Source organism: Mauremys reevesii, linkage group 3 (genome assembly GCF_016161935.1).
Source record: "Mauremys reevesii isolate NIE-2019 linkage group 3, ASM1616193v1, whole genome shotgun sequence".
NCBI classification, from domain to species: domain Eukaryota; kingdom Metazoa; phylum Chordata; order Testudines; family Geoemydidae; genus Mauremys; species Mauremys reevesii.
Window position 1 is genome coordinate 127,182,103 of NC_052625.1, and position 1,004,379 is coordinate 128,186,481.

At 43.2% G+C, this 1,004,379-nt stretch overlaps 9 protein-coding genes and 1 long non-coding RNA gene across 67 annotated transcripts; 6 read left to right on the forward strand and 4 right to left on the reverse strand.

Moving 5' to 3' along the window:
• Window positions 1-9,807: 9,807 nt before the first annotated feature.
• Window positions 9,808-173,489, reverse strand: FIG4 (FIG4 phosphoinositide 5-phosphatase). Of its 2 annotated transcripts, XM_039529156.1 has the most exons (23): window positions 173,144-173,489; window positions 125,480-125,578; window positions 123,110-123,233; window positions 118,685-118,841; window positions 116,986-117,036; window positions 114,812-114,960; window positions 113,517-113,645; window positions 110,720-110,820; window positions 109,012-109,174; window positions 107,948-108,045; window positions 96,281-96,414; window positions 94,633-94,749; window positions 93,243-93,288; window positions 91,522-91,670; window positions 84,857-85,023; window positions 71,596-71,734; window positions 66,768-66,826; window positions 65,232-65,379; window positions 63,679-63,762; window positions 53,419-53,614; window positions 40,945-41,027; window positions 38,261-38,350; window positions 9,808-10,174 (listed from the first exon to the last, which is right to left on the reverse strand). In XM_039529156.1, exons 1-23 carry the CDS (start codon window positions 173,210-173,212, stop codon window positions 9,997-9,999), a joined length of 2,730 nt encoding a protein of 909 aa, XP_039385090.1. In that variant the 5' UTR covers window positions 173,213-173,489; the 3' UTR covers window positions 9,808-9,996. The 2 variants fall into 2 exon arrangements, 1 of the variants encoding a protein (XP_039385090.1); XR_005595880.1 differs by lacking the exons at window positions 9,808-10,174; window positions 53,419-53,614 and having other exon boundaries at window positions 38,304-38,350; window positions 173,144-173,268.
• Window positions 173,485-392,510, forward strand: AK9 (adenylate kinase 9). Of its 16 annotated transcripts, none has more exons than XM_039529143.1 (42): window positions 173,485-173,607; window positions 177,190-177,318; window positions 189,538-189,601; window positions 195,018-195,070; window positions 195,202-195,298; window positions 202,681-202,793; window positions 205,186-205,368; window positions 218,275-218,400; window positions 222,075-222,149; window positions 231,157-231,255; window positions 238,039-238,178; window positions 238,258-238,438; window positions 244,873-245,017; window positions 249,176-249,307; window positions 250,251-250,292; window positions 265,024-265,098; window positions 266,229-266,383; window positions 266,634-266,720; window positions 270,584-270,740; window positions 274,192-274,306; window positions 274,819-274,895; window positions 300,502-300,600; window positions 311,125-311,217; window positions 311,755-311,961; window positions 312,954-313,078; window positions 329,336-329,548; window positions 336,815-337,111; window positions 343,573-343,697; window positions 348,889-349,108; window positions 353,612-353,674; window positions 355,035-355,241; window positions 356,954-357,172; window positions 361,585-361,798; window positions 370,225-370,426; window positions 371,844-371,990; window positions 373,696-373,916; window positions 376,534-376,730; window positions 376,950-377,119; window positions 379,222-379,320; window positions 379,400-379,502; window positions 380,753-380,867; window positions 391,415-392,510. In XM_039529143.1, the coding sequence occupies exons 2-42, from the start codon at window positions 177,202-177,204 to the stop codon at window positions 391,615-391,617; spliced, it is 5,772 nt and encodes a 1,923-aa protein (XP_039385077.1). In that variant the 5' UTR covers window positions 173,485-173,607; window positions 177,190-177,201; the 3' UTR covers window positions 391,618-392,510. The 16 variants fall into 16 exon arrangements, 13 of the variants coding, with proteins under 13 accessions (XP_039385077.1, XP_039385080.1, XP_039385076.1 ...); XM_039529142.1 differs by lacking the exon at window positions 173,485-173,607 and adding an exon at window positions 173,783-174,103; XM_039529146.1 differs by lacking the exon at window positions 266,634-266,720 and having other exon boundaries at window positions 173,590-173,607; window positions 391,415-392,509.
• Window positions 392,511-393,410: 900 nt separating this feature from the next.
• On the forward strand, window positions 393,411-423,620 carry ZBTB24 (zinc finger and BTB domain containing 24). Of its 6 annotated transcripts, none has more exons than XM_039530252.1 (7): window positions 393,411-393,517; window positions 396,755-397,751; window positions 398,227-398,394; window positions 398,601-398,684; window positions 399,405-399,488; window positions 403,361-403,442; window positions 406,760-409,273. In XM_039530252.1, the coding sequence occupies exons 2-7, from the start codon at window positions 396,782-396,784 to the stop codon at window positions 407,562-407,564; spliced, it is 2,193 nt and encodes a 730-aa protein (XP_039386186.1). In that variant the 5' UTR covers window positions 393,411-393,517; window positions 396,755-396,781; the 3' UTR covers window positions 407,565-409,273. The 6 variants fall into 6 exon arrangements, with proteins under 6 accessions (XP_039386186.1, XP_039386187.1, XP_039386189.1 ...); XM_039530253.1 differs by lacking the exon at window positions 406,760-409,273 and adding an exon at window positions 403,593-403,756 and having other exon boundaries at window positions 393,448-393,604; XM_039530254.1 differs by lacking the exon at window positions 406,760-409,273 and adding an exon at window positions 423,549-423,620 and having other exon boundaries at window positions 393,451-393,604.
• Window positions 421,521-447,291, forward strand: PPIL6 (peptidylprolyl isomerase like 6). 2 transcript variants are annotated; one of them, XM_039530256.1, is made up of 8 exons: window positions 421,521-422,021; window positions 423,549-423,644; window positions 426,448-426,636; window positions 428,462-428,524; window positions 428,646-428,793; window positions 430,254-430,310; window positions 444,271-444,406; window positions 446,618-447,291. In XM_039530256.1, the coding sequence occupies exons 1-8, from the start codon at window positions 421,809-421,811 to the stop codon at window positions 446,727-446,729; spliced, it is 1,014 nt and encodes a 337-aa protein (XP_039386190.1). In that variant the 5' UTR covers window positions 421,521-421,808; the 3' UTR covers window positions 446,730-447,291. The 2 variants fall into 2 exon arrangements, with proteins under 2 accessions (XP_039386190.1, XP_039386191.1); XM_039530257.1 differs by lacking the exon at window positions 421,521-422,021 and adding an exon at window positions 423,139-423,277.
• Window positions 447,292-450,073: 2,782 nt separating this feature from the next.
• Window positions 450,074-466,239, forward strand: CD164 (CD164 molecule). Its single transcript, XM_039530461.1, has 6 exons — window positions 450,074-450,314; window positions 457,450-457,521; window positions 459,106-459,168; window positions 460,919-460,996; window positions 461,722-461,790; window positions 463,219-466,239. Exons 1-6 carry the CDS (start codon window positions 450,251-450,253, stop codon window positions 463,383-463,385), a joined length of 513 nt encoding a protein of 170 aa, XP_039386395.1. The 5' UTR covers window positions 450,074-450,250; the 3' UTR covers window positions 463,386-466,239.
• Window positions 462,609-593,632, reverse strand: LOC120401000. 10 transcript variants are annotated; one of them, XM_039530452.1, is made up of 52 exons: window positions 592,364-592,518; window positions 592,070-592,117; window positions 591,863-591,941; window positions 590,437-590,600; window positions 589,139-589,299; window positions 588,149-588,221; window positions 587,528-587,638; window positions 585,660-585,773; window positions 582,162-582,356; window positions 578,565-578,727; window positions 574,325-574,482; window positions 573,170-573,322; window positions 572,753-572,854; window positions 571,812-571,973; window positions 569,168-569,277; window positions 568,783-568,918; window positions 568,474-568,677; window positions 563,755-563,947; window positions 560,588-560,715; window positions 558,737-558,937; window positions 557,674-557,795; window positions 555,151-555,379; window positions 550,543-550,745; window positions 543,643-543,798; window positions 542,205-542,298; window positions 541,113-541,250; window positions 537,949-538,100; window positions 536,601-536,712; window positions 533,327-533,376; window positions 532,007-532,183; window positions 520,380-520,497; window positions 519,348-519,510; window positions 513,652-513,790; window positions 511,157-511,310; window positions 509,407-509,502; window positions 508,798-508,953; window positions 506,875-507,104; window positions 504,038-504,176; window positions 503,537-503,657; window positions 502,166-502,275; window positions 500,394-500,543; window positions 500,170-500,223; window positions 497,237-497,404; window positions 495,585-495,737; window positions 493,913-494,047; window positions 481,501-481,653; window positions 480,531-480,740; window positions 477,003-477,123; window positions 476,050-476,112; window positions 474,691-474,821; window positions 474,055-474,164; window positions 462,609-463,016 (listed from the first exon to the last, which is right to left on the reverse strand). In XM_039530452.1, exons 5-52 carry the CDS (start codon window positions 589,273-589,275, stop codon window positions 462,917-462,919), a joined length of 6,747 nt encoding a protein of 2,248 aa, XP_039386386.1. In that variant the 5' UTR covers window positions 589,276-589,299; window positions 590,437-590,600; window positions 591,863-591,941; window positions 592,070-592,117; window positions 592,364-592,518; the 3' UTR covers window positions 462,609-462,916. The 10 variants fall into 10 exon arrangements, with proteins under 10 accessions (XP_039386386.1, XP_039386385.1, XP_039386384.1 ...); XM_039530451.1 differs by having other exon boundaries at window positions 590,437-590,615; XM_039530450.1 differs by lacking the exon at window positions 592,070-592,117 and having other exon boundaries at window positions 591,863-591,904.
• A 3,837-nt stretch (window positions 593,633-597,469) lies between these two features.
• Window positions 597,470-641,149, reverse strand: CEP57L1 (centrosomal protein 57 like 1). 8 transcript variants are annotated; one of them, XM_039532750.1, is made up of 12 exons: window positions 640,997-641,063; window positions 627,448-627,665; window positions 625,482-625,626; window positions 622,375-622,554; window positions 618,998-619,119; window positions 607,595-607,711; window positions 607,209-607,286; window positions 604,520-604,615; window positions 603,496-603,573; window positions 603,148-603,377; window positions 601,412-601,556; window positions 597,470-597,934 (listed from the first exon to the last, which is right to left on the reverse strand). In XM_039532750.1, exons 2-12 carry the CDS (start codon window positions 627,487-627,489, stop codon window positions 597,713-597,715), a joined length of 1,455 nt encoding a protein of 484 aa, XP_039388684.1. In that variant the 5' UTR covers window positions 627,490-627,665; window positions 640,997-641,063; the 3' UTR covers window positions 597,470-597,712. The 8 variants fall into 8 exon arrangements, 7 of the variants coding, with proteins under 7 accessions (XP_039388684.1, XP_039388689.1, XP_039388687.1 ...); XM_039532755.1 differs by lacking the exons at window positions 627,448-627,665; window positions 640,997-641,063 and adding an exon at window positions 641,073-641,149; XM_039532753.1 differs by lacking the exon at window positions 627,448-627,665 and having other exon boundaries at window positions 640,997-641,068.
• LOC120402274 lies at window positions 628,185-631,808 on the forward strand. Of its 4 annotated transcripts, none has more exons than XR_005597101.1 (4): window positions 628,185-628,355; window positions 629,137-629,302; window positions 630,644-630,704; window positions 631,658-631,808. It is a non-coding gene; the product is annotated as an uncharacterized LOC120402274 (long non-coding RNA). The 4 variants fall into 4 exon arrangements; XR_005597099.1 differs by having other exon boundaries at window positions 629,137-629,325; window positions 631,658-631,672; XR_005597098.1 differs by lacking the exon at window positions 631,658-631,808 and having other exon boundaries at window positions 628,189-628,355; window positions 629,137-629,325; window positions 630,644-630,920.
• Window positions 641,150-644,033: 2,884 nt separating the features above from the next.
• On the forward strand, window positions 644,034-762,148 carry SESN1 (sestrin 1). 9 transcript variants are annotated; one of them, XM_039531135.1, is made up of 11 exons: window positions 644,805-644,914; window positions 680,947-681,037; window positions 749,889-749,954; window positions 751,788-751,988; window positions 753,107-753,289; window positions 755,034-755,276; window positions 756,462-756,609; window positions 758,727-758,839; window positions 759,112-759,302; window positions 759,608-759,752; window positions 760,954-762,148. In XM_039531135.1, the coding sequence occupies exons 1-11, from the start codon at window positions 644,907-644,909 to the stop codon at window positions 761,038-761,040; spliced, it is 1,476 nt and encodes a 491-aa protein (XP_039387069.1). In that variant the 5' UTR covers window positions 644,805-644,906; the 3' UTR covers window positions 761,041-762,148. The 9 variants fall into 9 exon arrangements, with proteins under 9 accessions (XP_039387073.1, XP_039387072.1, XP_039387071.1 ...); XM_039531134.1 differs by lacking the exon at window positions 644,805-644,914 and adding an exon at window positions 677,807-677,957; XM_039531133.1 differs by lacking the exon at window positions 680,947-681,037 and having other exon boundaries at window positions 644,038-644,914.
• A 4,444-nt stretch (window positions 762,149-766,592) lies between these two features.
• On the reverse strand, window positions 766,593-931,609 carry ARMC2 (armadillo repeat containing 2). Of its 9 annotated transcripts, none has more exons than XM_039531125.1 (19): window positions 892,876-893,055; window positions 886,780-886,845; window positions 886,379-886,624; window positions 885,468-885,540; window positions 877,633-877,804; window positions 872,913-873,120; window positions 844,446-844,522; window positions 832,437-832,529; window positions 825,577-825,752; window positions 818,048-818,150; window positions 814,550-814,770; window positions 805,941-806,086; window positions 801,951-802,050; window positions 791,491-791,809; window positions 789,799-789,921; window positions 783,967-784,080; window positions 782,181-782,313; window positions 771,490-771,650; window positions 766,593-766,982 (listed from the first exon to the last, which is right to left on the reverse strand). In XM_039531125.1, exons 3-19 carry the CDS (start codon window positions 886,594-886,596, stop codon window positions 766,825-766,827), a joined length of 2,595 nt encoding a protein of 864 aa, XP_039387059.1. In that variant the 5' UTR covers window positions 886,597-886,624; window positions 886,780-886,845; window positions 892,876-893,055; the 3' UTR covers window positions 766,593-766,824. The 9 variants fall into 9 exon arrangements, with proteins under 9 accessions (XP_039387059.1, XP_039387060.1, XP_039387061.1 ...); XM_039531126.1 differs by having other exon boundaries at window positions 886,780-886,857; XM_039531127.1 differs by lacking the exon at window positions 892,876-893,055 and adding an exon at window positions 892,710-892,844.
• Window positions 931,610-1,004,379: the final 72,770 nt, after the last annotated feature.

A 1,004,379-nucleotide genomic window follows, 5' to 3' on the forward strand; every position in this document is an offset into this window, starting at 1 on the left:
CTGATTGCCAGATCTGGGGGTTGGGAAGGAACTTTCCACAAGGTCAGATTGGCAGGATCTTGGTGGGTTTTTTTGTGTTTTTGTCTTCCTCTGTAACATGGAACATGCATCACCTGCTAGGGATCATCTAGGCACCTCTCACCCAATCAATTCTCTGCCATTGAAGGGACCGCAAGGCACAGTGGCATCCCAGTGTCTCTCCGGTTCTCTGCTTATGTCAGTTTAGTCTCCTGAGAACTAAACACAACAATTTAGTCTCATGAGAATATAAATGTTTTATATGTAACCCAAGTTATTGGGCTCAACATAAGGGTAACTGGGCAAAATTTATTTGCCTGTGGTATTCAGGAAGTCAGGCAAGAGGATCTGATGGTCCCATCCAGCCTTAAACTTTATGAAACTATGTAAAACAATAGTGGGTATTTGCAATGCACAAACTATACTTCCCAAATGGGTCTGCAGAGACTTACTATGTGACTGGCCATTAATCTTTTAGCTACCTGACAAGGGTCAGGGTTACAATACCAGAAAATAGTTGTCTGTCACACCTTTATTATTTCATCTCTTCAATCTTTCCAGATTAACATATTTAGAAAATGGAATTTAAATGTTAGGTTATATTTAAACCTTGGTCAGGTAAGGTAACAAGGATGTAATGTTCCTCGAAGACAATCTAATAATTCTAAAATGTCATTGCTTTTCATGCCTTTTCTAATTTAAATCTTTTGCTAGATTCTAGGAGACAGATTAATATTTTAAGGTTTTCAGTCAAGTATATGGACTTGAGAACAATATGATTACTGAGTATTTGCAGTTGTATACTATGATCTTTTATTCATGAATAAATTATGGCAACATGCATTTGTTCCCTGTGATCTTCAAAGAATACTCATATAGATTACTGCTTTCATCTCATTAGAATTTCTGAACAGGAAAGACTGATGCATATAGGATTCAATCACATTCCATCTGTTCCAGTACAGCCTCTATTTTTTAGATCTTCTACTTTCTCGATATTGATTGCTCAGATTCAGAATGATTGCTACTCCATCAAATAGAGTATTATTTATAGACAGTGTAAAAATCATGCTATTGATGCAGAATGCATGACACTGCCATATTCAGTGAATTGTCCTCCCATACATAATTTTTTGGTGAAGGGAAACTTAAATGCTAAACCAAGTAATACTCAGAGTGAGAGCATGGTGTATGATCTCACTGTAAATATGACCCTTTGTTGGGTGCTATGCTTTAATCAATTTAAATTTCATGCTAGTTTGGTGGTTAGTCTTGTCTGTGAAGCTGACAGAGCTTTCTTGAGGGACAGTTCAAGATTATGTCACAAAGTCCTACAGGAGCAAATGATAATCACAATCCTCACCACTTTCTGCTCAAATTGCAAGATACACTTCTTTCACCTTGCCTTCCCTGACAAACTATGTATGTACTGTGATAGACCCAGGCCAGTTGGGAACAGCAGAGTAGTAGAAGGGAGATACTGGCCATTGGATAAGTAGTTTTCTGTTCCCTGAGTGACCAGAGCAAGGGCTGCTCCAGGCTAATTAGAACACTTGACTCCAATTAATCTGCTAAGAGTCAGGTGAGGCTGTTAAACACCTGACTAATTAAGGCCCCGCTGATGCTACAAAAGGGCTCACTCCAGTCAGGCCAAAGAGAGCAAGGGAACCAGAGGAGAGGAAGTGTGTGCAAGGAACTGGGAGCAAGAAGCATGCAAGAAGCTGAGAGTGAGTAGGTATACTGCTGGAGGACCGAGAAGTAGAAGCGTTATCAGACATCAGGAGGAAGATCTGGTGGTGAGGACAAAGAAGGTGTTGGGAGGAGGCCATAGGGAAGTAGCCCAAGGAGTTGTAGCTGTCGCGCAACTGTACCAGTAGGCACTCTAGACAGCTGCAGTCCACAGGGTCCTGGGCTGGAACCCGAAGTAGAGGGCGGGCCCGGGTTCCCCCCAAACCTCCCAACTCCTGATCAGACACAGGAGGAATTGACCTGGACTGTGGCTTCTACCAGAGGGGAAGGTCTCTGGGCTGTTTCCCGACCCACATGGTGAATCTGTGAGGTGAGCAAATCCAATAAGCACAGGACCCACCAAGGAAGAGGAGGAACTTTGTCATAACTGGTGTTGGGGTGGAATTTGGTATGCACAGCACGGCGGAAGGAGGGTGATTTTAAAAAAAAAAAAAAGGGAGAGGATTGTTTTTTTTCCCCCACCACAATGGATGACGTAATATGGACATTGATACAAACTACGGCGGCCCAGCAGGGGGCTACCCGTGTCCAGGCAGCCTCCCAACAGGAGGCAGTGTGGCTGCAGCAAGAGACTAATCGCCTGCTGATGGACCATTAGCAACATTCTGTTGGTCAGTCAAAATAGCATTTGATAACTTTTTTGTTTTTTTTGGTTCCTGGAACTGCATTTAAAAAAAAAAATGGGCATTTTGCTCCAGAGATAGTATTGGTACCTAGCCATGACAGCTTCATAGTTGGTTATGCGCATGTTTAAGGTAGCTGATGAAAATATTTTTCTAATACATCCAGCCTCTTCCCTTCCTTATCTGATGGAGTAGAGTGATCTTGGACAATTTTGAGTATGAAACACAGCAAATCCTTCTTGAATGAACAGATATAAATTGGTCTGCTTTCTTACACAGAGGCAGAGTGGTTGAGGGAGTTTTCTAGGCTGCCTTTTCTGGCTGAAGCAATTCTTCAAACAAGGTAAGTGTGACTTGTTGGCTAGCTGCTGCCCCCAAAATATCAAGGACAGGATGTGATGATTCCTCCACACAAAAACAGAAGGAATCCTTGAAATGTGAGATAATAACTCATGAAACACAATAGCATCTTCCAACGGTGATGATACTGAAATGTCCCCCAAAGGGTGGAGTGGGGTGTGTGTGTGTGTGCTCTTACAGCTACTTAACAGAATTACAGTTCAGGCTGCACCTTTTAGAGCATCCCACAAGTGGGAATATGCAGAGGACACGCAAAAGAAAATTTTCCAGTTCTAAAAGAGGCTTTTCTAAGAAAATACCCCATCCCGCAAACTAGTTTTTGCATATTATTTATTTTACTGCCTTAGCCACTGTAACAGGTAGGTAAACATTATGAACACAGGTCATAATGGAAGGAGAGGAACAAAAAAAAATCTGATTCAGGAAATATGCCATTTGAAAATTCAACTCACTATTCCCACTACACTTTCTTCAATTCCTCAAGGTTTTATTTTCTCTAATTCTCTCTGTAGCATTTTACTGATGACCATTCTAAGTGAATAACGGGAACATGACCTGCAGCATCTGTGCTTTAAAGGTCTGTAAGTGTAGCTGCAATAGCATTGTGCATATTTCAGGAATTAGATGGAGACTTCAATTTATGTAAATTAAGTAAGTAACAGGATGGTACCTACCTCTCATGAACACCCCCTGGCAAAGTGTACGTGTGCCTGCAGTCTTTTCCACACTCAGTATCCCCTGTCAGCTGCTGTGCTTGTCAGGTGGGTCTTCGGTGACTCTGCCCTCTGGCCTGAGTCACATTCTGTCCATGTGCAAAACAAACCAAAGTCCAATGTCTGCAGCCCTCCCTGGGCTCTGTCTTCTAAAACAGCCCAACACGGCCCATCATGGTTCCGTTTGGCCTGGCTAGGTTGCAAAGTTCCTACTCTGGAATTGAGCAGCACCCCAATGGCTTTTTCCCTGGGGACTCCTTGCGTCTACTTGAGTCCTCAGTGACCGCAACTCTCCTGCTGAGCCACCCCTCTTGGACTCAGTTTGCTGCCCACAGCTCACTGAGTCAGTCCCAGTGCAACACCCTTCCCTAGGGTGTCACAATTCTAATTCCCTTCCTTTGGGCATAGTCACTTCCACCAGTGGCTGGTGGGGTAAACTGGTCCTGCCCACTGCTCTGGGTCCCAACAGCAGCCTTGTGCTGTTTCCCTTCCACTTTCCCAGAGCCCATCTTAATTGAGTCCCAGCAGGCAGCCAGAAACTTTACCCTTGCTTGCCTGGTCCCTGCCACTAACTACCTGCTTAGTCCCAGCAGCCAGCCAGAAGCTAGTCTCGGGTTCCTCCGGTCCCTGCCAACAACTGATCTGTGCAGCCCTTTCAGCCTTTGCACATCTTGCTCCCTGCCAGCACACTGAACTCACTCTGGCCCTACAGCTCCTTTTATACAAGCCTGCTGGGCTCTGATTGGCTGCTCCCTGCACCCTCTTTCCTGATTGGTTGTGTCCCATACCACCTCTCTAAGAAGCTTGGCAGACCTTCTCCACTGCCCTTTCCTGGGGCATGGTGTGGCAGGGCCATGAGGCCTAGTCCACCCTGTCACATTAAGGCAGACTAGAAATATGAATTAGTTTTAAAGTATGTTCAGAGCACAGGCATCAGTAAAGAAATTCAAGCAGGAAGTCTGGTTTATTCATGTAGTTCGGGACATATAGCTCAATAGCTGAATGCACGAAAAGGCAGTCTTTTAAACTTGTCATAAAGCAAGCTTAGTAATTAAAATTGTGTGATTACTTTAACAATGACATAAGCTTTAGATCAAGTTTAAATTGTGTTCAATTAAAAATAGAATTTATCATTAAAAAAAATCTGCCTCATCTAAATACCAAACTCTATTATTGAGTCAGACTGTCACTCTATGATGGCTTCCTGTTTAATTTTTTTAAAATGCAATACAAATATCAAATACTATCCTTTTCTCTGTCAGTAGTAGTGTTTAGAATATCTTTCCTATTTGTTTAACAGATGTTATTTTCCCACTATGTTAAGCTCATCTTCATTCTCCAGAGAATGAAAATTTGAAATTGACAAATATTTTTAGTATTAATAGTCATCCCTGCAAACTGTTTTTGTAGTGGCCTTGAGACTGTCGAAGAAGAGACAGAATAACTAATCTCTGAATAGTTAATCCAGGCTGTATTCTCATTCTTTGCATAATCTTTAAAGGAAAAAGAAAATAATTTGAGAAATGTTTAGCAGGTATACTTTTCCATTCTATCCGGGGAAATAATAGATATTAACTACTGAACTGAAGTAAAGGGAAAAATGATTTTTATTTGGATTAATATACAGTAAAAGCTTTGTTATCCAGCATGTTAGGGGAATGGGCGTCAGTAAGTCAAAAATTCTGGTTGAATAAGAGGGAGGGAGTTTGGGTGTGGGAGGGGGGTTGAGGCAGAGAAGTGGGGTGCAGGATCCAGGTGGCACTCACCTCGTGCAGTTCCCCGCAAGCGGCGACATGTCATCACTGCTCCGAAGCAGAGGCGTGGCCAGGCAGCTGTGCGTGCTGCCTCTGCCCGCAAGCATCCCCCCCTGCAACTCCCATTGGCCGCAGTTCCCAGCCAATGGGAGCTGTGGAACAAGGGCTTGGGGTGGGGCTGTAGTAGTGCACAGAGCCCCTGTGGCTGTTCCTCCACCTAGGAGCAGCAGGGACATGTCACTGCTTCCGGGGAGCCACATGGAGCCAGGTAAGGGAACCTGCCAGCCCTGCACCAACCAGACTTTTAATGGCCTGGTCTGCGATGCTGCCTGGTAATGCCAGGGTCCCTTTTTGACCAGGCATTCCACTCAAAAACTGGACACCTGGCAACCCTACTGAAGATCAGAAATGCTAGTTTATAGAGCGTTCCAGTTGGTAAAGTGCTGGATAACACAGCTTTTACTGTTTTTGGCATTAGCTAGGTTGAGATTTCGGATTCTAATAAATCAAGAAATTCGTGGTGTTACGTGCTGTGAGGTTTGAATACTGTAATAGTCATGTAATTATAACACCTTTGCATTTTCCTAGTGCCTTTCATGCAGACAGAGCCCAAAGCTCTTTACAGACTATAGTTTAGAATGGAATTTTAAACTCTATTAATTTCCGCCAGTAACAGTATTGCAGGCTTATAGGATAAAAATCAATAAAGTGAAGTGACACCAACATATGAAAAGGTCACACTTCACAATGTACTAAATCCTTTGAAAGAACAGGTTCAGCTTGGGAGTTTCTTTCTCTGAAGATATGGACAGTATTAAATATTTCTATGTAGAGAAACCCAACGGAATTAGAGGAAAAGAATACAGCAAATACGAGATTCTTTGGTCCAAGTCAACTACTGTAGCACAAAGGGAATGGGAAAGACTCCACATGTCCTCAGATGAGCAGTGACCAGGAGGTACAGAGCCAGCACAGCCATGTCCTATGCCAGCCTCTTTCTACCCCCTGGAATATGGGGCAAGTCATGGTGGGAGGGGGGCAGAGGAGCTCTTAAACATTGGAGCTGGGGCCAATGTAGATTGGTCCAAGAATGGAATCATAACCATGTTTCTGATGGCTATGCCTCCTCATCCTCGGATTGAGAACAGCTTTTGATACAGGAAAGAATCTGAACCCATCTATCCAGGCTGCACAATTTGATATATTACCTCAGTGCATTCTCCAAACACATGGAAAGTGATTTAATGTCTTTTGGAAGAAGGATAACACTTTTCTCAGGTGAAATGACTTTACACCTTTATCTATCCATAAATATAAATACTACAAGAAGATTGTTAACGGTTAAGTGAAAAAAACACCACTTTAATCCAGAGAGAAGGACAGCTGGTAAAACACACTCCCATTCCTCTCCACATTCCACCTGCAAAAATATTAATATTATATGTATATAATAATGATTTCTTATACGGCAAAGTGCTGGCACATCTGAGGATTTGGACCTAATCTGAGGTACTACAGTAATAGGTGTTTTAGAAATGCTTACAGATTTAGCTGCTTAGCAGCATCCTCCACCCAGCTAGATTTACTATGTGTACATCAAGTATACCTCCTTGTTCAACTGAACAGATTCCTTATGCTGGTCAGGCAGCAGCATTCTTGACAGAGTTAAAGGAAAGTTTTTCTTGTCTTAGCCACTACTCAGCTGGAAGTTTCTTTTACCATATACTGTAGCTAGTGTGCAATAGCAATCTGAACTATCCCAATAGTCTGCAGTAGATAGGCTGTATGCAGAAAGATTATTATTTGACAATAGAGGTCCACAGACCTCTTTATATGGAGATACCATGGTGATGAGTACAACTTACATACTCAGACTTTCACAGACAGTTAGTACTCATCTTTTATATCCATTCAAAATCGAGAGAAATAAGAATATAAACAGAGTAAAAGATTAAGAGAACAACAGCAGTACAAAACTACCATGCCACAAAACATTAACAAGGGGATTCCCAATGTACAAATAGGAAAAATAAACCAAACCCTGCAGCCCTCTTCCTGCAAAAGTTTTAAGTGTACTCTTTTCTTTTCTGAAACTTCTAAAATTATTATTAAAATACCTACATGTTGCAAAGATTGCAGCTGCTGAACAAGGAAGTCTAACAGTTTGTTTAGCTCTACTGCCTAATCTGTGGATAAATGGCAGACACTATAGATGGGAAAATTCAAACAGAATTTTTTAACAGCAATTAAATAAAGATTTATTGTACCTGTTAACAGCTGGCTTCTTCCAAGTGCCCACTTGTGGCCCATGGACACGCTGTAGGCAGCCTGCCTTAGTTTCCTCTCATGGACTGTTCAAATAAACTTCACTTCAGGCTTTTTCAGGGTAAAAAATACCTCTTCTTGGGGATTGGGTTTGTTAATATAAAATAAACTGAAATTAAACCTCAAAAAAACCCCAAGGTCCATTCAATATCCACATAACCCAAGTTCTCTGTTCCTCCTTCCAGTCTTTCACAACCTCCCTCCTGCTTGGCCAGGGTCTCTCTGTCCTCCCTGCCTGGGACAACTCCCCTGGTCTCAGGGTCTTCCCTGCAGGAGCCTTCTCATATTCTCTGCAGACTCTGCCACAATTTTCTGAGCTTCCCCCTTGATTGGAGCCACCTGCTGCGTTTTATAGGGAATGACCTGATCCAATCCGGGTGTGCCTCATTCTGTAATCAGGGTTGGTTAGTCCCAGCCTCCAGGGACAAACCACTCTGTTACAGTACCTTATTAAACAAAATACTTTGTCTATTTAACAAAATTAATGCATTACAAAACAGCAAATTTCCTGTGCAGAAAGATGTAAATTGCAGCCATAATTATCTATTTTCACTGTATTGTAATGACATTACTCATTAAAATGGAAATGTGATATTAATCACTTAAAAGCTGAACATGTGTACAGAATAGAGAGGCATAACCTTAGATAGTGTATATGTATTCCTTGAAGTCTATTTACTCTTATACTTTGCAACACAAAACACTACAACGGAAATCCTGGCACCATTGAAGTCAACAATAAAGCTTGTATTGTCTTCAATGAGGCTAGGATTTCATCCTAGTTGTTTTCAGCAGTGGGTATTTGATTGCTTGTAAAATACTGTTTATGTTGGACAAAAGAGTGCAAAGCACTCTTAGAAGATGTATTTTCTAGAGATAATTCAAACTGACAGTTGCAGTCTAAGTGTTATCTTATCAGCATTGATATTTCATTCTTGTCTCTGCTAAAGATAAATTCATGCTCTCAAGAACACATGAAGGGCCCAACTGGTAAAATAATTATTGTTGGAATTTTCAAGAGCTTGTAAATGGCTGATTGTGGGCTTTGTATGGGCTACTTGTGGTGACTGTGGCACGTCTACTGAGTGTCAAGTTGGGAGCCAGTTAACAGTAGACAATCAAAACACATTGCATTTGGTAGCAATAGTGATTTATGGGAAATAAATATCACTCCCACCCTTATAAACTCATTTGCTAAAGCACCAGATACAGTGGTTTTGCCTACATGTATTCCTGATACCTGCTATTCTCTGAGCTAATGGGGACCTCAATTTTCATATAATTTGCATGATGTAGACAATGAGAGAACACTGTTGTACCCCAGTTCTTTCCCCTCCCATTGGTTGCATAAGCTCAAGAGGCAGGAAGTAGTGTGCAACAGTGTACATCCCATTTATAGTTATCTAGCACAGACATACACAATTACTTTAATAAATCAATTTTACTGACTTACGAGAGCAGTTCCTTACTCTGTAAACATTAGAATATGCTTTTCAGTATGCAGCTTCATATCTGAAGCTCCAGTCTGCTGGCAGCAGCTAGTAACTGTAGTTATGGCCATGCTTGCCTGGGATGAGAAGAACAGTCAGTATTCAGTTTCTCAAAGTTATTAATTTGCTGACTTTTTAGCAGTCCAGAGATAGGAAAATTGTTGGTATATCCAGTTGTTCAAGAGATCTCTCAGTACATCAGGCAGAGCCCATCTTTCTGAACCTTGACTGAAGCTGCTATTTTATGGTCTGAAACTGGTCTCTATAAGTAGAGTGAGTATTCATTCCTCAAAATTGTTTACTGAGTCACAATAATTATAAAGTCACTATACTTCAAAGGAACCTGACAGAAATCCACACTGATTAGGTCATTAGAACACCTTCGTTTGATCTACACTACAGCTTCCAGTGTTGCTATCTGCAATAGAACTACACTGGAGGTGGATTATGGCTTTGAAGTTTGCTACTTTAGATTTAATTTTTCAGTTTCATACCTGGGCCAAACTGACACCTTTTCCATCTTTGCTACAAACATATTTTGCTAAACAAACAAATTTCAACAAATGACAGAACATTCGACTGAAAACAGAGCTTTTCTGTCATGAGCTAACTGTGGTACTTAAGTTTTTTTCTTGTGTTACATACAGCTGTAGTTTCAATTAATGTTAAATTTAAATACTCTGTTTACTTTATCTCAAATTACTATATATTTAATTGGAGCTGTATTTAGTTTTTCTGATTTTAGACATACTGTTATTTTTCCAATCAAAGAGAATACATCTTCAATCACATTTTTATTTTTGCAAAGCACACAATATCTCAAAAATGAAATCATTCAGAAAGATACAGGTTGATAAATAATTGCATTGTTTTACCAACACAAAATAGCTGAACTTGGACTTCCTTTCTAAATTGATTTGTATCATCACTCCAGCAATGCTAAGCAGTTGAATACAGTCTGTTCTCACATATATCGGTTTCTAATGTACTCTCTGTACATGAGGATGTCTTCTTTTATCAGTGGCTGCATGGTGCCTCTGCCAGCCTGGATGTGAGCGTGGAAGATATCAATTGATTTCTTATCTACTTTAGGAGGCTGGACTTCATAAATGTTGTCTTGGGAAAAAGAGGAGATGTGTATTCTGTAAAAGTCAAAACCAAACAGTCCTTTAGCATTAGGTCTAAAATCAGCAACATTACACATAAATCAATTGCAGTGTAGCACCTCAATTAATTTTGATTGCAATACATATTAAGTGAAAAAACTCAAAGAGAATGCACTGCAAATCATTTTCATATTGTATCTAAGACTCCAGTAGCATTAACAACCAACCTTAGTTATTATGAGAAGAGCTATTACTCACAGATAATAAACTGTATGTTTATTTTTAGCAGCAATATTTACATATTAAATACTCTAATATTAGAACAAAATACCACAGTTGATCAGTAAAGAGAAGCAAGTTAAACTGTATACTGTCAAAAGGTGGGATTTTGGGTTTGGATTTAGTAACAGATTAATCAGTGGTTAACATGTTGCCATCAAAAGGTACAGTACAACCACAACCTACACATTAACTGTTTTGTGTGAATGCAACTTGATTTACTAGAAGCCACAATTTAAGATCAAATTTAAGGAAAAACTGTCTGATGGAACTATAGGGCATGTCGACCCTTCAAGCTGAATTCATACCCAGGCTAGCTGTAATCAAGCTAGCAGGCGTGCTGAAAATAGAATGTAGCCACAGTGGTACAAGTGGCAGGACAGGCTAGCCACCCTGAGTATGTGCCTGCGGCCTCTAATAGGCATGTATTCAGGACAGCTAGCCCCTCCTGCAGCTCTCATTGCCATGGCTATACTCTATTTTTAGCTCGCTAGCTCGAGTAGCCCTAGTGCAGGTATGTCTCCTCAAGCTGGGAATCACACCCCTGAAGTGTATACATACCTTATGAGTTGTCTACAACATTTGAAAAAAATCCTCCTGTAACTGCTAATCAGGAATAAGAAAATATTTCCCAGTGATCAGAAATCTGGCACATAAGTTTCAAGGGGATTGTGCCAATTCTCTAAACAATCAGCTTCATATGTTCTGGCTCACACCTTCTGGATATCTTAAAAACTGACTGTTGAAATATCTGCTTTATAAAGAACTTTAAAAATAAACTCAGGACCATTATTCATTGGAACACTGTGATTTTAAGTTTGGACAAGAACACCTCCATCTCCACACATACTAAATAGGCTTCTGTCAGTTTAGCAGTTGCAGATAAATATATTAATAATAATATAAACTTATTGTTTATATTGTGGTAGCACCGAGAGACTGAAAAATAGATCTCAGTGCCATTGGGCTAGGTGTTGTACAAACATAGTGTGTCAGACCCAGACCAGTGGGGTACAGGAGTCTGGGAGAGGGCAAATATACTGGTCACTGGATGAGTAGTTTTCTGTTCCCTGAATGACCAGAGCAGGGGCTGCACTAGACAGGGGCTGCACTGTAATCAGGAACCTGCTAGAACCAATTAAGACAGGCAGGATAATTAAGACACCTGGAGCCAATTAAGAAACTGCTAGAATCAATTAGGACAGGCTAGCTAATCAGGGCACCTGAGTTTAAAAAGGACCTCACTTCAGTTTGTGGCATGCATGCGAGGAGCTGGGCGCAAGAGGCACGAGGAGCTGAGAGTGAGAGTGAGAAGATACATTGCTGGAAGACTGAGTACAAGCATTATCAGGCACCAGGAGAAAGGTCCTGTGGTGAGGATAGAGAAGGTGTTGGGAGGAGGCCATGGGGAAGTAGCCCAGGGAGTAGTAGCTGTTGCGCAGCTGTTCCAGGAGGCACTCTAGACAGCTGTAGTCCACAGGGCCCTGGACTGGAACCCGGAGTAGAAGGTGGGCCCAGGGCCACCCGGGAGGGCAAATTGCCCCATTTGCCCTGGGCCTCCAGGGCCCTCCACGAGAATATAGTATTCTATAGTTTTGCAACTTTTTTTTAATGGAAGGGGCACCTGAAATTGCTTTGCCCCAGGCCCCCTGAATCCTCTGGGCGGGCCCGGGTTCCCCGCCCCAAACCTCCCAACTCCTGATCAGACACAGGAGGAATTGACCTGGACTGTGGCTTCTACCAGAGGGGAAGGTCTCTGGGCTGTTTCCCGAATCCGCCAATAAGCATAAGACCCACCAAAGTAGAGGAGGAACTTTGTCACAATAGATAGCTATTATCCTTGTCCTGCATAGGCTTATAGTTTATGAAATCATAGCAACATCTTGCTGTCGAAGCTAACTGTTGAGTATACATTTTCTTTTAGCAGAAAAGCAAATCTGGTTCCACCCAGTTTAGCATTGCAACAAAATTTCAATTTTATTTCTAGGTGAAAGCCTGTGCTGTCATATCGGTGTAATTCATAAAAAGTGTAAAAAAGCCAAAAATTCTGACAACTAAAAAACTGGACAGTAACAGATCACAGTGGTTACTGAACATGGTGATATTCTAAACAGAGTTCTCAACCATGCTAGTACTGTTTTTCCATTGCTTCACACTGACTCAGCAGAAATTCTAGGTTTCAGACTGATGCACACACAGTTTAACAATCCTGGAATCTTATTATATAGACTACCTCTATTGCAGTAGCACATAGGAGGCCCAGTCATCAGGCTCCATTGTACTGGATGCTGTACCACTGAAAAAATAGTTAAACAGAGAATAATCTTTAAAAGGGACATGGAAGAAACTATGGCTTAGATTTTGTTGCATTCAGCTTCCACAGGATGCAGTAGTGAGGCATGAGCTTCAAAAGGATCAAGCTGTGGTTCCCTGATTTACAGATCAGTTCTATGCTTTCTCTATATTGTTTAGAGTAGCATATAAGATGCTTTAAATTATGGCAGTTGGCAATAGCCCCAAATGGATTGTGACATTGAGACCAGCGTGCACTGCTAAGCACAGCAATCTGTGAGCCAGTATAGGGTCAGACCTTTGGCCTTGCCCTCTCCTGCTGCCTCTGGGGTTGCCTGGGCCTCCACGAGTGCAGGGCTCCAACTACGGTCTCTGATTAGTGAATCAATACAATACACATGGCTCAAAAATGTATAATTCTACATTCAGCTGCTCATGAAAGAATACGTTGCATTAAAAATAATTCTATTCAGATCACAGTTCTCAGACTTCTTAAATTAATCTGAAAACCCATTTTGTTCAGTCACCTTAGAACATTAAGGGAATTGTTAACCTTTTAAAAGTCCTTAAAGACAGGTATTTGGGGACCTGATTTTAGTTTCTTGAAAAAAGTCAGCTCTACAAACATTCACTTATTTCCAAAAGAATTTTTTCTGATTTAGATTAAAGGTTTTGCAGAACTACCTCATTTTCAAACACACTTATTTACTATTCAATTATACTGTCTAATGCTATGCTAGCTCTTAATACTATTAAAAAAATTCTGGTTTTTCAACCCTTGTTGCAGACATACAATGCAGAAGACAAAAAACATAAAACTTAAGAAATCAGTGCAATTAATACTCTATATTGAATGCGCCAGTTATTTAAGCACAAAGCTTTTCTGTACCCTTCTATGGGGTGATTTTAAGTGTAACCATAATCCTAATTTCAGGCTTCAGAGTAGCAGCCATGTTAATCTGTATCCGCAAAAAGAACAGGAGTACTTGTGGCACCTTAGAGACTAACAAATTTATTTGACCATAAGCTTTTGTGGGCTACTGCCCACTTCATCGGATGCATAGACTGGAACATACAGCAAGATGATATTTATACATACAGAGAACATGAAAAGGTGGAAATAGCCATACCAACTGTAAGAGGCCAATCAATTGAGATGAGCTATCATCAGCAGGAGAAAAAAAAAAAACTTTTGAAGTGAATCGAGATGACCCATAGAAGGTGTGAGGATACTTAACATGGAGAAATAGATTCAATTAGTGTAATGGCCCAACCATTCCCAGTCTCTGTTCGAACCTAAGTTAATTGTATCTAATTTTCATATTAATTCAAGTTCAGCAGTCTCTCTTTGGAGTCTGTTTTTGAAGTTTTTTTGTTGTAAAACTGCCACCTTCAAGTCTGTCACTGAGTGGTTAGAGAGGCTGAAGTGTTCTCTCACTGGTTTTTGAATGTTATGATTCCAGATTTGTGTCCATTTATTATTTTGTGTAGACTGTCCGGTTTGGCCAATTTTGAGATTTAGAGGCTCATACACCAAGCAAAGAAAATGAACCAGAGGAGGCTAATGAGCTGGGAGAGCTCATTAGGAAAGCCATGCAACTGTAGGTTGGGGCAGACTCTGCAGTTATGGCAGCACTAGTTACAGCTGCCAAGCTAATACAACACTGAGAGGAGTGAATGTGACAGCTTTGCTCTCCTTGTCTGAGAACCACCAAATGGAATTGGCCAATGTGGAAGAAGCCAAGTGATAGGCCCTGGAAGAGAGGAATAAGTCAGCAGCTGACAAACATGGCTTGGCATTCCAAATGAAATGCTAGAGGATGAAAGGGGTGGACTTCTGACTCCAGATGTTTGATGGGCAGAGTACTCAGAGAGAGAGAGAAAGAGAGAGAGAAATTGCTTTTGAGATCAGCCAGTTGCGTTAAAATGAAGCCAGAACTGGAGAACCTGCCTTTGATGCAGCAAGGCCCTGAGAAGGGATGTATATCACAAGGTGGCTGGTCCCCTGTCATTGAAATAGGTCCAGCTACCTTATGCCACAGCAGGTGCTCCCACTTGAACCAATTCAGGAGGTGGGGCTGCACCTGCACTATAAAAGGTCAGAAGGAGTTCAGCAAGAGCAATGTTAGAGGGGGAACTACAGGGTGAAGCTGCAGGGAGAAGTGGTCATCTGCAGTGGTTCCTGAAGAAGGAAGTTGGCTGCTCAGGTGGCAGGAAGGGCCATACCACAGGGAACAGGGGCTGTGCCCAGCTTAAGGCTGAGGGGAAGATCTTATGTGTTTGCTTTTTGGAATTGTGTTAATAAAAAAACCAAACCCCAAGAAGGGCTATAAGTGGATAAGCAAGACTGTGGCGTTTAAGGAGCCATGAAGAAGAGGAAAATAGGGCAGCTGGACAGGGCACTGCAGAGATACTCCTGGCCATGGGAGTTCGGGTAGTGGCATGGTATTACATGCACATAAGGAAAAGCTTTAACAGGCTTCCTGATTCTTCTATAAGTGCACACTACTTTTACTTCAGAGATCTAACCTGATGGCAAAAATATACATCAATATTGTGCTACATCTCTACTGGGGCTGAGAGCACATATGCTGTACTGGATGGTAGATATTACAAAGTTAACTGTTGCAGTCATCATTTCCTGGTAAATGACCACAAATTTGATTTCATCCCAAACCAAGTCCGGGAGAAGATGAACTGTACTAACCCAGCAATTATTAGTAAAAGTCATGATACATTTCAGCATAAGATGCCTTAGAGCAGTGGTCCCCAACATGGTGCCCGCCGGGGCATTTGTGTGCCTGCTTAGTGCCCATCAGGGGAGCGAAGCCGCGGCCTCGCCCCTGCCGGGGACAGAGAACTCCAGGGCTGCGGGTGCCAGCGTTCTCTGTCCCTGGCAGGCACAGGGCTGTGGCTTCTCTCCGGCTTCTCTGGGGCTGCAGGCTGAGGGCGCCGGTGTTCTGTCCCCAGCAGGCGCAGGGCCACGGTTTAAGTCGAAGAGAAGCCGCGGCCCTGCGCCTGCCGGGGACAGAGAACTCCGGGGCTGCAGGCTTCATTCTATGTTAAAGTAAGAATAAAAAATATATAAGAATATATAAGAATAATAAATATACATATATACATAAATATAAATAAATATATAAGAATAATAAATATAAAACAATGTTTTACTTTTTTAAAATAAATAAGATGAAAACTGTTTTTTGTAAAAACTCCTTAATTTTTTTTTACGGGTAGATAAAAAAAGAGCAAATTCACATGGTAAGGTGAAAGAGTTATTGCCAAATAATTTAATTTAATACCTTTTACATATAAAATTACCTTTTTTATTTTATGGATTCATATATTATGTAATATTAAATATGATTTTTTGTATTTAATGTACAAATACAAAATAAGGCTTGAAAAATTGTTGGTGCCTGCCACACTCTTCTGAAAACAAATGTGCTACTGGCCACAAAAAGGTTGGGGACCACTGCTTTAGAGGATATTGAGTTCCGCATTTATAGGCCATATAGGTTGCCCATGTGTAACAGAATTCTAGGCAGACTGCACTACTTTGATATGGAGTCATTTATGAAGCCAGACCTTTAATTTCACTCTTAGTACGAAATAATTTTGCAATAGATGGATCATAACTAGAAAAGGAACCACATAAAAGCTAGGCTTGAGGAGTCCTAGTGCTTCAGATTATATGGTTCTGAGAGGCTACATTCCACACAACAATAAATCTTTGTTCAAGTGGGTGAACTAGACTGTGAGAGGCTGCTCCCATCAAAGTTTCCGCTTATGAGCGAGGAGAAGTCAAACCATCATAAGTCAACTCTGAGGTCTCCAGAAATAAAGGATGAGAGAAAAATAAAACCATGAAATTCTTATTTTCTACCATTCAATGGTTTGAGATGGGGAGAGAGAAATAGGGGCATCAGAGCACATCCTGATCCAGATTGATGTTTCTGTGGGAAACTGAGCCATCACCCACAAATCCTAGGCTCCTCTATAGCTAAGCCTGGTAATAAGGTCATTCCACATACGTTGATATTTAGCAACAATCCAATTTTCCTCTTTAAATAACGCCAGATTTTAATAGTGGTATGGGATAGTCACAATTAGGTAAGTTTTATATAAAATTTGCAAGGAAAGCAGCTACTTGGATTCAATGATACACTTTCACACACATTGTAAATTTCAGTTGGTTTTACTATGACTCTCCCCTCATTGATCATTCCCTTCTCTCTAGTCATCTTTGTTTAGTATGTCCTCACTTTAGGGTACACTTTAGGCCAGCTCATCTCTTGTCCCACGCTGCTTCCTGCAGTCCCCAGTGGCCTGGAATGGCGAACCGCGGCCAGTGGGAGCTGCTATCAGCTGAACCTGTGGATGCTGCAGGTAAACAAACTTGTCCCAGCCTGCCACCGGATTTCCCTGATGGGCCGCGTGCCAAAGATTGCCTATCCCTTTATAGGATATTGCTATTTGTTTAGTGCTTTGTTGGTATCTTAGCAACAGTGCGCTGTATTCAAATGCAGGGAAGGGTCTATCTTTCTTTATTGCCTAAGACAACTACTGCATGTGTGCTGTTTTAATATAAAACTATAATTGCCTATGCTTTATTGTTTAATTACCAAAGACCCATCTCTTCTAATCACCGTTTTGTTAGGAACTCTAAATTGCAAAGCTGTTCTGATAATTCCAGTGAACTTGGCATTGTTTCTGTTGGGATTTATCTTTCATATATTGTGATTGCAATTCAAATTTCAGGGAAAATGAAGAAACAAATGGAGAGCACAATGTTAAATTCTTCTACCCACTATCAGTTTTTAAATGGGAGAGCCTTTATAACTCCTGTAAAGATCATACCAAAAATATCAGGGACATGTAAATTCAGAGAAACTGTCTTATAAAAAGAGCTCACACCAGTAAATCTTAAATTGCCTAATCTTAAGAGTGTCTAGGTAACCAGAAATCCAGCCCTAAATTTTATATTGTAATTCAGTTGTATTTACTGTAATCACTTCAGCTAAGGTAGAAATCAAACCATAACATCTACTGCAAGAGTTGTATGGACATAGTAGGAGTTACAACTTTGTAAGAAGATAAAAGGAACTAAAAGGAAAGCAGTATAAATCAATATGATTTGCTGGAAACCATGGCTAGTTATTCTTGAAAACACAACTAGCATATCACTGTAGTTAGTGTTTACTTGCAGTTTGTGTTGACTACTGGATGATAATACATTTTGAATTAATAAGGTATGAACTGCCAGATTCTAAATCTGGAATGTTAAAGAGTCTTATTAAGAAGTTATGTTTCCTTGTTAATCAATGTTACATTTTAACAGTCCTCCCCCCCCCCCCCCAAAAAAAAGATTGTATTCATGAACTTATGTTCTATTTCTATTCAGTGCAAATTTGTTATTTCATATATGTGAGAGCCACCAACCTAATTTAACTATTGAAAACTTTGTCCCAATAAACTGAAGAAAACAGAAGCTGGAATCACAGGACATTATTTCACAGCAGTACAGTGTACTAGAATGAAAAAAACAAACAGTTTTCATCTCGGGGGGAGGCCTGAGACCTGCAACCATGAGAGATGTCGCATAGTGACCCCTGAAGCTAGTGTCCTGGCTGCTGAGTCCGCAGCATCTAGGGAAGCCTGTAGGGAAGTTCTAGCCACTTTTTTCCCTTCATCTAGGAGAGCCGCAAACTCCTGAAAGGAGTCCTGGGGGAAGCAATTCCTTAAATTTGTCCGCCGCCGCCCAGGTATTATAGCTATAGCGGCTAAGGAGGGCTTGTTGGTTCGCCACGCGGAGTTGGAGGGCTCCTGCGGAATAGACTTTGCGCCCCAGCAAGTCCATGCGCCTAGCATCTTTAGATTTAGGGGCTGGAGCCTGCTGTCCATGGCGCTCCCTCTTGTTAACCGACTGGACAACGAGAGAGCAAGGTTGGGGGTGGACATACAGATAGTCATAGCCCTTGGAGGGCACCATATATTTACGTTCCACGCCACGTGCAGCAGTTGGGACAGAGGCCGGAGGCTGCCAGATCGTGTTGGCATTGGCCTGGATTGTCCGAATGAAGGGAAGAGCCACTCTCGTGGGGGCATCAGACGACAAAATGTCCACCACTGGGTCCTCCACCTCCGGTACCTCCTCGACCTGCAAGTTCATATTTTGTGCAACACGCCTGAGGAGGTCCTGGTGGGCACGCAGGTCGATTGGGGGAGGGCCGACAGATGAGGTTCCGGCTACAGCCTCATCAGGGGAGGAAGAGGAGGAGAGACCCGGGACAAGTGGGTCGGTCGAGGGCTCGTCATGGTGGGAGGGTTGTACCTTGCCGGGGAGTTGAGAGTCCTGAGGTTGGGCCGACACTTCCTCTACAGGAGAGGGAGGAGGACGGCTTATCGTTGCCTCCGGCACCCGATGTTCTGTGGTGGCAGAGCCCGACGGACCTGGGGGTGTACCTTGGGCCTGATGATATGTCCACGGTGTCCAGAAACCCCACTGTTGAGGTCCCTGATCCTGCGCCCGGGGCTCGTGGAACAGTGCAGCAGGCACATCAGCATCCTGGGCATACGCGCTATCCGCCTGTGAAGACACGGATGGGTGTCTGGATGGCCGGGGGGGCCGAGCGATAGTATGAGGCCCTCTCCCACCTTGGTGATGTCTTCGGTGCCGGGGATTGGGGCCTGGAGCCGTACCAGTGCCGAGAGCGAGATCGGGACCTGCGACCGGCCCTGTGCTGGGAGGTCGACCTGGATCTCGATGGTCTCCGTCGGGAACAGCTGCGAGAGTCTCAGTGCCGGGATCGGTGCCGAGAGTATTCAGCAGCATGAGATACCGATCCATGCCGCGAGTACGACCGGTACCAATATGGCGATCGGTGCCGGGACCGCGAGTGGCCCTGAGAAGGTGAACGGCGCCGGGACCTAGATCGAGATCGGTGCTGGCCTGCCGAGCCAACTGAGGTAGGCGTCATCATCGCAGGTTTGCCTCTGGAATGTAGTATCTGCACTGGCGGTGCCGGGGGTTGAGGCAGGACAGACGCAGTCATAGCGATAAGGTCCCTTGCAGCCGAGAACGTCTCAGGTGTAGACGGGACCATAAGCTCAAGCACAGGTGGGGAGCTCTCCGGGACCGGACTCGACGGACCTCTTGGGACCGGAGTCAACGGTACCACAGCCGTCGGTGCTGCAGCAGGTGTAGGTGCCGGGCGGTCCGAATGGGGTTGAGTCTGAGTCATTGGAGGCATCGAAGAAGTAGAAGACTTCGACCTCTTCTGTCTTGGCGAGAGGGATCGGTGTCGAACAGGGCCCCGCGCTGGAGAAGGCCGGTGCCACGGTGTCTTAGCGGTGCCGGTGCGTTCCGGTGCCGGAGGAGCGCTGCTGGCGGTGCGGTCGGTGCCCGGTGCCGAGGACGGAGGGTTCAAAGCCGCCTCCATGAGGAGAGTCTTTAAGCGAAAGTCCCTCTCCTTTGTCCTCAGCTTAAATGCCTTGCAAATTCGACACTTATCTGATACATGCAATTCCCCGAGGCACTTCAGGCACGAGTCGTGGGGATCGCTTGTGGGCATCGGCTTTTTATAGGCCGAGCACGGCTTGAACCCTGGTGAACCGGGCATGGGCCCCGGCATCGGGTGCGGGGAAGGGGCTAATGCCCAAACCCCGCTAACTATTTCTAAACTAACTAAGAACTATTTATACTAATTACACTATATATCTAAAACAACTATATACAGAAAGTTATCAACAACAAGGAGAAGCTAGGGAAGTGGAGGACAGCTAAGCCGCGCTCCACTGTTCCAACGACCGACATGGGTGGTAAGAAGGAACTGAGGAGCGGTTGGGTCGGCAGGGGTATATATCCGGTGCCATGGTGGTGCCACTCTAGGGGGCGACCCAGCCGACCCACCGGGAGTTGCTAGGGTAAAAATCTTCTGACGAACGTGCACGCACGGCGCGCACACCTAACTGGAATGGATATGAGCAAGCACTCGAAGAAGAACCTATAGTTAAATATGGTCTCAACATCCAAACCCTCAGACCAGATGTTCAAGGATTGATAAGCTTGACTAGGCCTTGGGATAGAAGTAAAACCTGAAGGGCAGTTTTTAAGAAGGAGTTAAGTGGTGATGCATTATTGTTCAGAGAACCAGAGGAAAGGGAGTCACAAGGAAGCCACCATGATTGCTTTCATGCTGCCTCATTTTCCTCTAAACTCCGGGAATCAGCAAAAAAGGGGGGAAAAAAACAAACCAGAAACCCAACAACAGTACCCTAGTGCTCTGCTCCAATCCCAAGCAAATGCATCCAACCTACAAACTTTAGGATTAAAGATCCTAGAAGAAGTGGGGAGACCAGTAACTAACTGCTGGAGACTTCTGCTGTTGGTTCACTTCTCAAAGGTCCTCCATGGAGTTGTTCTTGCCTAGGAGACAGGAGCTGCATATTACTTTCTGCCAGATGATATATGCCACTACAAACCAGTTGTTGCATTACAGTAGCATGAGCTGGAAGAGCAGCAGTTCCCAGGACTGCAGGACCAGAATAACCAATTGAAATGCCAACATACTGATGCCATGGCTGCAAGAAAGAAGGGTCCATGTTTTAGCACTGAAATATACTCAAGCAATGAGCATTTTACAAACCAAATAAAAAGCAGGGAGAAGCTTCTCACCACAGTAATCACAGGAGAGGAATGTCATCATAAGAGAGACTTCTAATAGACCGAGGGAAGAAAAGAAGACCATACAGAGAAAAAGATTTCCACTGCTGAAGGAGAAATTCCCGAAACAGAGATGGAAGTGAGCTCACAGCACAAGTTCATGCAGAGCACAGACAGACCCAAAATTGAAAGATCAACCAGACTAGAATCAGAGGAGAAACTGGGAGAAATTCCTGGCCAGTGAGGAGGGGAGAGTCTTGTGTTTCTCTTTTGAAAGGGATGCCCCACATTATTAAATATTTGTGATCAATAACTATTGAATGATCCTATCCACAGGCTGGAAACAGAAGTCCCAGATCAGCAGATGGATGGAGATTATAAAAAGGCATGTAAATACTTTAGGTGCAGAGATAAGAGAAGGCAGGATGGCCTGAAGAACAGACCTAGGAATTTCCATCCAAAATGTTGACGGTCAGATGCTAAAGCTGAGAGATCAGAGGTTCAGAGTGAGATGGGCCAAGCTGTAATTGTTTTATTATATTGTGACTGTGATTAGACTTTTAATACTAATAAAACATTAAAATCTAAATCAAGAGACTACCATAACACACAATTTAGAAATAACTAGATTAATTGCAGTATTTAACAGTGATTTGTTCAAACCAAAATTTTCAATAAATATGTAATTTAATACATTGCAAACAGAATACTGCATATGGACAATAAATTTTAATATAATGTTTAAATCTCAAATATGGTCACATTGCCAAAATAAATTTGAAAGCCTGATAAAAAATAAAATTACAAAGCATTTTCATAGTAACCATTGTAATAAAAAGTGACCGAACAGTTCCCTGGCTAAATCAAGATAATCTGAATGAGAAAATAATTTAGAAAAAGGCCTATTTGAAATCATGAAAGAAAACTGTAGGCACAAACTCATAGTAATCCCATCACAAGCATTTTGTGCTTTGTTCCTGTGAAACATTCTGCTACATTCTGCTGTAAATACGTGGTATACAAATGGATAAAACCACTGCACTGCAGTATAGACAAACTGAGAACTATTATTTGTATTACAATTACACCTTGAGGTCCTAAACAGGTTGAGGTCCTATTGAGCCAGTGTTTCATAGCATCATAATACTTTTCAGAGTTTTGTGTGGTGTCTTTTTGTTAAAAAAAAAAAGGGAAGGCTCCTAGGCTCTGCACATTGTTGATTCAATTAATCTAGCATATTGTATTCTATACATACAACATTCTATAGAAATACAGGTACAAGTCAAACTCTTTGCATAAATGTATGGTGTAAGATTTGATATGTTATTTCTTATTCAGAACCTAATGAAGACAGTCACAAATATCCAGGACCCAATTTTCAAATGGAGCCCCTCTGTATTTAAACGCCACAACAACCGACACCTTGATATCTAAAACTAACATGGACACACAGAACCACTGAGATGACCATTCAGTGCTGGAGTAGAATGTCTTGACAAGGAGCCTACAGTTGAAAACTGAACCCTGAAACTATTTTTCTATCTAACTACATTTTTAGTATCTGTCTTTTTAAATTAAGTAATTAATAGTTATTAGGATCCAGATCTTCTACTCATGAAGGAATAGAAGACTGTTTTCTATACACACTTAAATGCCATGACTCAAAGTTTAATATTTATTGTTCACTCTCACATCAGAATGCAGAAGGTTCCACAGCACAAATATTTGATCAAAGTAAGATATTCTTCTACAGACTAATTCAATCTATATATCTAGGCAAAAACCTGGAGCATTTAGAATTCATCTGACATCACAGGAACACTTTGATTCACATTGTGATTCACGTATAAACAAACTGAGTTGCATTTAATGTTACTGAACACTGTTTTAAAGAGAAAATCTTGTTCTCTCTTTGACGAGAATGTGCTAGTTTGTGATTACATTTATAAAATTTAAAACTAAACATTAACTACTAGCGGGTCACATGCTTCATTGCTCATGTAAGCTGAGTGCTGTGATATCCAACCTTTTAAGTGCAAATGGGTGGAAGGACCATCTGGGAAGGTTTCTGAGGGGCAGAATTTAAGGGCTTGTCTAGATAGAGAGTTAGTGTGCAGCATGCTGGGGTGTAAATCCGCAGCCGACTAGCATGCCGCACACTAACCAGCTGCATGGACTCTGCAGCTGCATAATAAAAATTTCCTAGTGTGCCTTGACCTGCTCTGGGAGTAGGAAACTTTTGGTGCACAGTAGCAGGGTCCACATTGCCACTTAGTGCACAGCATGCTAAAGTGCTGTAGATTTAGATCCCAGCTTGCTGTGCACTAACTCTCCATCTAGACAAGCCCTTATCTTAGCTGCTCCCAGAAACTAAGATAGCTGTGGAAGCTGGGCTTGGAAGAGTTGTGATAGTACACATTCCCCATTAGAATAGAATAGATAAAGTCTCTCCCAGCTAGCAAACTCCATAAAAACAACAGACATTTGCCAAGAGCCCATTGAAAGGGGCCTCTCCTTGTCATCTGTAAAGAAATCAGGCGTGGACAAGAACGCTCCAGGTAGGTTTGCATAGGAGTAAAATTGCTGTGAAAGTGTCCTGACGGAAAAACATGCACACTTCATACCTTTTGTAGGCACAGCTCATTGCACACACTAGGGGCTTCATACATCCCTCTATTCTCCCTCTACAGGCTCCCCGTGTGCCACCCTCCCATCCTCCTCTATTTCAGGGACTCCCTGCAACTCCCACCCCCAGGCCAGGGGCTCTCTGTGCCCCCTCCCCATTAGTATTTCTTTTCATTCTGCCTGGGAGATAGTTTAAAATGTTAATGCCCTGGATGACCTGAGATGGGTGGGCAGTATTATTATACTGGAAGGTGTTGATGGCTGCCATGAACCAGTTCTTTGATCAATAGACAATTAGAGAAGCGGTTGCAGGTGTCAGTCTGTTCACCTGATGCAAATGGCTCTCCCATTCCCTCTTCTGGATTTTCAATTTTTATCAATATCAATATGGTTCTGCCTAATGGCACCTAGAACAATCCCTGAATGTTAGAATGGATTGGATGCAGTGTTCAAAAGTTAGTGTCACATACAGAGAATTATCATCAAGCTGAATGTAGAACCTTGCTTCAGTCAGCCAGCCAGCAAATTTGCAGCTTCTGATAAAAGACTGTATTTTGCCTTTCTCAACTTTTAAACAAATATCCCGTGTGCTCACTAAGAGTGAACTTTGCAAACACCTGCCTTTACATTTCATAGTAATACACTATACACCAGGGGTCAGCAACCTTTCAGAAGTGGTGTGCCAAGTCTTCCTTTATTCATTCTAATTTAAAGGTTTCGCGTGCCAGTAATACATTTTAACGTTTTTAGAAGGTCTCTTTCTATAAGTCTATAACAGAAAACTAAACTATTGTTGTATGTAAAGTAAATAAGGTTTTTTAAATGTTTAAGAAGCTTCATTTAAAATTAAAATACAGAGCCCCCTGGACCTAGGCAGTGTGAGTGCCACTGAAAATCAGCTCGTGTGCTGCCTTTGGCACATGTGCCATAGGTTGCCTACCCCTGCTATACATGTTAATGACTGACGTGCCACTTTTAGGCAAGAGTCTTCACCATAAACCCTGTATATAGCAGACTAGTTATTTAGATATGATTTTACTTTGGATACAAATCAGAAATTACAACTAAATGCTTTATATATTTTTTTCCCCTCTATCTGATTTGGACATTTATAGAACATTAAAATTGGGTTAATGGCTTGAGACAAATCTACAAAAGCAAAGAAATTCACAGCTGAGCGCTGGAAAGACCCCGATACAAAGTTAAACATCCTGGGAAGCCCCAGTTACAGCTGCCCACTGGTTACAATCTCCACAGCACCACAAGCTACGGCCCTGTCCCTGACATGCTGCTCCTGTCCCCAGCTCCGACGCAACTTGAGAGGGGGTCCTCGGAGGGCAGCCTTACATGAGTGTTCCGCAGTGCATGTACCAGGGGAATAATCCCCAACCATATACAGGCCTTAAAGACCCCCTTTATGCTGCTCTGGCCCTTTTATCCAGTGTATATGACATGAAGCAGATGTGAGGCCTTCACCCCTAATATTTTAAAGTGAACTATAAAGAATAAAAATGCATTTGTTTTCTTTGATTCTTTGCGCTATATAAAAAGAAGCTCAAATGATTCTTTAAAATTTGTTTGTTTTTGGATAAAAAAATATAGGCCTTACTTCCCTGTTTTTGCTCAAGAACTCTAACGAGTGGGGAATGTTGACATAACATGAGGGGCTGGAAAGCATAGTTTTTGTACCACTTCAACTATATCAGTTTAGAACCAACACAGTTAAAGTGGTCTTGTGGGTGGATTGGTTTCTAAATAGATTACTGCTTAAATGATACAAAACATATATGTAGGAAAGCCCCACGTAAGCCTACAGTAGGATAGTTATTGCTCAGTAGGTTAGGTAATATAGGTAATAATTGGAGATATACCAATCTCCTAGAACTAGAAGGGACCTTGAAAGGTCATCGAGTCCAGCCCCCTGCCTTCACTAGCAGGACCAGTTTTTGCCCCAGATTCCTAAGTGGCCTCCTCAAGGATTGAACTCACAACCCTGGGTTTAGCAGGCCAATGCTCAAACCACTGAGCTATCCCTCCCCCCCAGGTTGAAACCTGAACTGCAGCGTCCGCAGCTCTCAATTGACTGGTGAGGGGATAAGTCAAACTAATAACATTTTGTGTTTGCTGGGATGGAAGCAGGTGTCCCTTATTTCCTAACTCGCTCAAACTCCTGTCAAACAGTTGGTGTTCAGGGAGATCTAATCCTACCCCCACCACAAAATCCAGTGAATTCTCACCAGCAGCAGGAAGCTGGTCAGACAGTAGGCAAGGTGATTTAGCCCTCTGGCTAATCCCAAAAACCCACCTCTTCCCAGGCTTCAAAGCCCAACAAGTCTCTCCTGCTCCTGGGCTTCACTGTAGACCTTCTCAGCTCTTAGTCTCCACACTGAGCAGGCAGCCCATCTAGGAGTCATCCTGCTCCAGGGTCTCCTGCAGGAGCCTTCCTGCTCCCTGAAACATTTCTTATCACCTAGCAAGGTCAGTTCCTAGTCAACTGACTCCTTGTTAGATTACTTCACTCACTGCCCTCACCTAGGGAAGCTAGCTAAAACTAGTACAGGGTGATCTGAGCCCTCAACCCTCTTAAAGGTCCAGCTCACCCTGTGCCAGCTGGAATAAAACTCTCTGAAAGGCTCAGTAGCCATCCTCACTTAGGTGAGGCACAAGATGCACCAGGATGGGACAGAGTACCCAGACAGGACTTTGTCAGGAAAGCGTGAAGGGCCATTAACTACACTTGAAAGAATGAGGGTCTTGCTTATCTGGAGTCTAAGTTTATAACCATATGTTTTAGGTGTTGAGCAGTGATAACATTTCAAAGAAATTTCTGAAGAATTCACAAGCTGTGCACTGATGAGAAAGTAGTCAAGATAGAGGTCTACATGAATCTTCTGGCAAAAAAGAGAACTACCAACATCACTAGGACCTTGCTAAAGATCATGGGACAGAGGCCAGGTCAAAAGAAAGTGTCAAGAATTTTAGTCCAGGCTAGACAATCAAAGATTAAGACAGTAAACTGTGGGAAAGAAAGGAAAAGTGGAGGAAAAAAAGGAGCCTGAATTTTATGGTACAGTACTTGGCAATGGCTGGAATGAAAGGAGAGGTCAAAGGTTTGAGCCTAATGCTGCAGTCTGATGTGCTGGAGACAGCCTGCTTTGCAAGATGAGTAAATATGGTCACTTATATTTCCTGAGTTCAGTAACTCAATCACAAGACCAGCCCTTCCCTCTGGCCTGTATGTGAGCTTCATTAACACTTAAATATTTTAACAACCTCTTACAAAAAAGGAGATGCTTATTTCATCCAGTTTAGGGGAGTAGCGACAGAGGAAAATTCAGTGATTGAGTTACTATTCTCTCTTTTGCACTTGGGAGCCTGCAATATCAGTGAAGAATAAATCAGAAAAATACTTTTCTTTTTAGAATTCCTTGTTTAGGGGCTCTCTGCCCTTCCTTTCATCCTCCTTTGTCCTGCGAAACACAGAAATATGGAGAGGAAGAAAAAACGATTAGGAAAATAGGTAGATTCTCGCTATATCTATATATCTCTCCTGAGATTATCTGTAAATAATCTGTCAGTCTCTGTACAGTACAGAGTGGCATTCTATTTTAAAATACCGAGTGAAAAAGAGGAAGTACGCAAATGAAGTGAGAAAAATTACTTATCCATAAAATTATCTTTAAAATACAGTGACACCAAAACACGTGGGTCAACAGAATACTGAATAGGAAATACAGTGTTGTGTGGCAAAGCTATCAGTAAGTTTGAGAACATGAGAGATATCTATGTATTATAGTTACCAGAGCCACCTGTCTAGTGGTTACATTCACTCATCTTCCATTTACTAAGCATACAGCAGAATCAAGAGACCATTCATCTGCTTTTCCTACCATAAATCCAACATTAAAAGTAAATGTAGATGATCATTTCAAGGATATATAATCAATTATCTTCTTCTGCCTCTTAACAACAGAAGAAAGCTTAGCAACTGGCAGGACTCTAATTCACTCAAAGATGACAAGTTCAATAATAATCTTATCTTCAGTGTAACTATGCTGCAGTGATAATATGCAATGTTTACTCAGCAAACATAAAAATGATTTTGTTTTCTGATCTCCAAGAAATGGAGCACTGTACTAATAAACCTATTAAAAATGCAAAGTACTGAAGAAATCCAAGATTGTATGAAAAATTAAGTAAAATCATTTAAGGCAACTAGGTTGTAATTTTAATGAAGTATTGATATAAAACTCATTGATTTGTTCTTACCGCTATTCTTTAAAGTGGTGCTGTCACATTAGAAAAAGTTTTTGAAATGTCTTATCTAGATTATTATTAGAAAAAAGTCTACAGGATTTAGACGCAGCCTGGACATCAGGATCTTGAGAGAGGTCCAAGTTGAAGATAACATGTAGATTACAGGTTTCAGTGACATGCACGACGGTGGCCTTGTCCATAGTTACTGAGAAAGGAGCTAGCAGAGAAGACTTGATGAGGCGTAAGTAGATTAAGTTTTGTTTAATCATGTTGATCTTGAGCGGACATCTGGACATCCCCAAGATGATGTCAGAGAGACAGAGATCTTAGCTAGAACAGGAGACGACGGATCTGGAGCACAGAGTTAGATCTGTGAGCCATCAGCATAGAGATGGCAGTTGAATTTGTGTTTCCAGATGAGATTACACAGATAAAATGTAGATGGAGAAGAGAAAGGCATTAAGGACAGAGCCCTGTGGAATCCCCACAGAACAGTTGGAGGGGATACGCTACCATGATGAAGCACTTAGAGCAGTAGAATTAGGAGGCTGGAGTCACTTGAAGCCAAGGGTAGACAAGATTTCAAGAAAAGTGTGGTCAACTGTGTTGAAGGCAGCTGACAGGTCATGGAGAATGAGGATGGAGTTCTGGTTCTGAGTTCTGGCTAAGAAGAGGTTATTAGAGACTTAGGCAAGAGACTTAGCTAGCTTCTTAACAAAAAAAAAACAGGAAAAAAACCCCAAGAAAACAGATCCTCATATGCAGTTACACTATTGTCTGGCTATCTGAAAGGAGGACAGGAGACACTGGATATGGTTTAATCAGGCTGCAACTTTATTATTAGATATCTGGGACTACCTGGCAGATAAAAGTATACAGTGCAGGTAGCTCCATGATAATTTCAATTATCTATCCAGCGGCTTCTGCCAGTCCCCATCCCTTTTTCCATCCTGGTCCCCCATACCTTATCCCTCCCCCTCAAAGGAGGGGGAAGGGGGGCTATAAGGAAGGGGATTGGCCCCCTGCCATACCAGTCACAGAAGCCCCAGCTCCCCTCCCCCCGTCCCCGGGTTCCATTCCAATAACAAACACCTGCCTTTTAACTCCTTTACCAAGCCATTTATCTGGTCACTCTGTCCCTTCCCTATGGAACACCTGCACTGGACATCTGCCCCACACTTACATAATAAGTTGGGACATCATAGCCTAACTCCCCATACTCACGATAACAAAACCTCCCCTGAACCCACCCTCCTTAATTATATATTGCATTTGTCTTTCCAGAAGACTCCATTTGTAGAAGAAGGTTGATCATTTATCTCATCTTATACTGCTCTAAATACCATATTTGCCTTTCAAAATAATTCATATTACCTTCATTCTCCAACTTCCCAAACACTATCAAGTACAACAAGTTTGTGAGTATTTCCCTTTGGATGCAAGAAAAAAAAAGAACGTCTTCAGAATTGCTTTGATCATGGCACTATATTAGAACTTCATCTCTCTGAGAATATTTTTATGGTCTAACGACACATCAGCTTTATTTTACTTCACGTTAGTTAAGCTCACCGCAATAACAGACTTTTGAGAGCCATCTCTCTCACAATCTGTTGCTTATAAACCTAATAAAATCTGACACTTGGATGCTCTTGCTATTTCAACTGTATGCTCTAGGAGGTTAGTATCCCCTGCACAAAAATCCCTCCTGTCTCAAACCTGCAACTCAACAGTAGAACACAAAAAGGAAACTACCTTCTTCTGGAAGTGAAGAGAAATAACTTCTGAAGAATGGATACAGTCAACATTTCCCTCAAAAAAAATGCAATTAAAATTGGATAAAATGAGATTTATTGTAAAAAAAAGTGCAGCAGAGAAAACATAGAAAATAAAAGACTATTTGCTTAAAGTGATACTACGTAAGGGCATTTATTACAAAAATGCCCCCCTCACTTCAGGTTAGGGGAGGTCTGATAGGCTCAACTCTAGGGTCTTGAGAGAAGGGAGGATGGAAAGGCTGCTCTGAGGGCTTTCCTGGTCCTGTTGTCCAGAACATATGTGGAGATTGTACCTATAGGGGGTGAGGAAGAGTAGGAGAATTATCTGCCTCTTTCCAGGAGAAGCTACCATGCATGGGGGAATACTGTCTCATATTAACCTACCCTTTTCAGAGCTCCATAGTATAGGGAATACGTTTATTCTCTGAAAGAATGGAATGACTCATATTTAGCCTGTGATCCACTATGACCCCCAGATCCCTTTCTGAAGTACACCTTCCTACGTCATTTCCCATTTTTTGTGTGTGCAACTGATTGTTCTTTCCTAAGTAGAGTACTTTGCTTTTGTCCTTATTGATTTTCATGCTACTTATTTCAGTCCATTTCTCCAGTTTGTCCAGATCATTTTGAATTTTAATCCTATCCTCCAAAGCACTTGCAATCCCCTCCAAGCTTGGCATCGTCCGCAAACTTAAGTGTATTCCCTATGCCATTATCTAAATCATCAATGAAGATATTAACACAACCAAAACTGATCTGTGCAGAACCCCACTTGATATGCCCTTCCAGCTTGACTGTGAACCACTGATAACTCTCTGGGAACTGCTTTCCAACCACTTTTGTACCCACCTCATAGTAGCTCCAACTAGGTTGTATTTCCCTAGTTTTTTATGAGAAGGTCATGTGAGACAGTATAAAAAGCCTTACTAAGGTCAAGCTACACCACATCGATCTCTTCCCCCTTATCCACAAGGCTTGTTATCCTGTCAAAGAAAACTATTAGGTTGGTCTAACATGATTTGTTCTTGATTAATCCATGCGGTTAATTATCATTTTATCTTCTAGGTCTTTGCACATTGATTGCTTAATTATTTGCTCCATTATCTTTTCATGGAGAATACCATCTCAGCAGCACCTTCTCATATACCAAAGGGGCACTCTCGCTTAAGCACTGCAGCTGAAAGCAACTGTTGCCATGTGGCATGTTCTTCTGTAATCTCAGTGGCCTCAAAGTTTTCTTGAACTGTGATCATGCTTTTCCAGAGCAATCTACAGAGGCCAAAAGATAAATCTCTTTCTCAAGTGTCATATGATGAAGTGTTGCCAGCTATTGTGAGTTCTGAGGTATTTGGGCTTTCTCAAAGCCCCAGCTCCTGGACTCAAGTAATCACATGACAATCTCAACTTTCCTTCGAAAACAAAAACCTTATTTCTAGCCCTCCTGGTTGCAAAGAAAAGCTTGAAAGTAAAATATCAGAATACAAAATGTGCTATTTTAAAAATCTCATGATTTTTAAGCCAGCATCAAGACTTTTGGGGCCTCACATTTTTTGAATATTTGTGGTAGCAATAATGAAGAGGATAGTTTGTAGTTATTTTAATTTTTTACGGTGTCCTAAAGTTTCCGAATATTTCAAATCTCAAATTTCATTCTCACCAAAACATAGCCTTTGCAACTACTGTCATCTTTACTAAATCTTTATTTAGTATTTTAAAAACCCATTTATAATTTAAAAAAAAATATATATATATATACACAAGTTCATGCATTGGCATACAAGGTTTTTTGTTGATCTACTTAAAGATGTCTGAAGTATTTTGTTAAAGTAAGTGTTTTACTGGTCACTTAGATGTGAGTTAATAAATACAACAATATTAGGTCTTCATATTATTCAGTCTTATGAAACAAGTGACCCATAGTTTATTGGTTATAACTGCACTGCTAGCATACAACAAAGCTGAATACCATTTTGGACAAAATATTATTCTGTGCTGAGTGAAACCTTGTTATGGTCGAGTTAAAACTCCACTGAGATTGACATGTGTGAACTCATCCTTCAATTAACATAATTATAAGCAAAAGCTCCCACTTGAGGAAAAAAAGGTGTATGTGAACTAGCTTTTGGCTCAGTAATGTTTTGGGAAGGGGTGTGTGTGGCGGGGAGGGGGAAGAGAACACACAAAAACTGAGGACAGACAAGAACAGAGAGAGAGAGGGAGAGGGCAAGAGAGCCAAGAGGAGCCTGTAAGCACAGCATGACCCTGGAAAAAGCTAGGAGAGAGCTTCTGGGTCTGGTGTTGGCTAAAGAGATTTGGGGACTGTAAGCTCAGAAACTGTTCCTTTTTGTTCTTGGTTCTTTCGGCATTCAGAGACACAGGGCTTTGTACATTCTTTGTAAATAAATATGACTGCATCAAAGAAATCCCGGACTCCATCAATTTCTACTTCCACCTGGAACATCCCAGGGTCCAAAACTTTGACAAGCCACTCAGGCCGAAAAGGAGCAACAACACTTTAAATGTAAAATCTTGCTGTCAGCAAGCCAGCCACTGCACAAGGCTCTTCCTAAATTTAAAAGCAAGCTCCAGTTCTTCATCTCAAGATACACCAGGGGGCTGCACCCCATTTTACAAGTGGAGCAAGTGTGGGGAACTCTGTTATACAAAATCAAAAAAATTTACAAGTCAACTTACAAACCTGTAACCCCGCCCCGCCGCCTTCCCCCGCAAGGTAGTCATAAACATTTAATGCAATTAAAATGACCTTTATATGTATGTACTGTTCTTATTTTTAATCTTTGTTCAGGGTTCTCTCTTAACTTGTAACAATGTCTGTCTCTGTATGTACAAATAAATGCAAATAAATTAATAAAAAATGTACATAACTGGCCACTATAGCACCATATCTTTAAAGCTGTTTGTCAGTCTTCTCAGTACTGTAAATAAACCCCCTTCAGTATTGTCTGTGCTTGCCTAATTCTTGGGGGGAAAAAATCTTCTTGCCTAACAATAGTCTACTGTAAAATTTCAGTCTTCTTATAGAATCATAGAAATGTAGGGCTGGAAGGGCTCTCAAGAGGTCGTCAAGTCCAGCCCCCTGTGCTGAGGCAGGACCAAGTAAACCTGGACTATCACTGACAGGTGTTTGTCCAACCTGTTCTTAAAAACAATCAATGATGGGGATTCCACAACCTCCCTTGGAAGCCTATTCTAGAACTTAACTACCCTTACAGTTACAAAGTTTTTCCTAATATCTAAGCTAAATCACTCTTATTGCAGATTAAGCCCATTACTTCTTGTCTTATCTTCAGTGGACATGGAGAACAATTGATCACAGTCCACTTTATAACAGCCCTTAACATATCTGAAGACTTATCAGATCCCCTCTGTCTTCTTTTCTTAAGAATAAACATGCCCAGTTTTTTTAACCTTTCCTCATAGGTCAGCTTTGTAAGCCTTTTATCATTTCTGTTGCTCTCCTCTGGGCTCTCTCTAATTTATCTACATCTTTCCTGAAGTGTGGCACCCAGAATTGGACACAGTACTCCAGCTGAGGCCTCACCAGTGCCGAGCAGAGCAGGACAATTACATTCTGTGTCTTACATTCAACACTCCTGTTAATATAGCCCGGAATGATATTAGCTTTTTTCACAACTGCACTGTATTGGATGGTGTATGGATGGTGTGTGGCTGGCTGAGGGAGCTGCAGGATCTCGGACAGGGCAGTGATGGCAGATGCTGGAGAGAGAGAGAAGGAGCTCTGGGCTGGTTGCTAAGACTCCATCAGGAAAAGGTCCTGAAGTAAGGGTGAAGATGGTGCAGAGAGGAGTATAAAAATATTGCTCGAGCATACAGGGGTGTAATCAGAAAGGCCAAACCACAATTGGAGTTGCAGCTAACAAGGAATGAGAAGGGTAACAACCAAGTGACAGATGATGTGGAAAAAGCTGAAGTACTCAATGTTTTTTTTGCCTCGGTCTTCACAGACAAGGTCAGCTCCCAGACTGCTGCACTGGGCAGCAAACTATGGGGAGGAGGTTAGCAGCCCTCAGTGGTGAAAGAACAGGTTAAGGACTATTTAGAAAAGCTGGACATGCACAAGTCCATGGGGATGGATCTAATGCATCCGAGGGTGCTTAGGGAGTTGGCTGATGTGATTGCAGGGCCATTAGTGATCAACTGCTTGATGTTTAGTTGGCAGCTGGCATCGAGCGGAGAGCCCCAGGGGTCTGTCCTGGGGCCAGTTTTGTTCAACATCTTCATTAATGATCTGGATGATGGGATGTATGCACCTTCAGCAAGTTTGCAGATGACACTAGGCTGGGGGAACATGCTGGAAGGTAGGAATAGAGTCCAGAGTGACCTAGACAAATTGAAGGATTGAGCCAAAAGAAATCTGATGAGGTTCAACAAGGACAAGTGCAGAGTCCTGCACTTAGGACAGAAGAACCCCATGCATTGCTACAGACTGGGGACTGACTGGCTAAGCGGCAGTTCTGCAGAAAAGGACCTGGGGATTACAGTGGATGAGAAGCTGGATACGAGTCAGTGTGCCCTTGTTGCCAAGAAGGCTAATGGCATATTGGGCTACATTAGTAGAAGGGTTGCCAGCAGATCGAGGGAAGTGATTATTCTCCTCTATTCAGCACTGGTGAGGCCACATCTGGAGTACTGTGTCCAGTTTTGGGCCCCCACTACAGAAAGGATGTGGACAAATTGGAGAGAGTCCAGCAGAGGGCAATGAAAATGATTAGTGGGTTGGGGCACATGACTTATGAGGAGAGGCTGAGGGAACAGGGTTTATTTAGTCTGCAGAAGAGAAGTCTAAGGGGGGCGGGATTTGATAGCAACCTTCAACTACCTGAAGGGGGGGTTCTAAAGAGGATGGAGCTGTTCAAAGTGGTGGCCGATGACAGAACAAGGAGCAATGGTCTCAAGTTGCAGTGTGGGAGATCTGAATTGGATATTAGGAAAAACTATTTCACTAGGAGGGTGGTGAAGCACTAGAATGGGTTACCTAGGGAGGTGGTGGAATCTCAATCTTTAGAGGTTTTTAAGGCCTGACTTGATAAAGCCCTGGCTGGGATGATTTAGTTGGTGTTAGTCCTGTGTTGAGCAGGGGGTTGGACTAGATGACCTCCTGAGGTCTCTTCCAACCCTAATCTTCTATGATTCTATGCACGCCGCAGGGAAGTGGCACAGGGAATTAGAGCAGTGGCATGGCTTCGATGGGCTGGGACCTGGACTAGTGGGCAGGCCTGGGTCCCCCCACCACCTATTAGCCTAGGGAAAGTGGCCTGGACTTTGAGGCATCCCAGAAGGGGAACTGAACCCTTTAGTGGCCCAGCATGAGAGCTGAGGCCTGAAACGCCTAGAGACGGCGAGGACATTGCCTCCAGGGGGAAGCCCTGTAATACAGCTTGACCCTAGGGCTGAGACCATTGATAGACTACAGGACTAATTGAGGACCTAAGCCTAGTGAGGGCTACAAGGAGACAAAGTGCAGGTCTGCATACACTCGACCATAGGGTGCTGACAAGAGGTGAATGCACCCCACTACAAACAGCAATTTTGTTATTTTTGAACAGATTTAATTTCCCTTGCAAATTCCTTCCTCCCACTTAATTTTTAACTTTTGCAATATCAAAGACAATTCTCTTGGTCCTGCTAGTGAAGGCAGGGGGCTGGACTCAATGACCTTTCAAGGTCCCTTCCAGTTCTAGGAGATAGGTATATCTCCTATTAAAATTGGGGGGGCGGGGGGAGAGATAGCTCAGTGGTTTGAGCATTGGCCTGCAAAACCCAGAGTTGTAAGTTCAATCCTTCAGGGGGCCATTAAGGGATTTGGGGATTGGTCCTGCTTTGAGCAGGGGGTTGGACTAGATGATCTCTTGAGGTCCCTTCCAACCCTAATAATTATGATTCTCTGAAGCTGAGTTTAGCATCTCTAGCTAGTTTTATTTCAAAGTTTAGAGGTGTCTCCCACTTCACCAGAGTTCTGCATTATCTTCTGAAGGCAAGAATGTGCAAAATAATTTTTTTTTAGCATCAAGGTAAATCAAGTGTCTATATGGGGAAAGGTCTTTAATACAAAGGTGGGCTGTCAGCATAAGTTTTCTTTATTTTTAAGAAAACGGAAGTGTGATGCTAGCAGATCAAGTGTCAGCTCCTGCCAAGACTGCAGGCATTAGTTAAGAACTGACATACTCACAGCTGGAAACCAGACCATTTCAAAATAGGTATTAGTCTTACAAGAATTATTTAATGTTTAGACTTGATGAAATACTTGTAAGTTGCTGCATGCACTAACCTCACTTGCAATGTCTGTATTCTATTCTATAAAGAAATATGTAAATTTTTGCTTTATAACTTTGAAAATGTTTGCTCTAAACTTGTGAAGCCAGATGGGAAGAGTGTTTCCCCTCCCCACCCATCCCAAAGAACTGTTAAAATTAGAGGGGCCATCAAGGATCATCACAATACACAGAATGATCCTATTGCACCCATGGTGAAGTATGTGCAGAAGGCCTCATCCCATTCCTTTGAATGCTGGAAGAGTTAAATAAAAATAGTTAATGTGAAGATTTTTCATCCTGTTGCTGTGTGAACTCTCACAGGGCCAGAGAAACTACACTGAAGTCAGAGATCCCTAGGGCTTATCCCCTGGGGCCCCCTGAAAGAGAATTTGAATTGACAGGTCTCTACAACTCGGTCACTCTTACGATTTAGATGATAATTCATTTGTATATCTATGTTTGCTTGCTTTAACCAATATGTAACTCTTTCTCTTTCCTAGTTACTAAACCTTTAGATAGTTTATTACAGGATTGGCTAGGGGTGTTGTCTTTGGTGTAAGACTTAGGGTACCAAGTGAACTGGGGTAAGTGACTGGTCTGGTGGGACTGGAAGCAACCTGAATGTGGTGTGATTTTTGGTTTATGTGACCATTTTATCACTAAGTCCAGTTTGTCTAGGTGACAAGATAGAGTGGAGAGTCTAAAGGGACTGATTGTGACTCCATGGTAAGATTGTTACAGTGATCTAGGAGCTCACATTTATTACTGGCTTGGTAAAATCTAATGATAGAATGTACCTCCAGTTTGAGGTATCTGCCCTGTTTTTGACACTGCCCTGAGGAAGGCACTCAGTCGTGAGCCACTCCAGACAGTGTGACAGAAAATAATATATTTTTAAATCAAACTGTTTTAATGAAGTATTCTAACAAACTGCATATTAATTACCCTTTTGAAAATAAGTTGGAAGCATTTAAAATTAATCTGTAGTTTAAGAATCTTTTGAAAACATCACTTTATCAATGTTGATAAATGCAAAGTAATGCACATTGGAAAACATAATCCCAACTATATATATAAAATGATGGGGTCTAAATTAGCTGTTACCACTCAAGAAAGATCTTGGAGTTATTGTGAATAGCTTTTGGAAAACATCCACTCAATGTGCAGCGGCAGTCAAAAAAGTAAACAGAATGTTGGGAATCATTAAGAAAGGGATAGACAATAAGACAGAAAATATCATATTGCCTCTATATAAATCCATGGTAAGCCCACATCTTGAATACTGTGCGCAGATGTGGTTGCCCCATCTCCAAAAAGATATATTGGAATTGGAAAAGGTTCAGAAAAGGGCAACAAAAATGATTAAGGGTATGGAACAGCTGCCATATGAGGAAAGATTAATAAGACTGGGACTTTTCTGCTTGGAAAAGAGACTATTAAGGGGGGATATGATAGAGGACCAAACAATTTTCAGATCCAAAAGAATATATTTGAAAATAGATTCGGATTTGAACACTCCTAATTGGAATACTGGTGGGCAGATATAGGATATTAATTAAAAATTCTAAAATACAACTTTCACAGAAAGCTGCAAATTCATTTAAATTAAATGAGATTTTATTTGTGGGATATATTATACAAGTGTCACTTGAGTGAGAAAAAGACTGCTAGATACATGTTTCGGTGGTTACAATCCACCCACGTCACAGCTACCCACTATGTTTCGGGGTTGAGCCCTGTATCGAATGCAAGTAATGGATGTTGACGAAAGAATAGGTAGAAAATATTTGTGGCATTCATGATATTTTGATATCAGACATTTATTCAATGATTTTTAAGTGTCCGACTTCAAAGAATTCCCTCACAAGAGGGAAACCACAGCAAGAACTGAACTAAAAGGAAAAAAAAAAAAGAAAAAATAAACAGTACTTACATATTTATAACCCCATCTAGATGATGTTTTGAACAAAGCTGCTGGCTGCTCTTGTCTTGTTTATGTTGATTCTGCCCTAACTGAACAAACCTATGAGTAGCAGTGGATAAAAGTATAAGTCATAAAGAGAGCAAGAACTATTTGCAATAACTTCAGTGAATTAATGAAAATGACAGTTCTGTACAATTTGGAGACTCATGCAGTTTCAGTAAGTCACACTGGGTACATTAAAGGACAGCTGGAACACTCACCTCACTTAACACAAAAGTGAGAGTCATGATGATCAATACACTTATCTTGGTCTAGTTTTTTGGTTTTTTAAAGTTGCTTTTAAAACTAAAGTTTGGGTACATTTTGGGCCCCTTTCACTTTAGCTAGGAGGAGGTCTTGCCCACTGGTAGGTTTTGCTTACTATTTCACAGGCAGCAGATGGGGCCATCAGAAAAAAGGAGACAGTCAGAGTTAACTGCTCTTTCCAATAGCATGAACTCCCCACAGAAGACCTCTAGGAGGAGAGAGAAAGAGGAGCACCTGGGTGTCACTATTGGAATTGGGTGGTAGAGCAGCTGTAGAGAGAAGCAAGCTAAATAGATGGGAAGTTGGCTCAAGTTCCATGCAGATAAGTCTGATTCTGACCTCTCTCCTACTTGACTTGCATAGCTGTGAAAAGCTGCCCTCTCATTTCACTGGTTTCAGCTATTTAATTGGATAATCCTTTGATCTGCCATCAGAAGGATATGCAATGTGTCTTCCTCCTCTATCCAGTCTATACTTTCAGAGTAGAGGATTTCCTCTGCTCTCACAAAGCTTGTGAAAAGGAACCGAGGACAGAAACACACATTTGGGTTCCCTCCAGGCAGCAGATGAAAGGGAAATCAGTAGAAGAGCTGAGAAGGATGAACCAGGCTAGTGGCTATGTAGGGAAAATGGGAGGGAACTCAGTAACTCCATTGCATATGGCAGACTTGAGCTCTTTAGCAACAGCATTCTCCCTGCCCCAGCCTCAGTAAATTTAAGTCATGATCTTATACTTGATTTTCTAAAAGGAGGCTTTTTAAAAAATAGTCAATATTGTCAAATAATATTAGGACCAATTATTTTTAAACTAAATTAAGAACATATCACATGAAGAGAGAGACTATAGTGAATTAAATTTCTCCTCACAATTCAGGGATGGTTCACAACATAATAAGTAATGTAATTAGCCAGTCATTACACATCATAAAGCAAATCTAAAGCTGCACAGCTGCATTTCAACGCATGGCTTATAGTCACTCACTTAACAAATATGTATGTCTAAGTTTTCATTATGAGGTGTAGTTTTCTACTGTCCAGTGCTCCATTAATTAATTCAAAAGCCTAAGCAGGTGTTTAAAACATTGATTTACCAGACTAGCATAATTGATTTGCACACCATGTGACTGGATAAGCAGTTGCTCTCTTGGCAACAGCATTACAGGCCTTTACAAATTAGAAGAGACTTCAATTTCAATCTAAGTTTCCCTGACTGCCTTCCTATTATTTTGCTTTTCTGACTATAATTTACTAACACAAAGGGCCCAGTTCAGGAAACCATTCCTACTCAGGACAGCACTTAAACTTAAGTAAGTGCTGAAGTCCATCTCTATTCATGACAAAACTTAAATATATGCTTAAAGACTTTTGCGAATTGGATCCAAAGTACTTCCTTATAATTTTGATACAGAGTAAGCTATATAGTTACTATTTCATCAAACCATGATATTGGAGTCTCAGTTAATTTGGCTTCAACCATCTCCTATCAAAACTATGAAGTATTTGTACAAGAAAATTATCATTTAAAATCTTCATGCCACTGTTATTATGAGTTACCCTCCTAGTTCGGTCATTTTTTCCCACTTTTCCACTAGTAGTCCGTATGCCAGATTTAATAATTGGTTCCAGTCTCAGATAAAAGCCAGCAGTTTTAAACCTTAAGATAGTTGCCTCCAATGAGACAGAAAATGCATAAGTAGCTTCTGAATGACCTGGCATATAGCAAAAAAGGTGTAAATATTTGAAGAAAAATGTTGAATATCAATCAAACATTTTTCCTGGAACAGTCACAGCCAAACAAGATTTTATATAAGAGGCATAGCTAACACTTGTGCCTCTCTGCAGAAGACAGAAACATAATAGTTTTCTTACCAAAAAAGGTTAATTTATGTAATTGTACTTGCATTTTATAGCAAATACTGTTTAACGGATCGGAAATTTAAATTATTTAAAAAAAATTCTCTGAAGTTGCAGAACTCTAATGTTGACATTTTATAAATTGGTGTAATTCAACATTTGAGAATAAATGTGAAAAACTGCAAACTATGTACTTGTAAATTAAAGAGCCACTTGTTCCTGGAAAAATGTTAACTGATATTTCACTACAAGTCCATTTGATTTAACTATCAAATTCTGCACTTGGAGGCATCTGCACAGCTCCACACTGAAGTTAAGAGAATTGAGTGCACACATACGAGAGATAAAGAGTTTGATTTTAAAGACACAGAATAATAAAATACTGCCAGCTTCAAGTTACCTCTAGTGCTAGTGCCAGTGCCATACCAGAACAATGTTTAAATAAATTCTCAAGAAGAAGGAGCAATTTCTCATACAGACTATTTAACTAGCTCCAATCATCACTTACTAATTATGACTGAGAATGTTCTTACCTTGTATATATTGTGAGGTCATCCTCTGAAGGAACATCTGAGAGGTTAATCCCATATATATCTTTCATGGACTGAACTATGTTCTGGGGGGAGGAAAAAACAACCCAAGTAAGTCTTTCAGAAATAGAATACTATGCTAATTTCCAAACAAAAGTTTATTGGATATAACTGAATTCTTTCTAAATCAGAAAAAAAGCATATTTTAATAAATGCAAATAAAACCAATAAAAAAAAGCCTCTCCTGTACTTCTTGTCAACCTTTCTAGGCTTATACTGAATCTTTTAAGAATAATTTTTTTTTAGATTATTCTTCATTTTATTTGTTCACTAAGAAAGGAAAATGTTACTGAAATAGACACAATATGATAGTATATGGTATAATCCATCAATCTGGAAAGAACCTGAGATTTCTTTTATTGCTAATATAAAATAATACAATATAAAAAGATTTGTATAAAAAATTCATATTTGTGGATATATAACAAGTTGAATGCTTTTATGATACTTTATTTATTTTTAGTTTAGGAAAGAAAACATTATACAAGTCATTTACAAAAACCTTTCACAATTTATCTTTAATCTTGCTCTATACTACGTCAAGAAAACCCCTAATTTTCTTTAGACTAAAATTATTTTAAATTTCCATTATAGTTTTAAAAAGTTACATGTTCATGAAATATATAGGTCCAGTGGAACAGGGTGCTGATGTGCATGTGCACGCTGATGTGCCCTATTTTAAGGTTAAACCCCTTAAAACTGATAAGGGTCATGTGACTGCAGGTTGCAAGCAGTGCCTATAAAACAGAGACAACCTATCCTTAATAGTGAAAGACCTAGAATCAGAGATGGACTAGGGAGAGTTGGATGTGTCCTGGCAAGGAAAGTATTTCTTTCCAATCAAGTCTTCTGTATTGTCCATTGTTAACAAAACCTGCCCCGAGGAAAGGGATTTGGAACCCGACTCAATCATTTAGATATTTTTTGGACTGCCCAGCTGGTGAATCGGCCACCAGTCTACATAAAGGTATAAATTAGGTATATATATAAAAAAATCACATTAGCAGATAACAGAGGATGTGTCAAATTCAAACAAAAGTCATTTACTTTTTTTTCAGAAAAGCCTTTTAATAAATATTACAACAAAGACAATACTAGAACAATTTTTATAATTACTAATTTTCTGTCTGCTTTGTGTTACCGTAAGATTTAAGAAAGTGTGATTAATTTTTGCAATTATAAAGAAGAATTTGACTTCTTTAGCACCTTCTCTCTAAAGATCAACATATTTTGTAAACTTTAATGAAGTAAATTTCACAACATGTGACCTAGATAAACATTAACCCTACTTTACACCTCTTATTAAGCCTGTAGCGTTTACAAGCATCACTGTAGCCAATGGAAGGTGACGTCCTTAAAATGTTAATGTTTAGAAACTGTCTAAATATGCATGCTCAAAGTTGCTAACAAACATTCATAACATTAAATATAATTTATTTTCTTCAAATTCAGTTTTTATTCACAGCAAAATTTATAAAAACAAGACATGTTTGAAGTTAGAATCATAGAATATCAGGGTTGGAAGGGACCTCAGGAGGTCATCTAGTCCAACCCCCTGCTCAAAGCAGGACCAATCCCCAACTAAATCATCCCAGCCAGGGCTTTGTCAAGCCTGACCTTAAAAACCTCTAAGGATTGAGATTCCACCACCTCCCTAGGTAACCCATTCCAATGCTTCATCACCCTCCTAGTGAAAAAGTTTTTCTTAATATCCAACCTAAACTTCCCCTCCCCCACTGCAACTTGAGACCATTACTCCTTGTTCTGTCATCTGGTACCACTGAAAACAGTCTAGATCAGGGGTGGCCAACCTTTGGCTCCGGAGCCACATGCGGCTCGTCATAGTTTAATATGTGGCTCCTTGCATAGGCACCAAGTCCAGGGCTGGAGCTACAGGGGCCAACTTTCCAGTGTGCTACAGGGTGCTCACTACTCAACCCCTGGCTCTTTCCCAGGCCCCAGGTCCTACCCCTGAGTCTGATGCACCGTGGCTCCTCCCCCCAACCTCCATCCCCCGAGCCTCCTGCACACCACAAAACAGCTGATCACAGCGGGCGAGAGGCGCAGGGATGGAATGTTAGGTGCTGATCGGTGGTGCTGCTGGTGGGTGGGGGGAGTAGCTAATGTGTTACTGTGGCCCTTTGGCAATGCACATTGGTAAATTTTGGCTCCTTCTCAGGCTCAGGTTGGCCACACCTGGTCTAGATCCATTCTCTTTGGAACCCTCTTTCAGGTAGTTGAAAGCAGCCATCAAATCCCCCCTCATTCTTCTCTTCTGCAGACTAAAACAATCCCAGCTCCCTCAGCCTCTCCACATAAGTCATGTGCTCCAGCCCCCTAATCATTTTTGTTGCCCTCCGTTAGACTCTTTCCAACTTTTCCACATCTTTCTCGTAGTGTGGGGCCCAAAACTGGACACAGTACTCCAGATGAGGCCTCACCAATGTTGAATAGAGGGGAATGATCACATCCCTCAATCTGCTGGCAATGCTCCTACTTATACAGCCCAAAATGCCATTAGCGTTCTTGGCAACAAGGGCACAGTGTTGACTCATATCCAGCTTCTCATCCACTGTAACCCCTAGGTCCTTTTCTGCAGAACTGCTGCCTAGCCACTCGATCCCTAGTCTGTAGCAGTGCATGGGATTCTTCCATCTTAAGTGCACTTGTCCTTTCTGAACCTCATCAGATTTCTTTTGGCCCAATCCTCTAATTTGTCTAGGTCCCTACCCTCCAGCATATCTACCACTCCTCCCAGTTTAGTGTAATCTGCAAACTTGCTGAGGGTGCAAGCCACGCCATCCTCCACATTATTAAGGAAGATACTGAACAAAACCGGCCCCAAGACCGACCCTTGGGGAACTCCGCTTGATACCAGCTGCCAACTGAACATGGAGCCATTGATCACTACCCATTGAGCCTGATGATCTAGCCAGCTTTCTATCCACCTTATATCCATTCATCCAGCCCATACTACTATAACTTGCTGGCAAGTTCCCAGCTTCTGACATTTGAATCATCTTGGTTCAACAATTTTTAGTTTTTTCCACATTTCCATAACTTAAAAAAGATTCAATTTTGATGATACTTAAAAAAATAAAATAAAAACGAAACGAAACCAAAAATCATTATGGGGTGAGATGAGACCAAGGCCGTGCAAAAAGAGGGGCAGAATGAAAGTAGGTATTACACACTAACTGTATAAAGCATTATCAGTATATACCAAATAGGTACATTAAAATGTTCACAATTCAAACTAGAAGTCTCTCTTTATGAATGCTAGCTACATTTAATTTGTTTTAATATAAAATTAATTAGTTCTACACTGTACTAAGGATCTACTAGATGCAGATATGCCAGATAAAAGGATTTATTTATTTGTAGAATAGATAGTGCTTAGGTAAGTTTACTTTATTTCTTCTGACTTTGCTACCATCGCTGCCTCATAACAAAGCCCAGAACACAAATATTTGATTGTCCTGTAATAACATTATTTACTCAAGAATGCACCGAAGTATCTGCAGAAAACAGAGATATTTTAAAAATTATAAACTACACTAACAACTAACGGACACTTTGATCAATGCCAAAGTCGTCCATTTTCCTAGTTTAGAAAACTTTGCATCTACACTGGAACATTAACGTTCCTTTTTAGTATAGGTACTATTCAAACGATAGGCATTTCTGCAAACAGAAAACAAAATTAAAAGACTGTTCTTTATGGAAGTTGAAATAAAATATACTTCTGTTACATTCCTGCGGTTTACAGGTTCTCAAAAATAAGTGTTTCTTGAATTAGATATTTTTAATCCTTTTCAGTCATAGCTAACTGCATAAATTATTTCCTACTACATTATTAGCTCAGCCTACATGTTTCAAAGCCTGCATTATAGCCTCTCTTTGGATACCTGAATGCTGGGACCCATGACAAATAATGGCTATTGCTGAAATGTTAATTCCAAAACACTCTCTTAAAAGCCCATATCTGATGCTCCAATTAACTCAAAACTAACCGCATTGTGTAATCTATTCTAAATGAAGATTAACTAGTGAATATACACAGGTTTGGTGTCTAACATACTCTTTTACATTTGATCTCTGCACAAAAAAAAAAAAGCATTATTACCTTTATATATAAAATATGCACCAAAGATAGTTTTGTGCTTTTGAGGTTTATAATGGTGGCCACAAATACTAACATAGCCCCAAGTTTTGCAATGGACTGTGAGCGGGCATACTGGGGCCCATGGGCAATCATTCACAGCAGTAGAAAAGTTACATAAATTAATAATTAAATTATCAGTATGTTTCAATAGACATAAGGGTACTAACAGAGCAAATGACGACTCAATATTGTTATTAACAATGAGAATAAATTAATTTAACGCTGGTTATAAACCAATACAGCTTAAAAACATCTTAAATAATATTTTGAATTCACATACACCTTTGATTAAAGCATCTCAAAATATTTTACAAAAATGTATTCAGGCTCAGTAAGAGGGAGGGAAGGATTATATCCATTTTATAGATGGACAAAATGAAGTGAAATCACTTGCCCAGATTGCACAGCACCTCATGAACAAGAGTCGGTGACAGTGCTCAAGAGTCGTGACTCCTGGTTCCTTTCTACAACCACTGTAAAACCCCCTTTTTCATTGGTCTAAGACACTGACTCCATTATTCTGAGAGACATCCAACATTAACATCACAGTATTTCAGAATTATTGCGTCAAACAACACAAGCTGAGCTTGGGAAAATTTAAGCCCTGTACATGTGGCTAACATTCATATATGAGAAGTCAGTCACAGTCTATAAAACAATCTTGAGGTCACTGATGTATTGTTGAAAACTGTTCTGGAAAAGAAGTAATTTTAATCTTCATTGTTATCAAGCAACACACTTTTAGCCAAGTGTAGGATATTTTGGCCTATAATCATGTAGGCATTAAACAGAAACTTACTAAAAATACAACAAATTAAAGTTTATGTTAATGGATTTAACAAGTAGCTTGACTTTGAGCTTTGATAGAGTAAAATAACCATACACGCTGTTTGCCAGTGTCCCAGCAGAGTGACAGTTCTGTAATTTCTTACTTAGACCATGAGGTCCTGGAAGCCTTGAGAAAATGTAAGCATGAGATGTATGAGTGAGAGAAAATAACTTTCCTGAGTCAGAGGACAATGGTTCATAAGTTACTACCAGGAAAGTATAGGCTCTAATAGTCAAGAAGAAGCTATTTCAGAGTCTTGACTGTTCACCCAGACAGAGGTAGTTCAGATCATTTTGGTGGAGTCATTGTCTCCTGTTATTCCCCTATTATATACATACTTGGGAAACTCAAGAAAGAACTAAAATGTGAAGTTGCGGAACTATTAACTAAGGTTTGTAACCTGTCCTTTAAATCAGCTTCGGTACCCAATGACTGGAAGTTAGCTAATGTAACACCAATATTTTAAAAGGGCTCTAGAGGTGATCCCGGGAATTACAGACTGGTAAGTCTAACGTCGGTACCAGGCAAATTAGTCGAAACAATAGTAAAGTATAAAATTGTCAGACACATAGAAAAACAAACTGTTGAGCAATAGTCAACATGGTTTCTGTAAAGGGAAATTGTGTCTTACTAATCTATTAGAGTTCTTTGAAGGGGTCAACAAACATGTGGACAAGGGGAATCCAGTGGACATAGTGTACTTAGATTTCCAGAAAGCCTTTGACAAGGTCCCTCACCAAAGGCTCTTATGTAAATTAAGCTGTCACGGGATAAAAGGGAAGGTCCTTTCATGGACTGAGAACTGGTTAAAAGACAGGGAACAAAGGGGAGGAATAAATGGTAAATTCTCAGAATGGAGAGGGATAACTAGTGGTGTTCCCCAAGGGTCAGTCCTCGGACCAATCCTATTCAACTTATTCATAAATGATCTGGAGAAAGGGGTAAACAGTGAGGTGGCAAAGTTTGCAGATGATACTAAACTGCTCAAGATAGTTAAGACCAAAGCAGACTGTGACGAACTTCAAAAACATCTCACAAAAATAAGTGATTGGGCAACAAAATGGCAAATGAAATTTAATGTGGATAAATGTAAAGTAATGCTCATTGGAAAAAATAACCTCAACTATACATACAATCACATTGCAATCAAATCGGAAGTGAAGAGGGTCACTGCTGGATACTAGAGTATCAAGAAGTGCAGATGTAGGTGGTGACCATCATCTTGTATTGAGCAAGCTTCAGATAAAATTGAGAAAGACGAAGAAAGTTTATGGGCAACACATTTTCGACTCAAGGAGGTTGGAAGAACCGCCGGTAAAGGCACAGTTCATGTTGGAGCTCTCGAAAAAGTTTCAACTTCTAAATGACTTGCGAACTGGTAATATAAACACTTTTTGTGACAACGTCGAGAAGGCATATGTAGAGACCAGCAAGACAGTGCTTGGCTACAAGAGAAGAGAGCGGAAAGTATGGATTTCAGATCATACATGGAAACTCATTGAGGAGAGGAAGACAGCAAAACTACGCATGCTAACTGGAAGGGATGAACAACAGAAAGCTGCGAACAAAGAATATAGGGAGAAAAACAAGGCTGTGAAGAGAAGTGCCCGAAAAGACAAAAGGGATTATATTACCAGACTGTCAAGAGAGGCACAGTCAGCAGCCACGCGGGGCAACACAAGAACTGTGTATAGAATCACGAGGACTTTGACAGGAGGGTTCAGCAATAGGTCAACAGCGGTTAGAGGAAAGAATGGGAGAATATTGATAGAAGAGAAAGAACAAATCAATTGATGGGCAGAGCATTTTAGAGAGACTTTAAATAGATCAAATCCTGAAGAGGTAGTTGAAATAGAGGAAACGAGTTTTCAGATGGAGGTAGAACGTGGGCCTATCATAGAGCGAGAGATAGAAGAGGCTATTAGACAAACAAAAGCAAACAGGGCACCAGGTAAAGATAGAATAACCGCAGAAATGCTAAAAGTCGACCTGAATATGAGTGCCGGGATTCTAAAGGAGCTATTCAACAAGGTGTGGGAAGAAGAGAAGGTACTTGAAGCATGGAAGAAAGGTATCATCGTGAAATTACCAAAGAAGGGTGATTTGTCTTTGTGTGGTAATTGGAGAGGTATAAACTTGTTATCAGTGCTCGGGCAGGTTTTCTGCAGAGTTCTGTTACAGAGAATAAGACAAGCAGTAGAAGAGATCCTGAGGGAAGAACAAACAGGATTTAGGAGTGGGAGAGGATGCGTTGATCAGATATTTGTACTACGTACGATAATGGAACAATCTCTTGAATGGAACTCGCCACTGTTCATTAACTATCTCGATTTCGAGAAGGCATTTGATAGTGTCCACCATCCATCTCTCTGGAATATCTTAAAAATATATGGATTCCCTTTGAAAGTGATTAACATCTTCAAAGATATGTATGCCGGCAATAAGTGTTGTGTTCGCCATGAAGGACAGCAGAGCGAGTGGTTCCATGTGAGAACGGGAGTTAGACAAGGGTGTGTTATTTCGCCCATTCTATTTCTTGTGGTCATAGATTGGGTGATGCGGAAAGCCACTGAAGATAGGCCAAGAGGGATCGCATGGGGACCCTCTGGTCATATTGAAGACGGACTTTGCGGATGACATCGCCCTGATTTCAAGCTCTCAGACGGACCTCCAAGAGAAGACTGATAGAGTAGGTAGAGTAGCAAGGTGCGTAGGACTTAATATCCATGCCGGTAAGAGCAAAATAATGAAAGTAAAAACAGCCAGCTCGACGAAGACAGTGTTATGTGACGTAGAATTGGAGGAGGTGAACGACTTCAAATATCTTGGTAGTTACATATCGGCTGATGGCAATATTCAGAAGGAGATATCTACCAGAATCGGTCTTGCAGCAAATGCATTCTATAGACTTCCGAATATTTGGCGGTCAACCATCTTGCAAATGAAAACCAAGGTAGAGATCTACAGGTCGAACGTCCGCTCTGTGTTGCTCTATGCGGCGGAAACATGGAGGACCAACAAGAAGATAGAAAGTCGGCTTCGGGGCTTTGAAGGAAGGTGTCTTAGGCGAATTCTTAACATACATTGGCCACAGCGTATCACCAATGTTGAAGTGAGCCGATTAATGGGCATCAACAATATAGTGGATGAAGCCAAACAACCAAGATGGAGGTGGCTGGGGCATGTGTTGAGAATGGATGCTGACAGACACCCTCGTATTGCCCTACAATGGACACCACAAGGAAGAAGGAGGAGAGGTAGACCATTGGGGATGTGGCGAAGGACCATTGAAGAGGAAATGAAAGGTATGGGAATGAAGTGGGATGAAATCTGCTGTCTCGCTCAAGAACAAAATGAATAGAGGAGAGTGGTTGGCGCCTTATGCGCCACAGGGAGTGAATAATAATAATAAGAAGAATACATACAATATGATGGGGGCTAATTTAGCTACAACGAGTCAGGAAAAAGATCCTGGAGTCATCGTGGATAGTTCTCTGAAGATGTCTACGCAGTGTGCAGAGGCGGTCAAAAAACCAAACAGGATGTTAGGAATCATTAAAAAGTGGAGAGAGAATAAGACTAAGAATATATTATATAAATCGATGGTACGCCCACATCTCGAATATTGCATACAGATGTAGTCTCCTCATCTCAAAAAAGATATACTGGCACTAGAAAAGGTTCAGAAAAGGGTAACTAAAATGATTAGGGGTTTGGAATGGGTCCCATATGAGGGCAGATTAAAGAGGCTAGGACTCTTCAGCTTGGAAAAGAGGAGACTAAGAGGGGATATGATAGAGGTATATAAAATCATGAGTGATGTGGAGAAAGTGGATAAGGAAAAGTTATTTACTTATTCCCATAATACAAGAACTACGGGGTCACCAAATGAAATTAATAGGCAGTAGGTTTAAAACAAATAAAAGGAAGTTCTTCACGCAGTGCACAGTCAACTTGTGGAACTCCTTACCTGAGGAGGTTGTGAAGGCTTGGACTATAACAGCATTTAAAAGAGAACTGGATAAATTCATGGTGGTTAAGTCCATTAATGGCTATTAGTCAGGATGGGTAAGGAATGGTGTCCCTTTGTTTGTCAGAGGATGGAGATGGATGGCAAGAGAGATCACTTGATCATTGCCTGTTATGTCCACTCCCTCTGGGGCACCTGGCATTGGCCACTATTGGTAGACAGGATACAGGGCTAGATGGACCTTTGGTCTGACCCGGTACAGCTGTTCTTATGTTCTTATCTTGCTTGATGTTCCTCAGAAAGCAAGGCATGGTGCAACAGAAGGGAGGCTGGGCATTAGGTGTCCTGACCAAGGGAAATGTGTTTCACCTCTGGAGTCCTGACCTTGTCGCCCCTGGAATGGTAGATTATTCATTTTCTGTTATCTTAGGTCACAAACAGGTCCCAGGATGGAGACACCCATTGATGAAATATGATCTGTACCACGGAGTAATGAATATCCCATTTGTGGTCCTTAGAGGAGTACCTGGCTGACTATGTCTGCTAGTGTGTCATGAATCCCTGGGAAGTGTCCTGCTGACACAGTGATCGGGTGATAAATATACCAGCTCCAAAAACTGACCACCTCTATCCAGAAAGTGGTGATTGTTCCCCCCTCAGGTCTGAATGAGTGGTAGGAATTATTAGCAGGCCTCATGGACTGCTCAAATTTCTAGGAGGTTTCTGGCCATGATGGACTCCTGGGGAGTCCACATCCTGTGCTTTATGTTCATCTAGATGGGCACCCCACTCTAACAAGGAGGTGTCCATGATCAGTATCTCCTCATACGTGGGCAGAATGAAAGGGAACTCCCCAAACATACACTTGTTCCCTAGTCTCCCACCAGGCTAAAGAAGCTCATGCTCTATGTGGGAGTGAGTAATTTATTTGGTGTGTATACCATCTGAAGCCAAGATTGCAGGCAACAAAGTCAAAACCTTGCAAAGGGTCTCACATGTACAGGAAACCATGCAACCTAGAAGGCTGAGACATGAACAGACTGAAGCCCATGGACTCAGTCTGAGTTGAATAACAACTTCCTTTATGGATTGGTGATTGGCCTGAGGAAGATATACTGTGGCACTGATAGATTCCAGAATTGCCCTGATAAACTCTATAGCTTGCATGAGACCTAAAATGGATTTTATATTTATACAGAGTCCCAGTGAATGTAGAAAACTGAGCAAGAATGAGGTTGCTGTCAGTATCACCTGATGAGATCTCTCAATCAGTAGCTAATCAAAGTAAGGAAAAACTGATGGTCCGTGGCCTCGGAAATGAGCAACCACTGTTGATAGTACCTTTGTAAATAGCCTTGGGGCTGGTGCAAGGCTAAAGGGGAGCACCTTGTGCTGAAACTAGTTCAGACCTACAGTGAGTCTAAGGAACTTTCTATGTGAGGGGTGGATGTCTATGTGGAAGCAGGCATCTTTCATATCAAGAGTTATGAATCAATCATCTTTATTCAGGTGAAGAAATTACTGATGCCCAGGTGGCCATTCTGAATATCAATCTACAGATAAAGACATTGAGCTGTTTGCATTCTATGATGGGTCTTCATACTCCCTTTTTGCAGGAGGAGGAAATATTTTGAGTAAAAACTTTCCCCAGTATTGAAGGCAGCCTCAGCACTACAGCACCCTGATGAAGAAAGGACTTTACTTCTTGAATGAACATCCTTTCATCAGAGTGGTCCCTGAAGAGGGATGGGAAAGAGGCATTCTATGGTATAGTGGTATGAATGATGTTGAGAACCCATTTGTTAGTCATTATCTTCTGCCAGGCTTCGGAGAAATGAGATAGATGGCCACCAAATTGGGTATCAGAGTTTTGGGTTGATGAATGCTGCATCTGGAGTGTTTCACAGCTCTCAAAAGGTCCTGTCAAAAATGTATTTTAGTAAAAGACTGTGGTTGGAAGCAGGGAAGAGGTGGGAACATCATATTTGATCCTCCATGGTGGTTCAAAACCGTTCTGGGTGGTAAAATAATTGTAGTACTGGTTGTGCCTGTATGTGTGTGGTCTGTGGTATTTCTTTTTTGGAGGAGGAATGTAGATGTCCAGCGAGTGGAGGGTTACCCCAGCATCCTTCAACGAGTGTAACAAATCATTCATCTTCTCACTGAAGAGATTGTTCCCTTCAAAGGGCAAATCCTCCACTGCAGATTGGTCTTCCCTGAAGAATCCAGAGGAATGAAGCCATGACACTCGATGTGTGACAACAGCGGTTACCAATCGATCTGGAGGCTGTGACTGCTGCAGCAGAGCTTGGAGGGATGATCTGGCAATCAATTTACCCACTGTGCCTGCCCTCCTAAGGAAGTTTGTGAGTAAATTCTGTGAATTTAGAGTTACAAACAAAATGGTACTTGGACAATAATGTCTGAAAATTGGCTGTACAAAATTGCATACTGGTTAAAATAAAAACCTCTCTCAAAAGTAGGTTTAAGTGTTTGGGCTTGGCTGCCTTATTGGAAGAGGTAGACTTTAGTTTGTGTTGCTTGCTCTTATAAGTGGCAGCTTGAGCTACCAAGGAGTTTGGGGAGATGTGTGAATAAAAATTCTGCTCCCTTCGCTGGCACAAAATGTTTCTGGGTTCTCCATTATTTAAATCAAGACTGGGTATCTTTCTAAATCACATACTCTAACTCAACCAGAAATTATGGGCTTGATGCAGAACCTCACCCAGCAAGTTCTATGGCCTGTGTTATGCAGGAAGTCTGTTGCCGGAAATTATGGTGGGGTCAGACAATTATTTAATGACAGTAGCTATTGAGATTCAAAAAGTTAAAGCTTTATAACTGTTAAAACACAAACTGGAAACATCATATCAGAATATATGAAGTAAATATCCTTAAATCAAACTCTAATAAGTTCCCAACTGGCATTTTTCTTACTTTACATATCTGTAAAACTAATATCTGATAAAAATCAGAATGTGCAGTTTAGATAATAGTCTGAGGTGTTAATTTAGTTTTATTAAACTAAATTAAGTTACTACTTGGCAATTCAGAACTCAGATACCAAGGAAGTCCTCAAAGGGACACTTTCAACTTGAAATCTAGTCAATTTCAAAACCTGAATTAAAAGTAGTGTTAGATACTATACCTGCCCACAAATCCCTTTCCAGTTTTTATGGCTTTAGAATCACATTTTCTATTTTTTTTAAATGTTATTTTCTTCCCTAATGCTGTGTGAGAGGCTCCAACAAACAGGGAAAATGACAATTGTGTATAATCAAGTTCACTAAATGCCGTCAAATGCGTAAAGCAAATAAACTGGAGAAAATAATTTTCCCGTTTAATGTCAGGAACATAAGGTGTTACAAGTAACACTAGGCAAAATATTTTCATAAGAAATGTGTATTTTAAGTTGATGGTCTCCCTTCATGTGTGCCAGTGCAATTTTCTCACCTCTGTTATTTTTACATTATCGCCTGTATCTGTCATCTTTACTGGAGTGGAACGCTGAGAAACAGCTCCTTCATCTTCTTTGTCAGTCCCAGAATCATCCTCAGAACTACTTGACGCTGCTTCCTCACTTGGGGGAGGAGGGGCACTAGCAGCTGTTTTGCGCTGCAGCACAGTTTCTTCTCTATTACTTTTGTTCCTATATATTCAAAGAAGAAAGACAGTGCACACATTTATTAAATGAACACAAAATACTTTAATATACACCATACGTATATTCCTGAATTTTGGTTTCCATCTCATCTGACATAAGGTGCAAGAACAAATTCTACGTTCTGAATGTCTTCTGTTATTCTTGAAGGCTCTGCCCGCCCTTTGAATCTCCTGTTTTTTCTTTTCCCTGGGTATTCACTATATCGGTATCTCTTCTCATACTGATGAATGTCTGAAGTCATTTCCATGACTATGCCAACTTTCCTCCATTTTCTGCTCAGTCTCTTTTTTCACTCCTGCTTTTTCTCTCTCTTTCTAAACAACTTTATGTATCTTTCACGATTGATCCTTGCATCACCAAACCTTGTATCTTTGGCTCCCTACCTAAATTCTCTTCCCAAGTCTTGAAAGTTTGAAAAACAAAGCCATAAAACTGCTGGATAGTGTTAATGACTTTCCTTCTCCCCAACAGTGACACCTTCTCCCTAGTCTCCAAATCAGAGAACTCCCTTTAGGCACTCCATGCTCACATCTTTAACTGTCTGACATTTTCTTTTGGATGTTCTATAGCTGTCTTAGAGCCAGTCTCTCAGAAACTGAGTTTATCATCTTTCCTCCTTCTCTCTCTCCCCATCACCTTGTGTCTTCAACACCACTGACACCTCCACTCTCCTGTTCCTTGGCTCACAACCTTGGTGTCATCCGTGACTTCTCTCCTTCTCCCCCTTTTCCAGTCTTTTATTTCTTCCTTTTTAACCATCAATATCCACTTTTTCCTAACTACACACTTTCTCATGCTACAATCCTTGAAAAGCTTTGGTCATTTCCTGCCATGGCTAGTGTCTCCCTCATTTCAATTTATCAAGAACACTGCTGATAAACACATCTTCCTCTCCATTTCCTCCGATCATGTCAACTTCTTATTGTTTCCATATAGAAATCTGAAGCCACCTTCATAAGGGATCTTTCCAGGCTAGGGAATAAAACATTAAGGGATTGGATTCTTGGGTCTGTCCACTTGGTGTATGCAACAGTCTGAGAAAAAGAGGTGGGTGTAAAGGAGTCTCTAAGCCATTACTGTGGGCTCCTTATCCCTGGACCACTGGGCACAGGTCCAGTCTCAAAAAGCAATTTAGAGCAGTTTTGCAGCTGTTCTAAGTTCCGCTGGCTACAACAGCCCTCAAAGAGTCAAGGGGTTAGCAGGGGACCACTGGAGAATAGCAGTGCTACAGTCATGCCCCATTTTCCCCAGCCACAAACTCAATTGTGGCACCAACGGAAGTGTCTATGTCAGCTTTAAGTGACCTGGGAAATCATCAGGTATCCATTTAATTCAGCTTTAAGGTATGATTGTTGAGGGACTTTCCCTGGTTCTCAATGGCACTGTAGAAGACTGAACAAAGAGGATGGTAGCTGAAGGAGTTATTCAGCGCAGATGTGTCAGATGAAGAAAGTGGAAGAAACAACAGAAGCATTTGCTGGTACTTATAGCTTGGAAGTTGGTAAAGCCTGTTTCACTTACTCATGAGGCAGTTTAATGACTCTAAACTAAGTTCAGGGCATCCTGACACGGTAATGCCCTGGAAATATGGAACCAAAAGCATGGATCTGTTGTAATACCCTTGGTGATTTAGTGCTACACTTTGGAAAAAACATACAATTACTCTGGGCTGTCACTCATAGTAGACTAGGCACACTATCACTTCTTGGGAATTCTATGTAGAGCGTAAACATACTGATAACCTCTTGTAGATAGCTACCACTAGTAATTTTCCCCTTGGAAAAATACAATAATGATGTGTTTTGCAAATGGATTTTTAAGACTGAAAACAGAAGTACAAAAAAAGGATACTCTACTTTATCCAATGTTTTAAAACAAAGCTCAAGCACACAAGCTCATGAGGATATATAAACTGGGAAGACCAGAGATCTTAGAATGCATCCTTGTAAATCAACAGAACAATTTGTCCTGCTGTTTGAAACAAATCAATATTTAGATACAGAGTCAAACGATTTAATAAGTAAAATTACAAAAAATTCAAGGAGGAGATTGGCAAATCAATACACAGTTCAGAGATGCCTCATTGAAATGTTAAAGTCTATTGGATCAAATGAAGGTAAAGTGACTTTTTCAACCAGTAGCCAACTGTTCCTTTAGAAAATAAAACATTAACTGTATGCAGCTCTATAGTTGATGTTCCATGCCAAAACTATGAGACTTCACAGAGATGTCTGAACAATGTATTCTTTGTTTGCGGACACTGACATATACTACCTTAAAGGAGGAGAGAAAATCAAATTAGCTTGGAACTGCCTAATACAAAAATGGGAAAGAGCAAAAGAGCAAAATCTACTAGATTATGCAACCCATCGGGCCCTTATTTTGAAAGAACAGGAAATTCTTTTTCCCCTTTCATCCTTATGCTTTATATCTTAAGTCAAGACCCCAAATTCCAGTCTCTCCTATCTTTGCCAATTAACACTTCATTAAAGATTAGAATATTTGAAGTTCCAATAATGGGAATGATATGAATGTGAAGGCCCCAAGGTCAACATTTTCTAACTTGAATACTTAGAAGCGAGACAACTAAATAAGTGGCCTGATTTTCAAAGACAGTGACTATCCACAGTTCTGACTGACTCCCAATGAATTATTTCATTCTATTTAGTCTTATTTCCAATAACTTTTCTAGAATATTAGAAAACAAAAACTATATTTAGAGACAGTTAAGACTGTGGCAGGACATACCCCCTCCTTTCAAAAATTTAAAATAATGGAAATAAGATGTTAAGGGAATGACTTGTACGTTCCTTTCCACCTTCATATTGATAGCATTGTATACTGTACCACACTACAACACTCCAAAAGACCTTTTCTCTTCCATCTCCAATAGATACCAAAAAGCAATACAAACCCCATGTTCATCAAACTAGCACTCTAACACAAAACCTTAACAGTGACCTCAGCAGTGTGAAGACAGAATAACTTCCCAAATGCATGGAATGAGAGACCGTCAGATTGGTCATCTGCTGATATAACAGAAACAAAAGCATACAAGATCCTTGTTAAAGTTTTGTTAGAATACAAGTTTGATTAAGTTTAGGGTATATACTGTTCAGCAGCTCTTCTGTCTTCTAAGTTGGGGTTCATTACTTTAATCAATAATAAGGATAGTAAATTGCATGGAAATTTAAACAGAGCTTAGAAGAGGGGAGATCTGAACTTCTGGTCTCCTCTCTCTCAGATCAAGGAACCTTCTCCTAGACTACAGGGCTATTTGGAACAATCTTTCTCCATCAACAGCATTTGTGCAGACTTCTCATTAAATCATACTGGTGGGTTTAGCTTGGAGCACATATTTTCTGTTGTGATTAAAATGCTGTACAGGCACACACTAATAGATTACTGATATTCTAAGAATTGGCACATGAGAAGCCACAGCATGGACAGAAAAAAGGTCTCAGATGTTAAGATTTCTTGCAAAAGGAGTACAGAGGAAAGTGATACAATCCAATAGGGACAAAAATCAGAGTAATTCTTACACATTTTAAAATCTCTTTCCAAGAGAAATTAAATTGTACTCTAAATCTATATTCTATGCTTTAGTTTTTGCCATTTCTATGAGATTTTTACAAAATAAAAAGAATATTAGAAAACAAAAACTATATTTAGAGACAGTTAAGATAAAAAGTACCATTTTAACAGGACCATTCATCCTTTATTTTCTGAAAAGACGGATTCCAGGCTTCAAAGTCTGAAAGACAATCGGGTGATTATGCGTTCCCTTGGGATGCATACCCCCCCCAGACTCAAAGGCGGCCCTTCCGCCCTCAGCCTCAGCGTCCTTACCCCCCACCAAGACCGAGGCAGGACTTTGCGAGGTGTCAAAGTCGCTATACGCGCAGACGACAGTCCGGACCTCAAGGGGGCAACAACAATTCCGGCTCCGCTAAACCACCCGCGGGCCCGAAACCAAACTTTTGAGGGTGCGCCCGAGAGCAGCGTACCGATGACCTCCGAGGACCCATTTTTGTTTTACAACCGTCTTTCCTTTTTCCTCCCTGCGTGGTCCCGCATCACTTCCGATCGTTGGGTCCTTCGCACGGTGGAGCTGGGATACCACCTTCAGTTTCTTTCAACCCCACCCTCCCACCCCCCTTCCTCGTCCCTCTTCAGGGACCCCTCTCACGAGCAACTCCTCTTGCAGGAGGTACGCCAGCTCCGGACCATCGGAGCTATAGAGGAGGTACCAGAGGGCTCAAGGGGCAAGGGGTTTTATTCCCGTTACTTTCTAATCCCCAAGGCAAAAGGGGGTCTCTGACCTATCCTGGACCTGCGAGGCCTGAACAAGTACCTGAAAAAGTTCAAGTTTCGCATCGTATCCCTGGGGACCATCATCCCTTCCCTGGATCCCGGAGATTGGTACGCGGCTCTCGACATGAAGGACGCATATTTCCATGTTTCTATATACCCTCCGCACAGACGGTATTTGCGGTTTGTGGTGGGCCGCCAGCACTTTCAGTTTACAGTCCTCCCCTTCGGCCTTTCCACGGCCCCGCGGGTGTTTACAAAGTGCATGGCAGTAGTCGCAGCCTTCCTCCGCCGCCGCCGAATTCATGTCTTCCCATACCTCGACGATTGGCTAATTCGAGGAACCTCGGCCGCGCAAGTGACCACGGCAGTGGACATCATCAAAGACATGTTCGCCCGTCTAGGACTCTTGCTCAACGTAGGGAAATCCACCCTAGTACCTATGCAGAGAATAGAGTTCATCGGGGCATTGCTAGACTCCACTCTCGCAACAGCCAGTCTGCCCTTGCCTCGCTTTCACTCGATTGTCTCTCTCATTCAGATGCTACAGGACTTTCTGACAACCTCGGCGCGCTCTTGCCTCCGCCTCCTCGGCCACCTGGCAGCATGCATGTTCGTGACAAAGCATGCCAGGCTGCGCATGAGGCCACTTCAAACTTGGCTTGCCTCGACGTACCATCCAGGCAGAGACGCCATAGACATGATACTCACCATTCCACCGAGTGTCCTCACCTCCCTCAATTGGTGGAGGTCGCAGTCCCTGGTGTGCTCGGGCCTCCCATTCCATCCGCCGCAACCCTCGGTGTCCTTAACAATGGATGCGTCGTCCCTGGGTTGGGGCGCACATCTGGGGCGACTTCGTACTCAAGCCCTTTGGTCTCCCCAGGAGTTGGCGCTGCACGTAAACGTTCGGGAGTTGAGGGCAGTCCGCCTGGCGTGTCAGGCATTCCAGGCTCAGCTACAGGGTCGTTGTGTCTCGGTCTTCACGGACAACACAACGGCCATGTATTATATCAACAAGCAAGGGGGAACGCAATCCTCCCCCCTCTGTCGGGAGGCGATTCTGCTTTGGGACTTTTGCATAGCCCACTCAATAGACCCGGTAGCATCCTTTCTCCCTGGAGTCCGGAACACCTTGGCGGACCAATTGAGCAGATCCTTCCTCACTCACGAGTGGTCCATCCGCCCGGACGTCCTCTATTCGGTCTTCCAAAAGTGGGGGTTTCCCCTCATAGACCTTTTCGCCTCCTGTCAGAACCGGAAGTGCCAGCAGTTCTGCTCCCTGCAGGGTCGCTCCCCGGGCTCCCTCTCGGATGCGTTCCTGCTTCCGTGAAACGATCGCCTCCTTTATGCCTTCCCTCCATTCCCACTCATCCACCGAGTCCTCCTCAAACTCCGCAGAGACAGGGCTCGGCTGATCCTAATTGCTCCAGCGTGGCCGAGGCAACATTGGTACACGCAGTTGCTCGACCTCTCAGTGGCAGATCCGATACCCTTGCCGCTCTATCCAGACCTCATATCCCAGGACTTCGGCAGACTTCACCACCCGGACCTACAGTCCCTCCATCTGACAGCATGGCTGCTCTCTGGCTAAACGAGTCGGAGTTGCGCTGTTCGGACGCTGTACAGCAGGTCCTATTGGGGAGTAGAAAGCCTTCTACACGAACAACATATCTCGCCAAGTGGAAGTGCTTCTCTTGTTGGTGCGCTCAGCGGGGATTTCCTCCCGGATCAGGTGCCCATTCCCATTATCCTGGACTACTTATGGTCCCTTAAGGAGCAGAACCTGTCGGTCTCGTCCATTAAAGTGCATATTGCTGCCATTTCCGCCTTCCATCCCAGAGACGCAGGCTCTGTGGTCTTCTCTCACCATATGGTGTCCAGATTTCGTAGGGGCTTGGAACGTCTGTATCCTCCGGTCAGGAGACCTGCCCCTACTTGGGACTTGAACCTGGTGCTAGCTCAGCTTACGCATCATCCCTTTGAGCCTTTTGCCACCTGCTCGTTGTTGTACCTCTCCTGGAAGACGGCCTTCCTCGTCGCCATTACATCGGCCAGACGAGTTTCAGAGCGTCACGCATTCACTGCAGATCCTCCGTACACGGTCTTCCATAAGGACAAGGTACAGCTCCGACCGCACCCAGCCTTTCTCCCTAAAGTGGTGTCTGCATTCCACGTCAATCAGGACGTTTTCCTCCCTGTTTTCTTCCCGAAACCACACTTGTCGTGTCGGGAGCAGCAACTGTACACCTTGGACGTCCGCAGGGCTCTCGCATTTTATATTGAGATAACTAAGCCCTTCCGACGGTCTCCTCAGCAATTTGTGGCTGTGGCTGTCGCTGACCGCATGAAGGATATGCCCGTCTCCTCCCAACGAATTGCTTCTTGGGTGACGTCTTGTATCCGGGCATGCTATGACTTGGCGCAGGTTCCCGCTGGACATCTGACTGCCCATTCCACTCGGGCTCAAGCCTCCTTGGCTGCCTTCCTGGCCCATGTGCCCATTCAAGAAATCTGTAGGGCCGCTACCTGGTCTTCCATCCATACCTTTGCGGCGCATTACGTCTTGGTTCAACAATCTAGAGACGATGCTGCCTTTGGCTCAGCGGTCTTACACTCCGCGACGTCTCACTCTGACCCCACCGCCTAGGTAAGGCTTGGGAATCACCTAATTGGAATGCATATGAGCAAGCACTCGAAGAAGAAAAGATGGTTACTCACCTTTGTAACTGTTGTTCTTCGAGATGTGTTGCTCATATCCATTCCAAACCCGCCCTCCTTCCCCACTGTCGGAGTAGCCGGCAAGAAGGAACTGAGGAGCGGATGGGTCGGCAGGGGTATATATTCGGCGCTATAGCGGCGCCACTCCAGGGGGCGCCCAGCCGACCCGAGTGCTGCTAGGGTAAAAAGTCTTCCGACGAACGTGCACGCGGCGCGCGCACACCTAATTGGAATGGATATGAGCAACACATCTCGAAGAACAACAGTTACAAAGGTGAGTAACCGTCTTTTCTTTCTATTGGCATGTGATTTTGGGTAAAACGTGGGTTAGTAAACTACAGGTTTCTATGAAAATGAGACTCTAGAGAGAAATCTCAGATGAGGGTGCAAGTATATTTTGTCCTTAGATGATTATATAAAGTGGTTTAGATGTCCAATCACGAAGTTCAGCCACCCTCCAGGCTGAAGTGATAGCTACTAAGAAAGCCACCTTCAGCGATAGGTGCAGTATGTGCTAGAGGCTCAAACTGAGGTCTCATGAACTTTCATAGAACTAGGTTCAAGTCCCGGGGTGGGGGTGGAGAGAGCGGCTTATCTGAGGATACAGCCTATCTAGGCCCTTCAGAAATATGATTGCCATATCAGGTGGTGCCTGTTCAGTAGACTCCCCATTCCTCTCTGAAGACACAGAGCAGAAATGCCATGTATACAAACTGGATACGGGGGAAGGGGACCCTCCTGGGTTCCAAAAAGGCTACTGGACTAGTGGTGAGCCCCAATGACACTGCAACCACCCAGCCATATGCCTGATGGTACTCCTGCCAGAAGGTCCCTATCAGGGTAGTAAGACCAGCTACAAGGCTGGGAAATGTAGGAGCCAATCTCTGATTCAGAGGACAACGAATCTCCCTTTGCTGACCAAGGGGGAGCTGCTCCTGATGGTGCCAGAGACCAGTGCTGTGTCAGAGTAGGATGTAGTACAGCCAACATTGTAGGCTTCTCCTTCAGTGCGTGAAGGCTGAGGTAAAAGAAGTTGTCTTGGTACTGAGTGCTGCACTGATGCTGCTCGTGCCCATCTGTCTGCTGATACCGAGAGCACAGTCTTCTGCACTATCAGAGGTACCTGTACCAAAAGGCTCATCAGATCTCTTGCTACTGCAAAAGCCTCCAGCGTGGTTGGTATTGAGATGTAGAAGGCACTCCTTCAGGCACTGGACTCAAAAGGTACCTGCCTTGGTGCCGGAGTCAAGGGGGCTGGCTTCTGCAGAGAAAAGGAGTGCTTGGTTTTGGTTGCACTCTACTTATTCCCATGCCTAGAGGACTTCAGTGCTGGAGACCTTCCTCTCTTGACAGTCTGCTTATTGGGGAAGGTACATGATACTGAATCTCAGGCAACATAGGAGGCACCCCCCTACTCGATGGTGAGGCACTAGGAGCCAAGTTTGAATAGCCAGGCTTTGACAGAGGTAAAACTTGAGCAAAAACTTTAACCTGGCTTCTCTGTCTTTCCTGTCCTAGGCTTAAAGTATTTGCAAATCTAATAACAACCCTGAGTATGGGCTTCCCCTAAACATTTTAAGAAGCTTGAATGAGGGTCACTTATTGTTATTGGCCTAGTGCAAAAGATACAGGGTTTGAAACCTGGTGATCAAGGCATCCCTTGGTACTAAGAAATGGAAAAACCCCAAACTGGGTACTGAGAAAGAAACTTATCCTATCTACACTATCAACTAAGTATTAATCAACTAGTAAACTATCTACAACTAATTTACAACAAGCACACAGAGCACTAAGCAATTCCAATTATGGTCACATGGCAGAAAGAGGAAGCTGTGGGATCTTGTAGGTGGCTGGGCCATTTATACCAGCACGCAGTGGGACACGGCAACAGAGGGCAACTGAGCCATCCCAGTGGGTTCCACTGAGGGAAAAATTTCTTATAACTGTGAGTGGAGTGAGTGCACAAATCACCAAGAATGGAATGCACATGCACAGTCACTTGAAGAATGGTGATACTCTTTTTATGATAAACATTCAGACCAGATCTTCAGATGGTCTTAATTTGATATTAGAACATTGAAAGCAATTTTAACTTTAATTTCTGGTGTCACATTCTCAAACTACTCATGACTATCAGCTGACTTTCTTTTTAGAAACTTATTACACATTTAAATATTTATTATACTTAAATCATACTGAAAAAGCATACACTATGCTATAGATCGTACATATTTATTAGAAGATAGTATATTATTGATGGAATGCTGTAATATAGTGTATCTCATGTAACATCTGCTTTTTCCTGCAACCTTAGCTATAACCATATAGCACCTTGTAATTTTTGTGCATTCTTTTCTGTATTCACTAATTTAGTCGACATTGTGATTCTGAATATACTGGACTTTTTTATTCTATAGTTTTTCTTATCTCTATTTCTTCTAAAAAGAATCTTGTTAGCACCAGGATACATATATTTCTTTTTAACCCATCAACACCATTTTCTTTAGATTTAGTTTGGGGAGAAGACAGTTATTTACAAAGTCGCTTTAGATGCAAATTAACGTTTGCTACACATTGCAGAAAATTTTCACTATTCTTCTAAACTATGCCTAATCTGAATTATGTTTTAATGTATACTCTCACATAACTGATTTCGTAGTTGGTTTGTCTGGCATACACAGGGCAATGCACAGTAATACAAGATGCTACTGATACTGTAATAAATATATTTAAGGCCTAATTCAAAGTCCACTGAAGTCCGTAAGAATTTTTCCATTTACTTCAAATAGGCCTTGGATCCCTTATACTCTCTTTCTGAGAACAGGTAGGTACTTGGGTTTTAGCCTTATGCCTCACAACTCAAGAGCCATGTATGGCTTGTGTGTCCCCTTCAAGTCATTGCTCATCTTGAACTAAGTAATTATGCATTTTGTTGTTAACTGCATTGTACTCTACAATGTTGATGTTATTATGCCAGTGCAATATCTTAAATTCCACATTTTATATGCAAATCTTACCCCACCACTGATTTCCCAGTTTCATCAGGTTTCCGCACTGTAAATGGACTTGGATCAATTCCAACATTCTTGGGCATGAAATCTCTGAAAGAGGGGAGGAAACCAGCCATAAAATAAAGCTCAACATGTGAAATATGCTTCTGAAATTATATTTTGTCTGGTTTTGTTGAAAATTCTTCACATCTCCAAGTCTGAACGTCCTGTAACATTTAGTTCTGAATTTAAAAATTGTTGTCATGAATTAAAAAGGATTGTCTAGGTTAAACTTTGATTACAGGTTACGAACTGTCATGTAAAAATTAAAATCCAAAGAGATTTAAGAAGCCTTCAGTTGTACCACGCAGACTCACAAAACATGACTATGCACAGAGTTGTCACTTGTGAAGCAGGGTGGGGCTAATGGATAGCCAACAATGTTATTTTCATGATGGCATTCATGACTCTCAGGATAGTTCAAATTGCCATTTTAGATATCATTTTCACAAAAGCCAAAGCATGCATGCTAAAACTATTTTTTTAAAATACTCAGTTGGCATGATCCAAGGTGTTAAGGCTGCTAGCCGGAAAATACTCTAGCTGATTGTTTTAATAAACTCCAAGCGCACATGATCTTGAGATAAAAACAGAACATATCTGAACAGAGACATAATTTCTCTCCTAAATTAGGAATTAGAATGGGCTTATCCACATGGCGCTGCAGTTCAGACTACGAGTGTGTGATTTGCAGAGCACTCTAACATGCTGTGTTCTACAGGCCCCACACAGACATTGCTGGCATGCACAAAAGGTACCTAGTTCATGTTAACATAGTCCTGTTTTAAATGGGACTACCTAAAATGAACTAGGTAACTTAGTTCACGCCAGCAGAATCTAGGTGTCTACCTGGGGCTGTTAGAGAGCAACAGGTTAGAACAGTCGTTAATTCACACCCTGTAGTCTGGACTATGGCACTGTGTAGACAAAACTGCATGAATCCAAATGAAATAGTCTACATTATCTAAAACATGTCCTCTTTCCAGCTGAATAAAGCTCTAAACCAGAAATTCTCAATTGGGGTGGCACATCAAATTTTCAGGGTAGGAGGGCAGTGAACCTTCTAATAATTCAGTAATTATAGTAAAAGTGTGGGGGCCAAGTGCCAGGCTGCAATGCCACTCACTTAAATCTGGCTCAGCCACCCTCCATCACACCAGATAGAGGGGCAGCCGGTCCAAATTTGAGTGGTGGTGTGACCCTGCATGTCAGGTTGCAACACCACTTACTCAGATGTCTCACTGACCAACATCGGCAGCAGTAATACAGGTAAGGTGTGTTTTTACAGTACCATTTGATTTGTATTTTGAGTAATTTGCCTGGACAAATGCATTAGCAACACTACATAGCAGTATCCTTCCCACTATGGTAAAGGGATGGTGGGGGCGCCAAGTAAAAACAAATACTAAAGTGGGGCAAGATTCAAAGAGGCTGAGAAACCAACCACTAAAGTAAGTTTCAGGTTATGTATTAGAACTGTGAAATCTAAATTATATTGTTTATAACACCACAAAACATACCGTATAGAATTGGTCATTGCCAAGCAAAAGGTGTCATCAAAACTGCTTAATTCATATGGCCGAAAGAACTCATTGTGAATATCAATCTCTTCTTCATATTTGTGAAATTTCTTCACTATCAACTTCCTTCTGTTTTCAGTGCATGTCACTGGGAGGGAAAAAAAAAGACATGTTCTATTGTGAATCATTAGCACATTTGGAAAAAACGATTTGCATACTCCTGTAATAATTTAACCAGATACACTTTCATGTTTTTTCTATAGCACAAGAAATACGATCTAAAAACAAGACATATATATTTGAGGGGGTATATTATAAAAGTTAAACTAGTTAATTTGATTCCCTTTTACATTTACATTTCCGATTTGAACAGCTTCCCAGCTGGAGAAGTGGTGATGTGTCTTCCAATTGTATGTGAATTATCAGCTAGACCAGGGGTGGGCAAACTATGGCCTGCGGGCCACATCCGGACCGTGGGACTGTCCTGCCCGGCCCCGAGCTCCTAGCCTGGGAGGCTTGTCCCTGCCCCCACCCCGCTGTCCTTCCCCCCTCTCCCCCCACAGCCTCAGCTCGCTCGCTCCTCCGCTGGGGCAATGAGCTCCTGGGACAGCACAGCTGCACAGCCTGGCCTGACCCAGTCTCTGTACTGTGTGGTGGCAGCGGTGTAGCCTGGCTCCAGCCACCAGTGCTCCAGGCAGCACGGTAAGGGGGTGGGAGGGGTTGGATAGAGGGCAGGGGAGTTCGGGGTGGTGATCCAGGGTGGGAGGGTGGAGAGGGGTGGGGTAATAGGGGGTTGGATGGGGGCAGAGGTCCCAGGGGGGCAGTGAGGAAGGAGAGGGGGTTGGATGAGGAGGCAGGGGGCAGTCAGGGGCAGGGGTTTGGGGGGGGCGTCAGGAATGAGAGGAGAGGTTGGATGGGGTAGCGGGGATCCAAGGGCGGTCAAGGGAGAGGGAGCAGAGGGTGTGGATGGGGCAGAGGTCCCAGGGGGCCCATTAGGGAACGCGGGGGTTGGATGAGGCAGGAATCCTGAGGGGGGGCCGATAAGAGGTGGGGGCCGGGCTATGACCTCCACCCCTAACCAGCCCTCCATACAATTTCCGAAACCTGATGCGGCCATCGAGCCAAAAGGTTTGCCCACCCTGGTCTACACTATTCTTGTGTGTCACCAATTTACAATACCTTCAAGCCACATATGAATGGGAAAGACAAAAAACTATTTAAAATGCTTCCCTGCTTGTGAACTTATAAAAGCTAAAGTCATATCCATAAATCTACAATAAGCACCACATTCACAATATCTGGCTCAACAATTGATGGACATTTGGCAGGTGTGATGCAAGCATCTCATATATGCTAGTGAAACCCACAGCTTATTGAGAAGGAAATATCTGTCAGCTGTTATAACTGCACAGATTTTATCATCAGTTTGTTAATTTGTGATGAAAGGAATAGATGCAAACCATTCAATGGCTGAATACAAATAATCAGTATTTTTCCAAAATATTCTCTAACACAAAAAGAACACAGAGCACTTACCCTCATCATAAGGCAGTGGTAAATGATTTAATACACCTTTTGTCCACCAGTAGGTATAGCTATGGGAGAGGGGAAATTCACACATGGAATTGACTTTACTATAATATTTTATATAGAAAATAAACATTCAATCTACTATCACATCTAAAAACATGCACACCACTTTTTATACACTGTATAGTGACCTAATTGTGCACAGTGGTTGTCATAAACAGATAGTTAAGGGTTAATGCCTCTTACCTGTAAAGGGTTAAGAAGTTCACCTAGCCTAGCTAACACCTGACCAGAGGAACCAATGGGGGAACAAGATGTTTCAAAAGGAAGGAGGGAAGTTTTCCTTTGTTTAGTCAGTTTTTCAGTTTCAGCCGGAGTGAAAAAGATCAAGGAACCAGCCTCTTATCAGAGTAGTAAGTTTTAGAAAGGAATAAATAGGTTTATGTTTATTTTCTTTGTAACTTGTCTTGGTACCATTAAGGGAATTATCAAATTTGGGTATTCTTGGGTGTATTAAAGTTTTTGCCCAGGGGAACATCCTCTGTGTTTTGAATCTGTTGTCTGAGAGAGTAGCTGGTATGCTGATCTCTCCCAGAGGGTTTTCTTTTACCTTTCTTTTCTTTAATTAAAAGCCTTTTTTCTTAATACCTGATGGATCTAAAAAACAAGGAAAAATCAAAGGGGGTTGGATCTGGATCCACCAGGAGTTGGTGGGAGAAAGGAAGGAGGATGGTTAATTTCTCCTTGTTTTAAGATCCAAGGGGTTTGGATCTGTGTTCACCAGGGAATTGGTGAAGTTTCTCAAGGCTACCCAAGGAAGGGAGTGCTTGTGAATGGTGGCAGCGATACCAGATCTAAGCTGGTAATAAAGCTTAGAAGTGTTCATGCAGGTCCCCACATCTGTACCCTAAAGTTCAGAGTGGGGAAGGAACCTTGACAGTGGTTTATACTGCAGAGGTGAGAGAAAGGAAAGAACCATCGCTGGCCTGAAAAGTTCAACAGTTCCCAGTTGTGCAACTGCACCCTTTGTGGACAGACCCCTGAAGTCAGTGGGGCTCTATGCAGGAGCAGCAGTCTATCTGCACAGAGCTACATTTACTTCAGGTGTCCAACTTGTTTGGTAGCAGTTGCAGGATTGGCACCTAAGATATAATGCATGGAGGGAGATCAAGAAGCATGTGGAGAGGGTGTCTGAGAAGACAATGGTCATAACAATGCAAAACTATCAGATAAGCTTACTGGTTAACATCTTTCTGGACTTTTTTGTTGTTAAATAATGTTAACATTAAGATTTTAAAATCTGAAGAGGGTATGAAGTGTGGAGATCAGCAATAATATTTATCAATAAATATTTGGAAAACTTTGACAATTTGCAAAGTTTTGTGAAAAATACAAAATAAGCTGGCTTCCTGACAGGAGCATTGATATTCTTTAAAAGACATTGACAGGAGATTGATTCTTAGATCTGTATGATTAACAGAGTGCTTCATTACTGGAATATTTAACAACAAAGATAAAGTGCTCTAGCCACTCTCACTGTATGAAAATCGATAACCTACTGGAAAACAAAATGAAGCATAAATGAAGCTTGCTTTTTCTTTCAGCTATTCATATTTACATGCTTCCATCTTTTCCTCCTATTTAATTTTTTTTCTAAATTATACTGACACCACTCCTGGAAGGAAAAAAAATAATTATCTTTATGGCTTTTATTTGAGACACCATGTGCTCCTAAATATTAAAGATCAGATCCTACCTAGGCTAATTAAGTGATCAGCAGCAGACACACTGGGAGTTCTGCTACCCAGATCCCTGTCATATACGTTTTTATACCACGCTTATTCAGTAGTATCTGAGAGCCTTCCAGGTGTGCACTAAGCAACCTGAACACATCCATCACATGCCGTTTGTTTTCTCATCCTCTCCCTTGAAGCAGAAGTGTGTGTAGTGAAGTATCTTGTGTTGTTCTTTTTTTCGCTCTCTCTCTCAAAAAATGTAAATATACCTTTTATATGTTAGAGAAGGAACAGTCAAAGAAGTTTGCCTTGCACTTGTAGCGGAAAGCGGCGAGGTTTGTGACAGTCATTAGTTCCTCCACAGTCCCAGACTGCACTCGGAGAAAATTCTGTCTCCTGGACAGACAAGCTTTACTTTTATTTTTGAGAGTTCCATTGCACCAGAGAAGCATAATTGTTGGCCATGGTCTTTTAGGTATCAGAGCCCCGGGCCATATAGTGCTTTGAAGATAAGGACAAAGACCTTGAACATGATTCAAAATTCTATGGTAAGACAACATAAAGACCTGAAGACTATGCTCATGGTAGTCTGTGTTGCTGAGGAGATGAACTGCAGTGTTATGAACTAGCTGGAATTTCCTAAGTGCTAAAGCCCTCATGACCAGGCACACTGCATTGGGACATTCATTTGAGAAATCACCTTTGCAACACATTAGTTGAATTCACTTTGCCACACAGCATTACATAGAAATGTTCAGGATAAGTGGACAACAAAGTGAAGAAAGATGTTGCACATATCTTATGCGCCCAGACTAACTGGAGATTGGCTACATCATTCATATCAGCCGAGCAGCCAATTATTTTAGTTTATTGTTCATTTATTGTGTGATGTTGTGATTGACTAACATGTCATGTCATATATAATCATTATATGTTAAATAGAGTTAATTCATAGGAGTATAGAGGTATAAGACTGATCAATATTTAGAGGAACCATGTATTAGATATAAGTAAGACAAGCTGAAATGCAAGAACCTGTAGGCTAAGGCCCGCAAGATTTTAGATTAGCTATTTTAGGCCATGGAGATAAGAAATGCTAACATAAGTAAGTGACAGAAGAATAACCCGATGCCCTAAGATTACAGGAAAAGATGTACCAATGGGTGATATTGTGAAAAATTAACAGTAAGAATAATGTTTTGCTTACAAGATACCCGGTAATCTAACACATGCCCTAACCGCAGGGTGCACTATGTGCAGAAATGCTAATGAGGTATAGTCAGAATCCCATTATAAAAGAGTGCCTAGATTAGGAAAATTGAGCTCTCCCTCTAGGAAACTCCAGCAGGAACCATTCCTCTACTGATAATCAAGCCATGAGTAACCCATCAGACCCTAACACTATTGTTAAGGATGAGAGTATAACTATATTTGTAACTTGTGCATAGTTCTGTACAGAATTTCTATATGCTTGGGTATTCATAACTAATTGTAACTTTAATAAAACTTGTAAAAAAGACTAAACCTTGTACTTGTGAATTGATGTGTGGTCACTACCCTTGATCTTTATGTGTTCCTAGAGACTTTAAATCTGAAGCAAGTAGCAGAGGTGACTTTCACTCTGTTAACCTTTAACTGTAGCCAAACCCACAGTGGTGTAATACAACATTACAAAATTCATTTTAAATAAAATAAAAGGCTACAACAAGCATAAAAAAACTCTCAAGAGACAATGCCAGGGAATGTTGTGAAGGCCCAAAGTATAACTGGGTTTAAAAAAGAATTAAGTTCATGAAGGATAGGTCCATCATTGGCTATTAGCCAAGATGGTTAGGGATGCAACTTCATGCTCTAGGTGTCCCTAAACCTCTGACTATCAGAAGCTGGATGAGAGGAGATGGATCACTTGATAATTGCTCTGTTCTGTTCACTTCCTCTGAAGCATCTGGCACCAGCCACTGTCAAAAGGACAGGATACTGAGATAGATGCACAATTGGTCTGACTGAGTATGGCCATTATTATGTTCTTAGGTAATGCTGCTTATGAAAACAGATGAAATACAATAGAAAAAGGTAATTTAGAAACAGTTCTTTTGGATGCAGGATGATCTGATGCGTAGCATTAAGATGAAACAAGTAGCTATATGGATATTTTAAAGGACCTGAATCTTCTCCAGAAAAAAATCTAAAGCAGAATTTCAAATCCAACAACTGAAGCGACCAAGCCCGTACAAGGATGGACAAGTAGGCAGGATCAAAATAACCTTGGAACAGCTAACAAAATCAGGTGAAGCACCAGTAGAAGCTTTGAAAGGGTCTCTGTAGAAAGTTTCCAATACCATCTGTTCTTGTAAAGTTAGTATAATGTAGAGAGGAGGTCAGTCATTACAATTCGAAACAGAGTCATTCAATATGCTGAAGTTATCATCCTCTAAAATCATCTCTCATATCAAGTACTTTGGCTTTATTATTGCTTATAAACTACAATGCACAAATGGGGTGACAGATAAAACTGGACTCATACAATCTTCAAATTGGACTAGATTGGGATGGGGTCTGGAGGTGGGTAAGAAATAGAAATGTACATTTCTTGGTCTACATTTTCTGAGCATGCACTCCTGAAAACTGGTTGTGTCCCAGTAAAAACTGAATGCTAATCACAGTATTTCTAATACATTGCTATGTCAATAAATATGACTGGCTGAAATTGAACAGAAATACTTTATAGCCTGCAGATTAATGAAATGCTGGTAACTGAACTTCAATAAAATAGCAGATATTTCACACTGCAAGCTTCATTCATATGAAATTCCAGCTTTTTAATTTGTCCTTTTTCCACCAGATGGACGCATTTCATTAAAACAAAATGTCAGACATTTCATAAAAGAAGATCATCATAATTGATGCTTTTACAAATGTTTAAAATATGGCAATGATGTATTTGTTTCAAATAACCCACATTTGCAAGGCAGAGTAATTTACCTGCTTATTTTGCAAAGCGAAATGTATTTGAGACAGTTGTTCAAAATCAATGTAAAAGTTCTTAAATTTTGAAATTTTGTTATGAAAGTGAGCGATAATAGGGAACTACAAAATACCTTCGCCTTGTCTGTGAAAGACTCATAGTGTTCTTGTGATGCAAGTAAAAATCTATAGGTAGTTCCCAAAGATGAGGTTTTCCTTCTGCAGGCTGGAATACTCCCAAAAATAGGTTAATTGAGTCTTGCCTGTCAGCATCTGTAAAAGAAGATGTTCTGTTTATGCTCTCAAAAGTATGATGGAGGCAGTAGTAACAACACCATGGTTATGAAATCTACACTTAAAGCAAGACTAAAATCCTACTGTTTTACCCTTCAGGGCTTGAATTTAAACTTTCCAGAGGATAACTGACATTTTAAAGTATTAATATGTTTAGTAACTTTTGCAGCAGAATAGTTTTAAAGTGCTTCCTTTTTAGATAGATATTTTGACTTATTTTCTTAACATTTCTTCTGATTCTTCTGTCTAAACAATAGTCCCTATAAACTTTATACTTCGCACACAACCACCTTCCAATAACAATGAAGATATTTGAACTTTTAAAGCTACATACAAAAAAATTTGCTCCGTTTGTTTGGAATAACCAGAGTTTCCATCACAACTAGCTAATACAATGGCTCAGATACATCAGCTAATACCAGAGATGCCAGCTTTACTCTGAGGCTTTTTAGGACACTTATGAAAAAAATTAGGGAGGAATTAAGGAGGCTGCTTGGAGCAGCACCAAGTGTCAAAGGTGCAAAACCAAACACAGATAATGCATCTGGGGAGATTCTTGCATGCTTGCTGTGCATTTCAGATGCATTTTTGTGCATATTACAGTAATAATAGTGGTACAAGCTGAAATAACATTTAGTAACACTAATAGCCATGACCAGGTGCGACTATGGTATTGGCCATATTCTCACTCATTTGCAAGCACTTCTGAAACCTTTTTGCATGCTTTTTTGGTGTATTTGGCTCATTTTGTCAATGGGGTGCTCAATTCGCCACCCAAACCCCAGGCAGTGTGCTGCATTTTAACTGCCCCAGTGGACCCTGCTGGACTGTATTAATGCATTAGAGATGGTATTAATGCACTAGAAAGCAACCCATAGGATTTGGCTTGAGTGGTGAATCCAGCACCTCAACCCACTCAAAAACCCCACAGCTTGCCACCTATCAGAATGACCTTCACTTCACAGTCTGTGCACGTGCCACAGAGACAGGGCTGCCCCCAGAAATTTCTCTCATGGTATACTGTGATGTCATCCTGCCCCTCGAGGTGAGAGGTGGGGTGTTGGGTCACCAGGTCCCCCTGAGAGGGATAGGTGTCAGGTAGCCAGGTGCTTGAGTGGAATGGAGTGTCTGGTTGGTCTGAAAGACGCATTTGGTGAATTTTGTAGAGCATGGAACGGAGTTGTTGGGGTGGGGAGGAGAGGAAATGGAGGTGAAGGGGGCTGCTTGGTGAGGTATGGGGAGTGGAGATGAGGAAATAAAGGGTAGATGCCTACTGTCAGCTGATCTCAGGGAGATGAAGGACTAATATCAGGTGCAGGTGGCACTGGGATTGATGGAGATACTTACTGGTCTTCCAGGCAGCTGCTTAGCCTGTCCCAGACCCAGAGCCATCTGGCTGGGACAGAGTCAGGTACCATTGGCTGTGCTGAGGGAAAAGGCACAGGGGGCAAGTGCACTCATTGTACTCTGTTGGTGCTCTTGGCCCAGCACTTTGCTCACTGTGGCAGTGGTGCAAGCAACGGCCATGTGTTTGGGCCCTGTGCAGGTGCACTGGCCTGAGACAGGCTCCCCCTCCCAGGGAATCTCACCGATGCAACCAAGGAGCCAACCTGTAAGCCTCCCCTAGCGTTACTGCCAAAATGGTATACATTATACATGGCATGCATATGGCTGGGCTGTGGGCAACTCACACAGGGCACTGGGTGGTGGTGAAAAATGCCCTTGTAGCCATGGCACTGTGTTCATTGGATTTGAGTGGTGAGTGACAGACATAATCCTTCCATTTTTAAATATAATTGCAAAATGTGTAGATTTAAGCCTGATTTAGTAATTTCATAATTACATTTAAAAATCAGGATGACTTTGGAAAATTAGGGAGGGTTGGCATCTCCGTAAACACCATTTTAGAAAAAACATGAAAATGAAAAATTTTGTTCATTAAAATTTTCCAAGTACGGTACCTGTAACTCTCATTCACTAACCGGTTGCTGAGGCAGGAAAGCAGACTATGTTGCGGAGAGTACAGGGGTGCGGTATGGAGGTGAGGTCAAACTCTGGGATGGCAAGTGGTTATGTAGGGGGAAACAGGGAGGCATTAGCAGGCATGTATAGGGGGCCTCTGGGAAGAGTAAAAGGCTTGTGTGCAGGGGGACAGGAGGACAACAACTATGCATGGAGGGTATTGCTCAGAGGCACTGGCACTTGAAGGACTCCCTGTACTACTGCCTCCAATCCCCAGCATACTGAGGCATTACTGGTGTGGAACAGTTCAAGAGCCAGTGCTTCAGCAGATACACTTTGCTCTCTCAGAACCGCTGCCTGAGCTCTTCAGCACACAAAGCAGCACCAGGGGAACCAAGTGTCTCCGCATCTCCGCAATGGAGCAAAGTTACCCCATGACTGATGCTTTGGTGCACCATGGGGCACACAGCAGTGGTGGAAAAATCCATCAAGTGCTGATGCCTCAGCCTGGGCTTCAGGAAACCCACACAGCACCAATCAACGCCTCAGTGAAAACTCAGCTACTCATCTGGCTTCCTACACTCTCAATAGGCTTTCTTCCTTTCCCTGCAACATGGAACATCTTCATAGAGAGTCAAGAGGCTTGCAAGTGGCTGTGAAAAGGAATGTGTGTGTGTGTTGAACAGAGAGGTGTGTGGAAATTTGGCGGAGGCAGGGTTGTGGAGAGGCACAGGACTTTAAGGGGTATTGGTGGTGCTCAGGAGGTGGTGAGTGGAGACTGGAGGCTTGTATGAAGACTAACAAAAAAGCAGGGTGTGCCCTGTAAGAAGTCAGGAATGGAAAAAGCAGAGGGGAGAACTGTACTCTGATGAGCCACAGGTGCATCTCCTCTCTCCTCTGCTTTCATATATTCATCGATTATACAGCCAGAAGGGACCACTTGTTTAACTAGCCTTACCCCGTGTATAAAAAGGGCCACAAGACTTCCCTGAATTAATGCCTTTGAACTGGAGTATACCTTTTAGGAAAAACATCCAATCTTGATTTAAAGATTGCCAGTGATGAAGAATCCACCACAACCCTAAGTAAGTTGTTCCAATGACTAATTACCTTTCCAGTCTGAATTTGTCCAGCTTCAGCCTCCAGCCATTGGCTTGTGTTATACCTTTGCCTGCTAGACCGAAGAGCTCATTATCATATTTCTATTCCCCATGTAGGTATTTCTAGACTCTGATCAAGACATCCCTTAACCTTCTTTATTAAGATCAACAGACTGAGCTCCTTGAGTCTCTCACTATAAATAGGCTTGGAGGGATTAAACTTTTATCAGTAAGTGTCAGTAAATGTTGATTTCACCGTACACACACAAACCAATGGAAAAAGTATTTCCATCAATCATTGAAATTTACGGATAGGCAAAGGAAAATGCTGCTTGGGAACAGAGTTTGATTTAAGAATATTTACTTTGTGTATTGTGGCATGCAACGTTGACAATTTATGTTGTAATGGTTACAAAGCTTTAACTTTTTGAATTTCAATGTCTTCTGTCATTAAAGAATTATTGTCTGACCCCCACCCATAATTTCCCACAAGTGTGCATTGCTTAGACAAACAGATATTATCCATCAAAATTAAAAAAAATAAAAATCTAATTCAGCCAAGCCTATCTTATAAGGTGTGTTTTCCAATCCTTTAATCATTCTTGCAGTCCTCATCTGAACCCTCACCAATTTACCAACATCCTCCTTCACCCACCAGCCCCACTTTTCCGCCCCCCATTTTGAAATAAACCTGGATGATAAAAATTTTTTTACTGTAAGTAAAGAAGGGCAGAGTTAAACTCCAAATGCAGGAGCACATGCTATACAGGACTCATTCATTCTTGTTGTTCAGCTGGTAGTATGAATAAAAGTGCTAAATAACCCCCCCAAACCTTTATTATACAGAAGGATGAGGGCTCTAAAACAAAACATGACTTTGTAAGAGCAATGGCTTACACATCTTTAATGCATTTTTTTTTAAAAAACAACCCTCTATATAAAGATTAACTTTTTTTTTTTTAAACACAATCATTTTTTATACATCAGGAATTGCAAGCACTTTGAAACTAATTGTTGTCTTGTTTCAGTGTAATTTATTTAACTAACTCAGCATCTTACTATTTAAATGAAAGATGATAAAATACAATTTATTACGTTCTACTGAAAAGCTGTTTTGGAACTTATAATTCACTAAGTAATATTTGCCTATGACAAATCTCTAAATTGCCAACAGCAACTGTACTATATAGTCCCTTTAGAGTTTTCTTCAGTAACAGAAAAATGCCAGTGTTAAAAGGTTGTAATGCATCAGGGTTCTAGCTTTCTTTCTGTACTTATAAACATAAGCATGCAATTGTGTGTTAAATTTAACAAAAGGTGAAGAACGGTTATCAATGGATTTCTCGCTCTCATTTTATCCCTAAATTCAGTCTGAAACCAGATTTCAAATATAATCTGAAAGATCTTCTACAGATAACTCTTCAGACCAGTGAAGGGCCAAACACCAGAAATTTTAATGAACTGGGAAGAAGTGATCCCCCAATATTTTAAGGCTGTATAATTTTATGCCAATTTTGGATCATCATATACATGCAAGGTTTTGTCTTCCTTTGAAATATTGGCCATTAGAGAAACAGGATACCGGGCTTTATGGACCAACTTCCTGACCTGGTATGGAAAATCGTGCATAAAAAAAAGTATTGCTTTTGGTACAAATCAGTATAAAGTGGAGCACTGATGAAAGTACAAACAGCTTTTTTCCCCTTTAACGTTATCACTGGTTGCTGAAATTATGTACAGGAGGTAGGAAGATCCTGCACAGATTTTCAAGAGATACTATATACTGTACGTGTGTTCTAGCACATTTTTTAAGCTGTTAGAAAAAAAACCCAGGAGCTGAAGGGGCTACTTGATTGAATTAGTCTAAAATAAATAATCTAGTGCTCTCAATCTGTGTTTCCAACTGAATTTATGACAAATTACTAAATCATGACAGATTCAGCAGAACTGGGACTGTAACATCACAGGACTAAAAAAGAGCACAGCAATTAGTTTGCTTTCTGTGATAGACCCAGGCCAGTTGGGTACAGCAGAATAGCAGAAGGCAGATATACTGGCCACTGGATTAACAGTTTTCTGTTCCCTGACTGACCAGAGCAGGGGCTGCTCCAGGCTAATGAGAACACCTGACTCTAATTAACCTGTAAAGAGTCAGGTGAGGCCATTCAGTTAATGTGACCACCTGACTCTAATTAAGGCCCTGCTGATACTATAAAAAGGGCTCACTCCAGTCAGGCAGGGGAGTCAGGGAGCCAGAGGAGAGGAAGTGCGGCTGAAGGGCTGGTTACTGAAGACACCCCTCAAACCATCGTTAAAGGAGCTCTAAGGTAAGGGTGAAGAAGGGAGAAGCAGGAGAGCTGTGGGGAAGTGGCCCAGGGAAATGTAGCAACTCTGGCAGTGAAAGGTTGGCTGCTAACAACTGCTACCATTAGGGTTCCTGGGCTGGAACCCGGAGTAGAGGGCGGGCCCGGGTTCCCCGCAACCCACCACTACAGGAACATCTCCTGGAAGGGGAAGACAGGTCCCTGTCAGGACAGGAGGCTGAACAGAGACTGTGGGAGTTCTCTCACCAACCTCTTTGCAGGCCTATGATGAAAAGGGCTCAGCAGACTGTAACCCTGGCCCTAGAGAGAGAAGGGCTACATGGAGGGTCACAGTGAGCCACTGAGGCTAGAAGCGCAGGACCCACGGCAGCAAGGTCAGAGCTCTGCCACATTTCATATAACATTAGAAGATTATTCACGTATGGGGCTGGACACAGTAAACTAACAGATTACTTTAGATTCCAGAAACATATAATCATACGGGTTGTAACACTAACATTTAAGTCTATAGTGCCACATAACTTTCTGTATGAAAAGCATAAAAAAATAGAAATAATACCTAGAAAAAAAAAGTTACCTATCTTTTGTAACTGTTGTTCGAGATGTGTTGCTCATGTCCATTCCATTCTAGGTGTGCGCGTGCCCACGTGCACGGTCATCGAAGACGTTTGCCTTAGGGGTATCCATAGGGCCAGCCGTGGCGCCCCCTTGGGTGCAGTGCTCATGCTTCGGTATATCAAGAACTGCTGGCCCTATGCCTTCTCAGTTCCTTCTTGCTAGCAACTCCAACAGAGGGGTAGGAGGATGGGTAATGGAATGGACACGAGCAACATCTTGAAGAACAACAGTTATGAAAGGTAAGCAACTGTTTTTTCTTCTTTGAGTGCTTCCTCATGTCGATTCCATTCTAGGTGACTCACAAGCAGTATCAATGGGGGTGGGCTCGGAGTTTATGATCTTGCAGCTTGCAGCACTGCTCTGCCAAAGCCAGCATCGTCTTGAGCTTGCAAGATAAGCACATAATGAGACACGAAGGTGTGGAGAGACAGCCAGGTAGCGGCCTGATAGATCTCTTGGGTCGGTACCTATGCCAGGAAGGCCACTGACGACACTTGTGCCCTAGTCGACTGTGCCATCATGATAGCCAGCAGAGGCACCTTCGCCAACTTACAGCAGTAGTGGATACAGGTCATGATCCAGGATGAAATCTTCTGAGCAGACAATGGGCGACCTTTCATTCTGTTGGCCACCGCAACGAACAACTGCTTTGACTTAAAGAACAGCTTTGTTCTATCTATTGTGACAAAATTCCTCCTCTGCCTTGGTGGGTCCTGCACTTATTGGCGGATTTGCTTGCCTCGTAGATTCACAGCAGCCCACAGTTTGGCCACTTTTGCTAGTGGCTCAAACTTGCCGTTCACTCAGTTAACCTCATCACTGGCCAGCATGGGAAAAAGAAGGAGAACAATCCCTGCAGTCTCTGCTGACCCACCTAGTGGCTCGGGGGACAGGCCAGGGACCTTCCCCTCTGGTGGGACCCACAATCCAGGTCAACTCCTCTTGTATCAAATACGGAGTTGGGAGGATGTGGGGGGGAACCCAGGCCTGCCCTCTACTCTGGGTTCCAGCCCAGGGACCTATGGATTGCAGCTGTCTACAGTGTTTCCTGTAACAGCTGCGTGACAGCTACAACTCCCTGGGCTACTTCCCCATTGCCTCCTCCAAACACCACCTTTATCCTCACCGCAGGACCTTCCTCCTGATGACTCTTGTACTCCTCAATCCTCCAGCAGTACGCCTTCTCACTCTCAGGTCCTTGTGTGCCTCTTGCTCCCAGCTCCTTGCATGCACCTCACTAACTGAAGTGAGGTGCTTTTAAAACCAGGTGCCCTGATTAGCCTGCCTGTCCTAACTGAGTCTAGTCATTTCTTAATTGGCTCCAGGTGCTCTAATTAGCCTGCCTGCCATAATTAGTTCCAGCAACTTCCTGATTGTTCTGGAACAGCCCATCATCTTACTCAGGGAAAAGGGATGAGCTTAATCTGGGGCTAATGTATCTATCTTTTATTACTCGCCTATAGCCATCTGGCCTGACCCTGTCACACTATGTAGAAGTCCAGCGCCCTCCTGACATCCAGGAGTGTAGCCTGTGCTCCTCATCTGACCCATGAGGCTTTGGAAGAAGACGAGTAAAGTATATGTCCTAGCCAGTATGAAACTAGGAAACTACCTGGGGCAGAAATGCTGGGTGTGGACGCAGCTGGACCTTATCCTTATAGAAGACCATATAGGGCAGCTCTGAAGTACACACCCTGATCTCATGTTCCCTGTGGGCTGACGTTATCACGACCAGGAACGAAAACTTCCAGGAGAGAGTAGGAAGCCAGAGGCTCAAAGGGAGGCCCCAGGAGCCTCGACAGCACAAGATTCAGGTCCCGGAGGGTGGAGGGGAGACAGGGAATCCCAGACATGTGGGTAGAGACGCTCCTGACCTTTCAGAAATTGTGCTGTCATGTCGTGAGTGAAGATCAACCTGCCTTGGAATGGAGGATGGAAAGCCGAGATATCAGCCAGGTGGGCCTTGATCAATGAAAGGGACAAACCTTGGAGTCTGAGGTGCAGCAGATAATCCAGTATCTCCTGCAGCAGGGCCTGATCAGCCCAAATATGCTGTTTCAAGGCCAAGCACATGAACCTCCCATTTGGCCAGGGAAGTTGCTCTGCTGGAGGGTTTCCTGCTAACCAGCAAGACCTGCTGAACACAGGCCGAGCATGCTCGTTCATCTGTGCTTAGCCATGTAGTAGCTAAACCGTCAACTGCAGCACCGCCAGGTTCAGGTGCAAAAAGGCTGCTGTAGTTCTGGGACAGCAGATCAGGCCAGAGGGGCAGCTACAGAAAGGCTCAGTAATGTTTTGAACCAGTGCTGGTGAGGCCACGTGGGAGCTATTCAGATAATTCTCGCCTTCTCTTGGTTGATCTTCACAAGGATCCTGTAAATCAAATGGTACTGGCGGGAAGGCATAGGTCAGCACTCCTGACCATGAAAAGAGAAAGGCGTCTGCCAGAGAGCCCCTGTCCACCCCACGGATCAAACCCAACATGCGGCATTTTCTGGTCTGCCTGGATGCGAACAAGTCCACCTGGGGAGTCCCCCAGTTCTGGAAGATTAAGCTGATCGCCTTTGGATGGAGCGACCACTCGTCACGAGACGAGAAAGTCCTGCTGAGGTAATCTGCCAAGACATTCCTGGTTCCAGGCAGGTGCACAGCTATCAGATGAATGGCATGCCACACACAAAACTCCCAAAGGCAGAGAGCTTCTTGACAAAGGGCCAAAGAGCTTGCACCCCCCTGCCTGTTGATTAAATACACTGCAGTGGTATCGTCAGTCAGGACCTGCACTACTTTGCCCTTCAGATGGAGCAAGAAAGCCTGGCAGGTCAGGTGAACTGCTCTGAGCTCCCTGATGTTGATGTGGAGGGCCAGATTGTTCTGCAACCAGTGGCCTTGGGTGCTCAGGTGGGCTCCTCAGCCCAGGTCCAAAGTATTGGAGACCAGGGTCAGCGACGGGGATGGGGTCACAAAGGGGACTCCCTCCAACACCGACCCAGGGTCCAACCACCAATCCAGGGATGCCCTGTTGTAGTCTGGCATGCTCACTACCCAGTGTAGGTCATGCCTGTTGGGGATGTAGACTGACGCCAGCCATGCTTACAGAGGCTGGAGATGGAGCCAAGCATGGTTGACCATGTATGTACACGTGGCCATGGGGCCCAACAGCCGCAGGCAGATGTGAGCCATGGTGAGCATGTGGTTCTTTACATGGGAGATCAGGTCCAATATGGCCTGAAAACACGCTTCCAGAAGGAAGGCTCTGGCTTGCGTGGAGTCGAGAACTGCCTAATGAACTCTATTCGCTGGACCGTCGTTAAGGTGGATTTTTTCTCTTGTTTATTAACAAGCCCAGGTCGTGGCATATGGAATGCACCAAATCGAGGCTCCTCTGCACTTGCTCCCAGGCCTGCTATTGATGATCCAGTCGTTGATATACGGGAAAACCTGGACCCGTCGATATCTCAGGTAAGCAGCCACTGGTGCCATACATTTTGTAAAAACCCTTGGTGCCGATGAGAGCCCAAAGGGCAGTGCTGTGAATTTAAAATGGCATCCGCCCACTATGAAATGGAGGAAATATCTGTTCTTCAGGTCAAGGGTGGCGTACCAGTCTCCCAGATCCAGGGAGGGGATGATGGAGGCCAGGGAGACCATGCGAAACTTCAACTTTCTGAGAGGCTTGTTGAGGTGACACCGGTCCAGAATGGGTCTGAGGCCCCTCTTTGCTTTCGGAATTAGGAAGTAGCAGGAATAGAAACCTTTTCCCTTCACGTCCCGAGGGACCTCCTCCACAGCCCCCAGTGCGGGAGGGTCTCGACCTCTTGGACGAGGAATTGCTCATGAGAAGAGTCCCTGAAGAGGGATGGGGAAGAGAGGGGGTGAGAAGGTGAGGCAGCCAAAAATTGCAGTTTATAGCCCTGAGATACTATGTCCAGCTGAACGGTAGGGATGAAAATGCTCGAGGAAAGAACAATGTGGATCTGGGGAATTGACTGGGCATTGCTCCCAAATGCACGTTCAAAATGAGTACTTCTGGCCCCCAGTATGCTTTGCTGGGCCAGGCTGTGCAGGTGAGGGGGATGAGGAAGGGTGGCAACAACTAAAACTCGAGTTTCTGCTACTTCTCCTTGCAGACCCTTGATGAGGCTGTCAAGGCCATGGCAGCAGGGAAGGCCGGAACTGTTTCCATGCAGATTGCAGTATATGCATGCCCAGCAATCAAGGGTGGCCTGAGTGTCCTTTAATCCATGCAGCTTTGCATCAGTCTGCTCTGAAAAAGAGACCACTCTCATCGAATGGGAGATCCTGGATAGAGGTCTGCATCTCTTAGGATAGGCCGGCGGTCTGAAGCCAGGAGCTGCGCTTCACGACCACCACCGACGCGACCATCCTAGCTGCCAAGTCTGCTGCATCCTATACCATCTGGAGAGAGCACCTGCCCACGGTAGCGCCCTCCTCCACCAGGGTGCTGAATTCCTGGACCAGACCCTGAGAGAGGGACTCCTTGAACTTATGGCAGGAGTCCGAAGAGGGCCTGATGGTTCGCCCACCTGGAATTGCAGGCGGTCTGTACAGTCTTTTGGCCTTCTTATTTTTGGAGGTTGATCTAGTGTGCCCCTGCTTGACCTGGCCACAGAGCCAACCAGTAAGCCTGGGGTGGATGTGTATAAAAGGTACTCGAACCCCTTGATTGGGATGAAGTACTTCTTTTCTGCCCTTGGTCGATGCCATCCAAAGTTTGGGTCCCCTACTGCTCCCGGGAGTCGGTGGTGGATCCTTTAAGGGGCTAAGGGCCCAGATGGGGGCGCGACATCAGTGTGGCTCTAGAGTGGCAGGGCAGCCTGAACTGGGTCCTTTGCCCAATGCCCCAGGGCCTGTCTTGCCCGGTGCCGGGGAGCTGTGATTCTTCATTTTCTTTCTGGGTCCGGTGGCAGGGAATAGTGCTGGAAAGAACCCAGTACTGGGGGAGTATACACTGAGGAACTAGGCAAGTCTTGGTGGAATGGCTCGGAAGCCGGATGAAGAGCAGCCTCCATGAGGAGAGCCCAAAACTGAATATCCTGCTCTAAGTCTTGGGTCAAAAATTTGTACAAATATGACACTTGTCCTTCACAGCGATTCCCCCAAGCACTTGAGGCAGTTGCTGTGAGGGTCACTTACGGGCACAGGGCTGTTACAGTCCATGCAGGGCTTAAAGCCTGGACACCAGGGCATGCCCTACCCAGGGCGAAGTCCTCGCTGGGATTCTAACTTCTAACTACACTTAACAACTAACTACTATAAACAACTATTTACAAGGCCCTAAGGCTCAAAGTCAGAAGAGACGAAACTGCTAGCTCTTGCTATGCAAGGAAAGGCACTTGACTAACCACCATGGGCGGTAAGAAGGAACTGAGAAGGCGTAGGGCTGGTGGTATCTGACATACAGATGCATGAGAACCGCACTCAAGGCGGGGGCACCACAGCTGGCCTTACAGATTCCACGAAGGCAAAAGTCTCAGATGACCACGCATGTGGATGTGTGCACACCTAGAATGGAATCAACATGAGCAAGCACTTGAAGAAGAACATGCTCTTCCAACTTTTCTGCCAACAGTTAAAAGGAAAAAAATGGTGGAATTCAAATAGTCAGAATGCCCAGAGAGCTTGTCAAGGGCATGCTTAAATGATTGCTCATATTCATTGTTTTTAAAAGTATGAGAAGGATGTAACTTTATTACAATATATTAAGCAGAAGTAGAAGCATCTGCTGCAGTAAAAGAGCTGAGTTCCAACTTCCTTTACGATCCTCTACTTTTTCTCATGCTCATAACGGTCTCAAAAAAATTCAACATACAAGGAATTTGTTTATGCTTAGTCTCTGCCTAAAAGTGAATTTTTATTTACTATTTTTTTAAATTACAGCAAATTCAACTGAGCCATTTTTTGAGTTTTATTCTCACTTTTGCCACTGACCTGCCTTAATACTTTGGAAACATTGTTTACGTCTCAGTACCCCCATTCAGGAGGCAATCATCACTACTTCCATTTTTCAGATACAGAAAATGAAACTGAGACACAGAGAAGTTAAGATACAGAGCTAGGAAGTGTTAGAATCAAAACGGTAATCCAGGTCACCTGTTTGTAGGTCCAGACCTCATCTACTAGACCAGAGTGTCTCCAGGCAAATCACTTAACCAATCTGTGCCTTATCTATCTCATCTGTACAATGTGGTTAGTAATGCTTACCCCAAAGGGCTCTGAGGACTACATATGAAAAAGTGCTATGTAACTGCCAATTATTGTTATCACCCATTTTTACAAATGGACAAACAAACGTTAAATGACAGTGTGATCTAATGGGTTAGGCATGAGCCTAGCAGTGAGCAGGCAGTTTCTAATCGCAGTTCTGAAACTGACTTGCAGTGTGGTTTTAGGCTAATCACTAAATCTTTCTATGCCTCTGCTTTCCCATCCGTAAACAGGGATAATACTGACATCATACCCTAACACACAGGGTTGGTCATGGTTGGCATAATTCATTAATATCTGAAAAACAAAATGTAACATTCTCAAATGGGAAATACAAGGCTGTGGCTGGAGAATTCAGCGGGTTTTACAATGAAAAAAAATAAACCAGAGGACATGTCAGATTAGCATCAGTAATGAGCCCAACACCACCAAATCACTTAATTCTTTATCCTAAAAAGTTTCTCAATGTAAAATCCAGAGGTTAATGGAGAAAAAAAAAATCTTTCTTCCCTTGAATGGTCCCTTAGAATATGTGCTATCTACTTATACTAAACAATCTGTTCCATCTTGTATTTAGCTGTGATGCTTGGAATACTGTTCCAAGACCAGAAGAAAAGCTCTGTGTGGCTCATGCTTGTCTCTCTTACCAAGAGAAATTGGTCGAATAAAAGATATTATTCTATTATCACAGAATTTCAGTGATCAAAGTAACCAGCTTTTTTAAATTGCTCTTTTTTAATTATTTCCCTAAATTTGCATAAACCAATTGCTGACAAGCAATGATTACTAATGCAGAGAAAGCAAGATATAAATATCTTGCTATCTAAATAATGGCTTACAAGAAAACACTCATGAAGAATTCCATTTACCTGAAAAAGCATTACTGTAATATCTTGAGAGCGTCTGCATAATATCTTTGGAATGCTGGGTCCATGGTGCTATCTTCCTGTAGGTTTTTACTCGATGAACAAGTTGAGAACCTCCATATTGCAGAGAAAGTGTGTCTCCATGATCTTCATACAACTCTTCAAACAATCTAAACCAATGAAACCAAAATATCTGAGAATTCTATCACTACTGCTAGAAAGTGAATGTTTCTCTACTCTCTATTTTATGCCTTACTTACCTTTAAGTTTTAAAAAGACTTAAAGGTAAACAGGTAGAATTTAAAATTAACTGAAAATAGTTTATGTAATGAGTGTCATACTTCTGAACCAGAAAAGCCAGGTGTCTTCTTTCCAAAATGTTAATTTAGCTAGTAAAGATTACAGAGGTGTAAGAGGAGTTAAGTGTTCTTTCACAACATTCCTCTTAGACTAAGCATGTACTGGGCAACTAACTCTACATCTGCTCTGGTCTAAAAGATCAAAGCACCAAACTTTTCTGATAACCTCCTCCTGCTGCCCACTTCAGATATTAGCCTTATCAGGACATGCACAAAGAAATTATTGTACACATTATGTATGTATACACATGGATACACTGTCTATTTATATATGAATGAAAGGTATCAATGGTATACATCAGGGACCATAAGAAGGCTAAGTAAACATACATTTGTGATTATTTTAACAAACAAGTAGATTTTAACAGTGAAATTAATCGTAGAGTTATAAAACCTTAACAATATGTTCAGAAATGGAAACAAATATTTTCCCTAATATTAAAAGTTTAATTAATTCATTTTAAGTAATCACTGTGGAATTCTTGAGATATATAGGAGGAAAAAATCTAGGTATTGCTGCCAGTTTACAAAAACAGAGAACATAAAAATGATCACTAGCCTAATCACACTGAAGTCTCAAATACTGTGATCACACATTCCAGGTCCAATTTTGGAGTGTTTACTCAGATAATCACTTCAGTGGAAGTTTTGCCAAAGTAGGGTAATCACTGCAGAACTGGGCTCTAAAACCAAACTTACGCTTGCTCATTAGTTATAATACCTTAGATACTTAAATATTTATTAAATGAGACTATATATCCTTATAGCTCCCAGAAGTAAACATGAATAAGAAACCAGGGAAATGACTGGTGGATGATGATGGCTTGTAGGAAGAAAGGAAGATCTTAAATCTTCACAGAAAAAGGTAACCCCTCCAGGATACCATATTCCCCTTTGTGGAGGTGGGAAAAGGACTCAGAATGGAGTCCAACCCTGAATATTAGTTATTTGGAATGAGGCATTTACCACCACACTTGACACAAGTAGTAAATGTCTGGTATCTCTGGGGTGTGGTCATGGGCATTAAAGCTTTTATAGTGATTGCAGCTGAGATGGTGAGGTCCATAAGTCTGACAGTAGAATACTGAAGGCAGTCTTGTATGAAGAATTGCAGACTAGAACTTGTTTTATTTGCAGACCAAGAAAACATTACAAAAACACTCTCTCAAGACAACTTCCAATCTTGCAATGTTGATCACAATACCTGGGAGCTCTCAGCATCTGACAAGATCTGATGGTGGCACCTCTGCCACCTCAGTCTGAAAGATTTTGAGAGCTCGTGGACTGCTGCAATCAAGGAGAAACGTGTGAGGAGTAAAGCTAAAAGCAGCACATGTTCATCTACAAATTCTCTTAACCTGTGATACATGCGAACAGGGCTGCAGGTCTAAAATTGGTCTTTGATTTCATTTCAGGACTCACAATAAGTGACTGTAGCTCATCCATTGAGCTTGATGGGAGACTCCATCATCATCATCATCATCCCACCGCCAATAAACCTGACTTAATAAAGTTGCAGCATGCCACTTTAAACCCATCTCTGTTTTTGTTTCATTCTCCTGTATCCAACCTGCATATCCTGATCAAGGCCTATAAAATAAGCAAGTCAGCCAGGCTTTTTAGAAAGAACCTGCTAGTTATAAACCTACAAGGATACATTTTATAAAGGTCCTGCTCTTTAAGTCCCCTACAGATGCTCAGGCAAGATTTAGCCTTCAGCTATTTTATAACCCCTTCAGGAGGGAGTTCTCATTTAAAACTGTTGCAATTTAACAATGAAATTGTCTTTATGTAAATTTAATTAACTGTTAAACCACCTGTAAGCACAATTTGCACTACATGTGTAAGAAAGCAGAGTCAAATATAGTAAAAATCTGAAATGAATCAAACAGTGCTATAGAATCTCTGTGGCTAGAAATTCCATGCTTCAATAATAAGAGTATAGCAGTAGGAATATACTATCGACCACCTTACGGGGATGGCAATGGTGACCATGAAATGTTCAGGGAGATTAGAGAAGCTACAAAAATAGAAAACTCAATAATAATGGTGGATTTCAACTATCTCCATATTGGCTGTGTACATGTCACCTCAGGCTGGGATGCAGAGATAAAGTTTCTAGACACCATTAATAACTACTTCTTGGAGCAGCTAGTCCTGGAACCCACCAGGGCAGAGGCAATTCTTGATTTAGTCCTAAATGGAGCACAGGTGGTCCAAGAGGTGAATATAGCTGAACCACTCAGTAATAGCAACCATAATATAATTAAATTTAACATCCTTGTGGGAGGGGAAATATCAAAAAAGTAGCATTTAACTTCAGAAAAGGGAACTCCACAAAAATGAAGACGCTAGTTAAAACATACATTGAAAGATACAGTCACAAGAGTGAAATGCCTACAAGCTTAATGGACACAATACCGTAACACCATAATAGAGGCTTAAATTAAAAGGAAACCCCAAATTAAAAAGAATAGTTAAGGGGACCAAAAAATGCCATCATGGCTAAACAACAGAGTAAAAGAGGTGATTAGAGGCAAAAAGGCATCCTTTAAAAAGGGAAGTCAAATCCTAATGAGGAAAATAGAAGAATAAACTCTGTCAAGTCAGGTGTAAAAGTATAATCAGGAAAGCCAAAAAAAATAAAAAATAAAAAAAATCTGAAGAGCAACCAGCAAAAGACTCAAACTAAGAGCAAAAAACTTTTGAAGTACATCAGAAGCAGAAAGCTGCCAAACCAATCAGTGTGGTTACTGGACGATTGACATACTAAAGGAACACTCATGGAAGACAAGGCTATTGTAGAGAAGCTAAATTAATTCTTTGCACTGGTTTTCACTATAGAAGATGTGAGAGAGAGAATCCCACACCTGAGCCATTCTTTTTAGGTGACAAATCTGAAGAACTGTTCCAGATGGAGGGTGAGGGTGTCAATAGAGGAGGTTTTTGAACAAACTGCTAAATTAAACAGTAAAAAATCCCCAGGACTAGATGGGATTCACCTGTGGAACTTGTTGCCAAGGCTGCTGTGAAGGACAAAACTGTAACTGGTTTCAAAAAAGGATTAGATAAATTCATGGAGGACAGGTCCACCAATGGCTATTAGCCAAGATAGTCAGAGATACAACCCTATGCTCTGGGTGTCCCTAAGCCTCTGACTGCCAGATGCTCGCACTGGATGACAGGGGATGGATCACTTGATGATTGCCTCTTCTGTTCACTCTCTTTGAAGCATCTGGCATTGGCCACTGTTGAAAGACAGGAAACTGGGCTTGATGGACCATCGTTCTGACTCAATATGATCATTCTTGTGGTTTTTTTTTTAAAGACCTTGAAAAAAAGAATAACTTTGAAAGTCTGAATATATCAAAACATTGTCTCATTACTAAGTCAGACAGTAAGAGTAAGCGTTAACTAGGGACAAGACAAGTATAAATGTGATGCAATACAGAAGGGAAACTTAAAAAAAGGTGAATGTGGTCAAATACATAGGAGGATAATTTTAGTAGCTGCATTTCAGACAGACTGGAAATGGAGCTGTTATGTGAATGTCAGGGAGATCAGAGAGGAGGCGACTGCTTTAATCAAAATGAGAAATTAGGACTGGATGTATTGTGGGAGAGAAAAAAAACAACTTGCATCGGGGGGAAGTGGAAAGATTTTGACATAGCCTAGATGTGACAGGAGGATGAGAGGAAGGAATCAAAGGTGACCCCAAGGAAGGATGATGGTATAGTAATGGAGGAAAGAGAGAGAGAAAAAAGACTGGGCAGAAAAATAAGGTCAGCTTTAACCTTCCAAAAAGAGATGTCAGATGGAGAAAGGATGAGATGTGGAAATGGATTAAAAAAAAGACAGATTAGGTGTGGAGTGGCAGATTTGCAGGTCAACAGTATAAAAATGATAGGAGTCAAATACTTCTGTCATACAACACATGATTTCTGGCTACTACACCTCTACCCCAATATAACGCTGTCCTCAGGAGCCAAAACAATCTTTCCGCGTTATAGGTGAAACCACATTATATAGAACTTGCTTTGATCCGCCGGAGTGAGCAGCCCCGCCCCTCCAGAGCACTGCTTTAAAGCGTTATAACAGAATTCGTGTTATATCGGGTCAAATGATATCTGGGTAGAGGTTATATAACAACTTTTTAAAAAGTTCAAGTCTGTTTCTGGACTTAGAGTTGAGAAAACAATGGAAACTAGCATAGTACTCTGTCTTATTTTATTCAAAAACAGATAGGTTTGCTTATTCCGGCTTTTTGGCATTATGAGAATTTTCAGAATTTTTTTCCCCCCTTTCCTTCCTAGAAATTAAAGTTCTGGTAGATGCATAGGAGGAAGATGTATAGAAGGAGCTTCTATGCATGATCTCAAATAATTCCTCCACTGTTCTGATGAGTAAATCTGAAAATCCAATCTAAAAATCATTCAGCAAGTGAAGAGATTTAAAAAACATAATAATTGAAGCAGATATCCATACAGAGAAGGCCACGTAAAGTAACACATCCTCATCTATCTTCAAAAAGCAGAAACGAGTATGCAGCAAGCACAACAGTAAGTCATACAACTGTCCAAAGGTAAAAAAATCCCTCAATACCCAAGAGAAAAGGGGCCAATGAAGTGGAAGATCAAAAGAAATTGTGAGGGTAATATGGTCTGGAGGTTTTCTGATGTCCCATCAAACCTGATGCCTCAAAGGCAACGCAGCAAAACAGTTTCTTCTGCCTCTATTCCCTTCTGCTTAGAGAAATATGGTTGTATCAGAGATCTGCGGTATTGAGCAGGTGACTGTTCCAAAGGGGTCTGCCTCTGGGATTGAAAGTTGTTCAATCTGTTTCAATAGGAAGGCCACTAAACCCTCTAGTAACAAAGGTCTTCCCAGATCTATGCTTATTATGACTTTGAATGGGAATAAGAATAGGAGGGACCTCTCAGATATGTGGTGCTTCTTCTTCTTTATATGCATCACCATCTCCAGAGATCCAGTAGTCTTCTTTTTAGGCTTCTTAGAAGCAGAATACAGATCTGACTCACTTTCCTTCCCTCGAGCACCCTTGTGCAGAGATAACTGTTGATGCCAAAGCATTTAGCCAAGACTGCAGTAAAGCTGAGGGAGACGTGGAGGAGCCATTCTTCCCCTAGAAACAGTGACAGGCAATTCCCTTTGTGGGACTACCAGGTAAAGACTGTAGCTATTTCTTTCTCCAAAACAATGAAGGCAAGCATGTTGGTCTGAGACTGGCATCTTTCCATTACAGGAGACTCACCTCAAACCCTAAATGCTTTGAATCTGCCATCAGGAAATTCAAGCAGCGCTAACAGGAAGTTAAGAACACCAAACTGATTAGAGTCAGTATTATGAACAAACCAAACACCCCATCAGCATGAACACCAACAATGACTATTACTCATAAAATCCTATCTTTACTTTAAAACAAACAAACAAAAACAATGGAAATATCTCCCTCAATCCTGCTGCTCCAATAAGCTACACTATGCAAGAAATACTAAACTACCTGAAGCCATGAGTTCAGAGGTCTCTATTACAATAATAAGGAAAACAATGTGGCCTCAATTGTCCCTCATATTTATACAATCAGGCCCAAATGTCCAAATCCCTGAGAGAACACTCTTGCAAGCTTTAATGGTCACTAATATTCAGAAGGTTCCAACTTCAGCATCAAAGGCACATGTGTATAATTGGAAAATGTTCAGAGAGAGATTGCAGAAGGATGCATTCCACCACCTCCCCACCCCCCCCGCCTTCAATGCACCAAAATGTACCAAGAAGATACTGTAGAAAGGAAAATGAAGAAAAATAAGTTGAAATGTATTTCTGCATTGTATTTCTGGCTAGTGGAAACATCTGGCAAAAAATTATGCTTAGCTCACTTTAAAGGCAAACTGCAAAGCAAAAATTAAAAGCTTTATAAAACACTTTTATTATGTTTATTTAAAGGACAGAGTTTTCACATTTGAATTTTAAGCATCAAAAGAGAAGTGCTCAGTTTTGTTATCCTGAAAGGAGCCTGATAAGCATACTAATCAAATAAAGGTAATCTTGAAGTTACATTGATTTCTATGTTAAATGTCATACAGAGGGATGAATGGATAATTCAGTTAGCTGAAAAAAATGATCTGAACATTAATTTCATTTAAACATTAGTATTTTCACTTAAAGAAAAATTATGAAAACAACAAAATATAAAAATCCACAGAAAAAGATAACTGTTTAATATTTGTTACAAAATTAATGCCAGGAAAAAACCAACATATTTTACTAACAAACAGTGAAATACCTTACCTAACAGCATCTGTGTCAAACTGCAGATTGGGTTTATCAATCAACCCCAAAGAATAGAGCTGATAGGCTAAAGCACACTTCCCCACCATGAACTGGGCTGTGTTAGTGCGATCTAAACAGTCAACACAATTGGTTCGAAGGACACCAGTCTAGGAAAGAAGAAAGAATAAATGGGAGATTCTTCAACCAGTTCCCAATCATTACATTCATGCTTACTCAAATACTTAATTATTCAAAATCTTGCATTAATAGGTCAAGATCTTAAATAATTTAGGCTGCAATTGTCTATGTTACAGAAAACTGCTAAAGCTTCAATTCAAAAGAGTTTCACTATTATCAGCTTCCTGAAACACTAAACTCTTCTTTCCTCTCATAAACAAACTTATGATTTGTTGCAAAAAAATGTTGGGTGCCACTGCAATGTAAAAATAAAGTTCCCATTTTTAAGTCTTGCTACTAACACTGAAATATAAAAAACAAAGCATGCTATCATATTGCTGTGGCCATAGGACAATGGTGTTAATATTGTCAACACTCCTATTCATAGGCAACAGATGTACAAGTTCTGTTAAAGATTACAACCTGCATATCTTTCTAAATACCACCTGTGTCTGTGTTCTTCAATTCCATAATGCCTACATAAGGCTTGGTATTTTATAATCTGAAGAGCTGAAAGCATAAATACCATATAATATTTGCATATGAATGAGATCTGATTTATGGCTTATTTTGTTAATGCACTACAGACAGGTAGGCATGCAATACCTGAAGATGTATAAATCAAGGCAACATTCAAATGGCTTGCATGTTCTTCTTTCTTTTAGAGAGATTAAAATTAGGCTCACTCAGCTATTTAGCCTTAAATATCAAACCCTTGATGTTCTGTTAATATGGAATTAAGCATTTGTTCCCTAGATTATGTAAAGTATAAAATTATGAAGGATCATAAGTAGAAGGAAATAATGCTTCAGCAACATTGTATCTTGTGTGCAGAATATACAATCATGACATCCATATTTAAAATCATAAACCAGTAATTCTTTCACCATGCTATACATAAAGAGAGTAGTATTTTGAGTCAAACTGCCTGTTTAATTTTTGACTGTAACCATAATTATACAATGTGCAACAATGTGAAGACGAGAATGCTTTTAAATACTTGTTTCCATGTACATTAATTTACTATCAGAATGAAGCATGTTTATTCCACACTCAACTAAAATTTTAATGTTTGAACAATGCAGTTTTTTCAATACTGAATAGTACATTTTTTCTGATTATAAGACAAGATGTAAAAAATTATTACAAGCACTGTACTGTGTGGCTTGTTGCCTACGTACTGTTAATGTTACAAAGGATAGCAACTTTCAGTGAGACTGGTGCCACTATTGCTAGCTTCAGAAATGGAAACTAAATTTAAAATGTAATATATTTCTCAGATTTCATTTGTCAAGAAGATATTTCCAGCAGCACATTTTTTTCTAGCACTATCTAAAGACAGTGTGGCCCTAAACCCATTTGGGGGCTCTGGGCGCTACTATAAAATATATATTTATATTAGTAAAGTACTGACTCAGAGGAAAAACAGTCATCTACTGATTCATGAACAATACTTCCTGCTGCACCTATGGTAGATGGCTCTTTGAAAGCATCCTGTCCTATCAGACTGACTTACGTCAATAAAACTCTGTTGTAATAATAAACCAATATTATTTCAATACCTGTAAGCGACCAGTGGGAACAACAAAACCTCCCAGTTCATTCCATCTGGAAGGGAAACAAAATACCATGCCTTACGAAGTTTACTTAATGTAAGGATTATAGGTCATGTCATATGTGTCAGGCTCAGTGAAATAGAGGGAAGAATTTAATAACCTGCTAAAAATGAGTCTGAAATCTCTGAGTGGTTGAAAATACACATGAGTGGGTGAAAATGCGACTATACATATCTGGTATGACATGTGTTGCAATTAGCTTGCAATGCAGGAAATCCAGTATTGGAATAAGCGTGTGCTAAGGCTCACAACAAATTAGTCCAAGAAAGCCAAGTACAATATGCTTCTCCCCACCTCCAAACCAAAATGCAAGTTATAGACCTTATCAGAATACAGAGACTTCCCCCCAAGTTGGGAAAGTGATCACATAAAATATTTTTTAACTAATGTTTATGGACAGGTTGAAGGAATTTTCCATAATAAGCCTAAAAAACTACATAAAATACATACATTTCAATTATGTCATAAATCAATGAGGGCCAAATTGAGGTTTCAAAGTAAAACCTGATTTCATATCCCATTTTATCATTAATTTGAAAATTAAATAACTTATTTGCAGTTTAGAGATTTGGGAACATACAGTGTATCAGATAACTTCTGTAATGTTCTAAAAAGTTATAATAAAAATAATCTGACTTCCCTAGACATTTTTTTCTAAAAATATGAATTTCTTACAATGTATACAAGAGTAGGAACTAGCAAGTTTAGATGACAGGTATATTTCCTGGCACTCCTTAGAAAATGCTTTCTTTAAATTCAAAATTGTGCTTGCTTTATCTGGTCAGATACTGCATATCTTGCTTTCAAGCATGCAATACAACATGAAGTGCATGCCCTGAAGCAGCAAAAGAAGCTGTTCTCAGAACAAAGAACTGTTTGTTATATCTTTCAAGAATTCAGGAATTGTTTAAATATAAAGGGGGAAAATGAACATTTCAGACTTAATCTGTAAAGTGTTTATTGTAGCAAGAACCACCAACTACACCAAATTTCACAAGTACACATTTACCCTGAAGAGACAAGTAGCATAATTAGCGGCATATTTTACACTTGTTCAGTGTGTGGATAATTATAGACTATGTCCCTTTGGTTGCAGTCTTTTTCACTCTAACTGGACATTAAATTATAATTTTCACATTACTGCAATCCTTAAAAAGCCATGTTAGAGAGAGTACATATTGCTGGGATTTAGGAATATTTCATGTGTATAAGCATGTGTGTGTATATATTTACACACACACACACAGGTTTATGTAAACTCACCCCCCAACACCCCCCCACACACACACACACAAACTCATCCTACCCTTTTTCCTTTTCTTGTTTTCATACATACTTTTCATCTGGCCGCAAGATGCTGCAGTAGGAATCAGGACGATTTACAAAGAATCCTGTTTTCTTCACTACACTTTCCGCAATTACATTCAATCTATCCAGGACATTACACAGTTTGCTATGGGGAGAAAAAACAAATATTGAATACTCTTCTCTAATTTTCACTGGTTGGAAAGTCTCCTGTCAGTGATTTTCTTTCATATCTACTGACCAAACATTATGTCAATAACAGTGTTTTCATGCCAGTTTTTCTCACTTCACATAATTAAAAAGGGACATTGGTAAATGATTAAAATTTACCATTCCACCAATCTTTGCATCATCTACATTTTATCATCAGTGATTTTATAATTAATTCCAGATCATTGATGAAAATGTTGAATAGCTTCAGGCCTAGTACCAATGATTGTAAAACCCCATTAGAAATGCCCCTGTTCAATGATGAATCTTCACTGAAAATGACTTCTGGATATCTATCAGTCATCCAGTTCATAATCTATTTAATGTGCTTTATTAATGCTGTATAGATTGCCAATTTTTTAAAATCAGAATGTCATGTGGTGGTACTAAGTGAAATGCTTTCCAAAAGTATAAGTATTGTAGTTACCATTAGCAACCAAACCTTAATCTCAAAGAATGAAATCTGGTTTGTTTGACAAGATTTTTAATAAAAAACATGTTTACTGATTATATTAATTATATTCCTATCTTTATTAATCACGTATCGACTTTCCCCCCTTATTTTGGCTGGGACTGATGTCGGACTAACTGGCCTATAGTCACCCAGGTCATCACACAAATGTGTCTCCCTCAAATGTGTGGAAAGTGAAGACATGACTAACCACACACTGGGATTCACAGTCTGTCCCCCAACCCTGGCATATGAGGCATCTGACATGGACACGACATTTCTTGAAGCTCCTACAGGACTCATGGCCTAGGGACTACCCAAGGTAGATATCTAGGTTACGATAACCCATACTACACTAACTAAAAATTGTTAATTACTGAAGGATAAAAGAATTAAGACTATAATCATCTAGCCTGAGGACATAAAAGCAAGGTTCAGTTAGCTCTCTGCAGCAATGGAACTGATGCAGTTGGAGGATGTGCTGCCTTACATAGTGTAGGGCAGGGGTAGGCAACCTATGGCACACGTGCCGAAGGCGGCATGCGAGCTGATTTTCAGTAGCACTCACACTGCCCAGGTCCTTTTTTGGAAGAAAATTAGAAAAAAGTTCTGATAATGTCAAAATACTTCCACATTTTTGGAATGGTACGTTTTGATTTTGTTTTGCCTTGAAATGACTTTCAAAATTTAATTTTGCATTATAATACAAATAAAAACAAAATTAGTTTGTCAAAACATTTAAATTGACCTGTAATAAGGCTTTTTTCTCCAAAGGAAAATTTTGGGTAATTTCAAATTTTGGTTTTCACCAGATTTTTGGAACAAACCAAATTCTGAAATCTCAAAATCCTTCATGAAACAGAACTTCCTCCCTCCTCACACCTGTAAAAATGTTCTGATCTCCTAAAACCACCCTCACACTGGCAAGATATAGCAAAGAAATTTAAAAAACATTTATCCCTGTCACTGATCACTTATGAACTATGACAATATCCATAAAGAGAAAGAATTTGCCCACCTTTTTGTGTATTTGGCCATATCCCAAGGAATATACACAATAGCATGTTCTGGGGGTAAAAATTGATTGAGATATGTCACTGCGCTAACAAGTTCTTCACTCAGAATCCTTTCATGCTTTCTTTTTTCACGTTCCTTAATCAAAGCCAGAAAAAATTTGCATTAACATTTTTGAGTTAACAGGTCTAAATGTTAAAATGTTTGTATACAATCTCTCTCTCACACACCTCCATCCCTGATTTTAGTATTTCATAGTTTATAGGTGTAAGACAGGAAGAACAAGCAGCATGCATAAGAAAAGGGTGGGGGGGGCAGGGGAGCATTTATGCAACATTAAGGCAGACTGTTAAAAATGATCAAACATGAGGAAATTCAGTAAAATTCTAAATAGTATATTAGGCTTTATAATCTATGATAAACAGAATTATATTATGAAATACATTAGAATAGCCATACTATATATGTGCAAAAAATGGGTAGATTTATTTAAATCGCTGATTTTTATTATTGAAATCAGCAAGCAGGAAACCTTGGTTTAAATCATAATTTTTAAACTTGTTTCATATTTCTACTTCTTCGTTTTCTGAAAGCAAGATTGATTCTCTTTGGATTGGTAACCATTAAAGCATATTGATTTGTAACTATATATAGCCTTTACACTAAATTTGGTGCTTCTTTTAGCTAACCAGGAGGATACACTATATCTATATACATTTGTTTAAGCAATTACATGAATTAACATTTATTTAGACTCTTAATTTTTACATTTTTCATAATATTAGAAAATAGTGAAAGATGCCTTTCTTATTTACTAGATTAATTTGTTACTTGTGATTTGTGTCAAGCTCTATTTGGATAGAAATTAAAATTCAATTAAAGTGCACAAAACAGCATTTTATTTTTTTATTAGTAAAATAAAACCACCTTTGGAGCTGGATACATAATAAATTATCAAAACACATTTTGCATTTAAAAACTAACTGAATTATTAAACAAAGAAAGTAGTGAATTGAACTGACTGTCTCTGGTCACCATGCTCTTCAAAACTTTAGAACAGGGATGGGCAAACTTTTTGGCCTGAGGGCCGCATCGAGTTTTGGAAATTGTATGGAGGGCTGGTTAGGGGAGGATATGCCTCCCCAAACAGCCAGGCGTGGCCCGGCCCCTGCTCCCTATCCCACCCTGCTTCTCACCCCCTGACAGCACTCCCTGGGAGACCTGCCCCATCTACCCCTCCCCCACTCCCTGTCCCCTCACTGCCCCCCGGAACCCCCACCCGACTGCCCCCTGCCACCCCATCCAACTCCTCCTCTCATTCCTGACTGCACCCCGGCCCCAGGACCCCTGCCCCATCCAACCACTCCTTCTCTCTGACCGCCCCCAGAACCCCTGTGCCCCTTACTGCCTCCTGCTGCCCCATCCAATGCCCCCCTTCTTCCTGACTGCCCCCCAGAACTGCTGCACTCATTCAATCTCCCTGTTCCCCGCCCTCTGACTGTCCCGACCCCTAGCCACATCCCCACCCTCTGACCACCACCCCAAACTCCCCTGCCCTTTATCCAACCCCCCCTTGCTCCCTGCCCACCCCCTTATCGCGCTGCCTGGAGCACCGGTGGCTGGCCATGCTACAGCTGCACTGCCCGGCTGGAGCCAGCCACGCCACTGCGCAGCACAGAGCACAGAGTCAGGCCAGTTTCTGCAGCTGCGCTGCCCAGCCACCTGGAGCACTGTGCCAGTGGCGCGGCACGCTGAGGCTGCGGGGGAGGGGCCAGGGGCAAGCCTTCTCGGGCAGGAGCTCAGGGGCTAGGCAGGAGGGTCCTGTGGGACGGATATGGCCCGCAGGCCGTAGTTTGCCCACCTCTGCTTTAGAACTAGTAGATCTCATTCTCACACCTGCTTTTTATCCAAAGATTGGAAAGAGAAAACAAACTTTCCTGATTTTTCAACTCCCAATTCATAGCATCATAGAATCTCAGGGTTGGAAGGGACCTCAGGAGGTCATCTAGTCCAACCCCCTGCTCAAAGCAGGACTAAACCCAACTAAATCATCCCAGCCTGGGCTTTGTCAAGCCTGACCTTAAAAACCTCTAAGGAAGGAGATTCCACCACCTCCCTACGTAACCCATTCCAGTGCTTCACCACCCTACTAGTGAAAAAGTTTTTCCTAATGTCCAACCTAAACCTCCCCCTCTGCAACTTGAGACCATTACTCCTTGTTCTGTCATCTTCTACCACTGAGAATAGTCTAGATCCATCCTCTTTGGAACCCCCTTTCAGGTAGCTGAAAGCAGCTATCAAATCCCCCCTCATTCTTCTCTTCTGCAGGCTAAACAATCTCAGTTCCCTCAGCCTCTCCTGGTAAGTCATGTGCTCCAGCCCCCTAATCATTTTTGTTGCCCTCCGCCGGACTCTCTCCAATTTATCCACATCCTTCTTGTAGTGTGGGGCCCAAAACTGGACACAGTACTCCAAATGAGGCCTCACCAGTGCTGAATAGAGGGGAATGATCACATCCCTCGATCTGCTGGAAATGCCCCTACTTATACAACCCAAAATGCCATTAGCCTTCTTGGCAACAAGGGCACACTGTTGACTCATATTCAGCTTTTCGTCCACTGTAACCCCTAGGTCCCTTTCTGCAGAACAGAAGGTCCCTATATACAGAGGTCCCTAGTCTATAGCAGTGCATGGGATTCTTCCGTCCTAAATGCAGGACTCTGCACTTGTCCTTGTTGAACCTCATCATATTTCTTTTGGCCCAATCCTCTAATTTGTCTAGGTCCCTCTGTATCCTATCCTTACCCTCCAGCCTATCAACCACTCCTCCCAGTTTAGTGTCACCTGCAAACTTGCTAAGGGTGCAGTCCACACCATCCTCCAGATCGTTAATCAAGATATTGAACAAAACCGGCCACAGCACCGACCCTTGGGGCACTCCACTTGATACCGGCTGCCAACTAGACATGGAACCATTGATCACTACCCGTTGAGCCCGACCATCTAGCCAGTTTTCTATCCACCTTACCGTCCATTCATCCAGCCCATACTTCTTTAACTTGCTGGCAAGAATACTGTGGGAGACTGTATCAAAAGCTTTGCTAAAGTCCAGAAATAGCACATCCACTGCTTTCCCCTCATCCACAGAGCCGGTCATCTCATCATAGAAGGCAATTAGGTTAGTCAGGCATGACTTGCCCTTGGTGAATCCATGCTGACTGTTCCTGATCACTTTTCCCTCCTTTAAGTGGTTCAGGATTGATTCCTTGAGGACCTGTTCCATGATTTTTCCAGGGACTGAGGTGAGACTGACTGGCCTGTAGTTCTCTGGATCTTCCTTCTTCCCTTTTTTAAAGATGGGCACTACATTAGCTTTTTTCCAGTCATCCGGGACCTCCCCCGATCGCCATGATTTTTGGTTTAACTTCAACTGAACCAGTCATAGATTATTAGGGTTGGAAGGGACCTCAAGAGACCATCTAGTCCAACCCCCTGCTCAAAGCAGGACCAATCCCCAAATGGCCCCCTCAAGGACTGAACTCACAACCCTGGGTTTAGCAGGCCAATGCTCAAACCACTGAGCTATCCCTGCCACCCAAAGGTAATAATTGGAGATATACCAATCCCCTAGAACAGGAAGGGACCTTGGAAGGTCATTGAGTCCAGCCCCCTGCCTTCACTAGCAGGACCAATTTTTTGCCCCAGATCCCTAAGTGGCCCCCCTCAAGGATTGAACTCACAACCCTGGGTTTAGCAGGCCAATGCTCAAACCACTGAGCTATCCCTCCCCCCAGTCACTGAACTGAATTAGTTGAATAAACTAAAATGAAGAAAATATTCTCTCTGCACTTGCGGAAAAGGCTATTGATGTTAAAAGCTGGTTTAGGCAGTTCAACAAAAAGTCTAGTTCCAGGCGCTCACACAGTGACTTTCACTGTTCAGTGGTGGCTTTCCTGGCAGCAAACATGAACTGTTTAATTTTTAAACGTGAAATTTTAACCAATTATAGTAAGCCCAGGCCTTAACAGAGGATGTCAATTTCAAGTTTAATTATAAACAGAGTTGCTTAAAATAAATCTGTATTCAATTTAAATAAAAAAAAAATCGATTTTTAATTGATTTATATCCACCCTGGCACCAAAGAGTTAATAATAGTGCTGGAATCTGAACATTTTGATATCAGATTCGAGATTTTTAAGTATGGAATCCAAGGTTGCATCAACAGAGCTTTTCATTCCATTTTCTACATAACTTTTTAAGAGGAAATAAAGAGGATAGAAAGGAGGAAAAGGGGAGGAAAATGAAGCTAATTCAGTTCTAGAACTTACAAGCTCCACCAGCAGATCTCATAAGCTCTCTGACTCCAGAGCTGTTTAGACTAGCTATAGTGTTCTTGTAGCTTTTTCAAATTAACAAATGAACATTTATCTTGTTACACACTGTGCAGTGTATCTTTACTTTACTCTGTACTAAAGGACATTTTCTATGGTGCATGTAGAAATAATTTTTAAATAGTTGTACCTTTTTAAACCAAAAGTAATATATATCAAACCAAACAGTACCTTAATTATGACTACTTTCATGACAAGTTTCTAACATAAGCCATTTTTGCTGTAACATTTCTCAAAAAGCATGGTAAGAATTATTATTATTTTAAAGGGGGAAGTAGTCTCACTCTCTGTACACTCCTGAAAAACATTTATGGAGGAATTTTCCTACAACATTCCAAAAATTATTTATGATCAGAGACTAAGCATAGGAAGTTTAACCCCAAAAGGCAAATTTTCAGAATGTTCTCATTCTGCCAATAGTGACTAAAAAGTGGAAGCTGTTTTGCAACTCTTAACTATAATAGGCACTAGTGATGTCCACTATTATATAAACTAGATCAGATTTAAAAACTAGACAGACACAAAAAAGCTGTACATTTTAACAAGTATGATTGTTACTTAGAACTACAAGATGCTATGTACAGAATCTGCAGGGAACATAGCTATCAATGGATACTGCTGTGGTGGGCAGCATAACCATCTGAGGAATAGGGAAATAAAAAAAAAGTGAAGAGTGCGGGAAGGGAGAGGAAAGAAAGACATGAGAAGTGAGAAATGGTCTGAAGTAAATAGGATGAAATTCAATAAAGACAAATTAAAAAGTACTCCACTTAGGAAGGAACAATCAGTTGCACACATACAAAATGGGAAACAACTGCTTAGGAAGGAGTACTGCAGAAAGGGATCTGGGGGTCATAGTGGATCACAAGCTAAATATGAGTCAGTGTAACACTGTTGCAAAAAAATCAAACAATTCTGGGATGTATTAGCAGAAGTGTTGTAAGCAAGACACGAGAAGGAATTCTGCTCTACTCCACACTGATTAGGCCTCAACTGAAGTATTGTGTCCAGTTCTGGGTGCCACATTTCAGGAAAGATGTGGACCAATTGGAGAAAGTCCAGAGAAGAGCAACAAAAATGTGTCAAGATCTAGAAAACATGACCTATGAGGGAAGATTGAAAAAATTGGGTTTATTTAGTCTGGAAAAGAGAAGACAGAGGGGACATAACAGTTTTCAAGTACATAAAAGGTTATTACAAGGAAGAGGGAGAAAAATTGTTCTCCTTAATCTCTGAGGATAGGACAAGAAGCAATGGCCTTAAATTGCATCACGCTTTGCCAGAGACGGGTCTCATGGGCCCCTTTCCCTTCCCCAGGATCAAGCCAGACAACCAGAGCGTGCAGAGCCTTGATCCCAACTGGGCTGGGTGCTCTACTCACTGAGGCTGAATATTTTTTTAAGGCTCAACCAAAACGGTTCAATGGTTTCCAAGAACAAAATTAGAAGAAAATAAGTTATTCCACGGTAAAATTTAGGTGGTCTTTTCTTTGGAAAGTTCTAGCACCACCATGCTTTGAAATATGACAATAGTACCCTTTGTGTCAGAAATGAGCCTTTGGGAAATCTGCCCAAATATGGCCAAGTTATAAACTTCGGGAAAAAAAAAATCAGTTTTCACATACTCACTGACCATGCTCCACCTTCTCCCAGTTCCTAGTGCTGACCAGACTTTACATACACTTGTTCCACAGAGCAGTGAGTATGCTCCATCCCAGAGCTAAAGAAGACTTTTGCTATAATGGCTGCTGCAGGCTGGGATGGGGCCAGGTACCAGAACTGAGTAAGGAAGCGTGTCTCTCCTGTGGTCTCTATAAGCAAACCTCCCCTCCCACCACCTGCTGGCACCAAGACAGTATGAAGGAGGAAGTCATCTGATTCAAATACAGACGAGACAAGAGCCCGGGTGGAGGGAGGACTTGGTGAGTAGTTTGGGACAAGGAACCTGAGGGATGGAGACTGGGGCTAGGGTGTAAACTGAGATTGGCTGGGCAAGAAGACTAAGTTTAGGAACTAGAGGGCTGGAGTGGAAATGGAGACATCTGATAAAGAGCTGGGGCGGGGGAGAACTGGGACTAGCTGGGCACAGAGACTGTGACAAGAAGTCAAGTGAGGTGAGGAGACACAGATTGGATGGGACTGGGAGTCAGTGGGGGTGACACAGCCAGGGAGGAGAGAGACCAACAAATCAGGGATTTGGGGGAGAGAACTGAGACTGCCTGGGCAAGGAAACTGAGTAGCAGCAGTGGGACACTGGTTCTGGAATCTGAAGGGGTAAGGCCTGAGGAATGGGATTGAGTATGTGAAGAGAATGGGACTATGGAACTGGGACAAGGAGTCAGAGCTGGGGTTGATAAGACTGGGACAGGTTGGAGAGGATGGCATAGAAAGGGTCAGCTTGGGGGAAATGGGCAGTAGAGTCTATTTCCCTTAGAGCAGTGGTTCTCAACCAGGAGTCTGGGGCCCCCTGGGGGGCCAAGAGCAGGTTTCAGAGGGTCTGCCAAGCATGGCCAGAATTAGACTTCCTAGGGCCCAGGGCAGAAAGCCAAAGTCCCACCGTGCAGGACTGCAGCCCTGGGCCCTGAGCCTGACCATCAGGGCTGAAGCCGAAGCCCTGTGGTGTGGGGCCCCCGGCAATTGCCCTGCTTGCTACCACTTAACGCTGGCCCTGGCTTTTTTTTTTTTTTTTTTAATATAAAAAACAGTTGTGGCACAGCTAGGCCTTGGAGTTTTTATAGCATTTTAGAGGGGGCCTCAGAAAGAAAAAGGCCGAGAACCACTGCCCTAGAGCACACTTCCCTCAGGCTTGGAATGGAAGAACAGATTCTTGAGTTTCACAGCCTCTGCTGTCTGCAAGCATCTCCAAAACCTGCTGGCAAAGTGTCCCATCTCTCTCTGGTGCTGGTCCATAAAGAGGTTAATAACCTACTATTGCTATCAGTTACGCTGTAAGCTGAAAATGGCATACCTAAGAGTGGATCTAACAGTTTCAACCCTGCTGATGAACTACTTGGGTATCAACATGATGTCATGTGATGGACTGAGGCCATTTCTATTTGTAATAGAATATCATGATCAGGATCCCTGAAGAGGGATGGTGATGGGGTAGCCCCAGGCTGCGATCTCCAGCAGATCATACCCAGTGGAATGGGTTCAGGTGACTTCCAAAGGTTGTGCTCTCTGAATTGGTTCCTAAGCAGATCTTGACCTCCCATCAAATTTGCTGACAGGCTCTCATTATGGAACGTGGGGCCGAAGTTGAGGAGAGTTGACTCCCCTTGCTCTACCTCAAATGTTTCTGTCAGGGTACTACGTTTGACTGTGGTAAGATAGAGAACATGGTCTCTGCTGGTGCAATGGCTGAGGGCTGTGTGGTTGAGGATGGGGAAGTGTAGATCCCCAACAAACACAGGGTCACTTTGGAATCTTCCAGTAAATGTAGGGTGCTATCGGTTAGTTTGATGAACAGCTCTGAGCCCTCAATGAGCAAGTCATCATTCATGGCTTGTACCTTGTGAGGGATACATGAGGCTTGGAGCTACACAATTCTCTGCATGGTCATATGCAGGTAGTCATAGAGCTGGATGGCGTGTCACAGGTATCCATCGCTGCCTGCAGGGCTATCTTGGCCACCAGTTGGCCTTCTTTTGTAGTGTTTTTCAGCTCCTCTCTCTTTTGTGAGGCAGCCTGGCCTGGAAAGGTGTCACCCTGTCCACTGTTAAAAAGTCATATTTGGTCATTTTTGGAGCGAGTTGGCCTCGCTCCAAAAATATCTAAGCATCTAGGATCCTTGCCCTTAGAGATGAGTCCTGGTGGGTGTAAAAGTACTTGAATCCAATGTGTGGAGAGGATACCTGCATTATTTCTCTACATGTTTCACTCACAGTGTTATAAGTTGTTGGCATTTGTCACAAGGCTCTTGCCAGATCTAGGAGGCTTTCATTCATGTGGAGGGCAATCTTGGTGAGACCAGTGGTCAACAATATGATAAGCAGCTCACGAGACTTATGGGAGATGACCAAAGTCACAATGCCCAGGGCATCTCTGATCTGCACCAGGAGTTCTTGAAAGGTCTTGAAATCATCCAGTGCTGGTATAGGTACTGAGGCTACTGCCTTGTCTGGGGACTAGAAGGAGAAGTCATTAGGCAGTAAGAAGAAGAGTTGTTTGGCCTCTGATTCCTTTTTTTGGGGGGGGGTATTCTATGGAAGACAGAGGTCCATCTGTGTTTGGGGTGACCCAATTCAACACCCTGCTTTTACATCTGAAGCACCAAATTCACTAGAAGATATAGACTTGACTGTTAGATGGGTCTTGGAGCTCGGGTCTTCTGGATCCAATGCCACTCAGATTGCTCCAGAAGATGAATCTTCAGCATTGCATTTCTTGACTTGTGGGTTTTTGCAGAGAAGAAAAGGCAAACTGAGAACCTGCTTGGGATGTGAGCCTTTCTGAAACAGAACAGATATCTTTTATCTTAGTGGAATTTGCCCATTGCAGGATGGACAAGTACAGGCAACCTTAATTCTGGCATCTCTTAACTTTGAGTCCTTGGCTTTGCAAGCTTAATAATGTTCTTTTCTCATAGTTTTCTGTGTGTAATTATATAAACAAATCCCAGCAACAGCACATACAATTTGTTACTAATTACTACCACTTTCCACATTGCACAGAAAAGCAGAAGACATTTATAAACTCACTGACCTTTAAGAATTCCCCCAAGAGTAAGAGTACCTGAGGTAAAAATGCTCGGTGGTTGTGCTGAAGTTGGATCAACACTCACATGCATAGGAAAATACAATTTTCCCCACTGCACATAAGTAGTAGAAGAGCATTAATTTTAGCATGCTAGTATTGAGCACCTACAGAGACACATTTTCAGCCACACTACAAAGCCTTGTGAATAAAAGCACATAATGATTCACATGTCAGGGTCATGTGAATCTGGATTCACATTTTAGTGCTGGCCTTTGAAAACTAAATCTATAAATAAGAGAATCATTTTCTTGTCAACAAAGTATCTCTCAAGTTGTTTACCACAGATTCATGTGCTGATTCTTAAAAGCACACTCAAACAAGAGCTTTAAGAAATAGAAAATAATGGGACTTTGCTATTAACTACTTCAGCTTACAGATTCTCAAAATCAGCCTTTTGTATTTTTTCAGTTTTTTTAATGAGAGACTTATATTGCATGCATATAAGACGTCCTTTCTAAACTGAACATATCTCTACAACATACTACAATGGAACAACAACGAGGAAGATTAAGAGAGAATATGAAATCAGATATAATTAAATGAAAGATTCCTATGACACAGTAGTAACTATACTACAATCTAATGAAGAACACACTGAAATGACATATGATGGTTCTTATATCAAGTATGTATTATTCAAATAAAAATAAATTAAAATACATCAGCAATAGCCATATACCTCTTCTGCAACTATTTCTTTTCTACATAGGCATTGTATAATTAATTAGGTCTATTAAATCATTTTATTGTTATTACAATTGCATTTATTTTCTTTAAAACGTATATATTTTACCCAGATTGTCACAAAAGTTATGAAGCAGTTAGTAACACAAACATTAAGATGAAATTCCTCCTTTTCTGCTCTGAACTTTGTTAAGAGGCAAAACATACATTAAACATTCACTTTTTCATTATATTTTGCAGATATACTGCAGTTTGATTGAATTATTCAAAAGTTCAAAATTTATTCTCTTCCAAGTGTTCTTTTTAATTTATGTTCAAAGTATTAATGCCCTTTTATAAATGCAAACATGAATTATACAGTTAAAACCAAGATGAGAGAGAGATAAAACTGTACCTAATTTTGTTCAGCTCATTTGTTTAAAGACACAATTCAGTAATCTACCAAAGTGAGCAATGTTCTTTGCATGCAGCTTCTTAGTATGATTGGACCCTTATTGCCTTCACTTATCTTCTTCCTCCAAGAACAGGAGGAAACAAATTGGTCCCTGTGTAGGATATATATATTTACAGTGTTTTTCATTCTCAGAAAAAGTTGGGCCCCCTGGATGCTAATCAACATCTGTTTGGCATTTTCAATAAAGTGACTGGCTTATGAAGTATTGGATTCAAATACTGTTCAACAGATATTGTCTGTCACACACTCTCTCACTGTCAAATAGATCCCTATATTTTCAAGATTTATCATTAGCATCTGAAAATACTCCACACTTAATACATATCTAAATTACTCTTTGATAAGAAGGCTAAAAGTAATATTTATATTTAATATTCCATCATCCTCCAGACTGCCTGTCAAATGCTTAAGATATGCATTAGACACTGACAGACAAAGGAGAATTTACTGTTTTTCATGATGTTTTGCATGGAGTACAGTAGTTTTAGTTTGGAAGTTTATCACCAAGCCTTCTTGCAGTCATATGATACTGCAGCATACTTTGGTGGTAAGCAGAGTGAAGCAGAAACAAGAAAGATGGCCTTTTGGTTAAAGCACTGGGGACTGGAATCAGAATATCTAGATTCAGTTCCTGGCTCTGCCACAGATTTCCAGTCTGACCTTAGGCTTCATACTGGTATTACTGTCTGGACATATTTTAAACCCATGGTTCATATATTCCCTGCTCAAGGTGGGGTGATTCCAATAGCCTGAAAGGAAAGGTGAAGTATGCATTGCAAGAAGTGTATAATCATTAAGGATATTTTATCTCTGGAGAACTATACTGGCAGTCTAGTTATAATGCAAGGTACACCTGGGTAGGGGAACAGGTTTGTGAAAAAGGTCCTCCATTTGTGGGCAGGTATTAGCTCATTGTGAGATGGAGTGAGAGCATTCAGACCCAATCAAAATGGATCCTCATGTTTCAGTATAAAATGTAATCCTTCTGCCTGTTTCAAACTTGCATGGAAAAGTTTCACTGGGAGTCAAATCCAAATCTTCTCTTTTAGAAGGACAACTGATACAATGAAACCAGTTTAACGATGGATAGGAGTGAAAACAGCAAGGGAGGAATTTCATCTGTTTGTTCATTCAAGCTTTCCTACAAATCTTGTTATTTATTAATCTGAAAATGTGCATTTTCTATTAGAAGCTAGTATTAAATTTATATTTACTGCAAGGCCAGCTTTCAGAACCAAATTTAAGCAGCAAAACTCATTGGCTTTAATGAGTCTATAATCTAGCTTTAAATGCAAAAACTTAGTATAATTAAAATTATTTTTAACAATCCATGAGTTTATTGATTTATTTATACCACACCAAGTTATGACTAAACAACACTGTACCTTGACAAGATTCAAAATGATAATGGGAGAGCCAAACCTCTGAAGCATTTGATCAAAGTGAAGTGCAGCTATGTGCGCAAATGGATCTGCTTGGTCCACTGGAACAAAGTAAATAAATATATTCAGGAAGAAAAAAAAAGATTTTCAGATCCTGAAAGGTTACTTTCCTATGAATGCATTTTTTAATTAAAGATTTACTAATTTTTTTTAATAATAGCAATACAATTCACAACTCTCTATCATTAAAGAAACAACAGGGTAAAAGCAAAGGTTTTCCATTTATTTATTTATTTTTTTAAAGTTTGTCAAAAATTAGATAACTAGAAAGAACCCATTAGTTACCTGTTCTGTAACCACTTTCACTTTTACATCCATTCCACTTCTGTTCTACACACAACCAGTGCACTGGATCCAGAGATCTTTTTCACTTAGAGATACCCACTGGGGCAGCACTTGTGCAAGCTAGCCAGTGATATAAAGGATGGGGACAGTTACTGACTAGCAAACTCAAGCCCAATCCAGTAAAGCACATATGAATGTGCTAAACTCTGAGCATGTGAGTACTCCCACTGAAGTCAAAGGGCAAATATATCCTGGCCCCATGAAAGTTAAGGGGAATTTTTCAATTGGTTAACAGAGCCAGGATGTCATCCAAAATGTTCTCCCATGGGAGACAAACTGATAAATATTTGGGTACAGAATCATGAGCACAAAGAAGGCTGCAGTCTTCAACCACAAGCATTGCCACATAAGGGCAATAAAGGGCCACTGTGGGCACAATATCTAATATAAGAAGTCACCAAATTCCTCAGGTCTAATTTCAATCTGGAACTAATTTTTGTGGCTAACTAACAAACACTCTCATAAACCAGGATGTTTATAAAATTGCTGGTCAATCTTTAATTGTAGCTTCACAGTGAAGAAACAAAAGATACAATTTTTTTTTTATTTATTTATTTTTTAGTTTTTACAAGATTAGCCTTCAGCTAGTCTCTCTCTGGCATGCTCTTTTAGGAAAACACATTGCTTACCATAGGCTACCATAAAGAATATATTGAACATACATGTAATTGGTGGCTTAGGAATCATAGTTGAAATATCTTGAGACCAGTATAGAGGGACTGAGCCTCGAACTTGAACGTAAGAAGAATAGCTCCCTGCAGAAAATGACATCACCGAAGCATCACAAAGTATTTGTTCAGTTTCTACTTCATTAGCAACGTCCCCCTGAAACACACACACACACACACACAAAAATGCAAATACTGTAGACATCTTACATTTCAGAGCTGAATGCATAGATATTGAAACAACAACTGTGAATGACAGGACTAATTAAAACTAAAAATAAGGGATGTCAAATCATAAGAGCACAAGAATTCCAAAGCAGGGAACTGAATTGGTCATGTAACTCAGTTGCCAACTTTTACATGGTAAATAAGCACCCCGATTTTCACAATAAGCCAAAAAACAAGCTAATCCCATTTCAAAACAAGGCCAAAAGAAGTCAGTTCCTAAGAACCCCAACACTCTATGTGACTAGATCCCCCGGCGTGCAGTCTGGGACTGTGGTGGGCCCGCTGTGCACCCCTGACTCTCTCCCCCACTTGCCCCTGCTTGCCAGGAGCCGATCAATAAAAAAAGAAGCAACAAGCTACAACATGCAACAAGCTACTAGCCAAAAACTAGCCAACAAACAACTTCACAAGCCAATTAATCAAAAAAACAAGCCAATTTCTATGTTTTTTTCGCGGGTTTGACATGTCTGATGTAACTCCCACTTTTTGATTACTTTTGTATCAACATGCAAAGATTTACATCACTCTTGGTCACAAAATTGTCCAGCCCTTTTTAAATCCCGTTATAAAATATTTAACTTAAAATTAGGGTTAGTGCAAAAAGTTGTTATAAATGTGTCCAAGAATCACACATGGCCAAAATGTTGATCTGCTTGCTGCCTGATTATGGTGCTGAAGATGCATTAATCCTGAGGGGGTCTGACTGATTGTAACTTGGTTTGATGCAAGCAAAACATATATTGTTAGGTAGTGGCTCAAGGTGATAAATAATTAGGATTGAGGTCAGGCAGGCTTTGGATAACTGATCAACTTTTTCATGAATCTGATGGTTGCCTCCCTACCTCTGGCCCCAGTCCTGCAATATTATGTACTAGCATAGACCCAAATGTCTGTGCAGAGCCTAGAGGATGTCAGTGGTACCACAAGGGAGCATAAAGATCCACATCTAACTGCATGTTGGGCCCTAAATATAGGTCTGTATATCAGGTAATTTCTCTACAGACTGGATTTCAACAGCTATTACATACAGTGCAAAGAAAATGTGCACCAGCATACACATGAAAGAACTATGAGTAACTATATAAAATTTCAACATATTTGCAGTAATAAATTATGAGTAACAACAGCATGAATTCTCTACAGCAAATTAAATCCCATTTGCTGCTGTTATATCTTCCAATTCATCAGAATTTTCTTTTCTACCTTGCAGGTAAATATCTGACTATATTCACTAAAGTGTTACAACAGAAACTTTTCTTATCTTGGCTTTCATTTCTTATATTTAATTTAATTATCATAAAATAGTAAAATTTACATTTCCCCCCTTGACTCTTTCACTATGGATGTGATAACTGTAAAATGAAAAATAAGCTACCAAAACCTTAAGGACACAATCCTGCTCTCTATTAAGGAAGTAGGATAAGACCTTCATGTAGCGCAGTACAAAATGAAAGTTGAGAGAGATTGAGTTTACCTCAGAGTTTGCTCCTCTCTTTAGAAAACGTGTTCCAGCAAATTTGCTTGATCTTCTGGCTATCAGAGTGACATGCACTGGACGACCATATATTAACAGTTCTTGAAAGTAAGGTTAAGGTTTACACATTCTATGATTCCCAAAGCTATTTTCCTTTCATTTACTTTAGTCCTGGCCAATGTTAAAAAAAAATGTACTCCAAAGAAAATGTATTTTATTGTCTTTTTTCTGAATGAAAACCCTATTTTAATATTATTTCCTAAGACCTCTAACAACACAGGTCAACATAATTCCTTTTTACTTTTTCAGATTTCTTTAATGAGTGGGAGAGACATTAATTCCCTTTTCAATCAATCATTTGTATAGTGCTTTCCATTTTCAAAGCTCTTTACAATAAATCAACTAATCTTCACAGCCACCTTACAGAGGAAGGTAAATATTACTTCCATTTTACAGAAGGAACACTTTAGGCAGAGCTGTTAACAAGATTTATCTAAGGCCCTAGGAGGAGTTCATGTCAACTCTGGAATTAGGAACTCCTGAATTTTATTTCCAAATCAGATATATAGGTTATCCTCCAATGATTATTCTGGAAAGGGAGTTCACTTGCAACAGCCTCAGTAATCAGACCAGGTAAAAGACACTGAAACATACTACAGAAGCAGTTGTGATTTTACTTCAGTTTATACTTTGCCAGGTATTGAATTAATCTACCCTTAATTATCTGTAATTGCTTACATACTTAGGTGAGACACGTACATCTAATTGTCAGATTTGTCCTTCATTCACCTTTCCTTGAAGATTGGAACTACATTTGGTAACATTTTAGTCATCAAGAAGATCTGCTGCAAGTAGGTGTTAAAAGCATGTATGTAGAGAAATCTTGAGCTTTTTAATGTTAATGCAATTAAAACAGAGGGCCAGATCCTCTAGAGGACACTTTCTGCTGCAATCTTAGCATATTCTGGCCATAAGGCAGGCATAACAAGGCACTGAGGTGAGGGTGGGGAAGGAGAATCAACTCTAGGGCACCAAGCCAACAAAGAGGTTATGTTCAGCATTCACATAACATACCCTATCAGTGCCTGGCCCAGGCCAGGGAAGCTAATGATCCAACCAGTGCACCAAATTGAGTAAATCAATCCTAGCCACATGCCACCTGAGGCACATTGTGCATACACTAAGAAGATATCACTCAGATCTCTGCTGCTGGCAGCACAATGGGACTAGCCAAGATGCCCCTATAAAAGCACTGATTTGTGATTGCCATTTGGCCAGTTGAGGCCAGTAACTGCTCCTGTAAGCTAGAGTAGCCCTGAAACTGTTCTAATTTATGCCTGGGAAGCAGCCCTGCACCCAGCAGCCCCAGAATCACAGGAATGCACAAGGGAGCTTCAGACCACCTTTGCAACCTCACCCACCTTGTGCTGTGTTCTCCTCAACAATAGCCATTTATCTGAACCCCTGAATTAAAGGGTAGTTTGAAAAAAATAATCATGAAGTAATGTATTGTTCTTTCTTGACTTGTCTGAAAGAATTGAGGCTCAAGGCAATTTATTTAAAAATCTAATTATTCTACTTTAAGGATAAGTATCCCTGTATTCCTTCTCTTCCCCCCCCCCCACACTTTTTTTTTGGTAAAAGCATTATTTGAGTTTGATGATGCATAACTTTACCTGTGCAAAATTACATACTAAATACTAAGTCCCCAAAGCTACAAATATTTATGCACAAAAATGGGATAACTTACATGCAGAATTACTCATCTACAGATACTTTTTCAAAACAAGAGTCTGGGAATGGAGAGATGGAAGAGAATATGATGAATTCAGAAGATCTTTTGCAAAAAGGTTATACCTAAATTCTGAATCCATAGTCATAGTCCCCTTTCTTCTTTCATTTTTTTCCATGAATAGGCCTGTATATATTAATGGTGTATGGTAAAGATGATAGATTAAAATAAGCCACCTATATCATGCTAGATTCTTATTAAGATGAGAGGACAGTTCATTTAAATGATGTATGCAGAGGTTTATATTAATCATTTATGTATAAAGTTAAGATTTGGATACATTTTCCACTAGTGTTGCAGTAGATATATCTATCTATATATTTTTTTTAGAATGGAATTTTTAAAAACAAACAAACACTTAATGTCAATTTAACTCTGGTCCCATTGCAGTCAGTAAGGTTTATCACTGACTTCAACTGAAGCAGTGTTAGGTCTCAGTGATTTGAAAATCCAATCCTAAAATAATAAAAAATAATACCTCTGTTTTAATAATAATATCAGCACATCTCTATGTGAATAATTAAGCTCTACCACAAGGGTTTTTTTTGTTGGTTTTTTTTTCCCTTCAGAACTCCCTGATAAATACCATCTGGTCCCAAAGTTGCTCTACTAGGACTCAAATCTGCAATTAGCTCCATACTGGCACAGCACTCTGCCTGTGTGGAAGTGATTGCAAGATTGGAACCTTATTTTTCCATAGTATTATCACACAGTGATTTACTGTAACATGTGTGCTTGGGTTAAGAATTTCCCCTCATCTTTTATAAACACAGTAAGGACATTATCTTTCCAATTATATATATTTTTTAGATCCTATGTTTTTAAAATCTGGCAAAATAATGCAAAACTAATTAAATGACTGTCATAATACATGTGAAAATCCTTTTAAATAGAGTTAGTAACAACTGATGCAGTAATTAATCTTTTGTCCTATGAACTGCTGTCCATACACAAACTTTTAAATGCAATAAACCAATATTTGTTCTCTTATAGTAAAAAGGATACTGGACTGCCCACAAAATCCATGAATAACATACAACAGCCAGTCATGATGAACAGTGTTTTTTACTACATCCAGCAGTTGACCATTCCACACGTACTTTTTATATGGTTCACTGCAAATCCCAAATACACCTAAAAAGTTAAAATGAAAATGCATCAATAATAAAAAAAGAGCTCAACCATGTTTGATAATTTCATTTTTAAAACACACTGTAACTGAGGCTTTTAATTTGATTGTGCTTGGCCCCAATTCAGGAAACCACTTAATTATGTGCTGCAGGATTATGCTGAACAGGGATGGATTTAAGCACATGTTTAAAGTTAAGCATCTAAGATTTTTATACTGCACCCATCATTGTAGTATATGAATGCTTTCCATGTAAAATTGATAGCAACAGAAAGTCCCTAATGGACTTCATGGGAACCGCTATCATTTCTTTCACTTTGAAAAAACATACTTTTTTCAGAAAAATGGAAAAGGACCCAAGTTATAAACTGTATGTTCATTGATGTGGTCTCGCATATTTCTACAACACTAAACAGATAAAGCAAAAAAAAAATTACAATCCAACTTTGTTGATGATGCTCTGCTAAAAATGATTAACGTGACATATTAGAGGAAGAAAGAAACCAAGTGACCCACTTAAAACAAAACAACTTTCAAGTGTTTCTGTGGGGGAGGGAGTGGAAGAGAGGGGTGGCACAGAAAAACCAGGAGAAATCAGACATGAACACACATTTTAACTATAAAATTTTTTGATTAATAGCCCTTTAAACCTGCTGTGTTTGTCAGATCCAAAATGGAAGCCTTTGGTTGCAGTTTAAATTAATGTGTGTTTTGTTCAGAGTCCCTTGTAGAGCCCAATGGATTAAGTTGGTGGTAATATCAGACAATTTCTTTGTCATCAATATTTACCAACATTATACAAGACAAAATCTATTAGCACTATTTATACTTCACTAAAAATTAATTACTGCTTCATTTGTAAACTCATATCTATTGAGTGAGCTGAATAATCAATTGCTGAAAAATGTCAGCATGCTCAATTATCTCCCTGAGCTACAATGTAAATTACCAAAATAAATGATTAATCATCTCTAGAAATTACATTGCTCATATTCAAATATCTGTAATTGGCACTTTATATAATCTTTTATTAACTGAGTACTATTATGAGACTGCATTGATCAATTAAAAAAGCTGGATGTTTCTGCAAGGTAGGCTGAGTGAAAAATAGTTCTAATTGCATTTGTCATTAACTATTAGTATTAATTCAGTATGTCTAAAATACACTTACCACTTCCACCTTGTGCTGTAAGTCCCTCATCTTCAAAGATATCAAAGCTCTCCTGTCGAGTCTGAATTGTTTCAGTTTTTAATATCTCAAGTGGCATTCTCAGGATGGTAAGATTATATTGAAGAGAGTGTGACAGATCATAGCTGTAGCTGAAACCAAGATTAAAATTTAGTAAAAATTACGGGAGCATGGAATACTTCTGAAAACCCTTGCTTTCTACGTGTATTGTTATTTAATGCAGTATTGACTATTTTGCATAGAACAGCAAATGACAATGAAACTAAATAAACATACTGTAATTACAGAATGGTAGCTTGCCCAGGGGATCCTGCAAACACCACATTACAAGCTAATGAATAGTTTATAGAACAATGGCTGAAACTTTAACAAAAAACAACAAAAAAAGAGATTGAACATATCTCTGCAGCAAAGAGTGACTACAGCCACTCAGCCTGGACATGAGCCACTCTTTGTCCTGAATAGAAGAGTCCAAGGTCAGAATGGCTACCAAGCCAGAGATGCTGTCTGGCCCACAACACACGTCCACCTTACCAAGAAAGCTAAAGTCACAACTGAGACAGACTCCAGGCAGTTTGCCAGAGTCTCTTGGTCCCAGCTGCAAGAGTCCCACTATTATGAGAGACATACTTCTCCTGACCTACCATCCCAAATAGTCAAACAAAATAAATTATTATTAATCCCACAAACACTACCTGCAAATTTGTGAAACATGTGGAAAACTGAACATGATTATAGTTTAGCCTGAACAGAAAATACAGTGAACAGTCATCATAATATACGTTCACCAATTAAAAGCCAATACAGTCTCTGGATCAACCACTTGCCCCCAAGTCCTTGCACACAGCATATGGATGGGTGGAAGGGAAAGTTGTGCCACAGAAGCAGGAGTGTATGAATGGTCCTTTGCTTCTCCCCCTACTCCCTCTATGGGGGAGAGCAGAGAGGAAAAAATAGATATAAACAGAAAAAGGAAATATAGAGGAGAGAATGAAAAAATGATCCTGACTGATCTATTTAACTAATATCCATTTTAAATGGACAACACTCCTTGTTCCTCCTTTAGTTACTCTTGCACCTGGAGATCTGCTTTCCCTTCCCTTCTATCTCTTAGGAACCTAGCATGGAACCTTCAGAACCTTCTGCCTTTCTGCTGGTCTTCACACTGCAACTTTAAAATACCAGTAGCACTCTTCGGTGGGACACCAGGTGCACTCACACACACACACACACACACACACACACACACACACACACAGTCCCAATTTTCAGTTTGCAGCACTAAGACCAGCCGAAAGTTACCAAGCCCTGATATGTAACAGATTGGACCCTAAAAATAAAGGGAGTGAAGACTGCAGAGAAAAATGGCCTCCAGTGGTGCTGGGAGAACAACAGCAGCTATTTAGGAATATCCAAGGAAGGGGGGAGACCACCAGGGGAGCGGGGAAGAGCCCGTATACAAGTCCAGACCAGCTGACCCTCTGTGTGAATTGAGCAATAGCTCAAAACGCATAGTAATTCAGCCTAGTTCGGAAAGATAATTTTTGCCCAGGTTGTCTCAGTAGCACATATTTATCATTAAGAGAAGCCAGTGTAAAAGGAGAAGGGAAAAGAAGACATATGCAAGTTTTTCATCAACAATCATATCACTTTGTAATTTGTATTGAGCTTCCTGATTAATGCCTTCATACTAGTGATTGTTAAGGATCCTTGGCTCTTCATTTTTTGCCGTATGTTTTACTTTATAAGGGGAAGGGAAAAGTCTGCTTATCAATCTGTATTGGATGCAAACAGAGTCACAGAAGAGTTGTGGGATATTGGTATGTCAGTGTGGAAAGTTTTTTCAGACCATATTGTTCTGGCTAGAGAGAAGGCTTTGGTCTTTAAGGCTGTCACCATAAAACAAAACTAAGTTTGAAAAGAAAAATCATTTGTGCATTTAAACAATCGAGCAATGAAGAGTTTCAAAGAGTTGTACTACAAAAAAATTCAGTTAATGGCCTTTAACGTTATCGATTACAAGGCACTTCCAGGTAAAACTTGAAATCCAACTACACAAAACTGTGCTAAGCTACCGACAAAATTAAAGCCAAGATTTTAAGATATCTGCTAAAAATTGAGATTATTATAATCAGTAACTGTTGTTAAACACTTACCTAAAATAAAAATTGCTAGACAGGTCCACATTTTGAAAGATTCGTAGATATCTAAATAGAGTAACACAGATAAGGGGGAAAAAATTATTCCAAACAGTAACTTCTCTTCTACATGCACAAAGTGAAACACTGAATAATCAGTTTGAGGAATACCCTGATCAAGATATGCAAAAAAGTCTACTCATTGTCATCAGCTGTTCCCCTTGTCTTTATTACTACAATTCTGTATTTTACAATTCTGTATTACGGTATTTTATCAATCATTGCAATTCTGCTGGAACACTGGAAAATCTGGCTTGGATAAATCGGATATTGTTCTAGACTATATTTACCCATTGTTTGAAACTTGTGTCTCACCAAGGTTTTATATTGTTATTTTAGACCACTGTGGATCCATCTCTGTTGCAATTTCATCATCTCTTTATATATACCGTGGGCCAAATACTGCAGTGTTTAGCCAAGCAAAACTGAAACTCCAATTGATAAAGTAGTAAGAACTGCAGGATTTAGTGCTGTCACCCAAACAAAGAAACCATTCCTTCTGTCGCAACCTGCTGTACATCTAAAAATTCTCTAGGTCTCAAGGACAGTCATATCACTATGTAGGAAAAGTTAAAATTAACTTCCAATAAGACAAAATACTATGTACTTCTATATCATGATTTAGGTAACATGTTGATGTTTAATAATGCATGTCATATTCATGTGCCCTGTTAGTTTCTAACAAGCAGTATTGATGTGTATTACTTCTGTATAACTATAATGTGTTCTAATGTGGAAACTTACTTAATTGTTACCATTAGCTTGATCTATTGCCTGCAGTTAGTTTATGGTGACGTGCACAACCTTTAGTTAACACACACATTATACAAGACTGAAAATGCTCTATTTGTTTGGGACCTCAAAAAAATAAGTTAGCCCACTCCTGCCAAAAATTAAGCTGGCATATACTCATATAGTATTCATGACTACTAATCTCAGAGGGCCACATTCCTTCCCACATGTAAAATCATGGGATGGGAGTATTCACCAGAAAACATGCTCAGTTTATGAGAAGCCAGTTTCACTGAACCTTGATAAGTGCATAATGCTCCCTGCCTCAAGTCTGCACCTGCCCTGCATGCTTAAACACCAACACTCCAGCTGGTTTTGATGAAATGTTGCCACTGAATCTTCTCCCCACCCATGCCACCCTTTTGATGGAGTGCAAGTGACCCTTTCCAATTAGGTTTACAAGGCACCACAGGGGACCTAATGCTACTTAGACAACTAGTACATTAAGCAGCATATAGCAGCACTAGCATTGACATGCTCCCAAATGAACTAATGTGGAGTGGATGGTTTCTGACAATAATCCAGGCCACACACACTTGTTTAGTTGTAGCTCTGACATATGAATAACCCAGAGGTGTTGGCAGAAGCTATGAAGGGGCATGACACAGCTGCATTTCCCCTCTGGGTAGACTCAGTTGAACTTACATTATGATTGTCCATTTCATTACACCAGTTATCTCCAATTAAGCCAATGCCACTTCAGCATAAAGCTAGCATAAAGGACTGGAGAAACAAGCTCATAATGTTTAACAAACTGCTCCACTCTGGAGTATGTAACTGATAGGAGTCTATGAACCTTAGTTTGCAATATTTCTTCATCACTTAAAAAAGCTATGTAAAAGCACAGTCTACCACCAACATTTACCTTGCTTCATCAGGATGAGTGATTCGTACAGTGTCATTTGGAATGTAGATCATATTTGTATCTTCTATTTTGTATATTGCATGCCCTCCAATATCTGCCATCTTTCTCCTTTTTGTTATTAACACAATGTAGTAGCCTTCTAAAAATCTAACAAAACCTGTTCAAAATTGAAGAAATACAAGAAATAAGAGCCCATTTGTCACAAGTTGACTTAGTCAGATACAATGTTTAGAAGGACAATATCAGGTACTATTTCAATACTTTGCACAATATTACATTTTTATAAACATTTGAAAGATCTCTTTTTTTAAGCACAGTAGGACTCACTTTTATCCAACTCTCACTCCGTTAAAAAAGTGAGCATCCAAATCAGTTTTAGCCCCAAAAGAATCAATTGCTTGAGGGTGGAGAGGATGAAGGGGATTTGGGAGGCCCTGACCCTACTTCTTGGTATCAGGAATAAGACCTGATCCCTGCTGACTGACTTCTGAGAGGGAACCCCCCCAGGGCTCTTTTATCACTGCTACAGTGGGGTAGCAGCAAAAAGGTAGCCCAGAAAAGAAGCTGAATTAGCAATAATAAAGGGGCAGAGGGGCCAACTACAACCATCCTTGCCTCCACTTTTCCTTCCCCTTCTTCCATATTAGCTCACCTTTGAAAAAGTTGCTCTGACCTCCACAGGAAAAGGAACCCCTACCTAACACAGTAAGAAACAATGTCTTCTGAGGCATCTAGACTAGATTACTGGATTTTGATTGCTAAATTGCAGCTGAAGTTCTTCCGGTATTCTGTAAGTACTGGAGTGAGGGATTCAGTGAACTCTATTTTTTGTATTATCACCAACCTAGTTTTTGATCAGAGATCCAATTTCTGGCCTTCTAATCAGGTCCCTATACAAGCATGGTCATACTGGCTCAGACCGGTATCCTGTCTTCTGACAGTGGGCAATGACATTAGCTTCAAAGGGAATGAAGAGAACAGGGTAATTATCAAGTGATCCATCCCATCATCCGGTCCCAGCATCAGGCAGTCAGAAGTTTAGGAACACCCTGAGCAGGGCAGGAGGGAGGTTGCATCCCGGACCATCTTGGCTAATAGTCATCAATGGAACTACTCTCCATGAATTGATCTAATTCTTTTTTTAACCCAATTTCTGCTTTGGACTTCACAGCAGCCATTGGCAAGGAGTTCCACAGGTTGACTGTGTGTTCTGTGAAGAAGTAATTCCTTTTGTTTGTTTTAAACCAGATGCCTATTGATTTTATTGGGTGATCCTGGTTCTTGTTATGTGAAGGGGTAAATAACATTTCCGCATTCTCTTTCTACACATAATTTTCTGATTTTATAGATCTCTATAATATTTTTCTTTAGTCGTCTCTTTTCCAAGCTGAAAAGTCCTAGTCTTTTTAACCTCTTCTCATACAGAAGCTGGTCCATATCCTTAATCATTTTTGTTGCCCTTCTCTGTACCTTTTCCACTTTTAAAATATACCTTTTTTGAGATGGGGTGAGTAGAACTGCACACAGTATTCAAGCTGAAGGAGTATCATGGATTTATATAGCGGTATCATGATATTTACTGTATAATCTCTTTTTCCTAATGGTTCCTAACATCCTCTTAGCTTTTTGACTTCTTCTGCACATTGAGTGGATGTTTTCAGAGAACTATCCACCATGACTCCAAATTCTCTTTCTTGAGTGGTAACAGCTAATTTAGACCCCATCATTTTGTACGTATAGTTGAGATTATGTTTTCCAATGTACATTACTTTGCATTTATCAACACTGAATTTCATCTGCCATTTTGTTGCCCAGTCAGCCAATTTTGCGAGATCACTTTGAAACTCTTCTCAGTCTGCTTTAAACTTAAATATTTTGAGTAATTTTGTATCATCTGCAAACTTTGCCACTTCATTGTTTACCCCTTTTTCCAGATCACTTGTGAATATGTTGAACAACGCTGTACTGGTCCCAGTACGGCTCCATGGGGGACACTGCTATTTTCCGCTCTCCATTCTGAAAACTGACCATTTATTCCTACCCTCTGTTTCCTGTCTTTTAATCAGTTACTGATCCATGAGAGGGCCTTCCTTCTTATCCCATGACTGCTTACTTGGCTTAAGAGCCTTTGGTGACGGACCTTATCAAAGGCTTTCTGGAAGCCCAAGTACACTATATCCACGGGATCACCTTTGTCCACGTGTGTGTTGACCCCCACAAAGATTCTATTAGATTGATGAGGCATGATTTTCCCTTTACTCTTCCCCAACAAATTGCGTTCAAATGTGTGTCTGACAATTCTGTCCTTTACTATAATTATAATTTGCCAGGAAGTGAAGTTAGGCTTACTAGCCTGTAACTGCCAGGATCGCATCTGGAGTCTTTTTTAATAATTGGCATCACATTAGTTATCCTCCAGTCATCTGTTTCAGAAGCTGATTTAAATTATAGGTTACACTGAGATAAAGGGTTTCTGCAATTATTTTTTTTTAAAATAGTAAACTAGAACTTGGCCTAGTCCTAAACATCAGTACTGATTGGCATCCACATGCACTACCTGCTTTGCAAAGTGATTAGAGAATGGAGTAAAATCATATTTTCTCATTTGAGCATCAGAGTGTTATTCTCCTGAAATAAGCCATAAGCAGTAGTAAATAGAGCCTCTCCCCTTCCCAGCTTCCTGGATATTGCCTGTCCCAGTCCCAACAGCAACAGGGGGTTATAGATTAGGAAGGGCCAATAAGTTCTCTCTCTCAGAAGCTGGAATTTGGAACGTTGCTTTCCAGAAGCCAGGTGAAGAACTACTATGTGGTTCCACTAAGAGCAAAAGGTCATGGTGTCACTTATGTGGATTGATGAGAAAGGCTAGGATATGGCTTTCATTCAATTTTTGCTCAACAAAAATATCACATCAAATATACATCTTAAATGTCTGATATGCTTTATCAAACAGCTTTATTTTTTAAAGTATACTATTATGGCATCTTCAGAAATCGGAGAGATGAGATTACTTAGATTTCCTCCAGAACACTGAACTTTCCTGCTGTTTAGTAAACCTCTTTCAGAGAACTGAATGCCTATATGTTTGCGGAGCACACATTCACTAATTTTCAAAAAACCCTCTCACCAATACGTAAATCAGAAGTTGCCCTTTGATTTTTTTTTAAAATGATCTGTTATACAATCTGCCAAAAAAGTTGCATTTTTATGCATGAACTAAAATTTTACAGTTACAATTTTCATAAAACTTACAATTTAAAAAGAGACAAAAATCAATGGCTTGAAGTGAGAAATAAGGAGTATAAAAATAAGAACTATAAACCTTATGCTAACATCTGTGGATGGATGGGGGGGGGAGAGAGAGAGAGAGAGAGAGAGAGAGAGTGTGTCTTCAAAAGCATCTGGAAATAATATTCCAGACTAACGAACCACTAGCTGACTAGCTATGGCAATTCAACTTTCCTATGATGAAAAAATGTGTATTTATATGAATGACCAAGGCATGTTGCAGAATTCTGAGTAAACAAGGTCACTGTCTAACTGAATGGACTGTCACATCATACTTGGATAAGAAACAGTCCAATAAATTTTGGAATTTTTGGGCATCAACAAGGTATTTACTGAGATTGTTATCAGAATTTTGTCTGGAGAAGAGAAGACTGACAGGGGACATGACAGTTAGTACATAAAAGGGTTATTACAAGGAGGAGGGAGGTAAATTGTTCTTGTTGACCTCTCAGGATAGGACAAGAAGCAATGGGCTTAAATTGCGGCAAGGTTTAGGCTGTACGTTAGGAAAAATTTCCCAACTGTCAGGGTAGTTAAGCACTGGAATAATTTGCTTTTGGAAGTTGTGGAATCTCCATAATTTGAGATTTTTAAGAGCAGGTTAGACAAACACCTGTCAGAGATGGTCTAAACAATACTTAGTCCTGCCATGAGTGCAGAGGACTGGACTAGGTGACCTCTTGAGGTCCCTCCCAGTCCTACGATGCTATGATTCTGCTCTCATTCCTCTTACTAAGAGTGAACACTGCAGAGAGGAGAGATAAGACTAGCAGCATATCATGAAATCTAAAAGATTCAGGCTCTGGCAGACTAAAGTAAGGACCAAATTCCAGTGCTGCTTAAATGCTGATTCATTCCTGGTTGGGATGCTGTTGAGATCAAATGACACATGGACTTGACATTTAAATCCAGCTCTCTCATTGATTCCTCATGCCTGGGTAAGTGTGATACAAGCAACACCTATAAAGTCATTGTAAAAAGTACAAAAAAGTGTACTTCGTTAATATTTCTTACTTTACTACACAATCATGCGTAGAGTGGATAATATTCTGACTGGTGAAAAGTGCTGCAATTACCACTTGTGCTCCGAGTTATACTTTCTGAAAAAATATACCAAAGAAATAACAAGGTGATTACCTACGACACCGAAAGCAGAGACAGCTCGAGATAACCCAGAGGAGCCCTTCTGTCCAATCTTTGTTCTATTTCCCAGATCTAGGCGGCCAAGAAGTTCCCTCACCTCTTGTTGTGTGTACACATGCTGAAAATATAAATGCATATTTAACTTATTCTTTTGGTTATCAGTGCTACTTTACATTATAGAATAGTGGTGTTTATTTAATTGCATAGTTCTGTTCTGAAAAGTGACTAAAGAGAATATCATGGCTTCCATTGTTTATTGACTCTCAATTTCATAATATATGTGGTCAAGATTACAAAACAAAATTGTATTTTGGGAACTGATCTCCACGGTCAAGCTTGAGTCCACGATCAAGCAGTCTATATGATAGCTAGCACCTAGTCCACCACAGTGATTGTTTTAAATTATTTATTAATTAAAAATGTATTTGTTACTAAACATTGTTTTTGTCTTATTCAAATTATTAAATTATCAGATACAATTATTTATTTTCTTATCCTAATTTGTCTCCTCATTTCTAAGAAAACATCTCCATTTATTGAAGTGCTAGGACTTTTTTTCCATTAGAAAGGGGAAAAATCCTTACGCCTGCCACTGCCATACATCCCACCACGTGGTCACCTTGTGTTTTCCGTACTTTAACTGCGTTCTGTAATTGTCATCTTAGAGAAATTATTTTTTAGAACTAGGGTTTATGTGGACATTTATGTCTATGGCCCTACTAAATTCACAGCCATGAAAAATGAACCACAGACCGTGAAATCTGCCCCCCCCCCGGTGAAATCTCATCTTTTGTGTTTTTACCCTACACTATACAAATTTCAAGAGGGAGACCAGCATTTCTCAAATTGGGGGTCCTGACCCAAAAGGGAGTTGCTGGGAGAGGTCACATGGTTATTTTAGGGGAGGGGTCATGGTATTGCCACCCTTACTTCCGTGCTGCCTTCAGAGCTGGCGGATGGAGAGTGACGACTGTTGGCTAGGTGCCGAGCTCTGAAGGCAACGCTGCACCAGAAACTGCACAGAAGTAAGGGGTGGCAATACCATACCATGTCACTCTTACTTCTGCACTTCTGCCTTCAGAGCTGGGCAGCTGGAGAGTAGCAGTTACAGACCAAGGGCCCAGCTCTGAAGGCAGCAATACCATACCAGGCCATCCTACTTCTTTGCTGCTGATGATGGCGTGTCTGCCTTCAGAGCTGGGATCCCGGCCAGTAGCCACCGCCCTCAGGTTGCTCAACTTTGAAGGCAGTGCCACTGCCAGTAGGAGCACAGAAGTAGGAGGTAGCAGTACCACGACCCCACACTACAATAAACTTGTGGTTCCCCCCACCCTAAAACTCCTTTTTGGGTCAGGATCCCTACAATTACAACACCGTGAAATTTCAGATGTAAATAGTTGAAATCATGAAATTTATGATTTTTAAAATCTGATGACCATGAAATTGACCAAAATGGATTGTGAATTTGGTAGGGCCCTACTTATGTCCATACAGAATTCCACTGAGTGGAATGGTACAGTACCCAGTGCAGGCAGTTCTCTTTGCAGGACTGAAGCCTCATGCCCTGATCCTTCAAAAACATATGCATATCTCTAACTTTATACACATCAGTATTCCCAGTGAAGTAAAAGTAAGGGAGTAATCACACATGTTTATGAAGTTAAGTAGGTGTGTAAGTCTTTGACGGGCTGGGACATTATACCATAAAATCCTTGGGGCAGGGACCACATCTTACTCTATTCTGTACATTACCAAGCTTTGTTGTCTGTTGCTCGTCTTGCTTCAGATGTGTAAGTGATTTCAAACCAACTCCAAGAATTTAGCTAAGCAATAGTTAAGCAAGTTCATTTTGCATTTCAGAATGACATAGCTGAACATAAGACAAAACTCACATCTATTACTTGACATTAGGAGAAACTGCACAGCTAACAGAAACTGAGGGTACGTCTTCACTACCAGCCGTATCGGCGGGTAGCAATCGATTTCTCGGGGATCAATATATCGCGTCTCATCTAGATGCGATATATCGATCCCGAACGCGCTCCTATCGATGCCGGAACTCCACCAATGCGAACGGCGGTAGCGGAGTCGACATGGGGAGCCGCGGACGTCGATCCCGCGCTGTGAGGACAGTAAGTAATTCGATCTAAGGTACTTCGACTTCAGCTACGCTATTCACGTAGCTGAAGTTGCGTATCTTAGATCGATCCCCCCTCCTAGTGTAGACCAGCCCTGAGTGTCATGGAAGTATGATGTAGTAGGATGACACATCTGCTGTTTATGAAGAAAACAAATCATATACATGTGAAATCCAGAGCATCGTGAAATACTCAGGAGTATGTATTTCAGCTGTTCTGAACTTACCTTATCATCAATTATAACTAAATCCGTTGGTTCAGTGCGATCAATTTTCAAAACACGATATTTGGTCTCTGCATGATTACTCCCAACAAGAAAATACCGCTAGGTTTAAAAAAAAAAAAAGAATATATTGTACAAGAATTTAAAAAAACCCAAAACTATAAACATATCAACAATAGCATTATATAGCTGTAGATTAGCTCTATATTCATTAGATCAGATAAATTTGTAAATGGTATTGGTTTAGCCAACAGCATTTCAGGTACATTCTGTATGTGTTTCATGAAAATACTAATCAATCCCCAACACTTAAAAAGCCCCTCAACTCTCCAGTTCACAGCACAGAGGGAAGAAAACCAATTTAAATCAGGAGAAAGAAAAGCTGGCAGCTGTGTGGAGAAGGAAAATGCCACTTACATAAAAAAGAGTCCGTCTCTCCGTCCCACCCTCTCCACCCCCCCCGGCCACTTAGCCATCACTGAACTCTCTGAAAAGTCTCCAGGCAGCCTGCTCACACGCTTTAGTGGCGAGGCTATAAGACAGAGGTGGGCAAACTATGTGGCCTGTGGAACCGTCCTGCCTGGCACCTGAGCTCTCAGCTGGGGAGGCCATCCCCTGGCCCCTCCCCTGCAGAGCCACACCATCCCGCGGGCAGCGCTCTGGACAGCGGAGCGGTGCGCTCCTGCCAAGCAGAGCTGCAGCATGTCTGGCTCCAGCTGGTGCAGCAGCCAGACATGCGGCTCTGCTCAGCATGGTAAGTGTAAGTGGGCCGGGGCCGGGGGTGGGGTGGGGGTTGTATAAGGGAAGGGAGACTCCGGGGGGCAATCAGGGGACAGGGGGCCGTTGAATGGGGCCGAGGTTTGGGGGGGGAGGTCAGGGGACAAGGAACAAGGCGGGGTTGGATAGGCGTGGGGTCCCAGGTAGCCTGTCAAGTGGGGTCAGGGCAGTCAGGGGACTGGGAGCAGGCGGGTTGATAGGGGGTTGGGTCCCGGGGGGCGGTTGGGGGCAGGGGGTCCCAGGACGGTGCAGTTAGGGGACAAGGACCGGGGGGGTTGGATAGGTCGCAGCTCTGAGGGGGGCAGTCAGGGGGTGGGAAGTGGGAGGGGCGGATAGGGGTCAGGCTGTTTGGGGAGGCACAGCCTTCCCTACCTGGCCCTCCATCCAGTTTTGCAAACCCAATGTGGACCTCAGGCCAAAAAGTCTGCCCCCTGCTATAAGGTGAAGCTGGTGAAAAGTCAATTGTTTTTTTCAAATAGCCTCCCAGTTTAAAAAGCTTAATAGAAACAGTATCTGTCTCTCTGTGAAGTACTTTAAACATGGAAGACGTGATGAGAGAAACTGACTAGAATGCTAGTCAACTTCACCCTGTAGTCTTCCACATCTAAAGTATTTGTGCTTTCTTGTAGATAGAGACAACCAGCTCCAACACCATCATAACACGAAAGGTATAAGAACCTAAACTGACTGACTGATATATATGGGGGTCAGAGTGCCAAAAAGGGGTTGGGGGAGGGGGGGGGAAGACAAGGGAAACTCAGAGACCAAAACGGCGACAGAGAAAGGGGAAAATGCAGAAAGAGAAACTGAAGGATATGGAGGGAAAGAAATTAAAGGGCAATAATAATGTTGTATCTTTGTTGTCCATTTTTTTTCCAACTTCGTGTCTCTGAATAAAAAAGAGTTACTAAGATGTTAGGACTTGATCCTTTAAGGAACTTCAAGTGCAAAGATCTGCCCATGGAAAGTGCCTGGCAGGAGTAGGGTGCCTTAAGTTAATTTTAAAAGGCCAAACTACACCCTTGCATAAAAACTTCCTTTCATGTAAATTGCAGTTATACAGTGTACTAATAATACATGACTTCAGTTTTATACCCTCTCACCTCAGCCCACAGATTAACTAAAATGTTATTCAGTCCTTACCACCAGAAGAATTTCTTCACATCATTGGTATATGCTGAACACTCAACATGGATGATAGCTAATTTAAATAATGATGAGCATTTTTAAGATCTGATTCTGATGGCAGACTTAGAGGGAAGAGCATTGTAAAAGATGGACCTCTAGGTATCCAAGATCAAACTAGAAACACTGATTCCTTGGGTAGGATCAAATGAAAAGATACAAGAGAAGTAATACAGTATCAGTCAGGTAACACAAATATTCAGATGGATAGATTTCACTGGCAAAAAAAAAATCTATATTTAAGAACATTCTACATACTATTCTAAAAAATTATATGGGCTTATTTAAAAATGCCTATTTGCCAGGATCTAAACATTACAAAGTGAGAGATCCACCAAAATTTCAAATGTTAATCCAAAAACAAATCTTTAAAAATATTTTAACAGTACTGATAATTAAGAACTGCATTTTTAAAAACAATGCTATTTATAATATTTGTATTTCTACCTCTTAAGTGAAATGTGAAAAGAAAGTGAACATTTGCATTGTACTCATTACGTGACAAAAGGATAAACTAAAATTGAATGATCTTCTACATTTAGGGTAATTAACCGTAAATGCAGATTACAGGACTGGCTTGCTGTAGGAAGCTCTTGTTTTGCTAATTCCTTCCATCAGTACTGTCCTAAACACAACAGGGTGTAGCTTTTAATAATACTCAGCCTAGTAGGAAAACATGATGAAATCATGTGGCTCTAACTCAGCCTTGCTCTTAACTTGAACAGTCACATGGATTTAAGATGTGTGAGGGGGATCAACAATAAGGTTTACATAGTGCCCAGGTGTCAGAATTCATATGAGCTAAACAATGAAGATAATAAAAAGTTTGTTTTTGAAAACAAACGCACAAACTTAAGTCAAAATATTTAAACTGAAATTAATAGAATTTAAAGTCCTATTCAGCATTCTCTACTCCCCCCAAAAGACTCCATCAGGTATCCTGGTAGCTAGGTATTACAGTGTATATTTCATGGTTCTCTGCAAAAGGGTTTCCACTTACAGAACTGTGCCATAGTGTGTGCATGTGGTTCTTTACTATTAGGATTACAATAGTCCACCAAGCCATAACAAACTCTCCTCATTTAAATCCCCCTTGAGAACTCAATTCCACACAGTGCTTCCACACTGCAAATAAATCAATTTTAGCCACCTTATATCTTTACTTTAATTTTTATATACAGCAAACACAAACAGAACCACCGAGTCACACATTTGCCTGGACTGACAAACCATGTGATCTTAACACTTCCAACTCTTATTCTCATTGGCCCTTTACTCCCTACTCTGTATTACCCTCACTTGTAAAATTTAGATTTTAAGTTCTTTGAAGCAACTATCATATCTGTCTTTGCTGTGAAGTGTTTAGCACATCATGGGTGATTACAGTGGCATGACAGTGCCACTGCAGTTAGGGTATCGTCACATTTTAAAAGGTCAACTTTTTTAAGTCCCCTAAAATGGACGTGCTTAGTCCGATTTCTTAGTAATGTGGTGTGCCTCTGGAGGGTGGAGCATAGGTTTAGTGACCCAAAATTTGAGGCCTGTGAGCCAGGGTTTCCAGAGATATAAGCCCTGAAAAAACAGCCATTTTTAACAAGTTTTTAGGGTTTTGTTTGTTTTTGTGCAGAGCTAGAGATCAGACTATTGATGTGATGGTCTCAATTTGTTAAGTTTTACCCAAGGTAGCACATGGCACTCACTAAGTCTTTGGGGGTCTGGCCTGGTCTACAATACAAAATTAGGTTGGTATCTAAGTTCCCTCTAAGCTATGCGGCCACATAGCAGCCTAATAAGCACCACACAGGTTTTCAGGGCTGTGACAGGGAGAGGTGCCCCTCCCCCAGCCCCGGACCTGCCGCAGTGGGGAGAGGCACCTTTCCCCGACAGCCCAGGCGCTGCTATGGGGACAGAGAGCAGCAAGGAGTCCTCTCTCCCCACCGTAGCCCCAGGCAGCCTGCTACCCAAAACCCTCATCCCCACCACAGAGCCTGCACCCGCATCCGGAACCTTCACCTTCCCACCCCAGTCCTCTGCCCCAGCCCTGAGCTCCTCATCCCCAGACCTACCCCAGATCCCGTACCCCCAGCCAGAGCCTTTACTCCAAGCCTAAACCTCAGCCCAAAGCCCCAGCCACTCATCCCTGGCCCCACCTCAGAGCCCACACTCCCAGCCAGAACCCTCACCTTCCCACACCCCAACCCTGAGCCCCCTCCCGCACTCTGGACCCCTCATCACCACCCCGCCACATGAATTTTGTTATGTGCACCAATAAGGAGGTGATACGTCACTCATCACCTCCATATTGGTGCACATAAAATTCATTCCACACATGCATGGGAACAATTAGAGGGAACACTAATTGGTATAACTATGTCGCTCAGGGATGTGAAAAATTCACACCTGACTGAACAGTTAAACTGATCTAACCCCCAGAGTAGACATGCTAGGTCAACACGAGAATTTTCCTGTCAACCTAGTTACTGCCGCTCAGTGAGATGGATTACCTACACCAATGGGGGAACCCCTCCCATCAATGTTGGTAGTTTTTTCACTGAAAAGCTAGAGCAGTGAAGTTGCACTGCTACAGAGTTTTAAGTGTAGACAAGCCCTGTGAAGGAGTATTCAAGAAAATGTACATTTTTTGCACTGTGTATGCACCAATACAGAAAAAAAGCTACAGGTTTCCATTACCACCATTTTACATTCTTTAAAGCACAACTCTTGTAAATACTGTACTCTAAAATCTGAACAGTGAAATTGTTGTGCTCCATGGAGTTTGGGGTAGCTTTAGTGATCTGAGTTACAGCCCCATTGCCCTCTGGAAAAAAAATGGTTTTATTTTACTGTCTTGTATTGTTAAACTATTAATGACCAAATGAATCACGAACCCCTTGATTGTGATGAGGTCACCCTTCAATTAACACAAACAAGGATAAATTAATCACAACCCCACATCTATGACAAAAGGAGTTTTGGGCTAAGTGGCTGGAGGTTGCCACATTTTGCGAGTTTGGGTGGCAAATTTATTTTGGGTGGAATATAATCAAAGTCTTCGGTGGGAAAATAATTAAACATCAAATGTTTCCTGGGAGGGGCTGAAGGAGTAGGGAACAGGAAAGAGGGGTTTGAGGCTGCAGTGAGGGGGGCTGTGGGGAGCGGAAGCTCTAACAGTAGACCCCAAACCCGCTGCATCCTTCAGCACTGGCAGTAGACACTCACCCTCCTGCATCCTTGCCACCATGAACCCCTAACACTTTTCTACTGTCACATAGTTGTCCTTTTCTCCAGGCACTGGATGTGAGTCAGGTTACAGGAGAGAGGAAGTAACAGCAAGAAAAGAAGAAAAAAAAGTTTGTATACCACGGAGTGATGAATTCAGGGAGATGCATTCAGAGGCATGGTTGGAGAGGTGTGCAGTACCAGGGCCAGCAGGGCACAGCTGGGGGCGGGGTGCAGTGGATGACTCAGTATGCTAATTGTGAGACATGATATGTACAACTGCCTAATTGACAACTAACTCTTACCAGCAAGATATGTTTTCCTGGTCAAAGGTGGTGGTATGTCATCCCCTTGCAGAATGATGAGTTGAGCAAAACTCAAAGTTGTGAAAACCAGAAAATGCACAGTTAAGGTTGTTCATTCAACTTTAACGCTACTCTCTTTCAGGAATGCCTTTACTCTGCCAATACCACAGTTGGCACAATAAGATTCAGAGGGTTCCAGATTGTGGTGTACGCTCACTCACTAACTCCCCAGAAAGAATATCACACATATACACTTTAAAAATCATATCTTAGAGCGCCAAGGGCCAGTGCAACTAAGTGCCATATACATAGAGGCATTTCTCAAAGAGGACAGAGGACAGGTGGCATAAGCAATCTTTTTTTTTAATCTTTTACTAGAGTTACATGGAATCCTGTGGGAGAGAGTGAATGAGTTGTAAAAGGAGATAAAAAGCTCATACAAGAGAATGTTGGGACGCTGATAGACAAGGTGGCAGACCAACTGAGGCCTCAACTGAACACTGTCCAACACAGCTGGAAACCAGTCTAGCTCACCTGCATGTTATCATTGTTAGAACAGATGTTAATTGTATACGAATGTGTTTAATTTTTTAGACTTTATGAAATGCTTGCAGGATGCTGCATGTAGTAATCTCATTTAGAACATTATATTGAGTATCTGCATTAGAAACCAAACGAGCCATTGTGAAACATCAAAAAACAAAGACTTTGTTAACTGCTCCCCGCAACACCCATGAATAGGAGACGTGAATGTGGACTCGTCCCATCACTCTGAACTCTGGGAAAAGGGAATAAAAATCCAGAACAGGAAGAAACTGGATCTCTATAATGCTTGGACTTTGGGGAGAGGAAGGTTTCTACACATAAGCAAGGGATCCCCCGTGCTTGGTCTGGGTAAGCCCTAGAGAACATATGGAGCATTCATATTACAGCAGCTTTATCACGTTTTGAAACCTAAGACAGTAATTTATTTGTGTATGTTACCTGCTTTAACCTTGTAAATAACCATTTTTTTTTAGTTCATAAATCTTTAGTTAATTTATTATAGGACTGCCTACAAGTGTTGTCTTTAGTATAGGAGCTAAGGTGCAATTGAACTGGAGTAAGTGACTGGTCCTTCAGGACTGGGAGTAACCTGAATATTGTTGTGATTTTTGGTGAAGGGGCATATATCACAAAGTCCAGCTTGTCTGGGTGGCAAGACTGACCAGAGTAGCCCAGGGGCCTGTCTGTGACTCCATGTTAAGGCTGTTAGAGTGGTTGCAAAATTCACACTTGATACTTGGTTGCTGAAATCTAAGTATAGAACTCACAAACAGTTTGGGGTTTATGCCCTGCTTCACAATCACCCTAAGGTTGGTATTTGTGCTCCTGAGCCACTCCAGACACCTTGATACTACGTATGGGGAGCAATTTTTTGTTTCAGAAAGTGGAAGTGGCAACCCAGAGAACAGCCATTTTAGACTTGATTTGGAACAACAAAGAGGTATTGAAAGCGAATCTGAAGGTGGAAGGCAGCTTGGATTAAAGTGATCATGAAACAATTTTATTATTCTAAGGGAATAATAGGGAATAAATAGCTAGGCAGTAGTACTGCTGAAAAGGACATGGGGGTTAGCGTTGCTCACAAATGTAATATTAGTTAACAATACGGTGCAGTTGCAAAAAGGGCTAACATCATTCTGGGGTGTACTGACGGACGTGCCGCACGTAACATAGGAAAAGTAACTGTCTTGTTCTACTTGACACTGGTGAGGACTCAGCTGGAGTACTACATCCAATTCTGGGTGCCAAACCTTAGGAAAGATGTGGATAAACTGGAGAGAGTCCAGAGGAAAGAAACAAAAGTGATTAAAGGTTTAGAAAGCCTGGCCTACGAGAAAAAGTTAAAAAAAAAAAACAGACATTTAGTCTTGAGACAAGAAGACTGAGGGTTGACCTGATAACAGTCTTCATATATATTAAGGGCTGTTATAAATAAGACAGTGATTAATTGTTCTCCATGTCAACTCAGGAGGAAGCAGTGTTGAAGATGATGAAAGGAACATGTCTGAACATGCAGGATCTTCAGGTTGGTAAACTTTTTTATTTCATACTTCTTTCTTAAGGACTGCCTGTCTTCCTTCTGGACTATTATTGAATTCTTATGTTTGAGCAAAAAAATATAGTTGCATCTAAAATGATAGTACCATAGAGTAACAGTTGTAATAAAAAATAAATAGTTGAAATAGGCAGATCTTCCTTTTACAATTTCACCTTTAAAGTAGTACTGAGTCTCAGTGAATGCAATGGGTAATACTAAATGAGCAGTATGGTAATAATAATTAAATAACTGCCTTGACTTATTTTGTTTAGGAGAATCCATCCTCAACATACAGGATTATGAAGACTATCCACCTTCAAGATCACCACCATTTTCTATAGTTTCAGAGTTTAGCTGCCAATGATAGTGTTTCAGTCACATCATGTATGTCACATAGCCACAGTATATCACCTGTAGCAAAAAGAGAAAAAAAAATCTCCATCATCTAGAAACCACCATAGATAGGTTTGTGATAAGAATCAGCAGATTACAAAAAGAGGTAATTGATGAAAAAATTGCCCGGTTTGTTTATGCAACAAACTCTCCTTTCCGTATGATTGAGAACCCAAACTTCATTAATATGGTTCAGTCATTAAGACCAGGATACAGTCCACCCAACAGAGCAGATGTCACAGGCAAATTGCTGGATAAAGTGTATGAAAGAGAAATTGAGCAGTGTGCAAAAGGTCTAGAGGGTGAAATTGTTGACCTAAGTCTTGATGGGTGGAGCAATGTCCCCAATGACCCTGTTGTATGTCCTTGTGTGACAACAGAAGGGGGAATGACTTCCTTACAGAAACAATTGATACATCAGGAAATGCACACGCAGCAGAATACTGACAAGAAGTAGCAGTAAAACTACAACAAACTGAAAAAAATTCAAATGTCTAGTACACAGCTTGGTCACAGACAATGCTGCAAATGTATCCAAGATAAGAAATTTAGAAGAGTGAAGAGAGTCCCAAGCTAACAACATACAGTTGCAGTACTCATTTGATGCACCTCCTAGTCAAAAACTTCAATGCTCCAGAAATAAAGGCTAATGTTTTTGAAATTGCAAAATACTTCCATAAAAAACACTTTGCAGCAGGTGCTCTGAAAAAAGTGGGAGGAACCAAGCTGTGACGTTATTGATATAAATTGGGACCATATAGAACATGGATTGCAACCAAGGTCCTGTAGTGGCACCAAATCTTAGGTAAAGGGGGTCGTATAAGGTGTCTAAGACCAGGTTATGGGTTGCTGGTTATGATTATGCTGTCTGTGTGCATGTATCATTTTTAGTTGAAGTTATGTATATTGGCTCTATACTGTCTGTATTTCAAGTTGGTGATGTGCTTCTGGGTGATATCCCAGACAAGTTGGTGTTAGCTCTGCTTAGCCTGCTTGATGGCCCATTAAGGACCATCAGCTACACAACTGACCCATGGAGAGAAGGCAGGCACGCCTTATGACTCAGCGAAGTATGCAGGGACTGACCCATGTGACTCCAGACTCCATTTTGCTGTAATTTTCCACAGTGGGGACAAAGAGGTTCTTACACCTGGAAAAGCCTATATAAGGCTGATGCATCATCTCCATCTGGTCTTCAACCCTGCTTCTTACCTCTGGAGGGACTTTGCTACAAGCTGAAGCTCTGCACAAAGGACTGAGGACCCATCCCAGCGGGGGATGTACTCCAGAGACTTGATTTGAACCTGCAGTTTACTCCAGCACTGCTGCAAGCCTGAACTAAGAACTTTGCCATTACTGTATGTAATTGATTCCATTTAACCAATTCTACCTCTCATTTCTACCTTTTTCCCTTTGTAAATAAACCTTTAGATTTTAGATTCTAAAGGATTGGCAACAGCGTGATTTGTGGGTAAGATCTGATGTGTATATTGACCTGGGTCTGGAGCTTGGTCCTTTGGGATCAAGAGAACCTTTTTCTTTTATTGGGGTGTTGGTTTTCATAACCATTTATCCCCAGGACGAGTGCACTGGTGGTGATATTGGGAAACTGGAGTGTCTAAGGAAATTGCTTGTGTGACTTGTGGTTAGCCAGTGGGGTGAGACCGAAGTCCTTTTTGTCTGGCTGGTTTGGTTTGCCTTAGAGGTGGAAAAACCCCAGCCTAGGGCTGTGACTGCCCTGTTTGAGCAATTGGTCCTGATTTGGCACTCTCAGTTGGGTCCCGCCAGAACCGCATCGTCACTCAAGCTAACTCTCCCACAAGACATGCGATGGAACTCAGTAGTGGACTGTTTTCAGCACTACATCAACAACTGGCCTAATCTGATGATAGTTTGTGAACAAAATTGTTAAAAAGTAGATGGCATTGTCACAGGCAAAGTTCTCAACATTGGGCTTAAGAGAAATGTTGAACACAAGCTGAGAACCCTGAAGCCTATTTCTGTAACCTTGAACAAAATGCAGGGAAATAGCTATTTTATTGCTGACGCTGTTGAAATTTGGAAGGAACTGAGTGAGATCCTAAAAAGAGAAATATGCAATGACAGAGTTAAATCACAAGCATTAAAAAAAACAAATGGGACAAGCACTATCTCCAGCTCATTTTCTTGCATATTTTCTCAATACTAGGTACCAGTCAAACCTTAACTGCTGAAGAAGAGGAGTTGGCTATGACATGGACATCCAGCAATCATCCCTCCATAATGCCAACTATAATAAACTTCAGAGCTAAAGGTGAACCAAGAAATACATGTTTGTTTGCTGATGACATTTTAAAGAAAGTCACACCAGTGAACTGGTGGAAGTCACTTAAGCACTTGGATTCAGAGACTGTTGAAGTGATAATCTCACTTTTAACAGCAGTAGCTTCTTCTGCCGGTGTAGAAAGAATATTTTCTTCCTTTGGACTAACTCATTCCAAATTGAGAAATTGGGACCAAAGCAGGAAAGCTTGTTTTTCTTTTCCAGATTATGAACAAACTGGAAAATTAAGGTGAAGATGACTGAGTTAGCTGCAGAAGCCAATATTTTAAGTTTCTCATGTTGACCTGGCGACAGTCAATTTAATTTTGGGTTGTTTTTTTAAATATTTCATTTAACTATTTTAGTTAAAAACAATTTTAACAAAAAACAAACCTGATTTTTAAAAACTTGAATGTTTAACTAAATTCAAAAATTCATATGCTTGTTAAAATATTATATGTTTGCTGTTGAAGAAAAAAATCCAGAATACATAACATTGTTTTATTTAACTAAAACAACAATTTAAATGTCTGCCTGGTGATGTTCTCCTCCTAATACAGCATGGCAAGAAAATCCTCCAAATATTAATGATTAATCTATTGAATTGGAGATATTTATGAAGTCATTGAGAAGGAACTGATTCAATTACCTTTGGCAAATGAAATAACCAACCACTCATCTTCTGATATAGCTGTAAAACTAATCTGAAAAGTTTTCAAAATAAATCACTTAATGTATAGTGTGTATCTTCTAAAAATGAAACCTACATCTATCTCGGAGTTGTGAAGAATACGTATTCAGGTTAAAACAACCAACGAGAATGCACTTTTATGTAGAAATCCATGATTAAATCGAGTCTTCTTGACTAGTGATTTAAATCAAATCCACCCTGCACCCAGGGATTGGCAAATTAAGCATTTAAAACAACAAGTATCTACAAATGGAACACAACCAGAACAAGCTTAGAATTTGGCCTTAGAAATTCAGCTTCGAGGTAGAGACCTGTTCGAAGCATGTAATATGCTCAAGGAGGATGCCCTAAAATTATCTAGAGACAGAACAGACATGATGCTGTCCCCTCTGCCACAGCTCCAGTTTAATAATTCACAAGGTTACCCACCTTCCGAAGACAACACCCTAAAGAAAAAAAATGCAAAGCCAAGAGAAAACATTTTTATATAGTTCTCAGACAAATATATTGATATAAAAAGAAGTTGTTTCAAGGGCTTCATGCAACACTTTTTCAATACAAAATAAAACTCAATGAAGCAGTTTAAATTCCTGGTCCAAGGAGACTAAGACTTTAAATATCAAAACCCTTTATAAAGCCGCGCACAAGCGACCAGGGAGCTTTGCGAACAGGGGCTGCTAACAGGGAGTTTCGCAAGAGAGTTCTCCAGGTGAAGGAGAAGCAAATAGTAGTGTGTGTTTATTTGTGTTTGGCGGTTACTTGCTGTGTGCTGAGCTTGTGTTTGTCAGTCTGTTTGGTTGGTTGGTTGTTTGAAGGACCGTGTGCTCTGGCTGGCAGTTGGAGGCAGGTTTGAAAGCTCGAAGCCTCTGGTAATTGGCTGAGCCTTAATCAGTGGGCGGGGCATTCACTCAGGCCAGGGCTTTATAAAGCCACGCACAAGCGACCAGGGGCTGCTAACAAGGAGTTTAGAAGGGGAGTGGGAGTCCCCCACCAGCCCTAACCCCTTCCCTGTAGTCCCCCTAAAATCTATAAACCGAACCACATACAAAACCCTTTTCTGTAAGCCACCCTTCCATTAACTAGGAGAAAATGCAGGCAGAAGCCCAGCAGCAGAGTGGGGGCTATCCAGTTTATTGCGCTGAGTGTTGCATGTATGATTACCTGCCCTGCGGGCGGGTGGCATATGTGTGCAGTCGGTGCAAGGAGCTCCTGGCCCTCAGAGACCATGTACGGACTTTGGAGGCCAGGGTGGTGGAACTGGAGGGGCTAAGAGAAGCAGAGAGGTATGTTGATGAGGCCTTCCGGGACACTGTAGAATTGTCCCACCTCTGCTCAGAGAGCCCCTGTGCTGTTGAAGAGGAAGAACGGCCCAGGGAAGCAGAGCAGTCAATGGGAGCAGAGGCAAACCTTCCCATAGTTGGGACCCTCCTTCCAGACGGTGCTGGGGTTGCCTCTCGCACTGAGGTTGCCTCTCCGGGGGAGGGAACTCCAGTTTCTAGGAAAAGGCAGGTGTTAGTAATGGGAGATTCGATTATTAGAAACGTAGATAGCTGGGTCTGTGATGACCAGGAGAACCGTATGGTGACTTGCCTCGCGAGATCCGCAACCTTCGCACCAGGCAGGCATCTAGACAGACTTATGTATAGTGCTGGGGAGGAGCCGGTGGTCATGGTACATGTAGGTACCAATGACATAGGGAAGGGTAGGAGAGATGTCCTGGAAGCCAAATTTAGGCTGCTAGGGAAGAGACTGAAATCCAGGACCTCTATGGTGGCATTCTCAGAAATGCTCCCAGTTCCACGTGCAGGGCCAGGTAGACAGGCAGAGCTTCAGAGTCTCAATGCGTGGATGAGACGGTGTAGAGAGGAGGGGTTCACGTTCATTAGGAACTGGGGAAACTTCTGGGATGGGAGGAGCCTACACAGGAGAGATGGGCTCCACCTAAACCAAAGTGGAACCAGACTGCTGGCACTAAACATTAAAAAGGTTGTAGTGCAGTTTTTAAACTAGGAGATGGGGGAAAGCCGACTGCTGCAGAGGAGCGTGTGGATCGGACACAGACTTTTCTTAGGGGAGAGTCTGATGATAGAGAATCTCCAGGTTATAGTCAGGAGCAGAGGACTGAAGAGTATAATGTAAGGGCCGGATCAAATGATAAACAGTCACATAAAAAAGAATCTGGCACATCAGAAAAAGGCAGGCTAATAAACAGGGACAAGTTTTTTAAAGTGCTTGTACACAAATGCCAGAAGTCTAAATAATAAGATGGGTGAACTAGAGTGCCTTGTGATAAAGGAGGATATTGATATAATAGGCATCACGGAAACCTGGTGGACTGAGAGCAATCAATGGGACACAATCATTCCGGGGTACAAAATATATAGGAAGGACAGAACAGGTCGTGCAGGGGGAGGAGTGGCACTATATGTGAAGGAAAGTGTAGATTCAAATGAAGTAAAAATCTTAAGCGAATCCACATGTTCCATAGAATCTCTATGGATAGAAATTTCATGGTCTAGTAAAAATATAACATTAGGGATCTATTATCGACTACCTGACCAGGACAGTAATAGTGATGATGAAATGCTAAGGGAAATTAGAGAGGCTATCAAAATTAAGAATCCAATAATAGTGGGGGATTTCAATTATCCCCATACTGTCTGGGAACATTTCACTTCAGGACGAAATGCAGAGATAAAATTTCTCAATACTTTAAATGACTGCTTCATGGAGCAGCTGGTACGGGAACCCACAAGGGGAGAGGCAACTCTAGATTTAATCCTGAGTGGAGCGCAGGAGCTGGTCCAAGAGGTAACTATAGCAGGACCGCTTAGAAATAGTGACCATAATACAATAGCATTCAACATCCCTGTGCTGGGAAGAACACCTCAACTGCCCAACACTGGCATTTAATTTCAAAAGGGGGAACTATACAAAAATGAGGGGGTTAGTTAGACAAAAGTTAAAAGGTACAGTGACTAAAGTGAAATCCCTGCAAGATGCATGGGCCCTTTTTAAAGACACCATAATAGAGGCCCAACTTCAATGTATACCCCAAATTAAGGAAAACAGTAAAAGAACTAAAAAAGAGCCACCGCGGCTTAACAACCATGTAAAACAAGCAGTGAGGGATAAAAAGACTTCCACTTTTTAAAAGGAAGTCAAATCCTAGTGAGGCAAATAGAAAGAAGCACAAACACTGCCAACTTAAGTGCAAGAGTGTAATAAGAAAAGCCAAAGAGGAGTTTGAAGAACGGCTAGCCAAAAACTCAAAAGGTAATAACAAAATGTTTTTTAAGTACATCAGAAGCAGGAAGCCTGCTAAACAACCAGTGGGGCCCCTTGACGATCAAAATACAAAAGGAGCGCTTAAAGACGATAAAGTCATTGCGGAGAAACTACATGGATTCTTTGCTTCAGTCTTCACAGCTGAGCTGGCTTTTGTAGGTGACAAATCTGAGGAATTGTCACAGATTGAAGTGTCACTAGAGGAGGTTTTGGAATTAATTGATAAACTCAACATTAACAAGTCACCGGGACCAGATGGCATTCACCCAAGAGTTCTGAAAGAAATCAAATGTGAAGTTGCGGAACTATTAACTAAGGTTTGTAACCTGTCCTTTAAATCGGCTTCGGTACCCATTGACTGGAAGTTAGCTAATGTAACGCCAATATTTAAAAAGGGCTCTAGAGGTGATCCCGGCAATTACAGACCGGTAAGTCTAACGTCGGTACTGGGCAAATTAGTTGAAACAATAGTTAAGAATAAAATTGTCAGACACGTAGAAAAACAAACTGTTGAGCAACAGTCAACATGGTTTCTGTAAAGGGAAATCGTGTCTTACTAATCTATTAGAGTTCTTTGAAGGGTTCAACAAACATGTGGACAAGGGGGATCCAGTGGACATAGTGTACTTAGATTTCCAGAAAGCCTTTGACAAGGTCCCTCACCAAAGGCTCTTACGTAAATTAAGCTGTCATGGGATAAAAGGGAAGGTCCTTTCATGGATTGAGAACTGGTTAAAGGACAGTGAACAAACGGTAGGAATTAATGGTAAATTCTCAGAATGGAGAGAGGTAACTAGTGGTGTTCCCCAAGGGTCAGTCCTAGGACCAATCCTATTCAATTTATTCATAAATGATCTGGAGAAAGGGGTAAAAAGTGAGGTGGCAAAGTTTGCAGATGATACTAAACTACTCAAGATAGTTAAGACCAAAGGAGATTGTGAAGAACTTCAAAAATCTCACAAAACTAAGTGATTGGGCAACAAAATGGCAAATGAAATTTAATGTGGATAAATGTAAAGTAATGCACATTGGAAAAAATAACCCCAACTATACATACAACATGATGGGGGCTAATTTAGCTACAACGAATCAGGAAAAAGATCTTGGAGTCATTGTGGATAGTTCTCTGAAGATGTCCACACAGTGTGCAGAGGCGGTCAAAAAAGCAAACAGGATGTTAGGAATCATTAAAAAGGGGATAGAGAATAAGACTGAGAATATATTATTGCCTTTATATAAATCCATGGTACGCCCACATCTCGAATACTGTGTACAGATGTGGTCTCCTCACCTCAAAAAAGATATTCTAGCACTAGAAAAGGTTCAGAAAAGGGCAACTAAAATGATTAGGGGGTTAGAGAGGGTCCCATACGAGGAAAGATTAATGAGGCTAGGACTCTTCAGCTTGGAAAAGAGAAGACTAAGGAGGGATACAATAGAGGTATATAAAATCATGAGTGATGTTGAGAAAGTGGATAAGGAAAAGTTATTTACTTATTCCCATAATACAAGAACTAGGGGTCACCAAATGAAATTAATAGGCAGCAGGTTTAAAACAAATAAAAGGAAGTAGTTCTTCACGCAGCACACAGTCAACTTGTGGAACTCCTTACCTGAGGAGGTTGTGAAGGCTAGGACTATAACATTGTTTAAAAGGGGACTGGATAAATTCATGGTGGCTATGTCCATAAATGGCTATTAGCTAGGATGGGTAAGAATGGTGTCCCTAGCCTCTGTTCGTCAGAGGATGGAGATGGATGGCAGGAGAGAGATCACTTGATCATTGCCTGTTAGGTTCACTCCCTCTGGGGCACCTGGCATTGGCCACTGTTGGTAGACAGATACTGGGCTAGATGGGCCTTTGGTATGACCCGGTACGGCTGTTCTTATGTTATGTTATGTTCAAAGAGAACACCTTTGATGCAAGACTAGAGATTCAGGCAAAACAGGGCTTGAAACTTCTCAAATACCCCAACTATAGCAAGAGGTGAATATGAAAAAAATGGCATGCTCCCCAGGGGTGAAGTCCAGGACAAATACCCTGATCTAAGGTTGTATGAAGAAAGAAGAGGTGATCAACCACATCTCAAAACCTTCTTCCTGTTAAGTTAAGGAGTCTCCACCACTACTTCTCTCCCTAAGTTTCTTTTTTTTGGATCCTCCTCCCCTATGATTGCCTGCACTGCTGTTCATAACTTGCATAAGAAACTGTGGAGTGAGTCAATTTTTGTCAGTTTCACAGCTGCCCATAGGGCTCTGTATAGCAACTTCTTTATGAGACTGTAGATAGATCTCTGATAATTTTCATACGACTTTATATTGTGCCTCTTCATATAACCTTGTAGTGGGTCTACCCACGTGTGACCTCTGTTTTCATGAAACTTTGTATCAAAGCCTCATAGAAACCTTGTACTGATGAGCCTTGGTATATGGAAACTTTGTATCAAAGCCTCATGTAGAAACTTTGCATTGCCCTTGGTATGTTATAGCCCCTAAGGATAGGAAAAAAATGTCTTTTTGCTAGCAGTAGAACAAAATCTCCCTCCCCCCCTTAATCAATTGCCCTGTTGAATGAACAAGGTGTTAATGAGCAAGGCATGGAAGGCAGCACCTCCAGACAGCCTCAACCATTGGAGAGGGGCTGGGAGCCAGACCCAAGGACAATAAAACATGTCAAGTGGGCTCATTAAAGACAAGCAGACATACTGATGGCCTCCAAGGTTAGAAGCAAGCACCTTCTTTTGGAAACACCCTCTTTGCAGCATTGGGACAACACCCAGAAGAAAGCAGCACAAAGGACCAATGGACAGAGACACAGATTTTGAATCTAGTACAGATCTGAATGAGAGGGAAACTGCTATAAAAGTGAGGTGTCTTGCACAGGTCCCCGGGTCTCGTCTTGTCAACATGGAAGCATCGATCAGGATCGGCAGAAGCCCAGCTCCACCCCCTCCCCCATCTAACTCACCTGGCCAGTGCAGTTAAGGAGAGCAACTAGTTGGTAACAACAACAAGACAGAGTGTGTGTGTGTGTATACTACATATAAATCATAGGCGTATAATACAATATTAATTAATACATGTATTACTAATAAATGTGGCGTTCTGCCTTATTCTCCCTGAAGAGATCCTGTGCGGTACTTTAAGTACAACACGACTGCTGCTTCAGAACAGCAACAGAGGCTTGGGAACGATGGCAGAGAGCTGTCTATCTGAAGACTGAGAAAGAACAACCCTGTACTCATTTACATTTAGAAGGTTCTCTTTGGAATCGTAAAGGCTGGAAACTTAATTAAAAAAAGCAGCCAGCTTCTGAAGAAACTGATGATTTGAGCTCTCCTGCTCACCAGATAGTTTTCCATTTCCATTGGTGAGTAGTTGAATTAATTTTTAGGTGAGTAGAGGTAATGTAAGGAAAGAGCATGGAACATCTCACATCCTAGGAATCCCACAAAAGACAAAAGATATCTGTCAAGACTGGTAGAAGATTTAATCCTTCAAATGAATATTCCTGACTATAAAAAAAAAAAGAGTACCTATTGGAAAGAAATTAATGTGATAAGAAAGGGAAAATACCGGCTGTATTACTATTTTAATCCTGTCAGATGTATAGGACAGGGAAGAGTCTTAAAGACAATAACAACAGCTAGCGAGGCAATAAGTAGAGACAAAAGAGACAGCTAAGGGATTTTGGGGAGGGTCATTGAGGCTATGCTGAGGAACGCCTACAAATAAACAAAACCAACCAACCAACACCAACCAGCCAACCAAAACCAAACCACCAACCAAAGGCTTCAAGAGCGCCAAAGGCCAACTCTGGGCAGATGTTGGTGGACAATCTGAAGGGATGTGTAAAGTGAGTTGAAAAGTTGATCCAATATGTGTTAATAAGAGGCCAAAGAAAATCATAGTAGTAACCAATCACTTTCTATAGTACTTCACACTAAATAAGGGGAAAAAAAGTGACAGCAACACTCAACCAAAACCAACAGAAGAAATGTACTACAAAAAGCTATATCATCCAATATCACTGTGAACTACACCTTCAGTAATGGCCAGATCACAGGAAAAATCTAATTCAATATTGTTAAATCCTGAATAACAGAAGTGTCAACAAAAAAACCCTCATTTGATCTGCACATTTCTATTTAGAAATATCTACGTTCTAGCCTTACCAAACAACAAATTTCCCACAATGTAAAATGAAGAAGTTTCAATCTTTTTTCTCCCCGTTTTCTATTTACCATTGCTTAAAAGCAAATATTCCACTCAATGTATTTTTGAGGGTTACCCTTTACCTCTCTGTACCTTAGTTTGCCAACAAATAAAAAGGCATACAACAGTTTCCTCACTGGAGACTCTCTCTCTCTCATATGAGAGAGTTTATTATTGTTTGTAAGACATTTTGAGATCCTTGGATGAGAGACGCTATATCAGTGTGAAGTATTATTATTACAACAATACTAGCATGGCTGAATGCAGGAGACCAAAACACACTAGTGAAATGGATTAGTCCCCACGAACTCACTACCAAGAACACATTATTGCTTAAAATCGTATGCATCTTAAAAGACAGTATTATACAAATAATCCAGAGACAAAAACTAAAGGTGTGATATAAGGCTTTTGGTCATACTTGGCTTGTTAAAGTTGCATTTTGTTGCTATTCTTATTGGAATGACCTTAATCAATATAGATGAGAAAAAAAGAATATGATGGGATCTGTCAATTGGATTAAAGAGCTTTCCTTTCTCCATCTTCATTTGATATATGGAAACTTGCTCACTACATGAAAGATGATTGAACATTAGAGGACATTTTATTTGGAAACAAGATGGAGAACATCCACCAGAATTTCTGGACTTGAACTGAAGACTGCTACTTTGGACCAAGATTTTAGGAACTTGGAGCCTAAAGTGCAGTCATCTGTAAGAGAGCATTACTGTAGTCCAGCCCACTTATTTTTCAACTTATCTACTGTTTAAGCATAAACATGCATCTACTTATACTGTTTCTAAATCTAGCAGTAATAACAAACAAAAAAAGTGATGCTTCAACCAGCAGGTGCTTGTTCAGATGAATAAATTCGTGAAAATAAATATGTGGGTGTATTAATTGTGTTAATGGATGACACACAGTAGGACTTGAACCACAGCAATGACAGATGCTATAATTTAATTTGTTACCACATGACTATCAGGGAAGAGTCAGAACACAAAAGAAATTACAAACACAACACTGAATGTGTACATAAAATTTTTTTTTTTTTTATTAAGAGACCAAAACAGAAAAGATCCAGGCAGAATAGAGCAGTTGCTGGACACCTATATAAGATTAAGATGCTACTTAAAATAATTAAAAAAAAATAAACTAGACTAAGACCTATACTTAAAAAAAAAAAAACTTTCATTACTTGACATTCAACTCCCCCACATCCTAACAAGTTACCTCACAAAGTACCATGACAAATCTCTCTAGTCATTACAAATTATTCTTTGAAGATTTTGGCAGTTCTGTTTTGAAAATGAAAATGGAAGAGTCTCTAATCAAATAATTCTTTGTCCAAGGTACTACTCCAATTTAGGGGAGGTGGGGGGAAATCACAAATGGAATTCCTCCATACAGATGTCGCAGAAATAAGCAAGACGAAAATGAATTGTATTGCTAGTAACTTTCTTGACTAACAGGAAGGACTGAAACAATAAAGAGAAATAAGAATCCTTATGTGGTGAAGTGGGGAACCTGTATGTACAACTTATGAATTCCATCTGATAATGGCAGCTCTTTGTATGTATCTGTGTCAGACTGCAAACTTCATTTTGACTGTGGGGTTAGTGGTCTTCTGTTGTTCCTGCACCTCTGTGTTAACACAAAATTCCATAATTAAGGGCTCAACCACTGAAATATAATTGCCCTAGAGTTTAGACAACACACTAGTTCCCAAAAAGGAAAACTGGTCTAACAGAAAAGTCGCCTGGTAAGGAAGTCACCTGGCAGAGGTCTTTGGACACCTGCTGAAGCTGGCAAAGCACTTTCAAGCTCAAAAAAAAGAAGCAGCAACCCAACATGGAGGAGACTGCATGAGGCAGGGGACCCTGCCTAACTTCCTGAAGGCAGATGGTCCCACAAGGACTGCCAAGGGAATGTTACCTAGTCTGTTTCAAAGTGTCTCTGTGTATTATATGCTTTACAACTGCCACATGCGTCCTGTGAAAGTTAAATGGAAAACCAGAAGGCTTACACTTTGGGGTGGAGTTCTGAGAGAGAAGCTACAGGAGAGTCTGAAAGGTCAGTACTGAGCAAAGAGACTAGGCAGGGTTCCAGCTCTCAGAAATGGAATGACAGAGGACCTGCAACTCAGTGTTTTTAGGCACCCTAATGACTGGTGCAGAGGCTGGGCACTGTTCATGCCGTGGAGGCTTAAAACACTCAGGGATCCAGAGGCCTGGATTCCCCTCAGAGCAGTCTAGACATAAGGAGGCACTTAACTATGATCTGAGACACCAAAAGATTAAGGCAATTGAAATCTTCTGTGCAGTTTACAGAGTGTGACTCCCTTACACTGTTCATTGCTCAGCTGAATTTGGTTTCTAAAGGCCAAAAAATAGGTTTATTAAATGCAGCGTTTTTGAAAAAGTATAAAACTGACAGTGAAGTACTCTGATTAACCACAGTAGAGCAGATGGGCAGACCTACTGCAAACTTCCCAACATTGGCAGGGCAATGTCCTTCACCCATGACTTGGAGGCATCACTTCTTGGTGGATGGATAGTTCAACTTCCATGTCTATTCTGTCTTTGGCCTTTGCTGAGACTTAAGAAAGGTGACTTTGCATTACAAAACCAGTGCTACAGTTGATACTGATACCTATCCACTGGGATCTAGATTGTAACTACCAATTTATTACACATAAACCACCAAACAGCCATACAACACAAACAACCTTTGGTCCTCACCAGTTTGGATTGGATTTGAACCAAAAGACCCATAATTCAAAGGATCCGTATGATACTACCAACCTCTTGATTCAACCAGTCCCATGAAAATAACTTTCTAAAAATGAATGTCTCAAATTCAGAAGCTCATCACTTAAATTATTGTTTGATATTCTAGATAAACATTTCAACAATCAAATACTAACTCAGGCCACAGAGCTGTTTCTCCTTGGAAAATTAGTTCCTTGAATTCCTGTCCCAGAACTCGAGTTTGCTTCTTCATACAAAATATTAAGACAAAAATTCTTCTGGCAGCATATCACAACTCATCCAGTGCACTAAATGCCCCAACAAAAACGATGTGGGTGAAACCAGACAATCACTATGCCCTCAAATGAACTCCCACTGGAAAAAGATAAAACACACCCTATCACATGTGGGTGAACTCTTCACAAAGACAGGTTTCAGAGTAGCAGCCATGTTAGTCTGTATCCGCAAAAAGAACAGGAGTACTTGTGGCAGTCTCTAAGGTGCCACAAATACTCCTGCTCTTTTCACAAAGTGATCACTCTACATTTGACCTATCAGTCCTCAGCCTCAAAGGAAACCTGCACAACACTTTGAAAAGACAAGCCTGGGAGCCTGATTTCATAACTTTGCTAGACACCAAAAATCATGGACTGAATAGAGACACAGGATTGATGGCTAATTACAACAATATATAAATCACTACCACCACCCCCAGCTGTCTTCCCCTCTTCTTTCTCCTCTCTTTCCCTCTGTTGTGGAAAATTGATCCAAAGTCAATCATGTGGTCAGACAGCCTGAGGCTCCTTTATTTCATACAAGCATATATGCAGGGAGAGACAGCATGGCCCCATGCAAGAGGCGGCTGCTCTGTTGATTACAAATTTTATCAAGCTTATAAAGGCTAAAACCACAAACTATCACTCGATACATTGCCTTATTTGGAATTAACATGTGCAAAACAAGCAAGCCATCTCAATATTGTCCATTTTAGGTTTTTCCTGTTATTGTTCTTTGGCAGTTAAGTTGGTGGTCTGACTGTTCTAAGACCCCTACTTTGCAGTTACATTGGGCAAGGCTCTTGCCACATTCTAGCTGAGCTGGCATATGGGCCTTCTTTGTCCTTCTCCTTAGTTCCCCTTTCCCTGGTTTCTTGCTTCCCCAATGCCCCTTGTACAGATAAACAAGTTAGCAGAAGTTCAAACCTTTGCTCTTATATAGCAATTGTCTTAGCCACAGGCCTTGGGCCTGCGAAGCGGGGAGGGTTAAAATATGCTCAAATTTCTGGGCCTGTAAGCGGGGTTATCGGGGGGGGGGGGTGTTTCCCTATCACCTCCTTCCCCCAATGACAGGAGAGGTGTTAACAGGTCACTTAACTTTGAACAGTTTCTTGAAATATATGTTAACTACTTATGCTAAAACAACCTGTTCCAACTTGTATTTTGCTATGACACTCAGGGTACACTTCCCAGACCTGAAGAAGAGCTATGTGGCTTAAAAGCTTGTCTCTCACAGCAACAGAAGTTGGTTCAATAAAATGTTAGTTCACCCATCTTGTCTCTCTAATATTATGGGACTGACATGACTACAACACCAACTGTATACATGTAGTTATTTATTAAGGTTTCTTTCTTTATATATTTGTTGTCTAGGTCAATGAACAATGGCAAATAAATCGTTTTGAAATTATAAAAAGATAGGGAGTTTAAATCAAATTGGTGTACAAAGGAGGAAAGGTTTATCATCTCTACTAGGGAGACTTACTCCTGAAAGCTCATGCTGAAATAAATTTGTTAGTCTCTAAGGTGCCACAAGTATTCAAGATGATCCAAGACCATTCAGATCATCTAGTCGATCCACCCACTGCAAGTGAATCATCTGATGCCCCAGTGACCTCATCCACCCACTCCTTAGCCAACCAACCTCTGCCCCAAATGGAGGAAGCCTCTGCCAACCTCCCTGGGGAAGAAAACCCTCCAACGAGCATGGGCAGCACTCTCCAGCCAACCCTCTCGAAAAGGGAGCTCTAGCAAAACCACTCTGGACTCTGGGCTATCCTCTCCAAACGTTATGCTAACCAAGTTCCCCAATCATATATCACTTCCCCTTAATCTTATAGTCATATCCTATCATACCATCCCCTCCATTATCTTATCTTGTTCCAGTATTGCACTCCCCTGATGGTTGCCTAACCGTTTAATTTCAAACCTGTTCCATTTGGTTACTCCCCTGATACCTGTTCTCCCCGTGTCTCATTTCAACCTGAGCTGAACTGATTTCTTATAATTCCCTCCTCCTCTCCTTCCCTATATTTTCTCCTCTAATATATTTCTTATCCCTCCCATATTTTCTCTTCTCCTAATAAAATTCCTCCTCATCTTCTCCTCTTCTTTTGGTCTCCTTTCAATCGAAAGGCCTTTCCGAGCTCCCTTCTTTGTACCTGTTCTAGTTTGAATTCCATTCCTTTTGATTTCCTCTTCAAACTTCTGCAATACCTGGAGACCATCACTCAATCTGAAACTCAAAGCAAAACTGCACACTTAACCTACAACCTCCTACTCCCCACTAGCTTATCCCTCAGGAATGCACCTCCCAGTCCTACACATTTTTATGCCTACTCATAGTCCCAAGACTAGTCATTCTTGCCTACTAGTTTACTTCTCCATGGTCTCTCTCCTCCTCTTCTAACTCTCACTCAGGACTCCTGCTTCCTTCCTCCTCCACTTCTCAAACCTAAGTGCATATCCAATTACTAACTTTCCAGTTCTACTTTCATCCACATAACCTTACACTTCTTCCTTGAATTTTTCATCCTTACTAAATATCCCATCTTACCTCTTCCTCTAACTCTCCTCAATCATGATCCCTCAACTCCAAACCTTATCCACCTCAACTCATTGGTGGTCAGTTACTCTAATCCCAAACCCAAATAAATGGAACACCCAATCAAACCTCTCTCCACCTAAAACCAACCCTCCAACCACTGTTCCTGTACTCCCCTTCCCCCCCCACCCCTCCTTCCCTCCCCACTCCTCTCAACCATCTCCCTTCTCCCATCATCTTTTCTTTTCATTCCATTCTCATCACAAATTTTCATGCCTTACTTCATCAAAATAATTACTGCCATCCACATTCCCTTAGATCAGCATTAGATCCTCATCAAAGAGAGTTATGTCTAAAAAGGCAGTCCAAGATCTTAATTTCTCATAGAATAATTTAAATCAGTTGCCATTATAAATCCCTCCAAAATCCATCCTCTCTGCTTCCATTCCATGCCTCTCTCTTTTTTTTTCACTCTTGACACTATTTTTTTCCATGACTTTTTAGACTTTTTTTCATACTACAGAATACCTTTTTTCCCCGCTTTGAATTTTCCTTTTTTTAAATCAATTTTTTACTTCGCTAATCTCCAGAGGAAATTTCTAAATTCTAATTAATTCCTCGCCAATATTATTAATATCTTATTAATAAGATTATATTCTTGGATAATATTCTAGGATGAAGATTATCAATTCCCTTTCTAGTTCAGAAGCACTTGTTCTCTATTCCCCATATCTTCTACCCATATGTCTTTATTTCATTCATTCCCTCCATTCCCTCTATCCATTCCTTCATCCCTTCCTTCATTTCATCATATCAAGATCAATTTATTCAATTATCCAAGATTATCAGATTATTAATTATCCTATTCTCATTTTCTTTTTCCACTTTCTTTAATCCTTTTTCTAGTTTTTTTTCTTCTCTTTTATTTTCTAAAAAGTTTTCCTATTCCTATTCCTAAAAAATCCTTTTTTTCCCTGTTTCCTTCCGTCGCTTTGCCTTTCTCTTCCTGCCTCCTTTTCCTTTTTCCTCAATCTCCCTTCATTGCTCATCTCCATTTCTTTCTTGCTCTTCCTCCCATTTCTCTCATTTGGCTCTGACCTACCTTGTCTAGCTTGCTCACCCTGCTCATCTCAAACTCTGCAGAACTATCCCCCTCCTCCGGGATACATACCTCTGACAACAACAAAACCTAACCAAATCAACCCTTAGATCCCTGCCAAATGTAGATCCCTACTTCCTAACTAGTCCACTTCCTAACTTAGTAATTTAATTTATTAAAATTAGTTTTTTTTTAGTCTATACACCCTCCTCTTGAATATGATATATTTATTTATATATTTATTTATTTTTTCCCAGCTCATGATCACCTCCTCATGTCCAACAACCTCCAACAACACACATCACAACAATCTCAAAATCACAAAAAAAATCAAATCCAAAATGGCATTCAGTTCAGCAACTGATGAATTCATTAGCTATCAGATCTATGATTAAGGAGGAAATTAGAAGCCCTATTATTATTTATTATTACTATTATTTTCTTATATAGGGAAATCTAAATCCAAGATCCCAAGCAGTTATTATTAGTCCTTAAAAAATAAAAACATTAAAAAGCTCTCATCCATCTCTTCTCCTATCCATCCTGGTCTATATCCCAATCACTATATCCTGGATGAATCACTATCCTTTTCTTCCCCAAATGACCCATGCCCCAACAGAGATTGCCCATTGTCCATTGTTCTGTATTTTTCATATTTATTCATTTACATCATATATTTTACCTTATTATTTGATTACCCTTTCCTTCCCTACCTTTTACCCTGCAGCCGGTCTTTCCTAAATACAGCATATACCTCCATACCTACCATTCCACCATTTTTCTGTTATTTCTGTTTGTATCCGTTTTCCCCCCTTCCCTTCTCTTTCCAGTTCTCCAGTTCCTCCATTTTGTCGCATTGGTGAACAAACATCCTTTTTTCCTAATGGGCTCCTTTTCTCCTCCTTTTCACTCTCTCACACCACAGGACAACCAGTAGGACTTATGTAGATCCATCCCCCTCTGTCCTTCTACCTCCGCCCCCCCCTCCTCTGGCTCCTATATCTGTGTTTATGTGTTGTCCTCTCCTCAATGTGTGAATTGTGTGAGAGAGCTAGGACCTCTCTCCGGACCTCCTCAGTGTCAGTGTTTAAAGCTCTTTAATCAGATGAGCCAGCCTCCTCCCCCCCTCCTACCTCCTTCTCTACTTCTTCTTGGGTGGAGCCCATCCCACAGTTGTAGTTGTCTGTCCCCAAAAGCCTCCCAGTGCCCATCCATCCCCCCCTCCTTGTAAACACTCCCTCAGCCCTCAGCCATAAGTCATGATCCTCTCACCCCTTTGGCGCCCTTCCCTAGGGACAGGTAGAATCCCACTCCTGTTCTTTTTGCGGATACAGACTAACACGGCTGCTACTCTGAAACCTTACTCCTGACAGAAGCTGGATAGTCTGAAGATTAATTTTGTATTAAACCTTCCAGCCTATAATATTTAATGCAGTTTAAATAAATAAATAAATAAATAAATAAATAAATGCAAAATGAAAAAAGAGACATGGTTCTGCTTGGCATATTTGTCTTGCAGGATTTTGTTAAATCCAATCATACTCTGCAAGCAATTGTAATGGTTCTGATGTCAAGAAAGGCAGTACATAATTCTAAAATAATCAGTTTCAGAAAGCCCAGCTAAGCCCCAAGAACTGAAGGTGTTTGGGTAATAATGTTGCTAATTTTTAAAACTGCAAAACTTATAGAAAAAGTTGTGTATGGCAGAAAAGTTAAAATACTTATGCGAAATGTTTGCAATTTTGTGGCAACAGTATATCTGTAGCTGCCTATGGCATATGTCCCAGCACACAAGCTCCGCAGATAACAAACAGCAATGTGCTAATTACACTTTCTATTGAATTTAACCAATGATTGTGGAACATGCTGGGCTGCTTGCTGAGAGACCTTAGTAAGAAAACTGATTTGGGATCATAGGCTTAGGGCTAGTAATGTTTTAGCTCACTGTGGAAATCTCTCTGCTTGCATACATGCTGAACACTGACCTTTAGCACAGCACAACAGGAGCTATCACCTGCAGTCAGGTCACCTTCCTCCTCCAAGCCAACAACACAATTGTTCAGGAAAAACGTTGCCTTCCCAAAAATTTTATGGTTGCTGTGATATATATTGCATTTGACCCCAGAAAACCAGAGCTCAGAGCATGTGATAAATGTCCTAACATAATAATGATAATCGCTAACATAGGGTTAGACCAGGGGTTCTCAAACTGGGGGTCGAGATCCCTCAGGAGGTCGTGAGGTTATTACATGGGGGAGCGCGAACTGTCAGCCTCCACCCCAAACCCCGCTTTGCCTCCAGCATTTATAATGGTGTTAAATATAGTAAAAAGTTTTGTTAATGTATAGGGGGGGAGGGGAAGTGTCGCACTCAGAGGCTTGCTATGTGAAAGGGGTCACCAGTACAAAAGTCTGAGAACCCCTGGGTTAGACTGTCCTCTTTGCTACTGCACATGGAGGGGAGCCAAATCAGGTCTATTTGGGTATAAAGGATAGCAGCAACTAAGCAGCATACTTTTCCTTCCATTAATCCTGAAGAATGTCTGAGTTCTATCAGACAGAAAGTATAGGCCAGGGTGATGATTCTTCTAATTGTAATATCTTCACAAAAGCTGGTGGGGACTGTCCAACATAAGAAAACCCTGACTCTGAGAGGATTTATTTACACAGGACCAACACTGCACAGTGAAAACACTCCTGAGGATAGCTTAAGGGGCAGCCATCAGTGGTCACTGCATGGGAGCATAGTTCTCCCAGAAGGGAGACTTTCTCCATGGAATAGAATGGAATATGACTTATCAGCTCAGGAAGTGATCCTCTCAAGAAACCAGAAATATTTAAATATTTTTTATTTTTATTTCTCCTAAAGAAACACACCTAAAAGTAAACTGCAAATTTTCCAGAATAAAGATTGAATTGTCACATAGTTAGTGTGTGCTTATTAAAAAACCCTAACATAGTAATAGGTAGGGTTACCAGATAGCAACTGTGAAAAAACAGGACGGGGTGGAGGGCGCCTATAAGAAAAAGTCCCCCAAAACAGGACTGTCCCTTTAAAAATGAGACATCTGGTCACTAGTAATAGGCACTAATACTACAGCTTTGCAACAGTGATACTGTTTTGTGCTATTAATATAGAATACCTTAGCAATTTTATGAGCTTATTGCATCTGAACTGTACTGTAATTTAGAGTGCAAATGACTTGAGGGACCATTTAGTGTATGTAGCGTACAGCCTGTATATACTCGTAATCAAGAAATAGACATAATCAGACGCCATCCTTAAACTTCTGCCATTAGGATCCATGTTTTCCCAGTGAAATAGTTATTGCTAATAATGGGTTTGCTGAAACTAGAAGCAATAGCAATTAACTTATAATGTTGTAGAGGAAAAAAGTCTCAATGGTACACTTTGAGTGTCACTTTTCAATTTCCTTGCTTTTAAATATGTTTTTACAACTATTATTTTAAAAAACCCACAAATTTTACGTACAAATTACCTAGAAGCTTGGAACACCATCACTGAAGCATTTCAATTACTTAACACACAATTTTCATTATAAATATGAAGAGATTTTATTTACTTGACAGAAATAAGTTGGGCCAGATTTCATTCCTTTGCTCTCTTGTGCTGCATGGCATAAGGGAAACAAAGGATTAGGAAAAGAAGTAGAAAGGTAAGAAACCTGGACATAGCAGAAATTCAGCTGCTACAGTGCATGCTTCCAAGATCCTCAGGAAGCCCTTCTATACAAGGTACTTCTAGATGAAGCTCCATGGGAATTTTGAGAACATGGCCTGTAAAAGGCACACTATTTAAAAGGAACATCTGCACAAAAATTAATGCTGACCAGGCCAAAATTAACCTCCCAGCTTTTGCATTAAACTCCCCCGCTCTCTCAAACAGGGTAGCAGATTGAATAAGCACACTTAGAGTTGAGAATACATGAGTCAGCCATACTGCTAGTGGTAGCTAGAGGGTGTGCAGAGATTTTTTTTTTCCCTGCTCTGTGGATCAAGAATCTGCAGAGTTAGTGCCAGTGTTTTCCAAAAATCCTCTGCCTATACATGCACTACAAGTCCTGCCCCTTCTGCAAGGCAATAGCCCCAACACTCTGAGGGGAAAAGAACGCAGAAAGAGCTGCAGGAACCCTGTGTAGGTTTTTCAAAGTAATGCTCCAAGGTTTTCCATGAAATGTTATTGTCTGAGCTTTTCTTTGTACACAGTCCAGCTTACTGTGATATAACTATTTGACATGCCTTATGACTACAGTAGATGCTTATTAGTAACAACACAGCAGTGACCTTTTGCTATGTTGCTCCTAAACAGCTGTTGCTATTATGGAGAGTGTTGTCTGACCAAAGGCAGCATGCTTTTTCTGATCCGCAAAACAGCTACAGTACACACTAGCTATTTAGAATTGTAACAATGTGATGTATGTTTATTATTGTTACAGCATTATATTAGTATATGTACTGTATATTTTAAACATGTGCTCTGTTCTGCATTTGTAGTCTACTACCATATTGTATCAGTAAGCAGTATTAATTGAGTTAACATATAAAAGTATCAAATGTTATTTTTACATTTTAAGATCAAACAACCACCATGATAACACACACAAACTCTTGCTCCTACTTATAAATGTTTTTTGTACTCACACTTACAATGCATACAAAATATTACAGCTAAGTTGCCCTGGATAAGAGCGTCTGCTAAGCAAACAAATGGTAATAACCTAAATTAAAGTATTATTCCACATCAAGGTGTATTCTATTTATATAGTGTGTATCAACTTGTAAATTAAGATAAACTCACTCATCTCAGGTGAAAGAATGCTTAATTTTCTCTGCTTCTTCTCAGTCACAATTTTGTTTTGAAGATGGGATTCAATGCCCCGAAGAGACCTGTAGACCTGTCACCAAGTCACTCTAGCTGTGAAAAAGGCCAAAGTGTGTTCAAAGCCTTCAACAGCTCCGGTTTTTTGGAGGTGGAACTTCATCAAAATCCTCCTCTCTCTCCTGATTATGATACGTTTCATCAACACAAGCTCATTTCTCTAGCCTTGCAGCAGCTTCAGCATTCACTAATTCCTCATCGGTTAGCTCTCCAAATGTGAGGAAATCCTCATCCACAGTCACAGTAGCTACTAGATCCTCTTTTTCCATGTTGACTGGAAATGGAACATCATTCAGGGGTCAAACTCTTCAATATCCTTGTTTTCCACACCTTCCACTGGCACAACAAATTTGCCTTTGCTGGAACAGTTGGAAATTGTTGTTAGCTTTACATCTTGCCATGCCTCAGCAACAAGGTGAACACAGTCTAGCAAATGTACAGTTTTCATCACTGTCTGAAGATCTGCATTGGGGTCTGCATCAAGAATAATAATAACCTGGTTTGCAATTTTTGATGGGTAATGTCCCTTCATGTTCTTGCTCACACCTTGATCCATAGGTTACATCAAAGATATTGTGTTAGAGCAGGAGAGGACAAACTATGGCCCACGGACTGGATCCAGCCTGTCAGGGCTTTCAAACCGGCCCGCAGGATTGCCAGCCGGGTGGTGCAGTGGGGCTAAGGCAGGCTCCCTGCCTCCTGACCTGGCCCCGCACCGCTCCCGGAAACGGCTGGCACCACAGCCCTGGGGGGGGGGGGCGGCACCGGGGCTCTGTGCGCTGCCCTCACTTGCAGGCACTGCCCCCAGCAGCTCCCACTGGCCGGGAACAGGGAACTGTGGCCAATGGGAGCTTCCAGGATGGCACCCACAGGTGAGGGCAGCATGCAGCAGAACCTTCTGCCCCACCTCACCCCCAGGAGCCACTGCCGGACAATGCTGGACACTTCCGGGAACAACACAGGGCCAGTACAAGCAGACAAGGAGCCTGCCTTAGCCCTGCTGCACGCCACTGCCACCCCAGAGCCACTCGAGGTAAGCTGAGCCAGGCCAGAGCCCACATCCCGAATCCCTCCTGCACCCCAACCTCCTGCCCTGAGCCCCCTAACCCCCTGCCTTGAGTTCCCTGCCACACCGCTCCTGCACCCAAACCCCTTGCCCTAAGCCCCCTGCTGCACCCTGCACCCCCAACCCCCTGCCCTGAGCCCCCTCCTACACCCCAACCCCTTGCCCTGTGCTCCTTCCTGCACACTGCACCCCAACCCCCTGCTCCAGCCCTACATTCATGGCCCTGCATACAATTTCCTCACCCAGACGTGGCCCTCGGGCCAAAAAGTTTGCCCACCCCTGTATTAGAGGGTAAGAATTCAAGTTGAATGTTGGTGAGAACCACTCCTTGAGGGGGGATGGGGGGTGGAGAAGTTATCCAGTAAGAAGCACATTGTATGGCTCTGCAAGCAAAACTGACAGTCCCACTTTTTTAGCCAGTTGATGAAAATCTCACCCGTCATCCAGGCATTTGCTGAACTGACATAAGTGAGGGAAAGTTTACTGAAATCCTTTGGAAAGCATATGGGTCTTTTTGACTTTCCGATTATGAACAGTGGGCATTTGTCACTCTCATCCATGTTGGCACAGAAGAGCACACTTACCCTGTCCTTTGAAGCGTTCCATTTTTTTTCTACATGCCCTCTGGCACAGAACCCTTTCAGATAAAATCCTGTTTGGTCAGCATTGTAGATGTCAGCTGGGGAAAACTTTTCAAGAATGTGAGGAAGCTTTTTGCACTGCCCCTACTCAGCTGCTGGCTTGCCCACCGATGGTTTTTCACCATGCTCCTTTTTATAAGCAACATTGAAGCGTTACTTCCATCTAGTAAATGGACTGTCACTTGCCTTTAAAAAAAAGCTGAAGGGCTTTTTCCTTGATTGCTGGTCCAGCGAGCAGTGCTCCCTGCGCCCTCTTCTCCTTGAGCCATATAAAGAGAGCCTGGTCGACATCAGGAGCTTTTCCTTCACGCCTGCACGTACGACAGCTGTTCAACTGTCCAGCTTTGTATTTAGCCAAAAGCTTATCCTTCTACTTCCACATACAATCGACCTGTGCAAATCCCACTTAACTGCAACTTGGTTTTGAGTATCCCCTGGAGTTTGACAGTCTCAGATAATCTGTACTTTTTCTTTCAGTGAAAGACTTCTGGCATTTTGTCTGTTTTTGACACACACAAAAATGATTCAAATAAACTGAGGATGTGACGTCACAACATCACAAATAATGTTGATCTTATGCAGTGGCTTTGTTGCTGTTACCAAGTAGACAACTTATGGTAGAGAAAGTGTTCCAAAAGGAAATGTTGCTCATAAGCAGAGTTGCTCTTCAAGATGTTGCTGCAAACAAGCATCTACTCTATTAGGATTTTCTATTAAAATCAGGGATGTAAAAGGTTAACCGGTAAGCATTAGCCTTACCGTTGACCAGACAATAACCGTTAACCACCACGGCTGGCCACACTGGGTGGGACATCAGCCTTGGTGCAACCCCAGCCCCTGCCGCCCTGTGCTGGACCGCCACAGAAGTGACAACGGTTAACCAGTTAAACGATATTTGTGAAACCTAGACAGTGCTCATACATAGCCACCATTTTTCAAAGTTTCAAATCTCAGCCTTATTTTTATTTAAAAAAAAAAGTCAGGATTTGTAAACAGTGGTCAGTGTATATTTCCCTCCAACCATCTAAATCTATGTACCAGCCCAGAAACTACAGGAATAAAACCCAATGAAAATCTAAATCTGGATCTCTTATGATATGGCATTCAATTAAAATCAAGTTAATGGAACCTTAAACAAGACATGAAAAACCTACCAGTGGTGAGTAGAAAGCTTTCTCTGCCAACTGGTGGGGGTCTACCTCATTTTCTATATAAAATGAGCAAAGAGTCTTGTGGCACCTTATAGACTAACAGACGTTTTGGAGCATGAGCTTCCGTGGGTGAATACCCACTTCAAAAAATTCACCCACGAAAGCTCATGCTCCAAAACGTCTGTTAGTCTATAAGGTGCCACAAGACTCTTTGCTGCTTTTACAGATCCAGACTAACACGGCTACCCCTCTGATACTATATAAAATGAGTTTTTATCTAAAAATAAGGGTATGTTTCTAGCTCTTACAGTTGTGGAGACAGCCTTTCACATGTGCACTAATGCAGTGCTGTCTTCCCAAGTCTGCAGACAGACACTCAACTATTGCACAGATTGCCCAAGCAGCAAAGAGCTGAAGAAGAGCTCTGTATAAGCTCGAAAGCTTGTCTCTCACCTTGTCTTTCTAATATGCTGGGACCAACAGGGCTACACCACCATTGCATACTAATAAGTCTCATCCGTTTCACAGATGCTATTCACATATAGGTAACAGAGAAACAGAACTATGTCACTTTCACTACTTTTGCTGCTTGGGTAAGCTATAAACAGGAGAAGAGGAAAACAATGTAGCTACGCAGAGGGAAGGAAGATCAAAAGAGTGAAAAAGATCTGAGAGACAGAACCAGACCCTCCTCGCTGCAGCAATAGAGTGGCAGACCATCCCCACAAGTTTAATGAGGCCTCTGGAGTGAGACAGAAGAAAGCTCCTCTCTTCTGTGACACAGAGGCTCCTTATCAAAGGGTCCTCGATTATTGTCTGACCCCTCCCATAATTTCCCCCAACTGTGAAAGCTGAAATCGATAATAAAAAATGCTTAAAAATCATCAATACTACCCATCAAAATTATTTAAAAAAAAACTAATTCTGTTAAGCCTATTTATCAGGCACCTATTAGGAGGCAAGAACAAAAAATAGAGCACCCTGGCAAGAAACTCAGAACCCTCCCCAGTCTCTGCAGTCTTAAAGGATGGGTGTCTTTCCAGGGCTTTACTTCATTCACAAGAAGTCCCACTCTTTCACAATAACCCCTATCTAGTAAGTTGTTCGAACTCTGATTTTAGGTACTTTAAGTTACATACAGTCTTTTAATAAAATATTTTGCACTTCTATATCATTCTTTCCTTCCTGTGCATGCAGGAGATCTATTCAGGTACCACTCCAAGACTGGAATGAACTCCCACAGGAAATAAGAGCCACCACACCCCTCACCCTCTTCAGCTCCAAGTACAAGGTGCATTTCAACTTCGCTTTTGCCAATATGAACACATAGCAAAACTACAGTATTTATTTAAAATTTAAAAAACCTCACACAATCTCCACCTGAGAAGAGAAAGAACTAGATAAGCAACATGACTAGCATATGGCACAACACACTTCTGAAAGGCCCTAACCTAAAAAGTGACTTAGGCACTGTGATTCTGAGTAATGGCACCTAGAAAATCACAGAAACACTCTATGGTCCACAAAGCCTGAGTTAGGTGCCTAGACTCCCTGTACAAAGAATGGAGAGAGAAAGACACCTCAGACCGAGATCCACAAAAGCCACGTTAGGTGGAGCGCCACCTAAGCTAGTTTACTGGAGATGCTGAAGGGGGGGAGGGGTGCGCCGCCCTGCACCTCATACAGTGATAGGTGCCTAAATCCAGGCCAAAGGGAGGCACCTATTTCTGCTAGCAATCTACAGCTAGGCACCCCTCTCCTGGAATCAAGTGGCTTAGGCATTTAAGTTGGTTTTTGTGAGAAGGAGTTAGACATCTGCCTCACTCCACACAATATGATACAGTGTGGGAGGGAGAGGCAGCAGAGGAGCCCACTTTATAGATTTTAGCCCAGTGATTAGAGCTCTCACTGCTTGCATCCGAAGAAGTGGGTATTCACCCACGAAAGCTCATGCTGCAAAACATCTGTTAGTCTATAAGGTGCCACAGGATTCTTTGCTGCCTCACCTGATATGTAAGAGACTCAGGCATAGGCACCGACTTCCCCTCTGCTTGGTGGGTGCTCGACACCCCCCCCCACCCCTGCCCTGCCTCTTTCCACCCCTGCACCGTTCTTGCCCCATTCCACCCTTTCCCCAAAGTCCCTGCCCTGCCTCCTTCCCTGAGCACACCGTGTCCCCGCTACTCCCTCTCCCTGCCAGAAAGTCCTAAACCCCGGAGCACCCACGGAGCCGGCACCTATAGACTCAGGTTCAATTCCCCCCTCTACCTGAGGTGGGAGAAAGAACTTGTACAGGGGTAACCCACCTTTCAGAAGAGAGAGCTCTAACCACTGGGCTATGAGAGTGTGTGATGTGTGGCTCCCTACAGTCTCTCCTGTTGAAGCTGTTCCACTGTGGATAAATAATTAAGGAGCCATTGGAGCAGGCAGACTGGACTTGGGTCTCACACTCCCAGGTGGGCCATAACGACTGGGCTACAGGATCATTCTCACTATATCTGGCCCAGTGACTCATTATTTATCCACAGCAGAACAGCCTCAACCAGACAGAGATTGAGGGAGCCCCACCTAAGAGTATCCCATAGCCCAGTTGTTAGGGAACTTGCCTTTCTCCCCCTCAGGCAGAGGAGGAAACTGAACCTTTTGTCACCAACATCCCAGAGAAGTGCTTTAACCGCTATGCTGAAAGTGGATTTCCCTGGGGCTTAGGAAGCAGATAGACTTCTGAACACCTGGAGTGAGGCAGCAGTGTACATGTCCACAGGCAGAAATTAAGGCACCTAAGGAACTTTTATGCTGAAAACTTAGACGCTGAGTGAGTTTAAGCAACTACTGGGTTACACATGAGTTTCATTGATCACAGAGGACTGGGATTTAGGCACCTAAGTACCTCTGTAAATCGCACCCTCAAATATTATGGTTATGATGGTTGAACCTGGACAGAAAAGCATTAATTTAGATTCAAAATATCCTGCAAGGTAGGTAAGTATTATCATCCCTTTTTACAGATGACACAAACAGATTAAGTGATCTGCCCAATGCCACACTATTCCAGGAATTATGGGGAAAAAACACGGTAATTGCCAGTGGTTCAAACTGGAGTTCTCAAGTAGGTTCCATTGAGGGAAACACACAGGCAATTATAGTTATCTCTAGTTCAATCCATCTTTGCTGTAGAGTGGGGGGGAAAGGATTATCTGATTTATTCTAGATCCTTTTGATTTACTGCCCTCTAGTGTTCACTTTTGCATAATAAGAAGTTAGCACAAACAATTTAGTGTCGTTTTTCAGCATATTATTGTCCCTTGGATTTTTCCTCTATTTTATATCTGTTTAACAGCTAGCTCAATACATGCACCAGACTGAATATTTCTAAGCAAGCTCTCAGTCTTCCTAGGACAAACTCCAATTCACATATCCTAACATTCATCAACCCAAAGTTCAGTTTAAAAAGCATGTTTTAACATTTGTCCTGGATTATTTTTTTCCTATCACTGTATTTAAAGGCAACAATGGCTTTTTCTAAATATAGCTTTACTCACCATTGCTTAACTGACCCTGTGTAGAAGAGCTCTGTGTAAGCTTGAACGCTTGTCTCTCTCACCAACAGAAGTTGGTCCAATAGGAGACACTACCTCACCCACCTTGTCCCTGTGTATTCCAGTGTCCTCTGCCCTTCTCCCTCAGACCCAGACTCCTTTTACAATTATTTTAATCATTCTACTATATTCCTATCCTAACAAAAAATCCTTTAAGCACTCCATACGTTTCCAATTTGTCCCATCTGTCCCCTGTCCATGAACACTAAGTTCCTTGAGCATGCTGTTTATTCCTCAGGGTATGGCTACACTTACAAATCTGCAGCGCTGGTAGTTGCAGCGCTGGTCGTCCAGCTGTGCAGGGCCAGCGCTGGTGTGTGGCCACACTCACAGCTACCAGCGCTGGTGTGTGGCCACATTTGCAGCGCTGTTGGGAGTGATGCATTATGGGCAGCTATCCCAGCGTTCAAGTGGCAGCAACGTGCTTTTCAAAAGAGGGGGGGTGGGGCGTAGTGTGACAGGGAGCGGGCGAGAGAGAGAGAGTGGATTTTTGGAGCCAACACTGTGTGTTACCTTCCTGCCTTGAAAAATCAGAACATGTTCCCGATCCCTTACCCTTAACTCTTAACTGCAAACAGCCTGCAGCCAACAGACTCCCTCTCTCCCCCTGCCCCGTTTCTGTCAAGCAAACACTCACTCCCTGCCTGCCTCATTATCTCATTTGATTGTTCACAGATTGATCACAGCAAACAGGAGCTGTGTTTGTAGATAAGCAGCTCCGGGATCAACAGAGCTCCGGAGCTCCGAGTTCACAACAAAACAAAGAGAGGCTGCATAACAAAACAAAGAGTAATTTATAAAAGCATTCTGGGATATCTGCTAATACCCTGGAGGCCAATAACAGCGCTGGTGTGTGGCCACACTTGATGACCAGCGCTGCAATCTTTACTCCCCATGCTGAGCCAGGTGTACGGCCAGCGCTGCAGCCAGGGAGTTGCAGCGCTGGATGTGCCCCGCAGGTGTGGACACTTACTAATTGCAGCGCTGGAAAGCCTCCACCAGCACTGCAACTTGCAAGTGTAGCCATGCCCTCAGTTTCACTGTGTCCCATTCTCTTTCTAATTGATTGTCTGCAATCTGCAGTCGCCCTCCGCATTCTACTGAAGCTACTCACTGATCACCTGTTTCCTCCTAAGTCTAAAGACCTAAATTCTGTCCACTGTCTTCAGCACAATCACTCCCCCTTTTCATACATTTGCTCTCCTCTGTAGGCTTTTGTGGTTCTGGCCTTGAATATCTCCCCTAGAGGAGCAAGGGGAGCTAGAAGGATGCTCCTTCATCCTCTTATTTACTGGCTCCTCCTCTATCCTGCTTTCAATCCTTGTCCCCTAGAGTTTGCTAGTTCTCACCCAAACCATTCCCTCCCAGTCCATTTTGTATCATTGTAGACAATTCCACAATCCCCAGTAATGCAGGTGTGCAGCTTTAGTGTCATATTTCAACTCTATCTTCTTCACCTTGTCACATCACATCCTGTCAGTCCCTAAACTCCATCAGTCCTCCCAATCTCAAAAATCCAGCCACTTCTCTCTCTATGCCTTAAAATCTTGGTATATTTACTAGTTCTCTCTCGGTAAATGCAACAACTTCCTCTCTGGACTCTCTGGGTACGTCTACACTACGGGACTATTCCGAATTTGCATAAACCGGTTTCGTAAAACAGATTTTATAAAATCGAGTGTGCGCGGCCACACTAAACACATTAAATCGGTGGTGTGCGTCCACGGTCCAAGGCTAGCGTCGATTTCTGGAGCATTGCACTGTGGGTAGCTACTCCGTAGCTATCCCATAGTTCCCGCAGCCTCCCCCGCCCCTTTGAATTTCCGGGTTGAGATCCCAGTGCCTGATGCGGCAAAAATCATTGTCGCGGGTGGTTCTGGGTAAATGTCGTCAGTCACTCCTTCCGCTGGGAAAGCAACGGCAGACAAGCATTTCATGCCTTTTTTCCCTGGAAGATGCCATAGCATGGCAATCATGGAGCCTGTTTAGCCTTTTGTGATTGTCACCGTATGTGTACTAGATGCCGCTCACAGAGGCGATTCAGCAGCGCTACACAGCAGCATGCTTTTGCTTTTGCATGATAGCAGAGATGGTTATCAGCCATATTGTACCATCTACCATACCATAAATTGGTAATAAGATGATCGTGGCTACCAGTCCTTTTGCACTGTTCCATTTGCTGCTGTCATAAGTGCCCCTGGCTGCTCTTAGCCAGGGGCGCAAAAGCCAAAATTGGGAATGACTCCCTGAGTCAATCCCTCCTTTTTGGTATCTAAAAATATAATCAGTCCTGCCTAGAATATGGGCAAGTGTACTAGAGAACCACTGTATCATAGAACCAAAGAGCACAGCTGCTCTGTGTCAGATCCTGCAGAAATTATGAGCTGTATTCTATTCACAGGGGGTGCTCCTGCAACAACCCCACCTGTTGATTCCGTTCTTCCCTCAGCCTTCCTGGGCTACCGTAGCATTGTCCCCCCACTTGTGTGATGAAGTAATAAAGAATGCAGGAATAAGACACAGTGATTTGTTAGTGAGATATGAGTGGAAGGCAGCCTCCAGCTGCTATGATAGTCCAGACAGGACAGTAAGGAGTGTGTAGGAGAGGAGCCCAGCATCCCTCTGCTAGTTCAGGGGCACTTAAATCTTTTCTTTACACATGAAGGGTGGGGGCTGATGGAGCTCAGCCCCCTGTTTCTATGACGACGATGGTTATCAGCCATATTGCACCATCTACCAGGAAAAATTAGGACCAGGCGCCCTTGATCGACCTAACAGATGCTGGTCATCATGGTTACCAGTCCTTTTGCACTGCCCCATGTGCCAATAGGCTGATGACGAGGACGGATACCAGTCGTATTGTACCATCAGTCAGCCATAGCGTGGGGGGAGCAAGGATGTTGGTGTTGAGTGCTGCACCATCGCGTCTATCTGCAGCATTCAGTAAAGATAGGGTGACATGTAAAAGAGTCAAGAGAGGATTGTTTTCCCTCTCACTTCTGGGGTGGGTGGGGGTGCGTAAATTGCCGAGCTATGCCCTGACCCACCGGACACTGTTTTTGACCCTAGAAGCATTTGGAGCTCAGCCAAGAATGCAAATGCTTTTCAGAGACTGCAGGAACTGTGGGATAGCTTGAGTCCTCCAGTCCATGAGCGTCCATTTGATTCTTTGGCTTTCCGTTACGCTTGTCACGCAGCAGTGCGCTGAGTCCCTGCTATGGCATCTGTCTGGAGATATTTAAAAAATGATTTTGAATGTCGTCTTCTGTAACGGAGCGCTGATAGAACAGATTTGCCTGCCCTTACAGCGATCACTGATTAACTGCATCACCACCCGTGCTGATCAGAGCTCCACGCTGGGTAAACAGGAAATATTCAAAAGTTCGCGGGGCTTTTCCTGTCTACCTGGCCACTGCATCCGAGTTCAGAATGCTGTCCAGAGCGGTCACTGGTGCACTGTGGGATACCGCCCGGAGGCCAATACCGTCGATCAGCGGCCACACTAACCCTAATCCGATATGGTAATACCGATACTAGCGTTACTCCTCTCGTTAGGGAGGAGTACAGAAACCGGTTTAAAGAGCCATTAAAATCGATATAAGGTGCCTCCTAGTGTGGACAGTTGTGGCGTTAAATCGGTTTTATGCTCCTAAAACCGGTTTAAACGCGTAGTGTAGACCAGGCTTCTGATTCTCACATTGCACTCCTCAAATTTAATTTGATCTTCCACACCTACTGCTATAATCCTGACAGTCTCTCTCTTTTTTCTTGTAAAAAGTTTTCTTTATTCCATATTTTGAAATGGATTGACTCATGTTTTTTCCTTTATTCTTAAAGAAAAAAATATAATAGACAACCACAGAACTTTTCTGGTGTTGTCTCAGGAAAGATTGAAACCCACTTGTTAGACTCAGCATCCCGTGAATGTTAGATGTCTATTTATTTTGTTCTAGAAAAAAATTCAGGGAATGAGAAAAAGGAAGCTGTGACACTTTTCCTAGTTTTAGGCACTGGAGTTAATAAGCCACAGGGTCCAAGGAACCCCCTGAAACAGGCACTCAAATAAGTTCCTGATGAATAGAGATATTTATTATTGAAATACTGCCCCTTTCAAAAATTCAACTTATAACTTTTACTTATCTTATGGAATTTGTTTATTTTTAATAAATGCTCATCACTTTTAACACATTTTAAAACACAAATGAGAGAAGGTATTTATATATAGATATATATCGAGAGAGAGCGTGATCTTACAATTTTACTTCCCAATGTAATGCCACAAATGTTTTTTGCAGCTGAATTTTAGTGGATACACCTCTACCCCTATATAACACGACCCAATATAAACACGAATTCGAATACAATACAGTAAAGCAGTGCTTCGGAGGGGCGGGGTGCGCACTTCAGCGGATCAAAGAAAGTTCAATATAACGCGGTTTCATCTATAATGCGGTAAGATTTTTTGGCTCCCGAGGACACCGTTATATCGGCATAGAGGTGTATGTTGTATGGATCTCACTCAAAACTAAGGAACAGGGAGTACTTGTGGCACGTTAGAGACTAACATTTATTTGAGCATAAGCTTTTGTGGGCTACAGCCCACTTCATCAGAAGCATGCTGTAGCCCATGAAAGCTTATACTCAAAGAAATGTTAGTCTCTAAGGCAGGGGTCCCCAACATGGTGCCTGCGGGCGCCATATCCTGGCCGGCGGTGGAGCATCCGCCGAATTTCTGCGGCGTTTTGGCGGCGATGCCTCTCGATGACGTCACTTGTCGGCGGCAAGTGGCATCATCGAGAGGCATCGCCGCCAAAATGCAGCAGAAATTCGGCGGTGATAGCACTTGCCGCCAACAAGTGATGTCATCGAGAGGTGTCGCCGCCGAAACGCTGCAGAAATTTGGTGGCATTTCGGCAGATGCTCCACCGCCACCACGGTCCTTCATCTGGCGCCCGCTAGACAAAAAGGTTGGGGACCACTGCTCTAAGGTGCCACAAGTACTCCTGTTCTTTTTGCAGATAAAGACTAACATGACTGCTACTCTGAAACCTGTCAAAACTAAGGGTTTGTTTATGCTTACAGTGCTGCAGCTACACCACTGTAGCATTTAGTGAAGACACTACCTACATCAATGGGAGAGCTTCTCCTGTCAGGATAGGTATTCCACTGCCCTAAGAGGTGGTAGCTATGTCGACAGAAGCAGCCCTCCTGTCAACATAATATTCTCTATACAAGGAGTGTGGGACCCTTGAGCAACATAGTTATACCGACATAAGTTGGTAGTGTTGACTAAGCCTTAATATATACACAATACTAAGCATCCAAAACCACAAGCATCAATAAGCTGAGAGTCAGTAGAAACCCACAAGACTTTTGTCCTAATAATATATAGCTATGCATTTGGATATGGAAGCCATTTTTCATTGCTTATTTTGAAGCTAGGAGCTGAATTAAAAAGCCAGGGCTCTCAAACAGCCTCTCTTTCTGTTAAGATCCCACAGACTCCTTTAGTTATGCATTATGTTCACAATGTACTCACTGGCTATCCATTTACCACTTCCTTGTTTTACAGTTACCTTAATATGTTCTCTGGGACTCCCATAATCTCAGCCTAATTATTTATTTGACCACAAACAACACTGCCTGTTTCCCCCTTGTTTATCTAGATACATTCTAAAGTATAATTAAGAAAAAAGCCATGTCACATTTTCACACTATCATGAAGATGATAGGGAAACAAATTAAAGTAAAATGATAGATTTTCTTCATTCAAATTAGCAGACTGAGGAAGCAGAAAATGAGCTAACAAAGAACACAAAGCCCCTATGCCAACAAAGAAATTAGTAAGCAAACAAGTCAAACCACAGAGGCATAATAAAATGAACACAAAACAGAAATCAAAACAAATCACAAGTGATATTTTGTCATGAGGGGGGGAAGACAGCAGACAACCTTAGGTGACTTATTTACAACTGTGATTTTTAATTTTATTTTAACTACTCTGAGTAATGCATGTTTCAGGTAACACATTTATCATGTTTCTTTGGTTTGAAATGTGTGCACAATAACATTTGAGACTAAAAGCAAGAGAGAATTGAAACCAAATATGGATAAAAAATGGTACAAATATAAGGTTTTAAAAAGCATCTGAAAACAGTGCAAGTTCTTCCACCCTACAAATATTTCTGATTCAAAAATTTCTAGTTACCTATAATATCATTTTCAGTCATGTCTATACAATAAAGTATGAATATCTTGCAAAGTTTAAAAGTAAAAAAATGGAAAATAAAAATATATCAGAGAAAACCTTAGAGAAGTACTACTAGTGGCTGAAAGCCTCCCTGCAGCTGAAACAAAGGCTTGCTTTAAAAAACAATAAAAGATGGACCCTTGGACCTTGGAAAATGTTCTTGAAAAAAAATAAAATGGTAAAAATAAAAATCATACCTTTCTGAATTTGTGTATAGTATCGCACAAAATTTAGTAATCCTTTAGCACATCTTTAACATGAACTTCAAAATTGTTAACATTATGTCTCTCACTCAGATGAGCTACACAACCCTTTATCATCAAAATCTTTTATCCTTTTTCTTGCATAATTTACAGCTTTTATCATCAGTTTAACAGAAGTCCCAAAAACATTGTCATTTTTCAGCAGTGCTATATGAGAGATCATGAATCCCACCAAAACACCTTTTGGTCTGGCAGAAAGCAAACAGTGTTAGGATTGTCAGGGCCAGCTCCAGGGTTTTTGCCTCCCCAAGCAGCAAAAAAAAACCACACACACCACCACAATTGCGATCAGCTCTACCACCGCCACTTCAGTCTTCAGTGGAAATTCGGCAGCTGGTCCTCTCAGAGTGAAGGGAGTGAGGGACCCGCCGCCGAATTGCTGCCGAAGAGCCGGACGTGTCACCCCTCTCCATTAGCCGCCCCACGTAGCTGCTTGCTGGGCTGGTGCCTGCCCTGAGGATTGTGGAGGTAACCTCACTTCTTCCACTGACTGGTGTCAATTTTGTGTGTTTCAACAACCCTTCCCCCTTTGAGTTAACTGTGGATCTGAAAGGTTGCACAAGATCATTTCTGGCTGAGCTGGGATTAGAACCCAAGTTCTCTATCAATGGCAGAACCAGTTCTCATCTGCTAAGGCCTAGACCCTGCAAATTTATTCTAAATGGGTGAAATCCTATAACCACACAAAGCACTGCTGAAATCTGTGTGAAAATTCTGTATCTATTGTTATAAGAAACCCCAAAGATGACTTTGGTCTTGTCTTCATTGCAACAATTAGCTCAAATTACTCCACCTGAGCTAGCTCAAGGGAGAGCAGGCACATTGCACAACAATACTGGAGCTACACAGTGATTATATTAGGCTTGGTTCACCATATAGATGTATATCAGTACAGTAGAACCTCAGAGTTATGAACTGATCACTCAACTACACCCCTCATTTGGAACCAAAAGTACACAATCAGGCAGCCACAGAAACAAGAAAAAAAGCAAATACAGTACAGTACTATGTTAAATGTAAACTACTAAAAAAAGGGGGAAAGCAGTATTTTTCTTCTGCATAGTAATGTTTCAAAGCTGTATTAAGTCAATGTTAAGTTGTCAACTTTTGAAAGACCAGCCATAAAGTTTTGTTCAGAATTACCAACATTTCAGAGTTACGAAAACCTCCATTCCTGAGGGGTTCATAACTGAGTTCTACTGTATAATTTATGTCGCTCAGGGCTGTGGAAAATCCACACCCAAGTGACATAGTCATATTGACCAAGCTCCTGGGCTCCTCCCATCAACACAGTAACGCCTCTTGTGGAAGTGGAGAACCTATGTGGAGAGGAGAAGCTCTCTGTTGGTGTAGGTGGTGTCTTCACTAAGTGCTACAGCAGCACTGTTGCAGTACTGTATGTGTAGACAAGCCCTCAATAACACAGAGTAGCTGAATCACCACTGCATTACTAGCTCAATGAGCAGCAGCATTTGAGCCTCAATCCACACCCAATGATGAGCCAACATGCTTAAGTTTAAAGCACCACTTTACTTGAGCTAGCAATTTGTGTGGGAACAGAAGTCAGGTTGAGGCAACATTCAAGTTATACCTTGTGCTATGCTACCACTGCAGTAAGGACAAGCCCTATGCTAGAAAAATGTGAGAAACTAATTGTTTTATTTACTTTGTGCAGTTGGTAGCACAGAGATTTTCATAGTTTCCCCGGTAGAGTCAGCCAATTTGTTTATGTGCACCTTTCACAGAACAAAAGGGAATAGAAAACCTTTTTAAAGAAAGCAATATATAGTTGTAAAACCTCCAAAATTGGCAGTTGTGACTCCTCAGCAGGTTTAGAACCTAATACAAACTGGATGTAGTTTCAAACTTACTAGATTTCAAGTTGATGCTGTCCCTTTAATAATTCAGTTTAAAATACACCCCAAACCAACTATTAACATATTACTCCAGAATTTATTTTCTGGATTTTAAATATCAGAATGGTTTTAGGATTATGCCCTTCTTCTGCAGAAACTAATGAAGGTTATCTGAGAGAAAGGAGTCTCTGCAATATCTGCTTTCAAAGGCTAGTAAAGGATATTTCCTCCCAAAAGGTTTCAATGAGACAAGGTGGGTGAGGTAATATTTTTATTGGACTAGCTTCTGTTGGAGAAAGAGACAAGATATCAAGCTACATGGAGACCTCATGAAGAGCTCTGTATAGCTCAAATGCTTGTCTCTTTCACCAACAGAACCTGACCCAAAAAAAGATATTACCTCACCCACCTTGTTGCTCTAATATTCTGGGACCAACACTGCAGGTGAGGTTTTGATGAACTGACATTGACAATAGCAACACCTTCAGATTCACAGATTCAAAATAGAAATATAATTAAAGCATTAGTCTATTAACAAAGACATCCTCTAGGTGCTATAGTCAAGTTTGTTGTTTTGCAAGTACCTAATCTCATGATAAAATAATAGAGCAAGTAACAGAAGCACCTCACTTAATGTTTGCCCTTACTGTTGTGGAATACTATAGTGTTTTAAAGTTATCCTCCTTCAAAACTCATCTCAAATCTCTCTTTTGTCATGATGCCTGCTGACATGCCAAGATCACTGCCTATTATGCTAACCAATAGTGTCTCATCATTTCCTAGTACTCCCCTACCCATTATCTGTCCCTATCCACCTTTTAGCGCTTGTTTTATACCTAGACTGTACGCTCTGGGGCAGGGAGTATCTTCTTGTCCTGTGTTTGTGCAGTGCCTAGCACAGGGGTCAGCAACCTTTCAGAAGTGGTGTGCCGAGTCTTCATTTATTCACTCTAATTTAAGGTTTCACGTGCCGGTAATACATTTTAATGTTTTTAGAAGGTCTCTTTCTATAAGTCTATATAACGCTGCTGGCCTGCTCAGTCCGCTGCCAGCCTGGGATTCTGTTCACCTAGGCCGGCAGCGGGCTGAGCGGGGCCTGCGGCCGGGACCCCAGACCTGGGCGGGGGGGTTTCAGGGCAGAAGGCTCTGTGTGTGTGTGTGTGTGTGTGTGCGCGCGCGCACACACAGAAGTGCTCGGCTCGTAGGGGTGCTCCCAGCCCCCTGTCCTGATCGGTTCATGGCAGGGGGCTGGAAGGGATATGCCCTGTTCCACCCTCTTCCCCAAGGCCCCGTCCCTATCTCTTCTCTGCCTCCTCTACGAGCTGCATGCATGCTTCTGCTCTTCCCCCTCCCCCTCGCTAGGGCCATCAGCTGATTGGCACAAGGAAGGAGGGGGGGGTGCAGGAAAGCACCATGGCGGAAGAGGGGGGAAGCTTGGCTGCTGCAGGACCAAGCTTCAGCCTCCTGCCCCTGCAGAGGAGAGCAGTGGGTGAGTGGGTGGGGGCTAAGTGGGGCTGGGACCGCAGCAGCGTGTCACTCAAACTCAGCTTGTGTGCTGTGTTTGGCATGCGTGCTGTAGGTTGCCAACCCCTGGCCTAGCACAACTGGGTCCTGGTCCACCACCGGGGCTCCTAGGGTTGCCAACCCTCCCAGTTTCACCAGGAGTCTCCTGGAATTGGGGGAGGGCAAGAGGGGGGGGTGCCACTGCCCCCACCCCGGCACTGACTCTGCAGCTCCCATTGGCCAGGAACTGCAGCCAATGGGAGCTGCCGGGGCAACGCCTGCAGGCAGGGGCAGCAGGCAGAGTTCCCTGGCTCCCCCTCCGAGGGGCTGCAGGGACATGCCAGCCGCTTCTGGGAGCAGCACTAGGACAGACATGGAGCCTGCCTTAGCCCCACTGTGCCACTGACCAGAAGCTGCCTGAGATAAGTGCCGCCTGGCTGGAGTCTGCACCCCTCACTCCCTCCCACAGCCAACACCCCAACCCCCCTCCATACCCCTACCCCAGCACTGAGCCCCCTCCTGAAGCAGCACCCCACCCTGAGCTCCCTCCCACACCCAAACTCCCTCCCAGAGCCTGCACCCCACATCCCCTCCTGCACCCCAAACCCCTGCCCCAGCCCCAAGCCCCGTCCTGCATCCAAATACCCTCCCAGCGCCCACACCCCCTCCTACACCCCAACTCCCTGCCCCTACCCCATTAAAGTGAATGAGAGCGGAGGAGAGCAAGCGAGGGAGGGCAGGGGGTGAAGCGAGCAGAGTGGGGCCTCCGAGAAGAGGTGGAGCAGGAGGCAGGGACAGGGTGTTTTGGTTTATGTGATTAGACAGTTGGCAACCCTGGGAGCGCCTAGTGCTCCAATGATACAGCAATGAACAGAAATAATACTAATAAATGCTCTCAGCAGGGACACACATGTGCAGGTGGGCAAGCCAGGGGGTGGGGGCTAAACCTCCCCAAACCCAGGCCCTAGCCTCACCCACACTCCCCTGCTCCCTGACGCCGGAGGAGGCTCATCTCCAGCCAGAGGCCTGGGGCTCGGCAGGCCCGTGGCAGCTCGGCCGGGGAGGGGCGTCTGGGGCAGGACCTTGGGCAGAAGGGTGGGCTGGCCTGGGGGGACATGCCTGACCCATGACAACATCCCACTGTTAGTGAGCCTGTAACCCACTCCCGCAGAGGAAGGTGAACGACGGACTCCACGTTACTCAAGAGCCCTGCAGAAGCCGCTACGGCCTCGGCTCAGTTGTTGTTCCCCAGACCAGACGCCCGCCCCCCCGGTACGCGGCCGGCAGGGGCGGAGCCGCCGCGGTTACTTACAGCTCTGGTCTCGTACAGCACCAGCTTCTGCACGCAGCGGATAATCGGCGCTGCCGCCGCGGCGGGCATGGCGACAGCGGGGTGGGCGCCGGGCCCGCCCCACGGCAGCGGGGGAAGGGGACGATCGAATTCCCGTAGCGAGCCGCGGCCCCCAGACGGGGCTATCGAGCCGCCCGGGGGGCTGCAGCGCCAGGGAGAGCGGCAGCGTCCCCGCCTCTGGGGCAATAGCTGCCGGGGAAGGGCCGCGTGAGAGCAGAGGCGGGTTGGAAGCTAAGGGGGCGGCGCACCCGGGCAGACCCTGCGGGGAGAGGGCGCTCCGGGTCACTTCCCCACTCTAGGAGCCGGAAGCGGGGCTGACAGAGCGCAGGCGCGGCCGGGGAGCGCATTAGAGAGCGTCGGGCTAGCGCGCCCCCGTGACCCCGTCACGTGACGGAACGAGCCCGCGGCCTTGGCGACCATTTGAGGTGTGGGTGCCAGTGGCTCCCTCCAGCCTGTCAGAGGGAAGCGGTGACTGTTGAGGCGCAGACACCGGGCTGCAGCTGGGGGAGAGGGTGTCACTGGCTACGTAGGGGCAGGACTTTGTTCCTCCACGGCATCGGAGCGGTCCCCCCCGCACTAGGGACCGCTCCGAGCTCCACAGCACCACGCTCAGGGGCCGTTTGGCCGCACGCCCTGTGCTACTCTCACGTTCGCCGCTACGGAAAGACCCCGCGCCTGTAATTCTCTCAATAGCGGTTAGGCGCGCACCGCCGCCGCCCGCTTTAAAAATCTGCCCCTTGCACGCGCGCGGGTAGCGCGGCTCGCACGCTGATTGGGCACGGGGCGCGCTCAGTTTCGCAGCGGGGGCGGGGCCCGCTGGTTGCCAAGGGTTACGAGGCTACACAAGTTAGTGCCGGGCAGTGAGCAGGGATCCCGGCGCTAGGGAGGCGGAGGGGCCGTTCCGTGCCTGCCCCGCGCACTGTAAGTGATATTGCCCCGGCCAGCATCCCCGACCCACCCTCCCTTCCCCCTCTCGGCAGCCCCTTCCCTCCGGCTGCGCGGGGAGGTGGCGCTGGGCACAGGCCTTACGGGGATGCCCCAGAGGGTTCCTCTCCCCCCAGTCACCGGCAGAGCCAGAGCTGCCCTGAGCGATGCCCCGTGCGGACCCCGCCGCCCTGTCCCCGCGGAGGGACAGCGTCCGCCGCCAACGGCCCCAAGCCGGCCGCGTGACGCCCGACCCGCGCCTGGCTCTCCGCCGGGAGGTTGGTTCGCGATTCCCAGACTCCAAGGCCAAAATGTTTTACAAACGTGTCCGCGGGAGAGGAGATGTTCAGAAACGCCATCAAAGGAATGTGTTAAACCTTCAGTGAGCGGTGGCTTCATTATTGACTAAATTAACTCAATCAAATAAGGAGCAGGTTGTTACTGTATAGGATTTCTCCGGCCACCCCAAGTGACCATCAGCCTGTTTTGAAGGAGCTGGGACAAGTCACTGACAGTCTCATTAGATTTTGTGACAACCCCTTCCCCCCTCTCCCGCCACCCGCCCTGCAATAGGATGATTAAGTTCATGTATAGGCAAAAAAAAACAGACCATTTTCTCCCCAAACCCTTTATTTCCTGAGGATCTTGAGTGTGCTACATTAACAACAAAGAACCGGACAAACTGCACTTCCCTTGCCAGAAGAGAAAACACCAATCCGGGTTGATGCCTTGTGGTATCTTGTTGTAGCAGCCTAGGCAGGGCCTTGCTTTCTGTTGCCCAACCAGCTCCTTGTCTGCTTTCTCCCTGTGGGGGTTGCAGTCTCTGACCCCCCCCATGTAATCTTCCACTTAGAGGGGGAAGCTAGAGTGAAGTTTGCTGTTTTCTGGAGGCAGTTTGGTGAGTGCACCTCATCATAAGACTCTTCGAAGGAGGATGTGAGGCCTGTTGCAGGATTGGAATGAGCTAGGAAGTAGGAAGGTTATAGGGGAGGAGCAGAGATTTGTTTAACCTTAGAGACTCTAAGGTGCCACAAAGACTCATCGTTGTTTCTGCTGATACAGACTAACACAGCTCCCACCACTCTGAAACTTGTTTAACCTTGTGCACAGGGCCGGCTCCAGGTACCAGCTGAGCAAGCTGGTGCTTGGGGCGGCAGATTCTAGGGGGCGGCGTTCCGGCCAATCCTAGGGCGGCATGGCCGCTTGTTTGTTTGTTTGCTGCTCTGGCCGCCCTGTAGGTGGCGGAGGAAGGGAGCGCCCTGCAGCAAACTCGGCAGGGCAGCCCGCGTCCTTCCCTCCCCGCCGACCGGAGCAGCGCGGAGCCCTCCTGGCAGGTGGCGCCATGATCAGGGCCGCGGGGTGAGCTCCCCGCTGAAGCCCTGGCCGCCCCCTTCTCTCTCTGCCCCCCACTCCCTCCCTTTCCCCCCATTAGACCGGGCGCGCACTCTGCAGCACAGGGAGTCCCCTGGCTCCTGCCGCCCTGAAGGGGTTTTTTGTTTTCATTTTTTCCTGCTTTGCCAGCCGCACCATTGATCCCCACCCCCACCCCGCTTTGCTGCTACGGACGCGCTACGTTTTTGTTTTGTCCCCACCCCCCCTTCGGCTTTGCCGCACTGCAGGGGGGGTTTTTCCACCTGCTTTGCCCCTCCAGCCGCACCGGGTTTTTTTGTCGTCCCCCCTCCCCCTGCCCCGCTTTACCGCTCCGGCTGTGCTGCAGGTTGTTTTTTTTTTTCCCCTGCTTTGCTGTTTTTTGTTCCCCTCACCCTGCTTTGCCGCTCTGGCTGCACCGTGTTTTTTGCTGCTGCTGCTGTTGTTGTTCCCCCCCCTCCCGTTTTGCAGTTCCAGCTGCGCCGTTTTTTTTTCCCCCACCCTGCCTTGCCGCTCTGGCCACGCTGTGTGTTTTTGGTTGTTTTTTTTCCCTGCTTTGCCGCTCCGGCGCCTCCCCCCCACACACTTTTTTTTTTTTTTGCTTGGGGCGGCAAAAAAGCCAGAGTCGGCCCTGCTTGTGCACTATCAATAGTCCCATTGACATTGATGGGCTATTTACTGTGAGTAAAGTTAAGCATGTAGTGTAGACATAGCCTAAGTCTTTGCAGGATCATGGCCCAATTGCGGAGGCAGAGAGTGAAGCTGTAAGGATACTGAAGACCATAACATAAGGGAAAGCGGGGAGAAGAAAGGGGGGCAGTTGGATCTTGTTTGAGGATCACAGAGAAACAACTGCAGCCATGTTAAGAGTCAGGGATTGAAAAGGAGGAAGTCTATCAAAATCTGAAAAGAAGTAAAGGAGTGCTATTTCAGATTTGGGGGGGGGGCAACTTTAACTCTGACACCAGGGGCTACTTAGGCATCTAAAAACTCTAGTTTTTTGCAGATAATGGGGGAGGGGCACAAGAAAAAATGATACTCAAAGGGGTGGGCTCAGCCCAAAAAGTTTGAAATCTCAGGGTGCAGGGAGGGGGTAGCTAGGTGCTATGTGCAGAGAGGGGGTAGCTTTGAGTGCAGGCAGGGGGGTGGCTGGGAGGAGTGTAGCTCAAGATGCTGGAAGGGGCTGCATCAGAGAGGGTGCTGCTGGTGGGGGGCCAGCATGTGTTCAGACCCTAGTTGGCACAGTGAGGGCAGCTCACTGGGGGTTGGGTGAGGGACACACTCTGCCAGCCCTGGTACTTGGGAAGGAGAAGGATACCCCAACACCAGTCCCGGCTTGCCTCTGTGCAGATCAGGAGGCAGGCTCCCGGTCTCAAACAGCAGACAGCGGCGAAGCAGGGGGAGGAGGGGCAGCATCTTCCCTCCTGCTGCAAACTTCACCCAAATGTGGTACAAAACTTGGAGGATAGGGCCCCCCCTTTAAATGGCACCCTTGTAATGGGCTTAATGAAGGTTCTGATAATCTCTTATTTTTCTGAAGTTATTCCCCAATCCCCTGCATTGTATATGCTCAATAGTTATATTTGCCTCTGTCAATATCCATTGTTTACTAACATAATCAATTGTTATTCACTATGTTTTCTGTCTGCTTACTCACATGTAAACAATTGTGTCTGGTGTTATATAAATAACAGTTTATTTTTTTCCTAATTTAGACTATTTTATTTATGGCTTCACCAGAGAAAAAACAAGATTATCCCTTTGTAGATATATTTGATGAAGATGAAGCTGAAAAATCCTTTCTGTTGTCTAAACCTACATGCTTAATTATCCTTGGAAAGCCAGTAAGACATCAAATTTCTATGTTTTAATTTGAACATCTCATAGAAATTATTTTCCCTCAAATAGATTTGGTAAAGGTTTTACATTTTCTTTTTAAAAGTTAGCTTAGTAATACAGTCAAAGCCACTCTAAGGCCTAATGTTGTATTTTTTTTTTCATTACAAAACAACTGTTGAGGTCCATAAGAATTTTAGGAATGAAGGATGAGGAGCCTAAATCCTGCATAGTGCTGAATGCCTTTCACTTTCATTAAAACCAGTAGGAAGTGAGGACACTCTTTGCAGTGTCACCTGCTGGCTCATTAAATGGACACAGATCATCAGGAAAACTGCTTTAATAAGATAAACCTAAGGGAATAGTTGTTGTTTTTTCCTATTATATAGCATGAGTGTTCTGTTATCTTAATATGATGATGACAATTGCTCAGCCTGTTTTGGTAGGGTTTGTTTTTTAGGGCCTAACCGACTTGTCGGTTACATTTTGAGGTGTTAGTACTGTGAGTAAAGGTCACAGATTTCTCCAAGATTTTCTTTTGCTTTCAAAATGGCAGCCAGTATGTTTTGTTTTTATGTTCATCCTATTTTAATATTTAAAATGTTATGAATTACAAATTAAAACAAATATAAGTAATAGACAAAAAAACTTTCAATTGAATAAACTGAGTTACAGAAACATATGATAATATTGAGTACTATTTAGATCTTCTTTGTTTAAATAAGACTGCCCTTTAATCGGGAAGAACTGGAATCCACCAAGGCATCCTGATTGAGAGGTCTGTATTTTGTTGTTTTTGTAATTTAAGGGCTTCTCTTTTTCCTTAAAAATTATGTGGCCTATTGGACTAAGATAAGTTAATGAGAAAGTTGCAAGTACTTGTGTTGTTTTCCTTTGACCCACTAGAAGTTAAAAAGGAATGGCCTGCCCTGTTTTAACCAATAAAGGTTTCTCAAAAATTCTATCTTTATGCAAACGTGGAAGCAATTTTATATTTTCAAAGTTAACCCAGCCTTAGATGTCATTCAAAGAAAATGCTTTCTTTTATCCTTGGGCATTGAAGCACAGGAAGAATGGACATTCTCAGCATGAAATGCTGTCCTCAGTAAATTTTTATTCTTACTACCTAGCGCTGGCCTCATAAATTAATGCAACATTGAAGTTCAGAATGTAAATATGCAAAAGGCAGGAAATTCAAACATTACGCTTTTATAGAAACACTAAGTAAACCGTATATATTTTTCATTTATATAGCTTACTGTTAGAGCACCTTCACTATACTACAAGGCACTTCTTTTAAAGCTAAGAATAATATTCCATGGAAGGAAACAAAAGCTAAGCAAATAAATATATTTTCAGCACGGTCAGACTCAGGCTAGGTCTATCAGTATAATAGTACAGCATCTGCTAGGGTGTGATTACTTACAACATTATTAAACTGGTAAAAAGCTCTAGTATAGACAGTTATATGCCTATTTTGTTCAGGAAATTGATATGTTATACCGGAAAAAATAACTCTTTTGTTGATATAAGCTGTGCCTCTACTAGTGGGTGTTTGCCAGTAGACCTATACCATCAAACCCTTTCTAGGGTAGGCAAAGCCTCAGTTGGAACCGAATATGGATTTTTGGCCAGATTGGCAAGCTCCACCATGGTTTAGGTGGTCTCACTAGCCTGCATCTGCTCATTATCAGGACTTTCATTTCTATGTGAAGAAACCTTCTGCATGGCACTAGGAAGGTATTCAACCCTTGAAACAGAAAGACTTGGATCCAATAATATAGCAGGGTTGTGATAGGTCCCCCTACAATTTTAAGGGATATTTTATCAGAAGAAGAGGAGTTAGTGGAGCAACCTGAAGAGCTGTATCCTGACTCTGGGAAGATAACCTCTCTAGAGGAAAGTAAGTGTAGGGTTGACTTCAGCTCCATAGCCATCAAAAAATGTGGTGGTGTTCCATGAGTTAGTTGATAGGATGACAAAGGCACTGGACATTCTGTTGGTTCCCATTGAGGTATCCTCACACCTTGTATTTGACATTCTAGGAGCAGCTATCAGATAAGTGATTACACTTCTATTGAATGGGTTATTGCAACCACCCAAGTTGATTTGTGCAACACCTTCATCATGTCATCCTATGTTTAAAAAAAAAAAAGCTGATAAATTGTACCACTTTCTCTGTATGCGTCTTTCAGATGTTTCACACATACTTCTCCTCAAATTCATTAGTGGTGGAAGATGCGTTTCATAGATCTAAGAGCACTCATTCCACTCCTTCTTGGATATTTTTAGGAGAAAAATCTTTTCCTCTGCTACTCTAGGTATGCGAGTGGCAAATTATCAAATTATTTCTCTGAGGAACATGGGAGATTATTGAATGCCCTTCTAATGAAAGGGTGAAGTGTGGCCAAGTATAAACTGAGTTCAGCTGTCAATTCATCAGATGTTTCAGCTGCGGCTATAGCTTCAGCTGTTTTTTTGAGGCATCAAGCCTGGTTGAGATCAATGGGTCTTCCTCATGAGATGAGGATGAGAATTGAAGATCTCTCATTTGAAGGATACTGTCTATTTAGGGTAAAAACTGATAGGTTTTAGAGAAAATGAAAAATGTGAAATCTGTGGTTAGATCTTCTGGTGTTTTTCAGCCAACAAAAATGTTGTCATCAGTTCCACTATTTAGAAATCAGAAACAGTACCTACCATCTTGATCTGCATCTTACTTCTACCAAAGGAGGAATTATTATCAGCCCCAGAATCAGGGGTCAGCAGCAGTGGAAGAGGTCCTTCAAACTTTGCAGCAAAGGGAAATCTATGGCTTTATCTTTTTCTGGGCTTCAGTCGAGGTCTCAGCTTTGACATGATGACAGAGGAGCTACAGACCACTCTGATACCTGTATTGTTCCATTCAGGGATCACCTGTCCCACATTTACCACCAATGACAGTCTAACATCAGACAGATGGATTCTATATATTATTTCAAGTGGTTGCTCAGTATAGTTCAAGATCTTTTCTTTTCCAACCCTCTCCCCCTACCCTTTATCCCCTTTCAGGGATTCATAGCATAAAGACCTTTTGAGAGCAAAGTTTCTCTCTCTTCTGAAATCAGGAGCAATGTTGGAGGTGCCTCTCAAGTACAAGAGGGGAGGGAGGTTTGTTCACATTTCTTCCTGATTCTGAAAAAGGATGGGTCTCTGTTCCATCCTGAATCTCAGACAATTACATTGATTTTGAAAGAGGTTTTATTTCCCTACCTCTGTACCCATTTCCGTACTTTTGTACCTCTATTATCCCCTCCCTTTCTCTTCCAGATTGGTTTGCAGCTCTAGATCAAAAGGGCAGGTATTTCCGTATTTCAGTAAGGCCATTTCATCAGAAATATAGTAACTGCGTTTTATGGTAGGAAAGGAACATTTCCAGTACATGGTCCTTCTTTTTGGTCTGTTCACTGTCCCAGGGGCTTTTTCACAGTGCCTTTCTGCAGAAGCAACATATCTTAGGAAACAAGGGATTTTCGTATACTCCTGCCTAGACGATTGGTTATAAAAGAAAGCATTTTCAAAAGAGAAGATTTTTTTCTAGACATAAATAAATTGGTCAAAATCATTTTATGTCCAATATAGAGGATCCCTTTTATAGGGGCTGCATTGAACTCAGTTGTAGGCAAAGACGTCATTCCTGAAGGAGTTTACAAAAATATGGTTGTCTAAACCTCTGTTCCATCATTCTCAAGAGCAGACTATATCTTTTTTTCTAATGATAATGGGATTGTTAGCATCAATCACATAGGCAACCCCAGATGCTTGTCTCCAAATAAGGGTGTTGTAATACTGGTTGTCAAGAATTACAAGCTTGGTGTGAAGAGTATGCATTAGAAGTTGGTCATTCCCCAGAGGGTGTTATTAGCACTGATGTTGTAAACACAAGATCAAAACATGATGAAGGACATATCATTAATTCTTCCTGTGCTTTTGGTAATAGTCACTTTGGACTCATCCACTTTAGGATGGGGAGGGGAGGCTCATTTAAACAGTCTGCTGTTAATGGGTCATTGGTCACCAATGGAAAAGAAATTACATATCAGTGTATTAGATCTGAGGGTCATCAAGTGGGCCTGAAGATCATTCTTACCTCAGATCAAGCACAGAGTGGTTCAGGTGGTAATAGACAATATTACAGCCTTATATTACCAGAACAAACAAGGGGGACATTCCCTTCAAGTGTGCACAGATGCAACAAGTCTTTGAGAATGAAAGTAGGACATTCACCCAGTGGCAATTCATGTGCCAGGGGAAAATAACACCATTGCAGATTACTTGAGCAGGTTAACCGCTCAGAATCATCAGTGGTCCCTGAAGGAGGTAGGGGTAGCAGAGCTCCTCTGTTTGGGGGTGTCAACTGTTCTTAGTGCAGTCTTTCTAGGGGTCCCAGCTTTTTCCTAACTGGTCCCCTTCAATTCATCTGCAGTTATATAAACTGTTAACTTAAATTGAGTCTATTAGCCCTGAAACTTAAGGGCTTACAGTCTGCTTCTTGGTTTCACAGAGGCATCCTAGCATGGAGCTATTGCCCCACTATCCCAGGCCTTTTTGCTTCTCTTTCCTTCTCTATTCCCCATCCTGTATAGATGGCTTTGTTTTCGTTATTGGTCCCAGCTGTAGGTGCATGTCTTCACAATTGGCAGTTCTGGCAGCTGTGTAGGGGTGTGATCAGCCTGACTGTCTCCCTTGTGCTTGTGTATACCCCATTCCTATTTGCCTGAAGAGCAACACTCAAACCTTCATTTGCCTCACCTCACTGCTTGTGTGATACAACTCTGGGATTGCTAGAACAGTCTTCATTCAATGTACAGAAGGATCTTGTTAATTCAAAAGAGTTTACACATAAATGTTATGATTATAAATGGAAAAGATTTGTATTGTGGGTTAGCATAAATGAGGTGATTCATATACTATGCCTATTAGTTGTATTTTAGAATATTTATTATCTCAAAAGGTCAGGTCTCTGTCTTCTATTAAGTTCCACCTGTCAACAATTTCAGCATACCATGTTCCTGTAGATAGTAAATTGGTATTTATTCATGATGTATTTAAGAGATTCTTAAAAGGTCTTAATAATCTATATCTGCTGGTGAGTGAACCTGTACCTGCTTGGCATTTAAATGTAGTTCATTTGAACCTATGGAAGATTGTACATTCTTCTATTTTTCTGTTAAGACAGCATTGATAATAGCCATCACCTCAGCGAGGCTTATAATCAAGTTAGAAGCCTGAATGGCAGAATGGTCAGCTAGGAGGTGTTCTATTACCCTCACAATCAAAACACTTTCCAAACATTCACACACCACATAGAGTTTAGCTAGTGGTATGAGGAATCTGCTTTCACCCATCCCCACAATCTCTGCCATTTGGCCAGGTAGCATACTGGCCTTTGGGACCGCACTCTACTTAACCAGAGAGATCTGAGCCCCTGTATCTCTCTGCCCCAAGTATTCCCTGCTATCAATTTGGACAGCTCCATGTCTGGTTCTGCAGAGGCTAATCTCACAAAACCAATATGATAGGTTTCAATTGCTTGGGGGTTTTCTGTGTTGAGGACAGCAGAACTAACATGAGCTATTGGTTGCCTGCTTCCTCCTAGCATAGGGCATTTATTCCTCAGGTAATCAGTGGAATTACACTGATAGCACATTTGGGGCTCTTCTGCTTTTACAGGAGATTTGGGATGAGGGTTAGAGGAATGTTTTGGGGTAAGTGAATGTTTAGGCTTCCAGCCCCTTTTCTCTCTTCCCAGGGGTAAAATGGGATCCTCCCTTCCCACCAGTTTTAAACCCCTATTTCTGTGGCCTGCCCTCAGTAGACGCCTGATTCTGTTCAAAGGCATCAGCTAAAAAAGCCATCTCATCCACAGACTTTACATCTTTGTCCCATAGACACTGCTTTACATCAGCCTTACATATGCTTAGGAAATGCACTTGAGCGACAAGATCCAACATTCCCTCAAAACTCACAACCTCTTTACCCCTCACCCATTTCCCCAACAAATCTTTCATTTTGTTTACATATTCCCCATTACTCATACCAATATCCTTCCTAAGATTCCTAAATTTAACTCTATATGTTTCAGGAGTAATCTGAAAACTTCGCAAAACAATATCTTTAAATTTACAATAGTCTAAAGCAGGGGTAGACAACCTATGGCACGCGTGCCGAAGGCGGCACGTGAGCTGATTTTCAGTGGCACTCACACTGCCTGGGTCCTGGCCACCGGTCTGGGGGGGGCTCTGCATTTTAATTTAATTTTAAATAAAGCTTCTTAAACATTTTAAAAACCTTATTTACTTTACATACAACAATAGTTTAGTTATATATTATAGACTTATAGAAAGAGACCTTCTAAAAACGTTAAAATGTATTACTGGCACGCAAAACCTTAAATGAGAGTGAATAAATGAAGACTCGGCACACCGCTTCTGAATGGTTGCTGTCCCCTGGTCTAAAGCATCTTCAAGAGGCAGTCCATTGAATACATTTCAAGCTTTACCTGTTAATTTCGCAACCAGGGTAGGAACTCTCTTATCATCAGGGATTTCATGTATTACACACAGCCTTTTGAAGGTAGACAGATATTCAGCAATATCCTCCTCACTGTATGCAGGACATAAGTAGTCCCACCTGTGGATTTTTGGAGTGATGGGACTCGTTGGGGTTGGGGGCCTCTGGTTCTGCTTCTGTAGCAGGTCCAGCTGGTGTCTTCTTTCTCTCTTTCTTTTTCTTTTATTTACAATTCTTATTCCAGTTGCAATAATCTCTGGTGCTCCCTCTCCTTTTCTGCAGCTTCCAGTCTGGCCAGTTCTAGTTTTGTAGCTGCCTCACTGGTAGTCATTTTTCTGCTTTCTTGTGCTTATTTCCCTCATCTGAAATAAACAAACAGAAAATAACAAAACTGTGACTTCCTCCTGTCCTTAGCCACTGCACTTAAGACTCACTTAAAATCATAAATATCAGTGCTTAAAGTGTGAACTTCACTCAGAGTAACAAGCTGTACATACACCCTGCTCGCTGTGCCACTGTGATGTTCCCCTCTGGTGTTATCCGGACTGGTGCTCTGCTAGGTCACTCCAATCCTTGACTTTGGGAGCCAGCCTTGCCTCATTCTTGGGTTGTTCATGCATAGCCTCTGGCATGTAAGCTGCTCCTTGGATTGTGCAACCGAATGAGACTAGTCAATATCTCTGGTCCCAGACACAACGCTAGGAACCTCCCTCTTGCAGTGTCCAGTTATGCCAGCTGGATGCTGCAAGCTTGTATGAATTTGTCAATTTAACAAATAAATTGATATGTACCAGGCTCGTTATTCCAAGGGGAGCCTCTGACACGCTTCAAACCAAACGAACTGCTTCAGGTAGAATAATCAAACAAAATGTATTAACTATAAAGATAGATTTTAAGTGATTATAAGTCAAAGCACAAGAAGTCAGATTTGGTCAAATGAAATAAAAGCAAAACACATTCTAAGCTGATCTTAACACTTTCAGTGCCCTTACAAACTTAGAAGCTTCTCACCACAGGCTGGCTAGTTGCTCTTCAACCAGGTTCTCCCCTTTCATCAGCACTTCAGTCACTTGGTGATGATGTCTGTAGATGGAGGAGGAAGAGCATGGCAAACATCTCTCCCTTTTATCATGTTCTTTCTTCCCTCTTGGCTTCCCCCCCCTTCAGGGTCAGGTGAGCATTACCTCATTGTAGTCCCTAACTGACCAAGGGAAGGGTGGTGACTCATTCGAGAGTCCACCAGATTCTTTTGTTGCTGCCTAGGCCAGTGTCCTTTGTTTCTGTGAGGCTGGGCTGGGTTTCTCCCATAAATGCCCTGATGAGGTGTGAACTGCCCCTCTGCTCTTGGGGAGTTTTTGCCTGGTTTTGTTTAAAGTCATGAGGACACATTTTCAGCCTCATAACTATATACATGAAATTACAACCTATAACATTACTATAGCAACAGTTACTCTAACAACAATGCTCAGTGCATCATGAGCCTTCTGAAGACACCTGACATGACAAACTTTGCATTGGATACCACACAATCATTGTATAGGGATGAACATGGGGGTGCAGTGTGTTCCCATGAGGTACAGAACGTCACAATGCCTAAGATGATTTTCATCTTGATCAGTCTATAAATTTACCAGTGTTTTTCCCAAATCTCACAGCCAGGATGGTGAGGCTAAATTACATACATTGGGTGCTAGAAGGGTGGTAGCTTACTACTTACGAAGCATTTTAGACCAGGGGTCTCAAACTCAAATGACCCCGAGGGCCGCATGAGGACTAGTGCATTGGCCCGAGGGCCGCATCACTGACACGCCCCCTTGCTGCCCCTGGCCCCACCCCCAATCCACCCTTTCCATGAGGCCCCGCCCCTGCCCTGTCTCTTCTCCACCTCCTCCCCTAAGCGCGCGGCTCCCCGCTCCTCCCCCCTCCCTCCTGGAAAGTGCTAAGCGCCACCAACAGCTGTTTGGCGGCTTGGCGGCGAGAAGCACCTGGAGGTAGGCAGAAAAAAAAAATGAAGAGTAATATAGTAGTATAGTATTAAAATATAGTATGCTATTAAAAGTCAATTTATTAACTTTTTTATTAACTTCTTTAACTGTAATGTGAAACGTCAGTGCTAATTTTGACAGTCATTTCATTTTTGGCCACTTAGCTGGCAGCGTTTTGCATCAACCAGAGCATCAATATTAGGTTTGATATCCTGAGACGAAACCAATCTCAGTGTTGCTTGCAAATGTTCATCAGTGAGCCTTGACCTTAACACAGATTTGTTAATCTTCATGGAAGAGAAAAACTGTTCACATATATATGTACTTCCAAACATTGCCATTATCCTTGCAGAAGCAGAGAATAACATGGGAAATCTTTCTTGTGAAAGAAACCTGTAGAATTCTGGAATTCCAACATCTGTATACTTCTGCTTCAAAATCGTGTCACACTGAAGCTCCACTAACTCCATCTGCATTTCCTCTGCAACATTGTCAATTTCAACAGCAAATGGTGTGGAAAAAAGTTGAAAATGTGGTTCAAGTGCCTTGAAATCTTTAAACCGCACATCAAACTGTTTGTGTAAGTTAGAAATGATCTCTGCATATTCTTTCAAGGATTTGGGTTCAACTTTTCCTAAGGAATTCAGAGTTGAGAAATGGACCAAATTGCCAGCAGTCAACTGTTTCTCCATAAAGTAAGCTTGACTTTGAATGACTTAATACTGTCATACATGTGTTTTATCACCTGTTTTCTTCTGTGAATTTTCATGTTCAGTGCATTCAGGTGATCAGTTACATCTGTTAGAAAAGCAAGGTTGCAGATAAAGTGGAATCAGCAAGCTGTGGAACCTCCTTGTTTTTCATTTTCATGAAGGAATCAATCTCCTCTTTAAGTGCAAAAAAACGCTTCAAAACATTTCCACGACTCAGCCATCTAACTTGAGTGTGATACAGAAGTTCCCCATATTCACTGTCCATACTTGCTAGAAAAGAAGTGAACTGTCTGTGATTCAGCCCTCGTGCACGTATAAAATTAACAGTTTTAACAACTACATCCATAACTTCTTTCATTTGTAGACTTTTACTACACAGGGCTTCTTGGTGCAAAATACAATGTATACTGGTGAAGCTAATTCCTGGTATATTGAGGCTGTTCAGTTTGGTCTTCAATAATCCAACCACACCAATGTTTTCAGAGCACATTGATGGCGCACCGTCCGTAGCCAAAGATACGAGTTTGTTCCATGGCAGCGCAGCTTTTTCAATGCACTCTTCCAATCCTTGAAATATGTCACATCCCATTGTGGTACCCTTCAGTGGCATTAAGTCTAGCAATTCTTCAGTTATATTCAAATTGCAGTCCACACCTCTAATGAACACTGCACACTGTGCGGTATCTGATACATCTGTACTCTCATCAAGAGCAATTGAAAATACTTCAAAGTCTTTTGCCATTTGAATCAATTGTTTTTGCACATTATCAGCTAAATCCGTTATCCTGCAGGCAACTGTATTTGCAGACAAGCTTATGCCTTCAAAAACTTTCTTCCTATCAGGACATAAAATTTCACTGGCCTTCATAAGACATTCTTTTATGAATAAGCCTTCTGTAAAAGGTCGCGATGATTTAGCTATCATTTCGCTTATCACAAAACTTGCTCTTACTGAATCTTCGCTAGACTTGTTAATCCCTGAAAATAAATTTCTTTGCTTGGCAAATGCTGCTTTAAGTTGCTGAACTTTTTCCTCTCGGATTTTTCCGGTGAATGCATCATATTTTTCACGGTGCATCGTGTCATAGTGCCGACGCACGTTATACTCCTTGGGAACAGCAATCATTTGCTGACAAATAAGGCATTGAATTTTATCTTTTACCTCTGTGGAAAAAATATAAATTCTCCCTTTTGTCTTGGAAAACTCTCTTTTCTTCCATGAGTGTTCTTTTTTTTGACAAAGTCATTTCCAAGCTGTTTTAATAAATATATACACTCAGTAATGCACCTCACTCAAAGGACAAAACACGCACTTAGATTTACTGCCTAAGGCTCTGGGAGGGAGTTTGGGTGGGGGAGGGGGTTTGGAGTACAGGCCCTGGGCTGGAGTTTGGGTGGGGGAGGGGGTCTGGAGTGCAGGCTCTGTGCTCGGTGCAGGCTCCAGGCTGTGGCAGGGGTGGGGGGTGCAGGCTTGGGGCCGGCGTTGGGGGATAGGAGGGCGTGCAGGGGTGAGGGCTGTGGGGGTGAGGGTGAGGGGTTTGAGGCATTGGAGAGGCTTGGGGCATTGGAGAGTCTCAGGACTAGGGCAGAAGGGCAGGGGAAGGGCAGCCTGCCCTGGCCCTAGTGAAGGGGGGCTCTAGGACCCTGCGGCAGCAGGTGATGCCGGAAGCTGGCATAGCAGAGGAGTGGAGTCAGCGTGAGCTCCCGGGCGGTGAGGGGGCAGCACGTGGGGGCCGGGAGACACTGGGGAGGTGCGTGGGGGTGGCAGGTGGGGCCAGGAGAGACCCGGCCCCAAACATTGGGAGCAGCGCGCGGGAGCTTAGGCACAGAAAATAACTCGGGAGGGGGCGGGGTGAGGGCAGTTTGGCGGTGACAGGAAGTAACTGGGGGAGCTCCAGGGCCGCCCAGAGGATTTCGGGCCGGGGTCTTTGGCGGCGGGGGCCCTTCCGTTCGGGACCCTCCGCCAAAGTGCCCCAAGACCTGCGGCGGGGGTCCCCGCCGCGGGTCTTTGGGGCACTTAGGCGGTGGGTCCCGAACGGAGGGGCCCACCGCCAAGACCGGGCTGCGGCGGCGGCGGGTCCTCTTTCCCCACCCCGGCCGGGTCCCGCTTCCCACCCGGCCCCGCGGGTCTCGCTTCCTCCCCACCCCGGCCCGGCCCGGCCCGGCGGGTCTCGCTTCCCTTCCCCGGCCCGCCCCAGCGGGTCTCGCTCCCTTCCCCAGGCCCGCCCCAGCGGGTCCCGCTCCTTCCCCGCCCGGCCCTGGCGGGTCCCGCTTCTCCCCAGCCCCGGCCCGGCCCGGCGGGTCTCGCTTCCCTTCCTCCCCACGGCCCGGCCCCGGCCCCGGCCGGTCCCGCTTCCCACCCAGGCCCCGGCCTGGCCCCGGCGGCTCCCGCTTCCCCCCCCCCTTACCCGAGCGCGTCGCCGGCGGGGCCTGAGCTCCGTCCCGCTCAGAGCCGCGTGGTGAGGGGGCGGGGCTGTGAGCTCACGCCGAGCGCAGCGCCAGCCCAGAGCTCCCAGCCCCGCCCCTCCCCACGCGGCTCAGATCGGGGCGGGGCTCAGGCGCTCGGACGGAGACTCGGCGCTCTATGCACCGAGGCTCCAGGAGAGGGGCGGAGGCGGGAGCCTCCGCTTTTCTCTTGGGGGCCCCTGCGGGGCCCGGGGCAAATTGCCCCCTTTGCCCTCCCCCTGGGTGGCCCTGGGGAGCTCGGCCCGCGGGCCGCATGTTTGAGACCCCTGAGTTAAAGGGAACAATTATATCAATCGTAGTGGGAAATACATTACATGTTGTCCAGTGACTTTAAGCAGGTTTGTGTTATAGCACATAGAATAGAGGCCCTGATCCTGACTAGGGCTTTTAGTGGCTACTGTATTACAAAGAAATAATAACAGGACATGCATTTCATTGCATTTTGTTATGTGAGTACAGTAATGGCAAAGTCATTCTAATTTTAAGAAAATATGTCTTTTTTCATTTTAAGGGTACTGGGAAGAAAACATTAGCTAGAAAAATAGCTCAGTTATGGAAATGCACACTCATTGAAGGTAAATATCAACTATAATACTTTTTATTTTAGCTTTCTTTATGTTCCCTGAAATTCTAAATGGTACATTACTGACCACAGTGAAGGTCATTGGTAGGGGAAAACTGTGATAATCTTTCAGGAAACACATCATTGTTGAACATGGCAAATGCTCTGCCATTTAGCTACATGGGTGTAGTCAGTTTTCTCCTCTTTTGCAGGAGGGAATGTAACACCTAATGACCAAAGTGAGGCCCAGTCCTGTAAGATGATCTACATGAGCAGATCCATATGTTTATGTGGAACCTTGTTGAAGTCTATGGCGGGTCCACATAGGCACAGGGGTATGACTGCATGGCTCAGCTTACAGGATCAGGTAGTGTCTATCTTTGTTCTCTGTTTATTCAGTACCTAGCACAATAGGGTGCTAGTCTATGAGTTGGGCTCCTCAGCACTTCTGCAATATAAATAATAATAATAGTAAAATCAAATCTGTGCTATTATCCTGACAATACCAACCCCCCACCAGAAAACATTCTAAGGCTCATTTGAGGCAGTGGGGGTCTCCCATCTTGCAGGCTTTAGCAGGTCCACAGGAATAGGAAATGCCCCTTTGGTCTCCTGCTCTCTCCAGCTCCACCTTCCTCACCCCCTCTCCCTGAAGATCCCTAAAGGTCTGCAGGAGCAGAGCCTTTAATTGGAAATATTCTCTTTTGTTCCACTGTCAACTGATTACTAGGGAGGCATGTCATTTTGAGACATCTCAGCAAGGAAAAGGGCTAGAGACTCATATACAAAAAGAATAAGCGTAGGTCTCCAGCAGCTTTTTGTTGTTTTATACTAAGCTTGCTGGAGCAGATATCCTGTAGCAAAGGAGGGAGGTTATGACTGGTTTTGCTACAAAGTGGCCAAAAAGATTAGAATACTTTTTAAACTCAAGTGAACATTTCTATTTTAGGATGTAATTCAGGAATTCTTTGTTCAATTCAAAGTAAGTGTAAAAATGTAATAAAAAAAGCCAAAAAGGAGTTTGAAGAACAGCTAGCCAAAAACTCAAAAGGTAATAACAAAATGCTTTTTAAGTACATCAGAAACAGGAAGCCTGCTAAACAACCAGTGAGGCCCCTGGACGATTGAGATACAAAAGGAGCATTTAAAGACGATAAAGTGATTGCAGAGAAACTAAATGAATTCTTTGCTTCAGTCTTCACGGCTGAGGATGTTAGGGAGATTCCCAAACCTGAGCCGTCCTCTGTAGGTGACAAATCTGAGGAATTGTCATAGACTGAAGTGTCACTAGAGGAGGTTTTGGAATTAATTGCTAAACTGTTAAGTTTATCTTAATAGTTTATCAATTAAATTAAGTTACCGGGACCAGATGGCATTCACCCAAGTTCTGAAAGAACTCAAATGTGAAATTGCAGAACTATTAACTATGGTTTGTATCGTGTCCTTTAAATCGGCTTCTGTACCCAATGACTGGAAAATAGCTAATGTAATGCGAATATTTAAAAAGGGCTCTAGAGGTGACCCCAGCAATTACAGACCGTTAAGTCTAACGTCAATACTGGGCAAATTAGTTGAAACAATAGTAAAGAATAAAATTGTCAGACACATAGAAGAACATAAATTGTTGGGCAAAAGTCAACATGGTTTCTTGAAAGGGAAATCATGTCTTACTAATCTATTAGAGTTCTTTGAAGGGTTCAACAAACATGTGGACAAGGGGGATCCAGTGGACATAGTGTACTTAGATTTCCAGAAAACCTTTGACAAGGTCCCTCACCAAAGGCTCTCACGTAAATTAAGTTGTCAAGGGATAAGAGGGAAGATCCTTTCATGGATTGAGAACTGGTTAAAAGACAGGGAACAAAGGGTAGGAATAAATGGTAAATTTTCAGAATGGAGAGGGGTAACTAGTGGTGTTCCCCAAGGGTCAGTCCTAGGACCTATTCAATTTATTCATAAATGATCTGGAGAAAGGGGTAAAAAGTGAGGTGGCAAAGTTTGCAGATGATACTAAACTGCTCAAGATAGTTAAGACCAAAGCAGACTGTGACGAACTTCAAAAAGATCTCACAAAACTAAGTGATTGGGCAACAAAATGGCAAATGAAATTTAATGTGGCTAAATGTAAAGTAATGCACATTGGAAAAAATAACCCCAACTATACATACAATATGATGGGGGCTAATTTAGCTACAACGAGTCAGGAAAAAGATCTTAGAGTCATCATGGACAGTTCTCTGAAGATTTTTCCCTTTACAGAAACCATGTTGACTATTCTTCAACAGTTTGTTTTTCTGTGTCTGAAAATTTTATTCTTAACTATTGTTTCGACTAATTTGCCCAGTACCGACGTTAGACTTCTGGTCTGTAATTGCCGGGATCACCTCTAGAGCCCTTTTTAAATATTGACGTTACATTCGCTAACTTCCAGTCATTGGGTACCGAAGCCGATTTAAAGGACAGGTTACAAATCTTAGTTAATAGTTCCGCAACTTCACATTTGATTTCTTTCAGAACTCTTGGGTGAATGACATCTGGTCCCGGTGACTTGTTAATGTTGAGTTTATCAATTAATTCCAAAACCTCCTCTAATGACACTTTAATCTGTGACAGTTCCTCAGATTTGTCACCTACAAAAGCCAGCTCAGGTTTGGGAATCTCCCTAACATCCTCAGCCGTGAAGACTGAAGCAAAGAATCCATTTAGTTTCTCCGCAATGACTATATCATCTTTAAGCGCTCCTTTTGTATCTCGATCATCAAGGGGCCCCACTGGTTGTTTAGCAGGCTTCCTGCTTCTGATGTACTTAACAAAAAATTTGTTATTACCTTTGGAGTGTTTGGCTAGCTGTTCTTCAAACTCCTCTTTGGCTTTTCTTATTATACTCTTGCACTTAATTTGGCAGTGTTTATGCTCCTTTCTATTTGCCTCACTAGGATTTGACTTCCACTTTTTAAAGGAAGTCTTTTTATCTTTCACTGCTTGTTTTACATGGTTGTTAAGCCACGGTTGCTCTTTTATAGTTCTTTTACTGTGTTTCTTAATTTGGGGTATACATTGAAGTTGAGCCTCTATTATGGTGTCTTTAAAAAGCGCCCATGCAGCTTTCAGGGATTTCACTTTAGTCACTGTACCTTTTAACATCTGTTTAACTAACCCCATCATTTTTGCATAGTTCTCCCTTTTGAAATTAAATACCACAGTGTTGGGCAGTTGAGGTGTTCTTCCCACCACAGGGATGTTGAATGTTATTGTATTATGGTCACTATTTCCAAGCGGTCCTGCTATAGTTACCTCTTGGACCAGCTCCTGCGCTCCACTCAGGATTAAATCTAGAGTTGCCTCTCCCCTTGTGGGTTCCCGTACCAGCTGCTCCAAGAAGCAGTAATTTAAAGTATCGAGAAATTTTATCTCTGCATTTCGTCCTGAAGTGAAATGTTCCCAGTCAATATGGGGATAATTGAAATCTCCCACTATTATTGGATTCTTAATTTTTATAGCCTCTCTAATTTCCCTTAGCATTTCATCATCACTATTACTGTCCTGGTCAGGTGGTCGATAATAGATCCCTAATGTTATATTTTTATTAGAGCATGAAATTTCTATTCATAGAGATTCTATTGAACATGTGGATTCGCTTAAGATTTTTACTTCATTTGATTCTACATTTTCTTTCACATATAGTGCCATTCCCCCACCCACCCCCAGCACAACCTGTTCTGTCCTTCCGATATATTTTGTACCCCAGAATGATTGTGTCCCATTGATTGCTCTCAGTCCACCAGGTTTCTATGATGCCTATTATATCAATATCCTCCTTTATCACAAGGCACTCTAGTTCACCCATCTTATTATTTAGACTTCTAGCATTTGTGTACACGCACTTTAAAAACTTGTCCCTGTTTATTTGTCTGCCCTTTTCTGATGTGTCAGATTCTTTTTTATGTGACTGTTTATCATCTGATCTGGCCCTTACATTATCCTCTTCCATCCTCTGCTCCTGACTATAACCTGGAGATTCTCTATCATTAGACTCTCCCCTAAGAGAAGTCTGTGTCCGATCCACATGCTCCTCTGCAGCAGTCGGCTTTCCCCCATCTCCTAGTTTAAAAACTGCTCTACAATCTTTTTAATGTCTAGCGCCAGCAGTCTGGTTCCATTTTGGTTTAGGTGGAGACCATCTCTCCTGTATAGGCTCCCCCCATCCCAAAAGTTTCCCCAGTTCCTAATGAAAGGATGGAGATGGATGGCAGGAAAGAGATCCCTTGATCATTACCTGTTAGGTCACTCCCTCTGGGACACCTGGCATTGGTTACTATCGGTAGTCAGGATACTGGGCTGGATGGACCTTTGGTCTGACCCAGTATGGCCATTCTTATGTTGTTATGCTCACTTAAATTTTGCAGAAATTTTTTTGCCTCTGTCCCATATATATCCTACAAATTTAGAGACTGATGCAACTCTTTAAATTAAAAATGGGGGAAGGCTAAATTAGCTTATAACAACCTTAACTGTAGAGAAGTTACTTTAAGCAACTCTTTGTTCTAGTTAATTATAATATACATGATTTGGCTGATTTTTTTCATGGCATATGCATGCTCAGTAAATCTTTTTATGAATAAACATTATGGATTTCAATTTTTGTGTTAGCTATTTCCCTTGTAAATCTCAATTTATTTCTAGTGCATTAATTAGAACATATGGAAGCCCTCTGGTGGCCAAAAAAAACGTTCAGATTTTGTGGAGACCAGAGGCTTTATAACATATCAAATAAAATGTCTTTATCACATTTTTAAGGCTTAAAGTTCAAATCATGCCAAAATTTCTGTTTTAATAAAATCTCTTAACTTTATTTCCATCAATGCAAAAATAGATTACTTAAGTCATCCCACTTTTTTAATACAAAGTGACACATGATCTAAACAATTTCACATGTGAGAAAAAAAATAGAATGAGAATTTTTCAGCTACATGAGGATCAGCCCTCTTCTCTGTATGTGGAATGCCCCTTGACTTCAGTGGGGCTTATATATGTGGAAGGTTTGAAGGATTATCCCCTGAGGCTCCACCCCATTATTGCAGTTCATAAAGCCATATGCAGGAGCTTTGAGTGTGAGGGGGGTATCAAACTAGCACTGTCTTGTTTAATTTGACCATTTAAAGGGTAACCTTTTTTCTCAGCTGATTACTTTAAAACTGACATCTTTCTATGCCTGAACTGTTCTCATTTTGAAACTTGACTTCTTAATATGTGAAATGTTTTTGGGCTCAAAGATTCAACACCAGATTTCACAGTCGTTACATTATGATCATATGAAATCACTAATAAAGACAGCCATGCTAGGCTAACAGTGTATATGAAAACATACTAATGCACACACAGTATGTTTTATTGTTTTAATTTTGTTCTGTATTCTGTACATTTTTTAGCTTTGGAAGTAATAGAAGAAAATATTACTGCAGGAACAGAATATGGACTTAAGGTAAAATCTACTGTTTTATTAAATTTCATGTTATTCATAAGGCCCAATCTTGTTCCCCTTGAAGTCTGTGGTAGCTGGATGGGGCCACCATGCAAATATTGTAGGATGTTATGCTTTACATTTCCCTTTAGATGCAGGAATTGCTTTTTGGAGGTCAAAGTATTCCTGAAGAACTGATTACAAAGATGATTCTGAAAAAGATTGAGTCACCAGAAGTTGCTCACTTTGGTATGTGTTGTCATTTTCCAGAACTTTTAAAGTATGCCCACCCTAGCCCTCTAAAACTTAGTTTTGTCTTCTTGTATATCCATAGCATATGATATTTAAAAATTCTGCTACACTGCAATCTGTCGGATTCAGTCAGACATTTTTGCCATCAGTAGTGCAGAATCTGTCTTCATTGCTTCATGCAGAACATGAATATCTGTAAATTATAGTGACCTGAGATGGCATTTAGGGAATACTGTATTGATCGTGGAGGACAAAAGAGTGCTATGTACTCATACACACAACAACAGAGTGATATTTTTCAGCCAAATTATATCCTTTTGATTTTCTGTAATCAGGAGCGGCTCTAAGAATTTGGCTGCCCCAAGCACGCTGGTCCCGCGGCTCCGGTGGAGCATCCGCAGGCACGCCTGCGGGAGGTCCACCGGAGCCGTGGGACCAGCGGACCCTCCGCAGTCATGACTGTGGAAGGTCCGCCGGAGCCGCCTGCCGCCCTCCCGGCAAAATGCCGCCCCAAGCACGCGCTTGGCGCACTGGGGTCTAGAGCCGGCCCTGTCTGTAATAAAGTTGAAATACTGTCAGAGATTGAGGTGTCAAAAGAAGTAGTTCTGGAACAAAATAATTTTAAAAAGAAGTAAGTCCCCAGGCCCAGATAGTATACAGCAAAGAGTTCTGAAGGAACTTAAGTATGAAGTTGCTGAGCTGCTAGGAAAGATATACACAATCTCTCATTTTAAAACAGCTGCAACACTGGAGAATTGGAGGGTAGGAAATGTATCTGTTTTTTTAAAAGGCCGTATGGATGATCTAAGGAATTATAAACTAGTAAACCTTATATCTGAAGCTGGTAAACTGGTAGACACTATAATTGAAAACACCAAATAAAACACCTGAAAACTCATGACATGATAGTCTAATCAGAGCACAGTTTCTTCAAAGGAAAATCATATCTCACTAATGTTAGAATTCTTTGAACATGTCAATAAAGTAGTGGATAAAAAAGAACCAATTCATATAATTTTGACTTTCAAAAGGTCTTTAACAAGGTCAAAAGAGGATACTAAAGAAACTAAATACTCATGGGGTGGGAGACAAAGTACTGTCATGGATCAAAAACTGGCTAAGACACAGGAAACTGTAGGAATAAATAGTTAATTTTGTCATGGCAAAAGGTTAACAGGAAGGTGCCTCAAGGATCTGTGTTAAGATTGGTATTGTCTAATATACTAATGATCTGGAAAGGACGATGATCAATGAGATAGCAAAATGTGTAGATAAAAAGTTATTTAAAGTAGTCAAGTCCAGAGAAGTCTGTGAAGAACTTCATAGGGACTTAACTAAGCAAGGTGAATGGGCAACACAATGGTGGATGACGTTAAATATTGATAAATGCAAAATAATCCACATTAGAAGGAAAATTTTGAACTCATTGTACAGTTTATTAGGGTTCTAAATTAACTATACCAAGTCAGGAAAGGGACCCGGGGATCATTGTGGACATCTCAATAAAAACCTCTGCTCTTAATATGCAGCTGTGGTCAAAAAGCAAACAAGATGTTAGAATGCATCAGTAGTAGGATGGAGAATAATGTGTAAAAAGTTATAGTGCCATTATCTAAGTGGGTGATATGCCCTCATCTGGAATACTGTGTGCAGTAATGGGTTCCCCTTCTCTAAAAAGATAATGCAGAATTAGAGTAGGGAGCCATTCAGAGAAGGGTGACAAGAATGATTAGGAATATGACAAAACTCATACAGGGTATGTCTACACTACGAGACTATTTCGAATCAACTTAAGTCGAATTTGTGGAATCGACCTTATGAAGTCGAATTTGTGTATCCACACTAAATACACTAATTCGACTGTGTGAGTCCACAGTAACGGGGCCAGCGTCGACTTTGGAAGCGGTGCACTGTGGGAAGCTATCCCACAGTTCCCGCACTCCCCGCTGCCCATTGGAATTCTGGGATTTCCCCCCAATGCATGCTGGGGGGAAAAATGTGTCGAGGGTGGTTTTGGGTAACTGTCATCATTGAACCATCAATCACGCCCTCCCTCCCTTCCCGAAAGCGCCTGCGGGCAATCTGTTCGTGCACTTTTCTGCTCAGTGACAGCGCGGGCGCCACAGCACTGCGAGCACGGAGCCCGCTGCAGTTATGGCCGTTGTCAACTCCTCGCACCTTATTGTCCACCTCTTCCACAGTCAGCTGCTGAGAAATAGGGCTACTTTTCAATGGTGCTGCGAGCACTGGTGGACCATGGGGGACGTTTTACCAACATCAACGTCGGGTGGCCAGGCAAAGTTCATGACACGCGTGTTTTCAGGAACTCTGCTCTGTTTAGACGCCTGCAGGAAGGTAGTTTCTTCCCGGACCACAAAATAACTCTTGGGGATGTGCAGATGCCTACAGTGATCCTCGGGGACCCAGCCTACCCGCTAATGCCCTGGTTCGTGAAGCCCTATGTAGGCGCCTTGCACAGCGACAAGGAACTCTTCAAGTACCAGCGAGCAGCATGATCTGTGACTGTTCAGTTTCTTTACAGAGAAGCTGAACCTGCCCCTGTTTCTTTACCAAGTTACTGTTGACTAGCATCTGCAGTTACATACCCCGTCCACCCCGCTTCCCCCACTTCCAACACACGTTTAAAAATAAAATACATGTTCCACTGTAACTTTACAAAGGTTTCTTTATTGATGACTTTGCATTAAATGGTTGAAACTGGGACGCAGACTGTGCTGGGTAGGGTGTGCGGTGATGTAAAAACCACCTCTAAACTCGAGGAATGACAGGCTCCTGCTCCCAGAGCGGTCTGCAGTGCCGGACTGGTTGTTTCAACGGAGCCTGCCATCCCTCCTTTTCGGGACTCTGTGTGCGGGGGCTATGTGGCCTTGTGGTGGGGGAGGACGGATACAGATTCCTCTGCAGCGTGGCTCTGTGGTTCAGGACAGGGACCGTTGCATGAGATCTGTAACCACCCTCCCCCGCTACAAAGTCACGTACCCCCCCACCCACACAGAACCTGCAAACCACCTCCCATACCGACCAGGGTGCCTACTGACTGCACTGTGTGTGTGTGACCTGCTGCTGATCCTGCCCCCGTGTCTGTACCCTGGTAAAGGTGACTGTCCTATGCAATACCCTACCCCCTTCCCCACCCACCCCTTCAAACGCAGCGTTGTGTAAAAAAGCATGACGGAAACAGTAATTAACAGCAAAGTATTTTTAATAATTAACCAGACAGTCAGGGGATGAAACTGGGATTGGGGCTAGGGTGAGTCAGGAAGGGAAGGAATTCTCAAAAATTAGGGTATGAGAGCTTTTGGGTACTTGAGCACTCTGCTGGGGTGCAGTGACAGTTTTCACGGCCCCTGGCACCACTCCTTCTGGTTACTTTGGGTGACGGGAGGTATGGGACTTTGTGGCGGGGGAGGGTGGTTGCAGATACACTGCGGGGGGGCTCTGTCCTCCTGCCTGCGGTCCTGCAGAACATCCACAAGGCGCCGGAGCGTGTCCGTTTGCTCCCTCATTAGTCCAAGCAGCGTTTGAGTCGCCTGCTTGTCTTCCTCACGCCACCTCTCCTCCCGTTCACTGTGTGAGCGCTGGTACAGAGAGAGGGTCTCCCTCCACTGGCTCTGCTGGTCCGCCTCGGCTCGGGAGCACCCCATAACTTCAGCGATCATCTCGTCCCGTGTCTTTCTCTTTTGCCGCCTAATCTTTGCCAGCCTCTGTGAGGGGGATGCTGTGGCAGGTCTGGAGACAGTCGAAGCTGTGTGATGGGAAAAAGGTAGTGAATTCCTTGCAAAGATACATTTTTCCGAACAATGAACACAGTCTAGTCTGTGTCTGTGAACAACACCATGCACAGCACCTATCTCGTCCGCACTCCTGCAGCAGGCAATCCTGAAAGCATAAACTCTGCCCCTGTTCCACCCCATTGCAGTGTCCCCCGACCCTTGCACTTCTGGGTTGAGATCCCAGTGAGATACCTAGGGAGATCCTGACAGACCAAGGGACCCCCTTTGTTTCCAAGCTGATGAAGGACTTGTGCGACCTGCTCCACATACGGACCCTCCGAACATCGGTCTACCACCCCCAGACCGATGGCCTCGTTGAGCGCTTTAACAAGACGTTGAAAAACATGTTGCGGAAGGTGATCAGCTGCGATGGAAAAGACTGGGACACCCTGCTACCATACGTGCTGTTTGCCGTCCGGGAAGTACCTCAGGCCTCCACGGGATTCTCCCCCTTCGAGCTGTTATATGGTCGGCACCCCAGGGGCATACTGGACCTGGCTAAAGAAGACTGGGAAGAGCAGCCAAACCCGGGGAGAAACATTGTGGAACATGTGCTACAAATGAGAGACCGGATCGCCAGGGTCACCCCCCTAGTACGCGAACACATGGAGAAGGCCCAAGGCACAACGGACCTACTACAACCGTCAAGCAAAGGCCCGGAAGTTCCAGGTGGGGGACCGGGTGATGGTGCTCCTACCCACGGCAGAGAGCAAGCTCCTGGCCAGATGGCAGGGACCCTATGAGGTAATTGAGGCGGTAGGGGAAGTTAACTACAAGGTCCGACAGCCAGGTCGCCGGAAGCTGGAGCAGATCTATCACATAAATCTGCTGAAACCCTGGCAGGATAGAGAAACCCTGGTAACGGGGTTGGGGGCGCCACCCCCTAAAGACGATCGGCCCAACCAGGTGGGAATATCCCGAGAGCTGACCCCAGAACAACGATCCGAGGCGGTCAGCCTGGTCGAACGCAACCAAGACGTGTTCTCGGAGAAGCCCGGTCGAACTACGGAAGTTCACCATCACATCTTCACAGAGCCCGGGGTGAAGGTGCACGCTGCCATACCGGATCCCGGAGGCCAAAAGAGAGGAAATTCGGAAAGAGGTCAGGAAGATGCTGGTCCTAGGGGTTATTGAAGAGTCTCATAGCCAGTGGTCCAGTCCCGTGGTTCTGGTGCCAAAGCCAGACGGCAGTATGAGATTCTGCAACGACTTCCGCAAGCTGAACGAGGTATCCCGGTTTGACGCCTACCCCTTACCCAGGATCGATTTAACTGATCGACAGATTAGGAAAGGCCCGGTTCATGTCTACCCTGGACCTTACCAAGGGCTATTGGCAGATCCCCTGGCGAAGACCGACAAGGAGAAGACGGCCTTTGCAACCCGGAAGGACTATATCAATACACCGTTCTTCCTTTGGATTACATGGGGCCCCGCTACCTTCCAGCGGCTGATGGATAAGCTGTTACGGACCCATAGGGAGTACGCCGCTGCCTATCTTGATGATGTCATCATATATAGCCCGACTGGGAGACGATCTCGGAAAGGTAGAGGCAGTATTAGATACCCTGAGAAGGGCCGGGCTGACCGCGAACCTCCAAGTGTTCGATCGGGTTAGCTGAAGCCAAATACCTGGGGTATGTAGTGGGCGGGCGTGGTGAGGCCCCAGCTCAACAAGCTAGACGCCATATTGAAGTGGCCCCGCCACTGCGGAAGAAGCAGGTCCGAGCGTTCCTGGGACTCGTGGGGTACTATAGGCGGTTCATTCCCACTTTGCCACCAGGGCATGCCCTTAACGGACCTGACCAGGGCTCGGGCCCGGACATAGTGAAATGGTCTGCTGCGGCCGGCCGCTTTTGTGGATCTACGAACGGCCCTCTGCACGGACCCTGTCCTAGTAGCCCCAGACTGGGGGCAGGAGTTCGTCCTACAGATGGACGCCTCGGAAGTAGGCCTGGGGGCAGTGCTTTCCCAAATGGTCGGAGAGGACGAACACCCCGTCCTCTACCTCAGTAGAAAGCTCCTGCCTAGAGAACGGAAGTACGCCATCGTGGAGAAGGAATGTCTGGCGGTGAAGTGGGCCGTAGAAAGCCTCCGCTATTATTTACTGGGCCGGAGATTTGCCCTAGTCACGGACCATGCCCCGTTGCAATGGATGCACCAGAACAAGGACAAGAACGCGCGAGTGACGAGATGGTTCCTGTCGCTTCAGCCCTTCCACTTCACGGTTCGGCACCGGTCCGGGTCTCAACATGGCAATGCGGATGGCCTGTCAAGGGTACATTGTTTTCCGACCCAAGTGGCCCAACCCCGTAGTGTTGAGCAGGGGGGGGGGATATGTGGCAAATTCAGGCCAATTAACTACCTGGAGAGGGGTAACAATTAGCCAGGAAGGCTTAGCCAGCAAAATAAGGTTCAGCTGGGGCAGGGGTTGGAAAGAAACTAATCAGGTTCAGCTGGCCCCAGTTGCTAGAGACCTTTTTAAACCCTCCCTGACAAGGAAGCCAGGGGGGAAGGAGGACGAGAGAAGCAGGGCAGCTGCCAGCAAGGAGGGACAGCTGAACTCTGAGACTCGCTGCAGGGGAGGAAAAGAAACTAGAACTAGGAGGCTGGCTGAGAAGGAATCAGCCCGGCCTTGGGAGATTGAGAAGGGTTTTTTTTCCCTTGTGCCTAGCCTGTGCCTCTGAAGCTAGGACGGACTGAGCTAACAAGCAGAGGGGCAGGTATTTTGCCACACATTTGTCCCCCTGTTACCTTATGTTGCTTCATATACATGGCTGGAGTCCATGGCTGGAGAAAGATCTAGGCTATGCATGCAAAAGATATATATACACTGTTGTAACTCTAACCACTGACCTTACATTGAAAAACAGAGTCTAGTTCCCATTCATTGTAAAGGAATTTGTTTTGCATCCCATGGATCTCCCACCTCCCTAATACAAGGATAACCCTCTGTGTCCCAAGAAAAAGTGATCCAATCTCTCTCAGAAAGCTCTCACCTCCAGAGCATGGGAGGAGATTCCTTCCCAAAATACAGTTATGGAATTCCTACTCCCTATTGAATTCACCTCCATAGGTCAGTGTGACTCAGTCTATTTCCAAACCAAACATTTTCTATTCAAGCCCTCTTATTCCATCATTTTCAATCACGTTAATATTCCACCTGCCACTCAGCAAAGAACAGAATGACATTAGATGCTACTGAGCATGCATCTCTCAGTATAAATAGCCTATATAACTTCATGCATTACTAGTAATTGCTACATGATTCAGACTTTCCAGATTGAATTTCAAGGTAATATTTAGCACAAATAAAATTGTTAGTGTCTATTTTGCGCAATTTTTCTCTATGTTCATTAACTGAATTAACAGTCTTTGGGAATTATATAGTTATCTTGAAAGAATTGCAGATTTGTTATGTCACTTTGGGTAATCACAGGTAAACCTTAGCTATCAATGTGGGTGGCCATGACAAATGGTTCTAGTTATACGTCTATCTAGATGTAATGTTTAAAACAGATAAATATAAATATTTAGTATATTGAAATAACTTTCCAAAAGATGTATTTAACAAATTTTATTTGGCAGGTTATGTTCTCAGTGGATTTCCTTCTCTCTCAGAGGAATACATGACTATTTCGGAGCAAATAGAGAAAATTAGAAATCTAAAATTAAAACCAAATTTCCTGATTAACCTTAAGGTAATGACAGCTTTGATAACTTGCTAATCATTTTCATACTTATTCTTAAAATAAGATTAATATTCTATAGGAGTCAGTGTCATTTTTTTACATATATTGAAGTATGATAGCTGTTACTAAGGGCCAAATTTTTCTTTTGCAATGGAGTTGTCAAACAAGTTACTCTAGGTTTACACTGCTGTAATAGACAGCAGAATTTGGTCCTAAGGACCGATCCTGCAAGGTATTGAGCATCTCCTATAACTTCAGTGGGAGTTATAGTCATTGAGCACCTCATGATCAGTTTCTAAGACTGGAATAAAAAGTACATGTTCCATGAAGATAATGCCTTGGGATAATAACAGGGTATGGATATTATAAGTCAAAGCCAGTAGAAATACTGTTTGGGAAAAATTATTGGGAAAAATTAGTTACATAATTGAGTGAGAAAACAAATTACTTTATAGTCCAGCCCTCTTTGTCTAATTGTAAACAATGGTGAAAATACTACTTACAGACCAGTTATTTACAAATCAGATTTGGACTGAATCTGCAAACTCTTCTATGCTCTCTTGCAAAATTTACTAAAATTCCCCAAATAGACATATAGTGAAGACACTTTCCAAAAATTACTGTAATATACATTTAGAAATACACATTATTGTAAGCAGGGCCGGCTCCAGGCACCAGCTAAGGAAGCAGGTACTTGGGGCGGCCAATACAAAGGGGCGGCACTCTGTCCGCTATTGGGGCTTCCCATCCGGTTCTTCGGCGGGAATTTGGCGGCAGGTCCCTCAGTCCCTCTCTTCCTCTTTGAGCTGCCACCAAAGTGCCGCCGAAGAGGAAGAGAGGGAGTGAAAGACCTGCCGCCGAAGAATGGAGCGGCGCGATTGAGCTGCTGCCAATTGGCTTTTTTCTACCGCTTGGTGCGGCAGAAAACCTGGAGCCAGCCCTGATTGTAAGTACAGTAGTCAGAGGTCTTCTTACTCCATAGTTCTTAAAAGAACAAGAAAATATACTAGATCTATTAGGTCTTTTCCCACTCTAACTTCTAAAATAATGAATGGGCTGCCGAAACAACAGTTTTTATGACATTGGGCATGTACTCGCAATAAGATTTTGCTTCGGGTTGCTTAGACACTACAGTAAGTACCTAGATATGTAACATGTATGTGAGACAGAGATGGTAGTTGGTAGGCTTTAGTGGAGTAGTGGGAGTGCTGCCACTTTGTGAGATGTCATTACATTTTTTCACACACAGCCCAAAATTCTACATATTTAATAATTTAAAGACTTAAATTTGAACATGTCCAGTGAACGTTTTAATGCTAATTTGAAATTATTTGGTTTCTGAGAGCACAAAAATAACTTGAAACCCCAAAACAAAATACCTCTTTGTGCCATTTTAGGGGAAGGAGTTGTTATTTTTAATTATAGGAAGTTGAACCTTGTTTTAATACCAAACAGTGCAAAAGACTTATTCCAGGCAGTACATTCTGTATGGTTTCACACATAAAATTCCATATAAATGAGTGATACAGTTTTACACCATCAGAAAGGAATTCTTGACTTCATGTACATACCTCATCTCCCCCTCTTGACTTCTGTTGAAGGAAGGTTAAGACCTTAAACTCCAAGGAAGGATTCTTGGCTTCACTGCAGTCAACTGAGAGTTTTGCCATTGACTTCAGTGGTTCTAGGTGAAATCCTGGATGTAATAGAATTGTGGCTATTTTCACTATGTCAAAAAGAAAGGAAGAGGAATCTCTTTAGAAATGCATGATCTGTGAATAGCTTTTCATTACTCACTTTGGAAAAATCTTGTTTTATTTGTATATCAAAAAATGGCAAAGAGGAGGCTTCTTTGGAGGGGATGGAAGGCAAATCCCCTGGTTCTTGCAAGTTTTGCAAATCTCAGCAAACGCCTCTTCTTGCCTAAGACACACAACCTTTCAGAAGCAGTTCTTGCAAGGGAAGCAAGGTAATCTCCAGAACTCTGTTAACACTTAAAGGGGTTTCTCATCTAGTGAACTTATCATGCACAGTACTTGGCAACGTGGTCCAATTAAACAATACTTTGTTCTGTAGAAATTGCGCCTCCCCTTCTGCCCCTCCCTGGATTAGCTGTCACTGTTTTCTCAGACTTTTCAAAGATGGGGGAAAGGTTATGTGGTAACTGATTGGGCAGTAGCCTTTGGGGTTGGGAATTGTCTGTTTAGAAAGGCTTTTCCCATGTCCTTTTGAGTTCTTATACATTTAATTTTTATTGACTGTCTTTTTTAAAGTTGTATGTGCCTAGAAGTGCAATATATAAAAAAAGTTAAAAAGTAGGCTCTATTACTTTTAAGAAAAAATAATATTGTTATGACAATAACATAAACAGAAAGTTTTCTTTTGATTATTTCTTAACTAGTGTCCTGACTATGATTTGTGCCAAAGACTCTCTGGGCAAAGACAGCATCCTGATACAGGGCAGATATACCAAAGGAACCAGTGGGATCCTGAAATTATTGACAAACGGAAGAAAAAGAAGGATCAACATAAAGGAGAAGATGAGGAAGAAGAAGAGGAGGAAGAGCAGGAAGAAGAAGATGAGGTAACTGATCTTAATCTACAGAAGAGACTCTCTTTATTAACAGCCATGTCAGAAAAAGAACAAAGCTCATGGACATTTAAAAATAAACTAAAAAATCTCAACTGTTACTCTGAATGCATTTTGTTCAACCTTGTTTTTGTAAATCAATTTCTGTTCTGCTTTAAGAGATATACTATAGTATTTAAACAAAATTGTAATACTTATTCAGTAAAATTATTTAGTAGTATTGATAAGATTTCAGCTTGTTTATCAGTTTTGACATTGGAACACCATAAAAATACAGCAGAATCTGAGTTATGAACACCTCAGGAATGAAGGTTGTTGGTAACTCTGAAATGTTCATAACTCTGAATAAAATGTTATGGTTGTCCTTTCAATCCTTTACAACTGAACATTGACTTAATACAGCTTTGAAACTTTTCTATGCAGAAGAAAAATTCTGCTTTTAACCATCTTAATTTAAATGAAACAAGCACAGGAACAATTTCCTTACTTTGTCAAAACTTTTGTTTTAAACTTTTCCTTTATTTTTTTAGTAGTTTACATTTAACACAGTACTGTATTGTATTTGGTTTTTGTTTTTTGGTCTCTGGTCCTGCCTGATTGCATACTTCTGGTTCCAAATCATACATGTGGTTGACCGATCAGTTCATAACTCTGGTGTTTGTAATTCTGAGGTTCTACTGTACTGTGAGATAATATCTTTTAGTTAGACCAACTTCTATTGGTGACAGAAACAAGCTTTTGAACTACACAGAGTTTCAGGTCTGGACTCTATGTATCTCAAAAGCTTGTCCCACCTTGTCTCACTAATATCCTGGGACCAACACAGCTACAATACCACTGCAAATAAAATACTGTAACTTTTTAAACAAGATATTAATTTCTTTCACCTCCAGAGTGAGTCTTCTTGGCATTAATTAAAACACAATAAAAATAGTGTAGCAATTTTATTGGAAGGGGGGAAAAGCTAAAAATAATATATATTTCAAGTCTATATAAAATATCAACTGATTATGTACAGCTAATCAAAAATAAATTATGAGCACTTACAAAATATGTATAATGGATAAAATTCATGCTAATCTTTGTGATAGGTTGTACCTCTAGAGCACCATGGGGGTGAGAGTGGGCACCTTGTCACAGATGTCCTTCTCTGTCTATATAGCTGGTTTAGAGTACAGAGTGTGATCCTCCGGCCGTAAGTCTTAGGGGGGTGGTAATCCCCACTTCTAGGCACAAAGCAGTCCAGAAAATGGTAAGGGCAAACCAAATAACAGTGCATTCCACAAAATAGTCCAGGCTTACCCAGTGGTCCCCTGTAAGCTCAGAGGACAGTAGTCTCTGAGAGGGGTCTGAACCCTTAACTCCTTGTGTCCAAAGAACCTAGGCTCTGCACCTGGAGTTCTAAACAAAAAGGGAAAACAAAGTAAAGAAGGTCCCTCTAATCCTTCAGCGAGTCCAGGTGGCAGAGGCTCTTCAGCTGTTCTCCTTGTCAGTGAGACTAGGGAGCTGTAGCTCTGCTTACCTTTTAGTGCCACCATGTACTTTGTTTTTTGGCACAGCAGCCTCATCATATGAAGTTATGACCACCACTTTCTTCATTCATTTTTAGCCAAGTATTTTCTTATATTCTTTCACTCAGTCTAGTATCCATAAGGAAATGCAGTGAGGCTTCCCCCACCACCACCACCACTATCCATTTCTGTGACTTTTTAATTAGTCCATTAAGGGAAAAATCTTTGCCAAGCTGACTCAATGTTTTCTCAGAGAAACGTTCTTTCCATAGAATATTGCCCACAATACCATAGAACATGACCAACAGTTTTTTGGTTTTGCATATATTACATAGCCTATCTTTACATCTCTTTAGTAAGTTTAACTTATATTTGGCGTAATGACATGTTCACACTGTAAAAATGACTACTTCGCTTTTTCTGTCATGACTGTGGAGTATAATATTATCTTCAATATTTGAGCATACATCATAGGACCTTTGTTCTTTTGTTTCCTTAGTCCATAGTTCTTGCCATTCCTTTGCAAGTTCCTTCATGACCATACTTTTAAATTCTTGTCTACTCATGATAGGGCTGAATGTAGGGGCAGGTGACCCAGGCAACCACCTGGGATGGTGAGCTTGGAGGGGCGCTGAGCTCAGGGTTTTATTTTTGTTGTTAGCAACAAAATGGAAAATAGAATGAAGGGAAATGTTTCAGGTATGCCATATGTGGATTCATTTTTTCACTAAGCTAGGATGTTCTGGACCTTTATAGAATCTCATGGAATCTTCCAGATTTTCTGGGAAGTACATTTTCCTTAAATCTCCTAGAATGTTGTCAGTCATGCCCTGTACATTTCTATTCTTAAAATTATTTTTTTTAAATTTCCATAAGCTTAGAGGAAACATTTTTTTATTTGCTTGTATATGGCATGAATAAATACAGATTTACAGATCCTAGTGTGCAAATGTATTGTCTTATATGACAGGGATAAATCATGCATGCAAATCATGCATTGAAGTTGTGAAATGGGCTACAAATGCTATGAAAATAAGGTATTCAAAAGTTTAACAAATGGAGGGGGGACACTGAAGACTCTTGTTGCCTGGGGCGCCATTTAGTCTGGGGCCGGCCCTAACTCAAGGGTATCTTAACATTCACCTCCTCTTTTTGTAAAGCATGTTTTTCTCTTTTCTTAGTCATCTCATTTCAGTATGTGCCAGAATCCATGCTATTGTTACACAGATATCAGCTTGCATTATTTCAATAGTTGGGAATATTATTTCACTTATTATGTCATTTCTACTTTCTGAAGTCCCTGTTCTGAATGTCATTATGCCTAACAAGGAAACAAAAATAATTACAGCTACAGTTGGTCACACATCTCTTCTTTAGGCTAGTGCCAACATAATCCCCATTAGTTCAGCTGTGAGAATGGTCACATAATTTGATAGCCTTTTAGATTTCTGGATTCCAAGACTAGAAAATGGAAAGCTGTTCCCACTCGTCCCTGGCTGTCATTTTTTGATCAATTTGTATAGACTTTGTAAAACTGGCCCCATTTTTCATAAATAATTTTTAAAATGTCATTGGTCGTAACGTGTGGATTTTTCCTTCAGTTTTTTCATACAGTTCCAAATCCACAAATGGGGAATAACTGTCCAATTGTAACATGATTTCCCATTACTACAAATTTTTAGTTCTCTCCATTTTTTCTTTTTACGTATCTCCTTTGCCCATTTTTGACCCTAGTGTAGTATGAGGTAGTCTGTGGCAATCCATATAATTTTATCTACTAAACTTCCAGCAATCTTCATAAATCTGTTGTGTACTTCTGATTTCATGATTCCCTTTTACCTTTGCCCAAAAGGTTAGTGCCAATAGTTTCATCCTTAAATTTACAGGAGCTTCTTGGGTGGCTATGTTTAACGTACACACTGATGTTGCTGTCATTGTGCCATATGCCAATCGCACAGCTTGGGCGCACAGCAGCTCCAAGTTTTCTAACAGTTGTTTTTGAGGCTGAACCAAAAGCTTGGCATCTGTAGTCTAAAACTGATCTTATCAATGCTCTATACAGCATAATCAATACCTTCTTATCTGTACCCCATTTGTTTCCAGCTACCCTTTTAAGTAAGTTCATTCTACTTTTACACTTTTAAGTCTATGTGACATTTCCAAGTCAATTTATTACCAAACACAACTCCTGGGAACATAAACTTTTTAACTATCTGAATTTTTTCACCATAAATAAATAAGTCAGTCCCAATCTTCCGTAATTTTCATCATGGTTAAAAGTGTTCTGTTTCTGAAAGAGAGAATTTAAATCCCCAATCATTCCCCCACTTGGAAATTCTCTGGAGTGCCTCATTTGTCTTTTATGCTTTTCTCTGGAGTGTCTTTTATGCTTAGTCCAGATAGCACAGTCGTTTGTGAAAAGGGAAATACTGTTCCCATCTGCACACTTTCCAGTAGGCCATTTATCATAATGGAAAAGGAAGTAGGACTGATAATACTCCCTTGTGGAGTTCCATTTTTAAGCTTGTAGGTTTTTGATAAAGCTGTTCCCACTTTGACTTGTATAGTTCTGTCACTTAAAAAATCCCTTATCCATCAAAACATTCTCCCTTTTATTTCAGTTTTGGCTAGTTTATATAGGAGGTCTTCCCTCCATACCATGTCATATGCTTTTTTTAATGTCCAGGAAGACTGTTATAAAGTTCTTAGTCCTTATGCTTTTGTGTACCTCTGTTTCTAGTCCCACTATATGATCAACAGTGCATCTTCCTTTTCTGAAACTACTTTGTACCTCAGTTATAATATATTTTTTTGTCCCCAAGTAGTATACTAATCTTATATTTATCATTTTCCATGATTTTTTCCCACATACTTGATGTGAGGGCAATAAGCCTATAAGCTTCAGGTCTTGTATGTAATTGGTATAACCAATGCTTGTTTCCAATCTATTGACAGCAGTCCCTTTTCCTATATATCATTATATGACTGCAATAGAATTTTTAGACTTCCTTTTGACAATGGTTGAAGCATTTCATTACTTATATTATCTTTACTCGGAGCTGTGTTTTTCCTTATTCTAATGGCTGTAATAAGGTCCTGCATATTAACATTTTTGTTTAGCAGATCATCAGTATATTCTCTCCAGCCATTTAATAGTTCACAGTTATCATCAGTAAACTTCCTTCTTTCCCACAAAACTCATTGTTTTGATTCATATCATTACTGACCTTTTGGAATTCTTTTGCTAAAATGTCTGCCTTTCCTTGTTGGAGACCTCAGTTTCATTAATTACAATAAGACCAGATATACATTTACTTTTACTTTGAATTCCATTCGTTCTTTGAATTTGCCTGTATATTTGAATCTTTGTTCCATTTCCCACAGACATTTCTCCAACTTTTTTTTGTCTTTTTGGTAATCCTTCATGCCACTGCCCTACATCTTTTATAATTTATTAAGTCTTTACTATTCATTGTGTGTTTTGCTTACTTCTATACCTTGTTTCATTGCTTGATTGCTAATTTGCAATCCTCATTCCACCAGGGAACCATATCTCTAAGTCGGGGGCAATATGATGTCTTATAGATGGCCTGTTGCTGAAATTCTTTTTATTATGTTGTTATAGAATTCATTAGGTTGTCATTTGTCCAATCACTGCATAAATATTCATCACATTTAATTTTGAAAAGATCCCAGTCAGCTTTTCAAAAATTTCAGCTAGGAACACTTTTTGTGTTTTTGACTTTTCTTTGGCTTTGGTCCTCAGTATATGTAGGGAAGTGATCACTTCCCATTCCACCTTCTTTATAAATTTCACAACTGCATTTACTGGCTATATTAAATCTAGTAGATACTTCTGAATTTAATATTACCGGGTTATGAATATCAATAAAATGTTCTAAGCATTTACCATTTAAGTCAGTTTTCTTACTTCCCCGTAGCTCATTATGACTATTAAAGTCACTACAAATTATTAGTGGCTTTTTGACATTGTTAACTAATTTTTCTAGTTCTAAAATAGTTCATTTTTACATGGCTTATAAACATTTTAAATCCATATATATGTTTTTGTTCTGCATGGGACTCGCAAAGGCATCAAAACTTAGTTTCTGCACGTCCATTTCAACTTAACTAAGTTCCTTTTTTTTGTATGTATACAGACCTTCTCCCCCTCTTCTGGTAGCCTGTGGGGTGTAGCCAAATGCCCCCCTCACCAAGTACTACTTGGCCTGCCGGGAGGGAGAAGGACTCCCTTCTCCCGCTACGCCGCGGCCAATGGGAGCTGCAGGGGTGAGGGTGACACCTGTGGGTGGGGGAAGCATGCAGAGACACCTGGCCGTGCCTCTGCCTAGGAGCCGGAGGGACATGTTGCCACTTCCCGGGAGCTGCCTGAGGTAAGGGCCACCCAGAGCGTGCACCCCCTCCCATACCCCAACGCCCCAGCCCTGAGCCCCTCCTGCACTCCGAACCTCTTGGACCTAGCCCAGAGCCCCCTCCTGTACCCCAAACCCTTCATCCCCCCGCACACACACCAACTCCCTGCCCCAGCCTGGAGCCTCCTCCTGCACCGTAAACCCCTCATTTCTGGCCCCACTCCAGAGCCCGCACCCCCAGCCAAAGCCCTCACCCCCTACACACCCCAACCCTCTGCCTCAGCCCAGAGCCCCTCCCTCACTCTGAACCCCTTGGCTCCATCCTACAGCCCGCAGCCCCCTCCTGCACACCAAACCCTTCATCCCCGGCCACACCCCAGAGCCTGCACCACCAGCTGGAGCCCTCACCCACTCCTACTCCCCCAGACCAGAGCCCCCTCCTGCACCCTGAACCCCTCATTTCTGGCCCCACCACAGAGCCTGCACCACCGGCTGGAGCTCTCACTCCCTGCCATGCCCCAACCCCATGCCCCAGTCCAGTGAAAATGAGTGAGTGAGTGAAGGTGGGGGAGAGAAAGCAACGGAGGGAGAGGGGATGGATTGAGCAGGGGTGGGGCCTTGGAGAAGGAGTGGTGCCTCTGGGCAGGGGACAGGGCAAGTGTGTTCAATTTTGTGTGATTAGAAAGTTGGCAACCCTACGCTTGGCCCCTGTCCCTGGCAGCCAGGCCCAGGCGGGGAGCGGAAGGGGTGGGACCAGCTATTTCTCATGCTGGCTTCTTTGGGTTGCTGTTCTGTGCAGTGCGGCAGCTGCCTGAGAGAGAGCCTGGCTGGGGTGGCACCCCGGCTCCTGCTCCCTGCCCAGGTCCAGCTTCAAGCGAGCCAGAAATGTGCCGTGGGGGGAGGGCTCCAACTTGTTCAGTCCCTGTCCCCAGCAGCTGGGCTCAGGCAGGGAGCAGAGTGGGTGGGGTAGGCCGCCACCCTAGTCAGGCTCTCTCTCAAGCAGCTGCTGCGCTGCACAGAGCAGCGACCCTGAGCAGCCAGCTTTAGCCATGTGAGAAGCAGCTCCGTTGGGCTCCCTGCCAAAACAAAAGGGAAAGCAGCCAAACATGCCAGGAGGGAGGAGGTGCAACGGGAGAAGGACAGAGCACTGCCCCACAGTTAACTCTGGTGGGGTGGGGAGAGCATGGTGACCCCGGGCTGGGTGCAGGGTGGGGGGTTGATGGGGAGAGGAGACATGTGGAGCAGTCACATGTCCTCCCTTTTAGATTGTGCCTCCCTGTATCAAGAGGCATGAATCGTCTATGGGTATATCATATCCCAGGAGAACGAACACAAGTTTACTTATTAGACATGTTCCTTGCACACATAATAAATCAGGCTTTTCCCCATTTCAAAGATGGCTTTCTTAAATTACTGATCATGCATTATTAAACTCTGCATGTTCCAGCTAAGGATTATTAAGACCCTGTTATATAAGCTGCATTACTGCCTACATTTAAAATCTTATGAATGCAGTCTCTCAAGAGGTTGTCTATTGTTAGATATTTTTCTGCTGCTTTTGCTATGATAATAATAATAGGAGATATACCTATCTCCTGGAACTGGAAGGGACCTTGAAAGGTCATTGAGTCCAGCCCCCTGCCTTCACTAGCAGGACCAAGTACTGATTTTTGCCCCAGATCCCCAAGTGGCCCCCTCAAGGATTGCGCTCATAACCCTGGGTTTAGCAGGCCAATGCTCAAAGCACTGAGCTATCCCTCCCTCCCTTTAATCTTTTCATTTTTTCCCCATCTGCAAGATGCAGTTAATAAACTTCTCTTCAGCACAAGATACATCATCTCCCATTCCCCTCATATTCTCCTTCCTGACCAGAGATGTTTTCTGCTGCTCTTGTACATCTTGTCTCTTATTTGTGTATTTTTCTTTTTCTGTTTTCTGCAGTGGAGCTCTTTGGTAGCCTCTACAGATGATATTTCTTGGGGAAAAAATGTTTTTTTTGCATTTCTGTAGCTCATTCTGCACAGCCTTTATAAATTGTACTATGTATTCTCCCACCTTTGCTGCATTTAAGTTCTGTTCCTTCTACACAGTTCTCATATGAGTGATTTCTTCCACATTTGCTGTACCTCATTGTTTTCTTACAAATAGTTGCTGCACATCCAAACCTTTGAAAATTATAACACCTCACAAGAGTTGGGAGGAGTCTGTTGTTTAGCCCAGAAAGATGAATGCTCCATTTAGATCCTATCCAAAGTGTCCCACCTTTAAGTGTTATGTGTACAGCAGCAGATGGCTGGTTTTCACCCTCTCTCTTACGAAAGTAGCTGTTTAACAAATGATAATTTCTCTTTGCCTGTACTCTTGATATCAGCCTCAGACAATCCTAACAGCACTCCATACATAACCCCTCTTGCTTCCATCAGGAATTTAGGCAGTTGACAAATACCTCCCATTTTCCTTAAGGTTACAGTTTCACGTTTTTCAGCTTGCTCCTTAAGTGGACATTCTATCAATAGATCTCCATCATGCATTGTTGCAGCTGGGGTCCAACCTTAGCCCTCCATCCTGACTGTTCCAACAATCCAGCCTCACCATCTTCAGCCAGATACCAGCACTCAGCCCCAGCCCAATCTTCAGCCCGCAGCCTGCCACCAGCTACCTCAGTCCCAGCATGCATCACCTCTAAATTCCAGCCAGCTCAGCACCTGCCCCATAGTCTCTCTCAAGCTCAAGCCTCAGCCAGCCTGACACCATGTACGGGGTTTAGATGCTCTCTTTTAAAGAGCTGCCCCTCTCCAGGTTTGACAGGCTGCACAGGTGCTCAGAGTTCATGCTGATTGTGCCCAGTGGAGCTCTTTAGCTCCTTCCTGACTGGAGTGGGATATTGTCCCACCACAGTCTTTCTTAAGACTTAACTTGAGAGCTAACGTTCACTCTATATGTATAAAAATGTAAATTGCTGCAAAATTGTGTATGTGTATGTGTATGTGTGTGTGTTTAGCTAATGAAACAAATGTCCACTAATCAGGTCAGCCTTGTTTTGTATGCCTTTTGGTTATTAATGAAAAATTAACACAAAATATTTTTACCATAATAGCTAGAAAATACACAAAATGCTGCATGGATGAGAGCTTTGTGTAACTGAGTCCAGTTGTTTACATCTGTAGTTCCTGCATACCTTTAATAAGCATCTAGACACTAATGAAATGCAAATATTAATAGTTATATAACGGGACAAGTATTTTAAGTGCTTTGCTGGCTCTGGGCCTTGGTAGATTGCACAGACGCTCTCCGACTTACGCAAGCATTCCGTTCCAGAATGCCTTACGTAACTTGAATTTTGCGTAAGTCAGGAACGCATACCCAATCATTACGTCCGTCGTTCCCTCCCCCCCAAAAATAAATAAATAAACACAACCCACACACACTGTCTAGCTAATGGAACTTTTTCCGTAAGTTCGGATTTGCATAAGTCAGGTTTGCGTAACCCAGGGAGCGTCTGTACCTTATTTTGTTCTTCACTATTTATAGTATTATTTATTTAGTGCCACAGGTGTACAAGTTTCAGAGTAGCAGCTGTGTTAGTCTGTATCTGCAAAAAGAACAGGAGTACTTTTGGTACCTTAGGGACTAACAAATTTATTTGAGCATAAGCTTTTGTGGGCTACAGCCCACTTCATCAGATGCATGCAGTGGAAAATACAGTAGAAAGATATATATACACACACACACACACACACACACACACACACAGAACATGAAACAATGGGTGTTACCATACACACTCTAATGAGAGTGATCAGTTAAGGTGAGCTATTACCAGCAGGAGAGAAAAAAACTTTTTGTAGTGGCAATCAAAATGGTCCATTTGCAGCTGTTGACAAGAACTTTTGAGAAAGAGTGTGCGTGAGGGGGGGGGAATAAACATGGGGAAATGGTTTTACTTTGTGTAATGACCCATCCACTCTCAGTCTTTATTTAAGCCTAATTTAATGGTGTCCATTTTGCAAATTAATTCCAATTCTGCAGTCTCTTGTTGGAGTCTGTTTTTGAAGTTTTTTTGTTGTAATATTGCAACTTTTAGGTCTGTAATCGAGTGACCAGGGAGATTGAAGTGTTCTCCAACTGGTTTTTGAATGTTATAATTCTTGACATCTGATTTGTGTCCATTTATTCTTTTACGTAGAGACTGTCCGGTTTGGCCAATGTACATGGCAGAGGGACATTGCTGGCACATGATGGCATACATCACATTGGTAGATGTGCAGGTGAATGAGCTTCTGATAGTGTGGCTGATATGATTAGGTCCTATGATGGTGTCTCCTGAATACATATGTGGACAGAATTGGCAACAGGCTTTGTTGCAAGGATAGGTTCCTGGGTTACTGTTTTTGTTGTGTGGTCTGTGGTTGCTGGTGAGAATTTGCTTCAGGTTGGGGGGCTGTCTGTAAGCAAGGACTGGCCTGTCTCCCAAGATCTGTGAGAGTGATGGATCGTCCTTCAGGATAGGTTATAGATCCTTGATGATGCGCTGGAGAGGTTTTAGTTGGGGGCTGAAGGTGACAGCTAGTGGCAGTCTGTTACTCTCTTTGTTGGGTCTGTCCTGTAGTAGGTGACTTCTGGGTACTCTTCTGGCTCTGTCAATCTGTTTCTTCACTTCAGCAGGTGGGTATTGTAGTTGTAAGAATGCTTGATAGAGATCTTGTAGGTGTTTGTCTCTGTCTGAGGGGTTGGAGCAAATGCAATTATATCGTAGAGCTTGGCTGTAGACAATGGATCGTGTGGTGTGGTCTGGATGAAAGCTGGAGGCATGTAGGTAAGTATAGCAGTCAGTAGGTTTCCAGCATAGGGTGGTGTTTATGTGACCATCGCTTATTAGCACTGTAGTGTCCAAGAAGTGGATCTCTTGTGTGGACTGGTCCAGGCTGAGGTTGATGGTGGGGTGGAAATTATTGAAATCATGGTGGAATTCTTCAAGGGCTTCTTTTCCATGGGTTCAGATGATGAAGATGTCATCAATGTAGCGCAAGTAAAGCAGGGGTGTTAGGGGCTGAGAGCTGAGGAAGCGTTGTTCTAAGTCAGCCATAAAAATGTTGGTATACTGTGGGGCCATGCGGGTACCCATAGCAGTGCCACTGATTTGAAGGTATATGTTGTCCCCAAATGTGAAATAGTTATGGGTGAGGACAAAGTCACAAAGTTCCGCCACCAGGTTTGCCGTGACATTATTGGGGATACTGTTCCTGATGGCTTGTAGTCCATCTTTGTGTGGAATGTTGGTGTAGAGTGGCACACCACAGTGGCAATAATGGTGTTTTTAGGAAGATCACCGATGGATTGTAGTTTCCTCAGGAAGTTAGTGGCATCTCGAAGATAGCTAGAAGTGCTGGTAGAGTAGGGCCTGAGGAGGGAGTCTACATAGCCAGACAGTCCTGCTGTCAGGGTGCCAATGCCTGAGATGATGGGACGTCCAGGATTTCCAGGTTTATGGATCTTGGGTAGCAGATAGAATACTCCTGGTCAGAGTTCTAGGGGTGTGTCTGTGCGGATTTGCTCTTGTGCTTTTTCAGGAAGTTTCTTGAGCAGATGGTGTAATTTCTTTTGGTAACCCTCAGTGGGATCAGAGGGTAATGGCTTGTAGAATGTGGTGTTGGAGAGCTGCCTTGCAGCCTCTTGTTCATATTCCGACCTATTCATGATGACGACAGAAAGTTTTTTTATCTCCTGCTGGAAACAGCTCACCTTAACTGATCACTCTCGTTAGAGTGTGTATGGTAACACCTATTATTTCATGTTCTCTGTGTGTATATATATATCTTCCTACTGTATTTTCCACTGCATGCATCCGATGAAGTGTGCTGTAGCCCACGAAAGCTTATGCTCAAATAAATTGTTAGTCTCTAAGGTGCCACAAGTACTCCTGTTCTTTTTACAGGTGTACAAGTTGCTTTACAGATGTAAAATGTGACAAGGTCCCTACTTCAAGAAGCTTGCAATGTAATATATACAAATAACTTAATAAGTAAAGATAAAATCAATACAAGTGGAAAGGGGTTAAAGGGTGACAAAAAAGGGAAGAGGAAAAATATACTTGGGGACCATTTTGAATTTATTGTTGACAGGGCTCCAAACATTTATCTGACACCTACCAAGATGAAAAATATCTATGCTGACATGCTTCCAGGCCATGACCGTGAAGTTTAAAGGAATAAAATAGTTGTATATTGTTTATTGTGCCCTATATTTAGTTGTTAAAATATTGACACTCAACTTTGTTTAAATTTTTTTAAAAAACTTATTACATCCCTTTCACTGAATTTTCTCCTTTGTCTTCCTTTCTTCACTCCACTATTTCTATATTATCTACAAGGTCTGTTTTCTCTTTTCCTTTGTTCTTCCTCCTCCCCCTTATCCTTTCACTTCATTATGTTCTCTAGCTCCTCAATATTTTCCAGCTTCATTCCTCCTCTCATTTACTTTTCCCTTCTCTTACTACCATACTTTCTTTTTTAATGTATCCCATCAATAAATATTAGCTAACATGCTAATTAAAATATCTTTCTTCCTAGTCTGGACAAGACCTTAGGGAGATAGTACAACATTTTTAAAGGTGAAAATATCATCTAGATATTTGTAGAGAATACTAAGGGCTGAATGTTCAGGTGCAGCAGAGGAGTGTACCATATACCTTGGGGGAGGAGAAGCAAGCATAGATCCTGCACCTCATCCTGGGGGCCCATTCATTCCCTTTTCCCCTGGGATGCCTTTAGAGTGCACTGCCTTATAATGTTGGCCAGAGGTGTCTAGAGCTCCTCCCATCCCCAGGAAATCCTCTTACCAAGTTAGCTGGTGGATCACTATCAACTAGGGGAATCCTCAAAGGGCTCCTTAAATTACTCTGCCACACACAAAGAGTAGTAGGGTTCTAACTCTTGTCTTTTCAATCTAGTTGGCTTTGGTTTAGTACATTTATTATTACAGGGCCTGAAATAAAGTATTTATTTCCTTTACTTTAGGCAGCAGCAGATGCAATCATGTTGTCAGATATTTTGCCTCATTTGGTGCAGAAGCCTGAAGATTTTTTGGAAAATGCAGAAGCCAGGGTTAATCTCTATAAGGATACTATGCTATATCCTCTAGAGGTAAGAACAGCACAAAGTAATATTGTTGTATACACTAGAAGATCATTTTTTAACATTTGTTTTGATATAATTTTTATGCACTCTGGGTATCTTGAGTTTATTTTGCAAAAATGGACCTAACCCACAATCTGACGCCCCTCCTCAGAATTTTGAGGTTCAGATTAAAACATTCAGGATACAAGACAGTTCACAGTTGTTTCTGGTGTCGAATCAGAGTCGTCTAACATCTTTTTGTAATTTGGATGGGCCTTAAAAATTGTAAAAACTACACCGTCATGTACTTCTATACCAAATGTCGACTGGCTACAGACCTTGCTTATACATACCAGCTGTGTTCATCATAAGATCCAGATAAGATTAGCTTTACATAAGGTCTTTTACTCACAGTGCCTTCAACAGGCAAAACAGTATAATACAGTTTAGCATTCCATTACATCTCCCCCTTTAATTTCTACTTTCCTACCATTTACAATATTTACGCTATCATGCTATCTTTGAAGTTCAGTACATATCAGTCTGTTAAGTGTCTCTGAATCATGCTCTTTTTCTAATTTTACTATTCAAACATAACAGTTTGGTCATCTGGCTGTTCATTAGTTGCAATGACTGCCTGTGGTTGGTTTGGAGTTGTCATCTGCATACGCCATCTGTATGGTTTGCTCTGTTGATTGTTCTTTCTGAGGAACAAGCTGTAGATTTCAACAGTTTCTGTTGAACTCTCCACTGTTGGCCTTGATCACATATGCTGCAGCTGAGAAGGTCACTGGTCTTTGATCCTTTGATCACATACCTATGAATGCAAAGCTTTTGTCTCTGTAAGTTTCTGTGGTGAACTGGCCCAGAAAGTTCAGAATAACTCCAAGGTTAGTCAGAGCTGTGTCAGGCAACATTGGCTCTGGAAGGGGTTGAAGGTGATTGTAAGTCCCTTCTGTGATCACTGTGATGTCAGTTCCTGAGTCAATTTTAAAGTCAATAGCCTTTCCATGAATATTCAGTTTCACTCTCCAGGCAGGGTGTATGTCATCACAAGTGATAGATCCCAGAAACAATGGCTCTTGATTGTCTGTTATATGAGTCAATTCCCTGCCTGCTTTCATGTGGCAAACAGCTCCAAAATGTCCATATTTCATGCATTTATGACATTGTGTGTCTTTGGTTGGACATGTTTCATCATGTGACTTTTTCCACGCCTTGTGCCTGCAGGCTGGAATTTGTTCCTCTTAGCCTGGGAGTTCCTTACCTCAGGGGTTTTATGCTAGTGACGTTTAACACTCAATTGTCTCTTTACAGTTTCTAAGCTAGTTTCAGGTTTTTCAAGTTTGTCAGGTTGCTCTAGGTTTTGCTGTTTCACCAGCTCAGACTTCTTTGCTCTCAGTATAGCTGTGCCTAGTGTTAAATCTCTCTTCAGTTATGGCTACTGTGAAATATTTTTATCTGTTAACCCAGTAACCAGCCTGTCTCTGGTATTTTCATTTTTTGCATTCCCACAGTTTTCAACCAATGTATGCCGATCTCTTATAAAACATTCAACATTTTCCCCTGGCTCTTGAATTCTCTGATGGAAGCACGCTCTTTCATAAACCACATTTCTCTGTGGTAAAGAAAGCATGCATCAAACATAGCCAGAACCCTTTCACAAGTCATCTTTGTGACTGTCTTCAGTAAAGTCAAGGGATTTAACTATATGCTCTGCTTGCTTCCCCATAGCATAAATTAAAGAAGATACCTGTATATCAGGGATCAGCAACCTTTGGCATGCAGCCTGTAAAGGAAATCCACTGATGGGCTGGGACGGTTTGTTTACCTGCAGCGTCCGCAGGTTTGGCCGATCGCAGCTACCACTGGCTGCAGTTTGCCGTTCCAGGCCAATGGGGGCTGCAGGAAGCGGCGGCCAGCACATCCCTCGGCCTGCGCCGCTTCACACAGCCCTCATTGGCCTGGAACGGCGAACCGCAGCCAGTGGGAGCTGTGATCGGCCAAACCTGCGGACGCTGCAGGTAAAAAAAACCAGCCCGGCCCGCAAGCGGATTTCCCTGACAGGCTGCGTGCCAAAGGTTGCGGATCCCTGCTATATGTCATTAGTTTCCTTGTGGAGCTTGGTAGCTATGAGAAATCTGGCAAAATATTGTGTCCAGTCAGTCCATTCTGAAGGTTTGTCAAAGCTAAAGTGCTCTGGGGCACTGAAGAGTGGTATGTTGATGAGATCCTGCAATCTTTGTTGCTTTGTTCCTTCCATGTGCAACCTTTATTCCTGTTTTCCTCCTGTTTCTGTTCTTAGTTTGCTTCTGACACCATGTCATGTACTTCTGTACCTGATATGGAATGGCTACATAGCTTGCTTATGCACATCAGATGTGCTCAGCATAAGATCATTTAATACACTTCCAGGTATGGCTAAGATTAACTTTAAAAACGGTATTTTACACATGGTCTACTAGTGGCATAACAGTATAATACAGTTTAATATTCCATTACATACACTAATGTTATTTCTATAATTCCAGATAGGGAAGTATGTGAAGTACAGCTACCCTCACTATTGAAGAGGCCCCTGCAGCACTCAGTCTCCAATAGGCCTCTCCTCTCCTCTCCTCTCCGCCACCCTCCTCCTCACAGTTCCCAACAGATCTTTCTTCTCCTGTTTCATTGCTGTTGCCCTGGAAGTCATTGGAAACATATTGGCTGGGACATTCTTTGTTTGGAGCTGTGTGTTTCTGTGGCGGTCACATGCAGAAAGCCAGAAAAGCAGTGTCAGTTTGGCCCTGAGAGGAATCTAAGTGAAAGAGCTTCTTTTGGGCAGAGTAGTGGCTGGAAAGGTAGGCATGGAAATTGTGAAGCAAGGAAACTGACTCTTGTTTGTTTCTGCTGCGTTCAGGGAAACAGGACTTTGTATACCTTCTTTGTAAATAAACACAATTGCACCAAAGAAACACCTGACTCTATCATCAGTTTATCTTCCTAATGGAAACAACCTAGCAATGCCCCAAATATTGACCAACTAGTCTGGTCAAGGGGCAACAATATTTTGCAGTTAGCACTTGACAAGTATTGTTTATCTATGCCTCACAACATCCCTATGAAGTAGATAAACATAATTATCACCATTTTCTAGATGAGGAAACGGAGGCTAAGAAAGATAAATTGTTCAAGTTCCCATAGAAATTCAGTGTCAGGACCAGGTTTAGAACTCTGGTCTCCAGGCAGTGAGGTCTATGACTCATCTGATAAACTTAAGGACAATTAGAACTCTTAACCTTGGCAGCCTAGACTACTATGGGCAGAAAGTTATATCAGAGACTATTAGGAGTTGAAGATCATATAATCTTTAAGCTTATTTTCTCTAGATACTTAAAAATATGTTGGGCTTGATCTATGATTTTTTATTTGATCTATGACCTCACTGTAACTATAATTTTGAAATTCTCATGATATTTAGTTTTCACTATTAAAATAGAAGTTCTTTTCCAGAAGCCTTTGGATTGATACCCATGACTTTTAGTCATGCAGTCTAAATGCTGTTTGTTTTTAATCTATGGACTGAATCCTACTATCATAGGAATTCATGTGAGTTTTGCTACTGACTTCAGTGTGAACAGGATCAGACCCAATGTCATTAATTGGTTGATCATACTCAGTTAAAGGGTGTATGTGTGTCTTTTTTCTTAAACATACAGGACATGATGGCTGAGCAAGATTCTCAGTATCTTATTGAACTGGATGGAAATAAGCACCCGAATGAGCACCTTGCAGTAAGTACGCTGTGCATAAATTAAGACAATTTACACTAGAAAAGAAACTGTGTGCTGTAGCTATCATCTCTATTAAGCTGATATTGGCAACGTTATTGCTCTATAACTCATGATGCTATTGCTAGAAAATAACTTCTTTGGGATGCCTGTCCCACTTGTTACTCCCAAAAGAAATCTGATTATGCTTACTAAACATTCCATATCTTAGCAACAAGCCATATCATGTTGCATCAGGTTATCATTGTCATCATTTAATATAATTTGTTAAATTGACAAACACCATTATTAGCATGGATGAAGTTATAAAGGCATTTACATTATACTCCTGATTATCCAGATAGCCTGGGGGGAAATAGATTTTATTTGGATAATTGAGAGTTTGGATAATGGAGAAGGGAGGAATCATTCAGCAGCAGGGCTGGGAGCTCGTCTTCCTCTTCCTGGTAGTCCTAACCCGGGATTTCTGTTCTGCCCTGGTCACTCTCTCCTGTGACAGGGGGCCTCAGAGGGTTCACTGTACTGCCACAGACCTAGTGATACCCAATTCCTGTAGGCGCAAGGTGTAGAGCAGAGCAGAGACCCCCAGCCAGCCTTTATGCTGCCCTGCCAGGACTACAGCCTTCTTCTTCGAGTGATTGCTCCTATGCATTCCAGTTAGGTGTGCGCGCCGTGCGTGCACGGCTCTTCAGAACATTTTTACCCTAGCAACTCCGGCGGGCCGGCTGGGCGCCCCCTGGATTGGCGCTGCTATGGTGCTGGATATATACCCCAGCCGGCCCGTCCGCTCCTCAGTTCCTTCTTACCGCCCGTGACGGCCAGTTGGAACAGTGGAGTGCTCCTTTACCTCCACAGCCCTAGCGTTTCTCCTTTTCTTCAGTGTACATAGTTGGTTAACTCAGTTTAGTTGTTAGATTAGTTGAAAAAGTTTAGTTAGATATAGTTTAGTAAGGGAATTAGGGGGGTTTAGCCCCTCTTCTTCCACAACCGGTGCGGGCTCATGCCCAAGGCACCGGGGTTTAAGCCCTGTGCGGCTTGCCAGCGGCACATGCCTGTCGGGGACCCGCACGACTCCTGCCTGCGCTGCCTCGGGGAGACCCATCGGCCAGATAAGTGTCCCATTTGCACGGCGTTTAAGCCGAGAACTAGGAAGGAGCGGGACACTCGCCTGAAGCAGCTCCTTATGGAGGCGACACTTCAACCTCCCGCGCCGACTCCAGCGGCACCGAAATCGTCATCGGCGCGCAGCGCACCGGCGGCCCCGAGCCGCTCCGGTACCAAGACTGCTCGAGCTCCGCAGCCGGCACCGGCATCCCGGCACCGTTCCCTCTCTCCATCGAGGAAAAGGAAGACGGCGCAGGCGGCCTCTAAGCCGCATCCTACGGGACCGCTTGCCCAGCCACCACCGGCGCCTCCGGTACCAGCTGTGGCGGTGCACAAACCATGCACGGTGCCGTCGACTGTGGCGCCGCAACAGCCGTTGAGTCCGGTACCACCCTGCTCCCCGGTGCCAACCGGGGTTGAGCTGCGGCTCCCTTCTACGCCCGAGACATTCTCGATGGCGAGAGAGCTCATTGAGCTCACAGAGGCACCAAGCGTCTGGCCCCCGGCACCGCTGGTGCGGGCCGTTCAGTCAGCAGGCAAGCCGGCGATGATGATACGGCCGCCTCCCCCTGCCGCACGAGATGGGCGTCGGTCCCGGTCCCGCAGAAGGTCACCGCCATGCTGATCCAGATCTCAGCACCGTTCTCCATCGCGGTACCGCTCCCCGTCTCGGCACTGGTCGCAGTCCCGGTACCGCTCTACATCGCGGTACCGGTCGCACTCCCGGAGACGCTCCCGGTCCCGGTCACTCGACCGTCGATCCCGAGGGAGGTCCGGATCCCGGTATCGGTCCTGGCACCGCGACTCCCGAAGCTGCTCCCGGTGCCGTCGGTCGAGGTCACGGTCAAGCTTCCGGCACCGGTCGAGATCCCGGCACCGTAACAGTCGCTGGTCCCGCTCTCCATCCCGGCACCGCGATGACCGGCACCAATCCTCGGCACCGCCCAGGGACCTACTGCCGGCGTCCGCGGTGCAATCTTTCAGCGCCTCTGCCCCGCCTTGGCCTTCTTGCCAGCCCTCGGTCGCCTCGCAGGCGGGCAGCGGGAGAGACCTCCGAGCCAACCCCCAAGGCCAGGACCACGGACCTCAGCAGTGGGGTTTTTGGGTACCTTGGGCCTACCACGAGCCTCAAGGACTCCCCTTTCCCCCGCGACAAGTGGGCGCCGAACATAGGGTGCCTGAAGCCACGGTGAGCAGACCTCCCCCATCACCAACGGGTGAGGCCCCGTCGCCACTTGGTCCCGCACAGCATCCAGTGTCCGAGGCAGCTTCACACCCCCTGGAGGAACCAGCTCCAGAAGCGGTGGTCCAAGCTCTGTCCTCATCGTCCTCGCCGGATGAGGCGGTGGCGGGGGCGTCTACGGCGGACCCCCCTCCTATTGACTTGCAGGCCCACCAAGACCTTATTTGCCATGTGGCAAAGGCTAACGACCTCCCCGTGGCAGAGGTCCCTGAGGATGACGACCCGGTGACCAACGTCATTGGAGCTGAGGCCCCGCTGCGGGTGGCCCTGCCCTTCATCCGCACTATACAGCGGAATGCCACTACCATCTGGCAGTCACCGGCGTCCGTCCCTCCTACCGCGCGTGGCGTGGAGCGCAAGTACTCGGTCCCGCCCACTGGATATGAGTACCTCTACACACACCCGACTCCGGACTCCCTCGTGGTACAGTCCGTAAATGACCGGGAGAGGCACGGACAGCCTGCTCCGGCGCCAAAATCCAAAGACGCACGGCGCATGGATCTGTTGGGCCGGAAGGTCTATTCGGCGGGTGGCCTCCAGCTCCGGATTGCCAACCAGATGGCTCTTCTCGCTCGGTACACCTTTGACATCTTGGTGTCCCTGGCGAAATTTTCGGAGCTGATCCCAACGGCCTCGCATCAAGAGTTCTCGGCCCTCTTGGAAGAAGGCAGAAAAGCCTCCTGGTCCTCCATCCAGGCCGCTCTGGACTCGGCGGACTCAGGAGCCAGAACCCTGGCCTCAGGCGTGACCATGAGGCGTATCTCCTGGCTGCAGTCCTCCACCTTGCCGCCGGAGGTGCAGTATACCCTTCAAGACCTCCCGTTCGACACGCAGGGTCTCTTCTCAGAGAAAACGGACTCCAGAATTCAGACCCTCAAGGATGGTCGAATTGCCATCCGCACCTTGGGGATGCACACGCCTGCTACCCAGAGGAGGTCATTCTGACAGCAGCCCTACCAGCCCTTTACCCAGGCCAGGTCACGGCCATATAATAGTCGGCGTGCGAACTTAAACCGCCGTAGACCATCAGGCAACAGATGCAACCAGGGCCAGGCCCCTTCCAAGGCCCCTCAAGGGCCCAAACAGGCCTTTTGATGGGACGCCAGAGGACGGCCCATCAGTCTCTTTCACGGATCCTACCCCGTTATTTTACAACCGCCTTTCCCACTTCCTTCCGGCGTGGTCCCAAATAACATCGGACAACTGGGTCCTTCGTACTATCCAGTATGGTTACCGCCTTCAGTTTACTTCGCCCCCTCCTTCCCACCCGCCTTCCCCATCCCTCTTCAGGGACCCCTCTCATGAGCAATTCCTCCTACAAGAGGTCGAGACTCTGAGCTTGGGGGCCATAGAGGAGGTGCCGCACGACATGCACGGCAGGGGATTTTATTCCCGATATTTCCTCATCCCCAAGGCGAAAGGGGGTCTCCGACCCATACTGGACCTCCGGGAGCTCAACAGGTACCTGCTCAAGCTCAAGTTTCACATGGTCACTCTAGGGACCATCATTCCCTCCCTGGATCCGGGAGACTGGTTTGCCACCCTCGACATGGAGGACGCCTACTTCCATGTCGCGATCTACCCTCCCCATCGACGCTACCTGCGCTTTGTGGTCAACAGCGCGCACTACCAGTTTGCGGTGCTACCCTTCGGCCTGTCAACCACGCCAAGGGTCTTTACCAAGTGCATGGCAGTGGTTGCCGCAGCCCTCCGCCATCGTCGCATACATGTCTACCCATATCTCGACGACTGGCTGGTTCGCGGGACATCCCGGCAGCTGGTAGTGGACCAGATGACAGAAATACTATCCCTATTTCGGTTCCTGGGCCTTCTCATCAATGCCGAGAAGTCCACCTTAACTCCATCGCAACGAGTGGAGTTCATCGGAGCGGTCCTCGACTCCTGTTTAGCCAGGGCCTGCCTCCCTCGATCTCGGCACCGGACAATGGTCTCCATCATCCGGGACCTACACACCTTTCCCACGACGACGGTGCGGTCCTGCCTATGCCTCCTGGGCCACATGGCGTCCTGCACATTCGTGACAACGCACGCCAGGCTGCGCCTTTGCCCATTTCAATCTTGGCTGGCGTCGGTGTACCGCCCGCATCGCGACCCCATAGACATGGTGGTCACGGTCACTAAGCCTACCCTCGATTCACTCAGCTGGTGGCTGGACCCAGAGGTAGTGTGTGCAGGAGTCCCGTTCCACCCTCCTCGCCCATCCGTCACCCTGACCACGGATGCCTCGGCGTTGGGATGGGGGGCTCACCTGGGCGACCTTCACACACAGGGTCTCTGGTCGCCCCAAGAGCTCTCCCTCCACATCAACATCCGGGAGCTGCAAGCGATCCGCTTGGCGTGTCTCACCTTCCGCGCCCGTCTGCAAGACCGCTGCGTCGCGGTGTTCACGGACAACACGACGGCGATGTTCTACGTGAACAAGCAGGGCGGAGCCCGCTCCTCCCTGCTCTGCAAAGAAGCCATGCTCCTGTGGGACTTCTGCGTGACCCACTTGATTCTCCTGGAAGCGTTTTTTCTTCCAGGAGTGCAGAACACGCTGGCCGACCATCTCAGCAGATCGTTCCTCTCCCACGAGTGGTCTCTTCGTCCGGATGTGGTGCACACAATTTTCCGGAGGTGGGGGTTTCCCCAGATAGACCTGTTTGCCTCCAAGGAGAACAGGAAGTGCCATCTGTTTTGTTCATACCAGGGTCGCTCCCCAGGCTCCCTGTCGGATGCATTCCTCTGCTCCTGGACGGATCACCTCCTCTACGCCTTCCCTCCGTTCCCGCTCGTACACCGAGTGCTACTGAAGCTTCGGAGGGACAGGGCCCACGTCATACTCGTCGCTCCGGCCTGGCCGAGGCAGCACTGGTACACCCTGCTGCTCGAGCTCTCCGTTCGGGATCCTATTCCCCTTCCGTTATGGCCGGACCTCATCACGCAGGACTTCAGCAGACTCCGCCACCTGAACCTTCAGTCCCTCCATCTTACAGCTTGGTACCTGCGTGGTTGACCCACGCAGAGAGGGACTGTTCGGCAGCGGTACAGCAAGTCCTACTTGAAAGTAGGAAACCTTCCACTCGCTCCACCTACCTCGCGAAATGGAAGCGTTTCGCGCTCTGGTGCGATCAGCGCGGCCTTAATCCCTTCCTAGTCCCTATCCCTACAATCCTGGAATACCTCTGGTACCTTAAAGAACAAGGACTCGCGGTCTCCTCCTTGAAGGTGCACCTGGCGGCCGTGTCCGCCTTTCGTCCACCCATGGGAGGTCGGTCCATCTTCTCTAACCAGATGGTTTCCCGCTTCCTTAAAGGCCTGGACCGCTTGTACCCGCCGGTTCGGCGTCCTACCCCGACCTGGGACTTGAATCTCGTTCTGGCCAGGCTTATGGGACCGCCCTTCGAGCCCATGGCCACGTGCTCTCTACTTTATCTCTCGTGGAAAACAGCCTTCCTCGTCGCAATTACATCAGCAAGACGAGTCTCTGAGCTCCGTGCCCTAACGGTTAGTCCACCATACACCGTCTTCCACGGAGACAAGGTGCAGCTTCGACCACACCTGCCCTTCCTCCCTAAGGTGGTGTCGGCCTTTCACCTTAATCCTTCCGGTCTTCTTCCCGAAGCCGCACGCCTCACCTCGTGAGCAACAGCTTCATACCCTGGATGTCCGCAGGGCCCTCGCTTTTTATATCGAGCGCACGAAGCCCTTCCGGCGTTTGACCCAGCTGTTCGTAGCGGTTGCTGATCGCATGAGAGGCGAACCGGTCTCCTCGCAGCGGATTTGCTCCTGGGTAACGGCATGTATCCGGACATGCTACGAGCTTGCTCGCGTGCCACCATGCCGCCTCACCGCTCACTCGACGAGAGCACAAGCCTCGTCGGCCGCCTTCCTGGCACATGTTCCCATCCAGGACATCTGTAGAGCAGCCACCTGGTCTTCTGTCCACACCTTCGCTTCCCACTACGCGTTGGTGCAGCAATCCAGAGACGATGCAGCCTTTGGCTGAGCAGTCTTACACTCTGCTACGTCTCACTCCGACCCCACCGCCTAGGTAAGGCTTGGGAATCACCTAACTGGAATGCATAGGAGCAATCACTCGAAGAAGAAAAGACGGTTACTCACTGTAGTAACTGTTGTTCTTTGAGATGTGTTGCTCCTATCCATTCCAGACCCGCCCTCCTTCCCCACTGTCGGAATAGCCGGCAAGAAGGAACTGAGGAGCGGACGGGCCGGCTGGGGTATATATCCAGCGCCATAGCGGCGCCACTCCAGGGGGCGCCCAGCCGGCCCGCCGGAGTTGCTAGGGTAAAAATGTTCCGAAGAGCCGTGCACGCGCGGCGCGCACACCTAACTGGAATGGATAGGAGCAACACATCTCGAAGAACAACAGTTACTACGGTGAGTAACCGTCTTTTCCCTCCTCCTTGCACCTGAAGGGATTAGGTGTCAGCAGCCCTGCAGCAGAGCAGGGAGTTCTCTGCAGCTCCATTGTCACAGCCCCATTCCTTCCCTCCTATGACATCTGGGCTGCAGAGGGTCCCTTGCATTGCTGCAAGAGCCATTCAGCAGCAGGGTGGCCTCTACCATTGCTTGGGGCTTGTCTTATATAAGAACGGACATACTGGGTCAGACCAAAGGTCCATCTAGCCCAATATCCTGTCTTCTGACAGTGGCCAATGCCAGGTGTCCCACAGGGAATGAACGGAACAGGTAATCATCAAGTGATCCATCCCCTGTCACCCATTTCCCAATTTCTGGCAAACGGAAGCTAGGGACACCATCCCTGTCCATTCTGGCTAATAGCCATTGATGGGCCTATCCTCCATGAACTTATCTGAACCCTGTTATAATCTTGGCCTTCACAACATCCTCTGGCAAGAAGTTCCAGACTGAGTGTTATGAGAAAAAATACTTACTTTTGTTTATTTTAAACCTGCTGCCTATTAATTTCATTTGGTGACCTCCTAGTTCTTGTGTTATGAGAAGCAGTAAATGACACTTCCTTATTTACTTTCTCCATACCAGTCATGATTTTATAGACCTCTATCATATTCCCCCCCAATCATCTCTTTTCCAAGCTGAAAAGTCAAGTCTTATTAGTCTCTCCTCATATGGCAGCTGTTCCATACTGCTAATCATATTTATTGCACTTTTCTGAACCTTTTCCAATTCCAATATATATTTTTTGAGATGGGGTGACCACATCTGCATGCAGTTTTAAGATGTGGGCATACCATGGATTTCCTCCTCCTTGCAGTCCAGTCTGGGGTCCACTGGTCTATTATCTCAACCTCTGCATTATCCAGATCCCTTCCTTGTCCCCTAGTATGAGATGTATAGGGGACAAGAAAGGGATTGTTAATGTGGAGATTTTGGATAAATGGGATTATACTTTACTAATGTTTTTCAAGTATTCAATAAAATATATTTTACAGAATTAGTTTAGCATAGTTTAACCTAAAAAATAATTCAGCCATTTTTAATGGCATTGCTTAGCATTGCAAAGCGAGACATGGTTTACATTTCTGGATGGTATTTTCCATTTCCCAGAAGTTCTACGGAGTCTGTGTGCTTAGCCCATGTAGTTGAAGTTAAATTCTCATGTCACTTTATAGCCAACTTTCCTCCTAACTAAAAAGCGGTGTTGATGAGCAATGATGGGAGTCCTGTCCTGTGCTTCGGCCAGACGGGTGGTTGTTGCAACATGGGGCAGCGAGGGGGAGGTGTAAAATGAAAAAGATGGGAGTGTCTTCAACCTCATGGACAGTACTCCATCACTGCCATTTCACCATATTCTCGCTCCTCTGAATACAAATTAGGACCATGCTCCAGTAAGCACTTAAACATGTGCATAACTTTACTAGTTGACTTGATGTGCTTAATTGTATTACTTTTTTACTTAATAAAATTAAGCACGTGTATGTTTGCAGAATTGGGTCCCAAATTTATATCAAAACAGTAAAATAGAGAGATTCAATATGAATTAATATATTAAAGATCATCTGGTTATGCAGTAATACCCACAATCTGTTTCTACCCACCCCTGAATAATGGCAAAGCTCATTATATGCTCATCATGGCAAAATTTGCTTTCTTGATCTCAAGAATATTTGCATGCATACTTCCTGTACCTAGGACAGGAGCCTGTATCTTACATACATTGTAATATCAGTTACCGGTAATTCCCATTGACAGGCTTCTTTTTCAATGAATGACAAAAACTTGTACTAACTGCCAGGTCTATAAACAGATTCTGATCCCAAAAGGAAATCATTTCAATTCTCTCCTCACCCCTTTTATAACACACCATGAAAACCCTTTGCATACAGGTCTCACCCACTCCCTAATAAGCAGAAAGCCTTTGCAGTATTATCTATCCCTCCCCAGCTCTAGACAATTTACAAGTCTGGGACTCATTTCATGAGGAGAGGCAAGAAGGTTAGGGCTGGAGTAAGAGGTTTCTGCATGGTCTAGCCCCCTGAACATCCAATGGGAACTCTGCTGAATATGTAACAGGGCTCATGGCTGTACTACGGGGCAATGCGGTGTACACTGGCAATATATAAATACCAATATAATTTTCAAACACATCAAGGATTTTTTCAGATCACAAAAGCAATTTTAAATGTTAATTTATTCAAGATAATTTTTTTTTTTTAGTCCGTGATAGCCCGGCTTCAATCCACGGGCCTTCGAAATGGAGCTCTTATAACCAGACTTCAAAACCCAGAAGAAGAGCCTTCAGAGGGGATGGAAACTGTAAGTGTGATATTTGCATTCTTAGAAATTTGATTGCCTGCAGTAATTACAGTATTTGTGCATTATTCTTTATATTATGTACTTTGGCTATGATAACTTTGTTTTAGATGCCCTGCTTTATCATCAAAGATTATAAATTCAAGCAGTGGAGGCATCTACAGTGTGCTAGTGTGGCAAAGAAGTGGATTTAAAAAAATGAGTTTCACACCTACCCATGTACAGATCAGAACTTTAGTAAATATCCCTAGATAAAACAAGTATGGGAAGCATGTGCCTTTAATCGTAAAAAGGATTGGATCTGATTAAGAAGGCTTTGGACTGGACCTATTTTGAAAAAAACAGAGAAAATCCTTCATAAAAACAGTAAAGAGTCCTGTGGCACCTTATAGACTAACAGACGTATTGGAGCATGAGCTTTCGTGAGTGAATACGCACTTCGTCGGATGCATGTAGTGGAAATTTCCAGAGGCAGGTATATATATGCAAGCAAGAATCAGGCTGGAGATAACGAGGTTAGTTCAATCAGGGAGGATGAGGCCCTCTTCTAGCAGTTGAGGTGTGAACACCAAGGGAGGAGAAACTGCTTTTGTAGTTGGCTAGCCATTCAGTCTTTGTTTAATCCTGAGCTGATGGTGTCAGATTTGCAGATGAACTGAAGCTCAGCAGTTTCTCTGAAGTCTGGTCCTGAAGTTTTTTTGCTGTAGGATGGCTACCTTGAAATCTGCTATTGTGTGTCCAGGGAGATTGAAGTGTTCTCCTACAGGTTTTTGTATCTTGCCATTCCTAATATCTGATTTGTTTCCATTTATCCTTTTACGTAGGGACTGTCCAGTTTGGCCGATGTACATAGCAGAGGGGCATTGCTGGCACATGCTGGCGTATATTACATTGGTGGACGTGCAGGTGAATGAACCGGTGATGGTGTGGCTGATCTGGTTAGGTCCTGTGATGGTGTTGCTGGTGTAGATATGTGGGCAGAGTTGGCATTGAGGTTTGTTGCATGGATTGGTTCCTGAGTTAGAGTTACTATGGTGTGGTGTGTAGTTAGTGGTGAGAATATGCTTCAGGTTGGCGGGTTGTCTGTGGGCGAGGACTGGCCTGCCACCTAAGGTCTGTGAAAGTGAGGGATCATTGTCCAGGATGGGTTGTATATCTCCGATGATGCATTGGAGGGGTTTTAGCTGGGGATTATATGTGATGGCCAGTGGAGTTCTGTTAGTTTCTTTCCTTGGCTTGGCTTGTAGTAGGAGGCTTCTGAGTACACATCTGGCTCTGTTGATCTGTTTCCTTATTTCCTCGTGTGGGTATTGTAGTTTTGAGAATGCTTGGTGAAGATTTTGTAGGTGTTGGTCTCTGTCTGAGGGGTTGGAGCAGATGCAGTTGTACCTCAGTGCTTGGCTGTAGACAATGGATCGTGTGGTGGTGCTGTTGTCATCATGAACAGGTCTGACTACCAAAAGGAGGCCTCCAGACAACTCTCCAATACCAAATTCTACAGGCCACTTCCCTCAGATCCCACTGAGGAATACACTAAGAAACTGCACCATCTACTCAGGACACTCCTACACTAGCACTGGAACAAATCAACATACCCTTAGAGCCCCAATCAGGGTTATTCTATCTATTACCCAAGATCCACAAACCCGGAAATCCTGGACGTCCCATCATCTCGGGCATTGGCACTCTCACTGAAGGACTGTCTGGATATGTGGACTCTCTACTCAGACCCTATGCCACCAGCACTCCCAGCTATCTCCATGACACCACTGATTTCCTGAGAAAACTACAATGCATTGGTGACTTTCCAGAAAGCACCATCCTAGCCACCATGGATGTAGAGGCTCTCTACACAAACATCCCACACACAAATGGAATACAAGCTGTCAGGAACAGTATCCCTGATGATGCCACAGCACAACTGGTTGCTGAGCTCTGTGCCTTTATCATCACACATAACTATTTCAAATTTGATGACAATATATACCTCCAGATCAGTGACACCGCTATGGGTACCCACACAGTCCCACAATATGCCAACATTTTTATGGCTGACCTGAAACAACGCTTCCTCAGCTCTCATCCACTCATGCCCCTTCTCTACCTATGTTACATTGACCTCTCCATCATCTGGACCCATGGGAAGGAGACTCTGGAAAAATTCCACCACAATCAACCTCAGCCTGGACCAATCTACACGGGAGGTCCACTTCCTAGACACCACGGTGCAAATAAGTGATGGTCACATTAACACCACCCTATACCGAAAACCCACCAACCACTATACCTACCTTCATGCCTCCAGCTTCCAACCTGGACACACCACATGATCCATTGTCTACAGCAGGGGTCGGCAACCTATGGCATGCATGCCAAAGATGGCACGTGTGCCAATTTTTAATGGCATGCGTGCCAATTTTTAATGGCACGCTGGGGCCTGCCGGGACCCCAGTGTGCCATTAAAAACCCTGCCGACGCGGCAAGCCACAGGGTCCGCGCTCCCGGGTCGGAGCGCCTGTCCAAGCGCAGCAAGCCGCCGGCCCCTCCCCTGCCTTCCCCCCACTACCCCCGGAGCCCTGCTGCCGTGCACAGTGCTCTGGGGGCCGCGGCTGCGCGCTCCTGTGGGGCAGCGTTTGGTTCCATAAGGAGGGAAAGACACTCCCCGCTCATCCGGAACCCTGCCGCCGCGCACAGCCCCGCCCCTCAGAGCACTACGCGCATGGCGGCAGGGCTCCAAATGAGCGGGGAGCCTCATGGTAAGGAGTCCGGGGCCGGGGAGGGTTGGATAAGGGGTGGGGGCAGTCAGGGGACAGGGAGCAGGGGGGGTTGGATGGGGCATGGGAGTCTTGGGGTCTGTTTGGGGGGTGGATAGGGGTCAGGGCAGTCAGGGAGCAAGGAGGGTCCTGGGGAGGCAGTTAAGGTGGGGGGCGTCTCTGGAGAGGATGGTCAGGGAACAAGGAGCTGAGGGGGTTGGATGAGTCGGGAGTTCTGGGGGGGCTGTCAGGAGGTAGGGGTGTGGAGCGGGGTTGGGCGAGCAGGGGGGCATTGTATGGGTCCAGAGTTCTGGGGGTCCTGTCAGGGGGCGGGGAGTGGTTAGATAGGCATAGGAGTCCGGGAGGGTCTGTCTGGAGGTGGAGGTGTGGATAAGGGTTGGGGCAGTCAGGGGACAGGTAGGGCATAGGGTCCTAAGGGGGCAGTCAGGGGACAAGGGGCAGGGAGGCTTAGATAGGGGGTGGGGTCCCAGGAAGGGGTAGTTGGGACAAGGAGCAGGGGGGTTGGGGGTTCTGGGGGGCCAGTCACCCAGCCCTCTGCCCTGAGTCTTGCACTCCCACCCCCCCCAGGCCCCTGCCCTGAGCCCTGTACCACCAAGTCCTCTGACTCCTTCACCCCCCCACATGACCCCAGCCCTGACTCTGGCACCCCCACATATACCCAGCCCCCCTACTGTGACACCTGCACCCCCCTCACATGCGCCTAGCCCTCTGCCCTGACTCTTGCACCCCCCACATCCCCAGCCCTCCCCACATCCCATGCACCTCGCACATCCCCACCCCCACCCTGAGCACCAAATGGGAGCTCCTGCACCCCTCACACCAAATGGGAGCTGCCCAGGTAAGTGTCCCCACACCCAAACCTCCTGCCCCAACCCTGAGCCCCCTCCCTTATTCTAGCTCCTGGCCAGACCCTTCACCCCCAGCCCTGTGCTCGGGCCACTCCCACCCTCAGCTCAGTGCAGAGAGAAGAGAATGGGCCAGAACCAAGGAGAAGGTAGGTACCCACTGTATATGGGCAGGGCTGGGACCCCAGACCGGCAGCAGACTGAGAGGGTCCGGCAGCTGGGATCCTGGCTGGCAGGAGCCGGCGGATGGAACCCCTGAGCAGCAGTGGGCTGAGCTGCTCAGCCCACTGCCGGTCTGGGGTCCTGGCGGCTAGCCCCGCACAGCCCGCTGCCAGTCTGGGGTTCTGGCTGCCAGACCCTTCCCAGCTGGGGTCTCAGCCGCATGCCCCACTCAGCCCACTGCTGGCCTAGATGAACAGAACCCCAGACCAGCAGCGGGCTGAGCAGGCCGGCAGCGTAAGATCAACATTTTAATTTAATTTTAAATTAAGCTTCTTAAACATTTTGAAAACCTTGTTTATTTTACAGTACAACACTAGTTTAGTTATATAATATATAGACTTGTAGAGAGAGACCTTCTAAAAAATATTAAAATGTATTACTGGCACGCGAAACCTTTAAATTAGAGTGTATACATGAAGACTCGGCACACCACTTCTGAAAGGTTGCCAACCCCTGGTCTACAGCCAAGCACTGAGGTACAACCGCATCTGTTCCAACCTCTCAGACAGAGACCAACACCTACAAAATCTTCACCAAGCATTCTCAAAACTACAATACCCACACAAGGAAATAAAGAAACAGATCAACAGAGCCAGACGTGTACCCAGAAGCCTCCTACTGCAAGACAAGCCCAGGAAAGAAACCAACAGAAACCACAGACCTTAGGCGGCAGGCCAGTCCTCGCCCACAGACAACCCGCCAACCTGAAGCATATTCTCACCACTAAGTACACACCACACCATAGTAACTCTAACTCAAGAACCAATCCATGCAACAAACCTCAATGCCAACTCTGCCCACATATCTACACCAGCGACACCATCACAGGACCTAACCAGATCAGCCACACCATCACCAGTTCATTCACCTGCACGTCCACCAATGTAATATACGCTATCAGATGCCAGCAATGCCTCTCTGCTATGTACATCGGCCAAACTGGACAGTCCCTACGTAAAAGGATAAATGGAAACAAATCAGATATTAGGAATGGCAAGATACAAAAACCTGTAGGAGAACACTTCAATCTCCCTGGACACACAATAGCAGATTGCAAGGTAGCCATCCTACAGCAAAAAAACTTCAGGACCAGACTTCAAAGAGAAACTGCTGAGCTTCAGTTCATCTGCAAATCTGACACCATCAGCTCAGGATTAAAAAAAGACTCTGAATGGCTTGCCAACTACAAAAGCAGTTTCTCTTCCCTTGGTGTTCACACCTCAACTGCTAGAAGAGGGCCTCATCCTCCCTGATTGAACTAACCTCGTTATCTCCAGCCTGGTTCTTGCTTGCATATATATACCTGCCTCTGGAAATTTTCACTACATGCATCCGACGAAGTGGGTATTCACTCACGAAAGCTCATGCTCCAATACGTCTGTTAGTCTATAAGGTGCCACAGGACTCTTTGCTGCTTTTACAGATCCAGACTAACATGGCTACCCCTCTGATACTTCATAAAAACAGATTTTTTGAAAAAAAAATTGGTCAAAGAATAAAAATTCCATCAGCAGGCTGTTTTCATACCATTTCCATTCCCCCCCTGGAGGCTTTGTGACATACCTGATAAAAAATAAAAACCCTATGTGCTTCAGTTCCTAAAAGCAGACACATTTTACTTTCCACATTAAAGTAGAAATAAGGTAGATTAGTGTTGACGTCTTCTATCTTCATCATTGTGTGTGATTTCTGTAGGGAGATCTCCTGAAAAAGAGAAGTCGTGTAGGCCCCTTCTATGTGCAACTGAGAACATAGATGTCTTAGGGCTAGTCTACACTTATGAGCCGGGTCGACGCGGTGAGTTCGACTTCTCGGAGTTCGAACTATCGCGTCTAATCTGGACGCGATAGTTCGAACTCCGGAAGCGATAGTTCGAACTCCGGTACTCCACCACTGCAAAAGGCGGTGGCGGAGTCGACCTTGGAGCCGCGGACTTCGATTCTGCGGCGTCTGGACGGGTGATTAGTTCGAACTAGGGTACTTCGAATTCAGCTACGCTATTCACGTAGCTGAATTTGCGTACCCTAGTTCGACCCCGCTTCTTAGTGTGGACCAGCCCTTACAGACAGACAATTCTTAGGGCTCATCAGTATGATATCCTTTGACATCCTTTATACTAATAAGCATGCATAGTGCTCTTTCCTGTTGTGTCACCAAATCATCAAAGATTTGAAAAGTTGCTAGAGAGACCTTCCTGGCTATAGTTACTTTTACAGAAAAAGATATATTTTCACAGAATACATCTTTAATAGACCCTGAGAATGAGTAAGATTCCTGTGTATTGAGAAATACAAAAAGTTATTTTGGTAATGAATATGATTCCCATCCTCTGTTTGATATGCCTTGCAAATAGTTCTGTCAAATGACCAAAATATCATAATTGGCATTTCCATTCCATAAACCTAGAACTCAGGTGTTTGCATCTCCTCAGCTTTTGGTCTCCTCTTTGCCCCTTCAATACCAATCTCCTTAGCTAGGGATTACTTGTACTGCCCAATGTATTTAAGATTTTCTCTTTCTCCCAATCTCCTATGACTCGCTTCCTCTCTTTAAAATTAGCATTTAAAACTTTCCTTTAGTTTATTATTGAGTCTTTTAGCAATGCCAGCTCTGAAGATATAATGTAAGTTATTAGTGCTTCATGCTCTTTTAAAAACGTATATTAGTTTTTACTACAAATCATTTAAAAAACAGGGTTATGTTTAAAAATGAATATCTCAGATAGTTATTCCTTACAGTGGAGTACTGCTAGTCTGGAAAAAAAACTTAATGAATTCACAAATTTTGGTTTTAAAATAGCTACTAAGCACAATGCAACAATTCTTTAAGAAGTGTATACTCACTTTCTTAGAAAATATTTCACAATGATAAGTCACACAAAATAGGGCATATACAAAATATAGGGGGAAAGGTACATATACTTTTATTGTTGTTCTAATTAACAGGATGAACTTTTCCGGACTCTTTCATCCTTCAAAATAATAGCACCTAGATACCGATGGTGCAGAAGTAGGTGGGGTCGAGCATGTCCTGTAGCTTTAAAAGAGGGTAACATTGTAATGGGGCTTCCAGATTTAGCTGTCAGGTAAGCAGAATTTGGTATGATTTGGGTGTTAGGTCTATGTTTTAGGATTAACCATGTATATTTTTCAATTTTTTTAAAGTTTCCTAGGTAAAATGTATTTATTTTCATCTCAAGAAGCATTGAGAGAATTTATGTTGAATCCACGTCCCTATCTGCTACCACCTATGCCACTTCCTCCTTGTAAAGTAGTAGTATTTGGACCTCCATTGTCTGGAAAAACAACTCTTTGTAACTGGATTGCAAACAAATATAAAGGAAAGGTGGGTATATATAAATATTTTTAAGTAACTTGTAGGGTTAGACTTCCAGATTTTAGAATGTTATTTGAATAGTAGTAAGGATGTTAGATGTAAGATAGCATACATATGCTCTTCACTTCTGTTTAAAAGCAGTACATATTGTTCAGATGGTCTTTAGTCACAGCAGTTTGATGTGAAGACTATCGATATGTCTGATCTCAAACAGTGATACATGCCACCCACTCATTCCACTAAGGCTGTGTCCACACCGCATAGTAGACCCATATTCATGTATCTGCGCATGCAAACCCATGCTTTCCAAGCTCATCTTTGAGCTTGTACTTTGCATTGATATACACACCTCATATCTGCCCTTTTTCCAGGCCAGAACGTCGGCCACTCTGACAAGTACGGCGACAGCGTGCCATGACCAGATGGGGCCTGTAGAGGTTCAGACTCACCCCTGTGGCACCTCCTGCTGGTGACTTCGGGAATTAGCTCATTCCAGCTCCGGAGCATCCTCTGGTCCCCGTGTCCCTCCCAGTCCCCAGTGCCCTGTTAGCTGGGGTGCTGCCCCCTGGCAGTAACCCCTTTCTCTCAGGGTCTCCCCCTCCTAGGGGAACCCCCACCCACTATCCCCACCTCAGTATCAGGCTACTGCCAGTCATCATCTAGTCCCAGGGGCAGCTCTAGACATTTCGCTGCCCCAAGCGGGGAGCGCTCTGCCGGTCACCAGAGCCACCAGACCAGCAGACCCTCTGCAGGCACGCCTGCGGGAGGTCTGCCGGAGCCGTGGGACTGGCGGACCCTCCACAGGCATGCCACCGAAGGCTGCCTGCCTGCTGCCCTCCCAGCAACTGGCAGAGCGCCCCCCACGGCCTGCCGCCCCAAGCACATGCTTGGCGTGCTGGGGCCTGGAGCCGCCCCTGTCTAGCCCCCACACTCTGGGGCAGACTGCAGTATCAGCCACTCATCACTAGCAAGGAGGGTTTGGACCTGCTGCCTTTGCCTACCCTTGGGCTGCCCTCTGCAACCCCCAGTACCTTTTAGCCCAATGCTAGGCCACAGCCTGGGGCTTTCCAGGCTAGAGCTCCCCAGCTTTTCCCCAGCCCTGCTCCACTCAGGTACTCTGTCTCTATCTCCCTGCAGCCAGGCCCTTCTCTCTCTGAATGCAGAGAGAGACTCTCTGTCTGTTCCTGGCTTCTCTGCCTTTATAGGGCCAGCTGAGTCTGTTTGGGGCGTGGCCCCAACTGCAGCCACTTCCCCCAATCAGCCCAGCCTAAAAGCTGCTTTCTCCAGCTTTCTCCAAAAAGTGGCACCCCCAATTTTTTTTTTAAGTGTTTGAGCGGCCGCTGCCCTGGGAGGGAGAGGGAGTCTGAGCTGCTGCTGGCAGCCCAGGGATTCTCCTGAGTCAGTGCGCCGCCGCCGGCAGCCGGCAGCCCAGGGGTTCCCCTGGGTCAGCGCGCCACTGGCAGCCCGGGGGTTCCACCGCGCAATCGCTGCTTCGCTTCTCCCACCTCCCAGGCTTGCGGCGCCAATCAGCTGTTTGGCGCCACAAGTCTGGGAGGAGAATTAGAGCAAGACAGCATGCTCAGAGAGGACGCAGAGCAGAGGTGAGCTAGGGTGGGGAGGTACCACAGGGTTCCTTGGGCCAGGGGGTGGGGAGCTGCCATGGGGGGGTGGGGAGCTGCTGCGGGGGGGAGTGCCTCAGGGCGGAGAGCTGCCGCGGGGGCGGGGCACAGTGGAAGTTTCGCTTAGGGCGCGAAACTTCCTTGCACCACCGCTAGCCCCAGAGACTAAATACATCCACCACTGCAAATAGGACTGATTAATCCAGGCAACACAGGAGACTACAGCTGTGCCAGGAGGGCATTCTGGCATAGCCAACTTATAAACAGAATTGTACATGCAAAAGAAAATATGAATCTGTGCTTCAGAAGGCTAATACTCCAAACCTCTTTCAAACAATAACTGTGTTTCTAGTAAAAAGTTAATGCTTGCTGCTTGTTTAATTTTTTTTCCAGTCCTGGAATCCATCTTACCTCCCAAATGGTGTCAGGCTGAAGTGGTTTTAAAAAATGGCATGGCTACTGGCCTCAGCACAAGCAAAATCCACACACCCACCCAGCATGTAATGACAATTATATTGGGCATAATTTGGAAAAAAAAAACATTCTTAATAGCAATAACACTAAAAATGGTGACTGCTACATACCAGGCTCTGGCTCCGGGGTTTATTGTGCTGTTTCTTCCTCTGCAGACTGCTCCCCAGGGTCATCCCCAAACAGGTCCTCCAAATATTGACCCAGGATGTCCAATATCTGATCCTGCTGATCTAAGCCAGGTGGCAGCATTGTGGTTTATTCTGCGCAACTCCAGGCTCTCTTCCAGGAGTGTCCCTTGTCCTTGCTTCCTTTTTTCCTGGGTTTATAAGCATGCCATCCCTGCTCAGCAGACTGTCGTGCAGGACTGTTGACTCTGTTCTGTGTGCAGTTCCCAACAATCAGTCAAATTCCTTGTAATAGGGGTAGCAAGCTGAGTTGTTCCCTGACACACCATTCTCATCCTTCACTTTGCAATAGGCAGTCTTGTGGTACTTACTCTGTTCCCAGGCCTGATTACCAGTATGGTGGAACCCCAGTGCCACCAGCCTCTGTGGCTTCATAAACATGCAGGTTTCTAGTACTGCTGCCAAAGTAATGGATCTTGCTCTCCTCACACCACAGCTTGGCCAGTATGTTGGTGTGAGAGAATTGTGGGATATCATTGGCAGAATCATAGAATATCAGGGTTGGAAGGGACCTCAGGAGGTCATCTAGTCCAACCCCCTGCTTAAAGCAGGACCAACACCAACTAAATCATCCCAGCCAGGGATTTGTCAAGCCTGATCTTAAAACCTCTAAGGAAGGAGATTCCACCACCTCCCGAGGTAACGCATTCCAGTGTTTCACCACCCTCCTAGTGAAAAAGTTTTTCCTAATATCCAACCTAAACCTCCCCCATTGCAACTTGAGACCATTAATCCTTGTTCTGTCATCTGATACCACTGAGAACAGTCTAGCTCCATCCTCTTTGGAACCCCCTTTCAGGTAGTTGAAAGCAGCTATCAAATCCCTCCTCATTCTTCTCTTCTGCAGACTAAACAATCCCAGTTCCCTCAGCCTCTCCTCATAAGTCATGTGCTCCAGCCCCCTAATCATTTTTGTTGCCCTCCGCTGGACTCTTTCCAATTTTTCCACATCCTTCTTGTAGTGTAGAGCCCAAAACTGGACACAGTACTCCAGATGAGGCCTCACCAATGTCGAATAGAGGGGAATGATCATGTCCCTCGATCTGCTGGCAATGCCTCTACTTATATAGCCCAAAATGCCATGAGCCTTCTTGGCAACAAGGGCACACTGTTGACTCATATTCAGCTTCTCGTCCACTGTAACCCCTAGATCCTTTTCTGCAGCACTGCTGCCTAGCCATTTGGTCCCTAGTCTGTATCAGTGCATGTGATTCTTCTGTCCTAAGTGCAGGACTCTGCACTTGTCCTTGTTAAACCTCATTAGATTTCGTTTGGCCCAATCCTCTAATTTCTCTGGGTCCCTCTGTATGCTATCCCTACCCTCCAGCATATCTACCACTCCTCCCAGTTTAGTGTTATCTGCAAACTTGCTGAGGGTGCAGTCCACGCCATCCTCCAGATCATTAATGAAGATATTGAACAAAACCGGCCCCAGAACCAACTCTTGGGGCACTCTTCGTGATACCATCTGCCAACTAGACATGGAGCCATTGATCACTACCCGTTGAGCTCAACAATCTAGCCAGCTTTCTATTCATCTTATAATCCATTCATCCAGCCCATACTTCTTTAACTTGCTGGCATGTTTGAACACAAGCCTTGCAACTTGGGCTTCTGCTACTGCCATCTTCACTGCTAAATGGGTGGGCTTGGACGCATGCTACAGCAGAACATGGGCTCATACTTAGAACCCTGGGTGAGCAAGCCAGCCCGCATTGTGAGAGGATACTGGAATGTGTTAGAGTGCTTGAGCTTAAGCATAGTCAGAGTTTGGGTTTACTATGCAGTGTAGTATACCTTAATACTTTCATGTAGTAATTTATCTTTACTAGTATAATATCTTTCCTTATGTTAACTGTATACATGTTGTGACTGTATGAGTATAGACTAGTAAGGCAGCCTTTATTGGAGGATATAGAGAAAATTGAAACAAAATGTAATCTTCTTCTTTGAGTGCTGTCCCTGTAGGTGCTCCACTCTAGGTGATGGTGCATCCCAACGCCGTTGATTGGAGATTTTCATTAGCAGTGCCTGGTCAGGACGCACGCACTCAGTTGGTATCTCCCGTCTTGCTGGAATCTTCCCCACACCTTCCTCAGTTCCTTCTTAACCGTCCTTGGATGAAGACAGGACTCAGGGCAGTGCTGCCTTTCTTCACTGGTCTCTATAGGAAACAGTAACAAAGGACATAGAAATAATTATTAGTTGCATCCCAGTGGTTTCCCTTCCTTTAGTATAGTTACATAGTTAGTTACTTAGTTCAAAAAAAAATTCCCTCAGGCTTGTCTCCTGTTGAGACAGTCTCCCTTGCCATTTCTAATTCATAATGCCAGGAGCTTCAGGATTCAAAAGGTGCGTTTCCTGTCAGGATTCCATGCCACGGTCAGGTGGGCACTCACATTGTGTGAAGTGCCTCGGGGACAGCCACATCCCCGCGAAGTGCCTCCATTGCACAAGCCTCAAGTCAAGAGCTCGTCGCGACAGGAACCTGCGGCTCAAAAGGCTGATGATGGAAAAATCCTTACAGCCGCTTTCGGAGACTGGGAAAGTTAAACCCGCTCCCACACGCTCCCCGGCCAGATCCAAACCAGTTGGGAGCATTTCTTCACCCTCCCTGGAGCAGAGGCAAGAAGCAGAACGGTCTCAGAGGAGAGACTTTAACAAGGGTAGGGGGTCTCCTGCGAGATCCCTACCCTCTGTGCTGACAGCGCCAAAGGCAGGTGCCTCACATTTTTCTAATGCCTCAGCCACGGCTCTGACAGAGCACAGAGGCAGGGACCTGACCTCCCATGCCGGGAAGGTCCTCGTGGCACCGGTCCCTTTGGTACCGCAAACAGCCGCGGTGCCGACAGTGCGCTGCTCCTCAGCACCTACAACGAATGTGGTGCTGACAGCGTGCTTCTCCTTGGCACCTAAAATGGACATGCTGCCGGCAGCGCGCCACTCCTCGGCACTGAGAAGAACGTCAGCACCGAGCCTATCTTCCACCTGGGCACCAGCAGCAGACCCCTTGCAGGGCACCTCCAAGCAGTCTGCAACACTACTGTCACTTTCACTTTCTCCTGCTAATGGGCTAGAGCAGAGAGCAGGCTCAGCTCAGCCCACGGAGCAGGAGCAACAGTTTCTCACTCAATATGACCTTTCAGTGCCACCTGAGCCTCATTCTCCACTCCTAGATACACAGGGCTCACTTTTTGAACTGTCACTCTCTCCACCTGACCTGGCTTTCACTGACGGTGAACTCATGCTTCTCCTCCTCCACTCCCCTTGTGCTTCTCCTCCTCCACTCCCCGCCCTCCTCCCCTCTACTTTGGAGTACTAGTATGATTCTCCACGGTAGAGAAGGAACTGAGGAGGGTGCGGGGCGCATGCACTCAGGAAGATTCCAACGAGACGGGAGATAATGACTGAGTGCGTGCATCCCGACCAGGCACTGCTACTGAAAATCTTTGATCAACAGCGCCGGGACGCACCGTCACCTAGAGTGGAGCACCCACAGGGGCACACATCTCGAAGAACCTAGGTTACTGCAAGGTGAGTAACTTTCTCTTTTATCTTAAATATACAAGGCCAGAGTTTGAGAGGTGCTAAGTATCCACAGCTCCCATTGATTATAATGTTTAGAGGGTTCTCAGCAGGCACTCAGAACATTGCAGGGTTTGGATCACACTTCTCTCCTCCTACATATCTTCTTGAGACAGATGCTGAGACCATTTAATTAGCTTTATGTTCTTAGTGGGTCATTAGTGCACACATTCAAAATGTATGGATTTGTGGAAAAAATGCAGTAATTTTGTGAAATCTAGTTACAGGAAAGTAACCTATTTTGGAGGTTACAATTATGATACTCCTAATTTTTCCCTTACGGGGAAGATAGTTGTCAGTTATTTACATTAACTGTGTGGAGAGTCTGTGTCTTATGTTTTGCACATAAGAGAAGAAAAATTCATAACAACTTGTACATAACTCACTGCACAAACAAACGATGAGTCAAATGCTGCTTTCACTGAAATCTGTGCAGTTTTTCCAAATACAATTACTATTGTAACTGACTGCAGAATTGGGTGATCTGTGCCTGAATCTGTGCATATGTTTATCTATGTATCAAATTTTATTAAGATTAATTATTTAGATTTATTTTTATGTTTTCAAATATTTTCTTTAGGTTCTTGATATGGACAAACTTATTCAACCATGTATGGAAGAAGCAAGGGAAAAAATCATTGAGCAAGCTCGTATTGATGCAATAGATGTTGCTATTACAAAAGTGAAAAATAAGCTGGAACTAGAAAAAATGTTAAAAGAGCAAGGTGAATAAGGTGTTTCCCAGCTTTTTGGGCTGTCTTGTTTGCTTTTAGAAGAGTTAAATAAAGCAGCTACTATTTGGGAATGTTTTAAACCCTCTATCAGCACATTTAAATGTCATCATGGTTATAGAGTTGTAAAGTTGTTCTGGAAAGTAATTACACAAAGCATGGGATTGCTCTTTGGGTTTCACTGTTTTACCCAGGCGTGTCTACTCTATGGTTATGCTATGTTGTATTAAGCTGTGTTCTTTTCCACAGTTTTATTTTCAAGCCAGAATCTTTTCCAGAAAAACTGTAATTAGAATATTAAGGAAGTCATATGTTAAATATTAATTAAATGTGTATATACATGGGGATCAAATGAGGGAAATGGCAAAGTGGAACATGTAATATAAATATTCTAGAGTTGAGGGTGATAGTTATGCACTAAGGAGCTTCAAAATATGGTTCTGACTAAAGCTGGTCAAGAATTTTCCATCAGAATGATTTTCCAACACAAAATTCATTTTCTGCAAAATCAAAATTTTAGAGGTGAAAATTTCAATGTTGCTAAAAAATTTTGATATTCCATGAAAAAATTGTTCCCAGTTCCACATTTCCTCCACTCCTCAGAGACTGCCTACCAGGCTGCTGGGATCGTGGGTTACAGGGCTCAGGGCTCGAGGGCTGTCCACCTGGGGGGCTGCCTTAGAGCTGCGGTTTCCAAACTCACCAGCTGTAGTCAATCCAGATACTGAACGACAACATAGCATCCATGTTCTATACCAATTGCCAAGGAGGAGCTCCTCCCCACTCACTATGCACCAAGGCCATAAAACTATGGAACTGGTGCATACACCACAACGTAACCACCGCGGCATCCTACCTCCCCAGGTGCCAGAACATGATGGAGGACATGCTAAGCAGACATTTCTCCCAGGAGCACAAATGGGAAATAAACAACAGAGTCCTCCAGTCAGTATTCCAGAAATAGGGCTTTCCCTCTGTAGACCTGTTTGCATCATCAATAAACCACACGTGCCCACTCTTCTGCTCCAGGGCAGGACTGGGACCCCAGTCACTGGGGGATGCCTTCCTCATCCCATGGGATGCGTCACTCATGTATGCATTCCCACCGATACCACTAATCTCGCAAGTAATTCACAAGATACAGACTGACAGGGCCCATATCATACTGATTAATTCCAATGTGGCCCAGACAAACATAGTAATCTTACCTGATGCGTATAGTGGTCTGTGGCCCACCGAACTCTTCCACTGTGGGCGGATCTCCTCTCACAGAACAAAGGCAGGATACTGCACTCAAATCTGGAGAAACTTCATCTCAAAGTGTGGCTCCTACTTGGTTCCACTATGACGAATTAGCCTGCTCAGAAGAAAGTGAAACGTGTTATTAAATAGAAAGAGATCCACCACTCGCAATACTTATCTCCAAAAATGGAATTGATTCTCACTATGGTGCCAACAAAAACAGTTGACTGCAGTAACAGCGCTACTCCCGTTCATACTGGACTACATACTTGAACTGAAGGAATCAGACTTATCCATAAGCTCAATTAAAGTTCACCTAGTGGCTATTACAGCCTTTCACCCTAAGTTTGAGGGACCCTCCATATTTGCACACCCAGTCACTAAACACTTTCTCACTGGCATACAGAACATTTACCCGTAAGTCCAACAATCTACACCCACATGGGTTTTAAACCTTGTGCTTATATGCCTCACCAGAATCCCTTTTGAAGCGTTGGTGAACTACTCACTCCTTCATCTTTCTATGAAAGTTGCATTTTTGGTCATGATCACCTCAGCTATACGAGTGAGTGAGATTGGGGCACCAATGGCTGATCCCCACATGTCATATTCTTTAAGGACAAAGTCACATTGAGACCACACCCAAAAATTTTACCTAAAATATCAACATCCATTCATATAAATCAACCCATGCACCTCCTCACATTTTACCCCAAACCACATGGGAACTCACAAGAGGCCATTCTACATACACTAGACATAGGGATAGCTCAGTGGTTTGAGCATTGGCCTGCTAAACCCAGGGTTGTGAGTTCAATCCTTGAGAGGGCCATTTAGAGATCTGGGGCAAAAATCTGTCTGGGGATTGCTCCTGCTTTGAGCAGGGGGTTGGACTAGATGACCTCCTGAGGTCCCTTCCAACCCTAATATTCTATGATTTCTATGACATCAGGCGAGCCATAGTGTTCTGTGTGGACAGAAACAAGCCCTTCTGGAAATCTCCAAGGCTGTTTATTTCCACAACAGAACGCTCCAAAGGATGCGTAATATCAACCCAGAGATTCTCCACATGTATCCAACTTTGCTATCGACTGCATAACACAAAACCCCCACGAGGGATCAGATACCACTCCACACATTCCATAGCAATGTCTATAGCCTTCTTGAACGATGTACCTCTAATTGACATATGCAGGGTAGCTACCTGGGCTTCTGTGCATACCTTTGCACATCACTATGCCATCACTCAAAGTTCTCTGTCAGATGCTATAATAGGCCTTACTGTGCTCTCTGCAGCAATACACGTGAATCTGAAACCCCTTCCATCCACAGTGGGGCACTGCTCTACAATCACCTGAAGTGGAGCACTCACAGGACATCACTCATAGAAGAAGAGAGGGTTATTCACCTTGTACAGTAACTGAGGTTCTTTGGGATGTGTGTTCCACTGGCCACCCTCCTCTCCTCCACTTCAGAGTTTGCTAAAAGAGCTCTGCAGTAGAGAAAGAACTGAAGGGGTTGGGTCATGCCCACGCTAGATGAGGTGCCAACGGCACCATAAGATGACTACTATGCACGCATGCCCCGACTGAGCACTGCTACAGAAAATCTCTGATCTATGATGCAGGGTCACACCGACACCTGCAGTGGAGCAACCACAGGACATACATCTTGAAGAACCTCAATTACTGCACAAGGTGAGTAACCCTCTCTTCTTTTTAGGAGTACATTAAGTAACCAATGAAAACATCCATTCAAATTTGGATGAGCTTTACTGAAAGTTTTGAGATATCAACCCACTAATGAGAATGTCCTATATCCATTCATCATCTTTTGCCTCACTCTCCTCATCTTTTTAGTGATTTTGTACACTGAATGAAGCTAAAGAATGTCAGTGTGAAGTGTGTTTCTACAAACTTTCTACATGGAGCTCACTGACTAGAACAAGGACAGCTGAGTCACCTACTGCTTCTCACCACTACAAAAAAAGTCAAGGGCGTCCTCCATTATTAGAACATGGATCATGATGATTCTGTTAACCACCAACCCGTACTAAACAGTATGAGCTACTAACTAGGGTCACTGTTAATCACTGCCCTGTGCTTTTAAATAAGACCCAATGTTGAACTAATGTGACTTAAATAAGTATTAAACAATTGGTTTTAACACGGATATCAGTCCCCTCTTGCTTTATCTCCCTATGCCCATCACAGCTGAGAACACAAGGCTCCCACCTCCAGTATGATCCCAGACCTCCAATACTGCAGCTCTTGACAGCTTTACTTTACTTTTTTGGCCATCATGCACATGGGGATCAGAAAAGCAAAGCTGTCATGGCACAGCACACAAAGAAATGTCCTCAGAACAGGGTGCAAAGGGCTCCCTCTTCTCGTCAGATCTCAGTCTCAAGGAAACTGAGGAGGGAAAATGATGTTTCTACACAAGAGGGTTGAGGGGATGGTGGAGGTGGCTGGTGGTATTTCTAACTTCATGGAGGAGACCAGTGGTTGCAGATGTTGTGATTTCCTCTCTTGCTGTTGTCTAAGCCCCTGCTGCTAGTATTCTTGACTTCACGGAGGCTACCAGCATGCTAAGTTGTGGGGAGGAAGCCAACAGTTGCATCATATTTCACGGACATTCTGGGTTCCAAAAAAATAAATAAATTCTAAGTTTGACAATATTTAGAATCATTGCACTCTATCAAGATTATAGAGATGCTCTCAAGTGTGCTATATAATGTTTTTAAATGCTTTTTCCTTTTTTATTTTGGTTTTTAACTTTTTCAGGTACAGTATTTTGCTTCTGTTTTTATTCAAGACAAATAGTTACTGAAATTAGGGTCAAAGAAGTAATTTCAAAGAAATATGTTTTTTGTCTTATGCTATGACTTCTGTAAATGATATTTCACAGCTGCAATAGATGCTCAAGAAACTGGTAGTTACAAAGAAACAGATGAATATGAAGAAAGTGAGGCCACTAAGCTTGAGGAAGAAAGAAGCATGGAAGAGCAGAGTAGAGATACAAGATCTGACACCAGCAAAGGTAAAGAAATATTTATCTATTTTGTCCCACAACCATTATGTGCTATCCAAATGCCTTGTATTCAAAAAAGAAAATATATTTATTTCTCTTTCTCCTTTTCTCATCTCCATTGTCAGAATATTTTAAATCTCCTTCTTTGTTGTTCTGCAGAAAAGCTAAACTGAAAACATGAGTTTTGTAGTTTGTTCTGAAAGCAGTGAGGATAGGTACTTTTGATACTAATGCTACATTTCTCCATGTGCAAAAAAATCCCATTGACTTTGATAGGAGTTAGGCATGCATTTGGGTGAAAAGTCTGGTGTTTCCATACACTTTTTTTTTCTATAGCACAAGAGTTTTTCATACGTGGCTAAGAAAAAGGGTAATAAGGGCTGTGGTGCATACACTAGCAGTACTTCAAATGACTTTCTTCTGTTGATACACATGCAACTTTTATGCTTCCAGAAGGCACACACCTGATTCAACCTTCTTTACAATCTTCACATGTCCATATCAGTCTCAGACTTCCTTCACATTCAACTCACAGCCTTCACCATCCAGCTTACTTTTCTTTCATACCTGACCAATCCCTCCACACCACATACTCATTCTCAACTCTCACACGCTGAGTACCCAGCTCTGTCTCTTCCATATCTTCTCCACATACCACATATCCAATTCACACACCTGCATAACCCTCCACAACCAATCCAGCTATAATACTTTGCCATTGACTTTATCTACATTTTTATATTTTGTAATAGATATAGGATATGAGGTATTAGGAAGGAATGGATGGGGAATTATTTGGGTGTAGGGGATGTGAGCTGTGAAGGAATGGAAGTTGGAGCTGTGTAAACATGAGTTATGTAAAACATTCTAAAGGTATAATTAACTAAATTATATATAAACAAATGAATTAGTGTTGCGCTGTTAATAGATATTAATATTTATGTTCACACAGAAAAGACTGACAATTCTTCAGAACAAGAAGCTGAATCATCAGGTAAAACTGATTAATTCACCCAAACACATAAATGCTTGAAATATAATTCAGGTAATTATTGTACCATGCATGTAATTGATATAAACTTTGGGTCTAATTCTGTAGTCACTAGTCTCTGCCTGATACTACTTGCATGTGTCGTAAGACATGTAAGCAATTTTATATAAGATATGTGATTAAATGGTGGGAGCTTTATCTAATATAAGAACTCGGGGCCCATTTCAGCAACCCTCCATTATGTCGAGTAAGGATTGTGGAGCCAATCAGGACCTTGGTGATACATAGGACACCTCAGAATTTACAGATATATCATCATATTAAAATTACTGACGATGGAAATTAATGTATGTACTATAGATGGAATGCATAGAAACAGCTAGAATTTGTGTTCTTCTTGGAGTGATTGCACATGTCCATTGCACTGTACATCTGCGTGAGCTTTGTGCACAGTTGTCAGAGATTTTTCCCTCAGCTTTACCCATTGGGCCTCTGTTGCCTCGTGCCACTGCACACAGGTATAAAGGGCCACGCTGCTCCCAACCCCCCCGCCCCGTTCCCTCCTACTGCTAGCAATGGTGGTGGTGGTGGTTGTTGTTGGAGATTTGATCTTTGTATCTACTTATCTTCCCATCCTTAGTGCATATAATACCTGTAGTGTTAGTTTTTAGTATATCTGTAGAATATCTGTAAATAGTTAGTTATAAGAATAAGTATAGATTAGTATTTTTTTAGTGTAGGGTTACCAATGCCCAGTTGGGTACTCAGTTTGCTACCAAACTAATGCCCTGTTCTCCTGGCTTCAAGGCCTGTTGTTCATGTAACAGGTCTATGTCGTGAGTGACCCACACTCCAGCTGACTTAAGTGTGTGGGAGAGGCTCAGGTAAGTGACAAATGTCACATTTGTAGCGGTTTCAAACACTTCTCGAAAATGGACAGGGCCGCCTGACTTGAGTACCAGCTTAGGGAGTCTATGCTTCATCCACTGTCGGAACTTTTCCACTCTGTATGGGTACCAAGAACATCCAAGTCAGTCAGGAGTGCTAGACTTGATCTGATGGAGTCCACAGGTAGATCCACATCACTGGTGCCTAAGAAGATACTGCATAAGTTTCTTAAAGACTCAGTAGTGGGGTCTTTCAAGTCTAATACAAAGGCTCTGAGTTGACGCAAGGACTCAGAGGGGTGCTCAAAGAAGTCGCACCCCCAGGAGCACTCTATAAGCCAGGAGTGATTGCTGACTCCAGAACCCAGAAAGGGTCCATTGAGACCAATCTCTGAATGACCTAGCATACCTTTCGGTACTGCAGACCCAGGACCTCTTTCCTGTGCTGTCAACACCTGAGGGTTTTGAGGTAGCCAGGGATATCTATAACCTGTCGGTTCCGTCTTTTCCTGCAATTCAGGAATCTCACACAGTTGGATTGGAACTACACACTTCTACAGCCCCAAGTCCAGCCCCAGAGCACTGTTGAGTACCGACCACTTCTTCTCTCATGGCACCTCTGAATAGGATTCTATCTAGAGGCAAGCCAGCAATGATATTACCAGTATCCCCATCTCCAGACTCAGAGCTTGGCTCTCAGCTACTGACAGGTCAGTTCCCCAATGGTGTGTGGAAGGGGGCTCCTCATCAGACTCTGAAGCTGAACCTTTATTGCCTCAACCATGCCCAGTAGCTCCAGTGAGGTGCCTGCCTGTCGTGGTACCAATCACAGCCTCAGCACTCTAAGAGACAGTGGCCTCTCGTAGCTGGGTCCTACCTCAATACCAATGGCCCTGTTGGACCCCTGGGGTCTTCCCTCCACATTAGAGAGCCTCTCTGCTCTCTTCCCACCTTTCTACCTCAGCTAGGCACCAGGGGCATCTGCAGGAAGATCATCATCTTATCTCCCCTGGTACTAAGACCAGTACTCTTCTGTAGAGGAATTGGAGGAGGGGCCTCCTCAACACACTTAGCCTATTCTTCTACATCACCTGATGAGGCAGAGTGAATGAGTCTACCTTTCCCCCTCCTGATGATTTCAGAGCTCATCCAGATTTGTTGAAGAGGGTGGCTGCAGCTCTGGATATCCAAGCAGAAGAGGTACAGGAAAGGTCAAACAGGCATGGACATTTTGCCTCTGAAGAACCCTCTAGGGGGGAATCTGGAATCTGTCATGATTTTATAGCAGACCCCATCTTCCCTGCCTCCAACTGCTAAAAGGGTGGAGAAGAGCTATTATGTTCCCTTACAAGGATCCATTTCTACAACCACCCTCCTCGGGCTTCCTGGTGATTGCTGCTGCAGTGAAAAAGAGAGGCAGGGACTCTAGGCTTCTTACTCCAAAGGGAAAGGAAGCAAATAAGATAGACCTTTTTGGCAGGAAACTTTATTCTGCAGGGAGTTTACAGTTTAGGATTGTGAGCCAGCAAGCTCTTTTTGGGCACTACAATTTCAGCCTATGGGATAATATCCTGAAGTTCAAAGACAAGTGTCATGGTGAGACAAAGCAGGAGTTCTCTGTAATAGTGGAGGAGGACAGATTAGTTGCCTGGACAACGTTGCAGGCAAACCTGGATGAGGCAGACTGCAGCTCGAGCTATGGCTTCCTCCATCACTATGCAGTGTTCATTTTGACAGTAGTCATCAGCCTTCCCTAAGAGGTGCAACAAACAATTCAATACCTTTCTTTTGAAGGTCCCTTACTATTTTCCAATAAAATAGAAGAGACGCTTCATAGTCTTAAGGATTCAAGGGCAACCCTTAAGTCTCTGGGGATCTATAGACTAGCAGCAAAAAGAAAGCCCACAGCATTCCCAACAGCTTCAGACCTTCTGTAAGGTCTCAGGCTTTTTTCTGCAGTAAGCAGCAGCAAACATAAGCTAAGAAGCAGAGAGTCATATCCTCATATTCCATCTAAATTGCATCAAAACAATATAATATTGAGCTGTTAAGAAGGTGCTCTTGTCCTAATAGTACCCACCATCACCAGATAAAGAAACAGATCTTAAGATGGTGTGACAGGGCAAGGCCAGATGGCTATAGGAAAGTAGTGAGAAACAGGTACGTTAGCCCCAGGCTAAACAAATCCCTGTTACCATGGTAACCAAATGGCAGTTGCTCCAGGTTAATCAAGACACCTGGGGCCAATTAAGATCCTTCCAGAAAGTAGTGGAGACAGCTAGGTTGATTGGGACACCTGAAGCCAATCAGGGGCTGGCTGAAACTAGTTAAAAACCTCCCAGTTAGTCAGGTGGGTGTGCATGTCAGGAGCTGTGGTAGGAAGTTGTGCTGTTGGAGAGACTGAACAGTACACACCATATCAGGCATAAGGAAGGAGACTCTGAGGTAATGGTGAAGTGGAGCTTGAGGAAGTGGGGGCTGCTGTGGGGAAGTAGCCCAAGGAATTGTACGTGTCCTGTTTCTAAAAGTTCAGCTATCATAGCTGATACTATTAGGGTCTCTGGGCTGGAGCCCAGAGTAGAGGGTGGGCTCCCCTCTTTGTTTCCCCCTCCCCCTGATTAATCACTGAGACTGGGAGACAACAGAGACTGTGCAAGGGAGAATAGTTTCTCCTCACCTCCCTTGCTGGCTTATGATGAAAATGGCTCAGTAGGCTGTGACCCTTGCCTCTAGAGAGAGAAGGTCTACGTGGAGAGTCACAGTGAGCCTCTGAGACTAGCGAAATCCGCCAGGAAATGTGGGACCCATGGAGACAAGGACAGAGCTTTGTCACAATGGTTAAAGAAAACTTTGTTTGATAGCATCCTGTCTGGCAAGGAATCACTTATCAACAGTTGTGCTTGTGAAATCTATACTCAGGGCCGCCCAGAGGATTCAGGGGGCCTGGGGCAAAGTGGGGGAGCTACGGCGCTTGTATTCACCCAATGGTTCGGGTCTTCAGTGGCATTTTGGCGGTGGGGGGGCCCTTCAGTTGCTCTGCGTCTTCAGCAGCACTGAAGGCCCCCCCACCGTCAAAATGCCACCAAAGACCCGGACTGCCGCCGGGCCAGGGCTCGCAGGGCATTTTGGTGGCAGGGGGCCCTTCAGTTGCTCTGCATCTTCGGCAGCACTGAAGGGCCCCCTGCCACTGAAGACTCAGACTGCTGCCAGGCCAGGGCTCACGGGGCCCCTGCGGGGCCTGGGGCTTGGGGCAAATTGCCCCACTTGCCCCCACTTCTGGGCGGTCCTGTCTATACTTCTTTATTGTTTTGCCTTTATGGTCCCTATTTCTCCATTGTTTATCTGTATGGTTTCTGTCTGATTCTTTGATTGTTTCTGTGTGTTGCATAACTAACTTTGCAAGATTTAAATCAACTAAGGTGGTGGGATATGATTGGTTAAAGAATTGTTTCGTAATGGGTTAGGATTGGTGAAAAATACTGTTTTGTAGTACTTTAGTTTAAAATGATAGTCAAGGTATAGCTAAGCAGAACTCAAGTTTAACTATATAAACTGGGGTCCAAAAGGAAGTTCTTTGGAACCTAACTCCAGGACACAGCCCAAGACCAGAGCTGCCAGAACTCAACACCTTACCAGCTATGTTGTGCAGAAGCTGGAGCCCTGGATAACCTGGTCTGGACTGGCCATCAGGAAAAGTTCATCTGCCTTACTGGAAGTGATGAGCATTGTATATTTAGCATGTGTATTCTGTTTTGGTAACTGTTAATAAACGGAGGTTAAGGATATTACTGTGTAAGGCTCTTTCACTGGTAAAAGGCTCAGCAAAACCATGGGAGAGTACACCATGAGCCCTAGGGACTAGGTAAGGGTGGCCCTGAGCCCTAGGAACTGGGTAAAAGTAGGTGCCTTTCACTCGGAGCCATAAGGTGGGGGTGCCTAAATTAACTGGGTTACACTTTGAGCTCACGTAAGGGTAAAGGTGGGGTGCCCTAGAGTGTGCAGGTAACATTCTTGCCACATTCTCAAGACCTGTCCAGAAAGAGGGGGCAGAAGTTACAAGAGGCATCCTTCTCCTCCACCCTCCTTTGCAGCTGCCATTTCTTCTAAGCAAACAGGGTCACCTAAACAATTTTCACCTCTCAGTTGAGAGCTTTATGCTACTCCCCACAGTGCCATCATGTATCACCATGGATCGGTGGGTCTTAAGCACAGTTGAACTGGGATACACTCTTCAATGTATTTCTGTTCCCCACTTCCACCCTCTTTCCCCATCCCTCTTCAGGGACCACTCTCTTGAGAGTGTGCTACTTCAGGAGATTCAGTCTCTACTCCTCATGGGGGGGCTGTACAGAAAGTTCCTATGTTGTTCAGAGGGAAGGGATTTTATTCCCTTTACTTCCTATATGCAAAGGCAAAGTGGCATCTCAGGCCTGTTTTAGATCTAAGGCTGTTAAACAAGTACCAAAAGAAAACAAAATTCCGAATGGGGTAGACAACAATACTACAGAAACACCCCATATGACACAGACTGGAAACGGCTCATCCCGTTCGGCCACAAAGCATATTTGGCTGCAACCTTACAATTAAGAATTGTCAACTATGTGGCCCTATTGGAAAAATCACAATAATTACGCAAGTCTCTCTGAATGTATTAACTTTATTCCAGAAGACAAAAAAGAGCAGGACAAAGCACTCATCACAGAGGGCCACCTCATCACCAGAATAGTGCTACAAGCTGCATCGAGATCCATAGCAACAGTGGTCATTATGAAGAGAGCCTCCTGGCTTCATCTGTCCGATTTTCCAAAGCCAGTACAGTCCATCATAGAGAACTTACCATTCAAAGGCTCCAAACTCTTTGCGGACAAAATGGATGAGTCACTACACACTTCGAAAGACTCAAGGGCCACGTTGCGATCTCTGGACATCCACACACCTAAGAACAAGAGACGGCAGAGCAATTATCAAACTCCTCAAAGATTCTGACCCCCTCTGTACACACAACACAATAGATACTACGACCAACAGGGGTGGAAACAAAACTTTGAGGAGACAGCAATCCACTTCTTTGACTGCTATCTCTCAGCCATCAACCTATAGACAACAGATTTGAAACCTTGGTTGAGGGTTTGAGAATCCCATCTCTCTCAGTGTTGACACCATCTACAACTGGCAAGACTTTTGGAAATTGCCTACTTCCATTCTACCCAATCTGGCAGTACATTGCCATGGACAGATGGGTAGAAATAATCAAATGGTTTACTTCTTCTCACAGAAGATGTTTGTGAGAGGGGTCCCTGAAGAGGGACAGCAAAGGGGAGTAGGTAGGGGGTTTGGAGGTAAGTTTGGATGGTGTAACCATCTCATATCTCTGGGAACAGTAGAACCCATACCAACCAAGTACAGAGGGAAGGGGTTCTGTTTCCACTACTTTCTCACACAGAAAAAACAGGAGGTTGGAGACCTATTCCCAATCTCTGGTGACTCAACAAGTTTGTGAAAACACAGTGATTCAGAATGATCATACTAAGCACCATAATCCCAGCATTAGAGAGCAGGGACTGGTTCTCAACCCTCGACCTCCAGGACGCATACTTTCATATATCCATCCATTCCTCCCATCAGAAATTCCTACAGTTTACAATAGCACAGGACCATTTCCAGTACAATGTTCTACCCTTTGGCCTTTCCACTGCACCTTGGGTATTTTCAAAGATACTAGCCATAGTAGCTGCCTACCTATGCAGAGGGGGAATCATGATATTCTTCTGCTTAGACAACTGTCTGCTGAAAGCATCAACACTACACATAGCTACAGACACCACCCAATGTACAATAAATATGTTCACCATCTTAGGACTTCACATAAACATACAAAATTCTATTCTAATACCTGTCCAATGCCCAGAATTCATTGGAGCAGACCTCAACTCCCTCGAAGCAACTGCCTCCCTACCAACAAAATGCTTTCTGACTCTAACCGTCTTGATCTCAACAGTGCAAAACAGCCCACAAGTGTCTGCCAGAACTTGCCTACAAATCCTAGGCTACATGGATGCCACAACCTTCGTTGTCCGACATGCAAGACTACACATTCAGTATCTACAAGCCCGGCTCCAGACAAATTATGTCCCACATAGGCACAACATAAACAAGCTCATCATCATGCCCAGTACAGTCCAGGATTCCCTTCTAAGATTGACCAATCCAAACAATGTCAGCAGGGTGGGAGGGGTGCCATTCCTACAGAATCCACCATCGCTCACCATCACCATGGACGTTTCCCTCCTAGGCTGGGCGGCACATCTGAAAACACACTCTATACAGGGCCGATGGTCTACGGCAGAGTTCCATCTTCATATCAACCAGCTGGAACATCAAGCTGTTCTACATAAACAGTTAAGGGGGACCACGATTGCACTCCCTATGTGTAGAAGCCATGCGTCTTTGGCAGTGATGCATCAAACATAACATCCATGTTATAGCATCATACTTACCTGGCTGCCAGAACATCACGTCAGATACCCTGAGCAGGAAGTTTTATCGAGACCACGAATGGGAGTTGAATACATGGGTAATCCTAGATATTTTTCAGATGTGGGGGTTCCCAACAATAGACTTCTTTGCAAACACCATAAAACTCCAAATGCCTCCAGTTCTGCTCCAGAGCAGGACTCGGTTGACACTGTTTAGGCAATGTCTTCCTCATCAAGTGAAACACTCCCCTGCTATACACTATTCCTCACATCCCTCTCCCATGTACTCCACAAGATAAAACAAGACAGATCCAGAGTGATCTTAATAGCCCCCACATGGATGCGACAAATGTGGTACCCTTACCTTCTCCACATGGTAGTCTGTCCACCATACACATTCCTGCTTCTGCCTTGCCTTCTGTCGCAGGACACAGGTCGCGTCATCTATCCGGATCCCCAAAGACTTCATCTCAGAGCCTGGTTACTACATGGCTCTCAGAATCTGAAATGATATGTTCCTCAGAGGTACAAAACATTATTAAACAGCTGTAGGACAACTACCCCGACTCACATACGTACATAAGTGGAAGCAATTTGACTCATGATGCCAACGCAAACAGACTACATCTCTGTCATCCCCCGTACCTCTTATTTTAGATTACTTACTGGAACTCAAACGGGCCTCTCCATGAGTTTGATCCATGTACATCTGTCAGCCATCATGACATTTCATCATAAAGGTGATGGATTCTTTGTTTTCACACATCTGCTTATTAAATGTTTCCTAAACGGTCTCTCCACCTACTGTCCAGAACTTAGGAACCGTAACCCGCCATGGGACTTCAACTTAGTCCTCTACATCCTCACTGGGCCCCTTTTGAGCCCATGGCTACATGCATGTTACTACACCTCTCTATGAAGGTTACATTCCTAGTGGCCATTATATCTGCCAGAAGAGTGTGGTAACTAGCAACGCTCATGGCAGACCTGCCTTATACAATCCTTTTCAATGATAAAGTATCTCTCAGACCACATATTAAGTTTTTACTTAAGGTTGTCTCATCCTTTCACCTTAACCAACCTATATACTTAACAACATTTTTTTTTAAACCACATATGGACAGATGACAATCTAGACTACATTCATTGGATGTCCGTAGGGCTATAACCTTTTACATCCATAGAACAAAATCTTTTTGCAAGTCTCCAAAACTGTTCATTTCAATCACCAAATGATCAAAAGGCAAGGCCATTTCCAAACAACGGCTATCCAAATGGATATCAGACTGTATCAAACTATTATCTCCAACATGAACGACAACTCACTACGGGGATCCGTACTCACTCTATCAGAAGTCTATCAGCCTCCATAGCATTTCTCAATAACATTCCCATTGCAGAAATTTGTAGGACCGCAACTTGGACCTCATCACACACATTTACACAGCACTGTGTGTTGCAACAACATGCATCTTTTGATACCCTGTTTGGTCACACAGTACTTTCATCCACTACAACTTCAACTCTAAACCCCCTTCTTCCGTTGGAGGGCACTGCTCTGTGAGTAGTGAAACACCCACAGGGACACCATTTGAAGAAGAGAAAGTTACTTACCTTGTGCAGTAATGGAGGGTCTTCAAGATGTGTGTCCCTGTGGGTGCTTCACTACCCTCCCTCCTCCCCTCTGCTTTGGAGTTCTATCACCAGACTGCAGTAGAGAAGGAATGGGGGTGGGTGTTGTTCACACAGCACCAGTTAACTGCCTGAACCAGTATCAGAGGGGTAGCCGTGTTAGTCTGGATCTGTAAAAGCAGCAAAGAGTCCTGTGGCACCTTGTAGACTAACAGACGTTTTGGAGCATGAGCTTTCGTAGGTGAATACCCACTTTGTCGGAGGCATGCATCCACAGGACTCTTTGCTGCCTGAACCAGCGCGAGATGACGACTGCACATGTGCGACCCAACCAGGCACTGCTACCATAAATCTCTGGTTATGAGTGCAGGAGCACATCAACACCTAAAGTGGAGCACCCACAGGGACACACATCTAGAAGAACCTCCATTACTGCACAAGGCGAATAACTTTCTCTTCCTTATCTGGATGACTGCCTAGTAAGATGCCAGACTAAGTCTCAGGTACTCTTCAATGTAGACATTATTCAAACCACTTTTGATGTGTTGGCACTTCTAATCAGTACAGAGAAATTCATACTTGTTCAAAGAATAGAATTCATTGGGCAATCCTGGACTCTACAAAGACCTGGGCTTTCCTTTTAGAGCCATGGTTCTAAACAATGCAGGTGATTGCTCTAGATCTAAAGGTACACCCTGTTACCATAGTTTGGAACTGCCTCAAACTTCTAGGACACATGGCAGCATGCATTTACATGGTGCAGCATGCCAGACTACACCTCAGATCTACAGAGTTGGATAGTCTCCGTGTACTCACTGGCCTATCAACATATACTCATGGTGGTTCAAGTACCTGCTCAGGTCTTGTCTTCCCTGGACTGCTGGTAGAAGCTATGAATGTTTGCAAGAGTTCCCTTTGCCCTTCCTCAGCAGACTCTCACCCTAGTCACAAGATGCATTAGATCTAGGTTGGGGAGCTCACTTAGGTCCCATTCAGAGTCAAAGCCTTTGGTCTTCCCAGGATCTAAGTCTCCATATAAATATCAGGGAGCTCCAGGCCATCCATCTGGCTTGCATGGTGTTCTTTCCACATATCAGATAGTGGAATTTGCTGGTGCTCTTAGAGAACATAGCAGCTATCAACCATGTAAACAAGCAATGGGCGGGGGGAGGGTGTCGATCAACAAAGTTATGCCAGGAGGCAATCCTTTGGAATTTCTGCATTACCGGTTCCATCAGCCTAAAAGCTGCTTACCTTCTGGAAGTTCAAAATACTCTGGCAGGCTGCCTGAACAGGTCTTTCGCAGGTCACCATGAATGGTCCAGTTCCATTTTCCAGTGGTGGAGAACTCCTCAAGTGGACCTATTTGCAACAAGAGAAAACAAAAAATGTCTTTTTTTTTCTCTCCTGTGTGGGTCACAGCCTGGGTTTGCTGACAGATGCTTTCCTCCTGCCCTGGTCAAAAGTCCTGGTGTATGCCTTCCCTCCATTCTGCTCCTGCCCAAAGTCTTATCCAAAGTCAAGCAAGATTCCACTCACCTTATTCTTAATAGCTCATTGGTTTTCAACTCTACTAACCTATTAATCAGACTTCCACTGTTGCTCCCAAGAAACATGGATGTGATCTCCCAGGACCACAGCCCACCTCCTTCATCCCAAATTTCATGCCTGATGCCTGACAGCAGGATGTGTCATGGCTGACAACCTTGGAACAAGTTTACTCTAAGAGGAATGCAGGAAATGTGACTAAATAGCAGGAAACATTCAACTTGCCTTACTAAATGGAAGACATTCTGCATCTGGTCCATACAAAGAGGCATACTCCCAGCTCAAGCTCCGATTTGCCATATCTTGGACTATCTGTAGTTTTTGAAAGAGCTAATCCTCGCTGTTAGTTCCATCCGAGTCCACCTGGCAGCTGTTTCAGTTTTCCACCCTACTGCGGATAACTGATCAACTTTTTCAAACCCTATGCCCATAAGATTTCTAAAGGGTTTGCTCATATTATACCCTCAGGTTCATAGCCTGATTCCACAGTGGGGTTTGCATTTAGTGCATGCTAAATTGATGGGTCCCCCATCTAAGCGTCTAGTGAGTTATTCTCTGTTACACCTGTCTCTGAAGGTGGCTTTCGGTTGCTATAACCTCACCCAGGAGAGTAGAGGAGCTGCAGGCTTTAGTATCAGAGCCTCTTTATACAATTTTCTTTAGGGACAAGATTTTCTTTTGACCTCACCCTAAATTCTTGTCTAAAGTGGTTTCCAAATTTCACATGACTCAAGTGATTTTTTTTACCAACTTTCTTTCCAAAGCCCTATTCAAGTGAAGAAGGAAAAACTCCATATTCTAGATGTTAGAGTTTTACTTTTTACCAGGATCGGACTAGACCATTCAGGTCTTCATCTCAACTCTTCATCGTGATTTCAGATAAAGGGCCACCCAGTCTCCACCCAGAGGATCTCTGCCTAGATTTTCATCTGTATTGGTTTATGCTACCAATTGGCTAATGTTGCACCTCCGAGTAAACTGATGGGTGACTTGACCAGGTCTCAGATGACTTCTGCAGCCTTTCTCACTTATGTTCCCATCCTGGATATCTGTAGGGTAGCAACCTGGTGGCATCCTGGTCATCACTCCATACATTTGCTTCTCACTATGCCATCGTTCATTAGTCTAAAGACAATGCCAGATTTGGCCGAGTGGTGCTACAATCCCTCTTCAAGTAGACTCCAAGCCCACTTCCAGTTCGAACTGCATAGAGTCACCTATAGTGGAATGGAAATGTGCAATCACTTGAAGAAAAAACTGTTCTCTACCTTTCCATAACTTGTTCTTCAAGATATGTTGCACATGTCCATTTCATAACCTGTCCTCCTTCCCCTCTCTGTTGGAGTCTTTCCATTGGGAACTGATGTAGTCTGGGGGCAACATTGCCCTTTATCTCTGCGTGCAGTGGCGTCAGGGACCAGAGGGTGCTCGTGCTTCCCCAGTGGGTAGCCTTGGAACAAGGGAAATTCTCTAACTGTGCACAAGTTGCATGCACACCTACAGTGGAATAGACATGTGCAACACATCTTGAAGAACAACAGTTATGGAAAGGTAGGTAACCATTTTTTTTTCCTAGGCATTTAGCATTCTATAGGGCCTTTGTCAGTTGCTCATAACTTTTGGTTTTATTATTTTTCATGTCTGGTTTATGATTGAGAATGAAATGTTCTGAAACTTTGAGCCAAAATGGTTCAGCAGCTTTTGAGACTGAAGAGACAGTGGGCGGGGGTGGGGGAATACACCTTTTGATGTTATAAAAAAATTTTAAATTATTTTTCATTATTTTTAACTCTCTTCTCATTGAGGTGCTAGAACTTGAAATTTGTCAGAGTCCCTAGATTGGACATGTGTTTTTGGTGGCCTAGTCAAAATCTACTATGGTTTTTTTTTAAATTCTCAAAACTTGACAAGTTATGAGAATTTATTTAAAAAACATGATTGAAACATGCCTTCAGTGTTTTAATAACCAGAGTTTTTAAATAACTTCATTCTCTGCCCATGTTCTCTTGGTATGGCACATGAGCACAACAAAGCTGGGTGGAATTTTAGCCTGTTATAAGCTTTTGAAAAAAACTGTCCAATTCAAAGTACAAGTAAATATTGAATAAGGAAAGTCTCCCTAACTCATTGTATACAAAGGAGCACAGGATGGACCATAAAAAGAACAGGAGTACTTGTGGCACCTTAGAGACTAACAAATTTATTGTAGCATAAGGTTTCATGGGCTACAGCTCACTTCATCGGATGCATGTAGTAGAAAATACAGAATGTGTGTGTGTGTGTGTGTGTGTGTGTGTGTATATATATATATATATATATATATATATATATTACACACAAGGAACATGAAACAATCGGTGTTACCATACACATTATAAGGAGAGTGATCAGTTAAGGTGAGCTGTTGTCAGCAGGAGAGAAAAATAACTGTTTGTAGTGGTAATGAAAATGGCCCATTTCCAGCACTGGACAAGGAGATATAAGGAACTGAGGGGAGGGAAAAGGAGGGGGGAAGATAAGCATGGGGAAATAGTTTTACTTTGTGTAATGGCCCATCCACTCCTAGTCTTTATTCAAACCTAATTTAATGGTGTCCAATTTGCAAATTAATTCCAATTCTGCAGTCTCTCATTGGAGTCTGTTTTTGAAGTTTTTTTTGTTGTAATATTGAGACTTTTAGGTCTGTAATCGAGTGGCCAGGGAGGTTGAAGTGTTCTCCAACTGGTTTTTGAATGTTTTTATTCTTGACATCTGATTTGTGTCCATTTATTCTTTTACATAGAGACTGTCTGCTTTGGCCAATGTACATTGCTGGCACATGATGGCATATATAACATTGGTAGATGTGCAGGTGAACGAGCCTCTGATAGTGTGGCTGATGTGATTAGGTCCTATCCAAACCAACTCCTATTGAAGAATTAGAATGACTCTCATTGATTTCAGCAGTCCTTGAATGGAGCTCCATGTGATTGAGTCAATGTTGTGTTAGAAAACTAACTTTTTGGATTTCCGGATTTTGTGTGACTTATTTCTCGATCATAATATTTTATTGATTTATTTTTTTCATTTGCTATAATACACAGGCAGCCAAGTTAATTCCTAGTAATTCCAGTATTTCAGTGGAATTAGACCAATTTGGCCCATGATTTTTCCTGTATCACTGAAAGACATTACAATATGATGAAATATCCAGTTGAATATGCTAAGTTGGGGCTTGTGGTAGACTGTTGGAAGAATGTTTAGTGGATGATCTCTCTGTGAACACTTTGTATAAGTATGTGGAATAACTTAAAAATAGTTTTTCAAATAAATAATCATGGCCCTTCAGACTCCACACCCACAGAATTTGCCACAGAATTCATCTCTAACTGCAGAGTTGTGCTTCAGAATCTGAGTTTCCTTTAAAAAAAATCATATTTCTAGACCTCATGGTTGGGAAGAAAAGCTTGAAAAGTGTGAACCATATATAAACAGGTACAGTGGAGTCTTCCTTAGTTTTTCAGCCAGCCTGAAACAATAGATTTGAGTGACGTGAACTGTCTCACACATTTTAATGTTAACTTTTAAACCTAAAGCTGACCTATAACACATTAAAAACTGAAAATATTGAAACACTGTAAAAAAGCAACCCTGAATTCAGTATCAAAATAAATAATATAAAAGCTACTGTACTGACTGGACTATTCTTTTTAAATATTTAATTCAATAAAACTCACAAATTTAAAAATGTATCTGAAACTGTTACACAACTTTCAGCAGAACACTACAGTATCTAGAAACTTTGTGGCACAATTTAGGTCCATCTTACCAGAGTACATGGCATTGCATACAAAATATTAAGCAGTATTGTTTCCATGTTAGCAATGTCGTGGAAATGTAATTCTACCATTACACATAACCATCACTTGAATCTCACAAACACCTTAGTAAATTGTGCAAGAGTTGCCAATTACAAAATTAATCCATAAACTGGATTATATTAAAATATAATTTGAACTATAATAATCAAGTTTAACATAATTCTTGAAGTAGTAGCATTATGATTGTAATATGCTGCTTATTGTATGACATAGACGTCTCTACAAAGGAAATGCAAATTTACCTAAATGTATTATTTCTACTTTTTTGACAAAAATGTGCTTTCCTTTAATCATAATATTCTTTTAATGTTATGATATTTGATAACTATAGTGGATACTAAAGACACCACTGAGGATACTTCCATGTCCAGAACCGATGGAGAAGGAACCACAGAAGAACTAAATGGTATTAATATTTTTAATTATTATAATTGTCTGTTTTCCAGTGTACAAATATGACAGAAGACCTCTTCTCTGGACCAAAGAGATTATAATTTAATTCAGATATCTTGATAATGTTTAGATCTCTGAAGGACAAAAATTAAACACTGACAAATAATGAAAAATCTTGATTGCCAAATCTGAGTTTGGCATTTTTGTCAAATGGTACTGTACACAAAATACATCATGCATTTTATAAAGTAACTCCACAGTATGTTTTTGTTACTATTTTATCAACAAGGCATACGGAAAAATTAATTATCTTGAAATCCTCATATATTGAAATGGTTAAATATTTTAGGATCTTTATTCCTGTTATACAATAAATGAATGAGTGAATGCACAGTGCTAGTCAATGTGAGTAATTGACTTACACATCTTTCGGAATATAGACTTCATAGTTTATAGCAAGAGTAGTCAATAGGTGGACCATGGGCCACATCTGGATTGCCAGCCACTTTTGAACAGACTCTGAAAATTTTATTTACTTATTATTATTTTTTATTATTTTCTCTGGAGTCTGGACCTTGACTATATCTTGACCAAGACATTTTGACCTCAACAAAAAATAATTTACTACCCCCAATGAGGTGCCAGCTTGCATTATGATTTTTATTATTTCTAACATACTATGCTGGGTCAGAGCAGTTAACACTTTGATTAGAAACCCACAAGAGAAGCTCTGAGGGTGCTAAAGGAAGTGGTAGTGGTGATTCAGTTGGTATCACTTTTCTCCCTGAGTCAATATTGAACTAATGCACCTTCTGGTGTTAGGGGTCATTGTACTGTGTAAGAGGTTATCTTTTGAATGAGACATAAAATCAAGGTCTTCAGTTGTCATTATTAAATACATTTGGAGGGAATATTCTTCAATTCATGTTGTGTAACTTCTTCAAAACTGTTGTGTAGTGTTACTGCATTCCTCCTCAGAATTGGCTGTATTTTTGAGGTCATTTAAATGACTCCTGTTTATAGGATGTACACACTAATTTGTAAAATCCGTAAAATGCTTTATAAGCCTTTTAGATGAAAAACACTGTGTAAAATGTAAGATATTAGCGATCTTTATTATTTAATTCCTTGCAAACACAATAGAAGATACATCAATAAACACATCAGAGTCAGAGGTAACTGCTGATCACCCAGAAGTTCAAGCGTTGGTAGAAGAAGCTGTAAAACTTGCAGCACAATCTCCAATAATGCTACCGGCTGAAGTATATGCTGAAGCATTAGAGGAAGCCATTACAGAGGTAAAAATACAGTACTAAAACATTCAAATATTATTTCTAATAGTTCCTTGAAATATTTTATGTATTCCCTTGCAATGTTTACTTTTCAGATTGTTTATTTGAAATGTAAATCTAGTATATTTCACATTATATAGTCTCAGTTTGATCCTACACATACTGTGGACTAGCTTACTTTAGAATGTTATATTTGTAGCCTTTTAATTAGGAGTGTCAAACTTTGATTAATTTTATATTCATTTTTTTGTTTTAGTTTCTCTGTAAACCTTCTGATGCTATTGGAATCTCAGAGCAGCAGTATAGAAAGGCTTGGATCTCTCCCACATGGCCCTTAAGCAATGTACAGTACAATATACCATTGTACTCAGCAACTGTATTGATGGTTATAGTATAATAGTGAATTAAGAGGGCTATTCCTTACTACACTGCTAAGGCTGTAACACAGAAATCTAGGACAGGTTCTTAAATCTATTATTAGAAAGCCTTGTTCTTCAGTTCTTAGGCAAAACTCCCCAATGATTGCCCGAGCAAGGACTTTAGGGTCAGGCTGTGAAGGATTCACCATTGTTTTCTTCTAAAACTGAAGACTTCCGGCCAAACTCTAAAAAGAGTAGGATTACTATTAGATCAATGAGACTGAATACGGTGTAAGGCCCCAATGCAGAAAAGCTTCCTGCTTCAGTTATGCCCTTAAGCATGTGCTTAATTTTAAACACCTACTTAAGTCTCATTGAAGTCAATGGGATTTAAGTATATGCTTAAGTGCTTTCTTGAATAGGGATCAACTTACATACACGCGTAAGTGCTTTCTTGAATTGGGGCTTGAGTTAAGAATCCTCAAGAATAGCAAAAATACATAGAGATTTTAAGGCCAGAAGGGACCACTGGATCATGTAGTCTAACCTGCCCAATAATATTTAACCCAGTTAACCCTTTATTGAGCCCAATATGTTTTGGTTGACTAAGCCAGGGATCGGCAACCTTTGGCACATGGCCTGCCAGGGTAAGCACTCTGGCAGGCTGAGCCGGTTTGTTTGCCTGCTGTGTCCGCAGGTTCGGCTGATCATGGCTCCCACTGGCCGTGGGGGCTGCAGGAAGCAGCGCAGGCCGAGGGATGTGCTGGCTGCCGCTTCCCGCAGCCCCCATTGGCCTGGAGTGGCGAACTCCAGCCAGTGGGAGCTGTGATCGGCCAAACCTGCAGACGCGGCAGGTGAACAAACCTGCCCGGCCTGCCAGGGTGCTTACCCTGGCAGACTGCGTGCCAAAGGTTGCCGATCCCTGGATAAGCTATATCTTCTGGAAAAGCATCCAGGCTTGTTTTGACAACATCAAAAGAAGGAGAATCCACCACTTCATCTAGTAGTGTGTTCCAGCGGCTAATCATTGTCATTGTTAAAAGTATTTGTTCCTTGCTTCTAATTTGAATTTGTCTGGCTTCAGCTTCCAGCCACCAGATCTTGTTAGGCTTTTCTCAGCTAGCTTGAGGAGTGCTTTAGAAACTGGTATTTTCTCACTATGAAGGTACTTACACATCATAACCAGGCAAGCTCTTGATGTTCTTTTTAAGTCTCTCATTGTAAAGCACTTTTTCCAACTTCAAATAATTTTTGTGGCTCTTTTCTGAACCCTCTTCAATTGTTGAATACACTATTTAATATGAACACCAGGACAGGATGTAGTATACTAGTATAGGTTTCACCAATACCATATACAGAAGTAAAATCCCCTCCTTTCTCCTACTCCCTATTTATACATCTAAGATCACATTATCCCTTTTTTGCCACTGCCTTGCACTGGGAGCTCATGTTGAATTGATTGTCCACTATGACTCCTATATCCTTTTCAGAGTCACTACTTTCCAGGATACATTCCTGCCAAGGGGATTGAAATCTCTGGGAACCGAAGATAGTTTCCTCACCAATCTTGAACAAAGACTATAAGATGCTGAAATTAGGTCTTAGCTATTAGAAAGCGTATTTTCATTTTTATTTGCTTGTAACCATCTCTACCTTTATTTCTTTTACTTGGCATCACTTAACCTATGTCCTTTTGTTAATGAACTTTTTTTTACTTTTAATCTGAACCAACACAGTGTTGTATTTAAATAGAAGTAATTAACTCCAGTTAATATGGTAAGCTGCTAGTTATTGTCTCTTTGAAGGAGCAAAGGAACATTACTTTTTCTCTGAATGGTCCAGGAGGGGACTGGACACTTCATGGAAGATTGTTCGGGGGAAATTCAGGTCTGGGAGTGTGTCTGCGGTCACTTCTGCATAAGATAACTGGGTGATAGAGATTAGAGTTGGGCTCTTGTGTTGTAGGCAGAATGCTGGGGTCAGAGTGTTGAATCACAGCTGCAAAGCACAGAAACACTTTAGAGGACTGCATACTTGTCTGCTGGCTGTTGGTGTCTGGGCTGTGAGCCACAGCAGCATAAGAACATAAGAACAGGTGAGACCAAAGGTCCATCTAGCCCAGTATCTGTCTACTGACAGTGGCCAATGCCAGGTGCCCCAGAGGGAGTGAACCTAACAGGCAATGATCAAGTGATCTCTCTCCTGCCATCCATCTCCATCCTCTGACAAACAGAGGCTAGGGACACCATTCCTTACCCATCCTGGCTAATAGCCATTTATGGACTTAACCTCCATGAATTCAGTGGAGTTCTCTGAATTCTAGTTCTCTTTTAAACGCTGTTATAGTCCTAGCCTTCACAACCTCCTCAGGTAAGGAGTTCCACAAGTTGACTGCGCTGCATGAAGAAGAACTTCCTTTTATTTGTTTTAAACCTGCTGCCTATTTGTTTTAAACCAGCAAAGGATTTGAGGCATGCAGGGTTACAGGGCAGGTGGTGACACAACCACTCATTGGTCTGGATTCCACATTCTTTGTACCTAGATGCATAACCTTGCATTTGGATGTATTTAATGCATTTTCTTTTCTTAGAAGAGTAATGCTCATTCCACTTAAGCTACCACAGCTTTTAAAGTGTAACTACCATTTTGTCAATCTTGGAAATCTGCAAAACTGCAACATAAAGTTTAATTTTTTTGTGATCAGTATTAGACTCTGAAGATAGGTCAGATGCCTGCCTCAGAAAAGTAGTTGTGCAGTTTCTTCTTAATTTGGGATATTTTTCAGCTCCCCTTCAAGTAATCTTGCTTAATAAACTTCAGAAGTAGAGACCCTGATGAAGGAGAAAACAATATTACACACCTGTAATTGAAGTTATTGGTGACTTAACTCTCTTATCCACAGTCACCCTCTCTCTATCTAATTCTTTGGAATTCTGCTTCTGATCAAGCAGTTAGGGACTGTGGGAGTGGGCCTTCCTTTTCAGATGTTGTGTAGGTAGGTACCCTACTGTATCTACAATATGGTTTGTGTGGCTACAATATGGTTCTGCTGTCATGAATGCATCTGCTGTCATGGTTGAATTTGGTAGGATCTCCCAACATACAGTGCTAACTTCAGATCTGGTGAAAAATCAGTGCTGTTTTACAGCTGGTCTGAATTTTCTCTGATATCTGAAGACTCCTAGAAAAGAGTAGGTATATTAGATATGCATTGATCTTTACCTGACATTGTTTAATGCCACAGATTAGCCCTTGAGGGAGAAGCAAGAGTACCCTTGTATGAAAAGAACTGAAACACAGACAGACAAACATATTTGAAAAGATTTTTTTTTTCTGAGCAGGGAAGAAGAAAAATTTACCGTAGTCCCCAATAGCTACTGCTGTAACAGAATGGCTTAAACCCTGTTTGTTTTTCTATGAGCACCTGAAGAGTTCAGAGAAGTGCTTAAAAAGTCACTAGGATGTGTTTCAAAGCTGCATAATGGTCTACATATTTCATATGACCAGAGGCTTATACAAGGGTCTTTATTTTAGATTTGCTAGCCAGTTTGTAACTCTTATTCCTGAGACCTGAATCTAAGTTCTCTGTAGTCATTTTTTGAAAACTACAGTGTATTTTTATACATTCATCTCCATTTGTTCTGTTATATTCTTTCTTCATTCAGGCACATAAGTTACAAATCTCTTCTATAACTAATAAAAAGACCCTTTATTGGAAAGAAAAATGACATTGAAACAGGTTAATACAATGCAGAAATAATTTGTATTGTCTGCTTTTCTAAACAATTCACTGATGTTATTGTATTTATCATTTTGTTTTACAACTAAATCCAACATTTTGTAACAGCTCACTAAGAAGAACAAAGACAGGTTTCCTGGGGCTCCAGAAAAAGGAGGATGGGTACTGGACAACTATCCTACAACATCAGAGCATTGGTTAGCCTTGTCAGAAAAAGGCCTCTTACCTGACACTGTCGTCTGTCTTAAGAATATAGAAAAAAATGGTTAGTAAATGTTTTACTTTTAAAGCATAAAAATTAAAATCTTTTCCCAATTTTGATGTCTTTTGCTTGAGTTATTGTTATAAGAAATGTCTGTTAAAGTGTACTTATGTCCCACTAGCAATTTTGTAGGACCTTGCCACTATATCAAAAGGGATCTGTTTCTCTTCCTGCCTTTTTTTTTATAATTTTGTCTGTAATGCAAGTCTCCTCCATCCACACAAAACATGCAAACATAATTCCATCCACAAACCTAGATACTGACAAACATAACAGCACACCTCCTGTAACTGTGTGTCAGTGGATCACAACTGAGAATACCAAATTCAGGACAACCTGCCAAAAAATAGGGCAGACACACCCCAAAACTGGAGATTATTTTCCCATGAGATATGCCAAACCAGCAACAAAAGTAAACTTCTGTTTCACCACACTGGCTAACAAGAAGTCAGAAAAGCAGTTTCCTATGTATTCCAGTCCTTGTAGCACCACTAAAAACACTAGATTTAATGACTGGTTCTTTAAAACCAATTTCATCAGATAAAAGGTTCTTCTGATCCCAAAGGACCAGCCACACAGCCAGGTCAATATATAATGCAGATCTTACCCAAAAATCACTCCATTGCCAATCCTTTACTATCTAAAGGTTTATTTATAAAAAGAAAGAAAAAAAGATGAGAGTTAAAATTGGTTAAAGGAGTCAAATACATACAATAATTGCAAAGTTCTTGGTTCAGGCTTGTAGCAGTGATGGAATAAACTGCTGTCTTAAGTCAAGTCTCTGGTTGCTTCTAAATCATTGGAAGGTCCTCACTCCCTTGGTTAGAATGCTCCCATTAGTGTAAGTCCATAGTCCATAGGTTTGAGCAGGAAAGAGGCCAAATGGAAATATTTCCAGGGCCTTTTATAGCTTCTGCCATGTGGAGGGAAATCTGTTGTTTCAAACAAAGGCCTCAGCACAGCTAGTGGGAAATTACAGGTAGCAAGATGGTGTTTGGAGTCACATTGGCAAACATGTCCATGAATGATTTTGCTTAGTCACAGCAGGGAAGTCCATTAAGTGTAGATAGGTGTCTTCCATGGTCCACTGTGAGTTAAGTGTTCCTTGATGAGCCACTTAATTTGAATAGTCCCTGCAAGATGTGCAGGCTAATTACCCTAGGAGCAAACATTTGAAATATAGGTATAGATGCTCATAACTTCAAATACAAAAATGATACATACATAACCATTCCGTAGACACCTTACTTGACGTAATTTGTACAAGATTTCTTGCAATTAGATAACAGTGGTAGCAACAATGATCTACATGGTCATATTTAATAAGATAACATCACACTTCCTCACTACATCACCTAAATAACTCTATTAGTGGGTTATAGCCCACGAAAGCTTATGCCCAAATAAATTTGTTAGTCTCTAGTGTGCCACAAGGACTCCTCATCATTTTTGCTATTACAGACTAACACAGCTACCCCTCTGAAATCTATTAGAAACATTAAAAAAGGCAGCTTCTGAAAATGCTAACTATTGTTACAAATAATTTCCACTTAAAACAGTTGCTCCAAACAAGTAACACACTTAAACACAACAATCAACTAAAAATCTACACCATACACAAACTATCTTCTTCAATGCAGCACCAATTCAGTATTCCCAGCAATTAAATACGTACATTTCTAACCACTTCAATACAGACAGTTAAAAATTGCATGTTTTGTGTGGAGGTGACAAAAGGAAGCCTGTGTGTTTGGCTATGAGCAAAGTAATATGGAGAAATCAAAAATCAAGAGATGGCTAAGGAACAAACTAAGTAGTTTCTGTTTTTTTTTATAGCTGTATTAGTGGATTATCCCCTTAACTATTTTAAATGTTTTGTTGGGGTAAATTTTTACAAATTCTGTGTCTGCTTTTCACTTGTATCTTTTAATAGAAATAATAGCCCACTTCTTCATTTCTAGAGCACTTTGAGCCATTGTTTCATAGGCCACACCCTCAGTTGGTCTAAATCAGCCTTTCTCAAATGTGGCCACCATGGCTGGATGCGGCCAACAGGGGATTTTCTTGCCACCACAGCTTCTGGCTGGTGATTGGGGGGACAAAGAAGCGGCCTTCCCCTGGGCCACCAGGATGGGTTGGACTCTGCCCTCTGGAGCCACAAATGCCAGAGGAGCAGAAAGCTCGTGTGAGTTCCCCATCTTCCCTGGGGCAATGGGGCTCAGGCTTCCTGCTCCAGCCCTGGGGTGATGGGTGGCAGGCTCCAGCCATGCAGCGGTGGGATCCGGCCATGGGCTCTGTCCCCCGGTCCCTCACACATCACCCCTGGTCCTTGCTGCCTCCTCCAGCCCCTCACCCATCCACCCCCAGCCGCCTCCCTACCCACCTCCCCATCCAAGGCTTAATTTGTCTTCTGGCTTGCCAGGGCTGAGTAAATCTGCTGTGAAAAGTGATATGTGTATGTTTGTTAATATCACTTTCTACTGCCTCCCAGCTAGCTAACAAGTCTGCTGCTATGAAAAGTAGAAACAGGCTTACTAGCTAGCAAGTCTAAAAAAAATAAAAACAAAAAACAAAAGAAACAACAACAAAAAAGACAACATACAAAGCACCTTATTTGTGTTTCTGTTCTGTTTGGGTCCAGAAAAGAATAGAGACAACTGTGTTTGTTTTTTTTCAAACTGTGTAATAAAAACAAACAAAAAACCCAACACTTGCATAAATAAGTTACTATGATTTGGACATGCACACGTGCATAGGTATTAGTTTTTCCTAAAGTTAATTAAGCATTTTAGGAAAAATTGTCATAGCAGCTACCAGCAAGAGTAGGTGGCCACATTCTGAGGTCACCAAAAATTTTGTTGTGACAATCCCTGAAATCAGCATAGCTCTATTAATTAAATGGAGATATACCTGTCAACGGTATATCCCTGTATCTGTTTGCCAAACCAAATGGATAATATGCAACTGCTCATGTGAATAAAGTTACTTATATGGATTAGAGCTTTGCAGAACTAAGGACATAAGCCTTTATTTCTGCATACTCTGCACCAGTAATATGGATTCATGGATTTTATATTTTTTTCATTATTTTTAAATTTTTTTGCCATTCTTAAACTATGGGCACACATACAAACTAGAAAAACAACAATTTCAGTTTAAAATATGAGATATGCAAATGTAACATTTCAATACTTATCCCCCCCACAGCCTTGCCATATCCCACACTCAAGTTATTAGGCTGTTGGCACTGAAAACAAAGCTTTACAATTTTCAGAAGTGGTACATCTGTCATTTAAATTGGCACACACTTATTTTCTAAAAATTAAAAACATGTCGCTAAGCTGTCAACCATTTATAAAAGGGCTTTCATACCTTAAAAGCATACTCATTCTAATGAGATGGTAGTTTTATATTATTGCCAAAAGTATATTACTCTTGTATAATTGTATTGCAGGAACATTTTTACTACGCAGACTGTACCTAACAAATAAAGATGAAATTAATTCTAAGATTTTGGAAAGACTTACAGATGAAGCATTAAAAAGGCAAAAAGAGGAAGAAGAAACAAGGTAAAATATAACATGTGAATGCATAAAATATAAAAAGAATAAAAAGAATTAATTTGATACAAGATAATATATTCTACAAGAACATGCACTGTTTTTATGGTCACAAAAATGTCCTCATCTATTTTACATTAAGGAGATCTGAACCTATATCCATTAACACAGTGCACTTAAAAAAAGAGTTAAGAATAGTTCTGGTAGGTCCAAAGTCCTGCAATACATTGTTACCTTAATGTTATCTGATGAATACTAAACTCAGATAACCACATTTGGTGTGGAGAGATCCTCTAGCTAACATGTTTTCTTTGTTTATTTGTCAAAATGATAACATCCAGGAAAGGACACAAGTTATCATTGATTTTTATTTAGTAATGAATCACTTTGAAGAAGCAGGCTTGCCAAATTGTATCTTAATATTGAACAGTATTTTTCTGAATTTTCAATAGCATTTAATGTTTGAAACTTGTTTCAACCATATTTTATACAAATAAAGATACGGAATTTTCTAATTTCAGGAGAGAACTGCAAGAGGTGCTGAAATTAAAAGAAGAAAACCAGCAACCTATAAAGCCTGCTGAAGACCAATATGAAAGCAAGTATCATCTGATATAAATTTAATAACACCTCTTGGGAATTGTTTAATTCTTTAAATTATTTTACAAATTGGGATTCAAACTTTACCCCCCATTTTTAGCCACTCAGCATCTGCGGGAGGGAGTACATCACATTACTCTCTACTGAACACCTTGACCAACTCAGGTATCAATATTTTTGCGGTGGTCTGAGAGGATTACTCCCATTTGTCTCTTCCTGGTCTTCAAAAGCCCTACGTTGTGATGTCCTCCTTTCAAACAGGAACAGCTGGAGATAGCTCAGAGCTCATCAGCACATCTGTGTTCATTGGCCAGAGGGAATATTCCCTTTCCCAGAGCTTTGTGGCAGAACTTTCACACCAGCTTGTGATATGTCTGAGGCCTGGTCTACACTATGGGGTTGGGTCGAATTTAGCTGCGTTAGGTCGATTTAAAAATGACTGTGTCCACACAACCAACCCCGTTCCATCGACTTAAAGGGCTCTTAAAATTGACTTCTGTACTCCTCCCCGATGAGGGGAGTAGCGCTAAAATCGACCTTGCTGGGTTGAATTTGGGGTAGTGTGGACGCAAATCGACGGTATGAGCCTCCGGGAGCTATCCCAGAGTGCTCCACTGTGACCGCTCTGGACAGCACTTTGAACTCCGATGCACTAGCTAGGTACACAGGAAAAGCCCCAGGAACTTTTTAATTTCATTTCCTGTTTGGTCAGTGTAGCAAACTCAGCAGCACTCAGCAACACAGATGACCATGCAGTCCCCCCAGAACCGTAGAGCATAGAATGTTTCTACACTCCCCCTATCATCTCCGTCCCTGAGGTTATCACAGATTAGAAGGCAAAAAAACCCACACTTGTGATGACATGTTTTCCGAGCTCATGCAGTCCTCCCACACTGATAGGGCACAGCTTCATGCATGTAGGCATTCAGTGGCAGAGGCCAGGAAAGAATTAAGTGAACGTGAAGAGCAGAGGCAGGACGCGATGCTGAGGCTAATGGGGAAGCAAACAAACATGATGAAGCATCTGTCAGGGGAGCAAACGGAAAGGATGAAGCATCTATTGGAGCTGCAGGAAAGCCAACAAGACCACAGACCCCCGCTGCGTCCACTGTATAACCGCCTACCCTCCTCTCCATGTTCCATAGCCTCCTCACCCAGACATCCAAGAATGCGGGGGGAAGGCTCCACGCACCCAGCCACTCCACTCCAGAGGATGGCCCAAGTAACAGAAGGCTGTCATTCAAACAGTTTGATGTTTAGTGTGGCTACAATAAGTAATGTGGCCTTGTCCTTCCCCCCTCCCCCACCCCACTTTGTCCGTTTATTAATTTTAAAAAAGAGAGAGAGAAGAAAGAACGCATGGTTTCAAAACAATAGTTACTTTATTTCGAAGGGGGGAGGATGGTTGGCTTACAGGGAATTAAAATCAAAGGGGGCAGGTTTGTATCAAGGAGAAATACACACAATTGTCACACCGAAGCCTGGCCAGTCAAGAAACTGGTTTTCAAAGCCTCTCTGATGCGCAGCACGCCTTGCTGTGCTCTTCTAATTGCTCTGGTGTCTGGCTGCTCAAAATCAGACACCAGGCCATTTGCCTCAACCTCCCACCCCACCATAAACGTCTCCCCCTTACTCTCACAGATATTATGGAGCACACTGCAAGCAGCAATAACAATGGGAATGTTTGTTGCGCTGAGGTCTGACCAACAGTGCCAGTGAGCCTTTAAACATCGAAAGGCACATTCTACCACCATTCTGCACTTGCTCAGCCTATAGTGAACTGCTCCTTACTACTGTCCAGGCTTCATGAGCCATGGGAGCAAGGGGTAGGCTGGGGTAGGTGCGACCATGCAGTGCTGCCACCTGGGAGAGCAGCCTGAGGCAGAAGCCTCCAGCTTGCATGATATTCCAGGCAGGACTGAATCTCCATGAGATGAAACAAAGAAGAGAATGACCTGGAGTCTCTGGCTCTAAGAGGAGGATGGCCAGGTCTGTCCAGGAGCCCCTCATCAAACTCACTGAGGAGGATTCCAAGGTGACCTCCGAGAGCAGCAGTACCACGTCTGCCAGCAGCACCCAGGAGGACCAGAACGGATCCCCTGAGCTCATCGCTGGGGAGCAGGAGAGCAGAGTTGCAGGGGAAGTGGTGGAGCCATACACCATGCCCTGGAGGTTGCTAGGAGCCGGGCAGGGAAAACATTTCCAGAACCCCCATCCAAGCTACATGTCCGATGAGGACAGGTACCAGTCCTACTGCACCATCTGCTGCAAAGGCAAGGAGCTGCTGCTATGTAGCAATGCCAGTTGCTGCAGGTGCTTCTGTGTCGAATGCTTGGAGGTCCTAGTAGGGCAAGGTACCTTGGCCAAGGCAAAAGAGCAAGAGCCCTGGAGCTGTTACATGTGTCAACCACAGAAGTGCTTATGGGGTGTTACAGTGCCAACTGGACTGGAATGTATGGCTGCAAGACTTCTTCACCAGCGACAAAGGACAGGAATACGATGCACCTAAAATCTAAAAAGGCCCGCACATTTCCCAGAGTCACTACCCTTGATAACAGAACGTCAATGATTGTATTGGCTACTTGGATCACAGCAGTCCCCACAATAGACTTACCCACAACAGCAACAGTGACAGTGAACTGAACAGGCTCCATGCTTGCCGTGGTATGGCGTCTGCATGGGTAACCCAGGAAAAAGAGGTGCAAAACTATTGTCTGCCATTGCTTTCACGGAGGAAGGGGCAACTGATGACATGTACCCAAAACCACCCGCGACAATGTTTTTGCCCCATTAGGCACTGGGAGTTTAACCAAGAATTCCAATGGGCGTCAGAGACTGCGGGAACTGTGGGATAGCTACCTACAGTGCACTGCTCCATAAGTCGATGATAGCCATGGTTGTGAGGATGCACTCCGCTGACTTAATGTGCTTAGTGGGGACATACGCAATCAGAAAATTTAGAGTTCTTCAAGTATTTATCCACATGGATCGCACTGTAGATATTTTTGCCTTGTGCATGCAAGCCTGGAATCTTTTAGATAGCTGTGTCTTTTGGGGCTGCCCATTAGCCCTAGGTGTCTTCATGCCCCCTGTTATGGGGTGTCCACCTCACACAAGGCAGAGCAGGTTAAATTATGGTAATTAACCTGACAGGCCGCACGTGGGGGAAGGCCTACATATGAAAGTCAAATTGATGATGGAGCCCAGCCGAGAAGGAACAAGCAGAGCTGATATAAAGCCATGAAGTTGGCAACAGAAGGGGACTGCAGTGGAAGTAGTCTGCAGTCACTCCCTGGGAGGAGTGAGTTTGGTCTGGTAAATCCAGAGAGAAGGGAGCTAGAAGATACAGGAAGGAGTCCAGGGAAGTAGGAGTGGGGTCTTGGAGCCACAGTTGCTAGTTATGGATCCCTGGCCTGGAACCCAGAGTAAAGGGTGGGCCTGGGTTCCCCTACCAGCCACTTGGGAAGTGGCATAGCCTTGGGCAGTGGAGCAGAAGACTGCCTCAGACAGTTGTCCAATAGGACTCTGCTACCCTGGAAGGGGAGAACTATAGTGACCTGGCCAGCAGGCCAAGTCATGAAGAAAAAGTGGACAGAGGGAGGCAGCAGGGTGCACGAATGAGTGGCAGAAGAGGGAATCAGACCTGGAAGCAGCTAAGTCCCAGAGCAGCCAGAAGGAGGCACCCTTGCAGTGAGTGTACCCCTTTACACCCCTACAGAAAGGGCATAAAGTGTGGAGCAGCCCCAGCCACCATTCAGTTCCTTTTACTGCCCATGACAGCATGATAGAGCTACACAGTGTCCATCTGCTTCCTTGTTGTATCTTAGTTCAGGTTAGGATAGGGGTTTTATTTGTTTGGTTGGTTTTTTTATTCGTTAAAATTGTATTTGGTGACTAGTGGGGGAAAAAACAATTTTTTTCTTTGATTCTCCCCTTGGTACTGGGCTGCACATCATGGGCTGAGTCTTGATCTCTGGGTTTTAAGATCTGCCTTATTTGTGAATCAGCTATGCCCATGCATGATGGACATGTTAGATGTCTCTTTTGTTTAGGGAAGTCGCATACTGTGGAAAAGCATTCAAATTTCAAATCTTTCTCTAAGAGAGCTCTCAGTGCCCATTTAAAGGTATTTCTTATGGAAAAATCAATGAAAAGTGTATCCGACTCTGGAGTTCCTCCATGGAACCAGTCTGCTGTATTGGAGCTAGTATCTACCCATATTCTGGCTACCAGAGATGTTACATTGGGAGCTGGTAGATCTTCTGGCTCTAAGAGATTTCATGATTCTTAAAATCATGCTTAGCCTTCCCTTCCCTTTTATCATCCTCGGGTCAGTCAGTGGCTGCTGGTGCTCAAGGCAGGCAAAGGAGTGCTTGATGCCAAACACTATCTCACCAGTTAAGAAGAAATCTAAGTCTCATGTTTCTGATGTTTCCAAACTGACTCCTTCTAAGGCAGATCAGCACCATATCTCTTTGGAATTATGTAAACTTGCTATTCTGCTTCGGTACCAAGTTGATAATCCTCATTGACCAACACTGCTACTTCAGTACTGGGGATAAGGGTACTATTACTGATTTGTTGGTACCATGTTCTATTGTGAAGGTCCCTTCATCTGAGATTTCTACATTGAATTGAGCTTGGTACCAACTGCACTGGTACCCACTCCTATTGCAACTCAGACTCTTTTTACAACTTCTGTGGACATAGTGATTTCCCCAGAACCAGCGCCTCCTCCCCTAGATGCTTCTCCGATTTCTGTGAGCTCTGTCAGTTCTGAAACCAGAAATAAGGGTACAGATTATGAAAACCTTCCTGCAACCATCTTCTATGATACTGGCACTGGTGTCTCAGAGACTGGAGTCTGGACTTCCTCATTCTGTGGTAACACCTCAGAAGTCTGTACCACTAATGGAGAAGTTCTGCTCATCTGCATCTTCTTCATCTTATGGCAATAGAAATCCTTCTAGATTTTCTCTTCATTCTTTGTTTGGTGCCTGAAAGGGATTTACAAAGGAGCCCCTCTTGTTGTAGATCTTATGCTTTGGACAGGTTTCAAGTATCTTGGTTTCTACTTTTATGGCATCACATGTCAGGGACTAAGGCTTGGGCAAACAAGTCTAGTAGTTAAAGACACAGATGGTTGGCCTGGAAAAGGTTAAGCCAGAGTCGGTAGTTAGGGACCAGAGCCAAGGGTCAAGGCTGAGTTGATAGCCAAGCAGATTTTGCATGACTCATATCATTTCAAACCTCCTTTCCCATCCAAAAACCTCAATAAACCTGAGTTTGCTGCGGCACATGGCAATATGGACATAATATGACCCTGTATTCAAGGTTAAACCTCTGTCCTCTCCTAAGGTTGGTTAAGGTCCGTTTCAGCCAACCAGGCACAACTTGGACTTCCTGAGCCTCTGGTGTTGAATGCATCTGTGATGGGGCATCTGCCCCACACTAGCCCATAAAGGGTTAATAAAACCCTAGGGAGGCTGCGCAACATGAAGCCAATTGGGAGGACCCATGGGAGACTGTGCAGGAGACAGCCAATTTGGTGAGGGCTATGAGGAGCAGCCAATCAGGGCTGGGCAGGCCCATTTAAGAAAAGCTGCAGGGCAAAGCAGTTCAGTCACTCCCTGGAGCTTGAAGAGGGAGGAGGACTGGCTGCCTTGCAGATAGAGGTCAGCTAGCAACTTGGACAGAGCAGTGCCAGGCAGGATCAGGGAGTGAGAGCGAGCTCCTGGCTGACTGTGGGCATGCTGAGGCCCTGAGACAAGGGCGGAGAAGGTGCTGGAGCTGCGGGAAAGTGGCCCAGGGAAGTATACTGTGGGGTTGGAGGGGACACAGCACGTGGCTGCCATCTACAGGGCCCTGGGCTGGGACCCAGAGTAATGAGTGGGCCCAGGTTGTCCTCCTTCCCATCCCCATTGGCCACTGAGGAAGAGCCTGGACAGTGGACTGTGGTTCCTCCAGAAGGTGGGAGGAACAGACTGTGGTCATTGGGACAATTCGCATCCTGGAGTAGAAGTAACGGCAGTGAGATGTCACGAGAGGAGGGTGCACAGGTGGACTAAGCTTATTCCCAGGACAGCCAGCAGGAGGTGCCACAGTGGTGAGTCATGCCCCATCACAATATCCAAGCTATGATGGGGGGTATACTTGGGTTTTCTTCAAATTCAGGGTAAGTAGTCCAAGGCAGAGTCTTGGTTACACATAAATGTACAAAAGCTCAAGGTTGTTAGTCTAACCTGCAAGGCATTTCTGCCTCTCCTTCAGGGGCCCACTACCTAAAACATAAAAGGGTAATACACCTATACCCTATATAAACAATCAAGGGGGAGTGAGATCATCCCCTTCTGTCAGGAATCAATATACCTATGGGACTGGCACATCCCAACATTGGGTTGGGCTAATAGCTTTCCATCTCCTGGGTACCCAAAATTATTTGCTAGATCAGCTGAGCAGGAAGAGCTCCATTACTCATGAATGAGAGTTAAAAGATTCTGTTCTATACTGGGTATTCCTAAAATGGGGAGTTCCCTCAACAGACCTGTTTGCTACAGTACAGAAACATATTTCCCCCACCCCCTAGAAGCAATGCAAAGGCTTGGGGGGACTCAGAGGTAATGAAAGAGCTGAGGAAAAGGGAAGTAATTGCTGGGAAGGAGGCTGGATGTGAAGTGGGAGAGTTGTTGGGGTGTGGGTAGGAAAAGTATTGATCAGGTTTTTTGGTGGGGAGGGATTGTTAGGGATCCCCCCATGCAGACCCTGGCTGACCCCTAGCCTTCCTCATTCAGTCAGGCACATCTGCCCCTGGTCCCATGTGTCTCTGCACCCCCATTCAGCACCCATCCGCCATATATCCCTGCACCCCTCCCCCATCCTTATGTGACCCTGTGCTCCCATTCAGCCACCCCTCCCCCATGTCTCTGTACTCCCTCCTCTCTACCCCTGTGTGTCCCTGCCCCCTTTCAGCCACCCCTGTCCCCTGTGTCCCTGCACATCTTTTCCCCCCATCCCCATATGTTTCTGCACCTCCCTGCTATTTAGCCCCTGTCCCAGTATGTTCCCCCACTGGCCCTTCTGAACCCCATTCTGTGACCACCACCCCCAGCAGTTTTATGTGCCCCACACTGTCCTTTCCCCCATATCCCATGCCTTCTGACCTGGCCCCATGGGCAGGGCGCTGTGAGGAACACAGCCTCTTCTCTTTCCTATCCGTGTCTGGGGCTGCTCCCATTGGGAGCAGCTGCTCTTTGTTCTGGCACAATAGTGTCCCTGGTGGACGAAAGGTTTAACTGCAGCACTTTCCAGCAGAATGTATTTTCTGCTGAGGAAAAAAAAATTCTGTGCAAGATATGAATTCTGCATGTGCACAGTGGCACAGAATTTCCCCAGGAGTAACTGATACAGAGTCCTTACCTGGATTTTTCATATGGGTGAAGGAACTGAGTATCTATTGGAGCTGTGCCTGTGCCCTTGCTACAGGGGGCATGAAGGCATATAGGCCACAGGCACAGCTCCAATAGATACTTCTTGGTAAAATATTCTGGGCTCATGCATGCACACCTTCATTAAGATCCATGCAGATAAAAGCATCTCTAAGTACTCCAGTTACTGTAAGGCAAGTAACCTCTCTTTATGGTTCCTTCAATAAAAGTAACTCAGTCCATATGTACTGTATGGTAGTATTTTATATTCTGATCACTTTCATGCCTTACTATATGTGTAGTGTGGTTGAGTTACAGTTGCTGTGGAAACCATATTTTGAGTTTCCAGATGTAGAGAAGCCAAGACTTGTCAGCGTGGCGCCTCCTGCTGGTTGTCATAGGAATTAGCTCTTCACCAGCTTCAGAGCGCCCTCTGCTGGCCAGCTGATGTCTCACCTGCCTCAGGCCCCATGTCCCTCCCAGACCCCGGTGCCCTTTTCCTCAGGGTTCTGCCCCAGCAGTAACCCCACACTCTGGGTCTCCCCTCCCAGGGAAACCCTCAACCCTCTTAACCCACCGTGCCTCAGTGGCTACTGCCAGTCATCATCTAGCCCCCTCTCACTAGGGCAGACTGCAGTCTGTAAAGGCCACTCATCATTGGCAAGGGAGTCAGACTAGCTGCCTCTGCCTAAGCCCAGACTTCACCTCTGCAGCCCTAGTACCTTCTTTGGGCCTTGCACAAGGCCTGCAGCCTGGGGAGTTGCCAGGGTAGAACTCCATGTATGCTACAACTCCATTGCCACTAGTTTGCCACAACAGAGTGCCATGTTATTGATTTCTAGCTTGCAGCACAGAACATGGGGCCTTCATCCTGGGTGGAGCTGAGTGAAAAATTTGTCCATGAAAAAACTCTCTGTGAATTCAAAAAAATTAATGTAAAGTAAACTATATTTGTTTAAATCCTATCATGCTTGAAAGCCAAAGCACTCCAGGCTGGTTAGGCAATGGTTAATAGGCCAAGCTCAAAACCAGTTAGGGTTTGGCAGTTTCTTGGAAATTCAGCCTGGAGCAGTTATAAAGAAGATTAAGATTATCTTGATTTTAATAAGGCTTTTGACATAGTTGTATGTGTCATTCTGATAAGCAAACTAAGGCAACATGGTCTAGATTAAATTACTAAATGGTGGGTGCATAACTGGTCAAAAGACTATACTCTAAAAGTAGTTATCAATAGTTTGCTGTCAAACTAGGAGGGCATATCTAGTGGGGTCTCGCAAGGGTCTGTCCGGGCCCTGCACTATTCAACATTTTAATTAATGACTTAGATAACGGAGTGAAGAGTATGCTTGTGAAATTTGCAGATGACGCCAAACTGAAAGAGGTTGCAAGTAGCTGGGAGCACAGGATTAGAATTCAAAACAAACTTGAAAAATTGGAGAATTGCTTGAAATCTACAAGTTGAAATTCAGTAAAGACAAATGCAAAATACTACATTTAGGAAGGAAAAATCAAATGCACAACTACAAAATGGGTCATAATTGGCCAGACAGTAGTGCTACTGAAAAAGGTCTGGGGTTTATAGTGGATCACAAATTGAGTATGACCCAAGAATGTGATGTAGTAGCGAAAAAAGGCTAATATTGTTCCAGGATTCATTAACAGGAATGTCATATGTAAGATAGGGGATGCAATTGCTTCACTCTACTTGGCACTGGTGAGGCCTCAACTGGTCAAGTTTGGGGTGCCATACTTTAGGCAACATGTGAATAAATTGGGGACAGTTAAGAGGAAAGCAACAAAAAGGTTTAGAAAATCTTACCTATGAGGAAAGGTTAAAAAACTGGACATGTTTAGTCTCAAGAAAAGAAGACCAATGGATGACATAAGTCTTCAGATATGTTAAGGGCTGTTATACAGAGGTTGCTGATCAATTGTTCTCCATGTCCACTGAAGGTAGGACAAGAAGTAACAGGCTTGATCTACAGCAAGGGAGATCTAGGTTAGATATTAGGAAAAAGCTTCTAACTATAAGGTTAGTTAAGTACTGAAATAGGCTTCCAAGGGAGATTGTAGAGTCCCCATTGTTGGAGGTTTTTAAGATCAGGTTAGACAAACACCTGTCAGGGATGGTCTAGGAATACTTGGTCCTGCCTCAGTTCAGGGGGCTGGACTAGATTACACCTGGAGGTCCCTACCAGTCCTATACTTCTATGATTGTCCATCATAATACAGTCTTTTATTATCCAGTCTGGCATTTATTTTGTTGTTCCCACAGTAACAAGTGCTAATTTATGAAGATAGCATTAGTGTCAATCAGATATCTAGGATTCAAATATTTTCTTCATTGTTTGATTAGATGACATTTCACTTACTTTCTAATTCTCACTCTTAAAACAAAAAATCTGCCAGTCTTGTCACACTGTAAAAAAATCACACTAATTTAAAAAACCATCCCACCAGATTGTTTTACAAAGATTTTATAAAACAGATTTTTTTTGCCAACAATGAAGCATTTCTAAAATGTTAAATATAAAGGACTTCTAGTCTCTGTAATATCTGCATCTGACACAAAAAAGTAAGTCTTGGTTGTGATCATCTGACTTACATTTAAATAATTGAGAACATCAAAACAACTATTCATGAGAGAAGTAATCATGTCAATACACTTCTGCTGTAAACACATGATAAGCCCTTATTTAGAGAAAATTGTTTTTTCCCATGGCTACATTTTATTTCCATAATCAAATACTGACTCATCAAAACACTTCAGTCATGCTGCTCTCAGCCTGACATCTGTTTTATTTCACTTTTATGTGTCTCAGGCACATTGACTACCACCCTAGTCCCATGTGACATGTTTTTATAGGAAAAAAATAATTGTATGTGCACAGCTCATTTTTTATAAAAGCCATCATGTAAAAATGCAAACTTAAATGTTGTCAAGAAAAGAGTCTAGCACTCTGTGATGCTCTTTTGGTGTCTCTTGTGAATAAATGTGTACTTCAGTAATTACAATTTCTATAAACTCATCAGGCCACTGTAGGGAGCCAGGGTGGCCCCCTACCGAGCAGGGCCAGGACACGCCGCGGCCTCCGCCAACTGAGGCGGGGCCCCGGCACGTCCGCTCCGCTCCCAGCAGCAGAGCGGGCCGGGACACGCCGCGGCTTCCGCCAACTGAGGCGGGGCCCCGGCACGTCCGCTCCGCTCCCAGCAGCAGAGCGGGCCGGGACACGCCGCGGCCTCCGCCAACTGAGGCGGGGCCCCGGCACGTCCGCTCCGCTCCCAGCAGCAGAGCGGGCCGGGACGCGCCACGGCTTCCGCGAGACGGGGCGGGGCCGCGGCAAACTCACTCCGTCCCCAGCTGCGGGAGGGGCGGAGTAAGCCGGGACGCACCGCACGTCCCGCAGGAGGAGGCAGGGCCAGGGGAGTTTCGCTCCGTCCCCAGCTGTGGGAGGGGCGGGGCAGGGCCTACAAAGGGCCGGGCCCTTTGCTCCAGGGGGCGGGTGCCTTGGGCGGAGGTAGAGGCTGACGCCGGACTGCTTCCCCCCGCTTCAGCTGCTGACCCCGGGGAGACGGAGGACCCCGAACCCCTTGACGAGCCGGAGCTACCCGCTGCCGTCTACCCGACCGAGTCGGAGGTTTGTGCATCCGGACCCCTGCCCGCGGCCCCCTACCAGAAGGGGCCCGCTAGAGACTTTTGCCGGCGTTCCCCTGCCTGGGGTGCGCCGTAGACCATTGCCCGCGGTCCCCTGTCACAAGGGGCCCGCTAGAGACTTTTGCCGGCGTTCCCCTGCCTGGGGTGCGCCGTAGACCATTGCCCGCGGTCCCCTGTCACAAGGGGCCCGCTAGAGACTTTTGCCGGCGTTCCCCCTGCCTGGGGCGCGCCGTGAACCACGGCCGCGGTCCCCTACCACTCGGGGCCCGCTAGAGACTTTTGCCGGCGTTCCCCCCTGCCTGGGGCGCGCCGTGAACCACTGCCCGCTAGAGACTTTTGCCGGCGTTCCCCCCTGCCTGGGGCGCGCCGTGAACCACTGCCCGCTAGAGACTTTTGCCGGCGTTCCCCCCTGCCGTGAACCACTGCCCGCGGTCCCCTGCCACAAGGGGCCCGCTAGAGACTTTTTGCCGGCGTTCCCCCTGCCTGGGGCGCGCCGTGAACCACTGCCCGCGGTCCCCTGCCACAAAGGGGCCCGTTAGAGACCTTTGCCGGCGTTCCCCCTGCCTGGGGCGCGCCGTGAACCACTACCCGCGGCCCCCCGCACAAGGGGCCCGCCAGAGACTTCTCCCGGCCTCCCCGGCCTGAGGGCGCTCTGTGGACAATTGCTGGCCTGCCCGTCTTAGAAGGGCGTGGGCCGGGCTCCTCGCCCCGCCCCCTCCGCAACCGGAGGTAGCGACGGCCGCCCAGCTTACACCACATTAACTCCTGGTTTGTACCCATTGTAGTCAACAGTAACACCAGTGTCAATTGGCCTAATTTGTTCAAATACATCATATTTTAAAAGAAAAAGTAAACCAGTTAATAATATACAGGACACTTATTTATGTCTGTATGTCTCTTACTGAGTCTATAGGTATGTCTACATAGCAGCTGGGAGGTGTCATTTCCAGCACATGTAGACAATCACACTGTAGCTCTGCTCAAGTTAGCACCTAAAACAGCAGTGTGGCTGCAGTGGCCGCCTGAATTCAATGCTGTCCAGCCCCCTGGGTACCTACTCCAGCAGCTAGCCAGAACTGCTGCTAATTCCGCGATGGCCATGTGTCTATTTTAGGCACTAGCTCACTATTTTTAGGTGCTATTTTTAGGCACTAGTGCTTGTACGTTTACCTGTGCTAAGAATTACACCTTCTAGCTGCAGGGTATCTCTTCATTGGAGCTGGAAAGTATAAATGGAACTAGGGTGCTAAAAATAGATATGCAGGCACAGCAGCACAAGCAGCAGGTGGGGCAAGCGGCCCTGAGTAGGTACTTATGAGATCATACTGGGTTGGCTAGCCCCTTATGCTGCTTGCACCACTGTGGCTACACTTCTGTTTTTACCATGCTAGTATGGATATGTCACCTGGAGCTAGAATTTACAAATTCCAGCTCTTCTGTAGACATACCGTATAAGTCCTTGGGGAAATAGACATAAAATTTTCAAAAGTACCTCAGTGACATAGAAACCTCAGTCCTATTGAAAGTCAAATGCATAAAGCATCTAGTAAGTATATACTTATTTGGTTTGTCAAATAACTCCTGCCTGTAATGTCTGGTTGCAGATGATATCTTTGCATCCTGTTTCAATATCCCTTTACAGAGTTAATCTGGGACAAAGTTATCATCAGTTTTAAAATAGTTTTAAATACATTAATAATCTTTCAGAAGCTTTGCCTGAACATGAATATTTATATCAGGCAGCATCCATATAAACTGTCAATCTCTGTTATTAAAACAAGCTTTTGGGCATGGGAAGGATGCTATCCCAATTCATATAGCTCAATGGACTCATTCCATTTTGAGTTTTGAATTGAAGAGATGTTGTTTTCTGTAACATCTCAAATCATATGCAATTTAGACTCCTTTTCAATGTTTCATTTAGTATCAGTATTTTGTTTATACGGTACAGTATTTGATCCTCCCTGCTTCTTCATACATTGAATGTTTTCTTAGTTCAATATTTATCTTGTGTTTGCTTGCTAGCTTAATAACCTAAACTGGAGCTTTCTTCCTCTATCTGGAGACTGTTCAAACCCTGCTCACTTTCTCTTCCCTGGAAGAGAAAAAGAAGACTCTCTTCTACCAGCAGGCAGGTAAGTGGCTTGTTTTGGAGGCTTCAGAGCAGCCTAGAAAAGGGTGGGAGCTGCAGAGAACAGCTTTGCCCAGTCTCAAAGCAGTGTTTTCTGCTCCTCAATGCACCTTTCAGCCCTTCTTCCTATGCCAGAAATATGGATTACATACATATATTACCTTACGAATATCTGTACCCACAGTATTTTGGCAATGGGCAGCAGCTCTGCCACCAGACTTAGGAATGTGAAGGGTTATGAACAACATCCTCAGTTAGGTGCCCTACAATAAGTCTCAGTGGTTGAGTTAAAATTGTTTTAGTCGTCTCCTCTCATTCTGTAAATTAAATGTTGAGGGAGGTTGCTCTGAACACCTAGCTGTCTGTATCTTCATGAAGCATAACATCACTCCACTTCAGTGGCCATCAGCATCTCTAATAGAACTTGGCACATTCCAAGTAATTCTGAGGAAGCTGACACCTCCTGGACTCACTTCTTTTCAATCTGTTTTATTTTTTTGTCTGTCTGTCTATCTTACTTATACAGCACCAAAATCAGTAATCTATTGGTGAAGCCTGTCTCTTGAGTTTGTCATTTGACGCCTATGACAAATGGAACTTCCCTGACTTTATTTTCTCTTTGGAGTTTGATATTCTCTTGTCAGAGTTCGTCAGTTCAGTGTGTTGACTAATGAGCTCTTTGCATGCAGGTCTCAGTACTTCCTCAAAATAGCATATCTGATGCATGCAGCTTTGGAGACTTTTCTGGTGCTTAGAGGTCAATAGAGTTTGGACCGCTTGGTGCACCTTCCATGCTCAATAGCTTGCCAGCTTAATCAGACTTCTCCGTGAAGGGATCAGGACCTCTTTAGTTCATGGAGAGCGAGGCACATTCTTGGTACAAGATAAGACTCTCTCTTGATTCATAGAGACCTCAGTCTCCCAGTATACAGTATTAAGAGTTGCAGAAGACATCTTCTTACCTTACTGCATAGTATAGTATGACTGGCACATAGAACTTAGGTGCTTCTTTGAGTGGCTCTTCAGTGCTTCCTTGGCACTTTGACTGGACTGTCAATTCATGGAGAGAGTGCCTTCTAGGCTTATGGAACAGCCCACTGGTACTTCGCAGCAGATCACTGCATTGGACACTGGTGCCCTTTTAATACATGGAATGTTTGTTACACATCTTCTGATCTTCTAAAGTCAGTCCTCTTGAGAGAGCTTGGCACATGGCCATTCCATGTGTCCCAATTCTTATAGCACAAGGGTTCCATACAGTTTGATCAAATTCAGCATGATATAGGTGTCTCTTTTCTCTGTACAAACAAATGAGTCTTACTCTTACTCTATACCAGGGGTCTCAAACTCAATTTACCTTAGAGCCAGTGCCAGTCCTCAAATCCTCCCAGCGGGCCAATAATGTCACTGAAGATGGTGTTCAGAAAAGAAAACATTTATATTGTATTTTTATTTCGAATTTCTTAGAAATAATAAAACTGTCATGCAACTTTATAAAAAATTTTGCCTGCCAGAGAGTTTTTAGTGTTTGCCAGACACCTGGCAACGCTTCAGTTCTGTCAGTTTGTTGATGTTTGGCCTCAGCAACTGAGCAGTTGAAACCTTCAGGATTGCAGCAAGGTGTGCATCAGATAGTTGTGTTTGGTATTTTGACTTGTTTATATTCACTGTGGGGAAAAAAGTGACGCTGCCTCCATGGCTGACTCTGCTCAGGGACCAGGGGGTTGAATGGGGGCAGGGGTCCTGGCAGGGACCAGGGGGCTGAATGGGGGCAGGGGTCCTGGGGAAGGAGGGGGGTTTGGACGGAGCAGCAGGGGGCAGTTAGGGTCAGGGGTTCCAGGGACGGTCAGGGTTTCCAGGGGCGGTCAGGGGACAGGGAGAAGGGGTGGTTGAATGGGGCAGGGATTCCGGGGGGCCATCAGGAATGAGAGGAGGGGTTGAATGAGGTGGCAGGGGGCAGTCAGGGGACAGGGAAGGGGGTGGATGGGGCAAGGGTCCTGGGGGCTGTCAAGGAACGCGGGGGGTTAGATAACTGACAATGCAGCTGCGGGAGAGCCTGTTCTGTGTACCTGTGTGGGAGAGCATGCTCTGCTGTACTGCTGGGGAACTGAGCCTGTACATGGAACTGCCTGGAGGCAGGGGCAGCGCTAGGTATTTTGCCGCCCCAAGCACGGCAGGCAGGCTGCCTTCGGCGGCTTGCCTGCGGGAGGTCCCTAGTCCCGCGGATTCGGCAGCAGCCTGCGGGAGGTCTGCCGCGGGACCAGCGGACCCTCCACAGGCATGCTGCCCTCACGGCGACCGACAGAGCACCCCCTGTGGCTTGCCACCCCAGGCATGCGCTTGGTGTGCTGGTGCCTGGAGCCGCCCCTGCCTGGAGGGGATTGGTCATGGGGACAGTCCCAGCCCTGTGACCGCACCCACTGGCAGCTGCCTCCATGGCTGAACTCCAAGGACTGGTAGCAGGAGTGGGGCTTTGTGGCCCCCAAGCAGAGACATGGATGATCTCTGTCCACCAAGATGAACCCTGGATCTGCTGAGTCAGCCCTTAGCCTATAGCAGTGGTTCTCAAACTTTTGTACTGGTGACCCCGTTCACATAGCAAGCCCCCCCTTATAAATGTGACCCCCCTTATAAATTAAAAACACTTTTTAATATATTTAACACCATTATAAATGCTGGATGCAAAGTGGGGTTTGGGGTGGAGGCTAACAGATCACAACCCCCCATGTAGTAACCTCATGACCCCCTGAGGGGTCCTGACCCCCAGTTTGAGAACTGCTGGCCTATAGCACCAGCTGGGCTCTGCTCATTGTGTACTGGCCACATGGGCTGGAACCTTGGGCCACAGCTTTTATATAGCACCTTTTTTTATTTACCTTCTTGCTTTTACGAGGCAGTGTGATCCTGCGGGGCGGAGGGGGGCAGGAAAAGGGCTGAGGGCCCACCTTTGTCACTGCCATGGCAGTGCCATCCTTTAGCAGCACCCTCCCCTGTCCCTCCCAGCCTGGGGCCCAGCAGAGACTGCTAAGTTTATGTAGTGGAAGGAGTTCCCCTGATGGAGCCCTTCCTCCCATAGGCAGTGGAAGCCCAGCTTTGCAGGGGGCTAGGAGAGTTCGGGAAAGATGCTGCTCTCCAGACCTTGTTTCTGCTCTTAACCCCACATCCCCTCCCAGTTGGGAACTAGTGCCATCCCCAGAGCCTGTGTTCTGGGTACTCAGTCATTCTGCATCTTGCTTTTTCCAGTCTCAGCTCTCTTTGACTGCCGCAGAGATGCCCCACTGAGGGCATCACTGAGTTGCACTGTGCTTGGTGCTGTCTGCAGTCTGGACTTCTTGATAGGTTGATTTAGTTTTGAAGGTGTTTTTTAAAATGTTTTCAAGCTGCCTCCCTCTCCCACAACACGCAGTGCCAGGGAAGAGAGGTGAGGGAAGGGAAGGGCTGGGCCCTTCCTGCTGCCTCAAGATGTTTAAAAAAGCCTTTTGAGCCTTTATTTTTTGTCTACATTTGTTACCTTTAGAAACAGTCTGCTCTCCCCTGTTCTTACTGGAGGTCTCCTTGGAGGAGCAGAGAGTTGGGTGGGGAGGGGGGTATGGCTTCTGCCTCCTGATGAGGGAGGGCATGCTGGGGCCTTGCACAGACCTCTTCCACCTTGAGTGTCTGGCAAAGCCTTGGGTTCTGCACCAATCCCTTCCTATCCAAAAGGCTGTGGCTCTTGCTCTCTATGTCACAATTCTGCTAGACCCCAAGCCCTTCAGAATCCTCCAGCTCAGGATGGCTATCCTGTTGCACCACTGTGGCTCCGTTTCTATTTTTAGCACACTAGCTTGATCAGCGCTAGCACGAGTATGTCTACATGAGCCAGAAATTACACTTCCCTTTTCCAGTGTAAACATACCCCAAATCATAGGGATACTTCCTTTCGTCCACCCTCTGTATATATGGGGAGGGGAATTATTGACCTTGTGCATATGTAATGGTGTTTGGTGTTTGTAAGACAAGGTATAATAATCACATTTCCAAATTGCAATGAACTGTGGAAAAGTTCCTGTTTGGTGTGAGAGATGTTACTTATACCTAGATCAGGGGTCGGCAACCTTTCAGAAGTGGTGTGCCGAGTCTTCATTTATTCACTCTGATTTAAGGTTTTGCGTGCCAGTAATACATTTTAACATTTTTAGAAGGTCTCTTTCTATAAGTCTATAATATATAACTAAACTATTGTTGTATGCAGGGGCGGCTCTAAGAATCTGGCCGCCCCAAGCAGGGCAGCACGTCACAGGGGGCACGCTGCCGGGCGCCGGTCCCGCGGCTGAGCGGGACCGGGGCCGCTGGTCCATGGCTCCGGTGGAGCATCCGCAGTCATGCCTGCGGAAGGTCCGCCGGAGCCGTGGGACCAACGGATCCTCCGCAGTCATGCCTGTGGGAGGTCCGCTGTCCCGCGGCTCCGGTGGACCTCCCGCAGGCATGACTGCGGAAGGTCCGCCGGAGCCGCCTGCCGCCCTGCTGGCAAAATGCCGCCCCATGCGCGCGCTTGGCGCGCTGGGGTCTAGAGCCGGCCCTGGTTGTATGTAAAGTAAATAAGATTTTTAAAACGTTTAAGAAGCTTCATTTAAAATTAAATTAAAATGCAGAGCCCCCCGGACCAGTGGCCAGGATCCAGGTAGTGTGAGTGCCACTGAAAATCAGCTTGCGTGCCGCCTTCTGCACATGTGCCATAGGTTGCCTACCCCTGACCTAGATGCACTCCCCTTCCCCACCCCCAGCCCTATGCATGCTGGCTTGGGAATATCACTGCTGTAATATCAGCTTTTAAGACACTTTTCACATGCACCACTTCTAGTATTACGATAAGTTAAAACAAGCTACAGTACATTGGGACATTAATACTCTATTACAGTGTTTGCATTAGCATATTAAAAGCAATAACACTTAACAGACCAGTATATCCAGGACATTACTAGCACACTTTTCCCGCACCGATACATAGTAGTTGCACTGTCATCTACCATAGCTACTTATGTTGCAGCTTTTTTTGTTAAAACTAAATTGAGAAGAAAGACTACTGGTTTGATACAAGATACAACTTGTTTAATGGTTACTTTATTGCTAAAGGGTGTAGTGGGATGTAGGCTTGGAGGGAAGAAGGTTTCTGTGATATAGGCAAGATCAGGTGTTTTATCCAAAACCAGAATATGAATGGTGCTGGTCTCCTTGGTGGCTGGCTGACCTTGAATTATTGTCAAAAGTTAGAGGGTGTACTCGTCTCCTTCATCACATTTTGGTTGAGGATTCCATTGATAAAGAGATTGGCCTCAAATACCTGGTTGTAGGACTCTTTCATGGTGTAATTTTCATCTTGGGTGGCCCGGTCCTAATTATATTAACGCACGTACTTTAGTCTTTGTAATTATCTGTTATAACTCTGTCGCTTTTTATGAAGGCAGGAGTAAAATAAAAGTAGCTGCAATGGTTAACTAAAACTGAAAATTTACATAATTTAAATCAGACTCCTAATCTTAATTTTTGCTTAATAAATAAATCCATAAGAAAACTCTGTTGGGAAACTGCTACAGTTTACTTAGAAAGTTCACTTCTCCTATATAGGCAGCAAAAAGTCCTGTGGCACCTTATAGCCTAACAGACGTTTTGGAGCATGAGCTTTCGTGGGTGAATACCCACTTTGTCGGATGCAAGTGGGTATTCACCCACGAAAGCTCATGCTCCAAAACGTCTGTTAGTCTATAAGGTGCCACAGGACTCTTTGCTGCTTTTACAGATCCAGACTAACATGGCTACCCCTCTGATACTCTTCTCCTATATAGGTCATAAGGATCCTATCTGTCAATACTGGCTGTTCTTTCTTTCTTTGATCTGCAGAGTGACTGATGCTTTTCAGATATCAGTTGTGGGTACAGGAGGGTTTCATTGCATCTTCTTTCTTGGCCCCAGCTACTGTTCTCCCTTCTTGTTGCATTGATAGTGGGTGGGTGTGTCTCGCCTTTTTTTTTTTAAATCATATATGCTAGGGACAGTCTTGTCCTCTTCTCTTCTCCTGATATCAGTGTAGATGCAGGCAGTGCAAAATGTACTACAGTCATACAGTATCTCAAATGCAAAGCTGCATTTCTCTGATCTGAGGTTTGAAGAACAATGTGGAACTAGTTATTTTACGGGATGTCTAGATTTCATTCCTGTGGTAACAGAACTGGTGATAGGAAAGCAGGAAGAGGTTTGTTTTTTGTTGTTGGTGGTGGTGATGGTGTGTGCGTGTGTGTGTGTACAGCTTAAATTGGTTAAAAACCCTAACTTTCAGTACTCGGTGTTTCAAAAATGTTAGACTGCCAACCTGTGTCATAGAGATGTCTTTTGTTTAACCCCCAGCCCCGCCATGAATAAAGCTACTTTAAGGGAAATTACTGCTTTGTCCAACCCTGAAGAGCTATGAGATCTTTGCTCACCAATTCTCATAAAACTTGTATTTGTCATGCGTTTTTGGTGGCTTTGGTATTATGATCTTTTATAAATAAAGTGCATTTCATTGATTTTAAAATAAAATTAGTAACTGGAAAAAATGGCCAGTATTTTTTTTTAAACCTGTGACAATTAATTATAAACTACTGTATTCTGTCATTTACTTTCAGGAATCTAAAGTATATCTAAGTAAAATCTAAAGTTCTCCTGTGACATGCTGGCTGTGCAAACCCTTCCGTGGCTGGATCATTCTTGTGTTTTTATTTTAAGTACAAATAAATATGTATAACAAATTTAAAAGTATGTAATTAGTAATTTGATATGTCGGGTGGCGCATTTTTTTTATGTGTTCGCTCCCCCTGATGTTAGAACCTTGCTATGCCACTGGGCTACACGTTGCAGTTCAGTTCACCCATACCTTCCCACCCTCCGTCCCAGCTGGGCCCAGGAGACTTGGAGCAGTCCCATCTCCTAGGGCAGGAGATGGTGCGTCTGATGCACCTGGGGGCAGTCGAAAGAGTACCAGTAGAACTCCAGGGCAGAGGCTTCTACTCCAAATATTTTCTGATCCCCAAGGCGAAGGGCAGTCTCAGGCCCATCCTGGACCTGCAGGCCCTCAAAAGGTTTCTGGACTGCTCCAAGTTCCACATGGTGTCCCTAGCCTCTATTATTCCCACTCTGGACCCGGGGGATTGGTATGCAGCCCTGGACCTCCAGGACGCGTTTTTCCACGTCCATATATTTGAGGAGCACAGATGTTTCCTCCGATTCCTGGTGGGGTTGGACCACTACCAGTTTACGGTCCTCCCGTTTGGGCTGTCCACAGTGCCGAAGGTGTTTGCCAAATGTATGGTGGTGGTGGCGGCCTATCTCCGACGGGAAGGTGTGCAGATCTTCCCATACCTGGACAATTGGCTTCTCAAGGGCAACTCTTGGTTCCAGGTACAGGCCCATGTGGAACTGCTCCTGTCCACATGTGCAGATCTCGGCCTAGTGGTAAACGAAAACAAATCAATGTTAGTTCCAGTGCAGTGCATAGAATTCATAGGGGCACTGCTGGACTCCCTAAGGGCCACAGCCTCTCTCCCTCTGGGCAGGTTCAAGACCCTCAAAGGTCTCATCGCCTCGGTCGCGGCTTTCCCAGTGACAACAGCAAGAGCGTGCCTTCAGATCCTGGGGCACATGGCGGCATGCACGTACGTGGTCTGCCATGTCAGGCTTCAAGTGAGGCCCCTCCAGCTCTGGCTAGCCTCCTAGTTCTCCCAGGCCCGGGATGGGCTAGACAAAGTCCTCACAGTACTGTCCCCAGTAGTTGCCTCCCTACAATGGTGGTCACACCCGAACAACATGCTGCAAGGGGTCCCCTTCTGGGAAGTGTCCCTGTCATTAGACCTGGTGTCCAATGCATTGGACTTGGGCTGGGGAGCCCACATAGGGAACATGCAAACCCAGAGAAGATGGTTGGTCTCAGATTTGTCCCTCCACATAAATGTCAGAGAGCTCAGGGCGATACTCTTGGCGTGCATAGTTTTCAGCATGCACCTTTGCGGGAAGCTGGTCAGAGTCCTCACGGACAACACTGCCGTGATGTACTATATCAACAGGCAAGTCAGGACTCGTTCCTCGGCCCTCTGCCTGGAAGCCCTGAGCCTATGGGAGTTCTGTATAGCCCAAGATATCTCCCTTCTAGCTTTTCACCTGCCCAGCGTCTGCAATGTGCAAGCCGATCACCTCAGCAGGATTTTCTCCCACCAGTACAAGTGCTCACTACACTCGGAGGTTGATCTCCAGCTCTTCCAAGACTGGGGAGTTCCCCATGTTGACCTCTTCACAACCTGCATTGTCCCCGGTCCTGCTCCGGGGGAGAATAGGGAGGGGGGCAATCTCAGACACCTTCCTCCTGCAGTGGTTGGGCCAGCTTTTCTACACCTTCCCGCCCTTTCCCCTCATCGGCAAGGTCCTGCAAAAAGTAAAAGCAGACATCTAGTGGCCCCTTAGTGGAGGTTACCGCTTCGCCTGGACCTCCTCTCCCAGGACGGGGGCCACCTCCTCCATCCCAGCATAGCAGTGCTCTACCTGACAGTGTGGTTGCTCAGTGGCTAGATGAGGAGGAGGGGAGATGTTCAGAGGAAGTCAGACGGGTCCTGCTGGAAAGCAGGAAGCTGTCTACACGAAGGACGTACCTGGCTAAGTGGTCCAGGTTCTCTAGGTGGGCGGCGGAGCGGGGAATCTCCCCATTGCCCACACCACTCCAGCTCGTCCTCGAGTACCTCCTGTCCCTTAGGACCCAAGGGCTGGCTCCCGCCTCTGTCAGGGTACATTTGGCGGCCATATCAACCTTCCAGCAGCTGGTGCAGGGTCAATCGGTCTTTTCCCGTGCTATGACCTTCCGCTTTCTGAGAGGTCTGGGCCCATCATTCCCATATGCTAGGCCCCCCATTCTGCAATGGGACCTAAATGTAGTGTGGTCCCATCTTATGGGACCTCCCTTCAAACCCTTGGCCACGTGTTCCTGATCTCACCTTTCATGGAAGGTAGCATTCCTGGTAGCAATCACATTGGCCCGACATGTCTCAGAGCTCAGGGCCTTGACCTCAGAACCTCCATATACGGTCTTCCATAAGGATAAGGTCCAGCTTTGCCCACATCCTGCATTCCTCCCGAAGGTGGTCTCCACCTTCCATATGGAACAGGACATTTTCCTTCCTGTACTCTGTCCCAAGCCCCATTCCTCCAATGAGGAATGCCGTCTTCACAAGCTCAATGTGCGTAGAGCTCTGACCTTCTATCTAGACCGGACCAAGCCGTTCTGGAAATCCGCACAACTGTTTGTTGCCTCGGCCGAGCGTATGAAGGGGCAACCAATTTCTACCCAGCGACTTTCTCGCTGGATCACCTCATGCATATGCATGGGTTGTGATCTGGCAGGGGTTCTCCCGCCACCTATTGTCAGGGCACACTCTACGAGGGCTCAAGCCTCATCTGCTGCTTATGTAGCCCACGTCCCTATCCAGGACGTTTGTAGGGCTGCCATGCAGTCCTCTGTCCACATGTTTTCTTCGCATTATGTGATCATCTCCCAGGCTAGGGATGACGCTGGGTTTGGGTAGGGTGGTACTGCATCCCGGAAACCCCTAAACTCCTACCCACCTCCATCAGATATAGCTTGGAGTCACCTACTGTGGAATACACATGAGCAATCACTCAAAGAAGAAAGGACAGTTACCTGTTCCATAACTGGCATTCTTCAAGATTTGTTGCTTAGGTGTATTCCACATCCCGCCCTCCTTCCCCTCTGTCAGAGTTGTCCAGCAAGAAGGAACCAAGGGTGGGAGGAGTGTGCAGCTCCCTTTATAGAGCAATATAGAGGCGCCACTGCAAGGGTCGCAGCGGTGCTCCCCCTGTACGGGTACTACTAAGGGAAAAACTTCTGACACCAGTGCACGTGGCAAGCACGCACACCTACTGTGGAATACAGCTGAGCAACATATCTCGAAGAACGCCAGTTATGGAACAGGTAACTGTCCTTTCCAGCATGACTGTGAACCACTGATAACTACTCTCTGGGAATGGTTTTCCAATCAGTTTTGCACCCACCTTATAGTAGCTCCATCTAGGTTGCATTTCCCTAGTTTGTTTATGTGAAGGTCATGTGAGACAATATTACCGCTTTTCACCACAAGATCAATGGGACATTGATATTCATCCATCCGATCACCAAATGTTTCCTTACGGGTATCAACAATGTTTACCCTGATGTGCACATACCTACTCCACCTTGGGATTTGAACTTAGATTTATGCTGCCTCACTAGACCACCATTCGAACCCTTAGCAACATGATCTCTGATGCATCTGTTGATGAAGGTGGCATTCTTAGTGGCTATCACATCAGCTTGCTGAGTGGGTGAGTTAGGGGCCCTCATGGCACGCCGACCTTACACCATCTTTTTCAAGGACAAGGTCACACTAAGACCCCACCCAAAATTTATACTTAAAGTATCTTCCTCCTTTCATATGAATCAACCAATCCATCTTCCCTCATTCTTCCCTAAACCTCATGGGAACACGCAGGACTCAGTATTACACACCCTAGATGTCAGGCATGCCCTAGCGTTCTACTTCAACAGAAGTAAGCTTTTCAGAAAATCTCTGAGGCTTTTTCATTTCCACTATGGAATGTTCTACAGGCTCCACTATCTCTACACAGAGACTATCTAAATGGGTCTCCAAGTGCATCCATCTCTGTTATCAACAAAGGAACTTGCAACCCCCATTGGAGATCAGAACCCACTCTACCAGATCCCTTTCAACTTCAGTAGCCTTTCTAAACTATGTACCAATCATGGACATATGTAGAATAGTCACTTGGGCTTCTTCACATACGTTTACAAAACATATGGAATTGACCAGAGTTCAAGACTGCATGCAGTGCTAGGTCTTACAGTGTTATCATTTACACAGGCAACTCTGAAGCCTCTTGCATCCAATGTGGAGCACTGCTCGACAGTGATCTGAAGTGAAGCACCCACAGGGATGCTCCTTGAAGAAGAAGAGAAGGTTACTCACCCTGTGCAGTAACTGCGGTTCTTTGAGATCGGTGTGCCTGTGGTGCTCCACTACCCACCATCCTTCCCTCTACTTCAGAGTTCAATTTCCAGACTCTATGGCAGAGAAAGAACTGAGGGGAGTCGGGTCATGCATACTAGATAGGTGCCAACAACAGTGCAAGACGGGGACAGTGCATGTGCAACCTGGATGGACACTGGTGCTAAAATTATCTGATCAAAGGTGCAGGAATGCATCAGCACCTGAAGTGGAGCACCCAAAGGGACACCCATCTCAAGAACCAGTTACTCCACAGGGTGAATAACCTTCTCTTTCTGAGAGTAAGTTGTTACCTTGCAAACCCCTCCTGTTCCCTTTCACTAGTCTGTGTTCTCTCTGGCCATGACTAAGCTTGTCTCCATCTAGGACTGCCTGTCTCTATGGTAACCGTGTTCAGTAACCATGTTCAAGAAGGCAGAGAGCATAGGAACATGAGACAGAGTCTTCCAAGGGGACTATTCATTCCCTGTAAGGCTTCAGAGCTAGGTGAGAGGAGTTGGGGACAGATCCTATCCTAGCTCCCCTATGGTAAAGAAAACTGGGTGGGGGTAGGACAACTTGGAAGTTGGGGGAACTGGTAGGTGAAAGTACTCAGAAGCGGGAAATTGAGTGTAAAGGTAAGTCTGGGAGGTGGACTCAAGTGTTTGGATTTTAGGCCTTGTTGTGGAAAATTGACCACACGATTGATTTTTGGAACAGATCAGCCTGAGGAACCTTTATTGATTACAAGCGCTGGGGGGTAACAGCTCAAAGTAACTGCCCCCCGTTTCAAGGAACACACAAGCTTTTTAAAGCTTAAAACCACAGACAAATTATGCATACTTCCATATTAATTACTTTATTTGGAATACATTGCAAAATCTGTACAGGCCAAAGGCAAAAACAAGCATCTCCCGCACTAGGCCCCTCCTGTTACTGTCTGTTCTTTTGCGGTCAGTGACCTTTCTAACACAACTGTTGCAGTTATATACTTCATAAGCCTGACTATTGCAAATTATGCTACTTGGGGACTTTTTCACTCTGCTCCCTCATGCCCTCTATACACACACAGCCATTGTTTTGCTTTGGGGGCTTTCCATACAAAAACAGGCTCGGTCAACTCTTTAGGCCTGTAAGCTTGACCAGAGTCCTAAGTCCCCTCACCCGTTAAATTTTCCTTTATAGCCCATTTACTCTTAAACCACTCCTGGTTTTTTCCTGATGTAAATATATTCTAATGTCTTAGAAAATATCTGTTTTCTCAGGCTTCTCTGTGAATAGCATATCCTAATTCATATATAGTAGCAAATTACAGGTATTTTATGTTTTGTTCACAGAAATGGTAGAATCAGAGAGTCACCATGAAACAAAACAAACATCTCAGGAACAGTCTGATTTCAGTGAGGTTCAAGAACCTGAACCTAAACTTGAATCAGGTTAGAATTGTTCAATAAATAATCTTTTCTCTTTTCTTGCATAAGAAAATATATGCCCCCTTTTTATTCCTCTCTTTAATATGTCCCTCTGTAAATATATATCATTTTATGAGGTGTTTTGTTTTGTCTATCAAAATGATATATGTTCTATGTGTGTAAGCAACTGCAGGGCTGGAAACATGGGAGTTCTGGGCTGCTGATGCCACCACATCACCACTGTAGGCTTAAGATGGACTCCTACAGGGTGTACCACTCAGCAGGACCTGAGTGGTGGCCCCTCACAGCCCACCGATTGACCAGTACCAGTACTTAAAACAGGAAGCCACGAAGGAGAGCTGTCTGAGCAATAGCACATACTGCCTGCCTACCTTTGTTCCAGACCCTGCTTGCAATAGACCCGTGACTCTGGCTTCTGACTCTGGTTTGTCCTCAACTTCAGTATTCGACTGCTGTCTGTAACCTGGTGTCCTACCCCAATTCCTTAGTAACCTGACCCTGCCTGCCTCCTGACGCCTGACTCTTGGTCTGTCCTCTGGTCTGTCTCAGACTTTGACCTACTGGTACCAGACTGGGCTTGTTTCCCGACTCCTATTCCGACCACTAGGTATGACCACCCACGTCCCAGTCATGACAGTTTGCTCAGACCATCTGGCCTCTCCCTCCCCTAAATCCATCCAACCCCTTTGCAGATGATAGAAGGGGTGGACTGCTCTCCAACCAGGGGCTCCGCGAGGCCCTGCGACCTGCAGGACTAACTCACCTATCTGCAAGCAGAGAACCTTGCACTAGTTTCTTTTTTGGGCCTAGTTTGGGGTTACTCTGTTTCTTGGTGCTGAGGGATGCCTGGGTCATTGTACTTCAAACGCTGTGACTCTTGCACTAGGACTAGGCAATGGCCATGAATGACCCACACTCAAGGTGCTTGTAGTGTTTACAGGAAGGTCATATTCAGGATCATTGTCATATCTGCAAAGACCTTAAGCATAAATCAAGGAAAGACAGGGAAGCCAGGCTAAAGTTTTTGCTCCTGGAAGCAGCCCTGAGACCACCATCAGAATCCGGCCATTCAGACTCTGCACCAAGTGTCTGGGCATCAGTTAGGAGTGCACCTCCTATGTTGCCCATGACCTGGCACCAATTGCTCTCTGCAGTGCCTCATAAGACCTCTAAGCAGACCACCAAGAGAGGAAGCTTGCTAGCACTGAATCCTCTAGGCATAGGTGTAAGACTGGATTGCAGTCAAAACCCTAGCATTCCTCTTCTCTGGCATCGCAGAAGCCAGCAATGTTTGCTCTGGCACTGAGGCAAGTACCATCAAGCCTGGGGCCTGAGGGAGTACCTTCCATATCTGCAGTATCGTACCATCCTGAGACCATCTTGGTACCAACCATGCCGTAGTCGCTTTCAGCAGTGAGAATCAGCTGTGCCTTTTGGTGCAGGTGTCTGTAGCAGTGCAGGAGACCATGCTCTCAGTACCAACAGACAGAGGGGAGCCATCAGCATCAAGTTAGCCCTCAGTACCACAACGTCCATTACCTCAGACTTCATGCCCAAGGGTACCATCCAAAGGGAAGCCTGCAATGTTGGCTGCACTATGTCCTTTTCCAACTTGGCATCAGCATCTGGCACTGTCAGGAGCAGCTCCCCCTTGGTCAGCAGTAGGAGATTCATCCTCTTCTGCATTGTAGATTGGCTCCTATGTTTCCCAGCCTCAGAGCTGGTCTCGCTACTCTCCAAGGCACTAGTAGCCTGCTAGGGACCCTCCAGCAGGAGTACCATCAAGTATGTGGCTAGAGGGTTACTGGGGCCCACTGGTCCCCTGGTCTTTTTGAACCCATGGGGTTTCCCTTACAGTTCTGGGTTGTACATGAGATATCCCTGCTTTTGTGTTTTTGGAGAGGCATGGGTAGTCTACTTGCCAGGCACTGCCTGTTCTTGAGCCTAGTACCAGGCCCAGTACAGAGCCACAAGAGGCAGTTCAGGAGGACTCCACTGGACAGCTAATGGAGGAGGAGCAGCCTCAGCCTGTGCTGACCTCTTCCTCCTCCTATCAGGCAGTCTCTGAAGGGGCTATTTCACCACTCCCACTTCCCCGATGATAGTATATTCTGGCCCTGTCCAGAAAATATTTCTGCCCACAGCAGACCTACCATTACTCTGCCCCTGCTCCTCATCAGGACTTGCAGAGAAAGAAGAGTAAGGTTTATAGACACAGACCACCTCCTCCTTTTGCCTCTGCATCAATGCCAGTTCCATCTAGACACCCACAGGGTGCTAAACAGGCATTTTGATAGGCACTAGAGGACACTATGCCAGTTTCCAGGATGCCAGTTTCCATCTTCCCCATATTCACAAGCCACCTTTCCCATTTCTTCAGTGCTTGGTCAGGAATTCCCTTAGACCATTGGGCATTAAGCACTATGGAAGTGAGATATACCCTCCAATTTGTTTCTGTGCCTCCATCTCCATCCCTCTTTAGGGACCATCTTCATGAGGAGCTTTTCCTCCAGGAGGTTCAGTCTCTCTCCTTTGGGTAGGAGCCATAGAGGAGGTTCTGCAGTGTCTCAGAGGAAAGGGATTCTATTCCCACTATTTCCTGATCCCAAAAGCATAGGGAAGTCTCAGGCCAATTTTAGATGTGCACTACTCAACAGATATCTAAAAGAGATAATGTTTCGCCTGCTCACCCTGGCTTCCATTACTCCCTTACTCTATCCTGGAGACTGGTATTCTGCCCTCAATTTAAAAGACACCTACTTTCATGTCCCGGTGCCCCTTGATAAATTGACTAATTTATCAAGATAACAGAAAGTATTTCAGGTTCATGGTGAAGCACTCTCATTGCCAGTTCACCATGCTGCCTTATGGCCTGTCAACAGCTCCTTGGGTTTTCACAAAACATATGTCAGTGATAGCTGCTTTCCTGAGAAGACTGGGAATACAAATCTACACTTACATGGATGACTGGTTGGTCAAAGGCTAGTCCAGAGCTTAGGTAGTCTCCAGAATACATCTCATCCAATCAACTTTCAAAGCTCTAGGTCTACTGATCAAAAGGAGTTTGAAGAACAGCTAGCCAAAAACTCAAAAGGTAATAACAAAATGTTTTTTAAGTATATCAGAAGCAGGAAGCTAAACAACCAGTGGGGCCCCTGGACAATCGAGATACAAAAGAAGACTTAAATATAATAAAGTCATTGTGGAGAAACTAAATGAATTCTTTGCTTCAGTCTTCACAGCTGAGGATGTTAGGGAGATTCCCAAACTTGAGCCATCCTTTGTAGGTATTGTCACAGATTGAAGTGTCACTAGAGGATGTTTTGCAATTAATTGATAAACTTAACAGTAACAAGTTACCGGGACCAGATGGCATTCACCCAAGAGTTCTGAAATAACTCAAATGTGAAATTGCGGAACTATTAACTATGGTTTGTATCGTGTCCTTTAAATCAGCTTCTGTACCCAGCGACTGAAAGATAGCTAATGTAATGTCAATATTTAAAAAGGAGTCTAGAGGTGATCCCGGCAATTACAAACTGGTAAGTCTAATGATAGTACCAGGCAAATTAGTTGAAACAATAGTAAAGAATAAAATTGTCAGACACATAGAAGATCATAAATTGTTGGGCAAAAGTCAACATGGTTTCTGTAAAGGGAAATCATGTCTTACTAATCTATTAGAGTTCTTTGAAGGGTTCAACAAACATGTGGACAAGGGGGATCCAGTGGACATAGTGTACTTAGATTTCCAGAAAGTCTTTGACAAGATCCCTCACCGAAGGCCCTCACATAAATTAAGTTGTCATGGGATAAGAGGGAAGATCCTTTCATGGATTGAGAACTGGTTAAAAGACAGGGAACAAAGGGGAGGAATAAATGGTAAATTTTCAGAATGGAGAGGGATAACTAGTGGTGTTCCCCAAGGGTCAGTCCTAGGACCAATCCTATTAAACTTATTCATAAATGATCTGGAGAAAGGGGCTAAAAATGAGGTGGCAAAGTTTGCAGATGATACTAAACTGCTCAAGATAGTTAAGACCAAAGCAGACTGTGAAGAACTTCAAAAAGATCTCACAAAACTAAGTGATTGGGCAACAAAATGACAAATGAAATTTAACATGGATAAATGTAAAGTAATGCACACTGGAAAAAATAACCCCAACTATACATACAATATGATGGGGGCTAATTTAGTGACAACTAATCAGGAAAGAGATCTTGGAGTCATCGTGGATAGTTCTCTGAAGACATCCATGCAGTGTGCAGCGGCAGTCAAAAAAGCAACCAGGATGTTAGGAATCATTCAAAAAGGGATAGAGAATAAGACAGAGAATATCTTATTGCCCTTTTAGAAATCCATGGTACGCCCGCATTTTGAATACTGCGTACAGATGTGGTCTCCTCATCTCAAAAAAGATATACTGGCATAGGAAAAAGTTCAGAAAAGGGCAACTAAAATGATTATGGGTTTGGAATGGGTCCCATATCAGGAGAGATTAAAGAGGCTAGGACTCTTCATCTTGGAAAAGAGGAGACTAAGGGGGGATATGATAGAGGTATATAAAATCATGAGTGGTGTGGAAAAAGTGAATAAGGAAAAGTTATTTACTTGTTCCCATAATATAAGAACTAGGGTCCACCAAATGAAATTAATGGGCAGCAGGTTTAAAACAAATAAAAGAAAGTTCTTCTTCACACAGCACACAGTCAACCTGTGGAACTCCTTGCCTGAGGAGGTTTAAAAGAGAGCTAGATAAAGTCATGGAGGTTAAGTCCATGAATGGCTCTTAGCCAGGATGGGTAAGGAATGGTGTCCCTAGCCTCTGTTTGTCAGAGGGTGGAGATGGATGGCAGGAGGGAGATCACTTGATCATTACCTGTTAGGTTCACTCCCTCTGGTGCACCTGGCATTGGCCAGTGTCAGTAGATAGGCTACTGGGCTGGATGGACCTTTGGTCTGACCCAGTATGGCCATTCTTATGTTCTTATGTTAACTCAGACAAATCTACCCTTTGTCCAGTTCAGAGGATAGGATTTATAGGAGAAATATTGGACTCTATTCAAGCCAGAACTTTTCTTCCAAACTTGAGGTTCCAGACAATTTGTTCTCTTGTTGCAGATCTCAAGGCTCACCCAAACACAACAGCTTGAAATTATATGAGGCTTTTGGGGCATATGGCCTCATGCACATATGTATTTCAGCAGACCAGACTGCTTATTAGCTGAGCTGTCACCATCTGAACTCTGTCCTCAATGTGCCATCTTGAGTATTGATTTCTCTAGATTGGGGATCAGACTCGCTTAATGTTTGTATGGGCATTCCTTTTGTCTGCCCTCAATCTTTCCTGACCTTGGTGATGAACTCATCTGCCCTGGGATGGGGGGAAGGGTATTCATCTGGGTCCCCTCCAAACTTGGGTTTGTGGTCCTCAAGGGATCTCTCTCTACATATAAACATCAGAGAAGTAAGGGTTGTCTTCCTAGCCTGTCAGGCCTTCCTATCTCCTGTCAGGGGAAGTGCCTATTTGTTCTCACAGACAACACTGTGACAATGTTTTACCTGAAGCTTTACAAGAAGCTTCCCTGCACAGGCATGGACTTGCTGACACTGGTTTACAGTCTCCAGTACAGAGTGCACAGGTCCGTGCACATACTGTGGTGGAACAGTACCTCTACAGGTAAGTAATCCCTCCTTTATCTTACTGTACAAATAAGTAACCTCTCCTTTCAGCCTCAGATATGGAGGAAGGATAAAATTTTCAAAAACATATACATGATTTAGGAGCCTATTGACTTTCAATAAGACTTAGGCCCTAAGTGACTGGTATGGCTGAAAAAATTACCCGTAGTACTTGTGGCATTCTTCATCAACCCTTAAGTGAAGGAATGACATCCAGTTCTGAACTGAACACATCTAGACTTTTGAGGGAAGGAGAATGACTTCTACTATATAATCTATTGTTGTAGCTGTGTCGGTCCCATGGACACACAAGGTGGGTGAGGTAATATCTGACCTGAAGAAGAGTTCGGTGTAAATTCAAAAGTTTGTCTCTCCCTCTCCAACAGAAGTTGGATGAAATAAAGGATGTTACCTCACCCACTGTGTTTCTACTATATCAGACATTTTTGAGGGAAAGGGAAAATGAAGTCGAAAATAAAATGCTGTTATCTCACAAAATTCTCTTCCTCCCCACATCCATTAAGCATTTAAAATGAAATGAAGAGCAATTGCTTTGGGTATTATGAAGTAAAAATATTTGAATACTTAGGGTTATATTCTGCATGCCTGTTTGTGGATGTGCTAGAGCATCAACTTTAATAGGGCCATAATTTCACTCAGGGAGTCTCTTAGCCCCTGTACACCCACAGAAGGCCAGAATATGAATCTTTCGGTGCTATGCTGTTGGACTGTCAATATGCCCAGTGATAAAGGTGTGTGGCCAGCCAGCTTGGGGTACAGCTAGGGTCCTGTTCCCCTAAATCCCTGCTAGTGCCCAGGGGGGTGGAGTTGTTTTTTGCACCTCTCTGTAGCAAATGAAGGGAATAGTATGTAGAATTTCTACATACATACTGTGACATTGCACTCCATATTCTTTATTGAAATATGCTTATGTTTTGGATATGACATAACTGAGATGTACTTTATTCAAGATGGGTCTTGTAAGATATCATTGGAAAGGTTATAATTTACTGAATGTGATTATTCAATTTGTATGCATGTATCATTTCTGTATCTAAAGTTAGAAATATGGACTATATAACAATTACAACTGGGTGTGTATTGGGAAGACACCCACCAGATGACAGGCCATCAAATTTGATGAGCCCTCAGGAAGAAACACTCTCTCTCCCTCCTGGAAAACATCCACAGATGTAACTGTGACACTACTAGGTCAGGTGGTCTTGTCACCTAATACTAAACATTACCTGGGACAACTTCCAGGGGAGAGTTACAAGTTTAGGGGGCTTAAGTTTGGGAAACAAAGGATTCCCACCTTATGTAAATCCTATTTAAGGGTGAGGAGAAAGGCAAACCGGCAACCCATCACATACATACATACATTCTTCATGCATTTAAGGACAGCAATGATGGCATTTATCTTTGAATCAGACTAGATGGAGGCTTGTTCAACATCACAAGATTTTAAGTCAAAACCAAGGGGAAAGAGCTGGTTCTGAGAGATTTCCTGTTTGCGGATGATGCAGCCTTGGTTCCCGATAGTGAATCTTCGCTGTAAAATTTCTTGGGTAGATTTTCTGAATCATGCAAGAGTTTTGGGTTGACAATTAGTTTCAAGAAGACTGTGTTCATGTACCAAGGGGTGGAAGAACCAGTGCCTAAAATCACTCTGGAGGGTAAATCTCTTGGCATTGTTGACAGCTTTTGCTACTTGGGTTCTACGATCAGCAGGAATCTTTACCTTCAGACTGAACTGATTAATAGAATCGGAAAAGGAGCTAAGAATTTTGGGCTAATGCAGAAATATACATGGAATAACAGCAAACTATTGACTAAGATGAAGATACAAATCTATGAAATCTGTGTGCTGTCATCCCTGCTATATGGTTCAGAAGCATGGACTATGTGTGCTAGGCGCATCAGGAGACTGAACAGCTTCCACATGAGATGCCTGCATAAGATCCTGAAAATAAAGTCAGAAGACAATATACCCAACACAGAGGTACTGGAACATGCAGGACTGACACTTAGAAATCACTATCAAAAGAGGAGATTGTGATGGCTCAGTGATGTCAGGAGAATGGGAAGAGGCCATATACCCACGAATATTTTCTACAGCGAGATTTGGGATAGCTCTAGAAAGTGGGGTCGCCCTTTATGGTGGGGACATGACATGTGCAAAAATTATTATATGAATTTGTTCAACATCAGTGTAGAAAGCTGGGAAGAGTGCACGGAGTCCCCTTCAATTAAGAGAGAATATCTGGCACGGGTGAAGCTCAACATGAAGTGGCTTTGATCCAGAAGATCGAAGCAAAGCAAGAAAGAAGAAAGCAGCATGCTGTAATCTTTGACTCTAACTCAGATAACACATGGATCTGTGGGCTTGTCAGCCATATGCGGATTTATCAGGCACCTGATTAGACCTCTTACACATATACCATGATCCAGTTTGGATCAATGGTTGCGAAGACCAAGACATACATACATGCTCTCTCATTTCTGAGGCACTTTGCCTATATTTCACCTGCACAGATAAAATACACACACAGTTACAATGATTGGCCATTGTAGCTGTTCTCCCACCATGCCCTTGACATGCCTATATCTGCAAAAGTGTGTGTGTTCTGAAGACTGTCATAAACATCAACTTGGGAGCATACAGATACTCCAAGTGCCTATTGGAAGCATGCTAGACCTGAGCTACTGCCACCTGCAGGACTTCTCTAGGAGTAAAAGAGCTGCTCTTTGGGAAACTCCGGGAAGGTAGGGAGATCTTCAGGTCTGATGCAAATCCTTCTGTATCCTGTTTGGCAGAAGTAGGTCCTCATCCAACATCTGGGCACTTTCCTCACTTCTTGTTCCTATTAATTAATTGGGTGACAGTGCGCATGGCTCCCAGAGCAGTGCACTATGGTGATGTCACCACACTGGTTCATGTGAACAAAAAGTACCAAGATGTGTCAACAACTACCTTCATCTGCATAGATATTAGGATTTGAAAACAAGTTGTTTTCAAATTTGATTTGTAATTCTCCAGTTTTACAAGATTTCACTTTGAGATTTCTAAGTTGTTGTTAATAATATAAGTAAGGGTGAAAATGGTGTGTTTGTTCTTTTAAGTTGCCCGTGGCCCTCTAATGCTTGTTTCTGTATTTTTGAATGTGTATATATAGTAATACATAATTTATGTAATTACTGTGGCAAATTCTTATTTATTATTTATTTATTTATTTATGACCAAATCACTTCTGAGGACATAACAGATCACCTCTAAATGAATTTGTAGGAATAAAGGCCTACATTAGATTTGGGTGAAACTATGTTTTTAAATTGAGTTGGGATATTAGCATGAACAGGCCCCAAGCATGGAACCAGAAAGAATGAAATCATGAGAAAGAAGACTTGAGATGGAGTTGTTTTTTGCACCTCTCCATAGCAAATGCAGGGAATACTATGTAGAATTTCTACATACATACTGTGACGTTGCCCGCCATATTCTTTATGGAAATATGCTTATGTTGTGGATATGACATAACTGAGATGTACTTTATGCAAGATGGGTCTTGCATAAAGTTTTGTTAAATTTGTGGTGATCCTTCAAAATACTAGCGTTATTTAAGGTTTGGGCTAAAGTAATAGAAATAAAACATGGTTATCTGAGTACCAAGTGCAGTAAACTACTGCTATATAAGAAACTCCTTCATCTGGCCTTAGGTATGTTCTGAGAATTGGTAATGACATTACTTGTTTGTTAAAGGGTATAAAAAAGTAAACTCTTAAAGGTTTCATTGCTAATACTGGCCTGATCAAGTTGGAGCTGACCAATAGTAGTCTAGGCACCCCTGGTTTAGCCTGTTTGTACATATCTTGATCAAATGCTTATAAATGTTCTGTTACTGTTTAGATATAGTAAATTGGTTATTATTTAGGCTTTTTAGTCATGTTTAGAACAATTGTATAAATACCATTCAGCCTTTGGATTTAATAAGGAATTTATAGTTAAATTAGTGTTGTGGTGATACCCTGCATAAATAATAATAATTTCAACAGGATTCCAATACATCTATGGTAGTGAATAATTGGTAAGATCAGTTCCTTTCTCTTAGAGGAAACATGGTTTAGTGGTTGAAGCACATGATTGGGACTTGACCATCAGAAGAGATGGATTTTGTATTCCAGCTGTGCCACAGACTTAGTTTGTGATCTTGGGTGTGTCATTTAGGTTCCAATTCTCTGGACAAATAAAATGTGATTTCAAAGGTGTTGAGCACCCAGAGTTCCCTCTTATTTTAACTAGAGTGTTTGTGTGCTCAGAATCTCGGAAAATCAGGCCTTAGGTATCCAGAATTGGGCACCCAAAAACTGAGACATCCAAATCAAAGGCTACTTTAAAAAATGTGGACCTTAATTTCTGTGTGCCATAGTTGCATTCCAGTCCTAATCTTTTTGAGAATTACTGGGTTAGGTACTTTAGGATTTTTTCCTCAGTACTTTGCTTCAGCAGTGCTGAGTGTTTGCAGTGCTTCAGAACCTGTCGTTTGGTTCTCTGATGCTGTGCTTCAGCACCTTGGTGCCTATATTAAGGTGCTTCTTTATTTTTGTTTGCAAATTCACTGTTTTCTCTGCAGCTCTGGACTTCTGATCTTTGAAGACTTTGGTTCTGAAATATCTTTATGTTGTCTTTCAAGATGCCATCCATCTCTTCAACCCCTCTACTCACAGGAATGTTAGGAAGCTTAATTCATTAATGTCTGTAAATCATTTTAAGACCCTCACCTGGAAGGTGCGGGAGAAATAGAAGTTAGTAGTACTAACTGAATTAATTGTATTTGTGCTTATAGAATCAGGAGACAAACCTCCACTTGAAACAGAAGCAATACCTCAGGTAGAACCTGACCGCACCAAAGGAGTTGTGGAACCTAAACCTGAACCAGGTTAGACATGAAATCTTTCCTGTTTTCTCTTTCAAGCAAATATAGTCCAGCTTTCTTTCCTTTGTATAATATGTTCCTTCCAACACTGGTATATTCTATTTGATGCATGAGAATTCCCTTAAGCTACCAAAAATTGTTTGTAGATGAATGCATCAGGTTTTTAATTACATGTACATTTTTTTTGTTTTGCAGAAATGTAATGAAAAATGTCATGGTCTCAAATATGTATGCTATGTAATTAAAGAACCACATGCAAATTTAATTAATTGGATCTCTTTCTGTCTCCTTGTCTATTCTGAGAAGTATCAATATACAGCAACCCAATGTAATGAACTTGGCACTGCAAAATGTGCTAAAACAACAATAAAAGAAATTTGTGCTTAGAAGAGTAAATCACATAAAGAGGCAGAATATGTCAAAACTGCCACATAGATTTAAGGGAAGTTAAAATTATTTTATAAAGTATGATAGGATAACTCTTTAAATGCAAAATCTTTAAAGATGCATTTTCTTCTGAAAATCATTTTGTTTGCTCAGAAATCATGTTACCTGAGTTTCCAGAGGATGGTTTCCCAGATGTGCCAGAAATAGAGCCATTTAAAGAGAAGATTAAGCTATTCATGCACAACTGGCAAAAACTAGAGCCAGGAATCAATGATTCATCTTTAATTCAGACTGCTGTTTTAGAGATTGCTGGGCAAACTCCAGAAACACTGCTTAATCAGATTGTCCTGGTGATGGAAAGTAAGTAATGCTGTTCATAAGTTTCACATTTGACCTGCATAGAGAGGAAGTTATAGTGTGAAAATGAGAGGGGGGTTTGTTTTTGTTTTACTTAGTCCTAAATCTGTGTTGTGGAGTGGAAGGAAGGGCTTATTGTGTTCAGTGGAGGAACTGGGAATTAGAAGGGGGATAGCAAGCAGGTTAAGCATCAAGACACATGGGAAGAGGTGAATAATTTATATAAAAGAAATCATGAAAATGTGTACATAACAGCTTCTTAAACATTTTTCTTTTACATCCCTTGCCCACCATTTTTGCTTTGGCTATTTATGCCTTAATACTGCAACAGGACATGCACAGCTGTCCTATGTGTGCACACATGTCCTGTGTGACACACCTCATATTAGGGTCCACTTGTGTGTAAATTCTATTAAAGTCAATGGACTCTGAATGAATGTAAGGGTCCACCCATCTACAGTAAACATTTAGTAGCAGGACCATTTCTTCCCTGTGTGCACTGAGGTGTCTAGCACATTTTTGAGTGCTAGGTAAATAATAATAATCAACCTCTGATATAAATCTGGTTCAAGTGTTTGATTAACCCACATCAATTACAAATTCATTTATTCTGTCAGATAAAATTTGACTGATCCTTGTTCTGAGGGATTTTCCCAAAATTAAACATAAAAATAGTTATTACAAACAGTAATGCTGTTCTCTTCAGTTTTACTTCTAATCCCTGTGTAATAGCAAGTTCCTGTTAGAAATACTATTGCATCTTTATTTACAATACAAACAAGAGGACATTCATTTTGTCAAGAAAACAATATGTACTCTGAGTAGGAGATGTGTTATGTACACTTCAAGGATAAAAAAATGGAAAAACATACCTGGCATGATTTATTTGTGGACTTGCATGTTTTGTATACTTTCAGGGGGCAGAAATAAAAACAGACACATGACTTGAACACTTTTTGACAATAATTGAAATGAAGAAATGGTAACTTTTTCAGAACCTTTTAAATATTATGGCTGGGAAATATCTCCAGAAGATCTAGATGAAGAAGCAGAAGATTTGCAGGCAGAAGGGGAGACTGATGAAGAATTAGAAGAGGAAGAGCAAGAAGAAAATGATGAAGTGAGAAATACTGGCTTTGTTAATCATTTTACTTTGACTCATTATGGGTTTGCGTTTAACCTCAGACAAAGCAGATCTATTAAGCTGTGTGCCTAAATATTTTTGGAACAAATTCATCATCCTCACAAAAATGTCCACAGAATGTGTACACCCATAAATTGCCTACGCAATTTTATTGTACTCCTGTATTCTGACTGGCAGTGGTATTATTCCAACAGAGCAGGGACAGCTCTAGGCACCAGCAAAGCAAGCACTTGCTTGGGGCAGCCCATTTACAGGAGCGGCAGGGATCCAGCATGGGAGCTGAGAACCAACAGAGGGCCCTGGGAGCTGTAGTTCCTTGGTTAACTCTCTGTCTATAGAGCCAGCCCTGGAGCAGGGAAAGAACTACATTTCCCAGCATTCCCTTGGCCACTACCAACAGGGAAGGGAGGGGGAGGGAGTGAGGTAGCTGAAACCTCATGCTGCAGCTTGCTGTGAATGGACAGCTGCACTGTGAAGGGTAGGGATACCATATTTTAACATTCAAAAAATAGGACACTCCATGGGGAGGGAGAGTAGCCCCACCCCGCCACCATCCACTCCCTCCAACTGCCCCCCACAGAAACCCCAACCCATCCAACCTTCCCTGCTCCCTGTCCCCTGATCACCCCATCCCAGGACCCCTGCCCCTAACTGCCCCCCAGGACCCCCCCCCCTAGCTACGCGTCCCTTCGCCTTGTCCCCAACTGCCGCCTCCTTAGACCCCGCCAACTTCCCCTAGGACTCCACCCCTACCTGTCCCCTGACAAACCCCTGGGACTCCCATGCCTATCCGACCGCTGCCTGTCCCCTGACTGCCCCCCCAAACCCCTGACCCATCTAACCCCCCCTTCTCCCTGCCACTGACTGCCCCCCGAACCTCTGCCCCATCCAACCCCCCCTGCTCCCTGTCCCTTGACTGCCCCCCCGGAGTCCCCTATCCCTTCTCCAACCCCCCCAGCCCCCTTACCGTGCCACTCAGACCAGTGTGTCTGGCTCCGTGCAGCACCAGGCACGCTGCTGCATACATGCTGCCATGCTCCCCCGCGGAGCAAACCGCCCCCCCCCAGCACCAGCCTTCCAGATTTGAACACCTGAAAATTCAGGAGTGCTCAAGCTCAGTTTGAGCAGCTGTTACTTCATTTCTCCCAAATCAAATATACTGATCCACTGTAACTTGCTGTAGAAAAAGTAGGATAAAATTGAGCAAGAAATGCTTCCCAGTGGTTATTAGGACTGGAATTGCTATTTTCAACAGCCATTGCCTTTTTGTTTGTTTGTTTGTTTAAAAGGAAGACAGTGATATTGCACTGGCAAATTCCCTATAGAAACAAAGAGTGTAACAAAAGAATAATAAAGGCACCTCAACTTTTCCTTATTTATGTAGGACAGTCTTATAATATGCATCCAGATATCCTCCAATCACACAAACTGAAAATTGTTCCACTTTACTGCAGTTCTGTAACCATATGGGAACCAATCCTGTCTGTGTTTTGTGCACATCCAAAATTCCTGCTGATGACCTGCCCTGGGAGTGAGTTACCAGTGACCCAGGGCTGCAGCGGAAGGAGGGTGCAGGTGGTGGTGGGAGAGCCCAGGGCTGGGGCAGCAGGAGGTGTGGGGGGGACAATGGTGGGAGGGGACGGGGGGAGCCCAGAGCTGGGGTGGCAGGGGGTGTGGGTGGGGAGAGAGCCCAGTGCTGGGGCAGCAGGGGGGCAGGGCCGGTGCAACCATTTAGGTGACCTAGGCGGTCGCCTAGGACACTAGGATTTGGGGGGCACCATTTTCTTCGGCAGTGACCGAGGTGGCCGGATCATTGGCCGCCCCGGTCGCCACTGGCATTTAGGTGGAGGGAGCTGGGGCAGGGAAGCGCGGGGAGGGCTGCCTGCAGCAAGTAGGGGAGGGGGGGCGGGCGGCACGCAGGGGAACTCCCCGCCCCAGCTCACCCCGCTGGGAGGCGGGAGAAGTGAAGCAGCCACGGCATGCTTGGGGAGGAGGCAGGGCAGGGGTGAACTGCTTCACTTCTCCTGCCGCCCAGGCTTGCGGCGCCAATCAGCTTAGGTGCCGCAAGCCTGGGAGGCGGGAGAAGTGAAGCAGCGACAGCATGCTTGGGGTGCTCGTGCACGCAGCAGGGTTGAGCTGGGGCGGGGGGGTGCCTCAGGGCAGAGGGTGGGGACCTGCCACGGGGGCAGGGGGGCGCAAAGTGGAAGTTTCGCCTAGGGTGCGAAACATCCTTGCAGCGGCCCTGCAGGGGAGTGTGGCGAGGAGCCCAGGGCTGGGACGGGGGGCAGCCAAATTTTTTTTTGCTTGGGGCGGCAAAAAACCTAGAGCTGGCCCGGCAACAGAGAGCACAAATACTCTGTGCTTGTAAGGAGAGTGTGCATAGCCAGTATTGCCATATGATGGGATAGGTCAGGGTTTGGCAACCTTTCAGAAGTGCTGTGCCGAGTCTTCATTTATTCACTCTGATTTAAGGTTTCGCGTGCCAGTAATACATTTTAATGTTTTTAGAAGGTCTCTTTCTATAAGTCTATAATATATAACCAAACTGTTGTTGTATGTAAAGTAAATAAGGTTTTTAAAACGTTTAAGAAGCTTCATTTAAAATTAAATTAAAATGCAGAGCCCCCCCAGACCAGTGGCCAGGACCCAGGCAGTGTGCGTGCCACTGAAAATTAGCTCGCGTGCCGCCTTTGGCACACTTGCCATAGGTTGCCTACCCCTGGGATAGGTGCATATCAGCATGGGGATCCACCATCAGGCCTAATTTCTGAATGACTTTCTGTAGCTGCTTTTGTGGTGGACCTGTATATTTTGGATAAGCTAGAAGTTGTGGGAAATTCTGCCTTCTGTCTGATCAGCTCTTGAAGACACGAAATGCTATGTGAATGCTAAGTATAAGTATCATTCCTTTCCCCTGTATTATTCCAATGCTATATAGCACAGTCATATTCTGCTAATTATATAGGGGAGTGCCTGCCTTACTGTTTGTTTATGTTTTCAGAACCACCAACTATTTTATAAGATATTTTGGCAGTATTGTTTCCAGGGCCACATTTAAAGTAGTTTATTTTTGTTGCCCCTTTTGGCCTAAGAGGTTAGCCTGTTTTCAGAGCCTTGCCATTTTTGTGTTTGTTAGGAGGAGAAATTGATGGTGTAAGTCAGGTATTTCTTTGGTGCAATCCTGTTTATTTACAGAGAATGTATAGGAAGTCCTGTTTCCCTGAACACAGTAGAAACAACTGGCAAGTTTCCTTGCTCACAATCTTCAGGCCTGCCTTCCCGAGTAGTCCGCTGCCCCACAGAGCATTGTCTCTTGGCTCCCTCTTAAGGCTATATTCACAACTGCTTCTCCCACTGTCTGTAGTTCTTCTTCTCTGACACACACTTAGCTTGCAAAAACAATACCCTAGCCTCTACATTTGCAATTAGTCCCAGGGAAACCCCTCGGAGCACACAGTTCTTCTTCGAGTGATTGCTGATGTGTATTCCACTATAGGTGTGCGTGCTCGCCATGTGCACCGGTGCCGGAAGTTTTTCCCTTAGCAGTATCCATAGTGAGGGAGCACCACTGCGACCCCTGGAGTGGCGCCGACATATCGCACTATAAAGGGGGCTGTGCGCTCCCTCCACCCTCAGTTCCTTCTTGCCGCTAGTGAAGGTAGTCGGAACTTGCTCCAGCCTAGGCTGCAGCGTTATAGCCTTAGTGGTATCCAGTCTTTAGAAAACTTCCTTGCTGAACTTTCTCTTGCGAAGCTGGGCTCGGGGCATAACCCATGGCCCAGGCTTCAAGTCGTGCGACTCCTGTTGCAACTCCATGCCCAGAAGCGATCCACACAGTCAGTGTCTTCACTGTCTGGACGAGGCTCACATTAGTGAGAAGTGTAAGACCTGCCGCTCCTTCAAGCTCCGAACAAAGAAGGAGCATGAGATCCGACTCCGAGCTCTTCTCATGGAGTCGGCATTGGCCCCGGCACCAGCACGTCGAGCCAACCCCATGACTGGCACCTTGGCTTTGGCGCGCAACGAAGTGCCTCCAGTGTGCCATCCTGATTCTGCGCCCAGTACCGTGTCCTCGGCGTGCAGGGAGGCGCCGTCAATGAGCCAGCACCGCTCCCCAGCTAAACAAGGGAAGACTCAGCGGCACCGTGAGAAGGAGAGGGGTGAGGCCAGACCCGAGTTGGGCAGCCCACGATCCCCATCGGGACATAGACCTCCGACTCGTGCTGAGTGGAGTAGTCCAGTCCCGTCCGCGTGAGCCTCGCCCGAAGTACGCATGCCGTCGACACCAGAGGCAGCTCAGGCCGCACGTGATATCTTGGCGCTTCCGGTGCTGGGTGTGCCGCCTCAGTTGGGTCCCCGGTCCTGTGGAAAGCCGCCTTTGGGGGCCCATCAGCCCTCCCCGGAGGTGTCAGAGGTCGAGGCACCTTCCCGGGTCGAGGTGCCGAGTAGAGCCCCGTGACGCACGTCGACTCCGCGTCCCAGCTCTTCAGTGAACGGATCTCACTCCTCAGATGCCATCGAGGAGGTGACAAGAGATGCCACCGTTCCTCCTCCAGTGAGTCCGAGAGGAACAGGTCTCGACGCCATCAGCACTGACACTCGTACTCAAGCGCCCACCATTACAGAGGCCATGCTCAGAGTGCATCCCGAGAGTCCCCAGCACTGAGGTGCTGTGGTCGCAGGTGCCGCAGGGAGTCCAGAGATACCTCATCGGAAATTTACTTTTCGACTTCCTCCAGGTCGAAGTCTCGGGGAAGGAGCCGTCATGACAGAGACCGTTCCAGTCGTTCCTATGGCACTGTGCGTTCCTCCAGGACTTCGGCATCGGCGCGCAACCATCTCTTCCCAAGCCGCACCGCACCACATGACCAACCAGCCCTGCCAGCGCCTGAGGCGACTCATTTCCAAGCCATTCCCTGGCAAGGACAATGGTGCCACTGGGCACCATGGCCTCAGGTTCCTGCGCAGCCGAGACCTCGCTCCGTGGCGGGAGCCTCTCAAGGCCGCCCTGCGTCACCTCCCCGGCACCAGGATCCGACCATGGGCGCCGAACCCCCGGCACCAACTCCCGCACCAGACCCGGATGTCGAGCCCACGATGCCGTCGGTGACTGAAGGCACCGCACCATCCACCTCTTCGGCACCGGGGGATTCAGTTGCGGTACTGCCTTCCTCTTCCCAAGAGGACTTCAAGGCACATCAGGAGCTGCTTAAGAGGGTGGCAGCAAATCTCGAGCTCCAGGCCGAGGAGATGGAGGAGCCCTCCGATAACCTCTTCAATGTCCTCGCCTTCTCGGTACCGGGGCGTGTGGCACTCCCATTCCATCAGGGAGTAGCCAACATCACCACTGGCCTCTGGCAGACCTCGGCCTCCCTTGTGTCAATTTCCAGAAAGGCCGAGAGGAAGTACTTCATCCCCACAAAGGGTCACAAGTACCTATACACCCACCCAGCTCCTAACTCCTTGGTGGTAGAGTCGGTCCACCACCGTGAGCAGAATGGCCAGCCCGCACTCACACCAAAAGACAAAGATACTCGTAGACTGGACACCTTTGGGAAAAAGGTTTATTCGTCCGCGAGTTTCCAGCTCAGAGTGGCCAACCACCAGGCACTGCTGTGCTGGTACGAGTTTAATCTCTGGGGTTCCCTCTCTAAGTTTGAGCCCCTTCTCTGGGACAAGGACGGAAAGGAGTTTCAGGCCTTGATCGACGAGGGTGTGGCCATGGCCAAAGCAGCTCTCCAGGCGGCTTTGGCTGCAGCGGACACAGCTGCTCGTACGATGGCTTCCACAGTCTCCATGCGACGGGCGTCGTGGCTCTCGCTCTCGGGGTTGTCGTTCGAGTCCCAGTCTAAAATGCAGGACCTGCCCTTTGATGACAAAGCCCTGTTTGCAGAACAGACAGATACCCATCTGCATGGGATGAAGGACTCCCGCACCACCCTTCAGACGCTAGGCCTGTACATCCCTCCCTCTAAGGACAAGCCCAGGCCTCAAACCTCTGCTCCTCTCGTTCGGGGCAGATACGAGCCCCTGCCTAAGCAGCAGAGGGAACAAAGGCGTCGGTCCCAACGCCAATCCTGTTTGGCCCCACGGCCTGCGACCTCTAAAGCCAGGCGGCCAGGGAAGTGGCATTTTTGACTCGCTGAAGAGGGTCACCGAGCCTGTTTGCCAGTGTTCCCCCCACCCAGTTAATAAAAGTTGCCTTTTATTAACCGTTTATCAGCCTTCCGACTGCAATGGGCCCATATAACATCATACCAATGGGTCCTCAGCACCATTTCCCAAGGGTACAGGCTGCAGTTTGTTTCCACCCCTCCCAACTCTCCTCCATCCGGGCAGCTGGCTGGGGTCCCGGAGCATGCCCTCCTCCTCCGTCAGGAGGTGGAGTGCCTCCTCTCCCTGGGAGCGATGGAAAGGGTACTTCGGGAATACCAGGGCAGGGGTTTTTACTCCAGGTATTTCCTCATCCCGAAAGCGAAGGGCGGGCTTTGGCCCATCCTCGACCTGCGGAATCTCAACCAGTTCCTGGTTCGTTGCAAATTCCGCATCGTGTCTCTGGCCTCTATTATTCCATCCCTAGACCAGGGGGATTGGTTTACGGCACTGGACCTCCAGGATGCATACTTTCACATCCACATATTCGAGAGTCACAGGCATTTCCTCCATTTCATGGTGGGTCAGGACCATTTCCAGTTTACGGTCCTCCCCTTTGGCCTCTCTACTGCCCCCAGAGTATTTACAAAGTGTATGGTTGTCGTGGCTGCCCACCTCAGGAAAAAAGGGCTGCAAATCTTTCCCTACCTCGACAACTGGCTGCTCAAGGGCCGGTCTCGGTCTCTGGTGCAGCAGCACATGAGCGTCCTGTTAAACACCTGTGCAGCTCTGGGCCTACTGGTAAACAAGGAGAAATCCACGTTAGTCCCGGTTAAGCACATAAGCTTTATAGGGATGCTGCTGGATTCCCAGGTGACCATAGCCTCCCTTCCAGAGGACAGATTTGAGACACTCAAAGCTTTCATTGCCTCAGTCACGGCCTTTCCAGTGACCACGGCACGGGTGTGCCTGCAAATCCTTGGTGGTGCAACATGCCAGGCTTCGGATGAGGCCCCTTCAGCTCTGGCTGGCCTCCCAGTACTCCCAGGTCAGAGACAGCCTGGACAAGGTGGTCACGCTGCTGCCCAGGATGGTGGCAGATCTCCAATGGTGGTCTCTCCCGAGCAACATCCCCTTCTGAGAGCCTCCTCCATCACTAGACCTAGTGTCGGCCGCCTCGGACCTGGGCTGGGGAGCCCACATGGGCGATAGCAGGACCCAGGGCATGTGGTCACCAGAGGAACTGACCCTGCACATAAATGTCAGGGAGTTCAGGGCCGTACGCCTGGCATGCATGGCCTTTTGCCAGCACATACAGGGGAAGGTGGTCAGAGTCCTTACGGACAACACGACCACCATGTATTACATCAACAAACAGGGGGGCACACGTTCCCGGGCCTTATGCCAGGAAGCCCAGCTCCTGTGGGAGTTTTGTATAGCCCACAACGTACTTCTTTGGGCTTTGTACCTGCTGGGCAAGAGCAACACGCTCGCAGACCGCCTGAACAGGGTGTTCTCCCAGCAGCATGAGTGGTCCCTGCACAGGGAGGTAGCCAGGTGGATCTTCCTAAAGTGGGGTGCTCCCCAGGTAGACCTGTTTGCCACCGCCCAGAATCAACAGTGTTCTCAATTCTGCTCCAGAGCAGGAGGGGGCGAGGGGTCGATATTGGATGGGTTCCTGCTCCCATGGTCGGGGTCCCTGTTGTACACCTTTCCACCCTTCCCCTTAATAGGCAGGGTCCTACAGAAGGTGAAGTCAGACAGGGCGAGGGTCATTCTTATAGCCCCGAATTGGGCCCGTCAGCATTGGTATGGGTCCCTACTGCAACTCTTAGCAGCCCCTCCGTGCAGGCTGCCGCTCTGCCCGGACCTCCTCTCCCAGGAGGAAGGTTGTCTCCTTCATCCCAACCTAGCCACACTCCACCTGACAGTGTGGCTGCTCCATGGTTAAATGAGGAGGAAGGGAGGTGTTCTGAGGATGTGAGGAAGGTCCTCCTGGAAAGTAGGAAACCCTCCACACGTTGAACCTACCTGGCTAAATGGTATAGGTTCTCTAGGTGGGCGAGGGATAGAGGTTCTTCTCCCTCCTCCACGTCTATCCAGCTTGTCCTCGACTACCTCCTCTCCCTTAGAACCAAAGGGCTGGTGCCCTCTTCGATCAGGGTGCACCTGGCGGCCATTTCGGCCTTCCATCCCCCGGTGCAGGGCCTGTCTGTGTTCTCGCATCACATGACGGCCCGGTTTCTGAAAGGGTTAGATCGGGCATTCCCATACGCCAGACCCCCAGTTCCGCTCTGGGACCTGAACCTGGTGCTCTCCCACCTCACAGGGCCTCCCTTTGAGCCATTAGCCACGTGCTCGTGGTCCCATCTGTCATGGAAGGTGGCATTCCTAGTTGCCATCACCTCAGCCCGCCGCGTCTTGGAGCTCGGGCCCTGACTTCTGAACCGCCGTATACGGTCTTCCATAAGGACAAGGTTCAGCTCCGCCCTCACCCTGCGTTTTTGCCGAAGGTAGTCTCAGCTTTTCACATGGATCAGGATATTTTTCTCTCTGTCTTAAACCCCATTTCTCCAATGAGGAACCCGGCATGCACACATTGGACATGCGCAGAGCGCTGGCCTTCTACCTGGACAGAACCAGGTCATTTAGGAGGTCCCCCCAGCTTTTTATTGCTTTGGCCAAGCATATGAGGGGATGGCCAGTGTCCACTCAGCGCATCTCCCGCTGGATCACCTCGTGCATTCGCACCTGTTACGACCCGGCAGGGGTTCCCCCACCTCCTATTGTAAAGGCGCATTCCACCAGAGCCCAAGCCTCGTCAGCAGCCTATATGGCTCATGTCCCTATCCAGGACATCTGTAGGACTGGTACGTGGTCCTCTGTCCACCCCTTTTCATCGCACTATGCGATCGTCTCCCACCATAGACAGCTGCAGCGGCACAGCAGCCAGCAAACAGAGCTGTAAACAGGGGAGTTTCAGTGGGAGTTCTGTTGGAGGAGAAGGTTTTTGTATTTTGTGGTTTGTATGTGTGGAGGCTGGTAGGGGCAGTGTGCTGGGAGAGAAGCTGAGCCCTGATTAGGGGGCGGGTCTTCTCTGCTTAGGGGTCCTATAAAGGTAGCCAGCCAGTCAGGCAGCGGCATAGACAGCTGTAGCGGCACAGCAGCCAGCAAACAGAGCTGTAAACAGGGGAGTTTCGGTGGGAGTTTACAGGAGGATGTTGCGGGGGATACTCAGAGACCTAGGCAAAGGAACTGACAGGCTAGTGAAGGGAGTGGATGGTGTTCTGCCGGTGTTCTGGTGCCTGTTGGGGGTTTGTTTTGGTTTGTGTTTCCTGGACTAACAGGTTTTAGGTGGGAAGGCTATGACCGATACAGAGGCAGCAGTGAAAGACACAATGAATATGACTGGATGTGGAAGCTGCAGCATGTACATGATCCTGGAGGGAATATCTGAAAAGAGTTTCGTCTGCATGAAGTGCCACCTGATAGAGCTGATGGAAGAAAAGATCCAAGGACTGGAGATGCAGGTGAAAACTCTGGTAGAGTTTAGAAGGGGGTCCGAGCAGATGATGGACCAAAGATATGAGGAGGCTGAAGGGATAAGCTCAGACTTGCAGATGGAAGCAGGACCCAAGAATTCTGAGGGGAGACTGCTGGGTGAGGAAAGTGGACGGTGGAAGCACATGACTAAGAGAACCAGGTAGAGGAAAAGACGGGCCAGTGAAGGAGAAATAGAGCTCAGGAACAGATTTGCAGAGTTGGAAAATGAAGAAGGGGCACAGCAGGTGGTTGCTGAAGGTGAGAGGGCAAAGAAGAAGAGAAGAGCAGCTAATCCTACAGGAAGAGGGGAAGAGTCAATGAAGACAACACCAAATATGGGCCCCAGGAGGATATGGGATGGGTTGTGGAGGATTGCAAGGGTGAATAGGAATCGAGAGGACTTGCAGCCAGTGGGAGCAGGGGATAGACCGGAGAATCACACTGTCACCAGGAAAAGGCAGGTCTACATGATTGGGGACTCCTTGCTGAGAAGAATAGACAGGCCTGTAACTAGACCTGATCCGGAGAACAGAAGGGTGTGCTGTCTGCCGGGTGCTAAGATATGGGATGTGGACCTGAGGCTGAAAAGGATCCTAACGGGAGCAGAAAAGAATCCGTTGATTGTCCTTCATGTGGGAACGAATGATACGGCTAGATTCTCGCTGGAACATATCAAGGGAGACTATGCCAGACTGGGGAAGATGCTTAAGGAAATTGAGGCCCAGGTGATCTTCAGTGGGATTCTGCCTGTTTCTAGAGAAGGGCAACAAAGGTGTGACAAGATTATGGCAATCAACAGATGGCTCAGGCAGTGGTGCTATAAGGAGGGCTTTGGGATGTACGGCCACTGGGAAGCATTCATGGACAGAGGACTGTTCTCTCGGGATGGACTTCACCTGAGTAAGGAGGGGAATAGACTTCTAGGATGGAGGCTGGCACAACTGATTAAGAGAGCTTTAAACTAGGAATTTGGGAGAGATGGTTGGGACATGTCCAGGTAATCTCCACACTGGAATTTAACATTGAGAGGGAAGAAAACAAAGTAAGAGAGGTAATAATTGGAGATATACCAATCTCCTAGAACTGGAAGGGACCTTGAAAGGTCATCGAGTCCAGCCCCCTGCTTTTGCTAGCAGGACCAATTTTTGCCCCAGATCCCTAAATGGCTCCCTCAAGGATTGAACTCACAACCCTGGGTTTAGCAGGCCACTGCTCAAACCACTGAGCTATCCCTCCCCATCAGCTGTGGGCAGAAGAATGGACATAAAGAGGAAGGGTAGTGTAGATACCAGTCTAATAGGTGATACTGGTGGTAGAATGTCTGTGCCTAACCGGGTAAAGAATGTCAGTGAAATCAAATGGCAAAAATTAAGATGTCTGTACACTAATGCAAGGAGCCTAGGTAACAAAATGGAGGAACTAGAGCTACTGGTGCAGGAAGTGAAACCAGATATTATAGGGATAACAGAAACATGGTGGAATATTAGTCATGACTGGAGTATAGGTATTGAAGGCTATGTGCTGTTTAGGAAAGACAGAAATAAAGGCAAAGGTGGTGGAGTAGCATTGTATATCGATGAGGTTAACTGTAAAGAAATAAGAAGTGATGGAATGGATAAGACAGAGTCTGTCTGGGCAAAAATCACATGGGGAAAGAAAGCTACTAGAGCCTCCCCTGAGATAGTGCTTGGGGTGTGCTACAGACCACCGGGATCTGATTTGGATATGGATAGAGACCTCTTTAATGTTTTTAATGAAGTAAACACTAATGGGAATTGTGTGATCATGGGAGACTTTAACTTCCCAGATATAGACTGTAGGACAAGAGCTAGTAACAATAATAGGGCTCAGATTTTTCTGGATGTGGTAGCTGATGGATTTCTTCACCAAGTAGTTGAAGAACCAACAAGAGGGGATGCCATTTTAGATTTGGTTTTGGTGAGTAGTGAGGACCTCATAGAAGAAATGGTTGTAGGGGACAACCGTGGTTCGAGTGATCATGAGCTAATTCAGTTCAAACTAGATGGAAGGATAAACAAAAATAGATCTGGGACTAGGGTTTTTGATTTCAAAAGGGCTAACTTTAAAGAATTAAGGAAATTAGTTAGGGAAGTGGATTGGACTGAAGAACTTGTGAATCTAAAGGCGGAGGAGGCCTAGAATTACTTCAAGTCAAAGTTGCAGAAACTATCAGAAGCCTGCATCCCAAGAAAGGGGTAAAAATCATAGGCAGGAGTTGGGAGACCAAGCTGGATGAGCAAGCATCTCAGAGAGGTGATTAAGAAAAAGCAGAAAGCCTACAAGGAGTGGAAGATGGGAGCAAGGAAAGCTACCTTATTGAGGTCAGAACATGTAGGGATAAAGTGAGAAAGGCCAAAAGCCATGCAGAGTTGGACCTTGCAAAGGGAATTAAAACCAATAGTAAAAGATTCTATAGCCATATAAATAAGAAGAAAACAAGGAAAGAAGTGGGACCGCTAAACACTGAGGATGGAGTGGAGGTTAAGGATAATCTAGGCATGGCCCAATATCTAAATAAATACTTTGCCTCAGTCTTTAATAAGGCTAATGAGGAGCTTAGGGATAATCATAGGATGACGAATTGGAATGAGGATATGGAGGTAGATATTACCACATCCGAGGTAGAAGCCAAACTTGAACAGCTTAATGGGACAAAATCAGAGGGCCCAGATAATCTTCATCCAAGAATATTAAAGGAACTGGCACATGAAATTGCAAGCCCATTAGCAAGAATTTTTAATGAATCAGTAAACTCAGGGGTTGTACTGTACGACTGGAGAATTGCTAACATGGTTTCTATTTTTAAGAAAGGGAAAAAAAGTGATCCGTATAACTATAGGTCTGTTAGTTTGACATCTGTAGTATGTAAGGTCTTGGAAAAGTTTTTGAAGGAGAAAGTAGTTAAGGATATTGAGGTCAATTGTAATTGGGACAAAATACAACATGATTTTACAAAAGGTAGATCGTGCCAAACCAACCTGATCTCCTTCTTTGAGAAGGTAACAGATTTTTTAGACAAAGGAAACGCAGTGGATCTAATTTACCTCGATTTCAGTAAAGCATTTGATATGGTTCCACATGGGGAATTATTAGTTAAATTGGAAAAGATGGGGATCAATATGAAAATTGAAAGGTGGATAAGGAACTGGTTAAAGGGGAGACTACAACGGGTCGTACTGAAAGGTGAACTGTCAGGCTGGAAGGCGGTTACTAGTGGAGTTCCTCAGGGATCGGTTTTGGGACCAATCTTATTTAATCTTTTTATTATTGACCTTGGCACAGAAAGTGGGAATGTGCTAATAAAGTTTGCGGATGACACAAAGCTGGGAGGTATTGCTAACACAGAGAAGGACCGGGATATCCTACAGGAAGATCTGGATGACCTTGTAAACTGGAGTAATAATAATAGGATTAAATTTAATAGTGAAAAGTGCAAGATCATGCATTTAGAGATTAATAACAAGAATTTTAGTTATAAATTGGGGACACATCAGTTGGAAGTAACAGAGGAGGAGAAGGACCTCGGAGTATTGGTTGATCACAGGACGACTATGAGCCGCCAATGTGATATGGCCGTTAAAAAAGCTAATGCAGTTTTAGGATGCATCAGGCGAGGTATTTCCAGTAAAGATAAGATGGTGTTAGTACTGTTATACAAGGCACTGGTGAGACCTCATTTGGAATACTGTGTGCAGTTCTGGTCTCCCATGTTTAAGAAGGATGAATTCAAACTGGAACAGGTTCAGAGATGGGCTACTAGAATGATCCAAGGAATGGAAAACCTGTCTTATGAAAGGAGACTCAAAGAGCTTGGCTTGTTTAGCCTAACCAAAAGAAGGTTATGGGGGGGATATGATTGCTTTTTATAAATATATCAGAGGGATAAATATTAGGGAGGGAGAGAAATTATTTAAGCTCAGTACCAATGTGGACACAAGAACAAATGGATATAAACTGGACACTAGGAAGTTTAGACTTGAAATTAGACGAAGGTTTCTAACCATTAGAGGAGTGAAGTTCTGGAACAGCCTTCCAAGGGGAGTAGTGGGGGCAAAAGACATATCTGGCTTTAAGACTAAGCTTGATAAGTTTATGGAGGGGATGGTATGATGGGATAGCCCAATTTTGGCAATTAATTTGGCAATTGATCTTTGATTATCAGCAGGTAAGTATGCCCAGTGGTCTGTGATGGCATGTTAGATGAGATGGGATCCGAACTATTACAGAGAATTCTTTCCTGGGTGCTGGCTGGTGAGTCTTGCCCACATGCTCAGGGTTTAACTGATCGCCATATTTGGGGTCGGGAAGGAATTTTCCTCCAAGGCAGATTGGCAGAGGCCCTGGAGGTTTTTCGCCTTCCTCTGCAGCATGGGGCATGGGTCACTTGCTGGAGGATTCTCTGCAGCTTGAGGTCTTCAAACCACAATTTGAGGACTTCAATAACTCAGACATAGGTTAGGGGTTTGTTACAGGAGTGGGTGGGTGAGATTCTGTGGCCTGCACTGTGCAGGAGGTCAGACTAGATGATCATAATGGTCCCTTCTGATCTTAAAGTCTATGAGTCTATGATGCCGGGTTTGGTAGGGCAGTGCTCCGCCACGGTAACCCTTAAAACCTTACATTTAAACTCCTACCCGCCTCCATCAGGTATAGCTTGGAGTCACCTATAGTGGAATACACATGAGCAATCACTCGAAAAAGAAAGGACAGTTACCTATTTCCGAAACTGGCATTCTTCGAGATGTGTTGCTCAGGTGTATTCCACGTCCCACCCTCCTTCCCCTCTGTCGGAGTTGTCTGGAAAGAAGGAACTGAGGGTGGAGGAAGCGCGCAGCCCCCTTTATGGCGCGATATGTTGGCGCCACTTCAGGGGTTGCAGTGGTGCTCCCCCACTACAGATACTGCTAAGGGAAAAACTTCCAGCACCGGTGCACGTGGCGAGCATGCACATCTATAGTGGAATACACCTGAGCAACACATCTCGAAGAACGCCAGTTACGGAAACAGGTAACTGTCCTTTTCTCTGCTCGGGGTTTGCCATATGGCCCAGCGTCTTGTGCAGTAGCCTTCTAGTTTCCAGCTGTCACCACATAAAGGGGCATTTAATTGCTCCTTCTTTCCATTTAGCCTGAAAAAAGGGTGCATAGCATACCCATCAGATTTAGTTTGACTGTCCATAGGTCAAAGAATACCTTCATTAATACCTTCCAGCATAACATTACCTTGCCCTCACAAATTTGTACATGTAAATATTACATGTGCATTCACATAGTTACTCATAATTCCACATATATTCAAGTAGATAAACAATTACCTGAACTGAGTATAAATATTGTATTTGTAAATTGGTACATATGCAAAATTTGCACAGACAAATTTGGAGATCGTTTGGAGCTAGTTTGTAAATTTACAGTAAGTATTTAGAGTACCCTGTATTCAAACATTTGTAATTAGGAATGAGTGTAAGATGTAAAGTTTGGATTGGATCTGGATTTCAAATGCCCTAGAGTTCAAGGGAGTGTATAGAATTGGGGCTTTGCTTCATCATTGTCAGAGGTTTATTCCCCACTTTGAACTTTAGCGTTCACAAGATGGGGACCTGCATGGACTCCTCTAAACTAAAATCCTAGTTTAGATCTGGTTCTTGCTGCCACCAGTCAAGTTTTAAGTGTCTGACACACTCCCTGTTCCCCCAAAAACTTCCCCTGGGGAACACAGATCCAACCACCTTGAATCTCAACACAAAGGGAAATAATCCATTTCCCTCCTCCCCTCTCCTGGTACTTAGGAGAGATACCTGGATTCAAATTCCTTGAATCAAACAAAGAGGGATTCCCTATCCCCCCCCCCCTTTCCCCTAATCCTTGGGAAAAATACCTTGATTCAAACTCCTTGAATCAAACAAAGAGAGATTCACTTTTTCCCTCTCCCCTTCCCCTGAAAATCCAAACAAGGGAAGAAATCAATCAAGTTCTAAAAAAGAAAAGATTTTATTAAAGAAAGAAAATAAAGTACACTATCTCTGTATTACCAGGATGCAAAAATACAGGGTCTAACTTATAAACCTGGAGAGGCTCTCCCCCCATTCCTTTCTCAGAATAATCAAAGTAACAGCAAACAGAAATAAAGCTATTTCTCCAGCAAACACACAATTGCAAATGTAGAAATCAAATTATAAGACTAATTCGCCTTTCTAATACTCACTATACTGGATAGTAGGAAATACTCCAGGAGAACTTGGAGACATGTCTGGCCTCTCTTAGATCCAAAGAGAGCACACACTCAAACAAAGAACACAGACAAAGCCTTCCCTCCACAGGGATTTGAAATTATCCCGTCCCTTGATTGGTCCTCTGGTCAGGTGTTCATCAGGTTACTGAGCTTGTTAACCCTTTACAGGTAAAAGAGACTTTAACCCTGAACTATCTGTTTATGACAATCATCATCTCTGAAAGTAATGTATTGTAATGCACTTGAAATGGGAAGTATGTGTACAGAATATTTGATATATAATGTTTTTCTACTTGATCCAAAGACTTCTTGACAGTCTTCTCTAAAACCATTGTGTATTTCCAGGATGAAGATAAAATTAATGAAAAGAAGAGACACATGGGAGACACCAAACACTTTTGTCCAGTGAGTCTGAAGGAGAACTTTGTCCTTTTCCCAGGGATTGCTGAACATGGAGCTATATATCGAGAAAAATTTTACTATTTTTCAAGTCCTGAGTCCAGAGAAAAGTTTTTGGAGAACCCTGAGGAGTATGTTGCTCACAAGGAACCATTACAAGTGAGAAAAAGTTAAAACTATTTAAAATAAATTGCTAATAAGAGGTTATTACACATCATTTTCCATCCTCATTACAATTATTTTTGTTGTTCTTTGTGGGGAGGGATAGCTCAGTGGTTTGAGCATTGGCCTGCTAAATTCAGGGTTGTGAGTTCAATCCTCGAGGAGGCCACTTAGGAATCTGGGCCAAAAATTGGTCCTGCTAGTGAAGGACTCAATGACCTTTCAGGGTGTTGCCAGCCCAAAGACCCTGTGTGGGGGGGGCAACAGCAAGGTTCATTGCCCAGTGTGCATCACACTAATTAACACACCAGGGTGGAGAAGCAAACCAAGTTTATTTGAGCCCAAATAAGGTGCAAGGGAGACATAGCAATCTCAAATCCTGCATGCACGCAGGCGGGGTCCCAGTCTTTATACCCCTTTGTGAGGGTTTATCTGTACTTTCCCACCGTGGGGGCTACATTCTCATGCATATAACTTTAATTACAGCATCTGCTTTCTGCCTATCTTATCTAGTATTGGCTGCATCTAGTGCCAAGCAGCCTTGCAGCTGCCAGTAGTCAGCACATAACACAAGAGGTTACAAAAGTTTAGTAAGGCTAACAAAAGCACTTCACATAGAGGTACTTTGGTTCACATAGGCCCGAGTTACCTAGATTTATGCCTAGTGACACCAACAACTCCCCCCTTTGAGAATACTCAACAAACTTTTGGCTGAGTTTTCTCAAACTTGAGGGCAAAAAGCAATGAAGCTCTGCAGAAATATTTACAACTGCTCTCTTGAGCTTAGTCACCCCCAACCCAGGAATGAATGCATGGACAAAAGAGTGGAATCTTGTTCATTTATCAGCTAAGGGATCGGGGCACTGACTATAAATCAGTTAGGTATACCCAGTGGTTTACTTCCCAGATGTCTCGGTGAATAATTCAGTCCCATATACATCCTCCCCATGGACCCGGCAGGATTCGGTATGTGGGAGCCCACACCCACCCTAACCAGTCCATCTGCTTGGAAGGAGCACTGTGAATATCCACACTTCCATCCAGAAAGTCTCCAAGTATGTCTCCATGACCACAGATCAGATGGTACTCCTGATGCGTCTGTAAGGGCAGTGGGCCAAGTCTGGTGCTCAAGATCACTCCGAATGGCCATCAGCTGGTCATTCAGGAAATCCTGAAATTCTAAACATACTAGATCCCACTGCAATGCCTTCCCAGCCTCAGTGATATCCAATACCATCTCTGTCAGTAACTTCTGGGTCATAGAACTAAGGGTGGAAATGACATGTAACTCACCAACTCCAGCCTGTACTTAAGATAGCTGAGCTTTAAAAATAAGGCTAGTGGCCTTTTCTAGTTGGCCCAATTTCTTATCATGTTCTTGGCTTTTAAGAATATTTCAAATGGCTGCTGCACTATTGGCCCTAGCCCACAGGGATCTGGTCAGGTCCCTCTTCTTCCATAGGAAATAACCCAAGCTCTCTGTTGTGCTAATCTAATGGCAGCCCCTTGTGAGCAATTTGGGTATGTAGAAGTGATCTGAAAACTGGATAAGGGCACTGTCATTTAAAATCCAATTAGGGAGGGAAATACATGCTGAAGGATTTATCCAAAACACAGGACGCAGCCTGTAGAATAAACCCCAAAATCCAATCAATACTACATTCCCAAACATGGGTCCCACATATTTCTTCCTGCCAGTGTATAATTCTTTGTTTCTTCAGCAGGGTCAGTTTTTAATGTCCTTTCTAGTCAGGAATTCCTGGACTTAAGCAATTTTAGTGGAGTGAGTGTTCCATCTTCTTTCCCGAAACAGTCGTGGTTCAGCACCCTAAAGGGGAGAGTTTACCAGCACATTACCCTGTAATGGTTTTGCTTTTTCTAGAAAAGTTTAAAGGCACAGTAGATCTGTCAGTGGACAAGGGAGAGGTTAACTAGCACGTCACCTTGTCCTTTTTCCCTGCTGTCCAGAAGGCACATTAGAACTAAAAGAAGGAATAGGCTAATCATCAGTAGGATAATCCTCCTGAGGTGGAGGGGTCTTTTTGCAGTGAGAAGCATGGGTCCAGGCAGTTAGTCTTTGGCACTTCACAGCGGTGTTGGTAGTCAGCAGGACTTAATAAGGGCCTTTCCAGCATGGAGACAAAGCAGTCTTTCATTGGTGGACCTTTACATTGATCCAGTCTCCTAGTTCCAAGGAGTGGCAGGGCTGCTAGGGTCTTTGGGTAGTGCTTCTTTACCTGTGAAAAAAGAAACTTAACACATTTTATTAGTGCCTGGCTGTGCTTTGCAGATTTTACAGCTGCTTGGGCACATTCAAGCCCCCCTTTTCTTGGTTGTTAGCCAAGTCTTAGCTGTGAGCAGTGTCCTTGAACGGAGTCAGTGTCTCATTTTTGGACTGAGCTTGCTAGTTAAAGGTTTTTTTTCTCAGTTAACTCGTTCTTTTTCCTTTTCCCCTTTTTGGCCTTGTTAACCTATAAAGGAAACTCACTTTTTACTTATATACCTTTTGTTAACAATGAACACATACACATTGCCATTATACAGTACATTAGTCTTATTATTTAATGTATGCCATATATACCCTTTTACTAAAATAACCTTATTACAGAGCTTTGGAACAACAAGCCAGGACAAGCACACCCACTTTGAGAAGTTCACTTAATATAGCCTCTAGTCCAATAGCTTCCCACCATCCCCAGCCCTCTGGCTAGAAGTCTGAGGTAGCCAGAAGGATCCCATGTACAATATGGGGAGTGGGTTAACTTTTCATGTCCTTGCTTCCAAAGACTGTTTAGTGTGCAAATTTTAAAAACAATTTTCAATTAAAAGATCTAGCCAATGACGTTTCTTTCTCTTACTTAAGGAAATGTATTTGACTCTAATATACCACATTTTTTTAAATGTATCCAATCACTTTGTATTCTAAGTTGAACAAAACAAGTATCTGCATTCCAATCCAACCCTTCCGCTTGATTTCAAACCGGACCATCCCATGAAAATATTAAACACAACAATTCTGGCCACGAGACAAACACCTCAAGACAGAACATAGAACACAAAACATAATTTTTACTGTGCTAGTAAATGCATGGTACGTTGAATGCTCTTCAGCTGGCATTAGTTTTCTTTAATTATCTGAAAGATAAAAACAGAGGTCTACCCCTTCTGGGCAGTCAATCATTGCTTAAAATATACAAATACTCTTGTTGATTTTAGGCAAAACAGGGGAATTACCCCGTATTTTCTTGTATGTGTTTCATAGACAGCCCAGGTTTCAGTGGCTTCTACCTTATCAGTTAGATAATTTGCATTAATACAGATGCTTTCTGGCTTGCTTTTTACTTTTAACTCCTGCTTTTAAACACTGAAAGAAAACATCACCACTTATAGTGCCCTTAGAGCCTAATAAAATTCCAATTACATAGCACTGTATACATTCTTCAACTAATTCAACTAAATTGTTCATAGCCAAATGATTGCAATCTAATAATTTCTTTGCCTGAATTTATTTATACACATTTTAAAGACACCAAAAACTTCTCTTTAGCATTTTTACAAAGTTCAACTGCTGTTCCCTCCAGCAACTACAGAGTTAACTCTTCACTTTCCCTTAAATCACTTACTTAAATCACTTATCAATTCAAATCACCATTCCAAATATCCTCCTGGGTATTTGAAATCCCCATGCTTTTACTTACTTACTCCTTTCTTCCACTACACCCTCAAAAGTTTCCAACCTGTTTTCCAATCTCTCTGTCTGTTGCCTGCCCGCCTGGGCCCGATCCTGCTTTTCTCGCTGAACCGTCCCTTCCATGGGCACCAACTTGTTCCACTACCAGTTTAGCTAGGAGGGTGGGCTTCTCAACTAGCCCCCACCCTTCTGGTCTTTTCCCTAAAACATTTTTACTCACAAGACTACCCGAGTCCTCCCTTGTGCGGCTTGCCACCTGGGCAAAAATACGTGGCCATTGGGTGAAGGCCATTTATTTAACATATAACACCAACAATACCAAACAAAGCAAACATAAAATAACAAGGGTAAAACAGATAGATGGTGTAAATTCTGCAGGGCTCCCCCATTCTTAATTGCTCACCAAACTGTGACAAATTTCTGTTACCAATTTATCCCTTATGTCAGGTGATCAGGCTGACACTGCAGGACAGGACGTTGGGGGAAAATAAAGAAAACACACCATATAACCAAATTTTAAAGCTTCATTAAAAATAATAAAACAACAATGGAGAGTGTTGGGAACGCTCCCACATCACTCAGGAAAAAATATGAATGCCCCAAGCCTTAAGCCACTTTAATACTTACACATGTCCAGACAGGCCACGTCTGTGTATAGCGTTCAGAGAAGGGGAATAGGTGGACGGGAGATTATTCTGTATACAGCTTGTCCAGAATTTCCAACATGCTTCCACTCTTGGGAGGGCTGTTCTTTTACACCCTGGAATCTCCTGCGGTGTCTTTTTCAGAGATTTCAGTCCAGGTCAGCTGCCTGTGGCTTCTCCAGTGTCACCAAGCCACACTCTCACTGGACAGTTAAGCTTTGCAAATGTAATCTCAGATCTGTAACTTGTATTGCCTTTGGTTTGCCTCTGTCTCTATTTTTCCACAGCCAGCTGGGGCTGAAAGCAGTTTTTCTTTGCACTTAGCATAGTCTGTGTTGATTCTTGACCTTGAATGCTAAGCAACTTTCTCTTTATCTCTAGGCCAAGCTGAATTTCAAATTAACCCGTTCTTAGACAAATTGCTTACACTGTGTCAGAGGCTTTTCTTTGGTGATTAAAAGCTCCTCTGAGATGTATGATCTTATCTAGATTGAAGGTACCTTCTAATGGGCATTGTTTAGATGGATTTTCACGCGTGTAAAGATTCCAATTCTCTAAATACCTGCAGGTTTTAGGACCATAATGTACATACATGTAATATGCTGGGGTACCCTTAGGGGGTGAGGTGGAATGTTTAGACTGTCCCTTACCCATTTTCCACTTACACACACAGAGAGGGTGCCCTGTCCGCGCTAGCGGCTCATAAACTAAGGATCTCTCCCTACAGGGCACTCACACAGGTGAGACTAATGAGGATGACCATGACTCTCCTACACCTCCCTTCAGCAAAGAGCGTCAGCTAGTCTCTGGGAGACGGCGCCGCTTACTCTGATTGCGTCCAGTGAGATGATCAGACTGTCAGTAGCCCACACGGAAAGGAAGAGGGGGGGAAGATGGGTTCACACGCTCCTAGACCCAGGTAGCTTCCTCGCTGGACGATGCCAGGCCAAGTCAGCCCACCATGGGTCGGATCTCCTAAAGATCCACTAGTTACCGGGCTTGCGTTAGAGTAGTCCTGGTCACGAGCTTTCGCTTCACAGAGTACTCTGGGCGTCTTCCGGTAACAGTGACTCACACTGGTATACACACACACACACACACACACACACACACACACCAAGGCCATTATTTCCTATTACCACGATGTATCTTATCTTGCTGCACAGTCAATAAATTCAGATGGCATGAGCCCAACAGAGACAGACGTCCCACGGACAATTCTCCTCCCAGTGCAGCTCTGGGGCATATGATGGGGGATTTTACAAGAGCTCTCCATACAAACAGCTTCAGAAGCTACTCGTTCGCTGACAAAACAGGAGTAATTGGAGGATCGTGTTGTAATTAAGTGATCCTTCTGGTGGCCACCTTTCCTGGCTCTCTAGCTGATACTGAGGCCAGTCAACTGTACAGAACCTCTTTAGTTTACTCTGAGTCATCGGATCCGAACCAAGCACCTTCCAATTTGCTAGAATGCATTCTAGGGGCGTACCCCTTGCCCTACTGGCCGTACCCTGTCCTTGCCCCATACCACGGGCTTGCCCTTGACCCATTATAGGACGCTCTCTCGTCTAGTGGGAATTACAATGGCTGGGCGTCCCCAGCCTCAGGCAAAAGTCCACACCACTGGACTGTTCCTACCTTATCCACGGGACCGGTTCCTCACCATCGCCCGCAACTGCTTCTCCACTATCTGAGTGCGTTGCACCGTTGTGTCTTCCAAGGTCGGCCTGACGCGTCTCTGCCAAGGCCCCCGGTAAAGGCACCGGTGCGCGCTGGGCGTCGGCTGTGACCGTAGTCTGCCGGCCATCGGAGGAGTCCGGGCAAGGCACAATTTTGCCTCGAGCCCACCCAGGGATGCCAAAACTGTTGCCGGCCCAAAAGCCCGGGGGGGGGGCAACAGCGAGGTTCGTTGCCCGGTGTGCGTCGCACTAATTAACACACCAGGGTGGAGAAGCAAACCAAGTTTATTTGAGCCCAAATAAGGTGCAAGGGAGACATAGCAATCTCAAATCCTGCACACCCGCAGGCGGGGTCCCAGTCTTTATACCCCTTTGTGAGGGTTTATCTGTACTTTCCCACCGTGGGGGCTACATTCTCATGCATATAACTTTAATTACAGCATCTGCTTTCCGCCTATCTTATCTAGTATTGGCTGCATCTAGTGCCAAGCAGCCTTGCAGCTGCCAGTAGTCAGCACATAACACAAGAGGTTACAAAAGTTTAGTAAGGCTAACAAAAGCACTTCACACAGAGGTACTTTAGTTCACATAGGCCCGAGTTACCTAGATTTATGCCTAGTGACACCAACAAAGGTCCCTTCCAGTTCTAGGAGATTGGTATATCTCCAATTATTACCTTATTACCTTTATTTTTGTGTTGCTACAAGTGTGCTAGGCACTTCACAGAAACAAGGAAGATGTGCCCCTTCCCCAATGAGTTTACAATCTAAATGTAGGCCCAACACAATAAGTAAAGGTTATGAACAAAGGGAGAAGGGAAAGGCAGGACAAAGATTTACAATAATATCACATGCTTACTCAGTAAGACATATACACATTTTGATGGCTCTGTTAAAATAGTTTTTTGTTCATTAATTATTGTTAACTCACTTATCATAAGTGAAATGGGGTCAGAGGAGGATGGGACTGGGTGGGAAGTTGAAATAAGAAGAATAAAAAGGGTGAAATAGAGGGGCAGAAGGGAAAGGAGTTAATGTACAGGGTTTTATCTACTGTATATGTAAATCACTGTAGTTTTAAACATTGAAATGCAAAATGCATGTGTGCTTATGCTGCTTTTGGGGGTACTTTTTTTTTGTATTAGAGGCCCTGAAATTTAGAATTAATTCAACAAGGTGTATACAACTGTAACTTAAGTGCACCCTAGTGTAGAAATTGTTACAAAAGTATTCTTAATTCTTTCTGACAGGCTCCTCCCTTACGACTGTGCCTGCTGGGCACACATGGAGCAGGTAAAACTATCTGTGGCCGATGGCTAGCTGACAAATTAGGAATTTTCCATATTCAGTTCGAAGAACGTCTACAGGAAATGATCATGCCCAAAACAGAAAAGAGAGTTGGACTTGAATTTGACGAGGAACCTGAGGAAGATCAGATTGACATGGAAGCTGTCTTTCAGGAATTGGGAGACTCCTCTCAGACCAATACAGAAACAGAAACTGAAAGTGAAAGTGCACATGAAAATGAAAATAACAAAAATAAAGAGGTAATAATAGTAAGCAGTAGTATCCTCTTTTTAGAGGCCAAATACTCAGTATTGCCAACCCCAAGAATTACCATTCATTTTCTATTACTGTCTTGACTCTCTCCCCTCCTAATTTATTTCCTTTGATAAAAGAAGGTGGGGTGGTAAATAGTTTGAGAACCATTGATCTGTTTAATGCATCATGATTCACACTTGCTCAGAGAACTTATTACTTTTTAGGACTATAGTAAAGAACTTTACGTTAACTTCTGCTTTCTGAATTTAGCTGAACAGGGTGCAGAGGAATGCGTCAGGAGAAGGGGTCTTAGACAAAAGTGTTCAGTTTTTAAAACTAATCAGTTTTAGCTAATGGGCAGATAACTAGTAACCAGAATCCTTTGGAAGCACAGCGTAATGTAACTTCCCTTCATTATATATTCCAAAATAAAGTTAAATGTTGAAAGTATTCATAATATTCCCAAAATGATCCTATAATGAGTGTTTCTATGCAAAAACGTATATCAATCATTCATATAAACAATAATGTCACAGTAAAAACAATAGGGGGTTGATTTAGCTTTTTTTTAAAAAGCAACACTTTCTGATCTTCCCCCCCAACACACACACTCTAACTTCTCTGCCCGAGACTGGGCAGCACTCTCCCACTCTACCTCCCCCTGCTTTGGACCCCCCCCTACATTCCCTTATATTCCCTAAATCTGCCTCCTGCTCCCTTTAGTGCCCTCTTTTCCCTCCACTTTTGCTAGGAAGGCCATTCATCCAGTTTTGAACTGGACAGTCCTCTTTTTGGGTGATTTGTCCCCTGTCTGGCACTAAGGTAGCTGAAGTGTTTTGTCTAGTATTGGACAGCTGATGCCATTTTTAAGGGTACAACACTTTGCCCCCTCCACCATGACCTCACATGCATAGTGTACACAAATTCACGCAGATAGAGCAGAGTGGCATGCTCTTAAAAATGGTGCTGCTTATGTGGTGTGACATTGCATGCACCATGTGTATAAGGTAGGAGTGAGCAAACTACGGCCCATGGGCCAGATCCGGCCCCTGAGGGCTTTGGATCCGGCCCGCAGGATTGCCCCCCGTGGTGCCACGGGTCCCACACCACTCTCAGAGGCGGCCAGCACCACTTCCCTGTGACCCCCAGGCAGGGGGGCAGAGGGCTCCGTGCGTTGCCCTTGCCTCCAGGCACTGCCCCCTGCAGCTCCCATTGGCCGGGAACGGGGACCATCTCATCACCAACCACCTGTATATACACAAGGATTGTATGATCACCCCTGGGCACCGCTCCCCATACCATTTCCACCTAACTGGTCATTCTGGGATCCATGAGCAAAGTTTAGGGCCCAAAACCACAAGCCCACCTAGGTCCAGATCAGCCCTTTCACCAACTGTCCCAGCACCCTCAGAAACACAGGAGGAAGACACTGAGGAACCTGAGGACACAGCCAAACATGACACTTGTCACCTACTCACCTCTTTTTATCGTAACTGGACAAAACCATAATACCACCACCAGCCACTACTGGGGATGATTTCAAATACTTTCAGGACCTCTTCAAAAGGTAGCCAAATCCCTAAACATTTCATTAGAACAGCTACCAGAAGCCCAACATAAGGTCACAGACATACTCCAGGCATCCCTAACAGCAAATATAGCTCTGACAATTAATGATGAAATCATGGAGCCTGCAAAAAAAAATCTGCCAGACATCTGCTACAGCACCACCCTCATGTAAAAGGTCCAACAAAAAATATTACATGTCAACAAAAGGGGCTGAGTTCCTATTTACATACCTCCTCACCAAATTCCTTAGTAGTGGAGGCAGCCACCCAAAGGGGAAAACAACACCAGTCTCGAACGACCCCATACGATAAGGATTGGAAAAGGCTAGACCTTTTCAGGTGGAAAGCTTATTCCTCAGCTACACTTCAGTTCCTCATAGCCAGCTATCCCCGCTAGCCAAATATACACACAATCTGTTCTCCAAAATGTCAACTTTTATTGAAAATTTACCAGATGACAATAAAGAACAGTACAAGGCAAACATTTCTGAAGGGTCTCTCATCACCAGGACAGCCCTCCAGGCCTCCCTGGACTCTGCAGACATGGCAGCACAATCCCTCATGACATCCGTGATCATGCATCATGGCTCCACCTATTTGGATTCCCAAGGGAGGTCCAGGCAACAATCAGGGACTTACCCTTCGAGGGGCAGAAACTATTTGCAGATAAAACCAATGTCTCATTACACACCCTAAATGATTCAAGGGTGACCTTAAAAACTCTTGGCATTTACATACCTGCAAACAAAAACAAACAGAGCAGGTTTTACAATAAGTGATTCCGGTATACGCCATACTCTCAGCCCCGAAGACAGTACGACCAATGACGTAAACAAAGACAGAGCAGACGTCAGCAGAACCAAGATGAGCCTTTGATGTCTCATCGATCCACCTCTAGACCTGTGAAGGTGTGGTCGAGGGCATGAGACCTCCACACATTTTGACTTCGGAACCAAAAATGGTGCCTGTCTATTTCAAGACCGTCTGTCACCATACTACCCAGTTTGGAACACCATCATGACAGACAAATGAGTTTTAGAGATTATCCAGAAGGGCTACTCTATCCCCTTTATTTCTATCCCACCTACCTACCCCCCTTCCCCAGCTCTCTTCGGAGATCCGTCTCACGAGCACCTGTTACAACAGGAAATAAACCACCTCATACAATTAGGTGCCGTGGAACCTGTACCATCACAACACAGGGGGAGAGGTTATTCATATTACTTTATAATTCAGAAAAAGACCAGTGTGTGGGGACGCATCCTCCCATCCTGAATTTACGAAAACTCAACAAATTCGTGAGAACACAACGTTTCAAAATGATGACTCTAACCACAATAATTCCGGCATTAGAGAAGGGAGATTGGCTCTTGGCCCCTGACCTTCAGGATGCTTATTTTTATATTACCATCTACCCATCACACAGAAGATTCACACTAGGGAAACAGTATTTCCAGTACAGAGTAATACACTTTGGCCTATCCACTGCCCCAAACGTTTTTTCCAAGGTTCTTGCTGTTGTTGCAGCTCACCTATGCAAACACAGAGTAATGATATTTCCATACTTGGACAACTGCCTCCTATGGACACTAACAGGGCAAGAAGTGATAAACGCCACACAGAGCATGATAACCCTTTTCACGAACCTAGGGTTGCAAATAAACACGCAAAAGTCCACACTGGTTCCTGTTCAAAAGTTGGAATTCATAGGAGCCTGTCTCGACTGTCTAACAGCAACTGCAACGCTACCCCAACAACACTTCCTCACCCTATTCAATCTAATTTCAATGATGAGGGACAGCACACAAACATCTGCCAGAACATTTTACAATTCTTGGGGCATGTCAGCAACAACATTTGTTGTCAAGCATGCCAAATTCCACATGAGATGCTTGCAGGCCTGGCTTCAAACAGTGTATATACTGCACAGATACTCTCTCAACAGACACCTCATAGTGCCGCAGAGTAAAAGACTCGTTAACATGGTGGACACAACCAAACAACATCTGCTCAGGAGTCCCTTTCCAAAAAACAACTCCAACCATGACCATCACAACAGATGCTTCCTTAGTAGGTTGGGGGCACATCTACTCAACAATATGGTCCAAGGCCACTGGTCCCCAGTGGAGTCCAACCTTCACATAAACTTACTGGAGCTAAGGGCAGTCCGAAATGCATGTGACCACTTTCTCCTTCTAGTCAAGAACAATGCCATCAAGATCCTCATAAACAATATAGCAGGCATGTTTTATATAAACCACGAAGCAGGAGGATGATCATACTCCCTATGTACAAAGGCAATATGCCTTTGGAACTGGTGCATCACCAACAACATAGAGATATCAGGATCCTATCTGCCAGGATGTCAAAATACAACAGCAGATCTACTAAGCAGGGATTTGTCACAAACCCATGAGTGGGAGATGGATCCCAGAATTCTCAAGTCCATAGTCAAACTATAGGGGTTTTCCACCATAGATCTATTTGCAACAGCTCAGAACGCCAAATGCTCGCAGTATTGCTCCAGAGCGGGATTGGGACACCACTCCCTAGGCGATGCAATCCTCATAAAATGGGAAGCCCCATTTTCTCGGAGCCCATTCCTAACCAGAGTCATTTACAAGATCAAGCAGGACAAATCCAGGGTCATTCTCATTGTGCCCATGTGGCCCAGACAAACGTGGTTCCCATACTTGTATCAGATGGCAGTGAAACTGCCTCAAACCCTTCCCTTAGTACCTCCTTCTATCACAAGATGCAGGATGCGCCTGTCACCCCAACCTCGCAGTAGTCCACCTCAAGGCCTGGTTACTCCATGGCTGACTGGGGTCGAGAAGGCCTGTTCTGAGGAAGTAAAAGATATATTACTGAACAGTCGGAGACTAAGTACAAGAAAGACATATCCATAAGTGGAAATGATTCTGCACCTGGTGCCAAGATAAACAGATCTTGCCACCGTCTTCCCCCCTACCAAGGATCCTGGACTATGTACTAGGATTTAAAAAATTGGGGCTATCCACATGCTCCATAAGAGTACACTTGGCTGCCATTACCTCCTTCCACGACAAAGTGGACGGGGTCACTATATTTGTTCACTCGATAATTAAACGCTTCCTTTAAAGGCATTGAAAACACTTATCCCACAATAAAACTCTACACCCATGTGGGACCTCAACCTTGTTCTATGCAGACTCATGGGAAAGCCATTTGAACCCCTTGCAACTTGCTCTTTATTTCACTTATCCATGAAGGTGGTTTTCCTCATTGCCATCACGTCCCCCAGATGGGTGGGAGAATTAGGTGCCTTAATGGCACATCTACTTTATACAACATTTTTAAAGATAAAGTAATCCTATGACCGCATCCTAAATTCATAACCAAAGTTGCCTCCCCCTTTCATTTAAACCAACCCATTTACTTACCTGTATTTTTTCCTAAGCCACATGCGGATGGGAGGGAGGCCTCACTCCACACATTGGATGTTCTCAGAGCATTAGCTTTCTACACTGAAAGAAAAAAAGCATTTATAAAATCACCCAGACTATTTGTTTCCATAACAGAATGCTCAATGGTCAAACCATCTCAAAATAGAGACTATCCAAATGGATATCAGGATGTATCAATTTGTGCTACCAAAACAACACTCTACAACATCCACACACTCTGGTGGAGTTCGCACACACTCCACCAGAGCACTGGCAGCATCTGTGGCCTATCACTGACATTTGCAGAGCAGCTACATGGGCATTAGTCCATACTTTCACTAAACACTGTGCTATAGAGAATAATCAGCATCAGATCCTCACTTTTGACTTACGGTGTTATCCACTGTCAGTAGATCAACTCCACTGAGGGACACTGCTATACAGTCATCTAAAGTGCAGCCACCCACAGGTACACTCCATGAAGAAGAGAAGGTTATTCATCTTGTGCAGTGACTGAGGTTCTTCGAGATGGTTGTGCCTGTGGGTGTTCCACTACACTCCCTCCTTCCCTCTACTTCAGAGTTAAAGTCTGATTCTATGAGGTAGAGCTGGAACGGGGACAGTTGGCTGCATACCACTATGTAACTGCTCAGAGTGGTGCAAGATAGCTACGGCACATGCGTGGTCCAACCAGGCACTGCTACCACAAATACCCTATTACAAGCACAGGGCATCAAGACACCTGAAGTGGAGCAATCAAATAAGGGGGTGCAATCAGATAAGTTTGAGAATCACTGCTCTATACCATCTCTGAACTGTGGCATAGCTAGATCAGAGCTAGTTATGCTCTGGTGATCCCCAGTGGCTGGAATGGATCCTTGGGGACTGTGGAATGGGGCACAGTTTACAGTAACTCTGAAGGTGCTGTAAATTGGGGGAAGTAAAAAGGAATTAGGGCCATCTTTGCCTCTGCTTCTCAGGTCCCCCATGGAGCAAAGCTTAGTTGGGCCAAGTATCTAGCACACCGCCTTCATACCCCTCCCATCTTCCATAAATGAACTAAACTCTGGTTTTTAATTAGAGATGGTAGAAATTTTTTTTAAAAATCATGAAAAATTCATCTTTTTTTTGTTTGGTCAATGTTTCAAAAAATTTTGACAATCTGTATAGGTGATCAAAAAACAGCATGCATTTTCATGCCAGTTTTCACCAAAAACATCCTGTTTTTAAATTTAGTTTGTTTTTTGTTGAAAAATCAAAATTCAGAAATGTTTGACCAACTCTGTTTTTAAAATTGTATGTGAAATAACATACAGCAAAATGTAATGAACTAGATTTTATTGCTGCTGAACGTAACTGAATAAAAGCTGTACCTGAAATGCATTATTTAATCTTCTGGGTCAGTCAAAGAGCAATATCATTGTCAAGCAACGTATAGATATTAATTTTTTCATGGTCTTTTTGTCTCTCTAGATGAAGGAAGTGATGTTAACTGATGAGGAAGAAATAATCAAAGCGAACATATTAGATAATGAGGCATTGACACCAGAAGTACTTGATAAAATTGTTCCTGAGTGGTGGACAAAGGAGCCAATCCGGTAAACTATTATTGACAACAAATTATTTATCTTTCTGTTTAATTTCTTTTAATAAGCTCAATTTTTGCAATACTAAGTCCACAAATTGTAGATAAGTAATGAATAACATGCAATAGATAATCCATTGGATATGTAATATCTTGCAATACCAGCATACGCCTATACATTTAAGAATATAGTATATTCACTTTAGTAGTTACGAAATAAAGTATTAAACCATCCTAAAACATCTCAGTCTCTCAAAAAAGGATAAGTAGGATTTAGTGAGAACATATTAGTGTTAATTTTATGGTTTTGTTTCTAGAAGGCTAAAGTGGACAAAAGGAAGGGAAGTGATAAACAGTATTTAAATGAGATTTCATAAACAATCCTGTTGGAGAAAGAATTATTAGATGACGTGCTTCATAAAGTACTGGACATAGAAGGAAAAGATTTATCTCAGAGAAAGTTTTCAGACTTGGGCTCCCATCCCACAACTGCTTACATGTAGGTATGCTGCTGAATCTGTGCAGGCCACCAGTCCACACACATGCAAGCAGTTGCAGCATCATGTGTTAAAAGTTACATTTTAATTTTAATCAAATATATACCTGTAACTTTTACAGTTTACAAATGCCAACAAGATTTTTCTTAGTATATTAACAGATTACAAAGAGGAAGAAAATGTTCTTAGACTGTTCACAATCAAATGAAGAAAAAATAATGGCAGTTTGAAAACTTTTTTTAAACTCCTGTAAAACAAAACATATTCCACTTTCTTAACTTGCCCAATACTTCTCTCACAATTTTCTGCTTTAACATTATACAACAGTTTGACAGGCTAAATTATATGCAGTTTATAGGCCCATTTCTGTGTGGCCTTCTACTTCTTTTGGAGCCAACTTGTAGCCTGACTAACTCAGGGGAATAAGGAGCACAAGGTTCCTCCTTACATCCTTAAACTAGCTATCTGTATATTGGGTAGCAGTGGTGGATGGGAACAGGCTCCACAGAACCAGTACATTGCCTCCCCCTCACACAGTTGGACAGAGAAGGGCAGAATGATATATGGACTGGATGCAGCCTTGGCTTTGCCCACTCAACATACTGACCGGCGTAGCTGTACCATTGTGTTGGGGAATATACTGTGCCAAGTATGGAGCCAGTGCAGTTTTCACCCTTCCTTGGGCAGCAGGGAAACTTCAAGGCTATTATGACTCTCTGAGTATCTCACTATCTGGTTCATTATCTTGGAAGTTTCAAGACTAGAACTACATTTTAATCAGGTACAACCTTAGTCAAATTTATCAAGCAGCAAAAGTAAGTTAAAAGAGAGGCCTCATTTAAGTTACACCAGGGATAAATTTGACATAGCATTTTTGAAAGTATGCTATCAGGCTTTAAGTCCAACATTTTTCTTGACTTAAAGTTTGCTATAATCAAATGAGGCCTTGCTGAGGAAACAGTCCATCCTGGATCTGTCATACAACATGATGACCATGGCATATTTAAATCATTAAGAGGCACAAGAAGTTCATATGAATACCAAAGAAATGCAAGTCCTTCTTAGGCACATGGTCATCTAGCCTCCATCAGGGCAAGCCACGTAAAGGTAACATGGAACACAAAAGCTGTTTGACTCATCGTCAGGAGAAAGACAACTCAGAATTATTCCTGAATCAAGATATTTCCCAGTTGATATCAACGGATGTTGGTCAGCCCCAGATGGATCTAGTCACATCCAATGAAAATGCAAAGACAAGGCCCTTCTTCACCAGGGAAACCAGACAAAGATCAAAGGAAACGGACACTCTGTGTCATAAATGGCAGAATTGGTTTCTTGGACACCCCCCATCCCTCTTTCCCATTGTTCTGCTAATGGGAACTGTTATTCAGAAGATAAGAAGCAAGGAAGCATCTATCATTCTCCTCCTCCCTGATCAGTCACAAAGGGTTGTGGTTCTCAGACCTAGTGGAAATGTCACAGAGGTCTCCACTCCCTCTTTTCAGAAGACAAAATCTCCTGTTCCATGGCCGGCCCCACTCTTTCATATCAGCCCAGACTGCTGAGCTTGGCAGTTGAGAGGCAAACAAGATGGGATGCTCTGTAAAAAAAATAATAGGTTTTAGTCTCAAGCAGAACTTCTGGCTTCTCAGTTTACACGTGGGTTTAAATAAAATTTTCCTACTAGTGTCAAAATAGAAAGATCAGCCCTAGGAAACAAAATATTTCAGCTGTTGGTGACCCAAGATCCCCTTAATGCCAACTGACAGAGGGTTACAGGAATGTCCTGAGTCTGGTGCATACATTCTGGTTTACCAAAGAATGTCATGAGGTCTTAAGTACTGTAAGCTAACACAATGGATAACTATTTACATATGACGTCAATGGAGCAATGTGACATCAACAGGGAAGGAAACAAGCTATGGGTCTGTATTCAGAGATAAAACTTTGGGGAGTATAAGTAGAAGGCAAAGAAGACACCCTCTAATCCTGTACTTAGGAAGTAAATAAGCAGTGTGTTTACATTCATGAAAACAGGCTGTCAGCCAACCTTGGTTGAAAATGGTGCAGAGGAGTTTGGGTATGAAACAGACTTCTTTAGACAGGTTAACCTATAGGTTAAGTTTAGTCTCTAGAAAGTGTATTATGATTTTGTTTTATATGTAACCTTTTGTTCCCAATATCTTTACTCACTGTTGCTTGAATCTTTGGTAATAAACATCCTTGTTTTCACTATACATATATCTCAGTGCTGTGATCATACAAGCAGGGTACATACTGTTCCTTTGGGGACAGCAGTTCTGATATCACTGAGTATTCAGTGGAAAAGGAGCTGGACATTACAAGGGAATGCTTCAAAAGGACTTGGGGACTGGGCCGCATCTATTGTTAACCTGCAAGGCAAAGTAAAGGTTGGTGTTGCCCAGAGGAGAATACTTGAGGGGCTAACAGAGAGCTGACACACAAGTAAGCACAAACAAGACTCCCTCCCACTGGTGGCAGGGAGTAACAAGGTGATTCACAGTCCTGGGTACCCTGAGAACCATCGCACTGTTCTGGACCTAAAACTTCCCACCATCACATGTGACATCTTAACATTAAATAGTGACATAAATGTAGACTCATTAAAGACTCTGAAAGATCACCCGATAATAACTAGGTTCCTTAAAGCAGCTTCTTCTTCGAGTGCTGTCCCTGTGGCTGCTCCACTTTAGGTGACGGTGCGTCCCAGCACCGTTGATCGGAGATTTTCAGTAGCAGTGCCTGGTTGGGACGCACGCACTCAGTTGTTATCTCCCACCTTGTTGGAATCTTCCTGAGTGCGTGCGTCCCGCACCCTCCTCAGTTCCTTCTCAACCATCCTTGGCTGAAGATGGGACTCGGGGCAGTGCTGCCTTTCTTCCTTGGTCTCTATAGGAAACAGTAACAAAAAACATAGAAATAGTTATTAGTTACATCCCAGTTGTTTCCCTTCCTTTAGTATAGTTACATAGTTAGTTACTTAGTTAAAAAAAAATCACCTCAGGCTTGTCTTCTGTTGAGACACTCTCCCCTGACATTTCTAATTCATAATGCCAGGCGCTTCAGCATTCAAAAGGTGCGTTTCCTGTCAGGACTCCATGCCATGGTCAGATGGGCACTCACATTGTGTGAAGTGCCTTGGAGAAGCTCACGTCCCCGCAAAATGCCTCCATTGCACGACCCTCAAGTCTAGGTCTCGGTGTGACAGGAACCTGTGGCATAAAATGCTTCTAATGGAAAAATCCCTACAGCCGCTTTCGGAGATGGGGAAAGTTAAACCCGCTCCCACATGCTCCCCGGCCAGATCTGAACCAGTTGGGAGCATTGTTTCACCCTCCCTGGATCGGAGGCAAGAAGCACAACAGTCTCAGAGGAGAGACTTTAACAAGGGTAGTGGGTCTCCCACGAGATCCCTACCCTCTGTGCTGACAGCACCAAAGGCAGGTGCCTCAGTCTTTTCTAACGCCTCAGCTACTGCTCCAACAGAGCGCAGAGGCAAGGATCCGACCTCCCGTGCCGGGAAGGTTCCCTTGGCTCCGGTCCCCTCAGCACTAAAAACGCTGCTCGGCACCAAAAACAGCGCGCTCCTCCTTGGCACCGAGAAGAATGTCGGCACCGAGCCTGTCTTCCACCTGGGCAGGTTGACTTCATTCCTTTGTAAAATCATACTTCAAGGGGACAGACTCCAAATGAGGTCCAGAAACAATTTTAATATTACTAATTTGAGGGAATTCCTACTGTGCTATTTATCTTTCCTTCCTACTTTTGTCCAAATGTCTGACTGAGCAAAAGATTAAGTTTCCTTTCCGAGTCTGACCTTTCCTGCCATCTGCATCACTTAAGATAAGTGCTTTGTCTATATCAAGGCCCATGTATATGAAATATTACTCTTATATTCAATCTAATAATAAGTACAGAAACACAAAATTCAGCTTTGCAAGTACTTATCGAGTATGAAGATGTAAGGAGCATGACCAGGACTTGGAGTTCCATAGACAAGTCTGAACTGACTCCAGCATTTGCGGGGAGAGAGGTTTAACTCATGCAGAGAGGTGTAGTCCATGTCATGGACTGTGGGAGAGGTCATTCCCTGAAAGGAAATCATCAGCTAACAAACTTCACATGACAGACTATACCAAACAAATGATTTGTACCCCCACTTATGACTCTACAGCAGTGGCTAACAAACACTATTTTCAGAGCCACACTAGAAAAATTGAAGATGCAGGCACACAAAGCTCTTTTAGACACAATGCCGTCTAGGCTGAAATTACTCTTAAACAAAATGGGCATTTGATTTCTGTGCCGTTCAAAATACAGAGGGAAAGACAATTTTTGCTAAGCAGAATAAATAACTAAAATAAAAAGTGAAAAATTGCTTCTAGTTTTCTAAGGGCTTGTCTACTCGCTAGGGAACTTTTTAGTGTGTGCCAGCAAGATTAGTTTGCAACTCAGTGCACATTTGAATTCACACCCCTCTGATGCACATTGCTGCACCATATAAACCAGCCAGAAGAGGGAACTGCAAGAAATTGAGAGGGAATAATGATGACTTTTTAAAATTACTATTAAAAAATCCTTTTAATGAAATGGGTTTTTTTTCTTTTTGCCATTCGCTCACTGAATTTTCTGTTTGGTAAAAGATTACTGTAGAAGTACATCATCTTTATTTTTGTTTCCAATCAGATCGACAGGATTTATACTGGATGGTTTCCCTCGTACATTTGAGGAGGCCCAGTACTTATCAGAGCGAGGACTCTGTCCTGATGTTGCAGTTTTTATCCAAGTGGAAGAAAGTGACATTTGTGATCGGCTTCTTCCTCCACGTTTGAAAAAATGGAGGGATAGACAAAATAAAAAAATGGAAAATAAGAAGAAGCTGAAAGACATGAAAGAAAAAATAAAGGTAGGTTTTATTCTTTCAGTAACAAACACATTTTAGATTAGTGTTACAGGGAGGCTGACACCTTTGGAATGAAGGAGGCCTCAGTCGCCTGTGCCACCTCAGGTGGTCAATTAATAAAGTGGGGCAGCACCTGCCACTATAAAGGATGATGGAGAATCATAGAGGATAGAGGTCCTTGAAGAAAGGCTGAACATCAGAGGGATTTGCTGGCTGACCTCCCCAAATTGGAGAGCCAGAGCTGAGGGGTGGAGAGGGCTGAAGGGAGGGGACCAGTGAAGGAGTTTACCTCCATGCTGGAGAACTGGAGCCAGAGGGCTGGGGAGAGAAAGGGATACTCCCCAGGTAAGGACTAAGTCCCAGAAGAGAGTTGGCAGTGGTCGGGGCTCCACTGCGAAGAACAGGGATATACTACAGCTGGAAGGGATGGAGTGGCTGTCCTGGCAGAAGGATGTGAGGGGACTGAAGAAGAACCCAGGTGTGGTGGAAAACCCCAGAATGTAGTATGTCCTATGTTGACAGACTGTCTGTCATGGGATTTTAACAACTATGCACTGGGAGTGGCAGACAGACTTTGTTTTTGGACTTTTAGTATGGATTATTCGCAGTGTTATTGTAATAAACTGGCCCCTAGGAGGGGAATTATTGAGGCAAGAGAACCCGTTGTGGGGTTCTCAGGGACCTGAGAGGGGAAAAGGGATGTTAACCCCTGTTAGGAAGCCCACCCACAATAGGACATTTGAGGATGAAGGGGAATCATTCATAGTTAGATTATACCATTTAGGCAGATCTCTGCATTGGGGGATGAAGCAGAACTTCATAGTGCTACGGGGAGCACCAGGAGGCAAGTAGAACAATTCTGAAGTGGTCAGCTTATACCATCCCCCTGTCAGGCCTTAGTTACAGGGGTCTATCCAGAGGAAAGGGACGTGGCTGGGGTTTTCCTTTGCCCTGGAGATCCTCGTCTGCTAGAAGTAAAAGTTCTGCTCCAGCAGTTGTCAAAAGTTAGAGCTCTGCTCTAAAAATCTCATCTTTGAAGTTTGGTGATGCAGTATTGTCAACCTCAAGAGGTCAAAAATCAGGAGGTTGGCCCCCAAAATCATGAGATTTTAAAAAACATCAAATCATGTTATTCTGTTCTGTCTTTTGACTTTTTTATTCTCATCTGCCAATGAGTGTGTGTGAAAATGTCACTGTCAGTGTGATAATTTCAGCTTGAATGCATACAAAAATGCATGCCTTTCCCATGTGTCACAGATGGAGACTTCGCTTTGGCTCTAATCACCAGAAATAAAGAGAATGGCCATCCATGCCCTATTACTCTCCAAACTCCTTCCCTTCTTAGATTATAAACTTTGATAAAAGAAGGGATGAATGTTAAACAGTTTGAGAACCTGGACCTATTTAGTGAATCGTGATTCACACTAGCACATAGAACTTATATTACTTTTCAGGGTTGATAAATTATAGATGTACATAGACTTTAAGGCGAGAAGGGACCATTGTGATCATCTAGTCTGACCTCCTGCACGTTGCTGGCCTGTAATAGACCCATAACCTCTGGCTGAGATACTGAAGTCCTCAAATCATGATTTAAAGACTTCAAGTTACAGAGAATCCACCATTTACACTTGGGAGGCTTTCCAGAACTTCACTACTTTGATGGTTAGAAACCATTGTCCAATTTCAAGCCTAAACTTGTTGATGGCCAGCGTATATCCATTTATTCTTGTGATAACATTGGCCCTTACCTTGAATAACTCTTCTCCCTCCCTGATATTTATTCCTCTGATGTATTTTTAAAGAACAATCATATTTCCCCCCACAACCTTCATTTGGTTAGGCTAAACAACCCAACCTCCTTACGTCTTCTTTCGTAAGATAGGTTCTCCATTCCTCTGATCATCCTAGTAACCCTTCTCTGCACCTGTTCCAATTTGCATTCATCTTTCTTAAACATGGGAAACCAGAACTGCACACAATATTCCAGATGAGGTCTCACCAGTGCCTTGTATAGTTGTAAAAGCAGCAAAGAGTCCTGTTGCACCTTATAGACTAACAGACGTATTGGAGCATGAGCTTTCGTGAGTGAATACCCACTTCATCGGATGCATGCATGGCTACCCCTCATGCTCCAAAACGTCTATAAGGTGCCACGGGACTCTTTGCTGCTTTTACGATTATACACGGCACTGGTGAGACCACAGGACTCTTTGCTGCTTTTACAGATCCAGACTAACACGGCTACCCCTCTGATACTTGTATAGTTGTAATAACACTTCCTTATCTCTGCTGGAAATACCTTGCCTGATGCATCCTACAATTGCATTAGCCTTTTTCATGGCTCCCTCACACTGGTAGCTCATAGTAACTCTGTGATCGATCAATACACTCAGGTGTTTCGTCTCTTCTGTCTCTTCCAACTGATATGTCCCCAGCTGCTGGCAAAATTCTTCTTATTACTCCCTAAGTGTGTGACCTTGCTCTTTGCACGATAAAATTTCATGACATTTCTAATACTAGATGTAACGGGGCGTGGCTCCTCTACCACCTTCTTCCCTGCAGAAACTGCATGGACTCCAATAGTTGTGCCTTCACTATACCCTTTTATTTTAAGTTCCCTCCACCATTTCCACCACAAACCTATGCAACAGTGTTTTACAGCACCACCTGTGCTTTTTGGCCCTCCCCGCAGAACCTGAGGGGAACAGAGGTCTCTCTCCCCTGAGGCATACATGTAACTGGGCTAACCCAGCCCTAGTCCCCTCTCCTGCTCTTGGCACTCTCTTCCTGCTTCTTTATCAGCCTTGGGTTGATAGGCTAATTGGCTCCTTATCCTATCCATCCATCCATCCAGTGAGGAGGGCGAGGAGAAAGCAGCATAACTGAAATGCTAAATAGAGAGGAGCGGAATCTAGAGGGTAGCGAAGGAGGAGCCTGGAACTAAGAGCCAGTGCGGGGAACTGGAACATGGAGAGACAGGATTGGAGGATGGGCATATAGAGATGAGGAGCCTAGGGAGATCCAAGAAGGGAAACTATGATGAGGATGGCCTGGAGAGGGCAGGCCCATCAAGGACTCAGGATTCAGGAGATGGGCAGGGAAAGAAGGATCTGAAACCACTAGAGCACACTCACCTCAGAACCTACAATAGAACCTGGAATTCCTTAGTTCTCTGCTGTCAGCAAATAAGCTTTGAATCCTGCTGACAAAATGTGTGCCTCATCCTCATTAGTTACTCTGTTAGTTCAAGTGGCACATGTCTGTGTTGTGGATCTAAAGATTCTAACCTTGTTAATGAACTATGTGGGAGTCATTATGGTTCCACATGATGGAATATTTTTTCAGGGTTTTTTTTTTAAATGTAGAAAATTAAATACACAAAACTTCATTAAAAGAATTACAATGTTGCAAAGTCAAGCACTTAAAAGGTAGGAATTAAGATTGACCATTTTTAATTGCATGATCACGTACTATTTTTCTCCATTCAGTGCACAGGCTGGATGGTGTTCAGAGAATTAATCAGGGTTAATAGTTAATGAGGCTGTTATCTGTATAACACTTGCTTCACTTGTTGCAGAAATTAGAAGATTTTTAGCAAGTGAGGCAGGAGACTGCAGGAAGAGGAAATATGGTTTTGTAGTTTAGGCAGTGGAATACTACCCTGCAGCTTCCTCCTCCTCCCTAATGCTGCCTGGGTCTAGCTGGGGGGCATTGAGAGAAACAAAAAAAATAGTGTCTCTACTCTCCGTTTAGGTGTCCAGCACCACAATGGCATACAACAGGTGGTAGTACAATAGCAGGTTAGCTCCCTGCCGCCCTAGATGGCATGCCCATCAGACAGAATCTTTGAAGAATGTAGCAGCCAAAACCTTAAAAAGTTGCTAGTGAGCATGTATAGACTGAGCAATAAAAGGCACATCAGACACTTAGCTGACCCCTTTCAGGTTCTTATTTCAAAGCATGGAAGCACTAGAGCATCTCAACATGAAGGTTGTAAGAACTTTTTCAGCGTGGGTGGAACATCTTTTTTCCCTAATATCATTCTCATTCTGCATTACCAATATCTGCCTCATTCTGCATTTTTTATAGCTGACCCATTTTTTTAACACTTTCCCAAAAAATGCAGAATGAGGCAGAGATCCAACATGGAAAATTGCAGCCTGAATTGTTACACTTCTTCAAAGTTATAAGCAACTGAAAACGGTCTTAAAATGGGAAATGTTGAGCAAATTTAACTTTACATGATACTACCAGCTCCATTCTTAATAAATACAGAGGAATAAATCCTGAAGTTCATACTCATTTTTAGACATGTTGATTCAATGAGAGTTTTGGACTGAGTAAGGATAACCTATGGAATTCACGGTTTGGTCCCAAATTAATAAGATTTTGGTTCTTTTTAGTATGTCACAAAAGGTGAGATCCACTTTAAGATCCTTGGATGAGAGGCGTTACAGAAATTCAAAGTATTGTTATTTTATTGAGTCTTTTTTTCTCTAATAGGAAGAGAAGATTGCCAAAAGAAGGGCAGAACTTTTAGCAGAGCAAGCCAAAAAGAAAGAGGAGGTAAGAATAATATAATAGAAAGAAATTTAAAAGTGGAAATATTTGATTTGATCTGTGTTAGGAATATCTAAAATGTCTATGATTATAATATCTAAGTGTTATTTAGAGTAACATGCAGTAGCAGTACTAGAAATGAAGTTGTCAGAAACCTCTCTTTTTCCATTATAATTTAATCAGCTATTTAAGGCATTTTACTATTGATTGGGAACAAAGCTACATATTGGAGACTTTCCACAGAATATTTATAACTGTGTTTTAAATTACTTGTAAACATGAACTCCTATTCAGCAAGGTAGTTAAGCACATGCCTATCTTTGAGCACATGAATAGTCCTGCTTAATTCAGGTGAGGCACATTTTAAGCATCTTGTTGAATTGAGGCTGTGATTACTCTGAAACATGAAGTTATCATACTCAACACAGTTACAAAATGTACTAGAGCTATATTCAAACTCTTTGCCTCCTCCTGGGTATTCTCAGGAATAGTGTCAGCTAACAAGCTTGTTTGTAACAAAACCCTGTCAAACTGCAATACCAAAGCATGCTAGCTACAGTGCATTAGAAAACAGTAATTAAAACACACTTCTGTTATGTCAGCAGAACCGTACTCTACAACTGCATTCAAGCCATGATAGGGTGCTTTTCTGTGTTTTCTTTCCAAATATTAATCTAAAAGTTACTTACTTAGATTTTTTAATTAAGACTTCCATTTTCAAAAAAATAAATTGGAGTTTTAGTTGGTTAGTACATGTCATTGTTTATAAAGCACATTATTAAAGGCATTTATGGTATTCTTCAGAAGTTTGGTTTTTTTCAACATTCCCAACTGTGCTCCCAGATTCAATGAACTTCTTCCCACTACCAAAATAACTAGGTACAATGATAAACAATGATAAGTGGCAAGGAGATGTGGAAGGGTGTAAAATACTTAGGTTTTTAGTTTTTAATAAATATTTTCTGATAAGTCTGCACTTCGATTTCAGCAGCTTTTATATATAAATACTGTATCTGGTTAAACCAGAAGCTTTATTTCAAGCTCAATTACTGTAAGTTGGTTAACATTTATGAATAGTAATTTGAATTTGATTAAAAAATTCGCAACAAAATTATAACAAAACATGAAGCTATTGCTGAAAATAAGTCTTCCTCAGAAGCAAACTTTTTAACTTCTCTATTTAAGCTGGTGTGTCTTAGTGAAATAGTGTACTCTTTCCCCACCTCTGCAAATCATCTTTGCAAATTATTGATAAGCTAAAACAGTGGACAAAAAAAGGGAAAGTGTGTGAGAGAAAATAATATTAGTTTCTTTCTTCTGAACTCCTGTACAGTAGGCATGAAACAGTTGAACATTTTATCTTTAGGCTGCAGCATATAGGGAAGAGGAGGAGGCTAGTGACGAAGAGGATGAAGATGAAGAAGATATTGAAATGATTCTTGAAGAAGAGTTCCCAAAAGAGGAAGAGGTAGATGAGGAAGAGGAAGAGCAGGAGGCTGATGCTGCTGAACGCATGAAAAACGAAATTACAGAAAAGTATGAAACAGATAGTAATAATTTACAAGGAGTACAGGTACTTTCTTCATTATCTACTTTATCAAATAACATGGCATGAGGCAAGAAGTGCTTCCAGTTTTATAGTTGATTTAATTTAGTTGTCAGATTTCAAAGTTATAGTATTTGAGATCTTTGTTTCCTTTTTATGAGCTAATTAATGCAGGAGGACAGACTAGATGATCATAATGGCCCCTTCTAGCTGTCAAATCTATGTCATGATTATGGGGTTGATTGCAACTCTGCCCCCTTTCTGAATGTGAGATAACTTTGCAGGATGACAGTTAAAAAAAGAACATATTATTCTTGTAAAAAATATGATACCAAATCAGTGAGAGATAATCAAAATTGAACCTTTCAATGTCTTTTATGCAGCAACATGTTTAGACTCCTTCAAGTACAATAAAAGGCTCCAGGTGGAGCTAATGGAATACTGCATGTTTTTTGAAGGTAGTATTTTTACAGCTCCACATTCCTCTCCCATTCTCACCACTGAAGTTTAGGAGTACATTATTTGTTTTATTAGTATCTTGATGACTAAGTTGGTCAAAAAGGAACAAGCAGATGAGAATGTTGGTAATTATTGTTTCAAGAGGTACATAGGCATCAGCTACTGGAGAGGTGGTTTGTGTTTTAGAATTTTGTGCTGCATAGCACCCTGCCTATGATGGGTTGAAGCAAAGACTCCAGAATGTAGATCTACATAAATAATAAATTTAAGAGCCACAATTACAGGTTAGTATTTTCCCCTTACTGTATCTAACTCTCATTTTAACTTATTCAAAATTTATTTTCCCATTATTATTGATACGCAAGAATTTTGTCTAAACAGCAGGCTTATTTATTAATAAATAATTTATTCTTCCTATCTTCTTCATTCGTTATTGCCACCACTGGGTACTGTGGCATCTCACTCAATTATGCAATAGTAAATTTTGATATCAAAACACTGGATAGTAGCCTCTCTAAAAGGATCAGACAGATGGAAGAGATTAATTAGAAAACAGACAATTTTTATATTGTAATTAAGTAGCTGATCTGTAATATGTGAGCAGAGGACAGTGCAATAAATCTGCTGAGGCTCTTTTGACTCCTCACTGGAAAGCAATTGGGCAGCTAGGAGGAGCAGGTCCCCTGCTATTTGGGAGGACAGTTGGAGGCCTGGTGGCAGCTCAGGCTAGGGTTCTGGAGTTCCCTGTGTAAAACTGACAGGATTCATATATAGTGTAGATAAGAATATGTTCATAAACAATCCACCAAACCTGGCTCCACTATATCAATTCTGTCAAGAACAGAAACTGACCTGCCGCAAGTCACGAAAATGGACCAGGAGGGACCGGGGAATCATTTTTTATGCATAGATAATAGCTAAATAAGCAATGAGGGTCAGGTAAAATAGAAAAAAATACATGACATTTCATTGGTTTTGATAAGATACCTTTTAAAAGTTCAGCTAAATGGAGTTAGAGTCTTCAAAGTTAATGGAAATTATAGTTTTCTGATTTTATTTTAGCATATTGTAATACTGTAATACAAATCTTAATAATGAAAACAGAGGGGCCAGATCTTCAGCTGAAGCTGAAGTTAGTTGAGGTACACTGATTTACACTAGCAGAGAATTTAGTCCAAAGATTACTAATAGTTAATAGCAGTTATTATTCATATCACCCTTCATTACAACATTTGATCACGTTTATGATTTTTGTCATACATTATTCTTTCATTATTCAGGAAGAACTTGAAAGGTTGCTGATACCACAAATCACCATCAATGGACGACGAAAACCTCACATTGTACATTACCAATTGTATAGCAAATTGAAGCATCTAGTAGAAAATCGAGAAAGCATTTTTGAGAAATGTTACCCAATAAGTTTGCCACTTGCACGCAAGATGTTGGTTCTCTCTTACAAACATCCCAGTTCTTTTGGTCAATGGGACCCAATCAAGGTAATGTAATTAAATGGCTGAAGTATACTTTCAGGAAGTAATACTTGTCTTCTTTATGCCCATATAATTAAGATAAAATATTATGAAAAGCACATCGCTGAATATTTTCAATAACCAGCACATACTATAAATAGCAAGAATTGGTCAGTTTAGTGTTGTGTTTTAAGCACTGATTAATGATATTTTGTAAGCTTTGTGGGAGCATTGAGCAGATGGAGGTTGGTGAATTAGTACAATCAAAGGTGGAGCTGAGCAAGAAAGAAATGTACGATACTTAGGACCCAGCAAATATAGGATAGCAAACAGGAAGTTTCTACAGCCTTGCAGGAGCAGCAGAGACAAGTAAAAGGGTTTTGGAGTTATGGGTGATTAACACAAAGTTCTGGTGGGTAATCTGTATGTAATTTTGTTGGAATGCTAGAAGTGCATCTTGGTTTTGTGAGTGAGTAAAAAACGAGGGGCAGAGCCGAGCTAAGAAAAGCCCAATGAACAGGAAACAACAACAACAAAGAAATTCCTGAAGATGGGGGAGTAGGAAGATACAGTTGGAGGAGTGACAGCTTTGCAAGTGAGAAGAGATTCTTACATATCTGAGTTTCCAAGAGTAAATCTAAGAGAGAGAACTAAGGAAGAGAACAATTTAACACCTGACACATGAAAAAAAATTCTGTTAGCAGAAAGAAGCAAGTACCAGACTGTCTTTAGATGGAATCAAGATGGTGTGTTGTCAAAGCTATAGGGTGCATGAAGTAAAAGATTATGACAATTATGGAGGAGAAAATAGGGGTGTTTTAGGGTCAGATAGAGATGAGTAGAATTAAGGATGCCAAAGTCTTCAGAAGGTATGAGATATGCTGATTGATGATTAAATAGTTATGGATCGGAAGATAAGACAAGACTATGGAGGAGATAATGGGTAAGAATAACAAACTAGAAGGAGGAATGTGAGCACCAGAAGTGGATTAAGGCAGAAACCTAGTATCCTGTGAAGCTAAGGCATGTGGTCTGAAGGGACCTGATGCACTAATGAGAAACCAAGAATCTGAGAAGGGTAGAATGTGTAGTATGGCAGTCTGTAGCCACCAAAGAGCAGTGTTTCAATATTATCCTCTGCAGATGCATAGCTCAGGAATACAGTGGCATTTCCATTATTGGTAATAGGGCCTAAGTATTACTGAACAGTGTAGCCTCAGTCAGTCAGTCCACAGAACAGCACTTGTTTTTAATTCAGATAATTATTCTTTTCTTTGTTCTTACCAGAAATAGAGTAATGTTCTGGCCAGTAAAATGGGTATAGAATTCTCTCTTATCCCATATACAACACTGATTCCATGGACAGACAGTGTTATGGTTACCCCACAATGCGACCAATGAGGCAATGACTTCTGAAACACTTCCTTGATTACCTAAGCCTAGGCCAGATATTGAGGGTTCCGCTCCTTTATTGATAAAATATCTGATAACCAGGCTCAATCAATTTATTTATCAAAGATACATCTCAGCAGAATACAGAAAGGTTAATACAGTATCAATCTCCAGAACAGTCTTGCATCAGTTACATTGTTACTCTATTACAAATTCTGAGCTTAATTTTGCTCATATTTTTATTCCCTTTTTTTATGACAGATAAAAAATCCACAGATTTTACACATCCTTTCTTATCTGGGGTTTGTGCATAACATTCCAGATGTCAGTAGACTGCAGAAACATCTACACTACTGTACCTAGCACACAGTTCATATCTGACAAACCTCAACAAAACATTTCTTCCATCTGACAGATTCTACACATATAAAGAACCAAAGTTACAACAGTTTAACTGCTAGTATATTTCTACAATAAAGCTTAGCATAAATACAAGGCATTTGGGGAGTACAGTTTATAGTTATACAACTTAGCCTAAATACAAAGCATTCTGGGAATATATAATATAGGCTAAAAGTCCTCCTGCCCCTTTGTCACCTTGATTCATAGCATCAGGACAACACCTTTGACAAATGCACATATGAAGCAAAAGTAAGAGCGTTCATAGGGGATATTATTTTACCACAACTTGTGAGCAAAAATAACATCAACAAAATCAAAACTACTCGTAAACAATCTAAGCCTTAAAGTAATCTTTGTCTATGTATTAGAAATTAATATGTCCAAGCTACCATCATGTAGTAGATCATCTAGAACCTTTTCTATTTTGTGCATGTCATTGCTAATCTGAATTATGTGAGTGTCTTTTTGAATCAGTGATGTTATTAAATTTAAGGTTAGTGGATCACTGTGTAAAGTAAAAACTGGTATGTATTTCTCAACCTCATGCTGATGATCACTTTGGATAATGGATTTATTGTGGTAGATGGGAACAGGCATAACTGACCCACATGTGTGCATGGGGAGAGAAAAAAAGGCATTCTGGAAGTACAGTTTGTATTTATATTATTTAGCCTTAATACAAAGTATTCTGGAAATATATGATATTGGCTCACACAGATCACCCTCATTCAGTGTGTTTGTTCTTGGACAAACTTCTGAATAAAAAGAATAATATTGTTTTCGCAAGCCTGTGTGTGAGGTTCATATCTCACCTCCTCTGCTCCTTGTTGGCAGCATTCCTTCCATTTTTCTTTATGCTGTACTCTTCCTGTCACAGCACAGAGAGCTTTGCAAGTGCCTTCAATGACTTGCCTGTATTCCACTCAGTTTCTGTCTGTTGTGTCCCTTACGGCAGCTCCTATATTGCATCACATCTTGATGCCCCTTAACTAATGTCCCCTCTACTGCCTTTCAGGCTGTCCAGTCTTACTTACATGATAGCTCTGCTTTCCCAACAGTTCTTCCCAGCAAGATGGTTTTTCAGCTTCCTCTAGAATTTGTTCCCAGTGTGAATATCAGATTCCAAATAAACTATCTCATTGTTCTTCCTCTCCGTCTGAATCTCATATCCTCCCTCAGACAAGAGACTTATCTAGAGCAGTGTTTTTCAATCTGTGGGTTGCAACCCAATACTTGGTTGCGGCATGTAAGGCGCTAGGTCACCTTGCTTTGGTCAGCACCACCAACCAGGACATTAAAAGTCCCGTTGGCAGTGCTGCCCAGCTAAGGTAGGCTAGAGCCTACCTGTTTCCACAGCACGCTGGGCCCCAGAAGCGGCCCACAGTGGTCCGGCTTCTAGGCAGGGGAACCAAGGGACTCCGTGCACTGCCCCCGCTCCAAGCACTGGCTCTGCACTCCCACTGGCTGATTCCCAGCCAATGGGAACTGGTGGGGGGGTGCCTGCAGGTGAGAGTCGCACAGAGCCATTTGTGCACCTCTGCCTAGGAGCCAGACCTGCTGCTGGCTGCTTCCCAGGTGCAGCGCGGTCCGCGGTGCACTCCAGCTGTGCTCCTGAGCTGCCGGAGGTAAGTCCGTGCCTGTACCCCAGTTCCCTGCCTCAGCCCTGAGTCCCCCCAAACCCAGAGCCCCTCCTGCACCCCAAACCCTCCAGCCCAGAGCCCTGACCCCCTCCTGTACCCCAACCGCCTGCCCCAGCCTTGAGCCCCCCCCAACCTGGAGCCCCTCTGCATCCGAAACCCCTCATCTCTGGCCCCAGCCCAGAGTCCTGACCCCTTCTTGCACCACAACCTTGTGCCCCATCCCAGAGCCCCTTCCCACACCCTGAACCTCTCATTCCTGGCCCCACCCCAAAACCCTCACCCCCACACCCCAACCTGAGCCCCTCCCATACCCCAAACCCCTCATCCCCAACTCTGTTGGGTGGTGGGCCTCAACAATTTTCTTCAACTGGGTCCCCAGAAAAAAAGTTTGAAAACCACTGATCTAGAGACTTACTTCACAGGAAGTAAGTGCAAAGAAGCATTCTAAGATATGTGAAGTAGCAATATGGTTATGTTTGTGCTTCTTTATGTATTATCATCAGCTGGGACAGTTGCTTCTCAGGATGCCTCCTTTGAGTTCAAGGCCTTACTAGTAATGTGATAAGGTTGGACCTCCTGAGGATACTGCTTGCTACATCCATTGTCTGTCTGTGACTCCACTGTCATAAGAGGGGAGAGGAAAAGATGTATGACAAAGGAGAATTACTTACTGATAATTTTGTTTGTCATAGAGTCCTCTTCTCTCATCCTACATGCCTCCCTCCTCCCCTTTGGATGGTATGCCACTGCTTGTATATTATTATTTCTCTCACTGTCTTGTATATCCTATCCTCCTTTCTGCCCCTGGAAGTTTCTCTAGCTCAGGGATGGTGTTCTGTCTAAGGCTTATGTAATCAGGGGTAGGGTTTCAGAAATCTTTGCTTCCTTCAAGTAGGTATTTCTATAACCACTGCATCCATGAATCCACTATTGTAGGATGGGCGAAGAGGAGACTGAGAAACAGAAGTATCAGTAAGTAACTTTTTTCCATTTTGTATGTTACAGCTAAGTGAAGGAGATGTAATCAAACCTTTCCAAAACCAACAGACTCCAAGCTTGCCTGTAATCCACCGACAATATATTTATTTCTTTTCAAGTAAAGAAAATAAAGAAAAATTTATGAAAAATCCTATTAAGTTTATCCGTCAGCCAAAACCCAAGCCATCTGTGCCAGTTAAGATAGCAATTGTGGGACCTCCAAAATCCGGGAAAACTACAGGTAAGGTCCAGTATTTTCAAAGGGTAGGAGCTTCCCTTATAATTGGGGTTGTGTCTCTCATAATCTTAACAGACACTCATCTCTGCTTTAGTCATACAGTTGTATGATTCTAATGCTTGTTTTTATAATATTTTTTTCATTGGTGTTTTAAAGATACAGGGCTAGATTCACCTGTCTGCGCTAGTTGCTTTAGTAGTAAACAGTTTATTTGAAACTAGTGCAATTAAAAGAAAAAGAAACATAAAATTAATTCTTTTTCAAGTGAAGGTGCCTATGTGTGTTCCGCTTGAGGTGCACATGTGCTCCACATGCCTGAGACCAGAAGATTTTCGTTGACAGTGTCATTAGTCTGCACCTGTGCCCTTCTCCTCTTTATGCTCTGAACTGAGGGCATACGATACCATGCAAGCTAGGCTTCTCCAATTCCTTTCTATCACCCTTGGTCTGAGACAGACCTATTTAGTGGCTGCAGCATTAGCTAGCATTCTTGTTCAAAAACTGTAGTTAGTTGTACATAGTTTTAAAACCTGTTTTTAGATAGTTTAGATAGTTTCCAGTAGTTTTTAGACACGCCCAAAAAACTTCCCTTGTACATTATAATACAGCTTTAGCATTCCATCACACAGTAACTGCTACAGTGCTCCTAATGTACTGCTATAATTTACAGCCAGTAGGTGGCGCTGTGTATAATATACCTTACCTGAGCTGGCAACAGGCATAGCTGGGAATGTGTTAAAGCAGGGGTAGGCAACCTATGGCACATGTGCCAAAGGCGGCATGCGAGCTGATTTTCAGTGGCACTCACACTGCCCAGGTCCTGGCCACCAGTTCGGGGGGGCTCTGCATTTGAATTTAATTTTAAATGAAGCTTCTTAAACATTTTAAAAACCTTATTTACTTTACATACAACAATAGTTTAGTTATATATTATAGACTTATAGAAAGAGACCTTCTAAAAACGTTAAAATGTATTACTGGCACGCGAAACCTTAAATTAGAGTGAATAAACAAAGAGTCCTGCTGGCACAGCAAAAAAAAAAAAAGCGTGGAGTCCCAAAGTCCCGCCGGCAGAGAGAGAGGGGGGAAAAAAAAGAAGAAAAAAAAAACAGAGTTCTGCCAGCAAAGCGAGAGAGAGAGGGAGAAAACGGAGTCCCAGAGTCCCACCATCACAGTGGGGGGGGGGGAGTGGAGTTCCACCAGTGGAACAAAACAAAACAAAAAAAACAGGAGTGTGAAATATCAAGGCAAATTGTGTCCCGACCAAACATCGATCGGGACATGGGACAAATGCCTAAAAATCGAGACAGTCCTGATTTTATCGGGACATCTGGTCACCCTAACTCTGCACCCCATTAAAAGAGTGTCAGGAGCTCACAAGGAGCATGGTACTGATTTCCCCACACCATTGGTTCACCACTGACTGGTACCATTGACCAGTCAAGGCATAATAAAACCACCAGTACCACCAATCAATATAAAAGCCTCCTTTTCTGCAGCCCAGTATCTCCCCAATTCTAGACATCTGGGCTTCTCTCCTCTAATCTGCAGCTCATGCAAGCAGATCAAAGACTTGGTGCCACATGCCCTGGCTACGCCACCTTTGTTCCCACTTGCCGCCAGATTCTCTGTCTCTGTGGCAGCAGTCAGTTGGCAGTTACACTGTTCCTGCTACTTTTATTTCTACTTTTTTTTCTCACTTTTTTTCAGGAACTGGTGAGCTATTCTATTTCAGGCTTCTTTTCTCCTCCCTGGGTCAGTCTTATGTTTAAGTTTAATTCACCCTGAGACTCTGCTGCAGCATCTCCCTGCTGGCTCCTCTGCCCCTATCCATGCATGGCAGAGAGGCCAAGAAAGCACCAGATCAAATCCAAGCAGTGCTCTATTTGTGAGGCAGCCTTCCTGGGTTCAGAAGATGATAAGCTGTGCCCAGGCTGCACCCAGCTAGCTGACCCTAACTCTGTTAGTTCTTGCGGCTAGGAGTTGGACAGGCATATGGGATCCCCTACCCACCAAAGCGGCCACAATTCCAGTGTGGAAAAAATGGTCCAGGAAGCACAGGGTAGAGCAGGGAAAGTCTCTGAAGATGAGGAAAACTCCAGGCAGCTGACTCAGGGAGTAAGTCCCAGAGGATCACTGTAGAACAAAGAGGGGAGGCTTGTGGGACCACAGATCCTCACCCCTCTGTGTCTTAAAGTGGGTCCTGAATGCCCTTGGTAAAGAAGCAGGACTCTTAAAGAGCCCCCCCTTCCCAGTTCAACCAGAAAGACTCTAGTAATGAGTCTCTTCCCCTCACCCTCTTGGGGGAATGGGACCCAGCATGGGAGGACTCAGAGGGAGAACTTTCCAGAGGGCTTCAGGCACTATGGAAGGCAAACTGCAAAAAGTATCACCAAAGTGTCAGGGCGCTCCTACTCCTGCAAAGCATGCAAAAAGAGCAAAGATATCTAAAAGAGAAAAAAAGGGAAATAAAAGCACAGAAAATCCTGGAGGTACAAAGTCCTTGGATGCCTCTTCCTCCTCACCCACCCCTTCATTGAGGGCAAATCTACACTACAGTGCTGTATCAGCGCAGGTGTAGTGATGCAGCTGTACCACTGTAGCGTGTCTGGTGAAGACATGCTAAGCTGATGGGAGAGTGCTCTCTGGTCAGCATAATTACTCCTCAGCGAGAAGTGTAAGCTACGTCAGCAGAAGAGCATCTCCTGCCGACATAGCACAGGTATGGACAGTGTGAAACTTGCATCACTCGGGGTGGGGGGGAGCATGGAGGGAAGGGTTTCATACCCCTGATCAACATGAGTTAAATCAACTTAACTGGTAGTGTAGACCTGCCCTGAGGAAGGTGAGGTATCAGACTCTGACTACAAACAGGACCAAGGGAAAACACAATATAGGGTTTTTCCCTCCTGAGAAGTTTGAGGCCATGGGCAGAAAGGTTTGCTCCTTGATTCAAGTCCAACCTGAATAGTTTCCTGAGAGAAAGCCTCGGAGTAAATTTCTCTCCTTTACATTCTCTGCTGAAGCTATGACTTCCCCTGCACTCTTCCTTCCAGTATGTGATCAGGGATGATTGGAACAGATTGATACGGGCAAGCACATTAATAAAAATGACCTCCAGTTCTGTAAGATACAGGAATCAAAGCCCCTTGTCACTGAGATCCTGCAGGTAGACATAGCTTTAGCATCTCTAGCAAGGGATATGATCATTCCCTCAGAAGCGGAGTTCTACCCTAAGGAACCAACAGATAGAAAATTGGAGGCCACTTTCTAGAAAGATTTTGAGCCCTCCTTTGAGCCCTCAGAGCATCCCTAACAGCTATCTGCTTTGCAAGGGATCTGTCTTCTGACTGAAGGATCTCAGAACCCTAAAGGACAGAGATCATCCTGAATTTGGCTCCATTTTAAATAAAGTTTCCCAAGCAACAGCATTTGTAGCTGATGCCTCAATGGATGCAATGAAGCTCTCAGCTGGGGTAATGGTTTCCAGATTCATAGCCAGGCATCACCTAATGGCTCTAACCCTGGAAGGTGGATACACACTCTAAGAAGATCCCATGCTCGGCCAGATTTAAAGGTTCACTCTTTTTGGAGGGAACAGCTAGACAAGGTACTGGCTGACAATGCAGCAGAAGCCAAGCAGTTACTCCCATCATCACTAAGTGCTCTCAGGAGGGAATACAGACCTGCCTTCGGACAAAGGTGCTCCTTTTGTCTCTTGTCCTCACAGAGATATCAGTGAAGGGACAACAGATTCTCCAAAGGAAAATCTTGGAGCCAACTTTCATGGAGGAAGCTCTGCACCTCCCAGTGCCACTTTATGTCAAAGATTGCACAGGAGGCCTCTGGCCAGGGCTGAAGCTAGGAGGCGGAATTTCCATTTCACAAAGGAATGGTTTGCATCAACCATGGACACATGGATGAGGGAAACAGTGAGCCAGGGATACTCCCTCAAGCTGCAAGCTCCACCTCATCTGCTCTTCATCCAGTCTCCCATCTCCAACCAACCCGTAAAGTGTGATTTGCTCCAGAACAAAATATCTCATCTTCTGGATATTAGAATGATAGCATTCCCTCAGAAGATAGAGTCCTGGAGTTCTACTTCATATTCTTCATTGTTCAGAAATGCAACAGGGCAATCACAGCCATTCTCAATTTAGAAAGTCTCAACAAGTGGGAGGGTATGGTGGGGATTTGTGGTCCCACAAGCCTCCGGGCTTTGTTCTACAGAGGTCCTCTGTGACTTACTCCCGAATCAGCTGGCTGGAGTCCTCCTTGTCTTCAGAGCCTTTCCCTGCTCTGTGCTTCCTGGTCCATTTTTTCCATGTTGGAGTTGTGGCTGCTTTGGTGGGTAGGGGATCCCACATGCCTATGTGACTCATAGCCCGGAGAACTGATTGAGGTTAGGGTCAGCTGGCGGTGTGCAGCCTGGGCACAACTTACCATCTGCTGAGTCCGGTGAGGCTGCTTTACAAATGGAGCACTGCTTGGATTTGACCTGAGCCAAGACTTCTGAGGTTTGCATGTGGCAGGAAGCATTATTAGCACAGAACACTCCCGTTCAGCCAGTTCTTTGCCCACAGGATCTGATATCTCCCCATTGGCTGAGGAGACCTTGATTTTCTGACTCGATATTACTGAAAATGGAGCCTCCACTTTAGCTTCCATCAGGACTGGGCATTCTCTCACAAAGTCCTTTTTCTCCATCCAGATCTGGCCTAGCTTCAATTGGCAGCCTGGCTATTGAGAGAGAAGAACTTGTATCACTGGGCCTGTCCTACAAAGTCATCAAGACTGCTTTCATCTAGGAGAATATTGACACAAAGCATATTCCTCTATCTGGTCCAGATTCAGTAGCTGGTGCCAAGAGCACAGTGCCAATCCCAGAAATCCAGAATCCCAGCCATTTTGGATTTTCTCCAAGAAGGTTTCAATAGATGTCTTCAGCCCAGCACCATAGCACGTCAGGTGTCTATTCTTCATAGCATTTGTAGGATCCACTGGCTCCCTAGCAGAAAACCCCCGGTAACCAGATTTCTTAGAGCAGTCTGGCTAGCTAGGCAGCGGACAGACCACTCTTCCCAAAAGGGGACCTACCACCCATGTTGAGAGCCTTGATAAGTTATCCCTTTGAACATCTGACTTCAGGGCCAGCATTCTACCTACCTTTCAAAACTTGCTTTCTGATAGCCATCGCATCTAGCAGGCAAGTGTCAGAGCTAGCAGACTTATTTATGAAAGTATGTATTCACGAGAACATTGGAATCATTTCTTGCTAAGATGAACTCTTCCTTCCACACTTCCCAAGATGCTGTTCTTCCCTTGTTCTGCCCAAGACCACAGCATCGGACAGAAAAAATGTGGCACACCTTATTTGTCAGAAAAGCTCTCTACCTCAAATCCATGAGAAGGTCAGGAGTCCTATTCATGTCCTTCCATTCAAAATACCAAGGACTCATGAGTTTCCACATCGTTCACTGCTAGATGGATTAGGCTATTCATTGTGGAGGTTTACAAGCCCTTCCTGTTCTGGAAGGAATCAAAGTGCAGTCCACAAGAGCCCTAGAAACCTTTTGGAGGGCAGAACAAGCAAGTGCATTCACCTCAGAAATATTCAAAGCGAGCACTTGGTCAACAACTAACACTTCATTATGCACTATAGGGTGGACTTTCTGTCATCTGCAGGGACCTCCTTTGGCAAGAAGGTGCTGCAGGCAGTGGCTAAGAAATAATATTGCCCTTTGATCAATTCTTTCAAGGTTGGGGTACCTTCTCTGTCTTTCTCCTGATGACGTCTTCCATAACTCTCTCTATATCTGTTCACTGCTTGCTACTTCCCATATGTCCCAAATTGTGGGAGATACTGGGCTGCAGAATGGAAAAATGTATTACTGATAATTTCCTTTCTGGTAGCAGTGTCAGCCCCACCTAAAAGCTGCTTTTTCCAGGCACAGCCCCCTCCCAGGTCTGTTTTTAACCCTTCAGGGCAGGAACAGGGAATCACTCTGCTACAACACCCTTTGCCTTCTGTGTCCATAGGCTTGCTTATTGACAGTCTACATGTCAAGCAAGCACAGTCTGAACAAATTGATCTTGCTCCCACACAGAGTTCTGGCTTCTCTCTCCTGGTGGGAAAACAGGGAGATGGTGTGCATGGGGTTTCCTTTTATCCTTCCCCCACCCACAGAAAGACTGATTACCGATGCTTCCTTACCAGAGCGGGGAGCCCATCAGGATGAACGCATAGCATAGGCTACCTGGACCCACCAAAAATCCCAGTTGCACATAAACCTTCTAGGGCTGTGTGCACTGCATGAAGCCTACAAACAATTCCTACCATTTATTTGGACCTTACATATTCAAGTCATGTCGGAGAAGGTCAATGCTAGGGGTGCACAACACATTAGCAGACAGCCTCAGCAGACATTTCTCCAGAAACCACAAGTAGGAGCTACATGACTCAGTAGTAAGAGCATCCTTCAGCAGTGGGAATTCCTGTCTTGGGATCTCTTTGCATCTTAAGAGAACAAGAAATGCTGGATCTAGTGGTCCAGGACAGCTCAGGCCACAACTCTAGAGAGGATGCATTTCTATTTCAGTGGCTGGGACAACTGATGTATGCATTTCCACATATCCCTTTTATCTCAGTTCTGAGGAAGATCAAAGAAGATGGCGCATCAGTGATTCTGATTGCTCCCTGGTGGCCCAGGCATTTCTGGTTCCGAGTATTCTCCAGATGTTCTCACATCCATGCCTCCACATTCAGCTGTTCTCAGCCCTACTGACTCAGTTCAAAGGCAAGATCAAACATCCAAACCCAGCATCACTCCATCTAACAGTGTAGTATTTGGATGGACGACAGATCTAAAAAAGTCGTGCGTGGAGGCAATACAATCCATCATTAACAATAGTAGGAAAGATTCCACTAGGAAATGCCACACAGCAAAATGGAAAAGATTCTTTACCTAGAGCCACCGTCATCAGAAGCATCCACAATCTCCATTATTCTGGGTTATCTTCTCTCTCTAAAAATGTAATAGCTATCCATCAGTTCCTTGTGAGTATACTTGGCAACCATTAGCACTGTGGACAGCCATTCAGTCTTTGCTTATTCTACTACAGTAAGGTTTCTGAAGGGACTGATCCAAATCTTCCCTCCAGTGCTGAAACCTACCCTAACATGAGACCTCAGTCTTCTCCTGCCAGCATTGATGAATGCTCTGTTCAAACCCTTAGCCTCATTTAATTCATTCGTCTGTGAAGGTTGCATTGCTGGTTGCGATCACCTCAGCCAGAAGTGCAGGTGAGTTGGGGGCTATACGGCCTTCCATAAGGATAAGGTTTCCTTGAGGTTACATCCTAAATTTACGTCTAAATTAATTGCAGAATTCCTTCTGAACCAGGTCATCCACATATGTGTCTTCTATCTGAAGCTTCAGGCCACCAGAGAGGACAGGAAGCTCCACACTCCGGATGTCCATTGCGCTTTAGCCTTCTATCTACAGAGGATGAAATCCCTCAGAAAATGTCCCAAACTGTTTGTCTCCTTTGCTGAATGCATGAGAGGAGAAGTTATCTCCTCACAGAGACTGTTGAAATGAATATTGGGCTGCATCCTGCTGTGTTATGAGCTGATAGCAACCCTTCCTCCTCAAGGCATGCAGCCTCACTTGACTAGAGCACAGGCTGCAATGTTCCTCTCCTAGAAATTTGCAGAGCAGCACAGCAGCAATGTGGGGCTCCATTCATACATTTGTGAGACATTACACTTTGGTTTAGGCCTCTTTGGCAGACACATCTTCAGGCAGAGCGCTTCTTCATTCTGGGGTACAACAGAGTTCCTTGTGTCCTCCTCCTTAATGAAAATTGCTTGAGAGTCACTTCAAATGGAATACCATAGGGACCATCACTCAAGGAAGAAAAGAGAGTTACTTACTTTGTACAGTATCTGGACTTCTTCGAGATGTGTGATTCCTATCTGTATTTCACTATTCACCCTCCTTCCCCTCTGCTGTAGAGCCTTATCCTATGGCTATTCATGGTAGAAAGCTAACTGGAGAGGTGGTTAGCCTGCTCCACCTCTTATGCCCTTGGTTGGGAGCACAAGGAGAAGTAACATCCTGTACCTCCTATTCCAATCCTGGCCCTATACTAAGCAGTGACTTTAGTAATGCAGACATTGCTTTTGAGGGTTCAGTCTCAATGTCTGGATATTAATGCATTTTAAATTATGCATACATGCACAAGCTTGACCTACAATACATTTTTGAGAAGTCCTGTGTCTTGGTTCTATACCAGTAGCATACTACATTTATGTAAGTTATGAAAGTCATAGTTTTACGGAATATGAACAAAATTTTGTGAATAAAACATTGTGTTGCATTGATGTCTAAGTGAAAGCTGAGTGTTAAAAACAAAATATTTTTCAGTTGCTAAGAAGTTTGCAAGTGTCTATGGGTTAATGCGCTTATCTGTGGGAGATGCTATACGACTAGTGTTAAACAATCAGCCAGAGAGCGAGTTGGCACTTATGTTAAAGTGGCATCTTCATAAAGGACTGACTGCACCTGATGAACTGGCCATCCAGGCTCTAGAAGTGGCTCTGATGGATCATGTGTGCAGCACTGCTGGGTAAGAGGTTTGTCTGTTTGTTTTTGTAAGATAACATTTTCATAAGGATTGATTTGCATAACCATAATGAAATAAGTGGTTTCACTAAAATATGTCAATGGAACCAAAAATTTGTCCATTAAGAAGTTACACTTTGGTCCTGTTCACAGTGGAGCACAAACCAGTCTCTCCACTTCAGTCTTCAAAAAGAATTTTCAGGCATGATTTTCTACAATTCTCAAGTAAGAATATTTCACTTTCCTCCTTTACCTTTAATATTTCACATTTTCTGAAAGACATGTTTTCAACCAAAATTACAGTATTTCATTCTACACTGAAAATTCCTATTTCTTTCTCAATTTTGATGTCTTCCCCGTCTGAGACATGAGGACTGCACCTCTTACTACAAATACCAGTGGCAACGCAGACTTATCCATATAGCTCTGGGACTCCACTGTACCTGTTCTGCCCTTGCACAAGTTTTTTTCTCTCTGGTAGTGCAGACTGACAGTTCAGTGCTCTCATTTTGTTTTTTTTAGGAACAGCCAGCAAATAAAATCTGTCTTCTGTCCCCTAACCTCTATGGAATCCAAGTTTCTAGTAGGCTGTCCCCAGAATTGAACTGCCTGCCAAGCTGACCAAAGTTAAGAATCATCCCACTTCTTTATCTCTCCCACAAGCTCCAGCTCCTCTCCCAAAGAAGGGTAATTCTCACAGGACAGGACAACACCTAATTGATCTCTGACATGCATTTTTGAGCTTTGAGATCAGGATTGCATAAGCTTCCCTTGATGTGAAGGTGTTGGAATGTTTTGGTGTATGTTGGCCCACCAATGCCTCATATAGATTAGGCAGACCTTGAGTTAAAGTAGCAGTTGTTGATTTAGATGTTATTTCTTTGGAACCTAATCCTGCTCCAGTCAAATTGCTAATTATGTAGAGGACCAGTGGGGATTGTGGATCACTATAAATAAATAGATAAGATCTCATTATTTAAAACTCCAACTTCAAATGACTCTGAACTGCCAAGTTGTGCACATCACCAGGCTATGTAACCATGTGTTCCTACCTTTTATGCTTGGCCTACCTCCTCCACTCCCTCCAATTTTTGTTACATCCACTTCCTATATTTTGTATTACATTTTATTGTAAACTCTGGGATGGAGGCTGTGTCTTCCTATAGTTTTGTACAACCCCTCGCTCAATGGGACTTCAATCTTGATTGGGGTCTCTGGACAGTACTGTAATACTGCTGCTAATTGTTATTAATAATAGCAAATTTCTCATGCACTGACTTGAGGGGGTAGTACCACACCCTTGGTATCTTTTTTTGCTGTAATTAAAAATACGTTCTTGCTATTTACTGTTTAGTCTTAATGGTAAATTAGGAACTGACAGTTTTGTTTAAACCTGTATTCATGTTTCTGTTTTCACACAGAGTTGTTATTGATGGATATCCTGTAACAAGAAAACAAGTAAACATCTTGGAAGCAATGAGAATAATTCCAGTGAAAATCTTTGAGTTACAAGTGGATGCAAAGGAGCTTTTTAGAAGAGCACTGATAGACAAGGAAAGCACTGACAGGTAGCAATGCTAGCAAAGAGTGATGATTTTATCCATGTAAATCTTATCGTCTCTCTCAAGTATCAATTTAAGTACTCATATGTCCCTCATCAAAATAATATCTGAGTGCTGCTGAAAGTGACTACCAAAAACTGTATCTGCTAGCCTTGCTACTGGATTTTATTATTCACCCACAAAAGAGTTATTAGTGTCAGTAAAACTGATACTTAACTGACTCTAACATTATCTGTCTCTTTTCCTTGAGTAAGAGTTCTAATTGTAGGCCTTTTTAAAGGTCAGGAGTAATGTTTCATTTCTTCAAATTACAGTGCACAAATTATTTATCTAAACCAGTGTTTCTCAACTTATTACACTTGTGGGCCCACAAAGTGTAACCTGGACTGCAGGGGCCAGGTGGCAAGGCAGTGGCAGCCTGGACCCCGCTCCCCCCGTCCTGTGGGCCAGCGACCCCGGGAGCTGGCCAGTTACCCTGATCCCGGAACTCACATAGAATTGCCAACTTTCTAATCGCACAAACCCAAACACCCTTGCCCGACCCTCTGCTCCGCCCCTTCCCTAAGGCTCCTAGGCCAATGGAAACTGCAGAGTCGGTGCTCAGGGAGGGGCAGAACACGGAGACCCCCTACCCCCTCCGAGGGGCTTCAAAACATGCTGGCCACTTCTGAGAGTGGCATGGGGCTACGGCAGGCAGGGAGCCTGCCTTAGCCCTGCTGCACTGTCGGACTGTTCATTTGCATAACAAAAAAAATAACCTAGAACTATCTTTTTGCAAGAGTTTTTTACAACTCCCATTTTTAATTTCAAACAAGTTATATTTTATAGGCTTAAATCTGCCCAATTGTGCAATCTGAATAATTACTAAAATTACATTAAGAGCCTTATCTTATTGCTTTAAAAAAATCCCTAATATGTACTTTTGGCACTGTTTAAATGAAGAACCAGGATACTCTATGCATTTAAACTAGATATTTATACTTTTCAGGATACAGTACTTGCAGCTGTGTTCTAATCCAGTTTGCTCTGAGAGTTTCACATAACATCCCAGTTTGAGATTAGATTATTTTTTAATTAGATAAAATATATATAATTTTCTGAGTTTGGAACTTGCATGTCCCCTAAACATATTAGAAAATTATGGCTCCTTATCTCCAAACAAGAATCTGATGCTCACTTGACTCTTTTGGACCTTGATATCACAAATTTCCAGTTCAGATACTGGATGCAGGATTGTGCCTACCACCACACCAACGCTCCCATCTTAAAAGGCTCACAAGACTTTGTTTAGACTAGGATTTAAAGGCATATTATTAGAATGTGTCCATAAACGTGTAATATATCCTAAAAGTCCTCTTCAAAATATTAAGGCTAAAGTCAGGAAATAAACAGATAGGGCGTAATGTTCTGAATTTTGCTTGTTTTCTGGACACCCACTTGATTCCTCAGAATTGTGTAATGATAAGAACGAAAGACAATTTTTTCTGTATTAATGACAATACAATTCTTGATAACAGAGCTGTATTTCCTCAACAGTGCTCTATAGTTTCAATAAGCGTAATTTAAAAAATATTGATAGTGAACTCTAATGTATACATTTTGACATTCTATCAGATAATCATCATCAGGGAAAATATATATTTTGTATGTTTTTTATTCTTCTTATGTCAATGCTGTTTCTTAAATCATTGTTATTTTTTATTTTCTTCAGTCCACCATACCCTATACATGACAGCTCACAGATTCTAGCTATTCAGAACTCCTGCTATAAAAAGCAAATTGATGCTATTAGGACATACTACGAGAAGGAACATCAGAACTGGTGTGTGGTTGATGCATTCCGCAGCAAGTGGTGGGTCTGGAACAAAATATTTGAGGAAGTTCAGGTGATCATTAAACAGATCCAGACATATTTGGAAAGAATAAGAGAAGGTAAAAGAAGAATTGCTGTTTTAAAATAGTGCTTGCTGCTTTGTAATTGTAATTTAAGGAATGCATTGTGTCACATTTAGATTCAATTTTAATTTGCTTCAAATTATCCAAAGCAATAAAGCCCAGGCAAAAACATTTTAAGCTGGATTTAAGTTTCAGAGCACATTTCAGTTACTTAGTAGTAATAAAAGTCTTACAAGAAAATAGTACTTATTAGATTTTTTTATATCTTGACTACACTGGGAAAATACATCATCAGAAACTAATAAATGTTATCTAATATGATACAAAACACAACTCATATAGTTGCATGTGGGGAGGGATAGCTCAGTGGTTTGTGCATTGGCCTACTAAACCCAGGGTTGTGAGTTCAATCCTTGAGGGGGCTATTTGGGGATTTAGTTGGGGATTGGTCCTGCTTTGAGCAGGGGGTTGGACTAGATGATCTCCTGAGGTCTCTTTCAACTCTAATATTCTAGATAGAACATGATAGTTGGTCATGTTTAATGCTATTGGGTTTTGAACATGAGTCTCTTGTCCACACCATTTTACATTATGTTAACAAAGAGCTTGTCTACATGGTGAAGTAATGCAGTCTACAGGGGTGTGATTTCTAAAGCCTACTAATGAGTTACGCATTAATTGGCCCATGTAGATCCTGCTGGTGCACACTAAAAGTTCCCTAGTGCGCTTTAACACGCACAGCACTATGTTAAAGCGCTCTAGGGGACGAGGTAAGCAGTCATGGAGTAAGAGGAAATGGCCTCCCGTGGATCAGTAACTGGTTAAGAGATCGGAAACAAAGGGTAGGAATAAATGGTCAGTTTTCACAATGGGAAGAGCTAAATTGCAGGGTCACCCAAAGATCTATATTGGGACTTGTGCTATACAACATAATCGTAAATGATCTGGAAAAGGGGGTAAACAGTGAGGTGGCAACGTTTGCAGACGATACTCAAGATCGTTAAGTCCAAAGCTGATTGTGAAGAGTTACAAAGGGATCTTACAAAACTAGGTGACTGGGCAACAAAATGGCAGATGAAATTCAATGTTAATAAGTGCAAAATAATGCACATTGGAAAAAATCATCCCAACTATACATATAAAATGATGGGGTCTAAATTAGCTCAAAAAAGAGATCTTGGAGTCACCATAGATAATTCTCTGAAAATATCTGCTGACTGCAGCAGCAGTCAAAAAAGCTAACAGAATATTAGGAACCATTAGGAAAGGAAATTGATAATAAAACAGAAAATATCATAATGCCACTATTTAAATACATGCGATTCTAGTCATCCCATCTCAAAAAAAAGATTTACTAGAGTTGGAACAGGCAAGATATGTTTTGCCAGAGGATGGAATTTGATAACAAAGTGTCTCTGCAAGTCCTGCCTCCACTCCCTGGCTTCTTCATGGAAGAAGCCTGAGTGGATGGGCGGGGTGAATGGGAGTGCTTACTATTTGGGAGTGTAGTGAGTACACTGATTCTATTGTAGTTTTTAAAGACTGCATGCATACAAAGCATCCATATACAATCTTCACATTTTTATTAAGTTTAAATACATGAATAAATAAATCCCTGGCCTCTCTGAGGAGACAATCCCATTTAGACAAATCTGCTAGCAGTAGGAGGATAAGAGCTGGTGCCTGAGATCCAGGAACACAAAAGCAGAGGCAGATATTTTCTCTTCTTCCAAATGTAACTGGGGTGAGGGGTGTAAGTGGCGAACTAACATAATATGCATTGATTTGGTATTAGTATGAGTACATAATAAATGTTACTTAAATTGGTTTGTTGTTCTGTGGGGAACAAATTGCTATTCTTTGGGGATCAAATACAGTCCTGGCATAAACTGACACATTTTAATTGTTGAGTTATCTTACACCAGGGTTGAGTTTGGCCACAGCTATCCTTGAGGATGGTGCAATGTAAGTTAGAATGCTTGTGGAGGAAAGACATGCTGCTTTATTTTACACCCTCCTTGTGCTTCTCCTGTTACAGCCCTCATATTGGCACTCAAACTTCAATCTTCTAAACTTCAGTTATAACTCAAATAATATTTAATTCCTCTTTAATCTAGAATTTGAATGTCAAGGCTTTTAAAATATAAATTGGATTTTCTTAGATATTTTATGCCAAAAGATCTTGAATAACTCTGTTAGCTAGACCCTCAAGTTTGTAAGACTGGGGTGAATAAATGAGAGTTTTTAATCACATTCTAATTTAAACTCATTCTCATCCATGTCAAGAAATCAAATAACAATTGAAATGTTCCTTTGCATCAGAGGAATGAAACAGTACACCTGTAATGCTAAACTACCTCAAAGAAATCTGACTAATAAATTAATCATGAGTAGGCTCTTGCAACATTAGCTATTGTATTTCTTAAGTAATTGCTAAAGAAAAGATTACCAACATAAATTAATAAAATATTTTGCAACCTAGTTACTTTAATAATCAAATTATTTATAAAGATTGCCAGTTTGTGATTCTCATCATTGAGTATAAGCGTTACATTTCCACAATGAATATAATCCTCAAAAACGGCAACATTTTGTACTGCATATGAAAAATGTTTAAAAGTTACAAAATAACATTTTATTCCATTATCGACAGGAAAAGCAGCCAGTATTGCTGATTTATGTATCACACCCCAAGAGCTGCAGTCTCGCCTGGGAGAGTTTGGACAATACTGTCCTGTCAGCCTCGCAAAAAAGGGTGAACTGGTTGACTGCTCTGTAACCTCATCATTGCAGTCTGCAGCAGAGTTTCGAGGACACTATTACAAAATGGCTTCGCAGGTGGAATTGAATGTGAGTATCCAAGGGGCTCAATGGCCTCAGCAAGGTTGGAATAGGATGAAGGGTAGCTTTACTAGGAGCAGGTACTGCACCTGTGAAAGATAGGGAAGTAGCAGCAAGAAAGAGCATCAGAGCCAGAATGCAATAAGCCACATCTTGTGTAGCTTGTATAATGTTTATATAATGCTATGTTTCTTTCGTAATACAAAAGTTTATTTTCTCTTACTACAGAAATTCTTGAATGCACCAGAGTTGTATGTGCCACCATTAGCACCTCATCCTCTTCCCTCACCAGATATGCTACCAAAGAAACTGACAATGGCAGAAGTGAAGGCCTTATTCCCTAAAAAGGCTGAAATGCAAGGATACTGTCCAGTCACTTACCTAGATGGAAAACAAAGGTAAACGCTTACATTTCCCAGAATATTTATTTTTTTAAAAAAGTACCCTGACAAAGTACTGCTTTTCTCTTTTCAACAGGAACAATAATTACAATTCTTTACATTGCAAAACTTTTGTAAAATAAACTTTTGAAACCCACTGGCTTCGGTCTTCATTATGAACCTGAAACATTGAAGAGATTGCACAAAACCTAAAGCAGGCTAAACCATCATAGATTTGTGTTCCCCAAAAAACCAGAGTTCCTACTCCTGTTTTTTGCTACTGTCTAGTGAGGTCCAGTAGCCTTCCATCCTTCATTCCTTCTGATATTTTCAAAGGGCTGCCTATGAGACTGCTCCAATCTTTTTCTTCTATGGTGGGTGAATGGGCAGCCAGTAGGCCATCTCTCCCCTCCACAAGATCTATAAGTGTGTTTTAGGGACTGGTGACATGACTGGTCCTTTTGCTTTCTGCAGTAGTGGTAGTTAAAAACTCTGCTGCTTTAGCTGCTGTTGATGCCATATTAGCCCTCATTCTGATGCTGAAAGATATCCTACTAATTTGAAATTCTGTTAAAATGGGTGTGGTCTGAAGTATTTCTAATGAGCAGAATGAGGCCAGCAGGTGGAGAGCAAACAGGTTTGTTATTCCTGCAAAGATCTTTCCTGGAGCTAAGGAGCAGACCTACTAGCAGGCCTTCTGAAACAAGTAGGGAAGAGAGTTGACCAGATGGCTACCTCTTGAAGACTTTGGGAGATAGATTGGGGGAGGTTCTTATACTGTAAGCTCTTTGAGGCTGGGACTGTATCTTCTTTTGTATCTTGTACAGTGCAAAGCTTATTATTGTCACTTAATACATGATAGATAAGGCTAAGATTATGTCATGGAGCTCACGGAATCTGTGACTTCCAGCGTCCTCTGACATTTTCCGCTTCAACCCTGGGGTGGTGGGGCTGGAGCTGACAGCCAGCAGCGGGGTCCTGGAGCTCTCAGCTGCCACAGGCAGCGGGGCCCACTGCAGCTCCCAGCCATTGTGGGGGTGGGCGGGGGGGGAGGTGCAGGGCTACAGCTCCCAGCCACTGCAGGCGGTGGGGGCACCCCAGAGCTCTCAGCCACTGTGGGTGGTGGGGGGAGGACCCTGGAGCTCCTAGATACCGTGGGGGACAGGGCACCCCCAACTCCCAGCCACCATGTGGGGCCCTCACAGATCCCAGCTGCTGCGGGTGGCAGTGGGAACCTCGGCACTCTCAGCCACCAGAGTGGCAGGGGGACCATGGATCTCTGAGCCACCAAGGGCACCTGGGGAACCCAAGAGCCGAAGCAATAGTGGGTGCTGGACCCCCTCCTCCCCATTTTGTCACAGCTATTTCTAGTAAAAGTCAGGGACAGGTCTTCTGTGAATTTTTGGTTATTGCCAGTGACCTATCCCTTACTTTTATTAAAAATAACCATGACAGAAACTTAACCTTAATAATAGATCACATAGGACTCCCTCCCCTACCTTCTCTAAAGATGGCTAAAAATAAGGGTGAGCTTGAGCCTTTTGGAGGGCAGTAGGTCCTGTGAGGAGAGGATCTCTGTAGCCTTATTTTTGATTATGGCAAAACTTGCATGGTTTGAATGGTTTCAACCAAGATTTACTTTAGGTTTTCAAGTTGTTAATTATTCAAAATGGCACCCAAATCCCAGGCATTCTAAGAAGATACAAATTGAGCCACCAGTATCACACAGTAAGACCACAAAGCTCTCCTAAAAAGGTAGCTGGGCATTCACTTATTGTGGGGACATGGTTGGGATAGAGCCAACATAACTAGCTCTAGACCACCTCTTCTCAGCTTCAGAGATACTCATCCAAAGAAATAGTCCCTGTTGGAGGCTGTTTACAGGCAAGTCTAGAGTAGGGCCCATGTTCCTTATTGAGCAATGTATCCGATTCAAATTGTGAGCCATGAGTAGCTCTGTCAGTCATGTGGTGGGAGCATGAACTATCATACCCAGTTGTTTTTGTAATTAGTAGAGCTATTAGATCAGAACAGTCCTAATTTTTAATGTATTTATATAGCACAAATGATGCTTCATATTCCTTGTAGATATATACTTGTTTCTTATTCTGTCTTTTGAGATACGAAGCCTTGGTACCTGGCACCATTGAGTATGCTGTGGAATATCGAGATAAACTATATATTTTTGAAAGTGAAGAAAAACTCCAGAAGTTTATGAGGTAAATTTATTAACTTTTATTTTAACTTTTAATCATTTCACATTTTCTGTCTTGAAAGCACTTAATTTCTGTGTCTTAGGTTACCAGAAAGGTACTGGAATCAGAAGCTTCCACATAAACTCCCTCCAATAAAGGAACCAGTTCTACTTACTGCTCTTCCCCTGACTGGATATCTTGAACAGGCTAGTTTTTGCTTCTTTAATTTAAATTAAATTTAAGCTACAATATAGGATTATACTGTGTCTTCTGATTTTTGCTTTTTATTTTAAAATGTATTATTAATCTTGATTTTATTAATAGAAATTCGATAAAGATCATGGTAATACATGTACTTACAGTTAAGGGAGTATACTACTGGTAGTTTAAAAAATGGCAGCTGTTTAAAGCTATTCTGAGATTTGTAATCTTAAAGGAGTCCTGGGGAAGATTAATTAATGAGCAGAATCCAGCTGAGGCCATCAAAGATACTTGATAAACTTCAGAATAATGTAATAAAATTTATCCCAACGTTCCTCCATTTATCTTATGGCTCTCTAATTTATCACAGAGTTATACTACTACTTGCATAGTGTTGTGTAAAATACATATGGAGCTAATATCCATGCCCATTCAATTTGTCACAGGCCTCTGACCATATCATCTGCCCCCTAATCCATCTTTGCATCCACTAATCCATTGTAGGTGGGATGTGCAGGTGGTATAAATCTGACCTTTGTACTGCTCTAATATTGGTGCTGCTTTGTGCATAGAGAGCGGCTGTAACTTAAGCCAGCCTTTAATGATGATGGAGGACCAAGGATATAGAGGACAGGCATGGTATAGGGCATTCCTGTTTGTTGTTGTTTCGTTTTTATTGCAGTTGCACTTAGGGGTCTTAATCATAGCGTAGTGCTGTTTTGTACAAACGCATAACAAAAACATAGATCCTGCTCCCAGAAGCTTGCCTTCTTTTCCATGCTGTGTTGGCAACAAGGAGAGTATGTGACATAAGAATGCTCTGGGGTGATCCTCTGAAAGTTAAACTGGGTTCATGAGCTGAGTATGATGATAGTACAGTACAGTATGGAGTAGCTACACTGCACTGGCAGGTCTGGCCATACATGTTCGTATACATATGTTTGCGCACACTCTCACATAAAACTTACATGGCGTTGCTAACAGTATGGCAACTTGCCATGGGAAAGTGTTATTAAAATAAATATTAAACAGGCATTTTCTTTTCTATAACATATGGATGGAAAAGATAACTATTTACTCCTGTTGAAGTCAGTAACAGAACTCCCATTTATTTAGATGCTCGGACACCATGGAATATCAAAACGTATACAGATAGACTTAAGTGACAGCAGGATCAGGCTTTTAATGTATTTTTGGTATACTGTGTTCAAGTCCTTGCTACATGGCCTTCTTAAAACAATTTCTATTTCTTCAGGGGATAGCAACTTCTCTAATAAAAGCTATGAATGAAGTGGGCTGTTTAAAGCCAAAGTTTCCATTCTTAAGTGTAAAAAAAACTGCTCTGCTGTTTGTGGCCTATCATTTAAAAGGTATGGTAAAATGTGCTATAGTAATACCATTAATTGAATAAATGGAATGAATTCTTTTATATAATTTTTAGATAAAAATGCAATCACTGACTCATCTGATTGCCCCATTCTTCTGAAGTCTGATTCTTTAAAAAATAAATACTATACATAGCATAGTACATATAAACACGTTTTTGGCAAATATATAGGGCACTAAGGTGAAAGAGGTATTAATAGACCCCCCAAAAATATTGTGAGACTCTAATGTTACTTTATCACTGTACTAGGGAAATTCCCTCCCCCTCTCCCCAAATTAACTAGTTTTAAAACATAACACAAAAAAATTGCTTTTAAAGCTAGCTGGAGCTGTAGTGTGAGCCAGTCTTGGGCAACCTGAACCATTTTTAAAACTGGTTGGATTCACTGTAATAAAAGATGCTGAAAGATCAAGTTAACACACTTATCTGACCTACACCAATTTCCAGAAAAGAATCAACCAAAATATCAGTGCAGAATCTAACTGTTTTTAAAAATCAAGTATCAGAGGGGTAGCCGTGTTAGTCTGGTTCTTAAAAATGGTTTAGTTGAAACAGATTTTAGATTCACATGGAGCATTAATAGCTCTAAGGCCAGCTCCACAGCATGGATTCAGGTACTGATCCACTAAATTAGATCTAGTTATGATACAAGAAGCTGCATCAGTAACTTTCTACGGAAGGACACAGGTCAAATGTACATGATGATATAATTAGATCTTTTAGCAGCCTTTACCAAGTCAAGTGTTGTTGACCTGCTAGCTTGTTTGTGAGGTCACTGGGGAAAATTTCAAAATGTATGGGTAAGGCTGTGAGTCTGTCACAGAGCTCATGGATTCCGTGACTTTCCAGGACCTCTCAAGACTTCCACAGCTGCAGCAGCCAGTGTGGCTGACCCCAGGGGCTTCAGAGCAGGGGGGGGCAGTCAACCCCAGGGTCCCCCACCGCCCCAAACAGCAGCACTCCAGGGCCCTAGGAGCAGCTAAGATTTAGTCAGGCGTATTTATAGTAATAGTCATGGACAGGTCACGAGCCATGAATTTTTGTTTATTTCCAATGACCTGTCCATGACTTTTACTAAAAATACTCATGACTAAATCTTACCCTTAATTATGGGCTGTTATACTATCAGTATGCTGATGATTTTCAGTTCTGCATCTCATTCTTATTGAACCTACGTTATTTAAGATCTCCTTACTTTCCCAGTAGATAGATAAATACAATCTTAATGAAAGTTAGCTGACTTAAACTCAGTTCATAGAAGATTGAAGTGATACTTGTTGATAGAATAAAACATCTTTTGGAATTAACAGGTGGAAAGACTGCTTTCGCCACTTAGGGAGTATGCGCAAATTTTGTTTCAGTTGTTCATATCAGCTTATTATTTGACTCTTCACTGCTCCTGGATACACAGGTGACTAGGGTGGCCTAAAGAACTTGTCATCTGTAGCCAGCCCAGAGAGGGCAAGCTCTCCTCTCCAGTGTATTCAGGAGTCTAACATCTCCCTGGTTTGTGACTGAGCTTTCTATGCAGATATAGGAGGCAGTTCAGTGCTGTTGCTAGGGGACTCTGGGCAAGACCACATCCTTTACTTCCACTCACCAGAAGTCTTGCCTGTGATAGAGTAATATGTTCAGTGGTTCAGCTCTCCCCTGCCTTTTGTTATTTTTAATAACATGGATTTGGATTTACATGGATTTGGTTGTTTTTTTTAGGTAACGGCAAGTTTATCTTCTCTATCAGGTTATTCACATACTTATCTCTAATATCTCTAATAGATTAATTAATAGTTTACTAGTTCCAGTCAGGGAGCCAACCTTGTAAAACTTTCTTGGCCACCTGGATAAAATTCTTCTTGTGCATGGATAACTAGCTTGACCCTAGAAATCCCAGAATCCTAGACATCTATCTATGGTTATCTCCAAAACTGGATAGAATTGCATCTCAAATTTGGTGGGGGGTTTTTTGTTTTGTTTTTGGAAGATGTAGTGGTGGTTCCAATGAGAAGTCAAGGACATGTCTTCACCCTCATGAGTGTGCAATGAGCTGGAACAACAGAATTCCTGATCAACCACCCATCAGCCTCAAGCGCCGTTAGATGCCTTATCGCTAGTTTGGAGAGCCCTGTGACTATCATCCCAGAGTGGGACCTGCATTTGGTCTTACAGACTCTTGCTTCATCATTTTTCAGTTCTTTGAGTGATTGCACCTGTGCATTCTACTCTTGGTGTCTGTGCACCCAGCACACGGGCATTGGAAACTTTTTCCCTCTGTGGTACCCATTTGGTGGCTTGAGCTCCCCCTCCTGGCACATGCCACTCTGTGAAGGTATGAAGAGCAGAGCCTCCTTAGTCCCCCTCAGTTCCTTCTTACTGCCCACAATTTATGTTGGAACTCTGTTCTATGCTGGAACAATTCTTCTCTCAGCCTTTGTGTAACATAGAGCGTATATATATTGTTAGTCTAGTTCTTAGTGTTAAAAAAACGATTTTTTTTGGACTTGTCATTTCCCCGTTTGGGGTCTTTCTATTCATGGTACCAAAGTATGCCCTGGTCACCAAGTGCTTTTTACTCCAGGCCTATGCCAGTTAACAACCTGCCCAACAGCTTCCTAGCGTGCTTGGGAGAGGCACCCATGAACACTGGAGTGCCAGAGTTCAAGCCTAGGATGAAGAAGGATAGGAAGGCCAGGCTGATGGAAGTGGTGCTCAGCCCCCAGTCAGATTCATCCCAGTCTGACCCAGTGCTGAGTGCTGCAGCTTCAGTGAGAGGTGCACTTCCTGTGTTAGCAGAATCCTGGCACCATTCTCCCTTGCCTGCACTGAGGAAAAAGTCCAAGGCTTCCAGGGGAAGATCTCCAGCCTCTAAGTCTGGTAAGATGGTCAGGGAGTTGAATAGAGTAAGAACTCCTCCAAATGTCTGCCTAAATCAGCACAATCGGTTCCAGCACCACAAGGGGCATTGTTGAGGCCAGAAGAGGCACCATCAACTTCTTCGGCACCACAACAAAAGACCATCTCAGTGCCAACTACTCCAGAGGTGTTTGCAGTGGCAAGGAACTTGAATTGTCTCTCTGTGCTTGTGTCCCTATCCTTACAAGAGTCTGGTCCCCCAGCAAAGCTGCCAGTGATTCTAACACCAGTACCACAGTTGTCCACTTCCCAGACAAGCAGTCTCTCAGTGCCATCCCAGGGGAAGGCTGCTATGATGGCATCACTCTGCCCATCACCTGGCTCACAGCACAAGTCTTCAAAACCAACAGGATAGGCTCTGCCATGGTCAGAGGAAAGGGAATTCTCCTTGTCAGACTCAGGGGTGGTGTCACACGTGTCTCAACCCTGAAGCAGGACCTGCCAGTCTTTGCCCAGATCCTCTCTTCCTGCTTACCAGCAATGGCACCTCCCATGGGAATATGGCCAGGATAATGTAGCCCTGCCCCATTTCAGTGGCCATTTTGGAGCCCATGGGGGTTTCCCACAACATTCAGCTCTTCTCCACACTGTGTATACTCAATGCTCTCATTTAGAAGGCCTGAGTCTATGCATCAGGCAGCATTTGGTACCGGGCCTGGTACTGAGCATCAGGGAGAGGCTCCAGTGCCAGAGCAACAGCCTACAGAGGAGATTCTACCTCTTCCACTCTTGGCTTCCTCTTCGTCCTCGCCAGATGATGCTGTTTTGTCTGGAACAGCGTCGCAGGGTGAATACACCCCTGTCTCAAGGTACCATGTCATGGGAAAGCAAAATGGGGGTGGAGGGTTGATGACTCAAATGCCTAGTAGCTAGCATTGTTACAGCTGCCCTTGCCTTCTGGGCAGCGCAGCCAAGCAGTCCCAGCTGGGCCAGTGTGGGGTAGATACACCCCATTTCAAACAATTTCACCTCCTCCTAATGACTTTGAAGTTTATCAGGAGTTGCTAAAGAGAGTGGCTGAAGACTTAGGTGTGTACAGGTCGAAGAGGTCAGGGAATCTTCACATCACCTGGTTGACTTTTTATCATTGGTGTTTCCTTCTAAGGTTAATTGCAGTAACAAGTTAATAATAGAGCCTATAAAGGCTCTGTGGCTGGCTCCTTCACTGACTCCCACCTCAAAAAGGGCAGAAAGAAAACATGATTTGCCCTATCAAGGTTTGAATACTTCTATACTCTCTGCCACCAGTCATGAGAGCAGCTAATGAGAGAGAGTGTGTCAAGGGCATCAGACTGCCACCCCCAACTCAAAGGACACTAAAAAGATGAATGTATTTGGCAGAAAAAAAATATTCAAAGGGGAGTTTGCAGCTGTGTATCACTAGCCAACAGGTTCTGCTGGGACTGTATGATTTTAATTTATGGGGTTCCATGGAAAAGTTCAAAGAGCTACTTCCAAAGAACACAAGACAGGAGTTCTCTTCCCTAGTCAATGAGGGCAAACTAGTCACGAGAACATCACTGCAGGCGGGGCTGGACGCAGCAGACTTGGCAGCTAGAACCATGCCTTCTGCAGCGGCCATGAGTAGATCATCCTGGCTACGGTCTTCTGATCTTCCCTGTGAAGTACAGAGCACTATCCAGGACAGGGATTGGCAACCTTTGGCATGCGGCCCACCAGGGTAAGTCCCCTGGCGGGCCAGGCTGGGTTTACTTGCCGCGTCTGTAGGTTCGGACGATCGCAGCTCCCACTGGCTGCGGTTCACTGCTCCAGGCCAATGGGGGCTGCGGGAAGCGGTGGCCAGCACATCCCTTGGCCCCTCAGTTCTCCTTGGGAAATATGGTCACCCTGCTGCTCCCAGCCGCCGTGGGCAGTGGGGGAACCCCACAGCTCCCAGCCACCACGGTGATGGGGGAAACCATGGAGCCACAGCAGCAAAAGTCACAGACAGGTCACAGCTTCCGTGAATTTTTGTTTATTGCCCATGATCTGTCCATGACTTTTACTAAAAATAACCATGACAAAATCTTAGCCTTAGTTATAGGCATAGGCCTCCCCATCCTGCTGCCCTAGTTCTGGGCCCCCTCAGGACACCTGAAACTGCAAAGCAGCCATTTTGATGGGCCAGTTGGAGTCAGCACATCAGTCTCCATCTCTCCAGACCCAAAGCCTCTCCCCTTCACAAACCATCTGTCCTGCTTCCGCAGTGCTTCGTCCCGGATTACTTTGGACCAGTGGGTCTTGTGCATTGTGGAAGTGGGATATAATCACCAGTTTGCTTCTACCCCTCCCTCTCTCTTCAGGGACCACTCTCACGAGAAATACCTTGTCCAGGAAGTTCAATCATTCGTTCTTTTGGGAGCAAGAGATGAGGTTCCATATGGTCTCAGAGGGAAGGGGTTTTATTTCCTACATTCCTAATTCCAAAAGCATTATCTCAACAAATTCTTAAAAAGGATAAAGTTCCATATGGTCACCCTAGCTTCTATTATCCCTTCCTTGGATGCTGGAGACTGGTATGCCACCATTGACTTAAGATGCCTATTTCCATTTGGCAATCAATGAAGCTCACAGGAAGTAACCCTGGTTTCTGGTAAATCAAAACCATTACTAGTTCACTGTACTACCTTTTGGTCTGACAGCAGCTCCCAGGGTCTTTACAAAGGTCATAGCAGTTGTAGCTGAATTCCTTCGAAGATCAGGAGTACAGGTTTATCCCTGCCTAGACAACTGGCTTGTCAAGGGCCAGTCCAAACAGCAAGTGCAGAGGAGTGTTACCCTGAGTCAACAGTCAATGCTCAGTATTCAATGCTTTGGGACTGTTAGTCAACACAGAAAAATCTCTCCTCTCCCCAGTCCAGAGAATAGAGTTTATAGGGGCTTGTGGGTAGGTGGCAGCATCTCCCACCTAGTGGTTAGGGCCCCGGGAAGCCATTACACTCAAGGGTTCATCTCTAGTGACATCCTTGTCTAGTGGGTGCAGTCCACAAGTGGCAACCCTACCTAATGGGTACAGTTCTTGGGATCAGTTGCCGAGCAGCAGCCCTGCCTAATGGGTTCAGTTCTGGAGTGGGGTAGGGGAACCCAGGCTCTCCCACTCCACTGGGTTCCGACCCAGGAGCCTGGGAAGCTGGTTCAGCTTTGCCCACCCTGTGGTATCTTGTGCCAGCCTCAAGTCAACTTCCCTGGGTTACTTTATCCCTCCCTCTGCATCCTAGCCAGCCACTGTCCATCTCTGGGGCATGCTGCCTTCCAGACTTCCTGCCTTACTCCTAGTCTCTGGGAGCTGCAGCTCCCTCCCCTCCATTCCCTGGCGGGGTGCAGGATCAGGTCATGTCCTTCTCTGGAGTTCCCAGAGCATGTCCTTCTCCCTGGCCTGCCAGCACCCATTGCGCTATCTGGCTGCCTTTTAAATCCCACCTCCAACTCAAGCATGCAGGGCTGTGCTGGATTAAACTCAAGCCAGGGCCTTTCTTCCAGACTACAAATTCCAGGCAATTTGATCAGCTGTCATAGGATTGAAGCCTTTTCTGGTCTCAACAATACAAAACTGTTTGAGGCTTCTGGTTCACATGACCTCTTGCATCTATGTGGTTCACCAAACTAGATTGCAACTCAGAATTCTGCAGGGCTAGCTGGCATCAGTCTACTTGCCAAGCCACCCTCATTACTCACCCAGCCACCATGGACTCCATGGTAAGAGTTCCCTCCCATGTCCTTGCCTTCCTAGATTGGTGGAAAGATGCAGCTAATGTGTGTGTAGGTGTTCCATTTGCCTACCCACAACCAACTCTCATGCTAGTGACAGAAGCTTTGAACCTGAGATGGAGAACCCAGCTTAGTTCTCTACAGATGCAGGGTCTATAGTCCTCAGAGAACTTAGCTTTACACATCAGTGTCAGAGAACTGAAAGCTGTCAGTCTGGCATGCCAAGTATTTCTATCTCAGATCAGGGGAAGCAGGCTGTTACTCCTCACAGACAACATGGCAGCAATGTTTTACCTCAACAAGCAGTGGGGAGCCCACTCTTCTCCACTTTGTCAAGGAGCAACCCTACTCTGGGAGCTTTGTATTGCCAACAGGGCCGGCTTTAGGCCAATTCCCCTGAATTGGGCCCCGCGCCCATGCCTAAGAGGGCCCCATGCCCTAAAGAAGAGCACCTAACTTTTTAATTTTTATTCACCCAGCGGCAGTCTGGGTCTTCGGTGGCACTTCAGCAGTGGGTCCTTCACTCGCTTCAGGTCTTCAGCGGCATTTCGGCAGCGGGTCCTTCAGTGCCGCAGAAGACCTGGAGTGAAGGACCCGCCACCGAAGTGCCGCTGAAGACCCGCACCGCTGCCAGGTATTCAAATCAAGCATCACACTTCCTAAAGCCGGCCCTGATTGCCAACTCAGTAGATCTACAAGCATCTTACCTGCCAGGCGTACAGAACAACCGATCAGACCACCTCAGCAGATTGTTGATAAGTCAGCACATGAGGTCTCTTCGCTCAGATGTGGCCATACACATTTTCCAGCAGTTCGGTTTTCCCCCAGTAGACCTATTTGCAAAAAAATCTAACAGAAAATGTCAGCAGTTCTGCTCCCTGTGGGGCCACAGTCCGGATTCCATGACAGAAGCCTTTTTACTGATGTGGTCAGGCACACTCCTCTATGCTTTTCTGCCAGTCCAATTCATTCACAGATATTGCTAAAAATAAGACAGGACCAGGCCAGAGTCATACTTATAGCCCCAGCATGGGCCCATCACCAATGGTTCTCCACTCTCCTGGAGCTGTCAGTGAAACCTCCAATTTCACTTCCATTGGACTTGGACCTAATCTCCAAGGATCATGGTTGCCTTCTTTACCCGAGCCTACAATCCTTTCATTTAACTGCGAGGATGCTCTAAGGCTAGACTAAGGAGCAGGCTTTCTCAAAAGGCATTCAAGAGATCATGCTACATAGCAGAAAGCCTTCGACAAGAGTGATTAAGTGGAGGCATTTGTCCAGCTGGTCTTATCAATATGGGGTATTATCATCCAGTTATTCAGTTCAACTTATTCTGGACTACTACTTATACCTAAATACCAAGGTTTGGCAGTTAGTTCTATCAAGATACATCTGGCTGCTATTTCAGCATTCCATCCTATGGTGAACAATTGCTGTTTCTTCAGTGACATGTCCATGATGTTTTAAAGGGCATAGTCAAATTATACCCTCAAGTGCAATATCCTATTCCCCGTAGAATCTAAACCTAGTTACTGTCAAGACTTATGGGTCCCCCATTTGAATAGTTGACTACCTGCTCTCTGGCAAACTGGTGCTTGGTCCATATTTGCATCCCACTATGCTGTGGGTCAAGACACCACAGATGATGCTAGAGTGGAATGAGTTGTTCTCCCATTTTTCTTGAAATAGAATCCAATCCTATCTCCTGTTCTATGGCTTGTGAGTCACCAAGAGTGGAATGCACATGTGCAATCACTTGAAGAATTAAAAACAGTATTACCCTGTTCTGTAACTGTTGTTCTTCAAGATGTGCTGAACATGTCCATTCCCTGACTTGCCCTTCTATCCCTCTACATTGGAATTATGGCAAGAAGGAACTGGGGCTGGGGGCTCTGCCCTTTATACCTGAACACAGCAGCATGAGCCAGCTGGGGGAATTCAAGCTGCCCAACGAGTACCACAGAGAGAAAAAGTTTCTGACAGCTGGACACACGGACACCAAGAGTGGAAGGACATGTCCAACGTATCTCGAAGAACAACAATTAAGGAACAGGTTTGTAACCATTTTTATTATGACATGCTCTAATATTTATCTTTCTATCAAGACCTGTTTCCTTGTGACTATTAATTCAACAAGAAAGGTTTCAGAGCCCACCGTGCTGTCAATGAAAGTACCATTTCATATGTTCTACAAGAACAAAGTGGTTTTCCTAATCCCCAAATGCTTTCTAATCAAAACATTCTCCATACGTCTCATGAAATTATTGGACTATCTTTGTGTTCAAACCATTAACAACCTAAGGAGAATTTAGGGCACCATCTGGACATGTAAAGAGCCATGAAAATTGATCTCAAATGTACAGATTCATTCGCAGACTGAGCCTCAAGGATCATTTACTTTCTCCCAAAGTTTATAGGCCTCCAAATTCTCCCTGGCCATGAGGATGAAGTGCTGAATTGTTAACACTTTTGTAGCATCTGTTAAACAGTTCCAGGGATTCAACTTCATTCCACACACTCTGTAGCAGTTTTCTGGACAGAGCCTTGACTACTACAGAGGAGATATATAGAGTAGCCACTCGATCCTTGACCAATGCTTTTAACATTAAGTGTGCCTCCTGTCCTCTTAAAATACATCCTTTGCAGGAATGTGCTTTGTGCGTTGGTCCCATTGTAAATTTTTCTAGATTTTTTTTCTCAAGCAGTTTGGATTTCTGTCTCCCTCCCTTTTACCTACACTGTCTCTTTCCTTCATTCCTGTGCTTTACGATTTCACTGTTGTGCTTTAGTGCACATCAGTCACAGATTGTGGGAGATGCTGGGCTCCAGAATGGAAGTTTGGTACCTGATCATTTCTTTTCAGAACATCTGAAACAATCCACTCACGCTGGTGATTTCCAAATAGGAAAAACAGAAGTAGAGTTTATGTCTAACACATGGCCACACTGAAATTACATCTAGTTTGTCTACCAGTTTTGACTGTTAGGGTTTTAGATGTGATTTTAAAACAAGTGCTTCTGTGGCTTTGGAAGCAATCTTCTGGTGGGCAGAAATAATAGGTATGGTCTCACTCAGACTTCTCTAGTAACAGTGCTGAACTGCTTCCAATGGCTGTGCAGAAAAGGCACTGCCTATAAATCACAGATTAGGAGAGATGTCACTCATGGAAAGGAAATGGTTAGGTTACCTCACCGTAGTTATTCATGCCCACTAGCTTGACTGATGTATTGTGCTCTGCTTACAAATACACTTAAACATCACTCAGGGCTTCAGCTAGTGCTGCAGGCAGCTGCATACACTTTTAAGTAAGACAGATTGTTATAGCACGTAGCATAGTTCCCCATGCTGTCCAGTCCAGTTCTAGGCCCCATTCAAGATATCGATTATCATCTATGCAGCTCTGGTTGGCCTGAGATTTGGCTGTCTTAAACCACCAGTTCCCCTATGCCGTATTACAATTACACTCAACAAGAATACTCTTGCTTTCCGTCACCATGGTTGAATACCAAAATGTGGGATGGAAGAAGTGGGGTTGGGGTTGTGGTGTAAGGCCCTTGGCCCTGAAATTTGTTTCCACTTGGCTATTTAAGATGTATTTTAATATGCTTTTTTTTTCCATTAAAGACCAAAAAGCTGAGCACCCATGGCTATTTAAATTCAAGTTATGAATGTTCTGCACTTCTGCAAATCACATCCCAAACTTTTTTTTTTTTTTTTTTTTTTTAAATCTGGGCATGTTGCCTCCGGATGTAGCCTGTGGTAGTGTTATCAGTAGTTGAGGTGGAAAGGTGTGGGTTTGATCTTTGTCTTTAATTTGTAATATGACTCCATATATCATAATGAATGCAATATAAATTAAAAAAAAATAAATGGAACATGGTATATTTTAATATACTTGATTTCTTGCAGCTTACAACCCCAGGAGCTCAGAATATGTACAAAAAAAGTACAAGAGGAAACTGGAGCAGTTCATAGATCACTGTGACCTCATCCCCTACTTGGGTACAAAAATGACGCGTAAATACAAAGAACCTCAAAATAGACCTATTGACTTTGATCACAAATTGCGGATGTTTTTGTGTCTTAAAGATGTAGATCCAACCTCTGGTTAGTTTGGAATGTGCAATAATGAAATAATTTTGCATTTTCATTGAACTACTGAATTCTGATTAGCTTGGTGAATATACTTATTTTGTACTTCAACTGGTCATAAAGGCTTAGCCATAAAAATAATTCTGTTAACAAAGAACATTATACTTTTATGAATAGATAAAAGACTCTGATAGGTAGAATTTAGTTATGATTGGCTGCCATAGATTTGAGGTAGTTTACTGTAAAAACAAATATTTAGTTTAATATTCATATACAATATATTTTAGAAATGTTTATAATCTTGAAATGTAGGGAATATTTTGATCAGCACTGAAATAAAATTATTAAATATTCTGAAACAATTCACTGAATTTTACAATTTTGTTTTTCACAGTCATTTCAGATATTTCCTTGTCTCTCAGTATGTTAGCTTTATTAGTACAATAAATGCACTTTTATTACATGCAGTGAAACAAGCTTAAATTTCCTTTTACACCATTGTACAGTCAGAGGCAGTTAGACACGACTACATTGATTAACTTGTTCTAGATTTTATACTTACCACTATTTCTGATCATTAACAATGTAACCAATCATTTTGAGGGGAAAAGGGATGTTTAAAAAACCTTTTTGGAAAAATGATCTATAAACAAAAATCAAGAAGTTTCAAGATACTAGTGTTGTTAAACATATCCAAGCAGAATGCTTTTGGAAATAAATACCTACAGGTGACATGACATCTGACCACAGACTAGTTATTGCCTGTTCCTTGTATTGTTTCTACCCAGTTCTTTATGTTTGTACAGCCATATTTACAATTTACAGTTTAAGGAGGATGTGAATGTAAAATTAAACTATTAAAAAAATTCTAAAGATCAAAAGATCTTTATCTCAGAAAAACACTCAGAACCTATCCGCTCTCAGGCCCGTATCGTTCTGTTTGAAAGGACTTTTTAAAAGCCTAAAAGAGTCCTGTGGCACCTTATAGACTAACAGACGTATTGGAGCATGAGCTTTCGTGGGTGAATACTCACTTCGTCAGATGCATGTAGTGGAAATTTCCAGTCTAGACTGATTCTTGCCTGCATATTTATACCTGCCTCTGAAAATTTCCATTACATTCATCTGATGAAGTGGGTATTCACCCACGAAAGCTCATGCTCCAATACGTCTGTTAGTCTATAAGGTGCCCCAGGACTCTCGGTTGCTTTTTACAGCTCCAGACTAACACAGCTATCCCTCTGGTACTTAAAAAGCCTAGTTAGTTCTCAAAGCCAAGCTGGTGTCTTAGCCGGTGCCTTTCAAGCATTTTCTTTCCACATTTTGCTGATTTTTAAAAAATGTTTTAAATAAGGCAAGAGCTTTCTAAACCGTGGGACTAGCCTGGCAGGGCGCTGAGCAGGTGCAGAGAAAGAGAGAAGGTCCGTGGTGTTGCACTGGCGGCGGGTCGGGAAGCGGTGACACAAGTGAGATGGTTACAAGGCGAGGATCGATGTAGGCTGCATGGCAGAGACCTGCGGACCGGGCTGCCTCAGCCGGACCCGCGCGCCCAGGTGAGCGAAGACCGACGCTAGGCCAAGCTCGAGGAAGGCTGCTCCCAAAACCGGGCGCCTGGAGGACGAGGGAGCGCGCGCGCACCGGAACGTGCCAGTCAGTGGGAAGCTGCTGGCCTACAGGGGAACAGTCCCACAGCCCCTGACCGGGCGCGGGCCCCTTCCTAGAGAAGTCCGCGCATTCCCACGCCGTGCGCGAGGGGAGGAGCCGGGCGGCTGAGGCGTTGGCGGAGGGGGCCGTTGCTGTTCGTTACAAAGGAGGCGGGGCTTGGGCTGCCGGCTCTCGGAACCTTCTCGCGGCCCCGCCGATTTGCTGCAGCTTTAACAGCCGAGAGGGACGCGCGGGCTGTTCGACGCCGTGACGCAGGTTCGTGCCCCTCCCCGGGGGGAGGAGAGCGCGGCCGGGCCGGGCCGGGCGCGCACCCTCCCTGAACGCTGCCTGCGGCTGCCGCTGGTGAGTGAGCCCCGCCGTGCCAAGCCGAGGCGGCCTCGCCGGGCTGCGGGAGCGGCTAGCGCAGGTCTCCCGGACGGGCTGCAAGAGCCTGTGCGGGACGTGTCTCACCCCCCCGGGCAGGAAGGTCTCCCCGACGCCTGAGGCTGCTGCGGGCCGGGTGGCTAGAAACCCCCTCGCTGCCTGCCGGGCGAATGGTCTGGCCATGCAGCTTGGAAGGGGGCGATGGGCGGGAGCCGGCTCGCTGGAGCGCTGCCAGGGAGTGTCTTGAGCCTGACCCGACCCCCCCATCGCCCGCCCCCGAAGGGGGGGCCTTCTCTCCACAGAGTCCGAGATAGCCCCTTGTCTTAGCGGTTTCCAACACACTTGAGCCAGCCCGTGTGCATGGCCCCCCACACGCTGTAATGTGGGGACCACAGCCCCTGCTTGCACTGTCCTACATAGCACTTTACATCCTGGGGAGACTTCCAGCTTCAGGCTGCTTATGGGGCATGTCCTCCCCCCATCTATAAATGGGGAAACTGGGGTGTGGAAAAGCGTGATTTGCTCAGTATTAGGGTAAACCAGGACCAGAAACCGAGAGTAAAACCCTGGAGTCCTGGTTCCCAGAGCCCTGTTCAAATACCTGCAATGACAATCCTGTAGCCAAGATCCTCTTGATAAACTGCTCATTGTTTCAGAAAATGTTTGGTTTTTTTACTTTTGGATGTGATTTGATATGAAAGTTTAAAATAAATAATTCAGCCTCAATTTAAAAAAAAAACAAAAATAGATGCCAAACGTCTATTATCCTGGCCTGCCATTGAGCTCTGATCCTTTAATCTCCAGTGTGCTGTTCAGTGCTCATCTAGCTCCTTTCTGGTTATTTGATATTTAATTAGAGACCCTAGTAGCTTTTCTGACTTTGTGATAAATTCTATACTTCAGATGTTCTCAAACTTTTTTCACTGTACCCATTTTTATACAAATGTCTTGTGGGCCACAATCCTCTCCCATTCACAAGTCTGGAAAAGAATTTCTCCCAGATGGCAGTCATGCAAATCTATGTTACAATTACAACCATTGTTTCTGTTTAAAATATCCTAATGCTGGATATTTTTATTGTTTTTAATATTTTTAGCAGTCCTAATAAATCTTAACAGCTGTAAATGAGGAGACAGTAACACCATGTAATTAGCCAGCTCTCTACAGACCACCAGCAAATACTACCTGGACCAAAATTTGTCTCATATTTGATCATATTAGAGAGACAAAGTAGGTGAGGTAATATCTTTTTTGGCCCAACTACTCTTGGTGAGCGAGAGATTATTTTGAGTTACATAGAGCTCTTCTTCATGTCTGGGAAAGATTTTCAGGGTGTCACAGCTAAATACAAGATTGAACAGAGAGAATATGTGCTAACTGCTTGTGCTAAACTGGCTGTTGCATCTTGTATTTAGCTGTGACACTGTGTACCTTTCTCAAGCCTGAAGAAGAGCTCTGTGTAGCTCAAAAGCTTTTCTCTCTCACTAACAGAAGTTGGTCCCGTAGAAGATGTTATCTCACCCACCTTGTCTCTCTAATATTCTGGGCCCAATATGGCTACAACTGAGATCATATTAGTGTGCCTTCCTGTTTTATATAATCTCCCTAGAGAGAAGTTTTTTTTTTGTTTTGTTTTTTTCAAACAACAAATACTGTTAGGATCTTGCATCCAGAAAAGTAATGATACCATTGTGTTGCTATGAATGTATACAGTACCTAAATACCTACATGCATGTGCAGCTTCTGCAAGTTAATGTTATGAGAACCATAAATTTGAATTCCTTGACAATTATTTAAACACATAACCTTATTTTACATTTATTATACGAAAGTTAACTATTTTTATGAATATCACAGGTAGCTAATATATTATATATGGGCAAATTAAAGTTGTTACTGTACAAAACATAATTGTTGCATTCACTGACCACTTTGTACTTAAACATGCTGTTTTATTTGTTGCCTAAAAGTAGCTTTATTATTTTTGCATTTAATTTCATTCTTTTATACCAGCGGTCGGCAGCCTTTCAGAAGTGGTGTGCCAAGTCTTAATTTAGTCACTCTAATTTAAGGTTTCACGTGCCAGTAATACATTTTAACGTTTTTAGAGGGTCTCTTTCTATAAGTCTATAATATATAACTAAACTATTGTTGTATGTGAAGTAAATAAGGTTTTTAAAATATTTAAGAAGCTTCATTTAAAATTAAATTAAAATGCAGAGCCCCTCGCACTGGTAGCCAGGACCTGGGCAGCGTGAGTGGCACTGAAAATCAGCTCGCGTGCCGCCTTTGGCCTTGCCTACCCCTGTTTTAGACTATGCCTGCAATACAGAATTTTACCAAAAAAAAACAAACCCAAAACCACAAAGGTTGCTACCAGTGGGTTAGCAGAACTGGTGTTTATATGGGTAAGGACCATCATATAAGGCTGCTCTGGCAGTTTCCACCATTTTTACCACTTGTTCGTGCTGTTTCTTTCATAACCACCTCTGGGCTGAGAATAAGCAGGGAAAGGTTTGAAAGAGAATTTTTCAGAAGTTGGAGCATGTGAAACTAGGGGTGAAATCATGCCCTTGAAGTCAATGGGAGTTTCACTATTGACTTCAGTGGGCCAAGATTTCATCATAGGTTCTAATAGAAGTCCCATCATAACCCTAAGGTATTTGTGAAAGTGAAAGCTAATAACTAAATTTTTTCTTTCTACTCACTTTTTTTTTTTAAGTTCCAAAAGACATTAGTTTCACCCACGAAAGCTCATGCTGCAAAACGTCTGTTAGTCTATAAGGTGCCACAGGATTCTTTGTTGCAGTTTCAGATGAGGCAGTCATTTTGGGTACTGAACAGCAGGAGGCACATTGGTACTAAATAAATAATAATTGTCAAAAATAGTTTCCATTTCATGAAGTTTTTATAGCTGTTCTTAAGTATTTAAAAAACTTTGTTTATTTGAAGGGAAAAAAGTATGTGTCAGGATTATTGACTTTGTACAACTAGGTCAAAAGCTTCAGTTTTGCTGCAGAAATTCCTTAGTTCTGGAGTAAGTTGTAATACTTTGTTTTTTGTAATGCAGACCTTTAATAAAGTTCCTTTTTTTTTTCCCCCCACAATAATACTGTTTTACTCTTGTAGGTAACTCTTTTCCTGTTTGCAATAAAAATGGCAGAAGCAACTGCTGACCCTCCAGAGAAGCTTGTTGTTATCCATTCTAAGGCTCACAGAGATACCATTCTAGCTAATTTTGCTGAACAAAGGAAAAAGAATTTTCTTTGTGATATCACTTTAATAGTAGAGGATGTGCACTTCAGAGCCCACAAAGCTTTACTTGCTGCCAGCAGTGAGTACTTTTCAATGATGTTTGTAGATGAGGGAGAGATAACCCAGTCAATTTATATGCTGGAGGGAATGGTTGCAGACACTTTTGGTGCACTACTGGAATTTATCTACACAGGTTATCTCCAGTCCAATGAAAAAAGTATGGAACAAATCTTGGCAACTGCACAACTCCTAAAAGTGAATGATTTAGTGTGGGCACATGCAGATTATCAAACCAGCCGTAGCCCAAATAATGTATTACCTCTCACATCTAGTAGTGGTACTTCAGTAGTTGTCTTTGCAAATGACAAGAAAAATGGAGATCCACCAAAACGAAAACGAGGAAGACCAAGAAAAGTCAAGAATGTTCAAGAGGAAAAATTTGGGACAACTTCTATTGAAGATGTGCAGCTAAGAGAGAACAATTCAGTGCAAAATAAACAAAATTTTATGAAAAAAGTTGCAGTGGAAGAAACAGTTGCTGATGAACAAGTTCCAGTAAGGAAAGAAATGGAAGAAACTGAGCCAGCTTGTGGTTCAGAAGCTGCTGTAGATCTATCAGCTGAGAAGGATGAGAATTATGATCCTAAAACTCAAGGAATACAGAGCAATCAGAGTCGTTATAGCAAACGTAGGATACGGCGGTCTATCAAGCTAAAAGATTATAAACTTGTTGGTGATGAAGATGGAAAAGTATTGACAAAGAGAACTGATAGAAAAAGAAAACGCACAGGTTCTGAAGCTTGTTGCAAAGAATGTGGCAAAGTGTTTAAATATAATCACTTTTTAGCTATTCATCAGAGAAGTCATACAGGTAGGCATAAAAGACTACCTTTTTTGGGTTAAGGTATGGTAACTCGCTACAATTGGTTTGCATTGGAATTGTTCAAATGTTGCTTTATAACATGGTATTGCTAGACACACGCTGTATATATGATGGATAACCAAGTTTTTGTTTCTACTATTTTACTTAATTCTCACCTTCGGCAATTATAATCTTTGTAGTTTGCACACCGATTGCTATCTAGTCAATTTTTTTCCAATGAAAAAATATTAAATTTGATATTGGCAGTGCCTAGACAATGATACTTACAAAATGATTTATTTTGAATGGTTGCTATAAGGAAGCTTAGGTTTTTGTCTGTATTAATCCTCCTGGTCTACTGAAAATTCATTTTTTAATTGTGATAATGTACTAGTAGCAAGATGTATAAGTAAATATTCTAAGTTGTAATGCATTTATTAGCAATAACTCTTTGCTATTTACAGTCTTGGTGCTTTATTTTTAGGAGAACGCCCTTTTAAATGCAATGAATGTGGTAAAGGCTTTTCCCAGAAGCACTCTCTTCAGGTTCATGAGCGGATGCATACTGGAGAGCGACCATATACCTGTACTGTCTGTAGTAAGGCTTTAACAACAAAACATTCTCTTTTGGAACACATGAGCCTACACACAGGTAAGTAATCAAAGACCAATATAATCTAGCTATATTAGGTATTAGACATTTCAAAACAAACATTTCTGCTCAGTATTTTCTTTTTAAAGTAAGTGTTAGCTACCTTACAGCATAAGAGTCTGTTATACAGAAATGTTAGTTATGTTTTAGCTTAATTTTTGGAATTTAATTATTTGTATTTTTAGGAATATTAATTTTTATTACAGGACAGAAGGCTTTTACATGTGATCAGTGTGGGAAGTATTTTAGCCAAAAGAGACAACTGAAGAGTCATTACCGAGTGCACACAGGTATAACAAGGCTGGTGGGGGAGGACGGGCGGGCTGCCTGACTTTCTCCCCCTTCTCCCTTCCCCTGTTATGATCAGTTAGGCTGTCATCTGGTCACCAGAGATGAGTAGTACCATCACTGTTTGTTGTCAATATTGTGCTTTGTGTTCTTCCGCTACTCCTTTGGCTGAATGGTATTGATAGCTTTAAAAGGAGTCCCTACCAATTTTGTTCTAGAAAGATGATGGCTGGATAATAGGCATGTAAAGTGGAGAGGAACTAAGGAATCACAAAGCTCCAAAAGGAAAGTGGTAGATTCCTGATGGGGCTCAGGAGTTAAAACAACCAGTATCCTTTCTTCAGTGATAGAATTAACTGGGGAAATCATAGAATATCAGGGTTGGAAGGGACTTCAGGAGGTCATCTAGTCCAACCCCCTGCTCAAAGCAGGACCAATCCCCAATTTTTGCCCCAGATCCCTAAATGGCCCCCTTGAGGATTGAACTCACAACCCTGGGTTTAGCAGGCCAATGCTGCAACCACTGAGCTATCTCCCCCCAAATGGAATAGAATAATGCTGCATTTCTAGTGATGTGCAGGAACAGAAGTAACTGGTGAATTGTTGTCTTTTTATATATTATATTAAAGTGGTTATTTTACAGGGAAGTGCTTTAACAAAGATCACTGAAGAAATACAGGGGATCACTTATGCACTGACACTTTTTTTATTATTGCGACAAGGCCATTCATTGCCGGAATGTAACCAGTGTCATCGCAAATTCATGGATGCAGCTCAATTAAAGAAACATCTAAGAACACATACAGGTATATATTACACACCATTTTTCTTTCAAGGAATGCTAAGACTAACTTGTTGGCTGTGATGGGGTTCACATAGCCCATCCCTGGTTGGCAGGGAGACATCCATTAAGTATGCAGTGATGTCCTGGCTCCTGGTGAGGAGGTATGCCCCCTAGGAATGGCCACAGGTATTTGTAACCAGTGCAAAAGAGAGGGTCATGTGGAGGCAGCCTAAAAGCAATGCCTATTATAAGATTGGTTGCTTTTGTCACAGAGAAACAGTGGTACAGTTCTGGGTGAGGACTAGGTCAGGCTGATGGAGAGCCAGGTGGTGGTAGGAACCTACTCACTGCAACCCAAGAACAGAGAGAGCTGCTCCCAGAGGTCTTGAGGGATGGATTATTTGTGAACCCTGGTGACCAGTACAAGTGTTACTTTTTATTATGTTTTAATGAACTTGACTTTGAGATGGGGGAACATAATTTGAAATACATAGGATGTATGTTGCTTGGAGAGTTGGAGGGCAAACTGAGGCAAACTGACTCTCCCATGATCATTAAGCATAACCTTCCAAGAAAGTAATTCATGTTGAAGGTCACGTTTGGAAGGTCACCTGCAAAGATTTCTTTTAAAATCATTATAATTCTCTTGTAAGAATTACAAAAGGCAAAAACATACTATTATTCTAAAAATGTATTTTGTGCTTGAACAAAATTAGACTCTATACTACCTCAAGAGCCGTAGAAATCTCAGTTTTAGACTTCCTGCTTTCTACCAAGGACACCACAAACACCATAAACAATGGGAATTAAAATAAAGGTTATAATGTAACGAATTTCAAACCCTTATGGTACCTGTGCGTTTTTTATCAGGTTTTTCTGCCCCTTGGAGTAACGAGAAAGTAATTCAAAATATAGTGCTAGTTATACCTTTTAAATAGTAATATTAACAGCAGATTCAACTTTTTCTTTTTCTGGAATTTTACAAGCATGTTTTGAATTACAAAGGCTTTGCTACATTTATCTTTGTGGAGGTTTAGATTTGCAAATTTACCATGGAAAATTTAATTTTAAATGATAGAAAAATGAAAACATACTATGCAACTTCAGATTTGTATAACTTCTCATAGTTTCTCTATCTTTGACAGGGGAAAATTGCTTTTATAAATAAGGATACCCTTAAACATTTGCTTTTTGCAATTCCCTATGTATGTATAGTGTGTGAGATATTGGGTCAATGCTTGCTTTCTCATTTTTTAGAAAAAGGTATATGCAGGGATTATTTTCATTTGCACTATTGTGGTCATTGCATTTTCTTTCTAGGACAGCATGCTGTGCTGTTAGAGTAAGACTTGTTGGTAGCACTTCAGTTGTTAGTGGCTGCTATAGCACTGTAAATATAGCAAGGGGATGAGTGTGTAGTGAGAAGTAAGAGGAAGAGGCATAGTATCAAGGTCAGGGTTAAAAACAATGTAATTGAGAAGTTTTAGTGTTGTCTCCAGAAAAGGCAGGCGAGGCATCGGAAATAGCAGCTGAGAGGTTAACAGATTTGGCCCTTCTCCAAAGATGAAAAGAACAAGAAAAAATGACCCTTATTTTTGGTTTTTGAACGTACTGTTCTGCTGTGACAACATTTCTGAAAACTTGTGCATAGTGGAAGCTGGTTATATCACTCGCTATTTGGTTTGGGGTCATGTGGTGATCCATGATCTATTACATGTCTAGAAATATCTAGGCCAGGGGTGGGCAAACTTTTTGGCCCAAGGGCCACATTTGGGTGGGAAATTGTAGGAAGGGCCATGAATGTAGGGCTGGGGTAGGGGGTTGGGGTTCAGGAGGGGTGCAGGGTATGGTGGGGGGGCTCAGGCCAGAGGGTTGTGGTGCAGGAGGGGTTTGGGGTGTGGCAGCAGCCTCAGGACAAGGGGTTGGGGTGCAGGGTGCAGCAGGGGGCTCAGGGCAAGGGGTTGGGATGCAGGAGAGGTGCGGCAGGGAGCTAAGGGAAGGGGGTTGGGGAGCTCAGAGCAGGGGGTTGGGGTGCAGGAGTGGATTGGGGTGTGGTCTCCGGCCCAGTGCCACTTACCTTGAGTGGCTCCAGGGTGGCAGCAGTGCGCAGCCGGGCTAAGGCAGGCTCCCTGGAGGTACCACCCCAGGAGCTCTTCTTGGCTGCAGTTCTGGCCAATGGGAGCTGCGGGGGGCGGTTCCTGCAGGTGAGGGCAGCGCACAGAGCCCTCTTTTCCCCCCCCCCCCCACCACAGGGGTTGCAGGGACATGGTGCCAGCCGCTTCCGGGAGCGGCGTGGGGCCAGGGCGGGCAGGCAGGCAGGCAGCCTGCCTTAGCCCCGCTGCGCCACGGGGCTGGCAATCCCATGGGCCGGATTGAAAGCCCTGATGGAATGGATCTGGCCTGCGGGCCATAGTTTACCCTCCCCTGATCTAGGCACTACAGAGAAATGTTATGTTATTTTCTGTTCACTTTCTTTGCTTTGCCAGTTTGTGACATTGTTTTGCTATTATGCAGCTTTTTGTCATTGCATTTAATCCCTCTGGCTAGCTCCATGTAAGAAGAGTAATTCAGTACACAGTAAAATCCCAATTTACCCAAACTCCCTGTTAACTAAAGTTCCTTTGTATTCCTTGGAGTTGGCACTGCTTCACAGTGGTCAAAGTGTGTTATTGTCTAACTTAGGAGCTGGCAAACTTTTTGGCCTGAGGGCCACACAGGGTTTAGTAAATTGTATTGAGGGCCAGTTAGGGGAGGGGATCGTGGCCCAGCCCCCACCTCCTATCTGCCCCCACACACACCCCCGGGACTCCTGCCCCATCCAACACCCCCTGTTCCCTGACGGCCCCTCTGGGATCCCTGCTCCATCCACACCCACCTTCTCCCTGGACCCCTGCTACCTCATGCAACTCCTCCTCTCATTCCTCACAGCCCTTCCAGGACCCCTGCCCCATCCAACCATCCCTTCTCCTTGTCCCCTGACTGCCCGTGGAACTCCTGCCCCCTGCCACCCCATCCAATCCCCCCTCCTTCCTGACTGCCCCCCAAGAACCTCTGCCACCATTCAACCCTCTGTTTTCCCCCTGACTACTATCCACATTCACACCCCTGACCACCACCCTGAACTCCCCTGCCCTCTGTGCAACCCCCTCACTCTCTGTCCCCTTAACGCAGTGCCTGGAGCACTGATGGCTGGCAGCGCTACAGCCATGCTGCCTGGCTGGAGCCGGGCCACACTGCCACTGCCACCACGCAGCACAGAGCACCAGGTCAGACCAAGCTCTGAGGCTGTGCTGCCCCAGGAGCTCAAAGCCCTGCCGCCCAGAGCATTGCGCTGGCAGCGGAGCGAGCAAGCTGAGGCTGCAGGGGATGGGGGACAGCAGGGGAGGGGCTGGGGGCTAGCCTCCCAGGCCAGGAGCCCGGAGGCTGGGCAGGACGTCCAGGCCGTAGTTTGCCCACCCCTGGTCTAGCTGGATTGCAGCCTCTTTGAAAGCCATGCTTTCTCACACTAGAAGCATAATAATTTAACTTTGTTTATTCCTGAGTTAGCAAGCATGAATAACTTGCTTTTACACTTGTTAGTGTGCACAGTGGTGATTTCTTAGAACTTACTGTAATTATGAGCAGGCAGTATGACCTATTGGATAGAGCATGGGAGCTCTGGAGACCTGGGTTCTATTCCAGGCTCAGCCACTGGTCACCTGGATGACCTTGAGCAAGTCAGTTCACTGCTTTCCCTCAGTTTCCTCATCTGTAATATGCAGCTAATGATACTTAAAGTGCTTTTAGATGTACTGATGAAAAGTGCTATATGAGAGCCTGTTGGAGGTATTGATTATTACAATAATTATAACTTATGAGTGTACTTCAAATTATCTTTTTTTTTTTTTTTTGTAGGTGAGAAGCCATTTACTTGTGAAATCTGTGGCAAGTCATTCACAGCAAAAAGTTCTCTTCAGACTCACATCAGAATCCACAGGTACAGTATAGTTTTGCTATTTATTTAGGAAGTTTTAACAGGTTTAAAATTCTTGCCATATAAATGTCAAAGATAAAACAATCATTGCAACAGTGAACTTTTGTTTAGAGAAATATACAGTAATATAATGATTGGCTCTCTATTTAACAGGTTGTTACCTTATTACAGAATGAGCATCTTTACGCTACCCAAGATGTGCATGATTTTTATTAAATTGAGTGAATCTCTGATATGCAACTTCTAATCAAGTAGCTGTCATATATGGGTTATATGACACTAATAACCATTGCTCCTTAGCTGCACTTACTTGATGTGTAGATACTGATTGATTACTAAATGCTGTGAATACCATGTATTTGTTTTTTATTAAAATTTATTAGCATATTTGAATCAATGTAAAATTTTACAGATTTTAATGAGGAAATTAAGTCCTATATCATTTTTTGATGGTGGTTTTTACATTTTGAAGTGTTAGTAGGTAGTATTATAATTAATCTGGGCATGCTGTAAAGCTCTCCTCTCTGACAGAGCATTTCCACTATAATTGATGTGGTAGTGGTGGTGATTTAACCAGAGGGGCGTAGGAAAGTCTCTAAAGTACACTAGTGACCTTGTCATGTAGTTTTAATTTATCTGGCAATCTTTTAGGTTCTACAGAAAACCCAAGTAAGTTAAAGCCAGTAATTTAGGTTGCATTTTTTTAGAAAGGATGTGATTTCTTTCCTAGTACAGTATTACAAGTAACACCTACGATTTCTATAGCTGAGAGATTAGGTCAGGAGGTGGGGGGGAATTCTTTTCAGTTTTATTTGGTACATTTGACAACATTGTGCATAAGCAGTTTCACTATAGTCAGTTTCTCCTGCATTTGCAGATCTCTCAGTTAAAGAGTAGGGAAAAAAATTAAACAAAATGGGTACACTTGTGTTTTAAAAGTCAGGTGTTCTTGTTTATCACAGATTCCTTGTTAATTTGAGGTATCAGACCTTACACCTGAAATTGATGTCATGATATATGGCATACATCTGCTTTATTTTATGTTTTTTCACTTTAAAATCACAATGTACTGGATTAATTTTAATAAACTTGTAACACTGTTCAGATGATAGATGCACATTTTCTAATTTTGTATTTGATTACTGCATGAGTAAATGTTATGAAGGTTCAGAAACATTTTGCTTTTGGAAGAGGGTTTTAGTGCTCACGAAATATGCCAGTTTAACAGTTAGTTGGCTCTTAATTTATTCATAAACTGTTAGTATGAGTTAGTGGAAGTGCAAGCTTCCTATCAAGTTTCCTCGGTAGCATCTTGTCATTTGATATTTCAGTCATCATGTACTTACTACCCAATTCAGCTACATGGTTCAGTGTTACAATTGCTGTTTTAAAGTACCAAAGGTCATAAGTTTGTTCCACTGCAGTAATTAAAAACGCCCAGCACTGTGAGGCCCTGAGTTCTAGTGTTACTGCAATACAAATCTTTTTTTTAAGTGGAGAAAACTATTATTTAATTACCTCAAAAGGGTGTTTTGAGGTTATATTCATGTTTGCAAAGTGTTAAAATACTGCTACGAAGAGCTCCATAGAAAAGTATATAAATAAATCCTTTATATCAGAAATAGCCAATAAGGGTCTCAGTGCCACTTCTGAAGATGGGGTGTTGTGTGTGGTAAGCGTGGACACTGCAGGGACTGAAATTTGATCACCCGTTTATTTCACATAAGCAACTAAACAGCAGTTGCAGTAATGCATTTTGGTCTTCACTGACTTGAGCTGTATTCTAAACAGTGATGTCTAAAGCTCTGTATGCTGTTGCCAATGTCCTGATCCTCCATTCTCATGGAAACATGTTTTAATCTGATCCTGCCAAATTATTCTATGAGATACTGTTGTGTGAAAGTTCAAAAATTAAGTTTACATATTTCCCATTGTTCTTGCATTAAAGTTTGTCAAATTCCTTTTGAAAGCTTGAAGAGATTCCATCTAATATAGGGCAGAGGCTGTCTTTATTTTTGTGTATTTTATGGCATTGAGTACACTGTCAGCACAAGACAAATAGTGATACTAAAAAATGTATAGGCTTCTCTATGAGAGCAGAAGCAAGTTATTACAATCATAACTGTTGCCATGCAGGAAAATGATCAGGTTTCTGTTGAGACAGTTTCCTTAAATTAATCCCTGTAACAAGTCTATAGCAGAGTTTTTGAACATAATACCAATTTATGTAAAATGTAAACTATTACATTTGGCCTCAAGTGTTTGATATAGATTATAATGCCTTGTTGTAATCTTATGGTGTTCGGCTATTAGTGCTTGTTTTGGCATAAAAACCTCAAAAGAGAAATGTTTAGGATTTACTGTGTGCAATCTGACCAATTTATTTCCAACATGGAAGTATAAATATTTCATGTTCTTTACAGTATTTTCAAATGTGTGTTAAAATGTACATTGTTTACATAGAATTCTGCTTAACACTTTAAAGCAAAAAATGCAATAAATTGTGGAGAAAATTAGGCAGAGAGCTGGGGGAAGGCTTACTGTAGGTAGACTTGGGGTGATAAACTCTTAAATTTTAGACTGATTTTTGCAGAAATCTTATGATAGCTTTCCTCTGTTTAAAAACAAACAAACAAAAAAACCCTGTTAAACCCCGTTTACACATTACATTCCAACATCGATGCTACCTGGTTTTTTAAAGATAAAAGTACACAGCACTAACGTCACCTCACATCCATATGACTACAAGCCATGTATCGCATAAAGAAACCTCATAAAAATTGAGACCATTAGAGGGCTATTATGAGGCAGACAATAAAAATCCCATCCGATTACAGCAAAACCTATTCTTTTCTTCCTAGGCCGTGTGTGTCCAGAAATTAGGCTTTAGATATTTTTCAGTCAAAATTAAAAATAGTTGAAGGGACAAAATAAATGCAAATTAAAATTAATCCTTAATGATGTTAGTAAAGATATAAAATAGATGAATTCTCCAGTTTTTATGCCCCTCCCCCCCATTTTGTCAAACCAGGGCTTCATAAAACTGAAAACTTCAATATTTCTGTATGAAGGCAGTCCTGTTGTTAACTCTTGAATGTGAACAAATTAGAGGAAACTTTGTCATATTGTGCAATTCTTAAAAGCAGAATGTAGAAAATGTAGCACTGAATATTTTTCTTACATGACTGCCTGTAAGCACTACTATAGTATAGCAGAGATTATTATTATTATTTATTATTAGTGGTGGTGATGGTAATACCTTGCAGAAAGCAGTAGTCTCAGAATTAGTATTTCTGATTAAGTAAAATATTCTCTTACAGAGGAGAAAAGCCATATTCTTGTGGTATATGTGGAAAATGTTTCTCGGATTCCAGTGCAAAGAGGAGACACTGTATCTTACACACAGGCAAAAAGCCTTTCTCCTGCCCAGAGTGTAACTTGCAGTTTGCACGCTTGGACAATTTGAAGTCTCATTTGAAAATTCACAGCAAAGAAAAACAATTGCAAGAATCAAACAGTGCTCCTAGCAGCAGCAATAGCTCAGAGGAGGTCAGAAACATTCTTCAGCTGCAGCAATATCAACTGTCCACATCTGGAGGACAAGAGATTCAGTTGCTTGTCACAGATTCAGTACATAACATAAATTTTATACCTGGTCATAATCAAGGTATTAGTATTGTTACTGCTGAGAACTCCCAAAATATGACAACAGGCCAGGCTGCTAATCTTGCGCTACTCACTCAGCCACCACAACAGCTGCAGAACTTGCTTCTTGCAGCCCAGCAGGAACAAGTAGAACAAATCCAAAGTATCAATATGATGGAGAACCAAATAGAGACTACACAATCTGAACAAATGCATGTCATCACTCTTTCAAAGGAAGCACTGGCACATCTTCATGCCCATCAGGGGCAAACTGAAGAACTTGATCTAGCAGCAGGAGCTCAGCACATGCAGCTGGCCCAGGAACCTAGTCGTCAGTCTCATACTAACCAAGATGCAGTCCAATCCCATCAAATTAGTGAAGAACAGAACCAAAATGTACACATTTCTGAATCACATCCGCAATCTTTGTCCATAAACCACCCATCTCATGAGCATCAGATTCAAGGTCAGGCTTTTTGAAATACAAGTTAGCATTGCTTCCTTTTAAATACTTGTTTGCCTTCAGGGAACTGGGCTGGAGTGTGCTGTTCAATGACCTATGTATATCACATTTCATTTGCTGCAGAAGATTATCTATTTGAAGTTTTATTTTTTGGTGGTCTTGATGGATAGCTTTGTTTCCTTTATTTTAATCCGTTTATTTTTAGGGTTTTATTACTCTAGAAGTCTGCTGATCAACAAGCATGGCTTCTCTGCAGGGGTCAAAATGACTATTATCTGAACTATAAATGTCAAGGTAACCAATTTTTTTTTTCCCCACAACATTGATACCACATGTCTTATATTTAATGAGCCTTCTCTCTCTAGGTAAATATATAATTTTCAGTGTGACCATTCCCTTAAGTGCATTTTAATTAATTGAATACCAAATTTGCTCATGCTTTTGATTTAAATTGATGCACTCATAGACTGGCTCTGGTTCCCTTTCTTTTTACTGTGTTGTACAATTCCTGCTCCCCAAACAAATGTTTAAATCAGTGCACTTAATGTAGAGGCAATGAGATATAGTGGCTAGATAGACTACTGGAAAGCTTGAGTGCTGTGCTATTGGCGCTGCTACTGACTTGTGTGACCTTGGGCAAGACGCTTAACCTCTCAGTGCCTTAGTTTCCTCATCTACAAAATGGGGATAATGCTTAACCACCTTTGCAAAGCACTTTGAAGATCTTCTAATGTAAGGCGCTATAGATGTGCAAAGTGTGTGGTTGGGTTTTTTTCCTGACAAGACAGTCTTAGTTTAGGAGCCAGTTTATATTTTAAAATCATTATTTTTATATTTTGAAAGCAGAATGTCACATTACTTTAATATAAGGTAATATTTATTCTTTGTTGTGACTGAAACAATGAATAAAATCACTCCAGAACATGAGCTATAAAATGGTGCATCTCTTAATAGATTTTAAAAACAGTGCAACTTTTTGTTGACTAGATTAAATGTGTGCAGTTTACATTACTAATGCCTGACTTCTAGTGAAGAAGTGCTGAAATGGTATTGAAAAGACATCCCAGAAAGAAAAGCTGGGGAAGAGCATGGCTTGGGGTTCAGTTACTAATGATCTGTTCCTTAATGCACTGGTATGTAAAAATCCTGATAAAATATCATATGGCCAGCTACAGCAGTTTGAAGGTTGAGGCTGAGGTTAAAAATGTCAGGTGATTTAAATAGGTATCTCGTATTTCTAGTTTTAAACATGACAAAAACCAACTTCTATCCTTAATATTTGTTAGATTTTTTTCAAAGGAAGTTTCCTATGTAACTGGCTATATGCACCATTGGCTAGACAGAAAGCCATTGGTATGAATTTTCATTTCTGAGCATTTGCTTTGTATCTTTCAGCTAGCTACTGAGAATGTGTTACTGTAATTTGGGTAAAAAGTATATCAGTTCCTCCGCGGAGCTATACCAACCTTTAAGTAAGTTGATGCGAGGAGGGGAGACAATGGGGGAGGGGAGAAACCAATTTTACCTCCAACTGTAAATCTATTGTATTGATTAATCTGATTCGTTACCTAAATTCCCTCCCAAAATGGAGAAATACTGTCTATATATGTAATGTAGAAAACCATTAACAAAAGAGAAATAGAATATAATGTAACTGTAATCCAGAAGCTAAAGATTTTGATGTTGCAAGAACCTAAAGAAAAAATAAAATTAAACTATCTCTTTTGTCTGGGGAAAATATTATTTAACATTTTATATAGTGAAATAGTTCTGCTTGTTATACCATTGCAAAATAAAATTTGAGTCTTAAATATTGCAGCATATATAAAATGGTGTCTCAAGTTTTCAGTTTACAATTGTATGGTGCTTCCCCTAGAGAAGCTTTAACGACTTTTATAACCTACATTTCTGGTTTATTCAGGATTGAGACATGCTTATTATTATGTAAATTCCTAAATGTTTTGCAGAGCAAACTGGTCACAGCTTTCTGAGATTAAATTCTAGAAGTTTGTATAATGAAAAAACGCTGGTTATTCAAGTTCAAGAAAGAGCATATATATTGAGTTTTTATCTAAAAAGTCACTCGCGATAGTACAAACTTATGGTAGTGGTTACTAGATATTGCCTGCACAAGAAGAGGGTTTCATTTTTATTGCATACATTTCAACAATTTGTAAAACTAAGAACTGAGCAGGCTATGAAAAGACCACCATGTGTGGATAGCAGGACAATGAGTCTCACTAATTTTGCTTTGTCTGTTGCATTAAAAAATTGCTGTCAGTCCTTTTTTTCTGCTTGTTCCTGAGGATGGGAAACCAGGTCTTTCTCATTTCCTTTAATTCTACCTTTCTCTTTACCACTAATTTTTAATAGTAATTTCCACCCTGGAAAGAAATTAGTACAACTTACTGCATGTATGCCTGAATCTTTTTGAAAATAATGCCTAATGCGTTTGACTCTTGGACCTGGAAAAAGCCCCGTTAGCTTCAGCTCAGAATGACTCCCTGGTTGTACCTGGCTAATGCATCAGGTAGAGTTGTTTTTTTTAAAAAAAAAAAAAAAAAAAAAAAAAATTATCCAAATATTTATGCCGGCAAACGAGTAATTTTTTTTTTTTTTTTTTTTTTTTTTTTTTTTTTTTTAGTATGACTTAACTACCTTGCATACTGTTCAGTCTTGGTAAAAAATGAGAGAGACTCGCCATGTTAAGATGAGTTTTTGGTTTTGGGATGTTGTCAGGATAATAATCCCATAATTAAGGTAAATGTAATATGCATAGGTACCACACTAGTGCATAGAAGATTAGAATTCCATTTTAAGATTCTGGTCTCTGCTAAAATCACTCTAACTTAAGCTTTTGTTTTGTCATTATTTTCACAACTTTGCTTCTTTAAAGGGACACAGTCAGATTTTTTTTTTAAATGTCCTTACATGTGATTGCAGGTTCAAGCCTTTCACCAAGAATCAGTCCTATACAGTTCAAACACAGCTGGCAGTAGAAGATGCCTGTTGCTTTTACTAAAATTTGTAAAATATCTAGCACACTTGGATGCTATGTAAACAGTAATACTTGTACTGGTAGAGACTGTCCTTCAAATTTCAAGCTTTTAAAATCAGAGGGGTAGCCGTGTTAGTCTGGTTCTGTAGAAGCAGCAAAGAATCCTGTGGCACCTTATAGACTAACAGACGTTTTGCAGCATGTACTGGAAATTTCTACTACTTGCATTCGAAGAAGTGGGTATTCACCCACGAAAGCTCATGCTGCAAAACGTCTGTTAGTCTATAAGGTGCCACAGGATTCTTTGCTGCTTCAAGCTTTTAAAAAAAATTCTTCATCTTGGAAAACCCTCCAGGTGAAAATTAAATATAAAATGGTGCTTTCACTGGCAGCAATTCTTCTACTATTTTAAGGTTGTATTTGAGCTATTGTTCAGTGTGTATTTTCTACTAATTTGCTACTACCATCCATGCAACAGTGGCACAGGAGAATCTCTTTAATATCATGATCAAAACAAAAAGGTTTCAAGAATATACTGTGGAGGGGTGGGTGGGGTTCCATTTAGGAACACACAAATTACCAGATCAGAACAGAAGGCCCTCTAATGCAGCATCCTGTTTCCAACTGTGGGTAGTACCAGTTGCTTCATAGGATTTGGTACAAGAATGGGATAACGATCCCATTAATGAAAGTTTCATCCTAACCTCCATTATGTAGAGGTTTGCTTTTAAAACTCTGGTATTCTTGTTTACTTATTCATTCTTTTGTAATTCTGGATGTTCTTGTTACCTATATAAATGACAAGTTTTTTGTTCTTGAATCCCACCAAGTTCTTGACTTCAGGGATATCCTATGACATTGAGTTCCACAGGCTAATTTTGTTGTCTGAAAAAGTATTTCAGTTGAAATTTGTTCTTGCATTATAAACGTCTGATCTACCTTCTCTCTACTTTTCATTCTTTTAAAAACAAGTTCTGTACAGCAGAATTTCTTCAGTATCTACAAAGAAGCAGGTTGCCAAGGGAAATTTTTTTTTGCATATGTAGATTTTTATTCCAGTAAACAATTCAGACCTGTACCTTACTAGGAATAGGCCTGCAAGACAACGAATGCCAGGTGTGCCATTCTTGAAATGGATCATTGAAATGTGTTGAGCTGAATTTTTTTTCCTGTCAGTCATCCTGATTTCACATTTGCTATTTAGCAAAGTGCTGAAATGGATTGTACTGTATGTAATTTGCAAAATGATGAGTCTGAAAAGTGCTATATAAAACCAGATTCCATCTTTCTCTTGTAACATAGAGGAGTGAGTACTTATTAAAAAAAAAAAAAGTATTGTTTATAAGAGTACCATTATAGTAACAATCTAGAATTGTCATACTTTGGTAATGCACAGATGATAATAGTTACACTTCTTTGGGTAATTTGTTACCCTTTCTCTGTGTTCTTTATTCTTTTGATTTAAAAGGGGGGAGCAGTATGTCTGTAACTATAATTACATCGTGTGTGTGTGTGTGGCTAGATAAAAATTACCTTGGTCACTGCCCTTGGCACCAAGAGGGTCACGTTATTTGTTGGGCTGCTGTATCGCCAGTGCTGACGTGATTGCTAGCGCTGTGGCCTGAGCATCAGGCAGAGGTGTCTCTGGTGCCAGCTGCTGCAAGAGGGCGAAGGATGCTGACACGACTGATGCCGGCCTGGATCTCAATGCCTGGCACTGACCCTAGGCTTGATAGGCCCAGGGATTTCAAAAGGGCCACAGAGCTGGTGGTTGCCATTGAGGTGGCCACAGTGCCGGAAGAGGCTGGCGGTGTTGCCAGGTTCTAGACCTCTTGCTACTGGACCTGTCTGAACGATAGGACTCCACCTCAGACTCCGAGGTCTCTGAAGAGGAAGACCACGTAAGAGCGGTACTGGGTGGTGCCAGGCCTCTGGCTATTGGTGCCATCTCCCCACTTGGGCGGCCAGCACCGGGGAATGGCGCAGCAGAGATGGGAAATGGTGTGACATCATTGCCAGCTTGCCCCTAGATTGGATAGGTGATTGGGTTATCACTGGTGCCTTGTCCCTCCTTGGAGAAGGTGGTGCTATTAGGTGAATAAGGTCCTCCACTGCCTCAAAAGTCTCCGGAGACTTTTGGAGTTGAATGTCCTGGCCACAATGGTCCGGAGAACAGTAGTGAGCCAGACTCAACTGGACTCCTTGCAGGCAGTAGTCAACAAGCCCCTGGGAGGCACTGGGCCTGAAGTAGACTGGATGGGCTGAGCCCTCCCTGCTTCTGGCTCCATAGGCTTAGGAGGGGGAGAGCACCCCCTCCTGCTTCTTTTTTTTTTCTCCTCCTCCCCCCCCCCCCCCGGGGCACTGGGGACAAAGATTGGTGCCTGCCAAAAGTCTTATGTTCGGTGCCCTGTCAGTGCCAGCAGTCCTTAGCCTACTTTCTTGTGGTGCCAGCTCGTGCACCATTGGCGCTGGTGTGCTGCACACAGAGAAGGAGGTGCTTGGCATGGGCTCTGCCAACCTGGGGTCGGACTGCGGATGGAGGGCTGCTTCCATGAGGAAAATTCCGAGTCTCTGCTCACAATCCTTAAGGGTCCTCAGCCAAAACCCCTTACAAATGCGGCACTTGTCCTTTTGGTGACTCTCGTCAAGGCACTTCAAACAAGAAATGTGCGGGTCACTTGATTGGAGTGGACATGAACAACACATCTTGAAAAACAAGTTACGAAGATGGTGAGTAACCATTTTTTACTTTCTGTAATTTCAAGATAGATAACTGCATTACAGGAAGACCTTCAACACCATAGAAACCTCCAGTAAAAGGTAGAGATGGTTTTAAAAAAAAAAAACTGGATCTGTTTCTAAAATAATACTGAATTGAAAAAGTTAGACTGCAAAGTTGAAGCGTTGCATGATTTTATATACTAAATTAACTATATTGCAGCACTTAAGCTTAAATGAGGATAGGCCAGAGCATCAGCTATATCCACCAAGCTTTAGCCTTGCTTGGCTGAAGACAGATTTGTTAGATTAAGTTTTTAGAAAGATGCACCAGTTCATGGACATGCAAACGGGAAACTTACGTAATCTAAACAAAAGCTCAGTTAGCAAATGTGTGTACATTTAGTTTTTAATATACTATTGAATGCTAAATTGGATCCCTCCTTAAGTTTCATTCTTGACTATATTCTGGATACCAGGATGTTACCTGTTAATAAGGCAGCATGGTTCCAATGTGCAGCTTTGGTCAATAAAAGTGAATCCTGCAGAAATGGAAAAGTTGATTCCCACCAAATACTGATCTGTGGCTGTTATATGGCTAACCTCACAGCTAACAAATAATTAGGATGCTGCAGAAAGGGAATGCCCAAAAAATTCAAAGCAATTTGGGCTGAATTTTTAGAGATCTATGATTAACACAGACCCTGAAGATAGATATGTTATTTCCCCTTCCTTTATCCTAACCATCTTCATTTACTTTTGTGTAGTATTATGAATCTGGTATTTTGGTATATTTGTTGTATTTGGGAAAAATTATAAATATATATTTTTAAATGGCCTATTTGCCTTCAATCTCCGTAGCACAGTTATATATTACTCTAGGTCAGATGTTCTCAAACTGTGGTCCACAGACCACTCCATTCAGGTGGTCTGTGGATAGTTCCCTCTAAGGTGCGTGCCTCGGCAGCTGCACACGAGAGAATGAAGGGCCACCTACCTGCGTGGCTCCACTAATTAGGTGCCTGGACCCTGGAGAAGATGCACATGTAAGGTGAGGTGGTGGCCTTGAGGGGAATGGAGGTAGGTGGTAGGGGGATAGTGGGGTGAGAAGAGGGGGTGGGGAAGGGTGCAGGGCTGCGGCAGCCAGAGAAAGAGGTGACTTTCCCCAGCTTTAAGGCTGCAGCTTCCAGGGAGAAACGGCCCTCCTTCCCAGCCCCAACTCTGTGGCTGCTGTGGTTGGGGGGAGAGAGGGAGAAACCCCCCCCCCCACACACACACCTTCTAAGCCCCAGCTCAAGGGCTGCCGTGGCGGGGGGAGAGGGCACATCCATCACATTAGAAAGGTAAGACTACTGATATTAAAATGTGAGTTGTGTGCTTTTATTTGTAGAACAAAAAATAATTCATTATTAAGGTTTTTTTTATATAGAGCTTTTATGCAAAGCGCTTTACAATATTTGCCAACAGTACAAACAACATTTGGAAAAATATTTGAGAACCACTGGTCTAGGTGAATATGGATTGTTGTTTTTCATATTTGACTCATTTTGTTTTAACTGGAGCTGCCACAAAACTTCCAGTATATCTCAGAAACAAAGTAGTCTTGCTGCTTAGATTCAGCATACCACATGCTGTAGGGACCTTGGTTGTGTACATGAGGAAAAAAGGTATATTTTTAAATGTGTTAAAATCCTAGTATACACAAGGCAGTTGGCCAAGATAAAACCTAGGCTTACCCTACTAACCTCAACAAGTTAAAACTACAACTACCATGAATATCGTGGGATTTAACATGTTAAAGATGCACCTTTTTCCTAGTGAAGACAAGACTTGTGTTCCACCACATAATGGGAAGCCATGTTGTCATACTAAAACTAATCATCATGCAGTGAAAAACTAAGTGAAGACAGGAACCAAAAATTAATGTTTTGCTTGACTTATTAAAAAGTGATAGTTTACAGGTGCAAAACTAAACTGCTGTAATCTAGGTTTAAACCAATATAAATATCTACCCCCTTAACCATATTGATTTAACATCACATCTTCAGTGTGCAACTTTTGGTGTAGGTCCACTTCTGAGAAAAATGGCCATAATCTTCCACTCAAGCAATCCTCTCCACAGCTGGCAGGGTCTTCAGTCAAGGCAACAAACTTCATGATCAACATGGACCATTGATACTGTTTTCAACAACTTTTGGAACATTGGGGAAGAAAACTAAAGCTGTGCCAATATTTAAAAAGGGTAAATGGGAGATAATGCAGGTAATTTATAGGCCTGTCAACCTGACATTGACCCTTGGCAAAATACTGGAATGGTGATATGGAACTTAATAATGAATTAAACAAAGGTAATATAATCAATACCAATTATCACTACCACACCTTGTTCAACACCAGTGTCTGAGTTGCTCATGCAGCCTTTTATGCCCTTTAATCTTCCTCTCAGGATGTTTGCCTATAAATATCCAGTGATCCTGACTGCTTTTCTTAACTTTATTTCAAGGGTCCTGCATATCTCTTCAGAACCCACTGTCTTCTGGGTTTGAAAAACAAACTTTTATTTAACCAGATTAAACAATTGCGTTCACTAACCCTTCTCCTTCTTACTCCACTAAGGAAAGAGTTTTCTTATAAAAGCCCAGCAGTGCTTTCCTTCCTAATGCCTTGACTGCTTCTCTGATCCTGTTGCTCCTCTCCTCAGAAGCCAGCCTGAGGATACTTCAATTTCAGATGCCCTAGAGTTCCAAATGAGCAGTCTCGATGGAGCTTCCATATAGGTGTCCAAGCCTTTGTGTCTCCGTGCACCCAATGGCATGTTGTTTTTGGTATTCATCCCACAACATACCTCATCACACAATTTCAAGTTAACATGCCCTTCCCTGCACCAATCAATGTGGTTTTGTGGAACACAAATCTTGTCAACCCAATTTTTTGTATGAGATTACAAATTTTGCTAAAGGTAATGTCAATGTGCTTTACTTGGATTTCTTTATGGCATTTGACTTGCTACTGCACAACATTTTGATTAAGAAACTAGACTGATATAAAATCAAATGGCACATGTTAAATGGATTAAAAACTTGCTAAATGATAGGTCTCACTATAATTGTAAATGGGGAATCATCACTGTGCAGCAGTGTTTCTAGTGAGATCCTAGAGAGTTTGGTTCTTGGCCCTATGATATTTAACATTTTCATCAATGACCTGGGGGAAAAAACAATTACTGCAAGTTTGCAGGTGACAGAGATTGTTGGACTGATAAATAATGAAGAGGACAGATCACTAATATAGAGTAATCAGGATTGCTTGGTAAATGGCACAAGCAAATATACATTTTAATACAGCTAAATGTAATTGTATACATCTAGGAACAAAGAAGGTGGGGCCCTACTAACAGGATGGGGGGCTATCTTGGGAAGCAGTGTCTCTGAAAAACGCTTGGGGCCATGGTGGATAATTATCTGAATGCAAGGCTGGGACCAGGAGGGATAATACAATCTTTGGCTGTACAAAAAAGGGAATGTTGAGTAAGGAGGTTTTTACCGCCGTATTTGGCATTGGTACAGCTGCTGCTGGAATACTGTGTCCAGCTCTGGTTACTCCTGGGGAAATTCTGTGCCACTGCATGTGTGCATAATTAATAAGCCATGCATATTTTTAAATTTTTGCACAGGGAAAAGCTTTTGCGGAACCGTTGCTGCAGTTCTGTCTTTTGCTCACCAGAGGGCGCTGTGGTGCTAGGACAGCAGCAGCAGCTCCCAGCCACCTAGGGAAGAGAAGGAGCCTGCCTTCTTCACAACACTTGTTGGGCCAGGTCAGGAGATGGGCTATGGGGAGACAGACTATGGGGGCTGCTGAGGGGTCAGACAGGGCTCATAAGGGCTACTGGGGCAGGAGCTGAATGGAAGTGGAGGTGCAGGGTCACGGGGACAGGAGTGGCAGAGGGGGAGGGGCTGCAGGGACACAGGAATGTCTGAGTGGGGGTGGAGGGACACATGAGGATGGGGAGAGAGGATAGAGGGATATGTGGACAAGGTGCAAGGACACATGGTGTGGGTACAGGGGCAGAGGTGCCTGACTGAATGGGAGAGGCTAGGGGTCAGCCAGGGACTGCATGGGGGAAGCTCCCTAACAGTCCCTCCCCAGGCAAGAGAAAAAATCCTGTTCCATACTTTTCCCACTCATACCCTCCAATTTCACACCCAGATTCCTTCCTAGCAATCCCTTTCCTGTCCCTCAGCTCCTCCATTACCCCTGACTCCCCCAAACCTTTGCACTGCTTCTGAGGAGTGTGGGAAATATGGTTCTTTATTAAAGTTTTAAATTAATCATTACTCAGAATTCCGTATTAATATCCTTAGTAAGGAATCTTATTTGTCAAACATTTTCTGAATCTTCTTTGTTGTCTCTATTGTTAGACATACTTGCTGATGGGTATTTTGAAATAAATGACAAATAATTGAAACTGGTGTGATGATATTGTGTTATTTTGACAAAATTTGCAGAATTTTGCAGAATTTGAAAATATTGTGTGCAGAACTTTTAACTTTTTGGCACAGAATTCCCCCCCAGCACTGATGCCCACAATTCAAGAAGAATATTGATAAGTTGGAGAGGGTTTGGAGAAGAACCATGCGAATGACTAAAGGATTGGCAAACGTATTATAGTAAAAGGTGCACGTCAATCTGTTTAGCTTAACTAAGAAAAGGTTAAGGGGTATTTTGTTCACAATATATAAGTATGGGGAACAGAAATTTGATAGGAGGGATCTTCAATCTAATAAAGATATAGAACAAGATCTAACGGCTGGAAGGTGAAGCTAGACCAGGGGTGGGCAAACTTTTTGGCCTGAGGGCCACATCTGGGTATGGAAATTGTATGGCAGGCCAGGAATGCTCATGAAATTAACAATTCATGTTCAAACAGGGACAACACAAGTTTGTTTCAAAGCAAAATGATACTGTTGAACAATGCGCTGTTCGAAAATTACTTTACTGAGCTGTTTACTGATTTTTACCACACAATTTTGCTCCTGTCTGAACACAAATTGTATGTTAGCTAAAACTTCAGGGTACCGCACTACATAAAAGTTTGGTAGTTTTCATGTTTACAAATCAAAGAAGTCAGCAATAATTAGCTTTGTTGAATCATCGGTGTTTCTCCATTTGACCATGGCAATAACCAAAATATAATCAAACTATTTTAGCTTCAAAGTAAACCATAATTAAGCAATGTTGTTGTTAATCAATTTAACTCTGAAGAAGAGATATTCAAATAAACTTTTAATCTGGCCCTTGAGCTCCATTGCCCTGCTTTGGCCAGGGAGTGGGGTTGGGGAGCTTGCCCCACTCCACCTGCACGGCACCTGCTGGGATGAGGGGGCTTGCTGGTGTGCTGGAGCGGGGCAAGCCACCAACCCCACTCCCCAGCCGGAGCAGGGCAATGGAGCTCGAGGGCTGGATTAAAAGCTCTGACGGGCTGGATGCAGGCCATGGTTTGCCCACCCCTGAGCTAGACAAATTCAGACTAAAAATGAGGCACAAGTTTTTAATAATGGGGATAATTTACCATTGGAAAGCTTAACAAGGATTGTGGTAGATTCTCCATCATTGGAAATCTTTAAATCAAGATTGGATATTTTTCTGAAAGATATGTTGTAGTTCCAACTGGAATTAATTGAGCAAAGTTCAACAGTCTCTGCTATACAGGAGATCAGACTAGACTCATAGACTTTAAGGTCAGAAGGGACCATTATGATCATCTAGTCTGCCCTCCTGCACAACACAGGCCACAGACTCTCACCCACCCAGTCCTGTATCAAACCTGCGTCTGAGCCATTGAAGTCCTCAAATAATGGTTTAAAGACCTCAAGATGCAGAGACTCTTCCAGCAAGTGATCCATGCCCCACTCTGCAGAGGAAGGCGAAAAGCCCCTAGAGCCTCCACCAATCTGCCCTGGAGGAAAATTCCTTCCCGACCCCAAATATGGCGATCAGCTAAACTCTGAGCATGTGGGCAAGACTCACCAGCCAGACACCCAGGAAAGAATTCTCTGTAGTAACTCAGATCTCACCCCATCTAACATCCCATCACAAGCCATTGGGCATATTTACCTGCTAATAGTCAAAGATGAATCTCATTATAGCATCCCCTCCATAAGCTTATCAAGCTTAGTCTTGAAGCCAGATGTGTCTTTTGCCCCCACTATTCCCCTTGGAAGGCTGTTCCAGAACTTCACTCCTCTGATGGTTAGAAACCTTTGTCTAATTTCAAGTCTAACCTTACAGATAGCCAGTTTATATCCATTTGTTCTTGTGTCCACATTGGTACTGAGCTTAAATAATCTCTCTCCATCCCTGGTATTTATTCCTCTGATATATTTGTAGAGAGGAATCATATCTCCCCATAGCTTTCTTTTGGTTAGGCTAAACAAGCCAAGCTTTTTGAGTCTCCTTTCATAAGACAGATTTTTCCATTCCTCGGATCATCCTAGTAGTCCATCTCTGAACCTGTTTCAGTTTGAATTTGTCCTTCTTAAACATGGGAGACTACTAGATGATCACAGTGGTCCCTTCTGACCTTATATATGAATCTGTGAACTAGACCTTGTGGCAGCCTTTGAAACTAACATCAGCATGGACATATGACCCTGATTATTGCAATTAGGAGAATGTCAGCACACAATACCAGCTTAGTCACTGTGCCCAGTCACTGACAGTGATCTGGGAAATTGAGGACTCATTATTTGTGAATTCCCTTTCTTCTTTCTAACTTTGAATCTTCTGTCGGGAAGTACAGTTTATAACTATCAATCTGGCCAGCGTGAGGTTTTACTATATCACGTAGCTATGTACTGTTTGTACACTTAATGCTATTTGGATGTACTAGTCAGAGAGAACATGCATTACGGTTAAGACACATGCATGAATGTAGATGTAAGAGAGTTGAATTACAGAAGCAAATTGTTGATTAAAAGGTAGCTCAGTTTGGGTTTGATCCTTTTTAATTTTATTGTAGCCCCAATAACTTTAATATATAACGTGACTAAGTTTAAATTTATAACAAAATTGTTTTACTACAAAATTAAAAGTCAGAAGCAGCATCCTCAGAAAATACCATTTTATTCAAGCAAATAAAAAATACTTAACTTTGTAGTGTAGACCTGGCCAGAGTATTATCAGCATAGTGATGTCAGGCAGGGATATTTTAAAAACAAAAACACAAATACACCCCTGAGCTAACAGAGCTATGCCAGCAAAAGCAAGGCAGCTATGCTCCCATAGTACTTCTGCTGGCATAGCAAGTGTTATTTGGGGAGGAGAAGAATGAATTCTGTTCGCATATGCACATCTACACTAGGCAGCTCTGCTGGTATCGCTATACTGGCAAATCATATGTAGTGCAGACAAGGTCTCAAACAGAACTTTACAGCTTCAATATCTAGTATAAATATTAGCTAATGAATCCTTCCAACATTCCCATCAAAGTCTTACTGGACTGTCTTTCCTGCTATTGTTCCCAGCAGTCCCCCAATTCAAGGGTATGCCACTTCCTCAGTGGCTGGTAAGGGAACCCAGGCCTGCCCACGATGCATTCCAGCATAGGGACCATTCAATCAGCAGCCAAGGTTTGCCCTACCCTACTGCTTTTTCCCTAGACTGCCTTATAGGGCACCTCTATCAAGCTGCTTTCTCCACCACCCCTCTACATAAACCCTTCAGGAGAAGGATCCCAGGACTGCTTTCTTCCTGGCTTTCCACCTTTTCCTGCTCTAAGTCCAGAGAGTGACTGCAGACTTCCATGCTGTAGCCTCCTTCTACCCTTGCTTGCTGGTCTTATGCCAGCCCTGCCTGCTCCTGCACAGCTGGGCTCAATCCTCAGTCAGTGCTTGCCTCTCAAGCCTGTCTCTTCTCAGGTGTGGTTCAAAGGGAGTAAGAAATTTGATAGGCCACATTAACCCTTTCTAGGCCAGTGTGGGATGAACACACCATCATAGAAGCACTTAGATACTTAAGATAGGTAAATTTCCTTGTGTGACTTCTAAAAGAAGATTTGAATTTAACTGTCCAAAGAGTGAAAGGCGGGTGCACATACCTGTATAGCCACCTAACCTCCATAAGTAGGTCTGTTTTTAATTATGGGTAGAGGTTTTAGTGGGAGGTGTCTGTCTCAGGGGAAGAAAAAGTAAACATTCTATTGCTATTAATTTGTCTTTTATTTACCTTTTCATTTTTTTGTCTGTCGTGGTACTATTTTTTTTTTAATTTCATTTGCTGATAGACAGCTAGCATAGTCAATGTGTTGTGCACCCCAGTCACTTTGGCACATTTGAAAACTCCACCCAAGGAGACCACTGTAGGATGCAGTTAAAGATCTAGCACTGTGTTAATAAAATGCCCAGTGAAAGTGGCACTCACATAAACAATCTCTCTTCCCTGCAAAGCACTAGGACATGTATAACACATGTGCAGGCAGAGTTTCTATCAGCAAGGCTTGTAGTACAACTTGAAGCTGCAGAGCACTAGCCCTGTGATTGGAGTTGCTATGGTGAGCAGAATTCTGTTTACACTTTCTCCTCCAGCTGACCCAGAACAAGGCTGGGCAGCCAGCAGAGGAGCAGCAACCAAAGGAGGAAAAACCAGGAGACAGTGTGTGCAGTGGGGTGAGGGTGCCATGGGTCCCCTGCAATTGCAGCAGTTGATGGTGGTTGGGCTTCTCAAAGAGCCTGTGTTCCACGTGGCAAAGTGTACAGCAGAGGTAACTCCTCCCAGGCCATTGTTGCAGAAAAAGAAAGCAGACAGTTTGAAATCCTTCTTTTCTGTTTTTGCTTTCTATGGGCTCTAGGGACAGGAGATTGCAAAAACAGTGGCTGGCATTATTGTTGTTAAAATGAAATACAAGGCAAATTAGGAGACTGTCTGTGGTCCTAGATGTTTTTAAGAAATTAAGATTTAAAATTCTATATTTTGTTCTTTAGAGTTTATAATTTAATATTATGTATGCATTTATAATGTTCCCTTCACATTGGTATCTACTTATTGGTTGTACAGTTTTTTGTTGTCAAGCATGTGGTACTTAGGATCCTTCAATTGTTTATTCTAAAGCATTTATTACATACTGTGATGCCACACAAGATTTTAAATATAATGAAATGACATCTGACTTGCTCTGCAATCTTAGGCAAGTCACTTAACCTTTCTATGCGTTTCAATTTCCCCTACTGTAAAATTAGAGTAAAAATACCTACCATGCAGGGGTGTTGGGAGATTGAGACCTAGGTCCTTGGTCATAGCCAAGCAGCACACAGTTCAGCTTAGGATGGGGTGTGCAAATGTGACCTTTTGTTACACTAATCCTAAAAAGACTGGCTGCTGAGCTTGTCCCACCTCTTTATTTAGAGCAGCCTAAATTTACCAGCTGCAGATACAGCTGGGGAGGGAAAGGTACACCCTGTCCATGTTCATTTTTCCGTGGCCACATACTCTAATGCGGGAACAGAGATTGGGGGTTCAGTAGAAGCCTCCTACAATGGGATGATCCTCCAGTGCCCAGCTACCCTGGCTGTAGGGTCATGATCTGTGTAAAGCACTGCAGAATCTAGGCCTTTAATTTGTTCATGTTTGTAATACATTTTGAGATTCTTAGATGGAAGGTACTATAGAAATACAAATTATTATTGAGACATTGCAAACCAGCCTGAATAAAGGTCTAGAAAATATACTCCTGGAAACAATTCTGCACCCCAGGAGATGAGCCTAAATGGCCTAACAAGAATGTTCCATATCTAACTTCTACTGTATTGTTCATAAAATGATGGCAGTAACAAGAACTGGAATTCAGGAACTCCCAAGTTCTAATCCTCACTGTGCCTCTGATTCACTCTCTGGCTTGGGACTGATCTTGCAAGATGCAACTCTCCATGAAGTCTAGAGAAACTGATGATGCTCAGAGAGAGCCAATGTCTCTGTGGCAGTTTCCCCATCTGCTTATCCTCCCTCCCTAATTGGGGTAGTGTGAGTATAACTAGTTAATGCTGGGAAAGCAGTAGCTTTTGCAAATGCTAAAAAACCTCTTAAGTTTAAAATACTAATTTAAAACAGTTTGTGTACTCTTATGTAACTGGCCGGAGCTATGTTACATGTGTGAAAAAACTGCCATGAAATAATCAAACTAAAACATAGTGCCTGGATCCTAATCTGTTTGAATAAGAGAATACAAAATGTAATGGGAAAAATGTTTAAGTAAACTGCCTGTAAATAAATTTCTTTTATTTTGAAAATCTAGGCTCTGAGGCTGAATTTTCCGAACAAGATTGCAGAACCTGTAGTGCTTCCTCTGTTAGAATTTGCATGGCATGAATATTTACAGGAGAAAAAAAAGGTGCCTTTTTTTCCCCCCTAAGTGAATTGCGCTTGAATTACCTAGATTTAGTTCTGATTTGTCAAGTGAATGCTATCTTCTATGCAGTAAATAAAGATAAAGGTGTTCGATACCTTCTCCGAGTTCTGTTCATGATACCATTTGGTTGGTGCAGAAGCAAATAAAATAAGCAGATATTTTGTTTGGTTTGGGAAGAAAACTAAGGTAGGACTAGCCCAAAAGAGGAGGGCAATGGTCTGTCCTTTTCTCTGTGGAAACTTTATTTTAAATATATTTATAATGCTTGCAGAAGATACAGCATTGGGAATCATTAGAAAGCCAAGTCCTGTATTTACAGCAGTTGTAGTAGCAAGTGCAAACTTCCCCAGATTGGCCTGCCAATGTGCATGGATCCTAGTCTGAGGAGACCACTTCTAGAGTTGAACAGAATAGACCACCTTGCGCATCCATTTAGGTTTTGGCATCTCTGCTAAATCTGCCACTAAGAATTCAACTGTATTGGGTGGGGGTGTCTCTAGCATAGAATTATAGAAATGTAGAACTGGGTGGCACCTCGAGTGGTCATCTAGTCCAGCCCCCTGTGTTGAGGCAGGCACAAGTAAACTTAGACTATTCCAGTATCTTTCCAGGTATCAAATTAGTCTGACTGGTCTACAATACCCTGGCTCCTCTTTGTTCCCCTTTTTAAGGAGAGGTACTGTTTGCCCTTCTCCAATCCTCTGGGACTTCACCTGTCCTCTGAGTTATCAAATAATTGCTAACATTCCAAGATTGCCTCAGCTAGTTCCTTAAGTACCCTAGGTTGAATTTCATCAGGCCCTGCCGACTTGAATAAACCTAGCTGATCTAAATATTCTTTAACTTATTCTTTCCCTATTTTGTCTTGTGTTCCTTGCCCATTGTTGTTTAATATTAATTATATTAGTCTTTAGTCACCATTTACCCTTTTAATGGAGATTGAAGCAAAATATGCTTTAAACATATCAGCCTTCTTGACATCATCAGTTCTTACCTCTCCTTCCCTGCTATATAGAGGACCCATGTTATTCTGAACTCTTTTTACCATTACCAATCTAGTCCCACTTTGAACTGGAATTTTTACAACAGATAAGCAGTATTTTGAAGACTTTTAATTGAAATTAAGACTTCAGAGGTCTTATAGGCAACACTTATTACCATAGTGAAGCTAATATGCTGTATATGGAAGCTTGGGGCCAAATTCAGCCTCGGTATTAGTGAGCAGCGTTATAGTGAAGACAATTGAATTGTGCCTGCTTTCACCTGGACTGAATTTACCCTACATCCTTACCAGCTAGGTTTGTCCTTGCCCTCTAATACATTTCACTATCACAATCTAATGAATCATGTTTAAAAAGTGAATGCATAGGTATTTAGGCAATTTTTTCTCTGTATTAATGTATCTTGAGTCTCCAGGTTATTCCTATAATAAAGCTAATTCTGAAAGACAAGAAAGCCCCCATTAATATAATCTTTAATCTTTGTTATGTTAAATCCTTAAAAAAAAAAAATCTGACTTGCCTAATAGAGTCCTTACATATATCTACCATAAAGATGCTTGTTCCAATGGCCAACAAAAATGGCTGTCATTACAGTTGCCAAAATTGCAACTAAGGTCAACAAACATAGGGGCAACCTCTATTCCAGTCTAATCTGTTTAGAGTCTTAGATATGCTAGTGATGTGTGTGGTATAAGAGCCTTGGGTCCATTAAAATCAATACAAATTGCAGACATATACCCAAAAGCAGAATTGGCTCTTCATTTCTTGTTTTATGATTTTATCAGTTACATACGTTGCTATATTGCATCATTGTTCATGTAGGCAAGCCCTTTGTCTCATTTGAGTTAATGAACAGCAAGCCAGGACATGAATGTCCTGTGCACAGACTTGCCATGCAGACCCTGCCACCAGCACTTTTAATGCATAGTAGCAGTGCCCCTATGTCAAGTCAGTGCATGGCAAGCTGGTGCACTATAGATTCATACCCTAGCTTGCTGTGTGCTAATTCACAAAGTAGACAAGCCCACCCTAGGCCATGTCTATGCTGAGTTTTCTTAGTATATCTAAATATATCTCCCATCATTGCTGTGGCACTGGAGCAGATAAGGGGGAAGTATTAGAGTGGACCAGCTACCAGTGTTTTTACTCCCTGTTGTCTAGAGTTGCGCTGTTAAAAATTTCAGAAGTTGCTGAATGCTAGTTCTCCCACCGTTACTTGCACTCATGAAATTGCACACGTGCTATAGCAATGGTGGGAAAAATCTCAAAAAAAATCAGTGTAATTACAGCCCTCAAGACTCAACAATTACATATGAGTGTACTGATATGTCGTTTAGAGCCCTTGCTTCCCTTGGGGAATCCTTGATTAATTATAGATAACTATAGAGGTTACACCTAGTTTGGTGAATGGGTTTTGCCAAAGCAAACCTCCAAGCTGACCCAAAAGTGGAACCAGAATAATTGTTTTTATGATCATGTTCTAACAGGATTCTGGGAAAGCCTTCTATAACTTTTGGACATTTATTCTTGATTCCAGGAGAAGTTGCAAAATATAGTTGTATGATTCCTATGTTTTATTTTTCATGGTGGTGTTCTTAGGGAGGATGGAGTTTGGGAAGAGAAAGCATAAACACCTAACAAGTAAAAATGGAAAAAAAAATCTGTCTAACTAGGTATTTATACCACATTCATCAGCATGGAATCTGAGTATGTATTACTGACTGTTTCTGTACTAAATCCAAAGTGTAATTCCTGCAGGTTTTCATTTTTTCTTCTAAATTCAGGAACTGAAAGGTGAAACCTGGGAGTATCCCTCCAGTGTGATGTGTTTTATTGATGGCCAATTGCTGGGAAGTGAACAAGAACTGCTCAAGTGGGCTTATGACAAGTGGAACTACCAAGATTTTAAACCTGTGGCACTTTACCAAGCTATTACTGAGGATTTTTGCACCAAACATATGCAAAACAGCAAGGCAGGTTACAGTGGTTTCTAAAAGGAAATTGTAGGGTCTGTTACCAGCTATATGCTATCTAGCTGTAATTATTTGATGTGACTTATCAATGGGTTGCTTGTTTGCTTGCAATTTGGTGGGTAGTAGGGTCTTGGAGCGGGGATAGGAGGGATTGATACTTTCTAGACATGACTTCATAGATCCATCCATATAAATTTGCAGTATGGTTGCCACCCAGTTTTTGACTTCTTGATTTGCACTCTCAATGTCTAAGACGATAGACTTACAATGAAGTTCATGCCGCTATCATACTAAAGGACTTTTGGTGAAATACACTGACTAATGATCTTGAGCAGAAGACTAATCAGAGTGCTCCCTGCCCTACCTCATGCTTACTGGGCAAAATGGCAAACCCAACAAGAAATGAAAGGAGACAACTGCACTGTAGTGCCTAGTTCCTCTCTACCCTCCCACCACCACATGGAAGGTGGTGAAATAATCACTGGAATCCCACCAGAGTTATGGAAAAGAAGAAGAGTTGTTTCCATACCCAAGGACAGGAGATGGGAGATTTTGTTTCTCCTAGCAGCCAAGAGGGGAGGGAAATTGTGGAAAGCCACCTCCTACTAGCAGCGAGGAGGAAGAGGAAGGAAAAAATGTCCCCTCTCTCTCAGCAGCCAGGGAATATAGATGGAACAGAGCTAAGTTGTTTCTGGTCAGAACTGGAATGAAAACTGCAGAAATGCCAAAGAAAGGAATGCTCTTGTGAAATTTCAGCTAGGACCAAAATCAAAAGTGCTATGAATCTCATGAGTAAACCTATTCTCTTGAGATTTCCAGACGAGTTTTGTAGACTCAGAATATGTCTACACTGCAGCTGGGAGCAAGCCTCACACTCTGGGTAGACAGACTTATCCTAGCAGGGCTTAAGCTAGCAGGCTAAAAATAGGAGTATGGATGTTGCAGCTCAGGCTGGTGCTTGGGCTCTCAAGTCCACACAACTCCAACCTGAGATACCTGAGTGCCCATACTTCTATTTTTAGTGAACTAATTCAAGCCCCACTAGTGTCTACCTGAGCTGGGAGGCTTGCTTCCAGCTGCTGTGTAGACATACCCTCCGGGGTGAAATCCTGGCTCCATCAAAGTCATTGGCAAAAACTGACTTCAGCAGGGCCATGGTTTGTCCCAGGATGTCCAGATAAGCTTCAGACAAGCAGCTGAACTTTTTGATGCTTTTCCAAACACTATTATGTTTGATTAATGGGTTAATTCTTGTGAATGTTTCTGGAAAATCTAATTCAGTTGTCATAGAATTTTTTAAAAAGTCTTTTTCCTATCAGAGATCAATTTATCCTTTAAAAAAAAAAAAAGCTGAATTATTAAGTTTGCTTCTTGCCGACTGGAGTTGAATTATTTACTTCCTTATATCTGACCAGTGATCTGCCATCCAGCAAAATTATTCCATTTGGTATAGCAGTCAGTGTTACTATGGATTAATTGGTTGTGATCTTACATGGGCTTCAGTGAACCTGCACCTGCTTACACCAGTGATGAAATGGGCCCAGCCTGATATAATGCAATATAATGGTGTTTTTTGTCCAAGAATGACCTGAAACTTACTGAATGTTTTGTTTCAACAAAATACTAGATTATATAGCTAATATTTTATTATCTCTAAAAGCTGTTTTGATACCTAATTATGGGTCCATTTTAGATGTTCATTATAAAAAAGAAACCTGAGAACATTTTACTGAGCAACTAAACTGTGTCTTTCATCATAATAGTAAACACTTAGAAGATATTTGACTTTTTTTTAAACTGGATTTTTTTTTCTTGATTTAAACAGCATGTGTTTGTGTACTTGGACATAGCTATTCAGGAACAGCCCACAGGCACCTTGTTATTTGAGGTAAGATACAGAAGAAAAGAGCAAACATGAGGCCCTGTCATGCAGCCCTTATCTCAAGAGAAAGGGCTACAGGATCTGACCTTTTGACATTATTTACAAATTTATTCCCTTCATTTTGCAGCTCTATTCTGATATGTGCCCCAAAACCTGTGCGAATTTTCGTTCTTTGTGTACAGGAGAAGCAGGGACCTCTCGCAGTGGTATGGAGCTTACTTATAAAGAGTCAGTTTTTCATCGATTAGTAAAAAATGGCTGGATACAAGGAGGAGGTGGGTTTAAAAACATCTTCTGTAAATCTGGTGTAACTCAGATTTTGGATAGAATAATCAGCATGAAAAGTAGATTTTGTCCAACAAAATAAACCTGAACTTAGAGATGTAACCAATTTGTGATGGACAAGGTTTTAACTGAGGTGTATATACAACAAAAAGCAGTGTCTTCTCTCTTGGTGATCTTGTTCCCTAATTATAGGCGAAACATGGATAAGGAATCAATAGTCCGTATTATTTTTTTAATTAGCCAAAAGTTTTTCACAAGTCTCTTTGGCAGGAAATTAGCTGGAAACATTTAAACACTGAGAAAATCCATAAGAAACATCCTATGTGTTTTGTATAGCTTACTTTACAGGAGTATTTAACCATTCATAGATATATAAAGGTTTTGGTGACATGAAGCATATTTGAACATTGGGGTTGTGCATGAAAAGTGTTATTATGAATCTAGGAAATAGCTTAGTAAATGATGAGTAATCCAAGAAAACAGAGCATTTCAGTAAAAGTAAACATAGGTGTGTTTGAAGGGATTTCCTTCATTTCTTCCTCTCAGCTTCTCTTCCTTCCTACTCCAAACATTGTTTACTTAATACCGTTTTAAGATCAGATTTCCAAGACATCCTTTTTGCTTTCCCCAAGTAACTCATTTAATAGAAATACATATGAGGTCCAGAAGAGCAATTTAAAATAATTGGTTTACTTCTGACGAGGGTTTCCTTTTACCTGACTGGCATATACAAGAGTTTTAAATAAACGAACACAAACTTTGGTTTTTGTTTTTCAAACTTTTCAATTGTGTTTTTATGTTTCCTGTACTTGTCAGCTTTGTGTAATGGCTAGGAGTTTACTAAAGCCTTGCTGGGCTGACTTGCTATATTATCAGATCCTTATTTTCATCATCCCTTGTTCTAAGCACAGGTAATTATTTATGGGTACAGGGCGTATTCACTGTGGCACATTTTTCATATACTGAAATACACTCTCTTGAAGTATGTTACTAAACATTGGAAACTAGGTACGCAGGTACTTGTATTAGCATAGCAGCAAGAAGGTATTTTATTTTTATATATATATATATATATATATATATATATATATATATATATATATATATATATATATATATATATATATATATATATAATGTTTCTTATTGTATATATGGAGTAGTTATTTCTGGAGACACCACCTCTTGGAGTGAGAGATTAATTCATTCTGCAATCCCAGTAAGGCCCCAATCCTGCAGTTGATAGCATGCAGGCAGACTCTTGCACCTGTGTAGAGACCACTGAATTCAAACCAGACTCCATACAGGTGCAGCAATCCACCTGCATATTATCAGTTGCAGGATTGGGACCCATGTCCTTAACCTCTATTGAAACTGTCCAATGAAAGTGCCAATTAATGCCAGTGGTGAAGATTTGTATTCTGTCACTTTTTTGTCTAATCACATACAGACATAACAGCTGGAAGAGGAGACGGTGGTGAGTCAATTTATGGACCCACTTTTGAAGGTATAGTTAAATTTCCTTATCTTACCATGCATAAGCCAAACTTCAGGTAAATAACTGGATTTTCACTGAAGTGTTCTCAGGTTTAGTTAGTTTTTTTTTCTTTCATTTGTATCACTTACATCTCAACAGTGGTTTCAGACTTTCTCGTATCAGTCAGGATTATTCTCTATTTGTTGTTAACATAGTTCTCCTGGCAAACTGGTTTAGTGGGTTGATTTTCTGACTGGTAATCCTGGCTCTGCCACTGAATCACTATATGATTTTTCAGCTTCACCTGTCTGTGTCCTTTTTCTCCAACTGTAAAATAAGGATAATACTTAACAACCTACCTGACAGGAATGTTATGAACATTCATGCTTGTAAAAGGGCTTTGAGAATTTGAAGCACTATAATGGGTAAATGCAAGTATGGGTTCTGTGCTTCCACTGATACCACACATTCATTTGTGATGATTCTCAGGATGGCCAGGACTGTGAAAAACCTTGTTACCCCCCTGCCTCCAGCAGTAGAAAGACTTGCTAGTGATTAACTGGATGTCAGCTCCTTGACATAATCAGCCTGTTAGCCACCCAAACAATCTTCTCAGGGCTCTGCCTGCCCTTACTTTCCCTGACAGCTGTAACCAAGAGATACACCCCAGTCCCCAAGCCCTCTGAAGCATCTCCCTCTAGTGTTCAGCCCCTTATTGACTGAACACTAACAGTAATATTGTGCCTGCTGTCCCCAAGGGAACACTATATACCAGTTTCCACAATTCAACTCAGGATCAGCTCTTTGTGCAATACCACAGCACTAACATATGTTTATAGCGAAAACAATCATAAATGTATTATCGAAGACCAAGATATGAGATAGTGATTAAGAACGATGGATATAGAAGGATTACATATAAAACAAAATAAGTATACGCTTTTTAGAGACTAAACTTCACAGGATAACCTCCTTTCTAAAGCAGTCTTATCTTACCCAAAGGGTTTTTCAGCATTTCCTTCCAAGGCTGGTTGAGATCCCATTTTTATGACTGTAAATGCACTGTCAGTTTACTTCCAAGGTACAGGATAAAGGGGTTTCTCCTTGACTTCTGCTTATATCCCAAAGTTCTTGGTCTGTCCTCAGTGACAATAGAACCCGTCTCTTGTTTTTTCTATTGATTTCATATCCTCCTGTTGACTTTGTATGTAAATGACTCCCCACTATTATTTACAATGCTTACTTTACCTGCAGACCAACAGAGACAGGTGAATGAACATTCTTTGTCTGGCAGAAACCTGTTTGTCTACTCTCCCTTAATACAGACTTTAGGAACATATTTTTAGTATACATAACTTTTAAAATAGTATATGTACATACATTTGATGACAATATTCATAACCGGGGGGCACTGGCTTTCCTTTAAGACCTCACATGATTTTCTTCATGGCTAAATATTTTGAAAGAAGTGTGCTACGTATAGCGAGTTTGTCAAGCCTGCTATGAGTTGCTGTTACAGAAGAGCAAAACCTTTGCCAGCTGGCACCAATGGGCCTCTGTCTCACATCATTACACTGGGGTGGTTTAAATATGCTGAAATTAATGGAAGTTACTTGTTCACTCTGAGAACTAGAATCAGGCAGCTTTAGAGTCTTAGGACCAGATATTGATCTAATTTATACAGCATTGTTACTTCACTGACTTTATGGAGTTACCCCTGATTTACAGCAGAGTGAGAACAGAGCCAGACCCTTAGGGTACGTCTACACTACGGGATTATTCCGATTTTACATAAACTGGTTTAGTAAAACAGATTGTATAAAATCGAGTGCACACGGCCACACTAAGCACATTAATTCGGCGGTGTGCGTCCACGGTCCGAGGCTAGCATAGATTTCTGGAGCGTTGCACTGTGGGTAGCTATTCCGTAGCTATCCCATAGTTCCCACAGTCTCCCCTGCCCCTTGGAATTCTGGGTTGAGATCCCAGTGCCTGATGGGGCAAAAATCATTGTCGCGGGTGGTTCTGGGTAAATGTCGTCAGTCACTCCTTCCTCTGGGAAAGCAACGGCAGATAATCATTTCGCGCCCTTTTCCCCTGGATTGCCCTGGCAGACGCCATTAGCATGGCAACCACGGAGCCTGTTTTGCCTTTTGTCACTGTCACCGTATGTGTACTAGATGCCGCTGACAGAGGCGATTCAACAGCGCTACACAGCAGCATTAATTTGCTTTTGCATGATAGCAGAGATGGTTATCAGCCGTTCTGTACCATCTACCATGCCATTGTAAATTGGCAATGAGATGACGGTTACCAGTCCTTTTGTGCTGTACCATCTGCTGCTGTCATAGGTGCCCCTGGCTGAGATCGGCCGGGGGCGCAAAAGACAAAAATGGGAATGACTCCCTGAGTCAATCCCTCCTTTATGGTATCAAAAAATAGAATCAGTCCTGCCTAGAATATGGGGCAAGTGTACTAGAGAACCAGTGTATCAGAGAACCAGAGAGCACAGCCGCTTCGTGTCAGATCCCACAGAAATGATGAGCTGCATGCCATTCACAGGGGGTGCCCCTGCAACATCCCCACCTGTTGATTCCCTCCTCCCCCAGCCTTCCTGGGCTACCGTTGCAGTGTCCCCCCATTTGTGTGATGAAGTAATAAAGAATGCAGGAATAAGAAACAGTGACTTGTTAGTGAGATAAAATGAGGGGAAGGCAGCCTCCAGCTGCTATGATAGTCCAGGCAGAACAGAATCTTTTCTTTACACATGAAGGGCTGGGGCTGATGGAGCTCAGCCCCCTGTTGCTATGATGAAGATGGTGGTTCTTCGAGTGATTGCTCCTATGCATTCCAGTTAGGTGTGCGCGCTGCGCGTGCACGGCTCTTCGGAACATTTTTACCCTAGCAACTCCGGCGGGCCGGCTGGGCGCCCCCTGGAGTGGCGCCGCTATAGCGCCGGATATATACCCCAGCCGGCCCGTCCGCTCTTCAGTTCCTTCTTCCCGCCCGTTGGAACAGTTGGAACAGTGGAGTGCTCCTTTGACCTCCACATCCCTAGCTTCTCTCTGTTCTCATTGTGTAGTTAGTGTATATAGTCAGTTAAAATAGTAAAGTTAGTAATTAGGTAGATTAAGGGGAATTAGGGGGACTTAGCCCCTCTTCTCCCGACCGGTGCGGGCTTATGCCCAAGACACCGGGCTTTAAGCCCTGCACGGCTTGCCAGCAGCACATGCCAATTGGGGACCCTCATGACTCCTGCCTGCGTTGTTTAGGAGAGGCCCATCGCACAGATAAGTGCCCAATTTGCAGATCGTTCAAGCCTAGAACGAAAAAGGAGCGGGACATTAGGTTAAAGCAGCTCCTAATGGAGTCGGCGCTTACCCCTGTGGTGCCGACACCAGCAGCTCCGCAGTCGTCTTCGGCACGGAGCGCACCAGCGGTTCCCGACCGGTCCGGCACCGAGACGCTTAAAAAGAAGCAGCCGGCACCGAGGCCTTGGCACCGTTCCCTCTCGCCATCGGGGAAACGAAAGCCGCAGCAGAAGCCTATCAAGGCACCTGCATCGGGACCGCTCACCCAGCCACCTCCGGCACCAGCTGTGGTAGTGCACAGACCGTGCACGGTTCCGTCGACTCCGGCACCGCAAAAGCCGTTGAGTCCGGTACCGCCCTGCTCCCCGGTGCCAACCACGGTCGAGCTGCCTCTCCCGTTGACGCCTGAGACTTTCTCAACGGCGAGAGAGCTCATCGAGCTCACAGAATCACCGAGCCTCTGGCCCCCGGCACCTCCGGTGCGGGCTGTACAGTCAGTGGGAAAGCTGGCTATGATGAGGCCACCTTCCCCTGACAGACGGGATAGACGGCGTTCCAGGTCCCGATCCCGATCCCGGAGACGTTTGCCGTCATGCCGATCTAGATCCCGGCACCGATCACCATCTCGGTACCGCTCCCCGTCTTGGCGCTGGTCGCACTCCCGGAGACGGTCCCGGTCACCAGACTGTCGGTACCGAAGGCGGTCCGGTTCCCGGTACCGTTCCCGGCACCGCGACTCGCGAAGCCGCTCTCACCATCATCGGTCGAGATCGCGGTCGACCTCCCGGCACCGGCACGGTCGATGGTCCCGCTCTTGCTCCCGGCACCGCATCGACCAGCACTGATCCCCGGCACCGTCCAGGGACAGACTGGCGGCATCGACGGCGCAGTCCTTGAGCGCCTCTGCCCCCCCATGGCCTTCTCGCCAACCCTCGGTCGCCTCTCAGGCGGACAGTGGTGGGGATCTCCGGGCCGACCCCCAAGGGCAAGACCACGGTCTGCAGCAGTGGGACTTTTGGACCCCCTGGGCCTACCACGAGGCTCAAGGGCTCCCCCCCCCCCTCCGTGCCCCCGGGGCTCCAAATGCAGGGTGCCGGAAGCAACGCTCAGCAGGCCTCCTCCATCATCGCAGGGTGAGGCCCTACCGCCTCCTGTAGCGGCAGAGCATCCTGTGGCCAAGGCGGCTTCCCACCCCCTGGAAGAACCACCTCCAGAGGCCATGGTCCAGGGTCTGTCCTCGTCTTCCTCGCCAGACAAGGCGGTGGCGGGGGCATCTATAGTGGACCCCCCTCCGATTGACTTGCGGGCCCACCAGGACCTTCTTCGCCAGGTGGCGCAGGCTATTGACCTCCCCATGGCAGAGGTCGCGGAGGATGACGACCCGGTGACCAGGGTGCTTGGAGCTGAGGCCCCGCTGCGGGTGGCCCTACCCTTTATCCGCACCATACAAAAGAATGCCATTACCATCGGGCAGTCACCGGCGTCCGTTCCTCCCACCGCTCGTGGAGTGGAACGCAAGTACTCGGTTCCTCCCAGTGGCTACGAGTACCTATATACGCACCCAACTCCGGACTCCCTCGTAGTGCAGTCCGTAAATGACCGGGAGAGACATGGGCAACCCGTTCCAGCGCCAAAATCTAAAGACGCACGGCGCATGGATCTGTTGGGCCAGAAGGTCTATTCGGCAGGTGGTCTCCAGCTCCGGATTGCCAACCAGCTGGCGCTCCTTGGGCGCTATACCTATGACATTTTGGTGTCCCTGTCCAAGTTCTCGGAGCTGGTCCCAACAGCCTCCCGACAGGAGTTCTCGGCCCTCCTGGAAGAGGGCAAGAAAGCCTCCCGGTCCTCCATCCAGGCCGCTCTGGACTCGGCGGACTCAGGAGCCAGAACTCTGGCCTGGGGAGTGACCATGAGACGCATCTCCTGGTTGCAGTCCTCCACCTTGCCGCCCGAGGTGCAGTACACCTTGCAAGACCTCCCCTTTGACACTCAGGGTCTTTTTTCTGAGAAAACGGACTCAAGGATTCAGACCCTCAAAGATGGTCGAATCGCCATCCGCACCCTGGGTATGCACACACCGGCTACCCAGCGGAGGTCATTCCGGCAACAGCCATACCGACCATTTACTCAGGCCAGGTCACGGCCTTATAATAGTCGCAGAGGCAGCCTAAATCGCCGTAGACCATCGGGCAACAGGCGTAACCAGGCCCAGGCACCCTCCAAGGCCCCTCAAGCAGACATTTTGATGGGACGCCCGAGGACGGCCCATCAGACTCTTTACCAGATCCTTCCCCGTTATTTTGCAACCGCCTTTCCCACTTCCTCCTGGCGTGGTCCCAAATAACAACGGACAACTGGGTACTTAGTACAGTCCAGTATGGTTACCGCCTTCAGTTTGTTTCGCCCCCTCCCTCCCACCCACCTTCCCCATCCCTCTTCAGGGACCCCTCTCACGAGCAATTCCTCTTACAAGAGGTCGAGGCTCTGTTGAGCTTGGGTGCCATAGAGGAGGTGCCGATCGACATGTGAGGCAGGGGATTTTATTCCCGATATTTTCTCATCCCCAAGGCGAAAGGAGGTCTCCGACCTATACTAGACCTCCGGGAGCTCAACAGGTACCTGCTCAAGCTCAAGTTTTGCATGGTCACCCTGGGGACCATCGTTCCCTCCCTGGATCCGGGAGACTGGTTTGCCGCCCTCGATATGAAGGACGCGTACTTCCGTATCGCGATTTACACTCCCCATCGACGTTACCTGCGGTTCGTAGTCAACGAGGCGCACTACCAGTTTACGGTACTACCCTTCGGCCTTTCCACCACGCCGAGGGTCTTCACCAAGTGCATGGTTGTGGTTGCCGCCGCCCTCTGCCGTCGTCGCATGCACGTCTACCCGTATCTTGACGACTGGCTGGTGCGCGGGCCATCCCGACAGCTAGTGGCAGGTCAAATGGCCGAGATCCTGGTCCTGTTTCGGTACCTGGGCCTTCTCATAAACGCCAATAAGTCCACTTTAAATCCATCACAAAGGGTGGAGTTCATCGGAGCGGTCCTCGACTCCCGTTTGGCCAGGGCCTGTCTCCCTCGACCTCGGCACCAGACGATGGTCTCCATCATCCGGGACCTGCACGCTTTTCCCATGACAACGGTTCGGTCCTGCCTGCGCCTCCTGGGCCACATGGCGTCCTGCACGTTCGTGACCACGTACGCGAGGCTGCGCCTTCGCCCATTTCAAACTTGGCTGGCGTCGGTGTACCGTCCACACCGCGACCCTCTGGACATGGTAGTCACGGTCACGAAGCCAATCCTCGGTTCGCTCAACTGGTGGCTGGACCCAGAGGTCGTGTGTGCAGGAGTCCCGTTCCGCCCTCCTCGCCCATCCGTCACCCTGACCACAGATGCCTCGGCGTTGGGATGGGGGGCTCACCTTGGCAACCTACACACCCAGGGTCTCTGGTCGCCCCGAGAGCTCTCCCTCCATATCAACGTCAGGGAGCTGCGAGCGATCCGCTTGGTGTGCCACACCTTCCACGCCCATCTGCAAGGGCGCTGTGTGGCGGTGTTCACAGACAACGTGACGGCGATGTTCTATGTCAACAAGCAGGGCGGAGTCCACTCCTCCCTGCTTTGCACAGAAGCGATGCTCCTGTGGGACTTCTGTGTAACCCACTCGATTCATCTGACAGCATCCTTTCTTCCAGGAGTGCAGAACACACTGGCCGACCATCTCAGCAGGTCGTTCCTCGCCCACGAGTGGTCCCTTCGTCCAGATGTGGCGCTCACAATTTTCTGAAGGTGGGGGTTTCCCCAAATAGACCTGTTTGCCTCCAAGGAGAACAGGAAGTGCCACCGGTTTTGTTCTTACCAGGGTCGCTCCCGAGGCTCCCTGTCGGACGCATTCCTCTGCTCCTGGACGGATCACCTCCTCTACGCCTTCCCTCCGTTCCCATTCATACACCGGGTGCTACTCAAGCTTCGGAGGGACAGGGCCTGCCTCATTCTCGTCGCTCCGGCCTGGCCACGGCAGCACTGGTACGCTCTGCTGCTCGAGCTCTCCGTTCGGGATCCCATTCCCCTTCCGTTATGGCCGGACCTCATCACGCAGGACTTCGGCAGGCTCCGCCACCCGGACCTACAGTCCCTCCATCTTACAGCTTGGTACCTGCGTGGTTGACCCACGCGGAGCGGGACTGTTCGGCGGCAGTGCAGCAAGTCCTGATGGAAAGCAGGAAGCCTTCCACTCGCTCAACCTACCTCGCGAAATGGAAGCGTTTCGCACTCTGGTGCGATCACAGAGGCCTTAATCCCTTCCTGGTCCCTATTCCTACGATCCTGGACTACCTCTGGTCCCTTAAGGAACAAGGAGGAGACCGCGAGTCCTTGTTCCTTAAAGGTACACCTGGCAGCCGTGTCCGCCTTTCGTCCATCCATAGGAGGTCGGTCCATCTTTTCCAACCAGATGGTTTCCCGCTTCCTTAAGGGCCTGGACCGCTTGTACCCGCCGATACGACATCCTACCCCGTCCTGGGATTTGAACCTAGTTCTGGCCAAGCTTATGGGAGCACCCTTCGAGCCCATGGCCACGTGCTCCCTGCTCTATCTCTCGTGGAAAACGGCCTTTCTCGTCGCTATAACGTCAGCAAGACGAGTTTCCGAGCTCCGTGCCCTAACGGTTGGTCCACCGTATACCGTCTTCCACGGAGACAAGGTGCAGCTACGACCACACCCGGCCTTCCTCCCTAAGGTGGTGTCGGCCTTCCACCTCAACCAGGACATTTTCCTTCCGGTCTTCTTCCCGAAGCCGCACGCCTCACCTCGTGAGCAGCAGCTTCACACCCTGGACGTCCGCAGGGCCCTCGCTTTTTATATAGAGCGGATGAAGCCCTTCCGGTGTTCGCCCCAACTGTTCGTAGCGGTTGCTGATCGCATGAAGGGCGAGCCGGTCTCCTCCCAAAGGATCTCCTCCTGGGTGACTGCATGTATCCGGACATGCTACGAGCTTGCTCGCGTGCCAGCACGCCGCCTCACCGCTCACTCTACGAGAGCGCAAGCCTCGTCTGCCGCCTTCCTGGCCCATGTACCAATCCGGGACATCTGTAGAGTGGCCACCTGGTCTTCTGTCCACACCTTCGCTTCCCACTACGCGTTGGTGCAACAATCCAGAGACGATGCAGTCTTCAGCTCCGCAGTCTTACACTCTGCCACGTCTCACTCCGACCCCACCGCCTAGGTAAGGCTTGGGAATCACCTACATGGAATGCATAGGAGCAATCACTCGAAGAAGAAAAGACGGTTACTCACCATTGTAACTGTTTTTCTTCGAGATGTGTTGCTCCTATCCATTCCAGACCCGCCCTCCTTCCCCCCTGTCGGAGTAGCTGGCAAGAAGGAACTGAGGAGCGGACGGGCCGGCTGGGGTATATATCCAGCACTATAGCGGCGCCACTCCAGGGGGCGCCCAGCCGGCCCGCCGGAGTTGCTAGGGTAAAAATGTTCCGAAGAGCCGTGCACGCACGGCACGCACACCTAACTGGGATGGATGGGAGCAACACATCTCGAAGAACAACAGTTACTACGGTGAGTAACCGTCTTTTACCAGCCGTTCTGTACCATCTACTGGGAATGATCAGGAGTTTTTTACCCAGGCGCCCCCAGCCGACCTCACTGGAGGCCAGCCAGGAGCACTCACAGGCTGATGATGAGGACGGATACCAGTCCTATTGTACTGCACCATCTGCCACAAGGCTGCTGCTGATGATGGATATCAGCCATATTGTACCATCAGCCACCAAGGAGGGGGGGCGAGGATGCTGCCGTTGACTGCTGCAGCATCGCGTCTATCAGCAGCATTCAGTAAACATAGGGTGATATTTAAGAGTCCAGAGAGGATTTTTTTCCCTTTTTCTTCTGGGGGTAGGTGAGGGGGGTAAATTGACGAGCTATGCCCTGAACCACCGCGGACAATGTGTTTGACACTACAGGCATTGGGAGCTCAGCCAAGAATGCAAATGCTTTTTGGAGACTGCAAGAACTGTGGGATAGCTTGAGTCCTCAGTCCCCCATCCCTCCCTCCATGAGCGTCCATTTGATTCTTTGGCGTTCCGTTATGTTTGTAACGCAGCAGTGTGCTGAGTCCCTGCTGTGGCCTCTGTCTGGAGATTTTTTTAAAATGCTTTGGAATTTCGTCTTCTGTAATGGAGCTCTGATAGAACAGATTTGCCTGCCCATACAGCGATCACAGCCGTACGGTCCATGCTGGAGCTCTTTTTGGATTTTGATTTCTGACTGCATCGCCACCTGTGCTGATCGGAGCTCCACGCTGGGCAAACAGGAAATGATATTCAAAAGTTCGCGGGGCTTTTCCTGTCTACCTGGCCACTGCATCCGAGTTCAGATTGCTGTCCAGAGCGGTCAGTGGTGCACTGTGGGATACCACCTGGAGGCCAATACCGTCGATTTGCAGCCACACTAACCCTAATCCGATATGGTAATACCGATATTAGTGCTATTCCTCTCGTTAGGGAGGAGTACAGATACCAGTTTAAAGAGCCCTTTATATCGATATAAAGGGCCTCTTAGTGTGGACGGGTGTGGCGTTAAATCGGTTTAACGCTCCTAAAACCGGTTTAAACACGTAGTGTAGACCAGGCCTTAGTCTCCCAACTCTGTGAGAATCTAGAATTACCGAACAGGAGCTACATATCATAACATCAAACCAAAGGTGCAAACCCCTATAATCATAAAGAGTAATAAAAAGAATAATATAATTGTCAATGGCAGAGCAATATTTAAGAAAAACAACTCAGAGTCAAAGCAGCAAGTTAAAGGGGAGAGGGTCTGTTTAGATTAACAAATAGCCATAAAGATATTTTATGACAGTTAAAACCAGCTGGGAACTAGTTTATATTCTCTTACATAAAGCATCTTTACTGCCAGTGTTGCAAGCTGTCACATTTCAGCAAACTTGCCATCAGCCAACAGTTCAGAATTGCCAAGTGTAACTGTATGCAGTGTTGTAGCCATGTTGGTCCCAGGATACTGGAGAGACAAGGTGGGTGAGGTAATTGCTTTTATTAGACAAACTTCTGTTAGTGAGAAAGACAAGCTTTCGAGCCACACAATGCTCTTCTTGAAGTCAGTCCAATAAAAGATATTACCTCACCCACCAAGTGTAACTGCAGTCTTTATTTTCAAAGACAGTTAAGTTTTCAGTGACAATAAGAAGTGAGTCGCACCTTGAGACTGCAGGACTAAGCAAAAGGGCCAAAGTTTGCATTTAAACTATATCCAGGTAATTTGACTGTTTTTAGGAACATATGAATTATTGCCACGGTGCTGCCTTGCAGGAAAGTTTACAGGAACTTTCAAGTCGTTGAAAATTAAACAAGTGATTCCCACAAAGCCTACAAACTTTTCTCAGAGTCCCTGTCACTTTCCCTCAGGCAGCACTGCACATTGCCTACCAAAAATTGGGCAAGAGAAAGTCAGAGAGTGGCCTGTTCTCCCTCCAACATCACATGCACCTGGAGCAGTGTGAAGCACAGATCCTCAGAACACAGGATTCTCATCAAGAAAGTAACCGGTTTCCTGAGGAAACCATCAATCAGGTCTATAAGCTAAATCAATGGAAACCAAAACATTTTAATAACGTGCTAGAAATCTTCATCCGATTCCTCTTGCCCACCCCCGCTGCATAGATAGCTAATACAGACTGTACTGGAACACTTCCAGCTGTGCATCTGCTATTCTTTATATGTTCTCTTTCAATTCACCTGCTCCAGAGCTGTTCTGGAAACTGGAGGCTTTCATGCTGGCAGGAACAATCTGGGCAATCCTAAAACAGACAGCAGTGTGCACTGGGCAGCCCTAGGTGGGGGAGAGTGCCTGAGGCACAACCTCTGCTGTTGCTCCTCCGGGACTAATGTAGCCCCACACTGCTTTGTGCAGGACTGTGGCATAAATGCCACAATCTAGTCCTTAATATTTTATAGTGCTTTACATATACAACATGCTGTTCCAATGTTAATCCTCACATCTGTGTGAGGTAAGTAGTGTGTTCTCCATTTTACAGATAAGGAAAACTAAGAGGAAAAATGACTAGCCCAAGGCCACACAGCAAGACACTGGCAGAGTCAGGATTAGACTTAGAGGATTTAGTGACTTGCAACTCAGTGTTTGTTCTTCCAGACAAACCCAGTACCTGTCATTTGTTATCTTGGAGAGAAGCTTATCTTTTATCACTCTTGTAACTCTATTTGAGGTGGCAGTAGATATTATAGGATTAGGAAAGTAATTTAATTTTAAAATAGACTTAATTTGAGTTCTGTCAACCTTATAATTGTCCATAAAAGGAATTTTATTACCCTCTTTCACACACCACAAATACTGATTCTTCAAAAGAGAAGATTGTCCATATTGAACCCTCTTTTAAAATTAAAAGATAATCATTCTTTTCAGTCCTTCATAAAGGTGCTCACTCAGATATGGAATTTTAATGTGATTATATGGCTTTCCTACTGTTTTCCACCAAACTATTTACATAGATATTTTTGCTGTCTGAGAACAGTGACAGATGCCACTCACAGATGCTAAGATTCTATGAATGTCCACAGTTGACAAACATCCATTCACTGCAATATTCTGTGAAATGACTGGGATGTTTCTACATTTCCCTGAAATTAGCGCAAAGTAGTGAGGTAATTACAGAGAACCACTTGGACTGAAGTGTCCTTTTCTAAAACAAGGAAGCCTAATCCAGAATTAGACTGCTGAAGTAATTACTGCAATTCACAAGCAGCAGCATAGGAGCAACTGCTTCATTTAGAATTTAATTGCCATTTTTATTAATTAGTTTGAGAGAACAGTCCTCAAATAGAGTAAGAATAACAAAACATGGAAGAATAATAAAATCCCTACTCACATCTTCAGCCCAAATTTCCATCATTCCTTTGGAGTTTGTGAAGAGCTCTCCTTGGGTTCTTGCTTACACAATGACACATCAGCCGAAGCAGCAAAAGGGCTTAGAGATGTTTCAGCTTGCAGATCTGTATCAATTCCTCCACCATCCCCATCCCCCAGGCATATCTCACATTCCTTCTGTGACCTCCTGTCCACAGCATTCATTCTCTGAGGCTTTCCACTCTTTCTTTCCCTCCCTGGCCTCCCTCTCCTCAGCTGACTCATGTTCATCAACAACTTTTTTCTCTTCTGCACCCTGTTCCTTGGGCTCTCCCACCTCCAAAATGTGTCTTATGCTTTGCATCCATTACTCTTCTGCACCACGGAATGCTTCTGGAGAAAATCCAGGGATCACTCAGACGTCTTCAATTAAAAATCTGTTCTTTGTGCTATGAGTGTGCTTGCTAAACAACTCTCCATCTTCTCCATGATAGCCTATCATCCTTCCAAAATCCTGCTGCAAATACCTAAATTACCTGCCACTCCTGCCATGTTCTACCCCTCAACTAATCACCTCACCCTTCACAACAGTCCTAAGCAACTTGTCCTGGCCTTCAGGTCCCTTATAAGCTCCTGCCTACCTTTGTGCTCTTCTAGCTCTTCTCCCCATCCCTGCTGTAACTCCTTTGACTTAAGTTTGCTTTTTATTTGCTCTTGTTAACTCTCCATATGCAGCAAACAGCACTGAGCGAACCTTTATAAATAAACATGCCAGTTATTGTAAGCTGTTCTGATAAAATAGCTTCTCTTTTATGTGATTTAGTTAATTGTATTTAAGCATGGCATTGTGTAATGTGTACTTTGGTGAGAAAAGTAAGCTCTGTGGTGACAATGGTTGCATTGGATTTTTGGATTTTCTCTGATCGCTGCACATAACACTGAGCGAAGGTGGAAAGAAAATTGTAGCCCGGAGTCTTTCTTTTCATCCTTACCCCTGTCTAATGCCAAGGGAAGAAACTGCAATAAATCCAGTGTCACCACTGCTAACTCTCTCCCTTTCTATCCCATCCCATAGCCCCAGCTGGCCTTTAATCATAGTGCCCAGAACATGACAGAACTTAGTGCTCCCTAAAAATTAGCAACTGGAGGTTAATATGGAGGGTTAGAATGAGAGTCTAGGAGTCAACAGTTCTGGGTTCTACTTTTGGTTCTGCTGTTGACTTACCATCTGACTTGGGACAAGTCATTATGGCACAGAACTATGGGTACTTAGCACCACTGAAAATCAGGCCATTCACTTCTAAGTGCCTCAGTTTCCTCATCCATAAAATAGGAATAAGGCTAACCAGCCTATAAATTGTTGTTTCTCAAGTGCTCTGAGATCCTCAAATAAAAGCTGCTATAGCAGAGTTGTCATAATATTAAAAAAGTGTGCAGCATGTTAGCAACTACATTTTGAATATTTATCACTAAGGTTTTTTCCCAGGAGGAGAACCCAAAATTATTTCTTAACCTCTTTCTAGAAAGCAGAATCCAGTGATCCAGAGTCAAAGGAAGCTGTAATCCCCTTCATTTCTATTCAGTAGCTTGGGGGCAAGTTGAAGGGAGACCTGCTGAAAGGCTCCCAGTGTACAGTATATAATAGGAAAGAAAGTAATAAGAATTGGGGAGAGGGAGAAGGAAGAAAGGGGTTGTAGAAGAGGAGGGGCTGTAGCAGTTGCAACAGTGAGTAAAAGTGGAAGGAGGCAAACTAACTCTGATCATTTATTACTGTAAACTTTCTAGATGAAAACTTTTCCATTCCCCACAACAAAAGAGGAATTCTTGGGATGGCCAACAAGGGACGTCACAGCAATGGTTCACAGTTTTATATCACACTACAGCCAGCTCCCTATATGGATAAAAAATATGTGGCTTTTGGGTATGTAATTTTAAAATGTTTTTTAAAAAATACTCCTAGTTATCTAAGACACCATTGCCCAAGATTGAGATTCTGTGCTGCATCTCTGAGAGGCACAGCACAGAACTCGCAGCTCAGGGGTGGAGGGCTTAAGCCACTTTTGCACCCTCCCTGTCTGAAGCTACACCAGGGGCTAGAGAGGCTCCTGGCAAAACATAAGGCAGTCTGGGGCCCTGTGTATATCCAGGTCTATACAGTAGACTTTTGCTGTCATAGCTGTGGTGTTCAGAGGTGTGATGAGGTGTTATTGCTGACTGACATAGATGAGCCAGCAAAAATCCCTAGTGTAGACAATTATACCTGCAAAACTGCACTCAACTGCTATAGTGTATTTTGCTCAGGCAGGCTATAATAAGCTATACTGGAAAAAGCATAGTTTTGCCAGTATAAGATACATCCACACTAAAAGCACTTTGTCAGTACAGCATACTAGTACAGTTACATGGACAAAGTGCTCCTAATGTAGACCTGGCCCAAGAAAAAACAGCCTCCCAAAGATTGCAAAGATGTCCTGGGAAAGCAGCCTAGAGCTGCCTCTGCACTGCTTGCACCAGGGGAATCCTTCCCCAGCCAGAGCCAGGAGTGAAATCCTGGTCCCATTGAAGACAATAGCAAAACTCCCAATGACTTCAGTGGAGGCAGGATTTCACCCTGGGCCTTTTAAGATCCCTTTACCAAGCTAGCGGTTCCTAGCATAAAGGGACTGGGAGTGTGGGGGGCATGAGACTCTCATGCCAGGGTGATTATTGTCCAATGCACCATAGAGGAGTACAGCATTTCAAAAGCAAAAAAAAAAAAGGCATACCAATACAATATGCAAAAACAAACTTAAAATAAGTTCTAACTGGATGTGTTTAAATCAGTGGCATCTGACTTTAATTCTACACTATACACTGGAGTCTCTTGTTATCTTACCAGGAACTCCCTGCTTTAAAGGCACAGGAAATTTCAAGCACGGCTCTTAAAACATTGCCCAATGTATAAACATACTATGAGCTTACTTTAGCAAGCGCAAAGAGTGGCCACAAAGAGGGCAGTTCAGCACTATATGGAGTTACCATGCTATAAATTGGCACACCACTCCCTACACCTTGGCCTTCCACAGGTATACAACAGCATTCTGCAATAGCAATAGAAACTTTTACATTAAAATAGCTACTGCACACCTCATTGGCCTGTCCTGGACACAAGTTCCACATCAATGATCCATTCACAACCTTCTAACATATCCTCTCCCCCTCCCCAATGCCTGTGCTAAAGATAAGGTGCAGAGTTCTCTACATGAACTGCTAGCAAACCCATGTGTACACAGCTTAATACAGAGTTTTATAAGATTGAGCCCTACACATTGCAGCTCAGGACAGTTTAGAATTGTAAATTGTTGTATTGGTTTCATGATTCAGATTAAGAAGAAAACTGATCTAAGACTTCAAAAAGTGTGTATGTGTGTGAGAGAGAGAGAGAGAGAGACCAAACCATTTTAATTAAATGCAGAACAATTTCTGACAATATTCCTCTTGACCTTTTTCTTCTTGAAAGGGAAGAAGAGTATTAGATATCATGGACACTTACAGCCACAAAATTCTGGAAAGGTGTCTACATGCTGCAACGTTTATTGCTTTGAATAATTACAGCTACAGATACCTCAAAGTGTAGCATTTTTCTATCTCCTAAAATGCTAAATATTGGGATATTTTCAGAGCAAACAGCTGGAATGTTAATCTGCTGTGAAGAACAATCCTATAAAGAAAAGAACATACAAGACATGAACCCTTTATTTTAAGAGACAGCCATATTGAGAACACTATAGTTATGTAATTATAGCCTAATAGAAGGATTTCAGGGTTTCTAACTGACTTGCTCTGACCACTGACAGGCACTTAAGGTAGATAACACAGTTGTATTCACTACTAAATTAGTGTTTCCTGATCTTCAAATTGTTATTGGTGTATTTTCCTGATCCTCTACCCGTATGTATCATCGATAGATATGTATGTTCCTACATTTTTGTTAAATCATGCACATTTAACATAACTTGTGTTGGAAAATGAATACCATGGAACTCAAATGGTCAAATGGATTACTAAAACTGTAGAGCTTTATGGTAGTGATCATATAGTTAATCATAATTTCACTGACTTTATGTATATATAATTTCCACCTTTACTTTAGACAGCTGATTGAAGGTACAGAAGTTCTTCAGAAACTAGAAGATGTTTCTACGTACAATGAAAGGCCTGTAGTAGAATGTAAAATTATTAACTGTGGTGTTCTTGTGCCTTGATTACAGCCAATTTCCCTTCCTACTGTAATGTATAAAAATGCATGTTTCTGACCAGCCTTTTATAGATTTTTGTAGGCTTTTAAAATCTAAAATAGCATTTTTATACATCTAAACTTTACCTTGATATTTTTTCTAGTCTAACCATGTTCATGGCTTGTTCACATACATTCTTACATGAATATACTAATGGGCTTGGGAATTTAACTTCATGCCATTATATAGCTATACAAATTATTGTATAAATATGGATGTCCAACGAGAGATTACATTACTGTAGGCTGCACTATAAATAATCCTATTAAGCAGAACACCAATTAGCACTACTTCATAAATGAATTTGCTATTGATTGTGTCCACTCATCACAATCAGTTATTTACCTTTGGCCCAATTCTGCCATTCTTGAGTCACATTTAAGTCATACCTTACACTACTGGTAGTAATATTAAAATCAGTGCATGTGGGGTAAGGTACAACTCAACATAAGGGTGGTACCAGGCGGTCTCTGAATATCAGAGATCTGATCTCACTTACATCAGTTTAAATCAAGAGTTACCACTGAAGTCAATGGAGCTACACCAGAGTAAAACATAACATTAGACTCAGGCCCTAGACATATATTTAATTCTTTTGTTTACTGATTGTATCAAATTATTAAGATATTTGGACCCAATTGAACCCATTAAAATGCTAAAATTACTCCAAAACAGGAAATTATAAACTATACCCTATTATCCAAGATATCCATGAGATTTTGCAAAGTGAATTGCAGTGAATAGATGTGGTTTCAGTGAGTGTGGAAGTTCCACATAAAGAAGTCAATGTTTATCTAAATGCTGTAAAAACACCTTTATTTATGACTCAGGAGACTAAACACACAACTCATTGCCAATTGCTGTAGTAGAATTTCTGAGATGAAAGATCTCTCTTAGGCATAGCACAGGAGTAGTGACAGCAGCTGGTTTCAACAGAAGATGGCAAGAGTGTGGAAAATGAAAGTGTCCCAGAATCTCAAGGAAGGTAATCCATAACACTTAAAATCTAACATGTCTGCAATTGGCAGAAGAGTCTTTGAATTTTTATTTTACCTTCCTGTGTACAGCACTCTGAAATCAACAGATGAAAATTTCTAAGAGCTAAGTATAACAATGACTGTTTTGTGTTAGCATTTGGATTCTGGCAATCAGAACCAATAAAAATTTCCCACTGTAACTTGACTATAGAATTATTATCTTCACTGCTTTGTTCTATGCCAAAGTTGAAATGGCCCACTTAAGATTTTCTACTTAAAAGAAAAATGACTGGAAAATTGTTAAATAGTGTTTGCTTCTCTTCATTAACAAGAGATGCCCATTAAGCACATTTTCCCTTTGCAAAACTATTTACATAAACTACATTAATTCCTTTAGTAGGAAGTAGTCATGGAGGATTGTCTGAGTGTGACTGGCACCTTTAAGAGGGAATGTGTCCAGTTCATCTATGACTAGTTAGTGGCCTCTGGATGACTCCTGGTAGAAGGCATCTGTCCTCTATAAAGATCCAGTCAACAGTTGACAAAAGAGAGTAGGAAGGAGGAGCAGGGAGCTTGCACTAGTTGTATGAGACCTGACAAAGTCCTAGTTGAAAGCTGGCAGAGAGAGAACTGATGAGAGCTGTGGGGAAAATGGCCAGAGCAAGGGAACCCTGCTGATTATAAGGTTTGTGCAGAAGTCCTTAAAGTGAAGGAGGATGAACCAGGTTAGTTAAGGAAGGTTCAGCCAAGGATAGGAGGGTTGATTCTGGAGAGAGGTTCCCAGGAGAAGCTACTCAGCAGGGATGTAATTTGCAGCTGAAAGGGGGAAGCTGGGGAGTGGTGCCTTGTGGGGATCCCTCTTGCAGAAGCTCTGAGTTGAGGGCTAGGAAAGAAGAGGTGTAAGGAGCATGGAGAATTGTCAGATGTGTGGAAGCCCCGGCACAAGAATAAAAATAATAGGGACTTTTAACTGTGAGGTAGATGGCTTGAAGAGTGGGGTTCTGGAACTGGGCTAAGCAACTAGGGAATAGTGTAGCTGTTACCTCTTGGTTGGGTGTCCTACAGATGGTGACTGTGGAGGTGGGGATGGAGAACTGCTGCATTTTAACCTGTTTCACTTTTGGGTTTTAAGAACTGTCTCCCTTTTAAGAATTGGCAGCAGGTTGCACTAAATTACATCTGGAGATAGGGCTTGAATTGGATTTTGTGCAGGAGAACATTCCTATATGTATTTACATTATCAGCTGCATATTTCTTCCCTTGCATTGGTATTTTTCCTAAAAAATCTGGAGAAAAACATGGAGTCAAAGTGAGAAGTAATAGAGTGGCAAGCTTATTTTAAGAGGTTTCCTGTCTCTGTTTTCCAAATCTCATGTTGGTGGGGATGCGTTGTGTACATCAGTTTTTTAAATAGTTATTTTACTAAACTGCTGCAGAATAGGTCATATACCTGTTATGGATATGAGCTCTGACCTGCTTATAGTGTTGCAAGGCACCGTGGGAGGGTGGGCCTGAGGGGAGTTACTCATTGGCATTCTTAAAACCAGTGGCTCTCAAACTTTTTTACTGGTGACCCCATTCACATAGCAAGCCTCTGACTGCAACCTCCCCATAAATTAAAAACACTTTTTTATATATTTAACATCATTATACATGCTGAAGGCAAAGCTGAGTTTGGGGTGGAGGCTGACAGCAGTGACCCCCCCCCATGTAATAACCTCATGACCCTGTTTGAGAACCCCTGCTTAAAACGATGAATGATTTCAGTGCAGCTGGAGGTGTGAGAACAAACCCTTGGATGATGCAACCTGGGCTGGTTTATTGCGTGCACTCTGCACAGGTGTTCAGCTAGGTCAGGGGAGAGGTGGGGGCGGCGCTAATGGACAAATACCAACAGCCAAGGCCTGTGCTCGTTTACACCCAGCAGCTCCCGCTGACGTTAATGGGCTGAACACGGTGTAGGGCTGTGCACAACGTGGCGCTAAATGTTGGGCGCAGATGCGTTGTGCGGAGCCTCAGCTGCCTCCTTCCTCTGGCTCCACGGCCCGGTGCTGGGCGCGCATTGCGGGCTCCGCAGGGTGACAGGCTGGGCCCCAACTCCCTCACTCAGCCCCGCCCGTGCGCGGCCGCGCCAGGCCCCTCCCTGTCAGCGCCGCGCGCCCGGGTCAGGGCCCGTCCCACTCCCCCGACAGAGGGGCTCGAGCGGCGTGTGATTGCCTGAGAGAGCGGGACAGCATCACGTGATGAGGGCAGCGCGGCCCGATGTGGTCACGTGCTGAAGGGGCACGTTCTGCCACCGCCCTGGTGCTCGGCTGGGGTGGCGGGTGAGGCGCGGCGAATAGACGGACCGAACCCTGACGGGGGCGGGGCCAGTCGCTTCTACGTAATGGGTCAGCGCCACGCCCTTCCCACGTGCTCATATGACGTAGCTGGGCTGGGAGTTGTAGAGGGAGTGTCGTTAGGGTTAGTCGCGGAGGAGTCTGAGCCGCCCCGTCAGTCGGACACCGAGCTATGGGCCGGACACCGGGGTTCCTGCTCGCCACGGCCTGCTGGGCCCTGCTCTGGGCGGCGGCAGGTGAGCTGGGCTGGGCGGGGCGCGCCGCGGCGGGGCTGGGGGCGGCTCCTCCGGGGGCTGTGAGCGGTAAACGGGGGGGGGCGCCCCTCCCCTCCCCCAGATCCGAGCGCTGTGGCGGGGCCGTGCGCTGGCGCCCAGCGGGAGTTCGCTCCTTCCTCGGCCGGGGGTGGGAGGCGCGTCCCGGGCCGGGCGCTGAGGGGGCTGCGTGCGCCGGAGCGCCCAGCGCGGGGGCCCTGTGTGGCCGGCGCGGCTCTACGCGGGGGGGGAGGGTGTCTTCCGAAGCTCGCTTCTGTCGCTGTGATTCCCCGGTGCCCCGCGCCCCCTCCGCGCTGCCCAGGAGACGTGGTGGCAGCCGGCTCCGTTGCACGCGCACCCAGCTTGTTTACTGGGGGGTTGGGTCCCGTTCCCGAAAGCGCAGCTTGTTGGTGTTAATCGCCCCTTGCAGCATTTGCTTCCCCTGTTGCGGCAGCAGGAGGACAAGCAGAGCCACTTAACAGGTTTGAGTAACGCAGGGCAGGAAATGCCCAGATCTGCCTCCCGAAGTCGTGATTTATAGTTGGTGTAAAAAAGTGCAAAGGCCACTGGGCGCAAACAGCGCAGCAAAACTGAGTATCCAGCCACGGATCCTGTTCTTGAGTAATCAGGAGAATAAACTGCCCCTTCGGAGTTTTTGAGCCCTGTACTTAAATCCGCAATCGTTTATTGCGTGCATCTAGACAACTTTGTTGTTGTTATATAGTGTTTGTTAATTGGCACTCCCTACGTCAAGGAAATGCCCCACTATAATTAAGGCTAAGATTATGTCATGGAGCTGACTGGCTGCTGCTAGCGGTGGGGGAACCCACAGCAGTCCAGCTTCTGCGTGGTAGGGCAGCTGCCTAGAAGCTGTGGGTGGTGCTCTTCCTCCCCCCAACTAACCGGTCTGCCATTGGTGGTGACCCCCTGAGCTGCCTAGTCACTGCTGCTGGCAGGGGTCCCCCTTGCAGTGCTCCAGCCACTGTGTGTACCTGGGGCCATCCTGCATGTGCCAATGGCTGAGGGACCCCAGAGCTGCTCAGTGGCTGTGGGCAGGGAGAAGGGGGGAGGGATAGCTCAGTGGTTTGAGCATTGGCCTGCTAAACCCAGGCTTGTGAGTTCAATCCTTGCGGGTGCCATTTGGGGAACGGGTAAAAATCTGGGGATTGGTCCTGCTTTGAGTAGGGGGTTGGACTAGATGACCTCCTGAGGTCCCTTCCAACCCTGATATTCTATGAAGGGGAGGTGCATCTCCACAGCTGGTGGCAGCAGATGGACCCCTGAGCTGCTCAGGGGCAGGTCTCTTCTCCCCCCCCCCCCCCCCCCCGTTCTCAGCCACTGTTGGCAGAGCGGGGGCCACCCTGTAGCTCCCAGCCCTGCATGGTGGTGGGGGGCCCCCCCTCCCCAGCTTCAGCCCTGCAGGGGGCCCGTCCCAGCCACTGGGCAATGGCATCCCTACAGCTCCCAGCCTCTGAAGTTGGAGGGCAGGGTGCTGGGCCCTCCTCCCTCACCATTTTGTCAGGGATGTTTTTAGTAAAAATCAGGTCAGGCTTCCATTGCCAGTGACCTGTCCCTGACTTATACTAAAAATATCCCTGACAAAATCATAGCCTTAACTATCATTACTTGAAGATTGTCCTATCCAATATTTTGTTTAAACATTCATTCTCAGAATCAGAGGGGTAGCCATGTTAGTCTGGATCTGTAAAAGCAGCGAAGAATCCTGTGGCACCTTATAGACTAACAGATGTTTTGCAGCATGAGCTTTCGTGGGTGAATACCTGAAAGCTCATGCTGCAAAACATCTGTTAGTCTATAAGTTGCCACAGGATTCTTTGCTGCATTCTCAGAATGACCTTTTATGAAAGGTAAAATTAGTACTTACTAGTGGAGGAAGTGACTTGTCAAAGCCTCATCAATTCAGTGGCATTAGAAACCAAGGTTCACTATTGCTAATCATATGCTTAATCCACTAGATCACCTCACTTCAATACTGGTCTTGGTACATCAAATTTAGGGAAATAGAAGACAAAAATTTCTATGGGTGAGAATTTCAGTACTTAATGTATTCAGAAGATCATTATAAAAATATCATGTCTTCTGTTTATAATAGTGAAATGTAGTAGATCCAAGTACAGCATGTGTAATCGCATGGACAAAATTAGAGCTGTTCATAGAGTCAAATCTTTAAAAGCCATTTGTAGCTTTGTTTGAAGCAAAATGAGACTGGACATGAATCATTAATATGGTAAAATCATGTTGACTTCACATAATTGGTATTTTTGAATTACTGGCAGAAGTAATACTGTACCCTGATATGATTTGCTTCATCCTCTTCAGCATAAGATTAAAATCCATGTGGGACTGCAAGTGAGGAGTTTTGATAGAGGAGCAGTTTCCAGTCACCCCTCCTCAAAAACTGAAGAGGATGGCCAAAACCACTGTGGCAGTATCTACTCCAGTTGTGTCATGTAAGCAGGTCAGGGTCAGCAGGACCTTATGAACTTGCAGTTTTTGTTAGTTAAGTCTATAGTACTAAGCTGTTCCTCTTGAGAGGAGAAGCTTTTTCTGCAGAAGCATTGAAAGCAGGAGGCTCTGTGGGGCTTATTGCAGCTTTTTGACTTTATGCAGCCCCAAACTGAAACCTTCTAGAGTACCCTTGTCAAACCTGGGATGGCATCTGAAGATTTGACTCCTTGTGACTGAATTATTCCAGTAATTCAGGTTCATGGTCAAAGTTGACAGTTCCATTTTTGAGATGATGCAGTGGTACACTTGCACCACAGTGGTCAGGCAGACACAACTTTATTATTCTATTATTTGTATTACTGTGGTGTCTAAGAGCCCTGGTCATGGACTGGGACCCTATTTGATAAGTGCTGTACAAACAGAACAAAAAGATGATGCAGTCTAAAGAGGATGCAGTCTGCACCAAGAACTTAACAAAACTGTTATCAGATGCCTTATTTTGGCAGCAACTTCTGTCCTGCCATCTCCATTGAATTGCTGTGCCAAGTTGCTTGTATGGCATTAAGGGGAAGTATCTGGAGATAGGTGCTATTCTGATTCTATTCGGGGTATAGTCATTAGCCATATACATCTCTACAGAAGAGGAGAACCTGCAGACTGAGCTGATTTTTGGTACCATGCCCCTCTAGAATTGTGACCGTCATTGATGGGTAGCTGGAGCAGCTTTCCTATGTGAGTAGGATTGGTGTGTCCTCATACTGTGTTGAGCTAGTAAAGATTAAAAGATGTAAGGAAACACTTTCCCCTGGAAAGTGGAGAATAGGCAGTAATGTCTTTGAGTAAGACACTTCTCTCATAATTCTGAGGCAGCCTTATAGAGTCATAGAATATTAGGGTTGGCAGAGACCTCAGGAGGTCATCTAGTCCAACCCCCCTGCTCAAAGCAGGACCAACACCAACTAAATCATCTCAGCCAGGGCTTCATCAAGCCAGGCCTTAAAAACCTCCAAGGCTGGAGATTCCACCTCCATGGGTAACCCATTCCCATGCTTTACTACCCTCCTAGTGAAATAGTGTTTCCTAATATCAACCCTAGACCTCCCCCACTGAGACCATTGCTTCTTGTTCTGCTATCTGCAACCACTGAGAACAGCCTAACTCCATCCTCTTTGGAACCCCCCTTCAGGTAGTTGAAGGCTGCTATCAAATCCCCCCCCCTTACTCTTCTGCAGACTAAATAGCCCCAGTTCCCTTAGCCTCTCCTCATAAGTCATGTGTCCTAGCCCCCTAATCATTTTCGTTACCCTCTGCTGGACTCTCTCCAACTTGTTTACATCCCTTCTGTAGGGGGGACCAAAACTGGACACACTACTCCATGTATGACCTCACCAGTGCCAAATAGAGGGGAATAATCCCATCCCTCGATCTGCTGGCAATGCTACTACAAATACAGCCCAATATCCCAGCGGCCTTCTTGGCAACAAGGGCGCGCACATGACTCATATCCAGCTTCTTGTCCACTGTAATCTCCAGATCCTTTTCTGCAGAACTGCTGCTTAGCTAATTGGTCCCCAGCCTGTAGCAGTGCATGGGATTCTTCCATCCTAAGTGCAGGATTCTGCACTTGTCCTTGTTGAACATCAGATTTTTTTGGGGGGGCCCAGTCTGTTCAATTTGTGTAGGTGACTCTGGACCCTATCCCTACCCTCCAGCATATCTATCTCTCCACCCAGCTTAGTGTCATCTGTGAACTTGCTGAGGGTGCAGTTCATCCCACTATCCAGATAATTAATTAAGATGTTGAACAAAACCAGCCCCAGGACCAACCCCGGGGCACTCTACTTGATACCGGCTGCCAACTAGACATGGAGCCATTGATCACTATCTGTTGAGCCCGACAATCTAGCCAGCTTTCTGTCCACCTTATAGTCCATTCATCCGATCCATACTACTTTAACTTGCTGGCAAGAATACTGTGGCAGACCGTATCAAAGGCTTTGCTAAAGTCAAGATATATATCCAGAAGAGAGCTGAATTCAAGGCCCTAGAATCCTAAGCTTCATTGCTGCAGTCTTCATGTGGCTGAAGGGTTTACCAGTCTCTACTTTCACCTCAAAAATATGGATTACCAGAGCTACATTGCCAAATATCAGTGTAGATGGCTTAGTATGACTAAGTCTCTTCACAAGGAAATGTGAAAGGTCACTCAGGCCAGGGGAATGCCTTGACTTCAAGTAAAAAATTATCTTTAATTTGTATGGTGGCAAGAGCTGCTGTTTCAAGAGTGATGTCTGCAGGTACCTTGGGGCTATAAGACAAAGCTCAGCTCCAAGCTTTCTTGCTCTAGGACAGGATCTAGTACATTTGGAGTCTGGAAGAGGTTTTATCTGAGCCAGCAGGTGTCTGCTCAGATTCAGTTTCAGAGGCTGGATGATTTGATCTCAATAGTATCAGTAGGCATACTTTCATGTGGAAACCATTGCTGACTGAGATCTTGATAGTCATGAGCAACATAGGACACGTGTGCATATCCAAGTGACAGGACATTTCTGGTCTGGTTCCGGTCTAAGGATAATCGCTAATTGCAACTGGACTTCCGATTCAGTATTAAAAGATCTGTTCACTCCCAGGTGGAGAAGCTGTTTAGTTTCTCCAAGAAAAACAGTACGTCACTTTTAGAGTAAAGGCTGGCATTGCATGCACTAGACACCTTAAGAAGTCTTAGTATTCAAAAAAATAAGTAGGGTTGAGTTAGACAAGCTGACTCTAGTTACAAAAACAGAAGTACCAGGTCACACCTGTTGAGAGTGGGTGGACTCTGTCCTATAAGCCATTCCTGGGTTTCAGTTACCTAGTATCTTTCCTCCCAACTATCTCAAACTACTAGTAACAGACCCCATATGAGTGAAGATATATGCTCAGCAGAAAGGGAAGATCAGTCTTGGTATTCAGGATTTCCAATTCTGCAATGTAGTAACCTTGGCATTTGAACCCTGAGGGAAGTTTTCATCTCTTATCCATCCACAGCTGTCAGGTCTAGTTGCAGTTATTCCTATTAATGCTTACTGTTTTCTATAGCAGGGATTGGCAACCTTTGGCACGCGGGTTTGGATGATCGCAGCTCCACTGGCTGTGGTTCCCCATCCCAGGCCAATGGGGGCTGCGGGAAGCTGCGCGGGCCAAGGGATGTGCTGGCCACTGCTTCCCACAGCCCCCATTGGCCTGGAACGGGGAACCACAGCCAGTGGGAGCTGCGATCGGCCGAACCTGCGGATGCGGCAGGTAAACAAACTGGCCCGGCCTGCCAGGGTGCTTACCCTGGCGGGCCATGTGCCAAAGATTGCCCATCCCTGTTCTATAGCATTGTATAGTACTTGTTCACTCCAGGAGCCAGGATAGAGTACTAGGGTATGGAAAAGTCAAATTTTAACACACTTTTTTTATCAGCTAAAATGTATGCTTGAATAAATAGCATTCAGTGTGCATGCTGCTGCACACTGAATGCTATTTATTCAAGCATACAAGACTTTTGGTCCTGCTGTTTGGAGAGCCAATTGTGAGGCTTAGGTTTAATATGTCCAAATAACTTTGTAGAGAACCAGCATCAGTCCCACCAAAACTAGTTGCCAGTGTGGTAAAACAGGAAAACTGTTTTCAGTCTGGTCTGTTCCACGCATTTTTGGTACAATTGTAACAAATGAGGGCTTATACCAGTTAGGCCAGCATTAACTAATTCCATTTTGTTGTTTTCTCCCATAAGTCTAACTGACTCTATTTTCTGTTGTCTCTTCCCTTTTATAGTAAAGGCTTTTACCCACTGAAGTTTCAAAATACTCCTGTGAAGTCTTGTTTGCAGACTTAGGATAGGTCTACACATCAAAGAAAAACCCGTGGCTGGCCCATACCAACTGACCTTGGGCTCATGAGGCTCAGGCTGTGGGGCTGTTTCTCTGGAGTCTGAGCTCTGGACCCTCCCTCCTTGTAGGATCCTAGAGTCTAGAGTCCTGAGCCCCCAAACATCTACATGGCAGTGAAACAGCCCTGCAGCCCGGTGAATCCAAATCCACTGCCATGGCCCTGCTGTGGAGTTTTCTTTGCTGTATAGGCATACCCTTAGTTCTTTTCACTCTTGTAAATTTTCTGTTCTCCATTTAGATTCTCATGAGCTTTATTTAAATATATTTGGAGACCACTACATAAGGTATAACTGACATTTCTGGGGCATGGCATTGGAACAACAGGCTTTGTTGTCCAGGAGTAAAGTGCATTTTAATCTACTTGAGCCTAATGCATGTGTAGTTGGAGTCACTAACAATACTTGGGAGGAAAAAAAGATAATCCTATGGGTTAACCACCAGATCTGTCGACACCTAGTCTTGGTTCTGTGCCATGGATTTGTGTGAATTTAAGCATGTCGTTTCTCTGTGCTACAGCTTCTTAACCGAAAATAAAGTTGTTTTGTTGGGGAGTTGACTCAGTTCATATGTAAACACGTTTGAGGATGTTATGGAGGCCCTCAATTTATAGGTGCTAATAAGTAAAACAGATCTGTGATTTAAAAATGCTAGAAAACTAATCCCATTATCTTTGGGAGAGTTGCTCATCTGATAACAATGAACTGGCCCATAATTAAATGTTTTCCCTTTTTCAGACAGCTGTGCACATCATAAAACCTGCAATGACTGTGTTAATACTAGTGGATGCGAGTGGATTCAGTGCAATGGTAAACATCTGGAAAAACTAATATTTACTAACTAGATATGTTTTGGGGTCTGATTTCACAAACGTTTACAAGGGGTGATGAATGACAACTGTTTTGGTGGATAACATCGTGAAAAGCAACACTATCTTAAAATTATTCTAAACTGTTAAGAGCCCAAAACAGTCATGTACACAAAATACAAACACTTTGATTTGAAAGTTAAACTAATCTTAAATTCTTATCCAGAGGCAGCGGAATATTATGCTCAAAATACAAATAAAAGCAGAATTTTTAAAGGCCTGCTAACCAAACAAACTACCTGAAGCACCATGGAAAATCTTAACTACTAACTATGCAACAGACTTCACGAAAGACAGTAAACTAGTTACTTGGCCTTGCTGGTAAGGAGGTCATGGATGGACCTTGACATGTTAAAATTGACAAGCATTCCAACATTGCAGTCCCTTTTGAGATTATCCCACAGAATTGTTAAATCCTGTCCTGATATCAAGTGCCTCAAGAGAAGACAGGGCAGTAGACAATCAGTTACGTAAGGTAGCCTATTCATTTATATTTTAGTTGTGACACAATCAGAATTAGGGTCCCATTGTGCTGGGCACTGAACAAAACACTGTTAAGACAGTCCCTCCCCGATGAGTTTTTAGATTCTAAACATGAGGGACAGAAGTGGATGGAAACAATTAGAACAATTGAGGGTAGTGGTGATGGGATAATACATGGTTATGTAGACTACCCATGTAAAGAACTATGGAGATCCTCCATAAGAAATGGAAAGCAAGTTTCAACCGTTACCATCCCAGTTTTGGTGTTCCTCTCAAAAGGTTCTTTCCATTACAAATTCAGTATATGTAGTCTCCAGAATTCTCTGACAAAACTCGAGGCATTGTGGGCGACCTGTTTGAGAGGACTATGGACAAATAAGTGCTAAATGTCTTGAAACTTCTTAATGTAGCCTGTTAACACTAAATTGCTATGTAAATATGGATTGTCACTTTGATCAAAACAGATAAATATGAATTCCTCTTAAATTGGAGGTTAAATTCTGCTTTAGCTATATCACACAACTTCCATTTATTCTTAGTGGAAGTCATTATGCAGTATCACAGAACTGGGCCCAGAGTATTTCTGCTGTAGTTTTTCAAATATAGTAACAGTAAACTAAATAGTGCTTTTAATGTTTTATTTAAACTTGGCTGACTCTGTTTATATCTGCATACCTTTTTCAAAATGGTACATAAGCGGGTATCTAACTAGAATATATTGCAAGAGGTATTACACAGATTGCTTACAGTGCTTATGGGAGTGAATGTCACTGTTTTGTTCACTCTTGCTTTACAGAAATATACTTAATGTCATTAATGATGGAACTCATTCAAGTGTATTAAATCTTGTCCATTGAAATAGTCTTAATTCTGCTAGCCGAGAGACTGATATCCCCAGGGAATCCCGCATAGAACATTAAGAATTTTTATGAGAACATCATTTGTAATTGATAAAAAGCATAATAATATTTGTTTTTGAGAAACTCTCAATATAAAAACCCTTTCCTACTGCTCCTTGATATTACACTTTTTTTTTGGACAGGATCAAACTTTTCTTGTGCAAATGAAACAGGACTGAACTGTACTACTATTTCACAGTGTTTTTGTAAGTATCTGGATATTGTTTGTTTTAGGTTGACTCTTAATGCAGTCTTTTCCAAGTTATCTGAGACAGTCTTCCTATTCTTTACAGCTTCCAGCACAATAGTTATCAGCCTCCACTAACATACCTTGTATCAATTGTATAAGCAAATCTCTGTAGTAGGTAAGCTTAAAGAGAACAACATCCCCCTCACTCTGCTGCTAGGCAGAGGCATGGCCAGGCAGCTTTGCAGGCTGCCTATGCCCAGAGTGCTGGCTGCACAGCTCCCATTGGTCGGGAACCACAGCCACTGGGAGGTGCCTGCAGGCAGAGGTAGTGTGCAAAGCTGCCTGACCTTGCCTCCGCCTAACAGCTGAGTGAGAGGGATGTCACTGCTTCTGTGGAGACCCCCCCACAGGTAAGCACTACCCAGAGCCTGCCTCACCCTGTCCTGTGCCTCTGGCCTCTCCCACACCCAAGCTATGCTGGGGGTGGGGGGAGAGTATAGGCATAGAGCCAGGTAGGGAACCTGCCGGCCCTGCCAACCCCCCTCTCACCCAGCATCTGCGGGAGCCCTGGGCAACCACACACCCCAGTTTTATTCACTGGTATTTTTAGTAAAAGGTATGGATGGGTCACATGCCATGAATTTTTGTTTACAGCCCGTGACCTGTCTGTGACTTTTACTAAAAAATACCCAGGACTAAAATGTAGCCTTATGTTGTACTTCACTTCTGATTTCAGATTGTTTTAGGGACTGGCAGTTAAAAAAAACCTCTTTGTAAACTGATTGCATTTGCTCTGGAGTCACTAAGGCAAATATGGAACCCTAGAATGCCACTTTTTACTAAACCACTTTCTAGTAGAACAGCACTTCATTGTCATGTTAAACTGTTGGTTATGTCAGAATGAGTAGCAGAACTCCAATCTGTTCCTATTAGGTTTGCAGTGAGACTGTTGTTTCTCCCATTATACCAAGTATTACTTGACTCCTGCATATCCAAGAACTGTTGGATTGTATCCTGGGAATTTGGTGGAGTGCCCTTTAGAAAGAAATCTTAATGAATCTGCTGCCCCAAATAACATGCATTGTAATAAGTGCTGTATATAGATATGTTCTAAGTAAACTGCTTTTATTAACCAGTTTCTTTTTTAAAAGTTCTAACAGCTTCTTAGACTATATGCTCAGGTTTTACTTTCTGGTACTCAGTGGAAGGAGAGCTTTATCTAAACTCAACCTTTTGGACCACTGAAGATGTCCCAGCTTTCAGTATACATTTTAATCACCCAGCAAGCCAGAGCAAATGCATACCTACCTGTGGAACCTAGCTCCAAATTGAACTTGAAGTGTTATGGGAAGACTTTCTAAGACACAAAGGGGAACTGGATGCCTAAATCTCTCACATCCTGCCCAGTTTCCAGATCCAAAGCATGGGTGTGCATCCACCAGTCAGCCACAGCAACTCTTCAGGGTCTGTGGTAGCCAGTTGGAAGGTTCCAGGACACTTAGGCTGTAACAGAGGCCAAGCCTGGACTCTCAGCATGTTTCTGGCTTGAATTACCCTGTAGGCATGTCTCAGTTTTGTTTGCTTGATGTATTCTGCTCCCACAGTTCAGTGTGTTACTGTAGTGCAGTGAACTCTCTTCCAGTCTTTTTGCTACTTCACGTTAGCCTTCATAGTGGTCCATTAAGCATTTTACTATCCTTAAATGGGAGTCTGTTGTATGTTACAATCTTGTAAGTTAACTTTTATTTTTACACACTATTCTACAGCTTCATCTACTGCTGCTACCACAGCTGCTAATGCTACCACAGCTGCTAATGCTACCACAGCTGCTACTGCTACCACAGGTAAAAAAAAAAGAAATTTTTACTATAATGAACTGATAACTGGGCTAAGTAAGATAACTTTGTAAAACAAGGGTTCTACCAAAGTTTGCTTAAACTATTTGGGAATAAGTAGTTCATAAAATTGAACATCTCAGTTACAGTAGGTACAATGCATAACTTCCGTGTCCTACAAACCACTACAAAGAAATTGCCAGTGATTGAAGGGAAGTCGACTAATTTTTCATCTACATCATTTTTGTTGTGACTTACCTTTCTTCCAGTCAGGAAATGTGGTCAATATAACTACTTATTTGTAAGATTAGTGCTCATAAAACTAAGGTTCTACTCTGTGAGAGAAACAGATTTCTAGCTGAGGGAGTTTTCTCAACTGATATTTGAAACATCAAAAATATTTGTTAGTGCTCGATACAAAATAAAGAACTATGCTGTGTAATGAACTAAATCATTTATAATAGCTTGAGAGCCTTAAGTATTCAGGTAATTATACTGCACCAAGACTTTTGTTTTTTTTATATAATATATAACAGCTCACAAAAATGTCTATAAAAATTTACTTAACTGCACAGCATTATAAGTACCTCTATTCTATGTGTGCATAGTCTGCATTTTTAAGGGTGGTTGTTCTTGCGTGAGTGAGATAAAAACTGAAGCAATTACAAAAATAGAACTTACAAAAGTGATACCTCTGTACATCTTGAATTTGGAAGTTTCTCTCTACAAAACAGGTAACATCACCAATACAACTTCATCTACTGCTTCAAGTACTCTAGTTCTCTCAACAATCAGTACACCAGGTAATTTTTTTTTTAAACACTGTCAGTTTAAGTATTTAAAACAGTCTTTGTATTTGGAAAAGCTTATTTGGAAATAATGTTACTTAGTAGGTGACAGGAAGTAATGAAGAATAGTAACAGTAGGTGTGCCAGAAAGTCATGACCTTGCATGCCACAATTACCTTTATCATGGTGGAATATCTGTTGAGATGTTGCCTTGACAGTAACACACACTGCTCAGTGAAATTTCAAAATAAGTGACTTGGCCAAATTAAGCAGTTTGACTGACTGGCTTAATTTCAGTCATGTTAAGTATAATCTACACAAGAGGAACTTGTGAAGTCTGGTGACTGAGTTAAAATATAAAATTTGCACTCCTGACATAATCTTGCGTTAAGGTAAAATACTCTAATACAGTGTTTCTCAGCCTTTTTAATATGAGGGACTGGCTTGCTCCTTCCTAAACTGTGTTGGGGAGACCTCAAGGACTGGTGCTGATTCATGGACCATTTGTAGAGAAACACTGTACTAACACATGTTGGGCAGCAACAATAGGGTCCAACTTAAAAGGCTAGATCTTGAAATTAAACTAAAATTATACCACCTAATGAAATATATTCAAAAGGGGAGGTTAGTTTTTAAAAGCCTGTCCTTTTGGTGACGGCGACAGTATTGGGGGCCCTGTGTGTTGTGATGAGGTAGATCTAAATCTTTTAGTTGCACATTGCTAGAAGACTTTATTTAACAGATGGAAGACTATTCAAGCACAGATTTTTATTGAGTTCTGGTCATATTTAGTGAATGACCTTACTAAAGAACAATAGACTAGGACAGGTAGCAGAAGAGTCTCACCTCATTAGGAAAATTATTTTTAGCCTTCTGTGGGGGTTCTGAGGTATCAGTGATGGGCATCATTCTTGTAGTAAAACAAAAGTGTGGCTAATGGTATTTTGAAGTACAGATTTAGTTTAACTGGGATTCTTCTGTGAAATGGGGATGAAACTAGTTCCTATGTGCAGTTCAAAGTAGTTTTTAGTTACTTACGGTCGGACGTACTCTAGTGTACAGTAAATGTTTAAATGAAAGGTACAATCTTCATATACCAGTGGCTTTCAACCATTTTTCATTTATGGACCCTGAAAAAATTTCAAATGGCAGTGCAGACCCCTTTGGAAATTTTAGGTATAGGCTGCGGATCACAGCTTGAAAACCATTGCTGTAAATGTTGCTTCGACAGATCCTCAAGCCTGGGAGTACAAGGAAGGAAGTGAAGAACTGTGTTAGCAAATGTTATGCTTAAGGGTTGTGAAGCGCACACACACTGTGCTTTAATCTCAAACCTCTTACTGAACAGATTCATAGTACAAGAAGGAAAACACCAAATTCTATACTAATGTAAATGTGACATCCACTCGTTAAACTATAATCTATTAATTTGTTGTTTAACAGGTACAACACATGCTACTGAGAGTCCCCCTAAACCAGCTCCTCACAAGTCTACATTTGATGCTGCCAGTTTCATTGGTGGGATTGTCCTTGTACTGGGTCTGCAGGCTGTAATCTTCTTCCTGTACAAATTCTGCAAGTCCAAAGATCGAAACTATCATACTCTCTAGAACCTGTCATTTTACAATGGACTAGTAGCCCAACACCTGTAGTTCACTGAACCAAAATATATTCTCTGCCCCGTATGGAACACCACAGTTCAGAATATCCTTTAAATCTCCAAAAGAAGACTTTTTGAAAGGATGATATTTTTGTAATACAATACTTGGCAAGAGATGGTATGAATCATCTCTCGCTCAGAGGTACTCAATATGCTGCATGAGTCCTTGTGATTATCTTATTTTTCTTTAGTGGCTGCAGCTGTGGGATTTTTTTTAAACTTGACATGCCAAATGTAAACTTAAAATGATTCTTGTATTCAGTGGTAACACTGTCTTGAGTAGACAATCTCCTGATGATGATTGTGGAGGCCGATTTAATCAACCATAAGTGCAGTATCCCTATAATTTTATCAATGACTGACTTCTGGGAGAGAAATATCATTTGTGCTAGCTTGTGGCTCTTGTAGTGTACTGCGAGGAAAGTTAACAAAGGTTTGTAGAAGTAGAAACTGTCTTCATAAAATATCCTCCTTGAATGAAAATAATGCCAAACCCATATTTTTCTATATGAGAATTAAAGATGCCAACCAGGAATTGTATTGCACATTTTAATTTCTTAAATTTGGCCTTTTCAGTTGTTATAACTGGAAGGGTGGTGAGAATATTTCCCCTCCATGTAAGAGGAAATAAAGTCCAGTGCCTTAAAGAATAAAAAGGTAGGTTGCAAATTCAAATGTTTGTGCCATTTTCATTTGTACTGCAGCAGCCTTTTAGCCTAATGGAGTAAAGCAGAATATACCTTTCCAATCTCAACATTCACTACAACAAAAATATGGCCAACATTTTATTTTCTGACCTTTTTGAGAGGCTGACTTCTTTTGTGAATGAGGGACTGGGATATTGGACTAATTTTGAAGGTGAACTAGATTTTTTTTCCCACTAGTGTCAAATTATTTCTGGCCTGTAACAAGGCAAGCATAGGAGGGCTATAGCCATAATTTCACATTCCTGACTTCAAAAGGGCACCAACTTAAATCACATTTGTCTGAAAAAAATGTTATAGTTCTCTTGAACGCCTCTAACAATAATAGATAAGAGAGAGTTTGGTTTGTGCATAGTAAGTTTCACTGTCCTCCACTGCCTACAAACACTTTCTCCTCCTTTGTGTGGGCCTTTGATGCAGCACTGTGCAAGTGAAACAATTATAACATGGCAATGGACTGGTCAGGCATAGCACTGGAAGCTGCTTTTAACTATTGAAATTGACTAGATTTCAAATGGATGGTGTTCCTTATCCCCAGTTTGAGGAAATTCTAAAGCCTTATGCAGCTACTGACTTGTATGATTTAAATGTTTACCTTAAACTGGGTGTTTAAACATTGACAGCATGATTACTAATAAATTAAGTCATGGCAATGTATGGGTTTTATAACTTAAGTGAATGAAAAAGCATTCTAGTTGCACTGAGTTTTATTTCCTCATGCTCTTCTGCCTTGGAAAGCATTCACTTTGTTATGCTGCACAGAAAACTAAACTTGCTATATTAAAATAATTACCAGACAGTGCTGTACCTTCAGAAAATTGCAGGTTAATGTACTCATGACAAAAGCAGGCAGTCAGCTCAGGTTTATTAAACAGACTGACCACCCAACTTCCAGCAAGCATCATTTGTCTGGATTGGATGGTGTATCCTTGGCCTTAATGTTGTAAAATCATTTAGTCTGTCATTCCCATCTCCTTAAATTGTTTCATAACTTAATTTGGGCAAAGGAACATGCTCTATGCACTTATTTCTATAATGTGATGAGTAAGACCTCCCACTTCACACACAGTAGATATTCCCAATAGTGTTCATAAAACAATTTTATTTAGTATAGTTCCTAATTCTTTAAAAGCTGTCTGACATTTTGGTCTTAAACTTGCAGCAAAAGGCTACGGGACACTGAAGAAAAAATGCCACAGTTAAACCTTGAGTTGATTTAATTACTGTGTAAAATTTGGCTAAAATGCTTTAGTCTCTCAGTGATCTTGATATATGTTGGAAAATGTGCTTGTTCAGCAAAAACTTAATCATTTTTCAAGTGCCTTAATTGTTTTAAAATCTCTGGCCTCAAATTTGTTGGAAAAACCAGGAAAGGGGGTAACTTGCCTTAGTTACTAGATTAATCCCTTGGTGTCAGCAGTTGCTACTTTCCAAGACAGGAAACCCAGGATCTTGGTGCCATTGATGTCAATCTTTAAGAAGCTCTAATTTTGTAATGCACAGTTATTGCAGACATATAGGTTTAGTCTTGTTCTAGGAAGGTGTAAGTTTTGTGCAGCAGCCTATATGCTTGCCTTGCTAGACAAACTAACTTCCATAAGTTGCTGATAAAATCATAGCTCAGGCTTAGTTTCTGACTGGCAACTCATTCTAGGTTACCAGGCATGTGCTTGTGCTGCCTTGCTATGGTTTTTGTTTTTTGTTAAAATTGGGACAGCTTCCTTGCAGAATTACAGTGCCAGTTAGTCACATGCTAGTAGCCAGCATAGACTAACAGAGCTTTCAGGTCCTCTTAGTGGTGTTTTGAAGTGGAAGGTAGCTTTCTTAGATTGTCTCCATGGAGTAGTTTATTTGCTATTAGGCTGCCCCTTCAAATCAGGTCTTAAGCACTGAACTGTAGTGAACTTTATTTTTTTTCAAGCTGTTTATTGTGTGACTTGTTCCTGAAGCCACCTTGTGCAAATATATATTTATCAAACCTGGTACCTTATGAATGTTCCTTGCAGACATTGCTGTGTTTGTATTTTGTTTTGCATTTCTTCCTCTGAAGACAAATCTAATCAGAAAACCAAATTGACAAATAAAATCACATTTACTGAATTTTTTTGGTTGTATTTTGTTTGTAAATATTCTCTCTACAATGGAAGGTTTGTGGTTTTTTTTTTTTTTAAAAGTATACAGTCCTTGCAGCCTTTGCAAAATAGCCACTCTGGCTACAGAAGTTCCAAGCAAGAAATGCTGTGGAGAAATGAGGATTGACTTAAACATTAACTTGAAAGGATGATGGTACAACTAGAATGAGGTCATATGAGTGGAAGCATGAACTTGAAGCACTGTACAAGATGGGTATGCAATATTTGTGCCCCCTTCTCCTCCACTCTCACAGCACTTCTGAAATTATCTTTTAGAGAATTACTGGTCATTAAAATGATTGCCTCCCATGCTAGTTTCATTCTTATCCCCATTTTGTTAGTAACTTATGAAATAGGGCATTGGTGGTGCCACTATTCAGACCCTGTACATATGAGCAGCAGAGTTGTTGTTAAACCTCTCGTTCTATGGCTTTTAAAGTGTTTTCAGCCTTCTGGGTAAATCCTAGTGAAACTGCTCATCTTACCCCTCCCCCCCATACTGTAGTATCTGAGCCCCTTACAATTAATGTAGTTTCCCCTTCTCTCCCCCTCCCCCAAGAAGACTAGTACTAAAGTTCCCCAGCTGTAAAACAAGGATAAGAAGCTGTGATTAACATGCCCAAGGTCACACAGGAAGAATGGGACAGACAGGGATTTGGCAAGGGCTCAAGCACTGGCAGAGTTTATCTCACATTGCTGCAGAGATGTTGCAATTACTCTTTTAATGACTATTCCTATGCTAGGACAAATCTATTGAATCCTACTGTAGTCAAGGCAAATTGTAATTTTAAAATGTTAGCTGGTTGGGGCCTTTGCCTCTAATAGTTTAAAACAACTTATCTATACTGCAATTTTAACACTAACATTGAACTTGACTTGTAATTCTACAGTGAAGACTTCTCAAGTGTTATCCCTCAACTGAATTTCTCTCCTGCCCTCCCCACAGCTGGTGCTTTTAACTTAGCAGCTAGCCCAAGGGAATATGTGCTACAGCTTGAGGTAGCATAACTCATCTGCTGCTAACACAATTATTGTGCTACTCGAGTGGTGGTGGTGGTGTGTTTTTGTTTGTTTGTTTTTTTCAATGAAAACACCTTAGAATCTCACAGGCTACATGCTTTTAATTTGTAAATTTTATTTTTAATGTGGTGTGAGTACACACCCTAACCTCTCCTTGGAGGAGAGTGGAGTCTGTTACTTGTATCCTGTGGAATTCAAGAGCCTGCTGACATAGAAAACTGCCCAATAATGCTAGCAGCATCATACTAGACAGAGGGGGTGGGTTTTTATTTTAAGCAACAATCTGAATAATGGCAAGCTTCCAGTTTTAACTCAGAGCCACAGTACAATAGCCTTACAAACTCCTTCTGTACATAAGCATTTCCACCTTTAAGGGTTACTAGTTAAGGCCCTCACCCATTGCTTAAGGAATGATATGGAAAAAACACTACCCCCCCCCCCAATAACTGATTCAGACTTGGAAACATCACATCACAACCTTAAATTGACCAGGTCTCACTAGTGTTAACAGTGGATGAAAATTTGTTTATATGGACATTTTACTTAACTGGTCATTGCCACTATAAGGATGTTACAGGTTACTTGCCCATTATTTTCATATTACAATGTAAAGATAAGAGCTGTAACACTAAAAACTTCAGTAATTAGCACTAAACAGCTTTCAAGGTGCTGGAATTATTTATTTTAACAAAGTAATAAATTGCCTTAATGGGTGAGTGAATCTTCTATTTTTCATCAACTTCTGTCCTTAACTGTAAATACTGCTACTTTTAAACAGACCTTGGCCTTAATTGTCCTAATATCATTGACTACTGACAAATTATGGTACTGCTAAGCATATTCCATCCTAGCCTCTGTTTGCCTAGGACTCCTGTATTAAAATTGTTGGTTAAATAAATGTATTTGATACCAGAGTTAACATAGGTCAAACAATGGGAAAGAGCTTGCCTTGTATGGCTGCCTTGTTATAAAATTCCATAACAAATATTTAACTCCACTCAGGTTAGCTGTTTACAATGCCTCCAGGCTCTCTTGTGAATGTTGATAGTGCTCTGAAAACGTGCTTAATGGAGAAATCATTAGGAAAAGGCTAGGTAAGACAGAAAATACCAATGCCACAAACTGTGCAGTTCAGGTCAACCCCTCTCAAAAAAGATACTTTAGAATTAGAAAAGGTTCACAGAAGGGCAACAAAAATGATAGGTATGGAATAGCTTTTATATAGGGAAAAATTAAAAAGAGTGGGACTGCTCATCTTTAAAAAAGAGAGGATAATCCTCTATCATAGCCTCCCTTAGTCAAGTCACAAATGGTGTGGAGAAAAAGTGTTACTTGTCCTTTTACATAACACATGAACTAGGGTCACCCAATGACATAGGCAACAGGTTTAAAATAAATACAAGTACTTTTTCACCCAACCTGTGGAACTCATTGCCAGGGGATATTGTGAAGGCCAAAATTATAACTGAGTTCAAGAAAGGTCCACCAATGGCTATTTAGCCAAGACTTTCCAAGATGCAACCCCATGCTTTAGGTGTCCTTAAACTTCAGCCAAGCAGAAGGTGGGACTGGACAATGGGATGGATCACTTGATAAATTGCTTTGTTCTATTCATTCTTTCTGAAGCATCTGGTACAGGATACTGGACTAGAGGGATAGTTCTGACCTACCATGGCCATTCTTATGTTCAGGTTTCACTTTTGCTCTTTACAAAAGCAAATGTGTCTAGGGCAGCTAAAGCATTTTGGCACCTAAATACCTCTGAAGATCTAGGCCTTAGTTTCCTAGATTTTTAAGGCCACAAGAGACCATTATTGCATCTAGTCTGATGTGTGTGATTTTACAGAAAGGTTAATGCTGTGAAAGAAAAAGCCAGTTAGAGTTGCCATCCCTGGTCTTTGAACAAGTGTCATAGCAGAGCCCCAGCAACCTTAAAGAAAAAAAAACCCACCAGCTGAGAACCTGTAGTAGTATAATAGAGTCTTGTCATTAACTCTCATAGCAGCCTTACTTCAAGCTGGGACTGAGCTGTGGCAGAGAAGCACCATTCTTCAGCTGTTCTCAGATCACAGGGGAGAAGATGGAAGAGGATGAAAGAATCAGAAGCAAGAGCTAGGCAGGAGAAGTAGGAGAGGAAGGAGAAGAGACTATACACATGAGAGCTGTAAAACTAGGCACATCAATTTTACTTAATGTTAAAGGCATCAGGAGGAAACAAATGGACAATCTAAATATATGCAGATTATTGTGGCCCATTGGCAATATGGTCAGGCTTTAGTTCCAACAGCTGTGCATCCCTTAGACAAAGCAGTGAATGGGCAAAAACAGCCCATGCCCACTCTTGCACATTAGAATATTAATTGGTTGAAGTACACAGGTAGGTAGATAGATATATGGCAGTGCCTGACTGAACAAGCACTGTACAGTCCTGGAGCCTTAGAACTACACTATTTCTATGGGATCAATTCCACTAAATAACACAGCTCTTGTAAATGACACATGTAGCCCATAGGCTTGTTTTTACTCTAGTCCCTGCCTTGCCTTCATTATATTTAGCTGCTTTTATTATTAGCTGTAATGCAAGAAACCTACCGTATTCACACTTGCCAACTTTCATGTGGTAAATAAGCACTTCAACTTTCACAAGAAGCCAAAAATCAAGCTAATCCCATTTCAAAACAAGCCAATTTCTATGAACCCCAACACACTATGACTAGATCCCACCCCGGTGTGCAGTCAGGGGTGCACAGCAGGCCCACCCCAGTCCCAGACTCTTCCCCTACCCTTCCCCGCTTGCCAGGAGCCAATCCCCAAAAAACCCCCAAAACAAACAAAAAAAGCAGCAGCAGCAAGCTACAAGCCAAAAACTAGCCAACAAGCAACTCGCAAGCCAATTAAGGAAAACAACAAGCCCAGTGTCTGCATTTTTTTCACAGGTTTGGCATGTCTGCATCTTGTAAGACATTAGCGGAAGCATAAGTGTGGTTAAGTAGGCTGTAACCCTTGACATAGATCAACAGTTACTTTTAGATTTTAGGAACTAAGGAGAGCTTGCTTAATGGTAGGAATTAGAATGTTCCAATAAGTGCTACCATAAGGAACATGGAAGTAATAACCACAAATCTGCTTAAGCAAGGGGTGACAGATATGATTATGAGCTGAAATGGTAGTTGTATACTAATGTATCAGTATACTAACCTATAGAAGGAGGACACCTCAACATTGGTAGGGTGAGGAAATACATATAAGGAAAAAGTGAAAAACCCCTACTGAATATGCTTTAGATAGATAGAGTGGCATCAGTGTAACATATAAATGTTGCATCCCAGCCTGTGGGGTAGGAGAGAGAGATGTAGCCTTTGGAAGGGGCTACAACAATGGCCACTCATGATGAGGAGGAAGGTGATGGTGATGAGGAAGATGATGGCTAACATTTCAGGTCATCCTGCACAGGATGGTGTGAGTATATGGACATATAGAAGAGTTCCTACAGTGAGAGCCATCGGGGTTCCCAACTATAGAGTAATTTTACTAATACTGGGCCAGATTTGGGACAAGAACCTGTCAACCCTCAAAGTGATACCTGGGCATTTTTAAGTAATCAATCAATATAATTAATACCCACACTATAGATCAGGCTAACACACACTCATCAGTAGGACAGGTGGAGTTTTAAGGCTGCAGGACTACACTGAACAGAGCTTTTCTCATCACCATATATAGATAATAGGGAATCCCAGAACATCAGTTTCTGTGACAAGTGAAAGAGGAGGTAATAACTCGAGCTTTTTGGAAACTGCTGATTCACTAGAATTGAAACTTCACAGGAATGTGTCAAATCGGTAGAAATTTTTGCCCAGAATCCCCTGCTCCCTGGAATTTTTCAAAACATTGTTTTGATTCTCCAGAAACAACTTTTCTAAAATTAACTTTGCACCAAAATTTTTGAACTTTTTGTTCTAATTCAAACAAAAAAAATTGTGAAAAGTAATTTTCATTTTTTGACCAGCTCTAGTGATAACTGAACAGCAGGATAAGCCCCTTCATCCCACTTCCCCTCTGAGAGGTTCCTTTTGTTTTACAGTACTTTTCATGTTCTCCAGAGGGGAATTACTTTTTTTGTCCATATTTGCAAAGCATGCTATACTCAGAAGCTTTGTTTTCTCCCATGGAAGGTTGGCCAGCAGAATGATTTACTTTTATATAAAACAAACAAAATTTCATAGCAAATCCTGGACTGTGATTAATATTTTGGGGGTTCTCCATACCTACGCATATTGCCAAATATGCACAATCTTTATAATACAAAAAGCCTTTCACAATTCACACCAGTAAAGGATTGTCAGGCTTTGTCTACACTTACAACGGGGCAGCCGCCCCACTGTAGCGCTTCGTGAAGATGCTGCCTGCACTAATGGGAGAGCTGCTCCCATCAGTGTAGGTACTCCACCTCCCCGACATAGCACTGCCTACGCTGGGAGTTAGGTCGGTATAAGTGCATCTCTCAGGGTTTAACGGTTTTTTTTACCTGAACCCGAAAACCACCAAGTCCCCACCACACAGGCAGGATTTTAATTTTTTACTCCTTTTTTACTTTTTCTGTACTCTAACGTAACGAGACATATCGAGTTATGGTATATGCATCGGCAATTATGTTTGTCGCTGGTTGTGGACTGCCCTTGATCGACGATAGGCTATCCACTATGCACCACTGACCGCCTGGACAGCAATGACAGCCGGATGATGGCCAGACAGGCCAGGTAGCCAGGAATTTGATTTTGAACTTTGAATAGCATGGGACAGCCAGCTGCTCCGAGGGTCAGCACGTGGTAAGAAAAGTTAAAAAAATCAAAATAAAGAGAAGTCCCGCATGGACCATGCGATGTGAATCGCCAAAGGGGCAGGCAAATCTGTTCTAAATCTTCAAAATCAGAACCAAAAAATCGCCATTCAAAATCAAAGCAGACACACCAGAGCGGGCTCAGCGGGGCTCAGCGCGCGACTGTGACAAAACAAATGGAAGCTCAATCAATGGAATGACGCCATGGACTGGAGGACTCAAGCTATCCCACAGTTCCTGCAGTCGAGAAGTATTTGCATTTCTGGCTGAGGGTCAATGCCAAGGTCAGTGGGGGGTCAGGCATAGTCCGCGGGTGGTCAGGCACAGAAGTACCAAGTACCACCACCACCAAAACACTCTTGAACTCTTTTTAATCCTCTCTTGACTCTCTTACTGAATACTTCAGATTTTACTGACTGTGCAGCAGATAGACCCGACATGCTGCTTCACGCAACATGCAGCACCTGTGGTGGTGGCTGATGGTGCACTCCGCCTGGCACATCAGCCTATTGGCAAAGCCATCTGCAAAAAGGCAGGTAAACTGATGACCATCATGACTGATAGCCTGGTCATGGGTGCCTGAGGGGTGCCTCATGGTAGATGGTGGTAGATGGCCAAATATGGCTGATAACCATCAAACATATACTATCAAACAGGGGCCCAGCCCTGAAAAGATTCCTTTGCCCAAAGAAAAGAAGAGGATGCTGGGGCCCTGAACTACACCCTCACCTCTCTGCTCCACTCTCTCACACACTCCCTTGCTCTGTCTGGACTATCTCTCATAGCTCATCACTATCCTCACCTCCTATTATCTCTGCATTCTTATTCTCTATTCTTTATTACTTCATCACACAAGTGGGGGACAACCAGGAAGGCTGAGGGAAGAGGGGAGGAAGAGGAAGGTTGGTTGCAGGAGCAGGTTGCAGCTGCACCCTGAATGCAAATACAGCTCATAATTTCTCATAATTTCTGCAGGCTCTCTCTCTGTCTCTCTCTCTCTCTCTCTGATACAGTGGTTCACTTCTCTCTATTCTAGACACAGGGACAGGACTAGGGACTTGCCAGGCAGGACTGATTTTTTTTCTCAATTTTTAGAGGAGGGATTGGAGGAGAGGACTTTCCCCAGCTTTAATTTAGCGGCTAGCTAAGAGCCAAGAGCAGCACTTAACACAGCACAATGGAACAGTGCAACACTGGTAGGACAACAATCTTATTTCCACCAATTACCAATTTATGGTATGGTAATATGGCTGATGGCTAACCATCCCTGCATGCAATGCAAAAGCAAGCTGCTCTGTGCTCTGCTGCTGCTGCGCCTCTCTGCTCTGCATCTAGTCCACATACGGTGACAGTCACAAAACAGGCTACAGCTCCATGATGATTGCCATGCTATGGCATCTGCCAGGGCCAGGAAGGGAAAAAATGAATGAAATGTCTGCTGCTTTCCCAGCAGCGGAAGGAGTGACGGACATAGTGACCCAGAACCACTAGAAAATGAATTTCTCATCAACCGAAATTCGGGGGGGGGGGGAGGAGGGGGGAGGGGAGGGGGCGGGAATGATGGGATAGCCCAGCTACCACACAGTCAGAAATCGGAGAAATCGCTAGCTCGGACCGTGGCGCGCACACCACCGTTTTGTGTGTTAGTGTGTGGCCCTACGCACATTTTTATAAAATCTGTTTTACAAAACCGGTTTATGCAAATTCGGAATAGTCCCGTAGTGTAGACGTACCCTCAGCAACATATTTATACCGCTATAAATTTGTAGTGTAGACCAGGGCCCAATCAGAGCATGTGTTACTTTGTACATCAGTTTGGCTTTGCATAAATTTTTTTATCCCACTCCACGTTAGCCAGATCAGATACAATGTATAGGTATGAAAAAACCCTCTGATTTTAATCAAAAGTACATTTCAGCTCACTTTTGGGCCAGCCTGTGTTCATGCTGCTGCATGAGGATGGGAGGTTGTGTGTGTTCAGCCAGGTCTGGTAAAAGAGCATCTATCACTCTGTTCTTCCATCTGCTGGGCACCTGCAATTGTAAGTGAGTGGGCTGTAATGTTAACCCTGGGGAGGAGTCTATGCAGCAATTACACTGAGCCTGAGTAGATTTATCCTGATCAGCAACCCAGCAGCACATGCTACTTCCTAGTCTGAAACAAAGGGAAGTGGCTTGAAGAGGGCGGGCTGGCTAGAAATGAGGTGGTTCCCGGCTTGAGAGAGGGACAGGATTCATTGTAAGACACCTCCTCTGCTCTTCTCAGAAGTCACTGACCCTGGCACAGCACCCTCTAGCGTAGGTCGTCCTCCCTGACACATTGTCCCTTGGAAGCCTAACAAGTCCCTGGAAATCAGCCAACGGTGTATAAGAACTGTGAATCAGGTGTAACAGGAAGCCTTCAATTATATCACTCCCCTATTCCACTACTTAATCCAGCTCTTTAAGGGGGATTTGACTGTTAATGTCCAGACCTAAAAGCTGACTCAACACAATTCATTTTTCACAAACTTCACTGACTTTTTTTTTACCATTCACTACCAAACCCACCATTACTCACAGTCTTTGGCCTTTCAGTCTTTCCTGTTGTTATATTGCTACCTTTGGGATCTGGAGTGAAAGGATTCTGCTTGTAATCCCTGGGTAGAGGGGATGCTGAGATCACTGTGCGCTGGGCCCATGATGCAGAACCTAGATTATAAATAATGTGGCGTTACAGCAGAACTTGACTTTAGCAAAAATACACAAAGCACCTGTTCTGATACATAAACATAATAAAAATACAGACGTTAACAGTCATACAGAACTGTAAGCAACTTCTTTCTTAGTCCTGTCCTAAATGCATAGCGGTTCCTGTATGGTTTCTAATAGAATGTGCAGAATTAAAAATAGCCACAATATTTCTGCATAAAGACTTAATCAAAGCCCTGTCACTGGTTAGAGAAAGTCTCATTACTGTGGGACTCATACATATATTCCACCATCCATAGACAGATCAGTGAAGCAGATCTTTGCTGATCCAAGCTCTAATCTAATCCATTATAGGCAAATAGTTTCTCCAAAGCTCTGTCATTATCCCTTAGATTGCAACAGAATCAAAAATGTAAGTCGAAGTGTTTCTTCAATTTCAAGCGTTAGCTTAGTTTTTCCCTTCATTAGGTCTTCACGCAGACAGACACTTCCCTAATTGACTGTTGGTCCTTTTAGACACTAAAATCTCTGAAGCAGATGCTGAGTTTCTACCTGGCTACTGATATGATCTAAGCTTGGATTGTCTCCACATACAGCATGGTTAATATTCTGTTAGAGCCACTGGCAGCTTGCCACATGTCACCCTTGCCAATAGCCTTGACTGGCACCTAGCTATGTTTCTGAAAATTATAGCACTTATTTTGCCATGCAAATACAAGCCCTAACAGATGGGTGCTCCTCCTCCTTCCCATATCTTTGTGCAGCAAGACATCCCAGAATGCATTGTCCTGAGTGTTGCTGGTACTAATCTGTGTGCCAGTCCTCTAGCCCCTGCGGAGGCAGTACAAGATTTTCTCAGAAAGCACTGATGGGCAGCGTGATGGACAGAGGGTTGTGCTGTGACTAAAGCCTCGATGTGGACAACTCTACTGTGTTTATTGTAACCAGATCAAATGAGGATGTCAAGACCTGGGTGTGGTTGCAATTGCAGCCTAAAGAGGCAGAGACATAGCAAGTACTCAGTTGTCACTCCTAGATGAATATGAAGACTAGAATGAAGGGTAATGCATGCACTTACTTTAGGGCTTAATACTGCAACTAAAGGCAATACAGACATTCAAATTCATAAAAATTATAAACCTTTGCACTCTGTGAGCCTGCTTTTCCTGACAAAGTGCATTACTGCTAATGGGTGGGAAGTGATAGTTATTCCGTATTGGTTTATTACCTGACAAAGGACTTCTTGCGCTGCTTGCACTAGAAGACATCAGATTAGTGGACTTCTTCATTCCTTTTAAAAGAAATAAATTACAACATCCATAATACAGTTACACAATTAACACTACAATCATCAAGAAAAAGCTAGAAAAAAGCATGTCCTTTTAGTATTTGGGGACAGACATCTGCAGAATGTCTGTATTTTGAGGCAGGCTCCATTTTAAAAAAAGGCTTTTCCTTGCTCTCCAGACAAGTTCTCCAGCTATGTAGCAGGTTGAATAACGGGGAATTCCCTGCAGGCCAAATACTTTGAAATGTCCAAGCTGATTTTCACTTCTTTTCATCCTGTGTGTTTGATTCGCCCATAGAATCTGGTTTGTTCAGAATGTACTCAACCTTACTTGCTCATCTGGTATTTACACTGGCCGTATTTTTCATCTCTGCTAACACTGGAAAGGCAGTTTAGTATTCTTTTTTCATCAACCTGTTTAAAGCACTTTGAATTAAACACGTGTTATAAAAAAAAAACAGCTGGGAAGAAAAAAAAATCTCTTTTAAAGCTTCAAAATTCTTGTCCCTTCAGTGAAGAACTGAGAAAGCTCCGAACTCCTGTTCTCTTGTCCTCCAAAGAGACTTCCAGTAAAAACAGCAGTATTTATATTCCGGATGGTGCTAAGGTTAAAAAAACAAGCAATCAAGCAAAAAAAAAAATCCCCACCCGAAAACCATCCTTCAGGCCTTCTTCACACATGATGAGAAAAAAAAATGGGGGGGGGGGGAAGAAATGAAGGAAGATAGAAACCATCCATTTTTGCACGTGGGGGTTGGTGAATATGCAGGCATGCACTATTTTGGTAATCCCTGTGGTGGTACAGTACCCAAGCCACACAATTAAGCTGGAAAAATCTACTCAAACTTGTTTGGATGTTCACGTCATTTTAAAAGAAATGCATGTTCCCTTACCTGCGGGTGAGTTTCTCTGGGATGTTACAGCTTCCAAGTCATAAACCTGACACTGCAGTTCATCCACGCGCTGGAAGGCATCCAGTTTTAAACTACGTTCTTGGATCAACTGGCTTCTTATCTAAGAAGGATGGCAATACCACATGAAGAGAATTCAGGTTAAAAAAGAAAAAAAAATCTTCTGACAATCCTTGTTCAAAGCAAAGTCACAGGCTAAAGGGCTCAAAAGGAGGAGAAGCAGATGCCTTCAGCATCAGAGGTGGTCACAGTTCAGCGGTGAATGAAGTAATTCCTAGATATAATTTTATAAAATGTGTCTCGGATCCTTCCGGAGGAGACAGTGATATAAATGGGCATTATAACTATTTAATAAAATCTGCAGTTTCCAGCATTTTAAGAAAGGGCAGTAGACAACCTAGGGCCTTTTCCCACCTCACTCCCCTGAGCTCTCTATTTATAACCCTTGTAACCCACACCCCACATCATGACCAGCCACTTCCAGCCTCAGTGCCATTCTAAATGAAAGACAGGAGTGAACATCTTTCCCTCAGCTCCTCCAAGGGCTGTGGGGCCCGTCTTCTCAGTGCCCCACTCCCTGCCAGAACAAGGAGCAAGAAATGAGAACCAACAATTGAATCAGACACTGCTGAGATGATGGCTTAGTTCTAGACAGGGTAACTGTTATAAGCCACATGCTTTCATGCCCACATAGGTCTCCTTCTCGGGAGCTAGCAGCAGCAGGGACCACTGTGTAGCAAGTCCTGACACTGTAATTGTTTTGTTTATCCAATACCACATTATTTATTTTCTCAAAGGCCAATACAGCTACTGATGCTTCCCAGCATTCAAAGGGTCACAAGTATTTTGTAAACACAACAAAAGGGTGTGCAGCTGCACCATTTAGAGACGGGGACTATGAACTCATTGGCCTATGTGCCAGGGCTGAATGCTTTGCTCTTTCAAAAGTCTCTTGGTGTCATATGCTCTTAATAAAGGCAGTCACAGAAAGTACCAGCAGCCTGCCAAACTATTCCCAGCAAAATGCTATCTGTCATCTCGACTCTCCCAAATCGCGGTGGGTGCTTTCAATTGGACTGTTCAGGTGGTTGAAGAGAGAAAATACTTTGGCCAGGTTTACAGGAGAGGCAGTCAGATAAGAACAAGGACGTTTCATTCTATTTATGGTAGGACTGCAGATACGGGATGGAAAGCCACACTTTATGCTGTTAAAGATTGTGGAGTGCATGAAGTGCAGCCAAGGGGATTTACCTGACTAAAATCTAATCAAGTGGTTTTCAAACATTTTCATTCTGCATGTCACTTTGTAAGAGACACAAAGCACCTCTCATTGACCCACTTATCCGCCCGACAACCCAATCCAAGAGCTGGACTACGGAAATTGTACTCATTTAGTTAAATCAGCTTCTAAATTGATTCACTTAAATTTGTGCCAGTTCTTTTTGCAGACAGTCTTAAATCAGTCTAATAATGGAGGACATCGTTAAGCAATTAAATTAAGCTAAATCGATATCCAACTTCAGACTGTCCATACAATATGTTGGCACTGATTTAGTTAAATTGATGCAATTTCTGTGTGTAGACTGGGCTCAACCCTGCCTGTGTCCCAAAATGTTTCATTCAGTGGACCATCAAAAAAGGTTCCTTGAACCCTGGTTTGAGAACCACTGGTAATGGATGTGTCCCCCTTTATACTTAATCGTGTCAGATAGAAAGTAGAGAAAGCAAAGAATAATAAAATTTCTACATGCCAGCTGTGTATGCTGTCTGCAATCGCTATACAACCTGTGTTATAGTATCAAAGACTTGACAATTAGCATAAATGCTAATTATATTTCTTCTTTTACAACAGTAAACATCTGGAGTGGAGATAAAAATGACCTACCTATGGCAGCAACCAAGGTGTTGTGTTTTTGGTTGTCTCTCTCTTGCCCTGAGTCAATGGTTTTGCCCTGTATTTGCTGGACTAATTGCAACAAGCCGTTTCTTTGTTATTCTACCATAGTAACGGCATTAAGATATGCTGAAGATGAAAAATCATGTGCTTTTGTTTTATACTAAACAGCAGCTGTTTTGTGTATGTTTTGGCTGTCAAGGCACTCTTGCATCTACGTTATACTTCCATAAATCTCCTAAGAGGATCTAGATTATCCCAGAACTGTTTAAACACAAAATATATAATCAGATAAGGTCAGTAAAATCTGCATAAAAAACAAACCAAGTAGAATTTGCCAAACTTTTATTGTAAGTGAAAGGCTTGTGCTGTTGGGAATGATGAGCCATTCTATAATTTATACCAAATATAGTACTGCATGTTTGATTTCACCCAATAAGAACATTTAAATGTTAACTTCTAAGTTTATGATTAACTGCTGGAATAGATTTCCTCATTTACAGTTCACATGACAATGCAGGAGAAGAGAAAGAAGACTTCATATACCATTGGGTTAACTAGCAGGCACTTCTGAGCTCCTCCATTCCATTCAGTCATACCTCTCGACCTTAAATCTGCCAGTGTGTGATCGAAGCAACCACAATGTGACGCAAAAGGCTGAAACATGATATACCTGTGTTTTGTTACACATTATAATCTGTCAATTTTGGTATAATGTTTGTGGGGGGTTTTTTGTTTTGTTTTGTTTTAACTATAAAGCAGTTTTTAAGGATGTTTTCTCACTCATTAAACCAGTTGTTTAAAAAGAAATTAGGAAGGACAGAAATTCCATAATGTGCAAAAAACAAAGTACCAGCAGGATTTGAACCCTCAGTCTTCAGATCCCTAGTACAGAGCTAAAGAATTCCATGTTATCCTCTCTGTAGGCCAGCAGCTAGTGAGGGATGTGACACACATTTGCCAGTGGATTACACAACTACTTGCTAAATTATGATATAATGTTGGAGATCAGTGTTCCTGGGTTCTACAACCAGTTCTGGGAAGGGAGCATGATCTAGTGGTTAGAGTGGTGCTTACAAATACTTAGGTTTAGCACATTGTGGATGAGTGGAGGAAATTTAGGCTTGCCATTTTAAACACCTGGGTTTTATACCCAATTCTGCCAGACGTGACCTTCTGTAACCTCTCCGTTAGCTTATTTGTAAAATGGGAGGAATACTTGCCTCTGAGGGCAGGGATTCAAGGCCATGCTCAATATTAGAGGTTGTGAAGTACACACAAATATAAAAAACTCTGGAAGAGATGAGCTTAGACCCCCTGGTCTCCTAGCCCCCAACCTAGTGCACTGTTCCTTACACCCAAAGGCATTCTGTGGTGAAGGGTCTCTCTCTTCAGAACATCTCCTAGCTTGGCAGGGCTGCAGAAGGAGGCGGCAATAACTCCCAAAATGCAGAGTATACCGTGAAATCCAGGGCGCTGGAGGGGGATGCATTGATCAGAGAAAGACATGCAGCTGGTAACCAGTACTGAGGCCCTAGTACATGTCTCAAGGAATGCTAGCTTCCTTAGCAACATGGTACATGCTGAAGTGTTTAAAGGTGTAGTTATGCGCTTACCTGATGCATTTCTTTTTTGATCCGTTTTTGCTGAAGCTTCACTATTTTAGAAGATTTCTCAGCATCTTCGGTCAGACATTGCAGCCTCTGTTCTTTCTGCCCCATGTCTTCCAGCATCTTCTCCATGTTTGCTGCCTTCATCACATCCAGCTGTTGCCTGCTCCGGGCTTCTTGAGTCATCCTATGTTCTACTTCCTGTAGCAAGTGTTTCTATAACATGGAAATAACAATATGTCAGGCAACAGAACTTGAAAGACTCATTCCTTTCTAATATATAAAAACCAAGCAGAATTAAAAACAAACCAACCCTCAAACTTTCTGGGATCAGAAACAAAATAGGGCAGAAGCCCAATTTTTTCTCCTTTGCTCATCACCTTTAAGCAATGCCTGGAAAGGAGCTCCCTGCTCTGGTAAGTTATGTAACTTAAACTGCATAATTTACATCAGCTTAGCCCTCTAGTGTACACAAGGCCTAAGTTAAACTTTTTGCATGTGGGAATAAACATTGGGTGTTCTTTTTCCCTCTTATTTAAAATAATCATCAGCAACAGAGTACTGGAGTTATTTTTTAATACAGGTATTTTAGCATCTGGAAGATATTCTTAGGCTCTTTGACAGTTCATATCTCCATCTTACAGCTTCATTTTCATAAAATAACCCTTTTAAAACGTTGATTGTCATTTTGCCGAGGTGATGTAAATCTTATATATGATCCCTAACAGCTTCTGTCTATATTCCTCTCTGACTACAAGAGTGCCTGTAGAAAAAGCTCAAACCAATATATATGGCTCGGTAGAGTCAAAATATATACATCTTCAGCTTCAGTTTCCAGTTGTCCCTCAACTGTTTCTGGAAGTATTTACCTCTTGAAAGGCAATGGGTAAAATTCTCTATTGAAGTAAGTGGTATTGAGAGGAGATGAGAATTTGACCCACTTCGTAGAATGAGTCAGGATAGTTATTTTAGGTACCTGCTTATCTAACTGTTTCTTTAGTCTTTCATTGTCTGCTTGAGATTTTGCCAGAGCCTTCCTTATAGCCACCAGCTGCTGACGAAATAAAAGCACCTCTTGTTCTGCCAGCATCTTGGCATTCAAACACTCTTCTTTGTTTTGAAGGGCCTCCTGTCAACAAAAAGAACATAATAGAATTAAGGAATGAAAGCCATGGTCCTGTATTGTTAATAGCACCAGATTACTTGAAAGGTGACCTGCAAGGGATTTTTAATAAGTTGCAGGAGTCCTTTTTGTTTCTTTCTGATTAAAAAAGAAGGCCTGAAAAATTTACGGGGGGACTTGTTTGATTTTGGGGCCTTTTGCATTGAGGGGCTTGTTTGGTATGTTTCTGCTCATTTTTTCTAAAGCCTGGTTTACAAACAGATTTTGTACGGATAGAACTATACCTCTACCACGATATAACGCTGTCCTCGGGAGCCAAAAAATCTTACTGCATTATAGGTGAAACCACGTTATATCGAACTTGCTTTGATCCACCGGAGTGCGCAGCCCCGCCCCCCGGGAGCACTGCTTTACCGCGTTATATCCGAATTCGTGTTATATCAGGTCACGTTATATCGGGGTAGAGTGTATTTTTGTTAGGTATGTGATCGGTATATATAAAATGTTACCAAAATATTCAAGGTTAGTACAGTAACTCCTCACTTAAAGTCGTCCCCGATTAACGTTGTTTCATTCTTATGTTGCTGATCAATTAGAGAACATGCTTGTTTAAAGTTGTGCAATGCTCCCTTATAACATTGTTTGGCAGCCGCCTGCTTTGTCCACTGCTTGCAGAAAGAGCAGCCATTGCAGCTAGCTGGTGGGGGGTTGGAACCAGGGTGGACTGGCAGCCCCCATATCAGCTCCCCTAAGTTCCCTGTGCAGCAGCCACCCAGCAGGCTATTAATTGCCTGCAGTTCAGCTGTCCCTTCCCCGACTGCCATGTGCTGCTCCTGCCCTCTGCCTTGGAGCTGCTCCCAGGAGCCTCCTGCTTGCTGTGCAGGGCAGGGGTAAGATGGGTGCTAATGTCAGGGTGTCCCTCTCCCCCATGCTCCTGCCCCCTGCTTGCCCCATCTCCATAGAGCGGGGGGGGGGGGGAAGAGGGACAGGGCTCAGGACAGAGGGAGCTTGCTGGTAGCAGCTGCTGTCTCAGCTAGCTGATCTACTTTAAAAGGCAATGTACTTAGGCCTGGTCTACACTAGGAGGTTATGTCGAATTTAGCAGCGTTAAATCGAATTAACCCTGCACCCGTCCACACAACGAAGCTATTTAGTTCGACATACAGGTCTCTTTAGTTCGATTTCTGTACTCCTCCCCGACCAGGGGAGTAGCGCTAAATTCGACATAGCCATGTCGAATTAGGCTAGGTGTGGATGGAATTTGACGTTAATAGCTCCGGGAGCTATCCCACAGTGCACCACTCTGTTGACGCTCTGGACAGCAGCCCGAGCTCGGATGCCCTGACCAGCCACACAGGAAATGCCCCAGGAAAATTTGAATTCCTTTTCCTGTCTGGCCAGTTTGAATCTCATTTCGTGTTTGGACATCATGGCGAGCTCAGCAGCACTGGCAGCGATGCAGAGCTCTCCAGCAGAGGTGTCCATGCAATCTCAGAATAGAAAGAGGGCCCCAGCATGGACTGACCAGAAAGTCTTGGATCTGATCGCTGTGTGGGGCGACGAGTCTGTGCTTTCGGAGCTGCGCTCCAAAAAACGGAATGCAAAGACCTACGAGAAGGTCTCCAAAGCCATGAGAGACAGAGAATACAGCCGGGATATAACGCAGTGCCACGTGAAAATCAAGGACCTGAGACAAGGCTACCAAAAGATCAAAGTGGCAAACGGACACTCTGGATCCCAGCTCCAGACATGCCGCTTCTACAAGGCACTGCATTCCATTCTAGGTGCGGCCGCCACCACTACCCCACCACTGACCGTGGACTCTGACGATGGGATAGTGTCGACGGCCGATTCCTCGGAGATGTTCGCGGACGGGGAAGATGAGGAAGCAGATGAGGACGACGAGGCAGTTGACAGCGCTTACAACGCTGATTTCCCCGACAGCCAGGATCTCTTCATCACCCTCACTGAGATCCCCTACCAACCCTCCCCAGCCGTTAACCCGGACCCTGAATCAGGGGAAGGATCAATCAGTACGTGCTTTAAACATGTAAACATTTATTTTTAACAGAGCAGGAATATTAACTATGTGAAAAGAAGGTCAATATATATGGGGATAGAACAGAAATCCTCTTGGGAGATCTCCACGAAGCTCTCCTGGAGGTAATCGAAAAGCCTCCGCAGGAGGTTCCTGGGGAGAGCAGCCTTATTGGGTCCTCCGTGGTAGGACACTTTTCCGTGCCAGGCTATCATCAGGTAGTCTGGTATCATTGCCTCGACGAGCATGGTGGCATAGGCCCCTGGTTTGTGCTGGCTTTCACGCAGCATGCGGTCTCTACCTCTGTCAGTGATCCTCCTCAGGGTGATCTCGCTCAGGGCGTCCTGCTTTGAATTAGGGGAATGTTAGTAATGGGAATGCTTGACTGTTCCTTTACATTACAATAAGCGTCGGTTTACAGCCACGTGGTGGAGGCGGTAGAGGGGCAGCATACAGGGATCTTTCCCGGGGACGGCCGCGAGGAGGTGGAACAGGGGCAGAGTTCATGCTTTCCGGATTGCCAGCAGCAGGAACTTGCAAACGCTATGACCATTGTTTTGAGTGTGAAAGGAGGGCACTGCTATACATTAAGGTTTAAGCAGCCAAAAGTCTACGGCTTACCATGTGTGCCTGCTCCACGAATTCTGCTGTCCTGCCCCGCTTGTCTGATCTCCAGTGCAAGACCCCAGGCAATGAATGCGAAGGCCGAAAATTCGAACTTGTCCTGAGTGTGCATGAGATAGGTGCTGTGCATGGTCTTGTTCACAGAGACAGACTAGACTATGTTTATTGTTCGCAAAAATGTATCTTTGTAAGGAATTCACTCCCTTTTTCCCCCATCACACAGCTGCGACTGTTTCCCGACCTGCCCCGGCATCCCCCTCACAGAGGCTGGTGCAGATTAGGCGGCGAAAGAAAAGGACACGGGACGAGATGTTCTCTGAACTTATGGGCTGCTCCCGAGCTGAGGCGGCACAGCAGACCAGTGGAGGGAGAACATGTCTCAGTACCAGCGCTCACACAGTGAACGGGAGGACAGGTGGCGGCAGGAGGGCCAGCAGGCGACTCAAACGCTGCTTGGACTAATGAGGGAGCAAACGGACATGCTCCGGCGCCTTGTGGACGTTCTGCAGGACCGCAGGCAGGACAGAGCCCCACTGCAGTGTATCTGTAACCGCCCGCCCCCGCCACAAAGTCCCATACCCCCCTCACCCAAAGTAACAAGAAGGAGGGGCGCCACGGGCCATGAGAACTGTCACTCCACCCCTGCAGAGTGCTCAATTACCAAAAAGCTCTCATTCCCTAAATTTTGAGAAGTCCTTTCCTTCCTGCCTCACTCAAGCTCCCATCCCAGTTTCATCCCCTAACTGTCTAGGTGATAATAAAAAAGACTTTTCTGTTAATTACTGTTTCTGTCATGTTCTTTTAGAGGAGACTGTGTTTCAAGGGGGGAAGAGGGTTGGTAATTGGACAGGTCAGTCACCTTTACCAGGGTACAGACACGGGGGCAGGTTCAGCAGCAGGTCACACACACAGTGCAGTCTCTAGGCACCCTGGTCAGTCTGGGAGGTTGTTTTAATGTTCTGTTTTGGGGGTGCTATGTGACTTTGTGGCGGGGGAGGGTGGTTAGAGATCTTATGCAGCAGTCCTTATCCTGGATCACAGAGCCACACAGCAGCTGATCTGTAACCGTCCTCCCCCGCCACAAAGTCACATAGCCCCCACACACAGAGTCCCGAGAAGGAGGGGTTGCAGGTTCCGTTGAAACAACCAGTCCGCCACTGCGCACCGCTCTAGGAGCAGGAGCCTGTAATTCCTCGAGTTTAGAAGTGGTCTTTGCAGCACTACACACCCTACCCACCACAGTCTGTGTCCCAGTTTTAACCCTTTACCGCGAAATCAGTACTAAAGAAAATGGTGTTTATTAACAAAGTTCCATGTATTTTATTTTTAAACGTGTGTTGGAAGAGGGGGAACGGGGTGAACGGGGTATGTAACTGCAGAGGATAGTCAACATTAATTGGGTAAAGAAACGGGGGCAGGTTCAGCTTCTCTGTAAACAAACTTAATAGTCACAGGTTACCCTGCTCACTGAGGAACCTAGCTTTCAAAGCCTCCCAGATGCACAGCGCTTCCCGCTGGGCTCTTCTAATCGCACGGCTGTCTGGCTGGACGTAATCAGCAGCCAGGCTATGTGCCTCAACCTCCCATCCCGCCATAAAGGTCTCCCCCTTGCTCTCACAGAGATTGTGGAGCACACAGCACGCTGCAATAACAATGGGGATATTGGTTTCGCTGAGATCTGAGCGAGTCAGTAAGCTTCTCCATCTCCCCTTGAGACGTCCAAAAGCACACTCCACCACCATTCTGCACTTGCTCAGCCGGTAGTTGAAGAGTTCTTTGTCACTGTCCAGGGCGCCTGTATAGGGCTTCATGAGCCAGGGCATTAGCGGGTAGGCTGGGTCCCTAAGGATCACTGTAGGCATCTCCGCATCCCCAACAGTTATTTTGTGGTCCGGGAAGAAAGTACCTTCCTGCAGGCGTCTAAACAGACCAGAGTTCCTGAAAACACGTGCGTCATGAACCTTGCTCGGCCATCCAACGTTGATGTTGGTAAAACGTCTCCTATGGTCCACCAGTGCTTGCAGCACCATTGAAAAGTAGCCCTTTCGGTTAATATACTGGCTGGCCTGGTGGTCCGGTCCCAGGATAGGGATGTGAGTTCCATCTATAGCCCCACCGCAGTTTGGGAATCCCATCGCGGCGAAGCCATCTATGATGACCTGAACGTTTCCCAGGGTCACTACCTTTGAGAGCAGTAGCTCAATGATTGCGTTGGCAACTTGCATCACAGCAACCCCTACAGTAGATTTGCCCATGCCAAAGTGGTTCGCTACTGACCGGTAGCTGTCTGGCGTTGCAAGTTTCCAGAGGGCTATGGCCACTCGCTTCTGCACAGTCAGGGCTGCTCGCATCCGGGTGTCCTTGCGCTTCAGGGCAGGGGACAGCAAGTCACACAGTTCAAGGAAAGTGCCCTTACGCATGCGAAAGTTTCGCAGCCACTGTGATTCATCCCAGACCTGCAGCACTATGTGGTCCCACCAGTCCGTGCTTGTTTCCCGGGCCCAGAATCGCCGTTCCACAGCATGAACATGACCCATTGCCACCATGATGTCCACGGCGTGGGGTCCCGTGCTTTGTGAGAGGTCTGTGCCACTCTCACACTTCATGTCCTCACCGCGCTGCCGGAGCCTCCTCGCCCGATTTCTCAGCATCTGACTGTGAAAAAAGTGGACGATAAGGTGCGAAGAGTTGACAACGGCCTTAAGTGCAGCGATGATCGCAGCGGGCTCCATGCTCGCAGTGCTGTGGCATCCGCGCTGTCACTGACCAGAAAAGTGCGGTAACAGATTTCCCGCCGGTGCTTTCATGGAGGGAGGGCGGGAGTGACGGTTGAATGACGACAGTCAACACATTTTCCCCCAGCAGGCATTGGGGGCTCAACCCAGAATACCAATGGGCAGCGGGGACTGCGGGAACTGTGGGATAGCTGCCCACAGTGCACTGCTTCCAATGTCGACGCTTGCCCCGTTAGTGTGGACTCACAAAGTCGAATTACTGTCCTTAGTATGGATACACACGTTCGACTTTGTAAGGTTGGTTCCACAAATTCGAGTTAAGTAAAATCGAACTACTCTGGTAGTGTAGACATACCCTTAGAGTGGAGTCAGCATACTTAAAGGGGCAATGCACATTTCTCTCTCACACACAGAGGGTGTGTTCTCTGTCTCCCCTCCCTCCATTTGTGCTGCCTTGTAGAGTGTGAGGCTACATTAACAATGTGTTAACCCTTGAGGGCTCAGCCGAGTGCTAGTTCATTGTTTAGCTAAGGCATTCCCTGGGAAATATCCCACCCTATTCCACCCTCTAACTTCACCATCTCAGCCAAGCTTCACAATCATCATTGCTGTGTACAGTATTAAATTGTTTGTTTAAAACTTTATATATGTCTTTTGTTTGGTGAAAAAAATTTCCCTGGAATCTAACCCCCTCTATTTACATTCATTCTTATGGGGAAATTGGATTCGCTTAACATGTTTCACTTAAAGTCGCATTTTTCAGGAACATAACTACAACGTTAAGCGAGGAGTTCCTGTACAACCTCTAGTGCGAATGCACTTATATGAGTCCAGGTCTTCACTACAGAGGCACAGCTACCACGCCATAGCTATGCCGCTGTAGTGAGGATGCTTCCAACAGTGATATCATGTTAGGAACTCCACTTCCCTGAGCGACAGTAGCTAGGATGACAGAAGCATTCTTCTTTCAACCTAGCTGCATCTACATTGGGGTTTAGGTTGGCAGTTTTTCAGACCCCTGTGTGCCACAGCTATGCCAACCTAACTTTTAAGTGTAGACCAGACCTCAGCATAAGGACCTCTTATATCCTTCCCTTATGAGTATAAGCACATTTATACTGGCGATGGTGTCCACACGAGGGGGTTGTACCAGTGTAGTTAAAACATTACACTTATGTGTAGATAAGACCTTACGGGATCCTAGTTTTCTGTGATTAAAAAAAACCCCAAAAATTCTCCAATAAAAAAACAAAACCAAAAAAAAAAACCCCATAAAATCCACATTTTTACTCAATTAAAATGAAACACCGAACATTAGTTTACCTAGTCACAATATATATAGGTATCAGCTGAAGACAATGTTTTATTGGCATATTTACAATTTAAGCAAGTTCAAAGCCTACCAATGTCATTAATCATTATAATAAAATAAAAATGGAATGATCCAGTCACAGTGCATTGTTTCTTTGCTATTGTTGCTGACCCTACTGTTTCAACTTCTTCATCCCTTTTCATTCAGTTTATGTTTAGCACTTTCCACCTGCTTTGCAATTGTCTCCTTCATATGTAATCTACAGCCTTGCCGCACACAGTACAGAATAGCACAGTACCATCAACGTGAAATTTCTCCTTGCCAAACTCAGCAATATTTTAGCGATTTTTAAAGTTTTTGGCATCTTTTCATAACTTTAATTACTTACATCTGGAAGCTGACGTGAAATTTGAGATGCATTAAAACACAAACCCCTATATGCCACTGAGTAACCTCAGTATGCTGGGAACAGTTTACTGGAGTATGTTTAGCTATGTAAATTTAAAGCACATTCAAAAAAAATCAACCACAGGAGGGGGAGGTTGTGCGCATTGAATAAGTGACACTGGTACTTTCAGTAAAATGTAGTTAATAGTTAATATACATTTTCGTAAAATGTAAAAATTACAGATTTCTCTGTAAAAATGGAAATGCCATGTTTTTCTGTGGCTAATGGATTTCTAGGATCCCTGGTCCTTAGCAATATCAGGAGTATAAAATCTGATCTTCCTTAGTTTTTTTTTGGAGGACCAGTAGGAGGTATAGGATACATTTATTTTCAATTCTTAACATGTTATTAAAGGCTGAGGGTGTTGAATTTTTAGCAAAGCCTTCCTGTATTCAAAACGTTAATCACTAGAGTTAAATAGGTGTTAATAAAACAAACAAAAGTTTTAAACAACCAGACTGATTAAGAGTCCCTCACCCTCTTAACAGTTCATCATTCATGCTCTGGGTACATCTTCACTGCAGAGTTAACTCAGATTTTGACTCAGGTATTGCCCCCAAGTTTGTGAGAGTGTTTTAAATCTAGGCTAGCTGGCACTGCTCAGTGTATGAGCTAGCGCTCTGGTGCTGTTTTCACTCAGGCTGGTAACCTTCCTACTTTGCAGTGAGGATGTAGGCTAAATCACGCAAGTATTGATAGTCTTCCAGTGCTTTCCCCACCGTTCCCCTGTGTGTCCAGAAGCAGAGTCTAGTCCTTCTACAATTCATTGGGAAAGAATCAGAGCAGATCAGCTTCCTGCTACACAAAGAACCCAGGGATATGCCTCGAGATGGGTGAGCACAGTACCAATGAGGACACAGTAACTCAGAGATATGGCTTTGCAGCTCATACCTAGGCTAAGCCAATTCAGGTGTTGACCACTCAAGTTGACTTTGATCTTCTAACCTAGACATGATCTGAATTTCTAATGTAATTAAGAACCAACCCTGCTCCTGAAAACAACAGCAAACCCACACAAGCCTCCACATTCAGGCCTCCTTCATACATACAAAAAGGCATGAGCCTAATTTTTCGCTTTGCAGATCTCCTTTAAACTGTTTCCTGCAGTCCTTACTCGGGTAAAACACTTCCATTAAAGAATCAGACCTCCATGTTTTCAACTATGAACTATCACCTAGAATGTTAATTCATATATGTTTCAGTTAAAAGTGAAATCTTATCAGTAAGTTTGCAGACAGGCAGACAATAATACTGACACCTGGGATATAATCACTTGCAAAGAAAACCTCGATAATTACAGGAAATAATCTGTCAAGGTACAATGATTAGCTTTATCATTTTGTCCTGCTTCAGTGAGCAAAACTCATTAAGAACTCACAGTACAGCTGAATCTGAACAGATTGTCCTCAAGTTCACTGGAATCCTGGTGCAGTCAGATTCCATGGAAAACTGGGTTTGCTGGATTTGCTTCTGGAATTTACTTTGACTGGTTCCCATCCCATTTTGTGTTCTCTGCCATAAAACACTCACTCGCTCATACAGGGCTGGCCTAACAGATTTATGGAGCCAGCCATGAATTGACAGAAAGAGAAATCGGATCATGAGTTGCACATCAATTGCAGAGCACGCAAGACACATGAGCCCAAAGAGTAGGGCACAAAGAGTAGGGCACAAAGCAGCCACTTATTCTGCTTGTGTTTGAAGCCAGCCCTGCATTCACCTTTTCCTTCAGGTGTCATCATGGCTGGGTAATACATAGCCTGACACCCTCCTTCTCTCTCTTCTGCCTCACTAACTCTCCTCACTCCAATATATTCAAACCCACTGCAACTGCAGCTAGAGGTACCTTCCTTGCATACCAAAGATAATTACTGGTACTCAGTCCTTCTGTTGCATCCATTTTATCTAGATTGTAAATTCTTCAGGGAAGGATCTTTCTTTTCTTGCATGTTTTTAAAGCCCCGTGTACGCCAGTTACACTACATAAATAATAAAATGTCAGAATGGCAGCCGCTGACTTCCCATTCTGCATGGAGAGCCCCAATATGTTATAGGATACCATGAGTAAATGGTCACATGTGCTTCTGATAAAAAGTCTACATGAGTCTCAGAGGTCTTGAGGTATTTACCTGGCACTTCTTCATACATAATCCTAAACCACATCACAAGGTCAGCCCAATTTTTGTCCCTCTCTTCAGTATAAACATATGGATTCTTTAATCCTTCTGGTTGTTAAACTGCATTAGTGCCTCACTTCCCATTTTCTAATGGTTTGACTCTCTTTTAAGCCAAGATGTTATTTAATTACATAAGAGTTATGTTACGTAAGTTGTTGAAGCATTAACTACAGATAGGAGGAGGTGGCTTTGTTTAGATTTACACTTAATAAAACCATCCCTGGTTTTGGTCTGGATTCTTGACCAGAAAAGTTATATATTGAGTATTTAACACTATCCATGTTGCCATTCTATTCTGTATAAGTTCTTATTCATGTAGTATATGAATGTCTTCCACTAGCACACTAAGAATGAGACTAACATCCATCAAGTGTTTGCTCTCTCATCCCTTCCCTACATGTATGTGCAAAGAAGTATGTGAAGTAGAATGCTTTGTTTTGGAATTAAATATTTTTATATAGATATATCTCGTCTCCCAAACAACACACACTCCATTGCACACATCTCTCTCTCTCTCTCTCTCTCTCTCTCACACGTTTATGTTAGAGAATGGTAGGTTACACAGTCTTGAACCAGCCCTTGAGACGGTTCTGTCTCCTGCACAGATGAACTTTACCCTTACTGTAGAGAGTTCCATTGTGCCAGAGCAGCAAAGGTTGTTGACTAGTCTTCATTCTGGAACCTCAGTTGATCTTTTAGATACCAATCGCCTAGGCCCAGGGTCATCTTGAAAATAAGGACCAAGACCTTCAACTTGATTCGATATTCTATAGGTATCCAGCATAGGGAGCAGCAGATAGGCTTGCTGTGCTTGCAGTAGCCTAGGTTGCTGAATAGATGAGCTGCAGCTTTCTGTACTAGTCAGAATTTCCTAAATACTGAAGGTTTCATTCCCAGGAAAATCACTTAACTGAGGTCAAATTATCATTCACCTGGATGAGACAGAGACTCCTAGCCATCTGAAGATGGTAGAAAGTGTTACTCACAGATGCTGCTATGCAAGAGCTCAGTATCAATGAGGAATCCAGGAATGCACCTAAGCTATAGAGACTGAATTGACCAATTGTGGGGAGCACCTTCAACCAAAGCAACAGAACATTTCTCACTTGTGATGTAATCTGAAGTATTGCACTTCTCTAGCTCTGTAAATAAATCTTGACCTGCCCCTAGAACCGGGGGCGGCTCTAGCTTTTTTGCCGCCTCAAGCACGGCAAGCAGGCTGCCTTCAGCGGCTTGCCTGCAGGCGGTCCCCGGTCCCACAGATTCGGCGGCTTGCCTGCAGGAGGTCCGCTGGTCCCACGGATTCGGTGTACCCTCCACCGAATTGCCGCCGAATCCACAGGACCGGCGGCCCTCCCGTAGGCAAGCCGCCGAAGGCTGCCTGACTGCCGCCCTCGCAGGGACTGGCAGGGCGCCCCCCGCAGCTTGTCACCCCAGGCACGTGCTTGGAGCGCTGTGCCTGCAGCCACCGCTGCCTAGAACTACAAGATGAAATAAAAATGTGCAGACTCCAGTTTCAGCTTTGCCAAGAATTCATAAAGTAGCACAAAGCAAGTCAGGCCCATGCATTTGTTTTGGCTAGTTGAATCATGTAAAGCAACGCTTTATAAAATGACTTTTTATACAATAAACATCAAGTCTTTATACAAAGCAATATTTTGTTCTTTCCTTCCTGTCACTACTGGATTCCTTGTTGGCTTTCTTTGGTATGAATTAGCACAGCTGAGAATCTGTTCGTCCTCTTCAGGTTTTAAGATGGTCAACCATATATATTATCTAGTTTGCTGTCTCAATTTAAACTAACAAAACCAACATTCCCATTCATTTTTCCTCTGTTTTAATTTTTAAGTCATAGAGAGCCATCGTTTTATTTCAAATCCACAAGCTAGAAGTCTAATTCAGTCTCTTTTTTGATTAATCAATCATCCATCCACCTATTTAGCATCTCCTTGACATAAATGAACAAAGTGTATGCACATACAGTTGTACATTGGTTTAAACATACACACGCACGCACACCATTCTGCCTTTACTATTTTTAAATTAATAAATATGATCATTCTGCCTTTCCTTGGTTTGGCATATAGAGCCAAATAATCCATGTAACGGTCAGTAAACGATATATTCCTTTCTGTCCAACCACATTCAGAGAGAGAAGGCATATTTTTTTCCATTCATCTGCACTTTGGTTTAATTTAGTAATCTTTGAGCTCCAGCCATCTTTTCCTTAATTTAAATGAGAACCTTGTATCCCATTCTGCTTTCCTTAAATACCCTGTAGTTCTCCTCTATAAAAAGCACCATGCATACCAAAGCAGAAGTCAAATTATCCTAAGCCTCCCCTTCTATCTCCCCACAAAAAGCACTACTTTCCCAAACTACGTCCACAAACAAATATGCATCCTCTCCTAGACTACACAGATCTTCATAATATTGTTGTCCCTCTTCTTTCTCATTTGCTTTGATCAGTAGTGAAATAGTTAATTTTGACATATAAATTGTCAAAATTAGTCTTCGGAGTCAATGCCTCGATTGGGGGTGAATGTGGGCTGTTCACAGTACTTCTCAGAGTTGTTATTTCAGACTGTCTGCTGAGTCAGGCAGACATCTCTGTTCAGGTTTACACTCTGTAAAAATAACCTTTGGACTGTGAACGACCATAACTTACTTCTTTTAAATCAGCAAAGAATCCTGTAGCACCTTATAGACTAACAGATGTTTTGCAGCATGAGCTTTCGTGGGTGAAAACCCACTTCTTCGGATGCAAGTGATACTTCTTTTAAATCGAAGCTTAGAATTTGGAGCACAAGATAACAGTCACCATGAAAAAGTACTGGCTTTTTAGCTGCTGTGAGCTGGCCAAATTTGATCCCTAGTTTAAGCAGAAAATAAAAAAAGACAAGTAAAAATGAAGGAATCCGGACTTCTTACCTTCTCTGCATTTCTCAGCTTTACAGATAGTTGTGCCTTCTGAATAGTCTGCTTCCAGCAGCTCAGGACTTTCAGCTTACACACCAGCTCCCCTAGTCTGGTGTTTTCATCTTGCAAGGCCTGCAGCTGCTCTTGCTAAAGACAACATTATCACAATCACTATTAAGAGAGACTTCTTACAACGGCACTTTCCCTTAGAGCAATCTACAGTGTTTTTACAACATGTTTTCTCTCCAGCTGAAGTCTGAACTTCCAAACCTTCCAACTTTGCAGTTTAAACCGGTGCACTTTTCAAAATGAATTTCAGTTACTGTATCGATGAAGGAACAGAAGTGAACACTTCCCACGGACAGAAAATAAACAAACAGGTAAAACTGTAAAAATAAACCACCACTGAGATAAAATACATGGATTTTTCTGTGGATATCCAAATTTACCCAAATGGTGGTTTGGAGTCATATTCATTGGTTCATATTCAGTACCCTATTTCACCCCACTCATGATTTTCCTGATAAGGGTGACATAATGGCAAAATTAGAAGATATATGAGAAGCTGAACCCTATTTTTCCTGACATTGCCCCAGCTGGGAGGCTTGTTGCTGAAAACTGTTCTCTTGAGATGGATCTGGGTGGCCACATTACATTTACATTTCCCCTCACATGCTTTCCCACTTGTTAGACCTGGAAGTGTATTTTTCATGATTTATCATAGATATTTAGACATAAGATTCTGGTCCGACAAAGGAAGACCAAGTTGGTCTCATTTGACTTAACTGACGGACTGATCAACAACTCTATTCTTCCAAGTTTCCCACATCAATTAAACTAGCCTTGGATATAAAAATGATTTAAGTTTGTTTATTTTCACTGCATTATCTTCTTCATTGGGGAGCTAAGGATTTGGCTGAACGCACTATTACTTATTATTCGTATTACCATTGTGACCAAAAGCTGGTAGGCACTACATGTGGAATTTATGGTAGCTTTTCCTTTAGTTCTCAGATATATAAGATTTTTCCCCCACCCCCCTAATTTTGGAACACCTAATTTTCAGATTATGGACTAGTTATGGAGAGTTAGTGATTATGGCCCCAGTTCAGCAAAGCACATGAGTGGTCCCCATTGCTATTCAGAAAAGTGCTTACTTGTGATTAACTTTATGCACATGAGTAGTCTCTGATTTACAACTGGACTATTTGTACTAAATTAAGCAAGTGCTCAAGTGCTTTGCTGAACTGGGGCCTGTGTGTGTCTGCCTGTGAAAAAGGGTCTATTCTAATGTTGATTTTCCTCCTCGATTTCAGACTAAAAGCTCAGAGAATACCAATTTCTTTCTGTCTCTTTTTGTCCAGTGCTGAGAACACTGTCTGTTCTAAATTATAACAATATCCTTTTGATTTTATGGTTAAATTCCACGTATACATTTCCATTTCTACTTCAGATGGACCTGAACTGCAAAGCTCAGACCCAGAACTCAACCTCTCCAAAGTACACCAGGAGTACGATGCAAGTTTTTGGGTCAGCCCATTACAGATACACAAGACAGTTGCCAAGTTCAGAGTCAAAACCACCACCAAAGTTCAGTAGGTTTTATATCCAGACATTTGGTTTGGGCCCATAATTCCTACACTTAAAAAACAAACAAAGAAACAAAATAAACCCCCTCTCTTACTTTAGACAAATGTTCTTTCAATCCATCATCATCTTTAATGGAACCAAATTTTTTCTTCAAATCAATCATATTGTCAACCCCTTCTTTTCTCACTTCACTGATGATCTCAAATACTTGTCGGCTCATATTAAGGCGATAGTCATCTAGCTTCCCCTGCAATTAGAAACAGAAGCCAACAGTATGGAGGAGGGAAGACACATGCATATGAACTTAATAAAACGATATTCTAAATAATTCTTCCATATAAAATATGCAGGTAACTCATTGAAATGCATCTAGCAGAGCATTTAAATGAATTAGTGGCTCTTTTTATAAGATATGCAAGACCTTAATTTCTCTGCAAATTTTTTTTTACCTCATTTTAATGGATTGTATTCTGCTCATCAGATGCTGGAAAAAGAGAAACATGGACTAGCAGTCCCCATGGAGTCCCTTGCACACAATATTTTAGAAGGTATGAGAAGTATCTTAGTTCCTGCCTGAAAACTTTATCTGATAATTATTTCACAGTCATAAAGTATGAGAATGAGGAAGCAGATTTCTTCCTTTAGCCAGACATTCCAGCCCATGTCATTTCAATTGCATAGCTTTGTAGATAAGCTATCAATATGCACAAAACACATGTGTTTAATAGAATGAGTAGCATGTTGTAAGAACAAGCTTTTTGGTACAAAACGGATTCATGTTAGAGACAACATGTGAGACAGTGAGGAGATGAGACTGCAAGTAATTCTGCTACCACCTTTGCCATCCTCTGGGGCATTAATGGACTTGTGGATACCTCACAGATAATCATGAACTAGAACCCGAAGATTATGTATTGGATTGCTTCTAGAACAGGTTATCGATCAAGTGAGTAATTTTCTTACATTTCAGTTTAGAGGCTGGATTGTGATACCATCACTCATGCTGTGTAGTAAACTTACTCCTCAAATAGCCCCAGTGAAATCAACAGGAGGGACCATTTAGGAAGTAAGGCACTACTCAGCATGAGGAATGGCATAACAAGTTGGCCCTCGGTCAGTGGTTCTCAAACTAGGGCCGCCGCTTGTTCAGGGAAAGCCCCTGGCGGGCCGGGTCAGTTTGTTTTCCAGCCATGTCTGCAGGTTCAGCCGATCGCAGCTCCCACTGGCCCCGGTTCGCCGCTCCAGGCCAATAGGGGCAGTGGGGAGCGGCGGCCAGTACATCCTTCCATGGCCTCTGGGAGCTGCGATCGGCCAAACCTGTGGACGCAGCAGGTAAACAAACTGGCCTGGCCCACCAGGGGCTTTCCTTGAACAACCGATGGCCCTAGTTTGAGAACCACTGCCGTAGGTTATTAAGAAAAATAATATACATTGTTTTAAAATTAAAAATTTACTTTTATTCTCACCACCGTAGCTAAAAAGAGCAAGTGCCCCCACCCTTTTAAATGGGATATTAGTCCCCTTTAAAATGTACCTTCTCTTCATCAGAATAGATCCACATACTTCCCTAGCTGAAAATTTCCCCAACATACTCCCAAAGTACATAAAGAGATGAACAGTAATTCATCCATACTCTTTAGCTTGTGGGCCCATTTCTCTAATTCATTTCTTTTTATGCCACACATACTAGATAATACAATGGCAACTAAAAGGGACCTATCAGATACCCACTTGGTTTGTACTTACTTTTAGATGTAAACAAGTCACAAACAGATTCTGCACTAACGTTTCATATTCATCTTGTACTTCTTTCCTTATCTCCTCTTTGAGACAGAGATTTTCTTTTTCTAGATTAGTGAATCTGGCTCTTAGAGCAGTTATTTCCATAATCATCTCATGACCCAGCTCTGCTACCTATCAAAGAAGAAAAATGTAAATCAGTTAAACTAGAGATGGGCCTAAACCAAAAACCCTTGGTCTGAACATCCCAGAACTTTGAAAAAAAGTTTGGATACAAATATGAACCTCATGGCTTGAGTCCATTTCTAACTGAGAGGTTACATTACAGTAATTAAACAGTTCTGTAAAATCACCCATGTTTTGCATCTCTATTTGCTTTGAAGTTATTTCCTTTAAAGGGGCTGAATACAAAGGATCCTTGAGGTTCAGACCCAATGTTTTGAGGGTGCTAAGATGTATAACGACACATGAAAACCCAAGAGTCTATTTGTGGTTATGAGGGGAGGGAGAGAAAGAGAATGACACCGAAGATGAGCAATGAATCCAGTAGGTAAGAGGGATTGGGAGCAAGTATATTTGGGGAGGGCTGATGGAGGAAAATTAAGAAGTTTGATATTAGGAGAAAGTCTGTGTGGGGCCATGAAGTTTTGGTGCATCCTGATCCCACTTACCCTAACCACCCCTATTCCTTGAAGACAGAAATCAGAGGAACTGCAACTAAGCTGTATAGCAAACTACTAGGTTGTAAGTTTCTTGGGGCAAGTAAAATGTCTTCTTATAGGTTTGTACAGCTCCAGGCACAGACTGCTTAATAAAGAATCAAATAAACAGCAATGTATTGTTAGTAGGTCTCTTGATACTTGAAAACACAGCACCAATCTGATTCCTAGAGATGGAATCCACATTAGCAGAAATGGGAGCACAACCAATGGAATGTATTTGTCCGCCTGGTTTGCAGGCTCAGACAGGTAGTTATTACATGTATAAGTTCTTTCATTTTCATCCTTAATCTATTGCATTTGCAACCAGTTTGCATTCATATTTAATTGTGAGTACAACATTAGGAAGTCCAGGGTCATTTTAAAAAAATTGATACCAGAAGCCTTTATATGCAAAAAATATATATAGTATACTCATGGTTGGTAGCACCAACTATTTTTATGATTGCCTGATACTTCCTATTATAGAACCCAGTTTTCAGTTGCTTATAACTTTGCCAAACTTTAACCATTTAGACTGATTTTTTCCATGCTAGGTGTCTGCCTCAGGTTGAATTCTTCTGGAAAATTTCAGCTAGAATAGTTCAGCCATTTCTAAGAATAAGGCTGGAATAAGAATTGCCACATCAAAGAAAAGACAAGAATTTTTTAAACAACTCTAGTGCCCCTAGCCTTTAGAGCATGGACTTTAAATTTGGCATGTCTGTGTCAGGGATGTGCCTTTTCCACCCTTGTGAAAACTGGCCAAAATGTGACCAATTTAGAAGCCTTTGACAAAAAATTATCAGAGTTTACACATATTTAGTAGACTACTTAGAGTTTAACAGATAAAATCTCTGAATATTCCAAGCTCACTGAACATGCTCAAGGCTCTCTCAGCTCCTAGTGCTGATCAGACTGTGCATATGCCATCCCCACAGAGCAACTGAGCATGTGCCAGCCCAGGGCTTCAGAGGAAGAGCCAAACGTTCTCTGTAATGGTTGATCCCAGTTGTTCTGAGCCAGAGTGGGGCCAGGCACTGAAACTGAAAGCAGGGAACCTGCCCTGACCAGGACTCCCCCACCCTGTTGGGAGCCAGGCCCTGTGGAGGAAGAAGCCATCTGATTCAAATGCAGAGGGAACAAAGCTGAAGTGAGGGGAGGGAAAGGGGTAGTTTGGGAGAAGGAATCAGGAGACTGGGACTGGGAACTGAAGAGGGGGCAAGGCTAATACTGGGAGTCAGAGGTGGTAGTGGGAGGAGGCAGCTGGGACAGGTTGGGTGGGGGCACAGGGAGCTGGGTATGGAAGGAGAGGCTGAGAGTAGTGGGCAAGGAGTCTAGGACTGGGAACCATGGGATGGTGGGGGGAAACCAGGACTGGGAGTTGGTGAGGGAAACAAGAAAGGGAGAAGACTGGGAGCTAGTGGTCAGTACTTGTTGTGTCTTGCTTACAATACTCCTTCTAATACATCCCAGAATGATGTTTGCTTTTTTTGCAACATCGTTACACTGTTGACTTATATTTAGCTTGTGATCCACTATGACCCCCACATCCCTTTCCGTAGTACTCCTTCCTAAGCAGTCATTTCTCATTTTGTATGCGTGCAACTGATTGTGGAGTACTTGGCATTTTTCCTTATTGAATTCCATCCTATTTACTTCAGACAATAGCTATTCTGTATCAGACGTGCTGCACAGAATTTTTTGAAAGGGAGAATAAACAATTTCTAATAAAATTACAATTTTAAGACCATGTAATTATCTAAACTGGATATTGGCCAGGACTCTGAGCTTTTGAAAAAACATCTTGTGTTCCTCAGTAATCATGAATGGTCATCACCTCTGTTTTACAAGTCACTCAAAAGATGACAACTCCAGCAACATAGGAACCCCAAAATTATAATGGGACATTGGTGCACTACTGGGTTAGATGGAAGGCTGCTCCCTGTGAAATATTTCCACCACTTCCACATGGATTTTCTTTGAAGGCCTCCCATCCACATACTCTGCCAAAAACGAAACCCAAGTGGCATAGCTGTAATCTGCTGAGTGGTTTAGAGAAACATTAAAAGTCATTGTGCAGTGCATCTACAAGCCCAGAAACATGACAAACAAAGCAATAACTAGGCTCTTTTGGTCAGAGATGGTCTGTATGAGTTTATACAATGCCCTTCACAATGTGGCTCCAATCCTGACTGGGACCTCTAAAATGCTACTGGAACATAAATCACCACCACCAACCTGACTAAGGTTTACATCAGTCTGCCTTCCACCTTCTTCTACTACATGCAGTTCCTGAAACAGAGCACAAAGGCATATTGTGACTAAGCTAGCACAGCAGAATTATCTTACAATTATTTTACCCCCTGAAAGCTTCGTTGTTATTTGGCAATGGCTTCCCATCTTGCAAAAATCTCTGACATTTCTCCCCTCTCTACTATACAGAATCAGCACCCGGCATGTACCTGTTCTTTTTGGTAGAGTAGCTGATGTTCCTGCTGTAGCAGATTTTCATAAAACATAGAGTAAGTCTCAAAGTTGCTGCGCTCTCTGGCCATGACATCACAACCCAGTGCAGTGAGGCAGTTTTGTAAATGGCTTTTTTTAAATGTAATCTGGAAAAACCAACAACAACAACAACAATCCCATGATAAACCCAAACTTAAGTTTTTAGTCATTTTAGACATACCATGCTATGGTAACACAGGTATTTACATATATTTCCTGTCCACCGCCGTATTCCACCCCAAGGCTTCTGTATTTTGTTTTGACATATACTCCCATATGGGAACTGCCTAGTTTCAGTTTTTCCATTCATTTGGAGATCAGTTGCTCCTCCTATAGAAATTATACTTCAGAGAAAAATAAGAAACTTTTCTCCCCACCCTACACTTTCCAAAAACCCTGGTGAGCACTTAGAAGGAATGCTTCCAAAAAGATGAGCAGATTCATTCAGAACATAGGGCTTGTCTACATGTAAAGTTGCATTGGTTTAACCAAAGATGTAATTTTAAACTGATTAGGTTAAACCTGTGCAAAAAGGTATGTGGACATTCTTGTTTTGGTTTAAACCAGGATCATTCCAGTTTAGTTAAATCTTTTAGGATCTAAGTTAAGCTAAATTGAAATCAATGACTCAAACTGAAATAGGAGGGTCCAACATAGGGGTTTGGAGCAGATAAATTAAACAAGTGCAAATTTGTGTGCAGACAAGACTTTAGCTCCGTAAGCTCACTTGTAGATAGGAGAGCTCTCAGGGAAATTTCTCCACACAATTTGGATGGGGAACAGGCTTACTTCTAGGAACCAAGCAATGCATCTCAATACTGAATCACATTTCAATGAAAACAATGTAGCAGGTCTGATAACGACCTACTATTTCATTATAATTGAACAAATATTTATAAAATACTTTTCATCCCCAAAGATCTCCAAGTTATGAATTTAAGCTAAATAAAGGGATTATTTCATCCACCATGAAACTGCCCTCTTCCCTCAGGGTGAAAAACAGCAACATGTGTGACAAATCCATGTGTTGTAGAGAACAGACTATTACTATATAAACCACAAACATCTCTAAGAAACTAAAACTAAAACTAAAAGCCTTGTCCTTCGGCTCCGGAAACACAGGCGTCTACCAGTTGGCTGTCAGGGCAGCCCTTACATTCTCTGTGGGCCTTTTGTGGGAAAGCAGGGTTACATGCACACACGAAGCACATTACAACTACACAACATGAGAAATGAATACCTTTTCCAACTGAAACTGCAACAAGAATTTTTAGGTATGAAAAATGTAATTACCAACTTGGAAACTGGCCAAGACATTGGAGCCAACACCCCCACTCTCAGAATGAATACATCAGTTCTTTAATGACTTAAAGTGGCAACAGAGTACTTCCTAACACCACACAGGGACACTGATTTAGTACCAACTCAGAAGGAAGAGTTCTGCCTTTTGAGTCCCCAACACTACTTTCCTATAGTTGCTTAGAAGCCTCTAATCCTGGTACTAATTCTGCCTGGCCTTACTACAATTGTGAGATCTGAACAAATCACATTACAAGGTGGCCAGTGTCATATGTAACACACAAGCTCACATTGCTAACATAATCTGAACGTAAACTCATAAGTTTAAGAGAGGGTGTTTCCCTTGTGCGTCACTGACTGACACAGGTTTTAATAAGTAAAGATGTAAATAAAGATTAGCTATGTCTGGATAGAAACACAGTATATGTACCTCTACATCAGATTCTTGGTAATTTTCCATTAGTCTCTGAACAAATGTTTCGACTATTTGTGGTCTTACAACTGAGAAGTTTTCTTGCATGACTCGATGCTTCCAGAGCTCTGGAAGAGCAAGGGGAAAAAAACAAAACAAACAATACATCAACAGATGTCCGTCACAAAATATTGATCCCTCTTTAATCCCTGTAAAATGATATCATGTGCAATTTGTGGTTTAGGATTTCTCAGTCTTTCTAAAAATGTATGCAACAGAAGGTAACCATCACCACAAACAGATTATGTGATTCTGTGCAGCAGGGGTGTTAGATATGTTGTGTCAATAGGTCTAAAATACATTTTTGTTATGGGCCAGGTCCACCAGTTAGGGCCCTATCCACAATTGATCACTCACTGATAATAAGAGCTTTGCATGAAAATTGAGAGTAGAACATGGCTTTTTATGTAGTAACTCAACGTTTGGGTAGAAAAATTACAGTTGCATTCAACACCAGTCAGTGGGAAAAAATGGTACCAGCCACTTTTAGAACTACCATTATTTCCACCACTTGCCTGTTCGACCATTTGTGCATGCACTTACCAGATCTGCACATACAGTTATGTAAAATGTATAAATTAAAGTGCATAGTTATGAATTTAAATTACTTGGAGGTCTCGCTTTTAAAGTGTCATAATTTGGCTTAAGCATTGACACCTCAATTTGATAAGTGAGAGCAGTTTCAAGCTGTCTGCAGACTCGGGAAGAAAAGTTTGAGTTAGTTTGGTGCACACAACTCGTATCTGGAAAGATTTCTTTGCAATAATTATGGCTAAAACTTGCTTTATAAAAACAAAGTCAAAGCTTAGATTCTGCAGCATTTGAATCTGGGTGAGCAGGCTGGATAAGTGTCAAGTGGCCCAGGTGCTTGAAACCCCAGTGTACAAGTTTTCATCACATGGTGGCATAGTCAAGGTATGGGCATTTTCACATAAAGGGCTGGGCTTTATCAAAACCTGAAGGGAGTTTTACGTGATGATGGTAAATTTTCACCAATGATTTCACTGTACGTGGGCCAAATTGTTCCTGGCTCTTGAATGGGTGCAAAGGGAAGCAGGAAGGAGACACAGGAACCTTGCCACCTTGCACAAGGGCTGGGGAGAATCCTTGCACTCCCCCCTCCATGTGGCACTAGGGATGCATGTTCCGCAATGGGAAAGTGGATGGAAGCAGCCTGCTCCCTGTATTAGCTACAAAACTGGTAAGCCTACTGTAACGTCCAGAGCTCCCACGCATATGTAAAGGCTGTAGGATTGGGCTTCCCATGTTTGGCATGCTTCCTATGGGGAGGCTAGAAATAAAAATGCATTTTGTATTTTAACACCTTACCTGTAGGGAGGCCACTTCCTGCTCTTGCTCTTTCAGATGTAACTAGTGTCATCTCCTGGTTAATTTTCTTTTTCACATCATGGATCATGTGTATTTCTAGACTTTCCAGCAGTTTTTGAAGCTACAGTAAGTGTACAGTAAATTGTTCACATTAACTCTCTATGCTTGTTATACCTCATCTGGTCTGCTTTGCCAATTTTCAGTTTTTTAAAAAGTAACTTTAAAAAACACACAGTACGTAGGAGTAAAAATAAGATCATTTAGGGAAGTTATATTGTGTCCAATTCTGTACCATGAGTCCTTTGGGGGTCAGATTCACTAGTCCATTACAGCTGCTTTATGCTGCTCGCGGGCGCTGAGTCATGGGCCTTGCAGCGCTGGTCCCAGTTTGCTTGAACTATCCCAACAGGCAACCCCGTTTAGCCCCCCCCCCCCCCCGGGTTTTAATGGTTCCATGTCACTCAGCAGCACTCCCCCTGTGCAGTAACAGTCCTCCTTTACCTGCCGTGTTTTGACTTCAATTTCTGATGCTCCTTTTGGGGGAAGTATAGACTGAGAGCTTGTTACAAGTCCTTCAAACTCATCTTCTGTGCCCATCTGCCTGGCAATGGCTCTCATAGCAGGGTATAGGATGTCAGTGCTAAAGAAATTCAGACAAAGATGTTACACATATTCCCTCTCAACAGTATTTTCAGTCTCTTCTGTATTTCTCTCTTTCAGGTCACACATACCCTTATCCTCACCTCCCCCAACACATAAGCATTGGGACTAATTTCACTATCCCCTGTCACCTGGTCAGGAAGCCCTGCTAGCAGAGCAGGATTTTCTGCATGGACTGATCATGTGATACTGAATCTCACATAACATCACTTCTTTTTTCAATAGTTATAGAAAAATAAAAGTTCAGTGGATGAAGCAGGAAGAGCAAAAACAAAGATGAGAATTCTGGTTGCCAGTACAAATTTCTCCCCTGACAACCAAATAGATGTAGACACCCCCCGACATGCTGCACTCTCGTATCTGATTGCATTTGCTAGATAGAAACAGTGCCAGCCTCCTTACAGCCTCCTTTATGTCTCCAAACAACAAGAGGAGCAATTGACAAAAGGGCACAGATACCAGGTTACATTTGACACCGTAGATCGCATTTGACACAGACATCTGCAGAACTTGAAAACCTCATTTGCTCAAGATGAGTGGAAACTTTTCCTGGTGAAGGGGGTGAGTGCAGTGTTTTACCATCACTTTCCACAGAGCTGTTGTTTCCATTCACAAAATATATACACCAAGATTCAACAAAGTGGTCTCTAAACCCAGCACAGATAGATCACCCTGGCATAAAGAAATCCTCCACTGGCACAGAGTTGGCATAGGAACTGCTACACTAATACCTCCTCCGCAGGTGTGAGCGAAGGGAATATGGGAAAGCCGGGGGTGGGGGAGAAAGGAGCTTGGCTGTACCCCAGCGATCATGACTACCATATCAGTCCCTTGGCAGCTGGCACAAATTAGCATAGCTCTGAAACAGTGGGGGTAGAGCAAAAGAGGGATTGCTGGAGCCCAGATGTGTGGGAGAAGTGCCCTGCCACACATTTAGCATGAAGAACCCATGCCCCCAGCACTCCTCCTGAAGAGTTTCAGCATGCTGTAGGAGCAGGTTGACTTCAAGTGCTCTACATGTTCCTGGAACTAGGGTCTCTCACCCCCTGCAGAATGTATAAGCTCTAGAGGGAGCAGAGATCCCAGTCCCAGGAAGCCTACAGATCTTACCAAATCCCCACACTATACCAGTAAGTGGGTCTGGGTATTGCAGGTGGGTCTTGCTCCTACAGCTCCCCAGCCCTGGCAATTTCTTCTCTACTTCCGGATAAGCAATGAAGAACAGCTCCCCTACTCTCTAAGTGACATTATATCACCAGATTCTCGCCCCCTTCTCTGGCCTGCACTGTGCTGAGGAGCCAGATTAGGCCACCTGAAAACTCCCCTGACATGAGAGAGTCCTAAACTGGCATTATTCTGGCATGTTTTGCTCATAAACCACCCTTCCGCTCTGGACTCACCATAGGGATGTGCCAGGGAAGGAGGGGGCGTGGCAGGAGGATTACTGCATGTTAGTTATGCTCAGCTGGCAGATGGCTCCCTGAGAGCCTTTACTTGCTAGCACAGGTGAGAATAGCTCACAGACTGCTCTACAGTACGTCAAAACTGAGATCAGCATTGGACTAGTTTGAAAACTAGAAAGCTGCAATCACCTCTCTGACAGCCCCACCCTGCTGCACAAAGCAGAGACTGGGCACAGTAGAAAACTGGCATGCCATTCTACTCAGATAGGCTTCTGTTGTTCAGGGATTTGTAGATGTAAATTGGGAAGGCTGCTTTTATGTAAGTATAAATAACAATGATATCTTAGTATCTCTTCTCTCAAGTCACTAGAGATAACAGTGAGTTGGTATTTCTATTGTAACTTGCTAGTGAGTAGGGGCATAAAATTGACATCTGAGTGATCTCAGGATAATCTGAAGATAGCAACACAACATGTCTCACAGGAACAGTACAATGGAGGTATTCAGTGGCACTTTGATATATGATGACTAGAATAGAGAGACCTGATAGTTTGTTCCTTTAACAAAATGGTAAGACAAAAATGTTTTGGATTTGCAAGGACACAAACAGACACATCTTCTCTGCCCCATTTTGTGAGAATCCTGTTTTCCTATATCCCCAAAACACCCTGCTACATAGACTGTATTACTGCTGTGTTATCCAGCAAACTTTTATTTTCATTATGTTGCTCATTTTGGTAATAGATTTTATCTCAGGGGACCAGGAGAGCAGTGCATTATCACATTTCTAAAAAGATATAGTTTTAGGCTTTTAGTAAGCATCCCTTTAAAGAAAACTTGCCAGATTTTCAAACGCACATTATGCAGGCCAAGCTAAGTGGGAGGATTAGGAAGAATCTGGTACATTTCCACTTCATTAAAAATCAGCTTCAGGAATGTCAATTTTTAAAAGTACTGTATGTAACATTGATGTGAATGTCCTAAAGAGACAGGTAGAACTAATAGTGTCACTGAAAGGCCACAGAAATACATTTGGAACAACGTTACTAATGAACAATTCAGGGAGAAAGAAGATCAAAGCAGGTCAAAAACCCTATTCTAAAAGAGAAAGCAAAGATATTAGAATAGTTACCAATTTTGTACCAAACTAAAGAAAGGTAGAACTAAAACAGAGCAAATTGAAACAGGATAAGAGTAAGAGAACAGTGTGAAGAACGTTTTTAACTTTCACAACCACTCCAGTCTAGAATACTTTTACATCAGAAGGAAACTCACCCATATAGCTCAGCAAACTGTTTGTAAAGAGGAACTGTATTGATATCCTCGACTTTCAGTTTAAGTCTACCCCATTCTGCCTTTAATACTTCCAACTGCTTCCATGTTATCAGAAAAGATCTCAGCAAAGCACGTGAAGTAACTGGATCGTGCAGCCTTGGCGGAGCTTGGCAAGTCTTTCTGCTGCTCTCTGACCAACTGGCATGTGATTCATCAACTTCTGCCAAATTCTAATGAAATTATTATAGGAGACATATTTTGTTACAATCTCATATCATACACTTCATTGTTTAATAAAATGAGATAAGCCACTGTAAGCTTGTTGGAGATTGAATTAAACCTTGCAACCCACTATAATTGTTTCCATACACTAGTGTCCTGCAAAATCTAGTGGAGATAAAATCCTGGCTCTTTTTTCATTTCAATGAGCAGACTATAGAAAAGACAAGGCGTACACACACACACACACACACACACACACACACACACACACACACCCCTTTCATCTTATTGCCACTTTCCTTGAGTCACTTGCCTCAATAAAACTCCCTGCTGGATTGTTGTCAAAAATACCTTTAAAAACTCAGATCCTCAGCTCAAGTCCTGAAGGAAACAGCCCCTATTAAAAAATAAAATAACTCGTTCTCTTTGCACATTTCTCCACACTCACACTTCCTGACACTATCACTGTACACTTACATGTTCACTAGCCGGTAGGTTTATCTGCTTTCCATCAGAAATGGCTTGAATCTCAGCCCATCCCCTGAACCAAACCTTTGTGGTAGGTTCTGGAAAGGCGTAATGCTCCCCAATGACCATTTACTACATTTTTATCCATTGTGCAACTGTTATTGGAAGTACAGCCTGAGGACCCAGTCCTCATCCTAACTATCAGTCCTCGTTATACAAGGGAGGCAGGCCTCTGTGCACTGAGCAACTCTTGTTAAAGGGACAGATAAGTGTCTCACCCTCTAGTCCTCTGAGGCACAGGTGGGGAAAGTGAAGAGGCCCTGCTTTGTCCCCCAGTTTCTGATGGCAGCAAGTACAGCAGCTGGATGGTGGGCACCAGCGGCCCTTCTAATGGGCTCCATCACTGTGGCTCTCCTCATTCTCAGCTGCACTCTAAAAGCTTTTTTTGAAACACATTACATCCCATCATTGCAATATAACTATATGGGATTAAGGGCTACTTTTTTATGCTACACTCCCAGGATTCACTGAAGTCTAAGGGAGTTTTTCATAACAGCTGTGCAGCGAGGCAGAGTGGTTGCCCACCTAGGTTGCCAGGGAGGAGCCACTCCCCGCCCTCTGTGGTGAGCCAGGCCAGGCCCGCCCTTCATGCTGGAAGCAGAAGGGCAGAAGAGGAAGTATAAGAGATGGGGCCTCCAGCTCAGGGCAGCAGCCTACCCACCTTAGGCTGGATGGCTTGTGTGCGTTTGCTGTCTGCCACAGTCAGAGAGCTGTGGCCATGTCTACACAACCACTTATGTAAAGTGGTTAGTAAAACTTCTGTCGCTCAAGGGTGTGAAAAAGAACACATCCCAGAGCGACATACATTTTGCCGGCATAAGTGGTAGTGTGCACCAGCTTCTTCCGCCAACGTAACTACCGCCGCTTGTTGGGAGTGGTGTAATTATGTGGACAGGAGAGATCTCTCCCATTGGCACAAAGCAGCTACATAAGAGATCATACAGCAGTGCCTGTGTTTGCTGTCTGCCCCAGCCAGAGAAGCTGGGCGATAGACTGCTAATAGCCCTGCCCCGCACCAAAGAGCCCTAGACTCTTTAATGCCGCTTACCACATTCATTCCTTGTCAAATGGCTATCAGCTGCTAGGGGGCATAGCGAGGTGGAATGGCCAAGGCGGACAGGGAGGAACCACTCCAAGCTGTATAGCCTAAATGAATTACTTTGTCAGAGGTACCTGTTTTTCCTTAGCTACAGCAGTTTGCCATTCAGCATGATCTTCCATAACAACATCATAGCTACTCTGCAGTATATCCTCCATTAGAAACTGCATCCCGACCAGCTCCCCATGAGCAACTCTTCGGTCGTCATCACTCAGTCTGCACAGACACAACTAGAGGAGGAGACACATCTGGTGATTTTTCTAGGTTACCCAGACAGATCTCAGTGAGTAACTATGGTAATGAGTTATTGTTAGTACAATTACTTTAAAAGTAATCTATCCATTTGTATGAACAGATGGATTTTACTAGAAGCCTCTGGCACTGTGGACCTAAAAGTCATGGAAGAACTTTGTTACCCAAGCACAACAACATTGTGGTAGCTGCAGGAGAACTAAAAAATGAAATTGCCTAGTTCAATTTCATTGTCCAAGAGCAGCAGTTTTTTTAAATAAACAAACAAATGGTGAATGGTAAAATAATTTGGGTTTTTTAAATGACAAAATAATGTGTTACTATCACAGGGAAGGACTTGTTTTAATGCAAAACAATTTTCATATCTTCACTGTGCCTTTGGAGACAGGCACAGTAACTTTTGGATGTACAACAAGTAGCAGTCACCATACCTGCATGTTATAATTTATGGTATTTAGATTGCTGATAGTGACTGGAAACGGTCCTCCATCCACTAGAAATGCCCTCCAAGGAAACAGTGTCAATGTCTAAAACAAAGTCAGATAACATTCAGAAGCACAAAATTAATGTTCAAACAATAATAAAGGTCTCATCTAACTTGAGCTGAGGAAGGAAATCACAGTGCAGGCTGCTGCTTAGTCTGTAATATACCATGCTCTGACTTCTTTGCATGAGTTGCAGATAAGTGTTTAATTGGAACTACAGTACAGAGGATGTACTAGGACTACTGAGACAACAATGGGATAAGTAACAGTTAAGGGACTGTTCTCTTTACCCTACATTTCCTGGATTATTGAAAGCTGGTGTCAGATTTAACATTACTTCCACATTTTGTAAAATTTCGTTATCTTTGGTTTTTTCCACAAACTATATTGAAAGAAACGAAGAGTTCAGTGGTCATACATTGACAGCACTATGCTTAGACATTAAAGGCAAAATCCTGTCCTCTGTAGCACGAGAGAGAGGGGCCCCATTCTCCTTCTGAGTACATCCCTGCAGAAGCTGGGCAGCGTTCCAGTGCAGTGCTTGTGCACACCAGGAGAGAGGAGAAGCTAACACACCCACTATTATTCTTCACACAGGGCAAATCTCATTCTTCACTTGTTCTACATAATGGCTCAGTATGATCATTTAGAGCAGGGGTTCTCAAACTTTAGCAACAGAGGACCCCCATTTTTATTTAAAATTTTTCACAGACCCCCCAAACCGGCTTCTAATTTTCCCCAGGGGTGCTCAACCCCTACTCAGCCCCAGGCCTCGCCCCCACTCCACTCCCTCCCCCAAGGCGCCATCCCTGCCCCTCCCCTTCCTGCCCTGCTCCAACCCTGCCCCTCCTCTTCCCTGCCTCTTTCTGCCCCCTCCTCCAAGCGCGCCCCTTCCCTGATCCTCCCCAGCACCTCCTGCACGCCGCTGAACCTCAGTTCCGCAGCATACAGGAGGCACTGGGAGGGAGCGGGAAAGAGTTGATCAGCAGGGCCAGAGGCCCAGGAGATGACTTGCAGACCCCCTGGTCCGTGGACCCCAGTTTGAGAATTGCTGATTTAGAGCAAGCTACCGACTGCAGAAGTTTCATGATTCTGTAAGGACTGAAAAGGTGCAACACCAAGGTAGGAAAGTAGTAATTTAGCATGATCCAGTGGAGTATAGCTAGGAGTATTAGGATGAAAATGAGCAAAGGAAAGTTTAAACTGAATATCTGGAAACATCTACTAACCCTAGCATCTATGGGCCTAATCCAAAGAAGTCAAAGGAAAGTTAACTTCAGTAGGCTTTGTATCCGGCCTTATGACTAGCCTTTTTCTTTAATGCATCTGATGACTCACAACAGGAAGTTAGTGGAAGGTCCATCATTACAATTAGGGTAGATAAAATGATCCAACATACAGTGTAGGGAATAATCCCATTCTGGATGCAAGGGATATGATGACTTACAGTAATAGTTCTCTTCTATTTTTTAGTTTTTATGATTACTTGCTAATTAGTGTACTTTTTCTGGGGACCCCAGTGACAAAGTGAAACTGACTATGATCACAGAAATGAAAAGTCACTAAGTGCTAAGTTCTGTGCTACCACAGAATGGAGTATCATAGCAAGAACTGACAACGACTTCTCCACTCAGCACCCAAGTACAGACAGGAAACAAATCGAATCAATCATTTGTTGAAAGTACATTTTACTGACCGTGGGGCTACGTGGGTCCAGTAGCTGCGGGAGCCAGAGCTGTGAGGCAAATACACTCCTTACTGCAGAGTTACTCATGGGAGGCAGCCCATGGTGCATACTGTCTGTAACCCTCTGGTAAGCCAAAGTATTCCCGGAGGACAAATATACTTCTCTGAAAGACACCAAAAATCACTTTTTAAATACCATCTTTATAACAAAAATTTGAAATATAGTTTGTAACTAGCTTACACATTCATATTAATATGCTGAACTGAACATCACAGTCATGGGCAATGACCTGCAACTGACTGTAGTTTTGTACCTAGTGAAAAGCTAAGGGCCTGTCTACATGGTGTTTTAGTCCACATCAGAGGAGTGTTCGTTTTAGTCCACACTAGTAGGTCACGCACTAACTGGTCTGTGTACACCCTGCTGGTGCGCACGAAAAGTTCCCTGGTTCATATTAAGGTAGTCCCTACACGCTAGGGAAATTTTAGTGCATGCCAACAGGGTCCACGTGTGCTAGTTCATGCATGGCATGCAAGTGCAGACTAAAGCAAGTCCATAGACAAGCCCTTAGTTGCTATGCATAAACTGAACGCAGTGACTGGTCACTTGCAATTGCATAAGAAACTACTGCTCAGAAATGTATCCATCAGCCCGTGGATTAACATAAGTGAAAATAACATCCTGCTAATGCCAGGGACATTTAATGGAAAGCAGCTCTTCTCATGGGAGAACATGACTATGAGTCAGGAGTAGAGCTAGGCAAATAATGGATTTGTTGGTTGCTGGCAATTCCAGAAAACTGAAAAAAAAGTTTCATTTAGAAGTTGAACCAAAAATGACATTTTGGGGGCAAACTGAAAAAAAAACAACCACCAGTAAACATTTAAATGACTATGGATTGCCACAGGCATTAGGCAGGGAAAGAGTGACCCTATAGCCTGGTGATTAGGGCACTTGCCTAGGATGTAGGAGACTTACGTTCAAGTCCTTGATTCAATAACTATTTAATTATTTATATGAAGTAGAGCAAGTTCAACAAGAGACTGAGAGCACCTCACCCCAGAATATCCCATAGCCCAGTAGCTAGGAGACTCCTGCAGTGTGGAAGATCCAAATTCAAATCCCTTCTCCACATCAGGCAGAGGACAGGGGGATTGAACTGGGTCTCACATATCTAGGGTGAATGCCCTAACCGCTAGGCTAAAAGTTATGAGGACGACACCATCATTCCTTTCCCCGTTTGTGACTCCAGCCTGAAAGGTGAAACGTTTCTATAATGTCTAAATGACTAAGAGCATATGAGGAAAGAGATCCCAGATCCATAGCGCGTTCTTCCATAGAGATATCGTGCTACTTTGTTATGTACTTTATAAACACACACTACATAAACGAAACATCCAAAAACGAAACTGGAAATCGGCCTAAATATACAATAGCTTTGTAAGTTCATCTGAATCTCTTTTACTACAGACATTTCTCATCCCCACATTTTTTGCACACCTTTTAACTCAAGGCCTGAAACCAAACTATTCCCTGCAAGGTGATGAGCATCCTCAACACCTGTTCTCTTAGGAAGCGCTCATCACCCTTTAATTGTAAGTTCCTTGGGGCAGGGACCTTGTCTTTTTGCATGTTTCATGTGCACATATGGTGCTGTACAAGTAATAAATAAAATAGAGTATTTCTAGCAATAAAGGAGTTGTCAGACAAGTTTTAAGGACACCTTGAGCATTCACAGCTGGAATATGTCAAAGGGCTCATAATAAAGCAATTTGCATTTTAGTGTCACTATGCTCTCACTTGCATTATAACCTCCGTTTGGAGAAAATGAACTTTAATCATGCTCTCAATAAAGAAGTGATACAGATGTAGCATACAGCATATTTATGTTTCCTTTAATTTCCTGTCAGGATACTAATCTTTATCAAAGTGAAATGTTTTCCTAACAAATTGCCCACAATGCCTTAGTAAGTAAAAGATAAACCAAACTTAGCCTCTTGTTTTATTTCTGGTTCCCTGTGGATCTGCAATCTGTCAACAAGTCAATGCTGTGTTTACATCATCTTCCCACAACAATCAAATGATACTACAGAACAGCAATTAAAAGGGGAGAGAGTAGGAGTCACTCCCTACTATCCCTCTGTGCTGGGTGGCAGTGCCCATAATCTATCACCACTGTAAATCACAATTTTATTGATATAGATAAAAGTTAAGAAAATTCTCTTTTGAATGTCTAATGCACATGACACAGGACCACTACCAATAAAAGTCTCACATTCACAGATAAGCTGTACTCAGATACGCTAAATTGAAATCCTCTTAAATATAGCAGATAAGGAATCTGTCAATTGATAGATGAACTATGTACAGCTGTTTTAAATTTATCTTTTCTACTTGTGTTAAGACAGCTCCTTCCTCTTGAACTGAATTAAAACCCGGTCATGGTAGTTTATAAGAGAGCCTGGCAGAGATGATTTTTTGGAATTAGCACTTTTAACTCTCACCGTAATACATGTCTGACTGCTGCATCAAACTGTAGAAACATAACTTCTCTTTGAATGACTAGCAGTTGGGCAACTTTGTTAGGATCCAAGGGGTTTTGAAGGCTGTCAATCATTTTTTGTAGCTCTTGAAGTTCAGTTCCTATAGTTCCCAGGACAACAATAAATCCATCAAATTAGGCAATAGGAAATGCATGCTAATATATACTGGCCCAGTGATCTATTTTAATCTCTACAAGTCTTCCACTTCATGACCAAAAGCCTTTTTTTTTTGGTCACCAGGAGAATTGTGCTTCTGGAACAAAATAATTTTTGCTGTCTTCGGACATTGTTTTTAGCCTTGCAAAAACATGCTGTAGGGAAGAAGTTATGGCAATTGGCAGATTATGGGGACATAGTTTGGGCAGAGAGAGAGAGAGAGAGAGGCATAAGGAATAAAAGGTTACAAACCTCTTAAAAGAATGGTTCTATTAGTATTCTTACGTATATCACAAATTTTTAACATAACACCAACGAGAAAAAAGGTTGACAACCCTTTTCCTATTGAAGTCAATAGTCATTTTGCCATTGACTTCAGAGGGAGCAGGATCAGACCTTAAGCCTTTAGTTTATCCACACCTGGTCACCCCAGGTCTGCATTATGATGTGATCCCACCAGCCTCTGTTTGTTGCCCTGCTCCAGAAGCACCGGTCTATATAGGGGCCATCAGCAGCTATACCAAGTGTCATGAACAGCACCAGGCAGTTCGAGTCTGCCATGTATCTGTGTCCTTCTTCTCTTCCTCCTCCTCCAAAAACTCTGTCAAGTGCCTCTGGTGGGTCAGAAAATGCCACTGAAATGTCCACCAGTGTCTCGTGAAAACTGTGCCTGTTTCCTGACACAGGAGTGAAAGCACCAACAAGAAAAGTTCTTCAAAAGATTCCTCCTTTATGTTGTTGGATCCCGAAGCTGGGAGTGCACAGACCAAAATGACTGCTGGGAAGGGTATGTTAGCAGACTGTTCCATGCAGGGTGGACAGTCAAGTTTTCCCCACAGTGCACCATGGTCACAGGACTAGAGTGGCCACATTTTGGGAGGACCCCAGGGAGTCTGGGATATAGTTGGTTTGACTTGGGTCTAGGTGATGGAGTGTGGATGCTAGGGCTCCAGGTTTGAGTCTGGGTAAGAAAATTCTTAACATAGGGTTAAAAATCAATCAATCAGTGTAGATGCTCTAACCCAGAGTCATCTGATTAGAGTCCCACTAACCCTGGGCTTACATTGCACGGTAGACATACCATTAGGGAGCTGATTCTGAAAGGTACAGAGCACTATCTTCTTCAAAGACACCCTGCACATTGTAGGATCATCAGGCCCAGTATGTTTAGTTTTTTTAACCCAGCAAAGAATATTTCATGTTCATCCAACACTTTTCTTCCCAAAGCACATTATAATCTATTGGTGTATAGAAATCTTCTCCCTAGGTTCTTGTGTTAGCACCTGTCACTGTATTATCTGAGTGCCTTAAACTACTTACCCACCACTGACAGGACTTGAACTCACAGTCCCTATCTTAGAAGACCAATGTCTTATCCATTAGGAGGCTCAGATCACCATAAATTTACCAGTGTAATGTAGTCACTTCTGGGCAGAGGAGTGGCTATGACTGAGCAGTGAAAGAAGAGGATATTTTTGTCAGGCACAAAGGGCCAGAACAATCTTATGAAAGTGTTAAGGGAATATCTAACTTCTGCAGAATCTGTCATTGTATTTATTTGGATTTTTAAAAGTGTGACATATGAAATAAAAATATATTTTACACAACCTTCCTGTATGCATTCAATTGTGCAGACTTCCGTGTGGTTTTCAGAGTTTATTAAATGTGTTCTTCTCGGCCACACACTCCTTAAATGAAGTCACTAGTATATTTGAGTGTGTTTTTTAATGTGTGCTCATTGTACTAAGTCCTTTTTCCTATGTTAAATGACCCAAAACATTAAAGTCAACATAGCTGTATTAAAATAAAAGGGAATGCAAATCTTTATGATTTGCTATAGTTCTTTCATGCAGTGAACTGTTTCAGACTTAGAACATGTTTTTTTTAATCAATTTATTTTGAGTGTTTGATTATAAGAATCCTGTTTATACATCCAAATAATAGCATAAAAATTATCACAAGACAAATTCTGCACATATACAACTCTGACTGGATACAGCCAAGGACAGAATTAGTCTCTTTCATTTTCAAGGAATGAAAGAAATTTCATATTTAGACCTGATTTTTCATTCATTTAAAAATTGTCAGGCCAGAAAGGAAGCTTCCCTCAATTTTTCTTTTAAAATTACACTTACACTATCATAGTCAGATCTCCAGCCGCTCACTCTTTGAGCACTGCAAAGTTGTATAGCTACGTAAACACACAAAACCATGTGGCTTGAAATGTCATACAAATACCACATATGGCAACCTACATATGCATTATACACTATCACAAAAATTTTCTGTTGTAAATATGCATAAATGTGTCCAATGTTTTGAGAATCTAGCCCACTGTATACAGGTATAATCCGACTGCTGAAAACCATCCCATTGCTGATGCATTTAGAAAGCTGCAATATAGCTTAACCCTAGTAATACGTAAAATCTATTATGTAACAGACACCATTTCTGCATATGGTAAACATTTCATCTGTTTCATCTTTGAAAAAAAGAGTTACGCAACTGATTTAATAAAGGAAACAAAATCCTGCCTTTTTAATCTGCTGGTCAAAGATAAAATCATTACGAGCTAACCAAGCAACCTGTGGTAACATTCTGCACGGCCAAGCAGGAGGCCAGAATACAATGCTTTTTGCTACCTCACTTGGTAGAGACGGAGTGCTGCAGGAGGTGACAGCCCCCCTTCCTTGGCATAGTGTGTTGCAGTTTTCTGACAGTCTACTATCAGTGAAAGGAAGCAAGTACCAGTAAGTGCAGAAAATGAGAATGGGACTTTCTGATAACTTCACACTCCAGTTCAACATGTGTCTCATCTTTAAGATATCTTTCTTTCCTTCTCCCCCCCCCTCAGGATTTTCTGCTTATTTATGTTTGTGCTCAGATAAATCTGAATGAATGATCCTATTTACAAACAGAATAAATCATACAGATTATTTAGAATAAAATCATGCAAACAATATCCAGGTCAACTCTGGATAGCATGACTGTGGGGGGGGCCTTTACGTGATAAAAATTAGAGCATATTGCTTTAGGCTAGCACGGTGAATGTTTTTGTTCTAAAGATGGACACAGGACCTTAAAATGCCCATCTCCTGTAGTGATGCACTCCATCATAAAAACCAAGTCTCTCACAGAAGGGCTGAAGAATTTAAGCTGTGATAAAAAGGAAGGCCCTTTAGCACTACTTTTACACCAACCAATGTGTTCCAAGGTGTTCCAATGGGGGGGAGAGATAGCTCAGTGGTTTGAGCATTGGCCTGTTAAACACAGGGTTGTGAGTTCAATCCTTGAGGGGGCCACCTAGGGATCTGGGGCAAAATCAGTACTTGGTCCTGTTAGTGAAGGCAGGGGGCTGGACTCAATGACCTTTCAAGGTCCCTTCCAGTTCTAGGAGATTGGTATATCTCCTATTATTATTATAACAGGTTTTGTCCACTCCAGAATGGGGCTGAGGGGACACAAAAGTGTATGAAACATTTTCAATAGTTGTTGAACAGTCCACACAGCCCACCTTCCCCACAGATAACTGGTGATGCTCAAGCAGGGACGAGAGTGTGAACTAAAGCACTATGGCACTGCTTCTCAGTTAGAGGCAAGTTTCAGAGCTGGTGAGAGGTCAAGTCTCTCAGTGTAGGAACAAGAGGAGATCTTAGGCCAAAAAAAACAAGTAAAGCCAAAGAAGTCACTATGGTACTCACTCAACAGAGCTGCTTCCAGCATGCATTTGAAGTGATGTCTTCTGACTTGAATGCCAGACTGATATTCTGCTACTTTTTACTTGTATTAACACTGCAGAGCCCACAGAACTATCGGGAAGAGAGCTGGATCCTAGTCTGGCACATGCATCATCATCAGAATTGTTAACTAAGCTTCAGTAGCAGAATTTCTGGGCTTGAGTCCCCTCTGATTTACACCAGCAGAAGCCAGAAGCAATTTCATGCATGTCAGACACAAACTGCTCTCACATCAGTGCGAGAGGAGAATCTCTTATTGTTGGTATGGAGTGATCCAGAATGAATACAGTTTGCCTTTCAAACTCCAGTCTGAGCTTATAGCACTGGCAGCTAGAAAAGCCGTCTTCTCACTTGTAAACTAAGCAGATTTGATCTGAAAGTTACTGGGACACATTTTTACAGAGACACCTTTCAGAGTAGAATCTCATTTTACAAGAAATATAGGAGGGTTGCAAGGCTGGTTCTTAAGCTGTTAGGAGACATACCAAGGAAGAGTAAACGTGAGAAGGAGGTTTTCTTGGACAACAAAGAAGGGTCTCAGGTAAAGCCTGTAGATTGGAATGTAAAGTTGTCTGGGACTGTACCTCTGAGGGTTCTCCTATCTTCACCACTGGAGAAAGTACTGTGATCTCCACGCCACTCCATAATACCATGTGACATCTCACACACACACACACACACAAAAATCAACCAAACAGGCTTTTTTATTCTGAATTTTAGAGGTACTAGTTGTAAATGGCCCTGTACTTGTGTCAGGATAGACATGCACGTTGCATTTATGAGATTTTTCTACACAAATAAGGCTTTGTTGTAGCCATTTAATCTTACTCTATTTAGTACAGAATTTCATTGTGTTATAAGAGTATTTGGAAGGCAATCAACTGTGCAGCGCAGCCTGGGCAACTTTCTTGTTTATCTTGTTTAACCCCAGTTTATCGTACAGCAGCCAAACCCTCCCAATTTAACCTGTGCACTATCCTGTAATCTCTGGCTTTTGGAACATTATTGTGCTAATATTTGCTCTTGACCGGGAGTGAAAGGCTGGTACAAAAACCAAACATTACACACATCTCCTGAAATTATCAGGTGTTTGTCTTAATTAAAGGGCATCCGTTGTTCAATGGCTCTGAGGCCAAATGAGTTCCGCTCCATCTGCAGAAGCATCACTTCACATTGCAGGAGCCACATGGTAGAAAGATGTGGGAAAATCTGACCAGCCCCAAAAGATTTAAACAACTAATTATTACTTATTCTGAAATTAGATTTATAAGACCTGTGTGGTAGGAGGAGGAGGAGGAGGAGGAGGTAGAAGGTCTATTGATCAAAGCACAGAATTGGGAGACAGAAGATGTGTCTTCCATTTCTGGCTCTGCTACAGAGTTGTTTTGTGTCTTGGGCAAGATACTTAACTCCCTTGATTCCTCAGTTTTCTCATCTGTAAAATGGGAATGATGCTACTTACGTACTTCACAGGGGTGTGGTGAGGTCACATTCATTCATGTTTGTAAAAGGCTGTGAGATCACAAAACGTGCATAGTGGAATGTACTGAAAGCATTTGATATTAGGGCAATTTAATTGATTTAAACCTTGAGACATGAAAATATGGGGGTGGGCATAAAGGTATTTTCTGGTACTAATACATCATCATATACTATATATTTAAGGTAAAAGGCACCATTTCAGTCAGTAACTGTCCTCTTTTTTGTTTGAAAGGTTTTTCTGAGCCTGCTCTGACCACTGATGGTGATGTATTTGTTACTTACCGATCCTTTCGTTCCCTCCCCAGTCCGCGGTCAGAGGCTCTGGATTTAGGGAATCAAAACAGTTTGGGGAGTTTCCTAATTGAGCAAAGCTGAAAAGGTATGAAACGATGTCATGAAGTGCTGCCACGATCTGCAGGCTCTGCCTGAGTGCTCTGTAAGCAGCCTGCAGATAAAATAAACATTGGGAGAAAACCCTTCAAATGATAGACAGAAAATGTGAAGAAAATACATAGCAATAGCAAATATTCATGAATGAAGATTACTGATTATTTGTATCCCAGTAGTACCTAGAGGCCACAGTCAGGATTGGGGCCCACTGGGCGGGTGTTGGACAAACATAGAACAGAAGACTGCCTCTTCTATGAAGAGCTTACAATCTAAAATGTTATGTTGTACTACTGAGTGTTAGGTCTCCTAGAGTCTTGAATGAGTGTCTTTTTGTACTGTTAAAATAAAAACAACTTTTTTCCACCCATGAAAAAGATAAATAGATCAAGACCAAACAGGCAATTTGTCAGCAAACAATTGGTATGTTACGGTGTTTCTCTATTTTCCCTCCTCACATTTTAAACCACCACTTTCCTCTTAACACAGCTACTACAGCCAACATCCCTGCTACTTCCCTATAGATTTGGGTGGGGAGAGACAGATGGATGGACAGCAGGGGAAGGGTTAGGGGCATGCAGGCTTGTCTGTAGGCAGAGGGGATCCAACATGGCTGGTTTTAATAAAGATCCAAACTAACTTACATTACCCTGCTATCCTTTTATCTTTTGCTCCTGTGTCTCAAACACAGAGGATGCAACCTTTTTTCTTAATGCCTGTGACCTGACACACCACTCTGATGGCATATATTAATTGCAGCAGGCATTCTAATCAACACACTGCGAGTTTGTTTATTTCCCAGGGCTAGTCATCTCTAACGACAAAGCAACATTTCAACATGTATGAAGAATGTGGTCTGTCCTCCAGATATAGCTACATGCTTTAATTAAGAAAACAAAATCTCTCTTTAAGTTTGTAAATACCAACCTTTTCCGGCAGCATTTTAAACATAATCAGCACCTCAGAAGGGTGAGGAATGAACCACAAATTGAGGAAAGCTTGCCCATCAGGAGACAACAAACGATGTGGTCGTGGCTGAAATGACCTGAGTTATATGGGGAAAATGATACAAATGATGAAAGTTACAACTAAATAAAAGTCTCTGAAATAATTTTTAAAGCTAAATACTACAATGTTGTAATTCTCACTTAAAAGTTGGGGAAAAAAACCTCTTGCTGGCTCAGGCAAAACTTCCATTTGGGCTTGGGATTTACCCCAAAGATTTGGAACAGCTAGAAATACGCATATTTCAGAGATCAAATGATTGCTAAAAGCCAGATTCGAAAGCCCATTGAATTCAATAGGAATCTTTCCATTGACTTCAGTGGATTTTCAACCAGGCCTTATAGTGTACCAATCTAGAAGACCAGAATGCCCTGCAAAAGGCTTCTCTGAACCAAATGCATAACTGTCACTTATGCCAAATAGCCTCTCTCAATCAGAGTGGTATTATTTATTCAAAAATAATAAGTCATGGGCCAGCCCTGCAAAATAATGAGCTTGGTGCCCATTCCTACAAGGTTCTGAATGGCTCCTGCAAAGTGCTGAGTGGCCCCAATTTCTATTGACTTCAACGAGAACTGAAGACATTTGACTCCTCACAGGAGGCACTTTTGTAGGATTGTCTCTTTGATCCCTAGGCAAAAGTGTTCAACTTTGGCATAGGATAGCACTATCTTGCATCATTCTCTGATGACTGCTTCTGTCTGCCTCAGAAACAACACAGACAGGCTCAAAGAAGTCACACCCAGCCCTCTTTGGAAGGAGTTGGACCAGTGTGGTGATGAAATGTTATAGTGTGGGAGAATCAGCAGGGATCCTCAAGGTTCTACGATCCTCCCTCTCTTGGTAAACAAAGTTAATTTAGAGGAGTAAATGTAGAAATGTAACTTCCTTCTTCCAAAGTAATAGGTAGGGCTACAACAATTCATAAGAATTAAAAGTCTACAATGAATATTTGCTTAAATTCCTGTACAACTTTCAGTAGACAGCCCCATCTTCTTGTCAGAAGATGTTAAATTATAAAGTTAGAATATGCATCATGTATTTTTTTTGTTTTTCCACATAAACAAAACAGTCATTTCCTGTCTCAGTGCACATGAACATGAAATACAATATTGTACTAATTTAGTCTCAGATGAGAGGTTTAACTCAGTGGGGACAGGGATATTGGAACAATTTTTATAGTGTGGGGGCTGAGAACCATTGAACCAAACAGTAAACCCTGGATATAATGGAAAACACTTCAAGTCAGGGGTGCTGGCGCACCCCCCCCCCCCGGCCCCCAGCATCCCTAGTTCCAGCACCTATGAGTGAGGGGAATAAGTTTGATTTACATCAAAGTGAGTTTTATACTTATTACTTATTATTATTGTGATTAAAGAGAGAGGTCAAACAGCAGAAAGAACAACTTGCATCTGTGTGGGAGTGGAATAAGAAATGGTTAACTGCAGTGTGTTGTAAATGAGAGAATTACCTTTGGGTAGGATTTGTTTAACCAGCTGTTCGTTACCTATTTTGCATAAGGAACGATAAGAACAAACTGTACCCAAGGAAACTGCACTTTACCAGGTGACGTTACTGTTTACTTTCTTTATCTGTTTCCTCCATTTTACACCATTGCCTGGAAGCCCTAACAGCAGGGAGAGACCAAGTACAACAGCTGCAGTTCACCCCAAAGGCAATGCTCTCAATAGTAAGCATGCTCCCATAGCATGGATGTCTGTATATTTAATCTCTCCATCAAAGGGGTCTGTTTCCCCACTCTTCGATGCACACATAGCTCCATTTCCTTTTAAATGGTGTTTTCTCCAGGGTTGGGTTAAGGAAAGAATGCCCCTCCCCTCCCCAAGAGGTCAATGTCATTTCTTGCTGCTATGATGTGTATCAGAGGGGTAGCCGTGTTAGTCTGGATCTGTAAAAGCAGCGAAGAATCCTGTGGCACCTTATAGACTAACAGACGTTTTGCAGCATGAGCTTTCATGTTATGTTAACTTATCAGAAAGAAACAAGACAACTTATATAGCATCCAGATGAGGCCATTTGCCCTGGTGATATCTGAGAAATTATTCAGAATTCCACCCCTGCCCCCATCATCCTAGCTGCCCTCCCCCCACACACACTTCAGAAAGAGCTAAAGCACAATTTAAGCTTAAAGATACTAGGTAAAACAGACTCTCTATAATATAAAACAAATACCAGTGCTTCCCTTCCCCACCCCGCTTCTTTCTTTGCCTTCACACAGTAGTTGCCAGAAAATCTTTTCAGAGAGAGGTGGGTGAAATAATATCTTTTATTGGACTAATTTCTGTTGGAGAGAGAGAGAGAGAGAGAGAGAGAGAGAAGCTTTAGAGCCGCACACAGCTCTCCTTCAGGTCCTGGAAAGATACTCAGAGTGTTACATCTAAATGTTTGACTATCTTAGATAAATTAACGGAATTATCTCAGCATTTCTGCATTTCCTGTCCTTTAGCGGGGAATATTGCTAATACTCAGGTAACATTACCAAGTTACCTAAGGCAAAACTGTAAAGATTGAGGGTAACCACTTTATTATCCAATTTTTTTCATGGCACCTGATCTAGAGACTCACTGAAGCCAATGGGAGTCTCTACTGATTTTAGTGGGGTTTAGGATCAGGTTCCTTGACACATCTTTTCTTTGGGGTTTTATTTTTGTTTGTTTGTTTTTTAATTTTTCCCATTTGGACTGATTCTTCTGTAACTGCTCATTTATTTTTCTCTCTTGAAACCCTCTTCTTTTACTCCTGGGTGAATTCTGTGCCAAAAATTTAAAAATTCTGCACACATTTTAAAATTCTGCAAAATTCTGCATGTTTTGTCAAAACAACACTATATAATCATGCCAGTTTCAGTTATTTTGGTAGTTTATTTCAAATACCTGTCAGCAACACCCACACCCCTTTCCCCCTCCCCCGCCCGAGCCCAGCTGCAGGGACCCCCTGGCCCAGACACCCATACCCCCTCCCACACCCCAGAGCCCAGCCGAGGGGCCTCGCCAGCCCAGACACTTGCATCCCCTCCCCTTCATAGCTTAATTGTGCCCCCCCCATGCAGACACCTGCATCTCCCTGCCCCACCAGAGCCCAGAGATCCAGAGGGAGAAACATGCTGGGTCCCGGGTTTGTGTGGAGTTTCTTGCATGCTTCCTCCGGGCAAACCAGGAACTGCAGCTATTGGGAACCCTCCAGCTCCATCCCCCTCCCCACAGCCGTTTTTTCTATTTGCGAACTGGGGAGCTGGGCTCTGCTGGGTCCAGTGGCCTCTAGTGGCATCCAGCAGCTCTGCAGCACCAATTCTGCAGGGAAAGGAAAATTCTGCACAGAAAAGGACTCTTCTTGCCTGTAATTGGAGGTTCATTGAAATGGGTGGTCTCTATTTGCATTCCAAACATAGGTGCGCATGCGTGCCATGTGCCAGAGCCGGAAGTCTTTCAGCAGCAGTGTCCGTTGACCTGCACAGCTGCCTTATGTCACTACACGCTCCATGTAGATTATAAGAGGCTATGCGGGGTGATGCGCCCTCAGTCTCCCTCTTTCCACAGCAGAGGGAAAGGTGGTCGGGTATTGGAATACAAATAGAGACCACATATCTCAAAGAACCTCCAGATATAGGTAAGTAATCTCCTCTTCTTTGAGTGATGGTCCCTATATGTATTCCAAACGCAGGTGAGTACGGAGCAACGATCAGCTTGGAGGTGGGTGCGAGGACGCGATAGGTAAGGCCTGCTGCAGAAGAGCATGGCCCACTGGTTGATGATGTAGTGCACTGTGAAGGTGTGGACAGAGCTGCACAGCAGATCTCATGCCAGGGTACGTCCGCCAGGGAGGTGGAGGTGGTCGTGTGTGCCCGCGTGGAGTGCACTGAGATTCTGCTGGGCGGTGTCACAATGGAGCAAGCATAGCATCTTGTAATGCACTGAGAGACCCAACTGGATATATGCTGCAAGGAGAGGCCCTGCCTGCTCAAACATTCCACGATGGATACGAAGAGGTGTGGGGAGGTGTGAAAGGCCAGTAGAAGGCCAGTGCCCCGTGGATGTCCAGGGAGTGTAATGTCCTATCCACAGGAGTGGCGTGGGATTTAGGATGGAAGACTGGGAGATGGATGGACTGGCTGAGATGAAACTCTGAGACGACCTTTGGGAGGAACTTAGGGTGAAGGCGCAGGGAGACTTTGACCTTATGGAAAACTGTATACAGAGGCTCAGCCATCATGGCTGCCAGTTTGCTGACCCGCTGGGCAGAGGCAATGACCACCAGGAAGAGGACCTTCATGGATAGATGAGCCAGGGAGCATGTGGCCAGGGGTTCAAAGGGACACTGGGTGAGGGCAGACAGCACAAGGCTGAGGTCCCAAGAGGGGGTGGGGAGTGAGGACTGGAGGGAGTTATCAGGCCCCTCAGAAAGTGGTAGTGGTAGGATGGGTAAATATTGATCAGCTGTCCACATGGAGGGAGGAAGGCACTGAGTGCCACGAGGTGGAGGCAGATCGAGCTGAGCATGAGGCCCAAGTTCTAGAGCTCCAGGAGGCAGACCAGAATGATCGGCACGGAGACAGCATGGAAGGGGAGGTGTCAGCAGTGCACCCAGGAGGTGAAGTGCTTCCATTTCGTGGTGTTGCATGCCCTCGTAGACTCCCTCCTACTGTGTGTAAGAATACAGTGGACAGGTGATTACCAGGCATTGTCTAAAAACCAGGCCATCAACTGGAGTAGACCTGGGTTGGAGTGGCAGAGCCTGCCATGGTCCTGCGTGAGAAGGTCCAGCTTGTTGGGGAGACTGATCGGTGGGTGAGCTGACAGTCTGAATAGCTTGAGAAACCAGAACTGTTGGGGCCAGCATGGTGCTATCAGGATGACTCTGGCCTGCTCTTGGCGATCTTGTGGAGGACCTGGGGGGAAGACAGGGACTGGGGGAAAACTGTACTGAAGGCTGGCGTGCCACCAAAGAAGGAATCCTGACCCCTGGAGCAATAGAGGGGGAACTTGCGGTTTGCATGGGTAGCAAAGAGATCCCAGAGGGGGGTGCCCTAGGCCCGGCAGCTGGTGCAGAGTGTGGGGTCATAGAGCTCCCACTCATGGTGGAGGTACCAAGTTTTGATCTGCTTTTACAGATCCAGACTAACACAGCTAACCCTCTGGATACTTGAAGTTTTGATTAGTGCATCCACCAGGGAGTTCTGTGCCCCTGGGAGGTACATCACGTGGGGCACGATGTTGTGGTGGAGATACCAGTTCCAGAGGCAGATGGCCTCCATACAAAGTGACTGGGATCTGATGCTGCCATGTCTGTTTATGTACGCCACAGTGGTGGTAGTGTCTGAGAGGATCTGAACGTGTTGGTCACGGAGAAGAGGCAGGAACACGTGGCAGCCCTGGCTGTCTGCACGCAGCTCCAGTGTGTTGATGTGCATGCGCGCTTCTGTGGGAGTCCACCTCCCCTGTGTGGTGCAGCCTGCCAAGTGTGCGTCCCACCCTGCCAGGGAGGCATCCTTGGTGAGGATGGCCATAGGGCCGGGAGTGGTGAACGGATGCCTCGGAGCACCTTAGTAGGAAAAGTCCACCACGTGAGTGATGTGCAGACCCAGCTGGGAATGGTCAAGGCTGAGTCCAGGTGGTCAAGATGGGGCCTGCAGACCAAGAGATGCCACAGGTGTAGCAGCGCATATGGAGTCAGGCGTGTGGCATCACATAGGTGCAGGCTGCCATGTGGCTGAGGAGGCAGAGACAATGGCACATCATCGTGTGCGGGTTGCAGCACGGGGTCTTCACGAGGGCCGGGAGGGTGGCAAAGCAGCCTGTCAAGAGGAAGTTGTGTGCTGCGATCGAGTCTAGGCGCACTTCAATGAAGTGAACCATCTGTGTCGGGAGGAGCACGGATTTCTCCATGTTGACACAGACACCCAGCAAGGTGAGAAGCAAGTGGAGAGCTGCAACTTCTGTCACTGCCTCAGTAAGGGACGGGGCCATCAACAGCCAGTTGTCCAGGTAGGGGGCCGCTATGACAGCAAAGACCTTGATGAAGACCCTGAGGACCGTGGTGATACCAAATGGAAGGACCCTGAATTGATAGTGGTTGTCACCCACGCAGAAGTGGAGGAACTTGTGGTGGGCTGGGTGGATGTCGATATGGAAATATGCATCTTTCATGTCAAGAGCTGCGAACCACACCCCCTGGGGAAGGGAGAGAATGATGGAAGCAAGGTCACCAGGCAGAACTTGGTCGTTCTGATGAAAGTATGGAGTAAGCAGAGATTGAGGATAGAATGGAGGCCCCATCCTTCTCTGGGATGAGAAAGTACAGGGAGTAGAAGCCCCTGCTGAGAAAGGGAGTGGGCGGTCACGGGTTCTATAGCACCCTTCCTGAGGAGGTGTCCACCTCATGTTGAAGTAGGGTGTTGTGGGTGGCGCTTCCCAGAGAGAGCGAGGGGGGGCCTGGTGAGATGGAAAGGTGAGAAATTCTATTAAGTAGCTGTGTCGCATGATCTCCAGTACCATTGATTCATGGTGATCTTGCCTCAATGGTAGGTGAATAGGGCAAGACAGTCTCCAAAAGGTGCCACAGGGGGCCACAGGTAGTGACACGGGGGATTCACAGCTCTCGGACATTGCATCAAAACTGGGCCGTCTGATGGTGGCGAGGTGTGGCGGCAGAGGTACCAGTGGCCGATAGCTGTGGGCACTGGGAACAGGGGCACCAGCAGGCCTGCTCCTGGTACCTAGTATAGATAGCTTGGTATGGCAGGTATGGGCGCTGCCAAAACTGTGGCTCAGATTGTCGGCTGCAGGGGCAGCAGTGTAGATCCTGAGGGACCAAAGGGTCATCCGTGAGTCCTTCAAGGAATGCAAGGCCTCGTCCATCTTTGCACGGAACCATGGGTGGTTCCAGGCCCCAGCACACCAAGCGCGTGCTTGGGGTGGCATGCTGCGGGGGGTGCTCTGCCGGTCGCTGGGAGGGCGGCAGGCGACTCTGGCGACCTCCCGCAGGCGTGCCTGCAGAGGGTCCACTGGTCCCACGGCTCTAGCGACCGGCCGCAGGCAAGTCTGTGGGAAGTCCACCGGAGCCACGGGACCAGCGGACCCTCCGCAGGCACGTCTGCGGGAGGTCCACCGGAGCCGCGGGACCGGCGACCGGCAGAGCGCCCCCCGCTGCGTGCCGCCGTGCTTGGGGCGGCGAAATGGCTAGAGCCGCCCCTGCATGGGGCAGCTTGTACTCATTGAAAGGGAGGTCCTGGACAACAGATTGGATATCCCTGGGAAAGCTGGATGACTGGAGCCATGCGTCACATTTCATCACCATCCTTGTGGGCAGGGAGCAGGAAGATGTGTCCCCCCTATCTGCTGTGGCTGGGAGACTGACTTTGGCCATTCAGCAGCCCTCAGACAGCAGGGCCTGCAACCGCTGGCACTTATCCTATGGGGTGTCCTCCAAGAACTCCACTAGCTTGGTACTTTAGAATTGTTGAAAGTGTGCTTCACTAGCAGAGCTTGACAGTTAGAAATGTGAAATTGAAGGGCCGTGGAGGAGTGGAGTTTACAGCCCATGAGGTCCAGGCATTTCACCGTCTCATCCGGGGGGGTGGAAGAGGCAGAATGCTGGCACCCCCATTCCATGGCTGCATGCATGACTAGTGAGGTCAGAGGTGGGTAGGAAAACAGAAAGTCAGCCCCCTTAGCTGGCATGAAGTACCTGCGTTCCACTCCCTTGAGCGTGGGGGCGCAGGACACCAGCATGTGCCACACCACTTGCGCGGGTTGTAGAATGGTGTTGTGAATGAGCACAGCTACATACGTCAGGCCATAGGGCTGGAAAATGTCCAACTGGTCCAGCTGGTTTTGGACCTCTTGCAGGGGTTGCCCAAGTCAAGGGCCATCGTCTGTAGCAGCTCCTGGTACTGATGGTGACAGTCAGGAGAGGAGAGGGTAGATGGGATCAGGGTCTTGTCCGGAGAGGAGGAACCTGCTGTTGGGGTCGGCAGTGTTGGCTCAAGTGCCAGGTCCTCCTCCAGGTCCAAGACTAGCAGAGCCAGCAGAGGGGCTGAAGTGGGCTGGTATGAGGCCACCAACAGTGGGTATGGGCGGCGATAAAGGTCCCATGCAGGCCAGTGGTGCCAGAAGATTGTACTGCAGACCCAGAGCGTAGGGTGCCAGAAAAGGCAGGTGAGCCCAGGAGTCTGCACTACACCAGGAGACCAGGGAGAAGGATGGCACTTCTGCCAAGAAGCCCTCCAAGTCCAAAGAAGCCTCCAGCAGTGGCAGAGCCATCGGTGCAGGCGGTACCGCAGCCGGCAGTGGTGGGTCACAGCTGAGGAGGAGCGGCTCATCTGCTGGTGAAGGTGGCCAGGGGGATCAAAAGAAGCGGTGAAAGCGGGTACAGCAGGTCTAGGTGGGATGTGGGGACCACTGGATTCATCTGGCCCGGTGTCCAGAGTACCTCCCACTGTCTGCCACTCCGACGAAGGGTACGCAGAATGGAACCCGCACAGTCCTAACATGGCTGAGTAGTGCACTCCGGCGGGCTGTTGGGAGCCTCGGCCCTCTCGGGAACCGGCAGTTCTGGCACGTCTTGCTTCTGCTTTACCTTGCCCACTGCCTTAGGGGTGGCCCAGCGGGGTCATCATGCGATGTCTCACCTGATTGAACCTGGCTTGGGGAGAAAACATGGTGTGGTGCAGCGGTCTGCAATGGGGACTTACTGCAGTGATCGTGAGAGCACTTGCGACTGTTCCTGTGCATCTTCTCACGTCTTGGTGGTTCTGATGGATCTGAGAGTGAATCCGAGGGCGGGGCACTCACAGCCAGTGATGAGTGGTGCACAGCCAGCACTGACCGTCCAGTATCGGACTTTGCATGAGGCCAGAGCACTTCCACCACAAGGAACTTGCAGAGGTGCTGATGTCGAGCATCGCGGGTCCTTGACGGGAAGGACTTGCAGATATTGCAGTAGGCAACCCAGTAGGTGTCTCTCACCCAGGCAGTAGAGGCAGCACATGTGCTCGTAACTCACGGAGAATAAATGAGGGCATGAGGCCCAGTTCTTCAACCCTGGAACGCAGGGCATAATCCCTCAAAGGGGTCAGGAGAAACCCCGTAAGGGGCTACTATATACACTAACTAACCAAACTAACATAATTACAGATTTACGAAGAGAAAGGAAATAGAACTATCTACCTACAACAGATTGTCATTCTCGTAAAGCGTACAAGAGTGAAGAGAGGATTCTGACTCTGACCATGCGGTAAGAGGGAACTGAGGGCGCATCGTTCCACACGGCTTCTTATAACCTCTCATGGCACACGTGGCGATGTAAGGTGACCGTGCGTGGCAACAGACGCAGCTGTTGACAGACTTCCAGCTCCAACGTATGGCATGCATGCACACCTGCGTTTGGTATACATATAGGGACCATCACTCAAAGAAGAATATTGATTCTGTGCAAATTCTGCATTGCGCAGTGGCACAGAATTCCCCCAGGAATATTTTTTCTTCTCTTATTTGGCCTTTCACTTTATATTCATTTTTACTGTATGTTTTCTCTCTTCCCTCCCCACCATGCTCTTTCCTTCAGTTTCTACCCTTCTTCCACCCTCTCTCCCTCCTGTGATGAGAAACTAGAGTGCACATCCTGCTCACCCTTCAAACATCTGGTGAGTAAAAATGTAGATGATAGGCTTATTTCAGAGAATAAGAAGGTGCTAGAATTAATTTCCTGAAATAATACTAAGGAAGGATGGAAGCTACACACATTGAATCTATTTCTCCATGCTATGTATTCTCACACCTCTTGTCAAACTGTCTGTAATGGGCTATCTTGATTATCACTAAAGAAGTTTTTTCTCTTAATTAATTAGCATCTTAGAATTGGTAGGACAACTCCCACTTTTTCACATTCTCTGTATGTGTGTGTGTGTGTGTGTGTGTGTGTGTGTGTGTGTGTGTATATATATATCCTCACTATATGTTCCATTCTATGCATCCGATGAAGTGGGCTGTAGCCCATGAAAGCTTATGCTCAAATAAATTTGTTAGTCTCTAAGGTGTCACAAGTACTCCTGTTCTTTTTTGCGGATACAGACTAACACGGCTGCTACTCTGAAACCCGTCTCTTTGAAATGTAACTAATTGACAGTAGACAAGGTGGTCCTACGCTGTTATTTTAATTTAAATTATGTAACTAATAATAAATTACATACAGAAAGTGTGGACAAAAAAAGCATGGGGGTGGTGTTGGGAAGTGTGGTGGGGGTTAAAGGGTGAGGGCTGAAGGAAAGAGAGGCAGTTTTAAAATTACTCTTCCCCCAGTTTACAGTCCTCTGAGTTACTTTTAATTGGCTTTCTAGCATAGGAGCTCGTCACCATTTCAAATGTAGGGAGAACAGCTGCTTGTTAATAGCAAGCTAATTAAAGTTGTCTTCTAGCATGTCCCCTGTTCTCTCTCTTTTCACCACAAGCTACATTTCATAGTTGAAAGAGATGTTGTGTAACAACCCCCTCCCCAGAGTATTTTTAAAGAAATGCAAAACTAAAAAACTAACAAACCAATATTGACTCACTTCTTGGATGGTAGAAGGGAGTTGGCCCAATGCATCAGCCAATACCTATTAACATACACTCTGTCATGACTTATCGATATAATAGCCCAGTGAGGGCTAAATGGCCAAACCATTCAGCAGCAGAATCAATGCTAAACAAGTCTTTCCCTGCAGCGTGATGAATGTTTCTGAACTGTTCTATGGACTCTCTCTCTCTCTACTAGAGATCTCCATTTAACCCTTAGAACAGCAACCGGTATGTAGTACGAACTACAGAAGGATAAATACCCCAGTAGAATTGTGCTCATCTGGCAATTGTGCGTTTGATTTAGTCCTTGCTAAGCAGCCAGGCTAAGAGAGTCAACTAGAGTTCTTGAGAAGTGGTTAACTGATGCTAGTTCTTAATCCCAATGGGTTCAGGGACAGAGCTAGAGCTTGTACTCTCACTTGTTAACAGGTTTCACTTAACTCGGAAATACAAGACGACAACTTTAGCTAAACTGAGTTAAAGATTTCATTTCAGACTAGAAATAAGGGTTAATTTTTTAATGACAAAACTAATTAACCATTGGAACAATTTACCATGCATCTCCATGACTGATAACTTTAAAATCAAGATTGGATTTTTTTCTAAAAGATCTGCTCTAAGAATTATTTTGGGGAAGGTCTATGGCCCGTGCTATACAGGTCAGACTAGATGACCACAATGGTCCCTTCTGGCCTGAGAATCTGTGAACGTAGGGTTTACATTCTGAACATAAACTAGATTCATTTGATTCTCCCATCCATGGTGGTGGAAGCCTTTGGAGTATTTGAATTCCATGTATGCAGACTTTCGCAGGCACAACCAATTGTGTGCACAAAATCAGAGGTCCACTGGACCCTGGCAGAAAATGTGGCTCAAAGTGCATATGGGCTATTAGCTACACTGTTCTTTTCTCATCTCTACTTGCTAATTTGAAACTCTGGCAGCCAAGGACAAATTTTTGAAGACATTACAAACCTGGGATCAGCTTCAAGATTTTCCTTTGAGTCTCTGTTCCCCTTTTTTTCTTGAGATAGCCCAATCATGAAGTATTTGTCTCTGATGACAGGGAAATCTTCTAGCAGGATTTTCAGACTATTGTAGTATGCCATGATCTGGCCTCGCAGGGCATACAGTGACATACGATGGCTCAATCTATAAAAGGTACCAAATATTAGCATATAGTCTTTATATAAAAATTACTGTGCAGTGAGTCATCCATCTAGATAAGCTGTACTCTTCCTGGCTCTAATCTCTTTCTACACTGAGACATCCTTTGGCAACGTATACTGCAAAATCATCAGATTTAAAGATGGATATTCTGCTATGCTGTAACACACAGTGGCACCATATAGAAAAGCTGCTTAATATTCTGTACTGCTGTAACACCTTTCACGTGATATTCTCACACCCCTTTAAAAACATCAATTAATTAATGCTCACGGCAACCCCTTTGAGGTAGATATTAATACTTAACTCCTCTATGCCTTATTGTAACATGACATAATGAGTTTGTGTTGGACACCTAATTTATTAAACCAGTGTTTTGTTTTTCTCTTCTCATCCAGTCAAATTGCCATTTGGTGGTTTGTTTTTTGTTTAGTTTTGTAGACAAACTGGCATTTTATACAAGGATCTAATCCTGTTTCTGTTGAAGTTGATGGCAAAATTCCTATAGACAGAAATAGAAGCCAGAGTGGGACTTATAGCTGTAAAGTATTATTACACTGCCAAGTCAAAGCAAGTGTAAAAATATCCAACTCAAGTTTGAAACTCCGATTCTTCCCATTTCCCAATCCCTCCAGTCACCCTAGCACATGGATTGAATTTACAGGATTATCTGTGACCAAAGCCAGCCACTCCATCACCACTAGATCATTCTCTGATTTACTGTAAACTACTCTTACTACAACTCTACCCTTGTGGTGAAGACACTTCCCTGACCTTTTCTCACCCACTAATTACCTCATCAACCTCTCTCCTCATCCTGCTTCTGGAAAAAGAATGGCCCATTTCCCATCTGTTCCAGCACACTCTCTTCAATGTTATTTGTGCTCCCTCTAGCTCCCCACAATCTCCCACTAATCACTAGAAGCCTTCCTCTTTCTCTTTGCTTTATGACTAACTATAAAACATTGTGAAAAATACATTATAATGGTTATATTGTAATCTAATAGAAAAAGATCCTGTTCAAAATAAAGCCTCGGCCACTTTCACATTTCAGTCGCACAGGATTTAAACAAAAATAAAAAAAAAAAAAAGAAAAAAGAGACAAATGTATATATTTGATGTACTCACTTATGACAGTATTCAGCAATAACTTCTCTTTTGATTTTTTCATTTTCATTCTGCAAGATAATATTTTCTTCTTAGTGACAGCTCTACAACATTTGTGTACCTTGCATCCAAAAGACTATAAAATAGTCCAATATAGCAACATTTTCTATTATAGAAATGCTGCTTTATTAATGTATTAAATAAGGTTCTGGATCATAGGCAACATTACAAAGCAGTGTAACTCCTTTCTTCATAAAAAATTTTGATGAGAATGAACATCGGAGATGATTTTCGCCAGTACAGCAGATCCTGTAAAAATTTATATCAATCCAATAATCAAATTCAACAAAATTATTAGAATAATTTTTATTCAGGACATGATATTAAACACCATTTAATTGACACATTGGAGATATTTTCCAAAAAAGTATTCAACTTATAGTTCCCCCACAAATATTCAGTCAGCTTATTGAGCTGGTTCCATAGTTTGTGAATATACTCAACTGAATTATGTATTTTGATTAATTTGTTTGATAAAATATTTAATGGGGCTTCGACCACTACCCCATGTCTGTTCAGGACCACGCCTAACTTGTAATGCATTTAGGAGAAGTCTTGAATCACAAGCAAATTCAAGACAGGATCCAAGTATCTCAGTTTCTAGACACTGGATAAGGATGATTTTCCAGACCTATAGAAAATCTGGGTCCGACTTAGAAAGCTGACCGTAAAGATGTAATCAGATGAGGTTCAATAAGGAAAAGTGCAGAGTCCTGCACTTAGGACAGAAGAATCCCATGCATTGCTACAGGCTGGCTAAGTGGCAGATCTGCAGAAAAGGACCTGGGTATTACAGTGGACGAAAAGCTGTATATAAGTCAACAGCGTGCCCTTGTTGCCAAGAAGGCTAACAGCATATTGGGCTGCATTAATAGGAGCATTGCCAGCAGATCGAGGGAAGTGATTATTCCCCTCTATTCGGCACTAGTGAAGCCACATCTGGAGTACTGCATTCAGTTTTGGGCCCCTCACTACAGAAAGGATGTGGACAAATTGGCAAGAGTCCAGTGGAGAGCAACGAAAATTATTAGGGGGCTGGGGCACATGACTTATGAGGAGAGGCTGAGGGAACTGGGCTTACTTAGTCTGCAGAAGAGCAGAGTGACGGGGGATTTGATAGCAGCCTACAACTACCTGAAGGGGGGTTCCAAAGAGGATTTAGCTAGGCTGTTCTTAGTGGTGGCAGATGACAGAACAAGGAGCAATTGTCCCAAGTTGCAGTGGAGGAGGTCTAGATTGGATATTAGGAAACACTATTTCACTAGGAGGGTGGTGAAGCACTGGAATGGGTTACCTAGGGAGGTGGTGGAATCTCCATCCTTAGAGGTTTTTAAGGCCCGGCTTGACAAAGCTCTGGCTGGGATGATTTAGTTGGGGTTGGTCCTGCTTTGAGCAGAGGGTTGGTTGGACTAGATGACCTCCTGAGGTCTCTTCCAACCCTAATCTTCTATGATTCTATGACACAAAGTCTATTTATCTTCCTCTAAAAATTAAACACAAACTGATAAAACTGAAAGTGACATAACAAGAGAGACTTGATAAAAAGTCTGCCTACTCTAGTATTTTGTCTCGTCTCTAACTAAAGCCAATGGTGGATGCTTCACCGCAATAAAATTCCATGTAATTGCAATGCTACATTATGGATGAAAATTTCTTCACAATCCCAGCTGGTGATATTCAAGCATGGCTCCAATCAGCCTTTTTAATTTAACCTAGTAATACAACTGCAGATTGCGATTTGTTTTTTAATCTAAGTATCTATAGTCAGATGTTCAGCTGTGGTGCAAAAGTACCCAGAACAATTGAGGAGTGTGGGAAGTTCAAGAGGCAGCCTTTAAACTCCATTCACTCAGGGACCACAGAACTGTAAAACTGAGATTAGATGAACTATTTATTTAATAAACTGAACCCACCTCAAGTTCAGTTTCCTTCTCTGCTACAGAATTCTTATTATTATTATTTTAACAGAGATTCTTTATTTTTGTTCGTTGTAACACATTTTAAAGCACTCTCGCTTAGGTACTTCTAGAACCCCATCACTGTAGTATCTGAGCACAAATCATTAATGTATTTGTACTCAACACCACAGTGAGGTAAGGAAGGTCCATCATCCCCTTGTTACTGATGGGAAACTGAGGCACAAAGAGACTAAATGACTTGCCCAAGATCACACAGGAGGTCTGTGGAAGAGCAGGGAATTGAAACTAGGTCTCCTGAGCCCCAGGCTGGTGCACTAACTGTCATAGTTCAGGGCAACAGCACCTGTATTCTCCCTTTATGGTCCATCAAGGACACTCACTCTAGACTTCAGGCTCCCCTGCCCGACACCTCTTTTGACTGGAGATACGCATCTCTCACCCTTCTGACTAGGATATTTCTAGGCTGCACTGTCCCCTGACTATACTGTGATATCCCAGCAAGAGACTCTGCCTACGCAGGCCTGTTTCCTTTCTCTTCAGAGGCTAACGTCAGAGTGATTGCCAACAGTTATGTTACACACAGCACTTCCTCTGCAAGTCTGTTTTATTCTTACAGTAAAAGCACTACAGAGAAAACATACTGAAAACAATAAAAGAACATACGCACATGCTAATAAGATTACCAGAGTTCACCCCAGCCCTAACATGGGCTCTAACAGGAGCAGGCCATCAACATCCCAGTCAAGGGGTTTCCTTGTGATTTCAAGTTCATCACAGCTTCAGCTCAGACACAGTCTTATGGGGTCTCAGTAGGGCCACTTCTTCCAACCCTTTCTTAAGGGGATCCTGTCCATTTGCTGGATCAGGACAAAGACCCAGAGCCTCATTAAAACCAGGCTTTTTATCTAAAAATTCTTTCTTTGACTGGTGGTCTATGGAGAATCCAGTTTGAACTGGTGTATGTCAGCCTCTCCAAAGGGGCTTCAAAAGGCTGATAACTGGAAGAATTACATTACTATTCCCCTCTTCCTAGAGGAGTTGCATACAATTCCACAACACCACACACAGTGGACCCTACAAGGTATTAAATCTAACTCAGTGACGTTTATCTTAATTCCACACGATTTGTCCAGGACATTGCCAGTCTGTCACACTAACCACGGGCCCATCCCCTCCTCTCCTTAAAAGTAATGGCAGGTTGAGTGTTATGTTGGTGCCTTTTTAAAAAAACAATGCTATCAAAAATCTTAATATATTGCTGAAGGTCACCAAAATCTCTCTCTCTCTCTCAAATAATAATTCTTTGGCACACTTACAGGGTTCTGCATTCTGCTGCCCATGATTTCTTTCTTATGAATGAACGTGTTCAGCATCATGTCCCGTGGTCCCAGTTTCTCCAACTGAATGGATACAAAAGCTTCTGGAGGCCTGAGTGGTAAATGAAAACATTGTATCTGAGCTCTGCAACTGGGAATGGGAAGATTAAGCCATCAGAAGCAGAGCAAATAGAGACAATCTGAGCCACTTAGCTATTGCTTTAGGTTAAAACACAATGCCTCAAAATACTCACCTTAATAATAAATTCTTTGCACACAGATAGAGTAGAGTAACTGGAAGAGACAAAACCCAAGTACAGACTAGCAATACACATCTCTTTGGTTCCATTGTAAGTGAAATATGGGGAAATAGAAACAAAATATTTACAAACATAGAACCATGGGATTAGAAGGGACCGCAAGGATCATCTAGTCTAATCTCCTGCCAAGATGCAGCATTTGTCTCCTTCCCACATTAACAGGATATCTGTGATACACCAGGAGTATGTTTGAGTAAATTGGGAATTCCATGTCATTTTGTGAATTCCATTTTGTTTATAACCTTCACTTTCCATTGTAACCTCCATCTCCAAGAGGTCTACCATGAGACAGCCAGCAAAAGCCATCAATTCTGATGATCTCTTGATACCCATCCATAAGAGCAATGAACACTACACAGAAGGTTGCTTGGGAAAAGGGTGGGTCTGCAGTTCCTCAGCCTAGAGTACATAGGGAAGAAGGGGAGAGAGACTATATTAAAAGGGGGCTGCTTTTCTGAGCTGGAGACTCAAACCACCAGCACAGGTAAGAAGATCAGACCAAAAAGGCACGATGGGATGATGGGCCTAAGGATGCTGGCCAAACCTCAGACCCATGGTGAGATCAGACTTGGCAGGGGACTGCATTCAGGTCTGTGTTATCTTCCAAAGATCTGTAACGCTCTAGTGCCACCTAAAAGTGTTTGTGGTCAAGAAATTCCTGTGCTATGCTTGCATTCCTTGCTTTATTTCCACATTGTCTTTGAAGGGTTTAACTTGAAACCAGAACTTCCACAGCCAGGTGATCTTGGAAGGACAGAATGAGTCTAAGCATCTGGGGACTCAGGAGGGCCATGCCACTTGTTCTGGGATTTAAGACATCTGAACTGAAGGGTCCTACTGCACAAGAAGAATGTCAGACATGAGGTCTGCACATGGGAGAATGCCTGAGAGACCCAGAGCTAGGTACAGTTACCAGTCACTAACCAGACTCAAGGGGCTTAGACGCACTTGGGCCCCAGGATTTGGGTGCATTTAAAATGTATTAATATCCATCAAGAGACAGGGACTGGGCCAGGATGTAACAATACCTTTTAATGGTCCAGTGTCCATCTAAAGGGTGCCCTGTAGAATATGAAGTTGCTGGTGCAGCCGTCAGGAACTGTTTTTCTGTTTCATTTCCAGATCTTGAATTTCTTCCACTTGCTGAGCTGCTTTGACGCTTCAAACTTAAATTTGCTTCCTAAAATATTAAGAATACCAATCTGTACTTATTCTAGTGGGAACACTGCCTGTTAAATCAATACAGATTTGCAGTTCCATGTGGCTGCTATACTCTTATGGTATAATCACAGAATATCAAGGTTGGAAGGGACCTCAGGAGGTCATCTAGTCCAACCCCCTGCTCAAAGCAGGACCAATCCCCAGCCAGATTTTTGCCCCAGATCCCTAAGTGGCCCCCTCAAGGATTGAACTCTCAACCCTGGGTTTAGCAGGCCAATGCTCAAACCACTGAGCTTAATTCACCAGGCAACTCTGAAAGCTGAATTAAAAAGTTCTTGGTGAGCATAAGAATAATGAAACTGTGGCGACAAGGAAAGTTAGAGGCAATACACAATTTATAATCAAACAACATTCTCCACATTTCATCAACAATGAAGAAAATGGGGATGCTGGGGTTGTTGGCTTCACCAGAAAAGTGATCCCAAAACTGTATTTAAAATATACTGAAAAAAAACCAAGATGAAAGTTCAATCTACCCATGCAATACAAGTCTAAAAAAATTGTCATTGGTTAACATTGACTACATACAGCAGCAAGAGAAAAAGAAATGTCTTTAAAAGGAAGCCTGCATTATGATAGGTAAGAAAAAGAACATGGGCTGGGACACACCAGTGGAGACACTATTGGAAGAAATAATTAGCAGGTAATTTCCGCTGTTCCCCTGTTCCCTCCTCCCCACTCCCTGCACCCCACATTGTGTATAAAGTTTCCACTAACTCTCATTTACAGAGAGCAGCAAGTGAGTAGCAGAAAGAGAAGATAAGGATCTTTTCTTAGTCTTCTTTATCCTGATACATGTAATTAAGCCATGTTTTTTCTTTACTTATTGGTCTTGAATAATTGATGCATGACCTGCCCAAGCCTCCTGCTGTTGCTGCTGCTCTGCTGGCTCTATTAATTGTCCAGGTTTATACTTAGACAGCTAATATTTACTGACTGTAAATGAGTATAATCTAGTCCAGAAACAGATGCAGTAGTAATTGAATGATTTATTGCTGAGAGGAGACATCTGTAAACTAAATGCATAGTCATTACCCTTCTAAAGAAAAAAAAGTCATAGAACTATTCTACTGTCTAAAATTGTTCTAAGTGTTTGGAAGACCAGTCCATACGAATGGGAGAAGCAAGCTTTTTCCAAAGTAACGACTACTCCCAATAGTTGGCTGAGAGTCATGGCAGCAGCAACTTGTATTGCATTGCAGGAGAATGATTTGGGAATGACTTCAGGATTAGAGCTGTCCAGAGAGATAATTCTCTTTCTCAAAGGATGTTGATATTTCAAAATGTGGTTTCATTGATTTTCACTCTGTGAAAGAGGTGGAGCCCCAGTTTCAGGGCAGTCCAGCGGGTGGGCTGCAAAGGAGCTGCAAGCCCAGGAACCCCAGGCTCTGACAGAAACCTGCCTGGGTTCCATTAGAACTATGGCATCTCTGCAAAAGGTTCAGATTTTGCAGTATCAGCTATTTCTGACAAAACAATGTTTTATCAGAGTTCTTCGGACCAGCTCTGTTCAGGATACCAATTCCCTTGGGCTAATAGTGCTCAGGTATGTGATGGGGAATAATGGGTCTAAATCAGGTGTGCATATTGGTAAGCAAGCCTACTCTGGTGTAACTTGCATGCTTCAGGGACTAGAAAGTATAAGTTTACATCAACAAAGACTCCTTTACATTCACCGCTGATGTGGTGGAAAGATGTTGGAAAACACTGCTGGCTGACATTCAGAAGCACTGATGTATGTCCCTATGGCTGGTATACAAACAGCTAAAGCACAAGGCAGCCCCTTTGCCCATCGCACCCCAACAGCGGCCAAAATGCTAGGGCTGAAAGTGGAGACAATGAAGTATGTTTTTTCTTTTCTTTTTAACAGAGAAAGAAAATGAGTGATGAGAGTCTCATGGAAAAAGGGGTGAGCATCAGGTGCCTCCTAATGGAAAGATATTAGGAGGCAGATTGGAAAAACTGCTGTGCCATTCTTTCCACATGTAGTATATAGTAAAAGTATATAACATGGGCACTGCTCAGCATACTGGCTGCAAAAGAAGTGAAATAGAAGTGGGAGTTACTAGAAAAGGGTGCATTGGGGTACAGGAGGCGGAAAATCATCAGTCCCAGAATAAAAGGATGGACAACAGCTCTCACAAACTATATGGGGGGAGGAAAACAAATGATAAAAGGAACATTCATTGAGTAACTTTCATCCTGAAGTATCTCTATTTATTTTAAAAGTTTTAAAATTATATACAGGGATCACTTAACCCAATCACTGAAATGCAGCCATCTCTGGGTGAAACACAACAGTTGTGTAACAGTGTGTAGTAATACCATGCATCAGTTTGGGACGTGATGGGAAAACAGCTACTGAATACTGTGCTTTAAATGCAGAATTAAAACATTATCAAGCAAGGGATGCAGAACAATGATGACTGTGTAATCTTGGGATGGTTTATGAACCTCTTTGTTTAACCTTAGACAATTATAGTTATCTTCCCATTCAAGATGGTGTCACAACTGTGCTGCCATTTGCAGAAGGCAAGATTACAGAGCGGTGACATGAGTTGCTGGTGCTGTTACATGATGGAAATATCCCCTTCCTAGAAGATCATAGATGTCAAGGCCAGAAGAGACCACTAAGATCCTCTAGCCTGACTCCCTGCACACGACAGGCCATAGGATTTTATCCAGTGATTCCTGCATCTAATTTACCTCCATGCTCCTTAAATTCTTTTCTATGGTATTTTTCAGCTGTTCGTGGTCACCTGCATCAACTAATATGCATTAAATGAATCACTGATGTGAAACCATCTTATTTTCAGGTAATATGTTTGCAAAGAATTGCTAGAGTCATTTTGTATTTTAACTGTTCAAGTAAAACAAAATTAATATCTAACTGAGCACCATCAGCACTTGCATATGATGTTAGCTCCCAAAACCTTACCCAATGGGGTTAGGGAAACAAAATGCTGCTGACCTTCATGTCCACTGTACGTGTAGGCTGGATCATGTGACAAAATGAGGCTTGCTGAACAGCAACAATAAGAGCATTTTTTTGAGTGACTTGACAGGCAAGGGTGATCTCCATGTTCTCCACTCCAGATGGGGACAAAAGCTAAAGAGTGAAAATACAAAAGTGTTAGCAATTTCCCCCATAACATAAAGGCAGGTTATAGAGATCACACTAATTTTTCCTTGCCTTAACTAATCTCCAGAAGTGTCGTTAATCATTCTACTATTGGTACATATTCATTTAAATGTGGCTAAATGCTGAAGTCACTTCACTCAGCTGCATTCATAAATTTGTATTCCCCAAGGAACTTAAATCAAGGATCTATACAATGGGATATGAGACAGAGAGATGCCCTCAGACTACAGAAGGGGTTCATATAAAGTAAGGCTAGGATGTTGATTATTTTCATTTTTTTAAATTATATATTAATATTAAATTATTGGTAAAGAATGTGAGTCACGGATGGGGAAATTGTGGAAAGAAGTAAGTTTTGAAGAACTGGGAAAGTTCTGTGTCATGACACTCTGCACCATACAATTTTGTTTCTACTTTTTGAACAGTACCCATTGTTTTAATGCAATGGTGCAAAAAGTGTAAGATTAACAGTGAAGAATCTGTTACTCTGAAATAGTGTAGGAAATGAGAGATTCATTTTCTTTTCCCCCTGAAAAAAATCCCTTTTCTGCATTCTTTAAAAAAATAAAATAAAATAGGAACAAATCCTGATTTGTTTATTTTTTACTCATCAGTCCTTATACTTTGGCAAAACTCCCATTGACTTCAATGAGAATTGTGTCTCAGTAAAGACGGTAAGATTTGGCCTTCAGTTATTATACAGAGCGTTTGACTGATATTATCAAGTGATAGTTCTGAAAAGTGAACAAAATTACACTGTTACATAAAGACACAAAATAATAAAAACTTGGTAAGAGAAATGTACATTACTTAACACAATGAAGCCAAAGCTAATTGAGGCCTTTAAATGCTACTGCAATAGTTAAATAATATGTGCAGTGTATGATTTTGGTTTCCTTTGGAAAAAAAGAACCTAGTCACCTGAATAACACCATCTCTTGTATGAAAGCTAAATTTTCCAATTTGATTATTGTCAATCTCTTGAATGCTTAACAATAAATTAGATGGAATATATCTGCAAGAAAAAAAATATAACAATAATCCATAATACAGAGAATGCATCAAAGAAGCCAAACTGAAGGAAAGAAAAGTAATACTAAAGAACTTTGTATTTTCTGCCTCCCTTCCCTTTATAATTTGTATCACACAAAGGAATGAAGAACTCCTCCTTTAAATAAAAAGGACGATTAGGGTATTATTAAATATTTCAGAAGCATTTGAGAGAGAAATAAAGTGTTCTGTGAAGTTTGTGGCTGAACACAGAGCATCGTGAATTCTTTCCCATTTGGCTCTAGGAGTTGGGTTACCAAGTGAAAAATCTACTTGTCCTCTTTAATCAAGCATAATTTAAAATATTAGATCCTAACCTTTTGGGATGCTGTGCTGTCTACCAGACTATGACATCAGCCACAACAGACAGTGCCTGCCACTGCCCACAATTCAATTATGCACATTCTATCCTGGAATGAAGATTCAGCTGCTTGCAATTGTATGTTTGGAGCAGCCCAGACTCCAATGTGGATTAGAGTATATACAACCGATTGGGAGATGAGTAGTGATCTATCATTCAGATGGGGAGGGGATCCTGAAGCCTGCTAATACTAATACATACTGATGATTGAGAATCACCGATAGAAATTATCCTTGCTGAATCTGGTAGAACAATAGATTTTCCCACTTTATTTCCATCCTACCACAAAATACTTGATTTTTAAAAATAATTTAATTTTATTTACCAGTTTTGTAAAGGTGAAATCAAAGTAACTGTAAAATTTTCAGGGCCTGACACCTGCATGGTTACATAAGGGGAGAAAGGGAGGGACACAAGTAGTCTCTCCTCTCTGCAGGGGTTGGGTCCAGTTGCAGTCTTAGGCTAAGATGTGAAGTTGTTATTCAATGTATAGTAGGATAAACTTTGGAGAGTGATTTCTGTAATGCAGCAACTTTACATTCACAATTATGGACTAACCCGTAATTGCTTTTTAGGGTCTCATTTCGCTATTTGTAGAAGTCTGGGAACCACTGTCTTTCTCCCTTGGTCCCAACTCTCTAAAAAATGTCCCTCATTATGAGAGATATCACCCATTTTACTTCCAAAACTACTGATTTTCCACACAGATTTGGTGCCCCCACCCCCACTTTTATTACAGCACATCTTTACATTAGAAATACAGAAAAAGTTACTTATGGCTAAGGAATCAAATTACACAGCATTTCAAGTTTCCTGCATGAATAATCTGTGTGTGCCCTTCACTTAAGGTGGGCCTTACCAGGCTAAGGAAGATGCTTGGTTATGATCTGTCTGGGAAGATATTTAATCACACCACGTCCTGTGAAATACAGCAAAGTTCTGGTTTACCTGTCCACACTACTGTCATCTTCTAGGAGAGCTGTAATGAATATTGGTGGGGGCTGGTCTGCTTTCTCCTTGTGAGATGCTATTTCAAAGTGCATTGGCCTCAAGTATAAATGGAACTCATCAAAACCCATCTCCCCTGCAAATGCCTTGTACATCCTGAAACAAAATAGGAGTATTTGGTACAGTTGCTTCATTTAAAAAAAAAAAAAGTTTAGTACTGCTGTACATACCTACCTAGAAATCCAATATCTATTAGGTACATTTTTAGTGTGTGTGTGATGAGGTTTACAGGTCCTACACTAAACCAGAGCAAGGCCAGGGAGGAGGTCCTGGTCCAGGTGATGGGACAGTTTAAAAAGGGCACTGGCACCCAATGAGATGGGGGAAGGAATTACAGGTTACACCCGGAGCTGTAGGCAGAATGAATGCAGCCTTAGTCAGGCCACTCCAGGAGCAATGATCCATACTCCCCACCTTCTCTTTGGGGCCAAGAACCCTCAAGAGACTCTGAAGAAAAGGATGTTGTCCCCCAGCAAATGAAGCAGATACTAGGATGACTGAGTATCAGAGGGGTAGCTATGTTTGTTGCTTTTTACAAATCCAGACTAAGAGACCTGTGGCACCTAATAGACTAACAGATGTATCGGAGCATAAGCTTTCGTGGGTCAATGCCCACTTCTTCAGACACATGTGGGCATTCTGAAGAAGTGGGCATTGACCCACGAAAGTTTATGCTCCGATACATCTGTTAGTCTATTAGGTGCCACAGGTCTCTTTGTTGCTTTTTAGGATGACTAAGACCATGCCCCAAAACAGCCCAACAGGAAGTGACCTGGGGGTGGGGGGCTAACTTTGGGTGGACCAATGAATGGTTCGGACACTGCAACACCCCTTTAAGGCCTTGGGTCAGGACCCTCTCCCCTGCTCACCCTCCCCTCTGTAATGACAGAATCTTAAGGGCGGGGGGGGGGGGGAGATGGGACACACAAGACAGACTGAGTGCTGCTACATACAACCTGGCAGGGGTCCCTCCAGGACGGGCAGACCGAAAAGAACTGTGAAGCCACTGCCTGACCATTAGGCCAGTGGTTATCGGATTGACCTGCTACAGTATGATACTTACCCTAAAATGTTAATGTTACTTAGCCTCTGGCATGTTTTCATTGACACCAGAACAATTACTGCTCATTGTGCTGTTGGTATTCATTATTTGTTTAGCACTGACCATGTGATTGACATATTACAGAACACAAAAATGAAGTAAGGATGAAATTTAATGTTTTATGCAGTGTCTGAGGGACCTGTGAAGCGATTCAAAGAAGGGTGTGAAAAAGTCAGCCTGACATGTAAAGACGGTAATTTTGTCAATCATGTTTTGGATAAACTGGAGAATAGTGCTTGGGAGGAAGTATGGGTGACAGAGAGGAAATTACAGTAGTCAAGACAGGAGATGATCAGATCCTGAACAAGCATTTTTACCATTAGAACAGAAAATCTGAGGAAGTTGTGTTGTAGAAATCCTTAGTTCAGCACAGTCAAACATAGTAGGGGAAGAAGAGGAAGATGATCCCATAGGACCATTAAAATGTTGGATGTTTGGACACACATCGACAGAGTAATAAGATAACAAAACTTCCTTTTGTCATAACAATAGGTCTCTGAGGAAGACAAGTATTATGCCTACTTGATAAATAGGTAAGCCAAGTCACAGAGAAGCTTTTTAGGCTATGTTCTACACTAGACACCTTACAGTGGCACAGCCAGTGTAGCGTAGACATAATCTTAGTGAATAAGTGGCAAAGACACAAATAGGACCCAGAAGTCTTAATTCCCAGTCCTCTAAAGTGTAGCTAACACTCCCTGGCTCTGTGGAAATAGAAAAAAAATGAAATAAAAGAAGGAAGAAAAAAGGGGAGGCAGAAAAGGGTGTCACATACAAAAGAACAACGTCACCTTTGGGAACTTTAAAAAGCACCATACACATCAATTAACACTATGCAGGATGTATCAGAGGGGTAGCCATGTTAGTCTGGATCTGTAAAAGCAGCAAATTGTCCTGTGGCACCTTATAGACTAACAAACTTATTGTAGCATGAGCTTTCGTGGGTGAATACCCACTTCATCGGATGCATGTAGTGGAAATTTCCAGAGGCAGGTATAAATATGCAGGCAAGAATCAGTCTAGAGATAACGAGATTAGTTCAATCAGGGAGGATGAGGTCCTCTTCTAGCAGTTGAGGTGTGAAAACAAAGGGAGGAGAAACTGCTTTTGTAGTTGGCAAGCCATTCACAGTCTTTGTTTAATCCTGAGCTGATGGTGTCAAAAATGCAGATGAACTGGAGCTCAGCAGTTTCTCTTTGGAGTCTGGCCCTGATGTTTTTTTTGCTGCAGGATGGCTACCTTTAAATCTGCTATTGTGTGTCCAGGGAGATTGAAGTGTTCTCCTACAGGTTTTTGTATATCGCCATTCCTAATATCTGACTTGTGTCCATTTATCCTTTTACGTTGTGACTGTCCAGTTTGGCCGATGTACATAGTAGAGGGGCATTGCTGGCATATGATGGCATATATTACATTGGTGGATGTGCAGGTAAATGAACCGGTGATGGTGTGGCTGATCTGGTTAGGTCCTGTGATGGAGTCGCTGGTGTAGATATGTAGGCAGAGTTGGCATCAAGGTTTGTTGCATGGATTGGTTCCTGAGTTAGAGTTACTATGGCGTGGTGTGTGGCTGCTGGTGAGAATATGCTTAAGGTTGGCGGGTTGTCTGTGGGTGAGGACTGGCCTGCCTCCTAAGGCCTGTGAAAGCAAGGGATCGTTGTCCAGGATCGGTCGTAGATCACTGATGATGCGTTGGAGAGGTTTTAGCTGAGGACTGTAGGTGATGGCCAGTGGAGTTCTGTTGGTTTCTTTCTTGGGCTTGTCTTGCAGCAGGAGGCTTCTGGGTAAACATCTGGCTCTGTTGATTTGTTTCCTTATTTCCTTGTGTGGGTATCATAGTTTTGAGAATGCTTGGTGAAGATCTTATAGGTGTTGGTCTCTGTCTGAGGGGTTAGAGCAAATGCAGTTGTACCTCAGCACTTGGCTGTAGACGATGGATCATGTGGTGTGTCCGGGATGGAAGCTGGAGGCATGAAGGTCGGCATAGAGGTCAGTGGGTTTTTGGTATAGGGTGGTGTTAACATGATTGTCACTTATTTGCACCATGGTGTCTAGGAAGTGGACCTCCCGTGTAGATTGGTCCAGGCTGAGGTTGATGGTGGGGTGGAAGCTGTTGAAATCGTGGTGGAATTCTTCCAGATTCTCCTTCCTATGGGTCCAGATGACGAAGATGTCATCAATGTAGCGTAGGTAGAGAAGGGGCACAAGTGGACGAGAGCTGAGGAAGCACTGTTCCAGGTCAGCCATAAAAATGTTGGCATATTGCAGGGCCATGCGGGTGCCCATAGCAGTGCCACTGATCTGAAGGTATATATTGTCACCTAATTTGAAATAATTGTGCGTGAGGATAAAGTCACAGAGCTCAGCAACCAGTTGTGCTGTGGCATCATCAGGGATACTGTTCCTGACAGCTTGTATTTCATCTGTGTGGGGGATGTTTGTGTAGAGAGCCTCCACATCCATGGTGGCTAGGATGGTGTTTTCTGGAAGATCACCAATTCATTGTAGTTTTCTCAGGAAATCAGTTGTGTCACGGAGATAGCTGGGAGTGTTGGTGGCATAGGGTCTAAGTAGAGAATCCACATATCCAGACAGTCCTTCAGTGAGAGTGCCAATGCCTGAGATGATGGGGTGTCCAGGATTTCCAGGTTTGTGGATCTTGGGTAATATATAGAATGACCCCGGTCGGGGCTCTAAGGGAATGTTGATTTGTTCCTGTGTTAGTGTAGGGAGTGTCCCGAGTAGATGGTGCAGTTTTTTAGTATATTCCTCAGTGGGATCTGAGGAAAGTGGCCTATAGAATTTGGTATTGGAGAATTGTCTGGCAGCCTCCTTTTGGTAGTCAGACCTGTTCATGATGACAACAGCACCTCCTTTATCAGCCTCTTTGATTATAATGTCAGGGTTGTTTCTGAGGCTGTGGATGGCATTGCGTTCTGCATGACTTAGGTTATGAGACAAGTGATGTTGTTTTTCCACAATTTCTGCCTGTGCACGTCAGTGGAAGCATTCTATGTATAGGTCCAGACTGTCATTTCGACCCTCAGGAGGAATCCATGTGGTCTTCTTCTTCTTGTGCTGTTGGTGGGAGGGTATCTCTGTATCAGTGCACTGTTCAGTGTTATCCTGAAAGTATTCTTTGAGTCGGAGATTGGAAAAGTAGGCTTCTAGATCACTGCAGAACTGTATCATGTTCGTGGGGGTGGTGGGGCAAAAAGAGTCCCCAAGATAGGACAGACTCTTCTGCCGGGTTCAGCACGTAGCTGGATAAATTGACTATATTGCTGGGTGAGTCTCCAACGCATCATCGGGGATCTACAATCCATCCTGGACAATGATCCCTCGCTTTCACAGGCCTTGGGAGGCAGGTCAGTCCTCACCCACAGACAACCCGCCAACCTTAAGCATATTCTCACCAGCAACCTCGCACTGCACCATAGTAACTCTAACTCAGGAACCAATCCATGCAACAAACCTCGATGCCAACTCTGCCCACATATCTACACCAGCGACTCCATCACAGGACCTAACTAGATCAGCCACACCATCACCGGTTCATTTACCTGCACGTCCACCAATGTAATATATGCCATCATATGCCAGCAATGCCCCTCTGCTATGTACATCGGCCAAACTGGACAGTCACTACGTAAAAGGATAAATGGACACAAGTCAGATATTAGGAATGGTGATATACAAAAACCTGTAGGAGAATACTTCAATCTCCCTGGACACACAATAGCAGATTTAAAGGTAGCCATCCTGCAGCAAAAAAACTTCAGGACCAGACTCCAAAGAGAAACTGCTGAGCTTCAGTTCATTTGCAAATTTGACACCATCAGCTCAGGATTAAACAAAGACTGTGAATGGCTAGCCAACTACAAAAGCAGTTTCTCCTCCCTTGGTGTTCACACCTCAACTGCTAGAAGAGGGCCTCATCCTCCCTGATTGAACTAATCTCGTTATCGCTAGACTGATTTTTGCCTGCATATTTATACCTGCCTCTGGAAATTTCCACCATATGCGTCTGATGAAGTGGGTATTCACCCATGAAAGCTTATGCTCCAATACATCTGTTAGTCTATAAAGTGCCACAGGACTCTTTGTCGCTTCTTGTGGAATGAGTTGCTCTTTAGTTCACCATGTAATCAAGTGAGCAATCCATGCAATGATATATTTACTTGTGTGTGAGTGTGTTACAAGGGGACACAGTAACAAAGAAGGAAAGATACACCAAGAAAACAAAAAAAAGGGAGGAGGGACAGAAATGGGGAAGGCAAAGTTTAATATGGCAATAAAGTAAAAGAAGAGAAACAAAACTGAGACTGAATCCATCCTGCCTCCACATTCCCCTACAATTACATGTCTTATAATTAGATTGTCTTGACACACTTACTATACATGGACATTACTAAGGAACAAAGCAAAAAGACAAGACAATGAGCTGTGTGGAATAGTGTAGATAGCATATGTATTTTTAGATATAAATCAGTTTTCACCATACGAGAGGAAGACAAGTAATGGGTGATAGTTCTGGCAGGTCCCGAAAAGTTTCATTAAAGCCCTGGCACACACTAGAGAATCAACAAATTTAGTTTCAGTCACTTCATCTTACTCTGTAAAGCTAAAAAACAGGTAATTTGCCCTTTTTTGAATTTTCAATCCAAACCCCAGAGTCTTTCACAGCAGATAGCTTAATGAACTGTGATCCTCATCGCATCAAAGCAAGATACAAAATTAGCCCCTTAAAATATCACGTTGAATAAACTACTTCTGTTTATATTGATGTTCAATCTATCAGACAGCATAATTTATCTGAAACAAATTATATGTTTAAATTGATTTACATATGCATCTTGATCCCTTATTTTCCCTTCAGAGCTTTTTATAAAGCCTCCCTCTATTACTGAAGTAAGGACAATTCACTACTGGTATTTTAAGGATTTATATACTTGCCATCTCACAGACTGCTTGGGTTTTGTGGTGTTTTTTTTAAACTGAGAAAATTCCAGATTTCAGATTAGGGTTCTTCAGAAAATTTTCTGTCAAAAAAACTTTTTAGCGGTGGGGGGGGGGAAAGGTTTTTACATAAAACAAAGTATTTTGTGCAAAGCATCTGCTTTATACATTTTTATTTTTAGCCACTGACAACAAACATTTTTGTTTTTTTGACAAAAAGTCAAAATTTTCCACAGGGGAAAAAAATCCCAACCTTTTACTGCTAGTTCTATTTCCGATCAGTGTGGTCAAAACAGGTCTATATTCGCCTGCTGTTTGTTGAAGTAAATGAATAAATTGTAAGACACTGGGCTTCTTAACCTGTGTGGATCTCTTTGGCATGTTGTCATTTTATTTTTAAAAGAGGCACACGGCATGTTGTCATTTTATTTTTAAAAGAGGCACACGGCCTTAAAACCACTGCCACAGAAGAGGCCACATCTATCTCCACTTGGTTAATGATCAATGTAATTCCCCTTGGTTACCCATCTCCAGTAAGGTAGAAAGACTCCCATTTTCACTAGTTGAACGGCCTAGTCCTGCTACCTTTTAAGTGGGAGTTTGGCCACTGATTTCAAAGGCAGCAGTATCTAACTGCTAAAATTTCATGTGTCTTTTATCAACCTTAAGTTGTACCTCAGTTTATTAAAAACATGGAACATTTGTAAATGCTACATAGGTAACTCTTCCATGTATCAGGAGGAGAACAACAGGTGGCATCACATGTGCTCTGTACTAACCTAGCCAACTGTGCACTCTCCAGGGCTGTCTCAATCAATCGATGGCGGAGTGTGATGAGTTCCAGGAGTCTGGAGAAGATGTCCAGAATAAAGGCTTGTTTTATTCCGCCTGGCTTCTTTTCTTCATCTGTTCCTGACTCTAGTGCTAACATAGCAATATCCTGCACAAGGAGTGGGTCTTCCAGCAGCGTGTCTGCAAATAACTGCAAGAAAAAGAAGGGAAGGGAGATTATTATTAATCACATTTGTTATGGGAATGCCTAAGGGTCAACACCAAGAATGGGGCCTCATTGCTCTAGACACTACATAAAAGCAGAGTAGATGGTCCCTGCCTTGAAGAGCTTACAAAACATGCAAGACAGCCCCTTGGTGGGAGAAGGGATATAACGCACATACAGTACCCGAGTGAACAATGGGATGGTGGCAAACAGGATGTTAGTGCCATCACTTTTTTGTTGTTGGTTTGGTGTGTGGAGGGGAGTGGATTTACATAGGAGGGGATAACCTAAATGGAAAGAGAAGGGAAGGGTGAAGAGGGTAAGACTTACTCTGGGATAACTATAGTGACCTAAAGAGAGTTCTCTCTCATTTACCACCTGTATGAGATCAGAACCAGGCCATCTGAATTTAATCCTCTTCCCACTGAAATCAGTTGGGAGTTTTGCCATTTACTCCAAAGGTAGCAAGACTGGGCCTTTAAGGGTGATAAGTAGTTTAGACCCAAAATACAGGCTCTGTTCAAAGGATTGTACAAAACCTGTCCCCATCAATAGAAATGTCTTTGTCATCATTATTATTAAAATGTCAACATAAAAGAGGTGTTTTGATGCAAACATCTCCTTCCAGAGTTGGAAACTCAAAAATCAAGAATACCGTGCTAATGCATGAGGAACACAATGCAAAAGTGTATAAGCAAACATTATAATTGGACAATGTCACTTAATTGTGCAAGATGAATGTATTGTAAAAATATAATCAAAGAGCATAAACGAAGAAAAGTAAACTAGATTTTTAAAAATCTAGTTAAGTTAATAAAGGTTAGAATTATGCATATGTGCACACACTCCCCCCATGTTAAAAGAACATTACAATTGCAAAATCAAGTACTTAGACATTAGGAAATGCAAGAATCACAGTTGACCATGGAGTCTTCATTCAACCCCCCTGATTGTGTGAAATATGATATAGTCTTTAATTATATGATCACAGACTATTTCCCCTTTCCCCACCCCCTCCTCAGAATCCCATCAGTGCACAGGATGGACAGTGCTCACTTAATGAACAACTATTCAATAATTTTGTTTTATCCTCATTGTTCAATGTGTGGCCCCATGACTTTAAAACAAACAAACAAAAAAAAAACACAGCACACAATTCAGACCCTGCACTGAAAAAATAATTATTAATTTCCCCACAGGCTTTTGTATGGCACTCATCATTATAGGCATCACAAACACTAATGAATTTCTTTTCACAATGCCCCTGTGAGCTGATGGGATGGTATTATCCCTGTTTTACAGATGGGGAACTGAGGCACAAGGATTAAGATCTAATGTATCCACTAATTGTGGGTGCCCAATTTGAGATACCTAGGACCTGATTTGTCAGAGTTTGTAATATTATATAATACTTTATATGTTCAAAGCATAGCCCCATGGACTTCATGTGCAGCTGAGAGTACTCAACACTTCTGCAAATCAGAGCCCAGGGTTTCAAGTCAGGCAGCCAGAAACTGAGGACACACAATAGGGAAAAAATGTGGTTTGTATGACTTGCCAAGCATCACACAGGAACTCTTTGCCACAGACAGGGTTAGAATCTAATCCTCTAAGGTAATAGGTAATAATTGGAGATATACCAATCTCCTAGAACTGGAAGGGACCTTGAAAGGTTATTGAGTCCAGCCCCCTGCCTTCACTAGCAGGACCAATTTTTGCCCCAGATCCCTAAGTGGCCTCCTCAAGGATTGAACTCACAGCCCTGGGTTTAGCTAGCCAATGCTCAAACCACTGAGCTATCCCTCCCCACTCTACATCAGCATTCAACTGCCTTAAACCCAAGACTCTCCTTTCTCTTCGTGCAATCCCCTGCTGCATTCACAACGCATCTTACAACTTTTTCAACAAAAGAAAGAGGGGTCCTACAGACAACAGCTTCCTTTACTACACAACCCTCATTCATCCCTACAGCATGTCTGTTCTGTGAACTGAATGAGGCAGGGGTTCTGTGGGGGAAAAAAAGTGTGTGATCATGTAATTTAAGATTGTATCAAAATGTATAGGCACAAGGGGGACAAATGAAGGTTGTACAAGCAACCTTCATTCTGGCATTTCCTAACTTTTGAGCACTAGACTTTGCAACTTTAATAATGTTCTTTTAATGTAGTTTGTGTGTAATTTCCTACGTGTTTTAACAAGCAAAACTGAAAAAACAAACCCCATCATGTGACATAATATTGACACCCACATGTTCATCAGCAGGACTAGAACCTTTAGATCCACCACACAGACCTCTGCAACTTGTTCTGGAGGCCTCTATGCAGTCTAAAATGCAAAAACCAAGTGTCTGGGAAATTTTATTTGAATATGTGTGATCCATCGAATAACTGATAGCCACCGTAGCTTGTCATCCTGTATGTGGACTAGTACTAGAGTGAAGATAGGACTTTTGCCAGTGGGTTTCACAGATATTTGCTGACAGCAGAGGAATGTTGAATCAAGAATCTTGGGTTCCACTCTAGGCTCTGGAGGAGTGTGCGCACTACTAGGCACAAACTCTTGTGCCCCATCCCTTTTAACTTGATGGAGACAGTCCTGTCTACCCAGTCCAATTCACCTCACCAAGCCAATCCAGTCTCCACTCCTCAGGCTTCTCATTCCAACCCCCATCTCCATGCCTACTAAGTCTTAGGCTTGGTCTACACTGGCGGCAGTGTGTAGGATACGTGTAGCTACACACATAAGTGAAAGGTTCTGGCAGGGGGAAGGTGCTGAATCCTTTCCCTGCAGCAGGGAAAGGCTCCAGGATTGGTGAGGCAGGAGGACATGACACTGCTAAAAATAGCAGTGTAGACATTGGAGGCACTGCTTGGTGTGTAGAAAGCAACGTAGGGTATAGATTTACCTGCCCAAGCAGTGCCTCACCATCTACACTGGTATTTATACCCATGCTAAGGGTGTGTGTGGTGTATGTACTCTACAAGCCACTGTAAATACAGACAGCCTTAGTTTCACTCTCCCGACACTCTGTTCCAGTCTCCTTGTTCAGTCATTCCCACTCCCTCCCGCCCTCCCAGCTCCTTGTTCATCCAGTCTCAGTTCTTCCCCCACCCCACTGGTTCTCAGTTCCAGTCTCCCCCATGCAGATGCTCCATCTCAGTTTCCCTCTCTCCCCCCAGCCAAACTCCATTTCCAGTTTCCACACACATACACTGGCTCCTTCTCCCAATCTACTTTCCCTACCCCCACCACAGGTGTGGCTCATCCCCCCATGCATTCAAATCAGGCAGCTTCCTCCTCCATGCTGCTTGGGTGAAGCAGGGTGGGGGCTATTGAGAGCACAGGCGAGACAGTCCCCTTGCTTTCATTTCAGGTACCTGGATACAGACCTGGCAACCCCTCACAGCCCAGAGCTTCAATTGCAGGGACAGTCCTGCACAGCTCCAGTGTGGAGCATACACAGTGCAAACAGAAACCAGAAACTGCTAAAATTTAAGAAACCTTGACTGAGCATGTGTGAACTATAATAGTTCACAGCAATGACCAATAGTCACTTCCCTGACACAAAGGCCACGCCCCTGCCAAATTTCAAATCCCTGCTCCAAAGCTTGGGGGTACTAGAACTTTTAAAAGAAAAGGTCACCAGAAGGTTTTTTTTATTATTATTGTTTTTAACATGAGCAAAAACAAAGCATTTCCCTTAGCCTCATTTTTGGAAATTTGGCTAAAAATTTTCCCAAAAATACAACCTGAGGCTGACACCCAGCATGCGAAATTTCATCCCAAATGATTAAAGTTTGGTGAAGTTATAGGCAACAGAAAATAGGAATTTAGAAATGGGACATGTTGGGCAATCTGAATAGTGGGCAGTGTTACCAGCCCCACCTATAATAATATTTGTGCATAGATCGAACCTTTTATTACTAATAACTATTAAACTCAAGTATCAGAGGGGTAGCTGTGTTAGTCTGGATCTGTAAAAGCAGCAAACTATTAAACTGTACACACAGAGTAAATATAGGCCCAGTTCTGATCTCAGACCAGTTTTATGTTTGTGCAACTTTTTTTTACTTCAACCAACTATCCTTGATTTATTGTGTTTTGTTGGTATGAGATCAGAATAAGATGCTCTTTTTTCTTATCACAGTGCCTTTAAGTTGGGATCTTTTGCATATAAAACAGACAAAAAAGACTTTGACAATGTATAAATTCCAGTCAAATAACTAAACCAATACTAAAAGACTGTAAAACTAAAACGTTAACCATTAAACAAAGAACATGTACTGTATTATAGCACCAACAAGATATTTCCATCCTTACAACACTTACTCAATTGGATTTACAACTTACAACAATTCTCACTTACATAAAAAGCACAAATTGAACCTACATCTTTCTGAATTTGAGAGCTGTATGAAGATTCAAGCTTTTCCATGGTCAGCCATTCATCCACTGCAAGCTGAAGTACTTGTTTTTCTAGACTAGTTGCCTCACTGGGTGTTTTTGGTCTACAGATGCTATAAAATTCCTGAGAGACGTACTCAAGAGCTTTCGGGATTAAAGATGCCAGGCCCAGGGTAGGGTGAAACTCCAGCAAGTAAATGTTCTTCAAAGTAGGGCTTTAAAAAGAAGTGACATTCATTAAATTAGTGAATTTATTGGAGAACATGATCACCACCGAAGGAAAAAGCTCCTGTTTTATAAGCAATTGGCAGGACAACTTTTATTCTGGTGCAGTGGATGCTGCTTAATAGCAAACCTTACATTAACTTCCAGTTAACAGCAACAGTTTGCTGGGAACCCATCCCATCAACTTCAGTGATAATAGGATTTGGATATTAGCAATGGCATGCCACTTCTTGAGAAATATTTTTGGAAGAAAGGCTCAGGCCACAGGAAGGTTTGTGGGGTTGAGCCAGGGAAGGAAGTCCTGGGATGTGCCTTCTCTATCTGCAACCTCACAAACCTGTCTGTGCTTGGGGACCGCAGAGGACATAAGGGGCTGGAGTACCTGCAACCCCGCCCAGTGGGGAAGCCCCTGCTGGGGTCCTAGTGCTTCAGGCTGGGAGGGGATGCTGTGGGTAGGGCAGCAGCCTGGTGTGGGGCTGCAGCCCAGATGCCAGGGCTTTCCAAAGTGTGCAGGGATGCTGGGGGCTGACAGAGCTGCACAGTACTTCTCCCTGCTGCTGCCCTATTCACAGCTTCCCCTCCCTGTGGAAAGCCTCAGCATCTGGGCTGCAGCCACCCTCCCTGCCCATAGGCAGGTTTGTGGAGCCAGTGTTTCCTTTCCTGGCTGCAACCTTGCAAAGCTGCCATACGCTTATTAGCAACTGCTGGATAATAGCTACTTTTTGCTGGCAAGTGAGGAGCTAATAAGCAGAATCTACTGCATACATATTTGGTATGCCACTTACGTAGCACTCAAACAAAACAAAAAAAAAGCTCTGAACTGAATCCTTCTGAAAGTGGCAGTAATAAGTGTATATTGCAAGTGATTAGTGCACAAACTACAATGACTTTAGCCACCAGCTAGAAACTAAGACTTCCATAGGCAGAAATCAAGCAGCTCATCTGAAAATAAAGTAGAAGAGTTAATTTAAAACAAAAAGAATTACATCTGTAAGCAACTGTAACGTCTTTATTTGTCAATGAAAGTAGAGAATAAATTGAACTTCACCTTAAACCGAACTTCACTCACTAAGCAGGGGGTTGGGATGCCAAATCCAAGTGAAAGTCAGAGAGGGTGGGAACAAGTACTCCTACCTGGTGGTGCAGACTCTGTTTAAAGGGTCTAAAGATACATTTGACCCTCACCCACCAGTGTTTAAAGACGGAGTTGATTAGACTCAATTGAGAGTCTTTTGTTACTGTTCAGTGATCACTAGAGCTGTAGGCACTGATAAGTTGATCTAGGAGCTGAGCCTTAGATCTGGTGTGGGGACAGTGTAGTGCGAAAAGACGACACAGAAGAGGCAGCAGCCGTGAGGTTCCCCATTACCCAGTGAAATCATTAATAGAACTGGGCTCGGTGGTGTAAACTCAGCCTCACAGCTAAAGACAGCAGAGGCAGCAGCTGAGAACAGAGGCAGAGGCACCATTCAACTCTCCACCCGAACACACGACTAGATTCTGAGAGTTCACTGACCTTGAACAACCAACTGTTAATGGGGTGCAGTGGAAGGAAAGGGACATTCGTCCCCTGGACTTTCACGCTGCAAGGAGGGAAACTGAGGCAAGGGACTACTGCTCAAGATACTGTGGGGAAAGCATTTACTTATTGTTTGAATACTTTCAAATCATTGTTGTGTTTTCCCAAATTAATGAGGTGTTCCCTCTCCCCTTAATAAAAGTTCTCTCTTGTTATACACAACTTCAGTGCTTGCAAGTGAGGAAGTATTGCCTATTAGAGGGACGCAGGGTAATGATCAGTTTTCCCAGGTTTCTGCGTGTGGGCTCGAACCAGTTCTGTTTTGCAATGTTAAGAGGAACCCCTAGACATTGAACCCAGCCCTTATTATTGCCACTGCCATCTTGCAGAAGGTAATATCCTGGGACTGACACAGCTACAACAACAAATAGTCATCCTGAAAGTGGATTTTTGACATTAGTATTACATACCTCTTATAACTGGGAATATTAATTTCCCAATACAATGCAAAAATGAATGAATTAAATCCAATATCAGGAAAGAACACTTTTCTTGTTCAGATGTGTCTCTGACAAACCATAGAGTGTATTAAACAGCAAAAGTCCTCACATGTTAATCTTCATTAGATGGCCCTTCCTCAGACAGTTAAAATTTGGGATCCAGCACCTTAGACAGCAAGATTCATTATCTGAAGACAGAAGTCAATTACAACTAGTAGAACGTAAAACTTACTTCCAACAAGACTGGCTGTATTAAATTACTCACCAACTGTTGTTCAGAGAGATAAGTTGCTTAGCAATTATATTATGGGGAAGTCCAAATACATTGATACCACCTGTCTGATCTTTTCGCCAAATCTTTTGGACATATTCCCGCTGGGCATCTATCTGGAAATCAGTAATCAAAACATGATACGAGTGTCATTAACAAACAAAACTCAAAACAGATCTATTAATGTTCAAGGCAAAACATAAATTCTCTTCATTTAAATATTTTATTTAGTTGTTAATTGAGTTATACTAGGACTGTTTGGGCCCTAAATGTTGATGGCTCACAATTTTCTTTATTAACAGTACTACTAACTACAATAAGTTCTTATATGGGGTCTTCTGTCTGAGGATCACAAAGCACTTTACAAACATTCACTAATTAAGCCTCCAAACTTCCACTTTGCAGACTGGGAAACTGAGGCACAGAGAAATGAAGTGACTTGTGCAAAGCTAAACAGAAAGTGTGTGGCAGAACTCAGAATAGACCCCAAATGATGACTTCATTTTGTACTTTAATCACTTGGCAAGGCTCCCACTCTCTTCACAACTATCTGACATACCTTGAAGTGCATTTTAAAAACAAAGTATTAATGATTTTTGTTTACACTTTCTTCAGTGGTGGAGAGGAGCAACATCAGACACTCAAACATGAGCTCTCAGTCTCCCATAGCATTAGTGTGACCACAGAATCTAATTTTATTTTTTAAATTTCCCGAGTTTGCTCAGCTTTTCTTCTTTTTGTCTCCAATTTCAATAAATGAAGTCTTTTAAAGTGTGTAAATTAAATAGAATTCTGCAATCTTTCCAACATTCACTTTGTGATTTAAGTGCAAGTCTCAGCTTTCTGCTGTTGACTTATGGGTATTTAATTTATGGAGCACCCATCCAATTTCATTGTTAGACTAATACTGAGAAGTTACAACCCAACTTAAACAGAAGCACTGCAAATCTATACCCAGTACACTTGAGGCTTCTTAGTGAATCGAAGTTATCAGTTCAAGTATCAGTTCCACCCTCCTGTTCTCCCACAGAATATATTGTAAACAAACCCTACTTACATGTTGGCTGAATATCTCTCTCACTAGCTGCAGCTGAAGCCTGAGGCAGATGCATTCATCATTGTAAGTGTTCACAAAATACCTGAGGCTGAGATCAAATCGTGGGCGTTTGTGCATGATGTCAGTTATTGCTTGGGCCAAAGCAAATCTTTCCTCAGTATCCAGAGCATGCTGGTAAGCCTCAAAGTAACCATCTAGAAGCTGAAGGGATATTCAAAAGTGAGTACACATAACACGGACTTGTTTTCCTTTTTACTAGCCGAATATTCATTTTTTGCTGGTAATGGAGAGATTTCAAGTACAACAGAGAGGCAAGCAAGACCAGACCAGTAGTCTGTCTAGTATGGTATCCTCTTTCTGAAAAAAGCCAGTACCAGAAGTTTAAGACATTTCTACAATAACCTGCCCACATAAGAAGTTTCTTCCAAACCCCAGGCAATTAGTGGCTGGTTTATGTCCTGAGGCATAAAGGTTTTATTTATATGAAATTAAACACCTCTTAAGAGCTTCAGAATCTTTAACGTACTTCTCCGCATGACATCCCTGTGAGATAAGTATTACTATCCCCAGTATATTGATGGGGAACTCGGGCAGAGAGGCTACACAACTTGCTCTAGGTCCCCTCTGTGGCAGACCAAGGAATTGAACGCATTTCTCACAAGTCCTAGGCTAGGGCCCTCATCACTGGACCATGCTAATTCCTCAACACAAGTAGACTAGTATTATGCCCCTGCCAAGCTCCATGCCCTTGCCAGCCTGAAAGTTCCAGCCTCACCTTGAGACACCATATATTCCTATGTGGCAACGGCTGTCACACATACACAATATTTTCAAAAAATTCAAAGTATCAACCAATTTAAGAAGTGCAAAGACAATGAAGGGCTAATATGATTAATAGAGACTTGCTGAGATAAACAACTGGATATAGGTATACATACCCCTTCTACCACAACAGCAAATGCCCAGGGGGTTTCTGAGAGTTAGAATTCTTCTGTTTGCTAAACTCTCCTTGCTTGGCACACAGAAACTCCCCTATCCTCTCTCTGATGTTATGATGTGGGAGAGGGGCTGTGCTGGGTAGAAGAATGAAGTAGAAATGGGCGATTCAAGTGTGTCAGAAGGGCCTTTACTCTGCTTTTCAGAAGCATCCATCAATGCTTCCTTGAACTGGGCTTTATGCCCTCACAATATAGTGCTATCACCACTCCCTGCTATATAAACTTATTATTATCATCATCATCTATTATTTGTATTACTGCTGTAGACATGGACCAAGACCACACTGTGCTAAACACCATACAAAATAGTTTTAAATCATCATCCTCTAGGTCTCTTATTCCATTCTTGTCTCATCTTAGTCTTTCAAGGAATGACGATGTGTATTCATTGGTGTTCTGTACAGTGCTCTTGCAAGCTATTGGCTCTTCCCTAAATTCTGTTTTTCCAACTGTTCTAGTGAACAGCAAATCACGTAATGTCGATTTTTGAGTTTGCAGTACTCCAAAATTCAAATGAGAAAAGGTTCTGCTCTATCTACAATCCAGCAGGTATGCTTGCTGAGAATGTGAGAGAGACTTTTATATTAATCCATCGCATTTCATTCACTGATAACGTAACTGACAGAAGAATTAATATTCAGCAACAACTATGTGATGCAACACATGAACATTTGTTTAGCAACATTGAAAACCATCTCTATCATGTTCTCTAATATAACCAGCTGTAGCAGGTTGTGTCAACTATATGAATCTTCCATATTGGAAGATTAATAAAAATAAATAAATAATGAATTGGAGATTAACTGGTCTGTATGAATAGTTTTCAGAGTTTCCACATCGCGTGGGGATGTACCTGACGTTTATTCTCTAAGAAAGCAGCTTCACAAGTCCAAATGTCAAGTAGCACCGCAAATCGATCCACAGATGCATGCGCCCATGCTAAGAGGTTGTCATCCCTGGATTGATGGTATGTTACGTAGCCTAGAAAAGAAAGTGAACAGTTCAGTAGATGTTGGTGTTTTTAATGGGAGACACCTTTGTTTTAAGATCTGTTTAAGTACACATGCACACACCCCTCTTCCTAAGATAAGGCTACTATTGTACTTGGTTTCTGCTTTAAAAAAAAAAAAAAACCACAACCACACCTGTCCCTAATTTCTGGGATTTATGACAGCACTTTGGGAAGCCCATGGATAGTGCTATATGCACAGGGCAATCTTCTACATCCTCTGATGTCCATCACCAGGTTATAGAATGAGATAGTTGAAAGCATGTAATGGAAGACTTACTTACAGATACTTTTGAAGATTAGTATCAACTAAAAAATTTTTAAAAACTGCTGACTTTATGCCTCTTTTAGTCAGTTGTCAATTTCAGTATTTCCAACTGGTCAGCAGCTCTTATAGGTGACTAGTCTGAGGGGACTTACACAAGAGACAACACAGAAGCAGGCCAAGATAGGTTTTAGAGTAATTTACATATGCCAAATTTTCTGAAACTTGACGTCACCCTATTTATTTACAAAAAGAGAGACTCTGTTTTACCTTTACCAGGGAATAGAAGGCTAGACAGCAGATTTAAAATTCCACAGCTTCTGGAGGCCTCTATGCAGTCTAAAACGCAAAAACCAAGTGTCTGGGAAATTTTATTTGAATATGTGCGATCCATTGAACACACACATTCAAACAAATTCTGTTTGGTGTAAAGGGAAAAGAGGGATGGGCAATGTTTGGGAAACTCCAAGTAAAGAGGCATAAGTCAGGAGAAACCCAAAGAGGTTGAAAAGTACATTTGTTAGTTTGTCAGAGGATTTAATCTTAGTTGCAATTATCTCTACCTCCTCACCCCAAGACCTCAGAGCTCACAAAGGAAACCCGCATACACAGCAGGAGGCACAGTAATGCAGAGAGCTCTTCACTGTGCTGAAACCAGAGTCTTACTTTCAGAGGACTTCTTAGAGGAAGTCAATTGTAGTTAGTTTAGCCCTGGGTGTGAAGAAAGGGACAAAATATTGGTCTGCACTGGCAGCCAGTGAGACTCCTCCAACAAGCAATGATTCCAGCTGCCTGGTTACGGTTTTATTTCTTAATATATGGAGAAGCAAATCAAAAGTGTCTGCATTGCTCATAAATTGCCTGCCTAGTTAGTTTTATTTATTCTCCCCATTTGGAAAGGATGCTATTACATTAAAAAGGTAGTTTTCTTTGTCAACAAAAGATAAATACCATAAAACGATCTGAAATACTCAACTTCCTCAGGCCAAATTCAGCCCTAGTGCAAGTGGGTGACACTCCACTGGCTGCACTCCAGCTCCAAATTGCAACAACGATCCTTTATTTTGATAACTGGACAGGACAAGAGGATTTTGAACCCAACACTGCTGTTCCTGAACTGGCTGAAGCGGTTACCATTGAAGCATTTATTGCCTACAATAGCAAAGCACTCTGCCTCCTCATTACACTCAGTCCCTGTTGATCCAATCACAGAGACTGGAACTAGGATCTTTGGCATGTGAGCGTAAAGAACAGGCTGTGCATTCATGGACCTCCGGAGAGATGGGAGACTGAAGATTTAAGCAATTTATAAATACGGATGACTGTCCTGATCTGGTATGGCAGTTTCTCTCTCTTCCAGCCTCCTCTCTCCCACAGTGGTCAGTACCAGATGCTTCAGAGGAACAGGGGGTTCTCAAACTGGGGGTCAGGACTCCTTAGGGGGTTGCGAGGTTATTATATAGGGGGTTGCAAGCTGTCAGCCTCCACCCAAAACCCCACTTTGCCTCCAGCATTTATAATGGTGTTAAATATATAAAAAAAGAGTTTTTAATTCATAAGGGGGGGGTCACACTCAGAGGCTTGCTGTGTGAAAGGAGTAACCAGTAAAAAAGTTTGAGAACCACTGGTTTAAAAACCCCTGCAGAAGGCAGTTATTAAGTAACCTGCCCACAGGGAAATATGCCCTGAAGCAAGATGTAGGTAACACCAGCTTACTAAAAGCAGCAAAGAGCCCTGTGGCACCTTATAGAATAACAGACGTACATGCATCTGACGAAGTGGGTATTCACCCACGAAAGCTCATGCTCCAATACGTCTGTTATTCTATAAGGTGTCACAGGGCTCTTTGCTGCTTTTACAGATCCAGACTAACACGGCTACCCCTCTGATACTTGACACCAGCTTACTAAAGCTTGCCAGGCTTACTGCTATCCATCAATACGTGTCACTGATTTTTAAAAGGTGTGTATTAGTTAAAGCTTTAAAAAAATGTGTTGAAGGTCATATAACATATCCCTCCACAATTAAAAATAATTCCTCTCCTGTACCATTAGAAATCTTTTCCTCTACATTATATATAAAAATGATATGCATGTGTGGCTGTTTATTCATAGTTTTCTAATGTTTCTTCGCTGTTTCCTTGATTGTTTAATCTCCTTCTCCCTCCTTCCATTTCCCTACAAGTCCAATTTCTCTTTCAGCATCAGTTTGTAACCCAGTCACTTTCAACTCATTTCCTATGGTAAAAAACTAAATCTGCACTGTGAAATAATTGGCAGCTTAGTTTTTACCAAAACAGAGAGCAGGTTAAACGTGGCTGGAGATGCATAAAGTCCCGAGCTGCCTTTTGAGCAGCACTTTCAGAAGCAGCAGTAGTTTAAAAACTACAAACTTTTTCCTCCTCTAGCCCATCCCTGCCACCTTCAGTTGCATATTTTCACCCCACTCTCAGGCCACTTCAATAATCTGTCTTCCCTCATTAACTCTGTTTAGTATAACGAGGTCCCAGGTGTATCTTGGGGGCAGAACACTGGTGTGGCATCAGCAATAAGTGACAATCTTTCCAAGTGCTCCGACACTATTGTGATGGATGTGGTATAAAAACCTACATAGAACGAGTAGGAAAGGCTCCAGAGGTTCAGTCGGAAAAATGGCTCTGCACAGTTTCCATAGCCACACTTCAAAAAAGTCATAGCATAAGTCCAGTTTGACTCCCTGCTTTTGAGCTGTCAGCATTTGATCTTACTTTTATCTTGTTCAATGTACTGGCTTGCCACGAGCAGCAGCTGATTTTCAAGGTCCTTCAGGTCCTTTAAAGCTACATCGTACATGATGTAAGCCCCTCGCTGGTCCTGTGTGTGAATGTATCCATCTTGAGTAGTGTAAAAGTCATCATGATTTTCCACCTCAGAAAACTCCATGAACTGTGCACTGTGGACCTGTGCAATGGTAAAACCCAAGCGACACTGATACAAACAATCAGTTTTACAAGACATGCAATGATGCACACCAATATATCTAAGAGCAGGCCTGAGCCTGAAGGGGACTGCAAGATCACCAAACAGCAATAAAGCACAGCCATGAATAAAAATTATACAAGAAAAAATATCACATTTCTGTGCTTCTACCTTATGAAAGCTATTTTGTTATGGAATGATATGGGTTGTAAATGAGTTTCCATTATTAGCCGGATTTTGCCCTCATGCCTCAAAACCACACCAAAAAATGTAATATAGGCCTCAAAATTGGTAGATTAGCTCAAGATAGGATTTTTTTCTACCAATAATGAATCAGACAAGGGCTTCCTTAATTATGACACTCAAGTAGGTGTTCACAATATTTTTTTTTAAATCTTCTACCTTTCTGCCACTTTGTAACAAAAAAGCACAAGAGAAGAAAAATAAAAATTTAGTTTGTCAGACTCCTTTTCAACTATTGTTTTCCTTATCTTTACCAATTCCATAATATTGCTTGTCATGCATTTCTGTGTTATATAATATTTTGAAGGATTTGGGTAGAACCCCACTCATCCAAAAGATTTAGCCATCACCATTTAGGTTCTGAAGTGGTGTATTAACTGAGGTATGTATGCTGGATTGTACAACATTTATTTGCAGGTAGTGAACCAATGGGATAATTTAATATTTACCTATAGCTCTTATTCCTCTAAAATCAGCAGCATCTTTAAAGGAGTTGGTCCAGATTACCTACTCCGGCACTGTGCCACTATTCAATACTGTTCCGTAACATCCCTGGCACGAGCTTCATATTGCAATTAATAGGAGTGGTGTTGGCTTTCAAAGCAGTAGGAGCTAAGCCAGAAAAAAAAAGGGGGCACTTTTCTTCTAGAATAAGAGTGTCCACATGGAGAGTATGGTCTGACAGTTAATTTCCCAGTGTAGACAAACGCTTGGCATACAGCAGTGCCTTATTTTAAATTTATTTTTTAAATCCAGCAGGGACATGGTCTGTCTGGCTATTTTGGCCCCTGCTGGAGACATCAGTGCTCTGATACCTCTGCTTAAGAAAAACCTGCTCAGGCCAGGCCACTAGTAAGATCTAGGCCTCCAGAGCCTTAGAAGGACCAGGTGGTGACATGAACCAAGAGGGAGCCAGCAGGCCAGTTAAGAAAGCTTGTCTGCTTCTTGTAGTGCTGGGTGACTCAGAGACAGGAGGAACCCCCAAGGGTAAACCCAGAACCCCAGGGCCTTGTTGGGTCCTGGTCTTAAAGTGCTGCAGCCAAACACCTGCTTTTATATTTGTTTGGTTAAATGCACAGACCACCAGATTCTGAACTGGTAACTATTTATTGTAAACTGAGGCAGGAACCATCTGCAATGCCATGCCTTGACACATGGGGTGAAACAGCAGAGAGGGGAACCTCTTGCAAGAAGTTACCGTATTTACTTAATATCTTTTTACAAGATCCTTATTCTTCATTTATATGCAAAGTCTGTTTTTACTTTTCTGTGTCTAATCACCATCTTAATTTGCACTGTCCAATATTATAGTGTAATATCTTAACACTGCCAGCCCTCCTCCTCTCTTTGGTTTTACTAAGATCCTCCTCTTGACCCTAGGAAATCAGTGATGTCAAATAAGTTTACCTCTCACAATTGGATGCCTTCCAAAACTCCATTAGAAAGAGAGCTGGGCAAAGCAGAATACTTGCCCTAGGCAAGGCATTAATTTTAATTATGGAAACCTCACCACACCAAATAAATCAATGCATTGCCCAATGCTCTTTAATTATCTTAGCAGTAACAGAATGTTAACTGCAGAGACCTGTGCTGGACTAGAGAAATATTCGTATTTCACCAGCCATTAAATGCCCACAAAAACCTACGTTTAATTTAAATGTTGATCAGATCAGCTTGTTAACATTCTTTTATTCTTTCTGATAAAAGTCTGTGCTCTTTGTTCTTTACTTACATTTCTGAAGTGAGTATTAAGCGTCACTGGTCTCAGAAGTGATAGGATAGGGAATTTGCTAAAGTTTAAAAAATCCTTTATAGCAGAATCAAGTTCAGCTTGATTTAGATAAGTAATGGAGCAAATATCTCAGTGAGAAGCATAATACAAGGCAGAGGTTTTAAGGAAATTCCTACATCAAGTGAGGGAAGACCCTGAAATTTTGCTTTTTCACCCTTCCCCCTCAATTTCCAATTGGTCTTTGCTATTTGTTTTTCCATTAGACCTCAGTCTGGAAGTGGTCACCACAACATATTGCAAAATATGAGGACAACCCCACAAAAACTGGAGAATCCCACCCCCTTCAAAAAACAAAAACAAAAACAAAAAAACCCAGGGAGCATCCCTGCAATGTTTATAGTTTTGAGCCACATTTTAAAGAAGCCTCAACTGGGACTTCAACTTGATGCCCACAATTGTTTGTGGGTGCAAATAAGGCTTTTAGAAATCCAGCTGTACATCTGTGCCTCCAGATCAGGTAGTTGTGTGTCTAGGTGGTGTTATTGGTGCCCACCATTATTTGTGCCTGTAATTTTCTCCTGTAGTTGCTCACAGGCACTAAGACCACAAAACCCACATAGGATTACAAAGTAAATTTTAACACCCTTTACATACTTCCGTCCTCAGTGCATCACTACACTTAACTCTGTCTACAGCACCCTCCAATGAGAAAATGCTGTTCCAAGCCAACTCCTGGGACTGAAGGAGGACGGATGCAGCCCAGAGGGATTTTTAGTTTCACTTAATATATTTCTTGACTGCCCTTGCATCCTGAAACTGAGTGTCATGCCTTTGATGCCTCCGATCCCAACCAGCCTGAGGTTGGAATGTGTAATGATAGCCTTAAATCTGGGTTTCCTGCACAGCAGTGTGGTGTACTAACTGTACACTGAATGCCCAGCTCATAGACTAGTCTCATCAAAATGATATAGTCATAATACACATGAGTTTGTCCAGCTGGACTCACGGGAGGGGTGAGAACCATAACATTTGGCACCACCTGCTTGCAAGTTACAGCATAATCAGTTAATAAGGCAGAGCAGGCTTGAGGCTCTGTAGATTAGTCTGCCGGAAAGCAGTTGTATTATTGTTATAAACTTCCTAAGAGACAGCCTTTGCAGTGTATTAATGAATCATATTAGAAACTGTTGTTAGGGAAACACTGGAGGATGTGCTACCAATTGCATTGCCAGTTGAACTGCTGTCGGCTTAGTAAATAATATTTAACTTGGCTTTAGCTGAAGTTCAAATGTATACATCAGTACCTTTGAATTATCTTGGGAAAGCAAATTGATTATTTCACTATCACTCATAATTACACCCTCCCCCCAACCCCAACACACACACACAGTATTTAACAGTCACTTTCCAGATCACAGAGTGCTGGGAAAAATGTGGTCAGGGTTGTTCCTTACACCATCTTCCACATTTTGGGCAAGAAGGAGAGAGAAATAAAGAAACCTTATGCAAGTGAACTCATCATAACCCTGCTGTGAAGTAGTTCATCCAACTGGTACTATGAAGTATTTCTCAAGCAAAAAAGGAGCCAACGTTTCCAAAAAAGAGAGCAGATGCAGTATATACTCAGTTTGGGGGGAGGGATAGCTCAGTGGTTTGAGCATTGGCCTGCTAAACTCAGGGTTGTGAGTTCAATTCTTGAGGAGGCCATTTAGGGAACTGGGGTAAAAATCTGTCTGAGGATTGGTCCTGCTTTGAGCAGGGGGTTGGACTAGATGACCTCCTGAGGTCCCTTCCAACCATGATATTCTATGATTCTATGTCCAGGGAACACACAATGACATGCTATGCTACTGCACATGAATTTGGTTTGGCAGCATTACAGTAGTAAAGCCAGCAGCAAGTTTTGAAGCTTACCCTGAACAGGTTTCATAGCACAAACACATTGTTATAGATAAATATTATAATAATAGTGTTCTGTGTATTCCACATATTTTACAGAGAGGAAAAAAATTTTACATGTGAAAATGCTTAATAATCTTATTGAAACTCTTTTGTGTATACCTTCACCTGTAAAGCCAAATGCCATAGTTACTGCATTCCACCTACACAGACCTCAGAGGAAGATTAAAAAAAACCCCAAATCCTGTAACTAATACTTCTAGAGGTTTCAAAGTATTACTTAAAAAAGCTTTTTCCATACACTGTATTAAGGTCTGGTATCTCCGGGTCCCCAGGCTAGAACCAAATGCTGTGTCCCCCATAGGAAAACCTTAACAACTGCATATACCTCCCAGTTTTAGGCCATGCCAGGTCACAAGATAACAGGTCTTAAAGTTGTCAGGTAAAGAATCAAAAGAGGAGGATAAATGCAATTAAGATAGCTCAGCAATTTATCCTATCACAACAAAGTTTGCAATGGAGAGATAAAAAGACTAAAAAAAAAAAAAACACCCCCAAAAGAGGAACATATTACATATTCCTATTTCAATCTATGTTTTGGATGACCTTTTTATAGAGTTATTGAATAGATCACCTTGAAGTCAGCTGGTGTATAATGGACATAGTGGTGAGAACCAAGACCACCAGAAACACCAATGCCTCCTTTGACAGCATTTACCCAACAGGTATCTTCAGAACTGGGGACTAGATTACCAGCATGCAGGGTGAGACCTGAGGTGCTGATTGTTAAAGTTCGCTCAACAGATCTGAAGTAGTTCAGGATTCCCAGGCAGACCCGCTGAAACAAAGGAGATACATAAACATACATTACTATAGCTTAAGTAGGATTACACAGATGTTGTGCCCTTGAAAAATTAACTCTGACACAGGCTTTTGTTTTTACCTGGAGTTCTCTGATTCTCAGGTGACGCAAGTAAAGGACGGACAAGTAGGCTCCTTTCCTCATGATCAGGTCCTTATTGTTGGCCTCTGTGCCCTCATCTAATCCCAGCAGCTGCAAGGTGGTTACGTAACTATACCTTTTTCCAGACAGAAGAAAATTAAGTCGTTGTTCCTCAAATTGATTTCTAAAACCCATCTAAATTAAAGAGCCCTTTCATGTCCTGTCTAGAAATGAACTACTGCCTATTGAATTAACTCCATGGAAATCTGCAGCATAGAACAACAAAATACAGAAGAGAGGACTAATGTTTCTGGCAGAGTCACACTTTGAAGATGGGGCAAGTGTAAGCATTTATTTTTCTTTACTAAGAAGAATATAGTTTTACCCTCTTTCTTTCTTCTTCCTGGATGATCCTGGATTCTTGCTGAGACTGATAGAAGGGTATGGAAACTCATTCATAGCCACAGCAGGATTATTATCCTCTGTGTTTTGATCCTGTTTTTAAAAAAAAAAAGAAGTTCAAAAATGGGTTTTGAGAAGATGTTGACCGTTCTTGTTGTCAGCATTATACAAAGGCCTTATCATAAAAAACAGAGGTCCAGGGGTGGACTGCAGAGAGCTTATTGCTGGACTGGAGACTAGCATGAGCTACAGCAAGGGAAAAATCAGTATTGACACATACGAAGATTGGAAGCAAGTAAATCCCTCAATTAAAAAGTTGACTGGAAACAATTCTAACAGATTTTTAGTAGATTTCAATTATTTGTATCTGAATTACAAAAGGCCTAAAACCACAGATTTCCCATTCAAATCAAGAAGGGAGCCAACATTAGAATAAACCTTAATTTATACTTAATGAGGAATGTCCAGTAATTCTCTCTCATCTGGACCTCCTCCGAGCCTATATGTAGACATATAAATGAAGGATCAAACCCAGACTCCTAAGGACAGTATCATAATACTAATTGGAACTGTATAAGTGTCTCCCCCTCCCTCCGATTCAGGGCTGTAGATAATATCTTTGAAATATTTTGTAGTGATGTCTGTTTTTCTAGGCTCCTTCCAACCCCACAATAAACTAAAAAAAAAAAAAGTAAAGATTAGTCAGGAAAGTAGCTAGTACTGCCCATCCATCACCACCTCCATCAAGGCCTGATTCCAATCTTGCTTTCTCTAGTGTAATTCAGGAGTTACTCCCCTGAAGTCAACGTAGTTACACTGGTGTTAAAACTGGCATTTATTTCTTAAACTACCCACCCACGCACCCAGTGCTAGTTGGCATCAGAAATCTGTATTCTTTAGAAGGCAACAGGACAGTGAAGGGATGATGAGTGTGTTCTTTCCTTGTTAGGATTCAGGTTTGCAGTCATTCAATCTGACTGCTCCACTGCACTCACTGAAGTCAGTGGGAGTCTTGTATTCAGCTTGGTCCTTGAGTTTCATTACAACACATTCTCTGCCTTCAATATTGCATTAAAAAGTAAAGGCATCTGATGAGAGATTTTATTGGTCTTCTCTGATTTTTCAAGCAAAGGAAAAATCGATGCCAAAGCAGACTGTTGAGCTCAGCCCTTGCAGAGTTGGTATGCAGACAAAAGAATTGCCACTGTTGGATTTTTCTTCCAAGGCAGCGTGACAAATAGCTTGGTGACCTAAACCCTTGTCTGGAGCAGTTTCATGAAGACACTGGTAAAGGATGTAACCACAGAATGGTTCTCTTGGACTGAGGTGGCTGTTTAGGCACTTACCAATGAAAGCACTTGACACTCATTGTTACCACTGAGGTCTTGGTCTCTCAGGACTGTATTCCAGTTGTGTGGATACAATCTTTCCAAGTCATTCATTACCATTCAACATCTGACAACAACATTTAATAAGCTTGACAACGGTTGGTTTCACAGGATGTGCCAACCAGTCCTCTTCCAATCAGAGAGACAGTCACATGAAATGATAAGTGTATAAAGGCATCTATTGAGAGGATCCCCTTGCCTCTAAGAGGGGGCTCAAACAATCTCACCAGAAAAAGAAAATTGGGCATTTAGCTTGTCACTTTAAAGAAATTCATACAGTTTTGGTGCTGTTCCCCTTTTTGACACTTGATGTGGTTTTACCTCATAAGAATAGGGCAGTTTGAGAAAAGTGACTCCCCTTTACAGCCATCATTTTCCAAAATCATTCAATGCTGTATGAACAACCACCATCAGAAAAGGAAACAATACTAGACTTGATATTAAGTCAAGTGGAGCATCTGATTGCAGATGTAGGCAGTTCAAAGATTAAAACATAAAATCACATATACCAAGAGTTATTATTGTGGAAGCTGTTAACTGCCTTCTGACACAAAAGGAGGAATGAGCAATAAGTCTTGGTTAGCCTAATATTTTTAAAATTCAGGGATTAGTCACAGGAATTGAGGATGGAGAGGAAGCAAAAAAAAAAACACAACAAAATGACCCACATATGGCAGTTGCTTCAGGGGAATTTGCAGTAAGACAACTGGGCCCCATTACTAATTCTAAGATAATTTGTTCATGTCTTTACCTCTAAAACTTTGAAGATGAATCACATCATCCCCTTTTGAGCTGTTTCCCAACTACTGAACCTTCTTAAAACCAAGCCCACAAATTCAACTTCCCCTCTCAATTGCCAAATTTGCCCTCATACTCACCCAATTAAAAAGCAAGCCAATCTAATGTCAGACTCAGGTGTGAACTTTCATAGAGCCTCCAGAAACCAAGAATCAACCCATTTGATCCCTCCTCCTCATTTCCTGCTGCTGTACACTCCTGTAACCACCATGACCTGGCCCTTTTCCCTGCTGTTAAACCCACCCCACAACCCTATGAGAAACAACATCCTAGGAGGGAGACCGAGTTTTGGAAGATAGGGAACTTCATGGTCTCCCTACAGAAGCTTTCAATGCAGAGGCTCTTCATCATCACTGATTAAAATGAAGGTTTTCTAATAAAGAATTACTAGTCCCTACTCATAGTTACACAAGTTTCACCTGATTTTCCCCTTCAAAATACCTGCTGGAGCTCTGAGTTGCTATATATTCTCTCCCAGATTCGATCATAGTTATGCTGTCTTGAGCTGTGAGAAGTCACAAAACTTGATCGCACTAGACTTGGCTCTAGCACTTCTGTCGCATGCTCCTGGAGAACTTCAATCACTTGCTCCATGTCGGAAACCTTATTGCAATAACATCAAATATCCAAGAGTTAAGATTCACAAGGCAAATCTAAAAGCAAGGCCATCCTTTTTTGAGGAGTTGGGATGAGTTCTAGGGAATTTAGCAAGGCAGCATAACATCTCCATCCAATCCATTATATACCTGCACACTTTTTAAAAAGACTAGATTTCACTCTGATGGATCCTTTTAAGGAATGGAAAGATGTGATATAGAAGAAAAGAGATATATGATGCATTGACTGTAGCTGCTCCATATTTAGGACTGAAATTGGCGTCTCATTGTAGGCCCAACTTTCAAACCCGTCTCCTCACATCAAACATTCCCAAAAGAAACAAATCTGCCTGATATTATACATGCCAAATCATGCCATATTATTAAGGCACTGCAACAGTGCCTTAATAATAATAATATGATACTACAGTCAAGTCTCTCAAGATGCTTCTGAAACAAGAGTCATGAAAGATTAATGCACACGTACTGGATGAGTTTCAGGTTCACATAATATTTCTTTTCCAGTTCCAAGATTAAACCTGCATTCTGAATCTTTTGAAATTTGCCTATCCTTAATATTCACTGAAAAGAGAAGAAAAAAAATCTGCATCAATTCAGTACTGGATCTTCATTTTATGTACCATATGTCTGAACTCTACAGTCTGAAATGTAAGCCTGAGACAAGCTTTTTGCACAGGCAAGCTCTTTCTCCAGGCATTTACAGTTCCCTGAGAGTACTCAGTAAATAAATAGAATATATTTAAAATAAATAGTCTATTTACTTACCTCTAAAAACTTTGATTGAAGATGCAATAGTTCATCTACTTTTTTCCATTGTTTCAGTTTTGCCAAAAGCTTTTGCTGCCAGGGATCTTGTTTGGGCTTAATCTGGTTGATAGAAAAGCCAGGGCAAAATTTATAGATAGGACTTAAATGTGAATAGAAGGCAATATACACAATACAGTATATGCATTACATTCATTTTAATTCACTTTTTTGCCTGGAGTGAAATGAGAAATAGACCCAGTATATATGACAGTAGTTAGACATGGTTTTGGAATTTTCAAAAATAAAAATAAAAATCGGTCATCACTGGGTCATTTTAAAAGTAAAAGGCTGGAAAGTGTCTTGCTACATTCTGAATTGCAGTTACAATAGTTTACCAACAGAGCAAAAAGGGAAAAATAAATCACTTATTTCTACCTTTATAAAAGGAATCCAGTTGGCTCTCTTTTTCAAAGCCATGCTAGATCCTAAAATACCCCAGTTTTCTGCCCCAGGCACCCCTGCATCATACACTGGAAAGGCTCTCATTGTCTGCTGTTTGCTGAAGACACTTCGAAATTTCCGGATGACCTGAAAGGCATATGGAGAAGGTTCTCAACAGGTTTCACAAAACAGGACAGGTTTCCAATATTAACCACTGAACAACCAACTACCGTATGTCCTAATCTCTTCCAGTTGGTCATATGAACTCACTGATAGGATCAAAATGTTTCATGCTTTCTTCACACATCTTTACAGAAGAGGTGATGAAACTGACCTGCTCTTACTTTGGGTACCTCGAAGAGGAAGAGTGATATTTTCAAAAGCACTCAGCATTGGCCTAATTCTCCTTCTGTTGAAGTCAATGGGAGTTTTACTGTTGGCTTCAATGAGAGGAGTTAGCCCCGTGCTGAGTACTTTTGAAAATCCTATCCAAAAGGAACAGGTACCTGCCTATTGACACACAGTACAGGTATTCTACATTATGGCCCAATCCTGCAATCATTTCTGCACATGCTTAGTCTCAATGAGGTTCAAAGGGACTACTCATGCTAAATTTTAAGCATGTACCTAAGTGGATATTTTATTAGGGGCAATATACACTTTAGATAGAATTGATGATATGTACCTGCTCTACATCCTGGACATGTAAAGTAGTAAAATAGAGAAAACTGTTCGCAAACTTGGTAATTTTTAACCTGCATGGATTTGGTAAAGTAACTATTAATGACCTGTAAAAGCCAGATTCCTAGTGGTGGTAACTTATGTCTGTAATACATGCTAAAACTAAATGGAGGAAAATTGAGAAATGAGCTTGTGTGAAAGGGCAGGAGGATGACTGGCTAGAATAAAGCTATGGAATCCTTCATTTTACTAAGAACAGTAATATTAAAAACAGCAATACTAGGATTTTTTGGCTATTACTATAAATGTTTATAAGGGAAGCTATACAGGCCTTTTACTGCTCTCTATATAAATGTACTTCCTACCAAGAACACAGAATTCACAACACTATTCCTGTAATGCAATACAACCTACAATACTTGTGTTCTCCTGCCAAACCTCATGAGCATTTTGTAATTCTTTAGTTACCAGGGGAAAAAGCTCCATCTCAGTAGCAGAGTTCTTGAGATTCTCCGTATCATAGCAGACACCAAAGTGAGAAAGCAGAAGTCGGAGCTGAGGTTTCAATTCTTCAGTCTCTGTTGTGTGTTGGGGCAGCGTGAATACAGCATCCTTGCTGTGTGGTCCTACAAAAGGCCAGAATTAAACTACAGCCAGCAGTTTGCAACAGTTATTAGCAATAGCTGAGGAGCAATGGATTCTAGAACAGGGGTCGGCAACCTTTCAGAAGTGCTGTGCCAAGTCTTCATTTATTCACTCCGATTTAAGGTTTTGCGTGCCAGTCAGACATTTTAACATTTTTAGAAGGTCTCTTTCTATAAGTCTATAATATATAACTAAACTATTGTTGTATGTAAAGTAAATAAGGTTTTTAAAAAGGTGTTTAAAAAGGGTTTAAGAAGCTTCATTTAAAATTAAATTAAAATGCAGAGCCTCCCGGACTGGTGGCCAGGACCCGGACAGTGTGAGTGCCACTGAAAATCAGCTCGCATGCCGCCTTCGGCACTTGTGCCATAGGTTGCCTACCCCTGTTCTAGAACATGCTGCATTTCTTTATTGGGGACTATATAGTACTACTGTTTTCCCTCTTCTTTTGTATGTATAGATTAAATTAATTAAGATCTGGTGTTTAGTTTGATAGGGAACAGCTACTGGATTCTAAATGGATATTTTTATTAAAACCTCCACCATCACCAAAGACAAAATACTAATCGCTATTCTCGATGCACAGACCTGCAATATAATGTGCTGTTGCTGCTGCAGCAGTAGCCATCTGCCAGCACTGAAACAAACTTTACTGCTTGAATTTTAACAACATCATTGTCGAAAGCCACGGAACCAAGAGCCTTCCAAATCAAGTCTTCACAGTCTACAAGCAACTAAAGTATGTTTCTATTATAGCATGAGTATTGCCACTGTAAATAATACTGTTGTGATAGTGCTATGAGTTTTTCTTCAATAACATGCTTCCAGAAACAAGATTCCCTCTTTGCATGTCTATTAAGGATGGGTGAACCAGCTTGAAATAACCCCCCTTCCTCCCAAATAAATCACCCATTTTTAGAATATTTTGGGGGAAGTTGTGAAATGGTTAATTATTTTTCTCCCTTATTCCCTTTTCCAGCTGTGTCTGAAACCAGACTTGCCAAAGTCTTTTCAGCCAACCTAATTATCTGTGTTGCCTGCAAATTGTGTTACCTTACTTTTCTCCCCATTTTTCAGATGTATAGTAAATATATTAACACTGGCCCTAGCATGGAACTTCAGGCTGCCAAAATTTTGCTATGCTGAAAATTAATTAATGACCATTAATTCTTATTTTGTTTGTCTGTAAGCCAGTTTCTAACCCTGGACAATTATTCAGATCTCATCACCAGCTTTTTAGTTTCTTTAACAGCAGAAAGCCCAAATAAATATCAACTCCTTTCTCCAGTATTTTGCCGACATACTCATTTAATTCTAATTGATTTGTTACAATTTGCTAAAGTTCAATCAGACTCATGGGTTTTCAGTGGAACTATATATAACCAAATACATTATCTCATTGCTTTGGCAGTAATGGGCCATCTGTGTTCCCATTCTACACTTCACTTTGTCTTCGCTTTTAATGTTTTAATCATTTGTTGTTTAATCTATGCAGCTCAGATCTAGATAACAGATGGCTGAAGTCTGCAATGTTAATATCGTACAAACATTAGATAACGAGTTATTGCAGTAAACACAAAAATAAGATAAGTCACCTTTGAGTAGCTTTTTGTTACTATAAGGCCCCATTCCCCTGCAAAGTGAATACGACATGTACTCTAAAACATGCTGCATGGTATAAAATGATAATATTGTGGGGGAGGCGGGCAGGCAGGGATATTTCCCAGGGTAGCCCACAGTGATAAAATTAACAATACTCTAAAAATATTATCAAAACCACTGGGTGATCCTCTGCCAACTCATTCTCTACTACAAATTCAAGCAATATGCTCTTCCCCTTCTTGCAGAAATGAGGACTTATTTGTACAAAGTCACAGAAGTGGATATGCCACTGTTGTGCCAGATTCACCAGAATTTTCAGGAAATACAGCCACTAGAATCATAGTAACATCAATATCCCAGCAGATTTCAATGCATTTCCATTCACTGTTGGCATCCTAGCACTGTGCTGCTAAATGACATTCCAAAATCAGTAGTGTGTGTGTGATCCCACTCTGACAGTGGTCACAGAGCAAGTGTTGAGATACATGGTAACTTATGAGGCTCTTATATCTATGTGTACATGGAAACATGAGGCATGCAGTGGCTGGTCCTCCAACTTCTTCCCCCTTCTATCAAGCCATCAACTCCTTTCAGAATGGTGGCTGAAGCATGAAGGGGCGTACGAATGTTTAGCATATCTGGCACATGAATATCTTGCAAATGCCTGTTCTCACTTTCTGGTGACATTGTAATTAAGAAGCAGGCAGCATTATCTCCTGTAAATGTAAACAAACTTGTTCGTCTTAGTGATTGGCTGAACTAGAAGTAGGACTGAGTGGACTTGCAGGCTCTGAAGTTTAACACTGTTTTGGTTCTGAGTGCAGTTATGTAACAAAAAAATAAATTTACATTTGTAAGTTGCACTTTCATGGCAAAGAGAATGCACTACAGTACTTGTATGAGGTGAATTGAAAAATACTATTTTATCATTTTACAGTGGAAATATTTATAATAAAAAATATACACTTTGATTTCAGTTACAACACAGAATATATATGAAAATGTAGAAAAACATCCAAAATATTTAATAAATTTCAATTGGTATTCTATTGTTTAATTGTGCAATTAAAATGGTGATTAATCGCGATTAATTTTTTTGAGTTAACAGCGATTAATCGAGAGCCCTAGTTTTAAACTATAAATCTCTCCATAAAGGGGTCACTTATTGAAACATGTTTTTAAGCAATGTTTATGCAAAAGAAAGGAATAACATTTCAATGCTTGGTGTAATCAGAACAATATCCCAGACTCCCCATCAAATTTAGTCCTGCAGTATTTTTCTAATATGCTGTTATTATGACTCAATACATATACAAGACCTTCAGACACTCAGGATTTGCAACAAAAACACAAACTTCCCCTACAACCAGAGGGATGCAAAATGAAGTGAGCCACCCCTGCAGACTTTCAATTCTGTGCTCTAGATCTCTGAAGCCTTCTCAATTCTACAGGATGCTGGCTGGCTTCCAGGGCCAGCTCTGGGCACCAGCAAACCAAGCACATGCTTGGGGCAGCACATTTTCAGGGGCGGCATTCCGGACAAATTTTTTTTTTTTTGCTTTGGGCGGCAAAAGACTAGAGCCGGCCCTGGCAGCAGCAGCGCATCACGCCCTGGGGCTGCTGCGGTTCGCACCACAGGGGAGCAGCGCCTGCACCTTGTGGCTGGGCCGGGCAGGCTCCGAGAGGGGACACTCAGGCTGGGGGCCGCCTGCAGATGCCGCAGGGCGGCCGTCCCCCAGCACCACAGCCAGGGCTTAGCGAAGTGGCCTGAGCCGCCCAGGGACTGTGGCAGGGCAGCCAGAAGCAGCAGCAGGGCCACAGAGGGCAGGGTGCTGGCATGCGGGGCCTGCGTCCCACTCTCTGGAGCTACCCTGCCCTAGCTCTTCAGCCCCCTGCCAGGGCGATCCCTCAGCTCTGCCCTCCCTGGTCCCGGCCAGTCCTCGAGGAGGGAGCCCTTGCTGGAGGGACCCTGGGCTGAGGTGTGGCCTGGGAGCCCTGCTGCTTATTCTGGCCCTGCCAGCGCCGGACCAGCTGGAGGTGAGGGGGGAGTGGGCGGAGTCAGCACTGGTGAGGGGGAGCCCAGTGCTGGGGTGGCAGGGGCTGCGGGGGGTGGGCGGGGAGAGCCCAGTGCTGGGGTGATGGGGGCAGGGAAGAGAGAGATCCCAGGGCTGGGGTGGCAGGGTGTGCGGGTGGGGGAGGGCACTGGTGGGGAGGGGTGAAAGCCCAGGGCTGGAGTGGGGGCAGCCAAAAAGTGTTTTGCTTGGGGCAGCAAAAAACCTAAAGCCGGCCCTGCTGGCTTCACGAGCTGCATTCCAGATTCCTCAAATGTGCAAACAAGAACAACATTTAATATTTTCCAAACCAAGACTGACGACCTGTCTCAAGAGTACACATCAACAGATGACTTCCACACTAGAGGTCCTTTTATTGTGGTTTTAAAGGAAATGTAATAATTTCTCACCCTCTCTTCCTGAAATGCTGGGGCAAAGAGAGAAGTGAATATTAGAGGACAAGGATTCAGACATAGTGGCACTTCTCAATTTCTCCCTATTATCCTGGGCCACCTCAGGGTGTTTCTCAATAACCACCTCCATTCTGTGAGAGAGGGGCAAATACTGGAGTACCTGAAAATATAAATGCATGTGTCGTTATTTCACTTATCTTAAAAAGTACTAAAATCACTCAGTCTGAGGCCTGGTCTACACTAGGCGTTTAAACCGGTTTTAGGAGCGTAAAACCGATTTAACGCCACACCCGTCCACACTGAGAGGCCCTTTATATCGATATAAAGGGCTCTTTAAACCGGTTTCTGTACTCCTCCCTAACGAGAGGAGTAGCGCTAGTATCGGAATTACCATATCGGATTAGGGTTAGTGTGGCCGCAAATCGACAGTATTGGCCTCCGGGTGGTATCCCACAGTGCACCACTGACCGCTCTGGACAGCAATCTGAACTCGGATCCAGTGGCCAGGTAGACAGGAAAAGCCCCGCGAACTTTTGAATATTTCCTGTTTGCCCAGCGTGGAGCTCCGATCAGCACGTGTGGCGAGGCAGTTAAAAATCAAAATAAAGAAAGAGCTCCAGCATGGACCATGCGGATGTGATTGCTGTAAGGGCAGGCAAATCTGTTCTATCAGCGCTCCGTTACAGAAGACGAAATTCAAAATCATTTTAAAAAAATCTCCAGACAGACGCCATAGCAGGGACTCAGCGCACTGCTGCGTGACAAGCGTAACGGAAAGCCAAAGAATCAAATGGACGCTCATGGACTGGAGGACTCAAGCTATCCCACAGTTCCTGCAGTCTCCGAAAAGCATTTGCATTCTTGGCTGAGCTCCAAATGCTTCTAGGGTCAAACACAGTGTCCGCGGTGGGTCAGGGCATAGCTCGGCAATTTACGCACACACCCCCCACCCCCAGAAGTGAAAGGGAAAACCATCCTCTCTTGACTCTTTTACATGTCACCCTATCTTTACTGAATGCTGCAGATAGACGCGATGCTGCAGCACTCCACACCAACATCCTTGCTCCCCCCCCGCCATGGGTGGCTGATGGTGCAATATGGCTGATATCCATCGTCATCATCAGCCTATTGGCACATGGGGCAGTGCAAAAGGACTGGTAACCATGCCGACTAGCATCCGTGAGGTTGATCAAGAGCGCCTGGCCCTAATTTTTCCTGGTAGATGGTGCAGTATGGCTGGTGACCGTCTTCATCATAGCAACAGGGGGCTGAGCTCCATCAGCTCCCACCCTTCATGTGTAAAGAAAAGATTCAATTGCCCCTGGGCTAGCAGCGGGATGCTGGGCTCCTCTCCTCCACACTGCTTAATGTCCTGTCTGGACTATCATAGCAGCTGGAGGCTGCCTTCCACTCATTTCTCACTAACAAGTCACTGTGTCTTATTCCTGCATTCTTTATTACTTCATCACACAAGTGGGGGGACAATGCTATGGTAGCCCAGGAAGGCTGGGGGAAGAACGGAATCAACAGGTGGGGTTGTTGCAGGAGCACCCCCTGTGAATAGCATACAGCTCATAATTTCTGCGGGATCTGACACAGAGCAGCTGTGCTCTCTGGTTCTATGACACAGTGGTTCTCTAGTACACTTGCCCATATTCTAGGCAGCACTGATTCTATTTTTAGATACCAAAAAGGAGGAATTGACTCAGGGAGTCATTCCCAATTTTGGCTTTTGCGCCCCTGGCTGATCTCAGCCAGGGGCACTTATGACAGCAGCAAATGGTGCAGTGCAAAAGGACTGGTAACCATGATCATCTTATTACCAATTTATGGTATGGTAGATGGTACAGTATGGCTGGTAACCATCTCTGCTGTCATGCAAAAGCAAAAGCATGCTGCTGTGTAGCGCTGCTGAATCGCCTCTGTGAGCGGCATCTAGTACACATATGGTGACCGTCACAAAAGGCAAAACAGGCTCCATGATTGCCATGCTATGGCATCTGCCAGGGCAATCCAGGGAAAAAAGGCGCGAAATGCTTGTCTGCCGTTGCTTTCCCAGAGGAAGGAGTGACTGACGACATTTACCCAGAACCACCCGCGACAATGATTTTTGCCCCATCAGGCACTGGGATCTCAACCCGGAAATTCCAAGGGGCGGGGGAGGCTGCAGGAACTATGGGATAGCTACGGAATAGCTACCCACAGTGCAACGCTCCAGAAATCGATGCTAGCCTCGGACCGTGGACGCACACCACCGATTTAATGTGTTTAGTGTGGCCGCGCGCACTCAATTTTATACAATCTGTTTTGCTAAACCGGTTTATGTAAATTCGGAATAATCCCGTAGTGTAGACGTACCCTGAGACTTAATGGGGGGAAAAAAACACAGAAGAGAAAAAAAGTTAACCATGATTGTCTGTCATTTGTACTATGAAAGATACAATTAAACAACTAAAAACTACTTTCAGTGCTTACACAATAAAATCACTAGGTAAACTAAGTGCAATGCAGAACAACTCCTCAGATTTGCCTTTGAAATTTTCTGTGTTCTTAGGTGAGTCCTTACGTAGACTGGCATTGCTACAGGGGCAGGGTTAAGGTTGTATGGATGTGTGAGCAAATGCAGCTCCCAATCTAGTGTACACACAAAGTCCATACTCATCTCTCCTTGGGGCCTGGCTTTATTAACCAACCATCACCAAAAGGATATGCCTACACTTATAACGCTACATCGGTATCAATGCAGCTGCGCTGCTGTAGCACTTCAGTGAAGACACTACCTACTTCAATGGGGGCGGGGGTTCTCCCTTATGAGTAATTAATACGCCTCCCTGAGAGGCAATAGCTAAGTGGATAGAAGAATTCTTCTGCCAAGCTAGCGCTAGAGTCTGTACTGGGGGTTAGGTTGGTATATCCATGTCTCTCAGGGCTGTGGATTTTTCACAACCCTGAGAGCCGTAGCTATACTAATGTAAAATCCTACTGTAGACCAAGCCTCTGATTACAAAGAAAGCCTGAGAGAAGATTTCAGGTGTTCTCCTTCTAGACTGCTCTGCCCATACCCTTTATCTTCTTCAACCCAAGCAGCCTATTTACATTATACCCAGGGGACTCATTATCCTACTTACCTCAAAGAGCCAAAAGAATTTATCTTTTTTCTAGCAGAATTATCCACGGTGTTAGTAGGCCTTTAGTTTGCCAGCACGTTACAGGGCACTTTGCTTGTGCAATTCAATACTTTCAAATCTCTGAATTTCTTTTAAAATTTAACCTTAACTCTGAATTTCCTCAAAAAGAACAGGAGTACTTGTGGCACCTTAGAGACTAACAAACACGGCTGCTACTCTGAAATCTGAATTTCCTGAGTTTCTCTTCCCCCCCTCCCCATCAGAGATTTTTACACTAGCTACAGCATTCTTGCAAGGATTTGTTCCCCTAAAACAAAAATCCCACAGAGTTCTGCAATGTAGTCTCAATCCTTTGCTCCAGCAGAATCATGTTTTTCCTGGGAAATATTATTACATTTATTAAATGCTAATATTTTGCAGTGCAGAGGTTGGCAATTATGTTGCACCATCCACAATGCTCTCTTACCCTAAGGTAGCTGTGAATGGCCTTGAGAGAGTGTAGGTGACACACTAACCACTGCATGTAAATAACCAGGTCTTCCTGTGTCACTATATTTACAGAATTCTTCTTTCCTGTTAGGAAGTTCTGTCGTGCAGCCGACAGTCTCGCAGCCCTCTGAACAGCATCGTTGTACTCCTGCATAATGTGACCAATTTGTTTCTATGCAGAGAGAGAAAAGACCATTATTTTCCTGTGTTGTTTCTTTACCCAATCTATTAACTAACTAGAAGAACTTTGCATTTCCACCATGTGAAAAATCCTACTTTGGGACAAATTTTGAGGCTCTTGCTTCCCAGACTAAATGATATTTGCAGTCCAGGAGCAAAGGTCATCTCCAGTCTCAAACAGAGAATTTCTTACCAGCAGCTCTGACAGTAAAGGAAGCTGCAATTAATATACTCACCTGTCTAAAATCTGAATGTATAAAAAACTCAGAATCATCCAATATCTTTTTTCCAATTAAATACGCTTCATTCTCCACATGGCAATGATTACTTGGATAAAAAGTGAGTGGCATTTGTGACATCAGATCACCAGTTTACATCATGCTTTTAGAATTAAATAACAAAACCTTTTCAAAAACAAATTTTTCAGGAAATGTAATGCTAGTGAATGTTCTAGATTGACATCCCTATTTGCTGATGCTCTCAGTGGAAACTAGAGCTCATCAGAAAGCGGAAAGTATTTTTTTCCTCATTTTTCATTAAGCAACAACATCCCAAGTTTTGCACAACCACTAATTAAAAACTAAGTTAAACATTGTTCCTTATTACAGTGTCCCCCATACACACTAGCCTAAAATACTCTCCAAAGCTGTTACAACACCAACCCCCACAACGGTTGCAGAGAATCACACTAGCACACAGTTCTTCTTGTGCTACAGTTGGGCCCTTAGCCAATCACAGCGGTTCAACACACGTCAGAGCAGCGGTCTTGGGGACGGTTTTGTTCAATATCTTCATTAATAATCTGGATGATGGGATGAATTACACCCTCTGCAAGTTCACAGATGACACTAAGCAGGGGGGAGAGGTAGATACGATGGAGGGTAGGGATAGGGTCCAGAGTGACCTAGACAAATTGGAGGATTGGGACAAAAGAAATCTGATGAGGTTCAACGAGGACAAGTGCAGAGTCCTGCACTTAGGAAGGAAGGAAGAACCCCCGTGCACTGCTACAGACTGGGGACCAAGTGGCTAAGTGGCAGTTCTGCAGAAAAGGACCTTGGGATTACAGTGGATGAGAAGCCGGATATGAGTCAACAGTGTGCCCTTGTTGCCAAGAAGGCCAACAGCATATTGGGCTGTATTAGTAGGAGCATTGCCAGCAGATCGAGAGAAGTGATTATTCCCCTCTATTCAGCACTGGTGAGGCCACACCTGGAGTATTATGTCCAGTTTTGGTCCCCCTACTACAGAAAGGATGTGGACAAATTGGAGAGAGTCCAGTAGAGGGCAACAAAAATGATTAGGGGCTGGGGCACATGACTTATAAGGAGAGGCTGAAAGAACTGGGGTTATTTAGTCTGCAGAAGAGAAGAGTGAGGGCAGATTTGATAGCAGCCTTCAACTACCTGAAGGGGGGTTCCAAAGATGATGGAGCTAGGCTGTTCTTAGTGGTGGCAGATGACAGAACAAGGAGTAATGGTCTCAAGTTGCAGTGGGGGAGGTCTAGGTTGGATATTAAGAAATGCTATTTCACTAGGAGGGGGGTGAAGCACTGAAATGGGTTACTTGGGGAGGTGGTGGAATCTCCATCCTTAGAGGATTTTAAGGCCCAGCTTGACAAAGTCCTGGCTGGGATGATTTATTTGGGGTTGGTCCTGCTTTGAGCCGGGGGTTGGACTAGATGACCTCCTGAGGTCTCTTCCAACCCTAATATTCTATGATTCCAAGTTTCTTCATGTGTGCTGCCAGTGTGCCTCTACTCTGGTTCATGGTAGAGATGGAGGGTCGGTTCAGTTTCCATGTCCATTTAGTCGTTGGCCCCTTTTAGGAGTCTGCCAGTAAGTGCCAGTTGTGGTAATGGCATATGATCTGGACAACAGTCCACTAGAAAACGCACTGAAACCACCCACTTGTGGCACAGAGATTACCAAGTAGATTGAGTGCTAGTGACTGCCTCCACAGCCTATTACCTCTTCTCTGAGTTTCCTGTCTTTAAAAGGTTGCTCAAATATTAAGTAGAAGGTTTTGGTTTTTTTTTTTAACTTGATAAACCTGCCCTGCTGGAAGGTAGAAACAGCTTTATCATATCTGACACTGCACTTCCACACTGCTAGCAGTGCCCACTTTATCTTTGCTGATATTTTCATTATATATTTTGATTTAGAGTTGGTAAACAATACAGACATTTACAATACAGCTGAACAACATACTTACCAGAAAATACAATCAACAAATTTTCTATGCTCATAGTCACTAAAAATTTTATATTTAATCAATAAGAATAGGTTGGCAAGAGGAGCATTTAAACTATTGTACCCTAACGTTTATTATTTAATATTATCACATTTCAGCTTCTACCATTAATACAACTCACAATTTATTTTCAGTGAGAAGTGTTTCTCCTGGAAACTTAAGGAACCTGCGCTGAACAAAACAAGTGCTACATTCTTTGAAATACAATAAATGAGGACATGGAAAGCTGGAATGGGCAAGAGCCTTCCACTTTCCTGGAGTGGACTCGACTCTTCTTGAACTGCTTTTGCTTCATTTTTAAAATGATAGTCTGGCAGGGAGATTCAGAAGGGGCCTATATTCTAAAGCCTGTGGTTTTCAGTCACAAAAACAGATTTTACTGAATAAACCCATGTAATTCCACAGCTGCCAAGCTAGGTGGTTTTAATGAATTACCAGCTTGCTGGGCTAAATGTGCGATTACAGTTTTAAGACCGTTACAGTGACAGGGGCTCTTTAGGAGAATGTAGAGTTGGACTCATAGCACTAAAAAACTCTGAATTACAAGTGGAGGGAAGAAAACAAAAGTAGTACCAGCAAAATGATTTTAAAGTTTTCTAAACTATATTCTGCTAACATACGGCATAAGAAGAATACTTTGGGGAAGGAGGGCGATATAAAAAGGTCTTTCTGATGCTCTCTTGTGATGACCTACATAATAAACAGTAATGATAACATTTGGTATCTAGTGGTTACCTTTGAAAATAAACCACAAATGTGTACTAAAAGGGCACACGTTTATTCCCCCAATCATTTGTATTCAATATTCCTTTCCCTCCACTCACGGTACATTCTTAGGGCAGGTAGTGTGTGCTCCTCTGTTGCTGCAAACTGCATAGCACATTTTAGGTGCTACATATGAACACCTTTCATCTGAAGATCTCAGTGCTTTACAGATGAGCCTTATCCTTTATGGCTTTGTCACTTAAGTGCAAGACAGCCATCTCAACCACCATGAACATATCATGCACATGTGCGATATTTCTATTTTTTTATTTCCTACCTGATAGAGGGGATAAAGCTGTTCAATAACACTGCTGTGCCTACAAAATCTCTTCCATCTAAGCATGTGTAAGTATTTACTCTGGACCAGATGGGTAATTCTGTCTGTAAAAAACTTTAATGAAGCCAAAAATAAACAAAGTGTCACACTTGAGCAAATGGTAACAGTTTAACATTGTGGTGAACTAAAGCAGTACTGAGAACAATATAAGCAAGGGAGAGGGAGAAATAGTCCCTTAGTATCCCTGTTCTGCCACTCATCCTCACACTGAGAGGTAACTTTCTCTACAAGTAGTTCTAGTAAAGAAAATGGTGCTACTCATTAGTAAGCAGGGGTGCAAGTAGGGTGGGGGCTGCACTCTGCTCCTTAAAGGAGCAGTACGCAGCTAGGGAGGACATTCATTCTTTATATGGCTTTAACAGCACAATACATATGCTAACAAACTTTAAAAAAGGCTTTATTTAAGTTTGTTAGCATATGTATTGTGCTGTTACATTGGTCAGGAGTCCTCAAGAAGGGAGGAGTGGGCGGGATGAATGGTGTTTAAACAGTGTTTTTGAATCTGTTTCTCTCCATTGGTCTGAATTATCCATGACATCCATACTGCATCACATCAAGCCCAAATCATTAGAGGAATGCTTCTGCTTGCACTGACCAGAGGATGTTTGGATTCTGATGTCAGCCCAGTTCTGCAGCCTGATGGGAATCAGGTGTTGTCCCCGGTGTACCTAGAATTCTTCTTTGCAGCCAAACTAGTCTAATGTACATTTTGTTAATTGGAACTGGAGCAGCAAAACAAAGAAAACAAATGCCTCATTTTCCAGCTTTGTGGGTGAGAGAACTGTAAGAGAAGATTATAATGCCGGACACTGACAGCCTTAACCAGCCAGCTGCCTCAGGAACTTTGCTGAAAATATGTTCCTCATCTTAGCAACGGAGCTAAGTCTTATCATACATGATTTGCCCACCTTTATTCGAATGAAGCTCCTTCTGATCTGACAGCTCAGGCATTATCGGTTTCATCCAGGACAATTTACAAACTTGGAACCTAAACCTGTAAATCCTTAATCATTTGATCAATCCCATTGAAGACAATGGGACTATTTACATGACTATGGACCACTTTTGTGGGCCGGTAAGATTTTCAGGAGTCTAATACCACAAAGGAAGTTGAATCCCCCATCGAAATGCAATGTTTGGGTACAATACAATAAAGCAGTTTAGGATACAGTTCTACTTAAAATTTGTCTTTTAAATAAGTCATACATACGCTGAAATGGCTCCTCACCCAACTCCCATATTCCATATAAACAGACTGAATACTTGGCATATTTGACGGGAAAGTGAGTAGTTAAGCCTGCTGATCTTTGTATATATAAAGTGGTGTGTTAGAGGGGACGGGGAGAGCATAGGGGCCCTGGGCTGGGGAGGAATCACATGGAGGGTCACGTGTCTCCCCTTGTGTCCCTCCATGAGTGCAGTACCGGCAAGAAATGATTTCTACTTGCACCACTGTTAGTAAGGTACTAATCAGCATGAGGAAGGCAGCAGAATCCACCCCACTTTAAACTTAAAAAAAAGCTTAAGAACAAAGGCTACAGAAACAGATGGGGGCACACAGTAGTACAGCAATACTGTTCCAGCCCATCCCAGCTGGCTTTGATCCCTTTTTAGATACCATACCAAGTAGTACAAGAGGTTCCTTATTATGCAAGGAAATGCTTTAAGCACATCCATTTTCAAGATAGCCCTCAGAACAGAGTTTTGTTTAATCCTTGCTTTAAGTCATAACTCAGTCACCATCATGCTAGGACATATGTGTTGAAACACTGTCTGAGTCTTTGAGTAGAAAATAGAAAAAAAGTTACCTGGTGCAGTAACAGAGGTAAGCTTTCTGCTGTATACTCTCTTCTCAAACAGCTCTCTAGCTCCCTCTGCATGACATCAGCCTGAACAACAAGAGATTTTGCCTCTGCTACCTACAAGCACAGGTAATTAGGCATCAAGCAAACTTTGTGGGCAAATACAGATACTCAGGAAAAATGCTATGCCGCATTCATGTTTTGTAATAGGCAAAACCACTCCTCCCACACACACACACAAAAGTCTCAGCAGAAGGCTAATTTTTCACAATCTGGGATACAAAATGATTGATTTTAAATAAAACCGATTACTATGGGCTTGATCCGGTAGCCTTTGAAGCCAGTGGGAATGATCACATGAGCAACGGCTACAGGATTGGGCTCAAAATTATCAGTATCACAAGAACAGCTGTTGTAGAGAAAATAAAGGGTTGTGTTGTTTCACTACTATACAATTATATTAGTACTCTTCCCACCCTACCCACATGTGCCTTATTGTCAAAAATGGAGACAACAGTTAGTTTTGCTCATCTGAGAAAAAAAATCTTTACCTGAAGTTATATTCTAAATAGTAATTGAGAATTATTTAAAGGTGACTTTTTTCATGCTAGTATATTCTTCAGTTACCTGTAAAACTTTCTTCAGTGTCACCTCCCTTTCTTTTCTGAAATACGAAGTGTCCTTTGGTATCGGAACAGAACTATAGAAAGATTATCCAAAAGAATATTACAGACAGATAGAAAACAATGTCTGTTAATTAATATATTCCTTTGTCATAATTTGACAGGCCCAGTACAATTCAAGTGGTATAAATCAATGGTAAATATTATCCATAGTAAATATCCCTTTTTAAGGCAGAAAAGTTTAAAAAATGAGAGAGAGGGAGAGAGAGACACAGACAGACAGACAGACACACACAGACAGTGTGTACACCTGGGCAGGGCTTGCAAGCCCTACTCAATTAAAATCCTCACTGAAATAAATAAAGGTTTTGCCTGAGTGAGGTCTACAAGACAGGACCCCATATTAATTGACACCAAAGACCAAGGCTGTAAAAAGGATAAGCCAAATCTCTCTCTCTCACACACACACACACACACGCTATGTAGATATATTTAAAAAAATTGTACATACTAACAAACTATTGTCAATATTAAATATTTTTACTACTACATAAAAATGAATGTGTATGTTTTAAATACCAACCAAGTGGTATGAGCTGCAGAATCACGTCCAAAAGCAATGTACAGGAAACCATATTAGAACACTTAAAGACACCCCTCTTCAATGAAAGAAGTGATAGAGGATTAATTAAGGCTGCAGGGAGATTTTAAATTTTGTTTTGCAATTTAAAACATAGAACAGCACTGAATTTCCCAAAATAATTTAGAATTTTATATTAGCTTTCCCGTACTACACAATGAGTCAGTAGCGGAGTCAGGATTGAAAGAAAGAGTTAAGGTTCCTGGTTCCCAGGTCTGTGTCCAAGCCTCTAGATCACTAAGCATGAAGGATTTCTAACAAGAGGAAACAAAAGTGCATGAAACAGACACTTATAAAATACATAATTGACATGATCAGCCCTCTTTTCCTCATCCAGCAAGAGGTTTTCTTTACCTGTAAGCTCTATCTGGTGTTCCCTGCAGTACTCCATTGTCTTCTATTTCTGTCTTGAGCTCTGCCAGTTGAGCAGCTAGTTCTTTTTCCAACTGCTGGACTCTCTCAGTGGAAGAGATCTTGTAAAATTCATCCATATTGTAAACCTCAGTACTTTAAGTCTACAACCAAAGTATAGTATAGGACAAGCCTAGAGACAGTGTTTTTCCCCTCAAGAGCACAGAACATTGTCTACATGCACAGAGATTTTCTTATAGTTCCAAAGAAAGAGGATTTTTTTTAAGAGAGAGAGAGAAATTGATTGCAGGTAGTATGTGCTGCATATGAGATAACCATCAGGACATATATTATCATGAACACTGTGAATTTTCTTCTCACGTGAGAAACACCAGATCCACTAGAATTTCTAAAGAAATCCCATAATCTATATTCTATTCCTGACTCTGGAATTACACGCTTTGCATTCTTGCATTTTGGGATTTATTGAGCAAGGTTCATGGAGTTTAATCACATCATTGCTGGGTGACCTTGGGCAAGTCACTTCCCCCTCTCTGGGCCTCAGTTTCCTCATCTGTAAAATGGAGAGTTACTGATACTGGCCTCTTTTGTAAAATGCTTTGAAAGGAAAAGCTCTTTACAAGAGCTAGGTATTATCATCATCATCGAGGGCTGAGATGAGGCTTGGGGTTTTTGCTAAACAATCAAAATTGATAATGCAAAGTCACTTGGTGTGACCCCGTCCCTTCAAAATCAATCTCTGCTCTCCAGCTGTACTATAAGGGTTCAGGCAAAAAGACTCTTCAACTCTGATAACAAGTACACAAATTAGTAAAAAGTAACAATAACCAGCATCTCATTCACGCTGTATAATATTATTATGGAACCAATTTTAATTTCTTGAAAACAGATCATGCATTTGTTACATTGCTACTGAACAGCAGCAATCAAAAGTCCACCTTCTATAAGGGGATATAGAGTGTGGAATTAAACAACAACCTGGACTTGAAGTATTATTTGTATTGTGATAGGGCCCTGGCCTGTAGGTGCTATTATGCTAGTCATGGTACAAATATATAACAAAAAGAAGGTCTCTGCCCAAAAGAGCTAACAACCTAAGGCCCCAATCCTGCAAACGTTTACTCACATGAAGTCAATGATACTATTCACTGGAGTAAAGTTAAGTACATGCACAAGTGTTTTCAGAACTGGGGCCCAAATTTAAGACAAGATACAACAAACTGATGTGACAAAACAAGCAAGGAACACAAGGGAACAAGTAAGACAGTTATGAATAGTACCTAACCACGATCAAGTGTTTTTGATGCATCACACCATGGAACAGTTTTAAGGGACAGATCCAAAGTCCACCGAAGTCACTGAGAAGACTCCCACTGATTTCACTGGGCTTCGGCCCTACAGGAGGACAATGTGTCTCTTTGTGGATTTCCCAGATGTGGGTGAACTGAAGAAAATAAAACTTTAAATACAAAATAAGAGCACATGTTCCCATATCTCTAGTTTCTTATTTGGCTGCCATAAAGTTATCACAATTCTGTATGATACTTTTATGTTGGGAAGCAAATGTCTCTCAGTAAATCTTCCAGTCCACACAAACATCTGTAGTTAGTTATATTAGTAAGTATCCAAGTCTTGATGAGATCCTGCCTTGATATTTTTCTAAAAGTGTTTTTGCCAGTTCCTATTCCCAGAACACAGTGGATTTATTGAAATGTCTAATGGCCAACCCCTAGTTATGCTGGGAAGAAAATTGTAACATACGTTTTCAAACTGAATTCCTTTTATACAGAGACAAAATCTTTCCAGCAGGTTTAAGTAATAGAGTATTACTGTTTAACATGTGCTAGCATATTTGATTAACACCAGAAGTGTGAACAGTTGTTGGATACAATTTACTTTTCTAGATATCCTTTTTTATTGTTTGACCTGTATCCTTTGTCCTACTTTGCATATGTCCAATTGTAAACTATGACCCTAGATTAGAGCACTAATCAATTCTCTTGTCATTGATAATCTTGTGCAAGACTAATTTGTATAACCCAGTGTAAGGGGGTAAGGCTGATTGCTCTTCTTTGGGATGGGTCATTGTAACACTTGTCTGCTGACTCTGTAATAATATTCAAAATGTGAATGAACATAAAAAGTTAAAATAGTTTCAAATGCAAAGGACATTGAATGTTTTCTTTCTTCTATGTATGATTCAAAATGACCCGTAAGAGATTCCAGACCAAGCCCTCACTAAGCCAAACTTACTGCTTGAGTAAAAATCTGTTTGAAAGCTCTCCTACACATTAGTCATTTACAGAATTCAAGACTGGGATTCTCGAAGGAGCCTAGGGAATTAGGCATCTAAATCCCATTGAAATTGAACTCCAAACTCTTATAATAGGCCCTGATATCAATGGAACCACTCACGCTAGTAAATTTAAGCACATGGCTATATGTTTACAGGAACAGGGCCTTGGGCTCTTTTAAAAATCCCATCATAAGTAGTTTAACAGCTGCTTCCAATTGTAAATTTTCTAAATAAAAAATAACTTGGCTGGTCTCCCCACTCTAGGCAATGCTGAGATACTATTCCAAAACAAACTCTTGCAGTTACTGCTATAAGAATGCATTTTTCATTTCTAGAATTTTTCCTCTAGCTAAGGAAACTTTGAGGTTTACATTTTATTATCTGTAGAAATAATTTAATCTTTACTTTACCTCTTTTTAATGCATGTTACAGTACATCAGTTCTGTTTTACTCTGAGAAAGGAAACATGTTGAAAAATTTAAACAGTTCCTGAGAACAAATAATAGTAAGACACTCATGTTAAAAAATGGGTTGAGCTGTTTGGTGCTGAAATATAAAACATGCATAAACGTTTTTGATTATATAAATTTTTTAAAACTGCTTTATGATCAACTCACCTCTTTTCTCCAAAATCTCATCTAGACTCAAAACTGAATGCTTTTGACCTAAAATTAAGTAAAGATCTCAAGTAACTACCTATCTGTCATGAACCATTTGTACTTGGTTTCCTTTTCCATTTCCTCCCAATCCACAGACAGGCAATCTGAGGGGTGTGTAGTAACCTATTTATGTAGAGTACATATTTTTATTACACATTTACTATGGCCATTCAAACGTTGTCCCTTCCTCCATTCTGTAAACAGAACCACAGCACTAAAATCTCCATTGCCAGCTTCAGAGCCATACAATACCTGTCTAACTCCCCCGAGGTTGTCGTCAGCCGCTGCTACTAATCAACCCTTACAGTGAGGGAAGCGTTCCGATCCTATCACTGCAGTAGTAGCACACAACAGAATCGAAATCAGGGCGCAGAGGAAGCAGCTGATACACTCGCCACTTTCCCAGCGCGTGGACAGGCCCAGTTGTAACCATAGCAACCCTAGTACATACACTGAACGGTCTAAGGGGCGGGGAAGCCCAGGGAAAGGAGCTGCGATTGCATTTGATCGTCTCTGGCTCTGATCGTGCAGGGACTCCTTTCTTCATCCAAGTCCCATCTGTACTAGGAAAATAATTAAAATGCCTTTTTAAACACTAATGTAGTCAGGATTTGATATCCTTAAAAATAAAACCATGTTAGCTGATCATGATCAATCCTTTGGGTCAATTTGAGGCTACCCCTACCAGTAAACATGTCTTTAAAAGGAGTGTATGCTAGTTTTTAAAATTATGTTGGGGAACACATTCTAAAACACAACCTATTTGTCTAGTCCAGACATGCTCCAAAAGAAAAATCTTAGATCCAGCTTTTGGCACAATTTAGAGGGAAACAGACCTGAAATAATCATTAAACTTGCTGGTCTCCCACAGTAACCAAAGCTGTAAAACAATTCACTAAGTTTATAAGACTCCCAGTTAGACAACTTTTTTAAAAATGAATAAATTGTAGTAAATCTGTAGATAGACAATACCGCACATACACCACAAAATATATGCAGTCTTCCTTCATCACTGAGATGTCACTGAGCACAACCCGTTAGTCCAAAAGTGCTTATTAACTTTATTCCACAACAGTGCTGTCATCTTCTGATTAAAGACCCACTTCTGACAACACCAACTGAAAATGCCTGGAAACAGAGCTTGGCTCTACTTTTTGCAAGGCCCTGTCTGCAAAAAGATTTGTGGGGACCACCCTGCTCTCTTCACACCAGAGATCAGTAGCAGAACTTCACTGACCTGCCACAACATTGTTTTATTTCTGGTGTATGTACACTTTTTAAAATACCCTTAATTAACATGAGTTGCAAAACCCCACTAGAATTTTGACCTGTAATTGCACAAACCCTTCCCCTTGCTACACTCCAGATAGCATCAATGCTCATAGCCAGCAGGTTGGGTGTCGACAGTAATTCCCAGGAAAAAAATTGTGCATTCTACCCATCCGGGAGTAGAAAAGGAAGCCATCTTTACAGCAGCTTCTACTCCTTTCCTACCATGAAGCTGCTGAAGCTTCCAGCAGGTGTGGCTAATATGCCTTTGTGTAAAAGTGAAAAGCAATTGCTCCTAGTTATCTCATGGTGGTGGGTTTTTTGTTTGGTGATTGTGGTGTTGTTAGCCTGTTCTTAATAGCAGGTTTATTTATGCTGTTACAAAGGCACTATATCCTTGGAAGCTTCTCAAGTTGAGAATTAAGGGTCTACCTTAACCAGTTCCTTCCTTCAGCTACTTCTGTTTTTGTGGCACCTTAGAGACTAACACATTTATTTGGGCATAAGCTTTCATGGGCTAAAACCCTTGTAACACTAAACCACTGATTTATCATCTTCAAAATGTTAGGATACAGCTATATTTTCTTAGCATTACCATCTCTCCCTATGTACTCCTTGGAGGGAAAACAGTGGTGCAGAGACAGATAGCACTAAATCAGGGATTTATTGCATCAAGATTATTATAATATCAAGTCTGAATAATTAGCTTGTTCATTCTGCCATATTTACATGAGAGGAAAGAAGTAGTAACCCTAGAGTACACAAGGGGACCTAGGCATTGCAGCACACAGCATTACTGTGCCTAACTTTTAGGTACCTAGAAAAGTCACAGGAACAACCCTGTGATCCACCATGTTGAACTAGGCACCCAAGTCTCTCTATATAGAGAACGGAGAGAGATAGGCATCTAAAAATGCAATTGACTGAGCCAAGCAACTAGGGAGGCAGTCACTTAAGCCAGCCAACGGGAGATGCTGACCAAAGGAGTGTATCATAAGCCTCATCCTTCTCTCAGAGATAGATGCCTAAGACCAGGCAGAAGTGAGGCACCCGTCTCTGCTTGTGATCCATGAACGGAAAGGAGCTGCTTGGAGTCAGGCATCTTAGGCACTTCTTGCAGGAATGAATTAAAGCACCTGCCTCTCTCCATGATCTCTCCTGTTGAAGCTGTTCCACTAGTGGATAAATAATGAAAGATTAAGAATCATTAGGGGAGGGGGACCAGACCCAAGGTTTTCCACTTCTTAGGTAGGTGACCTAACAACTGTGCCACATCAGCATGCTCACCTGTTCTAGCCCTATAACTGGTCCTATGCACACAAAGTATAAAAGAATCACTGGGCCAGAGTGCAGACAGTCTGTGGCCCATCAGATAAAGCATCCACTTGCAGGGTGGGAGACCCCTGTTCAAATCTATCTAGAAAACAGGAAAAACACTGCATTCCACCAAGCAGTGAGGAGTTGCTTAAGTCAGCCGGGGAGGCAGCATTGCAACTCCCAACCCCCACAGACAGGTGCTCATGCCAATCTATAGCTCCACTGAAACACTAACAAGCGCCTCGCGTTGACAGCACAAGACACAAAAGAATTTTCTGAGATGTACATTATCTAAGAAATGTGTTAGAAGGATATACTCCTGAGACACCCGGATCTCTCAAAACCTACCTCTTCACTTGCCCATTACACTTCCCACTGGACAGCATGCACAAAGCTCAGCTGCCACCAGTTTTCTGCACAAACACGATATAAATACCCTGTATGGTGAGTTTAAAATTCCCCCTTCTATAATAATGGAGGGACATGTGATATCTCACACTCAGGGAGATGGGCAGAGTAGAAAAGGGGATGGGGAGAGGGGAAGCCAAGATGAGTTGTCACATACTAATGCCAGTGGTCTCGCAGGTACTGACGACTACTCCTAGGAAGCAGTCCCATGGAACTCTACCTGTTTTCCTTCCAGTTGGCTTGGTAAATCAATGTATTTGTGAACAACTGATTATGGCCTCCAGGAACTTGTCTAGGACCCTGGAGGCCGTAGACTTGCTGATGCCAGTAGTCTGTGCAGCAATCTGCTGAAAGGATCCTGATGCCTGTATCCCCAGGATGGTGCTGACCCAGTGGCAACAGACAGTGGCTGACTCCTGTGTACAGTTGTGGCGAGGTTCTCATTAAGAGCATCACAAAAGGTGTTGGAGAGCATCTGGGCCCAGCACATACTATTGGATGCAGGTCCATTGAGGGATCCCCACGAAACTGTGGTGGAAATGGCACGTTCACCGGGATGGCTGCAGTGGATAGCCTCAGCCTAGGGCTCAAGCTTGGCCTTGGCCTGAGACTGGTGCTTGGGTTGGACTGCCTCTGCCCCTGTTCTTCCTCCTCTTGCTGCCATAACTGGTGCTGCAACATGAAAATACTGTTTATCATGCTGGACCTTGCTCCCTGGCCTCCCACTTCCCTGCCTAGTAGCAGCTCAGCTGCCCCCCCACATCTCCCTTCTTGCTCCATAGCCTTTTCCCAGCCCCTTCCCCTCCTTCCCTTGGTTATCTGTGGTTCCCCTTCCCTACCCTAAGTGGTCCCTAATTTGTGCCCCACTAGAGGACCCATTAGCTACCCTCTGATGTGTTAACCCAATACCCCGTCCACCTACACCTTGCACTACCTGACTACCACCAACACATCTTGCTTCTCTTTCCCTCCCCTCCCCCACTTCTGTCATGCTCAAAATCTTGCTCATGCTCACCTTCTGCCCCCTGGGCTGCATAGACTGGTAAAAGCCAGGCACTAGCTGGTCTCTGAGCACACTTACAGGATCAGGCCCAAAATGAGAGGTATTCCTCTGCCAACCTTCTCCTGATTCGCAAATCACAGTCGGGGTTAGGCAAGCAATAGGCACCCAGCTGCCTAATGCAGGCCAGCAGTGTACATGCTCCAGGGGCTAAAATTTAGGTTCCTAGGAACTTTTACAATGGAAATGTAGGCACTGAGTGAGTTAAGGCACCTACCAACAGGCAGCAGCTGAGTGGGAGTTTTGTTAATCACAGTGGTGCTATGTATGGAAACTTGGGCAACTACATTGCTTTGTAGATCACACCCTAAGTACTAAATATTAGAAGTAGAGTGTAGCTCTGTTGTACTAACAGCAGCAAGCAGCTGAAAGTCTGAACACACCACAGCTGTAGTGGATTGGGTCATTTTTTACATATTTGAGTACAGGCATGGGGTTCTAGGCCCAGTATGCACAATGACTTCAGCCATCTTTATACATGTTTCCACTACACTGGCTTATTACGTGATTTAGACAGGCTCTGTTGACAAAGAGTTCTAGGCTAGGCATCTACTTAGGTTTTTAAGGATTGGTCCCTTCCACATATCCAGCCAAAATGAGTTTAGCAATATTCATATTAAAAACATGGCTGTTAGAGCAGTATAAATGGTGCCTTATTAGCATTAAAGAGTCAGATGTGGGGGATTTTTTTTATTTTTTGCTTTGTTTAATAAAAAGAACCCACACCATATTTGACCCAATATGGGCCATTTAAGCCCTCTGATTGGCAAGTGTGTATAATACAAGCCATTACACTTTCAGAAAAAGTACTTCATAGAAAGACCACCACCTTACTCTATCATTGCAAGTGACTTATTGACAAACTCCTTCTGCAAAACAAGCAATCTTCAACATCAGTCCTTTGAATGCAGGACTAAAGTTTATGTCTTAGATAATTTTACATTAAAAAAAATTAGCAAGTGCACATTCACAGACATTGCATTTGTCTGCATTAATTGTAAGAACCCAAATATTCAGTCCTCACAAAAGGAAGACTCCCACGGACTCCACTGGGAATTTTGGCCCTGTTAGGACTACAGAAGCAGGCTTCAACTATCTCCTTTCAGCACGGAGGAAATGTGATAGTCCTGAGTTTTGTCCTACATTAAGTTTTCCCTTCCTCCTCTACTGAAATAAATTAAATTTCAAAGTGTGTGCATGCATGTCGATGAGGAGGAAAGTGGGTAAAAGAAACAGATTGCATTTCTTATATATTTCAAAGATAGTTTTATTTTGTAAGTTAAAAGAAATTGGGACACCTCATGAAACAGTTAAAACAGATTTTATTACAAATACATTTATCTACAGGGAAAGTGAGTTTGTTCAACCCAAACCTAAGTTTCAACTGAAATTTACTATTAGGCTAGCAAATATAGACATGGCATAAATGAAATATTAAAACTTTTAATTCAGTCTAATATTTGTTAAATCCAAACCTATGAAGTGTCAGACACTTTTTTTTTTTGGCATATTACTAAGAGGCACTACCTATATGATAAAATGTAAAACTATTGTTCCCACATGATATCATCTTTTTTCAGTGTTGATTGAAGTTTCTGCACATTTTTTAACAGCTGAAGAGAGCTTTTGCTTTTCTGCACGGGACAGTTTTTTGATGCACTTCTGCTTGGAGTAACTGGAATCTCTCTTGTTCCTTTTAGGTCATCAGATTTTGGTAGGACAGCTGACTGTCTCTTCAATTTCTGAGTTTTTTGCTTTAATTTGTGGACCTAAAAGTGAAGATTATGCATAAAAGTTTTAATGCTCAGAAAGGATATTGGCTAGAGACCCAGGCACCACTTAAGAGCCACACAGTCTCAAACATCAACTATAAATGAAAAAAAGAGTTTAGCTTACCAGGTTTATTTCTACAGAAGTAGCAAGCATAAGAACTTTACTTTGAAAATGTAAATAAGATAATATAAAACGATAGTCTTTTTGTAAAATTCAAAATGTAAACGTTAGCATGAGAGAGAGACAGAGTCTCTGTTATCTAAGGCTATGTCTACACTATAGCGGGTATCGATGCTCTGAGATTGATCCACCGGCAGTTGATTAAGCAGGTCTAGTGAAGACCCACCAAACTGACAGCAGATAGCTCTCCAGACAACCCCTGTACTCTACCCCCGACAAGAAGAGTAAATTAAGTTGACGGAAGAGTTTCTCTCATCGACCCCCCCCCCCACTATAACTCGATCTAAGGTACATCAACTCCAGTTACGTTATTTACACAGGCACAGCTGCAGCACTGTAGCTGCACTGTTGCAGGGCTTCAGTGTAGACACTTACTACAGTGATTGGAGAGGTTCTCCCACTGATGTAAGTAATGCACCTCCCTGAGAGGTGGTAGCTAGGAGTAAGTCAGGCCTGGTCTACACTAAGCGTTTAAACCGGTTTTAGGAGCGTAAAACCGATTTAACGCCACACCCGTCCACACTGAGAGGCCCTTTATATCGATATAAAGGGCTCTTTAAATCGATTTCTGTACTCCTCCCTAACGAGAGGAGTAGCGCTAGTATTGGAATTACCATATCGGATTACGGTTAGTGTGGCCGCAGATCGACGGTATTGGCCTCCGGGTGGTATCCCACAGTGCACCACTGACCGCTCTGGACAGCAATCTGAACTCGGATGCAGTGGCCAGGTAGACAGGAAAAGCCCCGCGAACTTTTGAATATTTCCTGTTTGCCCAGCGTGGAGCTCCAATCAGCACGTGTGGCGATGCAGTTAAAAATCAAAATAAAGAAAGAGCTCCAGCATGGACCATGCGGATGTGATTGCTGTAAGGGCAGGCAAATCTGTTCTATCAGCGCTCCGTTACAGAAGACGAAATTCAAAATCATTTTTAAAAAATCTCCAGACAGACGCCATAGCAGGGACTCAGCGCACTGCTGCGTGACAAGCGTAACGGAAAGCCAAAGAATCAAATGGACGCTCATGGACTGGAGGACTCAAGCTATCCCACAGTTCCTGCAGTCTCCGAAAAGCATTTGCATTCTTGGCTGAGCTCCAAATGCTTCTAGGGTCAAACACAGTGTCCGCGGTGGGTCAGGGCATAGCTCGGCAATTTACGCACCCCCCCCCCACCCACAGAAGTGAAAGGGAAAACAATCCTCTCGACTCTTTTACATGTCACCCTATCTTTACTGAATGCTGCAAATAGACGCAATGCTGCAGCACTCAACACCAACATCCTTGCTCCCCCCCCCCCGCCATGGGTGGCTGATGGTACAATATGGCTGATATTCGTCGTCATCAGCCTATTGGCACATGGGGCAGTGCAAAAGGAATGGTAACCATGCCGACTAGCATCAGTGAGGTCGATCAAGGGCGCCTGCTCCTAATTTTTCCTGGTAGATGGTGCAGTATGGCTGGTAACCGTCTTCATCATAGCAACAGGGGGCTGAGCTCCTGGTAGATGGTGCAGTATGGCTGGTAACCGTCTTCATCATAGCAACAGGGGGCTGAGCTCCATCAGCCCCCACCCTTCATGTGTAAAGAAAAGATTCAATTGCCCCTGGACTAGCAGCGGGATGCTGGGCTCCTCTCCTCCACACTGCTTAATGTCCTGTCTGGACTATCATAGCAACTGGAGGCTGCCTTCCACTCATTTCTCACTAACAAGTCACTGTGTCTTATTCCTGCATTCTTTATTACTTCATCACACAAGTGGGGGGACAATGCTATGGTAGCCCAGGAAGGCTGGGGGAAGAACGGAATCAACAGGTGGGGTTGTTGCAGGAGCACCCCCTGTGAATAGCATACAGCTCATAATTTCTGCAGGATCTGACACAGAGCAGCTGTGCTCTCTGGTTCTATGATACAGTGGTTCTCTAGTACACTTGCCCATATTCTAGGCAGGACTGATTCTATTTTTAGATACCAAAAAGGAGGGATTGACTCAGGGAGTCATTCCCAATTTTGGCTTTTGCGCTCCTGGCTGATCTCAGCCAGGGGCACTTATGACAGCAGCAAATGGTGCAGTGCAAAAGGACTGGTAACCATGATCATCTTATTACCAATTTATGGTATGGTAGATGGTACAGTATGACTGGTAACCATCTCTGCTGTCATGCAAAAGCAAAAGCATGCTGCTGTGTAGCCCTGCTGAATCGCCTCTGTCAGCGGCATCTAGTACACATACGGTGACAGTCACAAAAGGCAAAACAGGCTCCATGATTGCCATGCTATGGCATCTGCCAGGGCAATCCAGGGAAAAAAGGCGCGAAATGCTTGTCTGCCGTTGCTTTCCCAGAGGAAGGAGTGACTGACGACATTTACCCAGAACCACCCGCGACAATGATTTTTGCCCCGTCAGGCACTGCGATCTCAACCCGGAAATTCCAAGGGCCGGGGGAGGCTGCGGGAACTATGGGATAGCTACGGAATAGCTACCCACAGTGCAACACTACAGAAATCGACACTAGCCTCGGACCGTGGACACACACCACCGATTTAATGTGTTTAGTGTGGCCGCGCGCACTCGATTTTATACAATCTGTTTTGCTAAAGCGGTTTATGTAAATTCGGAATAATCCCGTAGTGTAGACGTACCCTCAGTGTAGCTACATCTCTCAGGAGGTGTGGATTTTTCATATGCCTGAGAGACATTGCTATGCAGATATAACTTTTTAATGTAGACCAGCCCTCATCCATTATAATATCCTACTTATGGCAATGTTTTCCACTTTAGCTTCATTCCAGATGTTCAGTATCAGCCACTGTATCAAAATATTTACCTAAAGCCTCAGCACCTCACTAAGCTCTTTGTAAGAATAAATATCAATCATGAGGTTATTACTATGAATGCTTTTGAATATCAACCAATATGTATGTATGTATGTATGTGTGTGTCTTGACTTGCAGTGCAGGTTTCAGGGTACATGAAGACAAAATTAGGGTATATGAGAAAGTTCTGGACATATTTTGAAGTGTTCATTATGTGGATTTAGGTTTGAACTATTTCTAAAGCTAAAAAACTCTAAAATGAATTCAAGCCATCATTGCTTTCTAAATAGAGACAGGGATGAGTGTTTGAATCTGACACATAATTCAAATAAGTTTCTTGTTGAACCTGTGTGTCTTGGAATCCCAATGGGACTGTACATTCTAAATATAGGCTCTCTCTGGAAACAGCATGAATAATTATTTTCATCGTATTCCAATAGTTTGCTCCTAAGTAAACTCTTTAAAAATTATTTCCTTACACTAGCTTGGTGTTTTTTCAACTTTGATATCTGTTCCCCTTTAATTTCCATTTGCTTTACAAGGCAATCCAATTCACGTTCTAGGTCTTCACGAACTTCACAGTTTTGAGTTTCTTGTATCTGCTTCAAGAGTTCTTGATGCTCACTGTTGGAGACAAAGATATTTGACAATAGTATTGATATATTTAAACACCATTCTTCTTGCATGTACTTCTGTAACATTGCACAAGTTTCAACTCCAGAAGGTCTCCTCACTAGAGAAAGAAAGCATGTTAATCATCATGACATACAACTAATACTTTTTATACTAAATATATATATATACACACACACACACACACACACACAAATAAAATACAAAAATTACCCAAACATTCAAATGTTCTCATTACTTAATTTTCCTTCTACTCTGAGCCTGCAGCTAGTATACTCATTTTGTTACATCACAACCATTTATCTCATAAGACTGAAGAAACATGCACCCGAGTGTGCTGGTACTGCAGCATCATGCACAATGGGAATTTGGAATGTGAAAGATTAAAGAGCCTACTAAAGTAAATAGCAGGACGGACACACATACACATACACACACTCTTCCAACCCCTATCTAGATTGCCTCTCAGAGTAAGAGCGCTTAACATAATTCAGAAAAACTTGTTTTACAACCACTAATGAAAGTTATAGTGCTTTTGTCAAATTAATCAAGTAAAATTAAGAATTCTACTGGGAAAAATTAACTGCATGGTTTGTTGCTACTGGCAATTACTGTTCCAAACATTTCACTCTACAAACTAATGAGATAAACTAGTTTAGAGCTCCCTAATGCATGGAGTAAAGCTATATATTAATTACAAAGGATAAGAACATTTCCCAGTTAGACATTATTGATCAACAAGCTCTTTGTGGCAAAGGGCCATGCCTTCTTTTATATTTTAATACAATGCCTAGCACAAAGTGAGCACAACTGAAAATGAATAATTATTTCTTCTCCTCATAAATTCCTCCAGCTTAAATTGCTATTCTAAAACAAATATTTTCTCTGATTGGCACACAACTAATAAGGAAGTTATAGCTAGAGCTTTGTGAAGAAGAGATTCTGCAAACAGCTTAGATTAATCAATTCCAAATGTCCTGAAATGAGGACCAACAACTATTTCAGCATGATTTCTAAGACAGGAATTTTAAAATGCTATGTTGATTCAAAACACATATACTATTTACAAGGATTAGATGGACACCAGCAGAACATCTAATCTCCAACCCATGCAGTTGTCCTTGCCGAACTAATGGCCCTTTCATCTCAGGCCTCTTGTCAGTTACAATAAGGTCAAAGCTGGCAACACCCCTACAGCAATATGGTTTCCTCTTCTAGGTATCTGATAAAAGGTTTCTCCAAAAGGAAACCTACCATTTTGCTGTGTCGCTTTGAGAATAAGGATATCCTTCAGGCCTTATTTTAGATAGCCTGATGCACTAATAATCATAAGTGCAGCATTAAAAAAAAAAAAAGCCCCAAAAGTACAAAAGAACCTCCACTATCTGCTCATGAGACTGTTTAAATGCAAGGGCTATCTGCAAGATCCACCCAAACCCCACTCCCCAAATATTTTTAGATCCAAACATAGTCGAGTACAATCTCCAAATAGCCCTCACATGGCTGCAGCTTGCAGCCATTTTTACTGAGAGCATCACAGTCTTTTTATCCTTTGGGAGAGAATACACAGATACATACTTACAAGCTCATTTGGCCTAGCTCATCTTGTATCGCCAGCAAAAGGTCAGATAGATTTTCAGTGACAGAAGAAGATGTGGAACAAGAGGATGCAGATTTGCAAGCAATAGTTCGTCTAGAAATCCTGTGTTCATCTGCTTCTACACACCGTGACAAGACACATGGACTACGATGCTTCATCATATGTAAGACACTTTGTACGTTTGCACTAACAGAATGGCTGGAGCTGGCAGACTTGAGAAAGGAGAAAAGGAAACTTCTGTAAACAGCTATACCGAAGGGAATCAATGGAAAAATGTTCATTTAAAAAGAACGTGGACACACGTTTAAATGAGAATCTAATCGGGCTCACCTTCCCAGCCACAAAAGGCAGCATCCCAGCCTTTAGGCAAAATTGTGGAGGATGTACTTTCTTCAGAGCAGATTTTTTCTGACAGACAGTAGACAGAAGACATGTTTGCCTAACAGCACAACCTTAAAATTATTCTTTCAAATTAGACTGTAAACTCTTTGAAGCAAGGGCTGTTTTTGTTCCATGTTTGTGCAGTGTCTAGCACAATGAGGTCCTGCTCCAGGACTTTGGCTTCTAAGTGCTACCACAATACAAATAATAAAGAAGATCATAACCCAAATATTTTGTCAACAAGCCTTCCCCACCCCCACCCCCCCAGTGAGAACAAGTCTGAGCTACACTTCAGCAACAAATCATTCCATACAAAAGCAATGCTCCATAATAGCCAGTGAAATATGCAGTCTCAATTCATCTCCTTTAATGGGTATTAAAGTTTTCCTACTTCTCCCAAATACAGAAGAATTTCCAATAAGATTGAGATCTAGTACACAGTTAATCTGACAATTCAGTAGTAGATTACGATTAGAGAAATTTAGCACCACCTATGTGGCATTTAACAGACTCAGTTTTACAAGTCATGTCATTTTAGCAGACCTGTAATGCCTGTGGATGAAAAGAATGCAGTGGGTGAAGTTCATCTTGATTTCAGTATGATACTTGCTATAGCATCTCAAAAAAATCCTAGTTCAAGTGGTCTTGAAAGTAAATTCAAAAATCAACTAAGGGACCATAAACACAGGCCAATGAAATGGCCATGCATAGTTTAAGGTTATGCTGGAGTAGGCAAGTTTTCTATTTTAAAACTAGGCATTACCACACTAAACATATTTTAGTTATCTAAAGAGAGGGGAAAACAGCATGTTATATTTCCAGAGTAAATGACAGTGTACAGAGAGCCAACAGAACTCCACCCACCACCACTTTTCCAGTAGCATCCCTATCACTCCATGAATGAGATGCTACAAAAGTAAGAGAGGCATGTTCGAGACATTATCACTCTGCAAATGACAAACTTGCATGTTACTTTTGCAGTTTTCTTTTTCCGGCTTTTCTTTGTTGGTTCATTTTGAGAGGACACTGAAGACGTTAAAATTCTATTGATCTCAAGTCCAGTTTGAAGCTATAGTAATGAGAAAAAAGTATTTAATATCAAAAGTTTTTAAATAGCACAGATTAATTCTCTCTTTCACGTGTCAAAGATTCAATTAGATGCAATACTCACTGAAATCTCTGGGAGGCATGAGGATTATAAAAGGGGATATGGAGACGGAATATGATACAGCATGTCATGGTATCAAATATACCCAGCAATCTCCAAGGCAGCGTTGCAATTTCCAAACCCAAGTACAGCAACTGTATCTCTTGGACTACCACAACTAATGCTGTAGCGAGCTGAGGATATGGCCATTTAAAGCAGGAAGAGGTTTGGACAACATAGGAACAGACATATTGGGTCACCAATGGTCCATCTAGACCAGTGTCCTGTCTTCCAACAGTGGCTGGAGCCAGATGCTTCAAAACAAACAGAATAGGGCAATCGAGTGATCCATCACCTGTTTTGCAATATTTAGCATCAGTCCCATTGTCCAAGCCAGGGTTTTTTCTAGGGATTATTTTACAATTACTGTTGTCTATACAAAAGATTAATGTAATAAGGCAAGTATCAGAGGGGTAGCCTGGATCTGTAAAAAGCAACAAAGAGTCCTGTAGCACCTTAAAGACTAACAGATGTATTGGAGCATAAGCTTTTGTGGGTGAATACCATTGAAATCGTAATAAGGCAGTTAACATTCATCCCTTAAAAGGATGAGGACTCTGTTTGCACATATAAACAAACCTGGCTAAAAGATGTGGTAGAACTATCATCAGCTCAAACTACCCCAGCCAGATACTTCACTGAGCGTGAATCAAGAGAAGTCATGGCACCTGACCTGTAACAGAGAAGGTTTCCCACCCCATAACCAACTCTGATAGCTCCTGGATTATGGTAAAATCTGACTAGTAGTCAGCATAGTGATCACACTGGTGCACCAGAGTCCTTTCTTGCACTGATGGAGTCTCTCTGCAGTGGCACTTTAGACAAATTAATTGCTCTCGGCAAGCTCTGTATTATGTATTTTTTGATAAAGTCAGACATGCACAGCCGGCTCTCTGCTTATGTGGTGGCAAAACCAGTTAAGGGAGAGACCCAGAGGATTGTGTTTTGGGCTGTGGCATTCAGCTAAGTTCTGGAGGTGATGGGGTAATTCTACAGTTCCTGACTGATGGAAGCCAGTGAGGTTGTGTTGGAACTGCTGCAGGAGGTGACTGCAATGGTGAAAATGGGTAAGGAGCTAGATTCTCTTATTGTAAAACACTGTATTATATATAAAACATGGGAGGTAATTGTCCTGCTCTGTTTAGCACTGGTGACGCCTCAGCTGGAGTACTGTGTCCAATTCTGAGTCCCACACTTTAGGGAAGACGTAGATAAACTGGAGAGTGTCTAGAGGAGAGCAACAAAAATGACAAAAAAAGTTTAGAAAACCTGATTTATGTGGAGAGGTTAAAAAAAGTGAACATGTTTAGTCTTCAGATAAGATGACTGAGGTGGGACCGGATAACAGCCTTCAAATCTGTTAAGGGGTGTTATAAAGAGGACAGTGATCATTTGTTATGTGTTGTCCACTGAAAGTAGGATAAAATGTAATGGGCGTAATCTGGAGCAAGGAAGATATGGATTAGATATTAGGAAAAACCTTTATAACTATACGGGTAGTTAAGTTCTAGAATAGGCTTTCAAGGGAGGTTGGACAAACACCTGACAGGGATGGTCTAGGTGTACTTGGTCCTATTTCAGCACAGGGGGCTGGACTAGATGACCTCTTGAGGTCCCTTCCAGATCTACATTTCTGTAATTGTTAGGTCCTTGCAACACAAGAGCTGAAGAGTAAGTATTCTTCTACAGTAAATTCCCAAAAGAACTGCCTTCTTTCTAAACAGCTGCTACCTAGTATAGTTCTTAATGAGAGTGAAGCTATGATGGCCCATAGCTAACATGCCCTCTTTTAAAATGGCTACTGTCTCTCAGTGTTCCTAGTGTGAGTAAAATCAAGCTGCACTCAGGGAAGATGGTGGCCCTGGCAGCAAAAGCAGTTCTTCACAGAATTCTCTACAGAAGATCATTTATTTTTCAGACTCTGATGAAGAAATTTTTTAATAGTGAAAAAATGAATCTTGCAAAGAAAAAGGTCTCTAAGTGTAGACAAATGTATAGGATTTCAGTGAGTTTTACCACATGGAAAGTTGAAAGTCTCTGTGTTACTCCATTAAGATAGCTCAGGACTAAAAGTTTAATTTAGGATGCTAAGTTGCTTAATTGACCCATTTTATAATTAAACTAACTTCTTATAAATTCTCAGAAAATTCATTGTTTATTCAATGAGAATGTACTCTAATTTTGAGGAGAATGTGCTGTATTCTTCATGCATTTAAAAAAAAAAGGTTTAAATCCCTGCTTTAAGTGCAAAACACAACTCAGTCTTACCTATGGAGCTGATGTTCTAGAAGAATCCAAATATTCATAAAAATATAAACTCAAAATAAGCTTTGCTTAGAGAGGTTATCATGTTAGCATTACAGAATTTTCCCCAGCTAATAAACAGGTTATAAAAAGTGTCTTGAATAGCGACAGTATTTCCTCAGCGATAAATCAAGTAATTTGGTTATCCTACCTGAGCAGCTTTGTCTTGTATTAATTTACGCTGATGCTCTTCTTCACAAAGCTTTTCCTCCAATTGTTTGATCTTGTCCTGAAACAGAACACAAGTATGGTTAGTCACATTTAAGGCTGGCCCAGTGAATCAGAATTGGCAAGTACCTTACAATTTAGTAATTGACTATAACAAGATTGAAAGAATCTCGAAAAGCAGGCTTAAATTGCTCAGATTTATAGGAAATGAAGTCTGAGGTAGAAGGCAAAGCGAATGTTGAGATCTTTTACTCCTCTGCTGAGCTACAGTTGATAAATGGTCTGTGTATTTTAGCACAATTGGCAACCATGGCACAAAGAAATTTGAAATGAACTGTAACCGCACATGGTCATGTTATGCTTGCTTACTTCTGCAGTTCTCTGTGTAGTGCTAAGTCTGAAGCACTCTTTTTCTAGGACTTCAAGCTTTTCAAGTTTTGCATGGAGCTCCATATGATTCTGATCTTTTTCCTTTTGAAGCGGAATCTGGAAAGAATAAGCAAAAGTTGAATTTGACAGCTGATAAAATAGTTTGACACACCAAGAAATCTCTCACCACCGTGAACTTTGTTTAAATAGTTTACAATTTTAAGTATTAAGTTCAGTGCTATGAAAAATGCCAGACAGACAAAGCATGGTTCAGTTTCCACCACTGTCAGAAGTCGATAAAGTACATGTAGGAACTGAAGAGAAACAGTCAAATGAAAAAAAGAGTCCCAATTCAATTACATCACATAATTGCAAACAACTAAAAACTGACAAATTTTGTAAGTGCTTGTATACAAATGCTAGAAGTCTCAAGACTAAGATGGGTGAACTGAGTGCCTGGTAATTAATGAGGATATTGATATAATATGCTTCAGAGAAGACTAGTCAAACAATGACAATCAATTGAACACCAAAATACCAGGGTATGTACTTTGTAGGTATATACAGAGTAGGTCATGCTGGTGGGGGAGTGGCACTGTATGTGAAAGAAAGCATAGAGTCAAATACAGTAAAAATCTTAAATGAATCAAACTGTACCATAGAATCTCTATGGAGAGAAACTCCATGCTTGAATAATGAGAATACCAGTAGGAATATATTACTGACCATCTGACTAGGATGGTGATATTGAAATGCTCAGGGAGATTAGAGAGACTATAAGAATAGAAAAGTCAATAATAATGGGAGATTTCAACTATCCCCCTATTGACTGGGTACCTTTCACCTCAGGACAGGATGCAGAGATAAATTTTCTAGACACCATTAATGACTGTTTCTGGTAGCAGCTAGCCCAGGAACCCACCAACGGGAGAGGAAATTCTTGATTTAGTCCTAAGTGGAGTACAGGATCTGGTCCAAGAGGTGAATATAGTTGAACTGCTCAGTAATAGTGATCATAATATAATTAAATTTAACATTTTTGTGGAAGAGAAAAATACCAAAGAAGCTCACCATGGTAGCATTTCATAAAAGGGAACTACACAAAAATGAAGACGCTAGTTAAACAGAAATTAAAAGATACAGTCACAAGAATGAAATGCCTGCAAGCTGCATGGAAACTCATTAAAAACACCATAATAAAAGTTCAAATTACATGTATATCCCAAATTAAAGAACATAGTAAGAGGACCAAAAAATGCCACTGTGGCTAAACAGAGTAAAAGCAGCAGTTAGAGGCAAAAAGGCATCCTTTAAAATTTGGAAGTTAAATCCTACTGAGGAAAATAGAAAAGAGCATAAACTCTGGCAAGGCAAATGTAAAAGTATAATTAGGCAGGCCAAAAAAGAATTTGAAGAGCAACTAGCAGGAGACTCAAAAACTAACAGCAAAATTTTTTTAAGTACATCAGAAGCCTGCCAAACAATCAAACAGTAGGGCCACTGAACGATCAAGGTGCTAAAGAAGCACTCGGGGAAGACAAGACCGTTGAGGAGAAGCTTAATGAATTCTTTGCATCAGTCTTCACTGCAGAGGATAGGAGTGATTTTCTCACTCCTCAGCCATTCTTTTTAGGTGACAAATCTGAGGAACTGACCCAGATTGAGGTGTTTTTGGAATAGATTAATTAAACAAACAGTAATAAGTAACCAGAACCAGATGGTATTCACTCAAAAGTTCTGAATGAACTCAAATATGAAATTGCAGAACTGCTAACTGTGCTATGTAACCTATCCCTTAAATCATTTGCTATAACAGATGGCTAGAGGATAGTTAATTTCACACCAAATTTTTAAAAAAGGTTCTAAAGGTGATCCTGGCAATTACAAGATGGTACGCCTAATTTCAGGACCAGGCAAGTTGGTTGAAACTATAGTTAAGATAGTCAAGACCAAAGCAGACTGTGAAGAACTTCAAAAAGATCTCACAAAACTAAGTGACTGGGCAACAAAATGGCAAATGAAATTTAATGTGGATAAATGTAAAGTAATGCACATTGGAAAAAATAACCCCAACTATACATAGAATATGATGGGGGCTAATTTAGCTACAACTAATCAGGAAAGAGACCTTGGGGTCATCGTTGATAATTCTCTGAAGACGTCCATGCAGTGTACAGCGGCAGTCAAGAAAGCAAACAGGATGTTACAAATCATTAAAAAAGGGGATAGAGAATAAGATGGAGAATATCTTATTGCCCTTTTATAAATCCATGGTACGCTCACATCTTGAATACTGCGTACAGATGTGGTCTCCTCTGTAACTTTTCTAATGCTAGTATATCTTTTTTGAGATGAGAAGGGCAACTAAAATGATTAGGTGGTTGGAACGGGTCCCATATGAGGAGAGATTAAAAAGGCTAGGACTTTTCATCTTGGAAAAGAGGAGACTAAGGGGGGATATGATAGAGGTATATAAAATCATGAGTGGTGTGGAGAAAGTGAATAAGGAAAAGTTATTTATTTGGTCCCATAATATAAGAACTAGGGGCCACCAAATGAAATTAATGGGCAGCAGCTTTAAAACAAATAAAAGGAAGTTCTTCTTCACACAGCTCAGTCAACCTGTGAAACTCCTTACCTGAGGAGGTTGTGAAGGCTAGGACTATAACAGGGTTTAAAAGAGAACTAGATGAATTCATGGAGGTTAAGTCCATGAATGGCTATTAGCCAGGATGGGTAAGGAATGGTGTCCCTAGCCTCTGTCTGTCAGAGGGTGGAGATGGATGGCAGGAAAGAGAGAGATCACTTGATCATTACCTGTTAGGTTCATTCCCTCTGGGGCACCTGGCATTGGCCACTGTCGGCAGACAGGATACTGGGCTGGATGGACCTTTGGTCTGATCCAGTATGGCCATTCTTATGTTAATTCTGTTCTATACTATCAGACACATAGATGAACACGATTTGTTGGGCAAGAGTTAACACGGCTTGTGTAAAGGGAAATCATGCCTCAAATCAGTTTATTAGAATTCTTTGAGGGGGTCAAACACACATGTGAACAAAGGTGATCCAGAGCATAGACTACACATGGACTTTCAGAAAGCCTTTGATGAGGTCCCTCACCAAAGGCTCTTAAGCAAAATAAGCAGTCATGGGATAATAGGAAGGTCCTCTCATGGACCAGCAACTGGTTAAAAGATAGGAAACAAAGGGTAGGAATAAATGGCCAGTTTTCAGAATGGAGAGAGGTAAAGAGAGGTGTCACCCAAGGATCTGTACTGGGACTAGTATTATTCAACATATTCATAAGAGATCTGGAAAAGGGGGGGTAAAACAAAAACAGTGAGGTAGCGAAATTTGCAAATGATATGAAACTACTCAAGATAGTAAAATCCAAAGCAGACTGTGAAGAGTTACACAGAGATCTTACTAAACTGGGTGATTGAGCAACAAAATGGCAGATGAAATTCAATGTTGATAAATGCAAAGTAATGCACATTGGAAAACAATCTCAACCATACATACAAAATGATGAGATCTAAATTAGCTGTTATCATTCAAGAAAGATCTTGGAGTGAGTGTGGCTAGTTCTCTGAAAACACCCGCACAGTATACAGGAGGATGTACACTGTACAGCAGCAGTCAAAAAAGTTAATAATGTTAGGACCCATTAGGAAAGGGATATAGAATAAGACAGATAATATAAGGCTGCTATATAAATCTATGGTACAACTACACCTTGAATACTGCATGCAGTTCTGACGAGCCCATCTCAAAAAAGGTATATTAGAACTGGAAAAGGTACAGAGACAGGCAACAAAAATTATTAGGAGTATGGAACAGCTTCCATAGGAGAGCTTAAAAAGACTGCAACTTTTCACATTGGAAGAAAGATGACTAAAGGGGGATTTGACAGTGGCCTACAAAATCATGAAAGGTGTGGAGAAAGTAAGCGTTAGTTACTCTTCCACATAACACGTGAACCAGGAGTCAGCCAATAAAATTAATAGGCAGCATGTTTGAAACAAACAAAAGGAAGTACTTCTTCACACAACACAACACACAGTCAACCTGTGGAAACTCATTGCCATGGGATGTGGCGAAGGCCAAAACTACAAGTGGGTTCAAAAAAGAATTAGCTAAGTTTATGGAGGCGAGGTCTATCAATGGCTATTAGCCAAGATGGTCCAGGGTGAACACCCTTGCTCTGGATGTCCTAAACCTCTAACTGCCAGACGTGGACAACAGGGGATGGGTCACTCAGTAATTGCCCTGGTCGGTTCTCTGAAGCATCTGGCACCAACCACTGTCTGAACACAGGGTACTGGGGTAGATGGACCACTGGTCTGACCCAGTATGGCCATTATGTCAGTTTGCCCACAGAGCGTGCAAGCAGCAACAAGCCTAGCTTCCCTAGGGCTGAGCTGCTGCTGAACCTCAGCCAGAACCACCACCAACTAAACCATGCAGTTGGAAGAGGCAATTGTCTAGGGCACTGAAATATTAGAGGCAGCAAGTATTCAATATCTGGGTGTGTGCATAAGCTATGATTACCTAGGTAATCACTACTAGAGTCAGCCTGGACCTGGAGGAATAGGAAAATAGTGGTCACATTGTAAAGTGGCCAGAGAATGCATGAGCAAAGTGCTTGTCAACAAAGGTCTCAATTGGCATGTTCCCTTCTGCCTCCCACCTCCTAAATGTCAAACTTGTGTAAAGGAATGCTAAACTCTATTACACAATTCAGCCACTACGTGGCACTGTGTGTAAAATACCTTATTTACACTAGCCTCAGCCATACCTGGCAGAGCATTAATGGATCTTACAATAAACACAAATGGTGTGTACCTTGCACAGATGCAAGCTCTGTAGCCAGTCCATATCTGATATAGGAACATGCCATGGTGTCAGAAGTAAACTAGGCCAGAAGAGAACAGAAGGAACAAAGCAATAAAAGGTGCAGGATCTCATCAACATACCCCTCTTCAGTGCCCCAGAAAACTTCAGCTTTGACAAATCTCCACAATGGACAGACAGTAAGAATTCTGAATTACAAAGTTCTGAATTGCAAAAAAGCTCCACTGGGAAACTGGAGATATAGCAGGATCTTTTAGTTTAGGCTATGGAGAAGCAGTCAGAGCATCTCTTTATATCCTTTGACTTTACAGAAGACAGTCACAAAGATGACTATGAAAGGGTTCTGGCTATGTTTGATACCCCAGAGAAATGTGCTTTTTTCCCCCCAACCACCAAATTCAAGAACCAGGGGAAAAGTTTGAATGTTTTATAAGAGCTCTGCATACATTGGCTGAAAACTGATTTTGGGAATACAAAAAAAACCACATGAAAATATCAGACAAATTATTGGGTTAAGAGATACAGATGCCTCCCAGGTTACGCAAACCCAATTTATGCAAATCCACACTTTACAGAAAAAAGTTCCATAAGCTAGAAATAGGAGGGTGGGGTTTTTTTGTTTTTTGTTTGGGGGAGGGGAGACGTAATTGTCGGGTATACGTTTCGAAATTACGCAAAATTTGAGTTACGCAAGGTGTTCCAGAACGGAACGCCTACATAAGTTGGGAAGTGTCTGTAAAAATCTTTCACAGCAGATACATAGAAAAAAAACAGACAATCCTAACCATAGCTATACGGAAAGCAAAGCAGTCTGAACTAGTCAAACAGAACACCAGGTAGGAGCAACTTGAAATCCCTGAAACTAGCTTAGAAACGATAAGAGAGACACTTGAATGTTCAAAGTATTACCATAAAGCCCCCAACGCAAGAAGAGAGAAATCCCCCAGGCTAAAAGGGACAAATTCTAAACCTACATGCACAAGGTATGGAAAAAGTCATATCCCAAGAGATGATGCATGTCCAACCAGAGGCACATGCTAAATGCATGAAATATGATCATTTTGCAGCTGTTTGTTGCACCAAAGAAGTCAGGGAGTTGACTGATATGACAGACAATCACGAGCCATTGTTTCTGGGATCTAGAACGCGTGGCAACAGGGAACCTGCCTGGAGAGTGAAAGTGAATACTCATGGCAAAACTATTGACTTGAAAATTGACTCAGGAGCAAAGGTCACAATACTCTCAGAAGGCACTTACAATCACCTTCAACCTCTCACACAGCTGAAGTAACCTGACACCACTCTGAATAGCCCTGGAGGTATTCTGAACTGCATGGGCCAGTTCACCACAGAAACAACTTACAGAGACAAAAGCTTTGCATTCAGAGTGTATTTGTGATCAAAGAATCACAGACCAACAACTTTCTCAGCTGCAGTGTGGCAGCCATGATGGGTCTAGTTAGTAAGGTGGAAGAACTTGGTGGAATATTTGGTAATATTAGACTTGTGCAAGGAGATCCGGTACAAATAACCCTAAGCGACAATGCTAACCCATATAGTGTACATGAATCTCACAGGATTCCTATCCCATTACTTCATAAAGTGGAAACTGAGTTAAAGAGAATGGAAGGGATTAGCACATTGAGAAGATCTCTGATCCAACAGCCTGGTATGCCCTAATGATAGAAGTAATAAAGAAAAATTGAAAAATATGGGTCTGCATGGATCTTAAAAAAGACAATGAAGCAGTTGTGGGAGAAAAATATATCCTCCCAACACTAGATGACTTCCTCCCCAAAGTGAAAGGAGCTATAGTAACCTCCGAGCTCGATGCCTCGAGCAGAAACTGGCAAATTCCTTTAGTCCAAGAAAGTGACCAACTGACTACATTTATCACACCCTTTGGGAGCTTTTGCTTGTGAAGATTACATTTTGGTATTACCAGTACACTTGAAATTTTCCAAAGAAAATGGCCGAACTGCTAGCTACAACTCCTATATGGATCTTCAATGGAAGAATACAACAAAAGTCCTAAGCCTAGTCAGTGAGCCTGGACTGAAGCTAAACAAGGGAAAAATGTGTTTATCACTTATCCCAAATCGAGGGCTTTGGGATAGACAAACAAAACTGGAATCACTCCTAGTCCTGAGAGAGCAAAAGCAATTCAAGCAATGCACCAACTAACACACCAGAACTGAGACGTATACTGGGGATGGTAAATTACCTTAGTTGATACCTACAAGACCTTTCTACAGTGACAAAACCACAGAATGAACTATTGAAGTCCAATACACCTTAGCTATCGTGGCCAAATCAAGACTTTGCCTCCAAAAAGGTAAAAGAAATTATCTCAGTCGCTCCTGTTCTCAAGTACTACGATGTGAACAAACCTACAATGGTCAGTGAGGATGCAAGCAGCTGTGGCCTAGGTGTATTTTTGCAACAACATGAGTGGAAGAGCCAGTTGTATCTTGCTCTCACACTCTCACTGAAACAGAAAAACGATATGCACGGATTGAAAAGGAGTGCCTGACAAATGTATGGGCATGAGTTTTATTAAACAGATATCTGTGTGTATTGAATTTGTTTATGCTAATAGACCATAAACTGCTTGTAACCCTCATCAATGGAAGAGGCCTGGCGTGATAAGGTTAACCCAATTGCTAAATATGTTCCTGGGAAAAATCTGGTAGTAGCAGACACTCTGTCACAGAGCCCAGCATTGCACTCAACTATTCATGAGCTGGAAGATAAAGGCATACGTGAAAGCTGTGGATGCATACAGACCAGTGTCAGAACACACTACATCAGTTACAACAAGCAACCTCAACAGACATGCAACTTCAGCAAATTCTAAATTACTTTAGGGTCAACTGGACCAAGTATCTAAAGAACAAACACTAAGGAAGTGACAAGGGACTACTTTGGGGTGCATGGACTATAAAGTCATGAGTAAAGGCCATTTCATATTAATTCCAAATGAAAGAAGAAGAGAAATCTTAATGTCCTTCATGGGTGAAGTTTAACGATTAATTAAAGTCAGCTTCGTGGCCAGGCATTAGCAAAGATATGTGAACACTGCAGATCTAACAGACCAACACAATACAAAGAACCTTTAGTAACATCACCCCTATCAGAGAGGCCTTAGAAGAGACAAGCAGCAGATTTATGCAAATTCAGAGGACAACTGGTCACTATGGTCTATTGTGATGCTATAGGATTAAAATAGGACTATGTAGATCAGCGGTCCCCAACCTTTTTCGTCTGGCGGGCCCCAGGCGACGAGGTAAGGAGGACCGTGGCAGCGGACCAGCATCCGCTGAAATGCCGCCAAGCGGCAACGTCAATAGGCTTCACCGCCAAAAAGCTGCCAACAAGCAGCAACGTCAATAGGCGTTGCCACCAACAAGCAGCGTCATCCAGAGATGTCGCTGCCGAAATGCCGCCGAAAATCGGCAGCATTTCAGCGGTGACACCTCTGAATGCTGCTGCTTGTCAGCGGCATTTCGGCAGATGCTCGTCCACTGGCCAGTACGCGGGCGCACTTAGACATCCCGGCAGGCGCCGCATTGGGGACCCCTGATGTAGATCTTTGTTGCTACCACGGTTATACAAATGCAACAAATCTTGTGCAAAGTATGTCACATAAGGTGTCAATGGAAAAGTTATTGTTTGCTGAATGCAATTATCCTATTTGTATGCATGTATCGTTTTCATATTTGAAGATATGAATATTGACTGTATACCTATATTTCAAATGTGTTTGCTCCTGTTAACACCCACAAGGTAGTTTACATCCAGTCTAGCCAGCACATTGTGAATGGACTATTCAAGTTGATGGCCTATCAACAAGCACAATGGCCCATGGAAGAAGTTTATCCCCATCTGATGGACTTTCCTGTGGATGTGGGTAATGGCCCCTGCTATGACTCATCAAAGCACGCAAGGGCATGTAACCAGTTCATGGGACACTGAACTCCATCTTATGCCTGAACTTTTCCATTGGCTGTACTGAGAGCAGACCCGCCACATGGGAGAAACTGTAAAATGCCCTGGAAATCCCTCTATTTTGCCTCTTTCCTGCTCTAATCGCTGGACTATGGACGTCTACTAATGGGAGAACTCTAATCAAGGGACTGAGGACCTTCCAATCTTTTGGAAGCAACCAGAGACTTAACAAGCCAGCAGTTTATGCCATCACTGCTTCAAACCTAATCCAAGAACTTTGCAATTATTGCATGCATTTGATTCCTTTAACCAATTTTAACTCTCACCTTTTTTTTTTTCTTATAAGCCAACCTTTAAATATTAGGTACTAAAGGATTGGCAACAACGTGATTATTGGGTAAGAGCTAAGTTATATACTGATCTATGTATGTGGCTGGTAGTTTGGGATCAGTAGAACCCTGTGGTTGATTAAACTGGTTTTAAATAACCACTCATCATTAAGTCTAGTGTCTGGGAATTGAAACAGAGACTGGAATACCTAAGGAGGCTGCAGTTCTGATTTCTTGTTAGCTAGTGTGGTGAGACAGAAGTTTACTTTTGTTGCTGGTTTGGTATATCTTATGGAAGAATAACCACCAATTTTGGGGTATTTCTGCCCTATTTCTCAGCAGTTTGTCCTGCACTTGGTATTCTCAGTTGTGACCCATTGAAGCAGAGATATATTCTCAGGTATATAGAAATAACGTACTTGAAAGATATAACATATTGCAGTATTATCACTTTTGCTCACTCCAGAACAACTTGTGATGGACAATGGACCACAATTCCCTGCAACAGAATTTAAGTCATTCTGAACGAAATATGATTTTGAGCATATTACTAGCAGCCCACATTACTTGCAAATGAATGGAGAAGCCAAGAGAGGTATACAGACAGCCAAGAAATTCTTGCTCTTCTGAGTTACAGATCAACACCAATAGCAGCTACTGGATATGGTCCAACACAACTGCTAATGGAAAAACAGCTCAGACCTACTGTTCCAAGTTTGGGAAAGAATATCTCCAAAGTGGCTAGTTATGAAAACAGTGAAATTGGATACAATGTCAAAGAGAGCCTAGGAACACTTTTATAACTGAATTATGTCTGTTGGAGAGCTGCCAGCTCTAGCCTCTACATAAATCCACGGTACGCCCACGTCTTGTATACTACGTGCAGATGTGGTCGCCCCATCTCGAAAAAGATATATTAGAATTGGAAAAGATTCAGAAAAGGGCATAAAAAATGATTAGGGGTATGGAATGTCTTCCATATGAGGAGAGACTAATAAGACTGGGACTTTTCAGCTTGGAAAATAGATGACTAAGGGGGAATATGATAGAGGTCTATAAAATCATGACTAGTGTGGAGAAAATAAATAGGGAAGTGTTATTTACTCCTTCTCATAACACACGAACTAGGAGTCACCAACTGAAAATAGGCAGCAGGTTTAAAATAAACAAAAGGAAGTATCTTTTCCCCACACAACGCAGTCAACCTGTGGAACTCCTTGCCAGAGGATGTTGTGAAGGCCAAGACTATAACAGGGTTAAAAAAAGAACTAGATAAGTTCATGGAGGATATGTCATCAATGGCTATTAGCCAGGATGGTGTCCTTAGCCTCTGTTTGCCAGAAACTGGGAATGGGCAACAGGGGATGGATCACTTGATTACCTGTTCTGTTCATTCTCTCTGGGGCACCTGGCATTGGCCAATGTCTGAAGACAGAATACTGGGCTAGAGGAACCATTGGTCTGACCCTGTATGGCTGTTCTTACAGAGAAAAAGGATGGATAACTCCAGTTGTCATAAAGAAAAAGAATTCAGCACCCAGATCATATGTGATCAAGACTGCCAGTGGAGACTTCAACAAAAACCATTGCCATCTACAGTTTGCTCCTCAGAAGGAACAGCTAACAGGTGCAGAACAAGATGACGATGACAATGAGGACTCTAGACCAACCAAAACCAGTCATTGCAACTAATGGACAGCCAGATAACCAAGTTGTTACAAGTTTGGGTTGTGTAATTAGAAAACCAGAGACACTTAAACCAATATATACTGAAATTTAAAGACAGTGTGATAGTGTAAATATAGAACTCACAAGGGGAGATATAATGGAATGCTAAACTGTATTATACTGTTCAGCCACGAGGTGGCACTGCGTATAAAATACCTTTTTTTAAACAAACCTCAGCCATACCTGCCAGAGCATTAACAGGTCTTATAACGAACACATCTGGTGTGTATCTTGGCTACAGAATTTTCTCTGGAAAAGCCACACCTGACACAGGAACATGACAGCTTATTAGGAACCATAAGGGCAGGAGACTGGACTGGATGACCTCTCGAGGTCCATTCCAGTCCTAGAATCTATGAAAAAAACTCCAACACCAGCAAGTCATTCTGTGTAATTCTCTTAATAGCTGTCAGATGATCATCACTTTTGGTCATTACCAATCCGAGCAGAACTGGGGAGATGTGATATGCAGAAAGTACAATCTTACCATTTCTACAGTTTTGTGCTCTTATTGTTTTACTTATGATACTAAATACTTCACCTGTTGCTCTAGAACCATATTCTTTTCTAGCTCTGCATTGAAAACAATTTTCCTCATGTAATCCAGCTGTTTCTCCAGTAGGGAGCAGCGGGATTGTGCTGCACTTAACTGCACACTAACATCTGTGGAGAGAGACAAACAGTGTAAAACAGTAGTTTTGAGTAACATTTAGCCTGTCCCTCACCCTATGGTCTTGGCGATTTAGAAGTTTTGGGGTTTGTTTGTGTATATATAAAAAAAACACATACACACACACACACAAAAATGAAAAGGTACTTCGGCTGGGCTGGATTAACAGAGAGTATTTTAACATGTGCAAGACTCAGGATGGGTTTCCAGGCCCAGACCCTGATCTGTGTTACTATTAACTTCACAGGAGTTACTCAACATTTACACCAGTATAAACCTAATCAAATATGGCTCCCTCCTGCCCACTCCGTACCTTTTGTAAGATTAGGAGTGCATGTAGGTAGCACTGCATTCTGAGCTGTAGGGACGTCCTTGTTCTTTTAGGAATGCCACCAATGGACATCTCATCCAGCCAACCTCAGCAAGCAAAGACTGATTGAGGGGCTGCTCCCTGTCTTGAGGGCCTGAAGCCCACGTGGTCTCATGTGAAATAGCTATACTTCTCATAGAAAGGTACTGGATGTAGTTCTAAAGCCGGTTTATTTAGCACCAAGCTGAAAAGTAACTCGATTGACCAGACCAAGAGGATGAGGTTGACGAGGCTTTCTTCAGACCACTAGCACAAGTTTCCAGATCACAGGCCCTGGTTCTCATGGGGGACTTCAATCACTACCCTGACATCTTCTGGGAGAGCAATACAGCAGTGCATAGACAATCCAGGAAGTTTTTAAAGAGTATTGGAGACAACATCCTGATGCAAGTGCTGGAGGAACTAATTTAGAGGGCATGCTCCTCTTGACCTGCTGCTCACAAACAGGGAAGAATTGGTAGGGGAAGTAAAAGTGGGTCGCAACCTGGGCAGAGTGACCAGATGGTCAAGTTCAGGATCCTGACAAAAAGAAGAAAGGAGAGCGCAGATGCTTTTTTTGCCTCGGTCTTCACAGACAAGGTCAGCTCCCAGACTGCTGCACTGAGCAGCACAGTATGGAGAGGAGGTGAGCAGCCCTCAGTGGTGAAAGAACAGGTTAAGGACTATTTAGAAAAGCTGGGCATGCACAAGTCCATGGGACCAGATGCAATGCATCCAAGGGTGCTGAGGGAGTTGGCTGATGTGATTGCAGAGCCATTGGCCATTATCTTTGAAACTCATGGCGATTGGGGGAGGTCCTGGACGATTAGAAAAAGGCAAATATAGCATCCATGTTCAAAAAAGGGAAGAAGGAGAATCTGGGGAACTACAGAACGGTCAGCCTCACCTCATTCCCTGGAAAAATCATGGAGCAGGTCCTCAAGGAATCTATTTTGAAGGACTTAGAGGAGAGGAAGGTGATCAGGAACAGTCAACATATATTCACCAAGGGCAAGTCATGCCTGATCAACCTGATTGCCTTTTATGATGAGATAGCTGTCTCTGTGGATATGGGGAAAGCGGTGGATGTGATATACTTTGACTTTAGCAAAGCTTTTCATATGGTTTCCCACAGTATTCTTGCCAGCAAGTTAAAAAAGTATGGATTGGATGAATGGACTACAAGGCTGATAGAAAGCTGTCTAGATTGTCAGGCACAACGGGTAGTGATCAATGGCTTGATGTCTAGCTGGAAGCCGGTATCAAGTGGAGTGCTCCAGGGGTCAGTGCTAGGGCCAGATTTGTTCAACATCTTCATTAATGATCTGGAGGATGGGATGGATTACACCCTCAGCAAGTTCGCGGATGACACTAAGCTGGGGGGAGAGGTAGATATGCGGGAGGGTCCAGAGTAACCTAGACAAATTGGAGGATTGGGCCAAAAGAAATCTGATGAGGTTCAACAAGGACAAGTGCAGAGTCCTGCACTCAGGACAGAAGAATCCCAGGCACTGCTACACGCTGGGGACCGACTGGCTAAGTGGCAGTTCTGCAGAAAAGGACCTGGGGATTACAGTGGACGAGAAGCTGGATATGACTCAACAGTGTTCCCTTGTTGCCAAGAAGGCTAACAGCATATTGGTCTGCATTAGTAGGAGCATTGCCAGCGGATCGAGGGAAGTGATTATTCCCCTCTATTCAGCACTGGTGAGGCCACATGTGGAGTACTGTATCCAGTTTTGGGCCCCACACTACAGAAAGGATGTGGACAAATTGGAGAGAGTCCAATGCAGCGCAACAAAAATGATTGGTGGCTAGGGCACATGCCTTATGAGGATAGGCTGAGGGAACTGGGATTATTTAGTCTGCAGAAGAGAAAAGAGTGAGGGGGGATTTGATAGCAGCCTTCAACTACCTGAAGGGGGGTTCCAAAGAGGATGGAGCTAGGCTTTTCTCAGTGGTGGCAGATGACAGAACAAAGAGGAATGGTCTCAATTGCAGTGGAGGAGGTCTAGGTTGGATATTAGGAAAACTATTTCACCAGGAGGGTGGTGAAGCACTGGAATGGGTTATCTAGGGAGTGGTGGAATCTCCATCCTTAGAGGTTTTTAAGGCCCATCTCGACAAAGCCCTGGCTTTGATGATTTAGTTGGGGTTGGTCCTGCTTTGAGCAGGGGGTTGGACTACATGACCTCCTGAGGTTTCTTCCAACCCTAATCTTCTATAATTGGTAAGGCAATATTTGGCTAATTTTTATTTAAAAAATTGCCAAATTATGATGATTGGATAGGACTGTATTCAATAGCAGCTCGTCAAAACAAACATGAGTACTCCTTCAGTTGAGAGAACTAAGAGCTGTATTAACTATTTCTATTATTAGTACAGTGACAGGCTTGTCACAGAGGTAAAGATGTCATCATAAATACCATGACTTTTCTTTGTGTCCAGGGTTTCACAGGCTGTGGAGCTGTGGGGAGAAGGGGAGGCACCTGGGTCATGGCCAGACCACTTATGCTTCTACAGCCCAGTTTGGGACAGGCAATCCAGCCGCGCCAGGAAGGGTGGGGTAGGGTCATCACAGGATGTGGACCCTGCCTGCAGTCTGTAGCAGGGAGCAGGGCTAGCCCTGGGGGACAGGAGCCATTGCTGTGAGGTGAGTGCAGGGTGGATTCACTCTGCAACACTTCCACCCCCAAGGCCTCTTTCCCCTCAGGGTCAGGACCCAACCCCCCCACCCCCGTAAAATCCCTCTCCTACATTTTAAATGACACACCTATGACATTACACACCATTTTCTCCTAAAGCCATGACTTTTACTAAATGTATCGTTACCACTCCAGGATTTTTTATTTTAAAAGTATGACACGTCTGCAACTCTAATTATCACCATTGGAGAGACCTTTTTTCTGTTGTATCAATTCCTCATGTGCTATATCTTTCACATTTGTTTCATGCTGCAAGGTCTTTTTATACTGGGCAGCCTCAATGGAAAGGCAGCTCAGGTTATCTTCAGCCTGCGACCTCTCCAACTCTAGACGACGGATCTTTTCTTGAAGAGTTTTGAGGGCTGACATCAGAGCTGGTGAACAATTACAAGTTAAGTCTTTATAGTGGATTTAAAAAAAAATGTTTTACTGCATTGCATTATAGTGTTAGCCATTAAAAAATTGTATTGATTCCCAAAAAACAAACAGAAATGTTTAAAAACCAATAAGGGTTATTAAATGACAGTGTGCTTTTTACACAACAACCTTAATGATATTTGAAACAATTGTTTTGCTTCCCCAAGTGGTGTATGTTTTTAAAGCCATATACTCCATTTTTCTTTTTAAATGGAGTAGAAAAGACCATTTAAAAAAAAAAAGTTCATGTGATAAATAAATCACCAAATTATTAGAAGAGCCACAGCACCCACTGGAAAAGTTAACAGTGTGTCCTACGGAGACCTAGAACATTCAACGTACACCTGATAAAACAAACGCATTTTGCATGTAGCTAAGTGACAGTGTGCTGTGTATACATGAATGGCCATCTTCACTCCAAATGCTAGTAAGAAGTGCCAGCAAGTTGTAGCAAATTAAATATCAGACTAAAGACTAGAACCCAGGTCTCTAAGTTAAACAGCCAATGCCTAACTTGCAATGCCTCCTGGAGAAGAGTGAGTAATACTTTTTACTTTCTAGATTTCAGAGAACTTTGCAGAAAGGGGTAAGCATTATATGCCCAGTTTTACAACTAGCCTAAATACAGAGATTTGCATCAGAGGCAGAGTGATCTGCTGGATACAACATAGGTTTGCTATTGAGATTAGAAATTAAGTGTTGTTTCTGGCTCAGTTGTATTTTCTGTGTAACCTCTGCACTTTATTTATGCTCTGCTCTTCAGTTACCCAATCTCAAAATCTGCACATTCCTTCTTGATTGAAGGGGCATTTTCATAGGGATGGCAGGAAAGAGGAGTACATTTTAACAGATCCTAGATTTTTCTCTCACTTATGAAAGGCAGTTTGAGCTAGTTTGAGTGCCAACAGATTCTCTGTTGCCCTTTTTTCTCCCCAATATCTGCTTTATTGACAGAGAACTGCGTCTACTGTCAGACAATAGCTTAACATTCAAGAAACTGCCATTCTTGCCCTTGAAAAAAAAGCTTCTTGGATGAGTCAACCTCAACATCTATTTAGGATTCACTTATTGTGGCATCATGTGATTGTTTTGGACAGATTGAAGGGAAAGTTAGACACTTTGGAAAAATGTCAAGGAGGAACCATTTTTACATTTCAAAAAAGTATTTGTTCCCTAACATAATGTGTGGTTAAAACTGTCCTTTCAAATGTTTATGATGAAGTATCACCACAGCTACAGCTTTTACTATGAAGATGCTATTGCCTCTCCATAGTCATGCACCTACAGTGAAAGGGTCAGATTCTGACACAAACTAAGCACTCTGTGACATTCCAATAGCACACACAAGCCTTAAGGCAGGAGTAGGCAACCTATGGCACACGTGCCGAAGGCAGCACTCAAGCTGATTTTCAGTGGCACTCACACTGCCCGGGTCCTGGCCACCAGTCCAGGAGACTCTGCGTTTTAATTTAATTTTAAAATGAAACTTCTTAAACATTTTTAAAACTTTATTTACTTTACATACAACTATAGTTTAGTTATATATTATAGACTTATAGAAAGAGACCTTCTAAAAATGTTAAAATGTATGACTGGCACGCGAAACCTTAAATTACAGTGAATAAATGAAGACTCGGCACACCACTTCTGAAAGGTTGCCAATCCCACCTTAAGGTTTCCCATACATAAACAGAGGATTCTCTTGGTGAGGGGGAAATAATGTTCCCCCTCTCCCTGCCAGCTACCCCCATTTTCCTCAGAGCACAGTGGTTGGCTGGATCATGTTGCAGTGACCCCCAGCTGGCACAATGGCCCCTAATCAGGGCTGGCTCCAGGCACCAGCCAAGGAAGCAGGTGCTTGGGGCGGCCAATGGAAAGGGGCGGCACATCCGGGTCTTCGGCGGGAATTTGGTGGCAGGTCCCTCAGTCCCTCTCTTCCTCTTTGAGCTGCCACCAAAGTGCCACCGATCAGCTTTATCTTTCCCTCCTTCCCCTTTTCTCTTCACTTCACCGCTTGGGGTGGCAAAAAGGCTGAAGCCGGCCCTGCCCCTAATATACAGGGGCCTTAAACTTGGAGCAATACTGTCCTCAAGATCAAGGGCTGGAAGGCAGAAATGTGGTAAAAAGCCTCCTTAGATCTTCTCCTAGGTGTACCAGGCACTGTTCCAGTGTACCTGAAGCCTAAGCCCAGAACCTGTAGTCTGATTTTTTTTAATTTATTTATATATATTTTTTAAAACTAACACAAAAAAAACCCCAACACACTCACTCAAGTAGCAAAAGCTTGTGTAAGAACTCTATTAGAGTCAACTACACAAGGAGCCTTAGGTTCTTCCTATGATTAAGCCACACTGGAAAGAAACATGTTCACATACATATATAGTACCCAACGTTGCTCCCACCAAAATTAATAGCAAATAATTCACATTAACAGCAATGGGAACAAAACTGGGCTCAAAACTATCCATAACGAAAGTAGTTTATAACTTTGGTTCTTTACAATGCATTTTCTTATCAAGTTTTCCAGGGGATCTTCTTATACAGAAAGTTTAAAGCTAGAGGGAAGCAAACAATGTCACACAAAAATCAAAAGTTTCAAATCAAAGTAATGCCTAAAAGAAAGTGATGAACTTCAAACTCTACAGCAGCATTTTCCTTTGCCTTCAGAGGACATCTCAAATTATCAAGCAAAAAACAGATTTTACAGCCAAAGTTAGCAGAGGTAGCAACCAGCTTCTATGATACAGCCCCAAGACTGGGGATACTACTCACTCTCCACACAAGCCTCCAGACCAATGATCTAAATGACTAACATTCACAAGTAGAACAAACAAGGCAATTTGTTTAACAGAGTTTAAAGAACACTTATTTTTTGTGGCTTTACCTTGGTTGTTTGGAGCAGGAAGCATGTCACCAGTGGTAGTTGTTACCTTCTTTGACTTGCTCTGTCCAAAGGTAGGAACAGACATTCTATCTGGAGGCTGCAGAAAGCTTCCTATGAAACTTTGCTTTGATTCAGAACCCATGGTCTGTAGAAGGAAAGATGTACATAATGCCATTATTTCCTAAATGGACTATTATTATTATTATAGCACTGACAACTAGTTCAAGACAGGGCATTGGACAAAAGTTTGTATCAAATTAAATCAATTGGGCTGGAAAGAACAATGAGCAAGTCAGCTGGTCCTTCCCCCTACACTGTGTCAAGAATACTGTAGCTTAAATAGCTCCCAACAAATGCCTTAAAAATATCTATATCTATCTGTATCACCAATGAGAGAAATGCTACAGATTCCCTTGGCATCTTGTTTTATTATCAAAAACATTCTTAAATGTTTCCTTCTTGCTTTCTAAACACATTTTATTCTGTTTTTTTTTACTTTTTGACCAGGGAATAATGGACCCCTTTCCTAACATCCTCATATATTTACAGGACAGTTATGTCTTATTTTTAATGTAGAATGAGCATGCCCTTTTCCCCACATATACTTTACCCCACCCTCAACCACTGAATGCACCAATGTAGGTGTTTTTTAAATAAACATGTGGTGTCCAAAATTTAATACAGCTGAAACCTAATAATGGCCAAGCAAAAAAAGAGCCTTCCTTTTCTTGATTTAAATATGCTTTATTCCCATTAATACAACCTAGTAAAGAGTCCCCCCTTCCACATTTTCTCAGAGGCAGATTTTCAAGGGCATGTTTACTCTGCCTAAAATAAGACAGTTTAACTGTGAGATACAGACAATGAAGTTTGGACTAGGTGATTTAGGAAAGTTGACCCTCAGAGCTCAGCCAAAAATGTTCATTCCAGGATAACTAATTCAAGTTCCAGTCAGATATTTATATTAGAAATTAAATATTCAAGCATTGAATATTAGTTATGTATTCCACCCAAATGGAGAAAAAATGTGACAAGAAGAACATAAAAGAAATGCATTTAAGTGTTTTTCAGACGTGTTGGATTATTGATCATGTATAAACAATATTTTGCTTACTGCATTACCTTACTTCTAATGTAACCTTAATGATGCTCAAGACAAATTAGAAACAAGTGTTAAGACTATATTTGTCAGTTGTTTCATGGTTTCTTAACCCAACCATTTCTTATGATGCTTTATTTAAATATATCTGATGGGCATAGATAGGTCTAACATCAAACCTCTCAGTCAGAACTTTGCAGCTCAAGTTCACTTCTATTCGGTCTTACTGCAATATCATTTGAATAATGAATTCATATAACTGCCCTGCTACGGTAACTATGGATTGTTTGGAGAGTCTGTAGACAATCCTTGTAACGTAACAGTTACTAACCATCCATTCTGGACTCCATATTATCTCAAAGTCAGCCCAAATGCTTAAGCCCCATTTTTATTCACATTCCTTGCATCCAACGAAGTGGGTATTCACCCACGAAAGCTCATGCTCCAAAACGTCTGTTAGTCTATAAGGTGCCACAAGACTCTTTGCTGCTTTTACAGATCTAGACTAACATGGCTACCCCTCTGAACTTAATGCAGAATTTCTTATTTCAAATTCAACCTCTTTAGTTTTAACTTGGGTCCCAGGAACTTGGTTCTCTGCTGTACTTCAAAAGTTATAATAGCCACAGAAGAAGATGACAGCTTTTATCACAACACATCAGACATGTGCAAGATCCCTTTAACAAACCTAAATAATTAAACTCAAAAAAGAGTGAATACAATACTGAATTAGGCAAATGTTAAATCATACCATCACAGCTCAGTGGAAGACAATTCTCATTACAGAAAAGACACTTACTTGCAGGCCCAGTAATACAGTAAAACTGTGGTATCATACAGCAGATTAAAATACTGCAGCAGACTCACCTTTTCTTCCCGGAGTTGCAGAAAGAGGGTATTGTCTGCCATGGAAGATTATTTGCTGTATCACTTCCAGCATAAATTCCAATGTCTACTCAACACAGCATCAATGTGGTTTCGGTTTAGACAAAATAATTTACACCACTCATTTGGTGGAGTCACAAAAGGAACCATCTAACAGGAAGCAGCAGCAACCCACAACAAGAACAAACTGCAGCATCTACCTAAATAAAGTTAGATCCCAGAAGAGAGTCAATTTGAAAAAGATATTCAAAACAGAATTTTTTTTCCCAGAAAAAGCAGTCAGTGTTCATGTTTCAGAGGGTATTTAAAACAGAATAAAAGCCAACATCCTGGTATGCAGCATCTTCAAGCTACTCATGAAATTGGAGATTCTTGGTCGGATACCGTCCTCATGTTCTAAATTGCTATTAAATAGATGCTATCAAGCTCAGAAATCTGCTGGGAAGTCCATATATGATTTCAAGACACTCTCACAGGTGACCCTTCAGATGAACTAGAGCTCACAGAGGTTTCCCTAAGACCTGGGACACAGCCAAACTGTCACAGTCCACTCTGACAACTTTCGTTAACTAGTTTTAGTGAACAAATAATTTGTTCAAAATCGAGTACTTTCCTGGAGAGTACTTCAACCCATAACATTCCAATGCCGTTTTATTGCTACTGACAACCACTGTATTCTAGGCTGTCATAGAGAACACTGCTACATCATATCTACTATAGATTACAAGCCACCCTATCTAAATTGAACCCTGCCACAGTAGCTCTTACTGATGAGAAAACCTTTTTCACCAGGACAGGAGACCATATGCAATCTTGATTACTAAGCAGCAGAGGATAAAATACAGTAGATAATTCTACTTGCATGGGGCAGGAAGTACAGGAACACAAAAGTAAGCTTTCATTACATTATATCATGATCCTTTCTTTCCAGTTTATAGGAGTTTAATATCCGATGGATATGATTCGGTAGTTGAACAATTTACCAGGTGCTTAGATTCACATTCAGCATCACAACACCTAACTTTCAGGCACCAAGAAAAGTCACAGGAACAACAATGCAATCCACAAAGCCTGAGTCAGGCTCCTAGGCTCTCTATACAACAAATGAAGAGAGACAGGCACATTAGAATATAATCCAAAAAAGACAACATGTGTAGAGAGCTGCGTAACTTAGCCAATGGAAGATGCTGATGGCAGAGGTGTGTCTTAAGCCCCACCCCTCTCACAGACAAAAATGCCTAAGTCCCCACTGCATATCTCTGCTTGTGAGGCCCAGTAATACAGCTGTGAATCCTCTCCTGGAGTTAGGTGCCTCAGGTTTTTCTTGCAGGAAGCCGGGATGAAGAAGAGATGACCTCCCTCATAACTATTAGCCCAGTAGTAAAGGTACTCACCCAGAATGTGGAAAACCTCTGGTTCAAGTCCCACCATTCAAATCAGCTATTTAATGTTATCTTTGCAACATAATGGCTATAAACTTTGTTTTTAAATGGTAGTTTAAGTTTTGAAAAGGATGTCGTATGTCCCCACAACATTCATCAGTGAATTCTCCGTGCTGGTGTTGGGAGGCCTTTCTAAGCCATGAATATTATTTTATACTAAATATTTATATTTAGTTTGCTTAATATTTGTAGGGTGATTAGTTTAACACCCAAATTGCTTTCTTTTCAGGAATGTACCATAGCTTATAATGGACAATTAATCATTCTCTATATGCGTATTTAACGACTCAGCTACATGCAGACATCTGAATAAAGCCTGAACCATCAACAAATGACACTCCAGGAAACCTACTGTATTCAGCCCAATGTGACAAGAAATATTTATCAGAAAATAAGTAAGTAGCCAGCGTAAACTCAGGTATGATCTGTTCCATTTTTTCCACTTTTACCCTACATTGTTTGCATGAAGTCTCTGTCCAACACTGAGGGCAGGTCTACACTACAGGGCTAAGTTGACCTAAATAACGTAGCTGGAGTCGATATAGCTTAGGTCGACTTATTGTGGGGTATACACTGTACTGGGTCGATGGGAAAAACTCTCCTGTCGACTTACCTTACACGTCTCATTCCGGTGGAGTACTGGAGTAGATTGGAGAGTGATTTATTTAGTGGGTCTTCACTAGACCCGCTAAATTGACCCCTGGTGGATCGATCGCCACAGCATCAATCCAAGGTAGGTGTAGACAGGGGCACAGCCAGGTGGAGGGAACAAGGGGAATGATCAGGAAAAAAAAAAAAAAAAAAAAAGGGCACCACCTGCTGCAGTGCTTGTACTCACCCGGGTCTTCGGTGGCACCTCGGCAGCGGGACCTTCACTCGCTCCGCATCATCCCCCCGTGCCAGCAGCACATGCACCCCCGGCTGGCCCCTCCCTCCTGGCGCTCAAACCCCGCCAGGGAAGCCCCTGGGCCAGACCCCTGGGCCTTCCCACCGCTGCTCCCTGCAGGCTGCGCACAGGGCTGGCCAACTCCGGCTCTGCTCCCGCCGCTACCCAAATGGGGAGGGCAGGTCCTGGGGTCCCTGGGCTTCCCCCCACCACTGCTGCTGAGGCAAACCACTTAGAAGCCCCCCGCCCCGGCCAGAGGACTTCGCACATGTGTGAGGCCCTGCCCTAATAAGACGCAGCTGGCGGCGCTGTGAGGGATTCGCATTCTCCCACCTTCCCCTCCGAGCCGCGCCTATTGGTTTGGGGACTGGACATGGGTGAGGAGGCAGGGCTCTCTTAAAGGGAAAGACACTCCTTCCAGCCCCTTCCTCCTCAGCCCTGCGTTCTGCAGTGCTTTTACTGATGGGGCGGCACTCCGGGTCTTTGGCGACGGGCCCTTCACTAGCTCTGGGTGTTTTCAGTGGCACTGAAAGACCCGCCACCGAAATGCTGCCAAAGCCCTGCGGAGCGAGTGAAGGTCCCACTGCCAAAGACCGCGCTACAGTGGGTGGCACTTTTTTTGTGAGTGAGTTTAAAAGGTGCCACTTTTGGAGAATGTGCTCAGGGGAAGCGGCTGCTCCCCCCCAGCTACGCTACTGGGTGTAGACATATCCTAAGTGCTAGTCTACACTAGAAAAGTTATGCCACGTAAGGACTTTTGAATAACCCATTTCTGGAAAGGAGTGCAAGAAAACTTTTTGGCTAACTAAGTACCTGTTATTTCACTTCTTGAAATGTCATTGATATTTAGGTAAATAACAAGGATGAAGAAACAATGAGAGGTTGTGATGACCCCACCAAATATGATCCGGGTAAAGAAAGAAAGTCCCTGTCAAATTTAAGGATTAATAGTTTTCTTATTGTTAATAAGTAGATAATCAAGTTATAAATTTAGGGTGTAATACCGAATCTTGTGTTTGGTCATGGAACATTATTACTCGTTGTTATGTAGCGAATCAGAGGAGGGGGTGTTGATAAAAATGTGGTGTCAACTTAGGCATAAAAGCATACTGAAACTTAAGTCTTTGCCTTTGTTTGTGTACAGCCCCTTGTCTGTATGTACTAAGCCAGATCACTGGCAGGTCACGCTCAACTGATCACAGGGGTGTGGTACTTTGTACCGCTACTGATATAAACCTGTTACTTGGATCTGAACTCTGGAGTTAGCAGTGGTTTTGTCTGCTACAGCAAGTAGTGGTTGTTGGCTTTGCTGGGTTTGTAAAATAGCCTGTGGGCCTGGTTGGTGGCCCTGAAAACAAACTTACACACCAGTGTGGCACACTGTACCTCAAAGCAACACCCTGGAACCCCCATAATGTAATTATGATATATTTCATACAAAGCATGCCATATAAGAAAATATATGAAAAGTCATGATCTTCTGAAACCCATTGCTCTGTCAAAATATGTACGTCTTTAGTAAGTATGAAGTTATGAGATTTTGCTGTATAGTTGTTACTGAAATATGTTGTTAGATAGAGAGTCTCTACTGCTAAGGCTCCAGTGACAAAGGAGGTGACCCATTCCCAGGACAGTGTTAAATAACCATTAATCAGCAGGGGAGCTGTAATCAAGAGATTTACAATGCTGTAAGAGGGCCGCACAAGAATCACACAATGGGGGATTGCTCAACTCTGACTCAGCAAAGTCCACCAGGACATGTCTGGGCTAGTGTTTTCCAGGCACACAGACTGAGGATATAAAATAGAATAGAGGACAATGGCATCATGCTTTTAACTGTCTTCTCCTCTGCCTATACTGGAAGCAACAAGAATGCTGGGAAGAGAAAGACCTGAACTGAGGAGACTGGTCCCATGCTTGAAGGGAAAGCCTGTGTACTAAAAACTATAACCTATCTGCAACACCCAGTGGAGTGAGAAAAACTGCTTGGCTTGATCCAAATACTGACTATTATAATAAGGTTTAAGATTTAAACAGTGTGCCTATCTTTTGTTTTCTTTGGTAACTATCTCTGACCTTTTGTGCCTGCCACTTAAAATCTTTCTGTAGTTAATAAATCTGTGTTATATTTCACCTAAAACAGTGTGTTTTGCTTGAAGTGCTTGGGAAATCTCAGCTCAGATTACAAAGGCTAGTGTGTGTCCACTCCACATTGAGGGAGGGGTAGACTGGTTAATAAACTTACACTGGTCAGGCTTCTGACCCTGACAAGACAGTATATTCCGGCAGTGCAAAACTGGCGAGAATTGGTTGGTGCCTTTCTCTGTGTGATTTGTGAGTGGCTCAGAGAACATTTATGCAATTTAGCTAGGTGTGCCACCCCACATGCTGTTGTGCTTAGTGGTAGCAAGGGGTTTGCTGCTTGTTACTAGCAAAGCTTTGAGAGAGAGACAGCAGGCTGGAGCATTAAGGGGCACAGTGGTACCCCAGTTCCAGGTTGTACCCCAGGGATCTCATCACAGGCCTGGTTGGTAGTCCTGAAAACATTCTTACACACCAGTATAACTGTTGGTGAGGAGTGTAATTTCTAGCAAGTTACACCTTAGCGAGGACACAGTTATATCATTCTAAAAGGTGCCTTTACTGTTCTAGCTAATTTTTCTTCCCAGCTAGAACTTTTGTACTGTTATAACTTCATACGCACTAGGGAGGTTTGCTATTTTCACTATACCAGTATAACTGAAGTGGCAAAAACTTCATAGCCCACAGACCCTGTGCATAAGGGGCAGAACAGAGGACCTTGGCATATGGGAAGGGAGAATGGAGGGGCACACAACCAGTTGGACGGGGAATGGGGCTACTGGATGGGGTGCACACAACCTCTCTAGCATGGATAGTTGCAGGAAGTTCTTGTAAGGGGAGATGGGAAAGTGGTACAAATGGTGCTTGTGGAGGGATACAAGGAACCTCTGGTGCATCCAATGCACTTGGACTGAAGCTACAAAATATGTGACCTTCTAGTTGGGGATACTTTCTTTCTCCCCCCGCCCCCTTAGCCTCTCTCATTATCTATTGGGTTTCCGGGAAACGGGGCGGGCTTTGCTAATGGAACCCCCCCCCCCAGCCTAAGGGGAGGTACCACAGGGCCTCAGAAACCCACTAATTGCGGGGGACAACTAATAAAAGAACAGGGACAGGAGTGTGGTCAAAGGGTCATAAGAAGGGAGCCTGACAGGGACACCGAGCAGAGAACCCCGGACAGCGCCCACCGCTCCTCGAAGGCGTCAAGGGAGCCAGCAGACTCCGCCCAGAGGAACTCTGCCCGGAGACGTGAACGGACTAAGGATCGGAAACAGGCCCCACAGTCGCATTATGTAGGCACACAACTCTTTCTAACTATAAGTTTTACAGGGCCTAGCACAATGATGATGCCCCATCCTGGTGTTGGGGGGGGGAGAAAGGGGGCGGAACCTTTGTATTTGTAATACAACTAAACAATGGTGGGAAATTAGTTTATGTGTTTTTAACCTCATTATGAATATATAAGGGAGGCACAGGTATCAAGCAACTGAAACCCAGTTAATTAAGAGAGGAAGTAATTGTAAACAGACTATAAAAATTGGATTGAGTAAACAACTATTCAATTGAAATATGAGAGGTTTTTTAAAAAGATGCAATCACCTCCACCCCTTCAAATAATGTCTAAGAAATTCCCAAAAGAACGAACAATCCCACCACCCAGACTTGACATTTCTAGAAGATAAAAGACAAGACGGCGGGGGGAGGGGTTTGAAGCAACCTTTCAGCCCATCTAAATAGATCATATACGACCACAACCCATTTCTCCCTTTGCGGGGCACGCTTTCACCGACTTGTTGTTTGAGCGGTTAGCTCCTAAAGCCAGGAGAGGGAGAGAGACGCTGCTCACCTCCATTAGCGAGGTTTCCAAGTCCCTGCCCCACACCTGCAGTACAAAAGCAACGCACCAAGCCAAGCTCCCGCTTTTGTACGCGGGGGCCGTTAGCAGCAGCCCGATGACCCGCTCTACCACCCGCGTCCATTTCTTCCAGGCAGCTCCGCTGCTCTTTGGGAGGCTCCTTTCCGCGGGTCACTAACTCGAACCGCGGCGGGGACGCGCCGCTGAGACGGGGAGGTTGGACGCCACCAGGTCTCCTAACGCAGCTGAGGCCGGAGCGCCCGTAGGCGCAGGCGAAGCTCAGCGATGCGCCTTAGCTCTGCCGCTGCCAGTCCCGAGATCCACCTGCCCGAGGCCCGGGCACCCGGCGCTAAAGAGCGGGCCGCAGCTACCGCAGGCGCATTGCGCGGGGGGCCCGAGCTGAGGGGAAAGGCAACATGAGCCGGGAGAGAGCAGAAGCGGATGACAGGGACCAACCCTCCCGCAGCGCCGCGTTACCTGCTCCTGCCGCCTCCTGGCCCGCGCTAGACTCGCTGCTGCTGTTGCTGTTGCAGACAGGGGCTGCTCGTTGCCCGGGCCCAGCTTTAAATGTGCCGCCTTCCCTCCCGCTCTCAGAGCCGCGCCCAGAGAGGCAGCCCGGGCCCGCCCCTCAGCTCTCTCAGTGACTGACGTGCAGCCCTAGGAGGAGGCTGGGGCTCCTTCCCTCCAGCAGGGCTCCCAAATCCACTGGCTGGGAGCAGAGCCTTGGGACATTGTCAGCAGTGCCCTCTAGCCCTGCTTAGCGCAGAGCTAGTCCATACCCTTTTCCAGTCACCTGTGGCACAAGGGTTCATAGAATATCAGGGTTGGAAGTGACCTCAGAAGATCAACTAGTTCAACCTCCTGCTCAAAGCAGGACCAACTCCAACTAAATCATCCCAGCCAGGGCTTTGTCAAGTCTGATTAAAAACCTCTAAGAAAGGCGATTCCACCACCTTCCTAATGAAAAAGTTTTCCCTAATATCCAACCTAAACCTCCTCCACTGCAACTTGAGACTATTACTCCCTGTTCTGTCATCTGGTACCGCTGAGAACACTCTAGATCCATCCTCTTTGGAACCCCCTTTCAGGTCGTTGAAAGCAGCTATCAAATCGCCCCTCATTCTTCTCTTCTGCAGCCTCTCCTCATAAATCATGTGCTTCAGCCCCCTAATCATTTTTGTTGCCCTCCACTGGACTCTTTCCAACTTTTCCACATCCTTCTTGTAGCGTGTGACCCAAAACTGGACACAGTACTCCAGATGAGACCTCACCAATGTCAAATAGAGGGGAATGATCACATCCCTCGATCTGCTGGCAATGCCCCCTACTTATACAGCCCAAAATGCCATTAGCATTCTTGGCAACAATGGCACACTGTTGACTCATATCCAGCTTCATGTCCACTGTAACCCCTAGGTCCTTTTCTGCAGAACTGCTGCCTAGCCATTCAGTCCCTCCCTAGTTTGTAACAGTGCATAGGATTCTTTCGTCCTAAGTGCAGAACTCTGCACTTCTCCTTGTTGAACCTCATCAGGTTTCTTTTGGCAGAATCCTCTAATTTCTTTAGGTCCCTCTGTATCCTATCCCTACCCTCCAACGTATCTACCACTCCTCCCAGTTTAGTGTCATCTGCAAACTTGCTGAGAGTCCAGTCCACGCCATCTTCCAAATCATTAATGAAGATACTGAACAAAACAGGCCCCAGGACCGACCCTGGGGGCACTCCGCTTGAAACCGGCTGCCAACTAGATATCAAGCCATTGATCACTACCCGTTGAGCCCAATGATCTACCAGCTTTCTATCCACCTTACAGCCCATTCATCCAGCGCATACTACTTTAACTTGCTGGCAAGAATACTGTGGGAGACTATATCAAAAGCTTTGCTAAAGTCACGGAATAACACATCCACTGCTTTCCCCTCATCCACAGAGCCAGTTATCTCCTCATAGAAGGCAATTACGTTAGTCAGGCATGACTTGCCCTTGGTGAATCCATGCTGGCTGTTCCTGATCACTTTCCTCTCCTCTAAGTGCTTCAGAAATGATTCCTTGAGGATCTGCTCCATGACTTTTCCAGGGACTGAGGTGAGGCTGACTGACCCGTAGTTCTCTGGATCCCTCTTCTTCCCTTTTTTAAAGATGGGTACAACTTTAGCCTTTTTCCAGTCATCCAGGACCTTCCCCGATCCCCAGGAGTTTTCAAAGATAATGGCCAATGGCTCTGCAATCACATCCGCCAACTCCTTTAGCACCCTCAGATGCAGCACATCCGGCTCCATGGATTTGTGCTCATCCAGCTTTTCTAAATAGTGCCGAACCACTTATTTCTCCACAGAGGGCTGGTCACCTCTTCCACATACTGTGCTGCCCAGTGCAGCAGTCTGGGAGCTGACCTTGTTCGTGAAGACAGAAGCAAAAAAAGCATTGAGTACATTAGCTTCTTCCACATCCTGTCACTAGGTTGCCTCCCTCATTCAATAAGGGGCCCACACTTTCCTTGACTTTCTTCTTGTTGCTAACATACCTGAAGAAACCCTTCTTGTTACTCTTAACATCTCTTGCTAGCTGCAACTCCAAGTGTGATTTGGCCTTCCTGATTTCACTCCTGCATGCCTGAGCAATATTTTTATACTCCTCCCTGGTCATCTGTCCAATCTTCCACTTCTTGTAAGCTTTTTTTTTTGTGTTTAAGATCAGCAAGGATTTCACTGTTAAGCCAAGCTGGGTGCCTGCCATATTTACTATTCTTTCTACACATCGGGATGGTTTGTTTCTGCAACCTCAGTAAGGATTCTTTAAAATACAGCCAGCTCTCCTGGACTCCTTTGCCCCTCATGTTATTCTCCAAGGGGATCCTGCCCATCAGTTCCCCGAGGGAGTCAAAGTCTGCTTTTCTGAAATCTAGGGTCCGTATTCTGCTGCTCTCCTTTCTTCCTTGTGTCTTCCCAGCTTCTTCAACTCCCTAGCATTTCTCTTGTGTAGAGCAGCCCTGGTTCCTACCTGTGTCCCTTATTAGCTAACTGTCCCTTTGCTAGCAACACATGCGGCTAATCTCCTAATGTAGATAAAACTAAACTGTTTTCAACCCCACCTCAGATATTTGCAACATCAACCTCTAGCCTTGTTTGGACTTGCTCTTTGGGGAATTTGCTTCCATTGCTTCTCTGCAGGAGTCAAGAGGCCAACAGAGATTTTACCACAACTCATCTTGCCCTGCACTGAGTAGGGAATAGATGACTGAGTGGTAAGAACACTGGTGCCTCATCTGCACTAGCACTGGTGGAGTTTCAGCACTGCTAGTGGAACAAGGTCAGATTTCCAGTAAAAGTCTAGTTCACTTTTTGGGTCACAGGGATCCAAAAGTGTATTGTCAATCTCTGATTAGAGCAGAGGTAGGCAACCTATGGCATGGGTGCCGAAGGCAGCACGTGAGCTGATTTTCAGTGGCACTCACACTGCCTGGGTCACCGGTCCAGGGGGCTCTGCATTTTAATTTAATTTTAAATGAAGCTTGTTAAACATTCTGAAACCTTATTTACTTTACATACAACAATAGTTTAGTTATATATTATAGACTTATAGAAAGAGACCTTCTAAAAAGGGTTAAAATGTATTACTGGCATGCAAAACCTTATTTTAGAGTGAATAAATGAAAACACAGCACACCACTTCTGAAAGGTTGTCAACCCCTGGATTAGAGTGTGGCCCATATTGCTCTAATTTTTGGGACATACAGATATGCAGTTTTTATGGATAACTATCTAGTTCAGTAACACTACCTTATTTTAAATAAAACACCTGGCGAATGTAGAATAGCTGTATTGTCAAGTACAGGCAGTGATTATGTATCAGAGAGGTAGCCCTGTTAGTCTTTTGTAACAGGGTGCACAACTCACCCCTTTTCCTGGGGCCCGCTTGCTCTCCCCAATAAGTCTCAGAGAGGCTTCAGGGTTATGCAACACCCATGTCTTTATTTACTTAAGGTTGTTCCACCACCAGTGTCCATCAACAGACCAGCTTTTACAGAGTCAGTCTTCAGCTATGAGGCCTCCAGCTCAATGACTGACCTCACTTGTACCCCCTACCTTCTGACTCCCTTCCAGCCTTTACAGCCCTTGGATGGTCAGGCCAACAGGTGTTGCCAATCCTTAGGCTGGTTATCAAACCTTTTCCATCAGCCCCAATCTGCTTCCCTTGATTAGCCCCTGCCTGCTCAGCTCCAATTAGATACTTTTTCACCAGCACCCTGCTACAGTCTGTATCCACAAAAACAGGTGCATCTGAAGTAGTGTTTTTTTTTTAACTGACAAAAGCTTATGCCCAAATAAATCTGTTAGTCTTTAAGGTGCCACCAGACTCCTCCTTGTTTTTGAGGAAGAAATGATAGATCTTTAGCACAAATTACAATGTCAATGATACCTGAATTATTAGATACCACTAATGTGATTGACACTACAGAAGGGCAAAGTCCAGTTATGACCTCTTATAGTCAAGTAATTATAACTTTCACAAAAATATAAGGGTGGGAACCTAAATATGTTTGGCAACATTGGACAACATGTAGTTTTGGTTTATTGAAAAACAACACATTCTAACGGTTTTGTTTGTGTGAACTCCAGTGGATAGCGCAGGCCTATAGTCATAGGGAGACCACAACATTGGCAATATAGACATCCTCCACGCAGTTTTGTAACTGTGTTTCAAATCTGATTTGCTTTTCAAAGTTACCAATTGTGCAAACCATGATGACTTCTGTGATGCAAACTTTAAAAAATGTAAGGCGTTCTATTTTGATGATAGCTTTATTTCTAAGAGAAAAAGAGTGAAAAATCAAAGATACTGATTTGTATTTTGGGAAACAAAACTATCCATCTTAAAAACTGATCTATTGGGTATGCACAATCCATCATTTTTGAACATACTAAAACCTCAACTGTACTGAAGGAATGACTCACTGTTTATCTGACACATTAAAACAGCAATTCAGTTTAATTGCAACATAGACAGTACCCAGAAACTCCTAGTATGTTGGCTGCTGCTTTATCCCCTTGAGGCAACTGTAGCTAGCAAGAGACTGCTTAGATGTCTGTTTTGTGACATAATCCAAATTGGTCTCAATTGTCCACCCCTCACACACTTTGTTTTCCACCAGGAACTAAGAGAAAGGTTAAACAGCTGCATAGTCTATCCTAAGAAGTTATTTTAAAACCAATACCATGCTGATATGCAAGAGCAAAGAACTGCTCTCTCCCATTTGGAAAACATATCATAGGCAAACCTCATCCCGGACGCATTGAAGGCTGAGGTCTAAACTCACAGGAATTCGCAGTCATTAAACCCTGCCACCACCATTTTAATTAGCAGGTACTATAATGCTGCTCAGAGCAAATCTAAGGATTTTGCACCAGTGTAATTTAACACCGGGACAGAAGGGGAACTTTCCCTAATCTAGACAAGCTAGAAATGTGGTGGTGGTGGCAGCAGCTGCCTATCTAAGGTAGGGCACCCACTGTCGCACCTCCCAGTGTTTCAAGTGACTAAAGCAGGACAACTGGTCATAGTCAATTCCTGTGGGGCCATCCCCACTGTAGCCATTGGCCCCAGCACCTTGCACACCTGTGCCATGCTCAGTCCCCATCATCCAGCCCAGCCTGCTCGGAAGTAGCATCACTCCCAATTCCTGATCTCCCTTGCAGCCAGTGAGCATACCTGAGGAGTCTGAGTATACCCAGGAGCAGTTGAAGCTGCTGCCCTCCCTATCCTTTCCCCTGCCAATTGTATACAACATATATACAGCATCAGGCACCACTGAATGCAGGAAGCATTCTACTTTAACCAGGACAGGGAGTGTTGGGCATCAAAGTGGGACAGTCACACAAAACTCAAGACTATTGGGAGGCATGCCCACTGTTGCTAACAGTCACGGGGCTAAATCAGTGCTAGCCCGGAGTTGACACAACACTTAAGCACATATTTAACTTTAGCCATGTGTTTAAGTCCTAATGAAGTCCCACTCTAAATGGGTCTTAATCAGGTGATTAAATTATTTAGTAAATAGTGGCTCAGTGACAGAAGAGAATTAAAAAATAAAAAATAAAAAATAAAATAAAAACCAGAAAGGACCTATAGGAGTAGTCATCTTTTTGTTTGCAAGGTGCATGGTTGATGATAGATTCAGGATTGGATAAATACACAGACCTTTCAGGACCCCACTTCTTTGATCAAGCCACTGTGGAAGTTGTACTGAAACCCCTTCATTCTTAAGCCAAAACCTCATGCAAAACTTCTCTTGGGGAGAAAAAAAAAAAAAAAGAGAGAGAAAATTGTAAATCTAATTGAGTAGAAAGAAAGTTAATGGGGGAGAGAGAGAAAGAGTGGAATTACTATATTAGATATATTGAAATAAGGCTGGGAAATTACAAAGTATTTGGTTTCCTCAATATTAGTTAAGTAATCTTTTTGGAACTAAGGTCCCAATCCTGTGAAATATCCAATGAGGCATCCATTGAGCCAAATCCTCCACCCATTTAAATTAGACTTTTGCTATAAAATTGAAGTAAATAGGCCCAATTCCACATCTAGTATGGTTTTTCAGTCATAAGTACTTCATAAAATCAGGTCCTAGGGGCTGTAGGAAAATAGTATTCAAGTAAATTAAGTAACTCTTCTACACAGCTAAGAGCCGAGTTTAGCAGTTACAGGGACTTGGTTACAAACGTAGATTTATTAACAATTGCCATATTAGCATGCAACTAGACAGACATAAGATACATTATCCACAGTTAAATTTCATTACCTTAAATCACTCAGTAATTAAATATAACCCCACTGCAGTGAGGAAGTAAGAGTTGTCTACAAAGAACAAGCATACAAATTAATAAAACACCATGTTTCTTCTTCCTAATAAATCCTTCTCATAACTCCTCCCTCCAATCACTGCTATTTCTATCATCCATTTCCCCATTGTTCTCCCTCATCCTCCTCTCTCAATTAATTTATCATCCCTCTTTCATTTGTTGCTCTTTCTTCTTCTTCTTCCTCCAATCCCCTTTTTTGCATATCTTGTTCTGCATTCACTAGCAATAAAATGTTATTTGCAATGAAATAAAGGAGCAGTTTCTTCCCCCTCATAAGAAGTTATATTTAATTTCTTCCTCTAATACTTCAGCCCCACTCCTGAGAGGTGCTGTATACTCTTAAAGCTGATTGGCATTTAAGCACACACATCACCCCCAGCAGAAAAATATAAATATCTCCTTTCTTACTGTGTTTGTTTTCTAGCATTCAGGCCGGCAGTGCTACTGATATCACCATACTATCTTCCATCTGCTGTTTACTCACCTGGCCCTCTTCTATTTCACCCCCACAATAAGTTGCATTTGCCAATTAGAGCAGAACCAGTACTAGAAGCCTTCTGGAGTGTTAGGAAAGTCTGAGTATCCTGTCAGATTGGTAAATAGGAGAAAATAATTAGGCTCAGGAGCTCCTGAGCCTCATTAGAAAATTAAGGCTCAGATGTTATGAGGGATGGGAATCAGTTCTCATTCAAAATAGGAGGGAAACCATCTTAATGTGGGAGGGCTGTGGCAATAACAAAAGGGTTAAACAATTATATTAATCAGAAGGGCACGTGCAATAGCAAACAGAAAGACATTTTTGGGCTAGTCTACACTGGTAATGCTAAAGCACTGCCGTGGCAGCACTTTAACGTGCCTTGTGTGGTGGCAGCGCAGTGCTCTAATGAAACCACCTCCATGAGGGGCATAGCTCCCAGTGCTGGGGCATTGTCTACACGAGTGCTTTACAGCACTGAAACTTGCTGTGCTCAAAGGGGTGCTTTTTTCACACCCCAAGTGAGAAAGTTGAAGTGCTGTAAATTGCCAATGTAGACAAGCCCCTAAGAGTAAGTGGTTTGTAAAGACAATTATAATGAAGAACTAATGAGTTAGGGAATAGTTATTCCTAGTACTGACTTATTCTGAGGTATATTAATAGGAATGTCATATATAAGACACAGGAAGTAATTGTCCCCCTCTACTTGGCACTGATGAGGCCTTACCTGGAGTACTGTGTCCAATTCTGGGTGCCACACTGTAGAAAAGATGTGGGTAAATTAGAAAGAGAGCAAAGAAGAGCGAGAAAAATGACAAAAGATTAGGAAAACTTGATTTATGAGGGAAGAGTTAAGAAACTGGGCATATTTAATCCTGAAAAAAAGATGACTGGGAGGGGACCTGGTAATAGTCTTCAACTATAGTAAGGATTTTTATAAAAAGGAGTCAAGTATCAGAGGGGTAGCCGTGTTAGTTTGGTTCTGTAGAAGCAGCAAAGAAGAAGCTTGCATCTGAAGAAGTGGGTATTCACCCACAAAAGCTCATGCTGTTAGTCTATAAGGTGCCACAGGATTCTTTGCTGCTTCTACAGAACCAGACTAACACGGCTACCCCTCTGATATAAAAAGGAGAGTGATCAATTCTTTACTATGTCTGCTGAAGATAGAACAAGAAGCAATGGGCTCAATCCCCAGCAAGGGAGATTTAGGTTAGATATGAGGAAAAACTTTCTAACTATAAGGATAGTTAAACTCTGGAATAGGCTTCTAAGGGAGGTTGTAGAATCCCCATCATCTGGGGTTTTTAAGAACAGGCTAGACAAACAACTGTCAGGGATGGTCTAGGTATATTTGGTCTCGCCTAATGCAGGGCCCTGCCAGCCCTACTCTTCTATGATAAGATCTTTTAGAGCAGGATAGTTTTTGCCTTTTAAGTCTCAAATATTTAATGAGACTATTGGAAGATGAGTCTAGATGTTGCAACTTGCTGCTACGGGCAGGTGAAACAGCTTTATTTTGCTTTCTGATGGCCTCGCTATTTTTTTAGAATTTGTTTCTAAAACACACTACTTTTCCCCAAAAAGTTTTCTCATAGAACATGCTCCCCTGGATACTTCTTAAGCTATCCAGTATATGGGATAGATTTTATATCATGTAACTAAGAGACCATGAAATGGAATAGTATAGAAATACATAATTTTAAAGACTCACCACCAATTTTCCCACCATGATTCCCCCACTGCTGAAGATTCATCAACCTTTGGATAACAGGAACCACATTCTCCTTTTGTATTCTGGACTTTTGAGAAGAAAAATCAGAAACAAAACATGCAAGACCAGTTTCAATCATGGCAACAAACAAACATCTAAGACAATTTACAGCTCAAGCATCTTTCTCTAGGCTTCTCCTAGGGCCATACTTACAGGCTGCTGCTTGGCTTTCTTGTTGCCTCTGAGTCTCTGCCAGTTCCTTGTTTGCCCTCCCAGCTATACTTTTTTCCACATGTATCCCTACTTGGTCAGAACAATACATAGTAGAATCTTCTGGCCATATGGTCCTACTTTCTAGGCAGACTCCATTTTGCATTTTATGTGGACCCTTTAACTGTTCCTTATAGCAATCTTAAATGAAGGGCACGTTCACACATCAATTTTAACAATATTTTAATTCAGATAACAATAACAAGGTTTATCCCATTTTAAAACTGTAATAGTATTGCCAATCCTAAACATTCATAATCCTGAGTCGGGACACAAAAATCATGAAATTGGTTTATAAATCACAATTTTAAGTATATATATTAGGTCATTCACCTTCTAGTTTTTAAATATTTAGAATAAGCTTTCCCCCCAGCCATGTGGGTTAGAATCTTTTCTTTTTTAATGAAAGCTGAGAGCCTTATATAATCACATGATTCCAGGAGTTTGGGCTTCAAGAAAACAACCAAAATTGCAGTAGCGGACAATACTCTATAAATACACAGTAAGAGGCATTCTTTACCCTGAATTATTTACAAACCAATCAGACAGGCAAGAGGTTGTTGTTTTTTTGGGGGGGAGGAAAAGTTAAAGTGACTTGTCCAATGTCACAAAGCCCTGTCTACCCGACCCTTGCCATGGGTATAGAGGAGGTAGGAGCACTGGAACTGGATTTACGTTGATCCTTGTGATCTCCCTGACACATTAAGATCAGGGCAACAATTACCCAATACCCAGCCCTCTTCCCCGCCCGCTGCCCATGGTCTGCACATTGCCTGCTGGGAGTTGTAGTTTTATTGAACAGGCGTCAGAGTTGGGCTGTACTACAAACCCCAGTAGCCCTCGCAACAGAGAGCGGCTCCCTATCACGATTCTCCGTCTCTTCGTCATCGTGATTGGCTCCGAGTTATGCCTCTGAAACGTGATTGGCTGAAAGGACTTGTCTGTCACCAAGCGGGCAAGGGACGGGTTGGGATTTTACAGTTAGACGAGGGTTGGGCGTGGCTGCTGTCCTTGCGGGAGGCAGAGCGGGGCGTGCTTTCGCTATTCTGCTAGCGGAGCCCGGAGCACAAGGGGGCGGAGTCCGCGTAGATCGCGCCGGCTGCCGCTGCCGCCGAGGAGGAGCTGGCCCGAGCGCCCAGCCGTTCCCGGGACAGGACCCCCCCCCCCCCCGGCTTCTCCCCATGGGGAGCTCCCTGGCTCTGCAGCAGCGGGGGCCGAGCCCTGCGCGCTGATTTGAAACCTCCCTCGTCCCTGCCTGGACCTTCGCTGCCCGGGACGCAGGGGGCTGCCCAGGCTCCAGCAAGAGCAAAGCTCCGCAGCCCTCCTCACCTGCCGGCTCCCGCCCCGCTCTGCCATGGTGTGGGGCGGCCGGGCCCCCTACGCCGAGAGCAGCATCTGCCCGGGGAGGCGAGACGCGTGGCGGCGCTAAGGGCGAGAACTGACAACGCGGGGAACATCCGCAGCCTGGTGGTGACATCCATGGGCTGGGCCCGCACTTTATTTTTCCTCGCGAACTGTTGTTGTTACTTCTACGCGAGGCGAAGCCGGTGAAGGTTTGGGCGGCCTGGAGCCGATCAGAGAGCGAGGGAGGATGGAGGAGGGAGAGGTGAGGTGGGATGGGCTGTGCAGCAGGGATGCCAGCACCAGAGACGCTGCCTTGGAAAACATCCGGCAAGCTGTTTTAAGGAGAAGAGCACAAATTTCTCCTATAAAGGAGGATCCTCCTCCTGAGTCATCGGAAGGACGCTTGGCTTCTGCTACAGCTCTGGAAAGTTTGAATGAGATGCTGGCTCGCCTGCTCATGCTTTCCAAGAGATGCCCCTTTAGAGACGTGAGAGAGAAGAGTGCGTCTATCCTAAGCAATGTTCAGGTAAGAGTCAGTGTCCTTTTCAGCAAACAGCTCTCCAGCTTCTTATCTCTAAAGCGTCTTAGAATGCCTCACATTTGTAACTGGCGTTATCGTGATGCAGAAAATAACGTAAAGGCTGTAGTGCATCTTTATCTGTTAAACACAGGAAAGCTTTCGGTTTTGCCTCTAGACTGTTGTGATGTTCAGTCCGTTAATAGAATGACTATGTTAAGTTCTTAATACTATTTTGCAGCTAAGAATCTTAACTTCTGAATAACTTTTTATATAATTTGACATAACCAAAATACCGGCACAGTTTTGTTGTATCAAGCGAGTATATAACACTGATAAAGGAAGTCATCTGTTGTTAAGAACTTCACGTTTTTACATGGGGAGAAATGCTTGGACATAATCAGCCCTCTTTGCAAATGAATTCCTGTGCAAGCTTTCACAATGAAAAGTGGGTTTGTTGTTGGGACACAAGTACCTCCAGGACTCAATATATGCCTGAATTATTATTTTAATATATTTGTCAGATGTTACAAGGGCTGTGATTATGCCAGTCTTCTTAATACAAAATCAAGAATCATTCACATGTTTGCCAACTAAAAATAAACAAGATTAGTATGGAAAAATATCAGATTTAAGATTGTTAGAAAATATCAAGATCTTTAAAAATATGCTTTTCCTTCTGAAGCTTATTTTTGAACTATAATCTTGATTAACAGGGCCATCCTTACCCATATGCAAAATATGCAGCTGCGTAGGGTACCAGGAGATTTGGGGCACAAATTTCCTGGTGCCCTACGCAGATGCTTGGTGCTCCAGTGGCCAGCCCGATTCCCCCGGCTGCCTGAGCAGGCCAGGAAAGCTACCCCTGCTCCACTCCTGCCCTGCCTCTTTCCACTTCAGCTCCACCCCAGCCCTGCCCCCACTCCACCCCTTCCCCTGAGCTCATGGGACAGTGGGAAGTGGAGCGATTGGCCCCAGCCCACTCTGCTCTGCTGCAGCCGCACTGCTGGTGAGTGCTGGAGGTGGTTCCCCCAAATCCCAAGTCCGGGAGCCAGGGGAGCAGAATAGGCTGGGGCTGTGGGTCACTCCACTTCCTGCCACCCCATGAGTGCAGGGTTGGGCCCACTCAGCAATCACTAGGCGGCAGGAAGTGGAGTGACCCAGCCCCAACCTGCTCTGCCGGTTCATGCTGGGGGATTGTTCCCCTTGCACCCCAAGCCTGTTCCTGTCCCCCACAGACTTTGGGTGCAGCCACCCCCCACGCTGAGGCCAGCTCCCTACAGGAGAAGGGGCTGCATAGGGCACCAGAATGTCTAGGGACGGCCCTGTTGATTAATAAGGTCAGTCTGTTACAAATGAAAATATAAATCCCAAATCAAATAGAAATAATCATAATTGTTGGTGATAAACAAATTCACGAAGACTCAAGGGTTTGATCCTGGGAAGAACTAAATTAAACCTCTATCATTAAAGTTATGGTCTTGCAGTACCTGGCAGTATTGAGCTCTAAAACTGACATGTTAAGAATAGAAACTTTCATAGTTTCTTTGTTTTGACTCTTCTGAAACCTTCACAAATGGATAGTAAATACTGTTATCCTTCCACCAAAAGTTATCACAGCACTTTAGAAACACTATCTTTATGCGATAGTTATTAATTTTTTACAGATAAAAAAATTGAGGCACAAATGTTTAGGTGGCATGAACTAGGCTACAAAGGAAATCCTGTGGCAGAGCTGGACCTAGAAGCTAGATCTCCTGGCTCTGAGTTGTGCTGTTCTCCTGTCTCTCATTGCATTCGTATACTTTTATTATTTAGTTGCAAAATAAAATATAATTTCAAAAACATTTTCCTATGTTTATCTTCAGTTGGTTCTTGTTTTGTTTGTTACAGTTTGAACTAAGTACAAATGTAATCTTGGTTTGCAGATTTAGGGAAGAGGAAAGTTTTCTCTTCCCCTTGAAAATTTTTTCAGTGGTGTGTAATTATATGACCAGGTGATCTCTTTTGTATATAGACTAACTCATGCTGATACGCATATCAAAGCAACATTTTGGCAATCAGAATGATAAATCCAAGATGGTGCATGAGGAATCACTTTCAGATATCCTCATATTAACACTTATTTGTTTAATTCTTTAATGATAAACTAAATTAGATCCAGAGATGTAAGATTGAAATATTGTTAAATCAGTATTTTAATCCAGTTAAAAAAAATTCAGATTAGGAATAAGGCCGAACCTTTTAACACTGAGGGTAATTAACCATTGAAAGAAACCAGACTAGATGCCTTTCTGACACACAAATTATTGGGCACAATACAGGGCTGACTGGGTTAAGTTCTATGGTCTGAGATATACATGAGGTTAGACTGGATGATCTAATGGTCCTTTCTGGCCTTAAAACATATGGAACTATGAAAGATTCTGAAGTGTTTTAAAATTTAAACCTTGTTTGGGGATTTTGCTATGGGCCTTTAAAAAGCCAAGAAACTATCTGGCAGAATGTTGTCAGTTTGCTAAGAGTTTGGATGTAATAGTTCCAAATCAGAAGTCCCATGACCATATATAAGCTACTGTGATTAAAAAATAGATAATGGATGATAGATGAAAGGGCTACAAGATAGCAGACTGCTAGCTCCTAAAGAAAGAGGCTACAATAAAGATCTCATAGTGAGCTTAGTTAGGAGAAAGTGAAATCTCACACAAATTAATACCCACTTCTTTGTTTTCACTTATTCTACAAGTGTGTTTCTTTTCAATGTTTTGGTAATTACCTTTGAAGCCTGGTGTTCTGATTAATTTTTTATGCCTATAAATCAACCCATAATTTTTGTTACTGTCTCTAATCTTTGAAGCAGTAATTCGGGGAAGTGAGGTAGAAAATCAAATTAGTTTGTCAGCCCCTTAAAGAAGCCACTAATATTTTAGAGGGGAGTCTTGTGGAGATACTTTCAGATGAAAATAAGAGTAAAAGTTGAATTTGGTGGCAGTACCTGTAGATGTTAATAAAACTTCAGAGTAAATTCCACTAAATGGCCTTTGTCCAGTAGGTATGTGTGAGAGGCCACGATGGGCTCCCTGAATGAACCATAATGAGTTTTGCATCAAAATTGTATAATACTCATAGGATAACATTGCCCTTGTGGTTGTTTTGGAACAGTATTGCTGGGAGATCAGGACTGGATTATTTCTTCCATTTTGTAGACTGGGGTTTGCTGGCTGTGAAACTAAGGACAATATTACATACCCATCATCAAGCACCATTTTGGCCCAAGTCCCTCATCAGCTACATTTTGCAATGAAGAGAAAAATAAATGCTTTATGAAACATTCAGTTTACCTGTGAAACTTGCTATTTTTAGCTTAACAAAGGAGTAAATAGCTCAGTGAAATTAAAAATGGTTTGTTTTATAGGAATAACATCTGAACTTTTAATTCTAAAGGTCCTAGATCTCTCTCTCTACATAGGTATATCTCCATATAAATAGAACTGGAAGGGACCCTGAAAGGTCATCGAATCTAGCCCCCTGCCTTAATTAGCAGGACCAAGTACTGATTTTTGCCCCAGTTCCCTAAATGGCCCCCTTAAGGATTGAACTCACAACATGGGGTTTAGCAGGCCAATGCTCAAACCACTGAGCTATACCTCCCTGCCCCCCAATGGTAAGTGGCCCTCTGAAAAGGGGGCTTTAGGGGGATGATGAGAGAGAAAGAAGGGGAGAGACATTAAGGGAAAAACTCATCTGATCCTTGAAGATCTGAAATGTAAATATACTCTACCACTAGGCTAGGAGCACACACTTTTATGCAAATCAAATTCAAAGCTTGTACAGACAGTGACTTGTTTATACTGCTCTATATACTGTACACTGAAATGTAAGTACAGTATGTTCTAATTGATTTATTTTGTAATTACATGGTAAAAATGAGAAAGTAAGCAATTTTTCAGTAATGTGCTGTGACAACTTTTGTATTTTTATGCCTGATTTTGTAAGCAAGTACTTTTTAAGTGAGGTGTAACTTGGAGGTATGTAAGACAAATCAGACTCATGAAAGGGGTACAGTAGTTTGGAAAGGTTGAGAGCCATTGACTTAGGTGATTGGCCAGGAAGGATGTTGCCTCTCGGGTTCTATTGAACATCAGAAGAAATGTTCACCTTACCCGTTGTTAGATTCCCCTGTGGTGCCAAGGTAAACAGGTGTCATTCTCATTTACTTTGAGCAGTTCAGATGTGCTGGACACTCACTGCACATAATTAAGCTTGGAGTGAATAACATTTCTGGACTGGGTCTTTGGTTGTCCAGGCAGTTTAGCCCAGTGAATATGATGCAAGAACAGGATTGAGGAGACCTTGATGCTATTCCAAACTCCTTCAATTACTTACTGTGTAACCTTAGCCAAACCACTCTGCCTCAATTTCTCCTATTCAAGATGAGGGTAGTGATGCTTTCCTTTGTTAACCACTGAGCTTTAAGGAAAGTGGTAGAAAAAAGATAAGTGGTGTTGCTGGATAACAGGATTTTCCTCCAGGGTGTTTCAGTATATTATTTGGGTAGTTTAAATTGACCCTGCCACTGTATGACATTTAATGCTTAATTTGTAATGAAAGAGGTGCCTGAGCTCAAGCAACTTTTTTTACTTTCATAACTGGTGTGGCAAGCCTAGAGGTGCCGGGGCACTGATGGTACTGTCAAATATTTTCATGTTGACGTACGATGCTTGCAGTCATTCAATAATAGCGGAAGCTTCCCTCAGATTAAATTCATAATCTATTCAGGAAGGATTTGTTTACATATCCTCTCTTTCTAGGCTAAAAAACAAACCCAACTGGTAAATGCTAGTCTCTTTACAGATTAAACATGTAAAAATCCAGCACAACTTCTGTTCATTTACTAAACAGTGGAGTACTAAGTGAACATATGTATTTCTTTTTTTCTGCATTCTCTTCTACCAAACCAGTTTGAATGTATTTTCTGTATCTTCCCAATCATTCAGAGTGGCCGGGGAAGGGAATTAGTGGTCTGCTATTAGAGCCTCTCCTAAAAAGTCCTGTTGCCATTCTATCCATATACTAATGCTGAAAATAGTTGCTTTGTTAGGTGCTCTTGGTACTGCCAGTACTGAAAGAAGTATTGAAGACAAGATATGACTTGCCTAAAGGAGAGCTCCTGTTTCTGAGGCTGGCAGAGGCTACAAGTATTATATGAGTATTGATCTTAATCTTCCTGGTGGAGAGATGCTTCTAAACCTCTTAACCAACATCAAACAGTCTGCTTCATGAGATACCTAAAGTTTCTCATTTACTAGATGAAGCAAATTCATTAGCATCAAGGAGGTAATAAAAGCCTCTTTTATTATGCTTGTGTATGGAGTGTTTGCTTGCATAAGAGAAGTATGTCAGGCATGTGTCTTACTTTGAACAGTTTTCCTTAGGACTTGTCTACACAGGGAGATTTTCGTGAAGTGTCTTCGGTCTGTTCTTTTTAATAAAAAAAAAAAAATTACCACTGTACACACAATACCATCCCATCCTATGAATTACATGGCTTGTTATTGCGAATTGCATAATCTACTTTGGAAGTGGATTACATTAATTGTGGAATGAATTAGTGCAGAGTAAAGTTTTGTTGGTGCATTTTATTTCACCATGACTTGATATTCCAATTATCCCACCCAAAAACTTTTCATGCCAGGACTCTCTTGCCTGTTTCCTTGTGTGCCTTCTACTGTTCTGGGGTCACCTTGACAGGATGTCACCTTCCTCATTTAAACGCTTGTTTGCAGGCAAGATCATCTCCGTATGTGATTGCAAACTCCTGGAGTTGCATATCACATCATGTAATACTGTTAGAGTGGCTATGCCATATGCAACTGCCTGGAGTAATGCAGATGTACTGGGTTTTCTCTGCATTTGGGGGAAAGAGATAGTAGCTTGCCTTAATCAATGACAGCATACATAATCACAATAAGCATACATATGCCCTTACTGCTTAGCAAATGCCTGTGAACGGTCACTTCTGGAACAGTGTCAATACTACGCCAAAGCAAGGCCTCTCTCAGGCTTACAAAAGTAGAAGACAGTAACAGAATGTCTAGCAACACTCCAACTACCCATCCCTACTTCAAGGAGTTGAGAGAGCATATTTCCTGGGAGGCCATAATTGAAGCTCAGTTTCTTGTGGACAGTTCCGAAGGTAGTGAGGCTGTGGACCCTAGGTCATCCACAACTTTGAGAAAGAGGAGATCTCCCCTGAAAGCCAGGATCTCTTCTCCCACACAGGAGCCTGGGGTAGACTGAGGCGATGTCTACACAAGGGATCTGCAACCTTTGGCACGTGGCCCATCAGGGAAATCCGCTAGTGGGCCGGGGCGGCTTGTTTACCTGCAGTGTCCGCAGGTTTGGCCAATCGCAGCTCTCACTGGCTGCGGTTCACTGTTCCAGCCCAATGGGGGCTGCGGGAATTTTTGCATTTAAAATCAGTAGTTCGGATTGTCCTTTCTTAAAATGGGAGTGAGTAGTTGTGAGAACATACCGGGTCTCATTGATCAGACTTCTGAATTCTGTGCTTATGGGGATACGTTACAACCCATTGCTTTGAGATGATAGAGAGAAGACTGTATATGAACTTGTTGAAACTCTGCGTGTTAAGATTCTGAAGGCTTGAACTAATGGAGTCAGGTCCTGCTGCTAAATTCCATTCATGTTGCTGTGGTGGTATACTATAAAGCTGGGAGGGAGGAGAAACAGTTATAGCATCTGATTGGAGTCCACTTTATTAGGAAGACAGTCTTTTCAGAGCACGCTCTCTGATTGGAAAGGCCAATCTGCAAGTTGACTGACAGACAAGAAAAACTGTCCAAGTGAAAAGTCAGTGTTCAAGCAAAGAACTGAGCTCCTGGAAATTGCTTTAATAAACCTGTCAGTTCTTCAGGAAAATTAACTCACTTTTGCTGCAAAGAAACATGTGCATGACAGTTTGAGTCAGAGGCAGAATATCCAGAATTTGTGTGATTCTTGTATGTCTCGCAACTAATTCTTAAAGTGAGTGTGCCTCGCTGTTTGGAGTAGCTCACAACTGTGAGTGCCAGTCTCAGGTCAGACTGTCAAAAAACAGGGCAGACACCCCAAACTGATAGCATATTTTGTAATTAGACTTTTACCAAGTCAGTAACAAATGTGAACTCCTGGATCACTATATTAGCTTTACCATGGAGTCACAGGCAGTCCCTTTAGGCTCTCCAGCCCATTTGCCACCCAGACAAACTGGACTTTGTGATGATGCCTCTTTGTACCAAATATCACATTAGGTTACTCCCAAACCCAAGTCACTTACCCTAGGTCAGTGGATACTCTGTCTTACACCAAAGACAATGCTGGCAGCAAATTTATCTAGTGAACAAGGTCTATTAGCTAAGAAAAGAAATAAGTTATTGTGAGGTTAAAACAGGAAAATACATTAACAGGTGAGCCAAAGTTTGTAAATCCAAAATGTTAACAGAGTTGTAGTAATCTGCTAGATTTCCAAAAGTTCCTCAGGGTTATCCAAAGTAATTCTGGGGATCTCTGTCCACTTGTTTGGTATTCTACCTTGTTTAGAATCTAAAACAGTTCAGAGATGCAGGATCATTCCCTTAAACCAGTATTTCTTCAAGAGATGTCCCTGTGGGTGCTCCACTCCAGGTGTTGGTGCGCCCCTGCGCCTTCGCTCAGATTTTGACAGCGGTACTCGTACTGGTCATGCATGCGCAGAGCCGGCCCCACACGCTGAGCATGCCTCAGTAGTATGCGTGCGCAACTGGTCGTCTCCAGTTCCTTCTCTACTGTCCCTGGCCTGAGATGGAGCTCAGCAGACTTGTCAGAATTTTCTCTCACCTTGTTTTAAAATAATGTCCTTGTTAGCTTAGCTTCCCAGTAGTAGTTTGATATGACTTCCCCTATTTCCTTCTCTCTAAAAACAAACAAACAAAACCCTTTTCCTTTTTCCTGTCAGCGGCAGCCGCTTCCGACATGCTTGGCTCCCCAGGCTTTAAGCGCTGCTCTACCTGCCGCAATGCCATTCTCATCTCCGATGGCCACTCCCAATGCATAAAATGCTTGCGGGGGAAAGCCCACATTCTCCCCTCCCCCCCTCCCCAAAATGGGCCCACTCCAGCAAACTAAAATCCAGGGCACGTAAGGACAGGGAGCTGAGACTCAAACTGCTCCTTATGCAGAAGTCCTTAGGACCAGCCTTGGACCCGGCTCCAACTCGCTGCACACCACAGCCCCCGCCTCAAAAAAGGAGAGAGAATTTTCCAAGAAGCGGCAGCCTCTCTCCCCTGTAAGGGATGCTCCGAGAGCCAAAAGTTCGCTGGGCAGGTCTACAACCTCTTTCCTGGTGTTTCCCCAACTCAGCACTTTTGATGCGCCGGGCTCAACCCAGCTGCGGCAGTAGTGCGACACCCCAGTGCCGAGGCTTCAGGCTTCTAGCTGCCTGCCTCTCACGCGGCACCATTCGGCACCGCGAAAGATGCAGTGCCGACACACATTAGTCTGCCTGACCCTCCGTAGGCTGCTCTCACTATGGCAGCACCGTTACCCTCTGAACTTGCCGGCAGTGATTCAAGGCTCAGGACACTGGTGCAGATGAACCCTCATGCACAGCAAATACTTCTCATGCAGCCCTAATCACAAAGAGGTTCTGCAGCACTGCAGTTTACCCAGTCAAGGGACCTGCAGGTGTCATCTATCCTGCAGTCAGCCCTACTTGACACCTCCTTCTCTCCGGGAACTCATGCAAGGTCTCAACAGCTTTCTCCTGCTAACTTCGTACTTCTCCTGCCCCCTGGTTTGCAAACCCATTGGGTGCACCACCCATGCCCTTCCCACCACAGTGGCAGTATTGGGCTCCATGGGCACTTTATACTTGGTATCACACTCGATATGCCACCAGAGGCAGGGGCGAGAGCTGCTTGGTACCGCCAGTAGATGAATCTGCCACTGAGTCACAACATCAGGCAGCCGCTTCACACCTGCAGGAACAATCACAGTCTACCTCCTCCAACCCAATAGACCCAGGGGTTACACCAGACAAAGCAATACTTCATCCTCCACCGACGTCCTTGGATGACTTTTTTTCAAAATTTCAGGACAACTTTAAAAGAGCTGCCAGTGAGCTAAGGATTAACCTGGAAGAAATTCCTGAACAACAACACGAGCTAACCGACATCCTGCAACCATCTACTTCTTCCAGGATTGCATTACCTATAAACTCAGCCATTGTGGGACCTGCCAAAGCCATCAGGTAGGCTTGCAGATGGTGTTTGCCAACCTGCAAGAGAGCAGATCTGAAGTATTTTATCCCTTCCAAGGGTCTTGAATTCCTTTTCATTCATCCAGTGCCAAATTCGCTGGTAGCAGAAGCAGTTAACCAAAAGAACAAGCACCAGTTTCCTTGCTCCACCCTATCTGACAAGGACAGTAAGCAATTAGATCTGCTCGGGTGTAAGGTGTATGCGTCTTCCACTTTACAATTCCGCATAGCTAATTATACAGCCGTTCTGGCAAAATATGACCACAAAAACTATAGTAAACTGATGGAATTTATTGCTGACATTCCGGGGGTGGGGGTGGGGGAGAAAGCAACAATTTACAGCCATAGTTTCTGAGGGACAAATCATCTCTCATACTGCTCTTCCAGCTGCCCTTGATGCAGCCAATACTGCAGCAAGATCCACTGCCACAGCAGTTGTGATGCGCCAAGATTCATGGCTTTTGTCCTCTTCCTTTCCTCGGGAGGTCCAAAATACCATCGAGGATCTCCCCTCCAATGGCGACAAACTCTTTGCATGAAGGACTCAAGGGCAATGCTCCAGTCTCTAGGAATCCAACCAGAAGGCGACAATATAGATACCAACCTTTTAGCATCCACACTACCTCACATACACCCATCAATCTCAGACCACATGAGCAACAACAGCAATGCCAGAGACCCAGGTATCAATGCCACTGTCCCAACTCATTGGCAGCATCTCAACGCCCTCCGACTAATAAGCAAATCTGAAGCCTTGGTTGAGGGTTTAGAAAACACTGTGTTCCCACTTCAGTGCTGACACCGCATGCCCCTATTTTTGGATACCACCTATGCCCATTCTCCCACCAATGGGAGAACATTACCACTGACAAATGGGCTATAGAGGTTGTCTCAATTGGCTATTCCATCCCATGCCTTTCCTATCCTTGCCTCCCACCTATCCCCCTGCCCCATTCCTCTTCAGGGACCCCTCTCACGAGCAACTGCTTCTCCAAGAGGTACATCATCTCCTTCAATTGGGAGCAGTGGAAATTGTGCCCGAACATCACAGAGGAAAAGGTTTCTACTCCCATTACTTAACAGAAAAGAAAACGGGGATGGTGACTGATTCTTGACCTCAGACAGCTCAACAAATTCATCAAAAAGCAAAAGTTTAAAATGGTTACCCTCACCACCATAATCCCAGCGCTGGAGCAGGGCGATTGGTTTTTCAGCCCTCGACCTACAGGACGCCTATTTTTCATGTGACTATACATCCAGCCCACAGACGTTTTCTTTGCTTTACCCTAGGTTCAACGCATTTTCAGTACAGAGTGCTGCCCTTCGGCGTATCAACCCCTGTCCCCCCCATCCCCCCTGTGTTTTTTCCAAACTCCTCACTGTCGTCACTGCATACCTCAGGAAAAGGGGGGGAGGTTATAATATTCCCTTACCTCGATGACTGCCACCTCAGAGCCTCAATGCTCAACGAAGCTCTTCAATCCACCCAGCTGACCATCGAATGCTTCCTGTCCCTTGGCCTACAAATAAACATTTTCCCTGATACCACTTTTCCACAGGGTTCTGACAAAGATACGGACAGATCGTGCCACGGTAATTCTGATTGCCCTGTCATGGCCCAAACAACCATGGTAATCGTTCCTCACCAGAATGTCAATTCGCCCACCAATTCCACAGCCCCTCAGTCCAAACCTCTTATCACAGCAACACGGGAGATTTCTCCAGTCCAACCTATCCATGCTTTACCTCAAAGTTTGGTTCCTACGTGGTTCTCACAAAATGAACTAGCATGCTCAGAACAGGTTCAAAGAGTACTCTTACACAGTAGAACACAATCTACTCACACCACCTATCTCTGAAAGTGGAAGCGATTCACACAATGGTGCTTGACCAAACAAACTCCTCCCACTTCCACACCTCTTCTGCTAATACTTGACTACCTCTTAGACCTTAAGCAATCTGGCCTTTCTTTCAGCTCCATCAAAGTCCACTTAGCTGCTATTACAACCTTTCATCACAAGATCGATACTTCTGTTTTTGCCCATCCAATCACGAAGCATTTTTTCAAAGGGCTCCAATCCCTATGCCCAGACACTAAACCTCCTACCCCACCGTGAGACCTCCATTTAGTATTAACATGCTTGACTCAACAACCTTTCGAGCCACAAGCTCTCTCTTACACCTCTCTATGAAAACAGCATTTTTAGTGGCAATTACCTCTGCCAGATGTGGAGGAGAAATAGCAGCTCTCATGGCGGACCCACCTTACACAATATTTTTTAGGGACAAAGTTACCCTCTGACTACACCACCCCAAATTTCTTCCAAAAGTGCATTCATCCTTTCACATCAATGAACCGATGCACCTACCAACCTTCTTCCCCAAACCGCATGCAAACACCTTCAAATCCACAATGCATACATTGGATGTATGCAGGGCTCTGTCCTTTTATTTGGCTAGAACCAAATCTTTTAGAGTCTGGAAGAGTTCCTGTCTCTATTGCGGAGTGATCCAAAAGGACACCTATTTCTACCCAGAGACTTTCCAACTGGATCTCGAATTGTATCTGACTGTGCTATCAAATAAAGGATGCAACTCCTCCTGCCTCCATCAGAACTCACTCCACTAGAGCTGTAGCTACCGCCATGGCTTTTCTACGCCAAGTTCCTCTGCCTGACATTTGTAAAGCAGCCACTTGGGCTTCTGAACATACATTTAAGCATTATACCCTTACTAAAGGCCCTCTCACTGATATAAAGTTGTGCAGAGCTGTATTATCCACCGTATTCCTACCACATCCGAAGTCCCTACCTCCTTGAGATGCACTGCTTTTAGGTTACCTGGAGTAGAGCACCCACAGGGACATCTTGCTTGAAGAGGAGGAGGTTACTTGCTTGTGTGAGTGTCTAAATTAATGCTCGAGTGAATTAGTACACTTAACGTTCTTTTGATATTCATGCACAAGGGCTATTGCTCTGACCTAAGATGGCCTATCAGCATCACAGGTGAAATTCACTTCAGTGCAGGGTCTGGATTTAAGGGCTTAAGTGGTACAAAAGTCCATCAGTAGGCCCTCTGCATTGTAGTGAACTTTGCCCAGCCTGAGTAGGAAAACAGATTCTAGATTAACAAGGTATGCAGCAATGAGTTGGTCTGCACATTCTAGTATATTTTAAACTAACGGATTAGCTAAAATGTACACATTTAAGATAGTCTTTGAGAATCACCTCGATAATCTTAGTGTTTATAAAAATGTCAGTTTTTTAGTAAGCTTATTTTTAGTTCTGTTCTGATTTTCTGAAACTTAAAATGACTATAGTTTTTAGCCTATGTAAACTCTAATTTCTGTGGGTGCTTTTTAAAAACAAACAAACTATTCTCTTAAACTGTGATCAAACAATTTTGCACTGCTTCTGTAGTACAAGTACAGGAGTATTTGCATTCATTTCTTTCTCCTTCATTTGGAGTTTGTGGTCTCTCTCTCTTTAAAAAAAAAAAAATGTAAACAAACCATATATGTATTTGTTTAATTCAGGGCTCTTTGTTACAGTATTCAGAATAAAGAGTTTTTTGGTGCTTAAGTTTGTCACTTTGAACTAAGCAAAACTAGCATGATTGCTCTGAATTGTGAAGGTAAAACTGATTTGGTGTTCAAGTGTTATTCATTAAAGCATTTGTTCTCTAACAATTACCGGACTGTGTAGTTACAAAAAATATTACTGTCAGTAAACAGTGGCCAAAGTACTGCTAAGAACTATAAATGGTAAATAAAACACTAAGCAGCTCATTTCAAAAACAAAAGTACGAAGTAATTTAGGCCCCCATTGGTGGTTCGCTAATGTATCAGCAATTCCTATGAGGCCTGACACACCAAACACATAGATGTCAAACAGTGCTGTTTGAGAACAGGTCCCTGGCCTTCCACAATGCCCAAGCTCAAAAGGTAGAGAAATATGCCCCTCTGGCCAGAATCTTGAGAGCTAAGGGTTACCAGGTCCAGACACACACACGGATCGTCGGAGCTTTGGGCGCAGTGCGTGTGTCTTTACCTGGTAACCCTAAGCTCTCAAGGTTTCGGCCAGAGGGGTATATTTCTCTAGCTAATGATCGAGTGCTGAGAGAATGCAGAATTGGCCAACCCTACGCTTGGCTGATGCAGCAACTCATGGTGTCGGACACCATCAGGTGATCAAGGCACATCATCAATACCAGGAGGGATGAGCTGGAGTGCCGATGAGAAGCACAGTCAGGAAAGTAACTGAAATACTTTCCTCATGGATTGTATTTCAGTTACTTCATGTATACCGAAGTATACATGAACAACCTACCTAATTCTCAATTACTGAGGGACAGTCTCCACTCTGATATATTTTGCTTTCCACAAACAAATCTCTGTACAACTTTTCGTGAGTGATGTACCCGATATTCAGATTCTAATATCTAAACTGTATTGTCAAATCTATTCACCTAAATTTGGGTTATTGCTGTTTATGTACTCTATGCATCATATGACTTTTTAAAACAAACTCTGTATTTGTGGATAATCTAAGCACTATACCTAGTGTGATGGAGCAAGGCCGGATGGCTACAAGAAAGTACTCAGGAACAGGTATGTTAGCCCCAGGCTAAGCAAATCCCTAGTACCATGGGAACCAAAATGGCAGTTGCTCCAGGGTAATTAAGGCACCTGGGGCCAATTAAGAACTTTCTAGAAGGCACCGGAGAGAGCTACATTGATTGGAGCACCTGCAGCCAATCAGGGCAGGCTAATCAGGGCACCTGGTATAAAAAGGGGAGCTCACTCCAGTCAAGCAGGAGGAGCCAGAGGAGAGAAGTGCGTGTGAGGAGCTGGGAGCAAGAGGCACAAGGAGCTGAGACTGAGAAGGTGTGCTGCTGGAGGATTGAGGAATTATCATACAATCAAGCATTATCAGACACCAGGAGGAAGGACCTGTGGTGAGGATAAAGAAGGTGTTTGGAGGAGGCCATGGGGAAGTAGCCCAGGGAATTGTAGCTGTCATGCAGCTGTTATAAGAGGCACTATAGACAGCTGCATTCCACAGGGCCCTGGGCTGGAACCCGGAGTAGAGGGTGGGCCCGGGTTAGGGTGACCAGATGTCCTGATTTTATAGGGACAGTCCCCATATTTGGGGCTTTTTCTTATATAGGGTCCTATTACCCCCCACCCCCTGTCCCGATTTTTCACACTTGCTGTCTGGTCACCCTAGCCCGGGTTCCCCCCAAACCTCCCAACTCCTGATCAGACACAGGAGGAGTTGATCCAGACTGTGGGTTCCACCAGAGGGGAAGATCACTGAGGTGAGCAAATCCGCCAAGAAGCGCAGGACCCACCAAGGTAGAAGAGGGACTTTGTCACACTAGATGTACAGACACTCTATTCTCAACCTATGTATTAGCTAATTTTTTTAACATTAGCTTTATTTATAAAGAATGTTGTGTGGTATCAAATTAAAGTTTACATCCTGTTGGTCATTGTAAGCATTGTGAGGTATAGATATTGGTGGTGTTCAAGAACTTATGTTTATATTTAAATTATGTAACCAGGCAGGGTTGATAAACAAGGGTCTCCCAGACAATGGAATATTAATTTCCCTGTCTGCTTAGGTCTCTGATGTAAAATCAAGCATTGTAAATGCCAAACCCGATGGGAGCTGCAATCACATGTAAGTCAACAGAAAAAGCCTGGGGGCTGAGGGGAATATGAAATCAGCATGGGCAGACATTGGAAACTGAAACCATGGGGATGGAGGGGTTGTCTTATTTCTGGTCTTTAAAAAACAAAACAAACAAGCTTTCAGGAAATATAAGGAGACACAAAACTTTGTTAGTCATCACTGAGGCAGCAAAAAGAACAGAGCTTTTTATATTCCTGAAAACTGGATCCTGGCTCTGCAATAGATGATGCTGTGAGGTTGCTTTAGGCGAGAAACTTGTCTGAGACCAATTTTAGCTTGTTAAAGTTTGGTTTAGTTTCTTAGTGTGGAATACTTCTATTTTTAACCATATATTTTCCATTATCCTTACTCAGTATAATTTAAGTCAGGGGTTCTCAAACTGGGGGTCACAAGGTTATTAGGGGGGGGGGTCGTGAGCTGTCAGCCTCCACCCCAAACCCTGCTTTGCTTTCGATATTTATAATGGTGGTAAATTAAAAACACTTTTTTAAAAAAAATATATTATAAAGGAGGTCAGACTCAGAGGCTTGCTATGTGAAAGGGATCACCAGTACAAAAGTTTGAGAACCACTGACTGTGACAGGATCAGGCCAGATGAATACAGGAGAGTATTCCTTTTGAGTACCGGGGATGTGAGCTAGCTCACCCACTGCTGAAAGCCCCTCTTCCAGCCTAGGGAGGGGCTACTAAACCCAGAACCCAACTGAGTCCAGGGGACAACAAAGACAACGACAGGAACAGGCATGGGGGTCAAAGGGCCAAAACTAAGGAACCGGAAGGGGACACAGAGCAGAGAACCCCGGACAGCACCCACGGCTCCTCGAAAACATTGAGAGCCGGCGGACGTTGCCCAGAGGAACTCTGCCCGGATATGTGAACGGATGAAAACGAAAAACGGCCCCACAGTCGCAGTCCCCTTCCCCCCCCCCCCCCCCGCCAACCTCCTCTCCCTGGTGTTACGAATGGCCACCTTGGCCGTGGCTAGGAAGAGGTTGACGAGGTGGTCCCGTGACTTCCTGAGGCCTCGGATTGGGTGCGTAAATAAATAAGTGCGGGGAAAAGTGCAGCCAGAACCTCAATAAGAGGTTCTGGAGGAGCCGGAAAAGGTGCTACCGCCTGGAGCACTGAAAGTTCGCGTGCGCCAGGGTCTCCCTCACGCCACAGAAGGGACAGGCTTCAGGGACAGTGGTATACCGCGCCAAGTACACACCCATGCTCACAGTTCCATGCAGGAGCCGCCACTGATATCTCCGGTGGGCCACAGGACTAAAGTGGAATAGAAACTGGCCTGCTGGGATTCCCCACCCTCCGCTGCTGGTAAAAGGTCCTGCCACTTGGTGTCTGGGTGGGACACAAGGGTGGGGTAATGAAGTGTGTGCAGCACGAGCGTGTACAGATGGTCCCTTGGTGCGGTTTGGAAGACCGTGCTGCCTTGTGAGGGTGGTCCTTTCTGGTGTGACAGGGCCACAGCGGGAGATGGATCCATCGCCACAGGAGGTTTCACCTTCTGGGCGGGGCCCTTGCCCTTTTTCGTCCCCCGGCCCTTCCCAGCGGCTGAGGAAGCCGTCTCAGAAGAGGAAGCGGCAGAGGTCACAGCAGCAGCTACAGAGTCTGAGTCCCTATCCGTGCCCACCGCCACCAGTGCCTCAGTGGCTGTGCTGACAGGTAACCCGGCAGCAGCAGTCGAGGCTGCCATGGCAAGGGAGGGTGTGTGGGGGGCGGGGACTGAAAGGGACTGAAAGGTCCCACTCCCCGAACCACCCACCACAGGAAAGGAAGGAGTAGGACAGCCACTAGGGCAGGGAAAGGGAAACAGAGCGGGGAAAAAAGGGCGAGGGGAAGGGAAGGAGGAAAACTGCTACCACACCCCACCCTGTAGGCTGAAAGCAGGGTGGAGGGGCACCCACAGGTGAAAGACAAAGGATAGAACTCCCCGCACAAGATGTGAGGGGGGGGGGGAAGGCTCCCCCAGCTGCACTAAGGAAAGGAAGGGAAAACTAAGACATCATGGGGAGTGTGCATCAGTGAAGGAGTCAATGAAAAAAGAGTGTGTGTGTCTCAAACGCCAACAGCAGAACGTGGGCTCGCAGGCAATAAGGGCAGACCGGGAGGGAGGGCAAGAAGCAAGGGGGTGGAATGCAGGGTAGGGCCAAATCAGGTGTGCCTCAGGCATGGAACAAAGAACAGGGTGGGTTCAAAAACAACCAAACCAAAGAGGGGAAAATAGGGCTGGCAACCACGCCTGCACCACGGGACAAGGGCGAGACAAACAAGCTAATCAAGGACCAATAAACAAAACAGGGCAAACTAGAGCAAACAGGGCGGTAGAAGGGGGGCAGGTGGGAAAGGGGGCAAGCAGCTGCAAGAACAGGGCAGTGGACGAGGCAGAGGAGAAGGGGGCCCACCGGCCAAATGCAGCAGGGGAGGGAGGACAAAGCCCAGGGAAGGGAAGGGAAAGGAAACGAGCACCCATGGGTGTCTGAAAAACAAATACCTGTTTGCTGCCACTACTTTCTCTGGATGGTTAGAAGGGGAGAGCAAACTGCTGGGCCAGGGAACAGAGAGCAGAGTCAGAAGGCAGGTGGAAAAGTGGAGAAGGTGGTGGTGGCGGTGGCAGCAGGAGGGGAGTGGCTGGACCAGGAGGAGGGCTCCAGGCCACTCCCCCAGCTCCCCACAGCAAAGGCACCTACCACCACAGAAGCAAGGATGTTACAAACCCCCTCCACAAAACAGACCTCCTCTACTCTCTCCTCAGCTCCAGCAGCAGTAACAGCTCCCCAGCAGTGGCAAGGGCAGCAGCAACCCAGCCAAGGGAGGCCCTAAAAACGATGGAAAAAGTGGGGCCTCGCACTCCCCTTTGAGGGTCACACCAGCAGAGTCCTCTCCACAGCAATAGCAGCAGCCGAGGGGGCAACTGGACATCAGAATGGCTTCAAAAGAGTGTCAGGCAGGTATCTCAGCCTTCGGAACAAACAGGTTCCTTGGGTAAGGTAATGGACAGTTCCAGAACAAGCAGGGACTTGCTGGAACCAATTTGGCAGGCAGGCTAATTAGGACACCTGGAGCCAATTGAGAAGAAACTGCTAGAATCAGTTAGGACAGGCTGGCTAATCAGGGCACCTGAGTTTAAAAAGGACCTCACTTCAGTTTGTAGCATGCATGCGAGGAGCTTGGGAGCAAGAGGCACTAGGAGCGGAGAGTGGGAAAGCGTATTACTGGAGGATTGAAGAGTACAAGCATTATCAGACATCAGGAGAAAGGTCCTGTGGTGAGGACAAAGAAGGTGTTTGGAGGAGGCCATGGGGAAGTAGCCCAGGGAGTAGTAGCTGTCGCGCAGCTGTTCCAGGAGGCACTCTAGACAGCTGCAGTCCACAGGGCCCTGGGCTGCAACCTGGAGTAGAGGGCGGGCCCGGGTTCCCCCCAAACCTCCCAACTCCTGATCAGACACAGGAGGAATTGACCTGGACTGTGGCTTCTACCAGAGGGGAAGGTCTCTGGGCTGTTCCCTGACCCACATGGTGAATCTTTGAGGCAAACAAATCCTCCAATAAGCGCAGGACCTACCAAGATAGAGGAGGAACTTTGTCACATGACTTAAATCTCATCTCTTTTAATAAACTTCTGTTTTATCGTAAGTAGATTAAGCAAAGTGTGAACTCGTTTGAGCCAACTAAGTTGGTGTGTACATTGTGACTGGAGGTAGTGAATTTGGTAATTTTTCTTCTGTGTCCAGTGACAAGGGTTAACTCCAGGGGAATGCTGGGAATTAGGGTGCACCAAGTGTTACCTGCAAGACAAAATAAAAGGGCCATCAGAGTCCTGAGAAGTGTGCCAGGGAGCTATCATCCAGTTTGGCAACAGCAAATCTCTTTCGCTGAGGCAGCGGGGTTACATGGTAACCTGCAGTTTTGGGCATGCTGAGAAAGTGTCACACCCTGACCCTATAAATACTTAAATGGGCTTAACTTTGAGCAGTCCCATTGATTTGGGAATACTTGCAGTACTAACGATAAGCACATAAGTGTCTGCAGGATTGGGATCTTAGATATTATCCCTGTACATTCATTTTGTTGCAGAGTTAAAACACTATTTGTAGCCAACTTCTAGTATATGTATGAGATGTGTATTTTTACTTTGGCATAAAGTTCTCCATCTACCCTGATATAACACTGTCCTTGGGAGCCAAAAAATCTTACCGTGTTATAAGTGAAACCACGTTATTGAACTTGGTTTGATCCACTGGAGTGCGTGGCCCTGTCTCCCCTCCGCCCCCTTCGAGCGCTGCTTTACCACGTTATATCCGAATTCGTGTTATATTGGGTCGCGTTATATCTGGGTAGATTTGTACTTCAGAAGGATGGAATGACTACTAAGGTATACTTGACGGGGAGGATTCATATCTTGTCACTTGTCAGTTTTACTTTTAGTTTATTTCAGCAGTTCTCAAACTTGATTGCATCGCGATCGCCTTATTACAACAAAAATTACTACACGACCCTGGGTGGGGGATGGAGCCAGAGCTGGAGTCCCGGTGCCCCTGGCTGAAGTCCACAGGCCTCGGCTTCAGCCTGGGCCCCAGCAAGTCTAACGCTGGCCCTGGGAATGCCATTAAAATGGGGTCGTGACCAACTTTGGGGTTCCAAGCCACAGTTTGAAAACTGCTGGTTTATTTGATTTCATATTTCATTAGCTTTATAATACAGCTCAACGTAAACATAATTAAACAGCTGTTCTTGGTGCTATTTACAGCTACAGTTGAATAGTATTTTCACTGACTTTGCTATACCCCTCTTATGATGGCATCATAATATGTTTTATATCACATTTAAAGTATCTCTTATTGGTGGTACCATCCCATTACGTTTTTCCCCTAAGAGTCTTAAGATGTAGATATATCTGGGTTTTTATCTGAGACTTGAAACTGAAGAGGGGGTTGCATTTTTCATCTTGGGAGTGTGGTAAGAGAAGAAGGATGAGATTTTTAGTCTACTTAGTTGAAATGAGGCGGGAGCCTGTGATCCCAGATGCACCAGAGAGATGAAGAGGTGATGGGATTTTAATTCCAATCTTTGCTCTGGGAGCTGCATATTTGTTTCCATTCTAATTTCTAGTTTTCAGTCACCCAACTTTATTAAACACTCACTCACCTTTTGGCAGATGCTTTTCATGTTTGATCTCTGCCTAAAGCTGATTTAAAAGGGGGGGAAAGGGGGAGGGGTTAAAATACGACATTTTGCTTTAGGTAGTTTTTTAATTTGTCGTCTTAATAATGGAAGAGACTTTTGATTTATACCAACAGTTGAATGGTTCTATCTGTAGATGTGCAGCAGCACAAATGTAGCTATTGGGGGGGTGAACTCATCACTAGGCCGAATTAGAGTGTTCTGCCTTGTACAATGTTTACACTCAGTGAGTCAAGTGCTTATGTGGAGTCCTGCCTTTATAGGTTCAAAATTGTATTCTCTTTCCGTGCATACTCTTACAGATGGCATTATATGTGCCTAATCATTAAACAATAAAGTTCCCCATAGTATTCTTACATGTATCTGAACAGACCCAATAAAACAGTGGCACTTCACTTAACAGAAACCAGTGTGCATGCATGGAATATGGCTTTTTAAAACTTTTTTTCATATCAAAACTGATTTCAATTGGACTATTGAAAGATATGTCCACAACCTAAGAACTCCCTTCCAAACTTCAAGTTTTACCTCTTCCTGAGTTGATAGGTATGTTGTTTTTATCACAATTAAAAAAAAATCACACTGTTATCAAACAGGTGAAACATTTTTGCTCAGACTTTCCAAAACCTGGTTCCTGGGCTAAGAACAAACATGTAAAATTTCAGCTCCCAAAGGAATCAAAAGCATTTGAAAATGACAGTTGTGTAGTCTTAACCATGTTGCTACATTCTCTGCCTATTTGCTGGTAAAAGGTAGCATGCTTTTTTCTAGTTGATCTTTTACATCGCTTTTTGGAGCCTTAGGATCTTTCTTTGTACCACCTCCAGATTTCCTTCACTTCACATCCCCTCACACTTGAGGGCAGTATATATTCATTATTGAGGAAGTAGAGTATTCTGGTGTTTCCACAAGCGCTTCTTGAAGACATAGACTAAACTGATTATTTTACTTTTTTTTTTCCATTTCTCCCTTCTCCCAACTTACACAGAGGGTGATTTAGTGACATAGATGTAGAACTCCTTATGAATGGAATAAGAGAGCCAACAATGTCTTTAAAATCTAGTGCAGACAGCTCTATAATTCAAATGATAGAAGTTGCTATCCTGAAAGGAAGTTATTAGCCTGACTCAGACAGAATTATAACTCTATTTTAAATGCAAGGTGTAACAAGATGCAAATGTCTAATCCTCATAACTGGCTTCAGAGGTGAAATAGAACCAGCAAACAAGGCTGGAGGAATTGCGCGCCCCCCCCAAAGTCAAGTCTGAGACCAAAGGCTTAAAATAGTAGTCCATATCCTGATGAGTAAACATAGGATGAAGCCCAGAAGTTTTCCTCAACACTTCTTTTTACTATTTGGTATTAATACAATTCTTTGAAAGACCGTGAACTAACTCCATTTTTTTTTTCACTCAAGTGGACCATACAGGAACATAAGTGCTTCCAAGTGTATATTCAGACCAAATGTGGTAAGCTTTTGCAAAAGGACAGTTAAATGATGTAATACAGTATACTAAATGTGCAAATACTTCTTGTTTTCTCACTCTTGTGTCAACCTGACAATACTGTATCCAATAATATATTTAAGTGGCACTGTGCTTCATCTTAGTTCTCTTGATAGCATTTGATTCGAGCTCATTAGTCTTGAGCACTAGTGAACCATATTGGTGGTGGTCGTCTGCTAAATGTTTGCCATAATTCTAGATTTTCAATCCGATTCCTGCAAAATACTTGTTCTAGAAAGTTCTATGTTTATAATACTGTAAAGTTAGTTAACTTGGCAAAGTGTTGAGATCTGACATGTAGAAAAAGCAAAAGACTATGCTGTAACTTTTTTTTTTTTTAATAAACAGTCTTGTCTTACATTCATAGTCTTATGTGGAAGGCCGAGCACATATTAGGGAATAAGTTGTGTGTCCTTGCATATGTTCCCACCATCTGTTAAAGAAGTGTTTTTTTTTTCACTAACACGCTGGAAAGGAAGAAATAAAAAATAAGCCAGCCCACCAAGTTTGTAAATTGGCACTGCAGCCAGTCATTGCTGGGTTAATCTACCAGCAATGTCCAGGATAGTTCATTCCCCTTCTTCCCTGCAGGATAGGATTAGGGTTTTAGTTCATACTGCAGGTTATTCTAAGTGGTGAAAATGTTTGAAGATGGCTGTGACAAAGTAGGAATACTTTGTAATATATTTGAGGCCTGTTTGTGCCTCAGTTTCCCCTTTCTGCTGCATTGTTAGTGGGTGGAAGGAGACTGCTCTCAGGGAAGGCTACGAGATAATAGTCCCCCTATATGTCTGGGGCTTGTCCCCATATCAGTGAAACATTTGAAAAGACAATGGCAAATCAAATTGCTCTGACATTGACCCCTAAGAAGCAATGACCCAGGGGGATTTGGATTTTCCCACCTGCCAGCAGAGAGGCGGAACAACATTCCCCTCCTGGAGAATAAAGGACTGGGAAGGTGTGAGGTTGGGGTATAAGTGTTGGCTGTGGGAAGGGCTCTCACCTGGAGTCTGACCAAGGAGATCAGCCAGACACAGAGACCTTGAACCAGCAGCCAAGAACTGATCCTTGTAGGACCCTCTAGAGTCTAGAACACACCTGTTTGATGCTTCCCCATTTACAATTACATTTTGAGACCTATCAGTTAGCCAGCTTTTCGTCCATTTAATGTGTGCCATATTAATTCTGTTGTATTCTAGTTTTTTAATCAAAATGTCATGCAAATTCAAATGCTTTACAGAAGTCTAAGTATGTTGCATCAACACTATTACATTTATCAAACTTTGTAATCTCAAAAAAACAAGTTAGACAGGATCTATTTTCCATAAACCCATGTTTATTGGCATTAATTATGTTACCTCCTTGAATTTTTTATTGATGTAGTCTTGTGTTCTCCACTCCATTGTCTTGCCTGGGATTGATAATCAGACTGACAGGCCTATAGTTACCCCGGTCATCCCATTTAGCTTTCTCTCATTCTTCTGAAACTTCCCTATTGTTCCAAGATTTATCGAAAATTCAACATTAATGGTCCAATGAACTCTTCAGCCACCATTTAAAAAAAAAAAAAAAAAAAAACCCACCCCTCTTGGTTGCAGGTTATCCGTACCTACTGATTGAACATCCTCATGAATTACTGTTAGAATGGAAAAAAAAAAAAAAAAAAAAACAGGAGTACTTGTGGCACCTTAAAGACTAACAAATTTATTGTAGCATGAGCTTTCGTGAGCTAAAGCTCACTTCTTCGGATGTGAATGGAAAGTGTCATTATCTGACTTTCCTCCAAATACAGAATATAAATATTTATTGAATACTTCCGCATTTTCTGCATTATTATTGATTTGATTCTCCTGTTTCTATCTAATAATGGACCAAAGACAGCAGTTAAGATTCTTTTTGTTTTTAATATACTTGTTTTTGTCCTTAACTCTGCTGGCCATAGATTTGTGTGCTTCCCTTATCAGTTTTATGCAATTCCTAGCTTCTGTTTTGTATTCATTACTATCAAATTCTTTTGTTTCATTTGTTTATTACACCTCTACCTCAATATAACGTGACCCAATATAACACGGTAAAGCAGTGCTCCGGTGGGGTGGGGCCGCGCACTCCGGTGGATCAGTGCAAGTTCGATATAATGCGGTTTCACCTACAATGCGGTAAGATTTTTTTGACTCCCGAGGACAGCGTTATATCGAGGTAGAGGGGTGTGTGTGTGTGTGTGTGTGTGTGTGTGTGTGTGTGTATATGTGTGTGTGTGTGTGTGTGTGTATATGTGTGTGTGTGTGTGTGTGTGTGTGTATATATATATATAAACAAACTATTTTTACAGCTGACTTTGCGTCCTCTCTAAGCCAGTTTTTGGGGTGTGTGTTGTGTCGTGTCTCCCCCAGTCCACGGAGGTTTTCTTCTGGTCAGAATCAGTAGCATCTCTTCCCTGACTTCCCCCTCTCTTATCCAGCTCCTGGGCAGAAGAGAAGCAGCATGGGGAGGGGTGAAGGGGCAAAGAGAGAGTTGTTAGTAGTGTTGGGGGACAGGACCCAGCCACTCTCTCTCCCGCTCTCTGTTAAAGCCTAGTAGTACATAAAGGCAGGGCTCACCAGCAGGGCAGGGTCTGTGTGCTTAGCCTTGAGGCTCTCCCGCAGTTCTCTGCTCATGTGTCCAAGCCTGAAAACCACAGTAATGGAGGAGCTTCTTGCATTATCAAGGACTCCTCCAGCAGTCCCCAGAATCCTGTGAATCTCAATCAGTTTGTAAGAGTTGGCAATACTGGAGATCGATCTTGTCTTCCTATGTGACCTGTACAGGGCATATCACATTGGCACTATATAAGCAATACTCCGCTTAGCTTGCACGTGCTTTACGTTATATCTGAGGAGATATCTGAGCCATTAGCAATGATCTCTGAAAAGTCATGGAAGATGGGAGAGATTCCAGGGGACTGGAAAGGGGGTGAATATAGTGCCCATCTATAAAAAAGGAAATAAGGATAACCCAGGGAATTACAAATTAGTGAGCTATTATAAGGTGAGTGCATAACTGGTTGGAAAACCATTCCCAGAGAATAGTTATCAGTGGTTCACAGTCAAGCTGGAAGAACATCAAGTGGGGTCCCACAGGGATCAGTTCTGGGTTCAGTTCTGTTCAATAGCTTCATTAATGATTTAGATAACGGCATAGAGAGTACACTTAAAGTACGTGGACGATACCAAGCTGGAAGAAAATGGAAGTGCTTTGGAGGATAGGATCAAAATGATCTGGACAAACTGAAGAAATGGTAAATAGGATGAAATTCAATAAGGACAAATGCAAAGTGCTCAACTTAGGAAGGAACAATCAGTTGCACACATACAAAATGGAAAATGACTGCCTAGGAAGGAGTACTGCAGAAAGGGACCTGAGAGTCATAGGGTATCACAAGCTAAATAAATTCAACAGTATAACACTGTTGTAAAAAAAAAGCAAACATTATTCTGGGCTGTACTAGCAGGAGTGGTGTAAACAAGACGCAAGAAGTAATTCTTCCCCTGTACTCTGCATTGATTAGCCCTCATCTGCAGTATTGTGTCCAGTTCTGGGTGCCACATTTTAAGAAAGATACGGACAAATTGGAGAAAGTCCAGAGAAGAGCAACAAAAATGATTAAAGGTCTAGAAAACATGACCTGTGAGGGAAGATTGCAGGGGGAGAATGGGTTTGTTTAGTCTGGAGAAGAGAAGACTCAGGAGGGAACGTAACAGTTTTCAAGTACACCTCTACCCCGATATAACATGAATTTGAATATAATGTGGTAAAGCAGAACTCGGGGGGGGGCAGGACTGCGCACTCCGGTGGATCAAAGCAAATTCGATATAACGCAGTTTCACCTATAACGCGGTAAGATTTTTTTGGCTCCCGAGGACAGCGTTCTATCAAGGTAGAAGTGTATATAAAAGGTTGTTACAAGGAGGAGGGAGAAAAATTGTTCTCTTTAACTTCTGAGGATAGGACAAGAAGCAATGGGCTTAAATTGCAGCAAGGGCGATTTAGGTTGGACATGAGGAAAAACTTCCAAACGGTGAGGGAGGTTAAGCACTGGAATAAATTGCTCAGGGAGATTGTGGAATCTCCATCATTGCAGATTTTTAATAGCTGTTTAGATAAACACCTGTCATAGATGGTATAGATAATACTTATGTGATGGGTTGGGTCACAGAAACCCCTTTGCGACTGCCACCTGATATGCTGGGACTACCTCTGAACCTGTTTTCCCTGTCAGCTTGGGACTTCAATACCTTGCCTTGTTTGAGCCAGACATGCTTGCCTGCTGCAAAAACAGATCCAGGACTGAACCACATCCCCCACAAGCTGTAGGCTTAACTGAAAACAGCTTAAGAAGTGCCCTTGTCTCCAGCACCCAGATACCCAGCTACCAGTGGGGTCCAAACCCCAAATAAATCTGTTTTACTCTGTGTAAAGCTTATACAGGGTAAACACACAAATTGTTCAGCCTCTATAACATACTGATAGAGATATGTACAGCTGTTTGCTCCCTCAGGTATTAATACTTGCTCTGGGTTAATTAAAAAGTAAAAAGTGATTATATTAAATATAAAAAGTAGGATTTAAGTGGTTCCAAGTAATAATAGACAGAACAAAGTAAATTACCAAGCAAAATAAAACAAAAATACGCCAGTCTAAGCTTAATACAGAAAGAAACTAAATGCAGGTAAATCTCACCCTCAGAGATGTTCCAATAAGCTTCTTTGACAGACTAGACTCCTTCCTAGCTTGGGTCCAGCAATCACTCACACCCCTGTAGTTACTGTCCTTTGTTCCAGTTTCTTTCAGGCATCTCTTTGGAGTGGAGAGGCTATCTCTTGAGCCAGCTGAAGACAAAATGGAGGGGTTTCCAGGGGCTTATATAGTCTCTCTCTCTTGTGGGTGGAAACCCCTCTCTTCCCCTGTGCAGAAGGCAGGGAGGGATAGCTCAGTAGTTTGAGCATTGGCCTGCTAAACCCAGGGTTGTGAGTTTAATCCATGAGGGGGCCACTTAGGGATCTGGGGCAAAAATTGGTCCTGCTAGTGAAGGCAGGGGGCTGGACTCAATGACCTTTCAAGGTCCCTTCCAGTTCTAGGAGATTGGTATATCTCCAATTATTATTATTATTTATTTTAATCACAGCTACAAGATGGAGTTTTGGAATCACATGGGCAAGTCACATGTCCATGCATGACTCGGTTCTTTACAGGCCGACGCCATTGCCCACATGCTAACCTGAACATTCTCAGGAAAGCTCAGATGTGGATTGGCATCTATCAAGGCCCATTGTTAGCCAAGTACTCCCAATTACTTGAATAACCCCTTCATGCTATGTTGACCAAATCTGCCTCAGCTGCTTTCTACAGCAAATGCTTTAAATACAAGCATAAAGCCAACTCTCATAACATCAGATATAAAAATGATACATACATACGAATAGGATGAATACATGCAGTAGAACATAACCTTATGCCATGTAACGTATCTTTGCAATCAAGCATGAAGCATATTCCAGTTATGTCATATTTACACTCATAAGCCTATTGCTATAAAGCATTATGGGGTGCAGCATCGCATCTTAGTCCTACCATGAGTGAAGGGGACTGGACAAGATGACCTCTCGAGGTCCATTCTAGTTCTATGACTCTGATTATGCAATGTTGCTAGTTCATCAAAGAACTTTGAAGTAATTGATATATGCTGTTGTTGCACAATATTTTAGGAAGAGAAAATAGTGGTAGGGCAGGAGTCAGTGGGAGGAAATGACAAACCACTTCTAACAATCTTAAATTACGAATGTAGAAAAACTCAGTCTCTGGGAAGACACTGTTTAGTGCCACTGTTACTTAGTAGAAAATACATACATGACTAAGTAGTAGCTGCTTAGATTTAAGATGTAGCTGAAAAGGCTGAAAGCATACAAATGTGGTAATAGAATTTTGTTTTCTTCTAGATGTTTAAAAACTTTAATTTTAACACCTAAGAGTATCTTTATCAGTATACCACTACAGACTCCGGTATTAATTTAATTATTAAATTAATGTCTTGCTAGAGAGACACAAATTTAACTACTTATGGTTGATATTCATACATTCTGGTAACACCCAAAAGTCCCAATTAAGGCCCCATTTTACTGGGTGCTATGCAAACATAAAATGAGTTATTGCCCTCAAATTCATTTTTTTTCTTTTTATGAAGTATTACTAGTTTTAGCCCTTGCTTTAAATTGTTCAGTACAGAATCTTATCTATTTAATATGAAATTTTAAAGATTGTTTAAATTTACTTCCCCTTTCCCAGTAAAAGTTAATTTGAGGTTTTAAAAAATGACTGACACTTAGATTAGTTGGCAATAATCTAAGGGAGGGGAGGGATAGTTTAGTGGTTTGAGCAGTGGCCTGCTAAACCTAGGGTTGAGAGTTCAGTCCTTGAGAGGGCCATTTAGGGAACTGGGGTAAAAATCTGTCTGAGGATTGGTCCTGCTTTGAGCAGAGGGTTGAACTAAATGACCACCTGAGGTCCCTTCCAACCCTAATCTTCTATGAATAGGTGTTTTAAGTGCTACCAGTGTTTGCATAAGCTTTACTTTATTACAAATGCAAGGCTATAGCAAAATAATTAAAGAGGAACTGTCAATGTGGAAGTTAGGCTACTTAAAAGTGAGTTAACAGATTTAGGTATTATCTCCATGTCTATCTTTTTAAAAAGCCTTTTCTCTTTGGGTCTCTCAGACCAAAAGGGAAGAGGGGAAATTGATTAAGACCCTCATCCTGCAAAGACTTTTATATGTGCTTAACTTTAAACACATGAGCTGTCAGACGACTGCTTCAGACTTTTTCTCTACATACTGACAAGCCATCCTGTAGGTGCTCTCTCCCACCTCTTACAGCACATCAAAATGGCAGGGAAGCTCTGGCTTCAGGCATCTGGACTGGGAGTTAGTGAGCTCTGTTGATTTCCAGTATGACCTCAGACAAGTGAGGTTCCCAACTTGTCAGTTTTCCCCAACTGTAAAATGAATATGTTTACTCACCTTTACAAAATGCTTTGATATCTACAATTGAAAGTGCTGTAAATGCTAAGTTATAGGTTTTTTTTCTGCTTAAGATCCAGTGCCTCCAATTTACTTTACACAGTTGTAATGTGTAAAAACCCAAAGTAAACAAAACTTGACTTTAACAATCCATGGATCCTTTGAATGTATGTTTGTAAATTCTGTTCGGGGCACCAACAGGTTTTTTTTTGGTTTTTTTTTTTATTAAATGAAAACTTGCATGCAAAAACTATTTCTTTTTTTAAGAGAGTCCCTGTGGGTTCTCCACTTTAGGTGTCAGTGCGTTTCTGCGCCGCAGATCAGAGATTTTTGGTAGCAGTGCTTGGTCAGGGCACACGTATGCAGTAGTTGTCATGTAGCATGCGCAAGACCTGACCCTTCAGTTCCTTCTCACTGTTCTCGGTTGCAGACGGAGCTCAGTGGCAGTGCTGCCTTTTCTTTTTCTCTCTATAGAATTGGATTAGCTGTAGTTTAGTAAATTGTGTTTAATTTAGCTAGTTCTTAATTTTTTTAAGAGATTTTTTTCCCCACTCTTTTCCCCGTTGGGAAACTTTAAACCTGGGTGAGCCAGGCATTCCGTCTGTTTAATGATGTGACTCTTGCCGTGAGGTGATGCCTGTGTCAGATGGCCACTCATTATGTATCTGTTTGGGGGAGACCCACGTCCCTCAGAAATGTGCCCATAAGTAATCTTAAAGCCAGGGCAAGGCATGACAGAGATCTCCTCCTCAACATTTTAATGGAGAAGTCCCTTCAGACTACCCCTCAGAGAGCAAAATCGGTATCAGCAGATGGTTCCCCAAACACAACCTCTGCTAATGGGAGTGGCTCAGTCTTCCAAATTGTCCAGAAAGCGAGCTGCAACCTCCCCAAATAGGGACACTCAACGAGAAATAAGAGGTCCCCAATGAATTCGCTCTCCTTGGTGCCGAGCTTGAGTAGAGTGAGCACTTTTGAGGCTCTGGGCACCTCGGCACCATCCCTCTATGGACCTCTGCTGAGCTCCGCCGCTCTGGATCAGTCAAGACACTCCTCCTCCTTGGTTCCAACTGCCCTGGTGCGGGAGTCGGCAGAGAGATCATTACAACACAAAATTCCACCCCACTGGCACTGACTCAGTCATCAGCACCGACAGACCAAGAACAGCACCGACCATCTCAACAAAAGCACCAACTGCATCTATACCTGTGGCACTGCCGCCACAGAAACAAGCAGTGCCGCAGCAGTATCTACAGCACAAGGATAAAGTAATCACCTTGGTGCTGCAATTACCTTTGCTTGGTACCGAGGGTCTAGGCTAAATAATTGAGCAGTTATCCACTTCTTCTGCTCCCCAGCCCATCTCCAATGATGAAGAGGAGGAAGTATGTAGAAGCCATTTCTTCTCTCACCACTCTTCACCCACGGGATGAAGACCTCCATGGGAAGCTGCTAGGACCAAATCTCGCCAACCTTGTGAGATGGAGCAATGGTACAGACAACCCTGGATGTGTCCACCAATGCAGTGGCCCTCCTGGGTCAATACACTAGGCCCTTGACCCCACCCCAAAGAGAAATTCGTTCTACACCTTCTCCAAATAGAGAGATGACCGAAACATGGGGACGTGGAAGAGGAGGAGGAAGAAGGTTCAGACCATGCAGACACTTCTCCAGCCCATAACTCCTGGTCCTCCAGCTACACACCATTTGCCATGCTGTCCTGTATGTGAGAGTAGGAAGATTCTAGGTAGCTTTGACTTAGTGTTGTGAGTAAGACTCGAGTAGTACCACTTCTTTAAAAGTGAGGTATCCCTGCAGAACCCCACTTTCCAAAAGCTGGAAAATCATGCCACTCCAGCTCATTGCTGTAATTTTGGATTCACTTCTATGGGAAAAGTCCCCTGTAGCCACTTTTAGATGATTCAAAGTTTTGTTTAGATTTGGAAAGACAAACTTGAATCTAAGCCATATTTATAGCTGTACATGTTTTTCTTTTCTGAAATTCAGATGTACTTAATATAGGATGTTTTTGCCATCACTGTTGCTGTTCATATTTGTTTCATCTGCTTTTCTATTCTGAAGCTTTACCACACAGCCTGATCTTTCCCCTAAGCAGCCATCCATCACTGGGATTGTAGACAAAAACAGAAAAAACAAGCCTCTCTCCTTAGCTGGGGTCGGACATGGAGAAATGTCAGCATTGTGTTACAGCTTTGTGATTGGTTGAGCAGGAACATCACTGGACTCCATTTATTTCCTAAAAATAAACAAGGTGTTTTTAGTATTTCATGTAGAAATCTTTAATGGTGCTTTTAGTATCCAAATAAACTGAGCAAAGATACTTAACCTCTTTGGAAGCTCTCTTGGGAGTTTAATTAAAGGGTGAAACAAATTTGTGATTTTTTTCCCCCCTCCCTCCTTGAGTGCAGTGAATCCTATGTGGGTTGTTGTCTAGATATGTTTTTTGTAGGTGGATGGTATGATAGAGAATCCTGTTTTCTCAGATTTTATACTTAAGATGGAAGTTATTTTTCAAACTTTATAATGTATTGACATAAACAGTCTGATACTTAAAGTGGGTTATCTTTAAAGCTATTTTTCTGATGAGATCTCTATTAAAAATGATCAACATGGTAGTTTAGATGCAGTATGGCCTTTTTCTTTGTTTATTTGTGATTGTGCACTAGTGAGGTAAGACATGTGAACCAAAGGCATTACTTCCTCTAGTAACATAACCTCAGTGCATGCTTTAAGTTTTCTTGGATATTTACTTTTATAATTGGGGATTTAAAAAATACAACTCATCTAACAACATTGTGTGCATTGTATGATTTTATAGAAGCATTATTTAAGCAGGTATTTGCATGGCTGGTTTGAGGGTTCTGTGTTGACACTAGAGACCTTAGCACAGCACAGCTGTACCACTCTATGCCAATGGAAGAGAGGTCTCCTGTCAGCATAATTAAACCACCCCAATGAGTAGCAGTAGCTGTGGTGGCAGGAGAGATGCTTTCCTGTCAACATAGCGCTGTCCACACCGGTGCTTCTGTCAGTGTAACGTATGTTGGTCAGGATTTTTTTTCTTTTTCACACCCCTTGACATAACGGCCATACTGGGTCATCTAGCTCAGTATCCTGTCTTGCAGCAGTGGCCAATGCCGGGTGCCCCAGAGGGAATGAACAGAACCTGTAATCATCAAGTGCTCCATCCTCTGTTACCCATTCCCAGCTTCTGGCAAACAGAGGCTAGGGACGCCATCTCTGCTCATCCTGGTTAATAGCCATTGATGGACCTATCCTCCATGAACTTATCTAGTTCTTTTTTGAACCCTATTATAGTCTTGACCTTCACAACATCCTCTGGCAAGGAGTTCCACAGGTAGACTGTACTTTGTGTGGAAAAAATACTTTGTTTTGTTTCTTTTAAACCTGGTGCCTATTAATTTCATTTGGTGGCCCCTAGTTCTGATGTTACGAGAGAGTAAATAACACTTCCTTATTTACTTTCTCCATACCAGTCATGATTTTATAGACCTCTATCATATTCCCCCCCTTAGTCGTTTCTTTTCCAAGCTGAAAAGTCTCAGTCTTATTAATCTCTCCTCATACGGAAGCCATTCCATACCCATAATCATTTTTGTTGCCCTTTTCTGAACCTTTTCCAATTACCGGCCTGTAATTGCCGGGGTCACCTTTGGAGCCCTTTTAAAAAATTGACGTCACATTCGCTATCCTCCAGTCATTTGGTACTGAAGCAGCTTCCTGCTTTTATGTACTTAAAATTTTTTTGCTATTACTCTTTGCGTCTTTGGCTAGTTGTACTTCAAATGCTTTTTTGGCCTTCCTACTTATATTTTTACACTTCATTTGCCAGAGTTCATGCTCCTTTCTATTTTCCTCACTAGGATTAACTTCCACTTTTTAAAAGATGCCTTTTTGCCTCTCACTGCTTCTTTTACTTTGTTTAGCCACGGTGGCTGTCTTTTGGTTCTCTTACTATGTTTTTTTTTTTAATTTGGGGTATACATTGTAAGTTGAGCCTCTATTATGGTGTCTTTAAAGTTTCCATGCAGCTTGTAGGGATTTTACTTTTGGTGCTGTACCTGTTTAATTTCTGTTTAACTAACCTCATTTTTATTTTGTGTAGTTCCCCTGGACTTCAATCTCTTACCTAGCAGCCTAAATTTGGCCTCCAGGACACCTCTACTCTCCTTCCCTATGTCATTGGTACCTGCATGTACCATGACAACTGGCTCCTCCCTAGCACTGCACATAAGTCTATCTAGATGTCTTGAGAGAGCTGCAACCTTCACACCGGGCAGGCAAGTCACCATGCGGTTCTCCCGGTTATCACAAACATAGCGGTCTATGTTTCTAATGATCGAATTGCCCATTACTAATACCTGTCTCTTCCAAATAACTGTTTTACCAACAAAAATGCTAGTGTAGAAATAATCAGTAACCTACTTGCCCTCCAAAAATGCCTTTCCCATCCAAGGGAGGAAAATAGTATTGAAAAAAAAAACAAAAACCTTTTTTGTAGTAGAAATGACACAGACACACACAGCCAGAAGGCTCATGAAATCTTGCTAGGTTTTTATTTGTTTTTTGTATTTTTTTAACAAGAACTTTCATCCTTTTAACTTGGCAACTAGCAGCTGGAAAGCACTGTGCAAAAGAACAGCAGCCACAGGGATTATCCTGCTGGAGAAGGGACAAAGGGCACACTTACACGCTGGTACGGTCGGCGGTGCTGAGTTTCCGAGTTTTTGAACTCGCATCGATCTAGATCTAGGCAGAAGTACTCGAAGAAGCGCGTGTTCGAACTCCGCACACCTCGCAGCTGGAGGCAGCAGAGTCGACCTGGAGGAGCTGGAGTTTCGTTCGTCGGTTCGGATCCTGGATGAGTAGTTTAACTAGGGTAGTTCGAATTCACGCGCATTATTATTCGCTGAATTGAATGCATACCTAGTTCGACCCCCATTCTTAGTGTAGACCAGGCCAAAGATAAACAAGGGCAAAAGGGGAGGATATGAGAGAGAGAGAGAAGCACAGGATCAGAGGGAGAGCAGAGACCAAATGGAGGCTGACTAAATACCAGAATGGACTCTCTAAAAAAGTAAAATATTAGTTGGATTAGGATTTAAACAGATTGCAGTTTGTTCTTGAATATTTACATCTTAATTACTTAGGAAGTAAATGGTTCTTCTTTAAAATGTGAATTTAAAAAGTTGTGTTTTGGATAAACATCCATATTTTTCCTAAATCAACTGAAGTAGTAAGTCAGTTGTTTAGATATGGAAGCAATTGACATTTTTTATGGGGATCAGTTATACTATTACTGTTTGTTTATCTTCTAGTCTGAAGATAAAGAACCTCCTGTTCCAAAAATCTCATGTATTTTCTTGCAAAAACAATTACCCCCCCCCAACTTAAATTTGAGACTCCTTGCTTTTGTAACTGAGGTGATGAAGAAGTAATACTCTTAGGAGGGTAGAGGAATGATCCAGCCAAAAATATATGAAGACTTCTGATCTTGCAAGCCCTGTAAAGTTCCCTTAATCAGCAAAATGATTAGCTTGCCACAGAAGCCCCAAAAGAAAAGAACTCTAATCCTGTATCTGCAAGTTGTGGAATAGGTATGAAGGAGCAGCCAAGCGTTAATGCAATTGAATATTATAGTATTAATTCTTGGGGTTGTTTTTTCGTTCCTTCCCATAGCTATACACCAAATGGAAGTCCCACTTTTTATTTGTGGGAGGAGGGAGAGGGGCAGGGAGGAGAGGACAAGAATGCATGTTAATATATATGATGAGGATGGAAGGATTGTGTGACTGGGATATGCAACCAATCTTTTTCCTTGATAACTGATGGTCATGAGGGAAGGGGGAATTCTCTGAATTGCGCATGATTCTTTCCCTTCTCTTTTTGCTGAAAGCTCTGTTTGGATGGGCATAGAGAGCCCTTCATATCAATATCCCTTAGGGCCCCAGTTTATTAACATTCAGCTGGCATAGACCAAGAGCTATAAAGGCTAATTTATGGGATGAGACCTTAAAGGATAACTTTAAATCTATTCAACTTCAGAAAGTGAGTTTGAAATTAGAGGAAGGTATAGTACCTACTTGTGACTCCCCTGCCAACTTTTGTGGGTTTAGAATCACATTTTCTTAAACTAATTTTTCCCTATTGCTGTGTGAAAGACCTACACAAAGTGAAACTGACTATACACAGTGCATTGGATAGTACTTTAAGTAAAACTGAAATGATAGGTAAAAATAGTTTCCCTCCAATCCTTTAGTTGGAGTAATAGCTGTTAGTTGAAAGAATAGTAGGGTTTAAACTGATGCAAAATACAATATCAATTTCTTTTCAGTAAGCTGCACTATGAACCTAGGGCTAAAAGTGAATTTCCAGGTTCACGGTTTACTGTGTGGATGACGTTTGCAGGGCCGGCTCCAGGGTTTTTGCTGCCCCAAGCAGCAGCAAAAAAAAAAGGCGCAATCTGCGGGAGCTCTACTGCCACCGCTTCAGTCTTTGGTGGCAATTTGGCGGCAGGTCCTTCGCGCCGAGAAGGAGTGAGGGACCCACCGCCGAGGAGCCGGATGTGCCACCCCTTCCCTGTGGCCACCCCAAGCACCTGCTTGCTGGGTTGGTGCCTGGAGCCGGCCCTGGACGTTTGCCTTCCCTTTCACCCAGGTCAACGGTTCTGCAGTGCCTGTGGGAATGTAGAGGAACCAGCCAGTGCCCTTGAGCAGGGGGGCCTTTAGTAAGGATGGTGTTTTACTTTTTAATCGCCACTAAAGATGATCATTGGAAGTTACCAATGTATCACTACAACATTGAGCCCAGCCATAGGGAATGAGTACAGATTGCTGTTGCTGCTGCCTTGTTGATGGAATGGGTTCTTCCTTCATTTCCACTCCTTTCCTTTCCCTTCCAGGAGAGGGTTGAGGGGGGAATTAATCCCCTGCAATAAGGAGGTAGTGGCAGCCAACTTTAGTTATACCCTACTACTACATATTTTTCCTCTTATGGTGTACCAAAGGACCCAAGTACTCCTGGTGATGCCAGGAACAATATCAAAAGGGCAATATATGCTTATGGGCATGGTTCAGTACTGAAGCAGTATTTGAACATTTATCTTCAGTTTGAAAAAATCTTAGGTTTCATAATTCATGCTATAGTACTTGTTCAGCTTGCATTAAAATTTGAGTAAAAATCTTGGAAAGGTTTCCATGCTGGTGTCTTCTGGTATCATGTTAAAAAAAATCAATTTGTGCGCATCTTTTTCTTTAATTTTATTTGTAGGTTGACAGAAATGTTCTCTCTAAGTCTGGAAAACTTCTGTTTGGGGACTGGTGATTGCTGGCAGGCAAGAGTTCCAATTTCTGCACACAAGGTAGTGTCTCCAGATTATATTTTAGGAATACATTAGTTCTCAATTCAGTGGCTATCTTTTTTTTTTTTTATAGTCTAAGGTGAAGTAGTGTATTTTTGACTTGCTGCTTTAGCACCCAGGAAAAAATGATAGTGAATGCATTGAAATGCTTTTCAAACCCGAACTACTAAGTCCAAATTCTTCCACCTATGTGGTAAAACTTGTAGAGTCATAGTAAAAATACATTGGGTTTTTGTTTTCATAGAAAAGTGCAGTAGTCTTAAATGTTTAAATATTATGCTTTTGTACTTGCCACAGCAACTGCTGTGCTGACAAGAGACACACAATATATGAAAGGTGGGGCAAGTAAATCTTGGCTTGAAAACTACTTTCCTTTAGTCTGTTTTAGTATATGATAGATAGAATCAGTGCTTGTTTAAACAGCATTATCTCAGAAAAGATCATACTTCACATCTCTGTCTCTGTGCAAACCGTTGTTTACCATAATGCCTACAGTAGATTGTGAAATGTTGCTCTTGCATCTAATTTATGCAAACATCAAAAAGGAAGCACTGGACTTCTATAGCATCAGGTGATCAAAAATTCAGATAGAAACAGTATAAGACACAAGTGCAAGTTCATATTAATTTAAATTATTTGCTTTTGGTAACATTTTAGTGCTGGACACAGTTGTTTAAGAAATACACCCATCAAGAGCTGAAAGACCTGGTTTCTGGTTTCTGCTCTAACACAGGTTGCCTGGCCATCCTTCATTATGTCAGTACTCTTGGTGTCTCCACTTCCCTATTTTATAAAATGGGTGCAAAGGTGTAATTCACAGGGATGCTGAGCTGTTCTGCGATCCCAGGATGGAAAAATCTACCTTAGTGACTACTTATGGGCGGGGGGGATGAGAGAGAGGAAATGAACCATGAACAACAGATGTCAGTCGTATCGCTGAAGGCACTCAGACATGATGGTGATGAGTACAGTATAACAACCTATATAGAATAGAATTTGAAAGTCTATATTAAAAAGAAGCTTGAAAGATGCTTGCTTCATCACCCTAATGTAAGTATCCAGTGGTTAGCTCTCAAGGTTGAGCTGCTATGAATTTTGTGGTTCCACTTCATGCATTCTATTCAAATTTTTTAAAGTGAATTTTAATGTTCAGTGGATCATTATGTGGGATGAAGCAGATATCTTTGGCACTAAACTTTCTTTATGCCTTAGGTATGTCTGTAAAAGAAGTGGCTTGTGGGCGCTGCCCCCCGTAGCTCTCATTGGCCATAGTTCCGGGCCAATGGGAGCTGGAGAGTCGGCAGGCAGGACACGGAGACCTCTGTCCCCCGGGGCCACAGGTGTGTGCCGGCCGCTTCTGGGAGCGGCGTGGGGCCAGGGCAAGCAGGGAGCCTGCCTTAGCCCTGCTGCGCCGCCGGACTATTAGTGCCTAAAATCTCCCGGTTTAGCTTTGGTAGCCTCCAGGAGATAGAACCTGGAGACTTCCAGGAGACTCCGGGTGAAAGCTGGAGGGTTGGCAACCCTACAAGAGACTGGAACAGTATATAATTGCTAACTGGTATAATTGAGAAAAAAAAAAAGGCAGTTTGAGGCCTGGTTTATACTACAAAGTTAGGTCAACATAAGCCGCCTTGGTGTTGACTGACTTGTCTCCCACTGATTGTAAGCTCTCCATTAGGCAGACATAGGAACACCACCTCCCTGAGCAGTGTGGATTGATGTACTGAGATTGATGCAGTGCAGATGTAGACACTGCGTTACCTATGTCCATCCTAACAGTCCTCCAGCATCTGTCCTATAGTGCCCAATGCTGACAACTCTGGTCACAGTGGTGAACTCCACTGCCTAAGGGTCTCAGAGACTAGAATTGCCTGCCTTTAAACCTTGCAAATTTTTGAAACACCTTTTCCTGATTGTCCATTTCAATGAGCCCACCGAATAGCTCTGTTGTTCCGTGCAACTGCCTAGCTGACCACGTCCAGCTACATGTTCCAGGCGTGCTCCCACCTGAAGTAGACAGTAGATATTGCATCTCCTGGCCTGTGAGAAGAGGCTGTGCAAGCACAGCTATGGACCAACTGGAGAAATTAGGACATCTATGAGCAGATTGCACAGGGGATGCCTGAGAAGGAGTATAATAGGGATCAGCAGCAGTGCTGCATGTGAAAGCGAGTGAACTGCGGTGGGCATATTGGAAGGCCAGGGAGGCCAACTGTTAATCCATTGCCGAACTGCAGACCTACCACTTTTACAAAGAGCTGCATGCTATGCTTATGGAGATCCTCACTTGCAGCCTGCACACCACTGTGGATACTTCTGAGGAGCCTGAGTCACAGGCCCTTGGCACAAACCTCAAGGACAAGGAGGAAGAGGGAGGAGGATGGGGGACATGTGACTGGTGGGAGCCCAGCTCTGCCACAAGCCAGGACCCGCCTGAGTCTCCACCACAGTCCTGTCAGTCCCGGCAGTTGAGTACAGGCGAGGCCAATGCAGGGGAAGGAACCTCGGGTAAGTGTGTAAATTTATTTCCCTTTACAATGTTGGTGACCCCAACTTAGCAAGACACAGCTATCAACTTTTCATGAATTTACTTGTACTAGAAAAGATAACTATCCCTCTTTTATATTGCTATCTGGTTTTCATGCCCTGTAGAGTTAGGCGGGGGTCCATGTGGAGCAGTTTATGTTCAGAGATGTCCCTTGAATCCTTCCGAGAGATCTCAGTGCAGTTTTCATGGAGGTATACTACAATCCTCTCCTGAAGGTTTGTAGGGATGGTACCCTTATTTCTTTCTCTGTGGTAGGTCACTTGCCCACTCCAGTTCGTGATTACTGCAATGGTGCCTGCCAAAGTTAACAGGCTAAAAGCATACAGTAATTCCACACTTAACGTTGTAGTTATTTTCCTGAAAAATGGAACTTTAAGTGAAACAATGTTAAACAAATCCAATTGTCCCATAAGATTTAATGTAAATGCAGGGGGTTAGCTTCCAAGGAAATCTTTTTGGGGCAGACAAAAGGCATTATACTGTATATTGTACTGTGGCTAGGAAGTGTCCATGGCGTACCCCACACAGGCACAGCCCACTGCAGGCAAGGACACTAGGAAGCACCTTTGCAACAGCAGCAGCAGCTTTCCGGGAGAACAGGCTCGGATTTTGCCAGAAATGCTCCAGGCCCACCTCTTCCTGTACCTGCTCCACTCCAGGCCCACCTCTTCCCACCCCCACTCCACTTCCTCTCCGGAGTACGCCACATTCCGCCCCCCCCCCCCCGCCCCAGTCCTAAGCGCCGCCAGACAGCTGTTTGGCGGCGCTTAGGACTTTTTGGGAGGGAGGGGCAGGAGCGGGGAAGCGCCATGTCTGTTTGGTGGTGGGGGAAGCGCTGGGAGGGAGGGGGAGGAGGCGGAGAAGCGGAACTTGTGCAATGCTCCCTTGTAAAGTCGCTGCTCTTCCACAGAATCTTACAAGCAGGCAGTTAAATAACGTTATAAGGGAGCATTGCACAACTTTAAACGAGCAGGGACATAACATGGAAACAACGTTAAGTGGGACAATGTTAAATGAGGAGTTACTGTACTGTCCTAGCTGGCTTTGGATTGCCAGGAGCAGCTGTGCTCTCTGTGCCTTTGTTACCCTTAGGAGTGAGATATCAACTGAAATCACCACTGCGTGTGGAAGGTGGTGCACCTATACAGTGCCATTGCCCTATACTCAGTTTCACGCAACTGAGTAATTCCCTCTTCATTTCCCTTATTCCTGGTGGGCCATACACACCAGGGCTGGAGCTGTGAGTGGTGCTGTGCATAAGCACTCTGAAGCAGAAGGGTCAATGAGCATGTCTTGTTTAAAATGTTAGGGGGCAAGGGAACAGAGTTCTGAATTGTTACTTTTTGCTTTCCGTTGTGACTATACTGATAATCAGCTCTGTTTTATCTGTAGCTGCTGCTGTTGTGCCTTGAGGGGTTCCCCCTCCACACCCATGGAATGCCTGAGCCAGATAAGGAGGCGAAACAAAAGGACTCGGGATGACACATTCAGCAAGATCCTGCAAGTTAGTACTGCATCTGACTGTGCAATATTCATCCTCCAGGCTTCTGTTCAGACTGTATGGAGAAGAAAAGAGCAGACAGGAGAGAGGCCCAGGAGTTGGAGAGGGAGATGCAACAGGACATGATGGGACTTCTCCGGTAGCAAACACAGATGATGCAAACTCTTGTGGACCTACTAGTTCAACAATCGCCATCTCACCTCCCTTTGCAGTCCATGGAGAACTCCATTACAGTACCTCCCTATGCCCTCTTTCAGCATTCCATTATGGCTTCAGGGGTTGCATCTCTATCCCTATTACTGCACACCATGGGAGATTAAGGACAACTACAGCTTCACATACTGAACTGTGAGAGCCCCAATTGATATATGTGTAGTGTGACGGGGTCGGGCCAGATGACTATAGGAGAGTGGTCCTATTAAAAATTCCAGGGGTCCTGTTGGGATACTGGAAGTGGGTGGGCGGAATTCAAGAAGGCAGGTATGTTAGCCCCAGGATAAGCAGGTCTCATTTCCCCTGGTAATTGAACAGTGGTTACTCCAGGGTAATTAGGACACCTGGGGCCAATCAAGGGCCTGTCAGAACTTGTTAAAAGACTCCCTTTCAGTCAGATAAGTGTGCAATAGGAGCTGTGGGAAGCAAGCATGCCACTGGAGAGCCAGATGGTGCAGACACTGACAGATGCCAGGAGGGAGATCTCACAGGTACAGAGGTGAAGAGCAGGGGAAACCCTGCCCAACAGGGTGTACAGCCCTTCCGGGCCCCAGAGGTTTGAGGGAAGAGACCCTGCCAGAGGGGAGAGACTGAACTGTCTGGCTTGCCGCCACTACGCCCGGAGGAGCTACCAGAGACTGAGGTTTCCCTTCCTCCCTCCCTCTCCTCCCCCCCTTCCCCTAGTCAGGAACCCCTGCTCCATCAAGGTGGGGACAGTAAACCCAGGGGCATGGGGAAATTCCCAGGGAGAGGAATCCCCCAGCCCGCTGTTAAGAGGAAGCACAGAACCCACTGAAGTGGAGAAGGAGCTCTTTCACAGTAGCCTAAATAGACGTGAATGTTCCTCACTCTTCTTTAAGCACTGCTTCATGAACTTATTAGTTTTCATGTTTTGCTTTTAACTTACACAGAATTTTATTTTGAAGTGTTTTTGTTACTCAATAAAACTGTTTGGAAAATATTTCATTTTTAGTAGTTCCCAACATGTACTGAAGAATGCCTGGTAGTAGTGAAAGCACCCACTTGTTGCACATTGCGATACAACTCACAGGATCAGTGACACAGTGTAATAATCATAAATGTACAGCAAGCAGCACAAAATAAATAGGTTCATTGTTGGTGTTTTATTCATAGATGTGCACCACCAAACAATTCCTAACAGGGCCCCCAAATTGTAGGACAGGTTGAGCACAGTACACCACAACCCATTACCGTGGCTCGCTGTTACAGTGCTCTTTCAAGGCCACCTGAGCCATATGTGTTGAGCTCTTCTGATAGCCCTTGTTGTCTGGCTGTTCAAACTCAGCAGACAGCAGCTCCATCTCTACCCCACAGCAACTTCACAGATTTTATGCAGGACACTGCAGGAAGCTATAACAATTGAGATATTTTTCTTACTGAGATCCACTCTTGTGAGTAAACAACATCAGTGCCCTTTCAGTCTATCAAAAGTGCATTCAACTGTCATTCTGCACCTGCTAAGCTGTTAGTTAAATCTTTTGTTGGGGCTGTCCAGGTGGCTGGTGTACGGCTTCATGAGCCGGGGTGCAAGGGATAGAGTGGGTCCCCCAGGATCACTGTTGGCATTTCAACATCACTAGTGGTAACCCACCTGTTAGGAAAGAGAGTCCCTGCTTGTAGATTTCTGAACAGTCCTGTGTTCTTAAAGATGCAAGCAGCATGCACCTTCCCTGACCAGAAATGTCCCTAATGATCCACTGATGCTTGCATAATGATAGAAAAAGAGTACATCAACAGAAATGGCTCTGTGACAAGGTGTTCTGGTGCAAAATTGGAATTGAATCCTGCTCGTGCTGTACAGTGCAGTCTGCATAATGTTATGACCTATATCATTTGTAAGTCGTATTTTTTTTTTTAGCAAAATCCATTTTTACTGGTAAGCCTGCACAATATCAGGAGTACATGTGTATTGACAGTGTATTCTATATTTTTCCTTACCAAAGCAAAATAGTTGGGAAACTGTCTCTGTTGGAATCACATTTCCATGTACAATGGGACAGTTCACTTTCTGTAGCATCCTTTCCATCCTGTATTTCTTGTTAAAGAATCATAAGTTGGCTGTGATTAATTTCAGAACAGGAAACATCTTGATGCCCTCAGTGTTTTAAGTGAGAAATGAGAATAAATTCTTAAGGGGAAGCTAAGTAACAACCTCCCACACAAGTATTTTTTCCCTCTCTATTTTCTATATGATAGGTATTAAAATTTAAGGTTCTTTGCCCGTGTATGACTGCTTCCAACTTCCATGTATCAACTCAGTAGATAACTTTTTCTGTGCTATGTGATGTCTTGGTTCAGTTTTGATACTCATTTTCATACTCAGACCTAGAAATATAGCATACAAATAAGTGTTCTGGTTTTGTTGCTACTGGTCAGAACTTGGATGGGTGGGATATATTGGGGAGAGGTGGTAGCAAAGCCTATACCTAAGCTGCCAAAGGGCTGGTTCCTTGCAAACAGATTTTGTACTATTATAACTAGATCCGTTTAGAAACTGATCCCCACTAGAGGGTTGTACCATTTTAATTGTATGTCTACACTGCATGGGGGGTGGGGGCGCAGCATGTGAAAATACTTGAGTGAGGTTTAATCTACTTAGCTTGGCTACCAATAGCAATCAAGTTGTATAATAGTGCCAGGTACCCTGGGTAATTACTAGGGTGACTAGCCTGTACTGAAGTCCATGTTTCTGCAGCTTGACTGCTGCCAGTACTGGAGCTAACTAGCCGTAAATTAGTAGGGTATAAAGCATATGCTGCAGTTACACTTCCAACTGTGACCAGCCAAGTGTGGGCATAGTTATATTGGCATAAAGATGCTTACATTACTATTGTTTATTCTGTGATAGTTTCCTCGGGCTATCCATAGCAGACTATTCCACATCACTATAGATTTTTAACCTGCCAGGAAAATTTTTCTACTAGCCTGAATTTTCTTTTTCAACCAATTTTTCCGGTTAACCACAATATACAGACATAACAAATTCCTACATCATGTGGAGATAGAATTAGATATACCAATTAAGTACCTTTATACTGGTATAGCTGCTTTAACTGTGTGTCTAACTCCATATACTGGTAAATCTACATAAATTTCTTGTTGACAAGTCCTAATATTTTTCTTTATAAAGGATTCTTGTGACCTTGTCTTTGAAACACTATCACGCTTCCAGTGTCTGCAGCAAGCCTTGAATGTTTGTTGGGGAGAAACCAACAGAGCTACAGAAAGTGCCTTTTTCCTGGTTCCATGAAATACCATTCAGATTTAGCTAAGATATGAAGTATTAAAAATAGGACTTCCCTTGTTTCACTTGCAGGCGTCACAAAAATTTTGGAAACATGCCAGAATCACTGAACGTTCCAAGACCAGGTTTGCACTGTTGCCACAGCAGCACCATCCCCATCACAAACTGCACTGGGAATACCAGGCAGCTCCTGGGCCAACTGTAGCAGAATGGGAGTGGAAGAGAGGCAGAATGGGCTCTGTCCCCCTGTAAATCCTCAGACCCATAACTTAGGCACTGACACCATCTTCCTTTCCAAAGGCAACATATAGGGCAGAAGGCCTCCTAATCTGGGAGATGAAATGGGAGGGAGATGCTGGCTGGCTTCCCCTTAACCAGCAACCCACCCTGCTGCAGGTGACCAATCCTAATGCTGCCAACAAAGGCCAGTCCTATAGCTCAAGGTAGTAGTAGTGTGCTCTCCAATGTGTAGGGTTCAGGGTTCTAATCCCACTGACTCATGTGTGGAGTTGTCACATATGATATAATTTGTCTTTACCTTTTTCCTTTTCAAGCAACCAAAAAACCCTAGGAAATGTTATGTATGCATATGCACACTCAACCTATCTATATTGGAAGAATTTTATTTAAGTTGTACAGTCAAGCAATCTAAAATTAGGAAATGCCAGATTTACAGTTGTCTGTGCAATCTTAAGTCTGTTGTATCGCCCCCTCCCGCCCCCCGGTGCATATGTATTATGATATAGCCTTTAATTACTCAATGAAATAAGTTTTTTTGTTTTTTTTTCCCCAGGACCTTTGTCGGATTCAATGCACAGACTGGACATGGGGGCAACTGAAAAGCTGGCATTTCCTAGCTTTTTAAGTGCTTGACTTTAGAAGAATACTCAGGTTATAATATTTTTGTATGTGTAATATAGGTCAGAGAATATCGGAGTAGCAAAAGGGAAGTCCCTGTATTCTCTCACATTGTCTCAGCTCGCTGGTGGAGCTCAGTTTATTGTTGTAGTCTATTCCTCAGTTCCTGTGAGTTCTGGAAATGCTGATATTGCAGAAAACAGGAGTGTGGTCAAGAGCAACATACAGCTTGTTCTATTTTAATTGCTTCCTTCAGCTTTATTTATATAGTGATACATTGTGTATTGTATCTGTACAGGATAGAGGGAAAATATAAATTGTAATTAAATTTTTTATTTTAATATGTGGTTCACAGATTCAGATAGCTAAATATGAAGCTATAGCGCATCATTTCATAGCATAATTACAGCATTATGCTGCACAATTGAAAACCAGAGCCTAAAATAGGGGATTAGCATCAGTCTTCCTCTGTCTTGTACTTCGTGGTCCATATCTTTTTCTTAATGTTAGCTAAGCCACAGAAAATGTGAGTTTGCTTTGCAAGATTGCACAAAATGATCATTCACTCTGTACCTTTAAATCTGTCATTAGGTTGGCAAAGAACCCCAAACTCTAGAGGGTTAAACATCTGATCTCTCCCAGTAGTCTTGTCTTGGCTGTGACTTTTGCAGTGGCCTGACAGTAAAAGAAAATAAAGCTATAATGTCAGTGCTGCCAGTTCAGATACAGGAATAGATTTTTTTTTTAAACTATCATAGTCTGTACACTTTGCAAAAAGGGGGTATCCTTTAAGCAACATTTAGTCATTCTTCCTACGTAGGCTGGATGTGTCTTTTAACTTCCATATGAATATGAGGTATTTACCAGCATACAACTTCCAATCAGATGATAAACAGGTGTTCATAACAGAATGGAACCAGGCAGCCAGTAAAACATTCCCACGGTACTAAATTAGCACTTGATTGTTTTATTTTGAATGGTAAAGGAAAACTACAATAATTTACAATAATACATTAGAGAGCAGAATAATATTAACTAAATAAGAATTCCTACATTGAAAATGAATGTTCAAAATACATTTTTTTAGTAATATTCGTCACTGTTTTAGTATCTCATTCAGTGGATGTGATCATTCTTAGTGAGGCTGCCATTTTAATGATGCAGCATTGTACTTCACAACAGGAGGCACAGTTTCATGAGACAGCATAACACTTAAATTCAAGTTCTATTAGCAATATTTGCAAATCAAAGTCAGATTGCATAAGTACGTTCTTAAGACACTTCAAAAAAAAGTATAAGCTAAATTACCAATTGGTTTAAGTAGCTGTAAATTACCAAAACATAAAACTAGGGCTGTCAAGCGATTAAAAAAAATTAATCACGATTAATTGTGAGATTAATCTCACTGTTAATAATAGAATACCGTTTATTCAAATATTTTGGATGTTTTCTACATTTTCACATATATTGATTTCAATTACAACACAGAATACAAAGTGTGCAATGCTCACTTTATATTTTTGATTACAAGTGTTTGTACTGTAAAAAAACAAAATAAATAGTATTTTTCAGATCACCTCATACAAATGCTATAGTGCAATCTCTTTATCATAAAAGTTGAACTTACAAATGTAGAATTATGTACAAAAAACTTGCATTCAAAAATAAAACAATCTAAAATTTTAGAGCCTGCAAGACCATTCAGTCCTACTTCTTGTTCAGCCAATCGCTCAGACAAACAAGTTTGGTTACATTTGCAGGAAATAATGCTGCCCGCTTCTTGTTTACAATGTCACCTGAAAGTGAGAACAGGTGTTCTCATGGCACTGTTGTAGCTGGTGACCCAAGATATTTACGTGCCAGATGCGCTAGAGATTCATATGTCCCTTCATGCTTCAACCACTATTCCAGGGGACATGCGTCCATGCTGATGACAGGTTCTGCTCGATAACAGTCCAAAGCAGTGTGGACTGACGCATGTTCATTTTCATTATCTGAGTCAGATGCCACCGGCAGAAGGTTGATTTTCTTTTTTGATGGTTTGGGTTCTGTAGTTTCTGCATTGGAGTGTTGCTCTTTTAAGAGTTCTGAAAGTATGCGCCACATCTCGTCCCTCTCAGATTTTGAAAGGCACTTCAGATTTTTAACCTTGGAGCAAGTGCTGTAGCTGTCTTTTTAGAAATCTCACATTGGTACCTTCTTTGTGTTTTGTGAAATCTGCAGTGAAAGTGTGTTCTTAAAATAAAAAACGTGCTGGGTCATCATCCAAGACTGCTGTAACATGAAATATATGGCAGAATGTGGGTATAACAGAGCAGGGGACATACAATTCTCCCCCCAAGGAGTTCAGTCACAAATTTAATTAATGTATTTTTTTAATGAGCGTCATCAGCATGTCCTCTGGAATGGTGGCCGAAGCATGAAGGGGTATATGAATGTTTAGCATAGCTTGCACATAAATACCTTGAAATGCTGGCTACAAAAACGTCATGCAAATGCCTGCTTTCACTTTCGGGTGACGTAAATAAGAAGAGGGCAGCATTATTCCTGTAAATGTAAACAAACTTGTTTCTCATAGCGATTGGCTGAACAAGAAGTAGGATTGAGTGGACTCGTAGGCTCTGAAGTTTTACATTGTTTTGTTTCTGAGTGCAGTTATGTAACAAAAAATCTACATTTGTAAGCTCAACTTTTATTATAAAGAGATTGCACTACAGTACTTGTATGAGGTGAATTGAAGAAAATTATTTTATCATTTTTACAGTGCAAATATTTGTAATAAAAATAATCACTTTGATTTCAGCTACAACACAGAATACAATATATGTGAAAATGTAGAAAAACATCCAAAATATTTAATAAATTTCAATTGGTATTCTCTTGTTTAACAGTGCAATTAAAACTGCAATTAATCATGATTAATTTTTTTGAGTTAATTGTGTGAGTTAACTGTGATTAATGGATAGCCTTACATAAAACACCAAACAACCTACCTTTAAAACGTTTTCTTAAAAACAGACTAGACAATTTTTTTGTTCTAGTTGTGTGCTGTGTGTGGAGTCTTCTATTTCTGTAACCCAAACTGTCTTCTGACTGTGTCTCCATCATATTAGACTTAACATGTCCCAAAAGGAACTCCATATTTTTCCTTCCAGAGTCGACACATGACTTCCATTCTGCACCACTGTTGACAGCACCATCATCCTCCCTATTACTCAGGCCTTTAAGCTGGGGGCCATTTTTTAATTTTCTCTCTCCTTTGCTACACCCATCCAGATTGTGTCCAAAGCCTGTTGCTGCTACTTCCACAGCATTTCTAAGATATGATTTTTTTTTTCCTGTCTCCATAGCTAAAATTTTCATTCAGGCATCCTCATCTCCTGTCTTGATCACTGTAACCACTATCCCAACTAGCCTCTCTGACAAACACATTATGCCCCTCCATTCTATACAAAATGAGTCTCTAAGATAGTCTTCCTTGTCACTGGTTCTTCACTTGTCACCCACTCTGCTTTTGAATCTCTCCACTGCATGAAATTCAAAGTTTTTGTTGTCATCAAAACCCTGCATAACTCTACTCCATCCTACTTACTGGTTCTTGTCTCTGCTCACCTGTGACCCTCATCTCCTCTACTCCACCAATAATGCCAGCTTTATCATGTTGTCTGTTTCTCACAGCTACCTCAATGCTTCCTTCCCTGCCATCCCATGGAACACCCTTCCATATCTTGTCTCCCAGGCCTCTACCCTTTTGCCATTTAAATCCCTCCTGACTACCCACTTTTACTGTGACACCTATAAAATAAACTGACTGATAATGGTGAGAGATGTGCAACTGGAAATAGTTTTATAATTCTAACTCTCCAAAAATAGTTGTATTGGCAAGATGTGGCCAATAACCCCAGTTTGTTTCCCTTTCTCTTACCCTTTGTCTGTCTGTCTTTTAAATTGTAAACTGTTTGGGGCAGGGACTGTGCCTTTCTTTGTTCATATATATTCTGGACATTGCCAGAAATAAATTAATTATAACAGTAATAAGTTATAGCGAAAGGTATTCTTTGAGACTACTGATGTACACAGTCTTTGGTATGTTGAGTCTTATGAGTGCTTTCAGCTACCCTAGAACGTGACTACTAGCCAAGTTATGAACACCTGAAAGTGGCTAATTGCAATTAGTTAGTATAAATTTTAGCTGTTCAGAATTGGTAAAAAATGTTTAGGCCTTTAAGAAGTGTATCTTTCCACTATGAAAAATAGTTCCTGTTCTTTTATTCTTTGACTAGGGGTGGAAAAAAAACCTACAGTTTGCCATAGGACCAAGCAGATTTGGAATTCTAGTTTAAAATCATTAGAGGAACCTTTAGTATTCAAGATTAGAGGGTTTCATTTGTTCTTTTTGGTGAGCAGGTCCCATCTTTGTACAGCTGTTAGTTAATATGCTGCTATAATGTCATCAGGCCCAAAGAGCCTGTCAGAACATGACTTTAGAAAATGTCGCTGTACCGTAATGTAAAATAGTTGCTATTGCAGAGGTGAAGAAACAAAACTGGAGTTTGCTACAAACCACTGAAGTTTGAAATAAACCTCTGTTGATGTAGGGCAAAATTTTTAAAGATCCTAAGTGACTTAAAGTAAGTCCCATTTTCAAAAGTTACTTAGTGTTAGGCATTAATAACCCTAAGTATCTCTCAATAGCACTTCTATGCATACTTGCAGAACTTTTTTTTAGAGGAGTGAATCTCAGTTGAAGGGACCTCATTGAGAATACTCTCCCAACAACTCTGCCTCTCTTATATCAAGGGAGCTCCAGCTCAAGTACCTCTACTTATTTCAGCATCAGCCAAGGAGAGATGTGACTTCTCAGTTAGACAGGTCCCAAATCATTTAGAGCTTTATAGGTCAAAACTCACCCCTTAAATTTCCCCATAAACCAGTAAGAAGCCAATGCAATAAAGGTGGTATTCCTGGAATTGGTTTGATTGGACAGGGGGCTGACGAGTTTAAAGCACAATCATAATATGAGTGCTAGGGACATCAGTCATACTGTTCTTTACTATCCATACAACAATTCACAATTGAAATGTTACTTCCTTAGTACTGTGATGTTCTATTACCAGTTTTCCACTGATCCATAGTCTCTCAAGATATACAGGACCTGAATTTCTAATTTAAAGAGCAAGCAGAACTTTCCTCCTCCTTTTAGTAGTGGAAAGGGGAGATAAGAACACGATTTTGTTGTCATCTTAAAGTCACAAACCAGTTTTTAACTGCTTTGCAGTTCATGTTCCAGTAGTACAATATAAATACTTTAATAAACAGTCAACTTCTAAAAATAAATATTTGCCAATTTGTATTATGTGCATAAATATGTACAATATTGCAATATTTGATCATAAATATTCCTTTAAACACACATTCTACCAAACTCTTGCTTTTTATTTTGAGCTAGTAATGAACAGTACTAAGACTGTATGGCAGATTAACCTTTTGTCCTTTTTGGAGGCTTTTAATTTGTCAAATTCTAGAACTTCCTCAGTTTGGCAGATCACACAGAGTGGGGGAGGCTGTTTCCCCTTCATACTTGCTTTTGCCTCTGTCAAACCACAATATCACAGTTCAGGCAATGCACTTTTGTTTTCAGTAGGTGTATTATCCTATCTGAGGTATGGGGAGGTTATTTTTGCGGCAAACAACCCTCTTAATGCCTTAATGGTTGCCTAACTAACTACTGTCCTGTTCCTTTCTATACGAGTTCTGTGGACAAGCATTTTCAACAGTAAAATGGTATAGTTATAACTACCAGAAAATCTTGGATTACTATATAATGGTCTAGACAACTATGTTAGTTTTGAATTACAACTAAAGATATGTGGAACAAGAATAGTATGGATTATTTTTATGTGAATGTCTGGATTCTGCATATGAAATTTGCTTAACTGTTCATAACTTTTTAAAAAGTTTGAAGCAAAAGGACAAATTCTAAATCTTGCTTGTATTCAGCTTGTTGTTGATCCAATATTAGTAGATGTATGAAGTTCAAATCCCTATTGTTAGAATAGATAGGTTAATGTGGGAGTTTGTGGCATATGAAATAATTTTGATGAAAAACAGCAGACAGGAAGCCTAATATATTAAGATCGGTGTGAAGATTTTGAAAGTGAGTCTTTATGGTTGAATCAGGTTCATAGATCTTTCTTGTTGCCTCTGTGCTGCAATGTGTCTGACCACTGCCTTAATGAGATAAGTCTGTTCAAGACAGTGGCTGCGTTGTGATGCTCTCTGACTTGAGAGGTAAGCAGAAAATTGAGTCCATGGTGTTGACTGGCAGCATGGGTGGGACCAGAAACTATCTGTAAAAGTCCTATGAAGGCAAGCAAGGAGTTGTCTTTCTCTTTGTCTATATCCTCATCTGAAATGTGGGGATATGGGCTCTTTCACAAACACCTCTCTTCTTCACTAGGATTTAGTTGGACCTTCAGCCCCTCTGCCTTCCAACATAGAGACTAGCTGCCCTCTTCCCTCCACATGCAGACTATTTGGAGGTTTTCCCTTTCAGTCACACTTAGGTTCTCTACTCTTTTTTCTGCCTTCCCCTAGAAGAGCTAGCTAGAAGTCTTTTTTTCACCCTCCTTCCTCCATAGAGGGCCTAACCTGCTACACTCATCCACATTCTTGCAAGGGTGTGCAGCTCCACCTTATCTACTCCCATCCCCATCCCCACACAGGAACTTGTAGGGAGTTTCCACACCTTCTTTGAGTGTTTGCATATGTCCATTCCACTGTAGGGGTGTGGTTGCCTCATGCATAGTAATCAGAACATTTTCCCTCAGTGGTACCCTTTGGGGTGGTTTGAACTCCTCTGTCACCTCATGCCACTGTGTGCAGCAATAAGAGGGTGGTGCCGCACCCAACCTCTCTCAGTTCCTTTCTCACTGCCAGTGACAGTTGTCAGAGCAATCTTAGAGTGAGGGAAGCACTTATGATAATTAGTCTCTTTGTGTATATACCCTCTAATTGTTAGGAATTAGTTAAGTTAGTTTTTAGCTAGTTTATATGAATAGCTTTAGTCTTAGGTTTTTTGGACGAAGTTTCTGAGTACCAGGCTTGTTGCCAGAGTGATGCCACACTCACCAGGGTTTAAGTCCTGCCACACTTGCATTAATCCCATGCCGGTCAGTGACCCATACTCAGCCTGCTTAAAGTACTTGCAAGAATTCCATAGCAATAACAAGTGTCACATCTGCAAGGGATTTAAGCCTCACTCAAAGAAGGACAGAACAGTGAAGTATCTGCTCATGAAAGCAGCACTTCGGTCCCTCTCAGAATCACCGCACACACAGTTCTCAGAGTACCACAGCCATGGTGTGAAGCGCACCAGAGATGTCTGTGGCTCCTCAGTCCTGTACCAAAGAAAAGACCCAGACTTTTCTCAGATTTAGTACTGTACTCTGTCGTCAGTCCCTAAGCCTAGTAAGGGCAGAAACTCTAAGAAACATGTTGGGAAGAGTCTTTCAGTGGAGCAATCTTTAGCTAAATAGAAGTGATTGCTACCTCTGGAGCATGTGCCAGGTCTGTCGAGAGCATCCCCTGAAAGCTCTCTGAGACAGAGTCATCAGCCTCTGCTGATGCTGACCACCCCAGAAGCATATGCAGCTGGGAGAGAACTACATAGTACTCGGTACTGGTATCTCTGGCAGTACAAGAAAGTTCAAAGTTGGTACAGATGCCTGCGGGTCTTACCTCACCGTGTCAAGAATTCATGGTACCATTACCTACCAAGCCTCTGTAAAGGCCAGTACCGTCTAAGGGCAAGCCTCCGATGATTTCTCTGGTACTGACTAGCTCTGCATCCCTCCTTCCCCCAATGTCAGATGGTTCAGACTCTTCATCTTCCAATTCAGTGGTACATTTGTCTGTGTCACATTCAAGGCAGGGGACATACCCTCCCTCAGAGACCTGGGAACCGTGGGCAGTGCAGCTGTCTTAACACTGGCCTGCTCCTCCTTCCAAGTAGCAATAGCCCATTTAAGGTTGGGTCCCAGCTGTGTATCAGTTGCCATTCTGGACACCATGGAGAGTTTCTCCCTCCTGCTAAGTCTTCCCTACAGCTGTCTCATTCTGGGTCATCGAGACCTCTCTGAGGGTATCATCACTGAGAACGTTATTCTTTAGTACTGAGTACCAACATTGGTACTGAGGACCCAGCACCAATTCAGGCAGCTTCCCAATTAGTTACTCCATGATTTGCACCATCTCAGAATCCTGTGGCATCCTCTTTCTTGTCACCAAACAAAGCAGTTGAGGCAGTAGGCAATTCAACACCACTAGAAGACCACCGAGCTAATCAAGACCATTTGAGAAGGGTGGCCTCTGTTCTTGATATTCAGGCAGAGGAAGTGTGTGAAAGCTCCCACAAGTTGGTGGACATCCTGATATTGGTGGCCCCTGCCAGGGTAGCTCTGCCAGTTAACAAAGCCATTATGGCATGAGGCAAGGCACTCTGGCAGAGGCCGTCCTTACCTCCTGCAGCAAAGTGAGCTGAAAAGAGGTACTACATCTAAGGGATATTAATATTTTATCCCCTCTCTTGGATTCCTTGGTGGTAGCAGCTGCTAATGAATGGGAGAGACAAAGTCACTAAATATAGACTCCAAAAGGCAAAGAAGTGAAGAAGCTGTACTTGTTCGAGCCGAAGTTTTATTCTACAGGGAGACTGCAGCTCAGGATTGCAAACCAGCACATACTCCTGAACCACTAGGATTTCATCCTCTGGGAGATCATTATAAAATTTAAAGACAAGCTGCCAAAGGGTTGTAAGTAGGAGTTTGCAGTAATTATGGATGAGCGCAAGCTGGTTGCCAAAATGGTTCTCCGGGCAATATAGATGGTGCAGATGCAGTGGCTCGAACTATGGCATCAGCTATTACCATGAGAAGATGTTTGTGGTTACAGTGGTCTGGGCTCCCCAAAGAAGTCCAGTAGATCATCCAGGACCCCCCTTTTGAATGTCCCTCTTTGTTTTTGAATAAAATGGATGATAGGCTCCAAAATCTAAAAGATACGAGGACAATACTAAAATCTTTCAAAATCTATACTCCAGTGACAAAGAGGAAACAGTTCCATTCGCAGTAGCCATACAGACACCAGAGTTTTGCAGTCTCAGGACCTGCCAAGGAGAAAGGACAGGGATTATTGGACATTTGCAAAGCAGCGACTTGGTTATCAGTTCATACTTTTATGTCTCATTATGCCATTGCCCACCAGTCCAGTGTGAATGCCAGTTCTGGATAGGTTGTCCTTCAGTCACTGTTCAGGTAGACTCTGAGACCATCTCCCTATTTGTCTGTTTGTGAGTGGAAGGGACATGTGAAGCACTGAAGAAGAAAAGATTGGTTACTTTCCTTTTTGTAACTGTTGTTCTTACACGTGTCCATTCCATGACCTGCCCTCCTTCCCCTCTTTGTCGAAGTCTCTCCTGTATGAAGGAACTGAAAGCTTTCTAGGGTGGAGCCACCCTCTTCTACCAACATGCAGTGATGTGAGGAAACGGAGGGCACTCCAGCCACCCCAATAGGTGCCAGAGATGGAAAAAGTTCTCTGATAACTGTACACGAGGCAAGCACACACCTACAGTGGAATGGACATGGCAATACAGAAGAATTACAGTTGGAAAAAATGGTTACTTACCTTTCTGTTTCTCACACTCATATTGTGGATTCTCCAAGACCTCCACTCCACCCATCTTGAAGGGTTGTTGGGGACTATCCATCCTCCTTTGTGTCTCTCTCCACAAACTTACGTGGAAATCTTGCTGGGGGCATCTGAACTCCTAGATAATGTCCCCTTGCTCCTCTCCTCTCACTGTTGGGACACTTTCTGGGGATCAATTCTTTCTATTGAGGTTTTCCCCAAGTGCATGAACAAAGTTGCTGTGGGCAGAAGTAGCTGTTTGGGCTCTCCCAGCCATGGAACAACTTGTTTGGTTGGAGTGTTTGGGAGGAGAGTGGTAAGGATCAAGTTTCTAGCTAGAAGAGAAGGGGGCCATGGAACAGCTGAGTTATCAAAGGCATTAAATGCTCTCTAAGCACTCTAGTCCTTTGTTAACATTAGTATCAGGTAGGACCCTCTAGAGGAACAATGGGTCTGTTAAACTCCTAGAATTAAGGCCAAAAGGGACCATTATGATCATCTAGTCCAGGGGTTGCCAACATGAGCCTGAGAAGGAGCCAGAATTTACCAATGTACATTGCCAGAGAGCCACAGTAATACGTCAGCAGCCCCCCATCAGCTCCCCCACCCTGCTTCCAGTGCCTCCTGCCCACCAGCAGCCTCGCTGATCAGTGCCTCCTCCTCCCTCCCCACACCTCCCGATCAGCTGTTTCATGGCATGCAGGAGGCTCTGGGGAGGGGGGGAAGGGGGAATGAGTGAAGGCACAGCAAGGGAGGGGGTGGGAGGGGTGGAGTGGGGGCAGGGTCTGTGGCAGAGCCAGGGTTTGAGCAGTGAGCACCCCCCAGCACATTGGAAAGTTAGTGCCTGTAGCTCCAGCCCTGGAGTCGGTGCCTATGCAAGGAGCCACATATTAACTTGTGAAGAGCCGCTTGTGGCTCCCGAGCCACAGGTTGACCACCCCTGATCTAGTCTGATCTCCTGCACATTGGAGGCCACTGAACCTCACCCACTCTTTCCTATAATAGACCCAGAAGCTATGGCTGAGTTACTGAAATCCTCAAATCATAACATAAAGACTAAAGTTACAGCAAGTCCACCATTTACTCTCATTTAAACCTGCAAGTGACCCATGCTGCAGAGGAAGATGGAAAAACCCTCTGGGTCTCCTGGGGCAGAAGGCCCCAGACACCCTGAAACAAGTGCTCTTTTTCCTGCACCACACTACAGGCACATACAGCTACCCCGCTCCCGATAGTGGTCGCATAACATCTCCCCCTGAGATCAGTCTGTATGGAAGGTATGATGGTGGTGACAAGCAACACTTCATACAAGTGCCAGAGTTGTTGCCAAAGGTGGGTAGGGGAGTAGGGGCAGAGCACAAGTTTGTTTCACTGTCTCAGGAGACGGAAGCCTGAACGCTTTGACCTGCTCCTTTGTGGTCAGTGTTAACTTCTGGCCACCTTGTCAGGGCAGCTCTTTGAAATGGAGTAGACAGTAATAGAGAACAGGAATATTGTCTCAAAATGCTTTCAGGGTATAAGATTGGTGGGATTCTTTCTCTTACCCCTGAAGGAGGGATAGAATCTGGGAAGAAATTTGGAGGGACTATCCAGTTTCCATCTGTGCTTCCAAACGTTTCTTGAGGGCATGTCTACGGACTGCACTGAGAGGAAAGAGAAATGCCAGAGAATATCCTCTGCCTGGCCTTCTGTGGCAGGTGAGATCAGACCCTGGATAGATGGTTCCCAGGGGCAGTTGAAAAGGGAGCAAGAAGAGCTGTGTCTTGTCTCTCACCCTTGCTGCTCCCCATCGTCTGCAGTAGCTGAGGGACTGTTGGTGGGGGCAGCTGGGCTGTTTGTTGCTGCCTTTCCTGGTGGTAGCTCTGTTCCCTGCTATGGTACACCTCTACCCTGATATAACGCTGTCCTCGGGAGCCAAAACATCTTACCGTGTTATAGGTGAAACCACATTATATCAAACTTGCTTTGATCCGCTGGAGCGCGCAGCCCTGCCCCCTCGGAGTGCTGCTTTACTGCATTATATCCTAATTCGTGTTATATCAGGTCGCGTTATATTGGGGTAGAGGTGTATCTGAAAGCCCTGTGGCAGAATCAGTGTTCCTGAGAGTCCTTAAATCTCCTGCTCTCCCCCCTCCTCCAAAAATAGTCTGTTATAGCTCAAGTGGCATCAGTGAAGACAATTTTATGCTTTTAAGACACACGAGTTTAAATATCTTGCTGTATCTCTATGAATAATTATATTTTACATTTATTTGTCTAGGCTTGCATTTGTTACCTGTAGGTCATTTGTTGTGCTTTTATCCAGAGCAAAAGAGAACATGCACAGTTATCAACAATATAATACATACAGCAATCGTGAAAACAAATTTGTGTTGTTTTAATGTCCATCATATTTAAAATAAGAAGCTAAAATTCTTATCACAAGTCTACCTCAAGTTTCCTTTTGCACTCAACAACATAAGTCTGTGACGTCATAGGTACTTTCACTATTGCTGCTCCTGTAGGATGCATTCTGTATGGTTCAGATTACAGATTGCTGTGGTTCAGTTTTAGTAAAACAATGTGGCAGTGACTGTAGTGATTAGGGCCATTCCAGATGTGCATTAGTCTTTTGTGAGTTTAATCAGCCCTTGTATCTTCCATTACCAAAAGTATAAAATACTAATTACGTATTGTAAAATCTACTGCTATTGGCTTTTTGATACCCCCTGAATAAATGTCAAAATGCTCATTAATTGTGTTGGCTTCAACTTGTATGTGATGTACCTTTTTCCATCTTAATTGGAATTGAGTATTGAGGTTGTAGTTCTAATCTGAAACACTTCCCACCCACAACACACAATTATCTCCAAAATACTTCTTTTTAAATAAACCCTTCTTTAACCCTCAAATGCATAGCAGTTAGTTCTTCCCTTTAAAAATGTGGTCATTGTTTTGACCCTGTAGGTTCAGACTGTGGGAAAATCTTTGTGAATGTTTACTTTAAGCCCCCCCCATTAAAAATTTAGCTGTCTGTTGAACTCCTTGAATACACATTTTTACAAACCATCTTCATATATATTGATGCAGATTAAAAATATAGTAGACTGCATTTCATTTAATCAGTATGGAGGAAGGATGTGGAAGATTACTTCTGGGTTTCTAAAACTCTTTCAGAAAGTAGTGAGCCACAGTTCCAAGTTGCTTCTTCCAGCCTCTCAGTTTCTTTGGCTGTGAATCTTTGTCCTGATGAAAGCAGGCAAACAGCTTTGACGCCAGGCTGGAATGGAGCGGTAAGTGCCAATGTGGAATCTTGACTCTGGATTATATTTAGCTGAGCATTTTGCTGCAGCTGTGTTATTAGCTAACAAATTTTAAATAGGGCTTTGCACTTTGTTTACTATTGCTGTGGAGGACTGGCAGAACACATACAAATTCCTTAGTCCTATATTGAAGTCTTCAACTCAGGAATTTTAAAAGGTTGGAGTTTAGGATATTTGATATGAATATACAAAATTGGGCGATGGGGTTAAAAGCAATTCTTGACAAAGATTGTTTCACGTTTGGACCTTTAGATTCTTAGGTTAGTCCTTCCTTCCCTTTCACCACTCAATTTACAGTTTCTGGTCCAATATGATTGCAAAAACACTATTTTTAAACTGTATTTCAGTGAAACCAATATCTAGCTTGCATTAATCCCATCAAATGGAGATCACTCTACAAGTCCTCTCCCTCCAAAGTGCTCTATTTAATGCCATATTCTCTCTCACTTTGCATGCTAACTTGCCTTCCTTTATGACATCCTGCCTCTTCTTCCTGGATTGTCTCTATCTTTTTCCTTCAATTTTGATCTGATGGACTTTCTTACCTACATAATTGTCAGTACTGTGTCTTATGCAACCAAATCAACTGAGCCTACATTACCTCACTTTTTCACTTATAGGTGTTACATTGAGCATGTCTGACATACACATTCCTCACGTGAACATTTTTGCTTACACCACTCATCCATCTCAATATTTTCCTTTCTGTGGAACAGATAATTTGCTCATGTTTCTTCTTTGTTGCCTAACGCTCTGTGTTGTACATCAAAACTGGAGTGACCACCATTTTATAGACTCCCTTTTAATCTTACTGGTATATTCCTGTCACATACTACACCACTTACCTCTCTCCATTTGAGCCAGGCATTTATTATCCTAGCTGTCATTTTGTCCAACATTTTCCTGGATTCTGGAACCCATATACCTGAAACTTTACAGCATTTGTATTGTCGGCCATCTAGTATCAAGAATAATTCTTCAATGTTCACAGTTACTGAAATTATACACCATATACTGTTTTTCCTCTGCTTATTTTGAATGCTTTCTAACATGTCTCTCCATTTATCACAGGGGTTTTCAAACTGGAGGCTGTGACCCCTGAGGGGGTCATGAGATTATTACGTGCAGAGTCACAAGCTGTCAGCCTTAGCCCCACATTTCCTCCAGCAAAATATAAAAAATGCCTTTTCAATTTATAAGGGGGGGGGGTCACACTCAGAGGCTTGCTGTGTGAAAGGGTCACCAGTACAAAAGTTTGAGAACCACTGATTTATCAAGATCCTTTTCTAGACTCACTTTCTCCTCGCTGTATAGAATGATACCATCTGCAAACAATTCTGTATGTTCCTTGGGGGTATCCAGGATCATAGTAAACAAGAAAGAGCTCAATGCTGATCCCTGATGCACTCCCACCTTTACCAATAGTTTGTATTTCACCACTAGAAGTTCTGACTATTGACATTGCACCTACATACATGATTTGAACAAGCCACACATAATACTCTGGTACCATTTTCCCCTCATACCGCACCAGATGTCTTCCCTTGACACTCTTTTCAAAGGCCTGTTCCAGATGCATGAACACCAGTGGCATTGAAACAATTTTTATAGTGCGGGTGCTGAAAGCCATTGAACAAAATTGGAAACCACTTCTAGCCAGAGGGTGTTGCCACACCTTCCAGTTCCAGCACCCTGATGAACACCATATAAATGTTTTATCGAAATGTTTCCAATCGCTGCCTCAGTGCAAAGACAGCATCCATTGTGGACCTTCCTGGCAAGAAGCCATATTGATTTGCACTAATATCTTCTTAATTTCTTAGTCTTATTGAAGACCCTCTGTATTTCATCGTACAATTCATCAGCTTCATACATCTATACTTTGTATGGTTGCCAGCATCACGTTTTCCTTTCTATATTGACATCAAGATAGTTTTCCTCCATGCATTTGGTATATTTCCCCATCTTATGGTTAAACTGAAAGGGGATGTCAGCAGATGGATGCCCTTTATTCCAAGCTTTTTCCATGCCTTGATAGGGATTCTTTCTTGGCCTATGCCCTTATTATTTTTCATTGCTTTTATAGCATTTGCCATTTCATCTGGTGTGATTAGGCTCCACTGCACCAAAATTAATCATTTTAAAGTTGAATTACTCTCTTGGGTTTTCTTCATTTAAAAGCTGTTCAAAACACCTTTTTCCATAGATCCTTTGTGCAACTATCATCAGTCAACACCCACCAATTTCATCTTTGAATCTCACCTCCTTTATGTCTTTGGTACTTCTGTCATGTGCGTTCACCAGTCTGCACACAACCACCCCATAAAAACTTGCATGAATAAGAATATAATTTATTTATACTTGATTCGTAATAGGCATAAAATTATATGGCTAATTAAAGCATAGCACTACAGTAAAATAGAATCAGGAAGAAAATTTCCCCTCCTCTTTCACCGCCCCAATGGAATTGGCATTGCCCAACTAGCCAGACACTTTGGTTTTTGCCTCCTTTAATACGCCCAGCATATGCCACTGCTAAAAACACTAGATTATAATGTTTAGCACTTATAGATGCTTTATATGCTCAAAGGACTCTACAAATACTTAAATAATCCTAGTACCATCCCCTAAAATAAAGTGAATATTGTCCCATTTTACATATGGGGAAATTGAAACAGCGATGAAGCAACTTTCTGAAGGCTACACAATGAAACATTTTATGGAGCTGGGATTAAAACTCAGGACTTTACAACTCTTTGTTCCATGTTCATCCATCCAGATCACACTGCTTCCCAAGATTATATCACTGGTTTGTTCCAATATGGCAATTTTTCTTACAAACACATGTCCATTCTAAAATAATGTGGTCTAAAAACAGTAGTAATGGATGACTGCTTATCCTGACTGATTTCTTCTTTTATATCTTAACCATGTTTCATCTCAAACACCTTTCAACCAGGAAAATCATTAGATTTGTTTGCTTTCTAATCATGTAAAATTGAGTCCTATTTTTATTCCACTATCTGTAAAGACTTTTCAGTTGACTGTAATCACTTTTAACACATAGTTAAAATATCTTCAACAATGATTATAGGCAGTGATCATTTAATAATGCAGTTTCAGTTAAGCATATATTTTTTCAGTGGAATGTTGCTACATTAAATATCTTTAAACCATTCACATACTATCACTGGCTCCTCTATGGTAGTCTTTATTTTGGGACACACTGGCTTAAGAGTAGACAGTAATTAAATTTTCTATCATTGCAGCGTTAACTGCAAAGTCAGCTTTGGACTGATGATCCTTTATTAACTGCTGTTAATTCTTATGCAAGTTTTATGGGTGACTGGAGATGCATTTTTGGAGAGGAGAATTGTTGGAAGATATCTGGTTCTTCATTTGTGAATGATCGACATCTTGCAACTTGAGGATGTTATATAATTCCAACCTTATAAAGATGTGTCAAATTGTTTGTAAATAATTCAGCTGTTTGACTTTATTATAACCTCCTCTTACAATGGAATGAAACTGAATACTCTATTTAATCAGTGCAGTGAAAACACCTGATGTAATTTTTTAAATGAAACATTTCGACTTTTCATTTCAAAACATTTTTATTTTGAATTTTAGCTTATTTAATTTTGTTTAAAGGGTGAAAACCTTCTGAAAATGAAACAATGTTTTGGTTCGGGTTGAGCAGATAATTTATTTGACCTAAAACTAATGGGATAAGAGGGAAGGTCCTCTCATGGATTAATAACTGGTTAAAAGATAGGAAACAAAGGGTAGGAATAAATGGTCAGTTTTCAGAATGGAGAGAGGTAAATAGTGGTGTCCCCCAGGGTTTGTACTGGGACCAGTACTATTCCACATATTCATAAACGATCTGGAAAAAGGGGTTAACAGGGAGGTGGCAAAATTTGCAGATGATACAAAACTACTCAAGATAGTTAAGTCCCAGGCAGATTGCAAAGAGCTACAAAGGGATCTCACAAAACTAGGTGACTGGGCAACAAAATGGCAGATGAAATTCAATGTTGATAAATGCAAAATAATGCACATTGGAAAACATAATCCCAACAATACATAAAAAATGATGGGGTCTAAATTGGCTGTTACCACTCAAGAAAAAGATCTTGGAGTCATAGTGAGTAGTTCTCTGAAAACATCCACTCAATGTGCAGCGGCAGTCAAAAAAGCTAACAGAATGTTGGGAATTGTCAAGAAAGGGAAAGATGACAAGACAGATCACCTCTATATAAATCCATGATACGCCCACATCTTGACTACTGCGTGCAGATGTGATAGCCCCATCTCAAAAAAGTCGTATTGGACTTGGGAAAGGTTCAGAGAAGGGCAACAAAAATTATTAGGGGTTGAAATTAATAGGCAGCAAGTTTAAAACAAATTAAAGGAAGTATTTCTTCACACAGAGCACAGTCAACCTGTGAAACTCCTTGCCAAAGGATGTTGTGAAGCCCAAGACTATAACAGGGTTAAAAAAAGAACTAGATACATTCATGGAGGATAGGTCAATCAGTGGCTATTAGCCAAAATGGGCAGAGATAGTGTCCCTAGCCTTGGTTTTGCCAGTATCTGGGAATGGGCGATGGGGGATGGATCACTTGATGATTACCTGCCCTGTTCATTCCCTCTAAAGCACCTGGCCACTGTTGGAAGACAGGATACTGGACTAGATGGACCTTGGGTCTGACCCAGTATGGCTGTTCTTATGTTTTTCCCTCAGCAGTATCCATAGGAGACCGGCTCTGGCACCCCTGGAGTGGCGCGCATATGCTGTGGCATATAGGGCGCTGCTGGCCCCCTCCACCCTCAGTTCCTTCTTGCTGCGAGTGATGGTGCATGGAACTGTTGCTGCTGCAGCTAGTGCTGTTGCTTCTTGTTCTTTCAAACCCATTTATCTCTTGTATATTATTGTATATTGTTTCTCTCTGGTTTTAGTTTCCCTATTTGTTAGAGATTGAGTAGGTCCCAAACGGGACTTCGCCTCAGGACGGGGCATGCCCCGGTCCCCGGGCTTTAAGTCCTGTGATCACTGTAAAAGGCCCATGCCCATTAGCGACCCACATAACAGTTGTTTATGGTGCTTGGACAAAGGTCACATTAGTGATACTTGCAAAATCTGCATGTCCTTCAAGCCCAGGACGAAGAAGGAGCGTGACATTCACTTTAAAGCGTTCCTTATGGAGTTTCTCCTTACCCCAATACTGGAGCAGCGCTCCAATTTGGCGCTGAGCACTGTGACCTCGGTGTGCAGCATATGGCCAGTACCGTCTGCGAGCCGGCACTGGTCCCTTTCCGTGGCTCCAGCAAAGAAGCCCAGGAAGATGGGGCAAGGAAGGTCTCCAGCTTTCCGCAAGGGAAAGGACAGGTCAGGGGTGGACCAAGGCCCTGTCTTGGGCACCTCTTCACCCCCTTTGGGAGCTCGGGCCCCAGCTCCGCTCTAGTGGGGCTCGACCCGCAGTAAGCAAATGGGCAAGTGCCCGTTTTGAGGGTACGCCCGAGGGTGACCTACCGGACTGTTCCCTGGATCTTTCTTCCCCTCTCTTTGCCAACCACCTTTCTTCCGACCTCCCTGCGTGGACATCTATAACATCAGACCGGTGGGTCCTCAATATGGTGGTGCAGGGTTACACCCTCAGTTACTTTGTACCACCACTTCGTCCCCGCCCCCCCGTCCCTCTTCGAGGACCCTTCTCACAAGAGTCTTCTCGTGCAGGAGGTAGAGGGTCTACTGCAGCTCAGTGTGGTGGAAGTAGTTCCTGTGGAGTACAGGAACAAGGAGTTCTGTTCACAATACTTTTTTAATCCCCAAGGCCAAGGGCAGTCTGCGGCCCATACTAGATCTGCGGGGATTGAATTTAGTGAAACTGAAGTTCCGCATGGTCTCCCTGGGGGACCCTACCAGCAGGGCCGCCGACAGGGGAGGCAAAAAGTGGAGGGACATTAAAGCGCTGTCGTGGCAGCGATTTAAGGATGGTCCTTTGCTGCAGCAGCGCTGGGCCACCAATCGGGGGGGCGCAGCAACGTTATAGTGCTGCTGCGGCAAAGGTCCCTGCCCCTTTTTGCCCCTCCAAAGGGAGCAGCTGCCCTGGGGCCGGCGATTTAAGATTTAAGAGCCCAGGGGCTCTGGACGCCACTACCGCAGCAGCGGCGTCCAGAGCCCCAGGCCCTTTCAGTAGCCAAGGGAACCCTCGGCAGCACGGACCAGGCGACCTGGAAGGGCTGGCTGGGGGATGCTGACCCCCTAACCCCAACCCTTCCACTGGAGGCCCCGCCCCTTCTGGGAGCCAGAGCCGCCCCCGCCCCGTACCGGTAAGTGTCCTGAGTTACTTTCACACCTTTGTACTAGTAATAATGTTCTTATTAGATTACACATTTGAATTTATATTGTTGCAAAGCGTCGTTAACAGATAGCCTTGCAGCATTTGAGACTCTGTGAATGCGTATGTAATCCCAGATAATTATACATGTCTATATATAGATACCTTAAGATATTTCAGCATGGCCCTCTTAACCTGTGGTCTGTTAACATGCGGTTGTGACGGCTTGACTCCCGACATACGCATGTAAACGGGTCTGTACTGTACCAAGTGCAGGTGGTGGCTTACGTCAGACGTTGCAGTATCCAGATCTACCCGTACCTCAATGACTGGCTCGTCCAGGGCAATTCCAGGTCCAAGGGGACGTCGCAGTGCTGCTGGCCACATGCCGTCACCTTGGTCTGTTGAACAACACAAAATCCACGTTAGTTCCGGTACAGCAGATAGAGTTCATCGGAGCGGTGCTTGACTCAACCTCCGCCAGAGTGTTCCTGCCGCTGGAGAGGTTCAGGGCATTAGCGGACCTTATCCTGGAAGTCTCTGTGTTTCCCCTGACCACGGCCAGGGTTTGCCTGCGTCTCCTAGGTCATATAGTGGTGTGCACATATGCTGTGTGCTATGCCAGGCTCTGGATATGATCCCTGCAGCAGTGGCTGGTGACTGTCTACTTCCAGTCCAGGCAACACCTGGAAAAGGTTGTCACCATTCCCACAACGATACTCACTTCACTCTGATGGTGATCTGGCCCAGGGGATGTCCTGGAAGGAGTCCCCTTCAACAGCACTCCCCCCTCAGTCGAGTTGGTCTCGGATTCCTCAGATCTCAGTTGGGGGCGCACCTCGGCAATCTCCAGACGCAGGGTACGTGGTCCTGGAAAGAGATGACGTTACACATAAACATCAAATTGCTCAGGGCAGTCCGCAGGGCATCTGTGTTTCTTTCCTCACCTGTCAGGCAAAGTGGTCAGAGTCTTGACGGACAACACAGCCTCAGTGTTCTATATCAACAGACAGGGTAGCTCAATCTTCGGCCCTATGCCAAAAGGCACTCTGTCTTTGGGGCTTCTGCATTGACCACGGAATCCATCTAGAAGCGTGTCACCTCCTGGGGGTCAGAACGTGTTAGCGGATCACCTAAGCAGGGACTTCTCTCACCACGAGTGGGCGCTCCACCCAGAGGTAGCCGGCATGATCTTCCAGAGGTGGGGATCTCTCCAAGTGGATCTGTTTGCCACCAGGTAGAACAGGAAGTGCCACCGCTTCTGCTCCAGATGGGGTCTGGGCACGGGCTCCCTCTCCAGTGCCTTCCTCCTGTCCTGGGCGGGAAGCCTGATGTATGTGTTTCCCTGATCCCACGCATCAGCAGTGTCCTGGCGAAAATCAAGAGAGATAAGTCCCAAGTTATCATGATTGCCCCAGCATGGCTGCGCCAACCACTGACTATTATCATAATTTATATGACAGTCTCCAGGGACCAACTGAGAAAGTGGCCCCATTGTGCTAGGAACTGTACAAACTTAGTCCTGTCCCAAAGAATTTACCTCTAAATAGACAAGACAGACAAATGGTAGGGAAAAGGGCTATAACCTATGAGCATCGTTAACACCGATAGTCTGCAAATGCTAGGTTAGTATCACAGTATTTTTCAGCTTTGAGTGAAGTTAAGCAAGGAGGGGTTTATCTAAAGAAAGGAAGAGAGGGTCTTTAAAAAGGATGGGGGATAGGGCAGGGTAGGAGGCTACCATGGAGGACAGCTGGGAGGAGGCTGAGGTCAGCTGTACATAATTTGTGGAGAAATCATACTTTGTGCACAACATCCATCCTATCACTTTTCCATTAATTCCTAAATCTAAAAGAAATTCCAAGCTTTTCCTCCATTCTGGTCTCTTCAGCTGTCCACTTCACTGAATGACCTTTGTGTCCTGAGTTATGTGGAAACCTGAGTTAAAAAGGGTTCCTATCAAGTACTGGATCTAACAGCTCACAACCAGACTTGTTATGGGATGGATATGGGTAAGTTAAGGAGAAATATGTAGCAGATCTTAAATAGGTTTTTTTTTTTTAACTTAGTTGGTGGGGATCCCTTAATCAATCTGACCCAACCCAATAAGAATAAGTACTACCAGATTCCATTACATAAATGTAGTTCAGAAATTAGTGGTTTATCTAAAATAACCTGTAGTGCAACTCAGTAGGGCAAGTCACCAGTTTTCTTTTTGTCTGGTTGTGTTGGTCAGTGCTAACAATGGGAGATATTAACAGAAGGGTTGCATAGGAGGAAAAAAATCCTTTAGGTCTACTAATCTGTAATTCTTAACCGTGTTCAAAAACTCCTTGAGCTTTGGAATATTCTTTCTAACTCTTTCCCTACCCACTTCTTACACAATAGCAAAAGTACTTTGGTAAACAACCTTCAAATTAGGGTAAATACCTAAGATGATATGGTCTGCATCTCCCTGAACAGCAGCAAGCCATGGAGGTTAGCAGGCTGTATTGTACACAAATTGTATTCTATCCCAGAGTAAAATATACAGTATAATTATAACCAGGGGTGAAAGTAAAATACAGCTCTTACCGGTATGGATCCCACTCTGTGCGCCCCCACCCCCCTCAAAGGGGCAGGCCCTCAGACGGAAGGGGCAGGGCCAGGGGTGGAAGTAAGTTACATGTCTTACCTGTACAGTCCAAACACAAGCAACCCACTTCTCCCACATACTTCCTGGATCCCTCCCATTGCATGACTTAGATATAGAAAATAAAGCTACTATTACTACTACCAGTACTGTCTGTAATAAAACTTTACTATTGGAATAAGCCGGAAAAACTGAAAATTCACTGTCACATTTTTCTCCTTGTCCTCTCCTCCTCCTCCTCCTCCAGCCAGGCTGCCCGATGTGGCTAGGCTTCACATTCCCCTGACCCCTGCACTCAGCAGGGGCAGCAGGGGGTTCCCCTCTAGCTTGTAGCAGGGAGCAGGGGGACTGGCTGAGGGAGAAGCCTCCCCAGGTAGTCTGCTGCCTGCATAGGAACAGTTTAAACTCAGCTGTTCACTCCCTGGTCTGAACTACGGGATTCTGGGCTATTTCTGGCATCCTTGTTAATTTCACTTCAGGGTTGTTGGGGGAGAGGGGGCAGTGGGATGATGAGACCAAGGCAGGGGCAGAATACAATAGCTGTTTGGCCGCAGAGCTTAAATCCAGAGGTAATAAAAGCCAGTGAAAGGGGAAAACTCACTGTCACATCCATTTCTCTCCTCCCTCCTCCTCCAGCCAGGCTGCCAACAGGGCTATGCTCAGTGCTTCCCCCAACCTCCGCACTCAGCAGAGGCTGCAGCGGCTCCCCTCTAGCTTGTAGCAGGGAGCAGGGGGACTGGCTGAGGGAGAAGCTTCCCCAGGTAGCCTGCTGCCTGCATAAGAACAGTTTAAACCAGGGGTAGGCAACCTATGGCACACGTGCCAAAGGAGGCACACGAGCTGATTTTCAGTGGCACTCTCACTGCCTGAGTCCTGGCCACTGGTCTGGGGGTCTCTGCATTTTAATTTAATTTTAAATGAAGCTTTTTAAACATTTAAAAAACCTTATTTACTTTACATACAACAATAGTTTGTTTATATATTATAGACTTATAGAAAGAGGCCGTCTAAAAACATTAAAATGTATTACTGGCATGCAAAACCTTAAATCAGAGTGAATAAATGAAGACTCGGCACAGCACTTCTGAAAGGTTGCCAACCCTGGTTTAAACTTAGCTGGGAGTTGAGGGGCAGGGTGCAGGAGGGCTCTGGGCCAGAGCCTGAAGCCGCTTACCTAGAGCAGCTCCGGGGTGGCAGTGGCGCACACCAGGGCCAGGGCAGGATCCCAGCCCCAGCAAGCAGCTGGAACCATGTCCCTGCAGCCCTTGGGAGAGGGGGATGCAGAGCTCTGTGCGCTGCTTGCTGCTCCTCCAGGTACCTCCCCCGAAGCTCCCATTGGCCGCGGTTCCCCGTTCCCGGCCAGTGGGAGCTGCAAGGAGGGCGGTGCCTGGAACTAGGGCAACACATGGAGCCCTCTGCTTTTGTCCTCCCTCCTCGGCCGCAGGGATGTGATGCCAGCCGCTTGAGGGAGCGACGCGGGGCACGAGTGGGGCAATCCACTGTCGTTTGCCCACCTCTGGCCTGGAGGTGGGCCGGGGGGGCGTGGGCCGCGTATTGGGCCGCAGGAAATAGCCCCGCAGGCCGCGTGTTTGAGACCCCTGCTATAGATGGCGTTATCAGGAGGTTCACAGTGATGTCACACGCACTAGCATAAGTCTTCCTCAAACCATTGAAGCAGTTGTGTGTGTGAAGAGAGAAAATGTAATGAGATTGATAGGAGAATTATACCGTATACTGGGGGGAGGAGGGGAACTGATACAGCTCTTTCCTTTAAAATCACTTGATAACCATACTAGTATTCCATTTGGGTTGCAAATTGAATTTAGCTGATATTTTGATAGTTGACAGAGGTAACATAAAACAAATTTGCCTTTGCAGCAGCTCCTATTAAATGTTTGGAAAGCACTATATAAATTCTAAGTATTTATTATTGCATTCTGGCTCTGATGTTGCAGCAAGCTGTTCATGAGCATGTTCTCATTTTAATAAGACTTTCATAACAAAAATATTTATATGTTTTTATTGGTGTAAAACTCTGTTTACAGGAAACAATGCATTTTAAACAGTATAAATGTGGAAAACTGAGTATTTAAGAATTTAATGATCTCTCTAAAGGCATGTGTATTGTTTAATAAAACCCAGTAACTTTAAAATAGACAGCTACCGTCAGGACAGGTTGCTTTAAATAAGAATTTAAAAGACTTTTTTAGCTGCCAAGTTGAGATTCTGTTTCTCCTGTGACAGCTGACCTCCCTGACTAAACAGGTTTAAACAAGCTGCATTCCCTTCCCTGTTTTAGGTGCTTGTGACTGAGGATGTCTTCAGCTGTTGCTAGGCAAGCACAACTGCAGCCAGCAACCATTTACCATGAAGCTGGTTGCTCCAGTTTAAGTTAAGAGAAAAAAGTGCTGGGTGACAAAGATGCTTATTACAATGAGCATTTTCACATTAAATCCAATCACCAAATTGAAATCACATTTGGTGCTCTGCCACTCTGATATGTTATTCCAAAGAATAACTCTAGGTTATTCCATTTAGAGGCCTTTTCTACATACAGTAGTGCCCCTGATTTTGGTAGCTTTGCATTCTCTTTTTGTTGTTGTTTTTACTAAAAAGATGTGTAAAAAAGCTGTTATGGTTATATGGGGATAGCTGCACCTCAGTCCCCAGTGGCAGTTAAATCGGTGCAAGTGCTCCTAGTGAGGACGCGAACCACTAACACAAGGAGCATAGTATGGACAAGTAAAACAGATTCAGTTACTGCAGTGGGTGTACGTCGACGTAGCTTATGTTGACTCAGTTTTGTAGTGTAGACTTGCCCTGAATGCAGCCCACTTGCCTCCCTTTACCTGTCTTGGGGTGGAATCCTGTGATTCTTCCACTTGTACAGCAGGACCTCTGTGTATACCAACTGCTTTTTACTGTGGAGGCCTATCTTTGAGCACCTGTTAGGGTCTCCCTTTGGGAACCTCTCACCAGTGATATTGACTAGCAGCCTTAAAAAGTGTTTTTATTTAGCAGCTGGAACATAGGTTTAGATGTACTGCACCATCTGCTGCCAGCCTAAGATGTAAAAGATAAATGGATCAAAAAAAGAAATTGACCCGATTGTTTTGTGAAATCAATGGCCTGCTAAAACCCAGAGCTTTGAGTTCAATCCTTGAGGGGGCCATTCTGTGTGACAGTTGTTTGTGTTTCTCCTTGATGCAAAGCCATGCTTTTTGTTGATTTTAATTCCCTGTAAGCCATGTCGTCAGTCGCCCTTCACTCTGTCAGAGCAACGGCAGACAATTGTTTTGCACAAAACCAGGCGAAGAGGCAACGGCAGCACGATGACGAGAGGGACATGGTCATAGACTTCTCACAAAGTACGGGCTGGGCAATGTGCCCCGGCAATGTGCACATCATGCTGATGAGCTCTGCATGAGCTCTGCACACACTCGCCAAACAGGAAATGAAATTCAAAAGTTTGCGAGCCTTTTCCTGACTACCTGGCCAGTGCATCTGAGTTGAGAGCGCTGTCCAGAGCGGTCACAATGGAGCACTCTGGGATAGTTCCCGGAGGCCAATACCATTGAATTGCGTCCACACTACCCCAAATTCAACCCGGCAAGGCCGATTTCAGTGCTAATCTCCTCGTTGGAGGTGGAGTAAAGAAATCGATTTAAAGAGCCTTTAAGTTTAAAAAAAAAAAAAAAAAGGCTTCGTCGTGTGGACGGGTCCAGGCTTAAATCAAGATAACGCTGCTAAATTCGACCTAAAGTCGTAGTGTAGACCAGGCTTCAGTCTCAAGTTCCCCCCTACCCACCTTTCTGCCTACACACACATTGTGCTGATCCAGGATCCCAGCACCCCACAGAGAGCTTGAGTCAAGCTGGAACCTGTGGTTCAAGCGCTGTTGGTTTGCAGTGTAGACACAGGGTGACTGGATTTATGCTTTAGGAGTCTGCCATAAGTTTCCCACAATCCCACGGGCTGACTTTCTTTGTCCCCTGGATAGTCAAGTTTTCCCATCCTGCACCATGAACAAAGGACTAGAGCAGCCAAACTTTGGAGGGCACTAGACAGTCTGGAATATGGGTGGTTAGACTCAAGGCTGCATAATGCACTGTAGATGCTGGAGAACCCCAGGTTGTTACCAAGCCTTCAACTGGTAGATGCTGGACCCCACCTTAGCCTTGCTGTGTGCCGCTGCCACCCCGGAGCCACTCTAGGTAAGTGGCACTGGGCTGGACCCCGCATCCGCACCCCCTCCTGCATCCCAACCCCCTGCCCTGAGCCCCCTCCCGCACTCCGCACCCTCTGCTGCACCCAAATCCCTGCCCTGAGCCCCCTAACTCCCTGCCTTGAGCCTCCTGCCGCATCCTTCTTGCACCGCAACCCCCTGCCCTGAGCCCCCTGCCGCATCCCGCACCAATCCTGCACCCAAGCCCCCACCTCCATACCGCATCCCCTCCCACACCCTGCGCTCCCTCCCGCAACACCAACCTCCTGCCCCAGCCCTACATTCATGGCCCTGCATGCAATTTCCTCATCCAGATGTGGCCCTCGGGCCAAAAAGTTTGCCCACCCCTGATTTATCAGGTTTGCTCCACTGGCACCAGGGCACTCTCCTTCCTGTTCTGTCCCACCCAAATACGATTTGGATTATAATTTTCAATTGTTTAGGCTAACGTATTATACATGCCCACTTCCCCCAGACACAGTCTGTAGATCCAGGCAGTTCTTAATATAAAACACACCTGTGCAATCATATCTTAATTACAGTTCAACATAAGAATGAATACAGATCAATACAGTTAAGAATAGGTCCTTCTGAGAACTGATTTTTACTGGAAAATGAAGAACTCGTGCAAGTAAGGGAAGAAGAAAGAATAAGACTAAAATTACTATTAGAATGCAGGGACAAAGTAGCATTTTTCTCATAGATCATAGAATACATAGTTTGGACTCAATATACAATTACAAGCTTTCTTTCACCTCTAGGTTATCTCTAGTTCAAATCAGAGCCAATTCTATAACCCCCTTTCTCTCCTAAAAAGATGTTTTGGTTCCTTTTTAAAATTAAATCTGATCATTGGTAAAAATGTTTTTTCACTGATTCTTTATTCTGTCTGAGGTTTGAGAGGTGCTACAAATCAGCCCACATTGGATAACTCTGAAAATATTGATTTTTGTTTTGTTTTGCTTTGCTTTGCTTTGCTTTTTGGTTATAGAAACCAGAGATCATTTTGTCTGTTGCAATGTCTGTTGCAATTTGTATTTTGTGTGTGACATTAGCACATTTGAATTTGAGTGGGTATATGCAGTGCTGTCCTTTCCCTATGTGTTTGGAACATAGTATTTTTAAGATGCTGTACAATATGCAACAGCGTGGATGACCTACCAATAGTAAGTGGTCTCCTCTCCCTATAGCAGCAAGTCAAGCTGAACTGTTTTAATAATGTTCTTTAAGGAACAGTGGCTTTAGGGCTAACTTTCAGTAGTATGCTTAACTTAAAAAAAAAAGTGTGAAACCACTTTAAAGGTTTTGAACTGAAACTGCTGGTGATTGTTCTAATCATGTTTTGACTTGGTTCCAATAACAGACAAGTAGTCAAGAAACTAAGTGGGTGAGCATATAATACCTGTACTATTAAAGGGTGATCAAATTGCGGACAAGTTTCTGTAGTTCTACTAACATTCCAAACAAATAAATCACAGAAATCCTCATATGATCTTACAACTAACTGCACTGCAAGAGTCCAAAATCTTTTTAGTTTACAGTAGTGTGTGTATTGTTGTTGGAATGAAAAAAAAAATATTGTTCCAAACTCAATATGGGGACAAACTACTAGGTATTTTGCAAAGTCCTTGGGTTTTTTTGGGTTTTTTTTTTTTAAGTGTAAGATGATAAAGATCTTGGAAAGTAGGCATGAAGGAAAGTATAGAGGCAACTGTTTCTGAAGTTGAATTGGAAAATTCTGAGCTGGACAGAACTGAATGATGAAGAGAGAACAAAAACAGTAATAGAGTCAAATGATATTGAAAAGAGGAGCTATATAGTTAGTGGGGACAGACATGTAAGATTTAAAAGGAGAAAGTGGCCCATGACTCGAGTACTACAAAAATCCTTTTTTCCATAGTACATAGAGCAAAATCCTCACCCCATTCCACCTCACTCTAGCTCCTTTCCTGCCTTGGCCAGAATTGAGTGCTGCTCTCACCATTTCACTCAGAGTAGTCTCCTTGCACAGGCATTGTAGAAGACTACCTGCCTGTCGGCTGCCTCCTGTGGACACCCTTCCAAGACCTGACATGGAAAAATAGAAGAGCAGGTGTGGGGGCCAGGAGGAGTTGTCAGGACCAGGGCCCCTGAACACAGCCCTGTACAGACTCCTAGCAACACTGCAACCCAGGCAGGCTGCTGTAACGTAGGTCCCCCAGAACTCTGTAAATTATGATGGGAGGCCTCTGCAGCCCCCAGGACAGCCCAGAATAGGGAGGGTGCAAAGGAGGCTTAAAGCCACTATACCCCACCATCACCGTGGTCTGTGAATTCTGTGCTGTAGCTCTCTGGAATTTTGCCTCTTTCTCGTTTTGAGGCAATAAGTGGAGAAGTATTTCAAAGTTAACTTTTTTCATAAAGACACTTTAATAGTTTTTGAAGCAGTTCAATAAACCTTTGTCAACACTGATGTATTTTGTTAAATATAACTATGTACAGTAAGGAAATGACTATATCATTATAACTTATTTTCAGTCGAGTCTGGCCTGTTTCAAAACGTGCTAGATTCAGTTTTGACAGAACACAATTAGGAAACATGCTTGAGGAGGTTGGACTTCACTGACATTTTGAGAAGTTGAGCCCTGTACTTGTTTGTCTGGTCTCCGATTGGCTGAAGCTGTTGCTATGCTCACTGCTTTGTTCTTAGGCAAAGTTAGAAATTTGAATGTGACCTGTTTGAACTGCACTGTCTGCTGCTTTTTTCAGTTTCAGTCTCCTGATTCACTCTTGCTCTTTTGTGCTTTCATATTGTATCCTAAGTTGGTCTAACAGACACATTTTTAATTATGACAATTAAAAAAGTTCTCATTGGTTGCACTAGCATTAGTAACTTTTTACTTTTAATATTTTTACTTGACAACTTTTTTCTATCACAGAATAGCTTAAGTCTTTTGCTTAAAGTTTTTAAACATTTTTATCTTCGCAAGCAATGAACATTGATTTGATCAGTGTTAATCAAGAGAATTAAAATGGTTAATACTTTATCTGGAATGTGAAAGAAGTTGTTTTAAAAACAATTGGGGAAACTGTTAAATTAATGGTAAAAGACTGAAACATATTGCACTAAAAGAATAGTAAATATAAACACAATTCAGAAGTCTCCATTTTCTCAAATGCTCCCTATGTAGAAGTAGGCTATCTGGAAGAATTAGATCTTCCATGTATATTTCTTGGTAAATGTTTTTTCAGTGTCTTGTTGATTGACAGTAATCTCAGTCTTAGTACTAATCTCAAAACAAATGTCAAAGCCCTAAAACTTGCAAAAAGACTTAGTTTCGATATTAGATATGAGACAGACCAATTCTCTGGAGACTTGTATAGTTAGTTACAGTTTAATCAAATCTTAAGTTTCTAGAAAATTGAAGTGGTCTTCTTTGAGACCAGTAAACACAGATTTCATCCACAGGCCAAAACTTCTAAGCAACATTAGCCCCTCCCTTCAAAGGGTGAAGGCTAATGATTCAGCACTAGGTTGAATTGAACAGAAAACGAACGATAACTAGCAGATTAAGTAGAATGTAGAAGATGCATCTGTTCTGCCAGACTTCTCTTGGTGGAAAGGGCTTTGGCCTGGTGTGAGGAGTTTAAAAATGAATGAAATAGGGCTTTGTTGTTGTAATGGGGAGGTCAGTTGTGGTGTTTTCGACCTATTGAGTTCAGGTTTTGGACAGTACCCAGAGCATGGGATGAGTGCTTTAATAGTCTGAATGAATAATGTAAGTTAATTGCAGAGGTTACAGAACAGTGAAACCTAGTTTTGCACCCTCTGCATCACAAGGCTACAAAGAAACTTGTTTATTGCTTAAGTCCTGGCAATGTGCTTGGCACTATACAGGAAATGTATGAAGATAGATCCTGCCTTGAGATGTTTTCAATGTGAGACACACATAGTTAAGACAAGACACACTGGGAGACCCAGAGAAGAGTGCAAGTTTGGAGGTAACTGGAACTTCTTAAATTTTCTGTACAGTTTTCCTACACTCCCAGTCTCCCCCACTCTAGTGTGGTGTTAGGGTGGAGAAGGCATTTAACTCGGGTTACAACTAAAATATAGAAATTGAATTTAAAGGAACTGAAAATCTTTTGGGTTTCACACTCTGCTGCTCCCAGGCATAGGACTGTGCCCTTGGAGTTGTCAAGTGTAAGAGAACAGAAAGTCTACAAAACAGTTCACAAAGTCTGGAGCTGCTGACCGGAGGGCACCTGAGGCTGTAAAGCCACTGTCCACATTCAGTTTGATTCCATTCCACTTGATTTAATTCATTTTGATGCACTATAGTATGACTGCCGTCCAGACTAGCTTTTGTCACAGGTGATTGATTCTCTTTTCTCCTCAGCAGGAGGGTTTTTTTTAAAGGTTTGTTTTTCTTTTAATGGCTGTGGGATGTGCATTATTGAGGACAAAGCTAAAGAAGTGTGCCTTGCACTTGGAATGAGAAGTGGTGATGTCTGAGGTGGTTCTTAGATCCTCTGGGAGTTTGTTCAACAGTCTGGGACCAGCCCCAGAGAAAGCTTTCTCTTGCACAGACTAGCTTTTCCCTTGTGGGTAGCATCGTTGTGCTTCAGGAACAGAGTAATTGAATTGTCTGAAGTTCTGACCTAAGAACTAACTTTTAAGTATCCTGGGCCTAGACCATTGAGTGCCTTGAAGACGAGGAGGACAGTGTTTTTGGCAGAAGGAAGGGCTTCTGGGCTACATTTCTCCAAATTGGGGTGGGAGTAAGCAGAGGGCTCAAAAATTCAAAGAACAAATTTAAAAGAAAGCTAGGGTGCTCCAGAGAATAGACAGAGAAGGGTTACAAATGTTTTTATCAAAAAATAATGGCAAGGAAACTTAGAATGAAAAATTGATTAATAGACTAAATAAAAACAAGATGCGCGTGGGGGGAAGCTTTCTAAACTTAGCTTGATGGTGAGAAGAAAATATATAGCAGAGCTCTAAATAAAAATGACAACATGAAAAAAAAAATTGTCCTTCTGCCTTTCCGTTTTTGGGACCAGAGAGATTTTTTCAAGGATGTGCTAGAAATGTACTTAAACAAATTTGACCCCTTGAACTGTCATATGAGATTTTGGATACTTGTGTATTTTATATGAACAGCCACAATTTTGCAAGCTCTTTGGTGCAGCAGCCCATTTTTTATTGGGTGTGTAAATAGCCTAGTGCAATGTATCCCTGATCAGGTGCTACTGTAGTATAAATAGTCAAAATAACCCATTTGAAAGTGTGTGTTAGTTATTTGAAAAAGTCTACATGTATTTTTCCCTTTCTCTAGCAGTGGCTACTAGCAGAGAAAATTGTTTTGTTGCCTATGAATTGGTTTATTAAACATTATTGACATGTCAGTGATTGCTGGGAATTGTAATGAGCTGCCATTTTGGACAAACTTTGGTTAAGAGACTGTTACAATTTACAAGGCAATTTAATAGCCTACCTAAGATTAATAGACTCTAGAGGACAAAGTAGAATATGGGGTGGGGTATGAAGCCATCCACACAGAATTTTTCTTTTTTTCCTTTGGTTTCAGATCTGTCTTAATCTGTCGTGTGTGGAAAGGTAATTTTCGTGTTCAGATAGGCCCATTGTAATCAGGGGCGGCTCTAGAAATCGGGCTGCCCCAAGCAGCGCGGAGCGCTGCGCCGCCCTTCCCCGGTCCCGCGGCGGGTCCCCTCTTCCCGCGGCTCCGGTTGAGCTCCTGCCGGCATGCCTGCGGCAGGTCCACCGGAGCCCGGGACGAGCGGACCTGCCGCAGTCATGCCTGCGGGAGCTCAACCGGAGCCGCGGGAAGACGGGACCCACCGCAGTCATGCCTGCGGCAGGTCCGCTCGTCCCGGGCTCCGGTGGACCCGCCGCAGGCATGCCAGCGGGAGCTCCACCGGAGCCAAATGCCGCCCCCCCGGGAAACGGCCGCCCCAAGCGCCTGCTTGGCGCGCTGGTGTCTAGAGCCGCCCCTGATTGTAATGAATACAGAGCTTATAAGACTTTTAAATAAATAAATTAAATAAAGAGACAGACATGAATTTCGTTCTGTCCCTTCTCCTTCTGAATCCAAGATGGCTACTACCTTAAGTGTCATAAGATGCTGGATTTTTAGAAGACTGTATTTTGTCAGTTGTCATGCCTCTTTGTTTTAAAATTGTAAGCCAGCTTTATGTGACTAAGCGTTAATTGTAAACTTTCCATAGGAGAGACTTATGTTCTTCCACTTCATATAGCTACCATCTAGCTGTGGGTGCTACCATAATAATAAATATCTGTTCTAGTGACATGCAGTTTTCATATAACTATATAGCTGTGAATGTAGCTTTCTGCAACTGCAGTCTAGTAATCTAGAGCTATCGTTTTGCAATCTCCTTTTTTTGTTTTTTGTTTTTTGGTGATGGAGACAAGCAAGCATCCAAGAAGCAAGTTTTTTGGCATGCAACTCACTGTTTCTCTCCATCAGCTTCTGGGGAAGGTAATAAAAAAAAACTGGCAAGGAGTTCTTTCTTCAGAATAACCCTCGTAAATACATCTTTAATCCACCTACTTACAGTAGTCTTAGAAACCATAAATCCTTTTTTGTGTCCTTGCCAAAGCATAAATAAACTCGAGCTCTCAACTCCTTACTCTATATAAATTAAACTTCAAAGTACTTTTAATGTCTAGTAATTCTTTTCCTTGATTGTGGAGGAGGTCTTTAAATTTGGATAAACTCGGTAAAATGATGCTTGGTGAAAAACTGAAATCTTGAGTAAAGGCAGGAATCACTGAAGAATGACTTTATCTTTAGTGGAATAATAAAAAGGGGGTGTTGTGTGACAAAGCGGTTAGTCCATTTGCCCTTTAAGGATGAAGATATGGCTATAAAGAAAATAATGCTTAAGGGTAGATATAAAACTGAGATCTCAAATGCAAATTAGGCTCTAAGAATGGACAGTAGGTGTAAGGCCCAGTCTATAGTGTAAAACCAAGTGTTGGTTACATTGTGTTTGAATCCATCTGCTCTATGGCCTGGTCCACACTAAAAAGGGGGTTCGAATTAGGGTACGCAAATTCAGCTACGGGAATAGCGTAGCTGAATTCAAAGTACCCTAATTCGAACTACTCACCCGTCCAGACGCGGCGGGGTCGAACTCTGCGGCTCCCCCGTCGACTCCACCACCGCCGTTTGCAGTGGTGAAGTACCGGAGTCGACCGCAGCGCTTCGGGAGTTCAAACTATCGCGTCTAGATCAGACGCGATAGTTTGAACTCCGTGAAGTCGAACTCACCGCGTCGACCCGCGCGGTGAGTATGGACCTGCCCTAAGTGACAGAAATATTTTAAACAGTGTTCAGGGACAGCTGTGTTGTAAATGTCTTCCCTGAACATCTTGGGTTATTTCAGACTAATAAGATCCTAAGAAATGCATGAGTGGAAATCTTCCTCAGAAACTATTATAGAGGCACCAGTTGCAACTCTGTGTAGTTAAGGTAGAGTCCCTTTTTGCATTTAAAGCAGGTATTCAGTCTCTTGGTCATGTGTGGAAAAATATAGTGTATCCTCTCCAAACTTATAGCAATTATTCTTAGAGTACAAAATGAATTTTCTGAAAATTGACAAGTTAATCTACTAGGGTTAAAATTAATTTTAAAACTGAGCTCTTGGAGAGTTTTAGCATCTGTCAGTCTTTTTTGTTCCAAATTATCTTAACAGTGGAATAATCTTCTTCTTTCCCTACAGTTACAATTATTTTGATATTGAGTTTATCTCATTGTTATGATTATGGGCAAAATAATTGAGAAAATAGTAACCACCAAGTTGCATGTTGGAACATCAGCCAACATCCTGGATGCCTCTAAGTCAGGGTTCAGACGAGGACACAGGGACAGCTCCAGTGGCACTAAAAGGTGACCACTTCATGGCCATGGACACACACAAGGTTTCCATGGTAGTCATCAAAGTTACAGGACTAGCTCCAACTCTGTCTCCTTTCTGGTCTCTGAGTACACCCCCTTAGGTGTTGGGCTTTGTGTCTTTACGTGTCCTGAGGTGGAATTCTGTAGTTGTCCTGCTCTTAGACCAGGCCTTGGGCTGCAGTGCCCTGTGCTTACCCAGCAGATCCAACTGCATTGTGGAACCTATCGTTCTTCCTTCCAGAATCTGTGACCAGCAGTATATACAGTGATAAAGTAGCCTTCTGAAAACTGTAGCAGGAGCAGAGAGAATTCTCTTATGCCCTGTCCTCTGGAACCCCTTGAGCCTAAGGTCTTGTCAACACTACACAGTTTTGTCGACAAAAGTCAGTTTTCGTCACCAAAACTAAGCACTACAAATCCAAGACATTCAGAGTTAAGGTTACATTTAACAGAAATCCATACATGTTTTAAGTATGAAAATGCATAGATTCACAAGTTTTAAGGCCAGAATGGACCATTAGATCATCTCATCTGAAATTCTGTGTAATTTGACCCAGTTACTTCTGTATTGTACCCAATATCTTCCAGAAAGGCATCCAGTCTTTATTTGAACATATCTAAGAAAAGGAGAATCCACCACGTCCGTTGGCAATTTGTTCCAATGCTTAATAACCCTCAGTATTTAATGCTACATTAAACTGGCAACAATAAATTAGAGCAACTGCTAAAACATTTGTTTACCTTTAGCTAGCCACATGAGAGAGAGAAAAGAAAGAAAACTTAATTAAGAACATTCAATTCTACATTTAATGTGGTAGAGCAAGTCAGGGCACTCAGTTACCACTTAATTCTGTAATCACTTTGGCACAGCAAGTCACATGACTTAACACTCAGCTCTGCAAGCAGCAAGGTCAGTTAGGCAATGTCTACACTACAGAGTTAAGTCGACTTAAGTTACGTGGATGATCATATGCCACTTTAATTACATTGGTTGTGCACATCCATACAACACTCCTTATGTCAGCGGAGCATGTTCACAGTCAGTGCACTTGCACTGACAGAGAGAGTGATGTATCCCACTGTGCAACTTGCCACACTGCCACTGGGAGCTCTGGGAACAGATCACGGTGCATCATTGAGGCATGCTTACTGTCCAGTGAGGCAGTTCTTTCCATCCCATCATTCCATGGGTTTCTGATTTCATTTTGCACTGTCTTTTAACAGCTCTTGTTAACTGTGCGCCTATCATTTCTTCCTGAAAGCGTGGATCCGAACTGCTGACCAGTCTGGTGATGAGTATTATGAACACAATGTGGCTGGTCCTGCAGTATTTCATGACCTGTGAATCAGAGAGTGAACCGGTAGTGCTTACCCTTCTGTGTTCATCTGAAAGAAATAATTCATGATTGCTGCTGGCATTCATGGACCAGCTGCACACAGTGGACTGTTGATACTGGGCTCAGGAAACAAACACTGAGTGGTGGGATTGCATCGTGATGCACAAATAGGATGACTAATGGTGGCTTCAGAACTTTTGGATGTGTAAATCCACCTTCCTGGACCTGTGTGCAGAGCTCGCCCCAACACTGCGATGCAAGGACATCAGACAGAGCTGCCCTCACTGTGGAAAAAGCTAATTTTGATCGCTGTGTGGAAGCTGGCGACTCCAGACTGCTACTGGTCAGTCATGAAACAGTTTGGGGTTGGAAAATCCACCGTGGGGGCTGCGGTGGTGCAAGTGTGCAAGGCCATTAAGCGCCTCCTGCTACGAAGGACTGTAACTCTAGGTAATGTGCAGGAAATACTTGATAGGGAATTCCACTGCCTCAAAGCTAACTGTGAGGCGATAAATGGAATGCATAACCCAATTTTGGCCCCAGACCATCTTGCATCAGAGAACATCAACTAAAAGGGCTACTTCTCCATAGTCTTGCAGGTAATGGTGGATCACTGGGGCCACTTCACTGAAATCAATTAGGGGTGGTCAGGGAAGGTGCATGGTGCACGCATCTTTAGGAACACTGGACTGTATAGAAAGCTGCATGCTGAAACTTTCTTTCCAGACCAGAAGATTCTAATGGGGGATGCATAAATGCCCGTAGTGATCCTGGGAGACCCCCACCTACTCTTTGCTCCTGTGACTCATGAAGCCTTACACCAGGAACCTAGACAGCAGCAAGGAGCACTTCAACAACAGGCTCAGCAGGTGCCGAATGACCATTAAATGTGCCTTTGGCCAATTAAAAGGTTGCTGGCGCTGCCATTTTGGCAGGTTAGACCTCAATGAGGAAAATATTCCAATGGTCATAGCAGCCTGCTGTGCCCTGCATAACATTTGCAAAGTGAAGAGGGAAGAGTTTCCCCAAGGTAGAGCATTGAGATAGATCTGGCTGCTGATTTTGAGCAGCCAGATACCAGGGCAATTAGAGGGGCACAGCAGGGAGGCTGTTCAAATTAGGGAGGCTTTAAAGGAGCATTTTGACAATTATTCCCAGTAATGCATCTTTATGTGATGCATTCAGCCATGCAATGTTTTCTTGCTGCCTTGAATCACCCCTGTAGTGCTTACTTCCTGAGCGTTAATTGCACTGAGCAAATATTCCTGCCTATTAGCACTGTGTTTGAATGTTAGCACCAACTAACGTGTATAACACAAATAAAGACTCATTTTATTTGAAAGACTAAAGTTCAATAACAGGACAAAACACAAACATTTTTGTCAAATGAGACATGGTAATGAGGAACAGTCTCAGTTATGGCTCTCTCAGCTGTGTGTAACTCCAGCTTTCATTGTGAAACCAATCCGTAGGACGGAGTGCACAGGGTACTGCAAGGGACTGGGAACATGCGAGGAATGTAGTGGGGGAGTTTGGGGAGGGCATGGAACCAAGTTCTGTATTGGCTGCAGGGAGAGTCATGCATGGATGTGCTCAGACTGCAGCTTGGTGAGGCACCTGAGCATCTCTGTCTGGCCCTCCAGCAGCTTTATCATCCGCTCTTGCCCCTCCTTTCCAGGCTATCCAGCCTGAGTCTTTCTTTGATTGTTTCCCTCCACGCTCTAGTTTCACTGTGCTGTATCTGACTGCAGCTCTTCGTGAAACATATCCTCTTTACTCCTCCTGGTTCTCCACCTTACCTGACAGACACTCCTCCATACTAGTGGAGGAGTGGGTGTTCAAGGGCACATCTGCAGAAGCCAAAGAAACAATGAACAGAGACAGTATTGTGAATTCGCTCACAGTTGTGAATCACAAAAGTGACACACACCTTTCTCACTGTCCCTTTGCTAGCACAGAGCTTGGTGAGAGTCTGAAATACGGTGAGTTTGGCGAGGGTGAGGGAAGGGGGAATGGGACAAGAGGGGACAAAGGGTCTGGATGGTTTGCAAAGAGGGTCACTACACATACCTAGGGACAGTATTCTGAATATTGGCACCCTTTTCCAAAAGCGAGGGTAATCAAACCCAATATTTTACTCCTGGGGGTAAAACAAGATACAAGAGTGCACCTCCTGCATGCATGCAGCTTCAGACCAGGTCCATATGTTGCTCGCCTGCATGCTGCTCTGGTCCCTGCAGAAATAAATGCTGGGTGGCATGGCAAAGTTTCCTACAGTGGGGGAAGAAACAAGGCAGCTCTGCCAAGGAACCTGCGGAAGAGGATTGCAGAATACCTCCAGGAAAGTTTCCTAAAGATCACTATGCAGGATTCCCAGAACATCCCAGTGTACATTAACAAACTTTTCCACCAGGTCCCCACTACATAGCTGCATAGGCTCATTTGTTAATTTCTGTCACTTATCTTTCTCCTACTATATAACAAGGTACACAAGTAGGGCCCTACGAAATTCACGGCCATGAAAAATGTCACGGACCTTGAAATCTGGTCTCCCATGTGAAATATGGTTTTCTGTGCTTTTACCCTAACTATCCAGATTTCATGGGGGAGACCAGCGTTTCTCAGATTGGGGGGGCTGACCCAAAAGAGAGTTGCAGGGTGTGTGTGTGCGGGGGTGTTACAAGGTTATGGGGGGGGGATGCTGTACTGTCACCCTTACTTCTGCACTGGCTTCTGAGCTGGGCGGTTGGAGAGTAGCAGCTGTTGGCCAGCTGCCCAGCTCTGAAGGCAGCACCCTGCCAGCAGCAGTGCAGAAGTAAGGGTAGCAGTACCACAACGCCCCTTACAATAACCTTGTGACCCGCCACCACAGCTCCTTTTTGGGTCAGGACCCCCTACAATTATAACACTGTGAAATTTCAGATTAAAATAGCTGAAATCATGACATTTACAATTTTTAAAATCCTGTGACCGTGAAATTAACCAAAATGGACTGTGAATTTGGTAGGGTCCGATACATGAGAGCTCAGTCTCCTCACACTGGTTTTGGGATAATTATAATATACCTGTACTGTTTTTACCCTTAAATTAATGATATGTATTCTCAACCTCTAACTTCATTTTAATGTAGCGTGTCTTGGAATAATTAAGAGATAAGGTCCAATAGAAGGACTCTGGACACTGTTGCTGAATGTATGTAGAGCAGACGCGTGGACCCTTAGGATAGTGGGATTTAAACCTTTGTGCACTCTCCTGAAAGAAACCTGGGAAAAGTAGGTAAAACCCACCAAAACAAAAAGTTAAGAATAGATTTTTATGATGTATTCAGCAAATATACTTCCCAAAGCTTAAAATATTTGAAGTGTTTAAAATAAGTTGGAGACTGGTAGGCAGCCAAGATCTCCCAGGTTCACTGAGGATGCCCCTACAATTAATTGTAGCATTGTTCCCACCATTGATGTAGCACCAGTGGGAGTGCTAGTCCAGGCCAGCCACAGATGTCTACCTCTGTCATCTAACTAAGCTTTATAGGGGGAAAATGACACCTTGAACTCTATCTAGAAACTATTAAGCAGCCAATGGTAGAGCAAAGAACTCTCAACCTGCAGCTGAGAAACCTTCTGTTCAGTAACAGGGTGACTACATTCTTCATCCATTTAAGTTTTGGGGCTCAAGATGTAGTCCCACTTGAAGTCTTGAGATAATAACAAAGGCATGAATTGTGGTAGCAAGGTCCACATCTGAAAGAAATAGTTGCAATTTTCTAGTCAGACACAGATAGAACATGCAACCCTGGATATTGCTGTGATATGATAATCTAACCATTAATCCTTGCAAATTTATTGCACATTCTGTGCACCTCACTACTAGAATATTGTCCCGGATATTGATTCTATCTTTTCCTTTGTTCGTTTTTATAAATATTACTCTAATATATCGCCTTAGACCAACATACATAATTCTGCTATCCCTTGGTATTAACACTCTTCAGACACTTGTGATTATCAGTGTTTTTCAACTTTCAGCCAAGCTGTACATTTTAGTTAATATTCTTTATTCTTGTACAGACTTAAAACAAAATTCACACATTATAAGCCTTTGACTATATATTTATATTGTTTCCGCTTAGGAGGAAAAAATTCTAACTATACTTTTCGCAACTACTTATTCCTGGTTTTTTGTTAAAGCCTGAAAGCATATTCTGATATTGTTTAAAAACAGTTACTACCCCAGGTAGATTCAGCACTGATCTCATTTGCATGCCAAACGAAATTACTGTATGCCAAAGTAAAATGTTAGTCTGTCTGGACACTCAAAGTTGAGAACTGGATATGCTTAAAAGGATACCTTAAAGGTATCTTGGGTCCAAATTAAGGTATTGTGGGTTTAACTATTACTACAATAAAATGTTTAAAATCTATAATCAGTAGAGATTGATAAATTTTTCAATCTCTAACCTTGGACTAGGTTTGATAGCTAGGGTGAAAAGTACATTTGCCACCAATCCACCCATAAACCACACCCCTTTTGTACTACACTGAACTGTGACATGTCAATCCACTTTCTGTTTAACAAACTTAAAAATATGTGACATCAGGCTTGATCCTGACAGTGGCTGAGTGCTCTGGCCCCAATATGGCAAAGTATTTATATATTTGCTAAATCAATGGGACTACTCACATGCTTTGCTGGAGCTGAGACAGAGTGCACAGCACCTTGTAGGGTCATGCCCTTACTATGACTTCCTTGCTTTTGTTTTATCTTCTTTCCCCTCCTCCTACTATCATAGATCATGGTGTGTGTTTTCATATGTTGCTGTCAATGTCTGTTGCCTGATCTTGACAATTGTCATGTTAAAAACAAAACTAAAAAATTTGCAGCTTTTGCTTTTTCTAATTCAGTATTTATTTGACAGTCCATTGTTTTATTGTTTCCCCCAGGTCTTTATAATTTTATACTATTTTACCTCATATGAATATTAAAATCTTAACCACTCGTGCCTCATTATGACCGTGATTTTTTAATCTCTTTAATGGGCTAAAAGATACTAGTAACTACAGGCTACTAAAGCTTCCTGTATTTTGTTAGTTTTTCTGCACTTTGTGAAATCACAAGGAAAACTGAAATAGCAAGGATCCAGTTTATATTTGCACCTCTATGAGAGATAAAAAGATCAGTTTTTTCTAAACAAGTGTGAAAGCAATGTGGCTAGATTTTGCCCTTAGTCATACACCACAGTATAGTTTCAATTCTGTAGATGAGAAATGGGGAACAGTTTTGCCACTGAGTGTAATATAGTCACTTGATACTGTCTAGAAAGTGTTTATAACCAAAACTGATTTTTATCCATTATTTTACCCATCAGTGTTCTAAAAGTAGAGCATTATGGCAAGCTACAATAACATCTGTTATGCCCAAAGAGCACACTTGATTGAGATTTTTAAAGTAAACTTTAATTTTTCATTCTCTTCCTGTGTATGCAGTTTGCATTATTTCTCTGTTTCTTAACAGCAATATTTGGGTTTATTTATACTACAGTTAGCACACTTATTTAGTACCCTTTTTAAACCTTAAGATTGGCTAGTATGACCTTTTGGGTGAAGAGGGGTGTGTTTAAGTACTTTGGAGTCTGTAAGGTTAGTGCTGTGCCCTGAGGGCGTAGTTGGCTGGACAGCAGGTTCCAACTCTATGTGGGGGTTGCCAGATAGGTCTGTACCCTGAAAGTGTGTCTAGGGACCCAGAGATTGGGGCAATGGCTGGGCTCCATTCAGGCTCCAGGAGCTTGAAACACCATGGGGATCCCAGAATAGCAGAGGCTTGGATTCCCTCAGAGCAGTCCAGGAGGGAGGGAAGAGGGCAGCTCTCATTTGGATCTGTGACAAAACTGATGCTAAAAATTATCTGAAATAAGTGATAGGAAATCTTTATTAACTTAATATAGTATAGATGAATGCTGCCAACTCAATTTTATCACAGATCTCACAACTATTTGGTGGTTTTCTCACAACCCCATCTCCTGAAGTAATAGGATTATGAGTTTCTCAGGACTTGTCTACATGGGAAAATTTAGCAGCATAATTATACCACTATAATTCTATAACTCCCCATGTGGATTCTTTTATTCTGGAGTAAAAGTGTTATAGAGTCTGAGGCCAGAAGAGACCATCTAGTTTGTAACAGGCTACAAACGCTATCCAGCACCTGTATGCTAAACCCAGCCACTGAAATGAAATCAAAGTGCTACAGCCCACAGTAGACTGTTATGTGTCACAAGCAGAGAATAGGGGGGACTGAGATGCACCAGTGCTCGAGGCCCCTGCAGTGGTGGGGAAATACTAAAGTGAGATATACCCAGATAATCCTGGCAAGGGACCCACATGCTCCCATGCAGAAGAGAGACAAAGCCGCTCAAGGTCACTACCAATCTGACCTTGGAGAAAATTCCTTCCCACCCCACATAGTGCAATCACTTAGAGCCTGAGCACGTGCACAAGAGCCACCTAAGTACCTGTGAGAGAGAAGGCTTGGTGCCATCTCAGAGCTCTGGCCTACCCTGCCCAGTGTCCCATTTCCAGCCATGACTATCCCTGATGCTTCAGAGGAAGGAGATTAAAATGTAACCCTTCTGCCAGGTGGAGCTGTCAGCAACCAGGGCTGGGTTCAATATCTATGGGTTCCTTTTCAACAATACAACACAGAACTGGCTCAAGCCCCCACCCAGTAACCTGCAAAAATTACACACCACCCCTGGGTGCCTCTGAAAGGCAACACTTTCCCACTTGCAAGCACAAAGTCTGAGTGTAGAAAAGAAACTTTTAATGAAAGGAGGGAAGTCACCTGACATTAATTAGGGAAAATGCCACAAGCAGGACTCATAATCATAAAACTGTGAGCAGGACACCCACCCCAGAGTGAGTGGGGCAGTCTTCTGCCTCATGTTCTTGAGTTCTACAATCAAAAGTTCCTTTTCTGTGCCCTGCTCTGCTCCCTCACCATACCCCATTCACTGTGGTTGTCCTTGGTCAGTGAGGACACAGGGTCCAGAGGTGCATCTGTGTGAGTTCACCTCCCACATGGGGAAGAAAGCACCTTGTTTGCTCTGCCCATCTGAGTACTTGCTCTGGCTGGCTGCCTGCCAGCCACTGTTCCTCTCTGCTAGCCGCTGTTCCTCTTCGCTGACCCCCTTGCTACCCACTCATTCCACTCTCCGGTCGCCACCTCCCTCTCTGCTGTGATCTCTGCAGGTCAGTCTCTTGAGAGTCTACCCAACTCTTAGGGCTTGGCTACACTTACAAGTTGCAGCGCTGGGAGTTACAGCGCTGCTCATGCAGCTGTGTAGGGCCAGCGCTGGAGTGTGGCCACACTGACAGCTACCAGCGCTGCAGTGTGGCCACACTTGCAGCATTTCCAGCGCTGTATTGAGAGGTGCATTGTGGGCAGCTATCCCACAGAGCACCTCGTCCCATTTTGGCGCTGAGTATTGTGGGAAGGGGAAGGAAGTGTGTGGGTCATTCCGCTTCCTGTGCCAACGCCCCGTGGTGCATCGCTTCACATCCCAGCATTCACAGTCTTTCCGGCCACGTTTGGCGCCATTGTGAGTCTCTTTCTGTTTTTTACTCTCTGTCTGTGAATCGTGATTTCTGTGGGAAATGGAGCCTGAGCTGCTGAGGACTGTGCTGATGAGTGTCGCCAGCACAACACGTTTGGCAGTTGAGCTATTCCTTCAGCTCCAAAGTGACAGTGAGGAGTCAGACGATGATATCGAGTCGCCTGCCGCGTGTGACACTACAGTGCTTGTGACATTCACGGAAATGCTCAGCACCGTTGAACGCCGCTTTTGGGCTCGGGAAACAAGCACTGAGTGGTGGGATCACATCGTCATGGAAGTCTGGGATGATGAGCAGTGGCTGCAGAACTTTCGTATGAGAAAAGCCACTTTCATGGGACTGTGTGCTGAGCTAGCCCCCACCCTGCGGCGCAAGGACACAAGATTGAGAGCTGCCCTGACGGTGGAAAAGCGGGTGGCTATTGCAATCTGGAAGCTGGCAACTCCAGACAGCTACCGGTCGGTCGGGAACCAGTTTGGAGTGGGAAAGTCGACCGTTGGAATCGTGTTGATGCAAGTTTGCAGGGCAATTAATCGCATCCTGCTAAGAAGGATCGTGACTCTGGGGAACGTGCAGGACATTGTGGATGGCTTTGCACAAATGGGTTTCCCTAACTGTGGAGGGGCGATAGATGGGACGCATATTCCTATTCTGGCATCAGAGTACGTTAATCGGAAGGGGTATTTCTCTATGGTTCTCCAGGCGCTTGTGGATCACCGTGGGCGTTTCATTGACATTTACACAGGCTGGCCTGGAAAGGTGCATGATGCACGCATCTTTCGGAACAGTGACCTGTTCAGGAAGATGCAGGCAGGGACTTATTTCCCAGACAGGAAGATCACAGTAGGGGACGTCGAAATGCCCATTGTGATCCTTGGAGACCCCGCTTACCCATTACTGCCTTGGCTCATGAAACCCTATACAGGGAAGCTTGACAGGAGCAAGGACCGGTTCAACTACAGGCTGAGCCGGTGCCGAATGACTGTGGAGTGTGCTTTTGGGTGTTTAAAAGCCCGCTGGAGGTCCTTGTATGGGAAGCTAGACTTGGGGGAAAGCAGTATCCCCGCGGTTATATCCGCATGCTGTACCCTCCATAATATTTGTGAAGGGAAGGGTGAAACATTCAGTCAGGAATGGACCACCAAGGTTCAAGTCCTGGAGGCTGAATTTGCACAGCCAGAGAGCAGGGCTACTAGAGAGGCCCAGCACAGGGCTACAAGGATTAGGGATGCCTTGAGGGAAGAATTTGAGGCTGAAAGCCAACAGTAATGTTTGCTGCCTTGCCTGGGAGTGAAGTGCAGTGGTTACACTGTTAGGATTCTATTATTCCGTAACATGATTTGCAGTGACTGTTTTTTTACTGGGATAAGGTATCTTTCACTATCTGCAATAATAAAGACTGTTTTCAAAGCCAAGATTTATTTTATTGAAAAGAAAAAAACTTCATTGACAGACACACAACATTTCAGGAACCTAAAAGGGCAGGGGGGTGAGTTGGTGAACTGTACAGTCACAATTGTGCATATGTCCTGTCTGCAGTGCTGTGCAATGGCTGCTGCACTTCAGGGTACATATACTGCATGGTGATGGGGGTTGAGTGCAGAGGGTAAGGGTCGTAGTTCTCAGGGCTGGTTGGTGAATGTACAGGTGTTGGAGGCAGCTGGTGGTGGTGGTAAGAACCTGGATGCTGGGGAAGGGGGTTTGGAGCTGACATTGGGGCAGAAGAGAAAAAAGTTTGGGACGGGGGGGGGGGTGGCTGTGGGGCAGCACGGGACTGCTCTGCCTGCATGGCTACGAGAGCCTGGAGAGAGTCCGCTTGGCGCGACAGGATGTCTAGCAGCTGGTTTGTGCTTTTCCTCTTTGCCACAGCGTTTCTCCGCCAATGTCTCTGGCGGATCATGCTTTCCCTTTCTCTCCACTGCTGCAGCTGTTTACTCTCTCTAGCAGAGTGATCAATAACTGTTTTCAGCATGTCTTCCTTGGTCTTTCGGGGCTTTTTCCTCAGATTCTGCAGTCTCTGTGCAGTGGTAGATCTGGTCAGTCCAGCAGTCAAGGTCACTTTTGGAAGGCAAAAATGGCAACAGTTAACAGGGTAGCATTGTTTTCATTATCTCATCCAGACAGTAATTCCCACACACTGAAGGAGTTTTCAGTCCTCACCTTAGCATACTTTTCCCACACACATAACACAACAGAAGCCACGAAATGGTGAGTGAGGGGTACTGGGTGCTTCATGGCTGTGCAGGGCTTTCTGTGCGTTGGGGACAGCAAGCAGCTGCAGGGGCGATCTGCACTAAACAGTCTCCTAACATTTTCCACAGGAGTTACTCCTGGAAGATATCTCGCTGCTGCGGGTCACTAGGGAAGAGCGGGAAGGTCTTCTACAGCAATGCGGATTCCGCCCTGGCCCCTATGCAGCTTGCCTGTGTGCAGCAATGGTCCCCCCACCCCTCGCGGCACAGTGGCGCGGACGCGTTAGCCTGACTGGGACAAGGACCACAGCGGCTCTCCCTATAAACCTGCGCAGGCACATTACCCACGCTCTGGCTGAAACTTTTGAGGAGATTACTGCAGCCGATTACCACGACGTGATAGACCACATCAATGGGCTATTCCACATCTAGGCAGGCATGCATGCAGCCCTAACCCCCTCTCCTCTCCCAAAACTTTTCCACCCAGAAAATAAAAGCCGCTTACCGGTAACCCGCTGCTCTGCTTGTCCTTCAGCAACTGCTGGCTGCTGCGATTGGCTACCATCCTCCTGGCTCGAAAAGAGCTCCTGGCTGCATGCCTCCTGGGACTCTGGGGTGTCTTCCCCCATCCCAGTAGCTTCACTTGCGGTTTCCACCCCCCCCCCCCGCCGCCTCCTCCTCCTCCTCCTGCTGCTCCTGTCCCCCACCCTGCTCAGAAGTGTCCATCGTGGTCCTCGGATTGGCAGTGGGGTCACCCCCAAGTATCGCGTCCATCTCCCTGTAAAAACTGCAGGTCGTGGGGGCAGCGCCGGATCGGTGGTTCCCCTCGCGGGCTTTGTAATAGGCACTCTGCAGCTCCTTTACTTTAACCCTGCATTGCAGCGCGTCCCGATCATGGCCCCTATCCAGCATGGACCTTGATACCTGCTCAAAGATATCATAATTCCTATGGCTGGAGCGCAGCTGGGACTGCACAGCTTCCTCCCCCCAAACACTAATGAGGTCCAGCAACTCGCCATTGCTCCATGCTGGGGCTCATTTGCCGCGTGGAGGCATGGTCACCTGGAAAGATTAACTGATTGCACTCCACACCTGGCTGCAGCAAACAGGAAGGGGATTTTTTTTTAAATTCCCGGGGCATTTAAAGGGCGGGTCACCTGAGGCCAGAGCAGTAGAGTGCAAACTGATGAGCAGAGTGGCTGAACAGGAATTCTGGGATAACGCCTTATTCCCTGGAGGCCAATTAAAGCGCTGGTGAGTGTCCACACCTGATGAGCAGCGCTGGATCACCAGAGCTGCATTCCTTATACCCCAACCCGACCAGGTTTTCAGCCAGCGCTGCAGCCAGGGAGTTGCAGCGCTGGTTGTGCCCTGTAAGTGTGGACAGGGTGTAATTGCAGCGCTGGAAAGCCTCCACCAGCGCTGCAACTTGTAAGTGTAGCCAAGCCCTTAGTGATTATCAGTGCTTAGTGACTTTCAGCTCTTTGTGATGCAAGCTAGGCAGAAATGCTGTCCCACCATAAGTGTTTTCAGCTTTAGTGAGCACTTTACATAACAAAAACTTTTATTGGAACCTATTTTGTTCTATTTTTGAACAGTGGGGAGGAACACTTTAAACCAAGGACCTTTAGAGAGAGTGCCTATTCCTGTTGTTTTCACAGGGATCTGGTAGTCAAGCCCCCCTGGCTTAGCGAGTCTCTTTCAACTGAGGGTGACCCCTCAATTGGGACAGACTCAGCAGAGTTCTGCTCCCCTTTACTCATACAATAAAAAAGATACCATTGATAACATTTCACTACCCCTCCATTCAGTACTAAAGTGATTTGTAACTCAACACTAGCCAAATTTGATCACTTGGAGCTACACAGCTCCTGTCTGCTGGATACCTATGCAGAGTAGGTATGTTCACATAAATACAGTTTGGTTCTGAGGTCTCTCCTCGTCCCCAACTAACTGTCAGGGGAGAGTTCATTCAGACCCTGCTTACATCTTACCAAAAAAACCCTCAACCCCACACCTTTGCGCAATACATTAGAGGGAAAAATCCTTTCCTGATTCCTGCCAGTGGGCAGCTGAAATGCTGAAGCATCAGCTTCAGGAATATGCAACATAACTGTAAGTGAGCGCAGGTCTGTTGAGTGCTGCCCAGGACATCACAAGCAATCCCGTCATACAACTACACTCATAAAATTGTGCAGTTATCTTACAACTAATTAAGCTGATTGCCCCCACAATTCCTAATTGGAGGCTGTTGCAGAACTTCACCTGTCTGATGCTTCTCATGGAGATTTTCTGGGGTAGACAAGCCCTCAGCTAGTTTCTGTTCCTCTTGGTATTGGAGGGAAAACTTGACAAAGTGAACCCCAATGACTCAAAAAAACAAAAGGCAAATAAAAAGAACCTAACATTTTATTATTTTTAAAAATCTCATTATTTTTGGAGGCTTGTCTGATGGAATGAAATCCAGTGCCTTTGAAGTCAGTGGTAGTTTTGCCAGGATTTCACCATGATTTTTTTTTTGGATGCTTGGGTCAGGCTTGCTTGATGTGTTTTGTAGCATTTTGTATTCAAACATATTATCTGCCTCTCCTAAAACACACTTTTTATAGAGCTAATGGAAATCAGGGGTTTCAGAGTAGTAAAGAACTATTTTAACATTATTTGTAAAGTTTCTGGTGGAGAATATTCTGATAACCCTTCCAGATTTTAATTTGATACCTGGTGTGCTAGCTATAATAAGCATTTCAGGTGCTCCAGAGTGAGACCTCTGCTGATCTTGGATAGCTTTTTGCTATGGAAAGAATTCAATTTTGGGCCCTGATCTTGCAAATGTTTACGTATGTGCTTAATTTTGCACATGAGAAGTCCTATTGACCACAAGTACTTAAAGTTAAGCTATGTGCATAAGTGTTGCAGGATCAGGATCTTTAACTTCATATCTGATCTGCCTCTTTATAGCCTTCATATAATAAATTTTTTGAACTGTTGCTAAGAAAAGTCTCATTGTGAGAACTTTCTTCACAAGAGTGGAAGTACTAGAAATACCCAAAAGGAAATTGTACCTATTTTTCAAATAGAAGTAGAACATAAGTAACCCTGACTTCTAAATAAAATTCAACGTTTGTCAACGGGGCATATATTTTTACCAGAAATACTGCTGAAAGAAGAATGGGCCTCTTCACCTTGAATTGTTCCTTAGAATATGTGTTAACTACTTATGCTAAACTATCTGTTCGCTATTGTATTTAGCTGTAACACTCTGGGTATGTCTACACAGCAATGTAAGCCTGCCCTAGGATTAGTGGGACTCATCAGTTGACTTATGTCAGGGAACCATGGGATTGAGCATCTACACTGTATTTTAACCCTAGGTTAAAGATTTTCTGAACCATGCTTGAAGCGAGGGCTCTGGCGTCCAATCTGCAGTGTACAGACCCAAGTCAAAGTAACCCTATCCCAGAGTGCCTAGTGTCCCCCCCCCCACTGTCGACACTCTAGCCCTACAACTGTGTTGCACTCTGGGAGAACTCTACTGCCCATCTTGTTTCCTAACTGACAGTGCTATTGATGGGACTCAGGTGCCCATAAGGAGCACATGAGTTCATAAACTGCATAATTAGCTCCTTTGGTGGCTGTCTCAATAGAATGACTGCAATTTGAGAAGGCTTTATATTACACTACTATCTAATCTGAGAATTGGGCCCCCACCATATCCTGGGAGGCAGGGATAAGGGATCCCCAGGAGGCTGTGGGGAAGTTTTGTGGCTGGCTCCCACTCGCCACCCTCACAGTACATGCTGCTTGGACATCTCTGCACACACAGCCCCAAGGAGGTCGGCGGTGGGGGGGCTGGGTGGATGAGTGGGAGCAAGGGACAGAGAGCAGAACGGGACCAAGAGGCTGCCCTGCAAGGAGGGGAAGTGGCAGGGCTCCCAGATCGGCACAGCTGGGGGAGGAATGACCCCCAACATCCTTAGACATAGTCTGTGAGCCCCAGATTGAGACCCATTGCAATAAAAGACATTACTTCACCCACCATGTCTCTCTCTATTGGAAGGCATAGACATTTAAGTTGAAACTACAAAGATTTCTCATAGTGGGATAACGTCTTACATCTCAGTCTTTCAGGTAATTATTTTCTTTTCAATAGTTTCTTCTGAACACAAGCCAGTTTTTTGTCTGTCGTGTTGCAAGAGAGTTCTTCCTTGGTCCTTTGTTATATTTTGGCCTGAAGTAAGGAAGCAGTTAGTGGGAATTAAACTGGTCTCTTGACTAGTTTATTTAAACTAGCTCTGAAAATATAACCACTTTCTTTGCTTTGCCTTTTTCTCTTTTCCATTTGTCATCTAAGCCCTTTCTGATGTTCAAGAAGGTATGGAGCAGTAACAGCCTGGAAAGACCTCGCCCATTTAGGAAAGCTAAATCCCTGTTCTATACCAGGAAACAGAGTAAGGCCCTAAAGCGCCTTCACACCTCTAGTCAATGTAATGGTATGCTGCTATTCTATCTTCAAAAGTAGAAAACGTGCCTTGTCTTCTCAGAGTTAATTGCACTCCATAGAGGGGATGACATTAGGAAAAGAGAGAATGGAAAACCCAGCTTTAGAAATGTGCAAAGCCACTGCCTGGAGTAAAGTTTTCACATTCCACATGCATAGTTCTGGCCTCAATGATTTCTGCATTTGGCTGCAGGATTCATAACCCACTCCAAGAATAGCATAAACAGTTTTTCAGTATTCAGTTTTATATTTAATTAAAGTCCAAAGTTCATGGTCATGTAACTCCCTTTACAGTTATTAGACTTGTTAGAACTAGTAATCTGGGTTTGTAGCAGTCCAAATCCCAGACTGGAAACTTTGTTTTCCCCGTTAGTTAAGGAAGTTTCTGGGCTTCTGAGCTTCTGCAACCTAACCACCTCCTCTCAAAGCTGGTTGAAGAAGCAAGCATTCTCGTCTTGTTCACATAGTATTTGGTACCTGAAGACTTTTGATTTAAAATAAATATTTAACAGAACATAGCTTTACACTTTTAATATGGATTTGAAGAGTAAATCAAAATTTACTCAGGACCTGGAACTTGGAGATGCTGTATTTACTTTTGGAAAATGGCATAAAACCAGACATACCAAACCTGTGGGAAAAAACACAGAAATTGGGCTTGTTTTTGGCTTAATTGGCTTGTGAGTTGCTTGTTGGCTAGTTTTGGCTTGTAGCTGATTGCTTGTTTGGCTTGTAGCTTGTTGCCTTTTTTTTTTTAATTGGCTCTCGGCAAGCAGGGGCAAGAGGGGGGCAAGCATGGGAAATGGGGGGAAAGAGTCAGGGTTGCACAACAGGCCCACCACAGTCCCAGACTGCATGCCTGGGGGATCTAGTCACATAGAGTGTTGGGGTTCTTAGGGCTTGTTTTGGCCTTGTTTTGAAATGGGATTAGCTTGATTTTTGGCTTATTGTGAATGTTGGGGTGCTTATTTACCCCATGAAAGTTGGCAACTGTGCAGAAAACCCCAAACCAGAACAGAAAGCTATAATTGGGTGGGGAGAACTGGGGATCTAACAGCACTGGAGTTTGGTGAAGGAAATATAGACTGCTGCAAACAAAGATTGTGTGTTTTGCTGATGAGATTGCAAAACATGTTTGCACAGGGCTATTATGGTGTTGGGCAGGAGCCTTCTGGCCAAGTTGCTAGAGCACCTTATTTAAACTCACACATGCATCTGCTACATGTGAAGCTCCTATGATCTAGCTGTTAAAAAGGCTTAATTACTTTATTTTAAAAAGCAGGAAGAGGCTCTTAAGTGAGGATGGACGGAGATGATAGATGATTGAAGGAATACATGACTTTCTAGAAAAAGTAATTTTTGTTAAACAAAAACACTCATTTTTTTTGTGGCAGAGAGAGGAGCAGAGGATGCAGGAACTGAAAAAGGATCTCTCTTCCTTCACCTCATGTGTCCCCAGTAGTCATTGTGATGGCATCTGTATAACTGACCTCTGAAATGATCTGCCTGATGAATTGGGAAGTTATTAATAGTTACTTCGTGATTTAAAAACAGCTGCCTAGGCTCAATAGACGTTACCACTAGTGTCCTCCGTAAGGGGCAGCTGAAGAACTAACATTTTCCTATGGGGTGCCAGCACTGAGGCGCAAGTAGAGCACACTCAGGGTTGCATCAGTGGATGTTTGCAGTGTAGTGTCAGAAAATGTTTCTCTGACGCGTTTGGCTCCCAGCTGTCAATTCTGGGGGCTCCCAGTTGCTGCTGTGCATACCCGCTCTCCCGGCCATGCTCCCTGACACAAGGGGGGCACGACTGGGTGCCACCCTCGCTGGGTGCCAGGGCTCCTGCGGCAGCGGCACAAACTGCCCGTGGAACTGCAGCCCCTTCCCCACTTCCCCCCTGCGACTCTCCTCCCAGCCAGGGAGCTGCGCTGCGCTTCGCTCCGCCTCCCGGCCCCTCCGCCTCCCGCGCATTGGTGGCCGGCGGGAGATGGGGCCGGGCTCCGCTCGGCTTGTTTGTGCCCGTTCTGGGGCTCCCCCGCCCTCGGCCGCTTCGCTTTAGCCTTGGCCTCGCGGCTGCCTTTGGCAGAGGGGAGCTGGCTGCGCGTTGTGCAGGGACGGGTCTGCTCCCAGCCTGACCCGCGCAGTCCCTCCCGCAGGCATGAGGCTGGCGGCCACGGCCAGCCACAACCAGGCGTACGCAGTGCAGGGGCTGCTGTGCAACCACCCCACGGGCCGGGGTCGTAAGGTAAAGGTGGGGGGCGCGGGCTGGCCAGGCAGCAGAGCGCGGGGGGAGGCTGTTCTCGTGACTGGGGTCACTTGTTTTGGTTTGTTTGTGCTGGGGTAGCTACCAAAGCCGCGTCTGCGCGGGTCCGGGACAGTCCCTCAGCTGGGCTTCACCTGAGGGCTTAACTGTCCCTTCTGTGGGCTACGTGTTCTGCCTGTTCTCCGCCAAGCCTAGGTGTGCACGTCCTTCGATGCCCCCTCCCTCCCAGGTTGTGTGCTGCTTGCGCCCGTCCTAGTGGCTTGGTGTGTAATGGGTGGGTGGCTACAGCCAGGTGTAACAAAAAGACATTCAGAATTGGAAACTGGAGGCTGGAAAACCAGGGCCAACATCCTATTACACTGTGGAGTGGCTTCCAAAGGGAAGTTGTGAAAGCCCCAATCATTTGAGTTATTAAAAAGTGCCCAAAGCCAATCCCTGGGGATGCACTGTAGGGAACCATCCTTCACTGACAGGGAGGTTGACTAGGCTATGTAAGAGGGCTCTTCTTTCTCCTTTTTCTGTGATATACAAGCACACTGGCTGTTGATTCAGATTTGTCATTAGTCTTCAGAGTTAATATACAGGTGGAATGAACAGAGACCATTCATGCTTCTCAGAGCTCTTTAAAAACAAACAAAGCCACTAGGTAATTTCTTCCTCTGGATTTTCCAGTGTGCCAGTCTTTTCTGCATGTGTCTCAGATTATTAGCTTTCTGGGGCAGTGACTGTTGTCTTGTGTCTTGTCAAGTCTAAGTAAATAATATTTTTCCAGCCTGTTCTGGAGACTAGGGAAGAAAACACTTAATTGGGTCATATTTGCATGTGTAGCTTTATGTATTAGATATTAAGATACTGAACTTAAAGAACTTTAAGATAATGACATAAAGCAGCACTGTCCAGAAAATGTGATGGTAAAGATTGGTACTTCATATTCAGAATTAAGTTTCCTTGTTTATTATTTGTGATGCAGTCCTAATAGTATTTAAACTTTGTTTATTGCCTTCCAAAACTATGCTGCTTCCTCCCAGTCTCCTTTCCCATTCCTTAAAGCTACTGGTATTGCAAGTTTTACTTTGGAGCTGCTCCAGTGATCTTATTACATATTTATAAAATATTTTTAACATGCATATTACAGAGATGGCACAGAAGGTTTAGACACTGGTCCTTTTTAATCCAAGCCATTTGTGACCTGAGTTAATTTGAAACCAAGTGAAACAGGTTGTGGTCTTGGCATAGTTCCATCACAAACCCAACTTCTTATAAACTCGTGGCAGCCTTTTACTAGAGAGGGAGAGTATGCTGGCATAACAGAAGTGCCATGGCTAAAACTTTATTTAGTTATATCTCCAGATGTATATGTTAATATTTAATCCTAGAAGAGCCAAATAATAATAATTAATAATGGTTATTATTATTATTTATTTATTAACAAGTAAACAAAAGTATTGGGAGTCAGCACTCCTGGGTTTTACTCCTGCCTCCACCATGAACCTGAGGTATGTCTTTGGGCAGATCACTTATGCTCGTTGTGCCTCAGTTTCTCCATCTGTGAAATGCAGATCACATTAACCAATTTTGAATGGGTGTTGAGAAATGTAAATATTTTAAAAGCAGTCTGAAACCTTTAGACAGAAGAAACTTTACACTTCACATCTAACTTGTAGAGCTAATAATATTTTAAGATCTGTTTTTAAAATACAATAACACTTTTACTTTATTTGTGATTAAAATCAAGTACAGTAGGCCTATTGAACTTGGTAGGGTTTCTAGGAGACCAGAATGGTTATTTGCAATCATTTAAATCTGTATGTGTGAACAAGATGAGTGCTTTTATTCTGGAATATCTCTAATTGTTCCTGCACAAAGGAGCTGGTGTCAAAATTTTAAAATGGGAAGAGGAAAGGAAATAAAGGTCCAGCAAGTGTTAACTTAATACTAATTATGGTTTGTGTCTGAAAATGCCACAGTGGAGTTACAGGGAAATCAAAATAACCTGTATTGCGGTGGCAATCTGTGCATTATTGCTGCAGTCTGTGCAGTAGTTTATTGTTAAGATCTAAACAATTAAGTATTCCAAATTCATAGCATTTCAGTATGACTACCACTGAGTTTGTGGTTTGAACTAATCTTTGAAGGAGAAGTAGGGGACTGGGGATAACATTTCCAAAAGCATGTAAATCTCTCTTAAAAATCAGACTTAGGCCTGGTCTACACTGGGAAAGATGTGTAATCAAAGTTACGCATCTTCATGTAGCTGAAATCGACGTACTTAGATCTACTTACTATGGTGTCTTCACTGGGATAAGTTGACGGCTGATACTCTCCCGTTGACTCTGCCTGCGCCTCTCGCCCTGGTGGAGTACCGGAGTCAATGGGAGAATTCTCGGCGGTCAATTTATCGTGTCTAGACTAGATGATGGGCAGCGATCCATCGATGGGTAGCGATCGATCCAGTGGGGAATGTAGACAAGCCTTTAGGAGCCTAAATCATTTGGATGCTTTTGGAAATTTGACCCTAAAAAAGTAGAAAAGATGCTAAAAAAGTATTTTTAATGTAGGCATGAAAGTATACCAACATAAGGTGATTCTTCATAAAAGTGAATCCCAACAAAACTTAATTCTAGTCAAAATCATTCCTCTTGCAACTAAAATGTATTTGGCTCTTCTTAAAGACTGCTTTGTTTCTTTAGAACTTGTGATTTTTGAGGTGGTTATGTCTGTATCCAGTGGCATTGGTACTTCATGAGGACACAAAGAATCGAATGATAATTAATACTAATGTGGTTGAGTGAAGTGAATTATATTCCCACTCTGCCTACAATTTGTGCGGAAGTGTTCTTCTGTTTACAGTGATTTAAGTAAATACACAAATGTATCTTTCCCAGACTTGCAACATTGTTACTGTACTCGAGGTAAAGAGACTGTGCATGACATCAGGGAAACAAACTGCAGACTGGTTTGTGAATGGTTTTCAGCTCATGAAAGTAACTTATTGCAAATTCACAATTGATAACAGTGCACCATCTGGTGCATCACTCTGGTGACAGAACTATAATTGAGTTTTGAGAGAGATTTTTATGGTAACAAGGGCAAATACGGCAGTGCTTTAATAGTTGGTAACCAGTGATGAGACCCAGTGGTCAAAGAAGATATCATAGGTGAGTGCAAGTGCTGTAGCAATAGCTAAAGTTAAGGTCCAGGCATTCCCATTCTAAAGGCCCTGTTTCATTTGCTCATAACTTCAGCTGTTTGGGGTGAAACTTCCCATGTTTGGTCTTTTGTCTGGGGGTAATGTGTTTTGTTTTAAAGAGAGTAGAAATACATACTTTCTCCAAGTATTACACAATTGTGACTTTTTGGGGAACATCTCTAATAATAAAGCACCAAGACCTTGGGGCAGAACCCTGAAACTTGGTAGGTAGATAGCTCTTGGGCAGGAGAGGCGCCTTTCCTGTCTACATTAAAAATGGCTTGCTTTGGCAGTTTGGGGGCATTGAAAAGCAACATGTAGTTTGCAGGCACATGGTAGTTTTGTAACACTTGAATAATTATTTTCCAGCATTTTAAATGAAAGTGAGCTGCACGAAGCATGTGTGGATGTAGAATTTTGATATATGATTAAAACAAATGTACTAAACAAGATGTATTGAATGAGGCAGGGTGTAGTGAGAGAAGAGTGGTTATTAGGAAACATAATTAATGTTGTGCACCTATTGCATTAATTGTGCACCATTCAGCCTCCACTTTTGAGGGCCAGATGCTCAGCTAGCATACATTTGCATAAACAAATTTCCACCAGCTGAAAAACTTGCCCTGAGAGAGAGAGAGTCCATGGAAGGGGACTTTCTCTATGATGTTGGGCAAGTCACTTATGGTACATCTATACTGCAACCCAGGGTGTAATTGTAGCATGGGTAGACATACCCATGCTAGCTTTACCCATGCTAGCATGGCTAAAAATAGCACTGTTGATGCAACGGCATAGACTTCAGTTTGTGCTCTGTGAATATGCTGGGGACCCTGGGTACGTACTTAAGTTGCTAGCCTGCACCTCAGCCTATGCTCCTGTGTCTATATTGCTAGTTTTAGCCGTTAAGTGTGGCTATGTCTAGCCATGCTGCATTCATACCTTGGGCACCAGTATAGGCATAGTCTCTCTGTCTCAGTTTTTCATCTGTAAAATCAGGACAGTAGCACTTCACACAACACCTCAGTGAAGTAATGGATACCTTCATTAGATGTGATGCACACAGATACTACAGTAATGGAGGCCGTGTCCCAAGAACCCTCTAATGCTAACTGGCAAGAGAGTTACAGGAATGTCCATTCTGGTTCACCAAACAATGTCATGTCAGGTGTTAAATGAAAGACAAGGTCACTCTGGTCATTAATATCATTGTGAATTGTAAGCACAGATACTGTGTAAGGAGTTATGTGTATATATACTGCAAATATGTTCTTAGAGTCTAGGTATGAGTCAACTGCACAAATGGAAAAGATTTCTGTCAGACAAGACATTTTGTTCACAGTGGATGCACACTTACATACAAAGTTATTGAAGAGATGTGAAGCCCACAGAGAGAGAACAGAGTAGCTGGGGGTGGCTATGCTGTCTCTGAGTACAAGCAATAAACTTTGGGGATATAAGTAGAAGGCAAAGATACCCCCTTATCCTGCACGAAGAAAGTAAACAGACAATGTGTTTACCTTCAAGAAAATGGGATCTCAGCCAATTTTGGCTGAAAAAAGCTGCAGAGGACTTCTGGGGTGAGAAACGTCTTTAGACATGAGGTTAACCTGTTTAGTTAAGTTTAGTCTTTAGAAAGCAAGTTACATTTTTTTTTTTATGTAACTGTTTATTTCCTGTTTTCTTACTGTCCCTTGAGCTGTAAATCTTTGATGATAAACTTTATTCTTGTTTTCACTATAAATATATCTAAATGCTGTGATATTAAGCTAGGTGCCGATCCTGAGTTGAATCGTACAAGCTGATGTGTGCTCTGTTCCCTTGGGAACAGCAGACCTGGTATTTCTGAGAGTGTTCAGTGAATAAGGGGCTGGACACTACCGAGAAATTCTTCAAAGGGATTCTGGGACCAGGGTGCACCTATTGTTAAACTGTGAGGCAAAGTAAGGACTGGCAGAGCCAAGAGGAGCTTGTGCTAGTGGCTGATGGGCTGGTGGTGTCAGGGAGCTGACACCCAGTTAAGCACAAGCAAGACTCCTTCATGCTGGAGGCAGAGGGTAACAAGGTGACTCTCAGTCCAAGATACTCTGAGAACTGTCACAGGAGCTATGTCAATTTCATAGGTAGAGTGAGGTGAGGCTCCTGTGTAATGTATATTGTAATGCACAAGGAGGTAAAGCTAAGGTTGGGCATTTTTGTGACTTTCAGTGCTTAACTTTGCAACGTTAACATTCTTTTAATCTGGCTTTTAAGAAAGAGCAGACATGACAGATGAAGAGACTTGCTATTGCTTATTTATCTTGAAGTAGCACTGAAAGGCCCCAGTCATGGTTGGTATCATATTGTGCTAGGTGCTGAACAAACACAGTCCATGTCCCAAATAGTTTAGAGAAACTGGAATCATAAGTCATCATAGGAGAATTGCATCTTGGGGAGGGATTTGAAGGAGGAGAAAGTAGTAACTTTACAGTTATATCGGGAGGGATTTCTATGGAGAAGAGGACAATATGGGTGGGAGACAGTTGGGGAGGTGAGGACAGGATACTTGAACTCATTGTGGTGGAAATGAAGGCCTAATGAAAAGCTTCTGAGAATGGAGTGACATGTTGGAGCTACAGGAAAGGCCTTTATGGGAAGGGGATCATTCTAAGTGTTAGTAAGAGACTGAAATTGTTACCTTGTCAGTGTAGTATTTGAAACATTGGAAACAGGGAAAATCTGAGTTAGATACAAGTGGTCATGAATATCAGAATAGAAACTGATTTTTTTTTTAAAGTACACAATTTAAGGTCTAAAGAACACCTCTCTATCTTAGGTACAGTAGAACCTCAGCGTTATGAACTGACCAGTCAGCCACACACCTCATTTGGAACCAGAAATATGCAGTCAGGCAGTAGCAAAGATTTAAAAAAAAGGCAAATACAGTCCAGTACTGTTAAATGTAAACTACTAAAAAAATAAAATAAAGGGAAAGCAGCATTTTCTTCTGCATAGTAAAGTTTCAAAGCTGTATTAAGTCGATGTTCAGTTGTAAACTTTTGAAAGAATAACCATAATGTTACAACCTCCGATCCTGAGATGTTTGCAACTCTTGAGTTTCTACTATGACCTGTGTGGTATCTGACAGCCTCACAGTCTAACACGGCTGCTACTCTGAAACAATCTCTAGTGCATGTATTCTCAAAAAACCCTGCAGGTGCTTCTATTTTTATTTTACACCTGGGATCTGAGGCACAGAGACACTAAGTGGCTCATAGTCACAGAAAAAGTCTGTGCCGGAGCAGATTTGAACCCAGGTCTCCCAAGCCCTAACCACAGAGACATCCTTCCTCTCCCTTGTAGTGCTTTTAAAAAAGTTATGTTACATAAAGGTGTTTTCTCTCTTTATTTACAGAGCTGTTTTAAAATTAAACCTTCTTCCTGCAGCATAATCATTATGTTATGAGGGGACAAGAAAGTTGAAGGTCCGGACTTGCTGATATATTTTAGATCGTATTGGGCAAAATAAATTAGTAAGCTTATGAGTCTCAGGTTGTAGAACTTTGAGGCTTTTTTCTTGTAATCGTTCTGGGAAGGGGAAAGACTAAAATTTAGCTGTCCAAGAATTAAACTAAGATTTTTCTCCTGCTGTGTATGAGTTGGAAGCTAGGTTTGGAGACATCTGTTAAATTAAATGTTGCATAAAGATCTTTTTATTTTCTTATTGTCACTTGGATGTAAGATCTTTCTTTAATTTATCAGTATATGGTGGCCAGGACAGGAAGTAGCTGGCCTCTGTGGGGTAAGATTCTTTTGAGGATATAAATTCAGCCCAACTCTGACACACGTTGTATTACAGATTTAGTTGACAAGTATAACGTTTTTGAACCTTGTGACCTGCAGTAGGAAAAGGCTCCATCACAAGCCTTATCCTTCCATGTAAGATTTGAAAACATTAGTGGTAAGGACACCTTTTAGTTAACCCTTTCCCAAGTATAACTCAAGAAATGAAAACATCCGACTTAAGAAGTAAGAGGCAGATTAGATAAATAGAATCTTGAGATCACATATGGGTACCATGGACAAGGGTCAGTGTTAATTCACTCTGCAGTCTGAAGCTTGTTTGTAGCTCGTTTCTATTAGGGAAAAGTTCAGGAACTGTAATTGATGGATAAAGTTTATAATAACCTTGATTTGTCTTGAAAAATCTAGTAACAAGTCACAAGCACCAGCCTTGCTTATTATTGGTCTTTTTTTTCTTGTATTTGGATAATATTTCTGTTTGTGTAAATTCATTGCATGTAAATGAAAGCTTAGGCAGCAACTTATTTTTAGATAAGACCAATTGACTTCTAGGAGCCACATTCTCCCCTAAAAAAAACCAAAAAAACAAAAAGGGTTTTTTTACCCATGAAAGCTTATGCCCAAATAAATCTGTTAGTCTTTAAGGTGCCACCGGACTCCTCGTTGTTTTTGTGGATACAGACTAACACGGCTACCCCCGATACCGTTCTCCCCCTAAGAAGATCCAAGTAATTCCCATTGAAGTACATGGTTGTTACCTGGATACTGAGAGGATAACTGGGCCTCAAAATTCCCAGGTGCAACAGATTTAATATGAAGCATCCTTCAGTTGAGCAGGTAGAATAAAAATAACCAGTGGTTGTGATGTGGATAACTCTAATCTCCTAGGTATTGAGATAAATTGTCTGTGTTTGAGCAAAAGTTTTGTGGTAAACTGTTCTTCAGGTTGGATGTAATTACCTGTCTTTCTCTCTGTCAACTTAAATAGCTCATTAATGTCTCTTAAGTTTTTGTTTGCTTGCTTTTTATTTGCAGATACCTTTAGCGATTCACACACATCACTAAGGTTGAAAAAAACAATTGGTTAAGGTTACAGCTGTTTCATTTCCTGACAGATGCACAGAGATTGGTATGTTGGTTTACTGCAGATGTGTAGAAATGCATCAATCTCATTTTGCATCAGTGACATATCACATGACTGGCTGCTGTGTACTGAACAAATTGTTCTGGACGCTCTGCCAAGTATTTTATGCAAAATTAAGGTTTTCAGTAACAGGTTTTATTGTTTTTAACCAGAGCAGTGTGATGTACTGTAAACAAGTATGGTTAGTTATGAAGCATGAGTAGAAAAATAACTGCATGTGTACAGAGTGTACCACTAAAACAAGCACAGGTCTGTTTGTTTGGTGAATTTTTTTCTTCCCTGAAGCCAGAGCTGAAATGTTTATAGCTGAAAACTGAGATGGTGTAATTCTCTTTTCTAGGAACTTGGAATTAGAATTCCTAGACCACTGGGACATGGACCAAGCAGATTCATCCCAGAGAAGGAGGTATGTTGTTTGCAAGTACACAGTGAGCTGTATGCTTTTAAGGTAAAGTCATTAAGGACCCACATGGTTTTAGAACAGCTGTTGATCTGCAAAATATTTTGCACACTGTTGATCATAATAAATCATCATCAGACTGGCAATGGTTCTGCTAAACTAGAAAACAATAATGGCCATGTGGAATTCTGGAGTTTTCATGGCACTTTTACACAACCATATTTTACAAAAGAAATGCAGAGTTGTTTTTCATAATGATAATTACTTGCCCTGTCCCATATGCAGTATTCAAGTGTGGGCTGGCTCCTCTTACTGGTCCACAAAGGTCCAGAGGAGCCTCTATCCCAGGGGTGGGCAAACTTTTTGACCCGAGGACCACATCTGGAAATAGAAGTTGTATGGCGGGCCATGAATGCTCACAAAATTGGAGTTGGGGTATGGGAGCAGGTGAGGGCTCTAGTTGGGGGTGCGGGCTCTGGGGTGGGGCCAGAAATGAGGAGTTCAGGGTGCAGGAGGGGCCTCCGGTGGGGGCGGGGTTAGGGCTTTGTCTGGGGGTGCGGGCTCTGGAGTGGGGCTGGGGATGAGGAGCTTGGGGTGTAGGAGGGTGCTCTGGGCTGGGACCGAGGGGTTTGGAGGACAGGAGGGGGATCAGGGCAGGGGAAGGGAGTTGGAGTGCGGTAAGGGGTGCAGGCTCCGGCTGGGGGTGCGGGCTCTGGGGTGGGGCTGAGGGGTTTGGGGTGCAGGAGAGTACTCTGGGCTGGGATCGAGGGGTTCAGAGTGCGAGAGGGGGGATCAGGGCTGTGGCAGGGGGTTGGGGCCTGGGAGGGGTGCAGGCTCCAGGCAGCACTTACTTCAAGCAGCTCTCAGAAGCAGCAGCATGTCCCTACGCGGAGGCACAGCTAGGTGGCTCTGCATGCTACCTCATCTGCAGGCACCACCCCTGCAGTTCCTGGTCAGTGGGAGCTGTGGGGCTGGCGCTTGGGCAACATGCAGAGCGGAGCCCCCTGGCTACCCCGACGTGTAGGAGCCAAAGAGGGCCATGCCGCTGCTTCTGTGAGCTGCTTGGAGCAGCCCCTGACCCTGCTCCCCCCTGGAATGCCGGAGCAGGGCAAGCCCCAGACTCTGCTCCCCAGCCAGAGCTCGAGGGCTGGATTAAAATGGCTGGTGGGCCGGATCCGGTCTGTGTGCCATAGTTTGCCCACCCCTGCTCTATCCCTTAGTTCTGGTGAGCTCTTACCACTTCTCCAAATGAACAGAAGTTTATCATTCCTTCAGCTCAAAGAGCATGTGATAGAGCTCTTTCAGTGCTGCTCTATGAATTGATTGGCAGGGGAGACTGGTGTAACGAGAGGATTTATTGACGTGACTGTGGTCAGTTTTCTGAGAAGTCTGAAGTTTTAATCCTGGGTTTCCCCCTATTGCCAGGTAGCCAGATAGCACTTAACTTTTTTTTTTTTTTTCTTAACTAGCATTTACGCCTTTTATAGATACTATGATTACCCCTCACTACACTCAGCTATGTTTTTTGCTGTTTTCCACAATGGCTAAGCTATGCTCTTGAGAGTAGTGTGAACTGGCCCTGCCAGAGATGCACATATTCTTATTACCTACATGCAGTCTGAATTTCAGGGCTGCACCTTAAAATGTCACATGCAATTCCCTCATACTTTAACTAGGATTTCTAAAGAAACTTAATAAACATTAGATACACAGTTAGCAGAATGGATGCCCAAAACCTAATTGAGGCTTCTGAGAACAATGTGATATAAATACTTAATCATAATTTTGTTGGTACATTTTGGAAAACTGTTTCTAAAGTCCTCTTTTTAATTCAATCAGATTCTTCAAGTGGGAAATGAAGATGCCCAGATGCATACATTGTTTGCAGATTCTTTTGCTACTTTGGGCCGTTTGGACAACATCACCTTAGTGATGGTTTTCCACCCGCAGTATCTAGGAAGCTTTCTGAAAACTCAGCACTATCTACTGCAGATGGATGGCCCATTGCCTCTTCATTACCGACACTACATAGGGATAATGGTATGTTGGAATGCAGAGTAGCAAGCAGAAAGAGCCATTTTGGCAACTTTCTTTAATCCTTTTTACAACAGATGTTAACTACATTTTGTTGTTCAGCTGAGGGGAAGGCCTTTCAATGTATGTTAAGGGAAATGCCAGAGTAATTACCAAAAGTATTTTGTATTTTATAGAACACTATCTTTATTTTCTTTTCTAAGTACAGTTTTATGAGATCAGTGCTTACGGTCTAAATGCTCATGCTTTCAAAAGGAATGGGAGGAGGAAAAAAGATAATCTTAGTGTCATATGAATAGGAAGATTATTTTCCCATCAGATTCCTATGTACCTCAAATCTGTTTTTTAAGCCAGGCTTTTAACAATCTGTGGGTATGGCTACACTTGCAGCTGTACAGCACTGCCGCGAGTGTGATCGCGGTGCCAGCGCTACTCTACCTCCCCGTGGGGATTAGCTTACAGCTGGGGAACTGTTTACACTGGTGCTTTACAGCGCTGTAACTTGCTGCACTCGGGGGTGTTTTTTCACACCCCTGAGCGAGAAAGTTGCAGCGCTGTAAAGCGCCAGTGTAGCCAAGGCCTGTGTCTTGTCCAGCACACCTCAATATAAATAACTTTACCATTCAGTCAGAATTTCAGAATCTTCAGATTCCAACCAAATTTCCTGTTAGATTCCAAAATTGTCATAATTAACTGTTACAGGTGTAGATTGTAGTCTCCATTGTACCAATGCAGCAGTCTGTGTCCATTTAAGTTATCTTGAAACTCTGAGCCTTATCTAACCTAGCAATGGAAATCATGTATAATCACATTCCTTACTGGAAAAGTGCCAGTTTTTCTGGCTTTTACCGACAAAACTTTAGAATCAGCTTCCCACAAGCCAATTTTAGATTAGATTTTAAAGATGCAAAATCAAAACACTATTATGGTGAATATGAATGAAAAATGTTCACTTGTATATTCTGAAGAGGAATAATTGAAACAAGCTACTGTGTTAATCATAAGTTGTTTTAATTACAGATTTTGACCACTGCAAAATCTTACATTGTAATGATGATTTGCGTCATTGCTACGAGCTAATTTGCAAAGATTCTTCTGCATTATTATTTATTTTTTCCTTCTAGGCTGCAGCAAGACATCAGTGCTCCTATCTAGTTAACCTCCATGTTAATGACTTCCTTCATGTTGGAGGAGACCCCAAATGGCTGAATGGCCTAGAGAATGCACCTCACAAACTGCAAAATTTAGGAGAATTGAATAAAATATTGGCTCATCGGCCCTGGCTTATCACCAAAGAGCATATTGAGGTTAGTCTTCTCTTATGCAACATCTTACGCATCCTCACTACATTAAATGCAGTCTAAATTTCTTGGGGCTGAGGAGGAAGCTCATTTTTTTTCTCTAGTGGTTTTTATTTACCCTTTTTGTAGCTGAAATACTGTAATCATTATGGAAATGACATATCATGAACTCAAAATAATTACTGGTCTCATCTCACTGAGTAGAGTTCTTATTTAGAAAGCAGTTCTACTGGTACTTTGGAAGAACTGCATGTTAGTGTACCACAGTGTGACTCTGGCAGCCCTGATATATAACCCTCAGTAAGATGGACATGTGTTACTTAAAACGGTGATGGTATGTCACTGGCATATAGCACCTGATTTTGTAGGCTCTACTTGGGGCTGTGTGGAACCCACATTTAAAATGGCTGAGGCTCTGGGTAATCCAACTTGAGACTTAAAAGTAGAGGGTGCATATTCAGATATGTACCCTCTTAAAACAAGATTATTATACATTTCTCTTGAACTCAGGATTTTCAAGATGGTGCTAGGGCATTAGAATAGGTGGAGATCAGCAAATTTTTAACTGACTGATTGAAAACTATGTATTTTGAACCTAGACACTCCGGTCTACTGTATATGCATATAAAATGTACATATTTCTCTTCTGATTCCATGACACTCTCACACTTAAGCAACTTTTTAAAAGCAAATTATATATATAAAAACAACAGAAGCAATAACCTGAAGTATAATGCTCTCCTTCTAAAGCCACTCTCTGCTTAACAGCTGCTGTTCAGAGCAGCTCTTCCTGCTGCTGCTTCTTTTCACTCACCAGAGAAAGGAGGAAGAGTGTGTTACTTTCTCTGAGAAACATCTGCCAGGTGGGGAAGCAGAGGCTGGCCTTGCTGGAGGGGAAGAAGCATACTCTTTTTGCAAAGGCTAAGAACCTCCCACTTGTTCCTGTCTGAAGTGGAAGCTGGGGTTTAAAGTGTTCTGTCAGTGACTGATAATTCCTCCCATGTGGAGCCACTGGGGAAGATGGAGTCTTGAGCCCTGTTTCACCCCCAGACTTTCTTTAGGCAGCTTATTTGCCAGGAACTGCCTGGGGCTTTCCGAGATTGCAGAGATGGGCTAAAACCATCCAATTTCTGCCTGTGCAAGCTGAACTTGAAGGTTTGAGTAGAAGCATTGTTTTATTAATGGTGTGAAATTGAAAAACCAGCCAGCCTGACTTCAGTGGAAACCTGAAAGCAAAATGAAACCACTTCAACTGATACAAGTGCTATTTTTTGGCAAAAAGTCATCTGCTATTTGGCTTACCCATGTGACCTCATTACCACAACTCCCTCCCTCCTTCTGTCAATGGCTTATCAGTAATAAAACCAGCAATACAAGGATTGATTATGGCAGTATTATGGGATGCGAGGAGGAGGGAGGTATTAGTCTCTTGAAATTAATAGTATAATGAGGATGTGGCCAGTTGCTTCCTAATTTGTCTGTTTGACCCCTTACCTCACTCTCTGTTTGGTCCTTTTCGAGGGTAAGCTCTGCATTTGTCTGTGCAGCTTCTAGCTTACTGAGGAAAGACATAACAAGAGAGCTTGAGTTTTGGAAGAATGACTTCTTTCCAGAGAACAAGTATTGACAAGTGCATTAAAAAGTTTGTGGGACTAGGCTGATTAGGTTGATGAAGTTTCTGAGCCACCAATACAGGTGGGGTTTTTTTTTTGTTTTTTTTTTAAATCTTGTGTTTGTGTTTCTTTTAAAGCAACTTCTGAAGACAGAAGAGCATAGCTGGTCCCTGGCAGAGCTGATCCACGCAGTTGTTCTCCTTACACACTACCATTCACTTGCATCTTTCACATTTGGCTGTGGAATCAGCCCAGAAATTCATTGTGAGGGTGGCCACACCTTCAAGCTCCCCTCTGTCAGTAACTATTGCATCTGTGATATTACAAATGGCAACCATGGAGTGGATGAAACTCATGACAGCCCAGCTGGAAGCATTTCAGTAAGGATCTGTTACCATCTAGGAGTTTGAGCATGTAACAGTCTCCAGTTTTAACAAGTTCATACTGGTGTTTCTGCATTAATCCAATAGGTGGATGAGATCTAGTTCTGCATCTCCATTTCACCCAACTTGAGTGGCACAATAGAGTGATTTACCCAGAGTGTGGACGAACTTGGATGAGGGTTAGGTGGCTTAAGCTAAACTTAGATCAAACTGAAATGATAGTCTGGGGGAAGCAATCAGAAGTGGCAGTTATCTCTGTCCCCTCAGCTGAGGGTGTCTGCCTTCCATTTGTCATTCCAGTTGGCAAACTGGGGGTTTAGTTGGTCACTCTGCAGCTTCTAAATATCCAAACAGCAGCAGTCACCAAGGTTCCTTTTTTCAATCTGCACTTTGCTGGAGGATGAACACCTCTTCCTTTTACATGAGACCCAAACTCTACACCCACAGACCATTCAGAATCTTCTGAATGCCTTTACGTTAGGCAGTATGTCTTGCTCATTAGTGCTCCCTGTTCTGCATTGGTTTTCAGCTGGCTATCCTTTGCAGTTAAAAGTCAAAGATCATGATCTCAGGTTTGGGTGCTGGTTAACTCTTGAAGACCTTGGTATAAACAGAAGAGATCTGGTGGTGCAGGGCATTTTCAGTGTGGGCTCCTTGACTCTGTAACTTCATAAGAGTCTGGGTTTGTGGATGATAAGGGCACAATGCAATACACCTATTTACCCAGGCTTTCCTTGGAAGACAAAGCATACTATGTGAGGCAGAGAGGAAGTGGAGGACTGATTGGGCAAAGGTGGGAAAATTGAAGATGAGGATTTTATTTGCTGTAGCCTGGGGGATTTTTGTTTTAGAGTTCCTTTTTAATGGATATTGAGCCAATAAAATATGTATTTATGATTCAAACAGTACCCAGAGTCAGTGCACTTATTTTGACTTATAATTTTATTTACAAAGTGGAAGACTAAATCTTTAATACAATCACACTAGAGCTCTTAGATCAGTATCTCTCTACATAAGAAGAGTTCTGGTCTTTCTAGAAAATATTTTAAAAAAAAAGATGCAAATCAAGGTTGTAGTATGAGCTTTAGCTTTAACTTTAAACTTCTGGCTTCACAGTTTGTATCACAGCTGTCACATTCTAGAATAGAGAGCACTAAAGTGTGTGTGTGTTTTAATTTTAAGACTACAGAATCTTTCTGTGAAGTTGAAGCACTTATGGAGAAAATGAAGAAGCTACAAGAGTGCAGAGATGAAGAGGAAGCCAGCCAAGAGGAGATGGCCACACGTTTTGAGAGAGAGAAGAGAGAAAGCATGTTTGTGTGTTGTTCAGGTAAAAATACATAAGTGATGATTATTTAGACTTAACTAAACGTGTTGGAGAAATCAACCTACTTTTAACATCTACCAGTTACTAAAAAGTGGTATTTTTGTTGTGTTTTATTGCACAAACAAAAACTTAATTTAAAAAGGATGATGGTTAGAGAAGTGTGATTTTTTTAAACAAACCCTTAAAAGCAAGGAGGTGCCAAATTGTGTGGCATCTCTTAAACATACCATAATGCCCACTAACAGCCTCCATATCTTCACAATGAACTTAATTTTGCCTCCAACAGATAAGAAAATGCTACTCAATTACTCGCCTACAGTGTAATGTAAAACCTAATTACCTCAGCTACAGTAGCAAATATTAAACACTGATGTGCACGAGTTGAATGTAGGGTGTGTTGTTTTTCAGGGAAATACGAGATTGTACTTAAGGTCTGCTACAAGCCTAATGTTATTCTGGGTTCTTCCACAGAAATTAAATTAAATTGTGGTTTGTAAGTTCTAGAGCTCTGTTTCCTTTAACTTTTGATCCAAAAAATCCACTTACTGCCCATGAAATTCTGAAAAAAAAAGTAGATGCAAGATGTTTAATAATAGTGGTTCTTGCATATATATGAAAGAAACTGGATTTTTCCTTCAAGGAATTGCCTCTAAAGAACCATAGTCTTGCAATTGTATTAGACTGTACATATCCAGAACCTTTAAAATTAGTCTAAAGTGGTTGTGTATACCTTACAGACAATCTCTGCACTTTTTAAGTGAAACCATGCTTATCCCACGGCTGCCACAGTTCCTAATTGCTTACCCAGAGAACAACTCCGATAAGCAGAGGATAAAGGATGAATAAACTGTGGAGCCAATTTCTTTGGATTAGTTTCTTGAATGTCTGGAAAGGACTGCCTTTCCAGACATTCAAGAAACTAATCCAAAGAAATTGGCTCCACAGTTTATTCATCCTTTATCCTCTGCTTATCGGAGTTGTTCTCTGGGTACACTGGGTGCTATCACCATTCAGGCAACTACACCTGTGTTCCCCCTCTGTGGTCGCTCAAGTGCACCTACTTTAGGCACTTGGTTCCTCAGCCATCACCTCTCTTGAGCAGACACCCATGTCTCTCTCCCTCCTGACCAGGGTTTTTCCAAGCTGCACCGTCCCCTGCCTGCACTGTGATATCCTCAGCAAGCCAGATTGCCTAAACAGGCCAGTGCCTGTGCTTTGCTTTGCTTTGCTTTCTCTCTGAAGGCTATGAACAGCTATACTACAAGTTACCACATAGCTTTTACTAAATAAGCACATTTATTCTTAAGATGAAAGCATTACAGAAAAAACATTAAAACAGTAAAAGAACCTACACGCATACTAAAAAGCTTATCAGAGATCACCACAGCTTAACCTCGGGTGTAGTAGGTGTCAGTCCTTCAAACCCACAACTGGGTTTCCCTGTGGTTACAAGTTCATAACTGATTCAGATTTAGAACTAGAACCCAGACTGGGCAGAACAACTGTTTCTTTATACAGCTTGGGCCTTTGATGGTGGCCTTCAGTAACAGGTAATCAGCAGACAAAGACCCTCTTCTCATGGCTTAGCTTCAAAAGGCTAGGTTTTTTCATAATAGGGGTTGAGGAATATGCATTCAGCTTTTCCTAGATATTCCCCAGGAAAATAATTTAATGGTTTTTATTCTAAAAGCCCATTCTTGTCTCGCATATTGTTTGAACCTCCAGGTCTCGCATATCACCCCCTTTAGAGGTTACATACAGTCTTGGCCCACAATAATACATAAATCATTCATTTAATACAATGAACCCCAAAGATACTTAAAATTAATTTAGTACGGTCTCCCGAGGATATCGCAGGAAATTGCCATATCTTTCACAAGTTCTGCCATAAATTACTAACTTCTCCAGTCACTACTAGGTAACCTAGTTTTGCAAGAGTTCCCTGTATTAGGATTGTTTCTTGGTGGGATGGGGGAGATGAGTGGGAGGTGTTACCTTGACATATTGTACTGTTGAGGTGAGAGAATCCGCAATGGCGTCACAGGTGCTCTTCCATTTTTGTTTTCTTGCTGGAATATGCCGAGATTAACTTGTGAAACTCCTACTGTTTACTTTAACAGAGGATGAGGAATCAGCGCCGACAAGAGATGTATCTCGCCACTTTGAGGATACAAGCTATGGGTATAAAGACTTCTCCAGACATGGAATGCATGTGCCTACATTCCGTGTTCAGGTAACAGAAAAATGATCAGTAACCAGCATCAGAAAATGCGTACAATCAGTGTGTTAAATTGTACCAATTACTTTGCATCAAAACTTCACTAGTTCTAACTATTGCCTGGAGAACAAGAGAGGATTTATTTGTTATTTTATTTTACAAATAAGCACTTTTATCTCAAGGGCAATACATTTATAGTGATTATACTTGATAAAGGAAATTGAAGAGCTAGAGCTTCAATGTGTCTTTGTGAAACATGTAGTCAGTTTTGCTTTCTTTATTTTAAGGACTATTCCTGGGAGGACCATGGCTATTCCTTGGTTAATCGTCTTTACCCAGATGTGGGGCAGCTGATTGATGAGAAGTTTCATATTGCTTATGATCTGACGTACAATACAATGGCCATGCACAAAGATGTGGATACCTCCATGCTTAGACGTGCAATTTGGAATTATATCCACTGTATGTTTGGAATAAGGTTGGTCTTGTCATCTTCCTTATACAAAACGATTAGATTTTATAGTATCTCTCACTATTTTTTTTCCTGATGGAAGGAAAGCCATTTATTATGCTATCAATGATACATTTCATTGCCACGACAGCAATACAGGAGCAAGACTCTACTTAAGTGGGTGAGAGATGCATATTTCTAGAAAGCAAGTCTCTGTTCACAGCTGGAATAAATAACTAATTGTGTACAGTAGTTTGAAACATAATTTGTAAGTGAAATACTAAGATCGTGGGACAGGAAAATGAAAGTATTTTCCTTTCACTTCTGAACAGATACGATGATTATGACTATGGTGAAATTAATCAGTTGTTGGATCGCAGTTTTAAAGTTTACATCAAAACTGTGGTTTGCACTCCTGAAAAAACCACAAAAAGAATGTATGATAGCTTCTGGAGGCAGTTCAAACACTCTGAGAAGGTACTGTCTGCATGTATTCTGAGTAGCTCAGTAGACTTGGTAGTAATGCTAGTAGCCATAGTGTGCTACAATAATAGTGTTAAATGCTATGAGAATCAGAGAATCGTGCTTCAGTTATGAAATGTAGATCTTACCTCTGTTAGATAAATATCATACTGAATTTGTTGAATACACTTTCCAATAAGCATAACTTTTCCTTGTCTACTAAATATGCTAGCTAACAGACAAGCCAAGTTATTTGCTGGTCAGTATGCAAACTTTCTTGTTATATACAATATGTCAAGGTAACACCTCCCACTCCTCCCTAGGAGGAGCAGCAGCCCCCTCCCCCCAAAAGTACTTATTCCTAAAGCAGATAAACCCCAGCTGCTATGTGACTCAGGTTCCCTGTGGCCTTCTCCAGCCACAAAGTTCTCTCTTATGAGGGTGCTGGGAGGTGTTTCCCCTAAGCAGCAGATCTTGGGGATAGCACCCATTGATGTTTATGGTATCAGCACTATTTCAGGCTGCCTGCAGGCTCACAGACATCAGTTACACGCAGTTGATGGTCTTCAAGCTTTTGTTTACGACTATGGAGCCAAGAAACTTTTTTTTTTTTTTTTAAATAAAAGCTTTCATTTTGTTGTATTAAGGTGACTGTGATCTGGGGCCCTAGGCCTCTAGTGCGTGTGCCATAGGCCTGGTCTACACCTAACACTTGGGTCTACCTACCTACCTTGCTCAGTACTGTGAATAGTTTCATGCCCTGGGTGATGTAGTTAGGTCAACCTAACCCCAACTGTAGACACAGCTAAGTTGATGGAAGAACTATCCTGTCAAGCTAGATATCACCTCTTGGAGAAATGGATTTGCCGCAGCAATGAAAAAACCCCTTCTCTTGCTGTAGTGTCTACACGACAGTGGCGCTGTTGCAGCATTGCAGGTGTGCTGCTGTAGTACTTGCAGTGTAGACATACCTTTAATCTGGCCCTTCTCTTATCAAAAGAGTGTGATGTCTGATAGCATCAGACCCACCACACCACCTGCTTCTCTCACCCCACGCCATTCCTGCCCTTTAGCTTCCCTAAGATCCTTTGAAAATGTTTCAAAGTTGCCCTGCACCTGTAGCATTTGCAGGAAACCTTTCCCCTCCTACAAGCTCTGTGGCAGGGAGAGAGCTATCTGTATGTGTAACTTTACTTTTGTTTTGTTTTTTTTAAAGGTTCATGTTAATTTGCTTCTTATAGAAGCTCGGATGCAAGCTGAACTACTTTATGCTCTGAGAGCTATTACTCATTATATGACCTGATACCTTTGACTGACTAACAACGATGGAATGTTCAGCCGATACAGCCTATAGCGTGAACCTACTAAGCACCAGGACCAATGGTCACTAGAAATTAAGAGACTTTGCCGTAACTTCTTTAGTTTCAGCTATTTCATTGTTGGAATATCGCTGTTGCCACTGAGCAGTGACTGCGTGGCAATTGAAAGGATAGAGTTGTGTCAAAGTGCTGCCTGTTCACAGTATTGGGCTTTAGGCAGCATAGGAAACCATGACTTGTGGCAATACAGCAGATGGTAAATACATAAATCTTGTATTAGGTTAAATACAATGGGAGCTGGAGCATAAGAAGCAAAAAAAAAAAAAAAAAAAAGTGCACCTTGATGACTCCTGCTTTTGATACATAAGAATAATTTTAGAAAACCCAGATGCTGCTATTTGTGCTGGTGGAATGAACTGAGACTGACTGTTCCAGTTAAGCTGTAAGTGAAAATGAGCACTGCTATATTCTGAGCCTACATTGTGTGTGGTTTTAAAGAAAACATGCCCCCTTGTTTAGCATCTTCTTAAAGGTCAGAATTAATCTTCCTCAGGCCATACTGACAATTTAGAAGGTAACAGAGATTTCTCTTACTGTAGTATCGCCTTAAAGAAAAACATGTTGTAGGACAATGTGTTCAGAATTCTTTGGTGAAATCCAAAGCGCAATGGTCTTCCTGTAGGGAGGGGATGGGGAAATTCAGTCCTGAAAGCTAGTTAGATAAGTGTAGAACTACATGAATTGCCCCTTAATCTGCTTTCCAAGGATGAACAATTTCTGTCACTAATGCCCATTCCTTTGTTGTCCTGCATTTTTTTGTTTCTAGGAGCTAGCTAAGGTGTGGGAATGTTACACTGACTGTTTGGCAGTCCAGAGTATCATAAGCCCAGTGCTTAATGATCTTAATGATTTTGCAGCTGCTTAAGTAACTAAGCTGAAAAACATCTATTTTTTAGTAAATCAAAACATTAAAATGATGATGTTCAATATACAGTTGGTTTCAGAGAATACATGAAACACTTATATGGGTGTGAATTGCTTTTGAAATCTGTCAGTATTACTGGTATTTTTAAATAAAGGGTAGCAACTTTTTTTCTCTGTTCTTTATTTTACACCATCTTATTGCTTTAAACTACACTAAAGGATCAAAGCCTTTGAGAGGCACAGCTGAGCAAACCTACTGTATAACTTGTGAAGCTGACAGAACCTCCCTATTTTGGTCAGATTAAGGGAGTGATGATTAGTTTTAGGGGGAAAATACAAAGCTCATCCCAGTAAACATTTTATCTTTAGTCAGCACCACCTTCTCTTGCTTGCTCAAGACCATTCTTTGTTCCCTCCCTGACTCAACTCCCCTACCATAAGAGATTTTCCAACTCAATTTTTCCAAACCTGTCAGCTCCCTAGGTATTTTCAAAAGAATTAAGTGCAAAGATACAACATACCTTTAGTGAGTCTAGTTCCAGAACTTGTGTTATAATTATCAATCAGTCAAAGAAACTTTCATGGGCTAGAATGGGTTAAAATCAAGCAGCAGTTGAGTAAGGAAAGGACATTTGTTAATCAATTAAGCCAGTCTTCATTTAGTAAACTCCTGAGTCACCATGTATGTCACTGAAGAATAATCTACTCAGTGCTGCCAGGTTTAAACAAAACTTGAACAAGTCCCCACTATCTATTGTACTGTACAAAAGAGTGAGTAATGTCAAATTCTTCTTGACTATGTTCCTGCAATGTATTATAATAGTACTTAACACATACATGCAGTGTTCTACAAATATTACCTAGCTAATAGAGGGGTGATGATTAGTTACGAGGGCCTGATGCTGGAGATTGGGAAAAGGAGACAGCAATTTACCAGGTTACAGAGCAACTTGGTGGCAAAGCTGGAATTAAAACAAGATTTCTGGCTGCCAGCCTTTTGTGCTCACTCAACTAAATCAAGCTGGCTCTTGCTGAGGATAAGCTAGTATGAGCCTAGAGGGATATAGGATTGCTCTTTAAAACAGTGTTATGATACAGGCAGAGTGGGGCCCTACAAAAAGAAAGATGCATTAGTGACCATGGCCCTCAAGCTCCATGAGGATTTCAGTATCTCAGCCAGAGGTCAAGAGTCTATTTCAGGAGTGGGTGGGGAAGGTTCTGTGGCCTGCAATGTGCAGGAGGTCAGACTAGATGATCATGATGGTCCCTTGTGGCCTTAGTCTATATACAATTGCTGTGGTGAGTACCTATTGAAAGAGAGCCAGACACTAAAAGAAAATATTTCAGCTACTAGCTAAAGAAGTGGTTTGATATTAATTATAGAAGCATTGCGCACACACGTGCTTATTCTGATTTATACCATTAACAATCTGCTTCATTTATTTCTACCTCTGACCCTTAATTGTGAACCGTTTCATTAAATGCTACTTGTATTTCATTTGAAAACTAAAGCCCATTTTAGTGGAGTAGGAACAGTCTAGAAATAGCTTAGAAAGATACTACAGCCCCAAAAGCTAAAACATTATCTAAAATGATGTGGGGGAAAGATTAATAAACTGTCACAAAATTGTAACTAACAGGAAGCATCTGCTATTTCCTCTCAACAGGATTTTGATGTTCCAAAACCATAGAGTAAGAACTTGGCTTTAAAGGGCAATTCCTAAAACTTAGCTGTATTGAACTGCATCTAACTCCAGGCAGCAGTAAAGACAAAGGGGAGATTCCTGCTCTGAAAACTGGAGTTACAGTGGTGCTCAGAGAGCTGTACTCGTCCTTTTGCCAACAGAGGCAGCTAAACCAAAGAGGTATTTTTCACCCATGGCCCAAAGACACTCTGATCCTTCAATAATATTCCAAATGCTGTCTCGCTCTCAACCCTACACACATTTTCAAGCATTACCACTCTGTGCTGCTTTGTATGCTGGTTATGATACCATCAAGCTTTTTGGCCTTAAAACAGTGAAGGATGATGTCTAAGAAAAAACCACCTCATTCTAGATGGAAGATGTGGTTACCTTACATTAACTGTACTTCTTTGATATGTGTTGTCAGCTTATATTCCACTGATGGTGCATATGGACCCTGTATTTTGAGTTTGGATTCTTTCGGCCAGCAGTGTTTGAGGGTATAGGCGCAATAGCCGCTCCCCCCGCCCCCCCCCCCAGGTCCTTGTGCCTCTGAGTGAGGGTGCAGAGGGCAGGCCAACCCCAACTGCCATATATGGACAACACAAAGAATTACTGTAAGGTAAATAGCTTTCTTCAAGTCCCTGTCCCTATGTGCACCTATACCTCAATATAACGCTGTCCTCAGGAGCCAAAAAATCTTACCACATTATAGGTAACACTGCATTATATCGAACTTGCTTTGATCTGCCAGAGTGCACATTTCCCCCCCCCCCTCCTCCCGGGAGCGCTGCTTTACTGCGTTATATCCGAATTTGTATAGCGGGTCACATTATATGGGGGCAGTGGTGAGCTGCAGCCGGTTCGCGCGAACCGGTTGTTAAATTTAGAAACCCTTTTAGAAGTGGTTGTAAAGGGCTTTTAAATTTAACAAAGGCTCTGCCTGCAGCAGCTCCCTGCCCTGCCCCCAGCCCCAGCTCACCTGGCTCCAGCTCTGCTTCCTCCTCTGAAGGCTCCCTGCCAATCAGCTGTTAGCGCGGGAAGCCTGGGAGGGCTGAGAAGGAAGCAGTAGCTTCCTGCAGGTGAGCTGGAGAAGGGAGGCACAAAGAGGGCTCTAGGCGCCGGGCATCCCCGGCCCCCTCTGGGCCGGCCCCCAACCCCGACTCCGGTCAGGCGGCGCGGCTTCGGGCCGGCCCCCGGCTCTGACCCTGGCCCCGGCCCTGGCCCTGACTCTGGCTGGGCGGGCGGCGCGGCTCCGGGCCGGCTCCCGGCCCCGACTCTGGGCAGCGCAGCTCTGGGCTGGCCCCCGGCTCTGACCCGGACCCTGGGCGCGGCTCCGGGCCGGACCCCGACTGCAGCCCAGCACCCGTGGCTCCCAGCCCCAACACTGGGTGGCACAACCCCCCATCTTCAGGCAATGCGGTAAGGGGGACAGGGAGCAAGGAGAGGGTGTTGGATAGAGGGCAGGGGTGGATTAGGGTTGAGACTGGGGGCAGTTAGAGGGCAGGGAACAGGGGAATTGAATGGGGGCAAGGGTCCTGGGGGGGGCAGTCAGGAAGGACCAGGGGTTGGATGGGGCAGTGGGAGGCAGTCAGGGGCAGGGGTTCCAGGGGCAGTCGGGACAGAGAGAAGGAGTGGTAGGATGGGGCAGGGGTGCCCCGGGGGCCATCAGGAATAAGAGGAGGGGTTGGATGGGGTGGCAGGGGGCAGTTAAGGGACAGGAAGGGGGGTGAGGAGGAGGGAACCGGTTGTTAATATTTTGGCAGTTCATCACTGGGTAGAGGTATATTCCACTGTTGGTGGTTCACAAGCCGTGACCTACAGCACAGGAGGTGAGTGATAGGAGTCTGCCTAAACAATGAATGGGAGGCAGCTTTACCAAAGTAGCATCAGATTTTGAGTACTGAGCAATGCTGGGTATATATATTATGCCCCCAGTTGGAGGCACTAAGACACATGGTAGATTCACAACTCCCAAGGGACACTGCTGGCCAAAAGTATCCAAACAAGTACCCAGGATGCATTGCACCAACAGTAGAATATCGCGCGTGCACACCCACCCACCGCATCCCAGCTCTCTCTACCTCTAGTTTGGGCACTGATCCAATGGATTAGGGCAGCCTTCTCTCCCCCTTTCTGTTGTGCATGACTAGTCCTATAATACTAATTCTTCCTCTTATTTCAAGGACAGAGCCAGGACTAGTCATGCATAACAGAAAGAGGGAGAAAGAAGGCTGCTCGTGATCCATTAGATTCTTGCCCAAACCAGAGCTGGAGAAAGTTGAGATAGTTGATCACCAACTTCCCTGTGAAAAGGATAAAGCACATGATCCCTCCAGCGGAGAGGAAAAATAATCCCCAGCCAAGAATGGGGATGGTAGAGATACTCTCTCCCAGCAGTTTAGAATAGAAGGCTAGAGTTTCCCCTCTCTCATCAATGAAGAGGGAAATCCCCACGAGTGTGTAGAGAGGAGGGAAAGAGATGTCTCCCTTTCTCACAAAAAGGGGAAAATTCCAGCTTACCCTTTAAAAAAAAATTCAAGCTCTTGTGCTTCATTTAAGAGAGAATCTTGTGAAAAGAACAAACTCCAAAAGTAACATTTGCTATGGAATTTTATGAACGAAAGTACCACCAACCCCAAGTCTGTAGATAGATGTAGTGTACTGCGGAACGTTCTTCTTATAATGCATAGCTCCTTGCTGCCAGAGATTTCTCATGTGCCCATTGCTGGGGTGGGCTCTAACAACTATAAGTAGTAAGTTTGGCAAACTATTCAAATAGTCTCTTTTCAGCTGTGAACAAACTTTTCCACCAAAGAAACCCGCAACAGAATTTAATTAATAGAAAAGCCACATTACATCAATTATTTTTTAAGCGACATTATACAAATACTAACTTTCTCAAAAGATGGTATTCAGTCTAGCTGTGAGATAAATTAATTTTATTCATTTTTCCCATAATGTCCAGCATGCTTGCCAATGAAAATGTATAGGTAGCATCAGAAATAGTCAACTATACAATCTACATACAAAAATAATCAGCACTTAATGGAGTTATTTTCAATATATTAATAGCAAACCCTGTTTGCATTTACTACTTCTATTTTAAAACAGCTGAAATAGTCTGCGGTTTGTATTAACAGTTTAGCAGCCCCCAGGTTAAAATGAAGTAATAGTTATAGGCTGAAGGAAGGAATGGTGGCTTTGAATTTTGTTGAGAAGCTTCTGTGCCACAGGCTTGAACTCTGTTTCCCAATACAGTTTGTGATAGTCCCTTAAATCTCTGTCGAAGTTGTAATCCAATGCTAATTCCTCATCTGTAATGGGAAAAAATGTCGTCAATGTTGAAGAATAAAAACCCCTATGTATTATCATGAGGGCATGTACAATTTTTACCTGTTCAGCATTCATAGTTTGCAAACAACTTTGAATTAAACTAAAAACCACTGTCTGAAGAGCGTAGTTTCTGGGCTCAGAAAAATGAGTAAAAAAAATAGCACGGTGGGGGGTCTATATTTATCACCTCTCAATGGCTTCACAATAGTTGTCTACAAATACTTTTTTTTCCCTTAAGTGCCAGCTTGGGAACTCGAAGTCAAGCTGTGCTTGTTCGGGTTTGAACATCATCAACAGTAAGAGACTCTACAATTAAATGTAATTAACAAGTTTGTAGATGTACAGGCCAGGAGGTAATCCCGCTCCTTCCTTTGACTGTGTTGGCTCTTCCTGTGGTTACGAGGGTGGAGATGAAAGGATGGGAGAAGCTGAACCCTACCAAAAGTAGTGGGGGCAAGCTACCGCCGAAGCAGGGACTTCCAAAGCTTAATAGAAAGGAAAAGCAATTAGTCCAAGGAGAAGAGTGTTGTCTTCCCCCAGCAAGAAATCCTGCAACGAGTGGATGGAGATGAAAGCAAAGCCAGGATCTCAGATCCAAACAAGCAGCAACATTGCCAAAGATGCTCAAAATGAGTCTGACCACAAAGGGGCTCAGGGAGCAGACTCTGGAAAGGACAGATAAGGGATTCTGAAGTCTGTTCTCAGAGAGAAATGCCTTACCGAGCCCAGAGAGTGTTTTCATATATAAATTAACTGTCCCTAACAAAAGACATATTTACTAAATGGGTAGAAATCACACTTATGGTCTGTAACATGTTGAAGGGATGGGTAAAGGCCCTGGCTGAGGGCTCCTGGATCAAAAGGTCATAGAAGCATATTTGATATACACACACAACTGCAGCAAGTAGGAAAGGACAGGAGGCAGAGACTAGACCAAAGAGAATAGTGCAGACCTGGAGCTGAAGATTCCCCACAGAGATGCAGATTACAATGCTGGGCTAGATGAATGGGGATCCTCTATGGAAGTACAGTAACTCCTTACTTAAATTGTCCCGGTTAACATTGTTTTGTTGCTGATCAATTAGAGAACATGCTCATTTAAAGTTATACAATGCTCCCTTATAACATTGTTTGGCAGCTGCCTGCTTTGTCCACTGCTTGCAGAAAGAGAAGCCCGTTGGAGCTAGCTGGTGGGGGCTTGGAACCAGCATGGACCAGAAATCCCCTTAAGTTCCCTGTGCAGTAGCTGTCCCTCCCCCCACTGCCTTGTGCTGCTCCCAGGAGCCTCCTGCTTGCTGTGCAGACAGGCAGAGAAGAAGGGTGTTAATGTCAAGGTGTCCCCCTCCCCCCTCTCCTGTACCTCATCTCCACGGGGTGGGGGGGGACATGACAGGACTCAGGACAGAGGGAGCTTACTGGCAGCAGCTGCTGTCTCAACTTGCTGATCTACTTAAAAAGGCAATGTACTTAGAGTGGGGTCAGAGTACTTAAAGGGGCAATGCACATCTCTCTCTCTGCCATGCTGTCTCCCCTCCCTCCATTTGTGCTGTCTTGTAGAGTGTGAAGCTACATTAACAACGTGTTAACCCTTGAGGGCTCAGCCTAGTGCTAGCTCATCATTAAGGCATTCCCTGGGAAATATCCCACCCTCTGACTTCACCACCTCAACCAAGCTTCACAATCATCATTGCTATGTACAATATTAAATTGTTTTTTTTAAAACTTATACTGTGTGTGTAGATCTGTCTATATATAGAGAGTGTGTGTGTGTCTCTTTTGTCTAGCAAAAAAAAAAATTCCCTGGAACCTAACCCTCCCATTTACATTAATTCTTATGGGGAAATTGGATTCATTTAACATCATTTTGCTTAAAGTAGCATTTTTCAGGAATATAACTACAATGTTAAGCGAGGAGTTACTGTATGTAGACAAATCATCTAGTCAGAGAGGTTCTAATCTCCCAACCCCCTTCTCAATGTGGAAATCAGGGGGGTATCTCCTGCACTACAGGGCACATGGATGCCATTCTAGGAGTGAGATAAGCACACTGCTTCTGCATGGTGTAGTGGAACCCAGGACTAGAGTGCAGGCTCTGTGCCATGAGAAGTGGGGGCAGGAGTGACCTGTGAGAGGATGCCCACAGGAGAGGAGGCCAATACCAGGCCATAGTGGAATGTAAGTGTATTGAGACCCCCCTACCGCCCACCTGTAAATGAGGTAGGCGATAATTGGGTTGATACATTAAAACCCACTGAAGAGGAAGGAGGAAAAAGTGTGATGTGGTAATGGGAACCAAGCTGCCCAACATCACAAGGTACACAGCTGCAGACAAGCCCAAGGTCTGCTGTTCCTGCGGGAACTCCTGCAATGAGGTAACTGAAGCAACTATGCAGAGTGAGGAAGTGTCAGGCTGAAGGGCCCTGCAGAGGCAGTTAGTAGAGCAAGTGGGAAGAGGGTCTCAGAGGCAGCAAAAAAAAGCACCTGTCCCTGAGAGAAGAGGTTATTCACTGGATGGACTGTGACAGAACTGCTGGAAAGGGGAGGAGAGCTGCTTTTGCAACTGAGCATGCAAGGGTCTAAAATGGGGCAGAAAGGAGGGATGGCTTTCCTGGCTGCTGTCCTTCCTGACTCTGCAGACTTTTTATGTCCCACTCTGTTATATGCATCTTCTTGCTAGAGATGGTTAGTGAGCTAGTGAACTATGGAGCAGCCATCACCTTGCTCCAACTCACAGGAGGCCAACAAATGAGGGGAAAGGGCTGGCCTGCTGCTTAGGTACAGTCTTTTAATTGACTGAAGTTGCCTCCTACTTCCTGACTGGTAGAACTTCAATGCTGATAAGGCATATAATGGCAGGAGAGGGTTGCAGGCCAATATTAACTCACTGTTGTCACTACCAAAATTCGATGACTCCCAACACACACACGAAGCAGATCTGGCGCATAAGAGTGCCATTTGTACAGTCACTCTTCTTACCATAAATTTGAGGAAGATTAACTTTCAAGTTAAATTTTGATTTAAATAAGCATCCTTACATGCTACAACTAAAATTGTAACTGCAGGACGGCACCCAACTGATGGCAGATGAACAAGCTACTGGGAGTAATCCTGTACTGTGTCAACATCTTAACATTTTCTTCCTCCAGCTGTTAAGTGAAAAGGAAAAACCCAGTAGCATTAAGACCAAAGATGCAGTCACCACTGGACAGCAGACCTTTCAGGAATGATTGTGACTGACTAGTATGTTTGTGCTTTTGTTAGAGAAATGCTAAGACGTGCATTAGTGATTGTGTAATGAGTATTTTTAGACAGATGCCTTATCTTATCATGCAGTAGTATAAGTGCCATCTATCACTGTACAGCAAGGAAAAATAAAGCAAATAAATTACTTAGTAACTTTGCAGTAAACACGAACCACCACTTCTTGCAGTCTAGAAATGTCCACAGCAGACTGTGGGGCATCTCACTTCTTAGCAGGTCTTCCCAACTACCATCCAATCCTTGCCTTAACAATAATATACAACTTTTCAGGAAATTTAAAAAAAAATTGTAAATCAAAATTAACCAAATATTTGCCTCACTTTCTTTTGGATTTTTCGTGTGTGTGTGTTTTTTAAGGCAATTGGAAGAGGCTGACTCCGTGAGTATAATACAAAGCAAAGTAGTGAACATAAAAATAAAGGGGTAAGATTAAGTACAGAAACTATGCACTATTATGTACAATCTGAAAACAAATGTATCAGGCAGTAATAGGATCTAGTTTATCTACATGCCACTAGATGTCATTTCTCTGCTTGTCTTTCTCTCTGGGACACAGGCCCTGGCATGGGGGGAGCAAGGCAGGGGTTACAGGGAGTCTTGAAAATATAGGGAGATAGGAGGTGGCCCATGGAACTTGTAGGTGGGAATGGGGGAATGCAAGGAGCCCCTTGCACATGCAATAAGCTCAGCCTACAGAAGCAACAAAGTGTTCAACTCTCTAGTGCATTTGGGGAAATGTCTTATTCCCCTGTGCTGCCCAGTGTGCTCTGTATTCACAATCAAGGTTAGTTAAGCAGCTGAACGTTTGATCAAGTGCTTCTGTAAATCCCTACATTGCTTTGGAGGGGAAGAAGGGCCCGGTTCCAGTGAAAGATGTACTTTGAACTGTGAGTTTATAGGGCAGTTGGGTCAAACAAGCAAAGGACTGTTGGTGAAAGACACTAGTAGCTCACTGAATGGCAAAGCAGCAGAACTGGGACTGGAATGGCAATGGTACAATAATGCAGTTCTACCTTGACTACCTACATCTGCAATGAAGGAGGAAAAGCATGGAAAAAACATGGAGATAGAAGCTACCGTGAAGGGGCAAAGGCGATTGTGTCACTGAGTAATCCATGAACCGCTAAACTGTTTCAATACATTGCATCCCATGCACAGATACGTCCTTGGTTTTACTCCTGTCTTGTTCTGCTCTGAGGAAAAGGCAATGAGATTGTTAGCTCTTACCTAAAAATGATGCAAGCAGCACTAGAAGCGTATTGCTATCGTCGTCTTCAAAGCATGATGCAGCACTTGTGATATTTTCACTATAGTTCCACAGCGTTTTGCATATCAAGCAAGCCAACTGCCAGTCTGTAGGCCCAAAGTCTCTTAAACAATCAACTAACCTGTTAGTATGAGGGGAAAAAAAGTTTTAATGTTCTGTTCAATTTTATTCTCTCTTGTTCCATTCAAAATCAAACCAGTCTTAAAACATGTGCAGACCCAGCCCCTTCTAGGTGTGCAGGGAAACGGCCATCAGCACAATACTAAGCTTAACCTTCTTCCTCATTCTGCCCCTTCTTTTTCCAAGTTCAGTGAAGCCTGGCCACACTGCAGATCACCTGTTCCTGCATTGTGTTCCACCAGGGTGCATTCTGTTGGTGACATCACAGCCACGACAGAACTCTACCGCACAGCAAAGCCAGCACAGAGTGGATCAGATAATAATAAATTTTTGCCCAAGAAGTGGCAGTTTTGAACAGCTCTCTTTTACAACCAGGGTTCCAGAATTAAGCCACATCTACAATCCTGGGCAGGATGAACTCTGAGGGGCAGGGGAGGGGAGAACGACAACAACAACAACAAAAAACCCACAGTAGTTATAGAGGCATGACTGCCCCATAGCACCTCCTGCTGGACAAATGTGGCACTGTCAGCATTCCCTGAGGCAGGTCTCCTCAGCTCTCCACACACAGATCTGTATGGGAGATGTGGCTTAGCCCTGTGGCAAAATCAAACACAGGGTATACCTTCCGGGGTAGCAGAAGTCCAACTAAAACATCCCAAACAAAAAAAAAGTTTCTTCTACCCTTGAGGGCTTCTTTTCAGCCCACTCTTCGGGTCTTGTTCCATAAAGAGGACTACCTTTAAGAGTCTTTCTGGCTCTGGGATAGAGCATCTGGCCTCCAGGCTGGTTCCCCTGGAGTACTGTTCTCAGCCCGATAGGCTGTTCCTTGTGTCTTCCCCAGTGCTGATACAGAGCAATAGGCCCTCAGGCTGGTTCCACTCTGGAGTACCTGGCCTCTTGCAAACCCTGGTTCAGGGCTTTCCACAAGAGCCTCCCCATTCCCTGTAGTTCCACTACAGACTGATCTTTTAGTTCGTCCATAAGGCCTAGGAGTCCATTAAGCTGTCACCTGACCCTCCTTAGTTCTGTCCCCTCAGACTGGGAAGCAGCTAATTAATTATGGCACAGGTGTGGCTAGCCCCATCTCGCCTTAAAGGGGCCAATCACCCTGTGTGACACCCCACTTATGACCGAATATATGTAATATCAATCCTGGTGAAAGAATCATTCTATCTAGCTACTGCTAATTGAAGAACAAGAAATCAGGATCAAGCCCTTTGCTTCCTTTCGAGCTATATATCAGAGAAGGAAGAGCCCCAGGATCCTGAAGAATCAGCATATCTTGCTCCTTTCAGAGTTTAAGTTCCCAAGTTGCTTCTTTTGTGCTGTTTCCTGAGAGAGACAACACAGGATTTGGATCCTTATTTTCAGTTTTGATCCTGTTGGGCTTGCACTGTCTGAAGAGTGGGGCTTTGAAATTTGGGGTTCATTTGGTCCCACAACTCAAAGTGAAATTCATCTGAAACTGCTGAGCTGAATTCATATTAAAAGAGGTAAAACCTCTTGGTTTCGATGTGAAACATTAGCCCATGCCCACCACCAGTATCGGGCCCTGCCTGGGACCAGGCTTTCCATGTGAAGGGGGAATGCTGGGGGCTCGCAGGGCTGCACATAAAGTTGCCAATAAACAACAAGCCTGCCAATATCCAAAACAATTAACATTGCAGTCAGTTGGATGGATTTGGTTCCAGGCAAAATATTTCCATTAATAGAAAGTTGTCATTAACAGAATTGCTGTTAAAATGGGAACCTGCAACTATCTACCATCAAAAAGTGAAAATAACTGTCAGCAAAAGCAAAAAGCACCAGAGGTGATACTATGCAACATCAGCAGGCCAGCCTAGCTGTAAAGTGGCATTTTGGTCCTAGGCTTTTTCCAGTCCTTCTGGGAAGGAAAAAGATAATTTAGGAATCAAGTGCAACAGTGGCCAGAACATCTGCCTGCACTAAAAATTCAGAAGAGAACCTGAGATGAACACATCTGCAACTTCTAGCACTGGGGGAAGTAGCACTGACAATTTAAATGAGTCATCAGTTCCTACTGGTCATGAAGATATGTGTCCAGGAAGAAGTCCCAAGACAGCCTGGGGCAAGATCCAGTACTATGGCCACATGTCCCCATGAACTTGCAGACTCCATCCATTATCTTGTTGAGAAAGGACCTATTCAAATGACATATGGAATTTTTAATTTTCCACAGCAGCATGGCAGACATTTCACTGATCAACAATATGAAAGAGTACTAGCAAATGGGAAATCTGTCAGTCGAAGCTGGATGGGTGTGTTCCTGTGCAGTGAAAAGGTGGTTCTGTTTTCCATGCTATCAGTTTGCCAGAGCAGCTCCCAGGCCATCTAAACATCATGAAGAAGCTTTCATAAACAGTATGTCAGACTGGAAAAAGTTGGAGCCTAAACTAAGGAAGCATGAAGGTCATATGAACTGCTCCTTAGCCTAGAAAGAACTGCACAGTTGTCTCGAATTCTGTGACTACTGATGAAAAGCTGCAGCAGGAAATGAAAGGAAAGAAACACTGTTGGCATTTCATACTGCAGCAATTTCTACATGTCACCCTATTTCTTGGTGAGACAAATCTGCCTTTTTCAGGTGATGTTGAACACTTGGGAGATAGATGGAATGGATAGTTCCTGAGAGGGTTAGTGTTATGAAGGCCCGGTCTATAGTGGCGGGGAGAGATATTGACCTAAGATATACAACTTCAGCTACGAAAATAGCATAGCTGAAGTCCACGCATCTTAGGTTGACTCACCTCATGTCCTCACAGCGCAGGGTCGACTGCCACCAGTCCCCCGTTGACTCTGCTTCTGCCTCTCACCACAGTGGAGTACAGGAATCAATGGCAGAGCGATTGGGGATCGATCACTACCCGCCGATCCGGCGGGTAGTGTAGATGTACCCTAAGTATCATCCTTTTTTGGCAGGTCATTTGGATAAAGTGAAGGCAGGTGGAAATGTGAATTCTAGGCTTAAATTGCAGCAAGGGCCGTTTAGGTTGGACTTTAGGAAAAACTTTCTAATGGTCAAGGTGGTTAAGCACTGGAATAAACTGCCTAGGGAGGTTGTGGAATCTCCATCACTGGAGATGTTTAAAAGTAACTTAGACTAACACCTGTCAGGGATGGTCTATATAATACTTAATCCTGCCATGAGTGCAGGGGACTGGACTTGATCAGTGGTTCTCAACCATGGTTACCTGTACCCCTGGGGATACGTAGAGGACTTCTAGGAGGTACATCAAGTCATCTAGATATTTACCTCATTTTACAATAGGCTTCCCAAAAAAAATTAGTGAAGTTAGTATAAACTTATATTTCATTCAGTTACTTGTTTATACAGCTCTATATACTATACACTGTAATGTAAGTACAATATTTATATTCCAATTGATTTATTTTATGGATTATATGGCAAAAATGAGAAAGTCAGCATTTTTTCAGTAATAGTGTGCTGATGCTTTTGTATTTTTATGTCTGGTTTTGTAAGCAAGTAGTTTTTAAGTAAAGTGAAACTTGGGGGTACGCAAGACAAATCAGACTCCTGAAAGGGGTACAATAGTCTGGAAAGGTTGAGAGCCACTGGAATAGATGACTTCTCAAAGTTCCTTCCAGGCCTATGATTATCTAGTAAAGACCCAGAATGGGTTATCTCAACTGTTGGGTCCAAAAATTAGACAACAAATTCTGATGGAAGTGAAAACTGCAAAAAAAAAAAAAAAATGATGCACTGTTGCTCAACTGTACACTGGATTGTTTTCATCTGGAACAAATATCTCTAACTCTTCAGAATGTAGAAGTGCATGAAGAAACAGCATCTACTAAAGAGACTTTTCTTACATTCCTGAATGTCAAAAGGCCTTCCAGAGCAGAACTTGCTGAAACTACTTTAAAGCAGCTAGAACACAGACTACAAAGCCCAATGTTATGATAATGGCTCAACAGGAGGGACAAGCGCAAGGGTTTGTAGGCACAAATTAGGAAAGTGCATTCCTGTGCCATAGCTACATATATGGCCTTGTATTCACAACTGGGACTTGCTGATTTCTGATGCTCGTTGCTTTTTCCCTTGAGTCCAACAATTATTTGGTATACTGTTGTTTAGTGGCTCTCCTAAAAGGTGGGATATGTTTAAAAACAAAAACAAACACGTGTCTATTCCCCTGAAACCTCTGGCTGAAAAAAGATGGGAGGCACACATAGGTCTGTAAAAGCTATTAATCAACAGCTCTCCCAGCTCCGTGATGCACTACTGGAGCTACATAATTGTACCTCCAACGATATGGTTTGCTCAGAGGCAAAATGACTGCAAGATAAACTATCTACTTATTCTTTCATGGTAGCCCTCACTGTGTGGTACAAGGTGTTGAACAAAATCAGCACAACGAACAAGCAGTTTCAGGGAAATGATATGAATGTTAGTACGGTATGCAGATTAATACAAACAGCAGCAGCAGCCTTCCACAATTATCATGAAATAGGTTTCGATGCAGCACTTGAAAAAGCCAAAGAAATGGCACCTGACTTGGATGTAGAATGAGCATTTCCAGTTATTCACTCAAGGGGGAGAAAGAAATAGTTATCTGAAGATAGAGGAGCTGATGGTGAAATGGATACAAAATAGAAGTTTGGGACTGATTTTTTAAAAGTCAGTTCTGAACATTGTCATTACAGAAATTTACAGCAGGTTTAAGGAATTTTTAGCTATGTATGACTTCCTACATATATTTCCCAAACTGGATAATGACACTCTGGAAAAAGCATGTAAAGAATTGGCTGCAACTGAAGCAGACTTATCAGCTAACTTAGTGGATGAACTTGTGACATTAAAATGTATTTTGAATAAAGCTGAAGTAAAAACTCTGTGTTAGATTCTGAACTTTATCATTAAGAACAAACTGTACTTAGTATTTCCCAATGTTTACACAGTATATCTCGTGTATTTATCAATTCCTAGTACCGTGGCTTCAGCTGAAGGCTCTTTCTCCAAGATCAGAAAGACCTATTTATAGTCTCAAATGTCATAGGAGAAATGGAGTGCTTTAGCTCTATTGTCTATTGAAAGTCGAGTTGGAAAGCAGTTGGACTTCACAGAACTGATTAAACTTTTGCAACCACAAAAGGGAAGAAAAATTGTTTTGTAGTGATTCTATCTGCATACAGGGTGAACTATTTTGGCAAATTTTTAAATTTATGATTATTTACTTTACCTATTTCAGGCCACAGACTGATTTCTGGTTTAACTCATCAGTTATGTTACTGATGGTAACCTGCAGTGGATTCTACATTATCTGATTAAGTGTTTTGCTTCTATGGATATATAATTTCAGCAGTTATCACCATCAGTTAGGATTTTAAAAAGCATAGGGTAAGTGGTAAGCCAACCAGCTGTCATTTAATTTTTATCAGTATCATACTGGGAGGGTCTTAGCTTTAAATACTGCTTCCTTTCTTTGTACTTATTAGTACAACCATTTTGTCTATTTGTGGTGATGCCAACTGAGTGAAAACTGAATGGTACTTTATAACTTGTCAATCCACAGCTGAACCCAGTGTTATTTTAATGATTGAATTATTTTGTAAAAGAGTGACTTTCTAATTGCTGAGTAGTTGTTAGTAAAAGCTTTACTATAGCACTTGCTGAAAAAACTAAAATACTGGTGTTTTGTTTGCTACATAAGCAGATTACATTTGGAGGATTTTCAAAGAACAATATAAAACAGGCCAAAAAGATAATTTGAAGAGCAAGTACCATAAGACTCAAACACTAACAGCAAAAGAAAAAAAAAAAAGTACCTCAGAAGCAGGAAGCCTACCAAACAATCAGTGAGGTCACTGGATGAGTGAGATGCTAAAGGAGCACTGAAAGAAGACAAGGCCATTAAGGAGAAGCTAAATGAATTTTTTGCATTGGTCTTCACTGTAAAGAATGTGAGGGAAATTCCCACACCTGAGCTATTCTTTTTGTGTGACAAATCTGAGGAACTGTCCCAGATTGAGGAGTCAACAGAGGTGGTTTTGGAATAAAATGATTAAACAAACAGTAATATGTCACCAGGACCAGATGGCATTCACACAAGAGTTCTGAAGGAACTCAAATATGAAATTGCAGAACTACTAACTACGGTATGTAACCTATAATGTAAATCAGCTTCTGTACCAGATGACTGGAGGACAGCTAATGTGACGCCAATTTTTTAAAAAGGCTCCAGAGGTGATCCTGGCAATTACAAGCCAGTAAGCCTAACTTTGGTACTAGGCAAACTGGTTGAAACTATAGTAAAGAACAGAATTATCAGACACATGGATGAACATGATGTGTTGGGGAAAGGTCATCACAGCTTTTGTAAAGGGAAATCATGCCTCACCTATCTATCAGAATTCTTTGAAGGGGTCAACAAACATGTGAACAAGGGTGATCCAGTGTATCTAGTGTACTTGGACCTTCATAAAACCTTTGACAGAGTCCCTCACCAAAGGCTCTTAAGCAAACTAGGCAGTCATGAGATAAGGGCGGGGAAGGTCCTCTTGTGGATCAGTAATTGGTAAAAATACAGGAAAGAAAAGGCAGTAATAAATGGCTAGTTTTCAGAATGGAGAGAGGTAAATAATGGTGTTCCCCATTCCTGGGAATCCGTTTCAGGGATCTATACTGGAATCAGTGCTGTTCGATATATTTATAAATGATCTGGAAAGGGGGTAAACAGTGAAGTAGCAAAGTTTGCAGACAATACAAAATTACTCAAGATAATTAAGTTCAAAGCAGACTATGAAGAATTACACAAAACTGGGTGATGGGGCAACAAAACATCAGATGAAATTCAATGCTGATAAATGCAAAGTAATGCATACTGGAAAATATTATCCCAATTATACATACAAAATGATGGGGTGTAAATTAGCTGTTACCACTCAAAAAAGAGATCTTTGAGTCATCATGGATAGTTCTCTGAAAACATCTGCTCAATGTGCAGCGGCAGTCAAAAAAGCTAAGTGAATGTTAGGAACCATTAGAAAAGGGGTAAATAAATCAGACAGAAAAAATTGTAATGCTTCTATATAAATCCATGGTACGCCACCCTTTGAATAATGCATGCAGTTCTGCTCACCGCTCCTCAAAAACATACATTAGAAATTAAAAGGTACAGAGGAGGACAATAAAAGTGATTAAGGGTATGGAACAGCTTCTATATGAGGAGAGATTAAACAGACTTTGACTGTTCAACTTGGAAAAGAGGTGACTAAGGGGGGATATGATAAAGATATCCTGCTAGTGAAGGCAGGGGGCTGGACTCAATGACCTTTCAAGGTCCTTTCCAGTTCTAGGATATTGGTATATCTCCAATTATTATTATTATTATTTTTTTATCTATAAAATCATGAATGGTCTGGAGAAAGTGAATAAGGAAGAGTGATTTACCCTTTCACATAACACCAGAACCAGGGGTCACCCAAAGAAATTAATAGGCAGCAGGTATAAAACAAACAAAAGGAAGTCTTTCTTCTCACAATGCACAGTCAATATGTGGAATTTGTTGCCAGGGGATGTTATGAAAAGAATTAGCTAAATTCATGGAGGATAGATCCAACAATGGCTATTAGCTACGATGGTCAGGGATGCAACCCCATGCTCTGGTTGTCCCTAAGCCTCTGACTGCCAGATGCAGGGACTGGATGACAGGGGATGGATCACTTGATGATTGCCCTGTTCTGTTTATTCCCTTTGAAGTGTCTGGCACTGGCCATTGTCTGACCCATTATAGCCATTTTTATATTCTTATGTAATTAAAGCACGTTAACAGATATGCTTAAACCATGCACTTGCAGTTGGGGTTATCAGCAGAAATAATTCATAAATTAGGTGCAATGTATAAACTCTATCTCCCTTGCCTTTTAGTATGATATATATCATAAAAAGCAACATTATCAATATTACATTTAATTCTGTTTTAATTTTGGATTTCCCCCACCCCAAGTCTGTCAGGGAAAGTTATACTTAAAACAGGATCAGACTAGAGAGTCTTCATTCTTTATATAAATTATAAATCACAGCAAAATACTGAAATAGTAGCCAATTTTTACTTTTTCAAACTCTTAAAATCCATAATTTTCCAAAGGTCTAATTAGCCCCTATTCTCCTGGAAGGTTGTTTTCTTAAATAATGACATCCAGGGCCCCCAAAATACCTACTCTTTCCACCCCAAATAATGGGACCATAGAACCAGTCCTTACTGCAGTACTTTGTATATTAGTTTGCACGGTGCCTGACAAATGTGCTGGACGCTGTGGTAGAGGTGCTTCATAAATCCTAAAATGCATTAGTAGAACCACTGTTGTAAGTTGTGCTGTGTGTGGATACATCAGAATGGTTCTGCCAAAAGCAGTATTTTGTGGCTGCTCTAAATGGTTAAAAATGATGCAACAAACCATTTTATGTAATGAAATCTCTGAAATGGCTTCCTCACTTAGGGTAGATGCCCCTAGGGGTGTCTTCACTGTACAGTTGGTCCAGGTGATTGGCACCCAGGTCTGAGTACCCAGGTGTGAACAGGCACTGCAATGCCCTACATGAGTTTGTGTGTCTTCACTGGTGCTATTGTCCCCTGTGTGTATCACTAGGATTCTGGGAGTATTTCCCAGGGTTCTTTGTACTGCAGGCAGCTGAGCCTCTGATTCTTTTCCAATGAATTATGGGAGGATGTGTCTGTCCTCCTGGGCACGCAAGGGGAATTGTGGGAAGGCACTGGAGAACTATAAGTACTCAAATGTCTTAGCCTGTACCCTCCATGAAAAATATACAGGTTACCAGCCTGAGTGAAAGCAGAACCCAGGCTCTAACCCATACCTCTATCTCTGCCAGCCATCATGGGTTCAAGGCACCACTAAGAGATGTGAGAGGTTTGTGTGTGTGGATGGGAGATGGGTTAGGGGCAACACCCAGGTAAGAGCCCAGGCTAATTTTGCAGTGAAGTCACACCCTCAGAGAAGGACGCAGCTGCCAGCATTACCACCAAAGCAGTGCTCTTCAATAAAATAGGCTGGACTGTAAGAGTTTATACAAGCAAGACAGTTCTTGCTTTAACAAGAGGTCTGGCTGGATTAATCTATGTTGGAGGCCTCACGGCAGGGCGGGGCTAACTAGCTGCAAGAAGTTTGGAGTCCACATTAAGGAGGGTTTTGATTAAGCTTTGACTACCTTGTTCTGCTAAACATTACTGAACCCTAAAGGTATATTTATTTTTTAATATCTTGCAATTCTTTTCATGTCAGCAATTTTGTCTAGAATGTCCGTTTTCTACTGAAAATGCTGTTCTGGGAGAAAACAGAAGTTGACAGCTAAACGGTTTTTGTTCATGAATTTTTGTTGTTCCTGTCTCTTAAAAGTGCACTCCCTTTGCTCATCAGCAACCTTTCTTCCACAGACCAACCCTGCAATAACCTCTCCACAAACTGAGCTAAATGGGACTATGTGATGGACTTAACCCTATCACCTGGAAGGCACGGGAGAGAACCCCAATTAGTCACGTGCCACACCTGGGTGGATGTGTGATTAACTAAGTGCGTCCTGGCTAGAGGAAGTGGAGTTGTGCCTTATAAGTAAATTGAGGGAGCTCAGCTGCGCAGAAAGATTGCCAAGGAGATAGGGCTTCTCTCCACCAGAGACACCTGGGACAGGGTTTAACAGACAGGAAACAATGGAGGATGAACACTACAGGACCACATTAGGCTCCAACTGGGCAAACCCTGAGGTAGAGCCAACAAGAGAATTACAGTGAAGCTTGAGAGGGGCGGAAGGATTATAAGTTTGAAAATTTGTTTGAACTTTCATTTGGACTTGTTTGTGCTGCCCTGGAAGAGGTTTAGATTTTCATGTGACTTGGCTGGAAGGCCAAACCACAGAACATGCAGAAGGAGAAGATGCAGACTGACAGAGGAGCCTAGCAGGTGCCAGATGATGACCCCATGCAACACTACGACCAGAGAAGAGGGGGTGCCCACAAAAGCATGCTACTAAAGGCTTTTTTGGGATTACATCAAAACTGCTCCTTACTCTGCTAGAGGAGATGGTGCACGGTGATACATGGTACTCCTCTTATGGGATAAGTGTACTATATCTAATGAACTTTGAACCTCCAGCAAGCCAAGGAGTGAGACATTGAAATTGGAGAATCAAACTCTAATCTACTGTGTGGAAACATGGAGTCAACCCTGAATGGTATCTCAATGCCAAAAAACAGTACACAAAAATACATTATGCTTTCTTATTTCCTCCATTTGGAAGTTAAACAATAAAATTAGATTATTTGCCAATAACTGGATTGTTCTTATCAAATCATCTTCACAGTTCCATACTCAGACTTGGTGAAGCACTTGCATAACACCAGAGAATGGGGAAAATACAGCAGAAATCCAGACAGGGAACAACTGCTTATAACATAGAATCATCATCTAAAGCCACTTCATTGTGATCAAGACACTTGATATCCCTGATCGGGATTCTTCCCCCCGGACTTACTTCTTAATTCCTCCTTCTTCCTTTAGTATAGCTCGTTTGTTCTTATCCACGGTAAGGTTTAGCAGAACTCCACAGGCAGAAAAGCAGACATCTTGATGTTTGGCATCGAGCAAAGCAATCATGAACTTGTATACTGGATTGTACAGCAGGAAACAAAATCATCCTCAAGAAACACGGACTTGCACTGTACTTATTACATTCGTATGCTTAGGCCAGTAAGAAGTATTTAACTGAAGCACACAGAACTACCTGAAAGTGCTACCTGATGACATGTTGTTTGTAATGTTGCTAGAGTAATCTGAGATTGGATATCAGCCACGACCCCATGAAGTTTGAGTATGGATTCCTCTAATCCCCCAAAAGGAATTCTGTTTGCCTTTTATATTTGTGTTTCCATATTAAGTTGCTATAATTTTACTGTTGGTTTTGCCAAACTGAAATTAAAACAATGCTGCAATTTATTTTTCATTTAGCAGTACTACATCCTGATATTGGAATGAATAGTAGGGGCAAAATTTTCAAACTGTGATACCTAAAAATTAGGTACATAAATCCATCTTTTGGGCACCAGAGGCGTTGAACTCCCATTTCCTTCAGTAGGAGCTGCAGGTGTTTATCACTAGGGCTCCGTGTCGGTCATGGGAGGTCGTGGAAGTCATGTATTCTGTCACTTTCCATGACCTCCGTGACTTCTGCAGGGGACAGTGGGGCTGACCAGGAGCAGCCCAAGGGACAGCCACACCAGCTGGATGCCTGGGGACTGCTGCTGGGTCCGCAACTGCATCGGCCGCCCGCCCGGGGACTGCTGCCTCTGGGGCTGCTCCAGTGGTCCGTGGCCCCTGGCAGCTGGTGTGGCCACCACAATATTTAATCACAGATATTTTTAGTATAAGTCATGGACAGGTCAAGGGCCATGAATTTTTGTTTATTGCTCCTGACCTGTCCATGACTTATTAAAAATACCATGACTAAATCGTAGCCTTACTTATCACCTCTGAAAAAATCAAACCACTTATATCTGGATGCCTAAAAGAGAGTTTAGGTACTTAATGTCAGGCACCGACGTTTGAACATTTTGTCCATTGGGCCTAGCAAGAGCTACATCTGAACATGCTCCTAGCCTGGGGCAGAGCTCCAGATAAGAGAGAAATGCCATTACAGTCCAAGAAATGTAGAGGGAGACGGTGTTTAGTTAAACTTTTACAAGATACTTTCTCCAGATTGCAAAGATCTGGCATTTGCCCTAAAGCTCCTCTGCCATGAAAAGGAAAAAAGTGATGAGAATGCTGGCATCTTACACCACACCCAGAGGCAAAAGGGAGCTCTCTTGGTGAGGGTGATAAATGTTTTAAGATGCATGTCACAGAATGCTGTACACACGGTCACATGTGGGAATCAGAGACCCACAAATGTGAACCCTTATGAATGTTTAAGCTGGAGTTTCATTTTACACAGAACTATTGAGGACATCTGATCAAAGTGAACTTTAGGAATCTGGGGAGATAGGGGAAAATTTCAAGACTATTTATTATTATTTTAAAGAACAAACAATTTCTGCGGGCATAGATTTTTTTCTTGCGTGAAGAAAAATGTATTCCCGCACTCATTATCTACGTTTTAATAATATTCATCTAAATTAAACCAATAAATGCTGTTTATGCTGTAGTTATAGGATTTTTCAGTGCCATATTACATGCTTGTATGTTTCGAGTTATAGACGATGACTGACACAGGTACCTATCTAAAGAGCTTACACAGAATCACTACTAATGCAAGAGTAACTTACCCTTCTTCTGTATGATGAAGTCACAGATCTCAAGGTTTTGGGAAAGATTGCCAAAGACTCTAACAGCTTCCAGAATTCCATCCATATTGCTGCTCATTAGCAGCTTTAGAAGCACTATTTATTTGCAGAGAAAAAAAAGGTACAGTTATCATTACTTATAATTTATATAGCACCAAATATGCCACTAGGCTCTTTACAGATACATTGAGAACCCTTCAAGGCAGGATTCTCAAACTAATTGGACAAAGTAAACATGGGAGGAGATGGGGCGCTGGATGAAAAGACAGGACAGACAGAAAGGTGATGCTTGGAGAACATATATTGTTGGTTCCATTTTTAATCATCTGTTTAGTCAACACTTCCTGAAAGGAGGAGTAGGGTTTGTGTTTTAAGGAGGGACGTGAAGGGGACAATGGGAAGAGACACCCTGAACTGGCTCAGAGAAGAATTTCCAGACACAGAAGGTGGATTGGATAAGAATGGTATAAGACTATACACATAGCAGTTAATTTGGCAATGGGGGTGCGGTGAAGGGGGTAAGCGGAGGAGTGAAATGAGACTAAAGCATACGGATCTGGCAGGAGCTAAGTCGTGTGGACCTTTGAGACCTGTCAAGGGGAGAAACGCTGGTGAAGAGACCTGAAAAAGGGTTATGCATGGTTGGAGTGATGGGCAAGGTAGATTATTTTGCTTTGTTTTTGCTATGATGTTTTGAACAGACTGAGGTGAGAATTCAGAAGGCCAAAGAGGAGGCAACTTCCATAGTGTAGGAGAGAAATGATCAGGGCCTGGAAAGGGGGATTTTGCAGTGGGAACAAAGAGAAATGGAGGATTCTCAGACATTCTAGCGGGAAAACTGCAGGATTTAGGGACTGTTTGTGGGAGAGAAGATGAGGGAATCACAGGGAATATCAAGACTGCAAGTCAATCTCACCAGAAGGATGATAAAGTTGCTGACAATGATAGAGAAGGGAGGGATAGATGATGATAAATGCATCCCTTATTCAGCTAATATCCCCACTCATTGCAATGGAAGTTTTGTCTTTGTTAAGGACTGCAGGACCAGATCCTTAATCACCCAAGATCTATCAGGGATGTCACATCTTTATATAAATACAATATTTATATTAAAAATACAAATCTTTTCTTAGTAACTAGTTTGTGCCATCAAAACATCTACTTTTCCTAATTACAGTACAACAGATTGTCAGTAGAGCGATTCTGATTACAGAAATAGAAACAGTAAGCTCTATAGAGCACATGACAGTTCATATAATATCTGCTCCCCGAGGGAAAAAAAATGGTTACTAACCTCTTCTAACTGTTGTTCTCGGATATGTGCTGCACATGTCCATTCTACAACCCATTCTCCTTCCCCTCTATATTGGAGTCTGTCCAGTATGAAGGAACTGAGAAGGGTTGGGGGCAACTCTGCCATTTATATCATCATACAGCAGCATGAGGCAGCAGAGGGCACACGCACCGCCCCGACAACGGTACATGAGTGTGCGCACACCTGATGTGGAATGGATATGTTCAATACATATCAGAGAACAACGGAAACAGAACAGGTTTGTAATTGTTTTTTCTTCAAGTGATTGCATGTGTCCAGTCTACTTCAGGTGATGTACAATCACTTCAATCTGAATAACGATTGAAAGACTACACATCCAAATCTGGTGTCATTTCTAGAATATTGAAAAATGGCACAATGAGAAGAAAAAGTTTGCACTGAAGACCAAGGTACCGCTCTACAAATGTATAAAATAGGCACATGGGCTAGAAAGGCTGCAGAGGCACGTGAGATTAGTTGAATGAGTTAGCACCCTATTTGATGGAGTCACGTTGGTCATGTCATAGCACTAATGTATATAAGAAGAGATCCACAACAAGGTTCTTTGAGATGAGTCTGGAATTCATTCTTGTCTGCAATTGCCACAAACAATTGTGAAGACTATTTAAACGGTTTAGTCCTGTCCAAATAAAATGCTAATGCTCCCCTAACATCTGATATGCGCAGTCTTTCATCATCCTTATGAGCATGAGGCTTAGGAAAGAAATTTGTTAAATATATTGTCTGGTGGAAGTGAGAAAACAGTTTGGTCAGAAATTTCAGACGAGGACATAGGTATACACTGTCCCTGTTAGAAGACTATTCAGAGGGTCAAGCACCAAAGCTCATAATTCACCCATTCTCCTGATGAATGTGATTGCCATCAAGAAGGCTACTTTAATTCAGAGATGGAGCAATGAACAAGTAGTCAGCAGTTCAAAGAGAGGACCCATGAGCTTTACCACCAGATTCAAGTCCCAAGAGGGAATAGGATCTTCTATTTGTGGATATAAATGCTCCAAACCCTTCAAAAACCTTAGTGACATATGACTGGAGAAAAGTGAATGATTATAAATTGAAGGGTGGAAAGCAGAGATAGGTGGACCCTGATGGAACTAATGGCAAGGCCTTGCTGTTTTCAAGTATAACAAAAGTCTAGCACATGCTGACTCGGAGCCCAGACTGGGGAAATCCCTTTTTGCTGGGACCAGACAGAGAATCTTTTCCATTTAGACAGGCAAATATACCCAGTAAAAGGTTTCCATAGACTTAAGTGAACTGCTAGAGTCCTTGAGGCTATGTAGCTTGTAGTTGGTCTGCTGCGAAACAAGTGTCAGTCTCTCAAAAGCCAGGTCCTGGATGGCTTGTTGGACCTCTTGAGGAAGATCTGATGATTGGAGTCATTAACATCTGTGCACTGTAATGGCCGACACCATGGCTTTAATCGCAGAATCCACAGCATCTAATGCAGCCTGAAGCAAGATCCTGGACACCATCTTTCCCTCAACCACCATAGCAAGAAACTCTTGTCCCATCTCCTCTGGCAACTTGTCCATGCTTTTTAAGTATATACATCATGAGTTTATTAAAATAAATATTCAGAAAGTTATTTTAAGTCCCCCGTAAAGGCCAAGCACTTGGAAACTCATGTAGCTCACAAACCACTTGAGGTCCACAACCCTCTTTCTTGTGCTCACTACGGCCATTGAAATAATAAGCAGATTTGTCCTAACTGGCAATGATGAACACTGCAGCTAGTCTGAAAGCTTTTTCTGCTGGCTGCTTCCTGCTCAGCAGTTTTCAACGTGAGTAGCTCACATGACACCACTATATTTTCCAGCAGACACAAACTGGTCTCCAGCATTGCCTAGGAGTCATGAATTGCCCTGTTAGTTTTCAGTGCACAGTCAAGACTGCTGCAGGAGCCACCATTCATCAGCGTTCATGGAAATCTTCTGCAGTGAAAGAGGGAACCACTGAAACCCACTCCTCTTCATGTAAGGGAGTACGCCAGTGAGAACCTTCCACTCTTCCTTTCTTTCCCGACAGAGGAGAGTGAGAACAGTTTGGTTTCATTCACATCCTTCCTTTGGATGTTGTTATACCAGAGATTACTTAACTGTGGCTCAGCCTTCTTAAGTGATACATTTTTTGTCTTTGGAGTGCACCTGACGGCATCACACAGCAGGTATTTCTCAACATGTTTCCTGGAGTAAGCAACTGTCAGGCCCTCCTGCTACAAGGGCTCAACCTCTCCTACAAATTACTTAGTGCAAACAGTGAAATGAAGGGAAGAGAGGAATGTGGGTGGTGGCAGAGATGGTTGTAGTAAGATGAGGCCCTGAAATATAAACTCTTATGTCAGAGGCCTAGTCTGAGGCCTGAAGCCTGAATCAAAGTACTTCCAGGCATTGCTAAGCAAAAGCTGGGCTGTGAGCCAGAGGCAGGCCTCGCTCACAGAAGTTGGTGAGAAGAGGGTTGTTAGAAGCAGGTGCATTCACACATATAAGTGCTAACAAGAGGAACTTGTGACAAGAGGAACTTGTGCCAAGATGGCACCTGGACAGCCCGATACAAGGACACTCCATAGACATAACAAGGAACAGGCGGGTGCATCTTGAAGATACGACAGCATGATGGATAGATCTGTTTGTCTGGAACAACATGATCAAAGGGGAGACAGCACCCGAATGAGCCAAGGGGCTGTACTTCAATACGTCAGTAGGGATGAGTAATCTGTCCTGTAACTGTATAAAAGTAAGTCCCGGAGTGCGTATCTTTGTCTGGCCTAGGGGGCAGTGGAAAGTCCCGCCACTGACTGAGCCAGTCCATTGCCAGGGGGCACATATTCATAGTATGTCCTGTAGAGTCTATAGGAAACTATTACTGTGCTTCGTTTGACAATAAACCTGGCTCAGGTTCCTTAGTACCTTACTAGAGTCTGTGGTCTTTGGGGGGGTCTCTCGGGATTTGCTGTGTCAGCTATCTGCGCAGAGCCGGGGCAGCACACAGAGGGAACACGCTCACAGCCAACTGTTATCATCATCGAACAAGAGAAGAGCACCACACCAGTAGCTACTCACAACAATGGTGATGAGATTGACAACACAGGCTGACAATAACTGATACAGCCTGTGGTATGGTCTCGGAGCTGGAATTTGGCTCCTGGCCAATAGTTATTAGGTGGCATTGGCCCTAGGCTATTTCTAAACTTGGATTTTCACCACTGAACAGTTTTCTACACTTCTGCAAATCCATTTGATCAGCAAACTTGTAGAACTGCATTTCATACTGAAATGCAAAATACTGTTAAAAAGATGAGAGAACAGTCTTAAAGCCTCATCCGCTATAACAAAAAACACAAGGAAGCATTGCCTAGTGCAGCCATGGTAAAAATGGCATCTTACTTCCCAGATCTGCTCCCTATATACAGTCAGTCATGTCTCCTTATGTTAGTTACAAATTTATTAATTTTTTTCTCCTGTTAGCACTGAGAGCCATTACAGCTCTGGGGGAAAAGAGATGGATCCCATTCTGGCTCATAAAATAGCCACCATTGCTACCTAGAGAGCAGGGCCAGTTCCAGGCACCAGCGAAGGAAGCAGGTGCTTGGGGCGGCATGTCTGGGTCTTCGGCGGCAATTCGGCAGTGGGTCCCTCAGTCCCTCTTTGAGCTGCCACTGAAGAGAAAGAGAGAGAGTGAAGGACCTGCCAACGAAGAATGGAGTGGCACGATTGAGCTGCCACCGGTCAGCTTTATCTTTTTTTTTTTGCTTTGCCGCTTGGGGCGGCAAAAAAGCTGGAGCCGGCCCTGCTAGAGAGGAAACATAGGCTAGCAGAGAGGGCAGTGGGCTGAAAGTCAGGAGACATAGGTTCCAGTTCCTGGTTCTGTCATCGATCTGCTGTGTAGCCTTGGGTAAGCCACTTCCAATCTCTGTGCCCCTCCTTTTACCCTTTGTTTGTTTTGTTTGTTTAGACTGTATCCTCTTGTTGTGCAGTATCTAGCACAGAGAGGCCCCAGTCTCAGATGCAGCATCCAGGCACCACAACTACTTCATTATCATCAAATTTCCAGGGCTGCTGGTTTGATCTTTTAAAACTTTTTACTTGTAAATTGAGCAAATCTGAACTAGAGTCAAAAAACACATGCAACAACCCCATAATACTATTTTCACATTTTAGATATTGAAGTTTTGAACAGCTCTACCGAAAATTGCATAACAGAAAACAATCTGGTGAGTATGTGAATTTTTTGGGGAGAAAGGCTGTTTTTGCCAACACTGTAATGATTTCACAGAGTTCTAAAGATGAGGGTCTGGCATTGGATGCATGCAGGGATTCTGTTCGGTTATGGGAAAAATTTGGCTCTAGGCAATTCCTACAGTATACCACAAAATATTTTTAATGACTCTTTTCCACATTGCCCTAACAATCAAAATACACATCTTACCTGGATATTCTAAAAGACATACAGAAGGAATTGATTTTTAAAAACCTTACACTCTGCAATGTGTAGCTTCTTGTCTTCGATTACAGAATTCCTCACTTTGTAATAGGATAAATTGTTGATTGTTGCGGCAGCGTTGATCACCAGCTCCTCACAGTCATCAACTGACTTGTATTCTGATATTTTAAAAAATATACATACACATCAGTCTTACCTTAGAACATTGATTACAGCTCAACAAAATTAATTCACAGCCTGTATTGTTGTGGCACCCAAACTCTGCTTAAACAAGGGTTATATTGGTAATCTGCCTGGACTATGGGGGATTGCAACTAACTTGAAGGAAGTGAAGCAGATTGCTCTGCCCAAGATAAACCACTGTCTGCTGGGTAGAGCTGGAAAAAAAGGATTAATGAAAAATATTAGGGGCTGTGGACTCTGAGGCCTGCACTTCTGTAGTACTGTAGAACCTCAGAGTTACGAACACCTCGGGAACAGAGGTTGTTCATAACTCTGAACAAAACGTTATGGTTGTTCTTTCAAAGCACTGATTTAATACAGCTTTGAAACTTTAGAATGCAGACGAAAAAGGCTGCTTTTAATCATCTTAATGTCAATGAAACAAGCAGTGAAACAGTTTCCTTATCTTGTCAAGCCCTCCCCTCCCCCCAACAAACTTTCCCTTCATTTTTTCAGTAGTTTAGGTATAACACAGTACTGTACTGTACTTCTTTTTTTTTCTTCCTTCTGTCTCAGCTGCTGCGTGATTGCGTACTTCCAGTTCCAAAGGAGGTGTGTGTTTGACTGGTCAGTCTGTAACTCTGATGTTCATAACTCTGAGGTACTATTGTAATAGGGAGTGGCACAGCAGGATTGCATTTAGTTTGAAGGCTACTTGGTAGCTGCCCCCATTCTAAGTGTATCTGTACTGCAGCTACAGCACACCCTAATACTATTACAAACAAACAAAAACTGGTAACAAAGACTTTGTGAATGCTGGCACTGTTGAAATTGTTCTTGCTCTTAAACCTATATAAAAGCAGGCAGGATGGAAGCAATTTATAGTTCCAGCCATCATGCTGCTAGTATGCCAAATTATTCCATTTTTCAGCGAGATGAGTTATAGCTGCTAGCAGCAGCAAGTAGCTCAGAAATACCAATAAAAGCTCCATCCTCCAAGTTCTTCATATACAGAACTTCCCTTGATTTGGATAATAGTGTTTAAAATATACTGGCATGTAAGTTTTGCAGATCGTGTCTGCTGTACCAAGGCAGAACCACGCAGAATGTGCTTGCAGAAACAGGGCCTTAATTACAAACTTTGTTTAAACAATTACAAAATTGTTTAAAAAAAAATCCTCTTCTTATTTAGGGAGGAGGCAAGAAGACAATCTCACTATACGAGTTTTCAGTCTGAGATGTTCAAAAGAAAATTCCCCCAGTTTGCCAATCTTTTTGTGTAGTCTGGATTATTCTTAAGAATCTGATCCATAAATCCGATCAATGCACGAGGCTCCTTTGAATGCCTTGCAGGAAAGATGCTGTAAAGTTTCGTATGAAGGTGATAGTTAGTCTATACACTGTAATTATTAACATTAGCAGATTGATTTTCATACTTCCACAACATGGCAGATTTAATTAAGGCTCTCCCAATAATAAAAGCTGAAGTAATGAAGTACTGTATCTGCCTGACAGACTGAATGAAAATAATATATGAAAAAACAAACATAATATGCAAACCTTACCTAGCACTGTAACAAGCAATGCCACAATGTGATGGTTAGCTGCCAGAACAGCACCAACATTAGGATGAATGGAGAGATTGGCGAGCACTCTTATCAGTTTTATAAGGACATCTTCTGCTTCTGAAGGATGCTTTTGTTTTGATTTATTTTCTTCTCTTTCATGTTTCTCTTTTTTTGTATTCAAATCAAATTCATTGTACGTTTGGAATAATGATATCAGGGTGTCAGCACTTCCTTTCACTTTAAAAAATTGTTCACGGGCCTGGTTGTTCTTCGCTGTTAAATTGCCAAGAATGAAAACAACACGGACAACTAAATCCTGCAATAAAATAAACAAACTATGTTACACCAAGAGAAAAGTTGAAGTTGCTTGTGATTTGAAAAAACATCAGCATTTCATGTATTTCACAATTCAGTTAAAAGCAGTTCCACTGCAAATGGAGGAATACTAAATACAGCAAAAAAGGAAATAATCTTTGATGCTGCATTTGATTACCCAGTTTAGGGAGGAGATTAAAAAAAAAATTAACAAAAGGCACAGAATTCTAGTACCACAGAGGTTATTAATTGTGGGGGTCTCCTAAACAGAAGTAGTCTATTTCTATCAAATGACCAACAACCCAACAGGATAATAATAGGAGAACATTTCAGATGGATATTCTAGTTATGTAATTGGGGTTTAATCAGTCTCCCAAATAAGCACAGGGTTGCTCTGATGGCCAATAGAGCCTCATAAGCATTCTACCCTGCTACTGCTGCCCTAGAAAGACAAAAATTTTAAAGCAATGGAGGTGTCACAAGATTTCCACTAGGAAGCACAAACCCAACAATGAGAATTCTGTTCAGATGGTGTATATAAAGGTTTATATCTTCCTGGCATTACTCGTTTAAATAAAGTGTGTTGGGGAAATCAAGAGCCCAGTGAAAAAGGTCTAGTCTGCTATATCACCAACCTCCCAATCTTAATATTACATCTCTCTTATTGCCTTCATTTTGACCACCATGGGGATACAGCAATTTGTGTGATGCAGGAGCTGACTGACTCAGCTGTCATCCCAAAACATTACCCCCGATTCCCAATGGCTTTTAATTCAACAGTATGGGCTCGTTTAGCTTTCAGAATTCTCCTGGTTTTCTCTCCCAAAGATGAAATTACTCAAAAAACTGTCTCCACCCCCATCAAAACCTGGCTAGTTTCCAAAACTGAAAGTCCAAGTACTGGCTCTGTTTCAACAGTACAGGGAAAGAAGTGGCAATCCCCTGAGTGCAGCATAATTAGTCTACCCCTAACTGTTAAATGACTGTACTTGCACTAAACCACGGCTTTGGCAAACACCCTACATGTTGTTTTTCTTGAAATACAGGAGTCCCATTCAGACACTCTAATCCCCCAAGGAATAAATCCCATACTTTATCAAGAGACATTCAAAGAATGGCAACTTGTTACTGTACATGTATTAAAATTTGATTGATTAAATTGCAAAAATTTCTCTATAGATCATATATTCCTCCACTAATAATTTCTCCTCTTTTGAGCCACTCCCACAAGGCCTTGCATCACAGAGATACACCTATGTCCAAAGACAAGAAGATAATCTTCAGAGTTCATCACAACTACTAATGAACTTGCCAGGCCGGGGGGTGGGGGGGGGAGGGTGTCATCGAGTGACCTCTAGTCTCTCTCCCCCACTTTGGGCTAGACACTGTACGACTCTCTATGGCATTGCTCCCACTATTATTATTTTGCAAACATCTGAATGTCACCAACACAAGATACTTATAAAATAAAAAAGTTTATACATAACCGTCTATAAACCACCACAATCCCCAATGGAAGCCTTCCCACAAAGCTGCAAAGAATTTGAAACAACGAACAGTTGATGAATCAGAAGAGAGAAGTGAAAAAAGAAGGCGGTCTAGTTTAACTTACTTTATATTGACTTTCTAATTTTGGTTAAAACATTACCAGCTTAGCAACAACCCCAGCCAACCAGGGAATAGACAGACAGGTACTGTAAAGCAATCAATTTAACTGATATTTTGAGAAGTGTGATCTCAGCTATGTTTTCCACCTACAGACTATGAAACAAGTCTACAAAATATTATTTCTTTTTAGCATAGCACATCCTGTTTTAAAAAGTATTACAGAAGTTTCATTATCATCCACTGACAGAGTTTAAATAACAGTCAAATACAAAAAATGCAGCTGTGACTTTATACTGCAGAAATTATAGGCTATATTTTTATGTATTTTTGGCTAAATTTTCAAAAATGTGCATGCCATATGCACAACTAAGCTGAATAATGTGAAACCAAAAACCACTGTTCAGACAGCCATAAATGGAGTTAGAGATGAATGCCACTTTGAAAGCAGTTACAAGAATAAATGTACATAGACACATGGGATATTTGCACATCTGAAAAAAATCAGCAGTAGGTGGGGCTAGCATATAGCCAAACATTTGGAATATTTACTGAGAAAGCATGCAGGCATTTCAGGCATATTTGCAAATAAACTACATACATAAGTATTTATCAGGTTGATTTGTACAACACAGGTAGAGCCCTACATGGATACAAAAATTTGGATCCACATCTAATCTGTGATCTGCAAGGATGATGAATAATACAACCACATCTGCATCTGTGGATGCAGATTCCTGCAGATATAAAGCAGACATCTGTGGATTCGCAGGGCTCTAAACATAGGTTTCAACAGGTAAGACATATCTTTTGAAACTAGCACACACAGATTTAGTACTGAAGACAGAGGAACACTATAATTTCTGTTTGTATTGAAGCACTCTTTTTAAACTGAACAGGTTTTTCAAAGCTATTGATTTGACAAACTATTTGATCTCTGTTAGGAGCTAGACTAAGGATGGGTGACCTATTTCTTCTTAAGAATTTGGATCCTGTCCCTAAAATGAACCCAAATCTGATTTGCAGGCTATATTTGATGCCAAATAAAATAATTTGTATAAACGAATTCCAAAAATTCCAGAAGACTGGGACTTCTCAGCTTGGAAAAGAGACGACTAAGGGGGGATATGATAGAAGTCTATAAAATCATGAATGGTCTGGAGAAAGTAAATGTTAATTACTCCTTCAAATTGCACAAGAACTAGGGGTCACCCAATGAAATTAATAAGCAGGTTTAAAACAAACAAAAGGTACTTTGACGTACTTCTTCACATAATGCACAGTCAACCTGTGGAACTCATTGCCAGGGGATGTTGTGAAGGCCAAAACTATAACAGCGTTCAAAAGAGAACTAGATTAGTTTCTGGAGGATAAGTCCATCAATGACTATAAGCCAAGATGGACAGGGATGCAACTCCATACTCTGAGTGTCCCCTACCCTCTGTTTGCCAGAAGCTGGGAATGGACGACAGGGGATTGGATCACTTGATGATTACCTGTTCTGTTCATTCCCTCTGAAGCACTTAGCATTGGCCACTGTTGGAAGACAGGATACTGGGCTAGATGGACCATTGGTCTGACTCAGTATAGCTGTTCTTATGTTCTTAAATTATGTTCCTTTTCTCTAGGTTCCAGGAAGGGATGACTGAATACCAGGAGTTCTTTCTTGTTCAATTTAATAGACAGACGATAGAACACCTTCACATATGTAATTGTGCACTAGCCCCAAATATGTACACGCATTTGGAAGAGCCAAAGCACAGTGTACATATACTCTTCATTAACTCTTAATTTTGACATTGCTGACAATAATGGTCATGCACATTTGTCCATTTAGATGGATAAATATTTTTGTCCAGTTAAATCTAAAAAAGTCTATCCCTTACATTGCACTTGCAACGAAGGTTATATTTGTATTTGCTGACCCCCAGTATTTTACAGAGATTTACATTAGAAACTAAAAAGAATCGCTATATTAGAATTTGGTGGTTAAAGATGACTGGTAATGCTAAACTTCATAAGCCATTTTTCTGGAATTCACAATGAAAAGATCCTCAAAAGTTCAGATTTATTAAGCAGAAAGGGGAAAGCCAAGCGGCTAAATAATCTTGATCTAAATACATTTTATGAAGTGCCCCAATACTTTTTTTCTATCTGCAGTATGTGATGTGCTATCACCAGACATGAGACTAAGCCCATGGTTTGGTTTGTTGGACATCTGTATCGGGCTCTGAGGGGAAAAATGTATCAAGCCAAAAATGCAGATTCCACGACAGGGCTCTATTGTGTTCCTGGCTTTAAACTAAGTTTGCTCTTCCTCTTCTAGTACAAACCCTGATGGAGGGTGGTGGTAATTCTGCCAGTCCTCCACAGGGGTGTATCCTTCCTTCAATACAAGTAATAACTCAAAGTGGTCTGAAAAAAGTGGACAGTCTATAATATTCTACAAAAATGAAAGCAACATAATATCTGCCTGTCGCCCATTAATTGCGCCCCCTCCAGTCTCCACATCAATTCTGCCACACCCAGCCTCACTTCTGCTCTTCCTGCAGCTCCTTCACCGCCCCACGCCACTCACGGAGCCTGGTATGGAGGCTGCAGCAGGGTCCTCTCTCCCCCTTCCCAGGCCAGGAGTTTCAGTGAGAGAGAGAGGCAGAGGAACCGTCCCATTGCTCAGAGGAGATGGGCAAATAGGAATGGAGCTGCCTATAGATGATAGGATTTTTCTTCTCCCCCATCCCCTCCCGTGGGAATGGTTTTAGCTCTTGGCGAGGATGGGGGGGGAAGAGCTTTGCTGGTTCTTGCAGAAGCCCTGACTGACTACTTACACCCCAGAAGGCAGAAAGTGGGGAAGCAGCCAATCACAAGGGCTTCCCCCCCTACCCCCTACGAGACAGTTCAAGTTGTTTAATTTTATTTGCTGGGTCTATGACCCCTTTTGACCAGATTCACTTTAGGTACCTGGTACAAAGTGGGGTAAATTTACTCTTCACTTTGCCAGCACTAATAAATCTGACCTTCTGCTTTGCAAAGTATTCTCTGAAAGAAGATATGAGTGTGGGCCTGACAGTCTGCCCAGAAGGCAAACAAACAGCAGTCATGTCAGGCTGTGAGGGAACTTTCCCCACACGTTCAGGACACATCTTGAAGTGACATACCCGAAATGAAAATTCAAGGACAAAACCAGAAATAATCAGTGACCCAAAATGAACGTTATTGTTGCACTTAAAAATGTGCACCTTATTTCTAGCCTGAACTTGTCTAACTTCCATTTCCAATCACTGGCTCTCATTATGCCTTTTCTGCTAGATTAAAGAGTTGCCTACTATCAGACAAGTCATCTCTTAACTTTCTCTTCAATGAACGAAATAGCTTGAGCTTCTCACTATAAGGCATGTTTTCCAGATCTCTAATCATTCTTGTAGCTCTTTTCTGAAGCCATTCCAATTTTTCAGCATTCCTATTGAAGTATGGACACAGTATTCCAGTAATGGTCTCGCCAATACCATAGACAGAGGAGTACATATACACCTCCCTTATATTTATGCAAATACTCCAACAGTTGCATTCACCCTCTTAGCTACAGCAGTTACTAACGATAATATGGCCCTCTTAGTTAAAGCGGTTACCAATCATTATACCCGAATTACACGCAGGTATGTGACACCAGCTGGTGAGACAGTTTGGATCGGATCTTTGAGCACTACATATTCTAAGCCAGTCATGTGCCTAAAGCAGTAGTTCTCTAACAGGGAGGGTCCAGGGGCACAAGCAGGTTTCAGGGGATCTGCCAAGCAGGGCCAGCATTACACTTGCTGAGGCCCAGGGCGGAAAGCTGAAGCTCCAACACCTAGGGCTGAAACCCGGGCTCCAAGCCACGTCACCGAGGGCTGAAGATGAAGCCTGAGCAACTTCGCTTCGCAGGACCCTCTGTGTCATGGGCCCCAGGCAACTGCCCTGATTGCTACCCCCCCTAACACTGGCCCTGGCTTTTATATGCAGAAAAACAGTTGTTGTGGCACAGGTGGGCCATGGAGTTTTTATAGCATGTTGGAGGGGAGGAGGGCGGCAGTCAGAAAGAAAAAGATTGAGAACCCCTGGTCTAAAGCATATATTTTGAATCTTTCTATTACAACATCTCTTTGGAGAAAAAAAACCAAACATTATCACAATTTAAATATCTGAAGTTATGCATGTTGTTAGCCAGACATATTATCAGCCATCATACTGTAGGGAAAGGCTGACCCTCTGTGGCTGTTCAGATTAATCACCATGAAAATTCCCTTGGGATTTTGCAGAACATTTGTCCCAGGAAGATCTTTTCTCTAAGCAAAAGTTAATAATACAAGAGAATCCAACATGAGTTATTTATCATACTGTATCTGTTATATCTCTAGAATAATATTTACACACCCACACACACCCCAGGAGAAAATCTTAAAGAGTTCTTGGCTCTGTAATGACCAATCACCATCATCACTCTTTAAACTGGTGTGCTGTGGTGGGGCTTTAACATACATGTATGTTTTTGAAGGGTCTCTGTCACTACTGTATTAAAAAAGGGCGCTTAAGGGGGGGGGGCAAGAGGGGCAATTTGCCCCAGGCCCCGCAGGGGCCCCCACAAGAGTTTTTCGGGGCCCCTGGAGCGGGGTCCTTCACTTGCTCTGGGGGCCCCGGAAAACTCTTGCGGGGCCCGGGCCCCCGGAGCTTCTTCCGCTTTGGGGCATCGTCGGCAATTCGGTGGTGGGGGGTCCTTCCTCTCTGGGACCTGGCGCTGAAGTGCCCCGAAACCTGCGGCGGGGGGTCCTTCCGGCACTTCGGCAGCGGGTCCCAGGGCGGGTCTTCGGTGGCAATTCGGCGGCGTGGGTCCTCCACTGCCGAAGACCCCAGGCCTCCTGAATCCTCTGGGTGGCCCTGGGGACCGCAAGGGTCATCTAGTCTAACCCCCTGCCAAGATGCAGGACTTAATCATTTCCCTGCCATTGTGGAGCCATGAGCACTAGTCCACCTCAGGCCCTCCTGTTCTCTGTCTCTACTACATAATAATCTAGTCTCCTGAGCACTGTTATACTTTGGTCTAATGGGTTTAGTGTATGGGTGCTGAGTGATATTGGTGGCCTGTGATATCCAGGAGGTCAGACTAGATGATCTGGTGGTCCCTTCTAGTCTTAAATACTCTGTCATAGCATCGGTTAACTGTAAAGATCCCACTTACAGGCTCCAGCTAAGAGTTCCACAGTTGTCCTACCAAGGCTGGAACCTAAAATCAAAAGGACACTAAACAGTTAAAAAGTGATTCTAGAGATCCAGGATAGGGTAGTTGTCAGGAGTTGCTCAAGCAGAACAGAGCAGAGGGAAACAAGACAGACCCTGCAGGATGGTCTGACTAAGTTGGACTACTTGGTTACCATTCAGGGGGTAGTAAGTGAACCAGCCTATGAGCAGCTTTGAGTGTTCAAACCCTCTCTCTGTTACAGGGAGCTGTGTTCCTACTGTTAAAATTAAGCAACACCTTGATTTGGAGAAAGCTGTCTGGTCACTGTGCATTAACCACTGGTCACATCAATAAAGGAGAGACCTGCAGGGTCTGATCATAGTCAGCCCTGCTAAGTACTCACAGGACACTGTAGCCCAGGGATCTGGTCTAAGAGTGGGAGAATTGTGAGATTCCACTCCAAGAAGGGTGAAAGGAGGAGCCCTGTCATCTGGAGGCGTGAACGCAGAGAGAGCAGTCAGGGGTCCAGGGACAGATAGTCGGGTAATCGTGACAGTGCCTCTCTAGAAAGTGAGTATTAAAACTAGACCTGGGCAAATTTTCTTGGACGTATAGTTTGTTTACTAACAAATGCCATTTTGGTCAACCTGAAACTATTCGTAATGACAACCCAATAATTTCAACGGGTGGGGGGAGAGGAGGGAAGGGAGGAGGGGGAAATATGTAAGATCAAGATTAGTCTCTAATTATATTTACTCACACACACACCATTGTATGGAAATCATCACCCCATTTATATACTTTCTTCCTGTTTTAAAAGAGGGCCTCCCTGTGGCTAATGACATCACCATCATCAGCAAGCTCAGCAGGAGGAGAAAGCTATGCTTCACATAGCTGCAGCTCAAGAAGTACATGTGAGAGGTAGGAGAGCTTGAGCATAGGAACTGTGCTCATCTGCCTTTCCAAATAGCTCTGAAGAAAAGGTGAGAAACGCCTCGAACACTAATGACAGCTGGGAGCTTGGGGAAAGTACACATGGCACAACATACAGGATATTGAGTCCCAAGATAAGCATCCATGGCAGCCCATTATGCATGACATTTGAGAGGTACAGAGCCAACAAAGACTCTCCAACACTCTCCAAAAACAGCTGTGGAGAAGGCACCAAGGAGAGCCAGGTCAGTTATGTGTCTAAAAATGGGACTGTTGAGCAACCCTGCCACCCCTGAAGATCCATCTTGCCAACTCACACATACTTCCCTTCTTATGTGAGATGACAACACATGTAGTTATGTGAATCTTGGCAACTTAACCCTCCCTATCTTCTCAGAGCAGTCAAGTGATAACAAGAAGCTGCTCAGCAAGCTCAATAACTGTGGTATTTCCAGCTCTGACATTTTTAATCATGAGTCATCATGACATTTGGTGTTTTTCTTAAAGTCACAGCTCCTTGAAAGTATTTGATTACTTGTTTGAGAATGACTCACCTTTTTTTTTTTTTCTTTAAAGTAAGTTTCTAGCTCTTATGGTTGCAGAGAAAAGCTAGATACTTCAACCCAGGTATATGCTAGAGCCCCAGAAACCAAGAGACAAAAAACAAAATATGTTTTAAAAAAAAAAAAAATCTCACAACCTTAAGACAATCTTATGATTTTTTTGAAGCCTGCCTCATTATTTTGAATGCTTGGGATTGGCAATACTGTGATTGATCCATTGGTACTCTCATTGCTCGTCCTCCCACAGTTTTTGCTGGGTTGTGAGATTTGTTTGTCTTTTAAACAGATAAAAGATGATATATAAACCCACTAACTCTCAGTACTATACATTGTAGTGATGCCACCTGCACTTCAAAAACGTGCATGCACCCTCACAGCTCTAATGTTTATAAAATACTAAAAACATTAGAGAGGAAAGTGATCTGTTAGATCATTCAGACTCCCTCTCTGCCATCGCAGGCCTTCAGTAACTTAGTGTAACCCACATACCTCCTAGGTGTGGTGCTCTGGCCCCTCTAGTGGCACCAAGACCACTTAGAGATTAATGAATCTGCACTACAGCCTTAGCTAAGGGCCATGTGGCTTTTAGCTCATGCAGTAGAGGATCATGCATTCAGCTCCAGAGTTCCCAGATTCGATCCCAATGACCGGGGTCTTGACCGGGGTCTGTCGGCATTACACTAGTACAAATAGCTCTGGGTGGGTGTATAAGAATCGTAAGGAGAAATTACTCTGAATACATACACAAAATCATCACAACACAGTAATAAACTTGTTTTAACAAACAGTGAATTTGCTTATTAAGTGATATTTTGATAAAGAAGAGATGGTGCTTAACATGCAAAAACAAAGCTGATCTATGGGATGAGAACCATTTATTAAAAGTAGAAATATGACAGGTTAAAAATCTCAGCGTTCTCAGCCAACAAACATTTTGTGCTTACTTATGAACCAGTTATTTATTACAGCGTATAAACAGGATACTCATAATTCTAACCAATCTTTCAGATATGAAAATTCCCAAATACTTTTATTTCTAGCTATATGTTTCAAATAATTTTGTGTTGCTTTGGTAGAAGGCACTGTCTGTTTTTCAGACATAATAAGAATCCATACTTGGGAGTATGTTTACGTTGTAATAAAAGACCCATGGTATGGCTGCGGCTGGCTCGGGTCAGTTGATTCAGGCTTGAGGGACTGACTGTGGTGCTAAAAATGTCAGTGTAGATGTTCAGGCTTGGGCTGAGGCCTTGGTTCTGAAACCCTGCAAGGCAGAAGGGTCCCAGAGCCCAGGCTCCATCCCAAGCCCAAATATCTATGCTGCAATTTTTAGCCCTCAGCCCAATCAATGTGAGCCTAAGGTCTGAGACTCAGTGCCTCGGGTTTTTTTTACTGCAGTGTAGATGTACCCTTAGATAGCTTGTTTAGATATTTAATAAAAAGAAGTTGTAGCTTTTTCCACAATTGAAATGTGGGGGCTCCCAAAGTTAAGCAATTTTAAATATGGAAAAACTTTTGCTATTTGATAAACCACTTGCTTTGTAAAAAAACATTACTACTACTTAAAACCTTGGGAAGAATATAAATATTCAGAGGATAGCTTATGTGTGCGCTAAGGATAGACAAGTTAATCAACTGTCTGTCCTCTGTGTTGCCCTCTTAATCTAAATGATTCCATTTCCTTAATATAGAAATGCTGTCAACTGTTTTAAATTATTATCTTGTAAATGTGCATGAAAGTAGGTCACTGAAAATGGGTTTACACACATACAATAACAGAGACACAGAGGATTAAAATATAAAAAGCAGGAGATGAAAATACTGACCTGCTTCTTTTGGTGTTTGTTTAGAAGGGCTAAAAATAAGACATAACATCTGGAGCATGCTGCCAGAGCTGCACAGCAGTCATTGTAGGAAGAAAGTTTGCTATAAACACACAAAAATAAAATATATATAAATGGCAGCATTTTATTTCTTCTGCAAAATAAAATATATTCATTCTACTTTCAAGTCTCAAAGTAACATTTTCCAAGACACAGAATGAAATGCTAGTACTTCTACTATAGATACAGGCAGCCAGTTACAGAACAGAATGACACTGAACTCCGATGAATTTATAGTAACAACTATTGTGCATGTGTAACACAAACAATGAACAAAATTCTAGCTATTCCTGTGCCAGTACAATGAGGGATGGAAGAGGGCATGGGGAGCCTTCCTCAACCCATGTGCCTAGCCCAGGCATGAATGCCAACACTAATAGAATTCCTTAAGCACTAAGCAGAGGCCTTTAGCCTCAAGACAGTATGGGATGCCAGGGGTAGACAAGAACAGGACATCATTTCTTCTGCATGCCTGCTAGTGCCCAATATAATTCCATCAGTGCTATTCTTTAAACCAGCAGGGATGAGGAATACTCCTCCCAACTCTCTTCAAGGCATTCTCTTCCTGCATCTGACCCAACGTTATAGCTCCTCAGGCTGCTATGTCTCTGTACCCACCACCCTAATGGTTCAAAGAGGAGCGAGGCCACACTGGCCTACAGATATCACTGCTATATGGTTAACTGGCTAAGCCTTTACTTCCAGTTAATATTGCACCTGAAAATGTCTGCAGAATCAAGTAGGATTACAAGAAGTTATCATTTATGAGAACTGCAGCCAATGGGAGGTGCAGGGGCGGTGCCTGTGGACGGGGTGGCACCTGTGGAGCGGGGGACATGCCACTGCTTCTGGGAGCCACTTGAGGTAAGCGCCGCTCAAAGCCTGCACCCCTTAGCCACCACCCCTTCCCTCCAATCCCTGCCCCAGTCCTGATCCCCCTCCTGCACCCCAAACCCCTCATCCCCAGCCCCACCCCAGAGCCTGCACCACAGCCAGATCCCTCACACACACACACACCAATGCCCCAACCCCCTGCCCCAGCCATGATCCCCTTCCCACCCTCCGAACCCCTCAGTCCCAGTCTGGAGCACCCTCCTACACCCCAAACTTCTCATCCCCAGCCTCACCCCCAAGCCCACACCCCAGCTGGAGCCCTCACCCCCACACACTCCTTCCCCTCTGCCCCAGCCCGGAGCCCCTGCCTGCACCCTGAACTCCTCATTTCTGGCCCCACCCCGGAGCCTGAGCCCTCTCCCTCTCCCACACCCCAACCCCAATTTTGTGAGCATTCATGGCCTGCCATCCAATTTCTATGCTCAGATGTGGCCCTCGGGCCAAAAAGTTTGCCTACCCCATATCTATACTGAATCACAGATGTAATCTAGGAAATGCTCCTGTCTTCTCAGCCTTGGCAACTTGCCAGTCTACAAAGAAAACCACCTCTCCTTGAAAGAAGTAAATGTACAGAAAACATACCAAAACCCCAGAACTGACTCATCTTTGGAGACCAGACTACACAGACAGAGAGGAGCAAACTGAGAAGGAACTAGGGCTGAGAAGTGTTTTGTGCTTTCCCTGCCCAGGAAGCCTATGGAAACTACCCTGCACAAACCATAAAGAACCACGCTCTGCCTGTTTTAAAGGCTGGAGAGGAAACCAGGGCAGAACTCAGAAGCAGCTGCTCTTGGTGGCATGCTCCCTTTAGGACGTGGTGCCTTTGCCAGCTAGAAAGCAGGGGCTGGACAGTTGTTGGGGATAGGATTGAGCAATTAAGTCAATGGAAACATTGCTTTTCAGTAAATCTAGCAGCCAACAGCAAGAGGAACTTATCACAGCAGCACAAAGGCAAACTTTTATTCAAAACTAAACTCAGAATTACTGGTGCCTACATCCTTTCCACTCCCTGAAAATTCCTCAACACTCTATTATCCAGCTCCTGCAAAATTCTCAAATTATTTACCACCCCATTCAGAATTTGCAATATTGCAATCAACCCTGCCCAGATTTATGCTGCGACATGGGGAACTCTTCAATGCCTTGTCTTCACTGAGAGGTTCCCAATTTGAGAGAAAATCCTAGTAAAGACAAGGCAGATTGTAGTTTGTATTTTTGACCCAAGTTAGCAGATTGAATGGCTTGTGTGAAAACTACACTGTCTTCACTAGGATTTTACTTAGAGTTAGCTAACTTGAGTTACGAGCACATCTTCATTTCCTAGTGAAGATGAGGCCCAAATTGCTACTCATACATACTACAAGATACTTTCTAGGGATATGTCTACACTGTAAGCCTAGAATCAGTGGAACTTGAGTTCAGAGTCCCTTGATTTGTTGACCTACGGCTTGAGTGTCTACACTCATTTGTAACCCTAGGTTAGGAATTGTTGAACCCTGGATCCCAACTGGGCATCAGCATCTACACTGCATTATGTGAGCCCAATTCCAGACTTTCTAGTTCCCTCCCAAAATGTGACTGTTCTAGCCCTTTGTTCTGGGAAAACTTGAGTGTTCAACAAACTTGACTGTTCAGAGGACAAAGAAAGTTGGCCGTGGGACTGTGGAAAACTTTTGGCAGACTCCCAGAACACAAGTTCAGTGGGGCTGTCTCTACATTGCAAAGCAACAGGGCTTGAATCCCTGGTCCCAGCTTGACTCAAATTTGGACCCTTCACCACCATGAGGTCCTGGGACCCTGTGTCCAAGCCTTGGGTTAGCATGATTTGTATGAAGGCGGAAGGGGAGTTAGCTTGAACCTGAGTTCGAACCCTGGATTTACTCTGCAGTGTAGACATACCCTAGAGGTGACCCACTCTGGTGGATTTCCCTAGCAAGCACCACATCTTCTTGGGGAATGGTCACTGAGCAACCTGGGCAACAATGAGATTCTTCAGGGGAAACTAACCAGAAGTCCTTCATCTGCACAAGGACGGCCCCATCTCCCACACCTAATCTCCTAGAGTGCTCTGTGATGGCTGAAGTAATAATGTCCCTACGTCTCACATATTTTTGTGCACATGCAAATCTAATCCCTGCTGTAAGGTTTGAGTTGTAAACACCAGAAGATAACTTTTGCCATTTTAAAAACAATTAAAATAAATTACTACTAATAAAAACAATTTATTTCTCTTTAAAGGACAGGAAATGACATCCTAAACAATAAAATCTAAATTTGGCCCACAGAGATTAACATATCACAGTGGTACAAAACATTTTTTTTAAAAGGGAAAATGAATCCATGTTTATAAGGCCATGGGTTAAGGCTACATCTATGTCATGGAATCTGTGACTTCCAGAGACCTCCGTGACATGCGGGACTCTGGAGCTGGCAGCCATCGGGGCCCTGGCAGGGTTCCAGTGACAGGGTCCCCCCTGCAAGGTTCCAGTGACAGACTCCTGAGGGGGCCCTCCTCAGGGTTCCAGCAACAGGCGACAGCCTCGCGGAAGGGGAGAGGAACCCGTGGGTGAGCAGCTGGGGATGTCCCATTTTCTCTTTGGGAAATATGGTCACCCTGCAGCTTCCAGCTGAGGTGGGTGGAGGGGGCCCCCCCTGCAGTTTCCAGCTGCCACGGTCAGAGGGGAAACCCCACAGCTCCCAGCCACCACAGTGGTGGGGGAAACCATGGAGCCACAGCAGCAAAAGTCACAGAGAGGTCACAGCTTCTATGACTTTTACTGAAAATAACCATGACAAAAATCTTAGCCTTAACCAAGATAAATAGTTTTATGACTATTAATATAGAACAAGTTATAAAAATACAATATTTTCCTTGACTTTTCACAAGCAATTTAATGAATGTCTGTCTCTTCAAATTCAACTGCTCAACACAGCCCCCTTTAAAGTCAACGAAGGAGCTACTATTGACTTCAATGGGTGCAGGATCAGACCTCAAGAGACTGGGGGGTTTTGATGATCGAAACAGTGTTGCATACATACCTGAATATCCTGACAATATTGGTACATATATCCTTATCATTCATACGCTGCTCCAGCACCACCCAGAGCTCTGAAACTGCACCACTACACAGGAGCTGGCATCTTGAAAGAGGTAAATCAACCAAGTTTCGCAAAGTAGCTGTCAGCTGTAGAGAGAATATATAGTTGCCTATTATGAATTCCATGTGCTTTTGAAAATTTAAATAAGTTTAGATGTCACCTAAACCATCTTGGAAATTGGCACTCTGATAACAAAAAAGCAGTCAGGACTTCTACTAGCACGTATGGAGTAAACATCAGAGATTAGGACGTGTATGACATTAAATTACATAGATTAAAATAAATTTTTTTTAAAAGATCAATATTGGTCTTGTGCCTCTCATGCAACTTTATTCTTTTAAAGGCCAGATTATCCTTCACTGTGGATGCAAGGGGGGAGTGGGGACATGCCATTGACCCCTCCTGCATAACTTAGTAGTGCTGGTTAGTCTCAGAAGGGAGTGCACGCCACACAGTGCTGCAGAGCAGTGGTCATTTACTTTTCACACTGGAGGGTTCTCAGGGCCTTTGCACAATGCTTCTCAGAGCTCCCACTGGAGTGATGTGCCTCAGCACTACCCCATACTCGAGCCTGTGTCCCACACAAGCGTGCTCCCATAAAGAACAACAGACCCCTTCATGTTTAACCCCATTTTAAGTCAGGTACTTAGCATTATTAGCTTGTGGTATTTTCTGCATTATTTAATAATCAACATTCTCAATGTCACTTTATCAGGATTTTTTACAATCTCTTGGCCAAATCTTGCTTGCCTCACTCACTGTACATACCAGAATAATTTCATACTCCAATAAAATGCAGCCAATTTGAATGAAATACAGCAATCACTTAAGAAATGCACATTAAGACTACATGACAGGTTAGGACAGGAAGTGGGATTTTAGGTAGGCAACACAGAATTACTCAGACTGTAATTTAGCCTTACTGTATATGTTTTCATTGGAAGTCCCCCTTATAAAGTACTGAAATTGTCTACTCTGGCTTAAAAATGAGATAACTGAGAAAAACACAATCCAAGGAGATACTGCAACAAATAACATTCCCACTAAAAAAAGGGTTTAAAAATTTGCATGTGCACATACTGATACAAATGGTTTTAAGCTTGAGCCAAAGTTGCCTATTTGATACATACGTAGACTACTTATGGATACCTAACATATTTATTAGACACAGAATTTATGATGTATTGTGGAAATCCACATCTGGATCTTCTGGAGGTGTCTTATTTGATCAAGAGCAAACTAATATAGCCCCCACTCAATACGTAATTATATTTTGGTAGCAACTGCATGTAACAGTTTTAGCAGCAAATTAAAATGAATTGGTGAACAATAAATTTAAAAAAAAAACAACAATCTGTTTGATGTAAGGATTAAAGAGTTAAAATGTAAGAGGCAGGACACAATCTGCATCCAAAAGCACAAAAGCCAAACACAGTCTGAGTCTTCAGTTTATGGAGGAGCCAAAATATTTTCAGGTGATACAAATCTATTTTTAAGAGCTTAGATCATAAAATACTATATACAATTTCTAGCAATGAAAATAGAGTGAACCGATTATTGCATATTTTAAGGATCTTTGTCTGATTCTCTTCTGAGATAAGAGTATTAAAATACTAGGGCCATATAGACAACTAAGCATAATTGTTTATTTGAACAGAGATGTACTGCAAATTTCAAATTCAGGTCATTAATACTAAAGCAAATACAGGAAGAAATCATCAGATTTTCCTTATTCTAAAATGAGTTTTTAAAGTTGCATATAGGCTAAAAAGACACAAAGACTATCTATTTAACATGGTTTCAGTCAGCAAATCTCTAGACATATAATACCTTCTCATTAAATGGAACAGTCTGTTCAGCAATATGAACTATATACTTTATGGAAAAATAAAGAAAACAGGGTAAGCAGTTGTCTGAGCAGCTTCTACCTACTGTATTGTTTTAAACAAACATTTTATTGTCATATCAAATCAAATTGGATTTCATGCTGCTACCAAAGAGAATAAAAGCTATAAACCCTTCATAAAACACACAGCCGTTGCACTCACAGTGCGTGCTCTTCAGTGAATCTTACTATTTAAAGAAAAAAGAAAAGGAAAAACTTTCAATGTATACATGCTAATGCCACGTTTAGAGTCAGTTTTAGAAAAGGACTAACCTCTGAGAAAACACATTTATGCAAAATTTAAAAATTCTTAATAAAGCACTACATATATAGTGGTAGTAAATAGCAGTATTGGTGAACACTAATGTAATTGTGTAGAAAGGGTTTAAACTTCTACCTGGTCACAGATTTACTAGTTGAATGTGACCTTGGGCAAGTCACTTAATGTGTCTATGCCTCAATTTCCCTATCTGTAAAATTAAGTTTAATAATACTTCCCTGCCTCCTTGGGGGACTTGTGAATATAATTTATTATTCATTTTTATTATTAATTATTGTAATTATAATAAACACCTAATAGACCAAATTTGGCTCTAACTTACTATTTGCATACTACCATAAAGCCAAAATCTGCTCTAATTTACAGTGGGGTAAAACAGTTATGTCTCTAAGAAAGTTACCCTGGATTTACCCCAGTAACATAATAGAGTTTGGCAATGCCTACATATACTGGTAGCAGTCAATTCAAATGGAAAAATTATACAAAATGTTATTCTTCTCAAGTTATTATAGCCTTATCATTTATCTTAGATTTTGGAACAATTCTTCCACATTTCTAATGCTATTTTCCCTCAGTGTTACTAATTCCTGGTTTTAGTTATGATCATGGGAACAATAAGATAATTGCTTTTGTTGCCTCTACTGAGTGTGTGAAATTTATTCAAATAGTAGCAAGTTCAATTCAAAGTACTGTATTCAAATTTTACACTGTGCTCTGGATTGAAGAGTGCTTATCACATCTCTTGATTCGCTCCTTACATGTGTTTGGAAGTTCATCACTGTTCTGCGCTTTTATTATTCCCGTTCTTTCTCCAGATTGTGAGCAGACATCGCTAAACATCTTATACAAGTTTCTTGGCCAAATCATCTGCCATTCTGTGGCTTTCCTTGTCTTTGACCCATTTTCTGGTTATTTTTTCGGTTACATTTTTTGTCATTTTTCTTTGGGTGAATTACATTTTCAGTTTTTATTTCCTGCAATATTCATTCCTTAAACAGTTTCCTTAGATTAACCTTTACATCCCACATTTCTTCCAGTTTTCTTTTTTAAAAAAGTAAATAAGGCATGATCAAAAAGAAAAAAAAACATGCAGTGTAAAAAAGATACTATGATATTGCATATAAAATACAAGGAAAGGTCACAGGGTACAAATGCATCTCAAGATGCTTTACAACAAAACAAGCTAAACAGAGGGAAACGAATTAAAGGAATGTCACAGAGGGAAGAATTAAGTGTAGATTTAAAAGTGTTTATATTTCAGAATCATGAGGTTCACACCAAATTCTGAGTGAAACTAATTGTAGTATGGGATCCATCAGCTTTTATCCCATATTTTGGAAAACCCAATGATACCAAGCAATTAATGGCGGAGTACTGAGAAAACTCATATATACCGGTTTCAAATTAAGCACTCCTTCATAAATCATGACATTTCAAACTAAACACAGTACTGTACAAATTACTTGAAAATAAAACAAAATACTGAGTCAATTAAGTGTGAATTAAAATTCTGGTTGTAGAATTCACACTGAATGGTTTCTGTGCAAAGTTCTCAAGCATGCCACCAAATAAAGTGCTATAGCAGTTTAACTTAACCAAACTGTTCCCTATGAAATCTGTTAACTTGCATTACAAAGAGTTGAAGATTGCAAATTAAATGTCTCAGCTGAGAACTGGCTACCCAGAGGTAACACAAGCAATGGAAGAAATGCTATAAATATTTCACAAAGATATCATGATTTATGCAGGGGAGCATACAATTTGGCTTCACAAATCATTAGAATGTAGTGCCTGCTTGCCACTTTCCTCAACCTGGCAAGTGAGACAAAGCTGATCAACTGCAGTTTTTCAGTACTGGTGAACTCACACTGAAACATATACTATTAATTTATAAAAGGGAAAAAACAAGCACTTCTGTAAGTGCTTTTCTTTCAAGAATCTTGGGAGTATTTACATATTTTAATTAGTAAAACCTCACAATACCTAGATGAGGTAAGTAGTAGCATTTATTTTATACGTGGATAAACGGAGCAATAGGTAGAGTAAGAACAGGTTAGCTGGGTCAGAAGTGTATCTTAAGTCACAGACCACCTGCTATAACCATTATATAAAATTCCCCAAAGTACAAGTAAATATTATGGTTACAGGCATTTTTAAAAAAAATTATATTTTGAGCTTATGTCAAAGGACCATTGCATAACACAGCTAATTTCTTCAAAGACTAAAAACTTTTTTGCATGCTAAAAAGAAAAAAATCCTATGTATGAAGACTACGTATATAATAGCATCGTTTGGTGACATACCATAACACAGTCAATGCGAGAGAGTCTGGCTTCATAAATCCACATATTTAAGTTACTAGCTAACAAAGTGCAGTCACTAGCCACACTGATCATTGTGGGTAATTTGATGCATTTCCCTTCTGTTCACTGTGGACTTCACCAGATTCTGTACTTCTGAAAGGACTTCTCACTGCATCTACAACATTTGTATCTATCATTGAATATTTGGTTTATCGCTACATCCATTGGTGCAAGCACTTAATGTCATTTATTATTCTCTGGGTGTGCGTCATAGGAAAAAAATTCTGTATTGTCCGTGCCTGAAAACACGGAAAGATTACAGACAATATTTCTCTATGATGACTGAGTAATTCATTCCAACTCAGAATCAGACATCACGTATTTTAATGCATCAAGAACAGTGATGTAGGAAAATCATGTAGGGAATGCTAATAGCAGAAAAAATTACATTTCTAAGGGGAAAAAAATAAAGTAGCTTTACCATTCCAAAATATTCAGAGGCTTGCTCTACCTCCCCCCTCCCAAAAAACAATGCCAGCTGAAGTCACTGGATGGTTCGGGGAACTGGTACGTCATTCTTTACTTCCTCGCCTTTTGCAATTTCTCTCCAAATCTAGGCCCTCCTTTCATACTCATAAATGGTTATCCAAGATCACACAATCTAAACTAGGAATAGAAATCATTCTGACTCCCAGCCTCCTACCAAACTGCCTCTTCGGATGGTATAGTTACTAATTGGCAAATACATTTAAAAATATTATGTAAAAAGTTAAACAAAAAAGTAGGCTTTAGTTTTACACATAAGACTGGCTGGTTTTGTTGTTAATAAAGGCACTTGACAAAGATAATATATATGTGCGGTAGATTCATTGTGAACTAGTGGTGCTGGAACATTTTTAATAGTGGGGGTGCTGAAAGCCAGCCCCCTCCTATTGTCCACCCCCCACACCACAGAGCCATGTCTCCAAAAGTGGGGGACACAGACAGGGTAAGGGCGTGGAGGCTGGGGCCACAGCTAGGCAGGCAGGGGCTGGGAGCACAGGGTTAGATGTTTAATCGCAGTGATTCTTACTCACATCCATAGTATTATCTGCTTGCTGTATTTGGGGCGGGAAAACCAGGACATATTGGTAGGACTTTTGGAGTATTTTCACCTTCCAAAAGAAGATTGACCAGAGATCATAAGATCAATTTCCTGCCATTACAAGATGAAGACTCGGGTCATTTGTACTTGTTAGTTTATCTAAATACTCTGTAAGACATGATCCCATAAACTTCACCAGTAAGTAATATAGCTGACTTGACAATATATAATACAACATACAGTGGATCCAGTAGAGTCGGCAGAAGAGCCCTGGGCATGGGGAAGCTCCGCCGGGATGGCGGCAGCCAGGACCCCGGGAACATGGGGCGGCAGCGGAGTTTAATTGTTAACTGGAACTGATAAGCATCAAGCTTATCGGTTAACCAGTTAAACTTTTACATCCCTAGATTTAACCCATGGTGTAGATGCAGCTAGGTCAACGGAAGGTGGTTTTCATTGACCTAGCTTAGGGAGTTGGAGTTCCTACAACAACGGACAAAACCTTTCATCACTGCAGTCTGCCTCTACAATGTGCCTCACAGTGGCACAGATATACTGTTGTAGCTATACCACTATAGAGCCTGTAGCACAGACCTGGGCTGTCCACACAGGGGTTTCATGCAGTTTAACTAATTCACTTTAAATTCACAACTTTAGTTAATTCAGATTAATTTTCTTGAGTGTCCCTGTGTAGACAAGCCATTAGTCTAAACGAGCGGTTCTCAAACTGGGGTCCACGGACACCTGGTACTCTAGTCGGTCTGCAAGTCATGTCTGGAGCCGCTGGCCCTGCTGATCAACTCTTCCCACTCCCCTCCCAGTGCCTCCTGCACGCAGCAGAACAGCTGTTCAGCAGCATGCAGGAGGTGCTAGGAGAGAAGGGGAGGAGTGGGGATGGGACACACTCGGGGGAGGAGATGGAAAGAGGTGGGGGAAAAGGAAGGGCAGGAGTGGAGGCAGGGCCTGGGGCTGAGCAGGGGTTGAGCACCCTCAGGGAAAATTAGAAGCCAACTTGGGGGTCTGCAAAAAATTTTAAATCAAAATGTGGATCCTTGGTTGCTAAAGTTTGAGAACCGCTGGTCTAAACTATTTAATTCAGGGTTAAATTTAGTAGCCACACTGATTTTTTTCAGTTAAAACTGCCAAGCTGTTCAGATACAAACTATGTGCATTATTCCATAAATCTATAGGATTCATCCATGTGCATGGTCCCACTGAAATAAATAGCTTTCATTGTTACATATTGCTGATCATGCCATACATATTTTTGACTATGTCATCAGTCTTGTCATACACTTCCAGCAAATGTGAAAGCAACTGTTTGTTAAATATGTAGAAAATAGTCTACCACTTACTATAATAAATTTTTCATAAGTGTATCATTTCACTTATTAATAGGGACACAGACAAGTTGACGAAGTTTAGCTCAATGTATGTGTTTCCAGAGCTAATACAATTTACCTTTTTCTAAATGAAATGTTATTTCCTAGAAAGAAATACAAGCAGCCAAAACATGGATAACTCCTCAACAACAATGTATGCATGGTGAAAGGGAGGGAAGTAATTATGCAAAAAACAGATCAAGCTATGGACACGTATTTCATCTGCTACATCTACTAGACTGAGGTTGGAGCACTCCTATCTCTCTACAGCAGTGGTTCCCAAACTGGGGTTCGTGAACCCCAGGGGGTTCACAAAATGTTACAGGGGGTTCTCGGGAAAAAATCCCCTAATGGCGGACAGAGCTGTCCCTAGGGACCCCAGGCAGCACGGGGCCAGCAGCCTGGAGCCCCTGGACTTCCAAGAGCTAAGCAGATCAAAGCAAGCATATCTATCACACTGAGGAGATTTAAACTTCAAGATGTCTTATAAGAAATGGAAAGGGAGGTGGATTTTTTTTGCTCTTTTTTAAATTAAATAGGCAGCTAGTATTGTTTTTAAAATTATGAAGAAGAACAAGTTTAAGCTTTGTTGTAACGTGCGTTGTTTGCCTGGACTGCTCAAGACCTGAATGCTCGTGTAGGAGGAATTCTTTGAGTTGGCGGCTTCTTAAATACTTTCATGCTGTTTCACATCTGATACTCCATGATGAAACATAGGAGCCTTGTCTTATAAACAGGCTTATTCAAAGTGATACAAGCTACGAAAGTGAGATCTTGGAAAAGTGTTGCTGTTTTCATAATGTAATAAAAATACTGTAATGATAAATAGTGTGTAATAAGCATGTCAAAAACAAATTTTATATTTCCAAGATCACTGCTTTAATAACTTATACTCGGATAAAGGAGAAAATCCCTGAAAATATTCATTTTTAGGAAGGGGTTCGTGAGAATTGACATTTTAGTGAAAGGGGTTCACAGGTTGTTAAAGTTTGGGAACCACTGCTCTACAGCAAAGAACCTATTTTGATGGTCATCACTAGCCTTTGGAACATGATAGATTCCTGCCTTTCCAACACACCATTTGTAAGCTGATTGATTGGATATTATAAGTATCTTTTGTCTCCTTAAAACTCATTGCTTCTTTAGAGTATACAAACACTAACTTGCCAAGCAAAGATGTGGTAGTACATTCTCCTACTCCCTTTCTTTTTTTTTAAATGCACTGTTTTGTGGTAATAGCGTCTTCTATTCTCCTGGGCCATTATGGGGCTGATTTATATTGACTGTCTATTCTGGTTGTAAGCAACATGGGGCAGGTCTTCCTCTGGTTTTGGTATTACATCCAGCACACCGTGAGCACTCAAGCAGCAATTATAAAAACATTTTTTAAAATCTTTTTTTTTTTTTTTTAAATTACACAAAACAAAGGTACTCCACAAACCTAAATTTTGGCCATGAACAACTTCATGAGAATGCTATTTTTCAATGAAGTCTACACATACTTAGGGCCAATTTTTCTTTTATGTAAACAGGCACAACTTAGCTGCTTTAATTTAATTTTAATTTGGTCATTGGAGTTTGTATTTATATTTTTAAAATAAAAATAGATGCTGACCTGGACTAAGAGGTGGCCCAAGTTGGAGAAATGTGTGTCATTTTCTTTAATATTATTAATCTGTTTCATTAACTGAAACAATATTTCAACAGCTCCTTTGTTAACCAGTTCATTAAGGAGTACTGCATTTCCAGAAATGAATTTTATTGCTCCCAGGCAATACAGAAAAGCCTCATTGTTTGTTTGTAGATCTTCAAATCTCAGGATCTCCAACAAAGAATCTAAAAAAGAATATTAGTGTTTAGAAAGACTGACATTTATATTTGAACTACTTCAGTCTTAAAAAGATTAACTGCAAAAGAAAACTGGGGTTACAGTCAGGTTACTCTATGTTTTTTGCCGCCCTAAGCACGGCAGTCAGGCGGCCTTCAGCAACACGCCCGCAGGAGGTACACTGGTCATGTGGATTCGGCGGTGTTTCTGCAGGTGATCTGCCAGTCCCGCGCCTTCGGCATACCCACCACCGAATTGCCACCGAAGCCATGGGACCAGCAGACCTCCCGTAGGCTTGCCGCCGAAGGTTGCCTGACTGCCGCCCTCCGCAGCTTGCCGCCCCAGGCATGCACTTGCTGTGCTGGTGCCTGGAGCCGCCTCTGGTTACAGTGTTTATCATACTTTTCTCATCAATGGATGGGACAAACAAAGTATCTGGATAGAAACCAGGGATAATTATTGAAGTATACAACATGTATACAAGCTTTATAAGCACCATGGTCATCATTAAAATCCTTGGCCAAGATTTGCAAAAATGATGATTGATTTTATTTGCCTCAATTCTTGAATGCTCAACTTCAGACACCTTTAAAAGGGCCTGATTTTCAGAGAGTATATGCTCAGAACTTTCTGAAAATCAGGCCTCTTTAAGATGGCCACCCAAAAACGGAGGCACCTAAAATCAATGACTTTTTATTGCAGTGCTCCCTATACACCAGCATTATCAGTAATGTCAGCATAGGCCCGAGCTTAAATTTGCTAGCTAATTGCTGGTGCAGAGACAATAGGAGGAGTAAATGTGCCCAAAATATCATTTTCATCTTGCATTATTTCCTCCATATTTCCCAGTCAAAACTAAGTAATCAGAATTTTGAGGATATTTCTTACTTGATTATTAAACAAACGTGAGGTCAGTTTTTGAACCTTTAATTTCTAGATAACTGGATCAGTTAAAAGAAACTAACATTAATTTCTGTTTCCAGTCATTTTCATCATTTTGGTGAAAAAAAGTCAGCTGTTTGTTTTACTAATTCCTGTCCATATTCTGCATGCCAGTAAAACATTTAATAAACATACAAATAAATCACTGAAACAATAGGAAAAAAATCTTTCCAAAGCATTCTTATGTCTTACATCATCCATTCCTCCATCCACAAATTAATCCCGAACTATAAACCTTTCCAGCAAAAAAAAACAAAAACAAAAAACCCCACATACTTTAACGGAGTAATGAAGAAAGCCCCGGGAAGATGGGACCAAAAACTAAACAATGATGCTTACACAGATATGCTTTATCTGTCTACCCTTACTGAATTAAGTTTTAAGTATTTTAGGAGTTCATTGTATCAAAAATGCAAATGTACTATTGAAGGACTGTATGTATTTCCGTGAGGAAGGGGAATCATGGCCCTCCAGGAACTAAGAAGAGTGAAGTGCGGGGAGGGGAAGAAGGGGAAGGCAAATTCACTCACAACTACCATCACCACATATACTGATTCAAATTGGATTTTCCAGGGAACAACAGACAAGGAAAGGATTTTTGGTTAAATAGCCTCACTTAAAAATGACTCAGGGCCTTCTTTCTAATCCTGCAATCTGGCAGAACCTCTGGTCTGGCGGGGCCCAATCCTCAGGAAAGCATTGGAAGGTCTTTGGTCCACTGATGCCCCATCAGAATTGGGTTCTTGGGAGGCTGTGATGAACTTGTACCCACAGGAAAAACACACCTTGTGTGGGCTTTTAAGGACTAATCACCAAACAGAGCCCTTTTTGGAGTGAGGGGGTGATCTCTGGCATGCTAATTGTTTTAATATGTTTTCTCTGTAATAAAAGTGCTTGCTTAGAAAGAACTGTGTGATAACTTATAAAACTGCTGGCAAGGAGAGAAGAGAAGCAGGGCTGCTTAGGCAGACAGTCTTTGCTGGGGACACTATAGTACAGTCAGGGAACTGTTCAGCCTGGAAATAACCCAGTCAGAAAGGGAGGAGACACGGCTGGGGAGACGGAAGCCTAGAGCGAGTGCCCTTGCTGGACCACAGAGTGGGAATATAGGTGCAACTGCCCTGAACTGAGACACCTTGTGTCTGAACTCTACTGAGTTCCCTGTGGAGTTTTCCTTCCCCGGACCCTTCTCCCATACGTCCTACAATTGGAAGGGATGATCTGGCCAATCTTGCAAACACACATGCTTAACTTTAAAGAGGTGAACAGTCCCATTTACGTCAATGGGAATACTAATTTGTTAAGTTAAGCATGTGTGTGAAATGTTTGAAGGGCCTAAGTCAGGGGTGGGCAAACTTTTTGGTCTGAGGGCTGCATCGGGTTTCGTAAATTGTATGGAGGGCTGGTTAGGGGAGGGGGTCGTGGCCCGGCCCCCACCTCCTATCTGTCCCCCCGGGGACTCCTGCCTATCCAACCCCCCTGTTCCCTGATGGTCCCCCCCAGGACCTCTGCCCCATTCATGCACACCAGCTCCCTGTCCCCTGACCGCCCCCGGACCCCCACTGCCCCGTCCAACCCCTTCTCTCATTCCTGATGACCCCTCCAGGACCCCTGCTCCATCCAACCCCCACTTCTCCCTGTCCCCTGACTGCCCCCGGAACCCCTGCCACTGACTGCCCCCTGCTGCCCCATCCAACCCCTGCTCCTTCCTGACTGCCCCCCCAGGACCCCTGCCCCCATTCAACTCCCTGTTCTCTCCCTGACCACCCTGACCCCTATCCACACCCCTGCCCCCTGACCACCACCCCTGCCCTCTATCCAACCCCACCCCCGCTCCCTGCCCCTTTACTGTGCTGCCTGGAATCAGGCCATGCCACCACGCAGCACAGAGACCGGATCAGGCCGGGCTCTGCAGCTGTGCTGCCCCAGGAGCTCACAGCCCCGCCACCCAGAGCATTGCGCTGACGGCGGAGTGAGCGAGCTGAGGCTGCGGGGGAGGGGGAACAGCAGGGGAGGGGCTGGGGGCTAGCCTCCCAGGCCAGGAGCTTAGGGGCCAGGCAGGACAGTCCCGTGGGCTGGATGTGGCCCGCAGGCCATAGTTTGCCCACCTCCTGCCTTTTAGGAGTTAATAAGATACGTAAAAGTTTTGCTGAAAACGACAAATTAAAAACAGGATTGCACATCACTCCCACGCTTGTCCATCATGTCCATAATGCTGACACTTTTAGAATACAGTTACAGCAAATGTCAGCTGTCATAATTTTTCCAAAACATCTGAAGGACAAGCATTTTTACTACTGTATTTCAACATTTATTTTAGTATATATAAAAATGAATACATACCCAATAGACCATCATTTTGAACGAGCGAATCATTTTTCTCATTTCTACTAATTTTAAATACAAGCTTGCAGACATTGAGCAGATTCTTTCCACTTACTTTAAGCTGCAGAGAGAGAGAGAGAGAAGAGAAACAAAAATCACATGTATATTTTGGGGTAAAAGAAAACATAATAATATTTTAGAAGTTCAGTACATTATAGTAATCTTGTCAGCATGTGGACTTTCTAAAGTTCCTATAGAAGGCATTGACAACTAATCAGACTGGGCCTGATCTGGGACCAAAGTGAATGGTGGTTTTACCACTGACTTCCATAGGACAGAATGAGGTTCAGAGTTCAAAAGTTCTAACACCTCAACATTTAAATCAATTTAAGAAAATTTAAACTACACTACTCTTTAAAAAACACAACACATGCTACTTGGGATCAGTTTTTAAAAGATTTTTATCTGACCTGTTTGCAGGGTTTTTTGTTTTAATCATTCTTATAGCATAGAAAAATAATCCCCCTCTCTCTTCGTTTAAGCAGGATCCACCGTTTATGCAATACAGTCGCCACACAAGCATATGAGACTTGTATATTAAACTCTATACTAGAAAATAAAATATGGTATGAAACAATGTATTTCACCATGAAAGATGCCCTCAGACTTCAAGGACTATATTAAACAGTTAAGTTCAAGAGGAGAGAAACTTGACAGGAGATGATCAAAAGAAAGAATGTAGAAAACTGTAAAACGGGAACTGAAAGTTGTAACGATACAATGACAACCTTTCAGTGTTTTTTTATTTTCTAATGGAATTGCGTTCCCTCTTCTTTTCAAAAACTGAAAAAGATTTCATGGTAAAGTGTCTCTGTGACCCTAGGCATCCCTGTATTCATATCATAGCAGTTGTGTGTGGGGTGTTTGTACACAAATGCCATGCGAGGTATCCTTTTAAAACAAATACAATGGTAAATATCATTGTAAAATATATATATGTAACAATGGTGTATGTGAAATTATGGATACTCGTTAATATCATGCTTTAAAGCAGGGGCGGGCAAACTTTTTGGCCTGAGGGCTGCATCGGGTTTCAGAAATTGTATGGAGGCTGTGCCTCCCCAAACAGACAGGCGTGGCCCGGCCCCTGCCCTCATCCACCCCACCCCCAGCTTCTCGCCCCTGACAGCACCCAGATCCCCCGCCCCTAACTTCCCCCTGCCCCTAACTGCCCACCACCACCCCATCCAACCCCCCCTCTCCTTCCTGACTGCCACCCTTCTCCCTGTCCCCTGACCGCCCCTGGAATCCCCACCCCTGACCGCCCCCAGCTGCTCCATCAACCCCTCCTCTCATTCTCATCGCCTAGTCCCAATTTCTGGCAAACAGAGGCTAGGGACACCGCAAAACATGGTTTTGCCTCCCTGCTCATCGTGACAGTAACCATTTCTATCTTAATTGCTCTTACATGGTATCACTTAATTTATGCTTTTTTGTTAATAAACTTGTTTTGCTTTCATTATAAGTTATCAGCACTGGGTAATTTCAGTACAGTGTTTGCTTCTAGTAAGCTGATGGGTTGAAATGTTATACTTCTCTGTACAGAAAGTGAACCTAATACTTTTTCTGGGAGGGTCCAGAATAGATCACCCGAAGGAAATCCCATTTGCAGACCCCTTGTACAGGAAAACACTCTAAGAGGGTGTTTCATTTGTGATTCCACTGAACAACTGAAGAATAACTGTCCTATGCTGAAAGAAGCTAAGCCCACACCCTGTCCAGCCCAGGTTAATAAAGCTGATCTTTACATAGGATCCCAAGAGGTACCTGCAAGTGTTCTGATTAATTTTGAGGGGCCTGACCCACTGGAGGTAGACATAGAATTTACTGAAGCTGCCACGGTAAATGGCGAAGAATGCACTTGGTGGGTAGACACTGGTGCAGAGATTTATTTGGTCAGAGAAAGCACAAACAGGCAGACATGCTCCCTACGGAGAATGCAGAACTCCTAGCATTGGGGCAATACAAATTCATTGCACCTTTGGCTAAAGTACACGTGGAGTGGGAAGATCTGGAGAGAACTTTGAGAGTTGGTGTGCTGGATAATACTCCAACAGCACTGGGGAAATGACATTTTGTCTATGTCTAAAGCGATTAATATAGTAACTTGCAGCAAAAAGGAATATTGTTCTGTGATCTCAGGAGAGGATTATGCAGAACAAGCAGCAGCAGTGCAGGGAGGGGATGGCCCCAGCCTCAGCTCAGTAGGAGAAAGCAACGTGCAAAGCAGAGGTAGGAAGCAAGCATACAGAGCTAAAGAGGATGGGGGGAGTTATCCACTGCAACTGCAGAGGCTGTTCAGGTTGTCAACCACCAGGGTTTTGTGGGCAAGCAGAAAGCAGACCCCATACTAGAAAGCATCTGTGGATACATACTCGAGGGGAACCCAGTGAAGGGAAGTCGGGAAAGATATAGGAGGAAAGATAAAAGGCCTGGGAAACCTTACAAGCAACTGGTTGTGCCTGCCCAGAATCAAGGGATGTTAATGTTGCTACTGCATGACTGTACTTTTGCCGGTCACTTGCGGGACAAAAGAAGGTTAGGGATACAGAATGATGTGGGAGACTATAGCAGATCTTGTGAATTATGTTGAAAGAAACCTACAAGATGCCAAAAAGTCCCTCTACAACCACTTGCTTGTGATTCAAGAGGCACTTTATAGGGTAGCAATGGACGTTGTGGGCCCTATGCCACATCCTACCCAAAGGGGAAAAAATATGTCTTGATGGTAGTGGATTTTGCACTAACTACCCTGAAGCAGTTGTTCTAACTAAGAGACTGATTCTATGGCAAAAGCCCTTTTCACTATTTTAACACAGTGGGTTCCCCTAAGGAGATTTTAATCAGATCATGGGTCAAATTTCACATCCCAGCTATCCAGTGAATTATTATGGAAGTTGTGTGGAGTTAAACAGTTAAGGGCTGCCCTATATCACCCAGAAACAAAATGGCTTGGTGGAGAGGTTCTGTGGGACACTGAAATCAATGTCAGGAATGCATGCAATGAACAAGAGAGCCAGTGATTGGGATGAAATGTTAACCTGTTATTTGTTTATAGGGAGTTTCCCCAGGAATCCTTGGGGTTTGCCACATTTGATCTTCTATACTGAAGGAAAGTGAAAGGACCCCTAGATCTCACCATGGACTCCTGGGAAGGGTAGTAAGGTCAGCCTGCAAGGAGTAACCATGTTGGGCAAAGCCAGGGTGAGGTTTGTGGGCTGCCAGCAGGCTGTTTGGGTCAGAGCTCTGAACCAAAACTGCACAGCCACAAGACACCCACAAGGCTGGCACTGACTGAATCCATTACTGGCCTTGGTGAACCCCTAAACATCACAGTCCCCAACAGTATTTTTCTTTGTATGTACATAAAACACCTGCACTACACTACAGTCAGTTATCGTGGACACTTAATGTCATCTCTAGAGTTAATGAAAGATACAAGTACATTAAAGTAGAACTAATATAATTAGGGTTGTCAAGCGATTACAAAATTAATCATGATTAATCACACTGTTAAACAATAATAGAATATCATTTATTTAAATATTTTTGGATTTTTCTACATTTTCAAATTTATTGATTTCAATTACAACACCGAATACAAAGTGCACAGTGCTCACTTTATATTTATTTTATTACAAATATTTGCACTGTAAAAAACAAAATAGTATTAGGTGAATTGAAAAATACAAGTACTGTAGTGCAATCTCTTTATCATGAAAGTTGAACTTATAAATGTAGAATTACGTACAAAAAAACTGCATTAAAAAATAAAACAATGTAAAACTTTATAGCCTACAAGTCCACTCAGTCCGACTTCAGCCAAATCACTCAGACAAACAAGATTGGTTACAATTTGCAGGCGATGATGCTACCTGCTTCTTTTTTACAACGTCACCTGAAAGTGAGCACAGGCGTTTGCATGGTACTCCATGTTGTAGCCAGCATTGCAAGAGATTTACGTGACAGATGTGCTAAGGATTAATATGTCCCTTCATGTTTCAATCACCATTCCAGGGGACATGCATCCATGCTGATGATAGATTCTGTTTGATAACAATCCAAAGCAGATCGGACCGACCCGTGTTCATTTTCATCATTGAGTCAGATGCCACCAGCAGAAGGTTTATTTTCATTTTTGGTGGTTTGGGTTCTATAGTTTCCTCATCTGAGTGTTGCTCTTTTAAGACTTCTGAAAGCATGCTACACACCTCATCCCTCTCATATTTTGGACAGCACTTCAGATTCTTAAACTTTGAGTCGAGTGCTGTAGCTATTTTTAGACATTTCACATTGGTACCTTCTTTGCGTTTGTCAAATCTGCTGTGAAAGTGTTCTTAAAACAAACAAGTGCTGGGTAATCATCCAAGACGGCTATAACATGAAATATATGGCAGAATGCGGGTAAAACAGAACAGGAGACATAATTCTCCCTCAAGGAGTTCAATCACAAATTTAATTAACGTATTCTTTTTTTACTGAGCATCATCAGCATGGAAGCATGTCCTCTGGAATGGTGGCTGATGCATGAAGGAGCATACGAATGTTTAGCATATCTGGCACGGAAACACCTTGCAATGCTGGCTCCAAAATGTCATGTGAATGCCTGTTCTCACTTACAGGTGACATTGTAAATAAGAAGCAGGCAGCAGTATCTCCCGTAAATGTAAACAAACTTGTTTGTCTTAGCAATTGGCTGAACAAAAATTAGGACTGAGTAGACATGTAGGCTGTAGAGTTTTATATTGTTTTGCTTTTGAGTGCAGTTACGTAACAAAAAAAAAACTACATTTGTAAGTTACACTTTCATGATAAAGAGATTGCACTTCAGTACTTGTATGAGATTAACTGAAAAATACTAGTTCTTTTATCATTTTTACAGTGCAAATATTTGTAATCATAAATATAATAAAGTGAGCACTGTAATTTTGTATTCTGTATTGTAATAGAAATCAATATACAGTATTTGAAAATGTAGGAAGACAGCCAAAAATATTTAATTTCAATTGGTATTATATTGTTTAACAGTGTGATTATTTTTTTAATTGCGATTAATTTGAGTTAATCACGTGAGTTAACTGCAATTAATCAATAGCCCTAAATATAATCACTAAAAACTATACCAAGAAATGCTAACCAGCATCTTTCTAAAAGGGAGACCACCCCTCTGCCTCACAAACACTATGCTAAAAAGCTAAGCTGATAGATTTAAAAGCACAGGCTTAGAAATGGAGTTTTATATTTTCTGTGAAATATCAGCCCAAATCCCATACTTTGTGAAAAGCCACCACCGTCAGATTAAGTGAGTTACAAGGAAATATTTTGACGGCTGATTTTGTAGTTGACAGTTATGCCTGAGATTTGAATGTATAACACTGATGTTGACAAAGCTAAAACTATTGTTTTGGTTTAGTTATCAACATTTTATGTAAACAATTCTATTGCTATAAACACAAATCATTAAAGCAACTAAATTTAGCAGATAAATAAAGAAAACACAGCGTGTTACAATTGAAGTTCCCAGTTACAACAACACTGAATTAAAGGATGGAATGGGAAATTGACTAAACTCTCCTTAATTTCAGAAACACATTATGCAAACTATTTTTGTTATGTAAGGTTTTGAATTATATTAATTATAAGGTGTGACCAACAAATAAAAAAAAAATTTTTTTTACTGGGGAAATTATGATGCAAGGTAATTTAACTTTATTTTTGTGTATTTACTAAAAATAAATGCTGCTGAGCTTCAATTCATCTGCAAATTTGACACCATCAGCTCAGGATTAAACAAAGACTGTGAATGGCTAGCCAACTACAACAGCCGTTTCTCCTCCCTTGGTGTTCACACCTCAACTGCTAGAAGAGGGCTTCATCCTCCCTGATTGAACTAACCTCGTTATCTCTAGACTGATTCTTGCTTGCATATTTATACCTGCCTCTGGAAATTTCCACTACATGCATCCGATGAAGTGGATATTCACCCTGAAAGCTTATGCTCCAATATGTCTGTTAGTCTATAAGGTGTCACAGGACTCTTTGCTGCTTTTAAAAATAAATGGTTACTAAGTATTTGCCCTTTCTCTCTAGTTAGCTGTTTATTGCAAAAGCAAACTGAAAAACTTCCTAGGAATTTTAATGGTACAACTTAACGCCTCAGTGCTGCCTTCCAACCCACCACACACAATTCTGCTCAAGTTTCCCTGCCCTTGCAGCGATTACACAACAGGAATGTAATACTCCTATAAGCAGTGACATGCTGTTTCATGCTTGGATCATCAGAGGACTCATGACATTACCACTGACAAGGAAGTAGAGAATTTCAAAGTCACTTTTGAAACTACATGGGAGCGCAAGTATCATTGTCTTACCATAACAATGACCGTGTTCTCTAGTTTGAGTTGTGCTAATAATTCAACATTTAGTTTTCAATTATGTTTAGACTAAAATCTCAGCTTTGGTGTCAAAGTTGTAAAAATTACTAATTTTCATTAAGTTTGCAGTCCTAGGTAAACAAAAACAAAATGAAAAAAAAGACTGGAAAGGCAGAGTGATTAGAGCACAGGACATTGAGCTGAAGGATGATCTTGTGCTTTAAGACACTAACCTGGGATTCCAAGAATCAATGCCTAGTTCTGTCAGATTTCCTGTGTGACCCTGGACAAATCACAATCTCTGTCTCTCCATTCCCTACCAGTATAATGGGGATGATAATATTTCCATTCTCCCTCCCTTATTTGTCTCATCTGTTTAGATTGCAAGCTCTCCAGGGCAGAGACCATCTCTTACTAAATACATATACTGGTCTTAGCACAATGGGGTCCGCATCTGAGTTGAGGCCTCTAGATGCTATGGTAATTCAATTAAATAATAAATAATAAAATAAAATAATGAGTCAGAATAGATGGGTATTATTCCTAGCTCAGTCACTGACTTTCTGATCTGGCCTAGAAGTAACTTAATCTCACTTTCCCCGTATGGGGGTTATACTTACCCACCATTAATAAAGGTGCTTTGATATCCTCAGATAAAGTTGCTTTATTTAAGTACAAAGTACTATAAAACTGAACTTAATTTCCACTGTTTAGTCTTCTGATTCTTAGCAGATCAAAACATTACAGATCTCTCTATCCTGCAATCACAGGGTGCAAGTCCAGCTCATGCAGACACATCTAAGCTAGCTCAGGCACTGGAGCAGTGACATTCAGGCAGCGCAGGCTGTACAATCCCACACAAAACCCTGGATAATTACTCTGCGGGCTAGCCCATACTGAAGCCCATGCTGCTGTAACTTTACTGCTGTGATGCCCAACCTAGCTAGATTCCATCTAGCTCAGATATGTCTATACAAGCTTCAAATCACACAAAAGTAGATACATCCTTAAAGTATGGAACACTAAATTAGATCAAAGTTTTCAATGGCACATACAGTATATGTGAATCATTGCACTCTTTCATATCACTAAATAGTTTAAGAAAAGACTTACAGCCAGAATCATTCTTGCCAGTTTTAGACCAAGTGGGTCTGAACCAATGTCAACTAGTTTATATAATATCTTCAGAAGCGCACTTCTTCTTTTAAATCTCTTTCCAAACATATTTCCTTCTTCCAAGGCTTGATGGAGACTGGTGCAGGCACGACAGAGGTTTTCTATATTGTCTTCTGTTTGTAGGGATGGAGAGGAAAATAAAGTTAATTATCAAGGCCATCCATTCAATCAACAGATACAGACAGAACACCAAAAAGAGAAATGTTTGCAAAATACCACACAAAATAAGGCACCCAATCAATTTTGTAGTAGTCTGATACTTTAATACAAGGATTTACAAGCATTTTTCATACATCAAATCATTTTTTGTTACTCTTTTAAAAACAATAGCTCCTTTTAAGCCAAGTGATTCATAGAGCCAACAGCAACAAGACACATCGAAACATTTGAGGATATATCTCAAATAAAACCTTTTTTAACTTGTTAATTAGATTGACGACATATCAATTAAGAACACTTAACCTGTGGTGAAGCTGGAAGAATTCATTAAAAAGAGTCAGCCAAATGCTACAGGCAAAAAGGAACTGAGAACTGAAGAAAGTTATTGTGTCTATAAATCCAACCCACGGGCAGTCATATGCTTGTTGTTGTATGGGTTTCAAAAATAGATTTATATACAAGTTTTCAGAGCTCTTACACACACCGTAGAGGTTCAAGATGAATGCAAATGGATGTTTAAACAGGCATCCCATCTGCTACTCTGAGTGCCTCTGACATTATTTAGAAACAACACAACAAAAACAAAACCTGCATGAAACTACCAGAAAATCTCCATCCCTACCACAACCCAATCACTCACATATAATCTACATTAGGAAAAAATAATTTACATGTCTATCTTCTAAACAGTAATTTTCTGTTTAAATATTGGATTTTTCCCCCTTAAGGTTACATCCATTTAGTATTTAAAGTATATCATAAGCATACTAGAAATACAGTACTGCCATTATTCATATGTATTTGCACAAGTTGCATTTCTCAGTAGAGGCAGAGTAATACACCAGTGGTTAAAGTAGTTAGCTCAAACAAATAAAAATCAATATCAAATTAGAAGGAAAAACTCATCTTAAACTTCTGAGGCTTACCAAATTTCCCTATGAAAATGGGCTGACTGGGTAGATGTTTTACAATATTTTTAAAGGATAAAAGGTACTCTTTTTCTATTTCAACTGCTAAAGAACTTTTAAAAATATAATCAAACCATACAAACGAGGACAGGGTCGGGGAAACTTTTTGGCCTGAGGGCCGCATCGGGTTTTGGAAATTCTATGGAGGGATGGTTAAAGGGAAGCTGTGCCTCCCCAAACAGCCAGGCATGGCCTGGCCCCTGCCCCTGAAAGACCCCCCCAGGACTCCTGCCCCATACAACCCCCCCTGTTCCCTGATGCCCCCTCTCCCCCCAGAACCCCTGCCCCATCCACCTGATCCCTTGTCCCTTGACTGCCCCCGGAACCCCACCCCGACTGCCCCCGCCACCCCATCCAACCCCCTTCCTGACTGCCCCTGGGATTCCGGCACCCATTCAAACCCCATTCCCGCCCTCTGACCGCCCTGACTCCTATCCATACCCCTGCCTCCTGACCACCACTCCGAACTCCCCTGCCCTCTATCCAACCCCTCCTGCTCCCTGTCCCGACTGCCCCCCGAACCCCTGCCCCCGACAGCCTCCCTCTGCCCCAGCCAACCCCCTCTCCTTCCTGACTCCCCCCCCCAAGACCCCTGACCCCATTCATCGCCCCTGTTCCCTGCCCTCTGACCGCCCCAACCCCTATCCACACCCCAAACTCCCCTGCCCTCTATCCAATCCCCCCTGCTCCCTGCCCCCTTACTGCGCTGCCTGGAGCACCTGTGGCTGGCGGCGCTACAGCTGCTCCACCCGGCTGGAGCCAGCCACACCACAGTGCACTGGGTCAGGCCAGGCTCTGCAGCTGCTCTGCCCAGAATATTGCGCCCACAGCGTGCTGAGATTACAGGGGAGGGTGAACAGCAGGGGAGGGGCCGGGGGCTTACCTCCCAGGCCAGGAGCTCAGGGCAGGAGGGTCCCGCGGGCCGTAGTTTGCCACCTCTGAACTAGGACCTTAATTTATGTATTTTATTATGGTGAATTTAGCATTCATGAGAGGTTCTAGACTGACCGCAACAGAGAATAAAATGCTTTATTTATCCACAAAATAGGTACAGCTCTGGCAGCATCAGTGAAGGTTTCCCCACACTGCCTCATCAATAAGCTTCAAACTTAAACTGGAAGGATTATTCCTCTAGATGGTGTGATAGTTTTTGTCTATATCATCTGATGATTGCATCTCTGGCATCTCTCTTGGGACAATTATGGCCAATTGTGGTTGTAGTATCTATGCTGTGGATAGCTGTTCACTGAGAACTAGATTGAAGCTACCAATTCATTTCACATAAGTGGAGAACTAGAGTACTTTTTCCATTGCAAAGATTTACAGCTAGTATGCTACTTGTCCACAGCAGAAAAAGCAAGGTCATGATATATGTGATGTGAAAACGTCAAATCTAAATATGCTTTCTAATCTATACACCATCTTATACCTATTGATGAAATACACTACATATTACCTACTCCTTGTAGGAGTGGGGGAGGGGGCATGCACGCACCCGTGTGTGCGCACACACGAATTCCAAGGCAAAAACATTTTTATAACAGTTAAAATTGAGAGTACATATCAGTAATTTGTTAAATGTATAACTATATTACATGAATTATCCCCAAAACAAATATCACAAAACACAGAACTTCCAAAGGATTTTTTTAAAAGAAGTCAAACCACGTTAGGGTATGGAAATGCATAGATGATGTACCCAAACAACATTAAATCCACCTTATAGTAACATTATGAAGTACCTATACAATGATGATTAGAGTATAATAGTATTTGTAGTCCCTAATTCGATTAAATTGATTTTTAAAGGCACATTAGATTTTCTTCCCCGATGGTGTCACCACAGGCTGGAGTCATTATTAGAGTTTAGAGTTAAAGGTGCATTAACTGTGCATTTCCATATCTTAATACGTTTGGATTTCTTTTAAGATTATATTACCAATATGTACTTCAATCCTTCTCCAGTTATTCATGACTCAGACATAGGTTAGGGGTTTGTTATAGAAGTGGATGGGTGAGATTCTGTGGCCTGCATTGTGCAGGAGGTCAAACTAGATGATCATAATGGTCCCTTCTGACCTTAAAGTCTATGAGTCTAGAGTTTTTATACAGGAATTTCCTTTTAAAAATAAATATATTAAAAATTTCATATATGAACAATAAACAAGAAACCCAAAATAATGTTACTACATGATATCTCTAATGATTTCAAGCTATGTAGTATCAATCTTTATATTTTACATATTATATGTAATTTTGACTTTTTGGGCTAGATTCAGCAGTACATTCTGGCTAATTTACCCAAATCAGAAGCAGCATAAAATGACCAGAGGGTACTAGTCAGTTTCCCCCAGGTCCTACTGCCCACATTCCACTATGCACCCCCTCCCATAATTTCTCTCTTCTTCCCACCCCCATACTTCCCTACTCACACTCCTCATTTCCTCTCTCCTCCTGCCACACACACACACACAGACACACTTCTCCCCCGGCACACCGCTCTCCCCGGGGGGTTCAGAGGATGACCATGCACCGCTGCCCGCAGGCGCTGCTCCCGTGGTTCCCATTGGCCTCAGTTCCCGGCCAACAGGAGCTGCAGAGTCCCCTCTCCCACCCTGGGGCCGTAGGGCCGTTCCAGCTGCTTCTGGGAGCAGCGCGGAGTGAGGGCGGGCAGGAAGCCTGCCTTAGCTCTGCTGTGCTGCTGGCGGCAGCGGCCAGGAGCCCCCGGGGCCTTTTAAATCGCCCAGGCCCCTGAGAAATTGCCCTCTTTGCGCCCCGCATTGGCGGGTCTGCTGTGCACTCTCTAGAAGGATCAGTCAAAATTGCAATCACTGCATTCAATGAAGCTCAATGACTATTCTACTTCTATTCCACAGATGACACAAGAGAATGCAAGATCACGATTCTAACCCCATCTCTACACCAGTCAATGGAGCAGTAGTTGCATTGAGAAGTAATGATAGCTCATGAACAGCTGCGTTCCATCTGCATGTTGGAGAACTGAGAGAAACAAAATACCTGGAGTAGTCAGGGGCAGGCAAAATGGCTAAATTAGTGAATAGAGAAGTACTTTTTTGTCTCGTAACAATCATCTGAAGGGAGTATAACAATCATACGTGTTTGGATAACAATCAAGCTCAGCATTTTTTCAAGTTCAGATTGTCAGTCTTGTACATGTATTTTGAAAGAGGGGAAAAAGTCTTTCTTATATTAATATGCAGAACCAACCATATGACTTAAGTAAATTCATAAGCGATTAGCCAAAAGAATTTGAAGTACAGTAGAATCTCAGAGTTACAAACACCTCAGGAATGGAAGTTGTTCATAACTCTGAACAAAATGTTATGGTTGTTCTTTCTAAAGTTTACATATGAACATTGACTTAATACAGCTTTGAAACTTTACTATACAGAAGAAAAATGCTGCTTTCCCTTTATTTTATAGTAGTTTATGTTTAACGCTGTACTGTATTTGCTTTTTTTTTTTTTTCTCTCTTTTTTCTTTTTTGCCATTGTCTCTGCTGCTGCCTGAATGCATACTTCTGGTTCCAAATGAGATGTGTGGTTGACTGGTCAGTTTGTAACTCAGGTGTTCGTAACTCTGAGGTTCTACTCTATATGGTTGTATACAAACAAATATTGCATTACTAACAGATCCACTCATTTAAATTATGGAATTCCTGAACTGACTTAGAAATAAATACTGTAACTGTGCAGTGAAGGCCCAAATAAAGGAAGTATAGCATGGAGCTAAAAGAGGGGATGACTGCCATTCTAGCTTTAATCAACAAGAACATTAAAGAAACAGAAAAGTGTTACTGAGTGCTTCATAGTACTGTATTCATCTATCAATTGGTGGGAAAGGAGCAAAGACAGATTTTTAAAAAGGAGAAAATAGACTATTTAAAAAATTAAAAATATGTTCTTGTTCTAATATATGCAAGTGTAAGATCCACTCCATCTCAAGAACTCACTTGACTTTCAGATTCCAAGGTTTGATTATAGAAATTGGTAGTTATTAAAAAAAACTATTCAGTTTCAGTTATTCTGAAAAAGGAGAAGCTGCTTCTTCAAAACCATCCCACTCTCCAAACCCTCTAACTAGCTGGCTTCCATTAGGCTACCTTAATTTAAACTCAGAGATGGAATAGGTGGCAGTTTCAAGCTTTCTGCCCAGTGCTCTTCCTTAAATCAGCTGATGAAAGTGACATAAAGTCCAAGGGCACTGGGACAGGTGGGGCCGGGAGTCATGGCTCCCCCACTTTTTACCAGGCGTAAGGGTGAGCATCGGGGGAGGGGTGGAGAGGAGCAAGCAGAGGGCGGGGTCTTGGGGGGAAAGAGGTGGCAGGGGATCAGGACCCCAGGGGAAGGGACAGTGCGAGGGTGGAGGCTTGGGGAGAAGGAGCAGTGGGGGCCAGAGCCTCAGGGAGAAGGGGTGGTGCGGGGTCAGTGTCTCAGGGGAAGGGGCAGGAGGGGGGGAGGCGGAGCTACAGTTCAGGCACACACAGCCCCCCCTCACCACCACACATACTTTTAGGGACTTTCTGGTACAGGCAGAGTGTATCCTTTACTCCTAAATCAGAGGTTCTCAAACTGTGGTCGGAGGATAGTTCCCTCTAAGGTGTGCACCTGGGTTGCCACACATGAGAGAATGAAGGGCCACCCATCTAATTAGTGGAGGCACAGGCATGGCTCCACTAATTAGGTGCCTGGACCCTGAAGAAGATGCACATGTAAGGTGAAGTGGTGGACTTGTGCGGAATACGGGGTAGGTGGGGTGAGAAGAGGGGTTGGGGGGAATTTGGAACATGCAGGGCTGCGGCAGCCAGAGAAAGAGGCAGGGGTAAGAAACCGGTACCAGCCTTTACGCAGCAGATGTTAAAGCTGCGGGGGGAGAGACCCCCTTCCCTCCCAGCCCTAGCTCGGAGACTGCTGCAGTGGGGGAGAGAGAGGGAGAGACCCCCCTCCTTCCCAGACCCAGTTCATGGGTTGCTGCAGCAGGGGAGAGAGGGCACATCCATCGCATTAGAAAGGTCAGACTCCTGATATTAAAATATGAGTTGTGCGCTTTTATTTGTAGAACAAAAAAAATGTTAATTACCACCTAGATTTTTTTTTAATATATAGTGCTTTTATCCAAAGCGCTTTACAATAGTTAGCTAACGGTACAAACAACATTTGGAAAGATCATTAAGTGGTCCGCTGCAACCCTCAGCAATTTTCAAGTGGTCTGCAGAAAAAATAATCTGAGAACCACTGTCCTAAATGATTAAGCATTTTGAGCCATTTTCTCCATTGCCTTCCTTGCACACATGTAATTATTTACACGTGTGCAAAGTTTGTGTAAAACAATATTCTGATTTTACAGTACAAGGTTGCCCAAGTGTAAATGCAGCACAAAATAAGGCATTTTAACATTATACACACGTCTAACCTGCCTGTGAAAGATAACAAGGGTGTCTTCATATACTCCGACTGAGAGAATGGAATTTTAAAATTCCATTAAGGAAAGAAATTAACAACAATTTTGTATAAAAGCAACTTTAAGTGGGTTGACTTGCATGTGAGTCATGAGTGAGGAAATTTAAAATTAAGCCTTCCTCGCCATATTCAATTTGCTCTGTAAAATGTGTATTCACTATTACTGAAATAGCCAAGAAATATTACCTACCATTCTCTAATTCATATACAATTGGTACAATCTTTACATTCCAGTAGTTTTCTTCCTCTTCTGTTTCATTTACTCTTGAGTCATTCTCTGAGCCTTCAAAGTACATTTAAAACATAATCATATATTAGGTGGAGGTTTTAACTGCAACACAAATAAACTTTTACAAGTATTTTATGCACCAGGTTAACTGAAAACGTTGCAATTTGCTAACTTCTGATTTGTCCCCCAATCCCAATTTTTTAAATTTAAACTTTCTCAAAAATAAACCCTTCAAACAGAAATCAGATTGGATGTCCTTCTAAAAAGGTATGCTCTTGTTCAATCAGAAGCCGAGGATCAAAATCAAGCCTTGATAAAGCAGCACTGGTGAAATTCTATGGCCTGTGTTATACAAGTCAAACAGTATTATCATAATGATTCCTTCTGGCCTTAAGATCTATGAATCTATTGACTAAATTTGCAAAATTGTGGCAAATAACTTATTATAGCATTATTATAATAGTGGCCACATGTCTTCTTTGATTACAGGGATATAAGGTTGAAGTACGAATGAAGGAATGACCATTTTCCTCAACTCAGAAATTCCACTCTTTACACCCTCCATCCAAAATCTAACAGAATAACCTGGACTAGGAATAATGCGCCTTCACATGATCTGTACAGTGTTAATTATAGCCAGCTGATCAGAATGCTCAAAAGAGAGAGTTTGGTAGTGTTATCACTTTTGACCCAAGCAGTTAGACAATATTTGCTATGTCATAGGTTGTTAGAAAAAATTTATGAGAATAATGTATATTCTTTGAGGCAATCATTATTTACAAATGTTAGCCAATACATATATGTTAGGCATCGTATACACCACTTTAACAGGTATTAATTGCAAGATATTAATAGAGTATATACACACACACACAAGTGGGGGGAAGTTATGTTAACTGAATGTATTATGCTCTCCCAACAATTCTGTTCACCCATGTCAACAAAACTGAAGTCAGCTTTGGACTTGGAAAATAAGAAACTTGTCAAAGGCAAAATACATTAATGTTTTGCCCTAGTACAAACTGGGGAGGTACCTTCACAGACTAGTATGTGGAGACAACTAGTATCCAAAAGAAAGATAAGGAAGGTGCAGAACAACTGGGACAAACTGGAGGGTTGGATTTCAGTGATGTGTAGAGAGTTTTGTAACTTGTAAAACTGTAAAAAAAACTGGGTAACAGGGCAACAAAATGGCAGGTAAAATTCAATTTTGATATGTGCAAACTAATACACATTACAAAACAAAATCCCAACCGTGCATTCAAAATGATGAGATCTAAATTAACTGTTCAAGATCTTTCTTGAGTTGTGAGTCATCATAGCTAGTTCTCTGAAAATATCTGCTCAACATGCAGCAGCAGTCAAAAAACTAACAGAATGTTAGTCAGTTAGGCCAAATCAGATAAGAAACATTCACATAAAAAAGAATCTGACACATCAGAAAAGGGCAGACAAATAAACAGTGACAAGTTTTTAAACTGCTTGTACACAAATGCTAGAAGTCTAATAAGATGGGTGAACTAGAGTGCCTTGTGTTAAAGGAGGATATTGATATAATAGGCATCACAAAAACATGGTGGAGTAGGGATAATCAATGGGACACAATCATTCCGAGGTATAAAAATATATCCAAATGACAGAACAGGTTGTGCGAGGGGGGAGGGGAGAAGGTGTGGTAATACTATATGTGAAAGAAAATGTAGAATCAAATGAACTAGAAAACTTCTATGAAACATGTGGATTCATTTAATCTCTATGGATAGTAATTTCATGCTCTAATAAGAATATAACAGTAGAGATCTATTATCCACCACCTGACCAGGACAGGGATACTGACGATGAAATACTAAGGAAGATTAGAGAGTCTATCAAAATAAAGAACTCAATAATAGCGGGGGATCTCAATTATTCCCATATTGACTGAGAACATCAGGATGAAATGCAGAGACAAAATTTCTTGATACTTTAAATGACTGCTTCTTGGAGAAGCTGGTACAGGAACTCACAAGGGGAGAGGCAATTCTCGATTTAGTCCTGAGTGGAGCGCAGGATCTGGTCCAAGAGGCAACTATAACAGGACTGCTTGGAAATAGTGACCATAATATCATAACATTTAACATTCCTGTGATGGGAAGAAAACCTCAACAGCCCAACACTGTGCCATTTAATTTCAGAAAGGGGAACTATGCAAAAATGAGGTTAGTTAAATAGAAATTAGAAGGTACAGTGACTAGAGCGAAATCCCTGCAAGCTGCATGGACACTTTTCAAAGACACCATAATAGAGGCCCAACTTGAATGTATACCCAAATTAAAAAACACAGTAAAAGAACGAAAGAAGAGCCACCGTGGCTTAACAACCATGTAAAAGAAGCAGTGAGAGATAAAAAGGCATCTTTCAAAAAGTGTAAGCCAAATCCTAGTGAGGTAAATAGAAAAGAGCATAAACACTGCCAAATTAAGTGTAAAAATATAATAAGAAAAGCCAAAAAAGGAGTTTGAAGAACAGCTAGCCAAAAACTCAAAAAGTAATAAAATGTTTTTTGAGTACATCAGAAGCAGGAAGCTAAACAACCAGTGGGACCCCTGGACGATCGAGATACAAAAGTCATTCCAGAGAAACTAAATGAATTCTTTGCATCAGTCTTCACGGCTGAGGCTATTAGGGAGATTCCCAAACCTGAGCCATCCTTTGTAGGTGACAAATCAGAGGAATTGTCACAGATTGAAGTGTCACTAGAGGTGGTTTTGGAATTAATTGATAAATAGTAACAAGTCACCGGGACCAGATGGCATTCACCCAAGAGTTCTGAAAGAACTCAAATGTGAAAATGCAGAACTATTAACTATGGTTTGTAACCTGTCCTTTAAATCAGCTTCTGTACCCTATGACTGGAAGATAGCTAATGTAACGCCAATATTTAAAAAGGGCTCTAGAAGTGATCCCGGCAATTACAGACCAGTAAGTCTAATGTCGGTACCAGGCAAATTAGCTGAAACAATAGTAAAAAGAATAAAATACACCCACATCTTGAATACTGCGTACAGATGTTGTCTCCTCATCTCAAAAAGGATATACTGGCATTAGAAAAGGTTCAGAGAAGGGCAACTAAAATGATTAGAGGTTTGCAACAGGTCTCATATGAGGAGAGATTAAAGAGGCTAGGACTTTTCAGCTTGTAAAAGAGGAAACTAAGGGGGGATATGATAGAGGTATATAAAATCATGAGTGATGTGGAGAAAGTGAATAAGGAAAAGCTATTTACTTGTTCCCATAATATAAGAACTAGGGGCCACCAAATGAAATTATTTGTTTAAAACAAATAAAAGGAAGTTCTTCTTCACACAGTGCCCAGTCAATCTGTGGAACTCCTTGCCTGAAGAGGTTGTGAAGGCTAGGACTATAACAGGATTTAAAAGAGAACTAGATAAATTCATGGAGGTTAAGTCCATGAATGGCTATTAGCCAGGATGGGCAAGGAATGGTGTCCCTAGCCTCTGTTTGTCAGAGGGTGGAGATGGATGGCGGGAGAGATATCACTTGATCATTACCTGTTAGGTTTATTCCCTCTGGGACACCTGGCATTGGCCACCGTTGGCAGACAGTATACTGGGCTGGATGGACCTTTGGTCTGACCCAGTATGGCCATTTTTATGTTGTTAATGTTAGAAACGGGGTAAATAATATGACACATAATACCACTACATAAATCCATGGTACACCCACACCTTGAATACCATGTGGAGTTCTGGTCACCCTCTCTGAAAAAGAGATACGTTAGAATTGGAAAAGGTACAGAGAAAGGTAACAAAAATAATTAGGATATGAACAGCTTCCATAGAAAGATGGATGAAAAAGACTGGGGCTCTTCAACTTGGAGAAGAGACAACTGAGGTGGGGGATATGATTGAGGTCTATAAAATCATGAATAGTGTGGAAAAAGTGAATAGGTGAGTGTTATTTACCCCTTCACATAACACAAGACCCCAGGGTCACCCCATGAAATTAATAGGCAGCAGATTTAAAACAAACAAGGAAGTACTGCTTCACACAGCACACAACCTGTGGAACTTATTTCCGGGGGATATTGTGAAGGCTAGAAATATAACTAGGTTCAAAAAAGAATTTGATACATTCATGGATGATAGTGGCTAATAGCCATTGATGGATCTATAGTCAGTGATGCAATCCCATACTCTGGGTGTCCCAAAACCTCTGACTGGCAGAAGCTGGGGACTGGACAACAGGGCGCGATAATTGCCTTGTTCTATTCATTCCCTTTCAATAATCTGGCACTGGCCACTGATGGAAGACATCCCTGCCACCATACAGCTCTGTTTCTGACTGGCCTGGCAATGAGGCCTGCATTTTGGGTGCTGGCTCCTGTCATTTTACTATTTTACTCCAAAAATGAACTTAACTGCTTCTTACGTTTATCCTGAATGAAAGGCAGCTGTAATGCCCACTGGCTTCATTGAGGTTTCACCCAACCTCCATTATAACAGTATATATCCAAAAAACAGGGTGAGACACACAAATGTTAGGTTTTTGATATCAAGATATATCTTCACATTACAACACACAATATAAATGTTTCTCTCCCTGAGACTTAAGCTAAGTGGAGTGTGTCTTTTAGTGGTGGTGGCATAGTTGCTCTCTGGAGTACCTCAAAACTGAAGTGGATATTTTCAAAAGTACCTCAAGGATTTAGAAACACAAGTGGCACTGATTTTCAATGGGATTTGTGCTCCTAAATCCTTTAGGCGCTTTTGAAAATCTTATTACTAGCTCCAATGGCGACATCTTGAAGGCAGCAGTTGGCTTATTCTACAGGAAACAGGAAAAGGTTCAGAGAGGATGGCTGCTAAAGGAGAGAAGAGGATTTTGTGAGGATTAAAAAAAAATCATGTTGCTAAGCTCCTGAAAATTTTCTTGTACCTTTTTATTGGCTAGTTTCAAGGTGAACGATCTGTAGTATATTATTTTAGCTAATGGTGAACCTCAAATATCTGAGAATTTTCAAACATAATATTTTGCCTCCTTTCCTCCATTAATATAATATATCCGTAAAATACTAGCCACAGCCCAGAGGAGTGCTATCAAACAAGTGGAAACTGAATTTTGAATTAAGTTTTTTCACTTCCCAAATTGACAGGAATTATGAGCAGTATAAAGGTGGGGCACTTGGGGAATTTTGGGAAAAAATAACTCTGAATTGGTTTACAGAAGCGTCAATTGACCAGAGGCATAAGTCACTGAGTTCCAATCCTCTTGGCCAGAGAAAAACACTGAGAAGGTAGTGGGGACCATACTTAAACAAAGAGTAGACTGTACATAATGACAACCAAAACCTAAACACGATCTCCATGAAGGTGCAGTGAGTTCTACCAAATTCTCTGCAGACATGAAGCATATAGTCTAGACTCCATCAGATTGTCCCACATCTTCTGGCCATTATGAAAAAGGGTTGGACTGATCAGATCCCATGAGCTAAGAACACCCCCAGCATGGGGAAGTCCTTAGCTGGTACAGTGACTGTTCCAAAGCCCGCTGAAGTCAGTGGGAGCCTTTCTATTGACTTCAGTGGGCTTTGGATCAGGTCCATAGAGAGAGTTCCTCCCTTATCACCCTTGCACAGAGAATGAGAGGGGGTGGAGAGGAACACCAAGGAGAGGAGCACCAATAAGTGCTCTGGCTATTCTCTCCTGGTGGACAGCCTCTTAGGGATAGTGTAGAGCAGTCTCCCTGCACTCTGCAAAGCAGAGACTAGATGCAACAGGAAATGTGGGCCACTATATTTAGTAAATCTTGTGGCATGTTCCTCTTATTCCAAGATTATTCAAACTCTGTTGTAAATCGGTCTTTTTATCTCAATGTTTTAATCACAGAATCCAAGGAAACAGTAGTTTCAATAAATTTCTAGTTCAAGATTACTTGCAGGGTTTACTTTAAAAAAAAATAGCTGGAAGACAAAGTTCAGACATTGTTGAATAAAGTGATCCAATCTGTGAATACCAGAGTATTAGACAGATAAGGTGGGTGAGGTAATATATTTTATTGGCCCAACTTCTGTTGGTGAAAGAGACAAGCTTTCAAGCTATACAGAGCTCTTTTTCAGGTCTGGAAAAGGTACTCAGGGTATGTCTACACTACGGGATTATTCTGATTTTACAGAAACTGGTTTTTGGAAACAGATTGTATAAAGTCGAGTGTACACGGCCACACTAAGCACATTAATTCAGCGGTGTGCGTCCATGTACCGAGGCTAGCGTTGATTTCCGGAGCATTGCACTGTGGGTAGTTATCCCATAGCTATCCCATAGTTCCCACAGTTTCCCCCGCTCATTGGAATTCTGGGTTGAGATCCCAATGCATGATGGGGCAAAAACAGTGTCGTGGGTGATAGTGGATAAATGTCATCACTTAATCCTCCCTCCATGAAAGCAATGGCAGACAATCATTTTGCGCCCTTTTCCCTGGATTGCCCGGGCAGACGCCATAGCACGGCAACCATGGAGCCCATTCAGCCTTTTTTCACTGTCACCGTATGTCTACAGGATGTTGCTAACAGACGCGGTACTGCAGCACTACACAGCAGCATCCCCTTGCCTTTTGCAAGTTAGCAAAGACTGTTACCAGCCATACTGTACCGTCTGCTGCTTTGCAAGTTGACAATGACTGTTACCAGTTATACTGTACCATCTGCTGCTGTCATAGGTGCTCCTGGCCGGCCTCGGTGAGGTCGGCCAGGGGTGCATGGACAAAAATGGGAATGACTCCCCAGGTCATTCCCTTCTTTAAATTTTGTCTAAAGGGAGAGTCAGTCCTGCCTAGAATATCAGACAAGTCTACTAAAGAACCAGAGAGGCAAATGGCCGCTCTGGGTCAGAGCCCCAGACACCCTGTAGAAATGATGAGCTGCATGCCATTCTAGGGGGTGCCCCTGCAACAACCCCACCTGTTGCTTCCCTCCTCCCCCACCCCTCCTGGGCTACCGTGGCAGTTATCCTCCCATTTGTGTGATGAAGTAATAAAGAATGCATGAATTTGAAACAACACTGACTTTATTGCCTCTGCAAGCAGAGATCAAAGGCGGGAGGGGAGGGGAGGGCAGGGCAGCCTCCAGCAGGCAGGACTGAATCTCCATTAGAAAAAGCTTAAAGAAAGGAATGACCAGGAGTCATTCCCATTTTTGCCCAGGTGCCCCCGGCCGACCTCACTGAGGCCAGCCAGGAGCACTCATGGGACGACAATGACAGATATCAGTCATACTGTACCATCTGCCGTCCGCAAGGCAAGGGAAGGGAAGGGGATGCTGCTGTGTAGCGCTGCAGCACCCCGTCTGCCAGCAGCATCTAGTAGACTTATGGTGACATTGAAAAAAGGCGAGAAAGGATTTTTTCCCTTTGCTTTCAGGGGGGGAGGGGCCAGGGGAGCGACGACATATACCCTGAACTACCTGTGACAATGACAATGTTTTTGACCCTTCAGGCTTTAGGAACTCAGCCAAGAATTCAAATGATTTTCGGAGAGTGCAGGAACTGTGGGATAGCTACAGTCATCAGTCGCCCCTCCCTCCGTGAGCGTCCATTTCATTCTTTGGCTTTCTGGTACACTTGTCTCAGCTCCTTAAGTTTCATGCAGCACTATGCTGAGTCCCTGTTGTGGCCTCTGTCAATCATAGCCTTGGAGATTTTTTTCAAATGTTTTGGCATTTCGTCTATTGGAACGGAGTTCTGATAGAACAGATTCATCTCCCCCTACAGAGATCAGATTCAGTATCTCCAGCACGGTCCATGCTGGAGCTCTTTTTTGATTCTCGAATTGCATGGTCACCTGTGCTGATCAGCGCTCCACACTGGGCAAACAGGAAATAAAATTCAAAAGTTCACGGGGCTTTTCCTGTCTACCTGGCCAGCGCATCTGAGTTCAGATTGCTGTCCAGAGCAGACACAATGGTGCACTGTGGGATAGCTCCCGGAGGCCAATACCATCGAATTGCCGCCATACTAACCCTAATTCGAAATGGCAATACCGATTACAGCACTATTCCCCTCATCGGAGAGGAGTACAGATATCGATATTAAGAGCCCTTTATATCGAAATAAAAGGCTTTGTTGTGTGGACGGGTGCAGCGTTAATTTGGTTTAACGCTGCTAAATTCGAAATAAACTCGTAGTGTAGACCAGGCCTTAGTGTCACAGCTAAATACAAGGTGAAACAGACTCTTTAACATCAGTAGTTAACACATATTCTAAGGGACCATTCAAAGCAATTTATCCCATTAATACCCCTGAAGTCATAGGACAAAAAAGGGGGCGAGTGGCTAATGGTTTACAGATTGTTGTAGTAAACCATAATTCCAGTGTCTTTATAAAGACACTGATTTTTAGTGTCTAGCAGCTAGGAATTTAAGCTTCCAGGCTTATCTTTTGACAGCATTGTGCAGGTTTCCTTTGAGGATGAGGACTGAGAGGTCAGATATGGAGTGATCATTTTGTGAAAAGCATTCACCCATGGGTGATAGCAGGGTCGGCTCTATAGTTTTGGCCGCCCCAAGCAGCACGCTGAATTGCCGCCGGGGATGGTGGGGGCAGTCCATGTGTCCTTAGGCACGCGTTTCTGCGGCGGTGGCAATTCGGCGGCAGCTTCTATATTAGCTGAAGTCGCCGCGGACAGCTAAACATAGAAGCTGCCGCCAAATTGCCGCCGCCGCGGAAACGCGCCTGCCGCCCTAAGGGCACACGGACTGCCCCCGCCGTCCCCGGCAGCAATTTGGCGCGCTGCTTGGGGGCAAAACAACAGGAACTGCCGCCCTTTGCAGAATGCCACCCCAAGCACCAGCTTGGAATGCTGGTGCCTGGAGCCGGCCCTGGGTGATAGGGTATTTTTATCTTTTATCATTTTTCTGCGAGAGTTCATTTGAGAGCATAGTGAATGTCTGGTTTCACCCACAAAGCTCTTATTGGGGCATTTAGCACACTGAATGAGGTATACCTTGTGATAGGCATGTGCAAGACCCATGGATCTTGAAAAAAGTGTGTTGTGGGGGAGAGGTACTGATTATTGTAGCAGTGGAGACAGGGCTGCCCGGGGTGGGGGGGAGAGTGGGACAATTTGCCCCAGGCCCCGCGCCCCACAGGGGACCCCACAAGAATATAGTATTCTATAGTTTTGCAACTTTTTTTTTTTTTTAATGGAAGGGGCCCCTGAAATTGCTTTGCCTCAGGTCCCCTGAATCCTCTGGGTGGCCCTGAGTGGAGATATGACTGCAGGTATTACGTGTGTTATGGCAGGGTCAGAAGAGGGGGTGCAGGAAAGATTCCTTTCAGGATGTGGCCACCCTAAAGTGTGGGTTGTAATTGCTTAATAATACCCCACATGTGTTCTAGTGTGGGGTAGTGGGTGACAACTATGGGTATGGAGTCAAAGAGGTTTTTTCCCCTGTATTGAAGTACGCTCTCTCAGGGTATTTGGATGGCCCATTCCATGATGCAATCTACTCCTCTGGTGGAGTGGCCTTGTTTGAAGGCGGTTTTATGTGTGTATCACAGATTTTTTTTTCTCGGAGCATATTCTGTGATATGTACAGGCAGGCCTTCAGATAACAGATTTTTTGGTGTGTTTTGGGTGGTTTCTGGATCTGTAAATATGTGTTTACTTATGCTAAACAATCTGTTCCAACATGTATTTAGCTGTGACATTCTGAGTATCCTTCCCAGACCTGAAGAAAAGCTCTTTGTAGCTTGAAAACTTGACTCTTTCACCAACAGAAGTTGGTACAATAAAAAATATTACCTCACTTTCTTCCTCTCTAATATTCTGGGACCAACATGGCTATGGTGACATTGTAAACACCAGAGCATGTATAATTTTATTTGACAGACTCCTTACCTGATCAGAAACTGTGTTTCCTGACAGCATGTGCAAACTAATGTATAAATCTTAGTGTAGTAATTATTTTACACGAACAGAATATACAATATAATGATAATATATGGAGTTAAGAGGCTTTCTTCCTGGGATCAGTGTCTCAAGTCTTAAATCTGTGCGTCTGTGTTGAGAGCATTTGGTTGGGTGAAACAAGGAGGATTAAGATTCATAACTGACCATTTTAAATGGCTTCACTTTTAAAAATCCAAATTCTGTAGCTTAATTTTAACTATTCAATGGACCCATTGTAAAATTTATTTATAATATCTATTTCTAGGGCTTATGTAAAATGGCTGCTGTTTCATGTGACATATACTGGACAGATAGGACTTTTTAAAAAGTCCTATTTCTTTTGCAGACTTTTTTCATTCCCAAATTAAATGAGCTGATAGTATTGTTTAGGTTCCAAATGACAAGTAGCTCAATTAATAAAACACAGAATTTGCCATGAAGAGAGGCTCTGCTCTGAACAATGTAAGAGAACAGAGGTGAAATATGAGTATTAGAAAAGCTCACAGTGCTGCTTCCTGCCACAGTAATGCAGATGAACTACTTCCCCCCCATTATGATTCTTACACCCCAGTCCTGAATTCATGTAAAAACCTCAATCTTGCAAGAATGCATGTAGCAACTTTTTACACCTGATTAATCCCAATGAATAAGATTATTTGTGTGCACGTTTGCAGTGTGAGGGTAAAAGTTCACACTAAAAACTAAAATATACTGTAAACCTAAAATGCTATTCAGAGCACAAAAAGTAGTCTTTTTCTTAAATCTCTCTCAGACCAAAAAAATATGGAATCCAAAAACCAAAAGTCATATCATTATAACCAGGTATTTTCATACTATATGTTTCCACAATACCTCTTGAACCCCCTGAAAAAAAATCACAAGTAGCCTTTAACATGCAATATTAATTCAAACAACATAAATTAGAAGCACAAAATGTTGTGATTATTAAAAAAGGCAACAATATAAACAATAAGGCTTTGTATTTCTCAGGTCTTGGAAGATATTTTTTTAAAAAAAGTGTTGGTGAAAATTAAGAGTTTCAGTTGCAGTACTTTAGTGATGGTCCTTAAACGTCTAACTCTGTAAATTATGATTCAACAGGATACCAATACTCAAGCAAAAAAGTTCAGCAAAAAAGTTGACTGTCTCAGTGGTTTATAGGTCTTAACCACAGCTTTGCATTCTGGTCACAAAAAAAATATGGCATTAATCGTCTACATTTATTGGTTGCTGTTTTTAGCAGGTAAATACAAGAGCCTTAGCAACACTGAGCTTTAGAAAGCTACACAGTACCTGATTAATCTTTTTAGCCTCTTTACAGAATACCCTCTGTCAAGCACACTAAACTTAAAATATACTATTTCCTCTCTAAAATGTTAGAGTTAAAAGTGTATTGCTGAAGTCATATTTGAAAATATCTACATTTCAGTAAGAGATTTTTTTTGTTTTACATTTCCCTCCTGATGTGTACATCTGAAAAATAGCTTTAAAAAACAGCAAAACAGCTGCTGTAGGTTTACCAAGTATTTGACTGTGCACTTTTAGCTTATGTGTTAAAAATATTATAAGATAAATGTTATTTATTGAATATCTGATACACAACTACAATACAATTCACATGCACAGAAAAAAAGCTGAGGGCCATAACCTCAGCTGGTGTAAATTGGTATAGCCTCATTCTGCCCTAGGTATTCATATCCTTTACAAATTCCTGGTCCAAATTCTCAAGGCAAAATATAAGAAAATTAGTACTTCTAAGTAAGGAAACATCGGGAAATCATGTTTAATGGCTCTAAAAGTCAATCTATTAAATCTCAAATATTATTCTTCTAGATCTACAAAAAAATATATATTTTTTTAAAAAGCACTGTCCAATGATGCATAAAGAAATGAAAAAAGGGAAACCTAGAAATTGGATGATTTCTGCTTGTGTGAACTTCACATCTGCAAATGCAAGTAAGTGTTGTACGCAAAGAAAAACAGGAACAGAAAAATGAATTGAGAAGAGATTTAAAAATATTGTACCTGCTTTGCTTCCTGATTTATTCCAGCCAGTGCTGCTTAGATTTGATGAAGCCCTGTCACCGTTTTTAATTTGGTCACTAAAAAAAAAATAAAAAAAAAATAGGCACACAAAAAAAAAAATCTACTGAAGGACAATAACCAAAATATTTCCTTCTCCAAATGCAATACATAAAAGAACACTGTACACTATAATTAATAAGTCAATATATTTTTAGTTTCCAGTTAAATTATTATTTAGCCTATTCATACAACTCAATTCTGTTTAAATATAAAACTTTCCATGACATTTAAAAAGGAAAACTACAAAAACAATGACACATTTACACCACAAGATGTCACTATTATGGAATGCAAAAACTGATGCGTTTCTATTTGCAGACACAAAAATGAAAGCTGAAGAAACAGACACTTCACATAGATCTACTTTTTATTGTTATCAAACTAAATTTGGACTCTTCTAATTTTAAACTTGTAAATTCAGCATTTTACAGATCCTTAAAACATTGAATATGATAAATTATTTAAATAAACAAAAATCACTCTATGTGCTAAAAATTTTTATTGAATATAATAGCATTCTTCAAAGACAAGGGGGAACGACTTAGTTGATCAACATTCCTCAGTGGAAAAGTTCTAATTTCCAAGTCTCCTGGAGAGCTATTGCTCATTGCATATAATGACTGTTCTTTGTTGTCCATATACTACTGTAACCGCACCACCTAGCCCTTGGTTTGTAAAGCAATTTTGAGTGGCGTCCGCTCGGTACTGAGGCCGCCAGGGCGGGCGCTTGTCCCCCTTCTTAGCGTGGTCGGCTCGTCGCCCCAGTGGCGCGCGCGCGCTACCTGCTCTGTCAGTCCTCTACCGCTTTCTTCCTTGGTGGCTAGTGGCTACACCCCCGTATTCCTTGGGAGTAATGCCCTGGCTGGCATGGAAGTGGGCTCCAGTCTCTCTGTGTGCCGCTTAACTAGGCGAAGAGGGGAAGGGCAGCATTCCGATTAGATTGCAGTTCCCTGATGGCTGCAGGGCCTTCTGGGGGAGGGTGTAGCCAATGCATTCAGTGTGTCATGAATTCCAGCCTTACCTTGGGCGGTACCCCAAGGCTCGCGGCTGAGGCGCTCACCTGAAAGGTGGGCTGAGGCGGCTGCGGAGGCCGCCGCGCCGAGTCGCGTGTCCAGGCCAGTGGGGCACAGATGGAGGCGCGGTGGCACCGTGGAGGCAGTGGGCGCGGCGGGGCGGGTCAGAATCGGGTGGGCGCGCGCGTGGCGGGCGGCGCGCGTGGGCACGGCGGGCATGGCGGCGGCGAGAGCCAACTGGCGGCGCGGTGTGCTTCGCGCAGGGCCGGTCGCGGTAATCGCGGCGCGAGCGAGGCGAAGGCCGGTGTGAAGCTCAGTTGTAAAGGGCGGGCCGGGCGAAAGGAAGGAGTGAGGCCGAGAAGGCCGGGAGCGCGTTCAGCGCGGGAAGAAGAGGAGTGCTGGAAAGAAGACGGGGAGGAACCTCTTGAGGTTGAGAGGGGGCGGCCCGGGGCTAGGGAGTGAGGTGGATGCACGAGGCCGAAGGCGGGCGAGAAGAAGAAAGCGGAGGAAGGGCTCGAAACTTGTGGCTCGGTTGCGATAGTGCGTCCAGGCGGGGAGAGTGGCGGCTCGAACTGGAAGCGCGGATGGAAGGGCGTGAGGGCGGAGAGAGGCTCCAGGGGGTCAGGGGGCCCCGTGACCGGGCGGAGGCGGAAGGTTCAAGCTGGGTGAGCATGGTTAGCGCAGGTGAACCGAAACTGAAGCGGGGAGATCTCAGGGTGAGACGATGGACGGAAAGAGCGGGACCTGACAGGAGGTGACACCTTTCGGTGGGAGAACTCCAACCTTTGAAGCCGAGACCTAGGTTCGAAAGAGGGACGGTGTGGATGCGAGGTTCGGGATTCAAGCGCGCAGGATCGCAACGAAGCGCCGACCTCCTGAGCGAGAGCGGAGCGGAAGGCCTGCGGGCGGCACAGGAGGACCTGCTGCTGGGCCTGAACGCGAGGAGGGGCGTGCCGTCAAAATGGAGGACTCTCAGCCCTGCGGCTTTCAGGAGGGGCGGCTGGCGCCCGGGGAGGAGTCAGCCGCTGGGTACCATGGAGAAGTCCCCCAGCGGAGGGGGGGAGGGGCCTCGGGATGGGGCTCGGAGCGCCAGTGTACCCTGGGTGCACTTGCGGGACAGCGGGCGGGCCGCACGAGGAGCACCCAGGGCGGTAGAGCCAAGATGGAGGTGAGCAAGGCGCGGGCGGCAGAGATGAAGAGTGCTGGAGGAAGGCCGGCTTCAGGGTCCCTGGAGGGAGCAGGAGACTGGAGGGGAAGGACCTGAGGAGTCTCCGTCCAGGGGGACAGGGGGCCGGTCAGTCTGGGACTGGGGGCCGGTCCTGGACGGAGGACCGCTCTTCTGAGAGGGAGGACTCCGGGGAGTGGGAGGAGGACCCGAGGATGGCCCCCACAGCCAGGTGCTCCTGTGGAAGGGATGCACTGCTGGAAGGAAGTGGTCCTGCTGCAAACAGTCACGAACCTGCACAGATCTGCGTGAAGGGAAGAAGGGGGGCAGAGCGTGGGTCACTTGACATTCCGGTCATTGTCCCTGCATCACGCCACATCGGCCATGCCCCATAGGATCGGCGTTGGCAGGAGCTTGCAGTGGGGGGGCAGGATAGATGGGTGGGAGCAGCGGCGAGATATGGCGGCCTGGGAGATGGTGGCAGGAGAGAAAGCGGGGTGCCGCACGTTCCGTGGGAGCCGTGGCGCCCGGGCGGGCCCGGTTGGGCGGGAGCGTGCGGGGGGGACCGTGGGCGAGCACGATCCCCGCGCAGGCCCAGCCACCATCGAGGGGCGACTCTGAGCCGGCACACCGGGGGAGACCACGGTCTCATGTGGCGGCACACCCGGCGGCACACAGGCGCGCGAGGCATGGTGGAGCAGGGCGGAGAGGCGCGCGCACGGGCGGCGGCGTACAGTGCCAGCCAGGACGGGGCAGCAGGGAGGTGGGGCAGTCGGCGGTGGAGGGAGGTCGGCCGAGGTGCCCGTGATGGACCGAGGCGAGGGAGATGAGAGGAGGCGAGGGGGCAGGCGAGGGACCGGGCTTGGAGCCGAGGACCGGCTGACAGGATGAGAAAAGTGGAGCGGCGGACTGAGAGCCGGGACCTGGGGCCGCAGAGGAGGAGAGCCGCGGAGAGCCCAGCCTGAGGAGGCTGACCTGATGGCAGGGGCCCGGATTGCCCGCGGCCCGGCCACCGACGGAGAGCCAGTGGATCGCCGCCACGTGCGCGAGCCGGGGGGCCCGGACCCTGATGCACGGCGGAGGACTTGCGAGAGACCGACATGCACCGGTGCGCAACTGGCGGCACGGTGGCAACACCGCACGAGGTAGAGCGGGGGGGAGTCGTCGGGTGGCGGCGAGAGGAGTTCCGATGGCGAGGCGGCATGGCAGCAGGCAATCCATGAGGGGGCGGGAAACTCCATGAGAAATCAAGGGGAAACTTGCATCGTCCTTGAGACCGAACTCAAAGCCAATGTCCAGGACGAAAGGAAGGCTTGAAGGGTCCCTTGGGGGGAGGGGATTTCAAATAGCGGGGGGGATAAGGCCGCGGCTAGAGACACCCTGCCTCGCCGCCTGTCTAGAAGCCAGAACATAGGCCACTTGCAAGGGAAGAGGCTCCCCTGGGAGGGGATCCAGAGAGGGGGGTGAGGGGGGGTGGGAAGGCGGGAGGGAAAGGGGGGGGAAGAACTGGACTGACAAATTGAACCCCAAGGCCTACAACAAGGGAAACCCAGCCAAAACCAAAAGAAATGGGCGGTTGTAAACCAACGGAAAGGAAAGCGTATGGGGAGAGATGGGAGCGGAAGGGAGAGGAGATCAAAAGCGGGCGCCCTCTCAAAAGCGGCCTTGGTGGAGGCTTTGGCGAGCCTGCGGACCGGCCCGAGGCCGCCGCGATTGCGGCCGGGCGGGCCGGGCCGGGGAGGCCGCCGCTGGCGCGTGGCTTGTTGCGGCAGGGAAGGGCTGCGGCTGGCGCGCCGGCAAGTCTGCGGCGGCGCCGTGCGCGGCGCGATGGCGACTGCGGATGGCGGTGCGGCGACCCGTCCTTCGTCTTCGGAAGGAGACGACCGCCGGAACGGGAATCCTAGAGACCTGGAGCTCGAATCCGTCTTCTCGGAAAAGAGAAAGCCAGGCGCCAGCCGCGCATGCGCCGGATCCGCGCCCCTCCGCCGGTCAGTCCGACCCGGCCGCCGGTCGCCCCGGAGAGGACGTCGTGATAGAGGCCTCTCCTCTCCTCCGAGGCCAGAACTCTGAGCGAGCCCAGCTGGGGAGGGATGAGCTCCGCAGGAGAGGGCAGGAGTCCCAGGATGTCAGCATATGCAAGGAGGCGTATCCCGGTTGATGGTTGCAGCCGTGCAAGCCTGCCAGCCTGGCGGGCGCCCCGGCAGCGGGCGGCCGGGGCGTCGGTGGAGGCGGGGCGGCAGGCGGGGGTGGCCAGGGTCCGCGCGGCGGGGATTTGACGGGGAGTCCGCTGGAGATTGGGTGGGAAGGGAGTCCTGGTAATAGAGGGTAGGCGCCGGGGAGGGGCTATACGCACGACCAGCGTGCTGTAGGTAGAATCGGGAAGAGCAGTTGGGTTTTGCGCATTTTTTTTGTTGGCTGAAGAAGCCAATTGGCAGCCACTCGGGAGGGTTCGCGCGCGATCGCCACGACAATGGGTCCGCCCTCCTCCTCCTCCTCCGCGCGGCCACGCACACGCCGCGGGCGGCCGGGCCCCCTCGGCGGTTTCCGAGCGGGTGGCAGGCGCGGCGGCTGGGCGGGGCCCGGCAGCTGCTCGGGCCGCCGCCTCCTGGATCGGAGCCCCTGCCGCCTTTGGGTTGCCTGGGGGGCTGGTGGCTGGACCTCGCTCTTCCTGGGAGGGTGGGCGGGTTGGGGGGAGGCGAGGATGGACCGCGAGCCTGAGAGGGAGGGAGGCGCGATCCTGGTCGCGGAGGGGGAGTCTCGTCCCGCGGGTCCCATCCCGAAGCCCAGGGGCCCAGTGTGCCCAGTTGCCCAGTGTGCCCCCCGGGGGGCAGCCCCGTGCTGGAGTGCGCGAGCGGGTCCCGGTGGCGTGGGGCTCTGCACCGGGGCGGGCACCGAGGAGGGGGGGGCTGCGTGCGGCGGTGGCGCGCGCGCCGAGGCGCGGGCGAGAGAGGAGCGACGGCGACCGGGCGAAAGCGGCGACGGGCCCAGAGGGCGGCGGGGAGCTCGCCCGGGGCGGCGGCCCACCGCGGCGGCCGAGCCGGGGCCGGGGGCGACCCCGCGACCCGCGGATGCGGCCGAGGGGGGGCGGCGCTCGCGGCGCGCGGCGTGCCCGGGCCGCGGGATCGGGATGACGCGGCCGCGGCGTGCGGATCTGGGGTGGACCGATCGGACCCTGGACCGAGTACCACCGCGTACCACGGGACCACGACCGGCGGGATGAGATGCGGCGGGGGTGGCGCGGCGTGCGGGGATCGCGGCCGGGTCGGGGATGTGCCGGCGCGAGGAGGCGCCGCGGCGCGGCGACCGCGCGCGACCGGCGCGCGGCGACCGGGGGGGGCGGCGCGCCCGCCGTGCATCCAGGTCGGGGGTGGGCCACCCCAGTGACAGCGTTTCCCCACTGATCCCGGTCCGGCGCGCCGGGCGCCGGGGCTCGGGCGGGGCTCTCGGCCGGCCGCTCAGCGCGCGCCGGAGGCGTCTCCAGGCGTGCGCGGCCGCCTTCGGCTCCAGAGCGGTGCCGGGCGCCGGCGCGGCGCTGCGGACTCGGCGGCTGCGGTGCGTGCCGAGTCGCGGCGCGCGCCGGTCGCCGCGGCGCGCCCACTCTCGCGGCATCCTCGCGCGCGCTTTGTGCTGCTTTTGCGAGCTGCTGCGCCTCTGAAGGCGGTCTGAAGGGCGCGCGAGGGGGCGGCGTCGGTCGGGGGCGGGCCCGCGTGCGGGCGGCGTGCTTCGGCTCGTGCCGTGCACCGGGTGCCGGTGCGAAGCCCGGTGTGGCGGCGCGAGAGGCGCGGGTTGGGGGGAGGCAGCCATGAGCTGTTTGGCTCGCGTCTCGCGCCGAGTGCGTCCAGAAGCGAGCAAGCAGCGCGTCGCGCTGTGCGTCCTCCCTGTCGCCCGCCAACGGAGCAGAGGCAAGGGGCAACCCAACCGGGCATGGCCACGCTGCGCTAGGCAGGGCTTAAAAGTGTGCTGGCATTGAGCCAAGACCGGGGAGGGAGGAGGAGGAACTACCCCTACTCCCCTAAATCACTAACTAACTAACTATTGAACTAACTATACTAACACTAAAAAAACTATGTACAAGGAAAGAAAAAGTAGAGTAGGGAGGTGTGAGGGAGAGCACAGTTCCACCAACTGGCCCTGGCCGGCACGGGCGGAAGAAGGAACTGAGCGGACGGGGACGGGGGGGTATATATTTAGCGCCATGGCGCGCCCCCCCAGGGGCTGGCGAGCCCGCCGGGTCTAGGAAAAAAAAAAAAGAGGATGCGCGCACGCGCGCGCGCCACACCTAACTGGAATGCATTGGAGCAATCACTCGAAGAAGAACATAACAGTTATCCTGGGTCAGACCAATGGTCCATCTAGCCCGGCATCCTGTCTTCCAACAGTGCCCAATGCCAGGTGCTTCAAAGGGAATAAACCGGACATGCAGTCATTGAGTGATCCATCCTGTTCTCTACTCCCAGCTTCTGGCAGTTAGAGGCTAGGGACACCAAGAGCATGTGGTTGCATCCCTGACCATCTTGGCTAATAGTCATTGATAAATTCATGGAAGACAGACGTATCTAATTCTTTTTTGAACCGTTATAGATTTTTGGCTTTCACAACATCCCCTGGCAATGAGTTCCACATGTTCACTGTGAGTTGTCTGAAGTAGTACTTCCTTTTATAGATTCATAGACTCTAGGACTGGAAGGGACCTCGAGAGGTCATCGAGTCCAGTCCCCTGCCATCATGGCAGGACCAAATACTGTCCAGACCAGGGGTCAGCAACCTATGGCACGCATGCCAAAGACGGCATGCGAGCCAATTTTTAATGGCACGCTGGAGCCTGCCGGGATTCCAGCATGCCATTAAAAATCCTGCCCAGCCCGGCCCGCTCTCCTTCCCTCTGCTCCCACTGCGGGGGCAGGGAGCAGAAGCATAGCCATGCACGGGATGGGCAAATGGCCCCACTCTCCGGGCACAGCAAGCCGCGGGGTCCGCACTCCTGGGCCGGAGCGCCGGGCCAAGCACAGCAATCTGCCGGCCCCTTCCCCGCCTTCTCCCCTCCCCTGGAGCCCTGCTGCCGCGCACAGCACTCTGGGGGTTGGGGCTGCGCGCTCCCGCGGGGCAGCATTTGGCTCTGTGGGGAAGCAGACACGCTCCCTGCTTAACTGGAGCCATGCCGCTGCCGCCGCCACGTGCAGCACTCTGAGGGCCGGGGCTGCGCTCTCCCGCGGGGCAACGTGTCTGGCTTTGCGTGGAGCCTCAAGGTAAAGGGCCCAGGGCTGGGGGGGTTGGATAAGGGGTGAGGGCAGTCAAGGGACAGGGAGCAGGGTGGGTTGGATGGGGGGGTGGGATCCCAGGGGGGGTGGCTAGGGGCGGGGTCTCTGGAGGGGGCAGTCAGGGAGCAGGGGGCGTTGGAGGGGGCATGGGAGTCTCGGGGTTTGTGAGAGGGCAGCGGGTGGATAGGGGTCAGGGCAGTCAGGGGACCGGGAGCAAGGAAGGTCGGGGGCAGTTAGAGTGGGGTGGTGGTCAGGGGACAAGGAGCTGGGGGTTGTATTAGTTGGAGTTCTGGGGTCCTGTCAGGAGGCAGGGGTTGGGGCAGGGAGTAGGGGAGGTTGGATGGGTCGGGAGTTCTGGGGGTCCTGTCAGGGGGCGGGGAGCGGTTGGATGGGGCATGGGAGCCCTGGGGGTCTGTTGGGGGATGGGGGTGTGGATAAGGGTCAGGGCAGTCAGGGGTCAAGTAGGGGGTAGGGTCCAGTCCAGGGACAAGGAACAGGGAGGCTTAGATAGGGGGTGGGGTCCTGGGGGGCAGGGGTCCCAGGAGGGGGTAGTCAGGGGACAAGGAGAAGCGGGGTTGGGAGTTCTTAGGGGGGCAGTCACCCAGCCCTCTCCCCTGAGCCCTGACCCCCGACCCCCCCCACACACACCCCACACTCTGCCCTGAGCCCCGCACACTCCCCAGATCCCTGTACCTCCCTCATACACACCCAGCTCTCTGCTTGACTCATTCATCCCCCCCCCCAACCCTAGCCCTGACTCTGGCACCACCATCCATACCTAGCCCCCCCCTCTGCCCTGACACCTCCAGCCCCCAGCCCTGACTCCAGCCCGCCCCCAGCCCTCTGGGTCCTGGCTGCCGGCCCCGCACAGTCCGCTGCTGGTCTGGGGTTCTGGCTGACAGACCCTTGCCAGCCGGGGTCCCGGCCGCAGGCCTCGCTCAGCCCGCTGCCAGCCTAGGTGAACAGAACCCCAGACCAGCAGCGGGCTGAGCGGGCCGGCGGCATAAGATCAATTTAAAATGAAATTAAAATGTTAAGCTTCTTAAACATTTTGAAAACCTTGTTTATTTTACAATACAACAATAGTTTAGTTATATAATATATAGACTTATAGAGAGAGACCTTCTAAAAAACATTAAAATGTATTACCGGCACGCAAAACCTTAAAATTAGAGTGAATAAATGAAGACTCGGCACACCACTTCTGAAAGGTTGCCGACCCCTGGTCTAGACCATCCCTGATAGATATTTATCTAACCTACTCTTAAATATCTCCAGAGATGGAGATTCCACAACCTCCCTAGGCAATTTATTCCAGTGTTTAACTACCCTGACAGTTAGGAACTTTTTCCTAATGTCCAACCTAAATCTTCCTTGCTGCAGTTTAAGCCCATTGCTTCTTGTTCTATCATTAGAGGCTAAGGTGAACAAGTTTTCTCCCTCCTCCTGATGACATCCTTTTAGATACCTGAAAACTGCTATCATGTCCCCTCTCAGTCTTCTCTTTTCCAAACTAAACAAACCCAATTCTTTCAGCCTTCCTTCGTAGGTCATGTTCTCAAGACCTTTAATCATTCTTGTTACTCTTCTCTGGACCCTCTCCAATTTCTCCACATCTTTCTTGAAATGCGGTGCCCAGAACTGGACACAATACTCCAGTTGAGGCCTAACCAGCACAGAGTAGAGCAGAAGAATGACTTCTCGTGTCTTGCTCACAACACACCTGTTAATACATCCCAGAATCACATTTGCTTTTTTTTGCAACAGCATCACACTGTTGACTCATATTTAGCTTGTGGTCCACTCTAACCTCTAGATCTCTTTCTGCTGTACTCCTTCCTAGACAGTCTCTTCCCATTCTGTATGTGTGAAACTGATTGTTCCTTCCTAAGTGGAGCACTTTGCATTTGTCTTTATTAAACTTCATCCAGTTTACCTCAGACCATTTCTCCAATTTGTCCAGATCATTTTGAATTATGACTCTGTCCTCCAAAGCAGTGGCAATCCCTCCCAGTTTGGTATAATCTGCAAACTTAATAAGCGTACTTTCTATGCCAATATCTAAATTGTTGATGAAGATATTGAACAAAGCCAGTCCCAAAACAGACCCCTGCGGAACCCCACTTGTTATACCTTTCCAGCTGGATTGGGAACCATTAATAACTACTCTCTGAGTACGGTTATCCAGCCAGTTATGCACCCATCTTATAGTAGCCCCATCTAAATTGTATTTGCCTAGTTTATCGATAAGAATATCACGTGAGACCGTATCAAATGCCTTATTAAAGTCTAGGTATACCACATCCACCGCTTCTCCCTTATCCACAAGACTCGTTATCCTATCAAAGAAAGCTATCAGATTGGTTTGACACTATTTGTTCTTTACAAATCCATGCTGGCTATTCCCTATCACCTTACCACCTTCCAAGTGTTTGCAGATGATTTCCTTAATTACTTGCTCCATTATTTTCCCTGGCACAGAAGTTAAACTAACTGGTCTGTTTTTATTTCCCTTTTTATAGATGGCCACTATATTTGCCCTTTTCCAGTCTTCTGGAATCTCTCCCGTCTCCCATGATTTTCCAAAGATAATAGCTAGAGGCTCAGATACCTCCTCTATTAGCTCCTTGAGTATTCTAGGATGCATTTCATCAGGCCTCGGTGACTTGCAGGCATCTAACTTTTCTAAGTGATTTTTAACTTGTTCTTTTTTTTATTTTATCTTCTAAACCTACCCCCTTCCCATAAGCATTCACTATGTTAGGCATTCCTTCAGACTTCTCAGTGAAGACCGAAACAAAGAAGTCATTAAGCATCTCTGCCATTTCCAAGTTTCCTGTTACTGTTTCTCCCTCCTCACTGAGCAGTGGGCCTACCCTGTCCTGGGTCTTCCTCTTGCTTCTAATGTATTGATAAAAGTCTTCTTGTTTCCTTTTATTCCCATAGCTAGTTTGAGCTCATTTTGTGCCTTTGCCTTTCTAATCTTGCCCCTGCATTCCTGTGTTGTCTGTCTATATTCATCCTTTGTAATCTGACCTAGTTTCCATTCTTTATATGACTCCTTTTTATTTTTTAGATCATGCAAGATCTCGTGGTTAAGCCAAGGTGGTCTTTTGCCACATTTTCTATCTTTCCTACCCAGCGGAATAGCTTGCTTTTGGGCCCTTAATAGTGTCCCTTTAAAAAACTGCCAACTCTCCTCAGTTGTTTTTCCCCTCAGTCTTGATTCCCATGGGACCTTACCTATCAGCTCTCTGAGCTTACCAAAATCCACCTTCCTGAAGTCCATTGTCTCTATTTTGCTGTACTCCCTTCTACCCTTCCTTAGAATTGCAAACTTTATGATTTCATGATCACTTTCACCCAAGCTGCCTTCCACTTTCAAATTCTCAACGAGTTCCTCCCTATTTGTTAAAGTCAAGTCTAGAACAGCTTCCCCTCTAGTAACTTTTTCAACCTTCTGAAATAAAAAGTTGTCTGCAATGCAGTCCAAGAACTTATTGGATAGTCTGTGCCCCATGGTGTTATTTTTCCAGCATATATCTGGATAGTTGAAGTCCCCCATCACCACCAAATCTTGGGCTTTGGATGATTTTGTTAGTTGTTTAAAAAAAGCCTCATCCACCTGGTTAGGTGGCCTGTAGTAGACTCCTAGCACGACATCACCCTTGTTTTTTACCCCTTTTAGCCTAACCCAGAGACTCTCAACACTTCCGTCTCCTATGTCCATCTCCACCTCAGTCCAAGTGTGTACATCTTTAATATATAAGGCAACACCTCCTCCCTTTTTCCCCTGTCTATCCTTCTTGAGAAAGCTGTACCCATCCACACCAACATTCCAATCATGTGTATTAGCCCACCAAGTTTCAGTGATGCCAACAATGTCATAATTGTATTTATTTATTAGCACTTCCAGTTCTTCCTGCTTATTACCCATACTTCTCGCATTTGTATATAGGCATCTAAGATACTGGTTTGATCTTGCCTCCCAGTTTTGTCCTGACCCTCCTTTCTCTCTGCCATTATAGCCCATGTTCCCTCTTGTTTCCGACCCATCTCCCAGGTCTCCATGTTGCCCACGTACTTGTGGGCTTTGCTCACCTGTCCCCGTCGAACCTAGTTTAAAGCCCTCCTCACTAGGTTAGCCAGTCTGTGTGCAAATAGGGTCTTTCCCCTCCTCGAAAGGTGAACACCATCTCTGCGTAGCAGTCCTTCCTGGAATAGCATCCTGTGGTCGAGGAAGCCAAAGCCCTCCTGGCGACACCATCTTTTGTTTGTTTTAAAACTGTTGCCTGTTAATTTCATTATGTGACCCTGGTTCTTGTGTTATTTGAACGAGTAAATAACACCTCCTTATTCACTTTTTCCACACCATTCATGATTTTATAGACCAGTGGTTCCCAAACTTGTTCCGTTGCTTGTGCAGGGAAAGCCCCTGGCGGCCGGGCCTGTTTGTTTACCTGCCACGTTCGCAGGTTTGGCCGATCGCGGCTCCCAGTGGCCGCGGTTTGCTGCTCCAGGCCAATGGGAGCTGCGGGAAGTGGCGCAGGCCGAGGGACGTACTATTTAAAGGATGACTTTTCCAGGGGCATGTCTATACTAGAAACTTAAGTCAACCTATGCTAGGTCGACTTACAGCCAAGCACAGTCATTACTGCTGTGGCTGATGTCCACACTGCCCTCCTTCTGTCAGTGGTGCATATCCTCACCAGCAGCATTTCCACTAACTGAAGAGGGGGAGTTTGGGGAGCTGAGAGCTTTGCCGGGAGCAGGAGGAAGCTACCTGGGCTTTTTGACTGCCTGAACAGGGAGAAGGAAGCAGGGATGGGGGCAGCCAGAGCACACCACCAACACCAGGCTTTCTTGTCAATTTCAGGGCTCCATGCTGGAAATTGACAAGAATGGCAGCCAACAGCTGATGTAAGTAACGCGGTGTCTACACAGACACTGCATCGCCCTAACTACACCAACATAAGCCCTACACCTCTCCTGGAGGTGGAGTTATGTCGGCGTAGTAGAGCACTTACACTGGCGGGAGCAAGGCTGTAGTGTGCACACTGACATAGTTAGGTTGACATAAGGCCTCTTCTTTCAACCTAACTGTGTAGTGCAGACCAGGGCGAGGTGCTCTAAAATCCTCATGCTTACTCAGATTCTCTTGAAATTTACTGTGCCTTATAAGTGTGCTAGGTAGGGTTAGGCGACCACAATTATGATCAACTGAGCATGGGGTTCCCAAGGTACAACCCTACCTCCAAACTCCACCATTTTACAAAATCAACAGGTTATAAAAAATTTTCCACATACTCGGGGCTCAGACAATTATGCTAATCATCTCCCAATTAAGCTCAGTCTTTCCAAGGCCACAGAATACGAATGCCTTGAAATGATGCCCTGGCCGGGGGGAAATCTCTACAGGTTCCAAAAAGTCCGTTGCATGAGTGCTATTCCCCACAGTCCTGGAGACCAATCGTTTAGGGGCACCATAGCGCCTGAGGCTATCTCAGGTTAGGAATGGTGTGTGGAGTAGTGCAGGTGGTCCTGACAGTGGGGAGAGAAGGACCCCACTTTGGACTTTGATGAGCTGGGGTGTGGAGACTCAGGTGGTGTCAACCCTCTCGGTGCTGGCGAATGGCATCACGGAGAAGTCTGAGCCAAGGCTACCATAGGGAGGTTTCCCCTAAAGGGTGGCCGTGGTGCCACGCGAAAGCTGCAGGATGGCTCTCTGACACTCACTGGTACTGGTGGTGCCAAGTCCTGAATCTCTGGGGACCCTGGGACTGGAAGAGTGAGCAGGCCTCTAGCAGCTGCAAATGCCTCTGGCGTTGATGGTACCACAAACTGACTGGTATGCTGTCTGCTGGAGGATGGCACTTCCCATGCCAGAGTTAGCAGAGATGGTGGGAGTACCAAGGCTGACAGAGGTGCCTGCTGCAGTACCGGGGAGGGAGAGTAGCCTGACACGGGTCTCGCTCTACCCTGATCCCCTTGCCTGCTTCCTTTCGGCACTGGGGAATGACTCTTCTCCTGATGCTTATTCTTATGCACCAGGAAGGAGGATCAGTGCTAGGACTCAACTGGCAGAAGGAGCACTCTGCATCAAAGCTGAGGTGCTTGGTACCGAGTCTAAGTGCAGCTCTGACACTGCTCTTAGGGCTATCTCCATGAGGAGGACCTTCAACCTCGCCCCTGGTCTTTCTTGGTGCGGTGTTTGAAGTCCCTGCAGATCTGACAACAGTCTTTCCTATGAGCTTCCCCTAAACATGTGAGACAGCTCGAGTGTGGGTTGCTCAAGGGCACTGACTTGCCACATACAGGGCTTGAAGCCTGGTGAATGAGGCATACCCCGGCCCAATGGATCAGACAAGCCTCTCCAACTAAGTGCGGAGGCATCCAAAACTCACTAACTACTAAAACTACTACTAACAAAAACTAACTATATACACGAAAAAAAGAGAAGGAAAACCACTGGGATAAATTGCCTGAGCAATGAGGGAAGTTCCAGCAACTGTCATGGGCGATAAGAAGGAACTGAAGGGGTAGTGGGGCCTTTTATGGCAGTAGTATGAGCGCATGGCTCCAGAGATCACTGGAGTTGACTCAATGGATACTACTAAGGGAAAAAATTCCAGCAATTGTGATCGGGACACACACACACACCTACACTGGAATGGACATGTGGCAAGCACTCCAAGGAGAACGAATCTTCCAGTCAATCAGGATCAGATTCAGATCAATGGTCCAGCTAGTCCAATGTCTAACCACTGCCCATACCAGAGGGTTTAGAGAAAGGTAAAAGAAATTGCGTACTCATGGACATTTACAAAATAGCTTATTCGTATGAGACGTTTCTTCCTAATTCCAAGCAGTTAGTGATTAGTTTATGCCAAGAGATATGATATTCCTCATATCACCCATATAAAGTTTTAATCCTTTTTTGACTCCTGCTTTCCTCTTCTGATCCCCTTACCCAGGGGAAACAACTGGACTCTGAAAATGAGCTGGGAAACCTCCTTCCACCCCCCGCCCAGTTGAGACTTTGAATTGCTCAAACTGTAAGCAAAGAGCTGGGGCCATTTCCCAAACTGAAGGGAAAACAGGGAGGTAGGAAGCAGTCCAAGGGAGGCTGATCTGGAATAGCAGTCCCCTTCGGCCAAGACCCAGCAGAGAGTGAGGTCCCAGATTTCCCTACCTTTCTCCCCTCCCCCAGCTGCCTGGAGATCCCAGGAATCTCAGGAGGACGATGAACTGTGACTTGGCCACTGCTGCCACCAACAGGGCTGCCTAGAAGAGCCAATCCCAAGACTAGGATAGACATTTTGACTGAAGCCTGACTGCTAGGTCCCAGGCAAAGCCCACTAAATGCCCCTACACCTCAACCAAAGACAGCATCTACATACATACAATTATATACTTTGCACTTACTTGGCAACTTATTTTTCTTTTCTTATTTTCAATCTGTTATGTATTGTAGTTAAATATCAGTGATAATTAAATAAAAGTATAAAGAAATAAGTTCTTCTTGGATATAAAAATTGTTTTTACACCTTTAATTATAGCTGAATGTAACTGGTAATTCTATTCTGCAATTCAACCACAGACAACCCCCCACCCCCGCCAGTTTTCATGGCAGAACTTGACTTTGATATTCTCTTTACACATACAGAACTCCTTTGACATTATATGGGGATCCCAGACGTAGGCAGAGCGAAGCACCAGAATCAAGATTGGTCATCTGTATCCAGAGACTGTTCCTCAATATTTTCAACTGGTAAGAGACAGCAGTACACAGATTAGCTGTGGGAGAAGGCCAGTTAGGCCCCACTGGCTCCTAGATTCTGGGACATCTGATCCCTACACAAGCCACGTACACAAGCTTCCTCACCAGGGGAGAGCTCATAATGGTCTCTTGTCCCTGAGGGATAATCAAAATGAGGCAAGAAAACCAAGAGCAGCAAAGAGAACATAATTCCATGTCAGCAAAACTATTAAACCAACATAACCATCACACTATGATGTTAAAGGAGAAGATGGTGCTCAGGGATTAAAATGCTCATGGCCTGGGGTTGCAAGGGAAGAAACATAACAAGCAAGTATTAACTTTTTTTCCCCCAAAGCTATAGCAAAGAGGGTTAAGAACAAAATATAATTACTGTGGGAAGGGCAGTGTAGAAGGGCACATTGGATCAGCAATGGCAATAGAAAACTATTCTTTGAGGCACCAGAAGAGAAAGATGGAACATAGGGCAGAGCTTAGGGGAGGGAGAGAAAGATTAAATAAATGTGTGTAGATATAGTGTATCCCCCTGGTTAACAAAAAGAAGCACCAAATTTAGCATAAAAGCTATTTTTATTTCCAAAGCAAATGTTTGAATGGCTACCAACAAATGAGAATCAATCTTTCCTTAGGAAAAAATCTAAAAATTAGAAATGCAAAACAAAAGGAAAGATATCCTCTCTTTTTATACAGAACATCTACCTCTATCTAGCCACCCATAATAACTACTGAACATTGTTTTCCATCGTGTCAGCTATCCTAGGAACAAAGTGAGATGCAAACACACTATTGGTAAGTCTACATTGCACAAAAGAAATCCCCAAGGCAGCAAGTCTCAGAGCCAAGCCAACTCACTCAGGCTCATGAGTAGGGCCCTACCAAATTCACAGCCATGAAAAAACACATCACAGACCGTGAAATCTGGTCTTTTGTGTGTTTACACCCTATACTATACAGATTTCACTGGGGTGGGGAGGAGGTGGAACCCAACGTTTCTCAAATTGTGGTCCCAACCCAAAAGGGAGTTGGGGGGGAGGGTTAGGGGAGTTGCAAGGTTATTTTAGGGGGATCACAGTATTGTCATGCTTACTTCTGCGCTGCCTTCAGAGCTGGGCTGCCAGAGAGCGCAGCTGTTGGCCAGGCACGGAGCTCTGAAGGCAGCACCCCACCAGCAGCAGTGTAGAAGTAAAGGTGGCAATACCATACCATGCCCCCCTTACTTCTGCGCTGCTGGCTTCAGAGCTGGGCGGCCAAAGAGTGGCGGCTGCTGACTGAGGGCCCAGCTCTGCAGGCAGCAGCACAGAAGTAAAGGTGGCAATACAATAGCATGCCATCCTTACTTCTGCGCTGCTGCTGGCGACAGCTCTGCCTTCAGAGGTGGGCTCCCAGCCAGCAGCCACCACTCTCCAGCTGCCCAGCTCTGAAGGCAGCACCGCCACCAACAGCAGCGCAGAAGTAAAGGTAGCAGTACCGCAATTCCCCCTACAATAACCTTGTGATGCCCCGCACAACTCCCTTTTGGCTCTAGGCACCAGCGCTCCAAGCATGTGCTTGGGGCAGCACTTTCCAAGGGGCGGCATTCCAGCTCCTTTTTTTTTTTTTTTTTGCTTGGGGCACAAAAAGCCAGGAGCCGGCCCTGAGAGGAGGTGAGCTGCGGCAGTAGGGGGGGTGCAGGGAGGGCCGCAGGAAGTAACCCGGGGGGGTGGGGGGGCAGAGGAACCGCTTCCCCCACCAGCTCACCTCCGCTCCACTGCTGACTGCTCCCCTGAGCGTGCCGCTACTCCGCTTCTCCCTCCCAGGCTTGCCACAAAACAGCTGATTCGCGCGGCAAGCCTGGGGAGAAGCAGAGCAGCAGTGGCACGCTCAGGGGAGCAGGCGGTGAGGAGGTGAGCTGCGGCGGGGGGGGCGAGGGGAAGGCCGCAGGAAGTAACCTGGGGGAGGGGGGGTAGAGGAACCGCTCCCCCCCCAGCTCACCTCCGCCTCCTCCCCCGAGCACACCGCCGCTCTGCTTCTCCCCCTCCCTCCCAGGCAAGCCTGGGAGGGAGGGGTAGGAGGGGAAATGCGGCATGCCCAGGGGAGGAGGCGGGGCCGGGGATTTGGGGAAGGGGCGGAGCTGGCAAAAAACTTGGAGCTGGCCCTGGTCAAGACCCCTGCAATTACAACACTGTGAAATGTCAGATGTAAATAGCTGGAGTCATGAACTTTACGATTTTTTAAATCCTATGACTGTGAAATTGACCAAAATGGACCATGATTTTGGCAGGACCCTACTAATGAGGCTTGCACTCTGGGGCTAAAAATAGCAATGCAGACATTCCCACTTATGCTGGAGCCTTGTTTCTTGGACCCACCTCTCTTGTCAGGGGCTCGAGCCCAGGCTCTAAAACAAGTGGGAATGTCTACACTGCTATTTTTAGCTTTAGAGTGCGAGCCATATGAACCCAGTCAGCTGACCCCAGCTCTGAGACTCACTGCCACAGTGGGTTTTTTGGGATTTTGGTTTGGTTGGGGTTTTTTTGTTTGTTTGTTTGTTTTGCAGTGTAGACATATCCTAGAAGGATAAATCAATATTTGTAACAGGTGTTCCTCACACAAAATGGAATTATTATAACAGCTACAATAATCATGTTTTAAGATTAATATTTTCCTTTGTAAAACATAATGGAGTTGCTACAAAATTTTGTACAAATAAGTATAAAGCAGTCTGTAATAGAATAATTATATGAACACATACTCAGTCCTGTTCTTCAATGGTGCAAATTGCTTAGCAATTTAAAAAAAAAAAGCTACAGCAAATAATTAAAGAGATAACTGATGAATGCTGATGTCCTGAAATAATTTCAACAATTACACATTATTTGTATCAAGAGTATTGCCAGCAGAAAAGAAAGAACAGAATGAGGGGTTGGAGAGAGGCTACTGAATTAACAAAGGAAGAAATAGTGGAATGGAAATTTAATTTTCAAAACTGGCTACCAAGTAAGGACTTTAGGCCAAGGACATTTTGTCTCATGGTCAGTTCATCCCAAAGATGAGCAAATAAAAAACAATTCCTCTATAACAGAGGTTCTCAAACTGAGTTCCATTCTGGTGGTCCATGGATAGTTCCCTCTAAGGTGCGCACCTGGGTGGCCGTACATGAGAGAAGGAAGGGCCACCCACCTAATTAGTGGAGCCGTGCAGGCATGGCTCCACTAATTAGGTGCCTGGACCCTGGAGAAGATGCACATATAAGGTGAGGTGGTGGCCTTGGGGGAATAAGGGGTAGGTGGGAGGGGGCAGTGGGGTGAGAAGAGAGGATGGGGGAAATTTGGGACATGCAGGGCTACGGCAGCCAGCGAAAGAGGCTGTTTGCCGGGGAGAGACTGAGCTTCTTCCCAGCCTCAGCTCTGTGGCTGCTGTGGCGGGGGAGAGAGGGAGAGACTCCCTGCTTCCCAGCCCCAGTTTGGGGGCTGCCACGGTGGGGGAGAGAGGGAAAGACCCCTGCTCCTTCCCAGCCTGAGCTTGGAGGCTGCCGCAGCAGGGGAGAGGGCACATCCATCGCATTAGGAAGGTAAGACTACTGATATTAAAATATGAGTTGTGCACTTTTATTTGTGGAACAAAAAGGTAATTATTATTAAGTTTTTTTTTATATAGCACTTTTATCCAAAGTGCTTTACAATAGCTAGCTAATGGTACAAACATCTGAAAAGATCATTAAGTGGACCGCCGAGACTTTCAGCAATTTTCAAGTGGTCCGCGGAAAAAAAAAGAGTTTGGGAGCCACTGCTCTATAAACACATAATGGGCACAGTCCATTATTTAAGACAGTTCAAGCAAAACAATAAAATAAAGTGCTACACTGTTATATTTAGATAGGTCGTAGGTCAAAATCTTTGCATGTGTGTGTGTTAGAGAATAGGAATGGAATTTGAAAGTCAAACATTGCATAAGGTGTACACCCGGAATTAATCATTTCTGCCCAAGTGAATTATACCACAATGTCCGGTAGATCATAAGTTCTTAAGTCACTAGTCAGATGCTGCAGAGTGAGTAAAACATGATGCCAATGCAGGCCACCTATCTCCACCCAAATCAGCTTGTAATCAGCAACCCCTATGTCATAGCGTACTCCTGGCTTTCTCACAAACTTCTGCAACCTCAGGATACAGGAATCATCCAGAATCCACATGCTGAGAACCCTGCTGGTCAGATACCTACACTGTCAGTTCCAAACCTCCACATTACATGTCTTTGGAATCCCCACATTAATCTGCCCCGAGCAAGTAAGCCGCTACCCACTCCCAGGAGCTAGTAAAATACAGATGTTCTCAAGTAGCTATTTCAAGGCTTGCCTTCTCATCCTCGTTGCCCACTCCCTCTGCAGACATAACCCCTTTCCCCTATCCCTACATCCCAACCTACGCCCTCCCATCTCACACAGTCCTCTGGCTCCTCCCCACTCAATATAACAAGAATGTTGGTTAGACTGCCCCTTGACTGTTGTGTTCACAATAAACTTCCCCCTAAAATAAAAACATGCTGCACTGTAACAGAGACAACTTGTATCAAGCAATGTGAGTTATTAAATCTCTATTGCACAAGTGTACAAAGGTTCAGATTAGGAACATCAGTGGCAGGACATTCACCAGGGGCAATGGCATCAGCCACATTCCCCCAAGGTACCCAGGCAAGCATATAATGGCTGCATAGAAATCCTCCCTCTCCAAGTTTTTTTCCTTTATTGACTGCATGAGCAGTGTAATCCTTCCAGACTACACATCTGCACATGCAAAGAAGTGAATATATTCTCAAATACCGTTCTTAATTTGGGTCCTCCAAAGATTTAGTGTTTGCCATGCACTACCTTGGGTAAAATTTGACAGATTGAGACCCGCATCACATGGAAAGGTTCATCTCTAGCTCTGCACAAAAGAAACCCCACCTAAAAACTTTTTGAAAAAAGGCTACTTTGGGGGGGGGGGGCTTATATCTCCACAACCTTAGCTCAAATGACCCCAAATTTGGGCACTAACACTACCCTGAAGCCCCCAGAGGCATACCAAATTTAAAAGGAATTAAACTATGCATGTCAATTTTAGAGGACTTAGCAAGATCGACCTTTAATCAGAAATCGTAATGGAAGCCTAATTATAGTGGTGTTCCCATGCCACTGCAATTTAGTCGTGGTGAAGTATCTTCATACATGGACATGTTTAACATACAGCATCTTATCCATTATGTCATAGTTGCAGGAGATACTGTTACCTATGTATGCCGGATCTGAATGTTATGCAAAACCAAAAGCACTAACAAAAATTGTACTCGGTTCCAATAAGTGCAAGGCTGTCTGTGTTTCTATTTCTAACCTCTATTTTGCACAGATAGCCTTCCCAATTTCTCACTCCCACCAAAAAGCCAAATTCATTGTCCCTATGATATACACACGTCTCCACACTAGGGATTGAATTACTTTTCATGGCATGAGGACAGGGGCGGCTCTAGAAAATAGGCTGCCCCAGGCAGCGCGGTGTGCTGCGCCGCCCTTCCTCGGTCCCGCGGCGGGTCCCCTCTTCCCGCGGCTCCGGTTGAGCTCCCGTGGCAGGTCCACCGGAGCCCCGGGACGAGCGGACCTGCCGCAGGCATGACTGCGGGAGCTCCACCGGAGCCGTGGACCTCCCGCGGGCACGGCTGCGGACGGTTCGCGGGTCCGGCGGCTCCGCTTGAGCTGCCGCAGTCATGCCTGCGGGAGGTCCAGCCGAGCCGCGGGACGAGCGTCCCCTTCGCAGTCATGCCTGCGGCAGGTCCGGTCGTCCGCGGCTCCGGTGGACCTCCTGCAGGCATGACTGCGGCAGGTCCACCGGCCCAGCCTGCCGCCCCCTAGATTTGGCCGCCCTAGGCAACAGCTTGGTTTGCTGGTGCCTAGAGCCGCCCCTGCATGAGGACCAGAGGCCCTAAATTTCCCAGAATTTGAGACCAAGGACCTGATCCAAAACCTATTGATAACAGTGGAAAGACTCCATTTGGATTAAGCAATAAAAAGAACCTGTGAAGAACCTTAATTGGCTCTCTCACAGTACAACTTTTATACAAGATAACAGACTACAGATAACACCTGACTTCGTCCGCTTCTCATGAACAACTAAAATTGAGTTCCGAAGCTTTAGAAACTTCATTTCTGATAGAGCAGATATTGTGCTCTGTCCTAGAACTGCCCCCCTCCCGCTCTAATCCTAAATAAAATGTTCTGTTGGATAGACATCAGGTTGATCTTTGGAAAACATGTTACAAAGCCCTGTCTTTGAAAGCCTTGCATCACTTGACCAGTTGGTTCTTCTACAAAGAAAGAAGAAAAAAAAGAGGACATTGAAAGGGTAGATTACGGTAATTCCTGGAGATCTGAACAAAAAATAATTACTACCACCAGTGTCTTACTGAAAGTTCTGGAAGATGGCCAGCCCCATAATGAGATAGCAGGATACTGGACATATTCTGACGAGTGAAATTTAGAACACCTGTGTCAAGGTCCGACACAAACAACTGCTACATCAATATAGGTACGTACTTAACACGCACACACACACACACAGAGCCATTAAAAAGGCCCTTATTTTCAAAAATGTGTGCAATATCCAATGCCCACACTTTACTTTGGATACTTGAGTGCATGGTGCTTTACAAAATTAAAAGACACTTTGCTGTCCTGAAGACATAACAGTCTAAGGCTCTGATCCTGCACTTCACTGCACCAGCATAAGGCTCATAGAAGTCAAGAGGACATAGTGTACCTGCATACAGTAAACCACACGGTCAAGGCATCAGTAAGATAAATGTCTGAGTGAGATAATTGAAGGAACCAAAGGGCAGTTTCCAGCCTGAAACTGGATCTTTTGTTTCATCTTTTGAGGTCAAACACTCAAACTCCACAGTACTTTTTAGGACCAAATATGCAAATATGTACAATAGCTGCATAAGAACAGCCATACTGGGTCATAGCAATAGTCCATCTAGCCCAGTATCTTGCCTCTGACAGAGGCCAGCGCTAGATGCTTCAGAGGGAACAAACAACAGGTTAATTTCGAGTGATCCATCCCCTGTCATTCAGTCCCAGCTTCTGGCACTTGGAGGTTTAGGGATACCGAGAGCATGGAGTTCTGTCCCTGACCATCTTGGCTAATAATCATTAAAGCTTCGAGTTTGTCACGGAGATCACGGATTCCGTGACTTTCTGTGACTTCTGCAGCGGCTGGTGCACCTGGCCCCCCGGCAGCTCAGGCAGCTGGGGCAGTCTCGGGCCACTGTGTCCCACTCCCCCAGCAGCAGCAGGGGTTTGTGTTTGGGTGTGGGAGGGGGCAGGGGCACGGGAGGGGGTGAAGCGGGCTCTGGGCAGCGCTTACCTCAGGGGGCTCCCCGGAAGCGGGGCATCCCCCTCACTGCAGGCACCACCTCCGGAGCTCTGGGCAGAGGCAGCCCACTCCCCCAACACCAGCGGGGGGTCCCAGCCAGACTGCCTGCCCTACCCAGCACCATCGGGGGGCCCAGGCTGTGTGCCGTCACCCACCCCCAACACCTCCGTGCCGCCACCCGAGCAACCATTCCCTCCAGATTCAGACTACAGTAGAAGTCATGGACAGGTCACTGACCGTGAATTTTTGTTTACTGCCCAAGACCTGTCCATGACTTTTCAAAAAAAAAATACCTGTGACTAAAACGTCGCCTTAATAATCATTGATGAACCCATCCTTCATGAACTTAGCTAATTCTTTTCTGAACCCCACAATACTTTTGGCCTTCACAATATCCCCTGGCAAGGAGTTCCACAGATTAATAAGCAGCAGGTTATATACTTTACATAATTTCATTGGGTGACCTAGGTCCTGTGTCATGTGAAGGGGTAAATAATATCCCCAGTCACTTTCTCCATACCTTTCGTTATTTTATAGACCATCATATTCCCCTCCCCTGTCGGCAGCTCTTTTCTAAGCTGAAAAGACCCTGTCTTTTTAGTCCCTTTTCACATGGAAGCTGTTCCATACCCCTAATCATTTTCATTACCCTTCTCTGCACCTACTTCAACTTAAGGACACGGGACTAATACAAAGGAGAGGAAAAAACTGTTATTGTACAGCTGGAGAAAACTTGTTCAAGAACAAAATGACTGGAAACCAGATTTTCCCTAATTGTCTTAAGACAAGTACTTAGAGCTCTAACTGAAGATACTGAGTGTTACAATTATTCAGGTTCGGCTGCCTCTGATATTAGTTTCCATAATTCAAACTTGGCATATGATGTAAATTATTTGGATTTTCTGGCAGATTTCCATGGTCAAAGTGATAGGTAGCTTCTAACCACTAGGTTAAAAGGATGGACAAGCATGGAAACTATAGCCAATTAAGCAATAAATTACAAAGAAGAAATGAAGCCAACAAGATTTTATTGAGAATTAATCTTGCCGACTTAAATTCTCAATAAATGTGAAGACCTATTTGAAGAAAACAAAGTTAACTGATTCCCATCCACCCCTTTTGTTTTTTTAATATATTTTTCTAGCACTCTCTCACACTTTCTGCAGGTTTAATTATTGAATCAGACCGTGTATGTTTTCTGGAATATAATTTAGAAGAGTCTTATCCTATGACCTAGATATATCTTCTCTACTACAAATCCATGCTTCTCTGATAAGTTATTAGTTACCTTTTAAATAGTTTTTATTCATTCAAGCTCTAAAGTTCTAATTTCCCTACTCTGAAATCCTTATAGAAATAGCACCCTTTTCTCAAGATAATTTTGACATAAAGTACCTGGCCTCCTACGCTGGTCACTAATCAGCAGGGTGGATAAAAATCAATGATTTAAAAACAAATAAATAAAATAAAAATCAGATTTTATTTAAATCAGACTTTTTTGATAAAAAGGTTTTTTCCTCAAAAAGCAATCTAAAGATAGTTTTAATTAAGATACATCTTTGAGCTATAATGTCTCATCATGGAATAGGGATTATAAATTCTAATTCTGTAGTATGAGAATATATTTATCTAATGTTTAAGAAAACTTTTGTAAATGACTTCCAATAGTTCCTGGATTAGGGACTCAATTTTATGGGGTTCCAGGGGCTTTTGTATAGATTTAGGTTAATCTTTCTATCTACCCAATGGGACTCAGTGCTCAGTCTAGAAGAAACCATCAGAGATGCTTCGTTTTGCAATTCTCAAACTGTGGATTTGTGTCTCCAGAGAACATGCTTGTTAACCGAAAAAATGTTTTTATATTTATTTATTTATTTAGAGGTGAGAAATAACAGACCTCAACCCTATTGTCCCTCTGCAAATTTGTGTACACAGAGTCAATCCCTTACCTCTCTCTAAAAGTGCAAAGTTTCAAAAAGTTCAATGAATAGAAGAAGATTGTTGGGGCAGAATAGATCTGGACAAGGAGAAGAAGTCTGGAGATAAATGTGAGAAGGGAGGGACAGGCAGTAGAAACAGAAGTGGAATTGTTTGAGCAGCATATTCCCAAAGTCTTGAGGTCTTTCTGAGTGTAGCCTTCATTGATTTGAGATCTACCATACCATTCTCTCACTAGAAGGGAAAACATATCATGGCAGCAGGCTGTAAAAGAGACCCAGTTTGGGAATAAGAAATATGTTTGCTGATGATGTTTTAAAGAAAGTCACACCAGTGAACTGGTGGAAGTCACTTAAGCAGTTGGATTCAGAGACTGTTGAAGTGATAATCTCACTTTTAACAGCAGTAGCTTCTTCTGCCGGAGTAGAGAGAATATTATTTTCCTTTGGACTAATTCATTCCAAACTGAGAAATCGTTTGGGACCTGTTTCTCATAAGTTTCTCATGTTGACCTGTTATATTTTTTTTTTTTTTTTTCATTTAACTATTTTTTTAGTTAAAAAACATTTTTAACAAAAACAAATTGATTTAAAAAAAAAAAATATTTAAAAAAAAAAAAATTCAATATTTTTTTTTAAAAAAATATATATAGTTTGCTGTTGTTGAAAAAAAAAAAAAAAGACAGATTGTTGTTGTTTTTTTTAAAAAAATAAATAAAAATGTCTGTCTGTCTGATTCTTCTCCTAATAATATAGGCAGAAGAAAATCCTCCAAATATTAATGATTAACCTGTTGAATTGGAGATATTTATGAAATCATTTGGAGGTGAACTATCTGCTTCAATTACCTTTGGTAAATGAAATAACCAAACAATCATTCATTTTCTGATATAGTTGTAAAACTAATTTGAAAAGTTTTCACAATATCACTTTAAAAATGTATAGTGTGTACCTTCTAAAAATGACATCTACATCTATCTCTGAGTTCTGAAGAATATGTATTAAGGTTATAACAACCAACAAGAATGCACTTTTATGTAGCAATCCATGATTAACATTTAGTCTTCCTGACTAGTAATTTAAATCAAATCCACCCTGCTAATCAGTTGCAAATTTAATAAAATGTTTAGATCTTTTGTCTCTTCTCTTTTATTCATTAATCTGCAATATTCTAACAATAGCTAAGGGCATAGTTCCCACCACTGCACTGTCCATAATACATACTGATTTGTATTTGAAGATTGCCAGGGGAGAGCAATTTAGTTATTCACGACTCAGTATCAGATATTCTTTTATCATCTGCAAAGTTTATCTTTTTTTTTCCCCCTGAGCATTTGAAAAAGGTCTGAGGGAAGGAAAAAATGTACTTAGATTGCAAACTCTTTGGCGTAGGAACTGTCTTCTTGTTCTGTTTGGGGAGTGCCTAGTACAATGGGTTCATGATCCATGAATGGGGCTCTTAGATGCAAGGTTAATATAAATAATATTATAAGTATTATATTAAATAAATAAATAATACTAATGATAATAATGTTACTGGTTGGAAAGAAAGGGATTGCTGCAGTTTTCTTATAGTGAAAGGAATTTTGGATAATTGTATTTATAAACACACACGTATATAAGTATACATATTTTGTTCATTGATGTGAAATTCTCAATCAACAGCATTGGAGAGAGCGTAGCACAATGTTAGGTTTCTGTTTTTTAAATTACACTATCCAAGTTGCAAGATGTAATGACAGATTCAAATCTATGAGCACCTTCAAAACATGGAAGGACACGTTAATGTGGAAATACTTAATCTGTGAGAGGCTGTGCCAGCTACACCATTTTTACAACTGAAATTGCCAGAGGATCCATGGATTGGTACTTATTGCAACTTCAGAAATGGTCACACTATCCTCAGAAGTGAAAAAAAAAATTATATTCTAGCAGGCTGGAGAGTTTTAGGGAGGAGTGAAATGGAAAGAAAATCTAGAATGAAGAAGAGATGAGAAATCACAGTCCACTAACAGAATAAATCAGAAACAGAAAAACATGAATTTGAACAAACTGGAAACATATTTTACATGGAAAAAAACTTCTATTAATTAAAAGGACTGGTCTTCATATCAGCATAAACAAAGGGTCTTGGAAGAAATCAACCCATTTTTAAAAAATAAGTAGTTAGTCACCATCTGAATTGTAGTGATTATTACTAAGCAAAAACAGAACATTCTGTGGTTCAGACTACTGGACACTTCAGTCAATATGGCATAATGTGCCATATGCATGGCAAGCTGTATAAAAACTGTAGAGATGAATCAATTTAATAAAGGGTAAGTAAATAACTTTGTACAAGATAATTTTAGCTCACTGTACAGAACTTAACTATTTTAGCACGCCTGCTAGTTTTACAATTATCACCCAGTTTGAGGTTCATTCTTCTCAATTATTAAGAACAGTAGTTGACAAACTTCTTGTTGTTAGGACCCTCTTGGGAACCATAACTAATTTCCAGGCATATACAGATATACACACACACCCACAGTGTTCAGTAATCTCCCTGTTCACCTCCCCGACCCTAACCCCACATTCTTTCAGATTTTCTTTCCCTTTGCTCCCTCTTTCAAAGATCAGGGTAGAAGGGAGAGAGCTAGAATAGCTTTATTATGGAGTTATTGAAACAGCTTCATTACATGATGTTCACCAACTTATCCAGTATTACCATCAGGTTTAGAATTAAAGGATCATTATTTTACAATAACAGAAATTATGCATTATGATGAATTTTGTGACCTACTTATTACAAACTCTGCTAACAAGTTTACTGTAACATTTTATTAATATATTAGCAATAATTTCAGTATAGATCTATAGTAGTTACTGTGAAAAAGTAATCTTTTAATAACAGTTGCCACATCATAGTGGCCAAAATATCTGTACTTAGGTGAGTGATTTTCTCACCTAAGAATCAGTCATCTGTAGAGACTGTAGGAGATGCTAGTGTTATGTGCGCACCGAGTAGTTGCTTGCCCAAGGTAGTGATTACATCCTGGTATATCACATCCACTAGTGGGCAAAACAAAGAAATGGCAGGTTGATGATACTAGTGAATTCAGTGCCACTGAGTGTTACACAACTGCTAATGGTACAAAGGACATCACAGTCCAGATACAGAAGAAATGGATTGTAAGCATAGTCTTATTTGTCTGTTGAAACACTGTACCTGTTAAGTCACTGCAGACATTGAACCATAGGGTATGAAGATGAAAGTAAAGCTATTTAAAAAACAAAAAACAACCAAAGAGTACAGTAAATAAACTTAAAGAAAGCACTTCAAAATTTAGTATGCGTGTACACACACACACACACACACAAATTTTGCTTTTGTTGATAGGGACGCTAGCACCAAGAAGTACACACTGATTATTTTTTCTGACACTTTATCTTCAAGTTTTGTTCCACTCAGCTTCTCTGAAGATAAGACGCTTGGGAGCACAGAATGTGTAGCGATGTGGCTGTGAGGTATAAAAGGGACTATATACCCATTTTAAACCATTTTATATCCTGAATGTTACTAGCAGACCCACAGCTTTGAAAAGTTAGTAATCAAATGAAATCAGAAAGTATATACATCTATTTAATTCATTCTTCTCATGTCAAGCAGGTATCCTTACCTATATTGAACTAAACTTTATTTTTGTCACAAGAGGAATAAATCTCTTTAGGATGGGGTGGGGGAGGAGGGAAATGATAAGTTTTTACTGAATATATCATTTGAATTTAAACAAAAACAAAAATCTTTGAATTCTAGCAGTTCTGTATATTTTGACACAACATATTATGCAATTAACTGTGACTGGAAAGAGAAAAAAGGAAATACTGACCTTCCACTTCTGAATTGCAATGGAGATGTTGCTACTGCCCCTTTTAAGAAGTCTTGCTCCTCTGCCTTATTATGCTCATTGTAAATTAGTGGAATACCATCATCCTTAAAATTGGAGTGTGGACTTAGTTCTGCTAAACAACTTTTATTACTTCTCCTTGAAAGATCATCCATGGTAGCTGGTTCTTCAGAATTTACCCCCTCCTTATCTGCAAAAACCACGAATAAATGTTTTGCAAAAATGTTCTTACAAGATGAAAACACAGCAAGGGGTCTTTTAAATGTAATATAGCAATTTTTACTTCATACTATCTTTCCTATTATCGCAGCAAGCTGACATCAATTAGAGAAATCTGTATCAAAGTAACTAAAACACAATGTTCTACTTTGCATCAGAGATCTTTTAAGAGACATTCATTCTTTAAAAAAAAAAAAAAAAAAAAAAAACCCTAATTTCTAAAGATACCCAAAGTATTTTAAGGCTTTTGGCCTTTCAATTATTTTGAAACTTTTCGTTCCTCATAGAACTAGAAAGTATCACATTTTTCAGTAATAAGGTTGAGACTGCTGGCCAGAAATTGGATATAAAAAGTAATTTAAACAGTACGTACAATTAAGATTAAAGGAAAACTCTCAAGGTTAACATGTCCCCAAAAGGAACCTACGCTAAAGCCAATGTAAATGTTTCCCTGATACTGAAAAATGTCTTAGTCCTGAAAAATAAAGGCTGCAACAACATTAAATTCTCTTCTCCTCAACCAGACAACAAAGCAATATCCTGGTGCTGGGATCTATGGATCAGATTGTAGATAGGCTCACATGATAGGAGGGCATAAAATCACATGGTAAAAGCACATATTGTAGAATGCCTCTTTATATGCTTATTTTGGAGTAAGAACAAAAATGGGATAAACAGATTGGTACTAGCATACATTCAGTGCCTCACATTACAGTTTGATTATTATACTGAATATAATGTCATTTTTATATTCCAAATGACCACTCGTTACAAAGTTTTAACTAATTTTCTGTAACTATTTTCAGGATAGCAATGCATCAAATAGTTCTTCCCCTCCTCACAATAAACTACTGTTAACACTTTACCATATTTAGAGTTTTTATAAACCTACACAAATAAAAGCACATAACAGAGTGCACATAATCATAGAAATGGAGGGCTGGGAAGGGATCTTAAGAGGTCATGTTGTCTGGCCCTCTGTGCTGAAGTAGGACCAAGTACACCTCGACCATCCCTGACAGGTGTTTGTCTAATATGTTCTTAAAAATTCTTCAGTGATGGGGATTCCACAACCTCCCCTGGAAACCTATTCCAGTGCTTAATTATCCTTATAGTAAGAACATTTTTCCTATCATCTAATCTAAATCGCCTTTGATGCAGATTAAGATCATTACTTCTTATCCTACCTTCAGTGGACATGGAGAACAATAGATCACCATCCTCCTAGTAGCAGCCCTTAACCTATTTGGAGACTGTTACTAGGCTTCTTTTCTCAAGACTAAACATGCCCAGGTTTAGTTTAGCCTTTCCTCATAATCTTTTATAATTTTTGTTACTCTCCTCTAGACACTCTCCAATCTGTCCACATTTTTTTTTTTTAAGTGTGGAGCCCAGAACTGAACACAGTACTCCAGCTGAGGCCAATGCTAAGCAAAATGGGACAATTACCTTCCATGTCTTATGTACAACTTTCCTGTTAATACATCAAAAAATGATATTAGCCTGTCTCACCACTGCATCACATTGTTGACTCTCGTTCAGTTTGTGATCCTTTCTTTTCAGCAGTGCTATTTCCTAGCCACTAGTCCCCATTTTGTAGCTGTGCATTTTATTTTCATTTCCTAAGTGAGATACTTTGCACTTGTCTTTACTGAATTTAGCTTGTTGATTTCAGACCTATTTTCCAATTTGTCAAGGTTGTTTTGAATTCTAATCCTGTCCTCCAAAAACTGCTAGCAACACCTCTCAGCTTGGTGTCATACGCAAATTCTACAAGCATTCATTCCACACTATTATTCAAGTCATTAACAAAAATACTGAATAGTATGGGACCCAGGACAGACCCCTGTTAGACTAAACTAGATCTATCCTCCCAGTCTGAGAGCGAACCATTGATGACTACTCTTTTAGCAGTCTTTCAACCAGTTGCACGCCCCACCTTACAGTAATTTCTGCTAGATCACATTTGCCAGGTTTGCTTATGAGACTATCATGTGGAATTGTGTCAAAAGCCTTACTTAAATCAAGATATATCATATCTATAGATCACCCCCATCTACTAGGCAAGTAACCCTGTCAAAGTAGGAAATTAGATTGTCAAGAGCTAATTGTGCCAACAAGATCCATGTTGGCATTGGCTATTACTTATCCTATTATTCTCTAGATGTTTATAAACCGATTATTAAACAATCTTTTCCCATATCTTTCTAGGTATCTAAGTTTGACTAACTGGTCTACAATTCCCTGGGTCCTTTTCACTCCTCTTTTTAAAGATAGGCACTATGTTTGCCCTTCTTCAGTCCTGTCATAGGTTTATTCCCCACTTTGAACTTTAGCGTCCACAAGATGGGGACCTGCATGGGCTCCTCTAAACTTAAATCCTAGTTTAGATCTGGTACACTGCCACCAGCTAGAAATTCCAGTGTCTAGCACACTCCCTGTTCCCCCAAACTTTCCCGGGAGAACACAGATCCCAACTTCCTTGGATTTTAACACAAAGGGAAATAATCCATTCTCCCCACCTTCTTCCCCCACCCCTAGTCCTTGGGAGAGATCTCCTTGATTCAAACTCCTTGAATCAAAACAAAGAGGGATTCACTTTTCCCCCCCTCCCCTTCCCCTGAAAATCCAAACCAGGGAAGAAATCAGTCAGGTTCTAAAAAGAAAAAGAAAAAGAAAAAGAAAAAACACTATCTCTGTAACACCTGGATGGAAAAATATACAGGGTCTAGCTTATAAACCTGGAGAGACCTTCCCCCCCGTCCTCTCTGAGAATAATCAAAGTAACAACAAACAGAAATAAAGATATTTCTCCAGCAAACACACAATTGCAAATGCAGAAATTAATTATAAGACTAAACCGCCTTTCTAATACTCACTATACTGAATAGTAGAAAATACTTCAGGAAAACTTGGAGAACTTGGAGATATGTCTGGCCCCTCTTAGATCCAAAGAGAGAACAACGACCCAACAAAGAACACAGACAAAGACTTCCCTCCACAGAGATTTGAAATTATCTTGTCCCTTGATTGGTCCTCTGGTCAGGTGTCCGTCAGGTTACTGAGCTTGTTAACCCTTAACTGGTTAAAGAGACCTTAACCCTTAACTATCTGTTTATGACAAGTCCTCTAGGACAGTGGTTCCCAAACTTGTTCCGCCACTTGTGCAGGGAAAGCCCCTGGTGGGCCGAGCCAGTTTGTTTACCTGCCACGTACGCAGGTTCGGCCGATCGCGGCTCCCAGTGGCCACGGTTCACTGCTCAGGCCAATGGGAGCTGCTGGAAGTAGCACGGGCCGAGGGACATACTGGCCGCTGCTTCCAGCGGCTCCCATTGGCCTGGAGCAGCAAACCGCAGCCACTGGGAGCCGCGATCGGCCAAACCTGCAGACATGGCAGGTAAACAAACCGGCCTGGCCCTCCAGGGGCTTTCCTTGCACAAGCGGCGGAACAAGTTTGGGAACCACTGCTCTAGGACATCGTCTGTCTTCCAAGAGTTCTCAAAGATAATTGCTAACCATTCTGAGATTGCTTCAACTAGTTCCTTAAGTAACCTAGCACAATTTTCATCAGGCCCTGCTGACTTGAATACATCTTATTTATCTAAAAATTCTTTAACATATTAACTATTTCGGTTTGTGTTCCTTCTCCCTTGTTCTTAATATTTATTGTGTTAAGCATCTGATCACAATTAACGTTTTCAGTGAAGACTAAAGCAAAATAAGCATTCAACACCTGAGCCTTCTCGATTACATATCCTATTAGCTCTCCTTCCCCGCTTAGTAGAGGGCCTACACTTTCCTTCATCTTTTTCTTGCTCCTAATGTATTTAGTAAACCTCTTCTTATTGCTATTTATTGCCCTTGCTAAGTGTAACCCATTTTGTGCCTTAGCCTTTCTGATTTTGTCCCTACATGCTTGTGCTATTCTTTTGAACTTCTCCTTAGAATATACCCATATTTCCACTTTTGTATAATTCTTTTTTTTAAATTTTCAGGTCATTAAAGAGCTCCTGATGGAGCATTGCTGGCCTCTTACTATCCTTCCTATCTTTCCTTCTTATTGGGGTAGACAATATTAAAGATACAACAGCAAACTCTTTGAGAAACTGCCAGTTCTCCTGAATTCCTTTTTCCTTTGGATTTTCTTTCCATGGGACTTTACCTACCAGTTAAATGTTGGTTAAAGTCTGCTTTTTTGAAGTGCACTGTCATTCTTCTGCTGCTGTAACTTTTTCCTTTCCTTAGACTCATGAAATCTATAATCTCATGATCACTTCCACTCAAATTGTCTTTTTTAAGCAACAGACACATGGGAGGCTAGTGATTTAGGAGCCTAAGTCCTGTTTTCAAAAATGAAAGTCAATGGGGATTTAGGCACCTAAGTTACATTTTAAAAATGGGACTTAGGTACTTTGAAATTTTTACTCTAAAACATCACATGGCTCTAGATTCAAATACTTGAATTATATTGAAATGCTCTTACTCTCATCAGGAAGAAATATTTTATCTGGAAGAAGATTTCCCTGAGAAGCTGTTCTACATAAGCGAGCCCGGACACTGCTGACTTTCCTAACCTCCATTGGGTCCACTGGAGGCTTCGGGAAGGAAATGGAAGAATCTTCATCTTTTGTAGGCGATGAAAGTAGTTTTGGCTTCTATTACAAAGAAAGATGAAGATCAGTTTTTACAACGGTTATATCCCATTTGTATTTCCATATAACCTAAAATTAGCAAAATAAAACTTTGTAACATTCACCATATATTTTCTTCCAACTTCTAACTAATTTAGATGAGAATTAAACAATAGCAACCAGAAAAATCTAGTTTTCTTTTTTAACAAAAATCATAAACTATTCCATGCAACAAAAGAAGTTAGACCCAGTATGTCAGTTTGACCATAGAGAGCCAACAAAAATAGGCACCCAGGAAAGCATTTCTAAAACCAGTCCCAAGAGAAAACCCAAGTGCTAAAAGAATTAGCCATAAGCTAGTTTTAATTTGGAAATGAATTTATTAAATCTAAATAATATTTATTTCCCTTAAATAAGCCATCTACATTAAACATGTGCTCCATCACTAAATTAATTTTGTGCCCAATCTTGAAAGGTACCAAGTATGCACATCTCAAAAGAGACGGCCTGTTATTTGCAGTGCTACTTCTTTGGAAGTTGTCTTAATTTGTAGAAAATTAAAAGTACCCATTTGAATACTATTAATAGTAGATATGCCAATTCCTATTACACACTGTCCTGGGCACATGGATCCACACATCCATGAACTCTAGGCTACTGCAACTCCATATATTGGATGAAACTACAGACAGTGTAAAAGCTCCATCTGGTACAACATAGCAGTCCATGTGCTTAGCAACTCAGATGTCCATGAATTTATCACCCTCGGGGCTCTGCTTTCTGCACTAACTCTCCATAAAATATAGAGTCCAGCTGAACGACTCTGTTCTACTCTTCAAAGCTCTCCATGGGATTGACTCTAGCTACCCAACAGATTGTCCCCACTACCTTAATAACCATGACCGCCAACAACAGCTACATTCCACTGGAACAATTAAATTTCCACCAACAGAGGCAAACTCATGAGCATGGAAGACAATTTTCACAGGAGCTGGACCTAGACTATGGAACCCACTCTCACAAGAGATAATGACAACCACAGACCTCATAACTTTTAAAACTAAATGCAAAACTCATTGCTTTAACTTGGCTTTCCTCAGTAACTTATTTTAACTACCCCACAAACCCACCAAAAGACCCCACTATAAACTCATCAAATTATTGCTTCTACAGGCTGTGGCATCTAGCACTGGACACCCAGAACTGTAAACCACAGTGTTAGGCCTCTGCCTTAGCCAGAGTGAGAGCTTTGCTGCTGCTAAGCTGTGTGTCAGCTCCCTAATCTACCAGTCTGTCTGCCTTGCCTGGAAACTTCAAGACTCTACTAGTCTAAACCTTACCTGCAAGGTAAGAATCAGTGAACCCCAGTTCCCAAGAGACATCCTTCTGCAATGTCCAGTCTCTCTCGCTGGACGCTCACAGAAATTATTAAGTTCGCTGCTCTGAAGAGACAGAGTACATATCAGCCTATTACAGGGTTGGGCAAACTTTTTGGTCTGAGAGCCACATCTGAGTATGAAAATTGTATGGCAGGCCATAAATGCTCACAAACTTGGGGGTTGGGGTGCAGGAGGGGTGAGGGTCTGGGGTGGGGCCAGAAATGAGGAGTTCAGGGCTGGGAGGGGGCTCTGGACTGGGGCAGGGGTTGGGGTGCATGTGTGGGGGGGTGAGGGCTTCAGCTGGGGGTGCAGGCTTTGGGGTGGGTCTGAGGATGAGGGGTTGGGGGTGCAGGATGGTGCTCTAGGCTGGGACCGAGGGAATCAGAGGGCAGGAGCGGGATCAGGGCTAGGGCAGGGGGTTGGGGTGCAGGAGGTGGTCAGGGGTTCAGACTCCAGGTGGTGCTTACCTCAAGCGGCTACCGGAAGCAGCAGCATATCCCCCCTCAAGTTCCTCGTGGAGGCACAGCCAGGCAGCTCTGCGCACTGCCCTGGCCGCAGGCGCTGCCCCGGCAGCTCCTATTGGCCAGAGTTCCCAGCCAATGGGAGCTGCGCGGGCAGAACTTGGGGCAAGGGCAGTGTGTGGCACGCCCCCTGGCTGCCCCTATGCATAGGAGCCAGAGAGGGGACATGCCGCTGCTTCCAGGAGCCGTGTGGAGCCATGGCACACGCAGAGTGGGACAAGCCCCCAACCCTGCTCCCTGGCGAGAGCGTGGAAGCCGGATTAAAATGTCTGACGGGCCAGATGTGGCCCCCGGGCCATAGTTTGCCCATCCCTGGCCTATTAGGTTCAGAACCACTGAGCTAACCTATTTATCATTGTGGGCCGCAGCTCTGTGCTGATTGAGCTGCAGGTTGAGAACCACTGGGTTGGCTGATGACTCACACTTCACTTGAATACACAGCACTGAGATGGTTTTGTAATAAAACAAGAATAAATTTATTAACAAAGAACAGAGGTTTAAGTGCTACTAAGCAAGAGAAGAAGAGACAGGTATGGTTACAAACAAACCAAAATAGAATACACTTTCTAATGACTAAAACTTAATCTTAGCAAGTTTCAATTTTTGCCTAAGCAGTTTTCTTATTTACATCAAGTTACCAGCACCTCCCACCTCCAGGCCAAGGGACCCAATGTTTACAGAATCAAAGAGTGCTGCTGCCTTTGTTCCTTAAGTGATCAATAACTATATTAACCCTTTATATTAACCAAAGTCCATTATCTCGGTCTCAAGAGCCAGGAAGGCTTCCTGGGGTGCAGACCATCCTCCAGTGTGCTCACTAAGGCCTTGGCTACACTTGTACGTTATAGCGCAATAAAGCTGCCAAGAGCGCTCTACCTCGCTCCCCGTCCACACTGGCAAGGCACATAGAACGCTCTGACTCCACGGCTGGAGCGCTCCTGATACTCCACCTCTCCGAGAGGAATAATGCTTGTTGCGCTCTCACTGGAATGCTGTGGCGCCAGTGTGGACACCTAATGCACTCTGGCTCTGATTGGCCTCCGGAAATGTCCCACAATGCTTGTTCTAGCCACTCTGGTCATCACTTTTGAACTCTGCTGCCCTGTCCTCAAGGTGACCAAGCGTCAGACCCGCCCTTTAAATTCCCGGGAATTTTGAAAATCCCCTTCCTGTTTGCTCAGCCAAGTGTAGAGTGCTCTCAGTGACTCTTTCCAGGTGGCCATGCCTCCATGAGCCAGGTGATCCCCAGTATGGAGCAATGGCAAGGTGCTGGACCTCATCAGTGTTTTGGGGGAGGAAGCTGTGCAGTCCCAGCTGCGCTCCAGCCATAGGAATTACGATACCTTCAGGAACATATCAAGGGCCATGATGGACAGGGGCCATGACCAGGATGTGGTGCAGTGTCAGGTTAAAGTAAAGGAGCTGCAGAATGCCTACCGCAAAGCCCATGAGGCAAACGGCCGCTCCGGTGCTGCCCCCGCAACCTGCAAATGCTACAAAGAGCTGGACACGATACTTGGGAACAATCCCACCTCCACTGCAACGACCACCATGGACACTTCCAAGCCCAGCACAGCAAGGGGGGGGGGGGAAGGAGGAGGAGGAGGAAAGCGCGAGCGATGGTGCTGAGGCAGGGGACGACACCCCGGAATCCCTAGATGCATGCAGCCAGGAGCTCTTCTCGCTTGCACTGGGACAGGCAAAGTAGGGTTTTTGTGATTGCCCTCCTTAAGTGTGGGGGAATCATTGCTCTGTCTGGTGTGTACAATGCTGCCTCTGTTAAGTGTTGCATTTTGCCTGTATATGTGCAACCTTGAGATCTCAGCCGTCATTCTTATCACCAGCCGACAGACTGAGAAGACTCAGGAAGAGGCTGCGTAAAAGCAAAGAAGACATGCTGCATGAAGTCATGCAGCAGTCTGTAAACGAGAACTGAAAGGCACAGAAGTGGAGGGACAGCGAGAGGAGGATCTGCCAGGAAAACGCGATGCACCAGCAGCAAAGCAAGGAACGGCTGATTAGCATAACGGAGCGCCAAGCGGACTCTATCCAGGTGCTTGTTGCCATGCAGGCGGAACACTACCACGCTTGCCCCTTCACCCCCCCAGCCCTTGTCCCAAAACTCTTCCCCTTGTGCCCCCATGTCCCCTCCAACCCACTTGCCCCAACATCTGGGTTCTTACCGCCCCGCACTGCCTCCTACACCTGTAGCTTCACCACCCACCCACAAAAACTACGGCCCTTATCCACTGCACTCAACCCCCCTCAACATCCCTTATAGCCATCCTGTAGTGCAGCACTCAGTGCACAGCACTCCAGGCAGGATTCAAGAGTATGAAATCAGGACATACTCAAGCCTATGAGTGAACCGGTCCCCACCCCACCCCCTTGCCCTTTTGGTATTTCTGTGTTACTTTGTTTTTTTTCCAATAAATTAATGTTCTTTTCAATACTTTTTTTTTTACTTTGAAAACATACTTTATTAGTGCATAAAGCAAAATATACCTTAGCCCAGGAAAGCAACAAGCACTACAAGTCAGTGTACCAAACCCAGCCACTGCACTTAACTCCTGTGCAGAGCACCAGCCATTACTGGTGGCTTTCCGCTTCAAATTGCTCCTTCAAGGCATCCCTAATCCTTGCAGCCCCACGCTGGGCCCCTCTAATAGCCCTGCTCTCTGGCTGTGCAAATTCAGCCTCCAGGTGTTGAACATCCGAGGCTCATGCCTGAGTTAAACTTTCTCCCTTCCCATCACAAATATTATGGAGGGTACAGCACGCAGATGTAACCGCGGGGATGCTGTCTTCAGCCAAGTCCAGCTTCTCATAAAGAGAGCGCCAGCGGCCCTTCAAACGGCCAAAAGCACACTCCACAGTTATTCGGCACCAGCTCAGCCTGTAGTTGAACCATTCCTGGCTGCTGTCCAGGTTTCATAAGCCACGACATTAAAGGGTAAGCGGGATCTCCAAGGATCACAATAGGCATTTTGACTTCCCCTACGGTGATCCTCTGGTCGGGGAAAAAAGTCCCGGCTTGCAGCTTCTTGAACAGGCCAGTGTTCTGAAAGATGTGTGTGTCATGCACCCTTCCTGGCCAGCCTGCGTTAATGTCAATGAAATGACCACGGTGATCCACAAGTGCCTGGAGAACCATGGAGAAATATCCCTTTCGGTTAACATACTCAGAGGCTAGGTGGACTGGTGCCAGAATAGGAATATGCGTCCCATCTATCACCCCTCAACAGTTAGGGAAACCCATTTGTTCAAAGCCAGCCACGATGTCATGCACATTACCCAGAGTCACGGTTCTTCTGAGCAGGATGCGATTAATGGCCCTGAAAACTTGCATCAACACAATTCCAACCATCGTCTTTCCCACTCCAAACTGGTTAGCGACCAATTGGTAGCTGTCTCGAGTTGCCAGCTTCCAGACTGCAATAGCCACCCACTTCTCCACCAGCAGGGCAGCTCTCAATCTCGTGTCCTTGCGCTGCAGGGTGGGGGCGAGCTCAGCACACAGTCCCATGAAAGTGGATTTTCTCATCCGAAAGTTCTGCAGCCACTGCTCGCCATCCCAGACTTGCAGGACGATGTGATCCCACCACTCAGTGCTTGTTTCCTAAGCCCAAAAGTGGCGTTCCACGGTGGAGAGCATGTCTGTGAATGAGACAAGCAATTTTGTGTCGTATGCGTTATGCGACTTGATACCATCTTCAGACTCCTCACTGTCACTTTGGATCTTAAGCAGTAACTTGACTGCCAAACGAGATGTGCTGGCGAGACTCGTCAGCATGTTCCGCAGCAGTTCAGGCTCCATTCCCACAGACCGAAAGGGAAGACAAAGCACGCTCTGCACAGAAACCGTTGAAAGATGGCGCCAAATGTGGACAGAGACACAGGGACTGCTGGGATGCAAAGCGATACATCACAGGGTGTTGGGTGCAGGGCATTCTGGATCCTGTCCCCACACCCCCTTCCCACAACCCACAGCGCCAGAATGGGAAGAGGTGCTCCATGGGATAGCTGCCCATAATGCACCGCTCCAAATGCCGCTTCAAGTGCCGTGAATGTGGCCACGCCAGTGCGCTTGCAGCTGTCAGGGTGGACAGACTGGAGCACTTTCCCTGGTGCACTCTCTGAAGGCTGGTTTAACCCAAAGCACTCTACATCTGCAAGTGTAGCCATGGCCAAAGCTGCTGCTTGTTAGCTTTCTTTACCGTATATGTAAATATTCTTTTAATGTCCTCTGCCAATAATCAACCCGGGGAAAACACAAAGTCCTTTGTCTATGGCAGGCTAAGTTTATGCACTGCCTCCCAAAGACATTTTAAGAACATATTTCCAGCTAGGGTGACCAGATAGCATATGTGAAAAATCAGGACAGAGGGTGGGGGTAATAGGTGCCTATATAGGAAAAAGCCCTGAATATCAGAACTGTCCCTATAAAATCAGGATATCTGGTCAGTTTATTTCCATCACAAACACAACTCTCCGTACACAACCTGTATATACATAACACAATGATTTTGGGGACCAGCATATCACCAATTTACATGATACCTTACATGACACCTGTTAGATACATATTATGACAACGGTGTGTTGGGAGTGATGGGTTTGTCAGGCCTGATTTGAGTTACAGTACAGTGGGCCCTCTGCCAGCTGGCAATGAGGAACTTTTAGTGTTACACAGACTAGGAAGAGAAAGCTTGTTATTCTTTCTACCTATAGAACACTTAGGAGACTCTCACAATACTACAGAGCTAAGATACCACAAAGATTGTAAGTACCTAAGTAGATCATACTAATATAGTAATTATAATAATTGTATAAAAATGCCTAAAACCCCACAGTCTAAACCCCATTTTAAAGATAAGAACTAAACAAAGATGTTTCATTCATATAAATATTTTTCTTTGATATATCAAAATAATTGCAATGTTATGAAATTGGAAATGGACTCTTTAAAATTTCCCAAACCACTCAATATTGTGTGAGCTGCTATTATGAACAGAAATATGACTGCAATGAATTAGTGAAGGATGCTTGTACTGTACCACTGATGTTACTGATCTAGTGTGCACTGTACTACTTCATTAGACAACTTTAAAATATTAAGTGTCCATGACCTAGTCACATATTAAAGACTAATCTCAACTACGAAACTAGCACATCTATTGAGAAAATGCTGAATTATTTTATAGAAGACATCAATTATATATATATATATATATATATATATATATATATAAAACTATCCCAATTTTAAATTTCCCATTTGAATTGACTAGAACTACCAAACATTATAAATAACTCAGCCACACTTTTCTGGTTCTTAAGCACTAATGCAATGTTGTTGTATTTGGGGTTAGAATGCTACACAAGAATACTTAAATACCTAAAATACTGTTAGAGAGACAAGGTGGGTGAGGCAATATCTTTTATTGAACCAACTTCTCTGTTGGTGAAATAAACTTTTTGAAAGCTTGTCTCTTTCACCAACAGAAGTTGTCCAACAAAAAGATATTACTTCACCTACCGTTTCTCTCTAATATTCTAGGACCAACACAACTACAGCACCGTGAAAAGAACTTGCACTTTCATTTCTGGAGGAAAAAATTCAATAAAATCAATTCTACTTTCTCATCCCCCCCAATTCTAATAAAGCACACAAAACATCTATTTAACTAGTTTTCACATAATCCTTTTATATCACTACAGTGGGTTGGTACAATTCACAATACTTTATTTCATCATTACATATTAAAAAGAATGTTAAGCACTCACATGGTCCAGTGGGCTGAGACGTGTACCAGACACCGGTCTTGATTCACCCGATTCAAAACTGGAAGCATGGAGACTAGCATAAAGAACATAAACAGAATATTAACCCAGACCTCATTTTGTTTCCCCACAAAGGATCTTCTCCCACACTGCTCGTAAACAAGTGGGAGTATCTCATCTGCAATATTGTTCTTCTTTCCCCATAGTCCTACAGATGCTCTTCAACTGAGGTGTTCAGTAGAATATAGCTCAGTGGGCGTGGGGAAGAAATCAGAGGACTGCCTTCTACTTATTGCGTGGACACATACTAGAAAAGGAATTGAAGCTTCTTGAAGATGTATAACTCATTGTAAGTCCTTGCTACAGCTGCTTCTGAGCAGTCATAAGGGGTGGATGCAAGCAATGGCAGTGCAGCTCCCGCAGACGCCATGCTGCTGGATAGAAGGACACCAGAGAAGGCAGGAACCATCCCTGCAGTTGGTTCATGCCACTGTCACAGCATGATGAGATCTTGCCCTCTGTGAACAAGGCTAAGCCACAAGCCTCTCCCACCAGAGGAGAAGATAACCAGTTATTCCATAAGGAAAATAATCTTAAACCTGTTTAAACATTTGGAACTCAAGGAGGATTTTTCTGAAACAAATTTTTTTTAAAAGGCTTTAGAAACAGAGATTTTATGGAAACAGTGAGATACAAAACCTTCTCTTACACCATATTCTACATACAAATTTGGTGTAATGACTGCATACTTCTAAGACACATAGTTTAACAATATCAGTGAGCATATTCAAAGATGAGAAAGTCTATACTACTAATTACATCCTAACACAGGAAAAAAGGACCACAAAAATTAACAACAAAAATCAAACCTCTTGCTGCTAAAATATAATTTAAAAAAATCTTAGTCTCTGTACCTAAAAGTGGAAGGTGGTCTATTTTCTGGTGTTCGTGAAGATGCAGATCCAAAAAGTTTCCTTTGGCCCTCTCTAGGTGTAAATGGCCTCTGAGTCCTTAAAGTCCTTAGTGCATTTCGTGCTTCATTTATTATCTCAGCACTGGTCTTCTGCTTAGGTGCTGAAGGTCTATAAAATGGTTCTGGCTTTTCTACATTTTTATTCTTTGAAGAATGCATTCTTCTACAAAATACTTTACAGGAAGCACTGTGTATAGGAGGCACAAAATACAACACTACTTGCAAGTGATTAATAATTAAGACATTAATAAATAATTCAGTTATCCACATGCAGTTAAAATAGGATTTAAAAAGAACAAAATCTGAGACCAGGGTGAGGGTGGGGAAAATATTCTCAGATACCTCTAGAAATCTCCTTTTGCCATTGGAGGTCAAATAATATTGTTCTTCTCTCTTCATTTTTCAATCCTATGGAAAATACTGCAAATGTATATAGTGTGTCCAGCTCAGAATGTCTTTGATAGGAGGAGAGAGAGTTTAAAAACAAAACCCCACACAAAAACCAAACAAAACCACCACACTTAGAGGCTGCAATGCTTTCAGAGTCACACATAATAGTTTCCAGACACCATAGAAAACTTAATCAAATAACACTATTTCAACACCCAAAAGCTGATGATTCAGTGAACACCACAGTGATGTTACCACAGCAGGAACTAGACAAAGAGCACGTAAAGAGAAGACTTTCTTGATCATATACTTAACTCATATTGCTTGTTTTCTATCAGTCTTATCAAGTTCTCTACTGTAACAAGCTAGAAGAGGTGCTCACCTGAAAACGTTAACTGTAACCAAAGCCAAGGAAAAGCAGCAAAAAACTAACTTTTGTAAGAACAAACATTCAAACATTACACAACGAATTATGAACTAAAAGCGCCAGTCATAGAATGATCCCACATTACAGAGCCATTGAACGACAACAGGCTTGCTTCCAAAAATCACCAAGTCTAAAGAGTCAGTCAATATCCCAGTTCAGATATTTGTAGACATCATTTTTCAGCAGGTTACCATCCTCATCCAAGTCAGAATTCTGCATGAGGCAGAAGTTGGTTCCTTATTCGTGGTACCAGTGCCTCACTCTCGGTTCCCAGCTCTCAGAGTAGCAGCCGTGTTAGTCTGTATCCGCAAAAAGAACAGGAGTACTTGTGGCACCTTAGAGACTAACAAATTTATTTGAGCATAAGCTTTCGTGGGCTACAGCACACTTCATCGGATGCATGAAGGCCAAAATTATTTTAAAATATATTAACGTAAGATTTTTTTTTAGACATTTCATCAAATTAATGTGATTTAATGTGATAACAATTTAAATTAGTAATTACTTATTTATTAATTAAATAAGGAGCTGAGTTATGACTATCTGTACATGACGAAATAATGCTTGGATCAACCCAACTGATATGTCCCTGTGACCCACCAGACTGTTCTGAAGGACCTGGGACAAGTCACTCCCTGATCCGAATCTTTGTTCCTGAACAATGTATTGCAACATCATACCACCATCCCACACTGTGCATAGGGCTTGAAAAGGAGCTGGGTTTTGAATGGCTGTATGAGACAAAATACATATTGGGTCACTCCAAGTTACACGTCCCCTATGATGGTTTTACATTACGAAGAGATGAGGATATGTCACTCTCTGCGCTGAACCTTTATTTCTGGTCTGACAAACATATTACCCCTAGTTTTATTGTTTGTTTGCATTTTTAGTTAACATGCAATACACACACAAAAATTTAAAAAAGCAATATTCAATCAACTTGCAAATCCAACTGTAATGTTTTCACAGATATGATAGCTACAGATGAAGTCTACAGGAATTTTGCTTTGTTAGATGAATTAAGAACAGGAAAAATGGCTACATTTATTGAAGTTTGTTTATGTTAGATATACAGACATTTGTATTTAAGTTGTGTGTTTTGCTCTTTACACAACAAAAATAAAATGAAAACAGTGGTTGGGCACAGTTGGGTCCCAAATAAACATGTTTATTAACTATATACAAACATACAAAGTCTAGCTTAATGCACACTGCTGCTGAGTGGTTTCTAATGGCTTCTAAAATATAGAAAACAGTGACCATCACTAGAATGCCCACAAACTACTTAAAAGAAATACTAACCTATTCCTCTATACTAAAATTAGTTGAACCAGCTGGTGTCTTTGCTGCTGCAACACTAATGTGGCTTGGTACACTTTAATGGAATTTAGAGAACTCTATCGCCACCTCCTTTTCCTTTTAATTCCAAAATTCCACCACAGAAATGCCAGCCATAAGTCTGACCAAGTCTGTGGAAACATACAAAATGATTCCCAGAGGTGGGCATTATCGCCAACAACTTTGTATCTAAAATGACAACAACTTTGCTTTAATGAACTCCATGGTTCATGCAAATGATTTTGATTGTTTCAAATATTGATTAGTTCAGTAGAAGTAATATTTTAAAAATTAGTGCTATATTCAAGTTACATGAAAAAGTGTTACAGAGAGGGCATGAAGGATTTTTCTGGGGAAGAGGCATTTCATTTCAGGTTTCAGTAATGCCAGTTATATATTTTCCCCCATTAATGAGAATTTCTAATTGCTCTTACTTGCTACCCAGACTTCAAGCATAAGTATACAAGCAACAGAAAAGTGTCTTTTCTTCACATTTTTGACATCAGTTAAAATTTGTTCATAACATCTTGAGTATGAGTTTTATATCACATTTGCCTCTTCAGCACCCTCCTTTGTGTTAATGCCATCCTACCCATAATAGCTAGTCTTCAACAGAGAAGGTTAGCCCTCTACGTGTGAGATGCAGGCCCCTCTCCCACTGCAATTGGGCCCAATGTTACACAAAACCAAAACCTTCAGCACCACACCAGTCATGCAGCCAAAAGATCACCTCCAGTGTTTTCTGCCTTCTCATTCAAAAGGACTGGTAAAATATCCAAAAAGATCAACTGGACTTTCCTTTTCTTCCACTTCCTTCCAATATGCCTGGGATTTTTCATAATCTGTGTAGTTGCATGTGGCACGTTCTCATTAGTTCCAATGAGTATTATCATCAGTGGAGACTTGCCAGATGACTTCATAATCCTGTTTAATCCTGCAGTTACATCTTGCATCTTCTTTCCAAGAAGACAGTACACCGTCCTATTGTCCCAAGAGAAGTTCTTCAACCATCCTTATTACTCCTCTCTTGGTTGCTGCTTATTCCATACCACAAGAACACCCATCAGATGTGTACCCGGTAGTTTTCTGTTCCATTCCTCCAGAGACAGTTTCTTTTGTAGTTGGCTTGCTGAGTTTGATACTCCTAGTGGAGTTGAATGCCTCCCTGTTCTTATTTCCTTCTTGGTCACAAATCACCTGCTCATTCCTTTTGTTTCTACTCTCTTTAATTCCCTTAACACTGATCCTTCCCCATGTGGCATCTGTGACAATGATTTCCAAAATTCTGTTGTCCAAGAAGTATTCATTTTCTCAGGTGCCACAGTGTTGCAATCTATGCTGTCAGACCACATATCTTCTCCTCCCAGTGTGGCCACCAGCTTGCATTTCATGCATCAGAAATCTACTCTGAGTTCCAGCAGAAAGGACAATATAGCACATCCAAGGAAGATCACAGGCTCATCCATATCTGCAACCTGGAGCAGAGTCATACCTAAAACAAGAATCACACTTCCTCTCTAAACTGCCATTGAAACTCATCCCATTTGCCACTTCTGTTCATCTGACAACTAACCTACACACTAAGCCTCAATGCTCAGCTCCCTCCCTTACAAACACGGAGGGAATAACCACCTCAGAAACATCAAATACACATTTCATTCAAAGATACAAGGGTCTCAGTGACAAGGCCCACACTGAAACACAAACAGACCTGCCTCACCTGGCCAGTTCTGGAGCCCATAACTCAGTCAAACCACCCTCACAGAGAACAAAGACAACAGATGGAACAAACACAACACTCACCAAATCCCTGGACCTGCAAGCATAGGTTCCACAGCTTTCACCCTCTGAAACATCTGTTTGCTGCTCCTTTTACCCTGCTAAAGGGAGTGGATGTGTTTGGAGGTGGGTGGAGGAGGGCTGGTGAAATGGGCAATGCTTTTCCATACAGACACTGGGCTTGTCTATACTTATAGTTAAATCAGCACTGCTGGGATCAATGCAGTGTATCGATTTAGCGGGTCTGATGAAGACAAGGTAAGTCGATGGCAGAGCACTCTCCCATCAACAACTGTACTCCATCTCCTTAAGAGGCTGAAGGTAAGTCAGCGGGAGAGTATCTCCCGTTGACACAGCGTGGCGTAGACACTGCTGTAAGTCGACCTAAGTTACATCGACTTCAGTGACCTAACTGAAGTAGCGTAACTTAGGTCAACTTACAGCTTTAGTGTAGACCAGCCCAAAGTTTCAAGTAAAGGAGTTCCACGTTTCAACTACTTCAGAACAGATTAACAGTTGAAGAGACATGTCACTTGGGGTGACCTGAGACTTATTTTGTCACGCAGAGCCAGTCAAAATCCAGTTCTTCATGCAGTCACCATTTACAGTACAGAAGTGGGGTGGGAGCTTCATGTGCCACCATGTTTCACCAGAACAAAGCTTCAGGTCAGGGAGTTACTTGTCTCATCTCCTTCAGAACAGTCGGACGGCCACATGGACCTATCATTTGGCGTGACCAGAGACTTATTTTGTCACATACAGCCAGTCAAAACCCAGCTCCTTATTTAATTATTTTAATTCATAATTAAGTAATTATGCAGTATTATTATAGCTATGTTGGTCCCAGGATATTAGAGAGATAAGGAGAGTAAGATAATATCTTTTATTGGACCAATTTCTGTGTCTCTCACCAACAGAAGTTGATCCAATAAAAGATATTGCCTCACCCACCCTGTCTCAATTACATAATTAGTCATTTAAATTTGTCACATTCAATCAAATGAATTTGATAACATTTCTAAAAATGTAATCCTACATTGATATATTTTTAAATAATTTTGGCCTTTGAACAAGGAACTGGGAACCATGAATAAGGAGCTGGTACCACGAATAAGCAGCCAACTTCAGCCTCATGAATTTGTCCTTTGCTCCATGAGTGGTTTTCAACCTATTTACTGTTTTGGGCCACATCCAATACTACCTGTATGGGCCTGAGGATGTAATGTGGGCCACAGCTCTGCACAGATTGGGCTGCAGCTGCAGGTTGAGAACCACTGAACTGTTCCGCTAACATATCCAGGAAAAAGTATGTTTTGCCCAGTATTTGATTAAGCATTTCACAAGATGCACGCTGGTAGCGTCTATCCCTTTATATCTATTTATGAGTAAAAGTGAACAGCAGAAGAGACTGGCAGATGCCTTCTTTGATCTTTCTAAGCCCTGAAGCAAAACCTCACTTTTCCCACATCACTGCTCTCATATCGCTTACTTCCTCCTGCTTCCTATGTTGTCATGCTTCTTTCCCAACTGCTCCTTTTGTGTCTCCTTCCAAGTAGAGATTGTCTCCTAAATAATCTGTACCAAAACTGCCTGAGTTTATAGTCTGGTTAAAAACAAAACTATTAATTGCTAAGGTGTCATTTTAAAACGCTACCTCCAGCACAACCCAGGCCCATACTAACAGCATTAAAATAAGCTTTTTTTTGGTGTCATTTTGTTAATACGGATGGTAGGTTTTTTTTTCCAATTTCATGCAATAAAAATAGAATGAATATCAGCAAAAGGAGCTGATCCTACAGTCCTTAATTAATACAACACAACTCCTACCAAAATCAATGGAAATTTTGACCAAGACTAAGCCCCGATATAACCAGCACCTATGGAGTAAGAGCTGCAAAATAAGAGGGTTGGATTTTTTCAGATTGCTTTTAAAACACAAAAGGCTCCTCTATCTAATCACTTCTAAAAAAACACCCATATGCTACAAGTACTCCTCGTTCTTTTTGCTGACACAGACTAACACGGCTACCACTCTGAAACCTGTCACTATACGCCAGTCAGCTTATGCTCCCTGATCTTGTCTTCACACTGTAAACTAGTCAGCACAAAACTTTATTAAATGTTTCCTCTTCTAGACCAAATCCTACCTGCCCTTCCTCTTGTATACGAGTAAACTTTGTTTGGCTGGGCCATTTCCCTTCTGTTTGCACGCCTTTGTGTCCTTCCTGCCCTGCTCCTAGCACAGCAAAGCTGGGGGGGGGGGAGTAGATTTTGCACCCGGCTATATCAATACAAACTACATAACTGGGGCAGAATAATAAACAATATCCCTGACCTCCAGGGGGAAAAGGCATTCTGCTCATTTCACGGCGGGGCGGGGAGCCTCCAGCGGCCCTGACGCCGGGATGAGCGGGGAAACCGGCAGCCCGTTTCCATGGCAACCGTACACACAGCGCGGCCCCGTCCCGGGTTCCCGTCCCTTTCAGGCCGTGAGCAGGCACCTTGTCGGCGGCTCTGCGCGAAGCGGGTCCTCTCCGCGGGCGGTCCCCGCTCCTGCAGCCGCTGACTGCCACGCGGCGCTTCCCCCCGGCCCCCGGCTGTGTTGAAGGGCAGGCGGCTCCAAACCAGCCAGCTGGCCGGACACGCATCGCCAGTGAGCATGCGCAGATATTAGCTAGCGCATGCGCAGAGCTGCCCTGTCCCAGGCTGTCTTCTGAAGAGAACGGGGGCGGTGCCAAGTAGGGGGCGGAGCTCGTGCTGTGGGGCTGGGTTTGGGCAGCTGGCAGGAGCCTAGTGCTGGGTCCTGCCCTTCGCCTCCCAGCCACAGGCTCCACAAGTTTCAGGGGGGCCAGGAAGCGGTGAGGGGAAGGGGCAGGCGCCGAGGGGCTGTACAATAAACTTTCTGCCTGCCCCCAAGATTGGGGTGGAAGGAAATTTACCCACCTCCCAAGAGCTCCAAGCAGACACTTTTTGCGCCTACCTATCAACCCACCATGGCCCTAATGTGGAATGTGCTGTGTGAAGAAGGCCTAAAATGAGGGTCACAGAATGTATTTGTGAAGGAAACTCAGGGTTTGTTCCTTTAGGATAAACGTGCCAGTAACCTCTGTTTCATAATTTCTGATCATTTTCAACAATGAAAGTGAAAGGGACCCCAAGGACCTTTGTGTCAAACAGTCGTAACTTGGGGACTAAACCGAGTGATAGGTATGGAAATGAGATGCAGACAGGCAAGACTCCAGCACAAAACCAGTTTACTCTGTCATCCTGGTCAATGGCAATGTCAGGCTTTTGAATCACTGATTATTTTCATCATCTTGCCATCAAAAATTGGAAATGTTTTTGACGTATCTCCTGGCCATCTGAGTCTTTTGTATGGGATATAGTCTTAGGTGTTTCCATGTCATTCAGTCATACCAGGTCCAGTCTATGCAAATCCCTCTCAGGAATCTGGGGAGAGATATTTTATATAAATACATGTACACACACACCTTGGTCTCAGCAGCGTAGGAGTTATAACCCTGACCATACCTATCAGATCCTGTGCGCACTCCCTCTCACATGGTTGATCACTGCTGAGGAAAATCCATCTCATGATTATTGGAATCATTTTGCCAGAGGCAATTAGAACCAGTTCAGTGACTCTCAGTTATACTTAACCTGTCACCCAGGTGGGTAATTTGATGGTTTGCAGTATTAAAAACCATAGATGCTGGAACTAGGAATGAAGGGGATGCTGCATCACCCCCAGGCTTGAAGTGGTTTCCATTATATACAGAGTTTATTGTTTGGTTCAATGTCTCTCAGCACCCCACTGTAAAAATTGTTCCAGCACCCCTGTTAAAAACTTCGCAAATATCTAACAAAGAGAGGCCTGTGTTATCTGTTGGGGTGATTAAATCACTTATGACCCTGAAAGGGACAGTCTCTGGGTTTAGTCCTATCTGAATACATACTGAAACTTATCTAAAATATTGCCCCAAAATAGTGGGTAAGGAACTGACCTATAATTCACACACACAATATAATGAGTAAGTTTTTCTTTGACAAGGGATTCATCTTCACTTTCTTTAACAAAGAAATGTGAACACAACTAGAGCCTTGCAAAGCTGTGGATATCTGCTTTATGTGGATTTCCACGGATTATGTTTGTGGGTCATGGATGGATGTGGATCCAAATTTTATATCTAGAGCCCTGCAAATCTGCTGTTATCTGCAGACCATGTTTGTGGATCATGGATTGGATGCTGCGTCTCTCTTCTCCCTGGGGTATATCCTGGCTGACCAGTTTCCTGCCTTCACTGTGTTATTCCAGAAAAAGTCTACCTAAGCAGGCCTCCTTGCTTTCTTTTCAGGTACTAACAACGGTGTAATTGCCCACAGTTATAAGTTACACACAGCTCTTTCTTAGCCAAGCACATTTTATTCTTAAGGTAGAAGCATTACAGAGAAAAAGGTATTAAAAACAATAAAAGAACCTACACACATACTAATAAATTTACCAAAGATCATCCCAACTGCAACATGGGCTCTGGCAGAAGTACCTTAACCCCCACTCAGGGGTTTTCCTTTGGTTTCAAAATTCATTACACCTTTTGCTCTGAAAAATTACACAGTCTTAGGGGTCCTCAGTAGGCCAAAGTTCTTCCTACCCTTCCCTATAATGATTAGGCGTTTCGTGGACTGGAGGTCCTGCTTGTTTGCTGCATTAGAAAGAAGGCCCTGAGTCTGCTTTAACTCAGATATGCCAGGTGAAAGACAAAATCCTTTCTTTGTCAGTTTGGTCCCTGAAGAATCCAGTTTAGGATCCTGAACTATCCTCAGGGAACAGGTGCTCTGCAGACACGTAGTCCCCTGCTCATGGTGAAGCTTCAAAGGCTTGAACGGTTGTTGGGTGTGGGTGGGAGAAATATAGAACAGAGAGAGAAGAACAGTGTGCATATGAAAAGGAGTATAGAAGGAGCCATGTTCAAAAGTTAGTTTTTATTCAGCTTCTTGTCTTTGTCAATTACAGACATTCCCTTTGTAATTTCTCTCTGCTATGTCTCAGCTATTCTAACTTTCTCACTTAAATCTCTTCTTCTTGCATTTACTTTTAATTGAAAGAACTGTCCTCGCCTCTCTAAAATGTGTGAATTTTTAAATTAAATCTGTAGGTCTGGAGCCATGCCACTTTAGGATGAGAGTACCAACCCCATAAACTGGTTAGGACTCGGGAAGGTCAGTACTTGGATTACCAAGGGAAAAAAACAAGGTTCTGCAAGGAAGTGTTATGAGTAATTTCTCCTGAGTCAGTACTGAACCAATGTCCCAACACTGTGCTGAGGTGTATCATGCTCATGGAAGCGCCATCTTTTTTAGGCTTAGAACTTAGGTCCTGAACATTTTTGATCAGCGATCTCTTGGGATTCTAACACCATGCCATTCAGACTTGCTATGATCAGACTTAGGCGACACACCGCTAAAAACACTAGTTGCCACAGGAGCTTTGCCTAGACAAGGGTTCCTACTGTTGCAACCTATAACAACTACCTCTAATGGAACTGCAGCAGTGTTGGCAATGAGGGAAAACTTTTGCTGAAAAACCTAATGTAGAGAAAGTTTTTCAGTCCTATGGTAATCTGTATAGTCTTGCTGCATGTGCTATTAAATTAGTGCCGTGTTTCTCCTCAGTAGAGGCTGCATTACAGAGGAGGATGAAGTAATTAATGACAAGAGATTCTTGCAAGCTTTTTTTGAGAAGCTCTAATACTTCAGAAGCATGCCAAAGAAGAAGAATGTCCAAACTATGTTCTTTGAGACCTTTCCTGCACCTTGAGAAAAGGAAAATAGAGGGCAGAAGATTCTGCAAGTGAATTGCTAGGTAGGTAAGAGGTGTAGACTTTGGTTTTGTGAAACATTTGTCCACCCTCTATGGGGAGAGGGGCTATATAGGTGGCCTCCACCTCAGCAGAAGGGAGACCAATCTCCTTGGGAACAGGCTGTCTACAGTAGTTAGGAGGGGGTTAAACTAATACCAAAAGGGGAGGGTAAAAGAGGGACAATATGAATACTCAGCACAAAAGTGAGATGTTGAGAACAAAATTAATCCAGGAACCAAAGGACCTAAAGAAGAGAAATTCTTTAATTGCCTCTACACCAAATCTAAGAGCCTGGGTAACAAACAAGAAGAATTGGAATTGCTTACTGATAAACATAAATTCAATCTAGTTGCTATTACTGAAACCCAATGGAATGAGTCACACAACTGGAATGTTAAAATCAACGGTTATAACCTATTTAGGCAGGATCAAGTGGAAAAAAGAGGAGAGGGAGTGGCACTCTATGTTAAAAATGGCATTACCTGTTTCTGAGTCATTGATAACTGAGAAGATATTGATCTTGAATGTTAGGGATCAATGTCTAATGAATAAAGTACAAGACAGAGTACTAGTTGATGTCTGCTACACACCACCTAATCACACTAGGAACAGGATGACCACTTCCTTATTCACCTATCTACAGGAAAAAAAGATGTGAGATCATGAGGGACTACAATTCAAATGACATGTACTGGAGGTTTCATACTGCCAGTACTAAAACATCCTTGGAATTTCTAAACATAATCAGTGAAAGTTGTCTAATTCAAAAAGTGTGCAGCCAACATGGGGGTCGGGGAGGGAATTATATATTAGACCGTGTCCTAACATATAAAGAGGAATGGATTACAAAACTGAAAAATAATGGTAACTTAGGTACAAATGATCATAGAAATGTAGGACTGGAAGGGACCTTAATAGGTCATCTAGTCCAGTCCCCTGTGTTGAGGCAGAACTAAGTATTACCTAGACCAGAGGTTCCCAAACTTGATTCGCGGTTTGTTCAGGGTAAGCCCCTGGTGGGCTGTGACACACTTTGTTTACCTGAGCGTCCGCAGGCATGGCTGCTAGCAGCTCCCAGTGGCCGTGGTTCACCGTTCCTGGCCAATGGGAGCTGTGGGAAGCAGCATGGGCTGGGCCACTGCTTCAAGCCGCGTACCAAGTTTGGGAACCCCTCACCTAGACCAATGTTTCTCAGTGGCTGGCACCCTGACAGAGTTTAGGAAGGCAGCAAGTCAGTCCCTGGTATCAAAAAAGTTGAGAAACACTGATCTAGACCATCCCTTACAGGTATTTGTCCAACCCAGGGGTAGGCAACCTCTGGCACGCCTGCCGAAGGCGGCACGCAAGCTGATTTTCAGTAGCACTCACACAACTTGGGTCCTGGCCACCGGTCCAAGGGGTTCTGCATTTTTATTTAATTTTAAATGAAGCTCCTTAAACATTTTAAAAACCTTATTTACTTTACATACAACAATAGTTTAGTTATATATTATAGACTTATAGAAAGAGACCTTCTAAAAACGTTACAATGTATCACCGGCACGCAAAACCTAACATTAGAGTGAACAAATGAAGACTCAGCACACCACTTCTGAAAGGCTGCCGACCCCTGGTCTAACCTGTTCTTAAAAACCTCCAATGACAGAGATTCCACAAGCTCCCTACGTAATTTGTTCCAGTGCTTAACTGCCCTTACAGTTAGGAAGTTTTTCCTAATGTCTAACCTTAATCTCCCTTGCTGCAATATAAACCCATTACTTCTTTGCCTAGCCTCAGTGGCTAAGGAGAACAATTTATCACCTGGTCAGGCCCGGGGCCTGGGCAGGGCTCAGGAGCAATAGTCAGCCGCCCCCCCTGCTCGCCTGCCTGCCCCAGCTGATCGCCCTCTCCCGCCCCCGGTCCCCTGCCGCGAGCAGGTCCCAGCCCCCCCCCCCCACCCTCCGCAGCCCCCAGCCCCCCAGCCTGCCTGCCCCCCCCACAGAACGCAGCGCGTCCTCCTGCCCTGCCTGACAGAACCCTGCGCGCCTCAGCCTGCCTGCGCCGCAGGGCTGGGTGCCAGTGCCTGCCGCTGTCTGCTGCCAACTGGCAAGTGCCTCTGCCTTACCCTGAGCCTCCTCCACCCTTACCCCCCAGCCCCAGCCCCAAACCCTCATTCCCCCCCTCCCCCCCCCCCCCCCCCCCCCCCAGCCGCCCAGCCCCTGGCCCTGCCCTCATCCACAGCCCCACCCACCTCACCAAACCCTCTGCCCTCCCCCCCAGCCCTCCTGCCCTCTGCCCCCCCCCTCCCCCATCCCAACCCCCTCTCACCTCTCTCCCCCAGCTCAGCCCCTCCCCCCCCCCCCCTCCCCCCACCTCCCAACCCCTCACCCCCCCCTCCAGCCCCCCCCCCCCCCCCCCCCCCCCCCCCCAGCCCCCCCCCTCATCCCCCACCCCTCTCACCTCCCCCCCTCCCCACCCCCCCTCACCCCTCCCCTCCCCTCCTTCCCACCCCCTTCCCACACCCCCCCCAACCCCCCCAAACTCCCTCCCACCCACCCCCCACCACCCCACCCACCCCCCCCCCTGCCCCCACCCCCTGAGCCCACACCCAGCCTAATCCCCCTAATCCCCAGCCCAGCCCAGCCCCCACCTCCCCGCGCCCCCCCCCCCCCAGAGCCAGCAGGGGGGGGGAGGGGGGGGGGCGGAGTTGGGGGCGGGTTCTGGGCCCCAACAAAATTTTTACAAACTTGCCACCCATGTTTATCACCCTCTCTTTATAACAACCTTTTGCATACTTGAAGAACTATTATCATGCCCTCCCTCAGTCTTCTCTTCTCCAGATTAAACAAATCCATTTTTTTCAGTCTTTCCTCATAGGTCAAGTTTTCTTGATCTTTAATCATTTTTGTTGCTCTTTTCTGGGCTTTCTCTGGTTTGTCCTACCCAATTTACACTGATGTTCACTATGTTAGTCATCCAATCACTGCTAACTTTTTTGGTGAAAACTGAAACAAAAATGTCATTTAACACTTTGGCAATTGCTGCTTTTCTCTTATGGTCTTTCCCTCCTCATTGAGTAATGGGCCTACCATGTCCTTGGTCTTCCTCTTACTTCTCATGTATTTGTATCATGTATCATGACTTGATTACATATATAATGGCTGAGCGGACTAAAGTCCAGACCAATAATATATACTTGGTGTTTTAATAGGGCCAATTTCACAAAGCTAAAAACACTTATGAGCCAAATCAACTGGGAGGAAGAATTTAATCAAAGAAATGTGAATGATAATTGAGGATAATTTAAGAACACCTTATTAGGCCTTGTCTACACTGCCACTTTACAGCACTGAAACTTTCTTGCTCAGGGGTGTGAAAAAACACACGGTACTCCCAGTGCTGGTAGATACTTCCCTTGTGGAGGTGGGTTTTTTACAGCACTGGGAGAGCTCTCTCCCAGTGCTGGTGCTGCAACTACAAAGCCATGTTAAAGCTCTGCCACGGCAGTGCTTTAATGGTGCTAATGAAGACATACCCAGAGATGCCTAAAAAGCCACAGAAAAAAGGCTATGCTGGTTAAAAAAAAAGAAATTGGTTTAGAGGGGAAGCGAAGGCATCTGTAAAAATAAATAAATAAACAAATAAATAAATAATGGAAGAGAGGGGAAGCTGATAGTAATGAATATAAATTAGAAGTTAGGAATTGTAGAAAACTAATAAGGGAAGCAAAGAGAGACAGGAGAAATCTGTGGCCAGCCGAGTTAAGGATAATAAGGAGTTTTAAAAATATATCAGGAACAAATTAATCCTGACAATGGTATTGGTTCATTCCTGGTTGGAAATGGGAGAACTATCAACAATAACAAAAAAAAAAAGGCAGAAGTGTTCAATAAATATTTCTGTTCTGTATTTGGGGGGAAAATAGGTGATGTAGTCTCATCGTAGCGTGATGATAACTCCATTCCACTAGTATCTTTGGAAGGTGTTAAACAGAAGCTACTAAAAGACATTTTTAATTCAGCACATCTAGATAACTTGCATCCAAAAGTTTTAAAAGAGCTGGCTGAGGAGTTTGCTGGACTGTTAATGTTGATTCTCAATAAGTCATAGAGCACTAGGGAAGATCCAAAGTGCTGGAAGAAAGCTAAAGTTCTGTCAGTTTTTAAAAAGGGTAGATGGGATGACCCAGGTAACTATAAGCCTGTCAGCCTGACATCGCTTCCAGGCAAGATAATGGAGTGGCTGATGCAGGACTCAATTAATAAACTAAAGAAGGGTATTGAAATAAATGCAGATCAACATGGTTTTATGGAAAATAGATCCTGTAAACCTAACTTGATTTTTAGTTGATAAAGGTAATAGTGTTGATATATTTCAGAGATATGCTTAGTCTTCTGTAAGGTGTTTGAGTTGGTACCATACAACATTTTGATTAAAAAACCAAGAATGATATAAAATTAACATGGCAAATATAAAATGGATTAAAAACTGGCCAACTGATGGGTCTCAAAATGTAACTCTAAATGGGGAATTGTCATCAAGCGGGTCTGTTTCTAATAGGGTCCCCACAGGGATCAAGTTTTGGCCCTATGCTATTTAACATTTATCAATTACTTTAAAAAAACATAAAACATTGCTGATAAAGTTTGCAGATGACACAAAAATCGGTGGAATGATAAATAATGAAGAGGACAGGTCACTGATTCATTGGTAAACTGGGTGCAAGCAAACAATATGCATTTTAATACAGCTACATTCTTCTTACTTTAATATCTATTTTAATTATACTAACACAAAGGTGAGCCAGCTATCCATTTGTCAGTGAGGCCTGGGTCCTTGGCATGAGCTGGCACCTGGTCTGTTAGCATCACACTATTCCTCTCACAAATGATACTGAAGTCCTTATTAATGTCAATCTTTTTTTCTACACAGACCATTCCCTGCAGGAACAAAGGCCTTCCACATTCAGTGTGACTGTCACTTGAAAGCCCAAGAAAAAGGCAGCATATAGGCACTGACTCCATGGGTGGCTTGAGGAAAGGTGCCCAATGGGGGCGGGGGCAGGGGCTGGGGCAGAGTGGGAGTTGAGCATCCTTGTGGAAAATTAGAACCCGGTGCCTGTGAGGCAGCATAGCATTTTGAGCACTAACAATGGAAGAAAACCATCGTTTTTGTTCCCTTCCCATGTTATGGTTTGTTGTGTAACAGCAATAATCTCTGTTGTAGTGTACTCGCAATAAATGGCTTTTGAGATTGATTAATAGTCAAAGCAAAGTTGAATCATGTAATCAATCTCAGCAGCTGTTTATTGCTTTGTACATTACAAAGCAGTACAGATTATCCTTTAAAGAGCTGCTAATGCCTCATGGAAAACTTTGAAAAACATTTTATATAGAATTGGTACTGCTGATGTATCATTTTCTGGGTTTTTTCTCTCCCTCCTCTTCATTTTTTAAAAAGGAACTTAACATGTCTCTAACCATCTTTGTTGCCTTCTTGAGTCCTTTCCACGCTCATTTATATCTTTCCTAAGTTGCTGAACACAGCACTTCATATGAAAGCACACAACTGTTTGATATAATGGGCCAGACTCCTCCTGTCCAACTGTGTCCTGGGAAATTTACTTTCAGGGATATGGACACAATGATTTCACTGCCATTCTCCCCCAAAAACTCAGCCACAGCAGAGCAGTTTTTGGGCTTGTCTACATGGGGAAATTTACTAGCATAAATATAGCGGTATATATAGTGGTCAGGGGCGGCTCTAGCCATTTCGCCGCCCCAAGCATGGCGGCATGCCGTGGGGGGCATTCTGCCAGTCGCTGGTCCCGTGGCTCCGGTGGACCTCCCGCAAACGTGCCTGCGGAGGGTCCGCTGGTCCCACGGCTCCGGTGGACCTCCTGCAGGCATGCCTGTGGATGCTCCACCGAAGCCGCGAGACCAGCGGACCCTCCACAGGCATGTCTGCGGGAGGTCCACCGGAGCCACCTGCCGCCCTCCCAGCGACCGGCAGAGCGCCGCCCGTGGCATGCCGCCCCAAGCACGCGCTTGGCATGCTGGGGCCTGGAGCCGCCCCTGATAGTGGTATTCCCTCTGTGGACACTCTTATTCTGGAGTCTTCACACTGAGAGTTATACCCATATAACTTTAGCAGTATAATTATGCTGCTAAATGTCCTCTTTTAGACAAGCCCTTAGTTTCTGGCAAAGACCACAGTATGAATGAACAGAATTGGTGTGTCCCTAGCTGTCCTAGTCAACCCTTCTCCAACTGGCCAAACTCCATGCACTTTTGAAGTTGTGCTCATCTGCTCAGGACCACTGCAGAGAAGAAGTTGGGGCAGTTTACTATTGCAACTGCTCCAAGCTGATTTTCCACTTCTGAAGGATAGCTGAGGAGGGATGGCCCATGCACCTGAGGCCTGGTCTACACTACAAAGTTAGGTCAACCTAAGTTGCCATTTGTTGACTTATTTGTGCATGTGTTTAAACTCAGATTTGTCTCCCGCCAATGTGAGCATTCTGTTATGGTAACGCGGTAATGAAACCACATCCCCAAAAAGCATGACCATGGTCAATCCACTGAGCTCAGTGCTGTGTGAGTGCCAACACTGGATGACCTGTGTCGACCCTAACAGTCCTCCAGCAGCTGTCTCTCAATGCCCCATTTCATGCAACAGTGACTGTTTATTGTAGGCAATTGCCCATGGCAGCTCCATGCTCTAGACCAGTGGTTTTCAACCTGTGGTCCACTGTGGCTTAACAACCATGTAAAAGAAGCAGTGAGAGATAAAAAGGCATCTTTCAAAAAGTGTAAGCCAAATCCTAGTGAGGTAAATAGAAAAGAGCATAAACACTGCCAAATTAAGTGTAAAAATGTAATAAATGCCAAAAAGGAGTTTGAAGAACAGCTAGCCAAAAACTGAAAAGGTAATAACAAAATGTTTTTTAAGTATATCAGAAGCAGGAAGCCTGCTAAACAACCAGTGGGGCCCCTGGATGATTGAGATACAAAAGGAGCACTTAAAGATGATAAAGTAATTGCGGAGAAACTAAATGAATTATTTGCTTCAGTCTTCACGGCTGAGGATGTTAGGGAGATTCCCAAACCCGAGCCATCCTTTGTAGGTGACAAATCTGAGGAATTGTCACAGATTGAAGTGTCACTAGAGGTGGTTTTGGAATTAATTGATAAACTCAACATTAACAAGTCACCGGGACCAGATGGCATTCACCCAAGAGTTCTGAAAGAACTCAAATGTGAAATTGTAGAACTATTAACTATGGTTTGTAACCTGTCCTTTAAATTGGCTTCTGTATCCAATGACTGGAAGATAGCTAATGTAATGCCAATATTTAAAAAGGACTCTAGAGGTGATCCCGGCAATTACAGACTGGTAAGTCTAACGTCAGTACTGGGCAAATTAGTTGAAACAATAGTAAAGAATAAAATTGTCAGACACATAGAAGAACATAAATTGTTGGGCAAAAGTCAACATGGTTTCTGTAAAGGGAAATCATGTTTACTAATCTATTAGAGTTCTTTGAAGGGTTCAACAAACATGTGGACAAGGGGGATCCAGTGGACACAGTGTACTTAGATTTCCAGAAAGCCTTTGACAAGGTCCCTCACCAAAGGCTCCTATGTAAATTAAGTTGTCATGGGATAAGAGGGCAGATTCTTTCATGGATTGAGAACTGGTTAAAAGACAGGGAACAAAGGGTAGGAGTAAATGGTAAATTTTCAGAATGGAGAGGGGTAACTAGTGGTGTTCCCCAAGGGTCAGTCCTAGGACTGTGGAAGTAGAGAAAGAACTGACAGGGATTTGTAGGGGATCTTAATGCATGACAGTCTCTGTTAGCAAGAGTTAGGCTAACTGTAACCCTAATAACACGAGATTTGTAGAAGCGAGGATTGTGTGAGGTGAGTGGAAAAGAACTGTGTGAGAAGTTGTGTCGACCTTGTGTAGATAATGTGTAGATAATACGAAAGGTAGACTGGAGTCTCTTAAGTGAGAAAAACAAGATATCAGGATGACCTATGTATAAACAAAATGCAGCTGTTGCTTATTTTGTCTGTAACAAAAGTATAAATGCTTGCTCTAATTGTTTACCTGTTGAGAGACCTGTCTAGGAAGGGGAGACCCTATGTCCTAGTGCATCTCTCCCTGCTGTAGCTGCTAAACAGAATAAAGTATCTGACTCTGCTGCACCCAACCAAAAAGTGAGAACTAAGTTTTTCTCCGACAGGACCAATCCTATTAAACTTATTCATAAATGATCTGGAGAAAGGGGTAAACAGTGAGGTGGCAAAGTTTGCAGATGATACTAAACTGCTCAAGATAGTTAAGATCAAAGCAGATTGTGAAGAACTTCAAAAAGATCTCACAAAACTAAGTGATTGGGCAACAAAATGGCAAATGAAATTTAATATGAATAAATGTGAAGTAATGCACATTGGAAAAATAACCCCAACTATACATACGATATGATGGGGGCTAATTTATCTACAACTAATCAGGAAAGAGATCTTGGAGTCATTGTGGATAGTTCTCTGAAGACGTCCACACAGTGTGCAGCGGCAATCAAAAAAGCAAACAGGATGTTAGGAATCATTCAAAAAGGGAAGAGACTAAGATGGAGAATATCTTATTGCCCTTATATAAATCCATGGTACACCCACATCTTGAATACTGCGTACAGATGTTGTCTCATCTCAAAATAGATATACTGGCATTAGAAAAAGTTCAGAGAAGGGCAACTAAAATGATTAGGGGTTTGCTACGGGTCCCATATGAGGAGAGATTAAAGAGGCTAGGACTTTTCAGCTTGGAAAAGAGAAGATTAAGGAGGGATATGATAGAGGTATATAAAATCATGAGTGGTGTGGAGAAATTGAATAAGGAAAAGTAATTTACTTGTTCCCATATGAAATGAAATAAAATTAATGGACAGCAGGTTTAAAACAAATAAAAGGAAGTTCTTCTTCACACCGCGTACAGTCAACCTGTGGAACTCCTTGCCTGAGAAGGTTGTGAAGGCTAGGACTATAACATGGTTTAAAAGAGAACTAGATAAATTCATGGAGGTTAAGTCCATGAATGGCTATTAGCCAGGATGGGTAAGGAATGGTGTCCCTAGCTTTTGTTTGTCCGAGGGTGGAGATGGATGGCAGGAGAGAGATCACTTGATCATTACCTGTTAGGTTCATTTCCTCTGGGGCACCTGGTATTGGCCACGGTCGGTAGAGAGGATACTGGGCTGGATGGACCTTTGGTCTGACCCAATATGGCCATTCTTATGGACCCCTGGGGATCCACAGACTATGTCTAATATTTGCAAAGTGGTCTGCACCTCCATTCAAAAATGTTTAAGGGTCCACAAATGAAAAAAAAAAGGTTGAAAACCACTGACCTAGACTGACATGCTTGGCCGGGAGTAGACAGGAGGTATTGGATTTCCTGAGCTGGTGAAGAGAAGATGCTGAGCAAGCAGAGCTATGAACCAGCCATGGAAAAGTGGACATCTGTGAACATCTTGCACAGGTATGATCAAAGAACCTCTTATTGCCATCTGGCAAGGGAGTGAAGAGTGGTTACAGGAAACGCCTGATTCTGGTACACACATTCTGGTTCACCAAAGAATGTTATGTGAGGTCTCTAGTGAAAGCCCGTATCACACTGATCATCAATATCACTGTGAAATGTATATACATTGTACAGATACAACTGTATGTAAGGAATCATATATATATATATATATATATATATATATATATATATATATATATATATATACACACACACACACACCGAAAATATGTCCTTAAAGTCTGTATCAAGGTATTAGTCAGTAAAGGTGAAAAACAGGTTTTCGGTCAGACAAGAAATGTTTATCCATCTATCTGTTTACATGTAAATTAAGTATTGTCCTGTTCACAGTGGTTCCCCTACCACTAGTATGAACAAAATGTAAATAGATTGTAAGGGCAGGTCTACACTACAGAATTACTTTGATATAACTACATCACTCTGGGGTATAAAATATCCACATGTCTGAGCGATGTAGTTATATTGACCTAAGCGCTGGGATAGAAAGCGCTATTATGCCAGGAGACATAGCTACTGCCTCTTGCGGAGGTGAATTAACACCACCAGTGGGAAAGCTCTCTCCTGTTGGTGTAGCCCTGCCCTCAGAAAGAACTTCAGAAAGAATACCGGGAAGAGAACCACAGCTGCGGGGAAAGAACCTTTTCTTGCAGGGCATATCAAATGTTTGCCTGAGTATATTTGAGGGGACGCTCAGGCACCCTTCACTGGGGAAGTAAAAGGACAGTGCTTTTGCTCTATGAAAAGGGGTCTCAACCAGGTTTGGCTGAAAACACCAAAAAGAACTTTGGATGAGAAACTTCTTTAAACTAGAGAGTAATTTGTTAGTTAAGTTTAATCTCTAGAAAGCATGTTATGATTTTGTTTTACATGTAGCCATTTGTTTTCAATATTCTTACTCACTGTTACCGGAAACTCTACTCTTTGTCAACACATTTATTCTTTTTTTCACTATCAATATATCTAAGTCGTGGTGTTAAACTAAGTGCTGGTCCTGAGTTGAATCTTATAAGCTGATGTATACTGTTCCTTTAGAAATGGCAGGCTGAGTAGTTCTGAGAGTGTACAGTGGATAAGGGGATGGACATTGCAGAGAACGTGTCAAGTATTTGGTTGGTTGTGCGCCCATTGCTACCTGTACAGAGAGAGCAAGGTCTGCAGAGGGCTGGAAGCTTAGTGCTTGTGCTGCCAGAGGCTGTTGGTTTCAGGGAGCTGATACACAACAGGCACAGACAAGACTACTTCACACTAAGAACAAGTAGTGGTGGGGTGCCTCGCAACCATGCAGGGGCGGCCCTAGGATTTCCGCCGCCCCAAGCAGGGCGGCGCGCCACGTGGGGAGCTCTGGCGGTCGCCGGTCCCACGGCTCCAGTGGACCTCCTGCAGACGTGCCTGCGGAGGGTCTGCTGGTCCCGCGGCTCCAGTGGACCTCCCGCAGGCATGCCTGCGGCTGCTCCACCAAAGCCGCGGGACCAGCAGACCCTCCGCAGGCACGTCTGCGGGAGGTCCACCGGAGCTGCGGAACCAGTGGACCCTCCGCAGGCATGCCTGCGGGAGGTCCACCGGCGCTGCAGGACCAGTGGACCCTCCACAGGCATGCCTACGGGAGGTCCAACGGCACCGCCTGCCGCCCTCCCCGCGGGACGCTGCCCCAAGCGCGCGCTTGGCGCTCTGGGGTCTGGAGCCGGCCCTGCAACCATGGGTACCTCTGGGGAACATCACAATGGGAAATGCAGGCAAAAGGGTACAACAAGAATCAGCAGCAATGCCACATGAGAGAGAAGGAACTGCACCTGGCATACTATAAGTGCAATGAGCAGTTTGATGCTGAGCTGCAGACCTGCTGCTTTTACAATGAGCTGCATGCTGTACTTGGTAGAGACTCCACAAGCACCCCAGAGATCACCGTGGACACTTCAGAGGAGCCTGACACAGAGAACTCTGCCATGGACAGTGAGGCAGTGGGACTTACTGAGGGGGCTATAGCCACGCCATGAGCCAGAATATAGTCGAGACTCCACCACAGTCTAGCCAGTCCCGCCAGATGAGCACAGACAAGCCCAATGAAGGGGAAGAGACCTTGGGTAAGTGTGTGCATGCATTTTTCCTTACAAAATTTAATTTAAAGATGGTGTCCATCCCCCAGTTAACAAGTCAGAGGTATCATTGTTTTTTCATTTTCATTGTTTTACTCAGACAAGAAGAGGTAGCAGTACAACAAATAGATAGAGCCGTTATCTGTATTTCATTCCCCTGTTGGGTTAGGTGCAGCAGGGGGGTGGCGGAGGGGCACACGAAGCAGTTTGTTTATGTACACAGGGTTGGCCTTGTAGCCTCCTGGGAGATCTTGATGAAACTTTCACAGAGGTACTGTGCAATCCTCTCCTATTGGCTTCTAGGGATGGCTGCCTTATTTCTTCCTCCGCAGTAGAACACTTTCCCATGCCATTCTGAAATGAGTTTGGCTGGCACCATTGCAGCACACAGGCTAGTGGAATACGGGACTGGGTGGCTTCAGGATGCCAGTAGCAGCTCTGTTCTCTGTGCCTTTGTGACCCTCAAAAGTGAGTTATCAGCTAAAATCACCGCCACCTGTGGAAGATGGTGCCAATATTCAGTGCCATTGCTCTATACTCATACCCATGAGATAGGGACCAAAATGTTATTTCATGAAGCTGAAATTCTTCTCCATCCTTCCCTCCCCAAGCAATGATACTCATCATGCCTGGGGCTGGAGAGCAGTGCTGAGCAAAGGAGCTGAAAAACTGAACTGTAAATAAGCATGTCTTATTAAAAGTTGTAATGGGGATACAAGGGAGTTTTGAAACTTTTCTTTCCCTTTCCATTGTGACTATAAATCCAGTGACACATCTGACTTTTTATCAGCCGCTGCTTTCACTGCAGTCTTCAGGGGTGCCTCCTCCACATCCACACAGCACCTGATCCAGAGGAGGAAGAGAAAGAAGAGGGCCAGGGAGGACATGTTCAGCAAGATCCTGCAGGCCAGTGCTATATCAGATCATAGAATCATAGAATATCATGAACAAAGGTCCTAGAGGGTGAGTATGGCAGATGGCATGGAGAAGGAAAGAGCAGACAGGAGAAAGGACCAGGAATTCCAGCAGGAAAAGGAGAGGGAGACGCACCAGGACATAATAGGGCTTCTCAGGCATTAAACTCAAATCCTGCAGAACATGGTTGACCTACAGGTCCAAAAATCCCAGATTCTCCACCATTTGCAGTTCTTGAAGAACGCCACTGTAGCAGCTCCCTACACCCCGCACCGTTCATCATAGCATCATGGGGAACGCATCTTTATCTTTACCACTTTATACTGCAGGACAACAAGGAAAACCACAGCTTCTTCACCTGTGAGAACCACAGTTTGTGTGTGTGTAGTCACAACATCTGTCCACTGAAATTAACAGAAAGTTTTGAAATCGGAAAGGCAGCAAAGTCTCATTACATTTATTTATGTTTAAAATTTGTATTTACTTGTTTGTGGCTTTTTTTTTTTGGCCATTGTTTGCCTGCACTGTTTTTGCCATGCAATAAATTTCTATTTTTAAAAAATAAAATTATCTTTATTAGTTCACAACACCACATATTGCAGAATGCATAGCGGTGCTCATAAACATATAGCAAGCAACACAATTCATAGCTTTGGGAGCCAGCACTACACAATTCCGAACAGCCCCCAAAAGGTCAGGGCTAGCTAGAGCAGAGTCCACCACACCACGTTAATGGGCTGAGTGGTAAAATACTCTTTCAAGGCCTCCCTCAGCCACACAGCTCTACACTGAGGTCTTCTGATCAGGGCCGGCTCCAGACCCCAGCGCGCCAAGCGCGCGCGTGGGGCGGCATTTTAACTGGAGGGTGGCAGGCAGGTCCGGCGGACCTTCTGCAGGCATGCCTGCGGGAGGTCCAACGGAGCCGCGGGACGACCGGACCTCCCGCAGGCATGACTGCGGCGGGTGCGCTGGTCCCGTGGCTCGTGTGGACCTCCCGCAGGCATGCCTGTGGAAGCTCCACCGTAGGCGCGGGACCAGCGGCACGTCTGCGGGAGGTCCCGCGGAGGCGCGGGACCGGCGCCCGGCAGCGCGAGCGGCGCAGCGCGCCGCCCTGCTTGGGGCGGCAGAATTCGTAGAGCCGCCCCTGCTTCTGATAGCACTTGTGCCTGACTGGTCAAAGTCCGCAGACAGCATCTCCATCTCCATCCTCGAGGCAGCTTTTCCCTCTTTGACCACTACTCCTGGGGGAATTCTGCACCAAAATATAAAAAATTCTGCACACAATATATTAAAATTCTGCAAAATTCAGCAAATTTTATTTGTTAATATAAAACTACATAATCAAGACAGTTTCAATTATTTTGGTAATTTATTTCAAAATACCTGTCAGCAACTATGTCTGTAACAAAACAAACACACACAAAAATTCTACCAGGAGTAGATAGTTAAAGAAACTCCTATGACAACCCAGTTCTTGTTTCTCTGCCCCCCACAGCCCAGCCAGAGAGCCAGACACCCACAATCCCAGCCACAGAGCCCCCCACAGCCAATACATCCAACCCCCTCCCCCCCAAGCCCAGCTGTGGGAGCCCCCCCCGAGCCCAGACACCAGCACCCTCCCTCCCAGAATCCAGCCATGCCCCCCCATCCCAGACACCGACCTCCTCCCTCCCGGAACCTAGCAGTGGCCCTCTCCCCATCCCAGACAACCATTGCCTCTCTCCCAGAACCCGGCCATTCCCCCCCATCTCAGATACCAGCCCCACTCCCTCCCAGAACCCAGCCGGGACCCCCCCCCCCCGCCCAGACATGCATCCCCCTTCCACCTAGGGATCCAGCAGGAGAAACAGTCTGCTTTTCAGTCCCAGGTTTGTGTGGCATTTCCTGCATGCCACTGTCTCCCTCCCTCAGGGCATGCAGGGAACTGCAGCTGTGGGAACTCTACTCTCCCCGCCCCCCACAATTTCTTATATGTGCAAGCTGGGCTCTGCTGGCTTCAGCAGCCTCTAGTGGCAGCCAGCAGCATTTCTGTTGGGGAAAGGAAATTATTCACAAAAAAACATTAATTTCTGCAAAATTCTGCATTGCACAGTAGCACAAACTTCCCCCAAGAGTAACTCACAGATATTTATGCAGGACACAACATGCAGGACATAATCTTTGGAATATTTTTCTAACTGAGATCCAATCTTGTGAGTAAACACCTCCAGCATCCCTTCAATCTACAAAAAGCACATTCAACATTCACATTCATTCTTCACTTGCTGAGCCAGTAGTTGAATCTTTCCTTGGTGCTGTCGAGGTGGCTAATGCACCTTCATGAACCATGGGAGCAAGAGGTAGGCTGGATCCCCCAGAATCACTACTGGCATTTCAACATTGCAAATAGTAATCCACTGGTTCAGAAAGAATGTCCCTTGCTTGCAGCTTTCTGAACAGTCCTGTGTCCTTAAAGATGCAAGCACCACACATCTTCCCTGATCAACTCACAGTGAAGCATCCCCAGTGATCCACCAATGCTTGCATAACCATAGAAAAATAGCCCTTTATGTTGATGTATTCTGTGGCAAGGTGGGCTGGGGTCAAAATAGGGATATACATACTGTCTATTGCCTCAGCACAGTACAGGAACGCCATTGCTGCAAATCCATCAACTACATCCTGCACATTGCCAAGACTCACAGTCATGAGTAGCAGGAGATGATTAATGGCCTCACACACTTGCATGACACCATCCCTACTGTTGATTTTGAAACTCCAAAATGATTTCCCACTGATGAGTAGCAATCTAGTGTTGCAACATTTCAGAGTGAAATCACCATATGCAATGTCAATGCAGCTTTTATTCTGGTATCCCTGCACTAGAAGACTGGAGCGGGCTTGGCACACAAATCCAGAAATATGGCCTTTCACATCTGAAAATTCTGCAGCCATTGCTTTTCATCCCAAACGTATATTATGATGCAATCGCACCTGTCAGTGCTTGTTTCTTGGGCCTTCCACCTTCTGCAGCTGCTCTGTGAATGTCACCAACTTGAATTGTTTTTCGTTATTTCTCTCTGCAAACTGTCCTCGAAGAAATCGTCATGTCCACCATTGTTGCAGTGCTTCCTGTGGGTCTGCAAATACAGGGGAACTGTGTATCCTGTATTTGCAACATTCATGAGAATAATACAGAGCTCTGCAGCCTCCATGTCAAATGTTTTCTGAATGAAATTGTGGAACTTTAAATATGACAAGGTAAAGAAGGGCAAAAATCACAAAATGTATCAAGGTAAAAAATTTTAGACAGAAAAGTATAAAGGACATTGGAACATGGTAGCAGGAAGAAAAAGGAAGACAAATGGCACCCATCCTAAGGATTTTTTTAAAATCATCACATTTGCTTAGAACATATGGTTTCAGTTTTTGCCAGCTGATAAATCCAATCCACTCATTCTGTTAATGTTGATCTATTATTCACTTTTGTAATGGTAGTCACAAAAGTGTTCCCTGCTGATTGACATACAAGAGAGGAAAATACTTGCACACATAAGAGCAGCTATTTTTAGTAGCTATATCAAGTGGAATGAATAAATAAAGTAAGTAACCTGCCATGATTAATTTTTTTGGTGAAACTGATGTACAATATCAAGAGAAGTTATTGTATACAGAGAATATGTAGGGAAGGATTAGCTGCCTTTGGAGAAGTTACCTTCTAACTTCCCTATTTTTCAGGCAAAAATGCTGAAATATATATAGGCAGCACCAAGAATTACTCTTAAATGATACATAAATTCCTGCTCGGTAAGGTTCAAAATATAATAGGGAAGTCAGAGCTGCCAGATGCCATGAAACGTTAATAGCCAATGTTACGTGAAGAGAGGCCTAAAAATAGCCCAGCCCTAAATGTAATAAGATTTTCTGCTGCATTTAACGAGTACATATGATGGAAAGTGGATTATGTACAAATTGATATAGCAACATGACATAATGTCTTTCAATTTCAACAACGTAAGCCTTTCTTAACACTTACAAGGAAAAAGTAGATCATTTATTTTTTAAAGGGAACGTTATGCTTGTGAAGATAGCCCTAGAGATTAAAGCTGCTTACGTATTCACAACAGAGGTGCAGCATGGTAATGCTAGTGCCAGCTGCTGCACACTGCCTCAACCTGATTCTAAAGGGATCATACCTAGGAGTGAGAGGTAGTTCAGTCTCCATACCCTTTGAATCTTTGAGCTTTTTGATGAGACTGCCAACAAAGCCTCTGTGGCAGCCTATGGGACGCCTCTCCACCTGTAATCTTTTCAGTATCTGTATTGTACTTATTACTTTCTACTCTATTGCAAAAAACTAAGCCCTGGTCTACACTACGAGTTTAGGTCAAATTTAGCAGCGTTGCATTGATTTAACCCTGCACCCGTCCACACGATGAAGCTGTTTTTTCTGACTAGAAATTCGTAATGTAGACATACCCTCAGCAGGGATTTAAAAGGGTGATCTAGTCATTTTCATGTTAATGGAATTTTATGCAGGACTGGTCAATGAAGAAATATTCATGATCATTAGTTTGCACAGGTGTATGAGGAACAAGGCCAATAAGGAAAGAAATGAAGTGTATTTTAGAATCACAATAGAAAAAGAATCCCATTTTAGTAATACCTTCAAATCAAAGACAGACCGTTTAATGATAGGGGGTAAGACAATCAAACCTTAGTGAGTATTGCAAAGGTTGACACCTTTATTTTAAAGCTTGGGGGTTATAAAAGGAATTGCTTGATATGGCACAGCTATATACATTCTCTCAAGTTCATCAGTAGGATATCCTTTGAGAGACAGAGGAGCTGAAGCTATAAGTAACAGCTTCACTAAGCTAGGAGTTGTAAGTAAAATGTATTTCTTTGAACTTTCTTCGTTTATCATACTAACTTTTAGGGTACTTATAGACTCATAGACTTTAAGGTCAGAAGGGATCATTATGATCTTCTAGTCTGACCTCCTGCACAATGCAGGCCACAGAATCTCACCCATCCACTTCTATAACAAACCCCTAACCTATGGCTGAGTTATTGAAGTCCTCAAATTGTGGTTTGAAGACCTCAAGCTGCAGAGAATCCTCCAGCAAGTGACCTGTGCCCCATGCTGCAGAGGAAGACTTTTCCATTCACTGGCATTGATTCAAGTCATTCCATTCAGACAGCAGAAGGCAGCACTGGAGGAGCCTAGCTTGAGGGGTTCTCACAGATCTGATTCTGCTGCTAACTGTTTCTGTTGGTCTCTAGCTGTGACACAAGCAGAGTTTCAAGATGACAATAGATTTGGGAAGAAAAGAAGGGCCAGATTCTCCTCCCTATTATACCAAACCAGATTGGTATGAATGAGTTTGAACCAAGGAGAATTTTATTCAAACAGTGTAATCAGAATGTACCAGCCATGTAAATTCTGAGTTCAAAGTTTTTAAAAGATGACTCTAGGAAATATCCCAGGTTATTTAGATTTCTCCTGATTTACATTATAATCTCATAGGATGAAGATTATTAAAGTACTTGTGAGAAGGACATCTATGAACATTAGGCAGACTTCTCTCTGTTTTTCTTTGCTACAACTGTGGCCTCTCCTTGAAAGCTGGGTACCAACTAGCTAGCCAACAAATTCAGTGAAAAATTTTTATGTGCCCAAAGGCTGAGGGAAAGTGTCCACGTCAGAATGAATAATTTCTTTTCTTTCTACTGCTACTCTTTATTGTCTCTCCATATCTTGTTTCTGGGTCTCTCGCTCCTCAAACTATGGCATCCAGGCTGAAGGCTAATGAGAAAATACTTGTTCTATTATTAGGAAGTTATTTTCCAGTTATTAGTTTATGTACTGAGCAACCTCTATCCTCATCAAGAATAGTATTGAGCTTGGAATTACAGCAATTCTTGAGGTAAAATATTAATTTGAGAAGCTATGGTGAAGATTGAAAAAGGTTTTTTAAAAGTGAACATTCAAAAGTAAGGGGAAATGAAGTCTGCTTTGTTCCTTTCTCTGTTCCTTCAGAACTAGAAACAAATCTTTTTTCCTGAATATATCATTCTCCTGTCATTCTTTTTGCTGGCCTTTCATAAGGTAACAAGTTTATTTGTATATCTTTATGTCTGTTGTTCTCTGTACTTTTTGGGTGAAATATAGACTATAATAAATGCAGACTAGGTACACAAGCTCTTTGGGGTCAGCCAAAAAATTATGAATCCCCTCCCTTTCTCCTCTCAGCCCCTACAAATGGACTCTTTCCCTGGGTCCTCCCTCTCCAAAACAATCTCTTCCTCCCTGTCTGCTGCTTTTTACAAGAAGTCCCCAGATCTCTCTCTTCTAGACATAGTTAGGGTCGAATGCTACCCTTCCCAGCTAACATCATAGATAAGGACACAGCTGCATGCCCTTTTTAGGCATGCTGAATGAACTCTTTTAGGAGGTGGGGCCAGTGGCAGAACAGATGGCAGGATTCCAAGTTAATGGCCAAGATCAATGGGAAACACAGAGCCCTGATTCTCAGACCTCAGCCTGGCCATGACTACACTCTTCCCCCACACTTCCTGAAACACTGGCAACATGGATCTTGTCCCTACCGTGCTGGGATTGGCTGGCTCTCTGCCAGCACCTGCCCATAACTCGCCAGCAAATATTTTTACTCGGGGCGGGGGCGGGGAGAGGGGAGAAAATACATCAACTGCTGCTCCAGGAAAGCAGCAACTCTTAATCCAGTGATACTTAGACCTCAGTGGTTCAGGAGTCAAATTAGCGATCAACATTACCCACAGTGCCACAGTAGGGTGAATTCATTGTTTCATTTACTATATATATAAATATATATAAATTCTCACAGAAATATTACTGACCAGGTATTATTATTTTCTCAACTACAATGGGTTAATAACAAGGTAAAAGGATCTTGACTGGTTAATAACTTAGACTGGTTAAATATTAAATCACACAGTGTTTTAATATCATGTGCTGCAAAGAGCTGCAAGAGACACATTAAAGAGCCACTTGCAGTTCACGAGCCTCAGTCTGAGTATCACTTAGTCTTAATCATAAATTCTACTGTCCTGATAGGGATCATGCTATGTTGAGAACACAAAATGCCTCCACTTTCTTCTTGGTCACACATTCTTTAACTGAGCTCCAGTAGATTAGTGTGAGAGAGGAAGACGACACCATGCCTGTCCCTTTTACATGCCTCCCCCCAACCCATTTCCATAGATTTCCCACAATGTGGCTTCTCTACACATCAGCCAACAGAAAGGGGCACATGCCCTTCAATTTTTCACTAACTTGGCTAATATGTCAGGCCCCTTTAGACTACCAGGCCTGGATCCTACCTTTATCTGCCCATGTATATCTGACCTTTGAATGCATCAGAGAAAACATCAGTTTTGATGGCATCACTGTGTTCTTCTTGATTTTGTAACAAGGATAGGTGAAGAAGCAAGTTGCAGAGTTATGGAGATAAGATTTTCTTTTTAAGTAGAAACACTTCAGAGAGGAAATGGCAGAAGTAGTTCTGCATTGTTCCTGGATGATCAAATCCACATGGGAGAAATTCTAATGTAAATTGTCACAGACAACCATTGAAGAATAAATCTCTGAGCTATGTATACCTGCCTGGGATGCATGTGTGCAACTCGCAGTCCTATTAATAGGGCGTGAGGTTGGTAGTGTACTCATCACCCCTAGCATCCCCTGGTGTAAGGGCACTACGTTGCAGGGGCTTTTCCTTTTGTGCCTCCTTTTCTTCTGCTTTCTCCACCCTGACTCTCTCTGGGTCTTCCATGGCCTAGCCCGCCTGCTAGGTCACCTCAAGTTCAATCCCCTTCTGGGGTAACAAAAAGTCCAACCAAGTCCAAACAATAATTCTTCTGCTCTATACTGGAGTTCTCCACTTCTTGGCCCGTATTTCTGGGCCCAGCAGAGCTTCACCTATACTTCTTCCTCCTAGAAGCTGTCACCCCTCCCCAGGGACTCTGGCAACTTCCCTCAGGGATCTCCCTGCTCCTTGTAAGCCCTTGCTCAGGAGTCCCCACACAGGAGCCTAGCCCACCCCCTGTGGGCCTTCCAGCCTGACTTCACCAGGCCCTTTGCAAGCAGAGGGCACTTTCTTGGCTCTTCCCTCCTGGGTCTCTCCTCTCTAACTGAGTTCTTCACTCTAGTTATATAGGCTTCTCCTGACCCATTTCCTGCTGGGGCCACTAATTACCATTAAGTTGCCATATCACCATGAGCTGGGGGCTAGTTGGTAGGTCACAAGCAAGGCAGAGCCCAATTTGCCTTAAAAGGGCCAGCCAGCCTGTGATAGTAGGATATGCGTGCAGAGAGAGGGCAGGTTATAATTCTTTGTCTGCAAAATGGGTGCAGAGTACAACAGGAACAATATTTCCCTGTAATTATGAGAATGCAAAATGTAGCAATTGTATTCTGAAATTTTTGAGCTTTTCAACATGTAGAGAAAAAAAGTTCACAGCATAAACATATACCAGATATGCATTTATGGGAAGAAAACTGGAGAAGAAAAAAATTAACACTGATTCCAGGCTGATTTGGGGACTGAAATGGCCCCTTGTTATAACTAGGCAGACAGGAGAGCTATTAAGTTACGACAACCCATTCTAGGGTGCCTATGGGCGCCAGGGCTGCCCAGAACCCTTCCATAGCACTATGTGCCATAGCCTCCACCCCTGCAAGTTCCCTGTGCTTGGGTTTGCAAGAGGCCCTATGCAGGGCAGACTATAGTTGTGCTATGCAATTCCTGAAACAGAGGAATTCTCCCTCAGCCAGCTCAGGGCATTTCAGAGCCATTGTACACTGCTGTAGCTGCATACAGGTGCTGTAGTGGGGGGTGAAAATCTCACCCCAGCCGTTCTGACATCTTGTCTAGTACTTTAACCACAATATTTCTCCCAATAGCATATAACTATTGTACTGCATATTTTAATAGCAGAATCAGTTACAGAATTCTTACACTATCTTAACTTTTAGCTCCTATATTTTACTATTAAGAATTAGTACTAACCTAAACTATAACTGTTTAAGGCCCGGGCACTGTTAATTATCCAGCAAAAATTAAATTCAGTGGAACCCTGAAATACTTAATATAAAATCGGATTGCAGTTTTTATTTTCAAAATAAAAGTAATATGTTTAGTTGATCTTTGAAAGGAGCCAACCTTGAACCCAATCTTGCAGTCCTTATCTAGTAGGAATGCCATGTGAAGTTAATGGAAATTTCTCTTGGAAAGAAAAACAAATTAAAACCCCACAACTCAGCAGATATATTTTGTGACAAAAGGGGTCAGCTTGATCCCTGTTTAATATAATTTCATTGACTTCAATGGAATAACAACAGGGATGAACTTGACCCATTACATTAAGTGGATTTTTGGTCTTGTTTTTGACTGCTTGCCATTTATCTCTATTAGTACCAACTGAAAAGTCATCTTATGTTTTAAATGTATGTTTAAAAATTATTCCAATAGCTTTCAATAGGAAAGGTGCTCTCATTTTTTCTCCTGTATTTCCAAGTGTTGCTAACCCCCAGCATTCCAAAATCATGATTCAGGCCCCCAACATCATAGGATTGTTTTAAAAATCATGATATTTTTAAAGGAATAAATGTTGGATTCTTTTTGTTTGTCTTCTGGCTTTTGAGTCTTCAGGGTTCACATTTCAAGCTATTTTCCATAAGCCTGAGGGCTAAAGACTGATTTTTCTTTAAATGAAAGCAGAAATTCTCATGTGAATTCAATGACCTCAGGAAGCAAGGCTTTATAAAGAATCATGACAAAATCACAAGAGTTGGGATGGCCTTGGATCTGGATGACACATCCTTCCAGTCCAGAAAATTGGGACCTAGCCCTTACTACTGCCCTTCAGTACCACTCCTGAGCTGGCCCCGAAGGAGTGTGTCATTACTGAGAGAGTCGAGGAACTCTTCCCCCCCACAGGGGCTGCATGGTGCTGCCTCTGAATGGCACCCAGTCCCTGCTGGGCCTGGGAGCAAGAGGCAAGATGAGAAGCTGAGCTCAGATCTCTACAATACAGACTGACAATTTCTGATCAAGTGTGTAATTAATTTCAATTAACATCTAGTGATCCAAAGCCCATTTTTCAGCACAGTGGGTGTTTAGTTCTCATACAAAAACGATGATTCATACAAAATCTAGGACTTAATTTTTTTCCTGTGGTTAGGAATATCTATTTAAAGGAAGCTGAACATTTCATAGAAAATTACATCTAACTGTGCAATTGTTTCATGTTGCTAATTGGTGGGTTTTGAAAATTTTTAAAACCTTGGATGTGCTCAAACCAAAAGCCTACCTGTGAACACAGCAGGAAAAACAGGATCCATCACTATTTGAAAACAAGATATTTAAAAAAACAACAACAACAACAAAAACGTGACCACAAATAGTTTGGCCCCTTAATAGAGAGTGAATTTCATTTCTATATCTCTTCCCCTCTCTGTCAAAATACCTGTGCTCAAAAGCAGACCGACAAAGGGGCAGAAAGGAGAGAGAGAGTTCTTGGAGTGGGTGAGTGAAAGTAGCCCTCAATTTAAAATAGGCTACTATAAATATTAAATAAATATATGCCAAATTGATGCACTGTTGTTGTGTGTATAAAGGAAAATGCCCCTTTCCCCACTCCCATTCTATCTCCCACAAAAAGCAGTGGTCACACTGCAGATCTTCTATTACAGCAACCATGGAGGTGTAGCTAAAGATTCAGAAGCATGTTGGGCGTGTTAATGAACACACACTCTCTGACAAGGGCAATGACTGTATGCAGAACCTCATATAGATTATTCCTACTCTTAGTAGAAATAGAGCACATGGGGACGCTGCATGGCATTACTCTCATCCAGAATATAATCACACATGCTGCTTTTGCATGTAGTGTGTACATGTGTGCCTCTTTGTGGAGGGAAGGAGATTATTCCTGTTGCCAAGTGTCTGCCTGAATTTTGCTCTCCATTAGGAGTATTACAGAGATCAGACTGGATTGCATTTATGATTATTTAGATAGCACTGATAATATGGAAGGCACTGTGCAAAAGGTCTTACAAAGACTTACACATGCTCAACGTTAAGCCTCTGAGTAGTCCCACGGAAGACATTAACATATACACTGACTCAAATTCTCTAATGTTGGGCACCTAAACTGGGGCTCCTAAATCTATATTTAGGCATCCAATAGAAGTGACCTAGTTTACAAAAATGCTGAGTATCCAGAGCTCCCACTGACAACAAATATTGAAGGGTTTGCTTCTACCATCCTGCATGCATTTTGCTTGCTCACCCAATACCTGAACTAGGGCCTTGTCTAAAATGAGTTTTTTCTTAAAACTTCCCGTAATTGCACCACCACCAGTGCAGCTCCAAGTACAGACAAGACATCAGAAGCCACTGACATTTTTACTAGTGTTATCTCGAGTTGCACTGAACAGGGTTATATGACACCATGCGGGAATAAAACAGTGCCTTTTCTACACCTGAGCGCTAACCATTGCTACCAGTGATGGAGCTGCAGTAGTGGGGGGAAATGTTAAAAGAAAAGAAAAGCTCAGTGTAGACAATGTCCTAGTTCAGACTGTGGGCAAGATATCAAAATGCATTCCGTATGGAAGATGCAACCCTTAAATATATGTGTGGTTTACAAAATATCTAAAATTGGAGATATGGCAACTGATTCGATTAAGACCTAATATAAATGGAATCAAAATTTGTTTCAACTATGCTGATAGATAAAGGCCAAAAAAATTTTCTAAAATAAATTTCAAGATGAGGCTGAGGTAGCTATATTAAAAGCAATTTAATTATTTAAAATTTATTTTGCTAAAGAAAAAGACATTTTTGTTTTATTTTCTTTCTTTTTTAAAATAATTGATCAAGGAATAATGGTCTAGATTCAACAAGCTGATTGACAAAAAAAAAGTGTTAGGAGGAAGGTCATTTTAAATGCAGACACGCTGGTGAAAAACAAAGCAATTCCAGTAATATTAATCCCCCTCCTATAAGCTGCCAACAGCACAGTTTCCACTTACTGCCACAAGTTTGGCGAGAGGTCATTTTTTATTATCCACCAGACTGAGAATCGGAAATTAAGTGTTCAGCAATATTTGTACAAATGAAGAAGCCCCCAGCTCTATACTTTGACATAACTAGGACAATCTAACATAATAACTCTATAAAGATTAACTTTGCCCCAAACCAGTGCCTGATAAAAACATATGGCACCGTGTTTATCAGAATGAAGCTCTTTGGTAATATGCGCAGGTTTGTTACATTTACTGCATATGAACAATGCCACTTGAACAATGTCTGACAACATTTCTATAATTAATTGTTATTACTGAGACACTATTAAAATTAAAATCACATTTTAAAAACAATTCCTTACCTTTGTTAACACCTTAGATTATTAAAATTGAAATTTTCTTTAAAATCTGATTTTCTTTTAATAATTTTTGCTGCTTGTTTACTTTTCACACTTTGCTCTGGCTGGACAGTAAATGACTGGGAGGATACTTCCCTTCCTCCTCAGCCCCATTTTCACTTTCTAGTTCTCATTCACTAGAGACTTAGACTGCAAAAAGGGACAGTACAGCTGTTAAAACCCCCTCAAAAACTATTATCACTGAAATATCCTTAAAAGAATTTCCTGAAACTATTTCTATGCACATTACAATATGCAAACCACTTTTTGCTAACAAAACCTATACTAGGAGTGAGGTCTGTGCTGCAGGGGTCTATGGCAGCTTTAAACCACCATCGTGCCCTCTGGTCTTGGTCTGTACCAAGCTTCCTGATGTAATATAAGGCTTGTCTTCACTGCATTGTTAACTCCAGTTACTACTCTTGTAGTACTTCACTCTGGCTATTTAGCTCAAGTGAGCATTCTGTGATGGTACCTCCCATAAAGCTTTATGGAAATATGCTTAGAATGTGTTTTATGCTACATATGCCATGTAACATATCTCAAAGGTTATGATCTACTGAATGTATTAAGTGTTAAAGACAGGAACACTTCTGTTAGCTGCTTTCAGGTAAACCTGCAGCTTTGTGGCAAGTAATTCAGACCCTGGGTCTTTGTTGGAGCAGACGGGTGTATCTGGCTCAGCAAGACAGGGTGCTGGAGTCCTAAGCTGGCAGGGAAAGCAAGGGTAGTAGTCTTGGCACATCGGGTGGCAGCTCCCAAGAGGGTTTCTGTGATCCAACCCATCACATGCACCCACACTGCAAAGGCTAACTAGAGCTTTTGTGCCCCCTTTTCTTCTGCTTTCTCAGCCATGACACTCTCTGGGGTCTTCCATGGCCTAGTCATCCTGCCAGGTCACCTCAAGTTCAATCCCCTTCTGGGGTTACAAAAAGTCCAACAAAGTCCAAACAATAATTCTTCTGTTCTATACTGGAGTTCTCCACTTCTTGGCCCCTATTTCTGGGCCCAGCAGAGCTTCACCTATACTGCTTCCTCCTAGAAGCTGTCCCCCCCTCCCCAGGGACTCTGGCAACTTCCCTCAGGGATCTCCCTGCTCCTTGTAAGCCCTTGCTCAGGAGTCCCCACACAGTGTGCACGCAGTTCTGACTGGAGTGGAGGTGCTTGTGACAGGACTTGAGTGGTGGCATATCCCTGGGTTCTGAGCGCAACACTACAGTGGGTCACAGATTGAATGAATCAACAATATGTTAATACACCAAAAGGCTAATATCATTCTGGGGTGTATTAACAGAAGTGTCATATGTAAAATCAAGGCGGTAATTGTCCCACTCTATTTGGCACTGGTGAGACCTCAGCCAGAGTACTGTGTCCAGTTTTGGGCCTCACACATTAGGAAAGATGTGGAAAAATTGGAGAGTCCAGAGGAGAGCAACAAAAATGATTAAAGGTTTAGAAAACCTGACCTATTAGGAAAGGTTAAAAATGGCACATTTCGTCTTGAGAAAAGAAGACTGAGGCTATGCCTACAATGCCCACATTACAATGTGCCCATGACAGCACTGTGACATGGGCAGTGTAGTCACGCTTTATTGCTGAGGGAGAGCTCTCCTGGCAATAAAAAATAACCACCTCGTACAAGGGGTGGTAGCTTTATTGCTGGGAGCCACGCTAAAACTTTTGTCGCTTAGGGGTGTGTTTTTTCACACCCCTGAACGACTAAAGTTTTAGCGCTGAAAATGGCAGTGTAGTGTAGACACAGCCTGATTGAGGGAGGACCTGATAGTTTTCAAATATGTTAAGGGCTGCTATAGAAAGGAGTGTGATCAATTGTTCTCCATGTCCACTGAAGGTAGGACAAGAAATAATGGGCTTCATCTGCAACAACAGAGATTTAGATTAGATATTAGGAAAAGCTTTCTAACTAGTTAAGCTCTGGAATAGGCTTCCAAGATAGGTTGTGGAATCCCTCCATCACGGGAGGTAATGGCTGGCAGGTATCATAGGCTCTGTCCTGAGGCGCTGTCCTGCATCCTACTCTTCCCCTGTGACCCCAGGTGAGGCTGCTCCTCTTCCTCCCCTTGCTCAGCCTCTCCCCCAAAGCGGGCGGGGGCTGAGGCTAGAGCAGGCTGGCTGGCAGCCTGGGACTCAGGGCAGCTGGGGCCAGTGCTTGGGCTGGCCAGCTGGGGCTGGGACCACCTGGGGCTGGAGCTGGCTGGTCTGGGCCGGCTGGTAGGCCAGGATTCGAACTGGTCAGTGGCCCTGAACTTGGGACGATTGGTGGGCCTGGACTTGGGGCGGCTGGGGTGAGGCTCCTCTGGCCACAGTGAGGGACTCAGGGCTCTGGCAGGTGAGGAGGGCAGAAAGGGTGGGGTAGGGGCAGGGCCTCAGGAGGAAGGGGCAGGGGCTAGCCTCCCTGAACCGGGGGTTGACCCACCGCCCATGCTGGAAATTTTTAAAAACTGGTTGGACAATCAACTGTCAGGGATGGGCTTAGTTTACTTGGTCCTGTGTCAGCACAGAGGGCTGGACTTGATGACTTTTTGAGGTCCCTTCCAGCCCTACATTTCTATGATGCAATGTCCATAGGGGTTGTGGAGGATTCCAGTTATGAAATACTGTAATGCAGGACAGCTCTATGTTTTTTGCCGCCCCAAACACAGCAGTCAGGTGGCCTTCGACGGCACGCCTGCGGGCGGTCCACCAGTCACGCAGATTCGGTGGCAGTTCTGCGGGTGATCTACCGGTCCTGTGCCTTTGGCGTACCGCTGCCAAATTTCTGCCGAAACCGCAGGACCGGCGGACTTCCTGCAGAAACGCCACCGAAGGCTGCCTGACTGCCTCTCTCAGAGAGACCGGCAGGCCGCCCCCCGCAGCTTGCCACCCCAGGCACACGTTTGGTGCGCTGGTGCCTGGAGCCACCCCTGCTGCTATGGCACTAGCGCCTGCTCCCTGTACATGGGTTATGTATTTTGTTCCTAGGCCTGGAAGTATTTGTAGATGCCAGTGTTTCAGGGAATTGCCCATTCTTAAATCATCACTGTGCATGCACCTATGTTTTTAATCACGTATTTGTAACCATGAATGCCTCTGGCATATGGAGAAGTTTCACATGCATATTATAGCAGATGGGGTTTTTGGTGGAGGATGGTGGGATCAGGGAAGAATAAAGGCCTTTGCTTGTCTCTCAGACTGGGCAGGACCAGAGCAGGGGTGGGAATTACACCCCAATGGCAGTATGTAGTACTGCAAGATACTGCAGATAACAATATATTATATCCTATTCAAGGTTAGTATATAGGCCTTTTTGTTAGTCTGAGATAGAATTTTGGGTTTGATTTTTGATACTCTTATATCCTTACTAATATGTGTGAACAAAGAACAAAGACACTGTGTGTTGCTTCTGCCCGGCCAGCTGCGTTTGTTAGTATAATGAGAAAAGATAAGGAGTAGAGCTAAAGTGTTGCTGGGTAGAGTAGGAGTTGAATATACAAGCATACACTCGAAGGACAGTCCTGTCTCAACTCCTCTACCAAGATAAGGTCAAGCAACCAGTCGGGAGGGATGAGGGGGATGTGGGAGGGGAAGGTATAAGAAACACTAAAAGCTAAAGAAATGCCTGTCCCTGACTGAAGCACATCCTCACTCCCTACCCATCCCATGGGATATTAAAAAGGTGGTACTGAAGTCCACAGACTCTCCAAAACAGAATATGACCATAATGGGTGGGACCAGGGGCAAGCACTGCAGGTATATTTGGGCCTGCTAAGGAGGAGGAGGTGGGAACAGGGAAAAAGGCTCTACTGGCGTGCAAAGCTATGGATATGCTTGCTTGCTTAACACCAATAAACATTGCATTGCCTACACGTTGGACTTTCTGCTTTCTGCCTGTGTGACAAGAACCAGGGGAGGGGTGAAGGGAAAGTCCATAACACAAATGATAAAACTTAAATGGAGCTAGAAGGCTGTTTAAGGGAAACTCCACCTTTCTTCTTACAGAAAATGAGGAATATTCCTCCCCACCTGGCCACAACAACTAGGGAAGATATATAAGCCAGATATCAGGAACCATCCAGAAAGCAGCATGGCTAGTGTTTCATACTGCACCAGAAACTGATCTCTACCAAGGATAACTGCTGGTTAAGATCCTGATTCAGCAAAGCATCCCTGTTCAGGAAAGCACTTAAACACATGCTTATGTCCCATTGTTTCATCACTTAACTTTCATGTCCTGCCATGCTGCTCTCAGAATATTCCTAGAGATCTGAATTATATAATCACTGCAATTGTTGGGAAAAGTCTATTCCTGAATTGAGGCCCAAGTGACTAATATTTCTTATATTTTATGTACTTAAGACGGTCCCAGACGTTTCTAGTGAGGATTAGTGTTATATTCTATTTCCCCAGTTTTCTAAGGTGTTTCTTAAATAGACACTGTAGCTTCTAAGGCCAGAAGGGACTATTATAGGGTGACCAGATGTCCCGGTTTTATAGAGACAGTCCCAATTTTGGGGGGCTTTTTCTTATATAGGTACCTATTACCCCCCACTTCCTGTCCTGATTTTTCACAGTTGCTGTCTGGTCATCCTAGACCATTATGAACATCTAGTCTTGACGTCCGGTATAGCACAGGCCATAAAACTTCATAAAACAAGTTAATTCGTAGATCATATCTTTACAGAAAAACATTCAATCTTGATTTAAAAATTGTCAGTGAGGGAGAATCCACCACAACCCTTGGTAAATTGTTCCAATGGTTAATTACTCTCACTATTAAAAATGTACACCTTATTTCCAGTCTGAATTTGTCTAACTTCCACTTCCAGCCATTGGATCATGTTATACCGTCTTCTGCTAGATATAAGAGCCCATTATTAAATATTTGTTCTTCAAAACTTATTTGGTTTTACCAAATATGTATGACCCTGACAGTCATACTTGAAGAAGGTTGTCTATAGCATACCTATCTCCAGAAAAGAAAATGGAGAAGGGGTTAACCTGAGTTGCTGGCCTAACAGACAGTGGATGCTTCTGGGTTGCAGTACCAGCCACTAGAATCTGACTTGGGGCAGCCTAAGGGGCAGTCTGGAGCAAAGACCAAGCAGGCTATATTCCTCTCAGCAAGTTAGATAGACAGACTTGGTGCTTGAATAGTATGATTTTCCTAGACTTTGCTTCCCACATTAAATAGACCTAGAGCAAAGTTACAATTTAGTTTACATTTGCAAAGGAGTTTTGCAATGGCACAACTGGATGGCAACATTTAAAAGAGTGTGTTAAGATTGTGGGCTTAGAAAATCAATATGCCTGTTAGCTGGTGCAACTCAAAGAAAATACAATCCCTAAGAGTTTGAAATAGCTTTGCCCCAATATCATAGAATTCGTGCAGTACATGATGATACACAAAAAATCAAACATAACTGAATGACTGTGACTGCTAACAAAAGATTATTCCAAGAATGCAGAAGAAAGTGGGATAGCCAATTTGTGCCAGAGTGTTAGATATGATGTTTTCATCTAAAAAGTTCAACAAAACAAAACAAATGGTCCCTAACTACAAGAAGCCAAACTGTGTTTGGCTCTTGCTCCAGTATGCACAGGAGTTGGGGGAGGAAAGAGTCTTCTCCTCCTTGGACCTGCTGAAGGGCCAGACACAATTTAACTCTGTAGGCCTGATTCTCATTTCTCTTATTCCACTCCCAGTCAGGAGTATTTCCACTGAAAACAATGGAACTATACCAGTTTTACACAGTTATACGAGAATTAGATCCACTGGGCTCTCATTGGAGTTGTACTCTGGTATCATGCCCTATAGTGCAAGCCACTCCACAAGGAGTTGGGGGAAGTTGTGCCATGGGCCTATCCCCTCCACACTGGCTGCAGTTGCAGCAGGCCTGCTCACCGTGGCTCATCTGGCATGGGAAGAGGATTTCATTTATTACTGAGGATTGTGTTTCAAACACTTTTCTCTGGCCCACTAGTGGAATTTCACAACATATCCTGGGTAATATCTTAAGGAAGCATTCCATCTAAGGTGGAGATGATTATTAAAACATTTCATTACAGTAGTTATAAGGCATAAAACATACAGCAGAGAAAAAATTCCCATTATGAAAGGACTGGATCTCACGACCGGGTGTCTTTCTAAAACATATGCTCTACCACAAATAGAAGTCATGGGCTTGATGTAGAAATTATTAGGTGAGGTTCCATTGCCTCTGTTATGCTGGAGGTCAGACTAGATTATGATGATAGTGGTCCTTTCTGGCTTTAAAATCTATGATGGCTATCTAATAGATTTTTCAGGCTTTTGGGGGAAATGCTGTGGCAGCAAAATTTGAAAGATAATCTTAAAATAAACCCCCACACACACCCCTCCATGCACACACCACATGGTGAGAGACCAAGGAGCTGACAAGCTTCTACATCCAGGGTATGACTGCCCCGGTGCACTCCTCTTTATTCCCTTTCCTTCTATGGAAGATTTTACAGAAATTACCAGGATTAAAACAAAAAAAGGGTTCTATAAGAAATGATTCTAGAACCTATAGAATTTAATAGGAATGATACCCTTTTGACAGATCTTGAGAATACAATCCCTCCTATAAAATGCTATAAGTCAGTGGTTTTCAACCTTTTTTCATTTGCAGACCCCTAAAAGATTTCAAATGGAACTACACCACCTTTGAAAATCTTAGACATAGTCTGTGGACCCCCAGGGGTCTGTGAAAACCACTGCTATAGGTGGTTTAAACTCTTTCAGTTTAATTCCTATAGACCCTTGCCACACAGGGTTTAACTTCCTAGGTCTCATCCACCTCCGTTCCTCTCGGAGGACTGAGAGTAAGGTATTCTTAACTGCTGTCTGGTCATCCTTACATTGTAGCTCCATTTAAAATTAACTGCATCTGTCTTCTGACAGTGATTTCAAAGCAAGTGATTTAACTTGGGGACTTGCATCACAGGCATCCCTCCTCGCTACTGACAGAAAGTTTAAATACCAGTTTGGGCCCTTCATTCATTCCGAGCCCTGGCCCTAGGCATTCTGTCAGGTGTTTTCACTATTTTTTCTCCAGCAATTTAGAAACTCAGGCCTAAATTTTGCAAGCAGCTCTGTGTTTGTGGACTCCGATGTCAGTTATACAAGTCAGTAAGTCTCTATGGTGGAGTGCAGGGATTCACTTGTGTGGAACAACTTGCACGATTGGGGCATCAGCTTTCCTTTCTGGGTCACAGAAGGGCAACACTTACTCCCCCCTGCATTGATGTATTTAATTTAAAACTTACCACTCCACCCACCCACCCTCTTCCTAGGCCACAGGATCAAATTAATTTTCATTTCTTCAGTTTTTGTACCAAAATATATCATGTTACATTTAGTGACAAATACTACACAAGCTCTCAAACAGGCCAGTACTGACAAGCTGAAAAAAACCTTGTATTCTGTACAAGAAAGAAAATAAAAATATTTGCACTTTTGGTGGCATTACATGTGAGAAATAGGACATAATATTCCTGCTCATGCTACATTAAAAACTATGCATCTCATGGGTCTGGTCTCCCCACCCATGTGTAACATACAAACTACATTTGATTCTGACCAGTAATGATTGTCAGTGAGCAGCTGCTTCAGTGAAAACTGTAAAATGTCATGTGACGTACTGTTTTATCAGAACAATGATGTTACATAATTCAGGGTATGTCAACATTTCCATTAGAAATCCCTATTTTATGAGGTTTTTCCATTCGACCAAATCACACCACTGAAGAAAAGCCAGCAGACAGCAACAAAATTGATAAAATATTTAGAAAACCAGACCTATAGAAGAGGTTAAAAAACAGGCATGTTTAGTTTTGAAAAAACAAGACTGAGGGGCAAACTGACAGGATGTATTGGTCTCCATTCAAGGTCTGGTTGGGAAGCGTTGCCTAATGGTCACAACCATAACCCCAAACTGACAAGAGGGTGTGGGGCTGGGAGGGGAACCCAGTCCCCCCCGCCCCGACTCCACTGGGCTCCAACCCAGGCCCTTTGGGCCATCAGTAACTAGGCAAGCAAGGATACTTAAAGCTGTCCTCCCTCGGGATCTTCCTCTCATCTCCCCCGCTTGGGGTCAGCTCAGTCCCAAGGCTTTTGCCCGGTGGGAAAATCCAAATAAAAAGAAACAAAAGGGAGTTGCCACTGTATAGGGCCACAAAATACTTCCCACTCTGCTGGTCTCTGCAGAGGGCCCCTTTGGACAGCTGTGTCAGAGCCTTTAGGTGTTACTCTGCTCTGCTGGCCCTATGGACTGCAGATCTGCTCACCTTCAGCGCTGCTCCCCAACTGAGCTAATTCACTGCCTTTTAATTCCTCCAGAAGATGGAGCATTTGTTGCAGGTGTGGCGGGGCAGGGCTGGTTGAGCCCAAAATGAGCCCTTAAGCCTTTGTTGCTCATTGTGGGGTTTGTACACCCCATCACATAGGTCTTCAAATAAGAGCATTATAAAAAGACTAATGACCAATTACTCTCCATGTCCACAGAAGTTAGGACAAGAAGTAATCTGCAGCAAGGAGGAATTAGGCCAGATATTAAAAAAACTTTCTAACTATAAGGACCATTAAGTTCTGGAACAGGTTACCAAGGGAGGTTGTGAAATCCCCATTTTTGGAGGTTTTTAAGCACAGACTAGAACAAATACCTGTCAGGGATGGTCTAGGTATACTTGGTACTGCCTCAGAGTGGGGGGATGGACTAGATGACCTCTCAAAATCCCTTCCAACCTTACAGGGCTATGATTCTCAGGGATGCTAAAGAGTCCTCCCTTATGCACCCACCACAGTGCACCAACTACAGATTAGTTGTTCTACCTGTTCTACTCTCTGCACTTTATTGCACAAAAAGTTAGACAGACCTAGTAACAAATAGGGCTACACACACTGTAGAACACATTTGCATGTTATTTTTGTCAGCATCAACTTCTTCCTCAGCACTATTTCAGTGATGGGAATGGAGAGGGGCTTTCTGAGCCTCTGTGGGGCTATAGGGGAACATGCATCATCCCCAGACTGATTGCAAGAATAAATAATTGGCTTTATTAAGGTCCTTGATCTTTTGCCTATACCCCTTGCTGGCTGGACTCAGCGATGTTCTGTTCAGCAAAGCACCAGTCATAGACCAAATCACTGAGTTCACTTGCAACTGTACTTCTTTGTCATCCCAGATGGTCATCGATGCCTGCACAGTTGCTATTGGCTAGCTGGAACATGGTCATATAAAGGCTCTGTGACATGCTTTGCTGCTAAAGATCACCAGGCAATGCTGAGGAAGATGATGTAGGCAAAATATAACACAAATGACCTCTACTGTGTAATTCTATTGTGCACAGATAAGGGTCATCTGTATAGTAGGGGCCAAAATGTAGACTAGACAGGCCACCTAAGCCCCAGGGTATTGTGAGATGGTGGTTGGAGGACTGTTTGCAGCTGTGGAGTCATTGCTCCAGTGCTTCCTGTCTTCACTGGCACTGCACTAGTGCAGACAACATAATGGCTACCCTTATATTTTTGGGAGCAATTTTGTTTGTGGACACATGCTGTATTGAAGACAAGTTTGGGTGGATATAAACTAGTTGGTATTCTCTAATTCTAATTTTCTAGAGTAAACCAGGCCTAGGGTCTGATTCTGCATTTCTTGTACTTTGCAAACTCCCATTGACTCAAGGGGGAGTTTAGGGTGCACAAGAAATGCAGGCTCAGGCACTATAATTACTTCAAGAGAGAGACTGCAATTAGAGTGTCTGAAACAGGAGACCACCTTTGAACCTGGACACTCTCTCTCGAAAACATGATCATCAGCACTCTAAAGGAAAGATGCAACTGATAATTGTGTTGCTTTCCTAGTCTTGCTCTTACAGTCCTTTCCTGGCTAGAAATTGCTAATCAGATCAAATTGTAGTGAATTATCTACAGTAAATGCACAGTGATATTTCTGACAAACTGCTGTCCAATGAGAGCAATTGCCTGATCTACCAAACTGATCAAAAGGTCGGTTTATAAACTGGTTCCATAAACAAAGAAAAACTGTGTTTTAGTTTTTAATCATTAGTAGCTGCTTTTCTTGGACGAAAGTGTTAAATCTGAATATCTCCATTGTTCCAAAACACAGTTTTTTAAAAAAAGCCACAACAATTAATGTCCATTGGTACATAAGACTGGCTCATTTGACAGCGCATGCTTCTTTAATTTTATTTTTTCTCCTACAAATGATTTAAACTAAAACATAAATAGGTAGACTATGTCAAAAGTAAAATAAACAGACCATTGCAGCTGATGAAAGCCAGGAAAATAAGATGGAGCCCAGCCTTGCCGTCCTTTGTAGTCCTGTACCACTGCCTCTTCAGTTTTTACAGTGTCAGCTTCTGGGGATTTTTTTTCTTTGTGAGCTCGGATGTCAGTAACTTGACTAAAAATGGGAGTAAAAGGCTAGTTGTGCTTAAATCCTCCCTTTGCTCTGCCCCCGCCCTCTTGGAAAAAATAACAAAAAACTGTCACATAGATTTCTTTCTCCCCCGCTCTCTGCAGTCAGAGGATCACCAGATAAATTGTGATTAATTTTTAAGAATAGAACTGTCCATTTGATCCAGGCGGATGAAAGATGCAGTGGTGCCTATAGCACTTGCTAATTGGGGGGATTTCCCACACAAAACACATTTAAAAATTGAAAAGCTTTGCTGTGTCTGCCCAGAATGTTTTACATAGGTTTTTCTCCCTCCTGTTTTAAAAACGGAGCAGAGACTGACCCCATCCTGCACTTTGAGGGCAGTTCAGTCTCACACCAGACTAAAGAATAGCCTTTACTGTAAAATCTGTGAAAAAGACTGATGGGGAAAAGAAACATTACAATATCAATCTCTCACCGGTCAGGAACAGAAGTGAATTCTAAGGGCTAGACTATAGGACTAATTCAAGAGTTCTAGGGACTATTTCTGGTTTGCCACTGACTTTCTTTGTGAGCTTTAGTAAGTATTGTCCTCTCTGTACCTCAGTTTACCCAGCCTTAAAATAGTGACAGGGCCTTTGTTCTGAGGCTTAATTCACTAATATTTGTAGAACACTTTGAGATCCTTGGGCAAAAGCTACTATAGAAATGCAAAGTATTATCTTCATCAAGATTTCATACAAGATTTTCATGTTATATTTGGGAGAAATATTGAAATAAAAATTTCTTTACATTTTTTTCTTAAAGCTATTTTGCTTTTGTTAGGTAATCATAGAATCATGGACTGGTAGGACTGGAAGGGACTTTGAGAGTCCAGTCCCCTTCACTCAAGGCAAGACTAAGTATTCTCTAGACCATGGCTGGCAGGTGACTGGCTAATTGCTTAGCTTATTTTATTGTGCTATCATAAAATATTAATCCACAGATTTTTAAGGTGCATTCATATTTGTTTTGAACAAAGGTTTGGCCATAATTAGGAACTACTGTATTGGGTAAATTTGAATTGACACTTTGAAAGTGGCTAAATAGAGTCTCAAGTAAATATGATGCACTGTTTGAAAGTGCTATTTCAGCCCATAATGCAGCATTGGCTTCTTCCTTTGCATGAGTCTTTACTCTTTGGACTTCTCTGCTCTCCTCTGTCTAGGTTCCATATCACAACCATCTCCTATAGTCTGGGAGGGCTGGAGAGCATTCTCTATGGAGTCCATCACTCCATGTCTTACTTGGTCTCTGATTCAGGAAAGCACGTAAGCACATGCATACAATTAAACAAGAAATGCTTTCCTGTTGACTAGGGGATGCTGGAGAGCACTGCAAAGCACTCTCTTTTCCTCAACGGGTGTTAGGCCCTCTTGTTCTGATGCTACTAGAAGTCAGTGGTAAAATTCTCATTGGCTTCCAATGGATCAGGATCAGGCTACCTGCTTTCACTGTATTACACAGGAACCAGAGAATTGCCATAGTGAAGCTGACCAGAGTTCCATCTCATTCAGTATCCTGTCTCTGGGTTTGTCTACACTTTGAGTTGGAAGTGTAATCTCCATTTTGAGTAGATGTAATTAATAGCTCTAATTAAGCGAGTGCACTAAAAATAGCAGTGTGGCTGTGGCAGTGCAAGTGATAGGAGGGGCTGGCTGAGTACAATCTGAGATGCTAGGTATGTGAGCAGGAAAGCTAGGGGCTCCCACCACTCCAGCTACACTGCTATTGCTAGCACTCTAGCTCGATCAGAGCTAGCACATGTATGTCTATTGAAACTGGCAATTACACCTCCAGCTACAGTGTAGATGAACCTTAAGACAATGGCCAGTACCAGGTGCTTGAGAAGAGGAAGGTATAAGAACCCCACTGTAGGAAGATGTGGGGTAATCTGCTCCCCCCATTGTCTCATCCTATTTGTTAAAGATTGTCTTAAAGCCCTGAAGCACAGGGTTTAATATCCCTTCCAAAATTTGTTATAATTATGACAGTTCTGATATCCATATAATTATCCAGTCCCCTTTTGAATCTTTAACTTCTTGGCCTCATTGCCAGTGAGTTCCACAGTCTAATTATACTTTATGTAAAAAAGTATTTCCTCTTATCAGTTTTGAATTTCCCCAACCCTATAATTTCATTGAATGTTCCCTTGTTCTTGAGTTATGAGACAGGGAAAACCGGCTTCCAATTTACCTTCTCTAGACCATTCTTTATTTCATATTCTTCTATCATATTCCCTCAAAGTCATCTCCTTTTTAAAGGTAAACAATCCCAATTTTTCAAGCTCTCTTCATATAGGAATTTTCCCAGGACTTCTGTCTCCCTTCTCTGGACCCCCTCTAGTTCTTCAATATCCCTTTTGAGATGGCATGGTCCAGAAGTGCAAACTGTATTCCAGATGAAGCTGCACCATTGAGCCATTCAAAGGCATTATGATATTCTTTGTATTATCACCATTCTATTATTCCATATGCATGCTAACATCTTGTTTCTTTTAAACTGCAGCTGCACAGTGAGCAGAGCTCTTCATTGAGCTGTCCACAGTGATGTGTCAGTCAGTTTTCTGATACAGTTTATTTAGAACCAGGCAAGGTGTAAAAATAGCTTATATTTTCCCCTCCAATGAATATTTGCATTTATTTACATTGAATTTCATTTGCCATCATTTTGCCCATTCAACTAACTAGTTCAGGTTACTCAGGAGAAAAATGGAATTTCTGAGAGACCTGGATAACTATGTTATCTGCAAATGTTGCTATCTCACTACACATTTCCCTTTTGAAATCATTGATAAATATATTAAAAACCTCAGGATCTAGTGCAGAAACTTAAGGTACATTGCTGTTAAACTTTTGCTATGATGAAAATTAACTATTCAATCCTGCGCTCTGCTTTCTGTCTCCTACCCAGTTTTTGATCCGAGATAAAATTTTGTCTCTCATCTATTACTTCTTAGCTTTTTTAGTAGCTTCTTGTGCAGGACCTTGGAAGTCTAAACAAATTATGTCAGCTGGTTCTCCTTTATCTAGTACTTTACTGACACATTCAAAGAACTTTAAGAGATTAGAGACACATTATTTTCCTTGGAGGAAATCATGCTGGTTAGACCCTATCATATCATGATTTTCCAGGTGTGTTGTTTTATTTTTAATTATTGTTTAAACCAATTTGCCATGTCTAGATGCAAGGCTTACTGGTCTATAATTCCACAGATCACCCAACAAACCTCTTTTAAAAAATAGGTACAACATTTGCTATCCTCCAAACCTCTAGATCAGTATTAGTTTTTAATGAGAGATGGCATATTTTTGTTAGCAGCTCAGCTACTTCTAACTTAAGCTCCTTCAGAACTCTTTGACATATATCAACTAGGCCTGGTGATCTATTGATTTTTAATTGATTTATTTTCTCTAGCACTTCTTCTGACACCTTCATCTCTGAGTACCCCATTTTAATACCAGAAAAGAGCAGGTCCAAAGTAGGAATCTCCACAATATTCTTGGCAGTGAAGACTGATGCAAAGAAATCATTTAGCAATGTCTTTATCTTCCTTAATTGATCCCACTAGCCACTACTGATCCAGCAAACCACTGATTCACAGGCACAACCAGCCTGTGGAAACAGAGACCAGCACAGAAATGCAATCCTGGTCTCTGGCGTGTCAATGCAGAGTGCTAATTACAAGATAATTTGTATCAAGCCAGTCCCATTGCATGCATTTTTAATCTTGTCCACACTAATCTTTTTTAAAAAAAATTTCTCCCGATTGCTCCCACCAGCACAACTCCACCTTTGCTAGCAACAATGGGATCACTAGTGTAGACAAATCATTAGTGACTAGGGGCAACTACTAGCCTACATCTAGCTCGCCCGCCATTCCTACTAAATGAGAACTGAATCTGTAGTAGCAACAGTGGGAAATTTTAAAGGAAGAAAGGCTAGAGTAATATATCTCAAGGTCAATCCACTGTGTGAAGCCAGAATAGTATAAATAAGTATATGTCAATTACACATCTTTAAAATAAGGTAATTGTTTGGGGAATTTTCTCTCTCAGGTATTCCTGAACTGAGTCCTTGTTTCAGCCCGGAGGGAATACTGAAGGATAAGGCTACATCTCTGTAAAATAAAAGACGCTGGAAACATGAGGGGCCAAATTCTGCCCTGATTTACATGGTTCATTTTAAAAGCTTCATGTAAACAGTGCTCAAACCAGATTGGATATGTGTTTCAAAGTGAGCTATAACAGCAGCCTTAATATTAATCCAAATGCTTAATTTTAAAGATTACCATCAGGAGAAACCATGTTGCTATAAACTATTTCAGAATTAGGGAGCGAGAATGTGTGTCTATCTAAACCCTCAGATAGAAGAGTGTCTCGATTAGGCTTTAACATTTTGGATCAGTGTGCAGGTGTGGTGGGTCACTTATGTTCATCTCCACTTGGATTTAGCCAGTGCACTGTAAATAATTCAGCTTGACAAGATTTTCCTTTCAGTTTGTCTTATTACTAACCTCTCCCCCACCCCCCTTTACAACAGCCACCCTTGCTTACATCATTGTGGTTGGATTTAAATAGCTGTACATACCATATTTTTCCTAGATACAAAACACCTGATTGGCCATTACAGCAGCTAGCCTCTGCCTACCAAAAGGGATAAGCCGGCATCTTTTACCCAATAGCAGCACTGCCTCTGCTGTTGCTAGAGTCCAATGACATCTCTGTCACTAAGGGAGGGAAATACATAGAGGCATAAAAGCTCTGTGTATTATAATATTTTCATGCCATGTCAGTGAATTATTTTTCTGCTGATCTTAATATATATTTTAATGTACATTTAAAAGATCGTGGATGGATTCTTTTCCCTGTGTTCATTTTCTCTGTTCATCAGGTAACAGAACTCAGTATCTAGCTACGTGATGTAGTAATGTCTGTTTGGGGGGAAAAAAGATTTGCAGCAAAGTGTTCAAACTACAGTTTTCTCCTTTGTTTTAAGGGATACAGTAGTCACATCCTTGGGGCAGTGAAATGTAGCATAAATATCAAGCTGAGTGTAGCTGCACTGTGTTTTTCTTCATGGAGCTTTTGTAAAAAATGACTGACTTGTGGGTTAACCAGTCTGCTGAGATTTAATAACCAGACCTTGTGAATCTTATGGAAAAAGAACAAGATGAAAATATTTATAATAATAGTAAGAGAACACAAAGGGATAAATGTATTGTATATCCTATCATAGTCGTCGGATTTTTGTGAAGCAAGTGAAGGACCCAGAATCCAAATTACTATGTGATAAGTTGCAATGGACTATGCTGCCGTTGCCTGAAAATCTCAATCATCATTCTACAAAGGAAAAGCTTAGCTACCTGTAAGATGCCAAAGTGCAACAAATTTTTAATGCAGAACAACAAAGAATCCTTTGAGTTCCTATTCCACAAAGCTAGAATTTACAAGGTACCACACAGATGGACGGCACGACAGCAACAACTCAAGTATATACATAAATGCCACTTTACAGATACATCATACAAAAAATGAAAGCGTGAATGTTGTACATAACATAGGGAATCAGAAGTGCAATTTAGAGAATAATCGTTTTCTTTTTTTTCTAAAGTGTGTGTGTGTCTGTGTGTGTGTGAGAGAGAGAGAGAGAGAAATATTTAGTCCTCGTAAAAGTGAAATACTTACACAGTGTAACTCAGAACAAAACCCACTTATGGAAGCTTTCCCATACAATTGTATCTATTACCTCAGTCTTGATGGGCAATTCCTTGTTTTTTCTGTCCTGGGCCTGTTCTAAACACAGACTTTTACTTATGTTTAAGAACTATGTCAAATCATGTAATGTTGTGAGATGAATAAAAATCCATTAAGATCTAGACTGAGACAATCTAGCTCATTCCACTTGCTATCTAAGTCCTGTTTCCAGACTTAAGAGAATGTATTAACCTGCTTTACCACCAAAGCATAATTACGGTATGTTGTTTAGAAAATTTCTGTGTAGCCATTATTTACTACCTTACGCCTTTCAACTTTTTCTAAATCGTGTTTCTTGTGTTTTTTCTTTTTTATTTAAAACTGTTTTAATACATTATTTAAAATTTTAAAAACACTGAAGTGATCTCAGTGTGAGCCCCCAAAGGGAATGTGTGTGTAAGAAGTGTGGCCAAAACTGGATTGAGTAATTTCTGGGCTCTAAGCCCAGCTGCTGGCTTCCTCTGTGGCCTATGGCAAATCACATAACCTTTTTTGCCTCAGTTTCTCTACCTACATAATGAGAATAAAACCCATGTCATGGAGTGCTGTGAGGATTAAGCTTTTATCTCTTTAAAGCTGAGAAGTTCTATATAATGCTAGATACAAAGGGGAAGATTTGACTTTGTTTTTTAGACGGGATCTGGAAAAATCCAAACTTGTGTTGGTGCCATCTTTTGTTTCTGTATGACATGCTGAATGAAGTCTTTATTTTTTTATGAATGTAACAAAAAAATTCTGCCTGTTTTCAGGGGTGTCAGGTCTCATTTTCCTGTTTTCTGTTGGAGGACTTCTAAGATTATTCAGAAATAAGTTCTGGGAGTATTCTCATCCCTTCATTAATGATACATGGCACTGAGAGCCCATTTCTCTGGTGCCTTGAATCTTGTGCTATTTCCAGCAGCATAGGTAACTATAAAACACCATCAGACCAGAATGGTAGCATTTTACACCAATTTTGCACTGGTATAAATGACTACACAAGATGCAGGCCAATCAAGAACTGAGGGTAAAATTGTCATTTTAAAAAGTAATTTTTTTGAAAATTTTACCTTAGGGCTTTAATCTTCAATTAAAAAGACTTTTCTCCAGATTGTTTTAGGTAACCACAGATACTGGGCCAGATCCTCTGGTGGTGTAAATCAGTATAAACTGCATTGATTTCATTGGCGCTCTGCTGATTTAGTTCAGCTAAAGATCCAGTGCAAGGAATTTTAGACAGTCAGAATAAAAATCACTCCCCTTTTCAATCAGATTTCACCTCCTTGTTATTTGCAGTGTCATAATCCTACTACTTCTCCAATCAGTCAGACAAGACCTGAATTTCTATTGTAAGAAATAAGTGGAAAAAATCTTCAGCCACCTTAAAAAATTATACATTATGGAAAAAAAGCAAAAAATAATGAAGGCACAAATCCAAGTCTTTTTTCTTTCCAGGTCAATTTAGGCTACTGGTAATTTGTTTATACTGGTATTTTATAATGTTAAAGTTGTAGGGGGGTGGCGGGCAGCTCACCTTTTTGGACTTTGAGAAAAACGATGTCATAAATAATATCTTCATTCCCATTATTCTTCTTACGCAATAGCAACAAGATTGAACCACCATTTCTAGCTATTCCTCAGTGGAACTCTTAATCTATCAATGTCTCAGTTCAACAGTAGTTTTCTCTTTGCATGAATGTGAACCTGAAAAGTCTGATCTAGGTAGTCTTGGATAGCATCGATTCAAATGATTTGATCATGTCTGAGATTTTACCCATTACAAAAGTTTGAATAACATTAACATGAGAATTTAGTATGCTTTTCTGAACATGAGCGACACATTTCAAAAAATTAACTACAAAAAAGATGGCAAATAAAACATTCTGAAATTATAAGTACACAATAATATTCTGACTTAGATGATTCAAAACACTATTACCATGAATGATATAAAATATTTATGTAATAATAAATTTAAGATCAAATGTGGGTTCCATATCTTTTTTAATGTCTCAGATTGCCCTCTGCATTGATATATAATACATCACAAGGGAATATATACATTCATTCCCTTCAAATCACTCTGACATCAATGGTACTAAGTCCCTTCTCCAATGATTTTCCATTTCTCCATAATACAAGTACTTGCCACTGCTAGTTGCTCTCAGCTCTGCTCTATGATTTGCATGGTAACTAAAATAACAGAACCACACTCTTGCTGTAAAGTTCATTGTATATTTCACTCTCCATCAGTTATAGACTGTTATTATAAACACAGCCTCTTTTCTTTTCCCATAACAACAATTCCCATACATTCTTCCAAGTCACAAACTGATCTGCTTCCTGCTCCTCACAAAAAAGGTAAACATGCTCGTTATATTTAAAAGCATCTGTACACAGCCATTCAAGAAGTATTACAAAGGTGGAATAGGCCAAAAATCAACTGTTTTTAGAACAGACCTAGCAAAGACTTATGAAAAATACAAAAATGTCAGAAAAGACTGAAATATTAAAGAGGATAAAAATCCATAATGAGTAATCAAACAAAATGTAATAATAATTATAATCATAATCATACTCAGCCCTTAGATTATAAAATCAAGATTATACATTGTGAGAACCATTCGATGCCAGTTGACAAAAATAAGAAAAAGGAGGGTTGGTCTTTTTAAAGATGTGTAATTCAGCACTCACTCATTTGGAAAGAAAGTGAAATTTTCCTTGTCCCTTCACAAAAAAGATGAAATTGACAGGAGGAACTCCAAGCTAATAATTAGGAAGGTTGCTTGATATTTACTTTCTTATCTTTCCTACATGATGATCATTTACTGACTGAAATAGCATAGTAATCTAGTTGGTTATTGTTGCACCAATATGGTATTTTTTCAGATGACCTATTTGTTTAACAGGGCCTCAATTATGAAGGCTCTGAAGTAGGACTATATTGTGATTTGGTATACTGGAAACGTAGGAATAAATTCTGCTCTCATTTACATTGATTGATATATATCCAGAAATAACTCAGTAAAATGCCAGTGCAACAGAGGATTTGACTTATATGTTTTTAACAGAGTTTCTGATTTAACAATTTTCTACTGCATTTTTACCTTTCAGTGCACTCAAAGTTTTAGGATTTTTTGTTTTGTTTTAAATAAAGACTCTTCCCTTCAAGCAACTTTTAATTTAAAAGGCTTGACTGTATTCAGTCTAGGTTTTGGATTGGTTCATGAGAAAGATTTTTATTTTATTCCTTTTGCAAGGACTGGTATTTATTGCTTAGTAGTTGCACTGTACTGTAATGCACCAAAGAAGCTGCTCTCCAATGAGAGATTAAACAAGAAAGACCACAATGGCTGAGACAAGCCATTTGTCACAGATGTTCATATAGTTCCATGTTCTGTTCTTAACTATCCCTACATGATAAAAGGAAGAGGTAACCAATGTTTGACATGGAACGTTTGATCAAAGGAGAGTAAGTGGTTCTGGTTCAGACTAGTCTGACAGTATGTGGAACTGTTTCTGGATAACTGTATAAGAGATCTTGGACACAAGAGTGTGAATTTGAAAATGCTGGTACTGTAATGTCTCAGATATGTTATTTTAGTGCTAAGGAGTTATGCAGACAGGAACTAAATTACTATAAACTAGAGTAAATTTTGCTATAAAATATTTTTGCTCTATGAACACCCAAATATTTTAGCACTAATGGCTGAGTTCTGTAGAACACAATGGGGCACTCAATCTTGAGAAGGTTAGCATGAAATGGGATTTTGGATAATGTCTCCAATATCAAAGAAGCATATACACAGTTGACAGTATGTTATAGGTTTATAGATACATTATTGATAATATATTCAATATTGGAAACAGATATTTCAAGACAAACAGTAAAGTAACATGTATTTCATCTTTTTTCAGAGAGGCTGAATTACATACTTATTAAAGAAGAACACACAACCAGTTCCTTTTGAGTGGGCCTGTGACTAGGGTTATTAAAAAAGGGATATTTTTTAAATAAAATGTGGAAATCTTATTTTATTGGCTGCTGTTTATTTAATTTTCTCTTTTGGAAGTTACTTCCTAACACAGTTCCCTCAATAGAACTGCTAACCCAAAACATGTAATGCTTACAGTTGATTTCTGGTTAGTCCATCAAAGTTATATTTCCCTGAAATAAAAACAAAGTGTGACACCCTGGCACCCCAGGGGGAACCCATCACAAAAAGTATGTGTATTAATCGTCTAGATTTTTAACTGTTATTTTGTACTTTAATTTTTAAAATCAGATGAGTGACATTCATTTTAATGCAGCCTAGTACAGTATGGTGGCTGTATTCTAGGAGTGTTTCCTCTCTAGTGGCCAGAGATACACAGAAATATCAGTATATTTAAGTACCTTAATACTGACCTGGAAAGAAATATTTTAATACAACAAACTTGGCATTTCACGCTGTACTTCCATTTGTGTTTTCTAAGTAGATACTAATTAGGCTGATTATCAGATAATCAAGACTTCCATAATCATGCCTGACAGTTTTCTATTCTTTCTCCCTCTGCCCCCACTTACCTTTTATTTTACTTTTTAAAAATATTTTCAATTACTTATTATTATTATACACTAGTTATATACAGAATTCTATAAGGCATATACTTATTGCATAAGAGATATTTATATACATGAGCAATACAAATGCTAGAAAAATTATATATTAACACATGGGGCTAAAAACATTTTTAGATGATGTATCATTGTTTAACACATTTACATGTATTATAATGTAGCTCACCTTATATCATCAAGTCCTTCCCTTGCATAGGGAATTAGGATGATCCTACATAGTAAATGTCCAGCATAAGAAAAACAAGCATATTCTACCAGCTTTCTATTAATTCTAAAGGTGGCAATGCTTTCTTAAGAGGTCATTTTACTATTCACCTTACACAGGAACAGAATGAATTGCTACAGACAAAATATATAACAAATAAATTGGGATTGTGCTCTGCTAGAATAATTACTCATTGTGATGAATTCAACTTGTAATAATAGAATGCTACTTAAAAGATCAGTATATCTGCTAATGCTAAATCTTACCCATAGGTGGCAGTCTGCTTTCACTATAATAGGGATACCAAACTTACAATACATAGTGTACTTCATTGGCCTGAAATTATTTTGATGGTGTGTGCGCATGTGTATGTATGTATGCATGTATTTGTGGCAGAGGTAGATTGGGGAGGCGGGGGATTGAGGGAAAGAGGTCAGACTAATACACATATCAAAGTCTGCAAGAAGCTGAATTACTGTAGAAAAACAGTCAGTAATGAAGCTTTTCCTATAGCCTCATCTGGTGAAATTACTGTTTTATGAAAGAAAGGTCCAAATTTCAAGTGTCTTTTTATTATATACATTAATTTTACATGGATAATCAGCAATGGACAAACAAAAATATTTAAAGCTGTATTAAAATTTTTGTTTGCCCCTCCAAATCTCCTTGAAAAAGAAGACTCGTGCCGTGCAAATTAAATATATGTTTTCAGGCCAACATTAAAGACGAGAACTCCATTTCCCCAGATTGTATTTCTGTTTAATATTCCAACACCTGTGAATGATAGGATTGAACCAATGCTGTAAATGGATGCACTTGATAATGAAATCCAACAATAAACTCCATTAAAAAGGAACATGGGGTGGAGGTGGGGGGGAGGATATTTAAAGCAAATTTCTCCGCTTAGATATGCAGAGTGAATCTCTATTAGGAGAGTCTGCTTTCCCTGTGCAGCGCTCCCACTGATGGCAGTAGCATAGCCGTATGTGAAGAAAAGTAACAGAGTAGAGATCTACTCAGTTTTGCCCTCAGCTCTTTTAGGGATTTATGAGGATTTCCTTTTGTAATGTAAGTAAGGAGGCACTTGTGACTCTACCAAAACTGGAGAGGATGGAAATAACTAATAAGATGAAATCAGATCAGTCTAAAACAAACAATTTGTCGAACTACACATGGCATGTTAAGACCAAAGAGATCTTAGTGAAAAAGATAAGACTGAAAAATAAAATATTTGACTAGATAAGTAACAATTTTTTTCTGCTACAAATGTATTGGGATTGTTTTAAATTAAGAGAAATCTAATTTTATATGGAGCTCAGATACGGCCGTAAGAGAGGGCAGAAATTGGAACTTTAAAACATTTAAAAAATAAAAATGGCCTTTTTTGTAAATATATAATTATTTATTGTTGCAGGAGTGTTTCAATGTCATGCAACCTTCTTGCCTCAGAATGAAAACAAAATAGCAGAATACTACTACAACACAGAGGGCCTGATTTTCAAAATTAGTGTGCAAAATATGGGTGCCCAATTTCATGCTTAATTGCAAGTAGTTACTGTGATTACATGCACAAGTTGAGTATCTGTACATGCATATAGGCAGTTAGATTCATAACTGGACATGTATAAATTCCCAATTTTTTCCACCAACCACAGTAATTATAGGCACCAGTTTCTGCATTTATGCACACTTTTGTGCACCCTATTGAATCCAAAAGTGTGGCACATTTGTGTAAATCACCACACAGTTTGTACATTTTTACACAGTTGTGTGCACAATTTGAAAATCAGAGCCTGGAGGCTCAATTCTCTTCCGGATATGTATGTGTAACACCTACTGATGCCAATGGGACTTGCACCAATGTATATGGAGACTGAATTATTCCTATTCAGGGGGATTTTCAAAGTGAGCAATTAGGGCATGCTGGAAGAAAGTTCAATGTTCAGTTTTGGGTGCGGTAGAAGTCAGAAGAAATCATGGTGGAGGTTGGGAAACGTGGCTGAAAATTCGCCTCCACCCCCACCCACCTCTCACTCTAGGTATGCAAGCTCAGGGCCGCCCAGAGGACTCAGGGGGACTGAGGAAAGCAATTTCAGGGGCCCCTTCCATAAAAAAAAGTTGCAATACTATAGAAAACTATATTCTCGTGGGGGCCCCTGTGGGGCCCAGGGCCTGTGGCAAATTGCCCCACTTGCCGCCGCCCCCCCCCCCCCCGGGTGGCCCTGTGCAAGCTAGCTAGGCCCTCTGGCTGTAGCTGCTCACTACAGCTTTACAGCTGCTCACTTTAGTCTACCCTGAACAGTTATATTGGCATTGCTACACCGATCTGGGATGGTGGTGGTGGTGACTAAACCATATTCCTGATCAACATAGTTGTGCCAACATAAACCCCAGTGCAGGAAGAGTGCTTCCGTTGACGTAGTTAACATTGTTCAAGGAGGTGGTACTCCTACACCAACAAAAAAATTCCTTCTGTCAGCGTAGGCTGCGTCGACATTAGGGGGATATGTCAGCATAGCTATTCCACACTAATTCCTCATGTGGATGCCCTTATTCCACAAGAAGACTGCCTTGGTGCACATTAGCTTAATCAGCTTCTGAAGTGCAGAATAAGAGTGTTCACCACACATAAGGTATCAAAGTTACAATCATCTTCAAAGAAGGGTGATGAAGCAACTTGGTTTAGGATTCTGCTGGTTATTTTAAAATTTGTTTCCTCCCTTTCGACCATTCCTGAGCAGTAAGATAGGATGTCTTTTGCAGATAGTCAATGCTCCTGAATTTTTATATTTAACCCCAGATGAATTGTATGTAGAAGAGCATTTATGGCTGGACTGAAGGATAAAGAGTGGATTCTCCACTGACAATGTTTAAATCAAGATTGGTTGTTTTTCTAAAAGATCTGCTTTATGAATTATTTGGGGGAATTTTGATGGCCTGTGCTATATAGGAGGTCAAAACCGGATGATCACCATGGTCTCTTCTGGTCTTAGCATCTATGAAAACACCCGGGGTGGAATCTGAGCCCCACTGAAGTCAATGACAAAACTCCCATTGATTCAGCTGGGGCCAGGAATTCACCCCAGGTAACTAAACTGGAGAGAGCATCCAAAATGATATTCAAATGAAAGCTGTTTGGGGAAAGGTGGCTCGTCTAGTTGAATTCTCAACTGAGTGCATAAAAGTATTTTATCAGCACAGAACTACATAGAATTTTCTAATATTCAGTAACTTCTGGGTACCAAGTATGAAGCAAGTATTACATTAATTGGAAGATGAATCCCCGGAGACTGTGCTATCTATAGACTATTTTCCTCTCTTTATGGGATAGCATCATTTAAAAGTTTATTAATAACAGTTCTTGCCAAAAAGTAGATTTGGTTAAGCAACTAGGATGAAGCAGAATTCATGAAGGATATAATAGGTGAGGAGTCAATGTCATCAGATATAATGGATCACATAAAAACGGTATTTGACTAGGGCATATGCCACATGATAATCCTATATGGAGATCAAATTTGTAAGATCTGGGTCAAAATCATCTTGTGTAGGAATGAAATAATATATGAATTACTCTTTTTACAAAAAAAGAGCGAATAGATTTTTTTTTTAATTATATGGCCTTCATGCCCAGGAGTGAGCATATAAACATTACTTGATTTTGAAAAGATTCAATGGAATTTGGAAGAAAAATATCTCCCTCCAAAATTCCCATTCCAACATGAAACAAGATGAAACTACCACCACAAACTACAAAATCTTTAACTTTGATTGGAAGGATGCCACAGATCAACTCTGCTGTACAGGTCAGGCAGATAATGTAGGGGATGAAGAGTCTGGTAATCATCAAGATGTGCATCAGTAACTTTAACAACTGCGTAATCCCCTTGCCATAGCCCTGGTCCCTCTCCTTCTCCTATTACCTCAAGGATTTGTCACTTCCCTATTACATCTCTTGAACTGTAAACTCTTTAAGACAGGGACACAGGGCAACACTTTCCAAATCGCCTTACTCCCATTTTCAAAATCACCTAAGCACTGTAGAAATAGAAATATAGAATTCTCAGTTCTTCTCTTATTTCATGAACCTGAGTGAGTCACTAGCTCACTTTGCTTTGATTTTCTCATCTGTAACATAGGGTTAATTGTATTCACCTTCCACCATAAGATGCTTTGAGGTCTTTGGATCAGTGGTGTTATATAAGTGCAGAATATTATTTATGAGTCTGGGGGACAGTATTCTAAATGCAACTATATTAATTTTCCTCTTGGTCAGGGAATTGACCAAGAAACTTAAGCCCATTTCCCACAAGATTGGGAGTACAGGGTAGCATGGCATATCCAACTTCAGACATACTAAAAAGCATTTTGCTATATGCAGTGCTAATGTCTGACCCTCATGCAACTGTCCCTGTGTTACTGAAGGTTTTGATGAGGCTTGGGAAAGTGCACTTAACTAAAATAAAAATTAAAAACTACAGTAATGATATTGGACTCAATACATCAAGTCACATTTCTAATGGAAAAATCTCTAATCAGTTTATAGTAATGTTGAGATGTGCTGCCCGCAGGCTTAGCAGGAGAACTTATGTAACTTTTGCTGAGATCTTTATGCTAACAACAATTCTATTGGAGAGGGATATTATGAAATGGAAGTGTCACTATGTTTGTTGCTTGTTTCTTTATTAAAACTTGTATCTGCACTGGGGTTCTCCAATACAAATTGTGGTCCATATATGAATAGTACATGGGAAGGAAGCAAGTAGTCTGATTTCTTCTAGGATATACAGGGACTGTTTCACATGCAGACATATTCTGAGGTTAAATAAGGAGCCACATTGCAGAGATAACTGAAACAGAGGCCTGGTCTACTCTACAGGGTTAGGTCAATGTAAGTTGCCTTGAGTCGACCTAGCCATGGAAGTGTCTTCACTTAAATTTGGCTCCTGCTGACGTAAGTGTCTCTGTACACCAATTTAGTAACCACCCCTCCCCGAGCAGTGTAGAGTCACGGTCAATGTAATTAGGTTGACGGTGTCAGTGTATACACTGCATTGCTTATTTTGACTGTTACTGGCTTTCAGGATCTGTCCCACAATGCCCCACACTGACAATACAATCAATATAAGCATTCCTGGTGAGGACATGCGCCACCGACACAAGGAGACAAGGATGCACACACACAAGCGATTTAATAACTGTGGTGGCAATATGCTGATATAAATTAGGTCGACACAATTTTGTAGTGTAGACATGGCCAGAGTTTGCTATGAAGTAACATGCTTTCTTCCAGGATTTACAACACGTGGTTTTGTTGGCTGAGTAACCAATTTCATCCATTTGCTAATGGCAGGGGGAAATGTGATGGCATTAACAACAAAATGGATAAGCAATCCTACTGCCTCAGTTAAAAAATAGCTAACCTCCCTGCTGAGAGGAGGTGCCTATGAAGTCAGTGTTCATGATGTGGACAATGTCCTACAACTAGGGTTCACCCGTCATGGATCATTAGAAAGATACAAATTCATTTAAATTGCAATATTTCAGTTACCTTTACCAACACAGAGTGTAAACCAGCATAGTCAGGAACCAGGCAGGTTCTGGGTTCTTTAACATTCAGCTGCAGGTAAAAGCTTCCTAGAATGTGAAAAGCCACTACACTGCCATGATAACTGCTTTTAAAATAAATAGCATAGAAGTAAAATTACATACTACCCAGCACACTGGCGAGCTAAGAGACATATCCTGTTGTTGTGCAGCCACTCCTCTTACTACTACTCTTCCTCCTTTTGTCAGGTAGTCACAGAAAGCAGAAGGTACAGCATGTAGTGCTGCTAACACTTAATACAAATAGTTAAACAGCAGGTTTCTGCAGTTAGTAGGCCAATTTCTGTTGTCACTTACACTGATTCAACCCCAAGAACATGAATAGGGTTACAGCTGTAACTAAGGACAGAATTTGGCCCATTATACCTGGTCTTTTAACTGACTGTGATTTTCATTGTTTTGTATATGGCATTTTTTCCTTCTTATTCACCAGGTTCTCTCTCTGATCAGTTATTCAGAAAGGTTTAATAGATTTTGTTTTGTGCAGGGTACAAGTATTTTTGTTAGCTTCAGTGGGATTTAAAAAAAAGAGGGCCAGTCAGATATGAAATACTGTTAGAAAAACTTCTAGCAATTGTGGCAAGTCTCTTGGCAGGTGATTATGTCTAGCCTCTTGTGTTTCTTGTCAAGTGAATTTGTTACACATCTAGTACAAGACAGACAAATATTTTAACAACTTATATACCAAGTTAGTAGGATGGTGGGATTTTTTTGCCCCCCGTCTTCAGTGGCAACAGGTTCTAAATATTAAAGAGCCTGCTCTACCTATCATCCAGGCTAGCTCTTCCGAGGTCCTATTCTCAAATAAGAGACTAGGGAACAAGACAGTCCTAGTGGTCATGATGCAGTTTGTTTTCAACCAGTTCTTTAATTCAAGCTGGTACCTTCTCTCCTCTCTCTCTCTCTCTCTCACACACACCCTGCTCTGACCCCCTTCCTTAGGGCACTAACTGAGTTCAAAAGGCATTAGCTACCTAAAAGACTGTAGGGACTTAACTTCAGCCTGTCATTAGGAGATGCTGGAGAATAATGTACTCTGCATTTCCTGAGGCCATGATTGCCATTTCTGCAATGCGCCCAGCCTGAGGAGAAAGAGACCCATAATAACTCCCAAAAGGAGTTTTCCCAAACAATAGTATGGTGATCCATCAACTAAGCCATGGGGCTGGATAGGATAAAAGCCTCAAGATTATTCTCATCTCTCTAGCCCAGGGAGAATCTGGAATAAGTGAAATATGCCAGTGTAAAATTGGCTTGAAGGGAGAACTGGACCCTTTGTTTTCTGTTTTTATCTTCATGGCCTCATTTTAGCAAGCTCTCTTTTCTCCTGATTTGCAGTGAACAGTATTGACCTACTAACCCAAATCATCACCTAATTTGTATTACATCAAATAGAAGTATTGTCTAGTTGTTAGAACACAGACATGGAGGTCTGTAGTCCTGACATCTGTTGCTGACTCTACCACTGACTTGTCATATGATCTTGAGCAAATAATTTAATATCTCTGTATTGTCTTAGTCTAGTCACCTGTACAATAAGTATGATCGTAACTACATCATAAGGCAGTTGTGAGGACCGATGTTTGTAAATGTTAGCTTTAAACTCCTTAGATGGAAGGAATAGTATTAGTACCTGATTTATATTAGTGTAGCCAATTATTTTAGTTTATTGTTCATTATTGTATGTTGTTATGAGTAACTAAAATGTTATGTCATATATAATCATTGTATGTTAAATAAAATGAGTGTGTGTGTGGACACTACCCTTGGTCTTTATGTGTTCCTAGAGACTTTAAATCTGAAGCAAGTAGCAGAGGTGACTTACACTCTGTTAAGCTTAAAACTGCAGCCACCAGAGCCGAACCCACGGTGGTGTAATACCACATTACAAAATTCACTTTAAATAAAATAAAAGGTTATATTAGAAACTGATTTATATCAAACAACTAAGATATTTTTGGACTAACAATGGTTTATAGCTTATTCTGTCTTGAAGTGCTTTCACTACAACATCAAATATCTTTTTGAAGAACTCTGACTAGTATACATAACAACATAAGAATGGCCATACTGGATGAGACCAAAGGTCCATCCAGCCCAATATTCTGTCTACCGACAGTGGCCAATGCCAGGTGTCCTAGAGGGAATGAACCTAACAGGTAATGATCAAGTGATCTCTCTCCTGTCATCCATCTCCACCCTCTGACAAACAGAGGATAGGGACACCATTCCTTACCCATCCTGGCTAATAGCCATTCATGGACTTAACCTCCATGAATTTATCTAGTTCTCTTTTAAACCCTGTTATAGTCCTAGCCTTCACAACCTCCTCAGGCAAGGAGTTCCACAGGTTGACTGGGCGCTGCGTGAAGAAGAACTTCCTTTTATTTGTTTTAAAGCTGCTGCCCATTAATTTCATTTGGTGGCCCCTAGTTCTTATATTACAGGACCAAGTAAATAACTTCTCCTTATTCACTTTCTCCACACCACTCATGATTTTATATACCTCTATCATATCCCCCCTTACTTGCCATGTTTCCAAGCTGAAAAGTCCTAGCCTCTTTAATCTCTCCTCACATGGAACCCATTGCAAACACCTAATCATTTTAGTTGCCCTTCTCTGACCCTTTTCTAGTGCCAGTATATCTATTTTGAGATGAGAAGACCACATCTGTACACAGTATTCAAGATGTGGGTGTACCATGGATTTATATAAGGGCAATAAGATATTCTCCGTCTTATTCTCTATCCCTTTTTGAATGATTCCTAACATCCTGTTTGCTTTTTTGACCGCCTCTGCACACTGCGTGGATATCTTCAGAGAGCGACCCACGATGACTCCAAGATCTCTTTCCTGATTAGTTGTAACTAAATTAGCCCCCATCATATTGTATCCAATGTGCATTACTTTACATCTATCCACGTTAATTTTCATTTGCCATTTTGTTGCCCAATCACTTAGTTTTGTGAGATCTTTTTGAAGTTCTTCACAGTCTGCTTTGGTCTTAACTATCTTGAGCAGTTTAGTATCACCTGCAAACTTTGCCACCTCACTGTTTACCCCTTTCTCCAGGTCATTTATGAATAAGTTTGAATTAATTTGGCAGTGTTTATGCTCCTTTCTATTTACCTCACTAGGATTTGACTTCCACTTTTTGAAAGATGCCTTTTTATCTCTCTGATTTTTTTACATGGTTGCAGCGGGGGGGTCTTCAGGGGCGGGGGCGGGGGGGCCCCGGCAGCCCTTCGCCCCGGCCTCTCCCCGGCCCTTGCCCCCCCCCCCCCTGGCTCCCCCCCCGCGCCCCCCCGCGCCCTCCCCCCCCCGCACCACCCCCCCCGCCTCCCTGCCGCCCCGCGGGCCGCCCGCCCCCCCCCCGCCGCTGCCCCCCCCCGGCCGCCTGCCGCCCCCTGCCCGCTCCCCGCTCCTCCCCCCCGCCCCGCGCCCCGCTGCCCCCGCGCCCCCGCGCTGCCCCCCCCCCAGGGCTCCCTGCCGCCACTCCAGGGGCCCCGGAAAAGACTCGTGGGGGCCCCTGCGGGACGCGGGGCCTGGGGCAAATTGCCCCTCTTGCCCCCCCCTCTGGGCGGCCCTGCATGGTTGTTAAGCCACGGTGGCTCTTCTTTCATTCTTTTACTGTGTTTTTTAATTTGGGGTATACATTCAAGTTGGGCCTCTATTATGGTGTCTTTGAAAAGTGTCCATGCAGCTTGCAGGGATTTCACTCTAGTCACTGTACCTTCTAATTTCTGTTTAACTAACCTCCTAATTTTTGCATAGTTCCCCTTTCTGAAATTAAATGCCACAGTGTTGGGCTGTTGAGATGTTCTTCCCACCACAGGGATGTTAAATGTTATTATATTATGGTCACTATTTCCAAGCAGTCCTGTTATAGTTGCCTCTTGGACCAGATCCTGCGCTCCACTCAGGACTAAATCGAGAATTGCCTCTCCCCTTGTGGGTACCAGCTTGTACCTGTACCAGCTGCTCCAAGAAGCAGTCATTTAAAGTATCACAAAATTTTGTCTCTGCATTTCGTTCTGAGGTGACATGTACCCTGTCAATATGGGGATATATAGTATAGATTTGTCAAAAACATTACCGTCTAAAAGCATGTGTACTTCCAAGTATGTAACCTCTATATTTGTTTATAACACACTGATGAGACAGACAGAAGGAAGTGAAGAGGCCTTCTGCCAACATTAATAATAAGTAAGCTGTCACTAAATTTGTACCCTAGTTTGCTTGAAGTGCAGTAGAAATTAATTGAATTGCAAGGGAGAAAGTGTTTTGACAATAATGGAATTCTGGCTGGATGACTCCGTAACATATCAATGTTTCTGTTTCTGGAAGTTTAAGTTATTTCTGGAATAAATAAAAAGGCAACATTCTCCATTGATTTGGTACAGGTCCGCCAACTTGAGTGGGATATATGCCAGTTTACACCGGCAGACTAGTTTGGGCCATGTTTTCTATGTCTATACAGTATACATTAAAAATCAATGGCAAAATTCTCATTGACCAGGATTTGGCATGGAAAGACCATCTCTTTTATGTACAGAAAAGTCTTGAGGAGGAAGTTTGGGATATGGCGAGTTGAGCCTCTCAATAATACATAAGAAATAACTTACTTTCAACCATGAATGAGGTGGCCTTATATTAAAAGTTTTGATGATGACTGCTGCAAAACTGTGACTGCTCCCAAAGAAAAAGTGGAAGACGGTTCATTTTCCTACAGTGCTTAACACTGCACAACACACCCTACTTATATACAAGAGAGCAGAGTAAATCAAAGAATGCGGGGAAAGGAGGACAGTAGGGAGGATTAAGTACAAATGAACAGGAAGATCCTTGAAAGGATTTATTCTTCTTTTAAATCTGGTGCACATATTAAAGTTTCTCCCAGGCAACACGTGCATGACTGATACTTAGTCAGCTGATAACCCAAACCGACAGTAACCTTGGCACCAACACAGGGGCAATATTTACAAAAGGATGAACTATTTTAAAACAATGTCTCCAAAGTACTAGGGACAAACAGGCTTTTCTTCAACATCAGGCATGCATGTCGTCTTGTTCCAACAATTTTGTTCATGTACAAATGTATTCATTGTGGACAATGCAAGGAAAATGTCACTCTCCATTTATACTCGAGTTTCCCTTTGTCCCTCTTACAGTATCTGAGGGCAATGAAGCAGTACAGATTCTTGAGCCAAACTCACACATTTTTGCCCCTAATCCCCCTTTAAAGCTCCAGCATTGCAGAGCAACTCAGAGTTAAAAGGCTCTAAATAGCAGATGGGGGGTGGAGGGGGGAAAGTAGGGGAATTGAGATTGGTCTCTCTCCCTCTACTTCCTCCAACAGAAGATTCCAGTCCTGCCTTTGCCCCATCACTCAAGAGTACACAATGGCCCTGGCAGCAGAGGATGGGGTGGCAGTAGCTTTTTGCGTTCTGTAAGTGGATGCACCTGGCACATAAGCATGAATAGACTATGTTAAGGCAATTCTCCCACGCTAATGTATGAAGCCATCCACTTCATGAACAGCCTCACACTGATAAAAGCTGCCTCTTTGTTGACTTGGACAAGTTCCACAGTATGGTCAAAAAGGATAGTGGCAGACTTTGAAAGACGAACCTGTGCACAGAAATTAATTCATTTAACAGTGGAAGGAGCATGGAGAAAGATTTAGTTACACTGGAAGGGAAAGGTTACACGCCACCTAAAGCAAAAATGGGTGTGGACAAGGATTTTTGAATTAAGCAAGGAGGAAATAATCTACCCTCAGAGAATAAATCCAGGGTTTCACATGGAATACAGTGCATCTTGGGAGAGAAGTTTGGGAATTGATTTAGTGATATAATCATTTACTTCACTATGGAGTCTCAGTGATTTAATTCAAGGATCTTCCAGTAACATGGGAAACAGTATATGCACCAGAGAAGATTAGTTCACTAAGCAATACAGTAATTGGGAAGATTCTATGAGCTATAGAAACTTTGCCATGATTACACATTATATTGTTAATCAAAAACAATCTTTTAAATAACATTTTCAGAACTATTCAAATATATAACCAAAGTAGGGGAATACAGAAAGATACACCAGCATAACAACCAAGGCATCTATCAAAACTCAATGTCTATTTTATTTATTTTTTTAAAGTTTTCCTTCAGTTCTCTCAATACTTTTTTTAAAAAGGCAGGTTTCCACTTTGTGACATTTCTTGCTCTCCTCTGTAATATTCTTTTAAAGTGAGCATACCCTATTAAAGAGGAACTGAGCTTTGGCCCCACTTCAGCAAGGTACTGGAGCACATGCTTAAATTTAAGTATGTAAGTAGTCCTACTGAAGTCGATAGGAGAACTCACATGCTTAAAGTTAGGCACTTTCTTAGAAGAATTAGAGCCAAAAGGAGGAGAGACAGCTATTGCATGGATACATGACAACACTTGCCATTCCAATATTTCATTCTTAAGAGGGTGCATGTACATGAATGACACTATGAGACAAAAGCAGACATCATGGCAAAGCTGAAGCTCTGAGCTCCAGAGGAAGGGCCTGCTCTGTGCCTGTAATATGCCCAGGTTCCCATGTACATTGTGGTAATCTGGACATAAATTATGTGTCAAGGCCCCTGGTTTTTCTGCTGGTTGGAGATTCTGTGGCAGCTGCTGCTAAATTAAATGAATAAATACAACTAGTACAGTAATGCAACTGTTATTTATTTTTCTATTAATTTCAGCTTATTAGTAGCATGCCCTTAAATGGTCAGGCTACTCAGTTTTCAACTAACAGTAGAAGTATATTGTAAAAGTTATCTGGCGGGGAAGAGGGGACAGGCTGGAGTTTTTAGCACCTGGCCAGTTGAAGCTTTTGACACCATGGAAGGCACCAGAGGCAGTTTAAACCTATGTAATTTGCAAGTTACCTGGATGTTTCTGCTAAAACAATCAGCAGTGAAATAGGTAACAACGGTTACATTTTAATTGGCATCGTTATGCTCCAGAGGCAGCCCACTTGAGATAACTGAGGGAATTCACAACACTGTACCGATCTACACCAGATTCAGTTTTTACAATTTTCTTTGCAACCATAAGTGCTAGCAACAATAAGGATCTGAGTTCTTCAGAAGGAGTGGATTCTGTGGCAAGTTATTGCAATACAGTATGAACAATGCTGCCATAGCACATTCTACAGCTGAGGATCCATGGAACATAAGGGCACATAGGCACCTGTCCTGAATTGGGCGGGACAATCCCAGAATGCAGAGTTCATGTCCCGGTCCTGGGCTGAATGACTCTGGGACAGCATTTGCCTGCTCTGTGCCTGCTCAAGGCTCAGGAGCAGCGCTGGCCTCTTCCTGGTGGGGGAGAGGGGAGTCTGAGGTGGGCCTTTTACACCCCCCCATGAGGTCCCACCCCCTGCGCCTCCTCTGCCCCCCAAGGCCCCACCCCCAGTCAGGCCAGAAGCCGGAGCTGGGCAGTAGTAAGAGCCACCCATGGAGTCTGGATCACTGCAGCGAGTCCCTGACCTTCCACCTGCCCTGGAGGGCAGGGACTTAGCTGGGGGCTGCTCTCGGGCACCCCAGCCCCCCGCCCAAGGCAAGTGGAGAGTCCAGGGTTCCCCACAGCAGCCTGGGCTCCATGGATGGTTCTTATAATGGCCCAGCTCTGCCTTTCAGGGTGGGGCCACGGAGGGGGGACAGGGCTCCTGCATGTGTCCTGCTTTTACCTTTGGAAAAGGTGGTCACCCAAGGGTCACTGGGCCTGTACACATCAGTCCCAAAACCAGGGGAGTTTCTTCTCCAACTTTTACCATCTTTTCATACTAGGGTGACCAGACAGCAAATGTGAAAAATCGGGACAGGGGGTGGGTGGTAGTAGGAGCCTATATAAGAAAAAGACCCAAAAATCAAGACTGTCCCTATAAAATTGGGACATCTGGTCACCCTATTTCATACATAATCACAGACCTGAACTGTGTGTTCCCCAGCCGTAGGCAAGGATCTGGCCCAGTATTTCTACAATGTAACTATGAACTGATCAGCACTCCGTAGTTACATTTTTAAGTACAAAAACTGAACTCTCTTCTTTGTATTCACATGGCAGTTCTCTCAAACATGAAAGATGTGATTCTCACAACATCGCTGTGAGGTAGGGAAGTACTGGCATCCCCATTTTACAAATGGGGAATTGCTTCACAGAAAGTTTAAAGTGACTTACCAAACTCAGACAGGAAGTTGGGGGTAGAACCAGGCATTGAACCTAGGTATCAGTCTTCAGATGAACCTCCCCACAATCTCCTTGGTGAAGCAGCTAACAAGAGAACATTTTAAACAGCTTTCATTTTAGTTTTATATGAAACATTGAGGACCAGCTTTTGAGGCAGTGACAAGCATGGCAGCCAGGCAGCTGGAAGAAAGACTTAAAGGGAGAATAAAATGCCCCTGCAAATTATGATATTCAATATCTTTAAATGAAATGTAAACAAGCAGGAACTCTAAAAGTCACCATCAATGCCAGAAACATCTAATATAGCTAGGATATCCCTAAGTCATCCAGCACTATAGTACCTTAGCACCCAATACCAGATTCTGTCACCCTTTCTCACACAGAACCGTGCCTTATTTATGCCTGCTAAATAGTACTTTACTCAACAAATCATCATATTGATTTCACTGGATTTCTAGTAGACAGAATCTGGCCCACAGTAATTAAAATTTACATTAAGTTGTCCTTAGCATCCTCTGCTCCTTGCATCTCCTAGCTTTGGCAGATTTGGTTCTCATTGTGTTAAGGCTTGTTACCTTACTCCTCAGATGGTGGCATTCTACAATTTTGTAAGACTCTCCCTTACTATCAAAGAGTTGCACATAAAGGCAAGTTAGTACATATATCCTGGGCTTATCCTTTAGTGGGTTTACTATGGTGGGAAAAGCTGCTGAATAATACACCTCTACCCCGATATAACGCTGTCCTCGGGAGCCAAAAAAATCTTACTGCGTGTCATAAACAGTTAGTTAAGGGTTAAGGTTTTTGTCTACCTGTAAAGGGTTAACAAGCAGTACCTGTGGACACCTGACCAGAAGACCAATACATGGTAGAGCTGAGGTCACAGCTCTGCGGAGAATTATTACTGGTGGCAACTGAAATGCCTAGGGACAACATGAACAACTATAGACTGTTCCTAACCAAGGCCAGATACAGAATGGGCATAACCCCTGATCATGCCCGTCAGCGTTTCAGAGCCCAGAAATGGAAACCAGAGGTGTCATTTCCAAAACACACCTCCTACCTTGAAAAGCATTATTTTTCCTGGTTATCAGGAGCCAATGTTAAATCCATAGACGACCTAAACCTCCTGATAATGATGGAGCAGTTCTTGGATGGTGTTCCTGAGGACATTACACGCTACATACAAGATGGAAAACCAAAAAATCTCACTGAGGCAGGGGAGATTGGAGCCAAATGGATGGCAGTTGCAGAGAACAAGAAAGCTACTGTCAAGGGGAGCGAATCCCACAGGGTACACACCAACACTAAACCCTACCATCGAGGACCAATCAAGCCCACACCTACAACCCAAGGACAGCCGCAACCTACTTCTTCTTCTACCTCACCAGTCTCCAGTAATCCTCATCGGCCCAGTGACCCGTCAACTGGGCGATGTTTTAAATGTAATGAATTGGGGCATATCAAAGCCAAATGCCCAAAGAACCTAAACCGAGTGCAACTCCTTGCACCTTCACACCAGAGAAACCCAGACCTAGATGTCTCTCAAATACCCTTACACCATAGGGAAACTTTGAGAGTGGACGGAAAGGAGGTTATCGCATGGAGAGACACTGGAGCACATGTGTCAGCTATCCACCGAGCCTTCGTGGACCCAAAATTCATCAACCCAGAGGTCAAAATCAAAATTTCTCCATTCCTGTCAAAATCGGTAAGCTTACCTACAGCTGAATTGCCTGTCCAGTACAAAGGCTGGTCAGGAAAGTTGACTTTTGCTGTCTATGACAATTATTCTATCCCCATGCTACTAGGGGAAGACTTGGCCACCCACGTTGAGCACCCCAACACAGTGGGAGTGGTTACATGCAGCCAAGCCAGACGAGCTGCCGAACCCATCCCTGTTCCTGAGCCATCCACCAAGACCCCGTCTGTGTTACCAGAGACCCAGACAGAGGTGGTGCAACCGGATCCCATACCAACAACTACAGCAGCCATAGTACCTCCAGTCCCAGAACCGGAACTGGAAGAACAACCAGTGTCAGCACTGATTCCAGCGCTTGCAACTCCACCACCAGAGGGCACCAACGAGCCGGAACTGGCAGAAACAGCAGACAACCCTACCCAAGAGGCTCAGCCAGAGCCTGAAATATCACCTTGTGCACCAGCAGAGAGCGGTCCACAGTCAACAGAAACAACCTCTTCACCTACATCGCTTCCAGAGGGATCAAGCCCAAGTCCACAGTCTATGGAGGAACTGGTGTCTCCAGCCTCAAGGGAACAGTTCCAGACTGAGCAGGAAGCCGATGACAGCCTTAAGAAAGCTTGGGCGGTGGCATGGAGCAACCCACTGCCTCTCAGCTCTTCTAACCAATCCCGGTTTGTTGTAGAACAAGGACTTTTATATAAGGAGCTTCTTTCTGGTGGACACCAGGAAGGCTGGCATCCTCAAAAACGGTTGGTGGTTCCAACTAAGTACCGGGAAAAGCTCTTAAGCTTAGCCCATGATCATCCCAGTGGCCATTCTGGGGTGAACCGAAGCAAAGACAGGTTGGGAAGGTCCTTCGACTGGGAGGGGATGGTCAAGGACGTTGCCAAGTATGTCCGGTCTTGTGAGGTATGCCAAAAGGTAGGGAAGCCGCAAGACCGGGTCAAGGCCCCTCTCCAGCCACTTCCCATAATTGAGGTCCCATTTCAGCGAGTAGCTGTGGATATTATGGGTCCTTTCCCAAAGAAGACCCCAAGAGGAAAGCAGTACATACTGACTTTTGTGGACTTTGCTACCAGATGGCCGGAAGCAGTAGCTCTAGGCAACACCAGGGCTAAAACTGTGTGCCAGGCCTTAACTGACATTTTTGCCAGGGTAGGTTGGCCCTCCGACATTCTTACAGATTCGGGAACAAATTTCCTGTCAGGGACCATGAAAGACCTGTGGGAAGCTCATGGGGTGCATCACTTGGTTGCCACCCCGTACCACCACCAAACCAATGGCCTGGTGGAGAGATTTAATGGAACTTTGGGGGCCATGATCCGTAAATTCGTAAATGAACATTCCAATAATTGGGATCTAGTGTTGCAGCAATTGCTGTTTGCCTACAGGGCTGTACCACATCCCAGTTTAGGATTCTCACCATTCGAGCTTGTGTATGGCCATGAGGTTAAGGGGCCATTACAGTTGGTGAAGCAACAATGGGAGGGGTTTACGCCTTCTCCAGGAACTAACATTCTAGACTTTGTAAGCAACCTACAAAACACCCTCCGACACTCTTTGGCCCTTGCTAAAGAAAACCTAAAGGATGCTCAAGCAGAGCAAAAGGTCTGGTATGATAGACATACCAGAGAGCGTTCCTTCAAGGTAGGAGACCAGGTCATGGTCTTGAAGGCGCTACAGGCCCATAAGATGGAAGCATCATGGGAAGGACCATTCACGGTCCAGGAGCACCTGGGAGCTGTTAACTACCTCATTGCATTTCCTAATTCCTCCTTAAAACCTAAAGTGTACCATGTTAACTCTTTAAAGCCCTTTTACCCCAGAGAATTACAGGTCTGTCAGTTTACAGCCCAGGGAGGAGATGACGCTGAGTGGCCTGAAGGTGTCTACTACGAAGGAAAAAGAAATGGTGGTGTGGAAGAGGTGACCCTCTCCACAACCCTGGAACGTCTGCAGCGGCAACAGATCAAGGAGCTGTGCACTCAATTCGGCCCTTTGTTCTCAGCCAACCCAGGACGGACTGAGCAAACGTACCACACCATTGACACAGGTAATGCTCACCCGATTAGAACCCCACCCTACCGGGTGTCACCTCATGCCCAAGTTGCTATAAAACGGGAGATTGAAAACATGCTGGAGATGGGTATCATCCGCCCCTCTACCAGTGCATGGGCATCTCCAGTGGTTCTAGTTCCCAAACCAGATGGGGAAATACGCTTTTGCGTGGACTACCGAAAGCTTAATGCGGTAACCTGCCCTGACAACTACCCAATGCCATGCACCGATGAGCTCTTGGAGAAATTGGGACATGCCCAGTTCATCTCCATAATAGATTTAACCAAGGGGTACTGGCAAGTACCACTAGATGAACCCGCCAAAGAAAAATCTGCGTTCATCACCCATGCAGGGGTGTATGAATTTAATGTGCTTCCGTTCGGACTGCGGAATGCACCCGCCACCTTCCAAAGGCTGGTAGATGGTCTACTAGCAGGATTGGGAGAATGTGCAGTTGCCTACCTCGATGATGTGGCCATTTTTTCTGACTCATGGCCCAAACACCTAGAACACCTGGAAACAGTCTTTAAGCGCATCAGGCAGGCAGGACTAACTGTTAAGGCCAAAAAGTGTCAAATAGGCCAAAACAGAGTGACCTACCTAGGGCACCAGGTGGGTCGAGGAACCATTAACCCCCTACAGGCCAAGGTGGAGGCTATCCAAAACTGGCCTGTCCCAAGGTCAAAGAAACAGGTCCAATCCTTCTTAGGCTTGGCCAGATATTACAGGCGATTTGTACCACACTACAGCCAAATCACTGCCCCACTAACTGATCTAACCAGAAAAATGCAGCCAAATGCAGTTAAGTGGACTGATGAGTGTCAGAAAGCCTTTACCCAGCTTAAGGCGACACTCGTGTCTGACCCTGTGTTAAGGGCCCCGGACTTTGACAAACCCTTCCTAGTAACCACCGATGCATCTGAACGTGGGGTAGGAGCAGTTCTAATGCAGGAAGGACCGGATCACAACTTCCATCCTGTCGTATTTCTCAGCAAAAAACTGTCTGAGAGGGAAAGCCACTGGTCCATCAGTGAGAAAGAATGTTACGCCATTGTGTATGCCCTGGAAAAGCTACGCCCATACATTTGGGGACGGCGGTTCCAGCTACAAACTGACCATGCTGCGCTACAGTGGCTTCACACTAACAAGGGAAACAACAAGAAACTTCTCCGCTGGAGCTTAGCTCTCCAAGACTTTGATTTTGAAATTCAACACATTTCAGGAGCTTCCAACAAAGTTGCTGATGCACTCTCTCGTGAAAGTTTCCCAGAATCAAGTGGTTAAAAAGTGTTCTTCACATGTTTACATGCTTAGTAGTATATGTAATACTGCATGTGTTTTAGTAATCTGTTTATTTTACAGTTCTAGGAGGAAATCACCGCCAGTGGTTCCCACTGTTGGCGATTTCGGGGGCGTGTCATAAACAGTTAGTTAAGGGTTAAGGTTTTTGTCTACCTGTAAAGGTTTAACAAGCAGTACCTGTGGACACCTGACCAGAGGACCAATGAGGGACAAGATATTTTCAAATCCCTGTGGAGGGAAGTTTTTTTTTCCCTGTTCTTTGTTTTCTTGGAGAGTCTCTCTTGGGAATTAAGAGAGTCCAGACATCTTAATCAAGTCCTCCCAGGTTTCTGCAATAAATTCTTCTATTCAAGCTAGTGAGTATTAGCAAGGAACTAGTATTCTTATACTTTTATCTCTGTATTTGCAATTCTGTGTTTTGCTATAGAATTTCTTTAATTCTGTACTGTTATTGCTTTTACTGAGAAAGAAAGGAGGGGGAATTCTCTCCAGAGATTGATAAGTTTAGACCTGTATATTGTTCCATCTTGGTTACAGAGACAGTGACTTTCTTTTTTATTCTTTAATAAATTCTTCTCTATTAAGGACTTGGTTGACCTTTCCTTGGGTGGATTCTCAGGGAAAGGGGAAGGGGAGGCATTCCTCTGTAGTTAGATCCCGGTAGCTCTCCTAGGAAAAGGGAGGGGGGAGGAAGCAGGGGGGAATGGTTTATTTCTCCTGGGTGTAAGAACTCCATGGATTTGGGGCTCTTGGGATCCCCAAGGATTTTGGGGAAGGACTGTGTCCCAATCCACGTACCTGATTGGGTGGTGGCAGCTTTTACCAGATCTAAACTAGGATTTTTAGTTTAGAGGGAAACCAGTGCAGGTCCCCATTTTGGAACCCAACAGCTCTAAGTGGGGGTGAGACCTATGACACTGTGTTATAGGTGAAACTGCATTATATTGAACTTGGTTTGATCCACTGGAGCACACAGCCCCCCCCCGGAGCGCTGCTTTACTGCGTTATATCTGAATTCGTGTTATATCAGGTCACGTTATATCAGGGTAGAGGTGTATCTTTGAATTAACAGCTCAGCCCCTTATGGTGTCAACTTTTGCTTTTTTGTTTCCACTTACGTATACTTTATCCAAACACCCCCTCCTTTACTGGAAAAATCAAAAAAGGCTAGTTCATAATCAGACATTCCCTCCTTGAAAAAAAACTACATACAAAACTACCAGAAGAGCTGAGGAATTTTACCTAATATAGCATTTCTACAGTATTCCACACAAAAGATTTGATATAATTAACAGATAATCATGACTTTTTACTTGTTATGTGATAGTTTGACGTGAACTAAATAATCTTCATGCCTGAATGTGAAAACAGATCTATTATGTTACCCTTACAGGCTGTTTGGCATGTTTACCTCTTTCTATTGTACAGTGTGCTCTTACAGTATTCTAAGGCGATTGCTGGCTCATGTTCTCTGCTGTGCTGAGTTTCTACTCAGTGCACTGGAGGAGGAGGAGGAGCTGCCATCAGGAAGCCTGTTAGGACAGAGGAGTGCAGCCCCAGCAGAGGGTGGGCTGCTCCACCCTATGATAGCTGACAATGGTCCCCAAAAGCACTATGGACTCCACCCATACCCCCTCTGCCAAGATCTATGGGGGAATAATGGTGCAGTAGCCAAGTACACTTACTCCACACCATCCGAGAGCTCCCCAGGGCAATGCTCAGCTGGCCAAATCCGCTTTCCAGCCCTTTTGCACTGCTGGAGCAGCACAAGGGGGCTGAAATTCTTCTCTGCTGGTGCAAAAGGGCTGGAAAGCAGAAAGATTTGGCAATGTACACAGGCATATATGTATGCTACATATGCACACATACAAATTCTAATGACAGATCTTGCTCTAAAGTCTTCATTCCCTTTACGTTTGTTCCTGCACCCAGGGAAAAATCAAAGCTGTTGTGCTCTATCTTGCTTTTGAAGTTGTTGTGTTTCTTTGAACAGTTTCTGTTTCTTCCTTCCACCTAGTGGAGAACAGGCTGGAACTTGTAAGCTTCTAACTGGAATAAAACTGTTCCTATTCTTTACCTTCATCAGAATTTCAGACTGACTTTATTTCAGGGCACCATGCCATTCATCATTAGAGGCACAGGAGTATTCAACACATATGCAATACCCAGTGTAGCCTGATGATTAGAAAGCACTAGAGGTGAAGAGAAGATGTAACATTTTTTTTTAATTAAGTTTACAAGCACTCCACTCAAAATGAACCTGATCAAGTTTCTGGAAACATCTAGTTGCAACTGGGCATGCTCAAAAGGTTTAACAACTATGAGCCATTATTCACTTACTAGAGGGATTACCATGTTTCAGGTTCCCAAAAAGAAGACACTGATGGGAGGGGGAGAAGAGGAGCTGGAAAGGTGAGTGTACTGGGATGGGGTATTTGGGGGTGTACTGGGGGCATCTGGGGCCTCACTCGTGCAGTGGGGGGGCATATGGCTTCTTGTCACGGTGGTAGGGCGGCTGGCACAGGCCCGGGACGCAGTGACAGGTTTCTGTCAGCACCTCCCTGGGGGGCTTTCCCCCTCCCCAGGGCTGGGAGCTGGGGTGGGTAGGGTCCAGCAGCTGCGAGAGACCAATCAGATGTGGATGCAAGGGAGGGACAATTGGGAAGTGGACTAATCAGAGCTCCTTGCGAGCTGCAATGTCTGCTCTGCAAAAAACACGAACATTGCCTCCTATTTGAAAAATCCACCCAGACAGAGGGCAGAGGATTTAAAAAAAGGGGCAATATCCAGGAAAACCTGGAATATGGTAACCCTACTTACTGGTAACATTAGACCAGATCCTCAGCTAGTAAACTGACATAGTTCTACTGAAGACGATGCCAATTTGCACTAGCTGAGGAGCCGGCCCATAATATCTATCCTTACAAACCGAAGTACAAGTAAAACAATGGCTAATTAACAAATTGCACTGAGAGGGAGGGAACATTGCCTGCCTTCAACTATATTACATATATTTTAAATAAGAACTCAAAATATGTACCAGCTCTGAAGTCTTCTGGAGGGAAGATATCCCCAACCCTAAAGAACTTTGCTAGGATTACAAGAATGCAAACACAGACTGAGTGACACACTTTATTCTGGACCTGTTTTTGTTATACTAGCTTATAGTGCATAGTTGTATCAAATTTAAATCAGTAAATGCCACTTTATGAAAGGAACGGCAATGCCTCTGATTTATTTTACGATTTTTCTGCAGTATAGTGATGTGTGAACTAAGTAAGGTTGTACTTTAGAGGTGGAAGGAGAATTCCTATATCTACTGGGCTCATCCCCTCAAACAAACAAAAAAACCTGAAAAATGTACCTTTATCTCCCCACCGCACAGGATCCTTGAACTATGCAAACATATCCCATATTCTTTCTGAACCTCTCCTATTGCAGCTTCTACCCAGAAGAACATATGACTGAAGGTTTAGCTCGGTGAAAACCAGCTGCTCAAAAGCCTAATCTAGCAAATAAGATTTCAGATTTTTCCTGGCATTTCAAGATGACTTCCATAACAAAATATGCACATATAAAAATAGGTTGGTTTAATAAGGAAAGAGCTTTAATTGCTCCTAAATTAAACAAACCCTTTCCCCCCAAATCACTATTTTCTTTCTTACTTTCTTTTCTAGGCTTTCAGTATAAAAAACAGATCAGTAGAGAACACTTGTTGTGGTTAATGGGCTACCCAAATGAAATACATTTGTTAGTCTCTAAGGTGCCACAAGTACTCCTGTTCTTTTTCTAAATGAAAGGATAGTTCTTGTTCTTTTTGCTTAGCTGTACACTGCACAGGACCAAAGCTGGTAGATATGCTTTAAGAAATGAACAGAAGAACTAGGTGTACTAAAGTCTATTTCCCATCCAGAATTATGGTTTCAAAAGCTTTGATTTGTGGTGGTAAGTAACCTTTTCCTCTCCTTCTTTGTAATCTGCAGAGCAAAAATCCCCCCCCAATAACTCCTTGACCTCCCACCCACACATCAGTAGTAGGAAGATGTTGTGGGACCTTCCATCCAAGCCAAGAAGATGAGACACATTGCCTCCACTGAGGCAGCCACTGATGCCACACAGCAAGGAGCTCTGAAAACTAGGTACCAGGTGGCTCAGACCATTCCCTCCTGCACACCAAATGGATTGACTCTCTGCCATGCTCTGTTTTCATTGCATTAGAAATCAGAGGTCTCAGAGTTGCCTCCCTGCCTAGTTCTGTTGCACAGTGGCACACACTACTCTGCCATTGGACTGAGCTTTAATATTCTTTCACTCCTCCTGGGTAGACAGCTCTGAATCTGTATTCTGTCTATATTCATGAAGGGCAGCATTGACAGCAACTTACACTCCTATTGGCGATCAGAGGACAGGGACTCTAAGATAATAGTACCACTGAATTGGCTATTCCTGACAGATTAACAAAACCTTTTGCCAGCAAAATAGCTCTTTTAATCCTAACTGAACATCCCTTTCTAAGTAGAAATGTTTCTGCCTTTCCAATGTAAAGTGACTAATGGGATACATTCTTAATATGTCAGCAAGTACTGTAGTCATTTTTTCATACTTTAGTGCCCTTTTAATATCAAGTTGCACTTGGAGTAAGTGGTGGTATTTAAATTAGACATAAAGAAAGATGGGGGAATTTTTGTTCTATGATAATCACATTGTATATGGTGAACAAGGTTTATACACTGCATAAGGGAAATGGCACTGAATCTCAGAGCCTGAGTCAAATGAATCAGGATTGCAGGACACAGGCTGCAGAGCTGAAAATTGCAGTGTAGACATTCAGGCTCAGTCTGGAGCCTGGGCTCTGAAACTCCACAAGGGAGGTGGGTCTCAATTGACTTGTGCTCTGAGACTTGGTACCGTGTTTGTTTGGGGTTTTTTTGTTTTTTTTCTGGGTTTTTTTGCAGTGCAGACATACGCCTGGTGTCCATGTTCTCTCAGCCTGCACAGCACGGCTGGACCCACTACTGAGTTAGAAACAGTAAGTGGTGATAGATGTTGCCTGATTGATCTATCAGTAGGAAAAGAGAATTTTAGGGCAGGGAGAGGGAAAGGGCAGGAAGGAAGAAAAAGGAAGTTGTGAGGATAAAAGGGAACTGGAGAAGAGGAGAGAGACAGGATGAAAACAGAAAGAGGAGAAGAGGAAAGAGGCAGAGAGCTCAAGTTTGGGGATCATTCTGTGCTGTTCTTGATGTTACTTAATGGAAACTATGCACAGTTTTTGTTGTGGTAAGCTACTTACACTAAAAAGTGTGTATCCTCATTGTTTTGGGGAGATACTGAATGTAATGGATATACCGGTATAATGCAGGAGCCAGCAACCAGCACCAATGTGCAACATTCTTCAGACTTTTGCTATGGAGCAGGCGTCATGAGGAGTATGGTTAAAAACAAAATTTAAACAGGCACCTGTTGTCACTTCAAAATATACTAGCCATTCAAATATACCTCACCCCCTTCTGTGTAAGTTGAGGCAATTGGTAGGTTCTAAGGTTAATGAAACATATACAGTAACTCTACCCCCATTCAGTCTGGAGTATGCAGTCTGCCAATATTCTTTGAGTCAGTGCAGATTATAGTTTCTAATTTTAGATCTAGAAAGAAAGTCCAGGTAATACCATTCTACTGCCACCCCCTCTTTTTTTAAACTATTTATTTAGGAAGCATTAGCAGGTTTACAAATCCTTGCCATGTAAATACCAGAAACAAAAAAATCATCACAATAATGAGCTTTTGTATAATGAGACATTATATAGTAATAAAGACATCAGATCTCTCTAACAAGGTGTTACCATATTACTGAGTGAGAATCATTACAACATACATTGTTTCTAGTGATTTTATTAAATTGGGTGAAATCTCTGATTATGCACACTCAAACTTGGCCTGTCTAGCAAATGTTAATATTAAAAAAAATTGGACAAGTGTGTTAGTTTTTTTGCAGGTGAATATACTTAGATATTTGGTTACCATTTATTCAATACTCAAAGTATCTATTAGTCCTCTGCTTATTTTTCTGGATACATAATCAGTGTATTATTTTTTTCCATAACAATAACCTTCCATATCTTTTTGAACCAATCCTCTCCAGCTGGTCTATTTTATTTTTTTTCAGGCGAGAGGCTCTCAGTAATTGACCAGGTGTCATTGCTTCTATTAAAGTTAGCTTTCTGCATAGAACAGCTTTTCTAGAAATTTGAGAATCAGAATGCCTAACTTGAAAGTACAGGAAACATGGGAGAGTGGGCCCGTTAAAGTTAGTTTTGATTTCTAACTAGGTTAGAAAAAATCATTCGCTGAATAGCTGGCCAACCATATGTATTCCATGGCTCTCCCAAACTTTAAAGCTCTCTCGTTCATGATTTGGATTAAGATCTGGATTATTTGCAACGGGTTTCATTGGCAAAGGAAAATAATTTCTCTCTACTTCTATCATAAACCTGTAGAATAATGCCACCACCTCTTTATACTCTTTTTTTTAAAATCACCCTCTTATTTTACCTGAGTTTCAAGTTATTTTGTGTACTTTGAAAGTATCAACAAGATTTACAGGTTGAGACTTCAGCGGGACAAGGTGGGTGAGGTAGTATCTTTTATTGGCCCAACTTCTGTTGGAGAGAGAGAGAGAAGCTTTTGAGTTTACACAGAGCTCTTTCATCCCTGTGAAACACATTCCAAATTGTGGGACTCAAATTGGGTGCAAACAACTTTTGTGGGTTTTTTTCTTTAAACAAAGGGGGGCGGATTCTTGCCCAGAATATAGAAGTTGTTATAGAGTGAAGCTCCCTTACCATATGGCAAGACTCGCTATCTTGCCAACATTGTTATGCCTTGCTACAAAATGTAAAGAAACAAATTAGCAGTGTGCTTTCCTTTGTGCTCTGGAAAGGCGGGCATTTGTTTTTATTGCCAGCCTTCAGTTTATTTAGTTGTCCTTAGTAAAGCATTTCAGCATTAATATAAAAGAGTTTCCTAAATTTGGTGTATCCCTGAGCTTAATTTATAATGTAGTGACTAGACCACAGGATGGCTTTTGAGTCTTTGTTCACGCTCGTTGAAAGAAAAGTGAAGTAGCCTCTTTATATGCATCTAGCTCAATGTTTTAATGTTCCACTGGCCTTCTGGATGAAAGTGACATATATTCCATTATTCTTATCAGTGAAAAAATTTAAATTAATTGAGATGGGTGAGCACAAATGCAGGTTATGATAAAAATATCTTTGCTTCTAAAAACACTCAGGGCTAAAAGAAGAAGCAGAGAGAATATTCCAAAGGTTGCAAAATAACAATGTTTAAAAGCAAAATTAAACCTTTTCTTATTCAAATATTTCCCAAAGAAAAGCAATGCACCCTTGAAGCTTAAAATAAAGGCTGCATGACAAACAGACTTTTTTTATGGCAAAAGTTGTTTTCTGACAGTCTTTTGACTGCCTAGCTAAGAGTCTGCATCTGCATAGCTAAGAGTCTGATGGAAAAAAGAGTCAAACACCATGTTTGTATTTTTTAGATAATATGAAGATATGATGGTAACTTTAGCCCAAAGGCAAAAAGTTTCAAACTGGTGAATTCATATATAAAGAATTTATGACAGCGATCTGAGTAAACAAAAATCTAATACACAGGAATTTTGAATGAGAAAAACTGGATAGTTTTGAAACTTTTTGATTTAGATCACCAGATGTTCTCAGTTAAACTAAACAACTAGATTGAGAGGGAGGAGCAATGGAATTGATGTGCCATCCCAACTATAGCCCTCATGGTTGGAAATGCCTGAATTACTTTGCATATCAATGATAGAGCAGCATCCTTTCAAGTGCTTCCACACTCCTTGGATATCTTAATGTCCTGATTAGAGCTGGCTGAGAAATCTATTTGTCCCAGGAACACTTTTTATGTAAGCAATTTTTTTCCAATTACTTTCAAATATTTTTTTTTTAATTTATCAGGTTTCAACTGTAAGATCAAAAACTAACATTCCAGTTTTGAACAAAACAAATTCAGTTTTTAGTTGCTGAAACTGAAAAAAATTATGAAAACCTGCAGAATTTCAATAAAAACTGGAATTTTTTACTAAAATGTCTATTTAAAAAAATCCACCCCATCGTCCATTAAAAAAACCTAACTCTAGTTCTAATTATGCCTCTGTCTGAATTAAGGGTCCAGTCCTGCAGACAATTGTGCATGTGCATGACTACACTCAAGTGAATTTTGAAATCGATGGGACTACTCACATGAAGCTAGTTACACATGTGCATAGATGGCTGGAATTTTCAAAGGAGCCTGAGGGGGTTAGGTATGCCATTGTCTTTCAAGCACTGACTTTATTTTATTGGCAGATTGGTCTTCTTTTAATAATTACGTGGCAAATTCTGTTATTTAAAAAAAAAAGATCAAAGCTGGGAATTGTAAAGCAATTTAACACCTAGATAAATACCACTCATTCACTTGTCAATGGCTGAAGGTATCGCCATTAAGTAAAATTTATGCAAGTACTGTCCCAATTAGACAGTCTGTGTGCCTAACAGTATTATTAAATTAATTTTGTTCCTTGGGAGATGTCCCAATAGAACCTCCATTAGATTCAGCATGTCCTAATAAATGGGAGTTCAAGCTCCATACAACAGTATAAGTATGTACAGAGATTCTGTTTTTACACCTTGTTCTTTAAAGCTTACTCTTTCAAGAAAAATGGCTTTTTAAGAGCCCAAATTTATGCTACCACCTTTCAATAGACTCTGTAGATAAACTTCTGGACCACAACTTCTGTGTATATGTTCTAATACCAAGCCCAGTATTTGTATTTTTTTGGACTATCAACCCATTTTTTATAGGTTTCTTTGAGGTTTCCTTCTGTAGCTGTAATTTATTGTAATTTTATATTTTTGTCGTGTTTAGGAAGCTTGGTTTCTTCTGTTTCACAGAGTTTCCAGTCTCCCACATGTAAGTAAGCAAATAGCTCTCTGTATATTTTTCTAGTGTCTGACTGTTTCTTGGAACAGTGAGGAAGACATGCGGACTGGGTTCTATTCAGATCAAAATAAAAAAACCTGTGAGCGACCCCCCAATCTCCTAGAAATGACCCTCTCCTATAGGAATGTGTAGATCTGGCATTTCCTAATTTTACAGTGCTTGATTTTCCAGCCTAAAGAACATCCTTTTAACATAGTTTTTTCTATGTAATATCTAAGGTGGGTTTTTTTAGAAGGAAAACGTTGAAACAAATTCACTTATGTCCAATTACAACAGCCCCCTTTTATGCATCATTAGTAGAGTTTGAACCCTGACCTTTCAACATTGCAGCACAGTTTGAGCTACAGGTCTAATTACACTAGAAGGCAGCAGGAGAAGGCTGTTATTTAAGTGGTTGAGTGGGGAAGGGGATGCTGGGGCCATGTTTTGCATCTCTGGGGGAGGGGGGTTGTTGTTGGGATGTGCCCAGCCTGGACCCCTCTCTCTCACCTCTGTGACAGTGCACACTCATCTCATGAGCGCCTCCTGTTGGGTGGGTGCGAACTTGCACTCTCTCTTTTCACGGTGTCCCATCGGCCATTGCCCTCGTTAGGTGGGTCTCCAATGGCTCAGCCCTCTGGCCAAGTCATGCAGAGTTAATATGTGAACGAACAAACCCCTTCCAGGGTAAATGTGCAACAGAGCCTGTCCCTTTGCCTGGTTTCTGGGCTCAGTCCTCAGCCCCTTCTGAGTTTATGTCTGTATCTGCCCTAGTATAGAGCAGTATCCCCCGGGCTTTCTCCCTGGAGACTCTAAGTCCTGCCCTTCACTTGGGCCTCTAAACAAGCCTTATTCCCTTCTCATGGCTTTGGCCACCCTGCCAATGGCGGGATTCAGGCCTCCCCATTACTCCAAGTCCTGACCCAGGGACCCTATAAATAGCAGCCAGATGCTGCTTCCTATAATAGTTGCTGCTGAGTGATTGCTTGGGTCACACACAGAGATGATGCAGCTTACACAAAGGTTGGCTTTATAGCCTGCACAAGCCCTTCTCATTTCCAGAGCCGAACCTATGACTTAGTTCCACCTAAATGCCCATATATGGCAACTGGGCCTTTAGAAATGTGGGGGGGCAGAGGTACTGAATTTATTGTGTTCCCCCCCACCCCCGCATACACACCCCAGCCTTCTGAAAAGGGGCGGTTAGCTAAGGAAAAAATATAAAGGGCCTGCCTCGCTTGAAGCTGAACTTTTGGCTTCCCATTCTGAACAAATTTATGCTACCACCTTTCAATGGACTCTGTAGATAAACTTCAATGCCAGTGTCACCAGAACTCAGCTTCTGGTTCTCTCTGGAGCTCTAGCAACCAGCCAGCCACTGACCTGAACAGGATATTATATATGCATGTGTGTATACAATGAGTCATTTGAATGAAGAATGATCCCCCCCGACACACACCCTTCACTGTGTAATCATTGTATCAGCTTCCAAAGCAAGAAAAGATTCCCCAGATCTGCTCTTCATTCTATCCAACTTCATGAATTAGCTCTGCTTTCCAAATCCTTTCAAAAGTGTTACCCTAGCAGTTAGAGAAAACAATTATGTTCCCCAGCCAGGTGCATTGCAAGTACAATATCTTAAGTGACGTTAGAGAATTTTTTCCCATTTGGTTACATTTCTCAAAGTACTTTTTAAAATCAGTATGGATTTCACTGGTTTCTGAAGAGTCATTTGAACACCTAGATTGCCCTTTAATGTTTTACAGTATAACTTAACAAATAGCCCTATTCCTTTCCAAATGTATGACGCTTCTTGGAGAGGGGTAGCTTTCAGGGGTATATCTACACTGCAATTAAAAGCCTGTGGCTGGCCCATGCCAGCTGACTCAGGCTAAGGGACTCAGGCTAAGGGGCTGTTCAACTGTGGTGTAGATGTTCAGGCTCAGGCTGGAGCCTGGGCTCTGGGCCCTGTGATGGAGCAGGTCCCAGAGCTCGGGCTCCAGACTGTGCCTGAATGTTTACACAACAATTAAACAGCCCCTTAGCCCAAGCCCCACAAGCCTGAATCAGCTGGCACAGCCTCGCCTTGGGCGTTTAATTGCAGTGTCAGTGTACTCCAGGAGGCCACGTGTGCTGTTTGCGCACTGGATCAACCTGTTTTGAGGTGGGGTGAGGAAAGGGGAGATGAGAAGGTCAGCCCTATGCAAAAGGAATGAAGAGCGACCCACCCTCTCTGTGGCTGGGTTTGGGGAGCTGCTCATGACGCAGGCACATGACTCACTGACATGGGTGGAGGTGGTGGTGAAGGACCCAACCCCAGCAGAGCTACTAAGGCTGCTCCCCTGCAGGAATGTGGCTTCCACTTCCAATTACTATTTGCAAAAGTGAGGCTGGATTGGGGGAAGGAAAGAACTCTTCAGCCCAATAAGGCCTTTCCCCTCAGTGACAGCTCCAGCTGTGTTTCAGAACGGGAAGCCAAGAGTTCAGCTTCAAGTGAGACAGCCCCTTTACATTTTTTCCTCAGCTAACCGCCCCTTTTCCTGTATTAGAAGGCTGGGGTGGGGGGCACAATAAATTCAGTGCCTTCCCCCCACCCCCAATCCCATTTCTAAGGGCCCAATTGCCATATATGGGCATTTGGTTGGGACTAAGTCATAGGCTTGGCTCTGGAAATGGGAAGGGCTTGTGCAGGCTATAAAGCCAACCTTTGTGTAAGATGCATCATCTGTGTGTGACCCAAGCAATAACTTCATAACAAGGCCCCTACTGAACAATGCATTTAGGCACTTGCTTAAGTTCTTTGCTGAACTGGGACCTTCAAGAGCCACCATAGAGGGTACACAAAAGTCTTGGTTCAGTGTACCATTTCTGGATACATAGTAATGGTTAATAATCTAACATTTGGGAGGGAAAAGGGGTTGGCAGCCCTAGGCAATTTGTGTATCATTCTCTTGTTGCTTATATCAAATTATGGGATGAAATGTAATTTCATCCAGTTATGTGCTTAGATGGAGTGAATGAGTAATCAGGCGCAGGAAAATCCAGCATTGGATATTGCCTGTACTGTATGTTATCTATCTGCATTTCTAATGTACCCACTTCTGTAGTATCTGGATTAAAATAAGCACCTATTTTTCACACCACAGAGAGAGAGTGGGTCTGGACAGCTTTGCTGATGAGCTGTAAAATGTGTAGGCACCAATGCAGGCTCCTAGCCAGTGAAGGGATGTATTGATGAAGGGTGTAATAGTGGTTGGAGATAGGATAATTATTGTTATTGTGTTTGAACGGAATAGCTGGAAGTTAAGACCCAGAGGAAAAGGAGAACCAGGAAGTGGGATACTGAAAGGATGTTAGCTGCACTTACATGGAGAGACTCAGTGTATAACGTGTAAGTTATCAGCTAAGTACAGCGGCGGCTCCAGGCACCAGCACTCCAAGCGCATACCTGGGGTGGCAAGCCGTGGGGGGCGCCCTGCCGGTCCCTGCGAGGGCGGCAGTCAGGCAGACTTTGGTGGCTTGCCTGTGGGAGGTCCGCCGGTCCTGCGGATTCAGTGGCAATTTGGCAGTGGGTATGCTGAAGCCGCGGGACCAGCGGACCTCCTGCAGGCTGCCGAAGGCTGCCTGACTGCCGTGCTTGGGGCCAGGGGCGGCTCCAGGCCCCAGCACGCCAAGCACATGCTTGGGGCGGCATGCCGCAGGGGGCGCTCTGCCAGTTGCTGGGAGGGCGGCAGGCAGACAGCCTTTGGTGGCATGCCTGTGGAGGGTCCGCTAGTCCCGCGGCTCCGGTGGACCTCCCGCAGGCATAGACGGCAGGTTATATACATTTGCGGTGCTCGGGCTCCAGGAATATTCAGGGCTGGGGGCTGGGCTCCAGCAATATTTGGAGCTGGGTCTCTCCCCCGGCCCTGCCTGGATCGGGCCCCGGTCCCCGCGGGCCTCCCCCTCCCACCCCGTGTCCCTGCCTGGAGCAGGTCCCAGCCCCCACCTGGCACCCCTCCGCCTGCGTGCCCCCCGCCCCCCCGGCCGCGCCGCGTCCCTTCCTGACAAAAAGCAGCACGCGCCTCTCCCCTGCCTGCTCGAGCTCCTGGCAAAACTGCTGTCTGCTGCCCCAGGGTCCTAGTGCCTGCCTTCCACTAATGGCAAGGCAGGCTGCCCTCCACTAAAGGCAAGGCAGGCTGCCCTTACCCTGCCCTAGCCCTGAGCCTCCCCAACACCCCAAACCCTCATCCCCAGCCACAGCCCTCATCCCCCCGCACCCTAATCCTCAGCCCCTGCCAGAGCCCTCATCCCCCCGCACCCTAATCCTCAGCCCCAGCCAGAACCCTCATCCTCCTGCACCCTAATCCTCTGCCCCAGCCCTGAGCCCCTCCACATCATGAACCCCTCAGCCCCACAGCTCTCACCCCACACCCCAACCCTCTGCCCTAGCCCTGAGCCCCCCCTGCAGCATGAACCCCTCATCCCCCAGCCCCAGCCAGAACCCTCATCCCCCCGCACCCTAATCCTCTGCCCCAGCCCTGAGCCCCCCATCATGAACCCCTCATCCTCAGCCCCACAGCCCTCACCCCACACCCCAACCCTCTGCCCTGAGCCCCCTCCTGCATCATGAATCCCTCATCCTCAGCCCCACAGCCCTCACCCCTTGACTCCCTCCTATCCCCAACTCCTCCCAGAGGGTGCACCCTCCCCCTTCCCACCTCCAAACTCCCTCCCAGAGCCTGCACCCCTCACCCCTTCCTATGCCCCCACCCCCAGCCCAGAGCCTGCACCCAAACTCCGTCCCAAAGCCTACACCCCTCACCCCCTCCTGCACACCCACCCCCTGCCCCAGCCCGGAGCCTGCACCCAGAACCCAAACTCCATCCCAAAGCCTGCACCCTGCACCCCTCCTGCACTCTAATTCCCAGCCCAGGATCTGCACCCCAGACCTCCCCCCCCAAGCCCCGTTCCAGAGCCTTAGGCAGGTGGGGGCGGAGTTTGGGGGGGTGGAGTTGGGGGCGGGTTCTGGGCACCACCAAAATTTCTACAAACTTGCCACCCATGCCCGCAGGCACGCCTGTGGGAGATCCACCGGTCCGGGACCGGCGACCGGCAGAGTGCCCCCCGCGGCATGCCGCCATGCTTGGGGCGGCAAAAAAGCTAGAGCCACCCCTGGCTAAGTTACTCGCCCAAGGTCACAAACAGTGGTGTATGGAACCAATGACAGTTCATAGAGGACTATGGAGAGTTGGTGTGTCACATGGTGCCTGACTCGTCTCTTTATTCCCACTTGCTACATCATCCTAAAAGAATCTAAATACATGGCATATTTTCCTACTATTACTTTTCCATGTGACCAATTGCAGCAGTTGCAACACACTTGTTACATGCTTGCCAGTGACAGGGAGACAGTCCACATAAGTGTGAATGGGAAGGGAGGAGTTCTAGGAGAAAATCTTTGTATTAAGAAGTGGTCCACTCTGTGCAATAGAGTCTGAGAACCTTTGTACTAGATCATGTTTCCTAAGAATGCTTGGATAATCACAATAAATGAATATGAAAGTGAGGGACTGGAACTGAAACATGCCATTTTTCTGGTATGTTTTTTCTAAATAGCACTTACAGCTCTACAACCACTTACCATTCTATTTTAAAATACAGCCTGCTGGAAACATGGACTATATGATTCCCACTTACAATGGAAAACAAATAAGTGTTGCAGAACCTTGCATAGCATATTAGTAACTAGCTATCCCTTTGGTACTGAAAGTTCAGTAGACTTATAGCGCAGAACCATCTATTTTCCCACGTTGCCATCCCTCTGTTCCAGACGTGATCCCAGATCTCTCAGGAAAGGCATAAACAAGAGTCTTGATTATTCTGAGGGACCATTTGTTATAACGGGGCTGAGCAGAACAATTTGGTAAGCATCTTGGAGCCCAACAGTGTGTTGGATTGAGCTGCAAGTGACTGGGGTTACCAGGACTGACAGCTGGGAGGGGGATGATGCAGGATTTTGCTCATAGAAGGTGTGGGGATTAAAAGGATTTTGCTCATGGGTAGGCAGTTTTGTGACTGAGGTTTTGGCAGCTGCAGGTAGGCATATAAAGCTTATTGGTCCCACATGAAGATTTGGAAAATGGGGAACTGACAGTTGTGTGTGTACTCCTATTTGTCAGTGTGTTTTATCTAGCCTAGGAGTGCTCAGGAAGATGAAATGCATCAGAGTTCTCTCCAAATATGCAATACCCTTCCAGAGGTCTTCAGCCTTCGCAATGCCCAGTGCATGCTCTGGCTAATCAGACTTTGCAGCAAACACCTTAAAAGATTAACTTTAACTTTAAAAGAATTTGAACAGTCCAGAAGTAATGAAGTTGCCAGGCATTGTGTTCTCACCCTGTCTTTCAATTCCCTGTCTAAACAGTAGCTGAGACTCTAACAATACCCTCAGACTGTGAACTTAAATAACAAACACCAGAAACAGCCTCACTGTGTTTTCTGGTTACTTTCTCCAACTTCCCTGCATCACCTTGGTCATGTCTAGTTTGAGCCTCATCTATTTGGCTCTCATTCATGACCCAGTCTCAGACTAACATTGAATCAAAAAGCTCGCTGCACCAAAATAGGAGGCTCACTGATGGTGTGAATACAAGCTCTGTGACTGCTCAGCCCACAATTCACTGGACTCCGCACTGTCACAGTTCACAGCCCACGTTAAGACTGTTTAGTGAAAACACAGACTGTGACTTTAAAGTCAGTATTGTCTCATTGTTTCCTTGTGCTCTCTCTGCCTGTCCGTCTGTATTCACCAGGGGCATTTTGTCTTATGTACATAGATTGTAAGGTTTTTTGGAGCAGAGACTATTTCTTCTGTGTTTGTACAGTGCCTAGCACTCACGACTGGGATTCTTAGGTGCTACTGCATGGAAGAGAGAGAGAAAGAAAGAGCCACATTTGACATCTGCATCCCATTATCTGGTTTTATCTACCTGACCAGATCCTAATGTGTGATTGGTAAAATGAACATCCAAAATACACAATCATTAACTTATTACTTAACTAATTAATAATTTGAATTTAACCAATAATATTCATTTTACCAATTGGTTAATGGAAATGGAGGAAGACCGTCCATTTTCTTGTGTTTTGCCCAGTCTCGTTTAATTCATCCTTCTAAGATCGCATTGCACTCGACTGGCCACAACACTATAAAATGTGTCCAAGAGAACAATATTGCACCAGTAGCAGGATGGCCTAGATGATCTAACAGGTCTTTTCCATTGCTGATTTAGATTTCTTTCTGTGACTTCTAGGAACACACTGCAGCCAAGGCACCCATTATCTGGCATGCACAGTGTCTATCAATAGATACGTATCTCAGAACAAAGAGACAGAACAAACCATTAAGTGTTGACTCATTAATTAACATATTGATTCTTGCTTGTTTCATGGTATATCGAATGGTAATTTATAGTTCTTCAGAGGCTACCTCATCTTACAGGCACTGCAGTGACTAAATACACATGTGCAGGGCCACAACCAGGGTGGGGTGAGTAGGGTGCAAAGCCCTGGGAGATGGAAAATGGGGTGGAGAAATTAAGGGGAAAAAATGGTAGAGGTCACAAATATGCTTGCTTGCTCCTAGTGCTAAAATGCCTAGTTATGGCTCTGCGCATGTGCAGTATGGAGGCTAGTATATTTACTATCAAATTATATAAACCAGATTCTGGAATTGTTTTGTATCAGGAAGGAGACCACAAGCATAAAAACAAAGGCATTAACACACAAAAGCAAAAAAAAAATTATGAGAGACTTTTTAATTGATATGTTATTTTAATTGTGTGCCATCAATAATATTTACTGAGGGGCTCCCTTATATTTATATAGCTATGCACACAACACAAGTTTCATAAGAGCAGGCTTTCTTGGAAATAACCTTACTTTTTCTGTGAGGTATCGCGGAGAGAATCTTAATTTTTTGGAACTGATATGTCCACTCTCAAACTAGCAATCCTAGAAGAGGCCTCATAGATGGGCCAAAAGATGCAGTCACCAGTTTAATATTGTCCCAGCACTCTACAAGTCTTGTAAATAAAGTTTAATTTCTAGCAGCCTGAAAAGAATGGCTTTATGAGAGATTAATTTTCCATAACCAGTCACTACAATTAGGAGGAAATAATGTATTCTCACATTTGTATGATGTGAAATCATGAATCATCATAGAAACATCATAGAATATCAGGGTTGGAAGGGACCTCAGGAGGTCATCTAGTCCAACTCCCTGCTCAAAGCAGGACCAATCCCCAACTAAATCATCCCAGCCAGGACAGTGCTTCACCACCCTCCTAGTGAAAACATTGCTCCTTGTTCTGCCATCTGGTACCACTGACAACAGTCTAGATCAGAGGTGGGACAGGACCCTCCTGCCCAGCCCCTGAGCTCCTGGCCTGCAGCCTCAGCTTACTGCACCGCCAGTGCAATGCTCTGTCAGATTTCTTTTGGCCCAATCCTCTAATTTGTCTAGGTCCCTCTGTATCCTATCCCTACCCTCCAGCATATCTACCACTCCTCCCAGTTTAGTGTCATCTGCAAACTTGCTGAGGGTGCAGTCCACACCATCCTCCAGATCATTAATGAAGAGTAGCCAATCTTGAAGGTAGCATGTGGAAAAATTAAGTGCAAGAATGCTCTGGTTAAAATTTGTTTCCCCACCTTGTTCATAGCCAACTCTTACTGCCAACATGTAAAAATCCCTCTAAAGTATTAAAGTCTAAAGACTGGTGCTGAGTGTCAAGTCCAAAGCTAACTGATATTAGCAAAGGGGTGGATAATTTTATCATCATTAACAATATTCACATAATTACATGAGCTAAGATAAGAGTAATCAAACCTCATGCTTCTGGAAGCTTAGTGATCAACCTTGTAAGGGTCAGGAAAGGACTTCCCCTCTGTCTTCCACAGATATATTGCAGCATTGCAAAAGTAATTAACTATGTATATTATGAACTAAAAGAATGAGGGAGGAGATGGATGGATTGCTTTTCAGTAATATTAGGCACAGGTCACTTCTGGAGACTGGTTAGATTTGATGAAGTGATGTTATCATCCACTAGGACAATTTCTAGGTTTAAATTCTACATTTTCAGTGGTGCCCTGAGTCCTAGCCAACCAACTTACATTAAAGACAAAATCCTTCCAAGTTCCTAAAAAATCATCATTATCCCAAACCCTTCTCCTTGGTCCTGGAGGGCCCGAGACACAATAGAACCATTGCAGGAAGTGGGGTGTAAGCACTGACTGAGGATACAGAGGAGAGTGAATGTCACCCTTTGTGGGAGCTGTGAAATCAGCTGAAATTTATTTTTATGAATATCACTCATGAGTAAGTCTACAATTATATCACAGAGGTCACAGAATCTGTGACTTCCATTGAGCTCCATGACATTTTCTGCCCCGGGGCTGGAGCTCCCAGCTACCCCCCCCCACAAAGATCCCAATCCCCGCCCTGGAGGGGGTCCCCGCACCTGCCACAGGAGGCGGGCCCCCCCAGATCTGCTCAGCTGCTGCACGGGGGACCCTGGAGCTCCCACTAACTGCAGCAGTGGGGGACCCTGGAGCCCCAGCAGCAGTGGATGCTGAACCTGCCTCCCCATTTTGTCAGGGATATTTTTAGTGAAAATCAGGGACAGGTCACGGGCTTCTGTGAATTTTTGTTTATAGCCCGTGACCTGTCCATGACTTTTCCTAAAAATATCCGTGACAGAATCACAGCCTTACTCATAAGATACAGCTGGGAACGACTACAACAGTTGATTCCAGCTCTGTCTACTCAGATATGTGATCCTTTGCATTGCAGAGTGTAGCTCTGGGCATAGGGCCTCCAGGCATGTTCCTAGGCAGGGGAGTTTGGAAGGTGAGGAAACAGGGATTAACCAGGTGACTACTGGAGGATCTTTTGCTATGTAGATTCACTGGCCCTTGTCCTGTACAGCAGCTGGAGCTATTCTAGCCTGAGGGCTGCAATAGTGGCCACAGAGTAATTCAGCTCCTCTTTTTGTGCTAGACCCTCCCTTTTCCAACCCCAGTTACTCCAACTGGAGTCAGATGCTGCCCTTATGACAGTGGTCTCCAAACTTTTTCTGTCGCACCCCCCGCCAACCCCCTTACCAGTAGTGGAATCTATCCGCAAACCCCTGGAGCCATGGTTGGGAGCCAGGACAGAGGACGGAAGCAGAGCTGCAGTCGGGAGCTGGGGCTGTAGCTGAGGGGCCAGGCTTTGGTCAGGAGCCCTGTGGGGGCTGGCCTGGGCTCTACCCCCGCCCAAACATGCCTCTGTGCCCCTCTAGGACAGCACACCCTACAGTTTGGGGACCTCTGCCTTAGGGTTCCACATATAGAAGTGAGGGTAGAATTTGGCTCCAAGGGTTTAGTGACACAAAATTACAAGTGTTTTTTGGGGGTCACTTCAGCACTTTGATGCCTGGCTTTTCTGACTCCTACCAACAAGTTCTGGCTGATAGTGAGAATTATTAACTTTGAAAGCGGCACAAAATTGTAGGCTTTTTGTGCTCTGAAAGCAAAGAGAGTATGGGATAAAAATCACCTAAGGTTTTGAAATATAGAAAATAGGTCTATGTTATTTCGTGGCTTTTCGCTGCTAAAGACATAGGTTAATAAAATCTCCTTGGGCCACAAATGAAAGTGAGTAAGGTATTCTCATCCCAGTACTGTATATATCACAAAACCATCTTACAATTCGGTGCAATTGACAGTCTTAGTAAGGAGAGACCCTGGACTCAAATTTTAAGGGTGTTGTGGAGGAGAATTAAAGATTGCATTGGCAGAGTTGTGAATGGAAACATGCACTTTCCCCACCTGGACCATTGCAAGGTGTAGCTCATGCAGTTAGTCCTTTAGCTCAAAATGGCTACTAAATTACAGAGACAAGGTGGATGAAGTAATATCTTTTATTGGACCAACTTCTATTGGTGAGAAAAACAAGCTTTTGAGCCAGCCACACAGAGCTCTTCTCCAGGTCTGGAAAACTGTACTCAGAGTGTCACAATTAAATACAGGGTAGAAGAGATTGTTTAGCATAAGTAGTTAACACATGTTTCAAAGGACCATTCAAAGTGAAGTGGCCTGTTAACATCCCTTCCAGTCACAGGGAGGAAAGGAAAGAGGGGGAAAGTAGTTGGGGTGGGGGGCTGATAGTGGGTTACAGATTGTTGTAATAAGCCATAAATCCAGTGTCTCTATTCAGTCCATGGTTTTTAGTGACTAGTCTCTATATCTGACCTATCTGTCCTCATCCTCAAAGGAAACCTGCACAACAACACGTTCAAAAGATGAGCTGGGAACTTAAAGTCATAACTTTGCTAAACTCTAAAAACCATGGACTGAAGACACTCTAAGCTGATGGGAGAGAGCTCTCCTGTCAACGTAATTACTCCACCTCCATGAGAGGCGGTAGCTAAGTCAGCTGGAGAAGCTCATAAATTATACCGAAGTAAGTGGTAGTGTAGACAAGCCCAAAGTTAATAAAAGATATTATCTCACCCACCTTATCTCTCTACTATCCTGTGACCAATACGACTACAACAACACTGCATACTAAATTACACACATTTTTTTAAACAGAAGCAACTAAAGAAAAATAAAGTGAAGCAGGTTCTCTTCGCTTCACGGTCTTCTTCTAATCCAGTATTTTTTTCTGCCTAAGAAATACTACTAAACTGCTTAGAATGTGGGAGAAGTAAGTTAATGGCTAGGTATCTTATCATATTAGTCAGCTTCTTTTAACATACCAGTCCTTATAAAAATTCAGCAGCCCTACTAATGCAGTCCCCTGCAATCAGCAAGAAAGCAGCAGCCCTCCACAGATCTTTGATCCATCATTCCTAAAAATCATAGGCTCTTACTGGATGCAGACTAAAGCATAGGAGGTTGGGTTTTTTTATTTCAGCAGTTTTGCCCATTACATTTGTTCTGCTTGTCCATACTCCATAGCACATACTCGATCACACTCAGGGGTGAAAGTAACTTAAAGGACTTACTGGTATACTGGAGTCCGGAGCAGGGGGCGGGTCCTCAACCATGAGGGGCGGGGCCTCAACTGGAAGAGGCGGGGCCTTTAAATCCCCAGGCCCTTTAAATCAGTGTCAGTCACAGATCGAGATTTAAAGGGCCCAGGGCTCTGGCTGTGGTAGTGGTGGCTGGGAGCCCCGGGCCCTTTAAATCACCACCGTAGCCCTGGGCCTCCGCCGCTAACCTTGGGCTCCAGCAGGGGGGCTCTGGCAGCAATTCAAAGGGCCCGGGGCTCCAGCCGCTTCCGGGAGCCCCAGGCCCTTTATATCGCTGGCCTGGGGAAGCTGCCCCCTGCCGGCATGGTTGGCTGTGTACTGGGTTCTTGCTGGTACTTTCACCTCTGATCACACTGCTTACTTTGCTACACACACTAGAGCTACGTATAACTTGAAATTGAACTTCCTTGGGGTACTGCCACAGACCTCCCCATTTATGTTACTGTCAACACATTCTGACACTGCATGTGTTTTGTCTGGCAACTTTGGGATAGCCCTGTGGACATAGCCAATTCATAGCATGTGTTAAAAGAAACATGTAGCTTTATAAATAAATGTTACGTGTACAGCACTGTGAAGTACAAAACACCCTAAAGAGTTATGCCATATTTATCACAATTCTATATTATACTTCCACCCTTCTGGGAGAGGCCGAAACATTACAACCCAAATTTTAAAATGTGTGCACTAGCTTTGCGTGTCTGGAGTTTTGAGTGTCCAATCTGAGACAAATAGGGCCTAATTTTCATAAGTGTTGAATGGCCACAACTTCAGCTGAAATTGGTGACCCCTGGAAGTGCTCTGAAAATCACCTTTCATTAGTTGTCTGTCTTAGGCTCCTGAAAACACAGGATCTTAACTTTACACAATGTGCACACAGGTGCTTAACTTTACACAATGCGACTAGCCCCATAAATTCAGTGGGGTTCTGCGTCCATATATGAATACACTCATACGAAGCTCGTTTCAAGAACAGAGCCTAGACTGAAGCTGTTCAGGTCAGGAACTGTAGGCACTTACATATCAGTGCTGTATCCATTATTTTGCATGAAGTTGTTTTCACTGCCTAAAAATCTACTGGTTACTACTTAACCAGTTGCTTTCCTCACTTTATTTAAAAATTGTAATTTAACCATACAAGACAGTGTAATTTAATTTCCTTGGAAACAATGGCTTTTAATTTTGTTCTGTAAATAATGGAAATACTAGACTAGAATGCCCTAACCTGTCTATTGACAAAACCAGTCAGAACAATGTTCCTTGTAATTTAAGTTTTATGAGCATGGCAGATTATGGATTAGAATAAATTGGCAGGGGCTGAAAGGTGTCAGTCACAGACTTGCCCATTCTCATTTGATTTGGATTCATTTTTAATGTTTTTTTGGTGAAGAAGTCTTTTGCATTGTATTGCACAGAGACATTTAAAATCTTCCCTTTTCATTCCCTATGGGAGGTGGGAGCAGATGCAGTCAGGCACACTGAAGGAGTGGGGAGCTGGTAGCACAGCAGTGGGAGCCACAACTCAGTTAAACCCTGGGTGGTATCACAAGGAGATTAATATTGGGAGATGCAACACAAGGGAGACTGGAAGGTGGATTTTAGAGAAAGACGAAATAAGGAATGGAGGGAAAGCATTCGCCAAGATGCCCAGAGGTCTGACTCAGAGTGATAGAGAGATTCACTGAGAACCAGCAATGCAAGGTATGAGTCCTGACTGGGTCCCACAAGGACCCCCAACTGCAGAGAAAAAGCTAAGTTCCCATGTTGGAACAACAGGAAAGGAGGGCAGCTTGGCAGAACCCTCCACCACCTAAAAGGACCCTTAGTCTCCTTGTAACGGGTTGGGACTCACCACCTGGCGCCTCCTGCTGGTGACTCTGGGAATTAGCTCTGTCCAGTGGAGCGCCCCCTCCTGGTGGTGTCCCATTTGTCATTCTGCCCTCTGTTGCTGTCTCTGCACCTGCGTTGCTCCCTGCTCGGCGGTGTCCTCTTCGAGGCCACTGCCCTCTGGCAGTGCCCCTTAGTCCATCTGCACCCCCTTCTGGGGGTTGGTGATCAGCAGTCCTACACTCCAGCCACCATGTCCAACCGCCTTCTGAGTCCAATCCCTCTTGTCAGGGATCTGGCATAGTCTAATGGCCGCTCCCTACGGCCAATGGCTGGGTGTACTGCAAGGAGTGAAGGGGGGGACCCAGGCCTGCCCTCTACTTTGGGTCCCGGCCCAGGGACCCTCTGGAATCAGCCTCGCTGTCCTTCTCTCCCCTCCTCTGTCTGCTTCCCTGGGCCGCTTCCCCTACGGCCCCTTGCACCCGTTAGGCCCTTCCCTTCAGGGCCTGCAGCCTGGCAGCTATGGGTTCAAGCTCACTAGCCTCTCCAAGCCCTGGCCAGCACTGCACTGTCCCTGGTGCTAGTCTCCACCCTTGGAGACTGACCTTCCCCTCTCAAAGGCCTGGGACAGACTGACTACTCCTGCTCTGGGCAGCCTTTATATGCGTCTGAGCTTGGCTCTGATTGGCTGTCTCCAAACTGGGCCCTGATTGGCTCACAATAAGCCCTTCTTTGATTGGCTCCCTGTCTGAACAGGCGCCCTGGCCTGTTGCAGCCCACTCTCACAGGGAGTGGGGCAGTCCGCCCCACTACACTCCTATAGTAGAATCCCTGCTGTGATTCCAGAGAAACCAGATAGACCAGGCAATGGCAGGATATGCCACCCCCGGCTTCTGCACCATCAGGCAGGAAGTGCTTCTTCTGTGGACAGGCAAGTCGCTTCTGAAGGGACTGTCCCTATATGGAATGTAACTATGGGCAAGTATGGACTGCATAATCTAGGACCTGTAAGAAGAGCCCCACCAAGCGAGTACTCCCAGTGTGGGTAGAGGCTAAGAAAGTAGTAGGGCTGATGGACTCAGGATCTAATCAGAGCCGGATTCGCTTGCAACTCATAGACCCAGGGAACAACACAAGAGGAAAGATCTTCCTCCATGGAGATGTAAGGCCCTACCCCACACAGCAAGTATGACCGGAGCTAGGCGGGTATATTCAGTGAATACATGGGTGGATGTAGCATCTGTGTAGGGCCTACCCAATAATACTAGGCTGGGACTGGGAGTGTTTCAATGAGGTCCTGGCAAAACAAGCAAACCCACAATCACCAGATCAGAGTCACTCCACTATAGAACCTTCATGGCTAGGGGTGAGCGAACAAGAAAACCCTGGAAAAGGGCCATCAAACCATGGCCCAATCCTCATTCCATCCAAGCCCTCAGCCCAAAGCTGAGCTCTATAATGACCATGCAGATATTCTAGCCTGAGACACCAACTTTGTGCAGGAACAACAAGTGGATCCCACCCTCTCCCACACATATGACTAGTTAGCTGTGGTAAATGGGGAAGTCATAGACCCCCAGAGAGAGACAATGTCCCTGTTTCAAAGGGGAACATGGCTTTATTATATAGAGTGAGCAAGACAGACTGGAGAAACTAGGGCACAACTGCTAGTCCTCAAAATGTATATGCAGGAGGTACTCCACTTGGCCCATGAGGTTCCATGCCCAGGACATCTAGGGAAGGAGAAAACAGCTGACCACTTCACAGCTTGATTTTACTGGTGTGTTCTGTGATGTTGCAGATTACTTTGCATCTTGCCTGGACTGCCAACTCTCAGGGGCTTGGTGGGGGTCAAATGGGCACCTCCTGTCCCACTGCCCCTAGTTGAAACCTCCTGTGAGAGGATAGATTAGATCTAGTTGGTGCCTTAGAAAAGAGCTCAGCAGGCTATCAATATATATTGGTAATAGTGGATTATGCAACATGTTACCCAGAAGCCATTCCCTTGTGATCTAGCAACATAAACATGTTAATGAAACTCTTTGCCAGGGCAGGCCTGCAACAGGAAATCTTGACCAACCTGGGACCCAACCTTACATCCAACCTGATTATCTCTTAAAGATAGGCAAGTTTGAAACTTTGGTCTACAGTCTGCAGACAGATGGCTTAGTGGAACATTTTAACAAGACCCTCAAGGAGATGTTGAAGACATTTGTCACCAGAAACCTCAAACAATGCAATCAACTGTTGCCCCCATTACTATTTGCTATCTGGGAGGTTCCCCAAGCATCAAAGGGTTTCTTCCACTTCCAGTTGTTATATTACCAACAGCCCCGGGGCATCTTTGATTTATTATGGAAATCCTGGGAAAGCCAGGGACCATGAGCAGAAAACCTAGCCCAATATATCCTTCAGTTGCAATATATCCTTAAAAGGTTGGGGGGCCTTTGCCTGTGAGAACCTACAGGAGACCCAGCAACATCAGGCAGTGACGTACAATCATGGGACCCATTTACAAGAATTCAAGTGCGGGGGGCTGAGTTCTTCTGCTATTGTTGAGCACAGAGACCAAGCTACTGGCCCAATGACAGGGGCCTTTTGAGGTGTTGTGACACACAGACTCCATTGAATATGAGGTACGACAACCAGGAAAAAGAAAAGACACCCAAATCTACTATGTCAACCAACTAAAGGCCTGGTGTGATAGGGAAGCCTTCCTTATCACCCACCTCACCACTGACTTGGAACTAGAACCTGAGATTCCAACAAGAGAGGCTGATAATAATGTCAAGTTGGGGAAGATGCTTGAACAAAAAGCCCAGATGGATCAGTTGGTATAAGCATTCCCTCAGGTATTCCCCTTCCTTCCTGGGTGTACCATCATATTGAGACCACCTGATGTATCATCATATTGAGACCAACCCTGGACAGACAGTGAGCGAGAACCCTGGACCCCTACCCAAGAAGATGTGGGACACTGTCAAGACCAAACTCCAAGCAATGCTAGACTGGGCATAATGGAGGAATCCTACAGTGAATGGTGAAGCCCCACAGTTCACGTCCCAAAGCCTGATGGCACAACAAGGTTTTTCATTGACTTCCACAAGGTCAACACAATCTTGAAGTTTGATGCATACCCCATGCCACAGATGGACGAGCTACTAGAACAGCTCAGGGCAGCCAGGTCCTGATCTGACAAAAAGCTACTAGTAGATCCCATTGACTCCAGGTTTCAGGGAAAAGACAATGTTCACCACATCCTTTGGACTATACAACTTTCTGACCATGCTGTTTGGACTTCATGGGGAGGCCACAATCTTTCAGAGGCAAATGGATTGGGTGCTCCTTCCACATAGGCACTATGCCACAGCTTACCTAGACAAAATAGTAATATTTAGCCCAGATTGGGACAGCCATCTACACCACATCACTATGGTATTAAAGTCAATCGCCAAAGGCAGCCTGCTGTCCAACCTGGCTAAGTATAGATTCAGAAACAGCAAGATCACATCTGGCGTATGTGGTGGGAGGCAGGCATATTCACACACATGTGGACAAAGTACAAGCTTTGGCCAGCTACCCAATACTCACAATCAAAAAACAAGTTAGCAATTTTTTGGGCTGGCCAGATACTACAGGCAATTCATGCCTGACTTCATCGCCATCGCAGCCTCATTTTTGGATCTGACAAGAGACGAGAGAATTCAGAAGGTGCAGTGTTCAGATGAGTTTGATGCGCCCTTTAAAAGGTTGAAGGAGGTGTTGTGCCTTGATCTGGTGCCCTTCAACCCCGACTTCTCAAAAGGAGTTTATATTCCAGACAGATGCATCAGATGTTGGACTTGGGGCAGTGCTATCCCAGACTTTTGAGGGTGAGGAAAACCTTATATTATAATTAAGCTGAAAGCTGTTGCCTGACAAAAGAGCCTACTCTGTGATAGAAAACGCATGGGGGTTAGTGGCATTAATTTTGATCCCCCAGCCAGAAAGTTATAAGGAGGGCCACAAAAGAGAGACACCCTCTTACCCCCCGCAAAGAGTGGGAAATGGGACCCAGGTAGTGACCATCCAGTATAGCTAATTGGGCATGGTCAGATTCCCCCACCCCCTCAAAGGAGGAACCACCAAGGAGTCTATTACTCTTCATTTTAAACAAAGTTCTTAAAAAAATGGAGAAAGAAAACTCCCTCAAATTCGTCGTTGTGAATTTTTCATTGTTCAATGGGACTTATTACAGAATGCTTGGCCAATATAAAAATCTCTTTACATGCCCATGATCTTTGATTATTACCATTTACTATTCAAGGGGCTCACTTTTACACAAAAGGGTGAAACTTACCAGTTTTAAATGTTTAATTCTAATATGTAGAAATGCAGAACGGATTATACTCCTATGTCTATTCCACTTCTCTGGTTCTGACGCTCTTCCCAAGTGCCTGGGTAATTATTACAGATAAAAATTAATTGCTCTGTATTAAAAAATGGCAAACACAACTAGAACCTGTCCTCCAGAACCTGGAATGAGCCCAATTCAGTTCATATAGGAACTGATTTGAACAGATCTTTTAGAACTTGAAGCCAATTCCAATCTGGGCTAAATTTGAAACAGTGACTGAAGTGAAAGTCTGTAGCTTGTATTACCGATTCCCCTAATCTACCCAGTGTTCTACACACTCGCTTCTCTTGAGTTCAACATGAAAGTAATTTCATAACATTAAAAAAACCCTTTATGTTGTAGTAATTTACACCTTTCAAATGACAAAGCAGGTTTGCTGGTAGAAATTTATCATTTATATACTTTCTAAATTAGTTACAGGTTTGCAAAGCTCTTGCATCTGAAAATATTTTCTTTCATATCATTTATATAGATATTGTTGGGGTAATTAGTGACAAAGAATAAGACTTGGAAGGTTGACACTCTAGTCTTTCAAAACTTTTGGCGTGGGTTATGCAAGCCACTAGTTTAAGTCACATGAGCAGTAGGTCTACAAAGACTTCATTTGTTCATGCTGAATATCTTCTTACTGGGGAAAGGAATTAAAAACCTCCAGCTAGCCAGCGTGTTAATGTTTATTGTCTCCATTGAGTGGTTTAATCATCATGACTAAGGAAAGGCTTCTTTTAAAAAACAAACTACACAATGCTCACAAGAATAATAGAGGCATGGTAATGCCTTTATATTTTCTCTTTTTCTTCCTTCTGTATTAAGGTTGGGTTCAGTTATTTACTTAAAACAGCAATTCAAACTCTCTGTTTTGTGTGAAGAGACAGTGTATCCTCTCCACACCACCCTCTAATATTTACAGCATATAGTCTGTGGATAAAGATTTAATTTTATGGGGATTGTCTAGTGAATCTCTTAGTGTATATGAGTAAAAAAACCTTTTTTTAAAATGTGAGAATTTTAAGAATTTCTGGTATCTCATGTTTTTGCAAACTATGGCTGGTTTATTATCCTTTTTATTTTCCATATAGTTTAAACTCTTTGCCAGCTACCTTCAAATATACATTTTCCAAAAGTAGAATGTAATAAGCAAAGTTATTTACACATTATGTTTATATTTTAAGCCTTAATTATGACATTTTCACATTTAACCAACCTTAGTCCCATTTAAATAATTTTTTTGCTTATGGAATTTAATTAAATTAATACAATATGTTTCTTGTACAGTTGCATTTGAAACTGTATTTTGAATAACAGCAGTTTCAACTATTTTAGCACATACACATTATGCATGTTGTGTCTTATCTTTTGTTGATGAATCTCCTGATGTATATAGTAGAAATTCATCATTGGATAAACAAGGTTTTGAACAAAAAGCTTTTTTTCCCAATACAAATAAAGCATATCAGGGACCTAGCCCAATTTCATTTAACTGGGATTTTCAGATAAGATGGTCAGATAAATTAGGTTCTGCTATGTCAGTTACTATATAAGTAGAGGAAATAAAAGTTACAATTCTACATTCCAAGTACCAAATCCTGCCTACCTACAGCTTTTGCTAATTTAGCTTTGTGCGATCACTCTCAGTATATATTGCAGGTGTCTGAGACGAAGTGGATTAATTGGATTCAAGAAAAGTATACATCCAGGTATGTCCAAGGTGGTTGGAAATCAGACATTTTAAGAAGTCCTTCCTGAACTGCAAGCTAATCAAATCTGTTTATGGTATACATGTCCTTTAGAGCTTCAGCCTTGACATTTGGTATATTTATTTACCACAGACTGACTATTACCATGGAAAAAAACAAATCTGACAATTTCCCTCATAGGTCACTAAAAGGTCAGTCTAAAAATATCCCAAACTGTTAATTTCTTCCATGAGATGATTAAATTGGGTAGGAGGTTTCCAATTCAGAAAAACTAAGGTGATCTGAGGTCAGTCGTTCCATGTAACAGATTACAGCCCAGATAATTATTGAAGGTGAGCAAGCCGTAAATGCCAGTGCTGATAGTCACCGCCCATGGATGGCTGTCAAGCAGAAAATATATATATATATATATATATATATATATATATACACACACATACAGCCTTTTATAAATGCACAGGAATGCAAGTTTGATTTGATCAGTCAATGGAAGTTCTGGATTACATGCAGGGCCGGCTCCAGGCCCCAGCACGCCAAGCACGTGCTTGGGGCGGCATGCCGTGGGGGCGCTCTGCCGGTCGCTGGGAGGGCGGCAGGTGGCTCCGGTGGACCTCCCGCAGGCGTGCCTGCGGAGGGTCCGCTGGTCCCGCGGCTCCGGTGGACCTCCCGCAGACGTGCCTGCGGATGCTCCACCGAAGCCGCAGGACCAGCGGACCCTCCGCAGGCATGTCTGCGGGAGGTCCACCGGAGCCGCGGGACAGGCGACCGGCAGAGTGCCCCCCGTGGCGTGCCGCCGTGCTTGGGGGCGGCGAAATTGCTAGAGCCGCCCCTGATTACATGCAAAATTTTTATTATTTACCACTACTTAGCAACATGATTTTCTCGTAGTGCAGAAGGAAGAGACAAATGTAAGGGGTTTGTTGCATTTATTGTTTCACACCTTCTGCTACACTGATGTACACTGAAAAGTTCTCTCTACTTACTTTGCTCAACAGGCAGCCACACCAATCAGAGGCATTCACACACTTGTGTATCCCACTCTCATCTCTGTCTCTGTCATGCACACAGCTTGACCCTAACAGGAGAAAGGAAAGAAAAGGAGACAAAAGAGAACAAACAGAATTAGCTCCCTCCAGGGTTGCCCGGGGGGGGGGGGGCAAATGGGACAATTTGCCCCCACGAGAATATAGTATTCTATAGTATTGCAACCTTTTTTATGGAAGGGGCCCCCAAAATTGCTTTTCCCCAGGCCCCCTGAATCCTCTGGGCAGCCCTGGCTCCCTCTAACTATAGGAGAACTGCTCTCTTAAGAACAAGTATTTGGGGAGAAGGGTGGCAGACTCTTGAATGGCCTCAAAAACTTCACTAGCAATAAGAGATGCCTTCCAAAGGAGGAGCAGTCAGATTTGGAAGAAAATATGTTTATTCAAAACAGGTGCATCTCTGACTAGTCTGGGTCAAGCACACAAAGTGAGAAACAATTTCTATTTCTGTAGCTCTGTCTGTGCGATCTTGAATTGTGTAGAGATCAGTTTAATAATTCCAAAAAACAGATTTTGGGAAAGTGGGGCCACACCTCGCCCCCTAAGCCTTTTAAGGTATCTACAGCCAAGGGCTGCGCCAACAGAAGCAAAGACAACCATCCTGTAATGTTTTACAAAGGTCTGAGCTATCTTCCATGTTTTCTGGGGACGTTTGCTTTCTCAGTCCAGAATGTGACTAAATCCTACTAAGAGGAAACTGAATAGGCACCAACACATGGACCCTCTCCCATGGAATATGTGATGGAGGGGCAAATTTAGTCCAATCACAAGGGGTAATTTTTAGAGTCCCCAGAACCCTTCAACAAGAACGAATAGTCCATTGAAGGCTGTAACCTTGCTACTTTGTGCAAAACAATATTTAAGGCCTAGTCTGTACTAGAAAAGATTTGTCAGTAGATTCATCTGTGACAGATATGAAGTTTCCTGGAATATCCTTGAAAAACTTTATTGAATTAAGTTTGATTAGCTTTGGATTCCATTGAACTAAAAATGCAAAAAGGTGTATATATTATTGTGGAATTGTATGTAACTTCTTGAAGGGGGAGACATGTAAAGCCTGGGAAGAGTTATGAGCTTCAAAGGACTATTTGAAACAATGTGCCAGACAAGAATGAACTTGTGGGACAAAGTTAAGCAGGCTTCCCAGGCAATCTCTAGGGAGAGGTGTATGCAAATGTTCCCTCTCTGGTTATGCAAGAACTCAGCCTTTTGAAGCTTTGCCTTGAGGAAGGGACCTTTATCTGCTGATCACCTGTTACATGAGGACAAGGTCAAAGGCCCAAACCGTATAAAGGAAAGAACGAACAGTTCATGGCAGGGGATGGGGGTGGGGAGCCTTGTTCTGATCTAACAGCTGTTATGAACTTGTAACCACATACACAAAAAACACCTCCTGGTGAGAGAGACACACAGGTCTCCAGCCAAGAAAGGTGATGGCTGAGGAGCTGGGAGCCCATGCTGGTCCACAGAGGGGGAGTACAGGTGCAATTGCCTTGAACTGTGACCTGACATCTATGGTGGCAGCATGTGTGGATCTATAACAGTGTGAATTGCATAAGTGCCAACAGAGGTGAAAGCAAGTACACTAGAAGGAAAAAGCACAAAGAACAGTCTCAATAGTCTATTCAGGAACGGAATAGGAAAAAGAGAGACAGAGGAAAATGGATTATGAACAGCTGAAGAAAGATCAGCTGGTTGAGCTATGCAAAGAAAGGCAGCTCAACCCTGAGATGTCCACTCTGCCAATTGGTCAACCCTGAGAACCAGACAAAAGACACAGCTAGTCGACTTGCGATATTCTAATGACCAGAAGAGGAATGATGGTTCAGGTTCACAGGGAACATCCAACCCACTGGCAGAGGGTCCAGCAAGCGGGGAAAATTTTGGAGCCACCTTCCTGGGGGGGAGGCTGGAAAGAAGCTGACAGAAGCAGATCATGTTCTGTCCAGGCCAAATGCATCACTGCAGCTGGAATCAAGGATAGGTCCACAGGTGGACCAAAAGAGGATACAGCTAGAGAGGGACTGACTGCATCTAGAAATCCAACAGCTTAAAGACCGGGAGCAAGACGGAACAGATCAGGAGCACCAGCACAAGTGAGAAGAGAAGAATAAGGACTGTCAATATCAGCTTGAGATGGAGAAACTGCACCAGCAGGACCTTAGTCAGGTAGGTGAAGCCAGATCTTAGGTAGCTACCCTGGTGGGTGGCATAAACTCCAAACTATTTCCTTATTTTAGAGAGGTGGATGACATGGATGTGTTTCTACATGTTTTTGAAATGGGGTGTGAATTGAATAAGGTGGGGAAGGCAGACATGGTATGGTATCTGGCTCCACTACTGTCAGGGACAAATATCTCGGACATTTTCACCCTCATGGACAGGGAGAACTATAAAGATTATGAGTTATGTAAACTAGTTCCTGGTGCAAAAGCCAAATTTTAAACTGACCTGTGAAACATACAGAAGGTTTTGGGTTCAGAAAAAAGGGGACATGATCTGTGCTGCGGTTTCAATTCTAATTAGGGGTTATATAAAGAAATGGGGAACTGGTTGGGGGGTTACCATGGTCAATGAGGTCTACAAATTAATAGAACAATTCTGTAAATTCTGTAAAATAATGATTAATAGGGAAAAATCCTGGAGATATTGCTGTAGCTGGATAATGGAAAGACCACTAGGCAGATAGGTTTTCTATCAAACCCAGAACAACTAACAGGGAAGGAACAGGATCAGAGGACAAGGATCAGGTCTAATCTGAGACCCATGCCAGTGGGAAGGGAAACCACCACTGAGAAGCCACAGGACAGGTGAGGAAAAGTGGTGCTCCATATGTGGCCAGTATGGCCCAGGAGTGCCCAATATGGTCCCTGATAGTCAGTGCAGTGCTGGAAAGGACAGCTGCACCTCAGCTTCACAAAGTGAACTGTGTGGCTGAATCTCGGTAGGGAGGGAGTCACATAGCCAGTTAGTTGATGGCATATAAACTCATGCTGAGCCATTCACAACCCTAGCTACTCCCCAAATGTCATGCTGCACACTTCCGGGTGCAGATCCATCGGATTGTTAGTGGGAGCGGAAGGTGGTAGTTAATGGGGAGACACTCACTGGATGGAGAGATATTGGGACTGCCAAGACTAGAGTTAAGCCTCATGCTATGAAACCTCATCAGATGCTCCCAGAGTGTGAAATGTTGGTTAAAGTTCCTGGTGCAAAAGCCTTCAGTCTCCCCACAGTCCAGATTTATATTCAGAACAAGGAAGGGACGGGGTGCCGACTGTCAGTGTATTGTCAGCTACTCTGGATTCTTTGCTTTTGGGGAATGATATTATGGCGGTGAAAGCATTAGGGGTGAATCAGCCCCCTTCAGTTAGCTTCCGACTGGCCAGAGACTGCATTAGCCAAAATACAGTTGGGGTAGCTGATCTGCAGAAGGGGGTGGCTCCCCCTGCCACTATCTAAAAGGAAACTGACATGAAACTTATGGATATGTCACTTCCCAAGACCTTCTGCAGCCTTGGGCAAGTTACTTCATCTCTCTCTCTGCCTCATTTCTGTTTTAAAGAAAAGAGGGGGATAAATATTTCCTTTCTCTATCTTGTCTCTTGACACTATAAGCTCCTCAGGGTAGGGACTGTCTTTTTACAATGTGTGTGTACAAGGCTTAGCACAATGGGGGGGCGCAGTTTTGGTTAAGGCCTCTTGGTGCTACTTTACTACAAATAAATTATATTCATGACACATAGTTGTGTAACTTGTGTCCCATTCATGACTGAAACACTGAAGTGAGAGATGCTGTTTTAAATTCATCTTCCACTCAGACTGGGGGAGGAAGTGTACAAAAAAAATATTGTTCCTTAGCTAGTTGTTCATTAAGAGCTATATGCTGCAATAAGGAAGCACAGTGACAAAAAGAGCAGTCACGGCATTATGCCTCTCATTATGGCAACACCAAGGTAAGCAGTGAAACATCATAGTCCTTAAATTAACTCACTGTAAGTCCCCTCTCTCCAGAATTCACAAGGTTTCTAGTTGACTGAGTTTGTTTTTTTCTAATATACACCTTTCCCCAGACTCAGACTTGTAATTTCACAGGATACAACCTCATTGTTTTCACACTGGCTTTTGGACAACTTCTTGTTTGATCAAGGGCAAAGGCCTGGGCTTAAATCTTGTCCTTGCTCTGTCCATGGGTGTTCCCAAAAGTCCAAGAACCAGGATGTCAGGAAAGGCAGTTCAGGCTCCAGGGGCTGACCTCGCCCATCTCTGGCCATGCAAGGGTGGGGATGGTGACGAAGGAGCAGGAAATGCTGAATGAGAGAACAGATGAAGACAGGGAGCTGGGAAAGCTGCCAAACACTCTCCCTATTAAGGACACTGGCACCACAATCCCATTGTGGCATACACATTATAAATGCTGAGGTAAACAAAAAATACCCTCTTGTGGTCTTGTGATAGCTTCTGAACAAAGTTATTCTGTCATAGAAAAAGAACTTCATGCCATATTGTGGGCAATGAAGCAGTTCAGGCCCTATCTCCTTCACAAGAAATTCAGGGCCTTGGCTGACCATTCTCCATCAGTCTGGTTACACAGAACCAAGGACACCACCTCTAAGCTGCTGTAGTAGAGCATGACACGCCAAGAATCTGACATGGAAATTGTGCGTACTAAGTGGAAAGAAAATATAGTGGCAGATGCCCTGTCCAGGAAAGAGGGTTCTCACCCATTGCCTATGGTTCTGCCAGTAACTGACCCTCTGAAGCATTGTAAGAAGGGAAGTGTGAGCCAGGAAGGCACTCATTGCCAATTGGCAGAGTGCACATCATAATTCACATCGGGCCTGACACACTCACTGCCATAATCTGTATCAAAAAGGTGCCATATAATGTGCACAGTGGTAGCCCACCGGTCATTAATATTATTATGTGATTTATGTGCAGTCAGTGTATAAAGAATTATAGATGTGTGCTGGAAATATGTTCTTAAAAGGTTTCAAGCAGTGCATAAGCCCTGACTGTCCTAAACAAAGTAATGTTGTTTAATCTGTTTTCCTGTGTCTCCAACGTAAATTGAACCAGGTAATACCTCAGAGGACAATGAAAAGTACATCTACATATAAGGTAAACAAAGCCATCAACCCACATGAGCGAGGGGAAAGACTGCTTAACTAACACAATGAGGGCTGGAGTCTGCATATCCAGGAAACCTTCCTGGTTCTTGAAATATAGACAATAGACTTTGAGAAATACAAGCAGAAGCAGAAAGCCATTTTGGTTTTCACCATTGCATGGACACATGGGGCCAGAGTTCTTGGAATCTGAGAATGGTGGATCCTTCAACCAAAGGAGTTGATGTCTCTGGAAACTGACCTTAGGTGAGAAACGGGCTTAGACAAAGATTGTAATTTGCTGAAGTTAAGGCTAATTCACTAGAAAGGGTTGTTTTACTTCGGGCATAAGCTTTCGTGGGTAAAAAACCCCACTTCTTCAGATGCATGTGAGGCACTGGACATTGCAGATGAAATGGGTTTGGGAAGACCTGGGACTGGAGGGGCTGTTGGTGTCACCCTGCAAGGAGTAACCAAGCTGGTGGAAGCCAGGGTGAGACTATTGTGCTGGGAGCAGGCTGCTTATATCTGTGAGGGTCCTGAGCAAAAGCTGCATAGCACAGAAGTGTTACAGGGCAGGTGGTGACAAGAAGTTCTTACTGATTTGGCAGCAAGAACAGTGTGGGTGGCTCCTTTGATGGTGCTAATTCATCTGTCGGCCTCTGGCCCCTCCATCTCTACAGGGACCGTGGAACAGCTGGCTGCAGAAGCAGACAACATGGGTAGGCAACCACTGAGCCAGCTGGTGGCAACTTTTTCTGGCAAACATCAGTCACTAGGGCACAGATGTCAGGGTGTGTGTGTGTGTGTGTGTGTGTGTGTGTGTGTGTGTGTGTGTGTGTGTGTGTGTGTGTGTGTGTGTGAAGAGAGATGCAGAACTATCAGTGTAAATGAGGGGTGAAGTGCCGTGCACTTGATTGGGGGTGAGGCAGAAGTGGAAGGGGATAAGGCACTTAAAGCTGTGAGAAAGGCCCACTAAGCTTGGGCCTTGACCCAATACCAATATGGTTGCACCACCACAGAGCAAGGGATATTCTTTTTCCCAGTGTGCAGAGTCAAGCTGTGGGAAGAAAGGACTCTGTTTAATCTAGATTTTACACCACCACAAAGAAGAGATCCTCTCCTTGAAAAGGGAGACTTCGGTCATAACGGTGATGAAGCCAATCATGAACTAAGGTATGCCCCCAAATCTGTTTACCTTAATCTCTTTAAGACTGCCCCGACTTTTTGTGACTTGTTTCAAATGGATGACAGCCAAATGATAATTGTGGCTCATCGTCTTCAGAGGTCTGGCCTAACTAACAACTGAGCATATGTGGTCAGTAGTTCCAAAATAACTCACAGTCAGAGCCATAGAAACTGAGGTTTTTGGGGGACTGGGGCAAAATCTGAAACTGAAGCCCTCCCCCCCCCCACCCTTCCAAAAATTACTGTTGAGGGGAGGCAGGGCAGGCAGGGGGAGGTTTGGAAAGTGAGCCTGCACTGCACTCACCCTGCAGAGGCAGCTTAGCTCTGGGCCAAACAAGGGTCACTGGGCCAAACTGCCTGCTCCCCCAGGCATCCCTGTTCCCAGTGGCTTCACAGGCATCAGCAAGAGCTTGAAATGATTTTTGTCTTTTGGGACTTAGATTCATTCTGAAAATATTTTCAAACTTTACTAAGTGTTAAAATAAGTATAATCTTGCTTGAGATTGAGAGTAGTGAGCTCAAGGTCATGGTTGATGCAATGCACAACATAGTGAGTAGATCTTGTTTAATGTAGCATGTACACCATCCGAACAACCTGCACTCACTGCTGCCCCACCTGAATTCAGGCCAAGCTGTTCTGATTTGAGCCCATCTGGCTTGATCCCCATATCTCCTAAAGATGCCATAAATTGTCAATTCCAAGTCTACTATGACAGCAAAGAAGAGAGGACAAGGTTCCCCATTCTGCACAAGTCTGATATACGTGAACTTGCTCAGCTCCAGACCTATTAATGGAGCCATCAGGAAGCACAGTAATAGAAATGGATGCCAAAAGCTAGGTTTGAGACACTTTCTGAGTCTGCAATGTCCTCTTTTCGGTTTTTTGATCTGTGTGTGTTCAACCAAGTTCAAGTCAAGATTCAGGATAATTTTTTTGCCTGCATGTTGCAGAGTATTTCAAAAATCTCTAGAACAGAAATCGTGTTTAGTAGCCGTGTTAGCTGCATTAATCAAGCTGGCAAACTTGGGGATCTCACCATGTTGCATTTTCCACAGCAGTCCAGTAATAGGAGCTTCTTGTGGACAAAGTGACATTTTCTGTTTCCGTGTGTTTCACATGAACAGTAGAGTGGTCATGTGCATGCAGGGATTCAGCTCTAAAAGTCATGTGCTTTCATGTAAAAGGGACATCCTTTTATGAAAGTGTATGCTTTTGGAAACTTATACAAAAATCTATGAATACATTGCTGTCCATGAATGTGGGTGAGTGGGGGGGGCGGTTTTTGGTCTAAGTTTCTTTTATTCCTTATCATGCTCTTCTATACCATGTGCTTTCCGCTTGCTTGGCCCAGGGCTGAGAGTATTACCTTCTGCTGATGGTTTTCTTACCCCAGATCCCAATGCTGTGGCTTCATGTGTTTCAGACATTTTTCAAATACTGTGTTACACTAAGCAAGTCTGTGATTATATCGTTCTCATAAACGTGCTTAAAACAGCAAGTGCGTAAGACAAAAATTGATTTGCAAATAAACCTGTCTCAACCTGGCAGGAGCACCTGACACTTGCAACAGCAATGAAGTATTAGAGAGAGGCCACTGCCTTCCTGAAATCAAATGAAATTGTGTTTTTGCAACAGCAGCAAGTAATCTAATTGTTGGTTATTTAACCACAAAACCTACTCTGGCTTGGCTGACTAATTTAACTGGTGCTTTCCTTCCTCACAAAAAATATTGCCTTTGAAATTTGAACTAGCTGACTGCAGCCTGAAGGCCTTATTCTCTCTCTTTAAGGCTATGTCTACACTGGCAATTGAATGACAAAACTTTTATCTTTCAGAGGCGTTAAACACCCCCACCCTGCAAAAGACAAAAGTTTTGGCGACAAGCCCCAGTGTGAACAGCATGTTGTTGGCAGGAGCACTCTTGCAAACACCGCTTTTGGGGATGGAAGTTTTTTGTGGGCAGGAGAGCTGACAAACAGCAGCTACACTGTCCGACTTTCTGTGGCACAGATGTAGCGACACAACCGTGTCGCTAGAAGATGAGTAGTGTGGACATAGCCTTTAAGTCAAACCAAACAACATCCGGCAGCAGTTGCTAAATTTGCAAGGCTCTCCGAGTTTTTATACAGCCAACTCTGGCTTGGCTGGAACAATAAACATGCAAAGCCCAAACCTATTTCCTCCCTCCACAATCACCTCAGGGCTTGAACAGACAACTCATTCATAGTGGGGCTCAATGAGGCACGCTCAGAAGTTTACTTTACCCTGATCTCACCGCCTTCTCCAAAGACATTACTCGTCCGGCTGACGATATCTAGGCCCACCCTGCTCCCTTCTGACTGGCACTACAGTTTGTTTGCTGTGCTCAGCCTCTTTTCCTTTCCCTGTATCTGAAGCTCCAGTGTCACTGGCCCTGTGTGACTGGCAGGTGAATGGTATTACTTCTAGTGTCATGCAGCCTACCTTCCAGGCTCTGCTTCTGACCTTGTTTGATAGACAGGAGACCTGAAACGTGCCCAGCTAACAGTGCTCCTGAACCTGGTCAATAGGCTGTTCCCCAATATGTCTGGAGTGTGCATGTGGGCGCTCTTAGATACACACAGAACAAACCTAAGTGACGATATGATTTTATTCTTGAGCTCCCTTCCCCACTCCAGTGTGTTTGGTTTCACTCAGTGTGTCCTGTCCGAATGGAGGCTGTAAGCAATTTGGGGCTTGGACCATACCTTTTTATTTACCTGTTTAAAGCACTGCAGACACTTTGGGGCACAATAAGTAAATGGTGATGACAGCAATCTCCTGGCATATTCAGTCCCACTGCTGGAAGCCATTTTTCTAAACAAAGTCTTCTCCTGCTTGCTCTGTAAACTAAAGCTATGTCATGGAGTTTAAGGCCAGAAGCGATCATTAAATCATCTCATCTGACCTCCTGTATAGCATAGGCCACCACCACCACCAGCACATGCACCCTAACCCAGGAACTGAAATGAGACCAAAGCATTACAGCCCACAGGAGACTAGACTACTCTGTGCCACAAGCCAAGAATAGCAAGGACCAAAGTGCACCAGAGCTCAAGACCCCCTGCAATGGCAGGGAATTGCTTAAGTGAGATATATGCAGACAGTCTGGACAAGTGACCTGAACACACATGCTGCAGACAGGGGAAGGCGTTTCTTTCCTATCCCTCTCTCCCACCAGTTCTCATTTTGTTCTCTGTACTTATCATTTTGGTTTCGATCATCAAGTTTTGTTTGTAAGTTAAAAAACTGGGTTACACACAAGTATCCCACGTTCTTCTTTTACCATCCCAGCGTGTAATGGCCTCCCAGTTCTTAGCAGCTATTGTGCCCAGTTGCTCCAAGTATAACCTAAGGAAAGAATCGCTGTGTGAGAACTAGCAAGCTAGTCTGGGCATGAGACCTTTTCCACAGGTGGGTGAGACCCTGAGGCCGGAGGCTCTAATATGGATCTCCAACATCTGGAAAAACAAAGCCTGCATACATCAACATTGTGGACTCCACAAAAACTCTGGTTACTCCTAACCTCCAGGGTGGAAACAGCCTCCATATCTCCTCACCAATTCTGAGCAGGATGCCTGCTTCCCCCCGCAAGCACACACACACCTTCTGCTTACTTTTGTGCTGGCTTTTTCCCTTCAGAATTCTTGGCTCTAGACATTTCCTTTAGCTGATGAGGTAGAACTCATAAGAAAGTATGCGTTGCCTCAGAAAAAGACTTCTGTGGAAGAGCACATGTCTGCTAGAATGAATCACCCTGCTGTATTTGTGCCACTCCCTCTTTTCTTGGGTCACTATGGCATGACCTGAGTGAGAAAAGGCATCCATTCCCTGTATCTCCTACTTCTAGGCTTCTTCCCGAGCAGCCCTTGCTTCCTCCAGCTGTTACCAACAGGCAATCAGCACCTAGAAGGCAGCCGGTTGGGAGCAGAGCAGCAATCAGCTGTGACACAGCTAATAACAGGAATACAGATTGGTCAGAGCTGCAATCAAATGGCTGTATGCTCAATGCCTGCTGCCTCTCTGGTGGTGACTTGGATCTGGCCTTTGAGCACCTCTGAATTCCCTTCCAGTGGGAGGCCTAGAACCATATATCCACTTTTAACCCCCTTTAGAGGTAGCATTAAAGTTGGGCCTGGGCAGCTTTAAAAAAGCAGACTTTAACACACTCAGATAACTGGTAGGTAAAGTCCCATGGGAAGAAAATCTAAGGGATAAAGGAGTTCAGGTGAGCTGGCAGTTCACAAAGAGACAATATTAAAGGTATAACAGCAAACTATCCCATGAAAAGGAAAGATAGAGCGATATTTGTCTTTTACTATCCTTCCTATCAGGAGCTCATTAATGATCTAAAAATCAAAGGGAATCCTACAAAAAGTAGAAACGTGGACAAGTTGCTAGGAGGGAGTACAAAAGGATAGCACAGGCATAGAGGCAAAATCAGAAAGGCTAAAGCACAAAATGAGTTACACCTAGCGAGGGACATAAAAGGCAGTAAGAAGAGGTTCTGTAAATACATTAGGAGCAAGAGAAAGATGAAGGAAAGTGTAGGTCCTCTACTTAGTGGGGAAGGAGAGCTAATAAAAGATGACATCAAGAAGGCCGAGGTGTTTAAGGCATATTTTGTTTCACTCTTCACTACAAAGGTAAATTGTAACACAATTAATGTTAACAACAAGGTGGAAGGAATACAAGTCAAAATAGGGAAAGAACAGGTTAAAGACTATTTAGATAAGTTAGATTGTATTCAAGTCTGCAGACCCTGATGAAATTCATCCTAGGGTACTTAGAAGTTAGCTGAAGCAATTTCAGAACGGTTAGCAATTATCTTTGCGGACCCATGGAGGACCGGAGAAGGGTAATCATAGTACATATTTTTTAAAAAGGGGAAAAGGAAGGCCCCAGGGAATTATAAATCAGTCAGCCTAACTTCGATACCTGGAAAGATACTGAAACAAATGATTAAACAATCAATTTGAAAGTACCTAGAGAATAATAGGGTTATAAGGAATACCCAGCATGGATTTGTTAAGAGCAAATCATGCCAAACCAACTTAATTTCATTTGCTGACTGGGTTATTGGCCTACTGGATGGGGGGAAGCTGTAGACATGATATATCTTGAGTTTAGTAGGGCCTTTGACAAGTCCAGTATGACCTTCTTGTAAGCAAACTAGAGAAATGTTGTCTAGATGGAATTACTATAAGGTGGGTGTACAACTGATGGAACAGTTCTCAAACAGTAGTTATCAGTGGCTCAAGGTCAAACTGGGAGGAAGTATCTAGCAGGGTCTCATAGGGGTCTGTCTTGGGTCTGGACCGGTACTATTCAATATTTTCATTAATGACTTGGATAATGGAGTGGAGAGTGTGCTTATAAAATTTGTGGATGACACCAAGCTGAGAGGGGTTGCAAGCACTTTGGAGGGCCAGATTAGAATTCAAAACAACTCTGACAAATTGAATAATTGGTCTAATTCATCAAACTGAAATTCACTAAAGAAAATAAAAGTACTTCACTTAGGAAGGAAAAATCAAACACAGTTACAAAATGAGGAATAACTGGCTAAGTAGTAGTATTGCTGAACAGGATCGGGGGGGGATGGGTTTATAGTGGATCACAAATTAAATCTGAGCCAACAATGTGATGAAGTTACAAAAAAAGCAAATATTCTGGGATGTAACAACATGAGTGTTGTATTTATAACACAGGAAGCAATTGTCCCTCTATTTGGCACTGGTGAGGCCTCAGCTGGAGTACTGCATCCAATTCTGGGCACCACGCTTGGGAAAGATGTGGACAAACTGGAGAGAGTCCATAGGAGAGCAACAAAACTTAGGTCAGGTTTTCTAAACCTTTCATAACAGGAAAGGTTAAAAACAGTGCAGGTTTAGTCTTGAGAAAAGAAGCCAGCTGGGGGAAGCTGATAGTCTTCAAATATGTTAAGGGCTGTTATAAAGAGGACGGTGGTCAATTGTTCTCCATGTCCACTGAAGGTAGGACAAGAAGTAATGGACTTAATCTGCCTGAAGAGAGATTTAGTTTAGATATTAGGGAAAACTTTCTAACTATTAGGGTAATTAAGCACTGGAATAGGCTATCAAGGGAGGTTGTGAAATCCCCATCAGTGACAGTTTTTAAGAACAGGTTGGACAAACACCTGACAGGGATGGTCTACTTGGGCCTGTCTCACTGCAGGGGGCAGGACTTGATGACTTTTCAAAGTCTCTTCCAGCCCTACATTTCTATGATCCTATGATTTTATCAGCAGAGTTAGCACATTCACAACTGGGCTATACATATCCTCACAACTCCATAACTCTGCAACATATTTTATGAATACATGTCTAATTAGAGCCCTGCCACCCAACCCAAAACGGACAGGAGCTGACTACCAGTGTCGATATTGGGTGGTAAAACAACTGGATCCGTTTGGGCTTGGGTTGGCTTTCCTCCTCCTGCCCATGGGGTTGGCATGATGGCAGCTGTGTGCTCTGCTCCTGCTGGCCGCTGCCACCTCACTGTGCTGTGTGCACTGTGGAGCAAGTGTGCTGAGGAGTCACAGTGTCTCTCATTCCACAACGTGCACACAGCACAGCAGGAGGTGGTGGCTGGCAGGAACAGGGCATGCAGCTGCTGCTGCACTGACTTCACGGGCAGGAGGGGCTGCACTGCCTCAGGGTTGGTGGGGGTGGGATGGGTCGTCAGGCTCAGGTTGGGTGGGCTTGGGTCCAGGTCAGGCCTAAAAATTAGGCCCAAGCAAATTTCTACATCCAATATGCACACCTTTTATTTATACCTGATATTTCTCACCATGTAGTATTTCTTAACCT

What these genes read in the sequence shown, in the direction of transcription:
- FIG4 (XM_039529156.1), bottom strand. Translation starts at nt 173,212, where the DNA reads ATGCCCGCCGCGGCGGCAGCGCCGATTATCCGCTGCGTGCAGAAGCTG. An exon ending in CTTTCACAGACAAGGCGAAG is followed by an intron (nt 66,827 to 71,595) that starts GTATTTTGTAGT and finishes CCTCTCCCATAG; the next exon opens with CTATACCTACTGGTGGACAA. An exon ending in CTAGATGGGGTTATAAATAT is followed by an intron (nt 10,175 to 38,260) that starts GTAAGTACTGTT and finishes TGACTTTTACAG; the next exon opens with AATACACATCTCCTCTTTTT.
- AK9 (XM_039529143.1), top strand. Translation starts at nt 177,202, where the DNA reads ATGGCTTCACCAGAGAAAAAACAAGATTATCCCTTTGTAGATATATTT. An exon ending in TAGAGGAAGCCATTACAGAG is followed by an intron (nt 266,384 to 266,633) that starts GTAAAAATACAG and finishes TTTTTGTTTTAG; the next exon opens with TTTCTCTGTAAACCTTCTGA. An exon ending in AAACTCCAGAAGTTTATGAG is followed by an intron (nt 379,321 to 379,399) that starts GTAAATTTATTA and finishes TCTGTGTCTTAG; the next exon opens with GTTACCAGAAAGGTACTGGA.
- ZBTB24 (XM_039530252.1), top strand. Translation starts at nt 396,782, where the DNA reads ATGGCAGAAGCAACTGCTGACCCTCCAGAGAAGCTTGTTGTTATCCAT. An exon ending in ACACATGAGCCTACACACAG is followed by an intron (nt 398,395 to 398,600) that starts GTAAGTAATCAA and finishes TTTTTATTACAG; the next exon opens with GACAGAAGGCTTTTACATGT. An exon ending in ACATCTAAGAACACATACAG is followed by an intron (nt 399,489 to 403,360) that starts GTATATATTACA and finishes TTTTTTTTGTAG; the next exon opens with GTGAGAAGCCATTTACTTGT.
- PPIL6 (XM_039530256.1), top strand. Translation starts at nt 421,809, where the DNA reads ATGGTGAGCAGAATTCTGTTTACACTTTCTCCTCCAGCTGACCCAGAA. An exon ending in TGGCTGGATACAAGGAGGAG is followed by an intron (nt 428,794 to 430,253) that starts GTGGGTTTAAAA and finishes AATCACATACAG; the next exon opens with ACATAACAGCTGGAAGAGGA. An exon ending in AAAAAATATGTGGCTTTTGG is followed by an intron (nt 444,407 to 446,617) that starts GTATGTAATTTT and finishes CCTTTACTTTAG; the next exon opens with ACAGCTGATTGAAGGTACAG.
- CD164 (XM_039530461.1), top strand. Translation starts at nt 450,251, where the DNA reads ATGGGCCGGACACCGGGGTTCCTGCTCGCCACGGCCTGCTGGGCCCTG. An exon ending in CGAGTGGATTCAGTGCAATG is followed by an intron (nt 457,522 to 459,105) that starts GTAAACATCTGG and finishes TTTTTTGGACAG; the next exon opens with GATCAAACTTTTCTTGTGCA. An exon ending in AGCTGCTACTGCTACCACAG is followed by an intron (nt 460,997 to 461,721) that starts GTAAAAAAAAAA and finishes TCTACAAAACAG; the next exon opens with GTAACATCACCAATACAACT.
- LOC120401000 (XM_039530460.1), bottom strand. Translation starts at nt 589,275, where the DNA reads ATGGATGAATTTTACAAGATCTCTTCCACTGAGAGAGTCCAGCAGTTG. An exon ending in AGATGGAGCTTTTTCCCCTG is followed by an intron (nt 573,323 to 574,324) that starts GTAACTAAAGAA and finishes TATGCCTTTCAG; the next exon opens with GTCATCCGGAAATTTCGAAG. An exon ending in AGACTGAAAGGCCAAAGACT is followed by an intron (nt 474,165 to 474,690) that starts GTGAGTAATGGT and finishes TTACAATTGCAG; the next exon opens with GTGCCCAGCAGATGGAAGAA.
- CEP57L1 (XM_039532750.1), bottom strand. Translation starts at nt 627,489, where the DNA reads ATGGCAGACAATACCCTCTTTCTGCAACTCCGGGAAGAAAAG. An exon ending in TCCTGCTCCAAACAACCAAG is followed by an intron (nt 622,555 to 625,481) that starts GTAAAGCCACAA and finishes ATTGTTCACCAG; the next exon opens with CTCTGATGTCAGCCCTCAAA. An exon ending in ATATGGTTCTAGAGCAACAG is followed by an intron (nt 607,712 to 618,997) that starts GTGAAGTATTTA and finishes TATTCTTTCCAG; the next exon opens with ATTCCGCTTCAAAAGGAAAA.
- SESN1 (XM_039531133.1), top strand. Translation starts at nt 644,636, where the DNA reads ATGGAGGAGGGAGAGGTGAGGTGGGATGGGCTGTGCAGCAGGGATGCC. An exon ending in CTATCCTAAGCAATGTTCAG is followed by an intron (nt 644,915 to 749,888) that starts GTAAGAGTCAGT and finishes TCTCTTTTCTAG; the next exon opens with GAACTTGGAATTAGAATTCC. An exon ending in GACACTACATAGGGATAATG is followed by an intron (nt 751,989 to 753,106) that starts GTATGTTGGAAT and finishes TTTTCCTTCTAG; the next exon opens with GCTGCAGCAAGACATCAGTG.
- ARMC2 (XM_039531129.1), bottom strand. Translation starts at nt 886,596, where the DNA reads ATGCATTCTTCAAAGAATAAAAATGTAGAAAAGCCAGAACCATTTTAT. An exon ending in AGACCACCTTCCACTTTTAG is followed by an intron (nt 885,541 to 886,378) that starts GTACAGAGACTA and finishes TCTTTATGCTAG; the next exon opens with TCTCCATGCTTCCAGTTTTG. An exon ending in TGTATATGAATTAGAGAATG is followed by an intron (nt 825,753 to 832,436) that starts GTAGGTAATATT and finishes CCCTACAAACAG; the next exon opens with AAGACAATATAGAAAACCTC.